The sequence below is a fragment of the Lissotriton vulgaris genome, chromosome 5 (assembly GCF_964263255.1).
Source record: "Lissotriton vulgaris chromosome 5, aLisVul1.2, whole genome shotgun sequence".
Classification (NCBI taxonomy): domain Eukaryota; kingdom Metazoa; phylum Chordata; class Amphibia; order Caudata; family Salamandridae; genus Lissotriton; species Lissotriton vulgaris.
Genome location: NC_141693.1, coordinates 1,548,266,928 through 1,549,349,082, shown reverse-complemented (window position 1 = coordinate 1,549,349,082; position 1,082,155 = coordinate 1,548,266,928). Strand labels below are relative to the sequence as shown.

The window sequence follows — 1,082,155 nt, the reverse complement described above, 5'->3', positions numbered from 1 at the left end:
TTCACAGGTGTGTTTGGCCCGGAACGACTGACCATACTGTCCTTCGGTCTGTGGCAAGAAGGAGCTCATGACCCCTGCCACAGAGCAGTCTCCTGCAAGTGGGTTTGAGGTGGACGAGAAGGTGAAGTACACTTGTACCTCCAGTGCTACAACAACTTCAAAAGAAATAAGGAATATAATTATATATATATACATATATATATATAAATATATATATATATACTAGCAGCCCGTCCCGACCTTGTCCGGGAGCAATCAGACTTCCCCGCCCGCCCTGACATTGTCCAGCAGCCCGGGACCCCGTCCGCACCATCCCCCGCCTGCCCCGTCCCCCGCCTGCCCCGACCCCCGCCTGCCCCGACATTGTCTGTGGGTCCCCCGGAGCCTTACCTCAGCCGCCGCTCCTCCCCCGCGCTCCTCAGTTCGCCGCTCCTTGCCGCTCGTCACCGCTCCTCCCGCCTGTCCGCCGGTCCTCACTGCCTGTCCGCCGCTGGTCACCGCTCCTCCCCCGCGCCATGTCCGCCGCTCCTCCCCGCGCTCCTGACGTCAGCACGCAGGTTGAGGCCGGCGCTACTTCGAAGGGACTACTTTTTTTTTAAGGTACATATTTTAAATAACGCATATTTTTATAGTTTATATAGCCTATGTCCATCTGCACACCCTGACGATTACAATGATGTATCGGGTGTGTGGATTGGCACTGTGGTTCCCGAGTTTACCCGCCTCAAAGTTTCAAAGTTCTTGCTTTATAATAGTAGTATAGATATACAGACATATATATATATACAGACATATATGTATATACATACATATATATGTGTGTATTTTTTCACTGAAAAAAGAGGTTAAAATACCATTATAGTCAGGTGTGATAAAAGATCTGTTTTTTTTTTTTAAATAACCTTAGTAATTCACCGAAGAAAAACAAAGTTAAAGTAATGTTAGTTAGGTGAATATATCAGTGCCAACATGAACTTTTCTAACAAAAAAAACCCTCAGTAATTCACCAGTTATGCTTAGCAGAGCTAACTATAACATGTGCTCCCGCCCATGCACTACTTATGACCTCAAATATTACATTACCCATGACATGTTCTATGACATCATTCATAATATCACTGATGACATCCCAAATGACACAAATAGCATTCACTAAAGATTGTTTCTAAGGATCCAGCACAGTTGTAAATTTGCATGTATGTTAGTCTCAACATAGCATTCCCACTGAGTGAGAAGTTTTGGGTGATGATCACCAATATTATCACCAATAGTGAATGAACCTGAAAAAATATGATTCTTTGCTTTCCTGTTTTTTATCCTGTTGCTGACAAACAATTGTTCTTTCTACTGTAGGGTTCTAGGTTTACCGGCCATTGAAAGGCGAGTATATACTCACCTTGCTAGCTAATTAGCACTGGTTGATTTCTCAAATTGAGTGATTGTGTGTCTGGGGCAGTGTATGATTTGCGTCCTGATAGGATCAGTTGGACCATATTAGCCTTATCCCCAATTAAGATTTTTGAACCATACCCAAACAACAGCCAATAAAAGGAAACCAAGGTTTGTTTGAGGTATTTTTATATTCTTGGGTACCCAGGTCACAAAAATATTCAAAGCAAAGGGCTTCTTAGAATATGGTCGAGCCCATCCTAGTTTTTTGTGACCAGGATGAGACCCCATGATAAAGCATACCACTTGGGTGAGAGTCTAACATAAGAAAGAGAATCTTCCTTTTCTGTGGCATCGGACAGGGTATTTAGTTGAAAAAAGAGAGCGTTGTATGCAGGCAGGAGATACCAGCTTGTTGTTAGTATCCCTAGCCTGCCCCCTTATATATTTATTTTTTTAGATTTCAGAACAGGGGACTAGGTCACGAGTCCTTTAATGACTGCCAGAATTTTTTTCTCATGTTCGTGGCAGCCAGTCTTGCTCCCATGGGAGTTTGACTCACGCAGAAGCGAGGGTTCCCAAGGGAAAAAGTCTCCAGGGCCAATCAGAATGCTCTATGTTTAAACTAGCTCTTCCGCAAGACTCTTGTGGGAGTCCTTTGTACCAACTGTCCAGACAAACAAACATTTTTGAACCTTAATTTCTCAATAACTGCCTAACAGATTTACACCAAAAAGCGCAATCTGCCTATCATTATCTAGCTCCCTGCCAAATTTGGTGTAATTTCTTTCAGTAATTTTTGCGTTAGCGCTTCTTAAAGAACTCTATGGAAAATGCTTGTTGCTTTTGTGTTTTGAGACCTCCCTTTTTTTTGGCCCCAATTGACAGATCAACCCAAAACTTTAAATTTTTTGGGGAATGTTTCATGGAGATTCAGCAAACTGTGCCAAAGTTATTAGCAACACAAAAAAACACAGTTCCTATTGAATCGCTGACCTAATTTGAAGATTGGAATCGAGTAGAGTGGAGTAACATCATACAGTGTGTTAAAGTTTTATATAGTGTATGTTATGTTATATGTGTTTTATATAACACAAAATCACCTTCAGGTCTCTAAGCGCTTTTAGAGAAAGTGACCAAAATCACTGACGGCAGCTGGAAACACACGCAGCAAACAGAAATTACAATGTGACTAAAGTCTCCCTAAATAGGAGCGTTTTAAGTTGTTTCCTAAATGTGAGGAGGACCGGTTCCCTACAAAGGTACTCAGGTAGATTATTCCAGATTTGTGGGAGCAAGACAGAAAACGCACTGCCTCCATTGGATTTGGTGATATATCGGGGCATGACTAGACTGCAGGCCTCAGACGATCACAGTGTCCGGCTAGGAACATATTTCTCCAAGCGTTCTTTTATATACACTGGTACTTGGCCATAAATTGTTTTGTGGGCAATACAGAGGCCTTTAAATTGAACTCTCTGTTTGATGGGGAGCCGATGCAATTTATTTAGCAGAGGGGTAGTGCAGGTCCTTCTGGGAAGTCTGAAAATGAGCCTGGCCGCATCATTCTGCACTACCTGCAGTCTCTTGATACGTTTCTGGGGTGGGCCAATGTAAAGGGCATTCTCGCAGTCCAGCCTAGAGATAACAGTGGCAGAACAATTGCCTGTAGTGAGGACGTTGACAGAAGAGGGGCAAGTTTTCGTAGCTGCCTCATCAGTCCTATACAGGTTCCTACCACTGTCGTGACCTGGCTGGACATGGACAGCTCGGAGTCAATTTTTATACCCAGGCTTTTTACAGCTGGGACTGGTACAGGGGCAGTACCCAGTTCCGATGGCCAAAAAAGGTCACACCAAGGCCTGTTTTTTGTGGGAATTATGAGCACTCCCGTCTTGTCAGGGTTTATTTTCTGTGAATTGGCCGTCATCCAATTCACTGTGAATTTGAGCAGCTTTTGCGCCGATTCCTGGGCTTGACTAGAGTTGCTGATCCGGATGAGGAGTTGGGTATCATCAGCGTAATTGAAGACATGGCAGTCCATGTGAGCCACGGTCTCCACCAGGGGTTGCAAGTAGATATTAAAGAGAAGTGGCATTGTATCTCGTATAGTCTAATCAAATATCGCAGACTGGATCAGCGAGTTGTAAACTGGAATGGCATGTTGAACAGTAGAGTAGGGTGTCGTAGACTGTCAGAGTCATAACGCGGTCACATGACTGCACTGTTTTTAAAGGGAAATGCATGGTTGAAAAACCTTCAAACTTTATTGGTGCTCCCGCGTGACATTTTAAGTAATGGTTGGACTGAAGTCCTAGGTGCATGGTGATACTAGTCCTATCTATGTTAATGGGCGCTGATCCTGGAAAACTAAAGACACAGGATGGCTCAAAGGTTAGCAATCAGAGCCACATCAAGGAATAGGCAGCATAGGGTTCTATTTCTCATGGAGTACCTTTGAAGATTTCTGAAATCTCATTCAGCCCGATCATGGCGGTATTGTATTTCATTATTAACAAAGCCTCCCGTTGTGCCAATTTAGACTCCACATCGCCTCCTCGTGGATCCTGTTCGATTTTAGAGATAACAGTCCAGCGTAAGTCCTCTTCTTCCCGTGTCTTTCATCGCAATTTGTATATCGGTGATGTGCACACCAAATTTTACAGCCTCTCATTCATTAATATTTTTGTAACTACACACCGGTGATGCACACACAGTCTGACTTTAAAGATGTTGTTTGGTTACATTACTTACTGTGCTTTTGTGTTGATCAGGGTTGATTTGTACTAGGAAATATCATCCTTGATAAGCCTTATTCTGATAGATACATCTGCCAGTGGATTCCTCACCTTGTGAATTATCCCCTTGCATCAGCAGCATTCGGAAATTCTTTTTGTAGCTTCGTGCTGACGTGGACGACGTCATAGAGGCACGGCATCGCACCCGACTCCGCTGACGTCACCGACACTACAATAGGCCCACGCCGGCGTGATGACGTCAGTTCCCTTTTTTCTGCGTCGTCGACGCTAGCGGTATCGGGGTATCTCAGTAGCTATTTAGTGACTTTGTTGCCATTTTCTTTGCTTTTCTGCTTCTTTGTTTCAACACGATGTCGACAAAGAAGACCGGTCTCAAGCCCTGCAGGGAATGCGGGAAAATTGATGTCCATCATGGACCCGCACGAGGACTGCATATGGTGTTTAAGTTCTGACCATGATGTGGATGGATGTTCATCTTGCCCAAAGGCCCTGCGGGAAAGAGAGACCAAACTTCTGGTGGCAAGGCTGAAGGGTGACAAGGGAAGAAAATCTTCGAGATCTCGTTGGAGAAGGGCGAGGTCGAGGTCGAAGTCAAGATCCAGATCGGCTTCGAAGTCCGCTTCAGACCATGCTTCGAAGTCGAGGAGGAGACATAAGAAGAAGAGACATGAGTCCCGGCATCATTCCGGTAAGGAGACGGACTCGAGGTCGAGATCACCAAAGAAGGTACGTTCCAAGGTGGTTACGCTGGATGTCTCGGATCAGGAAGGTGAGGCTTCGCCTTCGAAGTCGCAAGTTCAGTCACCGACTCAGGCTTCGAATCCGTCTCTGGCGCCGTCCCTGCCCAGGAGGAGGAAGACGTTCCTGTGGATGAGGATTCTGCGCCTGTTGAAGAGCCGAATCCGAACCCTCCACAAGACCAGCCTGAGGGTCTTCAGCTACCTTTTCCAGCCCTAGGCCAGGAACCATCAGCGTTTTTAAACGCTATGTGTGGTGTCTTTTCAAGGGTGTGGTACCCCTCTGGCGCACCTTTGGGTCCCATGGGTCCTCTGGCCTTCAATTCAGGGGTCCCTCACTCCTATCCTCCGGCTCCATTCATGCCGTTCACGCTGGCTCCGATGCGCCATGGCAATACCCGGCTCCGCCGAGGTCGTCAACGGCGGTACCAGCTTCGCCCGCTCCAGATCGACCTTGAGGGCAACCCAATGGACCATCGGATTCGATACAGATGCCGGTTACGGCTCCGGCGGAGTCGTTGGTGGATCCGGCGGTGAGGCGTGTGAAGGAGAGGTCCAGGAGGGAGGCACAGCGCCTTATGGAGGAGCGGAGATATATGGAGTAACATCCTGATATGGAGGAAGGTGAACTTGAGGATGACTGTTTTGAGGATCTAGCTGATGCTAGTGGCCTGGATTTGTCTCCAGAGTGGGAGTTACCATCCGGTTCTGATGCGCCTTCAAAGGACGTCCAGCCTTATCATGTGGTGATGAGGAAGGCAGCGGAACTTCTGCAATTGACTTTGCCAACAGTGGAGTTTAAGTCCAATCTTCTTACAGAAGTTTTACATTCGCCCAGCTCTGTGGTGGAACCATTGCTTCCGTTTAATGAGGCCTTAACGGAGCCTATTATGGAGGTATGGAAAAAGCCTCTAACAGTACCAGCGGTTTCCAAGAGTGTGGCGAGAAGGTACAGGGTTGCGCCTGAAGACCCTGCTTTTCTGACATCTCATCCTTCTCCTGAGAGTCTGGTCATACAAGCAGCCTGTTCCAAAAAGACTGTGAGTGCGTTTCCTCAAGTGCCTGGTGATAATGATGCCAAGAAACAAGATCAAGTGGTTAAAAAGACCTTCTGCTCTGCGTGTATGACGGTGAAGTTAACTAATGCCACTTGCCTTATGGGGAGGTATGTACATGCCCTTATGGATACTATGCATTCTTTGGCTCCTAAGATCCCTGATGACTGCAGGAAGGATTTTGAGGAGGTGATATCAGACGCACAGGCAGCGGCACGTAAAGTGATACAAAGTGGACTGGACACTGCAGATTCGGTGGCACCTATCATGGGCACTGCGGTTGCCACAAGGAGATTGGCTTGGTTGAAAACTTCAGACTTTTCAGCAGATGTTCAGGCTGCTTTGCCGGATCTGCCGTTCGATGGATCTGGTCTCTTTGGCAAAAAGGCTGATACAGCCTTAGAAAGATTTAAAGACAGTAGGGCTACTGCCAAATCATTAGGGCTTCAAATCAGAGGTTCTACTGCCAAGAGGTTCAGAGGATTTGTACGCTCTTCCTTTTGCAACTATCGGCAAGGTCAGCAGCAGCAGCAGCAGCAGCAGCAAAATACCTTGTACAGGTCATATAGGGGAAAACAAAGGGCTCGACCTCGAGGTCGTCAAGCCTGTTCATCCTCTAACTCCTCCAACCCCCCAGCCTCAGAAAAGCAGCCCTAGATCCGCCATTCAGGATCATGTGGGTCCGGTGGGGGGTCGGCTTACCTACTTTCTACGGGATTGGGAATCGGTTACATCAGATCTTTGGGTTCTCAATCTCGTAGAAAATGGGTATGCCCTTCCCCTTCGGGAATTCCCTACCAATTACCCTCCTTGCCAAGGTTTTTGCACGGAGGAACATCTGTTACTTCTACAGGAGGAAGTGCAGACACTTTTAAGAAAGGGTGCGATAGAGGTGGTCCCGGAGCAGGAAAGGGGTCAGGGATGCTACTCCCGGTATTTTCTGATACCCAAAAAGGATGGCAGGCTTTGTTCAATCCTGGATCTCAGGATCTTGAATCTCTATCTGAAACAAGAGAAATTCAAGATGCTCACCCTTGCACAGGTTCTTCAAGCGCTGCTGAAAGAAGACTGGATGGTGTCGCTCGACTTGCAGGATGCGTATTTCCACATCCCAATCCTGAAGTCGCACAGGAAGTATCTCCGTTTTACGGTGGGATCGCAACACTATCAGTTTGCGGTCCTTCCTTTTGGAATTACTACTGCGCCTCGAGTCTTCACCAAGTGATGGCGGTGGTGGCTGCACATCTCAGAAGGTCGGGGATTCCAGTATTCCCCTATTTGGATGACTGGCTGATCAAGGCAGAGTCATCAGAGAAAGTGCTCCAGCATCTGCAGGAGACAACTCAGTTGTTGTACCGGTTGGGTTTTTCAATAAATGTACCCAAGCCTCACCTGGTGCCCTCCCAGCGCATCCTGTTCATAGGTGCTGTACTGGACACAACTGTATGTCGTGCATTCCCTCCACCTCAAAGGATTCGCGACATACAGGAAATGATTCCTTTATTCTACAATGGAGCAGTCGTTCCAGTCCTTAAGGTCCTTCGCCTGCTCAGTCTGATGGCTTCCTGCATTCTGTTGGTCAACCATGCACGCTGGCACATGAGGGCGCTCCAGTGGTGCCTCCGCAGGCAGTGGTATCAACACAACGCAGATCTCAGGGAGTCAGTGAGGATCTCCAGAGTAGGGTGAGGGTGGTGGTAACTGGTGCATGGTCCGAGAGCACCCCTATCTCCGTCGATGTGGACAGAGTGCAGACCGGGCTAGTGACCAAGAGATAGTCTAGCCTGGCGTAAGTTTTGTGTGCATTGGAATAATAGGAGTATTCCCTGTCGTGCGGGTGTGTGCGGCGCCAGGAATCGTTAAGATCCATCTCTGCCAACCGGTCTGTGCAGCTTGAGGAGAATGCTCTGGTTTGGGGGCGCATTGTGCAGACCTATCCAGGACCGTGTCAAACACCATGTTGAAGTCTCCCCCCAGTATGATGTGCCTATCTGGCATTTCCGTGATATCAGTAAGGGTTGAGTGTAGAAAGCGTTCCTGGCCTTCGTTAGGACTGTATATGGACCCAATTGTAAACAGGAGTCCCCCCAGGGCAAAGCAGTACGCTAACAGTCTCCCTCTCTGTTCTGCGCATTTATGTAGAACCTCCCCTTTAAATGACCGTGCCACCAAGATCGCCACCCCTGCAGTCTTATTGGGGCCCGGGGAAAAGAATTGGGTTTGGAACTTGCGGGAGCGGAGCCTATGACAGTCGCGGGCCATCAGGTGGGTTTCCTGTAGTAAGCAGATGTCTGCCCGAGCGTTCTCTAGTAGGGACAAAATCGCACGCCGCTTAATAGGGTTATTTAAGCCCTGTACGTTAAGGATTAGGATCCTAAGGGTTGTAGGCGGCATGGTTAACACTGGGTTCAGACCTGCTAGTCCCCGCGCCCAGGGAGGTGCGAGACGTTGGAGTGTGACCTAGACTAGAGTGACCAGAACGGAGCACTGGACAACCCACCCTCCCCCGCCCTTTCCCTTCCTGCAGAGAGCAACTGAACAACCACCTTCCCTGCCCCCCTTCCAGTCTCTAAGCTCCGCCCCCCTAACCCCACCACCACCTCCCCTCCCACCCTAACCCCAACTAGAAACCCCAAAATGCAAACCATAGTCCCAGGCCTTTCGAAACCAGTTCAGACCTGTGGTGAAAAACGTCCAGAGGGTAGTGTGTCAATGGCGACCCCGCTGGCTCCCCCGCCTGTCCCCCCCGCCCGTGTGGGCATGGAGCGATAAATGCAAACCCCATTCTGATGCTGGATCAATGCGCGTTTGTCGTGTCCTTGGATACTTCTTGTATGGCCGCCGCCTGTTCCAGGGCAACCGTCGTCGGGTCTGGTTTAATTTCTGCCTTAGGGGACCGCCGGCGCCCTACTCGTTGCCATTCTCCTCCAGACCTTCGCCTGGGTCTGTCTTGCGTGTCCCCTGGCGACGTGGTGCCCTCTTTCTTGTCGATTCCCAGAAGTGTGCTGGTGTCTCGGAGGGAGCGAAGTTGGTGCAAGGTCCCTTTCCATTTGAAGATGAGTCGGAAGGGGTGGCCCTAGGAGTAGGGGACCCCATTGTCCCGCAGGAATGTCGTGGCCACCCTAAATGCTCTCCACTTTTGCAGGGTGATGGCAGAGAGGTTGTGGTACAAGGCCACTGGGTGACCCTGGAAGTGGAGGGGTTGTTTCCTCCGGGCTTCTTGCAGGATCCTTTCCTTTAGGGGAAAATTAGGCAGGAAAGCTAGGATATCTGGCGGGGGAGCAGATGCACGCCGCGCCAGGCCAACTCTATGTGCTCTGTTTATGCGGATCTCAAAGTCTCCAGTTTCCCCTAAAACGTCTCTGAGCAATCCCTGCAAATATGTGGTCACGCTGTTCCCTTCTGCTTTAGATTGCACTCCCCGGACGCGGATGTTGTTCCTCCAGGAGCGGTTCTCAAGATCTTCCGTGTGTGCCTGAAGGTCCACCTGTTGCTCCTGGAGACGGATGACCTCCTGCCTGAGAAGTTCCACCTCCTCGCTCCGTGCCTGGTCCGCCTCCTCCACCGTCGCTATCCTTTCGCCTAGGCCATCCACATCTCGGTGGAGTTCGCGTTGCTCCCCGGCCAGGTCTTGCTTCAAGTTTTGAAAATCCTCCCTGAGGGAGTTGAAGAGGGATTCAAGGAAGGACTTGGTAATGGGCGCCTCGCTATCGTTCTGTCTCGTGCTGCTTGCTGGCACTGGAGAGGATTGGCTGTAGTCTCCTTTAGCGGCACCCTTAGTAAGCATGTCCGGGATTGTGCGTGCCCCCTTACGCCCCAAGTTGGCCATCGCATCCTCCAACTCTTCTGGGTCAAGTCTGTGGCGACCCGCGGCGTCTCCGTAAGGCAGCAGGGTGGGGCACCACGTCGTCTGCGCTCTTGTCGTATCCCGTGTGACTGCAATGGAGGGCCCCCTCACCGAGGGGCAGCCCCTCCACCGTCCCTGAGTGTCCCTCGTAGGAAACCGGGCCTCTTATGCCGCTTGCTGTCACTGAGGTCTTCCAGCAGCTGCAACGCCGTAGGCTCCAGAGCCCGGGCCCAGAGTATTGTGCAGAGTTAAGTCACCTGCGCTGGCTCACGTGCACCCCATGCGCTGTCTACCAGGGGCACCACGTCGCCGCCGCTGTGCCGGTGTTGGGTGTGGGGGCCTGCTTGAATGTGTCAATGGCGTTGTGCTGCCCACCAAGCTGCTTCCCAAAGGTTTTAGACCGAGTCCTCCAATACCGTGGCCCCCACGAGGTGTTCCTGGGCCCCCACCGTCTTCCTCTCCTGTTTCGCGCAGCACCCACCTCCACTCTCCGAGTTCCAGGCTGCCCTGATGTCCCCCGCTGCTCCACGTGTGACCCGCGACAGGGTCCCTGCTGTGTCCACTGCCGGAGCTCAGCAGCCGCCCTTTCTCCTGCCTGCCGCCTTGACCCCATGGCCCCCGGCCAGGACCTGCCACCTCAGCAAGGCGGCCAGGCACTCATGGTCTCTCTGTGCCTCTCTTCACCTCTCCGGTGCTGGCCCTCTTCCCGAGCAGCGTAAACCATGGGACGGCCAATGACCCCAACACCAGCCTGGGAGGTTCCTCCGGGGCACCCGATGTGCTGTGTCCTACGTTCCACGACCCCGGTCCTCAATGTCCGTGTCTTTCAGCGCCTAGGCCGCCATTATCCCCAGGGCCGCCGCAGGATCGCACCTCTTCAGTTGTTGTAGGCCCCAGACCGGGACCTCAATTTTCACGCCTGCCGCCGGGCGACCACTGATGGCCGCTGCTTCCACTAACGGCCCGAGTACTCTGTTTACCTGGACCCACCTTCCTGCTCCGGGCCCCGGCTCTCACGCTGGTTGCTCCTTGTTCCTGCTGTTACCCCGCGGCGGGTCCCCCCGGCCAGAGATCAGCGACCGCACCTTCCTCGCCGCTCCAGGTCCGGGTTCGTGCCTTGCCTCCAGCCCGGAGCCGGGGTCTCAATTTTCACGCCCGCCGCCAAGCGTTCACGGGCGATCGTCACCTCTGCCTCCGGTGTCGGTGAATTGCGCGCCGGGACCCACCGTCCAACCCCGGGTCCCGGCTGTCACCCAGGTCGAGCCACGCCTTGCCTTGCCTGCGGCGTGCGGTGGAGTCGCTGCAGCCCAAGGACAGCGGCCTCCTCCTCAGCGCGCGGCCGCCAATGCGCCTCTGCTCTCCGTCCAGTCTTGGCTCCAGGCGATTCACCGCTTATTCAGAGCTCTCCCGCACTTCTCCGTCACCCAGCAGAAGGTCAGCAGGGCACTCGGTTCGGTGAAGCTACTTGCCGGCGTGTTTCTGGCTATCAGTTGTCTTCAGCCAGGATAGCTTGACTCCAGTGGTGTGGAGAGCATGGGACTCACGTCTGAGCATACCCATCCCACTCGGGTGACAAATGCAAAAACAACAATTGATGGACAGAATGCAGAAGAATGTCATACATTCACTCCAGTACAGAGATCTGGGCCTAAATCCATTGTTTTTTTGCACTCCACACCACCCCAGTACAGACATGGCCATATGCAAATCAGCTTTGACCCTGTGCCTCATGGGAACAGTCCAGCCTGAACTGCCAAGCCATGTCTTTTCTGGACCGGAATCAAGAATCCTAGGACCGGTTTCTGGCTATCAGCCATCTTCAGCCAGGATAGCTTGACTCCAGTGGTGTGGAGAGCATGGGACTCACGTCTGAGCATACCCATCCCACTGGGGGTGACAAATGCAAAAACAACAATTGATGGACAGAATGCAGAACAATGTCATACATTCACCCCAGTACAGAGATCCGGGCCTAAATCCATTGTTTTTTTGCACTCCACACCACCCAAGATCATACATGGCCATATGCTAATCAGCCTTGACCCTGTGCCTCATGGGAACAGCCCAGCCCGAACTGCCAAGCCATGTCTTTCCTGGACTGGAATCAAGCATCCTAGGACCGGTTTCTGGCTAGCAGCCGTCTTCAGCCAGGATAGCTTGACTCCAGTGGTGTGGAGAGCATGGGACTCACGTCTGAGCATACCCATCCCACTCTGGGTGACAAATGCAAAAACAACAATTGATGGACAGATTGCAGAACAATGTCATACATTCACCCCAGTACAGAGATCTGGGCCTAAATCCATCGTTTTTTTGCACTCCACACCACCCCAGTTCAGACATAGCCATATGCAAATCAGCCTTGACCCTGTGCCTCATGGGAACAGTCCAGCCCGAACTGCCAAGCCATGTCTTTCCTGGACCAGAATCAAGCATCCTAGGACCGGTTTCTGGCTATCAGCCGTCTTCAGCCAGGATAGCTTGACTCCAGTGGTGTGGAGAGCATGGGACTCACGTCTGAGCATACCCATCCCACTCAGGGTGACAAATGCTGAAACAACAATTGATGGACAGAATGCAGAACAATGTCATACATTCACCCCAGTACAGAGATATGGGCCTAAATCCATCGTTTTTTGCACTCCACACCACCCCAGTTCAGACATAGCCATATGCAAATCAGCCTTGACCCTGTGCCTCATGGGAACAGTCCAGCCCGAACTGCCAAGCCATGTCTTTCCTGGACCAGAATCAAACATCCTAGGACCGGTTTCTGGCTATCAGCCATCTTCATCCAGGGTAGCTTGACTCCAGTGGTGTGGAGAGCATGGGACTCACGTCTGATCATACTCACCCCACTCGGGGTGACAAATGCAAATACAACAATTGATGGAAAAAATGCAGAACAATGTCATACATTCACCCCAGTACAGAGATCTGGGCCTAAATCCATCGTTTTTTTGCACTCCACACCACCCCAGTTCAGACATGGCCATATGCAAATCAGCCTTGACCCTGTGCCTTATGGGAACAGTCCAGCCCGAACTGCCAAGCCATGTCTTTCCTGGACCGGAATCAAGCATCCTAGGACCGGTTTCTGGCTATCAGCCGTCTTCAGCCAGGATAGCTTGACTCCAGTGGTGTGGAGAGCATGGGACTCACGTCTGAGCATACCCATCCCACTCAGGGTGAAAAATGCTGAAACAACAATTGATGGACAGAATGCAGAACAATGTCATACATTCAACCCAGTACAGAGATATGGGCCTAAATCCATCGTTTTTTTGCACTCCACACCCAGGCACGGCCTGTGCCGGGCGTTATACTGGGGCGGTGACGTCAGGCAGGGGAGGGTCAGGGTGGGGGTTGTAAAATGTAGGATATGGACCATTAGAGGTAAGTACCGGGGGAAAAAAACGAATTTGGTTGCCCACACTGCATTGCCAAATGTGATGCAGCGTGGGCAACAAAATTCGTTTTTTTTCTTCGGTACTTACCTCTAATGGTCCATATCCCACATTTTACAACCCCCCACCCTGACCCTCCCCTGCCTGACATCACCGCCCCAGTATAACGCCTGTTGCAAATCAGCCTTGACCCTGTGCCTCATGGGAACAGTCTAGCCCGAACTGCCAAGCCATGTCTTTCCTGGACCGGAATCAAGCATCCTAGGACCGGTTTCTGGCTATCAGCCGTCTTCAGCCAGGATAGCTTGACTCCAGTGGTGTGGAGAGCATGGGACTCACGTCTGAGCATACCCATCCCACTATGGGTGACAAATGCAAAAACAACAATTGATGGACAGAATGCAGAACAATGTCATACATTCACCCCAGTACAGAGATATGGGCCTAAAGTGATAGTGATATAGTGATTGATGTACATTCTAAGTGGTTGATAGTCAAGTTCAAGAGGGATATTACCACTAGAGCAACTGTTGTTTTGCTGAAAGAAATCTTCAGCAAGGAAGGTGTTCCATAATTATAACATATAATAGTACACTGTGGATCTCCAGTGAGATGCATCATTTCCTGGAGTCCGATGGTATTCGGCACAATAGCACTTTGTTCTATAATCCACAAAGTAATGGAATTGAGGATATGGCAAATAGAATGGTCAAGGGCACTATTCAAATGACAGTGGCTGGCGGTTAGGATGTAGGTAGGATGGTCATGGAGATGGTGCGGGCCCATCGCACCAGCAATCATGATGTGATTCACCATTTGAGGTGATGCGGGAAGACTTCCAGGTACAAAGTTAGTTGAAGGAGAGAGTTGAGTGGAACAAGTGAGAAGATGGGAAGTGTAACAATAAAGGGAGCTCCTAATGCATCATGGAAGGAGATTGGGTGAAACTTCGCTGGTGTCAGAAGAGTGATGGTTTGATAAAGTTTTGAGGGCCATTTAAGGTTAAACGGGTCCACCGCTATTCGGTGGTTCTGAAAAATGGTGAAATGTGGAACAATCGGTGAGTAGTCTTGTATCAAAGAAGTGGCCATGGTATGGGTGACAAAGAACAAGGTAATAGTGCTTGTATGTTAATGTCGGAATATGATATATGCTATTCAAAGAGTTATACATACTTTATCTTTTTTTAACTGTAAAAGGCAGTTCCAACAAGAACTTTTTTTGTAAAGTTTTGAAATAAATGTGTTTTTATAATAACAAAAATGACAACTGGGACAGCAGGAATTGAAAAAACATGCACTGAAAAATATGCAAAACATAACAGAGGAAAGAAATTAGCATGTGTGCTGTTTTGCAGCATTGTGAACAGCTGTTAGAGACTGCTCACTAGCACTTATGACAACACTACGGTCCATGCAGTACTTGGCCATTCTTGCCATCTCTGGAGTCATATATGTTGCAGTACTCTGTACCCCAGAGGGAGTTTTTTACCAGGAATTGTTGCTGCTGCCACTGAAGTAGATGGTCCTCCAACCTCCCTCTGCTTGATCGCACGTTGGACAGGTTTTTTTATGATGGGTTTTTAGAGGGTATAACACAGACTTTGTCCCAAATGAATAATTCTTGTTAGACCTTCTAGAAAGGGTCTTCTCGCAAATTGTGCATTGCACAAGTTTGGCAGTTGTTTTTGATTCACCTGATGGGATTGTAAAAAGAATCCCAAGCCACACTGGCTCTCTTTTGTGGAGGTTCCTGTTCTTCCAGATCTTCCCTGTCCACCTCCTCCACATCCTGGTCCAGCTGCTGTCTGTCATCTCCTTGCTGTGTTGCCATTTCAAAAAAAAAAAAAACAGATAAAAGTTTCCACTGAATAATTGATTCACCAGCTCAGAATGAAGTTCTATGAAAGAAGATTCAAGAAGGAGTAATCGGTGTGTACTTCCTATTGATTTTGCTGAAAAGTATATTATCCAATCATATAGCTGGCTTTCCTGATCATGTGATTTTCGCGGTGACCGAAATAGTCACGGTTGCCATGGTGAAGGGGAAATGCAAAATATAAGTTTAAAGTAGTTTTGTTTTAAAAATGGAAAGAAAGGGGGGGCGTGGCCAAGATGGCGGCGGAGTAGGACGCGTTTCCAAGCCGCTCCGGCGTCGATCCGACATAGCTTCTTACAGCACGGTCCTGAGGGAGCGGATCAGCTTTAAAAGTGCTGCAGAAGTTCCCCTGGCATAGCGGAGTGGTTTGGTGCCGTCGGTGGAGCGGAGAGGCATCAGGGACGACCACGAGACCGACTGAGCTCTGAGGCCTGCGCGACCCCGGCCTCGCCTGGTTCCTGGCGCCCGCTATTGGCAGAGGGCAGGCCTCCTGAGATCCTGACCAGGACCGCCAGCGCTGATTGCAAGTGGAAGACCGCTCCGTGCCCACGAAGCGGTCGATCTAGCTTCCGGTGCGACTTGGGGTGTTCGGCGTTTCTGGCCTGTGGCGTGGAGCGAGCCCACGAGGCGTCGAGGCAGAGGTTCAACGACGCCCAGCAGTGATCATCGAGGGGAGGCCCGGTGAAGCACGGGTGCCGGTGGGACTGCGCACGCCGAGGGCGGCTGTGGAAAATCGGCAACAGATGGGGCCCCGAGCTTGACTGGTGGTGGAGAGTGGTGCCGGACCGGCGGCCTACATGATAGCAGCTGCATTCCTGCCTGGCCGCCACGGGACTTTAGGCCGTCAGTACCCTTGTGCACCGGCCGTTGGCGCCTGTGGAGCCTACAAGCACGTGCAGAGCGGAGGCCTGGGCCGCTGCATGGGTCGTGTGAGTGGTTCAGAAGCACTGCGGCCTATAGCTTGATGCCTGGACATTGGGACCGCGGGCCCCGGCTCTGGATTGGAGGTGGAGCAAGCGGCCGGACCCACCATTTTGTTTGGTCTCTTGGCGCCCAGGCGGAGTGCTGCCCGCCGCAATGTCCAACACGCTGCGCAAGGGGTGCCCGGGGAAGGATGGCGCTTCAAAGTCCTCCCAGCAACGGGCATCCCCAGGGGCTAGTGGCTCGTCGATGCAGTCGGACGATGAGACGCCGGTGACGAAGGCTTTTATGTCCAAACTTTTTGCCTCCATTAAGAAAGACATCTCCGAGCTCCGCGCACAATTGGCGTCCGATCTGCGGGACGTACGGAGGGACGTGGATGGTATAGGCGAGAGGGTCGCGACCCTGGAGGACCATGATTTAAGTGTGGCCAATGACGTACACCTGTTGCAGCAGGATATCATCCGCCTCACCGAACAGAACCTGGACTTGCAGACGCACACGGAGGACCTGGAAAATAGTTCCCGCAGGAACAACATCCGCATTCGAGCTGTGCCATGGGATGGTGAGGCGGGCGACCTGCGTGGCTATGTTCAGGAGTTGTTCCTACAGATATTGGATGAGGAGGATGTGCGGGAAATTCAGATGGATAGAGTACATAGAGTGGGGCTGCCTAGACGAGGGGGGGGGGCCCCTCCTGACATTCTCGTCTGTGTCCATGATTTCCAGGTGAAAGAGCGCATCCTCCGCAAGGCCAGGGCCATCACATCGTTGCAGTTCAGGGACCACCGCCCTCAGCTTTATCAGGACTTAGCGGCCTCTACGCTGCGGAAACAAGGGAATTCCGTCCAGTGACTGCTTTTTTGAGGGAACGTAACATCGCCTACTCCTGGGGTCATCCCTTCAGGATCATCTTCTGGTGGCAGAACCGGCTCGCACAAATTCGCTCACTCCAAGTGGCGAAGGACCTCTTGGGCCTGGAGGATGTGCCACCCTCTCAGGGAGCACCCGCTTCCCCGTCTCGGAGGCGCCACCGCTCTTCCTCCTGGCACAGAGTGGGCGCTTCCCCTGACCGGCGGCGGCCGGATCGCACTACCAGTCTGCAGGAACGGGGAAACGTGGTGGCATCGGTGGCCTCGGCTACCCTGGCTGATACACAGCAAAGTTCCGGAGCAGCGTGACCTCTGCTTTGAAGATGGATCGGCGCCGGAGGGGCTTCAGCCTTCTGGTCTGGGGGTATGGATGTACTTTTGGAGGAGACACTCCTGACCGTGGTCGTGGGGGCGACCGTGTTGGTTCCCCTAACCCACTTCTGGAACGGAAGGCCCCTCGCAAACTTTGGACTTCTGGACACGATGAGTAATTTCTTCGAATTCACAGTTTTGAATCTGTTCTTACTATTGTTTTTTTCTATGTGGGGGGGTTAGGAGTTGGGGGGCTTGGGGTGTTGGGTGGGGGGGTCCCATGACGGTGGGAAGGGGGGCTGCTGCGTGAATGTTTGCTGCTGTGTGTGAGGGCTTCAGATCGGTGTGGGCAGGCTGGAGCTGTGGATAGGGTTGCTGTGGGTGTGTGGGGAGCTTTGGGCTATAATGGGGGGAGAGTAGCTGACCCTCTGAAGTTGCCTAGGATCGGAGGGCACCTGAGTACGGGGGTGGGGACCCTTGGGGTGGCAGTGGAGTGTTTTGGGATCTATTTCTATTATGCCGATTAGCATAGGAACTTGGAACGTTAAGGGTATGAATTCACCACAGAAGAGGCAGAAGGTGTGGAAATATGTGGTGGATCACCAACTTGATATAGTGGGGTTACAGGAAACCCATCTGGCAAGGAAAGATGAGTTGCGGCTGCGGCACAGGGCATATCCCATTATCTATAGCATCGAGGGTTGCTTGTTTACCTATTGCTCTTATTCCTGTAGGTACCTAGACTGACTGGCATGGATTTCGCTTTGCGGTGTGCCACCACCATCATTTTGATTTGGTTTATTCCCCCTGCGTGGGGACATGTGCGGCACCTCTGTGCTTCTTTCCTGTGTTTCCTTTTGTTATATGCAAAATAAAAAATTTACAAAAAAAAAATGGAAAGAAAAGCAGAGCTTGCAATATTATAATAGTGAACTGGTTTATTAAACTTGTTCACAGTACTTCTACATATCTGTTCCGAAGTTGTGGAAAAACGTGACTACCGATGTCATTGCGACTTCCTCTGTCTTGGCGGAAACGGGGAAAAACTGCTTGGAGGTGATTAATCTGTAAACTCACTAGAAAAATATGAGTTTGAAAAGTACACTAATAAAGCTCTACTGGTAAATATATTGTAGAGTGAGTATATATATATATATATACGTTTTACACTTTGTATAACCCACGTGCTCTTCATGACAACCAACGTCATCGCAATGACTTCTGTAGTTGCAAATAATTTTTTGGGTGAGAAGGTGGCTTTCTTTAAAATTGATCTTAAAAAAAAGTTAAAGGAATATCTACTGCATATTTAGAGTTAATCTTTATTTAAAAAATGTCTAAGTCTATTTTTCAGTAGGTGAAATACATTTACTGATGACAGAATCTCCTCTGTAAATGCAATAATGTTGTGCCGACTTACATGATTGTAAAATATAAAACCAGTTATTGATGTATTTTCTGATAAAGAAATATGAAATTAAAATATCTGTGGTGTATTATATAAATATAATACACAATATCAAATTAAAGAAATAAAGTACAAAAAACTTACAGGTTCACTTACAAAAAAATGGACATTACAATTAAGAAATAGAATTGAAAAAACCTTAGAAATTGAAATAAAAGAAAGGATACAGGAACAATATAGTTAACAATTAGCATTTAAAAAATCTTAGAAATTCATTGAAAAAAACAAAGGTTACAAGGATGTTATAGTCAAGAAATAGAATAAAAAAAAGCTTAGAAATTCACTGAAAAAAACAAATGTTACAGGGACGTTATAGTTAGGCCGACATTTTACTCCTACCAAACGAGAGAAATTCAGCAGTTATAGTTAGCTGAGCTAACTATAACTCGCGCCCCCGCAATGTACTGGTTATGACCTCACATATTACATCACTCATGACAAGGTCAGTGACATCACTCATGACATTTCAAATGACATCACTGATGACATCATCCAGTGACTGAGTGTTTTAAAAATGTTTATGAGTGTTAAATATATATACCAAGGTGTATTGATGAATCAGTAGCTGTTTGAGTGCATGGATGATTCAGTGGGTGCGTGACTGACTGTATAAGTGAGTGATTAGGTGTCTCAGTGACTATGGGTGAGTGACTTGTGTGAACGTCTGTAACTGTCTGTCAGTTGGTGTATACGTGGTTGTATAGGTGTGTGAGTTGGTACATGAGTTTCTGTATGGGTGAGCGATTGGTTGGCTGAATAGCTGTATGGGTGTCTCAATGTCTGTGTGGGTGGGTGAGGGTGTGCCTAACTCCCTATATGGATGAGTGCGTGAATGAGTCAGTGGCTATATGGATTAGTGAGTGTGTGTGTGTAAGGGGCTATATGGGTAAGTGTGTATATGATTGTGCTAGTGAGTAAATGGATGTGTCAGTGGTATATGGGTGAGTAACTGCATATGTGAAAGACAGTATAGGTGAGTGTTGGAGTATAGGAGTGACTGTATGTCTGACTGAGTGATTGCAAGAGTGGCCGCATGGGTGAGTCTGTGCTTGTGTCAGCGACTGTATAGGTGAGTGAGTATGTGTTAGTATCTGTATGAATAAATGAGTGGGTGTGTATTTGTATACCTGAGTAAATGGTTGTATGCTTGACTCTATAGGTAAGTGAGTAGATGTGTGAGTAGCTCTATGACTGACTGTGTGTGAGTGGATATTTCAGTCGCTGTATTAGTGAGTGAGTTGGTGTATGTGTGGCTGTATGGGTGACTGAGTGGATGTGTGTATTGTGATATGAATCAGTGAGTGGGTATGCAAGTACTGGTATGGGTGGTCAATGGTTTCGAGAATGGTGGTGTGAAAGTTGGAGTATGAGTGGCTGTGTCAGAGAATCTGAGGATGATGTCATCAGTGATGTCTTGAGTGATGTCATGAGTGATGTCGCTGACCATGTCATGAGTGATGTAATATGCGAAGTCATAAGCAGTGCATTGCGGGGCACAAGTTACTGCTGAATTTCTCTGGTTTTGTACGGGTAGAATGTCAGTTTAACTGAAACATCCCTGTAACCTTTGTTTTTCCAGTGAATATGTATATATATACATGTATAGATCACTATAGCTAGATGCATTATCTCTAATAAAAGTGATGTTTACGGTATTCCTGCCTTCACAGCGAGAAAGGAGTTCTTGTTTACATTCTAAAACGGGTACCAAAGGCCATTACCAGCACCAACGCCGCAGGTGGCAAATAGCTATTGGCCTCATTATGATGTCGGCAGAAAGCCATTCGACACTCGTCAGAGGCTTTCCGCCCAACATCAGAGCTTTCTGTTTGACCGCCATATTACGATACTGGCAGTTTGAGGGAAACCAGTGGGGGAATTCCACCCCACTCCCGAAGGGCTCATGAAGCCTGTCGGAGCGGCTTTCGGAAAAGTAATCCCCAAATGGCAGCGAAGTCAGCCTTGTCTCTGCCGTCAGGATTACGATTTCGCTTTCTGCCTGCCCTTTTAATGACGGTCCGACCGCCATGAAAAGGCAGGCTGAAAGTGACTTTCCTCCCTGTCTCTCTGCTATGCATCGTGTGGCAGGCAAGCTGCAGAGATGTTTAGAAAGTGCATATTTCTTATTGCACATTGTGCTGTAGCCCGCAGCACAAGCCGCAATTGGAAATATGCACTTTCCGACCACTATGAAGGCAGTCTTATACTATAATGGGGTGGCATGGTGAGCAAAAGAACAATGGATTTAACCAAGATCTCTTAACTGGGTGTTAATGTAGGATTTATTCAACATTCCGTCCATCATTTGTTTGTGTAGTCTTATACTAATTAGGGAAGCCAGACTGCTGACTCCTTGTCTGGCAGTCCTGTTTCTGAAACGACGTCTGTCGGATGCTCGTCCGACCAGCATTGTAATGGGGCCCTATGTTGGAAGGTAGTGACAGACATAGTGTATAGTGTTACAGTCTTTCAGCTTGAAAGCAGCATAGAATTTCTCACCCTATCAACCTTCCGTTGTGGAACTAGGGTTCAAAGCAGAGGCAAATCGGTAGATCACATACACATTTCCTTAAATCCCCCTTCACCTCCCTTCTCTCTCCCACCCATGGTGACCATACCTGCAAGTACTGGATTTACTGAAAATACTCATTAAAAAAACGTCATGTTTCTAGTGTTGCCCGCAATGACCAATCTGGCACCTGGCCACTATCACCAGACACCAGTCACCTACACCCATGGATACTTAGCTATAGTGCTGAAAGAAACAATAACAACATTAAGAGTGCGTCAAAGAACAATCAATGGAAGTGAGGTTGGTTCTTCTTTTGCCCTGGTCTGTAACTAACAGCAAAGACAAAGCCTACTTCAGTACACCCACATCCCAGGGCACAGGTCGTTCTTTCTCATCTCTTTAATGAATTTCACAACCCCACAGGGTTCTTGTGTTTCACACTACAATCATTCCTTGTGAAGTTCCAGTGGCACCTCTTCTTGCCCCCTTGAAACCAAACTAGATACCCAGGGAAAACTCATCCTCAACATTCCACAATCGCATTACATCATTATCATTTATTTGATCTTTTTACGGCTATCCATTAATTTTGCACATTTTTACTTTTCTAGGCCATTACCTAACCACTGGCCTGCACCCACTTTTCTTTTCTAACAGAAGTATTTAACACATCCATTTCTGAGCCACTCAACCCCTTTCTCTATCACTATGGGCAACTAATGACTTTGTTTGATTTGAGTTTTGCGTACGAATACCTTGAAATGCCTCAGTGCTAAGAAACAGAAACATAAAGAACAGTTAGGTTTTAGTGAAGAGCCACGTTTTAAAAAGCTTTACAAGGTAAAGAACCACTGTTTTCAACAGCCTTGGAGGAAGAAATGGTGCAATTTCCCTGATCGTACATAGCATAAAGAAGGATGTAGAAATTACCTTATTAACTAGTTCTTTATATGTGAGTTTGTCTTTTATCAGGATTCTCAAATGTGTCACCTTTTTCGCTGGAACCGGAAGAGAACCCAGTTCATCTGGCCACCAGGAGGGATTCCAAAAGGAAGTGTTATTCCTAAATAAGGTGACCTCTGTTTTTGCAGAATTCAACCTAAGGCACATCCCATACATCCAAGCACAGACCTCTCGCATGCAAATTTAGAAAGACTCGTTTATATCAGGGCCATTCCTGTAAATAAAAACAACAATTTGTGTGTCGTCCGTTTGCAGGCAATTGCCATAAACGATGCAAGACAGTATTCCTCTCACCCAAACATTTATAATGTTCTACACGGTGGCTAGTAAACGTGCAATGCAAAGGTTACATAAGCAAGAAGAACAAGTTACTTATGTTTGGTAAAGCTCTTCAGGTGGATATTCTAAACAGCCCCAGATTCCTCACCTTGAGAATATTTCCCAGGCGTCGCACTGGATCTGGAAGTTTTCACAGCAGCACTCCAGCGTGTCTTTAAGTAATGTCATGCGACTCTGCAATGGGCCCTTCGCACTCCAGAAGTGATGGAGCTGTAAATAGGGACCACCTTCTTTTTTTAACTACTCTTTGCACACCCTTGGACACAGAGCACAAAATAGGAGGTTAGATAATATTCTAGAAAGCATTATAGATGGTAAGTAAGGTGTTCTTCTGATGAACATTTCTATTTGCAGATTCCCCAACTTTAGAATAGATACCAAAGCAGTATCTCACGAGGTCTGTGAGTGAGTGTCTGTGGAGTGGGCTTAGACTAAAATCTCCTGTAGAACTACATGGGGGAAATGTCCTTACAGTAGGATCTGGCTGTCAAGGCAGTAGTGCTTCATGAATGTGTGAACTGATTCCCATACCACAGCCTGGTAGATGCCAAGAACAAGCAATTAGAGTGCCAATGCAGTGGTATCAACCTTCACCCTTATGGAAAGAGCCTTCAGCCCTTTTGGTGGCTGATTCTTGACCAATAATTAGAAGATCTTAATTCCAAGGACCATCCATCTTGAGTTCTTTTCTGGTTTGTCTTACCTGTTAGCCTGGAGAACCCCTCAAAAAGGTGATCGTACACAAAGGGTCTTTTGTGTGATCAATGTAAAAACTTTTAGGGTCCTGTCTATGGAGTCTCTCATCCTCTTTCGAGGGGTGTAGTGGGGCAAAGAACATTGGGAAGGTGATGGATGGCCCAAAGTGAAAGGGGGCAAAACTTTTGGCAGAAAAGCAGCCCAGGTCTTTAACACCAGGTTGTCTGGAAAAAGGTGGTCTAGGGCATCTTCAAAGAGAGAGCCTGAAACACACTCACAAGACGAGCTGACGTGTTTGCAGTAAGGAAGATGGTTTGGCGAGTCAGTAGACGCAAAGAACATCTGTGTACTGGGTCGAAGGTGGTACACATGAGCAAAGTCAGGACCAATTTAGGACCCCACAGTGGCATCACAAACTTGGAGGGACTATGTGTGTCAAACCTTTAATAAACAGGTGATTTAATTGAAGATGGTTAATCTGGTTTAAAGCAAAAATGCAGGAAGTTTTGGCAAATACCCTTTAATGGTGCACACTACAAGGCTTTGCTTGGCTAGAGATAAATCAAACAATACAACATCTGAAAGTTTGGTTTGTAAGGGACCTGTTTTGCTGACTCCACAGATGGCCACAAATGTGTTCCAGCACCTTGCATAAACAGTCTTGGTAGAGGGATGACATTCACAACCTCAGGAAATTGTTTGAAAGCAGTCAACTGGAGTAACTCAATCTCTACACACAGGGTCCTAGACTGCGCAGGTTTGGGTTCCCAGCTGCTGTGACATTTTATGGAGACAGTGAGTGTGTACGGTGGCCATTTTTTCTTTGCTCTGCAAGCCTCCTTCTTAGCTGGACATGTGGTGGTAATGAGCAACCACCATTTTGTGAAGCCAGTGTGTGTTTCAATCATTTTTTCCACTTTTACAATGCATTTTCTAGTAACATTGATAGAAGTTTATGTCATTTGTTATTTTTAATTTTTCCTGATATACTTATTTGTGCTTGCCCTCAATTGTAGTAGTCTGTAGTAGAGAGTTGTTCTTGACTAATTTATTATATTTTTACCTGCCTCCTATAGGATAGTGTAAGAATTTGTAGTTTTAGTTGGGGGGGAGATGAGAACCCACCTCAAAAAAATCACAATCCATGTGAGGGTGAACCACAAGTCACTAAATAAGCATGTGCTCAACCCTCTGGTAGTACAGAACAAAAGCAGTCAATCTTAACGTTGCTGCAATATGTAAAGCATTTATACAGTACTCAAACGGCAATAAAGTGAAAACACAACACAAGGAAAATCTCAAACCAATTTAGAAAAATAGTAGTTTTAATAAATAAAATTACACCAAAACCCCCCAAAAACATTAAGTAGACTTGGAGTTATGATTTTTTAAAGTTTAAGGTTTAAAATAGAGCCAAAAATCATTAAGCGTAACCTGAGGTTTTCTGGCTGTGCTTGACTGACAGTCAAAGATTAAGGCTGAACGTGACGGAGTAAGGGTTGGATACAGGCACCAGGTTCATCCCAACGAAAAGGTTTTACCTTCTGACAGTCTCTAGAATGGAAATCAACAATCCTCAGTGGAGAAAGACAGCAGGCTGTGGCTGAAGTTGGCTCCACTTAATCAGATAGCCGGTGGATGCAGTGTCAGTGAAACCATTGACTTTTGGAGGGGTAACTTAGAGGGAGAAGTTTGAATTTCGAGCCTAGAGAAGATCCCTCGATAGAAAGATACTTTTTGCTCTGTGGCATGGTGAAGGCTTCTACCTTCGGACTTCTTTGGACCTCATGTTCTTCCAGTAACGCAAGGCTTCGGCTGTAGCCAAAAAATGCTTCACCTGGCTAGACACCTTTACCGTTATTTCCCACTAGATCGTATTTTCTGCTCATCTCCTTTAAAGGATTGAATAATTGGCTAATTGCTGGTCTCACAACTGATACTTTTCAGGGCATTCAACAGCATGCAAAAGCGGTGATGTTCACCATGGAGAAATTGCATACACCTGACAGTATCTTAGAGTAATTTGATATCTAAGTCTATGAACTGGTTCAATTTAGAGGTTTCAGTACTAGATTTGTTGCCACTGACAGTGTTAGTAATATTGTCAAAGCAATGGCTAATGGAGGATACTTCAGAGCCAGTTCCTCAACATAGAAGTAGTCAACAACATACTAGTCACCAGTCGCAGACTTAGCAATAATTTTAGTAATTTGATCAAGCCTGGAAGAAGGTGGGGATCATCAAACCAGTTGGAACTCCATCTACTACATGATACAACTCTTGTTTGACTTCTACAGGTCTATTAATGATTATATAAGAGAGGGGATGCAATTGTTAAAGCTATGCCAATAAAGGTGGACAAATGAGGGCTATTGGAAAACCTAATCCAAAAGCTACTCCCTATTGAGAATATGACACAGGAAATCAGCAAGGAGGAGAGTACCATGAGTCTAAGGATCCCATCATTGCACCTGTTTCTGGTGCATTTGGAAAAGGTGGGACAAACATTTAACAATGTCAGTAAAGAACCAGATGCTTTGGTCAATAGCTTAATCATTTGCTTGGACACTAATTAAAGGCTACAAAGTTAAATTGTGTCCTTTCAAATAAGATAAGATAGCAATTATAGAGCACACTATACCCGTAGGTATCAAGGCGCTAAGCAGACACAGTAGGGAGGAGGGAACATGGCCACCAGTTAAGGGAAAAATAACCAAGTTTTTAGATGTTTTCTGAAAATAGAGAGGGAACTAGCATTGATGATGGCGGGGGGAGAAGATTCAAAGCTTGGCAGTGGCCACCGAAAAAGTACGTCCGCCCCATCTAGATTTACTAAATCTGTGCGCCACAAGTTTAGGCTGTGTGGATGATCGCAAGGTCCTTCCAGAGGTATATCGGTGGAACAAAGATTTGAGTTGGGACGGACCCTTGCAATGTACTGCCTTATATACTGTAGTGAGGGTCTTAAATGAGATGCTTTCTTTTCTGGGAGCCAGTGTACATACCGAATACCTTCCCTAGCAGATTGATATTTAGGGATGTTTAAAATCAGTCTTGCAGCTGCATTCTGAACCATCTGAAGTCTGTTCAGAGATGCAGCTGTAATATTGAGTTAGAAGGCAGTGCAATAATCTAGCCGAGAAGTGATCAAGGCGATAATAGAGGGCTGATGGAGTTCTAGTGGGATGAGTGGAAGGGTCTTTGTGAGGGATTTTTAAAATATAAAAGCATGTACTAACAGTACGATTGACCTGGGCATCTAAAATTACCCCTACATTTTTGGATGTTATTACAGGGACAGGAAGAGGTCCGCATTCTGCAGGCCACCATGCCTTAGACTAGATGGACTTCTGTGGTCCAAAAATCATTACCTTGGTCTTATCTGTGTTAATCTTTAAAGAGTTGCTCTTCACCCAGCCAATAATGTTTAACATGCAAGCATTGAATTTTTCAGCAACTAACTGCAGGTTGTTGGTAATAGACAATAATTTGGGTGTCGTTCTTGTATGACAGCACCTTAAATCCATAAGCTCTCACCAGTTCAGCTAGAGGGGTAACATAAAGATTGAAAAGGGTGGGGCTGAGTGAAGATCCCTGAGGGACCCCACACGGGAGAGCAAAGGCTGTAGTTTTAAAGTCGCCACAGCTAACTGTATACCTTTTGTCCGTGAGAAAGGATTGAAGAAGCTTTAGAGCTTTCCCGTGACCCCCGTTTCCCGCAAGCGTTGGATCATTCTCTCAGGGGAGACGGTATCGAAAGCTGCCGATAAATCCAGCAGAATCAACACCACCGATCCCCCCTGATCTACCTGCATCTGAATATGGTCAGAGACTGTGATGAGAGCAGGTTCTGTGCTGTGGCCAGCGCAAAATTTATTCTGGGAGCCATCCAAAATTTCTTGTGCCTCTAAATACTTCATCAACCCAGTGTTATAGGATTTTTCTGGAATTTTTTCCGGAGCCGGAAGGAGAAAGATGGGACAGAAGTTCTTTAGCTTCAAGGGGTCAGCATTGGGTTTCTTCAGGAGCGGAAGGACAACAGCTTCCTTCCAGATAGCTGGATAGCAGCCAGAGGTAAGTATTCCATTGAATACCTTAGCCAAACAATTGGCTAGTCAAGAATAGTTGGCGAGTAAGAGATCTTTAATAGGTTGGCTAGGGATATGGTCAAAGGAAGCCAAACCATACTTCCTGGTGATCTGAGAGTACTTAGTTAAGCCTCAACATCCCTGACTAGCGGAAGCCTTGTCAGGGGAAGGAGCTAGCACCTGATAAATCTGCAGAACTTATTCTTGAAAATAGGAAGCTATTTTATCACAGAAATCTTGGGAAGGGGTCATGGGCAGTTGCTGCGGAGGGTCAGAGATTTCCTTAATTACTTTGAACATCATGCTTGAGGAAATATCAGCTGCCATTATCTTTCCAGAGAGATAGCAGGATTTAGCCTGGAAGATAGTATCCGTGTAATTCCATAGCATAGAGCGCTACTTATTTTTCTCCTGACGGCAAGGATTAATGCGCCGTTTGCACTCTTGTCTGCGGCATTTCCGTCTGGGACGGAGGGCTTGCTCCTTTTAATAATGCAATTCTTAAGCGGGGCAACTATGTCTAGAACCCTACTTATCCAATCACGGAAACCCTCCGCTGTGTAAGGGGGATAATATTTCCCTCGTCTGATGTAGTGACTAGGGCAGCCTCCCAACTAGCGGCAGTGATCTTATTCAGTTTCCTGCAGGAATGGTATCTAGCGGGGGAATCCTTGAGTTTTTTTGTGGGCTACCGGGGCAGAAATTATGAATTCCACCAGATAGTGATCCACCCAACTGAGGAGGTGGATAGTCTCAATCACTGGGTTATCGTGATTGGCAAAAATGCCATCAAGCGTATGACCAGCAGTATGAGTCGCGGAGCGAACCTGCTGCTCAAACCCCGTGGAGGACATAAGATCGACGAGATGCATAGTGTCTATCTAGGTGATTTTCAAGGTGAAAATTAAAGTCTCCTAGGGTCGTATAGTGGGCAGTGGAGGTGAACGGCTCAAATATTTTACACCATGTCTCCACAAATTTAGCTCGCGGGCCAGGCGGATGATAGACCAAATTTCCAGAGAAACAGACGTTCTCGCACAGTTTGATCCTAAGAGACGCTGCTTCTAGAATTGCAGCTGGAGCAGATGTCACAGCAAGGAGTGTGCAACTAAAGGAGTTCCTGGCCACCAATCTAGCCCACCTCCTCTTCTGTCTTGGCAATCCAGTCTAAGTAAGGTATGGCCTGGAGGGATTGCATCTACCAGATCTGGCCCTGAATGATCTCTGGTCCATGTCTCAGTAATGAATAGACAGTCAAGATTACTAGACAGGATGGTCAGGGCTACTTCAGTTCTGTGCTTAATCATGGAGCAAGCATTTAGCAGTTCCCCCGAGGAGTATAAGATCTGCCCTCTGCTAGCATCCTGGTCTCAACCTTATCTTCCACCTCCTGAGTTTTTCTGAGATGGTGCAGATGGGAAGCCTTACTACTACTAGGTTTTTCATTACACTGGGGGTAGGGCACACCAACCCCTGCAGTGAAATCCCAGTTCTCGTTGAACCTCTCACTCTGGAAATTGAGACGCAACTCTAACAATTGTTGTTTGGAGTAGGTAATGGTTGGAGGGTCCTCAATTCCAGGGGACGAACAGGCAGCATGCCTGGCCCCTGGTGGCAACCGGGCGCGGATGGGTGCACGCATGCTTGCCTTAGGCACGCCTTTGGAGTGAAAGTGGCGCGCCCGATGCGCACATCCGCTGGGCGCTCGTATGACCTTCTGATTAAATGCCCCTAGATCTGGATGTGCAAAGTGTGTTGGACTGCCCCCCCCCTTCAATAGCGTCTGACTCAAGAATACAGTGGACAGAGAAGAAGGACTCTCTCCACACAATCAGAAACCCCGGGGCGGACCGGAGAGCCGGGAAAGAGCGAGGAATGACTCCCGAGCAGGAGCACTCGGTAAGTAAAGTGCAGAGACAGTGCAAAAAACAAAGTTTACAAGAATTCCAGCTCCAACTGAAGCACTAGACTAGAACAATTAAAATGTTATTATCATATTTGAAAAAGCAGAACAATTTAAAATGCTATTATCTTTCAAGAGTAGATCTATGCCTCATTACTGGATTCATGGCCACTTTCATTTCTTTGTCAAAATTGAATGCCTCAATTTACAAGAACTGGATCGTCAGGAAGCCAGGTGATCTAGAAGAGCAATTATAAATTTGAAGTCATGGTAGAAGTGAATTGCAGCCTTCAATCTCTGGAGAGGGGGGTGGTGTAGCCTCTAAATAATCCAAAAGCATATTGTCACAATTGCAGCAGCATTAACCAACACCATCACTTGCTACTACTAATGCCATAAAAGGGGCAGCCTGATCGGAGATGCTCATTTTCAGAATATCCTTGCCCAGTCTGGAACCACAAGGAAGACTTTGGGCCTTGGTGGTTCCTGATCTTCTTCAGATCCCTGAAAGGACTGGTATGGGTAAAAAGGCGTACAGCAGGCCTGAGCTCCACTTGCAACGAAAGGCGTCGCCGAGCGATAGCCGCCTTGGAAACTCCATGACACAGTACTGCTGACACTGCACGCTCTCTTCAGAGGCAAATAAATCTAACCAAGGTTCTCCCCACCGCTGACAGAGACCTTTTGCCACCATCGACTGGAGACGCCATTCGTGATCAGATAGGCATCAACGGGTGCGTTTGCCCACCTTGGAGTTAAGAGAACCTACCAGGTGTTGAACCACCAGGGTTATGCCCTGCTGTTCCAGCCATGTCCAGAGATGCAGGGTTCTCTCGACAAAGGGTCCATGAACCCACAATGCCCTGCTTGATGCAGTACCACATGGCGGTGGTGTTGTCCATGAACACCTGCACTAACTTACCCTTGACAGAGGGAAGGACTGCCTTCAGTGTCAGCTGAATCACTCAAAGCTCCAACAAATTGATATGAAGCCTGATCTCAACCTCACTGAGATGGCTGTCCCATTCCAGAAGTGACGCCTCTGTCACAACTGTGATCTCTGATCGGGGAAGGGAGGGGGTCTGCTTTTGACCCAATTGTGGTTCATCAACCACCACTGCAGATCTCTTGCAGTACCTTCTGATATCTAGAACACATCAGTGAGATTTCCTCGAGGCTGTGCCCACTGGAACTTCAGGTCCCACTGCAGAGCCCACATATGCCACCTAACATGCCTTACCTTAGGGATGCAGTAGGCCATGAGGCAACCTCTGACCCTGCTCACAGGCATGCCGCTCCCCACGCTGCTGCACGGCTCTGCCTGCATTGTTTTTGCCTAATCTTGTATTTTTCCCCCTGTGCCTAACTTGCTTTCTTGCCCAGACTTGTTTTTATTCCTCTGTGCCTGTACATGTTTTCTTGCCCAGACTTGTTTTTATTCCTCTGTGACTGTACTTGCTTTCTTTCCCAGAATAGTTTTTATTCATCTGTGCCTGTACTTGCTTTCTTTCCTAGACTTGTTTTTATTCCTCTGTGCCTGCACTTGTTTTCTTGCCTAAACTTGTTTTTCCTTCCTGTCCCCAGTTCTCCCGCGCCCCGCCCATTTTTCTCGCCACTGCGTCCCTGCGGCCCCCCCCTGCTATCCCATTTGCCGAAGGCTTGCCTAAGGCAAGCCCGTCTGCGCCCATCCGTGCCTGGACCGCGCCCAGCACCAGGACCCTGTGAACACCACGACGCCTGACACCCCTATGATGCCAGAACCTTCCACGCCCTCAACACTGGACAATCACACACCTGCTTCCTGGCCGCCATGAAGGGCACCCACAGAGCTTTCATCTGCAGGAACTGCAGCTTCACAAGCATCCTCCCCACCATGCTGCCGACCAGGAAAAAACCCAACCACCTCAAATGCATCCTCCTCAACACCCTCTCTGCTGGCAAACACGCCGTTGAACTCTGGGACCTACTCGACTCAACCTCCCCAGACGTCGCCTTCCTGACGGAGATCTGGCTAAACCCCGCCTCAGTGCCCGACGCAGCCATAGCCATCCCGGAAGGCTACAAGATCACACGCAGGGACCGCACCAACGGAGCAGGAGGAGGAATCTCCATCGTCCACAGGAACACTCTCAGAGTCTCGACCAACACCGACGACAACCTCAGCACTGCCGAACACCTGCACTTCCAGATCCACACCGATCCCCCAGCACCACCCTCAGAGGAACCCTCATCTACAGACCCCTGGACCCCGACAACAGTTCAGCGACTCCATCGCCGACTTAGTCAACACACACGCCCTCTCCTCCACGAACTACATCCTCCTCAGGGACCTGAACTTCCACCTCAAGAATATTAACGACACCAACTCCACCACCCTGATCGCCCACAGCCCACCCGCCGACCCCACCGACACCGCCGCCCGCAACCTCAGACAGTGGATCAAAGACTGCGCCAACACCCTCACTCCGATCAAGAAACCCTCCAACAGTCACACCACCAAGAAAGCCTGCTAGTTCACTGAAGACCTCCGGGCCTCCAAGCAAACCTGCCGAAAGCTGGAGAAGATCTGGCTCCGTGAACAAACACCGGACAGCCACGCAGCCCAGAAGAACGCCACCGCAGACCCCATCACCTCATCAGATCCGCCAAAAGGGCCTCCTTCAAAGACCGCCTAGACAACAACACGCACAACAGCAAAGAGCTCTTCAACATCGTGAAGGAACCCTCCAACCCCGGCTCCAACACCAACGACATCCCACACTCGCAAGACCTGTGCGACTCGCTAGCCACCTTCTTCCACAGCAAGATCGCAGACATCCACGACAGCTTCAACGCCATGACCGCCCCGCCAACCACTGAGACATCTGCCCCCACGACCACCATCCGCACCAACCGCCTTCTCTCCTGGACCAACATCAACGACGACGACACCATCAAGATCATGAACACCATCCACTCCGGATCTCCGTCAGACCCAGGCCCACACCACTTCTTCAACAAAGCTAGCACAGCCATCGCACCCCATCTCCGGAAAGTCATCAACACCTCATTCAAGACAGCAACCTTCCCGTAGAGCTGGAAGCACGCCGAGATCAACGCCTTACTCAAGAAACCCAAGGCGGACCCCAAGGACCTCAAGAACTTCCGGCCCATCTCCCTGCTCCCGTTCCCAGTAAAGGTCATCGAGAAGACCGTCAACAAACAACTGACCTGCTACCTCGAGGAGAACACATCCTGGACCCTTCCCAGTCTGGGTTCCGCAGCAACCACAGCACTGAGACTGACCTCATCGCCACCACTGATGACATCAAGTCCCTGCTGGACAACGGAGAAACAGCGGCCCTTATCCTCCTGGACCTGTCAGCCGCCTTCGACACGGTCTGCCACCACACACTACGAACACGCCTCCACAATGCCGGGATCCAAGAGAAGGCCCTGGACTGGACCACCTCCTTCCTCTCCGGCAGAACACAGAGCGTCCGCCTTCCTCCTTCTGCTCCGAAGCCACCAAGATCATCTGCGGCGTACCCCAGGGCTCATCCCTCAGCCCAACTCGGTTTAACATCTACATGGTACCGCTCGCCCACGTCGCCCGTCTGCACGACCTCAATATCATCTTCTACGCCGATGGCACCCAGCTGATACTCTCCCTCACCAAGGACCCCCACACCGCCAAAACCAACCTTGACGAAGGAATGAAGGCCGTCGCTGAATGGATAAGGAACAGCCAACCGAAGCTGAAGTCGGACAAGACGGAGGTCCTCATCCTCAGATCCACCCCTTCGGCCTGGGACGACTCCTGGTGGCCGACTACACTGGGAACCGCCCCAACACCCACTGACCACACACGCAACCTAGGGTTCATCCTCGACTCCACCCTCTCCATGACTAAACAGGTCAACGCCTTCTCCTCCTCCTGCTTCAACACCCTCCGCATGCTCTGCAGGATCTACAAGTGGATCTCCACTGAAAAGAGAAGAACGGTCACCCAGGCCCTCGTCAGCAGCAGGTTGTACTATGGAAACGCCCTCTATGCAGGAGCCTCGGCCAAACTCCTGAGACGGCTCCAACGCATCCAGAACGCCTTTGCACGCCTGATCCTCAACATCCCTTGCAGCAGCCACATCACATCCCACCTGAGAGACCTGCACTGGCTCCCGGTCAACAAGTGGAGAACCTTCAAGCTCCTCACCCATGCACACAAGGCACTCCACACCGGACCAACGTACCTCAACAGACGACTCAGCTTCTACACCCTCAACCGCCAGCTCCGCTCCACCGACCTCGCCCTCTCCACAGTCCCCTGCTTCCGAAGCGCAACCTCCAGTGGCGGATCATTCTCCCACCTCGCTGCTAAGACCTGGAACACCCTCCCCACCCACCTATGGCAGACCCAAGACCTGCTGACCTTCAGAAAACTCCTCAAGACCTGGCTTTTCCAGCAGTAGCAGCATTCCCCACCCCAGTGCCTTGAGACCCTCACGGGTGAGTAGTGCGCTTTACAAATGATATGATTGATTGATTGATGAGGCCCAAAAGCCTTAGAGTCAGTCTCACAAAAATAAAGGATAGAGGCTAAAACATCAGAATCATAACCTGAAAATCTTGGATTTGCTGCTTGGGAGGATAGACCTGAAACTGTTCTGTTTCCTGAAGAGCTCAAATGAAAGGGAGCGTCTGAAAAGGACTCAGGTGTGACTTCAGCTCATTTATAGAGAAACCCAGCAAATGCAGGAGGTCTGCCATAGTCTGAAGGTATGAGAGGACAGCCTTTGGTGAGGACGCTTTTAACAGCAAGTCGTCGAGGAAGGAGAAGACCGACACCCCCTAACCTGCGCAGGTGAGCTGTGACCACCGTCATCCCCTTGGTGAACACCCGAGGGGCATTGGTAAGGCCAAAGGGGAGTACAGTGAACTGAAAGTGCTCATGGCCTTCCTTGAACTGCAGGTAAAGTCTGTGGCCCGGCAGGATGAGGATGTGCAACTACACATCTTGCAGGTCCAATGCTACCATCCAGTCTTCTTGGTCTAGGGCAGACAAGACCTGAGCTAGAGTGTGCATCTTGAACTTCTCCTTTTTGAGGAAGAAATTGACTTTTCAAAGATCTAAAATCGGTTGCAATCCTATGTTCTTTGTCGGAATCAAAAAGTACCGGGAATAACAGCCACTGCTTACTTCTGAATCGTGGACCCTCTTTATCGCTCCTTTGGCCAAGAGAGCTGTGACTTCCTACCTGAGCAATTTTTAATGATCCTCCATCACCCATTCCTGATTTGGCAGAATGGGAGGAGGAAGAAAAAGGAAAGGCAGAGAATAGCCCTTCTGAATGATCTGCAAGACCCACTTGTCCAATGTTATGGACCTCCAGTGGGGAAGATGATGTAACATAACATAATTGTTGTATTTGTAAAGCGCACGATTACCCGTAGGTGTCCTGTCGCTGAATAACAGATGTTTATTGTAACCCAACTCAATAGTACTCATTTTATCGACCTCAGATGGATGAAAGGCTGAGTGGACCTGCCGCGATTTAAACCTGTGACCATGAGGTCAAACAAAGGCCCCTGCAGTGGCTGCTTTAGTCCACAAAGCCACCAGACCCGGCTGGATGGATTCCCCCGTCACCTGGAGTGGTGTGGTCTTGCAGAGTCAGACTAGGAGGGCTTGAAGGCTGCGGCTACCGAAGGAAGGGTGGCCAATGACTTCTGGCTTCCGTTCCTTTCCTAGGACGGAATGAATCGCGTCCCAGTCCTTGTATGGCTTGGGAAGCCTGCGCAGGACAGTGGCTGCGATAGGGCTGATGCTGCTTTAATCCTCTTCCGTTGCCACAAAAGGGGTGAAAGCTAGACTGGCCATGAGGTGTAGAAGAGAGGCCCAAGGATCTGGCTGTTGCTTAAGAGTCATTGAGCCTCACTATGGCGGAATCTGCTTTCTCCCCTAAAAGGCGAGTCCCATCAAAAGTATGTCCATCAAATTTGCCTCGACATCGCCTGAGAAGCTAGTTGTCGTAAGCCAAGCTTGGTGCCTCAAGACCACTGTCGTGGAAATCGATCTGCCCAGTGAATCCGTTGCATCAAGGCCACACCTTATGGCGAATAGAGTACACCTCGTCAAGAGAGTACATGGCACGGACTGCGGGTGGAGAGTGGCCGGAGTGCGGCTTCGGAGCCAAGCGGTTGTGGAGGGGGAGCCCTGGGAGTGCTGGTGCTGGTCTGCCGGCGTTAATTCGGTGGCGGTATCGGTGTCTTTGTTCAGGTCGGCATTCACCGGCAGGCATTTGCGAAGCTGAGGGCGAGAACTGTGGAGGCTGCGAGAGGCCGCGGCGTTGGGACCAAGCTGCGGGGGCATTCTCCTCAGCAGCGAGACGCCGGCGGGTGCACCGCCCAGATCTGGACACAGCGGCCAGCGCAGGAGGAGTGGAGCACGCGAGGAAAACACTGACGGCTGTCATGCTCTGGCAGGTTGGTGGGTGATTGTTGGCTGTCCCGCATATCCCTCACTTCTGCATCCCCCCTGTAGCCCCTGTAATCTGAGAAAACCACAAAAACAATAAGCAGATAGTCAGCAGATTATTCAGCGGCAGCTGCGGACATTGCTCCGCCAGGAAGTTTTCTGCTGACTCTCCGATACTTTCTGTTGCCTACTTTCCGTTATTGTGGGGCATGTGCCTTGACGTGAAATACCGGTAGAACTTAAATGAGCCGGGTTTTGTCCTAATATAGCACCTGGCAACATCTGGCAGAATTTTGTAGAATTCTGTGGAACTTCTATATTTTAAGTTAATACTCTATACAGCTCTGACAAATTAGGTTAAAGCTGAGCCATCTGCTGAGCCATCTGCGTTTGGAAAAGGGGAGTCGTGTCTCTCAAAATCCGGAAACCTACCTACAGTATAAAGAGTACACCGAGCAGCTTGGCGGTAGGGCGGCGGTAAGGTGACCTGAAGAAGAGCCAGAAACCAGCTAAAGGCAATAGATTGCCAGACTGCCAGTAGGCGGATAGGAAGACACAAAGGCTCAAAAACAGGAGAAAGCTGTTGGAGGTTGGGTGCTCTAGTACTTGGAAGGTAGATAGGGGGAAAATATCTCAGCTGATTCATCTCACAGTTATCCCCTCTCCCCCCTCAACGGCAAGGGGGCATGGTCTATAAAAGGCTACGGTCCCGCACTATACATATGAAAAAAGTGGGAACAGTGCCATCCTCAGTCAACTATAAGAGCTCATGTACAATGTCTCAAGCTGTAACTTTGTCTCCGACAGAGAAACTTTTAATAACGAATTTCTTTTTACCTACAGCGATATCGTCTACAGAGGATCAGACAAAGCAATCCACAATTGTTGTAAAAGGAAAAGCTGACGCTATAAGTGAAGACCAAGCCTTCAACGTCCTCCCATCTAAGGATGAACCTCACAAAAATGCTCAATCGCCAGATCCTTTGGAAATGTATGATCCTACAACATCCCACGAGCACAAAGAGCTTGAGAATCTCTCGCTCATGACAGTCCCTCCAAGAATACTCTCTAAACAAAAATAAAGGAGGGCCTAAGACAAGTCGCACCAACTGATTTTACTCTACCAGATCTTAACCTCATCTCTCCTGTTCATCCTGACTCTAATAATGCTCAAGGCAATCCATCTGTATATTATCTAGTACACCGAGTAATTTGTTAGAGCTAGATCAAAATCTCTCTCAATCTACTGAGTTTCCGTCGTTTATTATGCCTCAGTCAGCACCCAGACAAGATCCTGTATCTAATACTATTCTGTCACTACAGAGAATTATGGACTTGATATTAACACTTCTGGAAAAGAATTTGGAAAATTCGAATCAGATCTTAGAAACTCAAACCGGAATCCTTCAATATCTTGTAGACAAAAAAAGGAAAAAACAAATGGTTCAGTCAAATTTACCAGTTAAAACAACACATATGCTAAGTCTTAGCCCACAGCATGATGTGGGCAGAAAAAGTAAGTGTCATGTAACTGCCTCAGTCCCCTTGTATCTCGCATATGCAAGATAAGGGGGAAAAACAGAAGGGAAGCCAAATAGAAAAGTATCAAATACCAAAAAATCAAAAAATTAATCCCTCAAATGGCGATGAAATTTATTCTCTTCGAAAACTATTTAAAGAACCAGGGCCAGGAAGAGATAAGGGGAGCGTCACCAAAAAAACAAATTCTTTCTTTCCGATCTTTATAGCAAGAAAACAAAAAACAGGTCTCTCCCCTTCTCGACATTCTGAGAGGAAAGGGGACGTGTCTACTCGGATCAAATGAATTCCTCTGGAACCCATAAGATCGACCCAAAAAAAGGAGAAACATAAGGCCGGGAAAAAGAATATACCAAAACTGTCGAAGAAAAAAGTTAATCGAAGAATATCAAAAAGAGCATCACGAAAAATAAAATTTCTTCAAGTAAGTCAAGCTGAACACGATAAGGAAGAAACCAACTTCCCCAAGAGCAATGGATCATATAATAATACTTGTCAGAAGTCTTCTCCAAAAATCACTCAAATTGAAACAAAAGGCAGTAAAGCATTATTAGCCAGATTTATCAAACCAAAATCCGCTCGCAAAGGATAGGATAGGATTCATATTTATAAAGTGCATGAATGCAAACAGCGTCTTGGCGCTAATGTAAGTGAGGGGATGCTGTCCAAATGTCGAAACTATAGCTGCGAAAACAGCAGAGACTTTAAGGCCTTCCTGAAAGTTTGGTGATTAGACTGCAAAGGGCCAGATTCTGAGAATCTGGCCCTTTGCGAGCGGTATTTTTGCATTTGGGATGCATCATCCCAAATTCAAAAATCGCACTTTTAGAAATCGCTACATTGCGATTATTTGCATTTAAGGAATCTCAATTTGAGATCCCTTAAATGCAATGCATGAACCATTTAAAAATGGCAAATTCGCAATCTGGGGCCGCTATTTACTGTGAAGTCTAACTATGTGGTAAATAGCAAAAACTTAGAAAAATGCACTTAAGTGCATTTTTCTAAGTTGTATGTTACACACACACATGTCCTTGGGACTGTAGTGTAGTTCCTATTTTCCCAATAGGCTCTGCGCATTGGAAAAACATAAACGATAGTTTAGACGTAGGACTGAGGCCGACTAGGTCTCTATTGAATATGTTAGACTTAATTTAGGTTTGCCAGCTAGCTCAGAGGTCACTAGAAACTTTCTCGAATGAACAGGGAGGAGTGAACTTCCCTGATTAGACAAGAAGGGATTCAGCTTCTGAAAACCGCATAAACATGACAACTTTGCTCCCCCAGAATAAGGAGTATATCTCCAGAGTTGTGTGAAAACAATAGATAGCTATTTCACTCAGTCAATCGTGCATACTTAGTTTCACCAGAGTGCAGAGAAATAGAGAGACAGGCGTTTTCAATAAAAGGTGTTATTTATTGAGCAGTCTTCTTTCTCATGCAAGAGAAATGAATTGCCAAAGTATAGTGCGTACAGTAAAAGGAGTATTATGAAATAATACTGTAAAAGCATTGATATGGTTTCTGAGCCATATGATACTTAAAAGGTATAAAATATATACAGTTACATACAATGATAAAAGTTTGACTAAACGTACTCAACTGGTGCTTCTAAGATATGCCTACCCCGATGTACCTAACCTAAGCCTAGTACGTGGGGAGGAGTAAGTGAGCTGCAATTTAAGTTAAGTTGGTTTTTGCCAAGAATCTGACTCAATAATTCTCTAAGGATCTAATCAGCTCCGTACCTTGGTTTTAGAATGAAGGAGGTCTTGTATCTTGCTCTCAGGACTCGATCTCCCAGTAACCCGCAAGGGTGACTGGAAACACTGGAGCTGGATTTTCTTGGCAGGAGAAAAAGACGGCGTCTTTCTCAGTGCGTCAAATGGGAGGGACGGCTTCCTTTGGCACTCAGCTGGGCTTCGGATAAGTAGATAGCCGCTCTGCTCCAAACCACCGTGTCTTGCTTAAGGCAAACGCTGGTATATTTATACCTGGAAAGTGCTGTGTTTGACGTAAGGTTGGACATAAGACGTCAATAAAATATGTCACTAAGAACTGGCCATTCTTTCAGTGCTCGCAGGAGTTCTAGGACAAATCAATACAAAAGCATGGGGAATTCCCAGGTTGCTGGAGGTTTGGTTTGTTGAAAGAGCTCGTTGTACGTTCTAGGAGTCTAAGGAAGTAGCCTTGCCGTATTTGGTTTGTATTGGCTATTACTAAATATAGATTTGATTCCACATAAGGGCATAAATCGGGAATATTGAATTAGGTTCCTAGATACGATCACAACACCCACTCCACGTATAATGTCCATCATTACTAAATACTAAGCAATATATAAACATATAGGTATGCATGTGTTTTCCAGCCCACCCCAAAATACAGCAAATGCATTTGAAATGGTATAGATACACGAAATGAGTATTATAATGTACGCTTTAAAGCAGTGGTATCATTCAGATAATGTAAGTATAATATCAGCTGAATGAATTGCAAAAATGACATTTATGAAATGGCTCTTAATACAGAAGAGAAGGTCGAGACCATTTCATCATTATACATGTGCTAGAGGCTGATTCAAAATATTGTCTCTGGAGTCTCTAGGAATAGAAGCTCTGTTCTCTAAGAATAGTTCTACTTTAAGCAGAGTACCTTGTGCCAGAAAAAAGGTAAATATTTTGGAAGTTGGTAAAAATAATTTTGCTTTCAAGGGAAAAAATAGTTCCAAGTGTTTTCAGCAGTGCTGTTTATAAAAACTGAAGGCCGAATTCAATGTTCAGGGAAAGCTGTGTGCTCGCTATTTCAATTGTTATTCTCATTGATAGGAGAGAACACTACCTCAGCTAGACCAGCAAAACATTTGTCTACAACAGTAGGTGAAAGTTGGGCCAAAGCTGAAAAATCAGAAATAGTGAATATATGCGATGCATTGCCATCATCGGTGTTTAGATCAGCAATGTTCACAGAAGGTTGTACCTGTGTGCTGCTGCTTTCATCTCGTACTTCACTGCCAGTGTATCGTAATGGTGAAGTCTCAACAAATGCCGTCATCAGAATCGATAGCTGCTGGGGACAACACGTTGCATGAGTCGTTACCGGACAAAGCAAAGCGTCAATATCCATTGGTACTGCTGATGGTAGTGTAAGACAGACGTCCAACACGCATTCTTCTCCGCATAGCAGACATCGAAGCACAGGTAAGATGCAATTTTGCCAGATCGGTCTGAATGAAAGAAACCAGGTAGTATTCAGATCTCTTAGCCGGGCCAATCCGAGGACCTTAGTGATACGGTCTCGGTATCGTATTGCTAGGATCTTTTCTTCCATCGTAGCCTGAGTTTTGTCTGTGACTTGGCTTGCCATATCGGAGCAGAAGGAACAAAAATAAAATTCCTGCTACAAGTCCCAAATTAAGAGGCAGGCCACCGAAAAGAGAGTGCACAAAATTCGGGAAGATGCCCAGAACCGTTGAAAAAGGTGTTAACAGTCCTGAAAATATTGTCTTAAATACATGTGCGATGCCACTGGTATCTGACATGTTTAAAATTTGGCTTAACATTTCTACGAAATGCATGGGGCAGTTTGTCGATAATAGGGTATGTATCTCTGCCGCTGTCCTCGCAGCTTGCAGGTCATACGTCTCTTTGGACGAAGTTAAAGGCACAGTTGTCTGTAAAAGAATAGACTTCATTCTGCTTAAAGTATCAATTCGAATAGAAGAGATATTCACAGAAGGCCATAATGCCGCCTCCATGTCTGGATTGCCGTTTGGATACAATACTTGCATACAACAAATGACCCTGGAAGTAACGCACACGAGATAGGGTTTTCCTGGCATCATGCCACAACAGCTGTGGTCACTTAATATAGCGTAGCTACCGTTGGAAAGATGTCTGAAAAAGGGCTCTATCTGTGTAGCTGGGGTGCCGTGCAGATGACATGAAAGGTTGTTTGATGAACCTTTGCAAGATCCATGCAAGTTTATACCTTCGCATAGGAGTATACCGCTCAGTGATGTTTTACAATTATTACCACTAAGAAATACCTCTTTCTTTCCCCCCACTCCAACATCTATGTGTATAGGGTAAATTCCAGGTTGATTTGATGTATCCTTTACCCAACCTTTCATACAGGCCTGCTGGTATATACTCTTGGCAGTATTGAAACTGAAAAGTTGTTATCGGGATTGTAATGGTGCCATGTATTATCCATTCAATGACAGGTCTTTCTGACATTGTCAACGGTAATCTCTCAAGTTTTTCAATGCTCAGCACCGTATAGTCTGCTCCTTTTTGTGCCAACGAGATTTGTCTATCAGTAAGGTTAAAGATAGAAAATGATGACGTTTTGTTGATTAGACGCCATGTCAAGTGACCTGAACGGACGTTTTGTAACGTCGAGCCTAGCTATACAATAGAACTCAATTGGGACTGACCATGTTGTAACATTATCATATCCTGTTCTATTATATCAATAGCAGATGATACAATGCTGTCCAGTGAATAGATTCTGGAGGACAGAGTCGTTAACCCATTGTCCACTACAGAAAGTGTTTTTTCCAAATAAATACGATAAATTTCTTGTATTTTTTCAGCAGTTTCAATTTGATTTAATTTCCAAGCTTCATTGTAAGCTGCGTATATACCGGCATATATGAAACGTTTTTGACGCTGTTTGTGAGTTCCCAGTATGAAATCTCGAAAAGTCAGCACCATCTTTAAGTAAAGTTAAGTGTGGATCTCTGTAGCCAGTCGAGGCATAGTTTTCCTACACTGTATGTTGTAACTATCCCTGGATGTTGTCTCTGGGAATATCTTGGGTCTGGCCTGTTCTGTTTGAACCCCTGTATTTTGTTCAGGAAGCTATCATGACAGTTATTAGTGTCTGTGGGCCAGATCAACCATTTGTTCCAATCAGGAAGTGTTCTGTTTTGTTTTAAAATATATGGCCACGTCTAACCCTTCATCTGTAGTGGTGTTTCTATCAGGCATTGGCTTTGGTATAGACGGGTTGTTAAATCTTTTATCTTGGCTAGACCAAGACAGTTTGTTTGCTGAATTGTGTCATTCAGGAACATTATTTGTTCTGGGATCATGCAGGCTCTGAACAATGCTTCCAAACCTTGTACCTGCCATTCTTTTGTACCCCAGATGGTTTTTGTCTCAATGTTGTTTTTCCAAAATTCAAAACCAAATGTAGACATTTCTTCATAAGATTTCTCAGAATAAATCAGTTTAGTATTTGTCAACATGTTTTTCACTCCTGTCTTATTTAACATTTTGAAATGGAATGTTTCAGGATCAGTGACATTAAACCCAGAGAAGTATAGAAATTTCTCATAAAATGTTTTTGAGCTGCCTTTTGGTGGGGTTGGACAATGTTCCCATTGATTATAACTGAAAATATTTCTAGGATTTGCAGATTTATGCAGATAATCATGCCCAAAGTGGTTGAAACAGTACATTTCCTCATAATTCGACGAACCCTGTAAATATTCATGTGCTGTAAATTTTGCTCACATTTCTAAATCTGACATCATATTATTAATATTTTCAAAGTCCCAATCATCAGAGAAAGTACTAGGTGATACAAAGTCACTTAAAGAAATCTTAAATTGGTGTGGATAGAGCTCAACCGGGCCATAAATTTCATAGTCAGTTTTGTCCCATGCTATACCACCAGGTATAGGGATGGCTGTGATGTTCACTGATGACAGTTCTCTTTTTTCGATGTGTGATGATCTGTGTGGTTTCAGGACCAATTTGATGTTCTGACTTGCTGTGTCCATTGTACTATATTTCCATCAATAAATCTACCCAAACTTAAAACCAAGATGAGCCGTAGAAGGAGGAAAGGTAAGCCTAACACAATCCATAATTTAATCCATTGTGAAGTTAGATATGTTTCTCTGAGTTGATGAAAGAGTTCTGTGATTTTTTCTTTGAATGTTTTTGTTGCTGGCTTTTCTCCATGTTCACTTGGATCATCGGAAAAGTCATCATAATTGATAAAGTAGCCAGATGCAGTTCTGTCAATTGGTGGGATTGCTTCAGGATTTCCATTGACCTTTGCATTTCTTTTGTTACATTTGTATAGTCCGAGGCTACATCGTTGTAGACTGGTGTTTCTTGATGAATTGTGGCAATTTGGGTTTCAAGAGGCACAAGTTCCATGGCTTTGTTGCATAGTCCTTTTTTAATCACTGTAGGTTTATCAAATGTGATTAGTCTTTCAGTTTGAACCTCTTGGATTGTAGCAAGATTTGGTCTTTTGCTATTTCTTGGGAGTCCACTGGGCCTACTACTTATTATCGGCCACATGGTTGTGGTTTTACCAGGTCGATTGATACAACTCGGTTCTCCTTTTTTCCAGCAAGGGGCGGTAGTACAACTGATCTTGTTCCGCTGACTGCTAAGACAGGTACTGCTTTTCTGTAAGAAGGCCCAAATTCCTTCTTCACCTCGATCATTTCTCTGACCAGATCACCAATCTTTGGAATCCAGACAGGTCTTGCTGGGACAGGTGGTTTTTCTTCAGTGGTAGTTGGCTTTAGCTTTTCGTTACTCAGACTTTTTTTGTTTCATTTAAGTTCTGTAACACAGCCAAACGATCTTTGATATCAAAGGCTTTTTGTTGCACCACTGAAGTCTGACAATCCAAGTCCTGGATGATCATTCTAGTACCAAATAAAAGTTTGTACGGACTGCTACCGCCTGGAGAATTTCTTGGCATATTATTAGGACTACGTTGTACACTTATTAGATGTTTGACCCACCCATCACCCAAACCTAATACCCTCGCTGTTATAGATTGCTTTATGTCCCGGTTTTTTTCTCTCCACACCGCATTTCCCTCTGGATGGAATGGACTAGAATACCGCAATGCAATGCCCAAGCTGGCCATGGCCTCCTTGTAAGCCTGAGAGCTAAACGCGCGACCCTGGTCAGAATGTAGCATGCCAATTGCATATATGCCGACAAAGACTCGCAAATCTTTTATAACAGTTCTGGCGTCAGCCGAGCGCTGGGGCTACATCCAAATGAATCTCGTCTTAATTTTTGTGGGACCGCATTTGTCTGGTCGGACGTCTGCGCATAGATAGCCTGATGCTGTCTAATAGTGTTGTCTGGGCTGGTGTCTGGTCCGGTTCACAACTGCGATCTCTGTTGCAGTCCTGACAATTTATTGCAAAATTATAATTTTCTACGCTCAACCCCGGCCACCAGTATTGTGATTGTAACTCTATTAGAGATTTCATTATCTCTTGGTGCCTCAGACCCAATCCCATGTGTGCTTCTTGTATCAAGAAGACTCTCCGGTTCGTGTTTGGAATTACTCTATCCCCCATCTCCAGAGATTTGAGCAAGCGGAACGGAGTTCGCATCAATTATGTATGTATTGCCGAGTGGATAGTTTAGAGGTAACGCCGCATAATTGCCTTCCAGTGAGGCTTTTACAGCAAGCAGCGTGTCGCCATCTATTTGTTTTTTCGTACGCTTTTTTGTAGCTACGGAAGCCGAGTGATCAGCTGCCGCTGTGGCTCTGTCAGTCAATGAATTCCCTGCAACGTGAACGCCATCACGTTGATGACTCAGTGTATGAATCACGTGAGTCTTTTGTAGTTCTTTCTGCAAAAAAACTACTTGTTCCCATAATCTTTTATGCTTTATTGTGGCACCTGTCTCATCTTTGTAACCGTTTTTTATCCAGGTCTGCATGGAATTATTTTAAGAACGGACGCAGAAATGCGAATCGCACACTATCATTGTCCCGATCAGCATTTTCAAGCACCCTCTATAGAGATCTTATTTCAGCTCGCTGAGCTGTACAGTTTCTAAGAGATTCAGTTTTAGTGACCATCGTTCTGAATTTACCTAAGCGCCAACGACCTTTAACAATCGCACACGCAGCATTGCAAATCTGTTTTTCCACAACGTAGTGTTGTGCAAATCTGTCCATGTAGATTACACAGGTGTATTGTTCGAGAGGCAGAATTTCATTCGGCAGAGGACATTCATTTTCGTATTCCAGATATTCTAATTTTTTCATTTTCGGATCGAATGCGTGTGTCACGTCTTCTGTAGCAAGATAATTTTCCCATTTTATCCATTTTGGATCTAGAGCTTTGGCATTAAGATTGCCTGGTATTGTTACCGCCTCAAGGGCTGATACTGCTGATAAAACAGATATCCTTTTTCCTTGGGCTAGGGCTCTTTCATTTGCTACAGCAGTTTGAACCGCAGTTAGAATTTTTTCAGTTGAACTGAATTTCATTTCAGCTTGTGTGTACAAATGTGATTTGTAAGCTATTGGTACAGTTTCTCCCTCATTAGAGGTCAGGTATGTGAATCTGTATCTTCCTGGGATGACTCGGATTACAAGGTTGCGTTCGTTTGCGCGTGTTTGCAGTTTGTTTTAGTTAACATGTCTGTCTGTAATGATCTTAAAATTTCTGTGTGTTTTTGAGTCCAATTAATTGGTTTAAAATCAGGTTTTATTAGTTCGTAGAGAGGTTTTACCCTCTCTGCATAATTTAGAATGTATGTTCTTCCGAAATTCAGGAAACCTAGTATTGATTGTAAGTTCTTCAGCGTTTTTGGAGCTTGGAGTACTGCACACTTCTCTAAGAAGTTGTCTGCTAGGCTTTTGCCTTCACTTGATAATTCATATCCTAAAAATAGGACAGTTAGATGGGCAATTCGTGATTTTTTAAAGTTAAATTTGTACCCTTCAGCTGCGAACCCAAGTATTATGGTGTTCACTCTTTTCAAGTGAGTCTCCAGGTCTCCATCGTCTGTAAGATAGATGTCATCGACATAGGATAATGACTCATCATCATATATTTGTAGTAACTCTGTTACCCTGGCTGAAAAAAATCCTGGGCAGTTCTTGAATCCCTGTGGGAGAAGACAAAATTGTTTTTGGGTCCCCATGCTGGAGAAAGCGGTCAAATATCTGCTTTCAGGTGATATGTTTTGACAGAAGAAACCATTCGAAATATCTAATGTCGTTTTATATTTTTTGCGCACAATGTTATTCATTAGTGCTGCATTGTGTGAGTTTTGTACTGCAAAAGTTTTACAACAGGTGTTTAGATGTCTGTAGTCTAAAACTAGACCATATGAATCGTCTGGCTTGGAGACAGGAAACAAAGGATTGTTCATTTGTGAGGTGCATGTTTCAATTACCCCCTGATATTCAAGTTGATCTAAAATTTCCTTTACTTGTTTTTTAGATTCTTGCTTAACAGGCTACTGCCTCTGTGCAGTAGGTTTATTTTTTAACTGGATTTTATGGTGAGGAGAATCCTCATCCCATCCTACATGATTTTTATATAATGCAGGGGCTTAGGCCACTGCCCATTTTCTAGCAAGTGTGTATTTTTTATGAATTGGAATGTGATTTGAGAAGGCAGGCATAATCATTTCTTCGCCATGTGGGCACTCCCTGACAAACTCTGGTGGCCAGTCTTTCTCTGCTAGAAGGATATCATAGCTTTTAGATAGATTCTCCCAAAAGAGACCTTTAATTTTCCTAGTTTTATCTCCCTCTATACGTAATGTTATTTCATATAGTTTATGGGGCACGCTCACTCGGGTGTCCGCAGTTTCCACTTGAATGTATTCATTCGTGTCCACTTTCTCCAGAAGATTCATCAGGATCTTGAGAGCTATGCTCACTTCTGCTGCGCTGTCTAGCATTGTCTGGGCCCACTCTCGGTTTTTCAGTTGTGTCCTCAGGATTTTCGGCATTTTATATTTTGATACTGGCTACCTTCTTTCTGGGAAGTTGTAATTTTTTACTTTGATGAGCAGGTTCCTTGTCTTTGGACTTTAGGTGCTCTTCTTTATGTTCTGACCATCCTCTTCTTTCTGATTTCTTTGATGAAGTCTGAAAAGATCGAAAGGAACGTGTATCAATATCTTGATATCTGTCAGGTTTTCTCAAATTGTCCCCATTTCTAAGGTTGTATCTTTTTTCAGATGGCTCCCTTTGGGGAGACTTGCCCCCCCCCCCCCTTCTGGAGATCTATTTCTCCATTGGGGAGACCTGCCCCTGGACTGAAATTGTTTTTCTCTGGGAGTGGTTTGTTTATTACCCTTCCACTTCTTCTTATGAGAATTGAGATTATTTTTAATAAAAGTTTTTTCAGGATTTTCAATTAGTTGGGGTTTTACTGGTTTACCACCCAAACTATCTCTGCCTAATTCTTCATAGGATTTTTCTATTATTTTAGCAAGCTCAAAAGGTTGGTCTGTTATATCTGTCTCCTTCAATTTTTGGCGGATTGCCACACATGCTGCCTCTCCTTTTATGTTGGCTAATAATATAGCCGAGACCTGCTTAAAGTCTTTCAGTAATTTCATACCCAGAGTTAAAGCAGGTTCTGGACCAGATGTTGAATCTGTCTTAGTACATCTGGTATAACCGCCATAGTCGGAACACCATGTGTTTTTGTGTAGATAGAGGCAAAGACTGTGTCCCAAGTGTCACAGTCCTCCACATGTGGTGCGATCCCCATTGGGAGACAGATAGTCAGAATTCTGTGTTTTCCATGAGGGGTAGTAACAGGAAATACTGCCTCTATCTGAGTGATTTTTTGAGCTAACCAAAATGGAATTTGTTCCAGTTTTTCAGGTGTTTTTCCAAGACATGATTGTATATTCTGTGGTGTAATCTTGTTTGTGTTCCCCTGTTGAGGGGTGTTTTGTGGAATTTTAATCGCAGGTTGGACTGTTGAAGTCCGCATGACATATTGGACCAATAGTCTATGAATTTTAATTAGTTGTTTTAGCTGAACTAAAAGTTCTCCGCCTGACATTGTTTCAATGTCCGGATGTGGTGTGTAGCTGGCTAGAACCGGCCATGTGGCTCCTGGTCTACCTAGTGGACCGAGCCTGGTAATGTGATTTTGATGTTTTAGGGCGCCATTAAACAAGAGCAGGTGCTCTTGGTATGTTAGTGGAATTTGAACTTCCTCGAAAGAAGAGTATTCCTCTGGAGATTCCGCTATTTTGTAGTAGTGGAACTCATGTGTTACAGCGCGTGCTGTTGGAAAGTTTATCCAGGAATAGAATACCTCTGTCTGCCGATACTCATGTGCCTCTACCACAAATATGACTGTACCACCTCTTGATGTTACTCCATTTTCTATAAGTTTTATAGTTATGGTTTTTCTTATATTGACCGGGATGATTATTGCATCATGGTCGTCTTCATTAAACCCTGTAAGGTCTGCACCCGGTTGATTCACATTTACTGCGGCTTCACCGGTTTTGTTGTTGTCGCCGTGATTTGACATTGTTTAATGAAAGTTTCTTGCAGAGCAAGTTTTGAGGAAACAAAGATTAGGTGCACAATATTTTGGAACAGTGTATCCTTCAACGTTGACTATACCGTAAACTAATACATAGATTCTCATCCTACTAAGTTTCGGCGGATATTAACCTTTCACCCACTCCAGACGTCTATTGGAGTTTTTACGGAAGGGGTCTGTGTGAAAAAGCACGACTGAGTTACTCTAGTATCTTGCATTAGATTATCGCCTTACCAAACGTTGGGCGCCATGTAGTGTAGTTCCTATTTTCCTAATAGGCTCTGAGCATTGGAATAACATAAACAATAGTTTAGCCGTAGGACTGAGGTCGACTAGGTCTCTATTGAATATGTTAGACTTAATTTAGGTTTGCCAGCTAGCTCAGAGGTCACTAGAAACTTTCTCGAACGAACAGGGAGGAGTGAACTTCCCTGATTAGACAAGAAGGGATTCAGCTTCTGACAACCGCATAAACATGACAACTTTGCTCCTCCAGAATAAGGAGTATATCTCCAGAGTCGTGTGAAAACAATAGATAGCTATTTCACACAGTCAATCGTGCATACTTAGTTTCACCAGAGTGCAGAGAAATACAGAGACAGGCGTTTTTGAGCAGTCTTCTTTCTCATGCAAGAGAAATGAATTGCCACAAATACAATACTTGTTATAAAGTAAAGTCCGTACAGTAAAGGAGTATTATTAAATAATACTGTAAAGCATTGATATGGTTTCTGAGCCATATGATACTTAAAAGGTATAAAATATATACAGTTACATACAATGATAAAAGTTTGACTAAACGTACTCAACTGGTGCTTCTAAGATACGCCTACCCCGATGTACCTAACCTAAGCCTAGTAAGTGGGAAGGAGTAAGTGAGCTGCAATTTAAGTTAAGTTGGTTTTTGCCAAGAATCTGACTTAAGAATTCTCTAAGGATCTAATCAGCTCCGTACCTTGGTTTTAGAATGAAGGAGGTCTTGTATCTTGCTCTCAGGACTCGATATCCCAGTAACCCGCAAGGGTGACTGGAAACAGTGGAGCTGGATTTTCTCGGCAGGAGAAAAAGTCAGCGTCTTTCTCAGTGCGTCAAATGGGAGGGACGGCTTCCTTCGGCACTCGCATCAGCTGGGCTTTGGATAAGTAGATAGCCGCTCTGCTCCAAACCACTGTGTCTTGCTTAAGGCAAACACTGGTATATTTATACCTGGAAGGTGCCGTGTTTGACGTAAGGTTGGACATAAGACGTCAATAAAAGATGTCACTAAGAACTGGCCGTTCTTTCAGTGCTCGCAGGAGTTCTAGGACAAATCAAAACAAAAGCATGGGGAATTCCCAGGTTTGCTTTGTTGAAAGAACTCATCGTACTTTCTAGGAGTCTAAGGAAGTAGCCTTCACGTATTTGGTTTGCATTGGCTATTACTAAATATGGATTTGATTCCACATGAGGGCATAAATCGGGAATATTTAATTAGGGTCCTAGATACGATCACAACAGGACATGTGTGTGTGCAACACCAGTGTACATTACCATTTCAGGGGTGCAACAGGGTGTCCTTTGGACACCCTGGCACCCTTGAAATTGCTTCCTTATTTGCGATTTGCTAAGTGCTAATCGCAAATAAGGAATGACTCCCCATTCATTCCTATGGGCCTTTAGCCCCATAGGAATGAATGGGAAAGCCATTCCTTATTTGCGATTCGCAATTAGCGAATCGCAAATAAGGAAGCAGTAGAAATCGCAAAAAATATTGCGATTTCTACATGCATCCCGTTTTGCGAGTCTTTAATCGCGAATCCTTAAAATTCGCTATTAAGGACTCGCAAAACATGACTTTGATGAATCTGGGGGTAAATCTGATAGCTCTGAGTTACTCTTCGAATTGCTCACAACCAAAAGAAAATAAGAAAGAATATATAACAGAGGGTAATGGTGACATTTTAGAAGCTAAAGATGACCCCGAGGTCTCACTTCAAAACGTACTAGATTTTACAGACATATTCTCTAGCGGCAAATGCCCATTAAATCGAGGAAGAATAGTTGAATTGCTACATAAGATTAGACTACTTCATTCGTTAACCTCCGGTGAAATAAAATTTGTCTCTTTTCCAGACAAAGCAAACTGCTCGGTGGCCCGAGTTGAGTTTTGGTCTACCGTCGTCCCAGCTATCATAATTAAAGAACAAAGCACTCTTCATAAAAATGGTTATGATATTGTTATGGCTAAGAAGGCAAGCTCCATATGTAAAGGGGTAAGGGAAGTTGAAGGAATAAAAGGCATCTCTATTAATAACTTTAAACAACAGAGAACGGAAGAAATAGAAAGGAAATATGTGCAAGATACTCCCCTGCAGATCTCTATAAAAGATGGCGTTCGGCAAATTTCGGAAGGACCGGACTTACGGCAAAAACCGTATCTGGATGAAAATTCCTGGGTTTGGATTGCAGGTTCTTGAAACAGGAATAAGCTGGGCAAAGATCTGAAACTACCTTTTTAGCGCTAGGCATGTTATTACGTCATGGAACATCGCGGGAAAGACAACTGAAAAATTGCATTTTATTCTGGAACACCCACCGTCTATGGAAAGGGGCGACCACTCGGTCCCCCTGAACGTATGGTTGGGTGCCCCGATCCCCCCAGGAAACCATTTTGGGCGGGGGGCGTGGCTCGGCTGGCATGCCCGAAGCGGCGTAGCCGGGGCGCGCCTTTTCCCGCCCAAGAGGGGTTGTCCTAGACACCTACACCGAAGACCACGCCCAGTAGGCGTACCGGAGGAGGGTACACGCCCTCCCGCAGAAGAATAAATAGAGCGGGAATCCGAAGAAGCGTCCTCTTGTTCCTGTGCTCTGAAGGCTGCACCCACTCGTTGCTGGTGAGCCCTCGACGGAACAAGCAGCAATTTTGAGAACTTGTAATCTTGTTGTTTCTCTTTCAGTTATTTGGAGTTCGTGGAGTCCAGGACCTCGTCGTCGACTAAGAGCGGAATACTCGAAACCATGGCTGGCAAGAAAGCGGGAAAGGGTTCCGAGACGGATAAGGTATTACGCCTATTGTCGAACCGGATGGCTTGCATGGACCGAAAACTCGGACAAGTCCAATCAATCGGTAGAGGTTTGACGGAGGTCAAAAAACAGCTAGCTGCACTGAGCAACCCGGGGCATCCTAAGAAGGTAATAGGCCCGGCCTTGCCGGGAGTCGTCCCCGAGGGTAGAGGGAAACGGGTCAAGAAGAGGGCGGTTTCGGGGGAGGTCCCGGTTCCAGAGGTACCCCCAGTCGCCCCCCTCATGCCGGCACACAACCCGGTACCAAACCCAGATATAGGTCTGCCGATCCCGGTTATGATTACTCCCGCTAATGATGAGGAGATGCCTCCCGAATTTGCCATCCAGTTGGCAGCATGGCTCAAGAAAAAGGCAGGGGGCACAGTGGCCCCTGGAGACCCGGCCGAAGAGGCCAGAATACTAATCGAGCAATTGCGGCAGTCGAGAGATGTCGCAAAGGCGAATGTTCCTCTTGTTCTCCCACAGGTGGCTCCGGTAGGACCTGCAGTTGGTCACGAGAAGACGGCGGGAACAACGGCCGAACCGGGTAAGCTCGCATTGCCAATGGCGGGGGAGGTTTCAATACCCTCGAGGCGGGAGAAGGTGGCACAGCACATCCCTAATGTGGGGAGACAAATATGTTAACATGTTTTCATTATTAACTGACCATCGCGAGATGGAATATGCTAAAACCCAGAAGGATTTGTGGCACCCGAGCGTCTGGCGCGCCAAGATGGCGGAATTTAGGGTGGATGAGACAGTGACGAACTGGGTTAAGGCCTTCTCTATATTTACAGCAGTTATGGGGGAACGTAAACCCGAGGTGATGACTGAGTTGACTTGCTATCAAAATCGTATCATGGATTTTTATTCAATGTATGAGGGGGAGGAATGGAAAGGTTATGACATGAAATTCCGGAAAGCGAAAGAATATGACGCTACTTTGACTTGGGATTGCCTGTACTCGGTGTCATGGCACAAGCAGCTTGTGCCAGGGGCGGCAGGTACGTCCTCGCCAGGCGGGAGTGGGTCAGGAGTCATCCGCCAAAAGCCCGCGGTGCCCTTTCGAGCGGGCGCTGGTGGGGATTGCCAGCCTAAGACCGGCTGGAATGGCGGCAAGCGTGGGGTCTGTTGGGGCTTCAATCGAGGCAATTGTAACAGACCACAGGGAACATGTAGATTCAAGCATGTGTGTGCGGGCTGTGGGAATTCCTCACACCCGGAAAGTTCATGTAGATCTAAAAATAGCGGGGCAGGAGGAAAAGGAGAGTCTAAGCAGGAGTGAGGTAGAACATTGTGACCGATTGCCTACACCCGTTGATCTCATGGCTATGACTCCTTGGTTCAACAAATACCCTGATCATGTATCCGCTGGGGTGTTGAGGAAGGGATTCTTACATGGCTTCCGCATCCCGGCGAGGGATTTTCGGGGGGACTCCTTTTGTAGAAACCAGTTATCGGTACAGCACAACCCAAGCGTGGCAGAGAAGAAAATAGCAAATGAAGTCAGCTTAGGTCGAGTGGCAGGGCCTTTTCTTCGCCCGCCGGTGGCGGAGTACATCTGTTCCCCGTTGGGGGTTGTCCCGAAGAAAGACCCAGGGGAGTTTAGACTTCTTCATAACCTATCTGCTCCAAGGGGTTCCTCGGTGAACAAGGCCATTGACCCAGAAGTTTGTTCAGTGCGGTACGCATCGTTCGATGATGCCGTGGCCATGTTAAATCACCTGGGCCCCGGGGCGCTGATGGCGAAATCAGATATCGAATCGGCATTCCGGTTGCTCCCGGTACACCCACAGGATCAGCGCTTGCTAGGTTTTGCATTTCAAGGGAGTTATTACATGGATAAATGCATGCCTATGGGTTGCTCCATTTCTTGTGCCTATTTTGAAATGTTCAGCTGTTTTTTAGAGTGGGCATTCACCGAGGCCACAGGGCATAAGCGTGTTATGCACTATCTTGATGACTTCCTGTTCTTGGGAGCAGCCGGCAATACGAAATGTGCGCAGGCGCTGCACGACTTCTGCATCCTCATGGGGGAGTTTGGAGTCCCATTGGCACCAGGTAAGACGGTTGGACCATCTACTTCACTGGAGTTTCTGGGAATTGAGCTCGATTCTGTGGAGGGATGTTTCCGTTTACCGATGGAAAAGGTGGCCAAGTTTAGGGCTTCCTTGACGCTATGCCTGGGCAAGGAGAAAGTGACCCTGCACCAGTTACAACAAACAGTGGGTCAGCTTAACTTTGCTTTGAGGGTGATACCAATGGCCCGCCCCTTCTCACGCTCTATTGCACAAGCTATGGTTGGTCTCAAAGAGGGGCACCACCGTACGAGACTGTCGGCAGAGGTTCGCCAGGATATGCGCATTTGGTTGGCATTTCTGGCAGACTTCAACGGTCGAGTCGTGTGGAACAAGCCACCAGCGTCTTCAGATGAACTAGGTCTGTGGACTGACTCAGCGGGGAGCGTGGGATTTGGCGCCATCTTAGGTAATCGATGGTCGGCGCAAACATGGCCGACGTGGTGGCACTCCAGCGGTCTCACAGGTAACATTGGGTTCTTGGAGTTATTCCCCATTTGGGTTGCTCTGATGGCATGGCCTGACGACTTCTGATAATATGACTGTTGTCGAATGCATTAACCAACAGGCAGCACGCTGCAAATGGATCTTGAGATTTTTGAAAGAAGTTGTGCTGCTTTGCATGAGACTGAATGTACAGTTCAGGGCGAAACATGTGCCAGGCGTACTGAATCATGCAGCTGATGCACTCTCTCGTTCACATATGCAGGCGTTCAGGGGTTATCTACTTACAGCGGACCTAGTGGCGGCACCATTCCCCGAAGCACTATGGCTAATCGGTGCCCCGGATTACAGTACCTCGTGGCAGCAAGCTTAGCCCCCAGGACAAGGAAGGCATACGAAGGAGCGTTTCGTTCCTATTGCACATTTTTGGGTCCCACAGGGAGTCAGAGCTGGGGTCAGGAGGAATCCTTCCTGAGGTTCCTGGTAGCGCTGCACAGAGAAGGCCGATCAGCGGCAACGGCCAGTAGGCATAGGGCGGCCATTTCATTCATGGCGCAGGTGCATGGCATAAAAGACCCAACGGGTTCCTTTTTGGTTAAGAAGGCCCTTCGCGGCTGGCAGCGCCTCGAGGGTCGCAAGCAAGATGTGAGGCGCCCGATTGGCGTACACAGGTTGTCTCTACTCGTAGCGAAACTAGACGAGACGTGCTCCTCCCATTTCGAAGCAGTTCTGTTCCGGGCAGCTTTCGCATTAGCATTCCATGGGGCTATGCGGGTGAGCGAACGGGTCGCAAGAAATAAGAAAGACGTTGAGGGAGGCTTGTGCAGGGATCACGTCCAAATTAGGGGTGATTCGATGGTGGTCTCGATAGCCAGGTCCAAGACCGACCAGGGGGCTATGGGTAATAGTGTTGTCGTGCAGCGCGCGAGGGTCCCCCACGTGCCCGATAAAGTGTATAGAGGAATACTTGGCACTAAGGGCGGCTACATGGGGGGGAGTTTGCTAAGGCACAAGGATGGCACCCCACTGATGAGGTTTCAGTTCCAGAGGGTGCTAGCACTGACAATCGCTGCTGCGGGCATGGACCTGTGCGATTTTGGGACCCACTCCTTTAGGATAGGGGCTGCTACTGAGGCTACAGCCAGGGGTCAGAGTGCGGAGAAAGTGAAACAGTTGGGACGATGGTCCTCGAATTGCTTCAAAAGGTATGTGCGATTGCACATGTTGTAAAGATCAATTGACACGCACTCACGCTTCTTGTCTTTTGTTTGAATTACAGTTTCGCGAGCCTGTCACGCGGGGCGGAATTTGCAGTCGACCCAGCACCAGGAGACCAGCGGTCAAGGATCACCGTCTGGAGAGAGAGTGGTATGGGTCGTGGGCCACTCATATGTGAGGCGCGCCGGGGACGTATTCAAAGCAGGTGACGCGACTCTCGCAGCTGGGGAATACGGGTACAGAGTGGCCTTCCATGGGAAGGGCGGGCTCTGTTTTGACCAATTCGAATCATTTTTTGAGGGTCTCTTAGGGCGGCAAAGGTCACCGCAAAGGTCACCGCCATCTGTAGTCATAGTACACCTGGGGGGCAATGACTTGGTGACACTGGGTAGACGAGTGTTGTTTGAACAAATTTTGTCTGCTGTTAGCTGGTTGGCTAAAAGAATCTCGGGGTGCACGATTGCCTGGTCCCACATGATTCCCAGGAAGGTATGGCGGGGGGGCCTTTCGGTGTCAGCACTGAACCATTCGGTGAAAAGGGTTAACAATAAAATTGGTAAATTGCTTCGCTCTTCGCAGTTGCATAGCATTCCTCAGGGGTGTATTCGGGGTGATCTCATGTATCTGAATGATGGGGTTCACCTGTCCAGGGAGGGGAATGATTTACTCATAGGAGACTTCATAGCATGGCTAAGGGGTTTGAGGAAGTATGACCTTTAGGAGGAGTAGGGGGGGGGCGGATAGTCGGTCAACTATCCGGCCTGTGGCGGTAAGGTCATGATCGGTGAGCAGTAATTTCAAGGTCCCTAGAGGGGGGCGCCACCCAGAATGGATGGGAGCGCCTGGGGGGAGGCGGCCATTGGCCCCTCCCACGGGGAGGCGGCACCCACTAAGGATGGGTCGTCTAGGGGGAGACGGCCATAGGCCCCTCCAAGGGGGAGGCGGCTAGATGCCCCTCCTACTAATTTCCCCCGGGGCCGGATATCCGCGACGGCGGATAGAGAGTGTGGGGATGGGGGGGAGTCCACGCTGTCCTTCCTACAGATACCTCACACGGGAACTCGGACGACCTTTAAGATGGCGTCGAGTGGAATGTGGGCCCCCACCACGACAAGGGAAGTTACAGTTGGCAACGAGGGTAGAGTCCTCTGCGCATGCGCCACTCACACCGTGAGGGCGAGAGTTTTGGTAGTAGGGCTCTGACACCGGTTAAGACCTTGCCGTTGGCCCTTAATGCTAGGATGTACAATTTTAATTTAGAATGAATGCATTTGCAGCATGTTAGACTCGGCTAGGAAACCTTTGTATTAGAGATCTGTTAAGGTTAGCCAAAGAACATGTCTTCACCAAAATGTAATAAATGTAAAATTGTACATAATTATGAAACTTTTATTTAATGTTTTAAATTTTGTTTCATATTTTAATAAATACGGCCGGGAGGGTGACTCCCTCCCGCCTTCCAAAAGTTCAAACCTGTGTCCGACTTCTCCCATCCTTGGGGATTGTGTTGGGAGGGGGTGGCGGGCATCCCGGCCATATGGAAAGGGGCGACCACTCGGTCCCCCCGAACGTATGGTTGGGTGCCCCGATCCCCCCGGGAAACCATTTTGGGCGGGGGCGTGGCTCGGCTGGTATGCCCGAAGCGGCGTAGCCAGGGCGCGCCTTTTCCCGCCCAAGAGGGGTTGTCCTAGACACCTACACCGAAGACCACGCCCAGTAGGCGTACCGGAGGAGGGTACACGCCCTCCCGCAGAAGAATAAATAGAGCGGGAATCCGAAGAAGCGTCCTCTTGTTCCTGTGCTCTGAAGGCTGCACCCACTCGTTGCTCGTGAGCCCTCGGCGGAACAAGCAGCAATTTTGACCCACCCACCAGCCCCTTATGGCAATGTTTGTTTTGAATAAAGTTTTGCTGAGATAGGCCTTTTTTCCTTTGTAGAAAAGTAAAGGAATGTTTAAGATAAGGAGGTGACTGCTGCCTGTAGGATAATGTTTTTCTTGGTAAGAGTGCGCAGTCGATGACACATCGAGGCGATGTCAGAATTTTTTCCCTCCTTAGTAGGTAAACAACTGTCGTATTTATTTTGGTCGGGCGGTAAGGTCATGATCGGTGAGCAGTAATTTCAAGGTCCCTAGAGGGGGGCGCCACCCAAAATGGATGGGAGCACCCGGGGGAAGGCGGCCATTGGCCCCTCCCACGGGGAGGCGGCACCCACTAAGGATGGGTCGCCTAGGGGGAGACGGCCATAGGCCCTTCCAAGGGGGGAGGCGGCTAGATGCCCCTCCTACTAATTTTCCGCGGGCCGGATATCCGCAACGGCGGATAGAGAGTGTGGGGATGGGGGGGAGTCCACGCTGTCCTTCCTGCAGATACCTCACACCGGAACTCGGACGACCTTTAAGATGGCGTCGAGTGGAAAGGGGGCCCCCACCACGACAAGGGAAGTTACAGTTGGCAACGAGGGTAGAGTCCTCTGCGCATGCGCCACTCACACCGTGAGGGCGAGAGTTTTGGTAGTAGGGATCTGACACCGGTTAAGACCTTGCCATTGGCCCTTAATGCTAGGATGTACAATTTTAATTTAGAATGAATGCATTTGCAGGATGTTAGACTCGGCTAGGAAACCTTTGTATTAGAGATCTGTTAAGGTTAGCCAAAGAACATGTCTTCATCGAAATGTAATAAATGTAAAATTGTACATAATTATGAAACTTGTATTTAATGTTTTAAATTTTGTTTCATATTTTAATAAATACGGCCGGGAGGGTGACTCCCTCCCGCCTTCCAAAAGTTCAAACCTGTGTCCGACTTCTCCCATCCTTGGGGATTGTGTTGGGAGGGGGTGGTGGGCATCCCGGCCATATAATATTACTTCAAGAAACATGGTCAACAACAACTTTTACGCAAAAAGATTAAGTGGTGTTTGCAAAAACAGCAGAGGCTTCCAGAAGAGGTCACGCAAAAGGAGGCCTAGCAATCCTATTGAGAGAAGAGATTGACTGGGGCCTGGAGGAAATCGACCTATCACTCCCAAATGTTCAATGCATCAGCATTAAGTGTCGGAAAGAAAGATTGGAGTCTTCATCTGAACTCTTACTTTTTAACATATATTTTCCACCAGGAACCTCAATAAATCAAATCCTGATTAAAGCATTCAAGGAAATCGAATCAATATTAGAAGTAAGGGGATTCCCTATGATGATAATTGCTGGGGACTTCAACGGGAAATCTCAGATTCACTAATATATAGCAGGGGGAAATCTCCACACGAAGAAGCCTGCCAGATTCCAACTCCTGTTTTTCCTGATGAATTGAAAGCAGATAAAAGGGGGAAAATGTTGCTGTCATCCATTGAAGCAATTAATGGCGTAATAATTAATGGGAGAAAAGAGGGCGATATTCCAGCGGCATTTACCAGCGGCATTTACCAGATTGGCCCCAACTAAGTCTTCTATCATAAACTATTTCATCTGCAGCTTAAACTTATTCTCAAAGGTTCAATTGCTTTCCACTAGACATTCACATGAAAGCGATCATGCATTACTCACTGTGGAAGTTCAAATTCATACCCAGCACCCCATTCCATGGTCACTCCATTCCTATGAAGGCCAGGCGGTCTTAAATCAGAAAACAGGAAGGATCCATTGGAATTCAAAAGCTATTAGTAAAACAAATCATATGATCACACCAGAATTGCTAACATCACTAAACAAGACCGGTAATCCAATAACCAGATTCGAGGTGACCTTGCAGACGGTAGTCGCCTCTCTCCAAGGTAGTAGTTCTAGACGCGAATGTATTAAAACATGCCAGATAGGAAAAACTCTGGAGAACAATATTTCTCGACAATTAAATAAATTGACTAGAATGCAATTTAGTTATTTTCGCGTCTATAGACAAGGAGAAATAAGGAAACTGAAAAAACAACTCCAACGGAAAAAGGCGAGAGAAAGACAAGCTCTGAGAGATTGTGTCTGGGTAGACATCCAACAAGCAGTAAAGCCCAATAATAATAAAGAAATCTGGAAAATAATCTCTGCGCAGATGGGGATTCAAAAAACGGTTGAAGCAACTCTTGTATCATCATCAGATTGGGAAAAGTATATCTTAAGGCTGTATAAATACAACCATCAAGACCTTTTATCCCCCGGACTGGATCAGGCACCAATGAAACTTCCCAAACAAAAGACAATGGAAGTCTCAGCCACTCAGATCTCTACTTGATTACTTCTGCCAGGTCTGCATCGGCAATGGGCCCAGATAAGATTCCTATTAAAGTTTTACCAAAAACTCTGACGACTGGGGAACATTTTTAGCCCCTCTTTTTCAATATTGCCTGGAAAGTGGTGAAATTCCTGAATCTTGGCGAGGGAGCGTGGTCGTACCCCTTTTAAAAAAAGGCGTCCGAACAAACCCTGCAAACTATAGGCAAATAGCTCTCCTAGACGCTTCCGGCAAGATCTTTGCTGCTTGTATTTTGGAACACTTAAAAGACTGGGCTTTTCAGAGAAAGTAATTCCTATGTACTTCCTAGCACTTTTTCACCCTCTCAGTGATGACTGTTTCCCCTCTCTTTTCAATTCCATAAAGAGTGGTTCCCCTCTTGATCCCGCCCCTATGTCTATTCTGAAATTGGTCCTCCCCCATGTTAGTAGAAACATCATTGATCTTGTCAACACCTCCTTGGACTCCGGGATAGTACCTCAAGATTGGAAATTAGCCATGGTAAAGGCCTTATTAAAAAAAACAAATCTTAACCCTGATGACTTCTCTAATTACCGCCCTATTTCCCTCCTCCCCGGTATCAGCAAGCTTGCTGAAAAGTGGGTAAATAAACAACTGGCATCATATTTGGAGTCTCAAAACCTGCTACATCCCACACAAACAGGCTTCCGAAAAGGACAGGGAACTGAAACAGCTTTGTTGAGGGTTGTTGAGGTATCCAGGAGGATTCTGGACGCAGGTGGCAGCGCGGCCATTATCCTCCTGGACCTTAGCGCCGCCTTCGACACGGTCAATCACCGTGTCCTCCTTGCCCGTCTAGAAAGAATTGGAGTCACAGGTAAAGCCCTTGAATGGCTTGAATATTTTCTTAGCAATAAATTCTTTAAGGTTTTTTCAGATACCAATTGCTCCCTCCCAATACCATTACAGTGTGGGATACCACAGGGCTCCTCCCTTAGCCCCACACTGTTTAATGTGTTTATGGCCCCTCTGGCAGAGGTAGTAGCCCCCTTCGGAATCCAACTGGTGAGCTACGCTGATGACACCCAGCTAGTAGTCTCCCTCACCCAGACGGACTCCCCTCAGAACAATCTTTGTAGCTGCCTGGGTGAAGTTGCAGAATGGATGGATGCCTCCCATCTAAAACTGAATGGAGGAAAAACCGAGCTGATGTTGCTCGGAAGAAAGGCCACTTTTAACACCCCCTCTTTGTGGCCTTCTTGCATGGGACCTGGACCTACACCCAAAACGGAGATAAAAAGCCTAGGGTTTTGGCTCGACACGGAGCTTTCCTTTAAAACTCAGGCCAAAAAGACAGTGGCTATGTGCTTCGGTCTAATAAAAACCATACGCAAAATTCTCCCCCAGTTACCTGAAACCGCGAAGAAAACCATAGTCCAGTCCCTCATCTTATCGAGGCTGGATTACGGGAATGCTCTCTACCTAGGAGCCCCTACCTCAGTCATCCGTCAACTGCAGATAGCTCAAAATTCCGCAGCAAGGCTACTCACCGGCACCAGCCGCCGTACCACTGCAGCCCCTGCATTAAGGGCCCTACACTGGCTCCCAATAAAAGAGCGAATCCATTTTAAAACTCTCTGTCTGGTCCATAAAACTCTCTATGGGAATGGCCACCCCATTCTGAAGGATATGATCAGACCATACATTCCATCCAGGCACCTTCGCTCTAACCAACAAAATCTCCTCATAACACCCAGGACCAATAAAGTCCGATCTGGGGACCGCCTTTTCTCCCGAAATGCAGCAAAGCTGTGGAATGCCCTTCCTCTATCACTTCGCTTAGAACCCAGCTTGCTGGTGTTCCGAAAACAGCTAAAAACAGCATTGTTTCCTAGGCCATAAAATCAGCCTTCCCCATTTTTTAATTTCTGTATCACCCTTCTACTTAGTTTTCAAGCGCTGGGATGCTTCCGAGTAGCCATGCACTATATAAGAGCCTTTCAATTTCAATTTCAATTTCAATGTATCAGGCTGGGTTTCGTTCAAAGCATTCTACATTGGACAATATTGCTGTGTTCCAAACTGTGCTAGATAAGTTTGTCAAATGGCAACATTTTATATTGTGCTTTTATCGACTTTTCGACTGCGTTCGATAGTGTAGACCGTCCGACACTATGGAGAAAATTGGCTAAATTAGGGATACCCAAAGATCTCCTAACAATAATAATGGCCTTACATACATCTACATGGTGCAGAGTTCAAATTGGGGGCAAAAAAGGCCTAACCAAACCTATCCCTTTGCAGAATGGGCTAAAACAAGGATGCTTATTAGCTCCTTTATTATTTTCTATTTATATCAGCGATCTCCTAAGGCGTCTTTCTCAAAGAAATAATTTTCCTCCAAAATTAGCTCAAGTAGATATACTGTGTTTAATGTACGCAGACGATATTGTAATTCTTGACCAGGCCCGATAGGTCTACAAAGATCTTTGAATGAACTAAATCTCTATGCAACTGAAAACTTCCTGATGCCAAATCTCAATAAAACTAAAGTACTCCCCTTTAGGGGCAGAAGGAAGCCTTCGCCTTATACTTGGTCCCTAGTAGACAAGCCAATAGAGTCCGTAGTGAGTATGTGTATCTGGGTTGAACATTCACTTCCAACCTCCTAGATAAAGCCCACCTTTGCCACCTGTACCGGAAAGCAGATTCCCATGTTGGGGCTTACAGAGATTGTATCTTTCCACAGGAAACAGACACTTTAATTCAATGCTGGAAGTCTATAATATGAAAATCCCTCCGATCTTATCATATGCCATGGAATATTCTCAAATTAAAACGTGGCAATCATTAAAAGTAAAAGACGGGACCATTCTTCGAAAACTGATAAAAGTGGCACAGTCAGTCCCAGTTCAAGCCTTCCGTCTTGAGCTATCGGTTACGGGAATTTTTTGCAGAGTAATTTGTAATATTATTAGGTGGGCATATAATCTGCTACATGCAGCCCCAGACACCTTAAGACATTTGTTAAAATTGGAGTTTCTTAGAGAGGAAGCGTCTGGGTACACCTTTAATAAGAATATGGTGAAAGCCTTGGAGGTCTCTCAATGCACGGTTGCAATTTTACAGGAGTGGACTCCAGCACATCTGAAACTGTTTTTAAAACATTTGGACCCTAGAATTAGTTTTGAATCTGATAAAGATCACTGTTGTCAATTGAAGCACTATAAACGGTTCGCTGAACGAAAGGAATTTATAACTTCTGTCCCTTACTTGCTTTTTCAATTAGAGCATGGTGTAGGGCGGTGTATTTTACTTTTGGTCATACTCCCTTTAGCCACTTTCTAAGCTAGCTGGGATGGTTCTAATAACTCTAAAGGTATATGTGAACTTTGTAAAGGTGGGCAACAAGATTTGCTCCACGTTCTATTAATCTGTCCTAATGAGAGCATAGTTAAAGCCAGCCGACGTTACATAATCCCAATTCAACTAAAGTATACCGCTTTCTCTGCTCAAGATTTGATTACATGGTGTAATTCTCCGGTTAATGAATATGTTTGTCATAACCTGTTTAAGTTGTTAAAAAGATTCTTGAAGCTGTTTTAAATAAGAAGTACAATCCAAAGATTTTATTCACTCTAATGTTGTCTGAGTTGGTGGCTGAACATTACCACTGTACCATTTTTATGAGTATTTGGAATTATTTTAATTTTGTATTTGTTGACCTCTGTAGAGGTCTGGATCAAATAAAGTTTTACTGAGTTGAGTTATGGCAAATTTTGCTACATATCTCCCATCCTTAAATGCCTGAGAGAGCCCAGCCCGGGCGTCATCCGGGACTTGTGGCAACACTTGTGCAACAGTCTCCCAAAGGGAGTGGGAATGGCCCAATAAGCATGCCGTACTCACTGACCGCAATGCCAGGCTGGTGGAAGAAAACATCTTCTTACCAAGTGAATCCAGACATTTAGATTTCCTATCCAGAGGGGCGGAAGAGAATGCACCCTGGGATATAGAAGCCTCGACCACCAAACTTTTGGGGGTAGGGTGTCGACTGAGGAACTTAGGGTTGTCCGGAGCTGGGCGATGGCAACATGAAATTGTCCTAATCACAGGAGCCCCTGTGCTAGGCGTGGACCACGTGCCTAGAAGGAGATTAGCCCTATGGCTTCATTAAAGGGCAAAAGGGGTTCACAAGTGGAAACCCCAGGCTGAAGCTCTTTGATCGGATTAGTCCTGACCTGTATGGAAGGCAGCCCTAGTCCGAGGACCTCAGTTGCCCTTTTAACCACCATGGCATAAGATGAGAGAGCATGCCAGTATCTGGAGAAGTCTCCAATCCACTGGCTTCCCAAAGTTCCCCATACCAGTCCAACTGCTCTGCAGAGTCCTCCTGGTGTTCCAAAGGGTCCATAGAACACTCCCATTCATCTCCCAAGTCTAACACATCTTTAAAGTGTTCAGGTGACAACATAGAACCGCTGGGTTCAATCAGCATCGAGTGATGCCATTTTGACTCCGTGTCTTCGGGGATAAGGATGGAGCTGGTACCGATGGTGGGCACCGGTGGTGCCTAAAGCACCGACTTCGGGTCTGACACCAGAATTCACCACGGCACGACCGACATCGACCCGTATCCTATATTGGTTCCCGAGGCACCACCGGCACCGTGGTCGGAGCAGACGGTGGCAAATCCGATGAGGCCCCTTCCGACCCTGCGGAACCCAAGGGTTCACAGAAGGGAGCAGACTGCTTAAATATGCGGCGCATGGCCTTGTAAAATTCTTTACTTTGAGCGGGGGTCACTCTGACTCCTGGAAAGGGAAGGAAGCGCAAAGTGGTACCTGGCTCCGGCTCCGCAGATTTGTGCCTAGAGCGCCGGAGCTCCTTACCTCTTTTGACAGACGACAGCCAAGGCGAAGATGAAGTCCACTTGGACTGCTTCTTGTGCCTCTTCCCCGAGTGTCCCAAAGGTCTTGAGTGAAATGAAGAGAACTTTGGGCTCCGGGAGCAGTCTTCTTTGATCGGGATAGGAACCTCCATGAAGTCTCGCCGGAAGGCGTCGACTGCGGGCCGCAAGGAGCTTTATAGCCTGCTCCTGCAAGGCCTTAGGAACCATAGCCCGACAGTCCAAGCACACATTTGAATCATGGTCATGCTCCAGACACCACAGACAGATGAGGTGGAGGTGGGCAACTTGGTTGATATGCTTTATTTTGATACATAAAAATATCTTAACCCCTTCTGTGCTGCGCGAATTTTGCTGCGGTGCTGAACGTTACATTGGGCCTATGGAACCATGACGGAACGGTTCTGTCATAAGCACAGGCCAACTTACGCTCATGACAGAACCGTTCCGTCATGAGCATGGAAGGGGTTAAAAGCAGTACATACAATAGGAATTAAAAAGATATACAGCAAATATACATAGGAATACATCCATGAGCTAAAAAAAAGACAATAAAACATTAGAATATGTACAATTAAAAAAGAATTGGATTAGTATGTACAGTTAAAAAAGAATTAAATGGATACAGAAAGCCTATTTGATCGGATCAACCAAGAACATTTAAAAAATTTTGAGACACCACAAACTACAAGGGGGGTGGTATCTCTTAGTAAAATGCGTAGGGCCACTGAGTATTGGCAAGTGCCAAGTGATCTGCACACAGGTTTGAGCCAGCGCTTTCTTGGGTTACAATAGTCTGGACATTCAAAAAAGATGTGGGTGACCGTCTCCACCCTCGAGGAACATAGGGCACAATAGGGGGAGTGCTGGGAGGTAGATTTCCATCTCGATGTCAAATAGCCTACTGGTAGGGTACCCACCCTAAACCTAAAGTACAGAGCCCTATCAAATGCGATGGAAATCAAATCAACATAGGGTTCGTAAGCCACCACGTCTTTGATTCGTAAGAAAGCTGCGGGCTGCGGTGGAATTACAGTGTCGTGGGTTGCTAATAAGTTTAGAAGAGACCCAGTCCCAGTACAGTTTCTTCAAGGTGGCTTTGGGTGGGGCGGAGCGAGTAACCCATGCTTCGCCCAATCCCAACTCCCCCAAAAGGCTTTTGACATCCCTCAACCACTTTATCTTATGCCAACCCCCCATGGCCATCACCTCGGACAGGCCCTCAGCATATGAGGTGAGATCTGGGACCCTCCACAAACGAGCCCATAACAACAGGGGCCGTAGTCGTGCCTGATCTGCAATCGATCTGCATCCCAAGTCTAGTAATACAGGGACTGTGGGTGTGCTCAAAGGGAGAGCCATTAGGTCTTTTAAAAATTTGCTCTCCACTTTGGCTAGTACCTCCAAGTTACAAGTACCCCACAGCTCAGCCCCATATAGTGCAGCGGTGACCCCTCTATCTTTATATATGTCAATAACAGGGGCCATACAATGTTTGGGGGAAGAACAGTGTTCCCTAAGTAACGCACCACCCACCCTTTTATGGCTGAGTAACATTTTGTTAATATGTGGGGACCAGCTCATGGAGTCACTAAGCCGGATTCCCAGGTAGTCAAACTCTGCTACCTTCTCTAGTGGACAGTTATTCAGCACCGGTGGACACCCTAGTTTCCTGGGGGGATTCATGAACAAATATTTGGTTTTATCGATATTGATCACTAGTCCCCTCAGGGAGCAGAACTCCTGGAAGCGGTCGAGAAACTTTTGCAGACCTTGGGGGGTCTTAGAGATGAGGAGAGTATCATCCGCAAAAAGCAGAGTAGGCATCCGGATGCCCGCCAGGGAGGGTGCATCAGCCGGTTCTTGTTGCAAAGACTCCACCACCCCATTCACATACAGGGAGAATAGGGTAGGGGCTAGCACACATGCCTGGCGGACTCCCCTGCACACCGGGATCCTATCAGTCTTTTCCCCCCCTATGCCCCACCGCACCTGTGCGTAGTTCCCTGAGTGAAGTTTGGTTAGGAGCAACAAAAGATAGGGGGGGCAACCCCATGGTCTGCAGGACCCTCCACAATGCCTCCCTAGGTACCAGGTCAAAGGCAGTCTTCAAGTCTATAAAGGCCAGACAAAGACTGCCCTTGCCCAGGACCACCACCTTCCAATGCAGGAGCATTAATCTGAAGGCCTGTTCGATAGTTCCAGTTCCCGACCGGAAACCCGCCTGGAGGTCTGACAGGATCTTATTATCATCTACCCATTGGAGAAGCCTCCCCAGAATCGCCTCCCCTGCCACCTTCTGGGAGGAGTCTATGAGGCTTATGAGCCTATAGTTGGCAGGGCTGTCCCGACACCCCTTTTAGAAAATCGGGACAACCTCCGCCCCTTTCCATGAGTCGGGTACAGGACCTCCCCCCAGAATTGCGTTCAGTACGAAGGCGACCAACTTGCCCCATTCCTTGGGGAAAGCTCATATCAGGTCGCCAGGAATCCCATCTGGTCCTGCAGCTTTGAGTGCGACCAGGGTCTTTATTACAGTTTCGACCTCCCTAGCGGTAAAGGCATCGGGGAGGTCAACCATTGCCTCGACCACCATGGATGGACTATCACTGTGTGCCCCGCCAGGTAAGGAATACAGGGCCTCAAAGTGGTTGTACCAACTCTGGGCTGGAATGTTACATGTGACCAACGTGGCTACCGGCCTATCCCTATTCCTGACCAGGCTCCAGAAACCCCTGGCATCCCTTCCTATACTAGCTGCAAAAAGGTCCGCCCAGAACTTTTCCTCCCACTCCTTTTTCGCTGTCTTCAATGTCCGATAATAATCCTTTCTTGCAAGCCTGGTCGCTACTTGGGATTTAGATTTAACTGCTCCCACCAAGGCTTTTTTCATAGCCCTACATTTCTTTGTATACCAACCCTGTTTGGTAGGTGGTCGCTCCCTATTATGAGCTCCCATGCACCCACCAGGAAGAATAAATAAATTACTTAATTCCCTAGTTAGGTTGCAGAAGGTCAACAAGACCTCTTCAGACACTTGGGAAGACAGGTCTAGTTTGTTCGAAGCTGCAAGCAGGAGACACCCTACGGCTGCCACTTTCTCTGGGGATAAGGTAAATTTAGCCCACTTCAACCGTCGACCACAGTTAGAGATATAGACTGCCTGGGGGTTGGGGGCCATATGGAGGAGGGGTGTCTTCCTTCCCTTAAGCCACTGAGGAGAAAGAACAAGAGAGAGGAGGTTGTCAATGGTCGAAATAATAATAATCTCCATATCCCTTAGGTCACCCCATAAACGTACATCAAGAAGGATGTAATCTATTCTAGATGTATGATTTGGCCTGTTGTAGGTATGGGCCCTTCTCAAATCTGATTTGGACCTCCCATTGACTGCCCTCAAATCAAATTCCATATTAAGGGAGTTAATCTGTAGAGCCACTTGAGTTCACCTCTTGATGGGGGGCAAGGTCAGAGCGGGAATCCCCCGCCTTGAGTCCTCCTCTTCTGTGCCTAATACATCATCCGTATCGAGGGGCTCAAACGTGCAATTAAGGTCACCCGCCACCAAGATGTGGGATTTAGGGGCGCGCTGCCTGAGGAGATCCTCCAGAAGAGCAATGGTGGCCGATTGTGTACCACCCTTTGTTCCTCTAGCGTAGATGTTGAAGATGTCCAAAAGCAGGACACCCCTAGAGTCCTTTAGAGTGATGTTAAGGAGGTCAGGAGAGTTAGTAGGATGCTCCTCCACCTTGCACTCTAGGGAAGTTCCAACCCAGATAAGGAGACCACCCGAAGGGCGTCCCTTCCCTGCCACCAGGGGAACAGCTGGGACAAAGTGGGTTGAGTAACCCACCTTGTGACAAGGCTCCCTGCACCAGGTTTCCTGGAAAATACAGATGGAATAACCCTCCACGAGGGTATTCCAATCCGGCAGGCCCAACTTCCTATCAATACCCACGACGTTCCAGCTGCAAATCCTAAGGACTGGATCCGCCACAGCTCTCTCGCCGCGTGATACGGGGCCTTCTCTACCCTCCAACTGATCCTGGATTCTTGTTTCGCTCCCCCAGCTTGATCTCCCATGGGACGCATTATCTCCAAGTACAATAATAGGTGGCATTGGGCTGTCGACCAGGATGTTGCCCACTGCTGATGCTTTAAGGGCTGCGCCAACTATACCCATACTCTGTGCCCGAGTAGCCTCCCCATTGTGGATGTCGGTTCAATATCCAGGAGGGCTCCATTCCAATCCAGGCCATGTAGCACATGGGTGGAACTGAGGGCCCACTAGATTACCAAGGTGAGATGGACCCCTACCTGGATATGGACAAATGGAGATTGCAGCAGGCTTTGGATAAAAGTAGGTCAGGTCTACTACACCAATGCTGGGACCCCCATTTGTATCCCTGTGGTTACAAATAACTTGTGCTACTCTACTGTCTTTGAAATTAACTATCACACAATCCCCTTCAAATTGCTTTTTGCCATACCCCACCCACCCTACTCTTCTTACTCCCAGGATCAGCCCGTCAACACCCCTGAGAAGTGGTCTGTTGGTTTGTACCCGTTTAAGGTTTTATTTTTAAGTGTTTGGTGGGATTCGTATTGTCCATCCTTCAAGATGGACAATACTTCAAGATTGGTACATTTGTGAGGATGGCGACATAGGGATGGCAATCAGGGGGCAGATTAACCGGGGGGGCACTTTTGGGTGGTTTTTAGCACAGAACCTTCCGGTTTGGTGGTCCCGGATATACTGCTGGAGATTGGGACAGAACGTACCCGATCAGGACCCTTAACAGAACCTTTCCCCTTCGATGTGCTCGTGTTATTGCCGGAGCCGTTCCCTCCCGGCGGCTTGGCCTTGCTAGGCTTCGTCACCTGGGCTTCAGGGGGTTTGGGGATACTCGTGGGTGCATGGGCAGTCAGGGTAGTGCTCACTGGGGTATCCACAATGCATACTGCAGGAGCATTTTCGGACGCCTGTAGAGTTACTGTGTTTGCTGTGGATGTTGTTGTGGGAATTGACTGCGGGGAATCCGGGATCACCCAGTTACCAACTACCCCTCCCTGACCATCCTCCCTCATTCTAGAATGTAATTTGATAAGGGTTTTCAACGAAAAGAAGTTATCCAGGGATGTCTGTTCAAACCTGTCCACCCTTTCCCCTAGCCCCCTTATTCTGTCAGCTATCGGGGACAGTAATGTATTCATCATGTTTTCGATTTGAGCCAGTGTTATCGTGTCATGGCTGGCACCCAGTTGACAATTAGGAGGGGGGGTTACACAAGCTTCATTAACTTTGGTACCGGGATGGTGGCCCCTGTTTCCAGTGTCGTTGTTATCCTTAACTAAACCCTCCACCATTGCATTTCCTGTACCCCTGCTTCCAAGCTTCTTCGATCTCTTATATAATTTAAAGAAGCTACCTTTACGCGGGCTAGCAATCCTTTTCCTTTTGGCGCGAGAAGGGTTCTTGGTTTCCACCACTGGTGAGGCCAATGGAGAACCAGAACCACTAGGACCGCTAGGAGAGGATGCCAGGCATGGTGAGGGTGCTGGAGCTTCCTGGGGACACAAGTCCAGTCCACTACCGACAACAGGAGCGGGGATGGGTTGCGCTACCAGGTTCTCCAGCCTATCAATACTGTCCCTCAAAGAGGCAATTCTTAACTGGTCGGATGTGTGTGGGGTGGGGTAAAGGGGACCAGAGCTGCATAAAAGGTGACTTAGCCTGGTCTAACAAACCCAGAGAAGAGCGCTTTGGCGGAAGCTGTTCTTGGGAAAGGCGGCGCTCTGTCATTACAATCTCTTTTTCAATAACTGCAGCTACCCGTGTGATGAACTGGTCCATAGTTCCTATAATGGTGCAGGGCCCCGCCTCTCCTCCTCCCCTCAAGATTTTCCCAGAGCGTGTGGACATTGGTAGTAACAAATGGGGTATAACAACACACTATGCCTGACAAAATCCAACCCTTACAGCCGGGAGTAGCAGATGACAGGGAGGTGTCCCAGCCCAGCCTTGGCCAGCCCCGGACAGCCACAGACGGCCCGCCCTTGTCCCGGGCTTCTCCCGGGACGCTCCCGCGTGCTCCCGCGTCACGGGAATGACAGAATGGTTATATAGGGTGGGAGGATAGGGTGCAGCTTGCTCCCGGGTCAGGTGGTGGCAGGTAGAGGATCCGGGGACTTGTAGTCCCCCTCGGTGTTCCGGCGCGACTTCCAACAAGCCCAGGGTCAGAGTTTACTCACCACTTTCCTCCAAGTTCTCTCCGGGGGTATCGGCGTTGATCAAACCACTGTCCTTCACAGAGTTTCACCTGCCTGCTGTTCCTCGCGCTGCGGCTCCCGCGATTCGGGAGCGACGAGGCCGTTTAATGCAGCTGTAAGGTGAGGGCGCGGCTTGCTCCCGGGCCAGGTGGTGGCAGGTAGAGGATCCTGGGACTTGTAGTCCGCCTCGGTGTTCCGGCGCGACTTCCAACAAGCCCAGGGTCAGAGTTTACTCCCCACTTTCCTCCAAGTTCTCTCCGGGGGTATCGGCGTTGATCAAACCACTGTCCTTCACAGAGTTTCACCTGAGGTCGGCATCTGTCATCATGTGGTGGCAGGTAAAGCATGGCTTGAACCATGTCTTCTTCAAAGACATCCTCGCACACGAAGCTGGAAATTCCAAAGACGACAAAGTTGAGAAAAAGCCTGAGTAGCTCTTCCCAGATCGGCGGTTAACTGGCTCAGAAAGAAAAGAACTGACCTCTGCGTGCCTGAGTGGCACCTCTATAGGTGACCGCGACATCAAGACCGCCCCTACCACCGCCGCAGATGTCATGCAGAGTCGAATGGAGCCACCAGATAGCACGCACAAGGGCTATTGCTCAGCAGAAGATTCCGGATCCAGCCTGATGCCTAGGAAATTCAATGATAAGGAATCTGCAGCTAGAAGTCTATCAGATAGTTTTATTTAAGAACTTCCTTTGACTTGAAGTTGAGTCCACACTGGTGGTATCATCTTACCAGGGTAGAGTGAGCTTGCCAATGATGAAGCATGCAACAAATAGTAGGTGATTTCTCCTCTTCCAATAATATTGGCATCTCAAGAAGAAATCTCTAATATCCAATATGGTAGAAATACTGTTATAGACCGATGTGCCTTTTTAAACAAAACATCTGAGAATCCCAGTCCTTTCTTACCTAAAGTACATAAAAGACTTCTGAATCCAACTAGAAGACCAATAGTATCTAGTTGTGTGTCTATTCAGAAACCCTATAAAAATATATAGATTTTTTAAAACTGTAACAGTCTGCAACCAAAACCAGGGCATACGTAAGGGAGAGTATGCACTTTTTTAATATGGTTAGAATACTGATTTTAGCAATAATCTTAATATACTGGTGATGATGGTCATCCAGTCGTTTCATACAAACATTCTGTAGGAAGGTAGGATCCTTCTAGCATGGTTACCCCACTTTTCTCTGGTGTCAGTGTGTTTTTTACCTAGTCTGACTGGGATCCTGCTAATCAGTACCCCTGTCACTGTGCTTTCTACCATAAATTGACATGGTAAGTACTTTGGTACCTCTACAATTGGCTACTGGTGTACCCTTGTAAGTCTATAGTATGTGGTTCTAAGGTATCCAGGGCATAGGTACACTTGGAGGTCTCCCATGGGCTGCAGCATGTCTTGGGCCACCCATGGTAGTCCATTTAAACTGTGACCACAAACCTGCCATTGCAGACTGTGTGAGTTGGTGCTTGCACCTCTCACAATAGATATAAGTCTCCTTATAACTGAAGTCACTGCACTTAAAACCTATAAGTCACCCCTATGGTAGGCTCTTCAGTTCAGATGGCAGGGTGTTCGGTTAAAAGTGTAAGGGTGACTTAACATAAGCAGTCAATTCTCCAGGAATTGTAAGTGTAGTCAGCCATTTAACTACATATAGACATTACAAGATTTCTAACTATATAGTGGCTGCACCGAACCCGGTCATATTTGGTATCAAACATGTTGGAATCATACCCAAGACAGATTCCAGTGTTGGAAGTGTGATCCAATGTACTTGGGAAATCCCTTGGTGTACCCCCTGTACTCCCAATACCAGTCTTTCAGGGTCTGCCAACAAGCTAGTGCTGCTGCCGACCCCAGGCACGATTCTGCCATCATGCTGGTGAGCCAAGCTTGAGCATGGGAAGGTAGAACAATTGGTTTCCTGCCACAGGGAAGTGTGACAACATCCCAGACAGGACTTAGTGTTTTGCGCTGAGGGCGCTTGCCAGCACCACCAGACTGCTTTGAAGGGCACATTTGGTGCCCTCCTTGCGTACTTCAGTTTTAGCCAGTTCAGGGACCTTTTAGCTCCTGCTCTGGTGCAAAACTGGACAAAGAACATGGGTGTACTCTCCCCTCTGGCCAGCCCCTTCTCTGGGAGGGACCCCAGAGTTGTTCCAACCCTTTCCTTAGGGGTACTTAAAGGCTTACCAGTGGATAGGTCCTTAGATTCGGCATAGGACATGACTAAAGCCTGAAATTATGTCACTCTTTGACCATCTGGAAACTTGGACTTTGACTGAACTAAGACTGCACCAGGAAAGACTCCTGCTGCTCCTGGTCTCGCTGTTCTTCAAGTCGTCATCGTCCATCCGCCAGGTTCTTCAACAGACCTGTGGACATCAATGACACCCAAAGAAATCTCCCTTGGAGTAAAGGAGTCACTCATATGCCTCTGCAGGCACTGCAACGAAGTTGACGGGTTTGCTGCTCCTGTCGTCTTACGGACTTCCCTTGTCAGAACCGCTCGGATCAAACCCCTGTGCACTGCGTCGACTTGCAGTTGCCACGGCTTGTTCGTTCTGCACTCCAGAGATCTTCGGGCTACAAGAAACTCCAACCTCCAGCATCTCTTCCTCCAAGATCATCGTCCTCACTGCATCCTATTATTGTCAGAGCAGCTTGTGTTTTCACTTTAAGACCAGTGTGCCCTTTGGTGCATCACAAGCATAGTGACACCATGCAGCTCATGCTCATGTAGTTTCCAATGTGGAATACATGGCAGTAAAGGACCCCAATATAACGGTCCAATGGCTCACACAACTAGAGCAAATCAATAGCCTTAGAGACTCTGGTATATGGACAGGCACTGCAACCACCACAAGGAAAATGTCCTGCTTTCATTGGAAGGTCCCATAATGTGGTCTCTGTTGATCTTGTGGGACATTTTGGTCTTGGATGCATTAAAACATCTTGAATGTTCGGACTCTTTTTGTAATAAAGAAATGGGAGGATACGTTGACCTACAGACCATCTAGCTCACAGTGCCAGCGCATAAGGCCCCCACCTTATCAGGGAGCAAATTGTTTTTAGCACACACTGAACATGACAAACCTTGGCCACAGTGTCAATATTCATAAGCAGGCCCTCTAGAGACCCCATATCAGAAGATCAGCCAGAGTCAGGATCCTCTCCTCCTCCGTCAGTGCCTTCCGAGGCTGTTACCCAGCAGTGCCATCAGCCTGCAAAGGATGCATATAGTTTCCAATCTCATTAAACTGCGTAGTCTTGGCAGGCCTGTCTTTTCCCATTCTCCCAGATTGCTTGCAAGTCTACAGCAGGAATTCAGTATTGCACCCACAGTGGCTGCTCCCTTGCGGTCCCTGCGCCCCACTAGGGACTCTTTTAGATCTAAGCACATGTTATCCCCATTCAGCACCCAGCTGCCCAGACTACACGCCCAGAATCCACCACTGTCCAGCGGCCCCAGCATTGCAGGACTTTGCCAGCCGGCACTAAATAAACACTGATAGTGCCCGGGCCTACTGGGAGCCAGCTGCACAGTCAAGCTGGGGTCCATTTTCTCTCCAGAGGGAGGCTGCCTCGGCTGGGGAGAAGCGCCTTCTCCCCTCTCACCGATGTCAGCTAGGGGCCCTGAGTCTTCTCACCTGCCGTTCCAGTTGCAACTCCCGCTATGAGCCAAACCAGGTCTTCCTCACCATCATCTCTCACTAGTTATGGAGCAGTGCCTAATTTGTGCCTGTGGTTGATGGTGCTTAGCACCAGAACTAATTTATCAGAGCCAGGTCTAGACCACACAGCGTGGGTAACAAAAAAAACAATAACGAGTTTGACTCTTTGTTCACAACAAGTTCCTCACTCTCACTCTGTCTCCAGAGTCCCCGGTAAAGAGCTAAGCTCCTGAGCAGAGCTCCGATAATAAAACCATGTCTTCAATCAGTGCTAGTGGGCAGGTCACTGATTTGAATGGATTTGGTCCTGTGCGGCTGCGACAGCTGCAGTGGCAGTGTGGGTGCGTAACCTTTTTAGGTTGAGCCTGAGCCAGCGGGCAAGCACTGCTCTGGTGATCTGTTGTAGGTAGAGTATGAAGGAGAAGCCCTGCCCACATTTTATTTGGCTTCTGTCTTTGCCCTTCGTAGATGCTGGTGTCAGATTCCTTAATATGCTTGTTAGTCCCTCCTTAGTAAGGCCATGTCGTCATTTGCATCCTCCCATGGCTACTGGCCCCTTTACTTGGTTGTTACACAGTACGTATACTATTTATAGGTCGAGCTTGAGCCAGCGCTGCACTGCGAAGAGCTGTGGTAGTTGAGTACTGAGAGAAGCTTCGCCCAATCCCCATCCCTTATTTTTCATTGGTTGCATGTTTGTCCTTTGTAAATGCTGGATTCCGATTCATTATGTGGCTTGTTAGTCTATCCTTGGTACAGCCATGTTGCATTTGTATCCTCCCATGGCTACTGGCCCCTTTACTCGGTTGTTAGCCAGGGCATGTACTATTTCCTTTGTGCAGACGTACTGTCATGCAGCTTTGTTTGTGCCTTCTCCTCTCCTCCCTCACCCCTGCCCGCCCTCCCGTTGTCAGTGCCTTCTCTCCCCCACCCTCCCTATCGATGTTCGTGCCTTCTCCCCCCGCCCTTCCGTTTTCCATGATGCCAAGTTGCCAAATAGGTCTCGCGTAAATTGGAGACCTACTGCATTGCAAATTCTTGTTCATTATTCAAACACTTCCTGCTCGGTGCGCTTTCATCACTCTCCTTCGACTCAAAGCACAGCAGGCCGAAAGGAAGCAGCAAGACTGAATGTTTGCGAGTGGCATCTGTCGGAGAGGCAGGCACACAAATGAGCACTGCGCAGACTAGCAAGGGCAAAGAGTCAGCTTTGACAGTGTTGCTTTCATCACAACTCCAGGGTTCGGTTGGTAACAAAGCTATTTCAAATATTTAGAAACAGAGCACATGGTAAAGGCCTGCTTTGGCATTAGCGAGCACTGCCATGGTGTGCACCCAGAAGCCACATCAATACTGAACTTCCCCTTTCATGTTCCTTTGTCTTCGCGATAAACCCAAACTGACCTGTCTCCGACATAATACACCTTAATCCAATGGGCAAATATCGGTCATTCACCCGAACCGTGTGCATTACTCTTCTTTAAGTATCATCTCATCGAAGTGGCTTTATAGCGCTGCTGTGGTTACATTCTTCTCTTTCATTCTGGGTCTTGACTGTGTTGCTGGGCAACCCTGGCATTCTGTTTGGAATGCGGGGTGTTTGGAGCCAGTTGGAGATTGAGCTGCTTGTGGACTGGTGGTCCTTTACCTTTATGCTGAATAAAGACCTGACTTGGATCCATAATCTGTGTGGTGGACTTTTACTTACCATTGGCAACGAATGGTGACTACCTGCTGGGGGACATGTATTAATGGACCACCGGTTTCCCCTAGAACCCGCTAATTATCGTTTACTTGGACTAAATGAGGATTGTTTTTCAAGTGGAACTACTGTTTACAAGAATCGTGAGTGACCCCTTGTCAGGGTACAATGTACTGATTTCCTCGTTTCGAATGCTGCAAATTTATTTATATTTAAAAGATAAAGTACAGTGAATCGGATGTTGACCGTTACCTATAAGAGTTTAAACGATGCAGGCTATTCTTCTGATGTCTCAGCCGCCTGTGACATGGCAGAGTTTGTGAGTGCGGAGTTTGTGAGACATCTTCTTCGCTGCATTCGGACGCAGCCTTCTTCTCAAAGTCTTAACTTCTCCAAGCGTGCGCTGCTCACTTTTCTGCAGTATTATTCTGACATCTGGCGGCCTTTCTTTACCAGCTGCGTTCACTGGCATTCAACACTTTCCCTTCGCAACACTTCCCGGGCAGTTTGAAAGCCTTCTGGTTGCGGTTGGACATGCGCGGTGATGCGCACACCATTTCTAAGAACTCACGAATCCTGTAGACATGCGCGGTGATGACCACACCACTTCTAACAATTTCATATAGTGCACACTCTCTCTTGAACGTGCGCAGTGATGCGCACACCATTTGCATACATTCATTGTTGAGTTTACAAAGTTTTGCAGTGATGTGCATACTAATCTTTAGTGGAATTTAACTGAGACATACAGCGTGAGTAGTACTGTGATGTACACAACTTATGGAATTTATGGGCATTTATGCAATATACACATTATTTATTTATTTTTTCTATTGATGCTGTTATGGTAAACTTAAACTTGTGTATGGACTGTTTATTTTATATTAGCTTAGAGGATTACTAAAAATGTTCAGTTCAAGCTTTTGAAAAATTCATAAATAATCCTTGCTGCTTAATATACTCACCATGGTATCATCTAGCATGTCCCAGCCACCACAGTTTCTTATTGATAAAGGAGACCCTGTCTTGCCCTGGAACAGGTGGAAACTTTTATTTGATTCATATCTAGTTGCTACTAGTGGCGAAAAGTTCTATGCTCTCAGAAAGCATGCAGTTCTGCTACATAATTTAGGAATTGAAGGCAGACATGTGTATGGGAGCCTGGATGAGATTATCTTGGGACGTGGTGAAGGTGACCCAGACAATGTATATGATATGTCAGTTATGATGTTAGAGAGGCATTTTGGGGCTAGGATAAATGTTGTATTAGAACGACATAAGTTTTTCACAAGGGTTCAAGGTAAGCACGAAAAACATTGGGAGCTATGAAGCGACTGAGGACTTTAGCCCGCACTTGTGACTTCAAGCAACTCACTGATTCTTTAGTAAGAGATCAAATTGAAAGGTGCACCAATTATGTGAGGGTTCAACAAAAACTCTTGGCAAAACATCCTGACCTCAAAGAAGCGATAGCTATTGTTGAAGGCTTGGAAAATACCAATATGCGGGTACGTGAGATGAGAGACGATAAGAAAGATGTTGTATCTACTGAAGAAGTTGTTGTATCTACTGAAGAAGTTGTTGTTCATGAGGTAAAGAAGGATGGTGACAATAGTACCTGTGACAAGGGAGGTGATGTAAAAAGACAGAGCAATTCTGATGTGCACAAGAAAACCATTGGAGGTGAACACCAGAGTGTTGGGCGTTTTCCTAGTGGTTTCAAGTGTTTCAGGTGTGATAGTGAGGGATATTTGTCCAATCTTGTTTTGCAAGATTTGCGGTGTGTAAGATTTGTGGTAAAAAAGGGCACCATGCCTGTATGTGTCGCAGTGCAAAGAGCCAAGTGGTGTATTATGTAGAAAAAAAAGGGAAATGTATTTTGAGTGTAAGAGAAGATGGAGTAATTGATGAGGACACTCTAGTGATCCCTGTATGTGACATCATGGTTGGTGGTAAACAGTCGCCAGTTTTGGCTGACTCTGGATCTCCATACACAATGGTAGGAGATAAAAATTGAGAAACTTTATTCAATACAGAAGATATTGAACTTTATCCACCTGGTATTAATCCGGTGGGATACGGTGGCATGAAGATTGATGTGTTAGGCTATGCTGTGATGAAAATACAATTCAACTATAAGAAAACAGTTGGTAAAATTTATGTAGCGAAGAGAAGACATAATTTGCTTGGGTGGAGTCACCAGAGAGAAAATTCTCCTGAAAAAGTGTTGTTGTTGCCCACCCTGTCAACTGCCTGATGATATTTGTTCCCAATTACCAATGGTATTTAGTGACAAACTGGGTCTGTGCCGCAGCTGATGATGGAGTCTTTAGAACAAGAGATCAAGACAGTTCTTGAAGCTGGTGTCATCGAGGAGATCGAAAGTTCAGAATGGTTGGCTCCAATTGTTTTGGCACCCAAGGATGGTGGAAAGAATATTAGGATGTGTGTTGACTTGAGGGGACTTAATAAACACATTTGGGTGGACAGACAACCCTTACCTAACATTTCAGAGACTCTAGCACCGATTAAAGATGCAAAGTTTTTCAGTGTGATTGACTTATTCTCCGCTTTCCACCAGGTGATGCTCCATTCCGATTCTAGGCACCTCACCTCATTCGTCACACCTCTGGGTGCATACAGGTTCATCCGTATGCCATTTGGTTTGGCTTCCGCAGCTGCTTGCTTTCAAAGAGTTATGTGCAAAGTGTTGGAGGGTTTACATATAGTACTAGTTTTTCAAGATGACATATTGGTATATGGTCAAGATGAACATGAGCATGACAAGCAGTTGTGGGAGGTCCTTTCTCATTTACAAAGTTCTGGTCTTGTCATCAAGAAGGAGAAATGCAAGTTTTGTGTGACCTTTGTGAGTTACCTTGCGCATACGATCTCGGGAGAAGGTATCAGTCCCAAATTTGATCTGGCTGAGAGTGTTGTAAAAAGTGCCTGTGCCTTTGGACAAGGACCAAGTACGGTCTTTCCTGGGCCTAGCAGAATTTTGCTCAAAATTTGTCCCCAATTTTGCTAGTTTGTCCTTACTATTGAGATCATTAATGAAAGAAAGCAAAGTTTGTGCGGTCACAAGAATATTCTCTTTTTTTTATGACATCAAGAAAATAATAGGCAAGATGCCTACCCTTGGGCATTTTGATGCTTGCAAAAAACAAAATTGACGACTGATGCTAGTATGAGTGGATTGGGAGCAGTCCAGTCTCAAGTTGTTGATGGAGAAACCACTATTCTGGCGTTTGCTTCACATTCACTCTGTTGTGCCGAGGAAAGGTATTGCGTTGCAGAACGTCAAGCGCTTGGGCTATTCACCACTTAAAGTTCATCCTGCGGGGGCTACCCATACTTGTTAGAACTTACCACCAACCATTGTGCCAGATCTTTTCATGTAGGGATGCTGAAAATGTGTCTCCACGTATCAAGAGATCGATGGAGGGACTGTCTGAAATAAATTTCGGGGGAGAATATCTTCCTGGCTCAAAACACCTACATGCATGTTTGCCTAGGATGCCCCTAGATCGGCAATAGGTGGAGTTTAAGATTCCTTGGTGGCATGGGTGTATGAATCTACTGTTGATGCTGATGAATGGTCTCAGTTATGTCAAGAAGATAAGGATTGGGAGGAACTAAAGAATTGGGTTGTGAAGGGTTGGCCGGCTAGTAAGGATGTGCCGGACTCTTTTAAATCTTTCATGTATGTGAGAGATGAGTTGTGCATAATTGATGAGAAATTGATGAGGGGTCAGAGCATTGTACCTCCCTGTGGTTTGTGGAGTATGTTGATAAATTTAGCACATGAAGGACACCTAGGCAGAAATTTGACCAAGGCTAGGATCCGTGAGTGGTATTGGTGGCCAGGTATGAACCGGCAGGTTGAGGAAGTTGTGAAAGATTGTTGGGAATGTGCTAACAGTGACAAAAGTAAGAAAACTAATACCGCTCCATTGTCACCAGTTGAAATTCCTGCGGAACCATGGTCCAAATTGGGTTTGGACATTGCTGGACCTTTTGAGCTTTTGCAACATGATGAACGTTATGTGTTGCTACTTGTTCACTTCACTTCGAAATGGGTTGTAACTAAGTGTGTGCCTATTGTCAACACTCAGACAGTGTTGGGGGTTCTTTCTGAGGAATTCTCCAGAGAAGGGGTCCCAAAATGTCTCATTACTGACAATGGAGTCCAATTTGTATCTCATGAAATGTGTTCCTTTCTGAAGGAGTTATCTGTTAAGCACTACAAAACTCTGTTGTACTCACCACAAGCAAATGGCCTAGCAGAAAGTATGAATACAATTGTGAAGAGTTGTGTCCAGAGAGCTTTGCATACTAGAGCATCTCTCATATCCATGCTTAGGGCAACTTTGTGGGCTCATCGTAATTCTCAGCTACAAAGAAATCTGGTGGTCTAAAAAAGGTGAGCAAAAATTGGATTATCACAAAAAAAAAGAGACGAACACCCAACACCTATCCACAGTCAAGTGGGCACAGAAAAGTGTTAAAAGAGAAGACCTTCGCGGAATGATAGGATGTCCATCAACTACCAAGAGAGGTCAGTGTCATCCCTTGAATATCCTTCCCTCCTACCACTACTCCTCCAGAGTCCTGGGTGAAGTTATGTGGATTGGATTGCGACCAGGCCACATGAATAACAGAGGAAGGTGCAAGCACAAGATAGAAGAGGATTGCTTAGTAATCTATTACCTTCTTTTGTGAAATGGATATTGTTCGACCTGGCCCTTTTGGCAGGTTCACCCCAAAACTTTTTGTTTTGCCTAGCCTGTTTCTGTAACCTGGTGGTGGTGATTTTAGGTCTCTGCGCACTTTTTCACTGTGGTCCAGATTAAAGTGTGTGCACTCTCTGAGTGCGTGTGTGAGATTGACCTGCCCTCCCATAGGAATGCATGGGGAATATGTATGACCATGGTAGTTCCTGATGTGTGGGGAGTGCAGGGTCGAGTTTGGTATATGTGAACTCGCGAGATTGAATGCTGCGCGATGATGTGTGTGGCTTTAATGTGTCTAGTGTGGAAGTGCCACTTCTAGAAGTTGGTGTGCCTGTGCAGTGAATGTACTGGCATGTGATTGGCTGGAGCTGGCTGGTGTGCCAGGCTTCTGGAGTCAGGATGGGTCTGCCCCGGTGGTGAATGGGGAGATCTGCATGTTGATGGCAGGGAGGGGCTGCACCTGGGACCTGAATAGAGCTGGGCTTTACCTCCACAATGCTGGCTCCACCCCCTGTGGCGTGTCTGATGTCCCTGACCCACCCTGTGAATAGGCAGAGGGGCTGAGCAAAACAAAGTGCTCAGGAACCAGTTGCATCTGGTTCCCCCCTTGCCTGTACCTTTGGAGACAATGGATTTCTGTGTATAAAAAGAGGCTGTGACCTCCTGTAAAATGTTCTTGTTTCCTGACTTGAATCTACCAGGGGCGTGCTGCTGCTGGGGCTCAGGGGAAGGCTTGCCTCCCTGGGCCCTGCCCAGCCCCTGGATTACTGGAGGACTTCTTTCTGTGGACCCTTCTGCATGACCTGAGGATGGTTGGGAGATTCTTCCTTACCCCAGGAGCTTTGTCCTGTGTTACTGGGACCCTTCTTGTTGTAGGGGTCATCTCTGGGGCCTTTTTTGTGCTGTCTGTGCCCCCAGCGCCTTGAGAGCGCTTTATTCTGCTTCTCTGGGCAGAGCGCTGTCGTTTCCCTCCGAGGGAAGCGCTCCTGCCTTTCGTATGCCCCAGAGTGCGCAGGTGCCCCCCCTGCGTCTTGTTTCAATTTAAAATTCCCCGCGGGTACCACCCCGTTTATTTAATTATTTAAGCAGGTGCCCACTCCGCGGGTTATTCCCCCGACCGAAGGAGCCTACCCCTCATCTAAATGCCCGGAATGTGACCTGCCTGGTTGTGGGTGGGGACGCAGGACAGAAGCGGAAGTGCGGCCAAGTCCCGAGAAAGTGGTCCTGAGTCTGCCTGGGAAGCAGAGAGAAGACCAGCAGCCGGCCGAGAGATGTCCTCTTGCGGCACGGGGCTCCGGTGAGTTATGGAGAGCCCTTGGGCCGCCAACAGGGAGAGGAGTGTTGCCGCTGGAGTGCCCGCAGCCAGAGAGGAGAGACAGAGCTGCCGTCAGCCCCCCCAGGAAACTCCGGTGCGTGGAGCTCCGTGAGGGACTATCGATTGTGCTAGTTGTTGCGAGGGGGGAGGCAGTATTTGAGCGGCCCCGTTTGGCAGCGGGCCGCTCCACCGTTTTCCCCATGGTTAGCCTTAGAGCCGCGAAGGCTCCAACGATGGCCCATATTTGTCTAAAAGTCCCTGTGAGGGGGCGTGGCCAAGATGTCAGAGTGAGCAGACGCTTCTCCCCAGAGCTCCTACGTTCCCACTGGGCCCAAGCCTAAAACTACAGCGTTCTCCCCTTGCTACAGTGCGGTGGGAAGGGGAGAGACCAGAGACACGAACCGGGACTGCCATATTGCCCGACGAGACCTCTGGTGCCCTTGTGGCGAAGAGAGGTGGAGGCGACTGCGACGCCCCATTGCTGCAGCCGGAGCGGAGAGCGGTGTGCATAGAGGACCTCCCGGGGTGAGCGCTGACCGAAGCCTGCCAGATCCCACGCTCGACACCTGGGTGAGAGGCGGAGAAGCGGTGCCCGGCCCTGCGGCGCTGAACGGCCCCGTGATACAGCTAGGGCCAGAGCGGAAAGGCCCGCGGCGGTAAGGACAGCCTCCGGGCTGTGGAACTAGAGGCCGCGGCTGCGGCCTACGTGGGTGGAGCCTTGCTGGCGGGTGCCGAATCGCCCTGTACCGACCCGCCGGGAGCGCTTCCCCCCCACCACCTCATCTCCCTACATCGACCTGGACTCCGGGTCCCTCATGGAAGCAGTAGCAGCGGGAGGCCCCGGTCTATTAGGAATGGCCTGGTGGGGTGGCCGGCACCGAGGTGCTTAGTCGCCATTTTGCTTACTCTCGCCCGGGCCTGTGAGACTCTTAGCGACGCGGCGGCCTGACTTGACCGGACCGGCACACACCGCGGCACACACCGCGGCCCATCGGTCGCCTGGGCCTGTGGCACTGGACGTTGGTCTCTCTGGTGGGCCCTGGCTGCATTGGAGGGAGACCCCTGCGACGTAGCGTTGGAGGTGAGGAGCTCGCTTCACTCCCGGGGGGTAGGCGGGGTGCAGGCGTGTGAGGGACCAGTGCGGCAGGAGTGCCCCAAGTCACCGACTATAGCCTCAGCCTACCTGCCCCTGCACTCATATTCCCGGCCCACGGATTGCCGCAGACACTGCAGATAGGAAGCAAGACGTACCGCCATAGTCAGGGCCACACCGCCTGCAAGCGCTGTCCGGGCTGAGGAGCAGCTTGAGGCCTCTGGAGCAGAGGCCTAATCAGCTTAGCCAAGTGGCCCCGCGGCTGCAGCATGCACTCGGAGCGGGAGTGCCGCAGCTGGGGTTGGCCCTCCGCGTAGCAGGAGCTCCCCTCGGGATGGCTGCCCAGAGGGGGGGGGAAGAAAGGCGATCGGACCCTACCAGAGATGCTGACCAAGTCTCAGTCGAAGGCGGACAAGGGGCACCCATCGCCGGGCCCATCGAAGGCCCAACAGGAGGCCAACGCAGGTGAAATACCAATAACCCGTTCCTTCCTGGAATCCCTCTTCAACTCCCTTAGAGAGGATTTCCATACCCTGAAACAGGAGGTGGCGGGCGAGGTCCGACAGGTGCGGAAGGAAGTGGACAGCCTTGGAGAGAGAGTGGCCGCTATGGAGGGAGCAGACACCCCCAGAGATGAGGAGATAGTGCAGCTGCAACAGGAGGTGATAGGCCTGAAGGACCAGCAGCTGGACCTCCAGGCCCACGCCGAGGACCTGGAAAATAGGTCCAGCCGGAACAACATTCCGGTCCGAGGCGTACCATCCAAAGAAGAGGGCACTGATGTTGCGGGCTACAATGCAGGACCTGTTCCGTAGCATCCTGGACGAACCCGCCGACTTCCAGATTCGAATCGACAGGGCCCACAGGGTGGGACTACCGAGACGGGCGTTGGCCCCACCGCCGGACATCCTGGCCTACCTTCCAGATTATCCGCTCAAGGAACGCATCCTCAGTGAAGCCAGGAAGCAGCAGCCTCTACAGTTCAGAGGACACCCGGTGGCCCTGTACCAGGACCTGTCCGCTATAACGCTCCAAAAGCGTAAGTCCTTTAAAATTGCCACAGACTTCCTGAGGGAACACGAGACACCGTATGCCTGGGGTCATCCCTCCCGTATCATCTTCAGGTGGCATGGGACCCTGCACCAATTCCGCTCGCTCCAGGACACCTGTGGGGTGTTGGGGATTACGGCCATGGACGAAAGCACATCCACTCCGCGACGGCGGTGACCCACCAGGGATGGCTGGCAGCAGGTCTCGCGATGTCTGTCATCGGGATCCAGTGCGTGGCCTGATACGAAAACCATCAGAGCAGATATGGTCAGCGCGGTGCGGGACGTGGCCCGGGACACCGCACCGACAGCCTGAGATGTACTCAGGGGGAGAACACTTCAGCAACCATCATTTAGCAGGTTTGGGGATCTGGGGGGAGGGGCGAGGGGAAGAGGCCTGGGCGTCCGCTCAGGTAACCTTCCATAGACTTTTTCCTCATTGGGACTGGACGTGGACAATGATGTGAATGGGGGTGGGTGTTGGGGTGTTTCTTCTGGAGTTCTTTGTTGGGGTTAGGGGGGGACCCATGTGGGGCTGGGGAGAGGGGTTGGCGGGAGTTGAAGAGGGGAGGGGGGAAGAGTGGGGAGGGAAGAGCGGGTGGGGGGTCCTCCTTGTCCACGAGTGCTGAGCGGGGTTGTTTTTCCCTTTCCACCTCCGCGAACCGAGCGCAACACACAGATGCTCCACCTGAAGGCTTAACATGACATGCCCATTGACTGTTCTCTCTCTCAACGTGAGAGGGCTTAATAATCCAGTCAAGCGCAAGGCGATTCTCTCTCTCCTGGAACACTCAGGGGCAGACAGCTGCCTCCTGCAGGAGACACATCTACTTCCCAAAGACCACCATAGACTTAAATCCCGCTCCTTCCAATGGCAATTTTTCTCCTCTGCGAACAAGAAAGTGGCTGGAGTAGCGATCCTAGTGGCAAAATACTTTGGGGGACGGGTCCTACAAAAGGAAGCAGAGATCAAAGGCAGGTTACTGGTGCACCGCTTCCTCATAGCAGGACAGACACTACTGATAGGCTCCATATACACACCCAATGAGAGGCATTCTTACACAGGGCTTTAGAGGCGGCCACGGCCAACACGCATCCACACTCATTGCTGGGAGGCTACTTAACCTAGTATTTCACAACAAAGGGGACCGTTCGGGTCAACGCTCTGGCCAGGTGGGGGCGCTGTCAACGTTGGGTCAAACTCGCCTTGCAGACCTGGGCCTGATCGATTTGTGGAGGCATGCGCATCCACAGGCCACAGCATACACTCACTACTCAGCGGCCCATAAAACATACGCAAGGCTCGCTTACTTCCTGTGTTCCTTCCAATTAGTGACTTGCGCACGAGACGTTGAGATACTTCCGGTCTCCCTGTCGGACCACTCTCCGGTGGTGGCGTATTTTCTGATGCCAACCACGCCTGGACCCCAGCGGCATTGGTGCCTGCGTGACAGCTTACTACAGAGTCCGGCTGTGATCGAGCGAATCAAGACTGCCCTCAGCCAATTCCTCACTCACAATGCTAACGAAGACACCACAAAAGCCACCCAATGGGCGGCGCTCAAGGCGGTCCTCCGAGGTGAATTCATCTCACTGACCACAGCCAATAACAGGGAACGTGCACAAAAAAAGGCCGAAATCACCCAAAGTGGCAGAGCTGGAACAAATGCATCAGCGCACGGGGGCGGCCCGAGCGTGGCGCCAGCTATGTACAGAGCGAAAGATGCTAGCAGCCCTGGACCAGGATGTGGGCGAGTATGCCACTCTACGGCTACACCATGCGTACTACACCGGGGGGGGACCGCTGCGGGAGACTGCTGGCGAGCAGGCTATGGGAGCAGAAACAGAGGCAACACATCCGGACTCTCCAGCTTGGTCACGGTGACCCGGTCACGGAGGATGTGGCTATTGCCGCTGTCTTTGGGGATTTTTATGCTGGACTCTATGCGGCAGACCAATTGGATCTGCAGACGGGTCGCGACTACCTGCAGGGTGCGACCCTCCCATCATTGAACGAGGCACAGGCAGAATTCCTCGATCGATCCATATGTCTGGAGGAAGTGATATCGGCGATATCCCGCCTCAAACTGGGTAAATCGCCGGGTTCGGACGGCTACTCGGCGGCCTTCTATAAGACGTTCTGCCCACAAATAGCCCCCCTACTACATGACCTCTGTAATACCTTCGATCAACCCGGTGCCATACCTCCAGACCTGCTAGTGGCCGCGATATCGGTGATACCTAAGGCAGGCCGAGATCCCACCCGGTGCGGCTCATACAAGCCAATATCCTTGTTAAACATAGATCTCAAGCTATACACGGACAATGGGGAGGGAGTTCCATGTCTTGGCCGCCAGGTATGAGAAGGATCTGCCTCGGCGGTGGCTCTTCGGATGCGTGGTACGGCGGCGAATGCGAGGCTAGTAGACCGTAGCTGGCGGGTGGGCGTGTAGAAGGTCAGGCGGTCGTTGAGGTACTTGGGGCCCAGGTCGTGGAGAGACTTGTGTGCGTGGGTGAGGAGCCTGAACGTGATCCTCTTGTTGTTGGGGAGCCAGTGCAGGTCCCTCAGGTGGCCGGAGATGTGGCTGCGTCGGGGGATGTCCAGGATGAGTCGGGCGGAACCTTTCTGGATGCGTTGGAGTCTTTTCTGTAGCTTGGCTGTGGTTCCGGCGTAGAGGGTGTTTCCGTAGTCCAGTCGGCTGGTGACGAGGGCCTGGCTGACCGTCTTCCTGATTTCGGTCGGGATCCATCGGAAGATCTTGCGAAGCATGCGTAGGGTGTGAAAGCATGATGAGGAGATGGCGTTGTCTTGTCTGGTCATCGAGAGGGAGGAGTCCAGGATGAAGCCCAGGTTGCGTGCGTGGTCTGTTGGCTTGGGAGTGGTGCCCAGGGCTGGGGGCCACCAGGAGTCGTCCAAGGCGGAGGGTGATGGTCCCAGGATGAGGACTTCTGTCTTGTCTGAGTTCAGTTTCAGGCGGCTGTTCTTCATCCACTCGGCGACGTCTTTCATCCCTTCGTGTAGGCTGGTTCTGGCGGTGTCAGGGTCTCTGGTGAGGGAGAGGATCAGCTGGGTGTCGTCAGCGTAGGAGATGATGTTGAGGTTGTGTTGGCGTGCGATGGCTGCAAGAGGTCTCATGTAGACGTTGAAGAGGGTGGGGCTGAGTGATGATCCTTGCAGTACGCCGCAGATGACTTCGGTGGCCTCGGATCTTCGGTGTCTTCCAAACTCTTCCCCTGCGCCCGCCGGCGGGATGGCTTCAAAAGACGCAGTCAGACCTGGCTCGCTATATCTGGAATGGCCGCCGCCCACGCTTTAAACACTCGATTGCTGTACTCCCTCCTGCACATGGCGGAGTGGGAATACCCGACCTCACTCTATACTTTCAGGCCGCCCAGCTGCGCGCGCTCGTGGAATGGCACCAATTAGAGTCCAGTAAACACTGGCTCTTCCAGGACCAGGCGGTGGAAGGTCGGCCGCTTCAGGGTGTTCCGTTCTTATTGCTCCGCCATAGGCCACCCAATCTCTATGCGTCGCAGATCATGAGCACAGTCCTGGACACATGGGACAGTACAGCAGTGCGGCGGGGTCTCACTTCATTTCCCTCCCCGATGACACCGATTTTTGGCAAACCGGACTTTTCACCTGGCATTGACCCTCAGGCGTTCGCGGTGTGGAGGACGACGCCCTGCAGAGACATGGGACACATGTTTGACCTTAACGGTATCCTCCCCTTCCAGAAGGTGAAAGAGGACTATGGCATACCGGAGGCGGACCGCTTGCCCTATTTGCAAGTCCGCCATTGAGTCCTACACCCGTCAATTAAACCCGGCGCACAGCGACCCCTCACACCGTACGAAAAATGGCTGTTGACGCGTATCTCCGACAAAAAGCTGCTCTCTGACCTGTACCAACACCTACTTCTCACCAACATCTACTCATACAATGCGGGGAGGGCCAGGTGGCAAAGAGACCTGGGGAGAGAGCTTACATGCAAGGAGTGGGAAGGCATATACCACAGGGCCAGACACTCAGCCTACCATATGGGCCTTACTGAAACGATGACCAACGTGGTCACTTATTGGTATCATACAACTGAACGCCTACACCGCTGGGACCCTCGAGTTAGCGATCGCTGCTGGAGAGAGTGTGGGGAGCTCGGCACACTAGAACACTTACTGTGGAGCTGTGAGCGTTTACAACCTTATTGGACCTCAATCCTAGACTTAATAGACATGCACCTAGACACACAACTTCCCGATTCCCCGCCTATGTGCTGCTTGGCTCCTTGATGTACCCCCTGAAGTCCATGAGAGGGAGACTTATAGTGATTGCACTGGGGGCAGCGATACAGAATATTGTGGCACACTGGAGGGACGCTCAACCCCCTCTGCAACTTGGTTGGCTGCACAGGCTTTGGATGGTACTGGGTATGGAGAAACTATTGTTGGCAAGAGCAGGGAAGGGTGCAGACTTTGCGGAACTCTGGCGGCTGTTTTTGACCCTACTCACGGAAGAGTTCAGGGAACTGAGCTGTCCCCGCTACCTGCGACTGCTGCGCCTGGCAGATACCCCAATTGCAGATCCTAAAACACAGCCACATAGGCCGAAAGCCCGGAGGTGAGACACCCCCTAGGGAACCCTTTAAGGCGATGTTAGTCTCCTGCTGGTTTTTTACTCGGTGGACAAGGAGGGGGTGGTGAGGGTGGTGTGGGGAGGGGGACATGTTGGGATTTTTTTCTCCTGTTTCATGATATACTGCAACCAAAGACGGCTCCTGAACCTTTACAACGCGGCCGGCCCAGTTCAGTTGTAGGCGGCTTGCTGTGTATAACGCAAGATGAATGGAGCACACTACAGTCCTGCCTACAACACTGTATTATCATTGGTGGGCCCGCGCCTTTTCAAGCACGAGCCGCTGTACTTCTTGCGATCCTTTTTCTCTCCATAATAAAAAGATTTAATACTAAAAGTCCCTGTGAGGGGCTTGGGAGGGCATGAGTACTTTGAGAGCCCCATGTGGCTCCAGCAGTTGGGCATATTTTGATCCAGAGCCCGATGGCTCCCAGAGGGGCATTAGTTATTTATTGAGCCCCCGTGTGGCACCAACAGTGGCCTAATATGGGCTACAGCCTAGATTGCTCCCTGGGGCAAATCAGTTGTTTCAGAGCCAGAGGACTCCAACACGGTGCACAGGTTCTTCCAGAGCCTAGAGGGCTCCAAAAGTGCGCTGCATGTATTTCCAGAGCCAGATGGCTCAGTTTGGCGCAGTCTTTGTCCTGAGGGGCTAGTGGCTAGTGAGAGCTCCAGTCGCAGTTTTGAGTTTCCAGCTGCCCAGCAAGTAGTGGGCAGCTGCACCGTTTAGGCTTTTTCTTTCAGGGGACCTGTTCTTGGTGAACTTAGGAGTGAGTCACAATCTCTTTGCCCCATACCTTGGCCTTCCACAGCTACGCAGCACTTAGTGCCAGCTGCAGCGTTTAGGCCCTGTTCTTGTTCCCAGCTGCCCAGCAAGTAGTGGGCAGCTGCAACGTTTAGGCTTGCACATATGGTGCACCCCTGACTGGCGCTGCATTGGCAGTGCGCCCTGACATTCTGGACACAGGGCATTTGAGCCCCTTCTTGAGATGGCCACTTGGCCAGGGGACTGGTTTGTGGATAGGGCGCAAGGCCCTAAATGTGATTTATGTGCTAGAGTGATGTGGTGCTAGGCCATGTGATGCATTTAGTATGTTTTGCGCCCCCGGTGTTTTATACCTCTAAACTGTGGTTTATGATTATGAGGTTGTGTAGCATATTATGGTTGATGCTAGTGAGATGATATTTCACTCTGTGCTTTACGCCCCTAAATGTGAGTTATTCTTAGGAGGCAGGGTCTAATGTGTTTAGACTAGTGAGAGATTTCATAATGTGTTTATGCTGGTGAGGTTGGCGTAGAATGTAATTCGCGCCTGAGGTGACCGTACATAATGTGGTTTAAGTTTCAGGTTGAGATGGAGTACATTGATTACCAGTAGTTACTGGTTGTAGGTGTATGATCTATTTTCTTGTACCAATTTCTGCTAAGTGTTGATCCTGACAGTGGCCCACGTGGCCCTGTCCTGTGTAAATAATCCCTTGTGAATATTGCCCGTGCCAGTTGGCTCAATGTATATTGTGTGATTACTATCTGATGTGTTTTGAGTATACAAAAGTTATTTTTATATAACCTTGTGTGGAGTTCCTTTTGAGGTGTGCCTGGGATGTTGTTGCTGTGTGCGTGCGCACATGCTTTACACATTGCCTCCAGGATAAGCCTGTCTGCTCGTGCCAAGCTACCAAGGGGGTGAGCAGGGGTTATCTTGGCGTGTGACTCCCTTGTCCTGACTAGAATGGTGGTTTCTGCCTGGCTTTGGCGCAAGCCTTAGCCAACCCGAAATCCCAGTCCTAACAGATATCAACTGACTTGGGCGATGGAGTTGTAAGTGCAGTGCATGTGTGAAATACTCCCAATTGTGTGAGTTTAGTATCACCTTTTTCTGTCTTAAGGGGCAGAAAACCTTATGATAAGCTAAATCCTGAATGGTTGAGGGTGAGCTTAGGTGTGTTAGAATAGAGGCATCCTGTGAGGCAATCTGTTTCTAGGGAAAATTTCCAGGCCAAGAGAGTAATTCACCAAGAGAAGTACAAAGCCAGATTTGAGTTTAGAACTAGGGTTTGTGACAAAAGTTGGTGTATGGGAGAAAAAGTGCTGGTCCGGGATTCCTAAGGAAAGGACGTTCTAATCTAGGTGATGGAGCAAGGACACGTGAAAAAGGGATTTGCTTGTATGCAATCTTCTCCTGTAACCACTAAACCCTTACTAAACTTGTATTGTGGAAACATGCATTACACAACATTTAAGAATAATAATGAAGCTTGCCTATGTGTCTTTTTAACCAGTAACCTGAGTGTGATTCCAAAATGGCCGCTAACCGAAAATCTTCCAAGGTGCAAGTATATTGAAACAGCATGAAGCATTAGACGAATGGGAGACTGAGTCATTTGAGAGAAAAAAGGAATTGTTTCAGGATTTTATACCAGAGGTGTGAATGGGACGTGTGAACAACAGATGTAACAGTGGAGAAGAGCAATGGTATCAGAAGGGTTGTATCCTATATTAATGGCTGATGAACAAACAGGGAGTAAGTGTAAAGAAAAATCAAAACATTTGAATGCGACTGGGTATGGAGAATCAGATGATGAGTTATTAGAGGACATTTTGAATAAAAACCCTCCACCATATCAAGAAGGACCAAAAAAAGTTATCCCAAGTGCTCTAGCATTAGGACCGCCATAGATTCCACAGGTTACTCATGAGCAAACAGTTAATAGAGTACTTTATGATAAAGAAAAAGAAGCTTTGAACAAAAATAGAGAAGAATTTATACAGAAAATAAACCAACTAAATGTAAATCCTGAAGCATTGACAATACCTGTGACAATAGGTCCTGTTGTCCCTTTGTATGGAGATAAAGTAAATTGTCCCAAAACACGAGCTACAGTAATGCCTTTAAATAATCCCAGAAAAGAAATCATAATAACTGATGACCAAGCCACTGAGTGTGATTCAGTAATTTCATTAATGGATCTGCCGATAAGAGACAATGTGAGCGAAACCCCAAAAAGAGTTATACCTAGCAGTTCAAAAGAAGGAAGGACAGTAACATCCTCGAGGGTCAGGAGTACCACATCCGTAACACCAAAAGATTTAGAGAGATGGGCACAAGGGATTGGAAAACAGAGTTTGACTCCTAAAGTATTAGATATTTACACATTGAAAGTAGAATTGGAAGAATTAATTGCTGGAAATGTGGGAATAGATAGGTAGAGCACCCATGATGAAGAGGAATTGTTGTTTGTATGCAGGAGTATACTACAATCAACAAGGAGCATAGAGGGAAAACTAAAAACCAAGGTCACCCTCCAGTCATATAATCATCAGAAACAACTTGACCCGGTTCTCTGTGGCAATTATTTTTAGACTTAAACGTGGACTACATATTACAATAATTTTTGTATAACCAAATTTCTCCCCTGTATAATTGGGGTAGCAAGTCTCACGCTTTTCTTGCCAATTCAATAAAAATTCTTCATCCCAGAGAAACAAGAGACAGTCTTTCTGAATACTCAACCAGACCGGAACCGACAAACTTTGAGTACATTCAGTTCACAGCACTCCAAATGTAACAAGTGAAAAAAATGTGTGTGGGAGAAATGACCCCTCACGGGCGAACCACCATCGGGATACCTGGCAGGTACTCACCAGGAAAGCCCATTGTTATCATCATCGGCGGTCATGACTCCCAAAATAAATGTGTCCAAAAGAAAACATGCAGTGAAAGAGTGCAAAATCTCAAAAGGTGAATTAAGATTGATAGGTATACACGTTATTGCTACTTTTATTTCTAACTTTGTGGAACCTATCAAGTTTAAAAAACAAGGCTGGCTGCTACACATGCATACCATTAACATAAGCCAACATGTTTCATTGCCCGAAACACTTTAATCAATTTCTTCAGGGCCAAGAATTTTCACCACTGCATCGGAGTTGGACACACCATTCATGTAGACTGTCAATAAAAAGTTACAATATACTGTTAGATTAACTCATATGTTTGCACACCATGTCAAAACACCACTGCGCCCTTTAATTCCTTCAATATATCGTATTTACCCTCACTCAGCCACGTCGTCTCCTACCGGCTATAAGGTCTAATTAAAAAGCAAGAAACCCCTCATGTGAGTCTCCTTCTCAGAATCAGCTCTCTTTTGTACAGTCGGTATCTGAATCTAAACCCCATTCATGGAGAAAGATAAACGTTATGCGCAGTATACGATAACAATAGCGGACACAACTCTTAGCATTCATTGTTTTACTCTCTCCATTCTCGTACTCTCAAATTTTTTGTAAAATTAGTATATCTGACCACACGGTCCTTCCGGCAAACATCACCTCCCACTATGGTAGCCACGGCTCCCAGACACCAAGCGAAACCACTTGACCTAATGCGCACTGTTGCACTTCCCGCTGGAGTGCTTCTATTTCACTTGTCAACATAAATTTTATTCACATAACCATAATTTTAATCTTCACACACATTGCACAGTTTTCTCATTGTTGTTTTACTGGTTTCTTTTTTCAAAAATCAGATTCAAACATTATAACCAATTGCGAGTTTCATTGAGTTACAATTTTTCATTAACTTTTCTCACATATACATTTTTACATTTGTTTGCGATGCCCTATGCATTTCGGGCCCCTTGGCCCTTCCTCAGGGCTGTATCTGAAAGAAATCAGAAAATTCATACTGTTTGATATATTCCTTCATCAGTGAAGAGTATGCAGTCAAAGAATGGTTAACATGATATATCTAAGAAGTACAATTAGAGTTCATGCCATTTTGTAGGTAACTAAAGTAAAGATGAAAAGAAAGGCGAAGGATAACAGATAGGAAAGCGATCTGTGGGATGGTGTGTAAAAACTAGTTAGACCGAAGAGAAGAATCACCTGGGGAAGGAAAAACCTTATGCCGTGCGCATAGCTTTATGCCCCATACTGGGAATTTGTGAGCAAACCAGTGTTACCCTTATTCCCGGTAACATGCCCGTACTCGTATATTACCAGCCTCTACTTAAACAAGTCGATACTCAGTAGTCGAAAGTAAGGCGCGTTCTGGTATATGAGAGGATGCTGAAAAGCACGAAGAATACCGCTAAAATGAATATGTTCAAAAAGGTGACATAAAACAATCATGTACATAAGTGTCAATGTTGATATTGCTAAACCGGTCCTACCTTAATGTTTGTGTACTGGTCTCGATGTATCGAGATGTAGATTTCGTGTGGCTGCTGAAGGCGTTTAATTCGGCTAGATCCACGTGCTGAAAAAATACGGAAAAACGAGATCACTAACGGTTCTAATAGGAGATGCGGGGCTCTAACAGATGAACAACGAAGCTTACCTAGCACAGCTTCAAAAAACTCCGCGTAGCTTCGCAGCTTGTAACCGAAGTTCGTGCTGGGCTAAAGATAAATCGGAACGCATGCGTATACGAAACCGTACTTGCTGACACTAAAAAGGGACTATGGTAGGAGCTACGAGTTTCTAGTGTATGTACGGCTGCCATTTCTGACTGGACAATCTCGCTCACGAATGGATCGGGTCTATAACGATGTGAGACTGGATAGAGAAGAAAGGAAAAAAGATAAAAAGATAACAAAGATAACACGGACAGTTTGTGGTAAAAAATGGTTGGCGTATGTCACATACAGTTAAATATGTCACAAACTAAAATGTGATTAATATAAACATGTAATGTTAAACATAAAATCCAATGACATGGGAACTCTTACTTATAGAACACAGGTCGCACGCAGGCGACGATAGGGCAATACTTATAGGTAACATCCTAAATCTACTCGATCATTGATCCCTTTAGGATCTTGAGAATCTAACTTCCTTATCCAAAATGTTTCCCTTTGTAGTAATGTTTTTGTCAAATCCTTACCAGGGGTGGGTTTAACTACCTCAAGCACTTGGAATTTTAGCTGGGCTATGGTGTGCCTGTTTTTAGTCCAATGTACTGCTAAGCTACTGTTGGGATTGTTGTTGCGTATGGTGCTTTTATGTTCTGATATACGAGTTTTAATCTTTCGTTCAGTTTTGCCTATATATAGGAGCCCACAGGGGCATTTTATAGCATATATCAGATTCATTGAGTTACAGTCTGCCTTGTGCTTCGTCTTAATGGTTTCACCTGTGTGTGGATGCTTTACTGTATCACTCACTATTACATTATTGCACTGTACGCAATTATGACATTTCCTTGTGCCACGAAAAGTCTCTTGGGGGTTCGTCATGGATGATTTTAACATTTCTTTGATGTTTCTGGACATTTTATAGGCAAAAATTGTTCTTTCTTTGAATTTTCCTTGAAAATCATTTTCGTTGCTGAGCAATTCCCAATGCTGATTGATGCTTTTTTTAATTTCTCGTGAACTGGTGGAATACTTTGATAGAAAAACTTGACGATTCGTCTCAGATTTAGTTTTTGATGTAAGTAGTGACTCCCTAGTTTTTTCTGTCACTCTTTGTTTGGTATTCTGCAGCAGTGTTTCTGGGTATTTTTTCTCCAAGTATTTATCTGTAATTTTTTCCAAGTTGCACTCGAATGATTGTGTATCCGTGCAAATCCTCTTGGCTCTTAGCATCTGTGAATACGGCAGATTTTCAATAAAATTTTAAGGGATGAAAGCTGTTATACATCAAAGCTGTGTTCTTGTCTGTCACTTTATGGTATACCTCTGTCTGAATTTCCTTGTCTACTATTTTCACTAATACATCCAAGAAAGGAATTTTCACATCTTCTATGGTTTTAGTGAACTGCAGATTTTCATCCAATGTGTTCAGTTGGAGTATTTTTTGTTCAAGCTTTTCTTTGCTATTGTGCCATATTAAAAAGATGTCGTCGATGTAGCGGCAGTACAAGGTTGTATTTTCCATCCATTCTGGGTCTTGCAATAAAAATTCTTCTTCAAATCTTGCCATATAGGTATTGGTGTACGCAGGTGCTCCGGAAAATCCCATGGATGTTCCTTTATTCTGTAAAAAGAACTCATTTTCGTGTTTGAAATACCCATGGTGAAGACAAAAGTGTAACAATTCCAAAAGGAATACTTTATCCGCTCTTAATTCATTTTGTTTAAGAAGGGCCCATTCTACTGCTTCAATTCCACCAGTGTGCGGAATGGAGGTGTACAGTGCTCTTACATCCAATGTGCACAATATCAATCCTTCTTTAAATTGAACTGTAGCTAATCTTTGTAGAAAATGAGTCGTATCTTTGATGTACGAGTACCAAGTCTGTACGAATGGTTGTAGAAAATGATCCAAGTACTTGCCCAGGGGTTCGAAGATTGTACCACACCCTGCGACTATGGGACAAAAAGGTGGTTTAAGAAGGTCTTTATGGATCTTAGGCAGCATGTAAATGCTAGGTTGTTTCGGATACTATACTGTTAAGAATTGTCTGGTTTTGGCTTAAATCCATTTCATATTTTCGGCTTGATCAAGTAACTGGTTCAGGGTTGTTTTGAGATCATCGATTAGATCTTTGTCCAGTTTCAAATATATTTCAGTGTCATTAATGTGTTCTTGAATTCTGGTGTTATAAAACTGTTGGTCCATAATTACTACGGCTCCTCCTTTGTCGGCTCTCTCAATGCGTATATTGGGGTCTTCAGCTAGTTCTTTCAAAGTTTGTCTCTCTTGTTTTGTAAAATTCGTAGTTCTTTTTTTCCCCGTGTTGATTTTTTTAAAGTCATTCAATACTAGATTTTTTCTACGTAACAAGAAAATGGAATGCAGAGATTAAATAGAGGAATCCTTCTCTTGTTGTCTACTGGATATGGACTTTATGATTGTTCCTATTGATCTATTTGTTGTTGTGTGGTGCACCTGTGCTTTTGGTTTAAACCTTTTTCTCGATTTGTTTACATTCTGATAGCCAGTATCTTTTTGCTTTTAAATTTGAGAATCGTATTTTGGCATGGAATCGAGTTCTTCAAGGGTATACTGAAAGTCCATCTATTTTAATCAGGTTTTGAAAAAGTGTCTGGAAAAGTTAGTTATGCCCCAAAATTCAGACTTAGTGCAGTATACTGATGACCTGCTCGTGGCATCAAAGTGCAGAAATGATTGTTTCACTGATTCAATTGCACTATTAAATTATTTGGCTGACGGAGGACACAAGGTATCTCTAGAAAAGTAACAATTTTGCAAACAAGGAGTGAAATATTTGGGACATCAAATGGAAAGAGGAGTGAGGAAACATGACTAATCAGACATTACCGAAATGTACACCAAACCACGCCCTGATATACAAGAAAAACCACTGAAAGAACCAGAACACAAGTTATTCGTTGATGGTTCCTGCCTAAGACTTGAGGAATGTGGACTGAGTGCAGCCTATGCTGTATGTAAATTGACTGGGGTTGTTGAAGCATCTTGTTCACCTGGAGTAAAATCTGAACAAGTAGCCAAATTAATAGCTTTAATTTAAACCTGCAAAATTGGGGAAAATTGGAAATTTACCATATTTACTGATAGCTTATATGCTTACGGGGTTGTGAACGATTTTGGCCAATTGTGGTCACAAAGGAGATACATGATTTCTTTAGGATCCCCTATCAGGAATGGAAAATTTGTGAAAGAATTATTGGAAGCAATACAATTGCCAAAAGAACTAGCAGTGGTCAAGTGTGCTGCTCACCAGTCAGGAAATGACACAGTGACAGCTGGTAATAGCTACGCTGACCAAGTTGCTCAGTATTGTGCTAGAAACAACATGTCAATAAACGGAAAAATAGAAACAAGTGGAATCAGCTGCCAACTTATGTCATTTTCAGTTTTTGAGACATGGCAAGAGGTGAGACAGTTGCAGGAAGAAGTAGAAGAAAGTGAAAAGGAAAATTGGACAAAGCAGGGTTGTGAACGAAGAGAAGCAGATGGTGTGTGGGTGTACCATGATGGCAGACCAGCTATGCCAGATTGTTTGCTCTCACAAATGGCAAGAATGTGCCATGGAGACACACATGTAGGCAGGGACACAATGAGATGACTATTCAGACAGGATTGGTACAATCCAAGATTTAGGGCGGTTGCAGAGAGTCTTTGCCAGAGATGTTTAACCTGGCAGCAAATAAACCCAGGAAGAAAGACAGTGGCTAGTTGGGGAAATATTGGGCAAGTAGGGGGACCATTCGTGAGGCTACAGCTAGATTTCTTAGCCCTATCACCATGCAAGGGATTGAGGAACGTCCTTGTGATTGTTTGTTTGTTTTCACTGTGGGTGGAGGCATAACCCACAATAAGAAACAACAGCATAACTGTTGCTAGATTATTGTTGAGGGAACTCCTTCCTAGATTTGGTATTCCAGTAACTTTGGAATCAGATAGAAGAATCACTTTAACAATGAAATATTTTGAAAAATCTGTGAAGTATTCAAAACAGAAACTGCACTGTGCATTCCGCCCGAGGCTTCTGGTGGGGTGGAACAATTGAATGGCACAATAAAATCAAGATTGCCAAAGGTGTGTGCATCCACTTCAATGAGTTTGCCAGATGCATTGCCTCTTGTTCTGGTGGGACTCAGAAGTATTCCTGACAGGAACACAGGATTGAGTCCCCATGAAATTATCATGGGAAGAGCAATGAGACAGGCACTTATACCAGGACATAGATTGTTGAATATAACTGATGATCTGGTATTGGATTATTGCAAAGGATTGGCTGACCTAGTGCGTTCTATCTCTCACCAGGTTGGAGAAGACGCAGTGACTAGGCAGCCGGATCAATCTCATGATTTGAGTCCTGGGGATTGGGTGGTGGTAAAGAACCACACCAGAGAGTCGTGCCTAGCACCAAGGTGGGATGAGCCATGACAAGCCGTATTGGTCACTACCACAGCAGTGAAGTGTGCAGGCCTGCCAAACTGGGTACATGCCAGTCATACAAAAAGGGTTCCAGCCCCTGATGAGGAATGACCACAACTGACACAATCAGTTGAAGGTTGTACAGTCGAAGATTCTGGAGCAAGGGATTCTAGAGAGTTTGACAACGAACAACCGAGCACAAGTCAGGAGGATTGGGTACAAATAGTTTTCATACCTGAAGTTTTCATAAAAACACAGAGTAAAGCAAAATTAGAAGAACAGGAGAATAGTGAAGATCAGACAGGAGAATAGTGAAGATCAGACAGGTATAGAAGAACATGCTCAGGATGAATTGAACAAAGAACCTGAAGATTCTGAGCAGGACCAAATAGGGACAGAAGAACATACTCAGGCAAACAGATCAATTGAAAGAGCTCAACAGGGACAGACAGGTATAGAAGAACACGTTCTGGCGGCCAAAGACAAAAGTGTAGTAAGACCTGAACAGGACCAGTTAGGAATAGAAGAACAAGTTCGGGAAGAAGAAGAAAAAGAACTATCTGAAAGAGTACCCAAACAGGAACAGGTAGAAATAGAAGAATGAGTTCAGGCCGAAAAAGCCACACAGACAAGTCCTGAACAAAGAAATGTTGAGAGGAATTCAGAAGACAAAGAAAATCAGGTTGTGCCATAACGTAACGAAAATAAAAAAGCTCTTGAAAGAGACCAAGAAGGTGAAATTGCAGTGCAAGTCAAAAGGGTCAGAAAAGGTGACAATTGGCCAGGTGGGGTCAAAAGGTTAAAATAACGTTTAAAAACAATAAATGAAGATCCAGAAAAAGTAAACAAAGTTTAGAGTCAAACTCAGGCTGGACAGTCAATTGCTAAAAGTTTGAGATTGAAAGTATTAAACAATAAGTTCGAAGGACCTGAGTGGACCTATGTGATCCTTGAAGAGTTTGAAAATCTAGATATAAATGAAGAATATGAAGAAGAAGTAAATGTAGAACAAATTGACGAAAGGGAAGTGAGACTTTCTTAAAGTACTCAAACATTCTGATTCCAAAATTAAAGAAAAGGAAGAGAAATATTCTTGAATCAAAATGGCTGAGACCAGAGTTACAGAAAGACCAAATCGAAATTGTATAAAAAGATGTTGTAGGGTTTGTGTATGTAGTTTGTTGTTAGTGATAGCAGTTTGGCTATTTTTAACAATAGCAGTTCCTTATCTTATGATAACAGATAAAAAGAATGACACTAACATAAATGAAAAGACAGCTAACATGAAAGGAGAAAGATTAGAATTAGAAGCATCAGATGAGATAGATTTACATCACACAATAACTGACAACAATACCTCTTTAAATGTATTCACAAAGTTATTATTTCAATATGTAGAGACAATGGAGATTAGTGATTGCTATGTTTGTATGAAATTACCTTCTTCAGTAGCTGAAGGAGAAACATATCACCATTTAGGTAGTGTATTGTCAAGTTTATTTTATAGAACGGGGAAATTACAATATTACTATTCTAATATAGATGTAGTGTTTAAGCGCCTTGAGACCTTGCGGTGATAAAATGCGCTATATAATAACCTTTGACATGACATGACATGTTTACAGAAATTCCTATTCGAAAGAATATGAATCCAGTGAAAAGTAGTTTAGATGCACAGTTCATGGGTGTATTCTTCCTAACAATGAAGTCACTAGATATAGAAAAGTCACATAAATAATAATCTAACATGTTCATTACGAGAAGAGAAAGTGTTTTTGAATTTAGTTGGGGAGAGGAGGCAAGATTTCCAAAGAAAAGCTACTGAACAGAAACATCATATTCCATCATAGGCAGTAAAAGAAGGAATTTATACAGCTGGCAAAGAACATGCTGCCATGGCTCTAGATTTTGTGAAGACATGGAATATATGCCCCCGTAGATTAAAGACAGATTATAATATCAAATGTATTGGTTCCAGTGAATGTGAACATAACTTCCTAATTTTGGGAGGTTGGGGACTAAAAGGGGGAACTGATCCAATATTTCCTGGAGTCTACTACGTGTGTGGGAATAAAGCTTATTGTAAGCTGCCTGCCAGGTGGTATGGGAGTTGCTAGTTTGGAATTGTTTTTTCAAAGATATATCATGTAAAAAGAATCACTGGAAGCAATGAAAATACTAATGATCACGTAGAAAGAGAGCTAGTTATTTAGAAATAATAGGTGACATATTCAGTACATTGATACCTTCAGTGGGAGTCGTACTAAATTCACATAGAATCTGTCAATTGTCAACAGTAGTTGATCATCTTTCGACTGATACTGCTGGAGGCTTCTTGATGATCAATACAGAAATGGTTGCAATGAGGTCTATGTTTTTGCAAAATCGACTTGCGCTTGATATACTCTTAGCTAAAGAGGGCGGAGTCTGTAAAATATTGAAGGCGCAACATTGTTGCACCTATATTCCAGATAAAAGCACAGAAATTAAAGGATATATAAAGAACATTACAAATATTCTAGAAGAATTGAAACCACTGGAAGTTGACAATGTATGGGAAAAACTAACAAAAAGTAATTCTTCAGTAGGGAATTGGTTCTCCAGTATAGGGAAAAGTTTTCTAAGACAAGTAGTATTAGTATAGCAATACTAGTGTTATTAATAATAATAATGTGTAAGTGTTGTACTAATAAACTGAGAAGAAGAAGATATGAAATAAATGGAAAGGGAAACAAAAGAAACTATGAAGAGATTCAGTTGGAATAAATGAATGGCAAGTTATATGAACAAATGAAAGGATAAAAGAACAATGTTGAGAACAGGAGTGGAAAAAGATAGAAATTGAAAAATGCTAAAGTTGGCACCTGATGTGGGATGGAAAAGTTTGTGATGGTCTACTCCGCTTGCCTGTCCAATCAGAATAGTATTTTCATAAGTTTGAAACCTTAATGGGTGGTACCAGCATACAGAAATGTATAATTGAGGTAACATCAGTTAGTTAGCTTAGCTTGAGACCGGGATGCTGCCCGAGAGCATAAGAAGTTCCAGAGGGAGATGCTGAAGTCCAGACCGGAATGCTGTCGGAGTGACTAGTGATGCTGAAGAAGAATCGAATTACAGAGCAAATTATCTTAAGCAAATTAATTTAGAAGATCATGGAGAATCTCGAGGAGGAAGAGAGTGTCAGAGAGGGGTGCTACGCAAGCATCGGTGACAGAGAGGTCATCTGTCCTGTCCTGAATCCTGTCCTGAAGTCTTTGTTCGCCAGACCTTTCCTGGGGACCCCTACCAATTCCTAGGCCTGGGGTTGTTTTTCACACCATTCTAGGTAATTATATCTATATCTGTGTATGCGCTTATGTGCTTTACTCTATTCTCTGTCTTTCATGCAGTCATTGCAAAGTATAAATGAATGCATCTTGAGTGATTATTTGAATCTTCCTTCCTGTGAGAGACGGAGTTTGTTCTGTTCTGTGTAAGTGGTTCACATGAATTTAATTTGAGATAAAATTTTAAAATATATCCCGACTGTAATCATTTCCAAGGTGCAAGTATATCGAAACATGTCATTTCACCATCAACTAGTTCCAACTAATGGTCCATTGACCAGAGGAAATAACTTTTGATCTGTGAAAGACTAGTTAGGGACTAGGGATAACTAATCTAGAGAATTACAAAACATGACCCCAGATGTTATTACCAGTATGTTGTGAATTTATGGGCCCAGGTGAGCATGTTGTGTTAGATTATCTGTTGCTGGGAACCCGCTGGATCAAAGGTTTATGGGCTCATTTGTGATTATTGAGGTAAGAAAGAATGGGGTGCGTTAGGATTCTGGAGGTGTGTGGAGCATGTCCAGTTTGGTAGAGTGGAATGGTTGCAGTCCAAGAGCTAACAAAACTCCTTATAGTTTGAGTCATCCTGCCCTACCTGGTGGTTTGAGTGACCAGGTTCAAAACTCTGATGGTGATCAGTTCATTTGGAGATGTTCTCCGGTTCAACCAGGTGGTATGAATGACTGGAACTCTGTTGGGGGACAGTCCACTAAAATATTGAGATTTCCTCCTGTCTGGCATGGTGATTATGCCATGACATAATGATTACACCTTGTGGAATAATATATTTTGGATTTGTATATTGCAATGTCAAGGTTAGAAATAAATTATGTTTATATACACATCGTTCATTTTTTCCACCTTGTTGATATTTTCTTATGTTGCAATTTTTTTATTTTATATTTTCATATTGTTCTTTCATTTCATTGGGGGTGAAGATGTGTTGTGATTACATTCTTCTCTTTCATTCTGTGTCTTGACTGTGTTGCTGGGCAACCCTGGCATTCTGTTTGGAATGTGGGATGTTTGGAGCCAGTTGGAGATTCAGCTGCTTGTGGGCTGGTGGTCCTTTACCTTTATGCTGAATAAAGACCTGACTTGGACCCATCTTCTGTGTGGTGGACTTTTACTTAACAAGTGCCTTATTGCCACTAAATGTGTGCAGTGTCTACCCTTAATGCACAACATTGTGCCACTTGTTCACCCAAGCTGTTGTACCCTCCATACATGCACAGCACTCTGCTGCCTGTGCATTTTCCCAGCTGTACCTCTTGCGTTCAGAGTGACAAGATTAATGCTACACTTTCATATGAGCTAATAAAATGGATAGATCTGACAGGCACGGCAAGCACTCTTGTCAGGATCAGAATCCCAAAGCCATTCCCATTCCATGTTCTCTTTCTTTCTCAACATAGGGATTAATCATCCAACGGTTCTGGTACTTCTGACTTTGTTGTACCCTGGCTGTGCTGCGTATTTTCTGGGTGCCACCTCCTACTTAAGGCTATGTTAGACACTTTCGCTTGAAAGCCAAGGGCACACTGGCTAGCTTCCAGTACGAGCAGTTGCACCAGCCAGGCAAGGCTAGTGATGGAGCAGATTCCATCTGGAGTCAGGCATTGTTTACTTTTGTGCTTCAGACAGACTGCATTTAAAATTGACACGCACATTTTGGTGCAAGTTAAAAACATGGCACATGAAAATATGAAAGTGAGGCCTAGTCAGTCTGAAATGTTTGTGCTGCATTAACATGTGTTTTTGCAGTGTAGAGAAAACTTGTGATTTAAGTGGCCTTTTTAGTTGTGAAGAATAACCGTAGAATGTGTTCTCTTTCCAGCTCATTTCCTATTAATTTACACCCCTGTCCCTGTCCTAAGAGACTTTGGCTTGTTGCATATTTAGAAGACAAAAAAAAATGTATATATATATATATTTCAGTTTATAATACCTATTTTCATAATGTGTTTGAATTAATAATGCACCAAACACTACACATGGGGCTAAATGCTTTTTTTGCATGAAAAGCTATCTAAAACATTAAAAGCAAGGATGTATTAAATGTGTGCGCTTTTAAAATTTACACTAAAGCATAAAAATGCTATGCTGTACATTGCACATATTTTTGAAGGTTGTGCAAAATTAATAAGAAGTTGCTTTTAATTAATAGCTTTGCTGGGAAATCTTTTATAAGGGGTATTAGTATGGAGTTGGGAAAACATAATGGGCTGATTTACATGAAATTAATACTCTCTTTTGTTTGTTTTGTTTTTGGGCCTAAAATAACATGACTGCTTGTGAATCCTGCAAGGCTGTGACTTGCATTAAAAGAAGAGAGCATGCACAGACTGTGACAGCTTGCCTCACGACAAGAAGGAGTCAAGGCCACTGTGAACTGTACATTCTTGCCATTGTGCCAATGTACCAGTGTTAGTTAAAGTCTCCTTCCAGCCTGTGCTGAGACAGGAAGGAAGAGAAAAAGATAGATAATTTTTTTCCTAGTAAAAGTTGCAAAAACATATAAAATGTATTAATCATTTACAATTCTTTTGTTAAAACTGGTATGCTCTAGAATTTTCAATGAGTCAGGATAGTGAGACCTCTTGCCATCATGGCTGACCAATCAGGTACAAGCTTTCTCGAAAATGCAACATTTTGGGTAGTCTGCCAAGAATTAGAGTATAAATAATTACCTCTTTGGAGGCGTGGTTGGCTTTTTAGGCTCATTTGGCTTTAAGGCTCATTTGGCTTTAGGCTCTTTAGGCTCTGCTTCATTCATATGGGTTAGGTACGAGAAACGTCGCGGGAGAACTTGGGGTGAGATTGCTTCCGACGAGAGTCAGGTGGGGGGTTCCCTTGCTCATGTTTTTTTCAGAGAGTCCTTGCACGTCATATTTTTGGCACAACAGGCCACATTCCTTTGAGGTCTGGTGAAGGAGGGGCTGCTTGCTCTTTTAGACACAAAGATGCATAGAGCAGCAACAGATAGAAAGGCTTTTTAGATTTAGATGCTAATTCTAGGTTCATGCTTTGACTAATTAATTAAGTCTGAAAGGATTTGTCTTATGCAATTATTTCTCTTTATGGGAGATTTCTGCAAACGATTTAATTATTGATTAGCCTTGCAAGACTCTTTTTTTTAGAAACTATTTAAGAGTTTGACTGACATTTTGCACCACATTTTCTTTTCTACATGTGAAGCTTATATGCAGACTGTAATATGTTCTGTATTAATGCTATTTTTCCTGTTTTCCAAATTCTATAACCTGATTGATATTTTACTAATGAATAAAGGGTCAGAGGAAAATTTACTTTTGACTAGAAAATAAAACCCTTTAAAATACTCAACAACTCTCTTCATTGGCCTAAATAATAATTGCATTTTTGGCTGTTCATGTTTATTTAAAGTCTCCTGAAGGTAATACATGGTGTCAAGGGCCCAACACTTTTTCAGCGGTAAATAGAGGTAGCATGAGGGTTATGCATGGAGAAATTACCAGATGAAATAACCGCTGCATCACTAGCCAAGACTACCAAAGTAAATTCCACCCTCTGATTTGCCTAGGAAAGATATCTAGAATGTGCAATGACTCCCTGTGGAATACGTCACAGGGAGGAAATTACGCCACGCCCATCTCTTCCTATGCAACTCAATTGTACTTCCTCCCTAGCCACTCAGCTGAAACCTGTGTCACCTGACCAGCAGTGAGATAGAGATGTTACCAAGTGGCTTCATTCCCTGACCTTTTTAGATATGCGTCCCTGAAAATGCCAATTGTTTTCCATTTGCACAATATACATACTAAATGGAAGAGAAAGCAGCAACACAGGTTGCTAAACCAAAGATGCCTCATCGCACCTGATGGAGCGAGCTTTAGAAATAATTTTATTCTGGCTCGTGATGTCATACTCTCATAACTTGAAATAATATATTAATGAGTGTTTGCATGATTTGTTATAATTAAACCAATTTAGAGTAAAATTCCACATCATTATACAGAACTAATGTGCTTTATGTTGCATTTGCAAGTCTGTTTTGTAACACATAACTAATATTGTTTTGTTTATCATGTTCGTCCTATTGTCTTTGTCACTATTAATATGCGGCTGATCATTCATGGCATGTGCTTTATTATATGTGCTTACATGTTTGTCCTATGTTGTGATTGTCTGTCTGTGTATTATTTAATCATCTTTTTACTCTTTCAGATTTATGAAGAAACCTGCTGGACATTGTGAAGAATGGTAGATTTTAAATGTGCTGCTTTTCTGTGTGCTTCTGCTAGGTGACTTATACTAATGGGTTAACATTAGCTATGTAGGTTGGAAACAGAATGACTTTCATTTCCTGAATTAATTATTGTTTTGTGTTTGTTTAAATAATAGTTTTCTGGAAAGTGACGCAAGCTAAAAGTGGCGCAGTGACGCAAGCAAAAGTGGCGCAGAAAATTGATGCTTTCTGAAAAGAGGCCTGCTGTTAAAAAGCCACATGAGAAAAACTTATTTTGAAAAGGATGAGAAGCCTATGAACTTTTATTGTGAAAAGGTTTTAAAAGAACTGCAAAAGGCTCTCTGTGGAAAGGTTTGCTAATGTGCCACGAGAAGCTCAGAACGGACAGGCTCAAGGCCAGGATGTGAGTCGCGGCATATTTGTGCACTACACGAACGATCTTTTGCTACAAAATGTAGCAGCCTAAGGAAGTGCTGCCAGGACTCTGTGCATGAACAATGGCTTTGTGTAAAAGCCTGGACTTGAGGTGGAAGATGTCACAGTTTACTGTGGCGTGAGGTGGTTCAGCCAATGAGGAGCTAGAATTCAGCTGTTGGAATGTGAAAATAGTTAGTTTAACCATAGTTTTAGGGTATAAGAATAGGCTCTAGCAGCAGATTTTTGGCTTACGCTTCTTGATTCCAGAGGGACGTGTTCTGCTGTCCGATGATTACACGTAAGGAAAGGTAACTTTAAAAGACTTTGTTTTCAGGCGATGAGGGTAGAAACAGAGAGTTAGTTAGGGTTTGGAAATGCTCTTTTTCACTTATTTCTGCTAATAAATAATATTTTCTTGAATTAAGCTCTCTTTATAAATGCTGAATAAAACTTTTTTATGACTTTCTAAAATGCTTGCTTAATAAAGTTTTCTTGAATATGTTTGAATAAACTTTTAAAATGACAAGCTGGTCTTGTTTATTGTAAATAGTTTTTATACAACATATCAGATCCATTCGCCTCATGATTCAGCTGCTCTGTTATTCTTATGGGCCTGGTATTGATTGGTAAGTATGGTGGTAGATAGTGACATCATTTATGCAGAATTTTAGTAGGAGCGCTGGATCAATTTTTGGTAGCATTCGTACGATTATATGTTGTTTTTGACATACATGATACATATATGTTGGTATAGTCATAGGATTAATGTTTAACATATGTTGAGTTTTTGATTTTGTCAGATTGTTATATGTACTTTTAAGGGTTTTTCCAGCAGTATGAAAAATTCCTGGTTTGCCATGGCAAGGTAGTGTGACTAGAAGAGTTACACAGTGCATTTGTCTGTTTCAAAATTGTGGTATAGAATATATCACGTGTTGTGGACGTACAACACAAGTTTAGAGACCTTAGATGTGCATGGTTGAATGTATAGTGAGGATTGCCTATGAAATTGTAGCATTAAGCAGAGGGACCTGGTGAGCCTGTTTTAAAACTTTCTGTGAAGAGAGTAGTAGGATTTATCCAAGCTTGAGAGAAGGGTGAGATAGCGTTGTCTATTCTTATCAACGTTTGACGTGTTCTGTGGTTGGTTCAAGTCCTGCCAAGAATTTGTGTGTGTATGATCAGGGTTTTCTGTTTGAAAGTGCCTGAATGATTTGTAATATCAATTGGGTTAAATTTTGAATTGCTAAATGTATCTGCATTCAATTGGAGACACAATTGGTTATTATCTGTTAGAAGGGTAGGGTAAGACTTGCTCTATAGGCGATTGAGACTATTCTGTGAGAATAGCGTCGTCTATTCCACGCTGAGAATACTTGAATGAATGTGTAAAACTATCTCTTTGTTTAGAGAAGCAGGCAGATGGTTTCTTTTATGTAGTTACTAATTGAGTTTAAAAAAGTAATTGGAAAGCGTTTTTGGAGCCATCAGTGTAAAGAATGCGCTATTTTGAAGTATTGTAAAGTGTTGTGCGTTATTTAAATATACTTAAAAGTATTGCGCGCTATTTAGAATCATTCAAAAGTGCCCGATCGAATATTGTGAAGGAGGGGCTATTTTTAGGAGCGTGAGCGTGTGAGGAGAGCCTGCAGCCGCAGCGGCTGTCTACGTCACAGCCGCCGCGCTCTGATTGGCTGATGCGTCGTGTGAAGCAGCACTGTGATTCGCTGACAGCATTTCCTGTGTTTAGAGTGGTCGCGCTCTAATTGGTTAATGCGCGTCACCACTGCATGCAGAGATTTGTAATATTTAGTAAGTGTCTTTTAGCAAGTGTCCCAAGTTAAATATATATTAAGAATACGTCCTGGATCGGCTGTCTGCATGGGCTGATCCGCGGTACATAAACACATTTGAGTATAGAAGCCCCCGCTTTGGTTTCCCTTCGTGTTGCAGCTGATACGTGTGGCAAGCGACAAAATTACATTTCCCAAAGCGGAGGCCTGAGCGCGAGTGGAGAGAGACGGCAGCAGCAGCGGTACGCGTCATAGTAAAGCAGCGCTCTGATTGGCTGCAGTGTCAGGCGCGTCAATAGTAAAGCAGCGCTCTGATTGGCCGAAGTATCCGGTGTGTCACACGAAAGCTGCGCTGTTATTGAGTGAGGCATTTTGCTGCACCGCAAATGGCTGATGTATATTGTTTAACATTGCTTGCCGAGTAAATGTTTATACTGTGTCCCCGCTACAGCTGCGTTATTATTTTAAAAAGAAAAAGAAGTGTATCACAACTGATTCGTTGCGTGTCACGGCTGATTCGTGTGTAGCTGTCGGGGAGCGTTGGGCGTTGCATTGAGATCAAAGTGGGGCTGAGCGCAGAGAGTTGGAACGCAGAGACTTGGAAACTGCAGTGGCTATGTCTGCATTTGGTTTCATCTCTCGCTACAGCTGACAAACATTAGGGGCTGTTTGTGGAGTAGAAGCGCTGCGCTGTGGTAGGCTGAAACATCATAGACGCCGTATTTTGATTGGCCGAAGCATTGCCAACAGGGCTGTGATTGGCTGGAGCGCGTTATGGCAGCTACGCTGTAGTTGGATTAGGCATTTGTTGCGCGGTGATTAGCTGATGCGTTGGTATTGACTGCTGAGATTGTTTATGTTTGTCCCGGGTTGCCTTCCTCACTACAGCCGCGCTACGTGTCACAGCTGATGTGTATGATAGTGGTTGGCAAGTGTTGCGCGCTGTGATCTTTCTGGTTCCTGTCTCCCCCTGGTGTGTGTCAATTGGTGTGTGGTGATTAGGTGATGGCTACACTTGGATTATGTTGTTGTGAGCTGATGTGATGTACTTTTTCTGTTAAAGTTTGAATGAAGATTATAACTGGTGGCTGGTTGACTGAGTGGTGCAGAGAATTTATCTTGAGTGTTGGGTTAGAACCTGTTGATTGTCTGTTCACAGTAGTTGATCTGTATAGCAGAAGTGTAATTTGATTGAGGTGTGGCCAGTTCTTAAATTGTTTTCAGGTGGTTCTATTAAATAAAGAAAAACATTACTGAGTTTTCAAAACTGCTGATATTTTGTGTGTGTGCAAATAAGCATTTTTAAACACCCAGTCAATTGTAGGTGTTTCTACTCCTGCCAGTCTAAATATTTTTAATTGCTGCTTTTCGCAAAAGCACATCTTTCTGCCCCAATTAAAAAGTGTATGTAGGTAAATTGTCCGCAACAACTTTAATTAGGTAAGTTTTTTAAAAAACATGGATAATTATTATCAAAAGAAGAAGAAAACGTTTTTCTGCTATCAGAAAATGAAAAATGTATTTAAAAAGGTTAAAAAGGTTGTTGAAATAATTTTAGATGAAGAAGATGAAGAATGGACTCCCAAATCAGCGAATGTAAATAATAAATCTGTCAGAGAAGAATTAATTTATCATTGTAAAAATATGTTGTAAATACAGATAAGGACAGAAATGTACGCAGATCCCCAGAACAGATTAATGTGACGCCAAGAAAGCAGATTAATGTAAAGCCAAGAGTCCCAGTTCAGATTAATAGAGTCCCAGCCCAGACCCTTTCTCAAGGTGTCACAACAGGTAGGTATGATGAGATGCCTAGTACTTCAGAAATTATTATTCCTGCTCATGTAAATTCTACAAATGGTTTAATTGAGCAGTTAACCTCAGACATGGAAGCAGTGACAGTTTCTGTGACAATTCGACCTGTTCCCCCAGTGCTTAGAAAAGATGAAACTAGTCCCACAGCTTTAACGGTCCCATTGAATTGTGAAATTCAAAAGTTTGCTGAAAAACTTTATTCTAATGTACCTGAAAATGAGCTAGTAATGATTCCAACTCAGCAAGAGAGAGTGATGACTCTAGTTTCACCTAGTGAAAACTCTGACGTTGACCTGATTGACCTGACACAGCCTGGTGAGAATAAATTACTGGATAATACAATCAGTACAGACAGATTAAAAAGATTACACGATGATGAGGACATGGAAGGCTTGAACAATACAGGTAGGATTGCCTCTGCCCATATAAAAGATTTAATTTGGGCTTTGAGAAAAAGGGGTAGTCTGAAAAAATGGAAAACAAAATGGACGTAGAAAAAGGAGAAGGAAAAAGCGACTTTAGCTTTTGTAGGAGGGTGTAAAAATCCACAGATGCGGGATGAGATAAATCATCAGCAACAGTTGCTGAATCAACAGCTACAAATTCAGCGACAGGTGGTGATTCAGCAGAATGAGATACCTCTGCCGCCATTTCCAAATTATGTTAATGAGCAGAAATACAATACAGATACAGGATTCAGTGGAGACAAGAAAAACAGACCAGATCCAGTTAAAATTGCAAACAAGCAGGGAAACTCATTTCCTAATGTTCCACAGTACAAGATGAAACCAGAAACAATTCCTGTTATTGAAAAATTTATTGAGCAGGGTGTCCTAAAAGAGATTTAGAACAGTCTTTGTAACTCACCAGATATGGGAATTAGAAAGCCAGATGAAAGGTACAAAATAGTACAGGACCTGAGAAAGGTTAACGAGATAGTTATCCCTGATTGTCCTATTGTGCCCAAACCAGTAGAGATCTTTTGTCAGATACCACATGATGCAGAGTGGTATTGGGTCCCAATGCACCCAGAGAGTCAAATCATTTTTGCTTTCAGGTTCCAAGAGAGAATTCCCAGTCAGGTAACTATTGAGAGAATTAAAATGATTCAGGCAATGGAATCCCCAAAGACACAAAAACAGGTAAGAATGTTCCTAGGCATGGTTGGTTACTGTTGCCAATGGATTAGTGGTTTCTCAGTAATTATGAGGCCATTGCAAAGACTGACAAAAGCAGATATAAGAGACCGAATTGTCCTGACAGAAATTGAGCTCGAAGCCATTGAACAATTTAAAAAGAGTTTGAGTGAAGCTCCTGTTCAGGGCAAGCCAAACTTCAACAAAGGAATTGAGCTTCTTGACAAAATAGCAGTGATAAAATGTGCTGCAAATGGAGAGAAAAATGATCATGTCTCAAAAGGCAATGAGCACGCAGGTACTATTGCTAAGTTTTGTGCTCAGGAGTGGGTTGCAATCAATGGGGAAAAATTCAATGAACATGTTTCAAGCATCCTCATAATAATCTTTGCAATTCAAACATGGTAAGAGTTAAAACAATTACAAGATGAGGCACATGATGAGGAGAAAAACACATGGCTCAAAGAAGGTTTCAGACAGCAAGAGAAAGATCAAATTTGGGTTTACAAAGATGGCAGACCTGATATGCCCAATTGCATAATTGCTGACATGGCACGGATGTACCATGGTCCAATTGAGAGTTTGGGAACATTAGGCCGGGACGGTGGTTCATTTACAAATATTCGAACAGATCTTTTTGAAGTGCCCCAACATAACAAACTGAGATATGTCCTAGTCATCATTTGTTTATTTTCAAAATGGTTAGAAGCTTTTCCAACAAAAAAGAATGATATAATTTCTGTATTGCATCAGTTGGGAACAGATGTGGAAAAGGAGCAGGCTCATGATCTATTGCCAAGAGACTTGGTCAGAACAAAGGTTCATAGGAGGAGAAACTGTCTAGTACCTAGGTGGCAGAAAGCAAGTCAGGTGATACTAGTCACAACAGATACTGGATGGATGCATATCAATCATACCCTTTGTGCACTTGCACCTGATAACACTGATGAAGTTAGTGAAGACACTGCAACTGATTCAGACTCTGAAGAAGAAATTTCTGAAGAAAATCCAGATCATGAAGATCGACAAGGTGGTCGACATCCGAATGATGATGTCAATGTGAATGAAACATTGAATGAAAAAGATCTAGAGATTGTGATTCTAGATTCAGAAAATGATGAAAATCTGATGAAAAAAGAATCTCAAGAAAAAGAAGATTCAGAAGCAGAAAATTCTGAGCAAGACGAAAATCTAATCCAGGAGAGTATTGAAAGGCAAAGAAGTAGCTCTGTGTGCAGGAGCAGGAATTCTGAAACTGGGAAGCTGAAGGTGATCCCTGAAGAAGAGGAAGAATTACCAAGTACCAGCTATAAGGATGATGTTCCTAACGGAGTGAAGCTGCCGAGTAAAGAAGTTCCTAGGTACAGATTTAAAGTCTCAGAAAATGATACAGACGGCAGTGATGAAGAGTCTGAAATAAGAAAATTCAGAGGAAGGGCTTGGAAAGCTGAATATAAAGAAAACAAGCCTAAGAAGAAACTCTTGAGAAAAGGTGATGTCTGGCCTAAAGATTTAAAGTTCAAATTCGAAGTGTCTAGTCAGAAGAGTGATTCAGACAAAAAAGAGCAAGCTGAAGAGAAAATTGAAATGATTACCAGGAAGAGCAAAAGAACATTGAGACCAAATGTAAAATACAAGTCTCCAGAATGGGCCTACATAACTATCCCTCCAATAGTTGAGGAGTGCAGTAGTAGTCAGGTGGACTTGGAAGAAAATGGTGACAATGACTAGGTTTAGCTTTCTTTAAGTTGAGGTTTATTTTTGGCATAAGGCTGAAGAAATTATGTTAGGGTGACACAAGGTCGAAGAAATTGTGTTAGCTGGAAACACTTTTATGTAAGACGCAAGGTCGAAGAAAACATGTTTTAGAATTTGAAAAAAAAAAAGAGAATATTATATACTATGTACTAATTTTTCCAAAAAATTTCAAAAATGTTAGTTTTTGTTTTTTGTTTTGTTTTATACTACTCAGATTAAAACTTAGTTACCTAAATTCATTGGGGGTTGGGGATTCAAAGGTGGAAAGGATCCAACTTAGCTGAATAAAGAAAGGGTAAAGGATATAGAATTAGTAGGATGTAAGACTCAATACTAATTATGAGAGTTGCAGAAATATAGATCAAATTAGAGTTTAAGTACTAATCCCGAGTAAGCCTGAAACATAATCAATAGATAAAATTTTAAGTAAAATTTTTGGGTGTTGTTTGGTGATTTTGAAATCACCAGATGAGGGAGTTGATGGAGCGAGCTTTAGAAATAATTTTATTCTGGCTCGTGATGTCATACTCTCATAACTTGAAATAATATATTAATGAGTGTTTGCATGATTTGTTATAATTAAACCAATTTAGAGTAAAATTCCACATCATTATACAGAACTAATGTGCTTTATGTTGCATTTGCAAGTCTGTTTTGTAACACATAACTAATATTGTTTTGTTTATCATGTTCGTCCTATTGTCTTTGTCACTATTAATATGCGGCTGATCATTCATGGCATGTGCTTTATTATATGTGCTTACATGTTTGTCCTATGTTGTGATTGTCTGTCTGTGTATTATTTAATCATCTTTTTACTCTTTCAGATTTATGAAGAAACCTGCTGGACATTGTGAAGAATGGTAGATTTTAAATGTGCTGCTTTTCTGTGTGCTTCTGCTAGGTGACTTATACTAATGGGTTAACATTAGCTATGTAGGTTGGAAACAGAATGACTTTCATTTCCTGAATTAATTATTGTTTTGTGTTTGTTTAAATATTTGTTTTCTGGAAAGTGACGCGAGCTAAAAGTGGCGCAGTGACGCAAGCAAAAGTGGCGCAGAAAATTGATGCTTTCTGAAAAGAGGCCTGCTGTGAAAAAGCCACATGAGAAAAACTTATTTTGAAAAGGATGAGAAGCCTATGAACTTTTATTATGAAAAGGTTTGAAAAGAACTGCAAAAGGGTCTCTGTGGAAAGGTTTGCTAATGTGCCACGAGAAGCTCAGAACGGACAGGCTCAAGGCCAGGATGTGAGTCGCGGCATTTTTGTGCACTACACGAACGATCTTTTGCTACAAAATGTAGCAGCCTAACGAAGTGCTGCCAGAACTCTGTGCATGAACAATGGCTTTGTGTAAAAGCCTGGACTTGAGGTGGAAGATGTCACAGTTTACTGTGGCTGGAGGTGGTTCAGCCAATGAGGAGCTAGAATTCAGCTGTTGGAATGTGAAAATAGTTAGTTTAACCATAGTTTTAGGGTATAAGAATAGGCTCTAGCAGCAGATTTTTGGCTTATGCTTCTTGATTCCAGAGGGACGTGTTCTGCTGTCCGATGATTACACGTAAGGAAAGGTAACTTTAAAAGACTTTGTTTTCAGGCGATGAGGGTAGAAACAGAGAGTTAGTTAGGGTTTGGAAATGCTCTTTTTCACTTATTTCTGCTAATAAATAATATTTTCTTGAATTAAGCTCTCTTTATAAATGCTGAATAAAACTTTTTTATGACTTGCTAAAATGCAATTTTCTAAATATCATTTTAATTGTTCTGATCTTATTTTTCCTATTATTGTGATTTATTGGACACGTGGTTATGTCACTATTGGGTTTGTGAGTTCCTACTCTGTACACTTTTTCCAATTTTTGGCTAGATAGGGACCTTTCTTATTTTAGTTATGCCATTTAGAACATAGGATACACATGCTTTACTTTTAATCAATGGCATTGTGGTATTGATCATAGGGTTCGCCTAATGTGTTTTTTCGGGTGATTTAGTGTGTCCTTGAACATTCCGGGGCACAAGCATGGACCGACTAGAGTGCTCCCATGTCAGGAGGCTCTCTACAGTCCCCCGGGGTATAAGCAGGGGCTATGGATGCTGCGCACTAGTCTACGGCCAGGAAGATGCATTAACAAGTAATTAACCTAAATGGTAACTCTGCAACTGAGACCCTCAAGACATGGCTCTTCGGCTAAACAGATCTGTGCCCCACTTCCCCCCTCAGCGCCTTGAGACCCTCATGGGTGAGTAGCACACTTACAATTCCCCTGATTGATTAACAGAGCGTTACTGCTGCGACTCGTCCTCGCCTGTCTGACAGCTCACTCATTTACGATCCACTGCAGAGCAGCAAATAGGAGGCGAGAGGAATTCGCGAGGGAAGAATATGCAGCAGAAAGCAGTTTATTGGAGACTTCGTCCTGGAGAAACACACAGGTCCAAATGACAATTGTTCCTGTTACCCTAAACGGCCCCTCTAAGCAATCTGAAAGGTTGGCAGCTATGGACTTCACACCAGGCTGCTTGTTTTTCAAAAAGCTTTTTCGTGTTTAAATTATTATTTGTCTATTTACCGCTCCAAGATTAGCCTCAGCATCTTGGAACAGTTTTTAGGTCTTGCCTAGTGACGCTGTGCACAGAGCATGCACTGCTCGCTTGCGAGATCAATTGTCGTGGGGTTTGCTAACGCACTTTTCTTTGCAAGGGAGGCATGTTTGTTCCCTCCCTGTCTCCTGTTTGCCTCGCCTGCCTGGACTGGAGATTGTGCACGTGCACAGTGTCTCTTTTGCTTGCGGAGTTTCACGCATTGTATCAGTCATGATACAGTTTTAGTTGGTGTAGTACTGTGTGTGAGGCACAACGCCTACCCATATATTCTAATTCATGCATATGGAAATGAGTACTCTCTTCGCCACCACCCTTGTCTAGATGAATTTTACGTGCCTGTGGCGTCTTCAAAGTGTGCATTCAGCAGAGGGTGCGGGCCACGGTCTGTGCACGCGGAGCTGCGCGCACACCTCTGAGCCGTAAGTTTCACTTTCAAAAGCCTTTGCAGAGAAATGAAAACTTAGGGAGGAGGGCAAGAGGGAGTAGAGGACGCACCAATGGCTGTCACTGGGTGGACCATTTTGCACAGGCTATCTAGTACACACCACATCTGTGCGTGTATGGGAGCCAGCGTCCGGACAGGCAGGGCAGAAGCAGGCAGCAGAAGGCAGGCAGAGCAGGGCACCCGCCGCAGCGCCGCTCACTGTAAGTTTTAAGGCTATTGCGTGGAGTGTGTCATTAGCCTACTTGCTAACCCTTTAAACCCCATATGTTGGGCGTCAGGTATGCAGTGTTTAATTCTTCATCCTAGCCTGTCACATAGATAGAGCTGCGAATTCATTGAACTGTGCGTCCCTGATGTCACTATGTCATTTATGGACTCTGGGGCTGACTACTCCAGATGTCAGACTGTCACAGACTCCAAATGTCAGACTCTCAGTATGCTACCAATAGCCTGGCTCACAGAACTGTGCATTACTGATGTCAGAGTGCAAACATACAACTTTGTATTCCTGACATAATATTGACTTATAGAACTGTGCGCTGCAGATTTCAGCCTGGCGCACAGAACTGTGCATTACTGATGTTAAAGTGCACACATAAAACTTTGCGTTCCTGATATCAGATTGACATATAGATTTGTGTATTACTCATGTGAAAGTGACACACATAGAACTTTGTTTTCCTAATGTGACTGACATATAGAGCTGTTCGCTTCTTGTGTCAGCCTGGCTCACAGAACTGTGCATTACTGATGTCAGAGTGCAAACGTACAACTTTGTATTCCTGACATAATATTGACTTATCGAACTGTGCGCTGCAGATTTCAGCCTGGCGCACAGAACTGTGCATTACTGATGTTAAAGTGCACACATAAAACTTTGCGTTCCTGATATCAGATTGACATATAGATGTGTGTATTACTCATGTGAAAGTGACACACATAGAACTTTGTTTTCCTAATGTGACTGACATATAGAGCTGTTCGCTTCTTGTGTCAGCCTGGCACATAGAACTGTTCATTACTGATGTCAACTTACAGGTACAACTGTGTGTTCCTGATGTCAGACTGACATATAGAACTGTGTATTACTGATGCCAGTGACACATGTAGAACTTTATATTCCTGACGTCAGACTGTCATATAGAACTGTGCCCTGCAGATGTCAACCTGATGTCAGCCTGTCACACAGAACTGTGCATTACTGATGCCAGCGACGCATGTAGAACTTTGTATTCCTGACGTCAGAATGACATAGAGAACTTTGCACCGCTGACGTTAGGTTGGCATATATGCGAATGCATTCGTGATGCCAGTCTGTCAAACATAGAACCACGCATTCGCGATGTCAAAATGGCATATGTCGACCAGACTATTTTTTATGTCAGACAGTCACACACATAAGGAACTGTGCACTGCGGGTGTCTTACTGGTACACAGAGTCGTTCATTCGGGATGCCAAGCTCTCTCAATTAGAACTGCGCATTCTTCATGACAGTGTGTTGCATATAAAGCTATGTATCCATTCCTGATGTCAGACTGTCGCATATAGAACGGGGTATCCATTCCAGATGTCAGAGTGTCACATATAGAGCTGCGTATCCATTCCTGATGTCAGTGTCGCACAAAGAACTCTGTATCCATTCCTAATGTCGGAGTGTCATGTGTAGAGCTGTGTATCCATTCCTGGCGTCGGTGTCGTTTATAGAACTATGTATCCATTCCTGACGTCAGTGTCATGTATAGAACTGTGTATTAATTCCTGATGTCAGCGTGTTGCGTATACAAACTGTGTATTCATTCCTGATGTCAGTGCCCCGTATAGAGATGTGTATCCATTCCTGATGTCAGCGTGTTGCGTATACAAACTGTGTATCAATTCCTGATGTCAGTGTCGCATATAGCGCTGTGTGTATACATTTCCGATGTTAGAGTGTTTCATATAGAACTGTGAATCCATTCCTGATGTCACTGTCATATATATCGCTGTGTATCCATTCCTGATGTCAAACTGCCACGTATAGAACTGTGTATCCATTCCTGATGTCAATGTCACGTATAGAACTGTGTATGCGAGAGTGTCGCATATAGAGCTGTGTATCCATTCCCGATGTTAGACTCACATACACACTTGTGAACTAAGAGTTATGCATTTCCAGCGTCAGCATGTCACATTTAGAAGGCTGCCTTCTGATATTAGCTTGTCAGCCATTGAACAGTGTATTCAGAATCACTTATATCAGCCTGTCTCCGATAGAACTTCCTCATGTTAGACTGTCGCGTTTAGAATTGAGCATTTCTAGTGTAACACCATCACATATAGAACGTCGCACTTCTCAACGTGGACTGCCACCCATAGGTCTGTGTATTCCTATCGTAAAACTATCACTGTTTGAACATGAGAGATTCCGAGTAGACTGTCACATATAGAAAGAACCGTGTACGCCGGTGTTCGTGACAGTAGGTTGTCACGTGGATGAGACTCTCTCAAAGTATCAATATGTTGCAGACTCTCTTACAGGAGGAATGTGTTTTTAGTCTAAACTGTCCCAGAGCGATCTTTAGATTCTTAAAGTTAGGGTGTCAAACGGAGCACGTTAGACTTTCACCGATAGAGCTGTACATTCCTGTCGTATATGTTAAGATGGTTATGGGGACACTAGGTCATGTTTTAGTATGTTTTCTATTTCTATTACTAGTGTCACACCGCATCACCATGGAATGTTCGTTCATATATAAGTGATGTCACCGTTAGTTGGGTGACAGATGACAGCTGACTTCTTTACTACAGGTTGTCTACCCCGCCCCTGCGGGCCCTTGTTATCTCAATAAATTATATTGGTACAACACTCATGTTGTGTCGTTGTTGTATGCTGCAATTGGCGACGAGGGTCTTTCTACAACAAGGGCCAGCGGAAGTAATTGGAAGATCGGCTGATGATTGATGATCGTGATCCAATCCATGAAGTTAAATTGCGGGGAGAAACTGATGTAAAAGCAGCACGGAGTGAGTACGAAGCGATAAAAAGGGAGCGCTGACTGGAAACGATTTGAAGTAGCATAAAGGAGCGGCAGCGCGTAAATTAGAAGTTGAGAGTCTTTGAAGACGTGCGCTGAAGGGAAGTGCAGCGTTTAAAAGAACAACAGGAAAACCTGTCAGGCTGCGACGCTGTTTGAAATTTGACTCGTGAAGTATTTGGCGCGCTTCGGTGACAGATCTCAGCTGAGGCGTCAGTCAGTTACCTCAGCTGAGTTGCGTGAAGCATGCCGGGAGCGTTCTGATTGGTCTATACAGAGCGCGTCATCAACGTAAACAGCGTGCGGGCATCTTTGATGTTGTTCTAAACAACGATCGTACGAGTGCAAAGCAGTTAATGCACACAAAGGAAAAGTCGCGCTCAGAAGTAGACCACACGGAGAGAAAGTGTGGAAGAATAAACAGAAGTAAGCCTCAAAATTAAATCGGAGGAAAGGAAAAGTAGTTTAAACTTAACACGGAGAGGAAGTGTGGAAGAATAAACACAAGTAAGCCTCAAAATTAAATCTGAAGAAAGGAAAAGTAGTTTAAAAAAAAAATACTTCTGTGGAAATAGTCGGCTGTGAAGGAAATCAATAAGATTTAGCATGGCAGAATGTAATAATATATGTGCTCCTCCTCGTTTCTTGGATGAGCCCGGTAAACCCACCATGAAATGGAAAAAGTGGGTAAGGGCTTTCGAAAATTACATCGTTTCTATAGATGGAAAAGCTTTCGATGCTGAAAGGAAATGTTCTTTGTTGTTTGGGCTGTTAGGCAAAGCGGGACAGGACATCTTTGACAGCCTACCCGAATACGAAAGTCCACCAGGAACATTTATTCCTATGAATGAGTATCAGGAAGCATTGAAAAGATTGGAGAGGCAGTTTGATGAGGAGAACAATATTATGGTTGCCAGGCATAAGTTTGCTCAAAGGAAACAGCAAGAAGGAGAGTCTGTAGAAGACTATGTTGCATGTCTAAGAGTTTTAGCTGTAGAATGCGAGTATGAGGAAATGACAGATGTATACATAAGGGATCAGATTGTATTTTACTGTTATACAAAGAAGGTGCAGGAAAGACTGTTAGCATGCAAAAGGCCAAGCTTGCAGGAAGTTATAGATATTGCTAGAGGTATCGAGAGATCTCTAATTTCCACCAAAGAACTGTCTTCAACAGGAAATAATACTAATGTATTTTATTTACAGGAGAAGAAGAAGGGTGATGGTAAGACATATGAAAAAAACGTGAATGAAAGAAAGGTGGGAGGTAAGCAGTTGTGTTGTTTCAGATGTGGTTCAAATGAACACCTAGCTGATTTCAAAAACTGTCCTGCAGTGGGTAAGAAGTGCATTAAATGCAAAAGGTACGGTCATTATTCCACCTTGTGTTAAACCAAAAGGATAGGTAATAATGTGAGTATAAACACAGTAGGAAATTTTGATGAGGAAATGTGTGCGAATATAGTATTATACATAGAAATAGAAGATGGAAAGATAAAGGGTCCCATTAGTGATGTGAAAATAGGTGAGATTGAACTGAAATTTACTGCGGATTCAGGTGCCCCCATAACAACTATATCTGATACCCTTTTTGAAGAAAAATGGAAAAATGTGAAGTTGACAGAATCTGATATGAACCCGAAAGCCTTTGGAGAAAAAAATATAAATATGTTGGGTTATTTTATTGACACTGTGACCTTTAAGGGGAGAGTGATTGAGACAAAGATTTATGTAGCAGAAAAGGGAAGAATATTAGTAGGATGGAGAGATTTGGCCCACCTGGGGGTGGTATTGGTGCCGGGGGCAAAGGACCCAGTGTTATTAAGAGAGGAATGGATGAACAGCATTTGTATAGAAAAAGAAGAAGGAGATTTGAGTTCTGTGTTTGAAAAACATAAAGATGTATTTAAAAACGAAATTGGTTGTGTAAAGGGGTTCAGCCATGACATCAGACTGAAGGAGGGCGCAATTCCCTGTAAGCACAAAGTAAGATCGGTGCCTTTGTCTATAAAAAATGAGTTAAGAGAAGTGCTGGAGAAGTTGAAGGAGGAAGGTGTGATTGAAGAAGCAGAAGAATCTGAATGGGTTTCTGCTATCGTAGTATCAAAAAAGAAAAAAACAGGGGACATCAGGTTGTGTGTAGACCTGAGGTCGCTTAATAAAAACATTATTGTGAACTGTCATCCCCTGCCAAAAATACAAGACATACTTCAGTCAACGTCTGGATCAAGATATTTTTCACTTATTGACTTGAGAGCCGCCTATCACCAGGTGTGCCTGTCAGAAAGGTCCAAGCAACTAACAACCTTCATCACGCTGTTTGGAGCGTTCAGATATGTGAGACTTCCTTTTGGTCTAGCGTCGTCATCGGGAGTTTTCCAGAAACTCATGGATGTTTTATTTGGAAAATTGAGAGGGGTGGAAGCCTTTCAAGACGACATTCTTTTACACACAAAAACTGAAAATGAGCACATAAAGTTGATTGGAACAGTACTGGATATCTTGGAGAAAAAAGGCATGACTGTCTCAAAAGATAAATGCAAATTCATGACAAAAGAGATTGAGTACTTGGGGCATGTTCTCACTGCTGAAGGTATCTTGCCAAAAGATGATTTAGTTCGTGCAATAAGGGAAGCTCCTGAACCAAGGAACAAGGAAACCCTCAAGTCGTTCCTTGGTCTCAGTGAATATTATGCAAAATTTATACAGCAGTATGCAGAAAAGGTGGAACCACTCAGGAGACTGCTAAAGAAAAATGTAGCATATGAATGGAAGGGTGATCAGGTTAAGGCATTCAAGTCGGTAAAGGAGGAAATTGCCAGAGCACCGGCACTGAAACCATATGACCCGCAACTAAGCAATGTAGTAACTGTAGATGCAAGCAACGAAGGAATAGGAGCTGTGTTCTGTCAAAGGAAAGGTAGTGAAGAGAACACAATTGCATTTATTTCCAGAAAACTAAATGACACAGAGGTCCATTACAGCACAATTGAACGGGAGACCTTAGCTTGCGTATGGGCTGTGCACAAACTCAAAGATTATCTGTGGGGCAAGAGCTTCACACTTGTAACTGACCATAAACCGCTAGTATATATGATGGACGGCAAGGGCCGAGGAAATGGCAATGCAAGTTCTAGGCTGATTAGACTGATGTCAAAACTTCAGGAGTACAATTTCAAAATTGAGCACATAAAAGGAGGAAAGAACTGTAGGGCGGATTGCTTATCCAGATTGCCAGTAAAGGAGAAAATTGAAGAGGAACAAGACGACACCGAGTGTGTGGTTGCGCACATTGATGCCACTGGTATGTGCGAAGGATCCATAACAGACAAGGAATGGGAGGAGAGTATGGAGAAAGATACGATCATGACCAAGGTGAAGGATTACGTACAAACTAAATGGCCACATGTAAGAAATCTACCAAAAGAATTGAAGAATTATCAGCAAGTGAGCGATGAACTTACACTAGAAAATGGCTTCTTGAAAAGAGGTGAGGTCTTTGTACCGCCATTTGAACTTAGACAGAAGATTGTTCAGATGGCTCATAGAGGACATCCTGGCACCACAGCCACAAGGAACGTTCTTAGTATGCACTATTGGTGGCCAGGAGTGGACAGCGAAGTTAGGAATCTTATAGACAAATGCGAACAATGCTTGAGGTCAGACAAACATTGGAGAATTGAAAAAAATGAGCTGCAGATGGTGGAAATCCCTGATGGCCCCTGGGCCAAAGTAGCAATAGATTTTGCAGGACCCTTCAATATATTGCCGGATGAATGCAAGTATTTAATAGTCTTGACAGACTACTACACAAAATGGGTGTGTTACAAGTTTGCGAATGTGGTTACAACGGAAGTAGTCATAAAATTTCTGGAAAAAATCTTTGAAAGAGAAGGACAGCCAAAAGTTATAGTGTCGGATAATGGGTCACAACTGGTGTCACGTGTAATGATGGAATTCTTGGAAAAGCGTGGAATAGTACAAGAGAAGACACCTCTGTACAGTCCCAAGAGCAATGGTCAAGTAGAGAGAATAAACAGATTCTTCAAAGAAGGAATCCAAATGGCAATTGCAAATGGTATGGATGTAAAAGAGTTTATTAAGGAAAAAGTCAATGCGTATAACAACACGCCAAAAGAAGCCACCGGGTACACACCATTTTACCTGATGAGAGGTAGAGCATGCAACAATGTCATAACACCGAAAATAGGTGGGTGGAAAGGAACAACTGTCGAAATGAGACAAGTGTGCGAGCAAGAACTCAAAGTGAGGGAGAACATACAGCGTAAACAAATGGAAAATAAGTCATATTCTGATAAAGTTAACAGAGCTAAGGACAAGATCATTACTCAAGGAGATTGGGTGTTAGTGAAAAAGCCTGGTTTGGTGAGCAAGGGTGAGTCTAAGCTCAGTAAACCTATGAAAGTTGGCAGAGCATCAGGTGGAGCTGTATTCATTGAGGGTGAAGGATGGCGCAATAAAGATGATGTAGTGAAACTCAAACCTGGACAAGAACAAATAATAATGAGGAATGTGGAAGAAGGAGAAGAAAGCCTGAGTGATAGTGTTCTAGAATGGGATGACGTGTCTAGTAGCCCAGAACTGTTGCATTCCAGTGTCAGCCAAGGGTCATCTTTGGCTTTAGGAGATGGGTCTACAAAATATTCTTATGGCTGTAAGGACACTGTCTCCACTCAGGAAGACTCTATGGTAGAAAACCTTGTTGAGGGAAATGAATCAGATGTAACAGGCATGAGTGAGGCTAATGTCAACCTGTCTGGGGGGCAGTATTCGAGAACGGGCAGAGTTATCAGTTTGCCTACCAGGTTTAAAGACTATGTTATGGAATGAGACTCAGGTTGTTTTCTCATGAAGGAAGGGAGATGTCGTATATGTTAAGATGGTTATGGGGACACTAGGTCATGTTTTAGTATGTTTTCTATTTCTATTACTAGTGTCACACCGCATCACCATGGAATGTTCGTTCATATATAAGTGACGTCACCGTTAGTTGGGTGACAGATGACAGCGGACTTCTTTACTACAGGTTGTCTACCCCGCCCCTGCGGGCCCTTGTTATCTCAATAAATTATATTGGTACAACACTCATGTTGTGTCGTTGTTGTACGCTACAATTCCTTGCCACGGATGGAGTTATACGTTTCTAATATTAATCTCTAACAGACGGAGCTGTGGTAAGGAATGTACCTGTGGGGCATTCTAATACTAGAGATGTACAGCTCCCACCTACATCCCTAATATTAGACTGCCACGCAGGGAGCTGTATAGTTTGGAGTTTAATATCTACGTTCCTGGTGTTAGCCCCTCGTATATGGAGCTGTGCATTTCAAATGTTAGACTCTCACGGGTGGAGCTGTGCATTCCAAATGTTAGACTCTCACTGGTGGAGCTGTGCATTCCAAATGTTAGACTCCCACGGGTGGAGCTGTGCATGCTTAATGTCGGAGTCTCACACCTCAGGCTGATCTTTGACTCACAGGGGGAACTATACTTTTCTAATGTCAGCCTCGCACAGATTGAGCTGTGCATTCGAAATGCGTGAGTCTCATAGATGAGGCTGCACACTCCTGAGCTTAGACTCACAGAGGGAGCTATACTTTTCTTTATGTTTGAAAGCTTTATTGAAAGAAATGATATGAAACTACAATATGACATCAGCAGATAAAATAAAATGCAGAGCAAAACATGTCGAAATACCAAAAACATACTGATGTCAGTACTAAGAAAGCAAGCATTTTCTGGGTTTCTAAACGGAAAGGAGGGGGGAAGGGAAGGAGGGACTAGAAGCAATGTTATAACACAATAATGCTTATACAAGATTATCGGCAGGCAAGAAAATTGCACAATGAGTAAGAAAAAATTACACAATATCTGAAAAACATTATATTATAAATAAAACTGAACGGTAGTAAATAAAACAAGTAGGAGAGAGTAAAGATCCTTCAGGGAGGCTTACCATTTTCTGAGTAGAGAAAAGTGTACCTCTTTTGAGCGGAATGATCTAAGTATGTGGTATGGGGCAACCAATAAAGTTCAATATTGCGAGAAGGTTTACAGGAGGAGGCAAATGCAACATCAAGTCTATGGAAATGACATAGGGAATTCCACCAACAATGTATGGAAACCTTGGTAAGAGACATCCAATTAGAGGTAATATGTTGAAATGCAAGAGCATCCAAAACACAGAGAAGAAAGGGTCTAAGGGTTATTTAGAGACCTGCCCAGGATACTATCCCCTAACAAACTTATATATATATAACAAGAACACCTGGGGGTCTGAAAAGGAGCTCACAGGACACCAAGGGAGACTAAAACTCCTTACAAGGTGATTCAGGACATGAAATACTGTATAGTCTATATAGACAGGGGAGCAACAGTAAACCAAGACAACAGAACCTCAAGTGATTGTTGGTGAGACTCATAGACAAACATTGGATTCCCATCAAAGTCTTGTCATGGTCATCCAAAGTGGGATGGTATGTCTCTTGATCATTGAGACCTTTTCCAATCCCCACGCAAAGTTGGTTCAGGCCCGCAATCACTTCCTAACCATGAGAAAATAGTGTTGATGGGACCATGTGCAGTGCAATAGCAAAAGAAAAAATGGTGATTTAAAATAGGGTAAAGAGTCAAAAAGGAATTTTAATGAATATTGACCTCTCCCTAGCTAAAAACAAGAACAGTGCAAAGAAGCAGTTTCAACATATAGCTGCAAAAGAGCCGACATGTTTCAGCCGACAGGGAAAGGGATCCCACGACTTTCTTCAGGGCCTCTGTTCTAAACTTATTTGCTACTGCGTGAAATTATCACAAACAAACAATAAATCAGAAAATGCGTGAATAAATCAATTTTCAATAAAGGATATAAGTGAACAATCCATGTTACTATTGCTCCGTATCAAACGGTGTGTCTCACATCTAGAAAACAAACATAATGGGTTCTGCGTTAATAGGAAAACTGTTCCTCCTTTATTCATTGAATTGCGCAAAGTAAGCAATTATTTTACTCACCCAGAATGACCGGGGACTGGACCTCACCTCTCCTGGACCAAGCTCAGGAAGTAGGAGGTCCCGCTCAGTGAAGACAAGGATTGGGGTACTTAGAATAAAGAAGGAGACCTAAAATCGTCTACTCTACCTTATAAAAATGTGGACCCCTCTCATATCCTTGTCTCACAGTCAATGCACCTATCCTATATACAGACAGTTATGGTTCACCTACAAACTTAAAATTACAAACTACAGAGCCCTTTTGGAGATGTAGGGTCTCATGTCTATCATATGGCTCAAAGAAACTTAACGCTACTACTCATGTTAAAAGGGGGATTTGTAAATAATGGTAATTATAATGCTCTCCCCAACATAAGGTGGATATAGGGGAGGGACGCAGCCTCTTAACAACTATCCTCACTACTAAGTAAGCACCCTATACCAACCTGTCCGTCGTTGCCTCTGGCGGTACCTGAGTCAGGGGGAGGCAACGATCGGTACAGAGTAGGCGTTTTTGAAGAAAAATGCGCTATTGGGGCGGGGCGCGATTATTAATGTTTGTCTTAAAACAAATGAATTTTAGCTCAAAAACTATGCTAAAGATAAAAGGGATGACTTACTTTGTGAACGGATGGCTTGCTTTTGTATACAATATCGAAAACAGAAGCTCGAAAATCGGACTAAGCTGATTGTTTGGCTGTAGGCTTCCGTAGTCTCGCGAGAACATGGCGAAGTACCCGATTACGTCATCGCCCTTAGATTCGTAGTTCCAAACTTAGTCCTCACGTTCTCATGATAAATGCCATCTCGCTCGGAATAATGTGTTCTTCTATGGGGATAAGATGTTTTAATTCCTCCACCAAAAAATAGAAATGTAAATATTCGCGATGGTATGGCACAAAGCGAGTGCTCAGTGGAACTACCGGAGAACTAATCTTTTATATCTATTGTAGTTTTCAACTCGTATTAACTTTATTAGTCAAGCTTGTCTCGACAGGAGTGGAATACGGACATAATCATACCGCGGTTCCAATCAAACCGTCAGTTGTACTATATAAATAGTTGTAGTTAACCCGGCAGCATTGGTCTTGTTCGATTACAACCACAGCGCACCTTTTTGTATTCGTCGATGACATTTAAACTATATCATTAGTGTTGGAAGATGCCTTGGATACTTATTTGACCCAAAACGAGAGGCTCTAACATACTACCCCAAACTCCATCTATAGCCATCAATTCCAATACCAACTTGCATGATAAGTCTGTAACAAGTCTAAATGTCAAGACAAAAAAAGGGGGGAGTTTGATTAAAAGCAAATGCATCTAATGATGTACATTCGAAATAGAGGACTATCCAATGAACAAAAAAAAATTAATTAACTCATTGTAGACTAATCCAATGTATTTCATCATTCAGACCTCGAGTGTCTGTGGACAACTTATATATACAGTTTTATTCTTTCATGAACAAATATTTGGAGACATCACAAATATGTGATGGTATATATGGTTTCTCTAATATTGTCCATCTAAAGTCATCTTCTGAGTGGTTCTGTTCTGCAAAATGTTTAGTGAGTTTAGATATAGTCTTCCCACACCTAAATGCACTTTTATGTTCTAGCATCCGTGTTCGTACCTTGCGGGTTGTCATGCCAATATATTTGGCTGCACATGGACAGGTAAGTTGGTAAATTACTTGTGTACTATTGCAATTAGTAAACTGTTTCTGCTCCCAAGGGCGGTCTGTCCCTATATCTATTTGAGATGTTTGTCTAGTTTGTGGACAGACCGAACAACATCCACATGGATGATGTCCTATCACCACAGGTAGGTCCCATAGGGTACCAATTGCTCTTTTTGGCGTTTCTTTTGGTCTAGTACGCATTAAGTGGTCACGCAAACTACTCAATCGCTTGAAAGCAAACAGTGGAGGCTCGATCTTATCGATGCTGCAATTCAGGACACGCCAGTGGTGTCGGACAATCCGTTGGATATGGTTAGACTTGGTGTTAAAAGTACTAACAAACGTTTACCGGTCCAAAGGGGATTTTGCTACAGGAGGCTCAAGGAGTGCCTCCCTATTTTTGTTTGTCGCTCTCTTCAATGAGCGTTTTATCAGACTTGTCTTGCTAGAAGTTGACATGATAAACTCTCTGCATGTTTGGTGAAGGTTTCTTGGGTCGAGCAGTTACGCCGCACCCGAAGAAACTGCCCGTACGGCAGATTGTCCAGAAGAGCTTTCGGGTGCTGACTCTCATATAACAGCAAGGAGTTTCTGGACATCGGGTTGGGAAATAGTTCGCTCTCTAGTCCTGTGCTGGTAGCATAAATGGAGAGATCCAGGAAAGATAATCTATCCTTGCTGATCTCTACAGTAAATCGCAAATAGCAGTTCTGAGTGTTCAGCCACTGATGGAATTACATACAACAAAAACATTGTCTATATATTGTTTCCACCATTTAATGGATGGAAAGAAGGGATTATTAGATGTCAAGACGTGTTGTTGTTCGAATGTATGAACATAGAGGTTAGCCAGGCTCGGCGCAAAAATGCTGCCCATGCTGGTCCCTTATGTCTGGAGGTAGATCGTTTCTTCGTACCTGAAAAATTCTCCTTCATAGCAAGCCTCGCCATAGCCATTATGAATTGAACCGGTGTGATGGAATAAAGTTGAGTCTCCCCCAGGATGGACCTGATGGTGTCTAAAGTCTCATCCTGGGGGATTGAAGTATATAGGGACTCAACATCGAAAGAGACCAAATAGTCTGTTTCGAAATTAAAATCAATCTCTGGAATACGTCTTTGGTGTCTTGTAAGTACGTAGGCATGTTATGAACAATAGGCCATAAAAAGTGGTCCACGAACACGGATGAAGGCTCCAAGATCGAGCCTTGACCAGATATTATCGGTCTCTCAGGTGGTTGTCTCTAGGCCTTGTGCACTTTAGGCAACGTGTAAAAGTAAGGCATTGTGGGATATTGGGTCTGTAGAAATTGTGCCTCCTAGTTGGTAATCCACCCTTCGCTGAAGGCCTCTTCTACCAAGATCTTAATTTCATTCATCAGTCTATCTGTAGGATCTATAGATAGAGGTTCATAAGATGTTCTGTCATTTAACTGACGTAAACACTCCATTCTGTATTCGTTGGTGTTTTGGATCACAATAGAACCGCCATTGTCGGCTGGTTTTATCGTGATCGTAGAATCCTGTGCTAAAGACTGTAAAGCTTGATGTTCTAGTCTTGATAGATTGCTTTAAGTACTGTTTTGCATATCCATATTTTGTCAATATTGTCCCTCACTGCCTTTTCAAACGTGGCTACCTGAGGGGGTATGGCATGGGTTGGTGGTAAAAAAGTCTATTTGTTCCTTAGACCAGTGTTGTCACTCTTAGGGTGCTCATCGACAGTATTCTTATCCTTAAGAAAGTAATGCAGTCGAAGCTTTCGGAAAAACTGAGCCAGTTCAACCTGTAACTGCACATGGTCCCATCGACACTATATTCTCATGGTTAGGAAGTGATTGTGGGCGTGACCCAACTTTACGTGGGGAATGGAAAAGGTCCCAATGATCAAGAGACATACCATCCCACTTTGGATGACCAAGTGAGAAAATTGATCATGACAAGACTTTGATGGGAATCCAATGTTTGTCTATGAGTCTCACCAACAATTACTTGATTTTCTGTTTTCTTGGTTTACTGTTGCTCCCCTGTCTATATAGACTATACAGTATTTCATGTCCTGACTCACTTTGTAAGGAGTTTTAGTCTTTTTCGAGTTCCTGTGAGATCCTTTTCAGACACCCAGGATTCTTGTTATAAATAGAAATGCGAGAGCAAGCATAAGGTCAAAAAGACCAAGTAAATGTGAAGGGAGATTTAAAGAGTCCGAGAGACTCCCCATAAACACAAGGGTAATGGAATATGGAACAGAGAGTGTAAATATGCGAGAAACGTAATTCCAGACTTGCTTCCAGAATGCAGCTACAGAAGGACAGAAAAAGAAGAGACGAAGAAGATCAACATCAGGAGCACCAAGTGTCCAGCAGTTAGAGTTAGAGGAGGAAGTAAAGCGAAAGAGAGAAAGAGGAGAAAGGTAAAGTCTATGATACAGAAAAAATAAAGATTGAGTAAGGGAAGCAGAACGAGAAGTTTTGAGGATTTTGGACCATAGTTTATCCCAGAAAGTAACAGGCCATGAGCAGCCCAAATCTTTTTCCCAAGAAATATTCAATTTAGTTTTGGCACGTTCAGGGTTAGGAGCAGAGAAGAATCGGTAAATAAGAGAAGCTTTAGGGAGAGTGGCAAGTATCACGAGGAGAGGAGAAGGAGGGGAAAGCGAAATTAAAGAAGGAAGTGAATAATAAGGGTCAAGAATAATTTCCGTGAGAATATGATATTTCTGTGAAAAAGAACGAGGGCGATGAAATCGTGCTTGAAATTGGGGGAAGGGGCAATGAAATTGTGCTTGAAATTGGGGGAAGTAGCAAGGCGAAGTACCATTGAAGAGCTGATTAACTCAAATGATATCCTTTGATCTCCAAGAAGTCCAAGCAATAAGTCTGTTGTTCAACAAGATAAGCGAATTATACCAAATGGGTGAGAGTAAGAAAGATTCACGAGAAGTAGACAATGGGGAAAGTAAAGGTTTCAGGAGAGAAGAAGCGTGCTTAAATAAAGGGGGAATGGTATAGGGGGATTTGGTAGTAAAACGAGATACGTCCTGAAATGAAAAGGGCAGTAATAAGGATTGTTCAATGTGAAGCCAAAGGGGGGAAAGAGGAGATTGCTCTGACGAAAGCCAGCTGGAAGCCTGACGCAGAGAAAAGGATTTGTGGTATAGGTGGAAATCAGGAAAGTTGACACCCCCGTTCGATTTGACCTTGTGGAGAGCTAACAAAGAAATCCTAGCTTTTTTGTGTTTCCAAAGAAATTTTGACAAAGCTGAATCAATACGATTGAAATAGAAAGCAGGAATATAAACAGGAAGCAAAGAGAGCATATAAATAAGAATAGGAGCAATCATCATTTTAATAGAATCAAGACGACCCCACCAAGAGAGAAAGAGGGGATTCCAGGAGGAAGACAATTGCTCTATCCGGGAAATAACAGCAGACATATTTAATTTAATAGATGATGAAATAGAATTGGAAAACAAAACACCAAGATATTTTATTTTAGTGCTATTCCAGGCAAGACCAGTAGAAGAGAAAAAGTGAGGAAGACAAAATTTGGTTAAAGGGAGAATTTCTGTTTTATCAGAGTTGATTTTATATCCCGAGACAACAGAAAATGCTTCAAATTCAGCCAATAAAGAAGGGACAGATGATTCTGGGTCTGAAATCAATAAAATAATGTCATCAGCATATGCAGAGAGCTTTAATTGATTATCTCCATATGGAAAGACAGAAATGGAAGAATTATTACGGATAGAAGAAAGAAAGGGTTCAAGGGCCAACACAAAAAGAAGAGGGGAAAGAGGACAACCCTGACAAACCCCACGCTGAAGGGTAAAGGAAGAGGAAAGCTGACCATTAACAAGAACCAAAGCTTTGGGCATAGAATATAACAAAGATATGAAAGAGATAAAGTTACGACCAAAACCGTACCATTTTAGGGAAGAAAATAAAAAAGACTAATCAACTCTATCGAAAGCCTTTTCAGCGTCTACAGAAATAGCTGCCAAAGGAATAGAGAGAGAAGAAGCTTTATTTAAGACATTTAGAAAGAGTCTAGAATTATCAGAAGTGAGACGACCCTTAACAAAGCGGCATTGTTCTTTTCCAATGAGGTGAGGCATGAAAGGATCTAAACGTAGCGCGAGCAACTTAGCAAAGAGTGTGTAATCAACATTTACTAACGAAATTGGGCGATAGTTTTTACAAAACTTCAGATCACGACCTTCCTTAGGAATAAGACAAATAGTAGCGTCTTGAAAAGAGCCTTCGGCTACACCAGAAGAACAAAATGATTGGAAGAGAGAAAGAAGTTTAGGTAACAAAAGATCTGAAAAATGCAGGTAAAACTCAACCGGAAAACCGTCAGGGCCTGGGGTTTTTCCCTTGGTAAGAGAGGACAGAGCAGTGGAGAGTTCATGTAGAGAAAGATCTACCTCAAGATCCGGGAAATTAAGTTGAGGAGTAGAAGGTTTGTGCAAATTGTCAAAGTAAGATTGAAGAAGAGAGGACGTAGGTGGAGCTTCCGGAATATACAAGGTTTGATAAAACGATTGGAATTGGGCAAGAATTTCCTTATCTGTATGAAGGAGAATGTTGGTGGGGGAATAGATGGACTTAATAGAGGTCGCTCTTTACGAGATTTAAGGTAGTTAGCCAAGAGTTTGCTGGATTTATTACGGCCGCCATAATAACGTGCACTGCTGCGAAGAAGAAAAGAGGAAACAGTATCAGTAGTGAGTTTATTGAAGGCAATCTTAGCACGGAGAAGCTCAGGTGACATGTGATTGGTAGAGGAAGTATAGAATTGATGGTCCAAGCGTTTTATATGGGCTAAAGCAACTTTACGCTTCTGAATAAATTGTTTCTTTTTCTTAGATACAAAATCAATGATAAAACCACGCGCCGTAGCTTTAAAAGAGTCCCAAAGGACGTGAGGAAAGGTATGGGAATCAGAGTTGAGCTGAAAAAATTAATTAGTAAAAGAACAAAAAGAAGAAGAAAATTAGGATCAGTAAGAAGTGAACAATTAAAACGCCAACGAGAAGGTTTAGGAAGAGGAGGAAGCAAGTCAAAGTCCGTAAGAATAGGAGCATGATCGGAAATTACAAAAGGTTCAATAAAGGAAGACAATAAGTTTTGAGATAGGAATGGGGAGAGAAAGATATAGTCTAAGCAAGAAAAAGAGGCATGAGAATGAAAGAAAAAGGAAAAGTCTAAGGTGTCTGGGTGAGTGAGTCTCCAAGAGTCAGAAAGATGTGCTTGTGAGATAGTATCCAAAAATTGTTTATGAGGCTTGTGAGGGATAAAACGGACAGAGGATTTACGATCCAAAAATGGGTCAACTATCTGATTGCAATCGCCTCCTGAAAGGAAAAAAATCATCTTTATGTTGGATACATTTGCTGGGGACTAATGGCCAAAAGGAAGAATCAAGTTGAGTAGGGCCATAAACATTAAACACAGTGATAAGAATTGCATTAAGAAGCAACTTAGCTAAAATACATCGACCATCAACGTCCCTTTCTTCCAATCAAATTTTACATTTCAATTTTTTATGAATTAAAACAGCAACACCATTTTTTTTGTTAACCGAAGGAGAAAACAAGACAGTACCAACCCAATTCCTTTTCAATTTTAAAGATTCAAGGTCAGAGAGATGGGTTTCTTGTAAAAGGACAATATCGGGTTTATAAGAGGATAAATGAGAGAGTACTCTCTGCCGCTTAATAGGATTATTAAAACCTTTCACATTCCCGCAAACAACTCTAAATGTATAAACAGAATAAACATAATAACTTCAAAACGTGCAAAAGAACAAGCAAATATTAACAAGCCGAGGAATGAAAAAAGTAAAAGAGAAAGGAAGGAAGAATGAGTACAAAGAGGCTTAAGGGAGAAATGAGATAGGAAAAAAGAAAGAGAATTAGAAAAGAAGTAGGGAAGGAATAGACAGAAGAGACAGCACAAATCCAAAAGGATGACTGCAAAAAACATACCTGAGAGGGAGATACAAAAGGAAGGTGGGGAAATGGCTACACTTAACAAGATAACAAGATGGACCAGCCGAAGAGCAGGGACACAACCACACCGGGACATCATAGAACCACAGGAAAGTGATCATAAGAAGGAGGGAACAAAGAATACAAATCTGTGGGAGGGAAGAGAAATGGTTAGAACTAAATTTAGGACACTAAAATACATTATGAAATTTACAACAACCACTACGACAAAGTGATAAACAAGAACGAGTATAGCACAAGTCAAGATCATAACTTGAATATATAAGCACAAAGCAAGGTTATAGAGAGTAACAACAAAACAACCATGAAAAGAGAACATGAAAACAATTACAAAACATCAAAAAGCATCCAAAAACTGTTCAGCCATTAGAAGAAGAGCAGATGGTCTCCATGCCACCGTTGGTTTGTAGAAGGATGAAATTTATAAGTTCACCAGGATCCTGAAAAGTCCAAGTCTTATTTTGATGAGTGACTTTGAAAATGCAAGGGTGGAACAGGCCATAACGCACTCCAAGGGAGCGCAAAGAGTGTCGTAAATTAGCAGTAATGGGTTAGCATTAGCAGAAGCCATTTTGTCTTTCTGGCGGCCATCTTATCTGCCATGTCCTGCCATGTGCTCACCATGTGCTTTGTCCTACTTTCCTGTTAGCTGCGCCTGAAGTCTGCCCAGTAACAGGATATTTTTAGCCTCCTCCACTTTAACGCATGCTCAGAAAATGCCCGGTAGGGTCTGCAGCTGTTACTGATTAGTTTCAAATAGGAATGTGTTTACTACGTTCTGAAAACTGTTAGCTCCTCCCACTTGGTTGAACAAAGAGAACTTGTATGTCCATATTAGGTACTTTTTGTGTGCTTGCACGAGCCAGGACTGCCCCTTGCATTTATGCTTATTATGTCATTCTAAAACATATAAAAAGCCCCAGGTTTCTGTATTCTGCAGACTGCCTCATTCACTTGCCACGGCTTCTGTGTGACGCAGCCTCAACTCATGTGAGTTTAATAAAATGTCTTTTGGTATTCCATATTTCTGTGTCAACTTCTTGCTGCTTTTAAAGGACTACTTATCAGTGAGACCCCTGAGACGCAGGTTTTGATTTTCCTCAATTGGCGCGCCAACCTGGGCTCATCAGAGAGGTGGCTATCTGAAGGAGAGATCTTGTCAGGAGAAAGAAATCTACGGAGGGAAACAAGACGGGTTTCTACTAAGAAGGTATGCTGTGCACGGCGCTTCTGGTGATTCCTTGTGTCTGCAGCCCAGTGTGTTTCTGATCTTCCTGATTTTGATCCTCCACATGATGTCACCCCTGACTGAGAACATTTTTGACGTGAGTATTAAAAAAATAAAAAGAGAGACCGTTAGGTCATTCAGAACTTGGCAGTTAGAATTTGGACGCTCTTGATTGGTAAGAACTGTTCTACGGTACTTGCTGCGAGCTTTTGGTAGTCTTGATTGGCAAGGCAGTTTTAGGATACGCTTGCTGCAACTAATTTGTTTGTTTGTTTGAATTGACTAGTCATATGTTTGGTTTATATGTGAGTTGCACCTCATGTAGGCAGGTAATGCAGAGACTTTTCTCTACTTTGTTTGAAATTTGAGCGCTGCACGTACGAAGCACCATTTCTGCAATATTTTGGTCATGCCTGCTGTTAAGCTCACATGTTAAAATGTGTTGCTTTTTTGGACGGTACCATAATGTGATGTGAAGTAAATTAGCCGGCTTCCCTTAGAAGGGATACCTAAATAGGTTTAGGTGTAAAAACTTATTTCTTCCTTGGTGATTTTGTATCCTCAGAGAATTAAAATATGGACATAATACATAAAAGGATCCTTTGTTCTGTGCACTTTTATGAATGGAGATGCAGAACGATTTTTGGTGTTCTGCCAGCCAAAGCTAGTGAATTAAGTGTATTGTGGCTTCCTGCACATACAGCAGTCTGTTGGGCTGTTTTTGTAGTCTTTTGGAACACTATTGAGAAGTGTTTCTTGTAAATATGACTTACAACTAGAATTTACAAATGGTTTGGTTTAAATACAGTCTGTGGGCTGTTTTCGTCCTGAGTGTTGATCTGTGGGTTCAATGTGTGTTTCAATGACTATGTGGTTTTTCCCATTAGTGTAACTTCGGTATATGAATAGCGTTGACGCAATTCATGAAGCAAATGCCTAAAAGCGCTGTATTGTGTGTCCTGAATGTTTGAAATCTTTCTGTTTCTGTCTGAAATGTGCTCGATGTGTGGTTGTGGGTTTCTTGATGTTTTCAGTCTGTTAAGTAAAATGTTAGATTAATTAATATTAGGTGGAAATTAAATGAGAATGCAGCAATTTGCCATGCGACATGCTAAAATTGCTTTATGTTGCTATTTAAATTATAGACTAAGCAAAGGCGCATATGTGGAAAATGTTAAATGCTTAAATTAGATAAAGTTAAAATTCACATTCACTAGGAATATGAAAGGCCTCAAAAATAAATTGTGTGTTTTGTAGGAAAACGAATTTATAGCATTTTTTCTACTTACATGCATTATCGTACATGTAAAAGGCAAGCACTTCAGCTAAAGTGACTCTTTGCTACGTTTAAATGCATCTTATTGCACACACATTGTAAAACTCTGTTTTCAGTAAGACTGAAAGCGTGCTCAGGTTTCAGCACTGTGCAGGGCTCTGACTGCCGTTAAGGCAGCAGATGTTGTTTTTCAAAGGCCATGAATAACATCGGAATGTTTATTTAGCCAGGGCTTAGCCGTTAATTAATCATGGTTTGAATTTTGCATTTCAGAATAATGTTTTAGAGGGTAACAAAAATGAGGTTCATTATTTTGTATCACAGGAAGACATTTCAATTGTGGTTTTCCTCTCTTTAAGAATTTTTTTCAAAGTATATTCTTGGTTCTACTGCTAAATAATGGTTGTCTTTTTAAAAATTTGGCGAGAAAATCTGTCTTGTTTTACGTTAGGCCTTTGTGCGTAGGCTCATACATGACTGCGTCTAAATTGATAGGCAAAGGATGCAGCTTGTTTTATATGTGGATTTAGCACAAAAGATTGGGTTTAGTGAAAATAATTATTAATTATGAAAAAAATAATTGTTAAAAATTAAGCGCTTCTAAATTCGTTTTTTGATATTTATAAAGCTTAATACTCATACTATGACCTCCTACAATTAAAATTTGATTTAAGTTATGTGTGACTGCATAATTAGGATATTTACATGTTGGTTTTCACTTGGCGCAGGCTTAAAAAACTCATTTTTCTTAGGGATTATATGAGATATGTCTAATGTCCAATGTTTGCAATCTGTAAACAACATTCTGAGGATGATTAATAAGTAATGCAATCGTAGGATTTTTATTTTTAAGTGCCCCAGAGATCAAAGTCGAAATAGAGTTAAATAGCCTTTTAAACAGCATTCTTGCCATTTACAATAGCTTTACAGTGTTTCAGGCTTTAAGTGAATACATACATTTGTGTATAATACAAACTTGTGGGTTGTTCTTATTCGAGGTTGTTTTTCATAGCTCAGTGAGCCAATGTGCCCGGTGCAGAGGTTTGTGTTTAATATCAGGGTTGAAGGTTCTAACTTTAGCGGGGCCCATTTAGATGTTCATTCATGTAAGGTTGATAAAATGAGTACCATTGCATAGGGTGGTAGCAAACATTGATTCTAAAGCTGGTATGCTATGTTATCATGTTCTGCGAATTGTTCACAGTAAATGTTTTATAATCTAAGTATACATGAATTTTAGCCCCTAAAAGACGTCATTTATATAACATGTTTTTTTTCAACAGGGTTGATTTTTGTAGGTTAGAAAGAGTTGGAAGGCTTTTTGCCTTTGTCAGCTCGAGTTAGGGAATAGGAAGGGGGGTCTAAAGGAGTACGCGGAGTGCGCCAGGCAGAGTTTAACCTTATGGTCAGTGAGATGGGGGTTTAGCAGTAAGTGAAAACAGATGGTGAAATGACTGCTTGGTAAAAGCTTCTCTGACTAACAGAAATTCAAGCTTGCACATTAGAAGGATTGTGCGAGGCTTTTACGTCCACATCTGCAGCTCATTACATTAGGGCTTTGTCTCCGAGAAGTGCATTCTTGAGCAGTCTAGTAAAAGTAAAAACGCAGGGCCTCAAGGAGGGGCTGGCGCAAGGGACGCAGAGCGTCTGTGAAAGGGTTTTATTTTTGGACAGTCAATATTAAAGTGGGTTAGCATGTTTTAAAAAAGATGGTTAGTTAACAGTTGAGATTTTGTGTGTTATGTGCTGTGTCAGCAGTATGTTGAAAAGAGATGTTTTTTTATTATGACTTCTTTGAAAAAGAAATGTTCGTGTATTTTTTTTCATGATTTGCATTTTATCCTTTTATGAATCGTTCCTGCTGGTCCTGTGTGTCAGAAGCGACACTGAAAGTTTTATTTGACAGCTGATCCCCATTGACTGGTGATTTACTGTCAAAACGGCCGGTGATGAACGTAAAGGAAGGTATTTTGGTGTATGTCAGATTTTAAGCCTGACAAATTAAGCAGGCAGTGTATAAAGTGTATGCAATGGTGTTGTGTGTCACCGCTTATTTACATATGCTATTGTACTTTGTCTATGCTTTTTTTGTGCTTGATATACAGCGCGTATATCTGATGGCTTGGCATGTGTGTGTTTTTATGTTGTTGCATGTTTTTGTTTTATGTTGTGGCGTTCCCCTGTGTTGTGAAGGGATCTTCCATGACGATGGAGGTCTCTACAAAACACCTGGGTAAATTTTCGCTGATACTAAATTCCACAGATATGATTATTTTTTCATATTGTGTACAAGACCGACAGCACTTTACCAGTGTATGTCATATTTGGCTAAATATAAAGAAAAAGATATATAAACTCAAATCTTGTCATCTGTAGTCACCCTACTGCCCTTCTCCCTCAAGGAACAGGCAGGCCTAGATTTATATATATATCCTTGATTGGACCTAAGGATGAAATTATAGATTTGTGACTCTTGCTAAAGGTGACCTAAACTTTTCATTTTTTCCCTTGAAGAAGGAACTGGACCATTAGCTGAGATTACCGTATATGGTGTAGAGGCCAGCAGTAGAGTTCAAATTTCTGCACTACTGTGACTTTTCTGTACTACCCATACTCTTGGTATTATGTCACAAACTTGACTATCACTTGAGTAATTTTTTTGTTCTTCCTATAGATTTTCCTTTGGCCGCTTCTCCCCTAATGTTGCATTGTGCCTAGTTATTGGGGATTTTAGCTGTGTCCTACTCCTATTTCCTTTTTCCGTATTCCTTTCACCAGTCAACTCATTTTTTATGATTGATGTATTGTTCAGGTTTACACTTCCAGACTGCAGGGATGTAACAGGGACCACCATATTATGTATAATTCCCTTTTGTATGACCTGACCAGACTTTTTTTTTTAAGAGTTTTCTTTGGGCCTATTTTTGATGCTTTCCAGTCTGACTGTCAGCTTAGTGATAGACTGGTTAACTGACTTAATAGTATAGTAAGAGAAGTTTTCCATCTCAATAGGAGACACCTTATGTTTATTTTTGAATGTGACAAATTCAATGCCCATTCTAAATTGGTTCTCAGTTCTTTTTTCTGCTGCTTTAATATTTGATAGAACAGATGTGTTTTAATAATGGAAACACCAGGACTCTCTAGTTCTTGTCTTTTTGTTTCCACATTTTGATAATTAGCCTTTGTCTACATGTCCCTGATCATCTGTTTTATGTGATATCTCTTTTGAGATGTTCTAGATAAGGAATTTAGGAACACCCATATGTAATCATTGAGAGAAAACTGTGTTTATCCATTACGCAATGCCATTATGTGTAAGGACATCCATTCAGATAGAATTCTCATGTAGTTATCTACCCTTAGATGGTAGAGGATATGCTCTCATATGGAAACCCAATGGAAGAGGCTAGAGTCATTGTTTTGCCTTTGTCTTTGTATTCTATGAGAATGATAGTGTATTTTAGATCATGATAGTCCCATGGCTTATGGCCACTCTCTTGAAGATTGCAGTCCACCTGTTTGCAGTCCCCTTGTTAAATATTTAATTGTTTTTTGTACTAAATCGAAGGAAATTAACAATTGTGTCACATTTCCTACATCACTAGGTTCTGCAGGATCTTCCAGAGTCAAAGGGAGAATGATACCCTGCAGAACGAATGACCAAGACGAATCCTAACTCCTATCATTGACAGCTATAGATGAAAGCAGGAGGCATTGTTCTACAGTCCTAGCACCCAGAGAGTAGCAAGGAACCCGCACGCCATCAATGGTATCTTCAAGTATTGTGTTTGCTTCATTGGACAGCGTTGAACATCAGAGAAAAAGGAGGATCTGGTTTTGCCACAAAACAAGAGTTTGTGCAAAAGAGCAAAATCTACCTGTCATGTGCTGGTTAACCTCTGACAGTGTGCAGTCCCTTGAGCCCCTTTGCCTGAGTTTTTGGCCACACACTTCCCTTTTTTCCCTTTGCTCCGAACGGAAGAGCAGTGCACCGGAGAATCCAAGATTGGCAAGAGGCACTAAATTATGGTGCCCATGAAAGAGCAGCCTGAGCATCCTCTGACACTGAATAATGAGTGTTGGAGCTTGAGAATGTAGATCTGAGTCTGCACGAGATGGTCTGCACGAGATGGTTTACACGAGATGATCTGTGCTCATGATCAATGAAGAGCATAATATCTGTAGTGTCTGCCGCAGATGAGAGACACTGGTGCACTGCCTTGAGACATTGAGACTTTCGACTGAGCTGTGAGTGTTTGCCAGGAGGGCACTCCAACGGATACTGAGACACATTTCCATGGGAGGCCTGAAATGAAGAGGCCCATGCAGCGATGGAAGAGGAGATTCGATGAACAATAGAAGTCTGCCAGAGAGACTTGGATTGGACTCTGGGCATAAGTTGTGATTATACAAGCGGTTCCTGTACAATTGCATACTGGGTGTTAGGGAATTAGTTTGTATTGTCTTGCTTGCAGTGTTTTAGAGTAGTATTCTGTTTAGTAAAGGTAGAATAAAGTTCATTCTCTGTGGTAGAATATCCCTATTCAACATGAGAGCATTGAAGGATTGCCACTGTTTCACCTGAGTATATAGTGTTTTCTGAAAGATTTTAGGATTTGCTTTTGCTTAGGGTTGTAAAAATGCTAATTTTCTCTGTAATAGTGGTCATTACTTTCTCCTACTGTCTGTATGTATGTTTATGACCTAATGTCCCGTTCTTTTGTATTCTTGCTCATATCCTTAATGAAATGTTTAGAATGGAAAACGTTTATCTAGCAATGAATTAGGAAATTGATGAAATTGTGTGAAAATTAATGAGCACATGTTTTCTATGTTCCTACTGGATCACAGGAATGTCTTCAGCTAACGCTAAAACGGCCGTCTGTCGTAAATTAGCAGCAATGGGTTAGCGTTAGCAGAAGCCATTTTGTCTTTCTGGCGGCCATCTTATCTGCCATGTGCTGCCATGTGCTCACCATGTGCTTTGTCCTACTTTCCTGTTAGCTGCGCCTGAAGTCTGCCCAGTAACAGGATATTTTTAGCCTTCTCCACTTTAACGCATGCTCAGAAAATGCCCGGTAGGGTCTGCAGCTGTTACTGATTAGTTTCAAATAGGAATATGTTTACTATGTTCTGAAAACTGTTAGCTCCTCCCACTTGGTTGAACAAAGAGAACTTGTATGTCCATATTAGGTATTTTTTGTGTGCTTGCACGAGCCAGGACTGCCCCTTGCATTTATGCTTACTATGTCATTCTAAAACATATAAAAAGCCCCAGGTTTCTGTATTCTGCAGACTGCCTCATTCACTTGCCACGGCTTCTGTGTGACGCAGCCTCAACTCATGTGAGTTTAATAAAATGTCTTTTGGTATTCCAGATTTCTGTGTCAACTTCTTGCTGCTTTTAAAGGACTACGTATCAGTGAGACCCCTGAGAAGCAGGTTTTGATTTTCCTCAAGAGGGGCGAAGAGAGAGGAATTTTTTCCTTCTTGAAGCAGTAGCATTAGAAACATCTTGAGCAAGGCATACACGCTGACCCAACCAGGAAACTTGACGTTTGGCTCTAGCTGCAGAGAGGACCAAAAGGAGATCAATAAATTTCAGAAAGAGGATGATAACTCGCGTGGCTTTGTAGAGGCAGCTGAGCGCGGGCCAAGTCTATGAGCTCTTTGAATACTGATTGAAGTGGATGGTGGCATGTCCAAGAGCTTTGGAAGGAAGGAGGTGAAGAAAGTCACTGGGTCATCCCCTTCAAGGGATTCTGGCAGGCCATAAATACGAAGATTGTTCCTTCTGTTTCTATTTTCCAAATCCTCTGTATGCTGTTGGAGGGAGAGAACAGACTTTTCTAGAGAGAAAAATGCGCTGTGAATTGGATTGTATTTCAGGAACTTGCTGCTCAACTGAAGTGATCCGGGCGTCCATGACCGACCATCTTTCTTTCAAGAGTTGCATGTTCTTATTTGTTTCCTCAATGAATGGACGCAATGCGCGTATTTCTTCCAGAATCAACTCCATGGAGGTGGGAGATGATGTTTTGTCAGGGGAGGGGTATCATGCTTTAGGCGTTTGGAAGAAGATGCAGGAGGTGAAGATTTATTGGAAGTAGCCTGCGCAACAGAAGAGCGATGAGGAGCAGAGCCAGCCATTATTGGTGCTGAGTTGGAAGCACACAAATCTGCAGAGGAAGACTCGTGGAGGGAACAAAAATACATTTTGGTGAGCGCAGTTTAACCATATGAGTAAAATATGCTCAAAATGTATCTGAAAAACGTATAGGATAGACACCTGGCACTCAAGCAAGGATAAAAGTCTTAGAAGTTAATAGGGCATGCGATCTGGGGAGTGCGGTGCAGCAAAAATAATCAATGAGGCAATGCAAAAACCAGAGCCTGAGCTAAGCACAATAAAGCATGAGGCGTCTAATTGAGAGCAAAGGAATCCTAGGAGGAAACACTCCCAAAGACACCTGCTGTGAAAGAGGCTTAGTATTCACGAGTTATAAATGTCAGTATAAAAGCCTGGTTGAAAGAAAATTCCTTTATAGAGCAGGTAGAGCCCAAATTAAAAACTGAGCATAGATAGAACTTCCAGAACATTTGGTCTCATAAAGCAAAATTAGGGAAAGCAGGAGTAATGCTATATGAAGGATGGACCCCTCCGTTATCAGCAGCTGAAGAATCAAACAGCAACAGGAGGCAGCATAAGTAAACAGGCGCAGAGCATGAGGCGTCAAACTGGCAGCAAAGAAATCCTGTGAAGGGTCATTCAAATTCGCCAACACATGAGGTAAACAATGTCAGCTGTGAAGCATACTGAAAAGAATCGTGGTTGAAAAAGCATTCCTGGGTAAAGCATGCACGCAAAGTTAGCAGAGCCAGGAGCAGAGATAGCCTCAGGAGATACATTGAAGCCCATACAGGAATTTAATAGTGTGTTAGCGAGTGCATACAGGTGGCAGACCGCCATAAGAACACCGCAATTACACTATAAATGGCATGCTCACCAGCGCAGTTGGTAGTCCTAAGGAGCGGTGAGAGGTAGCAAGCAACTGGCAAAAAGAGAGCGCACGAAATGGCGGCAGCCCGCTCCGTTGTGAGGAGAACGGGTCGCGGCGGTTGAACAGCGCTGACAGGCGGCCGAAGCACAAAAAAGGACTCTGTGAAAGCAGCTCACATTTCAGCAGTAATTCCAGCGTCCCAAGTCGACGAAAAGGGCAGGAAGCGGACAGAGTCTCAAAAGTCCGTCCCGATGCGGCAGAGATCTCACGCTAGGCGGCCATCTTCGTCGGTGCCGTAACCACGCCCCCGGAGCTATACTTTTCTAATATTAGCCTCTCACAGTTGGAGCTGTGCATTCCATATGTTAGATTCACACGGGTCGAGCTATGCATTCTTGATCTTACAATCTCAAACAAATGGCTTTACATTCCTGATCTTAGACTCACAGGTGGAGTTATACGTTTCTAAAGTTAACCTCTCAGAGGCGGAGCTGTGCATTCCAAATGCTTAGATGGAGCTGTGCATTCCTGATGTTAGAGTTTCACAGACGAGTCTGCACCTTCCGGATCTCAGACTCATAGAGGTCGCATGTTAACTCCTCACTGATGGAGTTATACATTTCTAATGTTGGCCTCTCGCAGATAAAGCTGTGCATTTCTGTTGCTTGACTCTTAAAGGAGGTGCACATTTCTAAAGTTAGACAAGCAGAGAGAGGTGCACATTTCTAATGTTAGGCTCTCACAGAAGGAGCTGCCCATTCCTGTTCTTGGACTCACAGGTAGAGCTGTACATTTCTGAAGTCAGCTTCTCGCAGATGGAGCTGCACGCATAATGCTAGAGTCTCTGGTCGTAGACTCCTAGATGGAGCTGTACATTTCTGCCGTTAGCCTTTTAAAGAGGGAGCTGTGTATTCCTGATGTGAGGCTTGAGCCTCTCGCAGACGGAGCAGTGCATTTTTAATGTTAGATTCTCACAGATGGAACTGTGTATTTTTGATATTTGACTCTCACATAAGCAGCTGCACATTTCTGATGTTTAATCTCACAGAGGGAAGGGCACCTTTCTGTTGTTAAACTTTCACAGATAGAGCTGTGCATTTCTGGTGTTAGTTTCTCGCACATGTAGCTGTGTAATCCTGATGTGGCTTCTCACAGATGTAGCTGTGCATTTTTAATGTTAGCTTCAAACAGATGGAGCTGTGCATTTTTGATATTTGACTCTCACATAAGCAGCTGTACATTTCTGATGTTAGATCTCACAGACGGAAGTGCACCTTTTTATTGTTAGTCTTTCACAGACACGGCAGTTCAAATTTTAGACATTCAGAAATGGGGTGTACATTCACGGGGATAGACTTTCACAGACAGATGCACATTTAAGATGAGTGCATGTTCATGGTGATAAATTTTCACAGATGGTGCTGCAAGAGTGCATATTCACGGTGATAGACTTACACTGATGGTGCTACACATCAGTGTACTTTCATGGTGATAAACTTTCACAGATGGTGCTGCACATGAGTGCACTTTTACGGTGATAGACTTTCACAGATGGTGCTGCACGTAAGTGCACATTCATGGTGATAGACTTTCACAGACAGCGCTGCACATAAATGCACATTCATGTGATAGACTTTCACAGATGGAGCTGCACATTTAAGATGAGTGCATGTTCATGGTGATAAACTTTCACAGATGGTGCTGCACAGGTGCACATTCATGGTGAGAGACTTACACAGATGGTGCTACACATAAGTGCACATTCATGGTGATAGACTTTCACAGATGGTGCTGCACATAAGTGCACATTCATGTGATGGACTTTCACAGACGGAGCTGCACATTTAAGATGAGTTGATGTTCATGGTGATAAACTTTCACAGATGGTGCTGCACAGGTGCACATTCATGATGAGACTTACACAGATGGTGCTACACATAAGTGCACTTTCATGGTGATAGACATTCACAGATGGTGCTGCACATAAGTGCACATTCATGTAATGGACTTTCACAGATGGTGCTGCACATAAGTGCACATTCATGGTGATAGACTTTCACAGATGGCTCTGCACATTGATGCACGTTCATAGTGATAAACTTAATGTTATGTTATATTTAATTTATATAGCGTGCAGCTACTCGAAAGTGTCCTGGCGCTAACAGAAGGAAAGGACCAAAACGAGCACAAAGCAGCAACTACAAAAGCAACGTTTTCCGTTTTTTTCTTAAAGAGCAATAGGTCCTGGATTCACCTAAGAGCCAAGGGCAACGTGTTCCAAGCCAAACTGGCTTTTCGCACAAACGAGACACCACCCAGTCTTTGCCGGTTGAACCTAGGGGTCTGTAGCAGCCGCTGGGTGGACGAGCGCAGCTGACTTCCTGGTGTGTAAAAAGCAAACCTCCTCTGCAAGTAGATGGGACCAAGCCCATGGAGGGCCCTATGAGCGATGGTCAGCATCTTAAATTTCAAACGCGTGTCCACTGGAAGCCAGTGCAAGGAACGCAAATGAAGGCGCACACAGTACCTAGATGTCAGTTCAAAGAGCAGTCTGGCCGCTGAGTTTTGAACAACCTGCAATTTCCTAATAAGGTAGCCCGGGCTACCCACCAGTAGGGCATTGGCATAGTCCAAAGGGGACAGGGTGAGAGCCCGGACCACAGATTCTCTGGCACTGCCTGGAAAAAAGGGAAAAAGGGAAGAAACTTCCTCAAGATTTTCAAAGTGCCAAAACATGTGCCCGCCAGCTTCTTTATTTGTGTAGAGAAATTCAGGTTGTCATCGAATCAAACGCCCAGATTTTTAGTGGCACTTTTGTCTGCCATAGGACGAGGACAGCCAGGGTGCTAAAGCCTTTCTTTAATATCCAAAGTGAACAGCCATAGAGGAGCACTTCTGATTTTCCTTCGTTACATTTCAGCTGAGCATTGGCCAGCCACTGGAAAACCGAAGACAAACAATGTTGGGCCACCACTACCGAATCATCCTCCTTGCTCTATGAGAACAAGAGCTGGGTGTCATGAGCATAAGCCATCACTTTAGCCCCTCGTGACTCTGCAAGGTAGACCAGCGGAGCCACTTAGATGTTAAAAAGTAGGGGGCTAAGTGATGACTCCTGCGGCACTCCGATGGTAACCTGCATCGGCGCAGAGGAACAGGGAGGGAGCCAGACCTGCTGTGTCAGGCCTTCCAAGAAGGACCTGATCCACTGCAGGGCTGAGCCAGAGATGCCTATCTCTGACAGGCAATCAAGGAGCAGAGAGTGGGGCACAGTATCGAATGCCGCTGAGAGATCTAGCATGACCAATGCGGCTCTCCCGCTGGCATCCAAACACTCTCGGATCGCCTCTGACACCTCAAGCAGAGCAGACTCCATGCTATAAGAAGCACAGAAGCCAGACTGTGCCGAGTGGAGCAAGCCAGATGTCTCAACATAGTTAGTAAGTTGGGAGGTAACAACTTTTTCTCAAACCTTAGCCAAACTAGGTAAGAGCGAAATAGGGCGGTAGTTCTCAGGAAGCAAAGGATCGAGAGACGTTTTTTTAAAGAGAGGCAAAATAAGCGCCTGCTTCCATAACGTTGGATCATATGCCTCTCGGAGCGACTGGTTAACCATTAAGTTCACTTCAGCATTAATGGTGTCAGCCACATCCGACAGAAGCCTAGAAGCACATGGGTCATTAGGTGAACCCGACTTAAGTGCCATCAAGATCCTGAGGGAGCTGGGCATATCCACCACACTGAACGTGGGAAACATGGGGGGCGGAGCCAGCCTTCAGCCCAGCCCGCAGCCCACCTATAGGCTTCCTAGACGGAGTAGAAAATGTCCTGTGGATACTAGTGATTTTATCCTTAAAGAATTTTGCCAAATTATTGCACCACGTCTCTGACGTTGGAGCCCCGGTTACATTGGCACTAGGTGCCAGGAAATTCTGTACAATACGAAGTTTTATTTTGCATTGTTATTAGCCCAATCGATGCGAGCAGAGTAGTACTGGCCTTTGGCCAATCCAATGGAGGTGTAATAATGTTTTTTTTGGCTCGCAAGGCAACTTTATCCAAGGGACCATATCCCCCAGAATGCCATGCTCTCTCCAACACTTTACACGCATGTTTCAGGGTCTTAAGCTCAGGAGAGAACCAAGGCTTGGAGGGGGACTCTCTTCTCAGCCTGGGCTGACATGGAGCCGAAATATTGGAGACCGAGCTAGAGATCCAGGCAGCAAACTGAGTCAAATTTTTCTCCATGTCTCCCAAGAAGGAGGGCCGTGAGGCCGCCAAAGAACTACTGAGCTGGGCAGGGTCCAGTTTCCTCGAAGAAGGGTGGCGGTGGCAATTAACTGGACGAGAACAGTGCTTAACATCCCATGAAAAGAATAATGGAAAGTGATCTGAACAGGTGACCGGTCTCGGCCTCTCCACCATTAGGGGAAATTAGAGGAAATAGTATCCAAGGTGTGACCTCCTTGGTGGGTAGGATACTTAGCACATTGGGAAAAGTTGGTCAATGGTAGAGAGTCCAAAAAAGCGACAGAGTTGGTAGACTCAGTCTGATCAAGATGGAGATTAACATCTCCGAGAAACACATAATTTGAAGAGCGTAAGGCACGCTCCGCCAACACATCCCCACATGTGTCCAAAAAGCTACTGGCTGAGCCAGGTGGCCGATATATCAGGGATCCCCCCAAGGTGAAATGGTCAGAAAGTTGAAGGTTAAAGTCTGAAGCCTCGCAGTCACCCCAGCCGGAGGGTGTTACACTATGATATGATATGATAAAAACATTTATACAGCGCACGTTCACCCACGACTTCTTGGCGCTTTGGACAGACAGAGGAAAAGACTGCGAGATGGAAACATCAATCAATCATTAATCAATCAAAAGCTTGAGAGAACAACCAAGTCGTTAAAGCCTTCCTAACGGGGTGATAAGAAGAGATAAGACGGAGGTCCGAGGGCAAGGAGTTCCAAAAAAGGTAAGCTTGGGTAGCGAATCTTAATCCCCGTGCCTTTTCCGCTTGAAGGGGCACATGAGCAACAGATTGGTGCTGGAAGAGCGGAGAGCTCGGGAAGGGATATATCGATGAAGGCGGGAGGATATGAAGGCCGGGCCTTGATGGGAAAGGGCCTGGTAGGTCAAGCAGCCCACCTTGAAAAGGCTGCGCTGGATCACAGGGAGCCAGTGCAGGCTCCTCAAAAGAGGCTTGGCTGAGCTTGTCCTAGGCTGCCGGAAAACCAGTCTCGCCGCTTGATTCTGAATAAGCTGAAGTTGGCGAGACTGGTAAAGGGGAATGCCAACGTACAATGCGTTCCCATAATCAATACGGGAAATAACCAGACCAAGCGTGACTTGAACTAAAGACTCATGAGAGAGGAACCTGCTAATCTTTCTGATGCGGCGAAGATGAAAAAAACATGCCGACATCACGTATTTAATTTGAGATTTCATAGTCAGATCCTCACTAATGGTAATTCCAAGACTCTATAAAGAGTTTAACAATCCTTATACAGAATGGTCAGACCACCACCTCTAGCAACTGGGCGGTCGACCCTATGGACCTTAAAACCCTCAGGTGTGGCCAAGGCCACAATGGGATTAGATCACAGATAGTGCTGCACATAAATGCACATTCATTGTGGTAGACTTTCACAGATGGTGCTGTACATAAGTGCACATTCATGTGATAGACTTTCACAGACGGAGCTGCACATTTAAGAATGGTGCATGTTCATGGTGATAAACTTTTACAGATGGTGCTGCACGAGATTTGAGCTACTTGCGTTGCATTATTTGCAACGCCAATAGCTCAAACATTTAGTAATGCGAGACCTATTGCATTGCAAATGCTTGTTTTGTTTCGAGTAACTGCGAGAGATGGTGGAAAATTGTTGTGGGCCTTGAAAATGTGGCCTTTGCTTTTCTTTTTTTGTGAGCAGCACGAGTGCGTGCTTGCTAAAACAGTGTATATGACACGCACGCGGAGAGCTGATGAGATCGGATTCTCTCTCACCTCTACCAGCACGACCAGTCGGGTAAATAATTGCTTTTTGATTTCGAAGGAGACTTATTGCCTTCTGCTCTCTGTTTAAAGTAGACGCTTTTCAACTAAAAAGAAATTAGAAGCAGTAACTGAAAATAATAGTCTGTTGTAAGTGGCACAAGGCCCGCGTGCCATATTTGATTTAAAAGTAAAAACACTTTCAAATCGGTCTGGCCTGAGCTTGCTGGTGGCCTATTACATTGTATACATCCGTTAACGTCCTGAAGCAAGCCAGTCACTATGTCACAGGTGACGGCGTCTAATTTAGTAAAACACATAAACTCGCTCTAGAGAATCTGTAAGAGGCCTGTCAATGAGGATCACTGACTGCTGCATGCATATTTCTACAGGTGAATGTGTTGTGCAGGACTCGCAGGAGGATCTGTGTGAGGGAAGGGTTTTGTGTATTTCATATGAAGTTTTACCGAATTTGTAGGACTTTGCGCATTCCTGTCTGTGTCCTCGCCCTCAACATCTTTCTTTTTTTAATTTTGGTTTTTGTAAAGCCTTTCGCACTACTCAAACACATCTCGTCTCTTTGAGTAAAGTCGTCTCTAAGTAGATGGCGTGCACTTATGTTACTTAGATGCAGGAAGATATGATGTATCATGTAACTTTGAAAATTACATATAATTGCATGTGCCAGTGTTGCTTTTTCAAAATTACTACGTTAGTGAACTGAGGCCATGGAGTGAGGGTTGGATTGGGAATAAAGGTCGGCCCGGGCAGGCTAAAAAGAGCGCCCCACATTTGCATGTTGCCTTTGCAAAACACTGCTTCAGCAAAATTTTATTTAAAAAAAAAGTGGGGAGGGGGGAGGGGGGGCGGGGTTAAAAAGAAAATGCACGGATTTGTTCACACTGGTGAAACATGCCTGCAAAAAAGTGAGGCCACTTTTGCTCAGGCCCCCTGCCCCCGCTCAATATGCTTACATTAAGTGGACTGCCCAGGAGAGAAAGGAAGTGACACCCTTGATAAACAAGCACTGGCATAGCCAATAGGTCTCGCCTTTGGGACCTTATATGTGTTTAGTTATCCAGCACAATATCCTTGGTGCAACAACATCAACTGTTGCATAGCTAAACACTTATAGGGTCCCACAGGCGAGACCTATTGTGCCAATGCTATGCTGTCATATCCCACAGATACGAACATGCAACGAAATAGTGTAAAAAAACTTTAACATATCAAACTTGGGCATGACTTTATATTATTTTTATTTTTAGATTTGTTAAGCGCGGTTGCTGCCCAGGGGCGTCCAAGCGCTAAGATTAGACAGAGCCGAGACGGAGCACAGGAGGAACTAAAAAGGCTTCCTAAATAGTATGGTTTTCAGTTTCCTGCGAAAAGGGAGTAGGTCGGGTGTGGATCGAAGATCAAAGGGAAGTGAATTCCACAGCTTGGCGGCGTTCAGTGAGAACATCCTGCCCCCCGACCTAGCTCTCCTTACTCTGGGCACCACTGCCAGAAAAGTACCGGAAGACCGGAGGTTCCTGTTAGGGTGGTAAGGGATAACAAGGCTGGTGTTGATTGCTGATCCAGTCTTCCAAAAAGCTCGATGTGTGATGCACAGAGCCTTAAAAGCCACTCTCTGTCTCACCGGTAACCAGTGTAGGCTTTTCAGTCCCTGTCTGACGGACTGAGACCGTGGGATTTGGAGTATGGTACGTGCTGCACAATTTTGTACCACCTGCAGCTTTCGAAGAGTCATCTCAGGCGCCCCCAGATATAGGGCGTTGTTTGAGTCTAGACGGGACTGGATAAGGCCTTGTACTGCCACCTTCTTGGCATCCAGAGGTAAAAGTGAAAGGACCTTCCTCAGTGTTCTTAAGAGGCCAAAACAGGTGGCAGACAACTTAGTGGCCTGAGTGGAAAAAGAGAGTTTATGGTCTAACCAGACTCCCAAACTCTTGACATTGTCCTTAGGGGTGGGAGGTGCCCCTAGACCAGCAGGCCACAAGGAAGAGAAAGGTAGTGGTGAGGGTGGGCCTAAGAGCATGAGTTCAGTTTTCCCACCGTTCAGTTTGAGGGAGGAGTTAGTCATCCACTCCCTCACGCTCTCCAGGCATTTCAGCAGGCCAGCCAAGGCTTGCCCACCGTTCTCCTGGGCCAGTGAAACCACCAGCTGGGTATCGTCGGCGTACGACACGATTTTAATGCCGTACGGTTCTACTACCCCAGCTAGTGGTTTCATATAGACGTTAAACAGTACAGGGCTCAGCGATGAGCCCTGCGGCACTCCACAGCTGAGAGGCTTGGTGGTAGATGTTGTGTTACCATCAAAGATCTGGAAGGATCTATCAGCCAGAAAGGACCTAAACCACCTCAGTGCGTTTCCCGAAACTCCGATGTTCTGGAGACGGTTCAGCAGAGTGATATGGCTGACCGTGTCGAAGGCGGCACTCAGATCAAGGAGGATCACTGCCACTGATCCCCACTTTCTACCTCTGTATTATCAAAAGGTCTGCCTGCCGACAAACCACACTGACCCACCTCTCCGACTCCTAGCAACGGCACCTCTGGGGACAGAAATGCCCTGCGTCATGTCTGCATGATGAAGTGAAGGTGCTATTACTCATATTTAACTGTTTATGTGTACATGAAGCTTGTCTTACTGGTGAATACATTGATGTTAGCTTCATGACAGTGACAAAAAAAGCCTATCACCCAGTGCTTAATTTGTAAAAAAAAAAAAAGATGTGCAGGTGCTGAAAATTTTGCCAAGGAGGCCATAGCCCACTTTTACCTCCGATGAGCCCCACTTTCAACACTCCCACTCAAACTGCCTCAGTCGCTATCTTCTAACCTTGATCTGTTGTCTGTCCCCTAAATCTTTGCTCTAAGAGTCTATGCTCTCACCTCTCGAATTGTTTTCTATCATTTTTGTCACTCATGTACTTAGTCTATGTAGACCTCAGCGCAGCGTTTGACTGTGTCATTCACTCAAGGCTGTGGTCTATTCTCGGTGAATTAGGGGTAGATCCACCTCTTATCCAATTTCTTCGTGAACTTTATTCAGACGCTATTGCATGCGTTAGATACGGAATTGGCGGTGAACTATCTCCATCATTTCCCGTTAATAAGGGCGTTAGACAGGGCTGTGTCCTGGTTCCCTTCTTATTTAATCTATATACTAACGGGCTGGAAGCGGCCATGCTCGAAGGGAGCCAGGATCTTCCCTCCATTAATCATCGCCCTATTCCCGCTTTATTATACGCGGATGACTCCGTAATTTTAGCCAGAACCTTAAACCAGCTACAAAAACAGCTAAATAAATACTGTTATTTTATGCTCTCTTTAGGCCTAAAAGTGAATAAAAATAAAACCTATGTTATGCATATCGGTCCCAAGGCGAAGAAACCTAAACCAGTTTTTATCGACAAAGTTAGGTTGGAACGTACTAGGGCATATCCCTACCTAGGAATTTTAGTGGACGATAGATTATCCTGGAAACAAGCCCTGGTCAGTAAAAAGTTACTTTTTCAGAGAGCGACCTCAGCTCTAGTCTCCTTTTCGAGGAAACTGGGTAAGCCTGCCCCAGTGGAGTTGCTAAAAATCTATTTCGCAAAGTGTCATAGCGTAGCAACCTACGGTGCAGGAGTTTGGGGTTACGCTCCCATCGATACCCTGCAAACGGTTGAGAAAGGGTTTCTAAAATACTTATTGGCACTACCTGAAAGTGCTCCAACATACGGCTGCCACATCGAGCTGGGTATTGATTATTTGATAGATAATATTAGATGCCAGCCGATCTTGCTGTGGCACCGTATCTGGACCAAAACACAATGCCATCTAACCCGCTCACTGATAGCCGATTGTTTGGCCCTGTTAAACTGGAGTAAAATCCCATGGCTCCTGTACGTCTCCAAATTCCTTAAGGACTTGAACTGTACTTCTTATTTCTTAGAACCTTCCATGATGACAGACATCACCAGGAAAGACTTGAAAAAATTATGCCTAACTCACCTTAGGGAACTACGTCTTTCTCAAGAAATAAGCAAACCCTCAAACGTACAGATTCTATCAGTCCAGACTGCTTTGGGTATTCAACCATACCTAACATTCCATCTAACTATTTATGAAAAATATGTATTGACTGGGTACCGTTTTAATTCTTTCTTTCGCCTAGTTACATTTCCAAAAGAGCAGAACTGGTCACTTAATCCAACGAAATGCCCTTGTGACGGCATATCATCTCAGTCTACGATGCATGTATTATTATTCTGTAGATACTATGAGCTCCCTCGCAAGCACTGGATTATTCCCTTACTGCGAAAAATGGGCCTGAGAACATGTCGGCCCGCCTATCTGACTCTGCAGTTTCTGGATTCTCAATACACTGCTAAGTGCGTAGCTTGTTTTCTAAAATCATGTTTAAAAATTCGCTGTAATTCCTGAGTGATCCAGTTCACTCCATTTCTTGTTTACTATGCCAATGAATTATTGTTAGCAACTGGTTTTAAACGACAATTGTTTTTAAATGTATCTTGACACTGTGATTTTTTTTATATGTATTGTAGTATTTTATCCTTGTACTTTTTATGGTTTCGCTAAGATGTAACTGAATAAAAGTTTTATGACTGACTGACTGACACTCATGGTGTGCTACCTTATTCCTTGTATTTCTGATTTGCTCTCTATTCATTCTAGCACTGCCCTTTTCCTCTTCACTTTTATCATTGCTCTGCTCGCCTTCCCTTCGATCTTGGCTCTTTTCTTATATCACTCTTGTAGCAGTGATTAGCTGTGTCTCCGTTTTATCATTTGTCTGCTTTTTTTCCTTTGTCCTGTCCTTTACATCCTTTCATTCTATCTTCTCTCTTCTTATTGCTCTCTTCTTTACACCATGTCTGCTTTCTCTTTATTTCTGATTTGCTCTCCTCCTTTTATTCTACTTTGCTCCGTTTTATTGCTCTCCTCCTGTTATAATTTGACAGCGATCGGGTTAGCATTTAGCTGAAGCCATCTTGTTTTTGGCAGCCATTTTGTCTGCCATGTGCTGCCATGTGCTGACCATGTGCTCTGTCCTACCTTACTGTTATTTGCTCTTGTATTCTGCCCAGGAACAAACTATATTTAGCTTCTTCCACTCTGCACATGCTCAGTTGAGCTTGCAGCTGTTCATGCAGCTGCCTTTAGTTTTTAACTGTCAGGATATGTTTACTAGAATTAGCAACTGTTAGCTCCTCCCACTTGTTGACTGTACATTTTCTCTATGGCCTTATCTGTACCTAAAACCTTCTTCTTGTACTTGTACCGCCTTCTTTTGAGCCCCTGTGTGGGTATAAAGGGACCATGCTCCTTCTGTTCAGTGTGCTACTTCATACACTACCGAAGAGTGTTGTGTGATTTGGTTCCACCTCATGAGGTTTATTAATTAAAGCTTTGTTTTATATTCCAGTTTCCGTGCCAACTTCTTTCCTATTGGTCTGAGGACTTGTGCAGAGAAGGGCGAACCCTTAGCACTGGTAGGCCTGGCTAAGGCCCACTACGACAAATGGCCCACCATGACACTCCCTTGTTTTTTCTTTTTCCTCTTTACTCTTGCTATCTCTCTCATCTATAACACTGCTGCTGTCTGTGACGCCTGTCTTCAGCCTGTACATGTCCCTGCTATTTTGAACACAGCGTTTTCCTGTTGTCTTTCCTAAAGAAGAGGAAGATGACATGTTTTACTTTTTTACCTACACCAAGTGCAATTTTTTTTACACCAAATGAAAAGGCTTTTTTGCATATATTAATCAGTGCAGTATAACTGGGTTTATTGCAGAACAGATAGCTGCTCAAGCACAGCAGGCCATGTCACTGCTAGTGCTGCCTGTCAGGAGATGGGGACGGCATCGTCATCCACTGATCAGCTTGCTGTGACCCTGCCTGCTACAGAACAGGCGTTGTCCCCAGCCGTAATGCTGCCAATGCCTACGAGTATGGCTGTGGCACATACTGGACTCGTGCACGCTCAGCAATTAGCATGTGGGGGGCAGCGCACATATTATACAGGTGACTTCATGGGGCACAAAAGTTGTGTTGGGCCACAGATGCATCAAGCAAGTTGAGGATAGCAGCAATGCAGGGCTGCAGGATATGCTACTCTGGCTATGCAGCATGTGGAAAGTCCACACTTACGTTTGTTTATTCTTCCTCAAGAGGCCTCACTCCCAAGTTCCAAATACGCTCTCACAGCTTCCTTCCCTCAACTCCAGCACCCAGCTACAACTATCCAAAGGTAGGCTTAGGCTCAGGCAGTGGCAGGGTGCAGCAGACTCGGGGAATAGAATGCAAGCCATTGTTTGCCGATGACTTCTTGGATTTGTAATAGGCGTGCTGGCATCATCACTAACATGGTGATACACTATCATGCATGCCTGGACAGGTGTACGCCGGCCTGCCTATGAACATTTACCAGCCAGTCACCATGCAAGGTATGTTCTTCTTTTTATTTTGACAGTGAACAATTAATATTGAGATCACCACCTGTAGGGTCAGAAATTGTAGTCCCGGCCCTGTGAAAGAAGTGCAGGTGCTGAGCACCGGAAAGCACCTGCTCAAATTAAGCACTGCTATCACCAATGGTAAAGTATGTTGTCACGTTTCCCATAAGAAGAGTGCACAGCCGTCTTTGAACACGTACAGCAGACAGATTCACAAGAAGTGCATTTCATAGAAGTGTATGTCACATTCCCTTTATGCCACATGAAACCCCCTAATTCATTATGAGGTTTGTGGTCCCAGCGCATGTTAGGGGATCTGGACATCTTTTTTCTGAACTCCCTGTCGTAATTCAGCCAACCTACACCCCCCCCCCCCACCCCCCCCATTTCTTCGCTTCATTATGTATTAGCCTGCTGTACTGTACCAGGGCTGGTCCCTGTTCTGAAAATTTTTCCATGATAACAGAAGACAATATAGCAAAGGCCTCCAACCATGTGTCAATAGATTTTTCAGGCCATGGTTGAAACTTCACTTTTTTCTCGTCCTCTTTTAGCCCTGCCCTGCGCACGTCTGTCCCTTGCTGCCCTAACATGAGTAATGAAAAAATATCAATGAACTCCCTCTTCCAAATGAGTTCTTTTGCCGCCAGAGGGACCTCCCAGGACAAAGAAGAGCGCCCTGACAATAAAGGGGCGTCCAACACAACCTCTTCCTCACTAGGTGGCATCGCCGGGGAGGGTGCTGACACCGGCGTCACTGGGGTAATCAGTGAAGCAAGGGGGGGAGGGGGGGGGGTCACCGTGTTCGGTGTTGTTGGAACAGCTGGCGATGGTTGTGCTGGCAACTCAGATGTTATGGGTGATAATGCCGGTATTGTTGCGTCAGTTGCCAAGGGCGCTGGCGCAGGTGAGGACGGTGTGGCTGGGGTGGTCTCCACTGGCTCAAGGGCTACAACTTGCTCTAGTGGGGGCCCCGGAGGGCGGTTCCCTGTCTCTGGAGAGGCTGGTGCTGGTGGGCTGGTAGTTGAGCCCCCAGTACCCCATACATTCGTGGTGTTCCCCCCCCCCATTGTTCGCTACGCTTTCTTTCATTTCTGTCATAAATAATTGTAGTGTGGACATGATCTTACCAAGATCGCTCTTTGTGGCGTAATCCGCCGAAGGGTGAGCGGGGGCGTGACTGCCCGAAGGACCAGGTGCTTCATGTACAATTGCGATTGTCGTTTTGGCGCCGCCCTTCTTTTTTGGCGGGGGGGAATTCTTTGCTCTTGGCAACCCGCCGCCTCTTTGACACCCTAGCATGTCCTGCCCCCCCTGTGTCCTCCCTATCCAGGGGTGTAATGTCATTGGTACCCAAAGGTTCTGTGATGTTGGCATTGAGCAGATCATTGGCCCAGGCCAAGCCATTGGTCCTTACGAGTTGCAAAAAGGTCGCCGCCTGCGCGTCCGAAGTCGACCCTGTTCCCGATGATGTAGCAACACATCTAGCCTTATATATTCCTACCATTTCCTTCAGATCATCTAGGTTTGATGCAAATCTAAATACCCCATGTGCACCCTTGCTCATCTTAGAACGGACATTGGTTTTTCGTAAGTCCAGTTCCCAGTAGCCGAATAGGTTAATCCTAGGTAACAAAAAGTGTTTCTACAGGGGTGCTATCAATTTTAAAGGTTTTACATTTCTTTGGTTATGGGCCACACACCATAGTAAAAGTTGTTTTATTAATTAACAGTTTGCCTCTAGCAATAACATTTCTAAAATTGTCGATTAATCGTTGTATGCCAATCGAGGTTCTAGAGAGCAATACAGCGTCATCTGCGTATAGCAGGACAGGTATGGGGCAACTAGCAATGTGAGGTGCATCCCACTGCACCAGCCGTAGGACTTTGTCAACCTCATTTATAAATAATGGAAAAAAAGAGGCGTGAGGACGCAGCCCTGGCGAATACCTCGTTTGACTTCAACATTTTGTGTACATTCACCTCGCTGCCCATATTGCACTTTGCATGACAGCATCTCGTACAACTGTACAAGTAAAAAGATCATGGGTTTAGGTGCACCGAGGTTAAGCAAAGTTGGCCACAAAATAATATGATCAACAAGATCAAAGGCACTACTAAGGTCTGCAAAACATAAATATAGCCTCCCTTCTTTTGCGCACGTATATTTACCCATTAATAATTCTAAATGTATGCATTGTTCTATCATCCCTAGCCCTTTCCTAAAACCATATTGCACATTAGTCCACTCTTCTAGTCTCATCAATACTTTACTTATCACCTCTACTGATGAATCTAGGAGCGATATAGGGCAATCATTTTTAGCTTCGGATTTGTTACCTTTTAAAATATATGAATAATAACAGATTGACCCCATGACAGAGGTGTATACTCTATCCCAGCTATATTAAACTCTAGTGAGAATAGTCCCCCATAGATCTAATTCTGCTTTATAGACGTCCACTGGAACCCCATCTGGGCCCGGTACTTTCCCTCCCCTACTTCCATTCCATCCTTACTGTACGTCGTCAATTGTGATGTTTAAAGGTATAACTGGCCACAGGCTTCACATGAGACGTGCGATTGCAATTCTGGGAATGAGTCACACTTTAAAAACTTCGAATTTATGGTTTCCTAAAATAGCTCATTATTAGCTGAGTCTGCTGCCATAGATAGCATGTCCCACGCTAACTCCAGTAATTCCCTTTTCCTCACCTCAAGTACAGATTTATAATTAGATTGTAGATTTTTATATTAGTTCATTATTTCTTAGTTTGTTGTGTAATTCCTGTTTTAGTTGATTTAATACCTGTGTGCAGATGTAGTCGAACCACCCTCTATGCTGCCTACTTTTTTCCTTGAGGGTGGCAGTCAATGTCTCATCAATAACAGTATTCTTATAAAATTGGCTATCAACTGAGTGGGATTAACATCCTCCCTGAGGCAATAGGAAATTTCTGAGCAGCATTTTATAACAATTTCATGCAAAACTTTTTGAGGTTCCACTCCTTCCCATTTAATAAGCGTCCCATTCGGTCTAATAGCGGCTATGCTAGATATGATATTTTGATAGACTGCAACTTTTGGACCCCAAACGAGGACTGACATTAGAATACAATTGTGGTCGCTCAGTGATAACTGAGTATTCCACGGGGTGGAACACATAATTCATACTAGATGAAATTAACACATGATCAATAATAGCAGCCTTCCTACCAATAAAAGTTGGTATTAGGCCACCTCTAGTATCACAAGCACACTGTAGTAATTCAAGATCATACTTAGCAATCATGGAGTTTAGGGCTCCTCCATAGTCATTGTGTGGGAAATGGATACAATCATCACCCTCTTCATTCCTGTTCCCACAAACTTGAGTCATAGACAAAAGGGCATATTTGTACATTAGAACATTGGAATATGGAGCACTCCATTGAATACAAAGTGCAGTATTATTATTAATCAAGTTTAACAGAAGTTTATCAAGCCCCTTTCCAGCTCAAATACAATGTTACTGCGGGTTAAATCAATCACATTATTATAATAGTTGACCACAACCACGTCCCTACCATCTTTACAATGCAAAAGAGCATGAAGTTAGAATCAAGTAATCTGCTGTTGGATGTCAGTGAGTGTTCTGTTAGCAGGAAGTTTGTGTGATGTTCGTTGAGGTGATAGTGTTAGGAGTCTTGGCCTATTTGAGCTTTGTTTGTAACAAAGGTGTCTTTCTCTGTGTTGGGGCCATCCTGTGGAGAAAATGCAATTTATCTGCTGCCTTTGGTACAGTCAATTACTGCATATTGCTGCCAGGGCCGGATTGGCCATAGCGGGCACCGGGCAATCCCCCAGTGCGCCGCACGGGTGGGGGGCCGGTTTGGAGCTGCTGGGGGCTGTTTTTGCAGCATAGCTGCAAAATGGTCCCTGTACCAAAATCGACTGAAAACCTGCCCCGGCAAAGAGCTCGGCGTCACCTCCAACCCCCCCCTAGTGGGGAGGGAGGCCGGCCGAGCACTTTGCCAGGGCCGGTTGTGGTTCCCAGTCCGGCCCTGATTGCTGCCCTGCCTGGACAGTCTGAATTTTTTAAAAGAACTGGTGAAAAAGGACACACAAATGCTGTGTGCCGTGTGACTTGGGAATTGACTTCACTTCTACTGACCTTCCTTCACACCGATGTGCCCTGATTGGGGTAAAATGAAGGGCAATATTTGTGTCCAGTGAGAGTGAAAATCAAGTCATGATGTTTTAAAATGGAACTGAGAGATGCACAGGCGTTTGAGACTTGCAATGCCAATGCGATGGTGGCCACAAGCATTCACCCGATATCTATTTCGGACCACGGTCAATTTGAAATCGCACTGAATTGGCCAGGCCTAAATTCCTCATATCGCAGATGGTTCTTCTTGAATCCCTTAACAAGAGATCGTACCCTCAGGGACGAACTCAGAGCGACGATCAGAGTCGATTCATTCATGATGTAGAGTGTCTACGCTTAAGGGTAAACTCACAGCTATATACTCCAATAGGGCAGAACTAACCCTTCTACTGCTTAAAACAAATTGTGTACGAAAGGGGCAATAAAGTAGACTTACACTTAGCAAGGCAATTGAGAGAACAGAAAAGGGAATATATAGGACAGATGCAGGGTCCCAAGGGGACGCTGGTCCACATGGAGAGAGGCTAAGCAGAGGTTCTCAAGAAATTATTTGAATCAATGTACGTTAAAGACTCAGCCTCCATCTCCCTTTCAGAGAATTCTCTGAGGGAGGTGGCACTCACCCGAGTTTCCGAAGCTCAACGGGTAGAGTTAGAAGAGCATATACGAATGGAGGAAGTCCAAGCAGCAATTGATTCACTGAAACTAAACAAGTCCCCAGGCCCAGACGGACTCATGGCACACTTTTACAAAACCTTTGGTGCAGAACTGACACCCCTTTTGACCTCACTTTTTAATTTGTTTAGAGAAACACTCAGTCACGCCCTCTATGGAAGAAGCACTCATTACAGGTCTACCCAAGTCCGGGAAGGACGCAAGCCTTTGTGCTCATACAGTCCCATCGCTTTGTTAAACCTGTATGCAAAGCTCTATACTAGAATCTTAGCTACTAGACTAGAAGGCGTTTTGTTAGATTTGATCCATCCCGACCAATCAGGGTTTATAAAGGGGAGACAAACACATGATAATCTACAAAGAGTGGTCCATCTGTTTGAGAACGTAGTGAAGAGGAGAATCTTGCAGTGCTACAGGCGCTAGACACCAAAAAAACTTTTGACAGGGTAGACTGGGCGTTCCTCTTCTCTACTGTTCGTCACTTCAGATTTGGGGATAAATATATCTCAATGACCCAGGCCAATTATGCTAGCTCTAGTTCATGGGTGGGGGTCAACAGGATGGTCTCTGAGTCGTTTTCCCTAACGAGGGGCACGTGGCTTGGGTGTCCTCACTCCCCCCTGCTTTTTAGGTCGAGGTACTATCCGGTTCTGCCAAAGGCAGAACCGGAAGTACCGAGATTTAATGACTCTTAGTAGTACGATTTGTCCCGCCTCTGTTTTTGTCTCTCTCCCATTGGCTGGCTTCCTAAACGGAGGCCAGCCATTGAAAGAGACAGTTGTCCCTCCGAATAGGCTCCGTCCTTTTCGGATTTGGAGGTGTGTTCGGTGTTCTTCTTTCCACTTTTTAGCCACGCCTACTTTTGAACACCGAACATGCCCCCAAATCCGAAAAAAAACGGAAGCCTGTGTCAGCCATTATTTGTCTCGTCTGGCCGTGAGAGGACATGAGGCAGCCCGCTGCCACTTTAGGTAAGTTTTGCTCTAGCTCGGTGTCCGTGAGAGGGCCTCGCTGGGGGCAGTCATGCAGCGAGCGGCAGAGGCAGTTCGCCTCTCTCCGCTTCGGTAACCTAGCCCCGCCGGTTTTGTGTATTTATTTAATTCACCGGGGGCAGCCGTTTCTCCAGAGTGCTCTGTCTGATGATTTTATTTATTTATTTAATTTACCGGGAGCCTACCCTGGATTTCCGGCCACCGCGAGGAGTTCTCGAGCAGTAAACCCCCCCCCCCGCCCGGGTCGCCACGCTGCCTGCGACGACCCAGAAGTGCTTCTGTAGAAAACCGGACGCAGACGGGAGCCTCCCCTTCTGCTGCCCGCAGATGGTACAGTCCTGCTGCGTGCTCTGGAGCCCGGTGAATGTTGCTAGAATGTGAAAGCATCCTCTGGGCACATACCGCAGCAGCACAGGCGGAGCACCCCGGCCCGCACTCGGCACAGGGCGAGCCCCGGTACAGCAAAGGAGAGCATCTCCTGCGGGGAGAGGAGCCGAGAACCAGGATGACGCATGGCAAGGTAAGGATGCTGCCCCTGCTCCAACCGCAACAAGAGCCCACCTCATCTCCGTCAAGAAAGGTCAGGCAGGAAGTATTGTACCCCCACCCTACCGCTCTCCTCTCCGGGAAAAATGACAACTCGAGATATTTATGTCCAGACTAACTGTAGCCCCTTCCCATTAATAGAAGACGAGAACAAAGCCTGCCTAAAAGTCTTCCCCTTGCTTCCCCAGATTCAAAGAGCGACCCTGTTTTAGTCTTGAACCACAGGCAGGGGCAAATTTGGACGTTTGCGGAGCAAGAGTGCTGCATCCGAGGCGGCTTTTGTTTGCCCTCCTATCTACTCCCGTGCCCCCCCTCCCTTCTCCACATATCCCACTCTCCATGTCCGATCTCCCGCCCCCTGTGAAACGGATACAATTCTCTCTCAACCTGCAGCCACTGCACTCTGCCCCGCTCACTGCCTCCTCTCCGACGTCCCTCTGAGTCCGCATTCTTCATTGCTGCCACTTGTTTATTATTATAACAGGAGCAGTGTCTCTGGGTTTTAATTCTCTGTCTGCCTTCTGGCTCCCTACCACGAATGCATCGGTCCATTTTTCAACTTGAGGTGCCAGCACCAGTCCCTCTGTCACCAAGGGCGAGCCCCTCTCACCTCTGGCATCTTGGGATGAACACACTTGCCCCACTCTGCTTTAATTGTATACTGACGTGCCCCACTGGCATCAAGTGACCACAACAGCTGCACTACTGCTATCTTGAGGAGGTGACCCTTCGTCGGTGACCTGTGGCATCCTATATCAGCCCCTTTTCACCATGATGAGAAGCTCAGTTTTCCCATCGCTACCACCAAGAAATGGACGCCTCTGACATGCTACAACCGCATCACTTGGCCCTCTACTCTTTGAGCTGGGGATCTTTGCTTTTTGCTACCCTTAGTTGAAAACGTATGACCCTATGCCACTCTATAGGGTTTGTAGCTATCCTTTGGCCAATCTGAAGTAATAACACACATTTCTGAGAAATAGGGACCTGCTCCACTCCCTTCCTCGGTGGGTGAGCTAACTCTCTGGCATCTTAAGATAGTGACATTTGGCCCTTTGTCATCCAGAATGGGTGGCACTCACCGACTGTCCTGCTGCTTTGGTGCCACTTGCCACACTGGAATCTGGAGCTTGCCTTGTTCTATTACAGCTCAGCAAAGCACTGTTTACCCAAATTCCCTGCTAAGGTATGTATATTTTTTTAAAGAGAAGTTATTATCCAGAGCACACAAAAAAGTTGAGAGACTTATCTACATGTTATTGTGTGTCTGCGGATGCTGCACCCACGGTGCACACCATGCCAACTGCTTGCAAAGTAGTCAGCTTCCGGTGTTTCAGGGTCTTCGTTGACTCGTGTTATCTCTGGTTTGTGTGAAAATAAGTGTTTTATGAGTGTGTGCAGCTGTGCGTGCACGTCTTTGCTTCTATCCCAATGACAAAATAACAAGCGAGTGTGTGTTGACTTGATGTATGTATGTGTTTCTGTAATATAATGTGCGTTTGTGGATTTGATGTTGTTTATGTGCATTGAATGGAGGGTAAGTGCGAAATTGTGTCTTTAACGGTGGCTGCATGAATGTGTATGTTCGCATTTGGTGATTCTTTGAGTGCATATTATGGTGTGTTTGCATCCATTCATTTGTGTATGTTGCATTCGGGGATGTGTATATGTATATGCCCGCAGTGTGTGGGCATTTGGTGGTGTGTGGTGTTTCCAGGTGTGCTTGGGGTTATCGGGGTTCGGCCTTAATCTCTATGTGGAGGTTCGATATTTGTGCGTTTTTCACCAATTAGTTGGTGTTAATGTGTGCTTTAGGAGAGAGGGAGTGTGTGTGTGTTATTTTGCCTCTTTTGCTCACATTTATCACCGCTTCCCTGCCTTTATTGTTGCTTTTGCTTTATTTTGTTCAACTTTACTCCCATCTCCTTTTCTCCCCCCTATAGTTTTTCCCTCATTATATGTGTGAGTGAGGGCCATGTCATGGCTTACGGGGAAAACTCCTAGCTGAAGGGGCACTTTCTTATTCACAGTGGCTGTGACAATTCCGTGAGTCATGGTGTCATTGTATGAGCTTTGTGGAGGAATTTTGTGTACATATACATAGAGCTTCATGGCTCACACAAACTTCCGTTGCTATTTCATGTTTTATTGACGAAGTCAGGCCTGTTTGCATCCATTCATTCGTGTATGTTGCTTTCGGGGATGTGTTTATGTATATGCCCGCAGTATGTGGGCATTTGGTGGTGTGTGGTGTTTCCAGGTGTGCTTGGGGTTATCGGGGTTCGGCCTTAATCTCTATGTGGAGGTTCGATATTTGTGCCTTTTTCACCGATTAGTTGGTGTTAATGTGTGCTTTAGGAGAGAGGGAGTGTGTGTGTGTTATTTTTCCTCTTTTGCTCACATTTATCACCGCTTCCCTGCCTTTATTGTTGCTTTTGCTCTATTTTGTTCAACTTTACTCCCATCTCCTCCCCCCCCTATAGTTTTTCTCTCATTATATGTGTGAGTGAGGGCCATTTCATGGCTTACGGGGAAAACACCTAGCTGAAGGGGCACCTTCATACTCACAGTGGCTGTGACAATTCAGTGGGTTATGGTGTTATTGTATGAGCTTGGTATACATATACATAGAGCTTCATGGCTCACACAAACTTCCGTGGCTATTTCATGTTTTATTGACGAAGTCAGGCCTGTGTCTTTGTTGATTTTTTTTTTAACTTTCCACTGAAGTAATTACACATCTCCCAGCCATGTCTGTGTCTTATTGCTTTAATTGTAACACTTTAAAACGCTGGTGGGCTTCGAGGTGCTTATGACTTCATCAAATGTAAAGGGGGCCTGGGGCATAAATGACTTTGGCCCGACTGCATAGCGCTGTTCCATGGCTGTATGCTCACAAGGCGCTTTGTGGCTTCAATGAGTTATTGCACTAAGGAGTCAGAAAAAACGGTTTAGCGTTACTTTTCCTTACTCAAACATGGGTGTTCTGGGCGCCGATGCCCTTGTGCAGCCAGGGTCTTGCAGAGTGTTTGTTCCTACTTTTATGTTTTTCTCGTTTTGTGTTTGTTGTTAAGGAGTTGACTAGCCACCGCTGTCTTCCACATCACGACGCTGCCCCCTGCACACCTGGCATCGTGTTCTTAGGACAAGGGACTTTAGGAAAACGTGTACTTTAGGGGGTGGGGGCATTCTCCCTAAGAAAGAGAACTGTTCTAGGCTTTCGGAGGCTGCCAGGGGGGAACAGCAGCGGAGCACACCCTGTCAGGCGCCTCTTTTCTGATTTAAGTAACAACACAGACGCAGATGGACCTGCTCGCAATACACACCCAGGGAAGTGCTGGCGGAAAGAAATGGCACATTCCACACGGTGACCTCCCTGGGTTTGAGGAAGGTAGGGTATAATTTCCATTTTCTGTTTAATTCCTCATTATAACGGGGCATGTAGTTGGCAATGTCGGACTTAAAAATGGGAAAGCATTCTGAACAAACAAGTAGGCATGCCACAAAGCGCTATGTAAATGTTGTAATACAGTTGGAAGCGCCAATGGGTGTGAGTTAAGTGTGGTAACGTATGTAAACACTGCCCCTCACAAACGCAGTTTACATGTGTTATATGCACAAAATTGGTTTACAGTTTTAAAGCTAGTCCCGTGGGCTCTGCCAATGCTGGGAAGAAAGGAGGGAAGGAAAAAACATGTTTTCTGTATAGAATGTACACAGGGGATAGATAACTGAATGTGATAGTTATTGTGTTTTTCGTGCTTTCTGCCCCCTGATTGTGCCGCTTTTGGTGCCTTCTGCCCCCTAATTGTGCCACTTTTCGTGCTTTCTGCCCCCTGATTGTGCCGCTTTTCGTCCTTTCTGCCCCATGATTATGCAGTTTTTCTTGCCTTCTGCCCCCTGATTGGGCCGCTTTTCGTGCCTTCTGCCCCCTGATTGGGCCGCTTTTCGGGCCTTCTGCCCCCTGATTGTGCCGTTTTTCTTGTTGTGTGTGTGTGGCTCTGTGTGTGTGTGTGTGGCTCTGTCTGTGTGTGTGGCTCTGTGTGTGTGTGTGTGTGGCTCTGTCTGTGTGTGTGTGTGTGTGGCTCTGTGTGTGTGTGGCTCCGTCTGTGTGTGTGTGTGTGTGTGTGTGTGTGGCTCTGTGTCTGTGTGGGTGGCTCTGTGTCTGTGTGTTTGGCTCTGTGTCTGTGTGTGTGGCTCTGTGTCTGTGTGTGTGGCTCTGTGTCTGTGTGTGTTTGGCTCTGTGTCTGTGTATGTTTGGCTCTGTGTCTGTGTATGTTTGGCTCTGTGTGTGTTTGGCTCTGTGTGTGTGTTGGGCTCTGTGTGTGTGTTGGGCTCTGTCTGTGTGTTGGGCTCTGTCTGTGTGTTGGGCTCTGTCTGTGTGTCTGTGGCTCTGTGTATGTGTGTAGTTTTTTTTGTAGGTGGCTCTATGTGTGGGTGGCTCTGTGTGTGTGTGTGTGCGCGGCTCTGTCTGTGTGTGTGCGCACGGATCTGTCTGTGTGTGCGCGCGGCTCTGTCTGTGTGTGTGCGCGCGGCTCTGTCTGTGTGTGTGCGCGCGGATCTGTCTGTGTGTGCGCGCGGCTCTGTCTGTGTGTGCGCCTAGCTCTGTCTGTGTGTGCGCGTAGCTCTGTCTGTGTGTGCGCGCAGCTTTGTCTGTGTGTGCGCGCAGCTCTGTCTGTGTGTGCGCGGCTCTGTGTGTGTGTGGCTCTGTGTGTGTGTGCGCGGCTCTGTGTGTGTGTGTGTACGCGGCTCTGTATGTGTGTGTGTGCGGCTCTGTCTGTGTGTGTGTGGCTCTGTGTCCGCGAATACTCTCTGCTACTCTCTAATGCTCACCTATTGCCATTGTAAATGACAATACCTTTTATTTATGTTTTTAAAAAAAATGAAAAAAAATGTCATGAGCAATGCCAATAGCTCTACCTTTAATAATGCCGAGACCATTGCATTGTAAATGCTTGTTGCTTTAGGCATCGAGCAACTAGCAACAGAAATAAGGGCTTCCTCCAACATCCACAGTATCACCTTGGGGTCGACCCCACACAAAATTTCTTTATTTGCGAATGACATGCTCCTGACACTTACATCTCCACAGAACTCCCTGAAAGCTCTACAAATAGAACTCCAGGAGTTTGAACCAAAAGCTGGATTTCAGGTGAACCTTCCTACTTATTCGGACGATCCCAGAGGGCGAGATGGAGACACTGTCTTCCAGCACACCCTTTCAAATCGCACACAAAGAAATAACATACTTGGGTATGAAGATCACACCTGAGGTTGAGAATAGATGCAAAGCCAATTACCCTCCTCTCCTATGCCAAATGCAGCAAGACCTGAAGAGATGGGCTCCGATGTATTTGACATGGATGGGGAGGATTAGAGCGACTAAAATAATGATACTCTCAAGGGTCCTATCTCTCTATCAGGGTCTCCCAGTGGAAGTAGACAAGCAATTCTTCATCTCCCTGCGCTCCCAAATAACCAAATTCATCTGGCAGAATCGGAGGGTGCGCCTATCCAATAAAATATTAAGGCTTCCGGGAAGGGAAGGAGGGCCAGCACCCCTGAATTTTGTGGCATATTATAGAGCGGCACAAATATGGGTGATTTCCGAATGGTCCATAAGGGAGTCAGAGGCGCATTGGCTTTATATGGATAGGGCAGTCAGATGAAGAACAATATGGGATCATATATGGAAACCTAGAGATTCTAGATCCCTAAATGTCTACTTAAGCACTCATACTAAAACTACTTTAAAAGTGTGGAACGCGGTCGTCCGTCAGAATGGTCTCGCCACTTTCCCTTCCCCGTACTCTCTCATACATTTCAAAAAGGCTTTCCCACCAGCGTTCCTACAGGGGCCCTTTGACAGGTGGAGGGAAGGTGCTGTCTCACCATTTAAGACATTTTCCACGGACGGAAGGTACGCTCATTCGCCAATTGCTGTAGGGACTTTAATCTCCAAAACCCAGAAATTTCATTACAATCAATTGGTCCATTGGGTAACGCAGATGGGAAATAGTCAAGCAGCCAATAGCGAGTTACTCCCAATTGAGCAATTTGTACGCCAGGGAGGGTGATCTAAGGGGGCTATTTCACTTCTTTATTCTCTTCTTAATACATCGAAAAATGCTCCCACCCCAAGATACAGCACTTTCTGGAAAGGGTTTTGGACACTGCAATCCCTACAGATCGGTGGACCACACTATTTCGAGACATACCGAAGCATAATAGGTCGGTGGGCCTTCAGGAGGCACACTGTAACTTCTTTACGATTGATATCTTCACCCAGCGAAACTTCACAAAATCCATGAATCCACCTCAGATAGATGCTGGCAGGGTGCGGCCTCCTAGGAGACTTTAGACACATTTGTTGGAACTGTCCCTCGATCAAGCCATACTGGAACGAACTCCTGGCCCAGATGAGGGAGATACTGGGATACCCCTCACCCCGAACAACTGAGTTTGTTGTGCTGGGGCGTCGAGCCCCTTCTTTGAAGCATCAAACGTTAAGGGACAGGCCCACAATGTGCCTGTGTCCGGGTGCAGCAAAGATGGCATTAGCAGCAGATGGCATGCATGTTATGGCAAGGCCTAACCATGGAATGAATGACAGATACTTTTACAGATGAACGGAAGGGATTTGAATATATACGGGGGCCCTGGTGGAATACTTAGCAAGGGGATTACCACTGCATTCCTACCACCCCCACATTTGTGCCCTTCATTTATTTCAGGTTTAGGATAATGAGGCGAGCCGCTCCCAACCTAATCTTCAGCCAAGTTGACGCCGGACGATGTAATATTTACCCCCAAGCTAAACTGTATAACCATCACCTGTTATCTGAGCGGCTGATGTCATTTGCATTCTTATTCCACTTTTTTTAATGTGTATATAATTTGAATTACTTTACTTATTTTGTTAGTTTGCACAGTACGGCTCAACGTTGATGCAGCTAGAAAGACAATTTCTATGGACAAATGTAAGAACCATAAGGAGGGACCCGGTTTCTACTGTGGCATGCTTTACACGAGTGGTTTGCACGCTGCCATGCTTCTTGTCTGTATGTGTGCCGGTAAAACTAAAACTAAATTTGAGAAAATAAAATGCACTTTTGATTTCCTCTTTTTCAAAATAGTCGCTGGCGGGGAAACTCCTATAAAAACCTTGCTTGAGGTAGGCTCCCTTGCTGAAATTCAGTTCGGTATTACATCTGGCTTTCAGCAGTGCCAGTTAAGTATAAGGGTGGAGGAAGTCGGTGTGGCCTCCGACGGAAATTTGAGCACCTGGAATTCAAATTTTACAAATTAAGCACAAGTATGGAGCAACCTCAGTCCCAGTGCCCGCACTGGTCCTTTAATGACAAGATGGGAACCGGACTTCCATCATCACCCTGGCATCAATGAAGTCTCTTCCTCGCTGAGCCGTCATGGCACACCTGCAGACCGCTGCCCCCCTTGCAGGGCGTCAAGTCGAGCTCCGGGCGATTGGTGGCAAGGCCAGATCCTTTGGGCAGCGCGGTAACCACCTGGTGCTCGACTCCTGGGGCCAGCGGATTCATGCAGAGGACGGCTCATCAGGCCCTCATCAAGCTCTGGCTAAAGGGCCACCTAACAGGCTATTGCTGCCCCGGCCCCACAAGCAGGGCCGGACTGGTGATTCCGGGCACCGGGCAATCCCCAGGTAGGCTGCATGGGTGGGGGCCAGTTTTCCTGCTGGGGCTGATTTATTGTAATTCACAAGGCCGGTGAACACAGTCAGGCCAGGAGTGATCGATGATGTCGGGTGCGTCAGCTGCACCACCTGAACCCGAGAGAGAGTTCTAATCATCCCCTAGGGTGCGGCCACGCGAGACAGGTGGGTGAACTTGAGGAGGGGGCGCAGATCATCATTGGTCTGACTCAGCTCGACGCGCGAGTCTGACCAATGCTCTGCACCCCCTCCCAAAGTTCGCCCGCCTTCATTATGCATAGAATAGTAGTGCGCAACTCTGCATGTTCAACTTCTGCCTGGTTCACGGATATGTCACAGGCACTGCAGACTGGCCGCACACATAGTAGAGGCAGTGCTGTGTGCAAAGGCCGCCCGCCGCCGCCACTGTATAAAGTAAGTGCCCCGGCGACTGTCTCCTCGCTGGCTTAAGTTAAAATTGTAGCAGTCCCACTCCCGTTGCGGCCTCTCATGATGATTATGTATACAACAAATGCGTTTAGTCTGAACATTGAAGACATCGAGAGTTTGTAAGAAACCAGGATTAAATGGGTTTAATGTTCAGAGACTGATTTCGTATGTCAAACATGCAAGGAAAAACACATGTATGCCACCATTACTTGTATTTCGTCTGTGAACAAAAAGGGGGTTTATTCAGTACAAATGTTGCTGTCTTTTCTGCAAATGAGTGAATACTTTCACTTCCGGCAAAACACCAGTGTGTTTATTCCTACAAAACTGTTTACTAGTGAACCTAGAAAGTGTAACCTTGTTTTTACATACAAAATACATTTGGATGCAAATGCGTCTTATAACGGTAGCATGGGGTACGCAGCAAAGACAATAAAGAGAAACAGCGACTGAGGGGTATGTTTTTGTGGCACAGTACTGGATAGGTAGCTCTATTTACATGCACAGTAATTATGCGTATCCCTTTATAAAATACGAACTTTAGGTTTGGCCATTCGGTGTACACTAAATAATGCTGCTGTCGTTATTGATAGTAGTACCATTAACCTGGCCTTGTCAAATAGTGAAGGGCAACAAGTGTTTTCCATCTAATTCAGCTGCTGGAAGACTATAAAAAAATAAAATTAAAAAAAAACAACAAAAACTGCCATTTTAATTTTGCCTACCTGTGAATAATACCTATTCAGTAGCTTATCACGGCATGATTGCATGAAGGACTCACAACACTCCAAACTAAAAGGGCCCTTTCAACCTCATCCCATCCACCATACTCCTACCACCTCGACAACATGTTGCACCATCAGCCAGGAACACACATGTTTTTCCGAATAATGCACTGGGCATTGATGAACCTACATTGTAGGTTCATCACGCGAGACCGCTACAGGAGTGGGACTGATGCATGTGCTACTACAACAGGGGACGGGGGCTGCTCTTGTTATGTATCCTGATGACATAGCTGCCGATGTTTCAGATTGCTATGTGCTACATTTTCATAATTTCACTAATTCTGAGGGACATTTCAGCGGCTATGAGTGACACTTTGTTAGGAGCAAAATCAAGAAATGAAGACGAGGCAAACATAAATATCACAACCCATTTGAGCAATGAGAAACGATAAGACCTTAAAACTGCTGGAAAACACAAGAAATCAGGCGAGCGAGGCACACATTACAGCCAACTAGGATGCTGTATACGTCTTGACTATACTGCGGCTTGTTCAACCCTCATAAAATCAGCACTGCTGAGTGGTGTCTGCCCCAGTGGGCCCACCGCTGCCTGCTGTCCGGATATGCCAGTAGGCTGAGAGTGCGGCTGCCACAGATCTTCTATGCACACCAGGCTCTTGTATACTAAGTGACACCGGCCAGGCAGAAAGTTGACAGGCACCAGTGCAGGCCTGCACCAGTGTGGTCATTCACTGCAGGCTAGCGCTGTCTGCACTCACTAGGGCTGAATGGGGCCCTGGAGCTCTCTTGGTCCTGGGAGGAGGTATCCCAGACAAGTTCTCTAGAAATCCATGTGCTACCGAGCCTGTATCCCACAATGACTCTGGAGGTTGTGTCAAGCACTTTTGTGGCCTGGCAGGGTATTTTGGCCTAGTTGTGGAAGGCACTTCAGTGCTGGATTGCTCAGGTGGGATGCAGCTGCCACAAGGTCAGTTCAAACACTGAGTCTTAACTGGTGCTGCTGCCGGCCACAAAGGGTTAGACAGGGACAGATGTGTGCTTGCCGCTCGCTGTGGCACTATGGTTGGCACATTTTAAGTGAAAGAATCACTTGGTTTTGCTTGGTGTGGGGATGGGAGCAGCAATTTGTGCGAGCAACTTCATGGTTGCGGCGACAACTCCAGTGGCAAACGCCGGCATGGCCACGATTCTGGGCCTGGCTCGGCAAATCAGCAATCAAGAGCAAACCAAACTCCCCACACTTAAACTTCAGGATTTATCTCCGCAGAAAGTACTGGGGGTGTTCACGGATGTTCAAAATACACTCTGTAGGAATGTCTGTGATTTATCACTGGGTATCCTGGTGCTCCATAAGGTAATCATTTACTATGCTTTAAAATTTAATGCAATCTAATATGCAATGGAAAAAAGTGTTGAAAAATGCATTGGTTTGGCCTTTCTGTTTCCAAAATTTTATTGGGGTAGAACCCCCACAAACTCCCCCTATTTGTGGTTGCTCACTGTGCTGGCTCGCTACACACCATATGGGGGCTGGTCTCACTGATACTTTGTTCTCTGATTCACTACTCTGTCTATTTTTGGTGCTCTCTGTAAGAATGTCTATGGGTACATATGACTCCGTTACCTGGTGCTCTTTAAGGTCAGCATCTACTATTTACTGTGCTTTGAAAGTTGATACAATTTAATATGTAATGAAAATACGCTGTAAAATGCACCATTTTGGTCTGTCTTTTTCCAAAATGTTCTTGTGGGAGAACCCCCTCATACCCTGCTAATAGTGGTCGGCCTCACTCGCTGCGCTCGCTCCCTACGAGCCGGAAGGGGGCATGTCTGGCAAAATTTGCCAGGGCTGCTTTTAGTTCCCAGTCCGGCCCTGCCCACAAGGTTAACCAATTGTGACTGTCAAACTACGGCACTCTTCTCCTGGTTGCGGCTCCAGTGTGCAGCGAGACCCGACCCGGTTCCCACACGGTCTCACCCACAGCCCTTTGTAACAGGGCTGCGTATATGCCCGCACTCCTCGGGCCGACTTCCAAGGCTTACACCACCGGCATGCACCCCCATGAATTGGAGGGGGTGGGGGCAGGTGCACTGCTCACTGCTTCAGGGGGAATCTTCCCTGCCCCTGTAGTTCAGGATGCCTCAGGAATCTAAAATGCCGGTGGGAGCCAGAGAGGAACAGCCAACCGGCCATCTTGCATGGTCAAACTATGCATTAAAAAACTTTATGATCAAATGATCTAAAGGCTTATGACAGATTTATTCTGAATAGAATTCCACAAACCTAGGAGTGTGACAAACAGTTATCTATTCTTCAACTACAGAATACATAGTGTCTCTCCAATTTCTCAATCACTAACTTTTGGTAATGCGCTCTCTGGTGTGTAATCTAACTGCAGGTTCCTCACCTTTAAAATACCCCTGGCAGCAGAGTGGATTAAGAAAATTATCCTAGTAATGGCTCCCATGTGGAGACATGCTGAGCTGCATGACAATCTCGCAGCTCCCCTGTACTGATGGATTGAGGCTGCATACAGGTTGTACACTGCACGTTGACGTCACTTTAATTTTTCTCCCTCTGTACATCCAAACACTAATAATGCTAATCAAACTGAAGTTTGCAGTGCGCCAAAATCTATCTTAGGACCTTATTACATCGTGCCGATGTTTATTACACAAAACGGGGAAGCAGGAGGGAGAAATCCGATTTTAAATAGTGGGTGCACCAGAAACGGAGTTACTGAAGGTAAGTAACTTGTTCTTCTGATCAATACTTATGACCAGAGTCCTCACATTTACAAGGGATACCAAAGTAGTACTTCGCAAAGGTGGACAGTCTGAGGAGTGGACTCAAACTAGGACGTCTTTGCAGGACAATACGAGGCCCTTTCCGGGGACTTCGCTGTCAAGCCACAGTGCTTCCTGAAGATATTCACCAATGCCCGTGTCACAGCCCAGCAGAAGTACATGGTAGGGATTCCCTTTGCCAGTACACTTGTGGCAGCTTTGGAATTGACGGAATGAGTCTGCAGGCCTTCACTGGGCTCTTTTCTAGTCAATGTATAACATATCTGTTAGACCTGGCATCTTTGGCATGGTTTCCCCTGACTTTTTGCCTCTACCTCCTGTATTTTTGACGCTGTGCTGGATTTCATTTTTGCTGGTTTAGATGCTTTGGGCACTTTGCCACTGCTGATCAGTGTCAATGTGCAAGTGCTCCCTGAGTAAATTGTTACTGTAATTGGTTATCCATGATTGACATATGTGTATCACCAAGAAATCCCTAGTAAAGTGCACTGAGTGTGCCAGGGCTAGTGATTCAAATGCTACTAGTGGGCCTGCAGCACGGATTGTGCCACCCACATGAGTAGCCCTAAAATGGTGTCTCAGGCCTACCACTGCACTGCCTGTGTGCAGTCTGTGGACTGCCATGTCAGTCAACCTGGCCAGTGTCCCCACTGACCAGGCCTAACCCTCCCCTTTCTGTACACATTGGACACCCCTATGGAAGGCCCAAGGTACCCCTCTGGGCAGGGTGCAGTGTATTTGAAAGGTCGAGCATGTACTGGTGCAGGTGACATGCTCTGGTAGTGAATTACAGCCATTTTCGTTTTTCACTATTGTAAGGCTACCTTGGGGAATACTGTGTACAGTGGTTACCTGCATATCTTCCCATAGGAGCAAGATAGAGCAGAACAGTCTGGTATCCCTGAACTCAGAATTTAATAACACATCTTTTAGGAAAGGTGGTTTTTAAATCCTGTGTTTGAGAACAGCACTTTTTAGAAAGTGGCTGTCCTCTTGTCTGACCTTTCTGTGTGCCTTGACCTGTTTGTGAATTGACTGTCTAGTTTGTGAGTGGCAGGGGCTGGGTGGCGGCCAGAGGCTGAGTGGGCCATCCCTGGGCGGAATAGCTCCATCTGCATCTAGAGTGGTGGGAGGGGGTAGCCCCTGGGCCTGAATAGGGCTGTGCCTGCCTTCCACAATGCTGACTCCACCTCCTGCTGGGCCGCAGAAGACCCTGCCCTTCTCTCTGAAAGGAAAGGAGAAGCCAGGAAAACAAAGTGCTTTAATTCATTAAAAACCTCCAGATCCCTCAAATTGTTTGTAGTAGAGGGAAACGTAGATATCCCCAAAAATTACACTTTTTGTGATGTCTAAACACAATACTGGTGACAATAGTTCTGCCAACACAATTGATGGTGTTTAGGCCAGTGCACAGTACGTATTTTACTGCATCGTGTCCATTTTAAACCTCTGGGCACAAGACAGTGAAGTTGTTCAGGTCGAGTTGACAGGCTCTCACTGCCTGTTGGAAATGGCCCTTTTTGCAGGGTTATATCCAAACATTTTGCTTCTTCTGTGAGAAGTTGGCCTGGTATATGATGTTCAGTATTCTAGTGAGCACCTTGCACCAGTCCAAACAGCCCTTATGGTGATGGTTGTAAAGTCAACCTTATAGACCAGCTATCGTGGTAGCATGGACAAAGCAGTCTTAGGCTAAACTCAAGAGGGCATGTGAAGCCAGCTGTTTTACCATATGTAACCCCTTTAATACCAAATGAAAGGACACCACACAGGATATATATAAAATATATATGTTATTTATTACTAGACAAACCCTCTGAACTCTTTATGCGGTCAGAGGCACAAGCACAATACAAGATATTCAATTAAAATACAATAAGTTGCACAAAATACAGTAGGGCCCTAGGGGCACTCTACACCATGTACTAAAATAGTGGTATAAGGACCACTACATAGAAAGTGAATAGGCCTAGGATATCGCTGGGGCTACCCTGAGCTACCAAGATTTAGGAAGCAGGAGACCCACGGGAGGCGTGTGCAGTGTCTAATCACACACGCATGTTACCATAGAGAATGAACGGGAACGTACAAGTTACAAACTAGTTCTTTTAGGGCACTTCTAACTGGACTCGGTGAAAGTTACTTGAAACCTAGACAGTTGGATAACTGATATCCACAGGAGCACCAAAGTACTCGTGTTACCTCACCCACAGGAGGCGGGTGCATAGGTGTCAAAGTGTGTCGGGTTTCGTCGTCGAATCCTATGGAGCCTGGAAGAAAGATGCTGCAGGCGACCTGGAGAGAAGCATCCGGATGGATCCAAGGGTGGATCGAAGATGAAGAGGACCTGAAAGCAGAGGGGACAGACTCTGGGTCACTAGCCAGTGACCAGGAAGGAATCAGGAAGGAATCAGGCGATGTCGTGAAGCAATCAGGTGCTGTCATGAAGCTTGTCTCTGCAGCCACGTGGACCAGGAGGCGTCGACGATGACCAGGAGTCAGGCACAGACTGTCCCACAAAGGCTCTCGCTGTTGGAGGTGTCGTCTTCAGGATTGGAGTCAACAAGCCTTGGCAAAGGCAACCCACGCAGGAAACGAAGTTAGCTTCTTACTCAGACCAGCAAGGTCTGAGGGGCTGCTTCTTTTGAGGGAAGCAAGGGCCAGTCTGGAGCAACCAAACCAGCAGTGTAAATTCAAAGGATCGTCGCCAAGATGGCCACTAGCCAGCGGGCAAGTGACAGGGCAGACGCGTCGAGCAGGAAAATGCAGAAGGGCCCCACACAGAACTTGTGGAGTGCCCAGGGCTGATCTTTGGTGCAGATGATGCTCGGGGCTGGGGCTTCTCAATCCCCAATACACAGCTTCGAGGGTGCCTCGGGTGCTGCACAATTAGCAAGTCGCAGACTTTTCAAGATGGCCGATCCCACGTCTCTTGTTGCCTCCACGGGTCTCAGCTCTGCTGGGACTGTGGATCGAGCTGCTGGATGTCTGGAAGTCCGGTTCTTGTCAGGCTCTGTGCTTGGGCTCCAGCGGCAGCATCGACAAAGCAAGCCGTTGATCGCTGGATGGTGCCTGCTTGTGCAGGGTGGTCACTCCTTGGCCACAAGGGAGATTCTTCAGTCGTCTTCTTGCAAAGTCGATCGTCGAAGGTCCAGAGTTTCATTTCAGAGTTTGTCAGGATTAATCTAATGTCTTGGGACTCAGCTCCTATCTATATACCAAATCTAGGGGCTGGATTATCTGTTAGGTCCCTCCTATGGGTGGGACTAGGGAAGGGGTGGTTACACCCCTTTCCCTTTGTCCAGTTTCACGCCAGAGCTGGGGCTGGAGTGCCCCAGCACCGGTTTGAACTGGACTATGCATGGGACACCTTGTGTGCCCCAGGCAGTGTCTCATTTTTTTCAGCCCTCCCTGCCCCAATACACAAAATCCTGTCTGGGGTGGTGCTAGCACCTCGCAAGGCAGGAAACCTATTGTCCAAGCCTCCCTCGCTGGAAAGACTCCCAGCAGCAGGAGGTCCGACTTGTGTCTGTGGCAGCAGCATCCATTTTGTGATGCTGAGGCTCTGGTTAACTTTAACCGGGAATAGTAGGAACAACATGTCTTCTCCCTCTAGAAGGGTGGAATGTTACCCCCATCGCCAGAACTGGTGAGGGGGAAGTATTCCAAATCGTATGACACCTTACTCGACATGTTTTGATAAAGCCAAACCAGAGTTAGCATTTAACCGCGAAGTTCATAATGCACTTAAGAGTATATGGTATGGCAATATCATAGAACAGCTATAAGGACATGGTTCCGAAAGCTGCAGACAGGCTCAGCTCATGCCAGAGCACCATCTTACATAAAACCAAGCACTCTGACTCCAGGATTGTTAAGGCCTGCCAAAGGAGTGACTTATAGGTGTATATGCGTCTAGATATAAGGTTAGGTATAGGTATACTATATCTAAGCAAGGGGTGATTACATGACCTTGCCCCAGCTGAGTGATCAGTACACTGTACAGGGGCTCATAAGGTGACTCAGTATCCAATTGGAGATGTACCTAGGGTACATGGAGTCCATTTTAAAGTGAGAGCAGATAGCCTTGGGGCCTGATTAGCAGGATCCCAGGGCAACTAAGTCGAAAACCAGCTAAACACTAGGCAAAAAATCTGGGGTAATCATAGTCCGGTAACCACCTTCCTACATTTTCCTCCTATTTTCTCCTGACCTGTTGTAGTTGGTTTTAGGGCTCTGGGCACTTTACCACTGCTGATCATTGCTTAAGTGCAGATGCTCTCCGTGTAAAATGTTGTCATGGATTGGTGATTCCATGATTGGTTATCTGATTTACTAGTGGGCCCCTAGTACAGTGCACTGTGCTTGCCCAGGGCCTGTAAATCCAATGCTGCTGTTGGCCTGCAGCACTGATTGTGCCACCCACATAAGTCGCCTGTAAATGTAAGTCAGATCTGGCGCTGCAGTACCTGTGTGCAGTCTAGTACTGCCATGTCGACTTGGCAAGTGCACCCACTTGCCAGGCCCTAACCTGCCCTTTTCTTACATGCAAATCACCCCTAAGGTAGGCCCAAGGTACCCCTGTGGGCAGGGTGCAGTGTATGTGAAAGGTAGGACATGCCCTGATGTGTGTGGCATGTCCTGATAGTGCAATACTGCCAATTTCGTTTTCAACTATTGAAAGGCTATTTGGCCCATAAGAAAGCATGAGTGTTAATTTATAACATCTTATAAATATACCTTCCCATTGGGACAAGATAGGAAAATAAAGTTTAGTACGCCTGAATCTGAGAGTGCATCTTTTAATAAAGGTGATTTTTACATTCTGTGCTTGAAAATACCACTTTTATAAAGTAAGTATTTTCTTGCTTAGCCATCCTGTGTGCCTCTTCGAGGATGTGTATTGACTGTCTGGCTTTGGAGTGACAGGGGATGGGCATGTACAGTGGCTCCAGAGAATCTGGATGAGTCAGTGCTGGGCTGAATAGACTTGGGCTGCATTCAGAGTAGTGGGAGATTTCACTAGCAACTAAATAGGCCCGGTCTGCATTTAGAGTAGGGGGAAGAGATTCCTTTCACACCTGAATGGGCCTGGTCTGCCAAAGACAATGTTGTCTCTGCCTCCTGCTGGGCAGCTACACTGAGAGGACAGAACTGGTCCTGGTTGGGCACAGCGCTTCTCTGCCTGAGAAAACAAATGGATTTTGGGTATAATTACTGGGGCCCAGACCCCAGAACTTTAGAACTCTTTTGGACCAAGAAGACTGCCAAGAAGAAGAGCTGGAGAAGTGGTGAGGAGGAACTACCACTTTCCTGAGTGCTTTGCTGTGTGGGCCTGCAGTGGCTACTTCTGTCTTGGGCAGTGAAAGGACTGGACTAAACTTTCTGCAACTTCGTTACTGAGTTTCTCCAAGGGCTTGAGGTAGAGCTTGCCCCCTGTTCAATAAGTCTCAGGAACAGCAAAGATTTAAAGTTCGTCTGCCATCAGCACTGGAGACTGTGTGTTTTGTTTCCGGTCCAGAGAAGACATGGCTTGGCAGTTCGGGCTGGACTGTTCCCATGAGGCACAGGGTCAGACTGATTTGCATATAGCCATGTCTCAACTGGGGTGGCAGAGTGGGCTAAATAACAGTGATGGATTAAACCCAGATCTTTTGACTGGGTGTGAGTGTTTGATTGATTCAGATGCTCCGTCCATCACCACCCCCTTTTGTACCACAACAGAAGAAAAAGCAACCTGATGTCGTCTACGAGGCTTTAGCCAACTCACTGTCCTGAAGTCACTGCAGAGGGCACCACCGCACTTTGCACCGGAACCCGGGTCTCACCAACGCCGCCACCTGACACTTCCACAGAGCCGCAGCATGCACCGCAACATGTGGGCACCGTACGCCGCACCGCCTCACTTGATGCCGTCAGCCTGGTATCCCAGACGCCGCCGCTCCATGCCGACATCGACACCGCTGCTTGCACCGTGGTTCAGGGGCACCGTTCGTAAGTTACACGACGCACCATCCTCATCCCGCAATGTAGCCTTGGGCCACCAACACCATAGACTCCAGTTCATCAGCTGATGACAGTGCTTCAGCAACGACACCGCCGCTGCTTGCACCGTGACCTGCCAGCACTGCATCACTTCGCACCGCAGCCCTGGTCTCACCGACGCCGCTGGACGACTATCAATGAGCAGTTGCCTGCAGTGCAGCGCACACCGCACAGCTGCACTTCGCACCGCAGCCCGCACCTGCAGGTGCTCCAGACTTCAACTGCGAGGAGTTTGATCTGCAACACGTGTGACTTCAAGGGACAGACGACTCCTGCGCTGACCTCTGGAACCGACGCCTGTGGACGCTGGCCCTTCGGGGCTCATTGAGAGGTTGAGGACGCCCTACATTTCTAAAGGTACTGTATTCCAGCCTGGTATTCAAGTCTGTAGGCGTGTCCGATGCAAGTGTCAGACAGAGACCCAACACACATTCTTCTCCGCAAAACAGGCATCGAAGAACAGGTAAGATGCATTCCATCCAGACTGGTCTAAAGCATAGGAACCAAGAGGCGCTCAGTTTCCGTAGGCGAGGTATGCCCAGATGTTGTACCATGCGCTCACAATATTTGCACTCCAGGGGTGCTTTTGCCATCTCGTTGGCTATTGGGCCATCAATTGTGTAGCAGGAAAATGACAAACAGGATTCCTGCTATTGAGAGCAGGATCAGCGGAAGACCTCCAAAAATGTTTCCCAATACGTAGTGTATAAAATTTGGAATAACTCCGAGGACAGTCTGAAAGGTGCTTAGAAATCCTGACCCTATGGTCTTAAATAGGTGTACAATACCACTCGTATAAGACATATTAAAGATACAATCCACCATTTCTGAAAAATGAAAGGGGCAGTTTGTACATATAAGTGCAGTATCTCATTCGAGGTCCTTGCGATTTGAAGATCAAAAGTGTATCAGGCGGATGTTAAGGGGACGGTTTGCTTTAAAAGCATGGCTTTCAGTTGGCTCAAAGTATCAAACGTAAAAAGGAAACATTCAAGGAAGGCCATAACAGCGCCTCTCTGACTATATTTATTGGGGTAAAACAATACTTGCATACAGAAAGTAACCATGTAATTCAAAGTGACCAGATATGAAATGCCGGAAGCATCTCACAGCAACCTTGATTGTTCAGCATCAAGTAACTCCCATTCGGCAGCTTGAATACCAGAGTAATCACGGCTGCTGGAGGCCCTTTCATGTGGCACGACAAGTTCGCTACTGAACCATTACAAGCTCCGTGCAGTGAAATATCCTGGCACATTAATGAACCACTTAAAGCATTCTTGCAGTTTGCGCCGCTTAGAAACACTTCTTGATCCCCACCCCGGCATCTCAATCTGCATGGTAATACCCAAGATACCTTAATGTATTCCTTACCCATTTTGTCATATTTGCCTGCCTGCCTGCTTTTGCTCAAAGCAATAATGAAACTGAAAAGTAGTGACAGGTAGAGTTATATGGCCATGGATTAGCCATTCTGTTGATGGTGATTCTGCCACTGTAAATGGTTATATATCCAGTTTTTCAATACACAGCATTGTATATTTTGCTCCCCTTTCTGCCATTTCTACCCATGTATCTGTTAGATTGTATTCAGAAAACAGAGACGTACTGTTGATAATAGCCTGCATGCAAAAATTGCAGCGTCCAGCTTAACAACATAATAAAACGTAACTGAGATTGCCCATGTTGTAATATGGCCAAATCTTGTTCCAGTATGTCTATCGCAGAAGATGAACATACGTTACTTACCTGTAAACTGTGGTTCTCCAGTATTGGTGTCTTTCATAGATTCACATGCTTGAATATTCACCGTCGTTTAAGTGGGAGTCCCACGGTACATAAAATAGCAGTAATATATGCATATATAAATACAAATTACCATAATTATATATATACATACATAAAATACAGTAAGGTATCCAAAATTTAAAAGTACCATAGAACAGAATAGGCCCATAGAAAGCGTAAGGGAGAACTCACTTTAGTAACATATCAGTGTCATTATGTTTTGGTCCACATTCTAGCCAATCAGGCTGTAGTTCCCTCTAGAACCTTCTCCTCAGAAGCCCAAGTCCTCAGATTTTCGTAGCACAAAGTAACCAAAAGTGCCTGAGGAGAAAAGAGCCTCTGAGGGGAGGAAGGGAGGGTCGCATGTGAATCTAAGAAAGACACCAATTCTGGAGAACCACAGTTTACAGGTAAGTAACTTATGTTCTTCTCCAGTATTAGGGGTGTCTTTCATAGATTCACATGCTTGAATAAGAGTAGAAAGCAGTAAATCATCATATAAGTCAACACCAAAGGTCAAAAGGTCAAAGGTAACACCAAACTTCAAGCATACAAGAACATATCATTAAATATGTAATATATCATAATTCAAGAGAAAAAACCTTTATGACTGGAGGCGGGTAGCAACAGAGGCTAACCTTATTGGAAAAGATTCCGCAGCACCACTTGTCCCACTGCTGCATCTGCGGCGTCTGTTGATTGCAGACAGTAGTGCTTCGTAAAAGTATGGCTGCTCGACCACGTAGCAGCTCTGCAAATGTGCCGCAGAGGTACCCCCGCAAAGAGGGCAGTAGAAGCGGACACAGCTCTAGTTGAATGAGCACGTACTGGAGCAGGAAGAGGCTTGCAAGTAATGAAAAAGAGCTCTCCCAGTTAGTTGTAGGCCAAGAGGAGGGAGATCAAAGTACACAAAGCGTAAGCAAATACCTCTTTAAAGACCTATATTACTTTTGACAAGAAGAGGCTTGTCAACCCGTTGATGACAAAAAGTAATGGTAGAAAAAATCCACCTAGTAATAATTCTGTTTGGTAACAGGTTGTCCTTTGCAGATCGGGCCATAGGCCACGAATAATTGATCCGATTTCCTGAATGATGCAGTGCGCTGAATGTAAAACTTGACAGCGTTTCAAATCCAAGGAATGCAATGAACGTTCAGCAGGAGTTTGTGGATCAGGAAAGAAAGTCTTTAGAATGACGGGTTCATTGAGATGGAAATCACTTGGGACTTTCGGGATAAATCTAGGATTAGTACGTAGCGTAACAGCCTCATTGGAGAACTGGAGAAACGGAGGTTGAATTGTGAATGCCTGAATGTCACTGACACGCCTAGATGATGTCAAGGGGAGCAATAGAGCAACTTTCCACGTGAGGAATTTTAAGCTTGCTGAGTGGATGGGCTCGAAAGGAGGTAGGAGAAGCTGAGACAAAACCAGATTTAGGCGCCAAGCAGGTGGAGGACGACGAATGGGTGGAAACATACGGAAGAGGTCTTTGAAAAACTGTTGGATGATTCTAGATGAATACAGCGAGGTGGAACCATCATGACGGAAGCGGGAAAGTGCTGCAAAAAATACCTTAAGAGTGGAGTGGGAAAGTCCTGACTTTGCAAGGGATAGGAAGAAAGGTAGGATCTGTTCCGGTTTGGCGGTCATTGGATCCAAGGCTTTGGTGTGGCACCAGACACAGAAACGCTTCCACTTCAGCTGATAGGTTTTAATGGTGGATGGAGTGCGAGCGTGCGCTAACACCTCTCTGCAATCTGCGTCGATGGTTAGACGTGCAAATTCATTGTGTTCAGGTTCCAGGCATGGAGCTGGAGGTATGCCGGATCTGGGTGGCAAATCTGCCCTTGCTGCATCGTGAGGAGGTGAGGCAGAGGATGAAGCGATATTGGCTCGGTCTGGGAAAAAAAAAAGCAGGTCCAAGAACCATGGGCGTCGCGGCCACTTGGGTGCGATCAGGATGACATGACAGGCTTGAAGCCTCATCCTGTGCAACAGGCGCGGAATCAGAGGAAGCAGAGGGAAAGCGTAGATGAAGTTGTTCAACCAGCTGATCGAAAATGCATTTCCGCTCGACTCTCTGTGGGGATGAAGACTTGCAAAGCATTGGCATTTCCTGTTGGCAGCAGTCACAAAGAGATCCATCTGCGGCTGGCCCCACTGACGGAAAATAAACTCGAGAGTTGGTTGGTTGAGTTCCCACTCATGATTGTCCGAGAGAGACCCGCTGAGTGAATCCGCCAGAACATTGGAAACACCCGACACATGGATGGCTGTAAGATGAATTTGATGATGAATCGCCCATTCCCATATCTCCTGTGCTTGTTGGGAAAGCAGAAGAGACCTTGTGCCACCCTGTTTGTTTAGGTAATGCATGCTGGTGGTGTTGTCTGTCCTCACCAGCAGAGATTGGCCCTGTACTATCCTCTGGAAAGATTTCAGGGCAAGGAAGATGGCAAGAAGCTCTAGGCGGTTTATATGCCAAGTGCGTTGGATTGCAGTCCACTTTCCTTTCACTGACATTCCTTCGAGATGCGCTCCCCAGCCCTCCAGGGACGCATCGGTCGTGAGCGTCAGAGTCAGAGTTGCGTCTTGAAAAGACCGACCCATGGATATGTTCGGAGGGTGAGCCCACCACTCCAGTGGCACCTGAAAGCGGGGTGTGAGAAGGATCCGGTCGTTGAATGATCTGGAGATCTGTTTCCACTGCTTGTCTAATTCCTCTTGTATGACTCTCATATGTAGCCTGCAGAGGGGGTTCAACTGTATGCCTGAGGAAGCCATGCCTGGGAATGAATCAACATCCGGACTGAAACGTACAGCTTTGACTGCAGGAATCGTACCATCTTGAGCATGCGGTCTTGTCTTTCCTGGGAGACGAAAACCTTTGCCAGCCGAGAATCTAGTGAGGCTCCTACAATATCTTGCCGCTGTGACGGGCGAAAGTGTGACTTCTGGCAATTGATGGAAAGGCCCAATTTTTGAAAAAGAGAGATGCAAAACTGAGTGTGCTGGATTGCCAGTTGGAGGTTCGGAACCTTTATAAGACAATCGTCCAGGTATGGATAAAATTGAATGCCTTGCAGGTGCAGAAAAGCAGCAACCGGGGCCATGATCTTGGTAAAGACCCTCTGTGCTGAACGTAGGCCGAACGGCAGAACTCTGAATTGGAAATGTAGGTGTCCGACTGTAAAACGGAGATACTTTCTGTGCCTGGTTTGAATCGGCACATGAAAGTATGCGTCCTGGAGGTCGATCGTGGAGAAGAACTCTCCGGGATTGAGATAATTTAAAATTTGGAGCAAGGTCAACATTTGAAATGTTTTTGATGTGATGAATTTGTTCAGGGCCCTTAAATCCAAAATGGGGTGCCACTCTCCCGACTTTTTCTTGACTAAAAAGAAGCGGGAGTAAAACCCCTTGCCCTGCTGGCCTTGTGGTACGACCTCGATAGCACCTTTTCTGATCATTAATTTGACGAGTCAATAGTTCTTTGAAATGGGGAGAAGGCGGACCAGTAGGGGGGCGATTGGGAGGAAATTTTGTAAACTCCAGGGTATGCCCTTTCAAATCACGTCTAGGACCCATTGATCGGAGGTGATGTCGGACCAATTCAAGATGTAATTGGAGATTCGTCCTCCAATTTTTACAGTTGGAAAATTGACGCTGGGACTGTGACTGTTTCTTTGTATTTGAACCACCTCTGTAGGTGGTTTTCCTCTGGAATGGTCTGGAGGAGGTCTGTCGATTTTGGGACTGGTAAGTTTGTCTTTGTCGATTGTCATTGTAGGAGCGATATTGGTTTGATCCACGAAAAGTGGAAGAGTTGCCGCTTCTACCACGTGCTCCTCGAAATGGCAGTTTTCTACATTGGAGAGTTCCTAACGCCTTGGCCGTATCCGTATCCTTTTTGATTGATTCGAGGACCTCATCGACATGTTTGCCGAAGAGCAAATAGAGTACTTTAGCTTGAACCTCCGGGCGAAATGCTGTCGATTTTAACCAGCCTTGACGCCTCAAAACAGCAGCCCCTGCCAATTGCCTGAACCCCGTAGAGGAGATATCAATGGCGCAGTCAATGATCTCTGAGGATATCTTTTCACCCTCCTGAATGATGGCTTGTGCTTCCGCACGGATCGCATCCGGTAATTGTGGAAGCAATGCTGCAATCTCGGACCACATTTGGCAGTCATACCGCCCAAGAATAGCTAAGGAATTAGCCGCCCTTACAGTCGTGGCTGCCATGGTGGTAAACTTTTTCCCTATGGAATCCAGCTTTCGGCCTTCCTGATCTGGAGGAGAAGTGAGAGGTGTGGAAGGATTGCGAGACCTTTATTGAGCTGCCTGATAATGACGGAATCCGCCTTAGGCTGTGACACTAGGCATGTCGGAGAATCTGCTAGCGCTTTATACTTTTTAATCGAGCCTTGGTAAGACAGCCGGGATCGAATTTGGTCGTTCTATCAATTTGAGACCTTCATTCCAAATGTGGTCGATTATCGGAATAGAGTGAGCTTGCCTTTAAAGGTAAGTCTTTAAAATCGTAAAGAAAACAGTAAGTCTGTTGGACGTCTAAAGTGAGATGAAATCTCTTAGCAGCGCGGACCATCAAGTTGTGGAAGCTGCCAATGTCCACAGGAGGCGAAGCTAATGGCGACGTTGGTGGGGTTGAAGGTGTGTGAGCCCTGTAATCGTCCCACTCTTGAAGGCCGTTATCATCATCATCATTCGGATACGTGTCGTGAGGGTCTTGATCCTCAATAACCGTATCCTGCTAGGTACGCACTGGTGACCTTGATGGAACTGGTGCAGAAATTTGTGGCTGTGGAGGAGGTTGCGGCACTGGAGAAACAGGCCTAGATGGTGGGAATCTGCGATTATAATCGTCCAGCATGTGCTACAGATTCATTACCAAAGACAGTGGTATCTGTGTCGTTTGTTCTGTCATAGGTGCCTCTGACCTGTCTACAGGAAATAGATCTGTCCCATCTTCGACGTTCTCTTCCTCCTCCTCATCATAATCTTGGCACTTGATGTGTAACTCGGATGGGCTAGTCGCTTGTCCAAAGACATTATCCAGTTCTGAACCATCATTGTAGTCCTCCTCCGCAGACTGAAATAATTGGTCAGGAAGAGTAGAATCACTCTTTATAGGACTCAACTGTATAAGAGGCACCCGTTTAAGCGTGGAAGCAGTGACCACTGTGAAGGTGGTAGCCGTGGCCAACGAATGGTGCAACGTCGACGAGCCCGTCGACGTGGTGGTGGAAAATCCAAAAGCTGGTTGAGGCGTCTGCGCCGTGTCCACAGATAAAGAATCCGTAGTTGTTGACGGATGTGATTTAGCCTTCGTCGACGAAGATTTTTTGGCCGTCGACGACGAGGGTAGAGACTGGCTCGACGACGAAGGTTGGGCCGTCGACGAGGTGGCAACCGTCGACGAAGTCATCGTCGATGGTAAGGCAGTCGTCGACTAAGTAGTCGTCGACGAGGAAGGTCCCGTCGACGGACAGCGGCCCGTCGACGATGCTGTAATCTTGGTCGACAACGAGGAGTGCGTCGACGAATGACGGGTTGACGGTTGTTTCTTCATCGACGAGGTTGATTTGATAGCCGTCGACAAGATCTTCAAGACAGAGGCAATGGGTCTCACCTCATGGGTTGTCGTCGACGAGGTGGACGTCGTCGACGTAGTCCTCGAAGACATTGAACATGTCGTCGTCGATGTGGAGACAGCATCTACGGATTTCGTCGTCGGACGCGTCGACGAGCCCGTCGACGAGCCAGTGCCCATTTTAGAGGATGATGGCATGGCTTTGGACAATGACGCCAGAGAGCCAGGTCTCGTAGGCGTAATTGGAGGTAAATCCTGTGGGGAGACATCTTTAGAGATTTCTACAAGTCTCCTTTTCTTGAGAAAAGGAGAAGGCATCTTTGACTCCGACCCACGCTTCTGAGAAGTCTTTGACTGGAAAGAAGAGACCCTCTCATCCTCCGAGACCACAGTGTCCGTTGTCTTCAACTTCTGAAGCCACAGAAGGAGACGGGCCTCTCTGTCCCTTACAGTTTTAGGTGGAAAAGTACGGCAGTACTTACAGATCTTCACTTCATGGTCCGGTTAGAGACAGTAAATACATTTACTGTGTGGATCTTCATGAAAGAGACACAATTTTCCACATGATGGACATGGTCTGAACAAAGATTTCCTTGAAGAACACATTTGAGAAGAAAAAACAGCTATGTAAGAAGAAAAACTGAGCAGAGCTCAGGGAGACTCCCTTCACACGACGTGCGGTAGAAAATCCGAGGACTTGGGCTTCTGAGGAGAAGGTTCTAGAGGGAACTACAGCCTGATTGGCTAGAATGTGGACCAAAACATAAAGACACTGATATGTTACTAAAGTGAGTTCTCCCTTAGGCTTTCTATGGGCCTATTCTGTTCTATGGTAATTTTAAATTTTGGATACCTTACTGTATTTTATGTATGTATGTATATAAATTTTATGGTAATTTTTATTTATATATGCATATATTACTGCTCTTTTATGTACTGTGGGACTCCCACTTCGAAGACCTGGAATATTCAAGCTTATGAATCTATGAAAGACACCCCTAATACTGGAGAAATAATGTTGCTGGAGGTAAAAGTTGTTAACCCATTGTCCACTACAACTAATGCCTTTTCTAACTTAATATGGTCTATTTCCTGTATTCTCTCTGCAGCCTCTTCTTGGGAAATTTTCCAAATTTCATTATAGGCAGCATAAACGCCAGCACATATGAAACGTTTCTGACAGTGTTTCTTGGGACCTAGTAAAAAAAATCCCTAGGATCCTTTTCTTGTGTGAGGAAAGATAAGTGTTGTTTCACTTCTGTGAGTGTTGAGGTTTCTAGCCAATCAAGGCACAACTTTTCAACACTGTAGGATGTCACTACCCCAGGGTGTTCTCTGTATATAGAGTGGGTCAGGTCTATGGATACTGAACACTTTGGTGATACCCCAGAATCGTTTCTGACATTGCCCATGTCTAAGGGCCAAACTAACCATTCTTTCCAATTAGGGTCTGATCTATTGTACTGTATAATGTCATCTACTGTTGTCCCTTCCTGTGAAGTTGAATTTTGCCACCCCTCCATCTGTAATGGTGTTGGAAACAGAGGTGTGTTAAGGTCCTTGTTATTGGCTAGTCCAAGACAGGATGTCTGTTGCATGGTGTCATTTAGAAATATCATGTGCTGTGGAATGAGGCATGCTCTTAATAGCTCTTCTGTTCCCTGGCCTTACCAGTCCCTAGAACTCCAGACTGATTTTAAGTCTATTGTGTCCTTCCATAGGTCGAAACCCTGTTCAGACAATTGGGCAATAAAGGAGGCAGAAGAAATCTGTTTGGTGTTTGTCAACATAATTTTCAGTGCCAATGCAGGTGTAACCTTATAATAATATGTGATCGGGTCAGTGCTGTTGAACCCTGAAAAATATGAACATTTCTGTGCAAATGTTTGTGAACTGCTTTTTGGTGGTGTAGGGCAATGTTCCCACTGATGGTACTCAAAAACATTCCTAGGTGTTCTAGATTTGTGCAAGAAATGATGACCATAATGTTGTTAACATTACAAAGTGTCATAGTCTGAAGTACCTTCTGGCATATCAGTGTTCGGAAATGCTGCAGTTGTATTCCAAATCAGACAACATGTTATTAACAGTTTCAGAGTCCCAGTCATCAGAACGTGTACTGGAGGAAATTATATCACTCAAATACATGAGAAATTTTTAAAAGTTCAGTAGGACCGAATAAGTTGAAATCAACCTTGTCCCAAACTATACTGTCCGGTATAGGAACTGCTGTAATGTTCACTGATGATAAGTCACTTTGTTCACGATGACAAGATTGATGTGGCTTCAGAATCAAATTAACTTTTTGGCTGTAGAGATTTGTTGAAGGTATCGACCATTAATTAGCATGCTAAAAGTTATAACTAAGCCTAGCCAGAAAAGAAAGAACAGTATCCCAGTAATTACCCAGAGTTCTACCCAAGGTGATACCAGGTAAGTGTTTCTGAGAAAGTTCAGAAAGTCCTTGACTTGTTGCTTGCGTGTTTGTTCGGCTGGCGTGGTTTCCAGTTCGCTTGGATCCAAAGAAAACGTATCAAACTTCATGAAGTAGCAAGAAGCAGTACGATCAATTGTTGGAATTGCATCAGGAGTTGTTGAAATTGTATTTTGCTCTTGTCGAGGTATGTTGACGTAGACGTCTGTATTTGGTCTAACTGCAACTTGTTTGTTATTTTGAGTTCTATTTTGAAGTTGAAGTTCTGGGTCAAGGGGAATGAGTTCCATAGCATTGTTGCATAGTCCTTCAATCCATATAGGTGACTCTTCGAACGTGATGAGTCTTTCCATTTGAACATCTTAAATTGTAGCAAGAAGAGGGCGTCTGCTACTTTGGAGTCCATGTGGCCTTCTGCTCAGTATCGGCCACATAGTGTGGTTTGATTAGGTCAGTGGTTCCCAAAATGTTTTGACCCGCGGCTCCCTTGACCAAGTGGCCTCCAACCTCAGCTCACCATATTATTACTTTTTTTTGGTAGAGGGATGTAAGCCTGGTCTCTGTAGTCCTTCCAGGAGGAGGTAAGGGTCCAGATCTTGAGGAAGTTTTGAAGCGGTGAGTGCATTTACCTGATTGGGGTATGTTTGGAGGACCTGAGGGTGGATGGAGTGCAAATTGGCTCACAGGTGGGTGTGTCTGTAAACCTCACAGGGGCGGGGACTTCATGGAAGTTATGTGGTGGAGACAGACGAAGTGTGTTATGCGGCCTTGAATTTGGTATACTGGGTGGGGCAGTTTCAGTTTGATAACTGGAAGTTCACTTTACAAAAAGGAGTGTGGACTTGTGCTAAGCACAAAAGAAGCTGTTCGCAGTGTAGTGAAGGCATATTGCTCATCACATCGTTGACTGGAGTGGGGAAGATCTTCTGAATAGTATTGTCTAGATCAAACATGGCTGAGCTGAAAAATGGGTTTCTGAAGAGGTGTGTAAAAGGGAGCTGTAGGGGCTATCAGGAGGGTTGTGGATTTGGGCAGTAAGGGTCAGATTCACAGAACTAACTTAAGACAAAATCCTAAACTTACTACCATTTTGGTATTCACAGAAGGCACTTACTCATTGATGAGTAAGTGTCTTCTGTTAATACCAAAATAAGTAACCTACTTATTTTGGTATTCACCGAAGGAACCTACTCATTAATGAGCAAGTGCCTTCTGTGAATACAACATTTGTAGTAAGTTTAGGATTTTGTTTTAAGTTAGTTGTGTGAATTGGGCCCTAAGGTCATGGAGGGCAGGTCTTTCCATGTATTTTGAGATGACAGAAATGTTAGGGGGACGTGCCAGACCAACAACCAGTCTCGGTTTATTGTGGTTCAGATGGGAGCCAAGCTGCCTAGGTACAGATACTCGGGGCTGATTAGGTGAAGGTGGTGGGTTACGGGTGGTGGAAATGGTTGTACAGCTCTGGTTGTTTTTTTACTGCTGGCAGTATCTTTAGGAGGCTTACAAATGGCAAGCAGAGTAGTGCAGATATTCTGTTTTATGTTAGAGGACAGGATTGTGATCTTCCTATTATTTTAGTATATATTCCAGATTTTAATAAGTGGTGATGGTCAGTTTGTTCCCATATGGAATTTTAGTATTGTTTGAGACCCAAGAAGAAAGAGCAGAGAGTATCCACACAAGAAGGTGTGTTATTTGGGGAATCTAGTGAATTTGTTTTGATGATCCCCAGCATGAGACTGATTGTTTTTATCGCAGATTACAGCTCTGGATTTCCAGTTAGGGCCTGGTGTTTGGGTTATTTCATAGAGTTGTTTGAAAGATACAGAAATAAATGGATCTCTGAGAGCTAGTTTTTTAATCCTTCGGTCTGATCAGATAGAGCAATCTATTCCGTTTTGAATGATTTGCTACGGTTGAAGTTTTTGAGGGGCGCATAAATTACAAAACAGAGTACAAACACATGGAATGGAAACCCAACCACATGGAGTACATGATATGAAGAAATCATGTGGAGAAATTCAAATTAAACAATTCACAGAGAGAAAAGTACACGGAGCAAAAGACAAAGAGCAAAGTTTACAGAGCAAATCACAAGGAACAAAATTATAGGGAACATATTATGTAAAGCAATCACATGGAGAAAGTCATGTGGAGCACATCAGAGGGAGTAGATCACATGAAGCACATCATGTAAAGCAAAACACATGGAGCAGTCCTCATTGAGCAAGCTCATTGCTGCAAAATGATATGAAGCAAATTACAGGCAACAGATTACATGTATCGGGCAAATCACAGAGGGACGTCCTGCAGACAGGTCAATAGGGCAACAGACCTTACAGGACATGTATCTGATGAATGAGGATGGAACAGAGAGAGAGAGATGTAGTTGAGGCATGCTTCAAGGCATCATTCTAATTTTTAGCCACATTTTGTCTATGTGTAATGTCAAGAATGCTTAAGAGTGGCAAAGTTTTGCTTTGTAGAATTTATCTGTGACACTGTTGTGAGTGCTACCCCTTGGATATTTGGGCCCCAGCCAATTCAAGGTCTTTGTAAAAAATCTCTTTAATAGGCTTTAGCAGAAGAGAAGATTGCTTGCTTTAATGTCTCCGGTGCGACGTCAAAGGCAGCAACTGCACCACCTAGTGGTCACCAGACACAATGCACCGCCCTGCACTCCAGAGCCCGGTGTAATTCATGATGCACTCTGCTCAGCAACTGTGACCGTGGTGCCCCTGGATGGTTTTTGTGGCGCACCAGGGTGCTGCGGCGCACAGTTTGGGAACTACTGGATTACCTCAATTGAGACAATGTTTTTCTCCTTTTTCCCGGCAAGAGGCGGCAAAAGCACAGTTCTTGATCCTTGAATTGCCAGGACTGGTACAGGCTTTCTGTATGATGGTTCAAATTCTTTTTTTATCCGCTATTTTCTCTCTGACCAGATCCCTGACTTTTGGGATCCAGAAAGGTCCTGTCGTGATTGCCTTGACTTCCCTAGTGGCTGTTTGCTCACCTGCACATTGCTTTGCAAGGCTCTTGCTTCATTTAATTCCTGTAAGATAGCCAAACGGTTATGGATGTCAAAAGGTTTTTCATCCGAGACTGTCTCTTCAAAATCAATATCAGGTACCCACATTTGTGTCCCAAATAGTACCTCGTGAGGAGCGACACCCCCTAGAGAGCTTCTTGGCTGGTTATTGAGAGCTCGCTGTACCCCATATAGACGATTGACCCAACAACCGCCCCTGCCTAATACCCAAGCTTTTAAAGATTGCTCCAGGTCATGGTGTTTCCGTTCCACAACAGAATTTTGCTAAGGGTGGTACGGAGAGGAGTACCGCAATGCTACGCCCATATTTTCCATGAATCCACTGCCACCAAGATATACTTGTAAGCCCCATCGGATTGTAAGGGGCCGGAGTGGTCCAGATACACACAGAGGTTTGTCTGATTTTAATAACGGTGTCTGTACCAGGCGTCTTATGGTGGAGTCTTTCATCCGCTGGCAGATGTACATTTATGATCCATATTTGGTATTACTCTATCCCCTACTCCAGGAATCTGAGCATATGGAATGTTATGTTTGCATCTAACTTGTAGGAGTACTTGAGGGGAAATTTCTTTGGTACTGCTGAGCTGCCCTTGTGTGAAGCAATGACAGCAACCGTAATATTCTGTTAATCAAGGAGAGAGAGAGAGGAACTAGAGTAGATAGTTCGTTTCCCCTGGGATATAGTGGTTAATAAAAGAGAAATAGCTATGTTTGTGTGCCATTTGGTTTAGTATGAAGGCCCTCACCCACTAACCTAGTTGGTTGCATGATTCATCAGGCCCCACCCGACTGCGCTGGATCTATAGACTGTCAACCCACATCCAGGGCCTAAATGACAACATTCCTTGGAACAGCCTAAAGAAATAATCATCTTGCTTCGGAATAGCTTAAAGAAATCATCCCTTGTCCCCTTTAGCCACCTCTACAAACCCAGCAAGGACTGTGCCAAATATACATGTCTCTATTCCATGCGAAGCCTAAAACACTACACCTCTGCCCAGTCATACACTTTTCATTTTATTTCTTTATTTCGTTATCCCTTATTCTTTAGCAACACACAAGGCAGCAAATTCCATTATTGCATAAAAAGGCGTTATTGCATAAAATTCTTTATTATGTAAACCATTGCGTAGATTTATTCTTCACTACTGCCACGACAACCATCTAGGGCACGAGCGCATGCATCTTTCTTCTCTGTCTATCCCACGGATGCTGGCTAGAGAGACACGTCCACTGGGAGTAGCACTGGGAGCACGCTACTCACACAGACCACACCCATCCTAAACGAGCTACACCTGTGATCAAGAGAGGGTATTTAAAGCCTCCTTCTCCAAGCACTTAGTTCCTTCGGACTTTGAGACCGGATCACAGGTGTTCCATTGGGCCTGGAGACACAGCCAAGTAAGTAAGGAGGCCGGTCCCCGCTCGCGGTACAGCCACCAGTCATGCTGCCTTTGGTCATAACTGAGCGTGCAGCACTTTTACCGCTAGCAGCGTGTGACCTCCCCTCCTTTTTAGACATTACCCTTTTTCTCCACTTCCAGAGTGCCAATAAGTCCCGACCCTCTGACGGAAGTCCAGGGGGTTTTGTCCTCTGTAGACAGGAGTAAGCATCCTACTTGTAGATAATTTGCACATTTATTTTACGCATCTAGGTACTAGCACCTGTAGCGCATATAGCAAACCGGCAATTGCCATGTTCCGTCACAAGCGCCTACACCCCCGCCTTATTCACTCACACGTCTATGCACCAGGCGCTAACCCACCCATGTGCGTGGTTGACAATTTGCGTGTTTTTACTTTATGCACCTCTTGTTTGTCCTTTTTTCCTTTACAGGTACAAACTGAGAGGAAATACCTCTTACATATATTAGCACCTTAGCGCGTGCTTCACATACAGGGCACTGATAATCACATAGATCCCTGTAACACCCCCACACATAGGTCCTGAAGAAAGCCAGTTTACCATAAGTCAACCCCTACAAGTCCCAAGCCTTTGTTTTTAACTTCTGCCTGGGGCCCACCAATAAAGTAACCGTTAGAGACCCCAAGGACAGAATTTTAAAATCTCACGCAACACACCTGCACAGCACACTCACCTTCTAAAAAACCCGCTCCGCAGTAAACTGGCATCGCAGCACACCTGAGGCGCACTCGGTGCCTCGGGTGGGGCCTGAAGATGAAGCATGCCACCATCTAGGTTGGTGGGTGAGGGCCTTCATACTAAACCAAATGGTTTCCCATGTAGACACATAGCACACAGACATAGCTAGTTCTCTTTGATTAACCACAGCAACCATAATATCACAGTCTATCCTCGTTTTTGAACAAGTGATTGCAGCTACGGAAGCTGCACGTACCGCCCCCATTACGGCTTCATCAGCCAATAAATTCCCTTCATCGTGAATGCCATCACGTTGATGACTCAGTGTATGAATCACGTGTGCCCGTGGTAGTTCGTTTTTCAACTCAACTACCTGTTCCCATAGCATTTTATGCTTAATTGTGCCACCTTTTGCGTCTTTGAACTCGTTCTGTTCCCAATTATGTAAATATTCATTGTATGACTGCACACAGTAAAATGAATGACACACTATTAGTGTGGGGAATTTGTGATCCGTATTCAGTGCCAGTATCAATGCTTTTAATTCTGCCAGCTATGCCGTACAGTCCCCTAGAGACTGTGTTTTTGTGCAACTTGGATAGAACTTTCCATCCTGCATACGACCTTTAACGATTGTGCATGCCGCATTGTATTGCCGCTTACTCCCTATGGCCGGTGGAGCAGACATGTCAGTGTAAATGATATATTTGTACTGATCTATAGGCAAGATTCATTCGGTATTGCAGGACTTGGATCAAATCTGTATTCAACATCTGTTGCAGTAATGGAATCAGCTCAATGTATCCATCTCAGATGTAAGGCTTTTGCATTTGGAATGCTAGCCTTTGTAACAGCTTCTAAAGCTGGTACAGAGTTTAAAACAATTATGCACTTTCCCTGAGCCAGTGCTCTTTCTTTTGCTACAGCGGCTGAACTGCTGTCATATGGCCGGGATGCCCGTCACCCCCTCCCAACACAATCCCCAAGGATGGGAAGTCGGACGCAGTTCTGAACTTTTGGAAGGCGGGAGGGAGTCACCCTCCCGGCCGTATTTATTAAAATATGAAACAAAATTTAAAACATTAAATAAAAGTTTCATAATCATGTACAATTTTCATTTATTACATTTCGATGAAGACATGTTCTTTAGCTAACCTTAACAAAGCTCTAATACAAAGGTTTCCTAGCCGAGTCTAACATCCAGCAAATGCATACATTCTAAATTAAAATTGTACATCCTAGCATTAAGGGCCAACGGCAAGGTCTTAACCGGTGTCAGATCCCTACTACCAAAAACTCTCGCCCTCACGGTGTGAGTGGCGGCCGCGCAGAGGACTGTACCCTCCTTGCCAACTCTAATTTCCCTTGTCTTGTTGGGGGCCCCCCTTTCCGCTCGATGCCATCTTAAAGGTCGTCCGAGCTCCCGTGTGAGGTATCTGTAGGAAGGACAGCGTGGACTCCTCCCCCCATCCCCACACTCTCTATCATATCCGCCGTCGCGGATAACCGGGCCCCGGGAAATTCGTAGGAGGGGCATATAGCCGCCTCCTCCCCTGGAAGGGGCCTATGGCCATCTCCCCTTAGGCGACCCATCCTTAGTGGGTGCCGCCTCCCAGTGGGAGGGGCCAATGGCCGCCTCCCCCCGGGCGCTCCCATCCATAGTGGGTGGCGCCCCCCTCTAGGGACCTTGAAATTACTGCTCACCGATCATGACCTTACCGCCACAGGCCGGATAGTTGACCGGCTATCCGGCCCCCCCCAAACTCCTCCTAAAGGTCATGCTTCCTCAAACCCCTTAGCCATGCTATGAAGTCTCCTACAAGTAAAACATTCCCCTCCCGGGACAGGTGAACCCCATCATTCAGATACATGTGATCACCGCGAATACACCCATGAGGAATGCTATGCAACTGCGCAGAGCAAAACAATCTACCAATTTTGTTGTTAACCTTCTTCACCGAATGGTTCAGTGCTGACACTGAAAGGCCCCCCCGCCATACCTTCCTGGGAATCATGTGGGACCAGGCAATCGTGCACCCCGGGATTCTTTTTGCCAACTAGCTAACGGCAGACAAAACTTGCTCGAGTAATACTCGTCTACCCAGTGTCACCAAGTCATTGCCCCCCAGGTGTACTATGACTACAGATGGCGGTGACCTCTGCCGCCCTAAGAGACCCTCAACAAAAGATTCGAATTGGTCAATACAGAGCCCGCCCCTTCCGTGGAAGACCACTCTGTACCCGTATTCCCCAGCTGCGCGAATCGCGTCACCTGCTTTGAATACGTCCCCGGCCCGCCTCACGTATGAGTGGCCCACGACCCAAACCACTCTCTCCTCAGACGGTGATCCATGACCGCTGGTCCCCTGGTACTGGGTCGACTGCAAATTCCGCCCCGCATGACATGCTCGCGAAACTGTAAATCAAACAGAAGACAAGAAGCGTGAGTGCATGTCACTTGACTTCACAACATGTGCAATCGCACATACCTTTTGAAGCAATTCGAGGACCATCGTTCCAACTGTTTCACTTCCTCTGCACTCTGACCCCTGGCTGTAGCCTCAGTAGCAGCCCCTATCCTAAAGGAGTGGGTCCCAAAATCGCACGGGTCCATGCCCGCCGCAGCGATTGTCAGTGCTAGCACCCTCTGGAACTGAAACATCGTCAGTGGGGTGCCATCGATGTGCCTCAGCAAACTCCCCCCCCATGTATCCGCCCTCAGTGCCAAGTATTCCTCTATACACATTATCGGGCACGTGGGGGACCCTGGCACGCGCTGGACAACAACACTGTTTCCCATAGCTCCCTGGTCAGTCTTGGACCTAGCTATCGTGACTACCATCAAATCACCCCTAATTAGGATGTGATCCCTGCACAAGCCTCCCTCCACATCTTTCTTATTCCTTGCGACCAGTTCGCTCACCCGCATAGCCCCATGGAACGCTAATGCGAAAGCTGCCCGGAACAGAACTGCTTCGAATTGGGAGGAGCATGTCGTGACTAGTTTCACCATGAGTAGGGACAACCTTTCTAAGCCAATCGGGCGCCTCCCGTCTTGCTTGCGACCCTCGAGGCGCTGCCAGCCGCGAAGGACTTTTTTCGCCAAAAAGGAACCTGTTGGGTCTTTGATGCCATGCACCTGCGCCATGAATGAGATGGCCGCCCTGTGTCTATTGGCCGTTGCCGCTGATCGGCCTTCTCTGTGCAGTGCTACCAGGAACCCTAGGAAGGAATCCTCCTGACCCCAGTTCTGATTCCCTGTCGGACCCAAAAATGCACAATAGGAACGAAACGCTCCTTCGTATGCCTTCCTCGTCCTGGGGGCTAAGCTTGCTGCCACGAGGTCTTGTAATCCGGGGCACCGATTAGCCAGAGTGCTTTGGGGAATGGTGCCGCCGCTAGGTCCGCTGTAGGTAGATAACCCCTGAACGCCTGCATATGTGAACGAGAGAGTGCATCAGCCGCATGATTCAGTACACCCGGCACATGTTTCGCCCTGAACTGTACATTCAGTCTCATGCAAAGCAGCACAACTTCCTTCAACAATCTCAAGATCCATTTGCAGCGTGCTGCCTGTTGGTTAATGCACTCGACAACAGTCATATTATCAGACCAAAATACCACAGAGCAATCTCTGAACTCGTCCGGCCATGCCATCAGAGCAACAAAAATAGGGAATAGCTCAAGGAACCCTATGTTACCTGTGAGACCGCTGGTGTGCCACCACGTCGGCCATGTTTGCGCCGACCATCGATTACCAAAGATGGCGCCAAATCCCACGCTCCCCGCTGAGTCAGTCCACAAACCCAGCTCGTCCGAAGACGCTGGCGGCTTGTTCCACACTACTCGACCGTTGAAGTCCGCCAGAAATGCCAACCAAATGCGCATATCCTGGCGAACCTCTGCAGACAGTCTCGTGCGGTGGTGTCCTTCCTTGAGACCAACCATAGTTTGTGCAATAGAGCGTGAAAAGGGGCGGGCCATTGGTATCACTCTCAAGGCAAAGTTAAGCTGACCCACTGTTTGCTGTAACTGGTGCAGGGTCACTTTCTCCTTACGAAGGCAAAGTTCCAGGGAAGCCCTAAATTTAGCTACCTTTCCTACTGGCAAACGGAAACATCCCTCCACAGAATCGAGCTCAATTCCCAGAAACTCCAGTGAAGTAGATGGTCCAACCGTCTTACCTGGTGCCAATGGCACTCCAAACTCCCTCATGAGGATGCAAAAGTCCTGTAGCGCCTGCGCACATTTCGTGTCGCCGGCTGCTCCCATGAACAGAAAGTCATCTAGATAATGCATAACATGCCTATGCCCTGTGGCCTCGGTGAATGCCCACTCTAAAAAACAGCTGAATTTTTCAAAATAGGCACAAGAAATGGAGCAACCCATCGGCATGCATTTATCCATGTAATAACTCCCTTGGAACGCAAAACCTAGCAAACGCTGATCCTGTGGGTGTACCGGGAGCAACCGGAACGCTGATTCGATATCTGATTTCGCCATCAGCGCCCCGGGGCCCAGGCGATTTAACATGGTGACGGCATCATCGAATGATGCGTACCGCACCGAACAAACTTCTGGGTCAATAGCATCGTTTGCCGAGAAACCCCTTGGAGCAGACAGATTATGGATCAGCCTAAACTCCCCCGGGTCCTTCTTGGGGACCACCCCTAATGGGGAACAGATGAAACCTGCCACTGGCGGGCGCTGAAAAGGCCCAGCCACTCGGCCTAGGCTCACTTCCTTAGCAATTTTTCTCTCCACCACACCTGGATTATGCTGCGCCGAAAGCTGGTTTTTACAAAAAGGTTCCCCACGAAAAATCCCCCGCTGGGATGTGGAAGCCATATAAGAATCCCTTCCTCAACACCCCAGCAGAGACATAATCAGGGTATTTGTTTAACCAAGGAGTCATAGCCATGAGATCAACGGGAGTAGGCAATTGTACACAACGATCCACCTCAGTCTTGCTTGGACCCTCCTTTACCTCCCGACCCGCTATTTTTCGATCTGCATGAACTCTCCGGGTGTGAGGAATTCCCACAACCCGCACACACATGCTTGAACCTACATGTACCTTGCGGTCTGTTACAGTTGCCTCTATTGAAGCCCCAACAGACCCCCCACTTTCCACCATTCCCGCCGTTTTTCGGCTGGTGATCACCACCGGTGCCTGCTCGAAAGGGCACCGCGGGCTTTTGGCGGGAAACCCCCGACCCATTCCCACCTGGCGAGGATGTCCCTGCCGTCCCAGGCAGGAGCTGCTTATGCCAAGAAATTGAATCGAGGCAATCCCATGTCAGAGAGGAATCATACTCTTTCGCTTTATGAAATTTCATGTCGTAACCTTTCCATTCGTCCCCCTCATACATTTCATAAAAATCCATTATACGTGCCTGATAACAAGACAGTTCGGTCAATACCTCGGGCTTACGCTCACCAATAATCGCAGTAAACATTGCAAAGGCCTTCGCCCAATTCGTTATCGTCTCTTCCACCCTGAACTCCGCCATCTTGGCGCGCCAGACGCTCGGGTGCCACAAATCTTTCTGTGTTTTAGCATATTCCATCTCGCGATGGTCAGTCAACAACGAAAACATATTGACATACTTGTCTGCCCATATCAATTCTTTCGTGGCCATCGGGATCGTCCGGAGGGACCGCAACGCCAACCAGATGGGAGGAGGCATCGCCATCATCCACAGGAACACCATCCGTCTCACGACCAGCACCGACAACACCCTGACCACCGCCGAACACCTGCATTTCCAGATCCACACCGACCCGAACACCACCCTCAGAGGCACCCTGATCTACCGACCCCCGGGACCACGCACACAATTCAGCGAGGACATCGCCGACTTAGTCAGCCCGCATGCCCTCCCCTCGGCCGACTACATCCTCCTGGGGGACCTCAACTTCCACCTGGAGAACAACAACGACCGCAACACCAGCACCCTGCTCGACAACCTCGCCAATCTTGGACTCAAGCAGCTGGTGTCCACCCCCACCCACCTCGCCGGACACACACTCGACGCAGTCTTCTCTTCCAGCACAGACATCGACTTCGGCCACGCCACAGAGCTTCAATGGACGGACCACAGCTGCGTCCACTTCACCTTCAAGAGAACGACGACCCACCACCACCAGCAACAGGCCGCCCGCAGAAGCTGGAACAAGATCACAGCAGACCAGCTCGCCACCTCCCTGAGCCAGCACCCTCCTGCCAGCTCAGCGAACCCCAGCCAGGCCGCCGACAACCTCACGAAGTGGATCTGCAACTGCGCGGACGAACTCGCCCCACTGAGGACCCCGCCCAGCAGACCCGGCAGCAAGAAAGCCCCGTGGTTCACCGACGAACTCAAGTGCTCCAAGAAAAACTGCCGAGCCCTCGAGAAAGTCTGGAGAAGGGAACCTACACCGGACAACAGGACCACCTTCAAGCTAGCCATCCGGAAGCACCACCAGCTGATCCGCGCCGCCAAGAAAACTGCATTCAAGGACCGGCTGGACAACAACGCACACAACTGCAAGGAACTCTTCAACATCGTGAAAGAGCTATCCAACCCCAGCGCAGGAAACAACGACATCACCCCATCGCAAGACCTCTGCAACTCCCTCGCTTCATACTTCCACAACAAAATCGCGGACATACACAACAGCTTCAACAACCAACCAACGCACACAAAGACCGAACAACCACCACCCACCACCACCCTCCACGCCTGGACCCTGATCAGCACCGAAGACACCATCCGCACGATGAACTCCATCCACTCCGGATCACCGACCGACCCCTGACCTCACCACGTCTTCAACAAGGCTGACGCTGTCATCGCACCCCACCTGCGAGACATCATCAACACATCCTTCGACACCGCCGCCTTCCCTGAGAGCTGGAAGCACGCCGAACTCAGCGCTCTACTCAAGAAACCCACAGCGGACCCCACCGAACTCAAGAATTACCGCCCCATCTCGCTCCTCCCGTTTCCAGCCAAAGTCATCGAGAAGACCGCCAACAAGCAGATGGCCGCCTTCCTCCAGTCGAATGGATCCCTCGACCCCTCACAGTCCGGCTTCCGAGCCAATCACAGCACCGAGACCGCCCTCATCGCCGCCACCGATGACATCCGAGCCCTGATGGACAACGGAGAAACAGCGGCCCTCATCCTCCTAGACCTCTCCGCGGCATTCGACACTGTCTGCCACCGCACCCTAGTACAGCGCCTCAGCAACGTCGGAATCCAGGACAAGGCGCTGGAATGGGTCATCTCCTTCCTCGACGGAAGAACTCAGAGAGTCCGCCTACCACCGTACAAGTCAGAAGCCACCAAAGTCATCTGCGGCGTCCCTCAAGGATCCTCTCTGAGCCCCACCCTCTTCAACGTCTACATGAGCCCCCTCGCGGCCATCGCACACCAACACAACCTCAACATAATCTCCTACGCTGACGACACCCAGCTGATCCTCTCCCTGACCAACGACCCCGCCGCCGCCAGAGCCAACCTGCACGAAGGGATGAAAGAGGTAGCCGAGTGGATGACGACCAGCCGCCTGAAACTGAACTCGGACAAGACGGAGGTCCTCATCCTGGGCTCCTCCCCCTCCGCCTGGGACGACTCCTGGTGGCCTCCCGCCCTGGGCACCGCACCCAAACCGACAGACCATGCACGCAACCTGGGCTTCATCCTGGACTCCTCCCTCTCCATGACCAGGCAAGTCAACAACGTTTCCTCGGCGTGCTTCAACATCCTACGCATGCTACGGAAGATCTTCTGGTGGATCCCCACCGAGACCAGGAAGACCGTCACCCAGGCCCTCGTCACCAGCCGACTGGACTACGGCAACGCCCTCTACGCCGGTACCACCGCCAAGCTCCAGAAGAGACTCCAGCGGATCCAGAACGCCTCAGCCAGACTCATCCTCGACATCCCACGAACCAGCCACATCTCCGGACATCTGAGAGACCTTCACTGGCTCCCCGTCAACAAAAGAATCACCTTCCGCCTCCTCACCCACGCACACAAAGCCCTACACGACCAAGGCCCGAGCTACCTCAACAGCAGGATCAACTTCTACGCTCCCAAACGCCACCTCCGATCAGCCAACCACGCCCTCGCCGCCGTCCCCCGCATCCGAAGAGCGACGACAGGAGGAAGGTCCTTCTCCTACCTGGCCGCCAAGACCTGGAACTCCCTCCCGACCGACCTGCGCCTGACCCAAGACCACCTCTCCTTCAGGAAGAAGCTGAAGACCTGGCTGTTCGAGCAGTAGCAGCACCCCCCCCCCCCCACCCCCAGCGCCTTGAGACCCTACGGGTATGTAGTGCGCTTTATAAATGTCATTGATTGATTGATTGATTGATTGATATGTTGAACCACCCTCTCCCGCCTTGAGGGCAATGAGCCCTCCCCCGCCACTGGCAAAGCGAGCTTACCCGGTTCGGTCGTTGTTCCCGCCGTTTTCTCGAGACCAGCTGCCGGTCCTTCCGGTGTCACCTGTGGGGAAACAAGAGGGAGATTCGCCTTCGCGGCATCTCGCGACTGCCGCAACTGCTGGATTAGTAATTTGGCCTCTTCGGCCGTGTCACCGGGCGCCGTAGCACCCCCTGCCTTCTTATTGAGCCATGCGGCCAACTGGGTGGCCAATTCAGGAGGCATATCCTCATCGTTAGCGGGCGTAATCACAACCGGAATCGGTTGACCCGCGTCTGGGGTTGGTACTGGGTCATCAGCTGGTATGGCAGGGATGACCGGGGGCACCTCAGGGACAGGAACCTCCCCTGCAACCGCCCTCCTCTTGACCCGTTTCCCTCTACCCTCGGGGACGACTCCTGGCAATGCCGGGCCCATTACCTTCTTCGGGTTACCAGGCTTGTTCAATGCGGCCAGTTGCTTCTTGACGCCCGCCAAATCCCGACCAAGCGCTGGGACTTGTCCGATGTTTCGTTCCATTCTCGCCATTCTGGTCACCAACATGCGAAGCATCTTGTCTGTCTCGGAACCCTTTCCTGCCTTCCTGCCGGACATGGTTTCGATTATCCACTCCGAGTCGATCAACACAGTCCTGGATCCTTCGCTGTAAAGTCACTGAAAGAGAAACACAAGAATTACAAGTTCTCAAAATTGCTCCTTGTTCCGTCGAGGGCTCACGAGCAGCGAGTGGGTGCAGCCTTCCAAGCACAGGAACAAGAGGACGCTTCTTCGGATTCCCGCTCTATTTATTCTTCTTCGGGAGGGCGTGTACCCTCCTCCGGTACGCCTACTGGGCGTGGCCATCGGTGTAGGTGTCTAGGACAACCCCACTTGGGCGGGAAAAGGCGCGCCCCGGCTACGCCGCTTCGGGCATACCAGCCGAGACACGCCCCCCGCCCAAAATGGTTTCCCGGGAGGATCGGGGCACCCAAACATACGTTCGGGGGGACCGAGTGGTCGCCCCTTTCCAGGATTTTCTCTGTTGAAGTGAAATGCATTTCTGCGTTTGTGCTCAAGTGTGATTTGTAAGCGATTGGTACTGTTTCGCCTTCATTGAAGGTTAAGTAGGTGTACCTGCATTGACACGCTATTACACGGATCACTAAATTGCGTATGTTCACCCGTGTCTGTAAGTGTTTTGAAGCTATCATGTCTTCTTGTAGTGATTGTGGGATGTTTGTGTGCTCCTGTGTCCATTGTCTAACTGAAAAGTAAGGTTTTATTAAGTTGTACAAAGGTTTCACTCTTTCCGCGTAACCCAAAATGTATGTTCTGCCGAAATCTTTAATCCCAGTATTGATTGTAAATTTTTTTATGATTTTGGAGATTGGAGCAGCGCATACTTTTCTAAAAAGTTAGCTTCCAGACTTTTTCCTTTACTTGACAGCTCATATCCTAAAAACAAGACATTGAGGTGGGCGATTTGTGATTTTTTTTAAATTAAATTTGTAGCCCTCAGAGGTGATTCCATATTTATGGTGTTCACCCCCGGTCAAGTGCCTTTCCAGTTACTCTTGCCGAAAATACCCTTGGGCTGTACTTATACCACTGAGGGAGACAACAAAATTGTCGCTGGGACCCCAACGCTGAGAATGCAATCAAATACCTGCTTTCAAGCACTATATTTTGCCAGAAAAATCCATTTGAGATGTCAAATGTAGTTTTGTATTTTTTCCGCACAATGGTATTCATTGATGCAGCACTGTGTGCATTTTGGACAGCGAATGTCTTTGTGCATGTGTTTAAATGTCTAATCTAAAACTAGACAATATGAGTTGTCAGGTTTCATAACGGGAAACAAAGGATTGTTTATTGGTGAGGTGCATGTTTCAATGACCCTATGATATTCAAGTTGATCTAAGATCTCCCTGACTTGTTTTTAGCTTCTTGCTTTATTGGATATAGTCTCTGTGCATTTGGTGAGACGTTTAACAGGATCACGTGGTGGGTTGAATCCTCATCCCATCTGGTATGATTCTTGTATAATGCTGGAGCTAGAGCAACTGCCCACCCCCATGCATATGTGTGTTTAATATGAATGAGAACGAGGTTGGAGAAGGCTGGAAAAATTATATTTTCTCCCCTAGGGCACTCCATAACGAATGCAGGCGGCCAATCTTGTTCAGCTAATAGAATATCATAACCAGATGACAGGTTCTCCCAAAAGAGACCTTTAACTTTTCTGGGCTAGTCCCCCTCCATTTGGAGTGTTATTTCATGTAACGTATGTGGGACGCTTAACATCGTATCTGGTGTTTCCACCGTGATGTAATTATTCATGTCCGCTGTCACCAGAAATTCCATCAGGTTCTGGTGAGCTATTGTTAACTCTGTTGCACTGTCTAGCATCGTCTGAGACCATTCCCCGTTCAGAAAATTGTGTCCTCAGAATTCTGGGCATGTCTGATCTTCAGGCCTGCAACTTTCTTCTTTTTAAACTGAGGTTTTGATTTTGGCTTTATTTCTTTTTTGAAAGTATAGTCTTGAGCGTGCTGCTTGTCTCTGGTATTTGTATGCTCTTTGTGTTCAGACCATCCTTCTCTCAGAGTTTTTTTGTCAAGCCCTGAAAGGAACGAGAGGAAAGTGTATCAGTATCCGGATACCTGTCAGGTTTCCTAATATTATCCCTATTCCTGAGGTTGTACTTCCTTTTGGAGGGCTCCTGTGGAGGAGATCCACCTCTGGAACGAGATCACTTTTCTCTGTTATTTTGTTTTTTATTATTACCCCACTTCTTTTTAGGAGAAGCAGGTGTCTGCTTGGAATTGTCCTTTTCAGGCCTGCTCACTAATTTTGGTTTTAGAGCTTTCCCACCCAAACTGTATCTGCCTAATTCTGCATATGCAGTTTCTATAATTTTGGGTAAGTCACGTTCCTTTTGTAAAGGACCGAACTCCAGTTGGCGTATTGCCACTAATGCTGCCTCTCCTTTAATATTTGCTAATACTATTGCTGATACCTGGGCGTAATTACCTATTAATTTTATTCCTAAATTTAGAGAAGGTTCAGCCCCTACTCGTTTTGTGTTTGTCTTAATACATCTAGTATTACAGCCAAGGATGGTATAGATGGCTGCGAAGATTGTACCACAAGAGGTACAATACTCTAATTGTGGTGTAATCCCCATGGGCAGGCATATTGTCAGCATTCTGTGTTTTTCATACTGGCTGGTATTCTGGAATACTGCTTTTAACTCTGTTATTTTCAGAGCTATCCAGAATAGTATCTGTTCACGTTTCGTGGGCATTTAGACCATTACTGTCATGTTTGTGGAGTAATTTTAGTTGCTGTATTTTGTGTAGGAGCTGTATTAGTTGTAGCTACTTGCTGGTTGGACTGTAAGTGTCCTCATGACAAATAGCGTCATGTTTCTGTAAAGTTTTATCAACTCTGTGCTGACCGAGTAATTAATCTTGTGTCATTGTATCAATGTCAGGATGTGTTGTGTAGGCTGCTAATATCGGCCATGTTGCTCCTGATCTTCCTAACGGACCGAGCCTTACTCTTCTTGTATGGGGAGGGTGCCTTTAAACCAGTATTCATGTTCCTGGTACATGAGTGGAATTTCAATGTCCTCATACGGAGTGTATTCCACTGGTATGTCATCGTGTGTAATAATTAAACATTTTTGTTCTTGCATTTACTGCTGGGAATGTAACCCATGAATAAAATACCTCAGTTTGGAAATCTTTGCGTGCCTCTATCACGAATACTAATATGCCGCCTCTGGCTGTCAAACCGTGTTTAAGTAGTTTAAGGGTGAGTGTGTGTCTAATATTTAGATGAAACTTTATTCCATTCTGATCTTCCTCCTCGTCTGAGGGAGTCCTTTGTTGTTCTAACCCATATAAATCTCTTTCTTGGTTAGTCATTACGCCCAGGACTAGAACTAGGTAAAGGTTCAATCCTAAAAGGCTTGTTACTGTGTAGTGTAGGGGAGGCAGTGCAGGTGTATGATACAACCCGGGCCTATTGTTAGGCATATTTTCTTTTTTACGAGATTTGTATTGGGCAAGAAATTCCCTAGGGTGTCTCGGCACATTTAGAACTTCAAGGGACAAGAGCCAGCAGGTGGGATCATTGATCAAATAGCCAGGTCTTCAGGGATCTTCGGAAGGTGATGAGAGTGGGACTGGTTTTGATCGATATGGGCAGAGAGTTCCAGAGTTAGGGAGTCGCCACCAGAAAACATCTGTCTCCCCAAGTTGAAGTTCTGGTGTGAGGGACTGATAGTAGGAATGTGGAGGCAGAGATCTTTTTTGGGCCTAGATCTGGAATGCATTCCTAAGGAACCGAGGCCCAGTCTCGTGTATGGCCTTATAGGCGAACGAAAGTGCCTTAAATTTGATCCGGTTCCTGACTTTTAGCCAATGGAGATGGCGTATTGCCAGGGAGGTAGAATGGTGTTTGGGGATGTCGAGCAGGACCCTGGCTGCCGCGTTTTGAATAGATTACAGCTTGTTTTGGACTTGTTCTTGCGCGTTAAGGAATAGCGCGTTGCCGTAATCTATTTTGGAGAAGACCAGGGTGGTGATCAGAGTTTTACCTGCTGAGGCTGGGAGATATGGAAGCAGCTTTTTAATTTTCCTCAGCATGAAAAAGGAGGAAGAGACCACAGAGTTCACATGATGTTTGAATGACAGCTTGTCGTCAAAAATGACTCCCAGGTTCCTGACCTTGGCCACCGAGACTGGTGGGGGCCCCATTTGCTTGGGCCACCAGATGGGGGACCAGTCTGGTGAGAGGGTGCCAAAGGTCATAACCTCGGTTTTATCCGAATTTAATTTCAAGCAGTTCCTCGACATCCAGGAGCAAATGGCTAACATCCCCTCCTGGAATCTCGAGGCAACTACTGGTCCGTCCCTGTGCACCGCCAGCACCAGCTGTGTTTCATCAGCGTAGGTGGTCAAGGACAGTCCGTGCGCTTTTATGACTCTCGCCAGGTCCGCTACATATATATTGAATAACGTAGGGCTTAACGATGAGCCCTGAGGCACTCCGCAGGGTAAGGTAAAAAAAGGGGGAGTAAAACTCCCCCAACCTGACCGCCTGCGTGCGGTTGGCCAGAAAGGAAGTGAGCAGGTTTTTGGCCGAATGGTTGACCCCCAAGGCTGCGACACGGTTGATCAGGATGGAGTGATCAACCGTGTCGAAGGCGGCGGACAGATCTAAGAGTATGAGGACTGCCGCCCCACCGTGGTCTAAGATGGTTCTGATTTCGTCAGAGGCCTTTATAAGGGCGGTTTCTGTTCCGTGGCCCTTCCTAAAACCAAATTGCGTGTCATCCAGGAGATGGTGCGTGTCAATGAATTCTGACAGCTGTTGGTTCATCAGAGATTCAAAGATTTTAGCAGGAAAGGGAAGACAAGCAATCAGTCTGTAATTGGCTGACTCACCAGGGTCAAGGGATGGTTTTTTGAGGAGAGGTTTAATAATTGCCTTTTTCCATATTTCCTGGTAGATTCCTGTTTGGAACATGGAATTGCAAATGTCTGTCAAGGGGGGCATAATAGCCTCCATAATGGAGTTGGATACAGAAGGTGGGCATGGGTCTAAGGGGGATCCTGACCTAATAGATGTGGTGAGTTTACTGATTTGATGAGCAGAGACCGGGTGGAAGGCGGAGAAGGTAGGTCTAGGGGAAGGGGGTGAGGGTGAGACGAGTAAATTTCAGTAGGATTAGGCGGGGGGTGAAGGTAGAGTATATGTTGGTGACCTTGGTTGCGAAAAACGTGGCTACAGAATTGCAGAGGTCTTGGGATGCCTCAATGGAAGGGCCTGTTGGGGGAGTTGACAACTTGGAACAGCTTCTTGGCTGAATTCTGGCCAAGTCGATTTGAGATGAGAAGTAGTCCCTTTTGTTTTTGATGATAGCTCTTTTGTATATTGCTAAGGCATTTTTATAGATTAGTTTGTTTTCGGGGCTATAGTGTTTGCGCCAGTGTCTCTCGAGGTTCCTACAGTGCTGTCGGTGGAGTCTAAGGTCCTCTGTAAACCATGGCGCGGATGGCGCAGTAAGATTGGGAAAGATGCGTGTAGTTGGGACTAACTGGTTAACCACCTCCTGAATCCAATCCAGGTACCTGTTTGAACCTAGGATAGGGTCTGGGGAGGCCTCGTAGAGGGAATTTGTAAGTGTGGCGGATAGGAGTGGGATATCAAGGTTGTTCCAGACCCTCGTGCTTTTGGGAACATGGGCTTTGGCCTGTGGCAGGTTAGGATTATGGGCTGGTAAAGTAAAGATGACTGCGAAGTGATCTGACCATGCTAGAGGGAGAGTAGTGGGTAGCGAAATGTTATAATTATTTGTGAATACGCCGTCAAGCGTGTGTCCTGCTTGATGGGTAGAGCCAGTGACTAGTTGTTGCAGTCCAGCTGACTGCAAATCGGTAATTAACTGGGAAGTGTCCTTGTCACTTGTGGCTTCTAAATGAAAGTTAAAATCTCCCAGAATGGTATAGTCAAGGGGTTCTAATGAAAGTTCTGTAAGTAGGTCTAAATGAGCGAGGAAACGTGCGCGTGGTCCAGGGGGACGATATAGCAAGATGCCTTTAACACCTTGGCTGCTAGAGATATTTTCCTCTGGTGCTGAATTGTTGGAAAGCCCATTGTTCATGACGAGCTGAGCTGGTCATGAGCATCGAAGGGGTTAAAAGCTTGGTTGTGATTGAGGGAGATAGGTAAGCCAGGGCCTCACATTCTGAACCATATATGGGTTCTGTTTTAACAGGGTAAGTAGCTTTATGGATGATGGCTAAGCCACCGCCCTTACCCATAGCTCTGTCCAGTCTTGCCACACAGTAACCGTCAGGGAGGGCGGCACAGAAGTCAGGACCAGAGGCCGCATCCCCCCACGATTCCGTGATGAAGAGGATGTCGAGTTCCTGATCAATGATGCACTCCCTGATTTCCAGATGGTGTTTGGGAAGGGAGCGGGCATTGATCAGTGCCATGCGGTATGGGGGCCTGGAGTCCTGGGTTTTAGTCGAGGGATTCGTGGTTGCAGGGGGAAAGGGGATTCTAAAATTGCAGCCCGGGCAGGTTTCAGGGGTTGCGATACTATGGGTAAGTAGTGACAGTTTCTTGCAACATGGGTTGATCTTGTCAGTGTTCAGATCCCTAAGGAGTTTCGAGGAATATCACAGAGAGGTGCCAGTGAGGTGGATGGTCTCAGGGCCAGGGGGTGTGGCCCTAGGCCCGGGACAGGCGCAGACGGGCTTGCCTTGGGCTTGCCTTAGGCACGCCTTCGGTGCGCCCGTCCGCTCCGCGTCCGAGGAGGCATCCGGTTTATATGTCGGTGGTGGTGAGCAGCTAGACTGCTAACCTCAGCGCTAACCGGAAGTGTAGTTTTCACACTTCCTAGTGGGCGATCTATCCCTCCACACTATCTGAATGATCAGTGGTGGACCGGGGAACACGCCTAATACTGCACAAAGTAAGTTATTCGGTCAAATTACATTTGTGACATAAAGCAGGATAAATGTGACTGTTTAAAAAAAACGGTAGGAGCACTTCTAAATGCGTTACCGTCGGCGATTTTAAAAACAGTTAAAACAAGTATTAAACAATTTAGAATAGCACTAGTAAGCTGGGCATTGGAAATCAATGCTCCGTTCGACGTGGTGGTGTCCCAGAAAGAATCCACGAGTTGGGTGATTCAGTGGTTTTTATGCCGGTGGTGGTGAGCAGCTAGACTGCTAACCTCGGCGCTAACCGGAAGTGTAGTTTTCACACTTCCTGGTGGGCGATCTATCCCTCCACACTATCTGAAGGATCAGTGGTGGACCGGGGAACATGCCTAATACTGCACAAAGTAAGTTATTCAGTCAAATTACATTTGTGACATAAAGCAGGATAAATGTGACTATTTAAAAAAACCGCTAGAAGCACTTCTAAATGCGTTACCGTCGGCGATTTTAAAAACAGTTAAAACAAGTATTAAACAATTTAGAATAGCACTAGTAAGCTGGGCATTGGAAATCAATGCTCCGTTCGGCGTCCCAGAAATATTGTTAGGGTACCTATATGGAACATAACAGACACCGTAGCTGGATCGCGACGCCGCGGGCAGACAGAACTGTTGGGATTTGTTGTTCATGACGCCATGATAGCCCCAGACGTAGCTATTTACTTCAAGAAACTGTATTTCAAGTCTATTTTGATTAGACGCTTGATAGACGCTTTGTCTAATCGCCGATTTGCCAAAATCGCCGTTTACCTCTGAAGGGGGTTCAGAGCCCTTCATCAACTTCTTGCCGCACCCGCTTCGCCGGTGCCGCTACGCTGTGTGGGTACACTTGGAGCTGCTGGGAGCTGTCGTTGCTTGCAGCTCTGCACACCAGGGATTGTGGAAAAAGGAGAGGAGCCCTTTCGGAGCAGCGCTGCAGGGACTCGCTTTACCAGGAGTCCCTGCTCGGCAGTCCACCTGGCCCGCGCTGCCTGCCTGCCTGCCACGCCCACTGAACGATTATATAAATTGAAGGACAACACCGCGGCGCGGGAGCGCCCGGGCCAAGGGCAGGCCCGTTTAAACCCGTTAAAGACCGGGTAAGACTGGACTGGGCCACCCCATTGACATTTGCATTACCGTATCATTCTAACTGTTTTATCATCATTGTACACCCGTTGTCATTCTGTAAGTCCCATATTTTGGCCCTAACATTCTGAGTATGTCTCCCAGAGGTACTAGAAGCAATAAGGCACTACGTGCTGCTCAGACAACCGGCCCAATTGATCAATTTATTTCCAGGGCAAATGACGCTATTAACCAAGGTGTTCTCCTGCTGGAACGGAGGGTTTCACAGGAATTGGCTATGGCTAAACGCTCCTCGCTGGGCTTATTAGCCGCAGCCAAAACTCCTGTGTGCCCCTTAGAACCTGGTGCACTATTGGACGAACACGCTGACTCTCATACTGTACCAGGTACTGTGGACTTGTCAGTATCCCTTGAGCTATCAGCCTCACAGCCATCACAGTCATCCTTGTCTTTGGAGAGAACCCCGGCTCTTTTTACAAGCTTAAATATCGACGACTCCACCACAACTACTAACAGGGTTTAAGGGAGGGAGCGATACCAAAGAAAAAAAAGAAACCCCAACAAAAAAAAACCCGCAAACAGACCCAAACTACGACAAAACCTAACCACTAAGCTCTACCTACTATCCAGTCCCCCAGTCAAGCGGCTCCCCTCCTGCAAGAGCCAAATCCCCTACCCACAGAAATAATAAACCTTTCCACTACTACGGCCAACCATAGTGTTGACAGTAATGTGGGAAGTGGGTGTGAAACCTGCGGCTTAAATAACCAACTATTGACCAGATTGGGGGTTTAATTAAATCTTACGTGCAGCCTATTGAACTTACCCTGTTAAAAATCGAAACGCAGATAGAAGTGTTGACTTTAGCCCTAAAAACCAACAAGGGTTCTGCTTCCGGTCACACCGCGGCCCAAAAACCTAACCTCAAAAACACCAAAGAAGGGGCGGCAGTGACAAAACCGGCTACCATAGCAGCAGCTGTACAACAAAAACCTTCACCTACAGTGGTGAAGAAAGGCCCTGCTGTAACAAAAGCTCTAGCTCCCCCACCCACTCCAGCTCCCCCATCCACTCAGGCCCCTTTACAAACAAAGACACCAGGGTTTCAAAACACCACCTATAAGAACAGGAGGAAGGGTGGTCACTCTATCCACCTACCTCCAGAAGCTACTCCGTATGTTGTCATTATGACCGGGGTACCTGAGTTGAACACAAACTCAGAGGAACCGGGCTGGTCCTTAAGAAATAAAGTGCTGGTGGGGCGTTGCCAAGATGGCGGCGGAGTAGGACGCCTTTTCGAGCCGCTCCGGCGCTGATCCGACAAAGCTTCTAATAGCACGATTCTGAGGGAGCGAACCCGCTTCAAAAGTGGTGGGGAGGTCTGCCTCACGTAGCGGTCTACTTTGGTGTGGTCGTTGGAGCGGTGAGGCCCCGAGATTGCCCTTGGGATCGATCGCACTCTGCGGCCTGTGCGACCCCGGCCTTTCCTGATCTCAACGCCCGGCGCAGGAGGAAGGCGGAGCCTCTGAAGTCCCGCCTGGGGACGCAGAATCTAGCAGACGGTGGAGGGACGCTCTGTGTCAACGGGCCGGAAGGTCTGGCGGCGGCTGTGCTTGGAGCCCCTTGGCCTGCAAGGTGTGCGGAAACGCGGGGCTCGGCGTTCGAGGCCCTCACAGTGCGGATCCCGGCGAGACCCGAGCCACGGAGGGAGCTTGGGAGCCATCGACAGCGCCGGCGCGTGACCGCCATTGGACTCTTGCTCGCCTGTGCACGTGGGAGGACCGCGGCTCGTATTGCCGTACTGCCGTACACGTGGAGCTCGACACTGCTGCGGACTATAGTGTGGAGTCTGGTGCTCGAGTTGTGGACGCCCGCTCTGGCCTGGGCCGAGCGCCGCGGTCCGCCTTCGAGCTTGGCCACGTGGCGCTTGGACCGGACGCTGTGAGCCGCCATGTCTAATGCACAACGCAAACGGGCCCAGGGAAAGGATAGTGCCCTGAAATCTTCCCAGCAACCGGCGTCCCCTGGAGCTAGTGGATCCTCGAAGCAGTCAGATGACGACGCGCCGGCGAGGAAAGCCTTCATGACTGAACTCTTTGCTTCCATTAAGGAGGACATCTCCGAGCTCCGGGCGCAATTAGCCTCAGATTTGCGGGATGTGCGAAGAGATGTTGACGGCCTGGGCGAGAGGGTGGCGTCCTTGGAGGACCGTGACCTGAGTGTGGCCACAGACGTGCACCTGCTGCAGCAGGACATCATTCGCCTCACCGAGCAAAACCTAGACCTGCAGTTGCACACGGAGGACTTGGAAAACCGTTCCCGTAGAAACAACATCCGTATACGGGCGGTACCATGGGACGGTGAGGCGGGGGACCTGCGGGGATATGTCCAGGAATTATTCCTTCAAATACTGGATGAAGAGGATACGAAGGAGATTCAGATGGACAGAGTGCACAGGGTAGGGCTGCCCCGGCGCGGCGGGGCCCCCCCCCGATATTCTTGTGTGCGTCCATGATTTCCAGCTTAAGGAGCGGATCCTCCTCAAGGCCAGAACGCTCAAGTCGCTACAATTCCGGGACCACCGCCCCCAACTGTACCAGGATCTGGCGGCCTCTACCCTGCAGAAGCGGCGGGAGTTCCGCCCGGTGACCACGTTCCTGAGAGAAAGGGGCATCGCCTATTCCTGGGGTCATCCGTTTAGGATCATCTTCCGGTGGCAGAATCGCCTTGCTCAAATCCGCACGCTTCAAGCAGCAAAGGAACTCCTGGGCCTGGAAGATGTGCCGTCCTCACAGGCCGCAACTGCTTCTCCATCTCGGAGGCGACACCGTTCATCTTCTTGGCAGAGGGTGGGTGCTTCACCTGCCCAACAGCGACCGGACCTCTCTACCAGCTTACAAGAGCGGGGCAGCGCTGTGGCGTCGGTGGCATCGGCCACATTAGCCGACTCGCAGCAGAGCTCCGGAGTGGCATGACCTCCTCCTCTTGATGGATCGGCGCCGGAGGGGCTCGGGCCTTCTGGTTGGGGGGTATGAAAGTACTCTTGGAGGAGACACCCTCGACTATGGCCATGGGGGATAGTGTATTGGTCCCTCCGGCCTGCTTCCTGGACGGGAGGCCTCCTACGGACTTCGGCCTTCTGGACATGATGAGTACTGTTTTTGAATTTCGTTTTTTGTTGCTGCTCTTGCTTTTGGTTGAGCCTCGGTGGGGGCGGGGATGGGAGTTGGGAAGTTCGGGATGTTGGGGGGGGACCCGTGACGGTTGGCCTGGGGGGACGTTTGAAGTGTGGATGCGGGTGTGCGTGTACATTGGAGTTGTGGATGTTGTTGCACTGATGGGCTGGCGACAGCTGGTTATTGCTACTGTGTGGGCTGGCCTGGCTGTCGGGAGGGAGACACTTGGCATGATGAGAGCAGTTCCTGGGGTTTATCTTTGCTATGCCGATTAGTATAGGGACGTGGAATGTTAAGGGCATGAATTCACCACAGAAGCGGCAGAAGGTTTTGAAGTATGTAGTGGACCACCACCTTGATGTTGTTGGCCTGCAAGAAACACACTTGGCACGAAAGGATGAGATGAGGCTCCGCCATAGGGCTTATCCCATTATTTATAGGTCTTCCGCGGCTACGAAGCACAGGGGCGTGGCACTCCTCTTCAGAGCTGCATTGCATTTTCAACCGGTGGAGACCCGTCACGACAACGAGGGCCGGTGGCTCATGGTTAAAGGTCTTATACAAGGGCGATTGTGCACTTTTGTGGTGGTGTATTTGCCCAATGCTGGCCAGAATAAGTATTTGCAGGACCTGCTGGTGAGGGTGGGTGACTTTGCAGAAGGGCACTTGTTCATTTTGGGGGACTTCAATTTGGTGTGGGACAGGGATCTGGACAGCTCAGGGGGACACAGGGCGGGTACAGGGGTGTTTTCTGGGTCCACGCAGCAAGGGGTGGGGGAGCTGGGACTAGTTGATGGCTGGCGTTTTTTTCATCCTTCCACGAAGGACTATACATTCTTTTCACACGTGCATCACTCCTATTCCCGCTTGGATTACATTTTCCTTAGCCAGTCCCTCCGTGGGAATGTGCTGGATGCCGCCATTCTTCCGATCTCGGTGTCGGACCACAGTCTCTTGGTGCTCAATCTTCGTTGGTCGCCGCCTGACACTACGTGTCGGAAGTGGTATTTTCCGGCGTCGGTAGTCAGGGACGATGTCTCTAACCAGGCGTTGCGCCTTGCTATCCGCGAATTCTTTGACCTCAATCCTCCGTCGGACACTTCACTGGCGACCACTTGGGACGCCTTTAAAGCTACGATCAGGGGCACGTGCCTGGGTCTCAATTCGCAGCTTAACACTTTGCGGAGGAAGGAATGGGAGGCCCTGGAGGCTGAGGTAATCGAGCTCGAGCAGGCACACAAAAGTAACCCCTCGAGAGTGACCCTCCGCCCGTTGACGGCGGTATGGGGCAAGTTGAAGGCACACTATGCCAATAGGGCCGAGCTCACTCTCCTGCGACTGGGGCGTCAATCATACTCTTGCGGCAACAAGATCGGCAGACACTTGGCGCGACAATTGCGGGACAGGAGGGAGAGGGAATACATAGGGGGGATTAGAGACCCCGCGGGAGTTCTACACCATCGCGACGGGGTAAAGGCGGACATTTTTGGACGCTTTTACGCCGATCTATACCAGGGCGACGCCCTGGACGCTGCGTCGCAGAGGGAGTTTCTACGGCGTTTGCCGCTACCACAGATCTCTAGTGAATGGAACAACGTGTTGGAGGCACCGATCTCACGGGAGGAGGTGCTCTCCGCCATCAAAAATTTGAAATTACATAAGGCCCCGGGACCGGACGGGTACACGGCAGTCTTCTACAAGACGTATGCGACTGAGTTGTGTGACTTTCTGGTTACCCTTTTTAATAATATGGCAACTTCCGAAGTGAACGCAGGGACTATGGCGGAGGCGGTGATTACAGTCCTGCCGAAACCGGGGAAGGACCCAGAGCAATGTGCTTCGTTCCGCCCCATTGCCTTACTTAACATAGATGCAAAACTTTACTCGGCGATTCTGGCCAGCCGTCTCCAGGACCTACTTCCGGCGATCATACACCCGGACCAGTCCGGCTTTATTAAGGGCCGCCAGACCCACGACAATACCCGTAGAGTGGTTCACCTTATCGAAAAGGCAGACAGGTTCCGCATCCCGGCTGTACTGGTTGGTCTAGACGCAGAGAAGGCCTTCGATCGAGTGGATTGGGGCTTTTCGTTTCACACATTGCGCGCATTTGGCTTTTCTGATAAATTCATTACTATGGTACAGGCGAACTTTTGTAGCCCACGCTCGAGGGTGGCGGTGAACGGCCATATGTCGGCCTTTTTTCCACACTCGCGGGGCACCAGGCAGGGGTGTCCCCTCTCTCCCTTGCTATTCGCGCTCAGCATTGAGCCCCTGGCAATGGCTGTGAGGGAACATGAAGGAGTGAAGGGCATACCGTTCACGGGTGAGCAACACAAGATTTCCCTATTCGCGGACGACATCCTGCTCTCGGTGGCTGATCCTGCTGGTTCCCTACCTTGTGTCCGGGATATCTTGCTTGAATTTGAGGGAGTGGCAGGCTTCAAGGTTAACTATGGCAAGTCTTACATTCTGAATCTGACCTTGTCGCAGGCCGATGTTGCTCAGGTGAGGCCATTGACGCCGTTAGCTTGGCCCTCGGGCTCGATACTCTATCTGGGAGTTCACCTGACTCCTACGGTGGGTAGGTTGTTCGCGGCCAACTTCCCACCCCTGCTGGCTAAGACGCGGGAAGACTTGGAGAGATGGAAGCCTAAATTCCTCTCCTGGTTAGGTAGGGTGCACGCACTTAAAATGGTTCTCCTCCCCAAATACTTGTATCTCTTCCAGGCCCTGCCGATCCCACTAGAAAGCTCTTTCTTTCGGCAACTCAAAACGATGATCCTGAAATTTGTTTGGCAGGGGGGTCGGGCGCGCCTGTCGTTCGCACTCCTGCGCCGGCTGCGATCTGAAGGCGGGGTAGGTCTTCCAGACCTGCACTTATATTATAAAGCTGCTCAATTGAGGGTCATGGTGGAATGGTCGCAGCGGTTCTCTGAGAAACGCTGGCTACATATGGACCGTAGCGTGGCGGGTCGGTCCATCTGGGACTTGGCCTGGAAGCCGAAGAGAGATCGCTCAGTGAATGCGTACCTCAGTACTCCCACGGGTACTACGCTGAAAGTATGGGACACTTTGGTAGGCGATGAGAGGTGGACAACCTTCCCATCTCCGTTCACTCCCTTGCACTTCAACCCAGCCTTCCCGCCGGCGCTTGACGAGGGGCCCTTTGACGCGTGGAGAGAAGGTGGATGCAGGGCGCTGCTTCATCTGTTCCACGGCTCTGATCCTCTGACCTTCGCTAATTGCATGCGGTACTACCAGGTACCGCAAACTGATAACTACAGGCATATCCAATTACTACATTGGGCTACGTCACCGGGGGTGCGGGAGGCAGCTACGTGACCTCCTTCCGAATTCGAGGCTTTCTTGCTGAAGACGTCCACCATGAAAGGAGCCATCTCCTTCCTCTACCGCCTGCTGCTTCAATCTGCTTTGTCTCCTAGGCCGCGTTATATGGAGCAGTGGGAGGGAATGGTGGGGAGGGAAATTACCGATGGGGAATGGTCGGCACTATGGAGGGATTTGACCCAATTCAACCACTCTATCCATCTGAGGGAGGCGCATTTAAAAACTCTCATGCAGTGGTATATGGTCCCGGCCCGGCTTCATTGCATCTACCCGGCTACCTCAGATAGGTGCTGGAGGGGCTGTGGCCTTCTGGGGGACTTCCGCCACATTTGGTGGGATTGCCCAATCATCAGACCATTCTGGGATGAGATTCTCTCTCAAATCAAGGATATTTTGCGATACCCTATTGACAACTCCTTGGCTTTCGTACTCCTGGGCCTACGGGACCCCGGTCTTGAGCACCAGACACGCGCGGATAAGAAGATTCTATGGCTCTGTTTGGGTGCAGCCAAGCTTACATTGTCGGCGGCTTGGAAACGGAGGGAGGCACCGGCGATCTCCCTTTGGCATGTGAGACTGTGGAGGCTTTTGAGTCTGGAGAGAATGGCGGACATCTTCCTTGGCAATTACAAAAACTTTCAGCACATATGGGGTCCCTTGGTGTCCTTTCTGTCCACTGGTTTACCTTCGGCGGTGTGCCCAGCATCATTGAGGACCTTACATCTCTTTCAATTTTAGTGTGCATGCTGAATGAATGGGGGAGTGTGTGTCGCCGTCACGGGGGGGGTAAAGGGGGGGGGGTAAGGGGTGTTGTGTTTCTTTCTTTTTGGTGCTGCAACCGGGGCACCCTCTCTCAGCGGACGATGCCTTTTTTGTGCCTCTTGGACTGGCAGTAGACCTGCTTGAAGGGACTATTTGATTTCGTAAAAAATCTGCTCCTATGGGGTACTTTATATAGCTACTCCTTCCCTGCGAATGTGCGGACTTGTTGCCTGCTCCTTCTTTTAGCGTTGTATCGCTGCCTTAGACCTGATTCGTTCTATTTCCCACTGTGTGGGATTATCTGTGCTCCCGGTGTGGTATGTTTTATTTTTGTTTTTCTGTTCACTGCAAAATAAAAATTTTACAAAAAAAAAAAAGAAATAAAGTGCTACATTGGCTATCTACCAATAGGCCTCTTCCCCCTTATTCCGACAACGGAGTCACAATGGTCCGCAGGGTCCCCTGGATAGGTAAAGAGCCAAAAACTATCCAGGGTGACTGTGTTATCGTCAATTTTGAGGATCCCCACAAGGTTGAGCACATTTGCTCCTGGGGTTCACAACCTACATCTGACGGGATAGACACCAAAAGACTCTTGTATTTCTACCCTCCAACTCATCACTATAACACTGGTCCAGGGTGGAACTGGACCCAGGTCGGAAACTGGAATAGAAGACTTGACTGGGCTGATTGGCCGGGTCACGGGGGTAGAGACGCTGCTCCAATCTTTGGATGGAGAGGCGCCCCACTGACAAACAGATACGACTGCTTGGAAATGGTGGATTGACCATCACCTGACAGTAACCAGGAAAGCACAGACCCCCTCACCCTTGGGTTCAAACTACCAAAACTATTCTACTGCTCCCCGACCTTATCACTTACGGACGGTACTCTAGCCACAGCGGAAGGACCCACCTCAATATCCTTAATTGCACAAACTACCTTCTCTAAGAACGATGATCATATTGCAACTGATCTTACTGCCCCATTAATACACACCTCTCTTCGTTCAGGAAATTCATCAACCGATGTCATGTTGAATACCAGAAATTCAATTTCCGCTTTCCAAACGCTTTCAGTACTATTCTGGAATGTAGCGGGTCTCCGTTCAAAGTCAAATCTTAAATCATGGTTGGACATAGTGAACACACACCAAATAGTCTGTCTACAAGAAACTTGGGCCATAGAGCCCATACATATTCAGGGTTACAAAACATTCCATACTCCAGCTAGCATCACCTGACATGGCAGATCTAAGGGAGGTCTAGCAGTGTATAATTCAAATAACTTACCATTAAACAAAATAACTGTTTTACATTCCACTACGAACTTTCAAATTATAATGGTTGTATTTAACAAACATATGTTACACCTTTTTATTAACCTATATAATAACCTTCTTCCCGCTGAATGTGCAAAGACTGTAACTGAAATCTCCTCTTATAAATAATCATCGAAATAAGTACCCATCACTTGTATGCTATGTGATTTGGGGGGGGGGGGGGTATTTCAATGTTCCTCTGTGTACCAACCATAAGAAAGGCATTTGCGGTCTTCTTGATGAAAACGACTGCCCTTTGACTCACTTTACGCACACGCATTTAGGCAATACCCTGAACGATAGTCTCTTTTCCCTGGAATTGGAGTATGCTAATGACCTCGTGGACCCACCAGTCGAATTTAAACCCACATTTCACGGCAGGGGCTTGTCAAGCACCATTGATTACATTTTATGCTCACAAATACTAAAGGGCAAACTCCAACAGTTTAACACAGGCTCCGATATTTCAAGTGACCACTTTCCAAATAGTATCACTTTGTTAATTGACACCGATGTTTTTCATCCTACTAGGACTAGCCTACTAACCCAGCAATCTCTGGCTATGGACAAAGTCAGCGGCTTTTCCGTGAAATGGTCCAAATTTGATCCTGTAGTAATCACTAGCAATGTTATATCCAATGCCCTTCCTTGGATTAACAACTGCCTGGCAGAGGAGTCCCCACCTCAGCTGATTTTATCCAGTTTCTTGGAGATTTTAAAAGTTATGCGGGTTGAATTATACCGCCATCATAAACCAGGTAATCAGGATTCTCCCCGATGGTTTAACACGATCTGTCGTAAAGAGTCATCCGCCCTAAAAAAGGCGTTACATAATCCAAAGAGAGACACAGCCGAGATAGCCAAACTCAGAAAGGAGTACAAAATGGCACAACAGAACCGTAAAAAGGAATTAAAGAAAAACCTATGGGCCCAATTACATGAGAGCTGTCTAAGTAAAGACAGCTCCCAATTTTGGCGCACAGTTAAATCACCTTTTTTGGTTGATGCCAAAACTCCCCAGCATTTAGATGTGGCCGTGACGGCTGACGAATGGGTGACCCATTTCTCAAAGATTTTTGCCAGCTCCCCCGTTGATATTACAACAATGGTCAAGCCGGTAAATGATCTTACCAAGGCACAAGTATATCCCATCGAACTTCACTTTAGCTTAACTGAGGTCATTTACGCTCTAACATCCTCCAAAACCGGTAAGGCTCCCGGTCCTGATGGAGTCCCACTTGATATCTTTGTAAATAACCTAGAACTATGGTCCTCCATCGTCGCCCAGGTGATGACTGCAGTCTCCAAAATTGGTCTAATAGAATCCTGGTCCTCCTCCATCCTGCTCCCTAGCTTTAAAAAGGGGGAACGTAACAACCCAGCCTGTTACAGGCCCATCTCTCTCCTGGACTCCCTGGAGAAAGTCGCAGGACGACTGATCCTGGAACGTCTCCAGGATTGGGCATCGGGGAACAACATCTTGACCGATCTCCAGTATGGATTCCAGGAGGGACTTGGCACTGTTGAACAGGCATTGAACTTAACCCTCTTAATAGGCAAGTATGCTGGGGCAAAAGGAGGAAATTTGTACTTAGTGTATGTCGACCTCAGCGCAGCTTTTGACTGCGTGATATACTCTAGGCTGTGGTCCATTCTTAGCGAACTGGGGGTTGATCCCCCTCTCATTAAATTCCTTCGTGAGCTTTACTCCGACGCTACGGCGTGTGTGAGATACGGAATCAGCGGTGAGTTATCACCGTCATTCTCAGTAAATAAAGGAGTCAGACAGGGCTGTGTCCTGGCCCCTTTCTTGTTTAATTTATATACCAACTGATGCTCCAACCATGGCAGGTGTACACGTCCCCGTACTTATGTTCGCGGACGATACGCTTTTATTATCACGTACGCCTAGTGGATTGCAGAAAGCGGTTGATGCCTTTGGGGTTTTTTGCGATAGTCGAGGCCTGGAATTAAATACCAGCAAAACTAAATTTATGTGCCTGAACTCCCAAACAGGTTTTAAGGGGACGATAAAATACAAGGGTGAACCACTGGAAAAAGTAGATGCCTTTGCTTATTTAGGAATCACCCTCCAAAATGACATGAAATGGAATTCACACATCAACATGGCATCTTTAAAATTTAGCCAGCTAGCAGGTGCAGTTACAGTCAAACATAATACTTCTTTGACAAGACCTATAAATTGTGCACTTGAAGTTTATAATATGAAAGTAGTAAGTGCATGCCTGTATGGGTCTGAGCTCTGGGGTTTTTCAAATCTAGGTGACCTAGGGCGGGCGGAAAATAGATTCTTACGAGGGCTTGTTAGGGCCCCACAAAGTACACCTATTATCCCACTTAAGATGGATCTAGGTAGGAAAAATATTGAAGACACTGCCCGCCTACGTCCCTTGCTATACTGGAGGCGGTTAATGGTAACCCCAGAGTTAAGTCACTATGCATCTGCTTTTTTTGATGTTGTGAAGTTTGATTGCTTTCATTCCATTGTATGGCTAAATGAACTGCGGAGCACGCTGGTGAAATTGGGTCTGGACCATTTGTGGGGTAATAAGGATGTTGCCCTATTTCCTTCAAAAAAACAACTCAAGGATATTTACTGGGAGTCAGTATATGCAACACTGTACTGCAAAGGTTTGCAATCTTCCCTGACCTTACGCTTTTTGGATACAAAACAAATTCCATCATACGAAAAATACTGGGATGTAGTTGAACGTCCATTGGATAGGAAACTATATTTCCAATTTCGGGTGGGAACTCTCCCAGTGAACGCTTTTACACAAAAATGGTCTCCACTAAAGGACGCTTATTGCAATCATTGTAAAAATGAAATAGAGGACATTGCACACTTGTTTTTCATCTGCCCCCTCTATGTGACCCCGCGCCAAAAGTGGTTAAAACCAACCTGTAGGAATTTGGGTACTCGTTCTTGCTTACAGGCCCTAAGAATTTTAATGTCTGACACCTCAATACCACTGGTAATAGGCGTAGCAAAATTCCTTGCATGGGCGTGGGTAATAAGATCTCGTGCTTCACGGCCTATTGAATAATATGATTTATTAACTGCTGGTATAACCTTCCTTGTCCATTTTTAACATTTCTATATGGAATTTTATAAAACTGTATGTATACATTTTATAGTATTACTAGCTTTTCGATTTTTGCTGTTTAATATGTTTTTTAATGTAGTATTTTAAGTATTTATTGTATGATGTTTAGGAGGTTGCTTTTATGACTAAAAGTCGAATAAAGCTTTGAAACGAAACGAAACGATATACCAACGGGCTGGAATCGGCCATGTTAGCAAGGAGCCAGGACCTTCCATCCATTAACCATCGCCCCATTCCCGCTTTACTTTATGCGGACGACTGTCATCTTAGCAAGGACGCTAATCCAGTTGCAAAAACAATTAGACAAATATTGCCAGTTCATGCTCTCTTTGGGGTTAAAAGTAAACAAAAGCAAAACCTTTGTCATGCACATTGGTCCCAAGGCAAAGAACCCTAAACCTATTGTTATAGAACAAGTTAGACTGGAACGTGCCAGGGAATATCCCTATCTAGGCATTTTAATGGATGACCAGTTATCGTGGAAACAAGCAGTGGCAAGCAAAAGCTGCTCTATCAGAGAGCAACTTCAGCCCTTGTTTCCTTTTCAAGAAAACTTGGTAAACCAGCCCCAACCGAGTTGCTTAAAATATATCACGCAAAATGTCACAGCATAGCAACCTATGGTGCAGGCGTCTGGGGCTACGCTCCCGTAGATCTACAAAAGGTCCAAAACGGGTTTTAAAAATACCTATTGGCACTCCCCCAAAGTGCTCCAATATACGGCTTCCACATCGAGCTAGGCATCGATTATCTAATTGACATCATCAGACGTCAGCCGATTCTCTTATGGCACCGTATTTGGAATAAACCCCAATTCCATTTAACCCGTTCTCTAATATCTGATTGCTTATCCTTGGCGTGTTGGAAAGAAATTCCTTGGTTACTGTATGTTTCCAACTTTTTAAAGGATTTGAACCGCACATCTTACTTCACAGAGCCCTCTTCAACATCTGATATTAGTAGAAGCGCTCTGAAAAATCTCTGTCTAAACAATCTCAGAGAGTTACGCATCTCTCACGAAGTATCTAAACCAACAAATGTGCAGATCCTAATGGTCCAAACTTCCCCTGGCATTCAGCCTTATTTAACTTTTTTCCTATCTAACCACGAAAAATTTGTTCTAACTAGGTTTCGTTTTAATTCTTTTTTCCGCATTGTTACCTTCCCCACTGAGTCTAATTGGTCCCATGACCTGACCAAATGTCCGTGTGATGGTGTATCATCACAATCGACCATCCACGTAACTTTGTTCTGTCGCTACTATGAGCAACCTCGCAAGCGCTGGATTATCCCACTTCTTCTATCAATGGGGTTGAGAACCTGTCGGCCAGCTTATCTGGCATTTCAGTTACTAGACTCACAACATGTAGCTAAATGTGTAGCTCTTTACTTAAAATCATGTTTAAAAATACGCTGTAAAATTGGGTTATCGTCTTCATGATTCCATGTTTACCTGAATTAACTTGTAAAACGGTTTTATCAAACGTTTTTAAACAAACATTTAGTTTTTTACCTGTATTATAATATTGTTTTTTAAATAATACACTGGAATTTTATGAGGTACTTTTTATGTTTTACTAAATGTCAATCGAATAAAAGTTTTTGAAAGAAAGAAAGATTACTGAAGATTTCTGGATATTTTTCTAAAACTGGTGTGGTGTCAGTTTGTAGTGTTTTCACTATATTACTGTTGGATATGTGCAAATACTTTACACACTGCCTCTAAGATAAGCATGAATGCTCTTGTCAAGCTACCATGGGGGAGAGCATGGAATATTTTAGGAGTGTAACTCCCTTATCCTAACTAGGAAGAAGGATCCCCACTTGGGCAAATGTGCAAATCCTTGCCAACTAGTAACCCCCTTTTCCAAAATTGCCCATGCCCCACATAGTGCAGGAAAATGTACCAAGAAGGCACAGTGCATTCAAGGAGCATAGGGCTAGGCATCCTGTTGAAAACATCTTTTGACAAAGGCATCAATACACTGATTTCCCTGTTGGGGGGCGTTACCTTACTTGTAGATGCCTGCACTACAAGGCTTTCAGACAAAGGGTATTTTGTCAGGAAATCCAGGTTGCTAGAGGCCAGGTATATGTCCCCTGGCCACAGGTCAACTGACTGGAGCAGCTGAGCATGGCCTTGACAAAGTGGCCATGAAGGTCTACTTAAGTGCCTTGTTAAATGGAAATCGAGGCTATGATGTAGCGAGCCCTGGTCATGGTATTTCAAAAAATTGGCCTTTGTTTATGCTATAGACAGTTGTAAATCTAGCACCTCTGCTGCTCTGTTATTGTTATTGTTAGTTTAGATTTATAGCGCGCCCAATCACCTGCAGGTCTCTAAGCGCTTGGAAATCGATGCCATTACAATAACATGGCTCACTCCTGAGAGAGACGCAGCAACAGGACTACATTGCGATCAAGGCTCTTCCAAACAGCAGGGTTTTCAGTGATTTCCTGAACCGTAGGAGATTCACCTCCCTGTGTAGCCCCTCAGGCAGCTAACTGCTCACTAGGTGTTTTCTTCTGGTGTGAACTATGCGGTGGGTGAATTCAGTTTTGTCTCATGGGCGGTGTATAGCCTACTGGCATTCTGTAGGCCTAGACAAAATCCTGAGGGGGAGCAGATTGTCTGCTTCATCATTATCACCATTGTCATAGAGATTGTTCTGTTGGCCCTGAACAGCATCAGAATCAGAGCCAAATAGGGTATTCAGCTTTTGGTAATACTGGCATCAAGGTTTCATGAGGATCTGGTGGAATGACCACTAGCTGAATTTTGGCAAACACCTAGGGTGACATACTTCTGGCATCGGTTTAGAGTTAAATGTGGGGATCGGAACCAGCGCCGTCATGGAAGGGACTAGCACGGACTTTGGATCCAGATTGAAAGTTTGGGCAGTCATTTAAACGGTTCCGGAACCCCAGGGGGCAGTGGACAAAGGGAAAAGGCCTTACGGTCATAATAGGGTTGGAGGCTCCTGCTGCTCTGTAGGGCACACAGGCATACCAGAAAAAGCCAGAAGCATCTGAAAGATCTGCAGCATGGCCTCCTTAAAGGCTATTCGCTATGGATTAAACAGACTGGGGAATCAAGGGAACACAGTAACCAACTGTGGTACTGGATTAGATTTGTAAGACCTTGATGAGGGGTCCTTCTACTGCTGCCTCTGCAATTTCTTGTTAGATTGAGTAGTGGGGTAGGCTTGAGTATCTTTTGGCTTTCTTGCGCTTAAGGCACATTTTCAACTTACCTGAAGACTTCGAGTGAGAGCACGACTTTGCCTTGGACTGGCCTCTTGACTTTGAGCAGGAGCAAAAATGCTGTCTTGAACACAACCTCTTCTTGTACTGTGTGGTAGTTTCACCTCCTCCTCACCTTTGGGTGCATGAGGGCACATTTCTCACAACTGAGTTTTGATCGGAACCCAGGCACCAAAGACCCAATTTATAAGGATCAGTAAGCAACATCTGCTTATTCCTACAGTCGCTGCTCGACTTCAACACTGTCATCTTCAGGGGAGGCATCATCATTAGCACACGGTCTAGAATATTTTTGGGGAGTCATTGGAGAACTTACAAATTTGGGAGAGGGGGCCTAGATCCATGTTGAACAGTGTGGTAGGGTAGCCATGTCAGCATGTAGGAGTGGTGCCTACATGCCCCCGGTCTCTTCTGGGATGATAGGAGATTTCCGCAAATCCATTCAGAGCCACCTCCTACAGCTAAAGAGACATTGCTGGGAGAATGTTCCAGGTCCAGTCTGGCACATGGACCACTATCCATCAGAATGTGAGACAGCATCTGATAAAATGTATAGAAAAACAGACTAATACATTTTAAAATGGTAATTAGAGCACTAATTTACATGAGATGAGTGGTAAACCAATACTAATAAAAATATTCGGCCGACGAGAGCATTTAAGAAATGCTTTCATAACTGATTTTCTGAACTACTCACCATGATGCTCTTACAAAAAGCTAGAGCGACCATTCCAGAGCAGTACTCCTGCTGCATTCCAATGTTTACCTTCATATTGGTTTAAACATTACATAGCAAGACACAGATTAGTGTCCGTGGAGGAGCATAGGTCTAACAAATTGGAGGTTTTTGTATGGTAGCTGGGTATCTTGCCAGATGACAATACCAGGTATGCATTAGAAAAGAAAAAGTTACTTAACTGTAGTTTTCCAGTATCAGTATATTTAATAGATTCACCAACTTGAATCATGCTTAGTAACCCAGCTAGGAGTCTCGTAGTATATCCAGAAAGCAGCAGTATACCAAATTATGAAAAGAACTATAGTTCAACCAATACGATTGCAGCACTCTGATCACAACTCCCATTAGTAGCATCCATACATATGATTTTCTAGTACAAGTGTGAAGATATGTGATGTTCAATAGAGGAGGGAACGTCTAATAGATGGAGAACTCCAATTAGAACGAAGTACATTTTTTCCATACTTGATCTTTCATTGATTCACATACGTGAAACAAAATAGCCGGCATTTAAACGAAAAAAAATTAAGGTTGTGGATAGTGGGAATGAATGAAAGATAGCTTACCTGAATTGAAAAGAAGATAGATACAACACTGCCTGTCCTACTGCCATATTCTTTTCTACTACTGAATCCAAGCAGTAATAATGGGTTAATATGTCTTTATTTTTCCATGTTGCTGCCGAACATATGTCTTGTAATGACACAAGCAAAGCAGTGGAAGTGGAAACACATTGTAGAATGCGCTTTCACTTTTCTATTCAGAGATCCTCCTACTTTGTGACTGGAAAACATTATAGCTGCAGAGATCCAACGTGCTATGCTCCTTTATAAGGAGGAACACTTTGAGTAAAAATGTAGGCTCACAACAACAAGAAGAGAGGTAGGGAGAATGAGGAACACTCTTAGTCCCCGGTTATGTTTTTATAAACAAGAAAAGAGTGACCAAAGGGCACACACAATTCGAAGAACAAAAGGAGCAGCCGGGGGAATGAAACTAACCCCACTCAGGTCAGTTAGAACGCCCTCACTCCCTAACCTGGTTGGTGACATGCTTCATCATTCGGCTCCACTGGAGAGGCCGAATGCATTCCCAGTGTGCTTCGACGCCAGATCTACTGCGGAGCGGGTTTTGTGAAATAGACGTGAAGTGAATTAATTAGCAGTGATAGTTAAAAATGTCTTATGTGTCTCAAAAAGTGTTTAATCTTTGATCACTAGGACATAAATAAAAATTAGTGTAGGAAAATGGTACAAATAAATTGTTTGGTTATTTCCAGAAATTTAATCATCAGTCAACATGTTTCTGCCTTGAAACGGTGTCAATTTACCAGGCATTCATCAGGACATCAGGATCCTGAAGGATCCGGTTTGCGAGGGTGTATGCAGGTTCCAAGAGGGTGCCTGGCGTCGAGGGCGGTGTGCCAATTACGCCATCACCCCCCTCCCGTGATCCATGGTGTGTAACTGACCCACCATCCAAGTGCATCATTACCATTTTTGAGGTTTCCTAATTAAGGAGTACCGGAGGAGGAGTACGCTCCCCTTAATGCACTTTCTCACTGTTTTTACATATCACGTCCCATGGTTAGGGTGGGCCTTAGAGTGCCCATACCGCCAGGGTTTAGGTCACTTTTTTGTCCTGATGAATGCCTCGTAAATTGACACCGTTTCAAGGCAGAAACAGGTTGACTGACGATTAAATTTCTGGAAATAACCTAACAATTTATTTGGACCATTTTCCTACACTAATTTTTTTGGAACGCGCTGTGCCCGCCAGGATGCACCTTGGGGGGCTTGCGCGTGTGGCGACGCAGAGGCGGGAGGAGTCGGTGTCCTTCCTGGTCCTGCCCAGGAGCGACCCTCAAGGAGGAAAGACTCTGGATTATGAGAGCTCAGATACGGAAGGAGCGACATACCAAGGACGGTGCAGTTTGGCGCTGGTGGCTGGGATAACGGTTGCATAGTCACAAGTGTCCATTCTCTCACTTGATTACTTAATATATTAAGATTGGGGAACTGAATGGACCAGAATTCCTCCTCCCTACCTGTTGATTACGATGGTATAAAGTTCACCCACGTTAGAGTACGCATAACACTGTGAGGGAACCGACAGAGGGGGCTCGCGGTGGGAGTGATATGTGGTCTGGGGAGTGTCTCCTGTTTGGCCAGGAGTAGTATGGGGGAAGAATAGGGTGGCTTCAACCCCCCCCCCCCGACCCCCTCCCTCCAGGTTTGTATTTCTTTACCTGTGATAGGTCTGGCTAGAGTTTACGCTATTTGGAAAAATGGCAACTACTTATGCCATTGATTTTGGTGTGGTGGCTATGTTATGCATCACACAGATGCGACTCCATTTTAACACTTTTCTTCTATTTTAAAATGGTAATGGAAAAGAATTTGTAACACAATTGATCTCTACTTCCAGCAGATTAAGCTATCCTAAATTATGCACCATACAGGCCTATGGAGCACTTCAGGGATGCATTCTCAAAGCATCATAACTCCATCTTTCGGCTCTCCCACTGAAATACCAAAACCTACTTCATTGGAATTGCTCCTTCTCGCTATACACTGCCTTTCCGCTTCTCTCTTCTTTATTTCCCCAGTCAGGTTATGTAGTCCGTATTTAAGGATTAAAAAAAAAATCATATACTTTTATCCAGCCTAACAACTGTGTTACCACAGACCCAATAATGACCTTCAGTAACTCGCTGGGTATGTGCCAAGTCACCCTGGACTATATTTTCATAGGAAAAACGTCATAACGCACCATTCTAACCATATAATCTGAACGAGAACAGCAATTAAACAATAATCTGAGCACTTTCTAATGTATGACACTATATAAATAGTACAGTACAATAGAATATGTAAACCTAAAACTTAAACAGCAGTTTAGATAGGGTCAACTTGAGCTTAGGACTTACACAGTGTCTCAGAAGGCACAATGTGCTTGGATTTCGCTTCGATGAGCTTTGATTCCCATAACCGTAATAGTACATAAGCATACTAAGATGATTTAGCAACAGTGGCAGCCGTGACCGACTGATCACATAAGTGATGAAGAGGCTGATCTGCTAAATGCCTCTGGGCCTCCGCTTTTTAGGACTCGTGGCGTTAACCGCTCGAAAGCGCGGTCTTGCCAGAGACCTATTGTGAGCGACTCAGCTTTCCAGGAGACAAGAGATGGCCACGCGCATCTTCCAAAAGGGGATCGGAGCGGGCCGCGCGCGAGAACGTGCACGCTGTGGCCATCTCCTGTCTCCTGGGAAGCTCCAACACACACACAGCCACACATCCCCCTGCTGGCACACACACAGACACACACACACGAGTGCACATACACGTACGCACGCATACAAAGACCCCCCCCCGCCGCACACATACACACACGTGTGCGCACACACACACGAGCGCACCAAGACCCCCGCCGCCCCCCCCCCTACAACTAAGGCCCACTTACTGCCACTCCGGACTTCTGCAGCCTCCAAGTGGTGATGACGTTGCGCCTGACTGAAATATGTTCCTTGGGCTCCCTACTCGCATATAAGCATGCGCAGATTATTAGTTGAGCCGCTTTGTTGCTCGGGCTTTCCGGGCGTCTGTGTTGACGTCATTCCCGTGGGCCATGCCCTTGGTCCCTGCACTCCCGGCTCCGCCCCAGGTGCCTGCGCAAGCGCGCTGGCTGTCCCCCGGTGTTTGAGCTGCCGCCATAGCATCAATGACAGATATGTATCCGTAGACAGGTTAGTGTTGAGGCGAGTCCCAGTCATTTATACTAGATGTGAACATGTGAAGACACTGCCTTCACCACACACACTTACGTCCATACACCTTGCACACATCAGCAGAGAAAATAGAGGCTCACGTGCGTGAGGTGCATCATCAGAGCTGTGTGAATAACAGCTGTGAGCCCGTGCCTGAGGTGCATCATCAGAGCTGTGTGAATAATAACTGCAGGCAGCCGCGTGCTGAGGTGCATCATCAGAGCTGTGTGAATAATAACTGCGTCAGCCCCATGCTCATGTGCATCATCAGAGCTGTGTGAATAATAACAGCTGTGAGCCCGTGTCTTAGGTGCATCATCAGAGCTGTGTAAATAATAACTGCGTCAGCCCCGTGCGTGAGGTGCATCATCAGAGCTGTGTGAATAATAACAGCTGAGCAACAGCATACTCTTGCACACACTCACTGCTCACCAATTCAAAGTTTGCTAAACGTTTTTATGCAACGCATTGTCATTCACAATGCCGGTAACTCCAACTTTAATTCTGCGAGACCTATTGCATTGTAAATGCTTGTTATTATTGCAGCTGACCCCCCCTAAGTGCGACAGGTATGCCCAAACATGCGTCCTATGCTCACTATGCCATAAGGATTCAAGCTACTGTCTAGGTCTGGGGTGGTTTGTGGTCCCTTCTGTAGGGGGCTTCGCCTGTCAATTCAGAACAGACAGTAAATGTACATGTAAATGTACAGGAATTTATATAGCGCAAATCACGGAGCGGTTTCTAAGCGCTTGCTTAGGGAACCCGTCCTGGTATTCCCCTGTGAGATAACCCCAGCAGGGTATCCGCAAGGTGAAAGCCAGGCATCCCGCTGCGAGGGGCCGTTGTGGAGATTAAGCAAGCTATTGCCCAGAGTCGCAGAGTGTGAACCCGTGAATCGAGTAGGCACCGGAGAATTGTCGAGTCCATGGACATTTTAGGACTCAAGACCCCGCCGAGCCGGGAATTGAACCCTGGTCCCGGGCTGACCTCTGCTTCCAGGTCTGCCTCCTCTAACCAGTGAGCCACACTTCTCCACTTGTCCCATGAGGAGCATGGTCGGTACGGATTTGAAAAAGGTGGGTGTTATTAACTGGGTTATTGGTTAAGGGGGTGGAATCCCCACTCAGGCAAAAATCATAATCCTTGTGAGGGTGAACCTCAAAAGTCAATACATTAACCTGCGCTTAATCCTCTGATAGCATGGCACAAAACCAGTCAGGCTTAACTTAGACGCAACGTGTAAAATATCTATGTATTTACCACAAAGTAATAAAGTGAAAACACAACACAATAAAAATCTCAATCCACTTTAGAAAAATTGAGTAAACTTTAATCAATAAAATGATAGCAGAACAACAAAAAAATCACAGAACCAGAAATTTTACATTTTAAATTTTCTAATGAACATAACACCTAAAAGCACAAGGCACCATTCACAGTCATCTAGTTGCACTAAACCAGGGTTCAGACTGACCACAATGGAGTGCAGGCCCGATACATGTACCAGATTGGTCCCTGTTAAAAGGTACTTTTTACGTCTGCATGCAGATTTCCATTCTTGCTGGAGGAGGCCGCGGGGGAGAGCCTGTAGTGCGAAAAGAAGCTCGGATGTTGTGGACAGCCGTAGTTGTAGCATGAAGAGCTGATCAAATGTTGCAGTGGTCTTTGTTGTAGCACTTCTCAGTTGCATTCGTCAGCTGTCGTTGATGTAGCGCAAAGTGCTGGTCTAGCATTGCTGGCTGTCACGGTTGATATAAAGAGCAGTTCTCACCAGAGCATTGAGTCGTCACAGGCGCTTGCGCCTTCGCGCAAACAGGCCAGTTCGCAGTCGTGAGGAGCCTACACTTAGATTTTTCCATTTTCATTGTGAGTTGTGCACTTTGATGCCAGACAAGGGTCCAGGAGCTGTCTAGGTATCTCTGGGGGATCAGGGACGCATTACAGCAGGGCTCAGGCATGTCCAGCTGCAGCATGTCCGCCGAACAGTTGCACAGAGGCCTCTAAAGCTTGTTATGACCCTTTAGCTCACACAGGAAGTCAACAACAGACCCTTGTAGTCAGTCTGGTTAGCCTGGGATGAAGGCAAGCAGGTCAAATCTTTCTTCTCAGACAGCGAGGCATTCACTCAAGCAGCAGGGCAGAACTACTTCTGTAACTTCCACGGGTCCAGGAGTGTTGTGATGAGTAGTTAGGGAGTTTCAATAGTTATACCTGGTGCCAGGCTTTTTGGAGGTGGGAAGAGTGCTTCCTGTCCTACCCCCACATCTGGTTCTGGAAAGTTGTTCCTCTTTCCCTCTCAAGGCTCCAAACTCTCTGGGAGTGGCAAAAGGCAGGGTAGGCCTGGTGTCAGGTTCCTTTGTGTGTGTGTGTGTGTAGGAGGCAAAGCCGTTTAACGTGTAAGTGGGTCTGGGAACAGCTCCTCCTGAGTCATTATGCCAGGATGGCCAATCCTGTCAACACCTAAATGCCCTTTGTGTCACTGTCTGGAAGCAATACACAAACAGAACAGTCATGCTGGGTGGCACAATGAGTGCTGCAGGCCTTCTAGTAGCATTTCATAATTGGACCAAGGGTACATGTAGTACAATTTACTAGTTATATACACGGAATGTACTACAATGTACTAGTTATATACAATTTGATGTGCCAATTTTACCATTGATGTATTCACGATTCCGAAGCATAAGGACATATTAAAGCGTGACTATTGGAAAATGGTAATTTCTTGAGGTATTTGTTTAATTTTCAAAGATCAAAAATTGATATCCAGTATCAGAATGTTTTCTTTATTAGGAAGGAGTAGTGGAAAACAATTTTTCACTGGGTGAAAAACACTTGTTTCTTGGGCGATTTTGTTTTTGACAGTTATGAAAACGCTTAGTAGTAATCAGCATCATGAAGCAGAGATTTCCTTGGCCGTGATCTTCTTGATGCTAGTTCAATAACCCACCCTCTCTTTCAAAGTCTTTGAGGAAAATGTTTGCTAGATCTTGCAGTCCATTTGCTTTACGAGAGGGAGGTAGGTAGTAAATACATTCTTTGTGGGGATTTGCTGATGACATTGATGAGCGAAGGATATGCCGAAGCTGTAGCTGCGTGATTGAATGCAAGTTACGCCGCTTTATTTTTAGAAATACCTTATATAAGCCGAGCAGCGCTGAAAAACGATTGCATGTTTGAGCGCGAATAACACCTCACTTTTAAAACTTCACTGCGTCGATTTATTTTAAAAATTGCACTGTGTGATGTAAGTTGTGAATTACCTCGGTAAGATCATCCTCTTAAAACACTTGTGACCCCTGTAGCCCCGGTCCACCGCAAGCGCTAGGCTTGTTTGTGTGGAGGGTGCAGGGCGGTACCTTCTTCCGGCTTCCAGGCTGGGGCAGGCACTGATTGGGCAAACGGATGTGTAGAGGCGGAGCTGAAGACTAGCCCGTCCTCTACATAAGCCCTTTATTATTTTCCACTCCTTCTGATGACATTGATGAGCGAAGGATATGCCGAAGCTGTAGCTGCCTGATTGAATGCAAATTACGCCGCTTTATTTTTAGAAATACCTAATATGAGCCGAGCAGCGCTGAAAAACGAATGCATGTTTGAGCGCGAATAACACCTCACTTTTAAAACTTCACTGCGTCGATTGATTTTAAAAATTGAGCGGTGTGATGTAAATTGTGAATTACCTCGGTAAGATCATCCTCTTAAAACACTTGTGACCCCTGTAGCCCCGGTCCACCGCAAGCGCTAGGCTTGTTTGTGTGGAGGGTGCAGGGCGGTACCTTCTTCCGGCTTCCAGGCTGGGGCAGGCACTGATTGGGCAAACGGATGTGTAGAGGCGGAGCTGAAGACTAGCCCGTCCTCTACATAAACCAGATACTCCCTATGACGCAGAGCGAATACGAGCAGCATTCACGCCATAGCCGCGCCAAAGACAAGCCTAAGACCTGCCCGTCTGGGCCTGTCCGGGACAGTACGGGGCATGGGGCAGGGAAGAACAATTGTTACTTACCTGTAAACAGGTGGTTCTCCAGTATTGGTGTCTTTCATAGATTCCAATGCTTGAATATTCCCCGTCGTCGAAGTGGGAGTCCCACGGTACATAAAAATGGCAATAATGCTAATATATATATATATGTAATAACATAATACATAATAAAATAGAGATAATACACACTGAAAAACCTCAACAATGGTTCCTCCATAGGAATGCATTATAGAGAGAAAACTCATTTGTAACATATCAGTGTCATTATGTTAGTCCAAACTGCAGCCGATCAGGCTCAAGCACTGTCTAGAACCTTCTCCTCAGAAGCTCAAGCCCTCAGATTTTCGTAGCACAAGTAATACGAGCGTATGAGGAGAAAGAGCCTCTGAGGGGAGGAGGGAGGGTCGCATGTGAATCTATGAAAGACACCAATACTGGAGAACCACCTGTTTACAGGTAAGTAACAATTGTTCTTCTCCAGTATTAGGGGTGTCTTTCATAGATTCACATGCTTGAATAGAATAGATAGCAGTAACCTCCTTAGAAGCTGAGATTGCAATACATTCTCAAAAACTTGAAAACAATAACATATAGCTTAAAAGCATATAGCAATCTCAGAAAGAAATGGAGGAGGGAACAGAGGCTCACCTTATTTGAAAAGATGACGAAGCACTGCTTGCCCCACTGCGGTATCCGCTTCGTTGATGGCTTCCAAACAGTAATGTCTGGTAAAGGTGTGCCTGCTGGACCATGTCGCTGCCCGACAAATCTGGTGTAGAGGCACCCCAGCAAACAAACCGGTGGATGACGCCATCGCTCTCGTTGAATGTGCCTTCACTGGACGTGGTAAAGGCTTGCCAGCTTGCTGGTGACAAAAGGATATGTATGCTGAGAGCCATCTTGCAACTGTCTGTTTTGTCACTGAATGTCCCTTCCGCATCCGTCCATATGCTTCAAACAGTTGATAGGATTTACGGAAAGGGGTGGTCCTTGAAATGTAAAATTTTAGGAAACGTTTGATGTCTAAAGAATGTAGTCGTTGTTCTGCCGGAGATTTTGGATCCGGGAAAAAAGTCTTTAAGAAGACAGGTTCGTTCAAATGGAAATCAGTAGGTACTTTCGGTAAAAAAGAAGGATTGGTACGAAGTGACACTCCATCGGGCTTAAATTGCAAATACGGAGGCTTGATCGTGAAAGCGTGAAGATCACTTACACGACGAGAAGATGTTAAAGCCAAAAGTAATGCAACCTTCCAGGTAAGATACTTGATGTCTGCTCTGTGGATTGGTTCAAAAGGAGGCTTCATAAGTTGTGACAATACCACGTTGAGGTGCCATGAAGTAGGAGGGCACCTAATCGGAGGAAACTTCCTGAAGAGACCTTTAAAGAACTGTCGGATGATTCTGGATGAACAGAGAGGCGTTGAGCCATCGTGCCGAAAACGTGAAATAGCTGCTAGAAAAACTCTCAAGGTGGCATGAGAGAGACCAGACTGAGCGAGGCTCAGAAAGAAAGGCAAGAGCTGCTCCGGAGTTGAGTTGAGTGGGTGGATAGTGGATGCAGCGCACCAATGACAGAAACGCTTCCATTTCAGTTTATATGTCTTGATGGAGCTCTAGCAGACGCTAGAATGTCTCTGCATTCTTGGGGCATATTTAAGTTCGCAAATTCAACGTATTCAGGTTCCATGCCGATAATTGAAGCGTGGATGGGTCTGGATGGCAAATTTGACCGTCGTCCATCGTCAAGAGGTCTGGACGTGGATGCAGATGAATGGGTGTGCATTGTGATAGCAGAAGCAGTTCTGAGAACCATGCCTGTCTGGGCCAACGAGGGGCGATCAGTATTAAGTGGCAGGGTTGCCTGCGCATCTTCCACAACGTCCTCGGCACCAACGGGATCGGTGGAAAAGCATAAGCAAACAGTCCGCTCCAATCCATGAGCAGGGCATTTTCGCTGGACTCTGGATGGGGATGCCGGCTTGCGAAAGATTGGCACTTCCGATTCAGTGAGGTTGCAAAGAGGTCTATCATAGGACGACCCCAACGGCGAAACACCAGGTCTAGAGTCGACTCGTGAGTGGATGACGCGGACCTGCTCAGGGAATCCGCAAGGATGTTGGATACCCCCAGCAGATGGACTGCCTTCAAAGAGATTTGGTGACGAAGAGCCCAATCCCAAATCTTTTGAGCTAGACGAGACAGTGGCTGAGATCTTGTGCCGCCCTGTTTGTTCCTGTAGTGCATGCTGGTGGTGTTGTCTGTCTGAACCAGCACCGACTCCCCCTGCACTACGGGCAAGAATGATTTGAGCGCTAGGAAGATTGCCATCAACTCCAGCCGATTGATATGCCAGGTTCGTTGTGTCGCCGTCCATTTGTCTTTGATGGAAAGGTCCAGGAGATGAGCGCCCCAACCCTCCATGGACGCATCTGTAGTCCACGTCAGATCCGGAGACTGGGCTAGAAACTAAATCCCTTCGTCCAGATTGGCTGGTTGTTCCCACCAGAGCAAACTGTTCTTCATGCGGGACGTTACCGTCACCAGGTCGTTGAACGACCCCGGCACTTGACGCCATTGCAGGTCCAATTCCTCCTGTATAGGACGAGTGCGTAACCTGCAATTTGGGATCAGTGCGATACAAGATGATGCCATCCCCAGAAACGACTAACGTTCGCACAGAAACTGACTGCTTTGACCTGATGAGTGAGACCAGACGAATTATCTTCTGATGGCGTTCGAGGGAGATGAAGGCTTTTGACAGGTTTGTGTCTAGAATTGCTCCCAGTAAGTTTCTTCTTTGCAACGGTGTAAAGTGTGACTTCTCTAAATTGATGGTTAACCCTAGTGCCTTGAACATTTGCTGGCATAGACGTGTGTTGTGAGCCAGCTGTTGAGGAGACTGGGATTTTAGAAGACAATCGTCCAGATAAGGACAAATCTGAACTCCCTGAAGACGCAGATGAGCCATGACCGGAGCCAGAACCTTCGTGAAGACACAAGGTGCTGATCGTAGGCCAAAAGGTAGGACTTTGAACGGATAGTGAACGTGACCCACCTTGAACCTCAAGTACTGCCGATGTCGATGGATTATTGGCACATGAAAATAGGCGTCTTGCAAGTCTATTGTTATTAGGAAATCTCCGCTGCAGAGAAGCCGTAAGACCTCCGATAGCGCCAGCATGCGGAAAGATTGTTGTTTGAGGAACACATTGAGAGCTCTCAAGTCCATAATGGGTCGCCACTCCCCAGTCTTTTTGAGAATGAGGAAAAACCTTGAGTAGAAACCTTTCCCTCGCTGGGATACAGGAACCACTTCGACTGCACCCTTTTCTATCAGAAGATGAACCTGATGTTGTAGTTCCTCAAGATGGGGAGGTGACGGGCCTGAGGGTGGAGAATGTAGAGGAATCTCTGTGAACTCCAAGGCATGACCCTTGCGTACAATGTCCAAAACCCATTGGTCCGATGTTATCATAGACCACTGGGAATAAAACTGCGAGATTCGCCCTTCAACTCTCTGCTGAACTCGAAAGTAATTGACGTTTGTTGTTGGAGCCCCTATAGTTAGATTTTCCTCTATAGGGCTTGGACTGCTGCTGAGTAGATTGCTGGTTGGAGTAACGCTGGTTCCCTTGATTGTACTGGCGGTACTGGGACTGCCCTCCTCGAGAAGTGCCGGACGAGGTGCCTCGTCCACGCGCACCCCGAAAAAGCGGTTTCTTGAATTGCAAAGAACCAAGCGGCTTTGCCGTATCGGTATCTTTCTTTATCGATTCCAGCACCTCATCGATGTGAGAGCCGAAGAGAGACTCTCCGTCATACGGCATGTCGAGTATCTTCGACTGTATCTCTTGTGGGAACGATGTGGATTTTAGCCAACCCTGGCACCGGAGAGCCGCAACACTGGCAAGGATACGGAAAGCAGTACCCGCAACGTCCACAGCACAGTCAATTATTTCTTCTGATGCCCTCTTGCCATCTTGAAGGATCTGGTGTGCTTCCGCTCTGGATGTCTCCGGAATCAACGAGACCAGCGCAGAAATGTCTGACCACATTTGTCGGTCGAAACGACCTAAAATGGCCAAAGCATTAGCGGCACGGACTGAAGTAGATGCCATGGATGAAAACTTTTTCCCAATCGCATCCAAACGTCGACCCTCTCTATCAGGAGGAGAAGTGATGGGAGTTGCAGGGTTACGCGCCCGTCGTTGCGCTGCCTGGGTCACTACGGAATCTGGCTTAGGATGCGAAAGCAAGCAAGCGGGTGAGCCAGTCGGGGCCTTATATTTCTTTTCCAATCGAGGGAGTTGAGCAGGTAAGGAGTTAGGAGCCTGCATGATCTTCATTCCCTCCTTCCACACAAAGTCAATAATTGGTATGGTGTGGACCTGTTTATAAGGCTGGTTTTTAAAGTCATAGAGAAAGCAGTCTTCCTCTCGCTGCACTCTTGGCAATTTGAAGCGGTCTGCCGCCATATCCATCAAATTATGGAAACTAGCGTTGTCAACCGGAGGTGAATCACCGGAATCGCCCTGTTGTGGAGAGGGCGTTTGTATTCGATAGTCATCGAATTCTGCCATATCCGGGTCCTGGTCATCATCCGTATCCTGGGGAACTTCTCCTTCCTCTCTTTCCGGCTCTGACTCATCTTCCACATCTCGTTGAGAATTAGTGGGGATAGCCTGACGTTGTCCTTCTGGAGGAGCAGTCTGCCTTGGAGGAAGCTGCTGAGGTTGAGTAGGCTCTGTGGTCTCAGAGGTAGTATGGCCCGGGATACCTTGAGGCGTAGGAGGAAATCTATTGTAATCATCCAACATATGTTGGAGGTTGGAAAACAGCGATACCGGAAAAGTCGCTATAGGAACCTGCACATATTGTTCCTCCTGCTGTTCCTCAACCTCCTCCTCGTCATCTTCAGAACTAGTGTCCTGACACTTGATAATCAAATCTGATGGACTGGGAGCATCACCAAAAACATTGTTGTCTACAATGGATTCCGTTTCATGGTCAGTAACCAACAATGGTGAGGGTGGCTGAAGAGTAGGGGTGGCAACTGGAGTGCAGAGTCCTGGATATTGCCCAAGGAAGACTCCGTAACGACTGTAGGAGTTGAAGTGTCCAAAGGCACTACAGGCATAGTGGAGAAAGACATTGATCCTGAAGTGGATGCTGCGTCTTCTTGCTGTTTTCCAGAAGGTAACGGCAAAGCTGCCGTCGACGCAGCCGTCGACGTAGATGTTTTCACTGGAGCAGCCGTCGACGACGATGATTTAGACACAGCTGTCGGATGTCAGTGATTTTTTGGATGTATTCGTCGACGACGAGTGTTTTGACATAGCCGTCGACGAATCCTTGGATGTTATCTTCGTCGTCGACGAAGCCTTCGTCGACGGGATGTAAGTTGTCGACGAGCCGGTCGAAGGTGCTTTCAGCGTCGACGGGATCTTCGACGTCGACGGGACATGCAACGTCGACGATGACTTCTTAGTCGACGGAAGCTTCTTCGTCGACGATCTAATCGGAATCGTCGACGAGACTGAGGAGATAGAGGCTTTCGTAGTCGTGAAAGCTGTCGACGAAACCCTCGTCAACGACGACGAATCAGACGTCATCATAGTAAACGACGACGAAGCCACAGCAGCCAATTTCGTCGATGGAATGGTCGTCGACGAGCCCGTCGACGACCGCGCTGACTGAAGTGTAAAAACACTTGTAGAGGCTGGAAATGACGCCTGAGAGCCAGGTCTCGTGGGCGTAGTCACAGAAGTGACAGTAGCAGTAGGTTTCACTGGGGCTACTGTTAAGGCCAGCTTTTTCTTCTTCAGGAAAGGAGAAGGCAACTCCTGAACACTGCCACGCTTTGAAGGGGCAGTAGAAGGACCTGACTGGAAACTCTCTGCATCAGACAAGACTGCTTCCTTGTCCTGAAGGCGCTTCAACCACAAAAGAAGACGACCTTCCCTGTCCCTGAGAGTCTTCGCAGGAAAAGTTCTACAGAACTTGCAGTCAGCCACCTTGTGTTCAGGATAAAGACAGTAAATACATTTTTGGTGGGGGTCTAAACAAAGACTTATTACTTGACATCCTGAGAACAACTGAAGTAGAAGACAAGAATGAAGAAAACTGAGCAGAGCTCAGGGAGACTCCCTGCACACGACGTGCGGTAGAAAATCTGAGGGCTTGAGCTTCTGAGGAGAAGGTTCTAGAGGGTGCTTGAGCCGGATTGGCTGTAGTTTGGACTAACATAATGACACTGATATGTTACAAATGAGTTCCCTCTATAATGCATTCCTATGGAGGAACCATTGTTGAGGTTTTTCAGTGTGTATTATCTCTATTTTATTATGTATTATGTTATAACATATATAGATTAGCATTATTGCTATTTTTATGTACCGTGGGACTCCCACTTCGACGACGGGGAATATTCAAGCATGTGAATCTATGAAAGACACCCCTAATACTGGAGAACTATTCTCCGCCAGTCCGCCCTATCTGAGGTATGAATTCCGATCATACGGCCTGCAATACACTGTGACTGCACCGTGCTAACGCCATCTGATAGCACACACTGTACGAATTGCAATTTTTTCATTACTAATATCCAACCACATCCTGATCTTGATACTTGTACGCAAACACCATCCCAACGCTCAAAGCATGCCTCCTGCGAATACTCCTTTTTTAGCGTAAACTGCAGATCCTTGCCACAGCATAAACTCAACATCCTCACCTTCTTGCTAGACGAAGCACCTAGTGTCCTGTTCCTAACAGAAACATGGCTACATGAAAGCTCCGGGCCACATATAGCAACCGCCCTCCCCTCTAACTAGCCCATCCTAAGAAGAGATAGACAGGGCCAAGTAGGTGGAGGTATTGCGATTATCTTTCGCAAAGATTTTATCTGCAACTTGCATCCAGTCAATATTCCCGACTGTGAAGCCGCTTCTTTTAGAATCACCCTAAACCCCAACCTCACACTTTCCGGTCTCCTAATATACAGGCCCCCTGGAAATGCCAACACATGCGCAGCTAACCTAGCAAACTATATCACCCCTTTTCATCTAGACTACAAGAACTTTACACGCCTTGGTGACTTAAATTTGCACCTTGAGGACTCGACAAACGTGGCATGCTGTAATCTAATTGACGACCTAGTTGCTCTCAATTTGACACTACTCAACTCAGGACCTACGCATAAGGCAGGACATTTATTAGACCCCATTTTTTCCAATATCCCAGATCTAAAATGGACTCAAACCAGCCCCATTTGTTGGTCAGACCATCAAATCCTTAGTTTCTGCCTCACTCTACCAAATGCACCCCCAATAAATATAGCATGGCCAGCAAATTCCATGAGAAATTGGAAACTCCTTGATATCGAAAAATTTAACCAAACCCTAACAAATAGACCACCTACTCATGACCAGAATATGGAAAGTATAGCCGAAGCCACCAATCTATGGCTGGAAAACGCAGCCGACAAATGTCTTTCAGGCAAAAAGAAACACCCATCACCCCCCAGCCACCTTGTTCTATTAATTTCTTAAATCCGCAAAATCAAAATGTAAAGCCCTAGAAAGGCAGTGGCGCAAAGAATACAATCAAGAAAAAAAGATAATATACAACAAGGCCAGAAATGCGTACCACTCTTCCTGCATTAAGGCCCGTGCCCTATATGATGCCAACACCATAAATAATGCCGCAAACAAAGCAAAAATATTATTCAACACAGTAAAGGACCTTGCAGGTGCTCAAACTATTGCTACGACTCGTCCCTTAAATAAAAAACAATGCCAGGACCGTGCCTCCTTTTTTAATGAAAAAATAGAAAAAAATCATTCTTAACATCAATTCCATCTCCGATGGAAAATGGCCCACAGGACGATGTCCCCGTGATATCGGACAAACTGAACACCCTAGAGCAATGGCCCCCTATAACCGTGGACTCCCTAAAATCCTCCCTGAAATCCAGATCATCAGGTTCCCCTCGTGATCCAGTACCCGTTAGTATCCTAAAACAGCTTGACACCACCTCCCTGACTATTATAGATGACACGCTAAATTCATCTCTCCAACTTGTGGTACTGCAAATCCGGACCCTGCTGTTTCACAGATATCGAGGTCCAACACTCATGTCACAAAATATCGTCGTACCATGACGAATTTGGTGTCTACGGACCGGTAATGATTAGGACATTATCCCTATGCATTTGCGTCACTATTGAGTGATGCTAACTGCCTTAAATCGTAGTTTCCGTCCCGAACCCTCAGACTCCATTTTGTAAACGACATCTATCTTATGACTTGCCCTCATATAAGTCAATTGTTAAAGCCGAGCTTGATCTAAAAGGACACGTCCGCCGTAGCTGACTTTCCCATGACCTGGCCGAAGCTGTCTCCACTGCCTCCAGCCAAGCCTGTTTGGGCAGCTCCTCGCCCAGTGGCCGAGCAAGATATCATCAAGGCACAACATGTCATAAACCATCCACTACATACAGACCCTGTTTTCCATACACATACACCTGTCCATGATTCTTGTTTATGACCCGTTTTATGATGGGAGGGTGACCGACCTTATGGTGTTTCATCGGTATCTGATGGGAGTTCTGGATCTGGCGGGGTAATCCATCACAAACTGGACATCTAAAATATGTGCTGACCAGCATGACTTCGCTCTTTGTATTATTGTAGAAATATTTGTATAGCCATATCATAAACTCAAGAATTCTTGCCTGCAGCTGTTATTTATGTATATAAGGAGAAGGCTGGTTCTGTAAAAACGAACAGTCTCCCGAGAACTTACGGCCCGTGTTGTCGTACTTCTAGGACGCATGTTACTTGGTTGCAGCCAATAAAACTCGATCACCGACTTCAACTAGAAGACTGTGTTTCTGTAAGTCCAGAACAGGGAGAACTCGGAGGTCTTCGGGTGTGGTCCCCTGGCACCACCGGGTCTCTAAAAACCCGGCACCTCAGTTGGCGCCCAACTCGAGGCGATATCAAGCGGTGACGGTCCAAGCCAGATGTTCGTGAGGAGCTTCGTGTGAAAATTCCGGAGGACGGCCAGCCACTTCAGCGACCCCTGCATGTCGACGTGGTTCCGAAGGTCTTTGCTGCGAGGTTCCCCACGTCCCGACGGCTACGAAGGACTGCTGCCCTGACTATCGCCCTGTTTTGGACCCAGTGATCCTTGGTAGAGCGAAACGATAGACGAGTCTTCTAGTGACGTCACCGATCTTCAATATTCAGTTAAGTATAAGTGGAGCGTCTCCCAGTCCTTAGTTTGGTTCTTAGTTTTGGTATCCCAGAGATGCGGTTTGTATTGGTTCTTGCAAGCACCAAAACCGAGGGATTCGTGTATTCACGACAATATCATAATTAGATAATCCCTTGAAGTTTGAAGCTAGACTAGTGAGCGAAGATGCCTGGTCTCAGCAGACTTGGAAACTTGTTTTGTCTTGGTTGTAGTAAGGACTCCCAATTAGAGGATTCGTGTCCGGTTCCTCCGATTGGAACTCCAACATATGAGTTATATATAAAGCACAGAGTAGGTCCTATCACATATAATGAGGTATGGATAAAATACACCCGCAAGGATGGTGTTTTAAAATGGCCCCAATATGGTAGTTTTGACTCAGAAATATTAGATAACCTCGAGGTCAAATTGTTCAAGAAGAAAGCCCGCCCGGCGATGTTTGACTCTTTTCGCTTATGGCGCAAAGAAGCCAAACAGAAAGAAATAAAATTAGCAAAGAAGAATAAAAGAGGCATGTCGATGGTACAAGCTGCCATCGCATACAGGATAATGAGGAAGAGCAGGAAAGTGAACAAATGCTCAGAAGCAAGAAACTAGCAATAGATAAATGCTACCCGATGTTACCACATGGGGGACAAGACTCAAAGGGAACATCCGAGAAAGACCAATAATGTCCCATTTATTGAACTCACCACCCCCATATACATCGAGTATTGTTGGACCCCCGAGGCGTATTGTTATACCGCGCCCTGGCGCACGAAAAGCAGCTCTTGCACAAGAACCAGCTCCTCTTCAGCTGGTTCCTACTTCTCCGGCGCAGCCTTCTCAAGGGCCGCCGCCTTTGCTACATACTCCATCTACTTCCACAACTTTGCCTACTGCTCCAACTATTCACTACGATACTACGTCTGCTACTGCCTCGACTTCCTCTGCTGTTGCTTCGACTTCCTCTATACATCAGCCTGTCTTTTCTGGCGCATCTGCCTCGCCGCAAGCTTCTCCTTCTGTCAGACAGAGAGTGGCAAGTACTGTCACTGGTCTATTCTCGCCCTTCTTTGGGTCGCCTAAAACGACCCCTAAACCAGAACGTAGACAGTTGCGTAGTCAACTACCCGACTACGAGGAAAGAGAAGTACTGAATGAGTTAGCACGCAAATGGGTTAGTGATACTGTAAGATATGATGTTCAGTCTGTTATGGAAGTCTTCCGTCAGTGGGATTCATCCACTCAAAGATATGTATTTGAAGAAATGTGTGTGTACCTCTGGGAAGATTAACAAGACAATGACCCAAAACGCAGAATGCAGGAACTAGCCCGCATGCGATTCAAATTTTACGAAGGCATGATTATAGGTGCAGATGTTGAAAACGCAATGGATCTGTTGTTATCTTATAGGAGCAAGGGAAACAGCTCTAGATCGTTTAATGAGGATGATGTGTCTGGTAGGAAAAAGGCGCGACAGTACCCCATGAGAGAGGTTCCTCCGGTATGGAGAGAAGGTGATGCGAATGCACAACCACCTGTTCAGCCGCATTTCCAGCGTGTATGGGTACATGTCCCCTGGAAAAGTTCCGAAGTTTTAGCACTCAAACAAGCACTACCCGATCCCCGTAAAAACCCAGCAGGATATTACAAGGAATTATCACAGACTGCCAGCTCATGTATAATGAATTTAGCAGATATAGACATGTTGTTTGGGAATGTTGTTCCGCATCCTTTATGGCGTAAAATTCGTCATGTAGATTATGATCAAGAACTAGGTGACTCATGGGCTAATATTACTGCTACAGATGCTAGACAAGTAGGTGGTTCTAAACCCGAGCCTTTAATAGCAGATCTTCCTGGTAGGATTATCGTGCACATGAAAACGTTAATGCCTGAATTACGTGTAAATTGGGACAAGCTATCTGCGTGCAAGCAAAAGAAAGATGAGAATGTGTCTGACTTTTTCACGAGGTTTGAGGAGACTTTCACTGATCATAGTGGTCAGGACATGGCTACAGAGGGTGGCCAAAGATTGTTTGTAGACAAATTTGTACATAATCTACTTCCTGAACTGTGCAATAAATTGAAAGATTCAGAGAGTGCTTGGGCTGTTTCCACGTCAGCGCAGATTTTAGCCACAGCCCAGTACTATGAAAATAGACGCAAAGACGAGCTAGATAAGTCAGACAAGAAGACTAAAGAACTAAAAACTAAAGTTCTTCTCCAGCAAGCTTATCCGCCTCGCACTCCTAGTCAGCCCAATTATCAGCAACCACAGCAGTATTCGAGAAACGCGCAAGGAAACGAGTTTTCCCACCAGCGTTCTCCGTATGGCCCGAATCAATGTGCATATTGCAAAGAAGAGGGTCATTTCAAAAGTAATTGCCAAGCTCTTGCACGACGTTTAAACGGTGTCTCCGGCGCAAGAGGTAGAGGTGTTCAACAGGCTCCCCGAGGTAGGGGCCGTGGAAATTTCTCCCAGAATACCATTTCTTTTCCGCCTCAGAATTCTATGAATAGCTTTGACGAACAGAATAATGCATCTTCCAGGTCAGCTCAGTACTATGCAGATGACTATTACGCAGAAAACGAGAATGAGGGTAATGATTGCTAGGACAGCCATGGACAAAGAGAGGGAGTTGTTTCAGTTCCAGTAGATCAGAATGGACCTTATGTCGAGGTAATTACATCCGGAGTGTCGGAGCCATTTCTGCTGGATACTGGTGCTACAAAAAGTTCTATTATGCACTCAAAACTTCCTGGCGCACCTTTGTCCGGCGAAATGAATGTTTCAGTAGGTTTTTCTGGCGCCCCTGTTAGAAACCCGATCTCCAGTCCCATGCCCCTTTCTGTTGGCCCATGCGAATTAGAAGCACCCCTCATCCTTACAACAGGTTGTGGCGAAAATTTGTTAGGTTTGGATTTGCTGAAGAGATTATATGCGACTTTGTACTGTTCTCCTTCGGGAGTACAACTCACCCTTGGTAAGAAAGTGATTTCCCCGATGTATTTGTCAAAGGAAAGAATTCCGACTGAGTTGTCATCTCTTCCAGATGTACTTTGGGCGAATGGTTCAAATGATGTAGGTCGTTTGGAGATAGCACCGTATGTCATAACATTGAAAGCTAATGTCAGGTTGCCACGTATTCCCCAATATAGAATGTCAAAAGAATGTGAAACGGCTTTGCTAGAGCTAGTCCATGATCTGATTGCGAAAGATGTCATCGAAGAGACTACAGGCAACATTTGTAACAGTCCTGTTTTGCCTGTCTTAAAGCGTACCGATCCTTCACAGCCCCCTGTGTACCGATTTGTGATCGATCTAAGGGAAGTGAATAAGATCGTTGTACCACAGTTTCCAGTCGTCCCCGACATTACTGCCTTATTAACAATGGTCACAGCCTCAGCCAATTGGTTTTCAGTGATTGACCTGAAGAATGCCTTCTTCAGCATCCCGATTGCCGAGGAGAGCAGAGATATCTTTGGCTTCAATTTAGGAGGACAAAGCTTCCGCTTCAGACGCGCTCCTCAGGGCTACTGTGAGAGTCCATCAATATTCAGTCAGGCTCTGAAAACACAACTAGATATGATTGTTCTACCTGGTGGCGCGACTCTGTTTCAGTATGTAGACGATTTACTGATCGCTGCAGATACTGAAGAGGTTTGCAAGCAAGCTACGTTGTCCTTGTTGCGTCATTTATGTGACATGAAGCACAAGGTCTCGCTTTCCAAATTACAATTTTGCCGACAAGAAGTAACCTACTTAGGTCACATCTTATCAAAGGAGGGAAGGAGACTGACCCCAGAAAGAATACAGGCAATTGCAGAACTGAGTGTCCCAAGGACACAAAGAGAAGTGCGTGCCTTCTTGGGCATTACATCATACTGTAGACAATGGATACCGAATTTCTCACTGTTGGCCAAGCCCTTGCTGGCATTAATGCGTAAAGACACACCCAATCCTTTGCCTTGGTCTGAAGATTGTCAGGCGAGTTTCCATGAGTTGCGTGAGGCATTATGTTCGGCTCCTGTGTTGGGCTACCCCGACTACAGCAAGCCTTTTACATTATACGTCCATGAGAAAGAAGGTTGCGCATTATCAGTCTTGACGCAGCACTTTGGGGACAAAACGCCCATGTGCATATTTCTCCGCGACTCTAGATCCTGTAGCTAAGGCATTACCAAGTTGCTTGAGGGCCACTGCCACAGCGGCTGTCTGTATTCGACAGTCGGCTGGGTTAGTCATGAATAATACTCTGACCGTTATGGTCCCACATGCAGTAGATATCCTACTAAACAGGACGAAAACGCAACACCTAACTAGTGCTCGACTATCCAGTTATGAATTGACCCTGTTAGCAAGTCACATTCACATAAAGAGGTGTGATACACTCAACCCTGCCACGTTACTACCCATTCCACCAGCAGAGACAGAGGAGGTCGACAAACATGATTGCTGCTTTAGGACAGAGGAAGAGACAAAAGGGAGAGTAGACTTGCAGGACACTCCCTTCCCTGAATGTAATGATAATTTATGGGTTGATGGTTCATGTTTCAAGTTGCCAAATGGTGATACGACTGCAGCATATGCCGTGACAACATTACACACGATTGTAGAGACAGCTCGCATCCCCCAGAATTCTGCACAAGCAGCGGAGTTAGTCGCACTCACAAGAGCGTGTGTGTTGGAGAAAGGAAAACGAGTGAATGTGTACACTGATAGTCAGTACGCCTTTGGCGTAGCCCACAGTTTTGGAAGATTGTGGCGTGAACGTGGGTTCCCGACGTCACATGGTGCGAAAATCCAACACGGCCAGCTAGTACACGACCTTCTCGAGTCACTGACCTTGCCCCTACAGGTTGCGATTGTGAAGTGCAGCGCGCATAGGAAAATCCGAGATGATGTTGGCCGAGGGAATGCATTTGCCGATGAGGTCGCGAAAGAGACTGCAAGGAACACAATGAGTCGGATGTATGTTGTAGGTCCTGCTAGATGGACCCCTGATGTGGGTATGTGTGAGGACACCATCGAAAGCGTGAAGTCTATACAAGCTGATGCTACCGAGAAAGAGGTGAATGAATGGAGAGAAAGCAAGGGTAGGTTAGACGCGAATGGTTGTTGGGTCGAACTGTCAGAACATCAGCGATGGTTGTTACCTGATGCCTATGTGCTCGCAGTGGTAACGATGGCCCATGGAATGGCACACATCAGTGTGAAAGGAATATGTAAGCTGTTGGCCCCAGTATGGCAGAATAGTGGTATCCCAAAATGTGCAGAGAATCTGGTCAGAAATTGTATGGTGTGTTTGAAGCACAATCCCGGTAGGGGAACCCCAACCCCAGCTGGTCATTTTGCACCTCCAACGTACCCGTTCGAGGTCTTGCAACTCGATTTCATTCACATGGAGAGGTGCAATAACCTGAAATATGTCCTTGTTGTCGTTTGCGCCTTCTCCAGGTGGGTAGAAGCGTACCCCCTTAAGAACAACACTGCATTGTCAACTGCCAAAGCCCTTGTCAAGGAATTCTTCCCTAGATTTGGCATGCCTAGAATTGTCTGGAGTGATAACGGAAGTGAATTCGTGGGACGAGTGATGAAGAGAGTGTGTGAGTGTCTAGGCATCCACCAGAAGTTCCATGCTGCAAATCATCCCCAATCGGCAGGATTGGTAGAGTGCTATAATGGCACGTTAAAATTGAAACTGGCCAAGATCCAAGCCAGCACAGGTCTCAAGTGGCCAGACGCCCTGCCTTTAGCACTCCTATCTACCAGGATGATTGTCCATTCCAGATTAGGACTTAGCCCACACGAGATCGTGTTCGGACGCCCAGCAAATATATGGGGAGTACCGAGACCCAGGAGGCTCAGTGAAATAGAGTACCCTGCACTGTTTGACTATTTGCACGAACTGACAACTAAACTGCATGCTTTACATCAACAGGTCCACAGCTCCTCTCCACCGGCGTCTGACGATCCAGGCCACGCCATTGAACCCGGCTCCTGGATCCGGATTCGGAATTTCAGACGAACCAAGAACGAGGAGCCTCGCTGGACCGGACCTTTCCAGGTTTTGCTGTCCACCCGCTCTGCAGTACGTGTCCTCGGGAAGAAACACTGGGTGCACGGCGCCCATTGCAAAAGGGTCCCGCTTCCCCTTCCATATGACCGATGGGTCCGGCAAGGAGTCGCTGACTCCGAAACTGAGTTTACACCTCGTTTTGTCCCCTTCAGCGATGCACGATTAAAAGGAACTGGTACCGACAAAGAGAGCGATTGTATTTTGCAAGGATCTGTGCCTCCGTCGATGCAGTTGGACACTACAGAACCTGAAACATTGTTTGAAGATCACACCGTGCCTGGAAAGGAACGATATAATCTGAGGTTAAGACCAAGGAACTGACAATCGAATTTGTGCGATTTTCCCCCCTTTCTCCCATGAACTATTTTTGATTTCACAGCTCTCTCGCCCAGGGAACTAGCTCATTTTTTATTTTCGAACCGCCATCCGGTTCTGCTGCTAGGGCCGCGGTTGAAGTCTGAGGAGTGCAGCCGGGGACGCCTAGGTCAACGGTTCTGGTCAGTCTGAGGGAATTACCCCGGACTGGACAGAGCGCACACCTTGGCAGAAGCAACCTCCCACCGCGGGTAGCAACCAGAGGATGGAGTTTCCAGGGGTTGAGAGACCTGCTAGACACACGACCTTTGAAAAGAAAATATGTACTGTAATGGCAAAAAGACGAACTCTAGTGTTAAGCATCTCAATGTTGTGTAGTATAATAATGTTTTTAACTGGCTATGCTCTGTCCATTTTTCGAGTTCCATTCATACACAACACACAGCTCGCACCTCCTCCTACTGTTCCCGCACACTCCTTTCACCCTCTACCTGAACACGAGTCTGCCAGAAGACTAGAATTCGTAAATAACTCCTTTATCCAGCTCCTACACCAGCACCAGTCTATAATGAACACATGGAATTGTTGGATATGTGGACTCATGCCACACACTACAGATAAGGGCATTCCTTACTTTGTCCTGCCATTTAGTTATTTTGGTTCTCTGTGGGCTTTCCAGACCATGTTCCTGTTTTCCCTTGAACCATACGTTCGAGGGGAGAACTCAAACAATAAGGCACTAGTGGCAGGGATCCGAAATATGAGTAGAGATATTGACACGGTTAGAGCAACTCCCAAAGATGAGTTTACCCCATACAGCAGGTGGAACATCACCAAGTATGGGATTTCCTTAAGTGAGAGCCAGAAATCAAAGAAATCCTCCCCAGTCTGGATAGTGCCCCACCGAGGTCACTTATGTCTGCAAGGTATTGGCAGGGATCCCAAAGCGCAGTTGGGGAAGAGCATATGCACGGAGACGTATGTGTTTGCCTCCCGAACTTCCCCTCCATTCTTGGCGGCTAAAGGCACCTATTTCGTCTGCCATGACAAAGCCTACACATGGTTGCCACCTGACTTCTCGGGCACATGTTTTATCTCGTTTTTGCTGCCACCCACCTATACGGCCGGGGCAGATTACCATCGGACTAGGATAGTTAGGGGTGTCGTGAGTCAAGACGACACTGCGGGTCAGGAGTTTGGAAACTTCGCAAAGGGTTTTCTGCCATTTTGGGGGCCCATGGTGAACAGCAGGAACATTCGACAATTGACGAGAATAGTTGAATCCGCCGTGACTGAAACGGCCGTTGCCCTTAGCAACTTGACAGCTGAGCTTCAGTCGGATCGACTTATGACCCTTCAGAACAGGGTTGCCCTAGATGTCATACTTGCAGACCGTGGTGGTGTATGTAGAGTGATCCAATCCAGTTGCTGCATTTTCATCCCACTAATGCTCCGACGGTATACCAGGCCATCTCCAAATTACACAAAATCTCTGACTCCCTTCACATGGAGAAAGGAGACTGGTCTCTGCTAGGGTGGTTCTGGGAACTGATCTCTGCCTGGGGATGGAAAACTCTGATCTTCATCGGGATGATCTTAGCCGTTCTGTTTATGTTCTGCCTGTTTGTACAGTGCGCTCCTGCAATATGTGGCCTCTGCGCCACTTCATGTGTAAGGAAGCCTGTGTCAAGGGACGAATTGAGCAACAGAATGATGCTACAGCAGCATCTCCGTGAATTCATCAATACAGATTTGGACTCAGATTAGCGTGAGTTATTGCCTAATATGAGGGCAAAAGGAGGGATCTGTGGTACTGCAAATCCGGACCCTGCTGTTTCACAGATATCGAGGTCCAACACACGTGTCACAAAATATCGTCGTACCATGACGAATTTGGTGTCTACGGACCGGTAATGATTAGGACATTATCCCTATGCATTTGCGTCACTATTGAGTGATGCTAAAACCCTTAAATCGTAGTTTCCGTCCCGAACCCTCAGACTCCATTTTGTAAACGGCATCCATCTTATGACTTGCCCTCATATAAGTCAATTGATTAAAGCCGAGCTTGATCTAAAAGGACACGTCCGCCGTAGCTGACTTTCCCATGACCTGGCCGAAGCTGTCTCCATTGCCTCCAGCCAAGCCTGTTTGGGCAGCTCCTCGCCCAGTGGCCGAGCAAGATATCATCAAGGCACAACATGTCATAAACCATCCACTACATACAGACCCTGTTTTCCATACACATACACCTGTCCATGATTCTTGTTTATGACCCGTTTTATGATGGGAGGGTGCCCGACCTTATTGGTGTTTCATCGATATCTGATGGGAGTTCTGGATCTGGCGGGGTAATCCATCACAAACTGGACATCTAAAATATGTGCTGACCAGCATGACTTCGCTCTTTGTATTATTGTAGAAATATTTGTGTAGCCATATCATAAACTCAAGAATTCTTGCCTGCAGCTGTTATTTATGTATATAAGGAGAAGGCTGGTTCTGTAAAAACGAACAGTCTCCTGAGAACTTACGGCCCGTGTTGTCGTACTTCTAGGACGCATGTTACTTGGTTGCAGCCAATAAAACTCGATCACTGACTTCAACTAGAAGACTCTGTGTTTCTGTAAGTCCAGAACAGGGAGAACTCAGAGGTCTTTGGGTGTGGTCCCCTGGCACCACCGGGTCTCTAAAAACCCGGCACCTCAAACTCTCCACAGTCCCTTCATGTTGGAAACACGCAATGGTAAACCCATTCCTGAAAAAACCCTCAGCTGACCCCGCTATCCTGACAAATTACCGGCCAATATCTCTGCTCCCAGCCTTTTCCAAGCTCATGGAAAGGCACATACATTCTGCTCTCACCCTCTTCGCCGAGGAAAACGACCTCCTCCATCCCACACAATCGGGTTTCAGAGCAGGATACTCCACGGAGACCGCTCTGCTGGGTGTTACGGAAAACATCAGGAAACTCCTGGATGAGGGGCAAACGGTCGCACTCATTCTATTAGACTTGAGTGCGGCGTTTGATACCATCTCCCATAGTAAACTCCTGGCCACACTCGAGAGGAACGGTATCCGCAGTGATGCACTGAAATGGATTAAGTCCTTCCTAACTGATAGAACATTCCAGATCAAATCTACCCTTGCCTGCTCAGACACTTTTCACGCCCCACATGGAGTACCGCAGGGCTCCATACTGAGCCCGTTGTTTTTCAATCTGTATCTCAGACCCTTAGCTGACCTAGCTGACTGCGTAGGACTCACCCTTATGACCTACGCAGATGACTCCCAAATTATTTTTTCATTGTCGGATTCAAAACCCTCAATTCCTTCTCTCTTTAAACATGGGCTCCAGAAAATCTTCAGCTGGATGACCACCAACCAGCTGAAACTAAACGGTGATAAAACCGAGATCCTCCTGTTAGGAAAAAATAAAGAACTATGGAACTCCTCTCATTGGCCCCCCGAATTGGGAAATCTTCCCACTCCAGCAACCCAGGTAAGAAACTTAGGAGTTATCATTGACAACGCCCTGTCAATGAAACAGCAGGCAAATAAAGTTGTAGGCATATGCTTCACCATAATAAAGTGGCTGAAAAAAATTATATGGAAGCTACCCCCCGCCACCCAAAAGACTGTAGTCAACGCATCAATTACATTGCGTCTAGACTACGGCAACATCCTCTACTTGAGCTCAAATCAAGCAGTCATCAAACGACTTCAGCTGATCCAAAATTCAGCCGCGAGACTCCTGTGTATAATACCAAAAACCGCTAGAGTGTCGAAACATCTGAATGATCTACATTGGCTCAGGGTAGAAAACCGTATCAGCTTCAAAACCCTGAGCTACATGTTCAAGATCAAATCCAAAACGGCACCAAACTATCTGCAAGCACTAGCCACTTCCGACCTACCAGCAAGAAATCTGCGTTCTCAAACTGCAGCAAATTTTGCTGTTCCCAGGTTCAGATTGACAAGAATTGGTGGAAGATCTTTCTCGGTCAGAGGGCCTATCCTGTGGAACACACTTCCCTTACACATCCGTAAAGAAGAAAACTACGCCAGTTTCCGTAAGAATATTAAAACTTGGCTCTTCCAGAAACAACTGTGCTAAAACCATGCTCATCATATACCTTTGTTCATCTATATGCCAAAGGCGCCAGGAAACCCTTATTGGGTAGCTGTGCGCCATATAAATTTAAAAAATAAATAAATAAATAAATCCTCAGAACATACCCTTAGCGTCCCACTAGAACAACATGGTCTGTGACCTTTATTTGATTTTCCTGGCATGATCTCCTGTCTAAGTTCAGAACAGAAATAGTAGAAATGCTCTGAAGTAATCAAATCTGGTAGAAAAATTAAAGAACTGAAGAGAACACTTACTTCACATGACAGTAGAAAGTCGTTTAGCAGGATAGCCTCCGAGAGGACTGTGGTCAGGGTGGTTTATAGATGGCTTTACTTACCTTGAGACTCCCAGCATGACAACGGGGAATGTTTCAAGCATCTGCATGTATGAAAGATGCAATACTGGAGAAAGGTTTGTCCTTTCTCAGGTCAGGGATTATTTTAATGATTTATTTTGTGAAATCCGACCTCTTCTGGAACTGACGGAGGATAACTCTGTGCCTGGTCGTTGATAATAATTTCTTTACAGGTGTTAGAAAATACACACAAATTATGTGAATGGGATATCTACTTGATTCCTTCAAATAAAAATTGAAAATTTTTACTCATCTATATGCTCATCTTTTACATGATTTTCTATTTCACAGATTGAGAGAAAATAATCCCAAAGAAACAAACTCAATCCACTAATTTTAGGGCTCCAGGCAAACTTGGAAATTAGGTTTACAAACTATGATACTCTATTAGATTTAATTTGACATGTTTTCCCTTAAACAGTTAATATGTAATAACATAAACCCTCCCATACATTGCTTCGGATCTCATGGTAGTCCTGTCCAGCTTCATTCTACGTCAAGCATTCTGTAGGTAGATGGATTTAGTAAATTAAATTAAAACAATCTTATACTTGTTTAACGCAAAACTAATTCTTTAAAAACCTGACTCCTATGTCTTTACTAGGGACTGTAACAGGCAAAGACCGTCCCTCACAAATGAGGTACTAATTCTACATAATGGGTCTTTATAATGCTTATAACTCAGCCGCCGGGACGCCCCTTTGCTTGGGCAGCTGTGCGCGGTATAAATTATATTAACATAACATAACAAATACGTCAGCCTAAAAGTTAGAACTGGGGTGATAGCTGTAGGGTACAAGACAATCCTGGAGAACTATGGATGTTCAGACTTTAGGTTTTAGAGGATAAGAGGACATACAATTACAAATGAGGGCCTAAGCAATTAAAAAGAAAAACATTTTTAGTTGCTTATTTCACTTTTCAATGTTATTCTGAAGAACCTCATGTCAACAGGAAGAATTCCAAATTTTGGGACTATGAAAATACCCAGGTTGATCTTTTCAGGGGTAATGAAATGCAATCAAGCATTCACATTTGCTTTTTTCAATTTACAGGTATCCTTTACAATACATTTCAACGCACACACTAAATAAGAGATGACGGAGATGAGCTTTTCAGAATTTTGTAGGTAAAGCTCCAAAATGATGGATGCCTGCTAGTACACAATGAGACCTGTCCTTTTCATCTTGTGCTCCTCTGAAGGAGAGGCGCCGGATTAGGAATTATATCTGAGTCTAAGAGACCAATACCTGTATCAAAAGGACAGGTGATTCTCATTATGTACAGCAGTTTACAATGGTTCCACTTTTCCTTTCACCACACATATGAAACACTAGCATGTGGTGAAGTGTCTTATAAATTAAGCTGCTTAAATAACACTGAAGTATGGGCACAGATACCTACAAAACCTTCACATGTGCCCTAAGCCACACTCTAAATGATGAGCCTTCGTGGCATTATGCCTCTCTCTGATGCAACATAAATGCTATAAAAATGTTTACGAACAATTCTAAAGAAAGAATAAAAGAGTGTTGCCGACATCATTGCACACAGTTGTAATCTGGCATAGCCATTATTACCCAATCAGGGCAGTTTATTTGTGCTGAGAAATTTGAAGCTGTTTTGTGACAATGTACAGGTTTATCAACAGTTAAAAAATAACTCAAGACTGGATTACTTTCTTTACATGGAACAACCCCCTCCACCCCTACTATATTCCCCCACAAAACCAGCCCCTCATAAATAAAAACACACACTTTTGGAAAGTTGTTTCCAAGGTGATTAAAAATACCACAAAGGGGGAAACATGAAGGCACTGAGGCAATAGCGGGCTCTGTGTTATGGGAAAACACGGCACAGGCACAAGAGGAAACTAATGATCCCCAAGAAATATTTTAAAACCCCCCTCCCCTAGACTGCAAGCACCTCACTAAGTTCACAGACAAATTGGTATAATGGTAACATTGTGTTTTCTGGGAGGGCTTAGAGTCAGCCTTGTATGCTGATGAACATACAATATAGTGTATATCTTGCCATTGAAGAATAGGAATAGAAAATAAATTCTGCAGTGCATACCACCTTCACGTACTGGTCAATTTGCTATTCTTCTATGACAAGAGGAACATGCATCTATTTTTGACGGCATGCCTGCATTCTCACCAGGTACAGGCATGACTGGCGGAATTATATCTCTTGGGCACGGTTACTGATGGATATTAGTCTTCTGTGGCTCTGCCACCACACTAAATTAACATTTCCAAGGACTGTCAAGTCTGAACCTTGAGTGGGTGTACGTTGACTGGATGGTTGAGTGTCACCTATTTGTGACAGTACTCAGTTGAATAACATCCTACCGGTAAGTGGTTGTACCTAACATGCATCAAGCAGTCGCCTAGAGAAATCTATAAAGAGATGGAACTAATTTCTGTTGAGAAATGGAGGCACACCTATGTGTACTGGTGAATTTTGCATTCTTCAATGACAAGAAGACTATGTATCTGTGTTTGATAGAGTGCTTGCATCTTCACTAGGCACTGGCCAGATCAGCGGCATCATATAATTTGGGATATATATATTCCGTAATGCAGAGGTGCATGGCCTATGACATTTAGGGTATATAATCTATAACAGTCATGTTAAAATGGGATATAACTAAGAAATAAGCATCACCTGAGTGGTCGGCCTGTGCGATGCACACAGGCTTCTTTATGTGCTTCAAGGAGGGCTCCAGGTAATCCTGCACTTTACTGGAAGCTCCACAATGTACATTCACTCAAACTGCCCCTCTGAAGATCAAAATTTAGCATAGTTGCAGCTGAATTAACAAATGAAGCCAGTGATGCACCCGCTGACGTTGTCACTCACAAGACATTTCAAATATTAGTTAAATAGGAGGGGATAAAGGAATTTTCGGAAAATGGAAAGCTAACAAAACCTCAAAGGCTCTTAACATTGTTTGGAGAACAATGTTCCCTCTATGCGAGTCCAGCTCTTTGATAGACGTTTTTCACTGGAAAGAGAGGTAGTAATGCTAAATGACAGATTATAGGCCACAGCTGAAGAGAGGGTTTAAAGTCTTAGATGGATGGAATTGTCATAGGTGCAATGGAGTGTGTGACACTATTAGAAGTATATAAAGATCAAGACACAAGCCACCATATACAGTTTGTGACAAAAAATGGCTCTATACAGAGCTTGTAACACATGCTACCCCGATAAAGAGCTTGCAGCTGTAGCGTCCCCATACAGCCTCTGACATAAGCAGCTCTATATCCAGCAGTCCTACAGGATATTTGCAGAAGCTGTTCCAGAGAGCCAGCAAAGCCACGACACATGTTGACCTTACAACACTAGTGGTCCTAAAAGGCTAAGAATAGCAGAACCTCTATACAGCTTGGAATACCACTGATTTTAATTTAACGTCGGCAACAAGCTGCCATATAGAACCCATGGTGCCAGTGTCTATTTATAGTATGACAAAACAGTGGCCCCTGTAAAGCGTAGGACTTTAATGGCTAAACACAACTTGGTAAACAGTGGCCCTCCACAGTATATAAAATCAATAGATCATACAGCCTACAACACCTGCTGCACCCGCAGGTGGCCAGATACAACCATTAGTAATGTTTTATAGTTATTACACAATCCGTGGCCTTACATGGCCAGTCTCACAAGTGGCGAAGTACACCCTGAAGCACCAGAGGCCCTACACAGCCTGCAACACTACTTACCCTACACAGACCGTGATACGAAGGGATTTTCAAAGTATACAACAGACGTGATCTTAAATAACCAGAGATTTGAGCAGTCCAACACATCTGGGATACCACTGACCATATACAGTTTGAGACTACACTGGTCCTACACAAATTAACACCATCAGCGCTATGCAACCACCAACACCAGCATGGCTTCAGCCTTCAAAAACAGTGACCTTGCTTTTTTCTCATCTGTCAGCCATAGAAGAGCAATCTATTGAACAGGTCACGTGTTGCATCAGCGAAGTCCAGAGGTGCAGAGAGGAGACAAGCAATTTAAATGCTTTGGTGGACATTCCAACAGCACGGGATTCTTACAAAATCTGGTCCATGCTTTGTGATCCTCCTGGGATCCAAAGCGTTTGTCACAAAGATAACATAGGGCAGGAATGAAGGTGAACAACAAAGACCTTTTAGCCCGCCTCCTTCACTGCGGCACCAAACTCTCAGAAGAATCCAGCAGCATACTCAGCACTTTGAAGAGGTGTTTGGACTAATCCACTTTCTACTGTTAAATACCGTTAAATGGGCCCAAAAATGTAAGGCACGTACAAACAATCCTTCCAAATGCCTGAGCTGCAGTTTCATGTGTTTCCTTTTATAAAAATACTTTCCTTTATTTTAATATAGTTATATATTTAAGTGGAAAAAATAAAATAAAACTCTTAGGATAGAGTTTTTTTAAATTTCATAAAATCTTCTGTTTTCCTTCGTGATTTTTGCCACAAGTTGTGCAGCGCCTGCAATATCCACTGTATGGATGTCCATTTTAGTCTGTCTTCACACGGGAGGCAGTGCTACTAGGCCCATTAACCACAGGTTCATCGATGCAGGTTCCACTTTCAGGGTCAATAGTCCGTTTTCCTTCTGCCTGCTGGCCCCTCTTGCGAGACACAGGAGGTCTCAGGTAGATGAGGAACAGTTGGCTGTAATCTGGGTGTGACAGGGCAAATTCCTGGAACACATCTGTGTGGGTGAAGGAGAAAAGGGTTCAAGGGGAGGTAAGAGGAGGGAATGGAGGAGAAAAAGAAAATTTCAAGTTAGAAAACTAGAACACCACATCAGTCTCCTTCACTCTGACACAGTCCAAGATTGCCTTATTTCTAGCATGTGCCACGCCACCTTGCTTTTTGTTTCACCTACTTCTCTCTAAACGTCAGCTTACTCTTTTCATATATTTCCGGTCTATAGTTGATCTCGCTCATCACCTATTAAGAAAGCAGAAAAATATTTGCACTCATACCATATACCCCCATCCACGCCATTGGAGACAGGTCCGGAGGATATCATCAGCAGATCTGATGTACAACAGAATCATTGGTATTCCTAAAACATATTTAAAATCTATTTCCCTTTCTAGCATTATGGAAAGTGTTATCGTAAATATTAATGAATTTTGGATGTAGTCAAGTTTGAAGGCTTAATGTGAATACTCTGTCACCGACTTTAAAATCCAGCCATTGCACTTGTATAAGAGAATGGCAATTGTAATTTCAGCTGTATTTAAACTGCAAAATATCATAGCATGCCATTTTCAGACTAGACAGGACATTTCTCTTTGCAACTGCTTTTAATATAAAGCAAAAGTTACTTTCCTTCGGTGACAATATTTTTTGTGTATTTTATTTTCCTGGCGATTAATCTGGAAGCATTTCCTCAGAAATAGCTCTCCAGTACCTTCCAGATGGAGCGATGCTGCTTTGCCTACTCAGGATATGATGACAATAGGACATATAAGGCAAAACATGATTTCCTGATCATGGTAGTTCCCAAAGCTGGGATCTACTCCCATCCCAGTTAGAGGTCATCATCAATTCGCCTGCACTTTTAAAGGAGATCAGAGGTCCCGTCGCAGGCGGGTGCAGTCAATGACTGCACCCGCCTGTAAAGGGATGTCTGGGGGGTCCATAGGACCCCCTTTTTCCCCTCCAGAGTGCTGCTCTCAGGGGGCACACTCACACTCCAGGTGGAACGCTGTGAGTATTCCCCCTAAGAGCTTTTTTGCCTCTGTGCCCACGCCTGTAATATGGCAGGGCGCAGAAGCAAAGGAATTCCCTCATTTGCTTAGGGCACAATGAGGGAACGCCCGCCTGATGGTAGTGGTGGCGCTTTTAGTGCGCCAGTGCTATCAGTATTACTGAAGGGGACTCACAAGCGTCTGCACCCCCTTCTGTAATTCCAAAGTGGCCCAGGGGCACGCAAGGCGGGCACAAACGCCTGTTGCACCTCCAGGGCACTTACTGTAATACGGTCCATGTTCTACAAACAAATAAGTACTTTAATTTCTCAGAACTCCTTACACTGTCAAAAAAATTAAGAGGCAATTGAATTAGTTGGGTTACCCAAGATCACAAATATTGTCAAGGCTGGAAAGAAGTGATTAGAAGACATGATTACAGGCTCAATGGCCAACAATTTTGGTGCTACGCTTTCTCCTACTGGAGAGTGGGTATAAAAGACATGATTCATGGCGTACACTTGAGTTGGACTTGCGTGGACCCACAGCAAAGCAGCATTCCAGCAGAGTGCAGTCAAGCAGTGTGGCAGTCCTACAGCAGAACAGCAGTCCTCCTTCCTGGACAAGTATCCACAGGTCCAGAAATGTACTGAAGTGGTGGTATCGGAGGTCCTTCTTTTATACACGGTTGTACCTTTGAAGTGGGGAGAAACTTCTAGAGACGTATCTTTGAGGCGCACAGATGCCCTGTCTTCCCTGGATCCAGACTAACTACAGGAGGTAGGCAGCCTTTGTGTGGAGCCACTACACAGCCTATTCAGGTATAAGTATGGCTGGGCCCAGCTCTTTCCTTGGCCCATTCAGTCACACCTACACTCCCACTGTGTGTGGCTGTCTAGGAGGAATACACAAAGCCCACCTGTCACCCACAACCAGTCATGCGACCAGAGAATGGCTGCAGGCATCAAATGGCTAAGGCAAGAAAATACCAACTGGAGGAAACATGCCCCCTTTTACACATGCCACTTTTTGTCTGGTATTTAATGCAATTTTAGCTAAAGTCCACAGAGGTCCTGCTAACTAGGTCCTCAGAGCCAGTGCTCTTCCCCTAAAACGAGGTAACTGCTTAATTGTTCCCCAACTGGTAAGACCTTTAGCACCCTGTAAGTCCCTAGTAAATGGTGTCCTGGGTACCTAGGGCATTAGTAATAAAGAGGATCCCTAAGGGCTGCAGCATGTATTGTGCCACCCTAAGGAACCCACCACCAAACTCATGCTGACTGCCATTTCAGGCTGCTTGAAATGTTACAGACAAATGTGAAAACACGACATGGCAAACATCCTGTACCATGCCCACGCACACTGCATGCAATATTTGTAAGTTACCCTTACAGCAGGCCTTATAGCCCTAAAGCAGGGTGCAATTCATTACATGTGAGGACATATGTGCTCCTGTGCTGTCTAGTTCAATTTGTAAATAGTTCAAATGAACAGGGAATCCATCTTAAGTATATATAAACTGGGCACTGGTCATTCTGGAGATCCCCATCTACATGATGGCTTCACTAAAACCTATGGTGTTTGGTATTAAACCTCTTGTTTTAATAAATCCCTATGGACACCAATAGTAGATTTATTAAAACATGCAGCCAGAGAGTGCCTTGGAGGTGCCCCCTGAAAACCTACCAGCCTCTTAGTGTGCTAGCTGACTGGTATTGTCCAGCCTGCCACCACAGACATGTTTCTGACCCCCTGCAGGTGAGAGCCCACGCCTGTGAGGCCAGAAACGATACCTGCTTCGTAGGAAGTTGTTCATACCTCCTCTAGCAGGATGGCTAATGAATCTGCATATTAAGGCCAGGGACTACAAAGCCCCTGCTGCCTCTGATATACTACCCTCGCTTCCCCCAGACCTAAAAGATGCCACGCCCTGTCCTGAGTCTCATTTAGCACCAGGACAGAAGGTAAATTAGCATTGCAAGGAGGCGTGGTGCACCAACCACCATTTTGATTTTGTCAGAATTAGGAATTCTGTGACAGGGTTATGCTCATTCCCCAAAGGAAGTGATCATATAGAGGGTGTAGTGACCCCAAGAATAACTAGCCCATTGACTACTACCCTTGTCTCCCCTTAACACTCCTTGATTAGGATTTAGGTGGCACCATGACACAAGGAACTCAGATTCCCCAAAACCAAGAAGAAGGAGAGCATAAGAAACGAGAACTACGCAATACTGGTGGACTTTGGCACCAAATCCTGCCTGCCTGCTCCTGTCCTGACAATTGCGACAACCTCATTCGTACTGCAGATATGCATCCTTCAAAAGACTCTCAGGACCACCAACACTTCGTCAAGCCATCAGAATCTCCCTTGAAGTGAGGAGCCACTTCCCTGCAACCTGCAGGCACCAACTGTGACGTCTGGTTCACTGTTCTGTTGATCACTGGTTCAACAGACGCAGCAGCCGAACAGAAGGACCGCTCTCCCAAAGGTCAGATTCGTCTCCCCACCAAGTTTGGTGACGCCAGGACCCCAAGGTGCTGATCTGCACCAATACCCAGGGTACCAGACCCCTTGCAGCAACCAAAGCTTCTTTGAGTTCGATTCGTACTTTAACGCAGCGAAGATCAACAAGCCAACATGGGATGTCAGCATTACAGAGGCCAGCACAAAGAGGGGCCCAGCTGCCATGTTTTGCCCTCCATAGTAGGTCTAAACGAGAACTGAGTGCCTTTGATGCTCTGGCCCAGTTGACCAAAAAGCTCTGCATTCGGCCTCCCCAGCCCAGATCCATGAACACCGACTGTGCCATCTGCTCTCAAGACCCTCATGAACTGAGCCCCCCCACCCCTTTGGAAGCTCCGGGACTTGCCCCAAAGTCTCCCTGTGCTGCCCTTTTTTTTAGGTGGCTCCCCCTCTTGGCTTAAGGTGTTGCGGACAAGGCCACCAACGCATCCAGCAACTCTGCACCCGGACTCTCCAGGGCAGGTAACCTGAACTGCTGGTGATTCTTGTGTCCTTGACCCTTTGCACCTTGACAAGGAAGGAAAACAATGGAAACCTACTCACTATGGGACCAGGGTAATAGTCATATAAGGAAAAACAATGGTTCCTGTGGATTGATAAGATACCTTTGTAAAACAGGAGGCAAAATTGTAATATTTTAGAGGGTACCTCAATTACAGAGGCCGAAAGAAACACTAACACAGGAGAATTCATGTAACATTTTTTATAAATCTTTGAACCAAAAGCAATATAAACATAATTTGAAAATCAAAAAACATTAGTGCATTGTGTCCCAAGTGAGAACGGAAACCCAAAGTTAAGTGACAGTGTGAATTTCTATATACAAGGTTTCCACAATTTTGCAAGTCGACCATTAACAAGAATGATATCTATGTAGACAGCACCAATATGCAAAGACATGCGCTGTGTAATGGTTCGCTTCTTCTGTGTGTCGACGGCGTTTCAACCCTATAGTCAGTGTAGGGTCTCGTCAGGACTAACGAAGGGACATCTGAGGATTTAACTGGGCAGTCTCGTGAATTGTGTGCCACACGTGGAAAAATAGAAAAAAATAAGTTACTCACATAAGAACCCGTCCGGGTACTCAATATGAGGAAATACTGCCAGTAAAATGATTGGAATGCGGCCAGATGTTTACCAGTGACAATGCACTGTAACCATAATGTAGATAAATATCCTGCGGGACAGCGCTCCGCCTTTTCAAGTAGCAAGGCTGCTTCCTTCAGCCTTGTGAGGTACAGAAAAATGTTACATGAATTCTCCTGTGCTAGTGTTTCTTTCACCCTCTGTCATTGAGATACCCTATAAAATATTGCAATTTTGCCTCCTTTATTACAAAAGTATCTTATCAATCCACAGGAACTGTTATTTTTCCTTTGCACCTTGAGTCATAAATCGGACCTGAAATACAATTGCAAGTACCTGCATACAGTATAGGTTTCTTACGCATTAGGAAAGCATTACCGCATAAAAATGCATTTGTATGACATTTTTGCTTACCTGTACAAATTAACTCAAAAAGTACTTGCCCAATTATGAAAATTTAGGTGTTAAAAAAAACATTAAAATACCTGTTTTTTCTCTAAATTGGTGTTGATTCTTGTTGAGTGCGTCTCATTTATTGGCTCAGTGTGTTCAACAAATGCTTAAAACTACCCTCTGATAAGCCTAAATTACTCGCCCACGCTACAAAAAAAGAGAGCATTTGGGACTAATAAATTAAATACTGTAAGCCAATAAGGGTCGTCTGGACTTTCTACATTATGTACCTCATTTTAGTACACTACATAAAAAGACTGCTTCCTGGCATTTTCAGAAATGCAATTTAAAACCTGACTTCACCACAAGTTAGGATTTTAAATTAGGATTCCAGAGACACCAAACTTAAACCAATTATATTATCCCATTTGTAAATTAAACGTATAATGTAATACGGTAATCCTAATGTCATCCTATGGGAAAGGTAGGCCTTGTAGTAGTGAAGGACAAGTTACTTACCTTCAGTAATGCCTTATCTGGTAGAGACACCTCCTGCCAAAACACACATTGTTTGAGATTTCTGAGAGTGGGTCTCTCACCTTCTAGGGCGTCAGAAACGAGTCTGTGGTGCCAGACTGGTCAGGATCAGTCAGCCAGCACACTAGGGCATGTGCCCTTCTCAACACATACCTACTATGAAAGCATTCCAATGAATTATGGGACTTCATCGCCACCCTCATATTCGACATGGCATTCCTCACCGAGACCTGGCTCAACCCCACATCTGCCCCAGATACTGCCTCAGCGATCCCTGGTGGATATAAATTCACTCACCAGGATTGTACCAACAAGACGGGAGGAGGAGCAGCCACCATCCACAAAGAGACCACACAGTGTACCACCACCAGGGACAACACCACCCCCAGAAACATCTCAAAGTCAAGCTCCACATGGACAACAAGACAACCATCAGAGACCCCCTCGCATACCAACCCCCAGCCCCAGTTTCCGCAACACCATTGCAGACTTTATTATGTCCCTAGCCTTAGACACCAAGGACTAAATCTTCCGGGGATGACCTAAATTTCCACATCGACGATCTCAACAACAAAAACATCGCACACTGCCCTGACAGTATGAGCAGCCTCGGATTGACCCAGATCATGCACGACCCTACACAAACTGTAGGACAGACGCTGGACAAATTTTGTCTCCTCCAGCAACCGTATCAAATACAGCCATGTCACAAAAATCACATGGACTGATCACTCCATTGTCCACTTCAGCAGCTCCAGCACGGCCACTCCCATTATGACCAACGCCCCCCAATGGAGGTGGAATAAAATCTCTCAGACCAGCTGGGCCAACGCCCTTAACACCTCCAACCTCGAACAGAAAGGGAAAAATATCAACCCCTGGATCACAAATTGTGCAGACATTATCGTCCCTAACAAGAGCAACCTCCAGAGAAAATCCTCCAAAAAGGCCAACTGGTAGACCCAAGAACTCAGAACAGCGATCCTCCGACATGCAATGGAAGGCAGGTGGCATGGAGGGAGGGGTAGTCTCGAAGGGGAGGCAGTAGCACCTTTGGACTACCTGCAAAACCCACCTGTCCGACGTGATGTTGAGCCAGTGGGAGAGGTGATGCTGAATCCTGATGCCCACTGGCAACTGGTGGCCCTGAAAAGTTGGACTAGGAGGGATTGGAGGCTGCTGCAGAGTGGGTCCCTGGTGGACTAGCCCGCCCGCTGCCCCCCAGACCCACGACACTGGGTCTCACGTTGCCAGCCAAGCAGAGGCTGGACAGCTTGCGCAGGGCTGTGGGTGAAATGTGGCGGGCACCCCTTCCGTAGCCACCAAAGCGGCGAAAAGAAGACTAAGCGGGCCAGAGTTGGTAGCGAGGCAACCATCCTATCCACAGGAGCCCCTGTGCTGGGCTTGGACCAAGTGCCCAGAAGGATGTTCGTGAGGGCTCATTGAACGGCAGCAGGGGCTCCCAGTGCTGGTTGAAGTAACTCAGTCAAGAGGTTTAGTCCTGACGGCCACAGTAGGAAGCTCAAGGTTCAAGGCCTAAGCTGCCCTACGCAACACCACAGCCTAAGAGGCTCCCTCCTCTGCAGCCACGGTAAGGGAGAAAGCATGCCAAGGTCTGGAGAAGTGTCCAGACCACTGGCCTCACCCAACTCCTCTCTCCAGTCAGGGACTTATAACTGGTCTGCAAGAGGGTCCACAGACCCCTCCAAGTCCTCCTTACCCTCCTCTGGTTGCCACTCAGGTGATAGGGAACACCAGGGGAGAAAAGAGGTACAAAAGTAACGGTCGGCAAAGGTACCAATGTCGTCCGACGCCGGTTCGGGTCAGTGTTCATTTCGAGGGAGAGTCTAGGGGCGATGTCGGCTGGGGACACAACCGGCGTCGGAGGGTCAGAGGTTTTGCCAACGGATTCGGTACCGGAGGAGGTGTCGTAAAGTGAACTAGGCCAGGCCTGGATCCCTACGTCGCCGGGGCTGAAGCCGCCGGCATTGAATGCCTAGAACCCAAAACTGAGTCCGCGGGGCCCCAAGGCGGAGTCGGCTGCCCAAAGATGGAGTGAAGGGCATTGAAAAAACAACGAAGTTTGGCAGGGGTTCGCTCTGGCTCCCGGGAAGGGAGGGAAGCTTGGGGCCGACCCAACATGCTCCCCGGGCAGAGCCTGACGACTACCTGCCGCATCCTGCATCATGTCAGACGGGGAGAACGCGAAGAGAGGTGGTGCTACTTCGCCTTCTTTTTGTGCTTCGACTTACCCGAAGACGGAGACTTTGACGAGGAGTGGGTGGTGATGGCTCCGTGACCGCCCTCTCGACTGGGACCTCGAGTGGCGCATCACGACTTTGGGTCGTGGTCGCACTCCAGACAACAGCGGCACACAGTGGGTCAGTCACCGACATCAGCTGGTGGCAGGAGCCACAAGGCTTGAAGCCGGTCCGCTGATGTGACATCCCAGTGCACCAGGAGTTGAACAACTCGAAAAAGATGTCAACTAAAGTAAAAAAAACTGTCAAAAAGTGACTAGAGGCACCACTCTCTCTGGATCAGCGCTGGCTGGTGCAGAAAAATAAAGAACTGACGTCAGAGTTCAGGGGCGGCGTCTAAGTAGATACCGCAACATCATTCCGGAGATCATGATGACAACGACGAACGTGGAGTCGACCGATGCCACCTACCGACACGCAAGGGTACTGCTGAAATAAAATTCTCCGGATCCAGTCTGACGTCGGGGGTAATTCTAAGGTAAGAAATCCATAACTAATAGCCTTTTTCAGATATAATTTCCTATGCAGATGACACCCAACTCATCCTCTCACTCACCGATGACCCCTCCACCACCAGAACCAACTTCCACAGATGCATGACAAAATCCAACTGGATGAAGAGCAACTGCCTACAGCTGAACACAGGAAAGACTGAAGTACTGATCTTTGGCAAAAGCAGCAACACATTGAATGACTCCTGGTAGCCATCAGACCTAGGGCCCGCACCCACTTCCTTCGACCAAGCAATCCCTTATCTTAATTTTAATAGTCAACCGAATTAAATAAAGGTAACTCCAGGTTGAGTTATGCCACTTTTAGAGCTCATTCCTACTACCTGTATGGTCTGTATTGTAATGCATTTAAATTATTTGCACACTGTACAGCGTGGAGTGAAAGGGTTATACATATTCAAACTGTCAAATGCTTTGATTGGGGTGGCTATTTACTTTGGGAGACACTGTTGCCATGGGCATTTATTCACTAAAATGCCAAAGGTAGTGGAGGTGAAAACACATATCCTTTGACCCTAATGATATCACACAAAGTTAGGCGCAGGGTCAAGACTGATTTGCAAATGGCTGGGTCCAAACTGGAATGGCATGGTATGCAAAAAAGCAATGGATTTAGGCCCAGATCTCTGTACTGGGGTGAATGTATGACATTGTTCTGCATTCTGTCCATCAACTGTTGGTTTTGCATTTGTCACCCCGAATGGGATGGGTATGCTCAGACGTGAGTCCCATGTTCTCCACACCACTGGAGTCAAGCTATCCTGGCTGAAGACGGCTGATAGCCAGAAACCGGTCCTAGGATGCTTGATTCCGGTCCAGGAAAGACATGGCTTGGCAGTTCAGGCTGGACTGTTCCCATGAGGCACAGGGTTAAGGCTAAATGGCATATGGCCATGTCTGAGCTGGGGTGGAGTGGAGTGCAAAATAACGATGGATTTAGGCTCAGATCTCTGTATTGGGGTGAATGTATGACATTGTTCTGCATTCTGTCCATCAACTGTTGGTTTTGCAGAAACCTCAGAATCATCAGACAACAAGTGCACCATGAAATCACAGATCATTGCGGTCTCACCTGCCTGCTTCCTCACTCTGTGAGTGGCTACCCCTACATACGAGACGCACTGTGACACAGGCCCTCATCACCAGCCGACTGGAATACTGCAACGCCCTCTACGTAGGAATCGTCGTACACCTCCCACAGAGACTTTAGACCATACAGAACGCCGCAGCAAGAATCATCCTTGGCCTTCCCCAAAGAACCCACATCACACCCCACGTCAGGCAACACCACTGGCTCTCCGTACAGAAGAGATACCCATTTAAGCTGCTGACCCATGCACACAAGACTCTACACAACCAAGGACCTGCAAACATTAACCACTACCTGAATTTCCAACTGTCACGAAGACTACACTCTGCCTCCCTTTTTCACCATATCTACCAAAGCAGAAGTGGAGGACGCTCTTTCTCCCACATCTCAGCAAAGACCTGGAACAGCCTGCCAATGCACCTCTTGACCATCACCTCACTCTTGGAATTACGAAAGGCCCTCAAAACCTGGCTGTTCGAATAAGCCTCTGGACCTGCAAGCACCTGGTAACCCTATTGAGTGATTAGCCGTACTTTATAAATCCTGAGTGATTGACTAGAGGACCAGAAGGGTTCAGGGGCACCTCTATGGTATCCTCTGGGCATATAATATAAATTCATCATTGGATTCAGTATGCGGTTATTAATAGGAGAGTTTGATAACAAACGCCATATGTAGCTGGATGTTCCCATTGGGCGCAGGGTCAAGCCTGATTTGCATATGGCTGGGTCCAAACTGGAACGGCATGGTGAGCAAAAACAAAGATGGATTTAGGCCCAGATCTCTGTACTGGGGTGAATGTATGACATTTTTCTGCATTCTGTCCATCAATTGTTCTTTTTGCATTTGCACCCCAAGTGGGACGGGTATGCACTCATGTGGGCCCGTGCTGTCTATGCCACTGGAGTCAAGCTATCCTGGCTGATGAGGGGTGAAACCCCAAAATCGATCCTGAAAAGCTTGTTTCCAGTGCAGGGAAGACCTAGCCTGGCAGTTCGGGCTGGGCAGTTCTAATTGGGAGCAGGGCCAAGACTGATTTGCATATGGCTGAGTCCAAACTGGAATGCACGGTGAGCAAAATAACGATGGATTTAGGCCCAGATCTCTGCACTGGGGGGAATGTATGACATTGTTCTTCATTCTGTCCATCACTTGTCCTTTTTGAATTTGTAGCAGTGAAGCCATTATGTAGCTGGGTAACTCATTTGAACCAGTGCTCAGTACAAACCTTAAGATGCATCCGTGTTCACTTGCAATATCTAGTAAAGGAAGTAGACATCACTGGGGCATTCCTGCTCATGTAAATATGTCCTCACATAAAATAAAATGCACCAATGCCTTGAGGCTCAAGAGCCTGCTCTGTTGTAGGGGTGACTCATTTATATGAAATACAGGGATTTTGGCAAGGCACACAGGAGTGTACACTGACATGATTTCACTCATTGTTTGCACCATATCTTGCAGCCTGCAAAGGTAGTCTGTGTGGAATTTGTGTATAGACCCCCTAAGGTGGCTTAAGATAGGCTGCATTCCTGAGGGACCCTCTTTAGTACCCAGTGTCCGGGTTAAAAACCAAGGTTTAGTAGCTAAATGTGGACAAAAAGTAGGAGGGGTACTGCAACAAAAAAAACAGTTTCCTACACTATCTAAATGTAGTGTAGAGTTCTGTACAGGAAGCTAATGTTTAACTAGCTCAGAGCTAGGTATGTTGGCCTACAGTGACTGAAGCCCAGTGTTTGGCAAACTTAGTAGAAATGCAGTCTCAGTCACTCTAGTTTGCTGTTTCCGAATGAAAGAAGGAAGGAGAATCTATGGCCATAAACAAAAACAAACAAAAAAAAACATCACTAGACTTTTTTCCATGTGAAAGGCGGAAGACACAAAATGCTGCATGCAGAGGATACTTGCAATATCGCGCGTACACCAAAATACACTAGCAGCTGTAAATAAAGAACATTTTCAGACTCGGTCACAGAATGCCTACTGCATAAGGGAACATAGGATGGCAGATTTCAAACTTAAAGTTAAAAGGAACACCAGCTTTCCTTCAAACAACAACACCTCAGTAAATGCAGTATTTCCCATGGGCAATATTGCAGGAACAGACTTACATCTAGGATAACTACTTTATAATGAATGGTAACGTTAGGCTAACAATTTACCTCTGGAAATCCCTTCTGTTTCTTTCTCCGAGCAGATTTCAGCAAAAACCTTGGAGTAGTCGCTGCGGAAGGTACCAAGCAGTGTGCGTAGTATGGAGGAGAAGCCAGTTTCATATAATCTGAGCTCTTCTTCCGGACACTCCTCTGCAAATAGCTGGAAAGAAGCAAAAATGGTATAATGAATGTGGAAAATAGAACATTGAAAAACATAATTTCTCAGCGGTGTAGAGAAAGCATTAGAAAGGGTGCAATAGGGAAAATAAAGGGAAAAAGAACATAAAATACATAATAAAACGTAGGCAATGATGAAAAGAGTAGAAAAGCACAGATGATGGAGAGGATGATGAAAAGAAAAAGCATTAGTGACAGGGTGGCGTTCAACTGAGGTGTTTCAAATGATGTTAAAAGGACAATGGGTTTAATGCTCCAGTTGTCTCAGACCATTGAGGTGGAACCTACCGTAATGATAGTTACCTAAAACATTTTTATATTGTACATGGTTCCCCCCCCAACAGCATCGTCTTGTTAGCAGATGCCATGGAGTAGTTATGAAGGTGCGGAGAAGTCATTTGCAAGTCATACAGAAAGGATGTTACTTACCCTGTAAGCATCGGTCTTGGCACGTAGACCTGTAGATTCACATTCCTTGCATACTCCTACCATCTAGTGTTAGGTCTGGACGTTTGCAAGTAGTTTTTCTTCATAGACATCTTTTACAGTCATGAGGTAAGGCAACTCCTTTCGGTGAAAGTGCGCATGGTCATCGACTCGATTGCTAGATTGTTTTGAACGCAAGAGGGTGAGAATGGAGTAAGTGTAGTGTAGATATGTCCATGTGTATGTAACGGGAATAATAAGAACTGCAACTACCACAGGTATCGGGGGAGGAGGGAGGGCGCAAGTAAATCTACAGCTCTACATGCAATTAACAGATGTTCACAGGGTAACATAATCCGTTCAAGGAATGTGTGCTGTGAATACACAAGCTTTGCATAAACTTTATAGCAGTATTCTCCCAAAGTGGTGGCTAACCAGTGGGTTTTGCAAAAGTGTTTAAGCATTACTCGTCCTACATTAGCTTGGTGACGTGCTAATACATCCACACAATAATGTTTGGTAAATGTGTGTGGTGTAGACCATGTAGCTGCCTTACATGTCAGCTATGGGAACGTTGAATGAAATTGCCATAGATGCTCCTATTTTGCAAGTAGAACGTGCTCTAGGAGGTATAGTTAACGTTCTTTTAGCTAGAACATAGAAAATTTCAATACATTTAACAATCCATCTAGAAATACCCGATTTAGAAATCGGATTCCATTTATGAGGTGGAGCAAAGGAAACAAAGTTGTTTTGTGAAAATCTTTTTTCCTATTAATATAGTATAATAGTGGTCTTTTGACATCAAGTGCGTGTTGAGCTCTTTCTGCTACCTAACCAGATTGAGGGAAGAACACTGGTAACACATCTGATTGGTTAATATGAAAAGCAGAGACTACTTTTGGAAGGAATTTTTAGTTAGTACAAAGAACCACCCTAGCTTTATTAAGGTGAAAGAAAGGTTCTTGTTAAGGGGCCAGATAGGCACAGGTGGTACCCTGGATGGTATTATTCTTTTAAGGCCTTCCACAAATGATTTAATTACTGGAAATTTAAATAAGGAAAAAAGTTGTCTGTTTTGAAAATATGCAGCTACTGCTGCAAGGTGTAGTTGAATGGATGTGCAGGGTAGGTCAACTCGCTGTAGATGCAAAAGTTATTAAATATTTTGTATAGATGCATCCAGCAGATCAATTGTGCTATTACAATATATCACAAACCCTTCCCACTTTGCTGCATAACATGCTTTAGTGGTTGGTTTTCTTGCTTCTTTAAGAATTGTCGTAAAATCTGGTAGTGGGTCTAGGTAACTGAACTCTAGGACTTCAGGAGCTAAATCGCTAACTTGAGCTCCTTGAGGTTTGGATTTCTGAGTTCTCCACAGTTCTGTGTCAGAAGGTTTGAAGTGAGGTGCAGCTTTTGGTGTGGAACCACTGACAGTTCTAGTAGTGTGGTGAACAATGGTTGACGAGCCAATGTGGGAGTCACTAGAATCAGTGTAACTGATGTCTGCCTGAGTTTCCGAACCAGAAACGGAAGGAGAGGGAGAGGTGGAAAAGCGCAAGCAAATATCCCTGCTCAGTTGATCTGTCGGCAATGCCTATGGATAGATGGTATGGGAATCTGGAGGCAAAGTTTGGGCATTTGGAGTTCTCTGCTGTGACAAAGAGGTCTAGCTGTGGAAACCTCCATTTTTGGAAGTATCGAAGGAGAACTGGGGATGAAATTCCCAATTATGTACTTGTTGCTGCCTCCTCCTGAGGAGGTCGGCAAATTGGTTGTGCATCCCTGGAAGGTGTTCTGCCTGAAGATGAAGTTTGTGATGTACTACCTAACTTCAAATGGTCTGAGAGAGGCGTGTCAGTTGTAGAGAGTGTCCCCCCCACTCTTTTTGTACATAGTACATGGCTGTCATATTGAACATCCGGACTAGGACAGCATTCCCTATGAGGGGAGGCTGAAAAGCTTTTAGTGCTAGATAGACAGCTAAAGTTCCAATTAATTGATGTGGAGACTCTTGGTTTTGGTGTCCCATAGACCCTGAATTGTTAGATGTTGGAGCTGGGCACCCCAGCCTGTGAGAAATGCATCTGCTGGTAGTACGATTTATAAAATCGGGTCGATGAAGGGCCGCCCTTTTGATAGGTTTTGTGTGTTGCACCACTGCAGAGAGCGATGAGTGAGGCGGTCTACCAACACTAGATCTGTTAATTGACCCTGTGAATGATTCCACTGACGTGTTGAGCTTTCCTGTGGAGGACGATTATGTTATCTTGCACGAGGCACTATTGCAATGCATGACACCATCATCCCCAATAGTTACATGAAAGTTTTGAATGTTCGGTATTGGCTTTTTGAAACTGTAGTAATTAGGTTTGAAAGTTATGAATTCTGGCTCCATTGAGAGAGGCTAGATAGAGCTTAGAGAGTGTTTAGCGTTGCTCACAGATATAGTTGCAGATGTGAGGATTGAAGATGGGACTTCTGCGCGTTGACTGTAAATCCCAATTGACGGAGAAGGTCTATGGTAGCTTGAGTGTGTTGTAAACACTTTTGCTGTGTGCTGGCTTTGATGAGCCAATCGTCCAGATATGGGATGACATGAATTCGTTGTCTTCTTAGAAAAGCTGAAACTATTGCTAGTCATTTTGCAAACACTCTGGGTGCAGTAATAACCTCGAATGGGAGTACTTTTGATTGATACTAATTTCCTGCTATCACAAATCTGAGATATCTGCGATGTTTTGGGTGAACAGGAATGTGAAAGTATGCTTCCTTCAAGTCAACTGTTCACATACATAAAGTTGCCTTGTTGTAGAAGTGGAAGCACTTGCTGAAGCACGACCAGATGGAAGTGTTCGGATCGTATGTATAGGTTTGGTGGTCTGAGATCTAATATTGTCATAGAGAACTGTCCTTTTTAGGTATTAAGAAGTAAAGTGAGTAAACTCCTGATCCTTGGTGTTGTATTGGAACTGGTTCTATAGCTCCTTTAATTAGAAGAGCTTGTACTTCTTGTTTGAGGAGCTATTGGTGTTGTAACAAACGTTTGTGAGTGTGAGGAGGAATAGTGGAAGGATTGCTGGCAAGCTCCAGGTAATAACCATGTTCGTTAATGTCTAATACCCATTTGTCTGATGTTAGCGATTGCCAAATGGGAATAAATTGTTGTATTCAACAAAGAGAGGAACCAAGAGGGCTATTTTTAACGGGGTCCGGTGTATAGGCCCAGGAGCTAAATCAAAGAAGAAGGATACACTGTTCCCCAAGGGAAGAAGAATAAATGAACCGACACTACGTTAAGTGAGAGGGGGTAAAGGGGAATCCCCCTTTCGGAACTAAAGCCCTCAAACACCCAGCAAGTTAAGTGTCATGTTTCATCATCTGGGTTTTGCTCCTCATCAGACAGGCGCTGCAATGTAGGACGGGCACCCAAAAAGGTGCTCTTTGCCTGAGATCTTTTGTTCCTGCCAATTGGTGCATGTGGGTGTGAGGGCTCTAGTGGGGGGTGTAGACGTGAGAGGTGGGTAAACTTTTAAAAAAGGTTAGTAAATCCACTAAATGTCTTTAATGGGGTGGTTAACTACCTTAGTAAAAACAGTGGGGTGAAGATACAACTGGTGCAATGATCCAGAAGTGTAAGTTCTACCTAATAGTCAACATGTTTCATGCTCTAATAGCAATTCGTCAAGACCAAGTAAAATAACAGTGCTACACACCGTGGTAGGACAAGATATTACCTTCCACAGGATACTAAAGTGCAGGCCGATTGGTCCTGCTCATTCTTAATGGGCCCCTATTAGGAGCTATCACTGGCGTCAACAGTCTTTTCCCGTGAACAGGCACCTTGGTGATAGGTACCCTGTCCGCAAGTCGGACGCAAACCAAAGACCTACCCACATGGAGTCAGGCTTCTCCGTCCTCCTGACTCCGTGTGGGTAGGTCTTTGGTTTGCATCCGACTTGCGGACAGGGTACCTATCACCAAGGTGCCTGTTCACGGGAGAAGACTGTTGACGCCAGTGATAACTCCTAATAGGGTCTATTTAAGAATGAGCAGGATCAATCAACCTGCACTTTAGTATCCTGTGGAAGGTAATATCTTGTCCTACCACAGAGTGTAGCACTGTTATTTTACTTGGTCCTGAAGAATTGCTATTAGAGCATGAAACATGCCGACCATTAGGTAGAACTTACACTTCTGGATCATTGCACCAGTGTGTATCTTCACACCACTGATTTTACTAAGGTAGTTAACCACCCCATAAAAGAGATTTAGTGGATTTACTTACCTTTTTTAAAAGTTCACCCACCTTTCACGTTTACACCACCACTAGAGCCCTCACACCCACATGCACCAACTGGCAGGAATAAAAGATATCCGGTAAAGAGCCCCTTTTTGGGTGCCCGTCAGACATTGCAGCGCCAGTCTGACGAGGAGCAAAACCCAGATGATGAAGCATAACACCTAGTTTGCTGGGTGTGTGAGGGTTTTAGTTCCGAAAGGGGGATTTCCCTTTACCCCCTTTCACTTCACATAGTGTCGGTTCATTTATTCTTCTTCCCTAGGGGAACAGTGTATCCTTCTTTGATGAAATAAATTGTTGCAGTCTTCCTCCCACAGGTGTAAGATGGTCAGAGAGAATTATAGGGAAGTCACTGTTTATTGGGAGATGGAGAGGTACGTGCTGGTGTACCTTTACCTCTGCCTTTAAAATTGTTCCCTTTATATCCATTTTTATAGAAGCCTCTAGATGGAGAGGGTTGGGTGCTTGATTTGTACGAGGACACATTAGGATCAGAGGAATTACTTTTGGATCCTCCTCTATAAAATGAGCGGCAAAAGGAGCCTCTATTGGATGGTGACTGAAGTGCTCCCATTGACTTTGCCACTTCTGTATCCTATCATCTTCAAGTAATTCATCCACTTGAGGTCAAAAAAGATGTTTATCAAAAGGAACATTGAGAATAGTTAGTTGTACTTCTGGTTTACAAGTGTAAATTCTCAGCAATACATGTATCCTAAGAAGAATGCTGGTATTACCTGCAGCTGCTGCAGTATCAGCAGTATCTAGTGCACATCTAATAGACGAATTACAGATTATTTTTCCCTCTTGCATTAATTCTTGACTGTTTTCTTATGTTCTTCTAGGAGGATTTTGAGTAAGTCTTATTTAGTTCCAGTAGGCCCCACCTTGCTAATAAGCCTTGCTAATAAGCCTTGTGTGTGGACTATACACCAAAGGTTGGCAGATTGTGCAGCCACTCTTTTCCTGATGAATCTATTACTTTAGACTCTTTATCTGGGGTGGTGCATATGCTGAAGTCTGAATTTGCTCGTCTGAATATTGGTTGCAACTAAGGCATCTAAAGCTAACTTTCCCCTATAAATAATTGGGTCAGATGGAGGTTTTCATTTTTTGTCAACCCCGGGTGTTAATATACGTGCACGGACAGTGTCTTTAAAAATGTCATCAGCATGGCGCATCATGCCTTTTAACATGGGTAAAGATTGAGTTGTTCTGTGTGTAGTTCCTAATGTTTCAAATAAAAAATCCCCCTCTAAAGATTCCTTGTGTAGTGTAACTCCATGGTATGAAGCTGCCCTGGAAATTAACTACTGGTATGATGTGTTGTCATCAGGAGGGTATTGTTTTGCAGGGTATAAGTCAGAATCATGATCCATTGGTGGATCAATATTGTAATCATTCCATGTAGCTATTGATGGTGGACTATTGCCATCCCCATCTCCTATATCAGGCTCTGTATGTGGATAACCCTGTGGTGTAATGCCTAAAGGGTTTGAGTATGGTAGTGGTGTAGTTGGTGGAGGGAATTGAGGAAGGAGGTTTAGGAGGACCCTAAGCAGATTGGGTTAGTGATTTCCGAGAGCAAGGAAAGGGCTTGTAGCCATGTCATCCTTTTTAGATGGATTTTGTAGGTTATGCCTGCTGAAGGAATTTTCCTTTCAGAAGATGCTACAGATTTTGCCAATATATGTCTAGTGTCTGGTTTATTGTCGATTTTCTTTTGCTTAGGATACAGCTTTTCCTGGATAGCTTTCAGGAATGGTTCTGGAGGATTTTGAAGGGTATCCTTTGGTTTTGGCGCTGAACTTTTAGGTGCTGAGGTCTTTTTTATCCTTTGGATCTGAAGGTTTCAGTGCCAAAGGTGTTTTGTCTCGGCTCGAGCCCGAGCTAGAAGGCTTGGTGTGCTGTTATTGTGACTAGCCCGAAGGGCAGGCGTTAAAAGCATTGTCTCGGTGCAGACCATGGCCAGAAGGCAGTGGTGGCGCAGATGCATTTTTTTTGATCGGAGAAACCTTGGTGGGCAAAGGGGCTTTATTACTCACGCCCCCTGTCCAGCTGAAAGGTCTTTGGACTCTAACTCTATCTCCAGTTCCAAATCCGAATCGTTGATGGAGAGTGCCTCCTCCTCGTCTGCTGCTGACACTTTCATCTCCTCCTGCTCTGTATCTTCTCCGAAGATATCCGGGATGTGCTCGATGTTCTGCCGCTGCATGTCCCTTTGTCGAGCCCGATGGTCCCGCCAAGTCTTTTTCGACTGTAACGACAAACCAGCGTCTCCATCTTCTTTGTGCTCCGGTGAGAGGCCCAAGTTACAGACTTTATGCAGGTCGGTGTGCGGATATTTAGAGTGGCACCGTGGACAGAATTGGAACAGAGTCCGTTTCATCGGCAGAAGACTCGATGGTATGTGACGGAGTAGAAGTAAACCGATGCGGCAAGGCCCGAAGGGCGCCAATGATGTCTTTTCAATCGATGACGGAGAGTTTTCCTTTTTTCCCCCGACTCATGGAAGATGATGAACGCGTATGAAACAATACAAATGAGGGTACAGTGGACTGCATACCGAGGGCATAGCAAAGAATGGTTTCACCCCAGGGCGCCGCAAACCACAACCAAACCTGATTGTGGAAAGAAAACAATCTAACAATGAAGCCGAAGCCCATGCGCACTATCACTGAAAGCAGGAGTCACCATACCTTGTGACTGTAAAAGATTTCTTTAAAGAAAAACAACTTGGAAATATCCGACCCAACAATAGGTGGCAGGAGTACACAGTATCTACAGCACACATGCCTCGAACACAGATTTCCTACCTATACTTACACCTTTTTTGTTCTTTCGGTTACCCACCTCTTCCTATGACCCTCAGCAACATCCTTTTAACAAAAAAATATATACCTGGCTTCCAGCCACCCAGCCACCCATCCAATCAGACATCCACAAAATAACTGCGAAAATAAATGTGGCCCAATATGAATTTTGGGACAAATGTATCCATAAAAACAGATGCAAACATTGATAACAATGCAAAGGTCAAATTTCATATTACCACACAACAGCTCTACTGAGTTTGTAACGCAATGCTGAATGCTTCACAGATTCTATCCTAGAATCACTTTACATAGGAAACCAACTGAGAACACTCACAGTAATTGTCATTTTGTTTCACTGAACTAATGTAATCCCCTGTGCTGTGTTTATAAATACCACTGTTTATAACTACTACACATGAAATTTTTAATTAACACCACCACAGCTGTAGAATTTAACATGCTATTTATTATCTTTGCTGCGAGGGGAGAGGCATCCTGACACACTTGAAGCTTTACATCTCAGCCTCATGAGCCATGAGTCTCTTCAAGCTCAAGAATTCTAACAGCAAAAAGCAAATAATATTTCAAAATGATAAAAAGAATATACAACTAAGAGGTGACATATGCCATTATTTGTAAATGCAGTAGAGAGTCTACAGCCTACACAGGATATTTCATAGTCTTTATTTTTAACAAGTAAGATTGCCCTGCAGCACCGACTACTCATCTTTTACACAAAGGAGCATTTTGGTCTAAAGGCACAGTTGAACAAAGGACGATAGGCTGAAAGCAACATGTGTGGTTATTTTAAGCAGCACACAGATTCCACATCCCAGCATGCAATGTACAGGCAGTTGCCTAACATTCTCAGTTCTTTTTGAGGCACTTATGTCAATAAACAAAGAAATCCCGGCTAGAGGTGGGAGAGCCAACAATTTAACAGAAAGAGCTAAGCCAGAGCCGAGCCAATGGTCTTGGTTTTAACAGCCTATGCGCGAGCTGAAGCATGAAAATATTTGGCATGCATATCATGCAACAAAATCATGTAACCTTTCAGGTACCATACAGTCTATAGAATACAGGGACCAACATTACAGTCTATCAAATCGAAAACAATAGGTTTTTCGACAGTGCACCTCTCGAACTTGCATATTTTAAAGGAACTCTCTCAAAAGTGATGAAGAAGAAAAAGGTTTGGTGAAATACAATATTTGCCTAGGAACACTTTTTGCAAACAGGGGAACTGGGACTGAGATCACAGATTTTCTTGTTAAACACTGTGCAGTTAAGCCACTAGATAGGCATCTTTTACATTAAAACGTAATGCTTTGTCTTCGATTCTTGGTGCATGAGGGTACAGCGTGGCTGGCAAACAAAAGCCACATGCAAACCTGGACTTTTGATTTTAAGAGTCTTCTTCTTCAAATCTTTATTCGATCTTAGAAAAACATCAAATTTCACTGGTAAAAATTATTCAGTACAATAAGTGATCCCTAACAATATCTTGCACAAGCTATTTCATTCATAAATACATCATCTTTGGGACCAAATTAAAACATTTGATAAGGATAAAATTGAGTAGGCTGTCCCCTCAGCTAATTACAGCTCCACTTGTATCCTTTTTTTCGTGCATGCCCATAAAAAAGATGCCAAAGAAAAGCATACCAAAGAGTTTGGGAGTGATTTAAACAAGCACTGGCGTTGCCAATAGGTCTCGCAGTAGGAAAGTTGGAGCTATTACAATTGCAAATAACAATGCCTTTTATTTTTGTTTTCATTTTAAAAACATAAAGGTTTTTGTCATTTACAAAACCAATAGCTCCAACTTTCCTACTGTGAGACCTCTTGTGCACTGCACAGTGTGGGTGAAAGTGGCACTGCGTGGGTGTGAGTGGCTTTGAGTGAGTGGCGTTACGTGGGTGAGTTGGGTTGCGTGTGTGAGTGGCGTTGCGTGTGTGAGTGGCGTTGCGTGGGTGAGTGGCGTTGCGTGTGTGAGTGGCGTTGCGTGTGTGAGTGGCGTTGCGTGTGTGAGTGGCGTTGCGTGTGTGAGTGGCGTTGCGTGTGTGAGTGGCGTTGCGTGTGTGAGTGGCGTTGCATGTGTGAGTGGCGTTGCGTGTGTGAGTGGCGTTGAGTGGCGTTGCATGTGTGAGTGGCGGTGAGTGGCGTTGCATGGGTGAGTGGCGGTGAGTGGCGTTGCGTGGGTGAGTGGCGTTGCGTGGGTGAGTGGCGTTGCGTGGGTGAGTGGCGTTGCGTGGGTGAGTGGCGTTGCGTGGGTGAGTGGCGTTGCGTGGGTGAGTGGCGTTGCGTGGGTGAGTGGCGTTGCGTGGGTGAGTGGCGTTGCGTGGGTGAGTGGCGTTGCGTGGGTGAGTGGCGTTGCGTGGGTGAGTGGCGTTGCGTGGGTGAGTGGCATTGCATGGGTGAGTGTGGCGTTGCGTGTGTGAGTGTGGCGTTGCATGTGTGAGAGTGGACTTGCGTGGGTGTGAGTGGCGTTGTGTGTCTGAAAGTGGCGCTGTGTGGGTAAAAGTGGCGCTGTATGGGTAAAAGTGGCACTGCGTGGGTGTAAGTGGATTTGCGTGGGTGAGTGGCGTTGCGTGAATGAGTGGCGTTGCATGTGTGAGTGGCGTTGCATGTGTGAGTGGCGTTGCGTGGATGAGTGGGGTTGCGTGGATGAGTGGGGTTGCGTGGATGAGTGGGGTTGCGTGGATGAGTGGGGTTGCGTGGATGAGTGGGGTTGCGTGGATGAGTGGGGTTGCGTGGATGAGTGGGGTTGCGTGGATGAGTGGGGTTGCGTGGATGAGTGGGGTTGCGTGGATGAGTGGGGTTGCATGTGTGAGTGGCGTTGCATGTGTGAGTGGTGTTGCGTGGATGAGTGGCGTTGCATGTGTGAGTGGTGTTGCGTGGGTGAGTGGCGTTGCGTGTGTGAGTGGCATTGCATGGGTGAGTGTGGAGTTGCGTGTGTGAGAGTGGGCCTGCGTGGGTGGCGTTGTGTGTCTGAGCACTTCAGTTGGTGCGCAGCCCCCCTCCCAGGCAGTGCTGGGAGGGGGGCTGCGCACCAACTGAAGTGCTCTGGTTGCACGGCCTGCGGCCGTGTGAAGTGATAAGCCTTTGAAGTACAAAGGCATGCTTTGACGGAGGTGTGAGAGGTCTGGCAGGGAACAGATGGCCTGGCCGTGAAGCAGGGGGCGGGGCAGCGCTGGGGTAGCCTGTGGGAGGGTGATTGATGCCTTTGATGTGGGGAGGGAGGAGAGACTTTTGCGAGCCTTGTGCAGGAGAAATGCTGCCGATGCGCGTGCATGTTTAATCACGTGATTCACGTGAACTTCATGAAAACCGCGGCTGAAAGCCCTTGGTTTGACGATGATTTTGGCCACTTGAATTCTCATTCCCTCAATGCGCTTGCGCGCATTGTAGGTCACGAGACCTAAAAAGTACAGTGCTACACAACTTAAAAGTCAAAGAAGACCTTGCGCTAACCCAGAGTTGGGTATAAGGCTCAAGCCCGATTAGAGCATTCAATGGCTTGCGCATCTCTACTCCCCAATGTTGGAGAATAGAGACCTGTGAGGAAGGGGTGTTCCTGACACCAATGAATGCTCCTACAGTGCAGAACTAGGTTTACAATTTACTAACTTTCCTTTATTCATCATAAGTTCTGCAATGATAATCATTAACGCAGAACAGAGAGTCAAACTAATCCAGAAGGTAAAAGGCAGTCTCCTATGATTAAATGGTATGGGAAAAAATATATCTAAATAGATTTTTGAGGGCAGCTTGAACAACTGTTGCATCCTTTCTAGAATATGAGTCAAGACAGTAATGTTTGGAGAAAGTGTAGCAAGACTTTCCTGTAGCGGTCTTAGAAATGTCTAGCACAGGTGATTCCTTCGCAGGGGTCACTTTTTCTTCTCGCTTAATCAACTAGAGGTAGGCAAGACACTTTCCACCTGGAGATAGACTGTTTAGATGTGGTTAAAACGTTTCGAAGTGGATCAGGGTTAATGAAATGCTGTAACTGGGGGGCTGGCAGAGCCAGCAACCAAGATGCTGAGGTTCCGTGAGAATCGTAATGACGTTTTGGGCCTGTTCGAATATGGACGAGTTTGGTATCTATGAACCGCAAATGGCGAGTTTAGTGGGTGTACGCGTTTTCGCTACTCTACTTTGCAGCATTCGTCTTATTCGTGGGTTTCTTCATCTGAACCCACGGGTTCCATTTTAGATATGGCATCCATTTTGTTTCTTGCCCTCACGTAGCCGGCGAACGGACAATGTCCGCTTCATGACCCTGGGTTTCCCAAACTCTTGCGGAAGACGCATATCCCTTTGAGTGTGTCTTTATGACTAGGGGGATGACACGGCAAACGCAGATGGCTCCGCTCAAGGCTCATCTTGCCGTGCCGGTCTATTGTTTCAGCCGTGCATGCATTAGGCTCGGATCCTTTGATCCTGTGATCACGCTTCCGATATTGCCCCCCTACACTCTTTCCAATCTGTTGTCTGTTTTTGTCTTCCTTGCACCTGTTTCTGTCCCTTTTCTTAAACTCGTTTACAGCCAGAATGGAATGTGCTTAATGTGGAGATAACGTGCTTTTACAGTTGGGAACCGGCGATGCTACTGTAATTATGTTCCGGGCTTCTGAAAACATGAATGCAATCCTTTTGAAGTTTACTGTGGGAACTGAGTTGTAACCTTTTGTTCACCATGTTGTGCAATGACGAAATTGTGTATAAAAGGAGCGATACACTTTTGCAATTTGAAGCAGTCTCTCAGAACCTACACTTCGTGTACTTCTTGCGATCTCTGTATCCCTGCAGTAAATAAACGCTGATCTTTGACGCCGAAGGAAGTGTCCCGTGTCTCTGTGATTTGTACGCCGGAACAGGTAACCCACGAAGGTTTCAGGTGTTGTCCCCTGGCACCGCTGGGCCTTAGAATAGCCCAGTCCTTCAGTTGGCGCCCACGTGGGGCGACATCAGCGGTACCGGTCCAAAGCCCGACGATCGTGAGGAACTTCGTGTGAAATCTCCGAGGGAAGGTGCACCCCGCTTCATCGATCCTGTTGTCGAAATAAGTGGTCCGAAGACTTTTCCCGCGAAGATTCCCGCCTCCTGACGGCTGCGACGGACTGATGCCCTGACTGTCGACCTGTTTTGGCGCCTGGCGTAGTCCTTTGTACGGCGAGACGATAGACGGGCCTTCCGGTGACGCCATTGTTTTCTCAGTTAAGTATTTGTGGGTCGCTCCCAGAATCCTTGGTGGTTGTTGTTGAAACTTGGTTGTTTGCATGGTTCCATTGCATTTGTGGTTCTTAGCTGTTGTTTCTTAGTTGTTGGGTTTTCTATTTGACGATTGCAATTGCCAAAAACCGAGGGTCTCGTATTTTTGCGAGGACATCGTAATTCGATAACCCTTGAAGTTTGTAAACTCGGTTAGTGTGCACGATGCCTGGCCGCAGTACTTTGTTTGGTTTCCTTAAATGTTGCAGCTTCGATTCCCGGTTGGAGGACTCATGTCCGATACCTCCAGTTGGAACTCCACTTTATGAGCTCTATAGTCGACACGGAGTGGACCCTATCGTATACAATGATTATTGGATACGTTATACTAAAAAAGATGGTGTCCTTAGTTGGCAACCACATGGTAGTTTTGATGCTGAGATCTTAGATAATCTCGAAACAAAATTGTTTAAAAGGAGAGCTAGGCCGGCCATGTTTGATTCCTTTCGGTTGTGGCGTAAAGAGGCCAAGCAGAAAGAAATCAAGCAGATAAAGAAAAATAAGAGACGGTATCATTATGATGATGCAAAGTGCAGAACAATATCAGCGAGACAAAGACGAGAAGGAAAAGGAAGTTTTTACTAGATTGCATCGTATGGTGGTGGATAAATGTTATCCGGTTTTACCATCAAGTTCTGATAAGAAGGGAGAGGAATCGACAGAGGATCCTTTGTTGTCCTACTTATTAAAATCGCCACCTCCTTATGCACAGGGTACTACAGCCACAGTGGTTCCTCCTGTTCCTCCACCTGTTCCGGCGGCTGCTGTCCAGCCTGTCGTTGCTCCTGTTCTTCCGAATCCCCTTGTTCCTCAAGCTGTCCCTGCTCCCTTACCTGCCCTTCTTCCTACTGCTCCATTGCCTATACCTTCTCAGTCTACTGTTTCTACTACTTCTGCTGTCTTGGCTACTCCTACTGCTCCTACGTTCAGTCCTCACGTTGTTGCCCCTGTAGTTCTCTCCTCTTCTCCTTCTGTTCGTAGTCGTATACCTAATGCTGTTGCTAATTTCTATTCTCCACTTTTCGGACCGATACTTGGGTCCGATGTTTCTGATGTCTCTCAGAGACGAAGCCAAATGCCTGGAGGTAGGGAGAGTGAGACGTTAATCACTATGGCGCGCAGGTGGATTAGACATCCTGCTAAGTACACTCCGCGCATAGTGTTTGATACGTTTTCTCAGTTCAATGAACCCACACAAAGATTCGTGTTCGAGGAAATGTGTAAATCCCTGAGAGAAGAGTGGGATAATGACGAGGTAGATAATGTACCGACCGATATGACTGAACTTCAAAGTCAGTTTTCGAACGGTATGATTGTAGGTGGTGATGTACGACGTGCATTAGAGCGTCTGTTAGCTTTTCGATCTACAGTGCATCCTCGAGTGTTGTTTGATGACGACACTGATGATTGGAAAGCACAACCTGGTCAGTATCCCATGCGAGAAGTTCCCCCAGTGTGGATGCCAGGTGATGCTGCTCAAGTTCCTCCCATTTTGCCACACTTCCAGAGAGTTTGGATACACCTCCCATGGAAGAGATCGGAAGTTTTGCAGGTGAAACAATCTTTGCCTGACCCCCGGAAAAATCCGCCAGGTTATTATAAGGAGTTATCCCAATTAGTGGATGCTACTGTTATGAACCTTGCCGATATTGACATGTTGTTCGGTAACGTAGTACCGCAACCGATTTGGGCGAAAATTCGTCAAGAAAATCACGCAGCTGAGTTAGGTGGTGATTGGGCTGCTCTTGCAGCGGCTGACGGACGGCAAATTGGTGGGGCTAAGCCTGAACAGATCATTACGGCTCTGCCCGAAAAGGATCATTACGCTCATGAAGACACTTCTGCCAGCGATGAGTCAACTGGGATAAATCGTCTGCGTGCAAACAAAAGAAAGACGAGAGTGTCTCAGATTTCTTTACTAGATTTGAGGAGGCGTTCTTCGATCATAGTGGTCAGGATATGAGCACTGAGGGAGGCCAGCGGTTGTTTGTTGATAAATTTGTGTTAAATTTGTTGCCTGAGCTATGCAACAAATTGAAAAATTCAGAAAGTTCATGGGCTGTTTCCACCACTGCTCAAATATTGGCAACGGCTCAATATTATGAAAATAGAGAAAAAGAAGAAAACGATCGTGCGGATAAGAAAACGAAGGAGCTTAAAACTAAAGTCTTGTTGCAGCAAGCGTATCCTCCGCGCTCGAATCAAAATGATTCGCAACAGCAGAATCGATCACAGTCGCAGTCTTCTAGGTCGCAGTCGCGTTCTGACTCTTCTACACCCAGATCTATGCTTGGGTATAATCAATGCGCATATTGTAGGGGTGAGGGCCATTTGAAGTTTAATTGTCCTGTTTTACGTGACCGAAATAATGGTGTTTCGGCTCGTGGAGGTCGTAGTGGTCCTCAACAGGCGTCTCGAGGTAGAGGTCGTGGTACCTCTCAAAATCAAAACGAGCGTTCTACTTCTTCATCGGATTCTAACAATTGTTTTGATCAGCGCGATTCATCGTCTGGTAGATCTGCACAGTATCATGTGGACGACTATTACATCGAGCATGACGTTGATGCAGATGGTAATTACTAGGACAGCCATAGACAAAGAGAGGGAGTAGTATCAGTTCCGGTTGATCAGAGAGGGCCTTACGTCGCAGTTGCCACATTAGGCGTGGTTGAGCCTTTTCTGTTGGACACTGGTGCAGCAAAAAGTTCCATCATGCATTCAAAACTCCCTGGCGCACCTTTGTCTGGCTTAACAAATGTTTCCGTTGGATTCTCTGGCGCCCCGGTTAACAATCCAGTTTCTAGCCCTTTGTCCCTTACGATCAGGCCACGTGAGCTAGAGGCTCCTTTGATTTTAACTACTGGTTGTGGTGAGAATCTTTTGGGTCTGGATTTGCTGAAGCGGTTATATGCGACTCTGTATTGCTCTCCTGCGGGTGTGGAGCTTACATTAGGTCAGAGAGTAATCTCTCCTATGTACTTGTCAACTGATAAGCTCCCACCGGAATTGAGTTCCCTTCCTGAGTCTTTGTGGGCAACGGGTCCAAATGATGTGGGCCTGTTGGATATTCCACCTTATGTTGTTCAATTGAAATCGAATGTACGATTGCCACGCATTCCCCAGTATCGTATTTCCCTTGATGGAGAGCGTGCGCTATTAGCGATCATTTATGATTTGATCAAAAAAGATGTTATCGAGGAAACACGGGGAAACGTGTGCAATAGTCCGGTGTTACCTATTCTGAAACGAACTGACCCATCTAAGCCTCCTGTGTACCGCTTTGCCATTGATTTGAGAGAAGTCAATAAAATCGCGATTCCAGTGGTGCCTGACATTACAGCTTTACTGACCCTGATTCCAGCCTCTGCCTCTTGGTTCTCGGGATCGATCTGAAGAATGCTTTCTTTAGCATTCCGATTGCTGAGAAAAGCAGAGATCTATTCGGCTTCTCATTAGGTGGTCGCAGCTTCAGGTTTAAACGCGCACCTCAGGGCTACTGTGAGAGTCCATCGATCCACAGTCAAGCTCTTAAGAGTCAACTTGATGCATTTGTGTTACCGGCTGGTGCGGCCTTGATTCAGTACGTTGATGATCTGTTAGTAGCTGCTGACTCTGAGCAGATTTGCAAAACTGCTACAGTATCGCTGTTACAGCATCTATGTGACTTACATCACAAGGTGTCACCTTCTAAGCTACAATATTGTTGTCAAGAAGTAACCTATTTAGGTCACTTATTGTCAAAGGAGGGAAGAAGGTTGACCCCAGAAAGAATTGCAGCAATTGCTCGAATGACTGTGCCAACAACTCAGAGAGATGTACGTGCCTTTCTAGGTATTACATCATACTGCAGACAATGGATTCCAAACTTTTCATTGTTAGCGAAGCCATTGGTAGCTCTCACGTGCAAGGATGTTTCGACTCCTTTGCCATGGACCGAAGAATGTCAGAAAAGTTTTTCTGAACTGCGTGATGCGTTGTGTTCGGCTCCTGTGTTAGGTACTCCTGATTACAGTAAGCCGTTTACACTATACGTTCACGAGAGGGAAGGTTGTGCGTTGAGTGTCTTGACGCAACACTTTGGTGGTAAGCAGCGTCCATGTGCATAGTTTTCCTCGACCTTAGACCCGGTAGCTAGAGCGTTGCCGAGTTGTTTAAGAGCGACAGCGGCAGCTGCGGTGTCCATTCGACAGTCCGCAGGTCTGGTCATGGATAATATGCTCACAGTGATGGTCCCGCATGCAGTTGACACTCTTGAATCGAACGAAAACTCAACACTTGACGAGCGCAAGATTGTCCGGTTATGAGTTGACACTTTTGGCAAGTCATATACAGATCAAGCGTTGTAATGTGCTGAACCCCGCGACATTGTTGCCGATTAATGTGGAATCAGGTGATGTAGCACCACATGACTTATCTAAGAACTGAAGAAGAGACGAAGGGTCGTGTTGACCTGAAAAACACTCCATTGGTAGATCCCGATGGTACTTTGTATGTTGATGGTTCATGCTTCAAGTTGCCGAATGGTGATGTGACGACCGCGTATGCTGTGGTGACGTTGAGTACGGTTGTGGAGACTGCGAGATTGAGTCAGAATTCAGCGCAAGCGGCAGAGTTGATTGCGTTAACGAGAGCGTGTGTTTTGTCTAAAGGGAAGCGAGTGAATGTGTTTACTGATAGCCAGTATGCATTTGGCGTAGCACATAGCTTTGGTCGATTGTGGAGAGAAAGAGGATTTATGACATCGCATGGTACGAAGATCCAACACGGACAGCTCGTGAATGATCTTTGGACGCACTTACATTGCCTAAGCAGGTGGCAATCATTAAATTAAGCGCGCATCAAAAGATTACAGATGATGTTGGTCGTGGTAATGCGTTTGCGGATGAGATTGCTAAAGAAACAGCTAAGAATCTTGCAACTCAAATGTATGTTACGAGTTCAGTAAGGTGGCCGACGGAGACTGGTATGTGTGAGGACACTGTTGAGAGCGTGAAAGCGATTCAGAATGAGGCCACCGAAGCTGAAAAGACTAAGTGGAAAGAAAGCACGGGAAAGTTAGACGTGAATGGATGTTGGGTTGATTTGTCAGAATGTCAGAGATGGATGTTACCGGATGCGTATGTGCTTGCCGTTGTTACTATGGCCCACGGCATGTCACATATTAGCGCGAAAGGTATATGTAAGTTGTTGTCTCCTGTATGGAAGAATGATGGGATTGCTAAGTGTGCTGAGAGAGTGGTTAAGAACTGTATGGTATGCTTGATGTATAATCCTGGGCACCCCCACTCCATTCATTTTGCTCCTCCTACACGTCCCTTTGAAGTTATCCAGTTGGACTTCATCCATATGGAGAGATGCAATAACTTGAAATATGTTTTGGTTGTGGTTTGCGCGTTCTCCAGATGGATCGAGGCCTACCCTCTTAAGGATAATACTGCCCTGTCCACAGCGAAAGTCCTACTGAAGGAATATTTTCCTCGGTATGGAATGCCACGGATCGTATGGTCGGATAACGGAAGTGAGTTTGTGGGGAGTGTGTGTAAGGGCCTTGGAATACGTCAGAAATTCCATAGCGCCAATCATCCTCAGTCAGCGGGTTTAGTGGAAGGGTACAATGGTACTCTGAAACTGAAACTTGCCAAAATTCAAGCCACGACTGGTTTGTCATGGCCTGATGCACTGCCTCTAGCTCTCTTATCGACCAGGGCGACTGTGCACTCTCGAGTAGGGCTTAGCACATATGAGATTGTGTTCGGCCGTCCTGCGAACATTTGGGGAGTTCCGAGGCCTAAGGCATTTGACAGTCTCGAATATCCAATGTTGATTGACTATCTTTATGATCTGACTGCTAAATTGAGTTTGATTCATCAACAGGTTTTTGAAGCTCTGCCGGCACAAACAGAAGGTCCTGGACATCGTCTCCAACCTGGTGACTGGGTCGTTACCCGAAATTTTGGGAGAAAGCGTAATCTCGAGCCAAGATTTGTGGGACCCTATCAAGTTCTGCTGGCAACAAGGACTGCAGTTCGGTTGGAAGGCCGGAAGCACTGGGTGCATGCCAGCCATACAAAGAAAATTCCACTTCCTTTGCCAGCAGATAACTGGGTGAAAGCAGGAATTGCCCCAACGGAGACTGAGGCCCTTCTACGTTACGTGCCATTCAGTGATGCTCAACCTGTAGAGAACAATTCAGTTCGGTCAGACACACTTGTTGAATCATCTGGAACTGTACCGTCGTCTTCAGCATTGGAGAATTCGAGTTCTGAATTATCACCTGAACGATCGAACACTGTTTTGGCATCTGAACCGTTGTTTGAAGAGCAAACTCGGCCTGGAAAAAGTCGATACTTTCTTCGATCGCGTAACAAGGACTAATAAAGCATTCCTTTTTGTTTTTAAATTTTACATTACCCCTTCACTGTTGCTACGAACATTGCGAACATTTGCATTTTTTCATTGATTTTGAGTTTTTTAAAATTCTTGTTCTATACATTACGTATATTTCTCTTCTGTACAGCTAAAAGATTCATATTAATTTGAATGTTTGTTTGATTAAAACCTATCATCCGGGTTGACCGTAGGGCCGTGCGGGTACTTCCTTCTGTTTAGCAGGTTCCTGACACTAGGTCGGTTACTTTTGTCGATTCCTGGGAACTCCTGGGAAAAGATAATCGCTACTCAGAACGAAGTGCGTCAAGAACGTTACGGACGGTTTTTAGAGGATGGAGTTCTCTAAGCTGTGGGAAGTAGAGAGGATGTCGGTGTCAAGATCTAAATTGCATAAGGTTTTGCGAACAAAATGTTTTTTGTTTCAGGTTTTCATGCTGTTCCTGACTGTTTCCATGTTATTGGTGGGTGGAGTGTATTTTGGAATCCAATCGTTATTGCCTTCCACTTCACCTACTTCTCCTTCTCCTGATCTGAATTCTGTTCCCACTATTTCTCCACATTCCTTTCATCTTCTGCCCCAACATGAACAGGTTAGACGCACAGAATTTATGAACAACTCCTTTGTCCAACTCCTTCATCAACACCAATTGGTGATGAACACTACCAACTGTTGGGTGTGTGGGTTAAGGCCACGTGCCATGGATAAGGGTATTCCGTATTTGGTTCTTGCTTACAGCGCCCAGGGGTCAGCTCGGGCATTCCAAACTATGTTCCGTAGTGCACTAGATTCCTACCCCCGTCGAGAGCCAGGCTCTGCAGACCTTGGTCCCGGCCCGTACCACAAGACTTTGGCAATAGCGATTGCTGACTTAGATAGAGATATTTTTGATGCATCGCTTATTCCCGAGGAAGAGGTGCGAGCATACAAGGATCTGAGGGAGGCTGAGTATAGTATGTCAGTGGGTGATAGACAGCTTAAGAGCTCGTCTCCGATCTGGATTGTACCCCACCTTGGTCGTTTCTGCCTGCAAGGTCTTGGTCGAAATCCGAGAGCTCAGCTTGGGAAGAGTGCTTGTACTGAAACGTATGTTTTACCAATGCTCTCTTCCCCTGTTTTAATGACTGCCAAGGGTACCTATTTTGTATGTTATGATCGCGCGTATACATGGTTGCCCCGTGACTTCTCGGGCACCTGTTATATTGCGAATCTTTTGCCACCGACTTTTACAGTTGCCTCAGACTATCACAAGACTAGAGTTGTGAGAGGCTTTATTAGCGAAGAGGACACTGCCGGTCAAGAAGCAGGAGACTTCTTTAAGGGTTTCCTGCCGTTTTGGGGACCTATGGTTAATAGTAGGAACCTGAGACAGTTGACGCGTGTGGTGGAATCGACTGCTAACATAACTGCAAGTGCTCTTGGTAGTCTGACAGCAGAGCTTTAGGCGGATAGACTTATGACGTTGCAGAACCGTATGGTTCTAGACGTTGTTCTCGCAGATAGAGGTGGTGTGTGCAAGGTGATCCATTCGAGCTGCTGTATTTTCATTCATTGGACGCTTCTAGGATGGTTTTGGGGTCTGATATCGACTTGGGGTTGGAAGATTCTGATGATTGTAGGGGTTGTTGTGACGTTTCTGTTCACGTGTTGTCTTTGTGTACAGTGTGGTCCAGCCTTATGTGGCCTCTGCGCTACAACGTGTATAAGACGGCCATCTGTTACCAAGGAGACATTGATGGATAGGATGATGTTCCAGCAACAACTGAACGATCTGATGAATATCGAAATCGATTCTGATATCGACTAGTGCTTGCCTACATGAGGGCAAAAGGAGCGTCTGAGGTTCCGTGAGAATCGTAATGACCTTTTGGGCCTGTTCGAATATGGACGAGTTCGGTATCTATGAACCGCAAATGGCGAGTTTAGGCGGTGTACGCGTTTTCGCAACTCTACTTTGCAGCATTCGTCTTATTCGTGGGTTTCTTCATCTGAACCCACGGGTTCCATTTTAGATATGGCATCCATTTTGTTTCTTGCCCTCACGTAGCCGGCGAACGGACAATGTCCGCTTCATGACCCTGGGGTTCCCAAACTCTTGTGGAAGACGCATATCCCTTTGAGTGTGTCTTTATGACTAGGGGGATGGCACGGCAAACGCAGATGGCTCCGCTCAAGGCTCATCTTGCCGTGCCAGTCTATTGTTTCAGCCGTGCATGCATTAGGCTCGGATCCTTTGATCCTGTGATCACGCTTCCGATATTGCCCACCTACACTCTTTCCAATCTGTTGTCTGTTTTTGTCTTCCTTGCACCTGTTTCTGTCCCTTTTCTTAAACTCGTTTACAGCCAGAATGGAATGTGCTTAATGTGGAGATAACGTGCTTTTACAGTTGGGAACCGGCGATGCTACTGTAATTATGTTCCGGGCTTCTGAAAACATGAATTCAATCCTTTTGAAGTTTACTGTGGGAACTGAGTTGTAACCTTTTGTTCACCATGTTGTGCAACGGCGAAATTGTGTATAAAAGGAGCGATCCACTTTTGCAATTTGAAGCAGTCTCTCAGAACCTACACTTCGTGTACTTCTTGCGATCTCTGTATCCCTGCAGTAAATAAACGCTGATCTTTGACGCCGAAGGAAGTGTCCCGTGTCTCTGTGATTTGTACGCCGGAACAGGTAACCCACGAAGGTTTCAGGTGTTGTCCCCTGGCACCGCTGGGCCTTAGAATAGCCCAGTCCTTCAATGCCCGCTTGACTCCAGAGCCGTCACCCATCTTTTATTCAGCAGCCCACATAAAAATGCCGAAGACCTGACATCCACACCACAGACAGTGTTGTGAGGACTCCGGCTGCCGAACAACTTGTCTGTGGCCCCTGGATATGCCGGGAATCAGTGCGCTGCGCTCCCGGCTCCGATGCGGCCCTCGGAGGCCCCGAATCGACAGGGGTCTCAAGTGAGCCTGAGGGCAGGGTCTGGTGAACGTGCGGCTGGCCCGGTCTCTGTGCCAGCCTGGAGACGTCCCCCTCTCCCCCTTACTTCCTTTACTTCCCTTTCTACCGCTCTATTACCTATGATTGGTTCGCCCTTTCTCTAGCTTATATCTGTGCCAATTCCTTCCCAGCCTGCTTCAAGTTTCCCCGCCCCCCCCCCTCCCATCCTCCAAGGCCCATCTGATCTCATACAGTCACATGGGAATTAGCCTACACCCGAATTCACCCTTCACCCGGCCATATCCCATTTGACTGAGTCCTTGCACTAACTCTAGTCCTGCTCCTACCCTTGCACCTTAGTCCACACCTGCCCTGCAGACCATCCATCCCATGGATTTCTGCTCCTGGACTGATCCTCTCCCTATCCTCGCCGCCCTTTGCGCCCATCCTTCCCTATGTTTTCCTCATATATCCTTTTCGTCCGACAGCACTGAAAACGAGATAACCATGTCCTGAAGATGGTCCTAATTTATTAAGGACCGAAACGTTGTCGACTCCACAGCGCAACTACAGGCGCATCCTTCATTGTGGCTCCTCTGAAATTGTGAATTGTGATGTAAAGTCACTATAATTTTGTCACACACCGTGCCACTCATTGTATAATTATTTCACCTTGTTCACTTTGCACCGTTCACGCTGTCCACCTTCACACTTGCGTCGCCACTCACCACTTGTACATATTGAGCACCAAGTTTTGTCGGTTGTCATATGAATTTCTAACTTTGTGCTGTACAAATTGTCTGAATATGACTTTACCCAACTTTAAACATTATAATACAAGAATAATTTATATGTGAAAATTATCTGAATAAGTGTCTCCTTTTTCTTGTCCATGTAATGCTTCGTGCATGCAAAGAAAATAGTCTTTTGAATTCTACCTGTTGGGATACTGTACTGTCTTTAGGCCTGGAGACGTCAGCGGCTTTTCCCCGCAAAGCTACGGGCATCGTCAGACCCTTCCGATCTGGGCACAGACGTTGGAGCCTGCAAGTGGGAGCACCCGAGATGAGAGGTAGGAGAGGCCTTGATAGCTGAGCTTCCCTCCTCGTTTGGGTGACTTCTGCTGCCCTCGCGCCTGCATCGCTGACTCTGGAGCCCACTGCAACATTCATGGAGCCCAGTTGTGGGTGGATGGCGATGCTGGCGTTCTACTTGACCCATCACCATAGCTGTGCTGCCACTGGGTCTCTAATACCGCTTGACCATTGAAACCCAGTTGTGCACTTGCTGCGGAACACATGATCAGTGGCTAAGTGGAAGGCGCCCCTCTCTACATGCATGGCATTTCCACCGCTTGCTGCAATCTCTTGAAATACCGCAGTTTCTATTCAGAACACATGGGGTGGATTGGCTCCACGCTCCGTGGCGTTGGGTCTCATCACATCTCATCCCAGTGGTACGGCATATCCTTCTACCTGCGCAAAATGGGCCAGAATGATCCATAGCAACGTCAGCTTAACTTTGAAGCTGGAAAGATCCCGAGGTGAGAAGAAGCGGAGGGCCCTAATGATCCAGAGTCTAGCCAACTAGAGGGAGCTGCCGCAATAACGGTTGAGTTACCGGCCAGCCTCCGAGCCATCGATACCCGCCTGGACACGTTCACCACCCGACTGGATGACATCCACAGCCGCCTCGAGGCCATCGACACTCGAATGGGCAATGCTGAGCAGCGGATTCCCGATCTAGAAGAAGCGCAACCGACCATTCAGAGACGATTGGAGCGAGCAGAGGGCCTACTAAAACAGCTTGCCACTAAGGCTGAGGATTTGGAGGCACGAGATGGACATTAAACACTCACTACAGAAGGCGAATGTTAAATACGCCATGCTGTATCCGGCTCGCCTCAGAATTCAGACTGCAGGAAAGGCGCACGTCTTTGACACCCCCGACAAAGCAGCGACATTTTAGAAGAAACAGCAAAATGGGGGAGAGACGGAGTGGTGGCCATGAACCCGGCTCTTGATGATCAGTGGCAGACTTATGCATAACAATAGGCTGTGAAAGCTCTTTAGCTTCGGCACGGAACATTGGAAATGGTTATTTTATATTTGATGGTTTGCGAGTATACTGCTACAGCTTCAGGTACATAACAATGACTGCCACGTTACGGTTACATGTTGGGCAGACACAACTCTAGCTTTACACACTTTGTGATTAGACGGCTCCACTGGAGCGTTGCCTTCCCCCCAGGATGTTATCCTGCTCTATTTACCCCTCTATCTTTTTTATCTTCCCTTCCCCTTCTGTCTATTGTTATTTGATTGGGATTCACCGGGTGCCTTGTTTTTGTGTATCGGTTGGGGGTTGCGAGTGGACTTGGGATCTCTATATAGTTGTTTATTGTTCTGATTTGTGTTGGTACGGAGTGAAATTGTTATACTGCACACTGTGTAACACTCATAATTCCGCAAATTGCAATGATCTACTAAATGGTGCTTAGATGACCCCTAGGGAAGAGCGTGGTTCACTGCTTGCGCCTTAGGTGTCTATCCTGGAATGTGCGAGGACTGTCCAATCCCAAGAAGGGGTGTCAGGTCTTGGCATATTTGGCCAGACATTCTATTTAGATAGCCTTCCTCCAGTAGAATCATTACACACCACTACCCATGCATTACTTTGCAGCATTAAGGGTTGGCCATTGTTTTTTGCCAATTACAGTTCATATTCCCGGGGGCTGTGCGTTTTGATTCATTGCTCTCTTCCTTTCCAGGTCTCGGAGGTCGTAGCGGATGATGAGGGCAGATATATCATTGCTTTGGGACTGCTAGGATGTTGATTCTATTAGTTAACGTATATGCACCAAATGTGAACACTGCTGATTTTTTTCCCCAAGGTCGCTACGCATATTGATCGCCTGGGAGAGGACAATATATTTATGGGTGAGGATTTCATTCTCACATTAGATCCCACTGTCGACACTACAGGGCCAGGCCGCATCACGAAGCAACAAACTACACATGGCCTTACAAACCTATTACATTCCATGTTGCTAACAGACCTATTGTGCACGAAACTCCCTGGGGCCCGCAATTTTTCATTTTACTCTGCCCTGCATGGTTCATGATCCTGGATCGACCACTGGTACCTTACCCAACCGTTACTGCTAGGAGTGAAGACGATTGACTATCTTCCCTGCATGCTATCTGATTATGTCCCTGTCTTGCTCTCGGTTGACTTCCTACAATTCCAAGACAACAACCTCTATAGAGGTTCCCTCAATCAGCTCTGCTTGATTAGTTGTTCCACACTGAGGTGGGCGAAGCCATTAAGGAATACTTCTCGCACAATGAGGGGGCATTGTCTTTGCAGGCGAAGTTGTGGGATGCCCTTAAGGCATTTATACGTGGGGTCTGTATCTCCAAGCACTCGGGTGTGCTTCTTTCTATTCGTGGGGAGTTGGGAAAAATAGAACAGAAACTGAGGAACATGGACATATCCGCCCAGGCCACCCTCTCGCCGGAATCATTGCATGATCATGCAGCCTGAATGACCGAATTCACTGAAGCAGCTTCCCGTGAGGTTACATTTTTTGGCAAGTATGCGTGGTCCTATGGGGAGGGTGAGTGGCCTGGTAGGACACTGGCCCGCATTTTCAGGCCCCATTATCAGTCAGCATTTATTACGCACCTTGACGCAGATGCTAGTGGCACACTGATTAGAGGAACCGACATCACTGCAGCTTTCCTCGATCATACCCATTTATATACAAGCGTGACCCTCTGGCGAAACAAGCCCTCTTGTACACACTTCCAGGCTCCTTTCTTAAGCTGCAGAAACATTTGATGAAAGGCTAAGCATTTAAAACTTTCCTATCTTGATATATTTGTTCAACAGCATAAGGTCTAAAATTGGTCTGATTTCCTGTATGGGCTTTTGTTTGTTTACCCAAAAATGTTACTCTTTGCGAGAGAAAAACGGGCTCTATTACTCGTGTTAGACTCGAAATCCTTGGGGTGGTATTCCCTTCAATTGATTTGCCTTCACCTCCTCTTGTACTGAATTCATTTTTGTGGGCATCAGTACTCTGTCTACTTTACCACTGTAAATCAGTGCTAAAATATTTGTGTTCTCTCCTTTAAACATGGTAAGATTGCCTTACACCAAATTGGCATATTTAATTTACTGGTAAGTCTCCAGTAAATGGTATTTGGGGAGAGGATGTGGCCTAACAGTTAGAAAGGTCAATCTCAGAGCTGGGGAACCAGGTTTGGGTTTTGGCAGGGACGCTCAACATCCTGTTTATTCTAGGGAAATCACTTAATCCAGCCAATCCTAAAAAAAACAAATGTGTCCGTCTAATGTAACTGGTGCTCTTGTAAAGCACTCTAATACCTTTGGGTCTAGTTCGCGCTATATAAAACGTCCTCCATATGTACCCAGAACCAGGACCAATAAATTACATGCTGCTAGTGGGCCTTGCAAATGCAAAAAGAACAATTGATGGACAGAATGCTGCACAATGTCAAACATTCACCCCAGCACAGAGATCTGGGCCTAAATCCATCGTTTTTTTGGCTTCCAATGCCTTTCCAGTTCAGATACAGGCACATGCAAATCAGTCTCGACTCTGTTCCCCAAGTGAATAGTCCAGCCCAGGTCTTCCCTGGACTGGAATAAAGTATCCTTGCAGCACTCATTGTGCCACCCATTAAGTAGTTTTTAAAACATGTCTCAGTCCTGCCACTAAAGCCGATGGTGCAATTTTAAACTGCCGTTATCCCATGCCAAAATAAACCTTTTGTCAGACCTATACCTTATTTTTTATTACATATGCATCACCCCTAAAGTAAGCCCTAAAGGCTGATAGGGATGGGTGTGTTTTATTTAAAAAGTAGGACATGTGCGTTTAAATTTTACATATCCTAGCACCTGAAAACTCCTAAAGTCGTTTTCTACTGTTGACTCTAACTAGTTTAACCATATTACATTAGGGATCATCTTTGATTAGGAACGGATAGAGATATTGTGTTTATACTCAACTAAATGTAAAATCCTCTTTAATGGTAAAGTCCGATTTTAAGACCATTCTAAAAATTCCACTTTTAGAAAGCGGATATTTTATTGTCTTAACCATTTGTGCTTTCTGCCTCTCTGGTATTAGGATGTATGTACTGCTTCAAGACAGCAAGATAAATGGGGACTAGCTGTGGCCAGGATGGGCCATCCTGCTAGGATGGCTCGGGTGAACTGTGCCTTCCACCACTTGCACTTTAAAGGGTTTCCTCCAGCACACACAAAGAAACCTGAAACTAGTCTTTGGACACCTCAGACTTTTTTGAGCCATGATCAGGGAAGGGAAATCTTCCTAGAACCAGATGTGGTGGTAGCACAGGGAATCCAGTCAATTCAAAGGATTTACCAGGTATAAATATTGAATCTTCAGTGACTATTCAGTACACTTCTGAATCTGTGGACATTACAGAAGAACTGTCTTGCTCCCCAGAGAACTTTCCTGCTCTCGGAGAGAGAAGACTGGACCTGCTCCCTTCGTCCAAGCTACCAGTGTGACTCCAAGGGACAGCTGGCTGATCTCCTGTGACATATTAAACTCCAGAACCCCACCTGCAACTGCCCAATTGACCTGCTGCACTGGAGCTGCTGGAGACTTGCATGTGTCTGCTAGAGTGGGTTCCTGATACCCAAGAGGTGCCTAACCATGGATCCTGGACCCTAGGCTGGCATCAGTGAAGCTCCTCCTGTAAAGAAAAGTAAAATCCTTAAGGTTTGGGTTCTTTATGTATGCAAGATCTGCTCCTACACTATAGCAATGACCTTCTGCAACGCTTTCCCAGCAGCCGCCCTCACTGCGAACTTAACACTTCAGGCCGGATTTTGAGAAGGTAACATATTCAGCTGGACTAACTTGGTTCCTGTATACGGGATGTTCTACATCATGGTCGGCTTAAACATGTGACTTTCCCACGGTCTGGCAAGACCAGATGACCTTAAGTGGTGCTTTGTGCTTTAAGCTCCTCCACTTACCTAAAACTTTAAAATTGCACATCTCCAATGCTATGGATTAGATTTTTGAAGCTCTGGTCTCTTGAACATTTTAACTAGGTTTCATTCTAAATTGGAGAGGGATGTTTCTTGTGTTGTGTTTTTGCTTTATTATTGTTTGTGTGCTGCATAAATACTTTACACATTGCCTCTAAGTTAAGCCTGACTACTCTGTGCCACCAGAGGCTTAAGCACAGGTTAATTTAGTGACTTTTGCAGTTCACCATGACCGGGATAATGGTTATTGCTTTAGTGGGGTTTCCACACCCGCCCCCCACCCAATAATCCAATTTCTTACAGACTGCTTCTGAAATAATGTTGCAGTTCGTCTCCTTAGCAACAACAGTTGGTATTTTGATGCAAACTTTGGATAAAGATTAGAAGTAGATCCTGTAACCTTGTGGGTTCAGCGAGAGGTTTTTGGAGTTTTCAGAAATTGATGGCTCTCAACAGTTTACGATATTGTAAAGGAGAAAAAATATATTGGTTTGGAAATGTTTTAGTTTTGGTGCATCTTCGTCAGAGGGAAACCACAACCTCTGAAAAGGAAAGGGTGGGCAGAAACCCCCTCTTCCGAATTGATCAAGCCATGTCCAGAGCACACAAAATGAGGGTGAAAAATTGTGAAGTGTATCACATATTAAAGCAACAAAGGATGAGATCGTCACCAGAAAGTATTCTCTCAAAGATTTTTTATTCCTTTTCACTAATGTTGTTCTCTGCCTCTGGGTAATATCCTATGGCAAGATGCCCTCTGCTGACTGTTTCTGGGTCTGGTAAGGCTAATAGGGTGATTAAACCCTTTGCTTTGAGTAATGGTGGTGGTCTTGATGCTTGTATTGTAAAATCGTAAATCGTAAAATCATACGTTCTTATATAGCGCCTTTCACCGTAAGGTCTCAAGGCGCTTGCTTTGGGAACCCGTCCTGGCTTTTCCCTGCGAGATAACCCCTACTGGGCATCTCCAAGGTGAAAGCCAGGCATCCAATCGCGGTGGGGCTGTAGTGGAGATTAAGCAAGCTATTGCCCAGAGTTGCAGAGTGTGAACCCATGATTCGAGTAGGCACCGAGGCGAGAATTATCGAGTCCGTGGACATTTTGAGTTCAAGACCCTGCCGCGTCGGGGATTGAATCCTGGTCCCGGGTCTGACCTCTGCGTCGGGTCTGCCTCCTCTAACCGGTGAGCCACACTTCTCCATTTTGACCTGAAAAGCGTATTTTTCTCCTTTCGGCCATAGTGGTTAGGGTTTCAGCTTAGATCTAGTTTCAACAGTGCTCCCATAAGCTGTTGAGACAATCAATGTTGAAGCTACTGGCGTCCTGTATTACCATCACATTTAGAGTAAATGGATTATGCATCAAGATAGTCAATGGTGAAAATCACAGTCTTATCAGTTGTATCCTAGAGATATACATCACACGATTCGCTCTCAAGATCGGTGTCAACACACCTGCTCTTACTTTCAAAAGATTTTATTTTATCGTTTTATTTTTAGGATTTATTTTCATTGCACAATGATGTTAAAACATAAAAAATGGAAAGCAAATGTTGCCTTAATAAATATATATATTTTGCTTTTTTGTGGCGGCTGTCCACTCCTTGTCACATGTTTTACGAGGTCCCACAAATGGAGGAGTGCTTGCAAATATTAAGAAAGATGCCAAGATAAAACAAGCTTTTGCAATGCAATATGTCTTGCATTACTGAAAGTTTGAGCTATTGGCATTGCATTATTATTTGTAATGCCAATAGCTGAAAATTTCAGTAATGCGAGACCTATTTAATTGCAAATACTTGTTTTACATGTAAACATGTAGTGATGTCCAATTAATCAGACAGGAAGTTTCCCACAGAAAATCAAATTTGTTTCTTAAGCCGCCATCCCTTTGTTTTTGCTATTGAAGCATTTTTTTTTAGCTCCTTCACCAGAATTTATAGAAGAAAAAAACAACCCTAGGAAAGAGAAAACACGTTTATAAGGATATGAGAGCAACTTTACAGCGAACAAAAGGTAAACCTGTAGGTGTGCTGTAGCCCAATAACTATAAGGCATCCTGTGGGTGAGAGTCGCAGAGGCGCCTCGCTGTTGGTTTCGTGCGCTTAGTGCGCAGCTCTGCATCATTTTTAAAACAGTTTGTTTTTGAATATAATTTTAATTTTATTTTTATTATCCCTTGTTTTTAGTAACACTGTCCAGTCCCTTACCTGCATCATAATTTGTGGAAATCGCACCGCAGTTTTGCGGGTCCTGTCCTGGGGAGGTTTGTGGTGGGGAGAGACATCTTGGGTTGGGCAGGGAGTAGCGGACGCCATCTTGGAGCGTCCCTGCGTCCGGCCACGCTGAGAGCAGGCTATTTAATGCTCGCCTCCAGACGCGCAGCGGTGACGCGCCTTCCCTGCGCCTGAGTCGTGCCAGAGTCCTGCCCGTCTGCGTCTCGGAGGCGGACGAGGTAGGACTCTGGGGGAGTTTTTTGTTATGGTCTCTTGTTGATAGTAAATTTTAGTTTCGGATGGTTGCTTACAGCTCCGCTGAGCTGTCTGCTCTGCGTAAACATTCCCCTGTCTGCCAGTATGTATTTCCTGGAGGCCGCCTCCTTAAGAAAGGCTGCCCGACATGCGGCTGGCGGCCAGGTGTTTCGAAAGGGACCGCGTCTGATCCTTCCATTGTATACTGTAAATGTGCTCTCCTTAATACTAGATCCCTCTGCAGTAATTTCACGGACATCTGGAATTTATTGTCTGACTCTAAAATATCCTGCCTATTTTTAACAGAGACTTGGCTTAGGGAGAGCTCTGGCCCAGATTTGGCTATTGCCTTACGTCCAAACTATACCATTTTTAGAAAGGATAGATTTGGGGGCAGGGGAGGGGGCCTGGCTCTGATTGTGGATAAAGGTCTGATGTGACAGCGTTTCCTGTTGATAACATCACAGGGTGTGAAGCCTTAGGTTTTACACTGGGCCTATCGCCGCGTCAGACGTGCACTGGGCTCCTTATTTATAGAGCTCCTGGGCCTATTCAATCTTTCTTTGACGATTTGCAGGCGGCGCTTTCTGTGCCCTGCTTGAGATCAGAACATTGTATTATGCTGGGGGATTTGAACCTTCATATGGACATTGTAGTGGACCCTGACACGATTAAGTTGCAGGATATTACCTCGCTGCTAGGGTTAGTTTCGTACATTGATAGCCCAACCCACAACAAAGGCCATACAATTGATAAAAAAAATTCTACCAGGCAGATTGCTGTGTCTATGCCGCTTCCAGTGTTATGGTCTGATCATTTTTTAATTAACTTTAGTATTCCTTTCTTGGCTATGACTGGCCACAGAGTGCAGAAAGACTCGAAACGACAAACGAGATCTTTTTATCCAGTTACAGCAGAAATGCTAGCTGATGCCCTCCACCAACATCCTTGTATGCTTATGGATGACTTGGAAGAAAATCTAGACTTGGTTCAAAAGTGGCTGACAGCCAGATTTGATGAGCTAGCCCCAGCTAAGCCAGCTAAATCTGTGACTAGTCATGTCTCTGCCCCCTGGTTTATCCCTTTAAGGAAAATGCGTCAAGACTGCAAAAAGGCCGAAAGAGTTTGGCGGCGCAAATATGAGCCAGATGAAAAATTAAAATATCGGGATGCAATCAGGCTTTACCACAAGCACATTTCGGAGGGGAAAAAAGTTTATCTAGAGCGCAGAATTGATGAAGCGGAAAACATCAGTAAAGAACTCTTTAGAATAGTAAAGGAGTTTGCTTCCCCTGCCTCTTGTTCGCCATCTCACTCTCATTCCGAAGTTTGGATTAGCCAACTTGGGGATTTCTTTGTACATAAAATCAAGGCCATCCAGGACTCTTTCCCGGATGTGGACCGCATTCCATCGGTCGGTAAACCGAGTTCCTTCCCCACACCATCGGAAGAGAAGTGCCCCGTATTATCGTTTTTTCCGCCTTTGTCTTCTGCCACCTCTCTCGATCTTTTGTCCCGACTTCATTCTGGCTCACCACTGGATCCCTGTCCAGCGAAATGCCTGGGTAAAGTAGCAACGGCAGTTAACATCTTGCTTAATCCTATGCGTAATCTCTCCCCGAGTACGGGAGTGGTTCCCTTGGCGTGGAATGCAAATGCTACTTACCAGTATGCATCTGTTCTTGGCATGTAGGGCTGCTGACATTCATATCTGTGCATAGATCGCCACCTAGTGTTGGGTCCGGATGATTGCACATTGTTGTCCTGGAAGAGTCTTCGAAGTATCACGAGATAGGTGGCTCCTCCCCTGGACTACAGTGCGCATGGGCATCGCCTCCATCCCCAGATTGTTTTTAGCCATTGGCAGAGATGGAGTGAAGAATGTGAGTGATGACCATGCTATGAGCATATGTATATATATGAATGAATACTGCAGCTGCTACAGGCGCCGGGGAGGAGGGTGGGCGATATGAATGTCAGCAGCCCTACATGCCAAGAACAGATGCATACTGGTAAGTAGCATTTGCAGTTCGAGGCATGTGGGCTGCTGAATTCATATCTGTGCATAGAATACATAGCAGTCCCTCCATTAGCGGCGGCCGCCCGTGCCAGCTGCAGCAGTCTGAAAAAGTGTTTTTAGAACAGCCTGACCAACAGCTGCCTGCTGTTTGGAATGCACGTCTACACAGTAGTGCTTAGTGAAAGTATGTGTGGTAGACCATGTGGCTGCTCTACAGATATCTTCTAAGGGAATGTTACCTAGGAAAGCCATAGAGGCCCCCAACTTCCTGGTGGAGTGGGCCCTCGGTGGGATAGTGAGAGTGCGCTTAGCTTTAGCGTAACAGATCTGAATGCACTTTACGATCCACCTAGCGATCCCCGCTTTGGAGATAGCGTTTCCCTTGTGGTGTGTGGCAAAAGCAACAAAAAGCTGCTTGGTTTTGCGAAAATCTTTTGTCCTGTCTACATAGTACATCAAGGCCCTCTTAACATCAAGGGTGTGGAGCATGCGCTCCGCCAGCGTCTCTGGGTTTTGGAAAAACACCGGCAATTCAATTGTCTGGTTTATGTGGAATTGTGATACCACTTTGGGTAGGAATTTAGGGTTAGTGCGGAGCACCACCCTGTTAGCATGTACCTGGAAGAAAGGTTCTTGGATGGTGAGCGCCTGCAGCTCGCTAACCCTCCGTAGCGATGTAATTGCAACTAAGAACGCAACCTTCCAAGTCAGAAACTGAAGCTCACAAGAGTGCAGTGGCTCAAAGGGAGGACCCATCAGCCTCGTAAGAACCACATTGAGGTTCCATTCTGGAGCTGGTGGGGTCCGTGGTGGAATGACCCGTTTGAGTCCTTCCAGAAAGGCCTTGATAGCAGGGACCTTAAAGAGTGACAGGTGTTGCCTATTCTGGAGGTATGCTGCCATAGCAGACAGGTGAATGCGGATGGAAGAGTACGCTAGATTGCATTGATACAGGTGGAAAAGGTAACAAATGATGTTTTGAATGGAAGCATCTAGCGGGTCAATATTGTGGTTAGCACAGTAGATGACAAACCTCTTCCATTTAGCCGCATAACAAGCTCTAGTAGTGGGCTTCCTTGCCTCCCGAATGATGTTCATGCAATCGGGAGGAAGATTGAGGTAGCCAAACTCTAGGACTTCAGGAGCCAGATCGCCAGGTTGAGCTGTTGCGGATCTGGGTGCTGAATGTCGCCATGGCTCTGCGTCAGAAGGCTGGGAGTGAGATGAAGCCTTTGATGCGGCACCACGGACAGTTCTAGAAACGTGGTGTACCATGGTTGGCGAGCCCACGTCGGAGCAACCAGGATGAGAGTCATCGAGTGCTGCCTGAGCTTGCGTGCCACCAGCGGTATCAGAGGTGCTGGGGGAAAAGCGTACGCAAATCTGCCTGACCAGTTCATCCACATCGCATTGCCCTGTGATTGCGGGTGTGGGAACCTGGCGGCGAAGCTTTGGCATTTTGCGTTCTCCTTTGTGGCGAACAGGTCTATCTCTGGATGACCCCACCTTTGGAAGTACGGTTGGAGTACTGATGGATGTATCTCCCACTCGTGCATTTGATGGCTGTGCCTGCTGAGCAGATCCGCCATCTGATTGTCCTTGCCCGGGAGATGCTCTGCCATGAGGAAGATGTTCCTCTGAATGGCCCACTTCCACATGCTCTGAGCCAGATGAGACAGCTGTGGAGAGTGTGTGCCTCCCTGCTTCTGAATGTAGTACATGGCCGTCATGTTGTCCGTCCGGATCAACACGACCTTGTTGCACAGATGTACTTTGAACGCCTTCAAGGCCATGAAGATCGCCATCAGTTCCAACACATTGATGTGCATCTTCCTTTGCTGTAGTGTCCAGAGTCCCTGCACCGTGTACTGGAGTACATGCGCTCCCCATCCCTGGAGAGAGGCGTCCGTCGTCAGGATAATCTGTGGCACAGGCTCTTGGAATGGTCGGCCCTTGCAAAGGTTGTGTGGGTTCCACCAATGCAGAGAGTTGTATGCCCGACCGCTCACCAACACTAGGTCTGTCAGTTGCCCATGAGCCTGAGTCCACTGACGTGCAAGGCACTCCTGAAGCGGACGCATATGTAGTCTCGCGTGCGGGACAATGGAGATGCAGGAGGCCATCATGCCTATCAACTGCATGAACACTTTCGCTGGAAGCGAGTGTTGAGGTCTGAACCGCTGGATCAGCGCTTGGATACTGGCGATTCTCACTGAATTTGGCTGCGCAGTGGCTGCCAGAGTGTTTATTGTCGCGCCCAGATACTGTCGCACGTGGGCGGGCTGGAGATGGGACTTTGGATAGTTCAGAGAGAATCCCAGATCGTGCAGGAGATGAATGGTGCGTGACACATGGTCGACGCACTGTCGTTCTGTCCTTGCCTGAATGAGCCAGTCGTCCAGGTAGGGAAAGACGTGGACGTTCTGGCGACGGAGATGCGCCGCCACAGTCGCTAGGCACTTTGTAAATACCCTTGGTGCCGTGGTGACCCCGAACGGCAGAACCCTGAACTGGTAATGCTGGTCTAAAATCGTGAATCTGAGATACTTCCTGTGGGAAGGATGCAGGGGGATATGAAAATAGGCATCTTTCAGATCCAGCGTAGCCAGGAAGTCCCCCTGCTGAAGCAGGGGAAGCACCTGCTGCAACGTGAGCATATGGAAGTGCTCCGAGAGGATGTACCAGTTTAGGGGCCTGAGGTCCAGGATTGGCCTGAGGGATCCGTCCTTTTTGGGAATCAGAAAATACAGGGAGTAAACCCCGGTTCCCCGCTCTTGCAATGGAACGAGCTCTATCGCCCCTTTTTGCAGCATGACTAGAACTTCTTGCTGCAACAAGGTCAAGTGCTCGCCTGACATAGGACGGCTCCTTGGGGGTATGTCCGGTGGAATGGAAGTAAGCTCTAGACAGTACCCGTACTGGATAAGAGACCTCACCCACCTGTCCGAGGTGATGGACTTCCACGCCGGCAGGAACTGCTGGAGTCTCCCCCCGACCGGTGTTGTATGGTCGGGGGGCAGTGACAAGACGTCACTGTTTGTTGGTGGTGGTGGACCTGGAGCTATTGTTTCCACGTCCCCTGCCCTTGACGTTATTGCCTCTGTAACCACCTCTACCCTTGTTGTTGTACGAGGTTTGGGTGTTACTCTTGTAATATTGTGTGGACTGTGATGCCTGTCCCCTTGAGGTGCCTCTGGAAGTTGAGCGGCGAAAGGAACCACTCCGAAACTGCTGACTTTGTAAAGCCCCCATAGACTTGGCAGTTTCCGTATCTTTTTTCATTTTCTCCAGGGTGGCATCCACCTCAGGGCCAAACAGGTGGTCAGGATTCACTGTTTGATTCAGTATTGTAGTTTGGATGTCGGGTTTGAACCCCGAAATTCTAAGCCAGGCATGGCGTCTAAGCAACACACTGGTATTGATAGCCCTGGAGGCTGTTTCTGCCACATCCAGTGCACATTTGATGGATGCATTCGTAATCAGTTTCCCTTCCTGAATCAGCATCTCTCCTGCCTCCTTGTATTGGTCAGGCAAGTGTTGCAGTATGGCCTCTAAGGTGTCATAATGGGCCCTATCATAACGTGCAAGCAGGGCTTGTGTGTTAGATATTCGCCAGATATTAGCTGCCTGTGCAGCAATCCGTTTGCCTGAGGCCTCAAAGATCTTGGACTCTTTGTCTGGGGGAGGAGCGTCACCAGTAGTCTGAGAGTTCGCCCTCTTCCGAGCGTTGGAAACAACCAAGGAGTCCAATGGCAAGTGTCCCTTGATATATGTAGGATCCGTGGGCGCTGCCTTATATTTCCTGTCGATGCGAGGGTTGACCACACGCGCCCGGGTGGGCTCCTTGAAGACCTCCATTGCATGTTTAAGCACCCCTTTAAGCATCGGCAGCGTCTTGACCGACTTTTCGGCTACAGAGAAAGTGTCAAACAAGAAGTCCACATCCACGGGGTCCGAGTGCAGCTCGACGTCGTGGTTAGCCGCAGCTCTCTCGATCAGAGCGTTAAAGGCCGCTGAGTCCTCAGTCGGGGACGTTTTCGCCGCAAAAAGTTGCGCGTCCTGGCCCGACTGCGGGTCCTCTGGGTCGCCTCCGGCTGACCAAGGTTCGTGCTCCTCCTCCGGATCCGAGTACGCCGGATAGTTGTACTCGGCGTCCTCCTCATCCGCATCGCCTGCGGCAGAATGCGTTGGCGAGTGTCCTAGGGCTTGTGGGGACACAGGTTCCACCAGCGCCGAAGAGTCCGCAGAGTCCCTTTTGTTCTTGAGAGGGATCTTAAAATGTTCCAACGCCGGCTCCGTTGTGATCTTCCTCTTGAGGAGAGACAGTTTCCCGGTGTTGGCGTCAATGATTACCTCACGACGTTCCTCTTCAGCAAGCGGTTGGAGCCGAAGCTTCGACACCACCAAGGCAGCTTTCGGTGCCAATACCTCCTTCGAGGGTCCGCCCTGTTTCGGCGCGAAGGCCTTCGGCGCCGACTTGGGAGGAAAGGTGAAACGGATAGGCGTCTGCTCCTTCGCAGGCTTAGGCGTGAGCTTAGGCGTCACAGTGCCCGAAGCGGGAACCACACTGTCCTTTCGTATCCGCTGCAGGGATTCCGCCACCTTCTTCGTCAAGGCCTGAGAGGGCTTGACCGGCTCGAGCGACTTCTCAGCATCGAGAGCCTGATCACCCGCAGGCACCTTCTTCGGGGCCGACGCCCCATGTCTATGTGCGTCATCGGCCTGACGCTTCTTCGGAGCCGTCTTCGGGTCCACAACCCCTTTCGGAGCCGACGCAGCCGCGTCGGACGATTTCGCCTTCAGCACCGACCCCGAGGGCTTCGGGTCGGCCATCTTGGCGTGGCTCTTCGAGTCGGCCATTTTGATTTTCTTGGAAGTTGACGCCTCCAGAACCTTCTTCACCAGCGCAACTTTCACTTTCGGTTTCGCATCCGAGGGTGTGTGACCAGTTGGCTTCACTTTCGTTTTCTTCAACGTAAGTGGCGTCTCATAAATGTCCGTGACCGGGCCCGGAGGCGGGGACGTAGGACTCATAATTAGATCTTGGGTAAGGCCCGAAGGCGATCCCTCGACCTGGGCCGTATGAAGGGGAATAACCCCTGAGTCTGGTTGGGGATGCTCCTCCTCCGAGCTATCTCCCATAGTGGCAAAAGCCTGATCGTCGTCCCCTACCTCGTCGGTGACTTCGTCAAAGTTCTCCTCACCCGCGTCGTAGGTCTCCCCCTCGGACGCGGGACTAGAGCCCGAACCTTGCCCGTCGTCTTCTCCCTCAACAGATTCCTGGAATATGTCGTCTGGTGGGGGCGCCGCAGTCGATAACTTAGCCTGGAGCCTATGGGCCCGACGAATCTTCAAAGTCTTCTTGCACCGGAATTTCGAACACGCCATGCAGCTGTCTTCGTGGTGATCCGGTGACAAGCATGTATTGCACACAGGGTGCACGTCGAGGTGTGAATATTTGGAGTTACACACCGGGCACTTCTTAAACGGTGTTCGCTCCATAGCAAAAGTGTAGGCCCGTCCGCGCCGAAAGCACGTGGAAGGGCAGCAAGAGAACGGAGCTGAGAGTCAGAAAGAAACTCGTACGCAACAATACCGACGCCCAGCCTAGAGACCTTTTGGTCTCGATTAGAAGTTGAACAACTATCGGTTCCGACAGAGGGAACCGAAACACATCCGAACCCAATGGCGGAAAAAAACAATCTGGGGATGGAGGCGATGCCCATGCGCACTGTAGTCCAGGGGAGGAGCCACCTATCTCGTGATACTTCGAAGACTCTTCCAGGACAACAATGTGCAATCATCCGGACCCAACACTAGGTGGCGATCTATGCACAGATATGAATTCAGCAGCCCACATGCCTCGAACACATGCTTTGATCTTGCCGCTACTCAAAAAGCCACCTTTAGATCCCCTTGTGCACGCTAACTACAGGCCGATCTCTCTTCTTCCTGCTCTGGCGAAGGTGATTGAGAAACATGTGCAGCACTCGATTACCAACTTTATCGAGAGCAATAACATTCTCCATGATTCTTAATCGGGCTTCCGGGCTAATTATAGCACGGAGACAGCCCTTCTTGAGATCACCGATGCCATCAGAGAAACTCTTGATCGCGGGGGAAAGGCTATCTGAGTTATGCTGGACTTGTCGGCGGCCTTCGACACCGTCCCCCATGACGGTCTCCTTTTAAGACTCTGGGAGATCGGGATTCATGGGACGGTGTTGGACTGGTTTAAATCTTTTTTGTCCGGCCGTCAACAGGTGATCTGGGCACCTCCTTTCTCCACTGAAATGCCGTCGCTAGAGGTGGGGGTTCCTCAAGGGTCTATCCTGAGCCCCACCCTCTTTAATATCTACATGGCCCCTCTGGCGGCGGTGGCGGAGGCCTTCGGTGCCCAAATCATATCATACGCTGACGACACCCAGCTCCTGTTTACATGCAGGAAGGGAGAGGCTTTTGATGGTGACAGGATCAAAGACTGCCTAAGTGCGGTCTTCGCCTGGTTTCAGCGGCATAGCCTGAAATGCAACTCCGACAAGTCGGAGCTGCTTTTTTTCGGATGTCCACCTGATCCCTGCTGGAAAACTTGGTGGCCTCAGGACATGTTTCCTCCTGATAAGGTCTCCACCCAAGCTAAAAACCTCGGGGTGCTGTGTGATGACGGCCTCTCTTTCAGACCCCAGATCATCGGGCTGGCTGGGAAATGTTTCGGCATTTTGAAGATGCTCCGAAAGTTTCTTCCGCTGCTGTCCATGCAACAGAAAAAAATTGTCGTTCAGGCGCTAATAGGATCGTGACTGGATTACGCCAATGCCCTTTACTTAGGGTTACCTAAATATTTGCTGGCTCGCCTGCAAATTGTGCAGAACTCAGCGGCAAGAGCCATCTTTGGCCTTCCATGCAGAGCAAAAGCTTCTGAATTGCTCAAGAGATTGCACTGGTTGCCTATCTCTAAAAGAATCACATTTAAGATCTTGACCTTGGCGTTTAAGGCCCTTCACTCCATTGGCCCGATTTACATCAGGAAGCGCATGGCTTTTTATGCGCCGAGGAGGACCCTGCGATCGGCCTTGCTGGCCAAAGCTGAGGTTCCACCTATTAGATTTGACTGGATCGGAGGTCGATCTTTCCATTATCTGGCTGCACGCTGCTGGAATGAGCTCCCTGTTGCCCTTAGGAAAGCCAACAGTCTCCTTTCTTTCAGAAAGGAGCTGAAGACTTGGCTTTTTTCCGTATGAGTCTTCTTAACCTCCGCGAGTAGCTGTGTTGTGTTCTTTTGCCTAGGGTCTCTTTGCCAAAGCACCGGGGTAGCCGTGCGCTATAAAAGAGACGTTACATAACATAACATAAGCAAAATGTCTCGTAGAGACAGCACGTATACTGTCTATCCGAGACTTAAAAAGCAATATGACTCGGTGAACGCTGGTCGCACCATACGCTTTGTTTTTAATTACTTCGAGTTATGTTTAAGGCATTTGGTTTACTTTGTGTTTTGCAGTGCTGAGCCCTCCGTAATCTCATCTTTCTACTTATTACCCCTTTACCCTTCTTTCTTTCAACTCTGCCTTTCCCGGTCTTTTCGAAGCAGCAACAGTTCTGTGTTGCTGTATTTGGTGCAGATAATATGGCCTCGAAAGGAGGATGTGTGAAGAGCAACACTTCAATCGGATTTACTATGGTATTCGTGTAGTGTGCGGCTTCCCAATGGGATGCAGAATGCATGTATTACCATTGATGTTTAAGTGATCATTTTCGTATGTAGGCAGATTGGTATGGGTCAGACCATTGAAATGAATAAAAGTAAATGGTCACGTTCACACGTGCTATTTCTTTGTTTTAATTTGTCCTACAATATGATTCATGCAATTGGTGTGATCATTGGCATTAAAGAAATAGGCTGTCAATTAGTCATTCTTTTTGTCATTGTTTTTAATCTATAAGTGGATGTGCAGCCATGTGGAATAGAGCAAATACCACAGTTACTGGTAGAACAGGTGGAGTGTGATTCTGGTTATTGCCACATGACTAATACAGAAAGCCGTCTCTACCAAACTGCTGACTCAAGGGGTGTGTTGATGTCCCTAAAGAAACTGCAAACCTAATGAAGGAATGGAAGTGCAGTCGTTGGAGGGGTAGAGGCACAAAATTGAGGGAGCAGTAAGAGGGCATATGACAAAAAAATGAGAGAACAAAACGGGCGAAGAGAGAAACATACAGGCGAGACAAATGCATAGTGCCGGAGAAGAGAAGCACACAGACGAGAGTAACAAGGAGAGATGGATAGTGAGGGGAGGGAGAAACACACAGACGATAGGGTAACAAGGAGTGGTTGACAGGAGATGCACAAGAGGGGAACAGCTGGAAAACACAACCGCTGTCTTAGTGCTTAAGCAACAAGAAGCACACAAGACGTCAGCGTTTCTTTCATTTACTTGCTTCCCTGTGAAATGGATCCAACAAAGAAGAAGCCCGCGAATAGTGAGCTTGCCACTGCGAGCCATGTGGTTTCAATTATTGCGCCTGTGACTCGGCACGATAATTGAAACCACATGGCGGCCTGGTAAGCGTAATAGACACCAATAGGCCATGGGCGGAGCAATGCGCCCGCCTTTGGCCTATTGCGCGCTGACTTTGTAAAAAACACGCACGCAAAGGCCAATAAAGTGCCCCAAAAGGGAAGGCACACGCTCGTTCGTGTGCCATTCCTAGGTCAGCTTCTGAAACCCCATTTTTACCCTACTAAATGTCTTGCGCTGCATGAGCAATGCTGCGCACTGCAACGCTAGGCGCAAGACCTAAAAAATTATGATTTACATTTTAAATAAGTGACATACGATTTTCATAACCAAATGTAATATATTTGAAAAGCACCAATTCAGTGTCCTCAGATAAAGGTAAATGGTTTTTAAACCAGTAAACAAATAGTAGTAGGAAAAAAATAATGAAAATAATTTTGACACAAAACACAGGTGTAAGTGGCAAGTGACCACAAGGAAAAAGGAAAAAGGCTTTAGATGACTCGAAAAACAGTTTAAACATGAATTACCGACTGTTCAGGTTTTCATAGCACATAGGCAGGCAGACATGCTTAGTAGTCTCAATATTTGAAGAAATATGTTAGTTTGACAGTCTTCTCGTAGTACTGCTTGACATCCCTAAGAAAGGCATCAAAATGAAACAAAATAATGCAGTGGCTCTTAAAACAATGTACGAATGCCAGAGAGATTTTAGTGATGGTAGGGGGACCAAGAAGGCAGGTTTTTCTACTAATTCTTTTGAGTCCCTGTCAGCCTGACAGAGGGAAATGTTCTAGGTCATGCTGGTGAAGCACATTAGCAACTCTAGTTTTCCTATGATACACCTGCCTAATGAGAATGTTTTTCAATAGTAGGCTCAAACATGCACAGATGTTTACACCACATACCGGAGCGAAAAACAAATTAACAATTCAATGGCCCAGTACCCATGTATTTATTGACTTTCCATTCCATCCATCATACCTGAAACGCGAGCTGAGCTATGTCTTTTGCCTTATTGGAGCCATCTTGTGCAGCCAGTGCCAAGATAACCTCATGAAAGTCCACTGCACCATTGCAATCCTGAGGCAGAGAAAAAAAGACAATAAAAATAAAGAGGTTCATTTTGGCATGGATCATTTTTAAATAACATTTTGTAAGCTGCCCATAGCAAAAACTGTGGAATAAAGTTATCAAGTTATTTTTATTTGAACAGGTTTACATACACAATGATACATAAAGATTAAAAAAGAGCATACCAAATAGTCCTGGTTTTCTTTTTGTTGTTGTTTGTTTTCTGGATCAAACGTGGAAGCCTCTCTATCCATAAGCAATACCAAAAGGCAATACTTTAAAACTCTAAGTTCACCTATGTCCCCCTACTTCTTTTGCCTGACCCCAAACATCCATACCAGCCCTATCAAGACAGACAAGAAGCAGCTCTAGGATTTACCATCTACAGATGCGCCACTGAGTGAGTCACATATGTTAACAAGCATTGGCATAGCCAATAGATCTAGCCTTTGGGACCTTATAAGTGTTTAGCCACGCAACAGTTGATGATGTTGCACCAAGGATATTGTGCTGCATAACTAAATACTTAGAAGTTCCCAAAAGCGAGACCTATTGGCTATGCCAATGCTTGTTAGGCTCTGTGTCGACAGAGTTGGCACCAGACATTTTAATGATCTTCGAAATGAAATTCCCTGCACGTAAAGACACTGAAACCTTGAATATTTGAAAAGAAGCAATAAAAAGAAAGGCAGGCTTGAGTCAGGAGAATGCTATACATCTCCATGACTGCCATGGAGAGAGTATCTGCAGATTTAATTTGATCCGAGTTCCAGCTTGAAAAACGTCTCCTTCTCAGCTTGATGAAATATTGTGTAGATGTGTCTCACTGTCTGTATAGATACAAGAGAGAATATACACATGCGAGAATCCTTGTGACGCAAGGCACTACACGGTCTAGAGCCTCACTTTTTTAAAAGAGAGGTTCAACTTGTATATTCCAAACACGCCCCTAAGATTCTCAGCTACCAAGACCCTGATTGTAGTAAGATTCAAACATGAGGCTTTGGGTGGCCTCTGCTTTGTACTGGGGTCCTGTAATAAGCTTCCTATGTACATTAGAATGTCTCCGAATCTCACGATGTTCAGGAAGACCCTCAAGACTTGGGGCCAGATGTAGGTCGCCCAATACCGGTCGGTAACGGCCGAAATTACCGAATTTCGGCCGTTACCGACCGGTATTGGGTTTCCAGATGTAGGTGGCATTTTCTGTAGGATTCGGTATTTTACCAAATCGGTAATTTAAGGATTCAGAAAAATACCGAATTCTTAACACACCGATTCGGTAATTTACCGAATCCAGGATGTAGGAAGCGCTTAAGTTATTGAATTCCTCAGTTAAGGATTCGTTATTTACCACCAACTAGAAGTTGGTAATAAATATTGAAAACCTTTGAAAAAGCATTTTTTTGCTTTTCCAACAGTGCCATGTTGCAGACATACATGCCCTTAAGGCATGTACGTCTGCAACATGTGCACCCATACCCAATTGAGGGGTTCAACAGGGTGTCAAAGTGACACCCTGCCACCCTTCAATGTTTCCCCCTTTTACTGAATCGGTAAATACCGATTCGGTAATTACCGAAACTTACCGATTCGGTAATTTTTACAGAAAAATTACCTACATCCCATTTACACCTGTTCTTAAATACCGAATCGGTATGATTCGGTATTTAAGAGTCGGTAAACTGGGATTACCTACATCTGGCTTGGTTACTTAATACTGTATAGGTCTCCTCTTCTACTGTTCTTCTTTCTGCATTTGTAGCTAGCGCCAAGACACCCTGGGGTATTTAAGCACTCAATGAAACTAACATAACAAAAAATATGTGTGTTAAGATGGATCATCACCACTACAATACAGCGATATCTATTGAAATCTGAGCATGACACTAATAAATGGATAACTTAAGTCATGGATTGCGGAATCAGAACTGTATTTATAAGCAAAGTGCCTTATGGATTACAGATCAGAATATTAACATTGAACGTTAAAGAACGGAATAGGGTATTACTTAGCTGCAAATCAGTCAGGAACACCTCTGGATTTAAAACTGGGCTAAGTTTCCTCCTGTGGCGTTACATAAAATTAAGCCGAAGGTAGATGGTAGATGTCCTAGGTGCTACATTGGTATAGGAACATTTATTCATATGTGGAAGAGTTGCCCATTGGTGTCCGTGTTGTGGGAGATAGTGGTAAAGACACTCTCGGAAGCTCCAGTTAGGAAGCTAGAGTCTACCCCCAATGTATGTCTATTGGGTCTGGTACTGATTAAAAAGAAAAGCAGTCTGATTATGAGCTCATACATATTGCACTAGTGGTGGCTAACAAGGCATTGCTATTTCATGGAAATCCAGTGCGGAACCAAGGATGAACCAGAGGAGGAAGGATTCAAGCTGATAGCAAAATAAATAACGCACAGCTGATGACACGGGGTTGCGTGGCTTGTTGGAGCACACAACGGCTAGACGACCACCGAGGGGGTGAAATATAATGATCAGGATTGTATTAGTGTTTCCAGGTTAAGTTGAATTTGACATGCTGTTAAAAGATATTGGTTATAACACCAGTGTGGCTGAAGAACAACTTGAGTGATCCTGATATGTAATTGCATGAGCTTTCGTCATACGCATGTGTAATATAGACCTGACTACACCAGTGACGTATTGCTTGTTCTGCATTATAACTGGGACTTCATGTTTGACAATGATAACTGGGAAAGAAAAAAACAGAAGATGCAAATCTAAAGAAGGGCTAAATTGCTATCAGTATTACATGGTGTTACATGGCCTATTGTTTTTAAAAATGTATGTGGCATCTTTCTTTACTTCTGTATTTCACTTCTCGTTGTTTTCTATTCTGCCCCTTTCAAACAGTATCCTAGTCATATATAGTGATTAAGATTCTACTTAGAAGGGACATGGTGTAAAAATGAAAATTGCAAGTCATAGACCATAGAACTAGACTGGGATGCAATGCTAGGTTGCAAAGTATGCACCAGTGTAAAGTGCAGTAGGAAGATTCTGTACTCTGGCCTGGGAAACCCGGGGAAGGAGATATGTCACTCACCAAGTAGAGCGGAGCATATATCTTCAGGGACTCCTCCAGAGTGCCCTGTGTAATCTGAAGGTACGCGACTGTGCAGGAAGAATTCCAGGTATGCCCAATTTCATAGCAGCTATGTGGGATAGACTTGCTGAACGCAGCCATCTTGGTTGAGGACTGATGACAGCAAAGACAGGAAGGGGCAAAGGTCACTGTTGGCTGAGGTTACTTCAGTACAGAGTCCTCGGATCATGTGACGTATAATGACGGGGAGGCTAAAAGTAGGCGCGCACGTGGTGCGTGCACGAAACCCACGCAGGGTTGCCTCCTATCGGAGCATGATTCCAGAGCTTCCTGTGCGCAGTAGAGCGGCGTTGTTCTGTTTCCATGGTAGGGGATGGCGGGGACTGTTAAGAGTCTGACATCTGTGGACGCTGTGCTCAAAACTGGCTGGTCGATCAGCTGTTCCGGAATTTGCACACCGGAAAGAATGTAAGCTCGTTTCATTGCATCTCCAAGCCTGCGTCTACGTAACAGGACCAGTACTTTAAATGTTATTAGTAAAAAATTAAAAAGTAGAGCGTGGAAGGGTCAGGCTCAGGTCCTAAACAAGCATTGGCCATGCGCGAGGTGGGGGAGAAGCGGGAGTTGTGTGAGCGCGCGGCAAATGTGCCTAGCTGGATTGCAAAAACAAAAAAAACGAGTGGTGATGCGAGTGGTGCACACGCGCGTCACGGCAAGTGCTGCCTTGCCGGCCACCAGCTTGCTATTACGCACATGTGCGCGCCCTCTAGTGTGCGTTCTAGAAAGCTGGTCGCCGGGAAAGTAGCACGTTTAAAAGCAGCTACTAAATGTCTCGGCTAGACCAAAGCATGCGCTGGATCAGGCCGAGACCTAAAAATAGTCACATAACCTAAAGTACCACAGCATGCAAGGGCACTTCAGCTCCTTCTCTTTCTGTGCCATATATGTTACACCAATGGATACCACACAGAAGAGTTTATCCTTCCAGTTAGATATGTAGAGACTGCCTCTTTATCGTCATTGTGTCCCAAAGTGTCGGATAAGATAAAGCTGGTGGAATTGCTTCCATCCTTTCCAGTTAATTTCATCCCAGAACCCTGTCTTCAGTTCTATACCAGCCAAGGCAGCTTCTGCTAGAATTCTAATACTCATTTTCTGAATGATTGAGGCAGGGGCTTCCTTTAAGACTATTTAAAGGTTAAAGCATGCCCGCAATGTACGCAAAAATTGCACCCTCCGTCCTTGAAGCCCTTCCTTCAGTATAATTTAGGTACATCACTTTTAACCTATTTTCTTGTCAGGTACCAACCTGTCATGTTCTTAGGCGCCAACTTGTGGATTCCCTGTGGTGCACTTGTAAATTCTTCTTACTAATATTCACCTATACTTGTAAACCTTTCTTTACAGCAATTTCCTGATGTAGATCGCTCTCAAACCCCTGCATAAGGGGGCTGGTTAGAATCTTTTACAGGGACAATATCAAATCTTTTGTGGCGCAACTCTAGGCCACCCATGTTGCAAAGGAGAACATTTCCCTTTACTCTTTTTTCCTGCTATCCAAGAGTGTTACCCACATGTCCCAGCTTACAATAAGTAAGAGCATTTCTCCTCCATGAGATAAAATTGAGTCTTAACCTTTGACAGATTTGACATGTGGGCACTCACGGATCAACAAGGATCCTACTGTCCCCCTCCCACATTCTCTTCACTCTAATGTGGTTTCAGATCTCCAAGGTTGTATTGGTTATTTAAAAGGTAAGTGCTGGTTGTTCGATTGTGGTGCTTCAAGATCTTACATACTGGATAGAGGTTGAATTACTTTAAGATATATATATATATATATATATCTATATATATATATATATAGATATATATATATATATATATATATAAACAACATCTCCTCTCAAAAGAAAGAAGCAGGAGCCTCAGTGGGGATGAGAAGCGGCAGCACCTTTATTCCAAACAAGTGGCGTATGCATTTCGGCCGGTGTGGCCTCGTCAGCGCCTGCGGTAGTGAATGCGGAAGTCCTGCAGCTTAATAAGGCACATATATATATATATGTACAACTCCTCCTCACCATAACCCACCAAGACTCGCACAATTCAGGCACTTTTGCAAAATAAAAACAAAAACAAGCATTGTAACTTACACAATTACGAGTCATCATTAAAATGTACTCGGACCAGAGACGCAAAACAGCAGACGAACTGTTTAAAACAGATACAGCTCAAGGAGCCACAGCCAGCAAACCTAATGGCAGCATTACTAATCCACTGAAGACTTCATTTATACAGCTAGAGAGACTATATGAGCGTGAAATCCGCAAATGGTGGGAGGCCACTTCCCTTGAAAAATACTTGGAAGTCAAACGCATTCCAGGCGGACTTCGTATTTATACGGTGCCCGCATATGAAAATCCAGACCCACAATTACTTGATGAATGGTCGACCTATACCGCGGAAATGTCTGGAGGTATGTTGAGAATACTCATCAAATTTGCGTGGAGTGATAGGGCGAAATGCCAAAAGGAAATTAATGACCTGGAAGCCATTATATCGCAGGATCCAGATGTGACTACCACAGATCGCCTAAGGGAAGAAATGAAAACACTATTATTGGCATATGAAGACAAAATCAGACAACGGAAGCAGTCTAAATTTCAGAGGGATGCCAAAGATTATGTACAAGGGTGGATCTTGACATTCACACGCAAATTTGATGCCCCGTGAAAAGCCCTAATAAGTAAGGCAGTTTCTGCAACCACCCCATAACCTGCCACTTCAGAATCAGATGTGACTGACGCAGAACAATCAGGGGATGAGAGATCTGCTACAACAAGTACAACATCTAGTACAATAAGCTCATCTACCCCGCAGAGCCTTTTTCGCGAGGAGTTTCAATTAATGCGCCAAACGCAACTAAGGGGCACAAAAGGCAAGCCACCGGAAACACAAAGACAACAAAGACAAGGCAGATACGACGTGGGGGCTTCCACCTCAGGAAATCTAGGAATGGCCACCCAAACAAGGAGCAAGAGGGGCACCGGGAGATAAGTGTGCCTGAAGACCTCACTATCATCAATCTAACTCCTTATAAACTCTCTAAAACAGAAGAACACGTTTTGAAGAAAGGACTGACTTTCTGCCCCACCAGCGGCTTTGAATTCACTCAGACTAGAATTGATTTGTTCCTTTTTACCCAGAAACTTAAGCTTCAAAAGTTCCACAGTCTTAAGAACTCTGTAAGCTCGAATCCGCAATTGGGTAATGCTCATCAATCAACTGATTTGGAATTAATTGAGTTGGATTTAATGCAAATCATTGCGAGCCTAAGAGGGGACTCAGACCAAACAATCAACCAGCTAGCACATACAGCTCAACAGTTTGGTGTATCCTAAATCAGAGCTCCCACAAACTTCAAACCGACATCTAAATTCATTCCCATGATGCTGCATGACGCAATAGACGTCTTTGAAGAAGCAGTCAAAACGGATTTACTAAGCTTAAGAAGCAATAAAACTTCTAAATCCCACAACAAACAATGGAACTTATCACTAGTCCAAAGGAATGCCTTGACAAAACTACAAGCTAATACCAACATAGTATGTAAGCCGTCGGATAAAGGCGGTAACATCGTCTTAATGACCAGAGAATATTACTGCACAGAAGCACTGAGACAACTGAAGGATACAGACTGTTATACAAAGATCAATAAAGAGGACTATAATTCCAGCATTACGGATTATCACCGTCTACTTGACAAGTGGGCAACAGAAGGGATGTTAGATGCGTACGAAGTGACATTTTTGACATGCCAACAGCCAATAACCCCCACATTTTATCACTTACCAAAAATTCATAAACATTCAACACTGCCACCAGGGAGACCAATAATGTCCTCGAAATGTAGTTTAACTGAGAACATGTCACAATTTTTGGATTTCTTTTTGATTGAGCATGTCAAATCCCTTTCATCATATATAAGGGACACATCTGACTTTATTCACATCATCTCTGATAAACCTTGGGAACCTGACATGCTGATGATAGTGTTGGAAGTGACTGGACTTTACACATGCATAGCGCACAACCATGGAATAGAGGCAGTGCAGTACTTTCTAAAAACTCGTTCTCTGAAATACATGAAACATAACTGCATGTTGGTGGAATTCTTGCATTTCTGTTTGCATAACAAAATTTTTCTGTTCCAGAAACAATATTACAGACAAAGGAGAGGGACAGCGATGGGCACCTGCTTCGCCCCCAGATACGCGAATCTATTCGTATGCTGGTGGGAGAAGCAGGTGGCCTGGTCCGATGACAATCAGAGATGGTCACGTCAATTATCGGGTGGCACCGATATATTGACGATCTGTTTATTTTCTGGAAAGGTTCCAAGACAGAGGCTGAATTATTCATTCAATCCTTAAATCACAATGATCTTAATTTGTACCTGAGCGGCACCATAAGCAGTGTTGAGGTAGACTTTATTGATCTCAAAGTCTTTATCAGCCGGTAACTCTACCCTAGAAGCCAGCAGCTGTCATCCCAAACCTTTAAAAAATAGCATACCTTTTGAACTATTACGCCTCAAAAGAAACTGTACTCTTACAGAGGATTTTGAGCAAGCTGCACAAGATTCCATGGCTAGGTTTAAATTGAGAGGCTATCCGGACATCACACTTAAAAAAGCCTTTAACAAAGTGTGTTCAATCTCTTGAGCAAGTCTGTTTAAACATCCAAATGAGAAAGTAGCAAGTGAAAATAAAACTCCTCGCTTCATCACGACTTTCTCCAAGGACTCCTCAATGATTCAGAATATCATAAGTCGACATTGGAAAATTTTGAAAACAGACGGGGTCATTGGTAAGCAACTTCCACCCCATCCTAAAATCACCTACAGAATGAACAGATCCCTAAAAGATACCCTGATACACAGCCACTTTGACACCATTCCAAGATCCCCCCGACTCGGAAACCTTACTGGGTTTTTCCCTTGTCAAAATTGCAAGGCATGCCATTCAAGTCACAAAGTTACCAGTTACGAAATTCCAGGTACTGGTAAAGTGAGAAAAATGAACACATTTCTCACATGTATAACTCCATTTTGTGCAGATCATCTCGACACTTCGCATTGAAACATAACAGTGACCGCAATCTCCTCAAATTCCATTGTCTGGATCAAATTCCTCCGAAAGATCGTGGAGGGAACAGAGAGTCACAAATGAGAAAACTTGAGTCGAGGTTTATCATAGACCTTCGGACGAAATTTCCGCTAGGATTAAATACAGGAAAAGACTTAGCTAGTCATCTAGGCTAATTAATACGTGACTCTTAACATATATTACGGTTTACAGGTTGCAAGAAAAAAATCAGAAATGTTATACGGTATATTTTGTTTTTTTGCTGTTTCTGTGGAGGAATTTTTATTGAAGCATATGAATGATACATTTATGAATTTATCCTATAATTTGGAAAGCCCATCCAGGGCTTAATAACTTATGTTTGCTGCAAAAATGCTACAAATGTCAATGACTAGCGCCCCTGCAAAGAGAGCCATAGAAGTGGACATAGCTCTCGAGGTGTGCGCTTTCACTCTGGAATGCAATGGCTGTCCAGCTTGGTCATGACAGAAAGCAATGGCTGCAGAAATCCATCTGGAGATGCTCTGCTTGGTAAGTGGTAGACCTTTCCTAGATCTGCTGTAAGCTACGAATAGCTGGTTAGATTTCCTGAATGCTTTCGTTTTGTCAATGTAAAAACTTCAAGCATCGTTTAAGATCAAAAGAATGCAGCAATCTCTCTGCTGCCGTGCTTGGGTTTGGAAAGAAAGAACACTGAACCACAGGTTCATTTAGGTGTAAGTCCAGCGGGACTTTTGGGATAAACCTAGGATTGGTTCTCAGGATTACTCTGTCATTTTTAAAACCGTAGAAAAGGATCCTGGACTGAAAACGCCTGTAGCTCACTGACCCTCCTTGCAAATGTGAGCGGCAGGAGGAGTGCTGTTTTCCATGAGACATACTTTAGGCCAGCTCTGTGTACTAGTCCGAACGGATGCTTCATGAGCTGGTTAAGAACCACATTGAGATGCCAGGTAGGTGGCAACCTCCTTATTGGCGGGAAAGATCTGTATAATCCTTTTAGAAATTGCTTAATAAACCTGCTTGACCAGAGATATTGACTCATTGAAGTTCTTTTATAACAAGATATTGCTGCTAAGTGTACTTTAATGGAGGAGTGGGCTAGGCCCAACTGTGCCAGATGTAATAGATAAGGTAAGATTTGCTCCGGTGAGGAGGAGAAAGGCCGAATGCCTTGATCTGCACACCTAACTCAAAAGCGCTTCCATTTCAGGGAATACGTTTTGGTCGTGCTATCCGCCCTTGCTCTGGCAAGAATGTCTCTACACAGTCTTGTGGAATATTTAGATTGTGGAACTCTCGGAACTCAGGAGCCCGGCAGCTGACATGAGAGACTTCAGATCCGGATGTTGAACTTGATTGCTGTTCATTGTGAGCAAGGATGGATACTGCCGCAGGTGGATCGGCGGCTCCAGGAATAGACGGTGAAGCTCTGTGAACCAATGTTGCCCCGGCCAAGTTGGGGCTATTAAAATTAGAGTACAAGGCTCCACCTAAATTTTCCTGAGGACTCTGGGAAGCATCGGGAATGGCGGAAATGCGTACGCAAAGACGTTGCGCTATGAGATGGAAAATGCATTCCCTAGAGACCCAGACTGGGGATGCCAACTTGCGAAGTGTGGGCATTTGGCGTTCATTCTTCGCACAAATAGATGGATTTGCGGGGTGCCCCATCTGGAGAAGATCTGGTCGATAATTTGTTGATCTAGCTCCCACTCGTGTGACTATGTTTTCTGCCTGCCCAAGGCGTCGGCGAGCACATTGTCCGTGTCTGGGACATATTCCGCCCTTAGGGTTACATTGTGGAGTATGAGTCAATTCCAGATTTTTTGGGACTCGAAAGAGAGTCAGCGAGCGTGTCCCTTCCTGTTTGTTGAGGTAGTGCATAGTTGTGGTGTTGTCTGTCCGGACGAGCACCAGGTAATGTTTGATTCTTGGCAAGAAAGCTTGAAGGGCCAGGAAGACTGCTCGCAGTTCGAGCAGATTGATATGTAGTTTCTTCTCCATAGGACACCACTTCCCGCTTATCTGTAACTCTTGCAGAAAAACTCCCCAGCCTTCCAAAGAGGCGCCTGTTGTGACAACATGAGGAGCAGTTGGAAGCAGGAATGACGAGCCTTGAGACAGGTTTTGAGATGACATCCACCATTGCAGGGCTCTGACCATCTGAGGATTCACTTTTATGTTGTCGTCGAATAACCCTGTGCATTAGACCCACTGCTTCGAGAGCACCTTCTGTAGAGGTCCCATTCGTAGTAGACAGTGAGGAATCAGGAGGATACCCGATGACATCATCCCCATGAGGGATTTGAAGAGGCGGACTGTCAAGACTTTCTTTGAGGCTACTATAGCAGTGAGTGCAAGGAGCTTGTTCATCCTCTCTCTAGATGGTAAAGCTTTTGCGGACCGTGTGTCCAGGGTTGCACCTAGGAACCGATGCACTGAGAAGGTTGAATGACCGATTTTACCTGATTGAGGGTGAGACCCAAGCAATCGAAAAGCTTTAAACAAGAGTTGGAAGACCTGGACGCGTCTTCTAAGGATGGAGCCTTGATCAGCCAGTCATTCGGATACGGAAAGACTTGGTGATGGCACTGTCTGAGATATGCCGCAACCGGGGTACGACATTTCATGAATATGCGCGGTGTAGACTTGAGCCCGAAGGGCAGAACGCGAAATTGCAAGTGTCTGCCCGCTACTGCAAATCGCAAGTATCTTTTTGTGATTCCTGTGAATTGGGATATGAAAGTAAGCATCCTGTAGGTCTAGGGACGCCCTAAAATCCTGCTCTTACAGTAGTTGCAAGACCTCCTGGATCGTTACCATACAAAACGACTGCTTCTTAGGAATTTATTGAGGGCCCTGAGGTCCAAGATTGGTTTCGACTTCTTGTCTTTTTTTTTTGGATCAAAAAGAAGCGGGGATAAAACCCTTTTCCCTTCTGAGATGGGGGCACTCTCTATTGCTCCTTTTTGCACCATAATCGAGATCTCTCGTAGAAGCAGCCATAGATTTTTGTTATTTCCGCTGTCCTGTACCTTGAAAGGACGACTTCCCAAAAAAGGATTTCTTGTTTTGGTGTTGTTGCTGTTGGTATTGCGGTCTACTCTGGCCTGAAGAGCAGGAAGACCTGCATTGATAATTTCCTCTGTAGGAAGACTGTCCTCTTCCTCTACTTCTACTAAAGGACTGGTTCTTATACTGAAGAGTGCCCAAAGCTCTTGCAGTGTCTGCTTCATCAATTTTTTGTGCCAAATAGTAACTGGCTATCATAAGGCCTGTCCAATGTCTGCACCTCAGGACGGAAAGAGGTTGCCTTTAGCCATCCTTAGAGCCGCAAAACTGCTGCTCCAGCCAACTTGCGGAACCCTGTCATAGCGATATCCATCGCGCAGTCTATAGTGTCTGACGCCGATGCTTCACCATCTAGCAGAATCCTCTTTACTTCCTCTTTGGATGAATCTGGCAATTCCGACAGGTATGGGCCTATGAGTGCCCACAGTTGTCTATTATAGCGTCCCAAGAGCGCTAGGGCGTTCGCGGCCTTTACCGTCTTTGCCGACATTGAGGAAAACATGTTCCCAATGTTGTCCACTCTTCTTCCCCCCTTATCAAGAGGAAGCGACAAAGGGGCTGAAGGATTCTTGGAGGTCTTCTGGGCTGCCTGTGTCACCACGGAGTCTGGCTTAGGATTCCTGTTAAACACGCCGGTGCTGTATCTGGCGCCCTATACTTCTTATCCAACTGAGGGATCGCTGGTGATATAAAGGAGGGGCTCTGCGTGACCTTTACCCCTTCTGACTATAGGTAATCGATAATCGGTATTGACCTTATTGCCTTCTTGAGAGATTCATTGAGCAGCTCTCTCTACCACATTATAAGAGATTCCAGAATTGTCATAGACGAGGCAGTTGTGGGCAACGCCATAGACGATCTGTCGTAGACGAGGCCGTCGTAGACGAGCCATCGTAGACGAGCCATCGTAGATGAGGCCATGGTAGACGAGGCCATGGTAGACGAGGCCATCGTAGACGAGGCCATGGTAGACGAGGCCATGGTAGACGAGGCCATGGTAGACGAGGCCATCGTAGAAGAGGCCATCGTAGAAGAGGCCATCGTAGAAGAGGCCATCGTAGAAGAGGCCATCATAGACAAGGCCATCATAGACGTCGTAGACAAGGCCAACGTAGACGCCGTAGACAGGCCGTCGTAGACTAGCAGTCATAGACGAGGTCGTCGTCGACGCAGTCAGACGAGCCATCGTAGATGAGGCCATCGTAGACGAGGCCATCGTAGACAAGGCCATCGTAGACAAGGCCATCGTCGACGCCTTACACAGGCCGTCGTAGACGAGCAGTCATAGACGAGGCCGTCGTCGACGAGCCGTCTTAGACGAGCCATCGTAGACGAGCCATCATTTGTAGATGAGCCATTGTAGATGAGCCATTGTAGACGAGTCATTGTAGACGAGTCATTGTAGACGAGCCATCGTAGACGAGTCCATCGTAGACGAGTCCATCGTAGACGAGTCCATCGTAGACGAGTCCATCGTAGATGAGTCCATCGTAGATGAGTCCATCGTAGACGAGGATGAGGCCATCGTTGGCGCCTTACACAGGCAGTCGTAGACGAGCAGTCATAGACGAGGCCGTCCTCGTCGACGCCCTAGTCGACGAGCAGTCGTAGATGAGCCATTGTAGATGAGCCATTGTAGATGAGCCATTGTAGATGAGCCATTGTAGATGAGCCATCGTAGACAAACCATCGTAGATCAGTCCATCGTAGATCAGTCCATCGTAGATCAGTCCATCTTCGGCGCTGTAAACAGGCCGCCGTAGACAAGCAGCCATAGACAAGGCCGTCGTCGTCGACGATGCAGTTGCGACGAACCGTCATCGTCGAGCCGTCATAGACGAGCCGTCGTAGACAAGGCCATCGTAGACGAAAAGGCTGTAATAGGCAATGATGATGGTTTCTTCGTCGACGATCCTGTTGACGATGTTGGCTTTTTAGTCTTTACCTCAGGAGGTATTGAAGACGCCTTCCTGATGGGTCCTTTGACCAGAGGAGGTGAATTTGATGACTCCAAAGTAGTCTTTTTTACATGATTTTTCTCCAAAAGCAAGTCCTTTACTCTCCTTTTCCACAGAGTGAGGATATTTTGAAGAACTGCGCCCAGAAGACCCATGAGTTGTCTTTTTTTAGGGCCTTCTCAGGACGTACCCCTGAGGAATGAGTTTGAGGAGATTTTCTTCTCTTTTGAGATCTCCTAGATGTTGAGGTCAACGCCTTATCACTTTCACTGGAGAAAATAAAAAACCTCCTTTCTGGTCTTTTTGACACCATATTAAAAGTCGACCTCTCAAAAACTTACTTGAGAAAGAGCAACAAACCTTGCAGTCTTTCCTTACCAGACCTTCTTTAAAGAATGTATTTGAAGATAATCCATAGTAAAAAAGAATCCTTGACAACCAAGTTATTTATTAAAGTGCAAAAACACAATCTGAGCAGAGCTCAGAGGAGACTCCCTTAGCACAACGTGCGGTAGAAAATCTGAGGGACTGAGGCTCCTGACAGGAAGGTTCTAGACGGAGGTGGCAGCTGATTGGCTCTTCTCTATAGTTTGGTACTTTTTACAAAAGGACATGGATATGTTACTAAGGTGAGGCCTCTAGGCCTCTATTCCCTATGTATGTCTACAGGATATTACTTTTCTATGTACCGGAGACTCCCGTCTCGACGACTGGGAATGATTCAGGCATGTGAATCTTTGAAAGACACCCATAATACTGGATAAGTAAGCATAAACAAACACGGGTACTGTTATAACTCACATTTTTTGGCCTGTGAAATGGAAAGTTTATGGTTAAAGTTCAGTGCGAGAGGGGCCATTCTCGGACCTTGTATGACTTCTGTGAGCGCAACGTCACCTGTGAGCGCGACGTCGCCTGTGAGCGCGACGTCACCTGATCGTGCGGCAGTAATAAACAAGCATTTGCAATACAATAGTTCTCGCATTTGTTGAAGTTAGAGCTGGTGGGGTTGAAAATAATGTTATTTACTTATGCTTTTTATTTGCAGTGGAGTTATTATATTTGCAGAGCACTATTGCCAATGGTATAACAAGCATTTGCAATGCAATGGTCTCGGCATCATTAAAGGTAGAGCTATTGGCATTGCTCATGACATTTCTTTTTTTTTCTTTCAATCATAAATAAATGGCATTGTCATTTACATTGCCAATACACAGCACTCTGCACTCAACAGCACACACCACTCTGCACTCACTGCTCTGCACTCACTGCTCTGCACTCACTGCTCTGCACTCACTGCTCTGCACTCACTGCTCTGCACTCACTGCTCTGCACTCACTACTCACTGCTCTGCACTCACTACTCACTGCTCTGCACTCACTACTCACTACTCTGCACTCACTACTCACTACTCTGCACTCACTACTCACTACTCTGCACTCACTACTCACTACTCTGCACTCACTACTGTGCACTCACTACTCTGCACTCACTACTCTGCACTCACTACTCTGCACTCACTACTCTGCACTCACTACTCTGCACTCACCACTCACTACTCACTACTCTGCACTCACAACTCACTACTCTGCACTCACCACTCACTACTCACTACTCTGCACTCACAACTCACTACTCTGCACTCACAACTCACTAATCTGCACTCACTACTCACTACTCTGCACTCACCACTCACTACTCACTACTCTGCACTCACCACTCACTACTCACTACTCTGCACTCACTCTGCACTCACTACTCACTACTCTGCACTCACTCTGCACTCACTACTCACTACTCTGCACTCACTCTGCACTCACTACTCACTACTCTGCACTCACTCTGCACTCACTACTCACTACTCTGCACTCACTCTGCACTCACTACTCTGCACTCACTACTCTGCACTCACTACTCTGCACTCACTACTCTGCACTCACTACTCTGCACTCACTACTCTGCACTCACTACTCTGCACTCACTACTCTGCACTCACTACTCTGCACTCACTACTCTGCACTCACTACTCTGCACTCACTACTCACTACTCTGCACTCACTACTCACTACTCTGCACTCACTCTGCACTCACTACTCACTACTGTGCACTCACTACTCACTACTCTGCACTCACTACTCACTACTCTGCACTCACCACTCACTACTCACTACTCTGCACTCACCACTCACTACTCACTACTCTGCACTCACCACTCACTACTCACTACTCTGCACTCACCACTCACTACTCACTACTCTGCACTCACCACTCACTACTCACTACTCTGCACTCACCACTCACTACTCACTACTCTGCACTCACTCTGCACTCACTACTCACTACTCTGCACTCACTCTGCACTCACTACTCACTACTCTGCACTCACTCTGCACTCACTACTCACTACTCTGCACTCACTACTCTGCACTCACTACTCTGCACTCACTACTCTGCACTCACTACTCTGCACTCACTACTCTGCACTCACTACTCACTACTCTGCACTCACTACTCACTACTCTGCACTCACTACTCACTACTCTGCACTCACTACTCACTACTCTGCACTCACTACTCACTACTCTGCACTCACTACTCACTACTGTGCACTCACTACTCACTACTCTGCACTCACTACTCACCACTCACTACTCACCACTCACTACTCACCACTCACTACTCACCACTCACTACTCTGCACTCACTACTCTGCACTCACTACTCTGCACTCACTACTCTGCACTCACTACTCTGCACTCACTACTCTGCACTCACTACTCTGCACTCACTACTCACTACTCTGCACTCACTACTCACTACTCTGCACTCACTCTGCACTCACTACTCACTACTGTGACTACTCTGCACTCACTACTCTGCACTCACTACTCTGCACTCACTACTCACTACTCTGCACTCACTACTCTGCACTCACTACTCACTACTCTGCACTCACTACTCACTACTCTGCACTCACTACTCTGCACTCACTACTCACTACTCTGCACTCACTACTCACTACTCTGCACTCACTCTGCACTCACTACTCACTACTCTGCACTCACTCTGCACTCACTACTCACTACTGTGCACTCACTACTCACTACTCTGCACTCACTACTCACTACTCTGCACTCACTACTCACTACTCTGCACTCACTACTCACTACTCTGCACTCACTCTGCACTCACTACTCACTACTCTGCACTCACTCTGCACTCACTACTCACTACTCTGCACTCACTCTGCACTCACTACTCACTACTGTGCACTCACTACTCTGCACTCACTACTCACTACTCTGCACTCACTCTGCACTCACTACTCTGCACTCACTACTCACTACTCTGCACTCACTACTCACTACTCTGCACTCACTACTCACTACTCTGCACTCACTACTCACTACTCTGCACTCACTACTCACTACTCTGCACTCACTACTCTGCACTCACTACTCTGCACTCACTACTCTGCACTCACTACTCTGCACTCACTACTCTGCACTCACTACTCTGCACTCACTACTCTGCACTCACTACTCTGCACTCACTACTCTGCACTCACTACTCTGCACTCACTACTCACTACTCTGCACTCACAACTCACTACTCTGCACTCACAACTCACTACTCTGCACTCACAACTCACTACTCTGCACTCACTACTCACTACTCTGCACTCACCACTCACTACTCTGCACTCACTACTCTGCACTCACTACTCTGCACTCACCACTCACTACTCACTACTCTGCACTCACTACTCACTACTCTGCACTCACTACTCTGCACTCACCACTCACTACTCACTACTCTGCACTCACTACTCTGCACTCACCACTCACTACTCACTACTCTGCACTCACTACTCTGCACTCACTACTCACTACTCTGCACTCACTACTCACTACTCTGCACTCACTCTGCACTCACTACTCACTACTGTGCACTCACTCTGCACTCACTACTCACTACTCTGCACTCACTACTCACTACTGTGCACTCACTACTCACTACTCTGCACTCACTACTCACTACTCTGCACTCACTACTCTGCACTCACTACTCACTACTCTGCACTCACTCTGCACTCACTACTCACTACTGTGCACTCACTACTCACTACTGTGCACTCACTACTCACTACTCTGCACTCACTACTCACTACTCTGCACTCACTACTCTGCACTCACTACTCTGCACTCACTACTCTGCACTCACTACTCTGCACTCACTACTCACTACTCTGCACTCACTACTCACTACTCTGCACTCACTACTCACTACTCTGCACTCACTTGTGTCTTGAGTGGAATTTAGTGCACCAGGAAGTGCAAACGGGATTCTTGTGTGGCTGTGTGATTCACTTTTTCATAATAAGCAGTTTTTTCGCAGCGCGATGAGAACAGCTGGGGGTTTGCCATTTAGTTTACAAAAACTCCTTTGCCAAAGTTAAGAAGTCGCCGATCTCTTCAATCAAGATTGCAGATATCCATGGCATTGCAGATAAAAAAAAGTAGACTGAGTGGTTAAAACACATAACTGTTGAATTTGAGAAGATGGTATTTGTCATAAGTGGAATAAGTCATCGCTCACTCTATTCTCTGCACTTCATAACAAGTAGAAGTGGAGAAATACGTGTTCTTTACAAAAGATGTGATTATGTGGAAAGAAAATCAATGTATTCGTCGATTATTTATTATTTGAAAGGCTAAGGATCGGCTGTGATTTATTATTAATTACTGTTCATTAAAATTTCCCATTGGCTATGTATGTTCTACACATGGTTTCACCTTCCATATTTCAGGAACACAAAAGGTTTCTTGGAATTGGAACAAGATCGGGTTGCTGGTGTTATACAGTCAACAGAGTGCGGGAGGTTTGCTCTGGTGCTTTAAAAATAAATTGCATAAGTTTCTTCATTTTGGAGCACGATGCCTTTGTTAATTCTATTTTTAAACAATAATACATTTGCTTACATATACACCTGTCCCTTTAGTCTAACTAAATATAATCTCTGATACCAATATGCCCGTGGTTATTATATATGTTTAAAGCCGCATTGCGTGTTGCTTGTCGGTCCATTACACCAGCACGGCACTCCACTCTCTGCAATGGCCATGGCTGCGCTCGACAAACTTTTAAAATCAACTGTTTTACCATTTAAAAAAAAAAGTAATATTACTGCCAGTTTGGTCGTGATTGGGAAAACAAAAGCCGATGCGCCCCCGACCCGCAGCAAGCGGCGTGACGTGAGTCTGATAAATTCACTGCAAAACACATTCTCCTTTTCAGCAAGTAAAAATATGTGATAAAATATGTGTTTAGCTCCATAATGCTGACGGGTGCACTATTAACAAACAAGCTTTCCCTTTTGCAGTAAGTAAAACATTTATGATAAAAAATGTGTTTAGTACGAGGATACAAACCGAGCCGACACCGGCCCAGCAGACAGACGAGCTGCATGCGAAACCTATCGTGGGGCGGGACTGACAAAACGAAACCTATCGTGGGGCGGGACTTCCGTTTTGTGAAGCCCGCGCCCACGGAGTGCCTGGAAGAGCACCGAGGGAAAGCCCCGCGGTCGGAGGCTCCACAAGTCCGGAGGGCCTTTGACCGGTGAGTGGAGCGGGGGGGGGGGGGAGGGGAATGCCTGTATGTCTGCGTGTCCGGAGGGCCTTTGACCGGTGAGAGGGGCGGGGGGGGGGAGAGAATGCCTGTATGTCTGCGTGTGTGTGTGCGACGGCGGAGGGGAGGGGTGGGGGGCGGGGTGCGACGGCGGAGGGGAGGGGTGCGACAACGGAGGGGTGGGGGGGGATGCTCGGTGCACGTGTGTGTATGCATGCATGCGACGGCGGGGTGGGTTCGCTGTATGTGTGGGTGCGTGCGTGCATGAGTGCTCGTGTGTGTGTCTGTCGCTGTTTCTGCGCATGCGCTTGTGGTGTTGCTGCTTCCCAGGAGACAGCAGCTGAGCGAGTTCACGAGCGCGTGGCCAGCGGAAATCGCCTCCTTGAAGAGGCAATGCGCGTGGCCGAGGCTGTCTCCTGGGAAGCACAGTCCCTGACAAAAGATCTCGGCGGAGACGCGCTTCCGCGCGTCTTTAGCCGAGACCTAAAAAAGCTAAAGTTAAAGACATTGTCATTTCCAACACCAACAGCTCTAACTTTAACAATTGAGAGACCTGTTGCATTGAAAATGCAATCTGTCAGAGTTATTCACATAAAGACCAATGTTTTTTACCTAGCCAGGTTGCAGTATGCAGTACTATATCTGGCTAAAAGAGGTACCATGGGGCCTCTTTTGGCCACGCATGAAACTGCACCCTAACAATAACAACTCAGTATTAGTAAAGCGCAAACAAATCATCCCTAAGGGTCTCAAGGTGCTGGGGGCCGTCAGGAAGATTAAGCGAGCTATTGCCTAGAGTCAAATGGTGCTGGGCTGAGCTGCCGCTGGCGATTGAACCGTGAGCCCCGGACTCCAGAGTCAGACGCCCTGGCCGCTGCGCCACACCTCTTCCAACCTGCAGAAGATATGGTAAATCCACCCTAACCATAATGCATTGCTTGTAAGACAGTACTATGAGTACATTCAAATAGCTATGTCCATATATACAATTAGTAGCTTAGAAATGTGACAAAGGAAATATTAGGAGTAGTTTCTGTCCTGTAACTCCAGTTTGTAGTAGGGGTATCTCTGTTATAGTCATAATCTAGTGAATAGTCCCGCCCATGTGCGTGGACCCCGGAGCAATCAAAAATAATCTCTTAAAGTGTCGAAAAAATGCAGAACTGCACAGACATTTAAGAGAGAATTAAAGACAGATAATGCATCCTATAATCAGGCTACACTGTCCAGTAATTCAGCTAGAAATTCCACCAAAAATCCACAAACAGCAACGTCTGTCCAGATTTCCCTTGCCTTAGCAGCAAAAAACCCTCTGGAATGATAGAGAGGAAGACATGGACAGACAAGCCCCATAGGCTGCCATTATGTGGCTCAAAATCGGATACTGTGCCTTTAAGCAGCAGGAGGTCAGACTTGTGTCTGTGGTGGCAGCATCCATTTTGTGATGCTGAGGCTCGAGTTAACTTTAACCGGGGTTCACAGTTATATACATGTCGTGTCCCACTAGAAGGGTGGAATGCTAACCCCGTCGCCAGAATTGGCGAAGGGTTAGTATTCCAATTCGTATGACACCTTACTCGACATGTTTTGATAAAGCGATACCAAAATTGGCAAATAACCGCGAGGATTATAAGGCACTTAAGAGTATATGGTACGCGTTATCATGGAACAGCTATTAGGACTTGGTTCCGCAAGCTGCAAACGGGCTCAGCTCATGCCAGAGCACCATCTCACATAATTCCAAGCACTCTGCCTTCAGGATTGATAAGGCCTGCCATAGGAGTGACTGATAGGAATACATGTGTCCATTTTAGGGTTAGATATAGGAATACTATATCTACAGCAAAGGGTGATTACACCACCTTGCCCCAGCTGTCGTGCAGCCAGTTGTGTCAGATGTGGATGGCCAGCCAGGGGTGGCATAATACATGCTGCAGCCCCTGGTAGGCCCTGGGTACACCTATGCCCTGGATACCTAAGGTACACTTTACAGGGGCTGATAAGGTGACTCAGTATCCAATTAGATATGTACCTAGAGTACATGGAATCCATTTTACAGAGATAGCAGTAGGCCTGGGGCCCTGAATAGCAGGGTCCCAGGTCAACTAAGTCGAAAAACCAGCAAAACACCAGGCAAAAAGTTGGGGGTAACCATAGTCAGATATCCACCTTCCCACAGCCTGCGCCTCCTGCGACAGAGTGCGTGATCTTGAGCCCCCCTGCTTGTTGAGGTAATACATCGTGGTGGTATTGTCAGTCTGTACAAGCAGAAAGGACGGATGAAAGGCCTTCAGTGCCAAGTGCACAGCTCCGAGTTCCAGGAAGTTGATATGGTACGTGGACTCCATCTGGGACCACGTTCCTTGAATCTGTAATTCTCCCGAATGCGCCACCCAGCCGTGGAGGGACGCATCAGTCACGATAGTCTGAACTGGAATGTCCTTGTGGAAGATTCTCCGCCGAACACCACCATTTCAGAGACTGTAGAGCATGCAGAGACAGTCGTATCTTGTCGTCCCAAGATCCTTTCCTCTGGTCCCACTGGTCCTCCAAGCACTCCTGCAGAGGTCTCATGTGCAGCCGTGCATGAGGAGTGAGGACGATACAAGAGGCCATCGACCCCAGTAGAGAAGACACCGTCCTCACTGTAGTAGATGGAGCGGTCATAAGAGCCTGAACCTTCCGAAGGATCGATTGCCGTCGCTCTTCCGAAGGAGACACGCTTGCCGACAGCGTATCGATGGTGGCTCCCAAGTACTGAATGCACTGGACCGGAGTCGGGACAGACTTGGACATGTTGATGTGCAACCCCAGCTTGTTCAAGAGAACGCACGTCTTCTGGAAGTGTGCTTGAGCTTCCGAGAAGGAGGAGGCCTTGATCAACCAATCGTCCAGGTACGGGTAGACAAACACCTTGTTCTTCCTTAGGTGTGCCGCTACCACTGCCATGCACTTCGAGAATGTCCTGGGCGCAGACTTCAGCCCGAATGGCAGTACTGTGTACTGATAATGATTGGTGCCGACTTGAAATCGCAGAAACTTCCTGTGTTTGCATGTAATGGGCACATGGAAGTATGCATTCTGTAGGTCTATAGCACAAAGCCAGTCTCCCTGTTGCAACTGAGGATAAATCTGATGCAACGACAGCATGCAAATTTTTTTTCTGCGAATCCACTTGTTCGCCTGTCGCAAGTCCAGAATGGGCCTGAACTCGTTCTTGTCCTTCTTGCGAACCAGGAAGAACCGGGAGTACAGACCTCTTCCTCTTTGAGACAGAGGTAAGTCTTCTATCGTCCTTTTCCTTAACAGGATATAGGCCTCCGCCTGGAGCTCACGCAGTTGATACTGTGAGCTGACTGGAGGGAACGCTGGAGGCGGGCTGATGAACTGAAGACTGTATCCATTGCAAACAATATTCAGCACCCACTTGTCCTGAGTAATTTTTCTCCACTCTGCCAGAAAAAATTGAACGCTTCCCCCCACCGGAGCGGGTAACGGATGAAGGGGAAGTAACCGCTCAGGGTCGAGACCCGGCCGGGCCCTTGTTCGTGGTAGAGGACTGTTGTCCCCCTCTACCCTATTGCCGTTTCTGGAAGGGTCTCCGGAACTGCTGCTGTTGTTGCTGCTGCTATCCCGAAGACTGCCCCCGTCCTCTTCCTTGTGCACCGAACGTCTCTGGAACGGCCGGTAGGACTTCTTTTCTTTGGGCTTCTCCATGCCCACAGCCGTAAGGGTCTCTGCCTCCGCCTTCATGTGGGCTATCTCATCATCTGCGTGTTTTCTGAACAAGGTTTCTCCGGAAAAGGGCAATTTGGCCACCCGTTGCTGGGCCTCCGGCTTGAGTGACGTGAGCCTTAGCCAAGTATGGCGCCGCTGATTGATCCCATGGCAGTAACCATGGGCAGCCAACAGGGAGACATCCGCCGCCGCGCTGATGACCTGAATTGACACCAGCATCCCTTCCTTGAGGATCTCTTGGAAGTCCTCCCTCTTGTCTCTTGGTAGCAGTTCCACGAACTGTTGCAGGGAGTCCCACAGCGCCCGGTCATAACGTCCTAGCAGCGCCGTATCGCTGGACGCCTCCATGGCTGTGGAAGCAGTCCCACAACCCTTCCTTCCAGCCGAGTCGATCCATCGACTTTATCTGCCGGCACGGTGGATGACGGGGAGGTAGAGTGTAATTTCCTGGCCGCCGTCACTATCACTGAATCCGGTACTGGATCTACTCTCAGAAAGGCAGGGTCCAAATCCGGGGCCCTGTACTTCTTTAGAAATCGTGAGGGAGCGGCCTTCACTACCGCTGGTGTGAGGAACAGCTCCTCTGCAGGTTCCACCAATCCAGGTACTAGTGGTAAAAGAGGGTGAGACAAATGCTTCTTGTGAAGCGTTTCGAATATCACGGACGTCGTTGGTGTTGGAGCCGTCACCGTGATACCCAATTTTGCAGCCCCCCTCAGGAGAACCTCCTGGAATGTGCTTATGTCGTCCACCGGAGACACCCTGGTCCCAGGGGAGTCCGATAAGGTCGGTGAGTAGGAATGGGTCCTGGAGGAGTCTGTGCGGGACCTAGAACCCCGCCTCCTATGGCGACGCCTCGATCTGGAGGAGGATCTATGACAACTTCTCGATCTTCCTCTCCGTCCGGAGCGTGATCGGGACTTTCTCGGCCTTGGTCGATCCACCGGTTCCACAGGAGCGCGCGACTTAGGCTTGACCGGGGCCTTCGGTTTAGGTGTCCCCTTGGGAGGAGACGGAAACCTAGGCAGTGATGTAGACCTTGGAGGAACCGGAGGCGGCTTGTCTGGCAACCGAGGTACGGGCTGAGGTGGTGGTAACAGAGGAGGAGTAGGGTTCCTCGGAGGGAGACCCCTCGGCAATGGAGGCGGTGGCGTAACCTGCCTCTGTGACGGGGTATAAACCTCGGAATACACCGAGCCCGGTGAATCGCCTTCTCAACCAGCCTGGGACGATGGTGAACCTCCCAGGTCTTCCTCCACCTTTCTTCGACGTCGAAGAACGGCGACCAGACGGCGACCGTCGGCCCCTTGACGTCGAGCGTCTTCTCCTCGGCGTCGACCGCCTTCGCCTCGACGGCGACCTTCTGCGCCTCGACGGCGACCTTCTGCGCCTCGACGGCGATCTTCTGCGCCTCGACGGCGATCTTCTGCGCCTCGACGGCGATCTTCTGCGCCTCGACGGCGATCTTCTGCGCCTCGACGGCGATCTTCTGCGCCTCGACAGCGATCTTCTGCGCCTCAACAGCGATCTTCTGCGCCTCAACAGCGATCTTTGCCTCGACGGCGACCTGTGCCTCGACGGCGATCCACTCCGATGACTAGGATCTCCTCGACGACGATCGTGTCCTTTTCACCGACGGCGAACGGCGGTGTTGCCTCGACGGCGAGCGCCGACGCCGGGCCTTTCGACATCGATCACTCGACGACGACGAAACAGTCACCGGAGACGTCGATGGTGGCCTGGTAAGGTCCTTCGACGCCGAGCGTCGATGTCGTTTTGCCCCTGACGACGGGGAACAGACCGTAGTCATCCCTCTCGACGCTGAAGTCGGTGCAATCGGCCCAGACGGAGAATGGGGGCGCTTACTGGTCTTCCGCCCCTGGGGAGCCCCCCAGAGGCCTCAGCATTGGCAGATGAAGCCCCTCCAGACCCACCTTGTGCCTTCAGCCTCCTTTCTTCAAGGCCCTGAAGCCTGATCTTCTTTCTGTCCTTCAGGGTCCTGCCAGAGAAGCCTTGACAGATCACACACTCCTCTGGGATATGGGAAGATGGAAGGCACCAAAGTACTTAGAAAGCACTTAACTTCGATCAGTTGACTGGGGGTGAGTGTTTGATTTGCTCAAACGCTCCGTCCATCATCTCCTTTTTTATCGCACATCCTGAATACAGCATGTTTCTAAGAGACCGCGCAAGCGCTGCCTAGGAGGGACCTAAAAACAACAGAAATCTATTGATAGGAGGACAGTGCATGCAGCTATCCTTTGGGAAGCACAGCACACTCTCTGGTTAAATCATAGAGTGCACCTCACAGTGGTTCTTGGGGTGCTATGATGCGTAACAAATGCATTTTGGTGTGGTGATGTGACACCAGCACTAAAATGTGTTAGTCTAATCCCTGATGCGTGGTACTTTAAAGGCTTGCTTGTGTAGTGGAGTCAGAACGCCCCCTTTTCGACTGTAGAGATTTCTCCAAAACAAAAGTATTTAACCTCTTGGAGTTGGAACCAGCTGACTAAGCTGCTAAGATATTCCATGATGATGCTGAATGCTAGCAATACTAACGGATTAAGACATCAATTTGGACAAGATTGGCAAGCACTCAGTTGAGATCTCTGCCCGTGCTTACCTGCTGGAAGTAGCTAATAGTCTTGGAAAGAGTGCTGGAATCCCTCACGTTCAGCCGTGCTGCCAGCTCCCCTGGTTGGACCTTCCTAGGTGACTCCGACTTACTTAAGTCTAGTAAGCTGGGTAATACATCTGGAGTGACCCTTTAAACAGAAGGTAGGAGCAGGGAAAAAGAATAATATTCAGAAAGTTTAGACAAACTAAAAAAAGATCATTTTCGCAGAATCATCATCTTTTCTTTAACTCTTAAGACACTGCTCAATTCATCATCCTTCTTTTATGCACTTTTACATTACAGCTCACATAAAATATCTGCCTAAAATACCACATTTATCTTCGATGTGTTCGGAATAAAATGTGACATGAATACAAATATGTAAATAAGAAAATGGAGTGAGAGCATTTCAGAGATAAAATATAAAAACAATTACCCAAGTTTCTTCAAGTCTTTACCCAGCTTCCAGATGCCTGGGTCCAAGGCGACTCTGAGCTGACCAATGGGTGTCACTGGCACATCACCTACTATCTCGTACTCTGTAGCACGAATTCCAAGAGCACTGGAAAGAAGACAACAATAAATTATTAAAATTCAATAAAAACACCCTCATCTAACACTAACAAACATGAAAAAGATACTTACATTCAGCTACATATCTTTCTAAACTTACATGTTTGAATTATACCCGATTGCCAGTCTTGGAAACCTTGGTAAACAATTTTAAAAGAGCCATGCATATACAAGCCTTATGCAGCCTCTTCACCTCAATGATGTGACCTGTACCTGTGGCAATGAGGTGCTTAGGCAGCAACTGCAACTCCACCGAGACTTCAACTGTTGGATTTCCATAAGCTACCTTCAGTTATAAGCACCTTTCGAACGGTGAGGAGGGCAGGTCACAAGATCCTCCAAGTTGCTGCTCTGCAAAGGCTCTCAGGCGAAGAGAGCTGCTGTCATCCCTCTAATGGAGTGAACTTTGACTGTGCTAGGCTATAGCATGGCTATGTAAGAATATAGTGTTTATATATTTTATGTCACATGTTTTATTTTTCATAAGGCCTTTATTGACCTGATAGTGAAACGTTCTTAGTTTTATCCACAAATACAGAAATCTTAGAATCAACTGAAAACAATATACTTTCTGCAGCTGAAGTTGGACGTGGAAGCCGAATATTGATGGCATTTTGCAATGAACACAGGATTGTGTTTTGATAATTGCTGTATCTATGTGAAACTGTAGTTCTTGTACTGAAAAAGCTTTCAGTTTTCTTACTCTTCTGATTGATGTGAATGGCAGCGAGTAAAAAATCTGTGTTCCAAGAAAAAGGCTGGTTTCATGCCTTATCCATTGGCTGAAACGTGGCTTCATGAAGGCCACCAAAATCAGGTTAAAATCCCATGAAGAAGCTGATCTTGGAATAAAGGAAAGATAAAAAATAATTACTTTGTAAATGCCTTGGTAATCCTAGATTTGTGATAAAGATAGTGGATATGGTGCACTTAGGTATCGGAAAATAGCTGATAAATGAAATCTTAAGGAAGGGTATTTAAGGCCCAAATTGGCTTTGGGGAGCAGATAAGGAAGAAATTTATGAGGATGGGGGGACATCAAAAGCACATTCTTGCGTTTAGGGAGAGCCCCTCAGTCTATATCATCACAAAGGTTTCAGAAATAGAAGGTTCTTTAGCTACTTGTAAAGTGGGCTTGCAGCCATCTGAAAGTTGTACAGACAGGAATTGTTGTCCTTCAGTAGCCAGGACACCAGGTGAAATGATTTTGGTGTGTGGTATAATACTTTAAATTCAACCCAGGACAGAATCTGCCAAAGTTCTTAAAAACAATGTCGTTTGAGGTACTCAGGTGTTGCTATTATTACTATGCAAGGATGTTTCATTAACTTAATGTCAACAACAGTTGCCTGCTATTGGGGAAGGCTGGTTAAGGATCATGTCTTCTATTAATGTTCTTCAGAAACTAGGAAACTTAAAGTAATGGGAGTGTCGCTGGTGTCCATGTTTGAATGTCTCTGCATAATCATCATTAGTATTTTCATGAACTATGTTGTGGTGATGGGGTAGTGTGCCTTTATCTTCATATTTGTTACTGGAACAGAAGAAGGCTTCTTTATGTCCATAATCATCATCTAAAATATTCTGATCCTCATCATTAATAACAAATGGTTCTTATAAAGAGGAGATAAGGCAGTTGTGAAGACACTTTGATGGGAGATAGACACAATGGGTAGTATGTGGGGGTAAGTGTTGGGCAATAAGTGAGGCAGACAGCAAATTTGTAGCTGTTGAGGAAGTGTTGTGAAGATCTACAGCCTCTTGGGCAGGCAGAGCCACTACCAACAAAAGAATGGTTGAATTCAACGCTGATGGAGAAAAAGCGTGCAACACTGTTGATGAAGCTGTAGCAGGCGCTGACAGCTCTGAGGTTGTCTGTTAGAAATGCTACTTCAGACGAATACACACAGACAGCTGTGATGGTGTAAAGTGCAACCGAAGAGAGTGCCAAGGCTGCTTTTTGAAAAACAGACAGGATTTTTGGTCAGAAGCAGGGACAAATAACTAGACCATAATGCACAATTTTCTATGACAGTGGAGCAGAGCATAAACAACATAACTCATAACGCCATGTTCCCCTTCACAGACAAAGTCAAGACCTCGATCCAAGAGTCCTCCAGAACCAAAGAAAAAAGAGACAACAGTATTCCAATATATGGACTGTAAAGACCAATGGTACGTGAACACAACCCCTTAAAATACACATGTCTAATCACAAATTATCTGTACACCGATACTGAATCAGTACCATTACATTTTACAGGTGATGCCCTACAACCTAATTACAGCCCTGATGAAGACCGCACAACAAAAGTTGACCTAGTCCTAACGATAAGACGGTCGAAACGCGTTGGCAGGCATTATTCAGTGGATTGGAGACCTTTATGCTCGATAACCATATTTATATATATTTAAAAAAAAGACTTACTCTTTGAAGAGCATAATTGCGGACAGTAACTTTCTCCTACACTATCTGGGACTATCGATTCAATCTAAAATCTGAGGGACACATATTCCTACCCCAGATCTAGCATTTGTTAAAGTACAGTAGGATGATTAGAAATGACTAGAATGCACTAACCAAATGAAGTGTACAGTTTAACCTTTTTGATCGTATTGTGAATGTATATATGTTTTTGTGTAGAGTCATACGTTTTTGTGATATAAACACGTCTTGTTGTGTTGTGGTAATAACCCTATATAATTTTTTTGTGTAGAAAAGGAGAGCCATTTGAACAAAATGCAGATACCAATGTATAAAAATATAAAGCAAATTGAATGAACAATAACGCAGAGTCAATAAAAGGGACTTCTGTGAAAAGATTGAATTTTCATTTATGGTGTCAGAGGTACTAGTGTGGTTAAATATAGCCTAGATTTATGCCACCTTAACAGGGGAGGACTGTGCCAATGCCATTCTTCCTTGTTATTTTACTGTGGATGGCCAGTTGACTATGCTTTAACAGCAGGCTCAGTGGGCCTTTCGGCCACATATAAATTGGTTTTGTAGTCTTCTCCATAAAGGCCATGAGCTCCAACATCTTTTTTCTTCTTTTATGGTGCAGGACTGGCAAAATGAATAAGTAACCTTCAGTAATGCTCCTTCTCATGAATACTCTAACCACAGATTCCTCTGCTTTCAGGTGGCAGTTGGCGCAGTGATAAAATTAAGCTGCATTAACTTATGAATCCAGATGCTCCATAATACGGAGGTTCCAGCAGTTTATTATTTTCATGTTAATGATCATGTTTCTCAGAGCTGTCAGTCTCACCTATATCATGAGGGTGACTTTTATCCACTCTTGTTCTACAAACATCACCAAACAAGTAAAATGCAAGGTATACCTGCCATGCCACAACTGAACTTTCCATTGGTGTTCAGAGACTTGTTATTGCAAACAGTTACATGATGGCCATCACAGAGGCGTTTACACTCAAAATGCAATCTAAAATGTAAACAAAAGTCAGTATGTTTCACAGAGGAGACAATGGCTTTTCTAATGTTTGTTCTAAATAAAACAATGTCTAAATGCTTGTTATATGGGAGCAGTATCTACAACCAGTAGTCACTGTTATCTATGGCTGAAAGAATATTAAGAAATCACTCCAAGTACAGATTGTGGAAAAAGGAGTGTCTACAATGAAGACAAACATGGATGATGAGCATGAGATGTGCAATGACTGCATGTGTGCCAGGATCCAAGGACTCAACATTGGTGGCGTTTTTTTAAAAGAAGATCTTCGAAGGACAGGCGCCAACATTTGGCTCGGACTGTACCCAAGTAAGAAAAACCTGTTTTTTAGATACTTCTAACTGCAGATCCTTCAAATTTATAATACTCTCAAAGAGCCAGACTGGATCCAGAAACATTTTAGCAATGCTTCTGCGAGCTGCTAGGTGATGGAGCAGTGCTGCATAGAAGCGCTACCCATGTCAGCTGACGCCAGTGCCTTTCTTCCTGCATCATATTACGCCTATGCTCACAGTTTCTTCAGATGTTTTTGCAACAAATATTCTCAATGAACATCTACAGTCTGCAATGATCACAAACATCCAAAGAGACGTGTTTGGATGCTGCAAATTATAATAAATTACCTATGTGCACATAGCTAATTTAGTACCAGAGTTTCTGAACTTAAAAACAAACCAATGCAATCACATATGTCCTAAAAAAGCAGTCAACATGCACAAGGAAAATAACTTATTTTTTGGTGATAAAAATGATAATTGTCACTATATCTAAGACGGGAATGCTTGCAATTTGTGGTTGTGACAATTGGTTTAGTATTGCACAATATCTAAAAAGCATGGTTGCCAGTGAACCCTTAAAGTCCTTACTTCTCCACCTCTTCGCCAACAAAAAGGAGTACAATTTTAAAGGAAACAAAAACAGAAGTATGCCAGCAACAGTAGCTTACCCACAGATGTAGCACTGTCTCAGCAATGCACAATGACATTTCAGATGCTGACGGCTGCCAGAAATCGTTAGACACTGGACAGAAGCCCTTCATGCTCATACATAGAAAGTAAAAGGCAGGTCATGTTTTAAGGTTATGCACTGCTGCCCTCATAACCCACTCACTTCTGCTATCAACTCACACTGCAAATTTCATTTGTGGTGAAACAAGAGGCTTTTAAGTGAAAAAGTCTCCAAAGAGCAGCAAGTAAACAGTTTCTCTCGAGGGAAAATGTCACTTGAGTGAGGGAGGAAAACAAAGAGTTGCATGGGACTGTATTGTTAGACCTTGTAGTGGTGCATGGCAGTCTGTGGGCACCACATTCCTGAGTGACTGAAGCTGCTATCCAAAAACAACACATTTCAGGAAGGTAGAATAGAACTGAAGCTTGTAGGGCTTCTTCTAGTCTGCCAAAAAGCAGAAAACTAATTTTTCTATGGCATTTTGGTACCAGCAAAGCCTTACTGCTATTGAGCAGAGGAGCACTGCTGCTCTGAAAACCTCTTGGATATGGCACAGCTGCGCACCCTAGTGCACACAAGGCATCTTAGAATTGTCAAAACCATTAAAAAGTCTTAAGATGGCCACAGCCAATAACGTGGTATGCAGTTAATACTTGCATAGTTGACTGAGGGTCCAAGAGGACACCTCAAGGGTTGGATAAGGTTGAGAGGGGAAAAGAGAGAGCAAGAGACTTAAAGTAGTCACTTGTTCTGAAAAGCAAGCTTGGATGTCAGCAGTGGAATGATACATCATCAAGTCAATAGATGTTGTGAGACCGAAGTGATCCTGGGAAGGACAAAAACAAGAATTGGGAGAAAAGGTAACAAAGCCAACCACTAAAGAGCAAAGTCTGACCTCAAGCACACTCTACGTATACGTAATGTTTTGGGAATAATAAGTGCTCAACAGACAGCTAATGCGGTCTACAACTGAGACGCAAAACTGCACCAGTAGCCGATAGAAAGTTGTCTGAAATTACTCAAACACAGATCCTCCTGAGGATTTGCTCACAGTATATGTGTTGTTGGATATGGGACAGTTGTAGCATCAGTGTGAGCATTGTACTGAGTACCTCTAACCTCACTGGCCTGAGTTAAAATCACATAATGATATGGACAGGCTGCATATTGTGTACGGCTTGTTTCAATTTTATTAAGTGCATAAGTATGCACTGCTTGAGGATGCCAATCCTGACCATGGAGGACTAACTCAAGCATATGCATCTATTAAAGACTGAATGCTGTGAAAGACCAGAGTAAAATGTCAGGTGCAATTGCAATTTAAGAATTCCATACGTTTACCGTTTTCATTGGTATTCACTGTTCAGCTGCATGGATTTCAACTCATAAGACCTACAATTTACTTCAATACTGAAAAATGCTTACACGAGTTCTTTTAGGATCTGGTGCGTGGCTGGTGTTGTGATTCTGCATGCCTCACTATTGGTTGCCTTCCATTTGTTGGGTGGTGTTAACAATTACTTCTGACTGATGAGCTCTTGTGACTGAAACTCTTTGAATTTCTTTTATGGTAAAAGGGGTTTTACATTACCTTACACTGGTTTCCTAAAGTTTTAATAAATACATATGGTAAGTATGTATACGGATTCTGGCTTACATTCTGGTTCTTCAGGGGCTTATTTTCAATTAAAATACCAGTATTGCAATACTCTGACCCAGAGTAATGAAAGTCATATTCCACACAGATTTGCTTCTGCCATTTTCACTGCTAGGGAGGACACCGCCACTTCCAAAAAACTCCAGATGTCTGCTGATGAGGATATGGTCAAGTCTACTCACCTTGTGATTCGTACTGGTTCATATGCAGTTTGACATTCCCTCAGTCTATGCATTCTGCTCTGGTATAGGACAGTAAGTGTTACTTCAGCAGTCTATCAAGCTGTATCCAATCATTTAAAAAGACTTTCATCTCAACACAAAATACAGAAGCTAATTTGTGGTAGTAAGTAGAGGTGAGTGTCAGTGTTTCCAATTTCTGCTATTTGTACTGAGTCTCCCCATTACCAAACAAACTTCGACAAAAAGTACCTGTTGGAGGAGAGTGGAAAATGTTTGTCCACTGTACCCATTCAGACCCCGAAATCCCAGGTACTGACCCCGGCCGTAGACCTTTTGTCAGTCCCAGTCAGTGTAACTCTATACAGTGACCTCGGCCGAGCGGTCTTCCCCTTCATAGTTACCTATGCGATGGAAGACGCTACCACGAATCCTTGGTGAATAAATGAAGATTTTGAGTTCTGTCCCTTCCCGCTTTCTGTTCAACTCTGATACAGCCCATAGTATAAGTCACAATCAAACCATCATTAGTTTCTTGGGTATGGAAAACACCATCCTGATCTCAAGGATTCTGCTTCTGAGTTGCCCTTGATCATTTTGCACTGCAGATCTTAGTCATTTAATTGCCAGTTATGTGCATTGCAGGCTTCAGTTTTCTCAGCTTTCCCAAGCACAGTGGCAGTCTTGAGTCCAATACCTATTCAATACCTATTCTCAGATTTTCCAACCTCACTGGCAAGAATTGTGCAGCCTCCTTTCCTTTAGGTTCCACTTCTCTATGTGAAGAAGTGGCACACATTAAGTTGTGCATTTCTGAGTGCAGCTACAAGCACAGTTTTGCTGCTTACTCCAGGGCGCTGGATGCTGTGCTCTGTTTTTTTTTTAATGTCCTGTCCGGGTTCTTTTATAAGCTGTCTAAGAAGCAAAGGTCCAACTTGGCAATCCATCAAAATATTCCACTGGCACCCACAAGACTCCTGCTTTGATACAATGGATCCGATTTCAGCGTTATCTGAATACTAACATTAAGAGGAAAGACATTCATGCCACAGGCTTCTCAAAGCAAAAGACAAATGCAGTTCTTAAATCAGGGGTTTATGAACAAATGGCTACTTGTATTCCTAGTTCGGCATTTTAGGAGTCTTAAATCAAACTTTGGAATGAATTTCCCACTGAATGCTGTGACTCAGAACGTTTTATCTCCAAATAGCACATAAGCATTATCCAGAGTCTAACAAATGTGGATTAAACCAAAATTCGTAGCACTGTTTAAATGGGAACATACAGTCTGAAAGGCTTTAACAATAGAAGAGTTCAAAAAAGCACCCTATCCCTTTAGGACATCCCGAATGATGCTTAGAACTGGCAGGTGCCTCTCAGAGTAAGTCCTTTTTAGGTCTCGGCCTGCGTAGGCTGTGCTTGCGCAGTCTCGCTCCGAGACTTTATGTCTTTGAGAGTGGGGCTTGAACCCGTTCCTCTTCTCCATTGGCTGGCTTCCTAAACTGAGGCCAGCCATTGGAGGAGAGGGGCGTCTGTCCGTTCAAGCCCCTTTTTTTTGGGATTAGGAGGTGTGTTTTTTCGTTTCTTTCGGTTATCTTTCTCTCCTCTTCCCATTGGCTGGAATTTTACATTCCAGCCAATCGGAAGAGGAGAGAACGAAACACGCCCCTCAATCCCGAAAATGATGGTGGTTTCTCCGAGGTATTACTGCTTCGCCTCGGAGAAACATGGTGGTGCTTTTTGGTTTCCCGCTCGCCTCTCCGCCACTGCTGTCCACCCCTGAGCATATCCGATTCTCCTGACTAACGTGGTGTCCGACGGAGCCTGACCGCCGCTGTTGTGTGCCTGACCGGCTACTAATAGCTGTTGGTGTTGCCGGAGGTCCGGAAGTGGAGGAGGGTCGTGAAAGTAGCTGCAAGCATGGCTGCCGAGGCTAGGGCAACATGTTGGCCTGAGCCGCCCTCTGGGAGGTGTTGGAGGAGCGGACCTGCTGCTGCGGTCTGAGAGACAGGCCTACTCCTGGGAAAGGATCTCTAGGGACCAGAGTAGAGTGGGCGCTTTGGTTCCTGGACGGGGGCTGAGACTAGCAGGCAGTGTACCCGGAGGGCCGCTCTGTGGAGAGTGCGCTGAAAGGGAGGCGAGGCCCTACTGAGGGTGCTGGGAGGCGCCGGGTCAGCGTTGTGCCACGGCGGAGAGACGGATTGCAGGAGAGCGGTATCCATGCCAAGGTGCCCGCCAGCTGGAGTTGAGAGGCTGCGGCCTGAATTCACCGCCCCGCGGCAGGGATGGGTGATGTGTGGGGCAGGTCCTGGAAGTGCAGTAAGCTCTAGCGCAGGGCGCCTAGAAGCGGGGCTGGTGCAGGCGCTGCAGAGGCCGCACGAGGGCCCGTGAGCCGCGGGCTGTGCTGGGCGCATCACTTGTAATTCCTCCATGTGTCGCTCGTGTCTGTAGTATTAAGTGTTAGTTTTGTTTCTCACTACTATGGCTCCAGTTCCTCTGTAGTTTTTATCCGCGTCCTACTCTCCCCCCCTCCCCCTCCACCACTTCCCCTGGTCCCCCCTCTCCCCCACCCCCCCACGCCGGGATCGGTCCAGGATCCACCTGCTGGTCGGGATCGCAGTAATCCTCCTAAACCGAGATTACCTGTAAAGTGATTATGGAGCCGGAAGCAGCACCGCGCCTGGAAACAATCACTAAGCACCAGACGCCTCGGAGCGTCTATGCCCCCCCCCACCCCCACCCCAGGGAGGGCCCATGGAAAGGCCTGCAGAAGAGGTGGCCTTGGGCGAGCCCCCCTCCCCCCCCCCCCGAGAGCCACAGCTGCACCTGGTACCGCCAGGAGTGGCCTCTGCCCCACTCCCAGCAGAAGGATAATCTGCCGCCCTGGGGGCGGGGGGCAGACCCATTACCCCCGGAGTCTGCGGGCATTAGCCCACTTCTTTGGGGGGGCGGGGGGGGGTGCAGTTTGTGCAGCAGTCTGTGGGCCCCCACCCTCTCCTGCGGCCGCAGGGCCTAGAGTTCGTCTCATCTTTGCCGAATCGACAGGCGGGGGCCCTGGCTTCGCACAAAAAGCCTGTGGGGTCCGTGGGGGACTCCATCGGGGCGAAGCAAGACAAGTGGAAACTAGAATATGGATAAAAGTGGCTTTGAAAAGATTGAATTAATTTGGGCTCAACATTTTTAGGGCGTTCTTGTAAGACATGATTGGCTGGGTACCTCCAGCCTCGAGGGGGGATTGGGGGCTCGGTGTGCTTTGTCTCTGTGGGGGGGACCGGTAAAGCACATTACATATTACATTTGATAGACGCCCTCAGTCTAGAAGCATAAAGTGTCCCAGAGTGCAGTGCGTTCCTGGCATGAGTGCCTCGGGCCTCTCCAGAGCGAAGGCCCTGCATCCAAGGAAAGCCCACCCCCCTTTAGTTCCCTTAATGCAGACGCTTGCTTTAACCCAATGAGCTGACCAGAGCAAGGCTAGCAAACACCTTGTTTTTCACATAGATTGTACATGAAGTAAGCATGAACCAGAGACACATGTTGTGCCCATAGAGGCCACTATGGCGAACTCTGCACAGTGGGGGTAGGTGCCCGTTGCAGATGTCATTACACCTCAGTAGTGTTCCTGGAAACATGTGCCTGCGCCTAGAAGCGGGGCTGATGCAGGCGCCGCAGAGGCAGCACGAGGGCCAGTGAGCCGCGGGCTGTGCTCGGAGCCTCACTTGTAATTCCTCCGTGTGTCGCTCTTGTCTGTAGTATTAAGTGTTAGTTTTGTTTCTCGCTTCTCTGGCTCCAGTTCCTCTGTAATTTTATCTGCGCCCTCCTTTCCTCCACCCCCGGATCGGTCCAGGATCCGCCTGCGGGTCGGGATCGCAGTAATCCTAAACCGAGATTACCTGTAAAGTGATTATGGAGCCGTGAGCAGCACCGCGCCTGGAAACCATCATTAAGTACCAGATGCCGGGGAGCCTCGGAGCCCCCCCTCTGCCCCCCCACCCCAGGGAGGGCCCATGGAAAGGCCTGCAGAGGAGGCGGCCCTGGGTGAGTCCCCTCCTCCCCCCGAGAGTCGCAGCTGCACCCGGTACCGCCAGGAGTGTTCTATGCCCCACTCCCAGCAGAAGGATGACCCACCGTCCGGGGGGCTGGGGGGGGCAGACCCATTACCCCGGGGTCTGCGGGCATTAGCCCACTTTTTTTGGGGGGGGGGGGGGGTATTCAGTTTGTGCAGCAGTCTGTGGGCCCCCACCCTCTCCTGTGGCCGCAGGGCCTAGAGTTCGTCTCATATTTGCGGAATCCACGGGCGAGGACCCCAGCCTGGCACTGAAAAGCCTATGGGGTCTGTGGGGTGCTCCATCGGGGCTGTAGCAAGACAAGTGGAAACCAGCATATGGATAAAAGTGGCTTTGAAAAGATTGGATTAATTTGGGGTCAACATTTTTAGGGCGTTCTTGTAAGACGTGACCAGCTGGGTACCTCCAGCCTCGAGGGGGGCGTGGGGGCTCGGTGTGCTTTGTCTCTATGGGGGGGGGGGGGGGGGGGGGACTGCAGAAGCACTTTACATATTACATTTGATAGATGCCCTCCGGCTAGAAGCATAAAGTGTCCCAGAGTGCAGTGCGTTCCTGGCATGAGTGCCCCGGGCCTCTCCAGAGCGAAGGCCCTGCATCCAAGGAAAGACCAGCCCTCCTTTAGCTCCTTTAATGCAGACGCTTGCCTTAACCCAATGAGTTGACCAGAGCAAGGCTGGCAAACACCTTGTTTTTCACATAGATTGTACATGAAGTAAGCATGAACCAGAGACACATGTTGTGCCCACAGAGGCCACTATGGGGAATTCTGCACGGTGGGGGTAGGTGCCCGCTGCAGAGGTCATTACATCCCAGTAGTGTTTCTGGAAACATGTGCCTGGGACAGCCTTCCATCCACACTACAGAAAATGGGAAAAACCCAAAAGTCGGTCGAGACCCACGTGTTGCTTCATGTGACTTCACTACAACTTTATTATTCTGAATGGGCCGTAGATAAACACAGATGTATGGGGCACTGTTTTTATGAGGCATTGCTCGTGATTTGCAATGAGGTAGGAATGCTGCAGTGGTCAGCAGTCATCTGAATGGGTTGTTAGTGTGCTTCCGTCTGATTACTCACACCAGGGGGTTTGCAACTGTGTAAGTGTAGTTTGCATTTACACTGTCTCCGGCGAGAAATATGCATAGTGAACACACCCTTCGCCGAGCCAAGGTTTGGAAAGCTCATCAGCAGCCTACGGTTGCTTTTCTGGGCCTGGTGTTATTTTATTTTTATTTTGCAAAGAGCAGGTTTTGAAAAAAATGTTGTACCCCCTGTAACTTTAGAATGCATAATTAGCAGAGAGGGAGAACATATTTGTCTTTTGTGGATTAGTTTTGCACCATAGTGCAGACACCAGGAGTCTTTGAGCCGCTTCAGCAGCTCCAGTGCCAGAACACAACAAAGAAAATAGACATTACATAATGGAAGAGCTTCACTGAGCAGTAAATAGACTGCTGCCTCAGGCCTGCCTGCTCAGCTATTATCAGATTAAGAGGGCATGCATGGGTGGTATTTCAGCAAAACACTATTGGTTATGTTAGACATTATTTTTTAATATGCACATCCTTAAAAAAAACAAGGTGGCATCTTGGCACTAAAGCTTAAAAGTAACTGCCCATGACCATCCATGTCAGGGCAAATGTGTTAGCCGGCGTTAAATTAGGGACATCTGGAGATGGGAGGGTAAAGGGTAGAAGCAGCTTCTTTTTTAAGTGTGGATACTTCTTCAGTAACAGATTGCATAGTGTAGGGAGCACCACAGGGTTCTAGTTGCAGCTGGAGGACCGTTTTGCAGAAATCAACTTGGAACAATCTGAATATCAAGATTGAAATACATTGTTAGAAACTAATAGTGGGAAACATTGAGTTCCAAAAGTAAATTACTCTATTCAGTTGTTGGCCAGGTGTGGTGGCACGCGTCCCTGCCGCCGGGGACAGCTGGGCTAGAGGGTTTCTCAGCTGCATGGTTTGAGTCCCCATGGCCAATGATGAGGTCATCATAGAATCTATGCAGCTGTCATTTAAATTGAAAGCGTTAAGTTCTAAAAGGCTCTCATTTTTATAAAATAATGTTTTGTTTTTGGAGCTCTTTTCTCTTACTGTTCACTGCAGCCCCTCCCATGGAATTGCTGCTGCAGACGTGTGCCGCCACGTGAGCACCAGCTCTGCTTCAGGTATTCCTTCTGAAAAAGTGGGTGCCCTCCTCTACCCAGCCTCTAAATCTTTGTTTTCCCAACATTACTTGGATGATAGAGGGGACCCCATCTAGATCCCCTTCAGCACCTACATTTGATAGCAACGCTTGCGGTTTTGAAACGCAAAGCAGCCCCATTCCCAAGTACTCCTTGATTTTTGCCATTACCAGGCATTTACTCCTAATATAAGTACTATACTTTTAAAATCTACACCACTTCCACCACACCCACCCACCCCCAACACCACATCCACCACCTCTACTACAGCCACCCACCACGACCACATCCACCACACCCACCCACCCCCACCACATCCACCCACACCACATCCACCACCACCACAACCATATCCACCACAACCATATCATCCAGATCCACCTCCACCACCACTTCCACCACTTATATATGTGTGTGTGTGTGTGTGGCTCTCTGTGTGTGTGTGTGTAGGTGCAAATGCAATAGGTCGCGCATTTGCGAGAGATTAAGCTATTGGCATTGTAAATGACAATGCCATTTATTTATCTGTTTTCAAAACCAACACATAAAAAAAATTCATTTACAATGCCAATAGCTCAAACTTTTGCAAAGGGGAGAACGTTGCATTGTAAATGCTTGTTAAAAGATATAGTAAGTTGAGGCACATTCTTTTCTATGTTCCTTATTGCAGAGATGGCCCAAGCTGGGGCGCCAGGAGAGGTGTTTACGACTTCAGTGAATATTCCTATAATGCTGTGCTAGGACTACACATAACTTATTAGTTCTACGGCATGGTAAGGTCTTAACTGATAGTCAAAACGTTTGAACAGAATAGCAAGCATATTTCTCTGGTCTCCTGGTTCTCTGCAAAAAAAGGAAAAGACACAGTAACTCAGAGTGACAATAACCTTTCAAGGGAAGAGTGAATCAGAAAGGTTTTTCAAGGTGATTTGACCTACACTAGAGGCAGCTATGGTGTTAGAATCAACAACAGTTTTCAGTAAAAATTTAAACAAATTTCCAAGAGGTTGCCTGGCATACACTGGAATGTTTCTCAACCATGCCATAGTGGCAGCTGTTTCCCTGCTTTGGTGCGCTGCCTGGAAGTACAAGTACTGCTTTCTCCAGAAAAGCAGCCAAAGAATAAAGATTATAAACTTCATCAGACCTCCACACAGTCAGCAGAGGCGTCCCCCAGGGATCAGTTCTATCACCTCAACTGTTCAACATCTACATGTAACCCCTCCCAACCATACTCAAAAAAGTCATACATCCCCTTCCACCTATACGCGGACGACACCCAGATCTACCTTGAAACTTCCTCCATTGATGATATTCACAGACTCAATGACACTCTAAGAGTTGTCCAACACTGGCTAGCACAAAACCACCTGAAACTCAATTAAGACAAAACAGAAATCCTCCTCATCTCTAACAAAGAGGAGAATCCCCAAATCACAGAATGGTTAAATTCAATCGACACCCCTAAAGGACAATCTCACCCTGGAGGATTCCGCAAAATCGCTCGGAATCACCCTTGACCCCAAACTTGACATGACCAAACACATTAAGAACACCACCAAGAGCGCCTTCCTTAACCTGAAGCTTTATAGCAAAATTAAGCCCTTCATCCTGCCTAACGACATCAAACTAGCCACTTAATCCCTGGTGCTGTCAAGACTAGACTACAGGAATGCTTCCCTCAAAGGTACAGCAAAATCCCACCTAGCCTCCCTCAGATCTACGCTCAACGCAGCAGCCAGAATGGTCTCTGGAGTGAAGAAGTTTGATCACATCTCGCCCGCACTCAGTGAGCTAAAATGGCTCCCAATTGAAATAAATGCCAAATTCAGAAAGGCCTGCCTCACGCAAAAAGGCCTTCATACAGGGAAGCCAGCCTCCCTGGCTGCCAAACTCAAGAAGGCTGGTCAGACAAGAAGCCTCAGAAGCTCCAACACTCTACTCCTCATCCCGCCGAAAATCCGCAAACAAAAAAACGCTTCAAGATCCTTCTCTGGAAATGCCCCCAAAATCTGGAACTCCATCCATATTCATATCAGGACTACCCCTTCCTTTCTACAATTCAAAAGACAACTTAAAGACCACTTCCTTAACCGGTCTTTCCTGAATGGATAGTCGTTGCCGAAAAGCCTAAGCCTGCACTTTTGCAGGACATAAACACAACCTCACCAAGACGTATAGCGCTTTCCCTCCTTGCATGTGCTCATTATTGTGACTCTCTGTGTTTTCCTTTCCTGTAATGTTATTCAACAAACAGGTCTTCCTATTACGCCTTGAATCAATGTGTTTACGATCGCCTTAATATGTTAACTTAACCCATGTTATTAAACGCTCCGATACCTTCGGGTCTGGCTAGCGCTATACAAAACTCTACAATAAATAAATATTAAAAAGCTGGTTTCTTTTCCTTAGTATTTTCATCTCGTCTAGGTAAAAAAGCAAACGCCTTCTGATGTTCAGGGAATGTTCTGCTGTAGTCACTGGATTACAGAATACCGGCAGAATGATTAACTCGTTAATAATAAACTCCTACATCTTAGGTAACGAGAAAGGCAAAGTCAATGGTTTGAAAAAGATTTTAAAAGTCTACAGTGGTGATAAAAAGAAAAAACAATTACTTTCAGCATACAAAGCATTTAAGAGATAAAGAAAAAATAACGTGATGATTACGTGTACTTTTGAGATAAGACTATTGTGCATTACAATAGAGTGACTCCATGGGAGGTCACATGATACACCAACTGCCAATTGCATGAGGTTTTTCAGAAATACTCCCTGTAAGAAGCCAAAGGTCACTCTACCTTGATTCTGAAGGATTGTTAATATTAGGTTTTGCAAATCTAAGAAAGAGACACGTTCTTGTGATAACCCAAAAGGAGTAGAAAACCACGTATGGTTCAGAAGCTGAAAGGGCCTGTCTGCTGGGTGATAGCAGAGGTGATAGCAACTAAAAACGCAATGTCTGTGGCCAGTTTATTAAAAGGGAATAGCTCACAGAACCTAGTTTATATGCTGGAATATGAAGCAGCAGCACTCTGAGACATGAAAAAACTATATATTTATGGAAGACCTCAGTCATTAAATATTTAATTACAAATATTGTCTAAAATCCATTTGTGGTTTACATTGTAAAGCCTGCTTATAGTGGCGGTTTGTAGATTTTGTTCTCCTGGCAATTGAACTAATATTCACAAACCACTGGCTGGAAGCCACTCTTGAGACGATTTGGAAAAGGGGGTGGTGATGGACAGTTTCTGAATGATGCAGAATACTCTTACCCAGTCAAGAGAAATCAGGGCTAGATCCATCACCGTTTTTTAGCTCACTGCACCATCCCAGCTCAGAACCTGGCTACATGCAAATTAGTCTGTTCCTGTCCCAGTGCATGATGGGAACAGGGCAAACCAAACTACCAAGCCAATTCTTATACTGGGAAGGAAACAAGCTTCCGGTGACCAGTTTCTGGCATTTCAGCCTTCGTCGGCCCGGCATGCTTGAATCCTGATGGTGCAATGAGCAAGGGACTCACGTCTGAGTATACCCTCAAAATCGATTTGGAAAAGGGGATGGTGATGGACAAAACGGTGATGGATCAAGCCCTGATCTCTTGACTGGGTAGGAGTATTCTGCATCATTCAGAAACTCTGTTCATCACCACCCCCTTTTCCAAAATCGATTTTGTCCACATTAAGTGTGGGAGGGTATACTCAGACGTGAGTCCCTTGCTCATTGCACCATCAGGATTCAAGCAAGCCGGGCCGACGACGGCTGAAATGCCAGAAACCGGTCCCCGGAAGCTTGTCTCCTTCCCAGTATAAGAATTGGCTTGGTAGTTTGGTTTGCCCTGTTCCCATCATGCACTGGGACAGGAACAGACTAATTTGCATGTAGCCAGGTTCTGAGCTGGGATGGTGCAGTGAGCTAAAAAAACGGTGATGGATCAAGCCCTGATCTCTTGACTGGGTAGGAGTATTCTGCATCATTCAGAAACTCTGTTCATCACCACCCCCTTTTCCAAAAGCCACTCTTGAGACTCCAGGGTAGGATTGTGGAACCAGTAATTCTTTATTTGTATTGTTAGTCCATGGTCGTATTATCTGCCTGAATCAAAATACTGTCAATTGTCAGAGCTGCAAGGAAAGCCTTGATTGCCGGAAGGGCCGTTCTGAGTTGTAGGAAACTGATGTGATGCTGTGTGACCAGAGTCCTTAGACTGACAGACTGCCTAAATGGAGTGACCAGCTCTAAGTGATGGGTTCATCACTATTGTTAAGACAGGCAGCTTGTGTATTAAAGGGGCTAAAAAGGTTCTTTTGCTCACCACCAAGATGGAGACTGTTTCACTGTTATGGATAAATGGAGCTTGTGCTTCCCAGATGTCTTGCTTTTGGGAAAATAAAGATGCAAGAGGCCATGGAGTCAAGTCGAGCTGAAATATGACAAGCTGTAGGTTTCCTTGAGTGCATGAGAAGTTAGCATTTAGTCCAAACTGATGTCACTTTCTTCTTCCAAAAAAGTTTTCCTTGAGTTGGGTCTATTGTTGCCCCTAGGAAAACAAAAAAAGTGATCGGTTTAATGTGTGAATTAATCTTAGCCATTGAAATTTAGTCGGAGAACAACATCCTGGACGCGTCCCAATTCGGATTTCACAGCAACCGCAACACCGCCCTCATCGTCGCCACAGACGACATCAGGACCCTGCTGGATGCCCTCATCCTCCTGGACCTCTCGGCCGCCTTCGACACAGTCTGCCAGCACACCCTACGCATACGCTTCCACGACACAGGGATCCGCGACAAAGCCCTGGAATGGCCCGCCTCCTTCCTCACCGGCAGAGCTCAGAGTCCGCCTCCCCTCATTCCGATCGGAAGCCACCAAGATCACCTGCGGCGTACCCAAAGGATCATCCCTCAGCCTGACCCTTTTTAACATTTACATGGCACCTCTTGCCAAATTCGTCTGAACGCACAACCCCAACATCATCTCATACGCCGACGACAACCAGCTGATCCTTTCCCTCACCAAGGACCCCACCACCGCCAAATCCAACCTCCACGAAAGAATGAAGGCCGTCGCAGAATGGATGAAGAACAGTCGCCTGAAACTGAACTCTGACAAGACAGAGGTTCTCATCCTCAGCTCCACCCCCTCCGCCTGGGACGACTCCTGGTGGCCGGCCACGCTGGGAGATGCACCGACACCTACCAACCATGCACGCAACCTGGGGTTCATCCTGGGCTCAACACTATCTATGACCCAGCAAGTCAACACCATCTCCTACTGCTTCAACACCCTCTGCATGTTTCGCAAGATCTACAGATGGATCCCCACCGGAACCAGAGGGACGGTCACCCAAGCCCTTGTCAGCAGCAGGCTGGACTACAGCAACGCCCTCTATGAGGGAACCAGGCCAAACTCCAGAGAAGGCTCCAACGCATACAGAAGGCCTCCTCACGCTTTATCCGTGAAATCCCACGCCACAGCCACATCACTGACCACCTGTTACACCTGCACAGGCTCCCCTCCAACTAGAGGATCACCTTCAAGCTCCTTACCTATGCTCACAAAGCACTCCACAACACCAGACCGACAAACCTCAACAAACGACTCACCTTCTACATCCCGAACCGCCAGCTTCGCTCCGCTGACCTCGCCCTCGTTCCACGCATCCACCGAACGACCACCTGAGGCAGATCATTCTCCCACCTCGCTGCCGAGACATAGAACATCCTCCCCATCCACTTGCGACAGACCCAGGACCTGCTGACCTTCAGGAGACTTCTCAAGACATGATTGTTCGAACAGTAGCAGCACCTCCATGCCCCCTCAGCGCCTTGAGACCCTGACGGGTGAGTAGTGCGCTCTACAAATGTATGATTGATTGATCGATTGATTGACCGCCAATGTCTGAGATGATTTCAAGCATTCAATCCATCATTTTGCTGTTTGTTCTTGTTGCTCCTAGACATGGCACAACTTAAACTTTCATAAGTCAGTTGAGTCCAGTTAATCTGGTTGCCCAGCTGATGTAAAAGGGAGATGTGAAGATCTTGTCTTACTTCCTCTGAACTGTGCTCGTCGTCCAAGTACAGGTATATTAAGATCTTGGGCTATGAAGATGTGCTGCTCTTACTTACCTACATGCATTTGGAGAAGGTCCAACGAATGATAATGGCACTGCCCTACCACTGCAGGTACGTAGTCTGCTTCTTTGCTCCTGGAACATGGAGTTCTGTCCTCCAAGTTCCCTGCACACATCAAGTCTCCTTTTCGGACAAGACGGGAAATTTTATGTAGAATTAACAATAAAAATCCACAGACGGGACAGGATTTAAGAATGTGAATCTATGAAAGTTCCAATACTGGAGTAATAATGTTGATACTTAACCATGAACCACAGTCTTTTGCTCTTCCCTGGAACTCCCTCAAGCCTCCTAACTTACAAAAGTACTGCAGACCCCATAGCAGCGCAGCAGAAACAAGCATTTACAATGCAATGGTCTCGGCATTATTAAAGGTAGAGCTATTGGCATTGCTCATGACTTTTTTTTTAAATCATAAACAAATGGCATTGTCATTTACAATGCCAATAGCTTAATCGCTCGCAAATGCATGACCTATTGCCTTTACACCCACACAGAGCCACACATATACAGAGCCACCCACACAGAGCCACCCAGAGTCATTATCACAGAGCCACCCACACACAAACAGAGCCACCCACATATAGAGCCACCTACAAAAAAAGCTATCCACACATAGAGCCACCTACAAAAAATAAATGGCATTGTCATTTACATTGCCAATAGCTTAATCGTTAAATAAATGGCATTGTCATTTACAATGCCAATAGCGTAATCGCTCGCAAATGCAGGACCTATTGCATTTACACCCACACAGAGCCACACACACAAAGCCACCCACACACACATACAGAGCCGCACACACAGAGCCTCCACACACACCCAACGCCCCCCCACACACACCCAACGCCCCACACACACAACCAACGCCCCACACACACAACCAACGCCCCACACACACACCCAGAGCCCACCACACACACACCCAGAGACCACCACACACACACCCAGAGCCCCACACACACACCCAGAGCCCCACACACACACCCACACACCCAGAGCCACACACACACCCACACACCAAGAGCCACACACACACCCACACACCCAGAGACACACACACCCACACACCCAGAGACACACACCCACACCCAGAGACACACACCCAGAGCCACACACACCGACCCAGAGACCACCACACACACCCAGAGACCCCCCACACACACACCCAGAGCCCCACACACACACACCCAGAGCCCCACACACACACACCCAGAGCCCCCCGCACACACCCAGAGCCCCCCGCACACACCCAGAGCCCCCCGCACACACCCAGAGCCCACACACACACACCCAGAGCCCACACACACACACCCAGAGCCCACACACACACACACCCAGAGCCCACACACACACCCAGAGCCCACACACACACCCAGAGCCCACACACACACCCAGAGCCCACACAAACACCCAGAGCCACACACACAGGAGAGCAAGCAGAGCGAGGGGGCAGGGGAGCAAGCACAGCCAGTGTGCAGGGGAGCAAGCTCAGCCAGGGGGCAGGGGAGCAAGCACAGCCAGGGGGCAGGAGAGCCAGCACAGCGAACTTAAAGGAAGGCACGGATACACACACTTGATTACAGGTATTATCATTCTTTTAGCACAAAAAAGGTGGAGGTAAAGGGATCAGAAGGAAAAAGCGAAGGAAGAAGAGAAAAAATGGAGAGAGAGGAGGAGAGCGACAATGGGAGCAGGGAGAGTGGAGGAGGTAGACAAAAGGAGGTGAGAGGGAAAGAGATAATAAAAAGAATGGGTATGGTTGAGATTGGAGGAGAGAGATGGCCAAAAGCAGAAATGGAAGGGAAAATGCTACGTTCTAATCGAAAGAGGCCCACTTCACCTTTCACCCCAATTAGGCAGACAAGAACAGTTTCAAACATGGTAAATAATAAATTAGCAATAGAGCAACATGCAGGCATGCCAGGACACTACAAAACTTCTGTGAATTACAGTGATTTTTGTACCCGACCGGCACCCACTGTGACATCTGCCGATAGTGCGCTCTCTTTTGGAATTACATAATCACACACGCACAGGCTTCATTGCAGCACCCCACGACTCCCACTTACTTCTCAAAGCTGCAGGAGCTCGAGCCACCGCAGCATCACACAGCCTCCTCAGAGAGTCTTCTGGGCCAGGCCTAGACTCGGGTCACATGACTATAGTCATAGTGTCAAGAAGGGCGGTATTTCAGCGCTGGTTTTTAATTTTTAACAGGTCTGCGAATGGCGAGCCCCGCACCTCTTGAAGCCCTGTATAAACTACTACTGCAGCAGCCGTGCTTAGAAGCTTGTTTACACAGTCCCATTAGAAGACTAGCAGCCCTGCTTATGAGCTTGTTTACACAGTCCCGATAGAAGAGTAGCAGCCCTGCTTAGAATTATGTTTACACTGTCCCATTAGAAGAGAAGCAACCCTGCTTAGAATGTACTTTACATCGTCCATTAGAAGAGCAGCAGCCCTGTTTTGAGAAGTGCTTACGTGCGAAAGAGGGAAAGCAAATGCAATGAGAAGTGCGGCTGCTAGTATGCGAGGTCTGCTGAGAAGTGCTCGTGACAGTACACAGATCTGCTGAGAAATGCAGGAGCTAGCATACCAATGAAGCTGAGAAGTGCAGGTACTAGTATGCAAGACCTGCTGAGAAGTGATGGGTCTAGTGCAGCAGATCTGCTTAGAAGTGCAGGTGCGAAGCCTTTGACCGGAAGTGCCGGGCACTGAAAGCTTGGCAGTATCGGCCCTGCCACTCCCCCTCGATGGAATGAAGGGAACTGCGGGGGGTGAGCTGTAAAAGCTTCGCAACAAAAATTGTTTTTGTTCTTTTTTTCCAAGACACAAGTTTGAGCGCAGAGATGGCCAGCAAGGCAACATCTAAAGTTGGAATGGAGAGCAGCTCTCCTTGCAGTTTGCCTTCCTTTGTGGGCTCAGCACAGCTTGCTTTCTGCTGTTCAGCCTGCATCAGGTTGCCCACATCTAGGGGTAAGTTTGGCACTGAGTGATGTCTTCTCCAGAGATGTCTGCGGGTGTAGCTGGGCATCAGTGTTTTAGGTGTGGGCAAGAAAACAGGGAAGACAACAAAGGTCATGTGCATTATTACTAACTGTAAAACAGCCATGGCCCGCTACCACAGAAAAGAGGTTCTAGGTGCACCCTACTAGAGCCACTGGGCACATGGAGTGGCAGCTGGATATTCTGGTTGGCACAACGACTGATGGGCACTGGGTGGGTCATTTATCACCTCTAGCACCACTTTCCGTGAATTCTTCATTGATAAACGATGCAATTTCTGCCCAGTCATGCTTCATATGGGTAGACATCAAACAGGTTGGGCAGAGGGAGATCAGTGCCAAATGCCAGGGCAGAGGAACAGGGAACCAGCATGCCCACATAACCAGGGGTCTATGAGGGGCAACCTCTCACCAGTGACTTCATGGGGCACATACGCCATTACACACACTCACTCTTCATGTTATCTATCCCCAACACGCCTATCCTATCTCACAACACTTTGTTTTTGGTTTTTGCAGTTTTATATAACGCGAACTCGACACGAAATTATTGGAGCGCTTTACACGAGCACCAGTTAAATTACAGAAGGACACATTCAGCTTTTTGGTAGGCACGAGGAGATTAAGTGATTTGCTCAGAATCACAGAATGTTGAGCCGACGCCAAGACCTGAACCTGATTCCCCTGTCACAAAGTACTACAAACACCGAGTACAGGTTCAACAAATACAAATTCAAACTGAAAGTCAGCAAACTAATGACAATGTATTCTGAAGAGACATTGTCTTATTGGTTGTTGGGGCGGGGGGAGGGGGCGGGAAAAGCTGTGCAGCAGAAAATATACAAACAGGGATAGAATCACGCCTGCTTGTGTATGCGATTCCTTATATCGGGGGCTTCAAACAAACGGGCAGAATAGGGGCGCGAGGAGTCTGCTGAGGAGTCGTCGACGCTGTACATGGTGAAAGGAAATGCATACACGTATGTCGGTGTGTGCATAGTTCAGCCCTCCAGGGGCTGGAAATGGGACCCCGGCCTGTCACTCAACATCAACCGCGGCCTCTTTCATACAACATCCGTTAATTCACTGAACACGGTACACGTCTGACGGAGTACAGCCTTTTACCTCCACGCCATCCATGTAGTCACTTAACACCGCAATCCACTCAGACATATACATGTGAGCATGTTCCACCTTTGCAGCGTACTTGAAGTAAACGTTGTGTCAGTGAATACGAATATCTACACTTCCATTAGCCCACACTGCACCATATGCATAAAAACATCTACAGATTACACGCCCTGTGCTGTTTCACACACTACACCTTTATACATTTACACCTAGAATGCTGATACGCACTGCAGCACTTGCACACATAGTACACGCTTAAACACAATGCACCCCCTCTTAGAAGCGCACATACCTCTGTTACTCAACCTGCACCCCTCGCATGTGCAGACCTACAGTGCCCGTGCACACAATATACCCCAGGACAGCTCGATCCCCATTACATAATCGTACCTGCACACTCCTTCACACCTGCACAATCCCTTACACAGTCACACCTATTCCATGCCCACACACCTTCGGACACATAGCCACCCCTTCACAATCACACACACAACTCCCTTAGACCAGGCACACAAATATGACACTTTTGCACACATGCGCTTCTTAAACGTGCATAGCAGCGCCCCACACACACTGGCCTCTCATGGCGCATAGCACGACACAATACACAACACAACCCTCTTACACATTAACATAGTAAACAGTCTACACACATATTTATAAATAACTATACAATACAGTAGAGTACAGTACAACAGGACACAGCGGGAGGACAACGGTGCTGTGTATACAATAAACTGCAAATCAGCCACGACCAGAGATGATGGACATGTTTGGGTACTCTCCACACCACCCGTGCATCACGCCACATAACATGCCGTATAATCGAGACTATAAACGTGTAATGTTACTGGCCGCAAACCCCCGCTCCCCACCACTGTAATGTCCACCGTACCTGGATGTGTGAGGGGACCTGCACACCTCCAGTCCTCTCTGACATGTCTACCATTTTGTCTCAAATACCCCGACCGAGGGGTTCCTAGCTTAACTAGGTGTAGCTGATGTGTCCATAGGAATAAATGTCCCACCGGCCTCAGGTTCCCTCCAAAGCAACCTTTCCCGAGCGGCCGCGCTTCCGAGGCACTGAACTAGCTGCCGCCTGTGTGCACGGGCACTAACGTGGCACGGGGGTGTCTATGAGGGCTGGGGGATTCAGGGGAAGAGCGGGACCAGGGCTCGGGACTCTTAGGATATTAGGTGGGTAGGTGGGTAGCTGGACAAGACGGAAAAGCAGGGTTTGAGAGTGAGTTACAGAGGCAGGGCACGGCAGGTGGGGACGGTGACAGGGGGGCACCGAGGGTCACACCGTGCTTGTGCGCAGAGGGATCCCTCCCGGTGCCTGCCAGTCCCCGCGCTCTTCCTGGTTGCACCGCCAGTGCCACAGCCGCCCCAGAGACTCGTACCTGCTTACCTGGAGGTCACCGCGCAGAGCAGGGGCAGAGCCCGGGGTGGGCGGCAGGGGCGCGGGCTGTCAGCACACACTCGATGCCGTGCGAGGGGAGCTTGCACCTCGGCCTTGAGCTCCTCTGGTCCTCCTCTTTCTCCTCAGCCGTGTGCGGTGCCGGAGCTCCGGGTGCACTCGCCAGGCTGTGGGCAGAGCTCCTCGGGCCCAGCGCAGGCTCTCGGCCGCCACCCAGCAGAGCGAGGGGTGACTGCAAGCCCTCAACCCAAATGCCTCCCACAGCAACAGCGCTAGATATGGAGCGTGTAACAAACAAGGAGAAGGAGGCAACAAAGAGAAAAACCGCACGCAGCAACAAAAAAAAAAAAAGGGCCGGGAACAGCTACCGAATCCCACAGCGGCCGACCTAATCAGCGGGAGGAGGGTGGGAACAAACACGGACAGTGGGAGGGGGGCGGGAAAAAGACCACGGCAGGGAAAGAATACAACGGCCGACCGATTCAGCGGGAGGAGGGCGGAAACAGAGACGGACAGCGGGAGGGGGGGCGGGAAAAAGACAGCGGGAAACGAGGACAGCAGCCTACCTCATCACAAGAAGACTTAAAATGGCGACCACAAGCTTTTGAAATTTTTTCGGAATTGGGGGCGTATTTTGCTGTTCTGAGTGACGGACGACGTCACTGTCTAAAGAACAGCAAAAATGACGCCCCCAAATCCGAAAAGGACGGAGCTTGTTTGGAGTGACGCATCTCTCCTCCAATGGCTGGCCTCCGTTTAGGAAGCCAGCCAATGAAGGAGAGAGGGGGCACGGAGGCGGGACATTCACCGCTACTCAGACTCATTAAATCTCCGGCCTAAGACTGCGCAAGCGCAGCCTTTTAGGCCTTCGACCTAAAAAGGGGCTTTGACTCACCACTTTTTTTGGTTACACAATAAAATGCCAGATTTTCAACACGTCGGAAAACATCACACCCCTGCCCAAAATTTCTGAGGGCATGTTTTAGAACTTTTCTCATGCCTGTGCTATGGATTGAGAAATGGACTGGGGCTGTGTGGTATGGAGTGCGGCTTCAAGTGCCCTTTGTGAATAGTGGCTACCTCCCTCTGGCTGCGTTGAGAAGTACTGACAAAGGAGAGAGAATTCGACAATAGCAGTATGACCAGGCCTTTTCTTGCTACCTACATGGAGAGTGGATCTGCTGACCTTTCCCATTACAAAGGGTGTTGCTAATCCATTTCACACAAGTCCTTCACTCCACCCAAGTGAGGCATGAAAGCAGGGTGTGTTTGTGTTACACAGCAAGTATGTACTGTATGGACTTTGAGACTGCAAGGACACCAGAATCCATTTTACTTCCACTTTTTAACACTGCTTCACTATAGAGTGGATAGAGAGCCCGACACATAAGGAAAATGCTACTTACCAGTATGCATCTGATCTTGGCATGTAGAGCTGCAGAGTTGTACACTTACCATTAGATCGCCACCTGGTGTTGGGCTCGGATGATTGCAGGATGTTGTCTTCTTGGAAGGAACCTCTTCGTCGAAGATATCTTCAGGTGCTGGAGCTGATCTCCTCATTTCGTGCCGACAGGCCCTCCGATCCCGGATGGTTTTCTTCGATCGGAAGGATGCACAAGCTGTGCAGGTCAACTCGTCGTGTTCTGGCGATAGACAAAGGTTGCAGACCTCGTGGTGATCGCTATGTGGAAACTTTGCTTGACATACCGGGCATCTTTTGAACGGAGTTCTTTCCATGTGGTGTAGGCCGTACGGCGTCGGTAAGCCCAGCGGCCTGCGTCGATGACAGGAATGGAACTGATGTCGTCGAAAGTATTGTAGTCGATTTCGACATTTCGAAGGTAGTTTTTAGAAGTTTGAGGAAGTTCTGCGCTTCGTAGTTGCTGAAAAGTGTTTTTCTAGCCAGAGCGGAGAAACTTTCATCCGAACCCAGTGGCGGAAAGAAACAATCTAAGGATGGAGCCGATCCCCATGCGCAGTATTGTCCAAGGGAGGAGTCACTTATCTTGTGACTACAAAGACTTCTTCCAAGAAGACAACAACCTGCAATCATCCGAGCCCAACACTAGGTGGCGATCTAATGCTAAGTGTACAATCTGCAGCTCATATGCCTCGAAGATGTAAATTATAGGTTGTACCAAGAACATTCCTGAAAGCCCTCTGAAGTGCGTCAGAGTTCTATGAAGAGAAGGAGAAAACCCTTTTGAAATTCGGACCCTGCCCCTTTTCTGTACAGGTGGGGGAATTTTGCTTCTGTTTTATCACTGTCTCTCCTGGCCCTGTAAGAATCTACCAAGATGCACCCTTTTGCCTATCAAATCTCCAAAACAAAGGCAAGTAACCGAAGTGTAACCCACTCACCTGAAATCCAACATAATTCACCACCCCACGGGGCTACGGAACTCACACTTTAGCCTGCTAGCCCAGTAAATATATGATCGCAGCTCCAAATAGGTGCTGCGGGGGTTTCTCACAGATCAATGCGAAGTGGTCAACAGCAGTGTACCGGTGAAGATATCAGAGCGAGTTTCTTTTTCAACTATCCCCATCTCAGTCAGGTCAAGGGCCAACCACAAAGTCATGCTAGAGGTGTTTGAGGAAAGAGGAGTATTGGAGGTATCACTACAGTAAGGAGCTGAAAGAAATGAAACCCACAGCCCAGCTGACTAAAGAGAAGGTTTGAAAGAAGGACTTAACATCGGAGCACTTCTAGTGATGCCGGTGACGGAGTGGCCTGCTCTGGAGCCATGGTGAAACAGCTTCTGTACCGCCTCGATAATGTGTGTGTCTTGTAAAGCGCACTGCTACCCGGAGGCGTCCAGGCGCTATGACCGCTGGGGAACCCGTCCTGGCTTTCCCTGTGAGATGTTCCCTCCTGGGTATCTCCAAGGTGAAACCAGGCATCCCCGGCGTTTGTGGGGGGCCGTTGTGGAGATGAGGCAAGCTAATGCCCAGAGTTGCCGAGTGTGATCCCTGGTTAGAGTAGGCACCGAGGCGAGAATTATCGAGTCTGCTGACCCTGGTTCACGACCCTGCCGCATTGGGAATTGAACCCTGGTCCCGAGCCATCCTCTGCTTCCGGGTCAGCCGCCTCTAACCAGTGAGCCACACCACCACACAATGTGTGGTGGTGATAATGCATTGCTAGCAGAGCCTTCCATAGGTGTGAGACCTTCTGCTGGGTAGGGTGCTTTGAGGGAGGATATCTTGTTAGAGAAGTTGGCAATCACCTAATAGAAACCTACAACAACTATGTGCTTACACAGCACTCTTGCAGCTGAAGAGAAACCTAAGTAACTTACAGATCAGCACCCTAAGACAGTGTTCAATGCAACAGCCTCTGGGAAAATTGGTGCGTGGGCTCCTAGTAACAACTCTAGTCCCCCACTGCGTTGTGTATCAGACTTGCTGCAATAGGCTCTTTGAATCTTTATGTGCCGTCTAATTAAGGCACTACAACTACATCAATAACCACACATGAAAGATTTCACCATATGGAGACGTAAGGAGTGGGAGAGTTTTTCCCACTACAGGCTATCATACACAACTCCGGTGACCTTTGAGCATGTACTTCCGACCAGTGGAGCAAGCGGACAGCTTGCTGGTGTACACAGATTAGTATGACCAAGTACCGAATGGTAAGACATTGAACCATGATCTAAACACTTGCTTGCCAAAACAAACTTTAATAGCTAAAAGGCACCTAGACAGGGATACTTTTAAGATGGAGAATTACCACAGAAGATGGGAAGCCTGACCCAATGCAGAGAATGGATCATGGGACTATGAACTCTCTGGTACAAGAGGGCAGATTCTCTGCCTGAGGTGGGATCTGCTCACCAGAGGATGGGGAATATAGAGAACCCAGTGGGGAATAACTGCCATCACCAGCCACAGACCATCTGCTCTCAAAACATTGTGTACATACCTCAATTTAGTTATTAGACGTATATCACTTTGATAAAGTAGTTTCACTTGGTAAAGATAAAGGACTAGTTGGGCATTGATTTATGGTGCACGATTGCTGCTATGATTCTTGAGTAAGCCTTGAATCGTTCTTGTTCGCTACACTGAGGATCAAGTGCTAAAAAGGTGTGTACTTGATACTAAGATTTGGGTTCATTAGTAGATTAGGCCACAGGACATCAAAGGTAAAATGCCCCAATTGACAGAAAAGGTGCCACTAAACCAAACTGACAAGTTACTTACCTGCGGTAATGCCTTATCTTGTACAGACAATCTAGCCACAGATTCCTTAACTTAGAATATTCCAGGCATCAGGCGGGATCCGGAAGACTTTTGCTCGAACAATACCATTGCGCCCCAGTAGGTGGCGTCACCTATATATAAGTGCAACCTCAGCGCACTGACATCAGTTACTTATCATGGTTTTCTACATCAGGAGCACGGAGCTGTGAAGTGCACTGACAGTGGTGTGTTCAGAACAACTAGGGCCCTGAAAGCGTTCATTTGACCCTAAAAACCTGTCCGCACTGTGGGGAGGATGGGTTGATCGGTAAAGAATCTGCAGTTAGATTGTACCCCAACTAGATATGGTATTACCAAAGGTAAGTAACTTGTCCATCTAATAGAGACATCAATTTGCAGATTCCTTGTCTTAGAATAGATACCCAAGCAATACCCTCCCCAAGCAATACCATCCCCGGAGGAGGGACTGCGGGTAAGTTTGGACAAAAAAGTACTGCAGAACGGATCAGCCAAAAAGGCCATGCCTGCGGACTTGACAGTCCAGGCAGTAGTGCTTAGTGAAAGTGTGCAGTGTCACCCACGTTGCTGCCTGACAAATGTCAAGGACTGGAACACCACGTTGCAACGATGTGGCTGCAGCCTTAGCTCTGGTGGAATGAGCTCTCAAGCCTTGAGGAAGAAGTTTCTTGGCCAGAGCGTAGAAAATTTTGATGCAGAGGACGACCCATTGTCAGATAAGGAGGCTTGGCTGACAGAGCCTGCAATTCACTAACCCTCCTGGCAGAAGTTATTGATACTAAAAAGGCTGCTTTGATGGAAAGCAGCTGGAGGGAGAAGTTGTGCAAAAGTACAAACGGGGAGCACATCAGGAGGATGAGAATCAAATTAAGGAGCCACTGAGGCATGATGAAAGGAGCAGATAGGAACATATGTATGAGCCCCTTAAGAAATCTTTTCCCAATAGGAGATTTAAATAAAAAGGGTTGGTCTGGCACCCTCAAGAAGGCAGAAAAGGCAGAAAGGAATTCTTTAAGAGTGCCCAGTGCAATGCTTGGCTGTGCAAGGGTGGAAATAAAGAGAAGAACTTGAAAGGGGGAAGCAGAAAGAGGGTCAATAGACTTTTCTGTACAATATTTTACAAATTTCTGCCACACGCAGGCGTACACAGTTTTGCCAGAAGGAAGCCTGACTGCCAAAATCCCATCACAGACTTAGGGAGGAAGGTTGAAGGCTGTCAACTGCTGCCGCTCAATCTCCACACAAGAAGGCGTAGAGTTTACAGGTTCGGGCAGAGGTCCCTAACCTGCTGCCGCAACAGAAGATCCACCCGAAGGTGCAGCCTGATCGGAGGATCAATGCTCACATGAAGAAGCTCGGGATACCCGTCTCTCCATGTCCAGCCCATAGCACAAGAATGACTTTGACCTGGTTGCTCCTGATCTTCTTGAACACTCTGGGGAGGAGTGGAATTGGCAAAAAGGCATACAAGAGACCTGAGCTCCACTTGTCCGATGTCATGTTTTGCTAGAGAAGGAGGTGATGGCTGATCCAGTCCCCAACAAGCCTCACATTATCTTGAAGGGGCAGACTAAGAAGATTTAGAGGCTGCAGAGGGAAGAACTGACTAACTGGACCTCTGGTCAACTGACCCACAGGGTTGAAAGAAGCTGTGCCCACAGCCACATAGCGGTTGCTGAACTTGCAAGGTCTTGTGAGTGGGAGATGGCTGGTAAGGCTGAAAGTCCCTTCCGTGGTCACGAAAGGGGCGAAAAGCAGATGGCAAACAGCTGGGCACTGAGAGGCCCAAGGACTTGGTCTTAGCCCTTAAAGCGCTCCAGAGCCATGTCTGCCTAGTCTCAGAAGAGGTGGGTGCCATAAAAGGGCATGTCCATAAGGGACAGCCCCAGAGGATCTGAGCCAAGTTTTGCGTAGAACAGCCACCATCAATGACATTATTCTGCCCAGAGAGTCAGTGGTGTCAAGCCCACAACGAATAGTAAACATTGCTGCATTTCTCCTGTCTGATACCGGTTGGGATAGAATGGCTTGGGCAGCAGCTGCTCAACCATTTCCCATAATGCGTGAGCTTAACGGCCCAATAGGCATGCAGTGTTCATTGACCATAATGCAAGACTAGAGGAAGAAAAAATTGTCTTGTCCAAACTATGCCATCTCTAGGATTCCATGACCGGGCATGCGGAGGGAAACGTACCCAGAGAGGTGGAGGCCTGAAACACCAAACCCTCACAGGTAGGGTGGTTGGTATGGAATTTCAAGTCACCCAGAGCAGGGCGATGATGGCGGGAAATTGTCCTATTCACGGGGGCGCCTGTTTTGGGCTTGGACCAGGTTTGTCGAAGGACCTCAGTCAAGGCTTTCATTGAAAGGCATGAAGGGTCCTGAGGAGGAGACAACCGGCTGCATGACCTCTATCAAGATGTTAGTCTTGACTTCCAGCTAAGGGAGCTGAAGGTCCAGGACCTTAGCTGCCCTTCTCACCGCCATAGAATATTATATTCCCTCCTGCATTGCCACGGTAGAGGGAGAAAGCAGGCCAGAATCTAGGGAGGTATCCGGTTACTGACCTCACCCATTTCCTCATACCATCCATTTCGTGCTCAGGCTGGCCTTGTAAAGGGTCCAGCGACCCTCTGCCAATTGTCTCCATTCCTAGCCCCAAAACAGAAGGTTTACAAATCTATCTAGGACCCAAGGGTGCCATCAGCATCGGAATCAATGTCTATCTGTGTCTTCAGTGATGAGAATGGGGCTGGCGCTGGGAGTTTCAATGTGGGGGGCCGGCACCGGGGAAGGTCACAGGGTATCTAAAGGCGCTGGTCCAGAACCCCCACTGGATTCATTGGGGGGGGGGCCATCGGCGACAGGGGCTCCGGCTTGGAACCCAATGAAGCCCCACCCGAGACTCTGGGGCTCGAAGGCAGGCAGAGAGGGTCAGATCACCAAAATGAGGCACATATCGCCATAGATGTTTTACAACTGCGCAGGGGTCACTCCAGTCCCAAGCAAGGGAAGAATGATGATCCACATGGAGCTACAACAACCTAGCACTCTATGACTATCTTAATCATGCACTTTTTGACTTTATGTGGGGGGTAACAAAGAGGTCTTTTGTCAGGACTGACATTTGATAAGTGTGACTTTACCAATCAATGCAGTGTATGTTGTGTTAGTTCTTCATGGAGGCTTATTCCAATATTTATGACTGATATGTAGCATGTGGTGTTATCTTTGTACAAGGTAACTGGGGCCTACAATCATGAAAACATTTTAGTAATTGTTTAATTATGAGAAGCATTCTTCTCTCAGCTTTGCATGTCTAAGAGGTACTCGTTTAGCACTTTAAAATTGTTATCTCTTCAGTTCTAAACAGCATACCTTGCAAGAAGAAATAAACTGAACAAGCAAGAGACACAAATATCCCCCACCTACCTCCCCAGCCTCCACGATGTACAAACATGCATAGTTGCTTTATGCAGGTCTACAGCACTTGCCCTCTGTCACCATGAGAATATGTTGCCTGCTCTAAGAGAGAAGGTGTAAACAGAGTATAGAGGACACTCACTTGGACATTAGCTTCTGGATGTGACATGCGTACAGTGTTGGGTCGTTCTGTTCTTCTGGAGTCGGATGGTAGACAGGCAGGAACTATTCGATCATAATAAAAAAAAAAATTATATGAGAAGAAATACAAGAATCAGGGCTCAGACTAGCAGACACAGAAGGTACTGTTGGTTAAGCGGTATGGCAGGAGAGATGTCCAACTATGAAAAGGTGTAGCATGGGTTTGAGGGCAATGAAGGAAGTTCAGGAAATCAAGAATATCCCAGATATTGAAAGCAGAATGACTATGACCAATGTACGGGCAACTGTTTTTATAAAGACACCAATGACTACGAGGAATGCTAACACATTGTGATTAAGCTGGGACAAAACAATGACATTATTTCATTTTAATTATCTGTCTTATGAAAATTGTTCCTCTCAGATATGGATCACTGCATTACAATATTGGACAGATGAAATTCAGTGAAATTAAACATATGAAACAACTATCATTTTGCATAGAAATACATGCTAAGACTGCCCTAGGACATCTGTCAATTTTATCACACAGTCGTTGAGAAATCACTATCCTGAAAATACAAAATATTGTTTAGCAGGTTATCCATTGCCTTTACAGTGCCACCAAAAGTAAATGCCACTACTCTTTAGAAATCATGAACAACAAAGATGAAGCACAACATTTGAAAGAATAGAAGAAAATGAAGGCTACAGTAAATCAAGCTTGTACAACATTCTTGTAATTTCAAAACACTTTGGGGTCTGTCTCTCCAAAAGTAGACTGGGTCTTAGCCCTCTATATGGTCTTGGAATACTAAGGTGATTTGCAGTCTCCTACTTAAAAGCATAACACGCAGCATCTAGCCTTTACCAAGGGTAGGAGCAAAACAAACACATTGTGTAATACTATGTACAAATTAAATAAAATCAAATATCATACGCAATTCAACCTGTATTTTCGGTAAAACTTATGTGGTAATTGCACAGGATACATTTTGGTATAACTTATGTGATAATTGCATAGGGTACAACATGCCATTACTATGGCATCACAGCAGACTTATTAGTCTGGGAATCCAAAATATTCACAGGTTTTAATTTGAGTCTGTACTCTGATTCAGTTTTGTTGCTATTAAGGATTATTTAAACTGCAACTAAGTTTAACCGTTTAGGTAATCTGCACCCCAGCAACGCTTGAAGGAGCTGCTATATACAGTCTTAATGCACAAGGTTGATTAAATTAAAAAAAACGCGTATTGGCATTTACAGAGTATGTTCTCACAAAGCTAAAAGACAATACGCATTCTAAACAAGTAGTACTTTATCCGTCGTGTGTTTGCCATTAAGATGCAGTATGTGTGCAGGACAAGATGGTGAGCTCCTATGTGTAAGCAGGTTATGACCCTCACAGATAGAAAGTCTGCGAACCTGGTGTTCAAGAGCTAGATCATCAGTCTATTCTCTTTGTCAAAAGCAAAACTCACATTTGCCTCCATTTCTAGTGTTGCTGCCTCTCAACAGGAGCAGGTCCAGGTTTTCGTCTGACCCCAATAATCACACAGAGGACCAGCCCAAACTATATGACTGGGAATGCTGGGCGCAGAGGTCTGCAAAATCTGGCCAGCAAGACAGCTTGCACCTCCAAGACTGAAGGAACCAAAGAACTATTGAAAGTGGTAGACCCATGCCAATCAGAGGGATGTATGCATGGGTGGAGTTAGATTAGGAATTGCCCCACGTACATACTGTTGATATAACCATAAGAGTGGGCCTAGCACTGCTAGCAATAATTCTAAATGTGTTTTATACTTAAGTACTTTATGTTTGTGTTATAAAGATATAATGCATGTTTAATACAAACGTTTTTACATACATCCTGTGTGAAGTCTCTTTTGTGATGCTCAGTGTAGTTATCTTGAGTGCTTGTTGGGCCTTTGCTTTACACATTGCGTCTGGATTAAGCCGGACTGCTCCGTGCCAGGCTACCCAACTGTGAGCACAGGTTATGCAGCACATGTAATCACCCATCCTTGACGGGAGCGGTAGGTTCTGCTTGGATGGGGGCATCCCTTTAGCCAACCAGAAAGGACTGGTTCTAACAGCTGTTCTTTCCTCTAGCTGCTAAATCAAGGTCATGTATAACACCAACTGGACAATGATATTTTAACGTGTTATACTGTATTTGTGTTTTAAAGAACCTCCACCTCTTGGAAAAAGCCTCGACTGCTCGTCCAGACTCTCCAATTAGATTGTACCAGTAATGGTTCCAGGGGACAGGAGTTGTAAGCAACAGCACCTACAAAGCATACTGACAGTAAGGAAAAACATCTTATCAATGCAATCACTGAAACCACAGACTGTGGTTGAATGTCTGCCCACAGAAAGAGCTCATGTTGATCTGGGGAGTTTAACTTTATTTGCAAAATGTCACATGGTGACTGACTTAATAGCGGTCGGTGGAAGAAATGTCGCCATCACCTGTTCACCAAGATATAGTACTAGAGGCGGCAAGAACTATGATGGAACACTACACTATTGTGTTTAAAGTGAATTAATATGTTACTTGAAATGTGGACAAAGTTCAGTTTTGTTGCAACTTTTATTATCAAAATTCTGAAAAAGAGCTTCCTACTTATTCCGGCGGGACTCACAGTAGAAGTGGACATCGCTTAAATCACATTGCGCTTAAACTATTGAAACACTTAATATTTAAACATCAATAAGTCCTCAAAAAACAGACTGCAGGTCACTCAGAATGTGGCAGCATGCCTGGTTCTGAATATTCCTAAACAACTCTAAGTTAGGGAGGGCATGTGCTCCCTTCACTGGCTGCCTGATAGGAAGCATGTGAAATATAAAGTGCTTTGCATGGTATATTTGGCTCTTCAATAAACACAAAAAATGAGTGGAGAGGGTCAACCATATCTACAACTCTACCATACCGAACCCCCTGAGTTACAATTATACACACGTAGAGGGGTGGAGAGACTCACAATAAACCCCAATGCAACCCGCACAACAAAATAAATATGATTGTTTTGAAAATACTGCCCTCACTCACACACCTAAGTCTGTGACATGCTTCACCATCGGGTCTGCTTACAATACGCCCAGGTGTAGCCACAATCTGGAGGGAGCATAGGGGAGGGGTTTGAACATAAAAGACCAAAGGACACAATACAAAACCAAACAACATATATACATAAACAGAAATGTGATCAGTGAATGTCACCCAGTGACTGGAACTGAAGTGAAACATGTGCGGTTAATAAGGAAGTGTTAAAACTGGTTTGAGGATACCAAGCAATACTTTATTAACAGGTTCCTCAACCAGGATTAAAAGAAAAGAAAGGATGGGTAGTGTTTCCAAGAGAAAATAAAGTTCTCAAAACAACCCTCCTAATACCGCTGTTGTCAACATGTTTCGACCGACTTACTGCGCCACGAGGGTCACCCCGGTCTTCTTCAGGACGTGTGTTGCTATCAGTCCTGCTATTGGTCGAACCGTAATTCGGTCAAAGTACCATTTAACTGATCACTCAGGATTCCAATTGAATTGACATGTGTGGAGGGGATCCAGACAACACGGGAAACATACGCGAGTTTATTACAGATGTAAACTCAACATGGCGTCCTGCAGGTAGGTCTCCCAAGAACACAACTGTTCGGAGGAAAAACCTCGCTGGATTGCCTGCTCTCGGATCGTAATATTTGACTGCTCACCATCAAGGTCTTGAGCCCCTGAGAAAAACATTTCACTCGCATACTCCGAAAAGGCAGCTAAAATAATCTTATCTTATGAAGGTGGCTATTCTTAGATTTTGGAAAGCCAGGTGCGGTAGGCACTCCTTTTTGATAGCATCAGCTGAACTGTGAAAGATTCTGCCTAAACATATTGTGACCATGGACTCCTTTGAAGCTTTCTGCAAACAATTGAAAACCTGGCTCTTCTTTCTCCTATGGTTGCTGTTCTCTGGTTGTAGCAGATGTTTTTTCAGTACAGACTTTAGTGCTTTGAAGCCTTTGGGCATAGTGCGCTTTACAAATCTAATTCCATTCCACTATAACCAAGACTTTGTGGAAAGTTCCCATGCCCGCAGCATGAATCCTGGAAGGAGATACAGTCAGAGATGTTGGAGTAGGTAGCTTTGACATTTGGGTAATGTATCCCTCTCAAGAGTCAAGTGTGTGAGGGCTGTTTGGCTCAGTGTGAATAATCTCAGTCAGAGATCATCTTGAAATTTGGGACTGTCTCAATGAGCTTGAATGAGAGGGGTTTCAGATCAAACAACACCATGAGCTTCACTTTTGGACTTCTTAAGTGTGAACCTGGAGCAGATTTTCTAGGCAGAATTTCAGTACAAGAGGATGTGCTATAGGAAAATAATCTTTTTGATAAGCACCCTTGGCAGCAACAGGTGTCTCCATGGCCATTTTCATACTAGTTAGAGGTGAAATACACTGATCTTGGAGAGGATGTATGGCTCCATGTTGAACATACATGCTACAGCCGGCAAAAGAAGCCTTAACACCAAGCTCCGGAATCATGAAATATGCTTGTACATTATCTGCCTTGATATAGATGGTGTGTGGGCTGGCTGGCACACACAGCTTAAATGCCTAATTTCTGAATGGTGACATAATAGACAACCTGTACATTGAAAGTGCCCTCTACTGTCATGATGGCAGACATTTAGCAGGTCACTCATGTGCAATACCGATGCTTTGGTGTTGTTTGGAATGGCATTAACAACAATGTGTGAGGATGCTTTCGGATTTATTTCACCTAGAGGCAGGACAATGCGTATAACAAAAGGTGGAATGTCAGTGGGCAGAAAATGTCCCAAAAAAGCTTTAAAAAATGAGATTCCAAGCCAAAAATGACTAGAATATCTTCAAGCATCTTATCCAATTATTTGACAAATATGAGATTTTTCTATTAAGAAATAGTTAGAATGATAATTGGAGGGTCCAGAGATCGTGTTCACAGGACTAGACAAAGAACTGAAATTTCAAAAGCAGGGCAGTATGGTTAAGTGGAACTACTGGAATGTGGGTCAGACTAGGGGTACCCTTCCAGCTAACCCAGAAGGTGATTGACAGGGAGGGGAGCTACGTACTCATTAATGGTGTTTTGAATGGCAGGGAGGTCACCATAGGTAGTATTTATGCCCCGAATAGGGACCAGTTATCCTTTTTGAATCAGCTCTCCGGTGTCCTGGCGAGCTTTCCCCATTAGCATTTGATTTTAGGAGGCGACTTCAATTGTGTGTATGATGTGCAGCGGGATAGGTCTACACCTCTGCTGCGAAGTGCCGCAGCTGCCTCCATAGCTAGGGGACTCTGTGGCTGGGCTTCTGGTTGTGAGATTCATGATGTCTGGCGCCTCCAACATGCTGCCGGGAGGGAGTATTCTCATTATTCTCCTCTATACGATCTACACACACGTCTTGACATGTTCTTTTGCTCCCCCACTTTGTCCCCCTTGTTGTCTGGAGCTGAATATCTTGGCAGGGCCCTTTCTGACCACAGCCCTTTACTTATGGCTTTTACTCCGCTCCCTGAGAGACCCCGATACCGCGGTGGAGACTGAACACTTCTTTGTTGGAGGATGATGGGTTCCGTCATGTGCTTTCCGCGGCGGTCGGTGACTATTTTCTGGCTAATCAGGGCACTGATAGTTTGCCGCTAGTGGAGTGGGAGGCGTTTAAGGTGGTGACTAGGGGCCTCTGTATGGGTCAGACTGTGGGCAACTGTCGTTTGGTGACCCAAGAGCTAGAGGAGTTGGAGTCCCGAATTCTGGCCCTGGACAGGGCGCTTGCTGTAGAGTGGGGGAGGGGTTGGGGTCCACGGGCAGCTAACCGCATTCAAGAGACTGTATAGGGCCACCTGGGATAGGTTACGGTTAGTGGATCATTGCGTATCGGGCCACTCAGCACGCAGAGGGAGGCAGGGCTGGGAGGCTCTTGGCTTGGTTAAATAAATCTGATAGTAGAGGTGTGCCAATCCTGGGTGTTACGGATCTTGGTGGCCACACGCTCTCCTCCTCGAGGGCGATCAAAAACGCATTTATAGAGTATTATGAACGGCTTTATGATTCCAGGAGGAAGCCTTGCGTTTGTATTGGACTACCCAGTCCGTGGTGTGCCTGGATGAGGCTGCTAGTGACCCACTGGGCCTCCCAATTCGTGCAGGCGAGATTTGAGCAGCGGTCCGGGATATGGCCCAAGGTAAAACACCTGGGCCTTACCGGCCGAATTTTATAGAACCTATATTGACATACTGGCCCGCAGCTTGAACACGTTTATGCCTCTACCTTCCAGGCTAAGCAGTTAACACCCACGCTACGTGAGGCGCTCGTTATCCCTTTGTCCAAGACAAAGACTGAGCACGCTCCCTTGACTGAGTTCCGTCTTCTCTCCATATTGAACATGGATTTCAAAATACTGAGCAAGGTATTGGCCTGGAGACTCCTCGCCACATGGTTGCCTGGTCCATGTTGACCAAAATGGTTTTATTCCCTCCTGCTTAACGTCCAATAACCTCAGACGGTTGTACCACGTCATGTTTCACTCTGACCTACGCGACTATCCAGATGCAGTGGTGGTGGCAATTGACTTCGAAAAGCATTCTACACCTTCCGTTGGGACTTTTTGTGGGCGGTTATGGGTAGCATGCAGTTGGGAGAGGAATGGTTGCAGTGGGTCCGTCTCCTCTATGGGAAGCCTCCTGCCAGAGTGCGCACAGGGACAACTGTTTCGACTTCCTACCCTATTTATAGGGGGACCAGGCAGGGATGCCCCCTGTCACCGTTGCTCTTTGCCTTGACAATGGAGCCCCTGGCGGCGCAGATCCGGAGAGAGGAAGTGGCTTTGGGGATATCCTTGGGCAGGGCCCACCACATTATTTCGCTATATGCAGATGATGTCTTGATTCATCTTCGTGATGGTGCACAGGGAGTCCGTCCTATACTGACCATCCCGGAGGAATTTGCCATTTATTCAGGCCTGCGCGTCAATGGGAAGAAAACCTTTGTGTTCCCGCTGCATCCCTCTGTGGGCAGACCCCTGTCCTTACCGACCACTATAGAATGGGCGCCGATATTGTCTAAATATTTGAGGATACGAGGCTATCATTCACAGGCCGATTTATTTGAAGGGAATCTCGGTGGCACCATCCGAGCACTTCGGGGGCATGTGGCCTTTTGGCGCACTCTTAAGTTGCCAATTATGGCACATGTAACGTTATCTAAAATGGTGGTCCTACCCCGCCTACTATATTACTTTGTTAACCTCTCAGTGCTGATACCGTGATCCAGTTTTAAACTATTAGATGGACTTTTGAGAGACCTGTTGTGGGATAGTGGCCGCAATAGTGTGTCCTTGCAGGCGCTGAGGCTCCCCTCAGTGGATGGTGGTCTGGGGACCCCAGACTTTGAAGCCTATTATCTCGCGGTGCAATGGCAGTGGCTAGCCAGATGGCTTGATGGCAGAGACTTGGCCACATTGCCGCTTCCCGCAGGTGCTGTACAGACTGAGCTCCTTCCCAGGCTTCTCTGTGGATGTCGGAAACTTCTCCATATGGGCGTGTTGCTTTCCATGGCAGTGCGATGCTGAAATCGGTGCACTGGGCCAGGGACAGACTAATTTGCATATAGCCAGGTTCTGAGCTGGGATGGTGCAGTGAGCTAAATAACGGTGATGGATCAAGCCCTGATCTTTGGACTGGGTAAGAGTGGTCTGCTTAATTCAGACACTCTGTTCATCACCACCCCCGTTTTTGAATCGTTTCTGGCCACTATAGGTGTGGCAGGGTATACTCAGACATGAGTCCCTTGCTCACTGCACCATCAGGATTCAAGCTAGCCAGGCCGACGACGGCTGAAATGCCAGAAACCGGTCCCCGGAAGCTTGTTTCCTTTCCGGTAAAGAATTGGCTTGGTAGTTTGGTCTACCCTGTTCCCATGATGCACTGGGCCAGGGTCAGACTAATTTGCATATAGCCAGGTTCTGAGCTGGGATGGTGCAGTGAGCTAAATAACGGTGATGGATCAAGCCCTGATCTTTGGACTGGGTAAGAGTGGTCTGCTTAATTCAGACACTCTGTTCATCACCACCCCCGTTTTTTAATCGTTTTTGGCCACTATAGGTGTGGCAGGGTATACTCAGACATGAGTCCCTTGCTCATTGCACCATCAGGATTCAAGCAAGCCGGGCCGACGACGGCTGAAATGCCAGAAACCGGTCCCCGGAAGCTTGTTTCCTTTCCGGTGAAGAATTGGCTTGGTAGTTTGGTCTGCCCTGTTCCCATGATGCACTGGGCCAGGGACAGACTAATTTGCATATAGCCAGGTTCTGAGCTGGGATGGTGCAGTGAGCTAAATAACGGTGATGGATCAAGCCCTGATCTTTGGACTGGGTAAGAGTGGTCTGCTTAATTCAGACACACTGTTCATCACCACCCCGTTTTTTAATCGAAATTGGTGCATGTCACGTACCGAAACTAGATTGTTATACACCCCTAGTCTTCCGCTGGTGTGTCTTCCTCAGTCTGGGATGGGCCCCCCGTTTTCACAGCGCCAATTGGCAGGTTGGGAGGAAGCTGGCGTGTTGACAGTTGGAGACTGTTACAGAGACGGGGAGCTGCTCCCTCTGGATGACTTTTTAGACTATCACGAACTCCCGGAAGGGCAATTCTTAAACTACCATAAAATAAGAAGGGCGATCGCACGGTGGAACCCGAGCCTCACCCAGCCCTTCATGCGGTGGTGAAGTTGGGTTCAGCGGGGCACCTGGTGTGCCTTCTCTACCTTGCAATATTGGAGTTGAGTCCGGGTTCCACAAGAAAGTCTTGAGGAATACGGCCTTTAAAGTCCTTCAATTTAATACATCCATTGAACATATCTTACCCCGCACAGGCTGAATGTGGTTTATAGTAGAGTGGATAGGTCTTTTGCGCCAGGTGTCTGTTGGAAGATGCAGATTTTGACCACATGATTTGGTCCTGCCCGTGGCTCTCTGCTTACTGGGTTGGAATTTTGGATATTGTTAATAGGGTGCTGTCCCGTACGTTGGTGTGTGCTCCTGAGGTTTGCCTATTGGGATTTTTACCCCCGAGACCTAAAGCCCGTAAGTTAGGACATAGGTTTGTTGATCTGGCCTTCCTTTTAGCTAAAAGATGGATAACGCTTGGTTGGAGATCTGCGCATCCCCCTCTGGTGACCTTATAGGAGGCGATGTCTCATGTTGGGCTAGAGCAGAGGAGCGGGCCCCGATTGTGGAAGACAGAATTACCAAATGGCGTCGACAGTATTGGGAACCATGGGGAGATATCCTTGCAGCATGGGAGGCCAGACATGCATCGGACCGTTCTGAGAGGACCGACTCGCCAGAGTCTACGATCTAGGTTGTTCTAGTCGCTTGTCACTGGGGATCTCACTCCCCCCCCTCCCACTTAAGGTGGGGTGTTATGCCCTCCCTCTCCCCTCCCACCTCTGCTTGGCTCCATCACTCCATTCCCCCTCCCCCCTCTTTTTTCTTTCTCCCCAGTCTCTACCTGGAGACTTGTTACATATTTTATCTTTCATATGGGAGCACGTGGATCCCTGGCAGTTGTTAGGTGTTTTGTTTAATTTCTGTAAATTTCATTTTTGACAGTTTTATAGACATGTGTCGCTTTTCAGATTAATTTTTCTATTATTTGCTCTGGCCTTACATTCAAGGGTGTGATGACCCTTTTGGGTAACCTTTTTTTCAAAATATGTAGACAGTCGTGGGTGGATTAGCCCATAAAAGATCAATATGTGGTCTAGGAGGAGAATGTCCCGCAATCTTTATCACACGGTGTGCACTCCTTTGCTTCTCCCACTCTCAGGTCCCACAACCTTTTTTTGCTTTTGGGGCTGCGAATTGCCAAATATTGTGGGGTATTCCCATTTCAAAAGCATGTTAAAATGGCTGTTATGTAATGGATTTTCTTTATTTGTGCTTGTGATATGAAGCCGCCTTCCTAGCCAAACAAGGAGCCCACTGTCTCGCACCTTCACGTGACTATACCCCAGTGTGGCTAGAAATCGAGAAAGAAATTCTAGACGGTATTGCCCCTAGCGTGGCTCTCTCGTCTAACCTAAACAAACTAACCCACTCTAAATCAATATTTCATAACACCAAATCTGCTCTCCTAAAGTTTGACAGAATCCTAGAAAACAGCATTCGGGGCTCACAATGGGAATCCTTATGGGACAACCGTAACATTTTGTACAAGGGTAAACCTCTGCACAATGCGACATGGATCAAAAAAGGCATACTGTTCCCATATCAACGATTTGCGGGGTCATATTCTACACCATTCAGTGACTTGCAAATCAAATACGATCTTGAACCAATTGAATTTTATAACTTCCTAAACGTAAAAACAGCATTGTCCAAAACTAAACTCTCCCCGACACCACCCTCCCTCCCTCCCAACATACCTTGCCAGATTAAACAGACTAGGACACCAGGTTTCCTTCCTCTATAGACTCAGTCGTCCCCAACAATCTAGCCTCACTGCCCCAATTACACAATTCTGGAATAACCTTTCATCCAGGCCAATCACAGAACTAGATTGGACCAGCACATGGGTATCTTGCACGAGACACAAAATCAGCCCTACACTATCTAAAACAAAATACTGGCTCCTTCATAAGGCCTTCTGGACCCCGGCGCGATTATATGCTCACAACATCACCCCAGACGCCTTTTGCTGGAACTGCAAACGTGCGGAAGGAGACTTATCACACATTATCCTAGAATGCGACTCTGTAGCACATTTTTGGGAGAGGATATTCGAGTTTATCTAAAAACTATTCCACATTACACCAGCAAAAGAGCTCCCTTACCTAGTTTTCGGATACACCCAGGACCCATCCCTTGACGCAGACGATAAGGCACTACTTGACCTCCTCCTCACAGCCGCGGCCAAGACAGTCCTTAGCAACTGGAAAGATACCAGCAAAGCCAACTTCGCAGGGTGGCTGAATTGGATAATCGGCTTACGTGGTGCAGATAATATTGCACTCCAACAGACACCATGGCGCCCTCCCACGAGAAAACTGTGGTCGACTCTTGACAACTATTTCACGACACATAAGCCACCTTAAAATGGTCCCCACACCGTCCACGATCCATTAACAAGTGTTTGCAGACTCCCATCATTGTATTATTTATCATAGTACATTTTCCTTTCCGAATGAGTAAAATGCTGTTGGAATACAATGTCTGTTACTAAAATGGTATTGAGTATAAGACACGTGCTCTCCTGCTTTAGACAAAATATCAACCATGTACTTTTATATTGACATTTACTATGGATGTAAAGTAGCGTACAGTCATTTTAAACAGTGAAATTCTGAGTCTAATTATGCTACTGGATCTACTTTTTGTATGTTATGCTGAAACAACCAATAAAAACTTATTGAAATTAAAAAAAAAAGTAAATCAAACAGATTAAAAAAAAAAAAAGTGGAACTACTGGATCTTAAAGGAGCAGGATTGCTTCCCAAATTTATATAGCCGCTGTTCTTTTACCACACTTACGTTTGTATCTTGTAAAACAGTGTGAAGATTATGCTTACAACCCGTGTGTCCAGTGAAAAGAAGAACACATTCACTTTAGGTAAACTAGCTCACAGCAGGTGCATTTATACAATTTTCCAATTTGCGTTATATACAAGAAGAGTTCACACATTTCAAAACAAAACAGTGGGGTTAGAGCTAGCCAAATAAAATGAGGTACACTTGGACTAAATATGTAATTCAGAATGTACAACCGTGAGTAGTCCTCCTGAAAAGAAAGGATTGATTGAACAGTCAATTTCACCACGTAATCTCGAAAGGATATTATAATGTTTCTTTTTAATTAAGTGTCTGAATTATTTGTGTTATGCATCATGCAATGAGATGAACCACAGAACTCCAGCTCTCGTTACCAGATTAACCTTCGGCAGACACGTTTCTCCATTTACACTCTTTTGCCTTATGCGATCTCAATAGGCCCTGGTACACAAACAAGTTTCTCATTATTTTACGTTGTTCAAATTTGAGTCAACTCTATAATTATGACCAACTTGTAGTACCTCCCAAAAATTCTCCCAATAATTCTTTCAGTCTCATTTGATTAGAGCTATATGCACCAGGCACTACAACGGTGGCAGTCAGGGAAACATTAGGACTCTACTTATGATGCAGTTCATGGCACATATATCGAGAAATATGATCAAGTTAAGTCAGACTTTTGTTAGTGATTAACTGCAATATATGCTTTGCACTTGCTAGAGACTTACCTTGTGTGTCACTCCACACAATTTGTCCCGTCCCGCCCTTTGCACAGCTAGATGGGAGGAGAAAGCACCATCATCTTCACTGAAGTTGTATTATGGGACAAAAAGGGTGTCTCTATTTCTGTCACCGATCATTTCCTCATTCAATGGGTAATACCAGAGCATGTCTGAATCAACTCAAGGAGATTCAAGGATCGCAGTATGAATACTTTGAACTTGAGGCCTGCGAAAATGTTCCCTTATCTAATCTGGTTTCAAAGAAGAAAGTCACTTGCTTTAATGTGTACCCAAACATTACAATGTAACTATCAGTATGTACTATCATACCTAGGAAACAATACTACTCAGCACAAAATGTTTGTATCCAAAACAAACAGATTACCAAACACAAACCTCAAAATTAGAAATCATAACAATAATCTAGGCCGCCAAACCAGTAGCTTATGTCCACGCTCACTGAAGACTAGGACCAAGCAAAAGCGCAAGACATATCAAAGTCTCAACATGCTACAAAAACTCTGTTCCTGCAATAAAACTGAAGTGTTCAATCTTAGAACTCAGCATGAAACCCTCTTACCTACCACTAAACTCGTGCATTCAGTGGCTTAGTACCCATAGGGACAGCCTTACTGATAAGTGAGAAACCTCTGAAACCAATGCAAAGCAATGGTAGACAGTATAAAATTTTAGTGTCCAGCAAAACATTACGGGCCCAGAAAACCTTACTAACATCTACCATAAAGTTAAAATACACACACCCCAAAAAATCAACCAACCAAAACACCTTGCTCTTGTCACTCAATTAAGCAACCAGAAATCACCTAACCCTTAAAATATTTATATCCACCACAAAATCACATATATCAAACCCTGTGCACACCGAGTATAACCTGAACATCACCTCAAGGAAAGTCCTCGCACAGGAAGGACATTTTTTTCAGACCTGTCCCTACCCTCAGTGCAGTGGAAAACCTATGAGCCAACTGGCGGTGCTCCATGTTTTTGTGACTCAACCAGCAGCACACAAGGCTCTTCTGGTATAGGGTGCTACCAAAGTGTGGCAAACCCAACATTCTACCCCTTCCTCAAGGCCTTTGGAGAAATACATCTGGTCACTGCTAAGATTTCAGTGAAGGGCTCCGACCTGTTTACCTGTACCCTCAGAAAGAAGACAACCAACGCGGTGCACATTCTGTTTAGTACGAACATATCACCCATTAATAGGGTCCTTTTCCGTGCCTTGTGTGTTTGGGGTGTGCTATGTGTGGCTTGTGTGTAGCAAGATTAAGGTTTTCATTCATTCATGTAAGGATGTCCGAGTGTGGTGAGGGTCATAGTGCACTGCGGCACAAGATGCAGGTTTCCATCCATGTTCTGTTGTCTTTGTTGACAAGACCACCAGAGTAAAGCTTTCTCCCTGCAATACTGTAACTGATCTACGAGGGTTTAAGAAACACATGCATTATGACAGGCCAGAGCACTGCAAGACAACATAGGACTGATCAGAACTATTATGTCAGCCCCAAACCGGACACCATGCTACTACCGGACGGATATTTCTGGCCCATTACCCCCAAAGTACATGTCCTCTGCTGATGACTGCTTGGAAACAGGACAGTCAGCTCTCCTGAGTGGAAACGTGTATGAAGACATGACAAGTGAGAAATGGATGGACAGAGCTATGAGTTTTAAAAATGTCACACTCCTTAACTGAATGGACCCTCCATGTCTGGCTTATATTTGGCAGAATTTGGGAAGAAACAGCTGTGCAAGCAGAGAGGCATCTTGTGTCCTATATCAAGCCAGACCCCTAACCTAGGTTTTGGGGATGCCCAAATGTTGTGCCCCGTTAGGAAGAATGAAACCGTACTGCTCAGGTACGAGAGGACTGACAGAGTGCAAGAGGGAAGCCTAGATTATTAAAACCTGTACAGAACAAAAAAATGTCTGGTCTGCAGATAAGCATGCGCTGCACTTGACCGCTCTTCTGACTTTGCAGGAGAATGAGTGGGAGATCAGTGATTTTCCTCTTTGCACTAGGTTGTTGTGGTCGGACCCTTTGGCCAGTGAGAGTTGCACTGATTCCAAACATTTTAAGCAATCTCAGGGCTGGTAGGCCTGATTATGTACAACAGAATATATAAATTGAACAAACTGGTCCAGAGAGGGTGTGGGATCCTGTAGGTGCTTAACACGACCAGCTCTTTCAGGGTATAGGGCCCTCTATAAGCACCTACTTTGTGTCGCAATTCTATTCCCAGAATCAGTAGTACTCCTGTGCCCTGACTCTGGAAATCAGATGAAGCTTTAACTGGTCTCCCCATAAAGAACAAGTTACTGACCTTTGGTAACACCTTATCTGGTAGAGACTATCTTAGGCACGGATTCCTTATCTTCAAATTATCCTCAGGTGTCAGACTGGATCTAGAAGTTTTCCGTGAGCAGTACACCTGCACACCCATATGCGGCACTGTCCAGCTCAGTGTAGTGTCACAGGCATCGACCAGGCCAGAAGTGACGTTCATTGTTCCTATATAGGTGCCATCTAGGCGCACTGATGTCAGTTACTTTTTGCAACTTTCTACACCAGAAGCGCGGAGCCCCAAAGCACACTAACCACTGGTGTGGAAAATTAGGGCCCTGAAAGGGAAAATCCCTGTCCCTAGAAATCAGATGGCAAAGAAGGAAGGATGGGTGAGTTGTTAAGTAATCTGCGGCTAGATAGATTCTCTACCAGATAAGCGTTACCAAAGGTAAGTAACTTGTTCATCTAATACAGACTTCTTGCTGCAGATTCATTGCTTAGAATTACCTCCCCGGAGGAGGGTCTGCGGATTAATTTTACACAAGGAAGTCCTGCAGGAACGAACAGGCAAATTGCTCGTCCCTACGAACCTGTAAACGTGTGCAGGGAAGCCCACACTGCTGCCTGGCAGATGCCCAGGACTGAAACTCCGTGAGATAACGCAGTGGTTGCAATCTTATCTCTGGTGGAATGAGCAAGCAAACCCTCAGGGGATTGTTTCTTAGCTAATGTGTAGCAAATTTTTAATACAGAGCACAATCCACCGGAAGATGGTCTGCTTCTGTACAGCCCATCCTTTCTTCGCTCCGACATACCCCACGAAGAGTTGGTTATCCATCTGTAACTCTTTGGTATGGTCAAGGTAAAACGACAATGCTCTTTTTGGGTCCAGACGGTGAAGTTTCTCCTCTTCCATGGAGGGATAAGGCAGATTGTACAAGTTAGGAAGAGTGATGAATTGGCCTACGTGAAATGGAGTGACCACTTTCGGGAGAAGGGAAACTCTCGTACTAAGCACCAGTTTGTCTGGGTAGATGGTAAGATAAGGAGGCTTGGATGACAAGGCCTGAAGCTCAGTGACCCTTCAGGCAGAAGTTATTCCCAACAGGAAGGCAGTCTTTATGTCAAGGAGCATGAGAGCACAACTGAGCAGCGGATTAACTGGAGTGCACATAAGTAAAGTGAGGACGAGACAGAGGTCCTACTGGGGCATAAAAAAGGGAGAAGCAGAAAGAATTGTTGTAAACCTCTCAGAAACCTATTTACAATAGGAGATTTGAAAAGGGATAACTAATCATGCAGAAAAGCTGAAATAGTACAAAGATAGCCCTTCAGAGTGCCCAGAGCAGACCCCGGCTGCACACATGGAGGGGTGTTGACCGTGAGCACTTGCACTAGCCTTCCCTCAATGAAGTGTAGAAAGGCTTTATGCCCAATCATAATGTCCAGAGCTCCAAAAGGTTGATGTGGAGCCCAGATTCGGCTAGAGACCCAAGTCCTCTGATTTCCACCTCTCTTAGATGGCTGCCTCATCCCAGGAGTGACACATCTGTCACTACTGTCAGATATGGTTGGTGAAGCGAGAAGACTCGGCCACTGACCCAATCAGGGTTCGTAAGCCATCACTGTAGGTCCTTCGCTGTTCTCTTTGAGATCTGGACCATGTAGGAGAGCTACTTCTGATGCTGCGCCCACTTGAACTTCAGGCCCCAGTGCAGAGCCCGCATGTGCCAATGGGCGTGTTATAATCAAGGTGTTAAATTCAGGCACAGTAGTCTCTGAGTCAGTCTCACCTAAATCCAGGATTGAGGATGAAAGACTGGTATCATAGCCTGAATATCCATTCAGGAAGTGATGCCCGAAACTGCACCATGTTTAGAACCGCTCTGATGAAAGGGAATGCCAGAGAGGGAGCTGGGTGTGACTTTGGCAAGCTGATAGTGAACCCCAGTGAATTTGGGGGGATCTGCTGCACTCTGGAGCTGCGAAACAACAGCCTGGGGCGAGCCCATCTTTAAAAGCCAGTCGCTGAGATAGGGGAAAACTGGCACCCCTGAGCTCCGCAGAGGAGCTGAAACCACTGACATCGCCTTGATGAACACCCAAGGGGCGCTAGTGAGGCCAAAAGGGAGCACAGCAAACTGCAAGTGCTCCTGGACCACCGTGAACCACAGGTTTCACCTCCGGGCATTCAGGACGGGGATATGGAAATATGCGTCCTGCAAGTCCAACGCCACCATCCAGTCTTCCAGATCCAGGGCAGACAGGACCTGAGCAAGAGAGAGCAACTTGAATTTCTCCTTCTTGAGGAAGAAACTGAGAAAGCGCACGTCGAGTATAGGACAAAGGCCTCCTTACTTCTTGGGCACCAGAAAGTAGCAGGAATAGCAACCACAACATATGTCTTTCGTCGACACTCTCTCTAAGCCTTCTTTGGCCAGAAGAGCCGTCACTTTCTGGAGGAGAAGGGGAGGGAGTAGCCCCTTCGAACAATCTGCAAAACCCACCTGTCTGGTGTTCTGGACCGCCAGCGGGGCAGGTGATAATGAATCCTGCTGCCCACTGCATGCCAATGATGTTAAATGAGCAGACAAGGAGAATTTGGAGGCTACAAGTGCAGCGTGGGTGGTGGACTGACCCAATCACTGGCAACCTACCTGACAGTGCTGGTAGGAACCGCGTCCATGGCCCCACAGAGACTGGAAAGCTTGCACGGGTAAGCATGCTTTTGCATACCCCTTCAGTGGTCACGAAAAGAGCAAAAGGCGGATAGAGGGTAACAAAGGTCCATGGAAGGGCTAAAGACCTGGCCGTAGCCCTATGTTCCAGCGCCTAGTTAGCCTCGTCTCCAAAGAGATGAGAGCCATCAAAGGGCCAGTCCATGAGTAATAAGGGCAAGCCCATGAGTGTTGACTGTAAATCCCCAGAAAAGCCAGCAGCCCTCAACGAGGTGTGGCATCGCAGGGCCACTGTCGACATAACCTCTCTGCCTAGGGACTCGGTGGAGTATAGTCCATATCTAATGGTGAACAAAGCTGTATCTCTCCAGTCGACTAAGGCCCAGGAGAGCACGGCCAGGACATCCACCAGGACCATAGACATGCGCAACTGTATCCTACAGAGCGTGGGAACAGCGGCCCAAAAGGCATGTGGTGTTCACCAACCGCAATGCCAGACTTGCCTAAATTGTCCAGGTTCTTGGATTCCCGATCCGACAAGGCAGTTGGGAATGCACCAAGATTTACATATGAAGTGGAGGCTGGGCCACCAAACTCTCCATGAAGAATTTTGGGTCCTCTGAAGCGGGCGTGGCAAATTGTACTGTTCACAGGAGCTCCTGTACTTACCTTGGACCAGATCTCAAGCAGGGCATCAGTAAGTGCTTCATTAAATGGGAGCAGTTCAGAAGGGGACACTCCCAGGTGAAGCACTTCTGTTTAGACATTAGTTTTGCATGCCACCAAGAGCAAGCTAAGCTCCAGGACCTCAGCCACCCTCTGTAATACCACTGCGAAGCATAGCCACAATAAGGGGGTAAAGCATGTCAGTATCTGGAGAAGTGTCCATTGGCTTCCCCGAGATCCTTACACCAGTCCAAGGAGTTATGAGGATGGTATTCTTTAGGATACAGCAACCCCTTGCATTCTTCCCAGTCTTATCCCATAGGAATTGGGCTCAAGCTCTGGCCTGAAAGACATGGCTGCAGCCGACATCGGACGACACCCCTCCAGCTCCGTGTCAGAGTCTAGAATGAGAAAAGGGATGATCTGGGCAGCGCCAACATCTTTGGGACCGATGTGGGTAAAGGTCAACATGGCACGACTGTCATCGATCTGGATCCATCTGTGGATCCTTGGGGCCAGACTCGTGCTGGAGTCGCTAGCATGGATTCAGTAGGCGCCCTCCCAAATCCACAGGGCCCAAAAGCGTGCCAGAGGGAACCGACCACTCAAATATGAGGTACAACTCCGGAATTTGAGTAGGAGTCACTCCAGATCCTGAAAATGCAGGGAGGTGCAGAGTTGACCCAGGTGTTGCCTCACCCCTGGAGCCAGGCCTCGAGAATTAGTCCCTCGTCTCATCAGCAGAAGGACAAGGTGAAGTCTTAGCACAGTTCAACTTTTTCTTCTTTTTGTAGAACCGTGACTGACCCAAACAGCTCGACGACTTGGAGTGGGACGACTACTTCGTGACCGCTCGCGGGAACTTCTGCTCCACCTGGACCTTGATCGGTCAGGAGCTTGAGGGATTGCTCCCAAGGCCTTCTGATGCATAGCACTGCAGTCCGGACAGCATTCGGGTCTTGTTTGAGTCACCGTAGGCAAGAAAGGTGCTGTAGGGTTTGAAGCCGGGCTTCTTTGATGACATTTCCTCCACACTAGGAGTTAAGACATCAAAAATACTTCAATTGAACGTTGAAAAGAGCTTAGTCAAAAAGTGACTAAGGGGTAGCTCTTCCTGCATTTGTGGTGACTGGTGCAAAAGGAAAAGAACTGACATCAGTGCGCCTATATAGGCATTGTGATCATGACTACAGGCGTGGACAACGCCTACAGGCATGCAGGTGTACTGCTCACAAAAAATTGGCAGCTGGAATCTAACACCTGGAGATAATTCTAAGGAATGAAATCTGTAGCTAGAATCTATATAAAATCTAATGTCTGCTGTTAACGACCACTTGACATCCATTAACTGGGCACAGGAACTCTGATTTGGAAACCATTCTTTTAGTGGCCTGGGACTCCTGCTTCACTGGTAGGTAGTAGGCTATTAGTTTTGTCAGATTTTTAGCAAGTTCTCAGCCCCCAAGGTATGCCGCAGAGAATCTAGAACAAAGGAAATACATATCATAGGGTTCTTTATACATCTGGGTAAGATTCAAAAGCTCAAGCTCTTAGAATAAACTTGAACAAAGACACAATGTTATTTTTATTATAGAAATGCACTACTTGAGCTAGTGGTGGCCGGTGGAGCTGCCTGACGGCTAATGAGGAGATTAGCCTTGGTTTACCCCTTGACCGTCACCTACCCAACCGGACATTGGGCATTATTCCTCCTCGTCTCCCCACTATTACTCCTTCCTCCCCTCCCTCCTACAAAATATTGAAACATTGTTTAAGTGTACTGTACCTTACTATGCTCTTGTATCTGTTGTAACTTGTAACGCAACAATCCTAAATGTAAAGCGCTCGGATACCCTCTTGGGTCAAGTTCGCGCTATATAAAACTTTATAAATAAATAAAATGCCTCCATGAGAGCTGAATCCATACCAGATTTCATTTTTTCAATCTTGGAAAATTTGGTTTATACTTAATTCTTCTCTTACGAACTACATTGTTGTTTTGGTTGCCCTGTTAGACAACACCTTACACACTATCTCAGTTAACTGTTCTTCATCTCTCTGTAGCCAGACGGATATCGCTCGTCAGGTCTTTTACTCATAACATTGTTATTTTCAATTAATAACACAATGCTTATCTGTTGCAATCTATATTGCAATAGGGATATTTGAAAACCTCTTATACGTAAAAGATAGTTTCTTAAAAACTAATGGTGATATTTGAGAACAAGCAGCATCACACCTCAGAACTTCTTGCCATACTACAAAGGCTTTCTTTTTTTATAGGTTATCACCCTATCTCTTTTGCCTACTATCAAAGTTCTTTATGCCTCACTCCATCAAATCGTTCTCGGCTCACCAAGTAAACCAACCTTCACTTGGAGTTCTACTGGAATGGACTGAAGTGATCACAACTATCGCATTAGATAATAGTCGAAATGTTTACTGTAAAGATTTCAGACCCTATATTGGAAGTAAAGATTACTACAGGACTTTTAATACTTATAATACATTTGGATGTAACTTGATTATATAATATTAGCTTTAAGAATAAAAATGAATGAAAAAGGAAAACATTTAAAAAACAAAACATTTATCCAGCTAGCAGTGAGGAGAGGACCTTATAAACAGATAAAACAAGTGTTAGATCACAGCTTAGTGGATAGAAATAAAATAAAAAATAAAAATTTCACTAAATAAACACAGACACTAAATAAAATGATGTACTTATGTGCACCTCTTGTCCCACTCCACCTCACCAATACATCAATCCTCACAAACCTACTATCCAGTCAATTAATTCAGGGCTTCTTCCATGTTTAAACGTGGAACTCATTCCTTGGGAGCCTAATTTGGTCAACATAAAACCAAGCTCAAAGCACATTCACATTATCTCCAACAACTGCCTGAATCAGGTTAATAAAGCAGTCCATTTTTTGCAAAAGCAATTTTTGGGGAGAGGATGTAGCCTTACGGCTAGAGGTGTTGACCTCGAAGGTGGGGAATTGGGTTAGAGCCTCGGCAACGATGCTCAACATCCTGTGATTCTGGGCAATTCAGTTAATCTCCCCGTGCCTAACAAAAATGAATGTAACGGAACTGGTGCTCATGTAAAGCGATCTGATTCCTGATATCCTCGGTTCTAGTTCATGCTATATAAAACTCTTAAAATAAAATAAATAAATCAATGCCCCTAAGTGCTGAACGGTGATGTAGGTCCATGAGGAATACAATATAAATGTCTCAGTCACGTGTAGCCAACTGGAAGTCTGCTCTTGAGATACAGTGGTGAAACCACTCAAAGGATAGGGCAGCAGAAATGGAAAATCTCCACACTATTGGATAGAAATGATGGTTTCTATGAGCAGCAATCTTTGAAATGGCTAACTGCTTCAGTACAAGAAGCTACGTCTGAGGGGACCAAGTTATAAGGTCATCCTGATCAGGCAACTGTCAAGTGTAATAAGACATGTACTCTCTTGCATCTCATACAGGCTCCGACAATGGCTAGGATGGTAGTAAAGACACAAAAAACGGTCATTTTGTATTTCTGCATGACTAGCTTGTCTGTTATGGGAGACCAGTAGGGCTCTACACGGAAGCAGATGGTGAATCTTCAATGTGGAGTAATGCCGGGACAAAACTGAAGCTTTGCACTTACAGATCGTGGACTTAAATGCTGGCGCACAACAAAAATTGAAGCATGTTACAAGATACACATCCAGTAAAATGCCAGTTACTATTGCTAGTTAAAACTGTTTTATCAAGTTACACAAAGAGATATTCATCCTTAGATTTTGAGGATTCTTAATGGTTTTATCATTACCTTCAGGGATCAGGTATACTCTTGACTAACAGACTGAAGTAAACTGTTGGTGTCATGTGGTCAACCTAGAATAGGCGGATCACTATCCAAAGGGGATTGCACGTTGGTTTTCAGCCTCACTTTCTGCCACAACCAGGTCAAATGTTTGCTCCAAGGACGTGTGAGGGTGCATTCAATCAGATGAAGAATTCTACTCTCGTTTTACAAGACATCTGCGATGCCACCACCTGATAGAAAAAAAAAACCCACCCGATAGAGCAGGCATACTTTCATGAGGCACTACCACTTTGCTGTCAACGCATAAATCGAGACTATGGGAGAGTCTGTTCTTTGTAACCTGATCAGTGAAGATAAGCCTGCGTCCCGCTTTATAGGATTTATTATGATTGTTATGTACTGCATACTAATCTTATTCAAGCATGTTATTATATGAAAAATCCACTGCAGGAGAAGAAATTAATTACTTAGATGTAACACTAGGTCTCCATCGTTGGTATCTAATCTTAAATGCTACTCTCCCTCCTCCTCAGAGGTTTAGTATAATCTTCTTGCACTAATGCTTTAAAATCAGAACTATGTTGGCATCTAGGGCAGTGTTTCCCAACCTGTGGTTTGCAAGCAGATTTTTGGTTAGTCATGAAAGTCCAAGTAATAAATAAAGATGCCTTTAAATTCTGCATTTCTCTTGTCACATTTGCTGCACTTCAAAGACATAGGTCGAGTGTCAGGCTATGTCTTCTGACAAAGTGCTGCTTATTTTTTTACCATGGGGACTGGTGTTTATAAACGCCTTTCACTTTGCATTCAGGGAAAGAAAAGTAAAGGAAATTACGTGGCTATCTTGCTGGTGTACAGTGAGTATGAAAGGAAAGGCTGTATGATGACATTCTTTGTAACACAACAAAATTCAAATGCCTGTAAATTAACTACCCTCAAAGGGCTCAAATGGTTCACAGGCAATATTCTTTGATTCAAGTGTGGCCTTTGATGTCTAATGCGACACTCATCGGGAGACTAGAAGATTCCGGAATTGCTTGCACTGCTGTCAAATGGTGAACTTCTGTCCTATAAACCCAGAAGATTTGGATATGGGGGAATTATTCTATTACACGCCCGCCTTAGAGTACAGGGTACCACAGGGATGATCATTAAGCCTGAACCTATTTAATATCTACGCTTAACCTCTGGCAGACATCCTACTGGGGCATGGATTTTCCCTGCAATCTTATGCCGATGATACCCAAATTACCATCTCTCTAACTCTAGACACAGCAGCTCTCTCCTCAAAGCACAGTGCCTGCCTTAGAGATGTAGCTTACAGGATGTGAAGTAACAACTTGAAACTTAACGGTGACAAAATGAGGTTCTGGTGGTCGGTAAAAATCCCTCCCTATGAACGGAATTACAATGACCTGGCTTACCCCCCCTAAAACGGAAATAAAAAGCCTGGGATTCTGGATCAACTGTCACCTCACCACTGAGGTCTAAGTAAAACAAGCATTTGCAAAGCAATATGTCTCGCATTAATTAAGTTTGAGCTATTGGCATTGCTAAATATTGCAACACCAATTGCAACTAAAGTCTATACATTGTAGGCTAAAAAAATGTGTATTTATTTTTGTAGCAATGGTGGTATGCTGCGCATTAGATGAATATGTTTAAAAGTAAAGTGCAATATAAAGAAGGCTCTGGACTACGAGAGTCTACACACGGCGCACAGCTTAAAGGACAACTAACTGTTGTCTCCCAGTTTTTTTTTTACAGTGTTTAAACAATAAACCAAATGGACTCAATTTTCATTCAAAGCTTTGTTCATTATGTATATAATAATTTCAGCAGAGCAATATAATTATTGCACATTCACAAAAAGAAGTGATAAGCATAAAAAATATATGTGATCAACAATTTCAACACAACGGATATCTGGTATGTTTCATACAATCCTTGAAGTGTCATTTAACAACTGTACAATGAGGTAAATACTGATGAAAGTGTGCACTGTCTGTGTGGTTTTGTGGTTGTGTGTGGTTGTGTGTGGTTGTGTGTGTGTGGTTATGTGGTTGTGTTATGTTATGTGGTTGTGTGTGTGGTTATGTGGTTGTGTGTGTGGTTATGTGGTTGTGTGTGTAGTTATGTGGTTGTGTGTGCAGTTATGTGGTTGTGTGTGCAGTTATGTGGTTGTGTGTGTAGTTATGTGGTTGTGTGTGTAGTTATGTGGTTGTGTGTGTGTGGTTGTGTGTGTGTGGCTGTGTGTGGGTGTGGTTGTGGTTGTGTGTGGGTGTGGTTGTGGTTGTGTGTGGGTGTGGTTGTGTGTGGGTGTGGTTGAGTATGGGTGTGGTGGTGTGTAAGTGTGTGTGTGTGTGCCTGGTGGAAGAGTGCACTGACGTCTGGTGGTGTTTGCACCCGGTGAAAGCGTGCACTGACAGCAGGTGGTGTTTGCACCCGGTGAAAGCGTGCACTGACGGCTGGTGGTGTTTGTGCCCGGTGAAAGCGTGCACTGAGGACTGATGGTGTCTGTGCCTGGTGAAAATGTGCACTGTATGTGTGGTTGTGTGTTTGTCTGTGGTTGTGTTTGTGGTTGTGTGTGTGTGTGTGTGTGTGTGTGTGTGTGTGTGGTTATGTGGTTGTGTGTGGTTATGTGGTTGTGTGTGTGGTTATGTGGTTGTGTGTGTAGTTATGTGGTTGTGTGTGTAGTTATGTGGTTGTGTGTGTAGTTGTGTGTGTGTGGGTGTAGTTGTGTGTGTGTGGGTGTGTGTGGGTGTGGTTGTAGTTGTGTGTGTTTGTGTGTGTGTGTTGTGTTTGTGGTTGTGTGGGTGGTTGGATGTGAATCATGAGCAGTGTTCAGCTAAGCTCAGCATACATATTAAACACTTCTATTAACAGGCTGCACGCAAGGACAACAAGCCAATTAAAAATATGGGCAGAGAGTGGGCGGGGCTTCAAGCCATACTCCACTACTGCATGCCTCGCAGCATTGGCTCTCCCTAGTACACACTGATTGAGAGTGCAGAAGAATTGCATCACCTGTCAAGCTCCAGATTAGAAGACCCTAACACCACAGGCTCAATATCAACAGAAAATTAACTATATTAAAAGGGGCAGTATGCTATTCACCAACAACACAACATGTTTGAAAAGGCTACAAAAGCAGGTAGTTTCCTCTAGTCTACAATGATGAAAATGCAAGTCCACACAGCCATCAATCAAGAGTAGCAGATACTACACCTGGCCTTCATTTTGTGATTTCATACACATTACTTTCTACCCCTAGTCTTGAAGAGTCATGAAAACTGCAGCAAGAACCACAGCGCCATGTTTGCTTTCTGCAGTCCACCTCCTTGACCTTTTCCCGAAGCCCTAATTTGTAAAAAGACTGTTGAAAGTTAAGGATAGAAATCTTTTAATATGAGTTGGTAACATTAAATCAAGAAGAGCGGGGGAGTATAACTGGCTGAAACAACGTGACTATCATCTTGTGAGTGAGTGAGTGTGGGTGAATGGAGGTGTGTGTTAATTGGTCCGGAGTGACTGTGTGTGTGTGCGCGCAAGTGAAAAGGTTGAATGGCTGAATGAGTGGTGTGCGGCTGAACGGGATTCCGTGAATTGAGTGGCGCTTTCAGATATTAGGTGAACGATTCACTATGTCTGAAAGAGTTAATAAATGAGAGAATGAGTAAGTCGGGGACTGGCGGCTCAGATTTCTTGAGTAGCGCTCGCTGTTGACATCCAGGCACTTTGTGATTATGTGGATTGTGGTTTCCATGCTACTAAAAAGGTAGGCGCTATTCATTTAAAGCGCCTGCAGTTCCTGGACTGTATCTGCCCCTGGTGAACATGTCAGGGTGTATGCTATTACCCATCTGGACAGACTTCGAGCTCTCGACCTCGAAGGATAAAAGGTCGCGTGTGCCCTGCCTAGGTCCCAGCACCGTGCCTACAGACCTCCCCAGCGGAGGCTCACTGTACCAACCTCACAGTGCTACTGAAAACACTACCATTGAGTGTGCAGAACACCGTCTTTTCGCTGACCCACTGGGCTGATTAGAGACAGGCTCCTATAGTCGGACTAAAGCCTCACTGGTGCGATAAAACCTACACATTTGTTATAAAGGGACCCCTTCCAAGGGGGGTGGCTTGGGAACAGGCTGTGAGGCAGGCAGAGCCAGGAGTACAGGTAGGAAACCCGAGCAGGCACCTCCGAGTGTTCCAACAACACATGTGTTTCCACTGAAGGGCGCGCGTTTCAAGCAGTGCACAATAGGAGCTTAGGGACACACGCAGCGCACCGGGCCAGCATCCCCTTGGAAGAGTGGGGCATATGTGTACTGGAGCCCCCCTAAGCACTAGACCAGCTCGGGCTGCCTCAGATTGCAGCACACCTAAGGAAGAGTGGGTCACGCATGTTCTGGGGAAACCCTGAGCACCGAGCCAGGGCTGGGGTGTCTCATGCAACGTCACGCCTCGGGAGTGCGGAGGCAACAAGCCAATTAATTAACAAGCATATGTGGGAGAGAACACAGAGCAAGAGGGTAGGTTTACAGACGACCAGACAGGGAGACACTGACACCTGCTACAAAACAAGGCCCGGGATTAAAAGCAAATAAATAAACAAGCATTACCCCTTCCTCCTGCGCTTCCGCCGCCTCCGTTGCTGCTCGCACCGTGCTGCTCGTCGTGGTGCCTATGCGGGCGTCGACGGTCGCCCCCAACTCCCCGCTGCCCTGCTCCTCTTCACACCGTGTCTCAGAGGAGAGGATCTCCGCCGCTCCTTCCTCCTCTCCACCGGCCTCCTCCTCCCCCGTGGGCACCTCACCGCTCACTTTGAAGCCAGCTGCACACGCACAAGTAATAAAAAAACGACACAGAAACCTACAAGGCGCGCGTCGTAAGCTATCTACGGTAGAAGCTCACGCGCGCAACCAAATCCCAAGGCGCGCGTCGTAAGCGGTCTATGGTAGAAGCTCACGCGCGCGACCAAATCCCAAGGCGCGCGTCATAATCCAACTCTGCCATGCTGTCTCAATGCTGCGCGTGGCCATCTCTGGTCTCCACTCGTTGTCGGCTGAGCCGACGACTATAGTCATGCGGCGAGAGCGTGCTTCGCATTTCGCCAGGGCGAGACCTAAAAAAGACATTGTTTTGAGACAGCACATATATGTTGTAGGAAGATGATGTAAAATGATGAGGCTTAAACACTTACTAGAGGGTGGTGTGTGAATATAAAAAATATATATGTACATGTGTGTTGGCTTCTTTACAACCTTCTGTGATGAGTTTTTGTTATGCAAATACTCTATGAATTGTGCAGAACAGAATATATTCTTATCATCCAAACAAATGTTTTAATAATCCACTTCATTCTTAAATTGGTTTCAGTTTTGCATTAATGCTGAATAATACAAGTTATTGTGGAATGGTCATATACCCATAAACCACAAATAATGTGAATAATTTGAACTCTATTGGAAAAATTCCAGTGGGAGCATTTTTTGGTTGGCTTACCTTAAGACAAAAAAGATCTGCATGCAAGGCTTTCGAGATACCATGGCAGCGAAGAGGGGTAAGCCGGGTAGCAAGCCATTTACAACAAGCATTTGCAATGTAATGGGTCTTGCATTAGGAAAGTTTGACCCATTGGTATTGTAAATGACAATTTTTTTTAAAATGTGTTGGTTTTGGAAATAGCTAAATTAATAGCTTTGTCATTTACAATGTCAATGCTTTTAACTTTCGCAAGTGTGACACCTATAGCATTTGTAATGCAATATGTGTTGTATTTACGTGACTTAAATGTTTTGAGATTACAAATAACAATTGCTTTTCATTTTTTAAAATAATACTTAAATAAAAGTTATTGTAATTTATAATGGCAATAGCTTAAACTTTTGTAAATAACTTTTGTGAAGATTATGTTCAGTGTATTTTATTGTGACGAAAATCCAAGAACATAAGTGAAATATTAACATCCTTTTGTGACATTTGTAATAAAGCTTGAAACATTGAGAGAACATATTTGAACCAATTGTTGTTGAATGGTTGCACAGATTGATGCTGTGGTGGCGCTGATTGATGTGGGGGCGACGAGTGATGTTGTGGGGGCGACGAGTGATGTTGTGGGGGCGACGAGTGATGTTGTGGGGGCGACGAGTGATGTTGTGGGGGCGACGAGTGATGTTGTGGGGGCGACGAGTGGTGTTGTGGGGGCGACGAGTGATGTTGTGGGGGCGACGAGTGATGTTGTGGGGGCGACGAGTGATGTTGTGGGGGCGACGAGTGATGTTGTGGGGGCGACGAGTGATGTTGTGGGGGCGACGAGTGATGTTGTGGGGGCGACGAGTGATGTTGTGGTGGCGACGAGTGATGTTGTGGTGGCGACGAGTGATGTTGTGGTGGCGACGAGTGATGTTGTGGTGGCGACGAGTGATGTTGTGGTGGCGACGAGTGATGTTGTGGTGGCGACGAGTGATGTTGTGGTGGCGACGAGTGATGTTGTGGTGGCGACGAGTGATGTTGTGGTGGCGACGAGTGATGTTGTGGTGGCGACGAGTGATGATGTGGTGGCGACGAGTGATGTTGTGGTGGCGACGAGTGATGTTGTGGTGGCAACGAGTGATGTTGTGGTGGCAACGAGTGATGTTGTGGTGGCGACGAGTGATGTTGTGGTGGTGACGAGTGATGTTGTGGTGGCGACGAGTGATGTTGTGGTGGCGACGAGTGATGTTGTGGTGGCGACGAGTGATGTTGTGGTGGCGACGAGTGATGTTGTGGTGGCGACGAGTGATGCTGTGGTGGCGACGAGTGATGCTGTGGCGACGAGTGATGCTGTGGTGGCGACGAGTGATGCTGTGGTGGCGACGAGTGATGCTGTGGTGGCGACGAGTGATGCTGTGGTGGCGACGAGTGATGCGGTGGTGGCGACGAGTGATGCGGTGGTGGCGACGAGTGATGCGGTGGTGGCGACGAGTGATGCGGTGGTGGCGACGAGTGATGCGGTGGTGGCGACGAGTGATGCTGTGGTGGCGACGAGTGATGCTGTGGTGGTGACGAGTGATGCTGTGGCGTTCAGGGATGCTGTGGTAGCGCATAGTGATGCTGTGGTGGTGCTGAGTGATGCTGTGGTGATGCGATAGATAGAGTGTAATTATGTGGCGTGTAACTATGTGGCAGGGAAGTGGGGAGGAAGAAAACAAGGGCGAGTACATCACGGAGGGAGGTGGGGAGGAAGCGCACAGGGTGAGCACATTGCGGAGGGAAATGGGGAGGAAGCACATGGGTGAGCACATCATGGAGGGAAGTGGGGGGAAGCACACAAGAGTGAGCACATCACGGAGAGAAGTTGGGAAGAAGCACACATGGGTGAGCACATCACGGAAGGAAGTGGGGAGGAAGCACACATGGGTGAGCACATCACGGAGGGAAGTGGGAGGAAGCACACATGGGTGAGCACATCACAGAGGGAAGTGGGAGGAAGCACACATGGGTGAGCACATAATGGAGGGAAGTGGGTAGGAAGCACACAGGGAGAGTACATGACGGAGGGAAGTGGGGAGGAAGTACACAGGGAGAGCACATCACGGAGGGAAGTGGGGAGGAAGCAAACAAGGGTGAGTACATCACGGAGGAAAGTGGGAGGAAGCACACAAGAGTGAGCACATCACGGAGAGAAGTTGGGAGGAAGCACACATGGGTGAGCACATCACGGAGGGAAGTGGGGAGGAAGCACACGGGTGAGCACATCACGGAGGGAAGTGGGAGGAAGCACACATGGGTGAGCACATCACGGAGGGAAGTGGGAGGAAGCACACAAGGGTGAGCACATCACGGAGGGAAGTGGGGAGGAAGCAAACAAGGGTGAGCACATCACGGAGGGAAGTGGGGAGGAAGCACATGTGGGTGAGCACATCACGGAGGGAAGTGGGGAGGAAGCCCACATGGGTGAGCACATCCTCAATGTGGGAATGAAACCATACTTTAACAAGTGTCTCAGGTGATGTTGGTGCTGTTCACTCTAAATCAATCGAGCTATCTGAGCCATTAAAATGAACTAAAAATGTGGCACCTCTGCAACACAGCCACTCAATGCCCCTAGAAACCAGAAGACTAGGCAATCATGCTCCAAACATGTTTATATGCGATCATGATGCACACTCAGACATGCACCCAGTGTGTGGAGAGATGGAGCACTGCAGAATTCGTCATTCAGAGGGAGCAGGGACGGGTCAATAGATACTCTTAGAGATACAGCAAGGCCCAGATTTACTAAAGGTTTGTGCAAGAGATCTTGTGTAACAAGTAGCAGAGTGAATCAATTTTTGCATGAAAAAACGCCAATGCAGTCAGGCACAGGTAATCGGTATAGTGGTATTGTGAGAAGTTGGCCCGATATGCAACGTTCGCTATTCTAGCGACCGCTATGTATCGTTCCAACGACCCTTATGGTGTTTGGTTGTAAGTCAACCTATAGACCAGCTATCCTAGTAGCGTGGATACGAGCAGTCTAAGGCTAAAGACTCGAGAGGGCGTGTTAAGCCAGCTGTTTACCACACATGTACCCCTTGAACACCCAGTGAAAGGACACCACACAAGTGTTATGAAAATAAACAGTATATTTATTAAGAATCACAACAGCCCTGTACTCTTTATGAGGACAGGGTACTTAGCACAAACCAAATCTCTTTAGCAAATACTTTAAGTGCACAGTTAAAACAAGTGTCCGAGGACACGGAAAGGTTAAGGCAAGTCGGAAGCGAGGGACTCGGGACCCTAGAGTAAGGAGGCTATGCAGGCACTGAAATGCCGAGTTACCTAGCCACGAGGGCTGCGGCTGCACAAGTCTTACAGGCGTCTGGGTCTTCGCTGACGAGCCAGGAGCCGGAAGAAAAGGAGTTGCTGGCCGGCGACCAGTGCTGAATAGTTCGTAGAGATCCAAGCCTGGATCGGAGATTGATGAAACCTGAAAGCAGAGGGGACCAAGTTCGTACTACTAGCCAGTAGTCAGAGGGTACCAGGAAGGCACCGGTTGGCCGTCACCTCGACCAGGTGAGTGGGCGACGCTAGGCTCTGCAGTCTCACGGACCAGGAGGCGTTGTCGGCGACCACGGTGGAGGTGCGAGCTGTCCCACGACGGATGTCGCTGTCGGCGTCTTGAGTGGACCAGGAGGGTCCGGGGTGCTTCTCGGAAAGGTGGAAGCAAGGGCCAGTCTGGAGCAACCAGACCGGCAGTGATGATTCTCGGATGTCGTCACAGAAGGGCACAAGCCAGCGGCTAGTGACCAGGCGACGTGCTGAGCTGCGAGCAGAAGGGCCCCACGCAGATCGTGGAGATGCTGGGGGACTGCACTTCGGAGCTGGAGCGGCTCAGGGTCGGGGCTTCTCGGACCCCAGAGCACTCACCAGAGAGTTACCTCGATGGACGTGCTGGGTTTAAGAGCGTGCAGGTTCTGATGATGGCCGGTCCCTCGAGGTCTCGTCGCACCCACAGATCACAGCTGAGCTGATGACGTGGGTAGAGGTCAGAGGTGCCAGGGAAGCCGGTTCTCGTCGAGCTGGGCCATCGGATTCCTTGAGGAAGGACTTACAGCAAACCGCAGAGTTCTTAGATGGTGCCCGCTGATGCAGGGTGACTACTCCTTAGCCACAAGGGAGAAATCTTGAGAAGAGTCTTGAAGTCCTTTCGTAGAAAGTATTCTTGATTCAAAGATGATCTAATTTGGAAGGGTCCCCGCTCCGGCCTTTATCCTAAAGAAAGGGGTGGGTACATGACTAGGTCCTGCCCTAAGGGTGGGACCAGGAAGGGGGGTAGTTACACCCCTCTCCCCTGCCGGACTTTCCCCAGGCCAGGGCTGTCGCCCCTGGAACTGGTTCTAACCGGCAGATGCGTAGTGAGCACCGGGGTGCCACTCCGCAGTCACCTTCTCGCAAAAGCCCTACCTACCCAGAATACACAAACCCTGTCTGGGACGGTGCGAACACCGCCCTCGACAGGAAACCCTTTGTCCAAGTGCTCCTCGCTGGAAGGACTCCCAGCAGCAGGAGGTCAGACTCGTGTCTGTGGTGGCAGCGTCCATTTGGTGGAGCTGAGGCTTTCGTTAACTTTAACCGGGGTTCACAGTTACGTACATGTCGTGTCCCTCTAGAAGGGCGGAATGCTAACCTCGTCGCCAGAGTTGGTGAGAGGGCAGCATCCCGATTTGTATGACACCTTACTCGACATGTCTTGATAACGCGACACCGAAGTTACCGATGTGGCACGCGTTATCATGGAACAGCCATTGGGTCTTTTCTCCGCAAGCTGCAACCGGCTCGGCTCGGGCCAGAACACAGTTCACGCGAGCCCATGCACTCTGCCTTCAGGATTGTCAAGGCCTGCCATAGGAGTGACTGATAGGGACTCGGGTGTCCATTGTATGGTTAGATATAGAGCTACTATATCTAAAGCAAAGGGTGATTACACGACTTCGCCCCAGCTGTCATGCAGCCAGTTGTGTCAAATTTAGGAGGCCAGCCAGGGGTGGCATAATACATGCTGCAGCCCCTGGCGGCCCTGGGCACACCTATGCCCTGAGTTACAGGGTCTGATAAGGTGGCCCAGTACCAATTGGTAAATGCACCTAGGGTACATGTTGTAATTTAGAAAGAGAACAGCCAGGCTGTGGGTCTGATTGGCAGGCCCACAGCCAGAAAAAGTCGTAAACCAGTGAAACAAAAGCAAAAAATCTGGGTGATCATAGGATTGCAGACCCTACTCTCCTACAGGTATATTGCCGGAAGTACCTATTTGTACTGAGGGGTTTACCCGGAATCATGCATCTTACATGTCTGATGTCTGTGCTGCGGTCTAAACATAGGAATGTGTACTGGAGGATGTACAGCAAGTACAAATGTTACGCTAGGCACTGCTGGCTCACTTTTGTTCCATAGTGCGAAGCTGAACACAATGCAGAACATTACGAATTATTAAGAGGGCCAAGAAGCCGTTAAGCGGGACCCCTCCACTTCCACAAATGTATACTAGAATCATGAAATGGGTTTCCAAAGAGTGACATGGATGGTCACCTCCTCTGCTCTAAAATATAGCCTAGTGCAGTGCTAATCCCTGTTCCACTGCCTGTGTACACACGCAGACACACACATTATGTGTAGCGGCAGGGTAGTGCAAAGTCAGAGATACACTTGTTTTTAATGCAGGCATTATACTGCTGCATTACTGCACTGCTGATATACTTACAAGCACCTAGTGTGAGAAGTTGCCCTGATATTCAGTGTTCACTATTCTAGTGATCACTATGTATCAGTCCAAACAACCCTTACGGTGATTGGTTGTAAGCCAACCTTATAGACCAGCTATCCTAGTAGCATGGATACGAGCAGTCTTCGGGCTAAACTCTAAAGGGCGTGTTAAGCCAGCTGTTATACCATCACATATACCCCTTGAACACCAAGTGAAAGGACACCACACAAGTGTTATGAAAATAAACAGTGTATTTATTTAGATCACAACAGCCCTGTACTCTTTATAAGGACAGGGTACTAAGCACACAACAAAACTCTTACGAAAATACTTTAAGTTGCACAATTTACACACATCCCGAGGGGCACGAAAAACCATATACTACAAAAGTGGAATGCGAAATTACTAGCAGGTAAGTACTGGACTAATAGGCTTTGGAATCGCTAGGACTACGTTACTGAACCTTCAGATTACTAGTAGGAGGCCTAGGGGACTCGTGTGCAGAGTGTGCACTCTCACGCGGGATGCAGGACAAAGTCTATGGGAGCTAGTAAAAGCAGAGTTAGTGTTCTCGGGCGAACCCGATAAGGTAGGTCGAAAACGACAGTGGATCTGGACCCTTGGATAGTGAGGCTACGCAGGGGCACCGAAATGCCGAAGTTACCTAGCCCAGGGGCTGCGGCTGCATAGGTCTGGAAAGACGTCGGGAATCCTCGTTGACGAACCAGGAGCCTGAAGAAAGAGTTGCTGGCAGGCGACCAGTGAAGATTGTTCGAAGTGATCCAAGCCTGGTTCGAAGATGGATGACACCTGAAAGCAGAGGGGACCAAGTTCTTAATCACTAGCCAGTGATCAGATGGGCACCAGGATGGCACCGGATGGTAGTCACCTCGACTAGGTGAGTGGGCGACGCTGGGCTCTGCAGTCTCACGGACCAGGAGGCATTGTCGGCGACCAGGATGGAGGTGCGAGCTGTCCCACGATGGTTGATGCTGTCGACGTCGCTGGACCCAGGATTGGGCAACAAGTCTTGGCAAATTCAAGCCCACGCGGTGGACCTAAAATGGCGTCTGGAGTGGACCAGGAGGGTCCGGGGTGCTCCTCTTTTGGAAGGGAGCAAGGGCCAGTCTGGAGCAACCAGACCAGCAGTGGTGATGTCGTCGGGCGTCGTCGGGAAGGCCACAAGCCAGCGGGCTAGTAGCCAGACAACGCGGTGAGCAGCAAAAAGCAGAAGGGCCCCACGCAGATCTCGTGGATGCTGGGAGGCTGGACTTAGGTGCTGGAGCTGCTCAGGGTCGGGGCTTCTCGGACCCCAAAGCACTCACCAGAGGATCCCTCGGCGGTCGTGCTGGATAGAAGTTGTGCAGTTCTGATGATGGCCGGTCCCTCGAGGTCTCGTCGCACCTACGGTTCTCAGCTTAGCTGTAGAGGTAGGTAGAGGTCAGAGGTGCCAGGGAAGCCGGGTCTCGTTGAGCTGGTCAGTCGGATTCCAGAGGAAGGACGTGCAGCAAACTGCAGAGTTCTTAGATGGTGCCTGTGGATGCAGGGTGACTACTCCTTAGTCACAAGGGAGAAATCTTAAGAAGAAGTCGAGAGTTCCTTTCGTAGAAAGTAGTTTCTTGATTCAAAGATGATCTAATTTGGAAGGGTCCCTGCTCCTGCCTTTATCCTAAAGAAAGGGGTGGGTGCGCGACTAGGTCCTGCCCTAGGGGTGGGACCAGGAAGGGGGGTGGTTACACCCCTCTCCCATGCCGGACTTTCCCCAGGCCAGGGGCTGGTGTGCCCCTGGAACTGGTTCTAGCCGGCAGATGCGTAGTGAGCACCGGGGTGCCACTTGCAGTCACCTTCCTGTAAAGCCCTGCCTACCCAGGATACACAAAACCCTGTCTGGGATGGTGCTAGCATCGCCCCTGACAGGAAACCCTTTGTCCAAGCCCCCCTCGCTGGAAGGACTCCCAGCTGCAGGGGGTCAGACTCGTGTCTGTGGTGGCAGCATCCATTTTGTGATGCTGAGGCTTGAGTTAACTTTAACCGGGGTTCACAGTTACATACATGTCGTGTCCCTCTAGAAGGGTGGAATGCTAACCCCGTCACCAGAATTGGCGAGGGGTTAGTATTCCAATTCGTATGACACCTTACTCGACATGTTTTGATAAAGCGATACCAAAGATAGCATTTAACCGTGAGGATTATAATGCACTTAAGGGTATATGGTATGCGTTATCATGGAACAGCTATTAGGACTTGGTTCCGCAAGCTGCAAACGGGCTCAGCTCATGCCAGAGCACCATCTCACATGATTCCAAGCACTCTGCCTTCAGGATTGTCAAGGCCTGCCATAGGAGTGACTGATAGGAATCTGTGTGTCCATTTTTAGGGTTAGATATAGGTATACTATATCTAAAGCAAAGGGTGTTTACACCACCTTGACCCAGCTGTCGTGCAGCCAGTTGTGTCAGATTTAGATGGCCATCCAGGGGTGGCATAATACATGCTTCAGCCCCTGGTAGGCCCTGGGTACACCTATGCCCCGAGTTACAGGGTCTGATAAGGTGGCCCAGTACCAATTGGATAATGCACCTAAGGTACACGTGTCAATTTAGTGAGAGAACAGCTAGGCTGTGGGTCTGATTAGCAGGCCCACAGCCAGAGAAAGTCGTAAACCAGTGAAACAAAAGCAAAAAATCTGGGTGATCATAGGATTGCAGATCCTACTCTCCTACATGACCCCCCCCCCCCCAAACTTTGGGACAATAAACTAACCTTGACCAGGTGAGTCTTCTTGCTCTAAGTGGAAATACCTGGAGAGCCCATCTGCATTGCCATGATCAGTGCCAGGTCTATGCTCCACTGTAAAATCCATCCCCTGTAGGGAAATGGACCAACTAAGCAGTTTGGGGTTTTCACCCTTCATCTGATTTAGCCACAAGAGGGGCTTATGGTCGGTCTGAATCTTGAAATGAGTGCCAAACAAGTATGGCCTCAGTTTCTTCAGGGCCCAAACCACAGCAAAGGCCTCCCTCTCAATAGCTGACCAATTTTTCTCTCTGGGGGTCAGCCTTCTGCTTATAAAAGCAATGGGTTGGTCATTACCATCAAAATTCAGTTGAGATAGAACAGCTCGCACACCCAACTCAGAAGCATCTGTTTGGACAATGAATGGTTTGGAGTAGTCTAGACTCTTGAGGATAGGTGCTGTGCACATGGCCTGCTTTAGGTCATCGAATGCTTTTTGACAGCCTGCTGTCCACTGAACTTTCTTTGGCATTTTCTTACTGGTCAGTTCATTAAGTGGAGTCACAATTGATCCATAATTTCTGACAAACTTTCCATAGTAACCAGTCAGGCCCAAGAAAGCTCGAACCTGAGTCTGGGTGGTTGGAGGAGCCCAGTCCCTGATTGACTGTATCTTGCTCTCCAGTGGCTGAACTTGGCCTCCACCTGCAAGGTGGCCCAAGTATACAACCTGTGTCTGCCCTATCTGGCACTTTGTGGCCTTGATAGTGAGACCTGCTGCTTGCAGTGCCTCTAACACTTTCCTCAGGTGGACCAGGTGATCCTCCCAGGTGGAACTAAAGACAGCTATATCATCTAGATATGCTGCACAGAAGTCATCCAGCCCAGTGAGAACATGATTCACCAGCCTTTGGAAGGTGGCAGGTGCATTTTTCAGACCAAAGGGCATTACCACAAATTGATAATGTCTACCAGGGGTTGAAAATGCTGTCTTGGGCTTGGCATCCTCAGCTAACCTGATTCGCCAATACCCAGCTGTCAGGTAAAATGTACTTAAGTAGTTGGCAGAAGCCAATCTATCTATAAGTTCATCTGCCCTTGGTATTGGGTGGGCATCAGTCTTAGTGACTGCACTGAGACCTCTGTAGTCTAAGCAAAACCTCATCTCTTTCTTACCACCCTGGGTGTGAGGCTTTGGCACTAGAACTACTGGACTAGCCCAAGGGCTATCTGAGGGTTCAATGACTCCCAACTCCAACATTTTCTGCACTTCTGTTTTGATGCAGTCTCTAACATGATCAGGCTGCCTGTAGATTTTACTCTTAACTGGCAAGCTGTCACCAGTGTCAACCTCATGGGTACACCAATTGGTTTGACTGGGTGTTAGAGAGAACATATGCCTGAAGGATTGAAGAACTTGTTTGCAATCCTTCTGTTGATGTTCAGAGAGGCTGCCACAAAAGACAACACCATCTACTGATCCATCATCAGGATTCTGAGTGAGCAGGTCTGGGAGAGGGTCACTCTCTTCCTCCTGTCCCTCATCTATGGCCATGAGCAAGCTCATGTCCTTCCTGTCGACATATGCTTTGAGCCTGTTCACATGAAGCACCCTGTGGGGGCTTCTGGGAGTTCCAAGGTCCACCAGGTAGGTGACCTCTCCCTTTTGCTCAAGGATTGTGTGGGGCCCAGACCATTTGTCTTTGAGTGCTGCTGGGGCCACTGGCTCCAACACCCACACCTTCTGTCCAGGCTGGTATACAGTCAGGACAGCCTTTTGGTCATGCCAGGCTTTTTGAAGTTCCTGGCTAGCCTCAAGGTTTTTGGATGCCTTTTCCATGTACTCAGCCATCCTGGAGCGGAGACCAAGTACATAGGCCACTATGTTGGTTGCAGGCTTTTTGAGAGGTCTCTCCCATCCTTCCTTCACCAAACACAGAGGTCCTCTTACAGGATGTCCATACAAAAGTTCAAAAGGGCTGTAGCCAACCCCCTTCTGTGGGACTTCTCTATAAGCTAATAAAAGGCAGGGTATCAGGACATCCCATCTACGCCTAAGCTTTTCAGGTAGTCCATGAATCATCCCTTTTAGGGTCCTGTTGAATCTTTCAACAAGCCCATTGCATTGTGGATGATAGGGTGTAGTGAACTTGTAGTTGACACCACATTCCTTCCACATAGCAGTTAAGTAGCTTGACATGAAGTTTGCACCTCTGTCAGAGACAACCTCCTTAGGGAAGCCCACTCTGGAGAACGCTCCAACTAGGGCTCTTGCCACAACAGGTGCTGCAGTGGTCCTAAGGGGAATAGCTTCGGGATACCTGGTGGCATGGTCCACCACCACCAGTATAAACTTGTGCCCTGATGCTGTCTGGGGTTCCATTGGACCAACAATGTCAATCCCCACTCTTTCAAAGGGCACCCCCACCACAGGCATTGGTATAAGGGGGGCCTTTGTTGTGCCACCTGACTTACCACTGGCTTGGCAAGTGACACAGGAGCGACAAAACTCCTTGGTATCCTCATTCATATGAGGCCAGTGAAAGTGTGAGACAATCCTGTCCCAAGTCTTGTTCTGGCCTAAGTGACCTGCAAGGGGAATCTCATGGGATCAGAAAAGCCCGCTCAGGCGGCCGACTGTTCTCACTCAACGCTGCCAAACTTTGGAACTCGCTCCCCCCTAACCTCAGAGCCCAACCCAACCTTTTGTCATTCCGTAGAGCACTTAAAACATGGCTGTTCCCATAAAACATCTCTCACCAGGTTCCTGTCTATCAGCGCTGGGACGCCTATGGGCAGCCATGCGCTCTACAAGTCTGTAAAATAAATAAATAAATGGGCCAAGGTGAGAGGAAACCTCTCAGAGACAAGGGGATGACCAGCCTCCTGGTTGCACCAGGCTTGGGGTCTCTTGACTCAGAGTATAGGAGTCCATCTTCCCAGTATACCTTGTGGGCACCTGTGGCGTTCCCTGCAGCCTCAGCAGCAGCCTGCTGTCTGAGGGGTTCAAGAGAAGGGCAGACTAACTGTTCCTTCCCCAGGTCTGCTCTGGAGGGTCCCCCTGAGCCCAGAAATTCAACTTGATCAAGTTCAAATTCTTTAGGCTCAGTTTCCCTCAGCTCCTGTAGGTCAGCCTCCTCTGAGACTTGATCCTCAACCTGGGGCAAGGGGGAAGGCAATGCCTTAACCCTCCTGCTCTTCTTCTTGGAAAGTGTCTGGTCCATTGTTCCAGGATCCAGCACCTGTTCAGTGGGGCATCTTCTGGCCTGTGACCTAGTCACAGCAAGCACATGTGCTGGCAAGCCTAACATCTCCATGTGAGTCCTCTGCTCCACTTCTGACCATTGTGATGACTCCAAATCATTGCCCAACAAACAATCCACTGGGAGGTCTGAACTAACTACAACCTTCTTTTGGCCATTTACCCCTCCCCAGGAGAAAGCAACAATCGCCATACTATGACTGGTAGTGACGTTGCTGGCATTGGTCACCAGGAAATCTGTACCTGGCATGATCTGTCCAGGGTCCACAAAGTTAGGTGTCACCATGGTGACACTGGCACAAGTGTCCCTATAGGCCTGAGCCATTTTGCCATTTATCAAAGGTGTCTGCCTGTATTTGCCCAAAGTATTGGGACTGACATCAGGGGATATATCCATATCCCCTGTACAGACAAGGACAGCCTGAGTGAGTGTGCCAACTAAGTTGTCATACCCCTCAGAACCCAAGGTTAACCCAACTAATCCCTTGGGAGGTGCACTACCACTGCTGACTGTACTAGGGGTGCAGTTGCCTTAGGGGCTGCAGTGGCAGGAGTTTGCCCTCCTTTCTTGGTGCACTCACTAAACCAGTGAGTTTTACTTTTACAGTATTGGCACCACCTTTTAGACTGGCCTTCTTGATTCTTCTTCTTCTGGGAAGCCTGACCCCCACCCTTTTTGGATTGTTGGGGACCTGTCGAAGACTTCTGGTCATTTTGTTCACCTTTAGAATCTTTACCCTTCTGGTCTGCTTTCTTCTGACCACCCTGGTTCTGGCCCTGGTTCTGCTTAACCCTTGTTCTGACCCATCTGTCTGCCTTCTTTCCCAATTCTTGGGGAGAGGTCAGATCTGAGTCAACAAGGTGCTGATGCAACAACTGGTTCTGACAATTGTTTAAAATCTGTTCCCTCATGATCAGATTGTACAATCCTGTATAATAAGTAACCTTACTGCCCAGCAACCAGCCCTCCAAAGCCTTAGTGGCACAATCTACAAAGTCAGACCAATCCTGAGACTGAGTTTTCTGGGTATCCCTGAACAGCAACCTGTACTGCTCAGTGGTTAGGCCAAACCCATCTATCAGTGTATTCTTCAGGACTTGGCAATTGTTAGCATCCTCAGCTCTAGTAGTGAGGAGCTTATCTCTACCTTTACCTTCAAAGGAGAGCCACAAGACAGCTGCCCACTGACTCTGGGGGACGCACTGGACAGTGCAGGCCCTCTCCAAAGCAGCTATCCATTTGTGGATATCATCCCCTTGTTTAAAGGGGGGCACTATCTTACTCAGGTGTCTAGTGTCTAAACTCCTGTCTTTTTCTCTTGGGAGAATGCGGCCACCAGTGAGATCTAACCAACTTAACTTTTGCTCTCTAGCAAAGGCAAGCCTCTCTTTGGCCAGGGCAAGTTCTTCCCTTTCAATCCTCAGATTGGCTTCCCTCATTTTAGCTTCATGCTCCCTTCTCTTAGGGGATGACATCCCTCTATGAGAAGAGGTCTGAGAGCCATTGGTTCGAATCTATCTATTAGAGCCTCTTGATAGAGACCTAACTCGTCCATTCCCAATGTTAAGTCTGCCTGAGAGTGGCTCTGGGGGTCCCCCAAATCCATTCTCATGCCTACTTAAGTTGGTCCTAGTGAGTCTGCTGACTTCTACCTGACCTGTTTCTGCCTCATCCCCAGATAACTCATCTTCCTCCCCCTCCTCAGCACTGTCTGCTGTCTGGAGGTGTCGGTCAGGGTCACCCTGGGTTCCCTCTAGGGGAGGCATGTTCCCATCTGGATTAGAAGGATCTGTGTAAGCAGCCCTCCTAGCATCATAAGTCTCTAAGAGACCAATCAGAAAAGGAATGGTAGGGTTAGAACCCTGTTTTAGCTTCCTGGAGGTACACACTTGTCTCATCTCCTGGAAGCTAAGAGCAGCATATCTGGAAGGGACCTGTGGAGGGTCCACAACCACAAGAGGGGTCTCTGAAGACTCTCCATGGTTAGACATGCTTCTAGTGTGGTGTAAGTGATGCACCTACCTACACTATTTGTTTGCCTACTGATCCCTTGCTAAGAGTTGTAGTCAAGGTGTGCTAAGCCTTGTTAAACTACAACAGCTGGTTCAGTAGAACTCAGAGTATTCTAAGCTAAGTTATATGTACCTTAACTTATGTGATCTTTCACAATGATATTCTTAGGATACGTGTGGTAAAACAACAACAAGCTCAAATCCCAACCGCTGCTCACCAATGTGTGAAGTTGGCCTGATATTCAGTGTTCACTATTCTAGTGATCACTATGTATCAGTCCAAACAACCCTTATGGTGATGGTTGTAAGTCAACCTTATAGACCAGCTATCCTAGTAGCATGGATACGAGCAGTCTTCGGGCTAAACTCTAGAGGGCGTGTTAAGCCAGCTGTTATACCATCACATATACCCCTTGAACACCAAGTGAAAGGACGCCACACAAGTGTTATGAAAATAAACAGTGTATTTATTTAGATCACAACAGCCCTGTACTCTTTATGAGGACAGGGTACTAAGCACACAACAAAACTCTTACGAAAATACTTTAAGTTGCACAATTTACACACATGCCCGAGGGGCACGAAAAACCATATACTACAAAAGTGGAATGCGAAATTACTAGCAGGTAAGTACTGGACTAATAGGCTTTGGAATCGCTAGGACTACGTTACTGAACCTTCAGATTACTAGTAGGAGGCCTAGGGGACTCGTGTGCAGAGTGCACTCTCACGCGGGATGCGGGACAAAGTCTATGGGAGCTAGTAAAAGCAGAGTTAGTGTTCTCGGGCGAACCCGATAAGGTAGGTCAAAAACGACAGTGGATCTGGACCCTTGGATATTGAGGTTACGCTGGGGCACCGAAATGCCGAAGTTACCTAGCCCAGGGGCTGCGGCTGCATAGGTCTGGAAAGACGTCAGGAATCCTCGTTGACGAACCAGGAGCCTGAAGAAAGAGTTGCTGGTAAGCGACCAGAGAAGATTGTTCGAAGTGATCCAAGCCTGGATCGAAGATGGATGACACCTGAAAGCATAGGGGACCAAGTTCTTAATCACTAGCCAGTGATCAGATGGGCACCAGGATGGCACCGGATGGTAGTCACCTCGACCAGGTGAGTGGGCGACGCTGGGCTCTGCAGTTTCACTGACCAGGAGGCGTTGTCGGCGACCAGGATGGAGGTGCGAGCTGTCCAACGATGGTTGATGCTGTCGACGTCGCTGGACCCAGGATTTGGGCAACAAGTCTTGGCAAATTCAAGCCCACGCGGTGGACCTAAAATGTCGTCTGGAGTGGACCAGGAGGGTCCGGGGTGCTCCTCTTTTGGAAGGGAGCAAGGGCCAATCTGGAGCAACCAGACCAGCAGTGGTGATGTCGTCGGGCGTCGTCGGGAACGCCACAAGCCAGCGGGCTAGTAGCCAGACAACGCGGTGAGCAGCAAAAAGCAGAAGGGCCCCACGCAGATCTCGTGGATGCTGGGAGGCTGGACTTCGGTGCTGGAGCTGCTCAGGGTCAGGGCTTCTCGGACCCCAAAGCACTCACCAGAGGATCCCTCGGCGGTCGTGCTGGATAGAAGTCGTGCAGTTCTGATGATGGCCGGTCCCTCGAGGTCTCGTCGCACCTACGGTTCTCAGCTTAGCTGTAGAGGTAGGTAGAGGTCAGAGGTGCCAGGGAAGCCGGGTCTCGTCGAGCTGGTCAGTCGGATTCCGGAGGAAGGACGTGCAGCAAACCGCAGAGTTCTTAGATGGTGCCTGCGGATGCAGGGTGACTACTCCTAAGTCACAAGGGAGAAATCTTAAGAAGAAGTCTTGATTCAAAGATGATCTAATTTGGAAGGGTCCCCGCTCCTGCCTTTATCCTAAAGAAAGGGGTGGGTACGCGACTAGGTCCTGCCCTAGGGGTGGGATCAGGAAGGGGGGTGGTTACACCCCTCTCCCATGCCGGACTTTCCCCAGGCCAGGGGCTGGTGTGCCCCTGGAACTGGTTCTAGCCGGCAGATGCGTAGTGAGCACCGGGGTGCCACTTGCAGTCACCTTCCTGTAAAGCCCTGCCTACCCATGATACACAAAGCCCTGTCTGGGATGGTGCTAGCACCGCACCTGACAGGAAACCCTTTGTCCAAGCCCCCCTTGCTGGAAGGACTCCCAGCTGCAGGGGGTCAGACTCGTGTCTGTGGTGGCAGCATCCATTTTGTGATGCTGAGGCTTGAGTTCACTTTAACCGGGGTTCACAGTTACATACATGTCGTGTCCCTCTAGAAGGGTGGAATGCTAACCCCGTCGCCAGAATTGGCGAGGGGGTAGTATTCCAATTCGTATGACACCTTACTCGACATGTTTTGATGAAGCGAAACCAAAGATAGCATTTAACCGCGAGGATTATAATGCACTTAAGAGTATATGGTATGCGTTATCATGGAACAGCTATTAGGACTTGGTTCCGCAAGCTGCAAACGGGCTCAGCTCATGCCAGAGCACCATCTCACATGATTCCAAGCACTCAGCCTTCAGGATTGTCAAGGCCTGCCATAGGAGTGACTGATAGGAATCTGTGTGTCCATTTTTAGGGTTAGATATAGGTATACTATATCTAAAGCAAAGGGTGTTTACACCACCTTGCCCCAGCTGTCGTGCAGCCTGTTTTGTCAGATTTAGATGGCCATCCAGGGGTGGCATAATACATGCTTCAGCCCCTGGTAGGGCCTGGGTACACCTATGCCCTGAGTTACAGGGTCTGATAAGGCGGCCCAGTACCAATTGGATAATGCACCTAAGGTACACGTGTCAATTTAGTGAGAGAACAGCTAGGCTGTGGGTCTGATTAGCAGGCCCACAGCCAGAGAAAGTCGTAAACCAGTGAAACAAAAGCAAAAAATCTGGGTGATCATAGGATTGCAGACCCTACTCTCCTACACCTAGTGCTTGTAAGTATATCAGCAGTGTGCACCCACATGACCCACAAACTCTTGTGGCTGTATGTATGCTCCCAAACAGTGCAGTGTTGGGGTGGCGCACACTCAGCCACATACCTAATATGACAGAGTGGAGTCAATGCACACTCACTGTCACACTCCGGCTGTTTGTAAGTTTTTTGACTGTATATGCACACATTCTATGAACAGATCTGGCTCTGTTCACACTCGGGCACATAGTGCGCACGCTCAGCCAGTCAACGGTTACAGACACACACCCAGTGTGCGCATGCCTCATAGACACACAGCATGCTCAGGGCTAGATAGGTGCTAACTCAACTCACAAACGCAAACCTAGTTTGTGCCAGTTGTGACTGTATGCATTCTCACAAACACAAACCCAGTGCATGCAGGTATCCTGAACATGTGGAAATCAAGCACCCAGTGTGCACTGGCAATGGTAGGTACACACACAGTGTGCGCATGTCTCATGCTGTGCACTCAGTTAGACACAGAGTATGCACAGAGGGCTGGAGAGGTTTTAACTCACAAGCAGAAAGCTAGTTTGTGCCAGTGTCATGAACGTATGCGCCCTCATGTTTGCACACCCTGTGCATGCAGGTATCCTGACTGTGTGCAAGTCCAACACCCACTGTCCACCAGCAATGGCAGGTACACACACAATGCCTACATGTTTCCTGGCAGTGTGAACACTCGGGCAGCGGCAAAGCATTACCAGTCACACACAAATCGTACACACAAGACACTCTGCAAAAGCTCTCAACTACAAGGAGCCTCAGGGGGAATAGATGAACAAGGGTTTATACAGGCCGCCCCCACTCAATATATCTTAAACAAACAATGGCCGCCCTGATGCAGTATGGAATCAAAGACCCCTACTTGCTATACCTTAATCTATTCAACAGACGGTGTTGTACAACCTATCTACATGTGCTAAATAAAGTCACCATTTTGAAGATAAAAAGATAAAACAGATAGTATGTGTGCGTGAACCCCGTGTGCTGATCCCACACCTCACTAGACCTTTCTCAGAGGGTGAAGCCTTCAAAAAAAGGGGGGAGGGAAGTTGGCAGAGTCTAACGGGAGCAACACCTGGGGGAGGATTTAACAGGCTGGTACTCGCCTGTGTCCTCACGTTCTTATCAGCATCTGCCAACCGGTAACAAAACAGGGATATAAACAGTGCAGAAGGAGTAGTTTATGTCCTGTAACTCCAGTTCTGTAGTAGGGGTATCTCTGTTATAGTCAGAATCTAGTGAATAGTCCCGCCATTGTGCGTGGACCCCGGAGTAATCAAAAATAATCTCTTAAATTGTCAAAAAATGGAGAACTGCAAAGACACTTAAGAGAGAATTTAAAGACAGATAATGCAGCCTATATCCACAGGCTACACTGTCCAGTACTTCAACTAGAAATTCCACCAAAAATCGACACAAACAGCACAGCCTGCCCAGTTTCCTCCATAGAGAAACTTGCCTCTACCAGCAAAAAGCCTCTGGAATGATAGAGAGGAAGGTATGGACAGACAAGCCCCATAGGCTGCCATTATGTGGCTTAAACAGGATACTGTGCCTTTAAGAGAACTTTCCAGAGCTTCTCCCAGTATCCCAGAATGCACAGCAGGTCCCTTTTACTTTCAGTTCTTTTTGAAGGCGTAACACGCCAGACCTGTAGCATTCCTTACATGAATATCTTTCTGAACCGGGGTGGAGGGCGGGCGCTTATGACTATAACAGATACCCCTACTACAGAACTGGAGTTACAGGACAGAAACTACTCCTTCTGAGGTAGAGGATCTCTGTGTATAGTCATAATCTAGTGAATAGAATGGCAAGCCCATCCCCACACCAAAGCGGCGGTGGAGAACGAGAATTAACACCACTATTGTGCGAACAGATTTTGCAGCGAAGCCTGCCCAATCTGAGCGTCTGCCCTGGCATCAGTGTCCAGGCAGTAATGCTTAGCAAAGGTACGGACCGACTTCCAAGTGGCCGCCTTGCAGATTTCTGCAATTGGAACATTACAGAGCAAAGCAGTCGTGGCAGCTTTGCCCCTGGTGGAATGAGCCTTAGGTTTAACCCCTAAGGTCTTATTAGCTTTTTGGTAACACAGCTGTATGCAGGACACAATCCACCTAGAGATGGACTGCTTAGAGGTAGCAAGACCCGTCCTGACCGATCCATAGTTCATAAACAATTGGTCTGACCTACGAATATCTTTGGTCTTATCCAGATAAAATTTCAACACCTTTCCGCTGGAGATGAAGGATTCTGAAAAAACATAGGCAAAGTTATGGTCTGGCTGACATGAAAATCAGAAATAACCTTGGGAAGAAATTTAGGGTGAGTACGCATAACACCCTTAGCAGCATGAAATACAGTATAAGGTTCTTGGCAACACAACGCCTGAATTTCACTCACCCTGTGGGCCGATGTAATGGCCAAGAGGAATGCCGCCTTCCAGGACAGGTGCTGCAACGAAGCCTTATGAATAGGTTCAAAAGGCTCCTTCATCAATCTGGACAGCACCACATTCAATTCCCATGAAGGCGAAGGAAGCCGGACAGGAGGGAATACTTTCTTCAAGCCTTCCAAAAAATCTTTGATCACAGGGATCTGGAAGAAGGAAGTCTGAAGGGCTTTTCCTGTAGGCAGTCAATGCAGAGAGATGAATTTTAATGGAATGAACATTAAGGCCAGACTGCGCCAAATGTAGAAGGTAAGGAAGGATGACGTCTTCCTTGCACGTCGTCGGGTCATAGTTCTTGGACTTGCACCAGATACAGAACCTCTTCCACTTGTAAGCATAGGAAGTCTGGTGGATAGTCGCTTAGCCTCCTTCAGTATGTCCATGCAATCTTCGGGTAGATTCAAATGGCCATATTTCACTATCTTAGGAGCCATGCCGCCAAACTCAAAGACGAGAGGTTGGCATGCAACATCTGCCCCCCGAACTTCGTGAGAAGGTCCGGCCTGCACGGCAGCCGTATGAGAGGAAGGAGAGACCGGTGAAGCAGGTCCGTGAACCACCACTGCCTGGGCCATTCCGGGGCAATGAGTATCATCCGCGCCCTGGACCGGGCCAACTTGATGAGTACCGCCGGAATTAGGGGAATGGGTGGAAAAGCGTACAGAAAGCTGTTCGACCAGTCGATCCATAGCGCATTCCCCAGCGTCCCCTGCTGATAGTACCTGGAGGCGAAGTCTCTGCATTTTCTGTTTTCGGCGGTGGCGAACAGATCTACGTCTGGAGTCCCCCACCTCTCGAAGACTTCTCCTAGTACCTCGTCGTTTATGACCCATTTGTGGTTTTCCTGAATCAGTCTGCTCAGTGCGTCCGCCTGAACATTCTGCACACCTGGCAGATGGGTAGCCGTTATCGTCAGTCCTCTGGCCAGAAGCCAGTGCCAGATCGCCTGCGCCTCCTGCGACATAGTGCGTGATCTCGAGCCCCCCTGCTTGTTGAGGTAATACATCGTGGTTGTATTGTCCGTCTGTACAAGCAGAGAAGTTGGGCTTGGCCCTTCTGGCAGGTTCACCCCTGAACTTTTTGCCTTGAATTATAGTGATTTCTGGTCTTTGCGCACTTTGACACTCTGGCGCAGTGTAAAGTGCGTGCGCTTCCATGGGGAATGTCTGTGTCCCTGGTAGTTCCTGATGCGTGAGGTGTGCATGCTCGAGTTTGGCATGTGCAAACTCGTGTGATTAAATGCTTCGCAATGATGTATGTGGCATGATTGTGTCTTGTGCGGAAGTGCCACTTCTAGGAGTTGGGATATTAGTGTAAAATGTGTCTGGCGTGTGATTGGCTGGAGCTGGCTGGGATGCCAGGGCCCATGAGTCATGATGGGTCTGCCTGGTGGTGAGTGTGGAGATTAGCATGCTGATGGCTGTGGAGGAGTGCACCTGTGTCCTGAATGAGGCTGGGCTTTCCCCACACAATGCTGGCTCCGCCCCCTGTGGTGTGTCTAATGACCCTAGCCCTGCCAGTCAATGAAAAGGGTGGTTGAGCACATCAAGGGTGCTCAAAAACCAGCTGCGACTGGTTTCTCCCCCACCCTGCACCTACAGACAAAGGGATTTCAAGTATAAGAAGGGGCTGTGTCCCCTAACAATTTGTTCTCTTCCAGGATCCTGATAGGAGGGAGCTGCTGCTGGTGGGGCTCAGGAGGGACCGCCATGGGGGCTGTCTCCTGCCCTGTGCCCTGGCCCCTGGGCCCTCTATGCTACTCCTGATGCCAGGACCTTCTGCTGTGCCTTTGTCCTTGCCCCAGGGCTGTGGCTGCCCCTAGAGCTTGAGAGCGCTGTAATTAGCTGCTAGCGCCGTGAGCGCTTTATTTCTAGTCCTGGGCAGAGCGCTGTCGTTTTCCCTTTGAGGGAAACGCTCCTGCCCTTTGTCTGCCCGAGTGCTTTGTGTGCACTCTTATCTTATTGACGGGTGCCACCCCGATTATGGGGACCTTTGCGAGTGCCCACCTCGCTTCTCTATTTTATTTTACTCTCGAGGGTTCCCACCCCTCTGTTTGCCCCTGAGAATCACCGCCGCGGCCGGCCCGCAAACAGGAAGTCAGGCGGCATCACGCCTGACTCTGGGTGGGACTTCCGGTTTGAAAAAGAAAGTCCCGCCGGCCGCCGCTCACTGATTGGGTGCCGTCCGGAAGATGAGGGCAGCCCGGGAGAAGAGGAGCCCGGAGCCTGGAGGGCTCCACCTACCAAGTCCCTGTCCCGAGATGGGGGACCGGGTGAAGAGCTGGCGAAGCGGGCGCATGTGGAAGGCGGGGCTCCCATGAGGAGAGCGAGCCCCGTCGAGCACTACCGCCGCCTGCAGACAGGAGCCCGAGCCCCAGCAGCCAGCCCGGTGAGTTTAGAAGGGCTGGGGAGGGGTGGGGGGGGGGGGGGCTCCGGCCGTGTGAGGGCACCAGGGCGCATTCAGCCTTCAGGGCGGCCTCGGGTAGCAGTGGGCCGCCCCAACATCTTTTCAAGCCAGAATGGCCCCGCCAGAAGCCCCCATTGCTTCAGGGAACCCAGAGGGGACTCCAACGACGGGGCCAAATCATTGATTAGAGCCCACGAGAGGCTCTTGGGCAATTTGGGTATTGAGAGCCCCATGGCCCCGAGGCCCAAGTATTTTCAAAAGCCTAGAGGGCTCCGAAAAATACACCTGTGTGTGCAGAGCCTAGAGGGCTCCAACGATGGGCAAGTGATGTTCTAGAGCCTAGAGGGCTCCCACAGTTGATGCAGTTTTGTTTGTGAGGGGCCAGTGAGGGCCCCTGGTGCAGATTGGTTTCCAGCTGCCCAGCAAGTCGTGGGCAGCTGCACCATTTTAGCTTTTGCTTCTTAGGGGACATGTTCTGTGGACTCAGGAGTGGGCGCACTCCTTCAACCCTTCTTGGCCTTCCCCAGCTGCGCAGCACTTAGTGCCAGCTGCAGCGTTTAGGCCCCCTGTTCTGTCCCTCAACTGCCCAGCAAGTAGTGGGCAGCTGCTACGTTTAGGTTTTGGCACAGTGGCGCAACCTGGACTTGATGTAAGTTCTGTGCTAATGTGATTTCTGCAAATTGTTCTTTGCTACACCTCTGAATGTGTGTTTATGCATCATGTGTTTCTCCTGCACCTCTGAATGTGTTTTGATGCATCATGTGCCTTGTTATTACACCTTTAAATGTATGTCATGCATCATGTGTTATGTGCCTATACCCCTACTTGTATTGTGATACTTAGGTGGTTGTTCTTGCTAGGACAGGTGGTGCTAGTGAGGTCCTGGTTCCCTGCGTGACCTGTTCCTAAGGTGGTTAGGATTGCGTAGGTGGTACTTACCGGTTACCAGTGGTTACTGGTTGTGTGCTTTATGTTCTATTTTGTGCTACAGTGATTTATATTCTATGTTCTAAGTGCTAATTCTACCTAGTGCTAAGTTCTAAAAGTGCGGATTCCTGACAGTGGTCCAGGTGGCCCCGTCTTGTACATATCCCCTGTAAATTCTGCCCGTGCCTGTTGGTACATTGTAGAGTGTGTGTTTTTATCTAATGTGTTTTGGTGTAATACAAAGGCTATTTTTATATATAACCTTGTGTGGAGTTTCCTTTGTGGTGGGCCTTGGGTGTAGTTGCTGGGGTGCGTGCGCAAATACTTAACTCACATCGCCTCCAAGTTTAGTCTTGCTGTTCGCGCCACGTTACCTAGAGGGTGAGGAGGGGTTATCTTGGCGTGTAACTCCCTTGCCCTGACTTAGGAGTGGTGGTCTCTGACTGACTTTGGCGCAAGCCCTGGCCAGCCAGGGATCCCATTTCTAACAAGAGAGTTGGTCTGAAAGGACGGATGAAAGGCCTTCAGTGCCAAGTGAACAGCTCTGAGTTCCAGGAAATTGATGTGATACGTGGACTCCATCGGGGACCACGTTCCTTGAATCTGTAAGTCTCCGGAGTGCGCCGCCCAACCGTGGAGAGAAGCATCCGTCACGATAGTCTGAGTGGGAATGTCCTTGTGGAAGGGAACCCCTCTGAGGAGATTCTCTGCGGAACACCACCACTTCAGAGACTGAAGAGCATGCAGAGACAGTCGTATCTTGTCGTCCCAAGACCCTTTTCTCTGATCCCACTGATCCTCCAAGCACTCCTGCAACGGTCTCATGTGCAGTCGTGCGTGTGGCGTTAGGAAGATACAAGAGGCCATCGGTCCCAGTAGAGAAGACACCGTCCTCACTGTTGTAGATGGAGCGGTCATAAGAGCCTGAGCCTTCAGACGAAGTGATAATCGTCGCTCCTCCGGAGGAGACACGCTTGCGGACAGCATATTGATGGAGGCTCCCAAGTACTGAATGCACTGGACCGGAGTCGGGACAGACTTGGACATGTTGATGTGCAACCCCAGCTTGTTCAAGAGAACGCACGTCTTCTGGAAGTGTGCTTGAGCTTTCGAGAAGGAGGAGGCCTTGATCAACCAATCGTCCAGGTACGGGTAGACAAACACCTTGTTCTTCCTTAGGTGTGCTGCTACCACTGCCATGCACTTCGAGAATGTTCTTGGCGCAGACTTCAGTCCGAATGGCAGTACTGTGTACTGATAATGATTGGCACCGACTTGGAATCGCAGGAACTTCCTGTGTTTGTGTGCAATGGGCACATGGAAGTACGCATCTTGTAGGTCTATAGCACATAGCCAGTCTCCCTGTTGCAACTGAGGACGAGCGTCGATTCCTCAACGCCGACCGTTTTCTCGAGGTCCTTGACGTCGAGGATCCCCTTGACGCCGACCGTCTTCTCGACGGCGACCGGCGGTATCACCTTGACGGGGAGCGCTGCCCCCTGCCGCTCTTTCTTCGACGTCGATGGCTCGTTGCTGACATCGACGAAGAATCCGTTGACGGTGATCTCGGCGGCGGCCTACCCAGGCCCTCCGACGTCGATCCTTCACGCCGTCTCAACCCGGAGCCCCGGGGAGATGGGGAACACACTGTTGTCATCCCTCTCGACGTCGTCGATGCAATCGACGCCGACTGAGACCGGGACCTTTTGCTGGGCTTCCTGCCTCTGGGGAGCCCCCCCAGAGGCCTCAGCAGAGGGAGCCTTCCCAGCCTGCTCAGACCCACCTGCAGTCGTCTCTTCTCTAGGCCTTGAAGCCTGATTTTCAGCCTTTCCCTCAGGGTCCTTGCTGAAAAGTTCTGGCAGATGTTGCATTCTTCAGGGGCATGTGCAGCAGGGAGACATAGGATGCAGACGTCGTGTGAATCCGATTTGGACTTCTTCCTTCCACATTCTGGGCACTTGACGAAGAGAGCAGGCATTTTAGAGCCGTAAACAGCCTGAACAAATACACAGAAGTGAAGAAAAAACACCAAGCACCCAAACTGAAAACACTTTTAAAACCAAAAGTGCACAAAATTCCAATAAACCCTTGAAAAACGGAGAGCTCAATGCTCCAGGGTCCTGTTAGCAGGAGCCGGAAAAAAGAACTGAAAGTAAAAGGGACCTGCTGTGCATTCTTACGGAGACAAGGCTTACCAATGAGGCGACCACCATCCCCGCCCTGGCCCTACCGCTGGGTTACTCTATGTATACCCAGAACAGACCTAAAGGTAGGGGCGGAAGGCTAGCTGTGATAGCCAAATCTGCCTTTGCCTGTGTACTATCCCCTGTGACAGTACCAGATTGCGAATGTGCGCAATTTAAGATTAGGATCTCAGACAATTTCACCTTCACGGGGCTCCTTATTTATCGCCCTCCGGATCCGCAAGGGTCTTCCAGGAAGCCCTGCCTCAGACCACTTCTTCCTTGGCAATAAAGACTCCCAACTTTAGTATATTTGGGGACCTTAATTTACATCTAGAGCGACACGATTCCCTGGACATCTCTAATTTCCTCGGAGACTTAGAAGCCTGCCAGATGTCCCAGCTGGTCAACGGGCCCTCCCACTTAGCGGGCCACTTGCTCGACCTGGTATTTACAAACATCGAGGGAATTAAAGCGTATGCTCCCCTCCCCCACACCTGGACGGATCATTTTCTTATCCATACATCTATCAAAGTCCTGAATACTGCCCATCTGAATCCCTTCCCTCCCCTCTGGAGACGCCCCTGGCATAAACTAGATGTCCTTAACCTAGAGTCCAACCTTCTTTCCTCCTGCCCGATTTGGTTTAACAACCTGGAGGAAGCGGACAAAGCCTTTAGGAGTTGGATTAGTAGCTCCTTAGACCACCAGATTCCCAATAAAATAACCCGACCGAAGCGGGTGCAGTCTCATCCCTGGTACACTGAGACGCTAGCCGTAGAAAGAAAACGCTGTAAGGTTGGAGGAAGCGGACAAAGCCTTTAGGAGTTGGATTAGTAGCTCCTTAGACCACCAGATTCCCAATAAAATAACCCGACCGAAGCGGGTGCAGTCTCATCCCTGGTACACTGAGACGCTAGCCGTAGAAAGAAAACGCTGTAAGGTTCAAGAACGCGCCTGGAGGCGCTCTTATGACATCTTAGCAAAGACTAGCTATAGGTCTGCCACCAAAGGCTACCACAAACATAATCGTGAAATTAAGGCAGCGTACTACTCCGATCTGATTAATTCCAGCCACAACCCCTCCAAATCCATCTTTTCGTTGATAAAAGATCGGACTAAAACCCCTGAGGGTACTAGTAATTTAATTGCCTCGAACTCACAGTGTGAAGACTTGGCTACTTTCTTCACTAATAAAATCCAGGAGATCTACATCTCTCTGGAAGCTAGAAAACCTCTCCACACCCCCCATTTAGTATCCCCTCCTCTAGCTTCCTTCGTCCCTCTACATACTCTCCCTCCTATCTCTCACAAAAATTTTGATTCCCTGGCCACTAAGGTTAAAACTGGATCTCCTGATGACGCTGTTAAACCCAACATCTTCCGGCTCCTTCAGGACTCCATTCTGAAAGAAGGACTGGTTCTGATTAATAGATCTCTCCAGTCCTCCATCATTCCTAAGTCCTGGAAGCATGCAAAAGTCGTTCCCCTGCTGAAAAAGCCTTTCCTTGACCCCTCACGCCCTGAAAATTTTAGACCTATCTCCCTCCTACCATATGTAAAATTATTAACTTGGTTTTTAAAAAGAAGGCGGAACGGGCCACTTTAGAATATGAATGTATGAGACACACATATACAGACTACTAAATACCCCTTGAAATCAAGTCACGACTTGATCTGTAAATACACTGTTCTGCAACCATAGATGTGCAGATTAATGAGGTAAACAGATAGTCTTACCAACTACAACCCCGTTCCAAGATGGCCGCCACGCGGCCAGCAAACGTCTAGTCAGTCTACCACGTTAGTGTGCGATATGGGCGGTACTATAGACACTAGCATCATGTGACCGGGTCCCCGTCTACAAAATACAAACACGGGAGAGACTTTCGCTATCAGCGGGTGAGGGGAGGCCATTCCTGCATGTAATACCGGTAAGGAAATCAACGTTTAAATTAGAAGGGCTTTGGAGGAGGCTTCTAAGGCCCTGGGACATAACAGTATTCAGGCGGATATGAGAGGTGAACAAGAGGGTGGTTGTAGCTCTCTGTTGACACGCGCCACGCTTCACGATGGGGTGTAGTCCTTTGAAAATGTTTGCATACATGATGGCGATATTTCCCCATCTGCTACCAGTTCTAAATCGGATGACGGGATACATTAAATGAAAGTACCCAGTGGGCTACAGTAGTCGTGCATGGCTAGATAAGGGCTCATAGAAAACAACGGTATGGGCATATGTGCAGGAGTAACACTAAAGCATTGTGAATGAGGGGACACGTAAGCGCCATATTTACAGTGCTTTTTCATTTTTGTAGACACTGACTAGAAGGCGTTTCACAGAACCTATTCTAAGTTAGAGGGTCCAACCATCCCTGATTCTTCTACGGGGGCCGGGTAGGCGTGATCTCAAAAGGCCACCTGGTAATGTATAAATGATACACAGGATGCTGTGTGTGCAGTTGCCGCCTTGAATTCCCAGAGAGACACAGTGAGTAAATGTTTGTGTGTGTGCTTTTATCCCATGTGCAACAACAGGTACAATAAAGGGAGAATCAAGACGTGCAGAATTCACGCTGACCCAAAACCCTGACGAAATTGCCGATAAAGGAAACTTGGAGATGAAACATGCTGGTTGTTTTAAATAGAGCGGGCACACAGCACAGAATAAAGTTGGACTAGCTAGTGTAGCTTAGCTCTTTTTAAGGTGGTGGGACCAGATCTCAAGCACATGAGTTTGGCATACAACAGTGGGTCACTTCCACATAACACACACAGGTTTTTCTTTTTCTGCACTGTTTATATCCCCGTTTTGTTACCGATTGACAGATGCCAATGATGAGAACGTAAGGACACAGGCGAGTACCAGCCTGTAAAATCCTCCCCCGGGTGTTGCTCCCGTGAGGCTCTGCCAACTTCCCTCCCCCCTTTTTTGAAGGCTTCACCCTCTGAGAAATGTCTAGTGAGGTGTGGGATCAGCACATGGGGTTCACGCACGCATACTTTCTGTTTTATCTTTTTATCTTCAAAATGGTGACTTCATTTAGCACATGTAGATAGAAGGTTCTACAACACCCTCTGTTGAATAGATTAAGGTATAGCAAGTAGGGGTCTTTGATTTCATACTGCATCAGGGGAGGCCATTGTTTGTTTAAGACTCTGCAAAAGCTGACTCCCCTAATACTCTGTAAATCAGTGTATTTGCATAATGATTTGCATATAGCTCCCGTTTATAATTACACTGAACACGCTAATTACTGCAGCCGATAGCGCTAGCAGGAGGCAGGACTTCTGTTTAGAGTGCTTCTGGGACCAGCCCAACCAGCTGAGAGGAGAGGTCATGGGGGTTAGGCAAATCTAGGTTTTACGTAGGGGCGGATGGGGCAAAGTCACCCTACTCTTTCAGACAGACACACCAATATACAACACTGTGTAGGTTTAACAACGTAATAATAATCATCAAAAGGTTATTTTGCTGCATTCTATTTGCACAAACATGCGTGCACACCCACTGATTATCAGACACCAACGTAGACAACGAAAAAACTAAATGCACGCAATGGCACAAAAGAACTGGCACACATATGCTTGCAGTCTGCGATGTATACATATCCCTGTGGTCATTGTTTATGCACGTCTATTTTGTACATGTGTAAACACAGTCCCAGAAAGCACGCACCCATAAAGGCGTATGCATTTACATGGTCACATGACTTCGAAAGACCTGACCGGGCAGAAGAGGGTATGTAAGGCCATGTCACCTGTCGCAGAATGGAATGTCGTATCGCAGTGTTTTGCTTTTACGGTGCCTCTCACCGTGGAGGCAGAGTAGTGTTGCTCCTTCCTTTCCTCGGAGGTACGACCTCTGCCGCACAGGTTCGTACCGTCTGCATTATGAGCGTGCAACATTTTTTTTCTTTGAAGTCCCTGGGACACCGTGCTGCCAGGCGAGAAACGCGTTACATGTTTCCCAGACAAAAGTGTTCTTTCTTACAGAATGACCTCTTACTGTGATTGTTTAGTGGAGGTTTTATAAAGAAGCAATGTGCGCCAAATACGTCTCCATCTGTTGACGTGAGTGTTTTCAACGCACTGAAATCCCAAAAGTCGCATGGAGACTCTTAGACAGCTTCGCTTTTTTATGAAACAATAGTGTCTGAAATAGCCATGGTTTTGGGACAGTCCCGCTGTGTATAAGAAGAAGGTTACTTCCTCAGCGCCCAGCTCAGCGGTTCTATGGAGTGAGCAAGTCCCCAACACAACTGCGAATACATAATCAGTGCGTGGATAGAGAGTTCTAGAGAAGTTACCACACGCCGCTTGCTAAAAAAAAAAACACTAGCAGCAGCACACATAGCAAAAACTTGTAAAGCAGCGTTCTCCACTGGTACGTTGGCGCCGAGTGTCTTGTTTAGTGTTACGCAACTCGATGGTACTCAGTTATCGACTTATGAAGGATAACATACTGCGTAGAAACGCCGAGATGGCTGTCCATACGGTCCAACACAGACAAATAATAACAAACTGATGATCGCCGGGCGCCGAAACAGTGCGGTGGGAGCGCACGAGACGCAGTTGCCATGAGTGTGCACATCGGCTGTCCTGAAGATCGCTGGAGAAGACACGCCGACATCAGAGTCTGCCTGCTGCCGAGACTGACCCGCTGCGGAGGGAGAGGGACATGCAGAAAGAGCCCGGTGAGTGGAGGGGGACTTGGGGGGATGTGTATGCGTGTGTGCCTGTGTGTGAACAGCATGCGCGTGGCCATCTCTTGTCTCCCTGTAAGCAGTGAAACTGAATGCTGGTTTGCCTGCGGGACAAGAGATGTGCGCACACGTGCGCGCCCACAGACCCGAGTCGCCGCGCGTGTCCCGGTCTGTCTCCCTTGAGAGGCATCTCAACGACAATCGGTCTCGAGGGCGAGACCTAAAAATAGCTACTGCTTGCTTCGGCCTTCTTAGGAAACTAAGGAAAGTTCTGAGTTGGCTTCCTCAGGCCACAAGGGTCTAGGGCTCTCCTGGCTTGACAAATGGCAACTCAGTTAATTATTGGAAGCCCCCTGTATGTAACCAACCTCTTACAAATCATTCAGAATGGTGCTGCACGCATCATCCTAAAGATCCCAAAGTCTCAGTTAGTTGCTGCATCCTTGGGAGGGCTGCACTTGCTGCCTGTTCTGAAAGGATAACATTTGAAACTCTGTAAGGCTCCCTGGGAGATATACAATAAAAGTTCCCCCCTAATCCAGCAGCTGCTAAACCCCTATCAATCTAAATGACTACTATGTCCCATGGATCAGAGACTTATCGTCCCAAAGATCTAGAAAGCAAGAAGTGGAAGTCGCTCATTTACCCACCTCGCACCAAAGCTCTGGAACTCAGAGTGATTAGAAAAGAATCCAAATTTAGGAAATCACTCAAAACATTACTTTTTGATAATCTGCTTTTGCCTCAGCCACTATGGGATGGACTTGATCCACAGCGCTGGAAGGCCCGTTGGGTAGCCATGCGCTTTACAAATCCACAGCATAGCATAACTGTACACATTCAGCAGTTAGAAAAGCAAAAATTAAGCACTTTTTTGCAATTCTGAAGTATGATGGAAGCAAAGATTTTAACAGGATCAAAACAAATCAAGATACGTTACTTGGTGATGCACAAATGATAAATATTACCATTTGTGTATTAGTTTAACTAGACGTCTGGGCAAATGTAGTGGGCAATTCAATGGGAAATGAGCTGTTTGTAAATGACGGCACACAATGCTTTAGTTAGATTTTTAAAACTCGCCTGTTTTATGTCCATTAAAGCCAGGTGGGTAGTAAACTTTTGTCGTTCTAAAAACTGGGTTGCAGTTCTTACAGGGTTTGGGAGGCACAGATCTAGAGGGGAGCAAGAGAGCTGGCACGTTCACCTAATAGGCTTAAATTCGGGGTGCTTCAAATAAGGTGTTTGTGCTACTAAACAAATGTACATGAGGTCTTTGGCCATTTTGACACTGTTTAATGCTATGTAGGATTCCTGGGGATTCCCTGCTTGACGATGGGGAATGTGAATGTATGAAAGATCCAATGCTGGAGATCCCCGAGACCTACTCTCGTTCTATAGCCTTTCCTCTCTTCACTCTCACTCCCATTTCACCACTGGATTGTTAAACATGGCTCTCCATAGAGAGACAACTTTACAAGACTCTCTAACCTCAACAGCAGAAAAAAACACATAGTCTCTTGGGATATACTACCTCTCTTAAACCAAAAGAGAGTGAAGGCAGGTGCACAGGGCCCAGGCCATAAGATAAGCTAAGAGTGCATCCCATATGCTGATTGGGCCTTTACTCCTTTGGTACAGGGAGCGTGAGGTTCTGCTCAGAAACAAGTTCACTGAAGAGAGCATTGTGCTATTAGGAGTGACACACTGATTCACCATCTATGAGAAGCAATGCCAGGAGACCAAGAATTAAATGTACTGGAATGCCCTTCTGTTCACTTTCTATATAAAGGAGACTTTACGACAGAAACCCTTCTGCTGTGATGGTTTTCAATTGCATTTTGTATAATCCCCAAGTGCCTATCACGACACATCTTTCTTCCACTCACTGAGATAAAGGATGGTTAAAGTTTGTTATACAATCAATATGGAACCAAAAGGGAAAGCGCCTTCCTGAAATAAAAAAATAATTATGAGCGGAACGTGAAACACCACATTTATAAATTAAGTGGTAAAATAAAATATTAAATTTAGAATGTACATCTAAGAGTCAAGTATGAGTGTTATTGGTAGCTACCCATGGAAGCTTGAATCCATCACCGAGTCCTTTCAATAGATGAAAACTAAGCGGCCAGGCAGAAAGTGGGATGCATAAGTAGTATTTTGCAGTACACCTCAGACGTTTGCTGAATAGACAGTAAACATGTCTAGCAGATCACAGCATCTTCGAAGAGTCTGGACTCAGTGTTTTAGATACTAGTCCATAGGTAAGTGAAGACATACAATAAATTGTAGCAGCACATCATGCCTGTCACCATGGCGCCTGATTCACTATTCCGCAATTGGATTAAATTGATAGGGCGGGGGTAGAGTACAAGCTTAAAAGAGAATAAACACAGACAATTACCACCAAATATATAGCATATTAAATTCATTTCTGGAGAGTTTGGCCTGGTTTTGATGTGTGATATCCACAAAACAACCTGTAACTCTCATTCCAAATACAGATGCATTCTTCCAGGAACAGTTTCCCTGTATTTGTAGAGCAGAACAACCACACCCAGACAGAGCACTCGACAGCTGTAGAGATAATCAAATTCTCTTGTAAGATTACTGCAGTTTGGCCTACAATGGGTTTCATGAAAAAATAACCACAGTACAAACTGGAAAGAATCGGGGAGGCAAGATGCATTACCGGTATCTAATGTTAGAGCCACATATCCCATCCTAAACGATACACCAACTGCAATGGCTAGCAGTTCTATACAGTACAGCAGTATTCAAATTAAAATATATATTTGCACGGCCATGAAGCACAACCAACAAACAAACCAGAGTTCATGGATAACAAGGAACCCACAAAGAAATCCAGTAAAAATGCTACCAAGACACAAGAAAACCTTATTGGTTGGTACAATCAGACTTCGTGCTATAGTCCTCCCACCAATATGACCTGCTGAAGACACTCTGGCATTACCCCCCAACTCATAAATGCACCTTCAGACCCACAGATCTCCAGGTTGAAAACAGAAAGCATCTAAAGGCACTATCATCAGTCCTGATCTAGAGGACAACCCTCCTTAAAACTCCCAAACCAAGCAGCTGAACTCCATAGCTATCTTTGCAACTGTGGATAAGTATGCTTCTGTTTGTACACGTTGTGCTTCGTATTGCAGCAACTCCATAAAAACAGATTTAAAATAGTTATCAGAGGACACACAAAATGAAAGCGAACACAGGTTGTTTATGCACTGTTGACCAAAAGAATATATTTCTTTTTAGAACGCATGTGAGACTTACTGAGCACCGAGAGCAAGTACGGATACAGCACATACTGCATGGGCCACAATCGACAGCAGTAGCACTGGAGTGGTGAACAGAACCAGCGCTGGTGAATCACAGGGAAAAGAGCTGAAAATAACAGCCACATTCAAAACTCACATTTTTTTCCATTAACAGATGAAGTGTTAAATAAGCTTGTGGGCAATCCACTTTGAGTGTTATCTTCTACCGGTACAAAACACGCTTTAATAATGAAAAAAGGGCTCCAATAGGACATCCCATCATTAAAAACAAGCAGCAGGAAAGCCGGGGGAGGGGGGGGGGGCGGAGGGGATGGGGATGGGAGAAGAGAAGTAAAATAACTGAGCCCTCTTACCTCAATCTCAAGCCGGATGAAAAACTGGGACAAGCTTAGCCAAAGAACTTTAAAACTGTGGGGGTGAAAATAAGAATTAGTAATCTGGTTTTAAGTCAGGTACATTTAATTACTGCTTTCAACCGGAAGGAGAAACTACATTGAGCTAGTACAAAAAAGTGGAAATGTTTTTGGAGGGCTCCCATTAGACATTATACACATCAAGCACATGCTACCAAATGGCAATTGTTTCTTAAGAACGTTGAGGTAAATAAGGTGCTGTCCGCCACATATGGGATGATACTCCAAGTGGATGAAGGCTTTAAATAGGTTAACAGTCATCTTGATCACTTTTGGGAGACTATGTGAATAAGTGACTTGTATCATGGGCTCTCTTTAGTGTTCTGAAGCCATAAAAAGGCTGATGGCGCGTGACCGAATTTTTTCTGTCTGGAGGCAAGAAGTGGGTGAAAAGCACGAGCTCCCCAAGTGGCTAATACATTAAATCACCAATGTGTAAAAACGTGCCTTCACAGTTCAAAATATGAACAAGGAGCTCTTTTGCGCACGCTATCCATTGGCTGAAGGTGTTAATAGGCAGTAATTTAACACACCTTCCATTTTTTTGACTGAAGACATCTGTTTAGAAAAAAAGATTGCTGAGTTACACATGAAATTGTTGATTAATATACATACACATCAAATTAAAGTTTAAAAATGGTACAGATAGTCAGCATAAAATAATTCAGGTTATGAAGAGCATTAGAGGAACCAGCAATGGGTGTAAGTAAAAGGTACTTACCTAATAATAAATGGTTACTTATCTGTAGGAATAGTTTTACAGCTTAGATTCACATGCGGTGCATTGTTCTGCCATATAGTGGTTGGGTCCAGAAATATCTATTTTATTTCCTTCTCTTTTGTAGTGGGCACTAAGTCGTCAGCTATGCGGTGGTATGTGCCTCCTTGCATGACATCATACATAAGACCCAGAAGCCTCTTCGGTGACCTCTTTGAAGGTTAGGCTTCCTCTTCTATATGTACACCTACCTCCCTCTGTTGCAATTTAACTCGTTTTGGAAAGGAAGGAAGGTCACATGAATATCTAGAAAATTCTTCATCCTGTAAAACTATTCCTATAGGTAAGTAACCATTTTTTTGCAGCAAGACTCTTTTCTGGAAGAGATGACCATGTAAAGTAAAGAATTAAAGGTAAGAGTATTTGCAACTAACCTCAGACAGCCAGGGAGGATGGTGGGCGCATGTGAATATATAGCACTACATGCCACAAACAGATGCTTACAGGGAAAGTAACATGGTCTGTGTGGCACAAGTAGATGTAGATACACATGATGTGCACAGACTGTAAAGAAGTCCTCCCAAAAAAGTGGTAGCTTAGCCAGAGGATGTTGCTCAAGACTGACAGTGTGTGTAAGACAGTCTAGCCAACTTTAGCTTGTTGTCTAGCTAGGACATCCACATAGTAATGTTTATTAACAGTTTGAGGAGTGGACCAAGTAGCTGCCTTACAGATGTCAGCTTATGGTATATTGCCCAAAAGAACCATAGTAGTCCCTTGTATGCGAGTGGAATGGAGTCTTGGAGGGAAAGGTAGGGCCTTTTAGCTTTGGCATAACAAGTTTGAATGCACTTGACAAGCCAAGAAGTAGTTCCTGCTTTGGAAATAGAAGTACCCTTGTGTGGCTCGGAATAGGGCATGAAGAGTTGTGTCCTTCGAAAGGGTTTTGTTCTACCCACATAATACATTAACGCCCTTTTGACATCTAAGGTATGTAAGGCGCATTCTGCTAGACTCTGAAGGTGGAGAGAAAACTGGAAGCTAAATGGTTTGATTGAGATGAAAAGCGGAAACCACCTTAAGGAGAAACAGGGTTGGTTCTGAGAACCACCCTAGCTGGATGAACCTGGAAGAAAGGCCCCTCTAAGGAAAGAGCATGTATCTCACCGATTCATCCAAGGTTAGTAATGGCTACAAGGAAGACTACCTTCCATGAAAGAAACTGAAGCGGAGAAGAGTAAAGGGGTTCAGAAGGAGGGCCCATGAGCCTATTTAGGACGATGTTGAGATTTCACGCGGGAGGTGTAGGAGGCAGGATAACCCACTTAAGCCAGGCCTTATATTGACTGGTACCCGGAAGAAGGAATTGTACTGCTTATTTTGTAGATAAGCAGCCACAGCAGCCAAATGTAACCAAAGGAGGTGCAAGCAATGCACAAGTCGTGAAGGAAGGTAATGGACAATGTCTTGTACTGACGGTTTGAGAGGATTGATTTATTTTGGAAGGCTGTAGTGTACAAAACGCTTCCATTTGGCTGCGTAGCAGGCACTAGTAGTAGGTCTGCGTGCTTCGCAAAGAATGGACACGCATTCGTCCGATAACTACAGATAACTAAACTCTATGACCTTAGAAACCAGATCACAAGATTGAGCTGCTGAGGACTGGGCTGCTTGCGTGAGAGTTCTGTGGTTTTGCGTGGGAAGGTCTGGCCTGTTGGGAAGTGTCTCGTGAGGAACCAGGGAGAGTTTCAGCAGAGTGGAGCACCAAGACTGGCACGCCCAGGTCGGGGCTACTAGGATGAGGGTAAGGGATGCCCCACTCAGCTTGTGAACTATAAACAGTTGGAGAAGAAGAGGTGGAAATGCGTAGGCAAATATCCCTGACCAGTTCATTCATAGTGCATTGCCCATGGACCGCAAGTGTGGTAACATGGTGGCAACGTTTGAGCATTTTGTGTTTTTGGTGGTGGCAAAAAGGTCTATGTGAGGGAACCCCCATTGCCGGAAATAAATGAGTAGGGCTGGGGGTGGAGTTCCCACTCATGGACTTGTTGATACATCCTGCTGAGCAGGTCGCCAAGTTGTTGTCCAGACCGAGAATGTCCTTCTTATAATGCCCCTTGTGTATGCCACTATAGCTGACAGATGTACCTTAAGGGAGGCTTAGAAAAGTTCCTTATCTGTATTCAGCTTTCCCAAGTCCTTTCTAGTTACACCAGTGCATGAAACTGTTCCACTTTGTGGTGTAGCACTTCCTTGTGGTAGACCTTCTGGCCTTCTTTAGCACCTCAAGCCCCAAGTGACCAAACTTCAGACCTATAGAGTTAAGTCACAAGGCTACGGGCAGCTCGGTCAGGGCACTATAGCTGGCCTATTAGTTTTGACAAGTTCAGATGACCTGGCAGTCTCATAACATATGTTGGACTTGACCATCTCTGCAAAGTCATTCTCAAACTTTTTGCCTTCACCCTCCTGTTTTCGGAACCAGTTTTTGTTGGCCCTTAGGACTCTGCACACACAACCTCTGTAAAACTGCTTGGCTAATAAAATTAGCTTACACCCAATTGCCACACTTCATTTACCTGTAAGTCCCTAGTAAAGTGGTAAAACACGTACACTGGGCCTGCAAATTAAACACTACTAGTGGGCATGCAGCACTAATTGTGTCACCCACCTAAGTAGTCCCTTTAAACAGCTCAGGCTTCCCACAGAAATCTGTGTGTGCAGTTTAAAATTGCCATTACGACTTGTCAAAATAAACCCTTCAACGGGCCTAACCCTTTCTTTTTCATACATCAAGTCTCCACAAGGGAAGGCCCTAAACAGCCCAAAAGGCTGGATGAAGCGCATTTAAAAAGTTGGACATGTGCTTTTAACTTTTACATGTCCTGGTAGTAAAAGAAATCTTACATTTGTTATTCTCTACTGTAAACGCATACCTCACCACAGGATAACATTCGGTTGCCTTATTATATTTAATAAGTACTAACATTCTATATGCATCAAGTAGGAATATAGAGCTTGGTTTCCTATGAATTGGAATCTAAAACCCTCTCTATTAGTCAAGTCCGAATTTAAGCTACAATTCTGAAAATGCCACTTTTAGAAAGTTGTCATTTTCTTGTCCTATATTAATGCCTGCAACCTTTTTCCTGAGTCACATGACTAAGTGTAGCTGCCAGTTGGTCTTTATATATTTCTCCCAGACAGTGAAACAAAGGAACATAAGTGTTGGTAGGATGGGCCATCTCTGACTCGATGAGGGGGAGGAGCTGTCACCTGCCACACTTGAACATCACAAAGGATCTGACACTAGACTATTGTGACCCCAGACAAACTGGAACCAGGACAGGGAAGCAGGAAATTAGTAGCACCTCTGGGGGTGGAACCCTCCAGAACCTTCTTATACTTCAAAGTGAGCACCAGATTTAAATATTAGACCCTCAGACCCAACTCTGCAGTACACCTCTGGACCTGTGGAAGACTCAGAAGGACTCCTGTACTGCTCTGCAAAAAGTACTTCCACTATGTTGGCCTGATGCATGAGTGAAGGACTGGACCTGCATCTTGAATTCAGGACCACCAGATTGAGTCCTAGGGATAGTAAAGGCTCCTGCCACCCTAAACCCAGCACCTAGACTCGATCTGCTGCGAGTCCAACCCTCCTACCCCAGTCCTGGACACTTGGAAGAGGGCCTAAAGGTGCTCTGCTAGCCAAACTGTAGTCCTATTTGCAGGACCGATGCAGAACGATGCATCTATCCGTAGCCGCATCAGAACCACAGCGGTGCAGCAACCCCGATGCCAGACCTCGTACCGTAGCCCGCAGTCTACTTGGAATCCCAAATGAGCAACACATCCCCGATGCAGGCCTTCACATCACAAGTCCCTCATCGACTGCATCCTCCACAATGACACAGGAGTGCGCACCGCAGCTTCTTCTAAATCACCAGAGTGTGACGTAAGACTTCGTTCAGCAAGCCCCTCCTTGACGACTATGCAGAACTACACATCCCAGACTCTCGGAACTGCCACTGCATGATGCAACCTCGACGAGAGATCTCCAAACACTCCGAAAACCAGGATTTGAGGTATTCCAAAGCAGGCCTAACTGGTCCCTGGGCCCACACTTCATGACGGTTGTTCTGAACTTGTGACTTTGTCCCGTTCTGGAATTGCGAGATAATCATAGTTGCCACGTTCTGGGCACTATTTCCACTTAGCAATTGAAATTGAATATCTCCGATTCTACTGATTGGATTGTTGTTGATTTAGCCTCAAATAATTTATTACATTTTGCTAGATTTTTCGAAATTGGTGTGGAATTTTTCTTGTGTTGCATTTTACTTTGTTACTGTTTGAAGTGCTGCATAAATATAATGTTAATTGATTGACTGCTTTGTGCCAAGCTACCAGAGGTATAAGCATAGGTTAATTTGGGGGTTTTCTTGTGCTTCACCCTGAAAAATTGTAGTTGGTGCTTGAGTAGGGTTTCAACAACCTCCCAACCAGTAACCCAATTTTCGACATGTCTTGTGCAATCTCCACGGGATCGGAGAACCATGTTTGTCTAGCAGACTGGGGTGCTATCAGGATTAGAATTGTGGGTGCTTTCTGGCATTTCCCTAGCCCCAATGGAACTAGCAGGATTGCCGGAAAGCGTATTCAAATTTACCTGACCATAGTTGCAATATGGCATTCCCTAGTGACCAGTTGTGTGGATGCCTGGATGCAAAGCTTAGGCATTTTGCGTTATTTCAAGTAGTGAGGCATGTGTAGTGTATCACTACAGAAAAGGTTTCTTAACTATTTGTTATTTTGGCTCCCACTCGAGCGAGACATTTCCTGTCTGCTTATCCTTTCTGCTTCAGTGTTCTCCACTCCCAGTAGTTTTATTGCTATTTTATCTTAATAGCCCATCTCCATAGGTCATGTGCTAGTTTGTTCAGTGTTTGTGAGACCTTGTCACTACCTGTTTGTGGCAGTAGAAGATCGAAGAACATGGTGGCCATTTTACGTGACTGGATTGGTTTCTCCCGATCTATGTATGGAAGAGTTTTGGGGCTAAGAAGGCTAAAGTTTCAACACATTTTGTGTTTGTTCGCCCCTTAGGCCGCTAATGTTTAGTTTTACCCTGTACTTGGCTGTCTTAAAGGTCTGCTTACTGTGATTTGGTTTGTAGTCATTAACTCTTTATGTACTTTTACTGTGACAATCACAATATCCTCCCAACTCTTGATTGCCTGTGACCACTGCCACGGACGCCACTCCTGGAGTGTTCTCATGTGAAGTCTACCATGGAGTATTGGAAGGATGGAAAATGCCATCATTGCCATTAACCTCTCCCATATACATGCTATCAGAGGTTGATCTTTCTGGTAAAGGTGACTTTGCTCTGTCAGTGGCTGGATCCTCTTTGCCATTGGAAAGGCTTTGGCTTCTATGGAATGTAGACTTGCTCCCAGAAACAAATTCTCCCTCTTTGAATCCGGGGACCTTTTCTCAAGTCCAGGGAAAAACGTATCCTATGGAGTGTCTTTATAACTGTTTCTATGCTGTCCTGGCACTGTTTGGGTGACCTCACCTTTCCCAGCCAATCGCTCAATTATGGATATATATGGACACCTCATCTCCTCAGGTGTGTTGCCACTACAGCTAGGCATTTTGTGAAAACCCTCGATGCAGATTGTATCCCAAACTCAGTGCTCTCAACTGGTAATACAACTAATCTACGACAAACCTCAGGCACTTCTTGCTACAGCTGTTGATCGGAGCATAGAGACATGGGTCTTTGAGGAATATGGTTCCATATGGTTTCCTTTTCACAGATGCACAATAACCTCCTGTAGTGTCGTCATCTTGAACATTTGTGCCTTGTGCAGATGTTTTTGAAGGGTTCAATTCAAATATCTATACCAAATTTGAAAGGCGCGTGTTCAAAACAAAAATGTATATATGTTAAGAATGTATAAGCTGAAGCTTGAAAAGAAAAAAAAAAGATTGAATTTCCAAAATATATTTGAAGCTGATTTTTGAGTGATAAAAATGAAACCTTGTTGGGGAGCCTATAACTAATGTTATTAATTTGCTGCAGGGGCATTGCAGCTATGGGTGTTATGTATTACCCATGTAGAAGAAGTGAACCTTGACACAACATTTTTTTACAATACCGCTGTTCGTAATCTTTAACATGGTGGGTACTTGCCTGATGTGGTTACTATTACTTCTGTAATATTAGTAGCTCAGGAGTATTTTCACCCAACATAATAAGCTCTTATTAGAGAAAAGCCTGGAGACACTTGGTATATCATGTTTTCGTTCTAGTGGGCCCAAGGAACTGAATTAGCAGTCTATGTAATAGGAGTACCCTCTTGTGGCTAGAGGACGAAGATTAGTGCTGTGGCATCGATAGCCAAGCAGCGCAACACGAATGAACACTTGCCACTCGTTTAAGGTGTAAAACGTATGGTCCAGGTAACAGGAACTCAAAAGTTTGCTCTCCTCAGAAGCAGGACGTTTGTACCTTGAACTCCCTGTCGCAATTTTAGCCATGAACAGAGGAGATGTGGTTAACATCTAGTGTGACCAACCGTCCTTAAATTTCACAGACGTCCGTTATTTTAGTATGACGTCTGTTGTCAGTCATCATTTCTTTTACGGACGCCTTTGGTCGTAATTGTGGGGATTTCAGGAAGCGATACTGTTCCCCTGCGAGAGGCCCCATGAGTTTAAAAGTTTTCACTCTGGGACAGCTCACAAGTATCTTTTAAACTGTAGAGGTTGCCTGCAGCAGCCCCTCCCAGACCTCGCACAGATTGTGGACTGGCCCATTGCCATTCTGAGACTGCAGCTGATTATCATATATAGAATGACAATGGGCCCTATTGTAGTGACAGCATGTGGTGTGCCTTGTCTTCCATCAGACTGGGACAAGGCATTCTGCTTTTGTCTTGGAGCCATACTGGAGAAACTTAAACAAATAAAATAACCGTCGGTGGCAGAGCAATCATTTGTGCAAGACCTCCATCTTTATGTCATCTACCACATTGTCAAGATGGACATTTGTAAAGGGTAGAAGTGATAATCACTTTTAAAATAGTACTCAATTTAGTTTCTGATGTCTCTGAAAATATCATCCCTTAATAAATATAAGGTGCAAGGTAAAAGTAAACATGAATACAATGGGCCATACAGCAAAGTGCTTCTTAATATCATGGGACTGGAAGAGAGTTTTCAGTGTACATTTAAGAGTAAGACTTAAACATACAAATAAAAAAAAGACTATTTAATGTAGAATGTTACATTAGCACAAATCTTGACTGCAGAAAGGGCTCATGTCGCTTTAAAAGTGATAGCAATTTACATGTTTCAGTTGCAGGATAGATTCCGCCTCAGTATTCTAAAATAGGAATTTGTGTTTGTGCATATTTGTTAACTCACTGCACACAATTATTTTCAACTAATGTGATATTTGTCAAATAGTGGCAACTTTTTTGCTCTAATTTCATTGTTCAACGATTTAACGGAAAACTACAGTAAGAAAAAAGACAGTACATAATTAAAACAAATATAATATACTTGTGTTTTATTTATGGCATGGCTTTTCAACGACAGGGGTAATGTGAATGCCATTACGATTCAACGGCCATACTCTTAATCTAATGTTTAGCTCACAAGCATGCATTCATTTCAAAGAGAATATTCACAATTTGATCACTTTTGATGTTCATATAAATTCCAATTCCACCTCTAAGGCCCAGAAACAGGCGAAGCTGACAGAACATGGATTAAAGTTAATGTGGCAGAATGGGAAACTCCCTGTCAAGTCCAATTCCTGTTCTGATTCCAAGAAATGCACAAATCATAGATCGATGGATTGAAAAATCAGTTGATGCCGACAATCTTCTCTATAGAAAATAAATTACAAGCAAACCATTGATTGCTGTAAGTCACTAAAGCTAATTTCTTACAAAATAAAATCCTGAGGCCCCCAGTCCCATCGGAGAGTATTTTAAACTCTATAAAAGTCATACATCTCCTGTAGCTGACAGTAACTCGATTACTCCATCACAAAAATTATGTGAGGACCTATTTATTTTTACAAGAAAATAGGGAACTTAGAAGGCAAATTTTCCACTAAACCAAGACACAGTTGAGGAAACAGTGGTTTAGCTTTATAGATGTAATGAGACAAAGAAGTGCATAAGGTCTTCATGACCATGACTTCTGCTCCATCTGATCTTGCTCCAGTTCACCACTTTAAAAAGGTGGCAGAGATTCGTATACCTCCACTAAGCTGTGCAATGCTTCCTTATTTTCAGGCTGCGTACCACAGGCATGGAAATTGACCATGGCTACACCTCTCTAAAACAACCTTCACTAGTTCCTAAGGTGCTATCAAATTATCAGACAATTTTCCAACATACACCAAACTTACTGAAATGCTGGGGCACACACAGATGGAGTTAATGGAACTTAATGCAAGTTTTCATGTAAATCAATCTGGCTTTCGAAAAGGTTTCAGAACGTACACAGTCCTTATCAAGCTATAACACACAAGAGAAAAGGAGCTGTATGTGCCCCGAGTTTGCTTGATTTGTCAGCGGCATTCAATTCCATCTCACATGCCCCACTGCTCAATGAAAACAAGTTGGTATAGCAAAGATACTCTTCAGTTGGTTCTCATTTCTCCAGGATCGGTGCCAAACGGTGAGACTGGCAGGCTACTGCTCTTCTCCCAAGGGCAGCACTAGGAGGTGCCACAGTGATCGGTCCTAAGTCCTTGATTGTTCAACTTGGATGTAGCCGCTCTGGCAAAATTGATTGAAGCCTTTGACATCTTTTTTTTTTAAATATGCTTAAGACATCAGCTAATAATCATGCTAGATGAATTTCCCATGAAGGCTGTTTTAACCTCAGAAATTGCCTATAGGAAGTAGATAGATGGATAAATTCCAACTCTCTCACCTTAATGGAGGCAAAACGGCAGCGTGTGGGTTTGCTCCCAACAGAGTTGTCTGCCGAGTGGAGGCCAGAAGAGCAAGGAGCACTGCTAACCCCGGTACCCTGGGGTGACCATGTGAGAAGTTGGCCTGATATGCAGTGCTCACTATTCTAGTGATCACTATGTATCAGTCCAAACAACCCTTATTGATGATTGGTTGTAAGTCAACCGATAGACCAGCTATCCTAGTAGCATGGACAAGAGCAGTCTTCGGGCTAAACTCTAGAGGGCGTGTTAAGCCAGCTGTTATACCATCACATATACCCCTTGAACACCAAGTGAAAGGACACCACACAAGTGTTATGAAAATAAACAGTGTATTTATTTAGATCACAACAGCCCTGTACTCTTTATGAGGACAGGGTACTATGCACACAACAAAACTCTTATGAAAATACTTTAAGTTGCACAATTTACACAAATGCCAGAGGGGCACGGAAAACCATATACTATGGAAGTGGAATGCGAAATTATTAGCAGGTAAGTACTGGACTAAAAGGTTTTGGAATCGCAAGGACTACGTTACTGAACCTTCAGATTACTAGTAGGAGGCCTAGGGGAAACGGGTGCAGAGTGTGCACTCTCACGCGGGATGCGGGACAAAGTCTATGGAGGCTAGTAAAAGCAAAGTTAGTGTTCTCGGCCGAATCCGATAAGGTAGGCAGAAAACGAAAGTGGTTCTGGACCCTTGGATAGTGAGGCTATGCTGGGGCACCGAAATGCCGAAGTTACCTAGCCCAGGGGCTGCGGCTGCATAGGGTTCAAGTGTCGTCGGAAACCCTCGTTGACGAACCAGGAGCCTGAAAGAAGGAGTTGCTGGCAGCCGACCAGTGAAGATTGTTCGGTGGATCCAAGCCTGGATCGAAGATGGAAGACACCTGTAAGCAGAGGGGACCAAGTTCTGAATCACTAGCCAGTGATTAGATGGGCACCAGGATGGCACCGGCTGAAGTCACCTCGACCAGGTGAGTGGGCGACGCTGGGCTCTGCAGTCTCACGGACCAGGAGACTTTGTCGGCGACCAGGATGGAGGTGCGAGCTGTCCCACGATGGTTGATGCTGTTGACGTCGCTGGACCCAGGATTGGGGCAACAAGTCTTGGCAAATTCAAGCCCACGCGGTGGACCTAAAATGGCGTCTGGAGTGGACCAGGAGGGTCCGGGGTGCTCCTCTTTTGGAAGGGAGCAAGGGCCAGTCTGGAGCAACCAGACCAGCAGTGGTGATGTCGTCGGTCGTCGTCGGGAAGGCCACAAGCCAGCGGGCTAGTAGCTAGACAACGCGGTGAGCAGCCAAAAAGCAGAAGGGCCCCACGCAGATCTCGTGGATGCTGGGGGGCTGGACTTCGGTGCTGGAGCTGCTCAGGGTCGGGGCTTCTCGGACCCCAAAGCACTCACCAGAGGATCCCTCGGCGGTCGTGCTGGATAGAAGTCGTGAAGTTCTGATGATGGCCGGTCCCTCGAGGTCTCGTCGCACCTACGGTTCTCAGCTTAGCTGAAGAGGTAGGTAGAGGTCAGAGGTGCCAGGGAAGCTGGGTCTCGTTGTGCTGGTCGGTTGGATTCCGGAGGAAGGACGTGCAGCAAACCGCAGTGTTCTTAGATGGTGCCTGCGGGTGCAGGGTGACTACTCCTTAGTCACAAGGGAGAAATCTTGAGAAGAGTCGAGAGTTCCTTTCGTGGAAAGTAGTTTCTTGATTCAAAGATGATCTAATTTGGAAGGGTCCCCGCTCCTGCCTTTATCCTAAAGAAAGGGGTGGGTACGCGACTAGGTCCTGCCCTAGGGGTGGGACCAGGAAGGGGGGTGGTTACACCCCTCTCCCATGCCGGACTTTCCCCAGCTCAGGGGCTGGTGTGCCCCTGGAACTGGTTCTAGCCGGCAGATGCGTAGTGAGCACCGGGGCGCCACTTGCAGTCACCTTCCTGTAAAGCCCTGCCTACCCAGGATACACAAAACCCTGTCTGGGATGGTGCTAGCACCGCCCCTGACAGGAAACCTTTTGTCCAAGCTCCCCTCGCTGGAAGGACTCCCAGCTGCAGGGGGTCAGACTTGTGTCTGTGGTGGCAGCATCCATTTTGTGATGCTGAGGCTTGAGTTAACTTTAACCGGGGTTCACAGTTACATACATGTCGTGTCCCTCTAGAAGGGTGGAATGCTAACCCCGTCGCCAGAATTGGCGAGGGGTTAGTATTCCAATTCGTATGACACCTTACTCGACATGTTTTGATAAAGCGATACCAAAGATAGCATTTAACCGTGAGGATTATAATGCACTTAAGAGTCTATGGTATGCGTTATCATGGAACAGCTATTAGGACTTGGTTCCGCAAGCTGCAAACGGGCTCAGCTCATGCCAGAGCACCATCTCACACGATTCCAAGCACTCTGCCTTCAGGATTGTCAAGGCCTGCCATAGGAGTGACTGATAGGAATCTGTGTGTCCATTTTAGGGTTAGATATAGGTATACTATATCTAAAGCAAAGGGTGATTACACCACCTTGCCCCAGCTGTCGTGCAGCCAGTTGTGTCAGATTTAGATGGCCAGCCAGGGGTGGCATAATACATAATGCAGCTCCTGGTAGGCCCTGGGTACACCTATGCCCTGAGTTACAGGGTCTGATAAGGTGGCCCAGTACCAATTGGATATGTACCTAAGGTACATGGAATCCATTTTACAGAGAGAGCAGTAGGCCTGGGGTCCTTGATTGACAGGGGCCCAGGCTAAGTCGGAAAACCAGCAAAACACCAGGCAAAAAGTTGGGGGCAACCATAGTCAGGTATCCACCTTCCTACAGACCAACCGTCTGTAAATTTCTCATACCCTCTGTTATTTTAGTAAGACGTTCGTTGTCCATCATAATTTCCTTATGGACTAAAAAATTAGGAACACAGTGACAAGTGTTGCGAAGGCCCTTTGCAAAGGTTTCTTTTGCATATTGCTATATTTGGGTGTTAAACTGGTACTGTTAAACTGGTACCAAGGAGGGGCAACCTATGCCCAGAAAGTTTAAAAAATGAAAAAAAAATGTAGCAATACATTAACAAAAATTGCCGCATTACGCTGCATAATTTCCCATTTCTTGCCCAAAAATTTTGTCGACCTTTCAGAATAACTTGGCCCTTCCCCCTCCCCTACTGCATAATTCTAGTGGCCCTTTAATAGTACCTACCATTATGGATGACATGTGACTCCTACATCGTGCAGCCCTCATTGCCTTAAGTAACATTTCCCATACACTGATTTACACACGTACATGAGTCACGGTCTCTGACCAATATGTGCGTGAGCTAAAGCACTCAACACCCTACACTGGGCTAAGTAGCACTGTAAAAGAAATGAAATACACATGAGAGGGAGTCTATGTAGAGATGAGGAGCACCATTACATGATAATAGTGAGGGAATCTGTGCAGAGGAAGAACTTTGGTAAAGGGGTGTAATGATAGCCTCTGCATCCCATGAAGTGCCGGGGCAACCCTTCAAGGGAACTCCAAACCTTCAGAAGGCCCCCATACAGCCTAAGGCCTCTCTACATCTGTGAGATTTGGGAGACTCAGGAGCCATTTCCTCAGTCTGCAGTGGGCTGTCATAGTTTTGCGTTATGCCACTACTTTTGCCGGAGGGTGCACCAACAAAGACTGTCAGACTGGGTGCCACAAGCACGAACGCCGGCCCTGCCAAGATTGCAGCTGTCATTTCTGTAGCTTGGCTATGCCCCAGGCCCTGGGAAAAAAAGCATTTCAGCAATTTAATGTAGGAAAGAGGAAGCAAGCGAAAGCCTACGAAGAGAAGGATTTTATTTTAACCTATGTTTCTCGACAGTTTTTATTTCACCAATTCCAGTAAACAGAGGGCGAAGAGCACAATTAGAAATATCTAATATAACAGAACAGGTGTGTATTAATCACAAACTCTTGTAGTGCCACACAGTAACCTGCCAGATAAATGCTCCGAGCTGGAGCCTTGGATATATTTCTTCCTCATTCTACGAAACAAAGCCTTTTTTTTTTACAAACAAACTGTGATTTTCTATTTGTATCTATGTATATGTTATATCTACAGTTTGAGCCTAGCCAAAAAGGCAGCGGAGCACTGTACAATGCCCAAGACAAAATGTATGTCTGAAAACCTGTGCCAAATGTGTAATTAGAACAATAGTTACTTACCTGTAATCTATGGTTCTCCAGTATTGGTGTCTTTCATAGATTCACATGCCTGAATCATTCCCCATCGTCGGAGTGGGACATAAACAAGCATGTGCAATGCAATAGGTCTCGCATTAGGAAAGTTTGAGCTATTGGTATTGTAAATGACATTTTTTTTATTGATGTGTTGGTTTTGAAAATAGCGAAATTAATAGCTTTGGCATTTACAATGCTAATACTTTTAACTTTCGCAAATGTGACACCTATAGCATTTGTAATGCAATATGTGTTGTATTTATGTGACTTAGATGTATTGATATTACAAATAACAATTGCTTTTAATTTTTTATAATAATTAATTCTTAAGTTATTGTAATTTATAACGGCAATAGCTTAAACATTGAGAGAACATATTTGAACCAGTTGTTAAATGGTTGCACAGATTGATGCTGTGGTGACGCTGAGTGATGTTGTGGTTGCGACGAGTGATGCTGTGGCGTTCAGTGATGCTGTGGTAGTGCATAGTGATCTTGTGGTGCCCCTGAGTGATGCTGTGGTGGTGCTGAGGGATGCTGTAGTGATGCAATAGATAGAGTGTAATTATGTGGTGTGTCACTATTTTGCACTGAGTGGTATTTGGAGTGTTTGTTGCATTGAGTGCAGTGTAATTTTGTGGCGTGTAATTATGGGGCACTGAGCGGTATTCGGAGTGTTTGTTGCATTGAGTGCAGTGTAATTATGTGGCGTGTAACTATGTGGCACTGAGTGGTATTTGGAGTATATGTTGCATGGTGTTCAGTGTAATTATGGGGCAATGAGTGGTATTTGGAGTGTATGTTGCATTGAGTGCAGTGTAATTGTGTGGCGTGTAATTATGTGGCACTGAGTTGTATTGTTTGGAGTGTATGTTGCATTGTAATTATGTAGCATATAATTATATGGCACTGAGTGGTATTGTGTGGAGTGTGTGTTGCATTCAGTAGAGTGTAATTATGTGGTGTGTAATTATGTGGCACCTAGTGGTAATTGGAGTGTATGTTGCGTTGAGCGCAGTGTAATTATGTAGCATATAATTATGTGGCACTGAGTGGTATTGTGTGGAGTGTATGTTGTATTCAGTAGAGTGTAATTGTGTGTGAGGGTGCAGAGTGTGTGAGGGTGCGGACGTGTGAGGGTGCGGGGAGTGTAGGGGGTGCGGAGAGTGCGGGTGCGGGGTGTGTGAGGGTGCAGAGTGTGTGAAGAGGGAGCTATTTTGAGGGCACTGTAGAGGAAGAGCAGCAGAGGGAGCTGGTTTGAGGGCACTGGAGAGGAAGAGCAGCAGTAGGAGCTGTTTAGAGGGCACTGGAGAGGAAGAGCGGCAGAGGGGGCTGTTTTGAGGGCACTGGAGAGGAAGAGCAGCAGTAGGAGCTGTAATGAGGGCACTGGAGAGGAAGAGCAGCATTAGGAGCTGTAATGAGGGCACTGGAGAGGAGTAGGAGCTGTAGTGAGGGCACTGGAGAGGAAGAGCAGCAGTAGGAGCTGTAGTGAGGGCACTGGAGAGGAAGAGCAGCAGTAGGAGCTGTTTTGAGGGCACTGGAGAGGAAGAGCGGCAAAGGGAGCTGTTTTGAGGGCACTGGAGAGGAAGAGCAGCAGTAGGAGCTGTAATGAGGGCACTGGAGAGGAAGAGCAGCATTAGGAGCTGTAATGAGGGCACTGGAGAGGAAGAGCAGCAGTAGGAGCTGTAGTGAGGGCACTGGAGAGGAAGAGCAGCAGTAGGAGCTGTAGTGAGGGCACTGGAGAGGAAGAGCAGCAGTAGGAGCTGTAATGAGGGCACTGGAGAGGTAGAGCAGCAGTAGGAACTGTAGTGGGGGCACTGGAGAGGAAGAGCAGCATTAGGAGCTGTAATGAGGGCACTGGAGAGGAAGAGCAGCAGTAGGAGCTGTAGTGAGGGCACTGGAGAGGAAGAGCAGCAGTAGGAGCTGTAGTGAGGGCACTGGAGAGGAAGAGCAGCAGTAGGAGCTGTAATGAGGGCACTGGAGAGGTAGAGCAGCAGTAGGAACTGTAGTGGGGGCACTGGAGAGGAAGAGCAGCAGTAGGAACTGTAGTGAGGGCACTGGAGAGGAAGAGCAGCAGTAGGAGCTGTAGTCAGGGCACTGGAGAGGAAGAGCAATAGTAGGTGTTACTAGTGGAGATAGTACAAAGTCCTGTTCTCCTCTTCCTCTGTACTAAGAGTACCTTGTTTAGGGAGGATATCAGGGAGGACGAGTTTCCAGCAGGGCCGGCTGGCATGGTGTTGGTTGTTTATGAAGCTAGTGGGGGGTCGATTTTATTACTGGGGCCGGGCTGGCCACATTTCCTGCTTGTTCTTTTTCCTCGATGCAGTGTTGTGTGGCATATTAGTATCCCTAGGATAGACAGCCCTAGCCATTCACTAACACGGCATGGCCATTTGTGCCTACAAGCTGTTCATGCCTCGACAATGCACAACTGAATCGATTGAAACGGACTAGTGTAGCCTAGCAATGTGTTTACACAGACACACTCACACGCATTTTGAAACACACACACCTACAGAGACACATACAGACACACAACACAAGCACACATACAGATGCAGGTGCAGGTGCTCATGTAAAGCGCTCCAATACCTTCGGGTAAAGTTTATGCTATAAAAAAAACAATGACGTCACAACTCATAGTGGGCAGCGAGGCTGCACTACAAACCACCCATGATGGTCAGTGTTGAATAATTTTTCCTGTATTCACATAGCTCTCCATACTGCCCAGAGGGATCAAAGCAATGTTGGCCATTTCATAATTCTTAAACACTTGCAAAGCTAGGTTGAAAAATCCAAGATAGATTCGCAGTGGCCTAAGGCGAAAACTTCTGGGAGCTTACAGGTAGTACTTCAGTGTACACTAGACTTGGCGCTTGGTATTGGGTGTATATGCGTGAATATTATATTTTTTTAACATGTGTGAACTGAGGCGTGGGGTAAGGGGGCACACTGAAGTCTCCATGATCACACACTTTTTAAGAACAGAATGAGCAGGGTAGTCGGTTCTCCTGGTTCCACTGTCAGCAAGTTAGCCAGGACTGGCGCGCACACACACACACACTGGCGCGCACACACACACACACTGGCGCGCACACACACACACACACTGGCGCGCACACACACACTGGCACACACACACACACACACTGGCACACACACACACACACACACACACACACATCCCCACCCCCCCCTCTCTCCTCTTACACCAAAACCACCAATCTGTAAACAATGGGCTGCTAAAAACTGACACTTCCAGGACGTAAGTCATCATGCAAATGCGCAGCTCTCTCAATCAGCGTGGAAGGCCCCCTCCCACTGCCCGTAATAACTCCGTGACACATCCCGCCTCTGTCCCCCGCGGCCCTCACGCGGCACAGCGCACTTCCTGTGGAGCGAGGGAAGCTCCCGTGCCCGGGCCTTCAAAGGAGCCGCACAGGTACTCACGGAGGCGCCGGCACCGCAGTCAGGGCTCCGCGGGACGGGGGAAGGCTGTCTCCGGGCCCACCCGCCGCCGGTGCAGAGCTGAGGAGCCCGGGACGGGGCACACCAGGAGCCAGCAGGAGGCAGTGACACACAGGAGCCCCCCGCGGCTCCGGCCCCCAGGGCCGCATTCCTCCGCGGCACGTCAGTCCTCTGCCCGACGGATTGTCAGCCCGGCCCTGGAATGTGCAGGCTTCGGCGGCCGAGCTGATGCCAGCCCCAATGCCAGGAAACAGTGGGCCCATTACAAGAACCCAGACACTGCACAGCGCCCTCGCAGCCCCTCAAAACCAGCTCCACAACGGGGCCTTCTTATTCTCAAGCATGCCCCAAACACTCGAATGTCAAATGAATAAAACACAAATCCACCAGCATTCTTTGGGTTCTTCAGGGAGCCTAGCACGCTGCATGTTACAAGGGCCCCCCAAACGGCTGCAAATGAAACCGTAATGGAGCGATGAAGCATGTATGTATGGGTCAGCAGTGTGAAATCTACCGCCCTCTCATTGCTCTTAATGAAACCCCACAAAAACACACACTGGTTCTATTTAAATCTGTGGAACGTTTTATTTTTTAGTTTCACTTTTTGCAGGAAGAAAAACAAGCAATGGTGGGAGCGAAATTAAATTAAAAACAAGCCGTGAGCATGCACATCCCGAAACCAGAAGTTCGGGAGCGTCACGCCTGTTGTGGGGCGGGACTCCTGTCTTCTGAGGGAAGCCCGCGCCCACGGAGTGGCTGGCCCAGAAGAGCAGTGGTGACGCGGGGCTCCCATGCCTGAGGGAGAGCCCAGCGGAGGCTGCATCAGTCAGGAGTGGCGGCTGAGGCCGCCGATGCGGTGAGTGGTGTTTACTTGTACTGGTGGAGGCAGGGTTGTGGGTGTGGGTGTGTGGGTGTGGGTGTGGGTGTGGGTGTGTGTGTGCGGTGTGTGTGTGCGGTGTGTGTGTGCGCTGTGTGTGCGCGCAGGTGTGTGTGTGGGTGTGCGCGTGTGTGTGCATGCGTGTGTGCGCGCGTTTGTCTGTGTGTGTATGTGCGTGTCTGTGTGTGTATGTGCGTGTCTGTGTGTGTGCACTCGTGTGTGTGGCCTAAGTAACGCGAAGCGAAAGCAGGGGAGGGGTGTGGCTATGTGTGTGTGTGTGCGCCGTTACTGCATGCAAGAAGTGCATGAGGCTTGCAAGGGAGACAGGAGATGGGCACAGCGCGTAACTGTACGTGGTGAACGCACGCGTTCACCGATCCGAGCTGCAGCCTGCGCATTGCCTGTCGCCCTTGCAAGCCCTTGAAAGCAGAGTCGACAACTATAGGTCACGCATTGCAACAGCGCTTCGCGCTGAGTCGCAGGTGCGAGGCCTAAAAAGCAATAATATGCAATAATATCCTTAGAAAAACTTGTTAATAACCAACCAGGAAGTAAAGTAGCCCAAGCTACCATAGAAAAAACTTCCACACTCATGACTATCCGAGTTATTTTGTATAGTCCAAACTGCAGCCAATCAAGCAACAGCACCCACCAGAAAGTCTCTCAGATTTTCTCGCACAGGAGTGAAGGTAAAACCAACCTAGCCTATGAGCCTCTGAGGGGAGGAGGGCGGGTTGCATATGAATCTATGAAAGACACCAATACTGGAGAACCACAGATTACAGGTAAGTAACTATTGTTCTTCTCCAGTATTGGGGTGTCTTTCATAGATTCACATGCCTGAATCAGAGTAGATAGCAGTATATAATAATGCTTGGAAGACGCTATTTGTAGCATAAGTTTGTGCATATGAAAAACACAATCATATAATGAAATGCCTCATTCCTTAAACCATGAAAAATTTGCAGTTGCATAAGAATGTACATAATAATAGGCATGAAATAAGCATCTGGAAAGCAGTAAAGAGGAGGAGGGAAACAGAGGTTCACCTTATCTGAAAAGATTACGCATAACTGTTTGACCCACTGAAGCATCAGTCTCGCTGGCTACATCCAAACAATAGTGCTTGGTGAAAGTATGCCTGCTGGACCAGGTTGCCGCTCTGCAGATTTGCTGAAGAGGAACTTCAGCGAAAAGACTACAAGAACAGTCGAGGAAGACACAGCTCTTGTAGAATGAGCCCCTGGAGTTGCCTGTAAAGGTCTTCCTGCTTGTATATGGCAAAAGTCAATAGCTGCAGAGATCCATCTAGCTATGGTTTGTTTAGACACTGCATGTCTTTGTCGTGTCCTTCCAGAAGCGATGAACAATTGATTGGATTTGCGTATTGCAGAGGTCCTTTGTAAATATAACTTTAAACATCTCCTGATGTCAAGTGTATGCAATGCCCTTTCCGCAGGGGATTGCGGATTAGGAAAACAAATGTCCTTAATATGACTGGCTCGTTTAGGTGAAAGTCCGAAGGCACCTTAGGCATAAATTTTGGGTTTGTGCGGAGCACTACTGAATTAGACGTGAACTGTAAAAAAGGTGGATGGACAGTGAAAGCCTGGACATCACTGACTGTTCTACATGAAGTCAAAGCCAACAATAAATATAAATAGTGGATTAAATAGTGGATTGGTGCGCAGCACCAGTGAGTCATTTGGAAGTTGAAGGTAAATATGTTTGATGGTAAAAGCTTGAATAGGACTCACACGTCGGGAAGACGTGAGAGCGAGTAGGGGGGAAACTTTCCATGTTAGAAATGTTGAATCCGGGAAATGGATTGGTTAAAGAGAAGCTGGGCCAATACGACGTTGAGGCGCCAAGTAGGCGGGGAAACGCCCGACGGGCGGGCACATCCTGTAGAGGCCCTAAAAGAACTTGCGAATAATCAGGGAATAATAGAGAGACCTGAATCAGTCATGGCGAAAACGATAAGTGCAGCCAGTACTTTTCAAGACGAAATGAGAAAAAGGGATGACTTTCCATAAGGAGAAAGACAGGTAGGATTTGCTGTGGTGTAGCGTGCACGGAATTGATGCAGACAGACTTGCACCAGATACCAAAGCGTTTACATTTTAGTTTATATATCTAAGTAGTGGAGGGGTTCTTGCGAGAAACCTCCCTTCAGTCTGAGGCAATGCACAAGTGAGCAAATTCAGAGTGCTCAGGTTGAAGCCGCGAGCTTGAGGCCTTAGGAATGCGGATGGTGAATCCGTCCGTACTGCAATATCAGAAGGTGCGGCAGAGGGTGAAGCGTGATAGGTTCGCAGCAAGGTAGTAGGAGGAGACCCATGCATCACGGTCGGCGAGGCAGTCTGAGCACGAAGAGTGAGATGTGACATGGTTAGAACCTAATTTTCCGCTGGAGACGAGGCAGAAACAGAATCGGTGAAAAACCGAATGCAAATACTGTTGACGAGTTCATCGAATGCAGTTCTGCACGATCTTTAGTGGGGAAGCCAGATTGCAGTGTATAGGCATTTGCGGTTGAGAGGCGATGCAAACAGATACAGGTCTGGTTGGCCCCCCCAGGCATAAGATGTGGTCCAGGGTCTGTTGGTGGAGATCCCACCTGTGGTTGTCCTAGGCGGATCCGCTGAGAGAGTCCGTCATGACGTTCGAGAACCTTGGAACATGCATTGCAGAAATATCAACGCAATGGTGAATGGCCTATTCGCAAATGTGTTGTGCTTGTTTGGGCGACAGTGATCGCGTACCTCCTTGCTTGTTGATAGTGTATAGCGATAGTATTGCCTGTACACGCTAACACTGATTCCTCTCGCACTAGGAAGCGGAAGGCTTTCAGAGCCAGGAAACTGGATAACAGGTACAAGCGGTTAGTGTGTGACATGCGCTGGAGAGGCGTTTATCTACCTTTGATGGAAATAACCCTGAAGGTGCGCTCCCTAACCTTCCAGAGAGCGATCGTTGGTAAGGGTGAGCGGTGGAGCGTCCGATGAGGGAGCGGCCTGCTGCGACACTGGGAGCGCGGGCCAACCAGCCCAGCGGTGTCCTCATTCGAAAGGCAAATAAGATGTTGTTGTTGAATGAGCCAGAGAGTTGTCTCTACTGCTTGGCTAGCTCCTCTAGCATTTTCACATGTGGTGTAATCTGCAGTTGGGAACCAACTGGATGCAGGTGGAGGCCGTGGCCAGGAATTACTGAGGATCTACTGAAACTGACCCTTTTTCCTGTACATAGAAGAACCACCAAGTGGGAGATGCAGGTCTGTCGTTCGTGCAAGACAAACACCCTAGCTAGGTTTGTATTGATTGATGCTCCGAGAAGTGTTCATATCGGAGCTAGGACCAGTTGGGACTTGTCTTGATTTTTTTTTAAATCAGGTTTTGAAATAGTGACTGACAAGTCTGGGTGTGATGGACTTCTAGTTGAGAAGAGCGAGCCCTTCTTAAACAGCCGTCTAAGTAATGATAAATGTGTATGCCTTGCAGACGTAGACAGGCTGCCACTGGTACCAGGATCAACGTAAAGACACGTGGAGCGGACCGAAGTCCAAAAAGGTAGGACCTTGAATTGAAAAGCTTTGTACCTATAGTAAAGTGTAGCCACTTCCTATGCTTTGGAAGGATTGGCACATGAAAATCGACATCCTGGAGGTCGAGTGTAATTATAAAGTCGTTCTGGCAGTAGAACTTTAGGACCTTCTTGAGGTACAACATTTGAAAAGTTTGCACAAAGATCTAAAATCAGGCGTTCCTTCCTGACTTGCTTGTTGATGAGGAACTGAGAGTAAACCCTAACTCTGTTGTTGGAGATTCGGAACCACTCAAAATAGACACTTGTGCAAAACGACTGGCATAGATGAGGAGGTGGAGGTCCCCTTTGAAGGTGTAGGAAGAGGAAATTTGCCAAAATTCTAGAGTGTGCCCTTTCGACACAACTATTAGAACCCACAACAAACAAATGGCATCGTTGACCAAATGGAATAAAAGAGAAAAATTCCACCATCAGTCTTTTTGGGATGGATTAAGGGTGGGTTCTAAGGCAAGTCGTTGTTTCCTGGAAGAATTACCTCCTGTATACGATTTAGAATCGAATAATGCAGTTGGTTCTGATTGTAGGAGTGATATTGGGTGGAACTCTTTGGAAAAGAGGATGTGGAGCTGCAACCTCGGGCACCACAAAAGGGCTGCTTTCTGTACTGGAGAGAACCGAAGGTGCAAGTAGTGACTGCAGTGTCTGCTCAACATGTTGACCAAAGAGGGATTACCCATAAAAGGTACGTCCATTATTTTTGTCTGAACCTCTGGGCGAAAAACCGAGCGTTCTGCCAACCTGGTCTTTGCAATACTGCCGCTGCGGAGAGCGGTCTAAAAAACTTGGAGACGCAATGTGCACTGCACGGTCTATTGTGTCTGACGCAATTCTTCCATTCTTCTGCAGTGCTACCTACCCAAAATGGCTAAACAATTGCCAGCTGAAACTATGGTTGCAGCCATTGTGGAGACCTTTTTCCCCAATAATACGAGGCATCGACCTTCCTGGTCGGGAGAAAAAACGTCAAAGGAGAAGCACAATTGCGAGGATGTCGCTGGGCCGCCCGAGCAAAAGATGAGTCCGGTTTTAGTTGAGAGACACGACAAGCAGGTGAATTGTCTGGCATTTTAAATTTGTGTTCGAAGCGTGAAAAAACTGCCAGCGCAGATCTTGGGCTCAGGAAGAGTCAAAGACCTCTTGTCAAATAAAAGGTATCTGAGGAACTTAACGAACTTCTGTCCGTAGTTAATTGTAAAATCAAAGAGAAAAACGGTCTGCTTCTTTTCTTGTGACGAGGGGAAGATGAAAGCGAGTTGACGTGCTCTCCATGAGGAGGTTTGATCCTCGAATATCCACCGGAGGGTAATGTAATGGAGATTCAGGTGTAAGAGGGGGCATAATTTCACCATGGAACAGGACATGGCAGCCTCGTCGTCAGAACATAATTCTGGTCTTAAGGAACCAGAGGCTGAGAGTCTGGCTAAGGTTTTAGTCAGTCCAAGAAATTATGGCGTTGAGTAAGGAGCCATCACCCAATCGCATTGATGTAGCGGAAAAGCAGCTTACGACTAATACATAGACTACAAGAGCACTGTGCATATAGCCAACTGTCAACTGGGTTAACCGTCGACGAATCCAACCGTTGACTGGGTCAACCGTCGATGAGGTCAACCGTAAACGAGGCCATCTGCGTCAACACAGCTAACTGTCGACAACGCCAACCCTCGACAAAGCCAACCGTTGACAAAGCTTTCCGTCGTCGACAAAGTCCATTGTTGGATTAAGTTGATAGTCGATGAAGTAATTGCTGAAGTTTAACATCTACGGAGCTGACCGTCGACGAGGCCACCGTCGACGAGCCCACCATCAACGCAGCTCTGCCGTAAACAAAGCCAATCGTTGATGAAGACTATGATCGTCGAAGTTTACCGTCGACAAGGATGCCTGTCGACGGAGTACACCATCGACGGAGTACACCGTCGTACTCGTCGACTGTGTACTCCGTCGACTGTGTACTCCGTCGACTGTGTACCCCGTCGACTGTGTACCCCGTCGACTGTGTACCCCGTCGACTGTGTACCCCGTCGACGGAGTTTACCGTCAACGGAGTTTACCGTCGACGAAGCTGACTGTCACCAATGGGCCAACCGTCGAAGAGGACAACCGTCGACGAGGACAACTGTCGATGAGGACAACCGTCGACAAGGACAACCGTCGACAAGGCTTATTTGGCAGTCGTCAACGGAGCCACCGTCTACGACGAGGCCACCGTCGATGAGGCTTAAACGGTCGTCAACGAGCCTACCTTCGACAAGAGGGCACTGTCCTCACCGTCATCGACGGAGCCACCGTTGACGCCGATGAGGCCACCGTCGACGACGAGGCCACCATCGACGAGGCCACTGTCGACGACGAGGCCATCAACAACGGCAACTTAGAAGTTGAAGATGGCCTTTAGATTCGTTGACACACTCAACGTCGTCGTTGACGACAGAGTCTTTCATCGTCGACGGACGTGTCGACGAACCCGTCGACGGACTGGCACCTTTCTATAGTGTAAAGGTGGTAGTAAGAGTCTGAAATGCCAGGAGACCAGGTCCCGTAGGCCAGCAGACTCCGTGGGGGAACAATATCCAGAGGATCCTACTTCATCCTTGGAGGCCAAGAAGAGGGAATCTCAGTTCCACACCCACGCTTAGACATAGCCCGTCCAGAACAAACACTCTCCATGTCAGAGACAGGGGTGTCACAAAGTCTACAACTCCTGTAGCCACAGTAGGAGACGGGCCTCTCCGTTCTCAAAGGTCCTTTGAGAAAAGGTTTCCACAGAACCTGCGACTTCTCACCTGAGTTCAGACAAAAAAAAGACAGGCGTATTGTGAGGGTCCTTAGAAAAAGAGCAAAGCTTTCCACAGGCAAAGCAGAGTTGAAAATAAAGACTTCTTTGAAGAAAAGTAAAAATACTTGCAGAATGTAGAACTTTTGAAGAAAAAACTTAGCAGCTCTCAGGAAGACTCCCTTCACACGACGTGTGGTAGAAAATCTGAGAGCCTGAGCATCTGGGGAGGACTTTCTGGTGGGTGCTGTCGCCAGATTTGCTGCAGTTTGGACTATACAAAATGACTAGGATAGTCTGGAGTGTGGAAGTTCTTTCTATGATAGCTTGGGCTACTTTATTTATTTATTTATTTTATTTTTACCATTTATTAAGCGCACTGTTACCGGGCAGGTGTCCTGGCGCTGAAATGATATGCTTTCTCCATGCGATGAAAGTCCTATAAATTGAAAAGCCATGTTTTAATGTTCTTCCTAAATGTCATTAGGTCAGTGCTTTGTTTTAGGGGGAGGGGCATTTTATTCCAGATGCCAGCTGCTCCGGAGATAAAACTGCGACCACCTACTTTACTTTCTGGTTGGTTATTACCAAGTTTTTCTAAGGATATTATTGCATATTATTGCTTTTTTATGTACCGTGGGACTCTCACTCCGACGACTGGGAATGATTCAGGCATGTGAATCTATGATAGACAACCTAATACTGGAGAAGTATATTTACTAACATTTCATGCAACATAGTACAGCAAGTAAAATTCTGCGCTGTGTTGCCTGAACCGGAAAGAACACAACATCACCGTATTCTCAAAGATATGGTGCAGTTCTGCACTCTCCGAGTACCGGGGCACTTGTGGCTGCCTACTGGCAAAACATTGTGGTCAAGTATGTTTATGTGCAGGAAGGGAAAGCCATCCTTTGTGGTTATTTCCGGCTTGTATGTGTGCTTCAGAATGCAGCACACTTCTGCAGCACACATACAAAGAGAAAGTAATGAGGAGGAATAAAGATGGTTTTCCTCGTTACATCTACCTCAGATAGGCACACTGTTTTGGCACAAGCCTATGTTTACTAGTCTCTGTAAATATGAGTTTACATTGAAAATCATAGGAGCTCCAATGCACCATCCTTGTAACGCTTACCTGACCATTCTCTAACTTTGCAGTCAGAGAGAATAGTAAAGTGGGATTAGCTGTCTTGTTGTGGTGGTAAAGAGCGTGTGAAAAAAAGGCTGTAAGCGCTCTTTTTTTGTAACACTCAACAACTTTTTAAATACCTGTAAATGAACTGTGCAAATGTTTCATAACATATCAGCAGTTAGGAAACCACACATGGATCCCTTGTTTACAATTCAGAAGTGTGCTGGAAGCAGTTTTAAAGGATCAAAACAATCAAGGCACTTTACTTGGTGATGTTCAAATGATACATATTTGCTGCCAACACATTTCCACATATTATTGTTTGTGTGCTACATACATATGGGTCTGCTCTCTCCCCTTTACTTTTCAATCTTTATGTTTTTCCACTGGTGTTTGCTTTACAGAATATGGAGGTCACTGTATATAACTATGCAGATGATCTTCAACTCATCTTTGATCTTTCTTCCCCTTCAGGGGTTGGCAGTTTCCAGTCCGTCATGCTATTTATCCGAGACTGGATGAACATCAATCAGTTAAAACTTAACCCGGATAAAACAGAACTGGTAGCAACGGGCGGTGCTGCCAATCCCTGGTCCCCTTCTTTCTGGCCCCGTCACTTGGACCCCCTCCTCTCCCTTCTTGTTCAGTTAAAACCCTCGGGATTATGCTCAATAACCAATTAACCCTCCATTCACACATTAACTCGGTGGTTTCCTCCTGCTTCTTCATACTACGAGTTATTCGGAAAGTTGCCAGATTCTTTTCCACTTCTGCACTAAAGCTGATCCTTATGGCCATGGTCCTGTCAAAGATTGACTATGGCAACATCATTTATAACGGTGTCCCTGCTTATGCTTTGCAGCGCCTACAGTTAGTACAAAACCAGGCTGCTCGCCTGGTTTTTGGCCTGTCTAGGTCCCACCATTCGACCCCTTTGCTTAGGAGCCTACATTGGCTCCCCATAAAACAACGAGCTAGGTTCAAGTTAGGGTGCTTGACTTTTCAAGCAAGAGCAGGCACAGCCCCTGCCTTTATCAACTCGGCAATCTCTTCCTATGTTCCTTCGAGGGACCTCCGCTCCTCTAGCCTAGCCCTACTAACTACGCCCCGGTTCAAAAAGAAGCGGGCAGGGGGGCAGAAGTTTGCTGTACTTGCACCCACCTTTTGGAATGACCTCCCCCTACCTTTAAGACTCTCTTCCTCCTACATGGAGTTTCGGAGGTCACTAAAAACGCTACTATTCCAGCAGGCCTTTGGTACCTAGCTCTCTTACTACTCTCACTCAGGGACCTCACCAGCGCCATGAAACTGATTCAGTGTACGTGCGCTCTATAAGTATTTTTAAATTCAAATTCAATTCAAATACATAGTTTAAGCAGTAAAACGGCATGTTGGCATTTTCCTGTCATTTCAATGGAAAATGTTCTGTATGTAAAAGACAGTGCCTCCTTCTGACCTACAATAATGCCTCAACAATGAATGCATTTCTAGTCTGTAACATTTCTGTGCATAAATGAGAATTTGCTGTTTACAGCTCAAAGAAATGAAGCAGCCCAATCAGTACTATTTCCCATATACAGGTAAAATAAGGAAGGTTGAATGGCTAGCCAGGGCATTATATATGTTTACTATCTAACCGTTCTAGCCCACAATAATACAATAACGCTCAGTAGTCTGCAGCCAATTATAGCTAACGCAGGCTAGTTAATACCTCCCTTTTCCTGCTTGATGCTCTTACCCTCATTCAAGACCTGGTTGCTATGAGTCCTATCCATCACTCAGTACTGTACAGCCCCTATACCAGTCATCACCCGCTGAACAGACATGGAATACCTGAAGCAATCTGACACAAAGCTGGCCACTCGCAGGACTACACTCTGGTCCAGCGGTGCAGGCACCAATTAGCTGCATTCCATGCGTGCTGCTTTACATCTCACAATGGCATTCAGATATGAGATGCCAGTAAAAAGAAAGTCCATCCGAGCAGATCTTCCCAGCCACTTTTCTCACCAAACATGCCTGCTCAGGACCATGAACTGTAAACAAAATATCAGACTGGACAACCCGGTGCATTAACCATATAAATATATTATGATCAGATGAAATACCACAAAAAGACCTGCACAGTTGCTCAAAGGTGTGCGCATACTGAAAAACTGTTTAGTGCATGAATCTAATATACACTTATTTTGACTTGTACTTATTTTGGTTCTCTATTTACTTACTTACACACTATTGTGCGACCTACTCTAAAATGTCTGTAAAACGTATGTTTTGTCCCCAAATTTCGGTCCTGACTTTTGACCATCTGTCCTGAATTTTTGTCCTGAATTTTGACCCTTGGTCCTGCATTTTTGCACTCAGAGTGCTGAATTTGCACCCATTCTAGTAGGTCACCTTATTAACAACGCTCTATCGATTTTGGCTATATATGTGAAAATAGTCTTCTGGTAAATGGTAACACACTGCTTCTGGTCGGTGGAAAATAAAACAAGCTATGTGTAAACCACGCGCTCCTTCCAGTGTCCGATGTCTTGAAAAAAATACACTAGGTAATACAAGTTTATAAGAAAGGCCTGTCCGATTAATTAAATGGCATTTTATATGTGATTTGTGTACCAAAGGGTTCTATTAGGATCAAGAAAATGAAATAAGCAACTGCGACACATAGATTTTATTGTGTAAAGACAAACACCTTTGGTTGGCTCAAGTTATAAAATTGCACTTGACGTGGTGTCCCTGAATGGAGGACCGCACCGCCACCTTGTGGAAAATCTCAAGTGACAGACAGCAAGGTTATGAAAACAAGAAGTAAATCAATGGAAACAACTTACACCCCGTTGCCTTTCCATGTCCAGATGGTAGCAGGCTGGAAAACAAGAGACACGTTTAATGATTAGGACGGGGGGTTTAGAAAGTTCAGGCTAGATGCAAGGCACTTAAAGAAACACCACTTCGTCTTTGAACAGATACAGTTTATGAAAAACAACATCAATACAGAGCCTGGGCAACATTGCCTTTCGAATCTCCAGGGGCCCCACCGGAGCTCCTCAATGTTTACCTCATATGCCACTCTCCTGCCTCATTTGACAACCTCCCTCCGACCGTTAATCGCTCAGCGCCCACACAACTTTTTTCCCAGGCGGGACCACCTGGTTTACATGCATCCGTCCTACATACTTTGCCCGTGGGCGTCTCTGCCAGGCCGTTCAAGAAAAGGGTCCTCCTAGCAGGTAAGAAAGGCTTCCCTTGTCTGCGTAATCCCCAAAGACCACGCCACTACGGCTGCATGCTTGCCACGTCCATCAATGCCTGCTCCTTCGCAGAAACGTGGTGCACAGCTAGCAACGCCGTCACAATTATGCACCAAATATGATGCTGCCAAAAAAGTCCTCAACCAATTCCCTGCGCCTGCCTCATTCACTGGAACCGCGAACTTGTACAACTACCTCGTTGAGGTAAAACTCTCAGACGTCAGCTAAGACAGCGGAGGCGTGCAGACCTAGGTTGAAATGCAACGATCACTGCAGTTACCAGTAAGAGGTTGAATGAGAGAATAAATGAGTCGTGTTATTTCAGGCTACACAGCTTGTATATAACACAAGGATGCTGTACAAACATTGTGGTAGGTCCCTGATGGCCTTGCAAGTTATAATGTTCTGCTCTTTCTCCATGCCTTCCTTTTCTAGTTCCAGGACCTAAAGGGTCCCTCCTATAAGGCGCAGCTTACCTCATCGTAGGGTAAGCTTTTAAGGGGAAAAGTCCTTTATATGTAGTGCACTAAGAAATTTTCTTTTAGTACATTAATGGCACCGATAATAATTCACATTATAAATTGGGTGATTTTTGGTTTTTATTGGTTATCTTGTGCGCTAGTGTAAGTAAGAGTGTGATGAGGTCTAATTGTTTTTGTCTTTCAGAATCATTTAAACCTATCACTACAGACAGTGGAGTGTGAGTATTGATCACCCCACCAAGTGGAACGCTCTCACTAAAATTTGGTAAGAGTAGAGCCCTTTAATTTATGATCCTGATGAATGCCGCGGACCCAGTTAGGCCTACAGGCAGAAACATGTTGATCTCACATACAGCGGTGGGGGGACACTAATATCCCCATGGCACCAATCACTTTATTTTAAACTACCATATGGATGTCGACACTATTAAAATTAAGTAGACACCCATAATGGATTTTTAATTCACTGCACATTTTTCTTTGGGCCCCCACTTAGTTTAGAAGAGCACCCCTGTCGTCAGGTGTATGCCCGCCCTCTATCAAACCAAGTTTTTAGAGGGCGAGGACTGGTCAATGATGAAGCATGACACCAGGTGGTGTGTGAGACCAGTCCTTCACTTTTTGTGAGATGCTAGCACTCACAAAATAACACTTCACTTACACTAGTAACATTCCTACTGGTAGCGGTTCATTGTGGTAAACTGTTTATTTTGGAGGCTGCCCTCTACCAGTACCCCGTGCCTCTGGTTCCCCTAGTCCAGATTTATCTGGTCATTGTGGTTATACACATCAAATCTAACCACAAAAGAAAGCAAGAAAGATAAAATATGTAGGAACAAAACACAGCGCACTGAAGACTACAGACCGTCCAAAACTGCATGTACAGTAGGACAATAAAGAAAAATGCTACTTACCAGTGTGCATCTGTTCTTGGCATGTAGAGCTGCAGAGTTGCACACTGTGCATAGATCGCCACCTAGTGTTGGGTCCAGATGTTTGCAGTTTGTTGTTGTCCAGAAAAGTTCTTTGGAAGTCACTAGATAGGTGACTCCTCCTTTTGACCACATTGCGCATGGGCATCGGCTCCATCCCCAGATTGTTTTTCGCCACAGGGAAATGATGGAGCTTTGCAAGAAAAAGGAAGGATGCCCATATAATTTGTATCTAATTAAGATAATACTGGAACAGACAAGGGTAGGCGGGTGGGCCTGTGCAACTCTGCAGCTCTACATGCCAAGAACAGATGCATACTGGTAGGTAGCATTTTCTGTTCGAAGCATATTAGCTGCAGATTGCACACTGTGCATAGATTGTATAGCAGTACCCACTATTAGCAGCGACCACCCCTATCTGTTGCAGTAGTTTGGAATAATGTTTTGAGAACAGCCTGGCCCACATTAGCTTGTTGTTTGGTTTGCACATCTACACAATAGTGTTTTGTGAATGTGTGCGGTGTAGACCATGTTGCTGCTTTGCAGATGTCATCTAGGGGAATGTTCCCTAAAAACGCCATTGAAGCCCCTATTTTTCTTGTAGAGTGGGGTTTAGGAGGAACAGATAACGTACATTTAGCTTTGTGGTAACTAATCTGTGTGCATTTGACAATCCATCTAGCTATCCCAGATTTTGAAATGGGATTACCTTTGTGTGGTGGTGAGAAAGACACAAAAAGTTGTTTTGTCTTACGAAAGGGTTGTGTCTTCTCTATGTAGTATAGCAATGATCTTTTGACATCTAGGGTATGAAGAGTTTTTTCTGCTACTGCCTGTGGCTGCGAGAAGAAAACGGGCAGTTGCACAGATTGATTGAGATGGAAGGGAGAAATGACTTTGGGCAAGAATTTTGGATTAGTACGCAGAACTACCTTATTGTGATGCATTTTCAAGAAGGGTTCTTGAATGGTTAGTGCTTGTAGTTCTCTATCTCTCCACAGAGAAGTAATAGCTACTAGGAACGCAACCTTCAATTTAAAAATTGTAGTTCACATTTGGTTCGAAGGGAGGTCCCATTAACCGTGTGAGAACAACATTTAATTTCCACACAGGTGAATGTGGTACTCTGGAAGAAATTATTCTTTTAAGGCCTTTCAGAAAGGCTTTAATGGTAGGCACTCTGAATAGAGAGAGATGTTGTCTGTTATGCAGATATGAACTATTGCAGCAAGATGTAGTCTAATAGACGTATAGGCATCTTTGGAGATGTAGTAAGTATCCTATGATGTGTTGAATAGACACATCTAGAGGATCAATATTGTTGTTGTCACAATATATTACAAATCGTTTCCACTTGGCTGCATAACATGCCCTAGTGGTTGGACGTCTGGCTTCTTTAATGACATTCATGCAGTCTGGAGGAAGGTTCAGATATCCAAATTCTAAGATTTCAGGGGCCAGATGGTAAGGTTGAGCTGAGCTGGGTCAGGGTGTCTGATCTCTCCACGGTTCTGTGTTAAGAGGTGTGGAGACAGGTGCAATTTTTGGTGTGGTACTACAGACAGTTGTAGTAGTGTGGTGTACCACGGCTGTCTGGTCCACGTTAGAGCAACTAAGATGATGGTGGTGTAGTTTGCGTACTACTAGTGGCATGAGTTGTAGAGGTGGAGGTGGAAAAGCGTACGCAAATCTGTTTGACCAGTTCATCCATATCGCATTGCCTTTGGACAGTGGGTGTTGATATCTGGCGGCGAAGCTTGGGCATTTGGCGTTTTCGTGGGTGGCAAATAGGTCTATGTGAGGTTGTCCCCACATCTGAAAGAATGACTGAAGAACTTGTATATGAAGTTCCCACTCGTGAGTCTGTTGCGTTTCACAACTTTAACAGATCCGCTATGGTATTTTGTACTCCTGGAACATGCTGGGATAGATGGAATATGTTTTGAGGTATAGCCCACCGCCATATGTCCTGTGCTAGTTGAGAGAGCTGCAGGGAGTGTGTGCCTCCCTGCTTCTGTATGTAATGCATAGCTGTCATGTTGTCTGTGCAGACTAACACAGCTTTGTTTGATACTTGCTTTTGGAAAGCTTTTAGTGCTAGGAATATTGCTAGTAACTCCAGATGATTGATGTGGAGTAACTTTTGTTGTGGTGTCCACCTGCCTTGCATGGTGTGTTGCAGTAGGTGGGCTCCCCAGCCGGAGAGCGATGCGTCCGCAGTCAAGATTATCTGAGGTACTGGCTCTAGGACCGGTCGTCCCTTGGTAATGTTTTTGGTGTTCCACCACTGCAGAGAGCGATGAGTCCGACCGTCTACCAACACTAGGTCTGTTAATTGACCTTGAGCCTGGTTCCATTGACGTGATAAGCATTCTTGTAGCGGACACAATTGAAGTCTTGCATGGAGCACTATGAAAATGCAAGAGGCCATCATCCCTATGAGTTGCATGAACCCTCGTGACGGAAGGGAGTATTGTAGCTGAAACTTTGTTAGAAGAGTGTGCATGCTGGCTATCCTTGCTGGAGTGCGATAAGCTAGCGCTGTTGAGGTGTTTATTGTGGCACCGAGGTACTGTTGTACTTTGGATGGTTGTAGATGGGACTTGGCGTGGTTTGTTGTGAACCACAAGTTGTGGACCAGTTGTATCGTGGCATGAGTGTGTACCACGCATCGGTTGTATGAGCTGGCTTTTATGAGCCAGCCGTCAATGTACGGGAAGACATGGATGTGCTGTCTTCGTAAATGCGCTGCCACTACTGCTAAGCACTTGGTGAATACTCTTGGTGCTGTTGTGACTCCGAATGGGAGTACTTTGAATTGATAGTGTTGCCCGTCTATCACAAATCTGAGACACTTCCTGTGAGCCTTGTGAATGAGAATGTGGAAGTATGCATCCTTGAGATCTAAAGTAGCAAGGAAGTCGTTTCGTGACAGGAGCGGAAGGACTTGTTGGAGTGTGACCATGTGAAAATGGTCTGACTGTATGTATATGTTTAGCGGTCCGAGGTCTAGAATAGGCCTTAGAGAGCCGTTTTTTTGGAGATTAGAAAATATAGTAACCCCTTGTTTGGTTGGTGCAGAGGAACTGGTTCTATTGCACTTTTTTGTAGCAGAGATACTACTTCTTGCTTTAACAGTGATATATCAGACCCCCCAGGATATAGCGGCATAGATTTGCAAATTTAGCGGCACAATATTTGAAATTTAGCGGCACTAAAGTGGAAATTTAGCGGCATTATTGCGGCACCTTATTTTTTTCGTAATCATTCCTTTTCAGCCTTTAATCAATGTAAACTGATTTAACAGGGTATTCCACTGTAAAACTGGCATCTTTAAAGTGTCTGCGGCTCTATGGAAGCACAGCTCCACTCTGCACCTCGTGAGAGGGGGCCCCATTTCTCCTTGGGTTGTTCTAGCACTCATGTATGCACCCCTGCCGGGGCACCACTGCTTCCTAGACCCGCCCATTTTAAACAGTAATTTCTATCACCCTTTTTTACATTGAAAATATATTGTGAATACAAATATGACCTATAGAGGAAGTCTTGCTTTGCTGCTAGAGCGCTTTACTAAAAAGTAATGCAGCTAATTAAGGGTGGCAATTTAAGTGCCACTCTGTGAGTGGACAAAGACAAGGCAATGCATTTTAAAAAACTATCCTCTTTTCTGAAACCCAATCATCTAAAAGGGGCCTTAAAATATCCCCAGCAGTTCGGAAGCGCTGCTGCAGGGTACATAACTGCCAGGGTTTCAGATTGCTTATGTGTGCCATTTTCATAAATTCACTGTAAATATGAGTGACTTTCAATGACTATGAGTGACACTTTCTCCTGAACAAAATCAAGCAATGAAGTTAGGGAAACAGATAAATAACAGAAATTACCCCAATTTGAGCAATTCGAAACTCTAAGAATATCTTGAAACTGCAGCAAAGTACCAGAAATGGAAGGACTCTAGCCTACTGCCTTTGTAACCTGATTCACGTACTTTGTAGCAGGCATAATAATCCTCTGCCTTATTTTATTATATATCCCTGAGCTTGAAGTCTGTTGTACAGTCTGGCGAAGTTAGTTACAACAAAGCATGGCTGCGTTGATGGCATATATGACGAGTGCTTGCTAGTATCAAAATGAAAATGTCCATTGTTAAAAAGATTCTGACACTTAACATGAAATGGGTCTGTACGATTGGTAACCCCAACAGCAACCAAAAAAAGAATTGCCTCATGATGTGGGATTATGTGATTGGCTCAATGAGTGTGGTGCCAGTGGGACACAGACAAGAGGATTTGGCAAAGCGAGATGTTTACCTATCCAGGTCCTTTGGAAAGAAATATGAATGACTGATGCAGCACTGGTAAATCTGGAAAAACGTATAACTGAAGGTATATTTATGTAGTATAACTGACAACTGTAGTCAGTGGCAGGTGTCTCGTCCTAGGTTGAAGGGGAAACAAGTATGTTCTTGAAATGTTTTAAATATATTGTATTTTGATCCAGGACAAAGAGGATGAATCCTTTTTGCTTCTCTCACCTACCTCTGAGTACGTGTTAAAAACATAGTTTATTTTAACAGAAGAGGAGAGACACTGCCGCACACCAACTCGTACTACAACAGATAAAACGGCCAAATACATGTTTTAGTGCTCCCATGTGATTGCTGATTTAGTGCCCGGAGCCACGGCTGGAAACTTAATCCTACAAAAACGTCATTCATTCATAGAATGAGGTGTCTTGCATTCCTCTGTGACCACCGGTAAGAAAGCGCTCCTTCCAAAAGCAGGTGAGATGAAGGATTTGACCTCACTGCGGACGCTAAACTTTTACAGTCTCCCCTGACACGTCATTTTACAGACCCGAATGTGGAATGGAAGCTCCGCCAAGCGCCGGGCCTATATCCGGTGATTAATGACCCTGCGCTTCCACAGAGCACCTAGGAGGCTGGAGAAGGCCTGTTCAATGGCAGAAGAGACATGTGGACCCAGCTGGTCCGGGCGCTCGTGCCTTCTTCTGCATGCGTGTCAAAGCCAGCCATGCAGCGCGGTATTTCCGGATGTTTCCGGTATTTCATTAATGAAGCCTGGCCTCAGCACGCTTATATGGACATACAGGCCCGCCTGCAGAGGATCAGGGATACAAGCGCTGGAACTCAAGAGCAGAGAGGACGTGACAACAGGAGGAAGCAGGTATTGGACGGCTGGCCGGGATCACGTAGTGACGTGTGCACGCACAGCCAATTAACGGGCTTTGTTTGTGTTGCAGACACTTTCTAGCAAATATCGCGGTGATGATTGTAATTATCGCGGCCATCGCGCTAAACGGCCGATTTCGCGATTTTTTCGTGAATCGCGAAATCGCGAAACTCTGGAGGGTCTGATATATGTTCTTGTGACATTGGACGCTGTTTGGGTGGTCTGTTTGGGGGTGTAGATGTTAGTTCTAGACAGTAACCTGACTGAATAATTTGTCGCACCCACCTGTCTGATGTGATGTTGATCCAGGCAGGAAAGAATTGTTGCAGTCTTCCCCCCACAGGAGTGGAATGTTGGGGAGAAAGGGGGGAAGTCATTGGGTAGGGGTAGAGCGGGAGTTGTTGGTTTTGCCTCTGCCTTTGTTGCTGTTACCCCTGTAAACCCCTCTCTGGTAGCCCTTAGTGAATGTGAATTGGCTAGGGGTCTTGTAAGAAGTGGAGTGACTTTCCTTGGAGTAGCCTCTAGTGTTGTTTCTGTATGATGAGCGACAAAAAGAATGTCTGGGAGCTTGCTGCTGCAAGGCTCCCATAGATTTTGCTGTATCGGTGTCTTTTTTTCATCTTTTCTAAAGACACGTCAACATTTGGGCCAAATAAATATGTCTCATCGAATGGCTGATTAAGGATGGAGTTTTGTACCTCAGGTTTAAAACCTGAAATACGTAGCCAAGCATGTCTACATAGTAGGGTGCTGGTATTGATTGCCCTTGAGGCGGTATCTGCAGCATCTAGGGCACAACAAATGGAAGTATTAGTAATATTTTTACCTTCCTGTATAAGTTCAATGGCCCTATTTTTGTATTTGTCTGGAAGATGCTGCATTATGGACTCTAGTTCATCATAATGTGCTCTGTCATATCTGGCCAGAAACGCTTGGGTATTGGAAATGCGCCAGATATTAGCTGCTTTTGACGTTGTTCTTTTGCCGGAGGTGTCAAGTAGCTTAGATTCTTTGTCTGGTGGCGAGGCCTCACCTGATGTCTGAGAATTAGCACGTTTAGGTGCATTAGACACTACTAAAGAGTCTAATGGTGCTGGACCTTTAATATAGGCTGGATCTGTAGGGACAGCTTTATATTTTTTCTCAGTGCGAGGTTTAAGGACCCTAGCCCTGACAGGATCCTTAAAAACGTCTGTTGCGTGCTTGATGACACCCTTAAGCATTGGAAAAATGGTAATAGACCTTTGTGTGTTATCAAAAGTGTCTAGTAGGAAATCTTCCTCCACTCCATCAGTGTGTAAGTCCACCCCATGATATTGGGCAGGTCTTTGGACTAGTAGGTTAAAACCTATAGTGTCCGCTGGTGGGGCAGGTCTAGAAGGGTATATATTGTCTTGTGGGACATAAGGCATGTCAGGGGTGTCGTAATCATCCCATGGATTAGGTGACTGAGGGGGACTATTGGTCCCTGCTGGGCCATGTGCACCCCCACCTTAGTCATCAGAGTCTAGGTCTGCATCATGGTCTGGATTAGGGGATGGTGTCGGTGAATGGTGAGGTGGAGGAGGTGTGGGAGACGGAACAATATGGGGAGGTGGTGGAGAAGGGACCCTTAATGGAGAGGCTGCAATTCTCTCTTCTTTGCAGGAGGAGGTGGTGCTGGCTCCTCAAGGGTCTCTTCTTAGAGCTGACCAGTCTTAGGATCCTTTACAAGAGTTTTTTGGCTAGGATTAGGTGTGAAAAGTTCCTCTGAATAGGGCAAATCTTTTGGCGTCGAGGATTTGGGCTGCATAGTTTTTTTCGGCACCGAGTTGGTAGCTGGTTTTGGTTTAGAAGTGTGCCCTTTTGAAATGTCCTTAACGGAACCTATTTCTTCGGTTCCGGGTGTTTTTTTGGTTCCAAAGCGTGTTCTTGAGCTTTAGGCGTTTCTTTTAGTCGGCTCCAAGTACGGTTTCGGCATCGATGAACCGCTGCCAGCCTTTGGCGTTGTGTGCTTAGGTGTCGGAGCTACGGTCGGCGTGGTTGAGGAAGATGGTTGATGGCGTGTCTTATGGAAATTAACTGTTAAAACGAAATATGCCAAGTAGTAAGGTCATGTAGCACAAGCATTTGCAATGCACTAGGTCTCACATTAACGCGGGTTTTAGTTATTGGCATCAATGACAATGCGTTTTATTTACGTTTTTCAAAAAACAAAACAAATAAAAAACATTGTCATTTACAATGCCAATTGCTCAAACTCTCAAATGCGAGACCTATTGCTTTGCAAATGCAAGGCATCAAGGACAACGGGCGGCTGGGGACTAGGTGGGAGAAGGCACGGGCAGCAGGTGGGGGTCGATTGGGGGGACAGGGAGGGAGAAGGCACGGACAACGGAAGGGGGGGGGGAGTAAACAAGGCACGACAACAGGAGGGGGTGTAAACAAGGCACCAAAGTAGGTTGTGTCTGCAGCAAAAGAAAGTGAATAAAGAAAATAGTCCTCACAGTCTAAATAACACGTACCGTGTAACAACCAAAGTAATGGGCCCAGCCTCCATAGGAGGTGACAAATGAAAAGAAGGCGGTACTAAGGAGGGACTAACATAACATTTTTTGAATCAGAAGCCAGCATTTTGGACAATTACACAAGCAAATGGCAAATAGGTGCGGGGAGTGGGAGGGGCATCTATTCGCTACTTCACCACAAGTCTCGAAGAGCAACTGGCTCTAGACTCGACCTAAAAAGGACGCAAGTATATTCCTAATTTATATCTTCAGTTACAGGTAGGTTCTATTCTCATGCCCAACCAGGATCAGCCTCCTTGCTGTTCAGCCCATGCACTCCAATGGACTCTTATCCAAGCACAGATACCTCCGCATTTTAATGACCCCACACGCTGGCTGAGCAGCAAGGCAGAGAACATCAATGGAGAGAATGCATTATACCAGACAGTAGATTACAACGCATATCCCCCTTACAGAGCTAATAGAACATCCTATGGAGGCAAGATAGAACAAGCAAAAGCAAATTTCAATCACTATTACAGTTACATGCCTCAATCGGAATGCAGTTAAACTTCGTCCAAAAAAGCACGGAAAAAAAAAATACCTCAGCCTTGCGCGCGCGCGCCACTGCAGGCATATGTTTTCAATTAGCTCGGCCGTGAAGCCGAGATAATTGAAGATATATGGCCTTCTCGTGCGCGTTACCGCACACAATATGCAATAGGCGGAGCTACTCTACCGCCTATGGCCTATTGCGTGCTCTCTTCAAAAAAAAAAAACGCATGCGAGGCCCAATTGCCATGCAGCTGGCAAAAAGGATGAAAAATCACGAGCAGCCAGGAATCTTTTAGGCAGCTTTTCAGGGATGCTAACTACAGGACTCTTGGGCTCTGCCCACACTGCTACGCAGTGTGACGTAGGCCCAAGCCCTAAAAACACCCAAGGAACATGTCCAGCAAATTCATCAATACCATCACAACACAGTAAACAGACAAGGCTAATTCAGGAACCCCGAAAACCCTCTGCTCATCCCTCATGGAAACTTAGCAACATGTTCATACAACACGCCCTAACCCCACTAGGAAGGACACTAACATAAGGGTGCAATGCACATGCCCTGTGAATCTTGACAATGGGCATCTTTCAACCCTTACACACTCCCCCACAGGCAGGGAATCTCCACATGGTATCCTTAAACCCTTACACACTCCCCCAAGGACATAGAATCTCCACACAAGGTATCTCTAAACCCTTAAAAAATAGCCACACTCACCGGGCATCTAAGCACAAAGTACACACACACACACACGTACACCCACCCACCCACCCACCCACACACACACACACACACACACACACACACACACACACACACACACACACACACACGGTATCTTCCAACCCATAGACCCTCACCTCTTACTGAAACACAGGCAGCAGAATGAGAATAGAATTACCCCAACACCATTAACCCCTAGGCTTACATCCTCGTCGCCAGTGTTCATGTAGAAAAAGGATGCAAGTTTATTCTTCAAGTTATATATTCTGTAACAGGAAGATGGTAGGTTCCAATGTGCCTCCTTGCTGCTCAGCCCATGCACTCTAACTGATTCTTATCCAAGCACAAATACACTCCGCATTCTAATGACCTCTCACACTGGCTGAGCAGCAAGGCAGAGATCATCAATGGGGAGAATGCATTATATCACTCAGTAGATCCCAACAGTAACTTAAAATGGATGCACAATTTCCTGTTGTGAGGACCTAAATGTCATAACATTATCGCTGAATTATTACAGTAAAACAGCATTACATTACAACACACAATAATCAGCCAGCATGGTTTATGTGCTTGAAATCAGGGGTGTGCCAGGCAGCCTCTAACCCTTGTGTGCATGTATTTTTCTTTTAAATTCTTTTTATTAAAGAAATAGCGAGACATCGGCACAGCATTAGAGAAATACAGAGCTTCTATCACTTGCAAAAGTACATACGTTTTTACTATTTCTGTTAAACAGTTTCATGGCACAGAATCAAGGGGATAATGCATCGTCATCTACTGGTATCATAGGCGCTTCACAGATATCTCCTCTATATTTATTCCATTTACCCCAGATTGAGGACCATTTTTTTGGGACATCCTCGTGCAATATATACATTTTTTTCCCTAAACATACACCAATCAAGGTTCTTTTTCCAGTTTAACAGTATAGGTGGTATTTCTGACCCCCATTTTTGTGCAATTTTCCTTTTTTGCCGCAGTAAGACCCAGTGTCACCCAGGTTTTCTAGGAGGTGTTGTGGACAGTAGGCTCCCATATATTAAGGAGGCAGAGTTTCGCTTCAGGGTGTATGTCTTTGGTTAGAACTGCCCTGAAGGTTCGGTGCATCGCTTGTCAGAACCGCTGAATGTGGTCACACTCCAAGATAATGTGCATGAATATACCTTCCTGCCCACACGTCTATGCCATTCACCCTCCCCTCCCCATGCGTAATAGTTTTGGCCCCGTAACATAGATCCTATGGAGGATTTTGAGTTGGAAAAGTCTCATTCGGGCGGAGATACTCACTTCTCGGGGGCATGCCACCGCCTCCTGCCACTCGTCCAGTTCTATCTCAAGGCCGTCGGTTGCCCAGTTGTCCTTGAGTTTCTCAAGGGGGTCAGAGGTATTATGAATCAGTTACTTCTATGTGAGGCAAATCACTTTTTGCAATAGGTAGCCATCAAGGAGTCTATCTTCTAGTGGGGAGCCAGGTGCCTTTTGGTATAGCCGCATATAGGGCATGCAGGTCTGCAAGTATCGGAAGGATTCTGTATCTACCAATTCGTATTGCTGTTGTAGAGTCTGAAATTCTACCACCTCCCCTTTGGACCAGAGATCACCTATACGTGATATGCCAATAAGATCCCATCTATCAAAACCCATGGAGGTCCTCAGGTGTCCTAGTCGTTCAGAGTCCCACAATGGGGTGGCCAGGGTTAACTTACCACTCCATCCTAGACTATTCTGGACATCATGCCAGATCTGTACCTTATGTTTAGTTGGGCCAGTTAGTGGAATCTTTTTGGGGGAGGAGTATAGTGCTTTGTTATAGTTTCCACCCGGCAGGAGGCATCTGTCCATGGCACAGCCTGGATCGTGCAGGCTGCGGTAAGTGGCCTGGTTGACGGAGGTGAGATGGGCAGCCCAGTAGTATTTTTAATGTCTTGGAGGCTTCTGCCGCCATCATACCCTGTGAGTCTCTCGACACTATTATCACCCATTGGGGGGAGTGGTCCGATATGCCCCTGGCAAGGTGTCACCTCCCGGATGTAAGTTATTTGTGTAGCAGGGGTGAGCACATAGTCGATGCGGGAGAGGCTTCTGTGGGCTCCCGAGAAGAATGTGTGTTGAATATCGGTGGGGTGCAGCACCCTCCACGTCAGTCAGTCCCAGGGAATCAAGAAAGTCAGGCGACCAGTTTGGGCTTGGCCTTCTCGCCGTCTGTGCTACCGGTAATCTAATAGTTGGCTACGTGGGTGTAAATGTACCCTTCGTGCCGTGAAAGTTCCCCCTGATATAGGGAAATTCCTTCTGTTTAAGTTCCTCCTAGCAATGTTGTGAGGAGCTTTAACGATCCGACGGCGAGAGGCGTGGTTCCAGAGGCTACATCCGATAAACGAAATGGCATTTCATTTATCGGATGTAGCCTCTGGAACCACGCCTCTCGCCGTCGGATCATTAAAGCTCCTCACAACATTGCTAGGAGGAACTTAAACAGAAGGAATTTCCCCATATTAGGAGGAACTTTCACGGCGCGAAGGGTACATTTACACCCACGTAGACAACTATTAGATTACTGGTAGCACAGACGGTGAGAAGGCCAAGCCCAATTTCATTTGTTGTAACAGACCCGGTTTTATCTCAAACAAAAACACAGATTTACATAGTAACGTGGTGTAAAAATCGGACGCCACGCCAGGACCCGGGTCTATCTCAAACAGAAATCAAAGACTTACATAGTAACGTGGTATAAAAATCGGACGCCACACCAGGTTCTGAGACCTGATAAACAGCCCAACATTTGGATATTTTCTAATCAGAATACGAAGAAGAAAGAAATACTTTGAGACATTTATGCTCCTATTTTAAACATTTCGTCTTTTTATAAAACACGTGGCTCCTCCAGAAGAAGGCGCTGGTCGCCGAAACGCGCGTCGAGAATTATTTTGCCACTTCTTATACATGAATTATTTTTATGATAAGTCAATTTTGTATGTTGGACGAATTGAGAGGCATGGCTGACGGCAAAAGGCCGAGCGCCCTGATCTTACTAGATCTGTCAGCGGCGTTCGATACCGTCAGCCATGACCTGCTCCTGGGAAGGCTGGAGGCCTTTGGGATCAAAGGCTTGGCCCTCAAGTGGCTGCGATCCTTCCTTTTGGGAAGGACTCAGAGGATACAACTTGGGGAGTCAATATCTGAAGTGGGTCTCTTAGAGTGCGGAGTCCCACAGGGCTCCGCACTGTCCCCACTTCTGTTCAATCTTTACCTGCAGCCTTTGATTGCATCCCTGGCTGAGTTGGGCTGCAGAGTCTACAACTATGCTGACGATACTCAGCTAGTGCTGAGTATCGATAACACAGGGACAGCACAAACCCAAGCTCAAAATATCCTGAGGTACACCGTAGGTTGGATGACAAAAAACCTACTAAAGATCAACCCGGATAAGACCGAGGTATTGGTAATTCCATCTACCACCTCACCGTGGAGTGATCTGTATTGGCCTGCTGAGCTTGGATCAGCCCCAAAGCCTAGTGCCAACGTAAAGAGTCTGGGGATTAAATTAGATTGTGACCTGTCAATGTGCAGTCAAGTTTCCGCTGTTGTTGGAACTTGTACGAACATCATCAGACAATTGAGAAAGATAGCTCCCTTCCTTTCTCATTCGATGATGTGTTCAATTGTAGCAGCAACTGTCATCTCCCGGATCGATTATGGGAATGCCCTGTACCTTGGCCTCCCAAAAATGTCGACAAACAGACTCCAGGTCGTAATGAACGACGCCGCACGGCTAATCTTCAGAGTGCCCAGACGAACAAAGGCCTCCCCTCTTCTCCAAAACCTTCACTGGCTCCCTGTTAAGGAGAGGGTTGAATTCAAGAGCCTCTGTATAGCGCATAAGGCGATCTACGGCCATGCGCCGGCCTATATCAAAGCCCGCCTGGAAGTGTACAACCCGACAAGAACACTCAGATCATCAGACGCTCAGTTACTGGTCTGCCCCCGCTACAAATTAGTGACTAAGGGAGGGAGAGCCTTCTCTGTCCTGGCCCCCCAATTATGGAACAAGCTGCCTGAGGGGCTACGCAGGGAGATGAATCTCCTGCGGTTCAGGAAATCTCTGAAAACCCTGCTGTTTAGAAGAGCCTTGATCACAGTGTAGTCCTGTAGCTGCATCTCTCTCAGGAGTGAACCAAGTTATTGTAATGACATCGATTTCCAAGCGCCTAGAGGCCTGCAGGTGATTGGGCGCGCTATAAATCAAAATTAACAATAACAATAACAATATGTTGTATTTAGTTTATGTATGGTGATTAATTGATCTGGTTATGATTTTTTCATGTATATGAAATTATTGTCTCTTTTAATCTATATTTTAATAAATATTAGAATCTGAATTCATTGGTAGCTCTCTTTCCTTTAATACTTCTTTTGTAACATTAAGTTCTAGTTATGATTGCCTAGGTTGTTTTTTGTCCACTGTTTATCTATCCCGGACGTAGGAATCACAAACTCTATGTAATCAGGGGGTCCTTGATAACTATATATCTTTCATAGGAAACATGCTATGCCAAAGCAAATGCAATGGTATGTCTGATCATTACAATGCAATTCTCTTTGTATTTATATTCTAGCAATAGGCTGGTAATGGTTATTAAGTGGACAAAAGCATGTATACCACAAATCTATGCTTGACCTTGTAGTGACAGGTTCAAATATACCTACCTACATAAATGTATATTCATAAAGCGCACACGTACACTCCAACAAATCTCTTGGAACTAAGAAACTGGGGCACATTAAGCTATAAAAAAAGTCTATAACTCTTGATTTAACAAACAAGTCTTCAGACTTTTCCTCAAAAAACAATCTGAAACGGAGGTCAAAATTATTCCACAATTTAGACCCAAAGACCCTAAATAATTTTCCACCCCTGTGAGAAATCGGATTGAGGGGGTGAAAACCCTTCCAGCAACAACCACAATCTTTCATGGTGAACCACAAAAAGTCTATAAATTAACCAGTGCTTAACCCTCTGGTAGCTTTGCACAAAAGCAGTAAGCCTTAATTTAGAGGCAATGTGTAAAGTATTTATGCAGCACTTAAACAGTAATAAGGTGAAAACAAACAAAAAAATCCCACATTAATTTAGAAAAAAAGTAAAATCAATAAATTGATTGACCCCAAAACGACAAATCAGCAATTAGATATGCAATTTCAAAGTTGTAATTAAGTAAAGCACCCAAAAGCACAAAGCGCCACTCGAATTTATCTGGTTGTACTAGACCGGGGGAACGTCACAAGTCCAAGCCAACTGCAATGGAGCACAGGCCAGATTCAGTGACGCTGAAAAAGGTTACCATCTCCAAGTCTGGCACAAAGAGTCCAGTTTGCAATGGAGAAGGCTGCGAGGAGCACGTAGCTGATGGTGGTCAATGTAGCACAGAGAGCAGGCCGGGTATTGTGGACGGTAGTTGCTGTAGTGCAAAGATCCTTTTGGGCATCATGGAAGGTAATTGCTGGAGCTTCACGTGGGCAGTCACCACGGGCTGTCAATGCGGACTCTCGTAGTGCAGATCTTGTCTTGCTGTTTGTTACTGACAGTTGCTGTAGCGCAAAGAGTTGAGTCCACGGGAGCTGTGCACTTGCATCCACTGTGGATGGTGAGATCTCGGTGCGCACAGGACCATTTGTGTTTGTGAAAGAGCCCAAAACTTCAGGATGTCTCCTTCAAAGCGGTGCACTCTAATACCAACAAAGGGCCCAGGATCAGTGGAGATGCCTCTTGGGGAATCAGGGAATCACACAAGCAGAGGCAAGCAGAGCTCAGGGAGGTCCAGTTGCAGGATGGCCTCTGAAGCTTGTTGTGTCACTGTAGCTCAGAACAGGAGGTTAGCCAGCTGACCCTGGGAGTCACTGCCAGGGATGAAGGGAACAGATCCAGTCTTCCTTTTCATAAAGCAGGTCAGGCCTCAAGCACCAGGGTAGTTCTCTGGCAGCAGGGCAGTCCTTCTATGGTATCCACAATCCAGGAGTCTACTATAGAGTGGGGCCTGAATATTAAATTGTTATACCTGCTGCCAGTTTTGAAGTGGGAAAAACTTCTGGAGTATATGTGAGTGTTGGAGTATATAAGTGACTATATGTGAGAGTGAGTGATTGGGAGAGTGGCTGTATGGATGAGTGTGTGTGTGTGTGTGCCAGTGATTGTAGAAGAGAGTAGGTATGTGTTAGTATCTGTATGAATAAGTGAGGTGGTGTGTGTATAACTGTATAATGAGTAAATCACAGTGTGATTGATCCTTTGGGAGACTGACTAGGTGTGTGAGCATTTGTATAGTTGTACGAGTATATAAATATATATACATATATGGCTGTATTGATGAGTGACAGTGTATGAGTGACTGTATGGATGTGTGTGTAGACCTGTGAATCAGTCGGTGGGTATGTACTCACTGGTATTGGTGCGACGATGGTTTCGAGAATGGTAGTCTATTTTAGAGTAGGTGTATGAAAGGTTATATTAGGGTGTGATGAGGTGCATCAGATATTAAGTGGATGATGTCATCAGTAATGTCATTTGAGATGTCATGAGTGATGTCACTGACCATGTCATGAGTGATGTAATAAGGGACATCATCAGCAGTGCATTGCGGGGGGAGCTAGTTATAGTTAGCTCAACTAACTATAACGTCCCTGAAGTCTGTGTTTTTTTCAGTGAATGTCCAAGGTTTTCTATATGCTAATTACTAACCATAAAGTCCCTGAAACCTATGGTTTGTCAGTGAATTTCTAAGGTTTTTTAAATGCTAATTTCTAACTATAACATCCCTGAAACCTATGGTTTGTCAGTGAATTTCCAAGGTTTTTTAAATGTTAATTTCTAACTATAAGGTAGAAGTCGCGTTTGCAGAGTGGTGCAAAAAAGGGGCCTAAGCCTCTGACCAGCGCTCAGGAATTCCGCTGCGTAGGACTTACAGGAGGACTACTTGGTCGCTAAAGTCCCTCAGCAGTAAAGTGGACTTCATCCCCCAACCAGAACTGTGCCTGGAGGCTCGTTTGCAGAGTGGTGGAGAAAGGCGAGCGTGGCCTCTGAAGACCTCTTAGCAATCCTACTGCGTGGGACTTACTGGAGGTAACAGGAGGGTTAGTTGGCCCCAAAGTTCAACCTGGGGCGCCAACTACCCCTCTTATTGCCTCCAGTAAGTCCTACACAGTGGGATTGCCAAGTTCTCATAGCAGGCCACGCCCCCTTTCTCCACCACTCTGCAAATGCATTACCTGGCACACTCTTGTATGGGGATAAAGTCCCCTTTGCTGCTGGGAATCCTTAGGGGCCAACAAGCCTGCCTGATACCTCCACTATGCCCCAGATAGTGGGATAGCTGACAGGTGGACACAGACCATGCTCCCTTTCTCCCCAACTCTGCAAACGCGCCTCCTGGCGTGTTCTGGGTTGGTGGATTAAGTCCCCTTGAATCCTGAGTCTCCCTGGGGCCAACTCGCCCACCGCATACCTCCAGTAAACCCCACACAGCTGGATTGCTGAGAGTGGTCCAAGGCCATGCCCCCTTTTTACAAGAGGCGCGTTTGCAAAGTGGTGGAAGAAGGGGATTGGCCTCAGACCACCTGTAAGCCATCCCACTGTGTGGGGCTTACTGGAGGTACCTGGTGTGCTAGTTGCTCCCAGGGCCTCTCGAGACTCAAGGGTACTTAATCCCCCAAATGAGAAAGTACCAAGAGGCGCGTTTGCAGAGGGGTGCAGGGAGAGGGCGGGGCATTCGGCAAGACGCAAGCTTTACTTTTTTTTGTTTTTTTGTTAGAAGGCGGCTGTTTGGCCCTCCCTTCTCTTAATATTTTGTGGGCCCTGATCCATTAAAAAAAAAAAGAAAAATGGGCAGGGGCCACGCGGCCACTATTGGCACCGGGGACCCTATTCCCCGGGGCCTGACCTAATTTTTTTTCCCCGGGCCTGGCGAACATTAATTTTTAATTTTAGAGGGGGGCCACTTGCCGGGCCACTTCCGGCCCCAGGAACCCCATCCCCCAGGGCCTGGCCTCAACAATGGGGACAGCGGAGGGAGCCCCAATGCTCCCGCGATCCCTGCCGGTTCCCCGCCTCCTGTGGGAGCTGGCATTGCTTTTGGACAAGGGGAGCTGCTGACATGCAGCTCCCCTTGTCCAAAAGCAATCTGTTTTGCTTAGTGGGAGCGAGAGCAGGTTTCCTTTGGTGGCCAAAGCACTATTTGCTCCCGCCCTGTCACTGCAAACTGCAATGTCCCGGAGGTAGGCACCCTGGGACATTGCTGGAGCCACCCTGGGGGGTGGCGGTCCCCAGGGCCATCTAGTGCTCCAGGAGGGGGGCCACATGGCCCCCTCTCAACATTTACATAGCCCCGCGGGGTGGGGGTCGCCGGGGGTCCGCAATGGACCGCCGCATTAGCATAATTAGTGCCCCAGGGAGGTTACGGTCCTCTGGCAGTGTTCGAGTGGGCAGGATCCCCCACACTTATTCATTTAAATTGAAGCCCCGGGGAGGTGGAGGTCCCCACATATATTTTGCACATTGCCCCCAGGACCTGGCCCACCCGGGGGCCTATTAAAACAAAGCGCAAGAGCCAGCGCTTCCGTTTTCTTTCCAACCGGATTCGCTCACTCAGCTTGTGCTCGGGAGGGTTCGCAAATCCTCCTCGGTCACCTGATATATAATTTTTTAAAACATGAATATTTCAGGAGCTACTGAACGGATTTACACCAAGAGCTACTTTTTTGCCAAATTTGGTGGAATTCCATTCAGCAGTTTGGGCTATAGCTTTGTCTAAAGTTTCCTATGGAAATTAACATGGAGAAATCGCGTTTGGGACCCCTTTTTTTCTTGGACCAGCTTGACGAATCACCCCAAAACTTTCAAGACAGGAGGTGCCCAGTGCCGGCCATTAGTTTGGAAAATTTCGCGAAAATTCGTCTAACGGCACCAGAGATATTGGGAAATCAAAAAACGCTTTACATATGGAAACTAGGTCCTAACTAGAACTAGGGGATATATATATCAAAGCTCCTTTGCACGGCATCAACACAGACGAAGGCAGAAGCCGAAATGCGTTTGTTGTTGCTGATAAGGTAATAAAAACTTTACGCAAATTGCCCCGAGAGTGCTGGCTGTGTTCCTAAAGAAGGGAGGAGGAACTGTGAGCATATATATTCTTATTTATTTTGCTTATTTCTGTGTATCTTTGCGACAGAAAAGGAATAAAGTTATTTTAAGCCTTCTCGTTATGCTTTCTGATAGAGAGCGGTAAACATCAATGTATGAGAGTATTGAACTGATTTCCTTTATGTGGGGCATGATATATTTGGCTTCTCGAAGGACCTGACGCAGCTTAAAGTACATATATATTTATCGCCAGTACCTATTTCAGACTCCTTTTGCTTCTCTTTTGCTTATTATATTCTCCTTTGCTGGGGAAGGTCATGTGAATCTAGAAGAGCTTCAGGCTGCAATACCATAGTTACAGGTAACTTGTTTCTTTTATAGCATGAATCTCTTCTAGATTCACATGCTGTACATAGATTATGTCAAAGTATTTACTCTTTGTAGAGGAGGGAGTGAAGTTTGAATAGTGAGAAATAACTCTGCTATTAGACCTTTGATTACATGTGTACACAACAGTTTATGGCACATGTGCAGTGTAGTTACTATATTCCCAATAGGCTCTGCGCATTGGAATAATATATCCTATAGATGTGACGTAGGACTTAGGTCGACTAGGTCTCTATCGAATATATTAGATTTAATTGTGAGTGCCAGCTAGCTCAGAGGTCACTAGAAACTTGCTCGAATTCACAAGAAGGGATTCGTTTCTGACAACCGCATAAACATGACAACTTTGTTTCCTCAAGATAAAGCGTATCTTCAGAGTCGTGGAAACAATGGATAGATATTTTACTTAGTCATTCGTGCATGCTTCGTTTCACCAGAGTTGCAGAGATATAGAGAGACGGGCGTTTTCAATAAAAGTATTTATTGAACAGTCTTCTTTCTCATGCAGAACAAATGAACTGCTACAATCGTAATACTGGCTGTAAAGTATAATGCGTACAGCAAGAAGAGTATTATAAAATAATACTGTAAAAGCATGGTATGGTTTCTAAGCCATAAAATACATACATAAATAAATAAAAACGAAAAGTACTCAACTGGTGCTTCTAAAATACGCCTACCCCGATGTACCTAACCTAAGTCTAGTACGAGGGAAGAAGTAAGTGTGGTCTAGCATAAGTTTAGTATTCTTTTGCCAAGAATATATCCAAGATTTCTCTTAGGGTCTAATCAGCTCCATACCTTGGTTTACAATGAAGGAGGTCTGGTATCTATCGGTCTCCGGACTCGATTTCCCAACAACCCGCAAGGGGAGCTTGGAAACCCTGGATCTGGATTTCTCGGCAAGCGAAAAGACAGCGTCTCTCTCAGTGCATCTGCCGGAGGGTCGACTTCCTTCGGCACTTGCTGTAGCGAGCTGCGTCGGGCAATTAGATAAGTTCGACTATCTCCAAACCACTGTGTGTTTGCTTGGGCAAGTGTGGGCTTATTTATACCTTGAAGGTGCGGAGTTTGACATAAAGGTGGACATCATAACGTCATCAAAGAGTCTCAGTTCTTTGAAAACTCCATGAGTTCTTGGACAAATCAATTTTCAAGCAAGGGGAAGTCCCTAACGGCTGAAGCAGAGTTTTCCAAGAAATCGTTGTGGATTTTCAGAACTAGTGGAAGTAGGTATGCCATATTTGGACTGCATGAGCTATGTCTGAATATCATTGCTATGCCTATATAAGGACATCTATACCTATATAAGGGCATGAATCGGGAAAATTACACTAGGGTCCTAAAATGCTATACAACACATGATCAGCGGTGACTAGTAGCTGTTGCTCCCCTGACTGAAATAGGAGGCCTATTTAGGTGCTTAATTAGCAGGACAAACGTTTTATATGTAGTTCTATTTTTGTGCTCTCAATATGCTTTAACTATTTGTACTTGAAGGATGTTGATTTCACAGTTACCAACTACTAGTATATTTTATTCAAGATTGTATGACTTTTTTTGCATCGAAGAGTTAAATGGCATTGTTTACCTACATGACTCAAAGTTGCATGACTTATTGTCCTGTGTGTGAGTGTCAGGACAGCCATGCATTTTGCTGGGTCTTTATTTGACACAAACTGCAGTTGATCGCCCATTGTGGGAGTCTGCTGCAAATTAATTTGTACTTATTTTCAAATAATTAATTAGCTAGAATTGTTATCTTTTCTTTACGGGTAGCCAATGGAGCTTCTGAGGTGGTGTGTGATGTGGGTTTGTTGGGGAAGGCCAAGGATGAGTATGGCTTCGGCGTTCCGTATGGTCTGAAGTCTCTGTAGAAGGTGTTAAGCGATTCCTACGTAGAGGGTGTCGCTGTAGTCAAGTCAAATGGTGATGAGGGGTTGCGTCACGGTGCGTCTTGTATGTAGGGGTAGCCACTTGAATATCTTATGTAGCAGAGTGAGGAAGCAGGTGGAGGAGACTTCACTGATCTGTGATTTCATGCTGAGCTTGTTGTCAATGATGATTCAGAGGTTTCTGGCATGGTCAGAAGTGGGTGCAGGTCCTAGTTATGATGGCCACCAGGAGTCGTTCCATGTGTTGCTGCTATTGCCAAATATCAGCACTTCCGTCTTGTCTGTGTTCAGCTGCAGGCATTTCTTCTTCATCCAGTCAGCGACGTTTGTCATGCATCTGCGGAAATTCGTTCTGGTGGTAGCGGGGTTGTCTGTGTGAGAGGAGGAGTTGGGTGTCGTCTGCATAAGAAATTATGTTACAAACGTAGGATCTATGTTGGCCAGGATCTCTATATATGCATTGAAGAGTGTAGAGCTGAGGGATGAGTCCTGGGGGACACCGCAGATCTTCTTGGGTTCAGAGATGAAAGGTGGGAGGTGTATCCTCTGGGTTCTTCCAGTGGGGAAGGAGGTGATCCATCTGAGCGTACCCCCTTGAATGCCGAAGTGGTGGAGTCTTTCAATCAGTGTGTGATGGGTTACGGTGTCAAAGGAGGGTCAAAGACGCTGTTACTCCTTGGTCGAGAAGGTTTTGTATGTCTTTGGTGGCTGCGATCGGGGCGGTTTCGATGCTGCGATTACTGCAGAAGCAAGATTGGGAGGCGTTGAGTAGCCCGTTCTGCTCCAGGTGTGCCATGAGATGATTGATGATTTTTTCCAGTACCTTCGTTGGGATTGGGAGCAGGGACATTGGCCCTTCAGATTGTTGGAGCCTTCTGCATGCTTTCAGACCGAACGGTGGAAAAAAGAATCTTAAGATTGCGTCCAAAGGTGGGAGCTTCCGGAGGAAGCACAACTACGTCACAAGGGGCACCAAATGGAGGCATGTCGAGTCAACCAACAAAAAAAGACAAAAACAGTAGAAGGACAAAAGTTTTTGGGGCGAATCCCAGACCCAACCACTAGATTGCGGAATTATGTATAGCATGTGAATCCAGAATAGATTCATGCTGCAAAAGTAGGGTTTCTGTGTTAGTCCTTGCATCTCACTGATGTGATGATTTTCAAAAGCACTGTTTATTTCCATTAAGAATTTGAGTCCAGCCTTATGCATTGGCTCAAAAGGTTCTCTCATTACCTGTACCTGCTTTATGTTTTGATTCCACATAGGCGTGGGTGCTGATCTGGGTTGCGCCCTCCTTTTTGCTCTTTCTAGAAATCTTTTCATGTCTGGTGTATTGAAGGAGCTTCGACCAACTGGTCCCCTTGTAATGGCCACTATTGCTGATAGGTGGACATTAAGTCGTGTGTAAGTGAGATGCTTATCCAGCAGGTGAGTTGGGTATCGAACAATATCAGTGCCCTTTGTTCAACCCTTCCTTGTTGTAGGACATATCTCTTCCACTTTGTGGCAAAGTAGCATTTTCTTGCGCTTGGCCTTCTTGCTTTGCTTAAGACTTCCAAGATTCTCTGTGACCTTGATTTTCTGAGGGAGCCCCAGATATCCAAATTCTAAATCCTCAAGATCTAGGCTGGTTCGGTGTGGAAGACATGTCTCTTTTGCATAGTTAGCAGGTTTTAGGATACATCTTTGGTAACATTCAGTGAGGGAGTGGACTGTGTGAAAGACCTGCCAATGACTATGCTGCTCATGTTTCACCTGGGTCCTTCTGTACCTTTTCTGAAGCAGCCACTAGAACCTCCCAGCATCCAGTTACATGTGACCACTGGCTATGTAGCCACTCCTGGACTGGTATCATATGGAGTCAGGCAAGGGAATTAGTGGAATGCATGACGCCATCAATCTCTCAACTGTCCTCACTGTCAGAAACTGCCCATTCTGGTAGAGGAGAGTTTGCTCCGTCAATGCCAAGATCCTTTTGCTTGTGGGGAATACCTGAAATGGAGTCCTGCTCAAAGGAATGTCTTATCCTTCTTTTGTATCAGGGTGTATTCCTTTAAATTCAGTGAAAACATTAGTTTGTGTAGGTTATGTATGACTGTGCTCCTTTTATATTGTCTGAAAGTGTGTCAGAATCCAAACAGTGGTTCAAATACAGCATTAAAGTTGAGAAGGAATTTGAAACAAAAGGAACTGAATCCTAACAGCGTTTAGTTAAAAAGAGAAAAGAGATAGCCCAAAAACTAGTGCTGACCAACTAGTAAAACACCCAAATCCCATGTACAAATAATTACTTTAAATTTGTAACATTATCCAAAAAATATACAGTTACATGTGTAAACAAACAGGACACGGCTGAGGGAAACTACAAAGACATGTTCCAAAAGAAAACAGGAACACAACAAAAAATGTATCCTTTTCATTGAAGGCCACATTTTTGCGTCAGCAGCGTTTCGACCCGTAATTAGAGGGTCATCATCAGGACAGAACAGACATAGGAGCGTCCACGATATCAATAAAATATCTGTATTGATAAAAGTTAGTCCTCCAATAGAGAGGTGCATCAAACACGCAACCTTCAAAGCAGCTATCACAAATCAGAGAAGTCTATAAGCCATATCAGTGCCAAATAGCAAGTAATAGATGCGGATCCTGGAAGCCTTAATTGCCAGGGTTATAAAAAGTGTTTGGATCAAATCGCAAAGTTGGAATGTTCCCTGGTCATGGTGGTAATGGAAAACCAGTCGGTGTGCTCATATAAATAGCAAATTAGTACCGCTTGGTTCCACGAGCAACCCGGTTCGGATAGCTGCCTCCACTGAAATCAGAAGGTCATTGTCTGAAAGAGATCATCTTTAACAGCCAATTGTCTAGGTAGGAGAATAAATGTATACTCTCCGTCTGAAATTTGCTGCTTCTCGGCCAAACATTTGGTAAACACCCTGGGTGCTGACTTTACCCCAAAGGGGAATGCCTGAGACTGATAGTGTAATTGGTTCACAACAAATAAGAGGAATTTCTTCTGCTTGAGGTTCACAAGGAGCTGGATTGTTCTTGAGGTTTATGATTGCTCCTTTAGTGTTGTCATCTTGAAATACTGGGTTTTAATAAACTTGTTCAGAACCGGATGGTCCAGATTAGGTTTTATTGTCTAGTTCGGTTTTGGTATCAGAAAGTAGACCCCTTGGTCGTTTTCTTTGGATCTTTCTCTATCGCTTGTTTGTGCAGGAGTTCGGTCACCTCCTTGGTATGAGTTCTCTTTTTGGCTTTAGTGTTGGTTGTTCACTTAAGAGTTCGATACAATAGTCATGTTTATTTATTTTTAAAATTTGTAAAGCGCATCGTATGCCCGTGGGCGTCTTGGCGCTATGACTCATTAGTGCCTCAGAGCGATTAGCGTGCAATTTAAAGGTGATAAAGAGGAGAACGGAGCTACTGGTCAAACAGCCAGGTCTTCAACAGTTTCCTAAATTGTAATAGTGTGGGTGTAGATCTAATCGCCAAAGGAAGCGTGTTCTAGAGTCTGGCTGCGGTGTTAGTGAAGCATCTGTCTCTCCAAGTGACAGTTTTGGTCCTAGGTACCACTAGTTGGTGTGAATTTATGGATCTTAGTTGTCGGGTGGAGCGATAAAGAGTGAGCTTCTGTTTAAGAAACTTCGGTCCTAACTGATGGAGGGCTTTGAAGGTGAGACACAGAGTTTTAAATGTAATCCTGTTTTTGACCGTCAGCCAATGATAATTCCTGATTACTTGTTTAATCCGTTTGAATTTGGGGGTCCCGGATAACAGTCTTGCTGCCGCATTTTGAATCAATTGTAACTTGGCGACCACCCGAGCTTGAGCATTTGCAAATAAACAGTTACAGTAATCTAGGGAGGACAGTACCAGAGAACTCACCACAGTTTTCCCAGCATTTTCTGGAAGAAATGGAATTATTTTTCTTAAGAGTTTAAGTTTAAAAAATGCTGAGGATGCTACTTGATTGGCATGATTAGCAAAGTTTAGTTTCTCATCAAAGATGACTCCAAGATTTCTGACTTTCTGAACAGGAGTTGGTAAAGTTCCGAGTAATGGAGGCCACCAAATTGATGACCACATAGGTGTCAATTTGCCAAAAATGATCACCTCAGTTTTCTCGGAATTCAGCCTTAAACAGTTACATGCCATCCACTCCTTAATTGCCAGCATGCCTACTTGAAACTCGGCCTCCACCCTGTCTCCATCATTATTGATGGCTAGCACCAACTGGGTATCGTCGGCGTATGTGGTAAGGCTCATCCAGTAGAACTTAATAACCCTAGCTAAGCCCAACACATAATGTTAAAAAGTGTCGGACTTAGGGATGAGGCCTTGAGGAACTCCAGAGGGTAGAGCCAAGTCAGCTGATTTAAATGACCCCAGTGTTACAGCATGGGTTCTGTCTGACAGAAAGGAGGCGAGCAAGGCTTGAGCCTTGGAGTGGATGCCTAACTCCCCGACACGGTCAATCAAGATGGAATGATTGACCGTGTCGAAGGCCGCAGAGAGATCCAGCATAATGTTGCATAATGTTTGGTATCCACTTGTCGGAGGAGATTGTTCTCTATTTACAAAGGAACTCTCTTATTCTGTCCCTCACTAGTGTAGTATGCCCGCTGCTTTCTTCCTTGGAGTCAAGTGTCAAAGGAGTATGACCCTTTTGGGGTGCAAGCTCTTTCCCTGGCCCTTCTTCATAAGGGCTGACATGGTGTTGTGGGAACTGTCACCGTGGGGTTGCTACTTATGCTCTTGGCTGCAAAGCGAATGAGGACTGTACAGTACTGGTACAAAACCTCCTCTTTCTGAAGGCCTCATAATTGGTTTGGAACTCCTTTTGATATGGCATCAAGGCTGCCATTGCCATGTCGCTGTCCTCTTTGATCCACTGGAGAGCGCCATCCACAGGTCCAGACAGATGTCCTTACATGAAAACTGGTTTATGACAGACTGTACCTCCTGCTTCCAACTGAAGACATGCACTCAAGCACGTCTTCTGAGGCTAGAGCGCATACAAAGCGGTCTGCTTGCTGTATCCACGGTGTCTACATCGGACTTTAGAGGAGTGTTGGTAATCATTTTGCCGCCTTGGATAATAGTCTTTAACCACTTTTCATGCTGGTTAGGAAGGTGCAACATCAACAACTCGATCTCCACCCCCTGTTGATAGTCGTAGTGATTGCAGAGTGTGTTGAAGTTAGTTATTCTCCATTTGATGGCAGTTGCATTACACCATCTTCATTCTCTTGCTTTCCTTTTTAGGGGAAGGGCCCGTTGATGACAGGGGTTTGGCTCTATTTTTGGCTTTGGTCACTATAATGGTCTCTGCAACTACATGGAGTTTTGGGAAGACTATTTATGTTTATTTCGGGCCCTTGGAATTACTGTTTTACAGGTGGTTGGTTCACCATAGACCTCAGTCCCCAGGAACAGAATCTTAAGGAGTACTGGCTCTTCTTTTGTGATGGCAAGCGAGTCTACAACAGAAAACAGGTTTGTGACTGTTAGGGGGTTAAGGCCCCGAGGGATAGCAATTGAAGCTCCCCTCAGAAGAATGGGTATCCCGATTTTAACCTCTGGTGCTTTCAAATTCCTGCAAAGAGCCCTCCTTGCATGTCTTACTCTTACTCCTCGTGGAAAACATCATCTTGGAGCTTAAGAGGGATAGGCGTAGTAGGCTGTACTTGCTTTAGCTCCTTTTCCCTTCCTCCAATCCTTTTTCAGCATTGAACCGTTATCTATGGGTCTACTATCAGCAGTGTCCTTGTGTCAGCACCCTGGGGGTTGTTTTGCTGAGACCTCCAATCGCTTGCCAAGAGTTTTGGCATCAAGGGGGTCTTCGGATTCCTCGACCCGAAGGCTTTAAATTAGGCCTGCTATGCCGCTGAGGTGTTACTTCAGGATGCCTCTCGTGTTATCCTTCCCTCTGCCCTTTCTTCGCAGAATTCTCTTTTTTGGCTTTGGCTTCATTTTTTACATCAGAGCCCTCCCTTTGCACCACCTCGGCTTCTTTGACGTTTTCATCATCAATCACTGGACAGACTGAGAACCCTATTTTTGCTGGGTCTGCATAGCAGCGTAGTGTGCTCAGGGCTAGAGTGCCCTAAGTTGCAACTCAGCACCTACCTCACAGCCTTCAGTTCTGTGGTCCCTGGGCAAGCAGAGGGTGCAGACTTTGTAACTTTTTTTGTGTGCAAATGTGTGGTGTTATTTGTGGCAGAAACTAAAGGGGGGGGACTTTACATTTCCCTCAATGGTTCCAACCCCCATTTGCAGATTCTCAGACTGCGCAGTTAGGTTCTCCATGAGGCACTCCAGTGATATCCAGTGGTTATCCATCTTCCTTCAATGATTTTCCCCTTGTCTAAGTTTTCTCTGGTTTTCCAGTGGTTCTTCTCGCTGTTCCATTAGGGAGTCTCCCAATTTTGGGGTAACTTTGAGCTTAGACATTTGATTTCTGACTGAACAGCACAAAAAAGAATCTTTGGGATGGCACAGGAGCATCCAAGGTGCAAGTCTGACATGACGATGGGAAAGATATATCATCAGATAGTAGTCGACAACGCCCACCAAACATTAAAAAATCACATGCAAAAAACAAACAAAGACGACCATTCCGGATCCAAATGTCAACCACATGATGGCAGAATGATGCACAGCATGTACAACAAGAAATGATTTACATGGCAAAACTGAAGTACCTATGCTGGAATGTTTTGGGGGGCAAAAACAAACTGTCCTTAGACCTTAAAGTCAATCCTCGCTCTTATGTGTCAGAACCCCTGGGCACGCAGGGGTTACCAGGCCCAACTGTGTTGGTTGAGGCCTTTCACTCCTGAGGTCCCAGACCCGGCCTACTATGGATCCTGAGCAACTTTGCTAAGTACATCTTCAGCAGGCATAAAGCTGTGCACGAACAGTTAAAGGCTCCGTCGGGGGTGGTGGTGGTGATTACAGATTACTGAACAGGGCTCAAGAGAGCACAGCAGGGTAAATAAAACAAGGTCTAGTCAAATACTTATTTTATAATAAAAAAGTACTTCATTTCTAACTCAGTATTCAAAGAAAGGTTACAACATTCATATACAATAACACATTTTCCCTGGAAGAAAGGTCTCTAGTGTTTCACTGGCAAATTCCTGTCCCATCCGCTCTTTGTAATGTGAATGGGCTTATTCCCCATTCATTGGTGGCCGCATCCAGGGAATGCTCACTAGTAGGCCTTAAATCAAAAGTCCACTCCGACTCTTAGAATATAGTCAGAAGTGTCTTGGTGCCGCGGCACTCTAAGCAGTGAGTCCCTCCGGGCCTATTAGGCCTTAACCAGCCTTACCCATTCCAGTAGTGAGGAAGCGCATAGTTTCTCAGCAGGTACCCCGTCCACAGCACTTGCAAGGCTCTGGTCCTGTTTGGTAAGTAGGCTGCATACGGGCGGCGTGACAACTTTGTAAGCGCACTCACTGTTTTAAACCTATGCAGTTGTCTCAAGCAGTGATCAGAGAAGCTCAGGAGCTACTCCTGCACAGTAATTTCTATGCTCCCGAACTGGTCATTTTGATTCTAATCCTCCCAATCTGGGTTCCAGAGAGGTGGTTATGCACCTGCATCATCCTCCTCTGCTCACATGGGAAGGCCGGGTACAATCCTCGATGCTACTTTGTGACCTACAGGTCACACAACTTCACAGTTCTCAGGTGGTGGACCAATTATCTCAGAACTCTTAATACCGGCAACCCCTTCTGGCATATGAGGTTGCTGCAACAATGACACTACATGGGTGTTTGCCTTATAGTTGCTGAGGAATTTAAAAGGACCTCTTTGCTAGTAGAAAAAGAGATCCTATTATGTCATTGATATACATATTTTGCTCTAATGTCTAGTTCAATATCAAATCAAAAATTGCTGTTAAGAAAATTAGAACCTGTTTTGAAAGGAAAGGCCTCAGCATTGTATGCACATATGGTGGTAAGACCACACGATTATCAATAGATTGTAAAATATCTACCATAGTAGATAAATAAGCAGAGCGATTGAGATCCAAGAATTAGTAAAGTGCACAAATTTAAACAGCGTATTAAAATGTAGTAGAGTCTACAAATTGGTGTTGATAAATGAGATGCGGTTGTCAACTACAGATGCAGCCAGTACTCTTAATCACGTAATCAGTCATACCAGCTAACTACTGAAGGTCACAGATAGAGAAGTTTGGAGCGTTCCGATATTACAAAATGAAATGATTTTTAAATTGAGCTGGTTCTTGCCATAATACTTTTGTGCCCACATACATAGTGAGATAATTTGCCTGACCCTTTTAGTTCCTTGGGTCAAAATGTTACATAGAAACATGTCAGGTAAAGATACTGGTGGCAAGCAATGAAGTTTGGGATGGTAAAGTGGTTGAAAGTGCACTGTGCAAGAAGGGCTAAAGATTAGTGTGAGTGTCTGTGTGTCTCTATACCAGCAAAGCTTTAAAATAGCTGGTAGCAGGAGGTGAATATAGTGGCTTAGGAAGAGTTGAATATATAGACGTACTAAACATAGTATGATTGCTATTTTTCTTAGTTTCATTTCTGAAGGAAAAGAAAGATGGTGACCTAGTGTACTGACTTGGTAGATGTAATTGTGGTGCTTGCAGAATGTAATTATGTCAAGGAATGGCGATGATTTTCAGACTGGTCAGACAGCTACTGCCAAGGTGGGAACATGGAAGTCTCCTGTGTTCATGTGAATAAAATACACCTTGAAGATGCATCTTTGATGTATCTTTCTTCTTGCAGCCTTTTGTTATTGTGTCCAAAGCATGAACATCTTGTTTGAGTCCATCTGGATGTAGAAAGGCTCAGAGAATAGCTTGGATTGGTCTCAGTAGACTAAACAGACTAATCCTGGTAGGCACCCATTGAGGAGCATTAGGAATCCAAATCAGATCAAGCATTGAGAAATGGGACAACGCAATCGGGAGTATAAGAGCCTTTGAAGGTTAATAAATGGACTTGGATGCACGCTATCACATACAAACACGGAAACAAACATACACATTCATGACCCAAATACATTTTCTATACTATTACTGAGAGTCAAAGTGCACTTTCACATCTGCTTCTTATATGGAGAATTTGTATACTTTTTTGTTTAATATTTGCTTTGGAGAAGGAACCAATAATGCTCCCACTGTATCTTTCTCCAGGTTGGGGTCTCTACATCTAGACACATTACCCATATGAAGTATGCCCCTATCTTAACAAACGTAGCATGCCCAAGCCACCAAGCCCTGTGTTTGTGTGGAGTGTCTTCCATTGTTCTCAAACAAACATCATATGGCGATTATCAGGTCCCTAGCATGCTTCCCGCCTAGCACTTTGAATAAGTTCCCCTCTTCGGAAAGTCAGACTGAATAACTCCCAATCGAGCAAGCATTTTATTCACACACCTGTTAGAACTGGCTATTTCTGGTTGGCTAAGGCTGACGCCAAAGCTAGGCAGAAACCACCATTCTAGTCAGGGCAAGGGAGTCACACGTCAAGATAACCCCTGCTCACCTCTCTTGGTAGCTTGGCACGAGCAGACAGGCCTATCCCGGAGGCAATGTGTAAAGCATTTGCGCCAGCACACACCAGCAACAACATACTAGGCACACCACAAAAGGAACTCCACACAAGGTTATATAAAAATAACTTCTGTATTGTAAAAACACATCAGATAGAAGTCACACATGTACATTGTGCCAACTGGCACAGGCAATATTCACAAGGGATTATTTACAGGACAGGGCCACATGGGCCACTGTCAGAATCAACACTTTTAGAAAAAGCACTTCTAGAACTTAGAATAAGTATAGCACAAAATAACAGTTATAAATCACAACCAGTAACTACTGGTAAAGGTAGGTACACACTACGCAATACTAATAACCATAGGCCTAGATCACGCATGGACACATAACCTCTCTAGTATAAATATACTAGGCAAAACACCACCACCTAAGAATAAAATACATCTAGGGGTATAGGCAAGAACACATTACACATGATGCATAAACTCAATAGCGCAACAACACATGATGCCCAAAACCTAAACGTTGCAGGTGCCCACTACTTGCTGGGCACCTGAGAACAATCACAAGACCTAAGCGGTGCAGCTGCCCACTAATTGCTGGGCAGCTGAGAATCATCAAAACTGCGACAGGGCCCTCACTGTCCCTAGGACAGAACTGCACCAAATCGTTGGAGCCACACAGGCTCTGCCACAACACTGCGCAGAACGTTGGAGCCACATAGGCTCTGAAACTGTGGCACATTGGAGCCTTCTAGGCTCTAGGAACATACACAATGTGCCCCCTGTGAGCCATCTAGCTCTGTAAACACTTGTGACCCCCAAGAGCCTCACTGGGCTCTAAACATAACAGTCGCAGGCAGGAGGGGGGCGGGCACCGACAATGTGCCCCGGCGCCCCCTTTAACTAAATATGGCCCCCGGAGCCTTCTCAGAGTTCTACAACAAATGTTGGTGCCTTCGGTGGAGCCCCCCCTCTGGGGGGCTCGAAAGAACAAATGCCCCCGGAGCCCTCGCAGAGCTCTAAAACAATATTGCGGGCATGGAGCCTCTCAGGGCTCTAAATTGCAAATGCCCCCGTGATCATTGGAGCGGCCCTCTGCCAACTGGGGCCGCTCTGAGGGCAAAGAGAAAGACGCCCCTGCACTCACCGCGACCTCGCTGGTGCTGCACTTCGGTCTCCCGGCTCCTCTGGATGCAGCAGAGCTTCTCCTGCGGGGCTCCCCTGGACTCCTGGGAGCCCTGCACTGCCGTCAGCCGCCAGTCTGGATTCACCCGGGCCCCCTCCTGGGACCCGGGGCTCTCTGCCGTCACCGCGGGGCTCTCTCCTCACGAGAGCCCCGCCTTTGCAAAAGTGCCCGGCCTCACCCTCTCCCCCATCCCGGGACTTCGTCAATGGCCGCCGAGAGGCTCGCCACAGCCACTTCCTTTTGTCCTCCTTGTCCTGCCCCCGGCCTGCCTGACTTCCGGGTCGCGGCTGCGGCCAATTGCAGCGGCCCTGGGGTAGGGAGGCGGGACAGCGCTTCCCAATCGCTCTCCGGACCAGCGGCGGTGAATTCAACACGGGGCAATGCCGGGTGGGCACCGGCTTCAAATAATTAAATAAGAACGGGGTGGCACCTGTAAATTAATTAAATAAACTGGGAATAAAAGCGCTACCAAGCGCTAGAGGACCAACAAGGTCCTAGTAGAAATGAAAGCGCTCCCAGGCGCTTAGAGCAGGAATAAAGCGCTCCCAGCGCTTAACTGTGAAAGTAAAGCGCTCCCAGCGCTAAAGGCACAAAAAGTCCAGCAACAAAGTCCCTCTTGACCTGCAGCAGTCCATCAGGTATCCAGGTGCTGGGCAGGGCTCAGGGAGGCAAGCCTTCCCCTGAGCCCAAGCAGCAGCACACCCCTGGCAGATTCCAGTTAGAAACAAGAACAAATTGTAAGGGGACAGAGCCCCTTTTTATACTGTAAATTCCTTTGTCGAGCAGGGTGCAGGCAGTGTGAGAACCAGCTAGAACTGGTTATAGGGAATTCCTTTCACTGGCCAGGCTAGGGACATCAGACGCACCCCAGGGGTTAAGCCAGCAGTGTGTGGGGAAAACCCAGACCCATTCAGGACTCTCAAACCAGACGGTCAATCCACAAGCAGGCCCAGGCTCACTCCTCCCCCTCACATCAACATGTTAAACACTCCATTCACCACCGGGGCAGACCCTCTCAGACTCTTGGAGCCAGGCTCAGCCGCCAGCCTCAGCCAACCACACGCCAGACACAAATTACACAAATATGCCAACTTCTAGAAGTGGCACTTCTACACTAGACACAATCATATACCATTACGCAGCATTCAATCTTACGAGTTCGCACATACCAAACTCGACCCTGCACTCCCCACACATCAGGAACTACCATGGGCATACATATTCCCCATTCATTCCTATGGGAGGGCAGGTCACTCACCACACATACACAGAGCTCACCACTTTACACTGTACCACAGTGAAAAAGTGCGCAGAGGCCTAAAATCACCACCACCAGGTTCCAGAAACAGGCTAGGAAAAAGCAAAAAGTCTCGGGGTGAACCTGCCAAAAGGGGCGGGTCCAACAACACCCTTTAATCTTCCTATTTTAACTTTTATTTCAGCCTTCACATACAGAATTACACAAAACAGCTTTACCCATGTAGTGCCTGAATGAGTCTCTACTTCTTGAAGGAAGTTAACCCATCTCACTATAATTTAAATCAAGTTCTGTTACTAGGAACCTCCTTTCGCACAATGACCTGGTACAAATGTGCGCAAGAAAACCAGCTTCCAAAAAAAGAGTGGACATGTGCTTAAAAACAATACAGTTTTAAACAGATACTTTGGTCGAATTATCTCTGCTTTTACACCACTGTTTAGTTCAAAGACAATTAAACTGACCTGCAGTCTGAGCATTTCACACAAAGCAGTTAGGACAACTGTAAAGTATAGAAAATAGCCACTGAACACTCAAAAATGAAGAATATAAGTCTTAAACGTGCTAAGAAACCCACAGACTGCCATCGACTTGCTGACTCACCATTTTGTTGGGATATCGGACAAGGACAGGTTGAATCGGCACCCCAGCAATGAAGGCACCTGAAATAAAGCAGAGAGGTTGTGAGAACAGTGGTATTAAACACATCATACACTGGCTTTTCTGTCCTTAACAGATTCCTGACCACACACACACACAGGTGTATAAAATGGAAGGTTTATAATGTGTACAAACGTTCAGATAAGAAATGTGTTAAAGACATTTATATTTGGAGGTTTTTGTGCAGAAACACCGTTTCTGTACACTGCCAATTAACAAGGATAATAAAACAAACTACAGGAAAGAAGATAAGGTTTGAAATTGCTATTCCTCTTCCGGTCTCAGCCAAAGTAGCAATTCTTTTTCTCAACATGACTTACTGTGTAGTCTGTGAGCATCGTACCTCTAAATCAGTAAGTTGTGGGGGCCTGTCCAACATTGAAACTGTGTAGGAGCATTTCCCTGGAGCTCCGCAGCACTCTTCAGGCAACGAATGGCTGGTGGCCCCCCTGGCAGAATAAGAGCCCTGTTGAGCGGGGAGTTGCCAGTACACACAGCCCATCTGCTGGAGCCACACTACAGTGGGGAGCGACCCTCTTTTTAGGTCGAGCCTAGCAGCAGCAAGCATGCACTGCTCGCTCTGCGAGACATGCTGTATTAGGGTAAGCACTGAAAGCCCCGCCCACATTTTTCATTCGCTTGAGTCACTGGCCTTCATAAATGCTGGTTTCTGTTTCATACATAGGCTTGTTAGTCACTCCTTGGTACCGCCTTGTCTCCATTTGTTACCTTCCATGAGGACTAGCCCTTTTTAAGTCTCGCCTACGCAGCACGCATGCGCTGCTTAGGAGACCTTTAGCCATTGTGCAGCTCTTTTTCCAAGCACCTACTCGTGCTTGTGGTGGCATACAGCTTGCGGGAGTGCGCAGCGGTGCGCCACAAGAACGAGTATGTGCTTTGAAAAAGAGAAGACGGCGAGCGCACAAGTACTTGTTAATTAACTTTTGCGGCCGCAGGGCCGCGCTTGTTTTTCAGCACTTGTTTGTTTCCGGTGGTTCCTTTAGCTTGCGGAAGTTGCTTTTGTGTCAGGGAAACATATCCACTCTTCTCCAACGGTGACAGACAGGCCGGAGAATCCACTCTGCCTCAAGGACAAGAACACAGACTCCTCACTTGACTTTTAAGCCTGCTTGCTTAAAATGGGTTGGGTCAATAAGGCCTGGAGTGCAATAGTCTTTTGTCAGCTTCTATTGGTGTCAAATGCGGTCTAGTCAGCCACTGTTTAGCCCCGAGACGTGCTTCACTTGCTGCAGTGTTTGGTTAAGCTCTTTTGTTTGGATCCTGGGACATCAGCTCTTTGCCTGGTAGAGCTGTGGGTTCTGTACTACATGGATCCATCATTGACGGGCTTTCCTTGGGGTTATTTTGTTGAAAACATCCAATCTGTGTTAGCAAGGGACAGAAAATACCTTGTGATATATCACCACAGATTATGTTTTGAATGCTTGAGCAGACCGCTAGATCATTTCTTTAGCTTCATGGCACACTCAGCAGCCCCGAGTCTGCAATTCCAGTAGAGGCCAGATTGTTTCATAGACCAGAATTATGATGGGTGCTATTGGTTTACTTTTGTCCGACTGTGAAGGCATCTTTTGGGCTTTTTGTTGTAACAACTCATCGAAGGTACAGCACTTGAGCGGCGTGTGACAGTGTATATAAGCTGTGCTGTTTATCAAAGGTTGGGCTGTGCAAACACATGTTGCAAAGGCAAACTCAAAGCTGAATCAACAGACTGCATCAACACCGGTACTGATGGTGCCACACTCACTTTCACTAAGTGTGCACAGATTGGTGAACTGTTCCTCTCCCCTGATTAGGGCTTTAAACTAGTCAACAGCAAGAAGACACGTGGACCTCTTCCACAGACACAGGACAATAGCATCAGAGTCACCACAACTACTCCATATATGCCATATATGTCCTATTGCTATTCTTTCACAGCGCCTCCTTCTGAGCATCCTATTCACCGTGCTCTTTAAAGTGGCCGAAAAGTGGAAAAACTGCTTAGAAATTAAAAAGTGGCGAGTAGACAATGAAAAACTGCATTCCTGCTCTGCTCTCTCTTTTTCTCCTAGTCCGGCCCTGCTCTCTTCTTTTGTTTCGCTAATGTTACCAGCTGTTCGGCCCAATCTCATCCTTTATTTCTGCTCCCTTCCCTGTCCCTCCTCTACCCCGGTTTCCTTCTTCCCCATGCCGCTCCTCCACTTTACTCTCTCCCCTTGGGTGTCCCTGCTCCTCTTCCCATCTCGGTTTCTCTCTCTCACTCTTTCCTATTCCCTCACTGCTCCTCTGCCTTTGTGAGCTCCACTGCGCCATTCTTCCTCTCTACCATCTTCTCACTGTCACCCTCCACTATCCGGCCAAGTCCACTCTTCATTTACTTCTACCTTCCCCACAGCACCACCTGCCACCATCTCTGCTCTCCCCCGTCTGCAGGTCGCACCGTGCCTACCCTGCCCCATTTCTGTTCGTCATGCATCTCCTGCTCACTGTCGCCCAGTCTTACTGTGCAGTTGTATCAAAAATGAGTGATGCCACATATATTCCAACTCTGTGTGATCAGCTTCTCAATACCGGTTCTTTGCTTTCTGAGACTTTTAGTCCCTGTTTTATATAAGGGGATTAAGAAAACCCCAAGTTCCAGAATGCAATTAAAAAAACCTAGACTGGAACAGCTAGCCTCATATGGACTCAAGGAACTTGACAAGGCTGACTTGGGTAATGGGCTTGGTCTTTCACCCCACCACTTTAAAATTTCACTAGCCACCACTTGGTTTTTCCACTATGCATCATATTCTACATTAGCCTTAAATGGCAAGCTCAACAATTGAAATATCTTGGAATATAGTTCAAAGAAAACCTTTAAGAATTACTGATACACATTAATAAAACAGTGTACTAAAATTAAGAATGCAAAAGAATCATTATCACCTAAGTATATAACCTGGTGTGGGGTAGAATGAAATGTATGAAAATTATAATTTCACACCAAGTGAATTTCATTACAAGCAGGTTCCCACTTTAACCCCTTCCATGCTGATGACGAACCCCAGCCGTCATGCACTACGGTGCTCGTGTGCTGATGACGGCTGGGGTTCGTCATGGCCCGCCCCTGTTCTTTTGTTTACCGCACAGCGGCGGAAACGGGCCAGCAGGGAAGGGGTTAACTCGCTATTTAAATGTTTATAAATATAAGCTTATACTAGATTTTAACTGGAGAAATAAAGTCAGAATCTCTCGTGCCAAACTCAAAATAAATATAATAGGAGGAGGGCGCGAGCTACTGAATTGCTGCATGAAACTGCCTTCTTAGTGAGAGGAGGTCCTGGTGGATATACCCAGATAAAATGATACAACATGCTTTTGCTGTAATCGAAGCAGACATATTAAAACCTCTCTTTATCAGTACTTTAATGACAAACAACATTAAAGTCTCTAATTCATACAACAATTAAAAGATACTATAGCCCCTTTAAATACTCTGGACAAAAACATTCAAAATAAATGACTGGGATCGGAACTACCCTCACTATGGTTTAACCCACAAATCATACTAGATTGGAAGAATATCTTTTGGGCACGTTGTGCAGACCAACACATATTTCATATTAAAGATCATGGCTCCACACACAACCGGCTCTCCTTCGCCATGCTACAACAAAAGTTTAAGCTTCGAGACATTGACTTTTATCACTTCCTGAAGCTTACAGGAGCCATAAGAAACTCAGAAAACCACACACTCTCAATATCACATTTCTTGAGAAGATTTCAAAGCACATAGGTGCTAAAACCTATAAATTCCTGGAGAAAAACAATGCTAAAAGAAACATCTATATTCAAAAGAAACTGATTCATGCTCCATAGAAAAAAAAACAATCAACATCTAAACAAGCATTGGCATAAGGTCTCGCTTTTGGGACCTTATAAGTATTTAGTTATGCAGCACAATATCCTTGGTGCAACAGCATTAACTGATGCTTGGTTAAACACTTATTAGGTCCCAAAGGCGAGACAAATTGGCTATGCCAATGCTTGTTCTTCTGTTGTTACATAGTAGGACTTATTAGGCTTTTCTCATACTACAGGCAGGACATGCTTTTCTGTAACATTCAGCAGGCCGATGCGTGCTTTCATTGTATGGCCGCATGCAGAACGCACGTGGGATGTAAAATGGCGGTCACAAGCTTGTTTTTTTATGCGTGGCTGGCCACAAACTACTTTAAAAACTTCCATTTCTTATGTTCTAACAGTGCGCCAAACCGCCATACTGTGCTTTCATTTTCAAATAGCCGAGCCCTGTATGCCTTCCAGCATTGCTCTGTCCAGTCTCGAAAGACACTCCCCTTTCCCCACCCCACTACTCCGCTTCAGAAGCCAGGAGCAGCAGTGCAGGAAGAAGAGCGGGATCATCTTTTAATAGTATTTATTTTTTAAACACGCGCCATACAAGCCTTTCACTTTCCTACTACCTTCCACCATTGCTGCGTCCTGTACTCACACAACACCCTCCTCTCCCCACCCCCACTACACAGCAGCACCAAATCTCAGGAGCAGCAGTGCAGGAAGAAGGGCATTCGGCAACAGCTGGTCGAAGGTATTGGTGTGTAAAGTTACTAGTTGGCAAGGATCAGTGTGGCCTTCAACAGGAAGATGTCAATTACAGCAGACTGCAGGTGATAATCTTTTCGGGGATAAGGGTCAGGAAGACCTGATCACCTTACCCAAAACATTGCAGCCATCATTGTAGTTGTGGGGGATAGTTTGATTTTATTTATTTTCCCTCAAAAGCTTTTACAGGGTCCGAAAGCCGGAGTCTGATAAGCAGGGTGGGCAAAACCTCCTTTCTCCCATGGCAGACGAGGATTGCAGTGTCCGGTAAAGCAGACAACACACTTAGCTAGCTGGAGACGGAATTCAAGAGGCTGACTCAAGAGTTACCTAAGACAGGAAATGACATCTGTTGGGCTATCACTGCTAGGACTGAAGGCCTCAGTTAGAAGGAGAAAGCAGAGTTAACTCGGGGGCAAGGATGGAGAGTGCAAAGGGACCGAGCAGAGGAGCTCAGAATTAAAGTTACATCATGGAGGAGTTGTATAAAAAGAGTCATTAAATAAAATGTATTTTGCAAGGCTTACAGATTGGAAATTAGCTGGGTTAGGACTGAACAAAATGAGATCTACCAAATCTATATGCCTTGCTGTTGTCCTAGCCAGATAAATGAAAGCCTGGCATGTCACCATTCACCACATTGCCTCGTTTTAGGTCTCGGCCTCACGATACGAGGCTTTTTGGAATCAATACGATTCCAAAAAGCCTCGTCCTAGCTCCGTCTTCAGTTGTGATTCGTGCGCGTCGTTTCGCGTCAAGAATTATGCCAAAGGCAGTGCAATGATTGCACTGAGGGCATGTCACTCACTGTGTGTTGCTACCCTGTCTCCTTTGATCCACACCCAGCGGGATTTGATCTCTTACAGAGGCGGGAGACTGTCTCCTAATTAGCTGCTATGAACGCACTTTTTTGTTATCATACGCTGCCTTTGTTAAAGGCAGGCGCGTGCTTATTTTTGCATCACGCTTTCACTTAAAGTGAAAGCGCGATGCAATTATAAACAAGAGGCTGCCTTTGCCAAAGCCGAGAGCTTGTTTTATTTAACTTGCTTCACGGTGATTGCTCACCTCCCCCCTCCTGCCCCCTCGCTGCTTCCTCCATGTTTTCTTCCGTCTGGTAAACTGCATTTTGCATTAGGCCAGGCGCTCCCTCGTGCTGCAGCGCTTTGGGATTTAAAAAAATAAAATACGATGGGATGCAGAGTCGGCCAGTAAAAGACTGGGTTCCAGCATAAATTATGACAAAGTGAACGAAGTTGTTCGCCCACACAGAAGAGATTTCCTTCCTGTTCAATGCTTACCTTTGTCTCTCTGAGACACTTTATTCGGTGAAAGCTAGATAGTCTTCAATAGGTTGCGAGGTGTATATAGACGCGGGGACCTTACTGGGGAGAGACATCAAGGCCGAAGGGCTGCCAGAGCTGTGCGAACCAGGTCACCTTGATAAGGTTCTCCATGTCTGCAATAGAACAGACAATCTAAAAGAGACGGAATGGAATGTTACCCAGATCAATCCGTGCCGAAAACGGATTGGTGAGATTTTCCATCCAGGTCATTTTTAGTTGTCACAGCTGAAATTCGCCTTCCTAGTTAGGCCTTCAACAATACTGAGAATCACATTTGCACCATTGGGGGACATAGCTAACTTATGCACAATTTCTTATGTTCGCTCTAAATATATTCAGGTTTATGCCAGTGAACTTCAGTCTCATCCATACTTACACACACTGTCCCAGAGTGTACGAACCCCGCGTGAAACAGCTTTGTGCACCCACATGAGTATATATGGGTCCTTTTATCATTTTTCTTCAGGTTAGTGTTTTTCCACCATCGGGTACCCCACGACAAAGGCCAGGCATTAAAGAGCTCCTCTAGTTAGTTGCCTACGGACCCAAGATCACAGTGAGCGAATGGCCCTAAAGCGCTATTCTCCATAGTGCCAGGGGGTGGGTGGCACGGTGCCGATCAGCAACCAGCCCGGGAAGATTTACAGGTGGTCCTGTCTTCACTCCCATCTACTCTACTGTCTACCAGCCCTCGACCCCTACATCTCTTAGTTTTCTCAGAACCCCCTCTTTCAAGAGACCACCCTTTGTGACGCATGAAAGCCGTATAGCGCCATATGGGCTTAGTAGGGTATCCGCTCTCCCACCCCTTCAAAATTTGGGGCGGGCCTCTGTAATGAATCACCCTGTGGTCTACTGCTCTCTACTATTCTCCACTACTCACTCTATACTACACACACACTACTACACACTCTCTACTACTCTACAACACACTCACTACTACACGCTCACTACTCTACTACACACTCTCCTATTCCCTACTACTCACTCTATACTACACATACTCTACTACACTACTACACTCTCTACTACACACTCTCCTACACACTACTAGAGAGAGAGAGAGAGAGAGAGAGAGAGAGAGAGAGAGAGAGAGAGAGAGAGAGAGAGAGAGAGAGAGAGAGAGAGAGAGAGAGAGAGAGAGAGAGAGAGAGAGAGAGAGAGAGAGAGAGAGAGAGAGAGAGAGAGAACACTATCACCTTCACACCAGGAAATCCAGGGACACCGTGGGGTACAAATGGGAAGCCTTTAATCACCAAAAACAACCAGCATGATGCATTTCGGCCATTACGCCTTCTTCGGATGCTGCACTGTTTACAGGGGTCTCCTCCTCCCTCCTACGTAATTGCCAGGGCGCACCCATTGGTAGGAGCTCAGCCTATCCTGCCACCTGGGAGTGCAGTAGCGTTGTGAACTACAGCTCCCAAAATGCACTGGAAACAGTCTGTTTGGCAGCTGGATAGAGAACTTGTCACGCTGAGTTTTTGCCACATATAGGAGGGGCCGTGTAGCGGCTGATGACCCCGTTTTCACTGTCGGTGTACAAGGCTCCCTTATGTCCCCAACATCCAAAACCCCAAGAGATTGGAACACGGCTGGGCCTTGATGCAGGAGTGAATCAACCCGCCTCCCTGTAAAGTTACAGTCTGCCACGGACAGCGGCCCTTTGCTCGGCCAGTTCCTTGAGGCGGTCCTGGAGTTATATCACTACCGTGATGAAGAGAAAGATTGCCAACGAAGTTCCAGGACACTTTGCTTGGATGGATCCCTGTATCGCGCTGCTGCTGAGCGCGAATATATTCCACACACGATCACCTTCACACCAGGAAATCCAGGGACACAGCGGGGTACAGATGGGAAGCCTTTAATCACCAAAAAAAACCATCATGATGCATTTCGGTCGGCCATTACGCCTTCTTCGGATGCTGCACTGTTTACAGGTGTCTCCACCTCCCTCCTATGTAATTGCCAGGGCGCTCCCATTGGTAGGAGCTCAGCCTATCCTGCCGCCTGGGAGTGCTGTAGCATTGGGAACAACTATCAATCAATCAATCAATCATACCATTTGTATAGCGCGCTACTCACCTGGAAGGGTCTCAAGGCGCTTAGGGGAGGGGTCTGCTACTGTTCGAACAGCCAGGTGTTGAGTTGTTTCCTGAAGGCGAGACGGTCCTGTGTCAGCCGGAGGTGGATGGGGAGGGAGTTCCATGTCTTGGCTGCCAGGTAGGAGAAGGATCTTCCTCCGGCGGTGGCTCTTCGGATGCGTGGTACGGCGGCGAGGGAGAGGCTTGTAGAACGTAGCTGACGGGTGGGCGTGTAGAAGGTCAAGTGGTCATTGAGGTACTTGGGGCCCAGGTCGTGGAGAGACTTGTGTGCGTGGTAAGGAGCCTAAACGTGATTCTTTTGCTGACGGGGAGCCAGTGCAGGTCCCTCAGGTGGCTGGAGATGTGGCTGCGTCGGGGGATGTCCAAGATGAGTCGAGCGGAGGCGTTCTGTATGCGCTGGAGTCTTTTCTGTAGTTTGGTTGTGGTTCCCGCGTAGAGTGTGTTCCCGTAGTCCAGTCGGCTGGTGACGAGGGCCTTGGTGACCGTCTTCCTGGTTTCGGTCGGGATCCATCGGAAGATCTTTCGGAGCATACGCAGGGTGTTGAAGCACAATGAGGAAACGGCGTTGACTTGTCTGGTCATCGAGAGGGAGGAGTCCAGGATGAAGCCCAGGTTGCGTGCGTGGTCGGTTGGCTTGGGAGCGGTGCCCAAAATGCACTGGAAACAGTCCGTTTGGCAGCTGGATACAGAACTTGTCACGCTGAGTTTTTGCCACGAATAGGAGGGGCCGTGTAACGGCTGGTGACCCCGTTTTCACTGTCGGTGTACAAGGCTCCCTTATGTCCCCAACATCCAAAACCCCAAGAGATTGGAACACGGCTGGGCCGTGATGCGGTAGTGAATCAACTCGCCTCCCTGTAAAGTTACAGTCTGCCACTGACAGCCCGTTCCTTGAGGTGGTCCTGGAGTTATATCACTACCGCGATGAAGAGAAAAATTGCCAAGGAAGTTCCAGGACACTTTGCTTGGATGGATCCCTGTATCGCGCTGCTGGCGAGCTCGAATTTATGCCACACACGATCACCTTCACACCAGGAAATCCAGGGACACTGCGGGGTACAGATGGGAAGCCTTTAATCACCAAAAACAACCAGCATGATGCATTTCGGCCATTACACCTTCTTCGGTTGCTGCAATGTTTACAGGTGTCTCCTCCTCCTTCCTCCTATGTAATTGCCAGGGCGCTCCCATTGGTAGGAGCTCAGCCTATCCTGCCACCTGGGAGTGCTGTAGCTTTGTGAACAACTACAGCTCCCAAAATGCACTGGAAACAGTCCGTTTGGCAGCTGGATACATAACTTGTCACGCTGAGTTTTTGCCACGCATAGGAGGGGCTTGTGACCCCGTTTTCACTGTCGGTGTACAAGGCTCCCTTATGACACCCAACATCCAAATATGTATATATATATGAATATGCATTTATATATATGTAGGTGTATATATACACATACATATATAAACCTATATATACACATCTGAATATCTATATAAATACATGTATACATAAACATATACGCATACATATGCATGTTATGTACATGAAAGTTTGAAAAACACTAATAAAAGCAAAGTTAAAAAACCACCTAATTACAAACAGAATTGCTTTAACTTAAACGAGGGCGAGACCTATTGCATTTTCAATGTGCTCGTTTACCCTGAAATGACATTCTGTACTGATAATTTGACAGAAAGTTCTAGAAGGGAGGGAGGATACCTTCTTGTGTAAAGTACAAGAGGGAGGGGGTCATTGGAATCTAGAAAAGGTATTGGCCACAATTGAAGGGGTTAGAACTGAAGGGTAACAAGGATTGGAATGATTTGTTCTCGTTCTGTCAGGGCAGCAACCTGGCAAGTGTGTCATTGCTGTGACGCGAGTGTGCAGGGTGCCAATCTGGCTGGAATTTTAGTCATGACTTGACTAGTACTCCCGTGAATGTTGCTTGTCCACCGTTGGCAACCTTTGGGAGAAAGAGGACGACTTAGGGTATGAACCCCAACTCAAAGTTGTGGCCTCCTTTGGTGTAGTAGGATAAGATAAAACCTGTGCCTTTAAAAACATTGCAGTATTTCGCTCAGAGTGTAAATCTTGATTGCTCTTCCATTTTTAAAAAGCTGAATGGCTACTGCTCATGTTGCAACATTTCCCGTTTTATCCATTATTTATTTTTAAGTTTCAAAAACCTTTATTAGCATTTGGCATAGTACATCATTACATAGGTTGTATACACTGAAGATAGACATTCTCAACCTCATTCTCCTTTATTTTCCTACCATCGGGTATCTTATTAACCACCCAATCCCAGTGCCCTCCCGAAGTCGCATATCGTAACAGTATCTGAAGTTGATAGTCCGCTGCATCTTTTAACATCTATAAACATGACATTTGGAAGCAATCTTGCGCGAGTCATTATCAGCTGTAGATGACATATAGCATTTCCCCATTTTCTCTAGTTCATGGCACTATCTGACAGATCATAGGGTCACCTAAGCAGCCACTCAGTGCCTACTACCCAATCCATTGCAATCTAGCATGAAATATCTGTCTGTACCAGTCCCTCCCGTCTGTAATTTGTAATTTGTAACTGAGTTTTGTATCGCGCCAACTCACCGACAGGTCTCAAAGCGCTTCTGACAAAGTACAGCAACAAGAGAACGAAGTGAAGATACAGGATGTTAACTAACTATGGAGATGTAAACGCGTCCTTGAAGAGTAAAGTTTTCAGGGTTTTCCTAAACCGAAGAAGGTTGGCCTCTCTACGGAGCGCCTCCGGTAGCTTATTCCAGATGGTGGGAGCTTGAACTGAAAAAGCTCTGCCTCCTTTTGTTGTCAGTTTGAAACGTGGGCAGGCTAGCAGGAGGGAATCGGAGGGTCTGCCACCCTCTCCTCCTTCCAGTGCATCCCTACCCCCATCATAGTCTTCTGTGCTGTTTTTCCCCAGTCTTAAGAGCTAGGCAGTTAACGGGCCCCAGACGTCTTTAGGCCTGGATTTCAGAGGTAAGAGTTCTGCGTAATTATGTAATTGTTCCTGCCATGAAGTTAGATGTTGCACCTAGTCCTTGAACTTAGGCGCAGGGCCTCGTCCCCATCTGCATGTCACTTCGCTAGTAAGATGCCCAGCTCTAAATACTTCTTATGGACAGTGACTATGGTTGTGGTGAAACCCAACAGAGCTATTAATGGGGATTGGGTCAGTTGTACACCTATCATTGCAGATATAGCAGTAAATACCTCCTCCCAGAATGTTTCCACTCTCGGGCACTGCCACGCCAGATGCATAAAGTCCGCTCCCTCTCTCCCGCACCTCTCACATCTGTCATCTTCTCTCAGACGGAATTTGTACAGCTTAGTCGGGGTATGGTATAGCCTATGCAGGAATTTGAAGTGGATTAGTCGTAGCCTACTACTCTCTGTGGCCGCTTCTGTTTACAAGCAACAAACCTCCCATTGGTCATCCGTAAGGGCGGTCCCCAAGTCCTTATCCCATTCAGCCCTGGCCCTTAAAGGTTTAGACGGGACAGCACTCCGCACCATTTTGTAAAGTGGGGAAATAACGTGTCTAGGCGTTTCAGCCTGCAATATTGTGTGGAGAGGCATAAATGTTTCCGGTTCGGTCGAAAACGCAGGGGTTATAGCCTTCAGACTTTGACGCAGTCTAGTGTACATGAAGATAGGCATGTGTGTAGGTGTGTGTTCCCCGAAAAATTGCTCTTTAGTGCGGAACTGCTATGCAATGTAGAGATCCCCCACATAACATATCGCAGTTTGTTTAATAGTCGCCTACATATTCCTTCACATGTTACCAATAATAATGGGTTATTCGCTACCGTCACCCTGGGGGAGTACACCAGAGCCACCTCCATTCTGCGTGCCAACCATCTCCATGTCGCTACAGTGCAATCCACCGTGGACGGTTCCCTCTCACGTTCTTTCATCAGCGTGAAAATGTATCCCTCTGGAGGTGTCGGGTCATGTACCCATCCTCAACTGCCAGGTGCGGCATATAGGGGGGGGGGTGGGGGGGGGGGGGATGAAACCAATAGGAGGGGCAAAGTGTGCCTGTGTGCAATAATAGTACTACTCGAAGTAAGGGACATCATACCCTTCCTGGTGATATGGAAGCATTAGCGTGTATGGTTAAGCCTCGCCTGTCTACCCCCCCAGATGAGTCGGCCCATTTGTGTCCTAATTGTGTTGAAGAAAAATCAACCAGGGTGGTAAGGTATGTTTATAAATAAATGTAATAACTTTGGCAGTATTGTCATCTTTGTGATATCCAGCCAGCCACTGACAAGGGTAATTTTATCCATTTAGTGATGCTATCTGTTACTTTGTCAATGACTTTACCATAATTGGTGTGCATTAGTACTTCCTTGTCCCTTGCTATGTATATGCCTAAGTACTTGAATGTGTCTGTCTCCCACACCAATGGGTAGTCCAACTGGTGCTGAGTCGTTTGATTAGTTAAAGGAAATACCGCGGACTTATTCCAGTTAATATGTATACCGGAAATGGCCCCAAATTTAGTGATCTCACGTAACACAGGATTAAGATTATCCTGTTTTTTTTTATATACAGTCATGTCATCCGCATATAGGGAGATAAGGAGCTGTCTAGTCGGGTAGGCCAGAGCACTGCTTTTGTGATGTCGCAGTTTCGCTGCCAAGGGTTCGATTGCTAAGGCAAATAATATAGGAGATAAGGGCAGCCTTGTCTCGTGCCCCTAGAGATGGAAAAGTACTCCGATCTAGCTCCATTTATTAACACTGTGGCCTGTGGTTGGCTATACAGCAGTTGAACCCAACCCAGAAAGGAGGGTGGCATCCCCATGTATTCCAATGTCCCCACCAGGTGGTCCCATTCTACAGAATCGAACGCCTTAGTGGCGTCTAGAAAGACAGCCACCGCTGAGCAGTGAGGATCGATGTCCTGCAGTACCGCCATCAAGGTCCTAAGATTGTGGGAAGTAGCACGGTTAGGGACAAACCCCGCCTGGTCTGGCAAGACCAGCCGCTCCATCAATAGGTTGAGTCTGGTAGCCAAGACTTTTGCTAGGATTTTAGTAGCACAGTTGAGCAGTGATAGGGGACGGTATGACTCACAATTAGCCGGGGGCTTATCTGGTTTTAATAAGGAGGTGATCTGTGCCTTTCGCATGGTCTGGGGCAGTCTGCCCTCCTCTAGAGTCTCATAAAAGACTGCTTTCAATATGGGAGCCAGTGTCTGCACATATGCTTTATAGAATTCCGCTGGCAGCCCGTCCGACCCTGGCGCCCGCCCCGTTTGCATATGTATTATCGCCTCCTTGATCTCATCTACCTCCAAGACCAGGCAAAAAAATTTACGCTGGGTATCGCCCAGCCATGCCAGGGCCGTAGCCTCAAAGTATTGCTGCAAATTTAGGGGGGGGGGGGGGGGGACCTCTTTGGGAGGTGTATAGCTTTTTATAGTAATTAGTAAATGTTTGCAACTGATCCGGTAGATTCCTATGCATTGTAACCTGCTCATCTTGAATTTACGCAATATAGTTAGCGAATTTGGGCTTTCGAACTGCATTCGCCAAAGCCCTCCCTGGTCGATCTCTTTCTCCATAAACCTGTGTCGTGTGATGCTTTCCCTGGAATCTGCATTCCCGGTCAGTAGTCTCATATCCTGGCACTTTGTTACGTAGATCCGCTTTCAGCCTAGCATTCCCTGCGTCGGATGCTATCCTTCTTTCAAGATCCTTAATGTCCCCTTCCAGTTTATTTAAATCTCTACGCAGGTCCCTAAGGATACCTCCCTCTTTGGAGATGCACCAGCCCCTAACTGTGACCTTGAATGCCTCCTACACTGTTGGTAGGATTCTATGTGCCAATCGTCAAAATGGCAAACAGGGAGGAGGGGTAGCCATTATTTATAAATCTAAATGGACGATTACGTCGCCCCTGTATGAACAAATTGGCTGCATTGAGGGCCTTCCCTTCTGCATTAAATTATCGGCGTCGGCTACTTGTTCTGGCCTTTTGATTTATCGACCCCCTAACTCTAGTCCCTCACATCTACCATCTCTTACGGACTACATCATACAGGCTTGCACGCGGTATTCTAACTTTACGGTGCTAGGAGACCTGAATTTTCATGTGGATGATGCTACCCGTTCCCTTAGCTCGAATTTTATCTCCACATTAGCAGCTGGTGATCTCATTCAGCTAGTAACTTCCCCCACTCACATAGCTGGTTATACGTTAGATCTTATCTGCTCTAACCTTCCTGACATTTCGGTTAAGGATCCTAGACAAGGTATATGGTCTGATCATTACTTTATCCCTTTTGCCATTCTCATGACTCATGATAATAGACCCTCTCTCACCGCTAAGGAATTCGGTAGAAATTGGAGCAAAATCTCCCCGGAACTTCTTTTTGAACATACTAAAGATTCCAATCTCCCCTTGGCCTCTGACCTTGACTCACGCATCCGTAATCTTAATGAGTGGGTGGCCAAAGCTATTGAATTATTGGCACCCCTTAGACCAATTAAAACCTTTAGATCTGCACCAGCTGCCCCCTGGTACTCTGAGGAACTGAGACAAAAAAAGTCCGCCTGCAAATCCCTGAAACGCCGTTGGAGATTGAATTTTGCAGCAGAATGTAAAACTAAGTACCGGACTGCCCTCAAAGAATATCGCAAACTGATTATTATACATAAAACGAAATTTTCTATCGGACAGAATTGAGAAAGCTACTAATTCCTCCAGAGAGATTTTTAATATTGTTAAATCGTTCACAGACCCACAGGCCTTGAACTGTCATCTGCCTGTGTCTCAGTCTCTTTGTACTCACTCTCTGAGTTCTTTGAAGAGAAAATAGCCCTTATTTATGCCTCCTTCCCTAAAATGGATTGTTGTGATTTGGGGGAAGAACAGTTAGATAATTCCACCACAGCTCCAGTCTTTGCGGAATTCTCTGAAATTTCGGAGGATCTTTCCCTTCAGGAGCTTCTTAAATGTAAATCAGGATCTCCTAGTGACCCGTGGCCAGCAAAGCAATATAAAGCTTTAGCAGCATTTCTAAATCCCCATCTCAATCTCATATGGAAGGCTTCCCTGAGCTTGGGTATTTACCCAGAGTCGTGGAAACATGCATTCCTAGTTCCGATACTGAAAAAAGCTAATGAGGATGCAGAGATCCCGGGAAACTATAGGCCTATTTCTCTACTCCCTGCCCCGGCCAAGATCCTGGAAAAGCTTGCCCATCAACAATTGGCCAGCTTTATAGAATCTAAGGGCCTTCTTCACGATTCTCAGCATGGATTTCGCTCGGGCTATAGCACAGAGTCGGCCCTGATAGAAATGACTGTGCGGTGGACCCTTGACCGGGGATCAAGGGCGGTGATGGTGCTGCTGGATCTTTCGGCAGCATTTGTGACCGTCTCTCACCGATCCTCTTAAAACGGCTGAGATCCATTGGAGTCCAAGGTACGGTCCTTAACTGGATCGCATCTTTTCTGTCTGGCCGTAAACAACAAGTGTACACCCCCCCTTAAACCTCCTCAGTTAGGCCACTCAAATGACTCGTTGAGTCCGCTTCTTTTCAATGTTTATTTCACTCCTTGAGCCGAAATGTTATCTCAGTCAGGAATTAAAATGACATCATATGCTGATGACATTCAGATTCTTTTCTCCTACAATGACTCATCTCCCACAACTTTCGACCCCTTAAAAACATGTCTGAGGAATATTGCGAAGTGGATGGATCTCAATTTTTTAAGACTCAATGCCGGGAAGACCGAGATTCTATTTTTCAATCAACCATCTCCTCTTGCCTCTATTCTCTGGTGGCCGGAAGACCTGAGTCTTGCTCCTTCCCCCAAGGACTCGGCAAGAAATCTGGGGGTCAGATGGGATAATCGTCTGTCCTTTGCAAACCAAGTCCACACAGTCTCTGCTGCCTGCTTCTCCAAAATTAAAATGATTAAAAAATTCATTAACTACATGCCCTGCAATATTAGAAAAACTGTAGTCCAGGCCCTAATAACATCACACTTGGACTACGCCAACGGACTCTATATGGGACTGACAGCACGTCTGTGCCACAGACTTCAGATAGTTCAAAATGCCGCGGCCCGTTTGGTCTGCGGCCTTTCTCTTAGACAGCACATCTCTACATACTTGCGGAAACTACACTGGCTGCCCATCCCTAAAAGAATTGAGTTCAAAGCCATGATTCTGGCTTTTCGGACTACTAAAGGCTTAGGACCAGCCTATCTTACTTCTAGTCTTCGCTCATATAGTCATTCTAGAGCTCTTTGCTCTAATACCAAACAGCTATTAGTTACTCCCAGATTCGAAAAAGCCCGATCCGGAGGCAAACCCTTTCAAGTTTGTCCCACTAATCACTGGAATAAACTCCCACTTTCCCTCCGTCTGATTCAGTCAGAATCTGAATTCCGTAGATCCCTCAAAACTTTTCTTTTCTGCTAGTATTCTCTCTTCTGTACCCACAGCTATCTGATCATTAGCGCCGGGACACCCCGTTAGGGTAGCTGCGCGCTTTATAAAAGACACAAATAAATAAATAGGCTCGAAACCGGTTTCACGTTTCATTCAAAGAAGTCTTGGATATCCTGCTCTATCTCTGTTCTGAAGACAGGATCATGTAGGTGCAGAGGGTTGAGCCGCCATCCCATATATGGGGATTGGGTAACCGGGGCTCAAAGTATGGCTACCACAGGTGAGTGATCAGAGTATGTCCGGGCGCGGTGTGTCGCTTTATCTAGCCAGTGTGCCATGCCAATAGAAACTAACAGATAATGCAATCTAGCCCAAGACCCATGTACAGCAGAGTGGTGCGTTTCTTGCACTTCAAGGTATTTATAACTTCATACGTCTAGTAAGTGGTTAGAATCTATTAAATCTTTCAAAGTACGCTGCATGGTTGTGTAATGCATGGGGGCGACCCGGGATCGGTCTAGCTGCGGGTTCACCACTGTATTAAAATCGCCTCCCCAGATGATATAGGTTGTGCCTACCGGTTGAATTTTACTCCACAACTGGAGCATTGCATGCGCATTGTTTGTGTTGGGGCCATAGTAGCTAGCAAAGGTTACATCATTCAAGTTCAATTTTCCCCAAATTAAACAGTACCCCCAGTCAGGACCAATATCCGATCCCCCCAGCTGAAAGCCTACTCCCTGCTTGATAAGGATGGCTACTCCTCTGGAGTATCCAGAGTACGACGCAAAGCACCTATGGGATGCCCATTTTGCAGCAAACTGAGGGGCAGTTCTAGGGTCTAAATGTGTTTCATGCAACAGGGCCACCCGATGTGATGTCTATCTAGGTACCCCAGGACCTGTCTCTTTTTCCTGGGATTATTGAGTCCACTTACATTCCAAGATATTACATTAATCTTATCCGTGTCTCTCACTGGGTCTGCCATTTTCATTGTGTTTGGCTATGTCTTGTACTTCTATGCCATTTCGAGTCTTGTTTTTTTTTTTTAAACCTTTATTGTACAGATGGAAATATACATATACGGGCCTACAACCAGTCAGGCCGGCCACAACACATTATGAAAGCACATGAGACAATAATAAAATTTCCCGGCAGTCACCCAGCGTTGTACAAGCAAGCGATCTAATATTAAGAGGGGGGGGGGGGGGGGGGGGGGGGGCTGAGTATGACCATTGGAAACAGGATTAAGGAAGGTTAATTTTATAATATAATAGGAAGTATAGCAGGATCAATTGCAACTTTTAGCCATCTAAGTTCCCTTGGCGGGTCCCCTCGAGCCACGGAAATGGCAATCTTGGTGCAAAAAGAAGGGCCACCAAAAACGGGGACCACCAGCAGCACCGGCCCACGGACAACGCCCGCCGAATGCGGGCGAAGGGCTTCAAGATGGCCGAGCAGGGCAACAAAGGGGGGACATGCCTCCTACTCGGTCTACCCCCATCCGCGGCGGGCCGCGCCCTGCCACAGGGCCCCCAGGCCGCCAGACCGGGCCCGGTCAGTAGCCACCGGCACAACCGCCCCACGGCCTCTTCAGCCGACCGCCTCCTCCACCAGGGGCCGCCGCCGACGCCCTCACTCCGGCCGACCGTCACAGGCAAGTCCCCGGTCTGCACGCCACGGAGGCTCCGGACCCAGCAAGGGCATAACTCCAGATCCGCAGCACACAGGAGCCCCCGGGACAAAAGGTGAGTGCGAGCTTTGTTTCACCGTTCCATTTCTTGCTGAGTGTGTCGCCTCGGAGCAGGATGAAGATCAGGATATGCGTTTAGGCAGGAAGGTTGACGGAGCCGAGCTACAGTGCGGCCATCACGGTTGCGAGCTTGGCTCCTCCATTTCGAGTCTTAAGCGTATATTCTTTCCTGCCAAAACCCCCCCACCCCACCCACTTCGGCTTCCCTAACTTGCCAAGCAAGCATGTACCACTTCCCCCCCAATAAACTACCAATAACAATCGATTAGCTAGTTCCCCTCACTAGAGGAAGATAGGGGCCTCGCCCACATATAAGAGTCAATAGGGGCCCACTACATGCCCACTCCCCTCCTTGATTTCACACACCCACAGCCTTGACCAAACCAGCGGGCAGCTTCCGTGGGACGGAGGGAGTGTCCGGGCGGGACAAATTGCTCAAACATTATTAAGTATAATACATCACCAGTTCGGAGTCTATCTGTGTCGCAAGCAGCAAGTGTATACCGTCCCTTCATTCTGGGCTCGAGGACTGGGATCTGGAGCGTTGTCGTGCTTCCGCTTCTCTGGACTCCGCTCAGCGGGACCGCCGGAGATAATCTTCAGCCTGTTGAGGAGTCATGAAGAAATGTTGTTTTCAGAGGTGGGTTATCTTTAACTTTGCAGGTACATCATGGCATACGGTATGGCCTGCGTCTGGAGCTTTTTTTTCACAACTGCAAATTTGCGTCAGGCTTCTTGGACGGACTACGTAAAGTCCGGAAAGCACGCGAGTGTTGTGTTCTCGTAGCATACTTTCCGCTTCTCCCGTGCCAGAGGCAACACTGCGTCCCTGTCCCGGTAATTCAGGAAGCGCATTATGATCGGCCGTGGCGGCGCTCCCGGTGGTGGACGTGCCGCCAGTGATCTGTGGGCCCGCTCTATCGTCAGGTGTGCTGAGAAGGAGTCCCTCCCAAAAAGATCTATGATCAATTTCTCCTTGAAGTCCTCCAGTCGGCCTGTGTTGGTGGACTCTGCAAGTCCAAGAACTCGGACGTTGTTCCGCCTGGAACGGGCCTCCAAATCCTTGTTCTTGTCCGCATTTATTTTGAGCAGTTTGTCCATCTGGAGTACGTGTTCCCTATTTGTCACCGCTCCATCCTCCAATTCTGATACCCTAGTTTCAGCCTCCTTGAGCCGCTGGTCAGGTTGTTCCAGTTTATTCATCGAAGGAGTCCATCCTGGCATTCATGGTGTCCATCTTTGCTTCATTCCCAGTAATAACGATTTCCAATCTTCCTCCGGGCGTTTTGGTGCTGGCAAATCCACCTGCTCTGCTGAGTGGGATCTCGGTGGTCTGCGGGAGTCGAACAATAATTTTGCTTGCTTTGCATCAGTTTGACCCATGGTGGTTGATTAGTGTTGCCTTTGGGCTAGTTATAGCACTATCTCCACTCACTTGTACTTGCTTGTGCCTCGTGAGGGTCTCGTATTCGAGGGGGAACCCAGGCCAGAAATAGTGCTGAAGTACGTAGGCCCATCCGGTCCCCGCAGGCCGACCAGCCCGCAGACAATCCGCCACTATCGCGGGCAGTGCGGAGTTCGCCGTGGGTCAGACCCCTATGTTATGCAGGCTTTACAGGTGCTTTCCTCTTATTCGTAATGCTACCTGTGCTGCGCCAGGTATGTGGTCCGTGGTCATTTGGACTGCAGTCTCCAGGTGTGGATGCTAGTCTTGTACCTGCTTCCTTCCTCAGCCAGTGCGATCGGTTCAAGCCGGGCGGCTCAGCTCAGTTCGAATGGCTGCCCTCAGAAGCAGGTGGTGGTGTCTCCGCAGCGCTTTGAGCCGTTTCCACCCTCCTCTAGATTCCGTGGGAGTACAGCTCGCCTCCAGGCTAACTCCGTTCCTGTGCTCTTGCTCCAATTCGCCCCTCAGTAGGATGCTTGTGCCACCTCAGGTTCGGTCCCCTGCGCCTGGGTCTCGTCACCTCATGGGCAAGATGGCGGCTCTCCTCTTAAAGCATTAGGGTAATGGCAGGGTATGCTGTGGTATCGGTGCATATAGTCATTAGCTTTTTACTACCCACCGGGCTAATCGTGGGGCCCACGCCGCTTTCTCAGTCGTCTCTCGTGTGAGCTTCACCGCCGCACTTTGTCCCGCAGTTTTGTGTTGGGTGCAGGGGGCCACGCCTTCCAAGTCGCAGGGCTCAGCCTCTCCTCCCTGTAGCTACAAGCTGCACTTCAGCGCTCAGTTGCAGTTGCTCTGTCCTTACACCGTCGCACCGGCATATCCGAATGTGCGGTCCACCTTCTCGCCGGCAAGTGTTTAGTGCGCCGCCTCAGTTTGTTTGCGGTCTAGCCATACACAGCCTTTCCTACCAGCGGCCGCCGTCTCCACTCTCCAGCCCTCCGCCTCAGTTTCTCGCTCCTAGTTTCGGCGGCTTTTTCCTCACTGCAGCTGATCAGTTACAGCATTATTTTGGCATCGCTTCGATCACTGGTCGTTCCGCTCCTCGCGGGGATGCAAATGGGATCACTTGGACATTGTAGGAAGGGGTTTATGAAGAATTTTCCACCCGGCCCGTAGGGAGCCTTACTGATGCGCGCCCATCGCGGTTGTGTGCCACCTATCGCCCTTCCCGTTTTATTCATTGTGACTGATACACTTCACATAGATTTCTAATCTTATGAATTATTATCTCTCAAGCTTCAGTCTGGTCTGAAAATCTTTTCCAAGGCTATGGCGTTCTGGCGCTGCCAGGTGGTACGAAGCAGCTCCACCCTTAACTCTGCCCCTGAACATGTTGTCACTGGAGAATATTAGACACCAGCCGATGTCAGTTACAGGCGTTTCTTTTTTTTTTTGTCCTACAAAGACAGACAGGTCTCTTAATCGCGGTCTCACCTATAAAATATTTCAACATGAGTGGGTGATTAGATCAAATTTCTTCTCAGAACCTTTCTGGATTCAAGCCTTGCTGTGGATTACACGCTCTACATTTAGCTAAGCCTTCTCCCGTGCTGAGTGTTCTGCTCTTGTAGCCGAATGGCCAGGTCCTCTATCCCAATTACAAACAAGTAGTGCTTGAGCGACAGCAGTGAGTCATTTTGTCTTACAGATGAAGTTGCAGATGTCCTCTTGGCGGCCAGGAAGCATATCACCAAATTCATCTATGGAGGTCACTGGGCTAAGTTCGTCCAATGTGGACAGTGCCCAGTCAGACGGTATCAGCCCCTTTAAATCTTACCTGTCTGAACTCCTACGGTTTGCGCTATCCCTTGCACAGTAGGCTATGGAGGCAGATACTGTAATGGGCTAGCTGGTGGCTCCATCTAACATCATAAGTTTGCCTCATTTACCTCAGACTGTTACTCTTCCATTTTTCTTCCCTCCACTCCCACCCTACTGGACCCCAGATGTGCAGTGTCTTATTTCATTGACCATATTAGTTAGGACAGAGTGGATGATTAGCTCCCTGTGTTTTATTGTAGCTACGAAGGACAAAGCGGTGACCAACCACACCATTTCACACAGGATTATCCTTTATATCAAGCTCTGCTACGCCTTTGCCATGAAGTAATCTCCTACTATTCACTCCCAAATGAACATTCAGGAGTTACAGGACCCGAGTAGGTGCATGCGCATGCACACCTTCTCATGAATATGTGATGTGAGGGCGGCCCATCCCAAATCTCTGGGGATGTGGTGTAGTAGGAACCTCATGCTTAACTAAAATACTAAGGAGTTCCCAGCCAATGAAAGTACCAAGACTTAGGTGACATGAATGTGGAATGAATGATGGTGTATTCTACAGGAGGATTAGGCAACACAAAAAGGGGGTATGTCTAAATTCAGAAAATAAAAATAAGACCAGAATGGCCCTAATGAAAGCAGGATGACACTTTATGGCTAAGGCACAGGTGAAACATGTTGACCTGTTGATGAAGGAACCATTGTCAGTCCGTTTTTGTCTACACTTTTGTGGCTTTTAACCTGCCTAGAGTTACTCATTAGTAATAGAAATAAGGTTATTCAGTTGTACACCTTGGGATATTTCAGCTGTTTTGGGTTCCACACCTAGAATATAGATGAAAGCAATTCCCCCAAGAGTGAGGTAGAGTTAATCAGTCTCGCACTACTGTGTTAAGGACTCCATGACGAACCATGTGGTATACAGATATGAGGGTGAGTTATTTTCCAAAAACAAACACCCCCTTCATAGTGGGTCCAGAAAAATTTAAATTCCACACCTGGACCTGGTTTTACAAAAACACTAAGTTATACTGGAACCTACTTTGGGAGGGAAACCCATAAAATATGTTTAGGTCGAGCCTAGTGGCAGCGCGCATGCGATGCTTGCTCTACGAGGCATGCTGTATTAGGGTGTGCACTGGAAGCCCCGCTCACTCTCCGCCCGTATTTTTCATTTGCTTGTGTCATTGTCCTTCGCGAATGCTGGCTTCTGATTCGTACATGGCTTTTAGTCCCTCCTTGGTAGCTCCTTGCCTCCATTTGTTACATCCCATGAGGACTGGCCCTTTCACTTCTGTTGTTACTGCTTAGCCTGACAAACTGCCTTCTCATCTTCTCGGTGACTGCATAAGTTCTGCATTTGCTGTCAGTTAGGCAGGTGTGTATGTGGGTTTAGTGGGAGAGGTTGTGCCTTAATACGCATGCAGTTTTACTATTGATATAACATTTCAAAAGCACAACTCTCCCGTCACACGCGCAACGGAACAGTAAGTTAACACTCTGCCCTGCCAGCACTCTTCAATGAGAACCGAGTGGGGGGGGGGGGGGGGGGGGGGGGGGGAGTGAATTTCCATGCCCAAGAAAAGGCTAGAGCTCTCCAAAAATATCAGGGACTGGTTCTACCCCATTGCTCTAATTGACTGTGCTGGTGAAGAGAGACTAAGTTTTTTTTATCGCATTATCAATCTGCTGACCAATCCATCTCTCCCCAACCCCCCCCACATCATCTGTACATGTCTGACTCTTGATAGCTAACCATAAAATGCCTACAATGGATCAGTATATTGTGACGGTGAACAAAAGTTCAATTTTTTTTAAATATATCTGTATTCATTTTCGAAGATGAGACAATTTGAAAGTACATTGTAGAGCAATACACTTAAAACAAATCATACTGACCCACAGCATGACATTCACTCGGGTGAAGAAGGGCGACTAGTATACAGCAGCTTAGAAAGCAGCACTGTCTACCATATGCCCCTGTTCTTCCTTCATGAGGGGGCTATGTTACATTTAGTAGTTGCACACTGGTAAGGAGACACAAGAAGTGTGCAAGTATAACTATTTTATTTAGGAACAAGTTACCAATATAAGATTTCCACCAGGTGCTATAGATAACACAAGCACTTGTAATCCAACAGGTCTCGCAATTGCGAGGTTTTGAGCTATTGGCATTGTAGAGACAATGCCTTTTATTTATGTGTTTAGAAAACTTATCCTACCTGGGGAGACCTGTACCGGCCCGAACCCTACAGCAGTACTTCAGGCGGGACTGGTGCCTTGTGCAGGTGGCGCAATACGGACAGGCAGCACCATCTCCTTTCCCCGCAGCAGTGTTCCTTGGCATCAGTGACCATGGAGCCATGCATGACTACCCACAGTGGCGCATTATCACAAGTGGATGCGGAGTGACTGCCACGTTTGCACTGACCATCGCCGGAGTAGTACTGAGTCCCCTTTCAGTGGGCTGTGTGGGGGGTGCAAATGCAGTGATCTTTACTAAATTCCGGCGCAGCACAGAGTAGCTGACCCCCATCCAGTTGAGGAGCTGTTGTGCTTGTGCTACATTTGCGGTTTGGATGTAGTGTGTCTTACATCCACAAGTGCACCTGCCCTGATGCCTTAAAGTTCAAGTAGAAACTCCCCGTTAGTAGCCCTCCTGGAACCAAGGCACCAGAGTGCCACTGGGGACTGACAGTCAGGATCCTTCTTGTAGAACACCTCCTACATCGCAGGTAGACTGCCTGCTGCTATGAAGACTCTTTGGGGCAAGAGAGATATCTCCATTAAGGACATGTTATTAAAGTCTGCCACTAGACATGTAGCGCAGACTCGAGACCCGCATCCCTTTGTGACCCCTTTCTGCTGTCTCGCAGGAAAGCCACACAGATGACACCAAATTTACATGTGGGTTTATGGAAACTCTCTTCCTCATGCTGCGTGACAACAGAGCAGCCCTTAAGCATGAAGTAGCTCAGGAAACCAAGGTGGTCTGAAGTGAGATGGGAGATATGGGTTAACGGCCAATGGCAGTACTTGCACCAAACAGAGCACCCCAGACTCCAAAATGCCACTGTTCTCTTTAGGTGGGACTGAGACTGTGGGTCGTATTTATTACTCCATAATTTATTCATGTGTGAAAGGCATACAAGAATGTGAGTGCCGATGAATACATACCTCCACCACCAGGAGCAACTTCCACAACTGCATGACGAGCGTAATCGACTGGATGAAGATCAACTGCCTAAAGCTCAACATGGAAAAGATGGAAGTGCATATCTTTGGGAACAACACCTTCCCATAGAACAATATCTGATGGCCCTTCGAACTAGGACCCCCACCAACAGACCCATCCCGCACCTAGGCAGCATCCTGGACAGCAAACTCATCGTAAAACACTAGAAGAATGCAGTTTCCGCCACCTGCTTCCACACCCTCTGCATGCTCTGAAAGATCTTCAGATGGCTCCCAGTCAACACCAGGAAAGAGGTCACTCAAGTCCTAGTTAACCACCCACTTGGATTATGGAAACACGCTCTACGTAGGACTCACCACCTGACTCCTGAAGAGACTCCACACGATACAGAACTCGGCTGCCAGACTCATCCTCAATCTCTCCAAACGGAGCCACATCACACCCACCTCAGGAATCAACTGGCTCCCATCCAGAAAAGTTGCAAATACAAGATGGTGACACACGCCCACAAGGCATTCCATAATTAAGTACCATCATACATCAACCACCGTCTGAACTTTCACCAGCCCCCTAGACACTTGTTCCCCACCGCCTTCCCCCTTGCTCACACTTCCTGTATTCACCGAAGCAACAGTGGTGGACTGCCTCATCGTCAGGTCCTAGATGACCTCCCCCTGCACCTCCGAATATCATCCTCTCTCCCTGAATTCAGAAAAGGACTCAAGACCTGGCTCTTCGACTGATCACAGGAAGAACCCAGTGCCTAAATTTCTTCATTGGTTAGTTGTGTGCTCTCTACAAAGCCAAGTTGATTGATTGATATATACAACAATGGAGTAAGTCTTCAGCACTTTTCAAAACTCACACTTCAGTGGTTCCAGTGCTCCTTCCTGTAGATCAGAAGGAGAGGTGGATAAAAGCACAGGTTACAATGATTCACTCCTTACATATACAGATGATACTTCTGGGCTCAAGAAAGCAGCCTGCAATAGAGGGCTGCAAAGCACAGGTATAAAGATATGCGTTTACAATTTCATCTAAAGGTGAACCAAACATGAGCGTGGAATATGAAGACCACCTAGCCTTCATGTAGTGGCGAAGGTTGAAGCACAACAAAGGAAGCAGGAATTGTGCAATACATTTTTTATCTGCTGCTGTGAAACACTAAACAGTTGGTACTCTATATGGTCATCGGTGGCCTTGCACTGCAGATTCCAGTAGATGAGGCCGAAACCTCGCATGCCAGCTGAAGCCCAGGCTGCTCTAAGCAAATGCATGAAGAGGGGGGATGGTGGCAAGTTATTTGAAATATGCTGACAACAGTGCTTGTATTGAAATGTAGCACAAGATTGTGGAATATTTTGGTCTCTGGCAATGAGAATGGTTGAAGTGCATTGTTGCTTTACATGCCCGAGAAATGTCGATCTGACACTGATTTACGTACCAGAGCAATAAGGATTCTTCTAAGGCTGGTGCTTTACACATAGGGCGATGGGGTTTGAGGCAAAACAGTGGTGCTTTACATAAATCCACATTGCACTTTCTCATTGCTTGCATACATACGCAAATTGATACTGCCATGGCAATGTTTGCTTTCCAAACTAGCATATCGTGGGACCTGGCATCATATCAGTACCGACACAATTTGGAGGTCAACAGCAGAAGTAAAATGTAAGTATGTGAATAAATGTGCCATGCTGACCATCCTCATTGTACTCTCCGGTAAACACGGTATACTCTTGGTCCATCTTATGGAGCGGATAGTATTTTTCTCTTTTCAAAAAAGGACCACAAATGCTACCTATTCATTTCCCCCAGAGCAATGGGCTTTCTTAGGCGCAGTTACAGACGCACCTGGTTTAAACTTGAGCAGAACTTGTCCATTGGAAGTGGTACCCTCTGGGAAAAACAGGACCTGTGGAAAAGAAGGAGCGACAAACAAGTTGTGATAATTAGTGAACCAACAATCCATTCAAACAAGAAACTAGGACATTTGGGGGGCGGGGGGGAGGGGACAACCTCCTCGTAATTTGGCAACTTTTTGGGCCATTTAAGTAAACCACACAGCTAAAATAGTTTTGTAACAAGCTCATCATACTTAAATCACACCCTGCTTACCCGGGGCAATCAAAACCAGAGGCTCTGGCCATTCAGAACAATGGTAGACTCCAAGACAAAATTCACTTTTTAAGGATCTCACTGCACGCCTTCACCCTATCTCACAAGGAAGTCGCTACCTTGCAAAGCAGGTTCCTGGCAGCTCGGGTAGAGGCTTGGTGTACTCTGGACAACGGCCAACATCTAAAATCACTTCTGAAGGTCAGTCAAGCAAAGCAATGGCAGACTTTAGTGTGCCGAGTCCTAACCGATTCCATGATACTATACCTGGGGCCATCTCCCATTGGACGTAGCTCTCCTTTTCACCTCTTCCACCACTTTCTTCCGTGAAGCTGGGTCGTGCCGCGAGACCAAAATAGACTGGTTAAAGCGGAGCAGAGCTGCAGGAAAGGAAGGACCGAGGGCAACTTTTAATCATTTTGGACAGGCAGATTGATCTCGTCATAGGTTTGGAAATGTATATAAATTTCCAGTCACAGATCCAATCACTACTACCTGGGCAAAGCCACCACAAAACTTGTTCATATAAGCACATGTCCCAAGCATATGCGCGTTCAACTACCTCATAATCATCAATCGATGTCCTTCTGTCTCATAAGTAAAAATATTTTGGGACAGGATTAATTATATTGCTCCCTGTATAAAGCGTTACTTCTACCAAAAAATATCATAAAACCTTAACATAGTAGTGCATTAAAAATGCCAAAATAACCTCCATAACATTCAGAGATGAGCATGTTTGATATTTACTGCCCTTGCAGCTTTATTACCCTCACATCCCCAAAAATGGAAGTCTACAGTTCTTGACCATCTATAAACGATCCCAGTTTATCGGAGACAAATTGACATTGCATATAGAAAATACAATCAGAGTTTTTTCTTAGAATCAATAAAGTTGAAGTAGTTACTCAGTGAAAAAGTAGAAAGCAAATTAAATGTACTGGCCTCTGCAGCGAAATATGGGCCTGATGTATAAAAGGGATTTCTGTATTCTGTGTCTATGGGAAAATGCATTTGTACATATGGTCCTATATCAAGTATATGTTTGTGATTTATAGAGGAGTTTACTACGAAACCAACACATCACTTTGCAGTCACTTCCAAAAGCCACAAGACGCATACCCAGGATGAGGAAAACAAAAAATCTACATTAATTCTCATGACATGCTAGTAATTTCTAAGGGTACAGGATCGTAGGTAGTTGGGGGAGTGGGAGTTCGGCAACTACGGGGTCAGGTATTTGTGAGAACTCAAATTCTGAGGCCTGATACATTAACAGAATTCTTGAAGAGTATCATAAGACCAGAAGAAAGAAACATCCCAACTCAGGTTCCTTATCAGATTTGAATCTATTTTTTGTATTAAACTATTAATAATTTAATGATTTGAATTTTTAAGCTCATTTGACAGAGCGCTTTAAAATAAATTACACGAGATGAAAAAAAAATTCAAGAAAGGAAAAGGAAAAATAGGTAGAGCAAAGAGAAAATGAAATAATACCATGTTTAGAGAAAAATTCAATAGTAGTAAATCGAGGAGATCCTTGGAATGAAATAAAACTCAGAGTGAAATTTCACAAGTCCACCTCAAAATGAAGAGGAAAGACAAAGTACTGGAATACATGTGAACAGTGACAATATGGTCATTAACAAGAAACGTGCATCGCAGATGGAATCAAGGTTTGCCAGTGCATGGAGATTTAGGAAGATGGACCCAACAGCCAATATGTCGGAGCCAATCCAGAGGCAGCAGCCAGACGTGGGAAATGGAAAATGTTTAAAAGGAAAAAACTCACGTCAACAACTCACAGATGACGTGAGTGTTTTTCCTGACTTGTCTTACTGTGATCTCCTGTTGCCATCTTACTTGCTAATGTTAACCACAGTACCAAGCAGTGCCATTTCGGATGTGGAAAGTCTCGTTTTCATGCTTGGCAATAGTAAGCAAATATTCTCAAGAAGTTTGCACAGAACCAAAAAGTTAACATTTCTCGATCATTGTTTTTTTTTTTTTTTAAATAAACGTGCTCAGACTACATGTAAGAATGTGAGCATATTTTCTTTAATAGTTTTGGTTCTTCCGTTATGAACGTCTACGCTTGGCTAAAGTCAGGGAGGAGGTCCTGGACCAGACTCCTCAAATGCCTAACCCTGCAACCATAGTCATTTACTCAAGCCACTGCCAAATGGTTCTCTTTAGTAGATCTTTGTTAAGCATTTTTTCTTTCGGCATAAATTATAACAGCCACTATTTATTTATTGAGTTGTATATAGCGCTGGCTAGACCAGAGGTATCAGAGCGCTTTACATAAGGAACCAACGTAGCTTGTTTCAAGGTACAATAATTTCAACATTTCTCAGCAATTTACAATTAAACAAAAAGTAATAAGAGGCAGAGAAGGAAAAGGGGGACAAGAATAGGAGTCTGGGAATAGCTGAGTGGGGAGAAAGGCACCTGAGGGGGTCCAGCAAAAAGGAAAAAAAGAAATGTTCGAAGGTCATCCGAAGGAGTCCGGAGGGAAGAGGGTGGAAGGAAGGGAAGGGCAAGGGTTAGACAAGATGGCGGGTCCAGATCATGAGAATCGCCGGAGACAATCTCCACAAAGAAATGGAGGGATGCACATAAGTCACAAGAGTCAGGGTATCAGAGCGTTTTACACAAGAAATGCAAGTAGCGAGTTACAGGTACGATAAATTAAACAATTAGTTGCACAATCATAACAGAGTGAGTGGAAATATCGTGGGGGGAGAGAAGGTAGAGGGGGACAAGAGTAGTGTTCTGAGAGGGTGAGGAGAGGAGGGAACCAGAGGGGGGATTGGGTTTAGGAAGACCAGAAAGAAGGAGAAAAACGATGGAAGATCGTCAGGGGGAAAGGACTGGGATCAGGCAAGATGGCGGGTCCGAGTCGTGGGAATCAACGGAGTCCAACAACAAAATGGCGGGATGCCCAAAACTCAAAATTCTATAAGGAAGAACCAGAGCGCAGGATTTAAGTGCGAAGAGTCAGAGGGGAGACGCAGCCAAGAAACCAAAGGCGGATGGCAGGCTGTAAAAGGCGTGCAAAAGCTCTAGACCACGGGAGCATTGATGTTGAAGAGACCGCAGGGCGTAGCTCCCACACCCCACTACCTGGAAGGCACTCACGGGTCGTCGAAGTCGGAACTGAGGCAGCACACACCCAAGCAGACGGCCAGAATGGTGGAGGTAGTGGCAGCGAAGCAGCAGTGGGGGCATTTTCTGGAGGCCAATTAACATGGTGTTCATTTCAAAAGGATTACCTGTTTCACCATCCTTCTCTCAAGCCTTACATAAAGACTTGGACAACCACGCCTTCTACGAAGCATCTACTTTGGTATACATAGATGATTTATTTATTAACTGTGTCTGCCTCACTAGATGAAGGCATGGATGATTCACTGCATCTCCTTACTCAACTAAAAAGGGGCATTAAGCTTCGGAAGACGAATAACAATACTGTTGATTGCTGGTTTGCTATTTAGGTCACCACATCTCGGCAGGGGGGAGAGACAATTTGAGACCGGAATGAAGTAGTCTGTAAATTACGAAGACCCGTTCCCCTCTCTCAGGTACGCAATTTATTGGGAAACCAGTCCCTTCTAGGGATATGTCCTATAACATTCCCATGGCAGCTTCGCGAGCAGAGTGGTCAAATAGAGCAGTACCTAGGCATCAGCCCACTCCCCTGGCTCGTTCATCGATTGAAACAGTCGGTCAGACCAATGCTGGCTCTTTAGCGGAATTAAATAATAGATTCTCTGCTTTATGTGGGCTGGAGGAGTGCGACTGACTAAGGACCCCCATGCCCTCGAATAATGAGCCTGTTATACTTACTCAGTCTCCTGCAGAGGGAGATGTGAGGTGCTTGGGGGGTATCCAATAATTTTTTATCATGGAATATTGCAGGGCTGGCAAATACGTTTTTAGCTCCACTATGAGTACAATTTGTGAAGCAATTTTCAGTAATTAGCTTTCAAGGAACATGGTCGGTGGATTGTGATCTATTTTTGGAAGGCTACAAGCCTTTTTTTGTTCCAGCTACTCCTGCAGTGAGTGGAAGGCCCAAGTGCGGTCTAGCCGTGTACATATCCGTGTCTGTCGATTGCCAGATCCAGGTTGTGTTAGCCACAAATCAAGGAATACTGGCATTGACAGCCAAAAAGAGGAACATTAGATGGGGCCTCATTAATTTTTACAAATCTGTGGCCTGCCCCTATGGTGTTTGTAATATTACCACTCAGGGCGCTTTTATCAGACAGTCCTTTGGTTCTATCCTACATAATCTCATGGCTTCTGGTGATTTTAACATACATCCCTGAGGAAACACAATGCTATCCTTTATCACCGAGATGGAATGCCCCCACATGAAGGGGTTACATTTTGAACATCCTGCCCAGGGGGCATTGTTGAATAACTTGATAAATGAATTGGATATGGTGGCTTTGATGTCTTTAACTGCCCCGCACACTATATTTTCTCTGCCAACTTTTAAAGGGCGTGGCAGGTTTAAATATTATGGAGAGCAAATACAGTGACCATAACCCACTATGTGCTTACATGTTGGGCCCATTACCAGCACCAATTTGTGATTATTGGCGCATATGAATCTATAGCGAATAAAGTTGGTGAAATCTTAAGTGTCCCGGCTGGGAGAATGGCTACACTTGACCCCAGATGGTTTGACTCATTGCAGTAAGGCAGCAAAAAAGCTGAGGGACGCTCTGTCAGCCAAACCAAGAATGCAATCAGAGGTACGTGTCTGCCGTATAGAATATAAGTCAGCCCTGGCCAGAAGGTAGGGTGCCCTAAAGGAGGAGGCATGGAGGGAGGTGATTCACTCAAGCACTCTCAAGAACAGTTCAAGGTTCTGTAACATTGTGAATCGCCCCCTTTTTGGACAGGAAGTAGGGGGGTTTAGAATCACATTTTAAATCTCTGTTTGACAGTCACATGGAGCACATCTGTCAAGAAGGTCAGGGTACAAATATTCCTGTAATAACTTTTGAAAAGGGTGAGGTCCTGGATGGCATTGCAGGGCTATCGATCAATAAAGCGCCGGGCCCAGACAGTATTCCTCCTGACGTAATTAAGTCTGAACCCCACGTTCTGGGCCCCGGTACTGGAGGCTGTGTTTAATGCAGCAGCTAAGAATGGCTGTCCCCAGTCTTGGGCCTCTTCCACCATAGTTCAAGTTTTTAAGAAGGGTGACAGGAATAGCACCCAATGTTACAGACCAATCTCCCGCATTGACTCAGTGGTCAAGGTTGTAGGGCGTATTCTCTTGCAAAGATTATCCACCTGGGCAAAGGATCACAAGATCCTGTCGGATGTCCGGTTTGGTTTCCGGCCGGGACGTTCTACTGTTGCTCAGTGTCTAAATCTAGCCATGTTACTGAGCAAATACACTGTTGCCCGCCCTGGCACCATCTACCTTGCCTTCATGGACTTGTCCTCCGCATTTGATTGCGTTAACAGGGGACCATGAGGGCAATGGGGGCGGATAACAGCTTTGTTAACTTCCTAGAGGACTTGCATAAATCAACCAAGGCCAACGTTAGGTTCTCTGAAGACCTTCGGATATCCAGGGACCTTGAGATAAATTGGAGAGTATGACAAGGATGCATCCTGGCTCCATTTTTTATTTGTACATCAATGATCTGGACACTGCACTAAGAGCCACTGGGGTTGATTTCCCATGTCTAGGGGGGCGTGGCATTCCCGTCCTGCTATACGCGGACGATGCCGGTCTTATATCCAGGACCGCAATAGGTTTGCAATCTCATTTAGCTGCATTCTCTAGCTTTATGACTGACCGGGACTTGGCAATAAACAACTCAAAATCCTATATAATGCAAGTGGGGCAACAATCCAAAAAAAGCTTCCATTTTAGTGTGGGCCTTGCTAAAATCCCCGGGACCAATGTATTTTCCTATTTAGGAGTTCTTTTTGATGACAAATTAAATGGGGTCCTTTGATTTTGAGGAAAAAGGGGGACTTGGCCCAGGTAAATGTGGCTATTTTTAACTTTGCAACTAAATTAGGGAAGAAGCCAACAGGAGCTATGCTGAAAGTTTATCGAGCCAAAAGCATGGCCATAGCAAAATCTGGGGTTATACCACTGCGGATTCCCTCCAAGTGGCCGAGAATGACTTTCTGAAGCGTCTATTGTGTGTTCCACGCGGAACCCCTAAATTAGCTGTCCATGAGGAACTGGGGGTCCCCTATTTAAGTGATGTCCTAGCGCAACGTCCCCTGGTGTTTTGGCTGAAGTGTTGGCTGAATAAAGATTGATCCCTTAATCATTTAATTTTAAGGGACGGTATGTCCCTCGATTATGCAACCCGAATTCCTTGTCTCAAATACATTAAAAGCAGTCTTGAAGAGGTAGGGCGTGCTGATCTATTTTGTAAGCCTGAATCCATTGTCAAGAAGGATGTGGAAATAACCAGGGAAGCCTACTTGACCTTAAGGAAATCAGACAGGGAGGCACAGGAGTTGCTGAAACCAAGTGTTAGCATGTTTTTAATGCTTAAAACAACTCAGTTAACAGAACCTTATCTTATGGGGTTTCTATCAACACACAAGAGGTTTTTACTAACCAGGTTTCGGTTGAACCTTTTTCACCTCTTGTTAGCAAGGCCTAAAGGTTATAGTAGAGGTCAAGTGCTAGCTCCCTGCGGCTGCGCCAAACAGTCTCCGCAGGATTTGCTACATTTTATGTTTTTATGAAAGCTGTATGAAACCCCTCAAAGGCATTTTCTGGTTCCCATTTTAAAAAGAATGAATTTTAGACAGGCTCGTCCTGCCCTTATGTATCTCCAATTGCTGAAAGAGGACTGCATTGGTTTTATATTAGGGTTTTTAAAAGCTTCTGTTAAATCCAGGGCCTGTATGGATGTGCAGACAATGGTCGATCTAGGTTTGATATATTATATTAGCCAGCTTAGCTTGCGCTACTAAGTCATTATAATAGGAAGTTTCATTTTTCGGGCACAATGCCCTTTATCGCTTCGAAGAATTTGGGGTGGCTGGATACTGGGTTTTTACTCTTAAACTGTGTAGTGGGTTTGACTTTTTTAATCATGTTTTTATGTACTTTTGTTCTTATGTACTTGTAAATGAGTAATTTTTATGGTTTACTGCTGTAAATACGAATAAAGTTTATTTGATTGATTGAGTCTGTTTGATGCACTACCCCCACAAATCAATTTTTGGCACAAAATCATTTTTTAACCTCCAATTTCTAATCCCTTCACATTTACAGAAAGTTAAAAGTGTTCAACTTGAAATTTTACTTCTTCAATTACATACACTTTAATCTGATCATATTATTCAGTTTTCTAAGCAGTGGCAGACCTACTGAGGATGTTTTGCGGACATAGAGGGGTCCAAGGACCACGTGTTTACAAGTAGGCACATCTTTCCCTTTCAACAATTCAGCCCCATAAGTTATCTATGGCATGAACTTTGCACTAATGACCTTAAGAAGATGATTGCCAAGGTTTTGTACGCCTTTTTTTGTTTTGTTTTGAATGCAAACAAACGTTTGTTCACTGTTGCTTTTCTGGATGCTAGTTGAGCTTTGAAGGTTAAGAGGCAATCCAATCAGATGCAGAGGTGCTTGTAAGATTTTGCATGTTCTAATGCTTTGCCGTTTGTCCACCAAGTAAGGATTATGTTACTTACCCTGTAAGCATATGTTCTTGGCATGTAGCGCTGTAGATTCACATGCTTTGCATACTCCTGCCATCTAGTGTTGGGTCTGGATGTTTGCAAGTTGTTTTTCTTCAAAGAAGTCTTGTCCAGTCACAAGCCAAAGTGACTCCTCCTTTTGGTGATAATGTGAATGGGCATCGACTCCATTGTTAGATTGTTTTCCCGCAAGAGGGTGAGAATGGAGTGAATGAGTGTAGAACAGAGATATCCATTAGTATGCCATCTGAATAATAAGAACTGCAACATTCATAGGTGTCCGGGGAGGAGGGAGGGCGCATGCGAATATACAGCTCTACATGGCAAGATCAGATGCTTACAGGGCAACATTATCCGTTCGAGGCATGTGTGCTGTAGATACATATGCTTTGCATAGACTGTATAGCAGTACTTCTCCCAAAACAGTGGCTAACCAGTTGGTGTTGCAGTTGCAGCACTGCTTGTCCTACATTAGCTGGTTGACGTGCTAATACAACCACATAATTATGTTTGGTAAATGTGTGTGGCGTGGATCATGTAGCTGCCTTCCATATGTCAGCTATGGGAATGTTACCTAAAAAGGCCATAGATGCTCCTATCTTGCAAGTAGATTGTGCTCTAGGAGGTACGGTTAAAGTTCTTTTACCTTTAATATAGCAGGTTTGAATGCATTTGACAATCCACCTTGAAATTCCAGATATAGAGATAGGTTTCCCTTCATGAGGTGGAGCAAAGGCAACAATAAGTTGCTTTATTTTGCGAAAATCTTTAGTTCTATCAATGTAGTATAATACTGCTCTTTTGACATCAAGTGTGCGGAGAGATCTTTCTGCTACAGAATCAGGTTGTGGGAAGAACACAGGTATCTCAGCTTATTGGTGGATGAGAAAAGCAGAGACTACCTTTGGAAGAAATTTGGATTTGTACGAAGAACTATACTATCTTTTTGAAGTTGAAAGAAGGGTTTGTCTAAGGTTAATGCCTATAACTCACCAACTCATCTTACCAAAGTGATAGCAATTAGGAAGGAAACCTTGCAGAGACTACCTTTGGAAGAAATTTGGATTTGTACGAAGAACTATACTATCTTTTTGAAGTTGAAAGAAGGGTTCGTCTAAGGTTAATGCCTATAACTCACCAACTCATCTTAACAAAGTGATAGCAATTAAGAAGGAAACCTTCCATGAAAGAAATTGTAATGAACAATTGAGTAATGGCTCAAAAGGTGGTCCCATAAGCCTTGTAGGAACAATGTTGAGGTTCCAGACAGATGCAGGTGGTACTCTGGGTGGTATTATTCTTTTAAGGTCTTCCATAAAGGCTTCGATTACAGGAACTTTGAATAAAGATAAATGTTGCCTGTTTTGAAGATATGTGGCTACTGCTGCAAAGTGTAGCCGAATAGATGTGTAGGCTAAACCTGCTCTCTATATAGATGCATCTAGTTGAGCCAATGAGTTATTATTGTAATACATGACAAATCTTTTCCATTTGGCTGCCATACATGCTCTAGTGGTAGGTTTCCTAGCTTCTTTAAGAATTGTCATACAATCTGGTGGTAGGTTTAAATACCCAAACTTAAGGACTTCAGGAGCCAAATCGCTAGGTAGAGGTCCTTGGGATTTGGATGTCTGATTTCTCTATGGTTCTGTGTGAGAAGGTTTGACACTATTTGAAGCTTCTGCTGTTGAACCGGTGATGGTTCCATTAGTATAGTGAACCATTGCTGACTAGCCCATGTGTGAGCTACCAGAATTAGTGTGAGAGATGTCTGCCTGAGTTTCCAAACCAGAAATGGAAGGAGGGAGAGGCGGAAAAGTGTAAGCAAATATCCCTGACCAGTTAATCCTTAGGGCATTGCTGTGGAAAATAGATCTATTTGTGGAAAACCCCATTTTTTAAAGTACGGAAGGAGAACTTGTGGGTGAATTTCCCATTCGGGTATCTGTAGTTTTATTCTGCTGAGGAGATCGGCAAAGATGTTGTCCTTGCCTGGGAGGTGTTCTGCCAGGAGCTGGATTTTATGACAAATTGCCCAATACCAAATAGTCTGAGAGAGACACGACAGTTGTAGAGAGTGTGTCCCCCCCCCCTTGTTTTTGTACATAGTAGGTTTTAATATGGTCTGTCTGGATTAAGATAACTTTCCCAAATAGATGAGGTAGAAATGCTTTTAACGCCAGTTGAACTGATTGCAGTTCTAGGTATTTGATTTGATATTTCTGTTTGTTGGTATTCCAAAGGAATATGTGACGTTACAATGCGATCATAATGATGGCGGAACGTTACATCCCAGTTTTTACAACGCAAGTCATTAAAACGACTTGCGTTTTAGGGCGTTGCACTTAGGAATAGCATGATTTACTATTCCAACACCAGTCTAAGTACAGTAGGGAAGGTGTTGGAATAGTAAATCATACTACTCCTTAGGTCATAGTGCCATCCAGCACAAGTCGTTGTAACGACTTGAGTTGTAATACTCGCAATGTGGTACTGGATGTTTCCCATTCCAAAGACCCTGAACTGTCAAATGTTGTAAATGTGCACCCCATCCTGTGAGGGATGCGTCTGTTGTGAGCACGACTTGTGGAATCGGGTCGATAAAGGGCTGCCCTGTTCATACATTGTGTGTGTTCCACCACTGCAGAGAGCGATGAGTGCGGCTGTCTACCAAAACTAGATCTGTTAGCTGACCCTGTGATTGACTCCACTGACATGCAAAACATTCCTGTAAAGGACGCATGTTTAGTCTTGCATGAGGACCTATGGCAATGCCCCTCATCCTTAGTAACTGCATGAAGGTTTTGGCTGAGAGATAAAGGTTGTTTTGAAACTGTAGTCGTAATGTTTGAAAATTATGAATTCTGGTTGCATTGGGATATGCTAGAGCTATTTGAGTGTTTAGTATGGCTCCTAGATATGGCTGTATCTGATTGGCTGAAGATGGTGTTTTTGAACATTGACTGTAAATCCCAACTGATGTAGAAGATTTATGGTGACTGGAGTGTGTTGCACACATTTGTGATGTGTGTTGGCTTTTATGAGCCAATTGTCTAAGTTTGGGAAGAGATGTATTTGTTGTCTTCTTATATGTGCTGCTACCACTGCCAGGCATTTGGTGAACACTATGGGGGCAGTTGTCACTCTGAATGGAAGTACTGTGAACTGACAATGATTTTTTCATATCACAAATCGGAGGTATTTGCGATATGCTGGGTAAATGGGTATATGAAAGTATGCATCCTTTAAGTCTAGTGTTGACAGAAAGTCGCCTTGCTGCAAAAGTGGAAGTATTTGTTGTAAAGAGATTATGTGGAAGTTTTCTGATTATTTGTAGAGGTTTAAAGGTCTGAGATCCAATATTGGTCTTAAGGAACTGTCCTTTTTGGGAATTAGGAAGTATAGAACAAGTTACTTACCTTCGGTAACGGTATATCTGTAAGAGACATAGATTTGTTATAGATTCCTTACCTTGTGAATTACCTCCCGGGGTCAGACTGGTTCCGGAGTATTTTTCATCAGTAGTACCCCTGCGTGTCGAAAGGTGGCATCGGTCGGCTCCGCGTTCTTCGTTGGCGTTGTGGTCGCCAGGATGACATCGCGGCAGCTACTTAGAGGCCGCCCTTGCGCGCTGATGTCAGTTCTTTTACACAACATTCCATGCCAGAAGCACAGAGCCATGCAAGACACTGACCACTGGTGCACAAAATTAGGGACCTGAAAGGAAGTCTTTAATGCTAGAAGCCAGTTCACAGAACAGGGAGGATGGGTGGGGCAGTAAGGTATCGATACCTAATCTATGTCTCTTACAGATATATTGTTACCGAAGGTAAGTAGCTTGTACACCTGAAAGAGACAATTATTTGCAGATTCCTTACCTTGTGAATAGATACCCCAGCAGTACCAACCCCTGCGGTGGGTCTGCGAAACAAGTTCACACCAGAAAATCCTGGAGAACAGAACAGCCAAAGAAGCCTTCTCTCCGAACTTGCTGTCCAGGCAGTAGTGTTTTGTGAACGTGTGCAGAGACGCCCACGTAGCTGCAAACAGATGTCATTGAGGGAGACTCCCCGTTCCAAAGCAGTGGTAGTAGGTGGAATGGGAACGCACAGTCCCACTGGAGGCTCCTTCTTTGCTAAAGAATAGCAAGCTTTTATGCACAAAACGACCCACCTAGAGATGGTCTGTTTGTGCACGGCCCAAACTTTTTTGGCGCCCACGTAGCCAACAAAGAGCTTGTCATCCACACGGAATTGGTTGGTGCGATCAAAATAAAATGAAACCGCACATTTTGGATCCAGGCGGTGGAGCCTCTCTTCCTCCTTAGAAGGATGGGCAAAGTGATGGTTTGACCAATGTGGAACGAAGTAACCACCATGGGAAGAAAAGGAGGTCTGTTCTTAGGACAACCTTGTCAGGATGAAAAGCCAGAAAAAAAGGTTTTGAAGAAAGAGCTTGGAGCTCACACACCCTGCGAGCAGATGTGATGGCAACCATACAGGCAGTCTTTCAATTAAGAAGTCTGAGAGGAAAGTTATAAAGCGGCTCAAAGGGAGTGCACATAAGGTAAGTAAGAACCAATTTCAAGTCCCACTCAGTCATTACGAACGGAACAGGAGGAAAAAGAGGAGTAATGCCCTTAAGGAAGCGATTTACAACAGGGGACTTGAAAAGAGAAGGCTGATCAGGAAGCCTAAGAAAGGTTGAAATGGCTGAGAGGTAGCCCTTTAGAGTGCCAGAGCAGAGCCCTGCTGGGCCAAGACAGGAGGAACAAGAGAACCTCAGAAAGAGGGGCAGAAAGGTGATCCACAGCCTTTGTTGTGCACCATGCAACAAATTTGTTCCATCTGCAGGCATACACCATCTTAGTGGAGGGACGCCTGGCTGCCAAGATAACATCACAGATTTCGGGAGGAAGGTCGAAGGTTGTCAACTGTCACTGCTCAATCTCCACGCAAGAAGGTGGAGACTGGACTAATTCGGGTGGAAGACCGTCCCCTGCTGCTGCAACAGAAGATCCTCCAGAAGAGGCAGTCTGATCGGAGGATCGATCGCCATGTGTAACAGCTCGGGATACCAGACTCTTTGTGCCCAATCCGAAGCCACAAGGATGACTTGGGCCCGGTCGCACTTGATCTTCTTCAGCACTCTGTGCAGAAGTGGTATAGGCGGAAAGGCCTATAGAAGACCGCAACTCCACTCGTGACGAAAAGCATTGCCTAGTGAGTGCCGCCTTGGAAATTCCATCGTGCTGAATTGCTGACGTTGCACGTTTTCTTCGGTGGCAAATAGCTCTAACAAATAGTTTCTTACCTGTCGGTGTAGTTTTGCAGCTTGATGATCTTTCTGGATTCACTATGCTGTGCATTATTCTGCGGTCTTGTTGTTGGGTCCGGATTCGTAGTCTTTTCTTTCTTTTTTTTTTTCGTAGCCCAGGTGGGGGTCGACGTCCCACCTGTGATGTATTTCCGGTGACGTCGGCACTCTTCCTGCGGAAGCTCCCACTCCTGGGCGCCATCTTGGGATTCTTTTTTGTCGTGCTCGTTTTGTTACCGAAGTTATGGCAATGTTCAACTAAAGTTTTTTCACCGCTTTAACCTTTAAGGCTTGTTTACCAAGTATTGTCTTTGTTTCATCCACCTTTTCTCTCCAGCCTCATCTTTCTGGCGGAGGTGGGTGGGTTCGCTAGTGAATCCAGAAAGATCATCAAGCTGCAAAACTACACCGACAGGTAAGAAACTATTAGTTTTGCAGCGTGAATCTTTCTGGATTCACTATGCTGTGCATAGACTTTGTAGCGGTTTGTCATGTTTGTGGCGGCTGGGTGGAAGATGAGCGTTGGTTATTGAATATGTGTTGAAGCACCCTTTGTCTGACTTGTGCTTCCTTGTTCATCTGTATATCCACTTCGTGAACGTGTGCACTGAAGCCCATGTTGCCGCCAGGCATATGTCCTGAATTGGTGTGTTAGCTAGGAAAGCTATTGTAGCTCCTTTTTTCCTGGTGGAGTGGGCACGTGTCCTCTCTGTTACTTCCTGCCCTGCCTGCTTGTGGCAGAACTGTATTGTTTGGGCGATCCATCGCGCAATTGTTCCTTTAGTTACTGGTTTCCCCATGAAACTGCTAGCGAAAGACACAAAGAACTGCTTTGTTTTCCGGTGTTCCTTCGTTCTCTCAATGTAGTGCATGACTGCCCTTCTGGCGTCCAGAGTGTGCACTGCCCTTTCAGCCCTTGTTGCCGGTTTTTGGAAGAAACTCGGTATCTGTATAGTTTGATTCAAGTGGAACCTTGACACCACCTTTGGCATGAAGTGTGGGTCCGTTCTCATCACCACCCTATCCCTGTGTATCTGTATGTAGGGTTCTTGTAGTGGTAGTGCCTGCAGTTCGCTCACTCTGCGCAGTGAAGTGATTGCTACCAGGAAAGCTGTTTTCATGGTCAGCATTTCTAGGGAGGCCTTGTGAATTGGTTCGAAAGGTTCCTTTATGAGTTCCGTTAGGACTAGGTTAAGGTTCCATGCAGGTGGTGGCACCCTCTTTGGCGGTGCGATCCGCTTTGCTCCCTCCAGGAATCTCTTAACGACCTGTGATGTGAAGAAACTCTTGCACGTTTCTCCTCTCGTGTAAGCGACTATCGCTGCCAAGTGAACCCTCAGTGAGGGTGAGCTCAGATTTTTGTCGAGCAGGTGCGTGAGGTACTTTAGCACTGTTCAGTCCTTTTTCATCTTATTGTGTAGCTTTTCCCTCCTGCATCACAGTGTAAATCTCTTCCATTTCGTAACGTAGCATTTCCCTGTGCTGGGTCTTCGTGCCTCCCGAAGTACCCTTAGGGCGCTTTCTGGCAGTTTCAAATGTGCAAACTCTATGTCCTCAGGAGGCAGGCTACGAGGCTCAGGCTCTCTGGCTCCGGGTGCAGCACTTCTCCGTTTTGCATGGTGAGTAGGTCTTTTCTTCTCCCAAATCTGTGGGGTGCACTCTGTGTCATCTCCATGATCTGCCAGGCCCACTGTGGTGCGACCAGTATCAGGGTCATGTTGCTCGCCCTGCACTTGCTGAGTACCTTGTGTATCAGCGGTATCGGGGGAAATGCGTAAGCAAATGTCCTGGAAAAGTCTATCCATAGGGCATTCCTCAGGGAGCCCTCCCTGGGCTGCCTGGATGCGAAGTTTTGGCATTTTGCATTCTGGCGTGTTGCAAATAGGTCTACCGACGGTGTCCCCCACCTGTCCAAGAGCCTTCTCGTTTCTTGTGCATTGAGTTCCCACTTGTGGGATGCCGATGTCTGTCTGCTGAGTCAGTCTGCTTCTACATTGTCCTTTCCTGGTAGATATATGGCTAGCAGGTCTATCTTGAGTGGGATGGCCCATCTCCATATCTCCTGCGCTAGTTTCGAAAGCGGGGCTGATTGTGTCCCCCCCTGCTTGTTGATGTAAAACATCGCTGTTGTGTTATGTGTCTGGATCAACACTCTCTGGTTGTACAGTTTTGTTTGGAAGGCCTTTATGGCTAGGAAAACGGTCTTCAACTCCAGGTAATTGATGTGTCTGACCGCATCTGCTGGTGTCCACAGGCCTCTTACTTTGAGTTTCTCCATGTGAGCGCCCCTTCCCCTCTGGGACGCGTCTGTGGTAATGGTCACTGTTGGCATTGGTTGCGTCAGAGGCTTCCCCCTTGTTATGTTCCCCATGATCCACCATGCTATCTCTTTCTGCACTGCGTGCGTTACAACCACTAGATCCTCCCAACGACCTGTGGCTTGTGACCATTGCTCCGGTAACCATTCCTGAAAAGGTCTCATGTGGAGCCGTACATTTGGCACTAGGTGTTTGCATGATGCCATCATGCCCATGATTTTGCTCGCTGTCCTCACTGTCCAAGCTTGCCCCTTCTGGTAGAGCTGCGTCTCCCTAACAAGCGCTTTCATTCTCTTCTCGCTGGGGAACACCTTGTTCTGTAATGTGTCTATCTGTGCTCCCAGGAAGATTTTTATTTCTTCTGGTTCCAAGGAGGATTTTCCCCAGTGGATGAGAATCCTAGGTTCATCAGTGTGCTGGTCACGCTCTGTGCGTGCTGCTTGCACGTTTTGTATGAGCTTGCTTTGATCAGCCAGTCGCCCAGGTAAGGGTACACGTGTATCCCTTCCCTTCGTAGGTGTGCTGAGACTGTTGCGATACAAAAGGGGGTGGTGATGGATGGAGCATCTGAATCAATCAAACACTCACACCCAGTCAATAGATCTGGGTTTAATCCATCACCGTTCTTTAGCCCACTCTGCCACCCCAGTTCAGACATGGCCATATGCAAATCAGTCTGACCCTGTGCCTCATGGGAACAGTCCAACTCGAACTGCCAAGCCATGTCTTCCCTGGATCGGAAACAAGCTTCCGAGGACCGGTTTCTGGCATTCCAGCCGTCTTCAGCCCGGCTTGCTTGAATCCAGTGGCAAAGTGAGCAAGGGACTCTGAGCATACCCTGCCACACTTATGGCGGCCAAAAGCGGTACAAAAGGGGGTGGCACTTTGTGAAAACCCTTGGTGCCGATTTGAGTCCGAACGCCAGGGTTGTGAACTGGTAGTGGTCTTCTCCGATGATGAATCTGAGGAGGTGTTTGTGGCCCCTGTTCATTGGGATGTGCAGGTAGGCATCTTGTAGGTCTATGGTGACCATGAAGTCCCCGCCTTGCAATTGAGGAAGTACATCTTGTAGGGAGGTCATCTTGAACCTTTGCGTTCTTACGAACTTGTTTAAGAATCTTAAGTCCAGGATGGGTCCATAGTTTCATCATCCTTTGGTACCAGAAAGTATGTGGAGTATACGCCCTTGTTCCTTTTGCTGTAAGGTGCTGGTTCTATGGCTTTTTTTTTGCAGGAGCTCCTTTGCTTCCTCCCGAAGGAGCTCTAGGTCTTTCCTGGTTAGTGGCCTTCTTTTTGGTTTCCTGTCCGTTGGCTTTCCTTCCAACTCTATGCAGTACCCGTACTGTATGATGTTGAGTACCCATTTGTCGGATGTTATACTCTTCCACTCCCTGAAGAAGTGTTTCAGTCTTCCTCCCACTGGTATTACATGTATGGAGGTATCTAGTTTGCGTGTCTAGTTCGCGTAACTCCTGTCCGATGAGTTTGTGCTCCACCCTGGGAGTTTTTGCTCGGGTGGGCACATGGAGTTTTATTGAGTCACTTAGAGGCGGGCTGCTGTCCCCCTCTCTTATTATGTCCACATCCATTCCCTCTCCCTCGAAAGGACTGGCCTCTTGGTTGGTACTGCCAGGACTGTTTTTGCTGCCCCTGCTGTGACTGGGTGTCTGCTTGGTGGGATTGTTGGAACGCCTGGTGTGATGTTCCTAGCTGGTTTCCTCCCCTCCCGTTAGGTCTTCGTGATGGGGTTCCCCTTTTAGCACCTCTGAACTGCAATGCCCCCATGGATCTTGCAGTCTCGTTATCCTTCTTCAGTTGGCTGAGTTTCTCGTCAACTGGGTCCCTGAACAGCGTTTCTCAGTTGAACGGTGTGTTGAGGATGCTATGCTGCACTTCTGGCTTGAAGCCCGAAATTCTGAGCCAGGCTTGTCTTCTCTCCGTGATGCCCATCATCATGAGGTGTCTGCTCTGTCCAGGGCAGTCTTGAGGCAAGAATTGGCTACATTCTTCCCCTATTCGACAAGGTTTTCAGCTCGTTGCTTGAATTCCTGTGGCATGTTCTTTACTAACTCGCCCAGCTCTTCCAGGATCTGGTATTGGTGCCTGTTGAGCAGTGCATTGGAATTCACCATGCGCCACTGCATTGCGGCATTCCGTTCAATTCTTCTCCCCACCAAATCCATCCTCTTGCTTTCTTTGTCTGGAGGTGGCCCAGAAGTGGTAGGCACATTGGCCATCTTTCTTGCCTTGGCTGCGATGATGGAGTCTGCTGAGACCGATCCCTGGATGTAGGGTGGGTCGTTGGAGGATTGTTTATACTTTTTCTCCGCCCTGGGAGTGATTGCTTTGCATGTAGCTGGTTCTTTGAAAGCCTCTTTTCCCTGTGCCTTGACACTGTCGAGCAAGGGCAGGAACTGGCTCCTTATTTGTGTAGGGAGCAGTGTCTCGAGAAGGAAGTCTGCTTTCTGCTTTTCTTCGTCGAGTTTTACTTTGAAAACTGCAGCTACATTCCTGATGACTGTGTTGTAGACCCCGATGTCATCTGGCGGTGAGGGCCTCGAGGGATACGTGTCGACGGCTTCCTCTGGGCTCTCGGTGTCGACGTCCTGCCAATCTATTTCCTGAGTCTCCGAGGATGCAGACCCGAGGAGTGTCCTGCGGTCGTCGTCTCCTTCCTCCTCTTAGTAGGAGGCCTCCTCCTCTTCTTGGTCGTCTAAGGTCTCGACGCCCACCGACTGTCCTTCAACGTCGTAGTTCTCCCCCTCAGTTTCCTCGACCACCTGTAGCCTAGGTTTCGTAGGGATTGTGTATTCCTTCATCCTGGTAGCAAAATCTTTTTTACGCTGCAGGATGTTTTCCATCTCGGCCTCGAGGCATCTTTTCTTTTTCTCCATTTCGGGATGTGGTCTGTGTCTGCGTCGAATGGATCGGCCGCTCTTTCAGTCGCCAAGCCGACTTTCGTCGTCAAAGGTTTCGGTGCCGAGCTGGCTCTCTGGTCCTTCGTGGCGCCGAAGCGCCCTTCGGGTAATTTTCCCTCGGTGTCGAACGGTCCTTTTCGGGGGAGGTTTTCGACGTCTTTTGCTGTTCTCCAGCTCTCGGCACCTGGAAGTCCTTCTCAGAGGATCCGCTGTGCCTTGGTGTTGCTGCGGACGCCGAAGTTTTCGGCGTCTGCGCTTTCGAGGTTTTGCCCTCAATTTTTCGAGACTCAGGGTCTCTCGGTGCCTTAGGGCTGTAGAGTCTCCTACCTTCGTTGGACTCTTCGTAATATCAGTCTCTACGACCGTGTAGCAGTCGTTTTCGGCGGCAGCGTTGTCCTCCTCATCTGACGATAGCCCCAGGTCTCGAAGGGACGGAGGCTGTCCCTTGCCCTGCATGGTGGTGTTGGCTATCCTCTGTCTCTCTCTCACTCGAAGAGTCTTCGGCGTGAAGGCGGAGCAGGCATTTCAGTCCTCGCTCTCGTGGTCGACTGGTAGGCAAAGGTTGCAAACCGGGTGCTGGTCTTTCTGCGCGTACTTGTGGTGGCAGTTACGGCAGAATTTGAAAGGAGTGTTGACCATCTCATGCGTTCAGGGGGCCCCCTGAGCTTGCATTCTCCGATGGACGTCGAAGTTCTTGAAGTTCTTCTTGCAAAAAGTGCGTATTTTTCTTCTTCTTTCTCCAAAAATGTCTGGAGGCCTTTCGGGAACGATCCAGACCCAACCGTGGAAAAAAGAATCTGAAGATGGCGCCCAGGAGTGGGAGCTTCCGCGGAAAGCATGCCGACGTCACCGGAAATACACCAAAGGTGGGACATCGACACCCACCTGAGCTACGAAAAAAAAAAAAAAGACTACGAATCCAGACCCAACCACAAGACCACGGAATAATGCACAGCATAGTGAATCCAGAAAGATTCACGCTGTAACTCCAGTTCTGTAGTAGGGGTATCTCTATTATAGTCATAATCTAGTGAATAGTCCAGCCCATGTGCGTGGACCCCGGCAATCAAAAATAATCTCTTAAGTTGTCAAAAAAGTTGCAGAACTGCAAAGACACTTAAAGAGAGAATTTAAAGACAAATAATGCAGCCTATATCCACAGGCTATACTATCCAGTACTTTAACTAGAAATTCCACCAAAAACACCACACATACAACACAGCCTTCCCAGTTTCTTCACAGAGAAACTTGCCTCTACCAGTAAAAGCCTCTGGAATGATAGAGAGGAAGGCATGGACAGACAAGCCCCATAGGCTGCCATTATGTGGCTTAAATAGGATAGTGTGCCTTTAAGAGAACTTTCCAGAACTTCTCCCAGTATCCCAGAATGCACAGCAGGTCCCTTTTACTTTCAGTTCTTTTTGAAGGCGTAACACGCCAGACCTGTAGCATTCCTTACATGAATAACTTTCTCCACCGGGGAGGAGGGAGGGCGCTTAGGACTATAACAGAGATACCCCTACTACAGAACTGGAGTTACAGGACAGAAACTACTCCTTCTGTAGTAGGGGATCTCTGTGTATAGTCATAATCTAGTAAATAGAATGGCAAGCCCATCCTCACACCAAAGCGGCGGTGGAGAGAAGAAAATTAACACCACTACTGTGCGAACAGATTTCGCAGCGAAGCCTGCCCAACCTGAGCGTCTGTCCTGGCATCAGTGTCCAGACAGTAATGCTTAGCAAAGGTATGAACCGACTTCCAAGTGGCTGCCTTGCAGATTTCTGCAATCGGAACGTTACGGAGCAAAGCTGTCGTGGCAGCTTTGCCCCTGGTGGAATGAGCCTTAGGCTTACCTCCTAAGGTCTTATTAGCTTTTTGGTAACACAACTGTATGCAGGACCCAATCCACCTAGAAATGGACTGCTTAGAGGTAGCAAGACCTGTCCTGACCGATCCATAATTGATGAACAATTGGTCTGACCTACGAATATCTTTGGTTTTATCCAGATAAAACTTCAACACCCTCCTAACATCCAGGGAATATAGAGACCTTTCCGCTGGAGATGAAGGATTCTGAAAAAACGTAGGCAAAGTTATGGTCTGGTTGACATGAAAATCAGAAATAACCTTGGGAAGAAATTTAGGGTGAGTACGCATAACATTTACATTTACATAACCTTAGCAGCATGAAATACAGTATAAGGTTCTTGGCAACAACGCCTGAATTTCACTCACCCTGCTGGCTGATGTAATGGCCATGAGGGACGCCGCCTTCCAGGACAGGTGCTGCAACGAAGCCTTATGAATAGGTTCAAAAGACTCCTTCATTAATCTAGACAGCACCACATTCAATTCCCATGAAGGCAAAGGGAGCCTGACAGGAGGGAATACCAAACTCAAAGACGAGAGGTTGGGGTGCAACATCTGCCCCCGAACTTCGTGAGAAGGTCCGGCCTGCTCGGAAGCCGTATGTGAGGAAGGAGAGACCGGTGAAGCAGGTCCGTGAACCACCACTGCCTGGGCCATTCCGGGGCAATGAGTATCATCCGCGCCTTGGACCGGGCCAACTTGATGAGTACCGGCGGAATCAGGGGAATGGGTAGAAAAGCGTGCAGAAAGCTGTTCGACCAGTCGATCCATAGCTCATTCCCCAGCGTCCCCTGTTGATAGTACCTGGAGGCGAAGTCTCGGCATTTGCTGTTCTCGGCGGTGGCGAACAGATCTAAGTCTGGAGTCCCCCACCTTGCAAAGACTTCTCCTAGTACTTTGTTGTTTATGACCCATTCGTGGTTTTCCTGAATCAGTCTGCTCAGTGCGTTCGCCTGAACATTCTGCACACCTGGTAGATGGGTAGCTGTTCTCGTCAGTCCTCTGGCCAGAAGCTAGTGCCAGATCGCCTGCGCCTCCTGCGACAGAGTGCGTGATCTCGAACCCCCCTGCTTGTTGAGGTAATACATAGTGGTCGTATTGTCCGTCTGTACAAGCAGAGTGTTGGTCTGGAAGGACGGATGAAAGGCCTTCAGCCCCAAGTGAGCAGCTCTGAGTTCCAGGAAATTGATGTGATACGTGGACTCCATCGGGGACCACGTTCCTTGAATCTGTAAGTCTCCGGAGTGCGCCCCCCAGCTGTGGAGGGAAGCATCCGTCACGACGGTCTGCGTGCTAATGTCCTTGTGAAAGGGAACCCATCTGAGGAGATTCTCCGCCGAACACCACCACTTCAGAGAGTGAAGAGCATACAGAGACAGTCGTATCTTGTCGTCCCAAGATCCTTTCCTCTGATCCCACTGGTCCTCCAAGCACTCTTCCAACGGTCTCATGTGCAGTCGTGCGTGTGCGTTAGGAAGATACAAGAGGCCATCGATCCCAGTAGAGAAAACACCGTCCTCACTGTTGTAGATGGAGTGGTCATAAGAGCCTGAGCCTTCCGAAGGAGTGATAAGCGTCGCTCCTCCGGAGGAGACACGCTTGCTGACAGCGTATTGACGGAGGCTCCGAAGTACTGTATGCATTGGACTGGAGTCGGGACAGACTTGGACATGTTGATGTGCAACCCCAGCTTGTTCAAGAGAACGCACATCTTCTGGAAGTGTGCTCGGGCTTCCGAGAAGGAGGAGGCCTTGATCAACCAATCGTCCAGGTACGGGTAGACGAACACCTTGTTCTTCCTCAGGTGTGCTACCACCGCCATGCACTTCGAGACTGTTCTCGGCGCAGACTTCAGTCCGAATGGGAGTACTGTGTATTGATAATGATTGGCGCCGACTTGGAATCGCAGGAACTTCCTGTGTTTGTGTGCAATGGGCACATGGAAGTACGCATCCTGTAGGTCTATAGCACATAGCCAGTCTCCCTATTGCAACTGAGGATAAATCTGATGCAACTACAGCATGCAAAACTTTTCTCTGCGAATCCACTTGTTTACCTGCCGCAAGTCTAGAATGGGCCTGAACTCGTTCTTGTCCTTCTTGCGAACGACGAAGAACCGGGAGTACAGACCTCTTCCTCTTTGAGACCGAGGAACGTCTTCTATCGCCCTTTTCCTTAACAGGATATCTGCCTCCGCCTGAAGCTTGCGCAGTTGAAACTGTGACTGACCGGCGGAATTGCTGGAAGCGGGCTGGTGAACCGAGGACTGTATCCATTGCAAACAATATTCAGCACCCACTTGTCCTGAGTAATTTTTCTCCACTCTGACAGAAAAAAAATGAACGCTTCCCCCCACCGGAGTGGGTAACGGATGCAGGGGAAGTAAGCGCTCAGGGCCTAGACTCGGCCGGGCCTTTGGTCGCTGGTGCCGACTGTTGGCCTCCTCTGCCTTTCTGGCGCTTCTGGAACGGCCTTCGGAACTGCTTCTGTTGTTGCTGCTGCTGTCCCGAAGTTTGGCCTCGCCCTCTGCCCTGTCCACCGAACCGCCTCTGGAACGGGCGGTATGACTTCTTTGTCTCTTTGGGCTTCTCCAGGCCCACAGCCGTGAGTGTCTCAGCCTCAGCCTTCATGCGGGCCATTTCGTCATCCGCATGTTTCCCGAACAGGGTCTCGCCAGAGAATGGCAAATTGGCAACCCTTTGTTGGGCATCCGGTTTTAGCGACGTGAGGCGGAGCCAGGCGTGTCGTCTCTGGTTAATCCCATGGCAGAAGCCATGCGCCGCCAGGAAGGAATAATCGGCCGCAGCACTGATGACCTGATTCGCCACCAACATCCCCTCGTTTAACACCTCCTGGAGATCTTCTCTCTTGTCGCGAGGCAGGTGTTCCACAAACTGCTGGAGGGATTCCAAGAGTGCGCGATCGTAGCGCCCCAACAGGGCCGTAGCACTCGCCGCCTTCATGGACGTAGCCGATGTCCCACAAACCTTCCTCCCAGCAGAATCCATCCATCTAGATTCTTTATCTGGTGGGACCGTGGATGACTGAGAGGTGGCATGCTGTTTACGAGCCGCCGTCACTACCACAGAGTCTGGAGGGGGTTCCACCCTTAGAAAGGCCGGATCCGAATCGGGAGCCCTGTACTTTTTCTGTAGTCTTGAGGGGGCCGCCTTAGTCACAGTCGGGGTGAGAAAAGGTCCATGGCCGGATCCTCCAGGCCCAGTACCAGTGGCAGTAATGGCTGAGACAGATGTTTTTGGTGCAGCGTCTCGAACATTATGACGTCTTGGGAGTGGGCACCGTCGACGAGATGCCCAACTTTGCTGCACCCCTTAACAGGACGTCGTGAAAGGACACCAGATCGTCCACCGGTGATACTCTTGTCTCCGGTGACTCCAACAAAGTCGGAGAGTAGTCCCTGGTCTCTGAGGACCTCGTATGGGAACGAGACCTGTACCTTCTGTGGCGTCGTCTCTACCTCGTGGATGACCTGTTGTGTGATCGTTCCCTCCTCCTGGAATGAGAACGCGATCTCCCAGTCCGTGGACGTTCCGCAAGTTTCCGTGGAGGTGTCCTCCATGGCTTATCCTGGGGTTTCGGCTTCGGCGTCCCCTTAGGAGGCGTAGGCAGTGGAGGCAGTGACTCCGACCTTGGTGGAGGAACAGGAGGTGTCTCCGACCGAGGGACGGGCCCACGAGGCGGAAGTGGTGGTGGTGGCTGTCCTGAGGGAGGAAGTTGTGGAAGTGGAGGGTTGATGGGAGGATCCACCTTAGGTACAGGGGGAGGAGGATCCTTCGGCCGAGGTGGTGTATAAACCACTGAGTACACCGAGCCCGGTGACTTCTTCGGGGGAGGGGACTGCGAACCAGCCCCTCCAGCAGGTGATCGCCGTCTCCGGCGCCCTCCACCAGAACCGATTCCGAAAAGGGGGTGGTGATGAACAGAGTGTCTGAATTAAGCAGACCACTCTTACCCAGTCCAAAGATCAGGGCTTGATCCATCACCGTTATTTATCTCACTGCACCATCCCAGCTCAGAACCTGGCTATATGCAAATCAGTCTGTCCCTGGCCCAGTGCATCATGGGAACAGGGCAAACTAAACTACCAAGCCAATTCTGCACCAGAACCAGCGTGACTTCTGGTGCCAGAACTCCTTCTGCGCTGCTTAGGAGAGTTGGAAAAACGCCTAGACGCCGATCTCTTCCTTCTCGACGCCGAGCGCCTTTTCTCCGGCGTCGAATGTCGCCTCCGCGACTCCGGCGTCGATCGCCGCCTCCGCGACGTCGAACGGTTCTTCCTCGATGCCGAACGCCGCCTCTGCGACATCGAACTTTCAGCCCTCGACGATGAACGTCGGCTCTTCCTTGACGCCGACCGCCTCTTAGAGGTCCTCGACGTCGAGGATCCCCTCGACGCCGATCGTCTTCTCGACGCGGACGGCCTTCTCGATGGCGAACGGCGGTGTCGCCTTGACGGCGAGCACCGACGCCTGTCGCTCCTTCTTCGGCGTCGATGGCTCGACGCTGACGTCAACGCCGACAAAGTCGTTGACTGAGATCTCGACGGAGGCCTACCCAGGCCCTTCGACGTCGATCCTTCACACCGTCTCGACCCGGAGCCCCGGGGAGATGGGGAACACACCGTCGTCATTGGCAATCAATGCCAACGGAGATCAGGACCGTTTGCTGGTCTTCCTGCCTCTGGGGAGCCCCCCAGAGGCCTAAGCGGAGGCAGAGGGAGCCTTCCCAGTCTGCCCATACCCACCTGCAGCCTGCAGTCATCTGTCCTCTAGGCCTTGAAGCCTAATCTTCAGCCTTTCCCTCAGGGTCCTTGCTGAAAGGTTCTTGCAGATGTCACAATCTTCAGGGACATGTGCTTCAGGAAGGGAGATATGCAGACGTCGTGTGGATCAGTCTTGGCCTTCTTCCTCCCACATGCTGGGCATTTGTCGAATAGAGCAAGCATTTTAGAGCCCTAAAAAGCCTGAACAAACACACAGGAGTGAAGGGAAGCACCAAGACACAAACTGAAAACACTTTTAAATCACAAAGTGCACAAAAATCCAATAAGCCCTTGAAAAGGGAGAGCTCAATGCACCAGGGTCCTGTTAGCAGGAGCCGGAAAAATGAACTGAAAGTAAAAGGGACCTGCTGTGCATTCTGGGATACTGGGAGAAGTTCTGGAAAGTTCTATTAAAGGCAAAGTATCCTATTTAAGCCACATAATGGCAGCCTATGGGGCCTGTCTGTCCATTCCTACCTCTCTATCATTCCAGAGGCTTTTACTGGTAGAGGCAAGTTTCTCTGTGAAGAAACTGTGCAGGCTGTGTTGTATGTGTGGTGTTTTTGGTAACATTTCTAGATGAAGTACTGGACAGTGTAGCCTGTGGATATAGGCTGCATTATTTGTCTTTAAATTCGCTCTTAAGTGTCTTTGCAGTTCTGCAATTTTTTGACAACTTAAGAGTTTATTTTTGATTGCCGGGGTCCACGCACATGGGCGGGACTATTCACTAGTTTATGACTATACACAGAGATCCCCTACTACAGAACCAAGGATCCCCCCACTGCTGTAAGAGACCTTGCGCCACCTCCGAGTGAAGACGCCATTGGTGATCCAACATGCACCTGCGGCTGAGTTTGTCTGCCCTGGCGTTCAGAGAACCTGCCAGGTGTTGAACCACCAGGGATATGTTCTGATGTTCCAGCCGTGTCCAGCGACGGAGAGCCTCTTGACATAGGATCCACGACCCCACTCCGCCTTGTTTGTAGCAGTACCACATTGCGGTGATGTTGTCCGTGAACACCTGCACTACTCTTCCCCGGACAGAGGGAAGGAATACCTTCAGTGCAAGACGGATCGGCCGGAACTCCAGAAGGTTGATGTGGAGCCCGGACTCCACCGGAGACTAGAGGCTTCTGACCTCCGCATCTCCCATGTGGCCGCCCCACCCCAGATGTGATGCGTCCGTCACCACTGTGTACTCTGGTTGGGAAAGGGATCTGCCGTTGACACAATCCTGGTTCGTTAGCCACCACTGCAATTGTTGTGCAGTGCCCTCTGAGATCTGAATGCAATCGGACAGATTCCCCTGATGCCGTGCCCACTGGAACTCAGGTCCAACAGCAGAGCCTCCGTATGCCACCTGGCATGATCTACTAGCAGGATGCAAGAGGCCATGAGGCCCAGCAGACTCTGGGTCATTCAGACTGAAACCCGGGATAGAGGGTGAAAGATCGGAATCATAGCCCGAATATCCCGGACTCGCTGCTCGGGAGGATAAACCCGAAACTACGTCGTGTCCAGAACCGCTCCGATGAAAAGGAGCTTCTGAGAGAGAATCAGTTGTGAATTCGGCACGTTCATAGTGAACCTCAGTAAGTGCAGGAGGTCCGCCATCACCTTCGTGAACATCCGAGGGGCACTGGGAAAGTATTCATGGCCCACAGTGAACAGCAGGTAACGCTGGTGGGCCGGCAGGACGGGGATGTGAAAGTAAGCGTTTTGCAAGTCCAACGCTACCATCCAGTCTCAAGGGCAGACAGAACCTGAGCTAGCATCAACATTTTGAACTTTTCCTTCTGGAGGAAGCGATTGACGTTCCTGCGATCCAAGATAGGACACAGGCCTTTGTCCTCCTTGGGCTGATGCAGTCCAAGATGGAATTTACTATGTCAGTCTGGTGAATGGAGCTGGCTGGTCCTAAGAAGGCACCCATTTAATGTGTAAAGGCCCATGGCTTCAAGTGCGCTGATGCACACCTTGCCATGGGTCTGTTCTGACATGGTTACAAATTGACTGCAGAATTTAGGGGGAAGAGTGGGCCATGCAATAAGTTCATGTTTGAATCTCCAGACAGCATATGACCTTGTAGATAGATAGCATGGCAAACATTCTTCTGAAACTTCCAGGGGTCCAGGAGTGTTCTGGTGGGAGGTTCTCAAGGTCCCATCTTTATTTCTGGTGCCAGCCTTTGTATGGGGAAATTCCCTGACCTACCTTCAAAACTGGTTCTCGTCGGTTCTTCCAGTAGGTTTTGCTCCAAACTGTTTAAGCCTGGTTTCAGGTTCCTTTGTGTGTGCAGCTGGCCAGATGAAGCTCCTCCCCATCCATTCTTCTAGGAAAATACTTTCCCAGCTACATCTATCTAGCTTCACTGTCTGGTCTAAACACATATTTTTGATAGGGAAGCATTAACAGACTCAGGCAGCTGGAAGCTCATAGAAAGGTCTCAGATACGTTGGGTAGGAAAATGCCAACCTTCTAAAAAGGACCTTTTCAAAATTATACTTGAAAATCCAACGTTACCAGCCAAGAGAATTTTAAATTATAATGTACTGGAATATAAACATGAAATGGCAGTTTAACTCTGCATTATAGGCTACTTTATAGGGTCGTACAACGTGTTCTGCTGCCCACTAGCAGTAGTATTTAATTTCAGGTCCTAGGAACATTTAGTACCATTTACTAGGTACTAACATGTAATTTACAGGTACCAATCTGGTGCATGTCAATCGTAACATGTTTTAGGGAGAGAGAACAAGCCATTTACCACTAATAAGCAAGGAAAAGGTGCAGAGTCTAATAATATAAATCGGTTCAGTAGCAGAAAGAAAATACCTGAGGGTGACCCTGTGAAAAGGCGTGAACAATAATACTTCTCAGTCTTCCTCTCAACAGAGCACCCAAGCGCATAGTAACCCACAGGAGGAGAAGTCCAAAAGAAAAAGCATAACATTCTCAACCTAAGGGGAAGGCGAATCCCAATGTCCTGCAAAAAGGAAGTTTCCAATCCCAAGGGCAAAAGCGTATCCTCAAGAAGGGGCTTTCAGAACCACAAAGTTTAAGGGAAGGGTGGCTCTGCGTGGGGAAGATTGTCAATATCAGAGTGACTCAATCGATCAAGACATTTGTAAAGCGCGCTACTCACCCGTGAGGGTCTCAAGGTGCAGGGGAGGGGAGGGTGCTTCTGCTACTGCACGAACAGCCAGGTCTTTAGGAGCCTCCTGAAGGTAAGTAGGTCTTTAGTCTGCCGTAGGAGGATGGGGAGGGTGTTCCAGTACTTGGCGGCCAGCTAAGAAAATGATCTGCCGCCGGTGGTCGCTCTTCGGATGCGGGGGCATGGTGGCGAGGTCGGCGGAGCGGAGCTGGCGGTTCGGGGTGTAGAAGGTGAGTCGTTTGTTGATGTATGCTGCTCTGGAGTTGTGGAGTGCTTTGTGTGTGTGGGTGAGGAGCTTGAGGGTGATCCTCTTGTTGACGGGAAGGCAGTGCAGGTCTCTCAGGTGGGGTGTGATGTGGCTATGGTGAGGGATGTCGAGGATCGGACTAACCTTACAGAAAAAAAAAACTAGGGGTGGTTGATTAGTGTGTGGCTTTTGGGAAGGTAATGCCTGCCCACAGACCACGGTTTAAGGACACTGTGGTTCACTCCAGCAAGTTGACATGGGAAATTACTTAATACAAAAACATGCAAAATTAGGCAGGAGAATAAGGTGTAAGGAAGGGTACATACATACAGGGGACAGTGCCTGCGTGATATGCTTACTCCAAAGATTCTCATTCAGATATTTGGATAAAGGGTCCAAACTAAAATTGCATTCACAGTGAATATCAAGTTAATTTTCTTGAGGGGGAACTAACAACTTATTTCAAAATGAGTGAACACAATTTAAAAAAAACAACCTGCAATATAAGAAAGCTATACAATCAAAAGCCCCTAGACCAGTGGCGTCCAATCTCCCTACATCAGAGGAGGATCCTGAAAAATTAAGAGGCAAAACAAAGATGGTCAGGCCAAGCAGAAGGACGCCAAGAGTACATCCAAAATATGCAGTGTGGGGAGTAAAGTTACTGATTGTCTCCAAATCACATATAGGAAAGGGTGATAGGTCAAATCGCAAAAGAGGAAAGCAGCAGAAAGAAACAAGCATTGGAAATGCAATAGGTCTCGCATTAGAAAAGTTGGAGCTATTGGTCTTGTAAATGTTATAATTTGTTAACTTATGTTTATGTTTTTATATTAGCAAATGTATTAATTTTGTTATTGTAAATGCCAATATTTATAGAATTTGCAAATGTGACACCTATAGCATTATTAAAGCTACATGTTTATTTTTTCACTGACGTACATGTATTGATATGACATATCCTAATGGCTTAAATTTTATAATAATTAATAATTACATAATATTTTTGTAATGTATAATGGCACTTCCTTAAAAAAAAAAAAATCTGTGGGAAGATTATGTGTAGCGTATTGTAATAAAAAAAAAAAATGAAGATTACAAGTGTAATAATATTTTTTTTGTACTGTTGTAATAAAGTTTTAAACATTGATACATTGCATTTTTGGGGGGCGTGGCTAGGCACGCGATGGCGGCAGTCGCTCTAGGGTAGAGCTCTGCGCTGAGCTCCCCTTCCCATGGCTGATTCTCCGTCATTTCATCAGAAAGCCGCCCGAAATTGCAGGCGGAACATTATCCGGCTGCCACCATCCCGCTGGCCAAAATCTGACCGGAAGGTCCGAACCGGTCAGCACCGACCTTTCCTGAGGGGCTCATGCGGGGCTTCCTGCGGCTTGGCCGGCAGGGACAACAACGAGAGGCCATGGTCTGCACTGCAGCACAGGCCCACACATGCGGCCTGCCACCTGCTGGATCCGGCCTCTGCGCCTGCAGTGAACGGGGCCGGGGGTCCCACCAGTAGCCCTGAGATGGTGCAGGCGGTGATCGGTGCCAATGAGTGGTAGCGGAAGGGCACACATCTGGATCGATCACTGAGGACCGGATCGGCTGTGGTCACCTGACGCGAAGGTAGGAGGCCTGGCCAGGGGAGATGCTGCCCAAGAACTAGCTGCTGAGACCGCCGCCGGCGGGGCACCCCCAGAACACTACCAGGGGCGAGTAGACAAGACCGCAGCACCGGAGGAGGGGGGTACCCCGCCGGGAATCACCGGGCGGCCGCGAGCACGCCGCGGGAACTCACAGCACCCTTAACAGGAACCAACACATCGGGGGCCCAGCGGAGAATCTGAATCGGGCGCGAGGGCCGGCATTGGGGGGACGCCAGAGGCCCACGAGAGTGCCATTGTGGGAGAGAGGCACACGGCTTGCTGACAGGGGCACCGCCTGGGGCCGGCCAACGCGCCCCCCCCCCTCCGGTGCCTTTTAGGACCGGCAACTGGGGGGACTCACTGACATGAGCACCCACTGAGGGACTGGGACTGCTGAAGCCACATGGGGTGTTGAGAGGAGGCATCGGACCTGGTGGGGGCACGAAGCGCCTGGAAACAACGCAACAACACTGGGACAACGCTCCTGCGGCAGGTGAGAGCCCGCCCCCCCCCCAGGCAATTCTAGGAGATGACACCGGGGGCCTGGCGAGGACCCCCCGTTAACAATAGCCAGCCTGCTGCCGTGAGACCTGCTGCCTGCTAGAAACAAATGCAGCGTCAGAGCTGAAGATTGGCGCCTGCTGCTTAACGCTGATGCACCTGCCTACTTAGAGGAGTGCCACTGTAGACACGTGTGACGACGGTTGGCCAACTACGCTGGGGCAACCACACGCCCCATCGCCCCGCCGATCTCAGACGACACCAACGCCCCGCAAGATCACAAGCCGGGAGCCGTCTCATCTTCCTTTAAACCTGGCAGGACCGATAGCCAGAGTAGAGTTCCTAGAAGCGTGCGGCGAGGATGCGGAAGGGAGGGCGCGACGCAATAACATCAGACTCGTGGGGATCCCGGAAAAATGGGAGGGCAACAACCCTGCCCAACGTGTGGAAGAGTGGCTAAGGGACATACTACCAGAAGACACACTCTCACCCTACTTCGTGGTGGAACGGGCGCACCGCGTACCCACAAGACCGCTTCCCACGGGCTCTAACCCAAGACCGCTGCTCCTTAGGATACTGAACTACCGAGACAGAGACACGGTCCTGAGGGAAGCTAGGAGGCTTGGGGAGATTCGTATAGACAATGCCACAGTGATATCCTTCCCAGACCACACCATCCAAGTGCAACGTCAGAAGCACTCTTTCTTGGAGGTGAAACGAAGGCTCCGCACAGCAGGCCTCAAATATTCCCTCCTCTTCCCCGCGAAGCTAAGAGTAGTGGCACAGGAAAAGACTAACTTCTTTAATACTCCTGAAGAAGTAAGCGCTTGGCTCGACAGCGGCACAGACACGGCACCCAGGCAAGCACAGGGCCATTAGATGAGACCACGGACACGTGGACCGAGACGCCGTCGCAGGAACAGGGACCAGCAAGCCCGTCGCCTGGAAGAAACGGTACGCCGCTCCCCGCCAGCAGATAAAATTCTACAGGAGCAACGAGATGCACTCCGAAGGGTCTCACAGCTGAGCAGCTCACCAGCATCGGACGTCATACAGGACGCCAGCCCACGGATAGTCCCAAGCGACGATGAAGCCATCTATGGAATACCGGACTCTCAGCTTTCAGTGGAATTGCTGGATATCACACAGCAGACAGCTGACCAGCTTCACTGAAACTCCACAAGGAGACCCAGCAAACCCTGATATAATAGCAGGGACAGCGATAGGGGCCGGATGGACGCTGAAGCGTCACAGGAGCCAGGCAACGCCAGGAGCGTCTCCCCTTGCCCCCGAGATGGACGGAGGAACATTGACGCAGTGAGTATTACCCCAGTCACATAGACGCTGGAAAAGGTACTGTAATGGCGGGGCCAGCCTGCGGTCCTCCCCCCCCTCCTCCACTCTGCCCGCTGGCCCTCACACACAGGGAACTAACTATGCCAGAGGCTTGGGAGGTGTGACCAGCTTTACTTTCCCCCTACATGGCTGGCCGGACTGGGGCCCCTGCGCAGGAGGCAGCGCCATATCCCCGCGCAATGACTTTGGCTGCAAGACGCATATATCAAATGGACCGGGGAGGGACAACGATTTCACTCTTTGCTCAAATAAGTAAGCCGCAGAGACTGTGACTAGCACACGATACCCCCTAGACTTGAACGGTTGTCCCTCTCAATAGAGAGTATGGACGGTGGCACGTTTCGCTACTGCCCTTTTGGCATTCAATTATGGTTCACCCACAGTTGGTTATTTTTGTTAACTGTCCCCCCCCCCTTTTATGTATCCCTGGGATGTGCCGAGTGTATTAATGGAAATGGTTGTGGAAGTATTTGGTGGGAGTTGCAATGGACCCGGGACCGGCTGGTGCGCATGGGCTGGGGGGGAGGCTGCCTGCATGGATAAAATGTCTGCTGTAAAAATCTGCACCTGGAACATTAGGGGCATGCACACACCAGCGCGCAGTTACCAAATACTCACATATTTGAAGAGACACCAGATTCAAATCGCACTCTTGCAGGAGACACACTTGAACAAGGCGGAAGTGGCCGCACTGCGACGCAGATGGAGGGGGCAACTGTATGCCACCGAATATTCTTCATATGCCCGGGGGCGCTACTGTGGGTGAAACCAGGCACTCCCTTTACCATGACACACACCCACACTGACCCGGAGGGCAGGTATGTGCTAGTGAACGGCTGCATTGATGGGAAGCCTGTGGTACTGGCGTCCGTCTATTCTCCCAACACAGATCAGGGGGGCTTCCTAGCGCACCTTTCAGAGAAACTGGCGCCTTGGAATGGGGTCCCCTGGATATTGGGGGCGACTATAATACTGTATTGGATGTTACACTAGACCGCTCGGCCCCACCCAGGCCTGATGCATCTTCTTTAGGAGCAAGGAGGGCACTCACCCAGTGGGCGACACAGTGGGACTTACAAGATGCATGGCGCGTCCATAATCCCAACACCAAAGTATACTCCTATTATTCGGGAGCACACGCATTACATGTACGCCTAGACAGATACATGTGACATCGGAACTACTGCCACACATCACGGACTCTCAATACCTTGGCCGAACGCACTCAGACCACAATCCACACACACTGGATATAGCCTGGGACCGCCCACACCCGCCCATCCCCACATGGCGTTTACAACCTGCCCTGTTACTGGATGCCCCCTTTAGAGACTCCCTACAGGCCTGCGTAGCACAATACTTCACAGACAACTCAGACACGGCGTCCTCCCCACAGATCGAATGGGACGCTTTCAAAGTTGTAGTCAGGGGACACTGCCTAGGCACACAGGGGAACATGCAGAAAAAGCTGGAGGTTGACCTGCGCCGGGTAGAGACAGACTTGCTCCGACGAGAGCAGGAAGCGGTGTCGGGAGCAGATGACCAGCTGTGTGAGGCAAGTGAAGAGCACGCGACACTGCTGGAGCGATTACCCCACCTCAACTACGCAGCCCATACGGCGCGTGTGCATCAATACAGTGACAAACTTGGGAAATTATTGGCCTGGCTAGTCAAACAGGAGAACCGTACAGCACCGGTGTCTGCCATCCGAACACCCAAGGGAGAGGTAGTGCATACACAAAGCAAAATACACCAGGCCTTCGTGCAACACTACCAAGTCTTGTATAGGTTGCAGCTGAGAGTCACGTCAGAAATCATCGCAGACTATCTCACAAATATTCAGCTGCCATCCCTTACGAGTGCACAACAAGGGGACCTAGAGGAACCGCTCATGCCGGAAGAAATGCGCGAAGCTATTTTCGCTCTTTCTAATGGCAAATCACCTGGCCCGGATGGCCTCCCCGCCGAATTTTTTAAAAGCATGTTCGGAAATCCTGGTCCCGGAACTGCTCAAGATGTACAATGCCGCAATAGAAGACTCGGCGCTCCCAGCCACACTCAATGAAGCCACCCTGGTCTCGCTCCTCAAACCAGGTAGGGAAGAAACATGCATGGGATCCTACAGGCCTTTAGCCATGTAAACCTGTAAACCTGAAGACTTGTAGAGCGCGATTGCTGCCCGGAGGCGTCCAAGCGCTAGGGTAACCAGAACCTACCGAAGAGCAGATGAGGAGGAAGCTAGGGATTAGTGGGGGGAATTAAACAGGAAAGTCTTTAATTGTTTACGAAACACAGTGAGGTTGGGATTGGCTCTGAGATGTAGTGGCAGAGTGTTCCAGGTTCTGGACGCATTGTAGGCGAACGTCCTTCCGCCTGACCTGGATCTTTTTATTCTTGGCGCCACTGCTAACAAGCATTAGAAATGCAATAGGTCTCGCAGCATTAGAGTTAGTGCTTTTAGAATTGTTTATGGGTTTTTTTGTAAATATTTAGCATGAGGTTGAGGGTGAGTGAGGCTGAGGGGTTGAGGGTGAGGGTGAGTGAGGGTGAGGCTGAGGGGTTGAGGGTGAGGGTGAGTGAGGGTGAGTGAGGGGTTGAGGGTGAGGGGTTGAGGGTGAGTGAGGGTGAGGGGTTGAGGGTGGGTGAGGGGTTGAGGGTGAGTGAGGGTGAGGGGTTGAGGGTGAGTGAGGGTGAGGGTGAGGGTGAGTGAGGGTGAGTGAGGGTGAGGGTGAGTGAGGGTGGGTGAGTGTGAGTGAGGGTGAGTGTGGGTGAGTGTGGGTGAGGGATTGAGGGTGAGGGGTTGAGGGTGAGTGAGGGTGAGGGGTTGAGGGTGAGTGAGGGTGAGTGAGGGTGAGGGGTTGAGGGTGAGTGAGGGTGAGGGAGGGTGAGGGGTTGAGGGTGAGGGGTTGAGGGTGAGTGGGGGTGAGTGAGGGTGAGGGGTCATCTCAGCACTCACTCGAGAGAGAAACACGTAGCAGTTCCCCAAAGTGCAAGCATGCCTCCACTCTCATCACTGCAAAGAGGCCAAAAATAGCCGTGATCAGATTATCAATTGGGAGAACAGCCGGCTTATTTAACGCAGCCAGCCGGGGAGAAACTCTGACAGTAACCTTTTGAACAGATGATTTAATGTCAAATGGAAGGCGTGTTTGCAGAATCCGTTTATACTTTGTAAGCACAGCAGACGTAAATCACATTTGTAAGCCTCGAAAGTAAGACGGCTGTATCTTCTGTGGTTCGTCGAGCCTCCCAGATAACGCGCCCCCACAAGCCCGCTCCTGAGACTGGTGCCGCTCACCACCCTATCTGCTTTTCAGAGGAAGGAGAACAGAACATTGGCGGCGTGAACATTCAAAGATTAAATACTTTTTTTCGGAAGGGAAACTGTGCCAAGCTGTATTTTCTTTATAATACTGCAAGGCAAATGGGCTGTCTCTGCCAGTAATGCTTCCGGATGGCAGACCACTTACCGGAGAAGCAATTAACCAGCACCTCAGCAGACTGCTTTGAAGTCTGAAAATAGAGGGAAAGCTTTTTTTTCCCCCCAAAAAAGAAAGGAAAGTCAGTAAAAAGAAAAGGGCTCTCCCACCAGTATCGTGAAATAGTTCCTGATAAAAGTGCACATTTAAGACATGGAAGGTTATCAAATTGCGACCGGCCTGTGGGAATGACTGGCAGGATCAGTGTACAGGGAGGGTAGGGAAGGGCAGAAGCAACAGGGAGGGCAGGGAAGGGCGGAAGCAACAGGGAGGGCAGGGAAGAGCGGAAACAGGGAGGGCAGGGAAGGGCAGGGAAGCGCTGAAGCAACACTGAGGGCAGGGAAGGGCTGAAACAAAACGGAGGGCAGGGAAGGGCTATTTTGTATTTTATTGTAAATATGCGGACACAGAGGGATGGAGGTAGCCTTGCGCGAAGATGGCTGCGCTCTAGGCAAGCTCCTTTGGCTGCCACCTAATGAACAGCAATATGCTGCGGTAAACAAAATAATTAGAATTTAGAGAAGCTGACCTGTGCTTCGTAGGGGATTGAGCACACAAAATAGGCTTGCCACCGTACATGTGAAGCAGGCGTTGTCCCGCGGCCTAGATGGAAGCGGCAAGGACCGCCCTGCAGAGGAAGTGGGAGGCCGCTGGCTGTGAGCTGCTCCTGTGCAGGCGGGCACTCTGTGGAGCCGGTCAGCGCCTGTGACGCTGTGCTCTGCAGCTGGAGGACGGGCGGCACCGAGGGAGCTGCGACCGGCCTGTGGGAATGACTGGCAGGATCAGTGTGCCTGCAGCCCGGTAGATGAGCATGGCGGGCGGCGGTGTTACGCGGAAGGAAGTTAGACGGCGCAGACGGAAGGAAGAGAGGGGAGGGGGGAGGAGAAATGCGACACGGCGGGGAGGGGGCGGAGCGGCACCGAGGGAGCTGCGACCGGCCTGTGGGAATGACTGGCAGGATCAGTGTGCCTGCAGCCCGGTAGATGAGCATGGCGGGCGGCGGTGTTACGCGGAAGGAAGTTAGACGGCGCAGACGGAAGGAAGAGAGGGGAGGGGGGAGGAGAAATGCGACACGGCGGGGAGGGGGCGGAGCGGGTAAACAAAGACGGACGTGCACGCGCCCGTGACTTTTAAGGTCAATGCGCATGCGCATAAGCTCAATGCGCATGCGCATTGACCTTAAAAGTCACGGGCACTGCAAGGAATCGCCACGATTCCTTGCAGTGTGGATAAAGAGTGGATAACTCGCAATACTCTCGCTTGCTCGATGCGCATGCGCATCGACAGGCGAGACCTAAAAAGGTCTGGCTGGAGCGAAGGCTTCGGTTGGGAATGTAGTGAGTAACTAGGTCACGTGAAATGCTGGGGCCTGTGTCCCAGAATGCTTGGTGGGCTATGCACATAGCTTTAACAAGCATTGGAAATGCAATAGGTCTCGCACCATTAGAGTTAGTGCTTTTAGAATTGTTTATGGGTTTTTTTTGTAAATGTTTAGCATTTTTGTTTCCTGTAGCCAATGCTAAAGAATTACAAATAAAAAAGCCATAAACATTTCTTAAAGCTCTAACTGAAATGGTCTGAGACCTATTGCACTGTGTGAGGGTGAGGGGTTGAGGGTGAGTGAGGGTGAGGGTGAGGGTGGGTGAGGGTGAGTGAGGGTGAGGGGTTGAGGGTGAGTGAGAGTGAGGGTGAGGGTGAGTGAGGGGTTGAGGTTGAGGGTGAGGGGTTGAGGGTGAGGTGTTGAGGGTGAGTGTAGTGTTGAGGGTGAGTGAGGGTGAGGGTGAGTTAGGGTGAGGGGTTGAGGGTGAGTGAGAGTAGTTGAGGCTGAGTGAGGGTGAGTGAGAGTGAGGGTGAGTGAGGGTGAGTGAGTGGTTGAGGGTGAAGGGTTGAGGGTGAGTGAGGGTGAGGGGTTGAGGGAGGGTGAGTGTAGGTGAGGGTGAGCGAGGGTGAGGGTGAGGGTGAGGAGTTGGAAATGTAATAGGTCTCGCACCATTAGAGTTAGTGCTTTTAGAATTGTTTATGGGTTTTTTTTGTAAATGTTTAGCATTTTTGTTTCCTGTAGCCAATGCTAAAGAATTACAAATAAAAAAAGCCATAAACATTTCTTAAAGCTCTAACTGAAATGGTCTGAGACCTATTGCACTGTGTGAGGGTGAGGGGGTGAGGGTGGGTGAGGGTGAGTGAGGGTGAGGGGTTGAGGGTGAGTGAGGGTGAGTGAGGGTGAGGGGTTGAGGGTGAGTGAGAGTGAGGGTGAGTGAGGGTGAGGGTGAGTGAGGGTGAGTGAGGGTGAGTGAGGGTGAGGGGTTGAGGTTGAGGGTGAGGTGTTGAGGGTGGTGAGGGTGAGTGAGGTGTTGAGGGTGGGTGAGGGTGAGGGTGAGTGAGGGTGAGGGTGGGTGAGGGTGAGGGGTTGAGGGTGAGTGAGAGTAGTTGAGGCTGAGTGAGGGTGAGTGAGAGTGAGGGTGAGTGAGAGTGAGGGTGAGTGAGGGGTTGAGGGTGAAGGTTTGAGGGTGAGGGTGAGGGGTTGAGGGTGAGTGAGGGTGAGGGGTTGAGGGAGGGTGAGTGAGGGTGAGGAGTTGAGGGTGAGTGAGGGTGAGTGAGGGTGAGGGTGAGGCTGAGGTGTTGAGGGTGAGTGAGGGTGAGTGAGAGGTTGAGGGTGAAGGGTTGAGGGTGTGAGGGTGAGGGGTTGAGGGTGAGTGAGAGTGAGGGTGAGTGAGGGGTTGAGGGTGAAGGTTTGAGGGTGAGGGTGAGGGGTTGAGGGTGAGTGAGGGTGAGGGGTTGAGGGAGGGTGAGTGAGGGTGAGGGGTTGAGGGTGAGTGAGGGTGAGTGAGGGTGAGGGTGAGGCTGAGGTGTTGAGGGTGAGTGAGGGTGAGTGAGAGGTTGAGGGTGAAGGGTTGAGGGTGTGAGGGTGAGGGGTTGAGGGTGAGTGAGGGTGGAGGGTGAGGGGGTGAGGGTGGGGGGGTGAGGGGGTGAGGGTTAGGGGGTGAGGGGGTAAGGGTGAGGGGGTGAGGGGGTGAGGGGTGAGGGTGAGGGGGTGAGGGTGTGGGGTGAGAGTGACCCCTAACTAGTGACCACCGCTAGTTCATTGTGGCTCGCAGCGCATAGGGCAAAGCGGAATAAAAGGAGGTGTGTGCCTGCCTGCCTGATGCCGAAGGAACTAATTTATGTTCCAGCCGCACTGTTACTTTGAGAAAGTTTTGCTTTCACTGGTTTATTAATTGGAGTCAGGATGTCTGACAGCGAGCACGGAGACTAAGCAAAGTAGACAAGGCAAACTGTGAAGGGAGCCGGAGCGCGCGCTAAAAATAGCTGCGCAGCTTTCAAACCTGTTTGAAACCCTACATGTGGAAAAGACTCGCCTCCTAGAAATGCTGTCGCCTAAAGTTTATAAATCGCCCGTGTGTGTTTTCTGTGCCTTTTTGGCGTGCAAAACCGTTAACTACGCTTTCCCACACCCTTTGTGTTTTTCTCTGGAAATGAGCCGTGTTTTCGTAGCGATTGTGCTCCGTCAGTGCGCAACAATTTTTAATCTCTATTGAAGCACAATATTAGCCGCGATTTGCTGGGCAAGAGACATCTCCAGAGTTCATCTGTGCGCGCTCTATCGCCCGTTCCAAAAGGGTGCCCCGCAAACAGGCACGATCAGCGACTTGAACAGTAAACTCTAACTCACATTTTGGTTTTCATCATGTTTTTAAAATCTTCAGCATGAAGCTGCGCTCGGTATCAGGTGATTCTACGGCCAAGACGCAACCAGTTAAAGAACAGGAGAAAACACAAGCAGTGGGTGAATATGTTAAGGAAAAGAGGCATCACATGGGTAATGCGACAAGTCGGAGCACTGCAGGAAACTTAACAAGCAAAGCAACCCATGAACACAAGGGGCTGTGCAATCACCGCAGAGAAGAGGAAGGCGTCGCGTGCTGGGGGAGGGGGGAGGAGAAATGCGACGAGACATGGCAGGCAGGGGAGGGGGCGGAGCGGGGGTGTGGGAGGAGTGCGGGAACAGACGGCGAGGGGAGGAGAGTAGGAGGAGGAGAGTAGGGGAGGCACGGCCTAGCGGCTGTGCAATCAAGAAGTGAGGGGGCAGGAGAGTAGGCAAGGCAGGCGGCTGGGGGCATGTGCACGCGCTTTTAAGCTCAATGCGCATGCGCATTGAGCTTAAAAGTCACGGGCACTGCAAGGAATCGCCACGATTCCTTGCAAGTTGGACAAAGAGTGGATAAGCCCCCATAGTCTCGCTTGCTCGATGCGCATGCGCATCGACAGGCGAGACCTAAAAAGGACTCTCTGCCGAATCGGTAGCCAGTGAAGGCTGACCAGACCGGCCCTCACTGATTGTCTCCGAGGGATCTTGAGCAGTAAGCGCGCTGCGCAGTTCTGCACTATCTGAAGTCTGCGCAGAGTGTAATCTGGGGCGCCTAGATAGAGCACATTGTTGAAATCGAGGCGTGAGTGTATGAGGCCTTGTATGGCCACCTGTTTGGCTTCCAGGGGGAGGAGGGGGAAGATTTTATTTAGCATCCTCATGATGCCAAAACAGGTGGCTGATAGTTTTGTGGCTTGAGCGTTGAAGGACAGAGATCTGTCTAGCCACACTCCGAGGCTCTTAATATTGTTCTTGGGGGCTGGGGGGGGGGGGGGCCCAGACAAGGAGGCCACAAGGAGGGGGGGAGGCCAAGATCTGGGGGGCTTAAGAGCATCAGCTCTGTTTTATCCCCATTCAACTTGAGGGATGATGAAGACATCCAGGTCTTCACCTCCTCTAGGCATTCTCTAAGCCCACCTGACGCAGGCCGGGTAGTCTCCTGCGCCAGTGAGACCACCAGCTGCGTGTCGTCCGCATAGGAGATGATCTTAACTCCGAATGGGCGGACGACATCAGCCAGTGGCCTCATATACAGGTTGAAGAGTGCGGGGCTCAGAGAGGAGCCCTGTTTAGCCATGTTAAACACCGATTATAAAATCTTCACCTCTCTATTAGCCCGACGTTTAGCCACAGTGGGCCCGGCTCTGGTGCATAGTGATCAAAATGGCTTTGTGCCTGCACGAAGCACCTCTCGCAACATCCGCCGCCTCTTTCGAATACAGGAAGCCGCCACGTTGCACTAGCCGAGATCGGGATGCCTGGTTCTGGACCTCGAGAAAGCCTTTGACTCCGTGGAATGGCCCCACCTCAGAGCGGTACTCGAAAAATTCGACCTGGGTGATGCGTATGTTGACATGGTTGGGTTACTCTTTCAAAGGCCCAATGTCCGAGTACGAACAGGTGGGCTGCTCTCGGAGACGGTACAGGTGCGTAGAGGGACCCGACAGGGCTGCCCCCTGTCGCCACTTCACTTCTCACTGGCCATAGAGCCCCTAGCGGCGCTGTTGCGGGCAAAAGGAGTGGGATGGGGAATCCCGCTAGCTGATGGCATGCACGTGGTCTCGCTTTACGCGGACGACCTGCTTCTGTATGTACGCGACCTCGCTGAAGTACCGGGCCTATTGTCAGAAATTTTCCAGACGTTCGAAGAGGTGTCAGGACTTAGGGTCAATTGGGCCAAGTCCGGAGTGTACTCGTTCAGTTCGGACACACAGGAATGCGACGTGCGCCTCGGGGGTGTCCGACTTACTTGGTACTCCACCACGTTTAAATATCTTGGGATGCACATCTATAGAGACACACAGTGCATACTGGAGGGCAACCTGATGCGCGCTATTTCCTCACTGCGCGCCCAGATGACCTTCTGGAAGACACTGCCCCTGAACGTACCCAGTAGGATAGCGCTCTCCAAAATGATAGTGTTACCAAGACTGCTCTATCACTTCGCCAACATCCCGATATATGTCCCTACCAGGGTATTCCGAGACCTAGAATTACTGATAAAGAACCTGATTTGGAACACTGGACGCCCCCGGGTAGCACTGGCAAAACTCTATTACCCCACTGCGGAAGGAGGGTAAGCGGTCCCCAACCTAGAGCTATACTATCTGGCGGCACAGCTGCAATGGGTGACGCACTGGCTGAGCGGCGCACACTTGGACGACACAGCTACTGCAAACTACATATGGACCCACACGCAAATCTGTGCACTGTTTCACCCCTTGAGTAAGGGTCCTCGCCCGTTACCATTGCGTGTGGCAGTAGCCCGCAAATGCTTCCTTCGTAGCCTAAAACTGACCCGAGAAACAAAACCTTATGCCCCTGTGCTTCCTCTGTTAGGCACCCCCAGGAGGAGCGGAACGGTGACATCGCGCACCCTGGAGAGCTGGACCACGGCCGGGGTGGAAACCATGGGCGACCTTTATGCGGATGGAGCCATGCTCCCATTTGCAAAACTGGTAGAAGGTACGGGACTGCCGGCTGGGCAGTTCCTACTCCATGCGTCCATTCTACGCGTGTACACAGAGGCCTGGGGCGACGTGCAGGAGGAACTACCATCCACTGGCTGGCGCAAGCCCTCCTCATACACACACAGCGGTCCACGCAGCCGCTGCGAGATAAATGGGCGGCCCTCCGAGGGAGGGACTGGACAGACAAGGAGTGGACCATGATCCTGGCAGGCCCAGTGAAAATCCCACGCAACTCCCGTTTCAAGACAATACAATTTTACATACTGCATTAAGCATATTTATCGCCAGACAAAATTAATAGGTACTTCACGGTCAATACTACCACCTGTCCCTGCTGCGACCTGCTAGGCGCAGACATTTTACACATGATCTGGCACTGCCCCTCTCTTGCCACATATTGGAATGAGGTGACAACTCTCTTGACGCACAGCGCTGGCTCAGGCCTACCATACACATGGGAAGCTTGCATTCTAGGGTTATACAAAAGGAACAAACTGAATAAACTACAAGCCAGGTTCTGGGACTTAGGCCTTATCACTGACAAGCGATTGCTCACTAAACACTGGAAAAAGCAGGAACCACCACATGCTAAGTACTGGTATATTTCCTTTCCCAACTGGGCTAGGGCGGAAAGCGTTGCACTACACCGAGAGGAAATAGCAGGCTTAAGAAAATTCCAAATTTCATAACTCTGGGATGACACATTGGGCTCCCTCCAACGGGAAGGCATGACCAGAGGGTTCACTTAGCAACTTCTACATATGGGAAGACACTTGTAGAATAGGTGTGGAGGCACTGCGGCCTCGGACGACTGAGCCCCCCCGTGACGCCTGTCAGACTGAGGCACTGCCGACACGGTGCCCACAAGACAGTAGGAGCTTGGCCCCCCTGCCACAATGCACTAATAATCCTCCTACACGCTAGCCACGGGTCCGGGCACCCTCCCAAGCGACGATCCAACAGTACATGACACGACACGACAATCTCCTGGTTACTCTCACAACCACACTCCCCCAGATACACTCTTTTTCCCCCCTTGCTTTTCCGAATATTATCCCCCCTCATTTATTTTCACGTTTCCACTCTTGTATATATAGGTATTTCTTCCATAACCGTTTCACTTGGGACGCACATGAAGACGCCGGACGCATCCGTACTATTCCTTCATGGTTGATTGCCCCTTGGATTATTTGTTCCCCGATTGGAGCTGGTTTGGGACATGGCTATGACTAAACCTGCCATACAAGATACAACGCTGAATGTAATAATCTAGGGGCCTAGATGTATACCCTGCTCGAAACCCCGGACTATGCGACATGCTGAACGATACCACGCTATGTCAGTTAGACACCAGGTGGACACTCGTAAGGGACACGCTTACATGCCACCTCCCATAGGACGCCAATACACAATCTCCTGAGAACATGTAAACCTACAACCGGGGATACAAAAGACCAACACAATACTGCATCACCGCGGAGCACAACTGCTCAAGCCTAAATGCTATAAATCCGGATGTAAGTCACATCTCCTCAGTGTGCACTTAGGCTATACTATTTATAAAATGTTACAATTTACCTACCGCGTTGATAATCAGTAGACGCACACCGTTCCATCTAGGCGATCTGCATCACTGTACGGATAGAGAGAACTCATGTATTAACAAATTCTAACTACATGACACACTCACAGGGTCTGTCCACGACAACAATGAATATCCGTACAGCAGATACCAGTACGTTACCCTAACGATATAGCGAACTTTCAGGGACACACGGATAAGAACTGTTGAGTTTACAGAGTTAACTTCTTTAGTTATAAAAAGATAAAACGAGACGTCTTTTGAATGTAAAATTGGACTGTGAGCATGCAAAAAGCACACAATGCAATAAATGACAATTAACCTGGTGATATGATCAGATGAGAAATGTACACTCACTACTTTGTTCCTTTTTCCCTTTTCTCAGTACCTCATTTTAATTTTCTTCTATGCATTGAAGTGTTGCAGCCGGCCCCCAGGGTTGTAGGCTCCGCATTGTGTACTGCTCTATGCTACTAATAAAAGTCTTAAAAAAAAACAAAAAAACATTGATACATTGCATTTTTGCTGAGAACTGGGACTTAGGGAGAACCCTTGACAGCATATTTCACACGTTAAATATTTCACAATGGCACGAAACGCCATATTCATAAAAAGTGTGTCAGCAGTGAGCCGTAGTGAGGTTAGATAAATGTTTGATGGGAAAGGTCTCTGGAGAAATCGCATTTTTAATCAGGATTTAATGATGGCGCAACGGAACACTTTCTTCCAGACGGACCAGTTAACCTCTTTAGAGCCAGCAGGTCTGCATTTAGCACGTCGCCTGGGGCCACAGAAACGGTGAGAAGGGCAGAGGCGGGAAAACGAGAAAGAGCACTGGAATAACAGAGAGAAACAAGTCTGATGATGCGAGGCACAAATGAATAGAAAAGGCACGACGCACGATACGTGGGCAGAGAGGAGGCAGGCGCTGGAGAGGGAGGGGGTGGGCTGCCTGCAGCTCGAGCGACCATATGGAGAGGGAGGGGGGTGGGCAGCCTACTAATGCAACGTGGCGGGGTGGGGTGGGCACCTAAGCGGAAGGTATTACTTTGAGGTGTGATGCCGAGGCTCCAGTGGGGGCAAGGGGCACAAACCTCTTGGCATTGCTGTGTGGGGGGCTCAGTTTCCCATCAAACACCTTTAATAAAGCCACTGACTGGAGTTTAGGTTCCTGAAGAGATTCCATAGTCGATGTCCGGTTTTTGTGGAGTGATGTCACAGGAGCCGGGAAACTCACCACTCCAGCTGACACAGCTTCAGTTTCTGTCTGCCAATCGAGTAAAGCATTTCTTGTACCAGCCAATCTTCACCATTAAAAGGAAACACTTCACACAAAATCCATGTCAAATGCTAGACCGCACAGACTATGAATGTGTCAAATGCTGAGAATGGTTTCCAACATGCTAAGATGCTGGGAGCCAGCCGTGAACAAGAGAAAAGGAGATGAGAGAAAGGATAGAGAAAGGGAGAACGAAGACATGGAGTGAAAAGGGTGAAGGCAAGAGAAGTTGAGAGGAAGAAAGAGGGTGCGAGAAAAGATGGAAAGAAAGAAAGAAAGAGAAGTGGAAGCGCGAGACACGGCCTGGCGGCCGTGGGCAGTGAATAAATTAGGGGAGGAGAAATGCCGGAGGCAGAGCGAATGCTGGGGGAAGCTTGTGGGAGGGAGGCTGGTGGCTTTGATGTGCAGCATATCTTTAAACAGAAGCAATTGCTTTAGCCAAGCAATCAAAGAAAAGTTAGTCAAGCGGAAAAAAGAGAACAGTTCTAACCATGAGAAGACAGTAATGCACGGGTGGCGACAGGGCTTGGGATTTTTCGGATTCTGCCTAAAACTCTGTACAAGTCAAAACCAGCTGTTAATGAGAGGGAGCAGGGCAACCTCGAAAATATAAAGCGGCATAGCGTACAGGTGTGGAGCAGCACAGGGACATACAAATCCCAGGCGGAATGAGCAGCGCGGCCTACGTGTCACGACGATAAAGCATCATTATTCTACCCACGAAGACAGCATTGCAATGGGCTACTCGTCTAAAAAGAAATGTAAATTAACATTTGGAGGTTATTAAATAAAACACTACCTAGATAGCAATCAAACCGCTAGTCCATTTTGAAACGTAATCAGCACAGTTCTGAAAAAACACGGGAAAAGGGTGACATTTGAACATAAATTACCAGACTTCAGCTGCACCAGGCACTATGTGCATTTAAGCTTTAAATCTAAGCAGGCGCAGATCATTCTTCTGTTAAAATACGTAAGCAACACCTCAGATTATTACCCGTACATCTCCTGGAAAAACAAGTACTTACTTAAAGCGCGGACAACAGAAGAGGCACGATGTAAGCTGGAACAGAGAAGGGGTAGAGAAAAGGAGATGAGAGAAAGGGTAGAGAAAGGGAGAGAAGGGAGAACGAAGACATGGAGTGAAAAGGGTGAAGGCAAGAGAAGTTGAGGGGAAGAAAGAGGGTGCGAGAAAAGATGGAAAGAAAGAAAGAAGTGGAAACGCAAGACACGGCCTGGCTGCCGTGAAAGTGAAAGTACGGCCGCCCGGCCGTGGGCAGCGAATAAATTAAGGGAGGATAAATGCTTGAGGCAGAGCGCACGCTGGGGGAAGCTTGTGGGAGGGAGGCTGGTGGCTGTGATGTACATTGTGCACGCGCTTTTTTCACGGGCACAGCATCAAATCGCCGCCAATGGTTAAGCTCTGGTTAAGCCCTAATATTTCTCGCAAGCTCAATGCGCAAGTGCATTAAAAGGTACGACCTAAATAAAACTGTGTGAACTAGATGGCAATAACAAGGAGCAGTTGTTAAGTGCGACCAGAGATGACCACATGGAGAAAATGAGGGTCAGCGGAGAGGTGGGGAAGAATCAATGATTGCTGTTGGTGAATTTGTCATTCCAACTTAAATCTAATATTAGCTTTGTGGTAATTAAGAGATATCTCAGTACTTCTCATAAAGTCAGGCCATTCCCTAGGCCTTGCAAAAGTACCAGAACTACATTTTAGTTAGTCCATTAGCTTAAACTGAGTGTCCCAAACGAAGTGTGCACATAATTTAAGATAGTACAGTGCTGCTGAGATCTTTAGCAAACCACAGATTTTAGTATTTATGAATTTGGAATTAGGAGCTCCAATATTGTATCTATCTTGGAATATATGGTGATCGACATTCCTTGATTAGTTTTCCTCTTACCTCCAATCACAGGAATTTTGAGGTTCTCGACACGAGACACTACTGATGGCAAGTTGCAGGGCACCAGAACCACTGGGTCGAAGAAGCTGGTGTGTGGTGCAACCACCAGGATGGGGGCCTCGACGCATGTTGCCTGACGGCCTTTGATCCGGATCCAATGAAAACCAGAGACGAAGTACAGCATTCGGCTCAAGAAGCGAATAATGTAATGGAATATCCTTGAACGGGGAAGTTGGAGAAACAGAGTAAAACAAAAGAAAAACGTTATTATATTTCCCTGGAACAATAGAGAAACAGATTAATATTAAACAAATACAAGGAATATCAGCATCTGTGGCAGGATAATTGTAGCACAAATCTACTTCCCTCCACTGCTCTGCCCCAGTTCGGTAATGAGATCAACAGTTTAACTCGTTGTGTTGTTCTATAGCCACCTAGCTCAGACCTGCAAACCTGGAATTCGCCTTAATATAGCTTAGGCTTTTCCGGGGGTACTAAGCTGGTTAGAGATTACTGATAAATGGAAGCATTCACCAAGGACAGTTAAGACTAGTGGGTCAGTGCCTACGTTACTGGTGTCCAGCAAGAGGATTTCCAAGTCCCTCATCGTGCGCCTGGTCTCTAAAGGTATCTTAGTTGAGCAGACGAGGCTCACTACATGAGGTACCATCGTTTTACATCCAAGTACACCACAACAGTATCCAGTCAGCAATTTCTTTCTAACAAATAGAACTGTATATACAATTGTGTGAGGCACATTGCTTCGCAGGTGATTTGTCAAGCCATTACCAGTTAGAGAAGTAACTAGAGTTCAGATCTGTAGCTGAGAAATTGTCTTGCAGCTGCATTCTGAATTCTTTTGTAATTTTCACAGAACTACCAGAGACACTCTAATGAAGGTGTGAAATAACTCTGGGAATAATATTAGTAGCTTTAACTGTTTTAGGGAAGCCAAAGCATGGAAGATTTCGAGGAATACATCTCGTCATGTATAAGCTTTGTTGGAGACTTGTTTTAGGGAGAGATTTGAGTGTATAATCACCCCTAAATTTCTCACTTCATCTGTAAGGAAAACAGCATCCCTAGTTACTGTAGCCAGATGCTTTAATGATGATAGTTGTTCCATGTTCCTGAAAAGCTTAGATACTAACATACTGCTTTTAGTTTGCAATAATTTTCGAACACACAAGGCTCAATTGCTTGCCAGCAGACTGACCGATACTTAAGGAGACATCCAAGCGTTTTTAAACTTTATTTAGAATTCCGTGTTGTCGACAACGTTGGAGCAGATGAGGGTGAATTTTGCACATGCAATAGTCCATCCGTGTGGTTTGCCAGCTGCCGATTTCAAAGCTGCCAACGAGGCGGGAGGGTGTGATGTGATAAGAAATCTGTCACTGAGATAAGAGGCTATCCATTTGGGACTAGGTCCTGACCTCCTTTGTTGTCAAGGGTCTGTAGAAGGGTTGGGTAATGCATTTAAAAGGATGCTGAAAGGTCACAAAGAATGGCAATATTTTACTCACGTAACACGTAAGTTTGAGATGCGCTTCAGTGCCAAGGCCAGGTTGGAATCCTACCTTACATTCCAAAGGAATGCTATTTTCTTCCATAAATGTAGTCAGTCAGTGTCAGCTAGAGTAGAACCGTCTCAGGAGAAGGGTCACATTGGAGTCGATATATTCAGGGAACCGTTAACACTTTTCTAAGTTCTTTTGAGGAGTAACTGTCTTCTAGCACACGGTGAAAGCAGTAGTATCTTTAGGGCTTTTTTTACTTTTGCTTTATAGATTGCAGAATAATGGTGGGCCTTAAGTTTGTCGTCGCTGCTGTACTTTGAGCTTTGAACTTTGTGCTTTGAGCCGGTCCAGAAACTTTCGATTGATTTTCATAATGTTACTTCAAATGTCAGCCAGGCAGACTCTCCAGGTAAGGACAGGGTAGCTATCATCTCCAGAATAAATTGGTAAACTATTACTGTCAGACCAGTAATTAAGGAAGTAAAGAATAGTGAGCAAAAGGAGGGTACGTCCAGATTCTCACATGCTGTCACCCATACTAGGAGGTTTAGGAGGCTACTAGTTTCAATCGAGGTAAAATCAAGAGGTGTAACAGGAACACATATTGGTCCATCCAGGTAACTGGACACTTCTCAGCCACATTGTTGATGTTCAAAGAAGTAAGTATTGCCTCAGTCTATGTATAGCAGTATGAGTGGGTCCAGTGATTAGAGGAGAAACTAAACTGTAGCTAAGAGAGAAGGAATTTTGATAGCTATGTAAGGCTTAGCAGGCCATGTCCAGAAGTATTCAAGTACGCATGGGTTGTGTCGCAAAGATGTTCTGTCCTGGAAAGGCTCCACGACTCTTAGGTTGTATGGTGGACTTCTCTAGATCAGGAGAAAAATGCATGCCCTAGAGGACGATGAAAAGTAATTGATAACAGGAGATTATCATTAAGAGACTGTAAAGAAATCTTTGGGTTAGAAAGTTAGATGATATACTGGGTGTTTAACCTTAAGGCGCATGGAATTCCAGGGGGGGGGGGGGGGGTATTCTCTTACGATTGTTCAATGCTCAGGAGAGGGTGCCCTTGGAGTCAGTTACCCTTGCCTCTCTTTAGGGATGCCACTGTGCCGGTAAAGGCCAGCAGAGCAACACTGCAATGTTGTTTGAACAACGGCCTCTCGGAGCCCGAGGAGATTTCAATCCCCTCGGTCTTGTTTTATTTGTTAGAGCATTCTGCCCTCTAGTAGCAGAATGGCTATATTATAGCCTTATAGCCCGGGCTATACCAGCCATTGAAGGCCCGCTCCAGCGTTAAAGGCTGAAGGCCTTTAACAAGGGAGCGGGACTTTAATGGCCGGTATAGCCCAGCTATGGAGGGCTATAAGAACATTCTGCCACTTTCTAACAGATAAAACAAAGGTCTTTCGGAGCCCAAGGGGGGGCTCCAAAAGGCTCTGAAAGGCCGATAGGCCTTTGTTCACAGCAGCAGCAGTGAATGAGACAAGCATTAGAAATGCAATAGGTCTCGCAGCATTAGAGTTAGTGGTTTTAGAATTGTTAATGGGTTTTTTTGTAAATCTTTAGCATGAGGTTGAGGGTGAGTGAGGGTGAGTGAGGGTGAGGGGTTGAGGGTGGGTGAGGGTGAGGGTGAGTGAGGGTGGGTGAGGGGTTGAGGGTGAGGGGTTGAGGGTGAGGGGTTGAGGGTGGGTGAGGGGTTGAGGGTGAGTGAGGGTGAGGGGTTGAGGGTGAGTGAGGGTGAGGGTGAGTGAGGGAGGGTGAGGGTGAGTGAGGGTGAGTGAGGGTGAGTGAGGGTGAGTGAGGGTGAGTGGGGGTGGGTGAGTGTGAGTGTGAGTGAGGGTGAGTGTGGGTGAGGGGTTGAGGGTGAGTGAGGGTGAGGGGTTGAGGGTGAGTGAGGGTGAGGGGTTGAGGGTGAGTGAGGGTGAGGGGTTGAGGGTGAGTGAGGGTGAGGGAGGGTGAGGGGTTGAGGGTGAGGGGTTGAGGGTGAGTGGGGGTGAAGGTGAGTGAGGGTGAGGGTGAGTGAGGGTGGGTGAGTGTGAGTGAGGGTGAGTGTGTGTGTGGAGCGATATGAATTAAGGGACTAACTGCTTGCCCGCATAAACATGTGTATATTGCTCAGTGTTCACACCTTCCAAAATGTGCGTTCACTTCGACACTATCACTTCATTCCATATTCCTCATGAAAAGTTGCATACAGAAAGGAAATAACTAATGTGTAGAAAGATGGTGTTCCTTTGCCATATTAGTAGGAATAAATAGGACTTACTGCTGTGACCATTTGTTTAAGGAGGCCCAGTAACCAGGGTGCAGCACGGTCCTCCTCGCACCCGAGGGCGTGTGAAGGACGTGCACCCCTCACCCTCGAGCCTCGATGGATCTGTCCCGCTCAGACTCCCTCAGCATAGGCCCGGGCTCCCATGGCTCTGTCAGATGCGTTGTACATTCTAGGAATATCTCAGCCAGAGGGCTGGAGCGACCGACGGACGGAAGCTGCGTGCACGAAGCGCGTCACTGATGCTTATATATCATATACGAACAGTAGCGTCTCTGTTGAGATAGGAAACCATTAATAACGGATCGGTGACCATTTGTTTGTATGTAAGTACGCTCTTGCAATTCAGACAACAGGGCCTAGAATAAGGAGGCCCAGTAACCAGGGTGCAGCACGGTCCTCCTCGCACCCGAGGGCGTGTGAAGGACGTGCACCCCTCACCCTCGAGCCTCGATGGATCTGTCCCGCTCAGACTCCCTCAGCATAGGCCCGGGCTCCCATGGCTCTGTCAGATGCGTTGTACATTCTAGGAATATCTCAGCCAGAGGGCTGGAGCGACCGACGGACGGAAGCTGCGTGCACGAAGCGCGTCACTGATGCTTATATATCATATACGAACAGTAGCGTCTCTGTTGAGATAGGAAACCATTAATAACGGATCGGTTATGTGCACTTATCTAGACAGTGTGTACACACAACCCATGATAGACGGGGACAGCTGACAGACATCTCTTTGTGTTGCTTCACTGTCTTTATGCATTTATGCTGCATTTAGGTTTGAAGACTCCTACATTTGATCACACTCAGTACATTTTGATTTATTTTAAGGGCGAAACGTACATTACGTGACGGCTGATGTATGAACGTAAACAGTGGCAATTGTGGGAGAGGCGGGTGTGAACTTGCGTGGTGTGTGTCTGTATACGTGTGCTTGTCTGGTAGGGGCATGGTACAGAAATGTAAGAATGTGTGTGTGTAAGCGTGCGTGTCTGAGTGTGTATCTAAGTGCGTGTTTATATCTGTGTTTGAGCGTGTGAGGGCAATGTGTGTACGTCTGTGTTTTTGTGTGAGTGCATGTGTGTTTGTTAATAAGATCATCTGCGTTTGCGTGATTGTGTATCGATATATGTGTGTGTCAGTGTGAGGATGTTTGTGCGTATCTGCGTGTCGTAGAGGGTAGGTGTATGTATTCGTGTGTGAGTGTGTCTTTGGGTGTGTGTCTGGGTACTTGTTTGTTTATTTGTGTCTTTGGGGGCGTGATTTGCTATATATGTGTGTATTCGTTTTTGTGTATATCTGAGTGTGTGCCGGTGTATATGTTTGTGTAATATGTACGTTAGCTTGATTGTGTATTAGTGTGTGAGAGAGAGAATGTCAGCGTTGTTCAAATAATAACACTGTTTTGCAGGTTACTCTGTCATTGATTCAAAATTTCAGACCGGTTTCTAGAGCCATACGCACGCTGTAATTATGGTGTACATTGCAACTGCATAGGATTCAAAATTGAGGACCATTTCGACACTAAACAGTTTTTGAGGTATTTGCAGCGTTTACAAATGTACTGAGTAGGTGTACAACGTCTGTCATTGCCAGTGGGGTGTACATGTCAAGATGAAATTTGCATATTGTACATTGCTCATTGGTGAGCCTATTTAGTGCGGTTGTGTAGATTTGCCGGCGGTTAGAGTGCGCAGGGCCGCCTGCAGCGGGGAGTGAAGCCAGCAGGCGTGTGAGGCGGCCGGGGAGCCGGGGAGGAGTGCGGGAACAGACGGGAGGAGAGTGGGAGGAGAGTAGGAGGAGTAGGGGAGGCGAAGCCTTCAACAACAGGAAAACAAAAGGGGAACAGCGATACGAGGCAGACATCAGCAGTATTCAAATTATCGGACGTCTGCTCAATCTATACCCCAGACCCCGGGTTTACATGGGTAAATCCACGCAAACTGTATAGTACCTCATCGGCTAACACGCATCTCTGTCAGCGCTGCCGCGTGGGAGTTTCTTTTTGCGTGCATAACAATCAGGAGATTCCAAGCAGCATGCCAGTGTGTCGGAGTGCCAAAGGAGCGCTGTGTTCCGGACGGGGTGCATGCATGACGTCAAAGCGCACAGCCATTTTGAAAGCAAAAGTTTGCAGTATTTAATGCAGCGCACTGGAACAGTGATGTGCACACTTATTTGCATATTGTTTTAGCTGAACGTCTGAGGCACACGTTTGAGACCCCATAGAAGTAACACGGCGGGAAGGGGAGGGGGCGGAGAGGGGAGAGGTGCGAGTAAAATAAACAAAAAAAAAAAGAAGCCGGAGGGAAGAGAGGGGAGGGGGGAGGAGAAATGCGACACGGCGGGAAGGGGAGGGGGCGGAACGGGGGCGGAGAGGGGAGAGAGAGAGTAGGCAAGGCGACACGGCGGGAGGGGGCGGAACGGGGGAGGGGGCGGAGAGGGGAGAGGTGCGAGTAAAATAAACCAAAAAAAAGAAGCCGGAGGGAAGAGAGGGGAGGGGGGAGGAGAAATGCGACACGAAGGGGAGGGGGCGGAACGGGGGCGGAGAGGGGAGAGAGAGAGTAGGCAAGGCGACACGGCGGGAGGGGGCGGAGCGGGTAAACAAACACGGACGTGCACGCGCCCGTGACTTTTAAGGTCAATGCGCATGCGCATAAGCTTAATGCGCATGCGCATTGACCTTAAAAGTCACGGGCACTGCAAGGAATCGCCACGATTCCTTGCAGTTTGATAAAGAGTCGATGAGCCCCTATAGTCTCGCTTGCTCGATGCGCATGCGCATCGACAGGCGAGACCTAAAAAAAAAAAGCATGTAGCTCTGCGGGCTTCTATTGGCCGGTAGAAGCCCGGAGCACTCCAATGTCTGCAATGGAGTGCTCAGCATTCTAAGGTTCGAATAGGAGCGGAGATATATCCGGATGGGTCAAGCTGGTATAACCTGTTCGGGGACCAGAGGGCAGACTTTGTCATCGTTGAGATCATTTGCCCCTGGTGTTCTTGGGTCTGCCCTATTGTAGCTCTCCATAAGCTGAGGGCCAGTAGAACCCAATTCCCACCTAACTCTCATACTAGTGAGCAGTCAAAGGCAAACAGTTTTTATTGATTTTGAGTGAAGTAGCTTTAACACCAGATATTAACACATTCTATTTAGGTAATATCACATTCCCATCAATGAGGATAGGAACCTTAAATTGAAGGTCGGTCAGGAAGGGTTGGGACAAAAGGGGGGGGGGGGGGGGGGGGTGGAATCCGATTACTGCCTGTCATGGGGTCCCACTCTGTCTCCGTTGCGTCTTCTTCTCCTGCATCAAGCCCATAGTAGGTCATCCATGGGGACCAAATCTTTTTAAACTTTTGAGGGAAGTCTCTTGCTTTATAGGCCACTCTTTCGGCCACCCTTTACATATCCATGCTGGCTGTCCACTCTATAAGAGAGGGGAGAGTTGGAACTCCCCAATGTCGGGCTATGTCCCTTTTAGCCACTACTAACCCCAGGTTGCATAACAGGAGTTTGCTATGCGGCAAGTCTATTTCAGTGGGGATGCCCAACAATATACATCGGGGGACCAATTTGAGTTGTGCATGGAGTATTGCGTTCATTTCTCCCAGTATACTCTAATGTGGCTAGATTCCCAGAGTGTATGTATGTATGTATGTGCCCTGGGGGGGCTTTACATCGCAGGCAATTGGGTGTGTCCGTTTTACCCATAGTGTGCACCCGGAGGAACAAGTTACTTACCTTTGGTAACAATATATCTGTAATAAACATAGGTTAGTTCTAGATTCCTTACCTTAGAATTACCCCAGGCGTCAGACTGGATCCGGAAAGTTTTTAGTCAGCAATACTCCTGCGCGTCGGAAGGTGGCGTCAGTCGACTCCATGTTCGTCATCAGCGTCGTGGTCACTGGGATGAGGTAACTACATAGACGAAGCCCTAGCGCGCTGACGTCAGTTCTGTACACGACTTTCCATCAGGATGCAAGACACTGACCACTGGTGCCCAAACCAGGGGCCTGAAAGGAAGTTCCTAATCCTAGAAGTCAGTTCTCAGAATGGGGAGGATGGGTGGGGCGGTAAGGAATCCATACCTAACCTATGTTTCTTACAGATATATCGCTACCAAAGGTTTGTAACTTGTTCATCTGAAAGAAACAGTTATAGATTCCTTACCTTAGAATGGATACCCTAGCAATAGCAACCCCGGAGGTTGGTATTGCGAATCAAGTTCACACCTGAAAGTCCTGGGGAATAGAACGGCCAAAGAAGCAGTCTCTCCAGACTTGGCTGACCAGGAAGCAGTGTCTTGTGAACGTGTGCAACGATGCCCTCGTAGCTGCCGGACAGATTTATGGGGACTCCTCGTCCCAAAGCAGTGGTAACTGCCGTCGCCCTGGTGGAATGGGCGCGCAGTCCCACTGGAGGCTCCTTCTTTGCCAAAGTATAGCAGGCTTTGATGCACAGAACGACCCACCTGGAGATGGTCATTTTGTGCACAGCCAACCTTTCTTGGCGCCCATGTAACCAACAAAGAGCTGGTCATCCACACGGATTTGTTTGGTGCAATCCAAGCAGAAGGAAAGTGCTTGTTTTGGATCCAGACGATGGAGCCTCTCTCCCTCTTTTGAAGGATGTGGAAGCGTAAAGAAGGTGGGCAAAGTGATGATTTGGTCAAGCTGGGAAGAAGTAATCAACTTTGGAAGAAAGGAAGGTCTAGTTTGTAGGAGGACATTGTCCGGATGGACAGCCAGATAGGGAGGCTTGGAAGAAAGAGCTTGTAGCTCACTCACCCTGCGTGCAGAGGTGATGGTTACCAGAAAGGCAGTTTTTAAAGTGAAAAGCCTGAGAGGACAGTTATGTAGTGGGTCAAAGGGAGTGCATATAAGATGGGTAAGAATCAAGTTCAAGTCCCACTGCGGCATTATGAAGGGAACAGGAGGAAAAAGATGAGTAATGCCCTTAAGGAATCTTTTTACAACAGGGGACTTAAAAGTAGAAGGCTGATCAGGAAGCCCAAGGAAGGCTGATATTGCAGAGAGGTAGCCCTTTAGAGTGCTCAGAGCAGAGCCGTGCTGGGCCAAAGAAAGGAGGAACAAGAAGGACTTGGGCCCGGTCGTGCTTGATCTTGTTTAGCACTCTGGACAGAAGTGGCATAGGCGGAAAGACGTATAGAAGGCAGGAACTCCACACGCGACAAAAAGCGTTGCCTAGCGAGTGCCGCCTTTGAAATTCCAACGCGCAGAACTGCTGACATTGCGCGTTCTCTTCGGTGGCGAATAGATCTTACCAAGGCTCTCCCCACTGCTGAAAGAGACCTTGCACCACCTCCGAGTGTAGACGCCATTAGTGATCCATCATGCAACTGCGGCTTGTCTGAGATTGCAGCTAATGGTAGTCCATTCATGGAGCAGCAACTGAAAGGAGTGGGGATTGTACCTTGCCATCCTCCTCTGAAAGTCGAAATTGATCAGTCAAGAAAATGTATTAGGAAAACGCATTATATTATCTAAGTATTTTTGTCAATGTGCATGTAGTGGATGCATAACTTATCAGACATTGAGGGCGCATAGGAACCACTAGCCCAGGTGTCTCCAACCAGTCGATGACTAGCTGCAAGTAGCTCCTTGACACCTTCAGAGTAGCTCCCAGCATTAAGTTAATTTTAAAATAAAAGCACAGGGTCAATTTTTTTTTAGGTTTCATCTGCACAGCGCTTGCATTGTGCTTTTGAAATCTTTTTTATTTAATCTATCGTATAAAGAGCTCTTACCAGTTCCTGTTCATCTGCTTTTGTGTGGAACTTTTTTTATTCGAGCCTGCTGCTCGTCAGCCGCATTGTTTCCCTCTACTTTACCCCCGCCCTCTTCATGCGTGGCCTTTTCGGAGCAGTTGTACCTTCGTATTCTGTGTGAGGATGCAGCCTCTTGTTTCAATCCATTCGTGAACAAGCATTTACAATGCAACGGTCTCGCCTTTGCAAAAGTTAGTGCTTTTGGCATTGTAAATGACAAATGTTTTATTTATGTGTTGGTTTTGGAAACAGATAAATAAATGGCATTGTTATGAGCAGTAGAGAGTGAGTAGTAGAGAGTGAGTAGTAGAGAGTGAGTAGTAGAGAGAGTAGTAGTGAGTAGTAGAGAGAGTAGTAGTGAGTAGTAGAGAGTGAGTAGAGAGTAGTAAGTGAGTAGTAGAGTGTGTAGTAGAGAGTAGTGAGTGTGTAGTAGAGAGTAGTGAGTGTGTAGTAGAGAGTAGTGAGTGTGTAGTAGAGAGTAGTGAGTGTGTAGTAGAGAGTAGTGAGTGTGTAGTAGTGAGTGTGTAGTAGAGAGTGTGTAGTAGAGAGTGTGTAGTAGAGAGTGAGCAGTAGAGACTAGTGAGTGTGTGGTAGAGTGGTGAGTGTGTAGTAGAGTGGTGAGTGTGTAGTAGAGTGTGTAGTAGAGTGTGTAGGAGAATGTGTAGTAGAGTGTGTAGGAGAATGTGTAGTAGGGAGTGTAGTAGAGTGTGTAGTAGAGAGTGTGTAATACAGAATGTGAAGTAGAGAGATTGAAGTAGAGAGATTGAAGTAGAGAGATTGAGGTAGAGAGATTGAAGTAGAGAGTGTGGAGTAGAGAGTGTGGAGTAGAGAGTCTGTAGTAGAGTGTAGTAGAAAGTAGTGAGTCTGTAGTAGAGTGTAGTAGAAAGTAGTGAGTGTGTAGTAGAGTAGTAGAGAATGTGTAGTAGAGTAGTAGAGAGTAGTAGAGGGTGTGTAGTAGAGTGTGTAGTAGAGCGTGTGTGTAGCAGAGTGTGTAGTAGAGTGTAGTAGAGTGTGTAGTGTAGAGTGTGTAGTAGAGAGTGTGTAGTAGAGAGTGGGTAATGTAGAGTGTGTAATGTAGAGTGTGTAGTAGAGTGTGTAGTAGAGTGCGTAGTAGAGTGCGTAGTAGAGTGTGTAGTAGAGTGTGTAGTAGAGAGTGTAGTAAGTAGTGACTGTAGGAGATAGTGTGTAGTAGAGAGTGTCTAGTATAGAGTGTGTCGAAGAGAGTAGTGGCTGTAGTAGTGAGTGTGTAGTGAGTGTGTAGTAGAGTGTGTAGTAGAGAGTAGTGACTGTAGTAGAGAGTGTGTAGTAGTGTGTAGTAGAGAGTAGTGACTTTAGTAGAGTGTGTAGTACAGTGTGTAGTAGAGAGTAGTGACTGTAGTAGATAGTGTGTAGTAGAGAGTGTCTAGTATAGAGTGTGTCGAAGAGAGTAGTGGCTGTAGTAGTGAGTGTGTAGTGAGTGTGTAGTAGAGAGTAGTGACTGTAGTAGAGAGTGTGTAGTAGTGTGTAGTAGAGAGTAGTGACTGTAGTAGAGTGTGTAGTACAGTGTGTAGTAGAGAGTAGCGACTGTAGTAGAGAGTGTGTAGTAGAGTATGTAGTAGAGAGTGTGTAGTAGAGTGTGTAGTAGAGAGTAGAGTGCGTAGCAGAGAGTAGTGACTGTAGTAGAGTGTGTAGTAGAGTGTGTAGTAGAGAGTGTGTAGTAGAGTGTAGTAGAGAGTAGAGTGCGTAGCAGAGAGTAGTGACTGTAGTAGAGAGTGTGTAGCAGAATGTGTAGTAGAGAGTAGTGACTGTAGTAGGGAGTGTGTAGTAGAGAGTAGGGACTGTAGTAGAGAGTGTGTAGTAGAGAGTGTGTAGTAGAGAGTGTGCAGTGATTTGAGTTTTACATCAAATTAAAACGGGAACGGAACAAACTCATCCTATACATTATTGTGGTAGGTGCCCACGCATATAGGGTTAAATGATGCGTTAGATGCCACAGGTCCCACCAACACGCTTCCTTTATGATAGGAGAATGCCCAACATCGCGGAGATTTGCTCTCTGCTCTTCCCGGATATTTGTATTTTCAAATGTATAATGTTATCCTGCTAAACAAAGACGATGCTCAAACTATAAAAGAAGAGGGTTTCACAGATATGTTAGTCCTTCCGGGCAAACGAAATGACCCAAAGAAAGATCAAGTGACAGTTTAGAGCTCCAAGTGAGTCTTAATAAAATCAGTGTCTGGAACGCATAGCATCAAAAAACGAGCGGGGCATCAAACTGCAGTGTCATTCAATCAAAGCTTCAAGGCTTCTGAGCGCTAGCCGAGAATTATTTTTTGTGAAGCACTAATCACTGTGGAAGGTGCCCCTGCTATCCCAGATGTGAGAAGTCAGTCTGATATGAAAATAAGCAGTATTTGGAATGAATGTATTTGGCAGGGGGAAGGTGGGGCGGCGCAAGACCGTACTGACGAGTGAACAGGAGCCATTTTGTACCGAGTGATTCTGCCTGTGTGCATGTAGACAAACCAGGCAGCAGCATGAGCATGTGATTCGGTAAAATAACAAGCATTTACAATGCAATGGTTTTGCCTTTGTTAAAGTTAGAGCTATTGGCATTGCTCTTGACACTCTGAAGCTCCACTCTGCACTCTGAAGCTCCACTCTGCACTCTGAAGCTCCACTCTGCACTCTGAAGCTCCACTCTGAAGCTGCACTCTGAAGCTCCACTCTGAAGCTCCACTCTGCACTCTGAATCTGCACTCTGAAGCTCCACTCTGAAGCTCCACTCTGAAGCTCCACTCTGCGCTCTGAAGCTCCACTCTGAAGCTCCACTCTGAAGCTCCACTCTGCGCTCTGAAGCTCCACTCTGAATCTGCACTCTGAAGCTCCACTCTGAAGCTCCACTCTGCGCTCTGAAGCTCCACTCTGAAGCTCCACTCTGAAGCTCCACTCTGAAGCTCCACTCTGAAGCTCCACTCTGAAGCTCCACTCTGAAGCTCCACTCTGAAGCTCCACTCTGAAGCTCCACTCTGAAGCTCCACTCTGAAGCTCCACTCTGAAGCTCCACTCTGAAGCTCCACTCTGAAGCTCCACTCTGAAGCTCCACTCTGCACTCTGAAGCTCCACTCTGCACTCTGAAGCTCCACTCTGCACTCTGAAGCTCCACTCTGCACTCTGAAGCTCCACTCTGAAGCTCCACTCTGAAGCTCCACTCTGAAGCTCCACTCTGAAGCTCCACTCTGAAGCTCCACTCTGAAGCTCCACTCTGAAGCTCCACTCTGAAGCTCCACTCTGAAGCTCCACTCTGAAGCTCCACTCTGAAGCTCCACTCTGAAGCTCCACTCTGAAGCTCCACTCTGAAGCTCCACTCTGCACTCTGAAGCTCCACTCTGAAGCTCCACTCTGAAGCTCCACTCTGAAGCTCCACTCTGAAGCTCCACTCTGAAGCTCCACTCTGAAGCTCCACTCTGAAGCTCCACTCTGAAGCTCCACTCTGAAGCTCCACTCTGAAGCTCCACTCTGCACTCTGAAGCTCCACTCTGAAGCTCCACTCTGCACTCTGAAGCTCTACTCTGAAGCTCCACTCTGCACTCTGAAGCTCCACTCTGAAGCTCCACTCTGCACTCTGAAGCTCCACTCTGAAGCTCCACTCTGAAGCTCCACTCTGAAGCTCCACTCTGAAGCTCCACTCTGCACTCTGAAGCTCCACTCTGAAGCTCCACTCTGAAGCTCCACTCTGAAGCTCCACTCTGAAGCTCCACTCTGAAGCTCCACTCTGAAGCTCCACTCTGAAGCTCCACTCTGAAGCTCCACTCTGAAGCTCCACTTTGCACTCTGAAGCTCCACTCTGAAGCTCTACTCTGAAGCTACACTCTGAAGCTACACTCTGAAGCTCCACTCTGAAGCTCCACTCTGAAGCTCCACTCTGAAGCTCCACTCTGAAGCTCCACTCTGAAGCTCCACTCTGAAGCTCCACTCTGAAGCTCCACTCTGAAGCTCCACTCTGAAGCTCCACTCTGCACTCTGAACGGTCAGACTCCAAAAATCGGCCCTAATCACAATAGTATTATTTCACCTGCGTGAATATAAGTCTTTGAAATTCTGGCCAGTGGTAATACACACAAGTAATATAAAATTGTTGTTCCAAAGAGCATTAAATGGAAATAAAACAAGTACCAGACCCATTGACCCTGCACCTTAAAAGTGAAACTGACTGAAGCAAGCGCCAGGGCCACGTTGAAAAAAAAAGCCACACACATTAGATGCAGTCAAGGCGCGCTCACGAGATCAGAAGGCACTCCACATGAACAACTACCAGACACAGTGACGCCTGCACTTTCAAAGTGAAATGAAACAAAGTGAAACTGACTAAAGGAAGCGCATGGCCCATTAGATGCAGTCAAGGCGCGCTCACGAGGTCAAATCTCCAAAGGAGAAGCTCGTGACAGCCTGACTACAGCAGAAAAAGCTCGTAACAGTCTGATGTCCACAATATTCCCAGAAAAGCGGCAACATAAGTTGTCTCGCATAGACAGCAAAAGCGAGACCTAAAAACGACTTTTATATCACATTCGGAGAAGGGTTCACCGTAACCTGGCAGTGGCCACAGAAAAGCCAATGTGTTACACAGGATGGCCACCAGATGGAGGCAGGGGCATGTTTAATAAATCGGACTATGAATAATCAAGGAGAAAGGCAATCAAGGTCCTCCGGTCCTCCTGAACACCATACTTCAGCAATCGGTTTTCTCTTTCAGTATACCACCGTCGCTGATCACTTTTAATGATGCCTATCGATTTCCTTTAATGCACAAAGGTTCTTAGTGCACTGCTAACAGAAATATAAAATACATACGCAAAACATGTAAAATAAAAGGAATTATTTGAGTAGAGCAAACATCCACCTGATCCCCTTTCTGTATATTGTATCATGTACTGTATGTTGGGTAGTGTCTGTTGTTTTGTTGTTTGCAGTTATATGCTGTGTTTAGTAGTGAAATCAGGGACTTGTCACCCAGCTAAAACGGTCTGTAGCCAGACCCTAGAAAAGTTACGAAGAAAATGCAGTGTTGTGACAGATGGTTCACTTGATTCCGGCCCATAACACATACTAAATGCATTAACTATACTGGTAGCCGAAGTATTAGACCCTTCACTTGTAAACAATCCTTGTCAACAATCCTTAGGCGCTGAAGCCTCCTCCAATCAGCTCAAGCTCTTCTCCGACAACCAGCATAATGCCTCCAAATTTTAGTAGAACAGACACTTCCGATATTGTGTAACGTGTTCTACAGCGGTTCACAGACAAAGGGAATGAACTAAGTAGAGAGCGAGCTAGAGTTTCAACCTAGACTAGAACATCTTACCTGCCTCACCACAAATGTGAGCTTCAGATGCAAATGGTTTCCTAAAAGTAAAATGCCACCGTCCCTCCATATGTAGATGTAACTGAGTTTTACCCAGGGATCATTGATTTTCGCCGTACCTCGGTACAGGTGCTGTGAATTGAACAGCATGCTGTGCTGTCGAGTGTTAAAGTTGTGTTTTTCAACTACCATGGACAGGGCACTCATTTTAAGCTTTTAAGTTCATTAGTTCATACCTTTACTTTTCCATTGTGGTCTTCTACATGCTATTTTCAGTTTGCCACTTTTTCCTAACTTCTGTTCTTCCTTGTCGTTTTTTTATTTATTTTGTATTTCCGATATCCTATCCTCTTATCATTACCTGTTATGAAGTATGTGGAAGGCTTCACTTCCACCGGCTGCAGATCTTTCCTGGGATGTCTATTCTCCTAGTTATGCTGCCTCAGCCTGCTCTCCGTTCTCATGAACTTAATAGCAGTGTTTGTCGGTGCTGCTCCTGATCTGCACAATCCTCCTCTTGGGTCCTTTTCACGTTGCTGCTCTTTATTTCTCCACATGCCCCTGGTCTCGCTCGTGCTTCTCCTTTCACAACCTTGTTCCAGTGGGTGAGGCTTTTCGAATGCTGCAGCAGTCTTCTCAGAGTTCCTATGCTCCGCTCTGTTCCTTGTCCCTATACTGCTTTCCTGTTCTTTCTCCTTGTGCCATGGGTAATCATGTGCTGTTCATTGGCCTGTGACCATGGTTGCAATCTTCATGAGGCATAGCACTGTGGCAATATTTTTTGCTGATCTTCTGATAAAGTCACTGGTGCTCAGAGCAGGAGTCATGCTCCACTCTAACTGGATGTACGATACTTCATCTTGTGTAATTAGTTTACTGGTGATCACGTAAGACGATATTTAACTTGATTGTTAAGTAGTGTTGGTAAGTCCATGTGGGAGATGTGGAAATGTAGTTTTTCTCAGTGTCATGTACACCATTGCCTTACCACCTGTTATTGCACAATATATTGCCTTTGTCAATAAACAAGTCATAACACTTTTACGGAGTTCCTTTAAATTATACTGCATAACTGCTCACCAAGTTAAAACTAAAAAAAAGTATGAATCACATAGATGAAAACTAATGCATTTACCAGTGCTTATCTTTTAAAGTTAAGGGGAGGCTGTGTTTATTTTACATTATTACCTCATGTTGCAGAGAGTAGAGCCTGATAACGAGCAATGCTGAAATAAGATTTATAACCCAAGGCACAGAGGAGAAGAACCTAAGCAATGAGGTATTTAACTCATAAATAAGTACTTGTCAACTCAATATTTGAATGTGAGAAAAAAATTATGTTTCTGAATGCTTTTAAATGGTAAAAAATGAAGGTACCTTGATGATTAAGTTAACTCTTCATTTTAATTTTCTCTCATTTAAAAGTGTTGCATTTACAAACAGCAGGTCTCTTGCTCCCAGTAGCCACTATATTTATATCTGAAAAATACAGTCCTCTTTTTTTAAATGGGAGAAATTAAAAGTGAAGAAAAATATTTCTATGAAACATTAAGGGCCAGATGTAGGAAAATCGTTTTTACCGATTCATAAATACCGAATTTTACCGATTCGGTATTTATGAATAGGTAAATATGAAGGTGTGAGATGTAGGAAAATTCGGTAATTGAATTACCGAATCTGTAAAAATCGGTATTTACCGAATCGGTAAATACCGATTCGGTAATGCCATTGATTCCTATGGGCATTGAAGCCCATAGGAATCAATGGGCATTACCGAATCGGTATTTACTGATTCGGTAAAAACCGATTCCAGCAAGGGTGCAGGGGGTGTCACTTTGACACACTCTAGCACCCCAAAGACGGGCATGTGAGCCATGTGGCACACAGACATGCCCTAAGGGCATGTCTGTCTGTCACATGGCTAGGTGTGTATGCACACCTGGATTCGGTATTTTACCACCCAATTGGATTGGGTGGTAAAATACCGAATCTGTAAGGCCTGTGGCACTCTCAGGAGTGCCACCTACATTTGGATATACCGAATCGGTAAAAATACAGATTCGGTATTTTACAGAATCTGTAAATTTACCGATTCGGTAAATTTACAGATTCTGTAAAATATATGCCCCTACATCTAAAAACCCAAATACCGGTCGGTAACGGCCGAATTCGGCCGTTACCGACCGGTATTTTGGCTCCTACATCTGGCCCTAAGTTATTAAGTTTTTCTCCACTTTCAATTAAGCCAATTAAGTTTTAATGTTTTATGAAGCATGTTTCTCCACTTTGTAAATGTCCCATATGGAAATAGGATTAAATTCAAATGATGCGTTTTCTGGAATCCTTATAAACAAAGTTAACTCTTCAGTTTAATGTTCTCCGATTTCACACAGCAGGCCTCTTTTCCCAGTGTCTGGTGCCATATTTATAACTGAAAAATATAGCCATTATTTTAAGTGGGAGGAATTTAAAGTGCAGAAAAAAGTTTCATATAATGAATATTTTTTCTGAAAATTTTCTAGACTTTAAAGTTTTCCCATTTAATAAAATGGTTATATGTTTCCTCTTTAGTAAATCCGAAAATAAGATAGGGGAGTTCTTTGGCAGGTGAGATATTAAATACTTTGTGGACGAAGTCAAATACCCTATCCCAAAACAGTGAGACACATTCGCATTGGAGTATGAGGTGTTCTAAATCTCCTTCTGCACGCTTGCAGTTCCAGCAGAATGCGTCAGGGGTGAGTTTATGTGCATATAGGCGAGCCGGCGTCCAGAAGACTTTATGCATGAGCCAGAACTTGGCTTGTGATAATGTAGGGCTTATTTTATGGCTTGTGCAAGACCTCCACGCCGTGGACCACTCCAGCTCTGAGATGGAGAAGGAGGAGACTGACTACCAGAACTGCGTTGTTTTGGTATTTAATGATGATGATTGCGGGCTCAATAATTTGTATAACCTTGAGACCTGGTGGCCTATTTTATTTAGGGAGGAGAGGAGTGAAGGAAGAGCTGGGTGTTTGGATGTCAATCCCGCTTTTGTAATGGCAGTTTTAACGTTGAGGAATATGTAGAAGTCGGAACTATCAATCCCAAAGTTCGATTGGATTTTCGTAGGCGTGGCTTGGACGGCAGTGAGAATGGTCGCCTAATCTGTCTCCGCTCTGCACAGGGACAGAATCGGATCCTATTGCAGTGCGACCCAGAGCCTGAGCGCCACTCAGATCGATGACCTCTGCAACCGCTTGATTTGGTGCGCAGAGAAATGTGATCTGCGACTCCGTTACCGGACAATGAAAGGAGTTTTATAGCCGATCGGGCTGACAGTCCGGGGACCCAATAACCAGCCGCCATCTTGTGATCGCGATCGCGATCTCCGTTCCTGACTCGGAGGTGCTCGCAAATCCCAGATAGAGTGCGGTTTCTTCAACGGAGGTGAGCGCTTGAATTACCCACACTCAGGATGGCGCACGGATGGCCCCGATGACTTGCCACGGCAACAGGAGGCAAATTAACCTGACTCGCGCCACTGTTGCCTGACTACAAAATGGTGTCCTGATAAGACCCTGCAATGGACGCAGCCTGCCTCCTCGCCATGCTATCCTGTTCGGGGCTTCTCGGGAATGTCTAAATGTCCCCATACTAAATTATGTCTGCCGCGCCTTCTAACATCCTCCAACTCACACGTTAAAAGGGGCTCCCAGACCATCGCCCAGCACGTCGCGCCTGACCTCAAGATGGCGGACCTACACACATTTTGAGACAGCAATTTTTTCTTTTGGCAATTCACTTCAGCGTTCAGCCACCACAAAAATCTGCCAGCTTTAGCCCATAACTGCTCCTCAGCCCTAATATTGCCAGAAGTAGGTACACCATCCAGCAACTGAGGGGAAGGCACACTGAGCCCATACTATAACAACTGCAGCCAGCCGTCCAGCAATTGAAAGGAACATCGCTCCAGCACCATTTCATCAGTGATCAGCCATCATAAAAACAGCCAGCTCTAGCCCATAACTGCTCTTCAGCCCTAATAACGCCCAGCAGTAGATAAAGGCGACACCAGTCAACGCCGTCCAGCAACTGAGAGAAGGACACACTGAGCCCACACTATAACAACTGCAACCAGCCTACTGAGCAGTGTTACTAGTGCCCCACTACAAAATAGGATCTCATGAATATTGTGGGCCAAGAAAAGCAATACTGCCAGAGGTGCACTCCCAGCCATTGAATGCATAAGTCTGACTCTGACTCTGCAGTCGGCCGTGATTCAACCGCTATCGATCCACCTTCCTACTGATTAGACACCACGTAATTACCGAAAATGGCGGACAGCAACTCCAAAAACACTAAGAAGGTACGACCAGAAACATCCGGCTCAGACTCACCTATCAAAAACAGGGGTGACGTTGCTAGCACACTAGACATGATTTTGAGGAAGCTGGCGGATGTGCATGAGCTAACCAAATCGACTAAATGCAACACCGACGCGATGCAACTTGAACTAACCGCGGTCAGGGCAGACATGAACTCCTTATCACTACGCCAAGACGAAGCGGAGCAAAGAATTAGCGACATCGAAGACAAGTCCACGACGGGCGCTAAAATTATGCAGCATCTCCAAACAACCACCAACGATCTCAGACGCCAAACCTCAGAATTGGAAGATCGCAACAGAATAGGAAATGTGCGAATCTTCGGGGTCCCAGAAAATGCAGAAAAGGACCCTGACTCTTGCATATCCTTTCTGGAAGCGTGGATTCCCTCTGTTACGGGGATACAGTTCCAGCACGGATTGGAGCTGGACAGAGCCCACAGAGTGCCGACCTTCCCACTCCGCACATTGAGAGGCCCGACCTCTCATATGCAAACCACCGAGGTTCCAGCACGCGGAAGCCATCCTAAGGTATGCTAGAACAAACCACAGCATCAGCTGGGAAGGTAACAGAATCACATTTACCCAGGATTATTCAAGGGAAACGGTGGAAATACGGAAAGGTTTCCTTTCACTCAGAGAAATTACGGGCGTAAGATATACAGTTCTCTTTTGCGGGCCAGGCGAAATTCAAGATCTCAGACCATGGCCGCTCCCATCTATTCACCAATCCGCATTACTTAGCATGCTACCTAAGCGTCAAACCTCAACAAGAAATGGACACGTTTGGGGGTCAATCCAATAAAAAAAAACAGATGCCCAAGAAAAAGGCAGTTAGGTCTATCTCTAGCCCTTGTCTTCAATGATCTTATTGACAGGTATGTCCAAATGTTGAAATATGAAAAGTGAATACAGGCGGCCTGCCACTCCAGCTTTAACGGCCTTTAACGGCATGTCCTAGACTCATTGTCTTCCATAGACGAAAATTAGCCTCACTGATCAAACTCTGTAATCTGTAAATATGGTCTTCTTTACGCGCAGTGCTTAACTGAGTTGCACCCCACATTAAGAATCATTAACTATCACTAGCTATAAGTGTCTAGAGTTCTTCTGATCATCAGCTACTACTGATAGCCTGTTGATATTCTGCTGTGGGACTAAACAAGCGACATACGATATATTGTCTACATACAGTCATATAGAGACAGTTATGTCTAAACGCTGTGATATGAAAGATTAATTCAGCCTGAACTTTACCTCAGTGATCGAAAACTGTAATTTGGGTTGAGACATCCCTGTGTCAAGCCCTCACCTCACTTAGCCTGTCTTTCTCCTAGTATAAGATGTAAGTCTACTCATCTCCATGTATGGGAGGGCTCCAGCACTACACTGCACTACTTACAGTGCTCAACTGTCTAGTGCCTCTTAATACTATGGCTACCTATAAGTCGATGAGAGTTTTAATGTACGTTAACTATCACTGATAACCTGATGTGAGTCGATTGTAATACGAGGTTGATTTACCAGGTAGTTGCTTTACTTACCTTTAAGCAAGCGACACACGCTATATTGTTTACACATAGCCTTACGTTATAATGTTTGCATACAAAAGACTATACCTTCCACAAGTCCCCTGAATGCCTAACTGTACCTATTCATAACCGAAACTGTTAGCAATAATTCTATCTATCATATGCAAAAAAAGAGGGGCTCTCCAAGTAAGAAGTTCTTTGGTTACTTTGTAATTTTCTTCAAATAAGGCGTTACGTCAGACATCCTTCGGAGTGCCCGAAGTGCTAAGTTAAATGGTTAAATGATATAAGTTGAATGTACTTAAGTTGCTTTATCTCTTAATGTTATCAGAACTTTGCCAAGATGTTTGAACACAAAAACATATCAGAAGGATACCGCACAATGGATCATCTATCATCTTTATTACATATGTCCCTGTGCGGGCGCCGACAGCACTGCTGTTGCAGCTCTTCAGTTCGAGTTTCGGGGAGGGGGAGGGGAGGGAGGGGTGAGGGGTGCAAGGAGGGGCTGACTCAGTTGGGGGGGCTGTAGGGTTGAAAAAACGGTTGTTTCAGGGGTATCTCTGCTATGTACTACTCTTTATCTACTCTTTACTCTTCTTTCTTTCCTTTCTATACTCGCACTTTCACTGCTCCCTCTTACTTACTAATTATTCTCTACCACCGCGATGTGTGCAACGCATCCCAAGGCCTTACTAGGCTTGCAGCGCTATCTATTGGAGTTTCCATAGAACAGGGACTACCTAGGTGTGCGGAAATCCATGTTACAGCAAGACCATACCCACACAAAATCTCGTGGCGGCCCATCACCACAATAATCCGAACATATATCCATGGCTTCAGATAAGAACTTAGCAGCCTCTCTACATATTGTTTCGCTAAACGTTAAGGGGCTTAATCACCCAGTAAAGCGCAAAAAAATCTTAAATTACTTAGCCAAAACTAAAGGAGACTAAACCGGTTTCTAATCATGTGCTGCACATAGGAACTCTAATCCAACTTTTTCAAACACATAATCATATTACAGTAAACCATTCACAAGACTAAACGCTCAAAAGCTTTTCACTGAGAACACAGAGCCAGAGAAACAGGTTTGGTAATGTTAGCTCTGCAGCAGAGCAAAGACAGTAGTAGACCAGTCTGCCCAAAAACACACCAGATTTCAAGAGCACTTACTTTCTCCGCTCCGTGATTGGCTCCCGCAGTTCTTCCTCAGACAGACCAGCCACACGCAGAACGGCGAAGGGCCACATGAGGAACATGGAGATCCAGGCCAGGAGGAATCGGATTGGAAACAGCACCAGTCCCAGCAGGTAGTACTAAAAACACAAAAAGAGCGTTGCGTTAACATGGTAAAGCAGGATCCTGGAGGCTGGAACTGAGCACCAATTATTCACGTCTAAAATTCATCACAATTTCACGGGGCTGCAGCGTGCAACCACATACATATGTCACCATCATTTAGATAAGCATTAGCACACACAGAGTCGACAGGTAGCCCCAAAATACATTTATTTGGCTTAAATAACGTCTTCAGATTCCTTGACAAACTGCTTGCCCCTATGAGGACCTTGTTGCCGGAGTACATAGACTGAAGATGGTCTTCAAACTCTAATCTACCTGCTCTTAGTGGCGAGTGTGAGTACCTAGGATTGACCAAGTGACTGCGTCCCACAGCGAAGGCCACTGTAATTACATGGCAGGGGACGACCAATTTATGCGGCAGAGTCTAATAAGTTATGCATCAATAAAAAGCAAATTATGCAGCACCCAGTGGTGGCTCCTCTGCTAAGGCGGAGGAACAGCGCCCCAGTCACTGCTTTGCAGCAGTCAAATAAAATAAAAATAAAAATTTTACTTGCTATTATCCTCCTTTTATTTTCACCTGCTGCTACAGCTTTGCGGGCGGGGCTGCTATGCTCACAGAGAAGGGGGAGGAGGAGTGGTGGGCACACTAAGTGCACATGACTGTTTTGGGGCTGTCTCGGGCCAGCCAAACAGTGAGGCGCACTTTGCATGTTGTCCACCCAGGCTGCATTACAGCCTGGGTGGAGAACACACCCAAGCTCCCATTCCCCATCTGAGCGTCGAACTACAGCGCTCACACCAATCACACCGCTGCATTGCAGCGTTGTAATTGGCTTAGGGGAGCTGGGTGCCTCCTGCAGCTTCCTGTTCCTGGCCTTAGTCCAACACGCAGGAGAGACGCAGTGATATGGTAAGTATTTTTATTTTTTAACACCCCTTAACCCTCTCATCCCGTTCCCCGCCTCGCTACCCGCGATCTGTGCCAGCCGCGACTGGAGGCACCGTTTGAAAAAGTGTTATGTCATTATTTTGTCTTTCACACATCTTAATACTGACCTTGGTAAAGTTTCACCTCAGCATTACCAGTTCAAAACCCCAAAATACTGCAATAAGCAACTGAAAAGAGACCAGTCAACACCTGCAAAGGGTCTTCCACTGAATATCAACACGAGTTGCAATGTATTATTAACTTTTGATGTGGAAGATAAGACAGGCGCCTTCGCACCTGATGCAGTCAAAAGGTTCACAATGGCCCAATAAGAATTCTGAGGGATAAGAAAAGGTACATTCGAACCCTGTGCCTCTGAACGCTAAATTTTCCAGCTAGATCACATCATCTCCAAGTAACCTCCCAGGGAGCTACAACATTAAATGTGGCTATTGTGGGTCTTTTACATATTCACAAGAGACTAGTTACTCCAGGTGAATGTTATTTCATTACAAGTCATTCTTATTAATAATTGAATCAAGTAAAACGCACAGCAATCACAAAGTGGCTGATTTTCAATCCTTATCCAACGATCTCTACATCTGAGCAATAAATCTTTGCCTAAAATAAGTTTTGTTCTATTATTATGCTAGTCCGTAAGTGCCTTATTGTAAGGTAAAAAATATGTTTTACCCAAATCAAAACATTCGTTGGCAAAGTCCATAGGTAAGGCATTGAATGCCAGCATTTTGGCTTTGTCAAAAGTCGTTTGGTTTATCACGATTGTCGAGACGTTTTTTTCTTGGACAAGCTGGCCCTTGGAAAAAAATTAATATTTTTTTTAACTCAATAAGCGCATACTGGCATAGTATTCCCTGGCACTTAATCAACTACTTTGTACATGGATGTGCTTCTTGTGAAAGGGTAAAATGCTGTCATTCACATTGATGTTAGTGATGGCTAATGTGGGCTAACCTATTGCCTTATGCAGCAATGGGTAGAAGAAAAATTTGAATTACGGGGGCATGGCTTGGGCGCGTTCGGGATGGCAGCTGGCTGATCTCGCTCCTGACCGAGATCGAAACAAAATACGAGGAGCGGCGGATTTTGACCTCCGCTGTGACTCCTAGGCATATGGTTTGTCATCGGAATGCCTGCTCCATTAAAGGACACTATTTTCATTCCTCGGTGAGCCTGCAAACGCCTGATACCCTGTGTGGACCACGGCCGCCATCTTGTGCCTTTTGCAGTTTTCTCTCCGCGCTGCTACCAGCACTCTTAAACATCCCGCCTTGCCTGCAATGACTGCAACTTCTCTGAGGATGAAAGGGGCCAACTGGTTTCTCAGCATTTATGCCTAGGCCTTGGAGTCAGAGACCCCACTGGGAAGTCCACTGCGTAAAGGGAGCCTCTCGCAACAGAGATGGGGAAATTATACCACTTCCCCTAGGATCACAGCTTACTGGACTTGGGACGTAGCTTTGACTAGTCTACCGGTTTGTGTCCCCATCGCCATCCTCTTTTCATGCTGTGTCTCTCACCCTCCCCTCCTCTTTCCCTCATTCATTCTCTGTCTACTTCCCCTGCTCCTACCCCTTCCCCTGAATCTCTCCCTTGCCTGCTTTTTCCCTTACGTATATGTGCTTATTGTTTATCTCGACCTTACAAGTAACTATGTTGTCATGCTTTAATAACTGTGTAACGTTTATAACGATGTAACCTACAACTATGATCTTATACTCATGTAAAGTGCTCTGATACCTACGGGTCTAGCCAGCGCTACATAAAACCTTTAAAATAAATAAATACTGCCTCAAATGTTTTAAATTCAGCTCTGCTTGTTACGCGCGTCATTTGTCCAACGTGACGGCCATTTTGTGTTTCCTGCTTTACTCACCTCAGCGCGGCAACCAGCTCCCTCAGAATATACGGTTTTGCCTGCAATGCCTGTAAGGAGGACTGAGGCCAATAATTTTCTCATGTATTTAAACTTCCAGTCTTTTCATTCTCAGCTTTGCCTGGGAAGCGCTTCCTTTATTAAATGAGACGGTCACTTTGTTTCTCTGCATTATCTGACCCTAAGTGACGGTTTTCTTACGTAGTTCTTCTGTCTGACCACTACTTGGCAGTACTATTCATTGGCATCTCCTATGTCTGCCGACTGCCACATTTACTGTTGGAAATTATTTTTCTACATGGAATACTTTCCTTTGTGTACATTTTCCTGCAATACCTAATTTTACATCACATCAATGTGTGAAGACTTTCATATGCTTTGCCTCATTGTACTATGCTGGTTATACTCCTTTTTTTCAAGTTCCTTCTCTTGAACTTTACCTTTATGATGGGGTGCTCGTCTTTTAACAATAAGCTTTGAAACTGCCTCATTTATTTGTCACCATACAATCCTCACACTTCTGTTCAACTGGGAAGCTACAATCATTAAGTTTGCTTTACTTTTGCTTGTTTATGTGAGACTTCTGTCAATGACTGAGTGAAACTCCTCATGTTCAGACTGTTTTTCTGGCTGATTGGACGATATCCTCTAGCGCAGAGTGACAATATTAGTATTCCTGTTCTCTCACGCAGGCAGCAAGTTCAACGGTTATTGCACTTTTTACACTCTGCTCCCTACGGGACCTCCTTTTGTGGCCTCCCACTCACTCTTATATTACATACACTTACATGGTGCCTTCTTTTTCGTTGGGTCAGATGAATCCCTCAGCAAGTATGGCCTCCTCGCGCAAGGATACTAGTCCAGTCACTCCTTCTAAACGTAAGCGGAAGGAGTCTAATTCACCTACCAAGTCACCATTACCTATATCGATGGAGGATCTCATGGAGGAGATAAGGATTCTCAAACCCTTTGTTATGGACACTAATGCCACTCTTCAGAGATTGGACGAGAAGTGGTCTAACCTGGATTCTAGAGTGTCTGCTGTGGCACAACGTATCAGTGATACTCAGGATGTGACACCTCAAGTTGTGGTTATGTCTAAAGAATTAGAGCCCCTCAAGGCGCAAACAGAGGAATTGGAAAATCGCAACAGACGCAACAATCTCCGTATTTATGGAATTTCGGAAGGAGAGGAGCGCGTCTGATATGCTGGTCTTTTCGAAAACTGTCATTCCCAAGATTGTTGGTCTCAAAGATGGTACAACTCTCAATTTACAACATTCACATCGTATTGGCCCTAAAACTGGTGGTCTATCTTCTTCATCATTAGCCAGTCGTCCTAGAGGAATCATGGTTTTATTTCTGGAATACACTGACATGTTAACGGTCCTTACAGCGACAAAGTCAAGAAAACAGATGATGTGTCTTGTCAAAAAGATTTCTTCTCTCAAGATGTAGCCCGTGCCACTGCAGCTTGTCGCAAGGAATTCCTCTCACTTTGCCCGGCTCTTCGATCCATGAATGCCAGATATGGTTTGGTTCACCCTTGCTTCTTCAAGGTTACCTATTAAGAGAGGTCATATTCCTTTGACCGTCCTGAAGACTTGAGACAATTTATCTCGTATCATAAAGGGGAAGAGATGGATTCTGGAGGGTCTTGGATCTCACAGTTGAGCCTGTTCCGTTATGTACTTTTCAGTTTGACGTTCCTATTCTAGGTTTTTTTATGTTAATAATCTTTTGTGATGTTGTAGCTCATGTTTGTTTGATAGTTGTTTTTTTACTATTGTGGCCTGTTAACCCTTTTCTATGGGCATTCCATATTGTGATTGTTCTTTGGTTCTCCTTGTAGTTTCTCATCTCGTGACGACCCATTCCCTAGATGTCTTCCTCCTTCCTGCCCCTTCATCCCGTCCCCAAGGTTTCACTGTTACTTAAGTCTGGTAAGTGCTAAACCTTTGATTGCAATTTTTGACCTTCATTGTCTGCGTGTTTTATTTACATTCATGTAGTTGGTCTCCCCAGATTTGTTATTATCTATTTGCTCTTTTCTGTTATGTAGTAGACTTATTGGATCTCGGTCTCCGGGGTGATTTTGCTGTCTGTACTCTCCCGCAGCTCCCCGCTCCCGATGTAATTTACCTTACTCTGGTTATCTATTCCGTTCTTCTTGACTGAAGTCTCTCTACTTCTGGTCAATTGTTCTCTTTCTATCTTCTATTCCCCTTACCTCTCTTCTTTTTCCTCTTGTCTTCTTTTTCTTCTCTCTTTTACTCTCTCCTATCTATCCACTGGTTCTACTTATTTTTCTTTGTTTTTGTTTTCTACATTTGATTATCTGATTGTATCTTCACTGTTTTTTATTCTCTATTTCCTTTTTTAAATTACCATTTTGTATCTTTCTTTTTACTTGCATTAATTCTGGTATTGTTGGACATCTTTATAGTGATTCTATATTTTTGTTGAGTTGTATGTTGATTGTGTCATTATTAATGCTTTTCTCTGTCTTGCAATGACTGAAAATGTTCTAATTATGAATGTCAAGGGATCGCGTTACCCAGTTAAAAAAAAGAACAAGTTCTTACTCACCTCTCTAAGCTCTTGTGTAAAATAGCAATGCTACAAGAAACGCATCTTAATGAGAATGATGCTAATTACCGTAAAAAACAATGGGTAGGGCATATTTATAGTTTCCCCTTCGAAAGATAGGAAAAATGGAGTAGTCATATTATTTCATAAATCCTTACCCCTCACAATAGACAAAGAAGAGAGAGATGATAATGGTCGTTGGCTTCTTCTCCACACTACTATTAATGGATCTCATGTTTCCTTGCTTAACATTTATAGCCCCACAGGCATTTATTCACATTTTTGGCACTCTATGTCGCATACCCTTCATGCATGTTGTAGTTCTAATCTCATAGTGGGTGGTGACTGTAACCAGATTATGGACCCTTTTACAGATAGCAAATCCTCCTCTAGATATAGTCTAAATAAAATGCAAAAAACATTTGCTAGGACCATTACTACAAGGGGCTTAGTTGATGCATGGAGAATATTTAACCCTGATAGTTTAGAATATACTTTGTACTCCCCCACTCATAATTCTACCTCCAGAATTGATTATATATTTTTAAGCCCACATCTTCTTCCAAATTTACTACACGCAGAGATTTGCTCAATTCTTATTTCTGATCGTGCCCCTGTTTTGATTAGTTTAGATCTTCCTTCTACATCCTCTAAATATTGTTGCTGGCATTTGAATAATTATCTCCTTAAAGATCCTTCTTTTCTTGAGAAGTTCAAAGATTTTATTTTTGAATTCTTTACTCTTAACATCAGCCCAGACATGCCCTTTCATACTGTCTGGGATTCTTTCAAAGCAACGTCTAGAGGCTTCATTATAGCTTATGTAGCTCGTAAACGAAAACAATATTGCAAGGAATGCGTTACTTTGCTCTCTTCCATTAAGAAATTGGAGCATGCCTATTTTTCTTCTAAATCTGCAGACACTCTTAAGACTCTTATCCAAGCAAAGCTAGATTTTAATAAGAAATCTACAGAAGTCGTCTCAGGGACTTTGTTAAAAAATTAACTCTAAATTTTATGGTCACAATTGTGCTGGTAAACTATTGGCGAACTATTTAAAGATTAAATCGCAAAAATAAAGAATAGTAAAGATTATTGATGATCACGATATTCCTCGTCTTAAGGACGAAGAAATATTACAGTGCTTCACAGACTTCTACAAGACCCTTTATACGCCTGAGTCTGCTCCTTCAGAAGCTGATTTGGATTCTTTTTTAGGTCTCGGTTAGGCAGCACGCATACGCTGTCTCTCCAAGACATCTGGTAATCCATATGGGTGTTGAAACTCCGCCCACTGCTTGCTACTTTCTCTTGGCTTGCGATTTGTTAACTTGTGCTTTTTTTGTGTTATCAGCCTCATTATTGGCTCTTCATGCCATACGTAACTTCCGTTCATTCCGTAAGCAGCACAGCCTAACTTCAGTATCCTAGCTCACACAGCATAATTGTGTTTAGTTTAAAATAGTGCGCATTAACATGCGCGCGCATCACGTCCGCCACGCAGTCCCGGACTCACCCATACCCGCCCCCACTGCTTCCTTGTTTATCAAGCGTCCTGTGACCTCTGTCGTTCGTACCTGTGATTGGCCTAGCCACCTCACACACCATCTTTACCCCTCTTCCAGTACCCCCACTCGGCTGTGTACAACTGCTCTCACTCCCTCGCCCCCACCCCCATCTCTCCACTAAGAGTTTGATGCTAATTATATCGGTCCGGTCTGCTGAGTTCACGCCGCTTCCTGCAGTGATATACTGGGCTCGCACCACCCCCAGTACGGTACCGGTGCCCGGTCCAATACCTCAGACCACACGAGCTACGCACACACCACATAAAGCCCCACTTGTGGCCTCGCCTATGTGTGCTCCACTTAGCCGGTGTCCTCCTCTCCTGCTCCCAATACACCCCTGCAACCACACCCGTCCCGGCAGCAGTGTCCGGTCCAGGTCCATGGACGAGGCGCCCCCATGAAGAGTCCACGCCTCCCCATAGTTCCGTTTTTAACAGTCCGGCATCAGTAGCGAGTATGTTTTATATTGGTTTGCTGTGATTTAAAAGGGTACACGTTCTTTGCTGACAACTTCGAACGGAAATCAAAACAGACAATTCTACATATTGCTGTCAGTTTTGCAGGCATATTCATTCCGGTGAATATATAACTTACGAAGTTCTAGACGCGATAGCATACTTTTTAATGGTCTGCCTACCCCTTCACGTGCATTCTGTTGCTTTGCTGAGCTTATTTCCAGCTGCCGAGTCAGCCATCCTCATCGGCTCACATCCCCTCCTCTTCTGAGGTGACTGGTGACCCGCTTTGACGCAGAGTGTAGAAGGTGAGCCGAGTTCTCTCTCTTCTGGCCTGCAGTACCCGGTTGGCGACGGGCGCTAGGTCCCGGCGACGCGCCACTGAGAGCACCTCCACCCAGCCCTATGCCCGCTCCTGGTTCTCTATTTGCAGTTTCAGGCTAATTAGCAGAGATGGATGGAGTGCAGGTCAAGTCATCGAGTTTGGAAACAGGCACATCACCAGGTCTGGGGCTGCAGAGACGAAGCTGCCCAAACAACACCGGAGCCCCCAGGGTCAGATATTGGCGGCTACTCTGCGCGCAGCTGTGGATGGAAGAGGCGAGCCCAGCCTTCTACTGGAGGAGGAGGCAGCACGCCACCACGGACCTCTGCCCATAGTGCACTAGCTCACCTTACTGCTGCTGCCTGGAGAGTCAGAGCTCGGACTGACATACTGTGGTTGTAGACCAGCCTGTCCTTGCTGCTGCAACACCTGTCCTTTGCCATCCAGGGACACCTTCCTGACGCCTTATGACAGCCACCAAGGACCCATCCCTCTGACCACCCTGCTGCATCACCAGTCTGGGGCCTGAAAACGTATTTCAAAATAGATTTATGTATGTACGTGTTTATTTTCTGGTAGAGATCTCTGACTGATCACGACCCGCAAGGCTTTGATTTTTTCCCTCTACCTTCCCTCCAGGATTCATGCTGATGCAGGTGAAGAGGATGTGAAACAGACGTGCTTGCAGGGATGAGGAGCACGGGGTACTATGACTAACCGCAAATGCCATTCTTGACCAAACTGCGTGATCTTGGGGCAAATCACTATGCTCATCAGTTCCTCCTCTGTCAAGTCAGGGAGAGCTAACAAACATTGTAAAAACAGATGTTTAGCTTAGATATTTTAAGCTACGCCCTTACTTGCATTGCCTATGGCCACAACAGCATTGGCCCTCCTAGAAAGACTCCTCACAATACCGGTCGGCGAGAGGTGGAACAATTATGAGCCACTTAATACAAAACAGGGTCATTATCAAAAACAGTTAAGTGAGTAAAAGGTGCCGTCAAAGTATTTCTCCCTTAGTAATTGATCACAGGTAGAATACGAATAAACGTTGTAGGAAAGATATCGCAGAATACACATTGAAAATAGCATAGAAGAAAGGCCCGACTAAATGGTTGGTGGTATTGCTAGCTGGTTATTGGTATGTCTTAATTTTATGGCTAATAACCTTGTAGGTGAACGAAGATGCAGTTTTTTTCATTATCCACCCTCTCCTGGCATATAGACCGTTCAGCAGTCTGCCGATCACATGGTTCCCCAGAAGTATTTTACAGACATACTTACCTGTGGAGAGGCTGGGAATCAACACTTCCACGTCTGGACTTTCGCTGCCCCACGCATCAAACAAAACGATGCCAAGTGCAAATCTCCCTGCCTGGTCAGGGAGTGTCTGCATTTACAAACCGTTACAGATCTTGTAGCCTACAGAAACAGGAACGCTTTTCTTTCTTCACTGTTTGTGTTTGAACTGTTACATTTTTAGGATTGCCTTGTAGAGATTGTCCTACTCCCAACTATTGCCTTCCCGTACTACCAATTTATTTTTATTTATTTGAACACACCTGGCTTGCTTATTATGCAAACTTTTGTGTGGGAAACCACTTCAGACATGTGAGTTCAAATTACCAGTTTTACACAAATAACACTCTAGATAAGTACTTCTCATTGCAGTACTTTAATGTGCCTAGTAGTGTCAAAGCTTCCACGTTAGAGAGTAGTAGATGTAGCAACAAAGATAATCTGTTGCAATTTCTAAATGCTTATAAGGTCCCAAAGCCGAGACCAATTGCATTGCAAATGCTTGTTTTGACTCGTTACCTCCCCGATCTTCCCCTCTTCCCACTTGCTCCTTTATGGAGAAAGACAGATCTCTCTTAGAGATTAAATCTGTTTTGTCTTTGTTACCTAAAGACAAGGCCCCTGGTCCTGACGGTCTCACTGCCGAATTCTATTCTTGCTTTTCTTCTGTTCTTTTGCCTCATCTCTTATCTCTTTTCCAATATTTTCTCCTTAATGGTGAGGCCAGAGACTCCTTTCTTGAGGCTATGATCTGTCTCATTTCTAAAAAAAAAGATAAAGACCCCTCCAGATGTTCCAATTATCATCTTATACATTTAATTAATCTTGATTGCAATGTATCTGCTTTCCTAAATATCATTCATCTTGCTTCCAAGAGTTCTTCCGCTACAGCGGCCATTGCATTAGATGCTGAAAAGGCCTTTGACCGCGTTCATTGGCTTTTTATGATGCGCTCTCTTAAATGGCATAGTTTAGGCCCTTCTATTTTGTCCCTTATAAATTTATTATACTCCTCATCTTCCACCTCAGTTTTTGTTAATGGTTCCCAATCTTCTTATTTTCCTCTACAAAGGGGCACCCGTCAAAGAGGTCCTCTTTCCCCATTACTTTTTATACTCTCTCTTGAGCCCTTTCTCCATTCTCTATGGCATTCCCACACTTTCCGAGGTTTTAGGCATAAATCCGTTGAAATTAAATTTACTGCATATGCAGATGACATTATGTTACATGTTTCTGATCTTTCCTCTTCTATGCCCGCTTTTACCAAGCTTCTTTCTTCTTGTGCGGCCCGGTCTGGTTATAAATTAAAATTGTTCAAATTGGTACCTCCCTTAAATAAGTTTTGTTTAAAAAGCATGTTTGAAGGTATTGATTTTAAATGGAACACCACTACTATCACTTGTTTAGGAATTAAATACTCTTCTACCCTTACAAAAACGATTCAGGTCAATTTGGATAAAGTTTTATCAAAAGTAAATAACATGGCTGATAAATGGTCTCCCCTTTCTTGTCATGGTGGGGTAGATTGGATTCCATCAAAATGATGATACTTCCTATTATTAATTTCTACTTATCCATGTTACCGGTTAAAATACCATTGACATTTTTTAAAACCCTCAATGGAATTCAGAGTAAATTTCTCTGGAACGGTAGGAAGGCCCGCATTTCTCTTGCGCTTCTCTCGGCTCCCAAAGATCGGGGTGGTGTCATTTTCTCAACTTTCGACAGTATCATTCCTCCTTTCTAATTCACCAAATGTTACCTTATTTATCTATTTTGGGGGGTGGGGGCGGGGGGGGGGTGGAGGGGACTTGTACTTCTGTATGGTATAGACTGGAGGAATCTTTGATCTCTTTCCCTTTTAGCCGGCTTTACTCATCCCCCTCATTCTCTTAACTACCTAACAATTTCCAAATTCATCTCCACTTTTCATTCTATTAAGTGTAAATCTCATAGTCCTTTAAAGTTATTTTTGGACTCCCCTCTTTGGCATAATGAGTATATTAAAATTTCCAACCACACCATTTTTGGGAAAACATGCACCACCAAAGGGATCTTTCAGGTTAAGCAACTAATACAGGATTCTCGCTGTCATTCTCTACCAGAAGTCCAGTCAACATTTGACCTAACACGTTCCTCCTTACTGAAATATGAAGCTTTACGAATGCTTCTAATGGATCAACTTTCTATATTCTCTAGCTCTCCAATTCCGCCTCAAGATCCTCTGATTGAGCCTTTATCCATTTCCCCTTTTTTTAGAGCCTCTCATGTTTACAAATACTTACACTTCTCCACACCTAATCGCCCTAAAAGTAAAATTGAGCTGTTAATGGAATCTGAGCTCCAACATTCTCTTTCTATTCAAACATGGAATTCCATTTGGACACGCATACATCATACCTCATGTAATTCGAGCATTACTCAGACTCTTTATTATTTTTATCACAGACTATTTTTAACTCCAATATCATTCTCCAGGTTTAGTTTAGATTTATCCCCGAACTGTTGGGTATGTCCTACCACTCCTGGCTCATTTATGCATTTGTTTTTTCTTTCCCTAATATTACAAGTTTTTGGACTAAGGTTTGTGAAGCAATATCCTCTATTTGCAATATCACATTTCCCTTTGACATCTACTAAATTTTTCTGGGTAGTAACGCCACTATCCAGTTTGGTACTAACAAGGTTGGCATATTTGTTGATTTGTTAATTGCTATTGCTTTTGCTTTTCAGGTAATTACGTCTAACTGGAAGGATGTTTCTAAAGTGTCTTTTTCCGTTTGGTGAAACGTCCTTTGTTATCATCACAGACTAGACAGAACTTCTTCCAAAACTTCTCAGCAACTTATTCGTAAAGAAGCTCTCTGGTCTCCGCTTACCAACTATTTATCTGCCTCTGCACTTCGTAATAAAGTCAGCTCCTTTATTTTTCAACCACCATAAGTACTGTACAATTATCCTTTTGTTCCTTTTTGAGATGCAATTTGATGTTTATAACTTTAATGTTTTAATATTATAACATCTGAAGATATTCTTCTGTCTCTGCTCCTGCTTCTTCTTTCTTTCTCTTCCCTTTTTTTCTCTTTTCTTTTCTTCCCTCTTTTCTAGTTCTTCCCCTTTTTCTGCCCAAAACTCAAAAATGTAAAATGCTATTTTGTCTTTAGGTACACTTCTTTTATTATTGCTTTCTCTTTTTTGGAATATTTGTATACTTAATATAGAGTTTTATTTGTCATTTATTCCATCAAATCATCTACTCAGTTTGTCAACACATCTAATTTTTTATAAGCTTTGCTATATATTGTACCTATGTTTATAATTTTTTCAAATCAAGCTCTTCAACCTAAAAAAATGTGAATTACACAATAACAGACCAGTGGCTGAAGCTCACTGGCTCAAACCCCCAAAATAAATAATTTTAGTAACATCAAAAGGTTTTGGCTAATGCCAGACCTAAACACATATTGGCAAAGACCAAACGTCTGGCCTAGACTGTGTTTTTTTACACAATACTGATAGTATTATACATTTAATAGAAGAATACAAATATATGAATGTTTTTAGGTTTCAGATGTAATGGTACTTTCAGCAGTATAGGGTTTGGCACGTAATGGTGCTTGCAACATTTTGGCTAACATTTTGTATTCAATACACACTGCACATATATATAAAGGGGCTTCAGGTCTGCCTTCTTCCACTATTGGCTTGAGACATTGTTAAACACATCTTAAATCATCCCACAGTAGCATTTTTTCCACACTTTTTTATGTAAACAGCTTAGATGTGTCATTTTAATTATTTTTTTTAACGCTTGGAGAACTGAAAAGCTGATTGGGCAGCAAGATGGCGGTCGTAAATTAGAAGGCGCTGCTAGAGTTTGCCTGAAAAAGGGCTTCTACCCAGTTGATCAGGGAGAAAACATCACAGTTTTGCACCCCATGGAAAGCAGGGGGGGGGGGGGCTGGGGGGGGAGGGGTGAGTGCAGGGCTGCGTATGCTTCTAGGCCAGTCCTGGCTGGCAACAAGACGTGGCCAATGCAACTCCTGTGGCGAAGGTGCCAGTGCAAAGAAACACGATCTGATCCTCAACCTGGCAGAGATAAGACGGACACCCCAGAGTTTTTGTAAGCGATTTGCTAATATGTGGTTAGACCGACTCGATGTTATGTTCCAGGAGGCCCTGCATAGCAAGATGTGGCCATACGACCTCTCCGAGGTCACAATAGTGGTTATTCCCAAACCTGGAAAGACAGCCTCGGAGTGCACGTCATACAGGCCAATACCTCCAATTAACACGGAGATGAAATGTCTGGCTAAAGTGTTGGTGTCAGGATCGCATCCCACCTCACTTACCTCGTACGAATCCCGGAAGCGCGAGACGCTCTGAAGAGGCCGGTAACAGCCGCTCTCCTTCGCCCGCATCTTTTGACCGGCAGAGCGTGGAGCATCATCACAGCGCGCCGGACTTCATTTCCCAGTAGGCCAGGCGCGGAGCATGCGCAGGCCGGTCCTGGTTTAAAGGAACAGTGTCGGATATTGTCGAACGCTAGCAGTGCTAGTTTACCCCTGGGAGAAGGCTCTTTGGACTCTTTCTCTCTATTTAGGAGAACCCATCCAGCGGACGCACCAAAGGCAAGCCCTTCTGCTCCCGTCCGCACCCAGATCGCAGCCAGTGCCATTCATGGTTCCCAATCTCCTGTCCATCAGGTCAGTTCAAATGCCAATCCCTGACACCCTCAGAAAATGCTTCTCCCGACGGTATCAGAGCATTTTACATGCGCACCAGTTGCGTTACAGGCAGACACATTAATTTTTGTTAGGCAAGGAGAGATGACGTGATATGCCCAGAAACACAGGATGTTGAGCGTCCCTACCGAGACTCTAACCCAGTTCTCCACCTTCGAGGTCACCCGCCACAGTCTTTAGGCCACATCCTCGCCCCAATCGCCACCCTACAACCCACCTTGCCCCGGTTAGCAGATGGAATACGATATCCCGATGGGATTGCCTCGACCAGGTCAGGGTTGGAACTTTCCTTCAATCATGTTTCAGTTAAGAATAAAAAATCCCATATGTTGTTGACCAAAAGAGGAACATTTCAGACATATGTTTACGTAGTGACTTATAGTTGAAGAGATATGCCTTAAAACCTTCTGGAGATTGCAATTTCCCAACAACCCGTTCAGAGGATGTAAGAGAGAAAGGTCGTCAAGGGTATTTTGTCCTGTCTCAAAAGTTCCATTAATGTTCAAGCTTATGCCACAAACCTCACAAGAATAGTTACTCAAAACGTCACAAAACGGAAGCAAATTGGTGAAAACTGTATGATCCCGATCCTAAGCTTCTTCATAAAGCGGGGCTTAGTAGATTCCACAATAACACACGTAATACAATGAGAGTATTTTGCGCTTCGTATTGAGGCGGCCTCTAATTCTTCTAGGGAAATACCAAAAATTGTGAAGCCCTTCATTTCCATAGGCAGTTAAAACTACCACTATTCCTTCCGCCGATCTCGATGATAAACTTTGTTTTCTTTCATGAGAAAATTTAGAATCTATATGAGAAAGACAAACTTGATTTGCTGCTGCTGTGCTGTACCTATTATATTAAGAAGGGAAGTTTGTACTCCTGCTGCCTGCTTCATTCTTGTTCGGCGAGTGAGGGTAGCGTGGCCTGCTGCTGGCAAGTTTCCCATAAGCAGAAAGCCTGCCGACTACTGCTTTCCTGTGCCTTCTTTGGTAGGGATCTTCAATCACTTTGCATTTGTTGAAAGCGCAGCAATTTCAGCAGCAGCATCCTGGCGAACAAAGCAGACACAGAAATCCCACCACATTATCTAGTTTACTAGACTGAGTCGAACAGCCAGGCTTTTAACTTTCATTTTAAAATAGCCAATGAGTAGGAGGCAAAGCGTCTACCATGTTCACAGCTGAATGGGCACAGAGGGTGCCGGGCCGACCACCGGTGCCCGGGGCAGACCACTGGGGCTCGGGGCTCGGGGCTCAGGGCTCAGGGCACCGGCACCCCCCCCCCCCCCCCCCCCCCCCCTGCTCAATTTTCGGGATAGCGAGCTGATGGCTTATGGCAGATAGACGGCAGCTGAGTGAACATACACCCAGACTACATCACAACAGCATAGCGCCATCAGGAATCCTTTTTTGGAGTGTAAAGATCCATCTCTGGTAACTGAATTTGAAATAAGCGTTTTTTTTAATTTAAACTCTATTGGCATTTATTATCCTGGTACATCAAGTTGTTCAATAATGGGTGAAAAACACACCGCCAGCCAAGTTTGCACCAATTAGAAACTTTCCCTGAAGCCCCACACATTATCCCCTGTCTGAACCCCCAGCCTCCCAGATAGATGTCTCATTAACACACTTTTGTGTACCATACAGAGGTATCATACCACTCCATTTTCTATCATTACTGATTCAGCGGAAGCCGTGTAAAATTTGTAGGCACAGACACAAGTTACCCACTACACCATAAATTCAAATGTCAATAAATAAATTTTAAAAAATACTGATTTTGGCTCATAGAAACTTATTAACCACTCACAGATCATGAGGTCCTCCAATAGCTCTTTGTAAGAGCTAACAGGGACCGACCACACCCTCTCTGGCAAAGTTCAGTCACATCTCCCTAGTCTGTACAGGCCTTCCTTCATAAAGTACACACTGTGGAGGAGCTTCAGATGGACCAGGCGAAAACTCACTCTAATCACCACCTTGTGCGGGTAGTAGCAGGCCTCACTCCAGGCCTTATCCTACAATACACCAAGGTTTCTTTGCCAGCAACCCCGTAGAGAGGCTAAGTCAGCCAAAAGAATGGTATACACTAAGGAGATGGCATGAGAATGCAGCAGGAACAGAAGGGGTGACGGGGGAGGGGGTGAGAGAGGGGAGAGGTTCAATATAAAAAAAAATAATGTTAACTTACCTTTGCCGGTCCAGTCCTGCAGGGAGAAGTCCCTGACTGCTGAAGGTGGGTTTTTCCAAGAAATCGTTGTAGATTTTCGGAACTAGTGGAAGTAGTCAAGCCGTATTAGGACTACTTGAGCTATGTCTTAATATGGTTGTGATTTCTATGCCTATATTAGGATACGATATTTTATACCTATATTAGGGCATGAATCGGGAAAATTACACTAGGGTCCAAAAACGCTATACAACAATTGATCTGGGCGTCTCTCTGGATCCAGCTTGCCAGCGGTTCAAGAGCCACCGCGAATAATGGTAAGGATAGTGGGCATTCCTGCCTGGTGCCTCGCCGGACCTGTATAACCTCGGTCTGCACGCCTTTCACCGTCACTCTTGCGATGCGGTCCCTGTCAAGCAATTTGACCCATCCCAGAAAAGAGCCACCATCTTCTCTGGTATTGCACACAGGTACATAATGTAATGTAAAAACTTTTTATAAAGCGCGGCTTACACCGGACGGTTTCTTGGCGCTGTTCACTTATTCGGTAAGAGGCATAAGGGGGAGGTGAAAAGTGCTTATGAATAGATGCTGCGGAAAAGGTAGGTTTTGAGGAGAGACCTGAAGTGAGGGTAAGAAGGAGAGAGTCTAAGTTCCAGCGGGAGAGAGTTCCAGAATGAGGGGGCCAGGAAAGAGAATCTGAGACCTCCGTGTTTTTTGCGCCTGAACCTAGGCATCTGGAGAAGCGCGTGATGAGAAGAACGGAGGTGCCTGGAGGGAGCGTAAGGGTGCAGAAGGGAGGAAATGAAGGAGGGACCGATGCCGGCCAGAGATTTGTGGGTCAAGCAGCCTAGTTTGAATTTGCAACGCTCCAATACAGGAAGCCAATGAAGGGCTTTGAGCAGAGGGAGGACGTGGTGGTGTTTGGGTTGACGGTAGATCAGGCGAGCTGCCTGATTCTGTATCAGCTGTAATCTTGTGATTTGATATTGTGGGATGCCTGCATACAGGGCGTTGGCATAGTCAATCCGGGAGATGACTAATGCCAGGAGTGCCAAGGTCAGGGCTTCGGTGGTCAGAAAGTGGGCTATTTTCCGGATCTTCCTGAGCTGGAAAAAGCAGGAGGACACAGTGGCACTGACCTGGTGCTTCATTGAAATCTCATGAGAGATGTAAACCCCCATGCTTTTCACCTTGTCAGCAGGGCGGGGACGGGGGCCGAGGGAAAGGGGCCAGAAGGTAGAATTCCAGGGGTTGGATGGGCCTCAGACAAGAGCAAGCTCGTCTTGTCGGGGTTAAGTTTGAGATGGTGAGTGCCCATCCAATTACTGATATGGCAGAGGGTGGACTGAAAGTCCTGGGCCGCTTCGTCCGAGGAGTCAAGATTGAAGACAAGCTGAATGTCATCTGCATAGTTAAATGCAGTGACATTCCTTCCCCAGAGGGAGCGGATCAGGGGAGTGAGGTACAGGTTAAAAAGGAGTGGTGACAAGGACGAGCCCTGCGGGACGCCGCAGGTGAGCTTCATGCTGTCAGCCGAAAACTGGGAGAGTCGGACAGATTGGTGGCGGTTCGTCAAGAAGGAGCGGACCCAGTTAAGGGCCGTCCCACTGATGCCCGCCTCTTTGACACGGTCGACCAAGATGGTGTGGTCGACCGTGTCAAAGGCTGCCGACAGATCCAGGAGAATCAAAGCTTGGCTAGTGTTGGAATCGGCGCCTCTACGGAGTTCCTCCATGACAGAGAGGATAACTGACTCTGTCGAAGGGGCAGGTCTAAACCCGGCTTGCTGGGAGTCTAAAAAGTTGGAGTCTTCTATAAAGGAGCTGAGGACGCTGGTCACATGTGACTCAAGCACCTTACTCAGGTAAGGGAGAAGGGAGATGGGGCGGAAGTTACCCATAACCGCGGGATCAGCGTTGGGTTTTTTTAGTATGGGAACCACCTCAGCGTTCTTGAACTGGCTGGGGACCTCACCGAGTAGGAGAGAATTGTTCAGGAGGGCCAGCGGGGGAGCGGGGCAAGCCGAGAAGGCGGCCCGGAGAATCGCAGGAGGGCAACAATCTGTGGGGGAGCCAGACGAAACCTTATTAAGCAAGGAGAGAAAGTCTTCTTCTAGAATAAGGGGGAGCTGGGTCAAGGAATGGGAGTTAAGAGGGAGTGATCTTTGTGAGGGGTGTCGCTGGGGATCCAGAGGAAATACTGTTTTTTATTTTACTGATTTTATCTATAAAGAAACAGTTAAGGGAGTCACAGAGTGCCTGAGATGGGAGAGGTTTGATGGTCACCCTATCCGGGTGTGAGAGCTCCTCCACAATGGCAAAGAATTCTTTAGATTTTTGCGCGGAGTTAAGAATTTTTGTGGAGAAGTAGGCAGTTTTGGCGGCTGAGATTGCCTGTTTATATTCTCCGGATAGTTTTAGGAAGTGTAATTTTTCAGAGGGATCGTAGTTTCTACGCCAGCGACGCGCGGCTTGGCGGAGTCCAAGTTTTAAAGATTTAAGGCTGTCTGAGAACCATCGATGTGCGTCATGGGGACGTTTAGTTCTAATTAACTTAAGGGGGGCGACCTTGTCGCTGGCGGACTCTAGCCATTTGACAAGTGCGGCTTCCTGGGAGTCTATGGAGCCTGGGCTGGGCGGAGGCGAAGATGTTAAGGAGGTAAGGAATAGGTCGAGGTCTGCTTTGTTCCAGTTGCGGGCCAAGAGGCTAGGGCCTCGGCTGCGGGGGGGCGGTGGAGGGACCAGGAGAAGAAAGGAGATTAAGAAGTGGTCTGACCAGTGGCAGGGAGAGATCGTGAGCGACTTGATTTCAAGATTATAAGTCCACACCTGGTCTAGGATGTGGCCCTTGGAATGAGTGGCAGTGTGGACGTGTTGAAGGCCATTAAGCCCGCTCAATCGGTCGGTGAAAGCCAAGGAGTGGGAGCTTTCATGTGCATCCGACGGCCAATAATTGAAATCTCCCAGGACCAGGAGTTTGGAATTATTGATAGTGAGCTGAGCGAGTAGATCGCCAAAAAGAGAGGGAAAGTTGGGCATGGGCTGAGGGGGGCGGTATACCAGGACACAGGTAAGAGGGGACACCGAGGATTCAAGTCTGATTGCCAAGCAATCGGCCTGGGGGATAGTGAGTAGAGAGAGGGAAGTGAACCTGAGGGAGAGTTTGATAATAGCGGCTACGCCACCCCCAGGTTTGCCGGTTGGCTTGGAGAATATAATACCCGGGTGGAATGGCTGCTAAGATGTCAGGAGAGGAGTCCTCATTAAGCCAGGTCTCCGTTAGAAGTAGGATGTCTGGTCGGTCTGAATCCAGGAGGTGGCATATATCAAGTTGGTGGCTGACTAACGACCGGGTGTTGAGGTATGTGATTTCTAATTCCGTATTAGCAAGTGTCTGAGCGGACATGGGTTTGGATGAAGGGGAGGTAACTGTGTGCTCAGGGGTGAGGGAAGACGGGAGGGTCCTGAACTCAGGGAAAGAGCTGCGGGCTTGGAAAATTCCTAGTAGCTGTAGTTTTAGACAGCTAGTAGATTCCAGCGGCCAGGACGTGTGTAAAGCGATAAGGTCCCTAGGGGCGAAAGATGTAAATTGGGCAAAATGACGAGCCCCGGCTGGCCCCGGCCGGCCGCAGACGGGCTTGCCCGTCGCGCCCGCTGAGCTCGTCCGCTGCGCTTCCGGTGGGGACACATACTTTATACAGGTGGGAAAAAGGGTTGGAAGGGGGCGTGGCCAGCGCGGGTGGGCGTATCACACACAACGCGGAAATGGCAGCAAAGAAAACACCAAGCACCTCACCCGCTGCAGCGCTAGATCTGCTGTGCGGTGGTGTCGATGGCCAGGAAAGAGTAGATGCGCCAAGGGTAGGTAGGTCAATGGTTTTAAAAAACACAACAAATACAATTTTAAAATATCGCTAGAAATCGGTGCTCCCGGCTGTGCCTCAGGAGGAATAAGTGGGTTCGACTATTCTATGCGGTTAAAAGCCTTTTCTGTTTCAAATGGCAATATCATCGCGGGCTCCCTGATCAGTGCACTGCGCAACAAGTAGCTAAATACACATCAGATTGTGGCGCGTCACCCTGTGTGCAATAAGACCGACTGATCTGCCTTCACGAAGGACTCCACTACCTGTGGCATGCGGTTCCCTAGCACCCTTGGAGGTGCTTTCGCCTCCACATTGATCAGGGAAATGGGGTGATAGGTGGCACAATCCTCCCTCGGCTTCCCTTCCTTGTAGATGAAAGCAATCAAGGCATGACGCATACTTTGGTGGCTTCCCCTCTCTCTTGGCACACCATAAGAGTTTCTCCAAGTGAGGCACCACCTGCGAACAAAGAACTCTGGTGGGAGGCCACTCGGGCCTGTTCCTTTTTTAGGTGGGTGAGGGCCTCCGCAATCTCAGAGTCTGAAATCTCCATCTATAAGACCTCACAGTCCTCCTCTACCAGCACTGGGGTCAGGATGTCCCAAACACAGCACAACAACCCATCACCACCCTTAGGGGCATATGTGTGATATAAGTCTTGCATGTGGCGTGGCCAAGCAGCATGGCCGACAGGACGTGAGCTCCACCAGCTCCGTCCCGAAGACCGTCTAAATCCTGCTATTTCTCCTGCCCGGACCCTCTCGTCTCCGGGAATGCACGTCGGAGAGGCAGTGGAAGTCCCGCCGAACTCCTGTGCCTGAGGGACCGGACCCGTGGTCGACAAACCGCCGCGGTCTGCAGCCTGGCTGATCCTGAGGGCGGCGCCGGCGTGCTCCTTCACGCGACACCGAGGCTTTGGCCTACTTGCTGGGCCGGACAGCGGGTGATGTGGGCAGCTTGGGCCCGTAAATTGATGCCCGCCGGCTGCCCGCTGTGAGATCCTGGCCCGGACCGGACCGGGCGGCGGCGGTGCCGGAGAACTGCGGCCCTACTGTGTTGCGGTAAGGAGGGGAGAGGGACGGAGGTGCCGGCCATCTTACGAGGCCCTGCCGAGGTGAAGTGCGGAGGGCCCGCCCCTCCCTGATTGCTGGAGCTGCACGACCGGAGGACGGGGCGCCTTCGTCTGGGAGCGGGGGCTGTGGTACCATTCTGCCCTGGCCCCCCCTGTGGCGCGGAGGTGCGTGTGGGGGCCTTGGTCTGCTGTGATCCTCTCAGCGCCCGACCACTCTGGATCTGCCACTCCTGTGTCCCCTCCTGCTGCCTAGTATCCTGTGCCCTGGGGCAGATCGGGATCCCTGACACTCGTGGGACGCCGGGGGGGCTCACGGGGAGGCTGTTGGACCCGTGGACGTACGGCGCCCCTCCCCCGGCTGTCTGCCATTTGGACTTGGTTTTGGGCGGCCTCCTTGGGATCGGTGGCGACCGGTAGAAGAGTCTGTCTCTGCCCTGCAAGCTGGTGGAGGTGAACCCGGGATACTGCGCTCTGGTGGCATCTGAACTGTGACCTGCGCTGCCTACTGCGGTCTTGGTCTTGTGGACCCGGGCACTGCTTGCCCATTTTCATTCCGGCGCTGTGGTGGTGCGCACTCTGCCCTGATTGGGTGCCTTCCCGGAGGGCCCCGCTGAGAACATTGATCCCTGGGGCTGCAGATATGACAGGCCGGACTGGCCGCGGCCCTAAGGCTACCCAACCCAACACGATCACACAGTATACTACCCCTCGCCTGCCACCGCAGAGGATCACGCGCCAAACGGGCGTTGGAGATGGGGATGGGGAGTCACTGGAGCCGTCCAGGGCGGAACTTCTTAAGGCTATACAGGGTTCGCACACTGCCCTAGAGCGCCAGATTGAGACAGTGTCCGTGGACGTGAACCTTTTGAGGACTGACCTTCGCAAGGTGGCGGATAAAGTCTCGGACGCAGAGGGCAACATTACTCAGCTGCAGGGGGAGGTAGCGTCCCTACAGAAGTCACTCTCTCAGCTTGCCTCTACTACCCGAGCTTTGGAGAGACGCGCCGAGGATGCGGAAGGTAGGGCGCGCCGAAGTAACATACGGGTCCTGGGGGTCCCGGAGCGACTGGAGGCAGGGAACCCTGAACGATTCCTGGAGACCTGGATCCGTGAGCATCTCTGTCCGGACGGTTTGTCCAGTGTCTTTATTGTGGAGCGGGCCCACAGAGCCCTGGTGCCCCCTCCGCGTCCTGGCGAGGCCCCTAGAGCCCTCATTGCAAAAATCCTAAACTATAAAGACCGGGACTGCATCCTCAAGGCGGCGAGGGAGTCGGGGCCCCACACGATCGAGAACAGTCGCATCTCCATTTACCCCGACTATACCCAGCAGGTGCAGGAGCAAAGAAAATCTTACTTGGGGGTCAAGCAGAAGCTACGCGCCATGCAGCTGCAGTATATGCTCTTATACCCTGCTAAGCTCAAGGTGCTCTCCCAGGGCCGGGCACACTTCTTTGAGACGCCGGCGGAGGTATGGGAGTGGCTCGAGATCAGAGGGGATGATCTGCCCCCGGGTGAGAGAGGAGGATCGCGTGAAGTGTGGGGGACCAGGCCGCAGAAACGACGACGTGGCAGGAGGAATCGCCGTTCTGGATCTCGTGATCCTCCTGAGACTCGGCCCACGGTGGGTCCGGATGGAGCCATATTGATGGAAGACTCGCCTGACAAGACTGAGTCACGGTTGCGTGGTGCGGCTGCACCTGATGACATTTTGGTCCCGGATACCCTGCTGGTGACGCCGGTGAACGCGGAGTCTGCGGGCCTAGTGGTCCCGGAAACTGCCTTACAGACTCTAGACTTGGAATGATCCTGGCCCTGCCTGCACTGACTCTGTTGTGCGATTGCTGTTGTTATGAGGTTCCTTATTGCACAGTAGTGGTTCTAAAATCTCTGCTCGTTCAAAGTGGATGTAGTGGGTGGTTGTCCACTGATCGATGCCTGCATTTGACGACTGGGTTGCATGTGCACCGAGTGGGGGGGTTGTGAGTGTGAGCTGCTCCTTCCACGTTGCTGACTTAGGGGGGGAGAGGTGTCCGGGGTCGTATACCGGATTTTTTTGGTCTTTCGGGGAGCTGGGAGGGGGGGTGGGTTGGGTTGTTTTGTTGTGTGTGTGTGCGAGTGGAGAGTGTTGAATGGGGTGGCTGTGCACGTCCTGGCACGGGCGGGTGAAGGGCGGGGTGGCGTTTCTCGTTGTTGCTATCCTATTGCTCGTGGGTGGTGGGGTTTCTGGGGTTCTAGTTAATAATTCGTATGTTGGGGTTGTTGGGGGGCGGGATTTGGGGGGTGACACTGATGACACTGGCATTTGGCGCATGTTGCTACTGCTTAGCGGGAAGCTTGCTTTGTGCGATGCATTCTTGAACTTCTTTGTGGCGAGGGCCTACTGGCGACAGCCTAGGCTGTGTGTAAACTGTTGCCCGGCTGGGCATGTATCGTGGTCATGGGGTTTAAATTCTTGACGTGGAATGTGCGTGGCCTGGGTACGTGCACTAAGAGACACAGGGTCCTCACCTTCCTAAAACGCCATGGGATCTCAGTTGCTTGTTTACAGGAGACCCACCTGGATGATGATGGTGCGCAGCGCCTAGCCAAGAAATGGAGAGGCCAGCTATTTCACTCCTCATACTCTACATACGCTAGGGGGGTCCTAATCTGGGTGGCCCCTGGGGTTCCATGCGCTGTCCAGTATGTTGATGCGGATGTGGAAGGCAGGTACATATTGGCGAAACTCAGATTGGACGATAAGGTCCTTCTGGTCTTTAACACGTACGCGCCGAACATTGATGATCCGGCTTTTTTCTCCCGCATGCAGGACCTGGTGGCTCCTAGCCTGGACGCGCCCCTCCTTTGGTGCGGGGACTTTAACTGTGTCCTACATCATGAACTGGACCGTAATCCACCCCGGGCGGGTACTAAGCCCCGTATGACGGCGTGTTTGCGAGATGTGATGCATAATATAGGGGCGATCGATGTCTGGCGCGCGTGTCACCCCACACAGAAGCTTTACACTTGTTACTCCCCGACCCATGGCACTCACAGCAGACTAGATAGAGTATTGGCGGCCAATCTCCCCTCCTCTCTCACGCTGACGGTCACGCACCAGGCTCGATACCTGTCGGATCATGCTCCGGTCACGTGCCTGGCGCAATGGCCTGACCGGACGGAACGTCCCCGCTCGTGGAGACTGCCGACTGATCTGCTTCAGGATCAGGTGGCCCGGGACCATGTGGCGACGTCCCTCTCCGATTATCTGGAACTCAACTGGGCGGGGAGTGACTTGTCCTATTCCACTAAGTGGGAGGCACTAAAGGCGGTCGTCCGCGGTGCATGTATGGGCCTGACGTACGGAGTCAGGAAACAACTACTATCAGACTTACAGACTGCGGAGGCGGAGCTCTTGCGTGTCCAGGCCCGCCCTGACCCGGACATCTCGGATCAGCGCGCGGAGGGCCTGGCCCTTGGATCGATCCATGATATTCTCACGAGGCTCGATCGCTTTACGCTGGGGCAATATAGACAGAGGCTGCATCGAGAGGGGGATAAATCTGGCCGCTTGTTGGCCTGGATACTTCGTCGGGAGTTCACGGCTGAGCGTATAGTAGCCCTGCGGGCGCCCAATGGCGATATGGTCCACTCGGAAGCTGCTGTACTCACGGTTCTGCGGGACCACCTGCGGGCTGTGTATGAATCTGACCAGTCTATCTCTGAGGAGGTCTACCACTCATACCTCGAAAACATTGGCTTGCCGACCCTCCCAGAGGCAGCGGCAAAAGACCTTGATCTCAAATTGACGCTCGGTGAAATATCCGCGGCGATTGCCGCCCTCCCACGAGCCAAAACCCCTGGCGGGGATGGATTCCCTGCAGAGTTTTATCATACGTTCGGGCACACCCTGGCCCCCCTCCTTTTGCAGGTTTACCATGAAGCCTTACGCACAGGTAACCTCCCACCCACCTTGAATCAGGGTGAGGTTTGTATGATCCTGAAACCGGGCGGTGACAGTACAGACCCCGCCTCGTATCGTCCTATCACCTTGATTAATTCAGACGCGAAAATCCTGACCAAACTGCTGGCCAATCGCCTTGCCCCGCACGTCGCTCAGCTCGTCCATCCGGACCAATGTGGCTTTGTTCCTGGTCGCAATACGGCGATGAACCTACGCCGCCTGAACCACGTATTGCACGAGGTCCGGGGGCGAGACACTCCCCATGTACTGGTCTCCGTTGACCTGGCCAAAGCCTTTGATACAGTGCATTGGGGATACCTGATGCATGTACTTCTTAAGATGGGATTTGGTCCTGGCTTTCGAGAGTGGATACGGATATTATATAGGACGCCCCGGGCCAGGGTGCGTCTGGGTTCGGCCCGCTCTGAGGAGTGGACGCTGGGGAGGGGCACCAGACAGGGCTGCCCATTGTCCCCCCTCTTATTTGCCCTCGCAATTGAGCCCCTGGCCATATCGGCCCGCAAGGAGTTGCAGGAATGGGGTATCGTGGTGGGGGACACTACAAATATCATCTCCCTCTACGCCGATGATGCGCTTTTCTACCTGACCTCTCCGCTGGAGGCCCTCCCCGCTCTGTTGCACCTCTTGGACCGCTTTGGTGCGGCCTCGGGACTGCGCATAAATGTTAACAAGTCCCTGGTGTTCCCGCTGACGCCTGATGATCTTGTCCCGCCGCCGGATTCTCACTGTGCGGGCCTCCGATGTGAACGTCTGGCGTTCCGGTACCTGGGCATTCAGGTGGCCGCCTCGGATGAGGCTCTTTTAACCCATAACATAGACAGGATACTTGTGGCACTCCGCAAGTCCGTTGTATTCTGGAATACGCTCCCTCTCTCCCTTATGGGCCGTCTAGCAGTTGCCAAAATGGTGATGCTCCCTAGAGTTCTATATGTGCTGCAGAATACCCTATGCCCGTTGCCCCCCCGGGTGTTCCGCACACTGAATTCGCTCCTTACATCTCTCCTCTGGGCGGGTGGTCGCAGCAGAGTTGCGTTGCGTACGGTGACGCAATGTTGGGATGCGGGAGGCCTTGAGGCCCCTAGATTTGATTTATATTACTATGCTGCACAACTTCTCCCGGCGGCCAGATGGTTTGCTGACACTGAGAACTGGGAGTTGGCAATGTTGGCGGGAGTGGCTTCGGACAGGGTGCTACAGGAAGCACTAATGCAGGGTAGGGGCGCCGACGACGCTTTGCCCTATGTCGTCAGGCATACGGCCCGCATTTGGCAACAATTCGTTGAACGAGTTTTGCGACGTGCGCCATTCCATAGGGAGCTCTCCCCTTGGATCCTGGCCCCAATTCTCAAAATGGAGGCGAATATGTCCTTCCGAGAGTGGCGCGTGGGCGGTTGCGAGACACTTGCGGATCTCTATCCGGATGACTCGTTTGTGTCGTTTGAGAGAGCAGCGGACTCGTTTGGACTGCGTGAGGGCCAGTACCTGCATTATGGATGTCTCCGGGATGTAGCCAGGACGACATGGCCCCAATTCCCAGAGGCGCCCGAGGTCACTAATACTCTGGACATCATCTTATCCTGTGGCAGAGGTAGGAGACTGATTTCCCTTCTCTACTCGGCAATGCGCAGGGACTCGACTCCCCCATTGATGCCGGCTTGGAGGGCTTGGGAGACGGACCTGGGGACTGAACTGGATCCAGCTCAGAGGAAGCGATTAGGAATGTTAACTCGAAAAGTCTCCTGTAATGCGCGTTTCAAATTAATACATTTTAATTTCCTCCATCGCACATATGTCACACCTGCCTCCCTCCACCGTATCTCCTCAGACAGGAGCCATAATTGTCCGAGGTGTAGGGCTGAACGGGCGGGATTCCTTCACCTGGCCTGGGAATGCCCCCTAGTACATGACTTTTGGGTGGAGGTGGTGGCACATATTACCCGGATTACACACCTTGCGATCCGACTGGAACCGCTTCACTGTTTGCTAGCGCTGGTGCCCAAACCCAGGAAGAAGGGTCTGTCCTACAAATTACTGCAACTCCTGTTGGTTCTGGCGCGCAGGCGGGTGGCCATTACTTGGATGGGACAGAGGGCGCCTGAAATTTCTAGTTGGTTGCGGGACGTTAGGGAATGGGCCCTAGCGGAGGAGACGCATATGCTGAGCACACGCAGAGATGGGAAACTCCAGGAGGACTTACTCGCTTGGAGGGCCATGTGTATCGAGGGGATGGAGGAGGATGACTCAGACGCTACTAGCGCGGAGCTGTTTTCCTCCGCTTCCTCGGAGTCTGATGATGGTGGGGAGGGATCCGGGGTGCAGTGTCCTGAGGTGGTGTAGCAGTCCCCTGGGCCATGCCGATGTTCCTTGTTGCGTACGCTTGTTGATCATTGGGATTACCATTGACCACGTTCTACTGTGAGGACCGCTCTGTAGTAGGCCCTCGCCTACCTCTCCTTATGTGATTGCATCAATGCCACAAATGCCATTCATGGGGTTCTTGTTTCGGTTATGTTTTTGTTTGGTTTGGTATAGCACCATGTAAGAAAATTGGCGAAGGTATTGATATTGACCAGGGGATTCTGGGAGCACAAGAGCAATTCCCTTCATTGTTCTGCAGGTTTAACAAGGTGCCGCCCTGCCCCCGGGATGTGGGCCGCACCTGGCTGTGTTCCTCCTGTTTGGATCTGACCTTATTGGTCCGAAAGTGTTAACTGCTTTTTCACTTGTATAATTTGTGCCTCTTTATTTGCTTCGCCGCCAAAAATAAAGTTTTTAAAAAAAAAAAAAAAGTCTTGCATGTGAAACACCAGCACCAGAGTGATGGCCTCCAGTGTCTCCACCAGTAAGCCATCCCTACCAGAGACCCCGTATTCACCTCTGCCCCTTATCACGTCATGCTAGCCATGCCAAAAACTTCCCGGCCTGATGCCCAAACTCAGACTCACCAGTATTTATCCCAAAATCGGCCTCCTGATGCACCATAACCCGGTACTCCTCTTTGATCCTCACAATGTAAGCCACCAAGTCAGGCATTGGGGTAAATACATAAGCTGTCTCCTCTTTCATCAATTTACTCACTATGGTGACAGATTACCTCTACCTCTTCTTACCCACAGTATGTGAAATCAGATGGCTCCTTATCACCGTCTTGTAGGCCTCCCATAGTATGACCCCTGAAGACACTGAACCCTTGTTTTCATCAAAATACCTATTAGTCGCAGTTATAAACTGTGTTCTGGTGCCCTAATCCATTAGGTACCGTGGATCCAATTCACCCCTCCTTCCAGGCCTCACTTGGCCCCTAGCACATCACTATAATTAGGAAGTAATCAGATTCATGCAGCAGATATTGCGCAGCTCTTCACCCATTCTGGTGCTGCAGGACTAAAAGGTAGTCTAGTCTGGTAAGGGAATTTGAGGCATTAGCCGCATCGGAGAACGGTCTCTGGATGATCTGGACGCTGCTCACGCCACAAACCTGCTAAACTGGAATGCCCTCCCCTTTGCCATCCGGGGTAACAGCAACCTCTTCTCGTTCAGAAAGGCCCTAAAAACACATTTGTTTGCTAAATCTCTCTGATCTGCCCCGAGCCTGCGCTAAAACCATTTTATCTTCAAGCGCTGCGAGGCCCCAGGGCGGTTATGCGCTATACAAATGCAATTTTTCATTTCATTTCATTTCAAACTCATAGACACAGTAACATTACCAAGTGTGTATCCACCCCTGGCAGCATAAAGAATAAAGGATTGAGTTACTCTGTCCATGTCCCCTCTTGCGGTCCAATTGAGGTCCCCTTCTAAAATCATGAGGACTCTGGAGCAGCTATTAACCAATCCCCAAGGCCAGGCCCTCACTTCAGTTTGTAGGCCTTGTAGGAGGTACCAGAAGACCACAATAAGTGGAAGCCCATTTCTGGTACCGGAGGCCACTGCCCTGCAACCATCCAGGGAAGCACATTTTCTCCGTACCTGGATTATAACAGACCTGAGAAGCAGAATCCTGAGCTCCCTAGATCTCTGCAAGAACCCTGCATGTATCACCAGATGACAAGGCCCCCTATTGAGAAATCCACACCTCTTCCCGACTAGGTGAGTTTCATACAGCAGCACTATATCTGAGGTGCATCTGGATAGGAATTTGGTTACTGCCCTTCTCTTGATACTACTCCCCAAACTATTGGCATTCCAGGAGAGGACCCTCACGCCAATAGCTACCAGTCCTTGGGGGTCAAGCCCTACCAATCTCTGCATCATATTTAGAGCTATTCAAAACCGGTCTTTCGGAAACATTGCCCCAATTGCTGCTGTCGAACTGTAGAACAATCCCACTCCCAAATAAGAACCACACCCTCCCCACATCCTCTCACAATGAGCCTAAAACTACGCACCACCGATTTCTCAAGGTGTCTGTCACCCTCCCACAAATAGTTGCATAACTATCCTGTCCATAGGATGCAGACCTGGAAGAGAGGGGGGATTAGAAACTGGTCGCGAACCATAGTGATAAAAAGCCTATCACACAATCAAGTAAGCAGGCACGGGAGGTCAGCACTGGAAGTCCCACCCCTAATCCAACTCTCCTGCCGTGCCTGAAGACTCCCAGTCTGTGGTGTCTTCTCAGCATCCTTGTCAACCTCCAAATTCGACAACCAGTTGCCCGCTGACCAAGCACAGCCACCCTGGATTTCAGTCACCACCCTTCACCTGTCAGTTTCAGCTTGGGTCTTGGTAGGGTGCAGCCAAAAGCCTCAGTCTCTGTCCCCATTGCAGCATCCTGGTCGTCCAGCTCTCCTTATCCGCTGAATTTGGGCAACCCTGCACTCAGTAGCCTTTTGCCTCCCGCCAGTCCAAGACAGACTGCCAATCCAAAGAAGCGGGACCCCTCTGAGTTCATGACAAGGAGCTTGCCAGCAAACAGCAGCGCATATTTAAGGGACAGGGATCTCAGCTGTTTCTTAACCTCAAAATAGGACTCTCTCAGTCTCTGAACCTTGGCTGTGTAATACTGATCGATAGATGCTGACCGATCTGCCATCCAGCTGCCCATGCCCATGATCCCTGATCACGAAAGCTCAGGAGCCACACCACAATGGCCTTCGGGCAGCACCCAGTGCCGGTGCCCTAACCGACACCCTGTGCATCCTCTCCATGGTGAACAACCTTGACGGTCTTCCCTCCAATACCATGGAGCTCAGCCCGTCCTCAACATACAAATTAGTCAATGGGCCCTCCGCTCACTCCAGGACCCCCACCGGGCGGATGTTGTTGCGGCGGGAGCAGCCCTCTAGGTAATCCTGTTTTGAGGTCATGATTGCATTGTCTGTTTCCAACTCGTCAAGGCAGTCCCGAGCCTTCCCCAAGGTCAGTGTAATATGTGTTAGGTTACTCTCAGCATCTGCTCCCTCCACCAGCTTCCTATGGTCAGCCCGTAGCAGCTCCACCACCTGGGTGACTGATGATTTTAATATGCAGGGAGGATTTTGTGTTCCTGTTGGCCGCCAAAATAGCAGCAGTATGGGCCCTCAGACTCCGGTACCTGCATCCAGAGGAGGATCCCCTGTACTGCACTGCAGCAGCTTTGGATCCTCTTGGTGCGCCTGTTTTTTCCCCACCTCCAGCTTTGCGTTGCACATCATGACGCCACTAAACTGCGCACTTCACACACCAGACTCTAGGACTTTTCTTCTCTCGACTGTTGTCTTGCCTTTCCACTAACGGGGCTGAGCAGGGGCAGAGCCACCCTGCGGCTGGCATGCAGTAGCCCTCCCCCAAAAGCCAGCCACACTCCCCCACACCCCCTCCACTACGTGGGCCACAACCAGCCACTACGTGGGCCACAACCAGCAACCCAGTCAGCTCCCCTGGGGAGGCAACAGGGGAAGCACACACCAGCCCCTGGAAAAGGGTCCCAGGCACTACCATCGGGCACGAGCACCCCAGCCCACTCCCCTCTCCGTCACTTACCACCGAAAGGGCACTATCCAAACTTCCAGGCACCACAGAAGGCTTTTCTACATGCCAGCACCATTGCTCTGCCATTGTCACCAGGCTCTAGAAGGCCATTCCATGCCCTGGAACCTACTTTCCCTTCAGAGTATGGCCTTCACAACCAAATGCACTCGCCAGCAGTTGCCTTCTCACTTCCTGCAGGCATCAGCATCCTTGGCGTTCACTGCTCTGATCTCTTCAGGCACCTGTAAGATACAGGCTGCCTGACACTTGCTCCTCACACTCCCCTTGTCATCCGCACGGCAGGGGGCAAAACACAGCAGCTGTCCCTGGCTCCTGTCTTCAATGTAAGGGACTGCCACTGCTGGGACAGATTTCACTCTTTCTTGACCCAGCTAGTGCATCCCGCGAGGTCCAGCGCCACAATGATGAACAGCGCGCACCTCCTCAGCCCACTGCAGCGCAGCACCCGTTCATATGGCTCTCATTCTCCATTCAATGGTAACCTGCAACAATCTTGGACTAGCTGTCAACAACTCCCTGAGCTGGATCCCTGCTCTCGGCTTCACCTCAGACACCCCTGAGGAAGGTCTTGAGTAACGTGGAAGCCCCCAAGGCTCAAGATCACTGTGCTGTAGGCCACCGCTGTGTGAGCTCTATAGAGACCCAACCAGCCACATGCAGCTCCAGGCCATGCCCTCCCATAATATACACTGTTCTTTCCAGAGAAACTATACAAATCACACTTCTTTACATCTGCGGCGTGGGATTTGCTTGAGGCACGGGGTTTCCTACTCCCGGAGAGGCGAGAGACTAGCAGATCTGTGGACAGGCATCAACAGAAAGCTAAACACGGGCCATGCAAACACCTGAAAGCGGCTCTGACCAAAGCACAAGCTGAGACCCTAAGGGCTGCGGTGGTCAACGCACAGCACCATCGCTTCTTGGATTCGAGTAACACATGGGCAGCCTTGTTGAGGGCAGAGTCGTCCAGCCTGTCGGAGGAACCTAGAGATGGAATGGAAGGCTTGCCCATGCCAGTCGTCACCTCAATGACAACAGGCATTGTCTCAGGTTAGACATAGACAGATGCTTGTAGTGGGTCGGACTGTGAGAATTTCGTCAGGGTCTGCAAACATGACATTGCCAAAGGGCTGCGCGCACCTCCGTATTCTCAGCACGAATCGCTCAGAAGGTGTAAAGGAAGTTTCAGGTTGATATGTTGGGCGACAGGCACCTCTGTCATTGGGGAGGAGAGTAGTTTTAGATCTGCAGCACGAGGGGGTTGTGATGGTGGATTGGGGGTGGGAGTACTGGAGGCATAGTAAGTCACACTTTATAGATCTTTAGCACCTAGGCTATTTCACAGGCCAATGCATCCACCACCCTCCGCCCACCGGAGCTAGCAATTATCCTGGAACGTGAAAGTTCTGGGCATCAAATTTAAACGAGGGGTCATGTGGAAGTACCTGGCACAACAGAATCCAGATGTTATCCTACAACAGGAAACTTATCTGGCAGGCAACACTTGCAGGGTGCTGACCCACTGCAGTTAAACCCTGCTGGCTCATGCAGGGTTCTCGCCTGGGCCACAGATCTGGGAAGCCTGTCCTGTACGCAGTGAGGGATGGAGCCATTTGACCTGAGGAATTTCATCAGGGACGATCCCACGCCCAAATCAAGTGAGTCACTCCCTGAAAGGTAATCTTACGGAAGGGGATATTTTCAATGCTTTGCAACAGATTAAAATGACCAAATCCTCTGACCCTAATAGCCTGCCATGTGAAATTTTCAAATGAATTGAATCCCATATAGTGGGTCGGATTCGGGCAATGGTAAATAGAGCTCAGCATAAGGGCACTCTGCCTTGAGATCTGCGACAGGCCAATCTCCGGCCTCAACATTGAAATTAAAGTCTTGGTGAAGATGTTACCCAACCGCTTAATGCAGGTGGGAGACACACTGGTGGCACTGGACCAGTCTGGCTTTATAACCTATATAGCCACAAGACATAGAATAGACTGGATGGTTGTCTGGTTTGGTGTAACAAATTGAGGAGCCGGCTATTTTGCTCTTGTTGGATGCCGAAAAGGTGTTCGACTCAGTGGAGTGGCCCTCTTTGATGGCACTGCTACTAAAAATGGGGATAGGCCCCTCCTTCCTGATCTGAGTGAGGCTGCTATACACAGACCCCATTGCAAAAGTTAAGGCAAAAGAACCTTTCTACACAGAATTCCAACTCAGCAGAAGCACCTCGGAGGGATATTTGTTGTCCCCTCTTCTCTTCGTGCTGGCGATTGAACCCTTGGCCTGCTGGCTACGGAGGGCGCACTGATGAAGAGCATTCGATGGGAAGGGGTGGGAGGACATTAGCTCTCTCTAAGCGGATGATGACCAGCTGTACCTGGCTGACCAACATCACTCCATTTCCTGAGTGTTCGAGATACTGAAGTTATTTGGCTCCTACTCAGGGATCTTAACTGGCACAAATCCATAGCATTTCCTCGGACAGAGGGGGAAGCGGTGGGGAGCTGGAATCATCCCCATGAAGTGGGAACCTATAGGTTTCCGGTACCTTGGAATCTTCATGACACGAGACTGGGAGTTATTCTACAGGGGAAATTTAGATAAAATCCTGGAGTTTTTTTTTCCTCAAGTTTGAAACTTTGTTTCAGTTAATTGAAACCAGAACAATACATTTTATAAAATCAAGTGCTACAGAGGAAACTCTTAGTGTTTGTCTACATTCTGTTTCCCTGAATCATAAAACGTTGCTTCTAGTGCCAATATTTTCTTTTAAAATTTAGACATTTGAATATACACAATATACAAGTTTAAAATTGATCTAAAGCATTTGTGGTCCATGTAAAATATGCCTCCCGATGTTCTAGTGCTATTCTGTGTTATGATCGGGAGAGCCCTCTACCGCAGAGTTAGCCGTCCTATTGCCCTTTTCTAGGCAGGGCACCGGGTTACATTTCAGAGCATGTGCATGAGCCAGAAGGAACTTTATTAGTAGGCAATTCAAACGCGTGTCAGTTGGATTTAGGGTTGCCATGATCGGCGATCTGCATGCTCTTAAGCCTCGGTCGTTCATGGCTTTTTTTAGGAAGATGCCTCGTACATGGGCTAAATTCAGGCAAATGCAGACAAGATTTATGAAGTCCTCCTTGCTGCTCCCACATAGTCTTCAGTCTTTGGGTCCATCATGGACCCAGGTTGGCTGGTCCATAGTAGATGGAAATTTTCCCAAGCGTAGCGCCATTAGCTGTTGTTTTCTGTGGACCGGAAATGTCATTGGTGTCATATAGAGCAAATGTGGCCCGCTGAAGCAGGCTCCCTTATTTCCTTGATTGGCAAGTAAATAATTTTTAAAAGGGCGGCTTTGCCCAAGTTGCTTTATGTGCTGCAAAATACCCCACTTGAAGTCCCAGCCACCTTCTTTCAGGTGGTTGTGGTTGTGACACAAGGTCAGCTGTGGAACGGGGGACCACTGAGGATATCATGGTCTTCCCTCATTGGAAAGCCCCTTGAGGGTAGCATTTCTCTCCCAGACCTGAAGCTGTATTTGGCATCGCAGCTACAGGTTATTAATGACTCCCAGCAGGAGCCCTCAGTACTTACTAATAGAAGAGCTAAGGACCTGGAGGGATATGTTCACCGCCTCAACAGAGGCGGAGATAGGCGGCCCTGCCAACCCCCACCATAGCAGTTGTCAGAATATGGCACAAAGCAACTCAGGCCTTAGGCTGGAAAGGCAGGTTGACTTTGGAAATCCCACTTTGGGACACAGAGGTTCTGAAGGGACTGGTGGTCATAGAAAGCCTTAGGAAATGAGACCTGTTGAGGATATCAAACGTAGAGGATGTCTGGTGGGGTACGATAAGACTCCCTTCTTGGAACTGAAGGAACAATACAAGCTGACAGGAAGCCAGTATCTCAGGTACCACCAATTAAGGTTTCTACTGCAAGTGGTGCTATGGGAAGGCTTCAGAGGAGATGAAGGAGAAGAATCCTTTGGAATTCAGAGTCTTGTGGGCTCCCCTGTCAAGTTACGCAGTCCCCTATCTGTACTCCTCCCTCTTGCATAACAGCGTTCCTCCCTGGAGGGGCTCAGGGATAAATGGAAGTGCAACCTGGTTAGGCTGGAGGATGATGCCTGGGTGGTGGTGTGCTGCTACCCCTGGGAGGTGGCCATTAGAACTGGCTTCCGTCTAATCCAACTAAAAATTCTGCTCAGAGCTTATTATACAAGGAGCAGATTATTCTGCATATGAGGAATTGACTCTGCTCTCCGCCTAAGTAGATGTGGGCAGAGGGGTACCCCGATTTGCAGACGGTGGGTCTGCCCCAAAAATAGAGGATCTGGCGTAAAATAGGTCACAGGATTCCAGCAGTCTTAAAAGTCACGCTAGAACTCACCCTGCAAATTATCAACCTGGGCAAACAGGGAGAACAGACACTGGACCGCTATACTCTTCTGTTCTGTAACATCACCCTTATAGTGGCGAGATGAGACATGGTCAGAAATTGGGGGAAGGACAGAACCACATTGATAAGTGCATGGGAAGCGACCAGAGACTGGTGCGTGAGGGTTGAGAAATTAGTGTACCAGGCGAGGGGATGCCTATTTAAGAAAATATGTGCACCCAGGGAAGTTGCCGAAGATGTTGGCCCACCACTGTAGAGTTTAAAAGAGGGGTATCCCAGAGGAATGGGTTGACGTGCAGAAGTTGCTGCAGGTGGAGGGAGGGCAGGTGCCACCGACGAGATGGGTTTTTTTTTGTACTCCACTGCACGAGTAACGTGTGATTGAATAAGGTCAATTGTGCATGAAGACCGGTATGCCTCGTAGGTTGGGTTTACTTGTTGTATATATTATATGCAATACTTTACAAACTGAATTAGAAAAAAAATTGTCCCACTGCTTCCTCTTGCTAAACCTTTCAGCGACCTTCCTTTCTTAGTGTTTGAAAGAAGCTGGAGAAATGGACTAGGCCTAGCAGGACCATTTCGAGACAAACTATTTTTCTATCTCTCTCACTTTCCTCCTATCCCGTTTCCTTCTCCCTTTCACTCCGTCTCTCCTTTCCTGGCTCTCCCGCTCTCTAACTCTTGCACACCCGGTTGGGTCTCCTTTCCTTAATTCTCTGATCTCGGTTAGTCCTCTATTCCTCTTGTTTGACATTCATTTATCTTTTTTTCACCTTCTCCTCCTCCCCCCACTCCCAGAATCTTTGCTAATGCCTCTCCCTCATGTCCATCCTCCAAACATACTCTTATACACCTACCCTCAACTATTCTCTCATTTTCCTCTCCATTTTTAAACTCTTCGTTTCTCAAACACACTGGGCCCCAGTTAGAGTTTGGCAGATGGGATAATCTTAAGAGAATCTAATGAGGTACATTTTGGGGTGTCTATCTTTTGGGGTACAGTTTTGCTTCTACACATGCCCACTCTCTTCTTCGCTCTCCGCCCATTCAGACCTTTCTGAAAACGTTCTTAAAATAGATTTTTCATATCTTCTGTTACTGCCATTTCACACCGTCCTATGATCCTCCTGCCTGCAACGCGCTCTCTTACTAACCCGCAGTCTGTCACACACACACACACACTGACAACTACTTTGTCACGCCTACTTTTCATTTAAACCTCTCCTCTCTCACACAAGCAAAATCACCCTGCCTTATTTTAATCCAACTTTCCCTTATAAAGGGGACATTACTTCCTGTGATGTCATAGGACAACACTGAACTTTGCTTATGCTAATTAGTTACCCATTTTTTTTAGGTCGAGGACCGTAGGCTGCGCTTGCGCAGTCTCAGCTCCGAAATTTAATGTCTCCTAGAGTGGGGCTTGAACCCGCCCCTCTTCTCCATTGGCTGGCTTCCTAAACGGAGGCCAGCCATTGGAGAAGAGGGGCGTCACTTCGTTCAAGCCCGTCTTTTTCCAATTCGGGGGTGTCTTTTTTCGCTTCTTTCTTGTTTTCTTTCTCTCCTCCTCCCATTGGCTGGAATTTTACCTTCCAGCTAATGGGAAGAGGAGAGAAAGAAAACCACGCCCCTGAATCCAAAAAATGACGGTGGTTTCTCTGAGGCATTCCTGTCTCGCCTCGGAGAAACGTGCATGTCGTTTTCCGACCGGCCGTATACCGTAATATATGTATATGAATGAGAGAGTGGTCCCACCACAGCCCCTTCTGCTAGCAACCATCCTTCCCAGGCAGAGAACCCCCCATCCCCAATAGAATGGACATCTGAGGGGTTTATTCGGGTGCTGTTCTTATTGTCATGGTATATTAATACATAATTAAAAAGTGCGTTGGATATTTTGTAAAGTTTCACATAGTTGACTTTTTAAACCCCTACAACCCTCGACCCTGTACCGATTTTTTTTTTTTTTTTGCGGCTTTTACAAATGGAGCTCCATGCGGTGCCCTTGGGTTGTCACACTAACATGGCCGCCGGAGCCATAACACTCAGTTGCCTGTGTGCGTTTCCCCTCTCTCGTTTCTCTCTTCCCTTCCTTTCGCTCCCTTCTCGCTCCGCCATCCCCCCCTTTCAGTGCGCTCTCTTCGGACTTCTCTCGCCCCTTGTCCCGGGACCAGTTCGCTCCCCTGTTGTGCACCACTCGCGGTGGCATCTGTTGCAGTGTCGGCTGCGAGCCTAGGAAGCATCGCTGTCATCTCGAGCCCAGTCATGCGGGTGATATCTGGAATGTGTGTGCATGTGCTATGAGACTGTGTCTGTTTGTGTGGGTGTTTCTGCAGTAGTTTGTGTGTCTGCCTCCGTGGTGGCCGTCTTCCTGTTTGGTTACCGTGTGCGTGATTGCTGGGTTTGAGACAGAGTCTCAGAGTCGTGTTTTTTTTTTAGAAAAGCTTATGTGCTCTTGCATGTCCCTTGCCCCACCCCTCCCTAAACGAGCCCCTTGCCCCGCCCCTTCCCCGGAATCGTGCTGATATCCTCGCGGCTCCAGTGTTGACCCCCGGGGTTCGGCTCTCAGCCAGGCGGGGAAGAGCGCAGGCCTTCCAGCACTCTTGTTATCAAGGGGGCCTGGTCGCCTTTGTGTGGATCCGAGGGTGGTCACCCATGTGTGCACAGCCCTGAGCGAGAGCGAAGCGGCACAGTCAGCCACGGAGTGTCAAGGAAGAAACGCAGCCCCCGATGTACAGCCCCCCCTCCATCTCCTGGGGCCCCTTTGAGCCCCAGGCATATGAATATTTGTGACATGGGAGTCTCAGCACCCTCCCATCACATCCTGTGGTTATTTTGAGTTATGCCACGAAGTACTGTGTGAAAGGTTGCTTTAATACAAGCGCTCTTAATTTGCAATCATTGCTGTTCTAGAATCAGCCTTGCGTAGAACTACCCCAACAAGCATACTAACACGAGTTTGACTGTGTAAATGACGCCTAGGGCAAAACCACATTTTGCACCACCACCAGCGCCTTCCGTGAAAAAAAAACCCTAGCACCCCCTGAATCTGCTCTGTTTGTTTTGAGTCCGAGTGTCATAGAGCCTACATATCCCTCCCCTCTCTTTATCGCAAAGACTACCCACCCTCCTTGCGCATTGAGACCAACATGGGTGAGTAATAGCGCTTTACAAGCCCCCTGACTGACTGATTAATTAGTTGGTTAAAAGCTGGAGTTGAATACAACACTGGCGTTCATGCAGCACAGTGTTTACAGCCTGCTGCGTGGTGCGTGCGGAGAGCTGCACGTGCCCTTTTCTGCGTCTCACGATCCCTTCCCTTGTGTCGCCAGGAGCGACCATATCCGCCGACACTGATCCCTTCGTAAAACAAAACACCCCGAGCCTGCTTAGGGGGGTTTTATCCCCACAGTTCTGCAGTCTTTCGTTCACTTCCGAGACCTGCGTTGCATATGTGCATGAGCCTGTCTTCCTTTTATGTTTTAACGACCATCTGAAGTTCTGCCTCTTGTGAGTATCACAACTGTGGGCTCGGTGGCTAACAGGCCACACACACAGCCCGCCCTCCCCCCCATCCTTCTTGCAGAGGGCCCGTCTCCTGGTCTTCCACGGGCCAGGCTACAGAAGTATTCATGGGCAGTGGGGTCACTAAACTTGAAGCGCCCACCCCCCCACCCTCCCCCTCCACTCACTCAGGAGCACTCAGGGCCAGAGTACCCAGCTAAGGGGGCCAACCTTTGGTTCAGTTATATGCTCCAGTTCCTTGTCACACATTATAGGAATCAGAGGAGCTGTAATATGTGTAACCAATGCATTTTATTACAGTAATGTGGACACCAGCACTAAAATGCGATAGTATAACCCCTGACAAGTGGCACTCAGAAGGGATTGTTTTGGTAGAGGCAATTTAAAGTCATCAGGAAGCCATCCAGTGTCACTTTCATCCACTATCTGTTTTAGAATTGAGACACAGGAAATAACCACTTAATATTTGCACACAACTTGGGTCAGTAAAAGCAAAAGCTTTTATGGGCTATTTTTGTGGGTTTTCCCAAATTTCTGATTGCTTCATATCCCCATTTGCTAGGAAATCAACTTTTCCATAAATATAGCTTTATCTATTTTTTGTTTTGTTTATTCTGGTTCATATCGAATAGACCATGTTGACTTTGGCCAGCCTTGAAGTATGATGCATATTCATTAGGTTTTAGCTATGTAGACCTATCGGAAAACAGGAGCGCAGGAATTTGAGGGTCACTTTTGGTTTGCATGAAGGAAAGAGCACGGGATATCTATAGGTTGATTTCAAGTAGAAGAAGACACATGTATATAATAACTAATACTTTCAGTGTGCTGTGTCTGTGGCTCTGTGTGTGTGGCTCTGTGTGTGGCTCTGTGTGTGGCTCTGTGTGTGTGTGTGTGTGTGTGTGTGTGTGTGTGTGTGTCTGTGTGTGTGTGTGTGTGTCTGTGTGTGTCTGTGTCTGTGTGTCTGTGTGTGTCTGTGTGGCTATGTGTGTGTATCTCTGTGTGTGTGTGGCTCTGTGTGTGTGTGTGTGTGTATCTTTGTGTGTGTGTGTGGCTCTGTGTGTGTGTGTGGCTCTGTGTGTGTGTGTGGCTCTGTGTGTGTGTGTGTGGCTCTGTGTGTGTGTGTGGCTCTGTGTGTGTGTGTGTGGCTCTGTGTGTGTGTGGCTCTGTGTGTGTGTGGCTCTGTGTGTGTGTGGCTCTGTGTGTGTGTGGCTCTGTGTGTGTGTGGCTCTGTGTGTGTGTGGCTCTGTGTGTGTGTGGCTCTGTGTGTGTGTGTGGCTCTGTGTGTGTGTGGCTCTGTGTGTGTGTGTGTGGCTCTGTGTGTGTGTGTGGCTCTGTGTGTATGTGGCTCTGTGTGTATGTGGCTCTGTGTGTATGTGGCTCTGTGTGTGTGTGGCTCTGTGTGTGGCTCTGTGTGTGGCTCTGTGTGTGTGTGTGTGGCTCTGTGTGTGTGTGTGTGTGTGTGGCTCTGTGTGTGTGTGGCTCTGTGTGTGTGTGGCTCTGTGTGTGGCTCTGTGTGTGGCTCTGTGTGTGTGTGTGGCTCTGTGTGTGTGTGTGTGTGGCTCTGTGTGTGTGTGTGTGTGGCTCTGTGTGTGTGTGTGGCTCTGTGTGTGTGTGTGTGGCTCTGTGTGTGTGTGTGGCTCTGTGTGTGTGTGTGGCTCTCTGTGTATGTGTGGCTCTCTGTGTATGTGTGGCTCTCTGTGTATGTGTGGCTCTCTGTGTATGTGTGGCTCTCTGTGTATGTTTGTGTGGCTCTCTGTGTGGCTGTGTGTGTGTGTGGCTGTGTGTGTGTGGCTGTGTGTGTGTGGCTGTGTGTGTGGCTCTGTGTGTGGCTCTGTGTGTGTGTGTGTGGCTCTGTGTGTGTGTGTGTGTGTGTGGCTCTGTGTGTGTGTGTGGCTCTGTGTGTGTGTGGCTCTGTGTGTGGCTCTGTGTGTGGCTCTGTGTGTGGCTCTGTGTGTGGCTCTGTGTGTGTGTGTGTGTGGCTCTGTGTGTGTGTGTGGCTCTGTGTGTGTGTGTGTGGCTCTGTGTGTGTGTGTGGCTCTGTGTGTGTGTGTGGCTCTCTGTGTATGTGTGGCTCTCTGTGTATGTGTGGCTCTCTGTGTATGTGTGGCTCTCTGTGTATGTGTGGCTCTCTGTGTATGTTTGTGTGGCTCTCTGTGTGGCTGTGTGTGTGTGTGGCTGTGTGTGTGTGGCTGTGTGTGTGTGGCTGTGTGTGTGTGGCTGTGTGTGTGTGGCTGTATGTGGCTGTGTGTGTGTGTATGTGGCTGTGTGTGTGTGTGTGTGGCTGTGTGTGTGTGTGGCTGTGTGTGTGTGTGGCTGTGTGTGTGTGTGTGTGTGGCTGTGTGTGTGTGTGTGTGGCTGTGTGTGTGTGTGTGGCTGTGTGTGTGTGTGTGTGGGTGTGGCTGTGTGTGTGTGCGTGTGTGGCTGTGTGCGTGTGTGGCTGTGTGCGTGTGTGGCTGTGTGCGTGTGTGGCTGTGTGCGTGTGTGGCTGTGTGCGTGTGTGGCTGTGTGCGTGTGTGGCTGTGTGCGTGTGTGGCTGTGTGCGTGTGTGGCTGTGTGCGTGTGTGGCTGTGTGCGTGTGTGGCTGTGTGCGTGTGTGGCTGTGTGCGTGTGTGGCTGTGTGCGTGTTTGGCTGTGTGCGTGTGTGGGTGTGCGTGTGTGGCTGTGTGTGTGGCTGTGTGTGTGTGGCTGTGTGTGTGTGTGTGTGTGTGTGGCTGTGTGTGTGTGTGGGTGTGGCTGTGTGTGTGTGCGGGTGTGGCTGTGTGCGTGTGTGGCTGTGTGCGTGTGTGGCTGTGTGCGTGTGTGGCTGTGTGCGTGTGTGGCTGTGTGCGTGTGTGGCTGTGTGCGTGTGTGGCTGTGTGCGTGTGTGGGTGTGCGTGTGTGGCTGTGTGCGTGTTTGGCTGTGTGCGTGTGTGGCTGTGTGCGTGTGTGGCTGTGTGCGTGTGTGGCTGTGTGCGTGTGTGGCTGTGTGCGTGTGTGGGTGTGCGTGTGTGGGTGTGCGTGTGTGGCTGTGTGTGTGTGGCTGTGTGTGTGTGGCTGTGTGTGTGTGGCTGTGTGTGTGTGGCTGTGTGTGTGTGTGGCTGTGTGTGTGTGGCTGTGTGTGTGTGGCTGTGTGTGTGTGGCTGTGTGTGTGTGGCTGTGTGTGTGTGGCTGTGTGTGTGTGTGTGGCTGTGTGTGTGTGTGTGGCTGTGTGTGTGTGGCTGTGTGTGTGTGGCTGTGTGTGTGTGGCTGTGTGGCTGTGTGTGTGTGGCTGTGTGTGTGTGGCTGTGTGTGTGTGTGTGGCTGTGTGTGTGTGTGTGGCTGTGTGTGTGTGTGTGGCTGTGTGTGTGTGTGTGGCTGTGTGTGTGTGGCTGTGTGTGTGTGTGGCTGTGTGTGTGTGTGTGTGTGGCTGTGTGTGTGTGGCTGTGTGTGTGTGGCTGTGTGTGTGTGGCTGTGTGTGTGTGTGGCTGTGTGTGTGTGTGTGTGGCTGTGTGTGTGTGTGTGGCTGTGTGTGTGTGTGTGGCTGTGTGTGTGTGTGTGGCTGTGTGTGTGTGTGGCTGTGTGTGTGTGGCTGTGTGTGTGGCTGTGTGTGTGTGGCTGTGTGTATGTGTGGCTCTCTGTGTATGTGTGGCTCTCTGTGTATGCGTGGCTCTCTGTGTATGCGTGGCTCTCTGTGTATGCGTGGCTCTCTGTGTATGCGTGGCTCTATGTGTATGCGTGGCTCTCTGTGTATGCGTGGCTCTCTGTGTATGCGTGGCTCTCTGTGTATGCGTGGCTCTCTGTGTATGCGTGGCTCTCTGTGTATGCGTGGCTCTCTGTGTATGCGTGGCTCTCTGTGTATGCGTGGCTCTCTGTGTATGCGTGGCTCTCTGTGTATGTGTGGCTCTCTGTGTATGTGTGGCTCTCTGTGTATGTTTGTGTGGCTCTGTGTATGTGTGTGTGGCTGTGTGTATGTGTGTGTGGCTGTGTGTATGTGTGTGTGGCTGTGTGTGGCTGTGTGTATGTGTGTGTGGCTGTGTGTATGTGGCTCTGTGTATGTGTGTGTGGCTCTGTGTATGTGTGCGTGGCTCTGTGTATGTGTGTGGCTCTGTGTATGTGTGTGGCTCTGTGTATGTGTGTGTGGCTCTGTGTCCGCTAATACTCAATACTACTCTCTAATGCTCACCGATTGCCATTGTAAATGACAATACCATTTATTTATTGGTTTGTTTTTTTAACGAAAAATGAAAAAAAAGGCCATTGGCAATGCCAATAGCTCTAACTTTTTAACAAAGCCGAGACCATTGCATTGTAAATGCTTGTTTAAAGATGTGTGCCCTGCAAATAGGTATTTAAGAAACGCAGTAAGTCTAATGTTAGATTATGTTATGTTTGTTATATTATTGATAAAACAACCAAAATGCTAGGGGTCAAGATTAGAATTTTTTTTTTTTTACTTTAAGGATTGATTTACGTGACTAATTAAATGTGGACGGTTGAACCTATGAGGTTTTACGAAGTGTAGTGTCGCATCAGGAGAAGGAGACTCGTCTGTTTAATGGCATTTAAGCACAAGGATTAGAAGTTGCTCAAGGCAGCACATGAATCATAATGAATGAAGTGTATCAGGAAGTAGAAGGCTTCCAGATCTAATAACTCTGGAACTCTCTGCCTTAGATCTGGAACTCCCTGCGTTCCATCAACAGCGTCCTTCAAAAAGGAAGTGAAAGCGCTACTGATGAGTACTTTCCAAATGTGAAGTTTAGCCGGGGTCAAGAGTCAGATCAAACTGATTCTGTTGGGTCCTTCCTAGTCCATTGATCGGCTACTCCTCAACTACTGTCACAATCACTCTTTTTGCCCTATTTTACGGTCTCTTATTCTTTGGCCCATTATTATATTGTTACGTACCTACTGTTGATTCTGTCTATTACTGATGTTCTGCCACAATTGCCTCCCCTGTCGATCTCTCTGTAAATCACTCTGATACCTAGGGTCATGTTCGTGCTATACAAAATGTTTTACACAGATCAACAATGGCGGATATCAAATGTAGAAACCCTGCTAATGCTTTAAAACAGGCATCATTGAAGTAGGGGCATGTAACAAACTGCATTTTAAAGATTATGGCTTTGTTCACATGTCTTACTGGGAATCTCTTCTGTGACCTAATAAAAACTGCAAAATCGCCACTTCTGCATTAGCTATGCAGTGGAGAAAGGGCGCACCCCATGCATGCATAGTCACGGTCAACATATTGCTAGTAAGACCCCTGTACAGTAGATGCAGACTTCTCTCAGCCAACTCTTCACACACCTTGTACTGTGTCATTGATTCAGTACGTATATACGGATACCTCCCAGCATGGCTTACGCCCACGCCATTCCAATGAATCGGCCTTAATCCTTACTACCGAAGAGATCCGCAGGGTGGTGGATGGGGGGAGGGGGTTCTGGGCAGTCCACATGCTCCTGGATCTATCATCCGCGTTTGAAACCATGAACCACACGGTTCTGGTGCAGCGGCTGAGGGATGTAGGGGTGGGGGGGGATCCGCCTTGGCCCTCCTGTACTCCTTCTTGGAGACAAGAGAGCAGAGGCTGTTCTGGGATGGCTTGAAATCGGACAGTTTCCACCTCCCATTTGTGTGTTCCGCAGGGGTCCGCCCTTTCTCCGACAATGTTCAATCTCTACGTCACACCACTGGCTAATCTTATCAGGAGGCATGGTTTCGACCTGGTCTCTTACGCTGATGATTCACAACTTGTCATTTCTGTTACCAATCAGCCTGAGACCACAGCAGCCAGGTTCCATATTTGTCTCACTGAGATTATGACCTGGATGAATCACAGCTTCCTGAAAATAAACAGACAAGACAGAGGTGATGGAATTCGGCCCAGGCCAGCCCCTATGGAACAAGTCCTGGTGGCCAATCGAGGCCGGAGAATGTCCCCGCCCGATAAATAAGGTCAGGAACCTAGGGATCATCTTTGATGACAACCTGAACTTTGGTGCTCAGGTAAACAGCCTTACTTCATCCTTCTTTTTTTTTTTTACTAAAAACCTTCAGAACATTTTTTCATACATTTCTCAAGAGTTGCAAAAGACAGTGATGGCAGCACTCTTATTATCCAAGTTGGACTATTGCAATGCCCTATTTTTGGGCATTGATAAATTCCAACTGAGAAAATTGCAGTCTGTTGTGATATTGAAGGAAGACAATATCAATGAAATACGAGTTGCAGAAAGGTTTATTTTATAAGTAGATCCCGAGTAAGGAAAAGCGTGGTTATCCCCTGGCCAGTCCGACAGCAACTGCCAGGGTAGAGAACATCTACACACAAGTAGAACATGGAACATAACAACACAGAGCTCTACACTCTATCATGGAAATAGAAGATCATAACACAGTCCTTACATAACACCGCAGCAAGATTACTCCTGGGAATACCCAGAGGACAGTCAACCTCTGCAGGAATTAAATCACTCCATTGGCTTCCCATCAAACAGCGCATGGAATTCAAATCTCTTAGCCTTGTGCACAAGGCAATATATAGCCGTGGTGTTGAGAACATTCAACAACTGTTCCCACCATACATTCCTCCACGCTCTCTTGGGTCTGCCAGCCTGGGTCTCATTAAGACCGCAAAGACCAAACGGGCAAGAAGGGGGGGGCAGGGCGATATCACAATGCGCGGCAAAGCTTTGGAACAAACTACCACTATCCATGAAGCTTCAATCCAACCTGCAGCTATTCAGGAGGAGCCTGAAAACTTGGCTGTTCACGTCCGCATAGGCTTTGGTCAACACAGTGCACTGCTCCTGTCCACACACCCCAGCGCCAAGACGCCACGGCAATCAAGCGCTATATAATAATATACACAAACATAATCCCCCATTTGGGATGCTGGAGCACAAGGCTACATGGACGGCGCACTTTATTGTGTTAGGTGTGTGGTTGGATGGGTGTTGTCTTTGATACTATATGAAAAGGGTTTCAATGTTGTGAGTGAGGACCACCGAGGTTCAGGTATGTTATGGGATTTAGCAGTGTGATGTACGCAGAAGTTTAAGAGAGAGGAGCATTGTTTATTTTTTTCAGTAAGGTGGCCGCTTTGAGCAGCACTACATGCCCCTTTATGGTTTTCATATGATCATAGTCCACTTAGATGGTTACTGCTCTTGTTTGCCCATTACGAGATATGTTCCTCAAGAGTAATGGTCCTGAGGTGTGCAATGTTGGATACTGAGATTATAGGGATGGGTAATCTGCAGTGGTGTAAAATGGACTCCACTACTAGAACTGCTGTGGGTAAATGGAAAAGGATGAATAAACAATGCATAAAAAGATGAAGAGAGGCAATTTGTACACATTGGTATGATTGAAGGCCTAAGGAATGCAGCATCTAAATTCATAAATACAGTGTATAATAGAAAAAAAACTGCTTAGATGTCCATACTGCAGAAAATTATTTACAAATCTTTTTCTCTTATGTATGTGAGCATATTAATGTATAACCTAGTCGTGGTCATGTTGGATGTCTGAAACAAAAACAAAGATTTGTTCATAAGCTTATAGTTCTGAACAGGCATAGGTTGAAGGGAGAAATGGTGGAGGGATCAGCTGGGACAGACATTAGTATCATCATCCCATATCTTGTTATTATGTGGTGATAAGACGCAGTCACAGAATAGAACTTGTAACCTGCAGTGGAGGACTAAATTAAAATCCGTTGGGACAGTGGCATGTAGTAGATTTCTTCAGTTATTGCATGTCTTTCAATTAGTGACAGATAGTTTACTACAGTGAACTTGTATAGTTTTGAGGTATGGACATGAGTTGTAGCAGTTACCTCTTATGTGTGTGTAAGAGGGTCAAGCAGTGTAAGGGAAGTATTATGCAACCTGAAGGAACTATTATCGGCTGCCCAACCAATCACTCGGCAACGGCGCTCCTGTGATTCTGGACAAATCACGCAATTACTCCATGCCTAACAAAAATGAATGTGTCCATCTGTAACTAAACTGGTGCTCGTGTAAAGCGCTCTGATACCCGATGTCTCGGGTCTGGTTCGTGCTATATAAAACTAAACAAAACAAATATTACTGTAAACTACCCAGACTGGATCTAGGTCAGCCTTTCATAAATTACTTGGACATATAAAATTGTCGAACCAGCACACTATTGTCTATCTGTTGACTGTAAACTGTAGATTTCAACTAAATGTGTGACTGGTGTGAATGGCTGCGTTCCTATGTCAAATGAATGTGTCCTCTACAACGAATTGTGGCACTGGCAAGGACAGACGGAGTTTTGATGCTTATTGAAAGAGTGTCCAGCGTAGGTTTGAGCGGGGTTGAACCCAGGATAAACTTTAGAAATTAGATTATTCAGTTAAATGTACATACAATAAATATAACTACACTGAATTATCAGTCAATGGTTACCCAGAAAGTTTGGCATGGCCTGCTTCCCCTACCCCATCTTATGTAGGTCACCCACTTAATTGCATGATAATATATGGTAGCCTTCACCAGAACAACCTGACCAATGCACACATAGCCTGCTCTTGACCAATAGACGCTCTTGTTGTTAATAAGTTTCGTAAAGAAAATGTTTTATACAAGATTAGCTATTAGAATATGATACGTTGATAATGCCAGATCGACTAAACCACCACCCTTGTAAGATATATTGCCGAACATTAATGCTTCATAAGGTGCAGAAACGCATGAACAATGTATGCTCTTCTATTCTTCTATATGCTAAGCACCTAACAACTGAAGAGGTCTGTAGATTCAACAAAGTAAATGGCTATAAATAGCAATAACTATGTAAAATAAAAAAATGTTTTAAAAAAACCAGAGGGTAGCCTTCCTGTGTAGTCACTTGGAAGGCTGGGAAGGCTTTCGCTCACTAAATCTTTCTTTTTTAATAGCATCTTCTATAGAGTGACCTACCCTTAGAAGGGTAGCAGAGTAAAGTACAGAGGTTATGAAACAAATTGTGAGACTACAGAATAAAACGGTTACAAAGTACAAGACTAAAAGACAATTTTGCAAAATAAGCCATGTAACTATTACTAAACATTGATTAAGAGGTATGTTTGTGGAGCAAGGGAGGCTGGGACAGGTGTGGCTGAAAAAAAATTAATTTTATTTTAGAAGTTCATAAAGCGCTTACATCTTAACAAATAGTACTCCAGAAGAGCTGTGAATTTTCATACCATCATCACCATATTCCTCCAACTTAGAACTATTTTGCACAATTCAATCTATACCTTCTTATTAGGATTTATTCATTCGAAACCTCATCACCTTCTACATAAAAAAAACACGACATTTGATGGTCCATAAACTGAAGCAACCTCCGTGTGAGAAAGCTCTTTAAAGGTTCTGTTGTAATTTTACAGAATGGTTGGTGGAGGCCCGCCAAATTAAGCATCCATATACCAGGCGTCTAAGAAACCTTGAAGGGGGTGAATGGCGGAACGTTTCAACCAAGTGGGTGTGGTAAATATCTACTCTTTTATAGCAGCCTTCCAGATTCCGATTCCTAAGAGATGGCAAGTGATCATTTTCTGCTTGCACCTGGGCAAGTCACTAGTGTTTTCCAAAGGAGTATGAAGAAACCTGCTTGCTGCTCCCGTCGTCTTCAGGCCAAAGAAGCAAAAAGGCAAAACATTTCTTCCTGTCCCCAAACAAAAGGATTACGATAATGAATATGTGTGTCTTAAAGAAGAAATGCACCCACCCAACACTGGCAGAAGATAAAACTGCTAGATGACAGAGCTTGAACGACATTACTTTCGGCCTTGTGGGCCGTCAGTCAGTAGTGGCTGGTACGGTTCCCAAGAAATTCCTAATTAGACAATGTTTCCACATCATTTCTGATACTCAAGAACTCTGGGTTCACGACCTTAGCTGAAAAAATCTGCCTGTCAACAAGAAGGTTTCAAGTCTTTCCTGAAATGGTGGAAGTCTTCGGGTTTGTGAGATTGCGTTCGCACGTCTCAAGTGCACTGCCAGAGAAAGACTGCCTACATTATTTTCTTTTAACTTTTAAAATGCAGCTTCCTTCAAAAAAAGCAACACGGTTACGATTCGTTTGATTATATTGTACTTTAATTACAATTACATCCGGACCTGCCTCGCACCAGCACCCGCCAAGCCGAACACCAGCAGCAACCACCTCAAGTGCATCCTGCTCAACACCCGCTCCGTCCACAGACACGCCATCGAACTCTGGAACCTCCTCGACACCACAGCACCTGACATTGCCTTCCTCACGGAAACCTGGATGAACGACTCCTCAGCGCCCGACATCGCCATCGCCATCCCAGAGGGCTACAAGATCACCCGGAGGGACCGCACCGCCAACCAGATGGGAGGAGGCATCGCCATCATCCACAGGGACACCATCCACATCACGACCAACACCGACGACACCCTGACCACCGCCGAACACCTACACTTCCAGATCCACACCGACCCGAAGACCACCCTCAGAGGCACCCTGATCTACCGACCCCCGGGACCACGCACTCAATTCAGCGAGGACATCGCCGACTTCGTCAGCCCGCATGCCCTCCCCTCCGCTGACTACATCCTCCTGGGGGACATCAACTTCCACCTGGAGAACAACAACGACCGCAACACCATCACCCTGCTCGACAACCTCGCCAACCTCGGACTCAAGCAGCTGGTGTCCACCCCCACCCACCTCGCCGGACACACACTCGACGCCGTCTTCTCATCCAGCAAAGACATCGCCTTCAGCCACACCACAGGACTCCACTGGACGGACCACAACTGCGTCCACTTCACCTTCAGAAGAACGACGATCCACCACCACCAGCAACAGATTGCTCGAAGAAGCTGGAACAAGATCACAGCCGACCAGCTCGCCGCTTCCCTGAGCCAGCACCCTCCCGCCAGCTCAGCGAACCCCAGCCAGGCCGCCGACAACCTCACGAAGTGGATCAGCAACTGCGCGGACGAACTCGCCCCACTGAGGACCCCGCCCAGCAGACCCGGCAGTAAGAAAGCCCAATGGTTCACCGACGAACTCAAGAGCTCCAAGAAGAACTGCCGAGCCCTCGAGAAAGTCTGGAGAAGGGAACCAACAGCGGACAACATGACCACCTTCAAGCTTGCCACCCGGAAGCACCACCAACTGATCCGCGCCACCAAGAAAACTGCATTCGAGGACCGGCTGGACAACAACGCACACAACTGCAAGGAACTCTTCAACATCGTGAAAGAGCTCTCCAACCCCAACGCCGGAAACAACGACATCACCCCATCGCAAGACCTCTGCAACTCCCTCGCCTCCTACTTCCACAACAAGATCGCGGACATACACAACAGCTTCAGCACTCAACCGACGCACGCCACGACCGCACCAACGCCCCCCACCACCACCCTCCGCGCCTGGACTCCGATCAGCACCGAAGACACCGTCCGCATGATGAACTCCATCCACTCCGGATCTCTGACCGACCCCTGCCCTCACCACGTCTTCAACAAGGCCGACGCTGTCATCGCACCCCACCTGCGGGACATCATCAACACTTCCTTCGACACCGCCACCTTCCCGGAGAGCTGGAAGCACGCCGAACTCCGCGCTCTACTAAAGAAACCAACTGCGGACCCCACCGAACTCAAGAATTACCGCCCCATCTCGCTCCTCCCGTTTCCAAACAAAGTCATCGAGAAGACCGTCAACAAGCAGCTGGCCGCCTTCCTCGAGACGAATGGATCCCTCGACCCCTCACAGTCTGGATTCCGAGCCAACCACAGCACCGAGACCACCCTCATCGCCGCCACCGATGACATCCGGGCCCTGATGGACAACGGAGAAACAGCGGCCCTCATCCTCCTAGACCTCTCCGCGGCATTCGACACTGTCTGCCACCGCACCCTAGTGCAGCGCCTCAGCAACGTCGGAATCCAGGAGAGGGCACTGGAATGGATCATCTCCTTCCTCGACGGAAGAACACAGAGAGTCCGTCTACCACCGTACAAGTCAGAGGCCACCGAAGTCATCTGCGGCGTCCCTCAAGGATCCTCGCTGAGCCCCACCCTCTTCAACGTCTACATGAGCCCCCTCGCGGCCATCGCACGCCAACACAGCCTCAACATCATCTCCTACGCAGACGACACCCAGCTGATCCTCTCCCTGACCAACGACCCCGCCGCCGCCAGAGCCAACCTTCACGAAGGGATGAAAGACGTAGCCGAATGGATGACGACCAGCCGCCTGAAACTGAACTCAGACAAGACGGAAGTCCTCATCCTGGGCTCCTCGCCCTCCGCCTGGGACGACTCCTGGTGGCCCCCCGCCCTGGGCACCGCACCGAAACCGACGGACCGCGCACGCAACCTGGGCTTCATCCTCGACTCCTCCCTCTCCATGACCAGACAAGTCAACGCCGTCTCCTCGTCGTGCTTCAACATCCTGCGCATGCTACGGAAGATCTTCCAGTGGATCCCCACCGAGACCAGGAAGACGGTCACCCAGGCCCTCGTCACCAGCCGACTGGACTACGGCAACGCCCTCTACGCCGGAACCACCGCCAAGCTCCAGAAGAGACTCCAGCGGATCCAGAACACCTCAGCCAGACTCATCCTCGACATCCCACAACACAGCCACATCTCCGGACATCTGAGAGACCTGCATTGGCTCCCCGTCAACAAAAGAATCACCTTCCGTCTCCTCACCCACGCACACAAAGCCCTACACGATCAAGGCCCGAGCTACCTCAACAACCGCATCAACTTCTACGCTCCCAAACGCCACCTCCGATCAGCCAGCCACGCCCTCGTCGCCGTCCCCCGCATCCGAAGAACGACTACAGGAGGAAGGTCCTTCTCCTACCTGGCCGCCAAGACCTGGAACTCCCGACCGACCGACCTGCGCCTGACCCAAGACCACCTCTCCTTCAGGAAGAAGCTCAAGACCTGGCTGTTCGAGCAGTAGCAGCACCCCCCCTCCCCCAAGCGCCTTGAGACCCTCCGGGTAAGTAGCGCGCTCTATAAATGTCTTGATTGATTGATTGATTGACAGTACTGATTCAGAATCAATTGAAAGACAAGTGAACTCGTTTTTGTGAGTTACTCAGTTGGCGAAAAATACTGAAAACTTTGATAGGCTCGTCATTTTGTCTACAGCCTTTTACTAGAGGGCGCCTGCCCAATCGTATGTCGTAAATCACCAACACAACATCGAACAGGGTCCAGGCCCTATGACCCCCCCACCAGGATGGTTCTCTCCCAGCTGTCTGCTGGATAGGTATCCTGCTCGCGCCACTAGTGCCGGGGTGAGGCTGGATACCAAGGACAGCCTCCGTCTGCCCTGATGCACGGGGCTGCCATTACGTCAGGCAGAATGTTGTAACTTAAATACCTTAAATGCATTCTCTCCTTAGCTACTCAGCACAACACAGAACCCTCCGGAACTCAAGAGGTCCAGTCGTGGTGTATGTATTCACACTCCAATGCCTCCACTTTGCTTTTCTATAAGGCATAATACTTCACGAAACGGAAATTTGAGCTGTGAGCGCCGGGCGTGCTCCTCTGCTCGGCTGGAGTGAAACGAAAGTGAGTGTCGTTGTTCCATCTTATATCAATCACGACCGCGCAGATAGCTAAATACACATAGCACTAACTGGGGGCGGGCCAGTGCTAAATTTGAGCCGGTGGTTTCTGGTGCTGTGCATTGGCACTTAATTGTCAACATCGGAGCTCGTGGTAAGATAGCGCTGTATGGCTAATTTTGTAAAGACCACAACAATTAATAATAAATTCAATAAACATTAAAAATGACTTACCTACCTCCCACGACATTCTCATAACTTAGAGGTCCTGAAATAGTCCGAATTGTCATACTTGTAGAAGCGTGATGGGTAGTAATTGTGCTGTTCATATCACGGTGCAAGCTGCTGTGGCGGCCTCCTAAGGAGAGCGAGCCCTGTCACTTATTTTTTAAACAAACGAAACACCGACTGGAACATTTCTGGCATGTTTTATTTTAAAGCGGGGGAGGGGAGAACCCAATTCTATGAAAGGAGAACACGTCGTGCACGTTAACAGAGTGCCTTGGCAGGGTATGATGCCATGGAAAATGAAGCAAAGTGTGATGTTTTACCGAAAGGCACACTCTTCATTTTCAACTGTGGATCCTTCGTGAAATCATGATGATGGAACGGGTCACGTGTGTGATACTGGACTGTTCAGACACGTTTCTGAGAGGAGTGAATATCACAGGGTACAGGACATGCTGATCACCAGAAAGGAGGCCTCCTCTCACCCACATATATTGCGTATCTCCCTTTTCGCAATCTAAAGAACACCTCGACACGACTACTGTCAACCGGACTGTAACACAGTGCAGGACTGGGTAATGCAGGGAGTGAACGTAGCATCCAGAGCCCCAACCACATAAGGGTACAGGTCCGTAAAAATAAACACTAACAGCCAGAGGTGCAACTAGAGCCAAATTTCCGGGGGGGGGGGGGATGGGGGCTGAACCTTTAATCAGTAGGCAGTGTGGAGCTGCAGGGGCTCTTAGAAGGGGTGAAACAACTGCAAGGCCTAATTAACATTAAAATGGTCTTTTAAAGACCTGTAAAACGTTCGGGTGCGGCTCTGTGTGTGCCCGGGATCTGTCTCATCCCGGGCTGCCACACACGAGGGGGAGGAGGGGGGCTAAAGCCCGGCGAGTTCAATGGGTGTTGCGCGCCTGCTACCAGCAGTCATAGTCAACTCAGGGCTACATAACATTCCCCCGCCCCACATACCCAAACCCGCAAAGGAAACACAGACAAATAGAGTTTGGGTACAAAAATTGCTGCAGGATTTATTTACATACAACATATGTAAAGATGGTGGGTTAGCTTACGGGCGATCCAGGACAGGCCGCATTCTCGCCACCTGTCCGCCTGTTTGAGCCAAACAGCACAGTGGCGAACCACCCAACTGCTGTAGAATATAATTAAATACTGACACACCCATTTGCTGGGCGTGCCTAGGCAAACCCCCGGCTGCACAGGCCCACAACCGCCCGAAGGACTACTGGGGTGCCGACACGGATTCCTGCACCTCCCATGAGGTTACAGGTGAGGCTCTGGCACCCCTATGTGCCCACTGAAGTACATCATTTGCACCTCTCTTCTTCCGGATCGCCCCGTAACTCCGCCTGCAACGAAAAAACAAGACACATTAAAACACCCCCCCAGCCCCTACTCATGACACTCTGGGTAAGAGGACGGGAGGGAAAAGAGTGTCCCGCAAGATCGTACGGCGTCCGGGCGGCAAAGAGGCTTAGGATAGGGGCACCACAGCCTAAGTACCCCTGAAGCCCCTCCCCGCCGCCCGGACGAGATTCTCGGCAAGCCGCCTCCTCCAACCGGTGAGGCGGATGTGCCGGACAGGCAAGTGGGGGCGGGACCGCCCTCCTTGACTAGGTACCCGCCCTCTTGATGGCCACTGCGTGGCCTCGGGCAGGCGCATAGTCAACTCAGGGCTACATAACATTCCCCCGCCCCACATACCCAAACCCGCAAAGGAAACACAGACAAATAGAGTTTGGGTACAAAAATTGCTGCAGGATTTATTTACATACAACATATGTAAAGATGGTGGGTTAGCTTACGGGCGATCCAGGACAGGCCGCATTCTCGCCACCTGTCCGCCTGTTTGAGCCAAACAGCACAGTGGCGAACCACCCAACTGCTGTAGAATATAATTAAATACTGACACACCCATTTGCTGGGCGTGCCTAGGCAAACCCCCGGCTGCACAGGCCCACAACCGCCCGAAGGACTACTGGGGTGCCGACACGGATTCCTGCACCTCCCATGAGGTTACAGGTGAGGCTCTGGCACCCCTATGTGCCCACTGAAGTACATCATTTGCACCTCTCTTCTTCCGGATCGCCCCGTAACTCCGCCACAGCCTGTGCGGTGGTCACCGCTGCCGCACCGGCCCCCCACCATTGTTACTTATTCTACCTGCGACCTCTGCTCGTGAGTTTTTATTTCAAGTCCAGCAGAAAGAGGTATAAGCCAACATGCGAGAGAACACCATCCTCCTCAAAGTACCCCATGACCTTTTCATGAATCACGTCATGGTAAGAAAAAACAGCCCACTGTGCTGCGAAACTTTGTCATGGCCGCATATATGCGCCTTCCTGCTCTCACTATAGCCTCGCTGGACTTAGCGCCCCGCCAGTGTCTTCTAGGCACTGTTTCAGACCACCAGACTTCGCATTCGCGCAACAAGCTGCCAATGATACCCAGGTCTGTCTACAAGCAGCCGGTATCCCCTGCCCCCCTTGGGTTTTAGGCTGGGAGCGGCTACCGACAAGATATTGTTTAAGTTAGTTTGGCAGGGAGCCCCCAAGGCTGACCTGTGCAGGGGCATGTATGGGAAGTAACAGCCACCACGACACCAAAGTGCCTAACCACCCGGGAACAGTCCCACTGCCCCATGAAGGAAGACTATCCCAGGCCAGAGACCAGGTGATGGGAAAGGGCCCCCCCTGCAGAGACTCTCCCCCGGAAAACAAGCGCAGTCACAGGAAATAATCAACTGCAAGATTACGCATAAGCGACTAATCCTCCCCAGGACACAGAGTCTATTGCAGTGCGCAAAGCATATTTTGGAATGATTAGCGCATAGGTCTTACAAGAGGCAAACTGGAAGCCACGGGGACAGCAGCGAACACTTGCCCCCCCGGATCATGCCTGAAATCCTAAAGACTTCTCGGACCCACCCCGAACCATTATTGGCAGTCCGTACTCTGGCTGTGGAAGCCACAGCTATTCTCTGTATAACTGAATAGAGTGTTACACTGACGGCAGCAGACTGCGGGTGAGCTGTCAGCAGGCCCCCGAGCCTCGGAGAAGAAGGCAGGAGATCCAAGAAGGAGGGGGGGGGGGGGGGAGACAAAACGAATGACCCTCCCAAGCATGGCAGACCACACATGTGCCTTAATCGAGGGTACCAAGTACTATTTCTCAGTTACGAGTTGTTGCCAATCATGCAGTGCTCCCTATAAACCTGTGATTGGTACTCATTGTTGCATGCCGGGCCACATCTAAACACCCTTCTTTTGACCCTAGTTTAATATTAAACACTCTGAAAAACTCCATCCGTGTACAGGTCAGAAGTAGCCTGAGATATCCACCCCACTAAAATCGTCTGGCCTAAAAGAACATGTGTAACAGACGCTTAGGTGGACAGAGGAGTATTTCGCAAGAGGAGCCAAGGAGGGAGGAGTCTAGTGTAGATCCACTCAGCTATACGGGTGACACTAAATCTCAGTCTGGGCTATCAAACAATTACACCCCAGGACATTCAAATAATGACAATCCTCCCGCTTAACTTACTGTAGTAAACAAGAGGACCCATACATGGCAGACGACGTCTGCGAATATGTAAGTGGCATAACCAGACTATAGGTTTGTGACATGGCATAAGCATATTAGACTCCAGCACAACGCCGCATGTTAGCAATGGACTAACCGAGACCGGCCGGTGTGCCTACCCATAGGCTGAGGACCTCCTCGTGGTGAATGGGGGCAAGGAACGTGAGTGCTTTGAAAAATCATAAACATAGAAGGATACTGGACTAGACGTCCGGATACTAAGTAGCGGGTCCCGAAAAGCAGCACTATCACACGCTGCGTTTTCCCTTGGTAACTTTGGGCTGGACTCGCAAGGATTGGGTGCGAGTTATCTGAGAATAGGGCCAAGGGAGTGTCATAGGCAGCGCTAAGAGGAAGAATATGGGCCCCCAGGAAGGAGGTGGGATGATAAAATTGCAGCCATGGTCACTTCAGCAGAGGAGGAATCAAGTGTCCTAGGAACCCCTACACCTGCTGCAACTACGCTCTCGAATATGCCCGTCTCAGGGAGGGAGCGTCTTCGACAAAGAACAGGTGAAGGGTCTTATTCCAAATACCTGTCCAGCATCCTGCTGTAATATTCTTGGACCAGTTCTATCACATGCTATGCCGATGACAAACTGCCACCCACAACGTAGAGATCACTACCTGCAATGCTGATCTATGGCTTGATCAGGGAGTGCCAATGCTAGAATAGAGACCAGTGTCAGCACCACTTCCGCATTTACAAGGGCCAAAAGCAGTCATAGAAACTCCATTGCTGGTACGGATGAGCTGGACAAGCTAGGGTCTCATCTGCAACTCATGCTAAAACCCAAAGGAGAGTTCCAAACAAAATTGGACCGAAATTGGGACCAGTGACACCACCACATCCCGAATTTACAAGTGGCAAAAGCAGTCGGTCAACCTCTATTGCTAGTACGGATGAGCGGGACAAACTAGGGTCTCATCCGCAACTCACCTAAACACGATACCCTTGGACAGGATGTTGCACATTCAAAGCCGAATTCCCACTGAGCCGTGCTCCAAAACATATGAACACACCGGTTAACAATTATCTGCCTAGTGAGGCTCCCGTTAACACTAAAGTGTCTTATGATATTCACGTATGAATAAGTCCCATAAACCAGTGGATCTGCATTAATGCCAGAGAAGTGGCATCTATGATATTGGCACCTATGTTACTCAGCTAAATTAATAGCCACTGAATGCGGTGTACTTGGGGAATCATTGCATGAAGTGACCCGAAATCCGGCCACAGAATTACCGAATAAATACCCTAAAGAAATTTAAAGGTAATTTAAACATCTTCGGGCAAACATTCAGGGGTGAGAACCACGTATTACAAACAGTAGAGGTACCTGCTGTGTAGTCATAATCATTTAAGAATCATCAGGTGTACGACAGTCCGGGAAATAGAACATGCCCGTTTGCAAAACAGCACTCGAGGGCAAGAACGATGATATCCTGCAGTGCTGAAATATGACATTCTATGAGAAAACGTGGAAAGGACACACAAAATTCCAGCGTGTGCAGAGAAACTGAAACCGAGAGACTGTTCCCCCTGGTCTCTCCGCTCCCGTCGTTGCCCGGCCTAAAGGCATGTACAAGCACCCTTGTTCTGTGTACCATGGCCTGGAGGGCGGCCATGTAGCACCATGTGTACACTGCCCGACAGGGGGGGGGATTAGGGGCGGTGGGTGGAAGGCCACTCCACCATTCTGCCACTAGAAAAACGTGCATGCCAAAACACAATCAAAAGCCAACATGCCTGTGCCCCACAAATACTTAGCCCTGAAGCCAGATGGCGCATCCTTACGCGGACATCTCGCACATAATTGCCTTTTAAAATGGCCGGACATGTACGCCATTACCCGCGTGCCCCGGACATGGTGAAACGTACTTCCCATGCCAGTGGTGGCAAGTTGACGCCATTACCCACGTGCGCCGGACAAAGAAGAGAGACCGCCCAAGGAAATGGCCGGCTGCCCAGGAGCATGGAGTCTATCTTTCCAACAGACTGTATAGATGTCTTTATCCTCTGGTCGATATGTCACTGAGGCATACATGGAAAATAGTGTAGTCGAGATCCGCCTACAACCTGTTTAGAACCAGCGCAAGGACCACACGAAATCATCGCATTTCAGAATGCCATCCTCTACCATACCGGAAAAGAACAAAGCCGGAAATGAATAAGGCTGCCGAGGACAATAGTGCATCGCTACCCGCATGCTTGCACAACCCTTGACCCTCGGACACCTGGAGCGAAACTCCCCCTCTAGCTCCAGCCACATTTCTCTACCGCGCCAAAGGCACCACTGAGAAAACATGGTAGTTCGCACTTTAGCACGTTTCCAATCCATCATCACAAACAATATGCAGGTATATTTCTGAACCATGGAGACAATGATCAGCACACACCGTTGGTTCATATCCTTTTTAAACTACTTTCCTGCAAAATGGTAAAGCATTTCAAGTGTTGTCAAAACGCATTGCGATTGCGACCCCACGATTTCTAGATGCTCTAGATACCACCACAGATGTCACTAATACCTCACGTAGTGTGACATATGCCACAGAAACATGTCCACTAAACCTTCTCCTCAGGTATCGTTACTGCTAATGTGACGCTCGGACCCCGCGGGAAAGTCTGCGCTAGAACGTAGTGAGCGTCGCCACTGCAGAAGGACCAAACTCCAGCGCTGGCCCGGCGCCGAATACACATGTGTAGTCGCCCAGGGTCACATGAACGCACCATGGGAGGACAATGCGAAGCCTCCGACCCGCCTCCCGACATGGGGACCCTGGCTGACGCCTCGGAGGCAGGGGGGTGGGGGAGAAATGAAGGGGAAGGTTCGAGTGAACGAAGGGTCTGGCCTCACCACCCCCCGACACACACCGCAGAAAACGCGAGGACGGGCTATACACCAGCGCGCCGACAAAAGCAGATTTTCTTAACCGAGCGGTGTTCTATTACACCACGAAAATATACAGCCAAGCCTCCCGAACGGACATAGGGGTGGGAGCTAGGTGCATGGTTGCTGGCAACGAACCCCGAGACAGGTGGTGCCGCCGACTGGACCCACTCCACCAAACCCAAATTGAGCCGCCCGATGCTAGCGTTGCTGCCAGGATGGGCCTGGGGCAGGGCAGTGAACAGCAAGGCGCGTAGCCATACTAAACCGTGGCTACGGAATGTTGAAAGATGCAAAGCGTAGCCTTTTGCTATCAATACTAATTGACCTAATTTTGGTGTCAATTGGGGTACATCTGCCCGCCCCCGCCCGGAAGCCAAAGCCGAAAACCCAAACTGCACTGCGACCGGAAAATGAGCCCGTCGGGCCCCTATGCTGTTACTGTGCACAATACCTCCGTCAGACATAACTGACCCCCTAACGAGGAACTTATGTAACCCTTGCTTGGACAAAATGTCTCGGACAGATGAGAGAAAAACCCCCCCCACGAGCGCCGCCTCACCGTCGAAAGCCTTATACATTTGCAAGGCAGTCTCAAAACATCACACTGGTAGGTAACAAGAAAGGGACGGCAGCGACTCGAAAATGAACCTTGACGGTATTAAACATTAACTCCTAAACAGTGAATTCACACTAATACCCGGACGTAAGGATATCCCGCTAGACAGCAACACTTAGTGGTTTCCGACAGAAGGCATAGAGTAGCGGTGGACACTAGGACAGCAATTGCATTAGTAATCGCACCCCCAATGAACCCGAGAAAGAAAGGATATCTGTGCCCTGGGGCACCGAATGCGGCACCGTGAAACCAAAACATATCATAAAACCAACAATCACGCATGATTATGGCAAGCCGCACAAACATCTCGGCCCTAAAACCGAGAAAGCGCAAGAAACCTAGCGTTCATGCAAGCAAAACGCCTCTCCGCCCGATTCCATGAGATGGGGGCCACGGCCACTGGCCAGCTCAGCAGCACTGGTAAATATGGGGACAACACACTCATATCTCCGCAGGCCCCAGTCACAAGTGCCGCCCCACTCCGGGGCCCAAATTAAGCCTTCTTGATCCCGTAGTCAGAAGCGATCAAAAGGAAACACTTTGCATGAACGATCGTATTCCTTGATAATGCAAAATGCACGGTACGTGCCTAATGATGAAGCGGGTAAAAAATGGCTCATCCTTCACATCTCCCCCCCATCAACATGAGTACATCCATGACGCGTCTTGGCCTTCGCCTGAAAGCCCGCGCACCACCAAGCATGCACTATCCCTTTGCCATAATCCTCACAAAAAGAAACCAAGCAGCACGAGGATACGAACCTCCGACTCCGAAGAGACTGATGCCTAAAACCGGATCCTTAGACCGCTCGGGCCACGCGCCCACCTGTAAATAACTGTACACATTAGAATACCACACACTCAAGAAACATTTAAGCCACACGATGCGCAAAGGCATAAACAGCGTGGAACCCTTCGTGGATGCCATCCCCCCCCCACACTCTGAAAACATAGCAAAACCGCCTTGCTTAAATACCAGCAGGCGTACGAGGGGGGGCGACGCTAAAAACATTAAAACAGTTATAAGTCATCATTGGGAAACATCCGCCGCGCGATCACGCTACATGCATTAAAACAGTATAAGGCATCATACGAGAGAAAACATCCGCCGCGCCATCACGATACATACATTGAAACAGTTATCAGGCATCATTACGAAAACATCCGCCGCGCAATCAAAACAAAGCGAGCCCTCGAGCATAGCGAATTTACAAGGCAACACGCGCATCGAAGTGCATAATCAAACAGTTGCTATGATAAAGAGACGAATGTGCCTGCAAAAATGTTGGCTGGTTCCCCGCAACCACTCGAAACATACCCCGCGCCATCATGAACGGTAATACAATGCTTCAATCATCGGAGGATAAATTGCACTATACGTGGATGTGGCATTCACTTGAACATGGACCACAAATGCACAAACCTGAAATGATTCGACACTACGAACATAGAAAATCTGCACACTTAGAAAGAAAAGCGCTTAAATACACTTTGAGCGGCAATCATCCCATGCGCGACTGGCAGGCAGTGGGGGACCGGACACACGAGGAAACCAAACATTATATCTTAAACCCACGCGAACCGCCCCCCCCTCAACAAATAACACGTCGATCAGAAAACAAAATGGCCACCCCGACGGGAGAACTGGGGGGCGGGGAAGGCGAGCGGAGGCAATACGCCCCCGGGAATACAGGCCCTGTCCCACCCGGCCACACAAATTACATCGATCACTATGGGGCCACGTCAGGTACCGACCGATACCGCATTGGCCAGGGGACAGGGACCGCAACGGCCCCGGACGTCCTCCCCCCCCATAGCAGCCCGCTCTCACGGGCCACCTCGCCAGGCTCGCGCCTCGCCACGAGGGAGCCGGCGGAAGTGCAGGAAATGGGGGGGGGGGGGGAGGATGCTAAAGGCCCGAGGCCACGCTCACCTTAAAACGACGAGAGACAACGAAAAGAGTGTCCCGCAAGATCGTACGGCGTCCGGGCGGCAAAGAGGCTTAGGATAGGGGCACCACAGCCTAAGTACCCCTGAAGCCCCTCCCCGCCGCCCGGACGAGATTCTCGGCAAGCCGCCTCCTCCAACCGGTGAGGCGGATGTGCCGGACAGGCAAGTGGGGGCGGGACCGCCCTCCTTGACTAGGTACCCGCCCTCTTGATGGCCACTGCGTGGCCTCGGGCAGGCGCAGAGGCGCTAGAAAGAAGACATACTAAGTATCGCGACCAGCCTACAGCATTCCTGGACTATTTGCATCAGTCTAATATCAAGCCCCATATTAACCCATTCCAGGATGTCTACACTAAAAGAACCAGAGGCCGTATGGCTAAGGCTTATATATCGAACTATTTTAGGTATGGCTTAGCTAAGGTTAATGAGCAGATAAATCATTGGTGCAAAACCTCCAAAGAGGGAAGCCGACAAGTTAAGGTAGCAACAACTTCACATTTAACTCCAACACTGCCATCATGCCTGGAAGGCGCAAGGCAAATGCGAATACCAGTCCAAGACTGACTGTCACACAGTGTGGCTGACTGTCACACTGAGAGTGTGACAGACAATGATTCAATCACTAAGTTCCCAGACTGAGACATAACTTGTGCAGCTCTGTGTGTGCTGGGACATAGACCCCTTTCGTGAAAGCATGTGGTTTCACACTGCAGGCCCCGTCATGCTCCACCACTCGCACAGTAAAAGTACAATAGTGGCTTTGAAAAGCTGGTCCTACTCAGCTAGGGGCTTAGGACAGTCAGAAGGTTCAGGGTCTTTTGGTTCCCGCAAAAGGCAATGAACCCAGAAAGTTAGCCATAGAAGAAACTTGGAGGGCACAATATTTGGCAAGCACTGGACAATCACTCATTACATCCTGAATTGGGCACCCTGTTCTATACTTCTAGAAGGGACAGACCTATTGCAATTAACGTAGCCAAAAGGAGGCCTGAAGAAGAGGCCAGCGAGGCAACAGAGTTTAGTTCTACACCAAGATTTGCGCTACACAGTGCATAAAATACTGTGCTGGTCCTTTTTATGGTAATGTTTCTTATAATCTCTTAGACATTGCCTCAGAGGATCGGAGTACCCAGTAGTCGCATTTCATATCCAAGGCAATTAGGCTTCATCCGTGGTAGCCGTTTAAAAGTGTCCTCTATTAGTACCGATAACACTGGTTAGTCTTGGAACGGTATCCTTTAGTAGTGTTCATCTGCTGAGCCTACAACATAACTAAAAATAAATGTGTAAGGGCACAAATATTTAAGAGCCTACCGTCGGTGCTGTCAAATGTCAGTGTTGCAAATTCCAAGGCTACCTAGTTTTGATTCCGCCTGAAACGTTTCTTCCATCACCCTGTACTTCCTGGGTCTGTATTTCATTTTGCACGATCATTTGCATCACGGCTTTCTCTAGTCAACTATAGTTCTCTTTTTGCGCACCATACCCCCATTTAGGTTAACCCTACTAGACAGCACATAAGCGGTCTGTTGCTAAACATACTGTGCGCTTTGCAAGAATATATCAGGGCTTGGAGTGCGACCATTGCTTACCACTGGTTGGCATTCCGGTCACTCATTTGATTGCACCTTATTCAGTGGTTTGCCTTGTCCAGCTTGGGTCTGGCTCACCCCTGGAGCATTGTCAATATACTTGTGTCCTTCCACTATTCAGTTTTAGGGACCTCCTTTTCTTTATTGCCTTAGGCACTCCACAACAGTGCATGTGGTTTTCAGCTGTTTCCTTAGTGTGCTTCTCTTTCCCTCCATGTTGCTCTCTCTTATCTGTACTTTTCCCCATCCTCTCCACGTTGCTTTTGACCATTGCTTCTCATTCCTGTGCTTGCTCACCTGAGTACCCCGCCCACTTCACGTTGCTCCAGCCAGTTTCTTCTCCCACCCGATATCGCCCCTGTGCTGCTTCCCTCCCACCTGCACCCTCCTCCCTTGGCCATTGCTATTTTTTCTCCTCAGCCCTGCCCTTCATGTTGCTTACTCTACCCTCCTTCATTCACCCATTGCTTCTCCTTTTCCCCCCCGCCCTCCAGATTTCTTCCATCCCACTATGCTGCTTCTCCCCACCTCTCCACCGTGTTGCTTGGCCCTCCAGTCACTTCACACACCACCCCCCATGCATAATTTTTTTTGCTAAAAAGGGGGGATTCTGTGCAGCACAGCTAAAAAGCATTGACAAAGCCAATAGGTCAGAAAGGCAAGACCAATGGGCTTTGCCAATGCATGCTTTCATTTTTCTCTGGGTCACAGTTTGATGATGAAAAATAAGTATTCGTCCTCAAAAACGAGTGCCTTTTGCCAACACTGGAACAAATTCACACACATTTTCCTGTTCTGCAGAGAAGGCCTCAAGAGTCTTTTTAGGTTTAATTTTCTTATTAAAACGTAGGCTGCAAAAAATATGTGATTTATCCTTCGTGAGTTCCTGATGATGGCAAAGGATGTGTGGAGGAAACAATGAACATTATGAATGGAATTTCCTTGCTGAGCGGTGTATGTGGATACTTGTACTAAGAGTTTGATACATTAGCGAGATGGAGAAATGTGCAACCCATGAAAGAGATTATCTGAGTTTCCTCTGCTGAAGGTTGATGACAAAAGTTTCCTAAAGACAAAGGAACTGTTGAAAAATTAGGCACAGACAGTGGAGTGACTAGACACCCCCTGGTTTAAACTAATGGGATTCAATAATTTTTCATGTGATGATACATTGGGGGTTGGATCTGAAGTGAATTAAGGGTATAACTATTAATATGAAAAGGTTGAGGGCACGTACGTTAACATACTTACTTGAATGCTTGCTTGTTTTTTTTAGATCTACTTTGCAAAGAGAAGAGAGCTGTGTTGCTGTTTCCTAACTTAACTGGCTGGTTGTTGTTCTGCTGATACGGATTCTTCAACTTTGCTCCTCATACCTTCTTGAGGATGCCCCAGCTTACTCGGTCGGCCGGAGAGTAGCTTTTCAAACTTCTAGCATTTTGTGCAATAGGTTCGTATGATATTCTGAATCTGCATTAATCATAATTTGCAAATGACTCTACTCTTTTGTCTCTTCGCCTATCCACTCTCTCACGACACGGATATTTGAGATGTACTATTACGAATTACTGTATCGTTTTTCTCTTGTATGATGATCTATGATTCGAGCTGTAATGTGAGCTTTAACATTTATTTAGATAAAGCATAATAATAAATCAGAGTCTGTCATTATTAAAGTCAATTGGTTATATTGAATGATTAATTCTTATTATTAGAATTATGTCAACTCTATTGCCAATCTCGGTCACCTACAAAAGATTCATGGGAGAAGAAAGAGGGCCAAATAGATAATACAAATTGGTAACATGTTTTAAACTTATGCAGGGTGAGGGGACTGAGGAGTATTAAATTGGGTCCAGATGGTAGAAATTTGCAAAACCCCTTTCCGCTGCATCACAAGCATGCAGGAATGTAAAGTGAGATAAGTAATGATGTGGTGGATGGGGGAAAAGAGTGTCGCTTGTTTCTCTGCAGATCGATTCAGAAAAGGGGGTGGTGATGGACAGAGTATCTGAATTAAGCAGAACACTCATACCCCGTCAACAGATCAGGGCTTGATCCATCACCGTTTTTTAGCTCACTGCACCATCCCAGCTCAGAACCCGGCTACATGCAAATTAGTCTGTCCCTGGCCCAGTGCATCATGGGAACAGGGCAGACCAAACTACCAAGCCAATTCTTATACTGGGAAGGAAACAAGCTTCCGGAGACCGGTTTCTGGCATTACAGCCGTCTTCGACCCGGCTGTAATGCCAGAACCCCCCCCCCCCCCCTTTCTGAATCGTTTTTGGCCACTATAGGTGTGGCAGGGTATACTCAGACATGAGTCCCTTTCTCACTGCACCATCAGGATTCAAGCAAGCCGGGCCGAAGACGGCTGAAATGCCAGAAACCGGTCCCCGGTAGCTTGTCTCCTTTCTGGTGAAGAATTGGCTTGGTAGTTTAGTCTGCCCTGTTCCCATGATGCACTGGGCCAGGGACAGACTGATTTGCATATAGCCAGGTTCTGAGCTGGGATGGTGCAGTGAGATAAATAACGGTGATGGATCAAGCCCTGATCTTTGGACTGGGTAAGAGTGGTCTGCTTAATTCAGACACTCTGTTCATCACCACCCCCTTTTCTGAATTGTTTCTCTGCAGAGGCACAAGGCTTCTAGCATGATGTAAATGTAAATGTCAAGGTATTTGTAGAGCGCACTGCCACCAAGCGGTTTCCTGGCGCTATTACTCATACCGCTGTGGAACCCTTACTGGCTTTCCCTGTGAAGTGTCCACTCCTGGGCACCCACAGGGTGAAGCCAGGTATCCTAGCGCTGTTGGGGCCGATGTGGAGGTTAAGCAAGCTATTGCCCAGAGTTGCAGCGTGGGGCCCATGATTAGAATAGGCACTGAGGCGAGAATTGTCAGGTCCAAGGAAATTGAGCCCAAGACCCGCCGAGGCGGGAATTGAACCCTGGTCCCGGGCCAGAACTCTGCATCAGGGTCTGCCGCTGTAACCATTGAGCCACACTCCTGCACAATATGAAGGCCCCATGTCCATGTACCTGTTCCCATGAACTCTTCGCTGTGCTTGGGATGAGGGCGGGATGCACAGAGAGGAGTTCGGGTCGATAGGACCTTGACAAAGAGGCCCACTTCCAGCTCTCTGGGGACAGAGGAACCTGCAAGCACCAAGTCATGCTCAATGGCTGTGGTAGGGGACATGAAGTGATATCAGTCTGTGGGTGGTAATGACAGTGTGCATAGTGACCTCCTATGTAAGTGCAGCTGACCCATGCACCTTGTACAGCCACAGTTGCCATGGGTGCTCTGCACGTGCATTTCAAGAGAACAATAGTTTGAAGTGCTTCGTTCATTTTCTTCACCTTCATTCAAAGGTACAGAACAAAGAACACAGCTGGAATAGGGGCTATGTGCATAACCCAAACAGACACTAAAAACATGGTAAAAGGTGCAACAGAAGTCCTCAACTTCTGCCTAATCAAATGCTGTACTCAAACTTCTTCTTAGAGTTCTTTTTATGTCTATCGCACAAGTTGACTGCCAACTGCGCTGTCAAGACAGACCTAAAAAAACACCACTGCACCTCTGGCTAAAGAGGGATTAGCACAGTAAACAGAGGAGTTCTCTGTAGTGCTTCCCAAAAAGTGATTGGACAAATGCCAAAGAAGGTATGTGTTTCCTTCCTAAACACAGACAGTAGAAATGAAAGACTAGAAATTATAGACTTCGATTAGTTCCAGGAGATTTTTTTTTTATTATTTTGTTTCTGTGAAAGAGTTATGGGAAAGGCAAATGATAGACCATGCTTAAAGCAAAACCACAGGCTACAGGAGAAAGCCGTATAGCAATAAAACCATTTATAATGTGAACGCTGAGCTGCTCAGTTTGCGAATGTTTGTCTATAAATTGTTTACAAAAGTAAACATTAATTCAAAATACTGAAGAAAAAAGCAGATATATCATATGGCATCTCAAAACTATATGTTGAATTCAAGGTTTTCAATCTCTATACATTTCATGATTTATTTTCCAAACAACTTTCACCCACGAAACTGAAAAGAATAAAAATAAAAAGAAGTGTTGGATGTGTAAAGGCGAAATGGATGCCATGGGCCAATTTCTTTCCATAAGATTCATCCATTGTATCCTTCTGTAGTAGTCCTAGGAGCAGATTTATGGGCATCATGCTAAGTGCAACTCATGCCTCACATGCCAACTAAGTAAGTGCAGCAGATGGCCCTTCCCCCAGCACCTTATAAGATTGTGTGTGCCAAAGCCTATGCTTTCATGCAATATGTGGAATCAGGAGATAGGGGATCAAACAAAAAACAACTCCTAAAGGCTGCTCTTTAGCCATACTCCAGCAAAAATATCCAGTTGCTGTGCTTTTTCATACAGGTCTGAATAGTTGGGTGCACCAGAGCGTGTAGAGGGTGGCTATTACGGGGGGGAATCAGAACAAAAGAGAAACAGCAAGAAAACATGCACTCACAGAGTCCTGAACGAAAAAGAAAAAAGTAGTTCCCTAAATGGAAGCAGTGGAAGGATATAAGTCCGCCAATTAAACGGACAGTGAAGAGACTATGCTCAAGGAGAGGGACAAACATAAGATGGGGAAGGCAACCCATTGAATAGGAGGGCAAGAAAATAAGAGTGACAAAAAAGCTAATCAACGGTAAGCAATGGATGTGCAATAAGGCCACTAAGTTAACAGCAGGAGTTTTGAAACAAGATCGCTTGTGCCATCTGGTAGATGAGACCTAAAAATTAAACGTGGGAAACAACGACGCCCCAAGAACACTTAGGATAAAATTGTAGTAAGATTTCTTTTTAGGAGCAGAGCAATCATTTGCACAGACAAGTAATGAAAGAGAAACTTATAGGTATGTCACAATTTACAGAGCATCCATTAAAATAGACTCATTCTACCAAGTAAGGACCATCTCATGTGCATTTTAACACATGAAATGACACTGAAAGATTAGGCCTTGAAGGTCAGTCTTAAAGGCTATATGCCATATACCATATCAAAGCATCATCCGCAGAGGAGTAACGTGATTGTACGCTCTACTGAAGTTTAACAAGACACTACTAACACATCATTTAAAGAGGATCCAGTAAGGCGAAGCACTGCGACAGAGGCTGAAAGCGCAACAGAGAAGAGAACTTTGGAAATCCTGATACCCCACAAACCCAATGACGTAAGTTCGGTGCTTTAAATGGGCTGGTACTCATCGGTACTTCTCAGAGTTCTCCCATCGAGTACTGGGACTTTTCCTTATGTTAAAAAAGAACTAGTACTCCTAGTGACATGGTGGGGTCAGGCTCTGGGGTATGGGCGCATGACAGTGAATTGTGATCCGCCCAGTGAGGTGAATTGTTCGGGTCAGGCTCTGGGGTATGGGCGCATGACCGTGAAATATGATTCGCCTAGTGAGGTGAATTGGTCAGATCATTCCATCATCGAATTCCATATGCATGATCTGACTATGCCCAAATATCGGACCCAGGCCACATCTTATTCACGAAGACAGTGGCACAAGGTCTCAGCGGATACTTTTCAAAATGTGTTCATAGCTCCTCAGTTCAATGCTGCTGATAGTACTGAAACAGCTCTATCCAAATTTAACCTGGCTGTTACTAAGGCGATTGAGCAGATAGCCCCTGTAAAAGTAGGTAGGAAGCGTCCTAATCAACGCCAGGAAGTATGGTTCACAGACCAGCTGCGCATACAAACACAAGCATGTAGGAAGCTAGAAAGGGTCTGGAGGACCACACATACTGAACTGGATAGAACCCAATACTATTGTTCTTTGACCAACTACCATATGAACATAAGATCAGCACGAAAAATGCACATATCATTACAACTAGGACAAGCCAGAAACTCACCAAAAATGCTATACCAAATTTTACAATCTTTCACCAAACCTAAGGCATGTGAAAGTTTAGAGTCACCATCTCAAAAGATGTGTGATGAGGTCTCCTCCTATTTTTCCCATAAAATAGAGGTGATATATGACAAAATGTTAATTACAGGAACATTGGCGAGCAATACAGTACCATCACACACCCCTAAACCAGCTAATCATGTGCTGCTCAGCAATTTCCCTGCCATCACTACAACTGAGGTTGAGACTCTAATGTGCCAGATCAAATCTAGATCTCCATCTGATTTTATCCCAGCCAAAACCATCCCCCTGCTGGCCAAACAACTCGGCCCCATAGTGCAGTCCCCGGTCAACTTGTCCCTCACTAAGGGCATTGTGCCACATGAATGGAAGGTTGCCCAGGTGAGACCCATTCAAAAGTATCCCAGCACTCCATGGTCAGAGATGTCCAACCTCCGCCCCATCTCACTCCTTCCATACCTGAGCAAACTGACTGAAAAACATGTTAATACGCACCTGTCGAACTTTATCGAACAGACTGGTTATCTTGATCCCTCCCAGTTCGGGTTCAGGCCCAGGTACAGCACAAAATCAGCACTTCTCTAAGTGACTGACAACATCAGAATGTCCCTTGATAAGGGACATTCTATGATTCTGGTGTTGTTGGACCTATCCGCGGCGTTCGACACAGTTTCCCACGACATCATGCTCAAAAGGTTGGAAGAGGTGGGACTAAGAGGGTCAGCCCTGGCGTGGATGAGGAGCTTTTTTTCTGGTCGTTCGCAAAGTGTCAACCTAGGTCCTTATTGTTCTACTTCCATGAAACTGACCAAGGGGGTGCCACAGGGCTCCTGTCTGAGCCCTACATTATTTAATATCTATGTCGCCCCTTTGGCCAGTCTCCTAAGGACCTTCGGGTTCATCCCAGTTTCCTATGCTGATGACACAGCTCCTTTTTCCATTCAGTAAACTAACTACGGCAGTCCAACGGGCCTTCTCTGATGGAATGCGAGCTGTGTCCCCGTGGATAGTAAACAACTTTCTGCAATGCAACGTAGGAAAAACAGAAGTGATACTGTTCGGAGATGCTCCCCTTATGTGGACCCCGGAATGGTGGCCTTCAGATCTGGGCCCCAATCCCGCCCCTAAATCAGTTGTAAAAAAACTTAGGCATCCGATTAGACCAGGCCCTTAGTCTAAAAGAGCAAGTGACACAGACTGCTGGTGCATGCTTCCACATAATCGGAATGCTCCGGAGAGTCTTTCCATTACTCCCGGACTCTACCCGTAAAACTTTGGTCCAGGCTTTTGTCATCAGTCGCCTGGACTATTGTAACGAGCTTCTGATCTCAGCTAATGACTCCCTGATGAGCAGACTTCAAATAGTCCAGAATACTGCAGCCAGACTGGTCCAGAATGCACCTCCTAGGTCGCCATTGCGCCCTCTGCTAGTGAAGCTCCACTGGCTGCCGATCTGCCAACGGATTAGGTTTAAAGTCTGCTGCATTATCCACAAAGCTCTACACGATCTGGGTCCATCCTATTTGGCCGACAAATTAATCCCCTACACTCCCCTACGCTCCCTGCGTTTCAGCAGCAAAAATATACTTGAAGTACCCATCATTAAGAGGACAAGATTGGGAGGGAAGGCCCTCTCCTACCTCGATCCTCGCCTCTGGAACAAATTTCCTGACTCTCTCAGACTCTGTTCAGAACACACGACATTCAGGAAATTGCTAAAGACTCTCTTGTTTCTCACCCATTAACTACGCCAGTACCTAACTCTCCTTAGCGCCTGCTGAAGCGCAGAGATACTCCTTCAGGAGTCGATTCCAGCGCTATACAAACCAAAAAAAATAAAATAAATGACAAGTGTATCCCAGAGGCAGGTTGCTCCTGCAGCCTTACACTCTGACAGCGTGACAGGAATAAGGAGATGTGTCTTGATGGCTAGAGCAACCGACATTGGAACGGTCATTAAAAACCGCCATAAAAAGAAAAAAAAGCATACTTTCACATAAAATGTCTGCTTCTCGTGTAAAACGCTTTAATGCACTCGGGCCAAGATCACGCTATATAAAACTTTTAAAAAATACCAATTACGCCCTGCACATATGAGCTGAACTTGGCCAAAGGACACTGGGGCATTGAAGAAGAAAATGCTGATATTGTAGATGCCAGCCTCTTAGACACGCACCTTCTAGACCCACCCCAATCAATTTGGGGAGTAGCACCGCTTCTCTTTTTCGACTAACACTGCGTAAGGTTCATTACTCACAGCTGCAATGGTAACTAACGTGACCAAACAGAGGGAGGATACAAGCATAGAAAGAGGCTGGCGAGAGTGTGGAGGTGAAGAACAGGGCATTCTTCTACACAACCCAAGAGACACGAGGAGAAAAGGCTTTGAGGAGGCGCGCCTTCATAGTTATGGAGCCGAAGAATGTCCCCGGACCTGTTCCACAACAAATGAACTGTCATTAAATAGAGCGAGTGAGCAACAAGGTCACACGAGTCCACACCCAGGACATCTGATCATACTAGTCAAGCCGCAAGAAATCCGGTTCAGGGGCAGTCATGCCACACCCAAGGAGAGCACCCCGCAGCTAAGCCTTAATACCCAGAGAGAAGTCGAGAAGAAGGGAGTAGAGACCTGCACGGGCAACTACCTGCTCACTAGACCATCAAATGTCGACCATTCAAACAGCCCACACGTCAAAGGCTATCGGGTCAAATGTTAAGACTGTGGTTATTACCAAACGGTGCTTCCCTCACCATCTCCAGAAGGTGAGAGGGAGGTGTAAAACCTCACCTGCATGTCACGTACACACCTCAGCTCCAGAGGCTTTTGACGAACGGCTGTCACGGGCTTTTTTTTCGACTTCTTAACGGCAACTACCACGCACATTACCACTGGCCCCGGACTGGAGCTCATCACGAGGACGATAGGAGTGAGGTGAAAAGTACCGGACCCTTTGGGAAATTGACGACCTCTTTCGGCGAAAGGCCGCCATTTTTCCACAGTCTATTTAGCAGGGCACGTAGCAAGACACTGACCTGAGCAAAAGCGAAAAGGCAGCTTAAGTGGTTAACGTTCCTGCTGCCAAGATCTGTATATAATCTACACTTTTCCCGTAACCGGTGAAAGAGTGCAACTGTGTTTGCTCCGTGGTTCATGGGGGTTCAGTACCCTAACTGCTCCTGGGTCACAGGGCTTAATGCACTTCTCTGTTAGGAGAGCCACAATGCAATGCGGACAGAAATGTAGAAACGTTGACTAGAACAACGAGTAAAACCCCCCAAAGGACATCCTTTCGCCCATTTCACGATCCCCTAGTGGTGATTGCAAATAATACACACAGCACTTAAAGGGTAGGAGTAGGAGGGCGAGATACACTAGTAAAAGCAATAGTAATAGCAAAAGTAAAAAAAAGAGAAGGGCCAGCGATAGAAAGGGTGCTGGAAGTTTAAAGGAAAGGAGTACTAGAAAATAAACACCGCGGTGCTCTCGAGAATTCCTAACCTCTACACAGAAACAACGTATTTACTCTTACAGATTTAATAACCATCTCTAAGGCTCCTAATGTATTGATACTGAGTCTGTCTTTGCAGAATTCGAATCCGTGCCTCTGCAGCCGGCATGCAAACCATCGCGCACCGTTCGACAGGATCCGTTTCTCCCAACGCAAACACAAGAGCTTTGTCCTCAAAACCCAGGGCAGAGAACAACAAACTGTTTATGACAATTAGAATGCAAAGAGAGAGAGCTGGGTCGCCAGTGTGGCGTGATATGAGAACAGAGCACCCAATAGAACATCAAGTTACAGGCCGCCAATCCGATTAAAAGCTTCGATCAAACCCGTGCAAAAAACGAAACTACATGTCTCAGGGAAATAATATAGCCGACTGAGATGAGGGGTCAAACGGAATAACCAGCTGTGGTGTGTGCATCGGAGGGCTAGCTCAGGTAGCCGGACGTCCGCCCAGTGTGAGATCTGAACATGCCCGAAACGTAGATCAGACATGCACCTGCTGTGATATCTGAAAGAAAATGTAAGCAGGGCCTACATGCAGGATGCACTGTTCCTGAAGAGAAAAAAATTCTCTTCAGGAACAGTGCATCCTGCATGTAGGCCCTGCTTACATTTGCTTTCAGTGTTTCACATACTGTGTAGCCAACACAGTTTTACAGTGTGCACCCTTAGTATATAAATGGATTAAATTCTAAAAGTGTTTAATTTTGAGTGCTCCTCTTTCCCCCCTCTTCCTTTGCTGTGATATGAGCACACACGTGAGAGAACAATCCCCTAATAAGAAGTCTGTGCACACCTGAGAGGTAGCTCTGATTGATACCAGGAGGCCCGCCCCTGATGAGATTTAAAGCACAGCCGAAATGTAGATCAGACAGGCAGGCACCAGCTGTGATATCAGCACACATGCCAGACAGCTCAAATAGAAGAATTACACAATATGAGGTCTGTGAACATCAGAGAGGCAGCTCAGATAACAGCCAAAGGTTAGCCGACAGGCACTAATTGTGATACCTGCACACAAGAGACCGCCCAAATAGACAAGAATCACACAATATGAGGTCCGTGCACACCTGCCATGTAGCTTAGACAGCTTAGCATCAAGTGTGGTATCTGCAAACACCAAAAAGACAGCTCAGTTAGCACAGGAACACCCAACGTAAGGTCTGCACACAGATGGGAGATCGCTCAGACAGCTGAAGGGCTCGCCACTGCAAGATCTTTGCACACCTAAGAGATAGTTCAGATAGCCACCCACAGTGACGTCTGTGCAAGCCTGAGAGGTAGCGGAGATTGCCAAGCCCCAGATGTGCTATATGCGTACTCTAGCAAGAGAGTTTGCATAGTGGAAGAACCACCCAGTATGAGATGTAAGAGCACATCAGCAGTGTAGCTCAGGTAGGTGAGCACCAGCAAAAATGTACAGACCAGAGAGGCAGCCTGCTCAAATGCCTCAAGGACTGCTCAACAGTGAGACCGATGTACACCTAAGAGACAGCTGCTCATAACATAACCGCACCACAGCAGTACTTAGAAATAACATAGAAATACTTACCACAAAGAATAAATAAAATAAAAGCAACCAGCTCGCTTCATTTCTAGTGTTGTAATACTGTGAAAAAGTGATTAGTTGGGGTGGGTGGTACACCACTACAAGTAATAATGTCACAGTTCTTCTGCGTTCCTTTGAACAGGCTTCTGGCCTCCTGATGAGCCCCAACAAATCGGTTCTGGTCCCTCTCCATTTGTCGAGAGACTGCTTTGACTGGCAGTCAGTCATTCCCCTGCACCAGCAATCCTTTAAATACTTGGGGTTCTGGATGACCCTGCTCCCTGAGCTGGGCCCTCAATGTCACTCCTCTGGTGAAGCGTGCCAAGGCGGACCTCCAGAAGTGGAAGTCGCTGCCCTTGAACCATATGGGAAGGGTGGCCCTCTTTAAAATGATGGTCCTCCCCCGCTTCCTCTAAGCTCTTCAGAACACTCCCTCGTGCTTTCCTAAATCTTGTTTTCGCGAACTAGACTGCATAGCCACCAAGTTCCTGTGGGGGAAGGGTAGATCATGACTAGCGTTGGACGCTTGTAGCATCCCCTCGTTCGACGGGGGCCTGGGAATGACCCTTATATATTCTCGCAACACAACTACTCTCCATACAGGAGTGGTTCAACGGGAGCTGGCAGGACCCAGCCTATAGGCTTGAGCTGGGAGAACTAGGCCTCGCTAAGATTCTATCCATGCTGTATGGGGCCCGAATTCCCATTCGCCTTCCCGAGGGGATGCACTCGGTGTTGCTGGCCTGGCAGGCAGCACTGCGGCACACCAAATGGACACATACGCTGACTCGTGCACTCCGTTGTGGAATGGGACCTGGCTCAAGGAAGTGAACAAACTGCAGGGCTTGGAAAGTTATTTGTCTATAACCACCGCACAATATGGATAAACTCAAGACCTTTGGGTTCTCTGAGGATCAATATAATAGACTCATGAACCTCAACCCCAAGGGAGGCAGTACAAAAAGCCTCAACAACAGTAGCCATGAACAGCTAGTGAAGATTCTTAATTTAAAAAAGAAACTAATCAGAACAGAACTTCACGCAGAATTTCTTATTGACTACCTAAAAGAAGGAGTCATACCAATTGGACTTCAAGTACGTAACGAGCCAGGCCTCTTCGTGGAACACCCCAAATTTATTGAGACCTGGACTATGATAGCTAATCGATGTAGCCGTGACTGGTTAATATTAATAATAGAGACAGCACAGGAAATTATAGACATAGAGAGAAAGGAGATAGACAAAATGGAAGCTCAAGTGCTAGAGTCATCAGCACTTGAAGACGCCAAAAAGAAATTAGAAGAAATAAACCATGATGTTGATGGACATAAGAGAGTATCTAACCAATAAGAAACTCAGAAAATTTAAAAAGGATGGAGAAAAGTACTCAGAAGAAGTAGTTTACCCCTATACCAATAAGGACTACTTTTCAACCAAAAACGAACCCCGGGGAGATAGATCCTACCAACAAAGACCCATATACTCTAGAGGAAGAGACAACAGAAGGATAACATTCTCTGAAACCTCAGGATCAGGGAGCGAGGATGAACCCGAGAGAGCACAGGAAAATAGGTCTGGCCGCAATTTTGAGCGGGAGTCTTTTCTTGGGACCTTATAGGCATTTCGCAGCTGGGAGACGTATGGGTGGGGGATCATATGCGTTCCTTTGGAGATCTACAGAAGAGATTCTCACTGCACCACTTACAATTCTACAGTTATCTGCAGCTGCGTCACGCCCTCGACTCCCACCTTACAATGGGTACACGGCTCCCAGACCACAGTCCTCCCAAAGCTCAAATAATGTTTGGAGACCTGGGGAGGGGCGGCATTTCACGTATTTATCGCACACTGATTAACAATACTCCCACCTCCTTAGATCGACTGCGTATTCAGTGGGAGGTTTAGGTCGGCCCCCTAGAGGAAGAGGACTGGCACGATGCCCTTATGCCTCCTAGAACTGTCACTGCATCATTAAGGCTGCGCCTGGTCCAGCTATACTACTTACACGCAGCCTATCTCACCCCGGCGCGCCTACATCGGGCTGGGTTCAGTCCGATGCAGGCCTGCACTAGGTGCGGCCACGAGCCGGCCAACTTCCTTCACAATGCGTGGGCCTGTCCTGATCTCGCTCGCTTCTGGAGGGAAATAGAGGTAGAGCTTACTGAAATCTTGGGATGGGAGGTGCCCCACAAACCGAAGCACACACTCCTGGGTATTACTGACGGGTTAGACGGATCCAGGAATGAGAAGATATTCCTAACTACAGCGTTGGCGGTCACTAAGAGACATCGCAGCCTTGTGGAAACGCACAGAGCCCCGAGTGTTGGACGATGGCGGGTTGGGGTCGACTGGTGTGCCACGCAGGAGAAAGTTATGTATAAGGCTTGTGGGTGCCCTAAGAAATACCACAGAGTATGGGGGAAATTGTTGGGGGAGGTGGGGTGATACCCATGGGGCTCGTTCATTTGTTGTACACTCATGTTTTCACAGTACCAGCCCAATGAGCTGCAGAGAGTCCTTATGTAACTCAAGAATCTTATAGGTTTGTTATGCAATGCTGGTGTACTTGCTTTGTAAAATCAATAAAAGTTTGTTTATCAAAAAAAATAATGTCACAGTTCTTGTTAAGTCCAGTAAAGGCATCAGTAATCTAAACCGGAGCTCAGCCCCTCATTGCCATGGTCCAGAGCGGTTAGGCTTAACTTCAGAAAACGCATAAAGTGTTTAGATGTATCAAAACAGAAGAAAAAAAATTGCACGCACTAGAACAATTTAGAAGAGATCAACTTAATGAACAAAATGACACCAAAACGACTAAAACCCAGCAGGAGTCGTCCTGAATTTTTAACGTTTTAGATTTATTTATTTTAACCCATTTACCGCGGCGGCAATTCTGCCGTGGTGCGGGTGTTCCAATGCACGGGTGTGGTCGCGTCGGCCAACGGACATAGTGCTTGTGACGGCCGTTGGCCGACGCACGCAAGAGTTTAAAAGGTTTTGAATAGCGCTGGCTAAACTCAGAGGTATCAGAGCGCTTTCCAGAAGGAAGAGCAGGGCAAATATCAATGGCACAATAGTTACATGCAAAATACAATCAAGAACATGAGAATATCAACATCGATTCAGGAGCAAGGCAAAAATCTTAGGATCCAAAGGTTATATACAGTTAATAAAATAAGGGAGGTATGGCAGAGGAACACAATAAATATAACAAAGAAACATTTGTAGTGGTATGAGGGATGGGGTAACTGTAAAGAGGTCAAAACAATTAACAAAATCAGGGGAGAACACAAAAAATTACGGAAATGTAGTTAGAACAGACAAATACATGAGACCATGGAGAGCAAGGCAGATGTAAACAATAAGGAGAATGCAGGGAAAACCAAAAGGTCAGCAGGTCAGCAGAGAGATGACCTGTACAGGTGACCAAAAGATATCAGGATCTGAAAGAATCATGGGCTCCAATATTTGTTGAGGAGATGGCGTTTCAGGTCTCTTTTGAAGCCGGGGTAGGAGTGGTTGCAGCGAAGGTCCTTCCAGATGCTAGGCGCATTTCCTGAGAAGGAGCAAGTCTGGGTGTATTTTTTATTTTTAGTAATGGGGGACGAGGAGAAGAGCATTAGAGCTTCTCATCGGTCTGGCGCTTCCTGCTCTTGTTTGTTTATTTGTTAAGTAAACCGGGGATTCTGGCCTACCCAATGGATTTCCCAGAGACCCTATTGATATAGAAACTGTCCCTACAACTAGCTGGGCTTGACAGAAGCTGGCAATAGTTACCGGGGATAGGGGACATACAACTCATCGGTTATCCCAATTGCTAACAATCCATGGGTACCTATAACTGAAGAAAATATAGTTCTAAAGACACTCACTACATACTCCCTAGACACCTTTGGTGACCTTTTTCCGGGCGGACAGATATTTCACAGTGCAGAAGACAAGAGATTCAGCTAAGCAACCTACATGGATAAATATACACTCAACATACTACGCTACGCACTCCGAGAACTACTGGCCGAATTCCCCTAGAACCAGAGTCATATTTGCCTCTCACGACCCTGACTACTAGTGCACAGGGGGACCACCTAGTTTCTAAACTGTACAAAACCTCTATGACACTGTTGACGGCCAGAGATGCCAAAATCCATGCTGTCTGGGGCACCCTTTTGAGGATTCTCACTGGCCCTTTTGCTGCTCACAGATTAAAGCGGTTTCTCTGAATAGTAGGCATAAGCTGCTTCACTTTAAATTTCTGTAGAGGGCATATATGTCGTCAGCGAACCTTCACTCCACAGATCTCTAGAGACAGCATGTGTGCCCCAAATGTGGGGCACACAATGCAGACTTTGCCCACATGACCTGGAACTCTGTGAAAGTGGGCAACTACTGGAGGGCGATCTATTAGACCCTGAGCCGGATGCCCGGACCGGGCCTTCATCTTACCCTGCAGGTAGCCCTTCTGGGGTACGTTCGGAACATCCTAAAGCAGCTCCGCAGCTACACCTCTATTACATCACTACTAGCCAAAAGGGAAATAGCTATATCTTGGGGGAGCAAGCGTACCCCTACTGACAAGGCATGGTTAAATAGCATTATTTATTGCAACACAAATAGTGATCTATTTGCCTCCACATTGCCAGCAACCTCGAGGCAAAAGATATATGGGGCCCTTTGAAAACGTATTTGTTAGAGGCTGGCCCGACCTCTTTGCAAACACCGCCTGGGATAGTTCTCACAGGAGTGGGTTGTAGTTTTTCCCTCTGTCTCATGATTGGTCAATTAAGAAACGTATGACAGATAACTTGAGTAAAACAGGGGGTCCTCTTTAAAGTTTGACAAAAAGTATTATAAGGAGAATAGTAGGTTTAAACTATGTTATACTGTGTCTCTTTACAAATGCTGCATTGTGGATATGAACCAGAAGGCTGTTTGGTTTATGACAATATGGTAAATAAAGTTTAAAAAAACAAAAAAAAGTAAACCGGGGATTTAGAGTGAAGAGCTTTGTGGGTGAGGTGGTCTTGTGGATGCATCTTCCTTCAATGGGGAGCCAGTTAAGGACTTGAGGGCAGGTGTGATGTGATCAAACCGTTTTCAGTCAGTAATAAGCCTGGCAGCCTTGTTGAGCACAGCTCTGAGGGTGGCAAGGTGAGCTTTAGGGGCTCTAGTCAGCATAGCGTTGCCCAAATCAAGTTTAGAGAGGACTAGCGATTGAACGACCCATTTGAAGTCGTCTTGAGGGATGAAGGGTTGATTCTTTTGAGGTATTTAAGTGTGAAAAGTGCTTCTTTGGCTGAGTTATTGATATGGCACTTCAGAGCCAAATTTGTGTCTAAGATGAACCCTATGGATTTTCTCGAGTTGGATAGAGTGAGCGGACAGTTTAGAGCACTGAGGTCTGTGATCCAGCCTTGGATAGGGAGGTGGTTACTTTTGGGGAAGAATAGAGTGATTTCCGTTTTGTTGGGGTTCAATTTTAGATGGCTGGAGTAAAACCAGGATTGAATCTTGCTCAGAGTGTTGTTATGATGAAGGACATCGCTGTGTGATTTGATTTTGTAGTAGCGTTGCGTGTAGTCACCGTAAAGTTGATAATTGATCCTGGCTCGTTTCAAAATGATAATAAGGGGTTCCACGAAGAGGCTGAAGAGAGAGGGGGAGAGAATTGAGCCTTGGGGGGCACCCAGAGAGACAGGTGTAGGATTGCAGAGGCAGGGGTTGATTTTAATTTGTTGTGTTCGGTGTTGGAGGTAGGAAGTGAAACCAGTTAAGGACAGTGCCATTGAGGCAAGAGCGAGACTTGAGAGATTCCAGTAAGGTTGAATGATTGACTGTATCGAAAGCAGCTGAACGGTCCAGGAGGATAAGAAGGCAAGCCTCTCCATTCTCTAAGGAACGATGAATGTCTTTGGCAATGTTCAGAATGGCGGTTTCGGTACTACAGCCTTTCCTGAAACCAGACAGGAAGGAGTCAAGTAAGTTGCATTTGCCTATGTGGCTGTCAAGTTGTTGTAAGACATTTCTCCATGATTTTGGCTAGGAGTGGGAAGTTAGAGATGGGACAGAGGTTGTTGGGATCATTAGGGTCTGCCATGTGGTTTTTAAGAATGGGTGTGATTTTCCCAAGTTGACGGGAGTCAGGGACGCACCCAGAGGCAAAGGAGGTATTAATAATTTTAGTCCAACATGGGGCAATCATGTGGTTAAGGTTATGTACTAGCTTAGCCGGTAGTGGGTTTTTGGTACAGGGCTCGAGAAATCTGAAAAATTGTACTAGTCCTGCAGGTCTAGTACTTTAAAAAAACTCAACCTAACAGTAACCTACTTGACCTCAGTCTCTGAAAGCAGAGCAAATGTGACAAGATAACACGATTTAAAGGCATCACTAATGCTCATTTGCTTTGTGAGCAATAAAAAGGCCTTTAAATCATGTTATCTTGTCACATTTCCTCCATTTTCAAAGACGGAGGACAAAAGTTAGTATGTTTTCCTTCTCACCAGAAAGGGCGAGTAGGACCTAAAAATAGCTCGACCTCATAAAATTTACCTCGCAAATGCGAGCGGTCGAGTGGATTTGTCAAGCCCTGTTGGTATGAGAGGTCGGCTTTAATTTCGCAATGATATTAAAGACTTCAAGCTTAGTCAGGAGGTTGAAATTAGTCCAAGTGGAGTTATTTTTTAATTGAAAAGATGCTTTTTCCATGAAAATGTGCTTCTTATAGGTTCATCTTTCAGATCGAAGGAGAGCTAAATGAGAAGGTGAGGGGTGCTGTCTCCCAGTTCTTTCTGCTAGTCCAAGTTGTCGTCTTTCATTATTCAGCTAAGGATTGAACCAAGATTTAGATTGGATTACTCTTTGTGATTTTAGTTTAAGCGGTGCGACTGGGTCAAGGACTCTCAGTAATTGCTTTGTTGAAGTGGTCAGTAAGCTCGTTTGTGTTTTGGGAATGCGGGAGATGTTGCAGTCGAGCATGAATTTTTGACTTGATTTCAGTAGGAGGGACTTCTTTGAGGTTGCTGGTCCACGTCTTGGGTTTGTTATTTAAGACTGGGGGAGGAAAGATGCTGGTGAAAATGTTGAACAGAATTCCTGACGAAGGCACTGTGTTGTACCGAAACGCGCATAGAACAGGACGACTGTCAACTGAATTTGTGCCACATTGTTTTGCCTTATTTTTCACTTGTGAAGAGCGATATAGAGATATATATATATATATATATATCTCCCACAATTGTGTATATGAAGAAGTACAATTTTGGTTATCAAGTAGATCAATTTACTATTTTTGTCATCATTAGTGAATGTTTTTATATTGAGTGATCTGAGGTGAGGTGTGCATGAGAATACGAGTGAGAAAGTATGAAGGAGCTATGCAACTGTTTTGAATATTATTAATAAAACGATGCTTTGTACTTTTGGATTAAAACATTATCTGATTTGGTTTTTTCTTTCTCAAATTATTATTAATGTAAGATTATAGTATTCGTTTGTTGCCTTAAGTCTTTACATTGCTAGAAAACCTTTCAAACGGTAAACTGTTCGCTTGATTATAGTGCTCATCAAAAGTACCTAATATGGTCAATGGCATTATCTTGCATGCAAAAAACGTTTTTTTCTACAGCTTTTCAGCCTAAAATTCCATGCAATCTCGAAAAGCCTTGTTGGTATACCCATCTTGACATAAAACGTCTGACACCCCTTAATTTCCATCCTCTGAACGACTTCACTACCCAAGTTAAGTTGCATAGTATCTCGCTGTAATCCCCATTATTGTAGTTCAGCAAATTTCTCACCTCCTCACCTCAAAGATCACAACCTCTCATTTAAAATCATACCCTTGCAACCTAACAATACCTAACATCTTGAAACTCATCGATTAATACTGCCAACCATTTGCATGAATTTGCATATACCCTCTCATATGTCACACCTATCTCCTATTAATTTAATCTACCATCTAGAGACTGGATTGAAAGGAATGATTTCTGTAAGAGCACAAGGCTAATCCCAATAACCAACTATAACCACTGAAAAAACACTAACTTTAGGTACAGGAGCAGCATACTGCCTAGCGTAAAACCCTTTAACGCTTCATCATGAGTAGGAAGCATTATATGAATGCATTTCAAGTACAATACAATAAAATAAAAAACCCTCTTGGGCCACACTAATACTAATAGCATTACACTCAGCGGTAGGGCAGTCAATTGCAGTTCATACAGATTGCATAATCATTTTCTTATACTGCTTGACATTTTCACATAGGACAAAACTGCTATTGGTCATATCCACCAAAGAGTACTGTTCCAGTCCACAGGAAGAATCCATATCATCAACTGAACAGGCGTGGATTAACTGAAAAGATCTGCCTTTGCCGCTTACTAACGGATTACTTTTAATGAAGTTCAACATTGCATGCACAAACAAACTACATACTTTGACTGCTTTTTGATATCACACAATGGCAATCAGATAAGAGCTGTAACCAGTTAAGTGGACTATAATAAGAAATAGCATAAAGGGACCTACAGTGCTGTTCAAAGCTGCCCATAGAGATGGGCATCCCACACAACTTGATAATACTTCCCATTTAGGATCAAAACAAAGGCAACATAATTCCAACCACACACACTACAAGGTGTAGCATGCTATCTATGTAGGAAGGTGCTTCTGCGTCCCACATAGGGGTTGTAAGCGCTATATAAAGTTGCAATACAACGGAACAAAATAGCTGAGATAACAAGTCACCAGTAGCGAGACCTCCAATGCTTTACAAGCAGCTCAAAAAGCTGCACTAACCCAAACTGTGTGATCAGTGCACACCTATAAGGTAGCTCAGAACAATAATCTCTAGATTCGAAATCTGTACACACATGTTAAAAGAGCTGAAGGACTACCCCAGCTGAGAGATTGGGGCACACTAAAGGCGTAGCTCTGATGCACACCTGAGGGAGGTATGGCAGAGTAGAGCAGAAGCACCCACCTGAGAGATTTGGGCACACCCTAGGTCAGCTCACTTAAAAGGCACAACTAAGGGAATGCCTGGCATCACCAACATTCAATGCTAATTCTACTAGCTTCCACAACCTGTGATCAAGGTTTAGAAACAGAACGTCGGTGGAGCTGGTGTTGTTTAATGGAGAAATTTTGCTAATCCTATGTATTAACCTTAAGTGATGCTTATCCTTAACCCCTTCCATGCTCATGACGAGCTCAGCTCGTCATGAGGCACAGTTGAGCTGTGCTGATGACGAGCTGAGCTCGTCATGACACCAGCAAAAGTGCAATTTCCAGCACAGGGGAAAAATAACCACAGCAGCGATGTTAAGAAGTCCTGCAGCCGGCCTGAGATAATGGTTCCATGTTCTTGAACTGTTACAATTTTCTTGTTGTGGGTTGGTGGTAGTCTTTTTGACTTATGTCTGACAGCAAGCCGCTCTGCTGGCACTGCCCATTAAAGATTGCACTAATCACAGTTCTGTGGCACGGTCTTCGACTAACTAGTAGTAACACTTCATGCTTCCAGAAATCCACACCAAGTTCAGGTTTTGGTAATTTCTTTTTGATCTAAAGCACATCCTTATACCAAAAGTGCACATTGTACCTCTTGTTTTCAGCTCAGCAGATTGGCATGGCATAGGCAACAAACAGGTGAAACTTTGTTAGCTTCCGGAATCAATGAAAGCTCAACCACATAATTCCCCATAGTGGTGCTGTCTACCGTCCATCTGCCATGTTATTTACATGGAATCAACAAAGGTTTTGGTGCCGCGCAAGACTTGAGCCACCCAGTGGTAACATCTCTCATGTGACCATCCTGTTGGGCTACTTAATTCAATGAACCCAAAAGAAGCATACTGATCATTTCTACCTATTGAGCTGTGCAAGATGGGATCCACACAGCAGCAAAGCCTCTTCCGTGCATCTAACAGGTTTAAGTGAGCATTTCTTACAGGAATAAAAAGAATCCACTCCTTGAGTGTAGAGCGTATCCTCCAAATGTGGGAAACACCCTTGTTGTTTTTGGTCCCCTCACACACCAACAGGCCCCTTGGTGTCATGCTTCATCATCGGGGTCATCGTACCCCTCTACGGGGTACGGCGTGCTGCGACCTACGGATACGCGGGAGCACTTAAGATGATTATGTGTGGTGTGGATGGGGTATTTTAAATGTGAGTTTATAGTGGGGTTTCGATCTAAGTGAGTGAAGTTTAAAAAGAACCTGGCCCGTGGGGTAACAAAAAACTTTTAATGGGCCCCCAGGCTGGTGCTATTAAAATAGAGTGTGGGAGGTTAATAACTCAAACAATGTGCATTACCTCCTCTCTGTGTGCGTCGACATGTTTCGGTGAAAACACCTTTTTCAGGACGGGGTACACAAATCCCCACCTTACTCACGTTTCTCTATCTTATATCAGAATTTCTAATAAAAGTGAGACTTTAAAGTGCAGGTAATAATGTACCTAACAAACGTCGATTATTGGTCGACCTGTTGAGAGAAATAGACAATTCTTTTTTTGTGGTGGTCTACTTTTCAAAACCATAGGCTACGGTGACTAGTGGTTACAGGTGACATTATAGCGGTAAATGTGTTTAGACTATAGGTGTCCATTGTGCCTATAGTGGAAAATAAGGGGGACAGACTAGACTCACTAACATAAAACATAAAACACACACTTTGTTTTGTAAATTCGGCACTTTTAGCGATATTTAGAACACTACATGCCCCTAAACATTGGTAACAAACTGTTTTGTAGGGGTAGAGATGCCTCATGAGCCCGAGCAGAACCGGCATTAAGCCCATACAAGGGCAGGCAGGAAACGCCAATTATCCAATCTATCAATGATTGGAACCTGAAAAAAAGTACAAATACCGGTACCTGGGACTCCCTTTGGCATAACCAGCGGAGCCATGGAGGGGTCGGTCGGGAGGAATTTCCTCGCTGAAATCGGGAGTAGTAAAGATAGAGAGCAGCATTATCTCCACAACGCCAATGTAAGTAAAAATGAGAATCTGATACTCCAATTGTTTGACAGGTGCTAAATAGCAGAAAGGGACCCTGACGCTGATTTCATGAGGCATCTCTACCCCTACAAAACAGTATGTTACCAATGTTTAGGGGCATGTAGTGTCTTTTCTACTTCACAGGAGCACCCAACATTATATTTGACAACCCCTAACCACTAAGGGTGCAATGTTCTAAATATCGCTAAAAGTGCAGAATTTACAAAAAAAGTGTGTGTTTTATGTTAGTGAGTCTAGTCTGTCCCCCTTTTTTTCCACATTTACCGCTATAATGTCACCTGTAACCACTGGTCACCGTAACCTATGGTTTTGAAAAGTAGACTACGACAAAAACATTTTTTGTCTATTTCTCTCAACAACTTTTTTGTTAGGTACATTATTACCTGCACTTTAAAGTCTCACTTTTATTAGAAATCCTGATATAAGATAGAGAAACGTGAGTAAGGTGGGGATTTGTGTACCCCGTCCTGAAGAAGGTGTTTTCACCGAAACATGTCGACGCACACAGAGAGGAGGTAATGCACATTGTTTGCGTTATTAACCTCCCACACTCTATTTTAATAGCACCAGCCTGGGGGCCCATTAAAAGTTTTTTACCCCAAGGGCCAGGTTCTTTTTAAACTTCACTCACTTAGATCTAAACCACACTATACACTCACATTTAAAATACCCCACCCACACCACACAGTCCTCTTAAGTGCTCCAGCGTATCCGTAGGTCGCAGCACGCCGTACCCCGTAGAGGGGTACGATGACCCCGACGATGAAGCATGACACCAAGGGGCCTGTTGGTGTGTGAGGGGACCAAAAACAACAAGGGTGTTCCCCATATTTGGAGGATACGCTCTACACTCAAGGAGTGGATTCTTTTTGTTTATGTACATTTGACCAGGGAGAACGAATCCATTTCGATATATCTCTCTCTCTCCCCCCCCCCCCCACCCCACTGTTAGTGATAATATATTGGCAGCGCACAGCTGCGGGAGTTCCCCTATTCCCTTGTTCTACCACTCACTACATAAAACATACATATAAGTCCACACACACACAAACAGCACGATGGAGTCTGAACATGGACGCACATTTGCGGAGGAGGAAATAGATGAAATTCTGGCAGCCATCAACCCCTTTGAAGGCTTGAGCAGCTCGGAACCGGGACCTATTGTGGCCGACTGGGACGAGCTGATGAACCTCAGAAAAACACAGATCAAGGCAGCTCTCCACGGCCTCCTTATGACAGAGTATCTAAGAAATAAAATAGCACCTCAAGGCTTACTGGTCAAAAACGAACCTTTCATCTTTCAAAATGATAACATTTTCAAGAAAGAATGGTCACTAATCTCGTGGTACTGCACACGAGATTGGCTAGTGCTAATCGTAAAGACAGCCAAACGGATTGCACAAGAGCTAAAGATCGACATACAAAAAATTGAGGTCCAACTAAAAACGTATATAAAACCGGCTGAACTAAAGAAAAGATTGGACGAACTGAACCAACAGATGTCGGATTTCGAGGCCACACTCAAACAGAGTAAATTAAAAAAACTGGGGAAATACAAGGATCGCTTTACCCCAGAGACTGCGTACCCTTACACAAAAGATGACTATGTTCCACGCAACATGAACAACGACATTGACAGCGACGGTTCCGACACAGGATCGTCTGGGTCAAGCACAAACAGCAACCCCAGGTATAGTGGAACACCAAGACAACGAGGTCAACAATACCCTAGACAAAGAGGGTGGAGAGGTTATCAACAGCAGCCATACTATTCCCAATTTGGAGGGTCAGGCCCTTACCCTCAATATAATTATGGTCCACCACCACCGGGTCCTATGTACCCGCAATGGGCAAACGAGTACGACACTGGTTTCTATCAAAACCAGTCTTTTTTAGCATCACGCCCGGGACCACGCCGCGGCCGAAATAAAAAAGGAAACACAATAATGTGGCAAGACCCAATACAACCGGATCCATGTATGAACACGAGGAGCATGACAGGGGCCCTGCTGGAGAACCCATCAATCAGCCGGAAGGGGACCTAGTGATAAACATCACCCCGTGGGACCTATCGGACCCTCAAAAAGAGGTGTTGAACAAAGGACTCGGTTTTGTCCCCACCAACAAACTGGATATTTTCAGGTTGCATACTGAAGTACATGAGTTCATTCGAAAGATCAAACTACAAGTCTTTTTCAAAGGGAAAGAGAAGAGCCCCGAAACCGACACAGGTTTGAGACCCAAGTCCACCTTCACACCACCAGACAACACTCTTCCAGTCGAGGTTCTGGCTTTTGAAAATGCTATAATGGGCGAACTAAAAAATATGACCAAAGTACACCAGCAAGTGTTCCACAACATCAGCCGCCGTGAACAGACGGCTATTCGTGAACTGTCTAACAATCGAGACATAACCATCAAACCCGCTGACAAAGGGGGAGCGATCGTGGTGCAGACAACAGAAGCCTACAGAAAGGAGTGTATCAGATTGTTATCAGACCAACGCAAATACACCGTCCTTCCCACAGACCCGACAGAATCCATCAGGATCACCATCGGAGGCATGGTGGAGGAAGCCCTAGCACACAACTGGCTTTCCAAAAAGGAAGCAGAATTTCTAGTACAAAAAACTCAGATAATTCCATACTTTTATAGTATCCCCAAGATACATAAGAGTCTGGAAAATCCACCCGGGAGACCAATTGTCTCGGGCATTGGCTCCATTTTGGAACCACTCTCGAAATTCTCTGACGCATTTCTGCGCCCCCTGGTACAAGGGACAAACACCTACCTCAAAGACACCAAATCTGTATTGCAACTATTACAGAACCTCGATTTTGACCCCAACAGCCAACTATTACTAAGCCTAGATGTTGAAAGCCTGTACACAAGCCTCCCTCATGATGAAACCATTAACATAATTGAGGAGGTGTTGTACAGTGCCAACTGGAAATACCAGACCCCACATGGAGTGGTAATGGAGTGCATCACTCTGGCACTAACAAAAAACTTTTTGGAGTTCGAGGGAACCCTCTACCTCCAGAGCCTTGGCACCAGTATGGGCAGCACATTTGCGCCGAGCCTGGCAGGACTATATGTCCATCATTTGGAAAACACGAAAATTCTACACACCGACAACCCATACAAACAACATATAGTCACCTGGAGGAGATATATTGACGACGTGTTTGTAATCTGGGAGGGTGACCACCAAACAGTAACAGAGTTCATGCAGTGGCTGAAACAGCAGAATCTTTTCTTGAAATTCACCCACACAGTCTCTAACAAAGAACTGGTGTTTCTTGATCTAAATATTTTCCCCAAGGATGGCAAATTGCAAACTACCACTCATTTTAAACCAACGTCAAGGAACTGCCTCCTCAGGTATGACAGCTTCCATCCGCGTAATCTTCGGACCAATCTACCGTATGAACAATTTCTATGACTAAGGCGAAACTGTACCCAAGTCAAGGAGTACAAAACACAAGCACAAGATCTAAAACAGAAATTGCAAAAAAGACGGTATCCTGAAAAGATCATTGATGTAGCAATTAAAAGGGCCAGAAACAATAACAGGGAAGCTCTACTGGAGAACAAAATCCCGACAAATGAGGTAAACACTAGACCTATATGTGTTACCACTTACAGCTCCAGCACCAACGAAGTGTCCAAACCAATGAACAAACATTGGCGCATTCTAAACAGTGGGACCCTGAACATTGGGAAACCAATGTTTGCTCACGACAGAGGTAAAAACCTCAAAGATATGTTGGTACACACGCGCCCAAAACCACAACAGCAAGCTCACCTCGCATAACATGGCCTGGGGGGCCATTACCCTTATGGAAACTGTGCAAGCTGCCACCTCACTCAGAAAAGTAAACATTTGATCTTCAGCAACGGTACCAAGTGGGAACAACGAAAACTAACTGTAATAGCAGAAATGTTATTTACATGATTACCTGTCCGTGTAATTTGAAGTACATTGGCATGACAACGAGACCAGTGAAGGTACGAATAAGTGAGCACAAGAACAACATACGTTGCAAAAAAATCACGACGAAAATGGCGACCCATTCTTTGGAGAACGAGCATTGTGTCAACGACATAAGGTGGACGATGGTTGAACAACTACAATCACAAGGAGGACTCTTTGAAAAAGAGCAACGGTGGGTTTTCCGCCTGGGGACCAGTACCCAAGGCCTGAACGATGATATTCCGTGGGGATAACTGACCTAGGGATGGCCTAACCAAGCATCCCCACCCACCCTCTTACAGACTACAAGAAACCATGTTAAGGTCATGAACGTGCATTAATACTGTAATACTCACTCAAAAGATCCATATCCGACCGGTTTCAATGTACTTTAGAGCCATAAGCGTAAGACTGAGCCATTACATTGATGTGCCTAACATTGAACCCATTCTAGCATTACTCGATCTACCCGGGAAAACTACACCTTCCCGTCCTGGATTTCTTGGGTTTTTTCACTAGTGTCTGGTGGGTCTACCAACACCCACCAATGGTCAGGTAACACATCCATAAACGGTACCGTAGTAATATTTTTTCCCAATAATTAACCTGAATAAAGTTCTGAAAAGCGGAACAGTACACGCATGCGCCTGCCAGCTTCAACCTAACTAGTGCAATACACGTGAGGGTGAACAGCACACATGCGTGGCTCAACGAACACCTACGTCCATGCCGCGCGCTTCAAACCCCACGAGCGCAATACACGTGAGGGTGAGCAGGACGCATGCGCAGCCTCACACATACACATCTGTGCCACAGGCAGCACGCAAGCGCGATAACGCAACACTAAGGTGTGGGGATGCGAGCCGAACCGGCATCAAGCCCTTACAAGGGCAGGCAGGAAACGCCAATAATCCAATCTATCAATGATCAGAACCTGAAAAAAAGTACAATTACCGGTACCTGGGACTCCTTTTGGCATAACCAGCGGAGACATGGAGGGGTCGGTCGGGAGGAATTTCCTCGCTGAAATCGTGAGTAGTAAAGATAGAGAGCAGCATTATCTCCACGACGCCAGTGTAAGTAAAAATAAGAATCTGAAACTCCAATTGTTTGACAGGTGCTAAATAGCAGAAAGGGACCCTGACGCTGGGCTCATGAGGCATCTCTACCCCTACAAAACAGTATGTTACCAATGTTTGGGGCATGTAGTGTCTTCTTTTCTTCTTCACAGGAGCACCCAACATTATATTTGACAACCCCTAACCACTAAGGGTGCAATGTTCTAAATATCGCTAAAAGTGCCGAATTTACAAAAAAAGTGTGTGTTTTATGTTTTATGTTAGTGAGTCTAGTCTGTCCCCCCTTTTTTACACTATAGGCACAATGGACACCTATAGTCTAAACACATTTACCACTATAATGTCACCTGTAACCACTGGTCACCGTAACCTATGGTTTTGAAAAGTAGACTACCACAAAAAAAATTTTTGTCTATTTCTCTCAACAGGTCGACCAATAAGCGACGTTTTTGTTAGGTACATTATTACCTGCACTTTAAAGTCTCACTTTTATTAGAAATCCCGATATAAGATAGAGAAACGTGAGTAAAGTGGGGATTTGTGTACCCCGTCCTGAAGAAGGTGTTTTCACCGAAACATGTTGACGCACACAGAGAGGAGGTAATGCACATTGTTTGCGTTATTAACCTCCCACACTATTTTATTAGCACCAGCCTGGGGGCCCATTAAAAGTTTGTTACCCTACGGGCCAGGTTCTTTTTAAACTTCACTCACTTAGATCTAAACCCCACTATTCACTCACATTTAAAATACCCCATCCACACCACACAGTCATCTTAAGTGCTCCCGCGTATCCGTAGGTCGCAGCACGCCGTACCCCGTAGAGGGGTACGATGACCCCGATGATGAAGCATGACACCAAGGGGCCTGTTGGTGTGTGAGGGGACCAAAAACAACAAGGGTGTTCCCTACAATTGGAGGATACGCTCTACACTCAAGGAGTGGATTCTTTTTGTTTATGTACATTTAATCAGGGAGAACAAATCCATTTTGATATATCTCTCTCTCCCCCCCCCCCACAGTTAGTGATAACATTTTTTACAGGAGTCACATTGTGTCAAATGACATACTGTAGTGTAGTTCCTATATTCCCAATAGGCTCTGCACATCCTATAGATTAGACGTAGGACTGAGGTCAACAAGGTCTCTATCAAATCTATTAAACTTAATAGTGAATGCCAGCTAGCTCAGAGGTCACTTGAAACTTTCTCGAATTCACAAGAAGGGATTCGTTTCTGACAACCGCATAAACATGACAACTTTGTTTCCCAAGAATAAGAAATATATCTCTACAGTCGCGGAAACAATAAGAAGTATGGAGAAGAGTGGCTCAATGGTTAGAGTGGCAGACCCTGATGCAGAAGTGTGGCCCGGGACCAGGGTTCGATTCCCGCCTCGGCGGGTCTTGGGCTCAATTTCCTCGGACCTGATAATTCTCGCCTCAGTGCCTATTCTAATCATGAGTCCCACTCTGCAACTCTGTGCAATAGCTTGCTTAATCTCCACAATGGCCCCAACAACGCTAGGATGCCAGGCCTCACCTTGGGGGTGCCCAGGAGTGGGCACTTCACAGGGAAAGGCCAGGAAGAGTTCCTTAGCGGTATTCGTACAAGCGCCGAGATGCCTCCGGGTAGTCGTGCGCAATACAAATAGGTAATTATCATTATTTCACTCAGTCAATCGGTCATGCTTCGTTTCAACAGAGTTTGCAGAGAAATAGAGAGACGGGTGCTTTCAATAAAAAGGGTTTATTGAGCAGTCTTTCTCATGCAAGAGAAGTGAACGGCTACAATCTTTATGCAGACTGCAAAGTATAATGCGTACAGCGAGAATAGTATTATAAAATAATACTGTGAAAGCATTGTATGGTTTCTAAGCCATATAAAAATATATACATAAATAACATTGACTCAAATACTCAACTGGTGCTTCTAAATACGTCTACCCCAATGTACCTAACCTAAGTCTAGTACGCGGGAAGAAGTATGTATTGTGTAGCATAGGTTTTAGTTGTTTTTGCCAAGAATCGATCCAAGATTTCTCTAGGTTCTAATCAGCTCCATACCTTAGTTAGAATGAAGGAGGTCTGGTATCTCTGTCTCGGGACTCGATTTCCCAACACCCCTCAAGGGGAGCTTGGAAACACTGGAACTGGATTCTCGGTGAGAGAAAGGCAGCCTCTTGATCAGTGCGTCAGCTGGAGGGTCAGCTTCCTTTGGCACTTGCTGTAGCGAGCTGAGTCGGGCAAGTAGATAGTCAAACTACTCCAAACCACCGTGTCTTCCTAGAGCAAGTGAAGGTATATTCATACCTTGAAGGTGTCTAGGAATGCCATAGTTTGACGTAAAGTCGGGCATAATAACGTCAGTAAAGAACCCTTAGGGAATAGTTGTTCTTTGCAAAGTATTTGGTCTGCCTGGGCTATGTCTAAATAAGGGCTTGATTTCTATGTCTATATTAGGCCAATGTGAATTGTACCTATATAAGGGCATGAATCAAGAAAATTCACTCGGAGCCTAAAATGTCACACAACAATACAACATACCTCAAACTGAGTACTATCTATTTAGGCTTAGTATAGAAGCAGGATGCCTATTGCACACAACAAAAGAGTAATTTCTTCTCTTTAAAGTAAGTCTATGTCTCAATGGACATTTGAACAAAAAATTTAACAAGTGCAGCTGTCAGAGAAAGTACAAGATCTTGAACTCAATTGTGAAAGATAATCTTCTTTAATATCTTAGCAGCCAGCCGACACGTGTTTCGTCACATAATAGTGTGACTCCTCAGGGCCGCATCCGGAACACAGTGACAACGTTCGGCTTTGAGAAGCAGTCCGCGATATACCGGATTATCATATTTTCGGACAGACACTGCAGGAAGCGCACCCGCTTCTCCCGTTCAATTATCGCGGCTGCCACGTTTATCCCTACAGCGGATCCACCAGTATTAGCATCAAGAAACATTATCTTCACGGGGCAACTTCTCAGAAACTTGACAACGCTACATTGGATGCAATTCAAAATCTACTCGCACTAGAGCTAAGCGATCTATCTTCTTTCAAACGAAGTAGAACAGCCCTGAGGAGTCACACTATTATGTGACGAAACATGTCTCGGCTGGCTGCTAAAGATATTAAAGAAGATTATCTTTCACAATTGAGTTCAAGATCTTGTAGTTTCTCCGACAGCTGCACTTGTTTAATTTTTTGTTCAAATGTCCATTGAGACATAGACCTACTTTAAAGAGAAGAAATTACTATTTTGTTGTGTGCAACAGGCATCCTGCTTCTATGTTCATACACGTAGGTTCTCTGAACCAACGCTTTGAGGGGTTATAGGGCTTATCCCCTCGCTTATATGCACCAACACCTACTAGTGACAATTTTAGTGATCTAGGCGTCAATAGTAGCTTCACCCTCATTCTAAAAACCCTGTTTTTGATATTTAGGCTTAGTAAGCTTCAGCTTTCTTCTACCTTAGCATAACTGTTATTAACAGACCTGACTATTTTACTTTCATAACCTCCTTGCAATTTTTTCACCTTTAGCAACCTGCACCATCTAAAGCATCCTTTCAATGATTTCACCTCTCTTCATTCATATTGTGCAGTAGTATAGAAATAAGCTCTCACCACAGTTTTAGAACCCTCAACTCAGGGGAACAGACACGAAGATTGAGCAAGTGGCTTGGGCTATACAACAAATATGTCATTGCAATTGATTGTATTTTTCTCCAAACTGCAAGTAAACTTTATTGAAATTATTAGGTGAAGAATTTCAGGAGAACGTTGATCATTAACTAATTTTTTAAAACAGCCCGAACACTACGACTATATCGAAGCTCAGGACAGTCTTATGCTGCACTTACTGAGGAGCCCCATGCTGTGATGGAAGTATATAACTTTTATTGGTGATTCTGACTAACTTACTAAAACATATATGTGGCAGCTTAGTGGGTGTTTGCAGTAACATGCAACTCTGGTCAAACTATTGATAACTATATTCAGTAGAGAATATGCAATGCTCATTTCATGTACAGAAATATACATTGCTATAGTGAAAGAAACAATAGAACAGTCGTTGAGGCATAAGAATCCAACACTTTTGGCAGTCGCCAAAACAATGAGAGATCTACTAAAGCTTTCAAAGTTATACATGAAGATAAGGGAGTAGCATATCAGCCAGGACATTTCATTAAACAAGACTGTCTGACGTATTTTTGAACCCCTGTTTCCTTGGAAAGATTATTGAATCTATTGATGCAAAAATGGACTATGTAAAATGATTCTCTTTCTTATGTAGTGACTGAAGTTTTTGTGTTGGTTGAAAATGAAAATCAAAATAGTAATAATTAAAAAAAAAAGAATACTGTCTATATTAACCTCAGAGGCTTCTGTCGTTCAAAAAAATAGATGTTCATCTTGTTGAAAAACATGAAAGATTTGATTGCCTTCCAAGATGATAGTTTAATATTTGCTGACAATATGGAAAGGCACAATCATAGATCATCTCAAGTATTACAAATTCTACAAAACAAAAGGATGACATAGCAGATCGAGAAATGTACCTTTTATTACCTAAGGAGGTATACTATTTAGGTAATTCCATCATACAGAGGGGCATACGTCCAAAGCACTATCTTCTGCAGGTCATTGAAAAAGAAAAAAAAAGGAGGCTACTCCCAACAAAGACCAGCTGCGCTTTTATACCGGTCTGATTGGCTTCCAGTCTCACTATAAATACGTTTGCATTACCTGCCACGCTCTTAAGCCATTTGCTTAACTAAGGAGAACACTTAAAATGGGATGAGAAGCATGAGTGGATTTTGGAAAGGAAAGAATGTTTTGGGGGCCTTTCCCCAACAGCCTAGTGTATTGTAACTATTCACGCCAGTTACGCAGGGTTGCATTTCTTTTGCTTCTAGATCCTTTTCTAGTGTCGGATCTAAGTACACAACTATTGAAAGGGGATGTGGCCCGTGCTTCGGCATTTGAGCACTACTAGACCTAGGGTGGCAAGCCTGTCTTTCTTAGCCAAAATAAACAGATATCATTTTTCAGAGGTAGCGCAAACACGTTTACGTCTCCCAATAAATAGGTTATCTTTCAGGTTCTTCTTTCAAACATCTTTTCCAGGCTGCTTTCCAGACACAGCCTTTGTTTAGTGATGCCCTCAAAGCAAGCCGCAAGAGGGGCACAAAAAGGTGTTCGGTTTCTGTGCTTGTCAGCAGGGCTACTGAAAGTGTGAACAAGGACAATAAAAGGCTGGGCCTCACTTAAAGGGTACCCTTCACCTTGCAAAATGAACCTGCAGACCAACACCTCTAACCTAGTATATAGCAAAGCGCAGTACCTAAGAAAGTCTAATCAGTAGCCTCTTGCTTACAAAGTCTTCATTACATTTCAAGAGGGGACCCGGTCACGATCCTTCTAACAGTGTCTGGATCTCCACCCTCCATGCCCAGAAATGTAGAGACTACATTCCCACCCTCTGGGGAAGCTTTCCTGCTTTCCTCGCCTTCTATCTTGTACCATGCTAAACTAAGGGTGTCAAAAATGAAGGCCACTTAGCTTTTTAAATAGTATGATTCAACCATGAAGATTAACATTAGAAGACATCCCATCCACTCCAGCACTCGCAGAATCTTGTCCTCAAGGTTTGCTTTTATTAGGCGTATTTTCACACATCGCTATGACCCCGAGATAAATGCTTCCTTTGAGTATAGCCTAAATCGCTCATCATTTCCCTCAATATGGGCCCATACATTACTTTATGCTTCCAACCTCTGAGCTTGTCAGATGTCCTTGTTGGAGAAAGACTAGTAGTACCCTATTGTTCGACGGATTCTAGTGCCATCAAAAGTACATAATGTAGTAGTATCGCCACATGCAAATCATGTTTCTTTCAACAGAATTTCATCCCCAAATTGCATGTTCAAAAGGCATCCTCTTTATTCCTAAAATCCGCCATGAAAGACTGCCCTTCACTTTAAAAGTTCAGATTATCAACTTTCCTTTTTTAGGTCTCGCCTGAGCCAGTGCATGCGCTGGCCTTGCGGGACATTTAGTGAATGGGGTCTTTAGAAATGCGACCTTGTGGCCTACAGCTTGCGGTTACGAGCGAGGACCCGCTCGTACCCCTTCTGGCTTTCCGCAATCAGGCGCCATCTGGCTTTCCTGTCACTTGCTCTCCCAATGCCTCGCTCCGCCCCTCCCCCACCACAGAGCAGGCTTTAAGACTTGTGCCCTGCCTTTGTAGAATACGCCTGGGAACGGAAGCATGACTGGGTCACACCAAATCAAAAGGCATGGCATGAGTGCCATCCGAGAAAGAGAAGTAGGCTTTCTGCGAGGTCACATCCAGGACATCGCACGTCTGCAAAGCGGAAAGCGATGGAGGTTGAGCGAGCGGTTTCACACCCAGCCCTGGGCAATGCTTTGCTTGTGTGCTTATTGTCTAAGCACCCTACATAACGGTCTCCTAGTGTACTCATGCTTTCCATGTTCCTCTTTCTCGCAAACCATCAGTTGCTGTTCTTGCTTTCTCCCAGTCTACCTTCCCCTGCCGTTCTTACTTTCCCAGTACCCCATGTCCATTTGCTCCTCCAATTCCGCCCAACTGCCATCCATTGTACGTATCATTCCCCAGCACCTCACACCCACCCTCCATTGGCCATGTGTCTCTCCGCGTGTTTCTGATGAGCATGGCTGAAAATCCTTACCAAATGGCTCTCATAGGAAAGGTCATTTGGTTTTGCCAATGCTTGTTCCGCCGGTGAGTTCTCCTAGTAGCAACAGCTAGCCTCAAAATGCTTGTGACTCCTGAAAATTCATGAATTTGTTCCAAATGTGGGAGTGAACCCAATGAACACATTTATTTCTTTCTTTATTTTTGTTGTTTTTATTCACAAGCCTTTTGTGAAGGAAAACCAGGTTTTCTTTTACATCTTCACAAGAACAAGCCTGTGTGTTTTTAGGTCTCGCCTACGCAGCGCGCATGCGCTGCATAGGAAAGGGACCTTTAGAAATCTTTCCAACCGGGCAGGCTAAAACGGGCATGCGTTGCATTACTTTAAGTGCAACGCGTGCACGCTTGACGATTCCCTTGCGGGAGCGAGCGCCGCCATGTGTTGGTAATTATCGCGCTCACTCCTACAAGGTAAATGCTGCCTGCTCTCGGCCGCACCCCCGCTCGCTTGTTGTAAATACTGGTGGAGCCGCTCACAATATGGCAGACTCACTGGCGTTTCCCTAGCTACTGGCCCTCCCTCTTCTTCCGCACCCCTTACTCCTCTTCTGGACCCCTGAGGAGTTTGCCTTTATTTTTTTATTTCTATCAGAGCTCACTTGAAGCAGTGAAATAAACTTGGCAGCGTCTGGCCTTTTGTGTGCATGGCGGAATCTCAAGGGTAAGGCGCTTCCAGTTACCGTTCCACTGCAGAAAGGGTGTGTGCGTGTTAGCCCGGCCTCGGCAAGAAGCCTTCGCTGCTTTTTCAACGAGGCCGAAGGTGCCACTGGATTGCTACATACTGTTCCCCTGAGCCTGGAAGGGAGGGGGCGATGCACCAAAACCGCGTCAAACATGCATTGCCTCAGTCGCAGTTTCATTAGGGTTTGCTGGATCCATATTTATCTCCTAAGACGAACAGGGGGGCACCTGATGGACTCAACATATACGGGCATTGATAAGGTATTATCTGTACAATATTTTAGGTACTATTTAGACCGATTCCATTATTTTATGAGCACACATTGTATTGTTAGTTTGGGAACTAGTTAGGACATGCATGTAGTGAGCTGCATTACAGACCTGGTTTTTTGTTAGGTACGGGGAGATTAAGTGATTGGCCTAGAATGACCGGATGTTCAGAGTCATTGCAGAGACTCGAACCCAGTTAAGATTTGTTTATTTTGATACATGCATAAATATTGGTTGCTTGAGGAGTATAGAGAGAAATGCTTTAATCAGGTAAGACAAATCTTTGAAATTAATATTGCAAGTGAAAGTAAGCCCAAAGGGTCTGCGAGCATAGAGAGTTTTGGTATTGCACAAAAGGGTGCAATAAAATGAGAGAGACAGCACCCTCGTGTTCTGGACATGGAACAAATTCAGTAACGAAAAGTGAACTTTTCACACGCTAAGATGGCAAAAGTGCAAATAATGCACTTCATGTGAGCTCAATCTGCTGCGATACTATGAGTGAGCAGTTTCATACATATTCGAAAAATAAATAATATTGCATACGTAAGATAAAAAAACAAAGAAAGTAACATGCAGCAACACGTTAAAATCAATGAAAGCGTATATTAGAATCAGGTAATTAGATTTAATTCTCTGAAATTATTCTTTGCTGAATACTGTAAAGGTAAGCACTGCCGTTAATATTGTTTCCTAGCCATAACAAGCAGGGGGGAATACAGAAAACATGAGGTACGGACTCAGGACCCAACCAACAGAGGAGGCCTTTAGCATTCAATTACAATGGACTCCAAAAAGCAGCAATATCCTCTGACTTCGCGACAACAAGCTATCACTGGGGCAAGGTCAAATAAGTAGGTTGTAGGGTGATCTCTGTTTTAGTTGTACGGTAAGAACTCAAATCTTGATTTAAGGCTATGGGCCTTAATGTCCCATTTAACCTGTGTTTTAAAATCACTTAACCCCTTCCCTGCTAATGACGAGCTCAGCTCGTCATGCAGTACACTGGTCGTGTGCTTATGACGAGCTGAGCTCGTCATGAACAATGGAAATCTGGAGAGCTCAGCACCTTGCTGGAATTGCTGTAGAAGTCAAGGTGTTAAAGTGTTAATATTGAACCACGTATGATCTAGATCGTAACTATGAATTGGGTTTTGTAAGAATGAAGCAAGATTACATTTCTGGTTTGAGTGAGCAAACAGACAGGAATCCTGTGTGCCCCCTGTTCTTAAATTGAAAAAGATAGTTGAGCCGGGATTTCTCTTGGAGTAGACTCCTGATGTAATTGCCTCCTGGAGCACTAAATCTGCATTGATTTTGCCTGAGTATACTGTAAACAGAACTAATCAGAGGGCTAATCTTGGTGTTTAAAAACTCCAGGACCATGCCATTGGAAACGAAATAAAATTTTGCCTAAAAGTCCTTTACCACTGCAACAGAGTTTTGAATTTTCCTTTCAAGTCAATTCACCTGTGAGAAACAGGATAAATTAGACAACACAGTGATGCACAAACAGTTATATGTATATTCTAAATGATAATTATCAACAATCTAAGAATCTGTGATTGGGTCGACCAAATAACATGATTTTAGTTGTATTTACATTCATCCTGGAGTTGTTATATTTACAGTAACTCAATGTGATGTCCAAAGACCTATGTAGCCCAATATGGGCTGTTATCCAAGACAAGTTCATTGAAATAAACTAACACACATTTGCATAGCCAATAGGTCTCACCTTTGGGACAGTATAAGTGTTTAGCCATGCAACACTTGATGTTGTTGCACCAAGGATATTCTGCTGCATAACTAAATACTTATAAGGTCCCAAAGGTGAGACCTATTGGCTATGCCAATGCTTTTTTTTGTTATCTCACTAGGGATGAGATTGCTTTTCTTTGCTGTTTCTGGAAACTTTGTGGATGCTAGATTTCCGAATTGTGATGCATTGCCTATGCCCCTTGAGAATACAAAATTGCACTGCATTGTTTTTAGTTTTTTTGCCATGTTCAAAATATAACTGAAATTCTATTTATAATATTTACTGACACATTTATTGTTAATGGAAGCGGTTTGTGTCCTTAACAAGTGAGGATGAGAAGCGCGCCCTCGCTGCACGCGTTTACTTTTCTTTGTTTTTATTTGAAGCAGAGACCGAGCGTGGCACGTTCCTGAGCACTGCTCAAACATGTCATCTCGGAGTCATGACCTGACCAATGAACTCACAGACACCTTGGGATCCTACTCAGTGCAAGTGCAGTGTCTGTCACAGATGGGAAATGACTCTCAGGAGGCAATAGCTGAATTGATACCACGTCAACAAAGTAAGTTCGCCCTTCACAAGATGTGATTTTGCATTTTTCTACTGCTTCGTGAGACGTGCTGTGATGAGCTGCTGGAATGATAGCCATAGTCAGGTGAATTGTGCAGTACCATCACCCAATACCTGTTGCCTTCATTTGCTTTGTATAACCCACAGTTCACAGTCTATCGTTTTCATTTGCAAAGAAGAAACAATGTCTGAACAATTAATAATGTAGCTGGCCTGTACGGAGGAAACGCATCTCGCGCACAATTAGTTCCTATTGTTTTATACTGTATCCAATATAATCAGTTGCGCATGTCAGTAGTTACCTCATATGAAATCTGCTTGAAAGGAAGGTGATCCCGCCATCGATAATACACGCAAGGGAAGTAATTGGTCTGAAGGATAGTCATGCCTAAGTAAGAAAATGTCCCATATGAAACCTCTGGTTTTGCCTTTTTGGAATTCTCTGTTGGTGAAGAGTACCTTTTTCTTTCATTCACTTAGTGAATAGCGCTTCTCGTTCTTGGAATGACCTGCCTTCTCATCGTAAACATATAAACAATCTCTTGGCTTTCAGGAAAGCCTTAAAAACCTGGTAATTTAACTGCGTTTGACTAACATCTTATACCGTGGCCACTTGATTCTTGAGCCTAGACGAGGCTGCCTTTCCAGCTAGCGCCAAGACACCTCCGGGTACACGAGTGCTTTATAAGCTTATTTGACATAACACAACTCGCCATATTCTTCAAAGCTGCAATATGCTAGGGCCCCTTTTGGATTTCCACTGCGTAACTAACATCATTCAGTTAAAACATTTTCTTAAGTGAAAAATTGTGATGCCATTTATGTTTTTTAAACATATGATGAAACACCCAGCAACAACCCAGACTCTGAATTATTATTCCAGGGCCTTCCTCCATATATTTGACCTTCATGTACTTACTTTCATCAGTTAACTATGTCACATGTGTGAGAAGTTGGCCTGATATATGATGAACACTAGTTCTAGTGATCACCTTGTACCATGCGAAGCAACCCTAATGATGATTGGTTGTAAGTCAACCTTATAGACCAGCTATCCCAGTAGCGTGGACAAAGCAGTCTTAGGCTAAACTCTGTAAAGGCATGTGAAGCAAGCTGTCTTACCATACACAATCCCCTTGAATACCAAATGAAAGGACACCACACAGATATATATTGAAAATATATATATATTTATTTACTACAAATATCCCCTATATGCTTTATGAGCACAGAAGCAAATGCGTTAAAAAACAAACACAGTTTAAAGATACAAAAGTTGCACAATATGGATGAGCCCAGGGATCCTAAACCATATACTAAAATAGTGGTATAAGTACCGCGAATCCAAAAGGAAGTAGGCCTAGGGCCTGGGGAAATCGCTGGAGCTGTTCGGGACTAACAGTGTAGAAGTCGGGAAAGGCTCGCAGGACTCGGGTGCAGCGCTTAAAGCACACGCATGCACCAATGCAAAGTCAATGGTGCGTAAAAGTTATAAAGTTACTGAAAAGGGAACCTTCCGAATGACCTAGAACCTAGCAACTTGGAACATAGACACTAGAGGTGTATTGCTACACTGCGGCACCGGAGTGCCAGGTTTACCTCACCCACAGGAAGCAGGTGCATATGTCTCAAAGTGTGTCGGGTTTCGTCGTGCTGGTCTACGGAGCCTGTAGATGAAGATACTGCAGGCGGGTCGTCGTGGAGAGTTCCGGTGGATCCAAGGGTGGATCTGAAGAGGTGAAGACCTGAAAGCAGAGGGGACAATGTTCAAAGTCACTAGCCAGTGACTGCCGTGGAACCAGGTGATGTCGGGTGCAAACAGGCGAAGATGTGAAGATTGTCTCTGCAGCCACGTGGACAGGAAGAGGTCGAGGACGTCCAGGCGTCTGTCACGAGCTGTCCCACGCAGGCTCTAGCTGATGGCGGTGTCTGCTTCTTGATCGGAGAAAACAGGCCTTGGCTAATGCAAGCCACGCAGGAGACGATGTAAGCTTCTCACTCGGACCAGCAAGGTCAGAGGGGGTGCTCCTTTTTACAGGAGCGAGGGCCAGTCTGGAGCAACCAGACCAGCGGTGTAGATTTCGGATTTCGTCGCCAAGATGGCCACTAGCCAACGGACTAGTAACCGGGATGGCGCGTCGAGTGGCAAAATGCAAAAGGGCCCCACGCAGATCAAGGAGATGCTGGGGGGGATGATCTTCGGTGCAGATGCTGCTCGGTGGTGGAGCTTCTCAAACCCTAAAGCACAGCATTGAGGGTGCCTCGGGTGCTGCGCAGTCAGCTTCTCGTGAGTCTTTCGAGGTGGCCGGTCCCACGTCTCTCCGTGCCTCCACGGGTCTCTTCTTTTCAGGGACTGTGGATCGGGCTCTGAGATGTCTGGGAGTCTGGGTCTCGTCGGGCTCTGGGCTCGGTCTCCAGCGGGAGGCGGCGGCAAAGCAGACGTCGAGTTGCTGGATGGTGCCTGTGTTCACAGGGTGGTCACTCCTTGGCCACAAAGGAGATGCTCTTCAGTCTTCTGTGCTGCAGAATGTCGAAGTACAGTTTTCTTCTTAGTTTCAAGTCGAGTTCAGGATGATCTGAAGTCGTGGGACAGCACTCCTACTCTTATTCCAAATCTGGGGGCCGGATCACCTGCTAGGTCCCTCCTCTTGGTGGGACCAGGAAGGGGGGCGGTCACACCCCCTTTTCTTTGTCCAGCTCCGCGCCAGGACTGGGGCTGGAAAGCCCCAGCACCGGTTTGGACTGGCTTATGCACGGGGACACCTTGTGTGCCCCTGGCATGTCTCATTCTATTCAGCCCTGTCCTACCCAATACACAAAATCCTGTCTGGGGTGGTGCTTGCACCTCCCAAGGCAGGAAACCCTTTGTCCAAGCCTCCCTCGCTGGAAGGACTCCCAGCAGCAGGAGGTCAGACTTGTGTCTGTGGTGGCAGCGTCCATTTTGTGATGCTGAGGCTCGAGATTAACTTTAACTGGGGTTCAGGTTATGTACATGTCGTGTCCTTCTAGAAGGGTGGAATGCTACCCCCGTCGCCAGAATTGGCGAGGGGGTAGTATCCCAATTCGTATGACGCCTTACTCGACATGTTTTGATAAAGCCAAACCAAAGTTAGCAAGTAACCGCGAGGATTATAATGCACTTAAGAGTATATGGTATGGCAATATCCCGGAACAGCTAAGGGAGTTGTTCCCAACAGCTGCAGACGGGCTCAGCTCGTGCCAGAGCACCATCTCACATGAAACCAAGCACTCTGCCTCCAGGATTGTTGAGGCCTTCCATAGGAGTGGCTTATAGGTTAACATGTGTCCAAATAGGTTAGATACAGGTATACTATATCTAAGTAAGAGGTGATTACACCAACTTACCCCAGCTGATGGGTCAGCCAGTTGTGTCAAATATGGAGGCCAGGCCAGGGGTGGCAAAATACATGCTGCAGACCCTGGTAGACCTTGGATGCACCTATGCCCTGGGTACCTGGGGTACACTGTTACAGGGGCCTATATGGTGAACCAGTTCCAATTCGTAATGCACCTAGAGTGCATTGGCATTAATTTAGAGAGAAAGAACAGCAGGCTGTGGGTCTGATTAGCAGGCCCACAGCCACATTAAGTCAAACCAGTGAAGCAAAAAGCAAAAATGTGGGGTGACCATAGGATAGCAGACCCTACTCTCCTACACAACCCCCCCCCCCAAACGCAGGGACACTAGACTAACCTTGACCAGTTGTGTCTTCATGTTCTAAGTGGAAGTACCTGGAGAGACAATCTGCATTACCATGGTCAGTCCCTGGGCGGTGCTCCACTGTAAAGTCCATCCCCTGTAGGGAAATGGACCACCTGAGTAGTTTGGGGTTTTCACCCTTCATCTGATTAAGCCATAAGAGGAGCTTATGGTCGGTCTGAATCTTGAAGTGAGTGCCAAACAAGTATGGTCTCAACTTCTTCAGTGCCCACACCACAGCAAAGGCCTCCCTCTCAATGGCTGACCAACGTTTCTCTCTGGGGGTCAGCCTTCTGCTAATAAAAGCAATGGGCTGGTCTTGACCATCTACATTAAGTTGTGAAAGCACTGCTCCCACTCCCAACTCAGAAGCATCTGTTTGGACAATGAACTCTCTTGAGTAGTCAGGACTCTTCAGGATAGGTGCAGAGCACATGGCCTTCTTCAGGTCATCAAATGCCTTTTGACAGTTTACTGTCCACTGAACCTTTTTGGGCATCTTCTTGGATGTCAGATCATGAAAAGGAGTCACAATGGACCCATAGTTCTTAACAAACTTCCTGTAGTACCCAGTCAGGCCCAAGAAAGCTCTGACCTGAGTCTGGGTAGTTGGAGGGGACCAGTCATTTATGGTCTGGATCTTACTCTCCAGTGGTTGAACTTGGCCTCCACCTACAAGGTGGCCCAAGTACACAACCTTACTCTGCCCTATCTGGCACTTTGTGGCCTTGATAGTGAGGCCTGCCTTTTGCAGAGCCTCTAGCTCTTCCTTCAGGTGGACCAGGTGATCCTCCGAGGTGGAGCTGAAGACAGCAATATCATCCAGATATGCTGCGCAAAAGTCATCCAACCCAGTAAGGACTTGATTCACCAACCTTTGGAAGGTGCATTTTTCAAACCAAAGGGCATCACCACAAATTGGTAATGGCCTCCTGGGGTAGAAAATGCAGTTTTGGCTTTGGATTCCATAGCTAACCTGATTTGCCAATAGCCAGCTGTCAGATCAAATGTGCTCAAATATTTGGCAGAAGCCAACTTGTCAATGAGCTCATCTGCCCTTGGAATAGGGTGTGCATCTGTCCTGGTGACAGCATCAAGTCCTCTGTAATCCACGCAGAACCTCATCTCTTTCTTGCCATCTTTGGTGTGAGGTTTGGGGACCAGAACCACTGGGCTAGCCTAGGGGCTCTCTGAAGGCTCAATAACACCTAATTCCAGCATCTTTTGCACCTCAGTCTTTGAACAGTCCCTGACATGGTCAGGCTGCCTGTAAACCAGTGTCCACCACATGGGTACACCAGTTAGTCTGACTGGGTGTCAAGGAGAACATATGTCTGTATGACTGTAAAACTTGTCTGCAGTCATTTTGCTGATGTTCAGTGAGGCTGCCATCTAAGGCCACACCATCAACTGAGCCATCTTCAGGGTTCTGAGTTAACAGGTCTGGGAGAGGGTCACTCTCTTCCTCCTGCCCCTCATCTGTAGCCATGAGCAAGCCCATGTTTGCCCTGTCAACATATGCCTTCAGTCTGTTGACATGGAGCACCCTGTGGGGGCTCCTAGGAGTTCCTAGGTCCACCAAGTAGGTAACCTCTCCCTTCTTTTCAACAATTGTATGGGGTCCAGACCATTTGTCTTTGAGTGCTGCTGGGGCCACTGGCCCCAACAACCATACTTTCTGTCCAGGCTGGTACTCAGTCAAGACAGCCTTTTGGTCATGCCAAGCTTTCTGTAATTCTTGGCTAGCCTCAAGGTTTTTGGATGCCTTCTCCATATACTCAGCCATCCTGGAGCGGAGACCAAGTACATAGTCCACTATGTCTTGTTTAGGCGTTTTGAGAGGTAACTCCCATCCTTCCTTCACCAGACATAGGGGTCCTCTTACAGGGTGCCCAAATAATAATTCAAAGGGGCTGAAGCCAACCCCCTTTTGAGAGACCTCTCTGTAAGCAAACAGAAGGCAGGGTAGAAGGATGTCCCATCTTCCCCTGAGCTTTTCAGGTAATCCTTTGATCATACCCTTTAGGGTCTTGTTACATCTTTCAACAAGCCCATTACATTGCCGATGATAAGGAGTGGTGAACTTGTAGTTGACACCACATTCCTTCCACATAGCTGTTAAGTATCCTGACATGAAGTTGGCACCTCTATCAGATACTACCTCCTTAGGAAACCCCACTCTGGAGAAAATTCCAAGTAAGGCCCTGGCCACAACAGGAGCTGTTGTGGTCCTAAGGGTAATTGCCTCTGGGTACCCGGTGGCATGGTCCACTACCACCAGTATGAATCTGTGCCCAGATGCTGTAGGGGGATCCATTGGACCTACGATATCAATCCCCACTCTTTCAAAGGGAACCCCCACCACAGGTAGTGGTATCAGGGGGGCCTTTGTTGTGCCACCTGCTTTACCAGGTTACACAGGAGCGACAAAACTCCTTGGTGTCTTCAGACATGTGAGGCCAGTGAAAGTGAGGGACAAGCCTGTCCCAAGTCTTATTCAGGCCTAGGTGTCCTGCCTGCTAAAGGAATATCATGGGCCAAGGTTAGAAGGAAGCCCCTAAATTGCAGAGGTATAACCAATCTCATGGTTGTACCAGGCTTGGGGTCTCTACCCTCTGAATAAAGGAGCCCATCATCCCAATATACTTTATGGGTACCTAGAGCATTCCCAGCAGCCTCAGCAGCAGCCTGCTGTCTGAGGGGTTCAAGGGAAGGACAGGTTAACTGAGCCTCCCCCAAGTCTACCCTAGAAGGCCCACCTGTCCCCAGAAACTCAACCTGATCAGGTTCAAGTTCTTCAGGGACAGTTCCTTCAGGGGTCTCAAGATCATCTTCCTGTGAAGGCCGATCCTCACTTGTAGGCAGGTGGGAAGGCACAGCCTTTACCCTCCTGTTCTTCTTGGAAGGTGCTTGGTACATTGTTCCAGGATCCAAGACCTGAGGTTCAGAGAGGCACTTTTTGGCCTGTGACCTGGTCAAAGCAAGGACATGTGATGATATCCCTAACATCTCTGCATAGGTCCTGTACTCAACTTCTGACCATAGAGAGCTCTCCGGGTCATTGCCCAACTGGGAGATCAGCACTAAGCACAACTCTTTTTAGGCCAGTTACCCCTCCCCAGGAGAAATTAACAATTGCCACACTATGTGTAGTAGTGACATTGCTGGCATTGGTCACCAAGTAATTGTCATCTGGTATGTATTGTCCAGGGTCCACAAAGCTGGGTGTCACCATAGTGACACTGGCACATGTGTCCCTGTATGCTTGAGCCACTTTTTCATTAATCAAAGGTGTCTGTCTGTACTTGCCCAGATTACTGGGGCTTATAGTAGGGGGCAAATCTATGTCCCCATCACAAATCAGAACAGCCTGTGTAGGGGTTCTGACTAGGCCAGACTCCCCTCAGTTCCCAAGGTGATACCCACTACCCCCTTAGTTTGTGAACCAACACTGCCAACTGTACTAGTGGGTGCAGGTGCCTTAGGGGCTGCAGTGTTGGGGGCTCCACCCTTTTTACACTCACTGGTCCAGTGAGAGGTGTTTTTACATGTACTACACCAGGGTTTTCTTTGACCTGCTTTCTTCTTTTTCTTGGAAGTTTGGGACCCACCCTCTGTATTATTTTAGGGCCCTGTTGAAGACTTCTGGTCTTTAGCTTTCTGCTCCCCACCCTTCTGGTCTGTTTCCTTTTGGTCACCACCCTGGTTCTGGTTCTTTTGCTTAACCCTGGTTCTAACCCATTTGTCTGCCCTCTTTCCCAATTCTTGGGGAGAGGTCAGATCTGAGTCAACCAAGTGTTGATGCAACTGCTGGTTCTGACAATTATTTAAAATGTGTTCTCTCATAAGCAAATTGTACAATCCTTCATAGTCTGTAACCTTACTTCCCAGCAACCATCCCTCCAGAGCCTTAGTGGCACATTCAAGAAATTCAGACCAGTCCTGAGTCTGTCTTCTGGGTCTCTCTGACCATTAACCTGTACTGTTCAGTGGTTAAGCCTAACCCATCAATCGGAGCACTCTTCAGGACCAGGTAGTTTCTAGAACCCTCATCACTAACTGTGAGGAGTCTGTCTCGGCCTCTACCTTCAAAGGAGAGCCACAAGATTGCTGCCCACTGCTCCTGAGGGATCTGCTGTACTCTGCAGGCTCTCTCAAGTGCAGTCATCCATTTGTGGATGTCATCCCCAGCTTTGTAGGGGGGCACAATCTTACTCAGGTTTCTATGATCATAGGACCGGTCTTTATCCTTAGGGATAATGCTGCAACAAGTGGATCCTAATCCACTCTCTCTAGGCTGTCTTGCTCTAGCAAGTTTCTCTTGGGCCAGGGCAACTTCTAGTCCTCGCTTCTGGATCCTAAGCTCAGCCTCTCTCATGTTAGCCTCATGTTCCCTTCTCTGAGGGCTAGTCATCCCCCTTCTGGAGTGACCAGGAGAGCCTCTAGAAGCTTGAGAGGTATTGAATTCACCTGAGTGATTCCTCCTCCTCCTTTGCTCCTGGTTAAGTCCACTTGGGGGTCTGAGTGGGTTTAACCCTGACTCAGTCCCAAATAGGCGTAAGTTAGCCATGCTAAGCCCTCTGGCTGGCACCTGACTATTTCTGCCATCATCAGAATCACTGCTCTCCCCTTCGGTCTCCTCTTCTTCCTCCTCCTCCTCCTCCTCAGGCTGAGTATCTCCAGTGACTTGGTCTTCCTCATCTAGCTGGACAACAGGGACAGGGGGGTCAGTATTATCATCTTCAGTGGGAGAGCCTCCTTCAGCATTCCCTGTGGTGTCTGCTTTAGAGGTCTTTAGAGCTTCTGACTGGTCTAAAAGCTCTCTGAGGTGGTCTGTGGTAGGGGTTGGACCCGTCTTGAGACCTCTTGAGGGACAGATCTGCCTCAGTTCTTTAAAGTTTAACATAGCACATTTGGATGGTGCCTTTGGAGGGTCACTCTCAACAGGGACAGGTCCAGTGGACCCCTCTGTTCCAGACATTGCTCTAGTGTGGGTGGATATGTTGCAATCTACCTACACTGGTGTTTACCTACTAAACCTATCTAGTAGTTGTAGTCAGGGTGTGCTACTCCCTATCCTCTACAACAACTAAGTTCAGTAGAACTTAAGTATACTAGTCTTGTTTTAATATGTACCTAGCAGATACCTGTATGATCTTTCAAATGAAACTCTCAAAGATTGTAATGGAAAAACAACAGCAAACTCAAATCCCAACCGCTGCTCACCAATGTGAGAAGTTGGCCTGGTATATGATGCTCACTAGATCTAGTGATCACCTTGTACCATGCCAAGCAACCCTTATGATGATTGGTTGTAAGTCAACCTTATAGACTAGCTATCCCAGTAGCGTGGACAAAGCAGTCTTCGGCTAAACTCTGTAAAGGCATGTGAAGCAAGCTGTTTTACCATACACAATCCCCTTGAATACCAAATGAAAGGAGACCACACAGATATATATTGAAAATATACATATATTTATTTACTACAAATATCCCCTATACTCTTTATGAGCACAGAAGCAAATGCGTTAAAACAAAAAACACAGTTTAAATATACAAAAGTTGCACAATATGGATGAGCCCTAGGGGCCACCTAAACCATATACTAAAATAGTGGTATAAGTACCACGAATCGAAAAGGAAGTAGGCCTAGGGCCTGGGGAAATCGCTGGAGCTGTTCGGGACTAACAGTGAAGAAGTCGGGAAAGGCCCGCGGGACTCGGGTGCAGCGCTTAAAGCACATGCATGCACCAATGCAAAGTCAATGGTGCGTAAAAGTTATAAAGTTACTGAAAAGGGAACCTTCCGGATGACCTAGAACCTAGCAACTTGGAACATAGACACTAGAGGTGTATTGCTACACAGGGGCACCGGAGTGCCAGGTTTACCTCACCCACAGGAAGCGGGTGCATATGTCTCAAAGTGTGTCGGGTTTCGTCGTGCTGGTCTATGGAGCCTGTAGATGAAGATGCTGCAGGCGGGTTGTCATGGAGAGTTCCGGTGGATCCAAGGGTGGATCTGAAGAGGTGAAGACCTGAAAGCAGAGGGGACAATGTTCAAAGTCACTAGCCAGTGACTGCCGTGGAACCAGGAGGGAACCAGGTGATGTCGGGTGCAAACAGGCGAAGAGGTGATGATTGTCTCTGCAGCCACGTGGACATGAAGAGGTCGAGGACGTCCAGGCGTCGGTCACGAGCTGTCCCACGCAGGCTCTAGCTGATGGCGGTGTCGGCTTCTTGATCGGAGCAAACAGGCCTTGGCTAATGCAAGCCACGCAGGAGACTATGTAAGCTTCTCACTCTGACCAGCCAGGTCAGAGGGGGTGCTCCATTTTACAGGAGCGAGGGCCAGTCTGGAGCAACCAGACCAGCGGTGTAGATTTCGTCGCCAAGATGGCCACTAGCCAACGGACTAGTAACCGGGATGGCGGGTCGAGTGGCAAAATGCAATAGGGCCCCACGCAGATCGTGGAGATGCTGGGGGGCTGATCTTCGGTGCAGATGCTGCTCGGTGGTGGGGCTTCTCAAACTCCAAAGCACAGCGTCGAGGGTGTCTCGGGTGCTGCGCAGTCAGCTTCTCGTGAGTCTTTCGAGGTGGCCGGTCCCACGTCTCTCAGTGCCTCCACGGGTCTCTTCTTTTCAGGGACTGTGGATCGGGCTCTGAGATGTCTGGGAGTCTGGGTCTCGTCGGGCTCTGGGCTCGGTCTCCGGCGGGAGGCGGCGGCAAAGCAGACGTCGAGTTGCTGGATGGTGCCTGTGTTCACATGGTGGTCACTCCTTGGCCACAAGGGAGATGCTCTTCAGTCTTCTGTGCAGCAGATTTTCGAAGTCCAGTTTTCTTCTTAGTTTCAAGTTGAGTTCAGGATGATCTGAAGTTTTGGGACACAGCTCCTACTCTTATTCCAAATCTGGGGGCCGGATCACCTGCTAGGTCCCTCCTCTGGGTGGGACCAGGAAGGGGAGCGGTTACACTCCCTTTCCTTTGTCCAGCTCCGCACCAGGACTGGGGCTGGAAAGCCCCAGCTCCGGATTTGGACTGGCTTATGCACGGGGACACCTTGTGTGCCCCAGGCATGTCTCATTCTATTCAGCCCTGTCCTACCCAATACACAAAATCCTGTCTGGGGTGGTGCTCGCACCTCCCAAGGCAGGAAACCCTTCGTCCAAGCCTCCCTCGCTGGAAGGACTCCCAGCAGCAGGAGGTCAGACTTGTGTCTGTGGTGGCTGCGTCCATTTTGTGATGCTGAGGCTCGAGTTTAACTTTAACCGGGGTTCAGGTTCTGTACATGTCGCGTCCCTCTAGAAGGGTGGAATGCTACCCCAGTCGCCAGAATTGGCGAGGGGGTAGTATCCCAATTCGTATGACACCTTACTGGACATGTTTTGATAAAGCCAAACCAAAGTTAGCAAGTAACCGCGAGGATTATAATGCACTTAAGAGTATATGGTATGGCAATATACCGGAACAGCTAAGGGAGTTGTTCCCAACAGCTGCAGACGGGCTCAGCTCGTGCCAGAGCACCATCTCACATGAAACTAAGCACTCTGCCTCCAGGATTGTCGAGGCCTTCCATAGAAGTGGCTTATAGATTAACATGTGTCCAGATAGGTTAGATACAGGTGTACTATATCTAAGTAAGAGGTGATTACACCAACTTACCCCAGCTGATGGGTCAGCCAGTTGTGTGAAATATGGAGGCATGGCCAGGGGTGGCACAATACATGCTGCAGCCCCTGGTAGGCCTTGGATGCACCTATGCCCTGGGTACCTGGGGTACACTTTTACAGGGAACTATAAGGTGAACCAGTTCCAATTCGTAATGCACCTAGAGTGCATTGGCATTAATTTAGGGAGAGAACAGCAGACTGTGGGTCTGATTAGCAGGCCCACAGCCACATTAAGTCATAAACCAGTGAAGCAAAAAGCAAAAATTTGGGGTGACCATAGGATAGCAGACCCTACTCTCCTACAACATGACCACCGCAAAAGATTCTCAGAACTATTCCTCTCCTCAATCTGGTCTAATTCGGTGCATTTCTGAACATCAAGAATATTCGAAACGTACGGAATCCAATGAAACAATTGCAAAATATATGTTTACTAGTAGCACTCGTGCTGTGTCGTTATGAAGACTTCCCACTCCAGTCATTATGTGCACGGTTTCTAGTGCTGGGTGTTTGTGTGACATGCTAATGCCTCCTTGTAGTGTTACTTTGCTTTAGTTGCACAAATTAGACTAACTAATCTGAAATGTATGATGTGTAGGTGAAAAGTTCAGGACTGGAGGCAGTGCATGGAAAGACTTGTAGGGAGCCTGGTGGCTGTGCTCTTGTCCATCTTTCTACGGGGCACTCAAATCATACTTGTATTTCTCTCTCGAATGAAGTACTGCATTAGTCATACAAACTTCAGTTTCACAACTGAACTGCAGTTGTGGCAGAGGCAGTGACTCACTCATGTTCGCAACAGCGGGTCCACCAAATTCCCTAGTCTGCTAATGGAGCAGACATTTTTCGCTCCAACCATACCCATCTACAAAGCAGGAGCCACTTCGAGGTGGGAGCTGGAAGTTTGAGGGGATGGGTGAAAAGGGGTCTGATTTGATAAGTCCACCGCGTCTGATGGCATGTAGGACTGGTTGTCAGTTTATGCGAATACTGGAAATTGACTTCCACATTGGGAATTTATATGAAGTATCAACATAAGTCAAGTCCGTGACACACCAAGAGTTTGCCCGTAGCACACGGTGTACATTAAAAAAGTTTCTGTGTCCGGGAACATTATGGTTTCTGTAGCTTGTCTCCCAGTATTGGCATAGCCAATAGGTCTCGCCTTGGGGACCTTATAAAAGTGTTTAGCCATGCAACGGTTGATGTTGTTGCACCAGGGATATTGTGCTGCATAACTAAATACTTATAAGGTCCCAAAAGCGAAACCTATTGGCTATGCTAATGCTTGTTCTTTCAAGTGACCACCTTCTCCATTGCACCCTCTACATGCCTTCTCTCTGAGCATAACCTTCTCGCAGCCACATGCATCTTTGCCTTAACTTCTAAAAATTTATTTCTGCAAGGTGCCCTCAACTCAATTCAAAAATCACTACCCCCTCATTTGAAGGTCATACCCCTGCAACCTGCAATACGTAATCATCTTTAGCTAATCCTTTTAATGCCACAAATCCTTCTGCTTGAACTACCATAATCCCCTGACCCACAACTAATGTTCGCACCTAACTCCTCCTAATCTACCACAAAGAAACTACAGTAAATATATGGAATTGTTTGTTTGAGAGTACAAGACTAATCCAATCTAGAAAATGTAATTTATTTGTCTTTTATAGAGCGTGAACTTGACCTGTTAGGGTATCTGAGCGCTTTACAGTATTAACAAGTTGTAAACAAAAGACTTGGGGGGGGCGGGGAGTTGGTGGAAACATTTGGGATAAAAACAAGTACATACATTTTACAAGAGCAAAGGTCCAAAAGCCTAAGGGTGGGATGCCCGGAGGTGCCTACCAATTAACCCTTGACTAACATCTACCATTGGGTTTGGGAGCAGCGTGCTGCCCAACAAAGTGTTTTCATTCCTTTTCAGGGGTATAAAGCATTAAATAAATGTAATTCCAACACAAATTACTGTCAGTTGTGGCCTTATTTTTTTTTAAGTTCTTGTGTTATTCCCCCACAAGACTTGCGTATATCCATAAATCTGTTGCCTCATTCGTGGCTTTTATATGTAGGTCTTAGGGTACCTAGAGTAAGAGAGACATTTTGTTGGCTTTACATGAATACACAAGTCCTTGACTTTTAAAAATAAAACATATTGGGTTTTTGCCAATTGGTGAGAGACGATGAATAGTACACCTGAATGCATTATAAATTGTGAAACAAATAGGACCTTGGCAGGAGCGGCCTGTGGATTTGTTAGGGTTGTATGAATTTGGACATCTAGGAAACTGTAGTAAAAAGTTTCTAGAGGGTGATGGTGTTAAAGAATACATTTTTTTACTTCAACAAAAAGATGTTGAAGTATTCAAGAGTTTTCAAAAATGTATGTGTGGGCAAAACTTGAACAAAACTGTACAACTAAACTTTGTGGAGTTAAACCCCTCTGTGCCATGGACGTAATAGCTACGTTCTCAGCTGCAGTGCTCCTGCGCCGAGGACGTAACCATTGCATCCAGGAACCAACCCACGGGGGAAGCACTGATGTGACAGTCACGTTCACCCATGTTGGTGTCATGGGAGCAGGCCAGGCACATGCTGGAAGTCATTGCTTCCTGCGCATAGGAGGAAAAAGTATATTCTTCCTCCTGGGGGCATTAGGGACAGCAAAGAGGTACAGGGAGGAAAGGAAAGATCTTTCTCCTCCCCTGGCGTCTCTTTGCAGTCCATTCCTGCAGCGTGATCGCGTGTGGGACAGAGATCGTGCAGCTAGAATGCACCCACTAGGCAACCAAAGAATTTTATGGACACTGGGAGCGGCCCCTTGAGCAAGGGCTGCTTCCTTCCATATTTTGGGAGGCTTTTATTGTTTTTGTCCCCCTTGGGTGCAGATCAGTCATATCTGTAGGCCGGGCTGACCCCCAGGGGGGCAGAATCCCACTAGACACCAGGGATATGCTATTTGGCATGGGGGGAGGGGGAGAATCAGGCACTTTGGCAAGGTGCCCTAACTTTTTGTGTTTTATGAAACAGCGGTCCCATGCAAGCAAATCAATACGAGACAATGAATATAGACGAGATCAGTACTATATTTAGAGCGACATGTCCAGCCGGACAGAGGTCTTCAAATTTTTACTCAATTTGAAAGTTTTACATATATAAAAGGATTACCTTCAACAAATCACCAGTGTGGGGCACAAGCCTGTACCCTAACACAGTCAGATCAAATACAGAAGGTGACCAAGAACAACAGCCGGGCTTTTAAGGCAAAAGCAGAGGTTTTCAGTAACAATTCAATGTACAGAACAATCACAAGGGCACCATTACATATATAAATCATAGGTTTCTGTATAAGGTGCACAACAGGTCGACGGCGTTTCGGTCCCACTCTTAAATCATGGGGACCATCATCAGCACATTAATTAATGCCTTATCGTTTTAAGCCTCTAATGGCGGGAAGTTTTGAATGCCCGGGAATTTACGAGGAGCAGAAAGCACAATGATTGCCTAATGGAGGCGAGTGCTGCCCACAATCCGGCGATTTTCATCAAACCGCGTTGCCTATTAGCGATTACCACGGTACCAGGAGCTTAACCGGGTCAGTCGGTGAGGTAGTAGGCTTCCTGGCTTACTACCTCACCAGGAAGCCTACTACCTCACCGACTGACCCGGTTAAGCTCCTGGTACCGCGGTAATCGCCAATAGGCAACGCGGTTGGATGAAATTCGCCGGATTGTGGGCAGCACTCTCCTCCATTAGGCAATCATCGTGCTTTCTGCTCCTCGCAAATTTCCGGTCATTCAAAACTTCCCAGCATTAGAGGCTTAAAACGATAAGGCATTAATTAATGTCCTGATGATGGTCCCCATGATTTAAGAGTGGGACCGAAACGCCGTCGACCTGTTGTGCACCTTATACAGAAACTTATGATTTATATATGTAATGGTGCCCATGTGATTGTTCTGTACATTGAATTGTTACAGAAAACCTCTGCTTTTGCCTTAAAAGCCCTGCTGTTGTTCTTTGTCACCTTCTGTATTTGATCTGACTGTGTTAGGGTACAGGCTTGTGCCCCACACTGGTGATTTGTTGAAGGTAATCCTTTTATATATGTAAAACTTTCAAATTGAGTAAAAATTTGAAGACCTCTGTCCGGCTGGACATGTCGCTCTAAATATAGTACTGATCTCGTCTATATTCATTGTCTCGTATTGATTTGCTTGCATGGGACCGCTGTTGTTTCATAAAGTATGCTCCCCGAGGTCCTATGCTGCCTCAATTGGGGCCCCTTGTTGTTCCTAAACCTAACTTTTTGTGGGCATTATTTTGGCTGTTTCTGTCCACTTGGGAACAGATCGGCCCTATTTTTAGGGTCATCAGTCCTCAAGGGAGGCAGAAAGCCACTAGACACCAGGGGTTTTACTTATTTATATGTTGGAGTAGAGGCCCCTTGGGCAAGGGTCGCTTCCCATTTTGGGGTCAATACTTTTTGCATTTTCTGGAGCCCTCACCCGAAGGCAGATCAGCCTTATTTTTAGGCCCATCCGCTGCCAAGGGAAAAGAAAGCCACTAGACACCAGGATTTTCTTTATATATAAGTCGAGGAGCAGCCCCTTGGACAAGGATCGCTTTTCATTATAGGGGCAATATTGTGGTTATTTCCTGCACGCCCCACATCAGCCATATTTTTAGAGCCAATCTGCTCCCAAGTGAGTTTGTGTGTGTTTTGAAGTGGAGTTCGGCTGACAGTCTGAGTGCACTGGTGTTTGACTGGTGGCGTAAGTACACTGACACTAAGCTGGTGGTGTGTGGGGACTTGCTCTTGGCTGGCAGTGTGTGGGGACTAGCCCTTGGCTTCCAGTGCATGTGGACTGGTGTTTGGCTTCCAGTGCATGCGGAGGAGCGCTTGGCTGGGTGATGCATTCGGTCGAGCGCATGGCTGGGCCGTGCATGCGGACGAGCGCATGGCTGGGCCGTGCATGCGGACGAGCGCATGGCTGGGCCGTGCATGCGGACGGGCGCTTGGCTGGGCCCAGCATGCGGACGGGCGCTTGGCTGGGCCCAGCATGCGGACGGGCGCTTGGCTGGGCCCAGCATGCGGACGGGCGCTTGGCTGGGCCCAGCATGCGGACGGGCGCTTGGCTGGGCCCAGCATGCGGACGGGCGCTTGGCTGGGCCCAGCATGCGGACGGGCGCTTGGCTGGGCCCAGCATGCGGACGGGCGCTTGGCTGGGCCCAGCATGCGGACGGGCGCTTGGCTGGGCTAGCGGTGCATGCAGACGAGCACTGGGCTAGCGGTGCATGCAGACGAGCACTGGGCTAGCGGTGCATGCAGACGAGCACTGGGCTAGCGGTGCATGCAGACGAGCACTGGGCTAGCGGTGCATGCAGACGAGCACTGGGCTAGCGGTGCATGCAGACGAGGACTGGGCTAGCGGTGCATGCAGACGAGCACTGGGCTAGCGGTGCATGCAGACGAGCACTGGGCTAGCGGTGCATGCAGATGAGCACTGGGCTAGCGGTGCATGCAGATGAGCGCTGGGCTAGCGGTGCATGCGGACGAGCGCTGAGCTAGCGGTGCATGCGGACGAGCGCTGGGCTAGCGGTGCATGCGGACGAGCGCTGGGCTAGCGGTGCATGCGGACGAGTGCTTGGTTAGCAGTGCATATGGATGAGCGTTTGGCTAGCGATGTGGACGAGAGCTTGGCTAGCGGTGAATGTGGACGAGAGCTTGCCTGGCGGTGCATGTTGTCGAGAGCTTGGCTAGCGGTGTATGTGGACGAAAACTTGGCTAGTGGTGCATGTGGACGGGGGTCCGGCTGGCGGTGTGTGTAGACTGGCGCTTGGCTGGCGGTGTGTGTAGACTGGCGCTTGGCTGGCGGTGTGTGTAGACTGGCGCTTGGCTGGCGGTGTGTGTAGACTGGCGCTTGGCAGGCGGTGTGTGTAGGCAGGCGCTTGGCTGGTGGTGTGTGTAGGCAGGCGCTTGGCTGGTGGTCTGCATGGAATTACGGTGTGTTGGTGGCTGGTAGTCAGTATGTGTATTGACTTACTTGAGGTGTGTTTGTCAGTGGTCTGATGTTTGGGCTTGGCAGCTCACGAGCTGCAAGTAAGTGGTTCTTTGATCTAATAATGAAAATTTTAATAAGGACTTTTGCAGATTGTATTTCGTAAAGTCATTGGTGAATAGTTAAAAAAAAAAGAAAATGTAAATGGACCATCTTCTTACCCTTGTGCCAAATCAAACTAGAATGCCTGTGATTGGCTAGTGGACAGGCGCAGTAATGTTTTGGGGTTCAGGGCTTGAAAAATCATTAAAATTTCACTAGGACCTGCAGGTCTAGTAAACATCTACTCAACCTGAAATGCACATAACCTCTGTTTCGCAAAGCAAATGCAACAAGTTAACAAGATTTAAAAGCATTTTTATTGCTCATTTACTTTGTGAGCAATAAATATGCCTTTAAATCTTGCTATTTTGTCACATTTGCTCGGCTTTCAGAGGCAGAGATCAAGTGTCAGTTTGTCTTCCTACTCCTCAGAAAGGGCGAGTAGACCTAAAAATAGCTTGTCCTTATTGAATCTGACTCGCAAATGCAAGCGGGCGAGTGGATTTGTTGAGCCCTGGGGTTGTTTTGATTTTCACCGTCAGAGCATACTTTCTCTGTAGTGAACACCTTTAGCCCTCTCATCTTTTTGGAAACTGGTCACCAAAGGAATAATAGTGGTATGTTTTGCATGGATCCCACAAGCCCTAGTAAATTTGATACAATGACAAAAACATATTGTTTCCTCACATTTCGAATGTGGGAAAATTGTGGTAGCACTGTTACGGCACAGATTTCCTACCTTCCAACATTCCCATAAGTCTCCTGATGAAAATGCTACCTCACTTGTGTGAGTAGGCCAAGTGTTCGCAAAAAGGAAGGGTCCAAAACATATTGTGGAGGCATCAAAAATTACCAATCACAAAACGACTTGGTTTTGCAATGGGGTCACCTGCATTTTTAGTTACGGGCTCGGCGGCCATCTAGGGAAACCTCTAAAACCCAGACTTTTCTGAAAATAAGACACCCGGAGGAGTTCAAGGAGGCGTGGTTTGTGAGGATCCCCCAACGTTTTCTTACCCAGAAAACATTGCAAACCTCAAATTAGGCTAAAACAAATCACTTTTTCCTCACATTTTTGTGTGGGAAATTCGTGGGATCACCGGGTCGGCACAATTTTTCTACCACCCAGTGTTCCCCCAGTTCTCCCAGTAAAAATGCTCCCTCACATGTGCGGGTGGCCCAAATACTCGCGACAAGGAAGGGTCCAAAAAGTATTATGGAGGCATCAAAACGATCTGTTTTTTCAATGGAGGGGGAAAAGAGGGGCCACCACCATTTTCAGTCTCGAGCTTGGCAGCCATCTAGGGTAACCTACCAAACCCAGACATTTCTGAAAATTAGACACCCGGAAGAGTCCAAGGAGGAGTGACTTACATGGATCCCCCAACGTTTTCCTACCCAGAATTCCCTGCAAACCTCATATTTAGCTAACAAAATCACATTTGTGTGTGGGATCACCACGCTGGCACAAATTTCCGACCACTGAGTATTCCCCTCAGTCTTCTGAGTATAATGATGCCTCACTTATGTAGGTCAGTCAAGTGTCTGACAGGGAAGGGCTTAAAACGTGTAGAGATAAAGGAGAGAACCAAAGCGGGCCCAAGAGAGTAGTTTTTTAAAATACGTTTTTGGGCAGACTTTGCTTTAGGACACACACACAAGTGAGGTATCGTGGTCCTTCAGCTCACAACCAAAGTGAGGGTGTTTCTGGGATATCTATAGCTACTGAGCTGCAACAACTTGCATGCAAAAACTCAAGGAAAATTCCCAAAAGACTCAAAGCTTATGTTTATGATTATCATTCCTCAAATGCATTTTCTAATTCAAATACTACACTTTGGATTAACTATTTTTCTGGTTAGGTTTTCTTTCCCCACAGACTCTTCTTTTCCCCTCTCTTCTTCAAGGTTAGTACATGCTGTACTTATTAATTTCTCTTATTGGTCTGGGCTCTTTGTGAGAAGGTGTGTAATACTGGTAAGTATTTTATATTCTGTATTGTAATGTTAAGTAATGCTTCTACTAAGAAGGTCTTGGGTTTACAGAGTGTCTGCAACAAGTGTGAGATCATCGTTCGGTCTTCTTAGACTGATGATTCGTGGTTAGGGGAAGTCTGTTTGACTTAGGACAGACAGAAGGCTGCTGTTCTGGGACTGATTATTAAAGACTAATCACTATTTCTTGGTGCAGTCTTAATTTCTGCACTTAATCCCCAAGGCATCCGGTAACCCCAATTTCATTTTAGGCTTCTTATGCAGATTTGTAGAGCGCACTATCACCAGGTAGGGAATGCTGATCCTGAATTCTGCAGAACGCATCTTCTTTGCGGCAGGACTGGTTTCTATTAATGTGCTCTCATGGTCCGCCTTCCAAGAGTGGACAGAAATAATGACGTTCCTTTAAAGAACTCATCAGCATGGCACTGACTAACTCCAACTGGCTTAACCAAAGTTTCATAAAGGAAAAGTTCTGAACAAGGAGCACACTATCAAGTTTACAGCGCCATTCACCTGGACCAGCATTCTATCCACCACAATTCTACTAGATCTTTCTTACTCCTCTTTACATGAAATTTGGAGGGGCTCATATATAAACCGCATGAATCCAGTATGACCATTATAAATTTGTTCACACTAGATTATACCAAGGAATAATGATGGTGGTGCAATTTCCTGCAAGGTCATATCCTATTTCTTCACTATATCAGCTTACTGATTTTCAAATGGGATACATCACAATGCATTTGTGCCTCTCCTCCGTCATGCTCATCGCCCTTTTGCTCTGATTTTTATCCTTACATTTTTCTCCTATGTTGGGCTCCCAATGAATTTTGGAACTGAATACTGATTCTGCAGGCAATGTTGCTAAGCCCCAGCGGAGTCTACAGTTAATCTAATTTTCTAGTGTTCTGGTCATGTTATCGGTTCTGAAGATATTCTACAATCTTGTCAAGGTTTTATATTCCTTTTGGACTTTTCACCTCCAACTCTGACTCTTCTTTGGCGGCACCTGGCCTCTGTCACGTTATAGTTATGTGAAGGACAGCACTGTGGCTACAGGAATGAGACACTCTTTATTCTGACAAGGTCACAGCAGAAGGATCAGATACCAGTGGTGCCCATCCCTTGACAGTTGGGCAGAAAGCTGAGTCGGTGATATGAGGGAGGGAAAAAAAAAAAAGAGTACTAAAAGTAGTTAAACAGATGCTTTATGTTTATTAAACTTTTGGATGTTTTGACCGATCTCTGATGTGGAGGCTGGCAGTACGTATCAAGAGATACCAGGACTAATCTTTGCTTTTCTTGGCAATTACATGCCAAATTCGGCACTGGGGTTTGACTCTCTGTGGCAAAACTAGTTACCTTTTACCAATATGCATACTATCACACTGTGCTGTTAAATTATCCACCTTTTAAAATAAATAAAACCAAGTCGCTGCTTTCTTGGTCTTCTCGAACTTCTTCTCCAAATTTGTTAGTTCTTTGGAGCCCCACACCCTGAAAGAGCATTTTCAGGAATGCTCTTCCCAGTTTTATAGACATCATTCCAGTCCTGACCAGTCTTCCTGTCAGTCTTTAGTCATTATGACTTTAAGCAAACAGTGACAACGGGAGAAAACAGGGTTGAAAAACAAGCTGCAAGAGTTGAAGGATAAAGTGTAGAATGGGTGATAAACGAAGCATGTGTAGGGTTGACTTAATAACAGAACTAATCTCTGCTGGGAGCTGGCCCGGGTCACATACTCAATCTGCACACTAGGGCCTAGCATATTATCCTGCCTATTTAGATAGACACCCTTGCTACTATTTGAGTTAAACTGTCCACCGCAAAAAGGTTTTATTATGATGACCAGAAAAATCTTGGTCGACAGTTTGTCTACTTTTGTGATTGCATTTTTTTCTAAGCCACTGTTGCAAAGTCATCCTGTGCACTCCCCAACCTTTTGCTGACTGATACTGGTAGTAACTGATTTTGACTGACCCTGGGCTCTGCCTTACCACGCCCAGGGCCAAGGCCAGTGCTATGTTGTAAGAGACATTAGAATATAGTTAAAACACCTACATACACTAGGGTACACAATGATATGGTGGGGTAGCCCTGTGATTGCCATGACCTCCCCTATAGGTCCCTAGTATTTAATAGGGCAGGGGGATTGAAACCAACTAGAAATCCCCAGTACCCTGGCGCCTGGCAGTTTAGATGCCAGCAGCCTTTTTCTGCACTTGCATGTGTGCACCGCTGAAGCCTGAGGTCAATTTAAAAACAGCCTTGGATGCCAGGACTGCTTTTAAAAAGTAAATTGGGCTTAAACTCGACTTTGGTTTTTGGGGCACTTAAAAATTATTAACCTACAATGTTTTGGCATATTAGGGACCCCTAGGGACCCCCAGGGTCTCCCCTAGGAATTCCAAGGGGGTTGGGGGGGGGGGAGTGGGGTGGGGGGGGAGTCAGGTATTTATAAGGTACACCCTTATAAAATGAGTTTTTCTATGCCTGGGTAAAGTGAAATTTCACATTTCACTCACCGCATTGTGGTAAAGTGCTGCTCAAACTCGACTTTGAAGCTAGAAGCACTGTAGAGGGAGAATCTGCAATATTTCTACAGATTCAGAACTAAAGTCTCCCCTAGTAGCACAGGGGGTGGGGTCCATGTTATAAGTCAAGTACTTATAAAATATGTATTTGTAAGTCCTGGTGCTGGAAAAATGGCCCAGGTCATTTTTCCCATTGCAAATCCCCTGCTACATAGGTTAACATGGTAGAAAGTTATTGATTAATAACTATTGATAGGAGGGGGATAAAAATGCCAGTCAAAGACTTTCCAAAATGGTATTAATAAATCAAACAAGATCATATTGTTGAATTTCTCCTAAAGTGAACATACAAGAAGTTATAAGACGTTCTTGTTTGTAGGTTAAAATTCAGCCTTCCAGTGGTCTTCCCTGATTGGTCAGAGTTAAGTGGATTAGCCAGGCTGCCTTGAAGAGGTGATAAAGAGCCCCTGGGGTTAACCAGCTCTGCTGGCAGGGCAGTGTGCTGTTCCATAGGAATGCCAGGCCAGGGGGAGGGGTCGTAAACTATGCTCTTCAATGGGGAGAGCAGAGACCATTGTCATTTACAGCTCTGAACTTCCCACCTTAGGCAGATGGTAGGATTAAGGAAGGTGTGAGCAGATGCAGGGGGAGAGTCTAAGTAAATTAGCCATCCTAGGGGTGTGTTTACCCAGCTCTTACCTCCTTGCTGGAAAATCAGCCATTATGGATTTGGAAGATTTGATACACTCTGTGACAAAATAATGCCACACTCTACAGGATGTGGTCATAACTTTGAGGAGTTACCCTGCTCCTATTGGTCAGCAGTGACCTCCTGCATGACCCAGAGAACTTGGCATAAGTATCTGAGAGGGGCCGAGCCCTCCAGATCTGCTGCTTGAAACTTACTGAAGCAAGAAGAACAAGTTACTTACCTTCGGTAACGCTTTTTCTGGTGGATACAGTATCTGTCTGTGGATTCCTCACCTTGTGAATATCCCCTGCATCAGTAGCATTGGGAATTTTTTTGGAGCTCTCCACACTGACGAGGACGATGTCACAGAAGCCCGGCTTCGCTCGAGACTCCGCTGATGTCACTGGAGCCATAAGAGAGCCTCGGCGGCGTAATGTCCGTTCCGGCCTTTTTTCCGTGCCTTCGAGGCACACGGACGGACCGACACCAATATGTACAGTATACATAGTACACAGGATTGAAACAATACACACAGTGTAAAAAAAACAATTCAGAAAAATACTTCCATTGAAAGTACAATTAAACAATAACAACGGAGAGACGGGTGGGCCAGTGAAGAATCCACAGGCAGATACTGTATCCACCAGAAAAAGCGTTACCAAAGGTAAGTAACTTGTTCTTCTGATGGATAATCTGCCAGTGGATTCCTCCCCTTGTGAATAGAGTCACACAGCAGTCCCCACTCCCGGAGGAGGGTGTCCACCCTTCTATACCAAAAAGTCCTGTAGGACAGAACGCGCAAAGTGACCACCCCTCCTCACCTCGGAATCTAAGCAGTAATGCTTCACAAAGGTGGGGAGGGAGGTCCAAGGTGCCGCTCTACATATGTCCTCTACAGAAACACTTCTAGACAAAGCAGATGTTGAAGACTTTGCTGTAGTAGAGTGAGCTCTAATACCCTCTGGAGGTTCCATACAGCCAAAGAGTAACAGATTTTGATGCACAAGATAATCCATCTTGAAAGGGTGCGCTTGTCCACCACTCTGCCTTTCCTGCACCCAGCAAAGAGCTGGTCATCCACACAATAGTCTTTAGTTCTATCAATGTAAAAACTCCCCGCCCTCTTAGGGTCCAGGCGGTGAAGCCGCTCCTACTCCTTGGAAGGGTGAGGAGGAGGATTGAAGGAAGGAAGGAAGGAAGGAAGGAAGGAAGGAAGGAAGGAAGGGTAATGGACTACCCCAGATGGAAGGGAGTTCCCACCTTGGGCAGAAAAGCAGCCTGGTCCTGAGTACCATTCTTTCAGCATGAATGGTCAGGAATGGGGGTTTTGAACTCCGAGCTTGAAGCTCACTTACCCTCCTTGCCGAGGTAATAGCAACCAGAAAAACTGTCTTAAAAGATAAGTCTCAAGGGACACTTGTGCAAGGGCTTAAAAGGAGAACCCATCAAGTAGGTTAAGACAAGATTTAAGTCCCATTGAGGCACAATAAATGGAGTGGGAGGAAATTTGTTGGTAAGGCCCTTAATGAATCTTAACACAATAGGCAATTTAAACAAGGACGGCTGATCCGGCAAGCAAAGGAAAGCCGACAAAGCCGATAAATAGCCCTTCACAGCAAAACCCTGCTGGGCTAAAGAAAGAGCAAACTGAAGTATGTTGAACGAGCCCTTAGGGGTCAATAGACTTCTCTCCACACCAGGAGACAAATTTGGACCACCTATACGAATAAATAGACTTGGAGAAGTGTCGCCTGGCGGAAATAATCACATCCACCACATCCGGCGGGAGAGAGAAATAATTCAGATTGCCCCATTCAATCTCAAGGCATGAAGGTGTAAGCTCTGGAGGTGGGGGTGTAGAACCTGCCCCTGCGACTGCGAGAGGAGGTCTGCCCTGAGAGGGAGACGGAGTGGAGGGCACGAGGAGAGGTGGAGAAGATCTGTGTACCACACTCTTCTTGGCCAATCCGGAGCGATCAATATGACTTGGGCCCGGTCTTAGCGAATCTTTCTCAGAACCCGAGGAATCAAGGGTATGGGAGGAAATGCGTAAAAGAGTTGTGAGCCCCAACTCAACTGAAACGTGTCCCTCAAAGCTCCCCGCATCAGATACTGGAGCCTGCAGAATGACGGCAGTGAGCATTCTCGTGAGTTGCAAACAGGTCCACACGAGGAGTTCCCCTCGTCCGAAAGACGTGACAAACCACCTCCCGATGAAGCCTCCACTCGTGGTCGGCAGAGAATTGACTGAGACTGTCCGCACACATGTTCAGAACTCCGGCCAGATGATTTGCCATCAGACAAATCTAATGGTCCTGAACCCAGGACCAGAGACGCAGAGCCTCTGCAGAGACAACGCAACCCCACTCCTCCCTGCTTGTTGACATACCTCATCGCGGTAGTGTTGTCCGTCAGGACCTGAACCGACAGATCGCAAAGGGAAAGGAGGAAGGCCTTGAAGGCCAAGCGTATTACCCGCAACTCTAGAAAGTAGATATGAAGCAACCTTCCCTCTGGCGACCAAAGACCCTTGATCTCCAGGTCCCCCAGATGAGCACCCCACCCTAAAGTGGATGCATCCGTTATCACTGTGGCCACCGATGGAGGAAGATGGAAAGGCTTTCCATGCTTTCCTTGAGATAGATTGCCCTCCACACTCCACCAAGACAGATCCGCAGCAGCTTCTCTGGAGATCCTGATCGACTCCCAGAGATGTCCGTTGTGTTGATACAACTGCCTGCGGAAGCACCACTTGAGTGCCCTCATGTGCCAGCGTGAATGGTTGACCAACAGAATGCAGGAATCAAACAGACTGAGCAGGCGAAGGACCTTCAGGACTGGAACGGCCGCTCCATTGTAAAACAAGGTAATCATTTCCTGAATGTCGAGAATCCTTTGTGGAGGAGGGATTGCTCGACAGACAGTAGTGTCCAGTACCGCCCCTATGAACAGGTTGCGTTGAGAGGGCACCAGGTGAGACTTGGGCACGTTTATCGAAGAACCCAATTTGTACAACAACTGAGTTGTCACCTGCAGATGATGAAGCACCTTCTCTGGCGACTCTGCTTTGAGCAACCAGTCCTCCAGATAGGGGAAAACTGGAATCCGGATCTCCTGAGATGGGCTGCCACCACTGCCATCACCTTGGTGAAGACTCGAGGTGCAGTAGTAAGTATAAACGGGAGAACTGCAAACTGATAATGTTGCGACCCCACAGTGAAACAGAGATACTTCCTGGGCGACTTCAGGATCGGGATAGGAAAATACGCGCCCTGCAAGTCGATCGACACCATCCAGTCCTCTTGCTGCAGGGCTTGAAGAACCTGCGTGAGCATCTTGAACTTTTCTTGCTTCAGAAAAATGTTCAAGATCCTGAGATCCAGGATTGGACGTAACCTGCCATCCCTCTTGGGTATCACAAAATACCGGGAGTAGCATCCCTGACACGTCACCTGCTCTGGAACTACCTCTATCGCACCTTTTTTCAATAACGTTAAGACTTCCTCCTGCAGGAGCAGGTGGTCCACCGAGTAAGCCACCGAGGAGGGAATTTCCGAAAGGGAAGGGCATACCCATTCTCCACAAGATTGAGAACCCAAAGGTCTGTAGTAACCGATTCCCAATCTTGCAGAAAATGAGTAAGCCGACCCTTCACAAGACCAACATGATCCAGAACGGTAGATCTAGGACTTCTTTGCTGTGGTAAGAGGGGGGAGGTAGAGGAAGAGGAGAACTGACGGCCTCGTGGGCAACCTCTGTTTTTGCCCCTGTGGATTTGTACAAGGTGTTTTGTTGCTGCTGTTGAGGTTGCTTATATGTCCGAAAGGACGACCTCCCAAATCCTCTATATCTCCTGAAAGAAGAGCCTCTAGTTTGATTTTGAAGTCCAAGAGATTTGGCTGTAGCCTTGCTGTCCTTAAATCTCTCTAAAGTAGCATCCGTCTTTTTCCCCAAAAAGCCCTGAACCATCAAACGGTAGGTCTAAAAGCGTAGCTTGAACATCTGCTGAAAACTCCGAGGACTTTAGCGATGCAGTCCTTCTTGTAGCCACAGAAAATCCCATGATTCTGGCGACAGCGTCAGCAGTGTCTAACACACTTTATATCACCGGACGTGCAGCCGCCTGAGTAGCATGTAACACTTCCTCAAAATTCTTTCTATCCTCCTCGGACAACTTAGGTGCGAGCTGTTTAGCTGAATCCATTAAAGCATGGATATATCTACCCATAAGACAGGTGGCATTAGTTGACTTTAATGCCATTCTTGCAGAAGAGAAAACTTTCTTGGAAGATTGATAAAGTTTCGTAGACCCTCTGTCCGACGGAACTTGTGGAAATGCACCTGAATAACTTTTAGAACAGGCAGCCTGAACAACAAGGCTCTCAGGAGAAGGATGGGAAGATAAAATTTCAGGATCCCCTGGAGCCACCCTGTATCTCTGTGCAATGGTTTTGGAAACTGCAGGAGCTGAAAAAGGATTGTCCAAACTTCCATCACAGGGTCAGTGATTGCCTCATTGAATGGCAGAAGAGGCTCAATTACAAAAGAAGGTGAATGAAGAACTTCGGTTAAAATGTTCGACTTGAACTCAGTAGTGGGAAGCTGAAGATCCAGAAGTTCTGCTGCCTTTTTGATCACTGTGTGATAGGGGACCACATCCTTGGAAAGAGTATCAGATGCTGGTAAAAGTTCCCACTCAGGAGATATAAATGGCCGCTTGCTTCCCTTAATTCAGAAAATATTCATCTGAGTCCTGAAGCTCACCTTCCTCCATCTCCTCCAACTGATACCTCTGTTCTTCTATAACCCGCTGGGCTTCTCTCCTACAATTTAAACTAGGTGCAGGCGTCGATGGAGCCAAGACCAACTACGCCGGATTCGGAGCTGGCGTCGTACACGGATCAGACGGCGCCGCCTGTGAAGGAACGAGGTCGAATAGTAGGCGCTGGAGAATATGGAAACTGCGTCGATGTCCTCGGCACCGGGAAGTACCAAGACGGGGCCGCCGGAAGAAAAGGCATGAAAGCTGCTTGGGCTTAGGCCTGAGGACCCCTAAATTAAAAGTTAAGGACCCATGGGACCCGAAGGTGTACCAGAGGGGTACATAGCCCTGTTGAAGACTCCGTACATAGCATTGAGATAACGCGACGGATCTTGACCTGGACTCTGCCCCCGGGATTGGATCTGAGGCAGGCGTTCCCATGTTCGGGCCAGCCGGCGCCGACAGCGGAACCAATGGAGTACCCTGCTCAACTGGCACAGGAATCTCTTCTTCTGGAGCCGGAGAATGAACCGAAGTCGGTGAGGGAACCGGCGTCGAAGATCAAGGTGGAGAGGCTGCAGGCGAAGCCAATTTTCCAGGAAAGCTGGATTCGATGGAGGAGACACAAAGTCCTTACGGCGTCGCCGAGATGGAGAGGTCGACTTCGGCGCTGCTTCTTTATCAGAATGGCGTCTTGAAGAGTGCCTCTTCTCCTGCAAGTCTTGAACCGGGACTTCCTCAACGACATCCTTGGAAAGAAGCAAGAAGAAGCACAGGAATACAGCCAGTAAAACAAAGTATCAAGCGTAACAACGGAGAGTCCTATGAAAACTGTTAGTGTCGACGGAGCGGAAAAAAGGGAACAAACTTAATCACGCCGACGAGGCTCTCTTATGGCTCCAGTGAAGTTAGTGGAGTTGCGAGCGAAGCTGTTGCTTCTGTGACATCGTCCTCGTTGGCGTGGAGAGCTACAAAAAATATCTGAATGCTGCTGGCGCAGGGGATATTCACAAGGTGAGGAATCCACTGGCAGATGTATCCATCAGATGTGCCCTGTTGAGAAGTTTTGCTGTGCAAAGATTTCTAAGGCCTGACCTCTGAAGACTGCACTAGCTGAAACTACACAGCCTTATGGATTATCTTGCTGAAAAAGAACTAAAGAGTGGACTCCCTGAAAGCTACAGGTTAAAAGAGCTCATTTGGAACATCACCAACTAAATCTACACTTTGGAGAACCATCAGGGGATTAGTAAAGGTTTTGTACAAGTGGATTGTGGGAACTGAAGCCCTCAACTTTCAAGGACAATCTTGGAGCTTCCTGACCCTTGAAGTGAGTTTGAGACACTTTGAGACCCCTTGAGGAACTTCAGGAAGACGTTCAAGAAGTTTGGAGAACTTTGGAGCAACTTTGAAAAAAGCTCCATAGAGGGACCGACTCAACCTGGCCAGCCTTCAACCGCGAGCCGGCCAAGCCAACAAGGTTCGTCCCGATAAAAGCTCCATCGCTCCAAATTACAGAGATTGGCCGGGACTAGAGAAAATCTGAAGCCAGCGAACCCTCACCGGATCCGGCTATACGAGGAGCATCGAGAGACCCCGCGAGGAAAAGCTCCAGAAAAGTTTCAAAGTCCGCTCGTAGAAACGGTGACCGGGAGCAACCGCAAGAGCCAAGCCGCCTGGCTTCCATCGCGTGCCGGCCTGGATTCCTGGGTTGCCCCGCTGAAGCGATTTTGAGAAATTTTCTAAGTTCACTCCAGGGAAGTTGACCGGGACCTCGTCACAAATCAAGCCGGCGAACCCTCACCGAATTCGGACTGGCTGGGAGCTTCGAGGGGCCTCAAGGAGAAAAGCTCCAGAAAAGTTTCTAAGTGTGAAGGAAGAAACTGAGACCGGGACCTGCCGCGAGCTGGAGCCGCTCAGGGCTCCATCGCGCCCGGCCTGAAACTTTGACTTTGGTACAGTCTATCGCGAGCAGGTATAACAATATGGTGCTATAATCTGCTAAGTGCTATATTTTATTACATTTTTGAAAATTCATTTCCCCGGTTAACTACATTGGATTTTTGTCGTTTTGGTGTCATTTTAAAGATACAAATATTTCCTATTTTTTAGGGCTCGCGAAGCGTAAAGCCCTTTTGAACAGGGTTTGAAAACGGACATTGGAATTCCACACAGCTTGTGCGTGTGCATTTCCAAGGTCCAGTTTCATTGGCCTTTGGGTGCGTGCTGTTTTATAATCGAACATGCAATAGGCCATAGGCGGTCACGTAGCTCCTCCTATGGCCTATTGGTGTCTGTTAAGCGCACCATAGGGCATATATCTTCAATTATCGCGGCTGCGGTAATTGAAAATATATGCTGGCAGTGGCGTGCACGCGTGCACCACTCTCCCGCGTTTTTTTTGTTTTTTTTTTTAAATAGCGATCGCGAAAGCGTTCGCTTTCAGTGCTGCTTTTTTTTTTCACAACTGGTTTTATTGATTGATTAGGCAAGGCATAAATACAGTTTTCCACAATCAGGAAGGTACTGTCAAGTGGCAAAGCACATTTCGATATTCTTACAACCCAATCAATTAAAGGAAATACCCCTCCCACCCCCCGCAGCCACCCCAACTGCCCAGTGTCCCAACTACCCACCCCTTATCCCACCCTAACCCGATGCACGTGATCACAATAGCCCCAGCAATTGAACATATTACAACAATCGTCGAGTGCCACCCTAGGCCTGAAGGTCCTCCACTGTAGGCAACCCATCGTCCGGGGCTGCTGGAGGCTCCAGAGTCAAGCCCCTGTAATCCGCCCATCGTTTCCAGATTTTAAAATGTTTCCGCAGGCATCCTCTGGCCTCAAACACAGGTCGCTCCAATCCCATGAAGTAGTCAAGGCCTGCCTTCCAGGCCCCCAGTAGAGGAGCCCGTTCACCCTTCCAAGCCCTCGCCAGGTCCCGCTTAGCTACCACCAGACCCAACACTAGAAGGTGACGCTTGTAGATGTTCCCACCTACATTCTCCAAAACATGTAGGAGTCCCAGCCGGGGAGTGCGGGGGAGATCCCACCCCAGTACCTCCGACAAACAGCTCCAAACCCCATTACAGAACAGGGTCAGACCAACACAAGACCAACACAAGACCACACCGTATGCAACAGCGTTCCCCTCTCAGTCCCACAGCGCAGGCACTCTGGGGATGCAATCAGGCTCGCTCTCCACAATCTCTCCCGGGTATAGTACGCCCTGTGCAAATATTTAAATTGGATCAATCAGAGACGTACTGCGATTGCAGCCCCACGTGGGGACTCCAATGCCTCCCTCCAGTCGTCCTCGTCCAAGGGGCCAACAGTTTCCCAGGTGTCTTTCAGCGGGAGTAAAGAAGCAGAGCAATGAGTGACTAGGGTTTGATAGATTCGGGACACCTTCTTGTCCCCAAGGTCTCCTATGAAGATTTTTGCTTCTACTGGGCTAAACTCCGGTAGTTGTTCCAAGCCAGCCAAACTAGGTGCACGCGCGTGGCGAAATTGTAAGTACTTGAAGAATTGGGACTTGGGCATATGAAATTCCGTGCTAAGGTCCTGGAAGGACTTGAGAGTGACCCCTGTCAGAACGTGTCCAAGTGAAGAGATTCCAATTGAATCACAGCCCCCAAACCCCGACAGTGAGGACAAGGCGGGAAGTAGTCCGTTCTTCCACAATGGGGTCTCCTCTGTCAATCTACCCCACCATCCCATGCGACGCAGCGCCTGGCGCCAGATCATGAAGACCACCTATGTGGCCCGAGGCAGCCCCCTCCGCAGCCTAGCCGAGTACAGTAGTGTGTGTAACGTGTTGTCGCCCATCAACGAGCGCTCGAGGGCGTATGCAGGGTCTCCTCTGTCTCCATACCACCATTCGTTAAGAACTAAGAGCTGGGAGGCCTGATAATAAGACAAGAGATCCGATGTGGCCAGACCCCACAATACGTGGACAGGAAACATGCCCGTAGTGCCACCCTGGCGGCGCCCCCAGCCGACAGGAAACGGCCCAACACCGAGTTGACCCGACGAAACCACTGTGGTTCTATCCTATGTGGGTGATTCTGCAATTGGTACAACATGCGCGGGAGTGCGACCATTTTGAAAATCGCAGACCTACCAAAGATAGTAAGAGGCATCCGGGACCACGTCTTGATGTCTGCCTGAACCTTCTCCCGTACCGGCAACACGTTGCGCTCCCACGCTACGTCAGCGGATTCGGACAGGAAGACTCCCAGATATTTCAGTCCCCCAACCGCTACCTGCAAGGCCGACGCCCAGGGGTATACACCTACTCCCCCGCCCAGCACCCAAAGGGTTGACTTACACGGGTTGAGAAAGAGCCCCTACACCTCACCAAATATGCGCATAATTTCCAGGATACGGGGGCCGGACCGGTTAAGGTCCGTAAGGCAGAAGAGGACATCATCCGCATAGAGTGCGATTCTATCGGAGAGTCCCCTACCACACACAAAGCCGCGAAGCTGCGCGTCGATACGCACCCAAGAGGCCAGGGGCTCCATGGCCAACGCAAAAAGGTAAGGGGACAATGGGCACCCCTGCCGGGTCCCCCGGCCAACAGAGAAATTCTCCGAGATCGCCCCGGACACCCGCACGCATGCAGTTATATCTGTGTATAGTAGTTTGACATATGAGATGAACACCAGGCCCAGGTTGAGGCAGGAGAGCAAATAGGTATGCCCAGCTGACCAAGTCAAATGCCCTGTTGATGTCCGCTATCAATAAGGCCGCTTGCTCCCCAGAGGCCCCTATGGCGTCGATGGCCGTCTGCGCTCGCCTGATGTTGTGTCGTGTCGCCCTATGCGGCATGAAGCCCGCCTGATCTGGGTGTACTAGTTCGGCCACATACGGGAGGAGGCGATTCGCCAGTGCCTTGGCCAGCAATTTAGCCTCAAAATTGAGTAAGGATATGGGGCGATACGATTTGTGTCGGTCCGGGGGTCTACCTGGCTTTTGAAAGACCACAACCTCGGCGTGCCGCCAGTCAGCCGGCAAGCAACCCAGTTCCCGTGCCACCTCCAGCGCCTTCCTATAATGGGACCCCAGTTGGAGATGACATTTTTTATAAAATTCACAAGGAAAGCCACTCGGTCCGGGTGCCTTCCCCGTGTTGAGTTGCCCCAATGCTTCACCCAGCTCCTCCTCCATGAGGGGGAGGTCCAGAGACTTCCTTGCTTCATCGGAAACTGTCCGGGGGGCAGGTCCGCAATGAATTTGTCGATCGCATCGGCCGGGAGGCAGTCCCGTTGAGCATATTGGTCCGCATAATAATGGGCAAAACTTGCCGCCAGAGCAGCTGGATCTGTGATAGCAACTCCCTCCCCGTCCGTGAGACCCGGCAATGTGACTGGTGGTGTTGCTTGTTTTAATTTGCAAGTGTGCGTGATCTGCCATCCGTTCCTGATGTGACAGATTTTTTTGTGTTTATATAGTTTCCGGTCGTTGCATTGAAAGCACATCCAGTCTTGTTCAAAACAATCACACATTTCATAAGCCTTCTTCCACTATATGCAAGGGTTTCCAGTTCGTACTGTCTCGTTGTGTGATATGGACTCCTCTTTTGGAGACCGTGTGAGCAGAGTAAATATCGTTTGACCAACATTGGCTCAGTTTGTTGGCGGGTCTTTGCACGTGGTGCACATTACGAAGTACAGTAGGGGCTCTGAGTTAGTTAATCTCTGTCACAAACTTAACTGCATCAAGCCTGGTGTGTTTTTTCAGCCTTACCCAGACAGAGCTTTAGCAATGTCACCAGCTTCATCTAATTAAAATTAATAAATGACAATTACTTTGCATATAGGGTCTTTGGATCAAACTTCTTAATCCATTGGTTTATTAAACAGTTTTTCGCAGTTTGCTCCCACCCATTATGGCATACACCATGTGGTAATGAGTCCACCCACTTCAGCCATTAGTTCTCTTGGACTCTAAGTGATGGCATTTTACCTGGTCATGTGCACATCCACCTAAAAACAGAAGTCCACTCCACTGCCATGCTGCTTGGTCAGTTATTTGCTTTGCGAATGTTGGTCTCTTTTTTTTCTTTTTAAAAAAAAACTTTTTAATCATCCTTGTTTATGGTTATACATCGGTGGCCGATTCACCAGGAGGGCCAAGGATCAGGTTTGGGTGGGCTACTACTTCCTTTAATTGCCACCGTAATTTTTCCTGTGTTTGTTCTGATTCAGAGAAGGGATGTACAGTGTTATACCCTTCTCCTCTCTTTGCGTGGTGTCGATCTTTGCTTCTGTGTAGGGCAGATTTCTGATTACAGTAGGGCCCTGAATATGCCAGCACTCTCAATATGCAAAGATCTGGATATGGCAGTGGTCCAAATATGCCCTTGTCTCTTAGTTTCAATGGAAGCAACTTATAAAGGTCACTTGCTGGACAATTACATTTAACAACTAGATAGACAGTAAGGTCTTGTCAAAGTAAAAACGTTAACTTGTAGTTTCTTTCAATTAGCACGTTGGGTTACACGTACAAAACATGATTTTTTTACCTTCAAAAACACATACTCTCCCAAGAATTTGTAGGTTAATAAATCTACAGTAGGAAAGAAAAGGGGGTTCCAGTGTAAGTACGCGATTTTAGTTTGTGCACACACAAGATTAAACATTTGAGGATACTCGAAATTTTACTTCTTACAAGGTCGATCTAAATTATTTTCCCATGTGGGAAAAGAGCACCCTGCACAGCATACGGTTGCAAGGAAAGATGTGTGCACACTAGGAAAAATATATCCACCGTGGAGAAAAAGAAAAGAAAGTTAGCACGTGTGCTTATTGTGTAGATTTTCACATGAGCACATATACACATGTATGTTTACTCGTAATAAAATGTAATGCATAAAAGTTTGCTAGGACTTCGATTGGAAAATGCACCCGTTTCAGTTTTCCATGCATACCTTCTGAAAGTCTTTGAATTCCTGAAATCATATCTGCAGCCGTTTACGTTTATAAACTTTATTCGACAGTTTAAAAAAAACGTCATAAAAGTACACAAATAAAATCAAATATATAACATTACACAGGGAAAGTACATATCATCATGGTTTGGTTTCAGAGTACACAGATGTCAACCAATAAAAAAGGAAATAATAGCTAAAAAACCATACTTTTTCTTGCAACAACAGATTTCAGAATAAAGGTTGCGATAAAAAAACACAGATCCGGACTAGCAAGTGAAAATAAAAATTTCATGGCATTTGATGTAGAAGACACAGAATATTTTTTAAATAACGGTTTCAGATAAACAATACGTAGGGATTTATAAAGGGGGCAGATTAACATAAAATGCAGGGTACTTTGTTTGGTTAATCCATCACATGGACATGCAGAGGTTGGATAATTTTTCATCTTTGGAAAGGCCACAAGATTGTGGACGATACCTAGTCTAAATCTAGATAGGACGAATTGGTGAGATTGTCTGTAGATGATTTTAAGATAGGTAGGCAAACCAGAACCTTCGTTTACATTGGAGGAATAGAAAGCATGAGTTGAGTAATTACTTGTATCAGCTTTCCGTATATCGAATTTTACCCTCAAAAATTCTTCTTTCACCTCCTTTTTGGATAAAGTAGTTGCAATTTCGGGTTCATTACGTACATCCAAATCAAAGAGTTCTTTATAGGTAGTGGTCACATACTTTATCCATGGTATATTTTTAAAATTATCCAAAAGCAGACAATCTTTGATAATGCTCTTTGTAAAACTTGTTTCGTCCTTCAGCCAAATAGATCTCCATACCAGGAGAGGTCTCAATTCGATTAAATCGGCTATATGGTCCATCCTTAGTTCCTCGTGGACCAGATAGTTAGATGCCGATGATGGTAAACAAAGTAACCGTTTCAGAAACAGATTTTCCAGAATTTGCAAGTCTCTGTTAGGCCAGTGCCCCCATACCCCTGAACCGTAAAGCGCTATTGATGAACATCTGTGTCTATAAATATTTAACATTGCTGGGATCCGTCGACTGCCCAGTTTATTAGCAAAACGGAAGACACCTAGCGAAGCCTTCCCCATCCTGGCTTTTATGTTAGTTTGTTCTGGTGTCCATGAGCCCCGACTATTAAAAGTAATGCCCAGATAGCAGAAGTTATCTACAACCTCAATTCTGTTTTCTTTAAAATAAAAAGACTTAAGGTGATTCACCTTTTTGCCACAAACCATTATGAATGTTTTGGAGTTGTTAATTTTAAGTTTCTTACCCTGAATAAAATCATAAAAACAGTTCATTAGCCGCTGGAGGCCGATTGGGGTTCTAGATAATAAAACAGTGTCGTCCGCATATAACAACACTGGAATAGGTAGGCCTCCTGCTTGCGGTGCATCAGCTTGGACCTGTTTTAATTCCTGTTCCATAGAATTAATAAAAAGGGAAAAAAGCAAGGGGGCCAATACGCACCCCTGCCTAATGCCTGATTTTACCATAATCTTTTTCGTACACTCTCCTGCTGGTCCATATCGAATCTGTGTAGAAAGATTGGAATATAACCTAGCTAAGAAATGGATAATAGCTGAGGGTGCTCCCATATCAAGAAGGGTTGTCCACAGCAGGGAATGGTTCACCAGGTCGAAGGCACTAGAGAGGTCCGCAAAACAAAGGAACAAGGAGCCGGATTTAACCTTAGTATATTTACCTATTAAAAGGTTGAGGTTGATGCACTGGTCAATGGTCCCCAAACCCTTTCTAAAACCATATTGGGATTGTGCCAGGATATTATTATCGGTCGCCCACTCCTCCAGGCGTAGCAGTAGAACCCGGCTCATAATTTTAAGGGAGGAATCTAAAAGGGAGATGCGGTAGTTTTTGGCCTCCCCTCTGTCTCCCTTCTTATAAATCGGAATAATAACTGATTCACTCCAGGTTGCCGGGGTGGAGTAATCAGTGGCAGCATTAAAGACCTGGGTCAATAATGGGCTCCAGAGGGCCAGATCGTGTTTGTAAAGATCTATCGGGACCCCGTCGGGTCCTGGGGCTTTACCTCCTTTACTGGAATTAATTGCCGTGACTACTTCTCGGGTGGTAATTCCCAAAGGCTGCGAAGTCAGCAAGGGATTCATACAGATTTTATCATAAGACTCCTCAGGGGGGTCAAAAATTCCTGAAAAATATCGGACCCAGCTATCTTCGCTTACTAGTGCGGTAAGTACTGGGAAATCTTCTTTCTGGAGGAATGGGGCGTTAATAGTACTCCAAAACAATTTACAGTCCCGGAGAGCTGCAGCACTATCCAAATTGTCCCAGGCTTGTTCCCGGAGTTCGTTTTTCCTGCGTTTTAGTTCTATATTATAATTGGACCTCAAGGTTTTGACCACTTCCCTGTCTCTTGGGAGATTGGACAGTGCTTTCTTAAGAGTTTTTAGCGCCGTTGTACAGGCTTGGTCAAACCAGCCAACCTTATCCCGTCTGGTATTGATCTTATTGTTAGTAAAAATTCTATTAACAATAATACCAAGTTCCTCAAAATCCGCTATAATACCCATAGGGGGGGCATTGATTTCCAGACAGCGAAATATCTGTCTGGAACCACCTACCACAACTGTACTATGTAGTTTCTCTGATTTTTCCGTACACCACTTTATCCGGGTTCCGTTAGGCCTACTTGGAACAATATCATCAACGACCCTGCCTGTAGGCGTGTTTCTGGGACCCCAGGTAAGAATGGACATAGTTAGAGCATTATGATCGCTCAAACAATAGTCCTTAATGATTGGCACTGTACAAAATGGCACCATAAGGGTTGAGATCAACAGATGATCAATAACAGACTCAGTATCCCTCCCTTTGAAAGTTGGGACAATATTGCCCATGTTATCAAGAGCTGGTTGGTGGATAACTAAATCAAATTTTAACAGGAAACCGTTAAGTGAAGTCCCATATGGGGAGTGTTGGAAATGTGCTAGATTCTCCCCCGAATCCCCATCAAACCCACAAACTGGGGTGTGAGAGTGCGGGCACGTTCTGATGTTAAAGTCCCCCCCCCATATGATGTCATAAGATTTGTGGGATTTATTACAAATTTTGTTCAAAAAGGCTTCCAGTTCGTCCACGACTAGGGTACTGGTAGGATCAAATGTATTATTGTAATGATTGATCAGTAGGGTGTTCCTACCCTTTTTGGCTTGTATTTCCAGAATTTGTGAATGTGTGCCAACAATAGAGTGTGATCTTACAGTTATCGGGAGATTTACTGATATTAGAACAAGCAGGCCCCCTTTTGCCCTCCCCATAACGGATTCCTGGGCAACACAATTATAAGAAACAAAACCATCAAAGTGAATGTCTATAGTGGACCATGTTTCCTGTAAACATAAAATATCAAACCCAAGAATAAGTTCCCTCCACCCTAGAGCCGAAGCTCTCTGACGCCACCCAGCTATATTCCAGCTCACCATGGAATACCCTTGATCACTTGAAGTAGGTATCTCTTCTAAAGGAGTAATCATGGGCAAAAACAATATACTTGTACATCCCCTATCAGCAATAGCCCCAGCTGGTGGTGGAAGATGGACTTCAGTTGGTTTATCTGGAGGTAAGGGGATCAGATCGGGTAAATCAGGAGTTATTTTACCACCAATTACTGACAAGATGTAATGTTCCACAGTAACCCCGCTATCGAAAAAATTAGTCTCGTTGGGTAGAGGGGGAACAGTGGTATATACACTGGGTAGTCAGTCAACTCCTTCAAGCCCATCTAGACAGCTATATCGATTATAATTCCAGAAGGTGTTCTGCGGGGTCTGAAATGGGGGCAATCTGGGGTGTCTTGGGTGAAAAGGCCTTCCCCTACGTTCAACCCTAGTCCAGTCGTTGCTTCCATCATAATACATGGGGTTAATAGGTGGTGGGAAAAAAAGGAGACAGGGAGAGTCTGGATAGTAGAATCTGATGACCTATTAACACCCGCACATATGTAAGACACAGTACGGGGATCTCTAAAACTGACAGTGATACAATCTCCCTTGACGGATTTTGGGGTTTTACCAATCCATGGTACCCTCCTCACCATAATAACTTCATTGTGCAGGTGTGCCGGTAGAGGTCGGTTCCAATTAAGCCATTTTATAACTTGGTTTTTAAGGGAACTAAAGGTTTCAGTTTCACCCCTATCTAATGGAGGTGCTCCTGCCAGAATTACCATAAACCGGTTGGCCTCCGGAGGGAGATCAGGCCGTCTAGTTCTTGGTGTTTTGAGATCTTTGGGTGGGGCCCTTGGGTATCGATAGACATAAGTGCAGGTGGGATATGCAAACCTGGGAGGGGGCCTGGAATAGGCTGTGGGGCAACTAGGCTAACCGAGTTAGAGACTTGGGGAACAGGTTGGGTACTTACGGTCGTTGAAACAGGAATTTGGGACACAGTAGTTGGATGAATAATTTGGGGAGTGGGCATACTAGGAAGGAGACAAGAACTATTAGGCTTGGTGGAGCTAGCTAGAAGAATAGCAGTTGATTTCTCTATATTAGACATTCTGAAATCAAGCCTATCTAGTTTGGCCTCTAATGGAAAAATAATCGATTTTAGTAGGGTAGCAATTTTATCCATAGAGATATCGTTACAGGGTGGGCACCCTTCACAGTTGGTATTCAACAATACAGATTCTCCATCTATTTTGGCTGTTTTAGATGCCCTCCCGGTATTTTTACCCTTTCTATTATACTGTCTCTTCCGTTTCTTAATAGCCCCTTCTTCCCCCCCCTGAGTGGTAAGGAGGGTAGTATTTCCATCATTTACAGAGGGAAAGGAAACATTTGCACAATCAGAGACAAGGCTAGAATCAGCTACGATAATAGAGGGATTAGATACAACAACAGAATCTACTCTTAGCGGAGGGGCAGAATCAGGAATTAAAATTTGGGCATCCACCACAGGCAAGCAGTCAGTAGGTCTTTCTGGAGTTTTAGCGTTGGCTAAGGGGCCCATACTAGAACGTTTAAGAGACATTAGTTCCTTAGACAGTCGTTTCTCCAGTGAGACAATTTCTTTGTCAATAATGTTATTAGCCCTAGTAAGAAACTTCTCCATACCTCCTGCGGCAGAATGAGATCCTCCAGCCAACAGGGATTTGCTCCTGGTTTCGCGTCCGACCATGATCGACAAGAAATCAGACAACAGGAAGATTTAGGGGAGTAGCCCAGTCCGGTCACTGTCGCGTTCCAGGCGTGGTTAAAATAGAGGAGGAGAGAAGGGGGCGGGAAGAGGAACCAGGTGCGCGCGGTGGACGGCGCAAGCACTTCTGGACCTCGCAGTCCCGCTCCCAAAGCAGATGACGATTCTGGCTCTCCCCCTGCCGAGGTGACCGAGCCGAAATGCTCCCAGGTCGCAGGATAGTCTGATTAAAGGGCTCCGCTGCAGTTCTTTACCCCAGAGCGGCCACAAGCACAGTACAGCAATCCACACGCTGCTCGAGCGGCACCCGCGCCAGCGGAGGCCGCGAGGAGTTTAAAGGCTTTCCAGGCAGGTCGGAGGGAGAAGGGGGCGGGAAGAGGAACCAGGTGCGCGCGGTGGACGGCGCAAGCACTTCTGGACCTCGCAGTCCCGCTCCCAAAGCAGATGACGATTCTGGCTCTCCCCCTGCCGAGGTGACTGAGCCGAAATGCTCCCAGGTCGCAGGATAGTCTGATTAAAGGGCTCCGCTGCAGTTCTTTACCCCAGAGCGGCCACAAGCACAGTACAGCAATCCACACGCTGCTCGAGCGGCACTATTTGCAGCCAAGTGAGCTAAGTGAGCTGAAGACATGTGGGTGCTTCCTTGCTGCCCGCTATGGGAGCATATAACTGCAGAGTTAGCGCCTCAAGATCTCACCAAGCAGAAAGCATGCAGTTAGTCAACCATGAGCAATTAAATCAGAGCTGGAGACTAAGAAAAGTATCAGCTGCTAAAACCAAACAAACTTTACAAACGTTGAAGCCTAAGATCTCCAAGAACATACAATATTCCTCTTCACAAGGGCAGACTCGAAACATGAGAGCAAAGACCGTGCTGGAGACTAAACAAGGGCTGAGGTCAGTTGTCAGAGCTCAGTACCAGCCATACAAAGGAAGAGCGGAGATGTCACCATGAAACAAGGACCACCCTTGCTTTTCGGAAGGGGGTCCATCGTGCAATAATACAGCTCAAAAATCTGAAAAAATCCAAACATATTACCCTAAGGAACTACACAGGCTACCTCTGCTGGTCAAGATCATCTTCAAGCCCAACTGCATCATATACACAGAACACTTCACTACATAATGTGCAATCTATGAAATTCAAAGCACCAACAACATTCAAAAATCGTGATAGAATAGTAATCATGCCATGAGAACAAGAGAACTTAAAGTAGCATTCAGTAGTGGCCGGCATTGCTTGCGGCTGGGGGAAGGCGTGAGGGGTCGAGTGGGGGAAATGCAGGGGGGCAGGCGTGAGGGATTGCAGGGGCAGGCGTGAGGAGTTGCGGGGGGCAGGCGTGAGGAGTTGCGGGGGCAGGTGTGAAGGGTTGCGGGGGGCAGGCAGGCGTGAGGGGTTGCGGAGGCAGGCAGGCGTGAGGGGTTGCGGGGGCAGGCAGGCGTGAGGGGTTGCGGGGGCAGGCAGGCGTGAGGGGTTGCGGTGGGCAGGCAGGCGTGAGGGGTTGCGGGGGGGCAGGCAGGCGTGAGGGGTTGCGGGGGGCAGGCAAGCGTGAGGGGTTGCGGGGGCAGGCAGGCCGGAGGGGTTGCGGGGGGCAGGCGGCCTGAGGGGTTGCGGGGGAGCAGGCAGCCGTGAGGGGTTGCGGGGGAGCAGGCAGCCGTGAGGGGTTGCGGGGGAGCAGGCAGGCGTGAGGGGTTGCGGGGGAGCAGGCAGGCGTGAGGGGTTGCGGAGGGAGCAGGCAGGCGTGATGGGGTGCGGGGGAGCAGGCAGGCGTGAGGGGTTGCGGGGGAGCAGGCAGGCGTGAGGGGTTGCGGGGGGCAGGCAGGCATGTGGGGTTGCGGGGGCGGGCAGGCAGGAGTGTGGGGTTGCGGGGGCAGACAGGCGTGTGGGGTTGCGGGGGCAGGTGGGGGTCGCGGGGGTTATGGGGGAGGGATTTGTGAGGGGTGCTGCTGGGAAATAAAAAAAAAGCGTACCTTTCTGCAGGGTCCCACTTCTTCTTGGCTCCTGCTACCCCGCCACTGACAGGAACAGGAAGCAGGCAGCCAGGCTACCTCCCCTAAGCCCATCACAATGCTGCAAGCATCACTGTGATTTGTCGGGGCGCCGCCCAGCCAGGGGATAATGGGGTGGCCATGTGCTCTATGCCAGCCTGCATGGAGAAGGGCAGCGTGCGCATGACTGGTTTGGGCGGCCCGAGTGGGTCTACTAAACAGTCTTTGCGCACCCAGGAGTGGGCAAACCACTCGTCGTCCCCTGCTCAAAGAGCAGAGGAGCCCCGATCACCCACCCACCATGTACAAAGCAAACATAAAATGGTAATAACTTTTTGTTATTGCCACTTTTGTTTTGGCTTTCTCGCACTGAGAGAAAGCAGTGGGGCAACACTCCTCCGCCCTAGTGGAGGAGCCGGCCCTGGTAGTATTGCCAGAGGCCAGCAACAATTACACAGAGGGACCTTGGGATTGTCGCAGAGCACAGGTCATATGATCTAGCTTTAGTGCCAAGTCAGAGCAGGAGATCAAACCGAGTATATTGTCAGCCATGATAAATCAGCACCACTTGGGAGTTAAAGAGACCACTGAATGCACGCTCATCAAGGGGGGGTAAGCATACTCTGTGCACAATAGCTGTGCATACAACTACTAGACTTTAAGAAAAAAATTAACCTAGCAATGTTAAATCTATGTACTCAAACATAAAAGTACCCCATGAGACTGTAATGTTATGTAAGGAGTAAATCTCACGCCCGGGGTGAGAAATGAGCAGTTCAAGGCAGGCCCAGTGTGGCATCCTGGCCATTGGTGACTTGTAGAACCATTGGTCAGGATTCTACATGACTCATGTTCAGTTCTGAGTCAGTTGGCCCAGGCTCTGTTAAGTAAGGGTTCATAGTATTTATGTTAATAAATACACTATACAAATTACCTCGTCTGAGTATTATCTAAACTTTACACTGGCGACGAGGATGGGATTGGTCAAAACACTGTCCTACTTATTTTCTTAGAAGGAAGCTGATTGGTTACTACATTTCCTACAGATTTCTCAACTAAACAAGGCCAATTTTTCGCATAAATAACCCAAAGACCTTCATAACAACAATATCTTCATTTTTTTATTTTTTATTATTTTAGGTGGTATATACAGCTATTATTCATTTTGATTGTATTTATTCTATGTTTAAATATGGATGGTTTTGTTGCACCTACACCATTCCTACCCAATCCAGGTGATCCTGTTCTTGAATGGAAACAATGGAAGGATGGATTTTTAGCATATTTAGAAGCTATTGGAGGGGAAGATTAAACTAGTAAACGTAAATTGGCAACTCTCAAACATTCTTTAGGTGCAGAAGGAAGACGTGTTTTGAATATTTTACCACCTATTCATCTTGACGATAGTGATGATGATATGGATATATATGATATGGCTATTTCTCAATGAAACCTATTATATATTAATAAAACCAATGAAGTAGTAGCTAGGCATACGTTTTTAAGTAGAACACAATTACCAATGAATCTGTTGATTCATTTTTAAATGGTTTAAGGGTTTTACCTGCTAAATGTATGTATGGTAACTTTCAAGATCAGATGTTACGTGATCAGCTCGTACATAAGATTGGAGATGCAAAGTTACAAGAAAAATTATTGGCTGCTAAAGATCTTACACTAGAGAAAGCACTTGATATCAGTCATAGATTCGAAGAAATGAAGTTAGGTATGCAAGAATTGGCTGCAAAACCTACTTCTGAAGTACAAGTTGTAAGAAACAAAATGAGTGATGTTAGAGTAGATGATAAATTTTCAAAAGAAGTTGTTACTAGTAAAGAGAACACAAGGTATAATATGCAAAACATGAAAAACAACTATATTTGTTTTAAATGTGGAATTCCGGGCCATTTGGCTAATGATAAATCTTGTCCTGCTGTGGGTCAGATGTGCAGATACTGCAGAAATAAAGGCCATTATTCCAGAATGTGTAAAAATAGGAATAGATTTTCCAATAATCCTGCCCAAATCAAAGAAGTAGCTCAAGAATCAGAAACTTTAGAGGAGGAACTCATGCTTTGCAATTATGACGTCAATGATAATAAAAGAGATTCCCCATTCTGTATAATCAATGTGGATGGTATAGAAATAGAAGTGATGGCCGATTCTGGTGCTCGTCACACTTTAATTGGTGATATTTACCTTAAGAAATTTCCTAACATTAAATGAATGCCCTCTGATATAAAACTGGTTGGTTATGCGAAAAGACCCATTGATGTTTTGGGATATTTTGTTGCAAGAATTAATTTTAAAGGCATTACTATAACTGCTAATGTGTATGTTGCCAAAGATGGTTCTTGTCTATTAGGATGACCACAACAAAGGGATCTGCTCATCACGTTAGATACCAACCACCCTAAACAAGTGTTAGATTACACTGATTGTATTGCTCAAGTCCAAGATAAGGTAACTGAGTGGGAGAAATTATATCCAGAAGTTTTTACAGCTAAATTGGGTTTACTAAAAGATTTTGTTCATAAGATTATTCTGAAGGAAAATATCACACCCAAGGTCCATAAGGTTCGAAATGTTCCTCTAGCTATGAGACAAGCGGTTAAAGAAGAATTGGATATATTGTGCAGTTTAGACATAATTGAAGAGATTGAGTCATCCGAGTGGTTGTCTCCGGTAGTTGTCGTGCACAAACCAAATGGAAAAATCAGATTATGTATTGATTTGAGGGATTTGAACAAGTGTGTGTGTGGGTAGATTGGCATCCATTTCCCAATATAAATGATATGTTTTCAGTTTTGAAAGGGGCTACTGTATTCTCGACCCATCTAATGCTTATCACCAGATTGCTTTGCATGAAGATAGTAAACCATATACATCTTTCATTACTTCTGAGGGTGCCTTTAGGTACAAAAGAATGCCGTTTGGCCTGATTTCAGCCTCAGCAGTGTTTCAAAGAGTGATGCACAAATTGCTTAAAGATGTCAAAAATACATTGTATTTCCAAGATGATATTTAGATTTTTGGAAACAATAAGCAAGACCATTCTGAAACATTATGTAAAGTACTGAGCATATTGCGGAACTGTGGAATGACTCTTACTAAAGGAAAATGCAAATTTGAAAAGAGCTCGGTTGACTATTTAGGTCATAACATTAGTGGCAAAGGTATATCACCCAAGCAGAATTTGATTGAAGCAATTCAAGAAGCTCCCGAGCCCCATACTAAAGATCAGCTCGGATCCTTTTTGGGTCTGGCTGAATATTACGCCAAATTCATTCCCCTATTTTCGGATAAGACTAGACATATGAGGGGTTTAATGAAAAAAAAAAAAAAATTTTTTGGTGTGAAAATTGTGCTACAGAATTTTCGAATCTTAAAAAAGAACTATCTTCAACTTCTGCATTGGCGACATTTGATACACACTGTAGTTCTGTCATCATTACTGATGCCAGTAATGTTGGTATTGGGGCAGTTTTGATGCAAAATCAGAAGGGGAAATTGGTTACCATTGCATTTGCATCTAGACCTCTACGAGATGCTGAGGTCAAATATTCAACACTTGAAAAGGAAACTCTAGCAGGCTGGTGGGGTATAGAGTATTTCCGAAAGTATGTTTATGGCACAACATTTAAGGTTAGGACAGATCAAAGTCCATTGGTGGAGTTATTTACCACAAAGGGTTGTGGGAAAGCCACACCAAGAATTCCAGGGGTTAAGAATGTTTTAGCGGACTTTTTATCCCGTTTACCCATTAAGGAAGATTGTGAATCACTTATTCCAGATGAAAGTACTGAAAAAGTTATATCTGTTTGTATGGTAGCTAATGGGTGCATCAAACAAGATGAATGGAAAAATGCTTGTGCAACCGATGAGGAAATTCAAGAAGTCATCAAATATACATCAACCCGATGGCCATTAAAAAAAGATTTAGATAAAGAGCTGTTGCCTTATTTGTATGTGGCCAATGAATTGTCAGTTATTGATGACATGTTATTTCGAGTTGTACAATTAGTAGTGCCCAAGGATTTGCGGGAACAAGTATTGTGTTTGGCACATGTAGGTCATCCTGGGATGTCGAGCATGAAAAACAGATTACGATCTGAGTTTTGGTGGCCAGCCATTGACAGATTTATTGAGTCAAAGGTCAGATCGTGTTTAGATTGTGCTATGAGTGATAAGTCACAAAGAGTTGCTAAATATGAAAAGACTCCTGTATCAAGGCCTGAGGGTGTTTGGGAAAGACATCTCTTGACATAGCTGGTCCGATTTGTTTGCCCAAGAGTCCGATGTATATAATTGTTCTTATTGATCAATTATCTCAGTGGCCAGAGATTAAGTTAGTGCATCATATTGATTCTCACACAATCATTCAATTCTTAACTGAAGTGTTTAATAAGGAGGGGTTTCCCAAGTGTTTGGTTACCGATAATGGTACTCAGTTAACATCCACCCAAATGGATTATCTAGTTAAACAAGGAATTTCTCATATGAGAACTTCGGTATATTATCCACAGAGTAATGGCATTGTTGAAAGGTGGATAAGAGTTCTGAAAGAGGGTGTACAGTTGGCATTATCTTCTGGAAAAGATTGTTCTCAGTTCCTCAAAGATTTGGTGTGGAATTATAGGGTTACTCCTAGAGTGGTTGGTGATCTGTCTCCTTTTGAGAAAATGAGGGGAAGGAAGGCTGTTTGCGATTTGAACCAATCATGGATGCTGGAGATGAAAAGTAAAGTTGACCAATCTAAATTCAAATCCAAAGTTTTCAATGATAAGGGTCGTTGGCCATCAAATAAAAGGCAACTGTCATCTTTGAAGCGTGGTGATACTTTGTCCCAATTTTATATTGGTGATTGGGTACGAGTGAAGAAGGGGAGATTAATAAAGGCTGGAGAATCTAAGTTTTCCATACCAATGAAAGTGGTCAGAGTTTGTCGTCAAGTTGTTGAGCTAACTGATGGGAATGTGTGGAGTTTGAGCAAGGTTGTTAAGGTGCCTGCGAGTTTATGGTTTAACCTTGATAAATCTGCTGGTGCAAATAACACTTCACTACATCAACAAAACCATAATGATACCAAGTATCAAGCCACTAGGGTGTACAGTTGGCATTATCTTCTGGAAAAGATTGTTCTCAGTTCCTCAAAGATTTGGTGTGGAATTATAGGGTTACTCCTAGAGTGGTTGGTGATCTGTCTCCATTTGAGAAAATGAGGGGAAGGAAGGCTGTTTGCGATTTGAACCAATCATGGATGCTGGAGATGAAAAGTAAAGTTGACCAATCTAAATTCAAATCCAAAGTTTTCAATGATAAGGGTCGTTGGACATCAAATAAAAGGCAACTGTCATCTTTGAAGCGTGGTGATACTTTGTCCCAATTTTATATTGGTGATTGGGTACGAGTGAAGAAGGGGAGATTAATAAAGGCTGGAGAGTCTAAGTTTTCCATACCAATGAAAGTGGTCAGAGTTTGTCGTCAAGTTGTTGAGCTAACTGATGGGAATGTGTGGAGTTTGAGCAAGGTTGTTAAGGTGCCTGCGAGTTTATGGTTTAACTTGATAAATCTGCTAGTGCAAATAACACTTCACTACATCAACAAAACCATAATGATACCAAGTATCAAGCCACTTCAAGGTTAAAATTCAAACCAGTTTGGTGTAAGGATTTTGTCATGGCATAATTTCTGTTGTGTTAATTTGATATTTTTGTTAGGATTTTATATGGTTTACAATGATTTCAGTTGCATATGTTTTTATCTTTTATCTTTTCTGTGATTTAATTTTGCTACTGATGTTGTATATAGTTCAATTATGTACGTGTTATTCTATTGTTTTGATAAGTATGTAACTTGCAATATTTGTGTTGACGAAAGGGGATGTGAGGCATCCTGGCAATTGGTTACTTGTAGAACCATTGGTCAGGATTCTACATGACTCATGTTCCATTCTGAGTCAGTTGGCCCAGGCTCTGTTAAGTAAGGGTTCATAGTATTTATGTTAATAAATACACTATACAAATTACCTCGTCTGAGTATTATCTAAACTTTCCACCCAGCCTTAACAGATTAATAAAGTAACAATCACATCAGTTTGAGGCCACTCACAGGATTTTTACATCCTCTACTACCCTTGACATTTAACCCAGGCAATGGCTGCAGCAAATCAATTTCCAGCAGAGGAGACGGGAATGGAACACCTCCAATCTTCGTGTAAAAACATTTGCCCTCAAGAAAAAGTAATTTCCTTGTGCAGAAAAAAATGGAGGAATTACTGGAGTACTTTAGGTACTTGCATAGAATGAAAAAGCTGTCTATGAGAACTAGCAGTATCCAAATACATTAGATTTTACAAATGGTTATACATACATACATACATACATATACATACATCTCTCATTGAATATAATGAATATTTTCTCATTTACACAAAGTTCACCTGGATATGGTCAACCATTATGGTGAAAATATTTGTGACTAATTAAACATGAGGTCGTGTTTGACGTGAGGAAATACTTTCTTAAAAATCACGGATCAATCGCATGTGAGGAAATACCAACTAACAACACTGACACCTGAGGGTTTATCATCATATCAGCCCTTTGATAACTTCTCATAACCGTGTTTACATGTGTCAACATTACTTACGGTTTATCCAAGCAGACATTTATGGCACATACGAAGAGAGCTGTTAGAGCAATGGCTGGGCCTTTTCTAATAAGCACAGAAGCTGAAAATAGTACCAGTGATTTACTCGATTTACATTGCGATAAAACAGCAGGAAATGTGTACGCTAATATGCAACTACACAAGTTTGAAGTTCGTCTTCTTGAGTAAACGGGTAGCCTGTTGTAATTTAGACATAAGAACTGTTATAAAGATAATTCTGGGCAATTCATGGTGAATCACAGGGATGGTTGCTGGAGTTAAATGGTGGTGGTTGGTTTTAATGGGCGCATTTTAATCCAGTTTGTGTTCCGATATTTTTACTGCCGACACATAAGTTCACGGCTTGCAAGACAAATGCCACAACCATTTAGGGGAAAACATTTACCAATGACCCAAAATAATATCCAGTCAATCAAGTCCTTAAATCTTCCAAACGCTTTGTGAAGAACTGCGCACAAATCTACATTTTCCTACAATTAACATTATCTAAAAGTGAAGCAGTATTCTGCGAACGTCCAGCGCATGCATTTTTGCAAAAAAAGAAAGAGGTCCCAACAAAGTATTAAATGTACATGTTATACTTATAAAACTATATATCACTATATATCACTTAGATTTGGCCAGTGATAAGGTATTAACGCCTTTTTGTTAGGCACTACCTTCCTCAACAAGCATTGGCAAAGCCAATAGGTCTCGCCTTAGGGTCTTTAGAAGTGTTTAGTTATCCAGCACAATATCCTTGGTGCGACTACATCAACTGTTGCTTGGATAAACACTAATAAGGTTCCAAAGGCAAGACCTATTGGCAATGCCAATGCTTGTGCTTAATAATTGTGAGGCACTGTAAATTGGTAGCTGAAGTAATCAGGAAGCAGGGTTCATAAAGAAGGTGAAGTTTAATGATAACAGACAGCTTGTACATCCAAAATCCATGAAGAACCTCCTCCTACTCCCAACTCCCACTCATGGAATGTTAACCCCAGGGAGAACAATAACATACTACAAGCATGTGCAGCAATCACAATCTAATGGGGCTACTACACACCTTCCCCCAATAAAATATATATATATATATATATATATATATATATTTTAAAACATATAAATACGTCAAATACAATTAATAGTGAATGAAATCTTTCAAGTTAACAGGCGTATACTTGATAAGGGAACTTTTCCTCAATTCACCAACATTACTACTGGATTCCACATTAATCTCACTTTGAACCTCATTATTGTTAGTGCAAATGGAAGATGAAGATGACTCACCAAAATTGCTTATATCCCTGGAACCCGATTCTGTATCAACAAGAGGTTGCAATGCATTCCTAAAAGTGTCTAACATGGCAGAATGACATTCATCATCCTCACAAGATTTCTGCAAATCAGACTGCGAAATTTGCAAACCAGGCTGAGAAATAGTTTTAGAATTTAGAATTCACCACTTTATACAGAGAAATACATCTAAAATTCCAGATTTTACCACCTTCAACTCTAACTACTCTGCTGAAAACTTTTATCACTTTGCAAGGATCAGACCATTTACCGCATTTTTTGCCATGTAAACCACCATATTTAAAACGCACAAAATCTCCAATTTTAATTTTTGAAACATGACAACCACGTGACAAAACATTACCTCTCATTTTCATTTGATAACTCTGAACGTTATCCTTAACTTGAGACAAATCAAAAGTAGAATCATGTGGTAATTTAACTTTCATCCACTCCAAACTATTTTTGATGGCCAATTGAATAGAATCTCTATTGAAGCGTTCTACCTGACCATTGGGTTGTAATTGAACACTCTTTTGTGAACAATACCACATCTATCAAGAAAAGAAAAACTCTTTACTAATAAATTGTGGACCATTGTCCGAAACCACTTCTGCAGGAATACCTTCACGACAGAAAATATCATCTAGAAACTCAATGACTTGGGTAGAACCAATTTCGTCCACAACTTTCAACTCCGGCCATTTTGAGAAATAATCAATTAGAACCAAAGTATATATCTACTTGTTGGGGAACAAATTGAGAGGACCAATAATGTCAATACCAAGTTTCTTCCATGGGCTCAAAACATACTCAATAGGTGAAATTTCAGTTGACAGAGGTTTGACAGATTTATCACTGTTAGAACAAGGAGAGCACAATAGGATCCATCTATCTACCATTGCATCAATACCTGCCCACCAATAAAATTCTCTGATACGTCTCTTCGTACTAGACATTCCCATATGTCCTTCATGGGCCATCAACATTTTTTTTTTTCTCATGTCAAGTGGAGGAACAACTTTATCACCTCTAGTGACAAAACCATGTGAAAACACAAGTTCATACTTTATCTTACAAAAGGACAACAAATCACCAGTTAACTTACTTTCCTCAGGCCACCCAATTTGTATAAATTTTACAACACTGGACAAAGAAACGTCTTTGCACATAGCCGCCTTCCACTCAGATTCAGAAATAGCATCACAAGAAACATTAGAATCTCCACCATTAATGTCATCAATAGTGTAAGCAACATCCAGATCATTGCAGTTATTAAAAGAATCATGTGCATCAAGTAACGGCAAACGAGACATACAGTCTGCATGCACATTCAAACGACCTGGAACATACTCAACTACACATTGAAACTCTTGCAATTTAGCAGCTAAGCCTGCCAACCGAGCAGTAAGTGTTCTACCACCACCACCAGCTAACATATTGATTAAAGGTTTGTGATCTGTGCGTAAACGAAATTTCGTGCCCCACAACAATTGTCGAAAATGTTGTGCAGCCCAAGTACATGCTAACAGTTCTTTTTCGATAGTTGAATAATTATATTCTGCCCCACGCAAAGTTCTCGTCGCAAATGAGACCACATACTCTTCACCTTTGTTACTTTGCTTAAAACTGAGCCCAAACCAACATTGCTTGCATTTACAGCAACAATGTACTCTTTCCCAACTCCAAAAGGTCTTAAAAAAGGAGCATTTACTATTTCTTGTTTAAGTAATTCAAAAGCACCTTGATGTTCATATTTCCATGTGAAATTTACGTTTTTCTTTAACAGAGATCTTAAAAGATGTACTTTAGATGAATAATCCTGTACAAATTTACTATAAAACTCCGTGAGACCTAGGAATGACACAAGTTGCTCTTTCGTTGAAGGAGCAGGAGCATTCGAAATACTTTGGATATGATTAAATTTTTACTTACATTTAGCAAATTTTAAGGTTAAACCTTTGTCTTGTACACGTTTCAGTACCATTTCTAAATTCTTATCGTGATCTTTAACATCTTTTCCAAAAATCAAAATATCATCCTGGAAAGCCACAGCACCCTCACAACCTTCCAGCACTTCTTTCATGAGTCTTTGGAAGACAGACGCCGCACTAGCCAAACCGAATGGCATGCGGCAAAATTGAAACATACCTTCAGGTGTAATAAATGTCGTCAAAAATGTTGACTCCTTGTGCAACAGTATCTGGTGATAAGCACTAGCTAAGTCTATAGTAGAAAAAATACAGGCACCAGACAAAGTTAAAATGAGCTCATGCATGTGGGGTAATGGATTTAAGTTTCAGCACCCGTTAACCAGCCATGAGCACTGAAACCTTAACTGTGAGATGCCAAGATAGCAAAGCAATGCAACAAGCAGCCTAAAAACTGAGCTTGTAGATATGCGCAAGATTAAGCAATAAATAATATTTATCTGGTCTTCTCAAACTGCCATAGCAGACACAAACTGTCGATTTGGAGCAAAACTTTGCACAATGTACACCTCTACCTTAAAGAGTTGATCGCTTGCTGCAGAGGCTTGGATATAACCTAGAGGCCCAGGATCGAACTTCAAGCAGGGTGGATTTGGCATTTTATTGGTTTATTGTTGATGAAATTAGTATAACTGCTTTGAAAAAGCAAAAAAAGAAAAATCATGTTATTTTTTAGTGCTAAAGGACCATTTATTATATGTTGTGCATCTTGGATGGTCATTTTAATTATTTATATCTCCTTTGGACTTGCATGGTGCTCCTTCCTCCAACACCTTAGACAAATGTGTTAAAGGAGTTTTCGACTATCGAATGTACTCCTAAAATTAATACTTTAATGTGACACTCATGTGTGTATTTTGACACAGTGCATAAACAGACAAACGCAAATAAATGCAGCATGTCACCAAACCATAGAAACAATATTGACCAAGCATATGGTGCAAACATTCATCCTAACAGAATTAAGTAGTACAAGAAGTAGATCATATTTTGCTACTGAGTTTATGTTACAATAGGTTTCACCAAAGAAGATGGCAGGTACATTTTAATCATGCTCTGCCACCGCCTCTAAAATCCTGAGCCACTGTTACCATAGACCCAGCACTGCCTCCTCTACTGAAGGGCCGATGACCTGCCTGTGAGCTGACCGGCGAGGAGCCGTGCCCGGATAGCGCCCAGCCTTCAGAGAAATGGGGGCCTGGCCAGACAGCACCCGATCCTCTCAGCAGTTTCTCCGGTGGATACGCTCTCTCCTGCTGTTGAGGCCACAGAGTTGACGCCGAGGCATGGGTTTCCATCCCACCCTGGGGTAATTGTTCCATTGCCTATCGAGCATCTCCCTTGGCAACCAGGACTCTGCTGGACCGCGCATGGGGGTCCTGGCTGGGATTGCCTGCTGCGGGGGCTGCTAGGGCACCATCCACCATCCACCCCCCGCCCTCCCAAGCAGGAGGATCCGGGAACTGCTGTGCCATCAAGTGCGTTGCTGGAGCTGTACCGCATCTCCTTGATCACAGCAGGGTTTACCTGGGTAAGGGCCCCACACACTTTATCACTCCTGAACCTGTGTGCAGGGTAGGGACACCCCCAGTCTGAAGGTTGCTGGGTAGGTGCTGCAAAACTCTGCTGCGTGGACCCCCGGTGAGAGCGGCTCTGGCCTCTTCTCTGCCACTAGTGCCTTTGTGCACGACCTGGGGCCAGATTCACTTCTCACGGCCGCACGGTACATTGGGTGTGGCGGCCTGGGTAGGAACAGAGGTGACTGCGGGCTCCCTGGAGGACACCGCCAGAACCTTGGAGCACCAAAGATCCTTTTCTTTCCTGTTGTTTTTCTGCCCCCCCTCCGGATGACCACAGTTGGGGAGTTGACACCGACAAGCATCCTGCCCCTGCAGATCCCCCAGCCCTCGTGTCCATGCTCCCAAACTACTAACTGCTTTTAGGGGACTGCACGAGGGAAACCTGCTCGGATTAATACCCCATAATACGTACTAACAGTAAGTAGAAATAGAACCCTAAAGTACACTGACATAAACACAGGGGAAATTGCTTTTGCGCATGCATGAACTAACATGAAATAATACACAAAAGAGGTAAACAGTATTAACATTTGTGCTTTGAAAGAAACTAGACTAGGCCGCATGTGCATCAGTGATTGCATGCTGCATTCTGCTTTGAAATGATAATTAATGCCGCTTTTGCCATAAGCTATGTTAGGAAATAAGCTAACAGGGAATAGTACAAGTGTGGGTGGTAAACAGTGAGGATTGCATTATCATATAATTAATAAATGTGCATTTGTATTTACTTTAGTGTGCTGGATGAAACCTTTGGCTAAAGTGGGAGTGGGTGATTCGAGGAGTGAGTCCGAACTGTCAGAGGCAAGACAAATGCTCTGTGCACCGCAGATGACATGAGATAGTTGAAAGCCAGCGTGTCGAACAACTGCCAAATGATGTGCCCAGTCGTGGGACTGGAGATTCATTCTGCGGATGATGTTAAATTGTGAATGGAGAATGTTTAAAAATGTATCATATATAATAAACGTGAGAACAAAGTAAGACCCAAACCCTGGGAACAAATGTAGAACAAATTATTTGAATTAGAAGTGAAGTCACAGTGGTGTGACAACGCAACCTCCAAAGCCTACCAATCCCTTTGCGAGTTGTATGAAAGTTTACAACATATGTGGGACGGAGAGGTTAGTTATAGGGTATAATTGGAGTGCCTTTAGGGGTGTGGTTTGAGCTTAGGTTGGCAGGAGAGAGAGAGGGGAGATGTGTCGCTGTCCGTCAGTTTGCAGAGAGGCCTAGCTGTTCGTGACCTGTCCTGTTCCTGTCCTTTATCTTTGTTCCCTGATTCTATTTCGGGGAACCCCCACCATTCCCTAGGCCGACGGATGGTTTTCTACAGACCAATAGGTTTGTATTTAGTCTGATTTGTTCCCCGAAATTTTACTAATAAATGTATTTTACCTCTGAAACTTTTGTCTCTTCATCTATCCACTCCGTCAATGATGTTTTGTTATGTTATTATTTAGATGAAACTGTTGTCTCTTCATCTATCTCCTCCGTTAGGTGCATTATGTTTCGCATACTATTTTGCTGAAACTTTTGTCTTTTATTCTAGCCACTCCTTCATTTGCATAAAGTCATTGCCTATTAGATGAATCAGTATTTCATTTGAATTTGCATATGTTGTCTCTCTCTCGTGAGATTCATGGTTTGTATTTTTGTGACCTATGCAGTTGAGCATGAACTTTATATTGCTGAGAAAATTTACAAATAACTTTACTGAGAGTTTGTGATTTTTTAGCTGACTGAATAGTTAATTAAATAGTATTATCAAGGCCATCAACCATTCAACTAATTGATCCATCGGCCAAGTAGAAGGAAAGTTGATGTATAAGTTATAAATGCTTTAAAGATGTCAAAAAAGAACTTATAAAAGAAAAGAATTGAACGTACATATAAATTGACCCCAGAGCATCAGGGATTCTGGGTGTATGTGTATGGGCCATTGTAGTACGATGATTATTGGGTATTGATCCCAGATTAATTTTTGGTTTCGCGCTGGATCACCCCACCACCCTTACACTTCTACAGGTATTTTATGATGTCTTGGACGGGGTCGGGAGCTCTCAGGCGAAATGGCAGCAGTGATAGCGAAGAGTTACATTGCCTGAAAAGTGAGATCAGATGCTCTGCCCACCCTCAGGAAGTGGCGAGGGGGATGGACTGGTGTGTCCAACTGGAAAAACCCATATACTTTGCCAGGGATTGCCTGCAGAAACATTTCCGGATATGGGGAAAATGGTTGAATTTTTATGTTCTAGATACTCGCTCTCTCAAATCTTCATTGCAGCATGGCGGGTGGGTCACATGGGGTACTGAAAATCAATAAAGTTGTTTATCAAAAACAGAAGGTATGGGGCGTGGCTAGCAGCCGAGCAAGATGGCTGTCTAGTTGAAGAGCTCCGTGGGTAACGCGGCCCTTCCATCAATCCGAGTGCTCATCCGACACTTTACTGACCTCCAGGGGCTGGCGTTGAGGTCCGCTACCGGGCGACACTGGCTGGTGAAATCCCGATCTCCATCTGTTACCGGGAAGTGTCTGAACCTGCGAGGACTGAGGAGCGGCCTACCCGCGAGGCAAAAGCCGGGACTAAAGTTTGTGGCAGTGCCGACCTGAGGCCCGAGCCTGCCGGAGACCCTACGGCAGTGAACCCTCAGAGTGCAACACGCGCGGCGAGACCCCGAGGCGGACCTTCATATGCAGAGGCGGCGTTGAGTGGGAGCCGCGCCTCTACACCTGAAGCGGAGATTTTGGCCGCGGTGATATAACACCTTTGCCGCCAGCCGGGACCCGCGGGGCGGTCGCACCGCCTGTGCTGGGAGGGCCTGTGACGACGATCTCCAGGAGAGAGGAGAGGTGGCGACGGGTGCTAGATAGTGCCTGAGACCCACATACATGCGCTGGTGAAGGTGTAATTGTGCGCTGACACTGGGGATCGAACACCACTGGCCTTAAACGCCGCATGTGCACCAGCGGCTGCAGAGCGTAATAGCGCCATCTATGCTGCCGTTAACATCCACTGGGGCCCAGCCACAGCGGCACCATCCGCAATCTGAGCCTACTGAGAGGCCCCGGTGCCTGCGCTAAAGAAACTTGAGGCAAGTGTGACACCCTAGCTATTACTTTCTCTGGGCTGTCTCAGAGGACATTGCCGGCTCCCCAGACGCACCCCGTCACTATAGCGCTCAGAGACCTGCTATACTTCTCCAGCAACGGCTGGGTCCTGTCAAGTGGACCTGCTACGGACTAGTGCTAAAGTTAACCATTCTACAGCAGTGGCGATAACATAGATAAATAGCGGCGCGACGTGGGGCTAGAAATCGTGGCGCAGAGTTGCACGGGACTGGGAGCCATCTTCCTCTTAACCTGCAAACACTACGAGGAAAAAAGGCGGCGGCCTGCAACTCGAGGCATGCTGTGACTGAGCAAAAGGGCGAACTCTTATCCCCCATTATAACTTGCGCGGCCAGGAGACAGACTCGCGCTAAGCAAGGAGTAGTCCACTCCACATCAAAAGCAACATGGCAGTCAGGGGTCACAGGAACAACTTCACGCAAGCCAAACTTGACAAGTTTGCCTTTGAAAAAAGCTCCGTACCACAGCCGGAGGGACGCACATTTACAGGTAAACACCAGGATGGTGGTGAGGCGAAGAAAATAACACTGGAAGATTTTGTGAAAGCGCTCTCAAGCGTCCAAGCTACAGTAGGCACCATCTCCACAGACTTTTCTCTCCTACGGGCAGATCTCCACAAAATGGCGGACAGGGTGAAGGTGGTGGAGATAGTGGTGGAGATAGTCACAAAATCGTTAGTAACGGATGCATCGGACTAGCAAATAGCAAAAAGAAAACAGGCTAAGGAAGTTCCGGAATCAGAAGGCAAGCAAGCATTGGATTTGTACGTGAAGGAACTGATACAAACAAGGCTGCAACCCAACGGGCTCTCCAACTTCTTCTCAGTGGAACGAGCATACAAGACGGCAGGCCAGCAGGCCAAAACCGGGGGAGCCCCAGAGACCGGTCCTTGCTAAATTATTCAACTACAGGGATAGAGACGCGATACTGCAAGCCATGAGGGTCTCTCCTCCCATACGATTGCAAAATTCTACAATAACCTTTTTCCCTGATTACACGGCAGCGGTCTCGAGACGCAGAAGAAGCCTACTAGAAGTCAAGAAGCTCCTGAGGGCGCAGGAAATACCCTACTCCATGCTGTTTCCTGCAAAACTTCGTGTGGTGGCTGATGGCCGAACGTGGTTCTTTGATACACCGGACGCGGCGCACGACTGGCTCGAGGGATGGCGGCCTGTGGAGAAACCTCATCATGGGAACAGACAACACCGCCGGCGTGAAGAGGACGACGACCCGGGAACGCAAGATACAAGACACTTGGAAGTAGAGCAAACGCCAAGCCATGAGGAGGAATAAGCAGCAGACCGACGCTGTCAACACTTCCAAGACCATCGACAGCCAGTACAATCGTACAGAACGAACACGGCTGGACTGTCTCTGGTGGCGGACTGAGACGGACTCTGGAGGGTGAGAAGGGCTGGGGCCTCCACTGCACCTCTTGCCCCTGACAAGCAAGTACCTTGGGTTTGGGAGGGGAAAAGCACTGTGCTGAGTTGGGGAGACGGGCAGTTCTGGAACCGCTAAGCAGGGAGGCAGGGAGGATGGGGGGATTTGGGGAGGGTAGAGTTCTTAATTCCTTTGATTTGTTTGCAATGTTTAGAGGCACTACTGGCAAGAGAGGACAGCGATTGACTTATAAGCTTACAGGGAAAAATGTTAGCATCGCTGTCAGCTTCTTTATTTTTGACTGGCTCGTATGGTTCTTCAGGGCTTGTATGACTGAACTGATAGCTGCGTGTCTTCTGCAGCGATGCGTTTGGATGCTGATGAGAGATGATACACTTTGTTTTTGTAATCTATGTCTACACACCCTACACAGGACGCTACCTGTACTATGACCCAGCCAACCCGGGGGACCCCATTGACTTTCTTTTTTTTTTTTTTAAACTCTTTATTCGTGACTGTAGCAGTTATTTCACAGTACATTCAATCATTCAACATTGTATCAGTCTTTTCCGTTTTCTTTAACATTAACTTTTGATAGCATGTCTTTCAAAGTAACTTTCATTGCGTCTTACAATTCTCCGGATATCTCTCAGTTACATTGTTCAATTGTCACATATGTGATTTATATAATCTCTGCTAAACCCCCCAACTACCCATCCCTCCCTGTCCACCCGCCCGCCGTCTCCTGGTCATTCTCTTACATACACTCTACATTTCAGCCCTGTAGGCTTCTGCCTTCCCAGAGAGTGTTATAGGCCTTAGGCTCGGCTATCCACCACCTCTTTTGACCGCACCCGAGTATTCTGGCAGTCTGCTGTTGTGTGTGTGTGTAATCATTCCGCTGGGTTTTGCGACACTTCTAGGTCTACCTCTCCTATTTCTGCCAGCATTTGGTCCCATTCCTGTGCTATAGGGTACTTTCGAAGACCCCTTTCCTCCTCCCCACGCAGCGCCGCGGATTCTGCCTTGCCCCATTTCAATAAGTCAGACCGCCATATTCCTGCATCTGGGGATCTGGGCGATTTCCATCTCATAGTAAGTACTCTGAGTGCCAATAAGAGCGCCAAGTCCATAAATTTCAGCTGCGCCTTACATGTTTTGGATCTCTTCCTGTGCCCTATCAGGGAGGGTAGTGCCCCCTCAGGGATCTGCAGTGTTGTGACGGTGTGTAATGTGTTTCTGATCGTCGCCCAGTAATTGCGTATTTTCGGGCATGCCCATAGCATATGGAGGATGTGTGCCTCATCCTCTTGACATCTCGGGCAGCAGAGGGGAGTGGCAGGGAACATCCTATGGAGCCTCTGGGGTGTAAGATATGCTCTATGGAAGATCATGGCCTGTATGAACTGGAACTTAACGTTTCTAGACACTCTCCTATGTTGGCCTAGGATGACCTTCCATTCCCCGTCTGTTATGGACTCCCCTGTGTCCATAGTCCAAATCTCTCCGAGTATGGTAAGGGGCGACGCTACATGTTCCCTAATACCCACATAGAGCCATCTCACCAGGTGTCCACCCGTTCCCATGTAGTGCAGGAGATGTACTAATTCATGTTGGTCTGGTTTGGTGCGTTGCGGGGCCCATACACGTCTTATGTAGTGTGATACCGAAGCATGTAAAAAGTATATTCACGGTGGGGCCCCTGTGAGTTGTGCAAATGAGGCATGGTCCAGTAAAGTATCGTCTCCGAACAAGTCCCCCACTCTGTCTACCCAGACTTCTGTCCAGGAACGCAGTTTGTATTGGGTCAGGTTTCCTTGTGGGGTTGGGAGTCCCAGGAGAGGAATGTTGTCCGCATAGGGAATGGTCCCTGCTGTATACTTAAGTGCCTTTCTCCAGCAGTTCACAGCCACGTGCAGAAGGGGATGGCAGTCCCTGGGGATTCTGGCAGTGGGTAGGAGGAGGGAGTGGAGATCCCCACGCGCCAATTTGTCTGCTGTGAAAGCGATCTCATGCAGGTCTCTACCCGCCACCCATTGTGTCAACCATTGGAGTTGGCTTGCATAGTAGTAGATCCGTAGGTCCGGTATGCCTAGGCCTCCCTGTCTGGTGTGCAGTTGCAATTTCTAAAGGCTTACTCTCCTTCTTCCCGAACCTTAAACGAGGTTGATCAATATCTTATTTAGCGTGGTAAAAATTTGCTGTGGAAGCAGCACCGGCAGGCTTGCAAAATAGTACAGTATTCGGGGGAGCAGGACCATCTTCGAGACCGCCACCCGTCCCATTACAGATAGGGGTAGGGATGTCCAGAAATTTCCACTACCTCGGAGGCCATTGATCGCTCTCCGAACGTTACCCTCAATCTGGTCTTCCGAGTTCCGGTATACATTTATCCCAAGATATTTAAACGTGGTCGGTGCCACCTGGATCTCATAGGCACCAAATTGTATATGAGAAGACTGCTGTCCGTCCCGGAAAAAAAAGCCCAGAGATTTCCCCGGGTTTATGGCCAAGCCAGATATAACCTTGAATCGTTCGAAAATAGTCGCCAGGTGCGAGTGGTCCCCACATAGGTTCCGGAGGAACACCAAAATGTCGTCGGCATATATAGAGACCAAGTTATTGGTGTCTCCAACTGGTATGCCCATCTCCGCAGCTCTAGTTCGGAGCGCAATTGCCAAGGGTTCTAGCGTCAGCACGAACAGCAACGGTGACAGCGGGCAGCCCTGTCGGGTGCCCCTGTATACGCCATAACTGTCCGAGGTATATCTTCCAGTGCGTGCCCGAGCTGTCGGGCTCGCATATAGCAGGCGAATCCACTTTATGAGGGCATCTGGAAAGCCGAAGCGGCTTAGGACTTCGAACATAAAATCCCATGTTAGGGAATCAAATGCTTGACAGAGATCCAGGGCTATGCAGCCAGCGTGTGGCAGATCCTGGGGGGTAGTTGTCATTAGGGCACGGAGTCGACTCGAATTTCGGGAGGTGCTCCTCTCCGGGAGAAAGCCACACTGATCAGTGTGAATCAGGCCAGGGAGATGGTTTTGTATTCGCAGGGCGATAGCTTTACTGAAGATTTTATACTCCGTGGAGAGCATAGAGAGGGGCCTATAATTGTTCACGTCCAGGGTGTCCCTGCTGGGTTTCGGAATAGATATCACCAAAGCCTGCATAGTCGTGGCAGGTAGGTGGCCAGCCTCGTAAGCAATTTTATATATTTTCTCCAGTACGGGCACCAGAGTGTCAGAGTACGTTTGATAAAACTCCCCAGGCAGTCCAACCATACCCGGGGTCTTACCCCGGTTAAGTGTGTGGATAGCCACTTTGATTTCTTGCTGTGTTATGGGTCCGGCTAGGGTCGCCTTGACTTCTTGGGTTAGAGCTAGGATTGTTAGTTCTCCCAGGAAGTCCATCATGTCCTCCATGGTAGCTGCAGAGGGGGGAGCATAGAGTTTTTCTAAGTGGGTCTTAAACACAGTGTTTGTTTCTAGTTGTGTATGCATCAATTCGCCTGTTGCATCTCGGATGCTGGTTATCGTAGGGCTCTCAGGGGCGTCTCTGATCAGACGAGCTAGCAAGGCACCGGATCTATCCGCTTCCGCCTGTTGGCGTCTCAGATAGCTCCTATAGTCCATCACCCTTAAGGTTTCCAGGAGTTCTGCGTGTTCAATGTTACATAGTTGTAGGTCGTCTTTACGTTCAGGGTCCCAAGTTCTTTCAATCTATTCTCCACGTCACAAAGTTTACCATGGAGTTCCTGTCTGGCTCCCACTAATCGGCCGATAGCGGCCCCCGCACCACAGCCTTCATTGCATCCCACACTATCAAGTTCGAGGACGTAGAGTCCCAGTTCTCATTGAAGTAATCAGTCAATGTGTCAGAGAGATGTGAGCGAAACGGGCCATCCTCAAGTAGGGGGGGGGGGGGTGGAGTCTCCAGGTGGGCACTGGTGAGGGTATCTTTCTCCAATGTAGGTCAAGTGTCAGCGGCCTATGGTCCGAAAATGTTTTAGCGAGATAGTCTGAGGAGAGAGATAGTCTGAGGAGATACACTTGGTCGTTACGGAGTTAGAGCAGACAAATCTATCTAGTCAGGTATGTAGGTTGTGCACTGGAGAGTAATACGAGTATTCCTTGTGTGTTGGATATAATGTACGCCAGATATCTGTCATTCCCCATCCCTGAAGCCATGACCCAAATGACTCAGCCAGTCTGTGTATCCCTTTCGCCTGGAGGGGGGGGGGGGGGGGGGGGGGTGTCCAGGTCCACATCTAATATCATGTTCCAATCACCTCCCAGTAACCAGGGAATGTCCACCCAGTCTACCAATGCCCGGCCCACGACAGTAAGAAATCTATCTTGGTCGAAGTTCGGGGCATAAATGCTACCCAAGCATCCTGAGGCGGAAGCCAGGAGCAAGGTTGTGCGTTATTTTAAACGCCCCAGAACATTGTTTGGCGCCAGCGCGCTGAAACCGGAGGCCACGCCCCCTTCCGAGGCCACGCCCCTTCCCACCTTACCGGAAGTAGCATAAATTATGTGCATGTTCCGGACGCGCAACGGGCGCGACGTTTGCGCGCCGGAGGCGCGCCTAAGGCAAGCCCGTCTGCGCCCGTCCGCGATCGCACGAGACCAGAGGCCATTCCCCCTGCCACTTCACCTAGCAATACCATCGCCTATAGCCCTCACTCCCTCCGGCAATTAGATCAACCTTCTGACCCATCCTGTCTACATACGTGGGATCCGTCACTAAAACACTCCGCTTGCAGCAACTGCGGCTTTTGTTTTTACCCCCGCCCCCCTATGAAACCAAAAACATTCTCTATGCTTTTGCTCAACTGCCGTTCACTCCCCAAACACTCAAAAGAAATTCACCTAATGCTAGAGGAAGAAAACCCAGACATTTTCTTTGCCACAGAGACGTGGCTACAGGAACACTCGGAACCTTATCTGGTACAAGCTCTTCCGCCTGAATATCAAATATGTCGCCTTGATCATACAAAGGGAATCGGAGGTGGCCTCGCGGTAATTCATAAAGCAATCTACAAAGTTACCAGCACCCCGGTGCACCTCCCAGACAGCGAATGTCTCTCTCTCTCTATAAAATTCTGTCCTATTCACACCTTTTCTGGTATACTCATATACCGCCAGCCAGGACCCCATGGTCCTTTTCTCGCAAATCTTGCACCGACTGTTGCAAATTTGGCTCTCAGCTCTGCTAATTATACAATCCTGGGTGATATTAACACCCATCTGGATAATCTGACCGACCCTTCTGCCAGAGAACTGATATCGAGTCTACAAGCCGTGGATTTACGCCAACTTGTCCTTGGGCCCACACAGCAAAAAGGGCATCTCTTAGACCCCATTTTTAGTAATTGCTACCAACCTTCTTAATGAATGTCCCCTTCCTCTACCATGGTCTGACCATTTTCTTATCCCCTTTACCTGGACCCCTCCCCATTTCCCCTCTCCTAAGCCCCCCGACAACTCTGCTGTCACGTAACTGGCAAAAAATTCCTTTATCAGAATGGCAAACTACTTTACAAAGTACAAAACCTTCCAATGCACTGAATCCTATCCAGGGGAACGATAATTACAACAGGTGGATTACCAACTCTCTAAACCTGGTACTCCCTATGAAAAGTCTTCGTCCCAAACGGGGCAACCCTACAGCCCCTTGGTACACAGACGACCTACGGAAGGCCAAACGCGCCTGTAAACAAATGGAAAGAATATGGTGCCTTGACTACTGCCCTGCAGATAAAGTCAGTTACAGAGCAGCTATTAAAAATTATAAAGCAGACATCCGACGAGCTCAGGCTACCTTCTATGAACAAAAAATCGACAATGCTGCGTCCAAACCGAAGGAGATTTACCGTATAGCTAAATCCCTTCTGCGACTCCCTGAGACATCTAAAGTCCACAATAACACCCAGACACATTGCGAGGAAATTGCGCAATTCTTTCATCACAAAATTGAAATGATCAACTCCTCCTTCACAACCATCATGCCTAGAGACCCCACTAATATTGACTCTTCAATAACCCCATCCAGTGTTCTCAACAAATTCCCAGCTCTGGACATAGCCAATCTGGAAAAATACATGAGAATGGTCAAATCTGGATCTCCGACCGACCCAGCTCCTCCTAGGGCGCTCACCCAAATAACCAGCCAGATATCACCTACCATTCAAGACCTGCTTAACTCTTCCCTTGACACTGGCATTGTCCCATCCTTATGGAAGAAAGCCATGGTCAAAGCGCTTCTAAAGAAACCCACCCTTGACCATTCCAACCCCTCCAATTACAGACCTATATCCCTTCTACCCTGGCTTAGTAAAATTCTGGAAAAGCATGTCAATTCAATCCTGACAGACTTTCTAGAATCCAACAACAAACTGGATCCCACCCAGACTGGGTTCAGACCCCGCCATGGAACTGAGACTGCCCTGATTGCAGTGACGGAGGAGGCAAGTTGGATCTTGGACGGGGGCGGTTCAACGGCCATAGTCCTGCTTGACCTTAGTGCCGCCTTCGACACTGTAAATCACAGCATCTTACTTCATCGCCTCAGTATGATTGGAGTGTCAGGAACAGCACTTACTTGGTTGGAATCATTCCTCTCAGATAGATCCTTCCAGGTATTCGGAAAAAAAATTACCTCCTCGAGTAAACCTCTTAATTGTGGAGTGCCTCAGGGCTCCTCCCTGAGTCCTACCCTTTTTAATGTTTACCTTAGCCCTCTAGCTGATCTCGTCCGCCCTTTCGGGGTAAAAATTGTCACCTACGTGGACGACACTCAGCTGGTAGTAGCTCTGGATCCCTCTCTCAACCCTGACCACAGCTTACACAACTGCTTGAAAGCTGTGGCGTCCTGGATGTCGGCCTCCCATCTAAAACTTAACGGAGACAAAACAGAGGTGATGCTCCTTGGAAACAACGTCCTGAAATCCATTGACACCATCTGGCCCCTCTGTCTAGGCAGCCCCCCACAACCTAAGGATCAAATTATCTCACCTTCAACTACCAAGCCACTAAATTAGCAGCCATCTGCTTTGGATTAATGAGATTGCTTCGCAAGATTCTCCCCCTGCTCCCGTTTCACTCCAGACGGACCATGGTCCAAGGATTAATCCTGTCACGCCTCGACTGTGGCAACGCCTTATATCTGGGCGCCCCACAGTACACACTGTCCAGACTACAAGTCATTCAAAACTGTGCGGCAAGAATCCTCTTGAATCTTCCTCGCCGATCCCCAGTCACAGCCAAATTGAAGGACCTTCACTGGCTCCCTGTGAAAGCCAGAATAGAATTCAAGAGCATGTGCGTTGCACACCGATCCTACTGGGGAACAGGCCCCACCATAAATCATTGTTTGGTGGAAGCCTATTGTCCTTCCCGAGCCCTCAGATCCGCGACCTCCCACCTGACATCCGTACCCCGTATCAGAAGAGCCAGATGTGGAGGCCGCTCGCTTGCCTACAACCTAGCCAGGATCTGGAATCGTCTTCCCCTTGCAATTAGGTCAGAATCCAACCTGCTTACTTTTCAAAAACTTTTAAAGACTTGGATCTTCAATAAATCCTTCACTTAACCTGTTCCTCTGCCTCCTGCACTCCCACCCCTATAGCACAACCCTTCAGTCTGTTAACAACGCTGGGACGCCTCCGGGTAGCCATCGCGCTATACAAATCCTCATTCCATTCCATTCCATTCCCAAGACTACCATTGTCCCACCTAGAGTACCCTTCACCAGTATAAAGCGCCCTTGTTCATCCGTTCGTCTTTCTAGCTCTACGAACGGGGTGCCGTGTCGTACCCATATCGTGGCCCCCCCTAGGGAAGGCAGAGTATGTTGTCGAAAATATAGTTCCCCTCCATTTCTTTCTTAGTAGGAGTGCATCTGACTGGGTTAGGTGTGATTCCTGCAGGAATACTATGTGCGCTTGCTGGCGAATCAAGAAGGCGTGCACTCTGTCTTTTCTGGACTGCGCCTAGCCCTCGCACATTCCAGGTAACCAGTCTATATTTCCCCCTCTTGTCAGCCATAACCAAATGTAGGTGTCATAACGAGTGTCCATCTATGCTGCAGTGTGTATTTCTTCAGTTGCAACCAGGAGACGGTTCCCTCCCTATCCCAAACCCCAACTCTGGAGGCGCAGCCTCTGAACCTTGCTGTGACAAACATTGAACATTGAAACATAGCAAAATAAATTACGGTGCATACGCTTGTGGGGGGTCGGCTTAGCATGGGCCGGGTCCAAAGAGCCATACTGGTTTCCGCCGTCGGCTCAATGGCGCCACCGGGAGAGTTATCTTTGGAGCCATCTAGTGCTGGCAGCTGCGTTTTACGGGGGGGAAGGGGAGGGGGTGAGAGAAGGGGGTCACCTCCTTATACATACAGTAGTCCACAGTCGTGCAACCCAGGAGTTCAGGAAGTATACAGTTCCCATCCCAGGAACAATATATAGAAGAGGCCCCTGTCCTCCCCAACATGCCATCATGAGTTGTACACCAACAATAAGAAAACACATATATGTACCTCGATTGTAAGTTCCCCCCACATCTCACGACTTTGCTGTACCAACAATTTGCACATAAAAAGATACCAGTGTGACCTGAGGCTTCAGGTCCTGTCCATTGGAGGAGTTATTCTTGGGCATTGTCTAGAAGATCTTCCGCCGTCCTGGGCATTACGGTCGGGAATAACACCACACTATTGTCCGAGTCTGAATGTACAGTGCTGTCTTCAGTGTCCGTATTGACTGCCTCTCGTCCCTTTCTGAAGGAGCCCACCGTTGCAACAGCATCTTCTTGTCCTTGCTTTTGTTGGTGGGCAGTAGGTTTACGCCGTCCCGGGTCCTCACTGCTGGCGTCGGAGCTGTCCCTCCCGTGAGCTGAGCCTTCTTTAGATCCATTGGCCGGTGATCCTTGCGCCGAGTCCAGATGTTCTTCAATATCCATTACTTCCATCCACTCCTCCACGTCCGTGGGGCTTTCAAAAAAGTGAGTTTTGGTGTCATGGATCACCTTTAGGCGCGCAGGGAAGAGCAGGGCGTAGCGGAGCTTGGCCCTCTTGAGCCTCTTTTTTACCTCATAGTAGGAGGATCGCTGTTTCTGCACCTGGTTGGTATAGTCCGGATACAGTGAGATACGTTTGTTCTCATACTCTATGATGGATTTTATTCGGGCCTGATTGAGTAGCACGTCCCTGTCACGGTAATTCAGAATCTTAACAATCAGTGTTCGCGGTGGCTGTCCCGGTCTCGGTCGGCCAGTAGGGATCCTATGAGCTCTTTCTACACAGAAGAACGGCGACAGCCCCTCGGCGGGGACATTATCCCGGAACCACTGCTCCATAAATCCCGTCGCGTGGGATCCCTCGCTGCGTTCCGGAAGGCCAATGACACGGATGTTGTTGCGTCGATTGCGCCCTTCAGCATCCTCCACGCGTTCCACCAGGGATTTCACCTGGTGCTGGATTTGTTGAATGGAGTCCGTGTGTTCCGCCACCGCCGGGGCAAGGTCCGCCAGTGCCAGTCCCTGGTCTTTGACTTTATCCGCCAGCTTCCCATGATCATCTTTAAGCAAGGAGAGATTAGTGGCGAGGGTGCCCATTTGTGCCTACATCGCGGCCCTGGACTCTCTGATCTCTGAGTATTAGATCTAGTTTGTCGTCCCGCTGGGTATCCGAGAGGGTGGAGGTCAGTGCTAGTGGAGTAGAGCCTTTTGGATCCGCATCCAGAGTGGCTCCCGCAGACGCCCCATCCCTGCCGTCCGTGGTCTTCAGGCCCTTCCGCACCATGATTAGCGTCTGATGGTCCGTGTACTGCCGGGAGCACGTCGCAGAGTGAGCCCCGCCACCTGCCGTGTGCTTGCCCCCCAGGTTTCTGCCCTGCTGATCATCCGTATTCCCTAGTTCTTCGGTGTAGTCGCTCTCAGGATATAAGCGCTTCCTTATTAATCTTCCTCCGCCAGGTCAGGGCAATTGCAACCGCCCCCACTGCGCCCTCAACCCCAACCAGGGTCCGCGTTGCCTTCCCGGCACCCTAGTCTCAGTAATGTCAATGGGGAGGAGGGGGGGGGCGGAGCAGAAGGAGGAGGGGGGGGGGGGGGGGGGAAGGGTCAGCGGCGTCAAGCTGTGTCCCCTGCGGTACCTTCATGTCCCCCCCTCCCCGCTCATCGGCTTCAGCCGGGGGGCCTCAGTGCGTGGGGCGGTTTCAGGGCCTTCTCCCAGCAGCGCTCACCTCCGGTCGGCAGCCCCTCACCTTCGGCGGTCTCACCCAGGCGTCCAGGAGCCGAAGTCAGGAGTGTTGGGCCTTCTGGTCCGTGTTTCCGCTTTTCCCGCTATTAAGCGGCAGGGCAACCAGAGTTGTGCTTTCCGGCGAGCTCTCCCCACAGTAGCGGGCCGCCCACAGCGTTCCGGGCTCAGTTCGTACTCGAGGTACCGGTCCGCAGAGAGGGGCCAGGCCTCGGGCTCCTCCTCTTCTTCCTCAGGCCCCCGGATCCTCAGAACCTCGGCTTCTTCCACCTACATCAAGCGGGCGGGGTTTCAGCAGTAGGAGCCGACCTCCGATGTAGAGCGCCCATCCCTGCCGCAGTCCGTCCTGTCCGGCGCCCCGGGCACACTCCACACTCGAGGCCCCGGCTTACAGCGCGGCGCCAGGTCTCAGGATCTCACACGACGTATTTCAGGATCCCCTGCCTCCAAACCTCCCAAACTTGCAGCGAGGTGAGCGGGGAACTTCAGCGGCAGGATGCAGTCATGGGTGTTGCAAAGCGACCCCTCGTCGCGGCCAGCAGGATGTTTATCCTCCCGGCGGCACCGGAGCTCTAACAGACTCTGTCCGCCATGGTGGCTTGCTAGCCACGGCCCCCCTCCATCGACTATGTTGACCTGGAATATACGGGGACTGGGGGATAAGGTGAAAAGAAGCTTGGTGCTGCAATATTTAAAAAGCTGCGGACCGGCAGTAGCCCTTCTGCAAGAAAAGCACCTGACGGGATCTACCTGCAAGGCCAAGGACAGATGGGGCTACAAGATGGTTGCCCATGCAGAATTCTCCTCCGGGTCCAGAGGGGTGGGTGTCTTAATAAAAAAAGAACTTCTCACTTATAATACATCAGACGAGGATTGACGACCAGGGCCGCTTCGCAGCCACTACTTGTCAATGGGAGGGGACTTTGTTTAATTTTGTCTCTGCGTACATCCCCCCGTCCTTGCATGCCACGGCACATTTGGCGCTTACGGCGTTCCTACTTGCATTACCGGTGGGGGTGATGGTGTTAGGGGGAGACTTCAATGATATCGTAGATGGTACGCTGGATTGGCATCCCATAAAACTGATGACACCACACAACCATCGTATGACAGGACTCAGACGCCTTAGGGCTTGCAGACGCCTGGAGATATAGGCACCCCACTACCAGGCAATACACATTCCACTCCGCAGTCCACGACTGTCTCACACGTATTGACTACTTTCTGGTAACAGCGGATGGACTGGACGGAATAGATAAGGTAGATATCCGCGGTATATCTGATCACTCGCCAATATTACTCACTTTTACGCGCCATTTGACCCTCCGCGCCGGGTATTCCCCATCCATCCTAGTTACTTCAAGTACCAGAGGTCTCGAAGGGTATCTTAAGTACTACTACAAACTTCTTCCAAGAAAACGTAGGATCTGTAGATTCCCCTAGTACCCTTTGGGAAGCTTACAAAGTGGTGACTCGTGGTCAAGCTATAGCGTTAATTACTGGCCATAAACTAAACAAACGGGCTGAACTCGATCAAGCGGAAGCAGACTTGACGGAAGACATGGCTCTACATGCAGCCAGCCCGACCCCTCTCACTGCACAACAAGTGCAGCTTAAACAGGCCAAGCATGTGGTATACCAAAAGGAGGCGGTCTTAGATCGACTCCAGGCCACAAGACACAGAGTGTATGAGCTAGGAGATAAGGCCGGAAAAATGCTAGCTTGGCTGGACAAAAAGGAGAAGGCGGGGAGGGTTATTGCACAACTGCGTGCCTCTGATGGCTCCCTGCTGACGGCCCCTGGGGATATAGTAGACACGCTGGCTGATTATTTTGAGACGGTGTATGCTTCCTGTACTGCGTTCACAGTGGAGGACGTGCATGGCTATATAAATGAGTATGGAATATTATGGAGTACATTGATGAACTTGGAATATGGTTCAATAAACAAATATACACTTGCGAAATTCGCACATTCAGCAATGCGATTGTTTGGGGAGAGATGAAGCCTCACGACAGCGATTTATATAAAGGATCTCGCCATGCCACGGCTTACACCGGAGGCGGCGTTTCTGCTGGAGGCTGACCTCACAGTCGAAGAAGTAGAGATAGCCATTGGCTCCCTGGCGTCCGGTATGGCTGTGGGCCCCAACGGCTTCCCAGTCTAACTATATAAACGTACCCCTCAGGTGACAGCTCCCTTCCTACCGAGTATGTTCCACAATAGTCTACAGATGGGTGAGCTGCCCCATGACCAGCGGTTGGCCACAATTGTGGCAATCCATAAACCGGGCAAACCACCCACGGAGTGTGGCTCATACCGCCCGATTTCCCTAATCAACGCCGAACCAAAGATTCTAGCCAAACTACTGGCGATACGACTGACTCCACATCTTGCGTCCCTGATAGGTCCCGACCAGTCAGGATTCATGCCCCACCGCAGTACGGCTCTTAACTTGAGGCGACACCACGCGGTGCTGGCTCGCCGGTCTTTTATCCACGAGCCTGCGGTTATCCTCTCCCTTGATGCCAGTATGGCGTTCGATAGGGTGGAATGGCCGTTCCCGTTTGCTGCGCTACAACACTTTGGATTTGGACCAAAGTTCTGTGCTTGGATCCGCTTACTTTACAACAACCCGTTGGCGCATGTAACGGCCAATGGGCATATATCCAGGGATTTCCCACTGGCGCGCGGCACACGAAAGGGATGCCCGTTGTCACCCCTGTTGTTCGCGCTGATACTAGAACCACTCGCAGCATGGCTTAGATTGGAGCCCTCTATCCGAGGCCTTCAATGGACTGACACCTGGGAAGACCACATATCCCTGTATGCAGACGACATACTTTTATATCTCACCTCCCCTAAAAAATCCGTCCTGGAATTGCTGAATATTTGCGACAAGTTTGGTAGGGTGTCTGGCTACAGAATAAACTGGTCTAAGTCAGTCCTGTACGTTCTGGTTGGCCCGCCCCCGCGGCTACCTGCGGACTGCCCGCTGCATGTCACTACTGATGCTTTTAAATACCTGGGTATTTATGCAACACCTGATCCCTCCGAGTTCTATAACAAAAATCTAAAGCCCCAATTGGACCACTTCAAACGTGATGTGGGGGAGTGGCGTAACCTCCCCCTAACGCTGCTGGGAAGGGCAGCTCTCTATAAAATGATGGCACTGCTGCGCTTCCTCTATGTCCTCGAAAACACTCCATTCTTGGTCCCAGAAACCTATTTTAAGACTGTAGCAGCGGAGGACGCAAGCTTACTGTGGGGAAATAAACCACCACGGATTGCGCAGGTAAAGCTCGTACGTAGCTGGTACGATGGAGATATAACACTTCCGAACTTGCAGCTGTACTATTGGGAGGCGCACCTTAAGTTAATAAATCATTGGTTGCACACCCCGCAGGATGAGCCGGCATATCAGGCAGACGGGCAAAATCTGGAAGAAAGAGGCCTGATGGCTAATCTCTACCGGCGCCGAAAACCCCCGGGGCTGATTGGACCTACCGAGCATACAATACATATTTGGTACCAGGCGCATACGAGTCTGAAATGTGCAGGGTCAATCACGCAGATGACACCGCAATGGGACTCCCAACAGTTGGGTACCCTTCGCAGGAGTAAAGGCTTCCGTAACTGGGAAAATATTGGCCTTTCAGTAGTGGGAGATCTTTGGAAAAAGGGAGCGGTGGTCGACTTTCAACATCTTCACACGCAATTATGGCGCAGACGGAGAAATTCCGTTATTTGCAAATCCGTCATGCGCTGCAGGCAGCCATACCACTGGGCACTTCACTACAAGAATCCAATCCACTGGAAGATAGGATCCTGACGGAGCACATGACAGAAAAGGCGGCCTCCCTAACGTACCGTAAGCTGGTAAATAATTTGCCGGACCCCACATCCAAGCTGAGACGGACCTGGTCCCAGGAGGTGGGTGACTTTGATGATTCAGAGTGGCAGGAAGCCCTGTCCTCGCCCTGTGAGACGGCGATCCTGTCCAGGCTCCGATTAGTCCAACTCAAAGTGCTACACCGCACATACTACACCAGGACAACTCTTCACGTAATGGGGGCAGCGGAATATAAATACTGTCTGCGCAGCTGTAGAGGAGAGGGTACATTTTACCACACTATTTGGGATTGCTCCCGCATTGCGGCTTACTGGGGCAAAATAATGCGCACTGTATCTAAAGCACTAGAAATTTCGGTCCTCCCGGAACCAAGGCGCTGCCTGTTGAATGTATGGGAAGCAAATGATCTTAACCATCAGGAACAGGATTGGGCTATGCTTGGTATGATGATGGCGAAACGGAATATTGCTATGTTGTGGGGGTCGGGAAAGTTACCTACGCTTCTCAAGTGGTGTAAAGATATGGACGAGGCAATGGTGGCAGAAAGGGTGGTCTTTATACACCGTGGATGCCCGCAAAAGTGAGAAAAGTTCTGGGGGGCCAGGAATAAGTTCAGAGGAGACATTTGTGAACCACCAGAACTTGATGCAGATGCTCTCGCCTTGTGATGAATCCCTTATATTACGGATGGCGGGGAGGGCTGGGTTGTGGGTGCGGGTCTGAATTAGAGATATCTGGATATGTTACACTAATTTGCTATCCACTGACCTCTATGCGATTGCAGACAATGATGAATATTGTTTTGTATGTTATCCCTGCTTTGTGCCTCAATAAAAATCTTTTATTTCTTTAAAAAAAAATTTAACAGAAGGTATAACGAGTGTGAGCCAAGTGGCATGTCAGAGGGATCCAATTTCTTGACTGCCAAAGGGGTATCAGACCTTTCTGAGACGAGTAACATTGGGGACGCTGAGAAGGGATGCTTAAGGGCTCTACACTGAAAGCGCGTTGATAGAGCGCCCACCAGAGCTGCGAGGTGTGAACAATAACAAGAAGCCTCTTTTGGAAACAACACAACAGTGCATATGTTCAATCATTTTTTAATACATTCTGTAAGATTGATACTGTTTGTCAAGGTGACCCCCAAAAGGAATTACTTTAAATACTGCAGCACTGTGCGCTAGGAATAAAATGTTTGTCTTCGTGAAATCAGCAAATCTTCTTGACAAGTGATGACTCCTAGCAGATGTGTACTTTCTGGGTAGAATGCCGTAGTCGAGGATATTTTAGGGTGACCAACCGTCCGTAAATTTCTCGGACCGTCCGTAAAATGGACCTCACGTCCGTTGTCCGTGAGGGTCCCTTTTACGGACGCCTTTTGACCGTAATTTTGGCCTCTTACGGGGAGCAGCACTGCTCTGCTCCCTGGGAGGCCCCCAGAGGCCCCTGAGGCCTCCAGAGGCCTCAGCCCTCTGATGGAGCCGCCTTGCACTCATGCTCGAGCACAAGAGCAGCCCCACCCCGCCCATTGTCATTCTGTATGGGGCTGATGATTGCCACATACAGAATGACAATGGGGCAGTCTGGGCTGTTGTGGTGGCCTCCTCCTGCCTCTGTGTACAGCATGAATACGAGCCGAAATAGATAGGAAAATCATACCGTCCCTACTGTTGATGGCCAGTCCGGGTTTTCCACTCACCACCAGACAGGACACAGGAGTAAGCCTGATGGAGTAAACGTCTTCCATCAGATCGTGCCAATGTGTGCATAACTGAGACGCCCCTGGCAAAACCATTGACAAAGCCAATAGTCCTGGCTTCTTGTTAGTGTAATGATACATGCTGTATTATGTATCTGGATTCAATGACAGAAACAGTATGATTCCAATCGGGCGGAACACTATGCTAAACACAGATTTTTAGCCTAGTTGTTTTTAGCCACGCCCTTAATTACATCGAACACCCCCTTTTAAGAGACCTCACGGTTTTTGTTACCGCACTTAAAGCCCTGGAAACACTACCATGTCAGTGTCACCTCACGTCCTGGCACTTTGCAGAAATGCATGACTCATGACTTCTAAGTTTTCAGGTTGCCTTTGTGCAGGGGCATAGTAAACCCTCAACCACTGCATCCTTTGCTTTGGGAACTATAGGAATGGTGAAGTTCTTGATGGGCGTCTTCTGTCTGCAACTCTGCAGACTAAGGTTCCGCTCATAATGTGAAAAGGTGGGTGAGTGAATAAGTGAAGTAAAGGGTGAATGGCTGGATGGATTAGTGAAAGGATGAATGGATAATGAAAAAGGATGGATGAACGGATGAGTGGAAGGATGGATGGATGAGAGAAAAGGTAAATAGATGTATGTATGGGTGGAAGGATGGATGAGTGAAAGGGTAGATAGGTGAGTGAATGGGTGGGTGGATGGATGGATGGATGGGTGTGTGGATGGATGGGTGGATGGATGGATGAGTGCAAGGATGGATGGATTGATGGATGAGTGAAAGGATGGATGGATTGATTAATTGATAAGTGAAAGGGTGAATGGATGGATGAGTGAAAGAGTGGATGTAAGGATTGATGAGTGAGTGAAAGGGGGTAGACAGACAAAAGGATGGATAGATGAGTGAAGAAGTGAAAGGGTGGATGGATGAGAGAACGGATGGATGGATGAATGAAAGGATGGATGAGTAATAGGGTCAATGGACGGATTCATGAATGGTTAAGTAGATGGGTGGGTGGGTGGAAGGATGGATGGAGAAGTGAAAGCGGGATGGAGAGAGAAAGGGAGGATGAATGACTGAAAGGGTGAATGGGTGAATGGACAAGTGACTGGGTGGATGGATGAGTAAGTGAAAGAATGGCTGAATGGGTGGAAGGGTAAATTGATGGATCGATGAGTGAATAGATGGATGGGTGGAAGAATGGATGGATGAGTGTACGGATGGATGGGGTGAAAGGGTAGATGGAGGAATCCTGGACGGATGAGTGAAAGGGTGGATGAAGGGATGGATGAGTGAAATGATGGATGGAAGGATACATGGTGGATAGGTTTGCAAATTGTTGAATATAGATGGGCACACAGATGGAAGGAGAGAATGAATGGTTAAAGACAATGATAGATGAAAGAATTACACATAGTAGCACCCATTATCTTAAGGAACATTTCCTGTACATTGACTTTCACATTTATAGGAGTCATTGTCTCTATATAATGTGTGTGTGTGTGAGAGATGTATCACACTCCAAAACCCTGCCATACGTACTTGGGATGAGTAACACTATAAAATAAATTAAATACACATGAGACAGTCTATGTGAAGACGAGGAGCACCATTGGAGGGTGGTGGCAAGGCCGGACTGGCCGGATTGGGGATCGGGTGTTTCCCAAGGAGGCTCGAAAGGGGGGTGGGGCGGTTTAGTTACTGGGGGCTGGTACTGCAAAGATCCTTGTATATCCAGTAGTTTTCAATCAACAATAAAAGCGGCCTCACTTATATTCAGGTGTGATTTACCATCGTCTGATCACTAATGTATCTGCTGGAGCGAGATGCGAGTTTTGAATCGTCTAAGGTAGCAAGCTACGGACATACTGAAAAACGGTGAAACGCGCAATTGTCTAAACCTAATATAAAGCTATTTTGACTTGTACCTAATATAAAGTTATTTTGACTTGTACTTAAGTGTTTGTCTATTTACTTACTTATATACTATTGTGTGACCTCCTCTGATGTGTCTATAAAACTTACCTTTTGTCTCGAAGTTTTGTCCTGAATTTTGATCTCCTGTCCTGAATTTTTGTCCTGAATTTTGACCCTTTGTCCTTAATTTTTACACTCACAGTCCTGAATTTGCACCCATGCCAGTTGGTCAACCTAGGATACATAGGGGCCCTGGGCAGAGTTAAAAAGGGCAAGAGAACGTATTTTTGAGGAATACCTCGCTGGCCTTCCCCATCTCAAGAGCACACCCCATTAACTAAATAAACCCCACATCAACTATACCAAACGTAAACAAACTGAAGATAAAGGGTCGCGGGCACAATTAAATGGTTTGTTATTTTTTTTAGTAACGTAACAGATAAGTTATTTTCACGTTTCTCTTATATGTAGTTCAGTAGTCGTCAATCTACCACAAATCTACTAAAGATGAACTCCGTGAAGAAGTACGGAACTTTAATTAAAACAAATAATAATCCACTACTAAAACAATTCCATGCGAAAACCCCCTGACAATGGTTTAAGTGTTCGCCCTCTTACTGAAACGTAAAGCATTACATTTCTGCCCGTGTTCCACTGTAAACGTAGTCCCCCATAGAGCACATAGCACAGCCCTCTGTCTGTTGTTCAGTCTTCCTGGCGTCGGTAGCGGGTACTGGTGCTCTTTAGCCGCCATACTCGGGCCAGTGCGACGGCGTGATAGCTTGGGTTACACTCCCATAGCAACATGCACTGGGGAATCCTTTCAAGTGAATTAAATGCCGTACACAGCAGAGAGACAGGAAAGGCTTGTGAGAGGGACATTGATACAAGCAGATCTCACCCTACAGAAGAGGCAGAAACGTGACCTTAGGTAAACTCCTACAGAGGAATGACGGGAACAGGCATCAGGTTCTCCAGCAACAGAATGGAAAGACATTAAAGATCGCAGGCTCCCTTCTCATCAAGTGTTGGGCGCATGGATACATAGCATGGGATAAGGGCAGGCTTCTAATGCAGGAAAGTATCGGGCAGACACGAGGGAACATAGGAGACCCCACAAAAGAAGAGGCAAGCAGCACCCATAGAGAACTCTAGAAATAATGCTAACAGAGGAGGAAACAGGCAATAAAAGTGCCAACGTGCAGTTAAAAACATTAACTGTACTCGTATATAAAAAATTAAGCAACATTACACTACAGCATACTTTTCTCGCCTATTGAATGGTCTTTTGTTCTACAATGCAAAATGTTAGAGCTTTACAACACTCCTAAATAGAAACTTTGCTGCCTTCAATATTAAAACAGACCGCACCGTAAAACAGCTCTCCTTTCCATATCATTTAACTCCATCCCATATTACACTGCACCACATCATGCCACCCAAACCACTCACTATACTACATAACACCACACGATTACAATAAAAATAATCAATTCAACACCAGCTCTAGACCACAGGCATAGTATTTAAAGTCCCACAACTCTTTGCCTCATCACTAACCCAAATCACAACTCATTATCGTTCTACGGAGAACAAGATTTGTGGTTTAGCAGAGTATTTAATGCCCCAAACGCAGATCAAGTTTGATTTTAGCCAACCACAAACAACCAAATCCTACAAATCGCATCCCAGAAATTACAGCAACAGCCAATTCTGCACTGCACTGTACAAGAGAAGCCTCCTGAACATGATCAAACACCCACAGGACTGTATACTACTGTGTATCACACCTCAATAACGACACCCTTCAAAGACAGGAAAAAACTGCCACACAACAATGCATTCTTCTACCACAGAGCACGCCATCGTCCAGCATACACCACCTGGCTATGCCATGCAATACCGGCCACACCATAACATCACATGTGGGCTATTACCATGGCACTCAGCAAGTCACATACATTGTAGCGCTCCAGCCCATACCATCTCACCCTACATAATAAAATGGCAAACCACACAGAAAAGAGAAGTCGGAATCACGCTGTGCCAACACAGCTACGGCAACAGAACGATTAAGGCATCAGCACGCATTCATTGAGCACGCAAGTCGTAACAATGACTTGCTTTTAGGGGGACGCATTGGTGGAACGGTGCTGGATTTATAGTCCAACAGCTTCCCTACTAATGCACAGAGAGGAACTGAAATAGTAAATTACACTTTTTCAACATCCAGCACCCCTCTAAGGCAAGTTGTTATACAGACTTGCATGCTCAACAAATGGGTCCTAAAGACGTGTTCGTACAAAAGACGGCGTTTGGAACGCATGCGTCCCAAACGCATGCGGAATACCATTATACATTTCACAGAACACATTCACCGTTATTTGTATCACATTGCATCTGACCAAACATCACAACTCATCACAACTCATCATAGTACAAACCCCGGCCAATGGCGATATACAAAATAGGTGTGGGGATAGGAATGTCCCTTCCATATTAAACAGGTCTGCACCCCCGACCAAACATCACAACTCATCATAGTACAAACCCTGGCCAATGGGGATATACAAAATAGGTGTGGGGATAGGAATGTCCCTTCCATATTAAACAGGTCTGCACCCCTGCCCTGAGTGCCCAACTGCCTGTGAAACTGGTATTCTGACTTTTTGTTTGCCCCTCTTGTCACACTAATCTACAGAATGTGCAAAGGGCTAGGTAAGTCCCTGGCGATGCAAGGTCAAGAGCTTTTTCTGTGACTTGGAGAGATGCACAAAGCATATCCTCATAGTAGGACTAGGACTCAGGTGCATAACCGTGTTGAGATACACAAAGTGGTGGTGGCAGCATACTGTGATTATGTGTTTATGAATAACTATTGTGACCATACCTTTTTTGTTGGTCATGGAAAGTAGTGTCTTCCCATCCCTCTCATATAAAGGTCCACTCTATTGTGAACCCCCAGACAACCTTTGTGCATGTCAAGTGCGTGTATGTGCAGTTAGTGTGTAGCACCTGTCTGGTAGCAGAACTCCTTGTGTGTGAGTATGGAACCAGAGGGATACATTTTGGATGCCTCTGGTTTACCACAGCACAAGATGGAGGATGAGGTCAGCTTACCCAGACAATGGAAGTGCATTGTCTGCATTCCTGTGGCTGTGAACAACCCACATGAAACGGAGGGAGTATAGAGACAGGACTCCCTTTGGAAACAAAATCAGGACTTCGCTATCAAAGGACTGGTGCTGCCCATATCAGAAGAATAACAGCGACGCAGCAGAAGTGGAAAGCCTTCAACGGCTCAGAGGCTACAACTGCCAAAGATACTCCATCACAATGACTCAGCGCAGAGATAGCCACTGCCAGTACCTGAGCACGTATCCACCTGGCTGGGCTGGGAAGATCGCTACTGCCAAAGATAAGTGCCACCAAACAATCCGGCTGCGCTGATGCCCATTCAGTGGTGCCTGTTCCAACATGAGGTCGCTGCCTCAGTACCAGCAGAAGTGAAGCTGCCATTGCGAGCAGCAGGTCAAAGCAGGACATAACCTGCAACCGGAATAAGAGGCTTGAATGCTCTGAAATGTCTGTCAAATTGGTGTTAGAAGTGAACGCAAGGGGTAAAAGCCATTGAAATAAGTTGCACATCTGATTACAGGGGAAACATGTAGCAATAGGCACCAATGCCTATGCCCACAGTATACTGGGGAGTGTAGTCAATAGAAATGCCTACAGCGGGGAGAAAGAGTAATGGAAGGTGGGTGTACTATGTAGTACCTTGCTTTTTAATGAAATGGTTGCATTTCCCCTTTAACTTGCATGTATCCATTTGATTATTTACATTCTAAGTTCCATGATGTAATGGCTGTTAGGAGTTAGTCACTGCGGATGCTGGCAGCTGATCTTCATGGATGTGCTCTTTTCCTTGGAATAAATCTATCTTTATTTTACTACAATTCTTCTTCAATTCATTCCTTAAGATACTACAAAATTGGCGACGATACTGGGATCTGAAAAAATACTTATCTCCTTTTTAATTATTTTTTTTGTTAGATTTTTTTTATGACAATTTCGGAAAATGTCTTCTTCTACAATTGAATTTAAAATGACAGCACTTACAGCATTTTCTTCTTATACTTCTATCAAGTTTGCGGCATAGTTCTTGAATAATTTGCTTCGTATCTACAATACTGCCTATGCTGTTTGGTTGTGTATTCTGGAAAGGGAAAAAAGGAAAGGAAACCTTTTCACAAAAACGTGAGCGATTTCAGTGTTTCCTGGTTCTATTTTGAAGTTATCTTGACATTTACTTAAAAACTATCGTCATTGTCTTCATTTTCGATAGTGTTTACCCTTGAATTAAATTTGCCGTTCTGTGCGCTTATCCTTGTTGTCAGACTCCTAGCAACACATGTGTGCATGGATCAAGCTCTCTCACCACGTAACACATTGCTAAGCAGCGCTCGCACCACGTAACACGTTGGTAAGCAACCTCTGACGCTTTTCAGCGCTACCACCGGCACAGCAGGGTCACGTTGTGTAACCTCACGTTGAGTACGTGCCGCCATCTTGGATTTTTCAAGAAAAAGTACGAATGAATTCAAAGAGCACATCTTTCTTCATGTTTTCTTTGATTTAAAGCCACAGTGTAAGTACTTTCTTCGTGAATTCACACTCTGTTTTCTGCAATTTAAAGCATCAGTGCAAGTTCATTTTCAGCACAATTTTACAACTATTTCCAGCTTGACTTTACATTATTTTTAACAACATTATTTATTCATAACAAATTTTGATTTTTCAAGTAACTCTCTACAAGTACTTCTTCTGTCAATAATAATTCTGCTTCATGTATTAATATTAATATTAGTACTCCAAAAGAATTCTTAACATCTCTTGGTGAACCTATCATCAAGTGGCCTGAGTGGAAGGAGTATTTTCTTAATTATATCGCTACTCTTGAGGATAATGTTGGAACTTTAACACCTGAGCGTAAAATGAGGATGCCTTTGCATAGTCTTGGCCCGGAAGGTTTAAGAGTGTACAATCAAATGACAAAACCAGATGGATCTGGAGATTTAGATATTTTCAAGACTGCAATTTTGGATTTAACTGAACATTATTCTCCTACAGTGTGTATTGGGGTCACCAGACGGGCTTTCTTCAAAAGGAAACAATTAGAAAATGAATCTGTGGAGGAGTACGTCTGTCAATTAAAATTATTAGCTATGCATTGCAAATTTGGAGTTTTGCATGATGAATTTATTCAGGATCAAGTTGTAGTTTGCTCAAGAAATACAAGCATTCAAGATCGACTTTGGATTGAAGGAGAATCTTCTTTGAAGGATGTTATCGCTTTATTAAAAAAAGCTGAACTTTCTGATAGAAGTTCGAAAGCCTTGTCAGAGCAATCAGAGTTTACCATTACTACTTCTACTCCTACTGTTAATAAAGTTTCTGTCAGCAAAAATAGTAAGGATACATCTATAAAAAGAAGTAACAGGGATTCTTTTTACCAGAAACTGTCATACAAACAATCTTTTAATAGAAATGAATCTTCTTCTTTTGTTTGTTTTCGATGTGGTGACAAGAATCACAACGCTGGATGTGAAAAATGTCCTGCAAGATCCGTTAAATGTTCCAATTGTGGAATTTTGGGTCACTATGCTAAAGTGTGTACCAGGAGTTCATCTCAACGACCTAAAGTTGCTTGTGTTACTGATTCTGACTCTTCTGATTATGATTCAGACTTCAATGTTGATGAGAATAGTAAAAGTTAACTTATTTATGGTTAAATTTAGCAAAATTCCTTTACAGGTTGCTGCGGACTTATGTCTACTGATATTTTAAAAAAAAGTTAGACTAGTAGTTATATTGAAATGTTGGGGTACCACTAATTAATATCTTAATTTAAAAATCGTACTGTGTGTTGTAAATTGCATTTCATTGCTGATGGTCCGTCTATTCTTGGGTGGAAAAATCTTTACATATTATTCTTAACTCCAACAGTCCGGAACTAGTCCTAACTACTGACGTGAGTGAAGGAAAAATTAATTGGGTCTTAAAAGAGTCCCTACGTTTTCTCAGGTAAGATTGGTAAATTCAAAGGGTTTTCACATTGAGAGCTATTCCAATATACTTTCTGGTGGTTTGAATTGAAAGTAGTGAATGAAATTATTTCGTCCAGTTTTATTGAGTTCATGAAAAGAAAAAAATCTTTGTACAAGACTGTTGTTCTTCATCTTTACTTTATTTACCGTTAGCTGTGCACAATTTATGTCTAAGTTATGAGATGCAGTGTACATGTACCTTTATCTAAAGATAATCCTAGTTTAATGAACAAGAATGAAATGTGTTATATGATTTAAATGAGGTCAACTAAATTTAAGGATTAAGGAATTATTTTTTTAATATTTTTTTTTAAGGGAAAATGGAAGAGTTGTTTTTAACTTTTTTGTTTTTGAAAAAGGGAGGATATGTAGTATCTTTCTTTTTAATGAAATGGTTGCATTTCCCCTTTAACTTGCTTGTTGCATTTCCCCTTTAACTTGCATGTATCCATTTGATTATTTACATTCTAAGTTCCATGATGTAATGGCTGTTAGGAGTTAGTCACTGTGGATGCTGGCAGCTGATCTTCATGGATGTGCTCTTCTCCTTGGAATAAATCTATCTTTATTTTACTACAATTCTTCTTCAATTCATTCCTTAAGATACTACATACTACCTTACTGAAGACAGTAACTGAGATGACAAACACATTACTATTCCTATTTGACTGTGTGGTATCTTAGTTTTGCTGTGATATTACAGTACTTTCTTTTAACCGAATAAAAGCACTTGGTTGGACAATATGTTAATTAATTTTTTGGGTGACTGATGAGTTATGAGCTACTGTCCTGCACGCTACTTTCCGGAGAAGCCTTTTGACTAATGGCTCTCTCTATCCTGCGATTTAAGTGTTAAAACGGTTGTTCTCAGCATAGTTTGCAGGTCGTTAGTAGGACGGACCCTAGGACACCAGTCGCAATGACCTCAACCACCATGGTTGGGGCCTGGTAGTCAGTCTACCCACTTTTCCCCCACCCAAACCTCCATAAATGGGCAAGAAAGGGCAGCATGCTCACCACCTTGACTAATGCAAAGTGTGGAATGTTGACTGACCGTCTAAAGCCCTAGTGTGAGTAGTTATGGTCAACTATCCCAACAATGTGTTTCAGAAACTGTGACACAAGACAAACAATCTGGAAGGGATCATAGCCCTTGCTCTAGAAACTGAAAAAAACTAAAGCGATGGTCCTACGTGAGGAAAAGAAAGCCAAGTCTGATGATAAATTAGTGACTCCATCTAATGGAAAAGGAAATACTGAGACAGGAAGACATCTAACCCAGGCTTTGGGATACCTACTCCGGGGAGTAAGTCCACTGGTAAAACATGGGCATGAATAGATTAGCCAAACTAAAGAAGAAACTGAAGTGGGTTGTCAGAACTGTCCTGTTCCGCCTCTTTTTACATTTTTTTTATTAAAACGAAAGAGGATAGATAAACAGTACAATGTTCTACGATTACACACCAGTCCTAAAAGTCTAACAGCATATAATCACTATATTGTCACGACTGCCGGAGTAATTCATAAAATGGCAGCCGATAAACATGCAAGCGCGAGTGGGTCAGGCAAGCATAAAACCTGACTCTCCCCTACTGCCAGCGCTTCGCGTTCTAGTGTTTGTGCCTCCCTTTCGGATTCACTTCCGGGTCACGTCGCGTCGCGTCACGTCCCTCCCTTCCCCTCAGTCTGTTTCCTTTGCTCGGTTTCGCCGCCTGGATTCCTGTTTTCCACACGGATTTTCATCCTGTTTTGGACTTCTCCTAGTACTATTGTTTCCCAGTTCTGTTTTTCCCCGGCTCTGTCGAGCGCTTCGATGGATACACTGAGCTGTTTGTGCATCGCGGCTCCGTGGATACTGAATCTCGTCGGCTGGCTGGAGCTTCCAGTGCTTGGTCCCGCTTTTGTGCCAGACATCGTGGTTGGTGGTTCAGCTGGCTGGCCGGACTTCTCTCCGTGGTTCAGTCAGCCAGCCGGACTCTCGGGCTACCTGTCCCACTTTCAGGACGGACTTAGGGGCTGTTGTGTCTGCTAGCCCTTTGGACTCCTTACCTCTGCTGGGCATCACAAAACTACGGACTCTCACTCTGTAAATAACTGGTCAACAGAGGACTGTTAATACGGTAACAGCGCAGTTAGCGCTGCCCTTTTTTTAACTTATTGGTTTAAATTTGTAGTAGGACTTGCCTCAAATTTGTAGTAGGACTTGCCTCACTAACACCCTACAGGACAAGGGTTCTCCTTAATGCACTCTAACAATGTTATTAGATGTGCTTATTTGAGTTTACCACAGGACTTTGTTCCTCACTACTATTAAGCAAGTACAGGTGGGCACTTTTACTTATTAGTGGATTAGATCATTAACCTTTTGAATGTACATAACTTTATTCTCTTTACACCAACAGACACTTGTTCAACATTACTCTTTCTGCATCTTCATTTCTATAGAAGAAGCAGGGATAGTTAAGGTAAATACATAGAGAGACTTTTAGAATTGACAAGAGTTATTAGGTTCTCTCCTAACCGTTGTCCCCATTTCTTCCAGCCTTTTTGTTTATAAAGAAAAATCCTGTGGGGATAGAAAATGTCGAGGGATTTCTTTCCCCCCTTTCCTTGTTTTGTTTCCTTTTTTCCCCGCATTACCATTGCTGCCTGACTGTAGCCAGGCACAATAGGTGGTTGGGTGAAGGAGTGGACCTTTCTTCAGTTCCTTGGTGTTTCTGCAGAAACTAAGGGGAGAACCTGACAGAACGTGAAGCCCAAGACGAACAGGATTGATTTCTGCTTAAGCGTCATGGAACTGAACCAGGTGACCTCAGCCGACTTAGCCCACATGATTGGGAATCTACAAGCCGAAACCCAAGCCGAAACCCAATCATTATCAGCAAGAGTAGATGCCTTACAGAGAGTGAGGAGGACAGACATTACTGCAGGTAGCCCAGGTCCAAGCACACCCAACCCAGTGATACACATATCTAACCTCAGTCCATTCCTTTAGCCCCTCCTGAACATTTCTTAGGAGATACTACCAAGTTTGTGGTATTCATTAGCCAGTGTCAATTGCACTTTATGTGCAAAGCAGCTTGTTTTCCTAAAGTTGCTTTTGTAATTTCCTATCTTGGGGGTTCAGCTGCTAATTGGACTATCCACCTGATAGAGATGATCCGTTGTTACATGATTACAATGCATTCAAAAGAGAGCTCAAAAAATTGTTGGATAGGCATACCTTTACTCACTCAGCTGATACTGAACTATTGACTTTGAAACAGGGAACTAGGGATCTAACCACTTACATTTCCATATTTCACAGGTTAGTGGCAGAAGCAGGGTGGCCCGAGGAAAAACAAAGCGCCCGATTTTATAAAGGGTTAAGAGATGACAAAGGATGCTTTAGCACAGGTGGTAGATCCCCCTGAAACATGTTCAGCTTTAATAGATTTAGTAGTTAATTTAGACCACCGTATAAGTGAGCGTAAGAGAGAGAGAGAGAGTCAGATCTGAGACTAGGTGAGTGACTTATAGAGAAAAGAAACCTGAATCAGAAAAAAGCAGCAAACGAGTCGGAGCCTATGCAAATAGGGAGTCTAAGGGGACCATTAACCCGTGCGGGCGTTTCCGTGCGTGGGCGGAGCCGTGTCGGCCATTGGCCGACAGCAGCACTGGGGAGGTAGTGCTGCAGTCGGTCAATGGCCGACGGCAGCAAGGTAAGGGTTAAGCAACGAAGAAAGACAGAGAAGAAGAGATAACAAATTGTGTCTGTACTGTGGTAAACAAGGCCATTTTCTTAGAGAATGTCCTATCAAACCAAAACAATCAAGGAAGTCTGAAAACTAATAAGCCAGAGGTCTTACGAGACAAAGGTGTCGGGTAATTCAGGATTGTCTCGTCACTAGATGTAATGGCATGTCAAACAAGTCATTTTTTTATCACCTCCCAATTGTCCTGGGAACAACAAGCACTTGAGGTTCATGTAATGATAGATTCGGCTGCATCAGGTAATTTCATGGGTGACCAATGGGCAAAGAAGTATAACATTGACCGGGTCCCCAAAGCATTTTGGGAAGAAGTTACAACTATAGATGGTAGCGCTTTGAAATCAGGCCCTGTTACGCACACTACCATTTCCTTTCAGTTAAACATAGAGCAGATACATCGTGAAGATTTAGAATTTGATCTCATACATTCACCACACTTCCCGGTTAGATTAGGGTTACCAAGGTTACGATTACATAACCCACTTATCGATTGGAAAAGGATGACAGACTTTAGGCCAGATGTTTTTAGTGAACACTTTCTCTATACCTTAGACACTAGTATGAAGCAAGTTGTATCTACCACCTCCAATGAAGGATTCCTGCCCCTTGTCCATCAAGATCTACGATCCATATTTGATGCCGAACAGGCCACGAGTCTTCCCCCACATAGGGTCTACAATTGTAGAATTGATCTACAGGCAGGAGCTAGTATTCCCTGTAGCAGAGTGTATGCTCTTACAGAGAAAGAAAACCTATATTTACGAGAATACCTGGACAATATGTTAAAAATAGGGTTTATCCGCCATTCTAGGTCCCCTGCTTCCTCTTCTCTTTTATTCATACCAAAAAGAGAAGGAGTCCTCAGATGCTGTATCGATTATAGGGCATTAAATTCCATTACCATAAAAAACAGATATCCCTTGCCACTGATCTCTTCCCTCCTTGATTGAATAAAGGATGCACAGGTCTTCACCAAATTAGATCTGCGTGGAGCTTACCACCTTGTGAGCATAATCAATCAATCAGGGGTTGGTAAAGCGCACTACTCACCCGTGAGGGTCTCAAGGCGCTGAGGGGTGGGGTAGGGCAGCTCAGGTCAGTTGAAAAGCCAAGTCTTGAGTGCACTCCTGAATGCCGGCAGGGTTGGTGTACGTCGTATTTCCAACGGGAGAGAGTTCCAGGTCGTGGCCGCAGTGTAGGAGAAGGCCCTGCCACCGGATCTGCTGCGGCGGATGCGGGGGACTTCTGCCAGGGCGAGATCGGCCGAGCGGAGGTTCCTCACTGGTGAGTGGAAACTCAATCTGTCGTTGAGGTACTTGGGCCCGATGTTGTGGATTGATGTTTAGGCGTGTGTGAGTAGTTTGTAAGTGACTCTTCGACGGGGAGCCAGTGGACGGAGATGAATGGAAAACTGCCTTTTGCACCAAATATGGGTTGTGCGAATATTTGGTAATGCCCTTTGGGCTTTGTAATGTCCCCTCAGCCTTTCAGTTTTTTTTCATTAATGAGGTTCTGAAAGAGATGTTGGAAGAGTGTGTCAAAGCTTACATCCATGGCTTGTTAATCTATTCCTCTTCTATGCAGGAACATGTGATACATGTGAGAAATGTCCTAGAACGTCTAAGAGACAACAATTTGTATTGCAAACTAGAAAAAATACTATTTCATGCACAGCAAGTCGCCTTTCTAGGTTTCATCATCTCCCCACAGGGACTCCGTATGGATCCTCAGAAAGTAGCAGCCATCCATCGCTGGCAGGCACCACAGACATTGAAGGAAACGCAAAGCTTTCTTGGCTTTGCCAATTTTTATGCATTCATATGCAATTTCTCTGAGTTAGCCTCTCCTATCACGAAATTGTTGAAAAAAGGAAGACAATTTCTCTGGACGTCCGAGGCAGAGAAAGCCTTTTGTGAACTAAACGAAGCCTTTACACAAGCCCACATATTACAACATCCGAACCCCGCTTATCCATTTGTGGTCGAGGCGAACGCTTCCCAAGTAACAATCTGGGGTGTTCTTTCTCAGGCCGACCCTAAGACAGGAATTCTTCACCCAGTGGCATTTTATTCGCTAAAACTAACACCCGCTAAGGTAAACTACTCTATAGGGGACAAAGAACTATTGGCCATAAAGAGGGTTTTTAAAGAATGGAGACAGTATTTACTTGGTGCCAATCACACGATCACGGTGTTAACGGACCATCGTAATTTGCAGTTCTTGAAATCCGCAAGAGCGCTGTCCATGAGGCAATTACGATGGACCCAGTTCTTTAGGGACTATGATTTTCACATTCAATTCCGAGCAGGGAAAAAGAACGGAAAGGCAGATGCCTTGTCCTGTCTAGGTTATGAGTAGGGCTCCCGGTTCTATGGTATTTATTTTTTTGCCATTTCAGTTTGTATTTATCCATATTTTTTTTTGTGCTAGTTTTATCTGTAGTTATCCATATTTATTTTGGGTTTTGTGGAAAAATTAAAGTGAAATTAGTATATTTCCGCATTAATTTAACCGATAAATATACACTTATGCTTGAATGTCTGGCAAGTTTCAGTGCTGTGAACACCTGCAGAAGATAAACCAGTGCACTTATATGAAAATATGCAAATTTCAGTATCAACATTGTGTATATTTACTGCTGCTAAAGTCTCTTTAATACAATTCCTTTCTTTTTAACCCCCTTATCAATCCACACATCTATTGGCCTGGCCGTCACGGTAAACAGTATTTAGAATTTGTCAAAAAGCAACCTAATTTCCATTTTTATCCACATTTACAAGTAATTACAAACAAGAAAATGAATGTTTTCTGTCTGTATTTATCTGTAAAAACGGAAAACAGGGAGCCTTAGTTATGAGCAAGTGGAATCTCTGGTAGAACCTCCCCCTATCATTGCCAGAGAAAGAATAATAGGAGCTGTGTGTTCTGAGGAAGACTTCTTAACAAAGGTCAGATAAGTACAAGGATCTGTAGAGATGGAGGAAACAATTGGCACACAAGAGAGTTCCAAGGTTCATGATGTAATGTATGTACAGGGAGGGATGATACTCCCAACTCAGGAGTTACGAGTGCAGGCTTCGGAGTGGAGTCACAAACATCCTCTGGCAGGCCATCCAGGGTACAAGAAGACATTTGAATCCTTACGAAAACACTTCTGGTGGCCTACTATGGAAGAGACACTAAACAATTCGTACAAACATGTCATGTATGTGCTCAGGGAAAAGCCTCTCATCAGAATCCTGTAGGGTTGTTACAACCTTTACCTACCCCCCCCCCCCCTTGTCCATGGCATACGGTCTGCTTAGATTTTATAGTAGAACTACCACAAACCGCCATTGGACATAATACCCTCTTAGTAGTAGTGGATTTATTCACAAAGACGGCCCATTGTATCCCTTTGACAGGTCTTCCTACCTCACAAACATTAGCTTCAATTTTCTTGCAAAAAGTAGTCCGCTTACATGGGCTTCCATCAGTTTTCATTTCTGACAGAGGAGCTCAATTCATTTCTAAATGTTGGAAGGGTCTATGTACCTTACTACAGATAGACGCATGTTTGTCTTCTGGCCACCACCCCCAGACAGACGGGCAGACAGAGAGGGTCAACCAGAGTTTTGAGCAATATATCAGATGTCAAGTGTTACACTCCCTGAAAGACTGGAATGAATTGGTTTGGTTAGCAGAAATATCTTTTAATAACAGATATCACTTCTCCACTTCTCACACTACTTTTTATAGTTCATATAGATATCATCCACAAATCTTCCCCAGTCCTCTGTATTCTTTCTGTTCTACACCTGCAGTAGTTGATTTTATACAAGAAATAGAAGTAACTCATAAGTCAATACTCGAACATCTAGAACAGGCCAAGGACGGGTACAAGAAACGAGCAGAGGCTCACAGAAGTAAAGAACCAGAATACAAGCAGGGAGATGAGGTGTGGTTATCCTCGAGATATTGGACCTTGAGAGGATAGTGTAAATTAAAGCCCAAATACATAGGTCCATAAAATTAACAAAGTAGTAAACCCGGTGGCGATGAAGTTGGATCTTCCCAACTCTTTGAAAGTGCATCCAGTCTTTCATGTTTCCCTGTTGAAACCAGTAGAACCAGGAACTCGCCTTCCTGATACTCCTGATCCTGTAATAATAGATGACGACCCAGAATACGAGGTGGAGACGATTATTGATTCACGGAGAGTTAGACGTAGACTTCAGTATTTGATTCATTGGAAAGGGTATGTAGTGGAAGAACGTACTTGGGAACCTGCTAGTCATGTGCATGCCCCTAGATTGGTGCGTTCCTTTCACAGAAGACACTCCGATAAGCCCAAACCGATTGTTGGAGGGTGTACTGTCACGATTGCCGGAGTAATTCATAAAATGGCAGCCGATAAACACGCAAGCGCGAGGTGGTCAGGCAAGCATAAAACCTAACTCTCCCCTACTGCCAGCGCTTCGCGTTCTAGTGGTTGTACCTCCCTTTCGGATTCACTTCCGGGTCGCGTCGCATCCCTCACTTCCCCTCCGTCGGTTTCCTTTGCTCGGTTTCGCCGCCTGGATTCCTGTTTTCCACCCGGATATTCATCCTATTTGGACTTCTCCTAGTACTCCAGTTTCCCAGTTCTGTGTTTCCCCGGCTCTGTCGAGCGCTTCGGTGGATACGCTGAGCTGTTGGTGCATTGTGGCTCCGTGGATACTAAATCTCGTCGGCTAGCTGGAGCTTCCAGTGCTCGGTCTCGCTTTTGTGCCAGACATCGTGGTTGGTGGTTCCGCTGGCTGGCTGAACTTCTCTACGTGGATCCGTCATTCAGCCGAACTCTCCGGCTCTCTGTCCCGCTTTCAGGCCGGACTTGGGGGCTGTTGTGCCTGCTAGCCCTTTGGACTACTTACCTCTGCTGGGCAACACAAACCTACGGACTCTCACTCTGTAAATAACTGGTCAACAGAGGACTGTTAATATGGTAACAGCGCAGTTAGCGCTGCCCTTTTATTTTTACTTATTGGTTTAAGTTTGTAGTAGTACTTGCCTCACTGACACCCTGCAGGATAAGGGTTCTCCTTAATGCACTCTAAGAATGTTATTAGATGTGCCTCAGTGAAATTACCACAGGACTTTGTTACTCCCTACTATTAAGCAAGTATAGTTGGGCAATTTTCCTTATTAGTGGGTTAGATCATAGATTATTAACCTTTTGAATGTACTTTATTCTCTTTACACCAACAGGCATTTGTTTAACATTACTCTTTCTGCATCTTCATTTCTATAGAAGAAGAAGGGATAGTTAAGATAAATACATAGAGAGACTTTTAGAATTGACATTAGAGTTATTAGGTTCTCTCCTAACCGTTGTTCCCATTTCTTCATAAAGAAGAATCATGTGGTGATAGAAATCGTCGAGGGATTTCTTCCCCCCCTTTCCTGGTTTTGTTTCCCTTCTGCCCCGGATTACCATTGCTGCCTGACTGTAGCCAGGCACAATAGGTGGTTGGGTGAAGGAGTGGACCCTTCTTCAGTTCCTTGGCGTTTCCGCAGAAACTAAGGTTTGAACCTGACATATATGATCTATAAATGGGTACATTTTGGAAAAACACAACTTGACTATAACCGAAGACAAGCCATGTCATTATGCCCATCTTTTACAGTTTATAACAAAAAAACTCTTTGTATTTTGCTGGCCCATTGAAGTCTAGCATCCTATATTCCTGTGTCTTCATTGCATTACTTTTCCACATTTTTAGAATACTTTTACTGGGAATTACTAAAAGATGTGTGAGGCACTTTCTGGTGGGGGGGGGGGGGGGCAGTTTCCTTTAAATGTTTAGATTTCACTTTACAAGGCAACTATCTGCATACCTATTGTTTCCAGTTGTTTAGAAATACATTGAGTGGGCTTTCGATGCACCTAGAAGAAATATTCTCTCATCTCAATGCTATGGGATCACTAGTGTGTCCCACCCCAGTTTCCTTCAGCCTCACCGCATCGCATCGCTCCCCTCCCCACTCGCCACCCCGCTCCCGCCTCCCAGCTGCTCCTCCCTCCCACTGGATACTTAAGGTGGTGTCCGCGAGGCGGGGAGCTGTGACCTGACCTGGTAAGTGCCGGTCGCTCCACCCGCCACGTGGCCCATCCTGTGTGTGCCCAGTCCCCGTTTGCCGCCGCCACTGCCAGTAATTGTTTCTGCCTGTATTTGTATTGTGCGTTGTGCCAGTAATCTGTATTTTCTCCCGCTGTTGTGCCCCTGATTGTCACTGTTGTGCCCCTGATTGTTTTGTCTGCTCTATCACCGTTTTTCTCCCGCTGTTGTGCCCGATTGTCACTGTTGTGCCCCTGATTGTATTTTCTGCTCTATCGCCGTTCTCCCGCTGCTCCACCCCGCTCCCCGACCCCGCTCCCTGCCGCTGCTCCCCCGCGGCCCCACCCCCGTTTCCTTCAGCCTCACCGCATTGCTCCCCTCCCCACTCGCCACCCCGCTCCCACCTCCCACCTGCTCCTCCCTCCCACTGGATACTTAAGGTGGTGTCCGCGAGGCGGGGAGCTGTGACCTGACCTGACCTGGTCAGTGCCGGTCGCTCCACCCGCCGCGTGGCCCATCCTGCATGTGCCCAGTCCCAGTTTGCCGTCGCCACTGCCGTCACTGCCAGTAATTGTTTCTGCCTGTATTTGTATTGTGCATTGTGCCAGTAATCTGTATTTTCTCCCGCTGTTGTATCCCTGATTGTCACTGTTGTGCCCCTGATAGTTTTGTCTGCTCTATCGCCGTTTTTCTCCCACTGTTGTGCCCCTGATTGTCACTGTTGTGCCCCTGATTGTATTTTCTGTTCTATCGCCGTTCTGCCGCTGCTCCACCCCGCTCCCTGCCGCTGCTCCTCCATGGCCCCACCCCCGTTTCCTTCAGCCTCACCGCTTCGCACCCCTCCCTACTCGCCACCCCGCTCCCGCCTCCCAGCTGCTCCTCCATCGCTCCGCCTCCCCACTCTCCATTTATGGCAGAGTCCGCACGTACGCGCAGCTGGTGCGCCAAAGGCAAGCCCGTCTACGCCCGTCCGCGCCTGGACCGCGCCCAGTGCCAGACACCCTGGCCCCGCAGAGGCCATCCCACCCGCCGGACGTACGACTCCGCCACCCTCAACACTGGCCGGATCACTGGCTGCCACCGAGCCACCCCAGGCCGCACCCACGGACCCTTCACCTGCCAATCCTGCAAGTTCTCCTGCATCCGGACCTGCACCGCACCCGCCATGCCGAGCACCAGCAGCAACCACCTGAAGTGCATCCTGCTCAACACCCGCTCCATCCACAGACACGCCGTGGAACTATGGAACCTGCTCGACACCACATCTCAAGACGTCGCCTTCCTCACAGAATCTTGAATGAACGCCTCCTCAACCCCCGAAATCGCCATCGCCATCCCAGACGGATACAATATCACCCGGAGGGACCGCGTCAACCAGACAGGAGGAGGCATCGCCATTGTCCACAAGCACACCCTCCGCATCACGACCAACTCCGACGACACCCTCACAGCTGCCGAACATCTTCACTTCCAGATACAAAACAACCCCAAGACCACACTCAGAGGCACCCTCATCTACAGACCCCCAGGACCTCGCACACAACTCAGCGAAGACATTGCAGACTTCATCAGCCCACACGCCCTCCCCTCCGCTAACTACATCCTCCTAGGGGACCTCAACTTCCACCTGGAGAACAACACCACCACCACCCTGCTGGATAACCTCGCCAACCTCAGACTCAAGCAACTGGTGAATACCCCAACCCACTACGCCGGACACACGCTTGACCCAGTCTTCTCCTCCAGCAAGCACATCTCCTTCAGCCACTCCACCGGACTCCACTGGACAGACCACAGCTGCGTCCACTTCAGCTTCAGAAGGACCAGGACTCACCACCACCCGCAACAGGTTCCCCGAAGGAGCTGGAACAAGATCACCACCGACCAGCTCACTACATTACTGAACTAGTACCCCCCGCCAGATCAATGGACCCCAACCAAGCAGCCAACAACCTCACACAGTGGATCACCAACTGCGCTGATGACCTCGCACCCCTGAAAAACCATCCCAGGAGGCCTGGAAGCCAGAAAGCTTCCTGGTTCAACGACGACCTCAAGAACGCCAAGAAGAACTGCCGTACCCTCGAGAAAGCCTGGCGAAAAAACCCGACTACAGACAACATGACCGCCCTCAAGCACGCCACCCACAAACACCACCAGCTGATCCACTCCACCAAGAAGACAGCATTCAAGGAACGACTAGACAACAACGCTCACAACAGCAAGGAACTCTTCAGCATCGTCAAAGAGCTCTCCAACCCCAGCGCCGGAAACAACGACATCACTTCCTCACAAGACCTCTGCAACTCACTCGCCTCGTTCTTCCACAGCAAGATCGCAGACATACACAACAGCTTCGGCGCACAGACCACGCACCCAACCACAGAACCAAAGCCCCCCACCACCACCCTCCGCGCCTGGACCCCGGTCAGCACCGAAGACACCATCCACTCCGGATCTCCATCCGACCCATGCCCCCACCACGTCTTCAACAAGGCCGACTCCGTCATCGCACCCTAACTCCGAGACCTCATCAACTGCTCCTTCAACACCGCCACCTTCCCGGAGAGCTGGAAGCATGCCGAACTCAGCGCCCTCCTGAATAAACCATCAGCAGACCCCACCGACCTCAAGAACTACCGCCCCATCTCGCTCCTCCCGTTTCCTGCCAAGGTCATCGAGAAGACCGTCAACAGACAGCTTGCTGCCTTCCTCGAGACGAACGGATCCCTCGACCACTCGCAGTCCGGCTTCCGAGCCAACCAAAGCACCGAGACCGCCCCCATTGCAGCCACGGACGACATCCGAGCCCTGCTCGACAACGGGGAAACAGCGGCCCTCATCCTCCTGGATCTCTAGCAGCGTTCGACACGGTCTGTCACCGCACCCTAATACAACGCCTCAGCAACATCGGAATCCAAGAGAAGGCACTGGAGTGGGTCATTACGTTCCTCGCTGGAAGAACCCTGAGAGTCCGCCTCCCGCCGTTCAGATCCGAGCCAACCAAAGTCATCTGCGGCGTTCCACAAGGATCATCACTCAGCCCCACCCTCATTAACGTCTACATGAGCCCCCTCCCAGCCATCGCACGCCAACACAACCTCAACATCATCTCCTACGCCGACGACACCCAGCTGATCCTCTCCCTCACCAACGACCCAGCCACCGCCAGAACCAACCTACACGAAGGGATGAAAGACGTAGCCGAGTGGATGATGAACAGTTGCCTGAAACTGAACTCAGACAAGACGGAAGTCCTCATCCTTGGATCATCACCCTCTGCGTGGGACGACTTCTGGTGGCCCCCTGCCCTGGGCAGCACACCCAAACCAACAGACCACTCACGCGACCTGGGCTTCATCCTGGACTCCTCCCTCTCGATGACCAGACAAGTCAACGCCGTTTCTTCATCATGTTTCAACATCCTACGCATGCTCCGAAAGATCTTCCGTTGGATCCCCACCGAAACCAGGAAGACTGTCACCCAGGCACTCGTCACCAACCGACTGGTCTACGGGAACACCCTCTACACCGGAACCACAACCAAACTACAGAAAAGACTCCAACGCATCCAGAACACCTCCGCACGACTCATCCTCGACATCCCCCGACACAGCCACAACTCCAGACACCTGAGACCTGCACTGGCTCCCCGTCAGCAAGAGAATCACGTTCCGACTCCTCACCCACGCACACAAGGCCCTACACGACCTGGGCCCCAGGTACCTCAACAACCGCCTGACCTTCTACACTCCCACCCGCCAGCTACGATCAACCAGCCACGCCCTTGCCACCGTTCCACGCATCCGAAGAGCCACCATGGGAGGAAGATCCTTCTCCTACCTGGCAGCCAAGACTTGGAACTCCCTCCCCATCCACCTCCGTCTTACCCAAGACCTCCTCTCGTTCAGGAAGCAACTCAAGACCTGGCTGTTCGAGAAGTAGCGGACCCCTCTCCCCCAAGGGCCTTGAGACCCTCCGGGTGAGTAGCACGCTTTACAAATTTCTTGATTGATTGATTGACTTATGGAGTGCTTGCATTAGGAATTATTTTGCGCCCAAAAGTATTCTAAATCATCACAATACATTTTTTTAATCTAATAGATAGTGTATACAAAAAGTCATAATTGTGGCTTTGTTTTCGCACTGCAGCTGATTTTTTGAATATTTAATCCGGATTCAAAATTAAAGTCAGACCTATTGGCTTGCGTAAATAACATACAGTGTGATGGAAGGGATTATTTATACAGTTTTCTTTCCGAGTAACAGTTTCAAATGTTTAAATACTGGTCTCCAGAATTTCACTACCGCTGACAAACCCATTATGAATTAGCGGACTGGTTCGGTCAAGCCATCTTAGTCCCAGGGGTCTGCAACCAGTAGCTTGTGAGCTACTGTAGCTCTCAAGCTACCTCCGAGTAGCTAACCTGTGGGCAGCCCAGCTTATTACATTAGAAAGCTTTTACATGGTTGCATTATCATACATATCAAAAGAAATTATACAATGCTAATAATATTAGTAGCTCTCACTGCATTTCATTGAACAGAAGTAGTTCTCAGTACAGAAAAGGTTGAAGACCCCTGGTCCAGTCCAAGTTAGCCACCGGCCAGGCATTGTCAAAGACAGTTATCTATTGCATCACTAGCGGCTCCACTGGAGCCAGAGTATGGAGGCTCCACTGGAGCCAGAGTAATTGGGGTACACTGGCAAATTAAAATCACCAGCTTTTTAGTAGCAGAAGGTGGCTTCATCAGCACATAGGGCAGCAGAATGCAAGCTCCATCAACAACAGTGCAGCAGCAGATTCCCTCTATCAACACCAGAGTAGGAGGGCAGTGTCAGCTGTGGTGCCGGCTGTGATGGATGTTGCCTCTATCGGCAGCAAGTGGCTTTCCTCAGCACCACACCAATAGCTCCATCCACACAGAAGCATGTGAGCTTCATTAACACAGAGACAGGTAGAAGCAGCCGGACTCTGTCACCTCGGAAGTATCAATGTAGTCGAAACCCTCAGAGTCTGGAGTCCATGGAATTAAAAATCCTGCCAACTTACTGTATCCATAAGAGCAACAGAAAATGAAACGTACAGTGCTGCATTGGGAGATATGCTACATACAAATCTTGCCTGTTGTCAGAAATACTAAACTGCCAAAGTGTCGAAGGAAAGAGCTACGTGGGAATGACTATAAGGGAAATGAAAGAGAAGAACACACTGTACCAAAGAAACTGCCAGCCAATTGTCACAAGAAATTGGCAAATCCTGCAGGGAACTTAAAGGTCTCAAGCAGAAACTCTAAAAAGAATAAGGGATCAACAGATTGCTGTTTTACCTTTATTTCCTTTCACTACTGCTCAGCCAGTATGAATGTGATGTGGATGTAGAATGTTAGAATATTGATGAGAGAGCAGAATGTTGGAGTGCCTGGTTGTGTGTGAGAGAGACAGTTGGAGACTGTGGGCTGAGCAGCAAGGATGCTGCTCCTGGTGGGGCTATGATCTACTTTCCATCTTGGAACTACAATCTTGCATCCAAGCTTAATTAAACTTATTTCATACCTCATGGCTACGTTCCTACAATTCATCCGTATAACAATTGCCTATCATCATCTGGTATGAACAGAAATAGCAGCCAAAAATGTAATGAACGCTGCACATATGGCATGTGTGCTGCAGAATACTACCTCAATAATGCGTTTTGTAATGACTCCGTGTGGAAACTCATTCACTTTTAGATCCGTCGCAATCAGGCTTCCGTGCTCCCCATGGCACTGAAACGGCAGTGGTGGATAACATTCGTCTCACACTGGACAGAGGTGATTCCGCATTTTTGATCTTATTAGATCTTTCAGCAGCCTTTGACACCATCTCCCACAGCATCCTTCATCAACCGCTGTGGGAGATAGGTGTCAGAGGCATGGCCCTGGCCTGGTTCAAGAGTTTCCTTGCTGACCGGCATACTTATATCAGGATTAACTCTTTGGAATCCAGTAGGACTCCTCTTTCTGTTGGGGTTCCTCAAGGGTCTATTCTGAGCCCCATGTTATTCAACATTTATCTCACTCCTTTGGCCAGAATGATAAAATCTTACGGTTTCACCACAGTGTCCTACGCGGACGACACGCAGGTTCTTATTACCTGTAGTCCAGACGTTCTTGACACCCGCTCCAGATTTAAGAAATGTATGATCCATATCAGCGAATGGATGAATGAAAATAAACTCCAGCTTAATTTCAGTAAAACTGAAATTATGCTATTTGGCAAGGCAAAGACACAGTGGTTACATGACTGGTGGCATTTAGAACTGGGACCATGTCCTGAGCCCAAAGAGGCGGTTCGTGACCTGGGAATAATGCTCGAATGTGCCCTTTCCATGAAGGCTCAGGTTACCCAAGTATCTGGCATCTGTTATGGTATACTACGAAAATTGTGCAAGATTTTCAGATGGCTACCCATTGAATCCAGAAAACCTTTGGTCCAAGGACTGGTTGTTAGCCGCCTGGATTATGGCAATGCAATGTATACCTCCATCAATGAGGGCCTGTTAACTAAGCTACAAACCCTTCAAAACGCTGCTGCACGCTTGGTGCTAGGTTTGCCCCCCAGGTCCCCCTCCTTGCCCTGTCTTAGACAATTGCACTGGCTCCCAGTGCGTCAAAGAAGCCAGTTTAAGATCCTTAGTCTCACACATAAACTTCTACATGGGACTGGACCTTCCTATCTTGTTGAGAAAGTGGCCAGGTACAAACCCTCCAGTGCCTTAAGGTCTAGTACTAAAGCCCTTCTGGTACAGCCTAGGGCTAGAATGTCGAGAATGTGTTGTAGAGCCTTTTCCTACTTAGCTCCTCAACTATGGAACAAACTACCTACACACCTGCTGTCTCTCTCCAATCATCAGGCTTTTCGTAATGGCTTAAAAACCTGGCTCTTCCCCAATTAATCTCCTCTCCTTTGCCCCCTTTTATACTTGGTTGTCGTTTGTTGCTAAGCGCCTTGAGACTTTTGTGAAATGTGCGCTATACAAGAAATTATGACTATGACTATGACTATTAAGGACCAAGCACAGATTCCTCTCAACTTAACAACGTGTAATTGAGAAGGACTGAATGCAACAGTGCAGTGTTTGACTATGGGGTTATGTAGACTCCACTCAAGATTTCAAGTCCATATATTCACGAGGCCAGTCTGGCTGTTCCAGCAATAGCCCTCTAAGAAAACAGGCCAAGGGGCTTGACTCAGCCAGCAACAAACATGATGGTATATTCAAAGAGCTTCACCAGCCGGGAGTAAGTGGTGCCTTTATGAACCATGCATATTCGCAAAACTGTATTTTAGAAGGTTTAGCTGCGAGTTACTGCTTTAAACTAGGTTAGTGCCCTTCCACTTCTGGTGCTTTACAGCACTTTTAATATCTTCTTAGAGTTTCTTGTTACTCAAATGGGTGTAATTTGTAATATTTATATGTCTCTGTCGTCTTCATTGCTTGATTTCTAGGGGAGAGTAAGTTTCATTCATAGTCGTTGAATGTCACTCATAATTACACCAAAATTATTGAAAATGTCACAAATAAGCAATCTGATACCTTGACAGCTATGCTTGAGAATATGCCGCCGACATCGCTACTAAGGTAATATCCCTGTTACAGTCTGTGGCAGAGAGTGGGGTACTTGCGGCAACACAAAAATGGTGATTCTCCCAGATGTCAAGGCCGCACTGAAGCAGGATGCTGAGGCCAAGATGGCGGCTGCAGTAAGCTTAAAGAGTACTGGCACACCAGGCCCCAGGCACCTTGAACTGTGGGAGCCTGATGATCAGCAGGAGCTCCACGCTGAAGGCTGCTCAGACTACGGGCCCGCACCCTGGTCAAGACGGAGGACTTGAATGGCAGACATGGTGCTGACTGACTGGAAACAGGACCCATAAATGGCCTCACTCAAGAGAAGGCGAGGGGTCTTACAGACTGGTCACAGACCCTGCTGAAAATGGGCTAGTGGGACGCTAGTCTTCTATATAATAGAGGGCAGTGTAAAATGACCAACGCTACGGCTGTCCTGAACTATAAGGGGCGGCTGCCATATACAGAGTACAAGGCCCTGACCTACATTTTGAGGTACTGCTGATGGTAAAATTGCTTGTGCCCCCGGATTGACGGGTCTCTGTCAGCTACTGCACTGACCAGCATGAAGGGCGGCCTGCAGTCCAGAAACACGGCACAGAGGAGTACTTACAGTGAGAGGAACAGACGCCAAAATTTATACAGGAGCGACCATATACATTGGTAGCGCTATATCAAGGGGAACATTTTAAATGGCCACGAGGTGTTCATGGGGAAAACGTACGACCCCAAACAGCCACAGATACCCTACAAAACTAAGAGCACCAGGCTTGGACCAAGAACAGGCAGGAGTAGGAGCGACCATGGATGCGTATATAAAGACACTGCTCCAGAGTATGCATCAGAGCCTTCTATGCATCTTTCACAAAATGGATGCACTCAACAAGCAAATCAACAGTGTGACAATCAGACCAGGCAAGCATGATTCTGGTCACTGAACGAGGTGTAACAGAGTATCCAACACCAAAGACAGTCAAAACAGCGAAAGGCTGCTCAACATGGAAAAGGTACTGGCACTTATCAAAGCAGAAATGACAAACACGCAAAATAGAAATATATGTGGAGGATATGCTGACCATGCTATTTGTCACTGAGAACTTCAACACAGTTTGTGGTCGAGAGAGAACACAGGATGTTGGAGGCGCGCCAACCACTAGTAGCACTGATTTGACCATTACTCGCAGACAGCTACTTTTCAGGGATCACTCAGGCTTGCAAGGAAAAAGGGAGAAGGGAGAACTGCCACACAATGGTTCCAAAATATTGCTATACCCCGACCATTTTAACAGTGCAGGAAGCACGTAGAATTTAAGCGATGGTGAAAAAGTTAATACAGCTAAAAGTCCCCTTTGCTATGCTCTACCCCACACAATTCAAGATTATGCACTGCACTGAGCAAGACTACATAAAACAAATGCAGCTGGAGTGGTTACATTGAGAGATTCCCTGCCCCCTTTTCAGAACTTTGGTGCCAACGTCTACATGGCCCCCCTCGCACAAGTGGCCCGCCAACACAACCTGAACACAACCTGAACATCATCTCATACGCCGAAGATACCCAGCTCATCCTCTCCCTCACCAAGGACCCACACACCGCCAAAACCAACCTCCAAGAGGGAATAAAGTCCGTCGCCGAGTGGATAAGAAGCAGCCACCTGAAGCAGAACTCAGACAAGACGTAAGTCCTCATCCTCTGCCCCACCCCCTCTGCGTGGGACGACTCCTGGTGGCCGTCCACTCTGGGAACAGCTCCAACACCCACGAACCACGCACGCAACCTAGGATTCATCCTCGACTCCTCCCTCTCCATGTCAAAAGAGGTCAACGCCATCTCCTCCTCCTGCTGCTACAACACCCTCTGCATGCTTCGCAGGATCTAAAAGTAGATCCCGACCGAAACCGGAAGAACGGTGACCCAAGCCCTCGTCAGCAGCAGGCTGGTCTACGGCAACGCACTCTACACAGGAATCCCAGCCAAGCACCTGCGACAACTACAACGCATCCAAAACTCCTCCGACCGGCTGATCCTCAACATCCCTCGCCGCAGCCACACCTCCTCCCACCTAAGAGACCTGCACTGGCTCCCCGTCAACAAGAGGATCACCTCCAAGCTCTTCACCCATGCACACAAAGCTCTCCACAACACCGGACCAGCCTACCTGAACAACAGACTCAACTTCTACACCCCCACCAGCCAGCTCCGCTCTGCCAGCCTCTCCCTTGCCGCCGTCCAGCGCAACCAACAAACAACCGCCGGCGGCAGATCCTTCTCCTTCCTCGCCGCCAAGACCTGGAACACCCTCCCCACCCATCTGCGGCAGAACCAAGACCTGCTCACCCTCAAGAGGCTCCTCAAGACCTGCCTCTTCGAGCAGTAGCAGGACCCCCCCACCCCCTCACCGCCTTGAGACTCTCAAGGGTAAGTAGTGCGCTTTACAAGTTCCTTGATTGATTGATTGTCCCCCAGACATCGGCTGGACACGCAGGCATAGGAGGTGACGCTTTTCAAAGCACCCAAGGAGTCCCGCAGCATGGGTTGCATTAAGCAGTTCCTTGCCCGCTTTTCAGAACTTTGGTGCTGGTCTGGGGTGAGACTACGTCCTCCAGACAACACTGTGGCCAGGCGGGGCCCGGGAACATAGAAGGTGAGGCACTTAAAAAGCACCCAATGAGTTCCGCAGTGCAAGACGAGAGCAAAACGAGCCAGGGCCAATAATAGACGCGTCTACACCCGTCCACGGCCAGACAAGGCAGGACTGGGCCCACTCTCTTTGAGGCCTGATAGTGGAGGTTCCTGTGACAGTTCTTGCTCTGGACAGCAGGCGAGAGCTCCCTTGTTTGTGAAGTCATGGGCAAGCTACAGTTGTTGGTAGTGCTACTGTACCAAGTCCAACAGTGGCAACTGATAGTATGCTAGAGAAGGCAGTAGGAATAATCTCCAATCAGATTGTACTTGTGGAGCGTAAACTTTCCATGGAACAAGGCCCACCGTCAAGCAAGACAGGAGATTCCATTAATTTAAACAATATAGTCCCTGGAGGGAAGGGCTTTGGCCGCCAAACGTAAACAACCGCCCCAGCAACAAAGCCACCAAGGCCAGCTCCTGTCCCGAATTAAACCACAAACTCAGCCCCAGTTAACGCAGACGCAAGCCCATATTCCCCTGGATTTCTCGGTTTGTGCTGAGTGGAGTGTGAAATTCTGTATTATCCTGAGGAGACGTAGAAATCAATATTTGATCAACTTGATTGCACTCAGAGTCTTAAATCGGACCTTTCCAACCAACAAATTGCTGGTATTAAGAGAATTAGTCCTCCGTCACAGGCCTAAACTAATTCCTGACATCTGGGAGTTAGCAATCCCCAGGCACAGGCTAAGAGCTCTGCAACGGATCAAGTTGACATTTGTAAACCTCCACTAATTGGGAATGCCAGGCTGAGTGGCACTCCTCTGCAAACGGATATGAACATTACTGGGCAAGCCATGGAAGCCAGTATCCTGATAAAACCTCAAAATGCAACTAGTTTTAACCACCAGCAAGAACACATTGAGCCTACCACCAGCTGCCTGCTCACATGTCCTAATTTTAGCAGATGTCCCCCTTCCCCCCTCATATCCGACCAACAGGAGACATGGGACCAGCTCAACAACAGAACGGTTCATTAGCTGAGCAAACAATCTTGCTTGAGCCTCTTGCATAAACCTTTTTAGAATGGTGAGGAGGGTGAGTCGGGCGAGTACATTCAAGAAAAGATATTGAGGGGGTCTGCATTATGATACATTTCCAGAACCCATCTAGTGTATGAAATATACTGGGAATGAAGGAATATAGCTGCCATACTGAGTCGTGGATTACTGCACCCCCCGTAGGATATATTTATAGACCTGTATTAGCCTACCAGCGTACATGTGCCCCCCCACCCCCAAACCAGGTGTTTCAGCCGACTTGTGTAAATAGGTTTACACCATTGAGTGATCTAGAGGACACTGAATGACTACAAGGTGAGACATCAGCTTGCCAGGAATTAGCATCTAACACTGCAATGTCTCTATTTCAACAGTGCAATCAATTTTACAGTTGCTCCCCCAGATTCATGGGCCGTCCCGCTGAGAATACCAAGTTAGAATGTGGCAGGGCTTCGTTTGAAGGTTGTCTGCCCGCATTGTGATACTTCATAAAGGGATACAACATTGTCATATTCCAGGAGATCTAGGACATATTTACCTTCTGTGGTTAATGGCTTTCAGTGCTATAGTGGGCCTACTATACCATCCCACGATGGTTGAGCATCAGGAGGTTTAGCCGTTTGGGTAAGCATAGCCATTTGGGGTTGAGTTGGGTCTTTGTAAATGTTAAATAGTAGTTTCCAAGTTGTACTGCTGAAGAGAGACCTTAATTTGTTTTTAGTTAACTTTTACACAAATTTTACCTACAACCTGAATAAAATATTTCCAGTGTTGTTTAATTATATTAATCTGCTGCCAGATGGAATCACCACTAAAGCGCAGCCAGCTCATCTCGGTCTGGTGGGAGATTTTAATGCGAGACTCCAAACTAGCACAACTTGGACCAACATGTGCCCCTCTGCAAATTCAGATCCCAGAAACCATGAGTTCTATCTTGCCCTTCTTGACTCAGCAAATATAATGGAGGTAGCTGGCACAAATGATTTTGCCCTGCCTACTTATAGGGGCAGGGGCAGCACCTCTCTAATAGATATTTTTACCGCACGCAATCTGGAATATATATTCTCCTAAGGAATAGTAATCCCTTCAAACTATAATGTCACAATCCCATTAAGATTATTCTTTCATTAACCTCAAAGGAAAAAGTTAGAGTAGTTAAAGGGGCAGGTAACCTCCAGCTAACAATAGACATTCTTAGATCGGTGTGGAGAATGTGTGAGACGGCCCACGTTTTTAACCAATCAAGGAGAATGCAGGATTGGTGGAGTTGTAGGGCTGTGAAATTTAATAAAAGATCTACTTGTCCATGAGGTAGGGTGCCTCAAATATACTTGCCCTGTAACAAAATCTACTTGTCCCTATCATGCAACGTAGTGTGGTGACAAATGATGGCAGCAATCTCATTATATAAGGGCGTTGATACAGCCTCTTATTATGCCAGGGCTAATACCATACTAGTAATTCCATTGTTTTGCCACCTTTCCGCAGATCTACAGACTGGGGCTGGAGGTAGCGGTAAGCAATAGTTCCGGAGTTAGAATGCCCTTTTGAGTCTGCGCAAACCTACTAGCTTGCATGTTTTACGGGTTTTCACCAGCTCTTCTCTAATCTTTTTTCCATACTGAGAAAGGTTGGAAATTTACTCCCGACAACAGCAGACATGAAACTTCTTCCAGGGTTGGGAAAAAAGTGGATAGAAGGAAAGAGAACTTTCAAACGCTCAGATTTTGGGATGAGAAAATCTACACATGCATGTTTGATCATGCTAAAATGCAGTTCACAAATGTTTTCTAGCACTATTATTTCTTCATCTATTTCTTTAAATTCTTGTGAAATGTATGAAAGCCGTAAATCTGCACTAATGCAAGGACATATGCAATGAGTGTACTTTTGAGATTTCTTTAAAGATTGGTCCCTTAATTAGGTCTGGTATTAACCAAGACCATTTGAGTTTATTAAAAATCTCTTTCTGTCCATCGATCGGCTGACTTCACTTTAAGTGACCGCATTCTGCTCTTTCACAAGGAGCATACTGGCACACACAAAAAAAATGTCAGTGCTTGGAAATAATAGAGCAATACGTGCTTTTCAAGACCAATTTTCTTTTTGCTTTCTGCAGATGCTTGTTATAATGGTGAGGGCCGGGCAGCTCCCATGCCAATAAGGTTTTACAAAAACCATGCCAAAACAAGACACACATTGACAGAACCAAAAGCCTGACCACTAATTTCATATCTACTGACTTTACCAATGCTGGTTTATTTTTTATGTTTCCAATAATATTGTTGTAACTGTTTACACCAGTGCGTCAATCATTTTTTAAACAAGAATGCAAAGAAATACCTACATTTTTACAGCATTTGACCCCAAACAATCTGCATTTTTGGGTGAACATTTTATTTTGAAGGCAAAGAATCATCCATTTTTCTTTCAAGCTTCTGCAAATATTTGCATCCAATCAGAGAGCATTCTGGAAACATTATACATAGCCTCACACTGCTAAACTTTGAAAACGTGTGTATAAATGTTTAGACTGGAACTGCCGTCAGCAGTGCAGTACGAGGTAACATTTCCTTAGAATGCTCACCCTAATAATGGCTTTGAATTAATGAACTATAAGTGCAAGTTCAAGCAGCATTAATGGATGAACACAAAATTAACTTAACTGCAGACAATGCCCTTCCCTGACCCATAATGTGGTACTGTAAACTGGCAGCCAAAGGGTTTGTGCTGCAGAGGGTTAGTCCTACTTGACCAAAGGACAAAATAAACATGAAAACGTGTTGTTCTTGACCCTAAATAATACGTCCTGGGACTCAGGCTACAGGAATTCAACACTCCTAAGTTGTGTTTAGTAGAGGAGGATGTTGACCGTCTGGTTGGCAAGGCATTTAATGGTCTAAGCTTAAATATTAAGAAAGCACTCCTTAAGTCTTTCCACCCCACAGTTATTTCCCCTAGATGGTTTAACCAGGACTGCTCGGTTGCAAATCGCTCGCTGCGAAGGGCTCTTGTAACTAAACCCAGGGACCGATCAGCGATGGCCATTTTACGAAAGCAATATAAAGAGGTAAACTCTTATTCGGAGGAAAGTAATAGCGCAACAATGGGATTTTCTAGTGCAGGCAGATCTTTATGAAAGACAGCATATTTTTTGGGTCTGCTGACTCAGACATTTCACGTAAAAATCAATCCATGTCTTCGATTACCTGCCACATTGCCAGTAAGACTGGGGAGGTCCACTTTGTAAAAATGTATGCTGCTCCCCCTTCAAATGTTGTATCTGTAATAAACACTAACAACCAGACAGGTTTTCAGCTAATCCTGTGGGAAGTAGAGAATGCCCTAAATCAGAGTGCGTTAGTGGCAAGACCTTGGGCTCGAATGGTGTCCCAATTGATGAATTTCTGGGGTCTATTACTGACCAATGTTTTTAATATTCTTGCCCAACCCCCAGTGCCGGCTTCTTGGACAACATCTATTATAGCGCCCATATTTTAAAAAGGTGACTGATTCCAACCTGGATGTTACAGGCCCATCTCATTGATCAATATTACAGTCAAAATCGTAGGGAGGGTAATATATAATAGAATTAAGGAGTTAATTAAAGCTGAGTCAGTCTTATATCCATTCCAGTATGGGTTCAGAAATAAAGTAGGGACTATTGACCAATGCCTGAATCTGAATATGGATCTTGGCAAATACACTGTTCCCAAACAAACCCCCCTCTATATTCCATTCATGGACCCAACCTCAGCATTCAACTGTGTCAATTGCTCTAAGTTAAGGCAAACACTCATCTCTCGAGGGCTGGACAAAGAACTTGTGCACTTTTCGGCATATCTGCACAAAGACATGAAAGCCGGGATCAGAATTAGCATTCAGGGAGAGGTATCTAGTGAAAAAGAGGTTTACCGTGGTGTGAGACAGGGACGTGGGTTGGCCCCTCTTATTTGATACATTAATGAGTTCACCTTTATTTAACTACTATTACCCCAGATGTACCCAAAATCAAAGGCATGTTGCTACCCACACTTTTCTATACGGGTGGCACAAATGCCAAAGTCACTGCATCTGTTGGTGCTTGCCTTTGTAGATTTTATGGCTGCTTTGGATTAATAAACAAATTTCACTAAATTACACATCATGGCATGCGGTCCAATGCGTTAACAGCTCTCAGCCCATTCTGTTGGCACCAACTGCTTGAGAAGGACAAGCACCATTTCTTACTTAGGGATTACCTGCTCTGCTACAGGATCTTGAACACCAAACACTGCACAACGCAGAATAAAGTTGTCAGGGGTAATCGGCTCCTTATATATTCTCCTGCAGCCAAAGAGGGTGGTTTGTTCATCCCTTTACTGCAGAGATACAAGTACCAATGTATCCATATTGCAATATATGGGGCCGAGGTGTAGGGAATTTCAAAATGCAAGGCCATCCAGCTCAAAGAAAATCGGTTCTGTCGGAAACTCCTCTCAGCCCCCATATCATCATCTCACTTAATTTGGCATGAAGAGCTGGGCCTGCCTTATTTGGAAGATCATATCAGAGCCCACCCGCATTATTGTGGCTGGCAATTAGCCGAAATGAGGAGGCCGTCCTATCAAGAGGTATTATACTGGACTCGCTTTCATATGATAGAGGTCTTTGAATTCCCTGGCTAGCGCTCGTTAACTGAAAATATTCTAAAACTGGTTTGCAGTGTGCTTTTATAGAGACGGAAACTTGAAATAATCTACGTAAAAAGCATGTACAACAAGCAATATTATTTGGAAGCGCTCCCTCAAATCAAATCATGGGATATTTGCTTTGTGCACATATCACTCGAAAGTCTCATGGTGCTGGTGGATGACTGAGAAGAACTAAATTTGGTGCAGTTAGATGTCGAACAGCCTTATCTTTAACTTCCTACGAAAACAGTTATGATCATTGGAATCAGAGGCAGTTATGAAAAGATTTCCCGTGACATTGATAGTATCTTATGGAGGAAAGGAAGTATGAGTTGCCATGATCTTATCAAAAAATTTGGAAAGGGAATCTATCCAGTCCTGGGAGGTAGAGGGTTGCGTCCGAACAGATGGAATAGAGAATTCTTTTAAGATTTGGTAGAGCTCTTTGTTTGAATTTGCTGCCTTCTCAATACGATTTAGGATAAATCATTGTTTTGTTTGCCTTATGTTTTCCATATACTTGTGATAAACACCTTTATATGACTCACGATCTATTGGGTCTTTCGTTTTTTTCTATTTCCGCTCCGCAGTCTTACAGGAGAGCTTTGCTAACTTTAATTGTTCAGTGAACCAAGGAGTGGCTCGGGATTTAATTGTAACTATGGTGAGAGGAGCAATTTTGTCCAGTGCATTAGTTATTGTTCTTTCTAGGGACATTGCGCTTTGATCGATGTCATCATTTAGGCTGGGTTGGACTGGACTGAAGGTGGTAGTAAAAAGGGGTAAGGTGACTTTGCGCCAAGCTCGACTTCAAACGGATTCCTTCCTGGGGACCGTATTGATGGTATGATCTAAAATAACAAATTTTAATAGGCAATGATCCGACCATAATAATGGTAATGGAGACTCAACCTTGACCTCTGTAGAGTTTGTTAACAGTAAGTCAAGTGTGTGACCCGCAATATGCGTAGACCCGATTACCAATTGGACTAGTTCCAAAGAGCTGATACTAGAAATTAACTGGAAATTAACTGATCAGTGTCTGGGTCCTGTAATAATTTTGCATGACAATAAAAATCTAACAGAAGGAAACAGTCTGAGGCTAATACATGTGGAGCGATTATCTCCAATAGTTTATATGGGAAAATCGTTTTTTAGGGCCGGGTGGTAGATATACTAATGCTCCTCTCCATGTTCCTCCTAACAGACCATCCATTTTGAAGACACATAGTTCCATTTTGTTTGTGCTTATGGATTCTAAAGAGGTGATGTCCACATCCGGAGTAGTGGCTATGAGTAGGCCACCTCCGCTATTCTTTTCTCTATCCATCTTATTATGTTGTAGGAAAAGCAGTGGCCACATCTGAAGAGGCATGCTCATGTAACCAGGTTTCGGTAATAAAACAGATATCTGGTCATTCCGAATCAATAAAACTCCATATTTCAACAGCGTGTTTAGGGATGGAACGCGCGTTGAAATATAGTGCTTTTAGTGGTTTGGAGATTTTAGTGCGATTATATTTACATGACACTTGGGTTTCGCAAGGGGAAGCTGGTAAGTTAGGACATGGAGTCCTATGCACCCCACTTGTTGTTACAACTTCTAGTGTGGCTAAATGTTTGAGAGATGAGTGGTTAAGATCTTTCAACTCCTGACTTGAGTATCTGAGCAGAGTCATTTTGATGGCTTACTAATTTAAAAGAAGAGACAGTATAAACTGTATTTAAAAGAAAACAGGCAGGAGTCCTGGTAGCGGTCTGGCGCGGACGGGTGCAGACAGGCTTGCCTTTGACGCGCCGCAGCGGGCGTCCGCTGCCATGCCCCGCCTTTTGTAGGGCTGTAAGGCTGGTAGAAAAATGCTAGAATGCTAACTACACTCCCGGTCGGCGAGCAGGCAGACCGGAAGTGAAACGGACGCCTTCTCGTCCCTCCTCACAATCGGCACAACCTGTGGCAGAGCGAGGACAGAGGCGACTGCTGTCAGGTAAGTGCTATCCAAAATATATTAAAAGTGAACGCGCGTGGCACAAATCCTTGTAATCCCCCCCTCGAGGTTGATATTGAGACTGTACCCAATCTTCCTCGAAGCTGAACCCTACAACTGTGCTGCAGATGCGCCTTGGGTACACTATTGGTATGGGGGGCTCCCCCCCCCACTTGTCTGTAAGTGTGAATACTGTTCTTTAGAGTTCGGAGATCCCCTGCGAGGGTATGTTGGCGGATTGTGCCTTGAATCTCTGTTTTGGAAAAAAACTTCTTTAAAAAAAGTGAATGCGGCGCTGATTAAAACAAGGGTGATAACGGTGCATGGGTAAAATATCACATATAGTTTCAGGTGTTTCTCAAGGCCTGACTAAATAGAATGCACGAGAGTTAGGGGAATACACATAACCTGTAAGAGTCGGTAGTGAGAGTCATGCGATCTGCGCTAGCAGAGTATCCACCGCCCTACCCAAAATTAAGCTAGGAAGAGGGGAGCCGCATAATCCAGTTTACCTCAGCTTGACTTTATCAGACTGTCCAACTGTCTTTGGTGCCTACGGGAGCGCTGGAAACGCTTTCCTAAGAAGATCTGGTTTGTTATATGGAGCTGTCAAATTAGGAAGGAGGGTTTTTTTTAATATTCGTCAGCAAGTTCGGGGCTGATGTGGGAGGGGAAGATACATTGTACACTCAGTGTAATACAGAACACATTTACACATACGTAACGACACAGGACCTGGAATAGCAGGTGAAACAAGTCAGACCCACCCCCCAGCATCCTAGCTACATGATCATGAGTGGCAGCAGAGCGCAGATACTACCGCTCCTCACATGGAATGAGAACCCCAGAAAAAAGGACAGGTCATGACATACATAGAACAACAGTGTGCAGATGCAGAATTTTGCAGGAGACACCTGCTGGGACAGCATGGCACTGCCCTCTTCATGCACTCAGTAGGCCACTGCTACATGATGTCCTACTCCGCATATGCCAGAGGAGTGGCGATTCTCATTAGACACGGAGTGGCATTCTTGCTGCTCAGCTCATATAGCTGCACAAGGACGCTTTATTTCAGTCTGGTTCACTGAACTGTGTGATTCTGTGGCCGTAGATTTTTCCACATAATTATGTATTTGCCCTCCCAGACTGGTGGACAATACACATTGGAAGCACTCAGTTGCGTGCCATTAGGGGCTAGCTTGATAGGCAGTCAAGGAGGTGCGCTTGGCATCGCTATTAAGGCCTGAAGAAAAGGTCAGGAACTGACACATAGCCCTGTGTGCTGTAATCCTGGACTGGGGGACCACTGAAACACAAGCGATTGTTAAAGGGAAGAGGCCAGAGCCCCCTATTTAGATGGTGCTGGGTGGGTCCCTCTGGTGACTAGTGGTGTTCCTAGGCTTCAGAGCAGGGACCCCCCCCCTCCCACCATCAAATTGATTGTGCCCACTTCTAATGGGTGCCTGGGCGTGGGACTGCTGTACTGGGCCTTTGGAGGACTGGATAGCTGACCGGGGCCAAAGTGTACATTGGCGCTGGTGTTCCTGGACACACAAATAGCTAAAGATAAACCGTTAAAGCCAGTAAAGGCCAACAGAATTGACAATAATGCCCAGCCCCTGCGGGTGGAGGGTGCAGCGGGCGAACAGTCAACCACCAATACCAGGTGGACAGTCAACTACCAATACTAACACTACCCCCCCCCCCCGCCGCCCCCCCCCCCCGGATCAGGGGTCACCTATGATGGCAGCGATCCTGGTTGAAAGTAGGGGCTCCAAGAAGATCAAGCTTGCAGAGATTAATACAGTCGCACTTAGACTGCAATTGCTCCAGGCAGATTTTCGAGGGTCTCGGAGGCTGAGAGTAATGTCCAGATGCTCCAAAAAGAGATGGCCGCCCTGAAAAGGTCGGCATCCGAGAAACAAACCTGATCGATCCGAATGGATGACAGGCTTGAGGATGCAGAACGGGGGATCCAGGAGGTAACAAAACCTCTTCTTTATTGGCTTCCTTAAGAGGGCACAGGTGCATCCTCTAGAGCTGTTTTTGAAGGATTAGATCACAAACACTCTGAAGCCAAAAGGACTCTAAATTCTACACAACTGAACGGGTGCCATCATAGCATGCTTGTTTAACTTTAGAGATAGGGATGGGATCCTACAGCATGTCCGAGTTCATGAAGCCCCCAGTTTGAAGAAAGGAATATCAGCCTTTCCAGATTACACCCTTAAGGTGCAGGACCTCTGTAAAGCCTTAATGCCGACCAAGAAACGGCTATGTGAGCGGGATCTTCACTACAGTTCTGGGTTTCCTGAAAAACTCATGGTACAACATGAGGGAGAAGTGTATTTGTGTCACTCCTTGTGAGGCTACTGACTGGCTGGCTACTCTAAGGGGGTAGACTCTGAGGACCACCAGGAAGCAAAACATCTCGCCCACGAGACATATGGGCACCTTTCTGAGGATTTCAACTTGCCACAGTAGTCTAGGGCAGCCATGCAAGTAGCCCTGACCATACCACTTGAAGTGGGTTGCACTTGAGGCGGGGGAAGGGGTTTGTGTCAGGTCTTTCAATGCATGCCAACTGCAGCTTATACAGACGCGGAGTCGGAAACCTGTTGATTACAATGATATTGTTATGTTGATTATCTCTATTTTTTACACTGAGAAAATGAAATGAAAAAAAAAAACAAGAAAAAAAACAGCCCAAATCAGTAGCCAGTGACTTTCTGAAAGTGACAGAATGTGGGCCTTAGTATCTGGAATTCCAAAGGAGCAGATCAGTATGCTCTTCACAGCTTATCCACATGCATCTCTGGGAAGAGAACACAGGTCGTAATCTTTAAAAGAAATCTGGGAGATATTTAAAAAAATATAATAATAATTTGAAAAGGCGAGGAAATGAGAGCACACTAGCACGTCTGGGCTGAACGGATGAAAATAGGTGGACTGGGGTGGTCAGCCTAAAAGTTAAAAAGTTTTATGGTGGGTGCAAATTAAAAGTAGATAAATATCACTTATAAGTGACATCATTCTAAAATGACAAGTTGTACAAAACCTACAATTAGTTCAAAGAAGGGAGCCGAAATTACGTTTGTATGATGCGGCAGCCATGATGCCCAGGTAAATTAGAGCCGTCTCAGCCAGAGTCTGAATTAATTGCAGGTGAGTGCAAGTCCAACACTCGCGGTTTCATACACCTACACCGTGACCTTCGCACTGAAGATGCATAAGAGCAAACTGCACTGGCGTTCAGAGCCGGGTGGGGCAGGGGCATGAGGAATAAAGGTAACTCAATGTCTGCTCAACTACAGCGAATTACCTTCCATCAACTGCTGTGGTCAGACTGTATTGTTAAGAGAGGCTTCCTGGTCAGACCAGCGCCGAGGACACTGTGGTCTGTAACAGTGTCCTTTGCCTCGGAGCGCTTGAGATCCAAATGACTTGATCAGGTCCCTTTTACAGTCCAGCTGTCAATAGCTGTAGTAAGATGCGCCTCTAGCAGGTGAAGACGTATGTGATAGTAAAAAGCAGGAGCTCCATCGCCGAGTAACGCACTCTTTTCTCAGTCAAAGCATACACGCAAAACAAGCCCCGTCTCAGTCAACGCATGTTTCAATGGTTCAGTTACAGAAGGGAGAATTCAGGTTCTTGGGCACTCACTCAATACCCACACTATTTCTAAAAGACTCAAGTGATGCTACGATTTAAAGTAGGGATGCCCACTAACATCCTCAATCAAATCCTAAGAGTTTTTGTAAAACATTACAGAGCTTTTAGCACACGCAAAATTGTAAACATATCAGTCTTAGTTGTTCCTGGTCTTGATTCTAAATGCTTTATTATCTTGAATCGTTTCAATGTAGCCCTTCTTAGCCAACATGTGTTTCGTCACAATCACGCATTCATAAGGGCTAAAATTACAAACAAAATAACCTCTCTGTTCTACCCTCTACATTACATAAACGGGAACATTTCCCATGTGCCTTCAAACGAGTTCAACATGTTGCATTCAAAAGCGGTTAGCATTATGTGACAACCCACATTACCGTAGACCAATCCCGCAAATCTCATTCCAAACTTTCTTCATCATGGAAAAGTGCACAGTTAGGCTAAAAAACATTTTATTTCAATATCTCATACGTTCTAATGGTATATTACATTCCACGATCGAGACTAGATTCTCAGCTACCTAATTCAAAGGTAAGGTCAATTAATCTTTTCTTATCTCTTTCTCAACCAAGACAAAACATGATGCCCCCATGCATGCTTGCCATACTACCACACCATCACGAAATCTACCCTATTTAGTTGTTAATTGTATCTCTAGTGAAACTGAAGCACTAGAGATTAAAATAGTGACTATGTCATGCCAAAATCATCACGAGGGATAGCAATGCATAATTGGAGTACCGGTTATATTTCACAAGATATCCTTGTATTCTACAAAGAAAAATAACCAACTCAGTGATTATGCCAATCCATTGCATATAAATCTATATATTTGTATGGTAAAATGTCATACCAGTCATCTGGATCAATATCCCCATTCCGGTTAGTTGAATCAAATTTCTGAAAAAAAACAACAGTTTCAGCTCAACTATTCAATAACTGCCATCTCCCTGAGCCCAATGGCGTAACCACACATCTTTAAACTCACCCAAGTAATCCCGCAAGATTTTATTGCGGGAAGTATTTACGTATATTCCTCATGTCAAGGTCTGTGCAGACAAACATAAAAACGAAGTCCTGTATCAGAAATATGTAAACACAGTGGTCATTTGCAAAGTGAACAGATCACCAATTCTCAAGCATTCACCCGCCACAATACCAAAATCCTCCACTGCTTGTACATATCTATTTGCGGCTTCCTGTGTAGATGCCATCTTTAAATACTGATCCAATTCGAGCTCAAAGGCTAACTGGTGTTTCTTTCAAAGTTGTCTCAATCAAGTATGCCTCACTATCGCAACCAAGCTTCGCATGAAATATCTCAGGCGCCACCTTTGAACATCTAATATAACTAAAAAAGTATACATACTAGTATATGTGTACATGTCCTAATTGAATATTACACTGTTCAATCCACCCCTTCGCGTGTATCTGTCTTTTCACGGCGTCCCATGTAGGCGTCATTGTTACATTCTATTTAGCTAAGTTTAAACTGTTTTGTTATCATGTCTCTTTAAGTGCATGAGCCATGTTATGTTTCCTATGATGTTCTGTATTCTTAACAGAGCTTTCCTCATACAGCATTCTGCTGCTATTGTCAGTTGTATCCTGGACACTTCTGTGTTAAGACTTGATGCTGTGCTGACCAATAAACCTACTTTAAATCTCAACTTTTCCTGGATTATTACAAAATTTGGCGACGAGGACAACCCTACTCCAGCCATCTTCAGCACAGGAGCGGAGTTTGAACCCAATTTCCTTAATTGTGGAAGAATTTCGAATTTTCTACAGTTTTCTACGCTTTGAGGAACTTTTTAAGAATCTCCTACTTCATTTTACCACTTTGGATTTTACTTTCTCAAACAAACTCCTTTTCTGGAAAACGATGTACTCTACTTTTGTTTTTACATTGTTTGCATCTTTTAATTTACCTGCTCGATGTATTTGGCTACTCGCGTTGGCCTTTCCTGGCAACCTCTTGTTTACTGATGCCTAGCAACCAGCTTCGCCAGTCACCTCTGTGACGAGTTGTGGAGAACGTGGATCTATCGTCATTGGACTGCTGGAGCGTCAGTGATCCTTTATTGTCCTGTTTGTGTTCCTCGTAAACAAACGACGCGTCAAAGTTTGCTATATTGTCACCGTGTGTGCGCGCTGCAGGCTTTGGTCCGCGCAAAGAGAAACACCGGCTTTTGCAAACTCTAAGGAACGTCATTGCGCAACGTTCAAAACGTCATCGCGCAACGTTCAAAAACGTCATCGCGCAACGTTTACCACGTGATATGAATCACGCAACGTGCGACGTGACTCCATCTTGTGCTTTACTTTGAGCTTGGTTGTATCCTAGCAACCATCACACAGGACTCCCGATTTCAATATCGGTTCGTTTCTTATTTATTTTAAGTGCTATTTTGAACTTCTTCGGCGCTTTTTGAAATACTTTTAACATTTTCAGCATTTCTTCATTTATTTCGTTTTATCAGCAGTTACAGTGTCACATTGGATTTGTTCTTCCAGTTACAGTTTCACATTGGATTTGTTCTTCCAGTTTCAAGTACATTTACCATTGACCATTAGTTAACATTTTGTCTAATACTTTACTGCTTTTATTTCTTTTTATTATTTTCATTCATTTTAAGAACATTAATTTTGTTACTCTGTTTATTGCTTGTATCTCATTTAGTTTTAACTTATTATATTTTGCATTATTGCACTATTTCAATATGCAGTTTGACCCTCCTGCTAAGTTTTTACAGGTCAAAAGGTGATCCTCCCATGCCTTGGTCAAGGTGGAAGGAGGAATTTTTCAATTATATGCGAGCTATAGATGGAGAACGCATGGGTGCGGAGAGGAAAAAGAGTATTTTGTTACATTGTTTAGGGTCCGAGGGACAAGAGATTTTTAGAACGTTACCTCCTTTATCGGTTTCTTCTGGAAGTGGTGATACCATGAATGTTTACACTGAAGCTCTTAGTAGATTAGAAAAAAGATTTAAACCTACGACTAATATTGCTTTAAATCGCTTTAAGTTTTATACCAGGGCACAAAAGCAGGAAGAATCTTTTGATGATTTCCTTACTGCTTTAAGAGCGTTAAGTCTTCATTGTAACTTTGGAGCCATGTGTGATGAAATGATCCGTGATCAAATTATTGTTCACGTCAAGAACAAAAAGGTGCAGGATAAATTGTGGTGTATAGGTGATCCTAATCTAGAAGAAACTATCGCTATTGCTAAATCAACTGAGATGTCAGAAAAATGGATGGACATAGTTGATAAACAAGGCTCTCATTCTAGTAAAAGTAATATAGATGAAGAAGTATGTATAGTTAAATCTAAGGCTGATGCTAAAAATGTTTTTCCTACTCAATTTAGAACCAAAAATTCTTACAGTTCTAATTATAGGAGAACAGATATTCCTAATACTAATACTTATCTTTCATGTTTTAGATGTGGTAGTAAATCACACATTGCCTCTTTCCAAGGTTGTCCTGCCATAGGCAAAACTTGTAATATTTGTAATAAATTGGGACATTTTAGTAATGTGTGTAGAGAAAGACGCTCTAATTCTCAGATTCGTCCAGGACAACCACACATACCCTCTAACACTATTACTCCCACTAAAGTGTCTGCACTTAATATTGCTGATGAAACTAAGCAAGATTTAGATTGTGGCTGTGTAGTCTCTATTCTTCAAACTGGATGTATAGTGTTAACTAGTAAGAAATCCCCAAAATGTATTTTTCAAGTTTTTACTACTAATATTGAGCTTATGGTAGATTCTGGGTCCCCATGGACCATAATTACCAGAGAATATTTCGATGAAAAACTACAATCGGTATGCAATATTTTCACTCTACAACCTTCAGATATATTTGCGGAGGGTTTCAATGGCAATAAGATTGATATTGAAGGGTTTTTAAAAGTTGCCGTTAAGTTTTAGAGGAAGATATGCTCTTATCAAATTATATATTGCTGTCAAGGGAGTCAATGTTCTAGGTTGGCATGACCAATGGGAACTTGGGATCACATTAAATCCAAGAGCCAAAGATCCCATATCTCTCTGCAGTGAACAGGAAATGATCAACTCTATTTGTTCAAATGACGAAAAGGAAAATATTGTTTCCTTTTGGAGCAATAAGTTTAGCAATGTCTTCTGTGAACATTTAGGGAAATTAGAAAATTTTTCACATAAGATTGTTTTAAAAGAAGGAGCTATTCCTGTTAAACAAAAGTTACGAGGAGTTCCCCTAAATGTCAGAGAGGAATTAAAAGAAATGCTGAATGATTTGTTAAAAAACAACATTATAGAACCCATTGAATCATCTGAATGGGTTTCGCCCATTGTTTTGGTGCGCAAACCGATCAAAAATTGAGAGTTTGCATTGATTTAAGGGCACTTAACTCCAATATTATCATGGATTGCCATCCCTTACCCAATATCAATGAACTTGTTTCTCTCTTTGATGGTGCGCAGATTTTTTCCACCTTAGATCTTAGATCTGCGTACCATCAAATTGAACTTACGGAAGATTCTAAAAAGTACACAGCCTTTATCACTCCCATGGGCCTTTTTTCAGTACAGAAGGATGCCTTTTGGCTTGGCATCGGCTGCTTCCGTTTTTCAACGTGTCATGTTCCAAATTTTCAGAGACCTTGATTTGTTCGTTAAGTGTTTTCAGGATGACATATTGATCTTTTCAAAAAATGAGGTTGAACATGCTTCACACTTAAATGAAGTGTGTAGTAGGTTAGAAAAATACGGTCTTACTCTCAAAGCACACAAATGCAAATTGTTTAGAAAATCTGTAGAGTATTTGGGACATACACTATCTGGGGAAGGTTTAATTTAAAAAAAAAATCTAATGTTGAAGCCATGCTCAAGGCCCCTGTCCCGATGTTATATACCTATTATTACCTTGCTTCTTTCCTGTTCTCTTGTGCTTGCAAGCACGAGAGATCTCCTTTGTCTTTGTTGTTCTCGAATGCCGACCTTCAGTCGTGAGGATTCCTTGCACGTCATACTGGACGTTGGCTTCCTAACGACTGGACGGCTCTGGTTGTGGGTGCTTTGGATGAATTTCTTAATTGAAATAAACCCACGATTGAACCTTCACAAGACTCTGGTTCGTATTTAACATATTTTGGCGACGATCTGGATTTTCCTGCACCCACCGCCAGTCAAGTCTTCAAGGCTCACCCGAACACTGCCGTTGTTCGTCTTCTGCCTCTTCTGCCTCCAGTCCAACTTCGTCTACTTCAGGTCGTATGCTTTAAAGCACTTTTCCGTCCATTACTCGGCTCCCAGTGCGGATTTCATTTCATTTCTTGGCCTTTTCCCCGGCGCCGTTTGAGACTGTCAGTTGCTGCCTCGCGCTTCATCACGCGCGTTCACTTTCAGCTACATTCTCGCGCTACTTCACGCGCGTTGCGCTCCAACCCTTCAATCAAGCCCACCGCCTTTCGAAAGTTACTTCATACTGTAACCTTGACAACGTCGCCGAGCGGCCATTTTCAAGCACAGCGATCTGCCAAGCCTTCGTTCAGTGTTACAATTCAGCGATAGGCACGCTTCACTGGCTTTCATTTCATTTTAATATTCACAGCGATATCCACTCTTTACTGCTTTCATTCTTCATTGAAGCGACCACAGCGATAGGCACGCTTTATTGCCTACCATGTTTATTTAATACCAAACATTCACAACTCAAGTCATCTTCAGCGATAGACACGCTTTATTGTCTATCAAAAATTCAATGATAGGCACCTTTCTTTTTCTTAAACTACATTTCTTCTATTTTAACAACAAAGCATTTACAAATGCACCAATTTAACTAAGCATCATATTTTGCTAAGGCATACTTATCTACAGGATTATAAAACATTTTCAAATACAAAATTATATTCTTTCATTTTATTTTACCATGGCTTCTTCTCAACAGTTTCAAACACCAGCTCCTTTTTTGCAAACTCCAGGAAAACCTCCTCTTGCCTGGCGCAACTGGCTCAAAGGTTTTGAGAACTATTTGGTAGCCATTGATGCTACTAAATATGATCCTCCTCGCAAGGTTGCTATTCTTTATGGATGTTTGGGAGTTGCTGCTCAACAAGTTTTTGAAAATCTTCCCCATATTCCTTCTCCTTCTGGTGATTCTGGTGACAATTGGAACGTTTATCAAGAAGCCATTGCTCGACTCAATAAACAATACGACGATGAGCCCAGTATTGTGTTGGAACGTCATAACTTTTTCAAACGCAAACAAAGTATTGATGAGAGTGTCGAAGACTATATTGCTCAACTCAGAATTCTGGCTTCTACCTGTGACTTTAGCGCTAGTACAGATACTTCCATCAGAGACCAACTTATTTTTGCTTGTTTTTCTAAAAAAATCCAGGAACGTTTGTTAAGTTGCAAAAATCCTTCTTTAACAGAAACAATTGATATCGCAAAAGGGATTGAGCGAGCAACTTATTCCTCTAAAATTTTACAAGAAAGCATCTCTCAACCTTGTGTTCATTTGGTTGATCAAGCTTCTAATTTCACTTCTATTGACCTGGTTAACAATTCTTCAAGACAACAAAACAGGAAACCCCTCATTTGCTATAGATGTGGGTCAAGAAACCATCTTGGCAATTCTCCCTCTTGTCCTGCTTCTGGAAAAAAATGTTCTTCCTGCAAGAAAATTGGTCATTTTCCATCTGTGTGCAGGGGTCGCAAAAAATTTACTAGAGTCAATAATATTGAATTTCAAGAGAATTTAGAGTCTTGCTCCACCAGACTCAATGATGTCATGTTGTCTATTGAATGTGATTCTCTTGAATTTTCTAACATGAAGAGTCCCTTGTGTGAATTGTTGATTGGTACAATCTCAATCAAAGTCAAAGCTGATTCTGGTTCTCCCATCACCATTTTATCAGATCTCACGTTTTATGCTAATTGGGGTCAAAAAGTTGTTCTTTCCAAATCAGATGTCAATGCAAAGGCTTTTGGCGAGAAGGACATCGATATGCTGGGTTTCTTTTATTCAAACATTGCTTGTCTGGGCAGATACACCTTCACCAAATTCTATGTTGCTCTTAAGGGCAGAGATATCGTAGGTTGGTTTGACTTAGCCAGAATGGGTTTGATTCTCAAACCTGGCTCTGATGAACCTATTGCTTTAGGTGATATCCCTCATGACTACTACACTAGTCATGATTCTGGGAACTTCCATATTTCAGATCTTTCCTTTCCCATAGTCAAAATGGACAATTTACTAAGTTCTTTTCCAAACTTATTTAAAGATAAGGTTGGTACAGTTCTTGGTTTTAAGCATGAGATTAGACTTAAACTCAATGCTCAACCCATTATTCACAAAGTTCGTTCTCTTCCTTTGAGTGCAAGAGATGAACTAAAAGGTGTTTTGAAAAATCTATGTGATGAAGGAATCATTGCTCCCTGTGACTCGTCAGAACGGGTTTCCCCAATAGTTTTAGTTCGTAAAAAAACTGGGGAGGTGAGATTGTGTGCTGATTTACGCTCACTGAATAACAATATCATCGTGGATTGTCATCCTCTTCCCAAAATTCATGACCTATTGGCTAATTTGGGTGGGGCTAAATTTTTCTCTCTCCTGGACCTTAGGTCTGCTTATCACCAAATTCCCTTGTCCCTTAAATCTCAAGAGTTAACAACCTTTATCACTCCCTTTGGTGCTTTCAAGTATCTTAGGCTTCCTTTTGGCTTGGCCTCGGCTGCCAGCATTTTTCAAAAACTGATGGACAACTTGTTTCAAGACATTCCTGGCGTGCAAGCGTATCAAGACGATATTTTGATCTACGCTAACGACTCTTCTCAGCATAATCACACTCTTAACACTGTCTTACAAGTGTTGGAAAAAGCTGGTATGAATGTTAGACATGACAAATGTAAGTTTGGAGTTCAAGAATTAGACTACTTGGGTCATTCCCTTTCTTCCAATGGCATTAAACCCAAATTCTCTTTAATTAAAGCTATCAGAGATGCCAAACCTCCCAAGGATAGAGACGCCCTTCGCTCCTTTCTGGGTTTATCAGAATACTACGCCAGGTTTGTGCATGGTTACGCACAGATTGTTGAACCTTTGAGAGCACTCTTAAGGAAGGGAGTGAAATTTGTTTGGTCTGAAGACTTGCAGAAAGTTTTTGACCAGGTTAAGAAGATCATTGAAGACTCACCTGCTTTGCATCCTTTTTCCGACGGCTCAAAGTGTTTTATCACTGTTGATGCCAGTCTTACTGGTTTGGGTGCCGCTTTGGGACAATGGGTCGAGGGCAAAGAACATACGGTTGCCTTTGCATCCAGAACACTTCTTTCTGCTGAAACTAGATACAGTACGGTCGAAAGAGAAGCTCTGGCTTGCGTTTGGGCTATTCAAAAATTCAAATCTTACATTTGGGGTCGTGAGTTTGAGATTTACACAGACCACAAGCCCCTTATGCACATGCTTTCCAACAGTACTTCAAATAGGGCTTCTGCCAGACTTGTTCGTCTTCTTTCCAAACTCCATGAATTCCATTTTGTTATCAAGCATATCTCTGGGGGCAAGAATTTCAGGGCAGATTGCCTCTCAAGAATGTCTTTAACTGATGATTCTATTGTTGATGATGATATTGAGTGTGTTGTTGCCACCATTGATGCAATTGCTGAATGTCAACCTATTTCTGAAGTTCAATGGAATTTAGCTTATAAAAATGATGTAATTCTCTCTAAAGTTAAGGAGTTTATTGTCAACAAATGGCCTGAACGCAGAACTCTGTCCTCTGAGTTAAAAGGTTTTGCAAATGTATCTGAGGAACTTTCTTTAGTCAATAATATGGTCATGCGTAACGATTTATTTGTTCCTCCTCAGTCTGTTCGTGATCATATTATTCGTTCTGCTCATCAAGGTCACCTTGGTATTGTAAAGACTTGTCAACGCATTAAACAATTTTACTGGTGGCCTTCCATGGACTCATTAGAAGGATGATCGATAATTGTACTCAATGCATACTCTCTGACAAACATTGGAAAACCCTTTCCACCCCTTTATGTCCTGTTACCCTGCCGGCTGGTCCATGGGACAAAGTTGCTTCGGACTTTTCTGGCCCATATGACGTTTTACCTATTGAGAACAAGTTTCTAATTCTTCTTGTTGATTACTACACCAAGTGGCTCTATTATTCCTTTTGCAATTCTGCTTCTACTGACAATGCTGTTAAATTTTTACAGTCCGTTTGTGATATTGAGGGCTTTCCCAAAACCATTGTTACCGACAATGGTACTCATTTTGTTTCACAAAAAATGTGCTCTTTTCTCAAAACTCAGGATATTTCTCACTACAAAGTTGCCTTGTACTCACCCTCTTCAAATGGTTTGGTTGAAAGGTGTAATCGCATTATTAAGGAGGGTGTTCAAACTGCTATTTCTTCTAGGCTAGATCCTTTGCCTTTTGTTCATGACAAAGTGTGGGCTTACAATACCTCTCCACACTCTACAACTGGTGTCTCACCTTTTACCTTAGAAAAAGAAGAGTTCATTCTTTTCTCAATCCTAGTTGGTTGTACAAGGATTGTGATTCGTCTGAATATTCTTTTTCTGTTCAAGATCATGTGAGTGCTAAACAATTGTCCATGAAATCACGTTTTGATGAAGGTAAACATTCTGTTGATCAGCCTTTGCAAAAAGGGGACATGGTTCTCATTAAGAATCCCAAAAGAGTTTTAAAAGGGAGGTCTAAATTTTCTTCTCCAAATTTGGTCACACAAGTTAGCAAAGCTTCAGCTCTTCTTGATGACAAGGGATGGTGGAACAAGCGGATTCTTGTTAAGGTATCTCCACTCCAGGCCCATGTCATCAAGGAACATGCCACTTCAGAGTCTGAGCACTGTGATTGGTTTGGTTTGACTTTTGTTCAACCACCCACTTCCAATCCCGTTGCTGAAACTTCCACGTCTTCTCAGGCTGTGGTTCCTGTACATTCCCCTTTTCCCTCAGAAACGGTTCCTGCATCTTCTGCAATTTCACGGTTTGTTGTCCCTGTAGATTCATCATTACCACACGATACGGTTTCCAAAGAGACCTCTGAAGTGGCAACAAAAAGAGCTTTTCGCTTGAATCAGTTATCTTGCAGATTGAGAGACTATGTTTTGGAGTAACTTTGTATTTTCTCATGTTTGTTTTCTTTGTTACCCTTCTTAGAGGGGAAGATGTTATATACCTATTATTACCTTGCTTCTTTCCTGTTCTCTCGTGCTTGCAAGCACGAGAGATCTCCTTTGTTGTTCTCGAATGCCGACCTTTAGTCGTGAGGATTCCTTGCACGTCATTCTGGACGTTGGCTTCCTCACGACTGGACGGCTCTGGTTGTGGGTGCTTTGGATGAATTTCTTAATTGAAATAAACCCACGATTGAACCTTCACAAGACTCTGGTTCGTATTTAACACCCGAGCAATAAGGAACAATTGTTATCGTTCTCGGGCATGTGTGAATACTACAGCAAATTTGTGGTTAATTTTGCTACCAAAATGGAACCATTAAGAAGGTTATTGAGACAAAGTAATGAATTCGTTTGGGAAGCTGAACAAGAAAAAGCCTTTACCGATATTAAAGCATGACATTGTCAATTCACCAACTTTGAAACCTTTCAGAATGGGTAAGAAATGCATCATTACCACTGACGCTAGTTTGTACGGTTTGGGTTGGGTGTTATCTCAAACTGATGGGGTCACGGAATGGAATGTGGCTTTCTCATCTAGGACATTGAATGAGACGGAACGCAGGTATGCTGTTATTGAACGGGAACTGCTTTCCTGTGTGTGGGAAATTGAACACTATAGGATTTACATTTGGGGTAGTGAGTTTATTTTGAGGACCGACCACAAGCCGCTTGTACATATCTTATCAGTTGGTGGAGGTTGGAACTCTACAGCAAGGATTGCGCGTTTGGCATCTAAATTACAAGAATATCATTTTACTGTGGAATACATTCCTGGAAAAAAAAATGTCACTGCGGATTGCCTTTCACGTCTTCCTTGCCAAAATCAGGAAGATAAAGTCAATAGTTTTAGTGAAGTTGATTTTGTTTTAAGTTTGTCCGATGTGGTTGCTTCCCAATATCAGGATATCACAGAACAATTTTGGTTGAAATGTCAAGATGAGGATGAGAGGTTCGGAATGTTAAAGAGCTATCTTTTCAAGGGTTGGCCCAATAAAACCAGTGTCAGAGATGATTTGCTTCCTTTTTATAATATAGCCGATGAATTGTGTTGTGAAGGTGATTTGATTTTCAAGTCTGGAAAATGCATTCCACCAGTGGGTGTACAGGAGCTTATTCTCAAGTTGGCGCACAAAACACATCCTGGTATTTCAGCCATGAAGCTTTTGATAAGGCTGAATTTTTGGTGGCCAGGAATGGACAGGTATATTGACCGTACAGTCAGGGAGTGTAGCGAGTGTTGTACCAAGGATAAAATGTTAAAATTGCATATTCCTCCACTTAAAACTGTCAAGTGGCCTGAGTTTCCTTGGAACAAAATAGCTTTTGACATTTCAGGTCCCTTTCATATATTACCTGAAGCCTCGCGGTTTGCTTTGGTCATGATTGACTACCACTCTAAATGGCCTGAAGTTAAATTTGTGGCTAAAGTTACCTCAGAGGTTGTGATTACGTTCTTTAAGGAAGTTTTTGCAAGGGAAGGTTGCTCATCTGTATTAGTGTTGGATAATGGTGTACAGTTAGTGTCATCTGAGATGCAATCTTTCTTGCAAACTTGCAACATCAAGCATATTCGGACATCCCTTTATGAACCGCATGAGAATGGGCAGGTTGAACGCTTTAACCGAGTATTGAAGAGTTTTGTTGTTGATGCCATAAAAGAAAAGAGTAATTGGTTGAATGTGCTTAGGGAGAAGCTGTGGACCTATCGCATAACTCCCCATACCACTACAGAAGTTAGTCCATTCACGTTACTTAAAGGTAGAGATCCCGCGTCCAACATCTGTCCCTGGTGGTTTAAGGAAAAATGTAAAAACCTAGGAGAGGGCGAAGTTGATATCCAGAGTGTGGCAAATAGGGTTAGTTATAAACAGAGTAAGTCTGCTCTGTGGTACAATAAAAGGTGGAGGACAAAGGAACATAGTTTTTGTGTGGGTGATTGGGTTAGGATTCTGAAACCTTTTGTTGTTAGCAAAGGTACGAGTAAGTATGGTAGACCCATTCAAATTAAAAGAGTTTTCAATAATTCTGTCATCACCCAAGATGGCAAAGTTTGGAACTTGAGTAAAGTTGCTAAATGTCCTACACATACTATGTTGCAATCTCAATGTCAAGATAATCCTGTTCAATGTGACAATTCTAATGGAAGATTTGTTCCAGATACACCTTCTGACTCTGTAGCATCAAGAGTCAAAGATGATGTGCGTATCAGAAGAAGACCCACTACTTTACAAGATTTTGTTTAGATATGTATTTGTCTTTCTTTTGATAAGGGAGATGTGTTACATTCTATTTAGCTGTTTTGTTATCATGTCTCTTTAAGTGCATGAGCCATGTTATGTTTCCTATGATGTTCTGTATTCTTAAGAGAGCTTTCCTCATACAGCATTCTGCTGCTATTGTCAGTTGTATCCTGGACACTTCTGTGTTAAGACTTGATGCTGTGCTGACCAATAAACCTACTTTAAATCTCAACTTTTCCTGGATTATTACAGCCATCTTTAAAAGCTGTTTAAATTCGAACTGTTGTTCCTTTCAAAGTTGTCTCAATCAAGTGAGCCTAACTCATTGGCAACTCAGTGCTGCGTGAATCACCTCAGGCGCTATCTTTGCACATCTACAGCAACTGAGAAAGTCTTTACCAGTACATGTGTACCGTGTCCCAAATAAGTATTACACTGTTCAACCCACCTGTATCAATCCAGCTCTTTCAATTATTAGAACCTTAAAAGTACGGCTTATCTCATATAGTGTTAGTTGCAGGACAATTTGGCCGGCACCCTATATCAATTCCCTAGTCTGTCTTTCTGCAATCCACATTATTCAACTATTCTCCGAACTGTACAAATTCAATATTGATGAGCTCAGGGTCATCACATTATAATACCTGTATTCAGCACAAACTTGCAACTTGTGTCATACTTTTTGCACGACCATTCATCTTTGAACAAGAACACACTGTTATTCAAACTTAGTTCTGTCATTGTTTTGTTTTTTTGACAATTAGAAGACCGGATCATTGTACAAACTCTTTCAAAGGATATGTTACTATATGTTCACCCTTCATGGGAAACGCATTCACAGCTTTTAAAAATACAGTTTGTCAAGGTTAGGTATATCATGTACCCATAACATTGTGGTACCCTGCCCCCCACATTGATAAAGCATATCTGAGATGCCCTTGGGGTCATCTCAACCCTACAATTGTCCATCCTGCCTACATAATATATGGGAATGGCTCTCAGCAGTATCCATGTGGAGCAGAGCCCTGTGCAGTTCCATGTCTGCTCGAGTTATATTATCTTTTTGGTTTTGTAGAGTAATCTGTTTATATTTTTCTACCCTCTTTGTCATTTTGCTTTTTCCTATAGAACTAAACTAAATAATATAGTTCGGTCATAGTTAACATCGCTGTGTGTTGCCATAAGCTTGCATATCTGTTACTCAAAGTATGACGTAACGAGTCATGTTCTATGCTTGTATATAGAGAGACAACATCTAGGGTTACCATTAGCATTCCTGACTCCCATATAATATCGCTCAGCAAACTAAGTACATGTTTGGTATCCCAAACGTGTGAAGGTAAACTCGTAACAAAGGGCTACAAAAACACATCCACTAACTGATAAACGTTCTGTTGGCCCCCGATTGTTCGTGATTATCTGCCTCCCTGACGGAAAAGGCTGGTCTTTGCGCCCATAGGTATGTATCAATGGTAAAAGTTCATATTTTTCAAGGTTTATATTTTTGTGGAAAAATAATAATGACTAATAATGGGGTTTATTTTGGCTAGAGTACGCAAATGAACTGAACATATACGACTTTAGTTGAAACAAGTTTAGTATGATGTATAAGTGCGTTTATTAATATAATTTAGTTGTGCCATATTTATATAAAAAACTACCTTGAATTAAATGGATATTGTTCTGTCATTCACTCCTGTATTCACCCCTCCCACCTGGTCCCCCTGCGCACATTCTCTCCCAAGACTCAGCAGAACAAAGACAAATCGATGTAATGGATTTTTACTGTTGTGCTTTGAATAAACTTTCTAGTGATCTTAACTATTCAATTTTTTAAGACCCTTTCGCTGTAGTTCCGTTGTTGGGCCTAGTCTTATTCATTTGTGTTGTGCATCATTGCTTGAATATTTCATATTAGTTTGAATATCTCCAGAAAGCAATAACATGACAATGCTGATTTTTATTTTTGTAAGAAAGGATAGGGCTTGTGTACTTAGGTAGTGACGGAGTATTCTCATTTGCCTAGAGAGTTGTTACTTGTCATGCCACAATGGATTTTCTCTTCCTCTAATTTGCTATGCAAGAATTATGTACAAGAACCCATTCAATCTGACGGGGTGTGATATTTTTAACATTTCCTACTAGGGATGCGGTCAGATTGCTTTGATTTTCATGCTGATTTAGGACTTCGAATTATTTCTTATTCTGATTGTTCTGTATAACTCTGCATTTGAGCCTTTATGGCATTTATTCTGTACTGCCTGAATTTTACAATGAAAACCTTTAACTTTCTCTTTTAATATAGAATTAAGTTATTGAGTGATCCCAATGATACATTTTGCTACTCTGCTAAACTAATGATGGGGCAGGGTGTCTTTTCAATAAAGATCAACGTGGGGAAGAACTGTCTGAGGTAAATTGTGGGTGATCTGAAATTTTGAGGTGTCAAACACTATGGTACGGTTCTGCTCCTACAACAATATGTTCTCATGATCAGTAAGAAGCTCCACTCACTGTCAGTGCATGTGTTCTAAGGTCATCCAGAAACAGCGCTCATGGTCAGAGTAAATATGTGTTCATGGCACGCGACAAGGTTGGCATGTTTATTTCTGTGTTCCTGTGAAATATTTGCAAACATTATATGTATAACAGATCATAATCTTCTGAACATATACACACTGCGATACTTCAAGGTGACCCTTAGTTGTTTACTTATTTGTAAGAATAGAGGGTTGCGAGATGGGGAATAGATACTACTCAGAATAAAACAAGGATTGCCCAATTGCCCACTTCTTCATTCAACGTACTTTGCTTCCAAGATTCTTTGAAGGAAAAATACACGATTCCAGCAACAGCACACCACTGGATGGTTACCTTGTTACCTGGCTACTTGCTTGTAGGCAGTGGCCACCACAATGTATACAGGGAGAAATGCAAAAATGTGCCTTTTCAGGAAATGGCTCTGAGAAGCTCTGTTCCAGCACAACTAGTTTAATTTTCAAACATTGTACAATCCACTGCCTGAATGATTGGGAGTGGTATGCGGTCTAAAAACCAGGACTTGAAAATATCAACAGAGTCTTGCCCCAGCCCCACACTTAGAGAACACCGCAGACACTAAGATAGATGCACCCTGTTGCTGTTGGGAGTTTCCAGAATGTGGAGCTGAAGGATTGCGAGTTCCTTCTCACTAAGAACAAACCTGAAGGCCCCTGCTGGATATTTGCTGGCTTGTCCTGATGCTACAGACCTTGAAAGCATGGAAACACAGAGGCATCTGAAGCACTTTCTTATGCACACTAAAGATCGGAGACTGTTGTATCAAGAACCATTGATCCTGGTGCAGACGAGCAAAGTGATGACTGCCTGCCAAGCGCACTTTCACATCACCTTTTTAGGGAGAAAAGGCGGCCTAAGAGAAGACCTGAAATACAGACTACGCCATCAGGGGATTGAGACTCTGCTCCAGATTATATGTATCTGCTCAGTTCTGGTCAAACAACGAAGAAGCCTATTTAGACGAGAGTTCCTTGAATGTGGAGTCAGGACTTGCAGGATGGCATTGGTGGAGTCAATGGATCCAAGTAATACAATGATGATCATTAGATTAGTCCAGCTCCTGGCTATTTTTTTTAAAAACGGATTAGTGCAGGGGTCTGGTGTTGGGTGAAACTAGGGTGGGGACTGTGAAGAGATGTATTAGCTCCTAGTAGGCTTTAGGGTCCATCGTTATGGGCTGCCAGAAATTTGCTACAAGGTTCTTCCAATCCTGTCAAGTTATGTGAACCTTCATACGCGGGTAAAATTGATATGCCAGGATGGGTTGCTAGAGAAAACGACAGTAGCTGCTCCCTATCCCGTCATGCTAAGGCAAAAATTGCTTAAACTAGCAGTTATGTCCTGCACATCGACACTTTAACAGTACGCAGTCGGCATACTGGCACTTTATTGGTAGAATTACCACTGACCACTTAGTAAAGCACATACAATGCTCCCCACCCCGTGGACAGGTAAACGGGCACATTAACTGCTCATAGTCTTGAATAATGGTATCCATCAGCAGAATCACGACTGGCTGTATCGTAAAGAAGACACATGCTTACCAATCTGGGAAAAAGTTGTTTGTGACCACTTACCCTAGAGCCATGGGAAGGCGTTGGGTTGGCTGGTTCACCCAACTGCCTTTTATCATTTGTACAGGGCACTTTTATTCATATAGTTATAAAGGGCAGCAAATAATGAGAATGTTTACCAATTATGTGCAATGGTTACAGCTGAGGTATAGTACGTTTTAGACTACTTTTTAAATGTTTTGTACGGTATGATCGGATTAGCGTTCATGGTTTTAATTGACTAATAAACTATTATTTACTTAATTACCTTTTTAGGTTTTGCCTCGACAGCACATGCTTTGTCATAGCGAAATCTCTTACAACAATTTTTTTTAAATTAAAAACAGGCTTAGAGCGCACTCCGTACTTAGCGTTCCTTACCATTGGTTGACTCCCACATCGCGCTCATTTCCTTGCTATTTATTGGTCAGGGCCTCCTGCTGTTAACACTATCTCTAATGTTCTTCCAGTCGTTGATGGGGGTTGGACCAAATACAGTTTCCTGTCTCTGTGGCCAGTGTCCTTCTACTGGCCGAAGCTTGCAGAGGTAGTTTATATTTTTAATCTAGTATTCCTTAAGAATGCATGTGTTTGCATTCCCTATATAGCCCTAACCACTTGTCACCCTCTCTCCCATCCTTGTTGTTGGCCCTGTCCATCCCACACTCTCCTGATTCGTTGATGCCATCCCTCCTACCGCCTCTTGCATTCTTTTTTAATTGCACCCGTGCCTCAGAAGAAAAGCGCTATGCTGGCCACTGCAGTACGTGTCATGACACTTTTTCTTTACTTTAAGTCAAGCTGCACAGCAGCTCAGGATGCTGCGCACGTCTAAAACATTGACAAAGCCAATTGAGCTCACATAGGCAAACCTACTGGTTTTGCCAATGCTTGTTTAATTTTCTTCTTCAAAGACCTGCTACTTTAGCCATGATCCCGTACCCTTGTGTTTTGCAAGCTAAAAAAGAGAGCGGGACTGGGTTGGCCTAAAGTAAACCCTGTGCACCTTAGAGTATGAACCTGTTGTAAGCCTTCTTTAACGAGTCTGCTTATCCCCGAGACTGGAGCCTCTCACACTACATGGATGCAAGATATTCCACTTGTTAGGAGCAATGCAATCAATTCTAAACAAGGAAATTGCATTATCTTCCTGGCTCAGATATCAGACCCCCAAGACACACTCCCATTGTGTTGCAGGCTCCAGGCTATTGATACACTATTCTGTTGCTTGCCTTTGAATTCTGTTTCTGCTTGCTTAGTTTAAGTGCTAGCAATCACTAGGTTTGGAAATAGTAACGTTTCATGAACCTGCCACAAAGTATAGCTGTTTAGGTGGTAGGATTGTAATCCTTCATTTTACAGTGTTGTGATATCTGTCAATGACTGCCATCAATATGTTTGCAGCTACAGATGGACATTCCAACCTTCTATTGACTGTATTGTGTTTTCAGGATTTCTATGATATTTGCAATCATTTAGTGATCGCAGAATATAGAGTTGATCGCCAGTGGACCTGATTTTAATACTGTGTTGTATTGGATTACCTTTTTATTCTGTATTATATTGCATGAGCTTTCTAGTAATTCCACCCCATTCGTACTGTATAAATACCCTTACAAACATGTCATTGAAGTGTTGTGTCCTCACAAGTGCCTAGGCATCCACATCTTTACTGCAACTGAGATAGGCATAGTACTGTATGCCAGGTCATCCTGCATCACCTCACTGGAGCTAGGCCTTGACTGCTCGTTCACATATTCTCGTAGAGTCAAGAAGGCCAACTTTGTAGTGCCGAAAATAACCTAGAGTCTTAGTGGACAACACAAGCACACTTACTTCTGCTTCAGTTTGAATTACTGTGCAAAAGTAAGAGTTGGGGAGAAACCCAAACTATGGTATACATGTGTCCATAATCCGACTGTTGCACACAGTGCCTTTTTTAAGGTATCGCCTGAGCCAGCACATCCACTGCTCTGGCGAGATATTTAGTGAGTGGACTTTCAAAAGTCCAACCACAGCTTTTGGGGTGGCCTAGAGCGTGCGGTTACGCTCACAATGACGAGCAGAGGCGCCATCTGGTTTTCCTCTTTCATCATGGTGCGCGCACATCGCTCGCATATATTTTCACTTTTGCCGCACGCACCACTCACAGGCTCTCCTCCTGCTCCCCCTCACAGTTAACAGCCCCTCCCCCACCACAGAGCGCATCTCGCGGCCCCGCGTCTTGTTTTACTTTACGCCTTGTTTTATAATTTACTGTACTGTTATTGTGTTACTTTGAATACAATAAACGTTTTCATCCATGTATTCCTCTCTTTAGTTATCTGTTTTGTTTTCATTTTTTGCGATCTCTCCTCTCCCTCCGGCCCTTCTCTTGCGTGTGTCGCCAATTTATTTCTCTTGTTCTCCTCTCGTCACCTTTTAGCTGCCGGTCTCCACCGCTTCCCCTTTTTTGTGCCGCTGTACCTTCTCTTCAGGATTCATCCCTCTGGTTTTTTTTTGCTCCTTTCAACTTGCTTTCTCAAGACATCTCCTTTTCTAATTTCTCCTTTTTTATGGTTCTCCTGCCATCGTCGCCTCTGCTTCTCTCTCACGGCTCCTTCGTTCTTCTGTCACTTCCTCCAGGGCCCACGCGCTCTCCCTGTCCATTCTCGCCTCTTCCCTCTCCCTGCCTCTTCACTTCCAGTCTCCTCCCATCTTATATCGGTCGATAAAAAGAGAAAGAATATGGAGCTGCGCTCTGTCGTTCTGCAGCCGTTGCATCCATCATGGCACCTGCACGTGCCTTCAGAACGACGAGATCGCCAACAAAAGCTGTGTCATTCTGCCTTTTTTAATTTGACGATACTAAACGGCACCAGCAAACAGAATTGGTTTGTACTGATGCTGTTCAGAATCTCCAAAATGCATAGATTAGGCCAGTGGATCCCAAAGGCAACACTTCTTGGATTTGCCAGTGATTGTCTTTTCAGCCTGTGTGCAGCCAGAAACACATTTTCCTGAACAGTGTATTGGCTCTTAAATAAACTCCTGTGGGCTGGAAAAAATAAATAGTTAAAAGTCGCCCAACCCTAGTTGTGAAATCAATTACAGGATTGTCCTTTTTAACCTGTGAGTAAGCACACTTTCTTTAAAGTGCTTTAATGCACCAGGTTAGATTTGAATTTGTACCTAGTAAGGTTGTCAATTCTTAGCTGCCTAGTGGCCCAGGTCATATGTGAGCCCTTTCAACTAGTCTTGGCTTTTTACCCAAGTAAATACTGCATTCTGGTACTTGGAGTTGCACTTTCTGCATTGTGAGTATGAGGGTTAATGGCACATCATGCAAAGAGTGATTGGCTCAAACCTGTGGAGGAGAGTTGCATGAGATATAGAAGTGATGTTTAATGTTTCCATTTGACTTCATAGATTCCCCTCTGGTGGCATTAATTGCCCTCACTAAATCCAATGTTAGGTCGGCCACCACACACCATTGGTGTTGTAAGTCATTCGTGCTAATGTCTGACATTGGAGAAAGGTCCTTTTTTTTGTTTTTAATTTCTATTGTTTTTTGGTTTGTTGCCAACAACAAAAAATGAATGGCACTGATGGGTGTTTCTGCTAGCACTCTGAAATAATTTTAGTGTTTTCCTTTTCAGGACTTCGAGGCTTTTCCTCTTAGTCCTGAACACAAACAATGTTTGCTGGAAGAAGTGCTTAAATTTGATCCGGCAGTTTCCAGTGCTTGGCACCAGTATGTAAAATTCAACGCCGTGGCTTGTGACAGACTGCCACATTGTGACATTCTGCCACATGGTGTGCGCTGTCTGGCTCATTTAGAGATGACTATAACAGTCAATTATTGATTTAATGCACAAAACAAGCATTTGCAATCCAATAGCTCTTGCATTCAAGTGTGTTTGAGGTATTGACATTGCAAACGACAATGCCTTTTATTTGTTTTTAAAACATAAATAAAGGCATTGTGATTTACAATGCCAATAGCTTAAACTTGCGTAAATGCACGACCTATTGCATTGCAAATGCTTGTTTTGTTATGTGCTTTGTAAACGATGCCTTTTTAGTTGGGATGGTTAGCATACACTGTTTTTCATTATGGTACTTTCCACATACTGCATTTTTATCAAATTTTCTGCATACTTAGCCTTTTCTGTTAGGTTTTCTGCACACATTATCATAGTGCCTTTACACCCAGTTATATTCATACATTGCCTTTTGTTTCAAGTGTGTTTCGCCTTTCTGTTCAGATTGTTTGCACACATAACCATTTATTTCATGTAACAGTCAGCGGGATTTGACCAGTTAGGACTGTAAGAGATTCTGCCAAACTATGCATAACAGGCAAGGCAGGAGCCAGGACAAAGTGAAGTACTGACCTGGACTTTACCAGAGGGAAGTCCATGCAATGCAGACTTTTACGTCAGGGTTTTTGCACATAGCCTTTCGAGTCTGAGTTTCAGGGCATACCACGTCCCAGTTTCTTTGCACTGTACCTGGTTCAAAAAACTGGATAACTTTGCTTAAGGGTTAATACTTGGCTCTACACTTATTCAAAAAGCACGGGCATTCTTAACTAAAACATCTTACGAAATATGTCAACATTAGTTAGCCTTTCAAGAGAAACCTTTTCATCAACTAGTCAAATGCCTCAACCTCAAATACCCATCAGCATTGACAAGCCCCTGAAGCATTATCGGCGTTCTACTTTAACTGTGTAATTTTTACAGGCTAGGTTAAGGTAGAAAGCCTAAGATAGGATATGGAAGCTATATGTAAAATTAATCCTCGCTGCATGACGTTTCACATATATGATGAAAAGCTCAAGTAGTCAGACAACAGTAGGACCGTTCTATGAATTTGCATAACATTGCTCCACCCTGTGACATCAAGTCAGGGAATCTTGGGATTGGAAACTGAGCTTCATTCTATTCAAAGAGTAGGAATGGAATACATAAAGTACATTACAGATCCCATTTACAAATAAAACAAGCATTTACAATGCAATGGTCTCGGCATCATTAAAGGTGGAGCTATTGGCATTGCTCATGACATTTCTTTTTTTTCTTTAAATCATAAATAGATGGCATTGTCATTTACATTGCCAATACACAGCACTCTGCACTCAACAGCACACAGCACTCTGCACTCAACAGCACACACCACTCTACACTCAACAGCACACACCACTCTGCACTCAACAGCACACACCACTCTGCACTCAACAGCACACACCACTCTGCACCTGCACTCACTGCTCTGCACACTCACTACTCACTGCTCACTGCTCACTACTCACTGCTCACTACTCACAACTCACTACTCACTACTCACTACTCACTACTCACTACTCACTACTCACTACTCACTACTCACTACTCACTACTCACTACTCACTACTCACTACTCACTACTCACTACTCACTACTCACAACTCACAACTCACAACTCACTACTCACTACTCACTACTCACAACTCACTACTCTGCACTCACTACTCTGCACTCACTACTCTGCACTCACTACTCTGCACTCACTACTCTGCACTCACTACTCTGCACTCACTACTCTGCACTCACTACTCTGCACTCACTACTCTGCACTCACTACTCTGCACTCACTACTCTGCACTCACTACTCTGCACTCACAACTCACTACTCTGCACTCACAACTCACTACTCTGCACTCACAACTCACTACTCTGCACTCACAACTCACTACTCTGCACTCACTACTCACTACTCTGCACTCACTACTCACTACTCTGCACTCACTACTCACTACTCTGCACTCACTACTCTGCACTCACTACTCTGCACTCACTACTCTGCACTCACTACTCTGCACTCACTACTCTGCACTCACTACTCTGCACTCACTACTCTGCACTCACTACTCTGCACTCACTACTCTGCACTCACTACTCTGCACTCACTACTCACTACTCACTACTCACTACTCACTACTCACTACTCACTACTCACTACTCACTACTCACTACTCACTACTCACTACTCACTACTCACTACTCACAACTCACAACTCACAACTCACTACTCACTACTCACTACTCACAACTCACTACTCTGCACTCACTACTCTGCACTCACTACTCTGCACTCACTACTCTGCACTCACTACTCTGCACTCACTACTCTGCACTCACTACTCTGCACTCACTACTCTGCACTCACTACTCTGCACTCACTACTCTGCACTCACTACTCTGCACTCACTACTCTGCACTCACAACTCACTACTCTGCACTCACAACTCACTACTCTGCACTCACAACTCACTACTCTGCACTCACAACTCACTACTCTGCACTCACTACTCACTACTCTGCACTCACTACTCACTACTCTGCACTCACTACTCACTACTCTGCACTCACTACTCTGCACTCACTACTCTGCACTCACTACTCTGCACTCACTACTCTGCACTCACTACTCTGCACTCACTACTCTGCACTCACTACTCTGCACTCACTACTCTGCACTCACTACTCTGCACTCACTACTCTGCACTCACTACTCACTACTCACTACTCTGCACTCACTACTCTGCACTCACTACTCTGCACTCACTACTCACTACTCTGCACTCACTACTCTGCACTCACTACTCACTACTCTGCACTCACTACTCACTACTCACTACTCACTACTCTGCACTCACTACTCACTACTCACTACTCTGCACTCACTACTCTGCACTCACTACTCACTACTCACTACTCACTACTCACTACTCTGCACTCACTACTCACTACTCTGCACTCACTACTCACTACTCACTACTCTGCACTCACTACTCACTACTCACAACTCTGCACTCACAACTCTGCACTCACAACTCTGCACTCACAACTCTGCACTCACAACTCACTACTCTGCACTCACTACTCTGCACTCACTACTCACTACTCTGCACTCACTACTCACTACTCACTACTCTGCACTCACTACTCACTACTCACTACTCTGCACTCACTACTCTGCACTCACTACTCACTACTCACTACTCACTACTCTGCACTCACTACTCACTACTCTGCACTCACTACTCACTACTCTGCACTCACAACTCTGCACTCACAACTCTGCACTCACAACTCTGCACTCACAACTCACTACTCTGCACTCACTACTCACTACTCTGCACTCACAACTCACTACTCTGCACTCACTACTCACTACTCTGCACTCACTACTCACTACTCTGCACTCACTACTCACTACTCACTACTCTGCACTCACTACTCACTACTCTGCACTCACTACTCACTACTCTGCACTCACTACTCTGCACTCACTACTCTGCACTCACTACTCTGCACTCACAACTCACTACTCTGCACTCACAACTCTGCACTCACTACTCACTACTCTGCACTCACTACTCACTACTCTGCACTCACTACTCACTACTCTGCACTCACTACTCACTACTCTGCAGTCACTACTCACTACTCACTACTCTGCACTCACTACTCACCACTCACTACTCACTACTCTGCACTCACTACTCTGCACTCACTACTCTGCACTCACTACTCTGCACTCACTACTCTGCACTCACTACTCTGCACTCACTACTCTGCACTCACTACTCTGCACTCACTACTCTGCACTCACTACTCTGCACTCACTACTCACTACTCTGCACTCACTACTCACTACTCTGCACTCACTACTCACTACTCTGCAGTCACTACTCACTACTCACTACTCTGCAGTCACTACTCACTACTCTGCAGTCACTACTCACTACTCACTACTCTGCACTCACAACTCACTACTCTGCACTCACAACTCACTACTCTGCACTCACTACTCACTACTCTGCACTCACTACTCACTACTCTGCACTCACTACTCACTACTCTGCACTCACTACTCACTACTCTGCACTCACTACTCACTACTCTGCACTCACTACACTGCACTCACTACTCTGCACTCACTACTCTGCACTCACTACTCTGCACTCACTACTCTGCACTCACTACTCTGCACTCACTACTCTGCACTCACTACTCTGCACTCACTACTCTGCACTCACTACTCTGCACTCACTACTCTGCACTCACTACTCACTACTCACTACTCTGCACTCACTACTCTGCACTCACTACTCTGCACTCACTACTCACTACTCTGCACTCACTACTCTGCACTCACTACTCACTACTCTGCACTCACTACTCACTACTCACTACTCTGCACTCACTACTCACTACTCACTACTCACTACTCTGCACTCACTACTCTGCACTCACTACTCACTACTCACTACTCACTACTCACTACTCTGCACTCACTACTCACTACTCTGCACTCACTACTCACTACTCACTACTCTGCACTCACTACTCACTACTCACAACTCTGCACTCACAACTCTGCACTCACAACTCTGCACTCACAACTCACTACTCTGCACTCACTACTCACTACTCTGCACTCACTACTCACTACTCACAACTCTGCACTCACTACTCTGCACTCACTACTCACTACTCACAACTCTGCACTCACATCTCTGCACTCACTACTCACTACTCTGCACTCACTACTCTGCACTCACTACTCACTACTCTGCACTCACTACTCACTACTCACTACTCACTACTCTGCACTCACTACTCACTACTCACTACTCACTACTCACTACTCACTACTCTGCACTCACTACTCACTACTCTGCACTCACAACTCTGCACTCACTACTCACTACTCTGCACTCACTACTCACTACTCTGCACTCACTACTCACTACTCTGCACTCACTACTCACTACTCTGCACTCACTACTCACTACTCTGCACTCACTACTCACTACTCTGCAGTCACTACTCACTACTCACTACTCTGCACTCACTACTCACCACTCACTACTCACTACTCTGCACTCACTACTCTGCACTCACTACTCTGCACTCACTACTCTGCACTCACTACTCTGCACTCACTACTCTGCACTCACTACTCTGCACTCACTACTCACTACTCTGCACTCACTACTCACTACTCTGCACTCACTACTCACTACTCTGCAGTCACTACTCACTACTCACTACTCTGCAGTCACTACTCACTACTCTGCAGTCACTACTCACTACTCACTACTCTGCACTCACTACTCACTACTCTGCACTCACTACTCTGCACTCACTACTCTGCACTCACTACTCTGCACTCACTACTCTGCACTCACTACTCTGCACTCACTACTCTGCACTCACTACTCTGCACTCACTACTCTGCACTCACTACTCTGCACTCACTACTCTGCACTCACTACTCTGCACTCACTACTCACTACTCACTACTCTGCACTCACTACTCTGCACTCACTACTCACAACTCACTACTCTGCACTCACTACTCTGCACTCACTACTCACTACTCACTACTCTGCACTCACTACTCTGCACTCACTACTCTGCACTCACTACTCACTACTCTGCACTCACTACTCTGCACTCACTATTCACTACTCTGCACTCACTACTCACTACTCACTACTCACTACTCTGCACTCACTACTCACTACTCACTACTCTGCACTCACTACTCTGCACTCACTACTCACTACTCACTACTCACTACTCACTACTCTGCACTCACTACTCACTACTCTGCACTCACTACTCACTACTCACTACTCTGCACTCACTACTCACTACTCACTACTCTGCACTCACAACTCTGCACTCACAACTCTGCACTCACAACTCACTACTCTGCACTCACTACTCACTACTCTGCACTCACTACTCACTACTCACAACTCTGCACTCACTACTCTGCACTCACTACTCACTACTCACAACTCTGCACTCACAACTCTGCACTCACTACTCACTACTCTGCACTCACTACTCTGCACTCACTACTCACTACTCTGCACTCACTACTCACTACTCACTACTCTTCACTCACTACTCACTACTCACTACTCTGCACTCACTACTCTGCACTCACTACTCACTACTCACTACTCACTACTCACTACTCTGCACTCACTACTCACTACTCTGCACTCACTACTCACTACTCACTACTCTGCACTCACTACTCACTACTCACTACTCACTACTCACAACTCTGCACTCACAACTCTGCACTCACAACTCTGCACTCACAACTCTGCACTCACTACTCTGCACTCACTACTCTGCACTCACTACTCTGCACTCACTACTCTGCACTCACTACTCTGCACTCACTACTCACTACTCTGCACTCACTACTCACTACTCTGCACTCACTACTCACTACTCTGCAGTCACTACTCACTACTCACTACTCTGCAGTCACTACTCACTACTCACTACTCTGCAGTCACTACTCACTACTCTGCACTCACTACTCACTACTCTGCACTCACTACTCACTACTCTGCACTCACTACTCACTACTCTGCACTCACTACTCACTACTCTGCACTCACTACTCTGCACTCACTACTCTGCACTCACTACTCTGCACTCACTACTCTGCACTCACTACTCTGCACTCACTACTCTGCACTCACTACTCTGCACTCACTACTCTGCACTCACAACTCTGCACTCACAACTCACTACTCTGCACTCACAACTCACTACTCTGCACTCACTACTCACTACTCTGCACTCACTACTCACTACTCTGCACTCACAACTCACTACTCTGCACTCACAACTCACTACTCTGCACTCACTACTCACTACTCTGCACTCACAACTCACTACTCACAACTCACTACTCACAACTCACTACTCACTACTCTGCACTCACTACTCTGCACTCACTACTCTGCACTCACTACTCTGCACTCACTACTCACTACTCTGCACTCACTACTCTGCACTCACTACTCACTACTCTGCACTCACTACTCTGCACTCACTACTCTGCACTCACTACTCTGCACTCACTACTCTGCACTCACTACTCTGCACTCACTACTCTGCACTCACTACTCTGCACTCACTACTCTGCACTCTGCACTCACTACTCTGCACTCTGCACTCACTACTCTGCACTCACTACTCTGCACTCACTACTCTGCACTCACTACTCTGCACTCACTACTCTGCACTCACTACTCACTACTCTGCACTCACTACTCACTACTCTGCACTCACTACTCACTACTCTGCACTCACTACTCTGCACTCACTACTCTGCACTCACTACTCTGCACTCACTACTCTGCACTCACTACTCACTACTCTGCACTCACTACTCACTACTCTGCACTCACTACTCACTACTCTGCACTCACTACTCACTACTCACTACTCTGCACTCACTACTCACTACTCACTACTCTGCACTCACTACTCACTACTCACTACTCTGCACTCACTACTTTGCACTCACTACTCACTACTCTGCACTCACTACTCTGCACTCACAACTCTGCACTCACTACTCTGCACTCACTACTCTGCACTCACTACTCTGCACTCACTACTCTGCACTCACTACTCTGCACTCACTACTCTGCACTCACTACTCTGCACTCACTACTCTGCACTCACTACTCACTACTCTGCACTCACAACTCTGCACTCACTACTCACTACTCTGCACTCACTACTCACAACTCTGCACTCACTACTCACTACTCTGCAGTCACTACTCACTACTCTGCACTCACTACTCACTACTCTGCAGTCACTACTCACTACTCTGCAGTCACTACTCACTACTCTGCACTCACTACTCACTACTCTGCACTCACTACTCACTACTCTGCACTCACTACTCTGCACTCACTACTCTGCACTCACTACTCTGCACTCACTACTCACTACTCTGCACTCACTACTCTGCACTCACTACTCTGCACTCACTACTCACTACTCTGCACTCACTACTCTGCACTCACTACTCACTACTCTGCACTCACTACTCTGCACTCACTACTCTGCACTCACTACTCTGCACTCACTACTCTGCACTCACTACTCTGCACTCACTACTCTGCACTCACTACTCTGCACTCACTACTCTGCACTCTGCACTCACTACTCTGCACTCACTACTCTGCACTCACTACTCTGCACTCACTACTCTGCACTCACTACTCTGCACTCACTACTCTGCACTCACTACTCACTACTCTGCACTCACTACTCACTACTCTGCACTCACTACTCACTACTCTGCACTCACTACTCTGCACTCACTACTCTGCACTCACTACTCTGCACTCACTACTCTGCACTCACTACTCACTACTCTGCACTCACTACTCACTACTCTGCACTCACTACTCACTACTCTGCACTCACTACTCACTACTCACTACTCTGCACTCACTACTCACTACTCACTACTCTGCACTCACTACTCACTACTCACTACTCTGCACTCACTACTTTGCACTCACTACTCTGCACTCACAACTCTGCACTCACTACTCACTACTCTGCACTCACTACTCTGCACTCACAACTCTGCACTCACTACTCACTACTCTGCACTCACTACTCTGCACTCACTACTCTGCACTCACTACTCTGCACTCACTACTCTGCACTCACTACTCTGCACTCACTACTCTGCACTCACTACTCTGCACTCTGCACTCACAACTCTGCACTCACAACTCTGCACTCACTACTCACTACTCTGCACTCACTACTCACAACTCTGCACTCACTACTCACTACTCTGCAGTCACTACTCACTACTCTGCACTCACTACTCACTACTCTGCAGTCACTACTCACTACTCTGCAGTCACTACTCACTACTCTGCACTCACTACTCACTACTCTGCACTCACTACTCACTACTCTGCACTCACTACTCACTACTCTGCACTCACTACTCTGCACTCACTACTCACTACTCTGCACTCACTACTCTGCACTCACTACTCTGCACTCACTACTCTGCACTCACTACTCTGCACTCACTACTCTGCACTCACTACTCTGCACTCACTACTCTGCACTCACTACTCTGCACTCACTACTCTGCACTCACTACTCTGCACTCACAACTCACTACTCTGCACTCACTACTCTGCACTCACAACTCTGCACTCACTACTCTGCACTCACAACTCTGCACTCACAACTCTGCACTCACAACTCTGCACTCACAACTCTGCACTCACAACTCACTACTCACTACTCTGCACTCACTACTCACTACTCTGCACTCACTACTCACTACTCTGCACTCACTACTCACTACTCTGCACTCACTACTCTGCACTCACTACTCTGCACTCACTACTCTGCACTCACTACTCTGCACTCACTACTCTGCACTCACTACTCTGCACTCACTACTCTGCACTCACTACTCTGCACTCACTACTCTGCACTCACTACTCTGCACTCACTACTCTGCACTCACTACTCTGCACTCACTACTCACTACTCACTACTCTGCACTCACTACTCTGCACTCACTACTCTGCACTCACTACTCACTACTCTGCAGTCACTACTCACTACTCTGCACTCACTACTCACTACTCTGCACTCACTACTCACTACTCTGCACTCACTACTCTGCACTCACTACTCTGCACTCACTACTCTGCACTCACTACTCACTACTCTGCACTCACTACTCTGCACTCACTACTCTGCACTCACTACTCTGCACTCACTACTCTGCACTCACTACTCTGCACTCACTACTCTGCACTCACTACTCTGCACTCACTACTCTGCACTCACAACTCTGCACTCACAACTCACTACTCTGCACTCACTACTCTGCACTCACAACTCTGCACTCACTACTCTGCACTCACAACTCTGCACTCACAACTCTGCACTCACAACTCTGCACTCACAACTCTGCACTCACAACTCACTACTCACTACTCTGCACTCACTACTCACTACTCTGCACTCACTACTCACTACTCTGCACTCACTACTCACTACTCTGCACTCACTACTCTGCACTCACTACTCTGCACTCACTACTCTGCACTCACTACTCTGCACTCACTACTCTGCACTCACTACTCTGCACTCACTACTCTGCACTCACTACTCACCACTCACTACTCACCACTCACTACTCACTACTCTGCACTCACTACTCTGCACTCACTACTCTGCACTCACTACTCTGCACTCACTACTCTGCACTCACTACTCACCACTCACTACTCACTACTCTGCACTCACTACTCACTACTCTGCACTCACTACTCTGCACTCACTACTCTGCACTCACTACTCACACTCTGCACTCACTACTCTGCACTCACTACTCTGCACTCACTACTCTGCACTCACTACTCTGCACTCACTACTCACTACTCACTACTCACTACTCACTACTCTGCACTCACTACTCACTACTCTGCACTCACTACTCACTACTCACTACTCTGCACTCACAACTCTGCACTCACAACTCTGCACTCACAACTCTGCACTCACAACTCTGCACTCACAACTCTGCACTCACAACTCACTACTCTGCACTCACTACTCTGCACTCACAACTCTGCACTCACTACTCACTACTCTGCACTCACTACTCTGCACTCACAGCTCTGCACTCACTACTCACAACTCTGCACTCACAACTCTGCACTCACAACTCACTACTCTGCACTCACTACTCACTACTCTGCACTCACTACTCACTACTCACAACTCTGCACTCACTACTCTGCACTCACTACTCACTACTCACAACTCTGCACTCACAACTCTGCACTCACTACTCACTACTCTGCACTCACTACTCTGCACTCACTACTCACTACTCTGCACTCACTACTCACTACTCACTACTCTTCACTCACTACTCTTCACTCACAACTCTGCACTCACAACTCTGCACTCACAACTCTGCACTCACAACTCTGCACTCACAACTCACTACTCTGCACTCACTACTCTGCACTCACAACTCTGCACTCACTACTCACTACTCTGCACTCACTACTCTGCACTCACAACTCTGCACTCACTACTCTGCACTCACTACTCTGCACTCACTACTCTGCACTCACTACTCTGCACTCACTACTCTGCACTCACTACTCTGCACTCACTACTCTGCACTCACTACTCTGCACTCACTACTCTGCACTCACTACTCTGCACTCACTACTCTGCACTCACTACTCTGCACTCACTACTCACAACTCTGCACTCACTACTCTGCACTCACTACTCTGCACTCACTACTCTGCACTCACTACTCTGCACTCACTACTCTGCACTCACTACTCTGCACTCACTACTCTGCACTCACTACTCTGCACTCACTACTCTGCACTCACTACTCACTACTCTGCACTCACAACTCTGCACTCACTACTCTGCACTCACTACTCTGCACTCACAACTCTGCACTCACAACTCTGCACTCACAACTCTGCACTCACTACTCTGCACTCACTACTCTGCACTCACTACTCTGCACTCACTACTCTGCACTCACTACTCACTACTCTGCACTCACTACTCTGCACTCACAACTCTGCACTCACTACTCACTACTCTGCACTCACTACTCTGCACTCACTACTCTGCACTCACTACTCTGCACTCACTACTCTGCACTCACTACTCTGCACTCACTACTCTGCACTCACTACTCTGCACTCACTACTCTGCACTCACTACTCACTACTCTGCACTCACAACTCTGCACTCACTACTCACTACTCTGCACTCACTACTCACAACTCTGCACTCACTACTCACTACTCTGCAGTCACTACTCACTACTCTGCACTCACTACTCACTACTCTGCAGTCACTACTCACTACTCTGCACTCACTACTCTGCACTCACTACTCTGCACTCACTACTCTGCACTCACTACTCTGCACTCACTACTCTGCACTCACTACTCTGCACTCACTACTCTGCACTCACTACTCTGCACTCACTACTCTGCACTCACTACTCTGCACTCACTACTCTGCACTCACTACTCTGCACTCACTACTCTGCACTCACTACTCTGCACTCACTACTCTGCACTCACAACTCTGCACTCACAACTCACTACTCTGCACTCACTACTCTGCACTCACAACTCTGCACTCACTACTCTGCACTCACAACTCTGCACTCACAACTCTGCACTCACAACTCTGCACTCACAACTCTGCACTCACAACTCACTACTCACTACTCTGCACTCACTACTCACTACTCTGCACTCACTACTCACTACTCTGCACTCACTACTCACTACTCTGCACTCACTACTCTGCACTCACTACTCTGCACTCACTACTCTGCACTCACTACTCTGCACTCACTACTCACCACTCACTACTCACTACTCTGCACTCACTACTCACTACTCTGCACTCACTACTCACTACTCTGCACTCACTACTCACTACTCTGCACTCACTACTCTGCACTCACTACTCTGCACTCACTACTCTGCACTCACTACTCTGCACTCACTACTCACCACTCACTACTCACTACTCTGCACTCACTACTCACTACTCTGCACTCACTACTCACTACTCTGCACTCACTACTCTGCACTCACTACTCTGCACTCACTACTCACTACTCTGCACTCACTACTCTGCACTCACTACTCTGCACTCACTACTCTGCACTCACTACTCTGCACTCACTACTCTGCACTCACAACTCACTACTCTGCACTCACAACTCTGCACTCACAACTCTGCACTCACTACTCTGCACTCACAACTCTGCACTCACAACTCTGCACTCACAACTCTGCACTCACAACTCTGCACTCACAACTCTGCACTCACAACTCACTACTCACTACTCTGCACTCACTACTCACTACTCTGCACTCACTACTCACTACTCTGCACTCACTACTCACTACTCTGCACTCACTACTCTGCACTCACTACTCTGCACTCACTACTCTGCACTCACTACTCTGCACTCACTACTCTGCACTCACTACTCTGCACTCACTACTCTGCACTCACTACTCACCACTCACTACTCACTACTCTGCACTCACTACTCACTACTCTGCACTCACTACTCTGCACTCACTACTCTGCACTCACTACTCACACTCTGCACTCACTACTCTGCACTCACTACTCTGCACTCACTACTCTGCACTCACTACTCTGCACTCACTACTCTGCACTCACTACTCTGCACTCACTACTCTGCACTCTGCACTCACACTCTGCACTCAACTCTGCACGCTGCATTCACACTCTGCACACTCACTCTGCACTCACTATTTCACACTCTGCACTCACTATTTCACACTCTGCACTCACACTCTGCACTCACTACTCTGCACTCACTACTCTGCACTCACTACTCTGCACTCACTACTCTGCACTCACTACTCACTACTCTGCACTCACTACTCTGCACTCACTACTCTGCACTCACTACTCTGCACTCACTACTCTGCACTCTGTACTCTGCACTCACTACTCACACTCTGCGCTCACACTCTGCACTCACTACTCACACTCTGCACTCACTACTCTGCACTCACTACTCACACTCTGCACTCACTACTCTGCACTCACTACTCTGCACTCACTACTCTGCACTCTGCACTCAACTCTGCACGCTGCATTCACACTCTGCACACTCACTCTGCACTCACTATTTCACACTCTGCACTCACTATTTCACACTCTGCACTCACTACTCTGCACTCTGTACTCACTACTCACACTCTGCACTCACTACTCACACTCTGCGCTCACACTCTGCACTCACTACTCACACTCTGCACTCACTACTCTGCACTCACTACTCTGCACTCACTACTCTGCACTCACTACTCTGCACTCTGCACTCACACTCTGCACTCAACTCTGCACGCTGCATTCACACTCTGCACACTCACTCTGCACTCACTATTTCACACTCTGCACTCACACTCTGCACTCACTACTCACTACTCTGCACTCACTACTCTGCACTCACTACTCTGCACTCACTACTCTGCACTCACTACTCTGCACTCACTACTCTGCACTCACTACTCTGCACTCACTACTCTGCACTCACTACTCTGCACTCACTACTCTGCACTCTGCACTCAACTCTGCACGCTGCATTCACACTCTGCACACTCACTCTGCACTCACTACTTCACACTCTGCACTCACACTCTGCTCACTCACTCTGCACTCACTACTTCACACTCTGCTCACTCTGAACTGTGCGCACTCTGCACTCACACTATAATAATCCTTATGCAGAATTCCTCTAAGGTATAAGCAGCTTGGGTTTTTCCTATAGGCGCCAAAGAGTCAATGATAGGAAAAGAGGGCAGAGAGTGCTAACCCCATCTCCCCACCCACAGACAACCAAAAATTATCTTCTGCGTTGCTTTGTTCTAATAATATGAATAAGGAATTTAAAGTATATGTATGGGCGAGTGGAAGGTGATCTATCGTATTCAATATATTCTTAACACAATTGGTGTTCATGGTTACCTTTACAAACGTGAGATGAAGATGATGCTCACTTTTTAGTTATATAAGGATATTTTGTCGAGTACATTCAAGTTCAACCCACTGGCTGTAAGCAACAAGCTGAGGATCAACAGGCGTGAAAACAGCGTGGTGGGCGCGCACGTGACGCAGCGTGGGCGTGCACATCAGCTGAAGGATCGCCGGAGAAGACACGAGTCTGCCTGCTGCCATGACTGACCAACTGCAGAGGGAAAGAGCCCGGTGAGTGTGGGTAGAGGGGGGGCGGCAGAGAGGGAGTGGGCAGAGAGGGATGGTGCGTGCGTGTGTGCGTGTGTGCGTGTGTCTGTTTCTGTGTGTGTCTGTGTGTGCACGGCCATGCCTGCCTGCCTGTGTGCGCGTTCACGGACCCTGGTCGGCGTGTTCACAGCTCAAGGTCCCTTCAGAGCGAACTCCATAACAATAGGTCTCGATGCCGAGACCTAAAAAGAAAATTAACAAATGGAAAGAAAAGAAAGAACCAGCATTGCCCCAGATATTCTGTTTACATCAATAATCCGAGACAGACTGCTTTTGGAACCTTCCGAATTGCTATTCCATTCTGCCCTGTCACGACACACCTTTCATCTCCCCGACATTCTTCTTTCATGCTATCATTCATGCCATGCCTGAGCTCATTCCTAAACAAGCATCATCACTTGTACACGCGGTGGAGCTTCACCTTAGTCAACTATTTCCTCAATGTCCTAAAAAACAGCTCGAGATCACTAAATCTTCAATTGTATCCCTTTTTTCTCTCAAACATACTTTTAAGCTCTGCCTCCAAATTCCAAATCCTTACAACATCTGGTCAACCAAACTCCACTCTGTGCAGTGCTGCAAAATGTACTGTTAACTCATATCTAGTCAAGCCACATATTATAGGTACACATTATACTTCTGAAACAGTAACCAATGAAATATTATGGCAGTCCAATGTTGATAGTATCAGAAAAGTATAAAAGTATGCTGTTCATTGCCTGAAACCGACATGTGTTTTGTCCCTTTCTTGGAACTTTATCAAGGTTTCGAATATTGAAATCGGTAGCTCCAATTAGTTTAATGTATGTACTGCACGGTGCAAATTAACCAAAAGGAATAAAAATGTGATTAGAGAAATTGATGGTTATTAACCCCTTGGACGCTGATGACGGAACCGCTCCGTCATCAGCTGCGGGTGCGCTGTGCTGATGACGGTGCGGTTCCGTCATGGCCCGCTCGGAGCGCCTGCGCTGGACGTTCTATTGAGCGGGGCGGGCCATGACGGAACCGCTCCGTCATGAGCACAGCTCAACCGAGGCTGGTGACGGAGCGGTTCCGTCACCAGCATGCGGCCGCCCCGCCCCCTTAGCACTGCGGCGGAATAGCCACCGCAGTGAAGGGGTTAAACCAGTTTTATAAAATACACTTAGGTGAGAAGAAATAAATTAAACATCCTGTGCAATATAAAAGCAATACCAAGTGCACATAAGTGAAGGAACTCAATACATTGCAACTTCGTGTCAAAAAAGAATTTTAAAAAAATAGAAAATAATACTGCAGGAATGGGGTACCGTATGTCAAGACAGAGGAAAAGGACCAAGGAAAGGTGAAGTATCATGAAGAAAATAAGGAAAGAGGTACCTCAGTTACCTAAAGAAGTATGACGAAGTATGGGCCTTACAGCAGAACCATACATGTTTCCGGCACACACAGTTCACCTCTGAAAAGCACCAAGGCTACACAGTTGAAGATGGGTTGTACACGTCTCAGTGGCTCTAGATCTACAGATGCAGATGGGTGAAGGTTCTTATGCATAGGGAAGGCCCTGTGGATGAGTACTCATACACCAGAGTTTCAGGTGAACATGGTCATCTTAGTGTTCTGTACAAAGAACGAACGTCCTTTCATGGTGTGGGCTTAGTAAAATGACTTTACTCTTATATTTCAGACTCCCTTTGACACTTATATACTTGAAAATAAGACGGAAACTCCGTTCTAGACTAGTGATGGGAATCATTTTATTTAATGCAAATAAATGCTGGCCGCTTTTGTCAAAATGTGGGAGGCTCACAGACTGCGCCACCGTTCTTCATCATCAATAATTGCTCTATAGTAGGTCAAATGCCTCACAGTTGGCATTTTCTGGTCACACGTGCCGGCACATCCTGTTATTAGGTAGAAGGAAATCAGGAGTATGAGTGATTCAGCTTCCATGGCCACTTTTCAAGAGAGGAGACAATCCTGGAACTTTTAACTCCACCGAATTATTAAACATCAGAATTTTGGCAATTCGTAAGTATACTAAAGAACATGTAATCCTGGAGCAATGGGACAATTTCTAGGGGTACAGTGGTAGCATATTGCTTATTTCAGTTGTTAGAAAGTGCCATCTTTCTTGCCTTGGTATGCCCCCACGTTTTCTGAACTGCTGGTGTGCTTTGACTGAGTATGCCCTGGGTTCCTGACAACCAGGTACCCAGGGCCTGTGTTCCTTCCCTAAAACTGTGCTGAAACTAAAAACCCAATTGGCATCTCTGGCCACCTGTCAGCCCCTAGTAAATGGTACCCTAGGTACCCAGGCATGGTGACCAGAGAAATCCCCTGAGGGCTGCAGCACTTATTGTGCCACCCTCAGGGGCCCTGTACCCTGGCAGCCACACACTGCCTTTGCAGGCTGAGTGCCTAAGTACAGAACTAAACCAAGAGCTGACATGGCACACATCCCTGTGTGCCGTGCCCACAGAACCCACTGCCCTAGCATACTTCATTCTCCCCTCTAGCTGGGTGCCCTATGCCAGGGTGTGGGCACAGGTGCTGGAGCCCTGTGCCCCTTCAGTACCCAGGGCCATTCCTGGGCAATGTAAGTGCAATGATGCCATTAATGGAGAAGTGTGGCTCACTGGTTAGAAGCGGCAGACCCGGAAACAGAGGTTGGCCCGGGACCAGGGTTCAATTCCCGACGCGGCAGGGTCTTGGGTCAATGTCCGCGAACTCGATAATTCTCGCCTCGGTGCCTACTCTAACCATGGGTTCCACTCTGCAACTCTGGGCAATAGCTTGCTTAATCTCCACAACGGCCCCTTCAGCACCGGGGATGCCTGGCTTCACCTTGGGGGTGCCCAGGACGGACCATCTCACAGGGAAAGCCAGGAAGGGTTCCCCAGTGGTATACAGCGCCAGGACACTCTGAGATGGGTCACAGTGTGCTTTACAAGTATACATTTACAAGAGTATATGGTGCTGCTGGGAGGTTGTCATTACGAACTCCACAGCGCCATAATGACTACACAATGACTACACTGAAGACTGACAAGTTTGGTACCAAACTTCTCAGCACATTAAACCCGCACTGATGCCAGTGTGAGATTTAATGTAAGATACACAAGAGGGCATCTTAGAGATGCCCTCTGAAATCCTAACCTACAATCCACGTCTGGGCTGAGTGGCTGCAGAGGCTGCCACACAGCAGACATGTTGCTGGACCCTGAGAGCCCCCCCGCTCTCCTGGGCCTGCAACAATGCACATCCTGGGTGAGGTGCTAGGTCTCCTCCCCCAGGATGGGCAGGGGGAAGCTTCAAAGGCATGCCACCTCTGTGCTCTTCTCCAGACCATTTGCTGTACCCACCAGTTCTAACCCCCACTCTGGCAAGAAGACTGGCGGGAAAAACTACGTCAGGAAGGGGGGTGTGCCAGCCTGTGCCAACCCCACCCCTCAGGTGGCGGAAGACGAGGTGAAGCACGACCCCAGGCTCCAGCCATCTTGTAGATGTAGAGCCCTGCCCAATCCCAGCTAGGCTCCTGCCCCCCTCCCACAGGAGAGGAGCAGACTAGGGGGTGTACTAGCGCCCCAAGACCACAAGGACGTCCCCCCAGGGACCGGGACCAGAAGTCCAGTGCCCAAAGACCCTCCTCGATGAACCAGCCGACGCCTGCAGACTCAGAACCAGGGGCCAACCCAACCGTGACCAGCAGAGGATAAGCTTTTCTGACACCCAAAGACACCCCTGTATCCGGCGCCCTACAGCCCCCTGTGCCTCCGTTTGGGGTACTTACCTGTGCTCCAAGATCCCAACTTACCTCTCGAAGTGCTGGTCGCCCCTGGAGAGTCTCCGTCCCCGAGCCTGCAGCCTTTGTTCCTTTTTGACCTTTCCCATTGGATAACATTGAGCGCCCGACGGCTCAAGAGCACCCCGCACCCAGCCACCGAGTACGCTGGCTGTGCCACCTTTGTCCTATCCTACTTCCCCCCTTGCCCTGAGCAAATGACCAGGAGCTCAGCTCCCACAGCCGCATGGCCTGCTAGCCAACAGCCACCAACCGAAGGCCCCCTTTCACTCATTGACTATCATTGGCCTACCTACCTCTGCACCCAGCCAGCCCTGCGCTGCTGGGGCGGAACAGACTATACTTACCTGACCCTGGGGGACCCCTGAGTCTACACCTGGAACCAAGTACTCACCTGGAAACCGGTAACTCACTTACCTGCCATTGGATAACATTGACCTATTTTGTCTTTCAAATTTTCTAAGTGTGAAGTTTTGAAAATTGCAAATATTCATAAAAAAATCAGCCGAAGCCCGAATTTTGAAGTACTCACCTGCAAGCAGGCGAGAAGCCAGTACTGTACCTTGCAGCCCAGTACTGAACCGCAAAAGTAATCCTTACCAGGTTTACTAGTAATCTGTATTTTCTCCATAGGAACCCATTGTCTGTTTTTCTATGAAATTTCTTTTAAGTACCTTCTTTTTAAAACTTGAAATATTCTCTAAAAATCATAAGAACTACTGAAACGCAATTACCAACCTGTTTTAAGTTCAGACCTCAGTGCTGGCCCTAGAAGCCCAGTACTGGATTACAAAAGTAACGCAATCATACTGTACCTGCAACCTGAATTTTCTCCCATTGAATAACTTTGCCAGATTGTCATTGAAAAGTTTCTAAGTGTGAACTTTTAAAACAGCTTTATATTCATGAAAATTCACCACAGTAACTAAAACTTTTTTGCTAACTTGGTTTCAGCTTAGACCCCAGGACTGAATCTAGGATCTAGTCCTGGAACTACTAACGTAATCTGTACTGTAATCAACTGTACTTTTATGGTAACAATTCATTGAGCTCAATGCTAAAGTGTGTCTAGACTTGAGTTGCCTTCAGCAACTCCTGTACCTATTGTGTTCACCAACTTCATTGCTTCCTTGCAAAGTAATTACATGAGAGTTGTCATATCTAGCAAAGTATATTGTTATGCCTGCTGGTTCTAAAAATAAAACAACTATATCTTTGGATATAACAACCATTGGCCTGGATTTCAGTCTTGGAGTGTGTGAAATACTTTGCTGACTGAGCGTGTACAACAAATGCTTTGCACTGCCCTCTGTACTGCCTTATTGCTCGACCAAGCTACCACTTTTGAGAGCAAGGTCAGTCCTGACTTTAACCTCGGTTATACATTTGGGGTTGGTGGACTCTATACACACTGTACTTCATTATTGTCCAGTATATATATAGAGCCACTTTCTCACATCAGCTAACAGCAGACACAAAGGCCATCATCAGATACGTTTAAAAGGGGCAAAAAAATCACCTTCTTTTGAACTATTAAAAGACACAGCGAATCAGCAACACGCGACACGTGGTTTTAAAACCCACAACGTTTAAAAATTACACGGTTTACAATATTACTGGAGTTCTCTGTCATTAAACCATGCAGTTCATTAGCACACATCTAACTCATATATTTAATTTATTTTCACTGCGAGTATTTATTTTAATTAACACTACCAATCAAAGGGGAGGTGTTGTTGCTGTTTGAAACAGGAGCAGTCAAAAACAGAGAGGTACATTTGGGGTAGGCTGGTGAAAAAGGGTGAGAGATGAAGAAATCAAGCGCACATTACCAGACAGAGGCTAGAGCTACAGGGTGGTCATGACACAAGGCTTGATACGAGTGAGCGGTTACTTGCCTTGCTTATGTGCTTGGTCATGAGATAAGGTGGTTTGCATCAATAGTAGTCTATTATTAATAGTGAAAATAAGTCTTTTGTAGAGCCTAGACATATCACTCTATACAATGACCTATGGGCCCTAATGATATCTGCAACATTTGCGGAAAGAAACAAATTAAAGTATGTCCCATTACACGAAAAATCCTTGAGATGAACCATAAAGCATTTATGAAAAATCAGAAAGGAACACATTACTCTTGCCCTGACAGAGATATCGAACTGGAGAGAGGGGCATTAAAACCAGAGCAGCTTAGGGGACATAGTCTCCTCCAAATAATCCTACCAGGAGTAGGCCTTGAGAATCACAGCATACACCTTCCCAAAGAATAACAGAAACAGAGTCCCTTCTGACCTGCATGTTTAGGTGAAGGGCTGGTGGCTAATCAACAGAGCAAATGCACTGTGGACTAAACAAAAGCTGCAAAGACATTACAGTATTGCTGGCATGTTGTAAATCTCCAGTTGCTATACAGCATTTTCATGTCGGAACTTAGTCAATGTCTAGGCATTCTCAGTCTCGGTAACGACGCCAAACTTCCTGTGATTCTGGGCAAATCACTTAATCTCCCCGTGCCTAACAAAAATGAATGTGTGTCCTAATGTAACGTAACTGGTGCTATGTAAAGCACTCTGATACCCGATTCGGTTTGGGTCTAGTTCGCGCTATATAAAACTCTGCAAAAAAAAAGAGGGATTCCACAAAGTAGTCAAGTGGAAGCTTGAACTCAGATCTCAAGGACTGTGGTCTACTAAGATAGAATGTAGACTGACTTGTTCCTGAAATTCTCCCTCATCAAGGATGACCCATGAAAACGATGCTGTATGTTTAAGGGTAACAGTTAGTGCAACCTCACTTGCAACCAAGGGGGATATTTGGAAGAAGACAAACAAAATATATTTTTTCATTGCTGGGAATGGTATGAGATTAGCTTCTCGACTATTGAAAAGGAGAGCTATAAACATCTTTCCACTCCATCACTAAAGCAGATAAGTCAACATATATCACAAGTAACTGATCCAGATTAACTGGAAATGCAAGTGAGCCAAACGGGAGGTTCACATTGTAAGTATCAGAGGCAGAAACAGGTGTACATTCACCTACAGAAGGAAACGCCCGAGATTATTGTCAGGGCAGGCGAGAAAAGCTATAAAAACAGAGATAATGGGAAGAGAATAAAAAGATAAAGAAGGATAACAGGCACACGATAAGACAAGTAAGGATACTGTGAGTGTGCCTTAGAATACTAACGTAGAGGCTACAGAAATTGATTATTTTACATTTTCTGCTTTTTTACTATTTTATATACAAAATAATTGTTTTTGAGTATTTAACTATTTTCTTTTAGGCAATTGCACCAACCTTTAACTATACAATAATTAATAAAATGACAATACAATAAAATGAATGTATGTTAAAAACAAAATCCAAGTTGTCAATCAGTTCTTAAAACTCTTGAAAAGCCTGCAATGTAACAAATATACAGAAAATGTGATAAACTAACGAATGTGCTCCACAGAAAGGGTGTAAGGTTATTTCTTTTTTGTAATTGTTTTTGAAAAAAATGGAAACTTGAGTGTCAAATTCGAATTATAAAGAGACCATGGGAAACAGCGATTTGTATCCGTCAAATTACGGAGTTAATACATAGAAATGCCCTTCGTAATAAATAACGTACGCATGCTAGCATTCAGTTGCTTTCATCTACAATGACGGTCCGAAGCGCTAGACATCCTAAACTGTACCAACTAGCAGTGGCGGTTGGTTAAAGTTGGTTAAAAGTGTAACTGGCTGGTGAGGTGTAACTCCTCTCTGAAACTGTGAAAAGGCGAGCCAAGTGATGAATGAGTAGATTCATACATGTATAACATTCAAGCCACCAGGACTTATTCGTGGGGTAAAGAATGTTAATGGAAGCGCACCACTTCAGGCACTGAGAAGACCTCCGGACTCGACTCCAGCGACCCTGCTTGAACTCAATGCATGGAAGACTCTCCGGACGGCCGCCATGCGACGTACTGTAACTGAAGTTTCAGAACCAAAAAGCGAAATACCCAAAGGCCTATGATACGGTATTTGCGGCCAACACGGTGGCGGAAGGATTCGCTGGCCAGAGGAAACGTGAACCACACTCTGATGGATGTACGTGCTCGCCTACTCCTTTTCAATAACCGGAACATGTTTTCCCTTCACCAAAAACATGTTCACTGTGCTGAGACGGTCCTTAAACAAGCGCAGAGAGTCCAGTCACCCTAATACGAACACATCATTAGAAGTCTATGCAGCATTGATTTCAATGGTATAGTGAGGGAAGAGAATGCAGAGGGGAACATGGAATGTACAATGCTTAAGCGGGTGACAGTTGGGACAGATGCTCTGGCAAAACGAAGCAGCTTGGTCGCATAATAAAGGTGCATTTACCATCAAGTGTGTAGTATCGCCACTACAGCATAGTTCGGGTTCCAGACAAAAACAGAGTTGCAAATGTTTTTTCGGACACTGGTTGAAAAGTCTCCACGTGAACAGTCTATGCCACCCAACCGTCACTTGAGCCTTCAATTGTCTGATACTACTGCAGACATTATAATAATCAATAAACGTTTGTTGTGGCCCATGTATGTTTCTGATTGAAATGTTATTGGCACCTCATGAGTAACAAAAAAGTAAATAATCACCACCTTCGCCCACTGCATTCATAACACCCATACAGTAAAATAACTTCAACTTGCAGATTCAGTGGTGTCTTTCATTAAATACTAGCTTGCTAGTGCCCCCTTCCAATAACTAACCCATTTGCCCCACCGCCACCTGGCCTGCCTCCCATGCCTGCTTTACTGCTTCTAGGCTGCTCTCTACACATCTTCCCGACCCAATGATACCAATTTCTCTATTCTTATTCATTATTTTCTATCCATCACGTAGCAGTCCCACCCCTCCCTGCCTACTTGCAAATCGTTCATCTCTCATTTCGGTTGCTCTGTATTCTTAAAATCCATTTTTCTCCCACTGATCTTTAGCCGCTTGGTTAGTTACGCTATTTCTTGCTCGATCATCTCTATATTTGCTCACCCGTCTACCCCTTACTCCATCATCTTCTACGAATATTTTAAGTGCACCATATCACTTTTACCCCAATTCGATGACCTGCATCCATCTGCCACACTTTAATCACTTATTTACACTTTCTGCCTCAGTCAACACTCTTGAAAGGTATACGATTATTTAGCCTCTTTACCACCTTTTCCCCCTCACAATCCTATTTGCCCATCTCGGATCCTCACACTCATTGTCTGTTCCTCTACATCTTCATTCTCCTTCACCCATTCGCTACTAATATTGTTCTCTCTCTCTGCCCCCTTCTGTCTTTATTCGCTCCAGGGTCACTGTCTCCGTACTGTGTTCTTCATCCACCAGTACCATCGTTTACTCTCTGACGCTGCCCTCCTTCCTCTAAGCCTCTTACCTGCGCTCTCTGTAGAAAGCCATGCAGGTGCACCTCGTGTATGAAGGGGTTGAAGGAGGCCAGGCCGGGCCCTTCTGCCAGCCCCCAACTCATGGGTCCGCTCAACCTGGAGCCTCCAAGATTAGGCTCCAGACTCTGTACAGTAGCAACAGTGCCACCATCCCCGGGGAGGGCCGGGAGCCCAGTGTCAAGGGAGGAGCCTCAACCAGTAACGTGACAGCACGGCCGCCATCTCATAACAGGACACACCCGCTGACTAACGTCAGGCTGCGTGTGCCCGGGCATCGAGACCAACGATAGACAATCGAAAATAACTAGCTCAGATTCTTTGCGGCATGGTTTATGATTTTTTAAAAGTCATTAGAATAACCTGACGTTATGTAATGATGAAACGTCATCATGAATCGAACGGAATACGCTATCCTCATACATAATGGAACACTTTAGAAAATGTGTTTTTGCTCAGAAGCTCCAAAGTTTTGTTTTGTTTTCCTTTCTGTTGTTCAGTTTTCCTATGATAAACTCCTCTTTAAAATGGCTGGTTCATTTAACAAACATCAGTGCGCAGGCTTTCGAAGTCGGTTGGTATTGTCCACCCTCTCTGTCTATTACAAGTGTCCAGAGCGAGACGAGTTCACACAACTACCAAGTGATCTGCTTGCGTGATCGATCGGGTAATGTCCAGCCCGATCATACGAAAATTACAAAATACCATAATATTTGCAAGTTCCCAGTGTTAACACATTCTTAGCACGACTTGCAGGACACCTTTTGCAATGCTTACTCTAACGAGTGTCATCTTATGTAAGTAATAATCTTTATTCGATAAAAAAATTATTATAAAAGCATACACATATAAAATCCAATTTGTATATACATGAACCACTTAAAAAAACATCATAATATACATTAGATTCCGGGCGATTAAAACCACAAATTCACAAAGTTAAAAATGGGTGTGTAAAAAAGGGAAATCGATTAACACAGGGCTATTTTTATCATATCTGACACCCATGCACATCTCTAGTATTTGGACTTATTGACATTCGAAAAAAATCTTTATTTCGATCACAAGATCATAAAAGATGTACATTACATTCTATACAAAAATTTAAAAACGTATTAAACGGCATTAGTGATCAGAATGTTAAAAAGAGATAAAAACAGAAATGTGCCACAAATTAAATCTGTCTCAAGTCTTCAAGTCTTTTTACACAAGTCTTTTACACATCGACCTACCATTTTACATACTGGCTTGAGCCATTTAGCTCTTGCCATCCTGTAGGCCGGGCATGCAAAGAAGAGATGGGCAATAGACTAATTAGGGTAGGCACAACTCGGGCAGGGAGCAGGTACGGAGTTTGACCCCTTACAAGATGCTGTCACGCTGTTAAGTGGCCGGGTCCCTAATCGCATCTTCATATATAGGACCCTGTCCCTGGGAACCTGTATAAAATCGAAGTATGGTTCTAGTTTACAGATGTTTTTATATTCAAAGAACGCCTCAGTGAGTTCCCCAGGTTTTGAATTAGAGAGCTCTAGCATCTGCACCTAGTCCCAATAGGCACGTTTTAAATCTTGCCTGGGCGGTGGGGTCTGGCTAGCCCACGCCTCTCTAAATCCAATATCTATTAGAAGCTGCCTGAGGTCTACTATCCATTTGATTCTACTCCCTGTGTCGGCTGACACCAGTTCATCAAGGGCAGCAGCGTAGTTAGACAACTCAGCAGTTCTTCTTATGCGAGCCCAAAAAAGCAAGGGGCGAAGGCGAGCAATATCCCGAATGGAGCACCTTCCCATATCATAGAACAGAGGCTTCAAAGGGGTGGATATGGGAAGGGAAATAAGGTCTCTTAAAAACTTGTTTTCCGACTTGACTAGCTCACTTGTATTCTCACAGCCCCAGAGTTCGGCCCCGTACAGGGCCGAAGGTAGTCCTTTGCCGTCATAGACCGCAAGCGCCGGGGCAACTGGCCTACTCACAGAGAGATGTTGTTCTCTAATGATGGCCCCAGACACCCGCTTGTGGTTTAAGAGCATCTTGGCTAGATGGGAACTCCATTTCATATTTTTAGAAACCCGTATTCCCCAAGAAGTCAAAAGACTCAACTACATCCAAGCGGGTATCGTTCAGAGTAATGCCATTTCTAAACCGTTTTGAGGGGTTGATAGTCATTAATTTAGTTTTACTTGTATTAATTGTCAACCCCCAAGAGTTACAAAAGGAGCTAAATCTATGTAAAAGCTTTTGGAGGCCACCCAGTGACTTGGAAATCAGGAGGGTATCGTCGGCAAACAGGAGGGTTGGTGTCTTCTCCCCAGCCAAAGTGGGAGCATCGGTTGGTTCCTCATTGAGGTGTTCCACCACCCCGTTGATGAATAACGAAAACAGGGTGGGGGCTAACACGCATCCCTGGCTTACCCCCCTGTTCACCACGATCCTCTCAGTCAACTGCCCTTGGGATCCCCACCTAATTTTAGCATAGTTGTCTTTGTGCAGTCTTCTTAAGAAGTCAAGAATCTGGGGGGGAATACCCAGTTGTAAGTCCTGCCAAAGCATCTCCCGGGGAACCAGGTCAAATGCAGTCTTCAGATCTATAAAGGCCAGGTAACGACTACCTTTCCCTATAGTCACTATTTTCCAATAGATCATGAAGAATCTGAATACCTGGTCCATTGTTCCCACCTTCTTTCTAAACCCCGCTTGATAGTGGGACAGGATATTTCCATCATCCATCCATGTTCTAATCCTCATAAGGAGCACCCTGCCAACCACCTTCTGAATCACGTAGATTAAAGTAATCGGTCTGTAGTTGGCAGGGTTCTCCCTATTTCCTTTCTTGAATATCAGAACAACCTCCGCACCTTTCCAAGAGTCCGGAACGGGAAATCCCCTTGCTATCAAATTTATTATAAGTAAAATGAATTGGGCCCATGGCTTGGGATCGTACAAGAGCAGGTCCCCAGGGAGACAGTCGGGCCCCGCGGCCTTTCCCGGAGCAATACTATTTATTGCTAGCTCCACTTCTTGGAGCTCAAAACTATCAAATGACTCAGGGGCAACTGTGCTAATTAGGGAGGTTTCAGCGCTTGGAGATGCAGAACATTCTTCTCCCAAATAGAGATTGGAGAAGTGTTCTTGCCATTGCTGGCCTGTTATATGATTAGGGATTTGGTCGGAACCTTTCCTATTTCCTTTGTTAATTAAATCCCAAAATAATGTTGCATCCTTCTGGCTCGAGGCCTGCTTGAGTTCCTGCCAATGGGCCTCGTCCACTAGAGCCTTGGAATAATCTTTCCTTGCCGTTCTGATTGCTGGTGAATCCTTCTTTCTAACAGCAAGAGGTAGTGCTGCCCTCTTTTCCCTACAATGCGTGGAATACCATTGGTTATTAGGCCTTACTCGTTCATGCTTTGGGGCCGATTTCCCTTGTATGATAAAAAAGAAGCTTAGCTTATTAATTAGCTCTTGATAAGAATTGTGAAAGTTAAATTGGTTCCCCATATCACTATGGAGCACCATTAGTTCCCTGTTCTTAGAATCGACAACCTCCCTAATGCTTTGCAGTTTGTCTTTTTGCTGGGACAACTTGTTCCATTTGAGGCGTTGGTTACAATTAGAAGGAATTACCTCTCTTGTTAACATTAAAGGACGATTGCAAGTCTTTAACCCAGAAGATCGCCAAATGTTGTTTACTTGTAGACAGAGGGTTGTGGTCACTGTCTATTGAGGGAATAACTGCCATATCTTCCAAATCCCCCCAGAGTCGAACATCAATAAGAATATAGTCTATTATGGACAGGGAGCTTAACCTATTAAAGGTATTAGCTCAACGTGGGTCAGAGCGAGTTCTCCCATTCACAGCTCTTAGGCCATATTCCAGAGTGAGGGCATTAATTTGAATAGCTCTCTGAGACCACTTCTTGATGGGATCTAAGTTGAGGGTCGGAATAGCCCATTTTGCATCCTCTTCGGTAGTTCCCAGAATGTCATCTGCACTCAGAGGTTCAAATGTAACATTGAAGTCCCCAGCTACTACAATGTTAGAGTGCGGTGAGATGAAAGATAGTATGCTTTCCAAAGATGTTATAGTCGATAACATCTGGGCACCTGGAGAGCCTCTTGCGTAGATGTTAAATAATTCTAAGGCTGTTCCATTAGGTGTACTTTTGGCAGTCAAATGTAGAATATCTCGTGTCAGGCAGGTATGCGTAGCAATCGTCCAGTTAAGGGAAATACTAATCCAGATTTGTAACCCCCCAGAAGGGCGTCCTTTGCCTGAACTGGTTGCAGGGATGAAATAGGAGGTGTAGCCAGATTTATATGGAGGAGTTAGGCTCCATGTCTCCTGGAATAGACATATCTCAAACTTTTCGATAACTATTTTCCATTCGGGGAGCAGTAATTTCTTCTCTAAACCCGCTATATTCCACGAAAGAATATTGAGAATTGTTGGGTTAGTCGTGGTGGATGGTAGCTGGGGAGTCACATTACACTCTTCAACAGATTGCAGTCAGTCAATATCCTCCAATGTGGAAAAGAGTTCAAATCTATTTAACGTTGGTACTACATAGTCATGGGGAACTCAAACCCGGTTACTGTCTCCTACACTAACCCTAGCTATAGTCGGCGTTGGAGAAGCCCGATAGAAAAAGCCCAGGGGCAAAATGTGAATATTTGTTTCCCTCAAATCCCTTGTACCTGCCCTTTCCAGGATTGTTTGTACAAGGTGCGGGGACCCAAAACTAAGCACCACTCAATCCCCTCTACACTGTATCTGGTTGTGTCCTACCCATGGAACTCTGCAAACCATTTTAAGTTCTCGAAATAGGGAATCGCCCAACCTGGTTCTGGTGTTTAACATGTGTAAAGCTTTGTTCTTTAGCGATTCCCAGTGTTCGGTATTATTGGTCGTGAGTGCTGGTATATTAGAGAGTACGATACATATACAAGGGGGTCCCACTACATCAAACTGTCAAGTAAACATATGAAAAAATAAACAAAAAACTTGTCTGAAATCTTGTCACATTTGTTTTTACTCACAGTGTGAGAGAGAAACATAAAATGCTAAAATTACGACACAACAAAGGCATTTAATCATCATCATAGAAAAGTGTGCCCCGAGAGGTGAAGGAAGGAAAGGTAGTGCAACGTGAGGATAAGTATTTCTTAGTACAGTCGAAAGTGCATAAATAACTTCATAATTTGTAAAGCAGTACATAATTCGTCCTGGCTTCAAACGTGAGCCAGCTCTGGAAGAAGACAACAAATGTTCATAACATTCTTATGCTACAACGTGCTCAAAACGCTTCAGCATATATCGGAATTATCTTTAGGGCAAGCCGTTATTATGGTGGAGACAAAGTCGACGTTTCGACCCCAATGTGATGGTAGGAAACAGTTTAAACCTTAGGACGGGGTCTTCATCAGGACGTGGGGGGGGGAGTGTTTGTGCGAAGGGGCAATTGAGTCTAAAAGGAAATAAACAATCATAAATAAACTACTCAAAAATAGTGCCTGAATCACACAGAAAACTGTATATAAATGACCAGAAGCTATTTACCATGGGGGGGGGGACATCAGGCAATTTGCTGGCAATCCAAGGAAGCGCGGGAGATCTAAAACGATAAGGATACTCATGTATTCTCGAGGTCTCACTCATAAGCACAAATGCCAAACATAAGCGCGTCAATCAAGCGTGAAACTCATTGTATTCTTTAGGATCACTAAGAACATGAACTACTGAGGTGATGTCATCAAAAACGATGAATGAATTCTGTAGGAACAAAAAGGTACATTAGAGAGGACAATGGTGTATGGTGTAGCTTCCGGGGGGAGGTTGAGGGAGCTGCTAGGTATGGTGTTCCTCTCCCGTGTGGTGCCTGGGTCTCGACTCCTTTGCTGTTCCCTAATGCATACAGAGCCATTAGATGTGATGGTTTGGCTACTCACAATGACATTGGGAACTAGACCCATCCTGCCCTCACTGTAGTCACTGCCGCCTATCTCCTTAGGTTGGCTGTTACTGTGCACTGTAACTAAGCTAGATGCAGTTGACTGGCCATTTACGGCCTCACCCAGATTTAGCATTGGTGATAGTAGGTGTTGCTCCAGCTTACATAGCCTTGTGTCTATTTCTGACAGTTTGGATAGCAAGGGTTCTAGCAAGGCCACCATTTTCTCACCCTGGGAAAGGAGAACCTCCTCAAAATCCCTAAACACATGTTTGATGTAGGCTCTATCCTCTTCCTTATCTCTAGATCAGATAAGTATTTCTTAGTACAGTCGAAAGTGCATAAATAACTTCATAATTTGTAAAGCAGTACATAATTCGTCCTGGCTTCAAACGTGAGCCAGCTCTGGAAGAAGACAACAAATGTTCATAACATTCTTATGCTACAACGTGCTCAAAACGCTTCAGCATATATCGGAATTATCTTTAGGGCAAGCCGTTATTATGGTGGAGACAAAGTCGACGTTTCGACCCCAATGTGATGGTAGGAAACAGTTTAAACCTTAGGACGGGGTCTTCATCAGGACGTGGGGGGGGAGTGTTTGTGCGAAGGGGCAATTGAGTCTAAAAGGAAAAAACAATCATAAATAAACTACTCAAAAATAGTGCCTGAATCACACAGAAAACTGTATATAAATGACCAGAAGCTATTTACCATGGGGGGGGGACATCAGGCAATTTGCTGGCAATCCAAGGAAGCGCGGGAGATCTAAAACGATAAGGATACTCATGTATTCTCGAGGTCTCACTCATAAGCACAAATGCCAAACATAAGCGCGTCAATCAAGCGTGAAACTCACTGTATTCTTTAGGATCACTAAGAACATGAACTACTGAGGTGATGTCATCAAAAACGATGAATGAATTCTGTAGGAACAAAAAGGTACATTAGAGAGGACAATGGTGTATGGTGTAGCTTCCGGGGGGAGGTTGAGGGAGCTGCTAGGTATGGTGTTCCTCTCCCGTGTGGTGCCTGGGTCTCGACTCCTTTGCTGTTCCCTAATGCATACAGAGCCATTAGATGTGATGGTTTGGCTACTCACAATGACATTGGGAAATAGACCCATCCTGCCCTCACTGTAGTCACTGCCGCCTATCTCCTTAGGTTGGCTGTTACTGTGCACTGTAACTAAGCTAGATGCAGTTGACTGGCCATTTACGGCCTCACCCAGATTTAGCATTGGTGATAGTAGGTGTTGCTCCAGCTTACATAGCCTTGTGTCTATTTCTGACAGTTTGGATAGCAAGGGTTCTAGCAAGGCAACCATTTTCTCACCCTGGGAAAGGAGAACCTCCTCAAAATCCCTAAACACATGTTTGATGTAGGCTCTATCCTCTTCCTTATCTCTAGATCGGCTATTATTATTAACTAATGAAGAAGCAACTGCCTGACCCCCCACGTTGTCTCCGCATTTACTCCTTGTTTTAGCCACCTTGCTAGCACAGATTGAAATTTGGGGCTGTCCACGCACCTTCCATTTTTTAATATTATTTTGAACCTCCACCACCGTTGTCTGCTCCAGTCTCTGTTGTCGTGAACGTATTTTGGGAGAGGGGGAAGGATCAGGAGATACTATACTACCATTAAGATGAGGATTCGTTACTTCAGAAGTCTGGAACTGGGCAGTCACCAAATGAGTGGGGTCCACAGTTGGGGCCTAAATAGGGGGGAGGTTGTATTTATGGGCTCCTATTGAGGCTCGATGTGTTTGGGGATCTAGGGAGAGTCTTTTTTCAGTAATCTTGATTTTGTGCATAAGAACCGACTCAGCCCGTGACGTGGAGTACAGATCTGAGTGGGAATAGGTGTACTTTGGGGGTTCCTGTGAGGATGGCATTCCCGTAGTCAATTTTTGAGAGTACCAGGGATTGAACGACCCATTTGAAGTCTTCAGGCGGGATGAACGGTTTGATATTCTTCAGGTGGTGGAGAGTGAAGAGAGCTCCTTTAGCAGAGTTTTTTATGTGGTCATTGAGGGTTAGATTTGTGTCAATGCTAATACCAAGTGATTTCACCGAGTTGGACAAAGAGCGAACAGTTGAGTGCATTGAGGTCAGGGATCCAGGTTTGGATGGGGAGTCCGTTGTATTAGAGGAAAAGAGGATGATTTCAGTTTTCTTGGGGTTAAGGTTGAGATGGTTGGAGTGAAACCAGTGTTGGATCTTGTTTAAGGTATGGTTAAGATGAAGTACATCAGAGTGGGACCTAATTTTATAGTAAAGCTGGGTGTCGTCAGCATAGAGGTGGTAGTTGATTACTGCTTGTTTCAGTATGCGGGTAACAGGTTTGCATAAAGAGGTTAAAGAGAGAGAATGGAGCCTTGGGGGGTGCCTAGGGAAACCGGAGAGGGGTTGGATAGGCAGCCATTCATTTTGACTTGTTGTGTTCTGTGTTGGAGAAATGATGTGAACCATTTAAGGACCTGACCGTTTAGGCCAAAGCGAGACTTTAGTGTGTTGAGAAGGGAGTTGTGGTTGACTGTATCAAAGGCAGCAGAGAGGTCAACGAGAATGAGTAGGCAGGATTCACCGTTGTCAAGGGAAGAGTGGATATCATCAATTATATTTAGCATGGCGGTTTCAGTTCTGTAGCCTTTTCTGAAACCGGATTGCAAGCGGTCAAGAAGGTTGAAGTTTTTACTGTGTTTATCTAGTTGAATTAGAGAAAAATTTTCCAGGCTTTGGAAAGAAGCGGTAGGTTAGAGATAGGGCGGAGGTTGTTCAGGTCATTAGGATCTGAGGTGGGATTTTTAGGGATAGGCGTGATTTGACCGAGCTGTAGTGAGTCCGGGACACAACCTGTGGAGAGGGAAGCATTGATTAATTTGGTCCAATGAGGGACAATATTATGGTTGAGCTTCTGGATACGACTAGAGGGGATAGGGTTTTTGGTGTGTGAGGATGGCTAAAGTTTGGTGATGATGTTGGAGACTTTGAGCTCAGTCACAGGGTGGAAGTGAGTCCAGGATGCATTGTTTTTTAGTTGCAGGGCTGGATTCAAGAGTGGTGGTTGCGGGGGGAGAGTGGAAGGGTAAGAGGACAGAGTCAGGACTGGGGGATCGTTTAGTGTAGTGTCAGCAACGAAAGGGGCATTGGGTGGGATCTCAGTTAGATGGAAGGAGCAATAGATTTTGGTGATTTTATCAGAGAAGAAGTTGGTAATTTCCTCACATCTATTTGTTGAGGCAGTAAGTTTTAGGGGGGCTGTGGATGTTTGGTTGTAGACGATGTTAAAAAGTTTTCTCGGTCTGTTTTTGGCACAATCGAGTTGAGTTCGGAAAAAGGAAGCCTTTTTTCTTGAAGATGTGTTTTTTATAGGATGATCTAGCGGCCTGGAGACAGCTAAGGTGGGCAGAGAAGGGGTGTTGTCTCCAGGATCTTTCAGTCAGTCTAAGTGATCGCCTTTCATCGTTGAAGTCAGAGTTAAACCAAGTTTTAGATGGAATGTTTTTTTGCTTTTTCAGTTTGGGAGGGGCTAGAAGGTCTATGACCTCACTAGCGGTGTTGTTGAAAAGTTCGGTGAGCTCATTTGCGTCTTGGAGAGAGGGGTGAGAAGAAGTTGAGCTTGTAGCTTAGACTCAAGTTTTCCAGGTGGGATTTGATTGAGGTTGCTGGTCCATTTTAAGGGTTTGTGATTTTTAATGGTGGGGAGAGGGGAGTGGATTCGATTTTAAACAGGATGAGGTGATGGTCAGACCAGTCAGTGGGGAGGATGCTCGAGATGGAGGCCAGGTCATTATTGGATATGATGGCATCAAGAGTGGCACTTTTGGTGTGTGTGGATGAGTGACACATTTGGACAAGGCTATTGATCTCTAGGAGATTGTTGAAATGGGTGACTGTGGGGTCAGCAGTATTGTTCCAGTGGATGTTAAAGTCTCCAAGGAAGAGGTTTTTCAAGTTGGAGAGGGAGCATTGAGAAAGTAGGTCGGATAGTTCCTCAGCGAAGGGAAGTGGATCACCCGGAGGGTGGTAAATGTTATGTAGGCGAATTGGGGGGCAACCCTGTATTGTGAGTTCTGCGCCAAGATATTCAAAGGTGCAGTGGTCAGAGTTTTTAACACAGGAGAGTTGCAGCTCTTTTTTGTATATAATAGCTAGACCACCTCCAATTCTGTCTCGCCTATTTTTACTCATGATGGAGTAGCCGGGGGTGGGGGGGTAAGTAGCTTAAGGATGGCTGTTGAATGGTCATTAAGCCTGGTTTCTGTAAGGAAGGCAATGTCGATGGATTCATTGAGTAGGGTTTCCAATATTTCAGTTGCGTGTCGGGCAGCCGAGCGGCAGTTTGCGAGCATGCAGGAAAGGGGCTTAGGGTTGGTTTTGGTGGTAGGGCACAAGTATTTATTTATTTATTTTATTTATTGAGGTTTTGTATAGCGCTGGCTTCACCCATGGATATCAGAGCGCTTAACATTGTGGGTCTGATAGTCACGAGAATAACAGGACAAGTGCATCAAAAAGTAATCAATGAACATACACAGAGATAACATAATGAACATAAAAAAATATTTGAGAGATCTGTGAGGAATGATCATCAGGAAGGTATAATATTAAGAGGATGTCATAACATCATATATTATACTGTAAGCATTCAACTAGGTTAGTTTAAACAGGCTAAGGTTGGCAGGTACGGTTCATGAATAAGGTGAGATGAGAGTTCAATGGAGTTGCAAAGATAAGGGTAAAGGGTTATGAGGGGGGAGTTTAAGGTTGAAGAGAGGTTGAGGTGTGGAGAGTGGTTGAGTTTGGAGGGGCTTTCTCATAAATTTATTGAGCCGGGCATATATGGTTTGGGGGAGAGGTTTAAGGTAGGAGGTGGAAAGTGGGGGGAGGGGGATGTAGAGAGTGGGGGAGAGAAAGATTGGGGAGAGGGAGGGAGTAGAAAGTGTAGTGCATAGGGGCTTAAGAGCCCCAGTATTTGTTGAGCATGTGTGTTTTAAGGTCTTTTTTAAAATTGAGATAGGAGGGGTTTTCTCGTAGATTTTTAGGCAGGGCATTCCAGATGCTGGGGGCCTTTCCAGAGAAGGAGCAGGATTTTGAGGTTTGTTTTTTTCAAAGCTGGAGGATGAGTAGAAGAGAGTTTGTGCTTCTCAGCTGTCGGGCGCAACCTGCTTTCTTGAGTTTATTTGAGAGGTAAGGTAGGGTTTTTTGGTAGAGGGCTTTATGTGTAATGCAAGCTTTTTTATAGGAGGAACGTCCTTCAATAGGGAGTCATTTAAGGGTCTTGAAGGCCGGTGATATGGGATCGAAGTGTTTGCAGTCTGTTGTGAGCCTAGCTGCTAAGTTGAGGATGGACTTTTAGGGGGTAAGGTGAATTTTGGGAGTTCCGGCGATCAAAACATTTCGGTAGTCAATTTTCGAGAGGACTAAAGATTGGACAATCAATTTGAAACTTCAGCGGGAATAAACGGTTTGATTTTTTTAAGATGCTGGAGTGTGAGAAGTGCTCCCTTTGCCGAGTTTTATATATGGAAATTGAGTGTTAGCTCTCTGCTGATGGTGATGCCAAGAGATTTAACTGATTCATCTTGGGAAAGAGAGTGGTTGAGGTCATTAAGGTCAGAGATCCAAAACTGAATGGGGAGAGGATTGTTTTAGGGAGTGAAGAGGATTATTTCTGTCTTGCTGGGGTTGAGTTTAAGGTGATTGGAGTAGAACCACGCTTGAATCTTGATTAGGGCACAGTTGAGGTGGAGAATGTCGGCGTGTGATTTAAATTTATAGTACAGTTGGGTGTCGTCCGCATATAGGTGGTAATTTATTCCGGCTTGTTTGAGTATGAGGGTCAGGGGTTCCATAAAGAGGTTGAAAAGTGCGGGAGAGAGAATTGATCCTTGGGGGGGATACCAAGGACGACAGGTGTGGGGCAGGAGAGGTGGTTTTGTATTCTTGAAGTACTTTAAGTAGGGTTGAGTGGTTTACTGTGTCAAATGCAGCGGTAAGATCAAGAAGAGTGAGTATGCAGGACTCTCCCTTATCTAGGGCGAGGTGGAGATCATCTACTATATTAAGTAATGCTGTTTCTGTGCTGCACCCTTTGTGGAAACCAGATTGAAGAGTGTCAAGTAGGTTGAAGGAGTCAATATGTATATCTAATTGGTGAAGGGCACATTTTCCGAGGGCTTTGAAGAGAAAGGGGAGGTTAGAGTTGGGGCATAGGTTATTAGGGTCATTAGGGTCGGCCTTGGGGTTTTTAGGAATGGGTGTGATTTGGCCAAGTTGGAGGGAAACTGGGAAGCACCCTGTGGAAAGTGAGGAATTGATGATATTGGTCCAGCAAGGGGTGATGATGTGCTTAAGTTCATGGATGAGGGGGGATGGTAGTGGGTCTTTTGTATGGGAAGATGGTTTAAGTTTGGATATGATGTTAAATGTAGTAAATGTCCTCTCTAATGTTCTTCACTAGATAGACTGTACTATGTCATCTGTGACATAATAGAATGCCTGGGTGACTCTCTGGCTCACTGTGTCTCTCTCTACCTGGCTGTGGCAGTTGGTTAACTCAGGCGGAGCTGCTAACAGCTAGCTCCTGGTGGGGTCTTACTTCTGTACCTAATATCTTGGAAGGAACTTACAATAAAGGAACTTAACTCCACAGTGGACTCTGCATCTTCCTTTACTACAATTTGGTGACGTTTTTGAAGAGGATGAACCTACGTGTACACTAAGGAAGCTACTTCAAGAAAAGGAACTTAAGAAAGGAACTAAAGACTTCGTGAAAATTATTCATAAGACAAAAGGTAACGCCAAGCTGACCCCACCAGTGTCCTATCTCACCTGGACAGCCTGCACCCTGGGCGTGTGTTTTTACCTTGATGTTGGCTTGTTTTTGGACATCTTGAAAATTGTGCACTGTGAATTCTAAGTGACTTTACAGCAACCCCTACCTACTACTCTGCTTGTGTCTGTCCTGTGTTGGAAACGGGTGTTTATTGGTGAAACATTCTGTTTAAAATTGACCCAGCACCTTGAAGCAAGGCATCGGGTTGGGTGAGGGGCGTGACTTGTACTCAAGTTTGTTGGTGGCCGAGGACAGCGTGGCAGTTTCATTCAACTTGGCATCTTTGTGGTGACATTTTTCACTTGTTACTCTGCACTTTCCCACTGATTGAGTGCCTTGGCAGCGCCGTCCCGAGTCAGCACATTCGGGCACCGGAGCTGTTCTTGCTCAGCGCATTCAAACGGGCGCTTGTTGGAAGGGGACTCGGCGCAGCTCTGACAATATTTTTGCCGGTGAGTGGAAGGCATTGTCATAGGTTTTTTGGTCTATTCACGATGCGGTTTGGTTCATGGGAATTGAACCGCCGCATTTTAAAAATGTCACGAGCCTTCCTACATTCACACTCTTACCGGTCACAGTCTTACCGGTCTCGTGTTGCCTCCGTCTTCTCTGTGACGTCCTGGCTTCCAGCTGCCTCGCAACAAGTTAGTGCTCCAACGTGCCTTGAGCCACCCGGCTCAGCGTCAAAAGGCGTGCCTCCATTTTGTGTTTTTCTGGACAATGCCTCAGCTTGCCGGTCATCTGTGCTGCTTTGGTGTATATCGTCCACCTTGGCGATTATGGCATGATGGTTTCGGGAAACGGGGTGCTGTCTGCCTACGGAAGAGTTTAGCCTGCATGGTCTGTGGCTCATTTTATTTACAAGGTGCGTACAATTTGGCCGATATGTGAAACACGAGATTTCTCAGTGGAAAGGGAAGAGGAGCATCAGAACTCTCGATTTTTCTTCTCTAATTGCATTTTTTGAGACTGCCTGACATTTGGAGACTGTGTGACTTTCTTTTTTTTGCGTCAAGTGTCAGCGCTGACTGCTGTGAGCTGTGTGCGGGGACTCTGGGTGAGATATCGCTCACCGGAGCTCAAGTCATTTACTCATTGTTTTTTGGTAGCACTTAGCATCCCAGTGCATCTTTTGAGTGCGTGTCTGTTTGACATGGTTTATAATTGGTGTTATGTTTAGGTGGTATTATTCACCCTATCCTATTGTGTGTTTTTGCAGGGAATTTCTTCTCCGTTTTGGAAGCTGTGTTTATGGAAAGTGTTTTGTGAGTACCATGGGTCTATCTTTTGTGGTTTGGTTTCCTAGGATAGCACATTATTACCCTATGTGTACCCCTCTTTGGGGAGGTTGTTTTGCGGATTGTTCATGCCCATTCTGTTCCCAGGGTCATTGTCCTGTAGTGTACCCTTTCACGGGAGGTTGGGTCTTTGGGGGTAGTCCATGCCCATTTCTGTTTCCTAGGGTGATGTTGAACCTTGCTGTACCCTGCGTTGGTGATGTTGTTTGCTGATGCTGTAGTGTTTGTGGGTAGTCAATGCCCCATTTTTGTCCCAGGTCTATGGTCCTGTGGTGTACCCTACTCAGGGGAGATTGTGTGTGTGCGGGTAGTCCATGCCCCATTTTGGTCCCAGGTTTATTGTCCTGTGGTGTACCCTACTCAGGGGAGTTTGTGTGTGTGGGTAGTCCATGCCCCATTTTGGTTCCCAGATATTGTCCTGTGGTGTACCCTACACAGGGGAGGTTGTGTGTGTTTGCGGGTAGTCCATGCCCCATTTTGGTTACACAGGGGAGGTTGTGTCCCCATGTAGTGGTGTTTGCGGGTTAGTCCATGCCCCATCTTGTGGTGTTTGCGGGTAGTCCATGCCCCATGTAGTGGTGTTTGCAGGTTGTCCTTGCCCTATTTTTGTTCCCAAGTTTATTATCCTGTGGTGTACCCTATTTAGGGGAGGTTGTATTTCTTTTTAATCTCAGAGTTTCTTCTCCGCGCTGTCCCCTGCTTTTGGTGGAGACTGTTTGTGCACTATGTTCTGATCTAAGTCTACCTTCTTGTAACTTGTGGCCAGGGTTTCATGTTGGTAAGACTTTGTGCTGTGAGTTTATTATATCTTTGGTGTCAGCACGTCTTTATCAAGGGAAGCTCTAGTTTGTTCTTTGTAAAGTTTGTTTTTCTTTGGTGAATTAAGGGGGTTTCTCTCTTTTGTCTTGAGTGAATTTTACCCCTATTGTGTCTTTCTCCAGTGTCCCCGTCTACACTCACTTTCGTCCTAGGGTGTTTACCCTGTGGTATGGGGAAGTTTTGAGTGTGACCACTTAGCTTAGCTGTTTCGGTTCGTTAAGGGAGGGGGATGTGGCATATAGTGTTTAATTTACTTTTCTTTGTTCACATTTCTGCTTATGATACCTCATGCTAGTGTCATCTTTGAACATCTCTTTTAGGTCATTCTTGTACTTTTCTGCTGATGATGCATTTGAGGTATTTTGCCTATTGTGTTCTCTGTTCTGTTCCTATTCCATAAGGGAAGAGGATGTGTAGTAAATGTCCTCTCTAATGTTCTTTACTAGATAGACTGTACTATGTCATCTGTGACATAATAGAATGCCTGGGTGACTCTCTGGCTCACAGTGTCTCTCTCTACCTGGCTGTGGCAGTTGGTTAACTCAGTCTGAGCTGCTAACAGCTAGCTCCTGGTGGGGTCTTACTTCTGTACCTAATATCTTGGAAGGAACTTACAATAAAGGAACTTAACTCCACAGTGGACTCTGCATCTTCCTTTACTACATTAAAGACTTCTAGTTCTGATACAGGTTTGAAATTATGTCAAGAAGCATTGTTTTTAAGCCTAGGTTCAGTGGGGCCAGCTTCCAGTAGGGTGGGTGAGGGGAGGGAAAGGAATGGTGTGGGGGTAGGAGGTAAAGTGGAATTAGGGTCGCGTCAGGGGGACACTGGGGTGTTGGGGGGGCTGTGAAATCAGGAAGGATTTATCAATTTTAGCAATTTTTTCGCAAAAGAAGCTTGCAATTTCAAAGCATTTGTTGGTGGAGGCCAGAAGGCTTGGAGGGGGGGCGGGGAAGTTTGGTTTCTAACAATGTTGAATAATTCTCTGGGACGGTTCTTAGTCCGGGAGAATTGTGTTCGGGAAAAAGAAGCCTTTTCAGAGAAGATGTGTTTTTTGTAGGTGGCTCCAGCATTTATAAGGAGGGTTAGATGAGCAGGGGAGGGGTGATGTCTCCACGTTCTTTCAGCGAGTCTGAGTGAGCGTCTTTCATTGTTGTGGTCAGAGGTAAACCTGGATTTGGAGGTAATATTTGTCAGTGTTTTTGTTGTGAGAGGGGGGAGTTGGTCTAAGCTGGTCTAAGACCTCAGAGGCTGATTTGTTGTAGTGCTCTGTGATTTCATTTGCATTGAGAGAGGGTGGGGTGAGATGGAGTTATGCTTGGAGTTAGGGTACCTGGAGGGATTTGCTCAAGATTTCTAGTTGTTATCTTGGTTTTGTTGTTTCGAGTCGGGGCGGGTGGGGTAGGTGGGAAAAGTTTGAACAGTATGAGGTGGTGGTCAGACCAATCAGTGGGGATGATATTGGATCGGGAGGCTAAGTCTTCATTTGCGATGATAGCTTTGAGAGTAGCCCCTTTGCTGTGTGTCGGAGAGTGGCACAGTTGATTGAGGTCACTAATCTCCAGAAGATTAAAGAGAAGGTTGATTGTGGGATCATCAGGTTCATTCCAATGAAGGTTAAAGTCACCAAGAAATAGATTTGTTGAGTTAGAAAGAAGTGCTTGCTTAAGGAGGTCAGATAGTTCTTCAGCGAAGGGCAGAGGTTCACCAGGAGGGTGGTATATATTGTGTAGTCGTATTGGTTTTGAGCCCTTTAAATTAAGTTCTGCTCCGAGATATTCAAAGGTTGTGTAGTCCATAATCTTGGATTGGGGGATTTGGAGTTCTTTTTTGAAAATTACTGCTAGACCACCTCCTATTTGCTCAGATCAGTCTTTCCAAATAAAGGAGTAACCAGGGGGGTTAGTAAGTCAAGGATGGGGGTTGAGTAGTCCTTGAGCCAGGTTTCTGTGAGGAAGGCGATGTCAATATCTTCACAAAGGATGGTTTCGGATATTTCGGTCGCGTGTCTAACAGCTGAGTGGTAGTTTATGAGTATGCAGGTAGTGGATTAGGGTTTGGGTTGGGGGAGAGCATGGAGGGATGATTGTGAGTTGGGGTGGGAGTCTAGGAGATTCGGGGGCTGAGTGGGTTCTGCTGATCCCCATTATAACAGGGATGTTAGATTGAGGGAAGGTAGGATACTTGCGAGAGGGCTTATTAGGGTAAGGGATACAGATGTCAGCTAAATTGGATTCAGGAGGACAGTGTAATCTGCTGATCAATATAATAACAGGGATGTCTGATTCAGGGAAGGAAGAATCCTTATGGGTGGTCTTATTGCGTATGAGTCACAGATGTCAGCTAGGTTGGAGGTGGAGTAGTCATTTAAGGTGCGATACAGGTCTGTGTGAGCGGTTGAGAAGGGGGGTGGATTTCCATTGTTTGGGATATAGGTATTTGCTAGGTCCATAGAATAAAGAGGCCCATAAGGGGGTTCTATGTTTATGGGACTTGAAGATTTTGAAATCTTCCCTAAGCCTGATAAATTCAGTAGTCAAGACAGAGATATTGCGTTTAATGTTGCAAAGAGTCTGGGTTAAAAAAGAGAGGTGAGATGAGGTAGGGGCCGGGGGAGGGCAGAGAGTATGGTTATAATTAGCTCGGTTGGTAGGTTTGGGGTTAGGGGGAGGGTGAGTGGACGGGGGGATGATGTAGGGGCAAGAGCAGGGGAAGGGGTGAGAGATGTCTGTCGGAGGCAGAATGAAGGACAGTGATGGTCGGGGTGGGGGATAGGAGTGATATTGGGCATGAGGAGGTGGGGGTCTGTTGAGAGGGAGTGGAGGACGGTGAGTGGGGAGAAATAAAAAGAGGGTTGGGGTCTGGCGAAGGATTCTTTGGGGAAGGAGAAGGGGAAGGAGTAGTTAGGGAGAGTGTGCGAGAAGGTGTATGTTGGAATGGAGGAAGGACTGAGATGGGGATCGCAGTTGGGGTTTGGGGTGGAGTAGAGGGGAGAGTGAGAGATTGTGTGTGTTTAGATGGAGGAAGGGTTGAGGTGGCGGACAAGGTTGAAGCTATGGGCAGCGCTGGGGGGGGCGGATGGGATATGAAAAGGGGTTAGGGAGAGACAAGCATTAGTGGCTAGGGTGATATGATGTGTGGTGTCTGATTTAGGTGAGATGTTGGGGGTGAGGGCAGGAGAGTGTGGTAGCATGGTGTTCATGGGGAGGGGAATGTCATTAAGGTTTGGAGTAATCGTGAGGTGGGGGTTGACGTTGGGGAGTCAAGGGAGAGCAATGAGGGGTCTTGGGGTTAAGCAGGTGTGGGTAGAGGAGTTGGTATGGACATCTGGTGAGAGAGGGTGTTGAAATGATGTTCCAAGATAGTGAGTTGATGTTCGGAGGCTTGTATCAAGATGTTACCTGTTTTGAAAATGGAAATGTCAATTTCACCAGGGAAAAGAGGAGAAGGGGTGGTGGAAAGTTTAAAACAATAAGGAATTTTGCATGATTTAGATATAGGGAGGTAGTGTAGGAAGATGTTTTTCCACTTGGAGGGGCGTTTGGAGTAGAAGATACAATTAGTGTTAATGGGGGAAGGGAGGCAGTGGTAGTTGTAAACAATAAGGGTTTCAGGGTGCTGGATAAGTAGTTTGTGTTTGAGCTTTTTCTTAGCATTTTTGGTAAGCTTGGGGGGGGGTAAGGAATGGTCCAGGAATTGGGGCCGTGTTTGGTGAGGGTGGGGTGATTTGAAGGGAGAGAGGGAAGTAGGAGCATGATTGTGGGCGGACATGTTAGGTGAAATTAGTTGAAGGAATAATCGAAGTAAAGAGGGGTGATGTGACGTTGTGAGAGGACACTGCAAGGAGGGGGAGTGGGGAGGGAGATAGGGGAAGGTGAGGATTTGGCCTGAGTAGGGAGAGGATTAGTTGATGTGGAGTAGCATGGGGAGTGCAATAAAGAAAGGGAGAGACATAACTACAGTGGGGATTAGCATAAAAGGAAAGTATGAGTATTATGAAGTAAGAATATGAGTGAGTTAGGGCGTATGTGGGTGTGGTTGGAAAGGTCAGAAGGGGCGATTTTGAGGAAAGTATGAATAGAAGGCCTAGATGTGGGAGCAATGAAGCTAGAGTATAGATGATAGTGAAAGCATTCAAGCAGACAGAACGAAACAGTACAGGAATATACAAAGTGCATAAAATCCAAATTAAATAGCATTTAGGAGGCAAACATAAACAATAATCGTGGCGTATTTTGGTTAGAGAGGTTGAGGCCTAATGGTGAGAGACAGTAAATATATAATATGAACAAAGTGCAAGCAGGTCAAATTAGACATTCAAGCAAAAAGTATTTAGGCAACATAAAAAAGACAGTACAGTATTATAGAAGTGCATAAAGTCCAAATTAAATGGCATTTAGGAGGTAACATAAATATCAGTCATAGCATATTTTAGTTAAAGGTTCAAGCCTAAAAGTGAAAGCAGTAGGGCTAAAATATAATGGTAAAAGTGGTAGCCTTCATGCATCAATAAGAATGGTACAGGTTATTCGAAATGCAAGCAGGTCAAATTAAAAGGTAGTTAGGAGGTGACTTAAAAATAAAAATAGCGTATTTTTAATTCAAGGGCTAATTAAAATGGCAGTAGGTAGATGTCCTAAGAAAAGCCATAGTAGCAAGTTAAAGCTAAAAATAAAGCAGTGATGGTCACCAGATCGGAAGGTTGGGGGTCTGGGCGAAGTGAGAAAGAAGGGGGTTCTGCTTGTTTCCAAAATCACTGGGATGCTGGAGAAAGGGGGATGTGATCGGGGGTTAGGAGTTTGGGAAAGTAAGAGTTGCATAAGTCTGTAGTGTCAGAAGAAGGAGAGACAGTTCTTAGAAAGATGTGGCCTAAAAGATCTGGTGCGGAGGGGAATAGTCTCCCAGAGGTTAGGTTGGGAGTGGTAAGTGAGGCAAGGGCAGGCAGAGCCATTCTGATTGAGGACAGTCTTGTTGTTAAGGGTGTTCAAATCTTCTTTGAGTTTCATAAGTTCAGTCTGAACTGTAGAGAGATTTTGTTTAATGTTCGAAAGTGTCAGATCGATAAGGTTGAGTGTTAGCTCGGGTGGCGGGGAAGGAGGGAGCAAGGGGGTTCAATGTTGTCCGGAGACAATATCGTGATAGGTGGAGAGGGGGAGATGCCGCGTGGAGGAGTCAAAGGGGAGCTAGGGAGTTTGGTCATTGAGGTGGAGGGTTCACTCATGCAGGTGGGTCGCAAGACCTGGGTAGGAGATATGATGGAGAGACGGGAAGGGGGGAGGTAAGATCATGATGAGGTGGAGGAGTGTAGTTCGGTGGTGGATATATAGGTGTGGTGGTTGGAAGCAGTGGGTGAAGGAGCCGGGGCTTAATTACCTCCTTGTGCCTGGGGCAAGTGTAGTACGTCGAGGGTGTTGTAGGTGGTGGGAGGGTGGAGGGATCCGGGAGTTGTGGGGAGGTCATCAGCAGTGAGGTGGGTTTGGGGATGTTGGTCATTAGATAAGGTGGGGATTTGGGTGGTGGGGTGTGAATTTAGGGTGTCTAGGTGGTACAGGTTCTGGGCTGGGGGAGGGAGGGAGGATGTCATGTGGGTGTCAGACGGTTGATAGGGAGAGGGTTTGGGGCAGGTTTTGAGGTAATTGAAATTTTTATGGTCAAGTATGTCCCCTAACGTGTACCCCATCGTCTCCATGTACGAGTTTAAAGTGCATGTAACTTCCCTCCGCAACCGAATCTGAAGACGCAAATACATTTGCGTCCAACGTTAACATGTCCTCTATCAGATCCACCATGAATGGATTGATAATTCCGTTCCTAACTATGCCTTGCCAACGTCTTTACATGGTGCACTTTCACGTTTTTCCTGGCTCTGCAGAGCTAGGCCCTGATTCCTGCCCTCTAACCACTTTTTGTCTCTGTCTCCGAAAGCTGCAGCGTGAAGATGCATCCCTGACCTCTGCCTTACTTCCTGCCAAGCGAAGCGGTGCCTGGCTCGGCCTGGCCTGCCTGCCAAACAGTATTTTGCCTTCAAGTTATCAGTGTTGCCAGCTCAGCCTCCTCGAAAACACATTCCTGTCTAGTGAAATAGGTAAACAGCTCCCCGGCTGCAGAGCAAAGGGCCAAGCCTCCCTGTCTCCCTCATGTAATTCATAGCTCCCGTTACCATGGTAGGCCCATGGCCCCGCGCATTGCACTTAGACACATATGCATCCAGTATAGAATAGCCTCTGCCCGAGAGACCTTTTACTTCAGATTACACCTACCCCAAATACCAGATATCAGACATGTTATAGGAACAGGTCGATCTGACATGCCAGACTTCTGTCTCTTCTACTAGTGCTAAAAGTCAGACCCTTAGCTTTCTCCAGATACACGTCAATCACACGTCATACCAGCTGCGCACGCACCCAGGTGACAGGTCTTAGCTGACTCTGCAGAATTTTCTATGTAACCACCCACTTATGACACTTTTCTGTGACGTTTCCAGCACACACCTTCGTGCACGCCTTTGTACACGCCCTTTTGCTACGCACATTCACTTGTCACGCCTACTGTATTCATTGCTATTGCACCGTTATACTATATATGTCATGTACTGTTAATAAATCGTTGACATCTTTTTGCCATCATTGCATATACCCCCGAACCCTTGTATTGATGGAATTGATTTCCATGGCTCGAGCCATTCTGAATTAAAGCCCTTATGACTCAGACACCCCGGACTCTGCCTCTCATTTGATTGAGCTATTCTTTTACTTGTCATTATACGGAAAAATAGTATACGGTAAATTATATTTACCACATAATTTGGCGCCCGAATAGGGACCCCTCCCCCACCCCACGCGCCGGTGATGCGTCGCAGGCCTTGCCCCCTGCCGTGACGGACTTCTATGCGCATCTGCAGGTTTTCCTGTATCTCCCTCAGGCCTACGTAGGTGACGGAGACTGCGATCGACATCCAGACGAGGCGGTGAGGAGTGCGGAGGATCCCGACCAGAGCCCAGCCGAGAGAACAGTGTCCGAGGTGTCCAGAGGCCCACCTGTCCGAAGCGTCGAGGCGCATGCGTAGTGCGCAGCAACAGTGACGTCGTAGCGGTCCAGTCCAGTCGAGTTTCCGAGGCCTTCCGTTCCGTGCTTCCTGGTGAGTACCGTTGCTGGGGATGCATCAAGACGGGTGCATTAATTTGTATCCGGTCAAGACGGGTTTGGGTACACAGATCCGGTCTGCACTGTTTTAGCAGTGTATCTGTGCTGTTTAGCAGTACATCTAGTAATTCAGTTATTCAGCGATTCAGTTTTGTTTTCGTTATAGAACTTGTGGGTAGTCAATATCTGTTCGAAATGTTTCAATGTGTTTAATGTCGTGGTATGAGAGATTGTTTGCATAATTTACTGTGTTCATTGTGTTTGCGTTCAACATAGAGGTAGCAATGCCTTTGTTCTCGAAATTACGACAGATAGGAACTAGGAAAGGGATACTTGAAGAAGCAGTTTCCATCCCACCTAGGGACACTCCAGGACATTTTATGTACCACAAGCACGGCTTAGATGCCATACTGTACTTAGACTTATGGGTGGATTATACCAAAGACCTGGCAGAGAATCAGAGATGGCCCGTTACAGGGACATGGGATGCCGAGTGCATCATGAGAGTAGAAGAAGCGTTATGGAAAAAGAAAGCCAGACAAACACAGAAAGACGCCATTGAATTGTGGCGCAAAGAATCATATAGACGGACAGAGAAAGCCCTCAGAAAAGCAGAGAAGAGTAGAGAAGATTCCGAAAAAGCTAAAGAAAAAGAACTACTAGAAGAAGGACAGCGAGTCAAAATCGAACAACATGAAAGACAGAGTAATGCCCTTATAACAGGATTGTACCCAGTTCTGGCCGAGGGCCGAGGGCCCAAAGCAACCCCGGAAATACCGAATGACCTGCCCCCTCCATTGGTTCCGACCAAAGTACGTCATAAACAGACCGCAGCAGATAGTTTCCTTTCTTCCTATTTAGATGATGAAGCTCCCGCATACGCCAATGTACCCCGACAACTGCCACTGCTGATTCCTGCTGATCAATCCACGACCCCTCCACGTCATCAACTTCCTGCACCTGTTGTCACTTCCCCTGCTGGTCCCCTTACTCTTGGTCCTAATAACCCTTTTGGTACAGATGCGACTCGGAGTCAGTCGTCCCCGATAAACATACCTTACCCACACCCATTAACGACAAGTCAGGCTCATGGTTCTGCCTCAGGAGGTGCTTCAGGAAGTTCCCATCACACTCCGCCACCCTTACACCGAGTGACAATGAGAGAAATAGCCATGTCGCGTACACCTAAAGCAAGCCCAGCCGAAAAACTCAAAGAATACCTGACAGATTGTAGATACGATCCAGTACCTGGCAAGACAAAACCCATGATGTTAGCCTCACTACGTCTACGCCGTGTTACAGACTATCTACTGTTATTACCAGACATGCCAGAACATCTAGACAACATATATCATTTTCTTAGAACAGGAGAAAGGCCAAAATGTGTTCGCGAAGCCATGGCACATGAGAAAGTTGAGACACAGGGTATGATATTGCGATTTCTGATTAATAGTTTGATAAGGGTACTGGACAAGCCAGGCTTTTCGCAGGAAGAGATGGAAGGTTTGTCGAGGTGGAGTCAGAATATTGCCGAATGTAAGCATGATAAAGAGAAATGTATAGCGGCCATGACTAGAAAGATCCGTAAAGAAATAATAGCAATACATGCCAGACAAGCGACTGACAAGCCTCTCGAGTCAGACGATAAAGACTCCTCAGAGGAGGAAGAACCAGAAGATTCAGCAGCGACCCAAGTGCCTCCAGGCACGATAGCTTACGTAGGTAGGGCGAAACTCCCTAAACAGTATTCTCTTGATAGGCCCTTTGACAGACCCATCCGTCACCTTTCCCCGATTCCAGAGAAATGTTCCCTTGAACATGTTTTCCAAGTTACTGATAGAATCCTGAAAGAAAGAGTAGGTTATCATGAACTCACTACCTTGCGTGATCAGGAACTAGCCCGGTCCGCAGTTCAATGGGCCGGGGATGACAGTATATATAAAGATGACTTAGTAGTGCAAACATTTTTAAGTCTAACTCCAGAAGAACAGCGACTAGCTGGTATATACATGACCCAACATCTTATAATACAGTACGAGAATCAACAATCTGATCCAGGTCCATTGTATAATCTATTGCAAGACTTTCTCCTGCATAGATGGAGAGGCCTAGGTACCGATTTGATTAATGTGATTCTCGAACAACGCCATAAATACAGAACGTTCTTGACTCCACGTTTTGTGCCTGTTCCATCCCCAGTAAACAACCCTTTTCACCTAGACAGACAGAACTCTTTACGAGAAGTACACCCCATCCGGAAACCAGATAATACATTTGAACGCGTGTATGTATATACGCCCATAACTAAAATGGAATTATTGGAAATGAAGAAAATAGTGCCAAGTCACGATAAAGATCCAGCAGGTTTTCATCGTGAAATAAAAGACATGCTACTCATGGGAGATTACACATATTCTGATATTATGAAAATACTGAAAGTGTTATTACCGGCTGGTATTTACGAGAAGCTCAAAGAAAAAGAATGGGAGGTGGGAGACAAAAAGATGAATTGGACTGAATTGGAAGACGAAGACAAGGATCGGACCCCAGGTTTAGGTCTTGGGGATAAGACTAAAGCGTTACCAGGATTATTAGTACAGATTTTGCCAAGATTGTTGACAACTAAAAAGGAGGACTGGGATGCAATCTCAGCCTGCAAACAGAAACACGATGAAGACACTAGTGATTTTTATTCCAGATTCGAGAAATGTTTTATCATTAATAGTGGCCTGAAAACAAGTAGCGAGTCATACCCACATCTATTTGTAACCAAATTGGTTGAGAATTCATTGCCCCAGGTTAAGAACCGTGTATTGAAAGTCGAGAGCACATGGCAAGCAAATACGCCATCCCAAATGTTACAAATGTTACAGTACCACCAGAACAGAATTAGGGAGGAACATGATCACGAACAAAGACGAATGAAAGACACGAAAATGAAAATGCTAGTTGCTCAGTCAGTTCCAGCTGATGGTCAGAAAAAGGGTACGACACAGTCCAATAATTCGGCGGCTCCCGTTAAAGGGACATGCAACTATTGTAAACAGCCAGGCCATTATGTAAACGAGTGTGCAGTTCTGAAACACAATATCGCCACAGGTAAAACTAAAGAGAGACCACGTCCACCTAGACAGGACCAGGTTCAACAACATGTTCCACAGAACGTACAACCTATGCATGTTCCAGAACAGACCGTAGCGGTACCACAGCCCCAACCCATTGCCGCGACACAGCATGTCACACAACAGATGTACCAGTATGCACAATCTGATTACCCCGATTATCAGTAGTACACATGAAACAGCCTAGAGAGGGAGGTTGGCTTGCCTCTTATTGAAGTTCCTGTAGATCAAGAGGGTCCTTATGTACATAGCCAGGTATTAGGAAAGGATAGAAAGTTTTTGATTGACACAGGGGCAAGCAGAACTACCATCAGTCATGACGAGGTTCCAGGGGCACCCCTCTCAGGCTCACAGAATGTTTCCCTTGGATTTTCAGGAAAGCCTATTGTTAATGAAGTATCAAAACCCGTTCCCCTTGCAGTTGGTCCATTATCCCGTACTACTGATTTATTGCTTACAAAATCATGTCCAGAAAACTTGCTTGGTATAAAAACTCTGAAAGCTCTAGGAGCTGTAATTTGTTGTTCTCCGGAAGGAGTAAGGCTGTTTCTTCGTGATTTCAAGGGCCATTATGTGTTAAGAGATTTTGATCCCAGGTTACAGAATGTTCCTGCACATTTATGGGCACAAGGCCCCACTGATGTAGGTTGTATGCACATTACACCTTATCGTATCGTGTCACACTCAAGCCAGGAGTAGTACTGCCCCGAATCCGACAATACAAGTTACCACCTGATGCTGTAGTGGCTTTACTGAAAATCGTTGACGAGCTCATTGCACAAGGAGTGGTTGTAGAAACCGACTCCAATGTTTGTAATTCCCCTATCATTCCGATTCTTAAACGCACTGATCCAAATGCACCTCCAGTTTATCGACTGGTGATTGATTTACGAGAATTGAATAAATGCATTGTACCACAGTATCCTGTGGTCCCAGACATCTCTTCTTTATTGACAGCTATTGATTCAGAGGCGACGTTCTTTACTGTAATCGATCTCAAGAACGCCTTCTTTAGTGTCCCCATCGATCCGGAAAGCAGTATCTTTTCGGATTCTGTTTAAATGGCCGAAGCTTCAAATTTGCACGCGCCCCTCAAGGATTCACAGAAAGCCCCAGCATCTACAGCCAAGCATTGAAACGACAACTTGACAATATACACATGCCTCCTAATACTGCCCTGCTTCAATACGTCGATGATCTATTGATCACCGCCCGAAGTGAACCAGAATGTGAACAGGCATCACTGACAGTTTTGTTTTTTCTGGCGGACAAGGGACACAAGGTGTCTCCTTCGAAGCTACAATTCTGTGCCCAGCAAGTGGTGTACCTTGGGCACTTGCTGTCCAAAGAGGGGAGACAGTTGACACCAGATCGTATACAGTTAATAGCACATCTTACACAACCCAAGACACAGAAAGAAGTACGAGCCTTTATTGGACTCACTTCTTATTGCAGACAATGGATTCCCCAATATGCATTTCTAGCTAAACCACTTATACAGTTGACAACACGAGAGGCAGCGTCTTCGGCTGTCCTCCCATGGACTCAGGAACATACACAAGCTTTTGATGAATTGAAGAAAGCCGTATGTCAAGCTCCTGTTTTAGCGACACCATGTTACAACAAACCTTTTACACTTTTTGTCACAGAACGCGATGGCACAGCATTGTCGGTCCTCACTCAGGTTCAAGCAGACAAATATAGACCGTGTGCTTATTTTTCGAGCACATTAGATCCAGTAGCCCAGGCCTTGCCTGCGTGCTTAAAATCAGTTGCAGCAACAGCCCTAGCAATCAGACAAAGTGATTCCATTGTATTGGGACATCAATTGACAGTACAGGTTCCACACTCTGTGGAAGTCCTCCTAAACAGAACACAGACTCAGCACTTGACTATAGCACGACTGACAGGTTATGAATTGACATTATTCCAACCACACATAGAAATCCAACGTTGCAATACACTGAATCCTGCTACACTTTTACCATCGAGCACTACAGATCCTACTCCACACGACTGCGTGGAGGTCATTGATACTATCACGAAGCCTAGACAAGACTTGACAGATATAGCATTACCCGATCCAGACCTGACACTTTATGTGGATGGTTCATGTATGAGAACAAGTACAGGAGAGCTAGTGGCCGCATATGCAGTGACCACTGAAACTGAAGTCTTAGAAACACATCGCATTGACACCCTGTCAGCCCAAGCAGCAGAGCTCATTGCTCTGACCCAAGCCTGTATACGAGCCAAGAACCTTAAAGTAAACATATACACAGATTCACGTTATGCATTTGGAGTCGTACACGACTTCGGTGTCCTCTGGCAAGAAAGAGGTTTTCTGACCTCTCACGGAGCCAAAATCCAGCATGGTCCCCTCATTCAAGCTCTGTTGGAAGCAATACATTTGCCTACAGCCATAGCCATCATGAAGTGCAAGGCACATACAAAGGTCACAGACACAATTTCCCAGGGTAACGACTTTGCAGATCGAACAGCGAAACATACAGCCCAGACTCATACTCATACGACTGATATGGCAAAGACTGACGTATCATCACTGACACATTGCATGACAGTCAGGGACCCCACACAAGATGTCATTGACATACAGACACATGCTACTCCAGACGAAATCAAGAAATGGGCTGAACAAGGAGGGGTCCAGACTGAACAGGGATGGATGACGAAGGGAAAGACCACATGGTTTCTCCCCGACTCTATGGTCCAAGTAATTATCAACACTGCACATAGCCCAGCACATTTAGGTGAAAAAGCCATGTTAGACAGTTTACAGAACCTATGGTTTAACAAACATTTACGAGCAGCAGCAAAACAGAAAGTGCGTACCTGCATGATCTGTTGTCAGTTCAACCCAGGAAAAGGTATTCCCGTGGAGCGAGGTGGATTTCATCCTCCCGACCATCCTTTTGAAGTCCTCCAGATGGATTATATCCAGATGGACAGATGCAGAGGTTTTAAATATGTCCTTGTAGTTGTATGTGCCCTATCCCGATGGACAGAGGCATATCCCGTCCCAGATTACACTGCTCCGACCACTGCCAAGCAGTTGGTTCGTGAATTCTTCCCCGGTACGGTTTGCCCCGTGTCGTGTATTCGGACAATGGTCAGCCATTCTCGTCCGAACTCATGAAGCAGGTTTCCCTTCTATTAGGTTATCAGTGGAAATTCCACTGTGTCCGACATCCCGAGGCAGCAGGTCTCGTGGAGCGACATAATCAGACTCTGAAAACTCGTCTTGCCAAGGTGTGTAAAGAGAAAGGAGTAGATTGGATAGTAGCTTTGCCAGTTGCCCTCTTTTACATGAGAATGGTAGCCCATTCTAGGACAGGGCTATCCCCGTATGAGGTGGTCTTCGGTAGACCTCCTAATATGTGGGGGACGCCTATGCCGAGAAAGATTACTGATGTTGAAAGTACTATGCTGACAGATTACCTTGCTTCCTTGATGTCTGCACTACAATCATGTCGTTCACAGGTTGCAGCAGCTTTTCCAGACAACACCGAGGTGAAACCGCATGAGCTGATCCCCGGCGATGTAGTCGTCGTGCGCAACTTCGACAGGTCAAGCTCTTTGGAGCCCCGTTGGAAGGATCCGAAGATCGTCTTGTTAACCACCAGGACTGCGGTGAAACTCGAAGGCAGAAAAACCTGGCTCCACTCGAGTCATGTAAAACGCTTTTATGGACTTCCGCCAAAGACTGATTCACAGCCCTGTCACATTCCAGAGACTGATACTAAACTCCCCCTGGTAGAGAAAACTCCTCAGCAGGAGTTCCGCATGAAGTTGAGGTCTAGTAAGTCAGACAGTTTAATTGTTTAAGTCCCCCTCGGGTGAAGCGGTTAGACAGTTTCTTGACATGTACAAGTTGGACCCCAATAGAGAGAGAGATAGACAGGAGATCCAGAAAAGAAATCATTATTGTAAAAATCTCCGTAGTCGGTGCATCTGCACCCTGATTATTATGTTTTTTCTGAGTCTTACGTTAATTTGCATCAGTTGGATGTTATATATGTATTTTCCGATTGCACATTCTTTTTCTAATGACACTGCAGAGCACACGTTTAGTGAACTACCCCCACACGAATTGTCTTATCGACTTGCGCTGCGCAACAATACATTTATTCGTATGTTACACCATTCTCACCAGATCAACAATGCTACTAATTGTTGGATATGTGGCCGACTCCCTCCCTATCAGAATTACAAGGGAGCTCTGCCCCTCTTTCCTTACCCGTTCACACATAATGGTTCCTGTGGTGCATGGTTTAGTTTAATATCCTCTTTAGACACTGAATCAAGGGTTTCCCAAGGCAAATGGATATGGGGGAACCTGAACACAGTCATGAACAAAGCATGTTTCCCAGATGAAGAAGGTCTTCCACAAATGACAGGGACCGATCTAGAAAATGAAGTGTATGGATTAGGCAACTTTACACTTAACCTCATGATATTAAATGTTCAGTCAGAAACTAGTCCAGACTTGCCATCTATATCAGTTTTACCAGCCAAAGGTGTATTATGCGTCAGAAAGAATGGTTCAGTACATCTAGGCCATAGTGACTGTACTACTGTGGTCGAATTTAGTGATGAAGGCAAGTCTACATTCAAAGCTTTCCGACATTCCTATTTCATTTGTGGTCATACAGCTTATGTACGTTTACCTCCAGACTGGGATGGTACTTGTTTCATTGCATTCCTATTGCCACCAGTTTTTCTAGCCCCATCTGACTATCACAGGAATTCCCGCCTCAATCTTGTTAGGCACAAGAGAGATCTTCCATTAGTTGATCAGACTGAAACCGCATGGGAACAATATACAGACTTCAATAAAGGATTCTTTCCCTATTTAGGCACTGTCTCCAATAGTAAACTGATACGCAAATTAACCAGAATTCTCGAAGCAGTAGTGAATGAGACTACTTCAGCTTTGGGCAACTTAACAGAGGAGCAGTCTGCTATGAGACTTGTTGTTCTTCAGAACCGCCTTGTCCTTGACGTCATCCTGGCCGATAGGGGCGGAGCTTGTAGAGTCATCGGATCCAGTTGTTGCGTGTTTATTCCTAATAACGCGCCATCAGCCTATAAGGCCATCACCAGACTTCACGAAATTGCCCATCAGATACACCAGAATCCAGGCTCCTGGACTTGGTCCGGTTGGCTCTGGAGTGTAATAACAGCCTGGGGATGGAAGCTCTTGTCATTCCTAGGGATTATATTGGCCATAGTATTCAGTTGTTGTTTATATCTCCAATGTGGGCCAGCGATTTGCGGCTTGTGCGCCACAGCTTGTATTCCCCGCTCAAGTTCACGTTCCCATTCCCGAAGAAAGAAAGAAGAACAAATGATGTTATATGAACAGATAGATGGTCTCATGAAAATAGATATATCCTAATGGGTCCGTAGGGGACAAGGAGGGAATGAGGTAATTGAAATGTTTATAGTCAAGTATGTCCCCTAACGTGTACCCCATCGTCTCCATGTACGAGTTTAAAGTGCATGTAACTTCCCTCCGCAACCGAATCTGAAGACGCAAATACATTTGCGTCCAACGTTAACATGTCCTCTATCAGATCCACCATGAATGGATTGATAATTCCGTTCCTAACTATGCCTTGCCAACGTCTTTACATGGTGCACTTTCACGTTTTTCCTGGCTCTGCAGAGCTAGGCCCTGATTCCTGTCCTCGAACCACTTTTTGTCTCTGTCTCCGAAAGCTGCAGCGTGAAGATGCATCCCTGACCTCTGCCTTACTTCCTGCCAAGCGAAGCGGTGCCTGGCTCGGCCTGGCCTGCCTGCCAAACAGTATTTTGCCTTCAAGTTATCAGTGTTGCCAGCTCAGCCTCCTCGAAAACACATTCCTGTCTAGTGAAATAGGTAAACAGCTCCCCGGCTGCAGAGCAAAGGGCCAAGCCTCCCTGTCTCCCTCATGTAATTCATAGCTCCCGTTACCATGGTAGGCCCATGGCCCCGCGCATTGCACTTAGACACATATGCATCCAGTATAGAATAGCCTCTGCCCGAGAGACCTTTTACTTCAGATTACACCTACCCCAAATACCAGATATCAGACATGTTATAGGAACAGGTCGATCTGACATGCCAGACTTCTGTCTCTTCTACTAGTGCTAAAAGTCAGACCCTTAGCTTTCTCCAGATACACGTCAATCACACGTCATACCAGCTGCGCACGCACCCAGGTGACAGGTCTTAGCTGACTCTGCAGAATTTTCTATGTAACCACCCACTTATGACACTTTTCTGTGACGTTTCCAGCACACACCTTCGTGCACGCCTTTGTACACGCCCTTTTGCTACGCACATTCACTTGTCACGCCTACTGTATTCATTGCTATTGCACCGTTATACTATATATGTCATGTACTGTTAATAAATCGTTGACATCTTTTTGCCATCATTGCATATACCCCCGAACCCTTGTATTGATGGAATTGATTTCCATGGCTCGAGCCATTCTGAATTAAAGCCCTTATGACTCAGACACCCCGGACTCTGCCTCTCATTTGATTGAGCTATTCTTTTACTTGTCATTATACGGAAAAATAGTATACGGTAAATTATATTTACCACATTTGTATAGAAGGTCTGTCAGGGAACTGAAGTGGTGGTCGAAGGTGTTGACGTGGTGTTCGGATGCTTGAATGAGAATGTTATGAGTATATATGGGGGCATGGATGGTTAGAGGCCCAGCAGATTTCCTGCACTTGCATGTGTGCACTGCTGAGTGCCTGCTGTCATTTTAAAGTCAGCCTGGCTTTGCAGACTGTCCTTAAAAGTACATTTTGTGTCAACTCCTTTTTGGTGGTACGGGCACTTTAAAAATTATAATCTATAATATGTTTAAATATTAGGCACCCCCCAGGTTTCCCCTGGGTATCCCATGTGTGTGGGGGGCATGTAGCTATAAGCCAGAACATTATAATATATGTTTTATATGCCCTGGTGAGGAAAAACTGTCTGTTTCATTTTTACTATTTGTAGTTCCATAGGTTAACATTGCAATATTTTATTTAGATATAAATATTGCTAGGAAAGGTGTGAACATAATATTCAAAGACTTAAAAGATTGGTATTGATAAAGCTAACAACCTGCCACTGTTGAAATTATCATAACTAGTACAGAAGTGAAGTTATAGACCTTTCTCTTCTGTAAGTAAAAAGCCAGCCTTCTAATAGCCTCTGTTGATTAGTCAGCCTTAACAGGCATAGCCAGGCTGCTTTGATATGGTGATAAGTGGCCTGGCAAAAGCAGTGGGTATCTGATGGAGAGAGCTCTAAAGCGGAGGAGGTTGGGTCCTCCAGGAGGGTTGGGTAAATCAAACAGAGCTAAAAGAGCGAGCAAATCAGTAAGGAATGCCAGGTGTACCTAACCCAACATCCGGTGCCCCGGCCAGATGGCAAGTTTAGGACAGAAATTTGCAGAGGACAGGGGGAGGAGAGCTAATGGAAATGCGCTAAATTGTGGGTTGGTTTAACTAGCTCTTACCCCCTGGTGAGAAATCATCCACGTTGGATTTTGGAAGTGCAGTACTTTGTGATACAAAAAGATGCCACAGGAAGTTTTCATGTTTTTGGGTGGCACCCAGAATCTCTTTAGACAGAGGTGCCCCCTGCTTGTCATCAAAGAACACTGAATACATATGTGAGAGCTGCATAGTCTTTTAGATCTGCTGCCTCAAACTACTAGGAGAAAAAGAACTGCCCTGCTAGAATCTGGATCTGCACCCAAAGACCTGCACTCTGAATGACTGGGCCTGCTGTACAATCTTATACTACAGTCATGGGGACTGTGCCTTGCTACAAGAAGGATTAAGGCGGGATGTGGCTAGCGGCAAAGGGAATGGCCGATTGCCGAAGTGTCTCCGTAAACCTTGCCGCCTTATCCAACATTAATATCCGCCCAAAAATACGGAGATTTTCCCAAGGCACCAGGGATCTCTCTTGGATCTAGTCTGAAACTGCAGATCGACTTATGAGGCCAAAAACCCCACTTAAACCAGAGGCGACTGCTTTGCCAGGCTCCGGAAGTTCCAAGATGGCGGTCGGGAGGCGACAAAGAGCCTAAACCCAGAGCAAGACCCTCAGACCTCTGCCATCGGGACCCGGGAGTGAGACTCCTCGACTGCGGAAGGTCGCGACAATCACCAGAGGCCACCGCGAGGCGAGTTGAGGGCGCAGAGGATCAGGAGCGGTGCTGAGGGGTATGGAACAGCACCGCGGCTGAGGCGCGTCTGCTGTGGTGCTCGAATCGGGGGAACGACCATGCGAGGTCCGCGGCTTCCGGGCCTACCCACCGGACTTATGAATTTTGCAGTTACCTGCGTGTGAATATCCTACGGCGGAGGTGAGGAGGTGCTACCTGGTGGCTGGTGGAGCATAGATCGCAGATCGGCAATAGGCTGCAAGGCGGGTGTGGCGCAGTGGATGGCTCTTGCCTACTTGGCAGGAATGGCACACCCCCGTAATTAGTTGATTCCTGTGGCTCTTATAATCCAGGTGACACGACAGAAAAGAGGGAAGCGGCACACAGTGGGGCACTGGTGCACTCCCTACAAAGACGCATGTAGCCTCCAACGGGAAGGGGAGCCCTTCCAATCACTCCATCTGGGCCGACCACAAAATACAGCGCATCAATCCATATTTGACTGCAAAGGGCTCCTGATCAAAGCCCTCAGCACAGGGGAAGAGGGGAGCCCCTCCCCGTGGTGGAGGGGGCCCCATCCCCCACACCTAGTCAGAAGAGGAGTCAACAACTAAATGCATGGAGAGATTCCCGCTGTGGCGACAGTGAGGACCACCATACAGTACAGTAGCGGTGTGGGCGCCGAACCTCTCTACGCCAAAGCTCTTCCTGTCAGAGAAACAGCCTCCCTTGCTCTGGCCAAACGGATCCACCTAGAAAACCGACAGGCCGGTGGGGGTCAGATTCCTCCCCTGCACAGGTGGCGGCCATTACAGGTGTGTTTCCTGCCAACTCTGCCTCTAAATAAGTACAAATGGCCATGAAGATGGGTCTCAAAACTAACGCACAAAACAAACACGCTAAGTTTGCCTGAAACAAGCAAGGGGAAAACAGCGTGCTGGCATCTGAGGGAGACTCTTGGTCCTCACAACCTCCTCCCCCGGTCAAAACTCTCACCCTGGAATATGTTATAATAATAATAATAGGGAGATTTATAAAGCTCCTGGTTACGCGCACTGGCGTGTCCCCGCGCTATGACAAGTTGAAGTGACAGAATCAAGTAGCCAACATCAGTACCAGTCTACCGGGTAAAGAGGTGAGTTTTAAGTTTACCCCTGAATCTGGACTCAGATGGCTCAAGGCGTAGTTCCAACAGCAGTCCATTCCAGCTTCTAGCTGCCAAATATCTAAAGGACCTGCCCCACATACAAACCTTTTTTATTTTAGGAATTTTCAGCAGCCCAGCACCTGTGGAACACAGGGGACAAGGTGGCTCATAACGAGTGATCAGGTCTTGTAATGGTATAGGCGCCCTACCGCCCATAATGCGGTGGTACGTCCCAACAGCTTCCCCTGTCTCCTAGCCCCGGATCTTGTCAGCTGTAGCGCCAAGAAACCGCTGGTGTATGCGCGCTTTACAAGTAATTTTAAACTCAAACTTAAACTCAAACAGTGCCTTATACTTGATCCTGCTTCTCACTGGCAACCAGTGGAGTGCCTGGAGCGCTGTCTTCGAAGCCGACAGCGCTATGGAGGCTATAGCGGGGTCTGGACATCCCTGGAAACTCATATAGACTCAGTCAATATAGAAGTTACCCTTCTACGTGCAGATCTGAGAAAGATGGACTCTAAAGTCAAAGATGTTGAGATCAAAATGACAGCCCTCATGTCCGATACCTCCACTCTTCAACAACAAGTGGCCCAACTCCAAGGCCAATAAAAAAACTGGGTGAGATCTTGGACGATTTTGAAGGGAGGGTAAAACGAAACAACATCCGTATTCTTGGGGTCCCGATTGGAGGGGCCGGCAGTTGACCTCTTTGTCGAGGACTTGATACTTAATAAACTCCAGCCCAAGCATCTCTCCATCTATTTCTCCATCGAACATGCCCATAGAGTCCCAGGGGGTCGCCCCAAACCCAGGGCTCCCCCACGTTCCATAACCGCAAGAGTATTTAACTTGCGTGACAGAGACGTGATCTTGCAAACGGCATGTGCTGGACCCCGACGAAATTTGAGAATGAGGATATCACCTTTTTCCCAGACTTCACCGTTAGAGTTCAGGCACGACGGCGCCGCTTCACTTAGGTCAAAAAGGCCCTCACGGATAAGAACATAAAATACTCTATGTTATTCCCTGCTAATCTACAGGTAGAGTCCGATGGTATGGTGTGGTTTTTCCTGTCCCCTGAAGAAGCCTGGGTCTGGATCGAAGTATGGCGTTGAGTGGGGAAACCACTGGATGCCAGGAGGACTGGAGGCCCCAATAACAACCAGCGAGCCCCTCCAACAAAGAAGGAACAACATCCCGGAGGCGAATCAGAAGGAGCACAATGACTTCTGTAAGTGAAACCCAGAGGACCTGTCCCATATGTTTTCTGACAGGTGACTCAACTGATCTCAGGTCCCCTATTCTCTGTGTACCAACTCCTGGAGTGTCTGTGACTTTCTTGCTTGCACATCTGCTGGGCTCCTGATGAATTACATACACACACTGAGGTCGAAGATCTACCCTGTAACATGGAAGAAGACTGGACTACTATATATAAATAAAGTTTGACTATATTATGATGCTATCGCATTGGTAAGGCGAGGGACAGAGGTGGTTATCCAGGTACCCCGTAAATGGTTGGGTGGGCGACAGGCACTCTGCCTTGTTGGGGAGTGGATAGTTCAAAGTCCCCTGGAAGGGGGTCAGGGAGGAGTGTCGGGGGGGAGAGAGGGGAGATGGGATTTTGACAGTTAAAGTTTCCTTTTTAAGCAGAGCATCCCATAGAGTAGGGCTTCACAGGCCTCAAGGGTCCCGTGACGGTGTCGGAGACCTGCCAGGACAGACGATTCAGAGTTCCACACCACTAATGACGTGTAAGTCTTCCGCTCTCCCACGAGGTGCCCCTAAGTGGGTGTCTACGTCACCATTGTAGTTGTCCAGGTTAACTCCTCTTAAACCTCAAGTATGACAGATTCCCTGGAAAGAACACTATCGATCATGATGTGGAATGTAAATGGTCTGGATAGTAATATGAAGAGAGGGGTGGTTCTGCAATATCTCAAACGACACTCACCGGATCTGGTCTTGTGGCAGGAAACTCATCTGGTTGGGAATAGCTGTAAAGCTCTCCAGCGCTGGGGCTATAAACTCATGGTACATGCTGGGCTCACTTCTGGGTCCAGAGGTACGGGCATTCTCATTAGGAAAAACTTGGCACTTACACCCAATAATAACTGGGCCGACCCCCAGGGAAGATTCGCAGTTCTGGAGGCAATCTGGGAAGGTAAACCACTGAATATAATTTCGGTATATCTCCGACCAGCGTTGGGAAAGCTGGCCCTGCAGGATCGGGGTAAGGTGCTGATTGATCTCCCCCAGGGCACTCTTATACTGGGAGGCGACTTCAACATGACAATGGACGATGAGCTCGACAGGCACCCTCAGCGACTGTCCCCCCGCCATAGGACTGGACTGGCTGACTTTGCACACACAATGGGACTGGAGGACAAATGGCGACTATTAAACCCATGCATATTCCACTTTACACACTATTCCAATTCCCATAATAGCATGTTCCTCATCGATTATTTCTTCACTTGCTCCGCCGATATAGGCCACTTTCAGCATCTTAGGGGACTCCCACAGGATATTTCGGACCACTCCCTGCTTAGTATTGAGCTCACCTATCGCCAGCGAGTCACCCGAGGTCCCATAGTCATTAGACCATGGCTCCTCAAAATTCCAGACATCAAAGATGACCTGGCTGAACCCACAGAACACTATTTCACTTAAAATGTGAGATCGGTGTACTCGGCTAACACAATTTGGGAGGCATACAAGGCAGTTATTAAGGGGCGGGCCCTGGCCTTAATGGTCAGATACCTTCGTAATCATACTGAGCAGTTGGTTCAGATGGAAAGTGATTTGCTCTATCTTGAGTCTGAACACAACGCAGCTCCTACTGACGACACAGCCCACAGGCTCAAGATTAAACAATTGGAATACAAAGCCATGGCACGGGAAAAGGCCAGGCAGATCACCTAGCTCTCCTCAGCTCCTGGGGGAGACGACTTTGCCCACGCTGGTGGAAGCAGATATAGCGGCCCTAGACTCCAATATCACGGCTGAAGAAATCTGCAAAGCAATCTTCGCCATTAATTCTGGGAAGGCCATGGGACCCAACCGAATCCCCATTGAATTCCTTAAGGGGATGGACCTTAAAATAACCCCTCACCTCAAAAATATGTTTGATGAGAGCCGAGAAACAGCTGTTCTGTTCCTAGATCAAAGACTGGCCTGAAGAGTGGTCCTACACATACCGGGCAAACCAGCGACTGAGTGTATCTCCTGTAGACCTATCTCACTGATTAGTGCTGAGGCCAAGGTCTTAGCCAAACCTCTCGCGACCCGACTACTCACAGCCCTCCCTTTTGGTCCATGAAGACCAATCGGGCTTTATAACGGGTCAAAATACTGCCTTGAATATTCGCCATGTTCACAATGTCCTGGGGTGTCAGTCCTATCTGCAGGAGGATGCGATGAAGCTTACTCTTGACGCCACCATGGCGTTTGATTCGATCGAGTCGCCTTATCTTTTTGAAGTGTTGGCGAGATTTGGATTTTGCCCGAGATTTCAACAGTGGGTAACATTTGTTGGGACAGGTCAGAGTGAACAATCACACATCACGCTTGTTAACACTATGAAGAGGGACCAGGCAAGGCTGCCCCCTGTCCCTGTTACTGTTTGTGCTAACTTTAGAACCATTAGCCTACTGGATACGTCGAGATGCCTCTATTTGGGACAAAATCTCGCTATATGCAGATGACATCCTTATTTATTTGGCTTCCCCTTGAGCCTCCATAAACAGCTTGCTCAACGTCATTACTAATTTCGGTAAATATGCCGGCTATTCCATTAACTGGCCCAAGTCGGTTTTATATGTACTACATGGTCCCCCACCCCACCTGCTACTCCGTCAAACTGGCCTCGGAGGGCTTTAAATACCTCAGCATTTTTATCACACCAGATCCTAAAATGTTCTATGAATACAATCTCTTGGGCCCTCTAAAAAGACTACAAGAAGATGTTACGCACTGGAGGTCATTGCCCCTGTCCCTTCTCGGCAGAGCGGCCTTATTTAAAATGCTAGCGCTTCCTAGATTCTTATATGTACTCCAAAATTGACCCTTCCCAATTGCAGACTCCTATTTTAACACCCTAGAAGGGGAACTCTGTCTCTTGCTCTGGGATGGGAAGGTGCCACTTATTGCTCTCCAAAAGCTCACAAAGGGGTGGTATGACGGGGGAATCGCCCTTCCAGATTTACGTCTTTACTACTGGGCCTCACAGCTGGTGGCCATAAACCAATGGATCTACGGATCCCCTACCAACCTGGCCTTCCACCTTGAGCACTATCAGACAGGCCATGAGGGGTATCTGGGCGCACTTTACAGTAAGACCCGAAAAAAACGTAATCTAGGACCGATTGCACAGTCGGTACCATAGGGTACAGAGCTAATAAACGTTTGGGGTGGGCCGACAAATTCGCAAAAGCTATGCCGCTGTGGTCCTCACAGAGGTTGGGCTCTCTTTGTTTCCATGCAGGATTTAACAAGTGGGACACCATTGGCATCACTACTTTGGGGGATTAAGTCAGCAAAGGGAAACTTCTCACCTTTTTAGACCTTCAACAGAAATATGCTCTCGCACAGGGTGAGATCTTCCACTATTTACAGATCAGGCATGCTATTCTCACACAAGTTCCAGACCTTTCCTCCCTCCCAGACTCGTCTCCCCTGGAGGACAGATTGCTTTCTGAGCCACTTCTGATGAAAGCCATATCCTACACATATCGTAAACTATGCAACAATTTGCCAGACTCTTTTCAGGCCCTACGAGAACATTGGAAATCCGACGTAGGACAGCTGGATGATGAGGACTGGCAGACTGCGCTGATGTCCCTCAGGGAGACGGCAATAAATCACCGCTTTCACCTGATACAGCTAAAAATATTACATAGATCCTACATGTCTGGAGTACTCCTGGCCAAGATCGATAGATGTCCCGATGAACTGTGCCTGAGGGGATGTGGCCAGATAGGTACCTTTTACCACATCCTGTGGTACTGTCCACATATACGCCCCTGTGGGATAGGGCAACCAAAAATGTGACTGTTACGCTGGGTAAACCGATTTCACTATCACCTTGGCTGGGGCTCTTGAATATTTGGAGGCCACGGATTTAACAGACATAGAGCAGCAATGGGTAGCATTGGGATACCTGCTGGTAAAACGGGCAATTGCGATGCACTGGGGATCCAGCATAAGGCCATTAACTGTCGGGTGGGTGGCAGAAATGGACAGATGCATGATTGCAGAGAAAGAGGTCTATAAACTAAGAGACTGCCTTTAAGAAATGGGACAAGAAATGGGGAGGGTGGAACACCTATAGAGGTGAAATCTGTAGTTCTCCGACAGCGGATATGCAATGGAGTGAGCCCGGCTCGTGGACCCCCTGGTTGGTTGACGCATATTATATACTAATAACAAACTGTATGTATTAAGGGATCCTTGAATATCGTGGTGGTATTGTATTGATGACTCTGCACTGCTTTAATATAATAAAAATTGTTATATAAAAAAAAAGAAGGATTAAGGAGTAGACTCTCTGCAAGCTACTGGTTAACAGAGTCCACCTACATCATGTCCGCCAAGAGTCCCCATCCTGGAGTGCATCCAGTGGGCATTTAAGGGTTTAGCCAGATGCATTGTCGGAATTGTGACCCAGCAATCCCAGAGACTTTTGGATTTGGACTTTGGGCCCTTTCTACCTACAAGGAGACTTTCAGGAAGCACCTCCTGAAGTTTGGAGAACTTTTGTAAAAAAGCTCCAAGAGGTGACCTACCTGACCTCGAGAACAAGCTGACTACCTTCAACTGGGACCCAGCTCGGTTTTCAGGATTGTCCCGCTGAAAGCATCAAAGCTTCAGACTTCCAGGATTTGACCTCGGCCTCGCGGAAAGTCAAGAGGGTGAACCCTCTGTCGAGGGTCGAGCGACGTTGGCAGAAAAAGCTCCAGATAAGTTTCTAAGTGTGAAGGTAAAATTTTGACCGGAGCCTCCCGCTTATTGTTTCCAACCAGAGCTCCATTGTGGTCGACCTCAAACTTTGACTTTGTCCTGATCAAGAACGACCAGATGTCCCAGAGTGGCATTATATGTTTTTAAGCATTATAAAGTGGTTTTATTTATTTATTTATTTAAGTAGTTTATACAGCGCGCAGCTACACCCGGAGGGGTGTCCCGGCGCTAGAAACGGAACCTCAGAGAAGGAGGAGTGGAGCAAGCTATTACAAGATAGGGATCATAATTTGGAGAACAGCCAGGTTTTTAGTTTAGCACGGAAGATGGATTCAGATGGACAGAATCTGAGGTCGAGGGGGAGGCAGTTCCATAGTTTGGCAGTGATTACGCTGAACCCTCTGCCGCCCATTCTGGAACGTCGAAAGCGGGGAGCAGTCAGGAGGCGCAGGTTGTTGGATCTTAGAGATCTGACAGATTGAGAGATAGACACTCGCTTTTTCAAGTAGCCAGGTCCAAGGCCGTTGATAGCTCGAAAGGCAAGGGTGAGGATCTTGAATTGGATGCGGCTTGCGATGGGGAGCCAGTGGAGCTCTTTGCGATAGGCGGCAACCGACTGACGGTAGGGGATATTTCCTATCAGTCTGGCAGCCGCATTCTGAACGATCTGAAGTCGATCGATCAGATATTGTGGGGCACCGGCGTATAAACTGTTGGCGTAGTCAAGGTGAGAGGTGATGAGGGCCTGGGTAACAGTTCGGCGGGCATCCAAGGGAAGGTACGGGAGGATCTTCTTGATCATGCGCAGCTTCGCGAAGCAGGCAGAGGTGACCTTGTTAATTTGTGCTTTGCACGAGAGTGCGTCATCGAACTGATAGCCCAGGTTACGTGCTGATTGGACAGGAGTGGGTGCAGGGTCAAGTGCAGTGGGCCACCATAGACTGGGGGAAATCGGAGTTTTCTGGTTAAAAAACAAGACTTCTGTCTTGTCAGCATTCAGTCTAAGGTGATTGTTGGTCATCCAATCACAGATGTTGTTAAGACATTGGCGGAAGTTGGCAAAGGTGGAGTCTGAGTGGTCTCTAAAGGAGAATAACAGCTGAGTATCATCAGCGTAAGAGACCACTCTGACTCCACAAGACTCCACCACTGAGGCCAAGGGTGCGAGATAGACGTTAAAAAACAGAGGGCTCAGGGCAGAGCCCTGCGGAACACCACACAGCAGGGGTTTACCCTCTGACTTGAAAGGCCTGAGCACCACCTTCTGAGTTCTGCCAGTGAGGAAGGATTTGATCCAGGCGAGAGCCGAGCCACCGATTCCGACCTGCTTTAGACGGTTTAGTAGGATTTTGTGAGAAACCGTATCAAAAGCAGCGGATAGGTCGAGGAGGACCAGCATGGCCTCCTCGCCCCTATCCACGCTTTCACGGATAGTCTCAGCCACTTCCAGGAGAGCAGTCTCAGTGCTGAAACCTGCTCTGAATCCGGATTGGGAGTCGTGCAGCAGGGAGTTATCTTCCAAATACTCCGTAACTTGTAGCTGCACGGCCTTTTCCAAGATTTTTGCGGGTTTGGGGAGGAGGGAGATGGGGCGATAATTGGAGAATTTAGTGGGATCGGCATCAGGTTTTTTCAGAATGGGGACCAGCAGAGCTTCCTTCCACGTAGTTGGGAAGATGCCATGATGGAGGGAGGCATTCCAGATGGAAAGAAAAGAGTTGACCAATGAGGGAGCTAGGTCACCCATGGTTTTGGCGGGAATTGGGTCAGAAGGGGAGCCAGATCTGCATTGGGTGAATAGCCTGAGAGCGGTCTCAGGGGTCAACTCGTTGTAGGACTGCAAGGCAGCGGATTCCGGGGCCATCACATGGGGGATCGGGGGGGGTACCTCAGTAGGGAACGAGGTACATATTTTTTCAATTTTTTCAAGGAAATAGTCCGAAAGTCCATCGCATAAAACCTGGCTGGAGGTGTTCTGCGTGGCCCTGGCGGGGGGGTTAACAAATTCTTTGACAATATTAAAGAGAGTTTTAGAGGAGTTCTTGGCGTTGGAGATTTGTAATGAGAAGTAGTCTCTCATGGTGGCTTTTTTTAGTTTCAGAAATTTTTTCAGAGCGATTTTGTAGATGGTTTTGGATTCGGGGTCGTAGTTCTGCCGCCACTTGCGTTCAAGTAGTTTGCATCGGCTTTTTTCCTCACGAAGGGTAGTAGAGAACCAAGGGGCAGAGGGGCGGGTTCTGGCAGAGGAGATGGGTTTGAGGGGGGCGATGGAGTCGATGGCAAGGAGCAATGCCGAGTTGAGTCCAGAAACGTTTCCATCAATGTCACTGGATAGAGGGTCTGGTTGGAAGTTGAATAAGGGGTCTAGGGTAGCACAGGTGACTTTGTGCCATTTTCTTCCCAGCTCTTTCCTGAGTGTAGTGAGGGCGGGTCTCGAACTTAGCTCAAGGTTAAAAGGGATAAGATGGTGATCAGACCAGGTGAGAGGAAGGGAAGGGAGGACAGTGATATTGGAGAAATTAGCAAAGATTAGATCAAGGGTATGCCCAGCTGTGTGTGTAGGGCCCTTGACTAGCTGAAGTAAGTTCAGGCTCTGCATAGTTTCTAGCAGGTTGTTAGCTTTTGAGCAGAGAGAATTGTCCACGTGGAGGTTGCAATCTCCTAGCACCAAAAAATGTTGGTGTTTGAGGGAGAGATCCGCCAGTAGGTGGGTAAGTGCCGTTAAAGAAAGAGTTGAGGCAGTGGGAGGGTTGTAGACTAATGTGCCCGCCAATCTTACAGCCGCGGTGTCAGCGATAGTGAAGTGCAGAGCTTCAATCATCCCGATGTTCGTTAATTTGGTGATGGACGAGTTGAGGTGGGATTTTAGGATGATGGCAAGACCGCCACCAGATTTGCCCCCTTCACGATTGATGCCCTTTAAGAGGTAACCCGGAGGGGTAGCAAGCTGGATATCGGGGGCGGAGGTATCTGTGAGCCAAGACTCGGTGAGGAACAGGATATCCCAGGCGTCGGAGATAATTGACGTCCATATCTCGTTAGCGTGGCGGGGCAAAGAACGGCAGTTAAGCAGCCCTGCTTTCAACGTCAGGGGGTGGGACAGGCGTTTCGGCAGGTTGAGGCAGGGAGAGGGCGAAGGCTCCAAGGGGGGAGCGAAAAATTGCATTGAAGGCAGTTGAAAGAGGCATCCTCCAAGTGATCAGGGGTACAGCAAGTGGTGGAAGGGCAGGTGGTGGGCTTTAGGCCGTAAAGCTGGGATCTGGTCCAGCACGTGCGACCAGTGACTGCCGGACAGGCAGGGGGACTGGCCCTGGGCACGGGCCAGGCGCGGACGGGCGCAGACGGGCTTGCCTTAGGCGCGCCTTCGGCGCGCAAACGGCGCTCCCGCTGCGCTCGTCCGCAGCGCTTGCGTGGGAAGCACATTTAGGGAGAGAGGTGGTGGGCGTGGCCTAACTGGTGGGCGTGGCCTCGCGTTGAGCAGCGATGGCGGCCGTGACAATCTTGCCCCCAGAGCAGCGCTAGTTCCGCTGTCTGTGGGGAGCCTGGTAGGCGTTTTGCACAGAGAGGAGCTCTGGATAAAAGGTACAGTTGTGAAAATAAGTAAAACACAGTTTAAACAAACTTTTAAAAAATCGAGTGACACAGCACCTCCGGCTTCCGCCTCAGAGGTCTACAGTTCCTAAGAATGCGCTTTCAGTCAGCGCTATTCATAGGCTAGGAGGGTGGGCGTGGCCTAACTGGTGGGCGTGGCCTCGCGTTGAGCAGCGATGGCGGCCGTGACAATCTTGCCCCCAGAGTAGCGCTAGTTCCGCTGTTTGTGGGGAGCCTGGTAGGCGTTTTGCACAGAGAGGAGCTCTGGATAAAAGGTACAGTTGTGAAAATAAGTAAAACACAGTTTAAACAAACTTTTAAAAAATCGAGTGACACAGCACCTCCGGCTCCCGCTTCAGAGGTCTACAGTTCCTAAGAATGCGCTTTCAGTCAGCGCTATTCGTAGGCTAGGAGGGTGGGCGTGGCCTAACTGGTGAGCGTGGCCTCGCGTTGAGCAGCGATGGCGGCCGTGACAATCTTGCCCCCAGAGCAGCGCTAGTTCCGCTGTTTGTGGGGAGCCTGGTAGGCGTTTTGCACAGAGAGGAGCTCTGGATAAAAGGTACAGTTGTGAAAATAAGTAAAACACAGTTTAAACAAACTTTTAAAAAATCGAGTGACACAGCACCTCCGACTTCCGCCTCAGAGGTCTACAGTTCCTAAGAATGCGCTTTCAGTCAGCGCTATTCATAGGCTAGGAGGGTGGGCGTGGCCTAACTGGTGGGCGTGGCCTCGCGTTGAGCAGCGATGGCGGCCGTGACAATCTTGCCCCCAGAGCAGCGCTAGTTCCGCTGTTTGTGGGGAGCCTGGTAGGCGTTTTGCACAGAGAGGAGCTCTGGATAAAAGGTACAGTTGTGAAAATAAGTAAAACACAGTTTAAACAAACTTTTAAAAAATCGAGTGACACAGCACCTCCGGCTCCCGCTTCAGAGGTCTACAGTTCCTAAGAATGCGCTTTCAGTCAGCGCTATTCGTAGGCTAGGAGGGTGGGCGTGGCCTAACTGGTGAGCGTGGCCTCGCGTTGAGCAGCGATGGCGGCCGTGACAATCTTGCCCCCAGAGCAGCGCTAGTTCCGCTGTTTGTGGGGAGCCTGGTAGGCGTTTTGCACAGAGAGGAGCTCTGGAAAAAAGGTACAGTTGTGAAAATAAGTAAAACACAGTTTAAACAAACTTTTAAAAAATCGAGTGACACAGCACCTCCGGCTTCCGCCTCAGAGGTCTACAGGTTAATCCTTAATAATTAATATCTATGGTTCCCTAAATTGTATCTTTATAATTTTGGTCCCTATATGTGCCTACAAATATTTCCTTTGTTCTAAAGTGGTGTGGGTTTTGTATTCTGTGTTGTCTTACTTATTTGATGTATTGTTGTTTTTAAATGCTTTACACTCGAGTCTCCTAAATTAGGTCTGACTGCTCATTGTCCGCTACCAAGGGTTGAGCCAGTGGCTTATTTACTGAGACTTTTACTGGACCTTATAGAGTGTTGGTGCCTTTATTCCTAGTGGTAGGTGCATACTTACCCCTGCCAATAACCCACTTTCCAACACGTTACATTGAGCGTCATAAAATGATTTACACATTCGTTTGGCAACAGACATTTGGGCCAAGTCACAGACCCATAAATGGGGTTTTGAGAAGAAGTAAAGGTGGGCTTTGTCCCTATGTGGACATAATGCCGGGCCAGTGGGTACGTGTCCAGATGTTCGGCATGAGGAGCGCATGATCACTGCATGTAATGTGCATGCTGTGCTCTGACTGGCTGTGTGTTCCTTAGTGTGGCACCTAACATTATGAGGTTTTCAAGAATGAGTGCCCCCTCCGGCCAAACGTGCATTATGGGGGCCAGACTCCTGAGACCATTGTGGTGTTGCTGCCTAAACTACTTAAACACCTTAATTTCTATAGTTTCCAAAAACGTCTTTACAGTAATCTTTAGGGCAATTTAATTCCGAATGCTTAAAACCCTTTATTATCTCGATGATAAAGCTTGGGAAATCCCTTGCAGGATGTGTCTTTTTGAGTTTTACTTGTATGAGGGGCTCTAAAAAATGCCTTGTGTCTGTAAGCAAAAAGATTATGGATGTCAGCATTCCCCGCTGTCTTCTCAAACATACTTCTAGTAAGATTCTACCTTTTTACTTACCTACAAAGAACATGAGCAACAGAAATTACTGGTATTTCACGTACAAGGTTTATAGAGAGGGCAGGGCCCTACCTGTTCTCTTCTCCTAGGAGAAGAGAACAGGTGGCTTGAGGCAGTGGCATCTTCAACTGCAATAACCCCCGGACCCGCTGTGATTTGATGCACCCAGCAGAATCTTGCGCCTGGAACTCTGCTTCCACTGCGCCTGCGCCCTCGCCACCGTCAAATCTTAGTAACGCAGTGTGGTTGTCAACATGGTAGGGCACGCGAGTTGAACAGAGAAAAGATTTCACAGGGCGAGGATGCTAGAATGCGCTGACTGTGAATCGGCCTTGTATTAACCGCAATGCTATTTGTTTTGGTGAAAACAGCCATTGGTTTTTATTTTCTTTAGGATTTTTACTGCACAAGAGAAAAAAAATTCACTTGTGAGGTCACACAAGTGTGGTTTTCAGCACTGCCTTACCTTTGTTTTAATATCCACACTCGCGCAAATAAGGACACTCCACACGACTTTGCTAGAATAGCATAAAAGGTCACTTTTATTATTAGGACAGCCAAAGACAGATTCCGCAACATTACCTTTATTAAACAGACACCTTGTGAAATTTCCCCAAAACCGTTTACCAAATTGGTATACATCACCATTCCCAATTCTTTATTATTTTCCAACAATCCATAACTTGTTTAATACCAAACCAATATTATTTCCAACTTTTCCTTTTTCCTTCCCACCTACCCTCCAAACCCCCCCCATAGAGAAAGGATGAATCCGCTCTAGATTATCCTTTCCCCTAAGAACACGCCACCCAGGAAAACCCCAGAGTTTTCCTGCCCCACCCAAAGTTCTAACATAGCACAATTTGATGTAGATGTTTTTTTTTTTTTTATATTTCCGTCTGTGAACACCATAAATCCACACACCACAAGTTGGCCAATGCATCTCGTAGCCCCATAAGGTAGTACGCTTGCCCCATCTGTGACAGGTGGACACCATCACTTCTGTATAAATGAAGCATTTCGCTGGAAAAATGCTCATGCGCCAGAACAGTTATGCCCATAGCTGTGCAGAAATGTTTTAAAGCTCTGTTCAACTTGCGGCGAGCTTTTTCCACAGCCGCATGTACTCGGGCACCTCTCCAATGATGTCTATATACAAATTCAGTCCAAACCACCCTTGTTCCCACCCAATTGGATTTAATCACCGCCAGATCCAGCTTCATTTGTTTAATCAGGGATAGCCCTGACAATTCCACCAAATCATTTTCACCAAGGTGTATTATTAGTAGGTCTGGGATTCCCCAAGCCGCGGCCAATTTAGATAGCAAGGGAAATAAGTCCTTCCATTTCATGCCCCCCACAACTTTCCATAACACTTCATGTTCTTTTCCATACAAACCTAAACCCCTTCCACAGATTTGCTGTTCAGCAAAAATTGATGACCATTTAACTATGGAATGTCCCACAATCCAAGTCCTCTTTTTCCGAGGGAAATCCAAAACTCGACCTGTGATACAAAAACCAACATTACTACCATATTCACAACCATGAATGTATTTACAACCTCACATATCTGTAACAGCAGTTATATTTCCAACGTCCTATGCGTTGTAACTCTTCCTTCCCCCAACCCAATCTAGCGACCTCAGTAGCCGCACCTATTCTAAAGGAATGTGTTCCGAAGCATTTTGGATTTTCCCCCACCAATGAAAGAGTTTTCCTCAATACTGACAAAAACTGAAAACAAGTCAACTGGTCCCCTTTTTTATGACAAAAAATTGTTCCAGAACAGAAAACGTTGGACTGAACAAATGACCCCCACTCTTCAAAGGGGCAACAATCCACCACCCCACTCACTCCCAATTTCACCCAAGTCCCTGTCCTCATTTGGTCTGTCTTTGACTGTCGCAGCCTGATCTGTAACATGTTCCCCTCCAATATGTGGATATCTGACGTCTGGATCCCAGTTTGGTTCTTTAACCCAATCAATTCCGAGATGCGAAAGGCTCCAAAGAAAAGCCAAATCATACACAACCTGAACCGTACTAATTCCCACTCGTTGTAACAACAACCAGGCTCCTAAAATGCGTCGTAACAGGTCAAATGTAATAGGGTCCCTCAACTGTTTAGCATGCACTTTGCTTTTCCCAAAGCCTTTCAGCATCTTCCTCAAAATGAAACCTATCTGTACCGTCTTTCCCAACAATAACTGGCTGTAAAATGAAATACCTGCAAGTTTGCCTGAAATCGTTGTATGAGACAAACCTTTGTCCATTAAATATAATACAAATTCCAACATAAACTGTTCACTCTCAACTGCTGTACCGTCCCGCTCAAGATCCAAAGCATAAAGCAAAAACTCAGACCACGCTTGCTGGTAACTCCTTCTCGTGGACTTAGCTATAGAATGCTCCACCAGCTCCGCAATCCTCACTCCCCCAGGTCCCAAATGGTCGAAGGGATCGCCGTCTTGTGTCTGTCTGCTCTTGGCGCCAACTCCCGGAACTTCTGCCAATTGCAACGAGACGGAGCGTCGGCAATCGAGTTGTTCACCCCAGGAATATGTTTAGCCTTAAAAACAATATTCAACTTAAGGATTCGCAACATGAATGCCCTTAACAAGTGTAGAACCCTCACATCTCTCGCTTGTTGCCCATTAACCAAACTTACCACCGCCATGTAATCTATATGGAACAGTACACAGCGATCCTTGAATTCTTCTCCCCACACATGCAATGCAACCAAAAGCGGGAACAAATTCCAGGAAGGCGATGCTACAGCCTTGTTCTAACCAACAAGCCGGCCAAAACTCCGGGCACCATCGCCCTTCCCAGAATAACCCAAATCCTTGGGCTCCAGAAGCATCTGAGAAAATCTGGACCTGCCACACCGTATCTTCATCCACAAAATTGACAGACACACCATTAAACTCATCCAAAAATTTCAACCAAATGTGCAAATCCTCCTTAACTTTGTTCGTCAGCCTTATGTGATGATGCGGCAAGGAAGCCCCCGCCATGGCAAAACCGAGGCGTCTGCAAAAAGTTCTGCCCGCTCTAACTACTCTGCAGGCAAAATTAAGATACCCCAGAAGCCTCTGGACCTGACGGAGTTGCAACTTCTTTTTGCCAATAACTTCCTGCAAAAAGGACCTAATCTCTTGCACCTTAGCCAAGGGCAAACGAGCTACCATAGCTGCGGTATCGATCTCTATACCTAAGAAGACTAATTTCGATGTGGGACTTTCCGTTTTGTCTGCAGCCAGTGGCACTCCAAATTCACCTGCCATGTCTTGAAAGGAAGCCAGAACCTTACTGCACTGATCACTTCCTGCGTGACCAACAAACAAAAAGTCATCCAGGTAGTGACAAACCGCTGCAGCCCAGACCTACGTATGACACACTATTCCAAGAACTTGCTAAAAGTCTCGAAAAGGGAACAGGAAATAGAACATCTTGTAGTGTAGTTCCTATTTTCCCAATAGGCCCTGCGCATTGGAATAACATAAACAGTAGTATCGACGTAGAAGTGCGGATCTTCCAGGCCTCTACTGACTATGCTAAACTTAATTGGGTTTGTTACCAACTAGCTCAGAGGTCACTGGAAACTTTCTTGACTGAATAGGAAGTGATCAGCTTCCCTGGTACAGACAAGAAGAGATTCAGTTTTCCAACAACCGTGCAACATGACTACTTTGCTCCTCAGATAAGAGTCAATCTCTAGAGTCGTGTGAACAATAGACAGTTATTTTACTCAGTCAGTCGTTGTGCAGATTACTTTCACAATATGTAGAGAATAGAGAGACGGGCGTTTTCAATAAAGGGTAACATTTATTGAACAGTCTTTCTTCTCGTACAAGAGAAATGAATTGCCACAATTGCAAGACTTGTTATTATAAAAAGTACGTACAGTAAGATGAGTATTGCGAAATAATACTGTAAAAGCATTGATATGGTTTCTTAGCCATACAATGGTTTAAAATGAATAAAACATATATACATTCATATATACATTAGGCTAAAATACTCAACTGGTGCTTCTAACTATGCCTACCCCAGTGTACCTGACCTAAGCCTAATACTTGGGAGGGGAGTAAGTAAGTAGCTTTAAGTTAAGTTGGTTTTGCCAAGGTTTGCTTCAAGAATTCTCTCTAAGGGTTTAGTCAACACCATACCTCTGGAATAGAATGATGGAGGTCTGGTATCTCCTTCAGGGAACTCGATATCCCAGTCACTCGCAAGAGTAGACTGGAAACGCCGGTGCTGGATTTCTCTGCAGGAGAAAAGACAGCGTCTCTCTCAGCGCGTCGAGGAAGAGGAGGGGCAGCGTCCGCGGGCAGCTTGCATCTGCTGGGCTCTTGCAGGGGGACGGCTGTTCAGCTCCTAAGTTCACCACACCATCGTTCGCTCGTTAGCAGCGATAGCAGTAGCGATAGCAGCTATGGTATCATCAGCATAACAGCAGCAACTTCAGCTTCAGCGAAACAGCAGCGTTTGCTTAAGGCTATGTTGGTAATATTTATACCTGAAAGGTGCCTTGTTTGACGTAAGTTTTTGGACATAAAACGTCAATAAAGATATCACTAGGAAGTGATCGTCTATCAGTGCTCATTAGAGTTCTATTACTAATCAAAACATAGCAAGCAGGGCTTTCCCAGGTTGCTGAGTTTTTATCTTGTTGAAGAACTCGGAGTGTTAATCTAGGAATCTTAGATAGTAACTTCTGCTATGTCATTGCACTAATTAGCTGCAAAGGAAGTGGCAGAGGAAGCGATTCTGAAATGTGGCTCTGTTAGTGTGAGGCCAGAGACGAGTGTCTGAATATTGCATTTGATCGGTTATGCCAATATAGGGGTATAAGGGGATTATAGCCGTATAGGGGCATAAGGTCACAGTATCGATCAGGGTCCTAGATTAGAACGCAACTACCACTCCACGAATTTATGTCCATCAAATTACTAAAACTAGAGCAATAAAATGCATGTGTAACATTGCCCACCCCAAAATACATATATGCATTTGAAATAGGCGTATTTGTAATACGTGAAAATCTAGGTACTGTACGTTTTTGAAGCATAGAAATCATTCAAAATTATAGCATATGAAATCAATGAACGATTTTGCAAAAAGAATTACACATGAAATATCTCTGAATACAGAAAAGAAGGGCGAGATAATTTCATCACATATAAATGCATTGCAGTAAAATGTGCTAGAGGCTGGTGCAAAGTTATTATGTCTCTAGATGTATCTAAAAATAGAAGTAGAATCTTCTGTTCTCTATGAATAGTTCTACTTTAAGCAAAGAATTTTTCGTGCCAGAAAAAAGGTGAATATTAAAAAGTGTTCCATTCAAAAGAATTATTGCTTGAACGGGGAAAATAGAGTTCCAACGCTTTTAGCAGTTTTTGTTGTTCAAAACTGAAGGCCGAATTCAGAGTTCATGGGAACGCTGTGTGTCGGAATCCTTCTCTAAAGTTATTGTTTCTGTTCGGGTGAGAACATCATATCAGACAGGCTCTCAAAGAATTGGTCTACAAAATCAGGTGACAGTTCGACCAAATTCGATAGTGCTGTAACTTGGCAGGTGTGAGAATGATTGCTGTCATCAAAGGCTGGATCAGCAATGTTCACAGAAGGTCGTGCCTGGGTGATGTTGCTTTTGTCACTCGCTCCACTGTTACCACCTAGTCGTAGTACAGGAGTCTCAACGAATGCCGTCATCAGGATTGGTAGCCGCTGGGGACAACACAATGCGTGAGCCGTTATCGGACTGAGCAAAGTATCGATATCCATTGGTACTGCTGATGGAAGTGCAAGACAGGTGTCCAACACGCACTCATCTCCGCATAGCATACATGGTAGTACAGGTAAGATGCAGTTTTGCCATATAGGTCTGAATGAAAGGAACCAGGTCATGTTTAGATCTCTCAGCCTGGCCAATCCAAGGACTCTAGTTATTCTGTCCCGGTAGCGCACTGCTAGGATTGTTTCTTCCATTCCCATAGGAGTCATGTCTGAGCTGTGGCTTGCCATATCGGAGCAGGACGGTTAAAAATAAAATCCCTGCTACAAGTCCCAAAAATAGGGGTATGCCGCCAAAGACTGAATGGACAAAATTGGGAACGATTCCCAGAATTGCTTGAAATGGTGTAAGCAGTCCCGTAAAAATCGTCTTAAATATGCCTGGGATGCCTGTGGCACTAGACATGTTAAGGAGTTGGCTAAGCATTTCTACGAAATGCATGGGGCAATTTGTTGATAAAAGGTCATGAACCTCCGTAGCTGTCCTTGCAACTAGGAGATCATACGTCTCTTTTGATGACGTGATGGGCACTGTTGTCTGCAAAAGCACAGACTTCATTTTGCTTAAAGTATCAATTCGTATAGAAGAGAAATGCAGACGAGGCCAGATGGGAGTCTCTATGTCTCCAGGGCCGCTCGGGAACAATGCTTGCATTCAGCATTTGACCATGGAAGTTACGCTTACGAGATATGCTTTCCCTGGCAAAAGGCCAGAACATCTGTGATCCGTTCTTAGAATGTAACTCCCATTCGCGAGTTGCATAAAGAAAGGCTCTATCTGCGTTGCAGGTGTGACAAGCTGGTGGCATGAAAGGTTGTTAGAATTACCTTCACAGGCTCCGTGTAAATTAATACCCTGGCACAAAAGTATACCGCTTAGTGAACGTTTACAATTTTCACCACTAAGAAATACATTTTTGTCGCTGTCACTATAGCATGAATGTGTGTATGGTAATTTCCATGCTGACTTAACATATCCTTTACCTAATAGTTCATACTGGCCAGTACGTATGTATTCAAGGCACTTTTTAAATCGTAAAGTTGTTATCGGAATTGTGATAATCCCGTGTATTATCCATTCAATGACAGGACTTTCTGACATTGTCAATGGTAATCTCTCAAGTTTTTCGATGCTCAGGATTGTATAGTCTGCTCCTTTCTGTGCCAAGCTGATTTGTTTATCAGTAAGGTTAAAAATGGAAAATAATGACGTTGTGTTGATTAAACGCCAAGGCACATAGCCTGAACGAAGATTTTGCAGCGTCCAGCCTAATTGTACAATAGAACGTAATTGCGACTGGCCATGCTGTAACATTAGCAAGTCTATGTCTATTAAATTAAAGGCAGAGGATACAATATTGTCCAACGAATATATTCTGGAGGACAGAGTCATTAACCCATTGTCCACTACAGAAAGTGATTTTTCCAAATTAATACGATCAATTTCTCGTATTTTTTCTGCTGTTTCAATTTGTGTGACTTTCCAAGCCTCGTTGTATGCAGCATAGATACTGGTCGCTATGAAACGCTTTTGACGCTGTTTGCGTGGTCCCATAATAAAATCGCGCAAATCAGCACCATCTTTACGTAAAGACAAGTGTTGCTTAATTTCAGCCAGTGTGGATGATACTAGCCATTCGAGGCAGAGTTTCCCTACACTGTATGTTGTTACTATCCCTGGATGTTGTCTCTGAGAGTATCTAGGGTCTTGTCTGGTCATTTATAACCCCTGTGTTTTATTCAGGAATCTATCTTTTTTTTTTTTTTATAATTCTTTTTATTGAGGTTGTATTCAGGTTTTATGCAGCCTAGATAAAAAAATAAACACGGAAAATCTCAGCAAAATAAAAATTACATTTGCTTTCAACTTAACGTAATGTCAAACCAATTTACTCAAAATAACATCCCCAAATTTGATCGAATTTTCTAATACCCCCAACTCTTTGAGCATATAACAATTCGCTTTTTCTAACCCTTTTCATTTTTTCCAGCCATTCCTGCAGCGTCGGGATATAGGTTGAAAGCCAATTCTGCAACAGTAAAGATCTAGCCACAGTCATTATAATATAAATCAATTTTGCCAAGTGACTTGAAAATGTACAATCAGGATCATAACCAAATAATAACATTATTGCATTGCATGGGACTGATAACTTACAATAAGTTTTTAAAAAACCAATAATTTCTTCCCAGAAATGCTTAATTTTAGGACAAAACACTATAATGTGTGACCAATTGGCTTGTTCGCAATTGCAATGTCTAAAACAGAAAGCAGATGCATTGTTATACATTTTAGCAATTATTACTGGTGTACGATATAATAGCCACTTGCTAAAATACAACATCCGGCGCCAATTGGCACCACGCAGTACACAGAAATTAAACTGATTAATAGTTTTCCATATTTCCGGTGACAATATTAAATTTTCCTGAGTGTACCATTTACGAATAGCTTTAGCAGTCAGCTTTACCTCCCGACTTTGTCTCAGACACTGTTTCCATGCTCCGGGTTTCTTCTCCAAGTTATTAACAAAAAGATCTAAAACAAGAGTAGAAGTATAGTTCGAAATGGTACCGGGATCTAATTGCACCAACGTAGGATAAATTAAATTAGAATAGGAACCAATTAGCAGAAAATTGCCAACAATTCGACTTGACATCTCGTTAACAGAGAGCCAAGTTCCACTGACCAAAAAATCAGCTAATGTTCTGAACCCGGCCCGGCCCCAATTTTCTATAACAATGGGATCGATTTTAATCTTTAAAAAGGAAAACACTCCAATTAATGGAGTTAGTAAATGAAAGGGTGGAAGTGAATATCTTTTAAGCATTGCATTACGTCGTTTAAAAAACCAATTTAGGATTTTATACCGCACAAATTTGGGAGATTTCGGTACAAACAAAGGGGATGGAATTTGAATTTCTAAACATATCAAATCAAATTTTTTTTTTATAAAACAACTAGTTGCTGCATTCCTGTTTTTAAATCTCTCTAAATACTGTGCAAAATAAGCATAGTAATAATCTTTCAAATTTGGAAAGGAAAGACCGCCATAATCAGTTTCTGCAGTTAATGTCCGTATATCTAATCTGGGTGTTTTTTTTGCCCAAATGAATTTAGAAAACATAGATTCTATTTTTGAAAAAAAAGTACCCGGCAAATAAACTGGAATTGATGCAAACAAAAAATTAAAAAGAGGAAGGATTGACATTTTAATTAAATTGATGCGACTGAGAATGGTTAAAGGCAGAGGGTCCCAACGAGCAAACATTGATTGAACTTTTTTTATTAATGGGACGAAATTGAGTGTATATAAATCCAAAATATTGGAGGAAAACAAAATTCCCAGATATCTTTTAGGTTTTGAATTAATACAGCCTTGTAAATCTTTGTGTAGAACTGGGTCTGCACCCCCACAAACCAATATTTCTGTCTTTTTTTTATTAATTCGGTAACCTCCTAGAGATTCAAACTTTTCAAAAATTTGAAAAATATAAGTCTGTGATTCCCAATCAGGTTTAATAAGTAACATAATATCGTCTGCGTAGAGTTTGATTTTGGCCATGGAGGTAACTGGAGATTTGATCTGAAAACAATTCCTGATAGCAATAGTTAACGGTTCGATAAAGAAAGCAAAAAGAATGGGTGATAAAGGGCAGCCTTGCCTAGTGCCACGTTGTACTAAAATTGAGCCTGCTAATGATTTATTAATAATTATGCTTGCTCTAGCGCCTACATACAAATTCTTGATCAAATTGATGATGCGTTGAGAAATAGCAAACTTAGATAAAATAAGGAAAAGGGTGTCCCATACCACCAAATCAAAAGCTTTTTCTGCGTCTAAAAGTAATACCAAGGCCTGTATCCCACGTGCTTCAAAATAATCTAATGCTTCAACTAAAAAATGTGTGTTAGTAAATAATTGTCTGTCTATTATAAAACCGTTCTGATCTGGATGGATCAAGTCCGCCGCATGATCATTAGGGCGAAGTGAGAGCATCTTAGTAGTTATTTTATAATCGGAATTTAATAAAGTAATTGGCCTGTAGGAATTCGGATCTTTGGATTCTTTCCCTTTTTAAAAAAAACTAATGACTGTACCTTCATGGAAGGATTCCGGGACTTGCCCTCCTTCCAGCATTGAGTTCAACAATAGCAAGAACAAATCACTGAAGGAACTAAAGAAAACTTTAAAGAATTCTGAGGGGAAGCTGTCGGGACCACAAGCCTTGCCTAATGGAAGGTTTTTAACAACTTCTTCCAATTCTGCTTTAGAAAAAGGTCTTTGCATATGCCTCTGATCCTCGAGGGTTAGACTTGGGATTTCATGTCGGTCTAAAAACTCTGATAATTTTTGGTGATCGAAAATATGTTTCACAGAGTAAATACTCTCGTAATGGTTAAGCATGATATTATTTATTTCAGCCTGATCAAATGTATCGAAATGAGTAAGAGGGTCTTTTAAGGAATTAATCAAATTTGAAGCCGCCTGTTCTTTTACTTGCCAGGCTAGAAATTTCCCTGAGAAGTTACTCTCTTCGTACATTTTTTGTGATTGTTTCTGAAACACCAATTCACTTTGCTCATAATAATGAGCGCTGAGCGCTTGTTTAGCTTCCCTCAATTGAATTCCACCTGCATAATTTGGTTGACGTTGATAGCTTAATGTTAAATCCTGAATTTTTTGAAGCAAAGAGTTCCTTTTACTTTTCACAACGCACCACTCAGCCGCATCCTTACTAATAAGAACCCCCGGTAAAAAAGCCTTTAACGAGTCCCAAATAACATGAAGAGGGGCCGTGCCTATATTTCGATTAATGTACTCTGCTATCTCCAACTTTAATGCTGATATCCAATTCAAATTCTGTAAATACATTTTATTAAACATCCATCTTTTCGAGACCTTAATAGTCTCCGCATAGTCAAAATTAATCACTATCATAGCATGGTCTGAAAAGCCATTGTGATAAAATCTCTGAGAATTAAATTTAAGCTGTCTAGATGTTAGAAAAAAGTCTATACGAGATGAGGATTTAAACCTTCCTGACCAGCAGGTATACTCCATTTTCAGAGGGTTTCTCACACGCCATGGGTCAGATAAACCAAATAACGATATATAATTTAGGATAGTCTTAAGGTATCTAGGCTTAGACTGCCTCTTAAGGGATGATGTGGAGTCTAAATTAGGGTTCATGAGTATATTAAAATCGCCACCGATAATGATATCTCCACCGACCAATAGAAGAGATTGAAACAGAGCATCATAAATCTGGGGATTATCCTCTATAGGGGAATAGAAGCAAACAAAAGTAATCAGGGAGTGATGATTTTTAACTTTACATGAAACCCAACACCAACGACCTGAAGAATCATTTTCAGTCTGGACTATCTCAATCTCTAAATTTTTATTTATAAATAGGGCGACACCTCGCTGTGAACCCATGGCGCACGAAAACCCCCGAAAAGAAGCCCACGTTTTAAACATCTTGAAATCCTCTTTTTTAGCAGCAGCTATATGAGTTTCCTGTAGCATGATCACTGTAGGATTTTCAGTTCTAATCCAGGACTCTATAGCACGCCTTTTTCTGACGTTATTCAGACCATTCACATTAAAGGATATCAGTTTCAACCCCGTTCTAAGCGACATGGAGCATAATTAATTGCACAAAGAAATACAAAAGTTTTAATCTCAAAAAAACTTACTTATATGCAAAAATGCCTACCAAAGTACCAAAAATGCAAGATCTTACTACATTCAAATCGACTGAAAACAACATCATTTTTTCCATTTTTTCCCCTCCCCCCCTTCACCCATGGCCCTCCTCCCAATACTCTCCCCCACGCTCGCCATCGGGTCTTCCCCTCAACCATAGAGGTGTCTTGGAATAACACCCCGTTTCCCTGCCCGGCCCTCCCCCTCCCGCTCCCTCACCCCTCCACCAAATCCACCATATCTGAAGCCCTAGTATAACCTTAAAAAAAAAAAAAAAAAAAAGAAAGAAAAGAGAAAAAACCTGAGAAAAATACAAGCAGAAAGTGTGCTAGGAAAACATAGAGTTTGCCTACAACATCTATCCGGGTGACATTTGGCTAAGCAAATCGTTGGCTTCATCAATATCTGTTAGCAAGTGGAATTTGCCTTTAATCAGCACCTTTAATTTCGACTGTTGTGCTATAGAGGCTTGTGCCCCTTTAGCTTTAAACAGGTGCAAAAGTTTCACAAACTCTTTTCTACGCTTCGCAGCGGCGGCAGACATATCGGAAAAAATCCGGCATTTTGAAGTAGCATTTGCTGCGAACTGACCCTGTTTTATGGCTCTTGTCAGAATTGTCTCTTTGACCCTAAAGTCAGCGAAATTAACCAAAATAGTACGGGGAAAAGGGGAGTTCGGAAATGGCTGAGCGGGCACACGATGAGCTCGGGTGATTGTCAAATCACTTTTAAATCCCGGAATGACTTCGTGCGATATAAAAGAAGTGACCCACTGAATCATATCCGAGGCCTCAATTTTCTCCGGGACCCCTACTATTCGCAGATTTGATCTACGATTGTAATTCTCCAACTCATCAAGCTTGGATTCCAAGGTCTTAGATGATTTATAAACGTCCTTGACGTCCTTTTGAAGTTTGGGGATTTCATCCTCTAAACTTGAAATTCTGGCTTCCGCCTCCTGAAGACGAGGTGGGAAAGAAGTGACAATATCCTCAATTTTGTCCAAACGATTTTGAATTCCAGCAAGTTCTGCTTTTTGAGACTGTTTCACTTCACGAATCTCATCCAAAATTAGGTTGAGCATGTCCTTGACTGACAATTGCATTCCTGTTGTCTGGTTAGTCTCAGTATTCAAAGACATGATAGGGCTCGTCAAACCTGCTTGTTCCGCCCCGACTTGTATTCCATAACTTGCGTCCTGAACCACCTGACTATCGGCTCCGTCATTCACTACTATTGCAGCAGGAGCAGTACTTAGATCTTGAGTGCAAACTGAACCAGGATTAGGCTGGGCGGTAACAGAGCTGCTCGACGTGAGCGAGTTATTTCTAGGCTCAAACAATGGAAATTGTCTTAAAGGTTTGTTAGTAGACAATGCCTTCAGCTGTGCACCAGTATCTACTGCAGGCACGGAATCTTGTTGAATAGAGTCAGTTTGAAGAGTCTCAAGTGGACGAGCGTTCCCCAATGTATCAGGAATATCAGGGGACTCTATAATTGCCTCAGTCTCCCCCTCGGAGCTCACCAGAGAAATCTCCGCCCTGCCTTCCATCTGGTCAGTTGTCTTTTCAGATGCGGAATCTATCTTGACAGTTGTTTGTGTCAGTAGGCCAGATTAACCACTTTTTCCAATCAGGCTGTGTTCTGTTTAAATGTAAAATTTTAGTTATGTCTATCTCAATATCTCTTGTTGTATTTTCAGGTATTGGTTTTGGAATAGACGGTTTGTTTAGGTCTTTAATCTTAGCTAGGCCACGACAGGATGTTTGATGAATTGTGTCATTTAAAAACATCATTTGTTCTGGTATCATGCAGGTTCTGAATAATGCTTCTAGGCCTTGTACCTGCCAATCTTTTGTACCCCAAATGGTTTTTGTTTCAATGTTATTTTTCCAATAATCAAAACCAAATGTCATCATTTTTTCATAAAATGCTTCTAAATATATAATTTTAGTGTTTGTCAGCATTGTTTTCATTCCTGTTTTATCTAACAGTTTGTAATAAAACGTTTCTGCATCACTGGTGTTAAACCCTGAGAAGTACTTGAATTTCTCAAAGACTGTTTTAGAACTGCTTTTAGGTGGTGTAGCACAATGTTCCCATTGATTATACTTAAAAACATTTCTAGGCTGTGCAGATTTATGCAAATAATGATCGCCATAATGTGTAAAACAGAACATCTGTTCATAACTAGACAAACCTTGTAAATAATCATGTTCTGTGAATCTAGCTGACATTACTAAACCAGACATCATGTTATTAATACTGTCAAAGTCCCAATCATCAGAGAATGTACTAGGTTTTACAAAGTCACTTAAGGAAACCTTCAGTTGATGAGGATACTTCAGGATCTCGACCGGACCATAGATCTCATAGTCAGTTTTCTCCCATACTACCCCACCGGGTATTGGAATGGCTGTGACGTTTACTGTTGACAGTTCTCTTTTCTTCACGTGGGATGATCTGTGTGGTTTGAGGACTAAGTTGATGTTCTGACTTGCTGTGTCCATTCAATTGTAATAAACCTTCCTAAAATTAAAACTAAAAGTAGGCATAGTAGGAGTATAAATACCCCTGGAATAATCCAATGCTCAATCAATGGTGCATCCAGATATACTTCTTTGATTTGTTGAACGAGTTCTGTTGCTTTTTCTTTAAAAGTCTTTTTTGTTTCTGGCATCACTTCGGAGTTGCTTTGATCCTCGGAAAAGTTGTCGAAGTCGATGAAATAACCAGAGGCAGTTCTGTCAATTGTTGGGATTGTTCTTTCAATTTGTCTTTCGGTAGCACTTTCTGATGCCACATCATTGTAGACTGGTGTTTCTTTACGAACTGTTTCAATCTGTGTCTCAAGAGGCACGAGTTCCATGGCATTATTGCGTAGTCCCTCTCTGTGCACTGCAGGCTGATCGAATGTGATTAGTCTTTCAGTTTGAACCTCTTGGATTGTTGCAAGTTTGGGTATTCTGTTGTTTCTTGGGAGTCCACTGGGCCTACTGTTGATTATAGGCCACATGCTTGTGGTTTTACCAGGTCGATTGATACAACTCTGTTCTCCTTTTTACCAGCAAGAGGCGGTAGTACTACTGATCTTGTTCCGGTGACTGCCAAGACAGGTACTGCTTTTCTGTAAGAAGGCCCAAATTCCTTCTTCACCGCTATTTTTTCTCTGACTAGATCCCCAATCTTTGGAATCCAGACAGGCCTTGCTGGGGCTGTTGCTTGTGGTGCCTCGTCAGTGGTATCTGGCTGTTGCTTTAAATTTATGTTGCTTAAGGATTTTCTTGTTTCATTCAAGTCCTGTAAAACAGCCAAACGATCTTTGATGTCAAAGTCTGTTTTCTTATCTTGTACCACTGATACTTGACTATCTAGGTCCTGAACTCGCATTCTAGTTCCGAACAATAGTTCGTATGGACTGAAACCTTTTAGAGAATTTCTTAGCAAATTATTTGGACTGATTTGGACACTTATTAAATGTTTGACCCACCCAGCACCCGAACCTAATACCTTCGCTGTTATAGATTGCTTTATGTCCCAGTTTTTTCTTTCTACCACACTGTTCCCTTATGGGTGTGACGGACAAGAATACCGCAACCCAACTCCCATGCTGGCCATGGCCTCCTTATAAGCTCGAGAGCTGAAAGCAGGACCCTGGTCAGAATGGAATATGGCAATTGCGTTTGTGCCGATAAAGACTCGCAGATCTTTTATAACCGTTCTGGCGTCAGCCGAGCGCTGGGGCCACATCCATATGAACCTCGTACAGGAATCCACTGCGACCATGATATATTTATAGTTGGCGTCCCTTTGTAGGGGACCACAGTGGTCCATGTAAACACATGCAAATGGTTTATCCGAGATGAGAAGGGGAGTCTGCGCTGGTCGTTTTACTGTTGATACTTTCATTCTTTGGCATATTTCGCATTCTAATACATACTTCTTAGTTTGTATTCTCATGCGAGGCCACCAATATCTCTGTTTTAATAATGATATTGTTGCGGAAACGCCAGCGTGTGCAGAGGCAAGCCCTTCGTGTGCCGCTTTGATTAGTCCTAACCTGTGTTCCATGTTTGGAATTACTCTATCCCCCACTCCAGGGATTCGAGCAAAAGGAACATTATTCGTATCTGTTGAATATAAGTACTTTTCTGGAAAGCCTTTTGGGAGTGTTTTCTTATCATCTTTTACTGACGTACTGACAGCTTGTAGAATGTCGCTGTCTATTTTTGTTTGTGACCGAGTTATCGCAGCTACGGAAGCCGTTTGCACAGCTGCCTTCGCGGCTTCATCAGCCAACTAATTCCCTGCAACGTGAACGCCATCACGTTGATGACTCAGAGTGTGTATCACGTGAGTCTTTTGTAGTTCTTTCTGTAAAAGAACTACCTGTTCCCAAAGCATTTTATGCTTTATTGTGCCACCTTTTGCATCTTTGAAACCATTTTCCACCCAATTCTGCAAGTATTCATTATAAGATTGTACGCAATAATAAGAATCGCACACTATTAGTGTGGGGAATTCGCGATCGGTATTTTCTAGCGCCATCTTAAATGCTACCAATTCAGCTCGTTGAGCTGAGCAATCTCCTAGAGATTGTGTTTTAGTGACCATTGGTCTAAATTTTCCTTTGTTCCAACGACCTCTAACAATCGCGCACGCAGCACTATAAGCTTGTTTGCCCCCAACTGCGGGTTGTGCTGATCCGTCAGTATATATAATACTTTCGTATTCTTCGAGAGGCAGGATTTCAATTGGCAGAGGACATTCATATTCATATTGTAAAAATTCCTGTGTCTTTAAATTAGGATCAAATTCGTAAACTAATTCTGTTGCAGCAAGAGAATTAACCCACTGGATCCATCTTAGATGCAAAGCTTTAGCATTAGGAATGCTTGCTTTAGTTACCGCTTCTAAAGCTGGTATGGGTGTAACGATTATTATTCATTTACCTTGTGCTAGGGGCCTTTCTTTTGCTACAGCAGTCTGAACTGCAGTTAGAATTCTCTCAGTTGAACTGAATTTTATTTCAGCCTTTGTGTACAAATGTGATTTGTAAGCTATTGGTACCTTTTCTCCCTCATTAGAGGTTAGGTACGTGAATCCGCATCTTCCTGGGATGACTCGGATTACAAGATCGCGTGTGTTGTCACGTGTATCTAATTTTGTTTTTGCTAACATGTCTGTTTGCAGTGATCTCAACATTTCTGTGTGTTTTTGAGTCCAGGTGATTTTTGTTTAAAATCAGGTTTAATTAGTTCGTAGAGAGGTTTAACCCTCTCTGCGTAATTTAGAATGTATGTTCTACCGAAATTCAGGAAGCCTAGAATCGATTGTAAATTCTTCAGCGTTTTTGGAGCTTGGAGTACAGCGCACTTCTCTAAGAAGTTGTCCGCTAGGCTTTTCCCTTCACTTGATAATTCGTATCCTAAAAATAATACTGTCAGATGGGCAATTCGAGACTTTTTAAAGTTGAATTTGTAACCCTCTGCTGCGAACCCAAGTATAATGGTGTTCACTCTTTTGAAGTGAGTCTCCAAGTCGTCGTCTGTGAGATAGATATCATCTACGTAAGATAATGCCTCATCATCATATATTTGTAGTAACTCTGTTACTCTAGCTGAGAATAGTCCTGGGCTGTTCTTGAACCCCTGTGGGAGCCTACAGAAATTTTTCTGAGACCCCATTTCGGAGAAAGCGGTCAAATATCTGCTTTCTGGTGCAATGTTTTGACAAAAGAAACCATTAGATATGTCTAATGTCATTTTATATTTTTTCTTAACTATGTTGTTCATTAGTGCAGCAATATGCGAATTTTGTACTGCAAATGTTTTACAACATGCATTAAGGTGTCTGTAGTCCAAAACTAGACGATATGAATTGTCTGGTTTGGAGACAGGAAACAAAGGATTGTTCATTTGAGAGGTGCATGTTTCAATCACCCCCTGGTATTCAAGTTGATCTAAAATCTCCCTGACTTGTTTTTTAGCTTCTTGCTTAATGGGATACTGCCTTTGGGCAGTTGGTTCACTTTTTAATTGGATTTTGTTGGGAGGAGAGTCCTCATCCCATCCTACATGATTTTTATATAATGCCGGTGCCTGGGCTACTACCCATTTCCTTGCATAAGTATATTTTTTGTGAATCGGAATGTGATTCGAGAAGGCAGGCATAATCATTTCTTCGCCACGAGGGCACCCTCTGACAAACTCTGGGGGCCAATCTTTTTCAGCTAACAGAATATCATAGCCTTTTGAGAGTTTATCCCAAAATAGACCCCTTATTTTCCCAGTCTTATCACCCTCTATACGCAATGTTATTTCATATATCTTATGGGGCTCGCTAAGTCTGGTGTCGGCAGTTTCAACCTGAATGTATTCATTCGTGTCCACTGTCTCCAGATGACTCATCAAGATCTTGCGGGCTATACTGATTTCTGCTGCACTGTCTAGCATTGTCTGTGCCCACTCCCTGTTTTTCAACTGTGTCCTCAGTATTCTCGGCATGGTTGTTTACTCTAATACTGGCTACCTTCTTTTTCAGAAATTGAGATTTTTTACTCTGAGCAGGTTCCTTGTCTTTGGACTTGGTATGCTCTCCTGGGTCTGACCGTCCTCTTCTTTCCGATTTCGGCGAAAAAGATCGAGAGGGACGTGTATCAATACTTTGATATCTATCAGGTTTTTTCAAATTATCCCTATTTGTAAGGTTATATCTTTTCTCAGAGGGCTCCCTCTGGGGAGACTGGTGTTCTCGAGTCAGAGTTCAGTCCCTCCGTCGAGGTGACCTTCCTCTGGACTGGAAAACTTTGTCCTTGGGAGTGGATTGTTTATTTCCATCCCAGCTCTTCTTAGGAGTGTTTGAATTATTTTTAATAAATAATTTTTCAGGATTTTCGAGCATTTGGGGCTTTACCGGTTTTCCACCCAAGCTGTCTCCACCTAATTCTTCATAGCATTTCTCTATGATTCTGGCAAGCTCAATTGGCTGATCTTTTATATCTGTTTACCTCAACTTCTGGCGGATCGCCACAGATGCTGCTTCTCCTTTTATATTGGCTAATAATATAGCAGAGACCTGCTTAAAGTCTTTCAGTAATTTCATACCAAGAGTTAAAGCAGGTTCTGGACCGTATTCATTTTGGATCTGTTTTAGCACTTCTGGTATTACCGCCAATGACGGAACACCATGTGATTTTGTGTAAATGGAAGCAAAGACTGTACCCCAAGTGTCACAGTCCTCTATGTGTGGTGCGACCCCTATAGGAAGGCAGATGGTCAAGATTCTGTGTTTCTCAATAGGGGTAATATTCGGAAATACTGCCTCTATTTGAGTGATTTTCTGCACTAACCAGAACGGAATTTTTTCCCGTTTTACGGGTGTTTTACCAAGACATGATTGTATGTTCTGTGGTGTAATTTTATTAGTGTTCCCCTGATGAGGGGTCAGCTGTGGTACATTAACAGCTGGTTGGACTGTTGCAGTCCACATTACATATTGGACTAATTGCCTATGTATTTTAATAAGTGTTTTTAGCTGTACTAACAGCTCTTCTTTTGACATTTTCTCAATGTCCGGATGTGGTGTGTAGCTGGCTAGAACCGGCCACGTTGCTCCTGGTCTACCTAGTGGACCGCGCCTGGTAATATGATCATTATGTTTTAGGGCGCCTTTAAACCAAAGTAAGTGTTCTTGGTATTTTAATGGGATTTCAGTCTCCTCGAAAGGAGCGTACTATTCCGGTGGATCCTCTACTGTATAGTAGTAGAACTCGTGTGTTGCGGGGTTTGCCGCTGGAAATTTTATCCATGAATAGAATACCTCTGTCTGCCGATATTCGTGTGCCTCTATCACGAAGACGACTGTGCCACCTTGTGTGGTCAGTCCATTTTCTATAAGTTTTATTGTTAAGGATTTTCTTAAATGTGCCGGGATGATTATTGCACCCGGTTCAGTAGTCCCGTCGGGACCCTGCTGAGTCGCATTTACTGCACCCCAGTGGTTCCGTTTTTTAAGTCTGACATTTTATTGTCAGATCTGTTTTTGCAGAGCAGGTCTCCAAGGAGACAAAGATTAGGTGCACAATATTTTGGAACACTGTATCCTTCAACGTTGAATAAACCAGAGCTTTACATAGGAATCTCTTCCTACTGAGTTCGGGCGGATTTTAACCTTTCACCCACTCCAGACGTCTATTGGAGTATTTACGGGAGAAAGGGGTCTGTGTGAAAAATGCACGACTGAGTTACTCTAACGTCTTGCGTTAGTTTATCGCCTTACCGAACGGTTGGGCTCCATGTAGTGTAGTTCCTATTTTCCCAATAGGCCCTGCGCATTGGAATAACATAAACAGTAGTATCGACGTAGAAGTGCGGATCTTCCAGGCCTCTACTGATATGCTAAACTTAATTGGGTTTGTTACCAACTAGCTCAGAGGTCACTGGAAACTTTCTTGACTGAATAGGAAGTGATCAGCTTCTCTGGTACAGACAAGAAGGGATTCAGTTTTCCAACAACCGTGCAACATGACAACTTTGCTCCTCAGATAAGAGTCAATCTCTAGAGTCGTGTGAACAATAGACAGTTATTTTACTCAGTCAGTCGTTGTGCAGATTACTTTCACAATATGTAGAGAATAGAGAGACGGGCGTTTTCAATAAAGGGTAACATTTATTGAACAGTCTTTCTTCTCGTACAAGAGAAATGAATTGCCACAATTGCAAGACTTGTTATTATAAAAAGTACGTACAGTAAGATGAGTATTGCGAAATAATACTGTAAAAGCATTGATATGGTTTCTTAGCCATACAATGGTTTAAAATGAATAAAACATATATACATTCATATATACATTAGGCTAAAATACTCAACTGGTGCTTTTAACTACGCCTACCCCAGTGTACCTGACCTAAGCCTAATACTTGGGAGGGGAGTAAGTAAGTAGCTTTAAGTTAAGTTGGTTTTGCCAAGGTTTGCTTCAAGAATTCTCTCTAAGGGTTTAGTCAACACCATACCTCTGGAATAGAATGATGGAGGTCTGGTATCTCCTTCAGGGAACTCGATATCCCAGTCACTCGCAAGAGTAGACTGGAAACGCCGGAGCTGGATTTCTCTGCAGGAGAAAAGACAGCGTCTCTCTCAGCGCGTCGAGGAAGAGGAGGGGCAGCGTCCGCAGGCAGCTTGCATTTGCTGGGCTCTTGCAGGGGGACGGCTGTTCAGCTCCTAAGTTCACCACACCATCGTTCGCTCGTTAGCAGCGATAGCAGCTATGGTATCATCAGCATAACAGCAGCAACTTCAGCTTCAGCGAAACAGCAGCGTTTGCTTAATGCAATGTTGGTAATATTTATACCTGAAAGGTGCATTGTTTGACGTAAGTTTTTGGACATAAGACGTCAATAAAGATGTCACTAGGAAGTGATCGTCTATCAGTGCTCATTAGAGTTCTATTACTAATCAAAACATAGCAAGCGGGGCTTTCCCAGGTTGCTGAGTTTTTATCTTGTTGAAGAACTCGGAGTGTTAATCTAGGAATCTTAGATAGTAACTTCTGCTATGTCATTGCACTAATTAGCTGCAAAGGAAGTGGCAGAGGAAGCGATTCTGAAATGTGGCTCTGTTCATGTGAGGCCAGAGACGAGTTTCTGAATATTGCATTTGATCGGTTATGCCAATATAGGGGTATAAGGGGATTATAGCCGTATAGGGGCATAAGGTCACAGTATCGATCAGGGTCCTAGATTAGAACGCAACATAATATGCATCTTCAAAGTACATGCCCAATAATTCAAAATCCATGGGACGGATGGGTAACAACATAAAAGCCGCCTGAATATCACATTTTGCAAGTTGCGCACCCATACCAGCCTTGCGAATCATCTGTAAAGCATGGTCGACTGAAGCATATGACACCGCCGTGTCCTCCGTCGAGATGAAGTCGTTTACTAATTGCCCTTCCGGCCAAGACAAATGGTGAATAAGCCGGAACTCACATTGGGCCTTTTTTGGAATAACTCCCAGAGGCGATACCATTAAATTAGGCAGGGGACAATGTGAGAAAGGACCCACTATTCTACCCAAATCCAATTCTTTCTGCAATTTAGCTCGTACCACATTGGGCAATTCTTTTACTGATTTTAAATTTTCAGCCCAGCGCAGAACGCGAGGACCTTGATACCCAATGCGAAAGCCCAACCTAAAACCCCAGATCAATTTAGCTGCTGCCTCAGTATCCGGGTAGGCTTCCAGACACTGCAGCATCGCCTGAAGTCTAATTGGGGTAGGTGCCTTTTAGTATAAGAGGTGGAAGGGTACCCCGTCCTCTCTGCCTCCTCCCATGGTCCCCCTGATGTTGATTTGGAAAGCATTGGAAAATAGCGTGTCTACCCCCACACTGCGCACATTCATGTTTGAATTTGCAATATTGACGCACACAGGAGCCACGATTGAAACCCCAACACGATCCCGTGGTAGGCAACTGTCCTCTCCCAAATCCACCCGCCCCCATTGTGGCGGGACGCTGCAGAAAGGGCCGGTATGTGATTGGTAAACCACTAGCCGTATGAATCGTGTTGGATGACGGGTGCCCTGACAGCCATTGGAGCCACAACTCCTGGTCCACCTCCCCCCACGGTTTATCGTTAAAGAGACTCACCCTAGCCCGGAACTCTTCATCATAATTCAACCAAGCATATCCCCCCGCCTGTAGATGTGCCCTCCTGATGATATCTATGTATTTAAAAAGTGCCACCGCCCTCTCTGGATAACGTCCACAATAGACACTTGCATATATAATGAAAGCAGCCGTCCAATTCTCTATTGTTTTAGGCACCTTTGGGCGGCAGGGAAATTCCAACTCTTCCTCCTTAGAACCTTCTCTAGCCTGCAGATCTCTATGCAAAAGCCAAAAAATATCCACATAGTCGTGCCTCCAAATTCTCTGTCTTGTCCTTTGCGATAAGTGAGTGCCCAAGGGCATGGCCACACCAATATAAGGTAATTTTGTACGACCAGTCACCTGATTCCCACTCCGCAAAGAACTACCTACTGATGAACCAGGGCTAACCCCTCCCTCCCTTTCCTTCTGCCCTCCAGACCCCAAACTTGACTGTGGAGTATCCTGTGGCACTGCGCCCAAATCTTGTTGACCCTTTGCCATCCTATCATTACCACCCTCCAAAGGCCCCACACGTGGGCCGCTTACCAAAGGCCATGTCCATGCAGCCCACCAGTCTTCCTTACCTGATGGCAGCTGTGTAGCCCTTTGTTGAAATTCCTTAAGATCATCACGCTGATGATGTCCGCCATACCGTGCACCATCCGCAGAGAAAGCCGCTCCAGATCTCTGAAATACACCAGAAGAGGTGAGATGGCCTCCCCCCCTCACCCCAAACTCCTGGCAGCCCAAACCAGAAGCCGCTTCCTTAGACACCCAATCCCTTGAATAAACCATATTTTCTTTGTCAGATTCATCATAATCACCACTATCCACATCCTGAAATTCAGTATCCACAAAACTAGTGTTCGGCATAGAAACATTACCAGTGTCAACGTCATAATTTGCCACATCAGCCACGGGCCTCTGTGTAAAGCGCCCGGCCAATGACCCAAAATCCGCACCAGATTCGCTTCGTGTATCCCGCCCCGACCCCAAAGCCGCACTTTGCTTCGCTCTAATAGGAATAGAACTCTGAACCACAGAACCGCGACCAGAGCCCGCTGCCAAGTTCCCGCAGCTCCAGCGAGGAACCACTCTGAACCTACCTTTTACCTGATCCAGTGGGAATCCAGATAAGTGCTTCTTGCGCATATCAACGTGGTTCACCCAAACCCACTGCCCTTGCTGTGGACCCATATCAGAATCAAAATCCACACATGGGTGGCGCGGAGGAGGCCTGGACTCGGGAAAATATTCAAACACCTCACGGTCCCCGCATCCAATCCCGCTCCCCCTCTGACCCTCCACCCAACCAGAACATTCCCCACCTTGCTTATCCAACAAAACACCCCCAACAGACTGGAAATCAAATTTGTTACCAGAGGAATGTGGCTCCTCATAAAAGAAATCTGCGCCACTCAAAGGCCGTGGGAAGCCTCTAGGCTGAGGTAACAAAACTTCTTGACAGTCTGAATACATTCGCCGCATGTTGTGCTCCATCGGTGCAGACTCTCCTCCCACAGCACCTTCAAACTCCACAGCTTCCAACTGACCAAATTCTTCTTCTTCGCTGTCACTGGAATAGTCCACCAATGCATTCTTTTGGCCCCCAAAGCAAACCTCTGGCGCAATTTCAATTCTATTGCTAGCCTTGGCAACCGCATAGCTCGTTGAGGGTATTCCTCCTGAACATGACGCTTCCTTCTGAAGAAAAGAAGCTCCTGGCGCCTGTGCCACCTTGTCAACTCCTGCACTGCTCTCACTGAATAGAGCCTCCTCACATAACTGCACATGACAAACTCTAGTATCTAGCGCAAAGCTGGCTCTGCCTCCGCGCTTTCCTGCCCTCTTCCTAGCTTGTGGTTCAAAAACCAGCTGACCTCCCCTCACAACACAGGGGGCTGAGGCTGAATGCAGGGGGGGGGGTTTCTTCCCTCGGGTACTCCTGCCCGAGGAGCGCACTCCCCATGGTCTCACAGCTGGCATTTTTTCCTCACGTACAGTCTCTGTGGAACTGCCTGCTACGGACCTATAAGCAGCGACAGCGCGACTCACCCCCTCTGCTGCTAGACGCCGAGGATGCTTCACCTCAACAGAGCCTTCCACCACAGCACCTGGGCGCAATAAATCCGAGCGCCCCACCGCCACCAGTGCTCTTATTGCCTCCCTGGCAATATCCTCCGCCAACATGACTCGACTACTCTTCCCTCCGTCGAATACCACAGCAACGCTATGTAAATAAACAAACGCTGACAGGAATTTCTCTCAGCTGACAGCCAAAAAACACGACGCCACTGCTGCCTCACTCGAGCTGAGTGACGTTGCACCTCCCGCTCCCTCCCTGCGCCTGAACAGCCCCTCCCAACACCCAAACAGCCAATCAGACTGCATGGGACATCCCATTGCGCGAAATACCCCAGGGGGACATCGGCTCGTGCCAAGTCCCCCTGGGACCCATTGTTTTTACCAGATGAATATATGTGTCATCAGTCACCATGGGGCAAATAGTCCTGTCTTAGACTTTCCTCGTCAAAATAATTGCTTTTAGAGATGTCATTTGAATCGTTTAAATTAAGCTGAATCTTTGTTTTAACTCCCGGAATACAGACTAATAACTGGATTTTGATAGTGCTGTTTCTATAAACTTTAAATTAGGTTGTGGGGTTTTGTTCTGGATGTAACGAATCCTTTATTATTGGGTTAAGATTCTAGTTTCCCGAAGAACCTCAGTAGGTGGGAGAATCCCCTTTCCCACTGGGGAACGGGAAACAGTAAGGGGGTTAGAGCTGCAATCGGACTTTGTAGTTTCCTTTATCCTACCCACAATGGAAAGTATTTTTCCAAATGCAGTCTTTGTTTTTCAAAACACTGTTTTATACTTTTTAAAAATTGCTGGGGTTTAACCAGATTCAACCCACACGTGTTTCGCCCTCTCCCGGCACGCAGGCCTGGGGCTTTCTCAAGGCTGGTAAGATTAGTATGGATAAGAAAATCAATTGTGAGGTGTACAAATGTAAAAGAAATTTATATTAGGAATCGAAAGACAAGCAGGGTATAGTAGAAGTTACATACCAAATATCAACAGTAGAAGTTACAGAACAAATATCAGCAATATCGAAATCCATGTGAGGCATGTAGCAGAGAATAGACATCAAATTAATGTTACGAGTAATAATAATGAATCAAAACAAGTAAATATTAAATTCCATTAAGTAAACAGAAAGGAAAGACAGAAATTATGTGGATACATAGAGAATCTGCTTAGGTGTGCCTACTGCGTAATTCACGGCAGTAATTGAAAACAATGCATAGAAAAGAACAGAGAAGTTCAGATAGGAGGCACAAATGTCATTAGTTAAGCATATATCACAAGCTGTGTATAGCTTTTTGTGACTCATCCCATGATATTTGCTACAAAGGTGGTAAAGTGCTTGAAAAGAGTGAACTGGCCCTAAAGGCGGCCAGTAGATAAAGAAAAAGAAAATAAGGGACAGTCGTAACACTGGAAGACAAGTAGTTGAGCAAGCATCCCCAAGGACGTCCTAAATGACACAAGGCATCAGTGGTGAACCAGTTGGCACAAAATGTCGTCTTGATTTTTGGATTGTAACTACTGCCATACGCTTTTGTCTTCCTATCTCCAAACATTAATTTCTTTCTTTGGAATCTGGATCAATGCCCGATCCAGCTACTTTTTTTGTAAATAAAGCAATGTGTTTGAAACACAACAATTTTGTTTGGACAAATGATTCTCCATTCGGAGTAGGATCAAAGATAATATAAAGTCCAGGTAGGCTTTAGTTCTGGTGTCGCCCTGAGTGACAATCTTTTTTTGCGCCTCCCTCCCATGACCTCCTTCTCCATGTATTTCCTCACTAGCACCCTACAATAGTGCCTTTCCATAACCACACTCCCACATATTTTTATTTGTTTCATAGCCTTACTTAAGAGTGTAGGGTGTCAGAGCACTTTACATCACAAGAGACAATGAATCATATGAATGTAAATCAGTCTATAGAAATTATACATAAAATAATGAGGATTACAAGTTGTAGGAATCACATGTCATTCAGTTGTGAGTATAATTTAAGTGTATTTAGTCTGGAGAAGCACAAACTCAGGATTTAAAACATACCTCAGTGGTTGAGGAGTTGTGTTCATCAATTTCTAGCGGAGCATTATAATCATGAGTGGTTTGCACCCACATATATTCTTTTGTGGCATTAATGTTTGGCTATTAGAATGTGTAATGTAACAATGTGTAAAGTGAAGTGATAAAGATGCATCGCACAACATGGGGAAATTAACACTGTAATTGTGCTCTAAATGGTGAGAATTCTAACGTTTGCTTATAGATGTCTAAAGGTAATTTATTCACTGACATGTAACTCACTGATTTTAATGAGCACAATATTAATGTTCATGTATACGTATGATCAATGTAGTTCCTATTAATTCTTATGGTAGCTGATTTTTGTAGGCCTCGTGTGTAATTTTCCCTGGCTCTCATAACAGTAGTAGTTATAATGTTCATGTGCATGGAGAGTCTTTCTTTCTCAAATTTTTGTTGCAGGTGAAGAAATGAATCATTGTTAGTTAGAATAAGTTAGGCTTAGGGAGGAGAGGATACTTTTGAACAAGTGGTGCTGATAATGTGAGATGGTGTTCTTTCTCACAGGAGAAGGCCTGGGAATCAAGGTCATAGAGCCAGAGGCTGGGAGTGTCGAAGCCGCTTAAAAAGTTACCTACAAGGAGGTGTCCAGCTGGATTGGGTGATCGCGTGATGAGAAGATGGGTGTGTCCTAAGATTTTGATGTTGGAATTAGGGACAGTGTCACAGGGGTTGAGTTAGGAATTGAGATCTGATGGACAGAGGAGGAACATCTTAGCACAGCATAGCTTTATGCTACAGTGACCCATTCAACGTGAGTGCACTTCTTAGGAAGTCTTCATGTGCTGACACCTTTTCCTGAACTTGCCTGGGAAATGTCAAATAGGGATGTCAAGTTAGTGGTTGTGTAGGGACAGACTAATACATTTTTACTTACTGTTAGATCTGCACCATTGGCATGGGTCTCCCTTCCATTTTTTTCTGTTGCCTCATGTGTTTTTGCTGGTGTTAGATGCTTTTGGCCACTGTGCCCCTGCTGTCCAGTGCCACAGTGCAAGTGCACCCTATTGTAAATTGTTGTATGAATTTGTGATTCCATGATTGGCTGGCTTGGTTTGCTTGTCAGACCCTAGGACAGTGCACCAGGAGTGCCCAGGGCTTGTAAACCAAATGCTGCTCGTGGGCTTGCAGCACTGGTTGGGCCACTCACAGAAGAAGCCTGTAAAAGTGTGTCTAAGGCCTGCCATCTCAGAGCCTATGTGCAGTCTGGTACTGCCATGCTGACTGGGCAAGTGCACCCACTTGCCAGTCTCTAAACCTTCTTCATATCGGACACTCCTATGGTAGGCCCAAGGACAGGGTGCATTGTAAGTATAAGGTAGGACATGCCCTGGTGTGCGTGGTATGTCCTAATAGTGAATTACAGTCATTTTCAATGTTTACTATTGCAAAGATACCTGTTCTCCATAGACCCGAATGGGCAATTAGATTATTACATTTTATAATCCTAACTGACTCAGGGAACACAGTAGAAATTCGAGTTTAGTATGCCTGAACTCAGAATGATAAAATACATCTTTTAGTGAAGTTGGTTTTAAAATTCTGTGTTTGAAAATACCACTTTTAGAAAGTAGGCATTTTCTTGTCTAACTGTTCAAACCTGCCTCTGCAAGATTGTGGATTCCTTGTCTGGAGTTTGAGAGATAGGGCTAGGGGATATCAGGAGACAGAATGAGTCAGCCCAGTGGTGAATAGAGAGATCTGCATCTAGATGGGAGGGAGGGGTTGCACCTGGGACCTGAATAGGGGTGTGCCTTCACTCCACAATGCTGGCTCCACCTCATGTGGTGTGGTTGATGTCTCTGCCCTGCACTGTGAAAGAAGAGAAGGAATCATATCAACTAAGGTGCTCCAAGGCTGTGCTTTCCCTCCACAATGCTGGCTCCACCTCATGTGGGGCGTCTGATGTTTCTGCCCTGCACTGTGAAAGGAAAGAAGGAGTCTTGTCGACAGAGTGCTCCAGAACTGGTTTGGACTGGGCAAAGGCCCCTCTGCCCTCAGAGGACAACGGATTTTGGGGTATAAGTATTGGGACCTTGATCCCAAGACTTTAGATCACTTTTGGACTACAAGAAGAAACCTTTGCTGAGGAGAGGAACCTGAAGAAACTGAGGAGAGACTATCCCTAAGCTGAAGTGCTGCTTGGGGGATTGGCCTGCAGTGGTTGCCTGACTGCCAAAGAAAGGAGAGAGGAACTTTGTGTGTACTTTCATCAACTTGTGTAAGGATCTCCAAGGGTTTATGGACAGTGGTTCAGAGCCTATGAGGTAGCCATGTCTTCCCGTAACACAAGGAGTGTACAAAGTTCCCCGGGAAAATAAAAGTTGTGTGAGTATAGTAGAGGAGAGCAAAGAAAGGGGGGAATTCCCTTTTTGGAACTAAAACCCTCACGCACCCAGTAAACTAGGTGTCATGCTTCATCATATGGGTTCTGCTCCTCGTCAGACTGGCGCTGCAATGTCTGACGGGCTCCCGAACCCGGGGCTCTTTATCGGAGATCTTTTGTTCCAGCCATATGATGCATGCGTGTGAGAGGGCAGGGAAAGTGTAGTCGTGAAGTGTGGGTGAATTAAAAAAGGTGGGTCAGTCCACAATGTACTTTATTAGAGTGGTTGACTCCCTTGATTAAAAGGGGTGGGAGGGGAGATATATGCCGGGAAGGTTCAAAGCAAAATATCTACAACCCTCAGGTCAGGTCAACATGTTTCTTGCCTTAATGGCAATTCTTCAGGACCTAAGTGTACAGTACTACATAGTGAAAAATGGAAAGTGTAAATTACAACCTTATTTTGTAGGTCTGTTGATGGGCAGGCCAATTGGTCCTGCTTTAGTAATGCGACCCTGGGAAGTTCCCTAAGGTGCCCCGCAGACTGCTCCCGTGGGACCGGCAATATGGGTATGGTACCTCCGGCGGCGTGCGGTCCAAGCCATGTAAACCTACCCCCACGAGCAGCGCCTAGTCAGGACGCAGAACAGCTGCTAAACTACTAAAGCAGGACCAATTGGCCTGCCCATCCACAGACCTACAAAATAAGGTTGTAATTTACACTTTACATTTTTTACTGTGTAGTAGTGTACACTTAGGTCCTGAAGAATTGCCATTAAGGCAAGAAACATGTTGACCTGACCTGAGGGTTGTAGATATTTTGCTTTGAACTTTCCGGGCATATATCTCCCCTCCCACCCCTTATAATCAAGGGAGTCAACCACGCTAATAAAGTACATTTTGGACTGACCCACCTTTTTTAATTCACCCACACTTCACGACTACACTTTCCCTGCCCTCTCACACGCATGCATCATATGGCTGGAACAAAAGATCTCCGATAAAGAGCCCCGGTTTCGGGAGCCCGTCAGACATTGCAGCGCCAGTCTGACGAGGAGCAGAACCCATATGATGAAGCATGACACCTAGTTTACTGGGTGTGTGAGGGTTTTAGTTCCAAAAAGGGAATTCCCCCCTTTTTCTGCTCTCCTCTACTACACTCACACAGCTTTTATTTTCCCGGGGAACTTTGTACCCTTCTTGTGTTGCTAGTTATTCGGACTTGTACACTGGACCCCGTTAAACAAAGTCCACTTCGGTCCCCACTGTTGTTCAATAGCCATGTCTTCCCACCAGATCCCTTACAGAGATTGGGGAACGGGGTTGTGGGTGCGGTTCCTTAGTGAGGGGCGGGACACACTGTTAGACTTGCCTTCTGAATTTCATAATTCTTACCGCCACATGAAAGATGCATTAATGTCTAGGTATGGTTTAACCCCCTGAACTCTATAGAAAGAGGGTCCGGAATTGCAAGAAGATAGAGAGCAGTACCTGGGTGGAATATGTCACTTTCCTTTGCAGAGCATTGGATGGTTGGGTGAAGGGCAGCAAAGTTAATGATTTTCAGGAGCTCTTTGATTTGATGGGAGTACTTGTCCAGTAATTGTTTTCCAGAGCTGCGCCAACACCTGATTGATAGTAAGCTGAGTAACCCTAGGAAGCTTGCTGAAGAGGTGGACCGCTGGGTGAGCACCCGGGTCCACAAGAGTCACATGGGAGACTCAGCCAAAGGTGGGCAGGGTCCCCATCAGAAGAGTGGGGGGGACAAGGGTAAACATAAGGAGTTCCATAAAGGGCCCCAAAGTAATTCCCAAGGGAAGGGTTCCAAGCCTCCCCCTGAGAGAAAGCCAGGGGCCCGACAGGTACAAGAGTAGAGACCTGGGTTATAAGGCGAATGACCCACGGTGCCCCCAGTTTGGAAAAACAGCACTCCCTAGTGCTCCACCCCAGCAGATGGCAAGTGTAGCCTTTGGGGAGGATATTGGTATCCAAGGTGGGTGGGGTCCCACAGAGATGTCCCTTGTATCTTTAGGAGACTGTGAGGTGGTCCCAGGGATCCAACTGCCCAACAACACTAAGAAATATGGGCAGTGGGTGACCATCAATGGCCACAAGGTGGAGGCTCTTATAGATACAGGATCCAGTGTGACAGCTGTCAAGTGTCAACTGGTGTCTCAAGAGCAGATTGTCCCTCATGCATTTTGCCGAGTTGTTGCTGCCGACAACACAGAGAGCCATTGTCCAATGGCTCAGGTTCCCTTTGAGTGGGGGGGTCTCTGGTACACATCAGGTAGCTGTAAGGCCCGCCATGCCTGTTGACTATTGGGGAACGATTTAGAGAGCTCACTTTGGGGAAAGGTGGAGCAGAGTACTCACTTGGAGATGGTGGGTCTGCCTGACTGGGCGTGTGTGATCACCCGGTCAATGGCAGCCCATAGGGGTGCTCAAGAGGACCTGGAGCCTGAGAGGGAGGCCCAGGAACCTGCCTTAGAGAGAAGAGGCAGGGGGTGCGGGAAACCTACCCCGAAGTTCCCACGGCCCAGGAGGAGGTAGCCCCTGAGGGGGATGCACTGGAGTCTACCGGGGAACAGGTAGCTGAACTGGGGGACCTGCCTGAGCTGACCCATTGGCAGTAGGAAGGAGGCCCCTCCAGGGAAGAATTCTGCCAGGAACAGAGAGAATGCCCTTCTCTTCAGTTTTTGCGGCAACAGGCTGTAAGCCAGGCAGCAGGTGATCAGTCCGGGTCACATTGGATCTACTGGGAGAAAGGTCTCCTGTATAGTGAGCCTAAGGTTGCTGAGCCTGGGTCAGCCCGTGTGCTGGTGGTACCTCAGCGCTTCAGAGCCTTCCTACTGGGGCTGGCTCATGATGTGCCATTGGTAGGACATTTGGAACAGGACAAGACCTTTGAGATGCTTGTCACCCACTTTCATTGGCCCCAAATGCTCAAGAGTTCAGAAGCTCATTGCAGGACAAGTTAGACTTGCCAGGCAAGTGGAAAGAGTGGGAGAAAGCAGAAGGCTCCTCTCCAGCCATTCCCTATGGCCAGCACCTCCTTTGAACGGGTAGGTATTGACATTGTGAGGCCACTAGACCCCAAGACAGCCATGGGCAACAGGTTGATCCTGGTCTTGGTGGACCATGCCACCCGGTACCCGGAAGCCATACCTCTGAGGACAGTGATGGCCCCCGTGGTGGACGGGCACTGATTGGGATTTTCTCCCTTGGGGGATGCCCTAGAGAGGTATTGTCTGACCGGGGACCCAACTTCATTTCCAAGTATATGAAGTCCCTGTGGCAAGAGTGTGGGGTAACTTACAAGTTCACCACTCCTTACCACCCCCAATGAAATGGGTTGGTTGAGAGATTCAACAGAACCTTGAAAGGCATGATTAGGGGTCTTGAGCAACCCATGAGGTGTAAGTGGGACGTCCTCTTACCATGCCTATTGTTTGCATACCGTGAGGTGCCACAGAAATCTCTAGGGTTCAGTCCCTTTGAGCTTTTCTTTAGACACACAGTCAGAGGACCTCTGAGTCTGGTCAAGGAAGGCTGGGAGCAATCTCCCAGGAAACCTCCCCAGGATGTATATAGCTACATGCTGGCCTTCAGGAACCAGACTCAGCGTTGCAGACAACTCACTGAGGTGAATCTGGAAGCCGGCCAGGAGCAGATGAAGTGATGGTATGACCAGAATGCCACTCTGGTAGAGCTTCAGCCTGGTCAGAAAGTGTGGGTCATGGCCCCAGTGAGGCCCTGCGCGCTCCAAGTTAAGTGGACCGGACCATTTGAGGTTGTGGAGCGCAAGAGTCCAGTTACCTACTTGGTGGACTTGCGGTCTCCCAGGAACCCCTTCGGGTCCTGCATGTAGGCCGCCTTAAGCTCCATTTGGAGAGGTCCGAAGTGGGCATGTTCTTATCAACAGATGCTGGAATGGAGGAGAAGACTAAACCTCTTCCTGACCTCCTGTCTGCATCAGAGCACGATGGGTCAGTGGATGGTGTTAACCTCTCTTCCACCCTGACCCCTGAGCAACAGAATGTCTGCCGCCAGTTGCTAGGATAGTTTTCTGATCTGTTCTCCCTGGTTCCTGGTATCACAGATTGGTGCGTCCACGATGTGGACACAGGAGACAACTTACCTATGAAGCACAAAACTTACAGGGTAACTGACAGGGTGAGAGCTTGCATCAAAAAGGAGGTCTCAAAGATGCTTGCGCTGGGGGTGAATGAGTCCTCTAGCAGTCCTTGGGCCAGCCCAGTGGTCTTGGTCCCGAAGGATGCAGCGCCAGGTGCCGAACCCGAACTCCGGTTCTTTGTGGACTACCGAGGGCTCAATTCAGTCACGAAGACTGATGCGCACCCCATCCCCAGAGCTGATGAGCTCATTGACCGGCTAGGGGCTGCACGGTACCTCAGCACGTTTGACTTGACGTCTGGGTACTGGCAGATCGCCTTCACTGATGGGGCAAAGGAGAGGTCATCATTCTCCACACCAGATGGGCATTTCCAGTTCCGGGTTATGCCCATTGGGATGAAGAATGCCCCTGCCACCTTTCAGAGGTTGGTCAACCAGGTGTTGGTTGGAGTGATGAGTTCAGTGCCGCCTACCTGGATGACATCGCAGTGTTCAGCACCAGTTGGGAAAAACATCTGCCCCACCTCTGGGAAGTGTTGTTGGCGCTGCGGAAGGCAGGCCTCACGATCAAGGTGAGTAAGTGCCAGATCCGGCAGGGTGCCGTGGTGTACTTGGGACACCAGGTTGGGAGCGGCCAGGTGGTGCCCATACACCCCAATATTGAAACCATCCTGGCTTGGGAGCCCCCCAAGACCCAGACAGAGGTGAGAGCCTTTTTAGGACTCACTGGGTACTACAGGAGGTTTGTCAAGGGGTACGGCAACATTGTTGCACCTTTGACAGACCTGACTACCAGGAAGCAGCCCAGAAAAGTGATTTGGACTGACACCTATCAGAAAGCTTTTGAGGCCCTGAAAGCTGCCATGTGAATGGCACCCGTGCTCCTGGCACCCAACTTCTCCAGAGAGTTTATCATTCAGACAGACGCTTCAGAGCATGGTGTGGGGGCTGTTTTGTCACAGATGAATGAGGAGGGCCTAGATCAACCTGTAGCTTACATCAGTAGGAGGTTACTTCCCACGGGAATAGAGGTGAAGTGCTATTGAACGTGAGGCATTTGCTGTGGTCTGGGCACTGAAGCTGAGACCATACCTGTTTGGGACTCACTTCTGGGTTCAGACAGACCACAGGCCCCTTAGATGGTTAATGCAGATGAGGGGTGATAATCCAAAGCTATTGAGGTGGTCCATTTCCCTACAGGGTATGGACTTTACGGTGGAACAGTGCCCTGGTACAGAACACGCCAATGCTGATGGTCTATCCAGATTTTTTCGCCTTAGTGATGAGAACTCCCAGGAGGTAGGGTAGTTCTCCCCACATTTCATCTGGAGGGGACACGTGTTAAACTGGCACCATTGGCGTGGGTCTCCCTTCCATTTTTTGCTGTTGCCTCATGTGTTATTGCTGGTGTTAGATGCTTTGGGCACTGTGCCACTGCTGTCCAGTTATATAAGAGAGGCCAGCAAGGGATTTTGTTCAATTGCTATTAGTCATTGATATTAGGACTTGTTATAAAAATCAAGGTTCCTAGAACTGTTGTTAATCAGTTACTGTAATCAATCATTAATTTGGAGTAAAGAGTCATAGAGGATCAATATCTACAATGTTACCACACTAACACAGTAAATAAATTCAAAAAACCAGGATTTTGTTTTGTCTGAAGATTATTATTTGTTTTCAAGACAAAAAGTATTTACAAAAAAGAAACATTTTTATAAAATAGGGTGCATATACAGATATTGCTTAGATATTCAAGGTACCGATTATTTCAACCTTTGGTCTATCTAAACAGGAAGTCCAGACTGCTAATACAAAATAACACGATGATTTCAACTAAAAACAGAAGAAAATCAAAGATGATACAATGAATCACATGCAGAGTTGGACTAAAAAGTCGACGTTTCGGTCTTTTAAGAATTTTCATAAGACCATCATCAGGACGATATAATTCTACATACAGTAGATGACCCTCTGTGAAAGAAACAACAATATATTACAATTTATTTAAACCTGGTTAAAAACCTGTATAAAAAATGTACATTTATCATTTAATCAGTTATTGATGTAGTAAAACCCTCCATCAGACAAAAAAACTGCGATAAAATCCTTACCATTAAAGAAAATCGTTGGATTGAAATCGCTAACAGTGTCAAAAATGGCATGAATTCCTGCACTGAGTGGCACACTTTAGCTAGCTTGACCTGAGAAACCACTGATGTGCAGCTTTATGTGCCTCAAATTATTTGTCTCACTACTGTAATAAAACTAGGGTGCTAACATGTCCCTAATACTGAAAGTATATGGTATAAATCAAGACAATGTATAAATAAACAAAATATAATGACTGGGCAAGTGCACCCACTTGCCAGTCCCTAAACCTTCCGTTTTCGTCATATCAGACACTCCTATGGTAGGCCCAAGTGCAGGGTGCATTGTAAGTATAAGGGAGGACATGCCCTGATGTGTTTGGCATGTCCTAATAGTGAATTACAGCCATTTTTGTTTTTCACTATTGCAAGGCTACCTGTTCTCCATAGGCAAGAATGGGCAGTTAGATTATTACATTTTATAATCCTAACTGACCCAGGGAACACAGTAGAAATTCAAGGTTAGTATGCCTGAACTCAGAATGATAAAATACATCTTTTAGTGAAGTAGGTATTTTCTTGTCTAACTATCCAAGCCTGCCTCTGCTAGGTTGTGTATTCCTTGTCTGGAGTTTGAGTGACAGGGCTGGGGGATTCCTGGAGACAGAATGAGTCAGCCCAGTGCTGAATAGAGATATCTGCATCTAGATGGGAGGGATGGGTTGCACCTGGGCCCTTAATAGGGCTATGCCTTCACTCCACAATGCTGGCTCCACCTCCTGTGATGCGGCTGATGTCTCTGCTCTACACTGTGAAAGAAGAGAAGTAATCATATCAACAAAGGTGCTCCAGGGCTGTGCTTTCCCTCCACAATTCTAGCTCCACCTCCTGTGGGGCGTCTGATGTTTCTGCCCTGCACTGTGAAAGGAAAGAAGGAGTCTTGTCAACAGAGTGCTCCAGAACTGGTTTGGACTGGGCAAAGGCCCCTCTGCCCTCAGAGGACAAAGGATTTTAGGGTATAAGTATTGGGACCCTGATCCTAAGAATTTAGATCACTTTTGGACTACAAGAAGAAACCTTTGCTGAGGAGAGAACCTGAAGAAACTGAGGAGAGACTATCCTTAAGCTGAAGTGCTGCTTGGGGGATTGGCTTGTAGTGGTTGACTGACTGCCAAAGAAAGGAGAGTGGAACTTTGTGTGTACTTTCATCAACTTGTGTAAGAATCTCCAAGGGCTTGGAACAGAGCTTGCCTCCTGCTGAAGTCTCAGGGACAACAGACTTCACCCACCAGCTCCTCAAGAGTTCTCCTATAGTGCCTACAGTTGTGGTGGACTTTTTGGGGACTTGCGTGTCGCAAGGAGCTTGAAGCGCGACTCAAGATCGAGAAGTGTGTCGCAGAACTGCCGCTGCTGCTTCGCAACACACAGCGCCTCGCATCGCATCGCCGGAGGAGAGGATCGACGTTGCCGCAGACACTGCCACATCACTGGGAAGCGTGGCGCAGGAGTAGAGGATCGGCGTCGCATCAGACGCCGCCGCTTCTCCGAGGAGCGCGTTGCAGGGCATGTTGCGGCTCATCGCCAGAGAAGAGGATCGACGTCGCCGCAGACGCCGCGCATCACCGGGAAGAGTGTCACAGGGCCTCGCGGCTCGCATCGTTGTGGAAGCAACTCGCATCGCCAAGTGAGAGGATCAACGTCGCCTCAGACGCCGCCGCATCACTGGGAAGTGTGTCGCAGGGCCTGTCGCAGCTCGCATAATTTCAAGCATCTCGCATCGCAGAGGGAGAGGATCGACGTTGCAGCAGACGCCGCCGCATCAGCGGGAAGCGTGTCGCATCAAGGAGAAAGCGCCATCTTTATTTCTTTGCACCGAATCTTTGCCGCATTTCCATCGTTGCAACACTTTCGTTGCCCTGCGTGTCGCATCTTAAGGTACATTGACTCAAAGTGTTGCATTTTCAGAACTAAAGAGAACTAAGCTAAAACTACCATTTTACGTATAGTATTGTGGATTTTTGTTGTTTGAGGTCTTGTGATAAGTCTATAAAAAGAATACTTATTTTTGATATAAAACCTGTGTGGTGTCCATCTGTAGTGTTGTCACTTGATTACTGTAAGTGTTCACAAATGCTTTACGCACTGCCTCTGAGATAAGCCTGTCTGCTCATGCCATACTACTAAGGGGGTGAGCAGGGATTCTTTTAGGAGTGTACTCCCTTACCCTGACTAGAGGCAAGGGTCCCTACTTGTCACAAGTAGCTACCTGTGCCAACCAGAGACCCCCAAATCTAACACTTACCAGCTTCCAATGAAGAATAATCTCAATGTACGGGCAGTCATTGCCTGCGTTCTAATTTATGAACTTGTCATTTTTTGTATGCTTCACTTTTTCAACTTTGCCATAGGTTTGGCTTTGTATTAGTTCTGATGTATTTTTACACCCTTATCTTGAGGTGTTTGTATATCCAGTTAATCGTGGCTTTGTAATAAGTTAACTAAACGTAGAACCTGGAGTCAGTGATTCTTCTGAGTCATCTATTGGGACAGTAAATTCTAATGAGACAGGTTATTTCTCCCCTCCACACTTCCAAGCAGGAACTAACTGTCTATCTACCAGGGGTTCCAGAGCATGTCCAGAAGAGGAACCTGGCCCCATTAATAACAGGAATGAATTTCTGTCCAAGCAAATCTTTTTAGCAACATTAGGATAATGAAAGACTGAGGAAAAAGCATAATGTTCCAACCTAAACAATGCACTTTGCATGCAGCTCTTTATGACATAGCTGACTCGGTGTTGGCGATTGTGTCGGCGCATTCTGTGATCCACTGGGAGAAGCTTTTCCTTGCCTGTTCTGGGTTGGATGCTGTGTCTGGGAGTTGGGAGTTGAGAGCAAATAGGTTTACCATGTGCTGGCTCCATTGTCGCATTCATATCCTTTGTCCCCATTCGTCCATGGCATGCATGAGTCATGCCTCTTCTTGTGTTTAGTCCTACCCCAGAGCTGGACCAAATACTTGTGTCCATTCACTGCTCCTGGAGCTATTGTTTTCTTTGTGTTTGAGACCATCACATGAGTGTTTGTATTTTCACTCACTCCGCCAGACTGATTGTCCCCCAATTTTACTCCTGTTACCCTTGTTCACCCATGTGCTTCTGTGCCCTTCACTCCACATGTTCCTCTTGTTTTCACACAGAGTTCACTTGAAGTCCTATAACCTCACTGACATTCTTTTTACCATTCCTGCTGCAAATATGTTGATCGTGTTGCATTCCTGCCCCATGACACACTGTGAACAAAGGCATTCAAACCAGCGAGCACTGTCTCTTATGACTCCGAGCACATTCTTTAATTTCTGAAGAATAAAACTCACAGGAAGTATGACGCAAATGCTATGAATCAATTGTTTGTGGCTTCTGTTAGTTTCCCTCCAGCCCGCAGTTTTGCCTCGTGCAAAATGCTCTTAGCCACTAGTTTTTAATTCAAACAAATATATTATACATACTTTGGGGCACTTTCAGTCAACCCTCAAACATTGGTCTTTGCACCACAGCTATACTGTATAGGGTCAGCCCAATGTCTATCCTGACAGAGCGCTGGCATTCTGCTCTTTCACAATGAGCACATATAAACAATAAGTTGTCCCCTTCAGGTTGGAAACTACCTCTACAGTGTATGCTTTAACATAAGAAAAAAATAGTATTGGCAAATAGACTAAGCTTTTTTCAATATGCTAAGTGCCTTCATGCAAAAACCATTCACAAACAAAATGAACCCCAAACATATTGGCTTTGCCAATGCTTTAAAAAAAACTAAATTAATTGACGTGGGCATTTATTTAGGCCAAAGTCTGCATTATGAGCAGTCTTGTATCAGTTATGAACAGTGAGATTCTGTGTGGTCGGGGCTGTTTAACCTTGTTGATTTGGGCTCTACCATAATAATGGGGGACATGAAAATAACATGCACTGGCAAAGCCAATAAGGCTGGGCAATGCAGGAGCTATTGGCTTTGCCAATGTCTTTAGCCAAGTTTTATAGCAGCGTGGGCCAGTATGATACAAAAATTAGACTAATGTATTTCATTGCTGATGTTCGCATCACCACACTAAAATGTCACACATATTAAAGCTCTTCTGGTGAGGCAATGCTGGATATAAATAAACAGCCATCGCTCTTTAGTTTATTTAGCCCTTGTTGGACTTGGCCCTTTTTGCAGGGTCATCCCGGAACTTTTTGCCTTCCTCCTGTATTTTTTCTGACTTGTTGTTGGTTGTTTTATGACTCTGGGCATTTTTTCACTGCTGATCAGGGCTAAAGTGCATATGCTCCCTACTATAAATTGTTGGAATTGATAAGTGACTCCATGATTGTTTATTTGATTTACTTGTCAGACCCCAGTATAGTGCACCGTGTGTGCCCAGGGCCTGTAAATGAAATGCTGCTGGTGGGCTTGCAGCACTGGTTGGGCCACCCACACAAGCAGCTTGTAAAATATGGCTCAGGCCTGCCATTGCACAGCCTGTATGCAGTGTGGGACTGCCATGCCAACTTGGCAAGTGCACACACTTGCCAGTCCCTAAACCTTCCCTTTTCTACATGGTAGTCACCCCTAAGGTAGGCCCAAGGTACCCCTGTGGGCAGAGTGCATTGTATGTAAAAGGTAGGACATGCCCGGATGTGTGTGGCATGTCCTGATAGTGAATTACAGCCAATTTCGTTTTTCACTATTTCAAGGCTACTGTTCCCATAGGACAGAATGGGCAGTTTGATTATAACATCTTATAACCCTAACTGACCCAGGGAACAAGGTAGAAATTCGAATTTAGTATGCCTGAACTCAGAATGTTAAAATACATCTTTTAGTGAGGGTGAAATTTACATTCTGTATTTGAAAATACCACTTTTAGAAAGTAGGTATTTTCTTGCCTAACCATCCAGCAGGCCTCTGCTAGGTTTGTGTATTCCATGTCTGGGTTGTGAGTGACAGGAGGCTGGAGCGGGCCTTGGCTCCAGCAGTCTGATGGGTCATTGATGGGCTGAATAGGACCTGCATTGATTAGAGAGTTGGGGCGGAGATTTCCTTTCACTGACTTGAGCCCTCATAGAATAGATAATAGGGGGAGGAAATTTCCTTTCAGCTACCTGGGCCAGGTCTCCTCTCAAGCAATGCTGCCTCCACCTCGTGCTAGGAAGCTGCAGCCAAGAGGACAGAACTGTTTTTGCCTGGGCACAGACACCCTCTGCCTTCAGAGGACATATGATTTTGCAGTATAAATATTGGGGCCCAGACCCCAGAACTTTAGATCACTTCTGGGAAATCAAGAGGAACCTTTGCCAAGGAGAAGAAACCGGAGAAGCTGAAGGAGGAGTACTGCCCCTGTGCTGTTTGCTGTCTGGGGTTGGCCTGCAGTGGTTAATTGTTGCCAAGGAAAGGAGAAAATGACTTTGTTGCTTGCTTTGTCATCTTGAGGAAGACCTCCAAGGGCTTGAACTGAGCTTGCCTCCTCTCTGCAGTCTCAGGAACACAAAGACTTCACCACCAGCCCCCCCTGCATTTCCTTGCTGGTAATTCTAATCTACAGAGAGGTGCCTGCCTCTGTTTAGGATTTCTAGAGACTGTTTGTCGCTGGGAGCTGGAAGCGCGACACAACTAGGAGAAACGTGTCACTGCCGCCGCAGTTGCCGTTGCATTGCAGAAGAAGCACGGCGCCACCGCAACTGTTCACTGTCGCACCGCAAAAGAAGCGTGTCGCATCACCAGAGAAGCGTGCAGCAGCCCCAGAGGTCACCGTCGCATCACTGGAGAAGCGTGTCGCAGGGCCTGTCGCGGCTCCAAAGATCATCGATTTCATTGCTCGGCCGTCGGTCATGCACGCATGGTCTCCACGTTGTCGTATCGCATCAAAGACTCCATTTTGTCACATCGCACCGGATCATTGCATCACATCGAGGCGCCATCTTGACGCATCGCACCGGATCACAGTAAGAAACCGACGCATCATCTCCTCTCCGGTAAGGAACCGACGCATCACCTCCCCTGCGCTGCAATAAGGAACCGACGCATCACCTCTCCCGAAGCAAGGAACCAATGCATCACCTTCCCTGCGACCCTTTTCTTTGTTCTGCGTGACGCATCTAAGATACTTTGAAGTGTATCTTTTACCATCTACATTGAACTAAGCTATTTCTATGATTTTAAAGTCATATTTTTATTACAATATTGTGGATTTTTGTTGTTTGGTCTTGTGTTAAGTCTAGTAAATATTACTTATTTTTCTAAACTGGTGTGGTGTCCATTTTGTAGTGTTTTCACTGTATAACTGTATGTGTTCACAAATGCTTTACACACTGCCTCTGAAAAAGCCTGTCTGCTCGTGCCAAGCTACCAAGGGGATAAGCAGGGGTTATTCAGAAGTGTATCCCCCTGTGAGGAAGTCCGGGGAACGGAGGAAGGACTTACCGGGGTGTCGCCATGTGGGGGAGTTGCAGAAACGGATTTCGTACCAAACTGGGACTCTGTCCAAAGACTACAACAACCATTCCCCTCTCATTTTTATTCACAGCAAGATGCCGATGTTGAGGGTAACCCGGAAGCGACCCCGAAGGATTACGGAAACACTCTCGACGGTCCAATAAAAGGAGGCCAATTTCAAAGGGAGGGGTCTGAGACCGGTGGCGTGTGAGATACAGGAAGGAAGACGAGCGAGCGAAGGAGTGAGGACAGACCCTGTGTGTGAACATCAGGAAGCGGAGTGGAGACAGAAGACGCTGGACCCGAGAAAGAAGACGCGGGACCCAAGACAGAAGACGCGGGACCCGAGAAACAGGACGCGAGACCATCAGGAGACCCCGAGGAACCGGACGAGAGCTGGTGTGAAGACTGGTGGTGTCCAGAGGATGCTGGGGAGCGGCCACAACTCTGGAGAGTTGCAGCGGAGCTGGTGAGTGACAGCGGCTCGAGGGAACCGGGAGTTGGGTTGTGGGAAGCAGGTGGTGGTACCAGGGTGGGCTACGGGTAGAGGGAGAGTCCTTCTGCATATCGCCAAGTCCGTAGGAAAATCTCAGCAGCATATTAACGGAACCTCTAAGGGACTAGAGTGTATGAGTTTCTTTGTTTCGCTACCATCAAACCCTAAGTTGTATATGTCAATTAAGATCAGTACTTTTGCACCAAGCACCGCCCTAAAGCTCCCTGGGCACTAAATAATCCCCCTCCCTCACTATTCTAACCTCAGCACCAAAGAATGTCTCTCAACACCAAAGGTGTGGTGACGGTATAACTCCCTAATACATAAATCAATCCCTTTTCTCACAGCTTCCTCCTTGTTTTTTCCCCTCGTATGAGCCTCCCGGGAGACCACCTTGCCACAAAGGAAGAAGAGCAGGAACCACCATCCTTGGGATCCCCATAAAGCTCAAGTTCGTCACACGACACTTCGGAAGAAGAACAAGAAGAAAGCCACCTACAAACCCCATACCTTCTACTGTTGAAAATAAAAATCCTCCTTTTCGAAAAATCATACAGCCTCCTCGCCTGTTTATGAAACCCGCTCTCCACACCCCCTTTCCCTGACTAGAAGCAAGGGTCCCTATTTGGACAAAGGTGTATACCAATGGCAACTAGAGACCCCCATTTCTAACATTGGTGGCAGCGGTGGGATTTGGACTTGCATTTGTGACTCATATACAGTGATTGGTGTACACTACTAGTGAATGCAGACCGTAAAGCAACAACATACTATCTTTTTCTGTTTTCGTCTGTCCTCCTGGAAGTAATTTTTGAAACTAGAACTCCGGTTAGTTGTAAATGGAACTTAACTTCTGGCACATGTTCATCTACACAATGGAGAAGCTACGTGTGTTCTGCAAGTAAAGGGGGCTGCCTGTGAGGAGACGGTCCAGGAAGGATCTAGAGTCATCACTATTTCATTATGAGTTACCCTGCTGGGGGCCAACACTACCAGTTGAGTCTGAGGAGGAGGACATCTCTGAAAGTGAGCAAGAAACAGAAAAAGATGGCTGGCTTCTGGCTTGTGAGCAGAGGCTGAGACAGCTTGATGAGGAGGTCGAGAGGACTGAGGCCAAGGGACCCTAACCCAAGAAGAAGAAATGTGTGTAGCTCAGGAAGTGAGCTTGGCTGGGTTGGAGGTGGAGTCCAGCTCAGATGGTGGCAGCGAAATTGAGTTATCTATTGCTGAGGGAGCAGGACATACACCCAGAGAAGTGGCACCTGACTTGAAGGAGGGGGTTCAAGGATATGAGGTAGCTCCAGTGGTGTGCAGTGTCCATGAGGTAAATTGGGAAACTGACACAGGGGTTCATGGTCCTAGTGCTGAGAGGGATACTCTACAGACTCTAGATGAGAGGTGCAGGGAGAGGGGTTCCCCCAAGGGTGACGTCCTAGTGTGTGTATATGTAGACTGCCCATAGGAGTGTGGGTTGTGTGACAGACACAGTCAGATGCTGTCTTGCTAATCTCAGGAGAGTGGTGTGGGGTACTTGTGCGAGGCACTCAATGGTGTGGTGAAGGATAGTTTGGTTAACACCAGTGTGGGGCTGTGTGACACAATTGTCGGAGAGCATATTGTAAGTTCCTGTTTTCCAGAGTTATACCAACACCTGTGTCAGTGTGAGTTCTCTGGCCAAAGGGCGCTCACACAGGAGGCAGACTTTTTGGTGGATTCCAGAGGGTCTGAAGAGGCATTGGGGAGTGATCCTAAGAGGAGTGGCTCAGGGATCTTCAAGCCCAAAGTGGTGGGGGAGGTTCAGAGAAGCCCAGCTAGGTCCTGTGGTAGTGTGAAGGTTGTAGGGCCTCATGTCCTGTCTCCTAGGAGAAGGAGTGAGACTGGGATGTGTCCCAAAGGGCCTGGATGGTTCCCTAAGGGAACACCAGGTAGGGAGCCTATGCTCCCTCCTAATGTTATGTTATGTTATGTTAATTGCGTCTTTTATAGCGCTCGGCTACTTGAAAGAGTGTCCCGGTGCTTTATTGACAGCCTGAAAAAGACAAACACAACACAGAGATAAAAGAAAACGGAGTCAGCAGAATAAAAGGGAGTCTAAGAGGCAAAAAGCCAAGTTTTCAGGCCCTTCCTGAAGGCCAGCAAATTCGAGGTACTGCGCAGTGTCAGGAGAACGTGCAGTGTCTGTAAACAGACCTCCCTCAGTTCTGGTGTCTGGCAGTGCCACTCCTAAGTGGAGGGTGCAGAAGTCCAGAGGGAGGGGTGAGAGGGGGAGAGAGTCTCCATTGGGGGAGAACCAGTAGGTCAGGGACCAGCAAGAAGGGCTGAGCCGCCCAGGAGTGACCATGGTAACACCACTTCTGTCCTGGGAATCTTCACGCACTGTCAGATGGACATGATACATTTTGCCACAATAGCAGATCTTTAGTTTGCAAACTATTATGTAAGCCTGAAAAACTCAGTGGCAGGGTCTTTAAAAAAACCTGACTTGGAAAGATCTCTGTGAAAGCCTAAAATACACATCATCAGTGGCATCTCAAAATTGTGCTGTTGGAAAGGAAAGGTTTCTCTCACACTATACATGTGTACCCCTGCCATAAGTGTCCAGCTACAACAATATCTAGATTCCTTGTACTGATTTTTGTTGTCATGGGCAAACACGGATTATGCTTGTGCACCAACACAGAATGCGGTCTAGTTGAATGGTTCTGCAGTCATGTTGATGAAAAGCTACTGCCTTGACCAGGAGTAAAGTAGCACAAATTCAGTGGTGGCAGAATATTGAGTAGTGATCCGTAGTACTGGACAGGCCTTTTTACCTGTGTCTCTGGAATGAGGCCTACAAGCCCACTCATGTAAATTTCTGCAGCTGTGTGCTCAACTCACCCTTGACCCACATTACGTTAGTATGATGTGCAGTGCAGCACATGTGTGGTTATATGTGTGTGCTGGGTGTATGTGTGCCTATGAGTGGTACAATATGTGTAAGATTCTGGGTTCTATTTTATGAGACCCACGGCCGACTAGTGGAGCATGAGGAGGTAGAGGATTCCCTCCCAGATATATTTGTGGATTGCTGCATTCGTGAGAGCTGGCTGGGACACACACTAGAGGAATAAAGAGTCATGCTCTTCGGTACACCTCAAAGGGGGCTCTTTGATTCTGAGAGAGGTCACTGAAAAGGTGTCTTGTCACGTCTTAGGAAGGAATGAGACTGATAAGAGAAATATAAAGAGTAGGTCTGGCACATATCACTGTGGCTGACATTCAGGTGTGAACCACTAATCACTCACATGGCCTGTTTTGGGCGGCTATTAAATTTGAAGTCACTCCTACTGTTTTTTTATTTTTTTATTTCTTTATTGGTTTTTAAAAGGAAATTACCTAGATACAAAACCCAGACTAACATCACGATATAGGACAATCAGCATAATCAATAAGTAAGTAGGATTAGATCTTAAAGGCACCGTCAAATATACATCAGCCATAGGATATTACACATAAAGTACATCATATTACAATTTTGGCATAAATACATCCAGTAAACTATGTAAATCCGCTGGGGCACCACTTTCCCCAGGATCCAGGGGGACTCAACCTGCCACTTCGTCAGTAATCACCACCCCTCCCAATCCCATACCAGATAGGGGCGACGCATTTATGTAGTGTTCTCAACTGTGCCAGACAGGGCAACGGCAGTCGTCGAGTCAGGAGCGTCTTCCTCCGTCCCAGTGTCATATGCACGCCGCCTGTCAGTGAACAGGGACCAGTAGTTTTTGGGTCTATTGCGCGGGCGGAGTAGGTCACTATAAAGCTCGGTCTGTGTGCAGCAGTACAGCATTTCTCTCGTCCAGTGTGCCAGGGAGGGAACCGGGCCTCGCATCCAGTGTCGTGCTATACACTGTTTAGCAACAAGGAAGACCATATCAACAAGTCTCTTGTACAGCGGGCATAGAGGTTTGGAATAGCCCAATATGAACAGCAGAGGATCAGGGGTCAATTCGAGCTGAGTGAGTTCTTTGAACTCGCCGTACACCAAGTGCCAGAAAGTCAGAACATCCGGGCAAGACCAGGCCACATGTAGAAAATCAGCAAGAGCATCCCTGCACCTCTCACATTGAGGACTGTCAGGCAAGCCATATCTCTGTAAACGCTCAGGGGTGTAGTATACCCTGTTCAGGTATTTAAAATGTTGCAGCCTACGACGACCATTGAGAGAGATTCGTCGCATACTCGCACAACAATACCGCCACATCTCTTCCCCAATGTCAATTTGCAGATCAGCCTGCCACACCAGTCTCGGTTTAGCATACTCCGCTGTCCTCTCAGAGAGAGCAATGCGGTATAGGTTGGTGATTAGTTTGGTAGGGGCCTTGGCATTGATAATGTAGTCAAAGGCAGTCACAGTCGTAGGTTCTTCCATGTCGTCCCCTAGCAGTTCTTTAAGAGCCAGTCTCACTCTATGGAACTGAAATCGCGTTAACAATGAGTGCGAGGTGTCATCCGTCTTGAACTCACTCCAGATGCGGGCGCATCCCCCAGAGAAAAGGTCCCCATAGTCTGTATTTGTAGCTTATGTAGGGCCTCAACTACTCCTTTATCCCTGCAGGGTGGCAGCCACGTGCACCAAGCCACAAGGGTGTTAGGGGCATAGAGGAGATTGCACGCCTGGTTATCCATCATGCAATAATACTAAAACAGTTCCCTCATGACCTATGTAATTTTAGTTACCAACATTGTTTGTATATTGAAATGTATTCACACACAACAACCTCAGGACTGGTATATGACATTTCTTCAGTATACTTTTATTTCATCATTCTTCGTTTTTCATTTTCATTTATTTTCTTATAAATTACTAGCAGCCCGTCCCGACGTTGTCCGGGTATGAATTGCTGCCGGCCAGTAGTATATTGTTTTGTAGGATTTCGTTTAGATAGCATTTCTTTTCTGTGACAGGCCTGTGAAATGTTCCGATTCACAGTGCACTGCTGATTCACTTAAGAGTGTGCGTTCAGTAGTGTGTGAACTCGAGTTTCCCTACTATATTTTTCCTTGCAATATTATATAGCGCGATCTCGACAACATGGCATGAGCACAATTTACATTACAGAAGAACACATTCATTTGTGGTAGGCACGGGGGAGACAAAGCGATTTGCCTGGAATCAAAGGATGTTGAGCTGATGCCGAGATTCGAACATAGCTCCCCAGCTCTAAAGTTCGCAATTCTAGAACTTGTGGTCGGGAGGTGTGTCTAAAAGTGTATGTCGGTGCTGGCCATCAATGAGAGAGACCTGTGCATTTTTCAAATGGGTGGTGAAAAAATATGAGTATGTTGCTGGAGATGTGGGCCGCCGTTCCAACTATGTACTTACCGGGGTAGGGTAAACACCCATTATTCTGCAACTTTCTTTCCGCATACCATCACTCCGCATACTTTCATTACGAAAGTACCATGACTCCGCAATGCCATTATAACGCATGGCATTACATTTTATATGCTTTTACCACGCATACATTTACAACGAAATTCGTTGTAAATGCATGAATTGTAAAATCATGTTTTTTTCTATGTTTGGATAAGGTAAGTATGGGTATAGGGTTATATGTTTTGGGGTACTGAGGTATATGTTTTGGGGTGTTTGGGTATTTTAAGGGTTCAGATATAGTTTTGGGTTACGGGGTACAGGAGTAGTTTTAGGGTTTAGGGATAGGTATGGGTTTTGGGGTACAGGGGTATTTTTAGGGTTCAGGGCTAGGTTTGGGTTTTGGGGTATAGCGGTATTTTTAGGGTTCAGGGGTAGGTTTGGGTTTTGGGGTACAGGGGTACAGGGGGATTTTAAGGGTTCAGGGCAAGGTTTGGGTTTTGGGGTACAGGGGTATTTTTAGGGTTCAGGGCTAGGTTTGGGTTTTGGGGTACAGGGGTATTTTAGGGTTCAGAGGTAGGTTTGGGTTTTGGGGTACAGGGTTATTTTTAGTGTTCAGGGCTAGGTTTGGGTTTTGGGGTACACGGGTATTTTAAGGGTTCAGGGCTATGTTTGGGTTTTGGGGTACAGGGGTATTTTAGGGTTCAGGGCTAGGTTTGGGTTTTGGGGTATAGGGGTATTTTTAGGGTTCAAGGGTAGGTTTGGGTTTTGGGGTACAGAGGTACTGGGGTATTTTCAGGGTTCAGGGCAAGGTTTGGGTTTTGGGGTACAGGGGTATTTTTAGGGTTCAGGGCTAGGTTTGGGTTTTGGGGTACAGGGGTATTTTAGGGTTCAGAGGTAGGTTTGGGTTTTGGGGTACAGGGTTATATTTAATGGTTCGGGGTATTTTAATGGTTCAGGTCTACGTTTGGGTTTTGGGGTACAGGGGTATTTTAGGGTTCAGGGGTAGGTTTGGGTTTTGGGGTACAGTGGTATTTTTAGGGTTCAGGGCTAGGTTTGGGTTTTGGGGTACAGGGGTATTTTTAGGGTTCAGGGGTAGGTTTGGGGTTTGAGGTACAGGGGTATTTATAGGGTTCAGGGCTAGGTTTGGGTTTTGGGGTACAGGGGTATTTTTAGGGTTTAGGGGTAGGTTTGGGTTTTGGGGTACAGGGTATATTTATAGGGTTAAGATGGGTTAGTGTTTAAGGGTGTTGGGGTATTTTAAGATGTACGGGTGGGTTATGCTTATAGGGTGCAGGGGTATTTAAAGGGAGCAGGGTGGGATTAGCACACGATATGAGACATGGCATGAAGGGCAGAACGTACCACACCCCCCCAGCATTTGTCACGCCCCCAGCACACGCCCACAGCACAACGCAGACACGCCCACAAGGGACTACTTTGCTGGAACGGTTCTTTTACCTTTTAAATGTATATGGTGGGCATCTGCATAGCCAATGTCCTTCTGCTGCAACTGCCCTTTCCAACGCTGTATTGGATGTTGTGATTGGTGCTGTGGTTCCTGAGATTACCCGCCTCAAAGGTTTGGGCTCTCTCTTTATTATATTAGTATGGATTTTTATCTTTTTTATCTATGGTACATACATTATTTTGTGCAAAACTCATATTCCAACAGATACAATTACAATTTCATAATAAATGTCCCCTTGGCAATAAAAACACATCAGTATTAACACAATTCCACTCATTAAATATCATTCATTCCAATTTATAACCATCCACACACACCATACATATGCAGTATCTGAACAAATCTTGATTCATAAGGCAGAAATGTACTCTGCTTGGCTTTGAACCATAAGTTGTTAAATTTGGTTCCACGCAAGGTCGACGCGCATTTCGGTGGGTTATCCACCATCTTCCTCAGGACCTATGCAGATACAAACATTCCATGTAAACCAGAAGCCAAGGGGTCTGAAATCACAAAATATATTTTTTGGTGCATATGTACAAAAGCATAATTTTTAGACTCATAGTTCATATGATTATACTTGAGCTGGCTGACAGCCACACAACTATGAACAAATCCCCTACTAGAGGAAAACTAGCATCCAGGTTAATTGACTTTATAAAGTCAAAGGTTTAAACATTCATCACTAACAAGAAGAAGCCATCACCAATAGGGCAGAAAAGAAGAAAAAGGCATAAGGGAAGAAAATCTCAAACAAATCCCAAAAAAGTCGTTCATGGCACAGTCATCCTAAATTTCACAAATTCATCTTTTTTTTTAAATTACGACACTAAACTCAGGGTCTCTTAGAAAAGGAGAGAGAAGGCTCCTAAAAATACAGCAAATGTGGCATGCTAGGGTCCTATTCCTATAATAGCCATCGTGTCAACTAACTTTTGACCCACAATATATGTAACAGCTATCTTCCTTCAAAGTTAGTTAGTAGCGTTGAAATTTTAGTCAATCCAGGTTTGCTGAAATATTATTGTTCCTAAGATGTATATATGGAAAAGCAAACTATCAGAAAACTATGTTTATTTTATCCTCATAATTAATTCTACACTCTAAGGAGACCTACCTTCTAGATTTCTATATAATGCCACAAAGTGATGGTTCCTGTGAGATAAATCCTTTCCCACTGAGTACGGTGATTAAGTATGGGAGACTCTCATAGTTCCTGTAGAGGAAGACACACCAACCACGGACAACTACAAGCTAATAAACTGTTATGTAAGGTTGAGTGTTTAATTTCACAATATTCATCCAGACTAACCTTTTTAAAAAAAAATATATGAGATGAAATCAGGTATGTTTTTTCATTTCATAATGGATTCATTTTTCTGTTTGAAAATCGTCATTCCATAAGAGTCACTGTTGAAACCTGTAAATTAGACATCCGCATGGTCAGTATAAATGATACTCCCCTACGTCTCCACATTGCTAAAGAGACAACTGTCAGACAATAGGAAGAATGTTTATTGATTGATCGATTGAAACAAGCTTTATTTCGATATATTGCACATATCTTGAAAAGCATTACAAAAAATACATATATAGATTAAAAAGACTCAATACAAGGTTAAAATCTTTACAAAGATTACATGCAGCCAAAATGAGCAATAATACGGGGTATACAGCTGGCTATTGGGGTAATGCTGGTAGCCTGAGAGATCGGATCCGCCATGCCCAAGCCAGGAATTTAGCTAAACAGAAGGCAAACAGGGGGCGGGGGTCAGATCTTAAAATACGCAGAGCCTCAAGATGGGATCTGGTACCGAGACTCCTACACAAAGGCTTTAGCCAGGTGCGACGCGGGGCGAGATAGGCTGGGCACTCGAAAAGTAGGTGGGGCACAGACTCTGGCCTATTGTTACAAAAAGGGCAAAATAGAGATGATTGCGACGAAGCCCTCCAGCTGGCTATCAATCTACCCACTGGTAGTAACCCCAACCTGAATTTAATGTAGAGTGCCTGGTCCCAAGATTTGCTAATCAGGTCTAAATATGGTTCACAGTAAGGGACATCCTTGAACAAAAGAAATTCGACAGAGGTTCTACAGAGAATGGGATTACAATTTCTGGTGTCCGTCACCCATGACCAGTATAGCGACTTTAGTGTCTGTTTGGGCGGGGCAGATCTATTAACCCACGCATCCTCAAGGCCCAGTATGATGAGAAGGCACTTGACTTCCTTAAGCCAACGGATTTTGGACCAACCTGGTGTTAAAAGCAGTTCCTTTAGCCCGTCAGCATAGCTAGACAATTCTGGTACTCTCCAGATACGGGCCCAGAGGAGAAGAGGACGCAACCTCGCCTGATCCCCTATGGGTCGAGTACCTGCGTCTAGAAGGATTGGAAGGGCAGGAGTGCTATACGGCAGTCCCAAAAGGTCTCTGTGAAATTTATTTTCCACTCTGGTCAAAAGGTCATAGTTCGGATCCGTAAAGGGCTGCACTCACCCCCCTTGCACTGTAAATGTCCAACACAGGACCGATGAGTTTAAGGACAGAGGCCCGTTGTTCCTTCAAAAGTGCCCCTACCACCTTCTTGTGGGCCAGCGATGCCTTTTGTTGGTGGGGTTGCCAGCTCATAGAATCGCTGAGGCGAATACCCAAATAGTCAAACTCCTTCACCCTTTCAAGTGGGACAGAATCCAGAGACGGTGGAATGACAGATTTCTTGCGGGCGTTCAAGACCAGAAACTTGATTGTGTTCACGTTTATTGATAGACCCCTTGCGTCACAAAAGTCCTTAAAGCCAGAGAGTAGGCGTTGCAGACCTGCTGGTGTTTTTGAGATCAGGAGGGTGTCGTCTGCGAAGAGGAGAGTAGGGATTTTCCTACCAGCCAGGGAAGGTGCGTCAGCAGGATGTTTAAGAAGATGCTCCACCACTCCATTAACGTATAGGGAAAATAGTGTGGGGGCAAGCACGCAACCCTGGCGGACTCCCCTTTTCACAGGGATTCGAGGTGTTTTTTGGCCCTGATCTCCCCACCTGATCTGAGCAAAATTGTCCTCATGTAGTTTTATGAGCATGTTTAGTAAATACTGGGGAGTGCCCATAGTGTCCAATACGCGCCACAGTTGGTCTCGTGGAACTAAGTCGAACGCGGTGCGTAGATCTATAAAGGCAAGGTACAGGCTGCCCTTACCCAGGACTACCACTTTCCAGGCGATCATTAAGAGCCGAAATGTTTGCTCGATGGTGCGAGTGCCTGATCTAAACCCCGCCTGATAGTCCGAGAGGATATTTTCCTCCTCAATCCATTGTTGTATCCTTCCTAGGACTACTTTGCCCGCTATCTTCTGCGTGGAATCCAGCAGACTGATTGGGCGATAGTTTGCGGGGTCGTCCCGGGCCCCTTTTTTAAAGATAGGGATGACCTCCGCTCCCTTCCATGAGTCCGGGAGGGACGCACCCATCAGAGCAGCATTCAGAAGTTCGGCGAGTAGACTGCTCCATACACGTGTATTGACCCTTAAAAGATCGCCTGGGATTCCGTCGGGCCCCGCAGCCTTGTTCGGGACCAGACACTTAATTGCCCCCTCAACTTCTTTGGTGGTGAAGTGATCATCCCCGATGTGAACTGTGTTATTAGAATAAATGCTCACGCCGGACACTTGGCTCGTGGGGCTGGGTGTGGGGCCCCCAGTTTGGGAATAGAGCTGGGAGAAATGAGCAAACCATACCTCCCCAGTGATGTTACAAGTCATAAGAGAGTCATCGGGTTTGTTTTTCAATCTCACCAAGTCCCAAAAACCCTTCGAATCTTTCTTGGAGCTCGCCGCTTTTAGGTCAATCCAGAATTGAGTTTCGTGGTCAACCCTAGCCGTAAGTAGTGTCTTCCGGTAACTTTTTCTGGCAAGTTTTATAAGGATGACATCCTTGGATTTCACTGCTCTGATAAGTTCACATTTTGCGGAGCGACAGGCAGGGGTGAACCAGGATGCTTCAACTTTTGTAGTTCTTTTTGCCTTCCGTCTCCCATCTGCTGGAGCGATAGTAAAAAGATCTCCCAGAGCTTTGGTTGTTTCAACGAAAAGGAGTGGAACATCCACACTACCAGGGCTCATGGCGTCTAGGCCCGCTTTGACGTTGGACATTATGGAATTTGCTAAGGTCATCTTCCCTTCGTCCGCGGCAACTTTTTTCCAATTAAGCCTCCTTCCACAGTTTGCAGGGCACACCTCGTGTGTTGACTTCCAGAAGTGAGGGGGAGGGTTTAGCTTCAAGACCCTCCAAGGGGAAGACAGTGTCAATGCTAGAAGGTTGTGATCACTATCAGTGGTTGATAGGACCTCCATGTCGAGCAAGTGGGCCCAAAGCTTGTAGTTGAGGAGGATATAGTCGATCCGAGAAGTGTGGCCAACCCTATTATAGGTGTGTGCCCCCTTGAGATCAGATTTGGATCTGCCATTGGTCGCCCTTAAGCCGAATTCCATGCAGAGGGCATTAAGATCTATGGCCCCCTGTGACCATTTTTTGATAGGGTTAAGTGTTAATAGGGGGATACCTCTCCTAGTGTCTTCCTCCCAGGTGTCTAGAATGTCTTCACTGGAAAGAGGCTCGAAGGAACAGTTAAAATCCCCTGCGAGTAGGACAAAGGAGTTGGCATTACAGGTTGCGAGTTCTTCCTCTAAGCCTGTCTGTGGCAGCATGGAGACACCAGCCATTGCCCCCCTTAGGTAGATGTTAAATATTTCCAAGTTTTTCCCCCCCGGACCTTTAACTGATAGTCTCTGTAGATTGGGGGTAGGTAAATGCCTAATAGAAAGGCCCAAAGAAATTCTAACCCAGATTAAGAGGCCGCCTGAAGGGCGCCCTTTGGTGCCAGATGGTTGTGAAGCAGGGACAAAGTAGGTGGTATAACCCACCTTGTGGCGAGGTTCTAAACACCAAGTTTCCTGCAGTATGCAAATCCCAAAGGATTCAACAAGAGTATTCCAGTCGGGGATGTTAAAATTGCGTGTGAGGCCTGCTACGTTCCAACTCAGGATCTGGAGCACAGTACCCGGTACAGTGCTCCCGGTAGCCCTCATTCCCGATGTTGGTGCATTTGCAAGGGGATTAAGCTCAAGACCCAGGCTCCCAACTACTGGTGGCGACATAACATCCACTATAGAATTATCCACTTTGGGATGTGACCCCACCCCGCCTATAGAATTGCCTGCCTTGGGGGCGGGTACTGGGACTGCCTTATCACAGTAAATAGGTGTAAGTAAGGGTGGGCATGGTTGTAAAATAGGCTGCAGCGAAATAGCTAATGGCTGGGCTGCCTTGTGGGTGGTATTACTCATCACCCCCATGTCAGCTTCAACATCTAGAATTAGATAGTCAGGTGGATGGCTAGTGGGAAGGTGGAAAATTTGAGCGCTGGGAGGTGACCTAGCAGGCTTCTCCAATGAGCGCAAAGTAGGGCTACTCCCGATTAAGCTGCTCTCTGGGATAGGGGAAGCCAAGGTTACCAGAGGCAATTTGATCCTGGCTTCGTAGGATAAAGTAGGAGGCAGAGAGAGTCAGTCTACCTCTTCTAGACAGCCGAATCTATTGGCGGTTGATACTCCATGCCACCTCCTATTGGAACCTTGCCACTCACCTCTCGCCCCTCCACGAGCCGGATAGCGCGGGTAGGACCAATCGCCCCCATAGTTTGGGGCAGGGCGTGAGGGGTAGAAAAAAGTTAGGGGTCTTACAGTGATAGGTGATTTGTCCTCTCCAGAGTTCCATGAACAGATGTGGTGCGCTGTCTGTGGATCCTCAAAAGAGACCACAATACAGTCACCTTGGATGGTTTTACGTGAGGGACCTATCCAGGGAACTCTGCGCACCATTAGGACTTTACTTCTCAGATGCCTTGGGATCTGCCTGTTAGTATTCAACCAATGAATGACCTTGTTTTTGAGGGACCAGTAATTTTCTTGGTTTGAACTCCCCAGTTCGGGAACATCCGTTAGTACTACCACATATGGCCTTGCGTCCGGGGGTAGATCTATATATCCCCCACGGAAATTATCGACATTACGTGGGACCTGCTTGGTAGTTTGGTTAAACTTGGTGTTGTTCCCCCTTTGGGCAGCTGCCTCTTTAGTTGGTTTAGATAACTGTTGTGAGGACAGCGAGAGTGGCTTGACAGGGGGGTTGGTGGATTTAAGTTCGAAACCCTTTGTACGTGGTTTGGGTATTGGTTTACTGGAGGGCTGTGGTTTACTGGAGGGCTGTGCAGTTGGCATAATAATGGGTGTGTCCTCTTCAGCGAAGGCAGGCCCTTTGATATTTTGGAGACCATACTGGCTAGAGTTAAAATGCTTTTTTCTACTTCTAAAAGGTGGTTTTCAATGCGGGCGAGTCTAAGGTCTAACGGGGTAAGGAGCTTTTTTAGTGTGTTCCAGACGATACTTAAGAACTCCTCATCACTTCCCCCAACTTCACTTGATCCCGTCCCAGTATTCGCCTGTGTAATGGTAATATCAATCGGACCCAGGCTTGGGCAGTTCTCAGCAACGTTTGGAAAGGCCAAGTCTTCAGCAACCGGTCTTACTACTACTCCCTGTTCGAGCAAGTTGACATTGGTTGAACAATGTGCCCTAACAATTTTGGCCTTCTTCCTCGAGTAAGCAGACCTTGCAGTGCGTTTCCTTTTGTGAGCTGTGCCCTTTTGATGGGAACCCTGGTGATTAACATATTCCTCAATAGGACTAGGAGAAATCGGGAAAGGGGCTGTATCAGTGTGAGTGGCAAGATCCGGGTTGCAAGAAGGCAGAGGGGAAATGTGGTTATTTTGTGGTTGGAAAAGACTTGAGGTCTCTGGCAACCTGGGCAGTAGGGGTGGGGTTTGGTGGACCTCAGCGTAGGTAGTGATTAGGCGAGGATTTAATGGATGCTCGGGGCTTTTAACTGTTGCTATATGACCTAGGGAAGATTTCTTAGACATAGCAATATTTTGGGACAGCCTTCTAGCTGCTTCTAGGTCCAGTGAAACACGTTTATGCATTTTGGAAATTTCGTGATCAATAGCAATGTTTGTTCTGGTAATAAAATCATCCAGCGTTCCGTTTACCATCTTCCCACCCATGGCAGCTTTACTGCGGGTAGCCCGTGTGCACATAATGCTAGGTTAGGTCTGGTGTGGCTTGCTAAATAAGAATGTAATGTGGGCGATGTGCTACCTGGAAGACAAAACAACCTGGGGGGTGGGGTCCAGTCCAGTCTCTCAGGTCCTCGAACGGCCTCAAACGGCCCGCTCTTTGCCCGGTCATCGCCCGTGCGCGTCCGCGCGTGTCCCGCGGGCCGGTGACGGTTATCCAACTATAGAGTTCCTGTAGGTGTAACCACACCCCTAATTCCAAGGGCCAGGGAGGAGTCGGCGGGAAGAGGACCAGCTGTGGCAGGTTATCGCACTGCCCGCTGGTCCTCGCAGTCCTGCCACTCCTGAAGCTCCCCACAGCACAAAGCAGAAAGGTCGCAGGCACTCGAGCGGCTCCCGCGAAGCGGGGGCCGCGAGGCGTGGGTGCAGGGTCCAGAGATAAGGCAGCAGGTAGGGTGATTCGTCCGTGCAGCAGCCCGTTAGCAAAGTAGGGACACACAAAGCCCAAGTCCAGCCTCAATTTCAAGGGCCAGGGAGGAGTCGGCGGGAAGAGAACCAGCTGTGGCAGGTTATCGCACTGCCCGCTGGTCCTCACAGTCCCGCAACAAGCCCTGGTGGAGTACGGCTTCGCTCCCTGGTCCGCCGCTCCTGAAGCTCCCCACAGCACAAAGCAGAAAGGTTGCAGGCAGTCGAGCGGCTCCCGCGAAGCGGGGGCCACGAGGCGTGGGTGCAGGGTCCAGAGATAAGGCAGCAGGTAGGGTGATTCGTCCGTGCAGCAGCCCGTTAGCAAAGTAGGGACACACAAAGCCCAAGTCCAGCCTCAATTTCAAGGGCCAGGGAGGAGTCGGCGGGAAGAGGACCAGCTGTGGCAGGTTATCGCACTGCCCGCTGGTCCTCGCAGTCCCGCAACAAGCCCTGGTGGAGTACGGCTTCGCTCCCTGGTCCGCCGCTCCTGAAGCTCCCCACAGCACAAAGCAGAAAGGTCGCAGGCAGTCGAGCGGCTCCCGCGAAGCGTGGGTGCAGGGTCCAGAGATAAGGCAGCAGGTAGGGTGATTCGTCCGTGCAGCAGCCCGTTAGCAAAGAATGTTTATTACAAAAACGTCAGTACGGGAAAAGGAGAGCTAACCGGTCTATATAATCCCAACCTTATCGTCCAACAATGATAACAGGACCACCATTCCTCATCTGTCATCACTAATCTAATGGACTTATTGTATTGCTCATGTATCAATATTTATAAACATAGACGAATTAAGGTGCCATCATAACAATATCTCTGTTATCTTAATTCCAACCTGCACATCCTGCACGTAGCCTCACATTAATAGTTGATATAACAAATGACGAGGAAGTCCCTGCCCATCATCAAGGACATGCATATAGTCATGATTCACTTCTTTTCACAGTCAATTTCGGGCAGGTATAACCAAACGGTTTACCCAATCTCGAAGTACGCATAGAGATCCATAAAACATGTGAGAAAATTCCCGTCGTTTTTACGAAAGGGTAAGCCTTCCTCCTAAGAAGTCCTGATGTAAAAGATTCCCCTTTTATATGTCCCAAAGTGCTTGTTCACCATCAACCGGGACATAAATAAAATGATGACCAAATTAGTTCAGAACAAACTCGGAAGGAGCAAACCAGCCGGTTTAGCTCGTCTTGAGTACTAAATATATCAAATAAAAAGATCTCATTATCCTTTCAAGAGGCCAGCATTCTTCTAGGGAGATCTAGATGTTTGAAACATGCCGTTACATCCCAAAAGTACTGCCCGGGACCCATATAGTCCCGCGTTGTTCTAAAGTCCCATGTGGCTCACCTTTAAAATAGTCAGTCTCTTCGAAACTGCAAAGGATCTTATGACAAGTCTGAGTAAAGACATTCTTGATTTGGAAGAAAAATTTAAATCATCCAATGCGGTAGATGAGGCTAAAAATAAATTAGATAAAATCCAGGCCGAAATGAAGGACTTCGATACCTACTTGACAAACAAAAAATCGGAAAAATTGCGTAAAGATATCAGATGGTTCACTAGAGAAAAGATATATCCGTATTTGAATCCCACGTACTATCAAGGAGGGACTCAATCTAATTATACTCCAATGTATACCAATAGCTATAGACGACAGTATACAACCTTTTCTGACACAGGCTCCTCTGAATCTGATAATGACAATTTCCATGATGATGGTAGGACACAATATATTTCGAGGCCTTTTAGAGGCATACAACAATCACGAAACAGTCATGGCCGTGGTTTTTTTTATCCATGAGCCAATTCAGGGGACCCAATGTCAACTGGCAACAAGACAGAGGGTGACATTATCAGATGAGCCCTCAACCTCAGTAGCAATATGTCAAGACCAGAAACCAGCAATATTGGTGGTAGAAAAGGTTGATACTTGTAATGTAGTGAGTAAAGAAGATGTTTTTTCCTATTTACAACTTATCATCAGTCTCTTTTAATGATGAGGAATTGTCCCTTTTGAGCCGTGGTTTATCCTTTGTCCCCGTGTACTGTATTAAATAAATTCAAATTACATGAGGACCTATTTGCCTTCTTCAGGAAGGTTAGATTAAAGAAATTCTTTGTGGACAGATTAGAGGTAACAGGAAATGAGAATTTATCTAAATGTAAACCAGCATCTACTTTTACTCCTAAACTGGATATGGTGGGACCTGAAGTTCACATCTTTGATTAAAATGTATTGAAGGATGTCTCTCGTTTGTTAAAAAGTTCTAACAAACCAAGATTCAATCTGTCTAAAATTGAAAATATGGCTCTAAAAAGAATAGAAACCAATACAGACATTGTGATTAAACCCTGTGATAAGGGTGGGGGCATTACCATCCTTAATAAAACAGATTATGATACAAATATGTTGGAGATGCTGTCTGTACCTGAACACTACAGACCTGCACATATCAGGTAGATCACTAGACTAAAGACACTTATCAGTGAAATCACACATAGAGCTCTGAATGATGGTGATATTTGTGAAGATGAATACACCTTTCTTAATAAAGCTTGCCCCGTAACACCTGCACTATATGGGTTACCTAAAAACCATAAAAATGAGAAACATCCTCCAAAGCGACCAATTATTTTCACAATAGGTTCAAGTACTGAACCCCTTTCAAAATATGTGGACTCAGGCCTATGCCCATTGACCCAAAAATATGTGACATATATAAAAGACACTGGAGACGTCATTGTCAAGATAGAGGATATACCATTCAACTCCAATACAGAGATCTTAGTAACGCTTGACATTGAGGCGTGTATACCAACATCCCTCAGTGTCAAACATTACAGGCGGTGTCGGCGCTCCTGCAGAGATACCCCTGCAATAGACCAGATGAGTTCATTTTGAAATGCTTGGAGGTTGTTCTGTTGAACAAATTCTTTAATTTCAATGGCTCGTTGTACATGCAAATTAAGGACACGAGCATGGGGGCATCTTGTTCCCCCAGTGTAGCAAACACATACATGGGAGAATGGGAACTGAAAAATATTTTTAATGAGGATGCCCCATTTTTTGAAAATGTTTTTTTATGGCGTTGTTTCATGGATGACATTTTTTTGTATGCAGAGGGAATGAGACTAATTTACAGGAGTATATACTTTGGTTAAACATGAGTGATCAGAACCTTAAATTCATGGCGAATTACAGTACTAACAAGGTCGAATTCCTAGATATTTTGATTGAGGGTGGCAGTGGCAGCCTACAGGTCAGTCTACATAGGAAGCCGACAGCGAAGAATACTATTCTACAATACGGGAGTTTTCACCCCAATTGTCAGAAAGATTCAATCCCCTTTGGGGAATTTCTTCGCATTCGACACAATTGTTCCAGCATGAGTGATTTTCACATTCATGGTGAAGCCTTGAAAAAGAGACTTGCAAAATGAGGGTAACCCCATCGGCTGGTACATCAGGCCTTCAAAAGAGCGAAATATTATATCAGAGACGCACTATTGAGGGGAACTAAACGAGAACCGCACGGGAAAGTCACTTGTGTGATTAATCACTCTTCTTTGAATTTTAAGATTAAGAATATCATAAATAGAAATTGGAGAATTCTTAAATCTGATGAACAACAAACTCAGGTTCCTCAACCATTAATAGCCTATCGAAGAAACCGGAACCTTAGGGATTGATTGGTTCACACTAGGAATAAACCGAGGTTGGTTGAGACTCAAACCTCTGTAACTGGTCTTCCAATCATTTTGGGAAACCACAAATGTGGCTCTTGCCACTCATGTGACGCGGCTGTTGTCACGGAATCATTCTGCTATAATAACATCAATGTGAAACTCAGGTCTCTCACCAATTGTAGTAGTAACCTCATATATGTACTCCTTTGCCCCTGTGATCTAGCATACATAGGGGAAACAAGTCGTGAGTTTCAACACTGTTTTAGCGAACACAAGTCTGCAATAAGAACTAAAAAAATCTCTGCACCACTGGTTAAACATTTCCTAGAGAAACAACATCATGAATTAGAACTTAAATGGTGTATTTTGGAAAAAATACAAACTAAAATGGGTCAACTGAACGAAACACCTTGCAAAAAACGAGAAACATTTTGGATTTTCCATCTGGACAGCATAAGACAAGGGCTGAATGAGGATATATCATGGTATGTGACTAAATAGGTTTTGGGCAAAAACTAGGCTTAAAAACGGGAAGTTGCAACCAATATATTGTTATTTATTGGTTCTTATCAAAAGAAATCACTTCAGTATAACCATGAATATATACTACATCTATGAACCTTAATATGATTCTCATTAAGTGCTATTGATATTTAGCCCATTTTTATCGCTTATCATAGGGCACAGATTGTGCATACATTGTTTGTGACTGTAATAATGAAAATCTGTAGGAAATATACCCATATATATTGGTTTTAGCTAGAAAGATATATTATATTCAGCTATTCTAAGATGGCGCTGATTATATACCATTGACATTTAGTCCATTGTTAATTTCTAATATGATATAAATGATGAATCCATCGCGTGTGCTCTGTATGAGACTGGGTGCAGAGCGATATCTATTTAAGTGGACTTGTAGATGGTGTCCCAAAAACATGCAACAATCTGTCCTTGTGTTTTTTTAAACATATGAATTCAGTGTAATTTACATCGATTTTTACCTCGCTTGCAGATTTATGGCTTGTCTTTAAGTAATTGATTACACATAAAGATCAACTAAATTAGATTGGTGATGAGATGCCGTCCGCTTCGTACATCACCGAGCTCTAAGATGATAGAATGCAATATGGTCTTTTTCGGAGATACCGTATATTTGAGAACTCCAAGATGGCGCCCACGAAGTGGAGAGGTTAGTTGTCCATCATTTACCTCGAGGGCGGCCACGAAAGGAAGTATCTTGATGATCCCAGCTGAAGGTAATACTTGTTTTGGCGCCTTGTTTCAGTTTAAAAACGCTGCAACCCCATTATTCCTTCTTTCGTCATGTGGTAGCACTGGTTTGCTGGGAAGCCATATGAGGAGACTGACTATTTTAAAGGTGAGCCACGGGGGACTTTAGAACAACACAGGACTATATGGGTCCCGGGCAGTACTTTTGGGATGTAACGGCATGTTTCAAACATCTAGATCTCCCTAGAAGAATGCTGACCTTCTTGAAAGTATAATGAGATCTTTTTATTTGATATATTTACTACTCGAGATGAGCTAAACCGGCTGGTTTGCTCATTCCGAGTTTGTTCTGAACTAATTTGGTCGTCATTTTATTTATGCCTCGGTTGATAGTGAACAAGCACCTTGGGACATATAGAAGAGGAATCTTTTGAATTAGGACTTCTTAGGAGGAACGATTACCCTTTCGTAAAAACAAAGGGATTTGTCTCGCATGTTTTATGTATCTCTATGCGCACTTCGAGATTGGGTAAACCGTTTGGTTATACCTCCCCTAAAATGACTGTGACAAGAAGCAAATCATGACTATATGCATGTCCTTGATGATGGGCAGGGACTTCCTCGTCATTTGTTATATCAACTATTAATGTGAGGCTACGTGCAGGATCTGTAGGTTGGGATTAAGATAACAGAGATATTGTTATGATGGTGACTTAATTTGTTTATGTTTATAAATATTGATACATGAGCAATACAATAAGTCCATTAGGTTAGTGACGACAGATGAGGAATGGTGGTCCTGTTATCAATTTTGGACGATAAGGTTGGGATTAGATAGACCAGTTAGCTCTCCTTTTCTCGTACTGACGTTTTTGTAATAAACATTCTTCTTATTGTCTGACAGTTGTCTCTTTAGCAATGTGGAGACGTAGGGGAGTAGCATTTATAGTGACCATGCGGATGTCTAATTTACAGGTTGCAGCAGTGACTCTTATGGAATGACAATTTTCAAACAGAAAAAGGAATCCATTATGAAATGAAAAAACATACCTGATTTCATCTCATATATTTTAAAAGAAAAAGATTAGTCTGGACGAATATTGTGAAATGAAACACTCAACCTTACATAACAGTTTATTAGCTTATAGTTGTCAGTGGTTGGTGTATCTTCCTCTACAGGAACTATGAGAGTCTCCCATACTTAATCACTGTACTCAGTGGGAAAGGATTTATCTCTCAGGAACCATCTCTTCGTGGCATTATATAGAAATCTAGAAGGTAGGTCTCCTTAGAGTGTAGAATTAATTATGAGGATAAAATAAACATAGTTTTCTGATAGTTTGCCTTTCCATATACATATCTTAGGAACAATATTATTTGAGCAAACCTGGATTGACGAAAATTTCAGCGCTACTAACTGAATTTTGAAGGAAGATAGCTGATACATATATTGTGGGTTCAAAAGTAAGTTGACACAATTGCTTTTATAGGAATAGGACCCTAGCATGCCACATTTGCTGCACTTTTAGGAGCCTTCTCTCTCCTTTTGTTAGGGGCCCTAAGTATAGTGTAGTAATTTTTAAAAAAAGATGAATTTGATAAATTTAGGATGACTGTGCCATGAACTACTTTTTAGGGATTTGTTTGAGATTTTCTTCCCTTATGCCTTTTTCTTCTTTTCTACCCTATTGGTGATGGCTTCTTCTTGTTAGTGATGAATGTTTAAACCTTTGACTTTATTAAGTCAATTAACCTGGATGCTAGTTTTCCTCTAGTTGGGGATTTGTCCATAGTTGTGTGGCTGTCAGCCAGCTCAAATATAAGCATATGAACTATGAGTCTAAAAATGATGCTTTGTACATATGCACAACAACATATATTTTGTGATTTCAGATCCCTTGGCTTCTGGTTTACATGGAATGTTTGTATCTGCATAGGTCCTGAGGAAGGTGGTGGATAGCCCACCGAAACGCGCGTCGACTGCTTGGAACAAAATTTAACAACTTATGGTTCAAAGCCAGGCAGAGTACATTTCTGCCTTATGAATCAAGATTTGTTCAGATACTGCATATGTATAGTGTGTGTGGATGGTTATAAATTGGAATGAATGATATTGAATGAGTGGAATTGTGTTAATACTGATGTGTTTTTATAGCCAAGGGGACATTTATTATGATATTGTAATTGTATCTGTTCGGAAGATGAGTTTTGCACAAAATAATGTATGTATCATAGATAAAAAAGATAAAAATATTTTATAAGAAAATAAATGAAAATGAAAAACAAAGAATGATGAAATAAAAGTATACTGAAGAAATGTCATATACTAGTCCTGAGGTTATTGTGTGTGAATAAATTGGAATAAACAAACAATGTTGGTAACTAAAATTACATAGGTCATGAGGGAACTTTTGCTCAGGTGATTGAGCTGATTGATAGTGATACGGGTGGTTGGTTTCCATTGGTAGAGTTTTACTGGACCTTTCTTTAATTCTTTCTTTGAGGGTTAAGACCCTGCTTTTCTTCTTTAATTTCAGTTGCAGTTCTTTTTTTGGTTGGTCATAGGGCTTTGTCTTACTGAACTTTGGATAGATTGTCACAGTTCGCTGTTTTATATTTGTTCACGCTGACCTTGCTTGTTTCAGTTCCTACGTTCCAGGGCATGGAACTACAATTTCCATCATGCCCGGGACGTGAGATACGTGTTACGCTGTCACGTGACCTGGATACAAAAGCGGAACAGCGGGACCCGGCATTGCCGAATATTTTGCCGTTGCTGGCGTTACTACGTACTACAGAGTCGGGGTAAGTCTTGCTGTTGCTGTTTCCTGTTTTTTCCATTACCCTGTGCTTGCAGAGTGCTTGTGATACTCTGGCTAAGCTGTGGATTAGAGTTACTCAAATTAGCCACTCGTTTAGTGTTGCTGGTTTTGTTACCGGTTGTGTTCCTGTCTCTGGTGTTTGGGAGCTCCTTATTTTGAAACTGTATTCTATTTGGAACTGTGTTTCCAGGGAAAGTGATCAGAGGCTCTCAACTGATTGTCGTGTGGTTTAACACGAGTACTGAATTATTTTTATGTGGAGTACACAAGAACTGCATCATTATCGTGTGGAGCAACACAAGACTTTGGGTGTATAATGCAGGGATTACTATGAACATTGGAAGGTCAAGCTGAACAAACCTAACCTCCCAAGGAAATTATTGAACCATGTTATATTGATTAAGGACTGCACAAACTCATCAGTTTTGATTAATGAGATTTCGCTATGGTATAGAGACGCTAAGGATTATTACCGTTTCTAGCTGTGCTTACCTGTTTTCTTTTCTTCCACAACCTGTTCTTTTTATTTCACAATAGAAGAGAGAATTATTGGGGATTCGCAGGGGATCAGACCTAAGAATGTCTCACCTAATGTTTTGGTAGGTTGGGGCGCACTTTATGATACATGTTTACATCACGAATACAAAGTTGCTTAATGGATGTTATCTCTTTCCTAGTGGTCTGATATCTCCTGAGGTCTCCTTATCTCTTCTTCTGTACAAAGCACAGCACTTTTCCCTCCCAGGTAGGAAATATTCCAAGTTGTCTCTTGAGGTAAAGGAAGAGAAAGTATGTGATATATAATCCTGGTGGCTTGTGTATTAAGTGCATTTGCTATTGTTGTTATAGATCTCCCTCCCCGCTGTCCCCTTCCTTTCCCTCCCTCGCTTGACTACCCTGGTGCTCTGTATATGTACTCTCAGACTCCGGGGACGTCAGGAGGTGGAACCCATATCTCTTCAGCACAATCCCGAAGACACAAGAAGACTAAGCCTGACAGAACATTCGGCCAAGAATCAATATACTCCCTGATTGTGCTGAAGTCAATCTATCATGGCTTCCCTTGATGATGTTATGGCAGCCCTGGCGTTGGTGCAATCCGAGTTGGCTGCTTCTCGTCAAGAAGTAGCCGACTCTAGAGCTGAAACAGCACAATTACAAGTACGTGTAGACAGCTTACAGGGAAACCCTTTCAACGCCAGTGGGAGCCAAGCCCCTCAGACTTCAGTCGTAGTTGAGATGCCTGCTCAGATTCCTTTAGCTCCCCCAGAACGTTATTTCGGGGATAATAAAAAGGTGCAGGTATTTATGACACAAATTCTACTCTACTTCATGTGCAAACCTAAAATGTTTTCCACCAATCAGGCCAGGGTGGCTTTCGTAATTTCATACTTAGGGGGAGATGCTGCGCAGTGGGCCGTACCTATAGTAAAAAGAGAAGATCCATTGCTATACGACTGGGATGAGTTCCGCAGAGAGTTTGAAAAAACATTTGATCGGAGAGCTGAAACGTTCTCTGCGGATAGAGATTTTTTGGAACTGAAGCAGGGATTATCGGATTTGGTAACATATGTCAACCACTATCGTAGGTTGGTGGCAGAAACCGATTGGCCTGAGTCCAAACAGTCTGCTGTCTTCTATCAAGGCCTTAATGATGAGTTAAAGGATGCATTGGCTCACATCGACCCACAACCCCGTACTAGCACAGCACTCATTGAACTCACCTTACGGCTGGACCATAGGCTGAGAGATAGGAAAGGAGACCATAAGAAAAAAGAACGCTCCTTGCAACCGTATGAAAGGGCTGTACCAGGCGAAAAACCTACGACTGCAGTGGAACCCATGGAGATTGGGGCTGTGAGGGCCTCGATAACAGTTAGTGAAAGGGATCAAGGAAGAAAACAAGGATTGTGCCTTTACTGTGGAAAAAAGGGGCACTATCTCCGAGAGTGTCCAGTGAAACCAAAACCTGGAAGATTTCGATCTGAACAAAACGTAGCTTGAATCGCTGAGAAGGAGGTGAGAAACTCCAAAGCTTGAGGGTGGATGAAGGAGAACCTTCGAGCATTAACATCATTCCTTCGTTGTCTCCGGTTAACATGCAATCGAACAACCATGTGTTCATTACCATGACTATGGTCATAAACAAAGTAGAGAAGGTGATAAGTGCAATGGTGGATTGAGGAGCCACGGGCTGTTTTATGGATTATGATGAGGCACACAAATTAGGGGCTCTTCTCGTGGCCAAGAGCATACCTGAAACAGTGTATGCCGTAGATGGGAAAGAATTGGAAGCTGGACCCATTCGGTATCATACCCCTGGGTTTGTACTCATTTACGAATCATATCATCAAGAACCTTTGCCCTTTAACATAATTCAAGCCCCCCAATACGGCGTTATACTGGGTCTTCCGTGGCTACAGAAACACAAACCTATCATTCATTGGTCTTCCAGGACAGTGCGGTTTGATTCCGATTACTGCCTGTCCCATTGCATATTACAGTCAGGCAATCCTTCAAGAGACCTTGCTTGTTCCTCTTACATTGCCACAGCAGCGGAGAAGGAAACGGTGCTGCCTCAGGTGTACCGTGAGTATGAAGATGTCTTTTGCAATGTCCAAGCAGAAGTCCTTCCACCACACAGGGAATATGACTGCCGTATCGATCTCCTCCCAGGATCTGTGGTTCCTAGCGGACGGATTTATGCGCTCACTCTGCCCGAAAATGATCTACTCCGAGCCTATTTGGACAAATATCTGGCTGCTGGGTTTATCCGACCCTCGAGATCTCCTGCAGCGTCCCCTCTGTTCTTCATTCCGAAGGCGAACGGAGAGAAACGGTGTTGCATCGATTATAGAGCCCTCAACTCTATAACGGTGAGAAATCAGTATCCGTTACCGTTGATCCCGGTGCTACTGGAACAGGTGCGGCAGGCCAAAATATACACCAAACTTGACTTGAGAGGCGCCTACCACCTCGTTCGTATAAAAAAAGGGGACGAATGGAAAACTGCATTCAAGACGCGGTTTGGGCTTTATGAATATTTGGTGATGCCCTTTGGGCTTTGTAATGCCCCAGACGCTTTTTAGTTTTTCTTAAACGAAGTATTGAGGGAACATCTGGACCAATACGTCGTCGTCTATATAGACGACATTTTGATATATTCTAACAACACGGATGAACATGTGGAGCACTTTAAGAGAACATTACACTCTCTCCAGAAACATCGGCTGTATTGCAAAATCACCAAATGTGAATTCCATGTGACTACAGTGGAATTTCTGGGAGTTATGTTAACTCCGTCCTGTCAGGTTATGGCCGAAAGGAAAGTCCAGGCAGTGATAAACTTGCCTCGCCCTGAAAACGTTAAGGACATTCAAAGTCTGCTTGGCTTTGCCAATTTTTATCGCAGATTCATTCGGGGTTTTTCTGAAATGGTTACCCCGTTAACTCGTCTTACCAGGAAAAACACTCAGTTTGAATGGAACGAACATGCACAGGACGCTTTCATTCAATTGAAGAAGGCGTTTTCCTCGGCTCCCGTCCTTGTTCATGCAGACCCAGACTTGCCTTTTTTGGTGGAAGCTGACGCATCCGAAGTAGCGTTGGGTGCAGTACTATCCTAGAGGAATGACTCAACTGGACAACTTCATCCTATCGCTTTTATGTCCAGAAAACTGAAACCGGCTGAACTGAACTACACGATCGCTGAAAAAGAGCTCTTGGCCATACGAGATGCGTTTCTAGAATGGAGGCATTGGCTCATGGGGGCTCGTCATCAGGTGATTGTCTACACAGATCATCGCAATTTACAGTATATGCGATCTGCACGCCATCTCACACCTCGGCAGTTACGGTGGATGCTGTTCTTCGAAGAATTCCATTTTAAGCTGACCTACAGGCCTGGTGTAAACAACAAAAAGGCGGATGCCTTAACGCGTCAGGAAAACCCAACCATGCACGCGGTGACCCCGGAGAGAGCCATAATCAACCCCTCCAACGTTTTGTGCTCAACACGGACGGAAGATTTCCTAGAACGAGTGAAATCAGGAGTCCAGACCTGTACTTGGAGAACTTGGTTGAGACATCACAAGGATTGGAAGTTGAAACATGGAATACCCATGAAAGGGCCACAGGTGTTGGTCCCCACCATAGCATTACGGAAGGTCGTGTTTTCCTGGTGTCATGATACTCCCTGTGCGGGACATACAGGGTATGCAAAAACATTGGAAAAAACATTAAAACAGTTCTGGTGGCCCTTCATACGTCCTGATGTGCATGAATGGGTGAAGAAATGTGTGAAATGTGCTCAAATGAAATCAGATAGGCAGCAACCTCAAGGATTGTTACAACCTATGCCCACTCCTGATTTGCCGGGGGAAAGATCCTCTGTGGACTTCATTGTGGGCCTCCCCAAAGACCAGGGAAAAACGGCCATTATAGTGGTGATAGATTACCTCACTAAAATGGGACATTTTATTGCCTATAATCAAGTTCCCACCGCAGGGCAATTGGCGCATCTCCTTCTTGTACATGTTGTGCGACTACATGGTCTCCCCAGGGTCATAGTCTCTGATAGGGGCGCTCAATTCACGGCTCGGTTTTGGAAAACATGGTGTGCAGAATTGCAGATTTCCTCTTCCCTTTCTACCAGTTTTCACCCCCAAACCGATGGGCAAACAGAGAGGTTGAACCAAACGCTTAAACAATATCTGCGTTGTTATGTGCAAGACAACACCGATGCCTGGGTGGATTGGTTGTGGGTGGCGGAGATAGCATACAACAGCACGCAACATTCCTCCACACTACACACCCCTTTCTTTTGTTCTTATGGCCATCATCCTAGGTTCAACCCATTGTTGATTCCCAGTACCAACACTCAATTGCCAGACGTCAGGGACAGATTGTTGCGTGTCTGCAAGTTCCTTCTTTCCACACGCTCGAATCTCTTACGAGCCAAAACTAGGTATAAGGTCCAAGCAGACATGCGTAGGCGTCCATGCCCTGTCTACAAGAAGGGGGAGAGGGTGTGGTTATCCACCAAGTACATTAGGTTTAAAAAACATAGTGTGTTTAATCCCCGGTTCATTGGCCCGTATCGAGTGATAAAGCATGTTAACCCTGTAGCGGTGAAACTTCAGTTGCCGGCACACCTCAGGATTCACCCTGTTTTCCATGTGTCCCTTTTGAAGCCCTCACTTTGTCCTGTTCGGCGGCCTCCTTCGCCAGTGTGGGTACACCATGAGCAGGAGTATGAGGTACAGAGAGTGCTGGATTCCAAGAGGGTGAGGGGTCGTGTGCATTATTTGATCTCTTGGAAAGGTTATGGACCTGAGGAGAACTCATGGGAACCGGCGGGGGTGGTTCATGCCCCTCGTTTGGTGGCTAACTTCCACCGTATGAATCCAGGTAAACCAGGTGCAAGTCAGCGTGCCTCGTGAAGGGGGATGTACTGTCACAGTTCGCTGTTTTATATTTGTTCACGCTGACCTTGCTTGTTTCAGTTCCTAGGTTCCAGGGCATGGAACTACAATTCCCATCATGCCCGGGACGTGAGAGACATGTTACGCTGTCACGTGACCTGGATACAAATGCGGAACACCGGGACCCGGCATTGCGAATATTTTGCCGTTGCTGGCGTTACTACGTACTACAGAGTCGGGGTAAGTCTTGCTGTTTTTTCCGTTACCCTGTGGTTGCAGAGTGCTTGTGATACTCGGGCTAAGCTGTGGATTAGAGTTACTCAAATTCGCCACTCGTTCAGTGTTGCTGGTTTTGTTACCGGTTGTGTTCCTGTCTCCGGTGCTCGGGAGCTCCTTATTTTGAAACTGTATTCTATTTGGAACTGTGTTTCCAGGGAAAGTGATCGGAGGCTCTCAACTGATTGTCGTGTGGTTTAACACGAGTACTGAATTATTTTTATGTGGAGTACACAAGAACTGCATCATTATCGTGTGGAGCAACACAAGACTTTGGGTGTATAATGCAGGGATTACTATGAACATTGGAAGGTCAAGCTGAACAAACCTAACCTCCCAAGGAAATTATTGAACCATGTTATATTGATGAAGGACTGCACGAACTCATTAGTTTTGATTAATGAGATTTCGCTATGGTATAGAGACGCCAAGGATTATTATCGTTTCTAGCTGTGCTTACCTGTTTTCTTTTCTTCCACAACCTGTTCTTTTTATTTCACAATAGAAGAGAGAATTATTGGGGATTCGCAGGGGATCAGACCTAAGAATGTCTCACCTAATGTGTTGGTAGGTTGGGGCGCACTTTATGATACATGTTTACATAACGAATACAAAGTTGCTTAATGGATGTTATCTCTTTCCTAGTGGTCTGATATCTCCTGAGGTCTCCTTATCTCTTCTTATGTACAAAGCACAGCACTTTTCCTTCCCAGGTAGGAAATATTCCAAGTTATCTCTTGAGGTAAAGGAAGAGAAAGTACGTGATATATTATCCTGGTAGCTTGTGTATTAAGTGCATTTGCTATTGTTGTTATAGATCTCCCTCCCCGCTGTCCCCTTCTTTTCCCTCCCTCGCTTGACTACCCTGGTGCTCTGTATATGTACTCTCAGACACCGGGGACGTCAGGAGGTGGAACCCATATATCTTCAGCACAATACCGAAGACACAAGAAGACTGAGCCTTACAGAGATCTTAGCATCATCAAGTTACATCAAAAGAGACTATACGTAATATTTGTTAAAAAGATGGAGGGCCTACAGACGTTTGGCTTTTGTGATGAGGATTTTTCCTCTCTAATAGGCCATGTCATAGATAACTCTAGCTCAACCACTACCCTACAAGGGGATAATAGTGAGTGGCAGAATCTTTTAAATCTGAAGAAAAAACTTAAACGCATAGAATCCCACGCGTTTTACATGTTGGAATATTTAAAAGTGGGTGTTATTCCATCTGGGCTTAGGGTTCGTAATGCACCTGCATTATTTATTGAAATTCGCAAGTTCCTGGAGCGGTGGTCATTAATATCTAACCGCTGCTCCAGGGACTGAATGATGTTAATCATCGAAACTGCAAAGGCTCTTTTGACAAGTCTGAGTAAAGACATTCTTGATTTGGAAGAAAAATTAAAATCATTCAATGCGGTAGATGAGGCTAAAAGTAAATTAGATAAAATCCAGGCCGAAATGAAGGACTTTGATACCTACTTGACAAACAAAAAATCGGAAAAATTGCGTAAAGATATTAGAAGGTTCAGTAGAGAAAAGATATATCCATATTTGAATCCCACGTACTATAAAGAAGGGACTCAATCTAATTATACTCCAATGTATACCAATAGCTATAGATGACAGTATACAACCTTTTCTGACACAGTCTCCTCTGAATCTGATAATGACAATTTCCATGATGATGATAGGACACAATATATTTCGAGGCCTTTAGGAGGCAGACAACAATCACGAAACAGTCATGGCCGTGGTTTTTTATCCAGGAGCCAATTCATGGGACCCAATGTCAACTGGCAACAGGACAGAGGGTGACATTATTAGATGAGCCCTCAACCTCAGCAGCAATATGTCAAGACCAGAAACCAGCAATATTGGTGGTAGAGAAGGTTGATACTTGTAATGTAGTGAGTAAAGAAGATGTTTTGCCTATTTACAACTTATCATAAGTCTCTTTTAATGATGAGGAATTGTCCCTTTTGAGCCGTGGTTTATCCTGTGTCCCATGTACTGTATTAAATAAATTCAAATTACATGAGGACTTATTTGCCTTCTTCAGGAAGGTTAGATTAAAGAAATACTTTGTGGACAGATTAGAGGTAACAGGAAATGAGAATTTATCTAAATGTAAACCAGCATCTACTTTTACTCCTAAACTTGATATGGTGGGACCTGAAGTTCACATCTTTGAGCAAAATGTATTGAAGGATGTCTCTCGTTTGTTAAAAAGTTCTAACAAACCAAGATTCAATCTGTCTAAAATTGAAAATATGGCTCTAAAAAGAATAGAAACCAATACAGACATTGTGATTAAACCCTGTGATAAGGGTGGGGGCATCACCATTCTTAATAAAGCAGATTATGATACAAATATGTTGGAGATGCTGTCTGTAACTGAACACTACAGACCTGCACATATCAGGGAGATCACTAGACTAAAGACAGTTATCAGTGAAATCACACATAGAGCTCTGAATGATGATGATATTTGTGAAGATGAATACACCTTTCTTAATAAAGCTTGCCCCTTAGCACCTGCACTATATGGGTTGCCTAAAACCCATAAAAATGAGAAACATCCTCCAATGCGACCAATTATTTCCATGATAGGTTCAAGTACTAAACCCCTTTCAAAATATGTGGACTCATTCCTATGCCCATTGACCCAAAAATATGCGTCATATATAAAAGACACTGGAGACGTCATTGTCAAGATAGAGGATATACCATTCAACTCCAATACAGAGATCTTAGTAACGCTTGACATTGAGGCATTGTATACCAACATCCCTCAGTGTCAAGCGTTACAGGCGGTGTCGGTGCTCCTGCAGAGATACCCCTGCCATAGACCAGATGAGTTCATTTTGAAATGCTTGGAGATTGTTCTGTTGAACAAATTCTTTAATTTCAATGGCTCGTTGTATATGTAAATTAAGGGCACGAGCATGGGGGCATCTTGTGCCCCCAGTGTGGCAAACACATACATGGGAGAATGGGAACTGAAAAATATTTTAAATGAGGATGCCCCATTTTTTAAAACGTTTTTTTTATGGCGTCGTTTTATCGATGAAATTTTTTTTGTATGGAGAGGGAATGAGACTGATTTACAGGAGTATATTCTTTGGTTAAACATGAGTGATCAGAACCTTTAATTCACGGCGAATTACAGTACTAACAAGGTCGAATTCCTAGATATTTTGATTGAGGGTGGAAGTGGCAGCCTACAGGTCAGTCTATATAGGAAGCCGACAGCGAAGAATACTATTCTACAATACCGGAGTTTTCACCCCAATTGTCAGAAAGATTCAATCCCCTTTGGGGAATTTCTTCGCATTCGACGCATTTGTTCCAGCATGAGTGATTTTCACATTCATGGTGAAGCCTTAAAAAAGAGACTTGCAAAACGAGGTGTTAGACTTGGCTGTCTCTAGTTGGCAGAGGTATACACTTCTGACAAATAGGGATTCACCTCCTCTAGTCAGGGCAAGGGGATCACACACTTAGATAACCGCTGCTCACCCCCTCGGTAGCTTGGCAAAGCAGACAGGCTTATCTCAGAGGCAGTGCGTTAAGCATTTATGACCACATACACAGCCCACCCCAGCCCCTTCGCATTCTGGTACATGCAGTTCGTATGATTCAGGACAAAGTTCGTAAGTATTTCACCAAGGTTGTTGCAAGTAGGTACTTGGTATAAGGTATCTCTAGACACAAGATATGGCTTGTGTTTCTGGATAGTATCCTTCATCAGTAGAGATCAGTTTGGGGTGGCTAAGAGGCTGCCAAACAATCCAGGCTTCGTTGCCTCTTGGCACGGAGGTGCTTCACCTATAGCTCGTCAGCTACGGAGGCTCACAGGAGCCCTAAACAGGTAACAGTGAGGTAGCACACTCCTGACCTCTCAGCTGGGTCACCCCTTCGCATTCTGGTACATGCAGTTCGTATGATTCAGGACAAACTTCGTAAGTATTTCAGCAAGGTTGGTGCAAGTAGGTACTTGGTATAAGGTATCTCTAGACACGAGACATGGCTCGTATTTCTGGATAATATCCTTCCTCAGTAAAGATCAGTTTGGGGTGGCTAAGAGGCTGCCAAACAATCCAGGCTTCGTTGCCTCTCGGCGCGGAGGTGCTTCACCTATAGCTCGTCAGCTACGGAGGCTCACAGGAGCCCTAAACAGGAAACAGGGAGGTAGCACACTCCTGACCTCTCAGCCGGGTCGCCCCTTCGCATTCTGGTACATGCAGTTCGTATGATTCAGGACAAAGTTGTTAAGTATTTCACCAAGGTTGGTGCAAGTAGGTACTTGGTATAAGGTATCTCTAGACACGAGACATGGCTCGTGTTTCTGGATAGGATCCTTCATCAGTAGAGATCAGTTTGGGGTGGCTAAGAGGCTGCCAAACAATCCAGGCTTCGTTGCCTCTCGGCGCGGAGGTGCTTCACCTATAGCTCGTCAGCTACGGAGGCTCACAGGAGCCCTAAACAGGAAACAGGAAGGTAGCACACTCCTGACCTCTCTGCCGGGTCGCCCCATCGCATTCTGGTACATGCAGTTCGTATGATTCAGGATAAAGTTCGTAAGTATTTCACCAAGGTTGGTGCAAGTAGGTACTTGGTATAAGGAATCTCTAGACACGAGACATGGCTTGTGTTTCTGGAGGAGGGGCTAGCAGTGTGCGCTCCATTGATGACTGAACACAATATGGCTCCCTTGAGCTTTGGGCCGACGGGCTCTTGGACGACGCACCTGCGTGCCGGTACTGGCATCGAGGCCTTTGACTGTTGTGTGGCGGCCTTCTCTTCCACCCCTAATGATCTTTCTCTACTGATGAGGGAAGTTATCCCGAAACCCGAGACCTGTCTCGGGCGATATCCTAAAACCCGGACATGTATCGGGTCTAGAGATTCATCAGTCCTACAAGTACCGACTTGCACCCACCTGGGTGATCCACTAAAGAACTACAAGTACCAGAGTCCCGAGGGGCGATCCGGAGGAGGGGCTAGCGGTGTGCGCTCCATTGATGACTGAACACAATATGGCTCCCTTGAGCTTTGGGCCGACGGGCTCTTGGACGACCCACCTGCGTGCCGGTTCTGGCATCGAGGCCTTTGACTGTTGTGTGGCGGCCTTCTCTTCCACCCCTAACGATCTTTCTCTACTGATGAGGGAAGTTATCCCGAAGCCCGAGACATGTCTCGGGCGATATCCTAAAACCCGGGACATGTATCGGGTCTAGAGATTCATCAGTCCTACAAGTACCGACTTGCACCCACCTGGGTGATCCACTAAAGAACTACAAGTGCCAGAGTCCCGAGGGGCGATCCGGAGGAGGGGCTAGCAGTGTGCGCTCCATTGATGACTGAACACAATATGGCTCCCTTGAGCTTTGGGCCGACGGGCTCTTGGACGACGCACCTGCTTGCCGGTTCTGGCATCGAGGCCTTTGACTGTTGTGTGGCGGCCTTCTCTTCCACCCCTAACGATCTTTCTCTACTGATGAGGGAAGTTATCCCGAAACCCGAGACATGTCTCGGGTGATATCCTAAAACCCGGGACATGTATCGGGTATAGAGATTCATCAGTCCTACAAGTACCGACTTGCACCCACCTGGGTGATCCACTAAAGAACTACAAGTACCAGAGTCCCGAGGGGCGATCCGGAGGAGGGGCTAGCGGTGTGCGCTCCATTGATGACTGAACACAATATGGCTCCCTTGAGCTTTGGGCCGACGGGCTCTTGGACGACGCACCTGCGTGCAGGTTCTGGCATCGAGGCCTTTGACTGTTGTGTGGCGGCCTTCTCTTCCACCCCTAACGATCTTTCTCTACTGATGAGGGAAGTTATCCCAAAACCCGAGACATGTCTCGGGCGATATCCTAAAACCCGGGACATGTATCGGGTCTAGAGATTCATCAGTCCTACAAGTACCGACTTGCACCCACCTGGGTGATCCACTAAAGAACTACAAGTACCAGAGTCCCGAGGGGCGATCCGGAGGAGGGGCTAGCGGTGTGCGCTCCATTGATAACTGAACACAATATGGCTCCCTTGAGCTTTGGGCCGACGGGCTCTTGGACGACGCACCTGTGTGCCGGTTCTGGCATCGAGGCCTTTGACTTTTGTGTGGCGGCCTTCTCTTCCACCCCTAATGATCTTTCTCTACTGATGAGGGAAGTTATCCCGAAACCCGAGACATGTCTCAGGCGATATCCTAAAACCCGGGACATGTATCGGGTCTAGAGATTCATCAGTCCTACAAGTACCGACTTGCACCCACCTGGGTGATCCACTAAAGAACTACAAGTACCAGAGTCCCGAGGGGCGATCCGGAGGAGGGGCTAGCGGTGTACGGTCCATTGATGACTGAACACAATATGGCTCCCTTGAGCTTTGGGCCGACGGGCTCTTGGACGACGCACCTGCGTGCCGGTTCTGGCATCGAGGCCTTTGACTGTTGTGTGGCGGCCTTCTCTTCCACCCCTAACGATCTTTCTCTACTGATGAGGGAAGTTATCCCGAAACCCGAGACATGTCTCGGGTGATATCCTAAAGCCCGGGACATGTATCGGGTCTACAGATTCATCAGTCCTACAAGTACCGACTTGCACCCACCTGGGTGATCCACTAAAGAACTACAAGTACCAGAGTCCTGAGGGGCGATCGGGAGAAGGGGCTAGCGGTTTGCGCTCCATTGATGACTGAACACAATATGGCTCCCTTGAGCTTTGGGCCGACGGGCTCTTGGACAACGCACCTGCGTGCCGGTACTGGCATCGAGGCCTTTGACTGTTGTGTGGTGGCCTTCTCTTCCACCCCTAACGATCTTTCTCTACTGATGAGGGAAGTTATCCCGAAACCCGAGACATGTCTCGGGCGATATCCTAAAACCCGGGACATGTATCGGGTCTAGAGATTCATCAGTCCTACAAGTACCGACTTGCACCCACCTGGGTGATCCACTAAAGAACTACAAGTACCAGAGTCCCGAGGGGCGATCCGGAGGAGGGGCTAGCGGTGTGCGCTCCATTGATGACTGAGCTTGAATCCAGTGGCAAAGTGAGCAAGGGACCCAAGTCTGGGCATACCCTGCCAACTTAGGGCGAACAAAGTAAAACCAAAGGGGACGATGGACAGAGTGTTGAACATTGCAATCACTCACACCCAGTCAACTGATCTGGGTTTAATCCATCATCATTCTTTAGCTCACTTCGCCACCCTAGTTCAGACTTGCCCATATGCAAATCAGTATAAACCTGTGCCTCAAGGGAACAGCCCAGAACAGTGCAGATTGCAGAACTGTCCATCACAGAAAGTGAGGAAAATGTGTTTTGTTTTAACAAAGTTTGGGCTTTTGCAAGGGATCCTGGGTAACAGAACCTATTGAGAGACACACAAGTCACCCCATCCTGGATTCCCCTGGATGTCTAATTTTTCAGTTTTGCTAGGTTTCCTTAGGTTCTGGCAGAGTTAGGGTCTAAAATCAACCGCTAGGCACATTGTGAAAAAGGGTTAGCTTTCACTGGAAAAATGTGATGTGTCCATGTTGCTTTTTGAGCTGTTTCCTGTTGTGGGTACTAGGCCTACCCATACAAGTGAGAACCATTTTTATCGGAAGACTATGCAAAATACTTGATGGGTTAAAGTTTGTGGATCCCCGCAGATTCCAGAACTTTCCATCACAGAAATATGAGGAAAATTAGTTTTTTTCTACAAAGTTTGAGGTTTGCAAGGTATTCTTGGTAACAGACCCTGGTGAGAGTCACACAAGTCACCCCATCCTGGATTTCCCTGGATGTGACATGTCCATGTTAGGTTTTGGGCTGTTTCCTGTTGCAGATACTAGGACTACCTACCAAAGTGAGGTACCATTTTTATCGGGAGACTTGGGGAAATGCTGGTTGGGTGGAAGTTTGTGGATCCCGACAGATTCAAGAACTTTCCATCAAGGAAATGTGAAGAAAAAGGTTTTCTTTTTACAAAGTTTGAAGTTTGCAAGGGATTCTGGGTAACAGAACCTGGTGAGAGCCACACAAGTCACCCAATCCTGGATTTCCCTGAATGTCTAGTTTTAAAAAATGTATAGGTTTGCTAGGCTTCCGGAGGTACCAGCAGAGTTAGGGCCCAGAAATTCACAGCTAGGCACATGGCGGAAAAAGGGTCTGTTTTCATTAGAAAAATGTGATGTGTCCATGTTGCTCTTTGGCATAACACTGTGTGGGGCAACATATTGCCCCAAACCGATCACACAGCAAAGTTTTACCTCAAAGGCTAGACAAATGAGTCCATGTTAAACTCTGCATTTCTTCCATTTTAACCATATTCTCCAGTTTTCATTCCTCTATTATTCATTTGCAATAAGTTTCGATCCACATGCGGGTTACTCTGCCATTCCCCAAGTTTCTAATGCTGAAGCTGTGCCCAACCGGACCTCTTGCTAAAGCATGACAAATGCAGGAGTTCGTTCAAAGCAGCGTTTATTTAAAATGAATACCCAATGCATTTCGGGCTGTCAAGCACCCTTCGTCAGGGGACACTGAAAGTAAATAATAAAATACATAACCAATCCCATAGTACCAATCTCTGCATGTTTTACATCATTAGCATAAATCAGCATGCATTTTCACATAAATGTCTTATGTATTTCCTCCAGACGTCCTTCGTAACCACTATCTATATTGCCCCTCCACTTTCATGGTAAACCAGTCTTCCTGCTGATCGGTTGACTCTAATACACCCTTTGGAACTTTATTCTACCAAACAACCAACTACCCCATGTTTTTACTCTTGTTTCTAAAGCTCAAATCTACGTCTCTCATAACCTTTGGGCCATTTCCTGTCGCCGACCCAAATAAGTGAGGTACCATTTTTATCGGGAGACTTTTGGGAATGCTGGGTGTGCCGGCAGATTCTAGAACTTTCCATCACAAAAATGTGAGGAAAATTTGTTTTTTTGACAAAGTTTGAGGTTTGCAAGGGATTCTGAGTAACAGAACCTAGTGAAAGCCACACAAGTCACTCTATCCTGGATTTTCCTGGGTATCTAGTTTCCATAAATGTATAGATATGCTGGGTTTCCCTATGAGTGGGCTGAGCTAGAGTCCGAAATCCACAGCTACGCAATTTGCAAAAATAGGGTCAGTTTTCAGTGAAAAAATGTGATGTGCCCCCTTTGTGTGTTTAGCCGTTTTTCTGTCGTAGGCACTAAGTCTACCCAAACATGTGAGGTACCATTTTTATTGAGAGACTTAGGGGAGCACAGAATAGTAGAACAAGTGGTATTACCAATTGACTTTTTTTGCATTTCTGACTTCCAAATATAAGACAATGTGTTAAAAAGAAGTAATTTTGAAAAATGTCCTCTAATTCACATGCTTGTATGGTTACCCGCAATTTCGGAGATGTGCAAATAACCACTGCTTCTAAACTCAATATTTTGGAAATATATAGGTTTGCTTGGTATCTATTTTTCACTTTTTATATTTTAACAAATGAATTGCTATATATCCGGTGCACAATGAAAAAACTGTCAGGATCTAGCCCAGTCGCGCCTGCCTGGCCTCTTTGAACTACATTTCCCATGAGGCCATGGCGAGAGGCACTCTATGAATAGAGGGCAAGACTGAATTGGCATTGTGCGTGATTCTGTTTTTGGTTGGTTCCCTGAGGATCGAGTTTCAGGCTGGTGGATTAGTCCAGTTTCCAGGAGCTTCGGAGGATTCTGGCGCTTTGCTGTTTGGAGGTACTGTTTGTACGAGCTCACTCCTTGTGAGCGTTCTGGGTTTGCAGGCGGCTCGGGCCGCGTTGTTTGTTGTGCGGTCTGTAGCGGGAAGAGGAACTGATACGCGCCGAGCGGGCGCAGAAAGTGGAGAGGCTTCTCCGTCTTGACTCGGTGCCCGATTTGCAGAATTCAAGGTAACGGCTGTTACGTAGCGCCATTATACAGAGAGAGCGGAATGCAGTGGATTTTCCATGTATTGCCGTTACGAAGAGATCATGGGTGAATGTTTATTGAGGTCTTACGGAATATAAGTGCCAAAGCGGAAAGTGGTAGTAGCTCTTACTACACTTTGACGTGTTTGGAGGATTTGTCCTGGAGTATTGCCGAGCCCTGTGGATTATAATTGCCAAAGCCGAAGACAGTGGTGCCTTTAACTACGTCTTGCCGTATTTGGATACAATAACATTTAAGTACTCGATATGGGGCATATAGTGTCAGTGTGGTGAAGGAACCCCATTGACTCATATAACTTTGATTTAGGAGCTTGAACCTAATTTGTGATTCTTGTCTTTAATGAGAATCGCTCCAGTAATTCATTCTTTGTTTGGAACTATGCCCACTCGGATGAAATGTATCTTATCAAGGAGAGTTCTCATTTATTTTTGATTTCCATGAATCAGAGGGTATGTTAACATGTTACACACAGATACCTCTGCAGAAGCAGGAGCTATAGCGAGCATGCTCCAGGTGAATAGAAATACTACTAGTGAGAAAAAATGAGAGTAGTTTGTATACTTGAATGTAATAATACTTGTGTACTTTCTGTTGCAGGTTTCCTTTCCCTGCTGTTCCCTTCCTTTCTTTTCCCTCGCCCGATCACTCGAACATCCTGTATAAAATTTATGTCAGTGTTTTGGTGAGGTCAGGAGGTGGAACATACTTGCTGCATCTGGATTCCGCGGAGTGTGTCCTGACAAAAATATTGCAAGAGGCAGCTCAGTTATTGGCTCTGGGTAACTCGGGTTCTTGGTAAACCTACAAGTCCCATATATCCCCACAACCAGAAGGGTCTAGAGGGTGTAATGGGATATTGCTTTCAAACATGTGTCATACTTAGAAGAATTTACAGGTGGAAACATTGCCACAAATGGCTGTTAATCCAACTCAATTTCATTTTTTTTTATTTCAATTGTTAATTTCTATAGAAAAACCTTGAAGGATCTATACAAATGATCCTTTAATGAATTTAGAATTTTGTCTACTTTTCGGAAATGTATAGTTCTCTGGGATCCATTATTGCTTTCACACCCATTTCTACCACTAACTGGAAGGAGGTTGAAAGCACATAAAATAGGAACAATAGGCTATGTACCAGTTAAATGCCACAACTGTAGAAAATGTGGGTTTTCTGACAAAAGTCTACCTGTTTCTGAAAGCTGGGAAGATGATGATTTCAGGACTTTGAACCCTTTGTTGATACATTTTGCAGAAAAAAAGACTTTTTGCGCATTTTTCATAAAAAAAAAAATCGCTGTATTTTGGCAAACATCTCAGCCCTATCTCCAGGGGAATCCACTAGCTCTGGGTTCCTTTAGAATGCTTAAGATGCTGGAAGGAAAGGATGCAAATTTGGCATGGACACCTTATGTGGAAAAAAAGTTACAGGGGCCTAAGCGCAAACTACCCCAAATAGCCCAAAAAAGGCTCAATACGGTTGGAGGGCTGCTGGGTAAGGCCTCACAGCAAAGGGGTTAACAAATAAAAATTGCTGGTTTAGGCATTGAACCGAATACCAAAGAAAAACATATTAACCAACACGTTTTTCGCCCTCTCCCAGTGCGCAGGGCTGGGGCTTTCTCAAGGCCTGTAAGATTAGTAAGGATAAGAAAATCGTGAGGTGTACAAAATGTAAAAGAAATTACTTTTTGGAAAGAGAAAGACAAAAAGGGTATAACAGAAGTTACAGAACAAATATCAACAATATCGACTTCCATCTGAGGCATGTAGCAGAGAATAGGCATCAAGTGAATCTTACGTGTAATCAGTATTATCTGCAATGTGGTCAGAACTTACCAACACAATTATGTAAATATTAATAAAATAATTAATCAAAACAAGTCAATATTGAATTCCATTAAGTAAACAGAAAGGAAAGACAGAAATTATATGGATACATAGAGAATCTGGTTAGGTGTGCCTACTTTCATCTTCTTATTTCCAAACATTAATTTCTTTCTTTGGAATCCGGATCCACGCCTGAACCAGCAACTTTTATTTTTTAATAAAGCAGTGTGTTAAAAATAGAACAATGTTGTTTGGACAAATAATTCTTCATTCAGAGTAGTATCAAGGCTACTAAAAATTCCGGTTCAGCTTTAGTGCTGGTAACACCCTGTGTGACAATCTATTTCGCGCTGCCCCCCAATGAACTCCTTCTCCATATATTTCTTCACTCGACCCTTACTACAGTGCCCCTAATCCCTCCATAACCACACTCCCACATATATTGTATTTGTTTTATAGCGTTACTCCGACTGTAGATTGTCAGAGCACTGTACGTGACAAGAGAAAAAGAATCATTTCTATGTAAATTGGTCTTTAGAAATTTAATTTAAAACAATGAGGATTACAAGCTGTAGGAATCATGTCATTCAGTTATCAGTATAATTTAAGAGTGTTTGGTCTGGAAAAGCACAAACTCAGGATTTAAAATGTACCTCAGTTGTTGGGGATGGATTTACTAATAAGAATGAATTTCTATCTAAACAAGTTTTTTTGAGCAACAGTAGGATAATCAAAGACTGGGGAAAAAGGATAATGTTTTAAACAATACAATGCAATTTGCATGCAGCTCTTTATGACAGTTTATAGGTCTCTGAGTTAAACTAGGCTTGTAAATTACGAACCACAAATAACATTATTTCTGTGACAAAAGCAGAAACCCTCTGAGCTATCCACATAAAATATATTTCTGGGATCTGCATGATGCATGTTCTTTGCAGCAAGCATAGCACCCTCCAAGGTAAGCGCCAAGTGCGGCTACACCGGACACACTGCCTTAAAACCAGCCCTGATGACAGGTGTTACCATCATGGAATGTAATGAGATTCAATACACTTGTTTGTATCTGATGCCAGGACATTTACCTTAACCCAGTAAACACAGATTAAGTCTTGGCTTCAAAGAGACGTGTTGTGTTCAATCTATGGGCTTCAGCCCACCCATATCAATCAATCAAACAAGGATTTATAAAGTGCGGCATATCACTCACAAGGGTCTCAAGGAGCTGGAGTTGCTAACTTCTTCGTGGTGATCTGTTAATTCGAACAGCCAGGTCTTGAGTCCTTTCCCAAATTGCTGAAGCGATGGGGCAGTCCTGAGGTGCAGGGGAAGGTCATTCCAAGCTTTTGCCACCAGACATGAGAAGAAACGTCTTCAGTTATTTCCTCGGCAGATCATGTGGGTGTCTGCGAGAAAGAGGGAGGCAGATCATAGGTTTTGGGTTGGTTGGTGAAAGGCCATGCATTTATTGATGTATGGTGGTCTTTCGTTGTGCAGGGCTTTGTATGTGTTGGTCAACATCTTGATCTGGCATCTCTTCTGGATCGGGAGCCAGTGTAGCTTCTTGAGGTGGGGTATGATATGAGTCCATCTGGGGAGGTCAAGGATGAGTACTGCCTCTGTGTTTTGTATTGTCTGTGGTTTCTTCAGGAGGCGTGCAGTGACTTCTATGTAGAGTGTGTTCCCGTAGTCCAGCCGGCGGGTGATGAGGGCCTGCATGATGGTCCTTCCAGTGTTGACTGGAAGCTACCTGAAGATCTTGTGGAGCATGTGTATGGTGTGGAAGCAGGCGGACAAGACTGATGACTTGTTTTTCATAGATAGCTTGGTGTCCAAGATGGTGCTGAGGTTGCAGGCATGGTTTGTCGGGAACAGGGGGATGGGCCATATTCATCAGGCTATTACGTGTGGTTTCATGGTGAGGTGTTGTTCTCAAAGATGAGGACTTCCATGTAGTCCGTATTGAGCTTGATACAGTTGCTCTTTATTCAGTCGGTGGCATTCATCATACATCTGTGTAAGTGGGATCTAGTGACGGAGGGGGTCTTCTGACAGAGAGAGGATGAGCTGGGTGTAATTGGCGTAGGAGTTGATGTTGAGTCAGTGTGATCTAATGACATTGGCCAGGGGCTCATATACATGCTGAAGTGGGTGGGGCTGAGGGACGATCGTTAGGAGATGCTGTAGATGATCCACTTGGCTTCCGAGGTGAACAGTGGGAGTCGGATTCTCTGGGGTTTTCCAGTGAGATATGATCTGATCCATTTGCGAGCGTCTCCCTGAATTCCGATGTGATAGAATCTGTTGATCAAGATGCGATGGGCGATGGTGTCGAAGGTGGCTGACATGTCTAGGTGGAACAGGGCTGCTCTTTTGCAGCAGTCCAGGGGGAACCTGATGCCATCGGTGGCTGCAATCAAGAAATTGTTGTATTGCAAGTGTTCGGTCAGTTGCAAGTTGATTGCCTTCTGAAACACCTTCACTGGAAAGGAAGCAGGGAGATTGGCAGGTAGTAATTCGGTTCTGCTAGGTGAGCAGATGGTTTCTTTAGTAGGGTCATCACTTCTGTGTATTTCCAGTCTTCCGTAATGGCATGCATGCGTCATGCTTTTTCTTGTGTTTAGCTCTCCCCCAGAGCATGGACCAATTACTTGTGTCTATCCACTGCTCCAGTTTCAGGAGCTACTTTTTTCTTTGGGTTTTAGTACTCCACACGAGTGCTTGTGTTTTCGCTCACTATGTCCGGCTTATTAGCCCCCAACTGTACTCCTGTTGCCCTCATTCACCCATGTGCTTCTGTGCCCTTCACTCCACATCTCCACCTTGTTTTCACACAGAGTTCATTCGAAGTCTTATAACCCCACCCATATTCTTTTTACCATTCCTTCTGCAAGTATGCTGATCGTGTTGCATTTTTGCCCAGAGACACACTGTGAACAAAGGCATTTGAGCCAGCAAGCATTGTCTCTTATGGCTCCAAGCCCATGCTTCGATTTCTGAAGAATGAAACTTAGGAGATATAACCTGCTAATGCGATAAATCAACTGTTTGTGGCTGCTGAAAGATTCCCTCCCGTCTCCCGCACTTTTTGGTCGCAGGTGCATCAACTTGGAATGCCTGCCAACTGTTAATTATTTTTGTTGTGGAATGCAGCATGCAAAAAATTCAGAGCAGTATACAAACCAATCACTTTCACACTTCGGGGCAGATTTACAATAACTGGCGCATCCCCAGGGATGCACCAGTTATTGTGCGCCGCAGCTCCGCCACCCATGGTGCGCCGCATTTAAAATGCGGCGCACCATGGGGCAAAAACGGCACAGATGCATCACGCATCTGTGCCGTAAAGGCGGCGCATTGCTGGAGTTGCGATGCAGCTCCAGCAAGGCTTGGGGGGCCATATCTGTCCAATGCTGCATCAAGCCTTATGCCTGCTTCAAGCAGGCGCAGAGTTTTGACGCAGCATTGGCCTAAAAGTGACTGAGTGAAATCTCGTAGATTTCGCTCAGCCACTTTTAGGAGGCGTTCCTGCGCAGGAACGCCCCCCCCCCCCTGCGCCGGAACGCCTCCTTATGGTGCAGGGCTTTACAACATGACGCATCTCCCAGATGCATCACTCTGTAAATACCCTGCACTATGGCGCATCTTTTGCGCTGCCGCTGCGTCACAAAAGTGACGCAACAGCGGCGTAAAAGAAGCGCAAGGGGCTTGTAAATCTGCCCCCTTGTGTTTTCACAGGCAACATGTTTTTAGCTTAGCCTTTTGGTGGATCTTTGTCCTTTTTCATGCACAAACAGTCAAGTTGCTTTTCAGGTTTAAAGCATTTTTATTGAGACAAAAAGACATGGGGGAAGGGGATAGGAGGTTAGGATTACATACAATGCAGTAAAAGAAGAAGATGCAACTCAGGAGCGATGGCGAAGAGCAGTTCGTTGGTCCAGAGGAAAAACACAGTAAATAAAAAGCAGACAAAAAAGAATGCAATCAGTGTAACCTCCGTGCGCATATCCAACACTCCATATCTAAGCAATGAAAGCCAGTAGCAGTCCAACAGAGCACAACCCGCCCCCCCCGTCCCCCGTCCCCACTAAAGAAGAAAAAAGGAAAGAAAAACAACGCCCCAACTCCCCCGTCCAATGGCTCCGCACTAGGACTATTCGCCCCAAAAAGCCCGCACCCCCCTCCCCAGTACCCCGCCCCCCAATCAATCTAGTCCGCCAGGGTCACCGGTGGCGTCAGCCTAAGCAGTCTAAGGTACCTCGGGCATGTGAGTTCCCGGAACTCGGTGGACAGCAGCGCTAGGAAGGGTTGCCACAGCTCTTCAAATTGGTCTATCTCCCCCGCCACCGTAAGCGACAACTTCTCCATACCCAACACGTGCCAAAGCCTATGCAACCAACCCGTAATGGAGGGGGCAGTGGTGGTGCGCCAGTGGATAAGGATATTCTGGACCGCAGACCCCAGCGCAATCGCGATCTGCCTACCCCTGCGGGACTTCAATGGGTACATTAGGTCGTTGGGGAGGCCCAGTAATACATACGCCGGAAAGCGCGGTAGCTCTATCTCAAAGTACTTATCCACCTCGTCCAGAACCTCCTTCCAGTAAGCGGTCAGCACGGGACAATCCCAGAGAATGTGTGAGAGGGTACCCTCCTGCCCGCAGCCCCGCCAGCACCCCTTGTCAGTATGTCTATGCATCAAATACAGTCTCTCCGGAGTGTAGTACCAATAAGTGGACACCTTAGTAAAGGTCTCCGTGAGGCCCGTATGATATGCAGAGTGCCGCGCCCGGTATGCAATTTTGTCCCATTCCTTGTGGCTGAGTGTCCTGCCCAATTCCCTGTGCCAGCGCTCCCTCCCCGGGTTATAGTAATGAAACGGCGGGGGTTGTAGGTACTTGTACAAATCGGTAATCAGCTTGGCATCGGAGGTCCGGGTCACCAACCACCTCTCATACGGCGTAATTTGACGGGCAGCAGTGTCGCGCACCTGGGGTTGGAGGGCCCAGTGCCGAACCTGCATGTAACGCAATCTGTCCAGCTCCGTCAGGCCGAAGTCCTGACGAAGTTGCTGAAAAGGAAGCACGCCCTCCGGCCCGTAGATCTGGAAGAGCACCCTGCAGCCTGCAGTCACCCAATGGGAAAAAGCTCCCGGCTCCATCCCGGGGGAGAAGTCCGGGTTACCTACTATAGGCGTGAACGGCGAAGGGAAGGTGGTAAGGCCCCGGTCCTCGCATACTGCATCCCACACCCTCAGGGGACCCGTGTAATAAAAGAGGAGTAAAGGTTGGGAGGGCGATGCGCACGGCGCAAGAATGGAACCTCCTGCAAGGTGCGGCCCGCCACCGCCTGGTCTTGAAAAAGCCAGTGTTTGTCGGACTCCCACCTGCTCCACTCCACCAGATACCGCAGCTGCGCCGCCTGAAAGTATTTACGGAGGTCGGGGATGCCAAGACCCCCTGCCTCCGGGGCAAGTGTGGAGAGTACTCTCTTCATCCGCGGCTTGCGGCCCTGCCAGACAAAGCGGGAGATGTCAGCCTGCGTTTGTCGTATCCAGCCCACTGGGGTTTGGAGAGGCAGGGCGCGGAAAAGATACAGTATCTGAGGCAACACCGTCATCTTAACCGCAGCGATTCGTCCCAGCCAGGACAGCAGGCCCTTGCTCCAGCGACCAAGCTCCTCCTTGATCTTCCTGCTAAGGGAGGCGTAATTAGCCGCAACCATTTCTGATAATGTGGGCGCCAGCAGAATCCCCAGGTATGGCACCGTAGACGAGGACCACTGCATGGGAAATAGTCGCTGAAGGTCCCTCCTGGTAGCCGCAGCCAGGGACACATCCAGCGCCACCGATTTGCCCATATTCATTTTGAAGCCGGCCACACGTGCAAAGGCGTTCAGCTCCTGGATGCATGCAGGTAACGACCTCCTAGGGTCGTCCAAGGTCAACAGGACATCGTCCGCATAGAGGCTAACCGTATGGACATACTGGCCTATTTTGACCCCAATAGCGTCAGGGTTGTTACGAATCCTCTGAGCAAACGGCTCCATATAGAGGGCAAACAGAAGCGGCGAGAGGGGGCAGCCCTGCCTCGTGCCGCGTTCAATGGCAAAGCCCTTGGAGCTACACCCATTGACCCGCACCGATGCTGAAGGATGCTTATAACAGTTGAATACCATGGTGCGGAACTTATCGCCAATTCCCAGTTTCTTGAGAACCAGTTCGAGGTACGGCCAATGAACTCTATCAAAGGCCTTCTCCGCATCAACTGACAGCAGCATCCGCTCCCCCGGGATCCGCGAGGCCTTCTCCAGAACATGCGCCACCCGCTTGGTATTGTCAACCGTCTGTCTGCCGGGTACAAAGCCAGCCTGGTCCGCCTCCACCAGTCCGGGGAGATGCTGGCCCAGCCTGGACGCTAGAATCCCCGTATACAGCTTGAGGTCGACATTCAAAAGCGAGATGGGTCGATACAAACCACATAAGGCCCGGTCTTTCCCAGGTTTCGGGATTACTGAGACCGTCGCGCGCAGGAGATCCGGTGGGATGGCTCCCGGTTCGGAGAAGGAATTAAATAGCCGAGCAAGAACAGGGGCTACAGCCGTGCAAAAGGTCTTGTAAAACAGAGACGTGTACCCATCTGGGCCCGGGGCCTTACCATGCTTCAGCCGCGCTATAGCGGAAATCACCTCCTCCACATGAATATCCCGCTCTAGATGGTTCGCCTGAGCAGGATCCAGCACCGGAAGGGTCACCGACTCCAGATAGTCTTCGGCGACTCGCGGCGAGGAGGGCTCCTCAGCATACAGCGCCTCGTAGAAGCTGCGGAAAGAGTCCGCCACCTCTGTGGAGTTCTGGACTTTTTGGTTCCGTCCAGAGGTGTCAGGGGACAACACCCAAAGACCCCGGAGTTCTACCTGCCTCGGTGCACGAATAAACAGAAACACGGGCTTCTCGATGGTGGCGTCAAAGACCAAAGGTTTATTACTGCAGGGACACAGAAGTCACAGAAACTACACATGGGCAGTATCTAGGAGCCTGTTCGATTTGTACAAAGAGGGTTGCTCCTTATATACTAAATATTGGCCTTCAGGCAAATTCTTCACATGTTAGTACATTCCCAAACCTTTGTGTCTTAAACAATAAATATTTGGCGTTGCACAGGAATCGTCGACAATATCTGATGTCAAAACATTACGAAGAGGGGTTCCCACTAGTTCATCACAATCCCTTGTCAATATTGCATTCAAGAGTCGGACCGCCTCATCGTAAATTTCGTTACCTCCCCCTAATAAAGATTCAGAAAGAAAGGAACGGAGCCAGGTGTGGAAGATAGGAAAGTAGGATAAGGGATGTTTGTGAGTTGTAAATGGGCAAGGCTACCAGCTTCGGCCGCCTAATCGTGATCAGGCCAATGGACACGAGAACCAGTATAGCAGGGCTGGCCTCGGGCAGAAAGAGCAGCCTTTGTCGAGTCATGCAACTACAGCGTGTTCTGATCTAAGGTGCATGTGTCACTAGAGAGGTGAATCTCCGGCTAAGCCTACGTGTCCTTAATTGAAATGGAGAAATCAGAGGTCATTGCGTATGTGAGGGCAAGAAACACAAAAATGGCTGCCATGATCTAAGATGGATGCCATGGGTAGATCGGAAATGTGTTTGTAACAGGAGTACTCTTGCTCGTAGCAGAGCGAAAACACCAGGATATGCTAAATGGATCATTTGCGGTTCGCTGATACCAATATTATGTATTTCCGACAATATTGAAAACACGGGTTCAAATTGTCACGGAACCTCAGACCCTCCTTTTGCCCTTACATAGGCAATTACTCAGTCTATGTCAGAATCTAGTTCTATGTTCATCAGGTCAGTGACATGTTGTTGTATCATCATCCTTTCTCGTGCCTTTTCTCCAAACGCAGGTGGTTTTCTAAAACAGGTTGCAGCGCAAAGACTACACAGAGCTGGACCACACTGGATAATCAGGCAACATGAGAATAGGAATACTAGGATGACACCAATGACCATCAGAACCTTCCATCCCCACGCTGATATCAGAGTCCACAACCACTCTATGAAGGACCAGTTTCCCTTGTCTACATGAATAGAGTCAGAAATCTTGTGTAGCTTAGAGATCGCCTCATAGACTGTTGGAGCATTATTGGGAATAAAGACACAGCAGCTCGATTGGATCATTCTGCATACCCCACCTCGATCTGCAAGTATTACGTCTAAAACCATACGGTTCTGCAACGTCATGAGTCTATCCGCCTGAAGCTCAGCTGTCAAGTTGCTAAGGGCACCAGCAGTTTCGGTGATAGTAGATTCAACTACCCGTGTTAGCTGACGTATGTTTCTACTATTGGCCATAGGCCCCCAGAACGGAAGGAAACCTTTGAAGAAGTCTCCAGCTTCCTGACCAGCAGTATCTTCCTTGCTGAAGACACCTCTTGCTACTCTGGTCTTGTGATAATCAGATGAAGCAGTGTATGTTGGAGGCAACAACCGAGCAATATAACATGACCCTGAAAAGTCAGCAGGCAACCATGTATACGCTCTATCTTGACAGATGAAGTAGGTACCTCTAGCAGTAAGAAAAGCAGGGGAAGAGTTAGACGGAAACACGTAAGTCTCTACGCACTCACTCCTCCCTAGCTGAGCTCTTGGATTTCTCCCATTACCTTGCAAACAGACCTGACCTCGGTGAGGTACGACCCAGATTGGAGTTGAGCTTTTACGCTTGCTTTCTCCCAAACTAAGGCGATACTCTAAAGAATTCCAACTCAAATATACTTGCAATTCGTCTCTAGGGTAAGATGGAGTGTTATTGACATCCTTGATCATATCAATAATACCCTGGACTAAAGCTTTGTTGGCAGAGTTATATTTAGTGGAACGTGGTGGACGCGGAGGATAGGTTTCAAGGGCATAAGCAAAAATGGTCTGAAGGGCCTGAAATGAACCATTATAGCTGAAAGGCAAAACCAGATAGGGAATACCTTTATCCATAGTGTGGGGTATCAAGCCACACACCCAGCAGTTTGTAGTGTTAACTACCAGTTGGTGTTGGTGCAAGAGCTGTACAAAAGTGTTATTGATAAATTCTGAGCGTCGAGCTTGTTCATGTTCAGGAAACGAGTGAAAAGAGTGTATAGAAGAAACAGTAGAGGAAGCAGGATCAAGAGGAGGTACTGTAGTTACTGGCACAAAGATCAAATTTATACCAAAAACGATTCCACCCACCAACGTTATTAAAACAATTAAAAATGTAATAGCACATTGCATCAGAAAACATTTACTATGGAGGATTCTGTAAAGTCTGTTTCTGCGAACATAAATCACATTTTCTCGTTGCAGCGCAGGAAGCTCCATCTTCTACAATCCGCTCGCGACCACTGATGATGTGTACGTAGATGAAAATGCCTCTATCAGCCCTGGGAGTTCCCAGAACTAACAGAAGGATCGACCTTGTGTCAGACCCCCGCAGATTCAACTAGGCACACAGCCACGACCCTACGGCTACCCACACGGCAAGGCAATTGAGAACAATAAAACAATAACAAACTTCCTGGCTGAAGGCAAAGTGTTAAAATTTCAGATGTGTAAAATTGGCAGTTTCCTGCTTTATTTGTCCATATTACGAGATCGTAAGTTGTATCTTAGTTTTGCAGGAACTGTTTGATCAGGAAACAGTGTAGTGTCGGTAAAGTTTGCAATGTTCAAGTTCGCAGATGGCAGAGTTTCTTCTGATGCAGAGGGCAAGTGTTCAGGAGTCAAAGAAGTAGTTTCAGGAGGAGAGTCAGAGTCCGGAGTGTCAGTTATCAATTCGGCATCGCTGAAAGGGATAAACTTGGGTGATCGCTCAAATTCAGAGGCACCAATTCCCTTCTTAATCCAGTTGTCATAAGGAAGTGGCAAAGGCACACGTTTGACATGTGTTGCATGGATCCAATGCTTGCGACCAGCTACACGAACAGCAGTTCTCGTCGCCAATAACACCTGGAAGGGGCCAACAAATCTGGGCTGAAGGTTCTTCGTCCTCGTAAAATTTCGTACCACAACGTGGTCACCTGGTTTCAGCTGATGCCCTGGACTCTCCGGAGATTTTGGCAATGCGTCGAAAACCTGTTGGTGAATAAGACTCAATTTAGCAGTCAAGTCGTAAAGGTAATCAATCAACATTGGATATTCTAGAGAACAAAACTCCTTTGGCCTTGGCACTCCCCAAATATTAGCGGGACGGCCAAAGACAATTTCGTATGGACTAAGCCCTACTCTAGAATGCACAGTCGCTCTCGTGGATAACAAAGCCAAGGGTAATGCGTCTGGCCAGGATAAACCCGTGGATGCCTGTATTTTAGCTAGTTTTAGTTTGAGGGTGCCGTTGTAGCCCTCAACTAAACCAGCAGACTGGGGATGGTTTGCACTGTGGAACTTTTGTTTTATGCCTAAACCGGCACACACACTCTGCATAACTTTCCCTATAAACTCGCTTCCGTTATCTGACCATACAATCCGTGGCATTCCGTATCTAGGGAAATACTCTTTGAGAAGAATTTTGGCAGTTGATAGGGCAGTATTGTCCTTTAGTGGATATGCTTCGATCCATCTGGAGAAAGCACAAACTACCACCAGGACGTATTTTAGATTGTTACAACGATCCATGTGTATGAAATCTAGCTGAATTACTTCAAAGGGGCAGGAAGGAGGAGCGAAGTGACCAGCAGGAGTAGGAGTTCCCTTGCCAGGATTATGCATCAGGCATACCATACAATTTTTCACCACTCTCTCTGCACATTTACTAATCCCATCATTCTTCCAGACTGGAGCCAACATTTTACAGATTCCTTTAGAACTTATATGTGCTACTCCATGCGCCATTGTCACCACTGCAAGCACATACGCATTAGGCAACATCCAACGCTGTTGTTCCGACAAATCAATCCAACACCCACTTGAATCCAACTTACCCGTACTTTCTTTCCATGCATGCTTTTCCTCCTCAGTTGCCTCTTTCTGAATCTCTTTCACACTTTCCACTGTATCCTCACACATTCCAGACTCGGAAATCCATCTTGCAGACGTAGCAACATACATTCTACTCATCATATCTCTAGCTGTTTGTTTAGCGGTTTCATCAGCAAAAGCATTCCCACGACCAACATCATCCGTGATTGCTTTATGAGCACTGCATTTCACAATTGCAACTTCAATCGGCAAGGTTAGAGATTCCAACAAGTCGTTAACTAGCTGACCATGTTGAATCTTAGTCCCATGGGACGTAATGAAACCTCTTTCTTTCCACAAACGGCCAAAACTATGGGCCACGCCAAACGCGTACTGACTATCTGTGAACACATTCACTCTTTTTCCCTTTGCTAACACACACGCTCTTGTTAGAGCAATTAATTCTGCAGCTTGGGCAGAATTCTGACTCACTCTCGCAGTCTCCACAATCGTACTCAAAGTCGTTACTGCGTAAGCAGCAGTCACATCACCATTCTCCAGTTTAAAACATGACCCATCCACATACAACGTGCCATCTGGATCTGACATCGGAGTGTCTTTTAAATCAATTCGTCCTTTTGTCTCTTCCTCAGTTCTAAAACAACAATCATGGGGCTCGGAATCACTCGACTCTTGATTAGTCGGCAATAATGTTGCTGGATTCAATACATTGCATCTTTTGATTTGAATATGACTTGCTAGTAGTGTCAGCTCGTAGCCAGATAATCTAGCACTGGTAAGGTGTTGTGTCTTGGTTCTGTTCATGAGTGTATCCACAGCATGAGGAACCATAACCACTAGCATGTTGTTCATCACCAAACCAGCAGATTGTCGAATGGAAGCTGCAGCTGCCGCTGTAGCTCTTAAACAACTAGGTAACGCTCTAGCTACCGGATCTAATGTTGATGAAAAATACGCACAAGGGCGTTGTTTATCACCGAATTTCTGTGTCAGAACACTCAACGCGCAACCTTCTCTTTCGTGAACATAGAGCGTGAATGGCTTACTGTAATCGGGTGTACCCAATACAGGAGCTGAACACAATGCTTTTCGTAACTCAGAAAAACTCTCCTGACATTCAGCGGACCATGGCACCGGACTTGGAACACCTTTCCCAGTCAAAGCTACCAATGGTTTTGCTAAAAGAGAAAAATTTGGGATCCACTGCCTACAGTATGAGGTAATACCTAAAAAGGCACGTACTTCTCTCTGTGTGCGGGGAACACTCATCTGTGTAATTGCTTTTATTCTCTCTGGGGTCAACTTCCTTCCCTCCTTTGACAAGAGATGACCTAGGTAGGTCACTTCTTGGCAACAGTATTGTATTTTGGAAGGTGACACCTTGTGATTCAAATTAGACAAATGATGCAATAACGAGATCGTAGCTGCTTTGCAAGTTTCCTTATCATCGGCAGCCACTAGAAGATCGTCTACATACTGCACTAGGACAGAACCTTGAGGAAGTACAAAAGAATCTAACTGACTTTTTAATGCCTGACTGTAAATGGACGGACTCTCACAATAGCCTTGTGGAGCGCGTTTAAACCTGAAGCTTCGACCTCCTAGACAGAAGCCGAAAATATCCCTGCTTTCCTCGGCTATCGGAATGCTGAAAAAGGCATTTTTCAAGTCGATGACTGAAAACCATGTGGCTGTAGCAGGAATCAATGTTAACAGGGCAGTAATGTCTGGAACCACAGGAAACTGTGGAACCACAATCTTATTAACCTCTCTGAGATCGATAACAAATCTATATACTGGAGGCTTTGTAGGATCAGTTCGTTTCAAAATCGGTAATACAGGACTGTTACAGACATTTCCTCTAGTTTCTTCAACCACACCTTTCTTAATCAAATCATGTACAATTAATAAAAGTGCACGTTCACCTTCACTAGAAATTTTGTATTGAGGAATTCGTGGAAATTTTACATTTGCTTTCAAAGTGACTACATATGGTGGTATTTCCAAAAGGCCTACATCATTAGGACCAGTCGCCCAAAGAGTATCAGGGAGTGAACGCAGCTCCGGTGGGAGCGCATCCATTGACAAGTACATCGGAGAGGTTATTCTTTTACCCAATGTAAGCTGTACTCCTTCCGGAGAACAGTACAATGTCGCATATAGGCGTTTTAACAAGTCTAAACCAAGCAGATTTTCATTACAACCTGTCGTCAAAATCAAAGGTGCTTTCAATTGACACGGTCCAACAGAAATAGATAAAGGACCAGATACGGGGTTGTAAACAGGGGCGCCTGAAAAACCTACAGAAACATTTGTTAAGCCGGACAAAGGTGCGCCAGGGAGTTTCGCATGAATGATAGAACTTTTTGCTGCACCAGTATCCAACAGAAACGGTTCGACTACACCTGATGTTGCTACTGCGACATAAGGCCCACTCTGATCCACTGGAACTGATACTACTCCCTCTCTCTGTCCATGGCTGTCCTAGTACTCATTTTGCTGAAATCCTTCACCCATTTCACAATAGTCTTCAACATGATACTGTTGAGATCTATTTTGTTGGGCAGACTGTCCATTTCGTTGATCAAAGTGATTGGAAGGGCAATCATTCGTCTGTGGAGGCATAGCACCTCGTCCTCGACCTCTAGAATTCTGCACAAAACCACCACAACCTCTCTGGGCTGCTGCTGCATTATTTTGCGCTAAGATCGGACAGTCATTTTTGTAGTGACCCTCTTTCTTACAGTACGCACACTGATTCCACTGATATTGTGGCCTCTGAGAACCATAATCTGTCTTTTGATACGATCCTTGCTGCGTATTAGTCTGATTCATGCGAGGCGGATACGCCTGTTGCAAAAGAACTTTAGTTTTTAAATCTTTCGTTTTCTTATCTGATTTCTCTTTCTCCTCTTTATCCCTGTTTTCATAATACTGTGCAGTTGCAAGTATTTGCGCAGTTGTAGAGACAGCCCATGCACTCTCGGAATCTTTTAATTTGTTGCAGAGCTCTGGTAGCAGGTTGTGTACAAATTTATCGTCAAACAATCTCTGTCCTCCTTCTGTGCTCATATCCTGACCACTATGATCTACAAAAGTCTCTTCGAACCTCGTGAAGAAGTCGGAGACACTTTCGTCTTTCTTCTGCTTGCATGCGGACAACTTATCCCAGTTAACGCGCAGTGCTGGCATCAGAGTCTTCATTAAGTCAATTATCCTACCTGGAAGATTAGCAATTAGAGGTTCGGGTTTGGAACCACCTATTTGCTGACCATCTGCTGCAATGATAGCTGCCCAATCACCACCTAGGGCAACTGGATGATTCTCTTTACGTATCTTAGCCCAAATTGGTTGTGGAACTACATTTCCAAATAACATGTCGATGTCCGCCAGATTCATAACACAAGCCTCTACTGTCTGTGCTAACTCCTTATAGTATCCGGCAGGATTTTTACGCGGATCTGGCAAGGCCTGTTTCACTGCTAACACTTCGGCTCGCTTCCACGGAATGTGTATCCACACTCTCTGGAATTGCGCCGGAGCGGCTGCAATACCATTAATAGCATCAGCTTGCACAGCTTCGCGCCAAATTGGAGGAACTTCCCTCATTGGATATTGGCCAGTCTGCTTCGCACTACTTTTCTCTAAGTCTCTCGGTGAGCGAAGAGATGGATCATTTCTATAACTTAAAATCAGTTCCATCGCTTCTTTTATATCTTGACCCACTATCATACCTGCAGCAAACTCTTTTTGAACATTAATTAATTCTTCTAGGTTCGATTCAGAATCATCTTCTTCTAATTCATCACGCAACAGGGAGCACATCTCGTCAAAAACATATCGTTGCGTTGGTTCCTTCCACTGCATAAAAGTATCTAGTACATCTCTCGTACTATATCTCCTACTCTTCAAAATCCATCTAAGAGCCGTGGAATCCAAGATTCCCCGTTCCTCAGTACTTGGAAGCTGACTGCGTCTCTGTACAGAGTCAGAGGCAGGAGTCTTAATTAAGGTTTTATAGAAAGGAGACAGAATATTAGAGACGGAATCAGTGATTCTTCGACGAACAGTAAGCGGAGTCATAATACTAGTAGATGTAGAGAACACAGAAGCAGTAGGAATAGATAGCGGAGCAGTAGGAGTATCAGGTAAAACAGCTTGTGAAACAGGAGGTGTAAGTGATACAGGTATAGGTAAAGAAGCCGGCAATCCAGGGAGTGGAGTTGCCGAAGGAATATTCACATTAATTATAGGAGGTACAGGAGCTTGATTCTGGGGTGCAGGAGCAGGAATACCAGGTTGTACAGCAACCGGCAATTGAACATTTGGTACAGGCGGAGCCGTAGCACCTTGTGCATACGGTGGAGGTGACTGTAACAAATAAGACAACAGAGGATCGTTTTCGGGGTCCTCTACGATCTTAGTTGTTTTCGATGGCAAGGCAGGATAGCACTTGTCGATCGCTAAATTATGCTCTCTAATGGCCACCTCTACGGCCTTCTCAGACTCGTTGACTTGCAACTGCTTAACAGCCTGTTCTAGAGTCAACTCTTGCTCTTTTTGTTCTTTCTTCAACCTTTTAATTTCTCTCTGTTTGGATTCTTTTCGCCAGTAACGGAAAGAATCAAACATTGCTGGCCGGACTTTCTTCCTAAACAATTTCGCTTCTAAATTATCAAGGATTTCAGGTTCAAAACTACCATGTAGTGGCCAACTAAGGACACCATCCTTTTCCGTATAGCGGACCCACACCTCATTATAAGATATAGGACCCACACCAAACTTACAATACAAATCATATAGAGGAGTCCCAATCGGAGAAACCAGACATGAGTCCTCCAATCGTGAATCACTGTTGCAACCAAAACAAGACAACATACAATTTTTCCGACTTACCATTTTGTAATCCGGAACACAGAACAAACAAAACACGAAACAGATATGTGCACTTGAACCAAGAACTTAGGCCTACCAAAAGCGAACTGATGTATCGATACCCAAACTAAACCAATAGATTATCGTAACCAAAACAACAACCAGTGATAATCTTACGAAACCAAACCAAACCAAGAACCAAAAAGGATTTTAACAACCCTCACGAAGTAACCAACGAGCAACCACTAAATACTTAACTGAGGTACTGAAGACGTCACCAAGGAGAAACCCGTCACGTTTCGCCGTACTAAGGACTGCACCTCGGGTCCAAGACAGGGCGACGGTCAAGGCAACGGCCCACTGCAGCCGTTCTGAACGGGAACCCTCGTGGAAGAGAACGTCGGGCCATTTTTGTGATATGCCGGGATCGATGAAGTGGGGCGCCTCCCTCAGGAATCTTCACACGAAGCTTCTCGAGCTCTTCAGGCTTTTGGACCGGTACCGAATGACGTCGCCCCACGTTGGGCGCCAATTGGAGTTCTGGACTTTTTGGTTCCGTCCAGAGGTGTCAGGGGACAACACCCAAAGACCCCGGAGTTCTACCTGCCTCGGTGCACGAATAAACAGAAATACGGGCTTCTCGATGGTGGCGTCAAAGACCAAAGGTTTATTACTGCAGGGACACAGAAGTCACAGAAACTACACATGGGCAGTATCTAGGAGCCTGTTCGATTTGTACAAAGAGGGTTGCTCCTTATATACTAAATATTGGCCTTCAGGCAAATTCTTCACATGTTAGTACATTCCCAAACCTTTGTGTCTTAAACAATAAATATTTGGCGTTGCACAGGAATCGTCGACAATATCTGATGTCAAAACATTACGAAGAGGGGTTCCCACTAGTTCATCGCAATCCCTTGTCAATATTGCATTCAAGAGTCGGACCGCCTCATCGTAAATTTCGTTACCTCCCCCTAATAAAGATTCAGAAAGAAAGGAACGGAGCCAGGTGTGGAAGATAGGAAAGTAGGATAAGGGATGTTTGTGAGTTGTAAATGGGCAAGGCTACCAGCTTCGGCCGCCTAATCGTGATCAGGCCAATGGACACGAGAACCAGTATAGCAGGGCTGGCCTCGGGCAGAAAGAGCAGCCTTTGTCGAGTCATGCAACTACAGCGTGTTCTGATCTAAGGTGCACGTGTCACTAGAGAGGTGAATCTCCGGCTAAGCCTACGTGTCCTTAATTGAAATGGAGAAATCAGAGGTCATTGCGTATGTGAGGGCAAGAAACACAAATATGGCTGCCATGATCTAAGATGGATGCCATGGGTAGATCGGAAATGTGTTTGTAACAGGAGTACTCTTGCTCGTAGCATAGCGAAAACACCAGGATATGCTAAATGGATCATTTGCGGTTCGCTGATACCAATATTATGTATTTCCGACAATATTGAAAACACGGGTTCAAATTGTCACGGAACCTCATCTGCGTCCCCGAAAATGGCCACCCCGTCCGCACCCACCAGTTCCCGCACGACGCTACGCTGTTGCGCGACGCGGAGCCGATGCGCCAGGAGCTTACCACACTTGTCCCCCCCTGTATAGAAGGCATGCTTCAAGCGCAAGGCGGCATACTCCACCCTATCAAGATCCAGTGCCGACAGGAGTTTCCTCGCTGCCTTCAACTGTCTCCACACCCTTGGAGCCCCCGTGCGGCGGTGGACCTGCTCGAGCTCCCGGACCTGAACGGTCAGCTCGTCCCTCTTCCGTTGTCGCTCCCTATTTTCGGCTGAGGAGATAGAGATAAATTCCCCTCGGAGGACTGCCTTCAATGCCGCCCACTGTGTCGCTTGGGAGGTGTCGGTGTTGTTATTGTGAATCAAATAGTCCTGAATGACCTCCCCAATGCGTTTCACTACAGAATTTTTGTGCAAAAGGGTATCTCGAAGGCGCCAGATCCCCCGAGAGGGAGAGGCCGCCGGCCACTTGAAAACGCCAGCGACTGGCGCATGGTCAGACAGAGACAGGACCCCAATGTCCGCCGCTGTAGCGGCAGCGTGCATCGGACCACTCACCAGGAGATAGTCCAGCCATGCATAGGTGCGGTGTGCGTGTGAAAAGTAGGAGTAGTCCTTATCAGAGGGGTGCATGGAGCGCCAAAGGTCGTGCAAGTCCATTTCCGCAATCCGGGTCTTCACAGCCTGGGACAATTCCCCCGTCTGCGGAAAGCGCTGTGCCGACCTGTCCATCACCGAATCGAAGACAATATTAAGGTCACCCCCCCAAGATGACATGGCGGTCGGGCGAGGCAGTGACGTCCACCAACACGGAGTCCAAGAAACGTTCTTGGTGGTCATTTGGGCTGTAAACGGAGCCAACCGTGAACGCTATGCCTCCTAAGCGCATGCGATAGGCAAGAAGCCTCCCCTTCTGTTCAGCGTACTTATACAAAACCTCCCCCCTAAAGGAGCTCGCTAGAAGAATGGCCACCCCCGCAGTCTTGTTTGCAGCCGAGGAGAAGAACTGGGTGGGGAACTTGGCAGAGCGCAGCCTATGGCAATCCCGGGGCAATAAGTGGGTCTCCTGCAGGAGGCAGATGTCCGCCTGCGTCCCCTCCAGCAAAGATAAGATCGCTCTGCGCTTCACAGGGTTATTCAGGCCCTTAACATTAAGGGTCACTACTTTTAGAGATGACATTCTTCTCGGGAACCAGGGACGCTATGCATAGGGCAAGGGATCAGCGGGAGGGGCGCGCGGGGCAGCAGCGCAGGAGAAGCCAAGACAGACTCAGCGCGGGCATGGACAACATCAGACGGGACCCCCTTAACAGCAGAACAACCCTTACACCCACCCCAAACACAACCATGGCAACTAGCCAAATGTAAACTTAAACACCCCATTGTCTCAGTCTAGCCCCAAAAGGGGGCAAGTCCGTAGAAAAAAAGCAAAGTGGACGTTCAGCACCTCCATCCCCTCCCTCCCGACCCCCCCGACCCGAACCAAGCCGCAAAGAAGCTGAGAGTATCTCCCCCCGGAGTGAGTGTTAGGCCGTCATGGACACCTCGGGGGAGCCGGCCGAGCCCCCAGCAGCCGCCCTCAAAGCGTCGGCCATGTCCGCCCTGATAGCAGGGGAATCCGGGCGTCCTGCGCTGGCCGCCGATTGTCTCCTCGCCGACCGTCGCCGGCTCCGTCGCTCTGAGCGCCTCCATGATGGTGTAGCTCCTTCCTCCTCCGCCGCCGTGAGCCCCAGGACCCCACAGATGTCCTGCAAGGAGCGCAGCTGATGCATCACCCCATTCCACCGGAAGATCAGGCGGAAGGGATGTCCCCAAGAGTATGGCGTCTCGTGTTCGCGCAGAAAGTCAGTGGCAATCCTGAAGGACCTGCGTTTCTGCAGCGTGATGGCGGATAGGTCCTGATAAAGCGCTACAGGCCGGTCCCGGAAAGTCAGGGGCTGTTTCCTGCGGGCCTCAGTCATGATGCGTTCCTTCAGCGGGAAGTCGGGCAGGAAAGCCAAAATGTCCGGCGGGGGCACTGATGACTGGCGCTGTCGGCCAACTCTGTGTGCCCTATCGATGCGAATAGGGAAGTCCGCAGCTTCCCCCAGGATCTCCCGGAACAGGCCTTGCAGATAGCCCACCAAGTCGGTCCCCTCGTCCGCGGGCGGCACACCACGCACTCGAATGTTATTCCTCCGTGACCTGTTCTCAAGGTCCTCGGAGTGGGCTTGGAGCTCAACACACTGCTCCCGGAGGCGGAGAACGTCCTGTTGAAGATGGACTATCTCTTCGTCCCGGCGCTGGGCCGCCGTTTCCACCGTCTCAACTCGCTCTCCGAGGCCCTCCACCTCCCTACGCACTTCACGGACCTCACTGGCCACTTCCCGCTTCAGCGTTTGGAAGTCCTCTTTGAGGGAGCTAAACAGTTCTTCCATAAAGGACCTCGTGACCGGCGGCTCCCCTCCATTCGCATCCGCCGAGGCCCGGGAAGACCCCGGCGACGGTTGTGTTCTGTCGCGCAGTTGTTGGGCCCTGCCAAGCATGTCCGGCAGGGTGCGGTCCCCCTTCCTCGAACCGCCTCTTCCAGTCATCGCAATCGTAGCAGCCGATGAGTGGGCACAGGGTCAGCCGCCTCGGGGATGTCCAGCCGCCGGCAAGCGCCCAATGCAAGGATCTCCTGGCAAGCAGAGTCGCTGCACCACAAGCGACAAAATGGCGGATCAGTCCGGGCACTGCCAGCCGCGGCGCCCAGCCGAGACGGCAACGGAGAGCTAAAGTAGGGGGTCCCCTGCCAACACGCCTCACAGAGGGGGAGCCCAGCAGCAGGCACAGACTCCCGCAGCAAGGAGTTGCAGTGGAGGCCGACAACACCGATCCCTCGGGGACAAAATGGCGGCAGGGCGGGGCAGGGCAGAACGGCCAAGTCCGGTGACCCCACCGGGGGTCCCCCAGAAACACAGCAATCGGGGAAGTACCACAGCCAGTGTTCATGCAGTCACACCAAAGGGCCCAAATGGTCCGTCCCTAGCAATGAGTCCGCAGAGCTTCGCCTATTGGGGCCGGGGCCCACACAGCGTGGGGCATCGCCGACACAAGTCCGGGCGCCAAAGCACACGACAAAAGTCCTCCGTGCCGCCGGGGTCCTGCCCGCAGGGCTCCTTTATTCTCCGTCGAGCTACGGGTCCGGCTCCATCCCGATCGTCAGCCTTCAGCACCAGGCCCAGCCAAGGCGTCCGGACAGCGCTCCACTTCGCTCCGCCTCCCAGGCTCTCCGTCGCTCTTCGATCTCGATCGGGTTTTTGAGATACTTTCCCCGAGACGATCAGGGCCAAAGTGACATCAATGTGTGCGCCTGGTGCTCCGCTACTCTCCTCTCACACGCTGAGCATCAGAGGGGGGAGATAAGCGTAAGAAAAGGGCTCGAGCTCAGTCGGGCCGGAGGAGCTGCGGGAGGAAGCGTCCGCTCACCCCGCCATCTTGGCCACGCCTCCTCAAGTTGCTTTTCAAAAGAGAATGCGGGATTTTTTTATTTCCAGAAAAGCAGAATGTTCATACTTTACAAACTTAAAGCTACAGATCCATAAACCAGTCAAACCTGATCAAATGAATGTAGTTATTTTTAAAGCTCTTAAGATTCCAAATGTTCAGTTTTGCCTCGTGCAAAATGCTCTTAGCTACTTGTTTTTAATTAAAACAAATATATCATACATATTTAGGGGCACTTTCAGTCAGCCCTATTCCATTGGTCTTTGCACTACAGCTATACTGTACAGGGCATAATGTCAGCACATTGGTTGAGAGAGTTGTGGCATTCGGCTCTTTTACAATGTGCACATATGCACAAAAAGTTGTCCCCTTCAGGTTGCGAACTTTTCGTACAGTGTATGCTTTAACATAAGAAAAATATGTTTTGGCTTATAGACTATGCTTTTTTTCAATACACTAAGGGCCCGATGTAGGTGTCCATTTACCGATCGTAACGGCCGATTTCGGCCGTTACCGACCGGTAAATGGACATTCCTGATGTAGATGACCTATTTTACCGAATCGGTAAATTTACCGAATCGGTAAAATACCGAATCGGTATTTTTACCGATTCGGTAAATTGGACATGTAGGTGGACTCTGCTGTGTCCCACAGGCCTTATCGAATCGGTATTTTACCACCCAATCCAATTGGGTGGTAAAATACCGAATCCAGGTGTGCATGCATCATGTGACACACAGACATGCCTGAATTCAGGGTGCTAGAGGGTTTCAAAGTGACATCCCCTGCACCCTTGCAAAAATCGGTATTTACCGAATTGGTAAATACCGATTCGGTAATGACCATTGATTCCTATGGGCTGCAATGCCCATAGGAATTAATGGGCTTTACCGATTCGGTATTTACAGAATCGGTAAATACCGACTCTTAACGATTCGGTATTTACCGAATCTGAAATACCTACATTTCCCCCTTCTAATTTACCACTTCTTAAACACCGAATCGGTATGATTCGGTATTTTAGAAGTGGTAATTTAGAATTACCTACATCGGGCCCTAAGTGCCTTCATGCAAAAACCATTTACAAAGAAAATACGCTTTAGCAAACCCCAAGCATATTGCTTTGCCAATGCTTTTTAAAAATAAATTAACTGACAAGGACATATTCCAAGGCTGAAGTGTGCATTAAAAGCAGTCTTGTATCAGATATGTACAGTGAGATGTTGTGTTGTGGGGATGTGTAACCTTGTTTATTTGGGCTCTACCATAAAAAGCTGGGACATGGAAATAACATGCACTGGCAAAGCCAATAGGCCTCTGCTGGGTATAAATAAACTGCCGTCGCTCATTAGCTTATTCAGTCCTGCTGCCCCATTCAATTATCGCACAAACTATTATGTAAGGCTGATGCTGGGAGACATTAACTTCCACATCGACAACCAACTGGACCCCAACACCACTTCCCTCTTGGACAACCTCCACAACATTGGACTCCGCCAAATCGTGACCGAACACACGCACTCAGCAGGACACACCCTCAACCCCCTCTTCACAACAGGAAACTCCATCACCTTCAGCAACACCACCGAACTCCCATGGACTGACCACCGATGCATCCACTTCACCTTCAGAACACCCACCATCCACAGACACCAGCACCTGCTCCCATGAGAAACTGGACCAGAATCACCGACGACCAGCTCACCTCCTCAATCGGCACCCCAACCATCCCTGAAAACGAAGACCCCAACACAGCAGCCCGAACTCTGCACAGATGGATCTCCGACGGTGCCAACACCATTGCCCCCATCAAGATAAACAACAACACCCACGCCAAGAGAACTAGAGGGTTCACCAGCGAACTTCGAGAGTCCAGAAGCACCTGACGCTACCTCGAAAAGGCCTGGAGGATCTCCAAATCCACAGAATCTCACAACAACTTCAAAGCCGCTAACAACGCCCACCACCAACTCATCAGAAAAATGAGGTAAAAAGCAATTGAAGATAGAATCTCCACCCACGTACACAACAACGAAGAACTCTTCAACATCATCAAGGAGTTGCCCCACCCACCAGCGAGTCAACTGACATCCCTCCCTCACAAGACCTCTGCGACACACTCAGCACCTTCTTTCATCACAAAATCAAGAGCATCTACGACAACTTTGATGGAGACAGCTCACACACGGAACCCCCACCAACCACCTCGACACCCTGAAGCCAACAATTGTCAGCTGGACTGCCCTCACCACCAAGATACACTGAAGACAATGAAGTCAATCCACTCCGGGCCCCCCATGGACTCCTGTCCCCACCACATCTTCAACAGAGCCACCAACACCATCGCACCCATGCTCCGCCACACCATCAACTGCTCCCTGGCGGCTGCCTTGTTTCCCGATGACTGGAAACAGGCCAAGGTCAACCCCCTCCTGAAGAAACCCTCGGTGGACCCCACCGACCTAAAAAACTACAGACCCATCTCCCTGCTCCCGTTCCATGCGAAAGTAATAGAGAAAGCCATCAACAGCCAATTAGCCACATTTATCGAAGAGCACAACATCCTCCAGTCCTCCCAATCCGGCTTCAGGAAAAACCACAGTAGGGAAACCGCCCTCCTCGCCGCAACAGACGACATCCGCACCCTACTGGACAAAGGAGAAACAGTAGCTCGCATCCCCCTTGACCTCTCAGCGGCATTCAAAACAGTCTCCCACCACACCCTAATACGCCGACTTCACGATGCAGGGATCCAGGACAAGGCCCTCGACTGGATCAACTCCTTCCTCTCCGGCAGTACACAGCGGGTCAGACTCCCCCCTTTCCTCTTGAACCCTACACCACCCACCTGCGGAGTTCCTCAGGGGTCCTCCCTCAGCCCTATGCTCTTCAACGTATACATGGCTCCGCTCGCCTCCATCGTCAGAACCTATGGACTCAACATTGTGTCATACGCAGACGACACCCAAATGATCCTCTCCCTATCCCACGAACCCAATACCGCTAGACACAACTTTCGAGAAGGCATGAAAGCTGTTGCCAAATGGATGAAGAACAGCTGCCTACAACTAATCACCAACAAGACAGAAGTACTCATCATAGGCCCAAACCCCGAAGCCTGGAACAACACCTGGTGGCCCTCTGCCCTCGTAAATCCACCCACCCCCACGGACCACGCACGGAACCTGGGAATTATCCTGGACTCCGCGCTCAAAATGGACCGCCAGATCAACTCAGTGTGGCCTCTTGCTTCCTCACCCTCCAGCTCCTACGGCAGACCTTCAAAAGGATCCCCCTTGAACACAGGAAGACCGTCACTCACGCCCTGGTCACCAGCAGACTCCGCTACAGCAACGCACTCTATGCCGGAATAAACAAAAACCTCACACGCAAGCTACAGAACATCCAGAACGCCGCCAAAAGACTGGTCCTCAACCTGCCAAAATATTGTCACGTCTCCCAGCACCTGCGCACACTCCACTGGCTCCCCATCGAGGCAAGAGTCACCTTCAAGATGCTCATCCATGCACACAAGGCCCTCCACAACACAGGACTAGCATACCTGAAGAGCCGACTCAAATTCGACGCACCCCAAAGAACCCTACGATTAGTCCAGCTCTCCTACGCCATGGTCCCACGCACTAGAAAAACCAGATTGGGAGGCCGCTCCTTCTCCTTCCTCGCAGCAAAGCCTGGAACGCCCTTCCGCTCGCCCTCAGACAGACAACGTTGTGTCCCATCTTCATAAGAAACCTCAAAACCTGGCTCTTCGACAGACCCCCTCCTTGATGGCTTGGAACCTGCACCCCGCACCTCCAGCGCCTTGAGACCCTTACGGGTGAGTAGTTGCGCTTAACAAACGTGTGATTGATTGATTGATTGTAAGGATGAAAAGGGCAGTGACAGGGTCTTTGAAAAGCTTGGCTTGGAAAGATCTCTATGAATACCTAAAATACACATCGTCAATGGCATCTCAAAATTGTGATGTTGGTACAGAAATGTTCTCTCATGGTATGGATGTGTACCCTGCCCTAAGTGCCCAGCTACACACACAATAACTGGATTCCTTGTACTGATTTTTGTTGCTATGGGCAAACACGGATTATGCATGTGCACTATGACATGCCTGTCTCACGGATTGTGGTCTCCCTGAATCGGGGGGTGGTGGGGGCGCACAAAGTGCTGCAGTCATGTTGGCGAAAGGTTACAGCCTTTACCAGGAGTGAAGTACCACAAATGCAGTAGTTGCAGCATACTGTGCAGTGATCAGTGGTAGTGGACTGGCCTTTTTACCTGTGTCACTGGAATGAGATCTACCAGCACACTCATGTAATGTTCTGCAGCTGTGTGATCAACTCACCCTCGGCCCACATTACATTAGTATGATCTGCGGTACAGAACATGTGTGGTTACATGTGTTTAAAGTTTAAGTTTAAAATATTTCTAAAGCGCGACATACACCGAGTGGTTTCTTGGCGCTGAGATAGCAAACTACCAGAGGGGCTAGAGTCAACCACTAGGATGTAGACTGAAACAGGGGGGGGGATTTTAAGGCAGAAAGGCCTGGGTAAACAAGAAAGTTTTCAGGGATTTACGGAAGAGGGAATACTGGGTAAGGGATCTGAGGTGGAAGGGAAGGGAATTCCAAAACACAGGGGCCAGAGTAGCAAATTTAGAACTGCCCTGTTTTTTTTTCCTGAAACGTGGGGCTACTAGTAGATGTTGAGCCGAGGAACGGAGGTCTCTGCTGGGAACGTAAGTTTTGATGGCTGAGGATATAAAGATAGGGGCCAGACCAGACCTGGCCTGAAAGGACACGCAGCCTAATTTGAACAAGGCGAGTTCCTGAATTGGAAGCCAGTGAAGGGTCTTCAACAGAGGAGAGGTGTGGTGGAATCTAGGGAGACCGAATGCAAGGCGGGCTGCCTGGTTCTGAACCAGTTGGAGCTTGCGCAGGCTGTACTGTGGGATGCCGTTGAACAGGGCATTCCCGTAGTCCAGGCGGGATAGGACCAGTGCGGACATGATTAGTTTGAGTGCAGGGAAAGAGAAGAAACGAGAGATGGAGCGGATAGTACGGAGAGTAAGAAAGCAAGAAGATACCACGGAGCCTATCTGGGAGTGCATGGTGAGTTTATCGTTAAGCTTGATACCTAAAGTCTTAACTGAGGAAGCAGGAGTGGGGGGAGAGCCGAAGGAGGGGGGCCAAAATAGAGAGTTCCAGGGACTGGAGCAACCACCCGTTAGCACAAGTTCCGTCTTATCGGGGTTGAGCTTCAGGTGGTTGAAGTTCATCCAGTCCCTGATAAAAGACAGGATAGATTGGAAGTTAGATATAGAGTCAAGGGAAAAGGAAAGATTAAAGATGAGCTGGAGGTCATCGGCGTAGTTATATACCGTGACCTCCAGCTGCTGAAGAGCAAAGATGAGAGGAGAGATGTACAGATTGAATAATAGAGGAGACAGAGAGGAACCCTGAGGCACCCCGCACTGGACCTTACAGGGGGTAGCTGAAAACTCCCCAAGACGAACCGCCTGGGCCCGGTCCCTCAGGAAGGATGAAAGCCAAATGAGGGCCGATCCTCCGATACCCGCCGCCCTGACACGGGAGAGTAAGATGGAATGATCCACCGTGTCAAAAGCGGCGGACAAATCAAGGAGGACCAGCGCCTGGGGTTGACCATTATCCATGCTGGGTGTATGTGTCCCTGTGAGTGGTACAATATGTGTAAGACTCTGCATACCATTTGGGAGACCCAGGGCTGACTGGAGGAGCATGAGGAGGTAGAGGATTCCCTCCTAGATATTTGTGGATTTCTGCATTCCCAAGAGCTGGTTGGGACACACACTGGAGGAAAGAAGAGCCAGGCTCTTCGGTACACATCAGGAGGGCTCTTTGATTCCGAGAGAGGTCACTAAAAGGTGCCTTGTCACATTTTAGGAATGATTGAGAATGATCAGAGAATATAAACAGTAGGTCTGGCGCATATATTACTGTGGTTGACATTCAGGTGTGAACCTCTAGTCACTTACATGGCCTGTTTTGTGGGCTTTTGAAGTCACTCCTACTGTTACCGACTGCTTTCTGAAGGAAGTGCAGGGAAGAGGAGCGGGCATTTAAAAGGAAGCAGATTTCAACTTCAGTGGTAGTAGACTGCAGTGCACATTCAGCAGATCAGTGTACTTTAGATGCCAAAGTCTGGAAATGAACTATAAGAAGGGAAGCGTGAGGACCCCAAAATTGTTAATTGCCAAGCAGTCATTTGGGATGTGTGAGGAGGTGAAGCTCTGCAAGACTTTCTACCTGTGACCAGGGGTGCATACTAAGGTCTGCTGTTCTCCCAGCACAGTGAGTGGACATCACCCAGGCAATCCAAGACCACCTGCCCTGGAGCCTGGAGCACCTGCGCCTGCCTGCTTGACAAGACCAGTGTGCTCTGTGAGGAAGTGGAGAGGTGTTGGAAAGCAAGAGCTTCAGTGGGGGATCCTGGTTAGTGAATCTCCATTGCGATTGTGAGGCTGGCTGCTGCATTGATCAGGCTGTCACCCATGTGGAAGTTAAAGTAGTTGACCCCGTCTGCCAGAGGGGGCCGATGTTAAGATTTAGTTAATCCTGTACCCTTAAAGCCTTCGCCCATGTGTTGAGTAAAGTTGGCAACACCGTATGCAAAAAGGGGTCACCATGAAGATTGTTTTACTCCTGCCTACGTGTGCGAAGTAAAGTCAGCAACTCAGTATTCCAGTAGTGACTGCTGTGAAGGGCAAGAGTTGTTTCCTGGGTTCATAGATGCCGAAAAGGAGGGCTGCATGGCGACTTGTAAATTTCCAAGCCCCAACTGAAGTGTCAGATCCTGAGCAATCATCCCCATATCTTGGAGAAACATCAGAGGAACCTACTGTGTCATCAGAGGAAGTGCCATGGATGACTACCCACTGACTCTGCCAAGCTGAGAGTGCTACTCACCTCCGGCAGCCGCTGCAGACCTCAATGACACCTGAGTAGGGAACAATCCAGGGGACTCCAGTCGTGCAACTCATGAAGGAGTAGGTAACACTGATCACAGGGCCTAAATGTGGTTGATATGCCTCATAGTGCTTTTGGCACTGGAACACTTTTGACTTGGGTAAGAGTCGGAGAGGGACTCCTAGGACTCAGACTACTAGTGGGGACTAATTTGAATAGCACCTATCATAACCACTACCACTAGAGAGGGCGAAGTGGAGCACAGGGATCTGCCTATCATACACTAGATTACTGACCTCAGGGACTATGTGTATTTTTACTGTATGCTGTATTTTACTTTGTGTTTGTAATAAATACTCATTTTTCATGAAAGCAAGTATTGCATAGACAATCATTTGCTGCTTCAAATGAATGTATGAATATGTTGTGAGCTTGTGTTCACCTTCCGCATCTACCTTCCCCCAAGAAGTTTTAGACTACTCAATTTATGCTACTTCTGAGAGTCAGGTGCTGGAAGCACAGCTTGACGCCATGGTGAATGGCGGCTCTTGGCCAAGGCTCTGAAGGGGAGCGTAAGGCACAAGCCAAATGTTTACTTTCCAGGTATGTTTTAATAAGATACACTGCTGGAAATACTCAGTGGAAGGTATGATGACCCTGTTAACCTGATTTCTGGCAAGATTTGAAAATCTCTCTGCTCTGCAGGCTCCTGGTTGAACTCCTCACTGGCACGACCGCAAACTATGTGGAAGCTATCTGACGCAACTCGACGGAGCTCTGGTAAGAGCTTGCTCTTCCTTTTTAAGTCTCACCTACGCAGCGTGCATGCGTTGTATAGGAGGAGGCCTTTAGAAATCGATTAACTTTTTGGGCCAAAAACGTGCACGCATTGCATTGTTTTCAATGGCAACGTGTGCACGTTTGGCGGTTCCCTTGCAGGAGCGAGCTTTGAAACAATCTGTTTGTAATTAACTTTCAAACAGATGATGTTCGCTCCTGCAAGGGAAACGCTGTATGGGCTTATTTGCCTCGCAGCTTGTTCCACTGCGTACTGCGGTTTTAGTTTCACTTTTAGCCGATCTTTGGTCAGTGCTCTTTTAACTCCAATGGCTGCGGAGCAACATCGAACCTGAAGAGCTCCACTCCACGTGGCCACAGCGTACAACGTCATTGATGAGGCCCCTGGGAGGCTGTCCGAGATGTGCGGTGACACCAGTCCCCGTCCTGCCCACACTGTGAGCATCAGCGACCCTCTGCTGCAGAGATACCGCCGGACCAGTGCTGCAACCTAACAGGGCCGGCGGCTCCCGCGAGGTGACTGTCGGCAACGCAGGAAGGCTGCAGGCGGCGCCGAGCTCTGCATCAGCCAGGTAGTGTGACTACACGCCTAAGGGGCTGCACACAGGTACCCGCTGCCACAGAGTTGTGGAGTTGCGGCATGCACAGCTGTAAGAGAGCCAGCGCTTGCGTGAGGCCACCCTGCCGCTGCATCACCATCGGTGCAGCGATCCCCTGGAGGCAGCAAAGCAAGGCAAGTGGAGCGGCAGTGAAAGTGATTGGGCCCCCCCAGGCCAAGAGTGTGCAACAGAGCAAGTGCCAGGCCCAAGAGGTCCTGAGTAGCCATCTGTAAGGGTGCTGCCTCGCCAAAATATTACAGTTGGTGAGCGCCCAGACTTCATCCTGCCATCACCATTCCGGCGAGGCGGCACTCGTGTGAGGCCTTCCTGTTGCTGCATCACCATCGGTGGGGCAATCCCCTGGGGGCAGCAAAGCAAGGCAAATGGAGCGGCAGTGAAAGTGATTGGGCCCCCCAGTCCCCGACCAAAGCTGCACGACAGTGCTGGTGCCAGGCCTGAGAGGTCCGGAGTTGCCATCTGTGAGGGTGCTGCCTCGCTGGAATATTACAGGAGGTGAGCGCCCAGACTTAATCTTACCATCACCATTTGTTTACCAGAGTTTAGTAATTTTTTTTATCTGCTCAGGTTCTGATGTTTGCTTAGCCTGGAATGCAGGACATCATAAAAAGCAGAATGCAAGCCCTTAGAAGCATAGCTTCTTTTAATGCTAGTGGATGCTGATGTAATCCTTAGCAGTATTGTTTTATTTTTATTTCTGATAAAGTATTCAACTGCGTCATGGACATAGCACTGGCATAGCCAATAGGTCTTGTCTTTGGGACCTTATACGTGTGTAGCCAAAGGCGAAACCTATTGGCTATGCCAATGCTTGTTATTCGCTCATGCGTCCCAAACAGGCCATGTGGATCGTTATCAGGTCTGCCTCATTGTTCTGACCGACTTTTTCGGCCCTCCTTTGAGGGAGGATGATTGGAAGTGCCTCCAGTCTATTATCATTCTAGTGCAAGGGTTAGAACCATAGACAGGGCCTATTCATAGGGCACAGTAATGCACTTTCGTATCCTTTTCCTTAGATCAGGGCTTATAAACTTATGTTAGGGGATAGATTCATTAGTATTAGTGATAATCCGTCCTTTTGCAAGAGTGTTAGTATACCTTCTATGGAGTTATGCTTATTTCGGGCCTTATAGGCCTCAAACGGGAGAGACTCCATCTTGCTTTCTGCCCCGGCAGCTTGAGATGCTTCTAGGTCAAGTGTAATGTTTTCGTTTCGAAGTGTTGTTCGCTTGGAGAGAACCGGCTCAGGCTGGCCCTTATCGAAAGACTGTATTTTTCTCCATTCCTAAGACACAACATCAGGCCGGCCGGCTGGGAACGTGTCCTTGGTACGGGGAGGTACAAGAATTTGGTGGGCGGCAGGTTACTGGCCGTAACTTTCCATGAAGGGACAAGCTTCCATATTAGCGAAAGCATGAGGCAGTGAGTTAGTCAGTCTGTAGGCGGCAGCTAGCCGTTAGCATCAATGCCATTAATTATTTCCAGGCAGACAGTCGCCATTTTGAAGTCTGAGAAAGACCAAGAAGCTGATACTCTCTTAGAAAGATTGAAGTTATTTTAGTTGGAGCAGCTGGCGAGCTTTGACCTATAAGATCAGAGCATTCCGAAGGAAGCAGTTAGTCAGGAGAACGAATACCAGAGTGGTTGAAACTGATTTATAAGATCAAAGCCGAAAAGTGAAGACTGTCCCTGATTGAGAGGAGAGAGGAGTAGCGCAGAACAGCCAGAGAGAAAGCAGCTAATGAAAGGAAGGTTCCAGTGACTTGGAGGGAAGCAGAGAAGACAGAGCATAGCGGTGCAGACGTGTACCCGTGACTGCCGAAGTGTGACTTTAAGACGAGCCAAGGCACAGACGAGAAGGGAACCTAGATGACTGCTGAATCCAGACTTCACATTACTCAGGTGACATTGACCTTTTTTCCCATAGTGTGCACATTCTAACCTTTCACTTTCCTTTGCAGGATATATGTCATTGTGTAGTATTGTGTTTTTCTGATCATTGTAATAAAGTACCCCAGTTCTTAGTGAACCAGCATGTGCCTCATATTCTTGTTCAATCACAGTAACCTGTTCTTCTAGTCAGCCATTGTTTTCATGAACGGATGTAATTCCCGGTCAGGTAACTAGTGACTGAGCAATGAGGGAGAGAGGGGCCCCTTGAGGCGGAGAATAGATTGTACATCCTCTAATTCGGGAAGTTGTTGTGTGATCCATAATATTGTAGTATCATATCCCGAGTAGCCACTGAAAGATTCCTTCCAAAGGTATTCATAGGAAAGTGATCGTCGTTGGTAAGCGGCGTTAATGAGAACACCAGGCGGGACACTGGTGCTGATACCTGCAGGATTGCGGCTTGGGATGTAAGTAATGAGAACACCAGGGAGGATACTGGTGCCTAGATCCGCCGGATTGTGGATCGGAGTGTGAGTGAGAGAACACCAGGGAGGATACTGGTGCGTAGACACGCAGGATTGCGGCTTGTCAAACGAGCATTGACTGTGGTCAGTGTGTAATGGTAACTAATCAGAACTGCCCTAGGGTAGACTAGTCTGGGCCTAAGTTGCAGCGAGACTAACTGGTATGAGTGGGATATTGTAGAAAACCTATGCATGTATATTGCTAATTCCCCATCCTTAGGTACAAGGCATATACATACCTATTGTAAATACGTCCTAAGGAGGGAGGTGATTACGTTCCGGCTGGGTTGGAGGTGCTCTGAGGAGCTGATCCTATCTGGTCCGAGAATCCGGCTGTTACACTCATGTTTCTCTTTTTGTTCTCTAATATATGCCCCAGATGATTATTTCTGCAATTGCCTGATCGGCCTTGTGATACTCCTAATCGTGACGCAACCCAGGGTGGTTTTGTGCCTTACATGGAGAGAAGCACGATTCAAGATATGCGCTATAGATACCACTATACTGATCAGCCCTTGAAGGAGCACAAGAAATGCATTATTTTTTCTCTTTCATGAGGAATATGTGGAACTCCAATGAACAGGATATACAGTACTATTCTCTGTAATCATGGCTGCCGTTTTGAGTTGGGCATTATTCTTCAATCAGCCTTGCCTCTTACAACCACCTTCTTGGCCTGGGGTCTTTTTTTGATAAGTGCATAATCAACCCATGCACACTTTTTTTAAGGATCTGACCTGAGATCTTTGTTGGAACAGTAGCAACAATATTTTTCCTATTTTTTTCATTTTTTGCACCATTTCTTTTCTATGTCGAATTTTAAGCACAACAGGCACTTGTCATATTTTGAAGCCTTATTAATCAACCCAAATGACAAAGAACCCTTAACTGCTATGGGAAGTCTGCAGGATATTCCTTTGTTGGCTCTAGATATTCTGCTCAAAGAACTGTTGGAAATAAAAAACTGAGGGCCCGATGTAGGTTGTCCAATACCGGTCGGTAACGGCCGATTTCGGCCGTTACCGACAGATATTTGGCTTTTGACATGTAGGTGTCTCTGAATTTACAGAATCCGTATATTTACCAATTCGGTAAATTTACCGCTTCTGTATCTTTCTGAATCGGTAAATATACCGATTCTGTAAATCCATATGTAGGTGGCACAGTTTGCAGTGCCACAGGCCCTTAGGAATTCTTAATTTACCACCCAATCCCATTGGGTGGTAAAATAGCGAATTCCAGTGTACATACACATCTGTGCATGTACACCTATGCCATTTGACACACAGACATGCCCCTAGGGCATGTATGTGTGCCACATGGCACACAAGCCTGCAATTGGGGTGCTACAGGGTGTCAAAGTGACACCCCGTTCTCCCTGCCAGGATTCGGTATTTACCGAATCGGTAAATACCGATTCTGTATTTCCCATAGATTCCTATGGGCTTCAAGGCCCATAGAAATCAATGGGAAATACAGATTCGGTATTTACTGATTCAGTAAATACCAAGGGCCAGATGTAGGTAATTCATATTTACCGACTCTTAAATACCGAATTTTACCGATTCAGTATTTAAGAGTCGGTAAATATGAAGGGCGGAGATGTAGGTATTACAGATTCTGTAAATACCGAATCGTTAAGATTCGGTATTTACCGAATCTGTAAATACCGAATCGGTATTGCCCATTGATTCCTATGGGCCTTAAAGCCCATAGGAATCAATGGGCAATACCGATTCTGTAATTACAGAATCGGTAAATACCGAATTTTGCAAGGGTGCAGGGGGTGTCACTTTGACACCCTCTGGCATCCCAAAAATAGGCATGTGCGCCATGTGGCACACCGACATGCCCTAAGGGCATGTCTGTCTGTCACATGGCTAGGTGTGCATGCATACATGTGCATGCACACCTGAATTCGGTATTTTAACACCCAATTGGATTGGGTGGTAAAATACCGAATTTGTAGGGCCTTTGGGACTCAGAAGAGTCCCACCTACATCTGGGAATTACCGAATCGGTAAAAATACCGATTCGGTATTTTACAGATTCTGTAAACTTACCGATTCTGTAAATTTACAGAATCTGTAAAATCTGGCCCCCTACATCTCAAGATGCCAAATACTGGTCGGAAACGGCCGAATTCGGCCGTTTCCGACCGGTATTTGCCACCTACATCGGGCCCCATATCTTACAGATTCGGTAATTGAAAAAGTAAAATTACCTACATCTGCCTACTTCCAATTTACCTACTCTTAAATACCGAATTTTACCGATTCGGTATTTAAGAGTCGGTAAATATGAAGGGGGGAGATGTAGGTATTACAGATTCTGTAAATACCGAATCGTTAAGATTCGGTATTTACCGAATCTGTAAATACCGAATCGGTATTGCCCATTGATTCCTATGGGCCTTAAAGCGGAGAGCTCGAAGGGGCCGGTGGTGACCCCTCAGACTTCTGATGGGATATTTCACGGTTGAGGCTGTGTTGGGACTTGGACAAGCTCTGATGGTAGGGTGGTATCCTGTTGACGATGGGTGGGTTGCCGGGTAGGGTGCCGCGTTGGCAGGATGGGATGGGAGCGCGGGGTGTGGGCTCCGCTGGCTGGGGTCAGCGATAACTCACCCCCCCAGGGCCCTTAAGGCCTTCTGTGGCGGCGACCACAGGTTAGGAGAATGTGTGGTTGGTTTGAGGTTTGGATCGGGGCTGACACTGGGTTTGTAGGCTCTGTCCTGGGGAGTGGGGGTTGGGGTGTTTTTCTTTTCAGAGTTTGTTTCGGGGGGGGGCAACTGCTTTGGTGGGGATTTGAACTGGTGTTGTTTGACCTGGACTGTTCACTGCTGGTATGGGGACGTTACCTAGCTTAAAATGCCTAACGTGGAATGTCCGGGGGCTACGAACCATGGTCAAGCGCCACAAGGTGCACGCGTATCTGGTGCGACGGGGGGTCCAGATTGCTATGCTACAGGAGACCCATCTGACAAAAAAGGAATGTGTTGCGCTGCAAAAACGATGGAGGGGTCACTTATTCAGCGTATGCCAGGGGGGTATTGATATGGGTGAGAGCGGGGATACCGTTTCAGGTGCTGAACCAAGTGGTGGATCCTGAGGGCAGGTTTGTGGCGGTGGAGGGACGGTTGTATGGTAGGGATGTGGTTCTCTGCTGTGTGTATGCGCCAAATGCTGATCAGGCCCGATTCTTTGATGGCCTTTCCGGGTCCTTGGCCTCTTTCCTAGCGGGCCCGGTGATACTGGGGGGGGATTTTAACTCGATTACAGATGTGGTCTTAGACAGGTCTCACCCTCCCCTTGTTGATTCCCCGGTACGCAAGTTAGCCATGCACGGAAGGATTGGCAGGACAGGTGGGGGTTGCTGGATGTGTGGCGGGAACAGCACAGGGACACCAGGGATTATTCCTTTTACTCATCTCTCCATGCACTACACGTGAGGATTGATTCAGTGCTCTGTGGCGGGTCCCTGGCCCCATTGATCTCACACACGGAATACTTGGCTAGAACCATATCGGATCATAATCCCCTACTATTACATGTCCAGTGGCAACGGGAGCGCTCGGCGATTCCAACATGGCGGCTCCGGCCAGACACGTTGGAGGACTCAGTGTTTAGTGAAGCTGTCCAACAGGGCATCGATAATTATTTCGGTGAGAACGAGGGTACTGCCACGTGTAGGTCCACTGAATGGGATGCGATGAAAGTGGTGGTGAGAGGGGTATGCCTGGGTCGGTTTTCGAATGCTCGTACGACTGTGATGAATGCACTTGCGAAAGCGGAAGAGAAACTGAGAGATTTAGAGCGGCGCAGGCCGGCCAGACCGGACTTGCAGGCACGGTTGCTGGAAGCGAAGGAGGTAGTCGCTACCGAAACGGAACGGTTGAGGAGCTACGACTATAGGCAATACGCCATCAGAGCGCATGCTGAACGGGATAAGGTGGGCACGCTCCTGGCCAGACTTGCTAACCCTGAAATTAGGGGCTGCCCGGTCCTTAGCATCAACAACGCACTGGGGGAGACGGTATATTCTCAGGCAGCGGTGTTGGAGTGCTTTCGTGTGTACTATGAGGAATTGTACCAGAGTCAGTTGGGAGTGGAGGCCCAGGAAATTGTGGAGTACCTAGAGGCGAGGCAGCTTCCGGTCCTTGACGAGGAGGACGCGAAGGAGCTGGGCGGGCCGATCACGCTTACTGAAATAAGGGCGGCCATTAAAAATATGGCTCGGAATAAAACACCCGGTGTGGACGGGTTACCAATAGAGTTCTACCAGCAGTTTGTAGATAGCTTGGCACCCAGACTGCTAGTGGTGTACGCGGAGGCTTATGAGTCTGGGGGTTTGCCCGGGTCCATGAGGGAAGCTTTGATTGTGCCGCTCCTAAAACCTGGCAGGGATGCAACGGATGTGAGGTCCTATCGCCCGTTGTCCATGTTAACGGTGGACTACAAGATCCTGAGCCGGATTCTGGCCACCAGGCTGGCTCCACACATGACTGGCCTGGTGCACAGGGATCAGGCGGTGTTTATCCCCACGAGGAGCACGGCGTTGAATATCCGTCGACTGGTTGGGATAATGGACGCTGCCCTGGATGAGGATGGGACCCAGGCGGTCCTATCAGTGGACATTGAGAAGGCGTTCGACAGTTTGGAGTGGGTTTTTCTGGATGGAGTGCTGGAAAGGTTTGGCATGGGTGAAGGGTTCCGCCGCTGGACGAAGGTTTTGTATTCCTCGGCGACGGCGCGAGTACGCTTGGGTGGCTTGGTGTCTGCGGCTTACCCGGTGGGTAGGGGCACGAGACAGGGGTGCTCCCTTTCCCCCCTCCTGTTCGCCCTAGCGATGGAACCCTTGGCGGCCCATGCTAGGACGGGAGACAGATATACGGGGATAGACAGTGGCGGGCGGCTACATCACATCTCGCTGTATGCAGATGATCTGTTGCTGTATTTAGACGATACGGAGCAGGCCTTGGAAGGAGCGATGGACTTGTTGTCGGAGTTTGGCCAGTTGTCGGGCCTTAAGGTCAACTGGGCGAAGACCTGTGTGTTCCCGCTGAGAGCGGAGTCGCCCTGCCCTGCTCGTGACTTAGGGGTAGTTTGGGAGCCATCTTGCTTCACTTATTTGGGAGTCCGTATCTACCACGTGACCGCGGACCTATTAGAAGGCAATATTGGAAGGTGCATACGGGCGCTGAGGGGCAGTTTGTCCTTTTGGTCGACCCTCCCGCTGACGGTACTGGGTAGGATTGCTCTCTTGAAAATGGTGGCGCTCCCCCGACTCCTGTACTACTTCCGGACGCTACCCATTTGGATTCCTCAGAGGATCTTTAGGGACCTGAGGACGATGGTTATTGGTTTCCTGTGGGGACATGGCCGCCGTAGAGTGGCTTTGAGCACGTTGCTACGCCCCAAGATTGAGGGGGGGATGGCTGTTCCCGATTTTGAACTGTATTACTTGGCGGCCCCAACTCCAGGTTCTCACGCAGCATGTGACCCGGGTGTTTAGGGGACCGGAGTGTGATCGAGAGTTGGGGATACAACGCCATGTGCTGTCCTATATCGTTATGCAGCAAGGCTGGAGCTGCGGGGCCTCACTATGGAGGAACGGACGCTCAGGTTATGCTGGCAGAGGAGTCTCAGGAGGGCGAGGGCGACTCTGCCTTACGCACCGGAAATTCCGATTGGCATGCTGACAGCCCTACCACTCGGGGGCGATTGGTCCCCTTTGTTGGAATGGGAGGAGGCGGGACTTCAGGTGGTGGGAGACCTGTATGTTGATGGGACTTTGGTGCCCTTCGGAGTACTTCAGGACCAGTTCGGGCTATCTGACGGGGGTTTTCTCTTGCATGCGGCGGTGGTAGCGGCTATACAGAAGCATTGGAAGGGAGGGCTCATTGAACCAGACACAACTATGGCATGCCAGTATGTGGTGATGGCAGCGGGCACCTTTAAGGCGGTGACCTGCCCCCATAACAGGATGTTGCACGAGGGACTGGAACCGCTCCAGGGGCTCAAAGCGTAATGGGAGGAGAGTGTGGGTAGGCCCATTCCGGACACGGCATGGAGCCATATTTTACGGCGCACATGGAAAGGCACGAGGAATGCACGTTTCCAGCAAGTGCATTTCTTTGTGCTACATAGGGCCTATCTGACTCCGGAAAAAATACGGCGGTACTTCCAGGTGCAGGACGCAAGGTGCCCGAGGTGTTCGTCACCGGAGGCGGACATGGATCACTTGTTTTGGGGTTGCCCGCATTTGGAGGCCTATTGGGCAGAGGTGGGAGACCTTCTAAACGAAGTGACTGACAGGGAGGTGGACTTCGACATGGCGGCGTGTCTGTTGCTCTGGTTCCCGCACACCAAACACACTAAGGTGACGAGCAAATTTATTGACCTGGGTTTGATACTGGCACAAAGAGAGATTTCATGGCATTGGAAGTCCAGGGGCGGGCCGTCAGTAAGGAGGTGGAAGAATGAATTGCTGCGGTGGTCTGAATGTGAGAGTGTGCTCCGAATGAAGCAGGCTGTCAAGCTTGGTACTGAGAAAGCCTTGGATGCAGCGCGTGCGTGGGAATTGGTGGTGCAAGCCTTGCGTGATTCATTAGTAGAAGATGAGGACTGAGTGGATGGGACCTGTGGACACCGCAAGGCATACTAGCTCAGAGTTCTCATTGACACTGTAGCGGGACCCATACTACATTTTGGAACAGGACGCACACCATTAGCGGTTGCCGGGGAGGGGACACTAGGGGGTTGTTTAGTGGGAGTTCGGGGTGGGTTGGGAGCCAGGGGGTTGAGTGGCCGCGGTAGCGATTCTGGACTGTGAAGGGCCTGTGGGGCGTAGGTGGTGAGCGGTAGGTAACAGAGGGGAGTGGGTCAGGTATGGTGGGCCCCACAGAGCACGTGGGGGGTTCGGAAGCGGCTTGTAGCACTGACCTGCATATGTGGGATGGCTGATGTTGTTATTTGTTGTGGGTGGGGGGGTAAAATGCAGATACGTAAAACGTTCTTTTCGACCATTGTCCCGTAGGGACACTCACCGTGATGCCTTCCGCTGTCTTAGGGCACTACGCCGCCCGGCCTCCGGGATGCGGGCTGAATGGCTGTGTATGGTACATGTTTTAACGATTGAAGCGGGGGGACACCATGAGTGGACTGGTTGAGTAATTGTAATCTGTGGTTTCTAATTCTGCAATAAAAACAAATTAAAAAAAAAATCACTGGCACTGGTCTCCAGCCATGCCAAAGTAAGCTAAACTCAGTCCCAACTCCCTTGACTGGAGACGCCAAGAACCTAACTGTGACACAGTCCATATATTATGGGAGTGTCCACATTCTAGTTTGACTGAACAAGCATTTGCAATGCAATCGGTCTCACCTTTGGGACCTTATATGTATTTAGCTATGCAGCACATTAGCCTGGGTGCTGAAACATCTACTGTTCTTTAACATGGAGGGAAAGTAAGCACCAAACTGCATGGCACGCCAGGTATGGGAACACATGGAGGGAAACATTGCCTTTTAGCTGAAAATGGTATAGTCCAAAGCTCTGTTTTTAATCTAAAATCAGGGCCTTCGGTGGTCATATCACTGAAAATACAAGATTTGAAAAAAATATTATTGTCTACGGGTTCTCGTTGAAGACAATTTTTAAGGAGTGAAATCTAGAGAATGCTAAAGTGATTCTGATGTTTTACAGACCTCTGCTGGTCGTTTTCTATCAATAAAGTTAAATAGAGGCAGTTGCCAGAAAAATAAAATAAAGAAAATCCCTCAGCAGAAAGCAATTCTGGTATTTTACTGACCTCTACTGGTCGTTTTCTATCAAGGCAGTTAAATAAAGGCAGTGGAATAGAAAAAAGAGAGCCTAAGTGGAAGCAGGTAAGTCCTAGGGCTGATCTCTAGAGCCCACAAAGTACATACACAAATACTTATATACTAAAGTATATGCAAGAAGTCTTGAATGCTCGACCTAAGAGTGACCCAAAAGAACATTTTTCCGTTAACCTCTCTGGTACAGACAAATTTCTCTTCTGCATAATATCTCAGATCTACCCTCCATATCCTCACACACATATGAATGGCTTTCCAAATCCCTCAGTTTAGCTAAAGTCAACATACTACGGTATTGGAAGACAGATGTAATTCTGAATATCCATTCCTGGTTTGAAGATATGCAGGAAGTGGCAAAATTAGAGAAAATTATTTATAAACTAAACGATGAATTGCCACAATTTGACTATATTTGGAGAGATTTTCCAGATATGCGACAACTTTAAGCGTGTTATTCCATAAGTAGAAAGATTCATACCTGCTCGAAGTGTGTTACTTGCCTAAGTGTTACTATGGGGGTATCTAGTTGGCAATGGTTTGCACCTGTATCCAAATAGGGACCCTTTTCTCTATTCAGGAAAAGGGGGGTACAGTATTGAAATAAACCCTGCTCACCCACTTGGTAGCTTGGCACGAGCAGTCAGGCTTATTTCAGAGGCAGTGTGTAAAGCATTTCACATAACCAACAGTAACACAGTGAAAACACTACAAAAGGACACCACACCAGTTTAGAAAAATATCCAATACTTTATATATTCAAAACAAGACTAAAACAATAAAAATCCAACAAAATATACACTTTGCATGAATAACCTAAAAATGCAGTTCCTAAAAGTCATTAACTCCGTTCTGTGCCGATAACAACAGAATCCAACAGTTCTGTCCAACCTCATCGGTTGTGGTGTTGGCATACTTTTCAGAGCCGATTACGTTGGTACAAGCCGGTCGTGGCAACCGTCTCGGTTGCCATGTGAAGCGTAGCAGTGTGGCGTGCAGTGCCCTCAAGGCGCCGTGCAGGCAGCGGCTTGATTACGGTCGTCCAGTGGTGTTGGTGAGACCAGGGCTGCGGTTGCAGAGTGAGGCGGTGCTTGTTGCAGTGCTGACAGATCACGGTGCAGGCAACAGAGTCAGTTGTTGGGAGCTGGCGTCGGTTGGCCCGGCCGTGGGATGACGCAGGGATGAGGCGGTGCATCATGAGACCTACGACGGGGGCCCCAAAGGCAGGGCACGGTCATAGTGTCGAAGTCAGTGTGCAGGGACGCCGTCGGTGATACCATGACGGTGAAGTGAAGCGAGGCAGTGCGGAGTACGGTGCCCACAGGTAACGATGTAAGCAGCTGCTCGGAGGCGTCAGCATTGGTTGTCATCGTCGGTGAGACCAGGGTTGCAGTGCGAATTGTGGCCGTGTCCTCAGTGGTGCCTTCAGGACACAGAGACAGTGACTGTCGGTTGCTTTCCACCCTCTGTGGCAATTGAAACTCACAGTTCCAGAGGCGGTACCCATAGGTAAGTGAAGTCTTTGTAGTCCCTGAGACTTCGTGAACAGGAGGCAGGTTCAGTTTCAAGCCCTTGGGGATACTCAGCACAAGTCAAGAAAGTTTAGTCCTTTTAATGCCCAAGGCAGAAGCAGCAACTGCAGGCCAACCCAATTAAGCAACAACACAGCAGCAGGGCAGTACTCCTCCAAGCAGTTCTTCCAGCTCTTCTTCTTGGCAGTTCCTTGATTCCAGTGAGTTCGCTGAAGTCCTTTATCTCACTGGGACTTCCAACAGGAGGCAATCTCTACTTCAAGCCCTTAGAGAAAACTCTAACAGCAAGATGATGAAAAGTACAATCCAGTCCTTTCCCTGTCCAAAAACAGAAGCAGAAAGAAGCAGGCCTACAAAGCAGAGCACACAGCAAAGTGGCAGTATCTCCTGACAGCTTTTCCAGCCCTTATTCCTGGCAGGCTCCTTAGTTCAGCAGTAATCTAAAGGTCTGGGCCCCAACATTTATACTCTATTTCTCTTTGATCTTTTGGGCAGAGAGTGTCTGTGCTCAGCCCAAACCAGTTTTGTCCTCTCTGGTCCTGCTTCCTGGCAGGAGGTGGACACAGCATTGTACAAGGCAGACCAGGCCTATTTAGGTGCAAGGGAAATCTCTTCCCATCACTAATTGCAGACCAGGCCTATTCATGTGCTAGTGAAACTCCTCCTACTACTCTGAATGCAGCCCAGGCCTATTCAGGCCAGATCTGACGTATCCAGGAAAGGTAGGACACACCTCGACCCACCAATGGCTGTCTGAAAAGAATGCACATCCCCAGCCCTTGTCACTCCAAAGCCAGACAGTCAATCCACAACCCAACAGGATGGCTAAGCAAGAAAATACCTACTTTCTAAAAGTGGCATTTTCAAACACAGAATATATAAATCATCTTTACTAAAATATGTATTTATACATTCTGAGTTCAGACATACTAAACTCCATTTCTCCATCTCGTCCCAATGGGAAGATATACTTGTAAAATATTACCCAGTACTTCCCCATTCTATCCTATGGGACAGATAGCCTTTCAACACCGAAAAATGAAATATACTGTATTTAACTACCAGTAAATGTCATACACACCAGTACTTCTCATACCTTTCAAATGCACTGCACCCTGCCCATAGAGGTATGTAACGACCGGATTCTTGGACCAGATGGGATCAGCTCCTCAGAGCACCTCCAACCCAGTCGGAACATAATCACCTCCCTCCTTAGAACGTATTTACAGTAGATAAATATATATATATGTCTTGTACCTAAGGATGGGGAAATAGCAATATACATGCATAGGTTTTCTACAATATCCCACTCATACCAGTTAGTCTCACGGCAACTTAGGCCCAGACTAGTCTACCCTAGGGCAGTTCTGATTAGTTACCATTACACACTGACCACAATCAGTGCTCACTCGGCAAGTCGCAATCCTGCGTGCCTACACGCTAGTCTGCAGTCCTAGTGCTCTCTTCCTCACAGCCCGGTCCACAATCCGGCGGACCTAAGCACTAGTGTCCCCCCTAGTGTTCTCTCACTCACAGCCCGATCTGCAATCCGGCGGATCTAAGCACCAGTCTCCCACCTGGTGTTCTCATTAACGCCGCTTACCAACGACGATCACTCTCCTATGAATACCTTTGGAAGGAATCTCTCATTGGCTACTCGGTATATGATACTACAATAACAGGAATTACCATAACTTGCCAAATTAAAGCATGTATCCTCTATTCTACACATCAAGGGGTCCCTCTCTCCCTCATTGCTCAGTCACCTCTTACCTGACCGGGAATTACATCCGTTCATGAAAACAATGCCTGACTAGAAGACCAGGTTACCCTGATTGAACAAGAATACGAGGCACATGTTGGTTCACTAAGAACTGGGGTATTTTATTACAATGATCATAAAAACACAATACTATACTATAACATATATCCTGCAAAGAAAAGGGAAAGGTTAGAATGTGCGCACTATAGGTTATGGACAGACGTAACCTTATGAACACGAAGTCGGGGTTCGGCAGTCATCTAGGTTCCCTTCTCGTCTGTGCCTTGGCTCGTCTTAGAATCACACCTCAGCAGTCACGAGTACACGTCTGCACCGCTATGCTCTGTCTTCTCTGCTTTCCTCCAAGTCACTGGAACCTTCCTTTTATTAGCTGTTGTCTCTCTCTCTCTCGCCGTTCTGCACTATTTCTCTCTCCTCTTCAATCTTTCTAAGAGAGTATCAGCTTCATGATCTTTCTCGGACTTCAAAATGGCAACTGTCTGCCTGGAAATAATTAATGGCATTGATGCTAACGGCTAGCTGCCGCCTACAGACTGACTGACTCGCTGCCTCATGCTTTCGCTAAAATGGAAGCTTGTCCTTTAATGGAAAGTTACGGCCAGTAACCTGCCGCCCACCAAATTCTTGTACCTCCCCGTACCAAGGACACGTTCCCAGCCGGCCGGCCTGATGTTGTGTCTTCGGAATGGAGAAAAATACAGTCTTTCGATAAGGGCCAGCCTGAGCCGATTCTCTCCAAGCGAACAACACTTCGAAACTAAAACATTACACTTGACCTAGAAGCATCTCAAGCTGCCGGGGCAGAAAGCAAGATGGAGTCTCTCCCGTTTGAGGCCTACAAGGCCAGAAATAAGCATAACTCCATAGAAGGTATACTAACACTCTTGCAAAAGGACGGATTATCACTAATACTAATGAATCTATCCCTTAACATAAGTTTATAAGCCCTGATCTAAGGAAAAGGGTACGAAAGTGCATTACTGTGCCTTATGAATAGGCCCTGTCTGTAGTTCTAATCCCTGCACTAGAATGATAATAGACTAGAGTCATATCCAATCATCCTCCCTCAAAGGAGGGCCGAAAAAGTCGGTCAGAACACTTCACCCTTGACTTTAGTCTATTAATCATTCGCTATATGGAACTAACATCTGTGGAAGAATAATAGGAAACAAAACTAACTGATCTAGTCCTCGTGCCGAATCTACAATATTGAAGTAAGGAAGGAATGCATTGAATAAAGCAGCAAATAGCTACTAAAATACTAATAGAAATCATAATACCCCCTAATATCTGTCGTAGGAAATGTAAGTCAGGTAACCAATTGAATAGCCAGTCAAACCAACCCTGATCAATGTGTTTTCTAACCTCCTCAGTCAAGTCATGAAGTTTGTCAATATGAGCTTGAATAGATTTAGTATGGTCAGAAAGGTTAAAGCAACAAAGACCTTCAAAATCAGAGCAATCATGTCCATGTTTTAGCAAAAGATAATCAATGGCCGCACGATTTTGTAAGATAGCACGGCGTTCACCCTGGGCATCTAATAACATATCCGATAAAATTGTAGAAGTTTGATTAATTGATTTGACCATCCAACAGGCCATCTTCCCAATTGATTTGGCATTATAAACAGCCAATGCTGGGACACCAACAATGGAAATAGCTAAACTAAGGTATTCCGATTTAGAATAAAGATGTAGGGAAGAATCACAGTCTTCATGTAGCATCATAACATCACGAACAATACGGGAATAGGTATTGGGATGTGAGGAAAACATTAATAAACTCAGTCTAGTGATGGCACACGGGCCTCCTGAAATATTTGCGGGAATATAGGGCCAAGAGGTATTGCCACAAGAAAATAACCAACCAGAAGGTAACAACATTTTACGGTAATGGCTAGGGGCAACTACTATACTTTTACAGGTCATATTATTTTTAACAGAAGCACATGATTTCGGGGGTCTTCGGGAACACAACGTTCGTTCATGAGTCGAAAAAGAGGTGGCTGCTTTAAGTTTCAGTTTTACACATTCAGTAATTGCGTAAGGATCACAGGTCAAGAAAAAGCACAAGTCGCCCTGCGTGATATTATAGGTAGTGATCAGAGAATGAATTGGGGGAATGGAATCTGAAAGATTAGTACATAAAGGGCAATACTCGTGAGCGGCAAAATCGTCGAGAATTACATTGGGTCGGGCATTTGATATATTAAAAATATGCTTCAAGGTCTCCATTGAGGCTGGGATAGCAACCAAGCATGTCGCTAGAATATCAGTTACTGAACGCATAGGTGTCAGGCAAAAATGCGGAGAATTAGTAACTCGTTTAGCCAGAGTTGTCCAAAATTTCGATGATGAATCCCACGCAGCGAAGGAACGCGGTACTCGGGTTCTTGAATCAACCAAAGTCTGTGGGTTCCCTCCTTTCCCGACGTAGCAGGCCAAAAGGAGTCCAACGCCGGCACATCCTGCAGCAGCAGTCCAGAGAATGATCTGAAAGAAAATCAAATACAGGCATTATTCATTCTCGTAGGTAACATTTGTCAGCCATGACAGCTTCCCAGCTATCTTTCCCTGGTCTCATTACCAATATGGTATTGTCATGACCGGTTGCAATGACTTCAGCTTGTTCAGGGTTTTTTTTAGGCGATTGCACCCATATTCTCACTCCATGATTGTCCGAAGAGCCAAAGCCTTTCTGGCCTCGCACAGTTAACAACGTTGGGGCAGTGCCTTTCTGAATCTCACCACTGAAAACAGGCATAATTAACAATTGAGCAACTCAGTCAGTCTTTTGAATCGATAAATCAACCTCACTGCTGTTCAGCAGGAGGACCTTAATCTCTCCCTGATAATCGCTGTCAATCACTCCTCCGAGTACTTGAACGCCTTTTAAGGCCAAGCCCGATCTAGGGGCAATCAGTCCGAAATTTCCAGATGGTATATAGACACCAACGCCTGTTTCAACAATGATTCGATCTTTACTTTTAAGCACGGTATCATTCATGGCATGCAGGTCCAAGCCTGCGGAACCTGGGGTTGCTCTGCATGGAGCCAGGGCTCCGGGGGAAATTTCCCAGTACATAACAGTATTAACAATGGTATTGGGGGGGGGGCGTGGCTAGCAAGCCACCATGGCGGACGGAGTTTGCTAGTGCTCCGGTGCCGCCGGGGGAGTTAATATCCTGATATCCACGCCGAGGGGCCGCTTTCATCCGAAAACGGCTGTATCCTGAAGTCAAGACCCCCCGCCTGCTCCGCTGACTGTCCTGGAGGTCTGGCGACTGGAGATCCGGAGATACGCCGTGGTCTGCATAGGGGGCCTCACATCAGGCTGCAGGCCGGGGCCTCGAGTGGAGAGGGTGCCTGGACAACGGAGACCGGGGGGCGGCGGTGCGCCGGACCCTCCGGGGCCAGAGGCGGCCCCCCGCGACAGTGACCTTGCCCCTGCGTGTGCCCGGGAATACGGACGGTGCCTTGGGGACCCTGGTGCCAGGAGGAGTGCAGAGACGGAGGACGGCCCTGCGCTGGGGGCTGGGGCTCCGGAGCACGGGCGCTGGGGACTGACTGCTCCCGCCGCTGGCGGCGCCTGTTTGCTGAGGTGCCCCCCGCCTGGCCTGCTGCACACCTGCAGGGATTAACGGTGAGGAGCCCGGAGGAGAGAGGAGGGGGACTCCTGAGGCCTTGCGCTGGGCGAGGGGCCGGGGGCTCTAGTGCAGATGCTGCCCTGAGTCTCGGAGAGGGTGGACTGAGGCGGGCAGGGATTCATGGCCCCGGGACCGGATCCTGTTACGGAGCCCTGATTGATCGGCTGACCAGCGGCGGGGCTGAGGTGGTGCGGGACCTGCCTCTGCGTGATGGGATGGAGCCTGGGGCGCTGATGAGACCTGGATGACACAGTGGATGCCACCAGAGCGCCAATAACGGTACACCACCGGCCGGCCCTCTTAGATCTGCCCCTCGTATATCCATAATCAGGAATCCAGGAGTGGCGGCGCCCATTTTACCCTACTGCCCCCCCTGGACCGCCGGAAATGGATTGGTGGAGGGGGAGTTATAACGCCTGAGGGTGGATGCCACTGCGGCAGACATCGACGCCATTATAGTCTGTGAGGGGTGAGAGGCAGCCCCCCCCGCGGACTCACTGAGAACTTTCAGCAGCTGCCCCCGGGTGTGAGTGCTGGGAGGGGCCAGCGGGGAGACTACCAGGGCATAGAACGCACATTGGGCGGCTGAAACTCGCCCTGTGACGCACCCCTGCCGCCAACCGGACATCCGTCGTACACCATGGTGCGCAAAGGCGTGAAGAATGCGGAGGGCAAGGAGGGAACGATCACGGGTCCCAATCTGGACGCGGACCCCGGGGGCTCTGCGCCGCTGACTCTGACCTCCACCATCTCGGAGAGCCAGCAAGGCGACAAGCTGGACCTTATCCTTAAAGAGATCAGGGACTCCAGGGCTGTGATGGAGACGCAGATGGGCACCCTCACCACTAACCTTTCCTTGCTTAAGGCGGATCATGAGAAACTAGCGGACAAGGTCAAAGATCAGGGACTGTCGATAGCTGAAATTGCCCCGGCAGTAGCGGAACATACGGACTCCATCCAACTGATCCAACATCAAGTAAAAACCCTGATGGAACGCGTGGAGGATGCGGAAGGGCGCAATCGGCGCAATAACATCCGCGTTATTGGCCTGCCGGAGAGAAGCGAGGGGACCCGCCCGGCGGAGTTCATGGAACAATGGTTTCGGGATAACGTTGCCTCTGAGGGTCTATCACCGTTCTTCTGTGTAGAGAGGGCTCACAGGATCCCAACTGGCCAACCAAAACCGGGACAATCACCGCGGCCACTTATTGTCAAAATCCTAAATTACCGGGACAGAGACATGCTGCTAAGCCAGGCCAGAATAAAATCGGTCATACAGTGGGAGAACAAACGGATATCACTGTACCCGGACTACACCACTCACGTGCAGAAACAACGGTCCTCTTACTATGAGGTAAAACAGAGACTCCAGAAGGCAAAACTGCGCTACGCCTTATTGTTCCCTGCGCGTCTGAAGGTGATCCACGACAAAAAAACTCATTTCTTCGAAAGCCCTACCGACGTGGAGGAATGGATGGAAGTGATGGAGATTGAGGAACGTTTGGACCCGACGCAGGACTCTTCGGACAGCGGGTCCAAAGAAAATTCGACTCAGGAGGAGAACAGGAAAGGCAACCGACGCAATCACCCAAAACAACGCAAACCGACCGCCCACCAACAGAAGCAGGGACAAGATGATGCAGTGGCAGCGGTGGGCTCCTTCAGAGACGACCGAGAGACCATTAACACGGACACTGAGGATAGCACAATACACTCGGACTCGGACAACAGTATGGTCCTGTTCCCGACTGTGACACCTAGAGCCGCGGATGACCTTATAGACAATGCCTAAGAGTAATACCTCTTTTGGGCCTGACCTGAAGCTTGAATACAACCTGATATCCTTTTCTGTATGAACTAGGGGGGCGGCGGGGGTGTGGGAGCGGGAGGAATATGTTTACTTGGAATATATGTGTGGTCCTTATTTTGCTGGCGAATACCAGGTTGCCTGGACTCAGGGGGGGAAAGAGAATTCTGTACGGGGCTCGTGGGATGAGACTCACGCACCTCCTGTGCTCCTACGACATACGGCTGCAGCTTGTTGACTGTATCAGTAAAGGGCCACCCTTGTTCCCCCCCTCCCCTCCCCCTTTCCTCTGTTTCCCCCCCCCTCCATAAGACGTGGCTACATATACCCAACACTTTCCGAGAGAACTCTCCCGGCGGCGCCGTTGAGCCGGCGGATGGACAGAGTATGACTCTATGGACACGGCAAGTGCTTGGCCGACCCCCCACTAGCGTATGCAAAGTTACCAGTTTACTTACGTTTCACAGTTCATGGTTCGGCACAGCAAGGTTCAGAGGCTGCGCCTCCACAGTTGGGGTTTGGGATAGGGTGGGTACTGTCTCCTGGTTGACAATGAAGAATCGCTCGCTAAGACATATGGGAACACTCCTTGCGACACCTACAAAGGGTTATGGCTGACGTACAAGGAAAGTATAGGCTGGTCACCTGGAATGTGAGAGGGCTGGGGGCGGTGCAGAAGAGACACAGAGTACATGCTTTCCTGCTTAGACAAAAGGCACATATAGTGTTCCTACAGGAGTCACACATGACACACTCCGAGGCACTCCTGCTACGGAAGAAATGGAGGGGTACCATATTCTCTACAACATACTCTGCCTTCTCCAGAGGGGCCACGATATGGGTGCGCCACGGCACTCCGTTTGTGGAACTGGAAAGACGAACTGACGAACAAGGACGTTATGTACTGGTGAGGGGCACCCTGGACGGGGAGGTGGTAGTCTTGGGCAGCATTTATGCCCCGAATTTTGATCAGGATAGGTTCCTTGCTGCAGTGGGCCGGACGTTGGCGGACTGGGTAGACGTCCCCTGGATCTTGGGAGGTGACTGGAACATGATCTTAGACGTAGCCCTTGATAGATCACACCCCCCCCTTCAGGCGGCAGGAATACATAAACTATCGGAATCGTTTGGGACATGGCTCCAGGGCTGGCGGTTGGGCGACATCTGGCGCGTACTGCACCCAACACACAAAGAATACTCATGCTACTCCCCTGTGCACAACCTACATACCAGATTAGATAGGTTTGTATGCTCCACCTCTGTCACGGCTAGATGCGCCACATCGGAGTACCTTGCTAAAACATTTTCAGACCATCGGCCGCTAGTGCTGGACCTGCACTGGGGTAAGGTGCCCTCACCCGTCCCTACCTGGAGACTTAACCCCACGCTGCTTGAGGATGGCCCGTTTCGATCACATATAGCTGACACCTTAACTACTTATTTCGATACGAATTGGGACTCCGCGTCCTCGAATCTGATTGTGTGGGATGCAATGAAAGCTGTAATACGGGGGGCGGCTATAGGCCGACTAGTGGGAGCCAGACAGGAGATACATGGTAATTTGTGCGAGGTGGAAAAGCGCTTGTGTGACCTTGAAAATGCGGCAGGGCAGGACCCTGACCGAAAGGCTGACCTACAACAGTGTAATATCGAACATGCTGAACTGTTGGAAACCCTGAGAGTGATGGACTATGGGGCCTACCTGAAACGCCAACAGGCGGAGGCGGACAGATCCGGTGCTCTGCTAGCCCGGCTGGTTCGGGATGCCCCAGAGAGCCCTACTATAACAATTATCCGGAACGCAGAGGGTGAGCAGGTGCACACGCAACTAGGAATTAACGCTGTCTTTAAGGCTCACCTGGAGAACCTCTATGCTCCCCCCTCTGTAGATGCCGAGGACGAAATGACGGAATTCCTGGGAGAGCTAACGCTCCCAGTGCTGGCCCCGGAAATCCAGACGGCCCTAGCCGGGCCTATCACACAGCACGAAATAAAGATAGCAATCCACACCCTTAACCGAGGCAAGACACCGGGCATGGATGGCCTGCCAGGAGAATTCTATCAAACATATGCTGATGTGCTGGCTCCCGTACTAGAGAAAATATACCACACTGCTTACGAGGTGGGACATCTCCCGGCTACCACCATGCAGGCCTTGGTGATTTCTATCCCGAAACCTGGTAGGGACACTCAAGACGTAGGTAACTACAGGCCCCTCTCCATGCTCTCCACGGAGTATAAGATCCTCAGTAAGGCTATTGCCATGCGGATCCAACACCACCTCCCTGGCCTGATCCATACAGATCAATGTGGCTTCCTCCCAGAGAGGAGCACCTCCCAGAATTCGAGACGACTCCACGCCCTCATGACAACCACCCCTCGCACCTTACCACAGGCTGGCTGTTTGGCCCTAGATCTCCGCCAAGCGTTTGATTCCCTGACGTGGAACTTCATGTTCGAAGTCTTGCATCGCTTTGGTTTCCCGGAGGCCCTTATAAAATGGATCCGCTTATTGTACACTGGTCCGACGGCTAGGGCACGCACGGGAAGACACACATCTGACAGTTATGGAGTCCATAGGGGCACCCGACAGGGCTGCCCACTGTCACCATTACTGTTTGTGCTGACGCTGGAACCCCTGGCTATTGCACTCCGCAATAGAGCCGAGGAGGAGGGCATACCGGTGGAAGGCACCGACCACATGATCTCTATATATGCCGACGACATCTTGGTGTTTCTCCGGAACCTGCGAGGTGACCACTCGCTCCTGGCGACTGTCTTCAGACGCTTTGAGACCATCTCTGGGTTGGCTATAAACCCGGGAAAGTCCCTAGGTTTCTATTTCCGAGATGGACAACAGCCCCCCCACATACGGTTTGGTACCTATGACATCCCAGTGGCACCGACCACGTTTAAATATCTCGGAATTCAGGTATACCGGGACCCTGAGGCCCAAATCGACGGTAATATCCGTAAAGCCATCACAGGCCTACGAGGTAGCATAGCCTTCTGGACGTCCCTACCCCTGTCGGTAATGGGGCGAGTGGCAGTCTCGAAGATGGTCCTGCTCCCCCGCATACTGTATTATTTCGTAAACCTACCGGTCCTGCTCCCGCGACACATCTTCACCACACTAAATACGTTGTTGATCAACCTCGTATGGGGTTCAGGGAGACGGCGAATCAGCCTTAAAAAATTGCAACTGAACACCAGACAGGGAGGCCTAGGTGTCCCGGACCTACAAAGCTACTACTACGCCAGCCAACTCCAATGGTTGACCCGATGGGTGGCGGGCAGGGGTTTACATGAGATCGCTTACACGACGGACAAAGTAGCACGTGGTGAATTACACTCCCTCCTCTTGCCCAATGCAAGGATTCCCAGGGACTGCCACCCCCTCCTGCATGTGGCTCTGACTTGTTGGAAGAAAGCACTGTCATACACGGCTGGGACCACTCCGTACGCAGACAATATACCCCTACTAGGGCTCCCGACACCACAGGGGACCCTGACACAACGCAGACTTCGGCCCTGGACGGAGACTGGGGTGGACAGAGTGGGAGACCTGTTCGGTGACGACACCATACTGGATCACGCGTCGTTTGTGCACGCCACGGGAGCGCCCTCACGCTTATACCTATTACACGCCTCGGTGACACACTACGTGCGGCGAGCTTGGGCCCCACAACGTACGAAACCGGAACAACATGAGTTAGTGCACCTCCTACACTATATGGGCACGGGGGGACACCTGGTGAAATGGCTGTATGTCGGTATCAGAGAACATGTGCCGTCACCGATCATTACACTTAGGGAGACCTGGACTGCTGACTCGGGAGAACACATAACGGACGGGGAGTGGAAAATTATTCTAGGCCATCATAGAAGGGTGTCTAGGAATGTTAAGTTTCAGTTCATACAGGCCATGATCCTCCATAGAGCTTACCTTACGCCCCAGAGACTTCATAGGATGTTCCCTGCCACTGCACACTGCTGCCCGAGATGTCAACAAGATGAGGCACATATTCTTCATATGCTATGGACATGCCCGAAGCTACATATTTACTGGGGAACGATCAAGCACACGCTACACTCCATAACAACACTTCGGATCCCTGAGGGGGCATTACCCTGTCTAATAGGGAACAGAAAACGGCCCAAAACATGTAAGGCACAATTGAAATTTACGGACCTGGCACTTGTGTTGGCGATCAGGGTGCTCACTATGAGATGGAAATCGCCCAGGGCCCCGCAGATAGAAATGTGGCGAGGCGACTTGCTGAAATGGGGCAAAGCCGAATCCGCGGCGTTGCGGGAAGAGGAGAGCAAGGGCCTTCGCAAATACCCTATAGCGCAGGACTGGGACGTAATGTTGATTGAACTAGAAGAGATAGACCTGGACAGTCCGGAAGACCCGGTGGGGTGAGCACACACATCTTGCAGGGGGCGGCTGAGACTCACGGGCACAGTGCCACTCACGGGAGTTAGACCAGGCCTGGAGCCTTTACCAAATTCCAGATACACTAAGACACCTTGGCCCGAAATGTAGAGTGTACAAGAAAGAACGACCAGGAGACAGGGGGTGGGCGGGAGGGGAGGGAGGGCAGTTGGGGACTAGTACTTATGTAAGTCAGGATTATGATAACTATAGACCATACATGGGAAACATTCAGGGACAGATATGATAATTGACTCATGATTGATATGTTATACTCCCAAACGTTTATGGTTAAGAAAATGGAAAAGACTGATGTGTGATATGATGAGAAATGGTACAGAAATGTATAATATCCTGTAATAGTCACGAATAAAGAGTTTAAAAAAAAAAAAAACAATGGTATTGGGTTTCGCATCAATATTTGGGGGAAACAGACGCATTAAAGGAGATTCAGCATTCAGAAAGGGACGATTGTTCAGAATCAATAATGCTTGAAACAAATGATCTCTCCAATTTTTATACTTATTGTCAGTTAATTTTCGCAATTGTTCTTTAAGCAAACCATTCATTCTTTAAATAAGGCCTGATGCCTGTGGATAATATGGAATATGAAACACCCATTCAATTTTATTTTCCGCACAAAATTCCTGTACCAATCTTCCACGAAAGTGGGATGCATTGTCAGATTGAATTTGAAATGGAGCGCCATAATATAAGATGATTAATTCCAATGTTTTAATGGTATTCACTTGGGTAGCTTGTTTGCAGGGGAAAGGCCACTAAAAGGCCACTGTAGGTGTCGACAATTGTACAAACATATTGACAATTTTTACTCATAGGGAGCGGACCAATATAATCAATCTGCCAAATTTGAGCGGGCAATTTTCCTCGATGTAAATGACCTTTAACAATTTGTGGTACTTTTCGTCGTCTAGAATGTTGACATATAGGGCAATGCAGAATAGTATCTTTAATGAAATTTAAAGGAATATAAATTCCTCGATCGGCGGGCCACCTGCTAGTGACTCTCTCTCCAAAATGTCCTGCTTTCTGGTGGGCCCATTTCGCCAATCCCGCCAAATCAGAATCTTGCATGTCCACCACTGCCTCAGCAATTTTAGATTTCTCATCTGCAATGTTATGAAAGAATTTGTCAAGGGAGTCTATCGGGGTATGAGCATCCACATGAAAGATTGTCACAGTACTCTGTGGGAGCATTTCCCAAATTTCTTGCCATAATTCTTTTCCCCACAGTTCTTTTGAATGCAATTCCCAATTATGAGAATGCCAAGTCGGTAACCAAACCGCCAGTCCATTAGCCGTGGACCAGGAATCAGTGAAAATATGACATGTGCCAGGTAATTCCTGTTTCAAAACTTGGTAAACTGCATATAATTCAGCAAATTGACTACTCTTTCCTTCACCAGTTGTACTCAGCAGTTTTTGTGTGCTCAGAAATAGGACACTGCCTTCCAATGCCGTTTCTCTCCAATGAACCTCGCTGAACCATCCGTAAACCACACATGTTTTCTGTCCTCCGCGGACAAATCATCAAATGGCTTACCCCACTTGACAGGAGATTCCTGTACTACAGGTACGGAGCAATCACTCCCAGTCTCATTCGATGGCGCCTGCGCCACTTGCTCATGTAATGCTGCCACACCTTTCGGACCCACACGTGCCCTGTCCTGAATATACCATTTCCACTTAATCACACTCGCCTCTTGAGCATGTCCAATTCGATGAGTTTTCGGCGAACTCAAAACCCACTGTGTAATAGGAATTTCAGGTCTCAAAATTACATCATGACCCAAAGTCAATTGCTCGGTATCCACCAGAGCCCAATAACATGCAAGCAACTGTTTCTCAAAAGGTGTATAACGCTCACCAGCCTCAGGTAACTTTTTAGTCCAAAAACCTAATGGTACTTTTTGTCTGCCTTGTTTTTGCCACAGACTCCAATTCGCATAAAGATCTTGCACGGACACATTCAAATCCACATCACCCTCGCACACAGGCCACAGATCCAAAGCATACTGAATTGCTTCTTTTGCCAAATTAAAAGCATTCTGTTGTGGTTCACCCCATTCAAACACGTTCTTTTTGCGAGTGACTCGATATAAAGGAGCCAGTATCTGAATCAAATGTGGAATATGTTGATGCCAAAAGCCGAACAAGCCAATGAAGCTTTGGGCTTCCTTCCGATTCCTTGGGACTGTAAAATCTAAAACTTTTTCTTTAACCTGCGGGATCACCTCTCTGTGACCTTCATGCCAATTGATACCTAAAAAGTTTACTTTTTGGGATGGACCTTGCAGCTTATCAGGATTAATTTCCCAACCTTTTTCACGTAAGCACTCAAGGATTTGATCTAATTGGGTCTGAACTTGATCTTGGGTTTCACCTTGAATCAAAATGTCATCAATATAGTGACATACCTGAATTTGCGGGTGTACAGATACTTTGGACAAATGTTCCGCCACCAGCCGGTGACAGATCGTAGGACTGTGTACATAGCCTTGGGGAAGACTTCTGAACGTCATTTGACGTCCATTCCATGTAAAACTGAATTGTTCCTGACACTCGGGGGCAATCGGAATTGAAAAGAAAGCATTAACAATATCAATGGACGCATACCATGTACCTGGATGCTTTTGGATTCTTTCAATTAAGGTAATAATGTCTGGTACCGCAACAGTCAAAGGGGGTGTATGTTTGTTCAGCTCGCGATAATCAACAGTCATGCGCCAAGAATTATCACTCTTGCGCACGGGCCAAACGGGATTATTCCAAGCAGAAGTAACCGGAGTTATAACTCCTGCATCAACCAAATCCTGAATAGTGGCACTAATCTCTTCATGGCCACCTGGAATACGATATTGCTTCTGAGAAACAACTTTCGTAGCGTGAGGAATTTTTATGGGGGGCATTCGTAAACGACCAACCCGTACGGGTCTGGACGATATGTAGTGTTTAGCTCCAAATTGATAACAGCCGTCATTTAAATGCAAAATCATTCCTTTTAAAATATCAATTCCAATTATGTACTCCAAGAGCGGTACAACTAATACAGAATATTCTTTTCGGGGAATTCTGCCTATTCTCATTTCAAGTGTAGTTTGCACTGCGGGAGTTTCCTTTCCACCTAAACCAGTAATTGTGAAAAATTGGCCCTTGAATTTCTTTGATTTACCATGAATAAGAGTGGCCTCCGCTCCTGTATCTACCAATGTTCGGGCCCTTTGGATATTACGATGTTTCCAAAATATTTCAATATCTACATAGGGTCTATTGTCTTTGTGAGCCCACCTGCGTACTGGAGATTGACCTATTTCCTAGTCATTCTTACTGCGTTCTGTCAACCAGGACAAATCAGGGTAAATGCTCTCATGTTTCTTGGGTATCAAAACATCTTGTTCATATCCATCTCCATTACGAAATGGATTCTTGTCATCTGCATAGTACTATGAATTACGATCGGAAAGCCTGTGTCGATCCTCCCTTCTCCTCAATTCAGGGGACTGATCCCTTTCATCTCTATATCTGTTGTAGCCACAATCATCTCTCCCCCTTTCTCTTTCCCCCTCTCTCCCCCTCTCCTTCTCACGACGAGGGGACACATCCCGTTCATATCGCCAATCAGCACGACGATCAGAATCAACCCGACGCTTGTCATCATCACTGTCATCAGAATACCCACGATCACAATCATTCTTACGCACACGTCGGGCACCCTCCTTTCGATCCAGACCACGCTTGCGAAACATGTCCCACAAGGGATTATTAGGTTCACCATCAATGTCTTCCTTTTTCACACCATCAGCTAATAGGGCAAGAAACATATCACGTCTAGTGAACTTATAATCTCCAGCAGTACGACCCTCCGGTCTGGACTGTCTCTCAGGTTTAAACCAGTCACCCAACTCACCAAGCTGATGAACAGATTCAAGCACCATAGATAAAGGATTGCCAGTTTGATTAATCAACAAAGTCATCATAACCTGCTTATAAGCATCAGGGGAAGAACGGATAATGCGATTCCGCACAGAAGATGTCAATAAACCATCCAACAACCTGTCAGCAGTACTGAGAAAAATCGCAGTTTTCATTACCTCCTCTTTCAATCGCTGCACCGCATCGCGCAAAGTGTACCACGGCTTGTCATTGACAGGCCAGTTAGATTCAGTAGGGTATTTATGGTTACAGCCATCAGTCGCTAGCTGGAGTAGACTAATTTGGCCAACACCATTAAAATTTCGAAAATGATCTTGTAAAGTAGAATCGGAACTCAAAGAGCAAAATCTCAAGGCATCTCCTGCATCTAACATGATACCTGCAGCGCCTAATTCATAAAGGCGCACCATCCACGTATGTAAGGCCTCACCAGGCCATTGTCGAAATCGTTGTAAAATGTCACTAACTTCCTGTTGAGTAAAGTCCTCAATACTATCCATATGAATACCATTTGGATTACCAGGAGCCTGTTGTAATTTGCGTCGAAAAACTGGGTGTGCAGAAACCTCCGGACGAGCATCCGATGAAGCCCGATCCATAGATTTAGAAGAACAATCAGGACGAGATACGTCATCAGAATGGGAAGACCGACCACGGCCGCTAGAATCATCATTTGTATCACAAGAAGTAGATTTACAATCACTTCCGGAGCGAGAAGGCTCGCGCCTATCAGCCTCCTCGGCCGAGGAGGCAGAATCATTTGAGTCCCAGATATTACCATCCCATTCGTCGGGGTTCCAATCCAGTCCGGCTTTCGCCACGACTAGACGTACCGTCCGTTTACAAACACGACCATGACGGTGTTTATACTTATATTTCGCAATGCGAACAGCAGCCCTTTCGGCTATAGTCTGATAAGTTTCAAGTTTGTCGGCAAGCAATTTATTCTGACATGCGCATTTTGCACCTCAACAAACTTCTCTTCCATACCCACAAATCGTTGCTGTAATTTCACAAATTTCTCATGAAGAATTCTGTATGCAGTTAAAACAATCCAACCTCTGCGACCTAAAATAGGAAGCTCATCACCCTTCACTACCGGTGCCTTCTGCAAGCAAGAAACCACATCAGTAGGCTCTGCCTGCTCCAAACAAGAAGTCCAATTCTCACTCAAACCAGTAGAATCGGCCCACTCACGGGCCAAGGCCTCATAAGGTGTTGATTCCCAGCCGGGAATTTCAACAGGTAATTTAAAAGTAGATTTCGATTTCCGCGAAAACATTTTAGCACACAAAAAAGATATACACAATTATCAACAAATAATATACAAAAGAAAATACGTACGAGCCGAGTGCAAACCAACAAGATTAAAACAATACAGCGCACACAGGCTTCGTAAACTGTTCGTGACGCCAGATGTAACGACCGGATTCTTGGACCAGATGGGATCAGCTCCTCAGAGCACCTCCAACCCAGTCGGAACGTAATCACCTCCCTCCTTAGAACGTATTTACAGTAGATATATATATATATATATATATATATATATGTCTTGTACCTAAGGATGGGGAAATAGCAATATACATGCATAGGTTTTCTACAATATCCCACTCATACCAGTTAGTCTCACGGCAACTTAGGCCCAGACTAGTCTACCCTAGGGCAGTTCTGATTAGTTACCATTACACACTGACCACAATCAGTGCTCACTCGGCAAGTCGCAATCCTGCGTGCCTACACACTAGTCTGCACTCCTAGTGCTCTCTTCCTCACAGCCCGGTCCACAATCCGGCGGACCTAAGCACCAGTCTCCCACCTGGTGTTCTCATTAATGCCGCTTACCAACGACGATCACTCTCCTATGAATACCTGAATCTCTCATTGGCTACTCGGGATATGATACTACAATAACAGGAATTACCATAACTTGCCAAATTAAAGCATGTATCCTCTATTCTACACATCAAGGGGTCCCTCTCTCCCTCATTGCTCAGTCACCTCTTACCTGACCGGGAATTACATCCGTTCATGAAAACAATGCCTGACTAGAAGACCAGGTTACCCTGATTGAACAAGAATACGAGGCACATGTTGGTTCACTAAGAACTGGGGTATTTTATTACAATGATCATAAAAACACAATACTATACTATAACATATATCCTGCAAAGAAAAGTGAAAGGTTAGAATGTGCGCACTATAGGTTATGGACAGACGTCACCTTATGAACACGAAGTCGGGGTTCGGCAGTCATCTAGGTTCCCTTCTTGTCTGTGCCTTGGCTCGTCTTAGAATCACACCTCAGCAGTCACGAGTACACGTCTGCACCGCTATGCTCTGTCTTCTCTGCTTTCCTCCAAGTCACTGGAACCTTCCTTTTATTAGCTGTTGTCTCTCTCTCTCTCGCCGTTCTGCACTATTTCTCTCTCCTCTTCAATCTTTCTAAGAGAGTATCAGCTTCATGATCTTTCTCGGACTTCAAAATGGCGACTGTCTGCCTGGAAATAATTAATGATTCAGAAAAGGGGTGGTGATGAACAGAGTGTCTGAATTAAGTAGACCACTCTTACCCAGTCCAAAGATCAGGGCTTGATCCATCACCGTTATTTATCTCACTGCACCATCCCAGCTCAGAACCTGGCTATATGCAAATCAGTCTGTCCCTGGCCCAGTGCATCATGGGAACAGGGTAGACTAAACTACCAAGCCAATTCTTCACCAGAAAGGAGACAAGCTACCGGGGACCGGTTTCTGGCATTTCAGCCGTCTTCGGCCCGGCTTGCTTGAATCCTGATGGTGCAGTGAGAAAGGGACTCATGTCTGAGTATACCCTGCCACACCTCTAGTGGCCAAAAACGATTCAGAAAAGGGGGGGTGATGAACAGAGTGTCTGAATTAAGCAGACCACTCTTACTCAGTCCAAAGATCAGGGCTTGATCCATCACCGTTATTTATCTCACTGCACCATCCCAGCTCAGAACCTGGCTATATGCAAATCAGTCTGTCCTTGGCCCAGTGCATCATGGGAACAGGGCAGACTAAACTACCAAGCCAATTCTTCACCAGAAAGGAGACAAGCTACCGGGGACCGGTTTCTGGCATTTCAGCCGTCTTCGGCCCGGCTTGCTTGAATCCTGATGGTGCAGTGAGAAAGGGACTCATGTCTGAGTATACCCTGCCACACCTATAGTGGCCAAAAACGATTCAGAAAAGGGGTGGTGATGATCAAGCCCTGATCTTTGGACTGGGTAAGAGTGGTCTGCTTAATTCAGACACTCTGTTCATCACCACCCCCTTTTCTGGAAATAATTAATGGCATTGATGCTAACGGCTAGCTGCCGCCTACAGACTGACTGACTCGCTGCCTCATGCTTTCGCTAATATGGAAGCTTGTCCTATCATGGAAAGTTACGGCCAGTAACCTGCCGCCCACCAAATTCTTGTACCTCCCCGTACTAAGGACACGTTCCCAGCCGGCCGGCCTGATGTTGTGTCTTCGGAATGGAGAAAAATACAGTCTTTCGATAAGGGCCAGCCTGAGCCGGTTCTCTCCAAGCGAACAACACTTCGAAACTAAAACATTACACTTGACCTAGAAGCATCTCAAGCTGCCGGGGCAGAAAGGAAGATGGAGTCTCTCCCGTTTGAGGCCTACAAGGCCCGAAATAAGCATAACTCCATAGAAGGTATACTAACACTCTTGCAAAAGGACGGATTATCACTAATACTAATGAATCTATCCCCTAACATAAGTTTATAAGCCCTGATCTAAGGAAAGGGTACCAAAGTGCATTACTGTGCCTTATGAATAGGCCCAGTCTGTAGTTCTAATCCCTGCACTAGAATGATAATAGACTAGAGTCATATCCAATCATCCTCCCTCAAAGGAGGGCCGAAAAAGTCGGTCAGAACAGGGTACCTTGGGCCTACCTTAGGCGTGACTCACATGTAATTAATAGAAAATATAGGGCTTGGCAAATGGGTGCACTTGTTGCACTTGGGAAGTCAACTTGTCAGTCACAACTGTACAAACACTGCCGTGGCAGGTCTGAGAGGTCTGAGTGGTAAAGTGCCCAGAGTCCTAAAACCAACAAAAATAGGGTAAAAACAGAAGCTCCTGCTAGACCCGTGACTCACTGGAAGGGATTTTGACAAATATGTAATATGCTGGTCTGATAGATGATTGAACAATAATATACAGTATAACTGTTTTAAGATCTTGATAAAAATAGCTGCAATCGAGATATCCTTTGGCACAAATGTTGAGAAACTATCTAATTTGTCACAAGGCAATATGTTAATACCCACATACACCTCTTTATTATCTCAGAATGAACCTGAAGCAATCAATTAGAACTAAATATATGAGACTTTGATTCTTACTTGTCCCTTTTGCAGCTGTTAAATCTGGATGGAAATCGCAAAGCTCCATGCCTTGCAAATGCTAAGGAGGATTTGACTATTATCTCAGATCTCTGATGCATGTTATCTGGATATGCCCCTATTGGTTAAGTACAAAACCTTTCTGAGGGCCATGTTTTATTAGACTTGGACTGCGCACTTTTGATAATGCTAATATTGAATGCTTACAGGGTATTGACTCCTAGTATGTTTGTAATCTGGTGAAATATATGGGTTTGGCAATCAAAAAGCTTGGCAACTTGACAGCATAGTACATTTTGTAAATTGCCCAAAAAGTGAAATATGCACTTTTGTGGCTTGCTTTCCTGTTTCACCCACAGCAAAGCATAACACTTTCCCAAGGCAATCTTGTTGACTGTACAGAACAGCGAAGAGTACACATTTGTGACTTGGAAGCCTGTCTTTAGACTTGTTGTTGGGCAGCATTTTATCAAGCACTTTTTAGGTTGACTATAAACTGTAGGAATATTGCTTTTATGCCCCATTACAAAGTTCCCTGCATGGTATTTTTTGTATATCCCTGCATCTAATGGATTTGTTGGGACTGGTGTAACCCCGAGCAGGAAAGCAGGGGATGACAGTCATTAGATAGTGTATGTACCTTTGGGCCGGTGTATGTTGGGGGAGGTGCAGCTGCCTTGTTTGCATGTTCTGGGACAGAATCGTAGGTTGGGACAACCTTAAAGATGCCCTAGAGTTCTAACTCTGCTTCTCTTTCCGTTCTTCTCTGTCCTTTGTATTTGGTTTGAACGAATGTCCTCGTGTTCTGTTATGTTGTTGTTGAAAGTGCTCCGCTGTGGCCAGGGGGGTACATGAGTCTTAGTGTGTGCGTGCAATTAAAGACAACACTTATCTAACTGCATGGGGAACCTTCTTTGTATATGGATTAAATTTGACTCCATGGTGGGTTTAACTTTTTAAGGGCTCATACACTTCTAACTTAACAAGTCTTTTTGAACAACTTAAATGCTATTTTACTTGTGAGGAAAATATGTACATTGAATTATACTGGCAATAACTGGGAGAAGTTGGCCTGGCATATGCTGTTCTCTAGTTCTAGTGGGCACCTTGCACCAGTCCAAACAACCCTTATTGATGATAGGTTTAAAGACAACCTTTATTGAAAGCTATCCTAGTGGTATCTATGGAGAGCAGCCTTCAGGCTAAGTCTTGAAGGAGTGTAAAGCAGCTTGGTTTACTAGATTATAACCTCTTGAATGTCTAAATGAAAGGAGAGCCACAGAAGGTATATATATATAAAATATATGTATTTATTACTAAACACGCTCTAGTAATCTCTTGATGAGATTACAGAGCAGACATATCGCGCACTCCTGAGGCGGAAGCCGGGAGCCTTTTAGCATTGTTAAAACTTTATCTGTCACTAATTCTTTGTTGATTTTAATAACTCACGACGCGCTAGCGAAGCGCCAGGGCACTCACCTTCTGTACCTTCACAGCGAGCGAGCAGCGGAACTAGCCCTGACTCGTTGCACACCATTTTCGGACAAAACGCCAATCTCGGCGAGGACCGAGGCCACGCCCCCTGAAGGCCACGCCCCCCTGTCGCAGTATTTAATCGCTGACTCCTAGCGCCTAAATCAGACATATCGCGCACTCCTGAGGCGGAAGCCGGGAGCCTTTTAGCATTGTTAAAACTTTATCTGTCACGAATTCTTTGTTGATTTTAATAACTCACGACGCGCTAGCAAAGCGCCAGGGCACTCACCTTCTGTAGCTTCACAGCGAGCGAGCAGCGGAACTAGCGCTGACTCGTTGCACACCATTTTCGGACAAAACGCCAATCTCGGCGAGGACCGAGGCCACGCCCCCTGAAGGCCACACCCCCCTACCCCCTATATCATGTGCTGCCACCGGAAGCGCAGCGGACGAGCGCAGCGGGAGCGCCGTTTGCGCGCCGAAGGCGCGCCTAAGGCAAGCCCGTCTGCGCCCGTCATCGCCAGACCATCGCATCTCGCCAGTCACCCTGGTCCTTCCAGGCCATACCCACTCATACGTTATGATGGTAAGGAACTCTTACATCTGAACCCTAACCAAAGATGTTCTGACGCCACTGGCATCTTAGGTCTCACGCAACTCAACTGCAACCGCTGCCATTTCTCTACCAACACACCCACTCGAGTGTGGGGTGACCGCCTCAATACAACAACCCCGCCGCTGACGATATTACAACTCAACTGCAGATCCCTCGTTAAACACCACCTTGAGGTTAATTCGCTTCTTCAGGAGGAAAATCCTGACGTGCTGTTTCTGTGCGAAACATGGCTCCGAGACGGCATAACTACCATCCCTAACCTAACGCTCCCAGATGAGTTCCACCTGGTCACCATTAACCGTGAGTCTCGTGGCGGCGGCATTGCAATTATCTATAAAAAACACCTGACCTGCTCTTTTACCAAAGAACCTCTCCTAGACTGTGAATGCGCCCAATTTAAAATCAGCGTGACCCCTCAATTTACGCTATCCGGCCTATACATATATCGCCCTCCAGGCCAGGCCACTAGGTTTATTGACGCCCTCCTCGAAACGGCCACAGCGCTTACTACCAAATCCGCCAATTTCACCATTCTAGGTGATCTCAACCTGCACTTTGACGCGATTAGTGACCATACAATCACTAATCTTCTTGCAGACCTCTCGGCACTACAACTTATTTCTCTAGTCCATGCTTCTACCCACATAGCAGGCCATACCCTAGATCCGATTTTTACTAACATCCAGGAGGCAGTTACAGAAACCCCCACCCCCATGGGATGGACGGATCACCACCTTGTTAAACTGAGGGTTCCGACACCACAACGTCAGTATAAAACTGAATCCAATCAGCGTTTAAAAAGACCCTGGCACAAACTCTCCCCCCTTGCCCTTCATGAAACCCTTGGAGAGTTCCAATACGAAGCTAACCAGGAGATAGACGCGACCTACACCTCGTTCACTACATGGATTAGCAATGGCCTCGACACTCTCATTCCGGCTAAACTGACCAAAGGACGTAATACACCCTCTAATCCGTGGTACGATGATACCCTTAAATCGACGCGTAAGGAGTGTAAAAAAGCCGAGCGCCAATGGAGAAAAAACTATGACAACCAGGATAAGGCAAACTATCTATCCAGGCTTAAAATCTATCATAAAGCCATCAGATCTTCCCGCGCTTCTTTTTATGCCAACAAAATTAGCTCCAACTCGAATCCATCTAAAATCATCTTCAAATTAGTGAAAGAACTCCAAAACCCTAGGGCGCCCCCACCAAAAATTTCTTCCAACGAACAATGTGAGCAGCTTGCAACATATTTCGTTGAAAAGGTCCAAAAAATCTACGCGACCTTTCCGCAGATCCCTCCTCCCCTTGGAGTACCTAAGACCCCAGCTCCTAACTTTACTCCTCTTTCCCAAATTTCTGCCATCACTGCCGCTGACCTGACCAAACTATGTAAGAAAGTGAAGTCTGGCTCCCCAGCTGACCCCATGAGTCCCTCTAATTTCCTGGACTCGATTGATTTTTTTCTATCCCCCATGCTGAACATCCTCAACCTTTCTTTTACCTCAGGATCTGTACCCATAGCTTGGAAGCAAGCGTGGGTATCACCGATAATTAAAAAACCTACCCTCGACCCTTCCAAACCGGAAAACTTCCGGCCTATATCCCTCCTCCCCTGGATTTCCAAGATAGCTGAGGCCCATGTTAATGGTATCCTCTCGAAACATGTGGATCGTCACGGAATACTAGACCCTTCCCAAAATGGTTTCCGCGCAGGCCATAGTACTGAGTCGGCCCTACTGGCCACCACAGAACATCTCCGGACGATTTTAGACTCCGGTCAGAGTGCTGCGCTGATCCTCCTAGATCTCAGCGCAGCCTTTGACACGGTATCCCATGACATCCTTCTGAAACGTCTGGAGATGGCCGGTGTGACTGGCCTCGCTCTTGCATGGTTTCAATCCTTTCTCAAGGATAGATCCTTCAAGGTGTCGGCCCCTCCATTTCTCTCTAAACCCCATCCCATAGCTCAAGGTGTCCCCCAGGGTTCAGCGTTGAGCCCATCCCTCTTTAATCTTTACGTCCAGCCACTTACTGACGTGGCAAAAGCGTGGGGGCTCACGCTGGTCTCTTACGCCGACGACACCCAGCTGGTTGTCACCCTCTCGGAAAGCCCGTCTACCGCGGCATCCAAGTTTAAAGAGGGCATGGCAGCAGTGGCACAATGGATGACGGACAATTACCTCCAACTTAACGCCGGAAAAACCGAGGTGCTCCTCCTTGGCCGAAACACCAGCCTATGGAACGAGCACTGGTGGCCGTCATCCCTAGGCGCCACTCCACTCCCTAAAAATTGTGTTAAAAATCTGGGAGTCTGGATGGATGCCAACCTTAGCTTCCAGTCCCACACTAAAAAGGTGGCAGCCACCTGCATAGGTCTCCTAAGGAACCTCAGGCCTATACTTGGGCTCTTCGACTCTAAAGCCGCCCGCTAATTATCCAGGCTACCATTTTATCACGCCTGGACTACGCTAACGTCCTCCTTTTGGGAGCAAACAAAGCGGAAACAGCTAGGTTCCAACGTATCCAGAATGCGGCGGCCAGAACGTTGGTCGGCCTCCCACGTAGATGCTCAGCCAGAGCTACCATCCGTAAGCTCCACTGGCTGCCCGTGGAACACCGAGTTAAATTCAAGGCTCTTACCACGATCTTTAAGATCGTTAAACAAGGAAATCCCCCTCTGCTGCGGAACCTGGCCCGACCTTATGTTCCTGGTCATGCACTTCGTTCTTCCAACCAACTTCTTCTGACAGTCCCTAGGACTAGACTCTGCCGAACTGGAGGCCGCTCCTTTAGTGCCCTTGGTCCCAAACTATGGAACGATCTCCCCCTCAGCATTCGTTCCATAGATTGCCTCCCAGCCTTCCGTAAAGCTATTAAGACCCACCTCTTCCCTGCTCCCTAGGTCCCCCTTCCCCCCCTCCCCTTCTTTCTTACAGGTGCGTGCCTGTCTCATAGCGCCGGGACGCCCCATTGCTGGGGTAGCTGTTGCGCTTCACCAAACCTAGAAATAGAAATAGAAATAGAAATAGATAAACTATTTAAATGCAATAGAACTTCAGTAAATAGCACAATATATACCGGGCCCTGGGGGGGACCAAACCATATATTAAGAAGGAGGTATAAGAACCAAGACTTGACTAGACACAGTGCCTAGAGCCTTGGGGTCGCACGTAGAATCGCTGAGACCCCAAAAAACCACCCAAGGTAGTGACACAGGGGACCCACAGGGGACGTGTGCAGTGTGAGAACACAGCCGCGAACTCCGCTAGCTTCAATGGGGAAAGTCTTGGTTGGGATTTTAAGGTTAAAGGACATTTAGGAGAGTTTAAGCAAACCCCTGTAAGGCCGACACCCATGGAAGCACCGGAGTACTCGAGTTATCTCACCCAGGGAAGCCGCGTGCATAGGTGTCAAATGGTGTCGGGAATCGTTGTTGATTTCAATGGCAATCTGCTGCAAAGTGCAGCTGTCTTGGAGAAGAAAAGTGTCCGGTGTGATCCAAGCCTGACCCGAAGATGTTAAGAACCTGAAAGCAGAGGGGAAAGATTCCGGGTCACTTGCCAGTGATCAGGGGCTCGGCAGACGAATGCCCACCGATGCCGGGTACTTCAGGTGCGAAGAGGTGAAGCCTGACTCTGCAGCCACGAAGACCAGGAGGTGTCGATAATGATCAGGAGCTGGATACAAGCTGTCCCACAAAAGATGTCGAGTGCTGGGGGTGTTGGTGCTCAATTTGAACACAACAAACCTTGGCAACAGCAATCCATGCAGAAAGAGAAAAGATGCTTTGGTGTGGACCAGCAAGGTCCAGGGGACTCCCCAAGGAATAGAGAGTCAGGGCACGTCTTGAGCAACTGGGGAAGCCCAAGGAAAGTTACATTTGCCTTCTCAGGGACCCACCAGTCGACGGACCAGAGATCGAGAGGTCCCTCGAGAGAAAACACAAAGGGCCGGCTCACAGAAACACTTGTGGAGTGTAGGCCGACAATCTTCAGTGGAAATGCTGCTTTGGGTCTGGGCTACAAGTAACCCAATGCACAGCCTCAAGGAACGATGAGAAGCATATGCACTTGCAAATGTGCACAGTGTCCAGGGGTTCCAGTTCCACGGTACCCACAAGGGCAAAGGGTCTCAGCTTTGCTGGGGACTCGGGTCAGCCTCTGGGAAGTCTGGAAACCCACCTCTTGTGTTGCAAATTCTTCATAGTCCAGTGGGAGCTTCGGAGATGCAAACCGGTCAGATCTGTCTTTGGTGCCTGTCACAACTCCTTTACTCAAGGGAGATCCTCAGTCATCTAGTGCCTTGTAGATTGTTGAAGTTCCCCGATTCAGTATCAGAGTTTCGTCCAGGTAAATCTAAAGTCCTGTTGCCAGGGGTTCCTATCTTATACCCAAGAAAGGGGTGGGCCAAACTCTGGGGGCCCACCTATGAGAGGGTTTAGAAAGAGGGGTGGCTACACCCATTTCCTTTGTCCAGTTTCACACCAGAGCAGGGGCTGGTGGTCCCTGCAACCCGTTTGTACTGGGCTATGCACAGGGACACCAAATGTGCCCCTAGTGCAGACTTCAAAGCACTCTTGGTGTGCACCCACCCAGCCCAAATACACTAAAGCCTGTCTGGAAGGTAGTGACACCTCCCTGTGACAGGAAACCGATTGTCCAGGCCTCCCCTGTTGGAGTTTCGTCCAGCAGCAGGAGGCCAGACTCGTGTCCGTGGCATCCATTTTGTGATGCCAGGGTTCTGTTAAGCTGGTACCGAGTGTACCATTGTGGCCATGTTTCTCCATCTAGAAGGGTGGAATCATACCCCCGCCACCAAGATTGGCAGGGGGGTGGGTATGATTCCAAGGTGTTTGACACCAAACACAACATGTTTCCTTGCAGCCAGTCCAAAGTTAGCATTTACCACAAGGTTATAATGCACTTAAGAGTACATGGTCTGGCTGCATTGTTGTATAGAGTTTTAGGACCCTAGTTTAATTTTCCCGATTCATGCACTTATATAGGTATAACTCACATTTTCTTTATATAGGCATAGAAATCATAACCATATTTAGACATGGCCCATGCAGTCCAAATACGGCCTGGCTACTTCCACTAATTCCGAAAAGCCACAACGATTTCTTGGAAAAACTCAGCTTCAGCAGTTAGGGACTTCCCCTTGCTTGAATATTGATTTGTCCAAGAACTCATGGAGTTTTCAAAGAACTGAGACTCTTTGATGATGTTATTATGTCCACCTTTACGTCAAACTCTGCACCTTCAAGGTATAAATATGCCCACACTTGCTTTAGCAAACACACAGTGGTTTGGAGCAGTTCGACTATCTACTTGCCCGACGCATCCTGCTGCAGCAAATGCCAAAGGAAGCTGACCCTCCAGCAGACGCTGTCTTTTCTCTTGCCGAGAAATCCTGCTCCAGTGTTTCCAAGCTCCCCTTGCGGGGTGTTAGGAAATCGAGTCCTGAGACAGAGAGATACCAGACCTCCTTCATTCTAAACCAAGGTACGGAGCTGATTAGACCCTAAGAGAAATCTTGAATAGATTATTGGCAAAAAGAATACTAGATTTATGCTACACCTCACTTACTCCCTCCCTCATACTAGACTTAGGTTAGCTACATCGGGGTAGGCATATTTTAGAAGCACCAGTTGAGTACTTTTTAACCTCTTGTTATTTATGTATGTATTTCATGGCTTAGAAACCATACCATGCTTTTACAGTATTATTTTTTAATACTCTTCTTGCTGTACGCATTATACTTTACAGCCAGTATTACGATTGTAGCAGTTCATTTCTTCTGCATCAGAAAGAAGACTGTTCAATAAATACTTTTATTGAAAATGCCCTTCTCTCTTTTTCTCTGGACCTCTGGTGAATCGAAGCATGCACGAATGACTGAATAAAATATATATCTATTGTTTCCACAACTCTGAAGATCAGTTTTATCTTGGGGAAACAAAGTTGTCATGTTTATGCAGTTGTCAGAAACTAATCCCTTCTTGTTCATTCGAGAAAGTTTCTAGTGACCTCTGAGCTAGCTGGCATTCACAATTAAGTCTAGTATATTCGATAGAGACATAGTAGACATAAGTCCTACGTCAAATCTATAGGATATATTACTCCAATGCGCAGAGCCTATTGGGTATATAGGAACTGCACTACATGGAGCTCAATGTTTGGTAAGGCACTAATTTAAAACTAGATACTAGAGTAACTCAGTCATGCTTTCCCGTAAAATACTCCAATAGACGTCTGGAGTGGGTTAAAGGATAAAATATCCACCATAACTAAGTAGGCCGAAAAATCCTATGTATTAGTTTATTGGTTTTGTTCAACGTTGAAGGATACAGTGTTCCAAAACTTTGTGCACCTTATCTTTTTTTCCTTGAAACTTGCTCTGCAAACTTTCAGTCAAACAAAAAATGACTGAAAACGCAACCAGTGGAGCTGCAGTGAATGCAAACCAACCGGGTTTCGAAGTTACAGGGTTTAACGACGACGACGATGATGTTATATTCATCCGGAAAACTTAAGGAAAACTATAGCTATAAAGCTTATAGAAAATGGCCTATCACATAGAGGTGGTAGGGTAATATTTGTCATAGAGGCACATGAATATCAGCGGACAGAAGTATTCTATTCATGGATTATCTTTCCACAAGCAAATCCAACAACACATGTGTTCCACTTCTATAAGATAGAGGAACATTTAGCGGAATACGTTCCTTTTGAGGACATTTGAAATTCCACTAACTTACCAAGAGCATCAGCTCTGGTTTAAAGGCGCCCTACAACATCAAAATCACATTACCAGGCTCGGTCCACTAAGTAGACCAGGAGAAACATGGCCGGCAAGCTATACACCACATCCTGACATTGAAAGAATGACAGATGTAGAACTATTAGCTCAGCTACAACAATTAATTAAATTACATAGACAATTGTTTCAATATGTCATTCGGACTCTAACAGTCCAACCTGCTATAGGAATTCCACAGCACACCCCTCATCAGGGGAACACAAACAAAATTACACCACAGACTATACATTCAGTCATTGGTAAATTACCCACAAAAAGGGAACAAATTCCATTCTGGTTAGCTCAAAAAATTACTCAGATAGAGGCAGTATTTCCTGATAGTACACCTCATGAGAAACACAGGATTCTAACAATCTGTTTACCAATGGGGATCGCACCACACCTGGAGGACTGTGACACTTGAGGTACAGTCTTTGCTGCAATTTACACAAAAACACATGGTGTTCCGTCCATGGCGGTAATACCAGACGTCCTGAAACAGATTCCAAATGAATACGGGGCAGGACCTGCTTTAAATCTCGGTATGAAATTACTGAAGGATTTCAAACAGGTCTCAGCTATAATATTAGCTAATATTAAAGGTGAAGCAGCATCAGTGGCAATCCGCCAAAAACTAAAAGAACTTGATATAACTGAGCAACCACATAAACTGGCCAGAATAATAGAAACATTCTATGAAGAACCAGGAAGAGATAGTTTGGGAGGGAAACCTGTAAAGCCCGAACTAACAGAAAATCCTGAAAACATTTTTATTAAAAACACACTAACTACTCCTAAGAAGAAGTGGGAAAAATACTAAACTGACACTTCCTAAAGAGAAGCGTTCTCAATCCAGAGGTAGGTCTCCTCAAAAGGAGCACTCTGAAAAGAGATATAACCTAAGAAATAGGGATAATTTGAGAAAACCTGATAGATATCAAGATACTGATGTACGTTTCTCTCGTACCTTTCAGACTTCCTCGCAGAAATCCCAAAGAAGAGGACGATCAGAACACACGGAAGAAAGCGTAAAGTCTAAAAACAATCAACACGTTCCAAAAAATAAGAACTCAATTCTCCCCCAAAAAAATAGCAAGTATCAAAATCAGACATGCCGAGGATCTTGAGGACACAACTCAAGAACGGGGAGTGGGCCCAGACAATGCTCGACAGCACAGCAGATGTCACCATAGCTCGCAGGATCCTGAAGGATCATCTGGAAACAGTGGATCTGAATGAATGCATTCAAGTTGAAACTGCAGATACCAGGGTTAGTGTACCCCATAAGTTATATGAAGTAACTCTCCGGATAGAGGGGGACATAACTAGGAAAATAAGAGCACTCTTTTGGGAGAAGCTCTCAAAGGGGTATGACATTCTCCTAGCTAAAAATGACTGGCCACCAGAATTTGTCAGGGAATGCCCACATGGCGAAGAAATCATTATGCCAGCCTTCTCAAACCATATTCCTATTCATAAAAAATACACCAATGCAAGAAAATGGGCTGTTGCCCAGGCTCCAGTATAATATAAAAATCATGTGGGAAGGGATGAGGACTCTCCTCACCATAAGATCCAGTTAAAAAATCAACCAACTGCTCAGAGGCAGTATCCAGTTAAGCAGGAAGCTAAAAAACAGGTCAGGGAGATCTTAGATAAAATTGAATACCAAGGGGTATTTGAAACATGCACCTCGCCAATTAACAATCCTTTGTTTCTTGTCTCCAAACCAGACGATACATATAGTCTAGTTTTGGATTACAGACATTTAAACTGTTGTTGCAAAACATTTGTAGTACAGAATGCACATAGTGTAGCACTGCTGAATAACATTGTGCGCAAAAAATATAAAACAACATTAGATATTTCAAACGGTTTCTTCTGTCAGAATATCGCACCTGAAAGCAGGTATTTGACCGCTTTCTCAATCATGGGGACACAACGATATCCCCCCATATTCTTGAATCCCCCCAGGGATTCAATAATAGCCCTGTGTTATTTTCAGCCAGAGTAACAGAGTTACAATAAATGTATGATAATGAGGCATTATCTTATGTCAATGACATCTATCTTACAGACGATGATTTGTAGAGGCACTTGAACAGAGTGAACACCATAATACTTGGTTTCGCTTCTGAAGAGTACAAATTCATCTTTAAAAAATCAAGAATTGCCCACCTCAACTTCCTATTCTTGGGATGCAAACTTTCAAGTGAAGGCAAAAGCCTGGCAGCAAACCTTTTAGAGAAGTGTGTGCTGCTCCAACCTCCAAAAACGCTGAAAACTTACAGTCAATTCAATTCAATTCAAAATCTTTATTCGGATTTAAAAAATCCATAAAAGCACAGTTTAAAAATACAATTCAACATTTACTTACAGTCAATTCTAGGTTTCCTGAAGAACTTACATTCAAAATTACGCAGAAAGGGTTAAACCTCTCTACGAATTAATCAAACCTGATTCCAAATCAACTAATTGGACTCAAAAACACACAGAAATTTTGCGTTCAGTGCAAACAGACATGCTCACTTACAGACACGCGACAACGTACGAAACCTTGTAATCCGAATCATCCCAGGGAGATGCGGATTTACATACCTAACCTTTAACAAAGGTGAAAAGGTACCAATAGCTTACAAATCACACTTGTACACACAAGCTGAAATGAAATTCACTTCAACAGAAAAAACTTCTGACGGCGGTTCAAACTGCAGTAGCAAAAGAGAGAGCCGTAGCGCAGGGAAAGCGCATAATGGTCGTTATGCCTGTACCTGCCTTAGAGGCAGTGACAAAAGCGAGCATTCCAAATGCAAAAGCTTTACATCCGAGATGGATAGAATGAGTTAATTCTCTTGCTGCAACGGACGTTGAATACGTTTTTGACCCCTACTTGAAAACTCAAGAATTTCTCCAATACGAACAAGAATGTCCTCTGCCCACTGAGATTCTGCCTGTAGAACATTACGGATGTATAATATATAAAGATGGATCAGCACAGCCCACAATTGGGGGCAAATCAGCATATAGTGCTCGGTGCGCGATTGTTAAAGGTCACTGGCGCGATGGTAAATTTAGACCTATTGTCACAAAAACTCAATCTCTAGGAGACTGTACAGCTCAGCGAGCTGAACTACAGGCATTCAAGATGGCGCTGGAAAATACATGCAGAACTGGGTTCAAAACGGTTTCAAAGACGCAAATGGTGGCACAATCAAGCATAAATTGCTTTGGGAACCAGTAGTTCTATTACAGAAAGAACTACAAAAGAGCTCACGTGATCCATACACTGAGTCATCAGCGTGATGGCGTTCACGTTGCAGGGAATTAATTGGCTGATGAAGCCGCGAAGACAGCTTTGCAAACTGCTTCCGTAGCTGCAATCAGTCATTCAAAAACAAAAATAGAGAGCGAAATAATGCAAGCTGTCACTGCCTCAGTAAAAGACAGTGGTAAAACACTTCCGAAAGACTTTTGTCATGAAACCATCTTCCCAAGCTTAATATAAGCTTGGAATACCCTTCAAGGAAACCCACCCCTGTCCCGTGCTACCAGCACTCCTTGTACCTAGAAAGATGAAAAGGGATTAGCATATGAAGAGAACTGGTTCATGTAAGTTTTTACTCAGATCTGTACACTTGTATTTCGCTAGAAAATATCCACTTTCATGTTATAAGTAGAAGGTCTTTAACGTTTATGTGATTTGTACTTGATTTGGTAATTGCAGCTAACAGTATTCAATATTTGCAGCTGAAAGGAAAAAAGACGCGCGTTTAAAAAACGACACGCATCCTTTTGGTGCGCGATGAAGACTGATTCATTGCTCTGCTCTCGGAGTGTTCGGCGGCTCTGGGCGTGGCACGCAGCCGTTCTTCAACGTCCCGGGGTGTGGCTGGGCTATAAATGCCACACCCAGGGTTCCAGAAGGCGCTTAGTCTTCGGAGCATCGTAGAGTCAGCAGCAGCATCGGAGAGCTCACGAACACCGCTGAAGATCTTGAACTGTGCCAGCCATCCTCTGTAATTCATCGAACAGCCAGGAAAGAAGAGCTAAGTACTTCCCTCATCAAGGCGCCCAACGCTAGCATTCTTGAGACATTTTTGGACTTTAGCTAATCATAATTTATGGATAAATCTAGATTACTCTTTGGTATACCGAGTCACAGCCTAGCCAGAACATGAGTTATTGTAATGTTTTGAATGCAGGTTATGTATGTTTAAAGTTGATCTATAGAACATAATTTTCTCACAAAACTTAAGAAGTTTCAGCAGGAATAGCAAAGAGGTTTAGTAGTGATTAAAACTATAGAACCTTCACGGAGAAGTCGCGTCTAGACCTACAAGACCGGGAAAAAGATGTGAGTAAGACTAACTCAAGGTTATTTGCAGGGAAAGGAAAAGGTTTAAGAAAAGTGCAAATAAGTGTTGTTTATTTTCTTAGAATCTAGTAACCAAGTCTGGAGGCGGACAAGTCAACCACCTTCAACAGAAAGACCTCAACCCCTGACACATCACGACGACGACATCCAGGACGCGAAGACCTGACAAGTAGTTCGCAGGTAGGAGACTGCTTCCAAAAAGCAAAGAAAGTGTGAGAGAAGTTAGAACTGGAGGTTAGGGATAGATAAGAACACTTGCTTAAGAACATTCTTGTATATTTTCAGGTCGACTACAAGAAAACAAGTAGCGTCAGATCCGGCCTCTCTCCCTGACTGCTACCCATCACCCTAGTGTATGTACAAGGATCACAGGCTGTAAGGTAGGGTTCTGGGGGATTGGTCCATAGCGTCTCTGCAAAACCGACCAAGCACCTTACAGGTAAGGTTGGTGTTCCACTCAGGTAAGAGTGCTTGATCATATCTGACAGAAGACTAAGCCCACGACAAAAGGCTTTGCCCAGGCGCTATGGAAGAATCTCAGCAGATCACTTTGCAGGATTTAGCTGCAGTATTATTAGAAATGAGGGCTGAAAATGCAGACTTAAGAAAGGATTTAACTGCAATCCAGAATAGATTACAAGCGCCTAGTCCTCAAACCTGGACCTTTACTTCAGATAAAAAATCTTATTTAAAACCACCAATCTTTCAACCAACTATGCATACTTTGTATAGTGGTGATGCTGCTTCAAATACGTCAGGTAATCCTCAAATTCAGGTGGTTACTCCTGTATCTATACCGTTAGCACCTCCCGAGAGATTTTATGGGGATTGTAACAAGTTCACCATCTTCCTAAACCAGTGTCAATTACATTTTGTGGCAAAACCTACAGCATTTCCCGATGACTCATCTAAGGTGGCATTTATCCTGTCCTATTTGGGCGGAGACGCTGCCTTATGGTCAGTACCCTATGTTGAAAGGAATGATCCCATGTTAACTGACTTTAGACGATTTAAAAGAGCAATGAAGAAATTATTTGCTAAACATGTGTTCGTGCAATCTGCAGATCATGAGCTGCTAAATTTACGGCAAGGGTCTTCAGATCTTTTGCATTATATCTCAATCTTTAATAGGCTGGTTATTGAAGCAGAATGGCCTGAGGAGAAACGCGTGTCACTGTTTTATCGTGGTTTACGCGACGATTTAAAAGACATGGTAACACAGATTTTAGATCCACCTACCGATTGTGAGGAGTTCATAGACCTAGTAGTTAAATTAAATCACAGGATTTCAGAGAGAAAAGGAGAGAGGGGGAAGTCAGACTTTAGAATGATGGTTTTCAAAGAAAGAGGGAATGTAAGAACTGAATCTTCTCCTGCTAAACTCGATCCAGTAGAGCCAATGCAAATAGGCACAGTTAGAGGACCCCTCACTAAAGATGAGAGAGAGAAGCGCCGAAAACTGAACCAGTGTATGTACTGTGGAAAAACCGGACATTTTATAAAAGATGGTCCAACACGTCCTGTAAGGCCTAAGATCAAGACTTCCGAAGTTGCAATTATGCAATAGTCGGAAAACTAGCTCTCTCGGTAGATAAAGAGGTCGATCCATCGAGTTCACCTATCACTTTGGCCTCCTTAACTCCAACAGCCTCTCATTGTCACCTCAGTATGCGTATTCTTCTTCAGTCTCAAGTGAATAAGTAACGGTCCTGGTCCATTGATGCTTTAACTGATTCCGGGGCAACTGGAAATTTTATTGACACTAAATTATTCCAGAAGTTAGGTTTACAACAAATAGTCAAGGACTCCCCAGAAGTAGTCAGGGCAGTGGACGGAAAGGAACTCACCTCAGGTCTCATACAGTACCATACAGAAATCTTAAAAATGACTTGTGCAGAAAAACACGTGGAAAATATAACGTTTGACATAATTGATGCTCCTCAATTCGGTTTGATTTTGGGGATCCCTTGGTTAGTTTTACACAATCCCTATATTGATTGGACTAACAGGAGTATTTTATTTAAATCCGATTATTGTCATGCTAAATGTTTTCAACAATTCCCGGGTTCTGAGTTGTTAATTCAAGGATATGACTTTCCAAAAGATTCCAAGAGTGTTCTAGTTGTTGCAGGGGTACCCGAAGACTATCAGGATTTGGTAGATGTTTTTGACAAAAAGAAGGCAGAAACCTTACCTCCTCATAGAGATTTTGATTGTCAGATAGATTTGGTTCCCGGGGCATCATTGCCTTGTAGCCGAATTTACGCTTTGACTGAGAGGGAAAACGCACATCTACGTAATTATCTGGACGAATACTTGGCCAATGGGTTTATTCGACATTCCAAGTCTCCAGTCTCTTCTCCTCTCTTCTTTATCCCGAAGAAGGGAGGAGAATTGCGCACTTGCATTGACTATCGTGCCATCAATAATGTGACAGTCAAGAACCGATATCCCTTACCTTTAATTCCGACCTTACTTGATCAAATCAAAGATGCTACCATTTATACAAAACTGGATCTGCGAGGGGCATATCATTTGGTGCGAGTCCGAGAGGGCGACGAATGGAAAACAGCATTTAGGACTAAATTTGGTTTATATGAATACCAGGTAATGCCCTTCGGACTTTGCAATGCACCAGCAGCATTCCAGTTTTTTATAAATGAGGTGCTAAGAGATTTTTGGGATATTTGCTGTCCAGTATACATCGATGATATCCTAATCTATTCAAAAAACAAATCTGAGCATGTAAAGCAAGTACGAGCCATTCTTCAACAGCTTTTCCAAAATTCTTTATTCGTAAAACTTGAAAAAAGTTTGTTTCATGTAACCACAGTGGATTTTCTGAGTTATATCCTTAGTCCGGCTGGAATAGAAATGGACCCAAAGAAAGTTAAGGCAATAATTGAATGGCCCAGTCCCTCTTCTGTGAAGCAAATTCAGAGTTTTCTGGGATTTGCAAATTTCTATAGGCGTTTTATTAAAGACTTTTCACAAAAGGTTACGCCTATCACAAAATTGTTACGCAAAAATACAAAATTCGAATGGACCTCAGAAACTGAACTAGCTTTTCAGGACCTAAAAGATCAATTTGTGACAGCCCAGTTCTAAAACATCCTGATCCTTCTCAGCCGTTTATAGTAGAAGCTGATGCCTCACAATTTGCCATAGGGGGGATCTTATCTCAGAGAAGTACAAATACTGGACAATTGCACCCCATTGCATACTATTCTAGGAAATTAACCCCTCCGGAACAGAATTATGCAATTGCAGACCGAGAATTATTGGCCATAAAAGCTGTGTTCAAAGAATGGCGACACTACTTGCTAGGGGCTCGACATCCGGTAACTATATATACGGATCATAGGAATCTACAGACACTTAGATCCGCTAAAGCTTTGACTCCTCGCCAACTGCGTTGGACTTTGTTTTTTAATGATTATGATTTCATCATAACTTATCGCCCAGGAAAAGAAAATAACAAAGCCGATGCCTTGTCTAGAATAGGTTTAAGTGATGACTTGAATCTACAAAAGGAAAAGCTACATCCTATAATTTCAGAGGAACGGTTTCAGATTGGTCTTGTCAACTCAGATGTTTTGATTGATATGGAGAAAGCCTTACAAAATTGTACAAGAGAAGAATGGAATAAGCTTTATCCTTTGTTGCAATGGAAATACAATATGTTGTTTATGAATGACCAGGTTTTTGTTCCCAATGCAATGTTACAAGAAAAAGTGTTGCAAAACTATCATGATTCCATGCTGTCAATTCACCCAGGGGTTACCAAAATGTATCAGCTCATAAAAAGACGCTTTTGGTGGCAGAACATGTTAACGGACATTCAAAGATATGTACAAACATGCACGGTTTGTAGCAGAAACAAAGCGGTTCATAAATCCCCATCTGGATTACTTATGCCTTTGCCAGTTCCTCCTCAGCCTTGGCATACGGTATCTTTAGATTTCATTGTAGAGTTGCCTCGCACCACTTCAGGTTTCACCACCATTCTCACAGTAGTGGATCACTTTTCCAGATATGCTCATTTCATTCCTTTAAAAAAACTTCCTACAGCTTTGGAGTTAGCACACATTTTTGTCACACATATTGTGAGGCTACATGGCATTCCATCTGTTGTACTATCAGATAGGGGTTCACAATTTGTGTCACATTTCTGGCAAGGTCTAGGGAAATCCTTGATGATGGAAGTGCGTATGTCATCCAGTTATCATCCACAAACTGATGGACTGACGGAACGCTCAAATCAGACAGTGGAACAATTTCTACGGTGTTTGTTAACCACCCATGAGCAGGAATGGTCAGACATCATGTGGGCCGCTGAATTCGCTTACAATAATACAAATCATTCTTCAACTGGAATGTCACCTTTTTTCTGCGTTCATGGTTTCCATCCAAAAGATATGCTGGGCATAGATAAAAAGGTTTCTGATACGCCAGCAGTCACTGATTTTGTAGACAATCTGTTCTCCATCCAACAAGAAGCTCAACAACAGTTAGTTCATGCAAAAGAAGTTCAGAAGAAATTTGCTGATAAAAATCGGTCTAAACAGCCCGAATATTCAGTGGGTGATGAAGTTTGGTTAGCCACAAAAAATTTAAGATTGAAAAGTCATAAAACTTTTCGTCCCCGATTCATAGGACCTTTCCCAATTGAAAAAGTTGTTAATCCAGTCAGTATGAAGCTGAAACTACCTGACTCATATCGAATCCACCCAGTTTTTCATGTCTCATTACTGAAACCTTGTGATCCTGACACTCGGAAAGTTATTCATCCTCCTGAAATTGAGGTTGAAGGTGATTTGGAATGTGAGGTAAAGGCAGTTTTAGATTCCAAAAGGAAGAAAGGCAAGTTGTATTACTTGGTGGACTGGAAGGGCTATGGTATGGAAGACCGTTCTTGGGAACCCCTTGAAAACTTAAAAAACTCTCCCAAGGTCTTAAAGACTTTTCATAATCGGTTTCCAGAAAAACCAAAGCCAATTCCAACTGTATTAGGGGGGATTCTACGGGGAGGGTACTGTCATGAAACCATCTTCCCAAGCTTAATACAAGCTTGGAATACCCTTCAAGGAAACCCACCCCTGTCCCGTGCTACCAGCACTCCTTGTACCTAGAAAGATGAAAAGGGATTAGCATATGAAGAGAACTGGTTCATGTAAGTTTTTACTCAGATCTGTATACTTGTATTTCGCTAGAAAATATCCACTTTCATGTTATAAGTAGAAGGTCTTTAACGTTTATGTGATTTGTACCTGATTTGGTAATTGCAGCTAACAGTATTCAATATTTGCAGCTGAAAGGAAAAAAGACGCGAGCTTAAAAAACGACACGCATCCTTTTGGTGCGCGATGAAGACTGATTCATTGCTCTGCTCTCAGAGTGTTCGGCAGCTCTGGGCGTGGCACGCAGCCGTTCTTCAACGTCCCGGGGTGTGGCTGGGCTATAAATGCCACACCCAGGGTTCCAGAAGGCGCTTAGTCTTCGGAGCATCGTAGAGTCAGCAGCAGCATCGGAGAGCTCACGAACACCGCTGAAGATCTTGAACTGTGCCAGCCATCCTCTGTAATTCATCGGACAGCCAGGAAAGAAGAGCTAAGTACTTCCCTCATCAAGGCGCCCAACGCTAGCATTCTTGAGACATTTTTGGACTTTAGCTAATCATAATTTATGGATAAATCTAGATTACTCTTTGGTATACCGAGTCACAGCCTAGCCAGAACATGAGTTATGTTTTGAATGCAGGTTATGTATGTTTAAAGTTGATGTATAGAACATAATTTTCTCACAAAACTTAAGAAGTTTCAGCAGGAATAGCAAAGAGGTTTAGTAGTGATTAAAACTATAGAACCTTCACGGAGAAGTCGCGTCTAGACCTACAAGACAGGGAAAAAGAAGTGAGTAAGACTAACTTAAGGTTATTTGCAGGGAAAGGAAAAGGTTTAAGAAAAGTGCAAATAAGTGTTGTTTATTTTCTTAGAATCTAGTAACCAAGTCTGGAGGCGGACAAGTCAACCACCTTCGACAGAAAGACCTCAACCCCTGACACATCACGACGATGACATCCAGGACGCGAAGACCTGACAAGTAGTTCGCAGGTAGGAGACTGCTTCCAAAAAGCAAAGAAAGTGTGAGAGAAGTTAGAACTGGAGGTTAGGGATAGATAAGAACACTTGCTTAAGAACATTCTTGTATATTTTCAGGTCGACTACAAGAAAACAAGTAGCGTCAGATCCGGCCTCTCTCCCTGACTGCTACCCATCACCCTAGTGTATGTACAAGGATCACAGGCTGTAAGGTAGGGTTCTGGGGGATTGGTCCATAGCGTCTCTGCAAAACCGATCAAGCACCTTACATGTAAGGTTGGTGTTCAACTCAGGTAAGAGTGCTTGATCATATCTGACAGCTTTCCACTCAAGTACTCCTATATAACTGATGAAAATAATGTTCCTTTTGCTCGAATCCCTGGAGTGGGGGCTAGAGTAATTCCAAACATGGAACATAGATTAGGGCTAATCTTAGCAGCACATGAAGGGCTTGCCTCTGCACTCGCAAGAGTTTCCGCCACAGTATCATTACTTAAGCAGAGATACTGGTGGCCGCGCATGAGGAAACAGACCAGAAACTATGTTTTGGAATGTGAAATCTGCCAGAAAATGAAAGTTTCAACAGTGAAATGCCCAGCGCAGACGCCCCTTCTAATTTCGGATAAACCATTAGCGTGCATTTACCTGGATCACTGCGGTCCCTTACAGAGGGATGATAACTATAAATATATCATGGTCGCAGTGGATTCCTGCTCAAGATTCATTTGGATGTTGCCTCAGCGCTCGGCTGACACCCGAACTGTTATAAAAGATTTGCGAGTCTTTATTGGCACATACGCAATCGGCACGCTACATTCTGTCCAGGGTCCTTCGTTTAGCTTCAAAGCTTACAAGGAGGCCATGGCCAATTTGGGTGTTGCATTGTGATTTTCGAGTCCATTCCATCCTGAGGGAAATTCGGTTGTGGAGAGAAAAAACCGGGACATAAAGCAATCTATAACAGCTAGGGTATTAGGTTCGGGTGACGGATGGGTCAAACATCTAATAAGTGTCCAACGTAGCCTTAATAACCTGCCAAAAAATTCTCTGGGTGGAATCACTCCATATGAAATCCTGTTTGGTACTAGAATGATTGTCGAAGACCTTGAAAGTCATACTTCAGTGGTAGAACAAAAACTGTTTAATATCAAAGACTGTTTGGTTGGTTTGCAGGACTTAAATGAAACGAGAAAAAGTCTAAACAACACCATACAAAAGCCAATGACCACTGAAGAAATACCACCTGTCCCAGCAAGACCTGTCTGGATTCCTAAGATTGGGGATCTGGTCAGAGAAAAAATAGCGGATAAGAAGGAATTTGGGCCTTCTTACAGAAAACCAGTACCTGTACTAGTGGTCCACGGATCAAGAACAGTGTTACTGCCGCCCCTTGCTGGAAGAAAAGAGAACCGGTTTGTGTCCATTGACCTGGTCAAACCACATCATGTGGCCGATAATAAGTAGTAGGCCCAGTGGACTCCAAAGATGTAGCAGAAGACCAAATCTTGCTACAATCCAAGAGGTTCAAACTGAAAGACTCATCACCTTTGAAGAAACTGCAGTGAGAAAAGAAGGACTATGCAACAAAGCCATGGAACTTGTGCCTCTTGAAACCCACATAACAGTTCGTCAAGAAACTCCCGTCTACAAGGATGTAGCATCTGACTATACTAACATGTCAAGGGACCAAGCAGCTGCAGCGATTTTGAATAATCCAGATGCAATACCAACAATTGACAGAACTGCCTCTGGCTATTTCATCAACTTTGATAACATTTCTGAGGATCCCAGTGAGCCCGAAACAACGCAGGCAAATAAAACTTTCAAGGAACAATTGACGGAACTTTGTCACCAGCTTGCAAATACATATCTGGTTTCAACATGGGTTGAATTTTGGATTGTGTTAGGTGTACTTTTTATCCTACTATGGCTGATTCTCGTTTTAAGTTTGGGAAAGCTGATAGATGGAAAATATAGTAAAATGGACACAGCAAGTAAGAACATCAACTTGCTCTTGTAGCCACACAAATCATCTCATCATGAAAAACAAGACCTGTCATCAGTGAACATCACAGCCATTCCTCTACCTGGTGGTATAGCATGGGACAGAACTGATTATGACATTTATGGTCCCGTAGAGCTGCTGAAAATTACACACCAATTTAAGGTTTCCTTGATGGATTTTGTTTCGCCCAGCACATTTTCTGATGATTGGGACTTTGAAACTGTTAATAACATGATGGCAGACTTAGAAATGTATGCAATAGAACTTCAGTAAATAGCACAATATATACTAGGCCCTGGGGGGGACCAAACCATATATTAAGAAGGAGGTATAAGAACCATGACTTGACTAGACACAGTGCCTAGAGACTTGGGGTCGCACGTAGAATTGCTGTGACCCCAAGAAACCACCCGAGGTAGTGACACAGGGGACCCACAGGGGACGTGTGCAGTGTGAGAACACAGCCGCGAACTCCGCAAGCTTCAATGAGGATAGTCTTGGTTGGAATTTTAAGGTTAAAGGACACTTAGGAGAGTTTGAGCAAACCCCTGTAGACTTTAGGGGTTCTAGGGCCAACACCCACGGGAGCACCGGATTACTCGAGTTACCTCACCCAGGGAAGCCGCGTGCATAGGTGTCAAATGGTGTCGGGAATCGTCGTTGATTTCAATGGCGATCTGCTGCAAAGTGCTGCTGTCTTGGAGAAGAAAAGTGTCCGGTGTGATCCAAGCCTGAATCGAAGATGTTAAGAACCTGAAAGCAGAGGGGACAGATTCCGGGTCACTTGCCAGTGACCAGGGGCTCGGCAAACGAATGCCCACCGATGCCGGGTACTTCAGGTGCGAAGAGGTGAAGCCTGACTCTGCAGCCACGAAGACCAGGAGGTGTCGATAATGACCATGAGCTGGATACAAGCTGTCCCACAAAGGATGTCGAGTGCTGGGGTGTTGGTGCTCAATTTGAACACAACAAACCCTGGCAACAGCAATCCACGCAGAAAGAGAAAAGATGCTTCGGTGTGGACCAGCAAGGTCCAGGGGACTCCCCAAGCAATAGGGAGTCAGGGCACGTCTGGAGCAACTGGGGAAGCCCAAGGAAAGTTAAAGTTGTCTTCTCAGGGACCCACCAGTCGACGGACCAGAGATCGAGAGGTACCTCGAGAGAAAACACAAAGGGCCGGCTCACAGAAACACTTGTGGAGTGTAGGCCGACAATCTTCAGTGGAAATGCTGCTTGGGGTCTGGGCTACAAGTAACCCAATGCACAGCCTCAAGGAATGACGAGAAGCATATGCACTTGCAAATGTGCACAGTGTCCAGGGGTTCCAGTTCCACGGTACCCACAAGGGCAAAGGGTCTCAGCTTTGCTGGGGACTCGGGTCAGCCTCTGGGAAGTCTGGAAACTCACCTCTTGTGTTGCAAATTCTTCGGAGTCCAGTGGGAGCTTCGGAGATGCAAACCAGTCAGATGCGTCTTTGGTGCCTGTCACAACTCCTTTACTCAAGGGAGATCCTCAGTCATCTAGTGCCTTGTAGATTGTTGAAGTTCCCGGATTCAGTATCAGAGTTTTGTCCAGGTAAATCTAAAGTCCTGTTGCCAGGGGTTCCTATCTTATACCCAAGAAAGGGGTGGGCCAAACTCTGGGGACCCACCTATGAGAGGGTTTAGAAAGAGGGGTGGCTACACCCATTTCCTTTGTCCAGTTTCTTACCAGAGCAGGGGCTGGTGGTCCCTGCAACCCGTTTGTACTGGGCTGTGCACAGGGACACCAAATGTGCCCCTAGTGCAGACTTCAAAGCACTCTTGGTGTGCACCCACCCAGCCCCAATACACTAAAGCCTGTCTGGAAGGTAGTGACACCTCCCTGTTATAGGAAACCGATTGTCCAGGCCTCCCTTGTCGGAGTTTCGTCCAGCAGCAGGAGGCCGGACTCGTGTCTGTGGCATCCATTTTGTGATGCCAGGGCTCTGTTAAGCTGGTACCGGGTGTACCATTGTGGCCATGTTTCTCCGTCTAGAAGGGTGGAATCATACCCCCGCCACCAAGATTGGCAAGGGGGTGGGTATGATTCCAAGGTGTTTGACACCAAACACAACATGTTTCCTTGCAGCCAGTTCAAAGTTAGCATTTACCACAAGGTTATAATGCACTTGAGGTTGGGTGGTCACGCCCACGAGGAACATGGCGGCGGGCTGAGAGCCGGTCGCGGCAGTGCCGAGGTGGTTCCTGGTGACCGAATGAAGACGTCGCAGTCATGAGAAGATGCGAGCTTCCCTATGTTAAGGTGAGCACGCGATGCGTTTTTCCCCTTAGTTTCCCGAGCTCCAGCTAAGCCGACTCCTCTGTCTCTTTCCTCGAGGGGAACGGCCATCTCCGAGACGTTGTAGCGGACGGCGCTAGGATCTGCGCATCCCAGGATCTAGGTTCAGACTGGGCTTCAGAATCACCCGATTCAAGTGAGAGGAAAACATTTCCACTGCCGCTGGGAGAATGCTGGTGCCAGGTCGCACATTCTAAACAGATTCAACCGTGCTTAAGAGACTATCAGCCAGCAAACTTAAGTACACCTTATGCTAAGAGCGTCACATTCACGGTAAGGTGGAGAACAAGGGGGGAATAACGGCAAAAATCTCCCACATATCGTATTGTCAAGCTGAGACGCGCAACTTGCTGGACATATTGACTTACGGGCACAAAAAAAAAAAAAAAAAAGGGGTGTCAGGACCTTTACAGACCTGCGCTCTCTAATACCTATGTTGGAAGAGCGCAGGAGGCATTTTTGGAGCAGATTTCGCTCCGCAATATTTAGGCTCAAACTTGGAAGCCTGGCAGTACATGCGCCTGAGCAAATGTAAATGTATAGGCATTTATATAGCGCACTACTTACCCGTAGGGTCCCAAGGCGCTTCGACCGCTGCGAAACCCTTCCTGGCTTCCCTGAGAGATGGTCCCTTAATGGGTATCTCCAGGGTGAGACCAGGCATCCCCGGCAGTCTGGTGGGGTCGTTAGAGAAGATGAGGCAAGCTGATGCCCAGAGTTGCCGAGTGTGATCGCTGATCAGAGTGGGCACTGAGGCGAGAGAATTATCGAGTCCGCTGACCCTGGTCCAGAAACCTGCCGCGCCGGGAATCAAACCCTGGTCCCGGCCGTCCTCTGCTCTCGGGTCTGCCGCCTCTAACCAGTGAGCCACACTACTTCACTTCTAAACTGCCCCACAAAACCGAGGCAGAGAGAAAAAAGCTCTACTCTCTTGTAGTAAGGTGTGGGGAGAAGGGGTGAAATGTGGTAGGAACTCAAATATTTACCACTGGGGGGTGGGGTTGTATGGATCAAACGCAGCCTGGTCTCCCAGCTCCAATACAAGAGCCGGCTGTATCAAAATGTACTGAATTAGAAGGGCAAAAGCTGAAGGAACCTGTTATACCTGAGACTACTGGGTTGGTTAACGCTGGGATAAGCTCAAATCCGGTAAAACAAGGAAATATTCTCTCTACAAGGAGAAATAGATACCAGCTGAGATCTAGGGTAGAATTAAAAGAGAGGGGCTTTAGAATTTGAGGAGAGAGAGCGACCTATGCCACTAACCCCCTGTAAAAGTAAAAAGAAAAAGATTACCTTAGTTAAAAAACTTAAAGGAGTACCTCACGAGAGTCAAGCAGTGAAAAGTACCCCCTCCCTTAAATCTTTTTTTAAAGTCCTAGATCAGGCTAAGCGTTCCTCAGTGTTGTCGGAGGACAACATTGGCATTGGTATTGTACCCTCAAAAAACCGTTACGGGGTTTTAGAAAACTAGGGAAACATGGAAAATGCAGATGAGGGTACAGAAAGGCCGGATAAAGGGAGCCCAGGGCAGCATAAGGTTCAGCCAAATACATCAGAGATTGAAAGTACAAAGGTACCTCTCGCGTCAAGTGCCCAGGCTAATCTAAATAAAGCACCCCCAGTAGAAAAAGCGAGAGGAAAGCAAGACACTAGACCTAAGAGTCAGGCTGTACATAGTAGCTCTAAGGAGGTAGAAGAAGGGACAAGGAGAAAAGACGTAAGCAAAGACAATCCACCAGATTATGCCCAAAAGACTTTAGGAACTAGGAGAAGGTCTGAGGACTTAAGTGAGCAGGAGAGTGATCGGCTAGGGGATCTTTTTCGATCCCTAAGATGTGATATGATGTCGAAATTTGAAATATCGGAAACCAACCAAAAAACAATTCAGGACAGATTTGATGTGTTAGAGACGAAGTTGGAGGAGGTCACTCTGCGTACAGGAAAACTGGAAGCAGAAGCAGCTACTTTGAATAAAACTGTACATGGCAATCATAAGGACATAGAACATCTTAAAGTTCAAAATAGATCACTGGCTATGGACATTGAGCGGCTGGAGACTCAAGCCAGGAGGAATAACTTAAGGATCCTGAAGATACCGGAAGGGGAAGAATTGGAAGACATAAAGGGATTTGTGTGTAAACTTTTGAGGGATGGTGTTTTAAAAGATCGCCCTGACATAAACCTGGAGGCAGAAATCCAAAGGGTACATAGAGACCCGTACAAGAGGCGTGTAGATAGGAAAACACCTAGGAAAATTTTAGTTAATTTTCAAACCTATAGTGTCAAGGAACTTATCCTAGGGAGATCCCTCTCTAAATCAGACTTCCGGTATAAGTCCAGCCCTTATTTTATAAGGTCGGACATTGGGGCAAGAACCGCACAAAGGCAATGGGAGCTGGGCACCAGAATGCCATATTTAAGACTATTGGGAGCACCTGTTCAGATGAGATTTCCGGCTATGCTCAGGATCATGTGGAAAAATAAGACCTACAGTTTCACACAACCAGAAGAGGTCGACAATTTTTTGGACCGAATAAAAAATGAGCAGGAGGAATAGGAGTGGACAAAACCGGCGATTACTTTATTGGTAGAAAATAACAAAATAAAATTAAGGGGAAAAAAAAAAAGGGGAATGTTAGGTAAACATAAATACACTGTATGATAAAATAGAGGGACATGATGATTTATTTGTGATTTAATTTGTCTCGCTAGAATACAGTAAAAGGTCACAGGCACCACTCGGTTGCTCCGAAAGGCGAAGTCATCGCCAGGTATGTTGGGGGGGTCCCTCAGGGGGGTGGGGCTCAAGGGGTGGGGGGTGCAAGGGGGAAAATAAAAAATAAAAAATCCTCATATATAAATAACCACACACTGTATAATGGCTTGGATGGGCACGAACCTTCATTAGACCCATGACTTACCCATACAAACTTAAGGTCCTTTCATGGAATATTAACGGTATAGGGGGAAAAATAAAACAGAACACAATTTGTGAATTTTTAAAAAATTCAGATGCTCAAATTGTAATGTTACAGGAAACACACTTAGAGGCAGTACTATGTAATTCTCTCTTTAAGAAATCAAGATGGGTTCAAGACATAATTAGCTCCAGGCAATTAGGTGTTACAAGGGGAGTTTCTATTATAATTCGAGCGAATAGAGGGATAAGCTTGAGAAAATTTGAGACAGATCAATCTGGAAGATGGTTAACGGCAGAAGTTTGTATTCAAAATATCCTCTATACAATTGCAGTGTACTATGGTCCAAATGAGGACAACCCAGTTCCACTGTCTAAACTTGAATTAGCACTACTGACGACAACTGGCCCCCTTATTTTAGGAGGTGATTTTAATTTGGTCTTCGACCAAAAGTTAGACAGAACCTCTAAGGCGAAATATCATGCTCCCCTTAAATCACTTGCCACTTTAGATGTCCTAATGAAAGATTTCACCTTAGTAGACGTTTGGAGAAAAAAGTATAAAACTCAATTAGGTTTCACTTTTTATAGCAAAAAATACAAGAATTACTCTAGAATAGATCATTTTCTAGTCGATCAACACCTTCTCAAGGATATTAACTACCTCTCCTTTACGCATACAAGTTTGTCAGATCATGCTGTACTGGAAATGGTAATTGAACTAAATATAAATTCATTAAAATCTAGGTGGACACTGGAGAGATCACTTCTATTAGACAATCAAATAAAAGAAGAAGTTAAAGATAAAACATTAGATTTCTTCAAGACGAATTTAGGATCTTCCTCACCCCAGGTAGTATGGGAAACGTATAAAGCCTATTTAAGGGGAGTCTTAAGCTCCCTAATGAGTTATAAGAGAAGGAGTATAACAACAAAAAGAAGGGATGACTTGGCAGGAATAATAAGAAAGGATCAAGAGCTACAAAATGCAATTCTAGAGAATTCAAGTAGAGTACATTTGATAGAGAGAGAACTCTTTGATCTACAGCTTCAACTAAAAGTATCGGAAGAGAGAATTCTTAAAGAAAAATGGGAGTCTAGCAGATTAAAAAATTTTGAGTATGGAGAAAAGTGTGGAGCCCTTCTAGCCTGGAAAGCCAGAGAAGAGAGAACTAGAAATAATGTCAAAGCCCTATTACATAGACAGACAGGAGATTTGCTGGAAACTGACGTTGAAATTAGAGAAGAAGCAAGGTCCTTTATGAGAAGTCTTTATAATGAGGATAAGGATCCCAAGAAGGAGGACTTAGAATCCTGGCTGATTACAAAACATCTGCCGCAGATACTTGAAACGGATAAGACATACCTGGAAAGTGAGATAACAGAAGGGGAAATTCTGGGCCAATTGAAGAAAATGAAACGAGGGAAAGCGGCAGGCTCAGATGGGTTGCCAGTGGAAATTTATCTGGATAACAAAGATCAACTAATTTCTCCATTAAGGGAACTTTTCAACCTTTTACTGATTCAGGGTTTCTCAACACCTCCCTCATGGGGAGAAGCCATTATAACGCTCATACCAAAACCAAATAAAGATGTAAAAAGAATAGAGTCTTATAGACCCATTTCTTTGTTGAACGCAGACATGAAGATCTATTCCGGTATCTTAGCCAGTAGACTATCGAAGGTTATTAAATCTATAATCCATCCTGATCAGAGAGGCTTTATCCCAGGGAGACAGTTAAATGAATTAACATTTCAAGCAATAGGAGCTATAGACTACGCTAACGTTAAAAATCTCCCACTGGCCCTGGTCGCCATCGATGCGGCCAAGGCCTTTGACCAGGTCAATTGGAAATACCTATGGGCCACAATGGCGGCTTTTGGTCTCCCTCAAATTTTCATAGAGGCGGTTAGATCTCTATACCATAACCCAAAGGCAAAGGTTTTAGTCAATGGAATTCTATCTGAGTGGTTTGAAATATCCCGAGGTACTAGACAGGGTTGTCCCCTATCCCCCCTCTTGTTTGACGTTTATATGGAGCCTTTCGTTTGTGGGATTAGAGAGGACAATATTATTCAACCTTTTTTGCTTGGAAATCTGCCTCTGAAGGTGGCGTTGTACGCAGATGACCTTCTCTTATATACCTATGACCACTCAGTAGCAATACCGAGGCTATTTTATTTATCGGAGGAATTCGGGAAATTGTCTGGTTACCAGATTAATAGGGAGAAAACGGAGATTATGGGATGGAATAACAATACACTAATATCAGGCGCAAAACAGAAAATGAGATACCTGGGAATTTACTTAACCCAATCATTAAAAGACATCACATCACTCAGTTGGAATATGGTGGTTAAAGATATTAATAAAACATTAATAAGATGGGGAAACCTGCCCTTGAACATATACGGTCGGGTCAACCTCATTAAAATGACTATCCTTCCAAAATTGACTTTCTTATTTAACTGTATCCCCTTTTCATTCTCATTGAAAGACATTAAAACCTTACAGGGTAAAATTGGATCATTTATATGGGCCTGTAAATCTACAAGAATTGCATGGAAGAAACTGAGGAGGGGTTTAAGCATAGGAGGGCTCGCCCTCCCAGATCTTCTGTCATATTGTCACGCATTTCATTTCAGAAATTTTAGGCTTCTTGCAAATAAGCTAGATGCATCATCATGTGGTAAATTAATTTTACCGTATCATTTTTGCCATATAATTTAAAGTCATAAGGATAGCTCAATCAAATGAGAGGCAGAGTCCGTGGTATCTGAGTCATACAGTCTTTAATGAAATGCTTCGAAGCATGGGACATCGGGTTCCATCACCACTCAGGTTCAGGAAGGGACATTCAACATTTTATTAGCATCACACATTATATATAGTAAAACAGTATACATGGAAGTGAATACAGTAGGCGTAACAGGTGAAAAGAGAGAGATAAGAACACATGTGCGTAACAGGAGGCGTGTAAGAAGGCGTACACCCGGGCGTGCACTGGACATGTCAGAGAATCGTCACATGAAACGTCACAAGTGGGTGGATGCATAGGGAAAGTTTGCAGAATCAGCAGAAACTTATAACCTGTATGCGCGCGCAGCTGAGCATGACGTGTAACCGGGAAGAACTGGGGGCTTTGACTTTTGCACGAGTAGAGGAGACTAATGTCTGGGGTGTCAAAACGACCTGTACCTATAGCATATCTGATATCGTATGTTTTGAGGATGTAGTGTCTGGAGTAAAAGGTCTCTCGGGCAGGGGTCGTTCATCACTGAATGCTAGTGCGTGCATATGAATCTTCATGTAGAGTGCGGAGGCCATGGGCCTACCATGGTAACGGGAGCAGTAAATTACTTGCATGGAGACAGGAAGGCAGGGCCCTTTGCTCTGCAGCCGGGAATATGTTTACCTATTTCACTAGACTGGAATGTGTTTTCGAGGAGGCTGAGCAGATAACTTGTAGGTAAAACATCATCTTGGCAAGCGGACCAGGCCGAGCCGGGCACCGCTCGTCTGAGGCAGGAAGTAAGGCAGAGGTCAGGGATGCATACCTAAACGGCAGCTTTCAGAGGGAGAAAAGAACTCGGAGCCTCGTTTAAGGGCCTAACTCGACTGGGCCAGAAAACGTGGAGGAAAACGTGAAAGTGCACCATGTAAAGACGTTGGCACCATAGGCCTAGAAGCCTAATTAACGGGATTTTCATGCATGACTGGATAGCTGACATATTAACGTTGGACGCAAATGTATTTGTGTCTTTCTAGCATGAACAGAAAAGAAGTTACACGACATACAAGGAACATGGGTGCATGGATAGGGTGCGAGTGGGGGACACATTGGTTACCTGAGAATTTCTATTACTTCATTCCCTCCTTGGCCCCTACCAAACCCTTTAAGATATATCTATATTCATGAGACCATCTATCTGTTCATATAACATCATTTGTTCGTCTTTTATCATTCGGGAACGGGAACTTGGACCTGGAATACAGGCTGTGGCGCACAAGCCGCAAATCGCTGGCCCACATTGCAGACAGAGACAACAACTGAATACTATGACCAATATTATTCCTAGGAATGATAACAAATTTCCATCCCCAAGCGGATATCACACTCCAGAGCCAACCGGACTAAGTCCAGGAGCCTGGATTCTGGTGTATCAGGTGAGCAATTTCGTGAAGCCGTGTTATGGCCTTATACACGGAAGGCGCGTTATTAGGAATAAACACGCAACAACTGGATCCAATGACTCTACATGCCCCGCCCCTATCGGCCAGGATGACGTCAAGGACAAGGCGATTTTGAAGAACTACAAGTCTCATAGCAGATTGTTCTTCGGTCAGGTTACATAAAGCAGAAGTAGTTTCGTTCACTACCGCTTCCAAAGTTCTAGTTAATTTGCGTATCAATTTACTGTTTTGAACAGGACCTACAAAGAAAAAGAATCCTTTATTGAAATCTGTATATTGTTCCCACGTTGTCTCAGTCTGATCGACAACCGGGGTCTTGATCTCCCTTCTATGTCTTATATTCACAAGACGTGAATTTCTATGATAATCAGGTGGGGCTAGGAAAACAGGTGGCAATAGGAACGCAATGTAACACGTCCCATCCCAATCAAGGGGCAAATGTACATAAGCAGTGTGACCACAAATGAAATAAGAATGGCGAGAGGCTTTGAAAGTAGACTTTCCTTTGTCACTGAATTCGACCACAGTATTACAATCACTGTGTCCTAGATGTACTGAACCATTCTTTCTGACGCACAATTCACCTTTCACTGGCAAAACCGCTATAAACGGCAAGTTCGAATTAGTCTCGGACTGGGCATTCAGGATCATGAGATTGAGGGAAAAGTTTCCTAATTCATACACTTCATTTTCAAGGTTGGTCCCTTTCCTTTGGGGAAGACCATCTGCGTCTGGGAAACATGCTTTATTCATAACTGTATTCAGGTTCCCCCATATCCAATTGCGTTGGGAAACTTTGGACTTACTGTCTAGGGAGGACATTAAAGCAAACCATGCACCACATGAACCATTATGTGTGAATGGGTAGGGAAAGAGAGGCAGAGCTCCCTTATATTTCTGATAAGGTGGGAGTCGGCCACATACCCAGCAATTGGTGGCATTGCTGGTCTGATGAGTATGGTGTAACATACGAATGAATGTATTGTTGCACATTGCTAATCGGTAGGATAATTCATGAGGGGGCAGGTCGCTGAAAGAGTACTCTACAGTGTCATTAGAGGAAGCATGCATATGAGAATCAAGAGGGAAAAATCATGTAGCATTAAACTTATGCATATGATCGTAAGACTCAGAAGAAACATGAAAATTAATGCGATTACACATCGACTGTGCAAATTTTTACAATATTGTTCTCTTTTCTTGATACGCCTATCTCTCTGTCTACTTGGGTCTATCTTATTCATGTCAGAAACCTGTCTAACCGCTTCACCCGAGGGGGACTTAAACAATTAAACGCTGTCTGACTTACTAGACCTCAACTTGGCACGATACTCCTGTTGTGGAGTTTTTTCTATCAGGGGGAGTTTAGAGTCAGAGTCCGAAAGGGGTCAGTCCTTAATCGAAGTCTCTGGACACAGTCCGTGAATTTTTTTTAATATGGCTGGAGTGTAACCACCCCTTGCGTCCTTCGAACTTGACTGCAGTCCTCGTTGTCATTAACACCAGCTTGGGCTGCTTCCATCTGGGCTCCAGCGGACTTGACCGGTCGAAATTTCTCACATAAACCAGCTCTCCCGGAACGACTTCATGCGGTTTTACTTGGGTGTTGTCCGGAAAGGCAGCCGCAACCTGTGAACGACAAGATTGTAGTGCAGACATCAAGGAAGCTAGGTAATCTGTCAGCATATTACTATCGACATCAGTGATCTTGCGAGGCATAGGCATACCCCACATATTGGGAGGCCGCCCGAAAACCACCTCATAAGGAGATAGTCCGGTTCTGGAATGAGCAACCATACGCATATAGAAGAGGGCAACTGGCAAGGCTACTATCCAATCTACACCTTTTTCTGCACAGACTTTGGCTAAACGTGTTTTCAGGGTTTGATTATGTCTCTCAACGAGACCAGCTGCTTCAGGGTGTCGTACGCAGTGGAACCTCCACTGGTAACCTAACAGGAGTGATACCTGTTTCATACGCTCGGACGAGAATGGCTGTCCATTATCTGAGTACACAACACGGGGCAAGCCGTATCGTGGGAAGAATTCACGAACCAACTGCTTGGCAGTGGTCGCGGCAGTGTAATCTGGGACTGGATATGCTTCTGTCCATCTGGAAAGGGCACATACAACTACGAGGACATACTTAAAACCTCTACATCTGTCCATCTGGATATAATCCATCTGGAGGACTTCAAAAGGATGGTCAGGAGGATGGAATCCACCTTGTTCCACTGGAACACCTTTGCCTGGATTGAACTGACAACAGATCATGCAGGTACGCACTTTCTGTTTTGCTGCTGCTCGTAAATGCTTGTTGAACCAGAGGTTTTGAATACTGTCTAACATGGCTTTTTCTCCTAAGTGTGCTGGACTATGTGCTGTGTTAATGATTACTTGAACCATAGAGTCGGGGAGGAACCATGTGGCTCTTCCCTTCGTCATCCATCCCTGATCTGTCTGGATCCCTCCTTGTTCAGTCCATTTCTTGATTTCGCCTGGAGTAGCATGTGTCTGTATGTCGAGTACGTCTAGAATGGGATCCTTCACGGTCATACAATGTGTCTGTGATGTCACGTCAGTCTTTGTCATGTCCGTTGGGTAATCTGTCTGAGCTGTGAGTTTAGCTGTTCGATCTGCTAGGTCGTTACCCTGAGAAATGGTGTCGGTGGCTTTAGTATGTGCTTTGCACTTCATGATAGCAATGGATGCAGGTAAGTGGATTGCTTCTAACAGAGCTTGAATGAGGGGACCATGCTGTATCTTGGCGCCATGAGAAGTTAAAAAACCTCTTTCTTGCCAGAGGATACCGAAGTCGTGAACAACTCCGAATGCATACTGTGAATCTGTGTATATGTTTACTTTCTTGTTCTTGGCAAGTATACAGGCTTGGGTCAGAGCAATAAGTTCTGCTGCTTGAGCAGACAAGGTATCAATACGATGTGTTTCTATGACTTCCGTTTCAGTGGTCACTGCATATGCGGCCACTAACTCTCCTGTGTTTGTCCTCATACATGAACCATCCACGTAAAGTGTCAGGTCGGGGTCGGGTAATGCAATGTCTGTCAAGTCTTGTCTGGGCTTCGTTATAGTATTAATGACTTCTACGCAGTCATGTGGTATCGGATCAGTAGTACTCGAGGGTAACAATGTGGCAGGGTTTAATGTGTTGCAACGTCTGATCTCTATGTGTGGCTGGAACAATGTCAATTCATATCCTGTCAGTCTTGCTATAGTCAAGTGCTGAGTCTGGGTACGGTTCAGGAGTACTTCCACTGCGTGTGGAACTTGTACTGTCAGGGGATGTCCCAACACTATGGAATCGCTTTGTCTGATTGCTAGAGCTGTTGCTGCAACTGATTTGAGGCACGCAGGCAGAGCCTGGGCCACTGGATCCAATGTACTAGAAAAATAAGCACAAGGCTTGTGGTGTCCTGCTTGATCTTGTGTGAGAACAGATAATGCTGTGCCATCGCGTTCAGTGACAAAAAGTGTAAAAGGTTTACTGTAACATGGTGTCGCTAAAACAGGTGCTTGACATAAGGCTTTCTTCAATTCATCAAAAGCTTGTGTATGTTCTTGAGTCCAAGGGAGGACAGTCGAAGTCGCTGCCTCCTGTGTTGTCAACTGTATGAGTGGTTTGGCTAGATATGCGTACTGAGGAATCCATTGTCTGCAGTAAGAAGTGAGGTCAATGAAGGCCCGTACCTCCTTTTGTGTCTTGGGTTGTGGCAGATGTGCAATTAACTGGATACGGTCTGGTGTCAGCTGTCTCCCTCATTTGGACAGCAAGTGCCCAAGGTATACCACTTGCTGGGCACAGAATTGTATCTTCAAAGGGGACACTTTATGCCCCTTTTCGGCCAAGAAATACAAGACAGTCAGTGACGCGCGCTCGCAGTCACGTTCGGTCCGTGCAGTGATTAACAAGTCATCTACATATTGCAGTAGAGCAGTGTCAGTAGGCATGTGGATACTGTCTAGTTGTCGTTTTAGTGCTTGACTGTAAATACTAGGACTTTCCGTGAACCCTTGAGGTGCACGTGCAAATTTGAAGCTTCGGCCATTTAAAGAGAATCCGAATAAATACTGGCTTTCCGGATGAATGGGGACACTAAAGAATGCGTTCTTAAGGTCAATTACAGTAAAGAACGCCGCTTCGGAATCAATAGCCGTCAAGAGGGAAGACATGTCTGGCACTACCGGGTACTGAGGAATGATGCATTTATTCAGTTCTCGAAGATCAATCACCAATCGATAGACCGGTGGTGCATTTGGGTCAGTTCGTTTAAGAATTGGAATGATCGGAGAATTGCATACATTGGAGTCAGTTTCAATAACTACTCCTTGGGCAATGAGCTCGTCAATAATCTTCAGTAAGGCTGTTACAGCCTCAGGTGGCAGTTTGTATTGTCGGATTCGGGGCAGTACAACTCCTTGCTTGAGAGTGACACGGTACGGTGTAATGTGCGTACAACCTACATCAGTTGGACCCTGTTCCCATAAATATGCTGGTACATTCTGCAATCTTGGATCAAAATCTCGTAACACATAATGTCCCTTGAAATCATGTAAGAACAATCTCACTCCTACCGGAGAACAACATATTACAGCACCTAGTGCTTTCAACGTTTTAATACCAAGCAGATTTTCAGGACATGCTTTCGTGAGTAACAAGTCAGTAGTACGGGACAATGGACCAACTTCAAGGGAAACTGGCTTTGACACTTCGTTAACAATAGGCTTTCCTGAAAAACCCAGGGAAACATTCTGTGAGCCTGAGAGGGGTGCCCCTGGAACCTCGTCATGACTAATGGTAGTTCTGCTCGCCCCTGTGTCAATCAAAAATGTTCTGTCTTTCCCTAATACCTGACTATGTACATAGGGACCATCTTGATCTACAGGAACCTCGATGAGGGGCAAGCCAACCTCCCTCTCTAGGCTGTTTCATGTATACTGCTGATAATCGGGGTAATCTGATTGAGCATACTGGTACATTTGTTGTGTGACATGTTGTGTGGCAGCAATAGGCTGGGGTTGGGGTACAGCTACTGTCTGTTGTGCTTGTTGTGGTGGTTGCGTGTTCTGTGGAACATTTTGTGGAACATGTTCTGGTCGAGGTGGACGCGGTCTTTCTTTCATTTTGCCTGTAGCAATATTGTGTTTCAAAACCAAACATTCATTTATATAGTGACCTGGCTGCTTACAGTAGTTGCAGTTCCCTTTAACGGGAGCTGCAGATTGGCCTGGCGGTGCTGTACCCTTTTTCTGACCGTCTGCTGGAACGGATTGGGCAACTAGTACTTTCATTTTCGTATCTCTCATACGTCTCTGTTCATGATCATGTTCCTCTCTAATTCTGTTCTGGTGGTACTGTAACATTTGTAACATTTGGGAAGGGATATTTGCTTGCCATGTGCTTTCGACTTTCAATACTCTATTTTTGACTTGTGGTAAGGAATTCTCGACTAATTTGGTTACAAAAAGATGTGGATATGATTCGCTACTTGTTTTCAGGCCACTATTTATAATGAAACATTTCTCGAATCTAGAATAAAAATCACTGGTGTCTTCGTCTTGTTTCTGTTTGCAGGCTGAGATTGCATCCCAGTCTTCCTTCCTAATCGTCAATAACCTCTGCAAAACCTGTACTAATAATCCTGGTAACGCTTTAGCTTTGTCCCCAAGACCAGTACCTGGGACTCGTCTATTTTCTTCGTCTTCTAATTCAGTCCAATTAATCTTTTTATCTCCCACCTCCCATTCTTTTTCTTTAAGCTTTTCGTAAATACCAGCCGGCAACAATACCTTTAACATTTTCAGAATGTCGGAATATGTATAATCCCCCATGAGTAACATGTCTTTTAATTCACGGTGGAAACCTGCTGGATCTTTATCATGACAGGGCACTATTTTCTTCATTTCCAATAATTCCATTTTGCTTAAGGGAGTGTATACGAATACTCGCTGTAGCTCACCCCCTGGGGTCTGGACGGGATGAACTTCTCGTAAGGGATTCTGTCTGTCTATGTAAAATGGTTGTCTTACTGGGGGTGGAACAGAAACGAAATGTGGAGTCAGGAAAGTTCTGTATTTGTGTCGTTGTTCTAGAATGATATTAATGAAATCGGTACCTAGGCCTCTCCATCTTTTTAGGAGTAATTCTTCCAATATATTATATAGGGGACCTGGATCAGAATGCTGACTCTCATATAGTGAAATGAGATGCTGGATCATGTACATACCAGCAAGTCGCTGTTCGTCTGGGGAAAGAGTCAAAAATGTTTGTGCTACTGAATCATCTTTATATATGCTATCATTTCCAGCCCATTGGACTGCTGATCGTGCTAATTCCTGATCTCGCATTGTACTAAGTTCATGGTAACCTATTCTTTCTTTCAGTATTTTATCGGTGTCTTGAAATACATGTTCAAGAGACCATTGTTCTGGTATGGGAGAAAGGAAACGTTTCTTGTTTTCTAGACGAATGGGTCTGTCAGAAGGTCTATCAAAAGAATACTGTTTAGGAAGTCTCGCTCTACCTACGTACGCCATTGTTCCTGGCGTTTCTTCTTCAGGACTATCTATCTCTTCTCCTCTGTATTTTCATCCTCTTTCCCAGCTCCCCTAGCTTCGTTTTCCTTTTCATGGATTTTTACAATTTCTTTACGAATCTTTCTGTACATAACTTCTATGCTATTCTGTTTATCATGTTTACCATCAGCTATATGATTACTCTAATTTATCAGTACATCCATCTCTTCTTTGCTTGTATCTGGCCGATCTCGTTCCCGTATTAAACAATTTATCAGAAATCGTAAGATCATACTCTGTGTCTCGACCTTTTGATGTGCCATGGCCTCGCAAATGCATTCTGGTCTCTCCCCTGTTCTTATAAAATGATATATATTGTCTAGATGAGTAGTCATATCTGGTAAAAGAACCAAATAGTTTGCAACTCGCCGTAAACGTAATGAATATAGTACCATCCCGTCTTCACCGGCTACTGGGTCATATCTGCAGTCTGTAACATACTCTTTAAGGGCTGCGTATGTCGCTGCCCTGGGTGTACCTTGTAATGCTAGATCTCTAAGCGTTGTTCGTTTTACTTGTGGCGGGGTACGATGGTGACCCCCTACGGCGCCTCCTGAAGCGGAAGCGTAACCATCACCTAGCTGTGATGTTGTTGCTGGTGTCATTAATTGAAAAGTAGGTGCAGGAAATGTAGGACTCTGGGTTGTCGGTCTACCGAACGGATTATAAGGACCAACAGTGGAAGGAACAGTAGTAAGAGTAGTGACAGGAATGATTGTGACAGGGACAGTGGTGACAGGAGGGGGAATAACAACGGATGAGGAAGTCGTCGAGTCTTGAGGGGGTGGAGGTGACGCGTCTTGAACAGACTGTACGGACTGAGTAGGCTGCTGTATGTTTTGAACAGGCGGGAGAGGTTGCTGTACATTATTAGTTGGTGGTACGCGTTCATTGGTATATGCAGGAGCTACGTCATCTAAATAGGACGAAAGAAAAATGTCCGCTGCGGTTTGTTTGTGACGGAGTTTAGTCGGGACCAATGGTGGTGGCAAGTTGCGGGGTGCTTCCGGGGTCGCCATAGGCAGGCCCTCGGCAAGAACTGGATACAGTCCTGTAAGAAGGGCATTTCTTTGTCTGTCTTGTTGTTCTATTCTGACTCGTTCTCCTTCTTCTAGTAACTCTTTTTCCCTAGCTTTTTCGGATTCTTCTCTACTTCTCTCTACTTTCCTGAGTTCTTTTTCTGTTCTCCTATGCGCTTCTTTACGCCATAATTCTATGGCATTTTTCTGGGATTGTCTGGCTTTCTTTTTCCATAACGCTTCTTCTACTCTCATGATGCAATCAGCATCCCATGTCCCTGAGACAGGCCATCTATACTTCTCTTCCAGACCCTTGGTGTAGTCCACCCATAAATCTAGGTACAGTATGGCATCTAAGCCATGCTTATTATACATAAAATGTCCAGGAGTGTCCCTAGGTGGGACAGGAACTGCTTCTTCGAGTATCCTTTTCCTGGTTCCTATCTGACGTAATTTTGAAAACAGTGGCATTGTCGGATTGCTTTAAAACGTGGACACAGTAAACACAGTTATGAATAGCAAAACAATCATTCATACCACGACATTGAAACCCACATTAAAACATTTCAGACGGATATTACCTGATACATAGAAAACACATAAATACTAAAATCTCGAGTTGCAATACTAGACTACTGAATTACTGAATTACTAGATGCACTGCTAAAACAGTACAGACAATACCGGTCCCATAAAGAGACACATCTGACCGTATTCACCTAAGTGAACACGTCTGGACCAGGCCTGTGTACCCAGACCTGTCTTGACCGGGAACAAATTAATGAACCCGTCTAGATGCGTTCCCAACAACGGTACTCACCGGGAAGCAAGAACTGAAGGCCTCGGAAACTGGACTGGACTGAACTGGACTGCTACGACATCTGACTGCTACTACGCCGCATGCGCTTCGGAACAGGTGGGCCTCCGGATACCTCGGACCTTGCTCTCTCGACTAGGGGCTCTGGTCGGGATCCTCCGCATTCCTCACCGCCTCGTCTGGATGCCGGACCGCAGTCTCCGTCTCCTCCGTGGGCCCGAGGGAGATAGCAGGAAAACCCGCAGGCGTGCACGGTTTCCGTTGCGGCTGTAGAAGGGGTCAAGGCCTGCGTAACATCGCCGGCGAGTGGGGAAGGGGGGGGTCCCTATTCGGGCGCCAAATTATGTGGTAAATTAATTTTACCGTATCATTTTTGCCATATAATTTAAAGTCATAAGGATAGCTCAATCAAATGAGAGGCAGAGTCTGTGGTATCTGAGTCATACGGGCTTTAAGGAAATGCTTCGAAGCATGGGACATCGGGTTCCATCACCACTCAGGTTCAGGAAGGGACATTCAACATTTTATTAGCATCACACATTATATATAGTAAAACAGTATACATGGAAGTGAATACAGTAGGCGTAACAGGTGAAAAGAGAGAGATAAGAACACATGTGCGTAACAGGAGGCGTGTAAGAAGGCGTACACCCGGGCGTGCACTGGACATGTCAGAGAATCGTCACATGAAACGTCACAAGTGGGTGGATGCATAGGGAAAGTTTGCAGAATCAGCAGAAACTTATAACCTGTATGCGCGCGCAGCTGAGCATGACGTGTAACCGGGAAGAACTGGGGGCTTTGACTTTTGCACGAGTAGAGGAGACTAATGTCTGGGGTGTCAAAACGACCTGTACCTATAGCATATCTGATATCGTATGTTTTGAGGATGTAGTGTCTGGAGTAAAAGGTCTCTCGGGCAGGGGTCGTTCATCACTGAATGCTAGTGCGTGCATATGAATCTTCATGTCGAGTGCGGGGGCCATGGGCCTACCATGGTAACGGGAGCAGTAAATTACTTGCATGGAGACAGGAAGGCAGGGCCCTTTGCTCTGCAGCCGGGAATATGTTTACCTATTTCACTAGACTGGAATGTGTTTTCGAGGAGGCTGAGCAGATAACTTGTAGGTAAAACATCATCTTGGCAAGCGGACCAGGCCGAGCCGGGCACCGCTCGTCTGAGGCAGGAAGTAAGGCAGAGGTCAGGGATGCATACCTAAACAGCAGCTTTCAGAGGGAGAAAAGAACTCGGAGCCTCGTTTAAGGGCCTAGCTCGACTGGGCCAGAAAACGTGGAGGAAAACGTGAAAGTGCACCATGTAAAGACGTTGGCACCATAGGCCTAGAAGCCTAATTAACGGGATTTTCATGCATGACTGGATAGCTGACATATTAACGTCGGACGCAAATGTATTTGCGTCTTTCTAGCATGAACAGAAAAGAAGTTACACGACATACAAGGAACATGGGTGCATGGATAGGGTGCGAGTGGGGGACACATTGGTTACCTGAGAATTTCTATTACCTCAATCACAGGGCCGCTTGTTTCAAGCATTATTAACTGACTTACCTTATGACCACGACTATTTTTTGTTTAAATTTGGCGACCAGAAATTAAAAAAAAAAAGTCGCCTCAAAATCCTACTGACCGCATTAAAGAATTGGGGGTTCATCAGGAAGACATTAGATATTCCTTATTACCATACACACACCCCAATATGGGACTCTCCCGGTACACCTTTATGCCTCCAAGATCAATTGTCACAACCTTTAAGAACAGCTGGGTTAAAAACATGGGGAGATCTCTGGGTAGATTCGGGTTTGGTGAACTGGAATTTTCTTGTACAACTTAACGATGGGCAGCTGACTAGGTTCAAATATTATCAATTATCTGCCTGGTGGTCCAGTCAAAACATGCAAAAAGAGAAAGACACAGATATTCTTGATTCCATTGGTAGGAGGGGGAAATGGGTAAAAGAACTTTCATTTTGGTACAAACTGTTGATCAAAGAAGAGGAGAGCAAAATGAACTTAGAGGTTATAAACTTATGGGGGCAGTGTATACCTGATACTCCTGATGAAGTTAATAAAGTATGGTTAGATTCCTTTTTTCTGTTACAGAGGCTAATTAAACCAGCCAATCTAAGACGTAACCACTTATTTACGGCTTATAGAGTTTATTGGACACCGGCCAAACTGCATAAGATTACACAAAACAACTATTATTGTCCCCGATGTAACCACAACGCTGCTGATGATATTCATATTTTTTTAGAATGTCCAGTTATTCAAGACTATTGGAAAGCGATAATGGATTTCTTGGGTGATGTACTTTCAACAACTATTATTTGTTCTCGTAGACTTGTTTTCTTTGGCTTATTGAAAGATTATGATATCAATAGTCTGGATTCACAGTTTATTTTTTATATAATAGTTATCGCTAGGAGACAAATTTGTATGGAGTGGAAGTCAGTGTTCCCTCCTAGTTTCGCAGTATGCCTAAAGTATATAATGGAAGTTTGTAAAATGGATTTGGCTGGTCGAAAAGAGATTACTGAGAATGTTTGGTCTAAACTGGTGGTCTGGATAAATCGGTGAACGGTCCTGTGATTATGCCAGAGGTTGTGTCGGTCCTGTCCTCCACCAGGTCTAGGGCGCCCAAAATAGGCCTGGAGGAGTAGGATAAGGAAAGCAGCCTACCTCTGGGACATCCCTGTTTGCTATGATACTGTTTTCATGGCGGACCCGAAAAACAACAGTATGAGAGGCAACAGCGAAACCCATCTAGAGCAAATATATTCTGGTGGCAAATATGAGGACAAAAAAAAAAAAAAAAGTTATAATGCAGTTAAGAGTATATGGTCTGGCTGCATTGTTGTATAGAGTTTTAGGACCCTAGTTTAATTTTCCCGATTCATGCCCTTATATAGGTATAAATCACCTTTTCTTTATATAGGCATAGAAATCATAACCATATTTAGACATGGCCCATGCAGTCCAAATACGGCCTGGCTACTTCCACTAATTCCGAAAAGCCACAACGATTTCTTGGAAAAACTCAGCTTCAGAAGTTAGGGACTTCCCCTTGCTTGAATATTGATTTGTCCAAGAACTCATGCAGTTTTCAAAGAACTGAGACTCTTTGATGATGTTATTATGTCCACCTTTACGTCAAACTCTGCACCTTCAAGATATAAATTTGCCCACACTTGCCATAGCAAACACACAGTGGTTTGGAGCAGTTCGACTATCTACTTGCCCGACGCATCCTGCTGCAGCAAGTGCCAAAGGAAGCTGACCCTCCAGCAGACGCACTGAGAGAGAAGCTGTCTTTTCTCTGGCCGAGAAATCCAGTTCCAGTGTTTCCAAGCTCCCCTTGCAGGGTGTTAGGAAATCGAGTCCCGAGACAGAGCTGATTAGACCCAAAGAGAAATCTTGGATAGATTCTTGGCAAAAAGAATACTGGATTTATGCTACACCTCACTTACTCCCTCCCTCGTACTAGACTTAGGTTAGGTACATTGGGGTAGGCATATTTTAGAAGCACCAATTGAGTACTTTTTAACCTCTTGTTATTTATGTATGTATTTTATGGCTTAGAAACCATACCATGCTTTTACAGTATTATTTTATAATACTCTTCTTGCTGTACGCATTATACTTTACAGCCAGTATTACGATTTAGCAGTTCATTTCTTCTGAAAGAAGACTGTTCAATAAATACTTTTATTGAAAACGCCCGTCTCTCTTTTTCTCTGCACCTCTGGTGAATCGAAGCATGCACGAATGACTGAATAAAATATATATCTATTGTTTCCACAACTCTGAAGATCAGTTTTATCTTGGGGAAAAACAAAGTTGTCATGTTTATGCAGTTGTCAGAAACTAATCCCTTCTTGTTCATTCAAGAAAGTTTCTAGTGACCTCTGAGCTAACTGGCACTCACAATTAAGTCTAGTATATTCGATAGAGACCTAGTAGACATAAGTCCTACGTCAAATCTATAGGATATATTATTCCAATGCGCAGAGCCTATTGGGAATATAGGAACTACACTACTGCATCACAGAACAACCCTGGAGAACAGATTTCGAAGGCTGCAGAGGGGCCCTGCTGATGCAAGGTCACCCTCTCACACAAAACCCAGCACCCTACCTTCAGGATTGATAAGGCCTGCCATAGGGGTGACTGATAGGCTTATATGTGTAGTGATATAAGGTAGATATAGGGAACCTATATCTAAGTTAGGTGTGCATACACCACCTTACACGGGCTGCTGTAGCAGACCTGTAGTGTCATTTTGGAAGGCTGCCCAGGGGTGGCATAATACATGCTTCAGCCCCTGGTAGGCCTCTGGGGTACCTATGCCCTTGGTACCTAGTGTACCATATACTAGGGGCTCATAAGGGTACCCCAGTAACCAAACTGGGGTGTACCTAAAGTACATGGAATCATTTTAGAGAGAAAAGCAGATAGGCTGGGGCCCTGAATAGCAGGATCCCAGCCAAACAAAGTCAAAAACCATCAAAATACAAGAAAAAAAGTGGGGGCAACCATGCAGTCAGATTCCACCTTCCTACAATAACTACTTTTACTTGACAGCTACGGTGGAGCTCCATGCCTCCACGTAGCACCTGTGCATCCCTCCCTCGCTCCCTGGCCCCTCCTACCATGAGTTGACCACTACGGTGGAGCTCCACGCCTCCACGTAGCACCTGTGCATCCCTCCCTCGCTCCCTGGCCCCTCCTACCATGAGTGCAGGATGACCTCAACGGTGGAGCTCCACACCTCTACATAACACCTGTGCATCCCTCCCTCGCTCCCTGGCCCCTCCTACCATGAGTGATGGCGATTCCAGGTTGGTGGTCGTGACCTCGCTGTTTCTACTCCTCCTCTGAGGCGTTTGGACCGCTGCGGAGGTTTCGTTTGCCGAGGTGACCGAGGAGGCTTTTACAGAGTGGAGAAGTGTGGCTGTGGAGAAGTGTGGCTCAGGGGTTAGAGGCGGCAGACCCGGAAGCTGAGATCGGCCTTGGATCAGGGTTCAATTCCCTGCCTTGG

The 1,082,155-nt window shown here is 46.4% G+C and overlaps 1 protein-coding gene across 2 annotated transcripts; it reads right to left on the bottom strand.

Moving 5' to 3' along the window:
* Positions 1–257,166: 257,166 nt before the first annotated feature.
* LPCAT4 (lysophosphatidylcholine acyltransferase 4) lies at positions 257,167–849,352 on the bottom strand. Of its 2 annotated transcripts, none has more exons than XM_086923609.1 (14): positions 849,108–849,352; positions 591,218–591,360; positions 569,207–569,424; positions 523,058–523,170; positions 522,527–522,587; positions 495,949–496,007; positions 461,119–461,153; positions 432,466–432,520; positions 372,158–372,240; positions 340,010–340,135; positions 339,580–339,721; positions 314,248–314,346; positions 271,883–272,036; positions 257,167–260,323 (listed from the first exon to the last, which is right to left on the bottom strand). In XM_086923609.1, exons 1-14 carry the CDS (start codon positions 849,198–849,200, stop codon positions 260,127–260,129), a joined length of 1,578 nt encoding a protein of 525 aa, XP_086779735.1. In that variant the 5' UTR covers positions 849,201–849,352; the 3' UTR covers positions 257,167–260,126. The 2 variants fall into 2 exon arrangements, with proteins under 2 accessions (XP_086779735.1, XP_086779736.1); XM_086923610.1 differs by lacking the exon at positions 849,108–849,352 and adding an exon at positions 805,494–805,514.
* Positions 849,353–1,082,155: the final 232,803 nt, after the last annotated feature.

Coding starts and splice junctions, on each gene's coding strand:
- LPCAT4 (XM_086923609.1), bottom strand. CDS start 849,200: ATGAGTTGGGGGCTGGCAGAAGGGCCCGGCCTGGCCTCCTTCAACCCC. Junction 569,425..591,217: donor CCAATCACGGAGCGGAGAAA/GTAAGTGCTCTT, acceptor TCCCCGTTCAAG/GATATTCCATTACATTATTC. Junction 461,154..495,948: donor TCCGATATCCCAACAAAATG/GTGAGTCAGCAA, acceptor CTTGTTTTCCAG/CCTGCTACCATCTGGACATG.